The sequence below is a fragment of the Crocodylus siamensis genome, chromosome 5 (genome assembly GCF_052110815.1).
Source record: "Crocodylus siamensis isolate JL-2025a chromosome 5, ASM5211081v1, whole genome shotgun sequence".
In the NCBI taxonomy this organism is placed as follows: domain Eukaryota; kingdom Metazoa; phylum Chordata; order Crocodylia; family Crocodylidae; genus Crocodylus; species Crocodylus siamensis.
The window spans coordinates 34,907,549-36,060,981 of record NC_143399.1 but is presented as its reverse complement, the minus strand read 5'-3'; the positions used below and the strand labels follow the sequence as shown (position 1 = coordinate 36,060,981).

At 42.5% G+C, this 1,153,433-nt stretch overlaps 2 protein-coding genes, 1 long non-coding RNA gene and 1 pseudogene across 17 annotated transcripts; 1 reads left to right on the top strand and 3 right to left on the bottom strand.

The window, feature by feature from the left end:
* Positions 1-56,516: 56,516 nt before the first annotated feature.
* Positions 56,517-56,717, bottom strand: LOC149863721 (U2 spliceosomal RNA; annotated as a pseudogene).
* Positions 56,718-209,025: 152,308 nt separating this feature from the next.
* On the top strand, positions 209,026-894,717 carry DPYD (dihydropyrimidine dehydrogenase). 5 transcript variants are annotated; one of them, XM_090050053.1, is made up of 23 exons: positions 209,026-209,142; positions 253,198-253,308; positions 282,636-282,718; positions 397,774-397,861; positions 414,219-414,380; positions 429,581-429,777; positions 436,895-436,976; positions 442,976-443,063; positions 533,509-533,616; positions 538,532-538,701; positions 543,896-544,106; positions 564,850-565,034; positions 580,535-580,750; positions 660,717-660,881; positions 716,846-716,914; positions 720,563-720,646; positions 755,307-755,427; positions 756,378-756,497; positions 792,873-793,015; positions 816,306-816,485; positions 867,895-868,038; positions 888,609-888,749; positions 893,264-894,717. In XM_090050053.1, exons 1-23 carry the CDS (start codon positions 209,122-209,124, stop codon positions 893,432-893,434), a joined length of 3,060 nt encoding a protein of 1,019 aa, XP_089906179.1. In that variant the 5' UTR covers positions 209,026-209,121; the 3' UTR covers positions 893,435-894,717. The 5 variants fall into 5 exon arrangements, with proteins under 5 accessions (XP_089906179.1, XP_089906178.1, XP_089906181.1 ...); XM_090050052.1 differs by lacking the exon at positions 209,026-209,142 and adding an exon at positions 209,187-209,790; XM_090050055.1 differs by lacking the exon at positions 209,026-209,142 and adding an exon at positions 209,970-210,246.
* Positions 698,768-760,458, bottom strand: LOC149863720 (uncharacterized). The gene is made up of 6 exons (XR_016442747.1): positions 760,201-760,458; positions 745,732-749,664; positions 731,167-731,298; positions 709,224-709,292; positions 706,924-707,095; positions 698,768-699,011 (listed from the first exon to the last, which is right to left on the bottom strand). It is a non-coding gene; the product is annotated as an uncharacterized LOC149863720 (long non-coding RNA).
* A 156,492-nt stretch (positions 894,718-1,051,209) lies between the features above and the next one.
* PTBP2 (polypyrimidine tract binding protein 2) lies at positions 1,051,210-1,152,029 on the bottom strand. 11 transcript variants are annotated; one of them, XM_090049896.1, is made up of 15 exons: positions 1,151,818-1,152,029; positions 1,150,305-1,150,335; positions 1,119,540-1,119,602; positions 1,119,066-1,119,141; positions 1,092,028-1,092,218; positions 1,091,422-1,091,565; positions 1,087,491-1,087,655; positions 1,087,289-1,087,399; positions 1,075,745-1,075,940; positions 1,055,835-1,055,989; positions 1,054,347-1,054,380; positions 1,053,807-1,053,899; positions 1,053,021-1,053,237; positions 1,052,837-1,052,914; positions 1,051,210-1,052,686 (listed from the first exon to the last, which is right to left on the bottom strand). In XM_090049896.1, exons 5-15 carry the CDS (start codon positions 1,092,157-1,092,159, stop codon positions 1,052,554-1,052,556), a joined length of 1,458 nt encoding a protein of 485 aa, XP_089906022.1. In that variant the 5' UTR covers positions 1,092,160-1,092,218; positions 1,119,066-1,119,141; positions 1,119,540-1,119,602; positions 1,150,305-1,150,335; positions 1,151,818-1,152,029; the 3' UTR covers positions 1,051,210-1,052,553. The 11 variants fall into 11 exon arrangements, with proteins under 11 accessions (XP_089906022.1, XP_089906019.1, XP_089906020.1 ...); XM_090049893.1 differs by having other exon boundaries at positions 1,092,028-1,092,200; positions 1,151,818-1,152,028; XM_090049894.1 differs by lacking the exon at positions 1,151,818-1,152,029 and adding an exon at positions 1,151,045-1,151,551 and having other exon boundaries at positions 1,092,028-1,092,200.
* Between the last annotated feature and the right edge of the window lie 1,404 nt (positions 1,152,030-1,153,433).

Genomic DNA, 1,153,433 nt, shown 5'->3' with positions numbered 1-1,153,433 from the left:
CTGGATAAGGCTTTGCCATGATTCAGCTGTAAATCAAGTAGAAGGAATGTAGCAATTGAATACTGTTACTCTGAATTAATAAAGCCTAATTAGATTCTCATCAGTAATGGATGGGGGCCCTAGACTCTGGAACAGGCTCCCCCTTCTCCCCTCCCCCAGGTCAGATAAAGCCTGGGGACAAAGGGCACTTGTTTAAGTCCCATTATATATATTTAAAACTTTCCCCATTCTGATGACCTTCAGAGCATGCAACCAGGTTATCTCTTTGTCAGGACTGCTCTGAAAGATGTGTTTGGAAGAGGAGGAGTAGAAGAGGGTTTCATTGGTGACTAGTTTCTGCTGGCTATGAGGATGGAGGAGGAATGAGTTGCCATTTTGTTTCTCTTTCAATAAGAAACAATACAATACAAACCACTGACACAGTGTATCCATGGGCATGATGAATATTGGTACACTGCTTTATAGCTTGTTCCATACCCTACCAAGCTCCATGGGATTAGTTCCATTGACTCTATTGAAAGGTAGATTAGGCCAAAATCCTAAAAATTTCCCACCTTTCCAAAAGTCCTGTTTTCAAGGAATCTGTTAAATTATCTAATCAAAATGCATGTCTTTCAAAGAAATACAAATAGTCTCTGTAATAGTAAATGTGTCAGTATTCATGACCATTTGAAAGAAACAAAACATAAGCAAACCATCATCTCTTGTGTTCAAAAGCATCTCCCTTCCTCCAACTCTATATAGCACCAAATCTAGCACCCAGTGAAGTCCAAGGTAAATATCACAATGACCTCAACAGAACATGATGTAGAATTTTAAACTATAACACTATTAAGTTTAAAAACAGTTCATTCAGAAAGTCCTGATTTTCTGAAAAAAGGAAAAATTTTGCAATTTGCACAACACTTTCTGATTTAGATGTATCCATTTTGTGAAGGACTAGAGAGTAAATAATTTTCCATCTTGTGCTCATCTTCAGGTATCTCAACACAAAATCAGAATGCTAGTTGTCTGAATGTAGCACTTAAAAACATGATAAAGGATGTATATGGCCTTCTTTCATAAATCTTTTCTCTGGAGCAGGTACAAAATCAGGGATTTTACCTGTATGATTAATTGGCATCTATTTTAAATGTATTTTCATTTCTGGAACTGCTTATACAGATTGGCCCCACAGATTTAGAAACATCCATGCAACTGGAGGAATATGTTTCTCATTAAAATGGTATTGTATAGTTTCTGTCCCATATATTTTGAGTAAGATCCAAAAATGCTATGAAAATAAGGTTTTTGGAAGCAAGGCATAAAGTCATAATGTATTTTTCATAATACACCTGAGATCTCACCACCTGGGTCAGACTGAGAGTCCTGCAAAATAAAAATAGAAGGGTAATAAACAGTGATAATACAAATTAGCAAGGTATTTCACATTCTGTATTTCAGAAAGGTATAATCATGATTTTAAAATATAAAACTCTGCAAGTGGAGGAGAAGAGGAGTGTGGGCGTACAGTAGAGATGACTCAAAAAGAAGAAATTGTAACTCAAGAAAGCAAATGCAAAAACTGTAGCTATGTAAGTTAAGCCTCCTAGAAGACAGACCAAATTTATGCATTTGTTCTGTATCCAGGGTTCACCTCCATGCTATTCAGAAGTCATTGATTAACTGACATTAGTTTGAAATGGGGCAATTAGACAGCACAAAATGTCTACAGCATAAATTATACAAGGAAAAAGTGCTTGAAGAGAGCTTCCTCTTTTGTCTCTAAGACTTGCCAGCTGTTTTCCCCTCCCTTGTGAGTGTTTCTTACCTTTTTAGATAAGCATATTCCTGTTTTCCCTAAATTAATCTTTCAGAACTGAATGGTCTATATATCAAATAAACTACAGCTGTAGATCCATATACATTTTAATAGGTCAGCTAATCCAGTGTCACAACAACAGCAAATTGTGCTGTCATTTGAGAAGGTTGTATAGAAGCTATGATACCTGCAACAGACATTGTGCCAGGGTATTTTGGACGCTGATGTATCAAAGCAGTGAATCAAATGTAAACTCATGCTTGAAAGACCCACTGAATTTAATGGAATCAGGGTTTGGTCTGATATTGTGGTAAACACATTTTACAGTGAAAATTGCAGGGAATTTGAAGCCACCTTATTTACTTGCATTAAGAAAGGTAAAATCATTAATTTTATCTTCTTAGAAAGAGACCCTGGTATTACTGTTGTTTCAATACTGTGCTGATTGGCTGCTAGTCTCTTGCTACAGAACAAGGACTCAGCATGCTCTTCTTCAAAGGAACTGAAGAAATTCCCTTTTATGTGAAACCAACAGCCTAAAAGGAAACTGAGATCCCTCTTTCATGTGTTGTACAGCACGGTGCACATCACTGGCACTCAACAAATAATAACCTTTATACTGCTTTCTCCTCCTAACAAGATAGAATGGATTTTTTTCCATTTGCTTTGCTGCTGAATGTCATTTCACTTGGAATGTTACAAAAGCCTTCCATTCCAATAGCACATTATTGCCAATTCTTCCCATCATGCAGTCTCATCATCCATGTGGTGTTTATGGCACCACTTCACAGTCTCTTGATAACTGCTGTTGCTGCAGAGTATTTTAGTTATAGATTCTCACCCACTTATATGTCTTCAAAAAGTCTATCACAAACAGTGGCAAAAGTCTGAACTGGTCTTTTTCACAGTAATTATTAAGGATGGGTCCAAGCTGCTGTCCTCAGATGTAAGTTTCACAACCTTGCCTATTTCTAGACTTCAGATATGCTCAAATCTGGAATTGGGCAAAAAGAAGGACAAGCTGCATATTTCACAGATGGGTTTGCATTTTGACATCTTACATGATTTAGGAGGATTTGGATGCAGGGTTTCTGTTCATGGCCATCTCTAGGAATGTTTGAGTTATATTCCATGGGTCATATTTTGGTTTATGAAACATTAAAATTCAGGTAAGGCACTATCTATACTAAGGCTGAGCTTTACAGTGAAGGTAGTTTTTTTGTTCCTATCTGTCTTAGTAGAAGCAGGAAATACCAGAAGTCTGCAATTTGCAATTCTAGACTGTGTATTGTGAAGGGATTGCCCCTACTCATAACAAATAGTCTTATGCATGAAATAAAACATCTGTGTTAAAGTGCACAGTCCAAACAGTAAGCAAAGTCAATAGAACTGATTCTGTGCAAAGAACAAGCCTTTAGTATGCTAAAATAGTATATTTTAATATTCACAACTTTTTTTTCTATAGAATATTTATATCTGCATACATAGTTCTTCCTCCATGCTATATTTAGTATTCTGAAAGGTAGGATTCTGTATTGAGCAGTTTGACCACTAAGTATCTATGATGGACACTCCCTCAGGCTTCAGTTTTGCATTTCTAATAGCCAATAGTGAATCTTCCTAATCTGATAACACTTTCATCCAGCCCTAATTTGGGTACTTTCTCAAAAATAGCAAATGTTACTTCTATATAGCTAAAATAAACTTGGACACTGGCATGAGATTCAGACAAGCCCTATAACACATCACATAGACAGCTCTATGAGCATCAGGTGCCATTAGTCCCTGTGCTAATTAGAAACTCCAAATAACTCAAATTTTATTGACAGAACCCTTTAACTGTCTGGGTTTCATAAGGATTATTGTTTCATCACATTTATCAAAGTTTCATGCATATACCATTAGCTCCAACAGAGTGAAAGCTTAAGGGAATAAATGAAATACACAGTTAGCAAAATACCATCTTGCATACATTTTTATATCAGGTTTTATCAGACTACACATTCACCAGATACCAAGCTAATATTTCACAGCTGTGTGTCAAAAACCTTCAAGTTTACATATTCACGATTACATGACAATATTTTACCTAAACTAATAAAATGTAATATCTCAGAATCATTTTCAAAGATGGAAGATTCCAGTTATTTCCTCCAGGCCAATCTGAAAAGAAAAAGAAAGGATGTAGTTTTCCTTAGACATTTCCTTTAATAGTGGATGGAAAATAGGAAAGTTGTTCCTATTGACAAAATATAAAACACAAGAGTAACATACAAGAGTAACAATATAATCCTTTCTCCCTTTATATAATATGTGCTTGTATGGTAGCCCTTTGCTATGTAGAAGGTTTGGCCAGCTCTGAAATTAAAATATTTAATATTACATGCTAGGCATGACAGTTTTGTATTGTGGATTCTCTCTCTCATTTGGTACAGTGGACTCTTTCTTCTCATTTGAAACAAACTTGTCAGTTTTCATTAATGTTCTGTGAAACATTATTCCAAGCTTTTCCTAAGACTTTTCCATACAATAATTACATCAAAATAATCTCTGTTGTGTTGGACAGTAAATCAGGGAGGTTCACAACAAAGTTACATGATAAGCTTTTCTACATTGCACAGTAAATCATAGTATTATACAATATACCTCCTTAAGTTATTATTATTTCTTCTTTATGAAGGCATTTTTATGGGAGCAGTAATGAGTGAAGGTCAATAAAGCTGTTTCTCCCTTCTGCCCCATACCTCATACTTACTGATGCTTCTCTGATGGCAGAAAAGATCTCTGGCCCATAGCTATGTGCACCTGGGCACATGATATGCTATTTTAGGATGGGTGTACAAGAACACTTAGTGACTCGGCAAATGAAGCATAGCCACAATTGAAGATGCCACTAGGAATGACTCATTGAGTTAAACATAATTCAGGGCAAAATGTTTACTGACTTTGATAAAGATTTGCTAATTTATACTGACTGGGCACATCTACATGAGATGTTTAACTTCACGTTAGCATAGTTTACTGCAAAATAAGTATCTGAGTCTACATGTGCACATGCTTACTACACAATAAATCTCCCTAATCCTGTGTAAATTTGCTACTTGCAAATGCAAGAAAAAAGTTTACTCAAGATTAGTAATGGCGCAGTAGCACTCATGTAGACGTGTGATTGGGAGCCCAGGTGGTGACTCCTTTCACAGGAGCTGAGGTGGTAACTATGTCCCCCTGCCCCAGCAGCAGGGAGCTCCAAGTCCACTGCTCCAAGATCACAACTGGAGAGTGGGGGCTGGGAGATCCGATCTCCCACCTGGCTCCACAACTCTTATCTCCAGGCTCACAATGCTGAGCAGGGAACAAACTACCCAGCCTCCGCCCAGCATTCAGGGCAGGGACAGGGAACTGTCCTGGTCAGGGACAAGTCCCAGCCCCATGCCCTGATTGGGTGATTGAGGCGCATGGCTTGGAAAGGGCTGCAGCAGTGGGATAGGTCCCAGCCCCCTGCCATGATCTGCCAGTGGGAGCTAGCAGTGAGCTAGGGAACCAGGGCCAGGAGTTCCCTGCTGCTCGTACAGGGGGACATTGTCACTGAGCCAGCAGCAAGCAACTCCCCCCCGGCGCTCGCCTATCTCTTAGGACCGACTGACCCATGTTCAACTGCTGTTCAACTCAGTGCTCCCTGCCAGCCCCTGGGCTAGCACCCAGGAGGAACCTAAAGCTTCTCCTGGGGGTGGCAGGGGTCCATTGCAGGGCTGCAGAAAACTTGGTGTAAAGAGCATCAAATCTTCTTAATCCCTGCATGTGTAGATGCCTGCCCCAAAGCGCTTATTCTGAAGTAGCTTACACCAGAGTAAATTTAGGCTATCCACTAAATCAAATGCTTATGCAGATGCACTTACTGAGTAGCTGCCTCATAGCAGGTAGTGAAACATCATTCCACCTCTAGGACATCAAGTACTAGCAATACTTATAGTTGACAGACATTTGTATTTTTTGCTGCTTTTTTGTTTTCCTCATCCCATTCTTTCTTCTTATTCAGTAACATCATGGGCAACTACTCTTGCACTCACCATTGTTGTCTGTTGTGGTTTTCCTTCCCAGACCGCATTTTACCCCCTTCAGCCTCCCCCTATGCGTCTAAAACTTGCTTCTCTGATTTCCAGTGCCAGTCCCTGTATTTGATTTATTTGTCTCTTCTTCTTTCTATTTTCATCCATCATTTCTTTGACTTCCAGTGCTAATCCTCATAAAATTAAAAAATTACTGGTTAAGATCTCAGCATTATTTCAGGAGACCACCTTCACGTGTAAGAAAAATAGTAATTGTGCTAGATCCAGATTGGAGGGGACTGTCTCTTCTTCTTAAAGAGCAGAGGACTGCTGTTGGAATACAATAATGCTGCATAGACAGTGCATCATATGGTGAACAGCAATATCATACATAATGAAACTATACACGTGTACTATATATTTATATCTCAGCTTGGATAAATCAGAAATACTCCACTGACTTCAGCAGTGGTTCTCTGATTTAAGTTGGGTGAAGATCTGCCCCTAAATGTTTAATACATATAGTTTCATGGTTTCATAGCTTCATAGTAGCTAGGGTCAGGAGGGACCTGAACAGATCATCTAGCCTGACCACCTGCCATAGGCAGGAATGAATGCTGGGTTCACAAGACCCCAGACAGGTGATCATCCAACCTCCTCTTGAATTTGCCAAGGTAGGGGCGAGGACCACTTTCCTGGGAAGTTGGTTCCAGGTTTTGGCCACCCTAACTGTAAAATATTGCCTTCTGATTGCTAACCTAAACCTGTTCTCCATCAATTTATTACCATTGTTCCTCGTCACCCCAGGTGGTGCTGGGGTGTTGAAGGAAACAGGTAATGAGGCCTGTTTATCCCTGGTATAACTCTTATTGACAATATAACTTTATTGAGTGTCACCTGATATTCTTAGAAAATGGACTGTGCAACTTCCAAGAAAAAACACCTGAAAAATCTAGATCCAACTGTGCTTCATATTTTCTATATTTCTTCTCCACAATGTTTTATTAATGGATACATTTTCATGAAAATAAAACATTGTTTCTCATGAGTTAAAGTGCTCCTCCTGTTCACTAAAACCTAATATTGGGAATAACCTCTAAGAACTGACAAGAGACTGATTGGGCTGCTTTATATTGTGAAATGTGGAAAAGTCAAGAACATGCACAAACTTAAGTTTCTGCCTAGGACGGATTGTTAAAGATCCTGAGATAGACATCCTTAGGAAGTGAAGTTTGCCATTCCTTTTCTCTATTCCTAGCCACCAGTTCTTTTTCTATTTTACAGCCAGCTTTTTAAGCATGTTACAAGGTTAAGAACAGCTCAAAGAAAGCTCAGAAATGTGAAATGTTTGCTGGTTCACACAAGAGTGTATGCACTGCCAGTTTGAAAGCCCTCAGGAGGAGGCTACAGGGCCCTGATGTGATAAGATGTATTCATGATCAACTTTTCTTGCCTTATTTTCAATGTTTTAAGAAATGCTCAAATATTTGTTTACACTGATTTAATAACTCAAATGTTCTAAACGTTATTAAGGGCCAGATAATTAAAAAAAACATTCACCTCCAGCTGCTGGCCCATTGGGAGCACTGTTGTGCTTCCTCATCCTTTTATCTTAACCTGTTGCTTTATGTTAAAATTACAAACTACCACATCTTTGCTAGGGTTTTCCCTTGTGTTACCTAATTCAGTTTAAGAACACATTATTTTTTTCCCAGGGAAAATCCAAAGAATCTTTTCATATAACATTCCTGTTAGGCTAGGGTGATGATCCTCAACCTTTCAAGACTCAAAGCACCCATTCAGACTCAGGGCACCCCTTGGGAAATATTTTTCACTCATATTTTGATTACAGAAAAATAATAGAACTATTCTTCTGTGGCAAAGAACTCAGAAAGCTCACAACAGGTGAGAATGTTTATTACACTATCGATTCCTATGTGAAATCTCTGGGTTTATCCATAGATGTTTGCACACCTAATATAGCAGGACACCCTGTGACACCCTTAAAAGGATCTCATGGTACCCTGGGATAACACATCACCAGGGATCATGCTTTTCCATAGAAAAAAGCAAAGTCCATTTAAAAACCACAAAAATCCATGTTTTTCTGTGACCTACTGAAAGTGTAGTGGCATCCTACAGCAATCAGCAACATTTCTGCTCTCTCTTATTTTTAATGTGCTTTTTGCTTCTTGGCCAATTAGCAGCACCCCCCCTGCTGATTGACCAAGAGGTAAAAACCATGGCAAAAATAAAAGAAAGCAGAACTGGCACCACCCACTGCACGATGCCACTGCTCTTTTTGGTAGGTCATGGAAAAATGAGGAGTCTGCAGGTTTTCCGTGTTCTTCCTTGGCAAATGGTAAAGTAAGATCCCTGCACATCACTCTGGCTGAGAATTGCTGGAATAAGGACTACTTGATCTGACCAAAACCAGAACAATCAGCATTCCTTTTCTTGTACATTTCCCAGATAAGATCTAGAAAGAGAGCTGGAGTTCTTTGTCACAAAATGGGCCTACATTTGCTTTTAAAATGGAATGTCAAAAATTGACTTTTCAATTGTTCTGTATTTCATAATGAATACTTCACACACCTCTAGTAATTTCTAAATGCTAAACAGTTCTGAATAATGTTTGGAATAGTTAAAATGCTTAATTGTTCATTTAAATGAAGGTAGCAGTTTAGTTTTATATACAGACTACAAGACTTTTCACACCTCAGGAATGCCACCTCAGAAAGAATATTGGTGTTCATCTGTTAAAGAAGATTACATATAGATACATCATCTACATGACATTTTAATGTAGAAATAATATATTTCAGGAAGAAAATATCTTTTTAATATTGATTCCACAGCCTCCATACCTATGTATTGTTAAAAGGATAGGTATATTTCTGATTATTCAAGAATGGTGGAAAGCAGATTTCTAGGATAGAATTTTATGAGTTTAATTAGAAAAGCTTCATATTTAGAAGAACTTTGAAACCAAGGAAAGAGTGCTAAAAAGTACATATCCTAATTTCCCAAACCCATCTTTTTATAATTTTCTCTGCAGGGCTTTTAAGAAAGCATTCTTGTGACACAGAACTTCTTTTTTAAATAAACCAGAGTCAAACTAAATCTAAAAGGGTTCACTTCAGCAAGGTTTTAAGTGAAATTATGACATTTTCAAGAACCGTTTTCTTTAATTTACTTTAGCAATCTCACGGCTGTATTACAGCATCATCATACAAATTATTTTCTTTTATAAATGGCCCCTAGTGTGATAGGATTCAGCACCATGCCAAATATTATTTTTAATATATGTAGGCTCCTTTTCATTTTATTGTGCAACAGGACTAACTACAGATGGCTGAAACTCTGCGTCCTATACAAGGATTGTCTTTTGATTTCTAGCTGCCTGAAGAATTCTGACTTTTATCATCAAGAGCTGATGATAACACAGTAACATTACTCCTTTTTTTTACTTCTGATTGGGTTTGGTTCATAGCATCTCAAGCACAGGATTCCCTCTCTTTCATTCTTTTCCCTATGTCCAAACCCATCCTACCTCTGTCACGTTCCCCCATATACTCCTAGGAGTGCAATACCCATATATTACTGTGGAGCCTACAGGTTGCAATTTGGGTGTGCGCCTAGCGAGTAACGAAATTGTTTTTTATGTTCCCTCATGCTTGCCAAACCCAATAGGGAGAGTGTTGTAAACAGCATTTGAGTTCAACCTGTCTGCATATTTCAAACTCACAATTCTGAATGGATTTAAATACCCCAAGGGCATGTGCCTAATATTCTAAACTTTTCCAGTAGTACCCTTCATTTAACTATCAATGCAGACAGCCAAACTGATACTATAGGCCTGATTCTCTTTTCATTTATACTGTTAACATACTACTGTAATATCACTGGTTTCATTGGATTTAGTCCTGAATTATGCTGGGATATATAAGATTGGAAACAGGCCTTATCGCTCAGCTACTGGATTTTCTGGCATTGTTTCATTTCCCACATGCACTCGAAACAAATACGAAACAAATACATGGAAATGATGAATCAATAGTCTTCCACAGAGCTCAATGCTGGCACCCATGTTCATGCATACATCAATGACCTCCCACCCACTTTCTAACAAATGTTCTACTATGTGCAGAACCTGTGCCTCAGTCCCTAAATTCAGTCATCCTCTGACTTAGGCTCCACTTTAATTACTGATGTGGTCAAGTTGGCTAAATACTGCAGCAGGTGTAGTCTTCAACTAATTATAACTGAAACAGTCAAAAGAACAATATATTTGCTCAACACTCTCAATAGTTCCCCTGCCTACAGACCAAATGTGAATCTAACTGGCCAGCATGAGCCACATCCAGTTTACCTCAGTGTAACGTTAGATTGAACTTTGACCTTTCACAAACACTTAAGGGAAACAACTGCCAAAGTTGCAACACACAATAACTTCCTCTAATTTAGCTGGCTCAACATGGGGCACATATGCTCTCATGCTCTGAATGTCCTCACTCACCATCTGCTATTCAGCTGCAGAATATTGTGCAGCAGTTCGGTTCTACTCATCACATGGAAAGCTTGTTTGTGTGTAAGTACCTTTGGTCATGCATTTCATATGAGGAATGTTGCATCCTACCCCATGGCCATGATTGCCAGTTTTAAACAACAAAGCATCACTCTAGATCCATCAGGGTAATGCAACTCCCAGATTTACAGAGAAGATCCATACCAATACTGATCTGCCATTGTTATGGATCTCTTTGACCTATTTGCAGCTGCTTATCATTCAGACAACCCCCTTTGTCAACAGGCTGTCAAAGAATCATGCTGAAGAAAGGAATGGTTTTCAGCAGCAGCAATAAACAGGTTCTTCATCGCTGAACCTACCATCTGCCTGCCTGGTTTCAACTTTCTACAATATTAATGAGTCCTGCCAAACAGATTCTGGACTGCTAGAGTCAGCATGCAGCCAGTCTTCACAGAAGAAGCCAACATGAATGACACTGCACATAGTTGACAAGGACCTTCCATCAAGATGTGACAACATTGAGCACTACCAGTGAAGCTGCTTAGCTTGCAAGATACCTTTGGTGGACAGATAGATATTCCTGGTTTTGATAACAAACTGATAAGCGATGACAAATAGAGAAAGGAGATGTTGATGTGCCCCAAAGGCAACTGATGATTAGTGATGGGTGAACTTGAAATTTGTGGTTTCTTACCAAAAGAACTTGAAAGACTGGATGTTTATTTTCACGTTTCTGTAGAGTGGGGCTTGAGACCTCAGAAAAGAATTTTCCACACTCTCATTTCTGGTTTCAGTGGGAGATGTACTAAAAATAATAGTAAAAATGAAGGGTAGTCAAGTTAACCAAACATATTCAAATCACAAAAAATATTTAGGGCAAATTCATTGGTAACTTGGACAAACATTTTAGAGACAAGTGGAACTAGACTGGCAACTGGGGAGGCCTCCTCTTTTTTTTTGAGAAAGTTGGGCAATTGGCTAGTTACCTCAGGTGTATGTACACAAATACACAGAGCCTGGGAAACAAGCAGGAAGAAATGGAAGTCCTTGCACAGTCACATGATTGAAATCATGTGAAACAGGGACTCACATGAAATCATGTGAAACAGGGACTCAGGGGGAGCTCACAAGACTGGAGCACTATAATGGATGGGTACAAATTATTCAGGAAGGACAGACAGGAGAGAAGATAAGGAGAAGTTGCACAGTATGTAAAAGAGCTGTATGATTGATTGCTCAGAATTCCAGTATAAAACTGAAGACAGGCCTGTTGAAAGTCTCTGGGTTAAGGTTAGAGGGGAGAACAACAAGGGTGATGTTGTGGTGCATGTTTGCTATAGATTACCAGACCAGAAGGATGAGATAGATGAGGCTTTCTGCAGACAACTAGAGGAAGTTTCCAGATCACATGTCCTGGTTCTCATGAGGGACTTCAATCACTGTGACATCTGCTAGAAGGGCAATACAGCAGTGCATAGGAAGTTTTTGGACAGCATTGGAGACAATTTCCTGGTGCAAGTGTTGGAGAGACCAACTAGGGTCCATGCTCTTCTTGACCTGCTGCTCACAAACAGGGAAGAATTGCTGGGGGATGTACAAGTGGATGGCAACTTGGGCAGCAGTGACCATGAGATGATCAAGTTCAGGATTGACAAAAGGAAGAAAGGAGACCAGTAGAGTATGGACCCTGGACTTCAGAAAAGCAAACTGTGACTCCCTTGGGGAATTGATGGGCAGGATCCCCTGGGAGGCCAGTCTGAGGGGGAAAGGAGTCCAGGAGAGCTGATTGCATTTTAAAGAAACCTTACTGAGGGCACAGTAACAAATTATCCCGATGCTCAGGAAGAGTAGCAAATATGGCAGGTGACCAGCTTAGCTTACCAGAGAACTCTTTGGTGAGCTTAAACACAAAAAAGAAGCATACAAGAAGTGGAAGCTTGGGCAGATGACTAAGGAGGTTTATAAAAATATTGGTCAGGCATGCAAGGATAAAATCACGAAGGCCAAAGCACAGTTGGAGATACAACTAGCAAGGGATGTGAAGGGTAACAAGAAGGGTTTCTACAAGTATGTCAGTGCCAAGAGGAAGATCAGGGAAAGTGTGGGTCCCTTACTGAATGGGGGAGGCAACCTCGTGATAGATGATATAAAAAAGGCTGAAGTATTTTATGCCTTTTTACATGGGTCTTCACAGGCAAGGTCAGCTCCCAAACTATTGCACCGAGCAGCACAGTTTCTGGAAAAAGTGAGCAGTGCTCAGTGGTGAAAGAACAGGTTAGGGATTATTTAGGAAAGCTGTATGTGTACAAGTCCATGGAGCCAGATGTAATGCATCTGAGTGTGCTGAGGGAGTTGCTGATGTGATTGCATTGCAGCTGGCTATTATCTTTGAAAACTTGTGGCAATCAAGGGAGGTCCCAAATCATTGGAAAAGGGCAAACGTAGTGTCCATCTTTAAGAAAGGATAGAAGGGGGATCCAGGGAACTACAGACCAGTCAGCCTCACCTCATTCCCTGGAAAAATCATGGAGCAGGTCCTCAAGGAATCCATTTATAAGTATTTGGAGGAGCAGAAGGTGATTAGGAAGAGTCAGCATGGATTCACCATGGGCAAGTCATACCTGACCAATGTGATTGCATTCTAAGATGAGATGACTGGCTCTGTAGATGTGGGGAAAGCAGCAGATATGATATACCTTGACTTTAGCGAGGCTTTTGATACGGTCTCCCACAGCATTTCTGCAAGCAAGCTGAGTAAGTATGGGTTGGATGAATGGACTGTAAGGTGGATAGAAAGCTGGCTGAATCATCAGGTTCAATGAGTAGTAATCAATGCCTCAATGTTTAGTTGACAGGTGGTATCAAGTGGAGGGACCCAGTGGTTGGTCCTGGAGCCAGTTTTGTTTAATATCTTCATTAACAGTCTGGAAGATGGGATGAATTGCACCCTAAGCAAGTTCACGGACAACACCAAGCTGGTGGAGTTGCAGTAGATACACTGCAGGGTAGGGCTAACATCCAGAGTGATCTAAATAAATTGGAGGATTGGGCCAAAAGAAATCTCATGAGGTTCAACAAGGACAAGTTAAAAATCCTGCACTTAGGACAGAAGAATTCCATGCACTGCTACAGGCTTCAGACCAACTGGCTAATATCGGGGTTACAGTGGCTAACAGTATATTGGGTTACATTAGTACAAGGATTGCCAGCAGATTGAGGAAAGTAATTATTCCCCTCTATTCTGCACTGGTGAGGCCACATCTGGAGTACTGTGTCCAGTTTGGGGACCCTCACTGCAGAAAGGATATGGACAATTTGGAGAGAGTCCAGTGGAGGGCAACAAAAATAGTTAGGGGACTGGGGCACATGACTTCTGAGGACAGGCTGAGGGAAATGGGCTTATTTAATCTAAAAAAGAAAAGACTGAGGGGTATTTGATAGCAGCCTTCAACTGCCTGAAGGGTGTGGTTCCAAAAAGAATGGAGTTAGATTGTTTTCAGTGGTGACAGATGACAGAACAAGTTGCAGCAAGGGAGGCTTCCATTGGATATTAGGAAAAATTCTCTCACTAGGAGGGTGGTGAAATACTGGAATGGATTACCTAGACAGGTGGTGGAATCTCCATCTTTCACAGTTTTGAAGGCTCAGCTTGACAAAGTCTGGCTGGAATGACCTAGTTGGGGCTGGTCCTGCTTTGAGCAGAGGGTTGGACTATATGACTACCTGAGGTCCCTTCCAACCCTAATTGTCTATGATTCTACGGTCTAGAGGAAGAGAAGTAGTATGTTTAATTATCAGAAATGTTAGCCATTCTTCTGAGTGATAGGCCTGATTGCAGGCTGACCTAGCATTGCAATTTTTAAATCATGAGATCAAATGAAACCTATTGATATAGCCACCTTGCACCAGTTACTGATCAATGAGATTTTGGACTATTGTTCTCAATAGTTTTGAACTTTTGAGAGCTCATTGAAATACACAGAAACCACAATGCCACTATGATAGGGTAACCTTCCCACAACACTGAGTAAACTAGACAAGTCAAACTAAAACTATAAAGTACCATTGACTAGGATTTAAGTATAATCATGCCTTAGGTTCAGAGACATCCTCATCTTTCATTGCCTCCAGCAATCATGTGACTGATCTACAGTCCCAGAATACAAGTACATTTCTTTTATGTGCAAATTCCTTTAGGCACATTGGGTGCATCTACACGTTCATTAATGCACTATAGTTACTGCTCATTAAGTTTAGTATTTGGTTAACCAAGTACAAAATGAATGCACAGTAACTTGTGCTACTGTGCAGTAGTGCCAGTGCACAGGATTTAGTGACACTTACTGAGCAGTAGCCTAGTACTACTGTGCAGTAGCATATTAGCAGTTTTTGCCCAGCACTCTACTGCACAGTGTTATTAGGCTACTGTGCAGTTAGCATCTTGTTAGATGCAACCATTGAGTAAGAACTTATACACTATTCTACTTCTCTGCTGCCAGTTGAGAAAAGCAAAGGGAGCAGTCCTAAACAAAAGCAAGTGTAAGCAGGTCTCCCCAGTCCTCAGCTATCTTTTCAGGTCCTTTCCATATTAGAAATATTAGGGCAAGGGACAGAAGTTACACATAAACCAGTTTAAGTGATCAAAAACTGGTTTAAACCTGTAACAGAACGTAAGTTCAGTGCACATAAACCCATTTCAAATGGGCTGAAACTAGTTTAAGATAAACCCAGTTGAATGTAGTATCAAATCTAACTGATTTAGGTCAAACCAGTTTATGGAACTTCTGTCTCAGACCTCTTCCTGATTTAAGTTAAATTAGAATCCTCCAGCATCCCAGTTGCTTTGCAGCCATGGGCTGGGATGGACTGGGCTGGGCTGAGCTATCTGCTTTAGACAGCAGGGCTGACCTCCTGGGCTGCATGCCACTCCCCACCTCCCCCCTTCCCACAGCCCCTCGATGAGCTGCTGGAATTCTGACACACCACAACGTGCTGGACATCTGACTCCCCAGGTACCTCTCCAATTGTACCTGCACTGCAACTTCCCCCTTCCCTCTAATCTCAGCCTGTCCCTCACCCCCTGATGCCTCCATTTCCATTTTCACTGACTGGCTTTCTTGCCTGCATTGCATGCCAGCCCCTGGCTTCTTTACTATTCCTTCCATCCAGGAACAGCACACACACCAACTGCAGGTGATTTCTCAGCCTGACAAAGGGTTTTTCAACCTGAAAGCTGGCATCCCAGGCAGCTAAACTGAGCCCACCTGGAGCCTCACAACTCCACTGCAACCAGCAAGCCTCAGGCCTCTCAAAGACATGACAGGTTTGGGCTTTCCCCAGCCAGGACTGTGTGCATGTGTGTAGTAGCTGGAGGTTATGGCACCTCCTACCCAAGTTTCACCAGGGGGATCCTCGGTCCTGGCATTTCCTGGGGCTGCCATACCACCAGCAGTCCCATCAGACCTCCCCAACCCTGGCAAAGTGCAGTTTTAGTAGTGATGCCCAGGACCTGGGGTCTCCTCATTTACCATGGCCCCAGTCCGTACCTCCAAATTCATTCTGGCACGGAAGCTCAGCAGGCACATGTTCTTCCCCTGCTGGCTGGTGATGCTGTGAGTGCCTTCTCCAGCTCTGAGAGAAGGATATTAAATGACTTTAAAAAACTGAAAAAAAGGAAATAGGTGCAGATAGAGCGAGGAGGGTGGCATTCACTCCATCTGCACCTGGAGCTTGGGGAACTCCAGCAGCAGGAGGTTCACCTTGAGGAACACCAGCTGCTCCACCAAGCCAGGATCCAAGCAGATGTGGTGGGGTGTCACAACATCCCCAGCCATGCTGAACACCCTTTCGCTCAGAGCAATTGTTGATGGACAGGACAGGTGTTCCCGGGCAACTGTTGCCAGATACAGCCACATCTAGCTGCAGCTTATGCAGTAGGCCAAGGGGTCACATAGCAGTGGCTCCACATCCTTGGCAAGATAGGCAACCACCAAGGCCTGAGTGCTACCTGTCTGATGGTGGGGTCTGGTGCCTCTGGACCCCACCATGGAAGCCATGCCCTTGGCCCATATTGTCAGTGCCTGTGGTAGAGGAGGATACTGGCTGGTGGATGGTGTGCTAGCATGGGACAATAGATCCCCCTCTTCCACATCCCCCTGCCTCTACCATTCTGCCTTCCTGACTCTCTTCACCAGCACCTTTGTCCACTGAGTCAGGCTTTTGCTGCTTCACACACTGCCCTTCATCCTTGGGTCACACATGGCAGCCAGCACATGGACCATACTGAACCACAAGGGATCAAGCTGTTTCTTGATGCCCTCCTTCAGTCACCTCACCAGTGTCTGCACATCTGGTGACAGCGGCATGTCCCAACCAGGAGCATTGATCCCCTGTAAGCTCTCCATATGGCTTTCAAATTCCCTTGCTACAGAGTTCACATGGATGAGGAGGGAATCACCAGTGCTGGGGGTCTCGGTGGCCTTGAGGAAGGGCTTGAGGACAAGCAAGATCTGGGAGATGGTATCCCACTCAGCTCTGTTAAGGGGGCCGCTGATCCCAATCTCCCCAAGCAAGGAGATTGCTCCTTGTTGCTCTACCAGCCTCTCAAGCATCAAGTATGTGGAGTTCCACCAAGTCTCCACATCCTGCATGATTTTGTGCTGTGGGATGTTCAGCTCTGCTTGTTTGTCCCACAGCATCTTGCCCCCTTTGATGCTCTGGTGGAAGTAGTCTGCCACCTTCCTGCATTTTGAAATGAGTTTTCTGGTGGTGCTGGCACCATCACCAGCATCCCCGTCCCCCTCTAAGGCATCCCTGACAATGAGGTAGAACTTGTATGCCATACAATAGATGCCAACAAAGTTGGCATTGTGGACTGCCTTGACCATACTGGCCTCATTGTCAGTGACCATGAACCTGTGGGTGAGCTTGTCCTGGCCAACAAACCACCCCTGCACCAAATGGTTCATGGCCTCCATGATCTCTGTTGCCATGTGGGGCTCATCCATCACCTTGGCTTGAAGGAGGGCTCACAGATGGCCTGACTGGTCCCACCAGTACCCTGATCTCCACCCCAGCTGCTCCAGATATCCAAGGTGAAGTGTAAAGCCACCTGCAGACCTGCCTTGCACAGCTCTTCCCTGATGTACTCCCTGCATGCCTCATACAGGGAGGGCACCACCATCCTGCTGAAGGTGGTACATGCGGGCACTTGGTAGGATAGGGCCACAAGTGCCATGATCCACCTGAACCCTGGCCACTCAGCTAAGAAGAAGGGTTGACCATGCACAGCAAGCATGGGTGATCTTGCTCGCCCTTGCAACGTGCCCCCCTTTCTGTCCACCTTTCCCCCACTGTTCCAGGGTGGCTTGCCTCTGCTTTGGGTGACAAGGGCTTTGGAATGAAAGGGAGATTTCCCTTTGGGCATGCTTCCACTGGTGTCAGGCTGAAGAGGAGCAAGGGCAAGGGGGTTGTGCCTGCAGAGATGCACCAGCATCCCTGTGGTGGTAATGTGTTTTGTTCCCTTACCCCAGATGGTTTTGGCTTGGTAGTGCAGGCAGATAGTGTATGTGGGATCATCTGCCAGCTCAAAATGATCCCAGGCCACACTACCCACTCACTTATGGGGTGCGGGTTCATGTGTGGATGCTGTAATTTCCCCCTTCACAGCAGACAGAGGCACAGCAACAGGAGGAGCAGACTCAGCTGAGCCAGTTGCCTCCACAACCTCTACCTCAGCCTCCTCTGAAGTGCCTTCTGGGGAAGGAGACCTGGCTCCAGGGGAAACTTGATTGGTGTGGAGCACAAACTCAGCTGATTCCCCCCCCCCCATGATTTCCCTTGCTATGGTACTCAGATCCATACCCAGCTCCAGCCCTTCCTCTGGCACTGGAAAGCTTAGCATGGGAAGTGAAATGGGGGTGGAGGAGATGATCATGTTGGTGCTGGTGTTGCTGCTTGTTGTCATGGTGGTGGTGGTGGGGGTTGGGGTGGTGCTCTTGGAGGGGATGCGTCTCAGGCACAGGCAGTGGCACTGACACTGGCACTGCTCCCCTCTCCTTGCTGCTTCTGGAAGCCTCATCCCTGCTATTCATAGGAAAGAGGCTGCATCTAAGTTTGGCGGGGAGGGGAATTACACCTCTCCCTTTACCCCCTCTTCCACCCCTCCCTGAAGGCTTGCCAGATGCCTTTCCAGCATGCTTCATGGTGTGTTTCATAGTGTCTTGTTTTTATACAAATATATAAATGTATCTGCTTTCCTATATAAATCCTATAAGGTATGAAGTATATGCCACAACGTATAATGTATAGAAATAAAATTTAAATGTATCTCCCTTCCTATATAAATTTGATAATGTATGTATGTCACAAGGTATAAATATATAGAAATACAATATAAATGTATCTCCCTATATAAATTAAATTCTACAGTGTAATATCCAATATAATTATAAAATTGAAAGAATAAATCAATGAATATAATAAAATAAAAGGGTCTAAAAGAAAGCAAAAGATATTGTGGAATCCCACTTGCTAGGCTAGGCTAGCAAGTAGGAAATCACTCAAATCAATGCTAGTAATAGCCTTTGTTGTATAACACCTGAGCTGCTGAAAGACACAGCTCAGTAACTGTCAGACCCCAAGGCAGAAAGCAGGCCCGTTCAAACAATGTTGCCTTTTATGCTGTTTCTCTATCCCTCTTCCAGAGCACTGGGATTGGAAGGGACCTCAGGGATGGATCACAGTCACTGGCCAGCTACATGATCAGTATGAAAGCAGTCCTTTCCCCCTCTTCTCCCTCCCTGTCAGCGGCGATGCATAGGGGGTGCACAGGGGTGTACAAGCACCCCCTGAGAGCACTGGTGAACCCCTTGACCAGCCGCACTCACCACTTAGGCAATGGGCCAGGGGGCAGGCAGGAGCACCAGTGTCCCCCCTGCAAGCACTGGCTGATCACTGTAATCACTGCAGCCACTTCCAGGAGTGGCTGTGGCTGCTTCTGGGAGCGGCTGCAGCAATTGGCTGGTGCTTGCTCCCAGAAGTGGCCACAGCCACTCCTGGAAGTGGCTGCAGTGATTGGTCATTATGGGATCATCTGTGGGGCCCCTCTCCCCCAGTCTGCCGGATCAGCCATCAGGGACCATCCCAGTCCACAGGATCAGCTGCAGGGGACCCCTCCCCACCCAGTTTCTTCTTCTCTGCAGGCAAGCCCAGTTTGAGCTTTGAAATTCAAAATGTTTCAAAACTTTCAAAATGTTTTGACTGCCCTCATTTCATTTTGAGGCTGTTTTGAAGCCCTTTGTTTCATTTCGATTTTGCTGTTTTGAGCTCGAAACAAGTCAAAACAGTGTCAAAATGAAACAGCCAATGAAATTTTGCACATTTCTAGCAGGCACACAGCAGCGAGGGGAGATGGGCTGCTTTTCTCCTGCACCAGCAGTGATTAACATGCATTAAAAAAATTAATACAAAAACAAATGAATGTGTTATTCACATGCATTAACTGCAAGTAATTGACAGCCCTAAAATAAACAGATGTATGAAAAGAAGGGGGTGATATCCTTATATCCACCCACAATACAAATGATATGAAGGCTCCAGCAGGAACAGTTCTGTCATTTGCAGACTTTCTGGACCTTCACATTTGTGAAACCAATGGAATGAAGGGCAAAGGGGAAATGCTCAGGGGCAAAGAATGAGCCACCAAGAAGACTGCTGTTAAGGAATGCAGTAAAACATCACAAAATCTCTTTAGCATGTTGGCAAATTGACTTCCACTATAATTTTATTACATTCTTCAACTGAATGGTATTGGTGTCATATGTGCACAGATTAAGGCCTAGAAGGTATAAGCTGCCTTTTAAGAGATCCACAAGCCCAGTCAGCTCCTGTGTTGTATTTCTGTCTTAAGGAACCTTGTCATTAGACTCAAATTAAAAATGAGCTGTCAGGTTCTATTAATAATTAATGCTGAAATGTTAGCACTTTGAAAAACTGTTTCAAGTGCAACACATTCCATTTAATGCTGAACAGTTTTATATTTACTGTAATTCCACCTTTCATCCCTTAATGTCAACTTCTAAATCTTTAATGCTTTAATCACACTTCTTATTTTGATATCCCAAGTGAGATGTTCTAACCTGTGTCCGCTTCTTTTCGATAAGGTGCACATTTTATACTGGAAGGCTAGTCAGCAGCAGTTGTTAATTATTAAGGAAAACAAAATGCTGCTGCTGGAAAATTATGTTTGTTCCCAGCAGTATGTGTTACCTTTAATCTGTACTGACAAGAAGCAAGAGGAATCATAAAATAATCAGAGGAGCCAGGAGAGAGGATTGTTTGAGAAGAACATTACCCAGCAGAAATGTAAAGGATCTTGATTTGATTCCATAAACGAACTTAATTACTGGATAATGTATTATTTTAGGGAAATAACATACCTGTAATATACATAGTTAAAACAAGTGTTTGTAAATACAAAAGCAGATGATTTGTGATTCAGAGCTTTGCTGTACACTACACATACACAGCCCATGAAGGACAACTTGGGGTTTTTTTTGTATGTTTATTTGGTTTTTGTGCTATGCAAATAACTACTTAAAAGAAAATCTGAACTCCAAATAAAACTATGAACTGATTTCCGTGTATCATGCCTCCTTCCCCTCCCACTAAGGTCCCAAGGAAACTCAGCAGAGAAATATCCCAGCTAATTCCTTTGTTCAGTTCCTTTTTTCACTCTGTGAATCCAGCTTCAGATTTTCTGTTTCACTGAAAATATCACAGAATGTAACACTGTGAATACTAGAAGTTTTTTTACCAATGAGATAATCAATCAGTAATATCCGTGATAGGTTACCATCTCTAAACCACTAAGAACAACTCCTAAAGGACTCTTTGGAAGGAAAAAATGTTGTTAAAGCTTGGTTTAAACTTATTCTGTCATTAGTCCAGTTTTCAGTTTTTGATTTGCAGTTCCCCTTTACTATAGCAAATTGTCTATAAAGGATGTGTGCATCCTTTAACAAAATGCGAATAAACACCATTATGGGTCATAAAGGCAAATTAACCATTGCACTCTTTTTTTGCTCATGTAATTAGTCCTTGGTTTTTGCTGCTTTCACATGCTTTGGTAGAATGTACTAAGAACACTATATATTTAAAAGTTCTGAAGTGATCAGCTCAGAATGTTTTAAGCTTAAAACAAATCATTCAAGGTAAAGTCATTCAACATTGAGTCTACGGCTCATAATGGAATTAATTTTAAACTTTCCCTTTTTCAGTACCAATTTTTATTTCTTCCTTCATGTCTACAATTTTACTGTTTTATAGAACAGGTGCTTTTTATTGTGGTAAGTTAAAAGGTTATGGTTCATCTTGGGAGGGTGGTGGAAAGGCTCTGTGAGATGAGGGGGGAGGGGAAAGCGGGTTCTGTTTGTTGAGGGGAAAGGGGAGAGGAATGAGGGGAGGGGTGTTGTAAGGGTAATAAAGTTTTTTTGTTTCAATGATGTGCATGTTCTGAGAGTAGTGCTGGAGGTGGAAAGAGGATGGGGGAGTGTGGGCAGCAGGACAGGTGGGCTGGAGTACACAAGATGGGGGTTGGGCAGGGTCAAATCACTGCATGGGTAGACACTTGCCAAAAATCACTTAATGTGCATTAGTTTAATACACATTCATTTTAGTCATGCTTAAATGCACATGTAGATGCACCCAAACAGTCCCATTGAAATCAACAGGACCATTGTGGGTAGCAAAATGTTGTTAACTACAAGTAAACATAGCACAATATGGCCTGTAGATACTTTTGATTACAGACCTGTTGATCATTATGAAACCCGTCCAAACCTCACTAAAGTCAATGGCAATCTTCCTATTAACTTGAAAGGGTTTTAAATTAAGCCTTACAAATGTAGAGAATACTGAACATGCCTGGCATTCTCTGAGTCTCAAGAGAACTGGTACAATCCAAAGACCACTAGACCAGACTCTGCACTGCCCTGTATCTTGTATAGTCATTTACACCTGTGTAAACTAAGTGGAAAAACCTGCCATTCTGATCTGATAGCATTTTTCACTCACTTTGCACTGGTGTAATTGATTGCATAAAGGGGAAGACAGTGAACTACCAAACCATACTATTCTAGCTTCTGTCATCTGCTGCACCTGGAGGACTGCATGTAGTTTGATGAGATTGTGTTGGAGTAAATGAAGATGGAATTTTCCCAGCCTCTGCACCTTGGCATGTGCTATTAACCCCCCTCTACAGGTTTTCACATTTCTATTATCGTGCTTCTGCCAAGTATGTGCTTTTTTCTACTTAGACGATCAGTGGATAAAGTCTTTCCAAGTTGGCCATGATTAGAAAAAATTACTACACTAATACATCTAGTCACACTGGCTTGTAGGACAGGATTTCTGAGTTTATTGTTGGAGCTTTGAACCCTTCAACTTATAAATCAAAAAAGAAATAAAAAATTCCTGCTGCTATATTATCATTCAAGCTACCACTTCTATCCCTCCATACAGCAGAGACATACATAGCAAAGAAAAGCATTAAAGAATATTTAAAAGATACCTAAAAGGACAAAACAAATGGACATGTGTAGAATGTGTACATTGTTCACTACGAACATGATTAGTTTGTATATATAATGCATGTGTTGTTAAAGCAGAGTGGGTTCTTTGAAGTTTACAAGTTTGTTATGAATTGATTTATTCATGAAATGCTTTGTTTCTATGACAACTTTATTGGTTTGCCTGTGGTCTAAATACATATAAGCATGGCAGGAATTCCACAATACAAAACAAATTACAGACTACTACCTGAATGGCTTGCTGCCTTTAGGGAATGTACAGAAATAGTAGGCAATAAGGGCAGAAATCACCATATACTACACCAGTACAAGAACAATTACTTAATAAAGAAAAATACTTAAAGGTCCTCCTGAGTTTTCAGCTTAGTAATAAAAAGAAAAGATGGGAATGAGGAAAGGAATTTTGTGAAAAAAAGATACAAAAGGACCCAGCCCCTAACTGCAGACATACTCACATAGTCAAGGAAAAGCCACAGATCAAAGATCAGCATTCTCTCCCACAAATAATAGCACTAGCAGGAAGCTATTAATATTCATAATAGCTCTATAGCTACAAAAGGAACTGGAGAGCTATTGTTTAGAGAAAAATTAGTGTGAAAGTATGGGGCATTAGTTGATAAAAGGATAGAAAGGCTCACAGGGAAGACACAAATAAAGGATCAGAGAGAAAAGTCAATAAGTGGATCAAAGGACAAAAGGACAAATTCTAAAATAAAGGAACAATAATTATGAGAAGTGGAGGAGGGTTGGGAGTAGGAAGATGGCAATCTGAGGAAGGGGGTTGTCAAATGCAAATAAGAGGGTAAAATTAAAAAATATCAAAATCAGGATTGATGAAAGAAAATGTGGGTGAAAAATCTCATTTAACCTGCATTGCACTTGGTTCTTTCTCAGGAAAGACATCCTAAAAACATGTTATTAAAATGATACACTCTTTTAGCCTGCTGGAAACAGTGGTTCCTTTGTTCTATTTAATATTCCATAAAGACTCTTGAAATTGTCATGCAAGAACAAGGAAGAATGTGAAATACTCTTTCCCCTGCTGTGTAGCAACTTTTTCCACAGCACATTCTACTTCTGAAAGTTTGGAACATCAGAAGATATCATTCCTGCATCATGAATAGATTTTTTTTTTAAATTATAAAACTAAACAAAGTTACATAATGTTCAAGAACCGTTTTTTATAAAGTAAAGTGAAAATTTCAAGGCAAAAATCCAATGATTTACACCGATTAGATAATATTGCAAACTAGCTGAAACTCTCAAAACATTTGCGATTAAATTTTTATTGGAAAAATATTTCTTTGTGTAGCAGGGCACCAACGTGCCTGCTACTTGGAGAGCTGGAATAACGGCTCAGGTGCTGGTTGCTAGGGGATACCAGAGGGAGCTAAGGACACACACCTGTCTGGTCAGCTGACTGAGGTCAGCTGACCAAAAGGGGCAGGGCCTGGCTCCAATATAAATCATAGGCCAAAGGCCCGGGGGGGCAGGGCTGGCAGTCAAGGAGGAAGGAGCTCGGCCCTGAATGAGTGAAAAGAAAAGGTCTGGATGGGTGAGTAGCTAGGGACATGGGTAAGAGATGGAATGCCTGTGGTGTGGTTCGGAGGACGTCTTAGCCATGAGGCATAGATTTGTGTTATTCACTGACAGGCTTGTGTTTGGATCTTGTTACACTGGAGGATCGGGAGAGGCTATCAGGGGATGGAGGAGGCCTCATAGGGGGACCATGTCAGAGGGTGGGGCTCCAGAGAGAGAGGGGCAGCACTGCTGAGAAGCCTAAAAAGGGGGCAGTAACCTTGAAGCTTCAGCACAGGAAGCAGTGACCATTAAGCCAAAAGGGTACAGCAGAGGTAGTGTGCCTCACAGACTGCCATCCCCGAGCACCAGGAAAAGGCGCGGTATTGGGACAGGGCTGACTCCGAGTACCCCGGAAGGCAGAACAAACAAGGTCGTGGAGAACCAGAGCACCAGTGAGGCTTGGGGTGGGCGAGAAGCCCCAGACAGCGGGTAGCAGGAAGCCCAGAGAGTGGGCCATGAGAAGCCCAGAGAGTGGGCAGCGAGAAGCCCCAGAGAGAGGGGGACAGCGACCAATGTTGAGCACTGTGAGGTGCAGCATGAGGTGGGGCTACAGAGAGCCTGAGCGAGACTAGACTGTGAAGGGACAGAGCATCAACAGGGCGCAGAGCAAGGCAGGGCTATAGAGTGCCCAAGTGCCAGGGAGACTGAGGCGGGTCCGGCACATAGCAGGAAATCCGTAGCCAAGGGGACGAAGGGCAGCCTCCCTACAATAAATATATAAGATCAAAGACGTGGTGGTCAAGATTCCAAAAGTGCTTAGAGAACACTTGGCACAGTACTAAGGTTACCCTTAGGGGAGTGCACGGCGACCCTAGGGTGCCATCCTGCTACACTTTAAATACAGGATTTTTATTTATTCTTTGACCAAATATTTTAAGGGAATCAAAACTTCTTGCCCTGCAAAAGGTTACATAAAGTTGTCTATGTGTAAACTCTGGCTTAGGAATATTAAATATTTTGTCAAACCTTGTGACTTGTTTTTAGTCATAGAATAAGAGAGACCTTGTACACCTGACTAAGGGCTGGTACACAAGAGGAAATTGCCCCTTTTAGTGGTTTAATTGTCCTTTTTAATGATTTAATTATGTAATAGTATACACATTCGGCAGCATGTTACAATTACATTTTGTAACAGTGTACACATTTGGTGGCATATTTTGATTTAAATTACTTTTTTAATTTATGTATTTTAATGTATTTTAGTTTGCTATGTAACAAATTACAGTGATATTCCTTACGTGCACAAAGGCCCAGAGAAGGCAGCAAGGACAGAGCATGGTGCCCAGGCATGCTCAGGGAAGCTTGGGCTTTGTGGGCTTTCTGTGCCCTATGCACTGTCCCTGCCACCTTCTCTGGCTGCCAGCACACCCAACCATCCTCCTGCCACCTTTCTGGGGCAGCCAGCCTGTTCCCAGGTGGTCCCAGGCAGCGGGAAGGCAGTGGGGATGGTTCTGGAAACCCACCAAGCTTCAGCTTCCCCAGTCACACCTGGGCTTCCAGTGCCCTGTGCACCATTGGATCTGGTGAGTGCTGCCTGTGAGCTAGGGCTGCACCTGCACAGCTAGCACCCTGCCTGGGTGGCCCCGAGGGGTGCCACCACTGCGGAGGGAAGTACTAGGCTGCCCCGCAGCTCAGGGGCTATGCAATCCAGTGGTAGCTTGTGTGGGCAGGCTCTGCCGAGGAGAAAAAAAAATATGGATTGAAGGGCTTAATCTTTTATTTTTTCCCTCCTGGAACCTTCTTGCATCTCCCATGGATGGAGAGCTTGCTGGTGGTATGTCATGCAGACCTGTAGCTGCATGGGACCCTGGTGATTCCTTCTGCAATGGTGGAGCCCTCCAGGCAGCATCCACCCACTAGCAACCTACTTGGGCAGTCCTGGGGGTGCTGCCAGCATGGAGGGAAGGACTGAGGCCCCCACAGCTCAGGGCCTACTAACAGCTGGCCACCGGGATGCAGGAGAGGCAGGGAGGCTCTGTGGGGAAAAAAAGATCAGCCCCCTCACTGCTTTTTTTTATCCTTTGGCGAAGCCTGCGTACTTCACGGTGTGGGGCCCTGGTGCTTCATTCCAGCTCTAACTTGCCTGCATATCTGTTTGAAATGCCACAGGATTTATAATAATAACATGCTTAACCAATCAGAGTGCTCCACACAGACAGAATGTTTCAGTAAGTATTGTGATTGGCTGACAAGACAACCAATCAGAGTGCTCCGGACAAACAGAATAAGACTATTATTATTATAGATAGTGCCAGTATTTAAGCCACAGCACCTTATTTCTGTTGGGTAGTTAGAATGGAAATGCCTTGAAATGATGCAGTTTAGGGACAAAATCCATGTTTTCCTCTGTAATCACAGAGAGACTCAGAGGCCATAAGTTGGCTTAGGGACAAATGCTTTCTTGCATAGGAATAGTTTTGCCTGGAAGTGGTTATGCCACTATGTACTTTGAAAACAAATTTTCATGGGTTGCCTTCTCAAGACATCATTGGGCAGTGCTTATTCATGTATTACTTTGGGTGGGCAAGTGAAACACCAATATTGGGAGCCAATTTAGATGGGGTGCCAGAATGACAGCCCCCAGGAAGCCCATGATGCATCAATCAATGCCTCAGAGAGCACTCTGGTGTGTGAGAAGCCTGTCTTGCAGCATCTGCAGCAACCAGAGTGTGGTGAATGTGTGCTACAGTAGGTAAGACTCTGCCTTCCCAACTCTGTACCCATTGCTCTCTGGAGCTTAGCACACTACAACCCCATTGTCTCACCCTCACTTCACCCAAGACAGTGACATAGCTAGCTATACCTCTATACAACCTTCCATTGTTACTCTCCATTGGCAGTAAATATTTATTGTGAATAAAGGAGGTAGATTAGCACTCCAGAATAGGCCACTGTTGCTCTTAAGGAATATTCCCCTCTCCCCTCACCACCATTATTATAACAGAACCACCTTTCACGTCCAGCCTGACTAATCTGTGAGGCAAGATTTGACTTGGGAATAAGTTACAGTTGCTGCATCTACATGAAATGCTGACTACACAGTACCTTCTTACTACTGCGCAGTAGTATCACATAGCACAAAGCATTATGCAACGCTATTGTGCAATAGTAACAAGCTACTGGATAGCCAGCATCACCAAAAAGCTGTTTAGGGCACTATTACGCAGTAATGCCAGTTACTGTGCAATCATTTAGTGTTTATGCATGCAAGTACTGAATGACTGGGCAGTAACATCTGCACAGTCAGTGTCTTGTGTAAACGTGGTTAGTATCAAATAAAATTGATTTTCTTGTTCCTTATCCTCATGGTTGATTTTCTCAATCCTTAACAAGATGGTTGTTGTGACAGATTATGGGTTTTACTGTGATATTTCTGTGCTAATTGCATTCACGTTCTTATAATATTATGTGACTTGGTTTACCTTATTAGCCTGTTCACAGAGAATGAAGGGTTAAGTGCCAGGTTGCCAGAGCTGTCTACATGAAGGACATGCAAGAGGAGACAAGATGGACCTTTAACACCAACAGTCTTGAATGACTGCATTGACATAACAAGAAAGATAACAATGCCTAAGGGTAATATCTGCTATTGGACCAACTATGTAGTTGAGATGAAGTTAGACAAGGTTTTGAATGCAAGAGATTCTTTATCGGGTTCCTGATCACAGGAAGCCAGGGTCATCAACAAAGGTGAGATGCTTAACACCCAGGAGATTACAGAGGACAACAGGGCTATGGATAGAAGTTACACATAAACTGGTTTAAATGACTGGATACTGGTTTAAACCTGTAACACAACAGAAGCGCAGTGCACATAAACCACTTTCAAAATGGCCAAAACCAGTTTAAGATAAACCTGGTTGGAGGTAGTATCAGACTTAACTGATGAAGGTCAAACTGGTTTATGGAACTTTTGTTCCAGATCCCTTCTTGGTTCAAGTTAACTCACAGTCACCCAGCATCCAAGGATGCTTTGCAGCCCCTGGCTAGGTTGTCTGCTCCAGTGGAGCAGGGACTGCTTCGTCTCTCTGCTCTTTAGCCTGCTTCCTGTCTGCATCTGTCAGCCCATAGGGAAAGGAGGGGCAGAGAGGCCCAGGGAACAGACCTGACAGACCAGACCTTTGCCAGAGACTGAGGGGAGAGGAGGCACAGCAAGCTCCCACAGGCAGTGGCAGCACTGTTGGCAGCAGGAGTATGGTGGCGGCAAGCAGGGAGCTCCCGCAGGCAGCCACAGTGCTGTTGGTGGGGAGGGGGTGGTGAGCACCAACTGGCGGTATGTGACCACCTGCAGATGCCGCCAGCAGTGTTGGCGTGGCCAGTGGTGATTGCGGACCACCTACAGATGCTGGCGGTGATGTTGGCGGGGGGGTGGCAAACAGCAACTGCCCACAGGCACTGCCAGCAGTGTCGATGGTGCCTCTCCACAAGGGGTGCACCGCCACACTCATGGGGTGCACATTCACCTGTGTGCACCCCCTACACATTGCCAATGGATCTGCAAACCCCTGTAGCCAGGGTCTACACAGCACGTGGGAGGAGGAAAAGCCCCTGTGGTGGGAGGGTTTCGACACTTGGCAGCCCTCCCTCTGCCCCCCCTTCCTCTTCCCCTTCCCAGCTGCTGATTGCTTCAGGGGCTGCTACAGGAGGGAGGGAGAAGCAGTCCTCCGAGCTGGGTGCCTGTCCATGCAGCTCAGCATGGGGGAACCAGGGAGCCCTTGCCTTGGAGGTCTTCCCCTCACCCCTGCTTAGGGTCCCCCAGCCTGGGGCAGCCCCAGGAAGCTGAAGGGATTTCTTCCCCTCCCAAACTCCAGAGCCACTTGTCTTAGCCACTGTGAGTCTCAGGCAGCCTCAGGGAGTGGAGGGAAATTTTCCTGCTCCTCTGCAGCTGGTTTTGCTTCACCTGCTGCAAATCTGAGGCAAAACCAGTTTCAGGGGAGTGAAAGAGTTTCCCTCTGCTCCATGAGGCTGTCCTGGGCTACCCCTGGGACTTGCAGCAGCTAAGGCAAGCAGCTGTGTGGTCAGGGCGGTGGGGGGGGGGAGGCGGAGAATTCCCCTCAGCTCCCTGGGGCTGGGAAACCCAGGGCTGGGGTGAGGGGAAGCCCCCCAAGGCGGGGGCTCCCGGATACCTCATGCTGGGCTGCATGGACAGGCATCCAGCTGGGAGGACTTCTCTCGCCCTCCTATGGCCACAGCTGAAGCAATCAGCAGCTGGGAAGGGGGTGGGATTCTCCTCAGCTTCCCAGGGCTGCCTGGGCTGGGGAACCCAGGCTGGGGGAAACTCCTGAGGGGGAGGATCCCCCAAAGTGGGCCAGTACCCAAGCAGTGAGCTCCTTAACCCCTGTGGGGACCTGGGGCTGCATTGGGTCTCCTCAGCATGAGGCAAAGTCCTTCTTTCATGAACGTTACTGGATAATAGCTCCCTGAGTCAAGGCCACATAGAACCAGGGAGGGTAAGGGACCAAAAGGTCAAGAGCCTCAGAGAGTTTAGATGCATCATAAGGACCTAAACTACTGTACTAATTTGACATGTAAGAATTGAAAAGTCAAGACGCTCATACTTGCTTATCTGATTTGCATTTGCTCTATGTTATCCCTGACTCACAACCTGACCCAGTCTCCTTCATGTTCTGTATCATCTATATTGTATTGATTAAAAGCCCTTCCATAGATCCTTAAGATGACCAACCTCTTAAAAATATGATGGGGCATCATCAGAGTTTACTGAACTTAAATTATTTTATCATTATAGCAGGTCAAACACTATTTAATAGTTAGGTGTTAACCAATAATATTTGCACACGATTCAGGGCAAGCTATCACCTCTACAGATATGGGGGGCCTAATCTGCACTCATACTAGGTTCCCTCTATACTGCTGTGAGAGTGTAGATGAGGTGAAATTACTTATATCCTCTAGAAGACAATGGTGAGAATCAGGTCCTTGATATCTCTGGAAATAGATATGTGCATGGACAATTCATGCTACTATATTGCTTTTGTCTTGTACTGTAAAGTTCCACTTTTTGTGCATAGACAATGGAACATAGTGAGTTCTCTGGAGTTATTCTTAATTTAGCTTTCATTTAGTTCCAAAACACAGGTCACTACCAAATAAAATTATACTCAAAGAAATCTTGAGTTTATGGGATGCTGCTAATCCTGTCAGTTGCTGAGCATTCACATTTCTTATTTAAGTCACTGCACCTTCTTCCTAAGCCGTTATCAAACCCCATAAAGACTGAATTACCATCTTTTTTGTTAGATGCTTGATTTGCCTTCCATTTTTTTTTGGTATCTTAGAGGCTAAGTCAGAATTCACGTAGGTTTTAAAGTAGTGCAATTAGGTTAATTTTAGTGAAGTTACTGCTATTTTACACTGGTTGTACCTGAGATCAGAATGTAGAACACCTCTATTAACTGCAAGGAAATGTTTTTGTTCAGGGTACTGTACCTTTTAATGTAGAGGCATTCTCTGCCTGCTGCAAAACCAGCCACCATTTTGTTTAGTTTTGGATGCAGCATGCTCTGAGGGAGGTGTCTGTGCTGTCTCTGACCATTTAAGATTGTTTTTTTCTCAGATGGTTGTTTTATAGTCCCATATTTCTTTAATATCGTAGTTAATTTTTACTGTGATCAAAAACATACAAGGCATTTTAACCAAGATGATTTTTCTTTCAAAGTCTTGAAAATACAGAAACAGAAAAAACAAATAGTGTAGTCATGCAACACATTAAATATGATTGGTGCTAATGCAGTAAGGAAAAGCAATCCCACATTTGCCTTAATTAGTGGAGAATTCCCCCCTGCATTGTCAAATCTCTGGTGCCTTACAACCACTGCTGTAGCCCAGCATGACAGACATGAGCAGGGAAAAGGTGTATCTAGAATATAACTGGGCACAGTTGGCACCTGGCTGTCAGAAACATTTCCTGTGGATCGTGGTATCACAGATTCCCCCAGAGAAGCATTTGCTTGGAACCCCTGACTTTGTCTGGCCTCTCTGAGTACCCCATGAAGCCAGCCCAGGCATAGTTTTTTAGGGTGGGGTGAGCTCTGGCTCTGTATGTCTCCAAGACATGGTTATTTGGGCCCTGACCCTCCCTGGTTACCCATCAGCTTTCCTCAGGGATCTGCAATCCAGTTCACCCTGAGACGAGGATTTTGTCTCTTAAAGGGGAAAGAAATGCACGTGAAATCCCAAGCAGCAGAGCTGATGGCTCCTTTTCAACAAAGGGCCTTTACTGGGCAAAGGCAGCACATGAAGAAATTCTTGGCCCTTGCAAAGGGTTAAGCAATCCCGCTATTCCCAATCTAGTTCACGCAGCTCCAAGCACCCCAAAGTTAGCTCAGCTGTTCCTTCTCTCATCTCCCAAGCACTCAGGACAACACCCTTCTTTTCGCTTGTTCCATCCCTTGTTTCTTATTTAACTCCTTCCTTCCCTTGACACCTCCAAGCCAGTGGGATGTGCCTGTCAAGGGATGTTTGTCAAGGCTCACCTGAGGTGTCAAGGATGCCATTCAATTCTTTGTTGCTGGAAGTGCATGTAGGCAGGCAGCTCCAATTTCAGTCCCACTTAATGCCTTCTTCCTCTCCTGTTCAAGTTATTCAGGGAAACTGAGGCATGCAACATTATTATAAGATGAAGAAATTTGAACCAGAAGTATTACAGTAAAGCCATAGTCTGACACACATGGTAACTGCCCTAAAGCCCCAGGATCAAGAAGCCATAAAGGTCACTAGTTCTGTGTTCTATATATGAGGTGGTGGTTTTGCTGTAGTTTTTATCCTCTGTTTTTCTTCCTTATTTCTCTTACCAATTACCAGAGGTTTCTAAATATATTACATTAAAAGTATACACTGGTTGTTTTCCACATTGGAGCTCTTCAGTTTCAGAAAACATTGGTAGTTTTCACAGGTTACACCTAAAAAATATGGTATTTCAGTCATACCACCTTGATACAGGTCCTGGTACCTAGAACTGATATTTCAGTTTCAGAAAGTTGTTCTGTGGTAGTCATCATAAGAAAGGTGCATAAAAGGTGCATAAAATAATACAATAGCTACAAGTTTACAAATGAAAGCTTTTCAGGAGTAATGAATTGTTTTTACTGCCATAGTGCTTTATCTTAAGTACGCAGAAAATTGCCATAGTTTGTCCCATAGCTGACTACAATATTTAATTATTTAATGATGGCTATAAAATAAGTGTAACAAAATGAAAACTGCTCTGAACTTTCTTGACACTGTATATTCTTCAAATACTTGCTCTTTATCTGACACACCATCATTCACTCCCTCAGCCCTCAGAGAACAGCAGGGTAGCTGAACTATCAATATATTAGGAGAAAAATCATAGACAAGGAAAGTAAAATTGTGACATTTCAGAAATAATGGTGTACTTTATGTGACACACTTCACATCTAATATTTAGTTGAGATCCTAGAAAAAAAAGAAACTGATGCAACTTAAAAAAATTAAGTTTCAATAACATATCACAGTGTGCCTGATGAATAAGTCTTCTATGTATGACTGTATGTAGATAAAGCTAAAGAAACACCAGCCTGGACATAGTGGGGATCACAGAAATGTGGTGGAACTCAACACATGATTGGGTGGTGAATGTCAAGGGCTATAGGCTGTACAGGAGGGACAGGATAGGAAAGCGAGGTGAGGGCGTGACACTCTATATTAAGGAGGAATACACATCCTCGTCAATTAGCAAGGAGTCAGGGGAGGGGCACTCTGAAGTGCTTTGGGTTAGAGTACAAGGCAGTCGAGGGGAAAGGGACTTAATGGTGGGAGTCTACTACAGACCTCCCAACCACGGAGAATGGCTTGACCAGGAATTCTTGGGTCAGCTCAGAGGTAGTGAAGGCTAAGGATGTGGTAGTCATGGGGGACCTGAACTTCCCGGACATCTGCAGGGAAGAGCAGTCAGCCAGGTCTGAACGCTCACGTAGGTTCTTGGACAGAGTGCGGGACCTCCATCTAACCCAGGAGGTGCACAGCCCCACCAGGGGAGATGCCTTGTTGGACCTAGTGCTGGGCACGGGTGATGACCTGGTGAGGGGGCTGCGGGTGCTGAACCACCTGGGCGACAGCGATCATCGCCTGCTGGAATTCACCATCCAGCGCAAGGTGGCAAAGGCATGCAGTAAGGCAGCGGCCCTAGATTTTAGGAGGGCAAACTTCAACGAGCTAAGGAGGATAGTTGGAGAAGCGCTGAGGTCCCGGAGGGGAGGGGAGCCAGGTGTCCAAGGAGAGTGGTCGCTCCTTAAGGAGACGATCCTCCAAACCCAAAGGAAGGTAATCCCAACGAGGATCAAAGGGAGCAGGAGAGCACACAAGCCTCCATGGCTCACCAAAAGCATTCGGGAATGTCTCCTTGCTAAAAAAGAGGCTTACACCCAATGGAAAGAAGGGGTCATCACCAGGGAGGACTATTCTGTAGTTGCTCGGGGATGTAGGGGGGTAGTTAGGAAGGCCAAGGCAGAGATATAACTGGGGCTAGCTTCCCAGATTAAGGACAATAAGAAGTCCTTTTTTAAATACATAGGGGGTAAAAAGAAGGTCCCGGCTAATGTGTGGCCCTTGCAGGAAGCGTTGGGAAATTTGGTCGTCACACCAGACGGCAAAGCTAACATGTTTAATGATTTCTTTGCCTCTGTCTTCCTAAGTAGGGCCCAAAACAGCCACCTCCCTGCTGGGCCCCCCTTGGGCCCCGGGGGAGGCACACCTGGGCCATGGGTTAGCGAGGATTAGGTTAGGGAGCTTCTGGAGGGGTTGGACGTATTCAAGTCAGCCGGTCCAGATGATCTCCACCCTAGAGTTCTAAAGGAACTGGCTGAGGTCATTGCAAGTCCCCTAGCACGGCTTTACGAGCACTCGTGGTGCTCTGGTGAGGTACCAGTGGACTGGAAGAGGGCCAACGTGGATCCCATCTTCAAAAAAGGGAGGAAGGAGGACCCGGGAAACTATAGGCCTGTTACTCTTACCTCGATCCTAGGCAAGCTGTTCAAGAAAATTATTCTGGCACACATCCAGGAGGGGCCAGCAGGGGACTGCATGCTTAGGGGCAACCAACACGGGTTCATCAGTGGCAGGTCCTGTCAGACCAACTTGGTGGCCTTTTACGATCAGATCACCAGATCATTAGATGCAGGGGTAGCAGTGGATATAGTCTTCCTGGACTTCTGGAAGGCTTTTGACACTCTCGCTCACCCCGTTCTCATTAAGAAACTGGGGGGCTGTGGTGTAGACACCCACACAGTCAAATGGGTTGCCAACTGGCTGGAGGGCCACATCCAGAGGGTGGTAGTGGATGGGTCCTTCTCAACCTGGAAGGATGTGGGCACTGGAGTTCTGCAGGGCTCGGTCCTCGGGCCCGCACTGTTCAACATCTTCATCAGTGATTTGGACGAGGGGGTAAAAAGCACCCTGTTCAAATTTGCTGATGGCACTAAGATGTGGGGGGATGTGGGCACACTAGAAGGATGCAACAGGCTACAATCTGACCTAGATAGGTTACAAGGGTGGGCGGACGAGAATAGGATGGGTTTCAACACCAACAAGTGCAAGGTGATGCACCTCGGGAGGAACAACCGGCACCATACCTACAGGTTAGGGAACTCCCCTCTTGTCAGCACGGAGGTGGAAAAGGATCTTGGGGTCATCATTGACTCCAAGATGAACATGGGCCGGCAGTGTGGGGAGGCAGTCAGGAAGGCCAACCGCACCTTGTCATGCATCCACAGGTGCATCTCGAGCAGATCCAAAGAGGTGATCCTCCCCCTCTATGCGGCACTGGTCAGGCTGCAGCTGGAGTACTGCGTCCAGTTCTGGGGGCCGCACTTCAAGAGGGATGTAGACAACATGGAGTGGGTCCAGAGGAGGGCCACTCATATGATCAGGGGACAGCAGGGCAGGCCCTATGAGGAGAGGCTATGGGACCTGAACCTGTTCAGCCTCCACAAGAGAAGGCTGAGGGGGGATCTACTGGCCTGTTATAAACTAGTCAGGGGGGATCAGCGGGCATTGGGGGAGTCATTGTTCCCCCGAGCACCGCCAGGAGTGACCAGGAATAACGGTCACAAGCTGGCAGAGGGTAGGTTTAGGTTAGATACCAGGAGGCGCTACTTCACAGTCAGGGCAGCTAGGGCCTGGAACCAGCTTCCAAGAGAAGTGGTGCAGGCTCCTACCCTGAGGGTGTTTAAGAGGAGGCTAGATGAACACCTTGCTGGGGTCGTTTGACCCCAGTACTCTTTCCTGCCATGGCAGGGGGTCGGACTAGATGATCTGCTCAGGTCCCTTCCGACCCTAGAAATTATGAAACTATGAAACATGCCTACACATATATGTCACATTTATTAGGCACAGGCTGATGATCTGATGCTGTAAGTTATATGCCTGATAGTTCACACACTCATGTACATATAACCTTAGTAAAAAGGACCTTTCTTCATAACCTCACCATGTTTGTGTTCTTAGTACATGTGTGTGCATACGCACATAAGATAGCTTTTTTCATTAGGCAAGTGACATTTTCATTCTGGTGCAGCATCTATCCATCTTCTTTCTGGCAAAGCTGTCTGCCTTTCAGTCAGCATCTGACTAAAGATCAATGAGAGAAAGCTTTTTGAAGGTGCTTTCAGGTCCTGCGGCAAGGGAGATGATCAGAAAGCTGCCATAAGCTTCAGACCCACTTGACAAATGAGGAACTATTTTGGTGCTCTGTAAACTGCTGTCACATCAGTTACAAACACTAATTAGAACTACTTTGCTGCTGAAAGTGTCCAGTGCATTAAATACCACTCCTGTTTATTGCAATTAGCTTATCCATTGACTTACACTTCATACCACAGGACTATCAAAGATGGAAATGCATTGGGGATTATTTAATAATTTATAAAAGAAATTAGGACTGAATGGCAAATAGCTTTTGCCTGTTACCCTTTGACCTTTCATACCTTATATGGTTTGACACTCACACACAAAAATAGGCTCATCCTAGCTTTTGTTTAATTGGAGAAGAGTCACTACCTCAAGAGGCATAAGTAGCAAACATCAGTTTATTAGTGCTCTGTTCTCAGACTGGAGTGGATAAAGTAATACTGATTATTTTTGTGAAGCAATCTCCTATTAAAGTCATCATTATATTGTGCATTCTGCATACCATGAAGATTTTATGCCCTTCCCATATTGCTCCTAAAATGGTTCTTATTATTGATAAACCAGCAAAGCTGAATTAAACAAACCATAGTTTGTAGATTTCAGAATTGATAAAATTGCTTCTTAATGTTGTTTCTATCTTGTACTAGGCAAATTTGTAATTAACAAACTCTCAGTTGGTTAGTAAAATGTAAGACAAAATAAACTTGTACTGTTTTCTTTTATTTTTAAAGCAAGTCATGAGTTTTGATGCTTTTGAAGGCTTTAAGAATCAGGAATCAGGAAGGCTAAAATTTGTACTTGGTGCAGAAAATAGAACTATGGACCAGCTGTTAAGGGTGTCATGGATTTTCATTATAATCGCTGATTTTTAGTTGAAAGAGGAGCGGGGTGAGAGAGAGAGAGATGAGATTGTTGAGTAAATAAATAGATGGTTTAGCAATCGGAGCACACGACTTGAAGCCAAGAAGCCCTCACTTTTACTCCTGTTTTTCTAGCCTTGGACAAGACACTTCACCTCTGCTTCAGCCTCACACTTGCAAAATAGGAAAATTAATGCAGGTTTCACTTATGTACCTTACATGGATTGTGTAAGGATTAATTCATTAATGCTTGTAAGATGTCATTCTAATATATTATCATTATATCTTTGATTTCACTGTCATGGAGCTGAAAATCCATGTATATGGTATCTGTTCAAGTAATTTATCCCCTCCCCCCCACACCCACATTAAAATGTATCTTAAGACAGCATGGAAACCTTTAAATCCCACTACTCAGACCCTATTAACATAGAGTCAAAATGCAAAGTCTTCCCAAAAGCTTTCGTTAAAGTACCAGACAAAAGATAAAAAGCAGCAACAGGTAAGAGACCTCTAAAAGCTTTTAATATAAAACACCTGTACAGACCCAGCTCTAAATCCACTAAATTTATTCTGTTTTAAAACCTCTTAGTATGTCTGTTCATTGATCACTACTGAATTCTTCTTTCTCTTAGTGCAGTCCTTTATAATTAATGATAGATGTTGGGCTATATATCACCAAACCTTTTGATAAGCAAATGTTTGTAGGAAAAGTCATGACTACTGTCTCTTTTTATTTTTAAGTGATGTTATTAATGAATATGAATAGATCAGCAAATCACTTTGTATATATGTGGGTAATACGCAAACTTCAGGAGGACTGGCTGGTTGGATTGTTTAAAGAAACCCCTAGAAGCATGCCTGCCTATCTGAATACCCTGAAATAAATCTGGCAAAACTAGGATGGAAATCATATATTCCCATAGAAAATCTACATAGTTTGACATTGGTGCCAGGGTTTTCATAGCATTAGTCAAAACCTGAATATTATTTAATGTCATTTTTGGTATCCATCTACTGCGTACCGGGTGTCACAGTATATTCCATTGCTGGCAAATTTCGACAGGGCAGTAGTAACTTATGCATTTACTGTTTCCCATGAGGTTTCATGTTCCTGTAAAATCAGCCATTTAGAAAAAAATGCAGTATTATTTTAACTGGCTATTTCATATGATATTGTGCAGAGACAATTCTTGTAAAAAAACAGCCTTTCTTCAGATGTCTTGTGCTGCATGTCATGCATTATAATGTCTTTTTTTCTGACAATATTTTAACAGTCAACACTGAGTTATATTTTTCCTCAGTTTAAAACCTCTCAGTGTTGACAGACCCAAACTCCTGAGCATGAAAGCTGATGCAAAATATTTAGGCAGTGGAACAGAGCATCTTTAGAGGAGTCCTCAGCCCGCCAGGGCAGGAGGTAAAAGATATGAAAAATAACTTTACTTATTAAAAGTCTTTTTCCTTTTATATATACATAATTTTCCAGTAAATATTTTATATACTATATTTTGGGGAAAGGTAATTGTTCCCAACATCCCATCTCCTATTACATATGATTAACTTAAAATATAACAGCCTCAGGATTCACCCTTTTTTCCTATGGTCCTACATCAGGATAGTACCAAAGTAGGTGCTTAATGTTAGATATTGAAGTTGAACAAACTGTATTCTCTATGTTTCTAAACAATAGGACTACAACAATGACTTTTACAATTGGAATTCACTACCTGATAAGCAGCAAAAACAAAAAGAACCTGTTTATAACTATTCTAGATTGGTGGTTCCCAATTTTGTTTTTTTACTCAAGGCATCCCTTGGAAAATGCCAGCTCTTAGCTGTCTCTCATTTTTTTGTCTACAGAAAAATAAAAGAGCAATTCTTCTGTTGCAAAGATCTCAGAAAGCCCACAATAGGTCACAATGTTTTTGACAGTGTAGATTCCTGTTTGAAATCTCTGGGTTTATCTTATGAATCACCTGGAGGTGTCTGCACACCCAACAGTGCTAATATTGCACGGTGTACATAAATAAATCTCATGGCACACTGCTTGAGAACCACCTTTCTAGAAGGACTGGGTACAAAAGAAAACTTAGCTGTTTTCAACAAAACAGCTGGGCACTTTTTGTGCTGCCAGAGACATTATAATGAAGGAGAGTTCCCTGAGAATCCTGTATTTTGTGCTCTACTTAAATTCTGTTTCCTTAGCATAAACTTTTAACTCCATTGGTGGAAAGCATGTGATTATGTTACATGGATCTTTTCAGTCAGCGTTCACTCTGAACTTCTTGAGTGAAACAGATGTGAGAGGCCTCTTGCATAATTTCTGGACCATCAGGGCTACAACATCACTCATAGTGCTGTATAAAATAGCTCAACCCATTTCACAGGCATTTTTACTCATTACAGTTTTTAATCATTCTCTCAAAGCCTTGAAAACAATGCAGTAGAGTAGCTACTAGCTAGCTTTTCCCTTTTTATTTTTCCATGCATTGTTTCTGTTGATAACACAAGCATAGCATATTGCCTGCTATAGGCTGAACTAGAAACTTATTTGTGTTAGTGAAGACTATTGATTTACTGAGTCATTCTGTCACTAGTGCATAATTTTTTGCATTAAAGCAATACACAATATAAAGTTATCTAAATTCACATTTGTGTTTCATAAATGGAAAGCACATCTTTATATGAATAGCGATACAGTTGTGATCTAGTGCAAATGGCTAATTAAGTAGTGGTAAAGTTGCACTAATAATCTGTATTGTTAAGCTGCATTTCTAGTAACAGCACTACTTAAATAACATTTGGAAAACATTTTTGTGTAAACCTTTAATATGATCTAAAACAAAAAAGTGGCTTTGTGTCATTTTTACTTCTTGGTGGATGTATAAATGTATGAGGTGTTACTTGTTTTGCTTTCTTATTTACTGCTTTGTCTTCTTATTTTTACATTATCCTGATTTTTGTGGAAAGCAACAAATGTTTAGATATACTGTGCTGGTACCCAGAAACATAGTTACACTGGTTTGTCTATATAATCCATTACTTAATAAGGTCTAGAAACATAAAAATGAAATAGACTGAATCCAAACTAGTGTGGCAATTATGTTGGATCACTTCTATTCTTTTCCTTCCCTGATATGAATTCTAAAGTGCTGTTCAGCTAAGTGAATTTAGATCTTTATCATTTTGCATATGTTCTGTTGGGCCAGCTCCTCTCCCTTCTTGAAGTAGCTCCATTCAAAAGGTAACCCCTGGGTAAGCTGCCATAAGTCTGACACAAACCATCCTGCTGTTTCAGAGAGGGATGACTCATTGTGGGCTGGTACCAAGGTAATGAATGCTGGCTGCTGGCCTCTACTCTTCTGGTTAGAATCTCTTCCCCACTTCTACAGTTACAAGTCAGTATATAGCACTCAGACCATCATGTCTTTCAAATCAGCTGGGCTCCTAGATGTACTCTTGATCTGCAGGTCACATTCCCTTTAATTTGTGGCATTCAGGCCAATATGTTTACTATACTGGACTCAAAACCCTTTTTGCGCTTTGAAAACATCTTGCTTTTTTACTTGCATTGCAGAGCAAATTCTTATGTACCAGTGCAGCAAAGGAAAAGATTTTACCTTTAATATGCTTGGATGTTTGTAGCTATATAGCAATATTTTCCCAATATAACTTCTTTGTACTTTAACAATGTACATGGTAAACATTAGCCCAAAATCTGTCTAAATAGGAAAAATGAAAGTCTGATTAGATGCTATCTGCTTGGTAGACAAAGTCTCTTTTTAAAACTAGAATCTTATCCAAGACAAATGATTTTGTGTTATGAGTAGTGTGGCAGAATTTTTTAAATCAGCTTTCACTGCCTTTGAAATACATTTGTTAATTGGAAATGAAATAAGTGGCTTCAAATTTCTGTAGATGCAGCAATTCTGGTTAATATTTTTCTAAATGATGCTTGAAAATAAATATGTGTATATCAAAAAGTACTTGAGAGCATCTGAACATAAAAATGCTTAAGAAAAAATTGCTATTACATAAAGATATATAGATGCCATGATCAACTGATAGCCAATAATTCACTACTAATAAGTTCTAAAAAATGGATGACTGTAAAGTGTTTTATAAACCATTCTTTTCCAGTTGACATGTAGTTGGATTATGTGAACTGACTCACCATTTAAATGGGACTAGTGAGATTGGTGTGTTATTGATTCAGACAGTCCTTGACCTCAGGGATAACACTTGCTTTAGCAGAGGAAACTGACTTTTAGGTTAGAATTCACCATCTCTCTCTGTATCTCTGTTATTTGACAACAATGAAAACAAAAAGATTAGGAAAGCAAAGCATCAGTTAATACCAGCAAAGTCAAGCAGCTTTGCTTCAGAGGCTTGCTCTGATGAAATAGTACCAGTGTTCTCTCATAAGAAGAGTCAGGAGATTCTGGGGGATTTACAGTAATTCTGATTTGCATTTTGGCCCACATTGTTCTCTCTTTAATATAAAACCCACCCATTTTATTTTGTCATTCTTTTTATATATTCAGTACAGTTGTGCTTGTAGCAAAGATTCAGACCCAAGGCAGCAAAGCCTCTCACTCAAGTTTAACATGTAGCAGTTGCATGATCATGCCAGGGTTGCCAACTGTCAGTAAATGTACTGACTGTCAGTAAAAAATCAGGCTAAAAGTGGCTTTCAGTAAAGTTCATAGAAAACTTTACCCACCAGTAAAAACACTAAGCAGCCACAGCTTGATTGAACCTCCAAAAGACAGAATGCAGCAGTGCCACCTGGTGTCCAAGCAGGAGCACAGCACCCTGCGGAGTGTGTTTTCTCAGCCATGTGCTGCTGTATCCCAGGCTGTCTGTAGTACTATTAGGTCACAGGTAGGATTCCTTGGTGGTTCATTCTAAGACAAGGGGGAGCTGAGCCAGCAGAGGTAAGGCTGGTGGGGACAGAATGGTTCAGGATGCAGTTGGAGGGTATCCAGGTATGGGAGTGAGTAGAAGGTCCCTAGTTGGAGAGGGAGAGAAAGACATCACGGTGTAAGACCATTGCTGCAGTTGAGCAGGGGTGCCAACTCAAGAAAAAAATTTGTATTACAAACTTTTTTTTGCAAAGTTTGACATACAAACTTAAAATTTTCTACTTTGGTTTATGTTAAACCCATAAATTTGAACCCAGACCTTCTAACTGGGGCCTGGTATCAGGGCAGGGCCTGGTAGAAGAGTTTCATTTATATTATTTAAAATGTATATCAGTAAAAAACATGTGTCAGTTAAAAATGTTTGGTTGTCAATAAAAGGTTTGCAGATTGTCAGTTAAAAAAAATATTTGGGTTAGCATCCTGGATCATGCCCACTTTATGTTTCTGATCTCTCTGAGGATCAGCACCAATGTCCTATAGTTGCATGATTTTCAAACATGAGCTTTTGAGGTCTACATTCAAATTCACGTATGTGAATTAATGTATGGCTCAATGGTTGTAATACAAGCCTATCACGGCTGTTTATATATAAGAACAAAGTTAAATGTTATAAGCTCTTAAACTATATAGTTAATTAAGGAAACTATGATTCTACATCAGTGAGAGCTTCTGCCTGGTAGCTAACTTACTGCTTCCTTTTTATAAAAGTAAAGTCAAATATAAATCTAGATAGCAAAATGGAAAACTGAAATAGCCTGGATAGGTATACCTAAATGTCTTTCATCTAGCTAGGATGGGTAACAGTAGTGGTGAAGATATGGCAGCACAGGCTTCAACATGGGCTGGCAACCAGACAATTGCCCCTCCAAGACCTTTTGATACACACTCTGCTTGCAAGCCAATGCCAAAAATTCCCCTGTCTTCATTGCTATTATTATAATACTCATAGACAGCACAACTTCCTTTTGAAATGCAGACGTATCAAAGTAGAGACATGAGTCTTATTCATTTAAGAATAACTGCTCTCAAGCCCATGACTCTTCAGTCACTTGCCTAGTTGGAGAACTAGTTGCAGCACCACAGGTTGATGCGTAGTTCTACTCAGTACAGAGAACTAACCATAGGTGGGCTTTAATGTTATTTGTGATCACACTGTCATAAGCCCATTAGTGGGGGACCCCTGGAATCCCAAGGTTTCTTCCTACTGTGCTGCCACTTGCCCCAACAAACAGACCTAGGTGCCCAAACATAGCTCCCTATCCCAGGAACTTCAGTTTCACTGCCCTTACCTTGGACTCTGCAGCTGTCATGAAGGATTCTCTGCTAGCCCCAGGTGGTCACTCCATTTTTAGTTTCAGAAGTAAGCCTGAGAGGAGCTGCTGAGGAGGAACCTGAAACAACCTCAGTGACAAACTTCCACTGTGGACTGAAGCAGGTCAGCAGATTCAAGTGAATGCCTTGTAGGGTGGCATGTGAATGGATGGGTCCCAGGGTGAGCTAAGATGGGTCACTAAAGCAGCACAGACAAGCCTTCAGATTCTCCCAACCCTTAGTCCTGTGTATGGTACTGCATTATACTTTCTCTGCCTGCCATTTAGCATGTTCCTAGTAGCCATCATTCCCCAAACTTGAAGTGGTCATTCTGGCATGACTCCAGCAGATACTGCATAATGTTGCAACTTCTGAACAAATACTTTTTGTAGTATAGTAAGTGCCTACTACTAAGAACATCTTACTAAAGAAGGCCAAGCTTTAGACTGAAGATTAAGCAATAGTGCTACTTACTCGACAAAGCAGATCATGGCCAAATAATATTAACTCTCCTAAAAAGTAGCATACCAAGTAAAGCTTCAGGCCTTGTCAGTACCATTTTATATTGTGTCCTAAAGAAATACATTAGTATTGAAAGTGACAATCCTATAGTATAATTCATGCTAAATTTATTATAACAGGAGGCCCTAAATGCCATATGGAGCTGACGCACAATGTCTGGATTAGTAGGAAATTACCGTACAACACTTTCAGAGATTTAACAAGTTAAGGTGAGAGTTTTACCTTCAGTTGCCATTATTTCTAGTTGATATAATGGCTCACAGGTTTTGAGAGCCTCCTTTTTTTTTTCAAATCCCATTTTTATGTCTATCACGCTGTCCTAGCAAGGAACAAGTCACATGTCTCCACTAAATTATGGTTCTCTCATTCATTCCGTTATCAAAGCTTATTTTCCAGCTTTCATGCACTGGTTCTTTCAAATCCCATGTTGCAATTCAGTTGAGATCATTTTAGTTCTGGGAGAGAAAAACAAAACACATAGGATTTTTTTAAAAACACAACTATCTGGTTTTTTAAAGGTAATATAAATAAATGCGAACACTCACCTGCTCTCCCCACTTCCAAACTTGCACCACTCCTCTTATTCAGTTGTACACATACTTTATCTCATTGTGATGATGTATTAGTATGTAGCATCTGGAAGCAAAAAATCTTACTCCCAAAGGATATTATCTTATTTTGTCAGTAATAGCATTGATTACAATGGGATTTTTTTCAGAGTAACATGCTGTTCAACAGAAGTAAGAACCTGAAAATTTAGCCCATAGTTATTAATTTTACTAATAAAATTAAACTTTCAGCTTTTCTGGACACATTTCCCAAATGTTTGGAAGAATGATTATTGGTCAGACTTATGTATAGTTTTCTTTACTAATCAGATTTCTTTTTAATTGTTTGAGCAGGATTGTACTAAACCCTTTTTTTAATATTTCTACTTGAATTGAGGACGTTCTCTTGCCCAGCACCTAAAGTGAAATGGTCAAGTGAATTTCACTGGAATTTCCAGACAATCTCCAGATATTATTCTGAGAAGAGATTGTCTAGTACCTCTAATAGCTGTATGTGGTTGTTTGAGAATGACATTCACAGTCACATCATAGTCACACTTTTGAAAAATCAAAGTGCCCTGCTAGAGTAAACAAACTATTGTTGTTCACTCTGGTTCCTAAGTAGTCCAGTTTCTGAAGATATCTTCCGTTTAGGACATTTAATCATTTGTTTCTTTGGGTTCTTAATGTTTCATAACACTCAGAAATTAAGAACTCTTGTATTAGATATAACTTACATGAAAAATACATATTTCAGTGTTATATCTGGGCTGATGACCCTCATGTGACAAAAATGTGGTAGCTATTGGTTCATCAGGAATCAACTTTACAGTACTGTGGGGAATGTAACCCATACAAAACATACCTTATTATATGGTATTCCCATCTCAGGACCTGCTTTTAACTGGACAAGTGGTGTCATCTGTCAGACAATACACCTATGCATATACCCAAGTCTATGGCAATGCCTAAAATGAGATCTTTAACTTATGTCAAGTTTCAATCAGACAGTGTAGCTTAAGTGTGTTTTTCTAGGCAGCAAATGAAATCCAGTAACTACTTTACATTTATTCCTAGATAGATCAACATAGCACAAAATAGTAGTCCATAGATCAGTATGAGACATATTTGAAGCTGAACCATGCTGACAGAGAAATACTTTCACTTCAACAAATGCTTGAAGCACCTCATTTCCTATGAGCTAGATTATCTTTTCATAAATTGTGGACAACAGATAAGATGAGTTTAGCCTCTGCCTTTGTTGTTGAATGTGGAAAGCTGATCTGTGAGTAATGGAGCAAACAGAGCAATCTGTTCCAGAGCCCACAAGAAATTTTCCATTGCTTGGGGAACGAATCAGTCCATTCTCTGAATGGAAGGGAAAGTCATGCTCAGGAACTGGATTTGTTGCAATGATCTCCTTTAATGCATCGCACTAGTTGTGACATTCTTGCTGATATTGGGGTCCTTTATGTGCTTTGTATCAGTTTTATTTTCTCACCAGGAAATTGAAACACTTGTATATGTAGGAAAGTCAACCTTTTGATGCTTTTGGGCTTAGAAATATGTCTGCTAATGTATTTCAGCTTAAAAAATATGTTTGCTAAAGGTTTTGAATCAAGTTATGAAAGGTTTGCTAATAAATCCACCTCTTTATTCATTCTGTATTGCTGTGATGTCCTTTAATCATGAAATCCACTTAGTTCTGATGGTCTTGCTGCCTATGAGTATAGGTGCTTGAAAGGTTTGCACAGAAGCCAGGCCCACACAGCACACACACATACCAACACATACACCAATCAAAATTGGCTCAGATTCTCCTACTTCTTACAAAACTAAGTAAATATTAGAAAAATCACCCCCTTCCCCAACAGAGGTGATGCTGTTAGAACAGCTATGACCATAACACCCCCCCCCCGCTTAGATGTGGAAATCCCTTTTCCCAAGAGAAGGGACCAAGGCCTTGTTGGAATTTTGGGAGCTGGGAGGGGCAATGAGATATTTAACCTTTTCTGAATGGGAAAAGTTCAGTTAAGTGAAGGTCTCTCATCTTCTTTTGCTCACACAGCTCACCCAAGGGCCATGGAGGGCTTAGTGGAAATGTTTATAAAATGGTTATAAATGCCCTTCAGAATCTATAAATAATTAATTGGTGTCACCAGTGCTAGTAGGTAACAACCATTACCAAGTTACTCTATTTATTGAAATTGTCACACTATTTGGTGCTAGTTGAGCCCCAGCTAATGGGATCAAGAATACCAGAGATCTCAGCTATCATTCTCTTTTAAAATGAAGGTTTTAAAAAGCATAATGAATTTGTTATTATTTATCTCATAATTTTTATGGCAATCTCATGATTATTTAAGGCCTGTCTTCTAATTTTGTGTAATTGCTTGTGGCATTCACTGGAACGCTTTGCATTTTTGAGCCGCTCAGATGCAGCTGTCTCCCTTTGGGTCAACAGTTTGGCCTCCAGTGAGCTTTCCTAAAAGGATCCCCAGGGGTTCTTTCCTGCCACATCTTTGTTGTTATAGACTATTGCTGGGAGGAAGTTCACTATTCCAGCTTCTCCTGGTTTCCTCTTTGGTCACTTGCTTAGGTCTTTGTCTTGGGGCTCTGCCTCCCCTATACCCCAACTTGTGCTGACCAGTGATGATGTTAGTCTTTGGCTGAGGCTAAAGTAAAGTCGGCCTGCCATGGCTGGGGCTTTGGTCCTTATCTAATCTTAGTCCCAGTTTGGATGGTGTACTGTCCTTTTGTAGGCCTCACATTGGACTGACTCGTTACGGTGCTCACCCCAGAGTATCTTCTTTCAGGGGACTCTCTCTCCCTCCTCCAGGGGTTACTCACAGCTTCAGTATCCTTTCTTCTTTTTCTCTTTCTATAGGTTCACTGCTGTGCCAGTCTCCCCCAGCATCATCCAGGATCCACAGTCTTGAGCGAGATAAGTACCCTAGCTCCTCTGAGCCAGCCTTAGCAGGGCATCCTGCTTCTCAGAGTTGCCACCACTCATCCCTGCCAGGGCAATCATTTGACAATACACATAAACCAGTTTAAGTGCTTAGAAACTGGTTTAAACCTGTAACAGAATAAACATTCAGTGCACACAAACCAGTTTGAAAATGGTTGAGACCAGTCTGAGATAAACCTGGTTGAAAGTAGTACCAGACTTAACTGATTTGGGTCAAACTGGTTTATGCAATGTCTGTTCCAGACCCTTTGCTGGTTTAAGTTAAACCTGACTCCCCCAGCATCCCCCAGCATGCTTTCTGGGCTATGTGGAACACTGTTCTTTGCTCCAGTGAGCTAGGCTGACCCCTACCTTCTGCTCTCTAGCCAGAGCAGGGGCAGGGTGTGGCCAGATACTAACATGCCATGCCCCCTAAGGAAAATGCCTTCCTTCGTCCCCTCCCCTCACTCTGCACTGGCAAACCCTGGGGACTACAGCTGGAGTTTGCGAGCCCCAGCTGCACCTCTACAGCTTGCCTGTAGCCAGCCAGGGATAGTGTTAATTCCTTCCTGTGTCCCTTCTCTCCCCCTGGGACTTCCAGGGGTTTGGTCTGTCTCTGCAGCTTGCCTGCAGCCAGGCAGGGGGAAGATTAATTCTACAGTGGTCTTGGAAGGGGGTGGGGGGAGGCAGGGGGAAAGGCAAGCTAGTTCCTTGTGTGCAAATCCAAGCCCTGCACCTATGAGACCAGAGATAAGGCCTGTAGGACCAAAGTGAGAGGTGGGAAGTTGGCAAAGACTTGACAATCATCACATATGCTGGAGATGTAGTTAAGGGAAGTTGCAGACAGCTTCACCAAAGAATGCAGAGAGCTACATTTATATTATAAAGCAGAATGTGTATAAGGTGGGAATACCTAAACAAAGCCTGTCTGAATGCCTGGCTGTAAGGAGACACTCTACCCTCAGGATTAGTAAAACTAATTTTCGTCTTCCTACTTTACATTTTAAGTTAGACTAACTTGTGTATGCTGTGTTTTACTGGGCTGTATCTTAACTTAGGCAAAGATTTGTGGTAGTTTCAAGTTGTATACTTTGCAAATTGTTGTGTTCAATACATGCTTGCACCAGAGAAAGGACTTTGCCCCCATCCCGACTCCTCAATCTGGCAGCAGCTGCCCACCCCCTATGGTGGTGGCTGGCATCCTGTGCGTTGTGCTATCACCTGCTGGTGCCTGGCCACACCCCCTCTGCTGCAGCATGGAAGGGTGAGCACCTCGGAGGGCGTCTCTCTTCCCTCCCCTTTGGCATTGGCTGGCAAGCATACTTTAGTGCCTCCCTCCCCCCCCCAGCTTCTGGCTTGAGCCACTGCAGGCATGTGGCCACATTTCCTGATTTAACAGAGAATGTCTGTCCAATTCTTAATCAGTTTAAGCTGCACAGCTTACACTAACCCATAAAGAGTGAATCAATTTAGGCATGGGCTTTTTGAATGTCTGTCCCTAACTTTAGGCTTTAATTTTCAAAAGGACCTTGGTTTTTCAAAAGACACTAGATTTATGGCACATTATAGTCTGCCTAATATCCAATAACCTCTCTATGCTTTACCATATTTTCCAGCTATTCAGTTGGTCTAATAAAAGATATCACATTTACCCAAATAACCTCATCTGCCTATGTCCTGAGACCAATATGGCTACAACCAATATCTGCAAAAGAACCTGAGGCAGTTTATGTTTGAAACCTGTTGAACTTCAGCTTTCTGATTGAAAAACCTAGCCCTAATAATGACTGCTATATTTCTACCGCTCTCTAAAAACTGAAAACTAAACCAACCCTTCCTCACCCCAAACAAAACCAAAAACCCCTTTGCATTGAAGTCCATTTTATATTTGTTTCCCATCTGGCATTTTTGTATACGAATCATTAACAAAGATAGACAGTCTCTGATCTCTAGTCACCTAGGATTTTGTAGAACTAATTCAGGGAGGAAAGTAGATCCGGCAGACTACAGTCCCATTAGCTGGATCTCTATCCTGGAGAAAGTCTTGGAAAAGATTATCAAGCAGGCCATCCTTAACAGGATAGCTGAAGACAATATCCTCTGCGGTAGGACCCAGAGGGTGGTGGTTGACGGGAGCCAATCGTCTTGGTGTGCTGTGACCAGTGGGGTCCCACAAGGCTGTGTTCTAGGCCCTACACTGTTTAACATCTACATCAATGATGTGGACATTGGTGTCAGAAGTGGACTGGCCAAGTTCGCTGATGACACCAAACTCTGGGGTAAAGCATCCACACCTGAGGACAGGAGGGTGATCAAGGTGGAACTGGACAGACTCATGAAATGGGTGGACAAGAACCTGATGGTGTTCAACACCAAAAAATACAAGGTTCTCCACCTTGGGAGGAAAAACCTGCACCATGCATATAGGCTCGGTAGTGCTACGCTGGTTAGCTCTACAGATGAAAGGGACTTGGGGGTCATGGTTGACCACAAGATGAACACGAACCGTCAGTGTGATGCTGCAGGCTAGTAAAGCGAGCAAAACATTGGCTTGCATCCATAGATGCTTCTCAAGCAGATCCCGGGACATTGTTCTCCCCTTGTACTCGGCCTTGGTAAGGCCACAGCTGGAGTACTGCATCCAGTTTTGGGCTCTGCAATTCAAAAAGGATGTGGAGAAGCATGAGATGGTGCAGACGAGAGCCACATGAATGATCAGAGGGCAGGAAAACAGATCATATGATGAGAGGCTGAGAGCAATGGGGCTATTCAGCCTTGAAAAGTGCAGGCTCAGGGGTGATCTGGTGGCCACCTATAAGCTTATTAGGGGTGCTCATCAGGATCTGAGGGAACGACTGTTCACCAGAGCGCCCCAAGGGATGACAAGATCGAATGGTCACAAACTCCACTGTGACTGGTTCAGGCTGGACATAAGAAAGAATTTCGTTACTGTCCAAGCCCCCAAGGTTTGGAACAGACTGCCACCTGAGGAGGTTCAAGCTCCCACTTTGATCACCTTTGAAACACATTTGGATGCTTATCTTGCTGGGATCCTATGATTCCTGCTGACTTCCTGCCCCTGGGGGGGTGCAGGGGGGGCTGGACTCGATGATCCTCCGGGGTCCCTTCCAACCCAAATGTCTATGAAATCTATGAAAAGATGATGGTTACATTATAAGAGCCTTCTCTGTTTCCATAATACCAGAATCAAAGGCAAATGTCTTTGAATTCTCAATCAATATTGCATCTGTGTCATGTTATTAGAAAACACTTAAGATGGCCACTGTATGTTATTTAGATTTAACAAATGCATTATTTAGGCTGTCTTCATTTATTTTGATTACTAGAGATTGTTCTGACACCCCCGTGAGTTATACTAAATGCCATACTAGAGTAGTATGTCAGTAACAATATCAAGTGACTTCGCTTATGTGAAAAAGTGTGACAGCTGAACAAGTACACTTGTAAGACACCCAGGGTGGACTTGTGTTAAACAGGAACATTTTGTTGCAATTCTTTTCTGAGAAGAGGGAGAAAACAAGACAGAGGACTTTGGTTAATGATTGATTTTGGAAAGTTGCTTAATTGGAAGCAGACTTTGAAAATGTAATAGTTAGACTTTAGAGGCTACATTTTCAAAAAGATAAGCCAGTGTTGCATGCCTAAAACTGTCAATCGTGTGCCTAATTGGGCATGCTCTTTAATATTTTCAATAGGCAATGCTTAAGATCACATAATTTGCTGCATGTCTCTATAGTGGTCTAAGAGCTACTGAGCACCTAATAAGAAAACAGAAATAAGTGGGCAGCTCTAGAGACATGGCCATCTTTTTAAACTGGATTTGCATATACTATCTAATTGGATGCCCAAAATTAGTAGATTTATTTGGCTGTGTATAAATAATTTTAATTTGTTTCATATCAATCAATTTGTGATGCTTTGATTTACCTTTTCTTCAAAATTAAATTACTCAGGGGCAAATGTGATTTTCAAGGTACCATGTTTTCTGTTTCTTGTGCATGAAGTTTTTGCCAAGTTTAATATACCATAACCAAAAATCTAGCTACTTGTGACACATCACATTAAAAACCAGACAAACCCAAGAAAAAATTAACTAAATTAAATATAAGGAATGCAAAAGACTGCAAGAATATAGAATATTGATGTACCTGTCAAACACTGTCCTAATGCGCACATCTTCTATGTAAAATCCATTGGGGGCTAACAGGCACCTGAGTTCAGAAGCAGCATATAAGACCATCTGTATTATTCAAGCCTTGTATAGGAATATACAAGGTAAGGAAGCAAAGGACTGAGATGCTGTAACCAAAGTCCCTTCACTTTTTTACATGTCACTAAAAATCCCCATTAAAAATTCCAAGTGGAAACCTTCTATTCAGCATCTGGAACTAAGCCTCCTGATACCAGGTGATAGTTCAGTTGGAGATACTGGTTTGACCTAGTGAGGGCCTATACAGATCATCAGATCACCTTAGGGCTAGGGACAGACATTAGACATAAACAGGTTTAAGTGATCAGAAACTGATTTAAACCTGTAACAGACATTCAGTGCACATAAAAGAGTTTTTACAGGCTAGATGAAACTGCACATCTACCATCTAGACTGACATGGTGGGACTGCATCTGTTATTCCAGGTTGTCATGTAATAGCCATAAGAATTTAAAAGCGGTATGATCCCCATCTTACACTGGTGTTGGTGGTGAGTGGTTCTACTTTCATGTTTCCTATTTGTCACACTCACAATAATTAGTGACCCTTGATACTGCTGGAGTTAGATCCCTCACCCCCACAAACTGAAGACATTTGTGTTTTGAGTAAATATGAAAACTCTGTCAAACTCATTTCTGGAAATCCTAATGATTTTATAGATTGTCATCACAGGTACTGGAAAAATCAGGGAGAACATGGGGGGAACTATTAAACTTCTTTTATTACTTAAAAGCACTGTGTTGAGGTTGAACCAAGAAGGTGCTGACTGAGTGACTTCTTTGATTGAAATCAAAGATAACTTCTGATAACTCCTTCGTATGAGCTCTCTCTATTTTCCTATTGAGTTCTTTAAGTTCTTATAATACTAATAAAAGAGCTCCCTCTCTGTCAGATATAACCAGTGTTAAGCAGGGCAAGTGTTCAAAACCTCCTCTTCCCAGGAGGTGCTCAATGACTTGCTGCAGTGAATTCCTCAAACTGACCTTAATAAAAGTAGCCACAACACACAGAAATCATAACAAGTTCCTGATTTCCTAAGATGTAGGGCACCTACAACTGCCATTAGAGTCAATAGCTTGAGGGACATCTGCAGATAGTAGGTTAGATCCAAACTTAAGTTACAGAGTTATAAAGCCAGTAGAATAACAGGCTGGTGCAACCAGATAAGAATGTGGCCCTTGTACCAAAGGGAATTTGGAGAAAACAAACTCAATTATGTTTTAAGGCAATTGTTTTGATTTCAGCACTAGTAAAAAATGCATCTTCTCATCTGCTACTCTGATTCTTTTTTCTAATTTAAAAACTTTATTGTTTATTTGAACAGTGGGAAAAGAAATACCTGGAAGTTGTCTAATTCTAATGATAGATGTCTTCACAAACACCAAAATATTTCCTTTTACTATTTTTAACATAATACTCATTTCTCTGTGTTTATATATAAACCAAAAATATAATTACATATGCACAGAATCTATCTATCTATCTATCTATCTATCTATCTATCTATCCAGCTACAGTCATAATCATAGGGAAGTAGGGCTGGAAGGAAGGCAGGATCATCCCTATCCAAACCATAGTCATTTTGCTACCATCCAAGTTAATATATGTATATAATATGTATTGATATATCACAAAGGTGGCCAAACTGTGGGTTGCCGGCACAGTACTTGCAGCTCTCCCACTTCTCCCGGGACTACTAGCTCAAGCACCAGGCTGCTGGGGTGGGGGCTGCAGCTGTGCTGCTTGTTCTGGGGTGCTCTCCCTGCAGAGGAAGCCGGAGTGGCTTGGTGCTGTGGCATTGGGCGGGGGGTGGTCACCTCCACTCTGGGTTGCTCAGCACTGCCCTCCATCCCTCCCATGCTGCCACCCCACTCTCTGGCTCTCAAACTTCTGTGGAGGATTGGATGTGGCTCCCAGGATAAGTAACTCTGGCCACCCCTGGTATATAAACTGGCTACTCATGAGCTGATCTTGGTAGTATAAGCATATGGGCATACTTTAGGCTAGGGCTTTGCTTAAGTTCAGACACTACCTGGTAGATATATATTTTATTCTATGCAACATGCCAGAAAAAACATAACTTTTCCAGCCCTAAATCCAGTTAGTAGGAAATTTAGGTGCAGAACATAGAAGTTCAAGTCCTAAAATTAAGTGTCTTCAGAATCCAAGGCTTGATCCATGTTTATCTTTAATCTCTCCAACTCCTATTAAAGTCAGTGGTTCCCACACACTATTTTAGGCCCAAGGTCAAAGTTCTATTATTGGAATTGTACATGGACTTCCCCTGAAATAATGGGAAGCAGAAGCACCCAGCATAGTATACATCTGGCCTAAAGATATAATTACTAATTGTGGGCAAAACTCAAAAACCTGCAGAAATTAATTTTAGCTCAAATGAGAATCCCAGGCTTGGATTGTTTACCTGAAGGTTTTATAACTTCTTACAACCCTTTTTATTCAGTAATATCAAGGTGGCAACTTCATGAAAAAAGGCTCTCTCATGAGGCTTCTTTACTTCTTTCCAGTTAGGAAATCATAGAAAAGTAGGGCTGCCAAGAGTACTTTATGAATAATATTTCGAAGTTTCCACATCTGATTCCAAACATAACTAAGGAAATCAGAGGTTCATGACAACTGAAAATAATGTGAAAAGAAAAAAATAAAACTTTCTTTGAGCTGGACAAAGACTCAGCTCTACTCTGGTTTTAGTCAGAGTCAGGTTGGTTCTTATTCTACCTAGAGTACTTTTTCCATCCTTATTATTCCATACCCTTCTATGTAGGACTTTATATTGCTCCATCATCATGGGACTGGAGAACTGTTATGGACTGAACCATGCCATACAGGATAATACATGTTTGGTTTATTTGTCCTCTCGTAAATACTTTTATCTTGTGCTCCTACAAAACTAGGCAGAAGATGTAATTTTCATATATGAACCAAAGATCAATTATGTTCTTGAAATAAGTTCTGTATTTGCTGGCTTGCTACATCAATAGCAAATGAATTATTACCCAGAGTTATGACAGGATTTTTTCCTTTTAAAAGGAACGTTATACCTATTTAAAAATATTCAGGAACACGTTACCAATTATTGTAAGAACCCATGCTAAATCTATTGATTCACAGCAGCAAATCTTATCACTCTCCATAAATTAAGCCATCTAAGTCATTCTATTTATAACTGAAGCAGTAGCTGAATGTAGTAAATTAGTTACCATATTTACTTTAATACAAGACACTTGAATACAAAACAAAAATACCTTCTTCTTACATTGACATACAAGGAAACCACATTAAATGAATTCTTGACTTCAGAAAAGCTTTTGATCTGGTATCCCATGATCACCTCTTGGCCAAACTGCCCAGTTGTGGCCTTGGCAACACCATGATCTGCTGGCTGGGAAATTGGCTCTGTAGTCAGACCCAGAGGGTTGTAATTGATGGCAGTCACTCATCATGGTGCCCTGTGACCAGTGGGGTCCCTCAAGGCTCTGTCCTGGGACCCATACTGTTCAACATCTTCATTAATGATGTGGACATTGGAGTCAGGAGTGGACTCGCCAAGTTCGCCGATGACACCAAACTTTGGGGCAAAGCATCCACGCCAGAAGATAGGCAGGTGATCCAGGCTGACCTGGACAAGCTCAGCAAATGGGCAGATGAGAACCTGATGGTGTTTAACACCGAAAAATGCAAGGTTCTCCACCTTGGGAGGAAAAACCTGCAGCATCCTTATAGGCTCGGCAGTGCTACGTTGGATAGCACTACAGAAGAAAGAGACTTGGGGGTCATCATTGACCACAAGATGAACATGAGCCTGCAATGCGATGCTGCGGCTAGTAAAGCGACCAAAACATCGGCTTGCATCCACAGATGCTTCTCGAGCAAATCCCGGGACGTCATGCTCCCCTTGTACTCGGCCTTGGTGAGGCCGCAGCTGGAGTACTGCATCCAGTTTTGGGCTCCACAATTCAAAAAGGATGTGGAGAAGCTTGAGAGAGTCCAGAGGAGAGCCACGCGTGTGATCAGAGGTCAGGAAAACAGATCTTACGATGACAGGCTGAGAGACATGGGACTCTTTAGCCTGGAAAAGCGTAGGCTCAGGGGTGATCTGATGGCCACCTATAAGTTTATCAGGGGTGACCACCAGGATCTGGGGGAACATTTGTTCACCAGAGCGCCCCAAGGGATGACCAGGTCGAACGGTCACAAACTCCTGCAAGACCGTTTCAGGCTGGACATAAGGAAGAATTTCTTTACTGTTCGAGCCCCCAAGGTCTGGAACAGTCTGCCATCGGAAGTGGTTCAAGCACCTACATTGAACACCTTCAAAAGTAAATTGGATGCTTATCTTGCTGGGATCCTATGACCCCAGCTGACTTCCTGCCCTTTGGGCAGGGGGCTGGACTCGATGATCTCCTGAGGTCCCTTCCAGCCCTGATGTCTATGAAATCTATGAAACTGCTTCCAAAAGCAGCATGTGCTCAGTAATGGAAACCAACTATGAAGCTGATTAAATGCTGCTAACACTGAGCATGATTATAAAACACATGACCCATATTGTGCAAACATACCAATGGAAACCTTTGTGTGTATGTGTGTGTGTGTGTGTGTGTGTGTGTGTGTGTATGTGTATGCATGGTTCTTAAAAAAGGGCAGTTGCTCCCCCAGGAGGGAACTGGCATCAGACCTGGAGGTACTGCAACAGCAGGCTAGCATTAGAAGTGCTAGAGCCATCCCTTACACCAAAAATGCTTCATCTTAGTCAAAAGGTGGAGATGCTGATGGGACTGGATGAGTTCTCTCACACCAGGGAACAAGCACCAGGCCTGGAGGCACTAGGGCAGCCCCAAAAGGACTGGAGCCAGCCCCAACACCCTCCCCTTGGTGCCAAAAATGCCACACTTGATCCCAGCCAAAAAGGCCAAGATTTTTTTTTTCTGGTTTTTTTGCACTGGTCCTGGAAGTACTGCAAGACCAGGTCAATGCATGGAGTGGATGGAGCAAGCGCCGGTTCCACCACCCAACACCAAAAAGAATCTGCTCAATATAGACCTCCGATGGAGGACATATCAGGGACAATCACCTGCCCTGGGAAAACCACCTGATTGATCATGGTGGTCACGGTGCTTCCCCTGATGCTGTTGGGAACATATCACAAGGATAGACCAGTGCAGCCCTTCTGAACAAGATATACAATAGTGCCCCAGAGTGCTGGCTCTTTTTCAAGTCATGGTGAGCCACTGCAAAAATTTCAACTTCCTCTTCACTCTTATAGTTGTGCTGAGCCTTTCTTTCCAATTTCCAATGATTCCTGTTTCTTCCCCAGCCCTAAATGTCTGGGAAATATAACCAAACAGGGCCCCAAACTGTTTATTTAGAATGTCTCTGTTGCCCGCTCTGTCATCCAGTCACTGATTAGTGTGATCCCACCCTCTATGGGGTGGAGCCAGATCAAGTTGCCTTGTGCCTTATCTGCATGTACATTTTTGGAAGCTCCCAGGACTCAAGACAAGAACACCTGTTTCCAATCATGGGGGGAGGGAGGCAGGAGCTAATTAGCATGTGGATTCTTTGTGGAGGGTATCTGGAGTACACACACATACCAAGTAGTGCTGAGCTGTGGGGTCACCATGGCTTGCAATGCTGTTGGCTCTGCTGAGGTCTGGCTCAATAAACTAACAGGTAACTCATGAGCCTTTTGGCTTTGAACTAATATTATGCAGTTTGTACTATATCTAAGTAGATCTAAAAGCACTGCTTAAAAGTGTGTTTATGGATTATCTGTGATAAAACTTGCAGCAATTTCAAAAAAAGGTAAGAATCAATTCTGGATTAACTAAGTCTATGGGTACTATATGCAAATTACCACAGGCATGTTTATTTCAAGGTCAGTGTTTTCAAATTTTCCCCTTACTCCCAAGTGCTTAGGGAGAACAGGGTATGACAGTAAGGAAGCGGGGAAAGGGCTGCATGTAGAAAAAATTGAGTGGGGGAGTCAGAGGGTGAGGGGGGTACCTGACCCCCCAGATTCATTTTCCCTGCTGTAGCAGTGAAAGGGGAACAAATTCAAGGCAAACCTGCAAAAATAGATTCTGTACCTGGAAAATTATAACAAATGTATAAATTTTCTATATCTAGAGTGTAACTATTGTGGGGGGGGTTATCTTATACTCAAGTAATTACACTAGTTTGTGTCCTGATATATTCTATAATTGTGTTTTTGTAATTGTGGACCATGATGGCCCAAAATAATCCTGTTTGCTTATTTTTAGAAACACATAGTTCTCCCCAGGTCATTGTTAATTTATATTTATTGGTTGTTGTTTTATAGTGCCAAATAGTGTGCTAAATGCCTCATGATACAAGTAACAACCCCTATGTTGATTTGGTCTTGCAGGAAAGAAGATGGCCTTTGAGTAGACATCCATATACAACCAAGACAGCAATATCTACATCAGATTCTGCTACTGATTTAATAAATATCCATCTGTGAGAAAGGCTTCCATACTTACACTTACACATTTAGGGGCTAATTCCATTTTATTCCTATGACAGGTCATCACAGGTTTGGTTGCAATCATCTGACTGGAAGCAAGATTGGCCTTTATATTTGAATATACAGAGATCTTTATACATGGTAGCATTTACTAAAAAGCTTATTCTAGAGATGAACAAAAAATGAATATATACATGCTTGCAACTGCAGGTTTTTGAGCTTTGTAATGAAATAATCCTTCAAGTATACTAAGCAGATGTTTAAGGTCACTCTTAGAGCATCAAAGGATTATTCTTGGGAGCACTGCAATGAAGAATGCCATACCTACTCTGAATGTGCTACTTCCTGAAATGACTGTAATGCACTGCAGCTATCTTATTGTGATGCTAGGTGAATGCCAATAAACTTTCAGAACTGAGGCAGCTTCACCACATCCATTGCAAGGGATAGTACATGTGGAAGGGGTGTGGCACGCTTCAGTGTCCTTTGGGGTCCTTTGACAGTATAGACATAACATTAGAGAATTCCCCTAAATTGGGGCAGTGAAAGACTGAATTTGGCAGAAGAAAAAGCAGGAGGGTGCAGTAGAGGCTAATTGATTGCCACCATCTAAGATGCCACCCTGCCCTACCTTCTGCCTGACTTCAGACCAACATGACTGAATTTGAAGATCTTTGCCTGTAATGGGTTTGTTATAAAATCTCGAATTATACATTGATCCATTCTATAGGCGTGTCCACACATGCAGGTATGTGCGCTTGCAGCAGCTCAAATAAAAGCAGTACAAATATGAGCCAGGGCTTTTTGCCTCAGCACACGTGCTCGGACATGCACTTTGTTGTGGAGCAAATTGTGCCACTAGGGGCAAAATAACCCTGATTGGCTTCTCATGTATCTTCAACCATGGGAAGCTTCTGGGACTCAGCCAATTTCTACACCTTGTGCCAGCTGGACTGCTGAAACAGCCCTGAGAGTTCCCTGCACCCTCTACCCATGGCAGCAGTCTGGCAATGGGGACTGCTGCCTGGCTGTGCACCTGCCAGACTCAGATAGGGACTGCAGAGCTAGTAGAGGCATCTGCACCTCTGGGCCAGCTGTCAGTGGACTGCGGTTGCAGGGTTGGCCTTCGTGCGGCACTACTGCCATTTGTGCCCCCTGCACAGCCATCTGGGCAGCTATCACCCGGAAGATGTTCTGGGTGTGGTGGCCTGCTTTGAACTGTCAAACCATGTCCTCCTGCCTCCATTTGGCCAGGAGGTCAGCCACAGCTAGATGGGTCCAAGGTGCCAGCTCTGAGCAGGCAGGGTCCTGCCACTGGCCTTCCTAGCAGGAATTCTGGTATTCCCTACTGGAAATCTGAAAAATCCCTGATAAAAAAAAAAAAAATCCCAAAATCACTCTCTAAAATACCCCCAAATCCATCTTCCACCACAAGTAAAACAACAGACCACTATAAAGAGAGAGAGTGAGTGAGTGAGACAGCAATCAGTTGGACAATGTTTTATTGATATATCTACAGTGTTAAAGCAAGTCTCTTATCATAATAATAAAGTGAACTCTAAATACAGGTTTCATGAATTCATGAATACATATTTTGCTGCCCTCCCATAGGGCGATGGCCCCCACACAAGGGGTTGGTACCCTACACAAGGGCTACACCCCCCCCAACAGGGGGTTCATCCCCCACACAAGGGGTACAGCCCCCCAATGGGAGCCAAATGACCCCTGAAGGGGCTACCACCCCCCATGCAAGGCCCACATGCCCCACCCGAGCCCCCCCAATTGCTGCCCCACCTGGCCCCATCCATCACCAGTTGCTGCAGCCCCCACAATGACTGCCCCACCCAGCCCCAACCCCCCACTCCCCCAGACCCCCCAATGGCTTCCCCACCCAGCCTCACCCCACAACTTGCCCCCAAGGCTACCCCCACAACCCCAGGCACCATCACTTAAACCCCCCCCCCAGAAAAAGAACAGAAAAAAATGGGAAAAAAAAGCCTCTGCTTACCTGAGAAACAGGGGCTGGGGGGGCTCCAGGGCCTCCTGGCAGAGCCCCCCAAGCAGAACAGTGCAGCAGGGTGGGAAGGAGGGCCCGGGCTGGGGCTGCTGGGGTGGTCAGCCTGCCCCACACTGCAGCTCCAACTGCCGGCAAGTGCCCTTTTTGGGTTTTTTTTTTTTTAAGTATGGGGGGGCATGAGGGGCTGGGGCTGGACAGGGCAGGGGTCAGGGGAGTGTGGGGAGGCTGGTGGAGGGAGGGGCCACAGCGTGTTTCAGCATCAGGGCAAGGGGCAACCATAAAGATGCTCTGGTACCACTTTTTTAAACTTCGCTTTTTTTAGACCTGTGTTTGCAGTGCAGGGAACGTTTTCTTGTTCCCGCACATGTCTCTTGCCCCGCCTCAAAGGAGTTTGAGGCAGGACAGAGGCACGTGCATGCTCATGTAGATGCACCCTATGGGGTTTTGTTTCAGAGTGTGCTATTGGGCCCTCTGCTGTACTATATCTAAGAGTGAGATTGAGTCTGAAATGTTTACCTGAACTGACACCTGCTGCAAATAAGTCCAAACCTGAGAAGGGTATATTATTTAATCAGAGAAGTTTGACTGTGCTAATATCAGCTCTTCCACATTCACTGAATTACATTTTGGCCTCCTTTTTATAGTGATGAATACAGGAATAATGCATACAACAGTGCCACTTTTTGCTTTCCTCTAGCTGCCTTTTTGGAAGTCAGGACTTTCACAAGCACTAGATGTACCTGCAAGAATGATCAGAAATGTTAATCCAGCAGATGAAGAACAGAAGCACTTTCTACCTGGAGCCTAACACAAGTACCTCAGACATGTAATCTAGTTTTAGAGGATGGCATTAGGCCCTTGAAGGAAAGCCTAGCCTTTTAAATTGAGCTGTATAAATTATGTAAAAGTATGCAAATATTAAGTCATATGGTTTAGTTTTAGCTTTTTGCAAACATACAAGTAGATAAGTTGTACTGACAGTTTTCTTGGCAGCAAGTAAATTTCAAGGATGCACATGCAAATATTTGTCAAAATTGAATTTTAGATTTGTATTTGTAATTATTTACACCAGAAGTGTTTGTGTGTTCCACCAATTGAAAACGAAAGTCAGCACTATGTGATATATCTGACCAATCACAAGTAAGCAGCATGACTTTAATTTAAAATATTGTTGATTAATCCATAGGGTAAAAAAAAAAGTCACTGAATATATTTGAATAGCAAATAAATTCCAGGTGATATAATCTCCTTATGGATATTCCCCTAGCAGAGAGACAAAATTAATCAAATAAATTATTCATTGTGAATTATTTGTTCAGCTCTGTTTACAAGGGTAGGCCTAATACTGATGCCTGAACTTTGCTGCTGCATTAACAGATGCTCCAGTATCAGATGTCACATGCTATTGATAACTGTTACTTTGTTTTACTCATGGCTATTTCACACAAGTGCATTGGATATGTAGTTAGAATGCATTTTTCATAAATGAGTTGCTAAATTATTACAATACAACTAGTAATGTAGTGTGTAGTTTTTAGCTTTTAACAGAGCTGGTTAAAGTACATCAATGCAATTATGTGAAGGAGCACCCACTAGACTACTAACAGTTCGTTAACTTTTGCTACATTTATTTTCATTATAAAAAGTAATTACTGTATGCTCTTTGTGATACAGTAATTAAAATATACTACATTTTCTTGCATACGACATGCCCTGGAAGATAATGTGCATCTTCCTTTTGAAAGCCATAATGAAAAAGCAAAAAGTGATGGCTGCATAGAGCGGGGACAAAGCCCAATCTTCAGATGATTCACTCTCCTTTTCCTGCCTCAGCTGTGAAATAGAAGGAGAGAGACCAGGAGTTGCTAGTAGACAGCAAAATTGCCCTAAGAAAATTGCCCTAAGAAAAGTTAACTTGATTAGTGGAACATCAAGATCATTAAAAAAGAGAGAATACCTGTGGAGCAGAGAACAATGAGCCCTAAAGTCAATTGATTCCCTAAGCTGTCTGAACAGTAAAACCACAGCTGCTGCACTGCTGAGGAAGAATCAAAGCAGGTTGCTTCTATCTCAAGCATAAAATCAGATTTCCTGCTTAATACATGTACCCCAATTTTGGGGGGCTTATTTTGTGAGAAAGGTGCATGCTGTATATGAAAAAATACAGTAATTTAAGTTTCTTTTCATAATAAAATATATTTGATGGACATAGTTTGCTTCGACTGCAATACTGTCTCAAATTCACATAAAAGAGAAATGGATACTAATAAAAAAATTGCAACCTTTACACACATCACATTTAGTAAACTATTTGCTTTTATTTGAATGCAAATATTTAAGTTTTATGTAATGCTGTGTATGTCCAGCCTCACTGTAAATATAAATCAGTCTTCTCAGACATGCCCGTTGGATAGGATAGGAAAAGGTTATTGCTCCACTTATTCTGAAAAAAAAGAAAAAAAAACAGAAATTGGGTCTGAGATGTTAAGTGATTTCCTCCGTCATACTGCAGGTTCAAACTGAAGGTGCTGGGATTTTTGCTACTGACTTAAATGGCAGCATGACTAAGTGCAGTTTGCCAATGCAAGAGCTGGAAGTTGATAGACCCCCCTTCCATGCTGGGTCCATTGAATCACTGCTATGGTTTTAGGAAAACATGAGTAGCTTAGAATTTCAGTTGAAAGATAAGCCAGACTTCCTCCTATTTTATTGGGTAAAACAGCAAGATTTTGAGAATCATACTTTTCATCTGCCACAGCAAAGCAGAAAAATGAAAATCAATGATGCATAACAAGCTCACTGAGGAGAATTTAAAGTACTAAACTTTCTGTCTTCTCTTCCAAATCTGTGTGCAGAGTTCAGCTCCTTGTTCATTTGTGTGCCAAAAGACAAAACAGCACTGCCAAAAATATCATTAGTAGCTGATCTCTGGCTACAAAGTAATACAGCCTTCATGCTCATCCAGTTTTTGGCTTGTGCTGAGATTTATAGCAATCGTGTCAATGGCAATGGTGAGTTTTTCATGATATGGATAACAAAAAAGTAGAATGGGTATAGCCAACTCGTTTCCCAAAAGTCACCAGATGATAACTAATTTCATTGTCAAACTTCATTGGATATGAAAAACAAAAATGCAAGGACCTAAATACCATTATCAGTTCCCAACAATCACATTTACACAGTGTGCAGAACTTGTTTGCTCCATATGTGTAGGATTTTTTTCTAATACCACTCCAAACAGTAAATGAAAGATTTAGTGGAATGCTGGCGTAATAATAGTTCCTTGCTCAAATGTAGTGCTTTTTAATGGTTGCTTTCAAGGTACCTTGCTTAAGTGGCAATATTATTCCCATTTTCCCTCATGAAGAAGCTGACACTCAGATCTGCCTATGAGTCACATACAGTAAACAATAACTATACAGACATCCAGGACTCTCCTAGCCACTAAGCATATTCCCTCCATTAGAAATATTTCATTCTAATCAATGCATTAGCAATCTTTAAATTGCTGATCAAAACACAATCTCACAACCACCCATTTCAAGAGAAAAAAAATACTATGGGAAACATTTGCTTGTATTTGCACCCATCTGTTCTCCAAAACATCCGTGAGTGTCTGTAGCAGTTTCAAGACTTACCAGCAAAAAATCTGCATGCTAGGAAGAGAATGTGGTTAAAATGCACATGCACGTGACTGTAGTTGCAAAAAAATCCATATTTCAGCAATTATGTTATATAAAACACTTTAAAATATCTGTGTAAAATGAATGGATCTTTACAGACTTCTATGCTTTAGGAGAAAAAAACAAGTTTAGTTTTGTTTAGATTGTTAACTAAGGGAAAGAATATGGGAGAAAGAAGTATGTGAATGACTGGCCAGTGCATATTAAGGAAGTTCTTAATTTATGTGTCATTATAAAGGATTATTGAGGCTTCCAAGTCCAAGCATTTCTCCCTACACATGGATACTGAAGGAAACTCAGACAGAAGCCATGTGCAAAAAGCAGCTTGTGCCAGTAGATTATATTTACATCTGCTGCATATGGATACATGGGAAACAAGCCAAATATATGCTGGTGGGAAGCAGCTTGCTACTTCTGTTTTGGGAAAGTTCATCACTGTTACAATCTTGGACAAATTAGATTCTGAACAGAGAGAGAGAGAGAGGGGAGAAGCACACACAATACCCGAGTTCAAAAATTTCAACTGTCCCAGAAATTTCATTCCAAAATATTTCATCCTCTAATATTTTTTTCTTTTCTGTGAAGTTATGGAGGCTGTTGACTGGGAGGTGGAATGGGGATTGCACTGAAATGACAGAAATATGAAAAATCCACTTTGTTCAGAATCTTTGTCACAGGTAGTATTGTATGCACAAGGAATTGGTTGAGCCGTAGAGGTTTTTTTAACATAATTCCTGCAAAAAAAAAAGGATTCATGCACAAAGCTACTATTATCACATGCTCCACTGGCTGAGTTCATTTATTTGTTTCCTCATCAGGGATAGTGTACAGTCAAAAAGCCTGAGGCTGAATCACTTCAATCTTCACAGGTTAGTTTAAGCTGCATAGATTGAACTCATAAGCAAGTGAACAGATATTCACTTTCGAGACTGGAAACACATCTGTGTGCCTGCAGCAGCCCAAGCCAGAAGCCAGAGGTGGGCAGGGATGGTACTAGCCAAGGCTAGCCCACCCACCCTGCAATGCAGGAGGTGTTTGCCGGAGAGGTGCAAAGCATTCTGGGATGCTGGGGGACTGTGAGTTAACCTGAATCTGGAGGGGATCTGGGACAGAACTTCAATAAACTGATTTAACCTAAATCAGTTAAGTCTGATACTGCATCCATTCAGGTTTATCTTAAACCAGTTTTGGCCATTTTGAAAGCAGTTTATGTGCACTGAACTTCTGTTGTGTTACAGATTTCAACCAATTTCCAATCACTTATACCAGTTTATGTGTAATTTCAGGCACTGCTGCACACTTGGGCTTAAATTCTTAGGTCCAATGATTTCCCCATGTTTATGGTGCTTTTATGGAGAAAAACCTTTTCATTTTAGAAGTGTGGAACTCCCTTTGGCACTGCTCCTCAATGCCATTTTGGGAGAATACATTGTTCTGCATGGGGGCACAAACGCATCCTGGGATACCAGTCTGTATTAATAACACAAGTATGACACAATAGAATTTCAGAGGACTGCTATGGAGTTTAAGGCACGATGGGCTGTGGAGAACAAATATCAAATAAGCAACACTTCCCAGTAATTTAAAATCAGATCATGGCACAGCCTATGTGCTGACACAAGGGACAAGAGAGGAAATACAGCAGCCCTTTATGCCCTAGCACAGAGCACTGTGTTACTTCTTCTTGTAGTATTTCCAACACAAAAGTGACTCCATGGACCATGAGAGTGAGGAGTTGCATATTTTAGACACAACGTTGGGCAGTATGCACCGTGAGATGTACCAACCAGTGCCATTGATTTTGCTTGGGAACGCCATAGATCCATAACCTTTCTCCCAGACTGCTCCAGAAGCAGTACAATACCATTGTTCCCTTCTTCTCTGGGCTAGATTGTAAACTAACAATATCACCCACAGATTACTAATACAAATCATAAAAACAGTACAGGCAGTGTGATTGTTTTATACTGCAAAAAAGCAGCCCAACTGCAGTCCTTCCTTCAAAGAGAAAGATAAAAATTGGTTTCTGCTTAATCTCCAGAAGACCTGGGGTCAGCTTAACAAATTAAGCAACCAGAACCATTATCATGTAACATTAAATGTGTGAAAAATACCTTCCTGTTATAAACTGCACCATGGAAAATGGCATTGAAATTGCACATACTCCATATATATATATATAAAATCTTGCCCAATTTTGTCCAAAGATTCCCAAAATGAAATATTTAACAAGAAGCATGAACACAAACATGGGCAATGTTTTTGTGTGTGCATTTCAGTTGTTTCAAATACTTTGGTAAACTTCCAGTGGTGGAAGAGAGAATGTTTGTTAAAATGGAACAGGATATTACCCCAATGATAAGTGTTCTTAATTATAATTAAGTTGTGCATGTCTAGTAATTGGTTTCTATAAATTAAAGCCCCACTCTTGTCCAGTGCAGGCATAACAGAATAAGAACATGGGCTCAGGGGTAAACAAATTGATAGCTTGTCAACATTACTACTGTTTATGTTGAAACATAAAATTGGGCAAATATTTATAAGCACCTTCTGTATTTCACCTGTGCACAATCCTACAGCGAAGGTGCCTCTGCTTTAGCTAGTGGCAATGCAAAGAATAATCGTAGTAAATTAGAAGCTTAAAAATACTATTTACTGGTTTCTTCTTTTTTGGTCAAAATGTTAGACCTCAATGTAACAGGACACTGGGATGTGTCTGCTCCTTTCAGAGAGCAAGCAGTCTGAGAAACTGCTTACAGGTGGCAGAGGGGAGCTAATGAGGGACTCACCTGACCCAAAGCACTGAGCTATATAAGCCCAGAGCCTGCTCTGGTCAGGTAATTTCTTCCCAGCCACCATGCAGGGAGGAGCTCCAGGCTGTAAGGCAGTAGTGTCCCTGAGGAGACCTGGTTTATACTGAATGGCTCTGCAGACCAGGGAATTGAGATAAGTTATGTGGGTTGAGAAAGAAAGGGCTTATACAGGCAAGTAGCCTTGGTTTTGTTATCTCCGGAGGGTTGAGGTACTTACTATAAGGTCTGAGAGCCGAAGTGGATTTAGTATGGAGACCACAGAATAGCCCTGGATGGGAAGATGTGCCTGGCAGGAGAGGAAGAAAGTTTGCCCTCTTAAAGGGGCAGAGAGAGCTGTTTCAACCATTGTTGTGTTTCTGTTATAGCCCAGGGACTTATAGTTTTGTTACTGTTTACACTGGTGTTTTGGGCTAGGACTGTAAGGAGTTGTTTTGGAAGTCCCATTAGTGCCTGTGAGACATGCAATTGCCTGGAGCCCTTGCCAGGGGTAGGCTCAAGGCCTGAGATATTGTTGAGCCCAGTGAGGGGCAGTACAAGGCTACAGAGCAGATGGGGGCCAGGAGGGGCCCAGTGCCTGAGACAGGCACAGTGAGATTGGGGCCAGGAAGGGCACAGTGAGATTGGGGCCAGGAAGGGCACAGTGAGATGGGGTCCAAGAGCACAGCCCTAGTGAGTGAGGGGCCTGGCAGACAGAGGCCAAGGACCCAGAGAGCAAAGGCAATAGATTGAAGCTAGTGCCTCAAAGCCAGGTCTGACATAATGGGCCTAGGCAAACTGACCTAGCAAGATTGAAACGGGCAGAGGCTGGGGAAGCCAATGCCTGAACAGCGGGAACAACATTTCTGTAACACCTGCGAGGCTTGGGATGTGATATAGGGGAGGAAAAGGAGCCACATAATATGCCCCCATGGCTACAGGGGCCCTACAGGAGCCTAGTCAAGTTGGGAGTGACATACTAGGATGGAGGACTGGAATGAGACCTGGGGAGGGGGGGAAACTAGTAGGACTGAGGCTTGCTCTGAGGCCTGTGGGTAGCCTCCCTTAAATAGTCAGTAATAGTGAGATCAAGGCATAGTGAGTGAGCAAACTAGAGGGAGAGGCTATAGAGTTTGAGCCAGTTTGACTGAGAGGTGTCACAGCTGCCTCAGTGGTTGCAACCTGTTACACTCAACACAGAGGATCTGGTGCAGTTTGCAATGAGTTGCTAAGCTTCCTTGCTCGGTCTAGGTCTTTGTTGGCAGAGCTGTTGATTCTATGACAGCATATACTTTTGCTTCACACTACACACCACTTCCCCTCCCCCCCCAGCTGTTTCACTTTAAATCTGTGTACTAAATCAAGCACAACCAGCAACAGTAGATCACAAATGGTGAAGATTATGCAAATCTAAAATAATATTTTCTGGCATTCTGAAGGCAAAGCCAGTATTTATGGGTCAGTTCATTAAAAGAGTGTTAAGCACATGGAAAAACACATTGTACCTCTTTTTCACATGCAACTTCACTGCAATTCCCAAGTGACTAGGAATAAATAAAAGTTCCCATATGTAAGGATCTGCTGTTATGCCTGTGCAGATGCATGAAGGGACAGAAGGGGAGTAGAAGGATTTTCTTCCCGTTTTGTTCTCTCATGCAGGTGGTGGGCATAATTCCAGTCCCTGTGTGGCTCTAAACATGGGGACTGCTCTTTCATAGCAACTCTGGCAAACACATAATTTCAGAATGAGTGGAAGGTGACAAAGGCACTAGCAATCTAAATTGCTGATTTGTGCAAGACAGAATGATACCTACTCTTACGGGAGAGAACAGTGTGCATGCTCCCCTTGCCTGCTGGGAACTCTGAAAGAAACTGGGCCTCTCCATGAAGTGATGCAAATCTGCATTTCCTACAACACGGGACTATGGATTATGCATTGCGCTGGGCATGTTAGTAACAAACAGTAACGAAGTCCCTGCCCCAAAGAGCTCACAATCTAAACAGACAAGACAGGCAAAGAAAGGCTGGGAGAAAGAAAGACTCTTATCATCCCTGCTTCATTCATGTGGAATGGAAACACAGAGTGATTAAATGATTTGTCCAAGGTCACACTAGAAGCCCATGAGAGACTATGAAATTGAACCCAGATTTCCTGATTCTGAGTCCAGTCTGTTACTGTAGCCTTAAGGGCTGTGTCCACATGAGCAGGGGAGTATGTTTGCAGAAGCACAAATAGTAGCAACACAAATCTGTGTCGCTACTTTGTGTTTCTGTGCATGCTCCTGCTTGTGTGATTTGCAGTGGGACACATTGTCCTGCTGCTCCATGTGCTGCCGGGGGTGCTGGCAGTGGCACAGGGTGCCTTAGTGTGGGACTAGCTGGCAGGCAGGAACACTGAACCACCCTGTGCCCCAGTCAGTTCTTCATGCTTTGTGAAGCCCCTACACTGAGGCACCCTGTGCCCCAGCCAGCCGCTCCCCAGCTGGTTGGGGTGCCGTGTGCCTCAAGATGGGGGAGCAGGCAGCTGCTCTGCCCAGGGCTGCCTGCTCCCCATCTTGAGGTACGCTGCAGCCCAGCAGGGTGCCTCAGTGAGGGGGCTCCATATTTGTCCTAGCACACAGTACTTTGGTGTGGTTTGTGAAACTTTTTTTTCCGGGGGGGGGCGGTTTGCCACCAAGAAATCCCAGTAGCAAATTTTGCCCCAGCACTGCTAATTAACAGTGCTATGCATGGTTTAATGTGCAACACGTGCGATTTGTAGTGCTGCAAACTGCACATGCCTTCATGTCTGGATCCAGCCAAGAAGTCCCATTCCTGAAGGTGTATAACAGTGCACAATGACTTGGGAAGGAAAGTATCTTTGAAAGAGAAATGTGGAGACTTGTATTCTGGAAAAACTGAAAGTGCATGCTTATGTTACATTCATTTACTAGTACATAGCTAATCTTGTATAATATATGGTCTCTCAAATTTTGATAATTTGTATGATGTAAATTCAGTCCTTCCTTGACAAGGAATGTTGTTATGAGAAAAATAGGCAAGTGAGATACTCAGCCAGAGTCACAGTTTACTGCTGTATAGTAGTTACTAACATTTTGAGACTATTAAAAATGTTAATATAAAACTGCATGTTGGTTGCCCAGAGAAAGGAACTTGACATCAGCTCTGCTGTAAATGACTGAGGAACCTGAAACAGACAAAATTTGCAGCCTGTTAAAATTTAGCACATTTAGATCAGATTAAAAGGTCTAATATAAGGTACTTTGGTTTATGTTAAATTATATTAGGTGCTGATCCTGTGCTGCTTTAGGGACTAGCATATGGGGAGCAAAGTTGGTGCACTCTAGAGTGCGGACTTCCCCCAATCTTGGTCTGTCAACACAAGAATGCAAGAAGCATCTTTAATTCAGTCAGTAAACAAAAGCTATCCTAGTCAGAAGGAGTAACATCCCATTCTGGTCTCAAAACTTCAGGTAACAACACTGGGGTTAGAGAACAAAGATCTGATCCTGCTGATGGGTAAGTGCCTGTGGACCCCTGCTGCTTTGATTTCAGTGCAAGCTCTAAAGTAGCAATTCTCAACCTTTCAAACCACTCTGACTTGCTGTCAAAAAATTAGCAAAAGTGTTGGTTTTTTTTACAAGGGATGCCTTGTGTCTCAAAAGCTGGAAATCCACTGCTCTAGAGCCCATGAGCCAGTTCCAGACCACAGAACCATCTCATCCAACAAGCTGGGCTCCCTCTGGGTCTGCAGATTTGGTGGTGGGGGACCAGTGACAGCATTAATTCCTGTCCCTGGCTACCACATTTCTGGACCTGTGGGGAGTCCAGGAGGCCAGATAGCATGGCTCTTTGCACTACATTGGGAAAGTAAGGTCCAATCTGGATGCAGGGGATGAGGCAGCGTAGGCCCCAGTCTGGGCACACAGGGCCAGGTTGCGGCAATGTGAGCCCCAGTCCTGTGTACCATTCCCATGCCACTTATCTGGCTTGCTTTAGAGTATTTACAAATAGATTTAATCACAAGATCAGGGTCTAAAGAGGGCACAACAGACATCTGGTCGTAGGTCCCTGAGTCATACACCCCCCAAATCAATTTAGGAATGTTCTCCAAGATATTGGGGGGCAGACCAAGGCAAATCCAAGCCTTTCCTCCACAGCTACAGCTGTTGTTATTTTCTCCCCTGCATTTCCAAAAGCTTTAAACAAAAAAAGAAAAGAAAAAAAAATGTGGACAGATAAATTAAAATTGCCTCAGGCAGTTCTAACTTGTATAACAACACATACAGTACTTAGCACCCTAGATTTCATTATTTTTAACAGCATAACTAGAGAATCTTACTTTTACACATTAAATATTCTTGGATGGTTTTTCTATGTCTGAGTAGAAATATGATTTTCTTTCCCATCAGAGTGCATGTTTTATTCTCCCAGAGATTTGTTTCCGACAAAGAAAAGCGTAGATCAGTTGTATCCCCAACAAAGAATGCCCTCATGCTTTGGAAGGTCCCAATCCTGAAAATGTTTAACTGATTCTTTTTTTGGTAAGTCATGGGCACAGTCACATTGTTATTCTGCATTCAACATCTCTGGGAGGAGAACCACTGAATACTCAAACATCATCTTAAAGGAGGCATTATTGTTATGTCTTTCTGGAATTTTATGAAATAGGACTCTGTGCCATAGAAAAATCAGTTGTTCTCAGATGAGATACAAGAAGGCAGGTGGAGGTGGGTTTGAACCTTGCCAGCTGACACTGTCTTGAGCTCTCTCAGGTTGAGGCTACCAACCAGCAACAACAAGCAGGTGGATAAACAGGGAAGCAAATACAAAAGGTTTGGAGAACTGAGACCCAACTCTACCAGCAAAATTAAGAGTGTGTTGAGGATAAGGATCAGCTTAGAGGGGCCACAGTGTTGCATCACAACAGGCAGGCACTGTTTCTAAATCAAGATATTTTAGTTTTTCATGTTATTGATTGTCCATGTGTGCATGTGAAAACATTTCCAACCAACCAAGGGCAAATCGTGAAGAAAAGATGCTCTGGGAAGTAGCTGTGATTAAGTAGCAGGAGGTACACATGTTCAAATAGGTTGTATGGATGATGGGAGTTAGCATAGATGGTCATAGTGATGCCTTCCGGGTTTGAAATTCCTAAGTCTGTGTCCTCCCACCCTTCATCCCATTTATTCATGGGCTTTGTAGAGACCAAGACAGCTAGAATTACCCTCAGGTGCTCACAACACTTAGGTACTTTGATTGTCAGTTTTATGTTTTTCACCTTCTTCTGAGGCATCAGAGACTGATCACACCTGGAGATGGGACATCTACTAAGTGGACAATTGCTGTAGTATAATTAGTCCTACTAAACACAAGATTTGAAATCAAGAATTTTCTCCCAAGCCGGGTTGGCATGAACCTTGGGCTCTTTTGCCTCCCTCTCCAGCACATAGTATCGTTCATCTACTAGGATCATTCTGGCATATCCCATGGCACCAATTCTTTGCCACTGCAGGGGCCTTGGACTTTGGTGACACCTTTGTTTCTCCTGTTCTTTGCCTATGGCATGCTGTATAGCATATCAGTCCTCTGAGGACTGAAATATTTCGTTTAACTGAAGTCGTAGAGCTTACTGAATTGGTGTCTGAGTTAAACCTCATCACCTCATGAAATACAGAAGGTCAAACTAGACAAATGAATGGTTATTTCAGGCCTTAAATTCTATTAAGTTTATTAAATTGACAGAATAACTTTTAATAATGAGGACATTCATAACACCTGGAAACCAGTTCATCTATAAACAGAAAATAATTAATTTTCTCAAACAGCCTGCTGCAAATAGTTCTCTTGGCTCTATATTATGCAGTCATGTATTCTGAACATAGTTTAGGAAAAATATACTGCAGGCAAATCTACATAGTCTGTAGGGGGGGAAACGATATATGTAGATTATTAACACTAGAGACTGGAATTGTATTGTAAATGTATATTATTATTGGTGATCACTTGTAGGGTATTGAGCATGGGAATATTAAAGTGAAAGTCTTTTTTACATGTGAATATGAAAAAAAAAAGCTACCCCATCATTAAAAATGATATGTGACAGTTGGATGAGGATTGTTGTTTTCAGTGTTTGGTTTAAACACAATAAAGATGAACAAAGTTAAAATGTGTTCATTGATGTGTGAGAATGCAGTCAAGATCAGAAGTACAATTTCCTAATTTTTACCTTTATTCAAAGACTTTTTCCTTTGTATTAACTCCTACAGATATCTAATGAATGCTCAAATTACAGCGGTTTTTATGGGTATCAATGTACTTTGCATTGGCAACTTGATAAAAAGAGTATCTGGGAGGAGGGAAAGAAAATCAAAGTAAATGTATCAGAACGCTTACTATGTGTCTAAACACAATGAAATATGAACTATGTAGGCGTATTCATTAATTTAAAGGAATGTTCATTTATTTTAGTTTTTATTATGTTTTTGATTTGCAGTACATTAGACAAAGACCATTTTACAGGCTCTTTGTGATTCTGTAAAACCCAACAACAATTTGTACAAAACCTTATTTTTCTAGACATTTTTCTTTGTCTTTGCAATTAGACTTTTATGCTTAACTTCAAATGTAATGTGTGCATCAGGCCAAATTTTGGTTTCATTCAAGACAGTGGGAATACTGCCATGGATGGAAAGGCATCAAGATTTGGTTCCTATCCTGGATCATTTAACAAATTGCATATCCCCATTTAGTATTTAGCCTTGTATATGCTCAACTATTTACAGAAGCAGTCTACAGAACAATAAATATTGTAGCAGGGAGCTGAGTCCTGGTCCTGCTCTACTAACTGCTTCAGGCAAGCCTGACCTGGAAGGCTGACCCCAAAAAAGAACTGGGTCAGGCATGAGACAGTCAGCACATACCTCTTTAAGACTGGTAAGGGAGAGGTAATTTCCCAGAAGACTCCAGGAGTTCCATTTATCCTTAGGAAAGAAATTAGGAAGGACATTGGGGTGTTTTTATCCCTTGGAAAGGGGCAAAACAGGGAACTATACTTGTGACTCATGCAGAAGTGTGGGCAGTCTTCGGCAGAAACACCCAGAGATTTTCACCTATTTGAACAGCACGGAAGCAAACTCCAAGGCTGTGGCTGCATCAGATCACCGCTAAAGACCAGTAGGACAGCAATCTCACACATAAACGTGGGGACTGTGGGGTGCTGGCCCCTCCCCATAGAGTAAGAACTACCCCTGAGAAAAGGGAAATCCTTAATACTCACTTGGGGTCTGTGCAGAGGCACGGGCAAGTCAGTGATATTGCAGGCCATGAATCCCTACCACCACCAAGACCAGTGGTGAAAGATGGATAGTTCACTAACTCCAGTGCCAGGGAAGGTGGGTTGCCCCTGCAGGGAGAGAAAACAAGAATAAGTAAATCAACTGGGGAATAGAGTGAAACCAGTATATAGCTGAACCCTAATTAGGATGCTTAATTGAAACTGACTGAGCCCTCCAGAGCATGGACAGGCTGAGTGGAGCACGGTCTGAACTGAAGAAAACTCTGAATGTTATAGAACACCCAATGAGCAGGGAGACCAGTCCCACTCCCTGTACAAGAACTGTGTCAGGGAAAGACTTTGAGAACTCCATTTGGCAAAAGTGGGATAGATCATGGGAGGCACTTTGGGGATTCTGAGAGACATTTCCTGGATCAGCATAAGGACTATGACAAGAGTGCCCTAAAGCCATTGAGCCTAGACATACAGGGAGAGATTAAATACTCAAGAAGATAGACTTTGGTGAGTGTGAGCCTGTAAGGTTCTAAGGACTAGAGAGTGTTCTATGCATGCACCCTAAGAATAGATGCATGTTATGAGCAGTATGATCCAGACTGTGTAGTGGTCAGCTGTTGCCTGAATCTGGGTTAGGGAATAGAAGCTATTAAGAAGGTCTAAAGGTGGCCAGAGTCATTCATTCTTATTCTGATTAAACTTATATACCTGTGGAGTGGAACTCGACTATGATAGACAAGCAGAAATCCGTAGGCCAGCTGAGCAAAGAAGACTGAGAGAAAAAAGGTTAAGAGCTGCAACAGTGAAGTACATTGGGTGAGTGACACACCAGGGCATAGGGGAGGAGGAGCCCTGGAAAAGACCAACCATAAGAACTAGCAGTAGGAAAGCCATCCCAGGGGGGACATTCTTTCTGTCCACCACAATAACAGCAGTGTGGCAGGCAATAAAAGTGTGGACAGTAGAGTGCTACCCTGATAAAGAGGTCAGGCTACTTACACATATCTTATACAGAAGAGAATATATAGTAATAGTAATGCTAAATTGCTTTATGGAATCCAATCCTCAAGTGCTGTAAAGTGTAGTAGAACTATTGTCTTCTGTCAATCACCACAAGATTTAACAGATGTATCTCTTACACTCTGAGCAAGATCCTCCTAATCCTCCTGATTAGTTCTCAATAGTAGGAATGAGCACAACTTTAAAAAAGTCATATAGGATGCCTAAGTAGAACTGTTAAATCTCTTCTTATTTTCCCTTTGAAACCTTCATAGTTACTTCGATACCATGTACCATGTTTACATGATGTTTGCACTCCCTTTTTACCCAGTGTTTTTTCACTTGTGTAGTTTTTACTTACATTTTTTCAGTATAACAATCCCAGGTCTGGTTTTCCTTTGTGTTCTATAGAGTAGTGAATGCACTATCAGTACAACAACAACAATAATAATAATATGTGAAAGCTTCCCCCTTGAATTAATTTAGATTTTTCCAAGCACAAGAGATCTGCAGAACCTCAGGATTCACTGCTTCCTGGTCTTGTACAAATATAGTAATTTATTTGGTATGCACAAGGCCAGCAAAAACTTGACTTCTGTGCAGAGAAACAGAGCTAAGTATGAATTGTGTTCTTAAAGAGCACTCATATAGGATTTATAGTTGATTTTCTTCCCAAAAAGCATCCAGGAGAAATAAGGAAGATAAAAATGAAATAATAAAAGATTCACACAATAACTCTGCATCAACATATAAAAAATCACCTATCTGCAGTTTCTTATATTCTGATCCTGAAAGTGGGGAGAGATTGGTCAAGAAAAAATGTATGGACAAAGTGGTTGATTGGAGTCCTAGCTCTGCTATGAACTTCTGTGACACTGGGCAAATCACTGAATACTCTGCCTAACACTTCCACACCTCAAAGCGGGCCATGAAGACAAATTAATTAATAACTGTATGATACTTGTATGCTAATGTAACCATAAACATTATTGTTATTTTCCCTCCACATGGACTTAGAATCCTCCCCCAGGATTTTGGAACTTAGTTAGATTAGAAGGCATTCTTTATTAAACATAAACTTGTTTTTTACTATATATTTCACCAGCCTTGGTCAGCAAATGAGGAAGTTTTCAGGCCTCCATCTTGAGGTGGACATATAAAGCTATACTTTGAAATTGGGTTTGAGCAGTCCACATCTCTGAATAATTTCAATTGAGCTGTGGGTGCTCAGCTTCTCTGAAAAGTAAACTTTTAGTGTGCATAAACTTTATAGTCATAAGCATAATGCACTTAAGGAAAATTGTTATCATCTAATTAAATAGAAAGAAATTCTTCACCAAAGAACTTGCAATGTTTAGATAACATCATCCTAAGAAATCCTTGCCTCTTGCATAGATATCTCACACCATTTACATGCTATCTCCTTCTAAATCATGGGTCTGTCTGTGGGAAATGGGTTACACATAGAAATCCATGAGTATAAATTTAAAGTCATCTCTGAAATGCATCCAAGAAGGAATGTAAAGAATGCTGATCATTCATCTTGTGCAACAAATCAATAATTTCAAATCTTACTCTTAGAAAGGAAAACAGCATCAACATCTGTAGAGGGAGACTCCAGAGATGCATTTTATATATATAGCCTGGACTCCTGTAATAAATAATCCTGCTTGTACAAATAGTCTTCTAGCTGAAGCATTACACTATTCCATCAGAGTACTTCACAAATGCTAGTGAAAGGGCAGATGTTGGGGGCTGAGTATAGCCTGCAAACAGAGCTAGGCACCAAGAGCTGCCCTGGAGACAAGAAAAGAGGGAATCTGCACCTTGGGTTGCAGAGTGGTTCTCCCTCAGAAAAAGAGTTCCTTGAACAAGTGCTACACTAACATGTCCACGTGCGAAGAATTAAACTGGAAATTCTGTGTAATTGCAAATCCACCAGCCCCACTTCTGAGGTTCTGCACCTCTCCACTGAAGGCCCTGGCACAGAAAAGCAGGGAAAGTCACTAGAGAGGATAAATTCATGCCAGAAAAGATGATCAGACAGATACCCAGCACAAGACCCTTATTAGCCTGTCTCTCTTCCCCTCTTCTCTTACATTTCTTCTTCACCCCGGGCTTTCTGCATGGAGAGATGTAGAGAACAAGTTTGGGCCCAATAATTCCATGAGGTAGGTCAATATTTTTTTTATTCTGTGAGATACAAAGCAGATAATACAAGCATGTCTGAGTTGCTCTGTATCTCCCAATGAGCAGAGAGGTGGTTAGCTGTGTTAATCTGAAGCCAGGCAAGAGCTGAGGCAGGGTAGCACCTTATGCCACATCCAGATGTGCAGGCACATGTGGTTTGTGGCACCATAAACCACACACCCAGAATGTTAAAACATGCCCCACACTGCAAATTTGCAGTGCAGATGCAAATGTTGCTACTGGGAAATCCTGGTAGCAAAGGAAAAAGCAGTAAGAAAAAAAGCAGTATGGCACGTGACAAGAGCATGCACCAGCAGACACGGAGGCTAGGCCCTCCAGGGAGAGTGTCTCCACTCTTTATTTGTAGTCCGGCTCCTCCAGCATGCCAGGTAGCCAGGAAGAGCAGAGAAAGGGCAGTGTTCCTGAAGTGGGGCAATTTGCTCCCCACCAAAGTGCACATACAGGGGTATGTTCTATGGCAAAAAGTAGTGGCACAAATTTATGCTGCTACTATTTTTGTCACTGCAAGTGCATGCCCCTGCATGTGGGAGTGTACCCATAGAGAGTAACAAGTTTAGAGAACTTTCCAAGGAAACAATCTACATCATCAGATGCTAATCAATGAGAGAGGAAAGTTCTTAGCAAAGCCCACTGAATTCAATAGTGATCTTTCATAGTTTCATAGTTTCTAGGGTCAGAAGGGACCTGAGCAGATCATCTAGTCCGACCCCCTGCCATGGCAGGAAAGAGTACTGGGGTCAAACGACCCCAGCAAGGTTTTCATCTAGCCTCCTTTTAAAAACCCCCAGGGTAGGAGCCTGCACCACTTCTTTTGGAAGTTGGTTTCAGATCCTAGCCGACCTGACCATGAAGTAGCGCCTCCTGATATCCAGCCTAAATCTACCCTCGCCAGCTTGTGACCGTTATTCCTGGTCACTCCTGACAGTGCTCCGGGGAAGAGTGACTCCCCCAGTGTCTGCTGATCCCCTCTGACTAGTTTATAACAGGCCACGAGATCCCCCCTCAGCCTTCTCTTGTGGAGGCTGAAGAGGTTCAGGTCCCTCAGCCTCTCCTCATAGGGCCTGCCCTGTTGTCCCCTGATCATGCGAGTGGCCCTCCTCTGGACCCCCTCCATGCTGTTGACATCCCTCTTGAAGTGCGGCCCCCAGAACTGGACGCAGTACTCCAGCTGCAGCCTGACCAGTGCCGCATAGAGGGGGCAAATCACCTCCTTGGACCTGCTTGAGATGCATCTGTGGATGCACGACAAGGTGTGGTTGGCCTTCCTGACTGCCTCCCCACACTGCCGGCCCATGTTCATCTTGGAGTCAGTGATGACTCCAAGATCCTTTTCTGCCTCTGTGCTGACAAGAGGGGAGTTCCCCAACCTGTAGGTATGGTGCCAGTTGTTCCTCCCCAGGTGCATCACTTTGCACTTGTCGGTGTTGAAACCCATCCTATTCTCGTCCGTCCACCCTTGTACCCTATCTAGGTCTGATTGTAGTCTGTTGCTTCCTTCTAGTGTGCCCACAACCCCCCACATCTTAGTGTCATCAGCAAATTTGAACAGGGTGCTTTTCACCCCCTCGTCCATGTCACTGATGAAGATGTTGAACAGTGCGGGCCCGAGGACCGAGCCCTGCGGAACCCCACTGCCCACGTCCTTCCAGGTTGAGAAGGACCCATCCACTACCACCCTCTGGGTGCAGCTCTCCAGCCAGTTGGCGACCCATTTGACTGTGTGGGTGTCGACATCGCAGTCCCCCATTTTCATGATGAGAATGGGGTGAGAGACAGTGTCGAAAGCCTTCCAGAAGTCCAGGAAGACTATGCCCACTGCTACCCCTGCATCTAATGATTTGGTGATCTGATCATAAAAGCCACCAGGTTGGTCTGACAGGACCTGCCACTGATGAACCCGTGTTGGTTGCCCCTAACCATGCAGTCCCCTGCTGGCCCCTCCTGGATGTGTGCCAGAATAATTTTCTCGAACAGCTTGCCTAGGATCGAGGTAAGAGTAACAGGCCTATAGTTTCCCGGGTCCTCCTTCCTCCCTTTTTTGAAGATGGGAACCATGTTAGCCCTCTTCCAGTCCTCCGGCACCACACCAGAGCACCGCGAGTGCTCGTAAAGCCGTCCCAGGGGTCCTGCAATGACCTCGGCCAATTCCTTTAGAACTCTAGGGTGGAGGTCATCCGGACCAGCTGACTTGAATATGTCCAGCACCTCCAGAAGCTCCCTAACTAGTTCCTCACTAACCTTTGGCCCAGGCGTGCCTCCCCTGGGGCCCAAGGGGGGCCCAAGGGGGGGGCGTGGCTGTTCCAGTCCCTCCTTAGGAAGACGGAGGCAAAGAAATCATTAAACAAGTTAGCTTTGTCATCTGGTGTGACGACCAAATTTCCCAACGTGTCCTGCAGGGGCCCCACATTACTCAGAACCTTCTTTTTACCCCCTATGTATTTAAAGAAGGACTTCTTATTGTCCTTAATCTGGGAAGCTAGCCTTAATTCCATCTCAGCCTTGGCCTTCCTGACTGCCCCCCTACATCCATGGGCAAAATTTGGTCCTCAGCTTCACCTTATACTCGTGTCATGGATCAGACCTGAAATGGCTTATGTTAAGCTTACACAGCAAAATTTCAATACAACTTTAAATAGAACCCACATGTCAGAATCCCCAACCAATTCTCTAACTCCTTGATAATATTTCTTCCTATAGTTTACCCTGGCATACTTTTATGTTTTGTTTGGCAGTTAATAAAACAATTAACTATTCCTTCAAAACATAATGAATTGAACTTCTCAAATTATGTCCACTGGGTATGTATTGGTGATGTAGGAAAAGCTGGCTGATCATATGGTGTTAACCATCCTCTTTTTTCCCAGCTGATGATTATACTAAAAGACAGCTGAAGGCATTTGCAGTACTCTCCTCATTTATTTTCCCTGTAAGTAACCACAGTACTTTCACCTAGGATCACAAGCAGGAATTTTGGTGGTCTACAGAACTAGAGATGAGGAAGAGGTAGCCCATAAGACAACCACCTGAAAGGCAATCTACCCCGTAAAAATATTTGAAAATACAGCTCTGTGTGAAACATATGCCATTCACACAGACCTAATATCTTCATGGCCTAGGGCACATCCCCCCACACTCACGCTTCCTTTTAGAAGTACAGAGTACATAATATACTGGCCATTGACTGGGGATCTAGCTAAATTCAGTCCCTGGGATTTGTGAGTGCTGTGCATTAACACGAATGCTTCTTAATAATTTGCTGACCTCACTTCCTTACTACACATTAATTCATAATTAGCATTATTAGATTACTAGGTGCCATGTAGCTCAGTTTTGATAGGGTGACTAGCAGAGTGATTCCCCGCCCCACACTGGGTTTGATTCCAGCTGAGGGTAGTAGGTTTCCATTTCCACCATGAGCCCCAGGCCCACCTGGCCTCATATCCAATGAGTAGCACGGGGTCCTGTGAGGGTAGAAAGTGACCAGAGCACGTTAATTACATAATCTCCTTCTCATGCTGGTTAAAGAAACAGTGGAGCATTACCTCCAATAGGTCTCGATGGCCTGTAAACCTTTAACCTAGATTATTCTCATTGATTACCTAGACCAAATAGTTACATGGAGAGAGAAAAGGAAGGTTTAGCACTGTACACCATCTTTGAAAATACCAGTTCAAAGCAAGACGGGAAGCTTTTACAATATGAGTGTTGAAGGTGAGGAAACATAACATGATGATGCTCTCTCTATGTACTGCCAAGCTATTTTTTAACATTCCCAATTAACTTTTGGAGAGCTTTCATTACGGTGTCATCAGCTACATAGTTGTGTGGGGAAAAGTCTGCACTGCTGATGCAACAAGCCAAATAACATGTTTTCATCAGATTTTCAAAAAATGAGGAATTTTTAGGTTTCATCCAGAATGTATATCTGTATCTATATGTATTTATCTAGATACATAGATATAGATATTGCAAATGACTTCCATGGTATGTGACAGCCTCTTTTAAGACTGTTTTGCTTTTTGGATGTATCCAGTTATTTCCAATAAGATGAAGCTGAGGACCAAATTTTGCCCTAATCTGGTATTTGTTCATTAACTTGCAGTTCACAACCACCACATACTAGGCATTGTCAAAACTAGGATCTCTAATGCTGTCAAGCTGAGGCAGACTTGTAATATTTCATGATAATCTGGGTCTTTTCCCCTCTCATTCAGTGCTCTACCAGTAAGCACTACTTTAAGAAGGATTGTGAAGCAAAACAAAAAATGGTACAAACATTAGAAATTATGATATTTGTTTAAACAAGACATGCTCACTTCCTTAGCAATATCTGGAATGCGGCTGCTTAGTCTCATCTCCTACTTCAAGTTATTTCATTTACCTCAGTGGAAATTCAGGATGCTTACTATAACTTAATAAGGGCTTAGCATATTTCTGGATCTGTCCAACAGATTCTAGTTAATTTGCCTAAGAAGACTTGGGGCAAATTTATTGCTGATGTAAACAAGCAGACATATATTCACATCAGCTGAGTTTCCACTGACCTAACTCTCAATACTATAGTCAATAAAAATCTAACAGAAGTACAGAGTACATAATATACTGGCCATTGACTGGGGATCTAGCTAAATTCAGTCCCTGGGATTTGTGAATGCTATCCAAATGAAATATATCTTTCTGGCCATGTAAATGCCTCTTCCTGGCAGAAAATTTCCATTTTCCATTTGACAGGATGTGTGCTAGGTAAGATTATCAAACTGTACTACAATTTCCTTAGAAAAGCAGAATCACATGCCAAAGGAAAAGTCTGTGATAAATCCTATTGAACTGTTACTCAAGTCCAGTGCTTTTGGCAGACTCTTTTGCACAATATTGCTTTCATACTGCCTTTCGTATTTTCTCATTCTTCATTCTTGCTTTCCTGGAGGCTCAATGATGCATGTCACATTATAAGGGTATATTTTTATTAATTGGCCCCCAAGAGCCCTCTGATGTTCAGCCACAGCTTTGCACCCACTTTTAATTGTTCCCACACTTTTAGACCAGGCTGTAATTTACTGCTGGTACAAAAATTAGGATTTAGCCATTTATCTCTCTGATTTGTGGGAGCAATGAGGTAATTTGATGCTTAAATCCTATCATTTGCACCTGCCAGCAATATACAGGACTTCGTTCATAATCAGGCATTTAATGTTCTCCTTGATTAATTTCTGACTTCATTGGAACTACTCCAGATTTAAACTAGTGTAATTTATTTCAGAATCAGACCAATGAGTGTTTCCCAATGAGTAATATCATTCTGCATTCTTACAACTTCCTAAAACTACAGTTAAGTTAATGCAAGTATTAAGTAACAAACCACCTCAGCCCTTACTCCCACTTTTTCTCTCTAGTCCTCTCTTCATGAGTTTCTTTTCCAGGTGAACTTCCTTTGTTCCAATTTATTTCTGTGTTCAGCTGGAAGCATTAACAAATGGTGAAGTGTGATACTGTCGATCCAGTGCTATGTGTTGCCAGGCAATCAGGGCAGAAATAATTAACACAGAAAGTGGTCTGCCAGTATCCTGCTGAATGAAATTGGAAAGAGTTCAAATAAAAAAGATTTCTTAGCTTACTACTTCTGGGCTGCACACAGAGCAATAACCATTTGGAAGGACAACTGCCTGTTTCCATTCCAAAATGCTGGACTAAAGAACTGTAGTATCATCTCCTTCTGACCTAAGCATTTTACCAGATTTGGGGTGCAGAGAGTTATTTCAGTTAGAAGGAAAAATTACTGAAGGAATCAGGTGTTTCTCTTATGCGGTCCCTTTTATTTACATTGAGCATGAACACAGACTAAATTAGACAGCAAGAGGTAGTATTTTTGCTCACAGTTTCAAGCCCTTTTTCTAGTTGACAGTTACCCAAAAACGCCAAACGACAGTTACTCAAAAAGTGCCAAAATTGTGCTAGACAGTGCACAAAAGAAACACATGCATGGACCCTATTCTGAAGTGTAAGTAATTGCCCTCACTATAAAAAAACCAGCTAGGGTTTGAAGAGAGAAGAGTTCACTGATGAGATTGCTGCAAGGTTATTCAGTGAGAACCCAGTTCTCCAGCCATAATGATCTGCCTGTGTGTATTCCTTTGCATTGTTGAGCCCTTAATCATCTACTCATTTTTATTCTACTTCCGGTTTCCCAGCTTTACAACCTCTCCAGCTCTGCTTTGATTTTGAATAATAGTCTGTAAACTCATGACACAACATTTCCTGTGGCTCAGTCACATGTACATTTTATAAGATAGCATAATTTTTGCAGAAAGGAAACTAATTCTTCAACTCAAGTCATTCTCTGAATTTAGATGCCCTGAGTTCATTCCAAACCAATGTCAGCTGAGCCCGGGTTAGTTAAAACAGTTAGCAAGTGTTAGGAACAAAGGACTAGAAAGGATCTCCTGAGCCATCAAGTCCATTTTTCTGCTAGCTCAGGCAATCACATAAATTTAATCCCATCATAAATGGATCAAGCTTTGTATTGAAACTAATTAGGGATTTTGCCCCCAAAACTCCCCTTAAAAGGCTGCTCCAGAGCCTTACTGCTCCAGCGGTTAGAAACCTTTCAATTTCCAGCCTACATTGATTCATAATAAGTTCATACCCATTTGTCCTTGTGTCATCATGGTTCTTTAGACTGCTTCTTCCCCTCTTGTGTTTATACCCCAATGGATTTATAAATAGCAATCCTATCCCATCCTAGCCAAGCTCTTCTAGTTTCAGCTGGTAAAATAGGCTCACTAGTAAGAAAGGCCTGCAGTCATACCACTTACTCTTTTCTGCATCTGCTCCAGTTCTTGAAAATGGTGACCAGAACTGTATACAGTGTTCCAGAAAAAGTCTTAGCAAGACCTTGTGCAATGACATGAATACTTCCCTATTTCTACTGGGAATACCTCCAGGATCATATCTGACTTTTTTCATGGCTCTGTATATTATGATCAGCTGGTACACCTTGCTTCTCCTCCTTCTCAACTATTTCTAACTGATGAAATCCAAGAAGAAATTGATGTTGAATTCATTTTAGAAATCTACTATTCATCCCTGCACAAAAAAGACATGGAGCTTGGGAGCGGGAGTACTCAAAAAATCTTTTGTCTCATATACTGAAAGACATTTTAGGTGGTAATCAGTTATGCATGTCTACAGCCCTTTTTTGCCCCATGTTGGCTTCAGAAGAGTAAGACCATTATGTATTTTTGTATGGATAAGGGTTGAGATGTTAATCCCCATTCTAGTCTCATTATGCCTGATAAAATGCCAGATTTCCAGGAACCTGGAAGCACTGAGGCTGGCGTTCTTTCAGCAAAGTCACTGCAGGAGAGGTCTGTAATGCTGCTTTCCGAGGAACACCTCAGAAACCTACACAAAGAAGGCATACTGCAAAGTACAGAATGGTTGATAGTGGAGTGCATCAGAAGCAGAGCTACAGCACTGCAGGTATTGTAAGCAGTGCTTCAGCCCCTAGTGGGGTCCAGAAAGGTCACTGTAATGAAGGCAAGCCCCCAGGGTTGCCTAACCTAGAACAGATTCCTCTGCTGCCCCAGAGCTGTTCAGGGGTAGCAGTGTGCAGAGGTGACTAAAAGCCACCACTGCCGCTACCCCGATCCCATTGGATTTTGAGTTCTGTACCATGTCACATGGAAGCAAAACATAAAATTTCATACAGCAACTTTCCAAGTTACTAGGTATGGTTTTGTAACATGGAATCAATTATATTTTTATGGAGTAGATTTTTACTACTGGAATTTGCCTCTTCTACTTTCTAAATTCATCAAGAAGGTTTACTTCCCAATTTTTTTATTTTATTTTGTAATTAGATTTTAAGTATCTAATCCCATAAGATATACAATACAAAGAGCTGCCACTCAAATGCTTGGCAGTATCATAAACTCAGTCTATTCTGTGAGAAATCATCTTTATCCAGGCACTCCAGGTTTTGAAGACAGGTCTCTTCTGGATGATATTTCCTCTCAGAGGTTCCATAAGCCGCTCTCTGTGCTTGATATCGAAGGAAGTAAAGTCCTATGCCAAAACTCCTATGGTTTATCTACTATAACCATATATTTTTGCAGTTTTGCACTCTTAAACTTCTGGTGTTTGGCAAGGAAATCAAACATCAACATTACTTTAATCTGCATTTTATATTATATTTTCTGGGTGTGTTGCTTGATTTCATGTCAGCCTAAATTAATAAGAGACCAGGCATTTGGTATGTTCAAGAATAACAAAGGAAAGAGGTAGAGGACAGTAACTGCATAGAAGAAATGGGAGTATGGAAAAGACAGAAAACTTGATTGTCAGTTTGGGAGCAGTCACTATCAAATGATTGGGAGCAGAGGAGATAGTGATATTTAAGGCGAGGTTAACACAATTATATTGAACATGTCATTTTTGCCCATACCGTAAATTACACTGATTTTTCTTTCAAGAATGCAGCTCCTTCCTTATCCTTAGTGGTCTCCAGACAGCAAAGCCAGATTCAATTCTCAGCTCTGCCATTAGCCTGCTGGATAGTCTTGGGCGAGTCACTTCCATCCTCATGCCTCCATTTCCCAACCTCTTAAATAGGGCTAATGGTACTGACCTCCTTTTTGAAGTGGTTTGAGATGAAAAATGATAAAAAAGGGTTTGGTATTATTTTTAGTCTCCCTTCCTTGAACTGTTATTCTCTGTGCTGCTTTTCTTTATTTGAGGGAAGGTTGGGCAGGGATACATGCGTTCTGTGCAGTAGTAAGGGAAGGAGCAGAGAGAGGATGGAACATAGTAGGGATCACAGAAACGTGGTGGGACTCATCGCATGACTGGGCGGTGAGTGTCAAGGGCTATAGGCTATACAGGAAGGACAGGATAGGAAGGAAAGGTGGAGGAGTAGCACTCTACATCAAGGAGGAATATACTTCCTCGTTAATTAGCATGGGGGTAGAGGGGGGGCACTCTGAGGTGCTCTGGGTTAGAGTAAAAGGCAGTCCAGGGGAGAGAGACTTAACGGTGGGAGTCTACTATAGACCTCCCAACCAGGGAGAAGAGCTCGACCTGGAATTCTTAGGTCAGCTTACAGAGGCAGTGAGGGCTAAGGATGTGGTCATCATGGGGGACCTGAACTTCCCAGACATCTGCTGGGAGGAGCAGTCAGCCAAGTCTGATCGCTCACGTCGGTTCTTAGCCAGAGTGCAGGACCTCCATCTAACCCAGGAGGTGCACAGTCCCACCAGGGGAGACGCCTTGTTGGACCTAGTGCTGGCCACGGGTGATGACCTGGTGAGGGGGCTGCGGGTGATGGGCCACCTGGGAGACAGTGATCATCGCTTGCTGGAATTCACCATCCAGCGTAAGGTGGCAAAGGGCTGCAGCAAGGCAACAGCCCTAGACTTTAGGAGGGCTGACTTCAACAAGCTAAGGAGGATAGTTGGGGAAGCGCTGAGGACCCAGAGGGGAAGGGAATCAGATGTCGAAGGTGAGTGGTTGCTCCTTAAGGAGACGATCCTCCATGCCCAAAGGGAGGTAATCCCAACAAGGGTCAAAGGGAGCAGGAGGGCACATAAACCCCCATGGCTCACTAAGAGCATCCGGGAATGTCTCCTTGCTAAAAGGGAGGCATATACCCAATGGAGAGATGGGGTCATCACCAAGAAGGACTATGTTATAGTCGCCCGAGGATGTAGGGGGGCAGTCAGGAGGGCCAAGGCAGAGTTGGAGATAGGACTAGCTTCCCGGATTAAGGACAATAAGAAGTCCTTCTTCAAATACATAGGGGGTAAAAAGAGGGTCCCGGGTAATGTGGGGCCCCTGCAGGACACGATGGGCAACTTAGTCATCACGCCAGATGACAAAGCTAACATATTTAACGATTTCTTTGCCTCTGTCTTCCTAAGTAGGGACCAGTTCAGCCACCTCCCTGCTGGGCCCCCCTTGGGCCCCGAGAGAGACACGCCTGGGCCAAGGGTTAGCGAGGAGTTAGTTAGGGTACTTCTGGAGAGGCTGGGCGTGTTCAAGTCCGCTGGTCCGGACGATCTTCACCCTAGGGTTCTACAGGAACTGGCTGAGGTCATTGCGGGACCCCTGGCACGGCTCTATGAGCACTCGTGGTGCTCTGGCGAGGTGCCGGAGGACTGGAAGAGGGCCAATGTGGTCCCTATCTTCAAAAAGGGAAAAAAAGAGGACCCGGGAAATTATAGGCCAGTTAGTCTGACCTCAATCCCGGGTAAGCTCTTTGAAAAAATTATCCTGGCACACATCCAGGAGGGCCTTGCGGGGGAATGCATGCTCAGGGGCAACCAACATGGGTTTATCAGTGGCAGGTCTTGTCAGACCAACCTGGTGGCCTTTTACGATCAGGTCACCAAATCATTAGACGCAGGGGTTGCTGTGGATGTAGTCTTTCTGGACTTCCGGAAGGCTTTCGACACTGTCTCTCACCCTGTCCTCATCAAAAAGCTGGGAGACTGTGGTGTCGATGCCCACACGGTCAAATGGGTCGCCAACTGGTTGGAGGGCCGCACCCAGAGGGTGGTAGTGGATGGGTTCTTCTCGACCTGGAAGGATGTGGGCAGTGGGGTTCCGCAGGGCTCGGTCCTCGGGCCTGCACTGTTCAACATCTTCATCAGTGACTTGGATGAGGGGGTAGAAAGCACCCTGTTCAAGTTTGCTGATGATACTAAGATGTGGGGGGATGTGGGTGCACTAGAAGGGTGCAATAGGCTACAAGCTGACCTTGACAGGTTGCAACGGTGGGCGGATGAGAATAGGATGGGGTTTAACACTGATAAGTGCAAGGTGTTGCACATGGGGAGGAAGAACCGGCACCACACTTACAGGTTGGGGAACTCCCCTCTTGCCAGCACGGAGACGGAAAAGGATCTTGGAGTCGTCATTGACTCCACGATGAACATGGGCCGGCAGTGTGGGGAGGCAGTCAAGAAGGCCAATCGTACCCTGTCATGCATCCACAGATGCATCTCGAGCAGGTCCAGGGAGGTGATCCTCCCCCTCTATGCGGCACTGGTCAGGCCGCAGCTGGAGTACTGCGTCCAGTTCTGGGCGCCACACTTCAAGAGGGACGTGGACAATATGGAAAGAGTTCAGAGGAGGGCCACTCGTATGATCAGGGGTCAGCAGGGCAGGCCTTATGAGGAGAGGCTACGGGACCTGAACCTGTTTAGCCTCCACAAGAGAAGGCTAAGGGGGGACCTTGTGGCCTGCTACAAACTGGTCAGGGGGGATCAGCAGGTATTGGGGGAGTCCCTGTTCCCCCGTGCGCTGCCAGGAGTGACCAGGAATAACGGTCACAAACTGGCGGAGGGTAAGTTTAGATTAGATATTAGGAGGCGCTACTTCACAGTCAGGGTGGCTAGGGCCTGGAACCAGCTTCCAGGGGAAGTGGTGCAGGCTCCTAGCCTGGGGATTTTTAAAAGGAAGTTAGATGAGCACCTTGCCGGGGTCATCTGACCCCGGTGCTCTTTCCTGCTAAGGCAGGGGGTCGGCCTAGATGATCTACCTAGGTCCCTTCCGACTCTAGCTACTATGAAACTATGAAACATGGAGAGTTTGAAAACATGTTACTATCATATTTTCTCACAAACAGCCTTCAACTTTCCCCCTAAAATTAGCCCCTCCAAATCAGGGTGTGGTTTTTAAAGAGGGAAAGCTGTTTTCTTTGCTGAAAGAGAAGCAAGCTTGAAGACAATATGCAAATCATGAAGCTGCCAAGATGGTAGAGTCCTGTGTTAACGCTCTTACAGCCATAAATATTGGCTGACCTCTGTAGCTTGTGTCTGAAGGAACAAGTGGACTGCTGGTAGTATCTTAATGAGGCTTGTAGAGTGGAAACAATACTGTACTTACAGGAATTTATATAAAGAGCTACTTACAGTAAAGAACTAACAGTCTTGCTACTACCCTTGCAAAGGCCTAAGGCCTAACTTTTAGCGTGACAGAGTAAATTCTCCTGAAAATATTAAGTGTCTAAGAAGTGTGGCCCCCCAAAAGATAGACTGGGTGTGGCAGTTGGCACCAGGAACTTCCTGGTACTACACTGCCTAGACACTTGATGCTCCCAACAGGACTTAATATTTGCCTCACAGTCAGCCATGGACCTGGAAAAATCTTTTTCCCTACCTTCTGCTTTCCAAAAAGGAGATGCATGTGTTATATGTAAGAAAATATGGTACTAACCTCAAGGGGTAGGATTATTAACCCGCTTAATGGGACAGGATCAGTCACCCATTGTTATTCTAATCTTGTTGTGGGTAATTGTATGGGGTCTTCTCTTCTGAGAGGTGTTCAGTGTAATTGGCAGTAGTGAAGTGAACCCCTTGAGAGTGCTGGTGCATCCCCTAACAGCCAGCATTCCTAGGCAGGGGGAGCAGGGGAGAGCCAGGAGAAGCGGTCCTCTTGTGGCTGATGCTGCTGACCCAGAAGTGCCAGCTGCACGCTGCTGCCAGTTGCGGGTTGATGGGATCAGCCGCAGGGGAACCCCCCCCACTGGTCTGTGGATTGGCACGGGAACCCATCCCCTTCCCTGGGAGGCAAGTGCAGACACCCGTGGTAACTGGGTAGCTGTGCTTTGAGTTAGGCACTTGCTTCAGTATGTGTCTACAGTGAACCATAAATATTGCTCATCATGAAGTATTTGTCCTTAGACTTTCCTAACATTTGCTATCACCTCTACTTTTTTCCAATTTAAGATGAATAAAAATATTTTATCCTTTCTCCTGGATCCAAGTTTTCAGATAGACCATGCTTAATTTGACCTTATACATCTAATTTATTATTACTCTGCACTTACAAACAAAGAGTTGAGTACATTTCCTAGTACTCCATCACTAAGTCTCCTGTAAAATTCAGACCATTAAAATGGTGATGCCAGGAGGACCTCAAAGAAATAAGTGAATTTAATATAAATATTCATAATCATGTCAATTTCACTTTTTAAGCAATTTCTAAAATGTTAGTTTGCTGGTCAGAAGCACAAAGGTTAGGTTAAGCTTCCTTCATTAATGATTTGGCTCAATGCACCCAGCAGTATAATGTATTTTATGAGTGAGGGAAATGATATTGGTTTGAGAGGTTTCATGTAACAGTCATATCCTGTCCAAATGTAATTTTGAAAACAATCAGAGCCATTATGGCTCACACAGAAAGAAAGATAAAGACAGATAGCTGTATATGGGTTTTTAATAAGTAATTCACCCTGGGTCTTGAAACATCAGATTGCCAAGTAATATTATTAATGTATAAGCATGTTGGTAAAATCATGTATTTTTTCCCATTGGTTGACTATAGATATGTTTCTGATGCAAATATCTTGTAAGTGTACTGAATCCAAGTTATGTAAATAGACTATATAATACATCCATCAAGTATTTTACTTGATTATTTCACAAAGTAAAGAGCATTTTCTGACATCAATCTGAATTCTGCCTAAATGCAACATTTTTCACCCATTATATTATGCATCATTTACTGTATATTTGATACTAATTGTTTAACATATCGATCACCTGTCATTCTCTGACTTCGGTGAACTTTGTATTTTGTCTCAGTAACTTTGAGTCAGCTATTATATGTATGGTAGAAGTGTGATTTCCTAGACAGCTTTGACACTCTCTCCCTCTGCAGCATCCTGAACTGTTTCCAATCAGATTTAAGCAACTATTTCATGTATGCAGATGTGGAGAGAGATGTCTGTCTTAAAGTTAAATGAAAGGTGAAATCATACTAATCTTGTAAGCCACAGTGAAGGAAACAACTCTGATTTTCACAGAGGTAGGGTGTAACAATACCTAAACACTGCAATGAGTAAAGAATTTCAGTAGCTACAAAAGCCTATTGTGTCCTCCCCTCATTAGTAATTTACTATTAAAGGATCATGTTGTGGCCAGACCAGCACAAGAGAGGAGCATGTCAGAATATAAGGTACCTCCTTACTACCTTGCATCAATACACTATGCCATTGTATCCCATGTACAGGGGAAGGAGGCTTTGTTTCATCCCCATTCTTTGCATGAGTGGATGAGAATGAAAGGGAGGTAGTAGAGAGTAAGTGGGACCTTGGCTACGCATATACACACCCCAATGTGCTCCAAAACATAGAAACAGGACATATATGGCAAGGGTGTGGATTAGTAGGAAGGCAAAATTAAGTCGCAATATCCTTCCCAAACTTTCTATGTAGTCACTCTACCATGCTGGATTGAAAAGTGATGATCCAGACCTAAATCAGGCGGATTGCTCATGGAGGGACAGACCAATACCTTTCTTCACAGCAAATAGTAGCTTACCCATTGATCAGCTCCACTGAAATCAATGAGCCTATTTGAGGAGTAAGGTGCTACTGAGTGTGCATAAGGAAATCATCCTCTAGCTGGCCTCACAATAAAATAGTAAAGTTTGAAAAATCAAGATCTAATGGATGGTACTTTTCACAGTGAATAATCTGTTTTTCTTCAGCAAACAGCTGATCGTAAAGACCACATGATAACTTCTACAAGTACAATACACAGCTATGAGTTTTAGATGCAACATCCTTTTGCCGGAGGCAGAATGAGAGAGACAGAATGAGCCAAAAAGGCTCATGAGAATGAGCCAACAAGTAAACTCATCATTCATTGATGACTTTGAGGAGGGGTGCCACAATTTAGAAGCTGTTCTATAGGTGGATACACAAATCACTGTGATGATTATTATTAACAGCTATATTGTGGAAGTATTTAAAAGACTCTACCAGTTTGGAGCCCCCTTGAGCTAGGCATTGTGCAAACATATAGTAAATACATTCCCTGTTCCATAGTCCTAGTCTTATTCAGCAAATGACATACCATTTATTGTACTAGTGGAAACAACGGTGTGCTATCCTGTATTGTACAGCTGTGTAATCTTTATGAATAGCCCAACACAGAGTGTATTAGGATAATCCAAGCTAAAGAAGACTGTAGACAAGCAAGGGACCCTACCAAACTCAACGTATTTCAGATTCTGGGTTGATGTCTAAATTCAGTCCTGTCTGGGGGAGGGGGGTGGAATTGTTATTGTTAAATGAAAAAAAAATAACAAAGTGAAAAATTCAGATAAAGCTGCTTTCTTAGCTTAACCTATTCCTAACTTTTCTTTCTACAAGATCTGCTGTCCCAGACCTTGGTCCTGTAGACTCAGAGAGATGTTCAAACCTTTAGCTTGGAGCAGAGAGGACATTTGTTCTTCTATGTCAGCAGAAGGAACTTGCCTATATGTGCATGGTCCTGGCACCTGAACATCTGATACAAACTTTTTTATGAGCAACCACCATACCACAAAGAAGCTGATAAAAACACTCAATACCTTATTAGCAGTTCAAATCTAGTGTTTTGAACTATATCTAATCAGTTTTAAACAATTCCTTCATATATACAGGTGTGGAGAGTGATCCACTGAAGAAATACAACTATAGACAGGTGAGAATTTTAGTACCAATAAGTTTGAATCTTTTAACACACACACACACACACACACACACACACACACGACTGTACTGGAATCCTGTTGAATGCAAATGCTGTACAATGGAAAGAACATTTTTTTAAATATTCTTTCAGCAGACCATTTATGAGAAGGTACTGCATTTCTTTACTCAGGAATACAGACTAGCTACTTGGTATACATTTTATTCATTGACCAGTTCAAACTTGTATTGTATTTTCCTTCATAACATCTCCATGATCCAGGCTTTGCTCTCTCTCCGGACTGCCAAAGCTGTCATCCAGACGATTATCATTTCATGTTTTAGCTACTGTAATTTCTTTCTTTCTCACCTTGACCACTGCAATTTTGCCCTCCCCCCATGAAATCCACTCAAAGTATAGCTTCCAAAAATCATCTTCCTTATTTATAATACAGCCCTCCACTGGTTTTCCCCTTTCTAGGACATAAAATGCAAGCTTCTTGTCTTCACCTTTAGGGCACTTAAGCCATGTCTCTACTGACTCCCTGCTGAGACTGGGACCACTGCTGAGTAAAAAGCTGTGCCCATTTATTCCCCCTCCACCTATGCCCAAACTCTGCAATTAGGTGGAATAGATGACTCAGAGGGGCCCTCAGGACAGCTCCCAGGCTTTCCTGAGACAGGCACACATTCAGAAACCCGTTAAACAGTCTGTTCCTCCTACTTACTGAATCCAGGTCTGGGTAGAGTAAGAACACATGTGCAGGGATTATTTCTTGGTGGGGATCCCAGACTTGGCAGGCAGATATTATAGACGTGACCTTTACCCTACCCGTTAGATCTCTTATGTGTACCTTCAGACAGATTTTCTCTCTGTTTGTCCATTTATTCATGACAGCTGTACAAGCATCTCCTAGTAGAGGATATCTTGGACATCCCCTAAGAAAATGTGGCTTCATCCTTTCATTTCTTTGGTGGGTCATGGGTGGGGTGTTTTTGAGAGCAGAGTTTCCAAGTGCCCTGCAGAAGCAGTATAGATATACACTTGGTAGACCTATCAATATATAAATAAAATTTGGGGTGCAAAGGCAGGTGTCACTAGTATGGAATAAAGACCTACATGACACACCAAAGAGGGTGTTTCATGAAGAACTAAAAGTTCCTCCTGGTAATCACTCAAGGTTTAGGGTGAGCCAAAAATAAGTCACCTAAACCCTCATGTGTGGAAACATGTCCTTGGTAAAATAATATAAATAATATAAATGTATATGTATATGGTGTGTGTGTGTGTGAGTGTGTGTGTGTGTGTGTGTGTGTGTGTGTGTGTCTGTTTTCCGGTTTTCCAGCAATATCTCTTTTTACTTTCTAGCAAAAAAGCTGAATATCCTAGAAGTTTTCAATTGAGAAGCAAAAAAAAAACTTGTTTGGAAATACCTCAAGGTAGCTGGGGAGTTGTACTTCAGCTGTCTCATGACTATTCTTTTCTATGGGCTAAATTACCCATCAGAACTAAGTGTTCCATAATGTACTGTGAGCCACGGACTCTCAAAATGCATCATAGAAGTACAGCCAGGACTGTGCTGTATTCCTGTCATGGTTCCCATAATATGTCCAAGCCACAGTTCCTAAATATTCCGGGAACCTTCCCAGAATCATTTTTCCCTTTTGGGCCCCAAATGTTATGGTTTCAATTTATTAACTAAAGATTCAACTTTTTCACCAAAAAAAAGTTGAGGTGGAACTTTTCCCCCTTTTCTCTCTCTCTCTCTGGTTTGTTTGGGTTTTTTTGACCAACTTAAATCCTGAAAAAAACCCCAAGGGTCTATTCCTCTGATCCAACATGGTAGGTGAAGAATCAAGTCCTTACATGTGAAAAGTAACATTTCCTGATTCCCCAGTTTATTATATGATCCAGATGTTTAATATTTTGTCCATTTTATAATCGGATTCATTTTCTATGTTCTACCTATATAGCAGTTTCATAACCTATTTTTCTCCTCGCTATTTTTCTCTATGCCTCTCCCAGTCAATCTGCCATTGCTTTGCTCTGTTCACTGAAAAACAAAGATTCTCATACAGACCATGTATTACCCACTGCAACAGCCAGATGATATTAATAGTACTGCCCTTTCCTATTCTCTCCTATCAAAGTAATTGTAGTAACTATCCAGGACATTATATCTTGTTTAATGTAAGCCCCAGTCTTCCAGTTTGTTGCCTATTGTGGGGCTGCTACACCTGCACAAAACTTCACTGAACTCCAAGGGCTCCATGTAGACACGGCATTCTATCACACTCAATGGACAGTAGGACTGGGTCTTTAGACTTAGATTTGGGGGGTGGGGTGGTGTCTTCTACTAGTGTGTAAAGCACTACACACAATTATGGCCACAAACTTGTAAGCTTGTCAGGGCAGGAGATGTTTCTTTTACTTTCCTATAAAGCATCGTGCAGAGCAATAAAAAACAAATTATTAGAAAAACAAAACATGCATCTTCGGAGTTGCAAAGAAAAATGGTACTGATGCGTCACTGAGACAGACTCATCCACCGACATGATAAGTGAAACTATAATGTCCCTTCATTCATCTCTGTACAATCACTAGTTTCTGTTTTACATAGCTGTTTAGTTTTTTAGACATCTTTTGCCATAGCATTAGGACACAACAGGGTGTGCTTTACTGGGACATTACTAATACATTGGGTGCGTTGTGAGCCATGACTGCAGAGGCTGAATGGCTCCAATAAGCCCACAAAGTGTATTAATGCTTCACTAAACCACATCCTAGAGTGGTAATTCAAGTTTTATTTTGCCATTTTATTAATGGCACACATTACTTGCTATTATATATTACACTGTATTGTGTCCTGCATAAGGAATGAGGTAACCCCTACTGTATATAAGACAGATAATTCTATCAATGGATTCCAGCGACATAAACCAAAAGTATACTCTGTTTATAGGATTTATAAGTATTTGGGGCATGTAACTTTAGTACTGATAGCATCTCATGGTGCATTCGTTACTGTGTTCTATTACAGTATTAATAATATTAGTATTGATGTTAGGAGCTCATACTCTCTTCAGGATGTAAAAACTGGAGAGAGATTTGGTCACCTACACATGAAAAGGCCTGACCTGGGAGTCAATTATACTCTGCAGCAGAGACAGCAGATCCTTCCATTGATAACAAAACACCAGGCAGGAAAAAAAACTAGAGGAAAACACAAGAGGGAAAAAAAAGGACTAAGAGAAAAGGAAGAAAAATAAAGAATGCTGTTTGTAAGACGTAGCTCACACCATCAGACATCTTAATTCCCCTATATTGTCCAAATTGCACTAAAGCCCACAACATAGGTGCATGATTTATAAACACTCCTGTTGTACCAGCTGAGAAGTTTTATAAAGGACTGGGAAGGCTGCACTTACATGCAACACTGTATTTTTTGTAGCATCAGAATTTTGTCTCATTTCATTCCCAATATCATTTGACCTCAACCTGATGTCATGCCTCTATTGTGATTTAGCTTTAATCTGGTTAATATAAATCACAACTACATGTGAATGCAGCTTACTCCAACAAGTTCTAAAAAGAATTTTCACCTACATATACTTGCTTTTTCATTAAATATAGTAAGTAATAATCATTAATTACCAATAATTTTATGCTAAGCCAGAAAAGGCCTTTGCATTGTTTAACTATCATTTAGTTTCCTTATTTCTTCATGTTAGTATATTTTATATTTTGTTATATGTTTAACTATGGTGGCTGAATAATATTCAAGGAAATGTAAAATAACAATGAAAAATGATGTGTTCAGAAATTCAGGTAAATCCAATAACAGCAGTGACAGAATTGATCACAATACTGCCAAGAAAACCTCTATATCCTTTTTGAAAGTAATGCCAAACATAAAAGAGATAATGAAATATTTAACCTGACAGTAGTAAATTCTAAACTCAAAGTTACAAGCAGACTTAGTCAGAAATGTTTTTATTGAAGCACTTTTCCATTGAATAAACAACACTTTCATCAAAAACTGTTTTTTTCTTTAAATTTCTGTATGACACAATTTCCCGCAAAAAGAAATATGTTAAAAATGGGAAGAATCTGTTTCCATAATTTTCCATTTTGGAAAAAAATAAGAATTTGATTTCAAAATTCAGAATTCATTACAAAATATATTTATTTTTAATTGTATATATCCTTTACTATTCTTTCAGTATCTTTTCACGTGACAGTATTAGTAGCAAAGCTGTCTGGGGGTCTCACAGAGTCCTTAGTCCTCTTCTTGTCTCTCTCCATACCGTATTGATGAGTAATTTTACTTATAAACATAAATTTAACAACAATCTCTGTGTAGATGACTTACCAATCTACCTCTGTACTCAAAACCTGTCTCCTTCTGTCCAAACTGAAACCTCAAATTATCTCACAGGAGACCAAATCCCAAAATACTCTTATGGATGACAGCTTTCACATCACCTCACATTTAGCATAACTAGAACAATGCTTTTAATCACCTTGCCCCTGAAATCCTCCCTTGCTACCTCTTTTCTCCATCATTGTGGACTTCACCATCTTACCATGACATTCAGGCCCCAAACCTAAGTGTCATTTTTTTACTCAGCCATTTCTCTGGGTCCTCATACTCATGCTATGTCTAACTCCTGCAGATTCATTCTGCAAAACATCTAAAAAATGACTGTCCTTGTCCAGCTTGCTTCAGCTCACATGTCATTACTAGAATATCCTTCTATTGGGATTTGAAAAACTTCATCTTGCCCCACTGATATACCTCCAGACGGATGCTGCTAAGATCATTTTTCCTGCACCATCAGCATGAACATGTCACCCTCTTCTATGCATCCCTTCACTGGCTCCCTCTTCTCTATCATAACCAAATATAATCTGTTTCTTTTCAGTTTCAAAGTCCTTCAAAGTATATCCCTACTCTGCTTATCATTTCTCGCTTGAGAGGTCAGCTCCTGCCTCTGATAGCCCATAACGCCAGAATTCTCCTTTAGGTTTTCAAACAAGACCCATCATACTTTCTCCCAAGTTGCCTTCTCACATTAAGGAGGAGCATCCTTTACATTTCCACAGAATTACTTCATCAGCTTCCCTCTTATCCATCATAAAGTCTCTCCTTTGCCCTGATGCCCACCAAAAACCCGACAACAGTTAGTGATATGCTTTGATTAGTGCTTATCATGCTGATAAACATTTTCATTGTTTCTTTGTACTTGCTCACTTGTCTGTATCCATCTGTTGTCTCTTGTCTTATACTTATTTTGCTAGCTCTTTAGGTAAAGACCATCTAGCACAATGGCATCCTGGTCCATGGCTAGTGCTCTGAGGTGCTAGGTTAATATACATTAATAGTAATAATAGTCCAACATGTCGTATCAAATCTTGCTGTATTATAACATTATATATCATTACAAAATAGTCAATACTGTACCATTTTATTTCACTTTAGTACTAGTATTTAGCAAAATAAAGTATAGGATATTTAACTAGTATTTGAATATTGCATAACAGCACATTATATGATCTATTACTCTCACCTGTATGTTATGAAATAATGGAAAAATAATAAAAGTAATATAAAAGTACATTCTGAAATACAGGTCAGTTTTGAAACAATTGTTTTGCAGTTTCACAAACATAACATTTCCAAAACTGAATGTTAAGGCATTTTTATTTAGTTTTTCTTCTGACCGGACATGAAAACAGATTTTGAAATGTTAAAATTAACTACAAAACACAAATTTCAAATTTCTACCAGTTCTGCTTATAAAGAGATAATTTAATGATTTCCTCTTGGAACACATCATTTAGTTAGTTAATTTATTTTGTAAAAAATACATTGCTTGTGGATTTTTTTTCTGAGAAGCTTGAAATCAGCAAGGGAAAATATTTAAAAATTGCCGCAGGGAAAAATTAAAATTACTGTGAAAGACTTCTTCAAGGCATATATATATATGCCATGGCTGCGTTGGCCCAGAACTTTTCTCCAGCAGTTATGGCAAAGTTAGTCAATGCTTTCAGGGTCCAGTCCTGCGAGGTATTGTGCTGAGTACCTTTAAATCCTTCCTTGGATCTGTCTATGACAAACTAATCAATTTCGTAATAAGCTCCTCAGAGATCAAAGCTGAAACAGCATCCTCTGAACTGCTAGTGATGGAAAACACATCGCAGCAGTCTGGAGCAGTGGGTGGCCCCCACAGAGTCAGATGCTGTCATGCTGAAAAAATAAGTGATTTTGATATCACTTACATCTGTCAAAATCAAGGATTACCCCGCAGCAGACAGTGGAGTCACACTAGAAAACTGGTTTAAGTGAGATCAGAATAAGGCCCTGGAAGCAAGTTGGGACCATTCTTTACAAGGTGTTATTACCATGAGGTTCAAGACTGCAGATCTAAAATTTTAGGAGACAAAGTAAACACCAAGGCTAAGGATTATAGGCATAGCACTGGGGCACTGGAAGAAAAAAGCCCTTAGGTTATATGAAAATCAGCTATATTGTTTTGGATTTATTAGAAAAGAAAGACATGATTCATGCTGCTTCACCCAAAAGTAAACCAAGGGGACCATATCTAACAACCCTACGGTTGTGACTTTAATGGAGCTCTGAGATAAGGAGAGGATTCAATATGCATTTCAAATAATAGTACATTGATGTCTAAGGGGAAAAGATAACCATGCTTCCAGACTTGAGTCTGAAGACAGTGGGGAAAAAAGTAAAATTAAAATGCTTTTGTTGATCTCTATACTCAGCCATTGTCACTGTGTCCCACAAATAACAATAGATTTTATAATTTTGGAAACTGCTTATTCAGAGACACAACTTCTACACAAATGCTAGTTCTCTAAACACTACAGAACAGGGTACAATGGAATTCTCCAAGGATACATATAGTTATGTGCTACTGTTGGATGTTACTAATCATTCCATACTAATTTAAATTCATCTACTGAATTATTATTCATAAGTAGCTAATGCAATGGTCTGACATTTGTTGTGTAAGGAAACTTTTGCAGAGCCTGGTTTTTGAGACTTCGAAGTAACATAAATTGTTTTAACATTTATAATGCTCAAAATATTGGCTTTACAGTACAGAGATTTGTCATGGGGTATTATGTTAGTCTCAGCTCTTTGCCATTTCTTCCAGGTAATGTTAGTCCCAGATTAGTCCTTCACACTCCTCACATGCCACTCTGATTCTTTTCCTTTACCCAATCTGCTGCTCAGCTGTCTGCTCCCTGCCCTATACTTCCTGACCCAGCTGCTGCTTTGCTTTCTGCTTTCTGCCCTATGCACCCTGCCTGATCTGATGCTCTGCTTTTTGTTCCCTGCCCCATCTGTGACTGTTGTCTGTCCCCTTCCCAGTCTGCCTCATGCCACACACAGAGGCTGCCTGTGCCACTTGTTGGCCACCCCGATTTGATTTATGACTACCTTAAACTGGGATGTATCATGTTATTAATTTGTATTATGTGCACCTGTGGTGCTGCATAAATATATCCTCTTCCTTCTCCTCCTCTTCATCATCATGCAGCTATATTTTTACCTCATCACAAAACTATCACTGGATCAATGGGGAATGCTTTTATGAACAAAAACCCCCCCACATCCCTCATCTCACTGTTTTAATACAGCTAAGCATCACCCCTTTCGACATGTAATTATTTAGCTTCGGCAACTTTAGCCCAGCCCATATTTGCATTGGATACTAGTGATCCAGTTTCTCTCAAAAGCTTATTCATCATTGTAGAAGGACACTAGTTTATTTTCAGGGGAAGATTTTTAATCTAGTCTCCATGTTTATACATTTATACTTTTTTGCTACATTTTTCCTTTTGTAATGCCTTGTTAGGATCCTACTGAGTTTGTACTTTTCCATTGACTTATTATGAAGCATAAAGTAACTCCACTCTGTTTCCTTTATTTTGTTGTATGTGTGTCCAAGCTTTTTAGTGATGTCAAAACAACCTGGAGAACAGGGTTTGAGAATTATATATGTTCCCTGTGGTAATTCTATTTCAGCAATGCACATAACATTATAGATGCTACACAAACAAGACCATTACTTTTAAATTGTAAGTGGGAGAGTGGGGGATTTAGAAAATAAAAATACGAATATAATTTCTTGGAAATTCAGAGAACATTGGTCCACAGGTTTTCAAATGTTTGTAGAAATATAGTACCAATATTTGCCTAAAGTATTTGACAGTATGCCTTTAGCTAATTGTTTTTTATAATGCAAACTGATTCTGTGTGTGTTGGGATGGGGGGGGGAGGTTAATAACACTAAAGAAAATGTTGAATCCAAACTGGATAATACAGATATATACAGGGCAGTCTTCATTTTCAGAAAATATTTCTTGACTCCCTTTTGTTTGGATACACTTTAAAAGCAATGCTAGCAGAGGAGATTTCTAGTCCTTAGAATCAAGCTGTAGTAACAGGATAGCAACACAAATTATAAATCCTGCTTACTATTGTGTTGTCTAACCTTCTGACACGAGGACCCTCAGTTCCTTTGTGAATTGTTGCACAAAGCTTGGATGAGCTTCCTTGTAGCTGCTTATTGTTGTAAGTTAGAGAACTGATTAAAATGATTGTTAGGATGAGAACTACCTTGGTACTAGCCTAATACACAAAAGAGAAAGCAATACTTGGCTGAAACCCAACTGTTTTATTTTGTACAAAATGACTTCAGACATCTCTAGTACATATTGCCCATACAGATTCTGTATTAGTATATTTAAAGTTCTGATGTGCTTTAAGGAATACATTTATTTTTACTTGAAATTTGACAGATGAAACTGATCAGACAGGTTCTGAGTGTTGGTTTTAAAAAAAAGCTTCTCATATAAGGTGAGGCAGCTGTCTCCAGAAGGAGGGAATTATTATCACACATTATCACCAGGTTCCCTGATGCCCAGAAGCTAAGATTAGCAAGGATGCAGCTGCCAGACCACCAGTAGGCAGAAAAGGACTGCTCCTCCCAGAAAAAGTCTCACTAAGAGAGGAACAAATATGATTCCCAGCTGTCAGTGAGAAATAGATACAGCATTTTTTTTCAAAGTGCCTGCACAATTATCAGCCTCACAGAAAATGGTTGGGAAGGTTGTGTGCTATTATCTTTTTGTTCTCTATTTGAACAGCACCTAGCACACAATGGGATCCTGTTCTCTGATTGGAGTTCCTAGGCACTACTGCTCAGTAAATAATAAAACTGGAGGAGTTGCACTATAATCAGTGAGCCTGATTCATGATTAGGTTACTCCAAAATTTTGCTGATATCCCTGTTAAATTAGCAGAGTAACTCAGTGATGAATCGAGCCGCAAACCTTCTGTTTGCATTCCATATATTTATCTTTCTCCCTTTGCTTGTATCCTTTACATGATCTTTAATGCAGCACCACTCTGTTCATTTTTATTAGAATTCTTTTTAAAATATAGTACTTCCAAGGACATAAAAAGACAGCTGTTTTACTTAAGGTTAAAAAGCCCCAAAAAACCTTACAGACATGTGGAAATAAATTATCTCTTGTAAACCAGTACAGCCTGTACACCTTTCCCTTCATAATGCCATTAATGTATATAATACAGAGCAGATGGTGATAACATATTTGATTTTATCCAGTGGGTGTGCATGCGTGAGCACACACGTGCATGCATGTGCGCATGCGTATGTGTTATGAACATGTATGTGTGTATTAATGTGTCAGGTAAATATCTTCTGCCCATTTGTGCTCTATATTGACAAAATCTGTAAACAATATTATCTACCACAGAATGCCACCCAAAATTATTCCCATCAACTATGTGATTAAAAGTTCAAATATTTCAGTTAGCTTACAATCAAAATATTAGTTGATTCTATATTAGGAATTTAATGATAGTTAGTTTGTCCAGATACCGTAATTCTAATCACAAATGGCTAGTGTAAAAGTATACATATTTAATTACACTGCAGTAATTAGTGCCTTATTTCCAAGTGTCTGCAGTATATAAAGAAAGGCCTCAGTCCCAACCCCAGGAATTGTTGATCAACATTATCACTGGATTCATCAGAGGTTGTTAGTAATAAACAGCTGCTAAACCAAAATCAGCTAATTAGCAATGGATACTGTATAGCTCCCCAATATCTCAGAGTGCTAATTATACCCCATATCACAGGGGTCATAATAAAAACAAGAACACTCCCACAAAACAACATTGTAAACATTAGCCAGGGCAAGTTTTAAATGGTCACTTGTCTATTTGACAATGGTCCAGACACTCAGGAAGAAAAATAAATTATAATAGATGTGGTTTACCTCAGCTACGCTCAGCTGAGGCTACCCTTAGTTCCCCAGTCCCCATCTCTCCACACTTGGTCCCAGATCTTGACTGGGACCCTCTTGTTCTCCATTTAGATGAGAAGCAAGGGCCTAGGGAAAGGAGACAGTTTTCTTATTGTACTATATGTTAGAAGCCTAAAATCCATTCTCCAGCTTGGAGGGGATTCTGCCTTTATACCTCCTTCTATTTCCCATTCACTTGGAAAATGGACCCCTTGTGACTTGAGACACCTGCCACCTATTAAGTTGTGACAGTGTGAACCTGAACTTCTGACCTACACATTCAGGTCCCAGAGCTGCTCTAGCGAAAAACATCAATGCTGCCTCAGTTTATCTGATGGTCAGGGAAAAAATCCTTCCCCTGCCCCCAGCAAGGCACCTATAGGGTGCATCCTGATGAGCACACACGTGGTTTGCAGCACCTCAAATGTGTTTGAGGCCACACAAACTGAACATAGCACATGTGCACCTGTTTGCTGCTCTGCTAATTAGCAGCACAGTCAAGAGGGGGTGGATTGACACTGGGAGATCCTGATGTTAAAAAAAAAAAAACTGCCACTGAAAAAAGTGGCATGCAGCAGCAGTATGTGTCATCAGAAACTGAAGCCTGACTGCCAGCCAAGATCTGAGTGGCCAGCTTGATGCCACTGCTGCCCCAGGAGGCTCCCAGATCCCCAAGTAAGGCTGCTGGGGCCAACACAGGTGCTGGCCCCAGCCTCCTCTACCCAACCTGGGTCACTTTGCTGTGCACTGGAGTCTGCATTCAGGGGTGTGCCCAGGAGCAAATAGCAGCCACACAAATGTGTGGGGCTGCTATTTGTGCCCGGGGAAATGTGGGCCTCTGCACATGCACACTTATCGGGAAGTGCCTATAATGACCACAGCAAACACTAAAATAAAATAAATAAATTCATAAACCAGTCTTACTGTTAGGAGGGTAGGAACTGTGACTCTAGCATCAGAGGGGTCCAGGTTGGAGAAGTGGGGTATATATAACTTTCCCAGATATGCCTGGACCATTGGTTTACGTGAGACTATTTTCACCAGTCTCCAAGTGAAATGTTTTACTATATCATTAATGTCCTTTTTCACTGCTAAGTGTCTTTATATTAATGATTAAGAACAGTACTTTGCAGTTGTTTAATGTACCTTTCCTCCTATCCCAAGGCATTTTACAGGCATTGAAGTCCTGATCCTGCAAGCTGTTATGTGCCCTGGCCTCCTGGTTAGCTTAGGTTTTTTCTGTGGCTTTTACAGCTATACCTATATTAGGAGTGTTTTGCTTATATGTTAAGACCGCTAAATTAAAACTACGAACAAAACAAGTGTTGCGACTAAAAGCAGAGTTTTGCTGAAAGTACTGTATCTACCCAGCTGTTCACATTCCTAACCAATAAAGAGAGGTCAGTAGCCATGTTAGTCTGATGTCAGACAGACTAACTTCCCTGCCCTGTCCTGCCTTCTTCCTAACCAATAAAGTTATACTCTGTAGTGTAGACCTACCCTGGGACTGGACCCTAATTTAACGCTCTTCACAAGAACTGTAGGGGCTGTAAACACTTTACAGTAGGTTCAACAGAGGTTAAGTGACTGTTCCTAATTCAAAAAAGCAAAGGTGAAAGTACGAGTCCTCTTCCCTAGCTACTTGACACAGTTGCTCACATGTAAGTCACCTAAGTAGCAGCTCCTTATAGTTCCACAGTACCAGTCTTTTTGTCCTCACACAAAACTGATCACAGCTCCTGATTGTGCTCTGCTGCATCCTGTGGCAACTTCTGGCATAGCTGCAGGAAGATAATTTTAAATTATGCAGCTGGCATAAACTCTTATGCCATTTAAGGATCAAGCTCCAGCCCTGATTCACCAAGCCCACTGCATTTCACTTACTTCCTCTTTTCTCTATTTAAACTCCCTACATTCCTTGCCTCACCTCATCCCTTGCCTCTTCTCCCTTGTCTGTTCTCCTTTCCCCTGATAAGTCCTCTGTCTCTGGCTGGTTAAGAAAGCTCTGGTGAAGTAGTTGGTGCATATATGAGCAGTTACAAGATATTTTTTTATTTCCAGGGGTTTTTTTAAACTTAATGGGACCTGAAAGTTTAGTAAGGGAGTAGGTCAAGGCTGTAAGGGGACAGAGGTGCTATCTGCTAACAGAATAGTTTTATTGGTCAACAGCTGCACTTGAACCACTCTAGCCAGGGTGTGCAAACCTACCTTCTACTCTGGGATAAAGACTAGAGAAAGTATAGATTCAATCTACTTAAGCATGGTCTTAGGCCCATGTTCCCTATCAAGGTTATTTGTGTCCCGCCCCCGTAAAACAGGTCTGAGTATGTAGTGCACAGACTTTCATATGTAAAAGGGAACCAAGGGTGAAAAAATCTTAAATCCAACTTGTTAAAAGGAAAAAGTCTCATAGTTGCATAAGATCACCTTCCTCTCTCTCTTCCCCAAATTTTGCAGAGATGGACATTGCTTTCTTAAAAGTGTTGGCTAATTTAAAAAGTAAGGCTACCAAAGAGAAACTCAACCAGTGCCCAAGTTTAAAGAGTTCCTATTGAAAATGTAGGAAGAGAAACCAAACACAATCTACACAGGAAATTCAACAGGCATAAAAGCAAATCAAGCAGTGCATTTCCCAGCAACTGACTACCTGCATTCACAGAAGAAACAGTAATTTATGTGCCATTTTAAATCTATATTTAAACAGAATCCTAGCTGTAGAGCCATTGCCAAGCATCTTCATAGTAAGAGAAGAAAAATTATAGTAAGATGGAGGATACACCAACTATGATGCAATCAGTGTCCTCACACTCCCCCCGCTTTCTCTTTTTCACTGGATCACTCTTCCTTTTACATCCCTATTAGAAACCTTTCTGCTTTCTTCAGTTTATGACTGACTCACTGCAAAGTGGTTTGTGATACTGGAAATGGCTAATACGTGGTAACGCACTGTATTGAGAACAAAGTCACTGAAAATTGCGAAAGGCTATAGTAGTTAGGCATACAAATCAGTTACAGATAATCATTTAAACACAAACCCAAAAAGACATGTACATGGAAGACAGTCATGGCCTTGGAGTTACATATTCCACAAATTCTGTGTGTGGAATTGGCAGATGACCCTGTTCACTTCAGCAAAACTAAAACCAGATACCAGTATCTCAGAAATGGCCCTAACAAACCCATACTATATAATAATAGAAATTACATAGCAGAGACTAGAAAGTTGGAATATCATAACTCTGTTTGCTACAGAAGTTGTATAGTAAAGAAGTGATTATAAAAGAACAGGGAAGTAGCAAGCCATTGAGGGGCAGGGAAGCAAAGCTAAAGGAAGGGGACAACCTCCTGCAAAAACACTCAGTCCCACACAGAAAGCTGAAAGAATTAGCTAGCTGACTAGTTTGCATTAGGTGGTCTGCTCATCCTATATTTCCTACTCTTCTTTTTTAAATGGGTATAACACTCACATGAGTTGAAAAGCAGATCATGTACACTTTGGTTTGTTTTAATTGGTAATAATATTTTTAACCATCGTGTCTGTTATTTTTTCAAATGGGTTTGCCAGAAGGGTTGTCACATTTTGCATGATGGAGAAGAACAACCTCCTGAGCTGGAAAAGATATTAGTCATTTGTTTTAGACGATCTGTTCCAGCATCTAATCTTAATACATGATGATGCATTATGATGACACAGGCTGATCCTACTCTTGATAGGTGCACATGACTGACGAAGAAAATTTTACTGAGTATATTGATCATTTTACCTCACTTTCTAATGACCCATATTTTAGCTGATTAAAATATTTTATGGATTATTATATGATTAAAGAAGTAGCCATTGACTTTATCACTTGGATGATGCTGATATTGGGTTGTTTTTGTCATTTCACAAATAAAAACTGTAATTTAGTCCCTTTATAGGCAACTTCAAAGTGACTTGCCACCACTCCACAAGAGGTAGTCCTCAAAGTTTATGGAGCATTTGTGGGTAATTGTTGAGAATTTTGCATCCTTTGCCCATTCTGTTGTTTTCTGTAGTCAAGGAGTTCATTTTTCAGTGATCTCAAAATGGCTCTTTTCACAGTCATAGGGCCATTAGAGGCTTAAAGCTCATGCCTTGAATTGAAGCTCTGGATAGGATTTATGTACTGCACAGACATCTCCAGAGGGAGGAATTTTGCCCAACATGTATTTTTTAAAAAGCAGGAGAAACCTGAGAGTAAATTAACCCTCACTTCTGTTATGGTTAATTTGTTGTTATTTGTTCACTTTGCTAATTTTGTTGGTTATAGTTGTAGGTATGGTACAAGCACATAGTAAAATCTCTCTCTACCACAAAAGGCTGTCAGTCTAGTATCTATTATGCACATCCATATATAATTTCATTTAAGAGTTTTTTTCTTTTTATTCTTTAGTTTATTGCTTTGTAAACATTAACATTTTACATTTTTTTCAGCAAAGAAGTTAATTGTTTAAAAGTTATGAATTTACTTTCACTTTCTGTGATCCTAGTGAAAGGGTATTATTTATCAAGCTAAGTATATATTATAATCTTCTCAAAATGGTAAAAGATCAAAGATTACTGCTCATCAAATGGAATTATGATGCCATAACATTTTATCTTGTTACAGCTGATATCAATCACTGTGTGACAGCAAACTCCATAGAAGGTTTTTCAGTCAATATCACTGACATACTGCAACATCTGAAATACAACAACCAACCAGCATGTAGTTTAAAAGTGAAAGGGAAAATGGTGGCATAAATAAACAATTTGACTTCAGGATACTAAGTGCTAAATGCAATCACTTGTCAGGGCAGCCTATGCATGTGACTGCATGTGAAAAGTCCATCATCCTAGAAGTAAAGGGCTGTATGAGAAACAGGGCTTGATTTCAAATGATAGCAAGAGCAACCGCATTTTCAGTAAGAACATAATGTGGCAAAGTCCATTATATGGTTTGCCCCAGAGGCAAATATATCTTCTTTCTTTCATTGGGAAGGTGTAGGAATCCAAGTTGGTAGCCACAAATATCCAATTCTGGACAAGGTAAGGCTATGAGGCACTTGCCCATCTGTGCTGTGAAATCCAAATTGCTCTATTGGGGATTATGCTGTCAATGTAAGCATTCAGTAGCTGTCTAGTGTCTGCAATGAGTTGTTCGCAGTTTCACAAGAATTCGGTCATGTTTCAGTTTACCATGACCATGCAAGGGAAGAGCAGTAAAAAATTCTCTCTGCCATGGTGCAGACCATGTTAGGGCAGCCAAGTGCTATGGCTCCAGCACTTGACAATGTATGGGGCTATGCCCCCAAATGCTCCCCTCTCAGAGTAGCAGAGCAGAGAAGGTCAGAGGTATAGCTCTGTTAACTCCATAATTGCATCATATTTTGCACAGCTGGTGAACCTTGGGAGGAGTTGTGCCTACCTATGCACTGCCCTCATATGGGACACTACCCCAAAAGCAGAATCCAGTCCCTGATGTGTTCACAGTTTTACACTATACAGTGGACATGGGGATGCATCTTTAATAGCAGATTTTTTGGCCCTGATAATTAGTGTCATCAGTTTGTAGGGAAGCCATTTACTCCACTTATCTTAACATACCAATTTAATAATATTTAACCTCCCTTAAAGGATTCTAACTGTTGTTTCTCAGATTTCAATCCAGAGATGAATCTGTTTCAAAACAGAAAAAGAGAAGGAAAAAGAAGGGAAAAAGTTGGTATAGATAAAAGTCCTTAGAAAGATTTTAAAACATCTTTGGTCTGCAGGAATTTCATGCTATTTGAATAGAAAACTGCACTATTTTATATAAATTGGTCCTTTCTTCAATTTTTCAATCTCCTTTTTCTCAGTGCTAAAATAGCCATACACTATACTTCTCTGTCAGGTATAAAAATACTCTAAAAACTTGCTGAATTATTTGAGAAAGGGCATTCCTATTCTTTATGCACAAAACATGCATGCATATTCATATAAAACATTTAGAAAAATTTGTACCAGTTATAATTAGCGTGTTTTGTGCATCTATTTTCTTTGCTATTAAATAACAAATTTGTGGTAACCATAGTAACTGAAACATCACATGGTACTGATGCTATTTTGGGGATAACATAAGTACCTTTCTTAAAGAAGTATTCACACCTCTGAGCTATGAATTTTAATAATTTTCAAGAGAAAATATCTGGTGCAATAAGTTGTCTTCATCCCTCATCAAAATCTTGATTTAAAGTAGAATAGTCTACTTTGTCTTGCATTGCTTGTGAACACTTTTCTTTAATGCTTTATCCCTTTAATCCTTTTTTATTTTCAAAAAAGGCATAAGGAGACAATTGAGTAAGGAAAAGAGAAAGATGAAGGTAAAAGCTATATGATATGTGCACACATGGATTTTTCACACTGGGGAAATATGCAGTAAAATGGTGGCTTTTTCTTATGTTGTTGCTTTTCTGGAAAAAGAGCTAGTACATTAATCATGCAGCTCCTTGTGTTTGGAGCAAGAGAAAACAGATTCTGCAGTGTCTTCATTGACCTGATGCACCCTTCATTGAAGTTAATGGGAGTCTTTCCATTGGCTTTAATAGAAGCTGAATGAGGCCCCATCTGCCAGTTCAGATAATTTGTCTATGTTTAAATAATGAAACTGCTGTATCATGAATACACAGTGTATGAAGAATCCACCACTGGCTGTCAGGGCTGGGTCGTGTGTTTCCTAGACCAAGGACAGGAGAGGATTATGAAACATATGTGCCTTCTATTTGAATAGGAGCAGCTTGAGACAAGGGGTATATTAAGGAAGGTACTTGAACTGGGTAACTAGTTAACCTCATTTGTCTTCAAGAATGAGGTCTGGAGAAGTGAAATTTTTCAAAAGAAGGACAAAAGAACCAGGAGTTAGTGGTAGGACTTAAAACTTCAGGTACTCATTGTTATGAATGTGAGTAGGAGAGAGGAAGAAAAAGGATACTTGCATTGTAGAGGGGTCCTGTTCACTCGTACAACAAGTCACAGAAGAGTGGAAGATCAGAGACTGCAGAGATAAGAAGAAAAAAGGAGCATCTCTGTGATTTGGAAAGAAGCTGTAAACTTCAGAAGAAGGTTCCTGGACACTCTGTAGGGCTCGGTCCTCAGTCCAGAGATTGCTCGAGAGTGGTAAGGGAACTGAAGCTGAGAAATGCATGTAGGGTTTATTGTTTTGTTTGAATCTGACACATATGTAAAGAATGTTTTTAGATACATTTGAAAGCCTATCTCTGCAGTCTGTTTGCTTCTAACTCTAAATCCAGACTATTATAAGGCCAGGCTTGGGAGAGGTTGTGCTCAATAGGGCTGTGGGAAACAGCACCATTTTGTTTCAACTTCCATTTCGCTGTTTCAAAGGGACTATGTTTCATTTTGCTGTTTCGAAGCACCGTTCCATCTCATTTTGTCAAAACTGTTTTGCTGTTTCAATGCTGTTTCGACACATTTCAACGTTTTGCCCATAGGTTATAATGGGGAATCATGAAAATGTCTATAACTTTGTCATTTCTTGCCTGATTTGGATGAAAATTGCAGGAAGGATAGTCCCTTCTGAGGGCATGACGTCTGCCAAGTTTCAATGAGATAGGTGGAGGAGTTTCTGGGAAACTGCACCTCAAACTGTTCAAAGTAAAACTCACATCGGTGGCCGGCAGCAGTAGCCTCCCGTCATCCCTCACACAGATCTGGGGGCCCGTGCCCCCCAGGAGGGCTGCAAGGCTGTGCCAGACTCTTTCTGGGGGCTGTGGGCTGTGGAATTGAACAGGGACCTAGATGTCGATATCAGAGCCGTCCTTTCCCCCTCTTCTCCCTCCCTCTCCTTAGTTTCTGTTTAGCTGCAAGCAACCCTGGTTTCAAAATGCAGAACTTTTCAAAACTTTTGAAACATTTTGAGCACACCCCCAGTGCTCAAGTTACTGAGGAACTGAAGGAGTCAACACTGGTCCTGAGACCTAGGACATCTTGGTCAGTGGCCTCATTGTTGTGAGGGGAACACAGACAAAAGAGCCTTTTCCCATGTAATATACTAGAGGGCCCAAGGAAGGGAACAGCAGTCTAGCCTACTCAGACCATAGGAAAATGTAAGAAAATATGAATCCAGCATATTGGGACCCAAACGCTGTATCCTGGTGAGGTTCCAGAAAAAGGGTCTGTGATGTTTCTTGATTTTTGCATAAACGTGCACTTAAACTTAGCTACAAGATCCGACATGCTTCCAGCTACAGAATACATGCTTGAGTTGCTTTCAAAGAGATGCACTGAAAAAAAGTGAGCAGTGTTTATTTTATTACATAAAATTATTGGCAAAATAATTTTATTCAGTGGTCATTTGCTGTGATGTATCCACACTCTGCTGAAGATCTCACTATTGTATTAGTTTTCATTTACTTTTTCAGCAATCAGTTGTTTATTCAAATGGATAAGTGATCTGGATAAATACTTTCTTTGAACAGCAAAGATTGTCATAATGTAATTTTTAAATCTTCCTCCAGGATTGTTATTTTCATTCTTGTTGTTGTTTGGTTGATATTCTTTTTATAATATAGCTCCAGTTTGGATATCTACTGACTCTGTAACACCACCTTGCTTAGTACAATGATGTCTGGAAGGCGCTTGCAGAGGAAAACAGATTGCAACAGTAATGGAGAGAATTTGGGATTGTACCTACACATTATAGGGAAACTGAATATGTCTCAACATTGGCAAACCCTCACTGCTTTTAGAGCCAAGTAGAGAGACAGTATGTTTCCTAATAACTACAAAGAGTAGCAGATAATGAAAAAATTTATTTCAAGTTATTTTCAATATCCTTAATAGCCTAGGGCCAAATCTTACAATCCTCATTCAGGCAATGGGAGTTTGCCTGAGTTAAGTTCTGAAAGATGTGCTCACCTGATTTAGAAGTATTTATTGTTAGAGCTGCTTGAGAACTTTTTTGACATAGGTTCTTTTTTCCTGTTGAAAAATGCTAATTTTCTTGAACTGTATTTTTTCATGCAAAAGGCTAAGTTAGATGAATTTCACCTTCCAACAAAATTTTATGAAAAATGTTACATTTCAACATTTTCAAAATGTTCCAGGGATGATTTGGGCCAAAAGAACTTTTTGCTTTGAAATGTATTTATTTATAGCACTAGAAGGGTTGAAACTGAAAGGGAATGTTTTAACATTATTGAAATGTGGTATTGTGATTAGCCTAAACTATTTGTGTCTGATTTTCCATTTGTGAAAATGTTAATATTTTGACTTCTGTTTTAGTTCTAAGCCCACCTAGCTATCTTGATAAGGCTTCAGAGAAATGGTGGAATTTCTTTATATATATATATATATTTATGTTCACTCTTGATGCTAATAGAGAGCACAGATGCTCGCAGACACTACTGGGTTCTCACCCCATGCTCTGCATTATCCATTAGTTTGAACTTGTATGCTTCGCTATTTTAAATTCTAAACTGTAATGGTGCCCTTTACAGCTACCATACAACATTTCTGCTCATTACTTTTTGTCCTTTTTATCAGTAGTTAATATGGCCACTTCCATTATCATGATAAAACCTGGAAGATGTTGGCCCTTAGCTTTGTTAACAGCTATCACTATATCTCCTGCAATATTCCTTCCTTACTGAAGACCATTAAAAAGTCTTTGCTTGCCTTTCAGTTTTCTTCTCTTCCAAATATACCTTTCTTAAAGAAGTATCTTGGGAAAAGTTCTAGCAAGGCAACAGCATCCTCATTTCAGGTGAACATATATGCTTCTGAGGGTCCTGAGGTATGAAGCTAAAATAAAACCATTAGAGACAAAAAGTAAAAGTTGCATGATACCCTTTTCATTTTCCATTCTTGATCATTGCTGAGAAAAGGGAACCTCCCACTCCCCCTTCCATTTGTAGGTAGAAAGAAGAAAAGAAGAGGACTTAGAAGAGGTTGTCAATTGATAAAATACAAAGAAACCTTTTTACTGTCTCTTAAATGAATCATTTTCTCTGTCTTGCCTTTCCTCAGAGCTCTTAATCCAGCCTGTAAATATCCTCTTTCTCTTTGGACAAAATGTTAGAAATAAGCCTAGTACTGCTATTTTCAGCTGTGTTATAACACCTGTATTATTGTTGAATTACAGCAGGGCTTATGATGATGCCCCATTGTGCTAAGTGCTGTACAAACACACAGCCCCTGTTTTGAAGAGCTTATACACCAAACAGATAAGCTATATGAAGGCTGGTAGAAAAAGAGTATTGTTATCACCATTTTACAGATGTGCAACTCAAGCATGGGTCTATTAAATGAATAGCAAGAGATCACACAGTAAATCTGTGGCAGAGTGAGAAGCAGGACCAAAAGAATCTAAGTCCCAGTTTAGCCCTTTAATCACAAGATCATCATTCTTCGCTGGGCACTGTAATTTTCAGAAAAGATATGAGGGATTAGCCAGGTTATGAAAATGGAACCTCTTCAACCCAAGGGAATAATCATGTCCATAACCAACAAGTTCCTAGATGGTAGTCATAATCTAAGAAAGAGAGTAAATGCATTGTCCCAAACAGGTAAAACTCCCCATGGTGGATATAATTTTAGCTATTCTTTAGTTACACTTATCTGCTCTAATAGCTGCTATCTAAGTCTTCTAATATTTAAGCAAGGTGAGTAGGTAAGGCAACACACTCAGGATTCACACACTTTTGATTATAGTGTGTGCATCAACACAAGATGCTTTACTGTGCAGCAAACTAATTTGCTCCACAATAAAACATCACCTTCTACACGTGCGTGGCAATTAGGGCACTGTAAACTAATTGACTGCCAGATGGTCACATCAGATACAAGTGGTATCCAGCAGTGCAGTGAATTACTGTGCTTAAAGGCACGTGTAGACAGTGACATTGGGATTAGTTTATTCTGGCTCCAATTAAACCAGAGTATAGTCAGTCACATTAATTGCATGTGTAGACACACCCAGTGCTTCTGAATACACTGAAATGTTGCTCTTATTTTTTCCAAACCTTCTGAGAATGTGACACTAAGAAGTCCCCTGCTTGCCAACTCTGCATACATATGGAATGGTTAATGTGGCATGATTGTTTCATATTTAACCTTTATTTCTGAGATGAACATTCCCATAACTGATCTGGAAGTAATAGGATCAGAAAATAAAAGATATACAGAACATATGTAGTTAAATGCATTTATCCCTGTGAGCACTTTCTTGCACTTAAGTCAAATGTACTGTACATAAACAAAGACACATGAAATTCACCATCATGTAGAACTAACTTCAGGCATTCAAGTCGGAGAAAAGTTGGTGATGTGATGTACTGTTTTATTTTTGTGCAAGCAGCTGTTTCTTACAAGAGTGTAAAATTGGAAACACTAATTCGGAATGGGATTGGAAGGCTGGTCTGTGGCTCCCAATTTAATCACTGAATGGGATGGGTTTATTTCAACCCATGTAATTCTTCAAGTAGTGGACAATGCTTTGGTGGTCTTATATTGGCTGTGGCACAAAGTCTAAGTTTCCTGGCCTAGCTCAGTAGACCAAAGATCTAACAATCTGAAACAATGCAAGGTACTCTGAAGATCCCCTCATTTTAATTTGGTTCACAAAATTGTCTGGATGATAGGGAAAACACTATGTTTCCCTATGGGTCTTAGGTCTGTCCACATCCATTATTGTGTTATGTAAATCATTACAGTAAAATTATAACATTTTTGCCACATCCTTAATATTGTCGCTCATATTCCTTTCGATATAACCATGGTAATACAGCACTCGTAAAATTCTGGAAGAATTCCAGTTGTCATTCAAGAGCTATGATGAAAATCTTGGAAAACCCACATATGTATCTTGTTTGCCTCTGACCCAGAAAACAAATATTAATATCCTTAGTTTCTATTCACTCAAAAATGTCATTGGGCACATCCAGATGACCACGGATATGCGGTATGCAGTGCTGCAAACCCATCTGGAGCATTGCACACACCACACATACAGGCATTCCTCATGCTGCTAATTTGCAGTGGAGCAAATCCCGGGGCCAAAAAACCTGCACTTAAAAAAAAGCAGGGTGACACACATTGTGGCAGTGCGCACCACCCAAAAACGGAGTCTGGCTGACTGGAGCCACACTCTGGCTGCTGGCCAGGCTCCCTGCTGCAGGATCTCCACGCCTGCAGCTCCCAGAGGCCCCCAGGACCCCAGGTAAGGCTACTGGGGCCAGCATAGTTGTTGGCCTCAGGTCTTCTATCTGACCCAAGACAACGGTCCACGTGCCAGAGCGTAGCCCATGGCATGGGCATTCCCTGGGGACAAGCAGCAGTGGCACACATTGTTCCACTGCTATTTGTCCCCAGGACAGGACATATTCCCATTGAAGTCATTAGGAATGACGTCACATTCCCATTGAAGGCATTAGGAATTTTTCCCAAATGAGAAGTGAATAGGAAGTAAGGATTTCAGAGTATGGCTTCTAGGAATTAATAAACACAAACAAAAAATATTTAGGATATAAATACATCAGATTCAGAAAGTATCTCTGTTGGTTTTTAAATCAGTAATTAATTGACCCTCTTCTATCCATAAAGACTTGTATCTTTTAATTCTATTTATATTTTCAAAACAGCTGTTTGTCAGGGTAATTGATTTAAATACCTGCTACTGCTATCCAAAATATTTTAGAAAAGATTTGGAAAAATAAGAAAAGCTGACCCAATGTGTGGCACTTAAAAAACTCAACAGCATTAAAATTATTTATTCAAAAAAGTGGATCATGCACTATGCAGTTCTGAGAAAGAGTTAAGTTTCTTCCACTTCTTGCATTAATCTTAGGTAAACCAAGTGGAACACTGAAGATCAATAGAAAGGCCAAAAAAAAAGAAACACCAAAAGAAAAAATGTACCTCTGCAGTCCAGAAACACATCAGCACAAGTAATGATCAATATTTGTGAAAGTTGTTGACTAATACAGATTTTCTCAAGTGACAACAGTGAAAATTCTATCCAAGTAAATTGTGAAATGTTTAAACAAGACAAGAGGAAATGAGACTTTCTCAATGAGATAAAGAGTTCCACTGCCCAAGTCACAGCCCAGCTTTCCCAGTTCCAGAACCTACCTCCAGACCTGCAAACACCCAATTGCTGATCAGTGATTGTTCTGACACCATGAGCAGCGGACAGACATTACAGGAAACCCTTGGTATTCGCAGTTTCAGCATTCGCTGTTTCAAATATTCACAAATGCCGAACCTGCACTTTAAATACACTTTAAACACTTACCAGAGCTCCTCAGGAGCTCCATGCTTGATGCTGTCAGGCTCCTGCTGCCGCCACTGGCCTCCCACCGTCGCTGCTGGAGCCGTGCAGGAACGTATCCCCCACGAATGGCGAGGGTTACCTTTATATATAAATATAGTTATGAAATCTACGGTGAGCCCTTATTTACTATTTGAGTCATGTTCTGTTTAATATATTGGTGTAGGCTTTTTTCTTAAATTAACTTTATGATGCCAATCAAAAACATAGGTGACTTAAGGAAAATTAAAAATGATTTTAATAAAGGTATCTTTATTAATAAATATGTTTCTAATAAAGAAAAAGGCTATTTTGAAGAAAATCTGAGGACATCTTTTTAAAGTAAAGATACCATGGGTAACTCTTTTTGCTACATCCACAGCAATCAGCCTACACTTTATTCATTCAATATATTGATGCAGTGCAAAACAAGCATTCAAATATCTCCAGCTTCAAAAATAAGTAATCCAATGTGGCCATAATGTTTATAACTCTCGGAATAAGTGCCTTATCTAACTTCAGGATTCATTAAGCAGCACAAGACCATAATTCTAAGAAGCGTCTTTCCATAACCTGTTTCAAAATTCTTCTCAGTGGGCTTCATTTCAATTATCTGGTAAATTAACTGGTAAACTACAATAACAGACAATGGAGCCATAGTATGTCAGTTGCCCATGTACAACTGTGGTAAAAGTTGAGGCCTGGAATTGACAGAACTAATCCAAAGCCAACTGAAGTCTTTCCACTGATTTCTCAGCAGGTTTCAAAGCAGACCTCATTTCTACATTATATTTATAGCTTTATCACTCTTTGATTCTGGACTCTTTAGCAACTTCCCTAATTTATCTGTTTCCACTTCCTTCCAACTGTAAAATACACATAATAATATGTACCTTGTTTCTCAAGGTGTTATGTAGTATAAATGGCTGTTTTGAGAGGCACTGTATGTAATAAGAATCACATGGTATTAAGCATGTAATATTATTTTAGCGTGTAATATTTCTTTTTAGCAGTGATATTCCAGTGGTGTAATGTTTTAATTCTTATAGTTTCATAAGTAGAACTTATGGAAAGAGTGTTAAAAAGAGAGAGAGAAATTAAAATGTGTTGGATGAACACTGAGAAGCTAAAATGGCATACATTTTGCCAAAGGCACTTATTCACATGACCCAGACAAATTTATTACTACAATATAATGAAGAGTATGGAATGCTAATTCAGATACACACAGTAGGACATGTGTTTCCAGATGTGGAAAACTTGACAGTAAGAAAATGATAGAGTCAACCCTACATAGAGTGAATTAAAAATGTCAGATTACAAGGATGCATGTAAAAAAGTATGTAACTATTAGGAACTAAACTCTGTATTAATGTGAAAGCTTGCTGCCTTTATCATCTTTTAAATCCCCTGTAAGGTGTTCTGTCATTCACTGTCAAATTTACTGCATAAGATAATAAGACATATGTCAGACAAGTGTCCAAAACTCCTCCTTTGCCATTCCAAGCCCACTAATACACTTCCACATTTTAAGAATAATAAGCAAGAGATCAGATTAATTATTAGAAGTCAATTACAGAATGTTTTCCTTGGAGGTAGTAAAATCTAGCAGACCGCATACAAAGTGTAGAGGGAAAGGGAATTAACAGTGTGCATTCTTATGTCAGCTGAGGACTCAGTATGTTGTCAGAGATCCATAAGATGCACAGTGGAAAAAAAAAAAGGATGCTAACTAAATTTTAGTGTGCAAGAACATGTGTTTAATTTGCAAGATGTTTTGTTTAATTAAAAGGTAAATACCATTTACAATTCTTCTCACAGATAGATTTACAGCAGCAACAACACCTACAGGGCTGTCAGGCAGCCTGCAGAATTTTTTTCATGCATCTGATCCATTAACAGGAGGTACATTTAAATGAAATAATCAATTACTTTATATAGTGATTAATTTGTTTTCAAACACTGCTGGTCATGGTATCTAGAAACAGATACATGTTGGTTGGTATATGTTAGCTGCCCAAGGCATGGAAGATATTAGATCCTGGAAACTAGTGATGCAAAAATTTTTACTCGTAGTCAGTAACATTCACTCTGGTGCAAAGAACGTTCATCAGACCTAGGTATCACTTCAGTTCTGATGCTTATTCACAAAAAATTCTGTCCAGTCTCTCACCACCTCTATTGCAAAGGGCTCCTGTGGGATTTAATGTTGCTTCAGCTCACTGCAACAACTCACGCATTTCAAGGACAGGAATTTCTCTCATTACTTTCACTGGATAGATCCATTGCCTTCCAAGCAACTCCACAGCTATCCCTTCCCTGCCATGTCTTTTTAGGAACTGATACTCAACCGGCAGCATTCAGTTTTGCACTAGAGTCACATGAGATTCTTTAAGGCATTGTAGGTTTCTCTGGTGGAGCCCGTGGTCTGATTTGAATTGTCATCATTCTGCCTGATCTCAGGCAGAGCATGACAGGAACACTCCCTGCGAAACATGTTACATATGAAGAACAAATCAAACAGGCCACAGCCAGAAATGAAACAAAGGCCAAAAGACCAAGCAATCCAGGAGGGGAGCAACTGTGTCAAACAGAATAGCAGAGCAGAGCCACAAGGCAAGTACTGATATTGTGAAATTTTCATTGTGGTGCCACATCAAAATGTTATGTCACATGATCATGTAATAACTCTGTGATGTATGTAACTCTATGATGCCAGACTGTCACTTGATGGCTATTCTGTGGGCATGCCTAGCCACCAATGATAGTGATGCAGTGCCTCTCTAACTTTGGGAGATGAACTGCTGCTGCTCTCAGAGATGATAATCTCTACCACAGCAGTCTTTAGGGGTAGCCCCTTTGCCCTGATGGTTGGCATTTCCTTCTGGGAAGCTAGGCAAGCAGCTCTTACTTTGTGCTGCTCCAAAATTTGCCAGAAAAGAAGGTAGGATGTTGAACATCCAGATATCTAATAGGCTGAAGCTGAAGCCTGTTCTGCTCGAAGGGTCTGATCATATCAGCCTCCTGAGAATCAGTGTCTGACACTCCCCGTCTATTGTTCATTTTGGTTCAGTCTCAGCTGAGCTATTTCTAACAACGAAAAACATATCTGAGAGAGTTACAATTTGCTGTAATCATATTTTTCCAGTTTTTCTCTGTGATAATTACTCCCATAAATATTGTTGCTTCACCTCAGCTCCACTCTGTGCTCTCTATTTCTGCTTTCAGTCTCAAAACCCCAATCCTGGACTGCAGTACAAAGGACAATGATAGTATTTGTTATTAGAACAACCCTTAACAGTACCACTCTAGCTACAGAGCTGTAGCATTTCCATTTTAGTGCAATTTCAGCATTGTATTAGCTAATAAAAAAAAATGTCATAGGGAATGCTACTTGGTAAAGAAAATCTCAAAATGAAAGTGATGTTTAAAAAGAATAATAAAACAGAGGGCTTGCTTTTAACCAGCCCAAGACTAGAAAATCAGCCTTTCCCTTTAGACTTATTTGATTCTACTGATGACTTCATAGTCATCAGTCCTTTATAAAGGACCTCAAAACACTTTTTACATAATGTTTGAGCTGCAAATTCAACATACATCAAGGTGATTGAAGGATAGAATTTCAGTTACAACAGTGTTTACTGACCAGTAGCTTTTGGGATAGAATATTGCCCTAAAACATATTTTATATGATTACTGGCTATTATATTTAAATTGTAGTGCCTAAAAGCCTCAAATGAATTTAGAGCTTTATTGTTCTGGACACTGTACATAGAAAGAGACACTCCTTGGCCTGAGGGCATATGATTGAAATGTCAGGGCAAGAGATAGTATTATTGTCCTTCTTCCCTTTTTTCCTTAAATATGGGGATATTAAACACAGGGTAATTGAATGACTTGCCCAAAGTTACAGTGGCTACCAGTGGAAGAGTTAGGAGTCAAATCTAAATCTCCTGGGTTCCAAAGGCAACCTCCTGCCTTTGCTATTACAGCACCCTCCCTTTCTAAAAGATTTTACAGATATATGTATAAATGTAGATCAACATATTGCAATGTTATGAGCAACAAACAACAACAAAGCTTATATACGCAATAGACTGCAAACAACATAGAGTCAGGAGAAATGTAGCCCATAACCTGTGAGACTACACTTGTGTCTGTTCAAATGAAAATGAAGTGGAACACTGAATTATTTGGTGAAAGATTTTCTGAGTGATGATCTTAAATGAGTTTGTATAGGTTACTACATTTATGCAATGGTCTCATCCCCATAAACGGGCTTCATCCCACTTAGGCTTGCAACTTCTGGAATGGTCAAAGGGATGAAACCCATTTTAGAGGATGGTATTTGAAGAGCTTACTTGTTTAGTCTAGCCAAAGTAAAGCTAAGAGACTATGTCTGCCGTCTCCTGATACTTTGGGAAGAAGCAGGCAAACACCAAGGAGTGAAAAGAACTGTTTAAGATAAAGCACAGTGTTGAAGGAAGAAAAACTGGATATACGCTGACCATGAATAAGGTAAAAGAAGCAAGAGAATGTGTTTCGGAAACAGTTTCCACTACAAGTAGTTGAGACAGAAGATTTGACTGCTTCGGAAACAGAACTAAAGAACGTTATGAAAAAGCTGATATGATGTTATGCTCAATGACAAAGGAGGATCCTTCCAGTCATTGTTCCCATGTTCCTAAATTAAACATTGAAGGTGACCAAGTTGGTGACCCTCATGAACAGGGCAGAATGGCTAAAAATACTGGAAGAATAATGAGCCTATCAAAACCTTTCCTCAGTTATCATTGAATGTATGTTTGTCATTTGATGAGTCATACTTGGGCCCTACTTTGACATTTTCATGTAATCATTCACTGCTATACAGAGGCAATGTAGGAATAAAGATTAAATTTATCAAACTAGTGTTGATTCTGGAATCCTTTGCACACAATAGCCATCAGAGAATCCCTTTAATGGAAAGAAGAATCAAAAAGGTTATGCTGAGCAGTGTATTTTAGCTTTCCCTGTAAAAGCTTTCAGCTAAAACTGCTGAAGTTATTTCAGTCTTTTGTCATGTTTTGTAAGTCTTTAATTCACCACAGAGGGAAGGCAAGCTGCATATCTTCATGAATCCAGCAGAAAGGCCCCTCCCACCAAGCCTAAAGACAACTGCACCCTGATGTGTGTGGCATCCAGACCTTACAGACATCAGATCCTTTTCAGAAGTTTCGCTCTGTGGATCTCCTTAGCATAGTGACTGCTTGTTTCCCTTGTTGCTGTTTTATAATAACTGTAGTTCATGTCTTATTCTGCCTCCAAAGGAAGCAAAATGTTGATGATAACAGTGCACATCCAGAATCAGGCTTGGTAATAAGCAAAATTGCTATTTCATCTAATACCTTGTCCTGGCATACTTGCTATATTCACTTGCACCTGTGGGGTGGTCTGTTTTTTGAGTGGGGTGGGATAATTGCTCTTTGAGCATTTCTTTGCCTGTCTGCATAGAAGAGAATCTTTTTTTCCCTGGTAAACATCCACAGGCAATAGACATAATGTCACATTCATGCATAACTCAACTCAAGGTTTGCCTGGAAAGGAAGGAGCGGGCTTCCAGTAACCTTTGCTGAAGAATACAACCTGCCATTCAAAGCAAACCGCAGGCTCAAGGTTAAACCAGTTTTTAAATGAGTTTGCGTGTCGCTTTTCTTTCCAAAGATGTTGAACTGCTTTGCTGCAACTGAATGTCCCCTTTAGACTTCCGGGAGAAGCTTATGGGGCAGGCGCAGCCGCAGGGCACCTCTCCGAGACCTCGGCCAGCTGGCAGGTGAATGTTTTAAACTCCGGCCCAGGACCAGCAGAGGGCTAGCGGGGAGGAGATCAGAGAGAAAACCCGTCCCAAAGCAGCCTCCGGCAGCCAGGGCAGGGACTCAGACAAGCGATAAACTTTTTCCATCAGTGATTCCGCCACCCGGCCCAGCACTGCGGTACGCACAGCTGGAGCACTGGAGCCAGCTGTGCCCCCCCCCCCCAACACCCTCACCGGGCAGCCCTCGCCCCGGCCCTCCGCGCGCGCGAGCACGGCCGGCGCTTCCCGCCGCGTGGCCGGCAGGGGGCTCCTTCGCTCCGCGGAAAGCAGCGCCGGCCGTGCGGGGCCCGGCGGCGGCGCCGCTCGCGTCCGCTCCGCGGGGCAGCCCGCACCCCCGCGCTCAGCCCCCGCTCCCGCCGCCCCGGGGCCCTCGGGCGCCCGCCCCCGCTCCGCCCCGGCGGCGCTGCCCCGCCCCGAGAGGCAGCGGCGCCCCCGCGCGGCCCGTGCCGGGGCAGCCCTTCCTACGCGCCGCGCTCTCGCAGGCCCGGAGCTGCAGGGGGCTGGGGGCGGGGTCGCTCGCCCGGGGCGCGCTGGGCCAGTGCTGCCGGCACCGCTGGGGTCCCCGCCCGGGGGTGCACCGAGGCCCCCTCCGCAGCCGGCGCTCAGGCCCCGCAACTGCTCGGGCCAGCAGGACGCGGGGCGCGCCCTGGCTTTGGCTCCTGGCCGAGGAGACGGGTCGGCAGCACCCTGCCCCCCCAACACACACACTCTCCCTCTCCCCCTTTGGCCTTAGGGCGCGGCCCTGGGGAAACCGGGGGCTCTTGAAGCAAGACCAGTCGGAGGCGCAGAAAGGCCCCTGCAGCCAAACGAGCCGAGTGAGTAGGGGAGCAGCCCCGCGGGGCACAGGCTTGGCCGGCCGAGGGCTCGGCTCCGATCGCTAGGAAGTTGCTCCCCAGGCTGCATCTGACACCGGAGCAGGCTGCAGGAGAAGGCAGGAGCGCGGGGCCCGGGAGCGCCCCCGCCTCGGGCTGAGGGAGGCCCCGGCCGCCGCCCCCGGCGGACACCCGCGCCCCCGGCCCGCAGCAGCCGGCCGCCGCATGCCCGCTGCCCAGGCCAGGCAGACGCTTCTCCAAGGCAAAAGGCCGCGTCGCAGGCGTTTCTCACAAAAACCAAAAGCAAATCTTGAATGTGGGGCTAGTGTCTCTGGGCAGTCGGTGAAAAATACAAGCTCATGTCACAGCGAGCGCTGCCAGCTCTACCGTGGCATCTAAGCCAAAGCTTCTAGAAAGGCTGTAATATTAGTAAAGATAATGGGATGCTATTTGTAGTTGGGGCTGAGGGGCAAAGGCGGACTCTTTAGAGCAAGTGGACTGCTGAGCTCTGATGAGACATTATGCTCTGCTCTTCACTGAATGCTGTCACTCAGAGTTTAAATATAGAGTATTAATTTAAAAAAAAAAAACCCATAGCAGCGAGTGTTATTATTACTACTACTGCTACAACTGCTGCCGATTTTTATTATAAACACCTATTCCAACGTGACCTAAGAGGAAAGGCTTGTTATGGTACCACTAATCTTTTTTTTTCCTACAGAACAGATACTATTGAATTATAGGGAGCGGAGCAATTAATAATTGGACTGCTTTAGCATTTCCTATCGCTCTAGCAGGGCATTTTGCATACTATTGATTAGCTGCTCGGCTGAGATGGGGAATGCATGTTTGAAGCGAAGCGAACTATCGCTGCGGGAATCACACCTGACAGAGAATCCGAAGTTACGACGCTCCCCCTAGAAATATGACATGATCTCTTATCAAGAGGCAATTAACGTCCTTCCTCGGGAGGGAGCGCTCTCCGGGCAGCTCCCCGCTGCCCAGCCTAACGGGAGAGAGCCTAACGGGAGAGATTGCCAGGAAGATTTCCGGGCTCTGGGAGTGGGTCTGATCAACTTCACTTTTGCCAGGGAGAAAGTTCTCAGTTGCACTCGGAAACCTGCCGTGGTCCTTGGCGCCAGGAAGAATCTGGAACCTTTTTGTACTGAAGGTCCCTAGTTCACTGGGTTCCCCAAGGGCGAGCAGCAGCAGGAAGTGGACCACAGAGCAAAAAAGGTTCAGAACTGGCACTTTAGCTTTTCATTCCAGCTTTTTTTCTCTCCTTCTCTTCCTTTTTTCTCTTGACAGAAGTGCAAAGAGAGCATAAGAGCCGTGGAGAGGCTGCATGCTAACCCTTCTCCTACCTAAGGCAATCCAGCCTGAAGAGTGCAAACAGGACCTCACTTTAAAGATCGGGTTCCGTGATGTACCAGGCATCTCTAGCCCGAATGGAAGCAAATCTAAGGCTAGCAAGTTGCATGCCTTGAAATCTGGGGGGCAAAGCCTGAAATCCCGTGGCTGCCAGGCGTCTGTGCCGGCTGAGCGCTTGCCTTGCCCAGGATGGGGAGCCTGACCTGCAGAGGGCAATAGTTGGACGCAAATGATAACAAAGGCAGCCAGGATCTTAGGCTGAGAGCTGTGGCTGTGACCCAAGAATGCTGTGTAGGTAGGCAGCAGTGCTTAATTAATGTATATTGAAACAAAAGATCGGGTAAATTGTTTGATTTGTCTTTAGGCTACATTTTCAAGGCTAATCTAATTCATAACTGTTAGGTTTGTTCTAAAGAGATTAACCCAAACTTCCAAGAGACACATGCAGTTAAGTCCAGAATTACCCTAAACACTAATTGTTTACTGGAGCACTTGCATTAAGGTATTTGGATTTTTTATGGCTATTATTATTATTATTATTCCCTGCTAATCGCATAGGCAAAGTGGAAAAGAACAGGAGCCTTCCTAATTGTCCAGAGATTGACAGGAGAACCAAGTAGACGCTATACAAGGAGGATAAAAATCACCGAGTGCCTTATTCAGAGCTAATAAGTCCGCTTCGCATGTGGCCATTGTCTAAGCTTTTAGAGCCGTTCATCTTTGCCTTCCAGCACTATGGATGTGGACAGCAACCAGCTCATTTGCATTATATTTTCCTGTCTTTACAAATTCTTGCTCAAAGAAATTCAGCCAAAAAACTGCACGTGCTTTATATCTCAGACAGGCTCAGAAATGATGGTTCTAGCTTGTTATGAGCAGTAACAACATTTTTGCCAGTTATGTATTTATTAGAGACAGAAAAGAATAAAAAGTGAACCGTATGGTCACCTCTCTCTCACTGTATGTGTGTGTGTGTGTGTGTGTGCATATATGTACATACACACACACCTCTCTAATATGTGTATTAGTCAGGGAAGACCAGAAACTGCGAGCAAATCGGAGTTTTGGCAGCAGGAGTGAATGCAGATCTGCACACATACACACACCATCTCTTCCCAACTCGCTTCCTGCCCCCCCCCCCCTTTCAAAATCATATTTAAGTGAGATTATGTCAAATTTCAATGATCGGAAATGTCTTGCTCAAAAGCCGTTCCCACTGGAAAAAGTCAAAAGGGTTCCTGGCATTAAAACGACCTTGCGTCAGTCCTGATGAAATTAGCAGCGCTGCATTTTTAGATACTTGCAATGGAGGTACTTTGATCACAGTGAAAAGAAGTGATAGATTTTTTTTACTCCCCCAGCTGAACTGGAGTGTTCTGCTTTTCTAGCTGAGACTCCCAAGACCAACATTTGCTTTAGCCTTTTTTCTTCCCCCCCCCACCCCCACTTTTCTTTCAGTGCAAGCAATGGGAATTGCTAACCTTGGTCAAGAAAAATTTCATTTCCCCCATCCTGCTAAACGGTTCTGGTCGACATATGTTTGTTATCAGAGAGAGGTGCTATGAACACAGAGCCATTTTCTTAGCAGCTTTTTGACTGTATGTTACCATAGTCCCACACGGCATTGGTCCTTTCCCGTTGGGAAGTCATGAATAAGAGACTATGAAGCTTGCACGTCAGATCTTCCTCAATTAATCCACCATTAGCATGTTTGGGATCCACTACTGGATGGTTAACAGCAGCTTTGGTAACTGTGTGCTGTCCATGCCCAATTATGCTCTGCTAAAAATGAACTCTGCAGACCAGCCTTCCCGAGCTGTCAGTGTCTCCCGTGTTCCTATTTTAACGTTTGTGTGTAGTGGCAGGCGACAGATGGTGTAGATCAGATCGATTTGATTGCATTAGGCGATTTTTTCTCTTCTCCCCCCGACTCCGTTTCTGGAAGCCCACATCAGCTGAAAGGCGATCGCCGGGGACTTGGAAAGCACCAGCAGCCGCCGAGGTGTGAAGGCAGCGGGGCACGGCCAGCCAGAGGCGCCGGGGTCCCTTCGCAGGGCTTGGTAACACAGCAATCAGGCACCAGGAGAGAAAGCAGCTTGCCGCTGCCCACAGCCTCTTCCCCAGCGCGCATCAGATGACTCCCTGGTTTTCCACCCAGCTGGAGTCCTGCTTGAAACCTTGGATTGAAAGGGTAAGCGCTTCTCTAGAGGTGGATTTGTGGCAGTTTGCTTGGGGAGGTGGCGAGCGGCGAGATCGCAGCGAGGCAGTCTTTGAACAGGAATAAATATTTCCTATCCCCCCTCCACCACCATCACCACCCCCACGCGAACCCCTCAATCCGAGCAAGATTCCTAGCGGAGGGATCTCCTGTCTCCCCACTCGCCGACCAAATCAATCCCTCCCTCCCCCCTGAATTTGGCAACCGCGGGCAGCTCCCGAGCTCCGCGCCCCGTGGCTTAATTGTTTCGATGCTCTCCATTCCCTCCCCCCGCAGCCCCGCAGCACCGCCAGGCCGGGGAGAGGGACCTGCCTTTGTACATTTGTACATCGCGAGGGGCAGTTTCCCGAGGCACTGATCGCTGGGGGGAGGGTCCAGCACCCTCCGTGATTACGGCGGGGAAGAGAGGAAGGTAGAGCCTCACAAACATGGCTTGCGAGAATCGATGAACAAAGGTACTTAATGCTGAGGCGAGCCTGGCTCAGGGCAGCCGCCGCGCTCAGAGGCGAAGGTGTAAGTTGATCAACAGAAAGCAGTGATGGCATGGGGTTTTGCCTCCCCTTGTGTGGAGCGTGTGTGTGTGTGTGTGTGTGTGCGCACGCGGGTGGGGGCTAGGGGTGGGGTGGGCAGAGATCCGACAGTTTAAGGAGGTTTGAATTGAATATGCACCCAGAGGCAGCGGTCTCGTAGGAAATGCTGTGCTCGTAAGTCAGGCTGCCCCGCGTGCGGAGGCAGCTCCAGCTCTGCGGAGCTCCTCGCTTCCGGCGGCAGGGGCCGGCGCGGAAGGGAGCCGGGCAGGACGGAGCTGTCCACGGGCTCCGGTGCTGAACGCGTGCGACCATTTTGGTAGGTGCTGTACAGCAAGAGGGCCGGCCGGGCGATGGCTGCATTGGAGTGATCAACTGGGGCGGGGGGGGCGGGGGGGTGATGCATACTCAAGTTTAGTAAAGAGCTTTTTCATGGGGAGGAGAAAGAAGGCAGATTTCTCCGGGAGCAAGAAGGCAGCTTCTACCTGCAACTAGAATAATTTTCGCTTCAGCCAGGTCTTGACCAGGAATTATAGGGGGGGGGGGGAGGGGGAGAGACTAGAGATGAGTCTCATTCTTGATGCGTGTGTGGAGATGAGGATCTCGGATTTCTCTTTATTCACATTTCAAAGAATCTGAGTCGAGATTTAACTCCGCGAACTGTTTTCTCTGTGAATCAGTGCATTTGACTTTCTCAAGCGGCTTTTTTGTTCCGAGTTGAAGGAAACCCACAGCCTCAGCCAGAGAGACCAGCGGTGTAGCCTTGAAATGTTGCAGTAGGGGAAAAAAACAGTGTTTGTTATTTACTTTCGAGTTGCCATTCCTCGGAGCCTCCTGTGTGCGAGGTGTAGGGAAAATTCCGCCAAGGAAGAGGTTAAAATGCAGGAGAAGGAGCTGGAACCGTCGTTTTTATTTAAGCTAATGTAGCTACCAAAGAATTTCTCTTTGTTTATTCAGGAAACAGTCCGGGTAACAATACACACAGACACACACAAATGCTCTCCTCTTGCGTGTGTCTGTAGGAAGCAGAGTGACTCGATGTGAGAGAAGCTGAGAGCTAATGCTGAGGAAGGAATCTGGAATAAATGCAACCACCTTGTATTAATTTCAGTTGCGATCAACAAGCTGGTCAGTTCCAGAGCACACTGGTACTAGGAGCCGCGCATGCTGCAGAATGACTCGTGGCTGGAGAAGTGCAGAGTACCCCACAATTTGCAGATTTTAACTGGGTATTGCCATGTTTCCTTCCTCCCCTTGCCACTCGTATGGACGCTCTTCTTAATATTAGGAGAACTTCCTAATTGAACCGCTGACTGTATTGTGCCATGACGCTGCAGATATCCTTTCTGTTTAGTTGGCGAACAATAAACCTTTATTATCACAGTAACAGCAGCAAGATCATGAGACAAAGCTCCCCGCATCCAAGTCAGAGCCATGTTGATAAGAGAACATTGACTGAACTCCTCTGCCTGACAGGCACAATCACCATTTGGAAATAACTTTTTTTTTTTTCTTTTTGGCCACTGCCTGTGAAAAACCTTTGCAGGAATGCGAGGAGGATGAGGTGTCACTATGGAGGTGCTCTCGCCAGTGGCACAGCAGACGCGGGGAAAGTGCGTGCTAGAGCCGTGCCTGTGCTGTGCTATCACGCGTTAGGACACTACCAAACGCTGCCCAGCTCATTTAAGCGGAACCAGCTTGTGGACTCCGGGAGCTCCAGCCACTCTCCTGTTTTCGGGCGCATGTGGGAGATGAACTCGAATGGTTTTACACCCTGCAGTTGGGTTTTTTCTTCACTTTTTAGATTTTCTATCACCAGAGAGGCCTGAGGCGTGCTCGCAGCCTTTGGTTCTCTTTTATTTTGATTTTTTTTTTAATGGCCCGTTGAGGCCCCCACCCCGCCACCCCCTTTCCAAGTGCACGGATGCGGTTCTCTCAGGCGTGGCTGCCTCTTTATCTGAGCTACCCCGACCCACCTAAGCCAAGGGATGGGCAATATCTGTGCTCTTAACCGTGCGTCTCTTTCGCAGGAATCTGTTGCTTGCCAGCGCCAGCCCTTCCCAGCGCCCGGAGCGGAGGGCTGGGGAGAAGAGGACGCCAGACAGGCACAGAGGAAGAGAGCAGGGACTCCCCAGGTAACCCCCACCCCCATTGCTTGCCTTTCATTCCTTCCCACCCTGCCCGCCCCAGCCGGACTCCCAGGGCTTGCATGCGCGTGGATTAAACGTTTGCCTCTCTCCTTTGCCTTTCCAGGACTGGAGATCGGGCAGCCCTTGGATATGGGGACGGGATCCCTCGGTCACCCTGTGGATGCTCCGCCTGCTCTAGGGGAAATACAGTTATGGATTTACTGGCCCGGTGCAGCACTCCAGCGGCAGCGGCAGCAGCAGCTTTCTGACTCTCTTCGGTGACGGGTATTCTTGGGTGGATAATACGGATTACGTTGTTATTGCTTAAGAATACGCGTAGTCGAGGAGAGTACCGCGGCGGGCAGGCAGCGCCACCGCCCCAGCCCCAGCCCCAGCCCGGCAGCTGGCTCCTCAACTGCTAGAGTGGCCAAGGTAGCTCCTTTTTGCTCTTTTCCTACATGCTTCGCTCTGTCTGTGTCTGTGCCCAGGGGACCCCGGCGAGGGGTGGGCGCCGGCAGCAGGGGGGCTCCAGGCGTCCCCCTCCCCCCTCCCGCCGCCCCGACCAGCCCGCGGGGGCTCCGGGCACCGGGCTCCCCCAGCCCCGCGCTCCATGGCCCAGCCCGGCTGCCGGTGCCTAGGACTTTTGTCTTCAGCTTCCCTCCTTCCCCCCGGGCAGCGGCAGGGAGCGGCGGTGGCTCCCGGCAGGGGCAGGGCAGATGACTCGAGATCTCCTCTGCAGTCGGCTGCCTGACCCCTGGGGGGTCTGTAGGGAGCAGCCTGGCTGGTCCCGCCGGGGAGGGCGGGCTGGCGGCTCGGGCCGGGCCCCGGAAGGCGAGCGGGGGCGCGGAGCAGGAGCCTGCGCAGGGAGACGGGCGCGCTACCCGGGCGGGGCCGGCGGCCACCGCGCTCGCAGGCAGCTGTGCGAGAGGCGGCACAGGCGCAAGCCGCGCACCCCCCGGGCTGCCCGGGGGCGCCCCGCCCCCCCGCCCCGCCCATCTGCCCCGCCGGTGCCCCCCGCCCCGCCTGCAGCGGCCGCGGGGCCCCGCTCCCCTTCGGCCTCGCTCCGCGGCGGGCTGCGCCGGGCCCGGCCGGGCCAGAGGCATGCCTGTCTCCCTCGCCCCCTCCGCAGGCTCAGGGACGAGAGCCCAGCACCACGGGCCAGTCACAGGACGCGGGGAGACGCTTGGCCAGGCCTGGCTCCGGCACTCGCTGATGGGAGCCGCAGCCAGGGCCCCTGCAGCTCCCGTGTCTTTTGTCTGGCCCGGGACACGGGGGAGCCCCCCCGGGATCCACTGGCTTTCCGGGGCGCGCGGCTCCCCGGACGGGGCTGGATGGAGCCCGCGCCCCAGGCAGGGAGGCAGCGGGAGCGCGGGGCTAAATCTTCTCACTTCACTTCACTTCACTTTCCCACTACCTAACGGCTCCCCCTCAGAAACAGACCAGGACAGACATTATTTAAAAAAAAAGAAAAAGACAGTGCAGCTCCAAGTCAATAATCAGTAACAGCCCCTCCCCTCCCCCATTTCTAGCCCGGGAAGCTGAGGCGCCACCACAGCCGCCGCCCAGAGCCGGCTTCCCGTCAAGAAGAGCCCTTAGCCCGGAGGGGGGAGTCCCGGGCGCAGAAGCCATGTGCGAACCTCTTTTAGGAGCTTATTTCACCTTCTGATCTGTGCTAAAACCCACGTAGGGGGGCTGCTGTTGGTATTGTCGGTATTATTATTATCATTATTATTATTATTATCATCATTATTCTCATCATCCAATCGACACGATCTCAACTTTCTGGCCATCCCGTCCCTGGTTTTCTTTCCCCTTCCCATTGGGAATGTCTAGCCCGCTGCAGCCCGCTCGCCAGTTTCCTCCTGGCCAAGTAACCAGGCTTTCCCTTGTCACCGGGCAGGGACAGGGTGGCAGGCAGTTTCTCTTAAGTGGGCAGCCACTTTTGTTATTAGAAAGGCATCCGGCGAGGAAAGACCTCTGCCATCGGGGTGGGGGAAAGGCCCCTTCCAGGCACACAGCGCCCCTGCCAAGCCCCGGGCTGGAGGCAGGGCTCATTATGACCAGGAATCACTCCAGGTGACCTGAGGAGAGCACAGGCACCAGGGACTTTGCAGTGGTCTCAGCAGGCAATAGCAATAGTCGCATACAAGGTCCCACTAGACTGCAACACTGAAGCAGTGCGGCCGGGTGCACCATTTTACTATCCTCTTCTGCTCAAAAAGAAAGGACGGAGGGAAAAAAAGAAACGGCTCGAAAAGAAAGGGAGATAAACAATTGCCATACGATTGGCTCTTCCCTGCAGGAAGCAATCGCTGCTGTGCCCCACGGGTCAGCCCGAAGTCAGGGATGCAGGAGGCGCAGGAGGTCTCCGCAGGGGCGGGCCTCTGCGCCCAGGAACAGGCTCTTGCAAAGGGTCCCCATCCCTCGGCCGCACATTGCGACTGCCCCGCTAAATGGCGCAGTCCTCATCTCCTAGTATCAGTTCTGCTTTAGGTGACAGTAAATTAAATACTTTGCTAGTGCAACCACCCCCCCTCCCTTCCACCGACACACGCTTTGCCAGTCAGAAAGGCTTAGCCTGCCACAGAGCCCCTACATTTGGGGTTTCTAGTTTGTGGCCCTGAAGTCCCGCAGAGCGTCACATGCGCAGAGCTGGAAGTGAGAGTTTGATCTCAGGGCGTGAAACCAAATGGAGACAGGGAGCTCCCTGCCGGCTCCTGTCCCGGGAAGTGTGTGCAACGCCAGGCGCTGCCCGCTCCTGAACCGGCTTCTCGGGTGGCAGCTGCAGATAGGAAGGTAGTAAAGAAACTGGCCGCAGGGCTAAACTTCCCACTTGTGCCCCAGCTCCGTCCCATCTTTCATAAAACCAGGCGCATTCGCCCTCCTGGTTGCACCTAGCAGACCTTCCCAGCATAGCTAGAGCTCTGGGTGAAAACTGGTGGAGCCTTTCCTGCTCGGATTGGAAACTAAACACATGGCACTCGTCTCCTTCATCTTTGTACCTCTCCCCACCCCTCGCCCCCCATGTATAACATACATAAAGACACAGTTCCGTTCACGTTTTCTTTGACTGGTAATAGAGAGAAAGCAGGCATAGTCACCCACACCTTTTCCTATTCAAGCTCTTTTCATTCACATTGTTCCACTTTTTGATGCTAAACATGTGCAACTCTAAGGCCAGATTTCTGTCCTAAGTGAATTAGATCAGAAGCCATTTTAAGTCAGACACAGAAGTGTGGTAATGATGAAACAGCTTTTTAGGATGGATTCGCACACTCACTATAAGGAGGATCATTTTGAATGTTGATAATCAAGGTTTTGATAATGAACTTGCAAGTGCAGGGTGCGGCTGGTAGAGAATGTTTTCTGCTCTCACTCTTGCATAGTAATTGAAATACCAACTGGGTTATGCCTAATTATTTAAAATAATTACCAAAGGAATCTTACCCTCCTCCCTTCAGTAGAGAGTCGCTCTCATTGTTCCACAGACGTGTAGAACTGTTATTCTTTAGACACGTCTTTGATAATAATGCTGTGATCCTCTTGCTTCTCTAATACCACTTGAAAGCAGATATTTTTTCTTGTGGTTTAGTATGTTCAGCAGCAGCAGAAATATTGTTAAACTGCACTTTAAAAAGACATGCAGAGAGCTCCCAAGATCAGTTGCTAAATCATAGTCAGGTTCAGCACTGTAACACATTTACATTCATAAGTGCTGCAAGAACACCAATTGAAACAGTATTTTAAACATCCAGGTTTGTATTACAAACCTTCCTCTGATCTGAGCTTTTAGTTGACATTTTCCCTTGAGTCATGACTTAGAGTATTATCAGGAGTTCCCATTTCATCACATAAAGGATGTGGTTTTGTTTGCTTTTTGTTGGGTTCAGTATCTTGTGCAGTAAAGATTGAATTTTTCCCCATGAATACAAGCTTGGCAAAACATCTCTTTATACTTGGTTTCCTATAGCTGCTTTCTGTTTAATATGATTAGCTCTTTCTGCTGAATAATGCCTTAACCATAGGGCTGATGCATTTTTAATGCCTGTACTCTTTGTCATTGTCTAAATTAACATTTTGATGATTGTAGATTTCTATCCTTTGAAATCTTTGGCATATTATGTTGTATGGTTAATAAGAGTAAAAATATAAGGTCTGATCAGAGAAATATTAGATACTTCAATTGCAAAAAATATTTTTAAAATGTCATTTAAATGCTCAGTTGCATAAAGGCAACTAGAATTACTCTTCCCAACAGTCTTGTTTAGGAAGCACCCTTCTCAGTTTCAGTAGTAGCACCCAGAATTTGACATGCATGTATATTCAAAGTCTCAAAAATCAGCTTCCCAGTAGCACATAACTAGGAATAACTTGTTTATGCTATGGGCCTGATTCTGTGAGCACTTGACGTCAGTGGGACTACTCATGGAAACAGGGTTACTCATCTATAAATCTAAAGCAGCTAGGGCCCTATCCTGGCATTCAACTCAATGGGAAAACACAAACTGACTGTACTGTGTGGGTAGGATCAGAACTCATTTGAAGGAATTTTAATAAGATGTGTGGCGTGTACCTGATGTAGTCTTAAATAAATCTGCATCCTTACTACTGAAAGTTGAATCTGAAAAACTTTTTTTTTTTGTAAAGGTTTTCTCAACATAATGTTGCTGGTAAATGAAAGTAAACTACTTTAATTTGATTTAATAAAAAATACCTTATAGACTTGTAAGTGTACAGTCAGAGAGTGATTTCTAAAGTGGCATTTTAGACTTAGGTTTGCTTATAGCGCAATCTGTGTTTTAGCAGTTATTTTGGTGAGTGTGTATTTAATTTAGAACAATAAGTGCTCTTTTAAAAATCTGTTCTTAAATTGTTATGTAAACTTCACCTTGATAGAAAATTAAATAAAGGATCAGTTAAAAAATAATTAGTTGAACTCAACTGTTTTTTAAGGACCTTAAATATTTCAATGACTTGCGTATATGAGCAACTTTACACACATGAGTAGTTAATAAGGCTATTCATGTATACTAAGTTACTCATGTATGTAAGTCTCTGGAGAAGCAGGGCCTTCATTAGTAAATAAAACTGGTTTAAGGATAAGTCCATAAAAGGGTCAAATGCTACCATTACTTCAAGGTGTGATCTTGCAAAGGTTTGCATAGCTTCTAAGAAATGCTGAATTTTCTTCACTTCCACTGATTTCAATACAGAGTGAAAATGCTCAGCCCTGTGCAGGACTGAGTCACTAAGTCTGTTCAATCAACACTGAAAATTCATGGCTATATATGAAGGTACTATGTGTCCCAAGAGGCAGGGCTGGATTAACTCTTTAATGGGCTCTAGGCAACCAAATTGTTGGCCCCTACTTAATGCTGTATATTTATATTACTTTTTCACTAAAATAATACTAATATGTAAAATAAGCACAACTCGGCCCCTTCTTCACTTAGGGCCCTAGGCATGTCCTATGTCCTAGTTTTCCTACGCATTAATCCAGCCCTGCCAAGAGGGGGGAAGAGAACAAGCTCAGTTGCCATTTACCACTATAGTCAAAATAAAATACTGTGTGAATCTACTTGAAGTAGTAAGAATTGCTCCTAGTAGGAAGGCTCAGGCCCTCAATTAGTGTGCACATCAGTCTGAGGGCTTACAGTCTTACAATTAATATATAAGCAGATATCTCTCAAATAGGTACATGCATACACACATATACATATGCTTTTGAATGAGACTTACCTGCCTACTGAGCATGCCACAGAACAGTCCCACTCCCGCAGTCCTTGCAGAGGTAGCATTCCTGAGGACTGGATGCCCAGGTCTATGTTCAATAGTCTTCTTCAAAAACAAAGATCCTGCTACTCAGGGCAGCACCGTAGCCTAGTGGCATCAGGTTATGCAGGTTTCTTCCTTTGGGATTAATCCTGCTTTCCATACACATCCAACAATCTCATTGATTTCAAATGCCTTCAATAGGATTAGCCAGCAGATCATTCAGATTTCATCCTCAAGCTATTTCCATAACAATTCACTGCACTTGATGCCAACCTAGGTGACTGGTATGGTTCACAGAATTTTTCTTAAAGAAACACATGACAAACTGTCATCTATGCATCTGCACTTTTAACTGTGCTTCAGGAAGAATAAGCACACTGTCCTTTTCCTCTGGATCTTAATGGCACATTATAAAAATCACATTGCTATATAACTGCATTTGTATGCATTTATATCTATTATATAGTATGAACTTATACAATTGGCTTTTGTCTCTTAATTTTTTAAAATTTTAATATTTTGTTGTAAAACAAAAAGAAGTATTTATACATGGCTATCATGCTATGCCCTAGTATTTTCCTGATGTAAACTATAAACATAACATTAATTAGTAGTCATTATAAATGTTACAAGATTCAGTTTCTCTTCCCTGAAACACTTAGGAATGGGAACATTTATTAGAGAATCTCCCCCTCATTCTATATCACTTTAATATTTATAATTAGAAACCAGAGTTGTACAAACAATCAAATACACTAGTCATCATATGACCAGCATTCATATTGATACAGATATTAATTGAATCAATAACACCATGGGACCCAGACAAATTAGAATCATGGACAGAAAAAAAGAAAAAGTTACAAACTGAAAAAAAAATCTGAGTTGTAGAGAAATGCAGAAATGGGAAAGTGAATTCTGAATAATTGTAAGGATGACAGAGGCCTGGAGGTGACAGTGAAGCACAAAGTAGACATTCTTTTGAAAAGGATCATGGCTGCGAAAATATGAATCACATTTGTAGGTGCAATGTATTGCATCTCAGAAGGGAAGGAGCTTAGGACAGATGTGTGACTTCCAATGAAATATTACATTCTATTTAGAGATTACTTTTCCAGAGAGATGATTGATCAGTTGATGGCAACTGAAATAAGAGTGGATCCAGAAGCCTGAGGGATTAATGTAGCAGGAAAAAATAAGCCAGTCAAATATGGAAATAAATGTAAACATCAAGGTTCAGAACTTGTCCACACTGAAGTCAATGGGAGAACTCCCACTGATCTCAATAAAGCCAGGCTTTTAAGCCCAAGAGGGAGAAAAAATTACTGTAGTGCCTGAGGGCACAACTAAGGAACAATGGAATGAAGTTAAGAAAAGGAAAATTTAGACTGGATATCAAGAAAAACTTTTTCTCAGTGGGTCTAATATCGCTCCCATTTCAGTGAATGGGAGAATATATAAAGTAGTGGAAGCCCCTTGATTTGGGAAATTTTAAGCTAGATTGGCCAAGTCACTAGACAAGATAGTGTAGGCAACAATCATCCTGCATTGTCTGGGAGAGTTAATTCTGGAGGCCCTTCCTATTTCTAACACCTGTGATATGATTCTATGAAATCGAAATGGCTCTGATATTTCTCTGATATTTTGTGCCATTACAAAGAAGAAAGTAGGGCCATTATAGGCTTTCAAAGTTTCCAAGTAACCTTCTCAAAGTGAATATATTTTAGATGCACTGTACAAACTCATGTCCACCTTATTCTTTTATCTGTTTCAAGGTCAATTGTCACCATAATGTTGTTCTGTATCAATTTATCTGAAATTAAATGTAATGTGTCCCCTCTCTCAAATTATTAAAGTTAGGTATGAAATCAAAGTCAAAATATTGTAGCTGAATTTCCTCTAACATTAGAAATGCCAACTCATAATCTTTGTTTTTGATATTTAGCAGTTTTCTTACTAAGTAGTAAAATATCACAATACTCATTAATCTCCACAAGACAAGCCAGTCTTTTAAATAACTGAAAATCGATACAAAATTATTACTATGGGACACTTTTTTTTAAATGAGAGACAGAATAATATCTAAAACAGCAACTAAATAGTATTTAATTGTACAGCCTGTTATCAAAAAAAAAGAAAGACAAAAAAAAAGAAACATTTCACTGTATCTGCAGTTGAAAAGAAAATGTAGACCTCTACCAGATTTCTACCAGATTATCAGAGGGCAATGTCTTTGTAAATAGTCACCATCTTTTAACAAGAAGTTACTGGTTGATAGCTAACTGATTTTTTTTAATGCATCAATGTTATTGTCACATTATAGATTTTTTTACTCAAATAGCAACAGATATGAGCAGTGAGATTTGAAGCATTAATACATCATGCCCTTTGGAAACTAAACTTTTAATAATTATACTTTAGAGGTAACTTATGGTGTTATTCTAAGCACATAAAAAGCAATATGACCTCTTCAATGATGAGGCAGAAAAATCTTTTCCTAAAATCTAAAATTATACAGTCCAACAGCTGCTGTTTTATTGAGGCAACAGTTATTACAGCCTCAATGCTATGGTAGTTAAAGGTGACCAGCAAAGTAAAAAGAAAAAGGACTAGTGCCTTTTTCTGGTCTTTTAGGATGATCCAAAGGTAGAGGAGGCAGTGGGGGGGAAGGGACAGACTATTATCTTTGTACTTCACATCACAAATATTGGGAACTTCACATTTTCATTTTTTTCCTGGATGGTGTAGTAGAATACTAAAGAAACACATTGAGCGCTTTTTCAGACTTCAATTGAAGGGGCAGAGGATTTTTAATCTTTAAGAAAGAGAGCTTTTCTTCCATAAGTTTGTCAGAAATTTGGGTTAATACAAGCTATTAAAAATGAAAGTTTTTTTCCAGAGTTTAACTAAAATAATTTCCCCAATTGTTCATGTGTCAGTCCTGTTTTTTAAGATAACATAATCCTGTTTAGTCTGCTATGATGTCATTATATCCTAGCTCTTTAGTCATTCATGAAGTCACTTGGTAAAAACAGGATATAAATGTCCTGATTATTTCTAACATTGAAACAAGTAAGAAACAAACATACTATTCAAACAAACCTGTATTCCATCCCCATTCTCCCAACTACCCAAAACATCCAGGTATTGCTTATATAACACAAAGGAGTATATACAAAAGGACACAAAGGAGCATATAAAAAAGGACACAAACATAATTTTATTTGACAGTATCCTTGACAGAAATAATTACATTGTCATGTCTTTTTGAACATTTAGCCACTGTTTCACCAAGCCAGTAAGTCCTCTTCACCTGTGTGAATAGTCAGAATCCTTGATGCAATGAGAGTTCAGGTGGCTTAAAAATCTAGAAGAAGAGGAATAGACTGTAATCTGAAATAATAGAGAAGATCAAAAAGAAAATAAAAATTATTTCGGGTGAGCTTATATAATTTAACTTTTACCATATATATTTACATTTAGAATATTTCCCATGTATTTATTCCAAACCAAAATACTGTACTGGCTTTTTAGACAGGCTCAGGCCAATACCTCTGCTTTTTTTCTTTTCTATTAAAATCTGTCTTCTGAGATTAACTCCAGAACTAGGAGTTAGGTCAGAACGTTGTTTCATAGAAGTCAGCAGCTCATGCCAACAAGAGTTGGCCTTCTTAGTGATGGGCCATTTGCTGCTCAGAAGTATGAGGAATGGCTTTCTAAAATAGCAACAGATTGCCTTCTGTAACAGAGTTCAGTATCAAACTTAACTTGTAGCTATTAGTGTGCTATAACAACAATAGTGAAAGGCCAAAAGACTGGGACCATATACCATCCTCTAGGAATGTTTATTTTTAAATAAGAAGGCCAGATGCTGTATTAGTCCAAATCAGTATGTCTTACTGTATATCAGGCTAGAATCTGGTGTAAGGACTTTGCAAAGAATAGGAAGAGCACTGGAGTTCTGCCATAATTCGTTTTATCTAAATGCAGATATAGAAATTTTACTCCTGCAGATCTTTCAGTGTAGTGCACTGTGTGCATGTCATGCATGTAACAAGGAACTAGAACACAAAATACTCATCTTCATGTGGCTTGATTAACATGCTCTCAGATTCCAAATAAAGATCTTGGGGTCCCTCTTTCAACCATAAAATAAGATCAAGCAAACATTACCTCCAACCAATATACATCAATAACGATACAGCATTTTTCTATGTATTGCAGTGAAAATGTTCACACCTACCTGCATCCATATGCTGTATGGTTAGTATTAACCATACTGTTTATTCAGGCAGCATGGGAAAAATGGGCATCATTTGGAGGAGGAAAATCAAATTTAGTGCTCAAAATACAGCCCTACTTTCAAAGAACTTCAGTATATGCTACCAGTTTTATTAGGATACAGACATCTTGAAGGGAAAATCCAACCAAATAAAAATAAGTGTGAGGACACAAAATTCTATGGTAAGCCACCATCCTGAGAAAAGTAGCCAAGTGAACTCAAATCCAAATAGGATGTGCAATTTTCTATGCATTTGACATAAGAAATATATGCATTCTGCAACAAGTGGAATAAAGGAATATAAAGAACCTGACATTCACCAACAACCTATTGCCAGTACACTAGAGAATGTGATCAGTTACCATTTTGAACTAGTATAATAAACCTGTCAGGGTAATAAAACCAATTCCATTGTTCGTTTGGGTATTAGCTGCACAAGCCCCTATCATCATCTGTAGTGAAAAAACTAATAAACAGGTGCAGCTTTAACATGCAAACTACTGCGACAATGAAAAGTTGTTCAGCTATGTGAAGGTTGTTGTAAATTTAGTTGTCAGAAATAAGCCTAAAAAGTTCAATCTAAAAAGCATTTTTGTCCAATATCATTTTCTTTTTCCTTCTGGGAGATTTCTGTACCTTGCCCATATGCTCTAAAGCTATTTTGTTTTTCAATCCAGTTTGGATAATATATGTTTTATGTAAATGAGGAGAATCAAGTTTCCCTACTTGCTAAATTATAAATTGGGTAGAAATTGGCTAAATCCCCTTGGAATATAGTATATGTAATGCAAACTATAAGAAATCGAACTTAGCAAGCTTAGGCACTGTCATTGGGGAGGAGGGGGTATTATGGCAGTAATTCAGGGCATGTGGCCTGCGAAAGTCTAGCCTTCAGTCTATCTAATTACTGTAGCTAGTGTTTGTATCCTTTAGCATTTCTTTGCTCTGAACTGCCTGCCGTAACTCCTTTTTAAATGTTCTCAGAGATGCAGTCTTTATTGCTGCCTTTGGTAGTTAGTTCAACTCATTCATTATCCTTTGCATAAATTTAGTGCTCTATAATGCTTGTTTCTGCTTGCTAATTTTAGGGCCCAAATCCATCTTATATCAGAGTAAAGCCAAAGTGGTTTCACTGGTAAAAACAGATTAATTCTGAATTGTGCCCAGTGTAAGTAAAATAATAATTTGGTGTTAGTATTTTGTGCTTATCTGTTTTTAGCCTATTACCCTGTTGGAATTTCTTTGTATTCCCCTCCCTGTGGCACTCAGCTTTCATGTACTCCAGTTTTGTCCTGAAAGAGTTTTTCCTCAGCAACTACCGTTGCTTCACAACAATCCTATAGCCATTTAAAAATATGCCTCAGAGCTGCAGCTCTTCTCAGCAGGAGGCTGGTTACAATGCTAAGGAAATGCTGAAGGGAGGATAAGTAAATTAATAGGTGTTTTTATGACACCTAGAGAAGATGGAGGATCTCCTTACATTATTGAAAAGATAGTATCATATTTAATCTGATATTATTCATTTAGACCAAGATTTTAAGAAAGTAGAGCTTAACAATAGGCTTCTAAATCCATAAGTAGGCATTGAAAAGAAGCTTGAGTCTTGGGAGTACCTGGGAATGTCTACACAAGACATTTACTGCTAAGTAGACTAATCAGCTCCACTGTAATGTCTTGACATCTACACATGTGGCTCTATTAGGCTGCAAGAAACTAATAAACCCTGCAGCAGGATAGTACTTGTAAATACAAGTACTAACCCACTGCAGAGTTTTTTCATGCTCAGCAACACACACATAGAAGCTGACCCAGCCAGCTGGAGCACAAGGTGCTTCAGTGTGAGGGCTGTCTGCAGGGGCAATGCACAGGGGGTGCATGCAGGTGCACATGCCCCCCCTGAGTGTGACGGTGCACCCCCTGCAAAAAGTGTTAGCAGTGCCTGCAGGTGATCACCACTCGCCACCCTGCTGCCGACAGAACTGGTGGCATCTGCAAGAGCTCCTGTGCTTACCACTGTTGCGCTCCCACTGCCACACTCCCACCACCACCGTGCCCCCCCAGCCGCTGGGGGCACATGCTGTTCATGGCTGCCTGCCAGCTAGCCCTGCACTGCTGCACCATTGTGTCTCAGCCAGCCCCTCCACAGCTCATTGAGCCATGTCAGAGCAGCTCCAGGCCAGCAGGCTGCCCCCTGGAGCCCCTGCCAGCCAGGGCTGCTCCAACCCAGCTCAACATGCTGCAGTCCTGGGTGCAAATGTAAATGGGGTGCCTGGAAGCAACTCTGGCATGATAAGCACTGGAGTTTATTGTTTCACCTTAACATTTACATGTAGATGTGCCCACTGAGTATGCCACACTTTTATTAACTATGCAAGATAACATGTTTTGTATCCTTAAATATGGTAGGATTAGGTCAGGATGAATGTGAGATGATTCACAATCCTACTTTAGAACCACAGTTTTAAAAAATAGGATTTTAAACTCAGATATAGAAACATGCCTCTGAAAAAAGCATTATAGATTTTTTTGGAACTGGGTTGACTAGTGGGTATTTAAAATATGGGTCATGGTGTTATGAGTAGCTACATTTAGAGTGACACCCAGGGCAATTCAGCATATGCAAATAAGTTGGTCACATTAAGACAAAGAAAATGCTTTCAGATAAAAGGATTCAAATATGATTTTGCTCCTGATTCATCTGGGACTCTTATCATGTCAGTAGTATATTACCTGAAGCTAAAATCAGGGACATACTAGGTATAGTTGTTTTCTTGAAACTCGTTGCAAGTATCTATACATGAGTTTGGGTCCTATAGGGAAAATAACAGGGCTTCTTCTTCCCACATAATTGTTGCTAAACAAAAAATAACACTGTAGAATTTTATCTAACAAAGGGTTAAGGAGAAAGCAAAACAAACTCCTGTGATTTTTTTCCCCCTCTTCATTTTAAAGTGAGTATGATTAATTGACTTCCTCATAAGAACAGAAAACTGATCACAATCTCGGCAAGAAAAAGACATAGTGCGTGTATGCATCATGCCAGCTTCTCACACAGTTCTCCCAAGGAACTGAAATCTTGACTTAAAACAACCCTGCTGTTTCAGTTCTGGCAATTTCACATAAACAGAGATTGCCATTTATGGCATATGGAGCCAAATTGTATGGTAGTGTTATAAAGTGAATAAACATCCATTGGGAATTAGCTTTAGCCTACTAAACTCATTCTCTGTATTTTAAACCAAGTTGAAAAACAGTTACAACAAACTATATAACTTTCATCCTTCCTTGTTTAGCTAATGTATTTTTCTGGAAAGCCCAACACATTGATAAACTTGGACTATGACAGCCTCTGTTTATATGCCTAATAGGTACAGAATGGGAAGTCTGCCATAATCTTTGGAAATTTGGGATGAGAACCCTAGCTGTGTAAAACATAGCCTTCTACTGGGAGTTTGACCCATAGTGTTCAGGTTTCATACACTTCTCAATGTAGTTTATAAATAAATGCCATTTTTCAAAGCCCAAGATTCAAAAAGCCCAAGGCTGAATTGATTTGATCTTCACAGGTTAATCTAAGCTGCATAGATTGAACTGATAAGCAAGTGAAGAGACATTCACTTTTGATTCTAGAAATGCAACCTCATGTCTGTGGTGGCCCAGACCAGAAGCTGGGGTGGGGAGGGTGCTAGAGCATGCCTCTCTGCTCTGCTGGAGGAGACAGCTTGGACGGAGGCTAGCCCACCCACCCAGTGAGGGGGAGAAGGTTGCAGGGGCGGTGCAAAGCATCATAGGATGCTGGGAGATTGTGAGTTAACTTGAATCTGGAGAGGCTCTGAGACAAATTCAATAAAACTATTTAACCTAAATCAGTTAAGTCTGATACTACATTCATTCAGGTTTATCTTAAACCAGTTTCAGCCATTTTGAAAGTGGCTGATATGCACTGAACTTCTATTGTTACAGTTTTGAATCAGTTTCCGATCCCTTATACCAGTTTATGTGTAATTTCTGTCTCTAGCTATGGTGTAAAACTAATGTGCACCATAGAAAGTATTTGACAGCTCAAGTACAAGCTCACTAGCCTTTGTGTTTCCAAAGTATATATACACATTTACAACAGCATATAACTAAGGATGCTATTTCTTTAAATTTATAAAAAGGATCATTTTAATCCTTAAATTAGCTAATTAAAGCTTCTGCCCAACACACAAAAATTAAGTTAACAGTAATTAATGTAGCCATTCTGAAACCTTAGCAAACTGCTGCCAGCAAGTGTCTTTTGGTGCACTCAAGAGGATACAGTTTGATTGTTGGCGCCTGCAAACAGGTTGGGGATTGTAAACACTGTAATTAGCAGTAAGTTTCTGGATCTTCACTTGCCAGACTAGTGGTCTGATTCTTGGAGCAGTTACCCCACGGGAGGAGGGAAAAACAAAAGAAGAGAATTAGCACAACCTTGCATTGCTCTGCCAACATATGCCACTGGACCAATGTTTTTCTTGGCAAAGATCTCTGATAAGGAATTTTAAAACTGTGAAATATTGCAAGCACCAACCAAGCAAGTAACTCCAATTCTTCATGCTGAAAATCTAAATCTTCCTCAGTATAACTAAATCGTACAGTTCTAGGGCTGCTCTACATACTCTACTGTAGGGTTCAATGTTGATAAGGTTATCAACAATAATGGGATTAAAAGAGTTAAAATCCAGCTTTGCAGTAATCCTGAAATACTCTATTGTTGAGCTATCAAAGATTAAGGTTATAGTAACCTTATTGACCCTTGCTGTAGTATAAATAAAAAAGGAAATGTCACCCTTAATTCCACCATGAAATTAAATCTTCACCTAAACGATGATTTAAACACAGCTTACTTCATCCAAACACTTTTTATGAAAATAATGATTCTGGGTGTTTTTGAGAGATTCCCATCTGGAAAGAGAAAGAGAGGGGACGCTTGTTTTTCTGTTTAAAATCATGCCTTTCTGTCTACAGGGACTTTATTCATAGACAATAAAGATTATTGAAAAAAATAAAGGGAGAAAATGATTAAAGGACATTTTAAGGGTAGTTTATACTTGAGCATATCCTCAACTGGGGTAAATCAGTATACTGAAACCAATACATCTTATGTCTATTCATCAGCTTAGAATCTGGCTCTGATTAGAAAAGCCAAAGGAATCAGATGTTGGTCAACCATCAGCCTAGGGGCTAGATATGTCAAAAAGAAGAAATGTAATACACACCAGTGAGCCAGTATAAAAAGTGAGGAGGATCCCTCTCCACCAGCTAACACCACAGGAAAACAGTAACTACAGATACAGCAACTATAGATACTCCAGGAGCTTCTGCTAGGAAGAAAGTTAGTTGTCATCGTCCAATGAAGATGGTTCGACTTGTTAAGTGTTGCTATTGTTCCAAGTAGCAATCTCCCCCACATCAGCACTTAAAACTGAGTGTTGCCCCTCAGCATTCTCAGTTGCAAAGAGCAAAACACAAGGCAAACATTTTTTAAAAAGGTGGCGGCAGTGGAAATAAAAAAGTAAAATTATTAATCTTTCTAAAACCATTGAGCCTGATACTGAGCCTGTGTACACTGATGTAGCACTGCTGGCTCCAGTGGAGCTATGCCAATTTAAAGCAGGTGAGGGGCCATCCCTTTTTTTTAATGAACAGTTTTGTTCTCACATCCTTAACCACCAGTGTTAAATAAAGCCATCATTATATGTTATGTTTCTCATCTAACTTATCAAAGGCAAACAAATAACTGTAAAGTATTTGGTGCAATGTTAAGGTATATTTTAGGGACAAAAGTCCTCATGTTTCTTGGACACAGAGACAGAAGTGGTTATCTTGCACCAGTATTCCTTTTCCACTAAAGCTCAAGAAAGCCTGAACCATCATTCCCATATATTGCTGCCTTCCACAAACTGAGGGCAAAACAATGGAATACAGGGCTTTATCCAGAAATTGGTAACATATGACCAGGAAAAATATTACTTATATAAAGGATGGCAGAAATGAGCCTCTATCTGATATAAATGGCTGAGCTATGATAAGTCAGGAATAAATATTAGCATTCTTTTAAACTCAGGAATTTTAAAAGTCTAAGGGAGGTAAAAACATTGATAAAATAAAAAAAAAAATTTTTTTGTATGTCTTTTTGATAAAACAAAGCACCCGAAGGCTATCTCTGTTCTTCATTCTCTTTTCTTCTTCCCATTGTCCAGTTGTTTTAAGATTACATAACTAAAACTCTTATCATAAGTATCACCCACAGAGACGCTACCTTTTAAGGTGCCAGTTGTATCCAGGTAGAGCATTCCTTTGAGGCATGGAGTGTGCTACAAGAGAACGGTGGTGATTTCAGTGGAGCTATTCATAGAGTAAGTGCATGAGTAAGGGTGGCATAGTCAGGTCTGTTGTAAATTGATATCTTCTATGTGCCAACTTGGAAATAATGTCTGTACTGTAGACTGATACATTTGGAGAGCAGGGACATTCTCTGCTTCCACCTCCTCTCATTTCTGCTTTCAGTCCCTTGGCTTCTTAGGAGTACTTAGTTCAAGGCTGCTATTCTGAGGACACGGAGCCATGTTCTCTATTGCTGGAAACTGTTACAACTCCAGTCAGGCCAGTATATTCCAGCAGAGAATTTGGGCCTCTATACCTGGAATACCTCCAGGACTGTTGTTGTTGCTATTGCTACTGCATATAACAAATGCAAGTTCATTAGCTCTAGCTCTTTCTGGCTTCTAACAGTTTCTCCCATAGCACAGGAACAGACAGTAGGCCCTTGGGGTTCTTCAGGAATAGCTCCAGTTTCCAGTACTGATACAATACTATTTTCCAGGTGGCATCCCTTTTCTGGACAATTTCCCAGTAAAGCAGTAAATTGCAGCAGCACAGAAGGAACAGCAATGGCAAATTTGTTTGATTCACATTGCAAGTCCTGCAGAATGTATGCAATTAAGATCCACAGTGAGTTAGATTCCTTCTTGCTCATTTTCCTCTATTAAAAGAGCTACCTTTATGCTTCCAACATTTAACTCAGGCCAGGAGCAAACTTGGCTGCTGGCACAACAAAAAACCACATGGTTGCCTCTTCACAATCTTCAGTCTTCACAGACTAACTAAAGCATTGCCCTCTCACAACCCATTTTCCTCTCTGGCCCATTCTCAACAGACACCCTGCATCAGGGGCAGGGAGGGGGACTGATGTAGGGCCTTTGGACCTTTATAATCAAATTGAAGTGGGAAGCAAACACACAACAGGCCAGGTGTATTTTATACAGGCTGTCTACTATGCTGAAACAGCTTAATGGAGCCATTGTATGACCACAAATCAGAGAAACAGTGAACACAGAGGTTGTCTGCAGGTTTATAAGGAATCTCACCCTATATTTTCCTTCCATCATGCCTTTACATTAAAAGAATCAGATTCAGACTAAGATCCTAGGAAGCTGAATGATGACAGCACATCTTCAGAACTAATGAAGGAACCATCTACTTATGAAACAAATTGTGTTTCTGGTTCTAGAGGGCTCAGACTATGATATGAGCTATTGTAACTCTTTCTGAAACTTTTTGAAATGTCCAAGACTTGGAGCAACAAGAGGAACAATTTCTTTAGTCAGTTTATATTTACTTTTTACTCAGTAGAGTTGGTGCCATTATTGCCTCACACCATCAAAGTCCACAAATCTAATCTGCCCCAAATCATTGTCCGTATTTGTGGAGTCTTGCCAGGTGCAAGCAAACAAAGATTCAGGCTCTCTATGTCTCCACTGGAGGCAGAAGAAAAAATGTTTCTTTGGAGATACAGACTGAGAATAGTTGATCCATTGCAGTAATCCATTCTGGATGCTGGAGTACTGCGTCCAGTTCTGGGCGCCGCACTTCAAGAGGGACGTGGAGAACCTGGAGAGGGTCCAGAGGAGGCCACTCGTATGGTTGAGGGTCTCCGTGGCCAGCCCTATGAGGAGAGGCTGAGGGACCTGAATCTCTTCCGTCTCCGCAAGAGGAGACTGAGGGGGGAACTTGTGGCTGCCTACAACCTTATCAGGGGCCACCAGCAGGGACTCGGGGAAAGTCTGTTCACCAGGGCCCCCCTTGGAGTCACCAGGAACAATGGCCACAAGCTGAGGGAGGATAGGTTTAGGTTGGATATTAGGAAGAACTACTTCACGGTAAGGGTGGCCAGAGCCTGGAATAGGCTTCCCAGAGAGGTGGTGCTCTCACCTTCCCTGGAAATCTTCAAGAGGAGACTGGATAGGCACCTGGCTGGGGTCTTATGATCCCTGCCACTCCCAGTGCTCCCTCCTGCCCATGGCAGGGGGTCGGACTAGATGATCTGTCTAGGTCCCTTCCGACTCATTGATTCTATGATTCTATGATTCATTTTTGTGACTAGTTTGCATGGCTGGCATCAAAAACTAGATAGAAAAACCTTCAGATAACTGTTCATATTTGTCGGAAGAAGATAATTGAAAACAAATTGCTAACAAATGCCAAAGGCTGTAGTAAATTACATTAGAACATTGTGGACAATTCATCTGTAGGGAACAACCGTTAGAAAACAGTAGGGGGCAAAATTATTTTGATCCTTACAAGGAAAGAGGGTCTTGGTCATATAAATGTTATCAGGCTTTTCCCATAGGTTATACACCATAATGCTAGAATTCATGTCTGTGGAGCAGTGTTTAGTCACTGCAAGTGATAACTTCTGTAAGGACAGAGGCACCCATGGTGCAATAGCTGTACACTTTCAGGGCAAAAGATAAAATCCTGGCTTGGAGTAAGCAAGACACTGGCACATTCTCTTTCCTGTCTGCTGCGAAACTCATCAGACAGGTCCTAGGTGCAAACTGTCAAAGGTAAGAATAATAGCAGCGTGGTCAAAAATTAGGTGTGTTTCTGGGCATAGGAAGGTCTACATAAAGAAAATGGAGCAAGGGAGTCTATGAGTGCAGACAGAAATCCTTCACACTTAAGCCTGCTTCTCTCCAAGATTCCTTGTCCTCCTGTTACTTCTCTGGCCACATAAATCTTTGTTCCACACACAGCTATGGACTGTCTCCACAGACAGTTCATCCATGAGATCCATATATGGATGGAGCCTTTCACACCTTGATCTCCCTCTTCCCACACAATATGTGTATGGAAATGAGGAGTTCTCAGTCTTTGTGGCATCTCCAAAGTGGAATCGCTTCAAATTTCAAAAGTCTGTGAAGAGGCCACAGCAACTTGGAGTGGCGCCAAAGTACATTCCCAGCTGTGGCACCATAGAGGAGCCTGCAGCCGTATGATCTTTTCCATTTACTGCAATAGCCACAGAATTCCAATGAAGCCAAATTGAGCCAGAGGATCAACACAAAACAGAATGATAACTAGAGTCAACACTATTGTGGAATCATAAATCTTCCCCACAAATGGAGTCACTTTCCATGGATTTCTGAGGATTCATCAGGACTAAGCTCAGGCACCATAGCTATTTGCCAGAGGGGAGGGTTAGATGCAGAAGTATCTTCTCCCAGACTTCATTCTTTCAATTTTTTCCTACAGAAAGGCACTATCTTGCTGGATAGAAAGGGGTATATGGAAGAATGTGGAAGATAAACCATTCATGCATTTAAGAAAGCTCACTGTGAACCCACCCTGGTCTTAAGGAAGGGAGCAAACAGCCCTGAACACCAAATTTGGCCAAAGGCATTGTGGCAGCATCAGAGGCTGAGAGGCACAGAAAGAAAGTTTGTGTTGACAGCCATCTGAAATGGGGATTTTTACCTTTATAAAACATTATGTAAGAATATATTTCAGTATTTCTGTATTTATACATATTATTTGATTAGGGAGGGGGGCTTCCAAGCCACGATGGTATAAATTGGTATATAATGTTTGTAGCATTCCTCCAGATTAATAGGGCCACAAGTGAGTTCAGACTCTGTCCCAAGGTTTGTGAAGTGGTATAGTGATCTTTTCAGTAAAGAGGGTATATGGGTTGGGGGTTGGGTTCAGTGGGATATTATAAATGCACGGGACAGAATCCTCTCCAGTGTCTCAGAGATCAGCTTTTATCCAAACCACTACAGTCATAGTGGTGATTCAGAGCATAAAACTAATTATAATGAAGGAGCTCTAATTTGTACCAAATTGTATCCTCTTTAGTTATTTACATTAAAAATTCCTGCAGGAGAAAAGAAAATGATTTGTTCAATTTCCTGCAGTGACAAATTCTGTAACAGCCCTACTTCTCACCAAACATTTGCTCCTGGTTCTAGTATCTTTGCCTAGTGCTTAGATAAACACAAACTGCTCTATACCTGCTCCCATTAATAGTGAAGGTTAAAATAAGTAAGAGGAAATGAGCAGAAAAATATCTCCTTATGCTAATGCATGTTGCTATACATTAGGAATATTTCCTGTTAAGTCAGTAGTGTATTAGTACTGGAAAACAATGCAAGGCTTGTTTTAAAAGGGCTATAGGATTGAGGTTTGAGTGATTACTCTCTGGGTTGTAGTGCTTTATAAAGTATTGAAAAATAGGTGTACTGGTATATAAATGCAAAAGTCCCTAACAAACAATGACCAGAATTAAAGAAGAAAATGCAGGTTATTTACATTAATGAATATTTGATATCCCCTTAACAAGGAAGCGAGATCACATGCTAGTTGTATTTAATTTATAGTTATTTTTCAGGTTCATCTTTTGAGAAGACTGGTAATACAGTCACTTTTAACTCTTTCTTTTTTATGTAGGAAAACAAAATACTGCCCCCAAAGCTAAGTCTGCCCTCAAAAGGCCCAATCCGGCAGTTTTTGTTAAACTGAAACTTTCACTCATTTCAGTAGGAGATGTTCCTAAATAAAGGCAACTCACTTTCCTCATGAAAATGAATTCTGTCTATCAAGAAACACATTAATGATTATTCCTGTTTTCAATATGGCTTTAGTTTAGATTACACCCTGACTGTTATCCATTTAGTGTCAGTGTTGAGAAGTTCTGTCCAAACTTACATGTAGAATCTGATTGAAAACTGCATTGATTAAACAATCTGTGTTCTTCAAATTTAGATATCATGACTGACAAATGATATGACATATGGGAAGATTTTTTCCAAGTAGTACAGGCATTTCATTATTATGACAAGTTAGCATATAAACATTTTAAGTTTAAGCACTTGTGTTTCACCAAAGAGAGAGAGAGATAGATAGATAGATAGATAATTGCAGCAGACCTGTAGTTTGGCAGGGTTAGTTCTCAATTAAATCAGCTGCATGAAATATAGAGTTATGTTATAATATCTCTGTGAAAGAATGGGAAAGACTGCAAGCAGTACTATAATGCAATTTATTTTTTTGTTTTCTAAATTAAGTTTTTCTAAGTTCAAATGATGAGAGTCCTGCTATCTTTTGATCTTTCAGTACATGTTTTTGGACAGGAGTTCAATTCTGGCTCTGGTATCCAGAGCTACATAACATTTTAAATACAAATGAGCTGGTGTAGTTCTACATAGCATATATGCATGTTGAACACAAGGATCCTGCACTGGCCAGCTAAATGATTTGTTTACTGTGGGACACTGTATTGGGTGGGTCTTCTTGTGCCAGAGCATGTGATAGAAACTTGGGGCTGCAGAGGATAAAGTCAGTTGCAGATCAACTGGTAAAAATTCATCCTTGCAGAAAAAACTGTATGTAACCATGTGTTTAAGTACCTGACTGAATGATAAAAGGTAGCATCCTAATATTATACAAAAAGGAAGAGAGTTAAGACTGCATGGGTTGCTTTTATTTCTTATTGTTTTGCTAGTGTTATCATAACATAGTTCTGTGTGTGAATTTTATATTATTATTTCATAAGGCCAGACTGAGGTGGTCTCCAAGTAGGTGCACAAGGGAGTACACAAGGGACAGTCAGGCTGTAGGTTTTGCCTTCTCTGGATCCAAATCCTTCCCAATTCTGATGCCCCTATGGGAAAAAGATATTTGCAAGAGCCCAGCAAATAACAGGGCCATGCTCACACTGATGCCAGAGGGTGGAGGGTGCACAGTAGGCCTGTGCAAAATGGCTAGTATTCGCTCTGGATTCAGCTGATTCGGGGGACAGTGATTTGATTTGGTGATTCAAATCACTGCCCCGGATCGATTCAGCTGAATCTGATTCAGAGATTCAACTGCTGCTGAATCTCTGAATCACACGGGCCCATCCCCAACCCACTCTCCCAGCCCCAGCAATGGCTGCCCCACCTGCCCCAGCTCCTGGCACTTTGGGAAAAAAAGCCCTGACTCACCAGGTGCTGCTGGACAGGGACCACAAAGAACCTGACCACTGGATTTCACTTTGTATGTATAAAACACAGTGGGGTTAAAAAAGGTTTTAGTTAGTGAATTATTTTGGGGGCTAAATGTTGTATGCACTAAAGCAGCAATGCTCAGCTGGGGTAACATGAGAGCTTATTAAAGCAACCACACAATAATAGCATTGTTAGTTATGGAAACAGCTACACATGATTCCAAGATGAACCCAAAGATTTCAAATAGGAATCCACAGGGCCAAAAAACATTCTGACCTTTTGTGGTCTGAATTCTTTGCAACAAAAGAATTGCTCTATTATTTTTCTTTAGTCACAAAATGAGTGAAAGTTAAGAGATGTCCTTTTATGAAGGTTGCCTTGACTCTAAGAAGGAGTGCCTTTAGTCAAAAAAGGTTGAAGACCACTGTTCTTAAGCCCAAAGCACTTGATGAATTTTACAAAACTTCTGTGTTGGCTTAAAGGGTAATAACTGAAAAGCATTGACAGAGAAGGCACAAGGTTAAAGTATCTGCCACTCCAAATATGTCTTTTTAAATATCTGTTTGAGGCTCTGATGCTATTTTTATTGATTGATTTCCAAATTGCATTAAAGTGCCACTCCCAAGTTCTAGACTGCTGAACACTCGTTGAAAAGAAAAATAGCCATGAGATTACATTGGTTTAACAGTCACAAAATCACCTCACAAAAAAAAGTCATCCCACTCCACTCCCATCCCTCAATTAAGTCACCTTCTCAGAAAAAGTCTGAGAAACCAGATTGATATGTGGGTGGAAGTGTAATATGCTTGTTGAGCCAAGAAATTCAGATTTGTCCTGTGTCTTGATTCGTGTCTCGATTCCCCCCTCCTCCATGCAGCACCAAACTCGCAGGCAGGATTAAGGCAGCACAGTCATTTAAACTTCTTTTTCAAATCACATGAAAACAGGAGGCAGGGCAAGATCTTTAGACCATGGCTGTTACCTCCTTAAATGAAGTGTCATCATGCACTGCTCACAATAATGGCGTCACCAAACATCTAGTCAGCTAAATTAAAATTAGGCATCACAACTCTGATCCTGATGTCGTTTGCAGTGGTTTCATAAAATAGTATATATACTTAAACGTTTGTTACTCCAAATTTTTGTCAGTGTAAGTGAGAACAGAATCATTCAAATCTAACCAGAAGAGCGATCATTAGAGATTACATATCAGGCCCTGTGTAGATGCAATGAAGCTACTTAAAATTCTGGTGCTCTTCAAAGGAAAAAAATGCAATGTAATTCAACATTCCAGTCATGTGTAGAAACAATTATGAAATATAAAGGTTTATAAATTCCATATACATTGTGCAGTCCTTGATATTAATCTCAAAACAAATTTTAGATTTATTAGCATCACGCTGCTTCCCAGACAAAGGAGTTGGGGGACAAAGAGCATCATCTTCTACGCTTTAAAATACATTTAAAAGCCTGTCAGTGTACTTGTAATTTCATGCTTCTAAATGTTGTTCTCCAAAAGTCATTGTACTTGGGACTGTGCTTCTTGCATTAAATCTGAGATATAAAGTGCTACATTGTATTAAAGATGTGATGTAATGTGGCTGGGTAGTTGGAAAGCAGTTATTATTTTTGTGGGAGTTCTCATCTGAGCTCTGGTGCTCTGTACATTCCTCAGGGTTGTGCTGTAACTTAAAGCAGAAACCTGAGAGCATATTGCATTACAAAATATTCAGAAAGATGCACCATGGCATGTAGATGTGTTGATTTATTTCACTCTATGTGCATAAATAGATAGCTAATTTAGATGGTATCATTCCTGTGATAAATACAGAGCTGGACAAATTACATTCAGAAAATAACAGAGTAAATTTTGCAGAATTCTTCAAAGAAACAATTAAAGATGTATTATTTCCCATATTCCACAAACACACAGAGCTGGTTAAATCATTCACAATGCTATCTGTGATGCATCTGAAACTTGATCCAATGAATGCTAAAGTCAATGGAAAAACTCTGGGTTATTTTAGAGAGGTTTACCTGAGGCCCCTAAAGCATCTTGTAATGCTGTTTCGCTGGGAACTTAGCGAGAAGTGGTAAGGAAATGAGACCGAGCCGGTTTAGAAAAAAAAAAAAAGCCCTTTCAATCTCCTACGCTGCCCCAGTCCCCACTTTTGACTTAAATAAGGAAAGAGTGTTCTAAAATGTGTTTATCTCTGGTCAAAACTCCCTTCTACTGGTCCTGGAAGGCACTGGATTTTACCATGTTATTATCTGGTGCTTGTGCATGTCTTCTACCCAACCCTGAGAGCTTTTAGCTACATGAGTAAGCATAATTTCGTTGTTAAATTTCAGTAAGTTTATAGTTTACAAAACCATCACCAAAAATGAATCAAATGTATTACCCAACCACATACTGGACAGTATGTCCTTTTGCTTTAATAAATAGATGCTCGTCAGTATTCTGCCAATTACATATATTAACCCAGCTGACGCATCTAATAATGTGGAATGTGCAAGTTATTTTTATTTAGAGGAAATAACTTTTAAAAGTACAGTATATATTGAATGCTTTGATACACACTGCCAATGGGATACAGCCTTGTAAAATCAATACCTTTCCACCAAAGCCTGCAGATTTTGAATTTTTTTGACAGTGCCTGCAGAATTTCTTTGCTCTCATTGTGCTGCCTTAGAAGTGCAGATGTAAACAATGATAATGAATGTTTCTATACTATGCCTTACTGCCTTATAAAAGCTTAAAAACTGAACAAGTTTCAATACAGAATGAACTAATGAAGTATCCTTGTGAAAAAGCAACCCAAAGAGTTTTACCATAAAAACGGAAAGTGCAAGGAGAGCTCAATCAATAAGAATAAGCCTGAGTTAAAAAGACATGATTTAAGATCAGATTTGAACGAGTTTATTGACTCAGCATTTCCAAACCTGTTGGGAGTGAATTCCAGATTTGGGGTGAACAAGAACTAAAAGCATGTGTTCCATAAATCTTTAACTTGTCTTTTGAAATAGCCAATAGGCTGCCTTCCGATAATCTCAGACATCAGCTAAGCTCATACAAAGAGCACAGCTCTGATAAACACACCGATCCCAATTTGTGCACTGCTTTCCAAGTCATCAAAGCAATTTTAAAATCAATTTTATGTTTAACAGGGAGCCAGGTTAATTCTCTCAGGACAGGAGTAACATACCAAGTCTGTCTTGTGAGAATCAGCATTCTAGAATGAGCTTTTTGTACAATGAGAGCCCATAAAGAAAAATCTGTGAAGGCCATAAAATTAGATATTGCTATAAAGAATGGTGGGCATTGAAAAAAAAGAAGAAAAAAGAGGAGGAAAAATAAAGCCTGAACTGTAGCGTAAGACTGTGAAAACAGTATCTGAATTGGAACAATATTCTGTTAATGATAAAAGGCATTGATGGCCACAGCTGTGAAAAATACAAGGCAGAATCTAAGACAGCCCCTGCATTTTTAACATTCAATGGGTCCAAAGGAGAGCTCAGTCAGTAATAATGTTTTAATAGCAAATAACATATGTGAAGACATGTCTGCAACCAATGAAGCAGGCCTCCCCGAATATCATCTCTTTGTTATTCATACATTATAGCCATCAGTCCTAGGAGTTTAGTCTGAGAAAGGGAGCACAGGACTCAGCCATTTGTTTTTAAAGGGTTTAAGCTATTCCTAAATAAACCTTCATTAGTTAGGACGGCACCACTGAGTCTGCTTCCTACTGAGCAAAAGGAAGACAGAAATAGAGTGTCATCTACAACAGTGATAGTTTAACACAAATTGATTTAAAACAGAAATAATAGGAAGCTTAGGGAGCTATGATGAGAAAAGAAGAAGTAGGAAATGGAAACCAGAGAAGAACAAAATACCTGCTGGAGGAGAACAAAGAAGCAAGAGGGAAGGTTTGGTTTGCTTTTCTGTTTTATTCTGTATCACAGGACAAATGGAGGGATTCTGATTGTTAGCAACACAGCTGAGAATTCAAGTGAAATTACAAACCATCTTTTTTTTGTTGAGAACGTTATAGTGTCACAAGAATATTCTGCAAAGCAACCCCATTCAGCACATGTATCTTCAGCTTATGTATACTTACTTAATATTTCACATGTATGTGTATATCAGTGTACTTCATGTTATATTTAAGGGTCTTTTAAGTATCTCCATTATGACCATCTGTCTATAAGAATTTATAAACTAACCTACAAAGCATTACCTTTGGCTAAAATTTTGTAATCAAGAACCCAGATGAGGAAAAATATATGTTTGGCTTCCTAAATTTATTCCTGTATACACTTTTTTAGCAGTTTGGACTATTTTTGTATATTTTATTTGCATAGTAAATTTCTTGTAAAATTATGAGCTCTTTAAAAGTTGATTACTGATTCATAGATGGGTAGACAGATTTTTTTATACATTTACAGAGACAAAATTAAATACAAACAAATGCAATACAAAACAAGTGTTCCTAAGATATGTCTTTTAAAAATATTTGCTGTGATCTAGTGTCGTGCAATCATGGAGTATATTTCATCTCAATGTATTAAAATTAGGCTTCACTGAAAAGAACCGTGGTCCTGATTCTGTTCTCACTCACTGTAACTCAGCAGTAACATCACTGGTGTCAATGGAGCAGAAAGATCTAGTTTCCAATTCATTGAAGCCATAGAAAGATTCAGAATTTGGGATTTTGGAGGACTATGTAATTCTTATTTTATTTGATGAAACATCAACCCAGTGTATAAGGTAGCTGTATAAACCCATGAGCAGCATTTGACTTTTACTGAAGATCTGGACTAACAACCTTATCAGTACTTATTTTGACTGTTTCATCCCAAGTCGAGGGTTGCTCGAGGCCTGTGCAACTTATGCAGGTGTTAAGGGCTGCAGGGTTTCAGAGGCCTCATGCCACGTACACAAACCACCTTCATTCCCAGTTGGTGGTTCCGTTAGATTCTAGCAACAATGAGCTGCAATTACATTATCTTGCTCTCTAGACTACTTGCTACTCCCAGCCCTCTAAGATTTATTTTGATTCAGTTTTGTAGCTTGATGGCTGTTTTGCACGCTCCAGCAGCCTTTCTGTATTGCACATGAAAGACAAGCACGAACACAAAGGCCGCTGGATCTTACAAGCATTAAGAAGAGCCAGGGCATCAGCCTCCTGAAACAGAGCAAGCCACCTGCAGCCTGAAGAGAACTAGTTATGCCCCAGTGATGTCAGTGACAGGTACTGTGCTGCCCATGTCAATTAATTCAATTCACATCAGACAGCCAAGTAGTTCCTGATCACAAGTGAGAAAGGAGCTGGATGAGACCTCATGTGTCTTATTTTATACAGGGCCATACAGGATTTACAGCCAGCTTGGTGAAGGCTTCATCGAAGGGAGAAAAGGTCATCACCAGTCAGAAAACTGGTGACATGCAGTTGTCAAAGCTCCCAGATCCAGAGAATGCAAAAGAGCATCAGTCCTGCTTCCAGAATGCCACAGCCCAAGAAGCAGCTAAGTCCTGTTTTATGAAAGTGGACTTCCTGGAGATATCCTTGGAGGCAAGGCATTGATCCCTGGTTCAGAGGAGACAGCCTAAGATGCTCTAGCTGATCTGAAAGATAAAGCCCAATGGCTATAACCTGCTCTTTTTAAACAGGCCCAGAAGCTAACAAGTTGTATTGATGAACAAACCCTGTCTCTCCAAAGAGCCTTGACAAAGTCACCAGTGTTCAGTTTGGGCACTGGGTAAAAGTTGTGTTTGTTGGCACAGCTACAACTTGTAGGCTGTACTCTATCCCTAAGGAAGTTATTTCAATTAAGGAGAGAGAGACTGTGGCAGAACAGACTTTCTTAGTAACATGCACAGCAACATGATAACGGATGGTAAGGGCTACCTGTTCACACCTTCAGATAAAAGAACTTGTAACCCTCTCTAAAAGGACCATCTGGTGACTTCGGGGAATATAAGCATTGAAAAGATGTGGCACTGCATATACAGCAATATGTACTAAAGGCTAGGAAACAATATGAAGAAATATGACTTACAATGAGTGTGACTATTATGGATACTTTATATTGTGCTAGGGCAGCAGCGCACCCTATTAATTTTCATGTAAGGGGGGAATGGCGCAGGACACAATCCTTTCAAACAGAGGTATCAAGGTACTTAAGACTTAGTATCCAGTACCCAGGGGAGGAAGAAATAAGGGAAGCAAGAGGAGTTGGGAGAAGAGGTAGGGAGAGAAATGGGATGAGATATTGTCTAAGCAGAAAATTCACTTACTTTAATCTAGCCTTGTGTTATGCTTTAGAGCATTGGGGCACAGAATGATATCTAGGGAAAAAGCCCCTTAACACAAACCAATGGAGCACTTCAAAGATCTTCAGGAGGGAATGTTAGTTTTCTCTCTCTGAAGTGGAAAGCAAGGATCAAGGTAACAATAATCATGTTTATGGCTGCTTGACACTGACTGAAGATGTCAGATCTGAGCTCTGTGCTGTCTTGAGGATTACAACCAAAAAGGCTTGCCAGTCCTCAAGCCATGGAGCATACCCTAGCCTTAACAACACCAGAGGTTTTATCAAGTAAATTAATGAATCTGGTTTGCTAACAAGCATAAATTTTTTAAAACCATGAAGGTATTTTGCCCTCTCATATGTCAGGCATCCAATCTGAGACACAAATTGATCAAAGCAAATGTTATAAAAACAATTTTTTTATCCATATACTTTAATTTGCAAGCAATAAATGATCAGAATGCTGTAATTACAAGTCTGTCTAAATTTCCATGCAGGAGATTCAATTCGTGTTCATTTCCTAATCTTCTCTCACTGCTCTGGCTGCTTTGCCACACTTAGCCCAGAGGGGCCAGGTTCTACCTGCAGCTGCTGTCTGATATTATTACTAATTTGCCAGCTAATATACACCCAGCTCCAAGACCAGCCATCCCCCTAGACCAGAGGGAGGCAACCCCTGGCACGAGTGCAAAATTGTGGTGCACGAAGACATTTTGCACGGCATGCGTGGCTCAGGGCGGACAATGGGGGAGTCGCAAGGGGCCCAATCCTTGTTGTGGCAGTGCAGCTCTGGCCCCTTCCCCGCTATTCACTCAGCGGCATGCATGCACCTGTTGTAGACAGTGAGCTGGGCCAGGGCTCCATGGACCCTCATACAACTTCTTGCAGCCTCCCTGCCCCCTGCTACAAGCAGACTGGGCTCCTTGGAGGGCAGCAGGGGCCTGCCCAGAGCTCAAGACAGCTGCAGCAGGCAGGCAGGAGGCTGCAAGCTGCTGCACAAGGGTCCACAGAGCTCCAGCCTGGCTCATTGCCAGCGGTGGATGCACAGACACCTCAGGGTGGACAATAGAGAAGGAGCTGGAGCTGCACCACTACTACAAGGATCAGGCCTCTCATGGCTCCCCTGCTGTCCACCTGTAGCATGCTAACATCTTACAAGTCGAGGTTGTGGGTGTTTTTGGCACTCTGCCCAAAAATGCTTTAGACTGGCATGGTAGTCCTTTCAAAGGAAAAGGAGACAGAAAAAGAAAGGGGTGTGGGCACGTTGAACAAGGAGTGCATCTGTGCTTCATGAGGTCACTAATGGGACTGCATGGCCAATCAGTATAAGGTGAAGCAGCAGCTATACTACTTGAACTTCCATTAGGACATGGGCTAGAAAAGGTGTGGCTTGGGGATCTGAGGAGTGAAACTGATTCCCCGATGCCCTCACTCCAGCCCATACCCACACACTTCTTCCCTCACTGAGACAAAGGGGCTCTCCGGCTCAGAGTCCCTCTCCCAGGTCTGGCGGGTTCCAGGGGAGTAGAAGGAGCAGGGTTAGTGCTTGTGGGGAGGGAGTGATCGGTTCTTTGCCTAACTGAAAGAAAACCCACATGGATCAAATTCTGCACTCAGAGCCTCCATTTTAAACTTCACTCAATGTTTAAAGGTACAGTCTCGTTTTCTTCTTCTTTCAGTAGCCTAGCTAAGGGGGAGCAACCTGGACACCAGCCCCAGGTGCTGAGTTCAGGGTTGGGGCAGAGGATTGCAAAAACAGCCGCCACTGTGCTGCCACTCCAACTACCACTTCTGTCGGCAGCACAGTCACTGACATTTCCTCATGCACCACTGCTGCCCAGAGTGTAGAATTTCCCACGTATGCCTCTGCTTCTTTCCAATTAATTGCAACAGGACTTTTTCTGAAGGCTTGTAGCACTGGAACTCTCTGTTCTCAACAGTATTTCAGCCATTGCCCACTCAAAGTTATGATTCTATGTCACTCCTCAATGATGAATTTGACTCTGACTCATTAAGATAAATCCTTTTGCTCAAGTCATTGTAATTATGACATTCCACACATATAGAAGCATATATATCAGCAATAGTACGCAACAAGATACACTGTTGTGCAAGTCACAGCCAATAGACCCAAAGTGAGCCTGTGTTGGCTGATCAAGGTTCATACCAGACAGTATAATCAAACTTTTCTGAAGGGCAATTTCATTTTTCATTTTATACACAGCCTCTGGGGGTGGAATGTGTCCCAGGGTTTGTAGAGGGCAAGAGTAAACTCGGCTGTGTCTGTTCTTGTGCAAGTGGACGGGGAGTAGGATACAGAGGAGGTGGATCCTTGATTTCATTTACTTTCACTGTGCCAGCCAGCACAATTGGGCTGGCACAGAAAGGAAGTAATCTGTTACTGGAGCTTGAGCAAGCTGGGGGCTCATGAAATGAATCATTACTCGTCAAAATTAATTCCCTGATCCATTCCAGCAGCAGTATTGCTACATGCTGTCCCTTTCTCTGACCAACTCATAGGCTGGCCCAAAATGGTATTAAACAGAATTAAGTAACCCTGTGACACTTAAACAGAATATGCCAGGCCATCAGCTTGGAAAAATTAGCATAGCTCTGGTTGCACCAGTAGCTCTTTGCAGTTAGTTTACCTCTTGGTAAACATCAGGTAAATCTGCCTGTAAACAGTTCCTACTCAAGGGAGTAAATAAAAAAAAAAACTATAAGAGCAAAATAAAGATAGAGGTAATAATAAAGATAAAAATAGGTTCCACTGATAGTAATGGTGTTTGCAGGAAATTCTAGGTTTTTTGTGCAATGACAGTAGGAAAAAAAGCTGCCTTTGGCAGGCGGTGGGAGGGGGGTTCTAAATTTCCACATAAACCCCATTCTCCCATGTCTTCTTGCCTTCCTTTTCTATGCCTCAGTGTCTCCTTTTCCCTTCCTTACATTGCCCTTACCTCCCCGCATTTCCACCTTTCTTTCCCCTCTTCAGGCTTTAGAAGTGAGGCCACCCCTAGACCTGTTCCCTTCAGCTGAGTAGTTGCTACACTTCTTTTGAAATCTACTGAGACTGCTACTGCTAAAGGGAAGGATAGAGGAGTAATGATGGAGAAGGAAAATGTGCCACAAGGGGAAAAGAGGGAGAGAGAGAATGAAAGTGAAGCAGGGGGAAGAGGAAAAGGGAAGGTGATAAACTGAATGTTGCTACTGGTTAGTGTTCAAAGAGCTTCATCCAAAGCCTCCTTTGACATTTTTGGGTCTTGGAGCATGCCCTTGAGCACCATGTCATTGTCTAGTAGGAGGTGAGTTTAGGCTTAGCCCCTTACACAGAGTGTGGTGATATTCCTTTTCTGCCTCCTGATTTACAATAAGTATCTTATCCCTCAAAAAAATCCCCAAGCATTTCCTGCTGTCTTCTAGGAATTTAATCAAAATAACAATCAAAATAGCTTTTGTTTCCTGCAAATTCATACATGCAAACTGCTTTGATATTCTTTTCTACGTTCATACTATTATTTATATTTATCTGGGTAATTAAAAAAAAGATAATAGTAATTCTGGCTTTAAGGTTATCACAAACAGCTGGATAGCAAGACTCTCACATTTTACTGGGATATTTGTTTTGGTGTCAGTATGCCTTTTATAAATCACTTTCTTATTGGTACTATTAACTAGTGATGCATGGTCTGCTTTTTTAATACTGCAACTATTATTTATATTGTTGTACCTAAACGCGTAAGTCAACCATCAGTTTGGTTTCTGAGAAGGAAGGGTACGTTCAGAGATATTCTGAAAATTATGGTTTGATGCTTGAAGCAGCAGAAAAAAAACCTAGAAATTACAACAGAGTAACTTGTGGGTTTTAAATTATAGAGAATTAGCACATCTTTGCATTACTGAACAGGCAAACATTGAACACTGCTTGATCAATAACAGGCATTGCCAGAGGTCTGCTATAGTCAACAACAGCTAACAGTAAGTGTTGCTATAGGCTATGGAACTAGGAATATAAAATGTTGAATGACAGTAATAATTCATGCATCCTGGGACATATAAAACCAACAGTATGTCAATAGCTATGGCACACTGCAGAAAATATGCAGGATTTAGATGTACCAGGAGCTTATGTTTTACTTGAAATCATACTTTTCTTGGTGAAATATATATTTTTACTGTTCATTAAAATAATTCATTTTTCAGTTTCATGTTCCTACTTTTTCTATTAAGATTCTAAAAGAAATGGGGCTCAAAATGGGCCTAGAGAGTCAGAGACTCAAAAGGCAAAAGATACATATTTATTGAAGAAAAACACATACAAATTTTATAAAACAGAAGGTGCCGTATTATTTGGGATTCCTGGAGCATCTCAGCATTTATTGTAGTATACATAGTCCTCCCACTGACTTCATCAAGAAGCAGATCTTACTATATAGGTTACCCATGAGAAATCTAGGACCTTCTTTACAAAAAAACCTCATTAAAACAATGCTAATTTGTTTGTAAAAGACAAAAAATTTTTGTAATAAGTACTTCTCTATTTATTCCTTAAAATAACATTCTGCATAATTATTTTCTCATCCTTTGTAAATCAAGATACTAGAGGTAAACTGTTACATTTGGAAGGATACAATCAGTGTAAGCAGAAAGAATGAGACCATCTGATAGGTATTCTCCTCTGTGCCACCATTGTATTGTTACTTTGGGAACCTCAGAATGTCTTCTTCTTTACTGGCTAAGGCTTCTAGAAAAATTCTTTAGATGAATCTTTAATGAAAAAAGAGGAAAAAATGTTCAAGCAGGTCCATTCTTATGCATGCAGCTATGCATTCTAACACACCTCTCCAATATGTTACCAGTCCTCAATTTCTCTAAACCTGTCGACAGTGAAATCTGACTGGCACTAGGAGGACAGGCAGATGAATGATACAGCAGTCATGATTTTTTAAATATAAATCTGGACCTTAAAATACTGGTAGTACTTCTAAAAGAATGTAAAATACTAACCAAAAAAAGGAAAAAACATCACAAAGAAACTCACCATACATTATTTAAATCTTCCCCTGCAAGAGACTGAGGACTAGAATGCATACTGAATTGTCTGTTCTTCAACATGAAAATGATCCCTCCATTTGTGGGGCTTAAGGTCCTGACTCCCAATGATATACTCTGTTTGTTTGTTTTTTAAGGATGCATATTCAAATAATAATTAAAATGATTTAAATAACATGTTTGTTTCTAAAAAAGACCAGAAAGTGCTTTTTATATTAAATGTGCTGTATCTACTTAACAGGGACTAATAGATATTTCCAACAGATTTTTGTAGTTAGAATTAGACAGCAATGATAAAAAGAACAAAAAAAAGCCCACTGACTCTTTGAGATATAGTAAAAGAAATCTCTCAGTTTTGAGCTTTCAGTTTTGGCCTTTCAGCTTGCTTCAGGAAGAATACATTCTCCCATTGGTATTCAGCAAATTTAAAGCTGTCACTGCTGCTGATCCTGCTTATCTTTGAATTAAAAATATCTATAGTGTTTATACTGTGTTGAAAAATTACTATTTTTATTTATTGTATTTTTATTGTCTCTCTTCCTGTGACTGTACAGCTTGCCGGCAGCTGAGAGGGCACTTTGATGCTTACTTTGATGCCATGATTTATTGTATAGCCCAATGCTGCCTACTGTTTTCCCTTCTAATCAGAGGTGGCATATTGGATGAAAAATAAAGCTTTTTATGCCTTTCTTTAATTACTATTTTTTCATATGCTTTGTATTTTTTGCAGCTAAAAAATAGCATTTGCAATTATCTATTTAAATTCTGAATTTATTTTTTCATTTCAGCTAGTTTTTACCCTCTCTTATTCCTTATTCACAAATATTCATGCAAACAGGTTTGTATTTGCACAAACATTTGTGGAGCGTCTGTCCTCTGTAGTATTCATATGTGAACTAGGTGCACCTGGACCATAAAGAGCACTCATTGTTTGCTATTCATTCTTCATTAATCAATATGCCCTCAATGAAAAAAAGTTTGTTATTCAATCAGGGAGTAGGAGCAAAACCATCTTATTAAAAATACCAATCAAACAGTATGAACCACAAAAATAAATAGAGCTTGCCCTGCCAGGGAGAGTGGATGGGTTCAGGAAGTAACACTGATGTCCAGTCTTCTGTACAAATGCTCCAGCCCTCCGTGTATGCCCTGTGAAGTATGAGGTTTCATCACAGATCTTAGCACATTCATGAGGTTAGAGATCACACTCCCCATGTCTGTTTTCCAGGGAGACAAATCTCATGCACAATGTGTATCTGGAGCAATCATAGGAATAACAAATAGCATTTATACTGTATTTTTTCACATATCACACCCCCCCCCCAAATGAGACATGCACATTGTTTTGGGAAGGCAAAAGAAAGAAAAAAAAAGATTTTTTTTGAGAGTCATAGCTAAATCCTGGGTGCTGAGACCAAAGCCATTGCCAATTCATCATCAGCTGTGAAACTTTAGCTAGCTGCAAGAGTCGTGTGAATGACCCTGAGGAGTGAGCTTCCCCTCCCACCCCATATCTTCATTCCAGCACAGAAATCAGCTTCCTTGATTCAAACACAAATACCAATTTTGAAATACAATTTGCAGGGGGGGAAGGGGAATGCACGTGGTATGCAAATAAATATGGGATATTCCTTTTTACCCATATTTCTCCTAGTGTTTTACAAAGGTGAGTGAGTATTTTAATTCCCATTTTACAGATGGGAAAACTAAAGCATTAGAGGTTAAATGAATTACCTAGGGTGACACAGTAAATCATTAGCAGAGTAAGAATAGGCCTTTCTGTCCTCTGATTTAGGAGGTCCTTTAATTTCCCCATGGGTTTTCTATTGAAGGCATGCTATCGTCTCTAAAGAGCTTGTTTCCATTGAAAAAAGCTTTCCTCCATTACCTTTCTCAGCTTATTGTTGTGAACAGTGGAGAAAGGTGAAATGTATTATTCATCTCTCCTACTCATAAAATCAATACCCATCAAAATACAAATACAATTTAAATCAAATGGTACTGGTTGAATGCAGATCCTACTAATTAGGTACGATTTCCCAACAATTTCTTAAATTATTTATCTAAGAGATGGGTACCAAGCACTTTATGTGCCCCAGAGTGAATATTATAACCCTCTTGTCATGATGCAGCAAATGTGAAATGCTATTCAATGCAGCATGATTTGTAATCCTGATGAACTAATGTAATATCAATACACATCAATCACTGCAAAAATTCTGTATCTTTATAACTTCTAATGAGATATGTTGAAAGCCAGTAACCTCATGAAATGGACATGTCTCAATGAAGGATACAGATTATGCAGCTGGAAATCAATTAAGAATGTAATACGCACCTGTGATGGAAGCTACTAAACCACCATCACCTGTAAAGGGGTTCGCATGGTGCATGGACCTTCTTCATGATAGCAGCTCCCAGTAGGACAGCTGTAGACACTGTAAGTAGTTCCACTGTAATCTTTAAGGCTCATTTCTTATGATGGTATTACTTAGCCATAAACTCAGCTCCCAAACAATATTTTCCCCAAATATAATGTAATTACATTTGGTCCTCTTTTAAAAGCTAAGCAAAAGAACCAAAGAGATTTTGTGGGGGGTTTTTTAAACCCATTTGTCCCATTATAATTGGCAAGCAGCTTTCCCATTAAATAAAATATTAACAATTGTTAGTCTATAATGGAGATCAATATCTTTCAATAATTAATAATAAGGATTTTTCAGAATACTAGTATCAAGGATTTAGGGTGGGTTGTTTATTCCTTTTTTGTCCAGTTTTTTTTAAATGCCTTACTTAAAAACATGAATTCTTCAGGATTCTTTTTTTTTCACTTCAACAGGCATAAATTTTAAAGACGTGTCCAGTCTGGGGCTAAGTAACAGTTCTGGATGAGGCAGCTATAACATCAGAACCAATAATATTTAGGTGATTGATTTAAAACCATTAGTGAATGCCAGAGCAAAGGCTTCTTATCCCATGCTTTATCCTATAATCTTGATAGTGGTCAGACTCCAAGTAAAGTTCAACGAGTCTGACTTTGTACCTTGATTTTAAGTAAGGCTTTTGATACGGTCTCCCACAACATTCTCCCAGGCAAGTGAAGGAAGTATGGGGTGGATGAATGGACTGTAAGGTGGATAGAAATCTGGCTGGAGCATTGGGCTCAGAGGGTAGTAATCAATGGCTTGATGTCCAGTTGGGAGTAGTTATCAAATAGAGTGCCCCAGGGGGTGGTCCTGGGACTGGTTTTGTTCAATGTCTTTATCAACAACTTGGAAGATAGCATGGAGCGCACTCTCAGCAAGTTTGCAGGTGACACCAAGCTGGGGAGAGTAGAAGATGTGCTGGAAGGTAGGGCTCAGATTCAGAGTGACCCAGACAAATTGGAGAATTGGGCCAAAAGAAATCTCACGAGGTTCAACAAAGACAAGTCCAAAGTCCTGTACTTGGGACGGAACAACTCTGTGCACCAGTACAGGCTGGGGGCTGAGTGGCTGGGCAGCAGCTCTGCAGAAGAAGACCTGGGGTTACAGTAGACAATAAGTGGAATATGAGCCAGCAGCGTGCCCTTCTTGCCAAGAAGGCTAATGGCATACTGGGCTGCACTGGTAGATGTGTTGCCAGTAGGTCAAGGGAAGTGATTATTCCTTTCTATTCAGCACTGGTGAGGTCACATCTGGAGTACTGTGTTCAGTTTTGGGTCCCCCACTATAGAAAGGATGTAGACAAATTGGAGAGAGTCCAGCAGAGGGCAACAAAGAAGGTGAGGGGGCTGGGGGAACATTACTTATGAGAAAAGACTGAGGGAACTGGGCTTATTTAGTCCAGAAAAGAGGAGACTAAGAGGGGATTTAATAGCAGCCTTCAACTACCTGAATGGGGGTTCGAAAGAGGATGGAGCTGGACTGTTCTCGGTGGTGGCAGATGACAGAACAAGGAGCAACGGTCTTAAGTTGCAGCAAGGGAAGTTTATGTTAGATATTAGGAAGGATTTTCTCATTAGGAGGATAGTAAAACACTGGACCAGGTTACGCAAAGAGGTGGTGGAAGATCCAACCTTGGAGGTTTTCAAAACCCAGCTAAACAAAGCTTTAGCTAGAATGATCCACATGGGGATGGTCCAACTTTGAGCAGGGGGTTGGACTAGATGGCATCCTGAGGTCCCTTCTAACCCTAGCTTTATATGGGCATTTTTACACCTGCAACCACCACAGCGCTGGCACTTTGAAAAGTGTTCGGCACTGTGTCGCTTGCAGTTGCGTAAGTGTCTAAATGCATGTCAGTGCACAGAAAATTGCAGTGGTGTGCTTTTGAACTAAAACACAGAAGGTGTTTTAGTTCAAAAGCACACCACTGCCATTTTCTCTGTGCTGACACACATTTTGCCACTTACACAACTGCAAGTGACGCAGTGCAGTGTGCATCAACTCAAGTGTGGAGCAGACTCAATGAATCAAGTCTGCTCTGACATGTCAGATCTCTGGCACATCTGGGCATGAAAAGTATGTGTATAAATGCCCTATGCTTCTATGATTCTAAGTTGAGACAGTAGGAGTAGGCTGAAGAGTCTGCATATTTACACTGGTAGCAACTGTCCACAGTCTTCCTGACTATACGTCTAGCAGTATTTAGGTACAATTGTATAAACTGAAACTAAAAAGCATGGCCTTAACTCAGAATTTCATGCCAATTTAAAGTACAATTCAGAACTTAAATGGTAATTTAAATGGTAATTTGACCTTTGTTATTAACAGATTTAATGTCTCTCAAAGCATATTCCACAAAACTCTTCCTTGAGGTTTGGAGAATAAAACACGTTGAGAACAAAGCTGTGCAATATGTAGTGGTGGATGTGGAGATGGACCATAAGCAAATCTCTATGTAACGAAATAGTGGAATTGAAAAGTTGAAAGAATTAATGTATTAAAACTGTAGTGAACTATTAGGGGCAGCAATATAGAGCCTTGAGAGATTAGTATTAATATACTAATGTATTAGTTATGTATTATTAATTAACTAATTATTAACAGTTTCATATATTATTAATTCGATACAGTAAAAAAGGTGTGTGAAGTGTTTTTCAGGCATACAGCAAAGCAAGTTTCTTGCTCAGCATTCACAGTATAAAGCCTCAGCTGCATCAAAGATACCACTCTTGAACAATCCTGCTTTTACTCTCTTGTACATTTTCTTATATCAGTTTTTGTTGGAATTGAGAGTGCATTGCTGGTAAAGAAAATTGAGCCTTATAAGTACTGTTTACTGTTTTTGTGTGTTACTGTTCTGCCTGATTTTTTTTCTTTTTTTTTTAGATGCCTTTTTTAAAAGGTATATGATAATGAGAGCCATCCCTTGGGGGGTGCAAATTGGGGCGACCTCCCTGGGCCCCGCACTTTGGGGGCCCTGTGGACAGTGCCATACAGGCCCCACAGACAGTGCCATTGGCATGCACTGAGGGCCACCACTCCACGCTCCAGTCGCTTGCCACTGCTGCCCCACCCCCTCCACACAGGCCCTGCACAGGCTGATATGCCTCAGGTCCTGCACACCCCCTAGGGTGATAATATATTAATTAATACTGTGGTTGGCCAATTTTTAGCATTTTTTTTTTTTTATATGGAGGGTAAGAGTCTCAGCAAATAGGTTTGCACAAATGTTTAGCTACCTTTGTAAGAGTTCAAACTACTTAAGTAATTAAATGCATGCATTGTATCTGATTTGTATGTGCAACGTAAGGCACTAACTTGTCTGTGCCATTGCAGTGACATTTGGAGGCACACAAAGGGGTGAAATTTGGCTCAATCTCTGTATCTGGTGAATGCCTACCCATGTCACATTTACCCCTTCACTATCATTTACCGCAGAATTATATAAGTAGTTTATATTGTGTCATAGCCTTCCTTACAGATGAGACTGAGATGTTTTGTAATAAAAATAAATACATCATTCCAAACAGGGATTACACACTGCATATATTATAGATGATGTAACACAAGTAAAGGGAGCCTTTAGTTTTGAGTGGCAGTTTGGATCCAGAGGCTAGTGGATATCGAATCTAGATCACTGGTTAGGACTGCTATTTAAAATGTTTGTATAGGAAGGATATGAAACAATCAGACATGAAAGACGTGGACCGAAGACCATATACCCATATAGAAGTCTGAGATAAAATGGCTTATACAATACAAGAAGCATATTTTTGACAGGTTTCCCATCTACAAAAATAAAAATAAAATGCTTATGCAGCCTGCAGATATCTGTATCGGCCCAATACAGCTTGTTGTGAAGAAAAAGTGATGTTTAGATGACTACATTGATGACACCAGTACTTTTGCCACAAAATGTATAAGGATCAGGGAAATGCCCTTCAGAATAGATGCCTTATCTTGGACATAGGAAGATAGAGGCAGTTTAAGGACTCCACATGGCCCCCAACACTATAGTATCAGCAATGGCTCACAATCACTATATATCTATCCTGTGATGTAGGAAAGTACTATTATCTTCATTTTTCACGCAAAAAAGAATAAGTGACCTGTCTAAGGGCATACAGAATGTCTATGAAAGAATAGAAGATTGAACCCAGAGTCTCATGCTAGGACCCTAACCACTAGACTATCTTTGCTGCATTTGTCTTGTTAAGTTCATCAGCGTCAATGTCTGAATGCAAATGTTATCAGTCAAGACAGTGTGCTAATTGCATTAGGAGGATATGGTCTCTGATACTCAAAAGCGATGGAATCTAGTTTCTCTATATCCTATTTGATAGTACAAGAAAAAATACGTCCACATTTTTTACAGCAGTACTCAAAAAAGGCCCAGGCTCTTCCCTATCAGAATAACACCCTGGTTGTTCTGACACAAAGATTAAAATGGCTGTACATCAGCCCCCAAAATGAAGGACAAACAGGTTCTGTGGCCTATCATTTTTATATATGATGTTCAAGGGATCTCCAAATTATAACAGACAGACAGTATGGAAAGCAAGGTTTTCAACACGGGACTCAGAATACAATGTCTTATAATCACTGAAATGAAAAAAATACATCACGCCAGAAATGGAGTTACTCTATGACATTTTGGAACCTTTGCTGTCTCTCAGATCCCTATTGGCATGTGATATTCTTGTTAAAATACCAGACACAGCCATCAGATATGTCAGTATCGACACAGCATCAATATGGTTCCAGTCAATAATCTGCATGCCATATAACTCAGAATGTTGCAAGCCTGTATCGCAGTTTTAACAAAAAATAGAGGTGCCATCCATTGCCTTGCTTGGTTTCAGTTGTCACTTTTTTTGAGGACTTGCAATGCTGGTAGCTAGGCATTCATGCAGGACAAAGTGCAGCAAGGCTATAGAAAGAGAGAGTGTCCTGCACATTATACTTTTTCAGGTGTTTACAGTTTTCTGTGCATTTTTTTGGTTAAAGATTGATTTCCAGTGTTGTTTGGAGCAAGTATAATCAATAGAGTGGCTCAGCTAACTGTATGATATTTGTTTGCAGTGTTTAATATCTAGGGATGCCTTAACTCTCAAGCTCATTCTCCTGTGTGTTTGTGAGAAAGCCATGTACCACATATAGGACGTACACATTTTCCCATTGTATCAATTATTTGATGTGTGTAGAGTAAGAGGTGTTTCCGTGCTCCATTATATGGCATATAAATATTGTATTTCTTGACCATGAGATGTGTAGTATGTGATTCGCAATTTGTTTTAATAAATTGACTGATCACTATTCCCATGTATCCTGTTTTCTAGTATTGAATAAAAATTGCTTGTGCCAATGAGTTGTATTTGACGATGATAATACCTAACTTTTTGAAGGTCAGTGTCCTTATACCCATTATATAAACAAAGCCACCAAAGCACAGAGAAGGAAAGTGACTTGCCCAAGGTCATCCATCAGGCAAGTGGCAGAGCTGTGAAAAGGATAATGCCCAAAGTCCTAGTTGGGTACAAATAGAAGGTTTAGCCTTCTTTTTAATTACATGATCCATCCTGCCATCACAAATTGGATTACAATTTCAAGTCCTGTTATTTAATCCCATATAAGCACTGCTTGTGTTGTTTGGATGGCAACATTTGTGCATTCAGGCAATGGCTGGGAGATCAAGTCCTATGTCTGCAGGCTTCTACCCAGGAAGTCCATACTCTGGATATCAAATGAGCGGTATATATTGTACACTGACCAAGTGTTGGGGTAGTACAGCTATTGAAAGTCTTACCATAACCTAATGCATAAAATCCAGGCCTACCCAGAGGCTAAAAAGTGTTCTAACCTCCTCTTCAACCTAGTGATTTACTGACTCCTCAGTAATCTAGTCAGCAATTTCTTTGGTAAGAGAATGACATCCATAGGTTCAGACACTCATTCCCATTTAGTAAGCTTCTCCCAAATGATGACTGTACTACTAGTGCTGTCATCTCCATTTTACAGACTCCTTCAAATGTTACAACACCACTACACAGCAATGAAGGCATTCACTTTTTAATGTGTCACTGGCAACAAAACACTTAGGGTCAAATAAGTGCTTTATCTATTAATCACGTAAGTAGATTTAGAGGCCTAAATGTGACCCTATTCAATTTTGATCCAGCCCCTGAAAATCTGTCAATACAAAAGGTGGGAGGGTCCTTTTCCTGCTTTTTGCTTTTTTTGTGACTGAAGGGTAGACAGATGTACAGTAGAAAAGCAGGTTCATTGATGGATTTTCAGGGTCTTGAGATGGATGCACCAGGTTTTCACTTAGCCACATAAGTCTAATAGAGCACATTTACATGTGCTATTAATAGATTTACCGTGGAGTAAAATACTGGTAAGCCTTCCCCAGTAGCACAACTACACATGTACTCTGTTGGGAGCAAATCTGCTTCCAATGGGAGCAGCCCACTGCAGCAGCCAGGGAGAGCCCCAAGCTCCCTGAGGGTGCTAGCCCAGGGGCTGGCAAGGGACACAGGACTGGTCCCAGTGCACATGGGGCCAGGAGAGTTCTGTTGGCTGCAGCAGGAGGGGACCTGATGTGCACAGCGCTGGGAGATAGCTGCCACTGCAGCCAGCAGAGCTCTCCTGCCATGTGCACATTTGGACACACTGTGGCCAGCCAGCCCCATGCTGAAGGGGGCTTCCCCACCCAGTAAGTGGCTGGCAGGGAGCTATCCTACTGGTGGGGCAGCTGCCAGCAAGCCTCTGGCTGGGCAGGGAACGCCTCCTCAGCACTGGGGCTATCCTGCCAGTGGGGCAGCTGCCAGCAGTTCCCTACCTGCCCCAGGATTCCCCACCCAGCTATGGGCTCACTGGTAGCTGCCCCAGCAGTAGCACAACTGCCAGTGAGTCTCTGGCTGAGCAGGGAAGCAGAGAGCTCCACTGTCCCAGCATCACTTGGCTCCTGTGGGAAGCCAGAAGCCATGCAGTGCCAAGACAGGGGAGCAGAGAGTGACCCTGTCCCAGCAGTGATCAGCTCCCAGCTCCTGGGAGGAGCCAAAAGCTGAGCAGCACCAGGACTGGGCCCCCTGCTAGTGTGGCTGACCGGGAGCAAATTCACTCCCAGCCAGTGTCTACACGAGCACTACTGCACAGTAACTGCAGCACAGTTTATTTAGTACTTGTATTTACAAGTACTAGCTAACTTCACAGTAGACTAATTTACTCCACATTAGCTGCTGCGCAGTTACATGGTGATGCCTTACTGTGCAGTAGATTAGTTTACTGCACAGTAAAGCATCTCATGCTGACGTACCCCTTGTGCATCAAATAGGTGGAATAGAATCTGCCCCAACAATTCATTTGACATTAGAAATTGTGCTGTAACTGCTTTCAGTTATATTTTTACATACGAAGTTACTGATTTATACTACTTTATTAACACTATGTTCACTATGAATGTAAACACTAGAAATAAATACAAATTGCATCACAATTTTTTCCCCAAATGCTGAACTTGTATCTGACTCAATCTATTCTGAAATGAAGGAATAAAAATAAAATCAAGATCACAATACTGAAACTAACCATCAAGTATTTCCCCAAGATTTCTCCGATTTGTAAGAGAACAGTGAAGTTTCTGAACTTCAATAAGCTCCACATAAAAAAGACACACAATTCTGACAGGATTCAGTAAATCATTTAAAGTCATAAGAGCAACCATTAAGCAGTCAGGGATATGGTTAGGCACTGGGTATTTTTCTGAAATAGGGCTTCAATTTAACTCTCGATTTTAGGTGACAAAGAAAAGCTCTAAAATAGCTCCTGATGCCATTCTCTCACAGATGAGATCAACCACTTTAAGAGTACACGTTGTGATGAGACTATCTGGCAAACTGAAGGATAAGGGTACTAAGTAGTATGTAACATCTGAACAATTGTTAGACAAACAAGAACAGGTCATAATGAATTATTTTAATGTCATAAATGTTATAATAAATGGACAATAGCAAGGTTCACTGTGACATCTTAAAGGCATATTCCTTTTTTAAGCATTAAAAATAGTGCTTAATTTAAACCCATTATGGAAAGACAACTACATATAACAACCATATTGTTTGGGGTTATTTTCTTTTTTTCTCTGCTCAGAAAACAAAGTAATTCCTTTGTTGTTTCAGGGAGGGTATTTATAAGATTTTCAGTATAAATTATTTTTTTCCTGGATTTGTGTATTCTTAAAACTACTAAAGCAATTAGCTGAAGTAGCCAGAGGGGAAAATGATATTGGGATTCAGTGGTACTGTGCAGAAGAAAAGAAGAAACCATTAATAGAATCATTTCTGAATATCTCAATACAGCCTACCTTCTCTTTGAACCTAGCCTGTTTCTTGACACAACATTTTTCAGGAAAAGGTTTATCACACTTCAAAATGGTATCAACAGCTGCTTACAGTTGTTAATTTTTTAAAAATGTGCTTTACTGAAAGAAGCAGGGCATTAGTTCAACCTGACTCCACAGTGTCTGAATAGATTAGGCACTACAGTGGGGCTTTTTGGCACTTTTATCTCAAGCGGATTCAATCAGCTATCATATAAAAGAACCACAAAAGCCCCACTATAGCACCCAATCTATACAGAAATTTGGGTGAGTCAGATCCAACTAAAGCAATGCCTATGCTGGGCATGTGCTAGGCTTAGTGTAGGAGAGCACTGAGTTTAAAGCACTGTTCTGGTTTTTTTTTCAAGGTATTAACAGTGGTCACAGTAGTAACAACAGGCTAATTTCTCTAATGCTGGCCCTTCTCCTTTACACCTCTCCTTTATGACCTTTCATCAATGGTCAATATAAATTTCTCATGCATCAGTGGGACAAGCCAAATCCTCACCTGGTATGCACTGACTTCATTCTGTTGGTCTCATTGGAGGTACCTAGAGCCCCTGGGGAATGGCCAGACTGAACAGCAAATATGATACAGTTCCAGAGAGTGCTTTGCCCTCAAACTTCTTTTGGCAGGTCAGCCTTACAGAGACAATGGCTTGGGAATTAAGTGCAATAGAAAATATTTCCCTAGACCCAAGTTGCTAATCTATTTGCTCAGACTAGCAACTTACCTTCCCCAGAAGTTGTTTTCCCTGGTATTGCTTATGCCATATCTATTGCTTGTTTCCCATATGTATTGGGGATTTTCTTTTTTGTTCTGACCAATTTCTCATTCTGCTTTTTCCTGTTTCACTTTCAAAGTTTAAAAAGGCCTATCAACACAATAGTTATGTTCACTGTTGATCTTGTGACTTATCATCCAAATAAGCATCTTCTCCTCATCCATGCTTTAGCCACCTCTCCTTTTTTCTCTCTTAACTGCCATAGTTTTCCACGGTAAATACCCTGAGGCCATTAAATGTCTGAAAGCTTAGCTGTATTACTCAGGGAGATTGTTTCATTCTTGTCTAACTAAGGCTTGGGAGAGCAAAAAAGGCAGGTTAGTCACTTTCCCCCTGTGCTGTCCTCACCACCCCAATGGCACACTGAGCCTTTATACCGTTTTTGGAAAATTCTTGCTCAATGTTGTTTCTGTATCAGATATGAACCACACACACACCAAAGCGGTATGGGAAAGTATAAATTATACTTTCTGTGCAGGTGAAGAAGTTCTCACCTGCACAGGTGAAGTGATAATTTAGTTACTACTGTATGCTAAGATCCCTACCAACAATGAGGCTGCTTAAATTTACACCAGTCCTCCAGAGAAGGGAACTCCCTGGCTGCAGAAGTGTAACAAGCCCCTTGAATGCTTGGGTGTGGGGGGAACCAGTGGGGTATGCTGACCACTTTTGCCTGGGGGATTTTTAAACTCGAGTGAGGGAAAAGGAAGACTTGCCTTCCCAGGTTACTGATGCCACTGCTGCTTTTGTAGCAATGTCAGCTGTGCTCAGGCAGCAGCAACCTTGTGGCTGGGCTCACATGGGAGACAACCCTGGTGCTCCATTTGATACGTACATATCAGGGAGCGAGTGGAGTGATCAGAACGATTGGAGAGGCTCCTGTGGCTGGGTAGAGATGGTGCAGAGCTGCTGCTGCTGCCACCACAAAGACTCCTGGAGGTGATTCTGGAGTGCCCTTCTAGTCAGCACTTAGGGTTGGTGTCCAGCTTATCCCACCCTGTCATGCTACTGCCTGGGTATTTAACTAGTTCCCCTTTCTAGCCAGTATCACGGGTTCATTGGCACTTTATGACCTACATGGTGTAAGTAAGTGTTTGCACCACTGCATCCCTGTCCTCTGGCAGACTCTCTCTTGTTTCAGAGACCTCCCTGCAAAGTCCAAGGTCAGTTAAACCCTGCATAAATCTAGTCCAAAATGTTTTTATATAATGCCTTTCACCCTAAAAGCTCCCATAGCACTTTACAAATTCCATATAAGAATCACATCATCCACCATTAAAAATGCAAACACATTTGGGGTAAATTGGGTGCATCTACACATGCATTAATGCACTTTTATTAATAAACACTAAATTTATTACCTCCAATATGAGGTATTAAATAAATGTGCATTAGGCTGCCTGCCCCAATGCGCAGTACGGAAAGCATGTTTTTAAGTGACACTTAATGTAAAGTAGCCTATTTTACTGCGCATTAGCCTAATTGCAGTTTTCTTTACATGATGCTTTAATGTGCAGTAAAATAGGCGACTGTGCTTTAAAGCGCACATGTAGATGTGGGCAACTGAGTATCTGTTTAACACTACTCAGCAATTCTATGTAACATTCTCGGGAGTGAAGGCTATAGTGCCTTATACAATTGAGGCTGCACGGGAAATTTAAGCTGCCAGAATGCAATTGCATTAGACAGAATTTGAAAAGAACAGTAGGGTTAATATTTGTGAAAGCACAATGGGATTTATAATGACTACATTAGATCAGAATCTTGCCATTTTGCCTTATGTGAAAATCAGCATTTTCAGCAGACTACTTCTATATAGCTTAATGGCCCAATAGCACTGACACAGGAGACTGCAACCAAATGAGTCACCAGCACTGCTTCCTACAGAACTGAGGTGTGTGTTGCAGGTCTTCTGTCCTATTACTGATCTAGCTTTGCTTGTGAAATCTGATGAGATCACAGCACAGTGTGAAACAGCTGCAGGCTGAGCCTTGTTTATAATATACATGTAAATATGCAATGTCAAACCAATATAGAGACAACATGAATTGCTTACGATATTGCAAGGTGTTACCTCAAGTGAGACTATAATGGCTGTAACTGCTATGACAGTCAGATACATTTATAGACTATGAAATTATCTTGAGATAACGGTGTAATTAGTGCTTTTAACCACTGTCCTGTATGCTCTGATAGTCAACTACTATTACAATTGAATAAAAAAAATCAGAATTTCAAGAAGAAAAGTTTTCATAATCTGGATGCTTTCATAAGAGAAGCTAACCTTTCTACGTTGTGCTGAAGGACTTAGGGGAATACACATTTTTTTTAAATGTATGTAGTTTTGCTGGCTCATAACTATGCTAATCATCCTTTGCTAATCAAAACCATTAGAACATTCTTCTATTCTGTTATATTATAACCTGCACATTATTTCATTATTCACATGGAATTGTTTCTTTCTGTGATTGGAACAATGTTTTTTAGATCATATGTATATTCAGGAGCACTTACATGAGCAGAACAAGTTGCTAAGCAACTAGTTTGCATGCACAAGTGGTGTTTGTATATAAAATTTTGCAAGCACATAATTAGAGGGAAGTTTGAGGCCTCTTTGTGACATTTTGGGGCAAAATGTGTTCTCTATTGCTGGTGTGATCTCAGTGGAAGTGCAAGAAGCACAAACCAAGATGCTTTTAGGAACATGCAAGTTACATCAAAGGGCATTAAGCTTCTGCAGAGCTACACATATCCCCAACATGCACCCATGAATATACATTCCTTATTCTCTTTACAGTTAGCATAGCCTTGGTCATTGAGAATAATCCATAGATTAAGCCTATTAGATGAGGTTTAGCATTTCTGCTATTCTGCTAACATCTGCTTGGATGACATACGTAATCTGCCTAAATGGCACAGTTTGCCTCATATATTCATTGGAGAATAATTTATCCTGACTGGTGCCTTCGTCTTCTTCACCAGAGCTCTGAGAAATATTCTTTCCTGTCAGCTTTTTTTCACCAGTGCCTTTGGCATGATATTTTGTCACATAGTTTTTTTTTAAAGGGACTATAAAGAAATAAATGAAAGGGAAATAAAGAAATAATTTATCATCACTTACATTTTATGTAACAAAAGCCAAAAATGATCAATGACAATAAAATTAAAGGCAATGACATAATTTCTTAAACTGGACTGTCCAAAACTTCATTTGGAATGTCTTGCAAATCTTTGACATTAGCAGTATTGTAATAGTAATCATGCAGTAGTAGCCTTCTGACAGTTCATGTTTCCATTGTATTTAAATTGTTATTGGAAAAAAAAAACACAAAACAACTAACTAACTAGTTAGTTTAGCAATTCCAGAAAGCCTAAATCTAAGAGGTAAATTAAAAGTAGGGAAAATTAGGCCATCTTTAATGAGATAGTTATAACTGAATAATAATGATTATTGGTTCTGCTTAATAAAACTGTCAGCCAATGCAAATTATATATTAAGTAAAATTACATTATGTTAGATTTGTACAAATTCAGAACTTCAGTGGATAGCTTTCTTATGAACCTTGGAAATAACTAAGCTTTATAAACTGCTTCCTCTCCTAAATTCTCCAAAATATTTCATTTTTTTTTAAAGTATGCATTTTAAGCCTTGACCCAAAGCCCATTAAAGTTAATGGAAGGACTCACATTGAATATAGTAACCTTTAGATCAGGCTGTTACTGAATGGTACTATGTTCTCCTATATTGCGGTACATTTGTTTTAGTAAACATCTAAATAGTATTATCATTGCTAAATATTTAATAGTGTTTTCAGGCTTCTGGGGGGAAAAAAAAATCACTGAGTGTCACATGTAAGATATTCATGTCCAAACTGAATATTTGATTTTGGGTGTTGCTGTTAATACAAGTTAATGTATTTCAGAGTAGTCAAGCAAACTCAAGGATATTTTCGAGATGTATTGATCATCTGACATCACTTCAAAATCAGAGGAAAGGTTATAGGATGATGATGATAAACCACTTTATCCATATGCCTGTTATGTGAAATCCACTTGACTAAGGAAACCCTGTGTTTTGTACAAGTCCCTGCAACATCCCCAGAAAAGCCAGTGTGAGAGCAGGTTGCAGGACAATGAATGGGAAGGTCTCTACCAGTCACAGTGTATAGATCCAGTGGCCCAAACTTTCAACATGAGCAGCCCAACAGGCTGCAGTCTTTATTAGAAACCATTGGATGTAGCAGCAATTCATGTGGTGGGTAGGAGGCTTGTGCAAAGTGGCTAGTATTTGCTTCAGCTTCAGCTGATTCAGGGGATAGTGATTTGATTTGGTTATTTGAATCCCTGCCCCAAACTGATTCAGCCAAATCTGATTCAGAGATTTAGCCACTGCCACATCAGCTGAATCTCCAAATTGGCCCCTTTCCCCCACCCACTCTCAAAGCTCCCAGGTCTTAAAAAAATAAAAATAAAAAGCCCGCACTCACTGGCTGCTGCCAGGTGGGGGGGAAGGGGGCGATCCCCACTGCCTTCCCCATCCCACACCATGTGGAGGGCTCTGCCATGAACCTCCCCATCTCCTGCCCACTCTCTCTCTCCCACCATGGCTCTCAATTCTCACGTCTCTGCTCCCCCATGGCTGCCCCACCCAGCCCAGCTCCCAGCCATTTAAAAAGAAAAAAAGAAAAGAAAACCCCCCACTCATCAGCTCCTGCCAGATGTGTGTGTGGGAGGGGGGGGGATGATCCCTGCTTCCTCCCTCACTGCCCCACAATGCATGGGGGGCTCTGTCATGAGCCCCCAAAAGCCCCAAGGCTGCTGCAACAGCCAATGAGTTGGGCTTTTTTTTTTTTTTAAAGAGCAGGGTTGGGTGGGGCAGTCATGGGGTGGGGGTGGGAGAGTGGGTGGGGGATAGAGGGCTTGCAGCAGAGCCCCCCACATGGCATGAGGCAGTGGAGTGCAGCAGGGATCTTCCTCCCCCTGCCGGGCAGCAGCTACTGAGTGGGGGCTTTTTTGTAAAGAGCCAGGAGCTAGGGTGGGTGGGGCAGCTGTGGGGGCACATGGCTGGGAGAGCAGGCAAGGGTCAGGAGGTGCTCAGGGGGGCTGGGGGAGCAGGCAGGGGATGGGGCCTGGCACGGATCCCCTCATGGTCCCTTCCCCTGTCCTCCAGCTCCCCCTCCCAGCCCCCTACTTACCAGCATGGAGTCCAGGTCCAGCTCCCTGCTGCAGCAGGCGGGGACTGCTCAAATCAGCAAAGCTCTCTGAGTCTTTTCTGGATTGATTCAGAGAGCTTTGAATCGATTCAGACCTTTTAATTGGACTCCTGATTCAATTCAGATTCAGAGATTTGGCCACCGAATCGGGCTGAATCTCCTCCAGATCGAATCAGCACCTGAAGCTTCGCACAGCCCTAGTAGGCAGTGTTGTAGTCCCTTTCCTTAACTAAAATTGGAGGGAGCTGGATTTCATATCCGCATCCCTCATGGACTTCACTGCTTACAGTTTCATGTACTGACTTCACATTCATGATTTTCTTGAAGTCTAACATAGAGACTTTAAAGCTGCAAAGTAAATTTCATCCTTGATTTGAAGGGCAAAATAACAGGCAAATTAACCATTCTCATGCACATAAACATGAACAGTTTACTTTAAAAAAAAATGTAGAACCCGCACTTCCTAACACAAGAAACCTGTTAGTTTACCGCAGGTAGAGCTGGCTAGGAGAGGGAATTTCTGTCTTATTGCAAAAGCTCAAGTATTCCAGGTTTTACTTCGAAAAAGGATAAAACATCAAATCTCAAACATCAAATTATTCATGAGAGAGGGAATATTTGAATTCAGGAGCAGCCCTTGACACTACCTTGAGGTCCCCTACAGCTTCTCACTTCCTCTTCATTTTGCATTGCAACCTGTTGAGCTGTATAATGCCAAGTGAAGGTGGCTAAAGAGGGACACAGCAAACAGGCACAGAGAGCGCATTACACGAGATGATACATCCCTGTAGCATCAGTGGACACTAACCATGATGCCACCGCTAGTGCTGCACAGTGGGGTGCACATGTAAGCATGCCCAGAGAATACTGCCTTTTCTCTTGGTGTTTGTTCAAAATGATCTTAGTTCTATTATATATTTTTATTTTAAAAGGGCATTTTCGATGGAAACAATTAAAAACACTTTTGACCAGTTTTATACATGAGCAGACAAACATAAGTAGTCACGTTAGACTGAAGTCAAGAAAAAGGCAGGGTAGATTTGCACATTATGGACTAATTAAATTAAAGATATATATAGCATAAGTTTTCATGAACTAAAGCTCACTTTAGTTCTACCCAGACACATTATGTACCAATCAATAACATATTGAATGAGTATGCTTTATGGATTTTTGTGACTGATTGCTTAAGCAGTAACAACCAGATAATGAGATGTGTTGTGGTACTAGGAAACTTTGTATTTCTTATGAACTGTGCCTCAGTGATACAAGGCTAATAGGCATGTACTATCCAGCCCTTAGAAATGCAGATTTCTCTGTATGATATAAGCTCTTAGAGGTGCTGTTGCTTTTACAAACAGAAGTGCATTACTTAAAATGATGACAAATATATCATTAATAAATGCATTTTAGCAACTTTTAGCAACCGATCAGATTTATTTTATGCAGCCTATTTTATAAAGTTCCATAAACAAAGTTTAACAGTCACACTTTCATTAACAAGGTATTATTGCAATGACAAAGTGGTACAAACTTAATTGATGGGCTTTTCATCATGGGCGTATTATAGAATTGCTCTTTCCATTACTGATATATTTCTGTGAAAACTATGAACAGACCCTATCATCTGAATATTAGCACAGGATTCTGTCATATGCTAATTTGGATGTGAAGAATGTCTTGTTAATAAGACCAGGTTTAGGAATGACCAGAAACAAAAGAGAAGCTACTAAATGTCACACATGTCAAATCTAACTCAAAAATGGGTAGACTCAGCTGTGCTGCATGTTACAGTATCTGAATTTGACATCGTGAAAGCACTCTGCTTTAATGTGACCGTCGAATGTAATTCAGTTGCAGAGGCACAGTGCTATATGTGATAATGTCAAAGATGAAAAGCAGTAACAGGTACTGAGGCACAGATTTTGAACTTTAGATCTCAGCTCTATTTTTGATCAGTACTGGATTTATGTGGGCAAGTTGCTAAACTTCTTGATGCTTTGTTTTCCTGGCTGTAAAATGGGGATAATGACACCTATTTATCCTTCTGAAACACTTTAAGATACAGATGATAAGCAATATATATGAGCTAAATATTGTTATTAAGTAAAATAGCAGTGTTTTTAACAACTTCAGGAAAATATACTATACAGAGTTACAATTTGGAAGATGTTAGTGAGAGAATCTGGAGTCGCCTACTTAACTCAAAAGGGCTGGCATTACTGACAGTGTTGTCTGGTAAAAGAACATGTGCACTTATCAAGGGGGAAAAGATATGTATATTAAAAGAAATATGACAGTTTAAAAAAAAAAAGGATATTGTAGGTTACAACAGCAGTTGCTACAGCAGTTCGAACAAAAGAAGCGACAATATAGTACAAGGGAGCCGCAGGGTGGCTTGTTTATTGTATGTTCAAACATTTTGTGGGGGTTTTCATTGTTTTGTTGATGATCATATCCTACTTAGATATGAAATATACCTTTTTTTTTATCTTGAAACACATTGTTCGATCTATCATTTCTTTGCTTAATCATGTTGGGTCCTTTACAGCAGAGAGGGTAAATTATAGACAAGATAGAATTCAGTCTAATCAAAGATGTGTCCCATTTTATATGGTAAGTTTTGTCTGATTTACAAAGGCAGCTTCTCAACTCTGGCTGTGCAAGGAAAAGGAGAACTTTACTAATGGATATAAGAACACCCAAGAGCAGAGGCTTTTCCTCCATCCGGAATCAATTGTATACAAAAAAAACTATCCATTTTTTATTTATTTACCTAGAGGCCTCAACTGCAATGGAAACCCTATTGTGCTAGGCACTGCGTAATCTTAACAGTTATGATTATGACTGACAAAAGGAGAGAAGGAAAACAGAGGCAGAGACAGAGTAAGTGATATGTACAAGGTCATATCACAGGTCAGGGGCAAAATTAGTAATAGAAACCAGCTGTCCTGACTGACAGCATGCACTCTCTGCACTGAACCACGATGTCTCCCTACAAAGGCTTGTCTAATTTTATACCAGCTATACAGTGCAGATATCGAAAAATTAACTGGTTAATTGTGCAATTAGCTTGAGACCAGCTACATGTCGCAAAGTACTTATCATACCATAAAAAGCTCCAATCAGTTATAAAGTTAGAACTTGAAAATGTATACTAACTTTATAGCTGGCTGCTATTTAGCTTTAATTTGCATGTGTAGTAGCTGACAGGGCTCCCAGCTGCAGGGGTACACCATGAAGTCCCAAAACTGAGGGAACTCTTAGCTCCAGCAGCTGCTGAATCTGGGTCCTGGCAGCTCCCCACACTTGCTGGGACCCATAGTCTCTCACCTGGTGTGGCTGTGATCTGCCAGCCCTGGGAATGCATAAAACCCTGGGGTTGGGAGATTATAGCAGCCTTAATCTGCTAGTGTCAGGGTTGCATGAAGCCCTGGGGCCTGGAAGATCATGGATGTTGCAATCTTTCAGCTTTGGGCATTCATGAAAACACAACTGAGGGAACTCCTAGCCACAGAAGACTGCTTATTGGTGGTGCAGTGGGAGCCCAGTCCTGAGCACCCCCTACATCTACAATAAGGTATCTGATGCACAATCTCTGCAACTCCTGCCATGTACATATGGCATGGCAGGAGGCATGGTGGATCACATATTAAATCCCATCATGCCTTTGCCTGCATGTGTAGAGGGGGCCTAACACTATCATACCATGGGAAAAAGAATTCATCTTCTACTCAGTAAATATTTACCACACTTTTGCTGTCTTGTGTTCACTGGCTTTACCACTGCCACAATGTTCCAAAATGCTTCCAGGAAATCTCATTCGATTCTAACTTTAATTTTTTATGTATTAAGAAACCCGAAGACAGAATTTATAATAATCCCAAGTTAACCTTTTAATAAAAACTGCAAATAATATACCATCATACATCTGATCTCATATACAAATCTGAAAAAATTTTTGACTGGCAGTAAAATGTGTTAACCATGGATTTGTTGTTATATTAATGAATATAATGCTGTCAGCTTTACAACAGGAATATTATAATAAGCATACATTTTATATAAGAGTTTTATAACGGTTCATTTAGTATTGGTGGAGACTAAGATTTAGTGTGCAAAAGTAATACCTGTTACGAGAGGATTGTCCACAGTGAATTGCTTCGGACACTTACTTAATTAAAAGTATTTTTCTTAGATGATTTAAGAAATATGTCCTACCACTGAACTGGCTATATAAATAAGTTTTCTCCAGTAATCTGAATACTGATGACTCTCCCTACGTTGCAGAGAAAATGGGGGAAGAAAAAGTTTAAGACAGAATGAAAGATGGAAAAAAGTAGTAAGTGCATAGTTATAATACATGGTGACAATCCTTTGCACACATAATAGTTTCTATTACTTGAACATTTCAAAGAACTTTACAAACAAAAATTAAATAATAATATATTCCAAACACAAAGCAAGTCCTACTGTATTTACTCAAATATAAGATGACCCCCAATAATTAGATTCTACAGAAGGAAAAATTATAAATTTGTTACAATTTTCCAGGTATACAATCTAAGTATTGGAAGGTTGTCTTGAATTCCACCACCTCCCCCCGTCTTGGTGGCTGGGGGAGGGGGGGTGTCAGGTGGCACCCTTGCCCACTGCCCCCACCCACTTCTCCCTGCAGCCTTTCTGTCCCCCCTGCCTCCAGCTTGGCACAGCCTCTACTCCTCCCTCCACTCACCCCAGTCTCTGCCTCACCCTGCCCTGCTCCCCTGAATTTGTCTCTTCCCTCACCTTGCTGACAGTAAAGAGGGAAGGAGGTAGGTAAAGGGAAGGGAAAGGAGGCTGCTGAAGGTCTGAATCTTGCCCTGACCCAGGTTCAGGCCCAGAGTCAGTCACAGTAGCTGCCTCCTCCCCTCTCTCTTTCATATGCAAATATAAGATGAGGGACTTTCCCCACCATACTGATTGGAGGTGGACCTTGCCCTGTTTTCTAATAAATATGGTATTATAGTTCTTTTACAAATGACTAAATTGAGGTTCAGAATAATTCAGTTATGTAGAAAAGTTAACACAAGATGAGAAGCCAAGAATCCTTCCTCCTAGTCCAGCCCCCACCCCTGTAAGCCAGTGCTACTTAGTGTTTTTCCATCAAGGATGCCAAAATCATTTGAATTTTTTGCTGTGATCCATTCAGTTCAAGAGACTTTCAAAAGACTGTGAGACGACGGTCACAGGAAGAAAGGGGCAATTTTATGCACTGTCTAGGAGATTCTAGTGGTCATGATGACTAAAAGAGCAAGGATGGGGGGTGGATTCTGAGCATGCTGGTGGGACCTAATAAAATGAACTGCTTAGGAGTAGCTTTAGTCTCACAAATCCCCTTCACACACACAGGAGGGAGAGCAGAGGAACCGTTATGAAGGAAGGGTGAAGGACAGATCCAAGGCAAAATTTTACTGACACTTTCTGTAGACATATTCCCAACCAATGGGATAGGACTCATTTTGAGGGCATGTCCCCATGAGTTAAGAAGTTCTACGCTAGCCACTCCTGGTTTACCATGATCAAATAATCCTTATGCAGCAATATTCTCTAGGTAACACCGATTTATCACACATTTGAATGATCTGTTTAGCTCAGTGCTAGAACCTAACACCTCCCACTTTAAAGACCAATTCCCTGCTTCTTGGAGAAAATAAGCTGTACATGATACAGCCCTTCAAACCACCTGGTCCATAAACCAGCCATAGACATGGATGTCACATGTTAATTAATACACTGGAATTACAGGAAAGAGGCGTCAACAGGACATGAATGAAATATATATTTTTTCATAACATCCCCTTTTAACTTCATCTCCTTACATTCCACCCAGTTTTCTTTTCATAGAAGGTAATAGGGGGAAAAACTCTGTCCCATTCTAGCCATATAATGTAAGTGATTTCTTTTAGTCTTGGTGAGGAATATTCAAATAATAATTGCCATTTATTCATGTGTACGCCTTAAAACCATAACAAAACCCCACCACAAAAATTACCTTATAAAGGGTTGCTTATGAGCTGCATATGTGACAAAACCTGCACTTTTTCCAGGTTGGCCTGGGTTCTTGCAGAAAGTCTGGAAGAACAGATAGAGAGATTTCATTTCTCCAGTATGATGACGTCACGTAGCGTTGGCACGTCCTGATTCTTTCTGACTGCTGCACAGTTGTATTTGGTTATTGACAGTGCTGCCTGCCTTGGCAGACCTTGCACCATGGGCACCCGAGCCTTCAAGAATCCTTCTCCAACCTGACTCTTATGCAGATGCATTTGTTTGTTGCCAGTGCCTCCCTCCTGTTATTGCTCACTTGTCGTACTCCTCTGTGTTATGCCAGTGAGTGACTGCTCCCATCCCATGGTGATGCTGCCTCAGGGCTCTGTTGAGTTTTCAATTATCACCATATACAATGCAGATACGGTGTAAAATAACTAGCGTAAGTCTAACAGACTGAGCTCAGTAGAAATACAGTTAAATAAAAGAACTGCTATAATACCAGGAGGCTGATTGGAACAACAAGATACCAGTATCATATCCTGTGGTTTTTATGTTGAGTAGATATAGCTTTTAGTCATTACAATCTAGCCATCCAGCAGATAACAACTAGAGGAAATGGATGTGAATATCTTCAATTGTGAATAACTGATAAATCTTTGCAAGTAAACTGGGGATGTGGTAGACTACAATGACTAGAAGCTTTTAAGACACCTAAGAAAGTATTTTGCTGTGCCAGATTTCCAATTATGCATAATTAAAGGAAACTTGCAATTATACGATGATGTGTTTCAAAACTGAGTATTTTACAGTTAAAGCATAAAACTCAGAAGCATGATTTCTGGGATCTGTTATGACTCGAATACCAATTCTGGCCTTGGGCAAGTTAAAATAATCACTCTCTGCAACTCAGTTTACACATCTGTACAATAATTGTAATAATAACTAGCTTACATGAGTATCATGAGAATTAGGTATTTGTAAAATGCTATGAAAGCAGAAGTTCAGTGCAGAAACAGGCGTTAAGCTGAACATAAATAACAAATAATGTGCAATGTGCCTGTTATTGACTACTAGGAAAACAGCTAGAAGTTAGGAATATGGTATTTAGACAAATTTAAAGAGAGCAATTCATTGTGCTTTTCTTCAATGCAAACCTAAACAGGCATAGAAAGTAAATTATAATATTTTGTACTTCCTGAGCACATTCTATTTGTGAATCACAAAATAATTTGCAAATATTAATGAATTAGCCTCACAGCTTGCTTTCAGATAGGCAGTTGTTGCTGCTGTTGTTGTTGTTATTTCGGTTTCAAAGAGAAGAAAACGGAGACAAAGCGAATTTAAATGAGTGTCCAAGCACCATGTTTTAACCACATTATCATCCTTACTGTAGAGTTATGTTTAAATTGTATCCTGACCAAATAATGTATGTGTTATACTGTTTACAATGGAAACTCTTTCTTTAAAAAAAAAAAGGGGGAAAAAAATGTTGAAATTCCTCAAGAATTTGTCCATTGTAATCTAGCTTCTTCATTTACATTCTATCACTTAAAATCTAAGATAAATGCAAGAGGAAAGGAAACATGAAAATGCATACAAAATCTGTCAAGGACCCATCCATGACTATGTATCAGGACATTGCAAAACGGCTCCAAATAGCATAATTCATTTTTATTTCAATGCACAGTGGTTCTTATTACATGAAAGTGAATTATATTTTTGTGAAACCTTAAATTTGGGAGAGCGAATTAAATTCTGTGAATTACTTGTTTTTTTCTGCTGATGAGTAGGAGAAAGCATTGCTCCTACTTAGTGAATGCATGTCTGTGTTTAAAAACTAAGGGCCTGATTTAACTCTACCAATTAATTGTCTAGGTAGACTTATGCACAATTTTGTTCAGTTTCCTGAAAATCCATCTATGGATCCACTTTTGTAACACACCATCATCGGGCCTTTAAGATTAAGTAACAAAAAAGCTGCAAGGAGGAGAGCCTATGCACCTTTTGTATTACCAGATTTTCAAGGACTCTAAGGGTGGAATAGGATCATACTAAGGTGCCTAAAACCACTTTCATTCTTAATAGATGAAATATTATCAGACTCTAAGTGTTTGATAGGGTAAAGTGCTGAGCATTTTCAGGCTCCCTTTCAGTGGAAGCTGGGGGTATTCTACTCACTCACCACCTCCCTCTTGAACTTACCAGCTCCCTGCAGGATCAGGACCTGTATGTCTTTCTGTCCAAAATGACAAGCTGTAATAGACAGCCACTTGGAACATTTTGGATACAAAAACTTAGGCTCCACCCAAGTCTTAACAGTATACATAAATGTGTTAAAGAACCTCTTTCTGAATGAATGCAATCACAAGAGTTTGGAACATTTATTGGTAGGTCATATATATTTCCCTTCCAAGCTCTGAATTCTAAAAATCCCCACTGTCACTTTGCCCTCACATGTGCAATATTTGGAATTAACTACGCAAAATAGGAAAAGCCTAGATTAGCATGATTCCAATGCATTACATTATTTTTCTTTCCCTTTTTTAACCATTAGGGTATGCAAATGTTCAGTTAACTGGTCCTCATGTTTTCTCTTCATTGAATTGCTTTTGTTATGCCAAATAAATATTCATAAAGAAAAGTGAAAAATAAATCATTTCATATAGTTCAAAGACATTTTCTTTGTAGACTGCATATATATTCAGCTGTGACTTGCCTTTAATATTTCATTCAAAAAGGAGACTTGTAGAAGGACAATAGAGATAATGTGTCAAGTAGTAATTAAAACAGGGGGTAATGATTAAACCTGTTTTGATCTATATTGTACTCTGACGAATCCATAATCTACTGTATTTGTTAAAATGACTTTCCACTCCACTTTGTATAGAAAGTCAAAATAAACTTTTGTATAGAAAGTCAAAATAAACTTTAATTTAAAAGCACTGCACAGAAGAAAATACAGGGACAATGAGAGCTCCAAGAGATTCAGAGCAAAGATGAGGTATGGAATCTGGGTATTGGTTTATAAGTTTTAGAGGCTGCAGTTCAAAACAAGTGACAATGATTTTGTGAGTCTCAACCTGGTGTTTACACATAGTCACATATATTCTGTGTGTGCTCATGAACAATGCCATTATTTTATATTGAATATAAAATCTCATTTAAGTGAAAAATAGAACATAGGAAAACTAATATTGACTCAGTATACCCAGAATTAATTGTTTATGGATGTAACCCGGGTACACTCTATTCTCAGTTGGCTGGGACAGGTAGGCAGGAGGGAGTGCTGTGAGAGGGATGCCGGAATTTCGAGCAGATCCCTCTTTCCTCTGTATAGTTAGCCCAAGCCCAAAGTTCTTAACTATATACAATTTATTAAGTTACCAACATTTATATATAAAACTCTTTAAGATAGATATAATTACAGATATAGATACAAATACACATCTAAAGGTCTGTTAGCAAGAGGAGGTTGGCCCTAGGCAGGGTATTCAGGTAAGTACTTGTGCCTAAGGCCCAGAATAGGGGTGGATCCCAGGACAATCAATCCAGCAAGCTTGTACCACAAGTGGGTGAGCTAATAAAGACATCCTTACAGAGCCCATTATACAGAATTAATACACCCAACTATTTATAATACCAATAATAACAATAGATACCAAATAGGAAACATAACTATACCAGATATTAGATGCACCCAATCTGAGTTCCAACCACTTGGTCCCTCAAATGGGATAGGGTCTTCTCCCCATAGGCCCACTCCCCCCAGGGGCCCTTGCTCAGGGGCACCTCCCCTGTGGGACCCGGGTTCCCGGTAACTCACGGTCCTTCCTCTGGGAGCTGTCTATCTGGCCTCTGGGTTCCCACACCATCTCCAGCCTTCTGGAGCCATTGGCCTTGAGTTGAGGGTTCTTCCCTCTATGCCCTGGGCCCCACGTTGGGCACCCAGGGAGCTCGTATGGGAGCTGAGTCATCACTGGTTCCGGGTCTCCAGCCTCACTCCAGGGGTCTTTCACCTTCCTGGACCCTGCTCTGGACACTGGGACTTGTACTTTAATGCTGAGCCACACTGTAGGGCTCTGGTTATCTGGCCTAGAGCCATTGCTAACTTGAGCAGCCTCAAGTTGCTTCCAGAGCCAGCTCTCCATGCACTGACCTGCGCACCGTGTCGGCCCAAGCAGCCTTGAGCTGCTCTGAGGGCCAGCTCTCCATGCACCAATCCATGCACCGCCTCACCCAGCTGCTTGCTGGGTTTGCAGGCTCAGGTTGCTTTGAGCGCCTCCCAGAGCCTGAGCACTGTGTGCTGATCCACACACTGTTGAGGCTCAGGCGAGGTCCCAGTGATGGTCTTCTCTCTCCTCGCTGCATCTGCCCTTTTACTTACACTGGAGGCCCCGCCCCTGAAGTCTGCTGGACCTGCAAAGCAGTCTTCAGTCAGGTCCAGGGGCTCCTCACATCCCCCGCCTCTGAGCAGGGGTGGGGCAAGTCCCTCCCAGATGTTACCTGATTGGTGGAAATGGTCCATCAATCCAAAGTGCCCTGCTCCAAGTCAGGATTGCCAGGAAAAAGCAGTGAGCCTGCCACATGGAGGCTTTGCTCATGCCATTCCATGGAAAACTTTTATAGGAGAGATGGACTGGAGAAGGGGAAGGAGTGTGCTAATGGTTATGTAACATGGTTCTGCTGGCTAAGGTAATAATGAATAAGGGATAATGTTGAACAATAGATATTAATGAAACTCACACCTAATACATATAGCATTAATAATGGATGCATAATAAATATGCCCATTTAATTGCCAGTGAGCATAACATTTTTTGTTAATATGCACTGAAAACAGTAAGAATACAAACAACAGCCTTTTCTGTTGCTAGGGTATAAGGACATATGAATTATCTATGAACTCTTTCAGAAGAGCAAGTACTGTACTGCATTTCACACGTGTAAATATGATAAAATCTGAGAGGAGCTAGAGAATGTTGGTGAAACAATCGCTTGTTATCTTAAGTAAAATAAAGCATTGTCTTGATTCCTTTAAAACGGTTCTTAGTTAATAAGTTTTTGATGTTACAAGTAAACAAAAAAGCTGTTACGTTCTGTTCATAGAGTTAAATGAGAGCACAGAGAGAAAGGAAAATAAATTATTACGGGCCTGATCATGTCATACGCTTCCCTAAGGAAGGGTATGATGGCCATATAAGGACAGAGGGTGATGTGCTATTCCAGCTGCATATCCTCTCCAGGATGATGTGGTCCATAGAATGTGGTTTTACCAAGTTGTCATTTGTCTGTGATTTTTGGGGTGAAATACAGAGCATGGTTATGCATTGTTTTTCTCCCTGACAGCAAAGATTCCAGCTGTGTTCCAGCCTATATTCATGCTGCCTATACCTACCTGAAAAAGGTTCGTGCAGGTGCTGTACATCTGGCCATTGGAAGCAGCCCATCTGTGAGAGAGCCTTGGTGCAAATGGGTAGTAGTTAAAAGGAGAGTTAAACATTGTGGGAATGCAGAGGGAGTAGAAAGCAGTCCTGTAAACTCCTATCCTGGAGATGGTGAAATTTGTAAAGTGTAACACTTGCCATCCTCGCACTGGCAATTTTGCAAAAGGACATGGCTTGGTAGTAAACTTGTTTAAATGTATGACCTTAGGACCGTAACACCTTGGGTCTTACTTCCAGTGAGGTCAATTTAAGTTCAATAGAAGCAAAACTCCCATTTAATTCAGGGTAATAAAATGGATCTATAGTGAATCAAGGGTATTTTTTTTCATTTGTGGAGTCATCATGCTAAAAGATGTGCTAAAGCTCTGATGTGGTGAAAGGGGATGAACCATCCTAAACAGAATTACTTTTGTTTTGCTTTAAGGGACTATTAATTCAGAGCTTTTGGGCAGTGGTGTGAATGTTGCCATTGTCTTCACCGGTCAGGATTTCACACAACAGACTTTCCATGTTCTTTTTTTCAGATGCATCTGAGCAGGACACCACTCTGAAACCAGCTTCTGTAGTCCCCATAACAAAAAGAAAATACAAGGTCATAGTTATTGTAATTGAAAGGAAACATTCATTTATATTCTGGTATGTTGTCAGGTGAAGGATGAGAACCATGTGGTCTATCCTGTACAGTATTTCCACCACCCCCAGAAACACACACAGTATCCCACCATCTACATTCATCTTTGTCACTGTTAGCTTCCTTTTCAGTTGGCAAATAACCACCATCATTATTAGTACTTGAAAACTCCTAGTGATGGGCTCCCTTTTGGCTTTGCATTCTAATTACAACTTTGCTAATATTGAGCCAAATCCACAATCAGTATTTATTTCCATCGATTTAAATAGAATTGTACGGATTTGTAACAGCTGAGTACCTGGCCCATTAGCTTTGCTTTTGCTCCCTTGCTCACTTTACTCGTTCTTTTCCTTTTGAATGAAGAAAGGATAATTTCACTGGGTCTCTAAACATGCAGTAAGAAGAAACATGTTCAACCATCCAGATCAGAACTAAAAGGACAGGGAGCTGTCTAAAGATTGCATGGTTTAACAGCAGTTTAGAACTTTCAGCTGTATTTCCTCACAAAGCAAAATAATTTGACTCAGTATGCTATGTTACATTATGCTAAGTTTACACCTTTTTGCAGCATTTATGGTAATATGTGGTGAAATGCAACATGTAACTGGATATGCAAGAAATATTTGTTAATAGTATTTTAATAACAAAAATGAATAATAAATTAAGAAAAGGTTATAATATTAACCCTAAGTGGCAAGTTCCCTTTCTTCTGAGTATCTGGAAATTGAGAAGCTAGCTACTATACTAAATCAGTGGAGGGGACTGCATTGTGGCAGGATAAATTTCATTGTCCCCAACACCCCTCTAATCAGGTGGACGGTGGTCATGGCTTTTTTTTTCAGTTCTGGACAATCACCAAGTAGAAGCACAACTCTGGTTCATGACAGATGTCCAGCATCCCCAAAGATGCAGGAAACATGAGAAAAGAAAATAATACTTCTTTTAACTTAAAATCTTAAAAATAATGTAAAATATTCTCTCTATGCCTAGCACACTCATAACAAATACAGCAAGAAAAAGATACAATACATCTGGAAAATAAATAAACTAGAAAAAAATTATATACAAAATATAAAGTTAATTTTGAATGAAGAGGAAAGAGAAAATGAGGGCAGGGAGGAGGAGAAAAGCTGTTGAATAAGGAGTTGAGTATGAAAGAGCTGAAAGTGGCACGAAGGACAAACAGGAAAGATCATAAAAACCAGTCAGAGTGGAGGTAGAGAAAAGAAAAGAAAATAATGGGAAAAGAAGTATAAAGAAAAGACAGGACATGGAGATCACAAACAGCAACAACAGCAGCTTCCTTCAAGAAATGTTTCACTGACTTTTAGAGTAGAAATAGAAGGAAAGTTTTCAGCTAACAATAATCATGCCTTGGGTGGGCCTCATTGGCTATGGTACTGCATGGTGCAAAGCATTAAATTCACAGAAAGGAAAAGAGTGGGACAAAGCATAGAAAAGAGAGGCAGTAGAGCTCATAACAAACGCTTGCAAAAAAAATGTTGAAGAAGAAAAGAGCGAAAATACATTGAGGTCATTTAGACACCCTCCTGTATTTACCTGTGTTTTCCTGAGAAATATCACAAGTAGCATAACTAAAGAGGGAGGAGGGGGTGAGAGCAGCAGCCCTGGGTGCTGACTTTGGGGAAGGTAGGGATTCAAAATTAGTTGCAAGTGGCTCTGTCTCAGGAGCAGAGGTGCCCGCGTATTCCCTGAATATCATGCAGCTCTGCTAATCTGTGGTGATAGTCACTGGTGATACTTAAAGTTCTGATGAGTCTTGAGACTAACTCATCCCATTTAGGGGAAGTGCACACCTTCTGTGTAAATATAAAATAAAATCTACTGAACATCCAATGTCAAAAATAAAAATTAAGGTAATTTCAGTCGTAGCTGCAGGTGCTTGAACCTCTGAAAATCAAGTCAATTATTTAGATACCCAACCATTACTGAGGTTTATGTAACCCCTTTATTTAACTCTAAATATTACTTAAGGTTGTAAAATCAGATTTCCTAGATATTTGTGTTAAAACTGAATAAGTAACAATACTGGCAGATTTCTAGAATTTCACATTACAGATAAATTAAATTATTTTAGATTATGGAGAAAACTAGGATGAACCAGCTGCATTTCAATCCAACCCTGCAATGTAAATTAGATAGTCTAAAGAAAACCAGTTGCCAATAACCCCATTAGGTGATTATAATAGCAAGGTATCTCTGGACCACAGGGAAGTCCCATTCATACTCCAGTGCCAGTCTGTTATACAAATAGACTTTTTGCCTGGTGCTTTTAATCTTATGTGTTTTCTTGAGTTTTCTATTGCCTTAAGAAACTCCATTTTATATTACTCTTGTAGCTTGACATAAGTGCTCAACCTTTTACTCTTCGTATGCTGTATGTGTGAAAGAATGGGTGAGAGTGTGTCTGTGGAAAAGGAAAACATCAGCTGGCAACCGGCTGAAGAATGCAGACAGATAAAAGAACACATAAGAAGAATCCGCTCCAGAACAGCGAGAGACCAACGGCAATCAACCTTCAAGAAAGAACACAGTGATAACCCAGCAAAAGCCCAGAGGACTTGATGAATTGACAAGGCTATGAAAGATGGGGAGAGACATACTGATTTTGGGTCTTGTTCTGCATGTCATCCTGGAGCATCGGTTCATCTGATAAGATGGACTGGCAGGAGCCCAGCTCCTACTCGTGTTCAACTTTGCTGGCCACTAAGTTGATCTGAGAACTGATATAACGGGTAATGTATACCAGGTCACAACTGAAATTGGGGTATGAATGTGGGTGGGGGTTGTGTGTGTGTGTATTAAGCACTTAATCAATAAACACGGCATCTTGCCTTATCCTCCCTCATAAAGTCTCGCTCTTGATTTCAGCAATTGGCAATTTGTGTAACAAGCCAACCATCCCTTTACAGTAACTGCAGGAAAAGCATAAAAGTGATCTCATCCTGTGTGCAAGCACTGTGGAGTAACGTGAAGAATTTCTAATTCAAAGGTAAGTCTGACCTGAAATATCCACTTGAAATAACAGAAATGTGAGCAGTTCTCATGTACCTTTTAAGTTGAAAAACTAAATAGAGACTTTAATCAATGCTTTGTGTCTTTTAAGCTTAATGTAACTAAGTTGTTCATGTTTGCAAACACTGTATTGGAGAGTTTCTCAATCTTTCCAGGACTCAATGGTATTTTGATGAATAACATTTCTAGCTGGCTAATTTTGCAGCTAATTATCATCAAACACGTAGACAGATCTTTTACAATATTACATATGCTTTGAAAAAAATCCCTTTAAACATGTGCATGAGGGAATTACAAATTCATCAGTACACAGATTTTTAAATCTTGAATTAATGGTTCATTATGTTACCTTAGTGGTAAAATACAACATTTTACAGTTGGTTGATAGTAAAAATAACTACTAAATTAACATATGATTGATTTCAAAATTAAAAATCATAATCCATAGACACAGCCCTAATTATAAAATATTCTGAATTTAATAAAAGCTATGAACTTCTAATTGCAAACCATATTTTCCTCTAAATTAATATAGTTCAGGCATGTATCATTATTTTGTTTCAAAGTCTTCAATTTCCACCCTTAAAGAAATGTACAATAGTATCACAAAAGCAGCAGTTAGAAATCAACAGTGTATGTAGAACCTATATTATTCATTTCCACAATTAACTATTCCTAGTCTGCATATAGTTCCAAGCTGCATTTACACTCACAGATATTTCTATTCCATCCTCCGTTGTTCACCCTCTCTTCCCCGTGCTTCATTTTGTTTTATTGTAGAAGCAGGTTCAGCTTGCAATTCAGATTTAAGAGGGGGTGGGGGAGAACCAGAATTTGTTTTTGTGCTAGAGGAAACAGTATATTAGGTCTCAAATTCCATTGATTCTGAGCATTCTCAATATCTCTTGAAGACTTTCAGCAGCACCATGCAGGATTACAACCTGTATTCATTCCTACTGCTTTACATTTACCAGGTTTTCCATTAATATACTTCACATAAATAAGGATTATAGGATCCAGCCCAAAGCAAATAATATTATTATGGGTTATGGCATCATTGGGAGAACAAGCCATGTACCAGGGTCTCATTGCATTATGTACTTTGGAAACATAAAATAGCGAAGAACTCATAGTCTAAGATAAGAGACAACCGTTTTACAGATAAATGGGACAAGCAGCCTGTTATGACAAGTTTAACCTCAACAGAAATGTGGGGGTTTGATCCTTAGGTGATATAAATTGCTATAATCCCATTTACTTCAGTCTAACTATGATAGTTTACATGACCTGAGAAGCTGCCCCAGGGGTCATTGCTTCATTTGCTTATAAGAGCTGTAGTTATGTAGCCTTAATTACTAACATGACTATTTAAAAAATTTGGCCTTTTATATTCTGTTCCTTAGATGCAGACATCAAAAACGAAACAAGCTTTATTTGCAGTGAGTGCAGTATCACATGTATATGTGATCAAATTGTTCCTAGCTGAAAAATTAAGAAAATTTTTTTTTGCAAATAGCTGGAAGAAATCCTAATTTTTTAAGTACATATATCTGGAATGGGAGCAGCTACTCCAGTGGCAAGGTTTAAGCTGTCATAAAAAGCAATTATTATGCAGCTTGTCAGATTAAAATTTGAGAGGTTTAGGACCTGTCATACAGGATGTGATCACTGACACAAATCTGGGAAGGAGCTTTTGGATATAATGGACAAAGAATGTAAAGAAAAAAATAGAGAAAGCATAAGTCATTTCATTTTTCTGGTACTCTTTTGTGTTTTGAGCTGAATGGATGGCTTCAGAAACACCATGCAGTTTGCAGCTTGGCTGGGATCCAGCACTGACTGAGGTACAGTGCTTGGTGCAAAAAATGAATGATATGGTAACAGTAGGTTCTGATTTCTTACACGCAAGTTGGGATCTTCCTGGGCCCGGTCTTTTGATGTATTTTATGGCTAAGATAACAAGCATGGGGTCAAAAGAAGAGAAGAGAAGAACTTGGTCTGTGTAAAGGTTCTATCTGCAAAAGCCATGATCAGCTGTACTGATAATATTCTCCATAGGGATTACTGGCAAATAAGATATTACAGGGCATCTGAGGAACAGGAATGGGACACAATGAGAGTAGAAACAGACTTCAGATTCTGAAAAGCTGATGGAAGGCCTGGGACTTAGAATTGAGTTTTCCTATATTTTTGTCTTATTTTTGGCAAGACAGACTTTTATCTGTCTAAAATCAGGTTTTGCCTTGTTATATGGAAGCAGCTATGATCAATGGAAATATAACATATTTGACTATATTATAAGTGAGGAACAACTACTGCAAGGTGCAGGTTGGTAATATTTGTTGAGAATGTGTTACTTGCCATGAGAAAACAAGTTCTAAAAGAAAGGATTTTCTGATCCCATTACCTTAGCTTGCTTCAATGTAGCCCCTGGTGATAGTGATTAAATTAGAGGGAAAGTGATGATACAGACTGGTTTATCCTATTGACAATCACTAGGAGAGGTTGGAAGAGTAGCAGTTCACTCTGGAAGTGGTGGTGAATTAATGTGTATCAACTGCATTTTGAAGGGACTTCATGGAAGAATTTATTTGTTCTATTTATTCTATTTTTGGCCCCTCTGCTGAGGCTGCCAAAAAAGTGGCAATTATTGCCAATTGTAATGGTAGCATTTATGGAGTGGTGCAATGGACTCCTGGAACTTAGTCAAAATAGTTCAAGAGACTAGATGTTCAATTTGCTGACAGCCTGTTTGTTAGGACATGAAGGGCAAAAATAACCACTCAAAGAACAAATATACAATTTATATAGAAAAGCACCAGTTATCCAGTTTTCTTCTGGGATAACATACTTACAGTTGTCCATCAGCATCCTATATCTCTACCTTTGGCACTCAGCTATAAACAACCCCTGCCTTTTAACAGCTTTTTATCCCCATCATCCTCTTGTTTTTCCTACTCAGACATTCAAACCTAAATGTGGGGAAAAGGGTCAGTTATCCTCCAGCCAGCTTACTATGGAGTAGATTCCCTCATTTGCCAGATAAAAGTCAGCTCTCCTACAGCAAGATCAACAACTTCTCCAAAACTGCCCCAACAACAACCACAGTGCCTGATCTAACCAAATGTGTATACACATTCAAAGGACAGCCCTGGGACTGGGAAAGCCCAGCTGCTCTTCCCAACCCCAGGATTGTGCTTTTCCAATTCCCTCGCCACCCACAACTAAGCTATTTTAGCCCTCTGATCCCCACTTTTAGACAAGCAACCCCTCCTCCGATTCTGCAAAAAACCCTGCAGACCCACCATCCTCCCATCCCCGTGGACTCACAAGTTGTTCCCCTCCCTGCCCCCACCTCTGCCCCTCATCTCTCCTGCCTTATCCCCTACCCCACGTTACTTATATTGCATTCCTAGTGTGGCTCCCACCACCAGTGAATGTGTGCACAAGTAAGGACCTGATCTATGATTGCATGGCTTAAAGCAAGCCATGTGATCATAGATCAGGTCCCACAGACATGTGCATGTGCTCTAAGCCATCCTATGATAGTTATTGAGAATCAGTGAAACATCATAATGGCTGCATTCTTATTAATGCTATCTCTTCTTTAGTGAAAGGCAGGTTTCTCATAGGGACTCCTGCCCAAAAAGAATTAAAATTGGTGGTAATCAGCACTAGGACTGGATTGAAATTTGTGATGCAGTGGTGAAAAGTTTGGTATCCTATTATTAACTTTTGAACTGGTGCAGTGTTTCTAAAATGTTTCTCTTCCCAAGCCTTTAAAATCAGTTATGATTGTAACATAACAAGAACATGAGGTTTTATTTTTAGACACCTCATTACTTACTACTATTTAACCTCCTCAGGAATGAAAACTAATCTTAACCTGAGCAAATAAAGGGGGCAATTTTCAAGTGACGGATATTTAAGAGAGGCAGTTGACTTCTGATGTGAAATACTCTAGGGTACTTTAGGGTATGGATTCAATCACCCAATTCTTCACAACAAATTGGATATATAACTTTAGCTGGTCCTGCAAAATGGGACAGAGCTGCAATCAAAAAGAAACTTTGCTGAGAAGCCAGTTCTTTCTGCCCCTCAGAAAAAAAAGTTACATTTTTGGGTTCAAATGAATGCATTAAAATTCTTACTAATTAAAAATATAGTGCATAAGAAAGTTGGTTAGTGATAAATTCACATTTAAAATAATGTAATGTATAAAAGTAGGTTACAGTTTAACCCACTAGCATATATTCATAGATGTTTGGGTCGGAAGGGACGGTAGGAGATCGCTGAGTCCGAGCCCCTGACCTGGGCACGAAAGAGCACTGGGGTCAGATGACCCCAGCCAGGTGCTTGTCCAGTCTCCCCTTAAAGACCCGCAAGGTAGTGGAGAGCACCACCTCCCTTGGAAGCCCACTCCAGATTCTGGCAACTCCAACCATGAAGAAGTTCCTCCTGATGTCTAACCTAAATCTGTTGTCCATCAGTTTGTGGCCGTTGTTCCTAGTTACTCCAAGGGGTGCCCCAGTAAACAGGGCATCTCCTATTCCATGCTCTCCTCCCTCCCGTGATGAATTTGTAGGTGGCCACAATATCACCTCTCAGCCTTCTCTTGCAGAGGCTGAAGAGAGCCAGGGCCCGCAATCTCTCCTCATAGGGTTTTGCCTGCAGGCCCCTAACCATATCTCTCTCTCTCTATATATATATATCTATATATAAATATATAGAGAGAGAGATATTCTGCTTTTCATGGCAAACTATCTCCTATTAACAAGGGCACTTCAAATAGAGAGCATAGCTTAACATTTTTTGTACATCTTAACATTTTTCAGTGGGTCTTGTTACAAAGATTTTCTTGAATAGTAATTAAACACTGATTGATTAGTAGCAAAATGTGCATTCACAGCATGCAGACAACACAGGGATCTTAAGAACACATGGAATAAGTTTCTCTTATTAGTCAAGGGGAAAATGTTCTTTTCTGACATAGTGAACAGACCAGAAGTGCATGTGTTTGTGTATGTTTTGAGAAGGAAAGAGTAATTAAAGATTTTTGGGAACAGATCTCTCTACAATTTCCAATTAACATGCCTTGGATTTGTACACCTGCAATTGTGGGCTCTATTTGGTTGTAGGTCTTTGCTAACGGTAAAGCACAGGGGGTAGTTTTTGGGTAGGCCTTTTCCTGATGTTTGTAATTTTATCATTTTTTCCCTTTCAGACTTATACTTTCCATTTGTTTTGATGCTGTTTTAGGGAAATTAATTAAAAATGTTCAATCATTTTAGTGTACAAAGAGAACTGAAAAAATTGGAGTGGATTTTTAAGATAGTGGCCTTTTGAACAGCTTGACTGTTGCAGTGATTCAAATAGAAAAATAATACCTTGTAAGGGCACAGGTCCAGATTCACAAAGGAACTTAGGTGTGGTGACACTAAGCTTTGCCATGCCTAAATTTTAAGCATCCAACTCTACAAGCAGAATTAACTGCTCTGAGTTAGGTGCCTCAGTTCCTTATTCAATGAAAGGGGAGTTAGGCACATCCAGCACATCAGGCTAGGAGGATGACTAGACTAGTCAATAGCAAACACACAAATCTCCTCACTCTGGGTTGTGCTGAATTTTTTAATTTCCCTCCCATCATACTTCTGTCTCTGATTACAAGTTTTGCAGTGTTGGTGTGATGTTGTATCTATGAAGATCCAGGAAATATGTGAAAGGCCAGGATTTTAAGGGGTGATATCTTATATTGGACCAACCATGTAGTTGGGAGAAATCTTAGACAAGCTTCTGGACACAGGGTACCCTTCCTCAGGTCTGGTTAAGAAAAAGCCATAGCTTAAACTAAGTAGCAGACAGAACGACCGCTGTGTAAAACTTCATAGGTAGTGCTTAAAGGAGTGGAAGAGGGCTGCATAAAAGGAACAAAAATAATTTATCAGGAAGAGCTACAAAAAAGGATGTACAGTAGCAAGGATAAACCTGATTAGTGGAAGAACAAGACCACTCAAGAGGGAATAGGGTCATTATCTGTGGCATGAAGAGGTAAGCAGAAATTCCAGGTTGGGCTAGAATGGACCTCATGAGGTCATGTAGTTGAGTCCCCTGCTCAAGGCAGGATCATCACTGACTAAACCAGTGGTTCCCAACCTCTAGTTTATGAGCCAGATAGAGCCTGTGGAGCTGTGTCGTTGTCCTGCAGGGCTCCCCATGTGTCTGGAAATTTGGCAGTGGAAGAGCAGTGGTAGTGTTAATAGCCACTCCCCTACTGTCAAATTTCCAGACTTGTGGGAAGCCCCACAGGCTAGATAACACGGCCCTCCATGCTAGATTGCACTGGCATGTGGGGCTGCTCTGCAGCCAGATTCTGGCACAATGCCAGACCTGATGTGGCATCAGGCCAGCGTACATCTAGATCCAGACCGTGGTCAGGACAGTGTGTTGGATTGGGCTGGTGTGCAGGGCTGGGTTAGCACGTGGGTCCAGCTCACGGCCCATGGATTGACCCTGCTCCTCTTGTTCTGCCTACAAGGCTGGAAGGTTGGGCATCACTGGACTAAACCTTCCTAATTGAATGTCTGCCAAATCTGCTCTTGGAAAATTTCCAGGGATGGAAATTCCAAACTTCTTTGGATAGTCTGTTCCAATCCTTGACCACTCTTACAGCCAGAAAGTTCTTCCTGACCTCCAACCTAAATTTCCTCTGCTGCAGTTTGAGGCCATTGCTCCCAGTCCTGTCCACTATAGCTGTCCTTTTTATGATTGTTTTTCGGGCATTTTGAAGACTGTTATCAAATCTCCCCTCAGCCCTCTCTTCTCCAGACTAAATAACCATAGTTCCTTCAGCCTTTCTTCATAAGTCTTGTTTCCCAGACCTCTAATATTTTTATCACTCTCTACTGAACTCTTTACAATCCACATACTTCTTGAAGTGTGGGGCTCGAAAGCAGACACAGTACTCTAGGTGAAGCCTCACCAGTGCCAAAGAGAGTGCAAGAATAATTATCTTGATTTGCCAGTGACACTCCTGTTAATATAACCCACTATGATGCTGGCTATTTTGGCAACAAAAGCACACTGTTGGCTTATATTCAACTCATGACCTACTGCAATCCTGAGGTCCCTCTCTGCAGCCTATGCAATCATTTCCCAGTCTTTACTTGTACGTGCAATTATTTCATCTTGAGTGCAGGACTTTGCACTTGTCCTTGTTGAATTTCATTTGGTTGATGATGGACCATTTTTCCAGTCTATCCAGGTCATTCTAGACCTTAGCCCTACCCTCCAGAGTATCTGCAACTCCAAGGTTATCCACCAAGGTTACAAAAAATTGTAATAGCTAGTCCAGATAATGGGATAAGAACCCAGAGTCTCTGTTGAGATCATACTTAGCACAATTCAGTGTGTGGATGATCTTGTGTTCTGCAATTTCACATTCAAAATGGTTTTTAAAGTTTTGCTTTTTAAGAACAGCTATTCTGAAGTCAGTGATAGAATACTTAGGGAGGTTCAACAATTCTGTGAGAGGTTTTGTCTTCCTGGAATCGGTGTCAAATCAGTGTTCATTCGTTCTTTCATGTAGAAATTGCCCTGTCTGTCTAATGTAGGTGGCAGTGGGGTATTGTAAGCAAGGGATGACATATATGATATTGGTAGAGTAATGGGCCCAGAGTATTGTAATTTTGTTGTTTGGTCCATTTGGGGTTCTTTTACTATTAAAGTTAAAATATCTATGACTAAACCCTGCCTACCACGCTTATTTGCCATGTGATTTGTATATGATATCTGCAAATTACTGAATGTCTGTCTTTTGTAATGTACATCTTAATGTAAGAACCTCTAATGACTGCTGAGTAACTTATTATTTGGGGACAGGGTATAATAGAATTGCCAGTCAGTAAGGCTGAGGTATCAAACTGAGAGAAGACCTCCATCTGTAGTGTGGATATACAGGATGGATTGCAATTATTTAAAGGATTATTGTGAATTTATATCAGCCACTGCTTTTTATTTTTTATTATTCTATAAACTTTCTACCTTTTTTACTAAAAAAACTGAAAGAAGAGAAATACTAAAATAAAGAAGCTTCTGAGAGGAGAGAACTTGTTAATTTAAGGAAAGACTACCTGTTAATCTGAGAAACAGTAGTCATTTTGGTTTGTCAAGTACTTTTATCTGGTGAATCATTTACAAAGCTGTTAATTGAACTTTGGTTGCAGAGAGTACCAGTACTATTTTCTAAATAATATAATAAAAAAGCCAGTTCATGCCCGGAAAACAAACAAACCCCCAAAGCCCCCTCCCCCCCCCCCCAATGCCTTTGAGGATACTAAAACTGTACAATTCTACCAAAAAAGGGTTTGTTTTTTTTGTCAAAGGAACAATATACAATACTCTTGGGTCTATATATTGCCCTTTTAGAGCCAAACATCTCTGTGACCTTCTTCTATGTTTTCCTTTGGTTCTGTGAGTGCACAGGTAGCTTTATTCTGCACAGCATGGAGCTAGTCAGTGATTTGCCACCTATAAGCTTTACTTGAATAAACTTGTTCTTGTTGCTACCTAAATAGAGATACATGATGATTTGCATCTTTCATACTGCTACAGTATGGCTTCCTGGAATCCCTTTCGCTAAGCTTAGGGCACTACAATCTTTGGAGAATTAATGTAAAGTCCTTACAGAAGCAATCATCTGCAATCTATAGGCTTTTAAACACATCAGATAGGTCAGCGTGATCCTTTGCGATTTTATGCTCTGTCCCTGCAATACATCAAAATAACTCTCAAAGTACTGTAGAGTAATTTAGCAAATTATCATGTAGTAATTTAGTCTAGAGTAAACCCACCCTGAGCAGGTGTCTACATGTGCAGGGATGCAGGAACAGATTTGCTGCTCCTGGCAGCAGTCTGCTCCCTTCCCCTCCAGCCCTGCACCAGCCCCCTGCATCCAGGGGGAGCTCTAGGCTGGCAGGGGCTGGCAGGGAGTTGTCTCCTGGCAGGGGCCTGGGAGATTGCTTCCTGCACCCAGGAGCTGCCTGCTGCTGGGGTGCTCCCCACCATTGAAGCCCAGGTGGGGACAATGCTCTCCTGTCCTGGCAGCAGGGGGCTCCTAGGTCTGGTTCCCAAACTGGGGGCAGGGAGCTTGAAAAGAGCTGCAGGGGAGAGACAGGTCCCAGCCCCCTACCCCAAGCTACCACTAAAAATCCTTGCCTCTGAAAATTCAGAGATTTTTTGCACCTGGGGATCAGGATTATTTGGGTTTGAAAATACATGCCTTTGGCTTCCTCCACAAGATATTGAGAGAGAGTGTGAGCCCCTGATGGGATGATTCTATGGAAAATCAATTGTTTTAAATGGCAGCTTTCCTGTGGTTTTCCTCTCCAAAAAGGAGGCATAACTGTTTAGGATGCTGAGCCCTCCAAACTCCCATTTAAATCAGTGGGCTTTGTAGGTACTTAATATCTCTGAAAAAACAGACAGTATGTGTATGTCCCCTTCTTTGTTTATGCACACATGCATACCACATATCCTATCTACCTAAATACTGGCAACATAATGAGCACAGCAGGTGACAAAAGAGTTGAGCTGCAGATGGACAGTATGACAGGCACTTGTGTGTGTGTGTTGGGAGGAGCCTCCTAGTTACACCAGTACAATCAGGATTCACCTAATACTTACACTAATCAACTCTCAGCCTATTATAAACAGATTTACTTAAGAATACCATTGAATAGAAAAAAATGGGTGAAAAATCTTTCCACCCACCCAAATATCTTAAGAAGACCTCTGGTGGCATTTAAGTAGATAACATTTATACAATGCTAGAAGAATGCTTTACTTTTAAATATTTATTTGACTTCAGTTGTCAAAAGGTATTTGTGGTGTGAAATATGTGGGATTTTGTCTTATTTTTTGTTGATTATGATTATATTGAAATTTGTGATCCTTGTTACCTCTAAAAATTATAAAGCATTTTAGGAGACAAGGGTTTGTTTATACTACCACAGATGGCTAGAATAAATTAATGGACTCACTAAAGAGCAGTTCATTTTAGTTTAAAATGCATTTGGACACTTATCAAAGCTCACATGGTGGCCATTTTATGTGATGTATTATTTTATTTGGGCATAGACTTGTAAAGCAGAAAAGCTATGTCAAAGCAATGGCCAAGGTTTGATTTTTTTTCTATCCTGCCCCCTCCCCAAAAAGAATTCATATTTAGTTTATATTTGGTCTATCCACAACTACCCTATTATGCATATGTACAACAGAGTGCTTTATCCTGCCTTGCTACCTTTTTTTGGAAAATACTGCAAAATCCAGTTGTAAAAAGGAGGATTAACAATGCAGATTTAGTCTGAACTTTACATTCTTCGCTATCAGACATTTTAGATTAGGCACCTATTTCTAAATTTGTGAGGAAATGCACAGAAATATTTGCTTACATGTCTTCAGCTAATGCCATAAATCCAGCAGTAAGGGTAAAACAAAGGCCTTGATTTAAGGAAGACCCCCCAAATACAGAGGCAATGGTTTAGAGCTGTAAAAAGGATCCCTTCTGCCCAGCACCGGTAACAGATCTGGTTTCCAAGACGGGATTGTGAAGATCAGAAGATGCTAAGACAGACCCATATTGTCTATTTATTGACACAATAAATTTAGGTATCTAAATCACAAAAAATGACCCAGAATACTTCCTGCTATAGTGCTCCACCTAAAAGACTTCAGATGCCTAAATTTGTTTGATGCTTACAGAGATTCCCCAGATGGTTAAACTTAGGGTACTGAATATGCAGAGGTACTCTGTCTAAACAGCTAGCTGCATAACTCCTGTCTGAGCTTCACCACAATCTGGATTCAAGGCAGAGAGGTGCCTAAACTCTACCTAGATCCCCAGAAAGGCCTATCTGATGGGTATGTTCAGAACACACCCACCACCACCACCACCAGCATTATGTTCAACATACCCTGCTCTCTCTCCTGCCACTTCACTGCCACTTCTCTTATTACAAAATTGGCTCTTGGTAGCAGTTGATGACAATGGCACTTGGTGGGCAGGGTAGAGGGTGACTACAAGAGGAAGTGAAAGCAGCTTTTGCCAGAGCAGGAAGAGCTGGGGCAGACAGTTTGGGTGGAAAAGGGGGTTGCTGGCTCAGAGTACAAACCACACTAATTATACTTCTAGCAGTGGCCTACCTTTGGATTTCACCTGTTGCTCCTAAATGGTTGCTGACCCCTAGACTAGTGGCTACAGCATTTGGCCAGGCAATGAGAAGGGAGCTGTAGGTCCTCCATAGCCTGAGATTTCAAAACCAAATCTTCTCCTTCCCAGGAGATATCCCTGTGAGTAGGCAGTGAAGGGAAAGGGATGGGTCTGGTCTATAGCTTCAGGATTGCTTCTGATTTTTTTTTTTTAAATTTAGTAATTATCTGTTGTAAAATGAACTAGGGGTCAGAAGCAGTCTAAGCTTCTCCCCTCCTATCTGTATTTCCTAATCACTAGGCTACAGAGCTATGCTCCCTGTTTTTTATCCTCTTTCTGGCCCTATGCTTTCTTGGCTGCAAGTGGCTCAGTGTCAATAGAAGGGATGGATGATACCCCATCCAGCCTATTTGCTGATCTGGAAATAAGTTAGGAGAACGATGAGAGACTTGGGAGTGAATCTCCTCAAGCTGAGGAAGAAGTACAACTCAAGTCTCCTATGTCACGGCTGCATGATCTAACCATGAGGAAATTAGGTAAATTAAGCCCTAGGTCATGAGTGGGTAGAAGTGTATAATGCACAGCCCTGGGCCAGGTGCCTAAGCTCTGGAAGTGGGGAGCTGTGCAGACAGGCACCCTCACTCAGCACTTCCTATTAGCTGAGTCCCTGCTCAGTATATGGCTCTCTGTAGACAATCTGTAGACAATGTGGGAGGTGCTTACTTTCCCACTGACTGCATGGGTACTTACTCCATTTCTTTGAGTCATCTTCCGGTGGCTACGGGCCTAAATTTAAGCATGCTGGGTGTGTTTACACATTCATTAATGCACAGTAGTTACTGCACATTTAATTTAGTACTTGTTTAATGAAGTACTAAGTAAATACACAGTAACTACAGTTACTGCATAGTAGTTCCAGCGCAGTTTTTTAGTAATGTTTACTGCACAGTAGCATATTAGCATGGTTTTTGCCCGGCATGCTACTGCACATTAAGTGTCTCATGTAGATGCACTCGCTGTAATGGAAGTTGGAAACATGTAAGGGGTCTACCTGGATTTTGCTCCCTGATCTGGTAAGAGATCTACCTCACAGAGGGGTTGAAAGGAGGTTGTCAGCTGAAGCAAGTGACACAGAGTGGCTGAACAGATGGAATCTACAGCCATCTTTTGATCCCCAAAAGAATGGGGGTAGTGCCAAAGCTAAGTCACATCTACCCAGATAATGTCAGACATAAGGTAAGACAGTAGGCATACACATCTCTTTGCTGCCCATTTTTTTTGCACACCTTTTGGTAAAATAAATCTTACTTTGTTCTGGAGAACCTGCTTCTGCATTGTTGCATGTTGTTACTGTTCACAGGCTCCCAAGGGACAATGCTTGCAGCTGTCACATCCATTTGCCTGCTAAGCCATGTGACTGGTAATGGGGGGGATTGTAACCTCTACACCCAGTCATAGGGTCATTGGATCGTGTAATTCCATCCTACAGTGGGACTGGCCGGCTATCTGAAAGGGTTGTGCATGCAAGAACGTTAAATCTCAAAGAGCACAGCCTAACCAGGGCCAGCTTCCTCCAGACTTCCCTAACTTAACAGCTCCCTTCAAACTTCTTGAGTGTATCAGCTCTCTGAACAGTGGTACAAAGTGCTTTGAATGTGTGCTAAATCATAAGTCTACAAGCACAAAAAGATTCCCCTAAATAAAGGTGCAGGGGGGTGGGGAGAATGCCTTCCACAGTCAAGTGATATGGTTAAATGCTGGAAGCTGCAAGTGAGAGAGGAACAGGGGGAAAAAAAACCCCTGGTCATACTCAGTTCACTCTCCCTTTCAGCACCCACTTTCTGCTAGTGTGACACAGGCCTGTTTGACGCATAGGGTTTATGTGGGCTTAACACCCATGGAGCAATGGTTAGCCCCCCTGTTATTAGGGGTAGCTACTGGGTATATGTCAATTGATTCTTGGGGACAACTAAAAAGAAAACAGGTATGAGAGTGGAGTCATAGGTTCAAAACAAGTGCCCCAAGGTGGGTCACCAAGCACAGCACACTGGACAGTGACCCCTGTACTAGAATGAATCCGAGGAGCAGTGGCAATGCATATGGAGTGCACGTGCACCCTGCCAGCGTGCTTGTGCACCCCCTGACAGACCACGCTTTCTGCTTAGGCAACAGGTGGGAGGGTGGAGGACAGGCAGGAGTACTGGTGCCCCCCCTGCAAGCACTGGCTGGGGAGTGGGAGCACTGGATGTAGCACCGCGGCAGCTTCAGGAAGCACTGCAATATGCCAAGGACACTCCAGATGTGACTGGACAGGCCTTTTTGTTGCCTTGGAAGAATTGGGGGGTAGTGCTCACCAAGCAGGGAGGTTACTGGAAAGGCAGCAACTAATTGTTTGGGACAACTAAAGATATAACAGGGATGGGAGTGAAGGTCAAAGGTTAATAACCAGTGTGCCAAGGGAACACATTGAGCAGAGCACAACAGACAGTACACACTGGCCCTTGAACGAGTCCAAGGGGCCAATGTATGCTGCTCAGTGATACTCTCCCCCAAGCCAGGATCGGGCCAGGGGCAGGAAATGGTGTGAAACAAGCCTATTTGATATGCCATGATGTCATGGCCCTTGATACATCATGAAATTTATAAGCCCTCTCAGAAGGGAGGCCGCTGGAGACATACTAATTAAGTTTTTGGGACAACGAAAAAGAAAACGGGAATGGGAGTGAGGTCATAGGTTGATAACTAGGGCATTGGAAGTGGACACCGAACAGAGCACACCGGCTGGCGCCCACTGCCCCTGAAGGGGTCGAGAGAGCCTGGGGATGTCGTCCAAGTGAGACTCCATCTGGAGACATGGGCAGAGGAGTGCCAGGAAAGCAGCCGGACACTCGCCTGGATTTCTACTGGCCACAGCCTCTTTCCTGGTCTTATAGATGGCCAGCATGGCCAGAGCCGGGAGGAGGTTGACCAGGAGGCCCTGGGACTCGGTGTGGCGCGGGACGGAAGTGTAACAAAAAAGGGGCCGGGAGAAGTGCAGCCAGAACCTCGGCAGGGAGTCCTGGAGGAGGCGGAAGAGGGGCTGTGCTCCAGGCAGGCTGCGCCAGGGTCTCCCCTCGGCAAAAGTATGGGGTGAAACAACACAGTGGGCAAGATGGACCTATGCGCTGACCCAGTAAGCCGCAGCTCTGATGTTCTGGTCCTGCTGGAAATCAGCAACAGCCCCGGGTGGAACAAGAGACGAGAAGGGGCCTGGCACGCGGCGGCAGGGCTGAGCGCTAAGCACGAAGGCTGCTGCTCCCGTGTCCCGCCCAGGGGCACCCGCCTGCGGAGCGACCGCGGCCGGCCGGCGCGGAGCCACACGCCCGCAGCGGCGGCCGGCGGGGACCCAGAGTTGCCGGGCGGCGGAAGGGGGGGCAGAGCCCTGCACGGCCGGGGACGCGCGGAGCCTCCTCCCCACGTCTGGAAAAAGCAAACGGACGACGAAGCGTTTCCTTCCTCTGGAAACGCCGAGCGGGCCGGTCCCCGCCGGGCAGGGAGGCGCGGCCGGACACGGGGGCGGTCCCGGGGCCTCTCCGCCCTCAGGCCCCGGACGGGAAAGTTGGGCACTTTGCCCCGGCCACCGCCGCGGCAGCCCGGAGCCGGCCGGCACCCGCTCCCGCTCCCTCAGCGGCCCGGCCGTGACAGGCGCGGGCGCGACCGCCCACTGGCGCGTTGTTGCTGTGCCCGCCGCGGCTCTGCCGCCGCCTCTTCCGCTCGGGAGCGCAGGGAGGCGGCCGCCGCGATGGCTTGTGCGCTCAGCCGGGACCCCGCGGACATCGAGGTAGCCGCGGGCCGCGCCGCGCCGCGCCGCGCCGCGCCGGGGAGGGGAGGGCGCAGCGCAGCGCAGCGCAGCGCCGGGAAAGTTTGCCGCGGGCGGCCGGAGCGCCGTGTCCGGCCTGGCGCCGCGCAGCAGCAGCCGCGGGGCGGGGGGAGGCGCTGCGCTGCGGGGCCGGGGCCAGGACGCTCCCTCCTGCCTCGCCGCTTTCCTTCCCCTCGTTTGTATTTCTCTTCTGAAACTTGCCCGAGGCCGGGCCTCGTGCCCCGTGCCCCGCTGCTGCTGCTTCCCCGGCTCCCCTCTCCGCCCAGGCGCCGGGTGACGGCTTCCAGGCCAGCCGCCCTCCACCAGGGTGCAGCGGCAGCAGCGCCAGCACCCTGCACTGCCTTGGGAGGCTTTCGAGGGTGCCGCGGGGCCGGAGCCGGGTTGGGGGTGCAAACATGAACCCAGACGAACCCAGAGGTAGGATTTTTTTTTTAAGTTAAATTTTCCGTATTGCAAGCCAGATTAGCCCAAACAAAGTCCAAGTCTAAGAGTCGGTTCAGCCGGCAAACATACTCCACCCCCGTCTGGGGCTTCAGATGTTTCCAAAACCTTTGCCAGGCGTCCTACTTGCTCCGGGTTCAGATGCCCCCGAGCTTTCCTTGCCCTCTGCCATATGGCCCCAGGGGCAAGCCAGGGAGGAGTCTCTTGTTTCCATAAAGTGGGCTTAAAGCCAAACCTTCCCACTTCAGCAGCTAAATGGGAAGTTTACTATATATTACCTTGGCAGCTACTATCCCTGTGCCAGGAGAGCGGTCTTCCTGGGTTGTGACTAGGAAGACCGCCTCTGTGGTTACGGTGTTTCCTTTGGCAAGGACTATGCTTGGTCGGAGCTGACAAGAGGCCAAGAAGCAACCCAGAGATAAGGATCCACAAGTGGGTGAGACCTGCTGTGGTCCTTTGAGTCTGTTTGCCAGACATGAATTGCTCTATTCTGTTCCAGGAGTTCAAAGAAAAAACAAGGAGTGAAAACTAAGAGCTGGCCATTTCCCACCCCTGCCAGGCATCTAAAAACATTGAGAACCATTGCTCTAGGCAGCTCTTCATTTCTTCTCCCACACACACTCCCAGCAGACCTGGGCTCCTCAGGACCACTGGATGCTTTCCCCAGAAGGTCTTCTGAGCAGCCCCAAGCTACTCCTGGAGCTGTGTGACTTGGGTGGAGAGGTGTAGGCAGTCAGGTCAGGTTCATTTCCAATCACTGTGCTCATAAGTGGACTTGGCTGCCTAAGGGCGATTCTGTTCAGCCATTTGAGGCCCTGAATATCCATGAATGCATATACAAAACACCATCATCTGAACCTTAAAATTGAATCACAAAAAGCAGCCAAGAGGAGGAAGGTGACTTTCCCATCTTTTGTGTTAACAGCATGAATTTTTGTACTAATCCCCCAAAGGATGCCTTGCTTCATTCAAGCACTTAGGTGTGTAAGGCCACTTAATGCAGCTAATAGGTGGAACAGAATCTGGCCCTCAGTCTTCTTTCCCCCATCTCCCTTCTGTAGATTCCAGTTGGCCCATAAATCTCACTGGTTGTCCCATCACTAGAAATGTCACATGTGGTACTGAGCTGTGCTGCAAGATTGGTTCCATTCCATACGTACATCTGCTGGGACATATGGCGCTTTAACAGCTCAGATCTGTGTGCACCTTGCTCTGCTGTGGATCACTGTGGGAACTTTGGAGTGGGTCACAAACCAGCATTACTCTTTTAATCATGCATAGTGAGGCAAGATTTGCTTTTAGTTACAGTGCAGTCCTATTAACCAGGTAACTTTTGAGGCCCCTTTCAGCCCTACAATTCTGTGATTTTGCCTTTAATCATGTTTTAGCTTGGTGCTTAATTTTTTTGGACTTGAGGCATTGACCCTTCTGTAATGCTTGTGAACTGACTGGCACCCAGTTTTAAAAACCATATATTACAGTGCTTGCTTCCTTGCAGAGGGGATGGGCAGTGGGAGTGGGCAGTCAGCCAGGTAGATACCAGTTATGCTAAGCGTGAACTATGGCACCTGGGTGAAAATCCTTGTTTTAGCTGCCTACAGGATCTCGCAATCAGTGATCACATTCGAAGTTGTAAGCTTAAAATTGCGCAAGTTATTTTACAACTTGGCACTGAGCTTTTCACTGTGTTGTATTTTGGGATTTAAAGTATTGGTTGTAGGCTGAATAACTATGAGTCATCAGATGATCACTAATCCTCTAGATCATTGGTTCAGATCTTCTTTCAGGTCAGTAGTGACTGAATGTTACTATCAACCAGCAATTCAGAGGCCTTCCAGGATGACGCTTTGTGGTCAGAGCACTTGCTAGTTTAGATCACAACCACCCGCCTTGTTCTGGCCATATTGGCTTTCAGAAGCTGTGAACATTCAATCAGTATGGGGGATGAGCTGCTGGAGGCAGTCCCTCTAGAACAGGGGTGGGCAAAATATGGCCCACAGAGGGATTTTGCCCAGCCCATGGTGGGCCCCTCATTGCCACCTGGGCCAGGCATGAGGGGGATAGCCCAGGCCGGGAAACGTGTGGCCGGTTCTGCTGGTCTTGGGAATGCAGTGGGGCTTGGGCAGCACGGCAGCCAGACTTCATTTCTTGGCAGCCCTGGTGCTGGCAGCTGGCTGCTTCTGGGTGCTGCTGCTGGGCCCAGTCCTGCTCTCTGGCACTCTGGCTATCTGCCCCACACTCACTGCTGTGGGGAAGGACCCATGCAGGCAGGGCGTGTGGCCAGGCAGCTGCGATGGGGCCGTGGGTTGGGGAGACCCTGGGACACTGCGGTGGTGCCAGGGCGGGGCTGGTGCCAGGGCAGAGCTGCAGTCCGCTGCCTGCACAACTCTGCAATGGGCATCTGTGCAACGGAAGTGTGCAGGGAATGGATCACAGCTTTGCCCTGGGCCCCAGCCCTTTGTTGTCATCACACCAAAATGCCAGATCTCATCCTGGACGTAGCTCCCTCTTCCCCTGCGTGGCTTCCAGCGGGTCTCCATGGAGAGCCCAGCATCAAGGCGCTGTGACAGTGCGGGCCTGGGGCAGAACCCCAGTTTTGCAGGCAGGGATATGCAGGGAGCGCATTGTGGCACTGCCACAGCCCTGTGCTGTTGTGGCCCTGTGATCCTGGGGTCTCCATGGAGAGCAGCTGGGAGCCACATGGGCAGGGCACATGGCTGGGCAGGTGGAGAGCATCTGGGGCCAGGGCATGGATCTTGGGGTAGTGATAGCATGGGGCCGGGGCCAGGGCAGAGCCTTGATCTGTTCCCTGCATGCCCCTGCCCACGAACCTGTGCCTGTCACAGAGGTATATAGGCAGTAGATCATGGCTCTGCTGCGGACCCTGGGCCTGTGCTGTCAATGCCCCATGATCCCCCACCCCATGATCCTGGTCTTGCCCGCCTGTCTGGCTCTTCAACACCGCTCCCTGCCAACTTGAGGCCCCATCCCACATAGGGAGTTTTGGTGAGTTGTTGAAAGGGGGGAGGTGGAGGTGCTGACCCGGCCTGCAACAGCTCAGCCAAACTCCCTAAGTAGTCCATGGTTCCAGATAATTGCCCACCCCCGTCCTGGAACATCATGAAGATGATGAAATTTTTATTACTTGTGGTATGCCTGTTTGTAGTTTGCAGAGTAGCTGGTCCAGATTTTTTCAAAAGCAACAAAGTTTACTTTTATATAAAGAGGAAAAGTTGGATTCAGGAGCTTTAGGGGATACTACTTGTGTTCTTCTAAAGCAACACTTTTCACAATTGGCACTCTGTTTCATTTTTCTGGATATGTTTTATAGAATTTTATGAGCTTCAAAATAACTTGGAAGTTGTTGCAGAAGCGGAGTGTGTTGGGAATTGTCTGACAGTATAGTTTTGTTCGAAAGTGCCTATTCATCAAAATGGAAACTTTTCTTGGGAATGTGTCAGAAACTGGGTCAGAAATTTCTGGACCAAGCACTACAACATGGCTAGAAAGTAGCCCATTTGGTGTGGTGCTCTTCTGCAGTGTAGGCAGAGTACTTGAACCTCTGGTCCTTGATTCACAGCTGTTGGCTGCTCTGTGTGCACTGACTATTTTGAAAAAAAAATCAGAGGGCCTTGGTTTTGTCATAAGATACAATAGGACTTTTTTTTTAAGATTGTGAATAATGTTCCAAGACAGGAAGATCACATGTAAGCTACCAGTCAGAAGTCATACATTTGGTATGAATTGCAACGCTCTCACAGACGCTTCAGACTGCCTTTATAGGTTCTCACAGTTTCACATAAGAGAATCCCTTTCAAGAGTAGGTTTGGTGAAAGAATGAGAGCACCCCCTTGTCCAGTCTGATGCCTACACTATCGCTGCATATAATATTTCCCCCCAAAAAGGGACGATAGAGGAGCTTAAACAACTAAATGAAAAGAATGTTATTAATGATTTAAAGTTAAGTATTAAGAGTTAGGAAATTTTAAAAGTGTGCCCATGGCACCTTAATTCAGTCCCATTGAGAAATCACTTGTCACATACTTTCTTTTTTTAACATACTATTTTTCTTTCCCAAAGGATCACAAAGCGTCCAGCAAAATATCTTGTGACCTTCTTTGTACCTTTTCACACAATAAGAGCTGTTATTCAGATTCAAGGTTATGTTATTAACAACTGCCTTTTTCTGATCTCCAAGCCAATTCCTACAGTTCTCTCTCCTTCAAAAGTTTGCATGGTGTCTGCTTGTTTTCATCTCTCCTGTTGGGATCAGAATCTATATAGGTGAGAGCTACCTGTGCCTTATAAGCATGCTCTCTACTGAACCAGAGATTAGCGTTTAGTCAGCTAATGACACAATTCTAAAACAGTAACAGAAAATATTTGTAATCCCAGAAAAAAGCCCTTCCTTTTGAGTCAAAGTGTGTCTTCTGTCAGAAGATGTGAAGGGAATGTGGGAATTTCACAGGGCTTACTTCCCTACTGGGTAGTTTGTTGCCTAGATGCTAAGTAGAAGTCAGACTTTGATGGACTGGCAATTCCTAGTTGGGGAAAAAGGTGAATACCTAGAATGCTGTCACAGCTGTTTCCTAATATCAATACTGATGACTGACCTCTGGGAATGAAATGATAGACTTGAAGGGCTAAAACTTCGATGATTTCGACATGCTCTGAAGTGGCTACGTGGGAATTAACTGCTACAGTAAAATTCTGGTATTTGCATATGTAATACAATGAACAGTAATAACACTGAGACTAACTCTTTCCAACTTTCTTTTTGGTTAGCTTCTGGAGGCATAGGTGGCTATTATGTTTTACATACACTTTTCCTTTTTTAATTTAATATAAATGTAGCTTGTCCACTGGCTTCAGCTATTTTACTGTTCACAAGGCTAACCGTTATTACAGTTCTAATCTGTATTCGTAATGTGTTGTGTGTTTATGTTCTGATATCTGGTTCAGTTCAATATGTGAAGGATTTATTAGTTTCAAGCTACTTTTGAAAGATATGCCAGACTATGGCAACTTTTTGGCATTTTCCCTCTAGTCAGAGAGATCTTGCCTTCTCTGTGGTGACACATTTAATTAAGTCTTTGATCCAAGCTGACCCGGTAGGGAGCTTTGTCATCCATACTAATGCAGTGCATTTTGGCCGGCAGTACAGCATGTGTGTAGTACACTCACAAAGTGTAATTTGCTAAGGGTTGGATTGTGCCTATTAGGCACTGGCCTGTAGTAAGGGCATTGTGGAGGTTCCCAGAGCTCCCTGGCACACAGCAGGCATGAGGTTGCTGTTATTGTGCTCTTACAGCATCTCAGCATATGCTGCTCTTTGAAGGCTGCTGTGGAGGTGGAATGGGGTCATGGCCTGGTTGAGCTGCCTTGCTCAGGGAGCAGTCAGTGCACTTGGAACTCAAGGCTACAAGTGCAGCTATTCCCAGTGCAGAGAAAGGAGGGGGAGCTTGTGCAATGCTTTTCCTGCTGATCGGATCCACCCATTATTTTTGTCCAGTTCAGTCTAAGTAAGCTTAATTTCGCAACCTGCAGTATGCTTGCAATAGAGCAGCAGAACGTGGATAGTTGTGCTCTTTGTTGCGTAGTGCAGTGTGCTTACTGTATGTTGCACAATGAGGTTGCCCCATGCTTCCACACCACAAAATGACTGAAACAGTGAAGGATGGGATATGTTAGAGAGGGGGGATGGCTTGAAGGCAGTGCCCTATATGGGGAAGGGAGATAGTGTAGTATGATGCATAAGAAAAGTTTTTAAAGATGGAGGCCTTTTGGGCTGAATAGTCTTTCTTTGCTTCTAAAAATTTGGATAAGAGTTATGCAAATTGACTCAACTAACCTATTTTGATTCAGAATATTTTTTAGTTGCAAAAACTTCTACAGTTGCAGTTTCTATTTGTCTGAAGCCCTATAGTGAAACACAGCTTTGATTTGTAGTGGTATTTTTTCACTTGTGGTTTTGAATCCTTTTGCGTTCTAAGCAGTTAGTAGTCAGGGAGCATTCTCTGTCCCAAATAAATAAATAATCGTGTATCTAGGGTCATATGAAGAAAGATCAGTGAGAAAAGGAAACTTCCTTTTTACCAAGATTTGCTTGATGGACTTCTCTTTAGATGTATTTGTTTTTAGTAGTTTTAATGAAGTAAACTCTTAGCTGAATGGTACAATAATTATAATGTGAATAATAAAATCTCAGGCAAGATAACAGTCCACATGTGTCATTTCTATCTTGGAAGAGGCTCTTTAAAAACTTATCCAACAGCTAATTTACTTTACTCCTGCATAACAGGCTTGTTTTGTTTTATCTTAAAATAAAAAACAAACAATTGCTATATTGCAGAAATAACTTAGTTTGGTCAAAATAAATTTATATATTCTTCTCAAAGTCAACCATGAACCCTGTGGAAATGTCTATATTTAAAGTTAAATGTGTACATAAGTGTTTGCAGGATCATTTCCAAGAAACATGACTGAATTACCATTTTGGCTTTCTTATACCAGGCTGAGACCTAGACAGAGGAGTAGGATTGGAGAGAGCTGTTCATTTGAGGCATATATACTCCTCTTTTCTCATGTTGTATGTGCGTTTCCCATTGATGTCAAAAGAGTTATTTCCATCACTTCAAATAGACATTATTGCTAACCCCAAGCATTACAAGTGTAATCAGGGCCCCCAAAACCATCAGACTAAAGTTAAACAGGCATTTTTTTTCCTTCTGGTTTTTGAGTCTTTATGGTGCATGTGAGTTAACTTTTCAAGAGCTTTTCTGCAACAAGTGAGGGCTAGAAGAACTGGTTTGAGAGAGAGTGAAAGAGCTGAATTCCCATCATATTCATAGATTTCATAGACATTAGGGCTGGAAGGGACCTCTGAAGATCATCGAGTCCAGCCCCCCGTCCGAGGGGCAAGAAGTCAGCTGGGGTCACAGGATCCCAGCAAGATAATCATCCAGTTTGCTCTTGAAGGTGTTCAGTGTAGGTGCTTGAACCACCTCTGATGGCAGGCTGTTCCAGAACTTGGGGGCTCGGACAGTAAAGAAATTCTTCCTTATGTCCAGCCTGAAGTGGTCTTGCAGTAGTTTATGACTGTTTGATTCCCATCTAACCACATGCTTGGAGTTCCAGGAAAAATGCAGATTATCATGACAGCAATACTGAATATCATGGGCATTGGAGACACTGAGCTTGGCGGTGCACCCCCTGCAAAAAGGCACCACACTGCCGGGGGTGCCTGCAGGCAGTTGCTGCTTGCCACCCCCCACCTCCTGCTGCTGACACCACTGGCGATGGTGGTGGGTGGTCGCTAACCACAGGTTGGTGCTTGCCACCTCCCCTTCCCCCACCGCCAACAGCATCATGGCTGCCTGCGGGAACTTGCTGCTTGTAGCTGCCATGCTCCCGCTGCTGAGAGCGCCCCCACTGCCTGTGGGAGCTCACCATACCCCCTCAGCCTCCGGGGGCACGTGGCGTTCGTGATCATGGAAAAACTACTTAAAATATGGTTGCTTCTTTATTGTCTAAGTAGGTTCCCTGACATCACCATTTACAGTATAAATAAGCCCTTTATATTCTTTTTTGCTTGGTTTGTTTTTTTAAATCAGGGGTTTTCCACTTTTTTGGAGCAGTGTACCTGCGGCAGCCAGACGCGGAGCAGTGTACCCACTGTGGTCAGATGCAGAGCCGGTGGGGAGGGCGGCGTGTGGTCGAACTCAGAGCTGTGGCAACCGCCACATGCGAGCTTCTCCCTGGTGTGTAGTGGTACTCCATTCCCACCTGCCCTTCTCAAGTACCCCTGGAGGTATGCATACCCCTGGTTGACACCCCCTGTCTTAAACTGATACCTAACTATGCAGTCATAAAAATATTGAGTTTTATTTATGAAAATACCTTTATACAGATGATAAGGAGCCATATAATGGACAACAACCTGCTTTGTATTGAATGACTGCAAAAGAAAGAGTGGAGGAATGTGGTTTGAAGGAGCACACTGGCTCTGGATTTAGGATCCACTGATCGCAACTGTTCCATTTGATAATAAGCAATTTTATTGATATACAGTAATAACAGAAAAGAAACAATACAAACAATCAAGCAATTCGATGTATTTACCAAATCCTAGGGTTGTCATCTGAGTGAAAATACATCTGGCCACTCTGAGGCTCTGTCTAAGGTGTCAGATGTCACCAGCCTGCAGGTGGGATGCAAAGGCCTACACCCCCACTCCAGTGGAGTGGATGAGATGGGCTGGTGGTGTGTCCTCTGTCCATAGTGGCCTCAGGGACCCTTCCCGGGGGACAGGGATGAGAGATGGAAAGGAATGGGGGGGATCCTGTTTGTTACTCTCTAGTCTTTGCTTTTGTATTCTTCTTAACTCCTGATGACTCCTCATCTGTGGCTATTGCTGATTGGTCTCTCAGTACTGTTGTTACAGTTCATGTAGCTTATCACATGCACACATACTAATTTGGTTTTTCTGGGCCTTCTCCTAATTTGGTCTGTTCCCCTAAAACTGGAACTCAGGCCCCCCTCCTGTGGGGCCTTGTTAGTTGGTGCCACTTTATAGATTCATAGATGCTAGGGTCAGAAGGGACCTCAACAGATCATAGAGTCCAACCCCCTGCATAGGCAGGAAAGAGTGCTGGGGTCAGATGACCCCAGCCAAATGCCTATCCAGCCTTCTCTTAAAGACCCCCAAGGTAGGGAAGAGCTCCACCTCCCCTGGAAGCCCATTCCAGGTTTTTGCCACCCTCACTGTGAAGAAGTTTTTCCTGATGTCTAGCCTAAATCTGCTCTCTGTCAGTTTGTGGCCATTGCTCCTTGTTACCCCAAGAGGTGCCCTGGTAAACAGAGCATCTCCGATCCCTTGTTGCATCCCTCTAATGAATTGGTAGGTGGCTACAAGATCACTTCTCAGCCTTCTCTTGCTGAGGCTGAAGAGGTCCAGGTCCCTCAGTCTGTTCTCATAGGGCTTGATCTGTAAGCCCCTGACCATATGAGTAGCTCTCCTCTGGACCTTCTTGAGTTTATTAACATCCTTCTTGAAGTACGACGCTCAAAACTGCATGCAGTACTCCAGCTGTGGTCTGACCAATGCTGCATAGAGGGGAAGTATCACCTCCTTGGAACTGTTTGTCATGCATCTGCTGATGCAAGATAAAGTGCAGTTAGCTTTGCTGATGATTTCATCACGCTGATGACTCATGTTCATCTTGAATCCACTATGACTCCGAGATCCCTTTCTGCTTCTGTGCTTCTGAGGGAGTGCTGGATATTTTTGCGCCTTAGGTGCAGCACTCTGCACTTGTCCTTGTTGTATTGCATCCTATCGTGTACTGCCAACTTTTCTAACCTGTCCAGGTCTGCCTGCAATCATTCCCTACCCTCCAGAGTGTGCACTTCATTCCACAATTTAGTATCATCTGCAAACTTGGACAGAGTACACTTCACACCCACATCCAAGTCACTGATGAACATATTGAATAGTACAGGTCCAAGGACCGAACCCTATGGGACCTCACTACCAGCATCCTTCCAGGTCGATACCGATCCATCTACTACCACTCTCTGGATGCAACTGCTAAGCCAATTTGCTACCCACCGGACCGTGTAAACATCTATGTCACAGCCTTTTAATTTATTTATGAGAATGGGATGAGATACCGTATGAAAAGCCTTGCTAAAGTCCAGCAAAATGACATCTACCTCTACTCCTGCATCTGAGCATTTTGTGACCCGGTCATAAAACAGAACCAGATTGGTCAGGCATAACCTACCTGCTACAAATCCATGCTGCTTTCCCTGCTGCATTATTTTTCCCTCTGGACTTCCACAAATATGATCCTTCATAATCTTTTCCAAGACCTTTCCAAGGATGGAGGTGAGACTGACTGGCCTATAATTACTTGGATCCTCCTTCCTCCCCTTCTTGAAAATAAGGACCACATTGGCCCTTTTCCAGTTCTCTGGGACCTGACCCAAGTGCCACGAGTGCTCAAACAGTCGTGCCAGTGGTTCTGCTATGACATCGGCTAATTCCTTCAGTACTCTCGGATGCAACTCATCCGGACCTTGGTGTCGACAGTTGGTAGGCTGGTGTCCCTCTGCCTGTCTAAGAACCCATTAGGAGACTTATCTTGAGCCCTATTCAGGAATACTGAGACAAAAAACTCATTGAATAGCTTAGCCTTGTCCCCCCTGTCTGTCACTAATTGCTCCTTCTTGTTCAGTAGGGATCCTATGCTGCCCTGTGCCTTCCTTTTGCTCCCTACGTACCTAAAAAAAAATACTTTTTGTTGTCTTTAATTTGTGTTGCCAGCCTCAGCTATCTCATGCTATGGAACGGTACATATCCCCAGTTCCCAGACTGTGTTTTCCAGATTATGTTGGCCTTGTTGTGTTAGACAGCCTGTCTGCTTCCATACCATTTCTAAACCAATACATGCCAAGTACACACTTGGGACAAAACATATATGTGGTAAAGCAGGGCTGTCCAAGCAGTGCTGCACGGGTTGCATGCTGCCTGTGAGGGGTTAATTTGCTCCTGCCCAGCTGCCAATCCCCCCCCCCCCAATTTTAAGCGCGCTCTCCCTCCTCCAGCTTTTCTTGCCTACAAGTGCTCCTGCTGCAGGAGGTGGGGCAGTGTGGTGATGTGCACAGGAAGCAGAGGGTATGCCTGGGGGTGTGCAGTGCATCAGTGTGGGGGGAATGCCCGTGTCCGTACATGGTGTAGTGGCTGGGGTGGACACCTCTGTGGGCATGCAATGCCATGGTAAATGGTAGGAATATGTGGATGCACATTGCTTCCACTGCAGTGAGGAAGGTCATATGAGTGCACACAGCAGTGCGGGTACAGCATGTAGGGGGGAATGTCTCCCCGGTGTGTGGCCTGGGGGGCCCTTGGCTTACTCTTGTGCAGTCCATATGTGGAGAGCCCCCGCTGGTGTGGCCTGTGGAGCGTTCTCCTAGCTACTTAGAAGTTGGATAGCCCTGTAGTAAAGCATAAAAAGAGAGATGTGGCATCCTCATGGCATGTGCTCTGCTTGGATCCATGAGTGCCCCACTCTCTCTAGTCTCCTGCAGGCTAATTTTCTCTGCATGCTGTAATGTGCAGTATGCCCTAGCCAGAGGCCTCCTTTTCAAAGAGCATTTTTTATCTGCCCACCTGTACCATCTTGCCCTGTGTCAGCGAGATGGCTCAGGGAACATAAACATAGTTGGCACTCTTCTGCTTCTAATGAACCTCTTCTTAAAATGTTGAGGGAAGCTGCGCTGAATTAATGATGACTGCAGACAAGCTGGATTAAATGTGTCCTGTTTGTTCTGGCTACACTAACCCTTTGACAGCACAGAGTTCAAATCAAAAGCTGCTTTCTCTCCCTTCCCGGTTGCCTAGCAACCTCCTTCCTCTTATTAACATATGATTGCTATTCCTTTTTATTATATTAGTACAATGCTACATGCTCTGCTCCCAACCCGGCACCACATCCTACAAAAAGGGTAGAATTTGGCCCTTTATATGAGGCTTATGGGAGTATGTTGGTTGGCAGAAAAATCAAACATTTGGGATTGTGAAATCTTTGGCCGTAAATGATTTGTCAGAAACTCAGCAGGTGGTATTTGTGTGGACATACTATGCAAAGCCCTTTCATTTTTAAGTTGAGATCATTTGTAAACTTGGGGCAGAAATCCCTCTAGATTGGCAAACATTCTCCTGTCATTGCTCTTGCACAACTTCCATTTACAAAATATCATTGGAGATTTCCTGTGCAAATTTGGGTGCGGATTCCTTGCATCCCTTTTGTCCATACCAAGCATGGTTCTGTGATTCAGCTGAAAATTACGACAGTGACTGGGGAGGAGAGAGAGGGAGAAAGTGGGAAAGTGGAGTAACCAAAGATAATCTTGTTTCTTTTGGTAATCTCAGTGAAAACTAGGCAAAATGGCTAATTTTCCGTCGGAAAAATGACATTTAAATCAGGGTAGCAATTTTAAGACTTTCTCCCCATCTCTCTTTCTGGTCATTTTTTCATAATTAAACAGTGCCTACATATTTTTAGTTTTTTTTCCAAAATATACAGAATCTGAACAGGCCATTCTCTCCAGAGAGAAACAAAGGTAATTCTAGATAAGCAATGTGGGGTTAAAAAATACCAAAGCAAGCTTAACTTGGGGAATACCTACACTGTGTTGCTGGTAATGATTTAACTCTGTTGGCAATACTATGGAACCTGAGCCCCGATTCTGTATAGAACTGTCTGGCAGAGCAAGGCATTTTTCTGCCACCAGAGGTACACCAGGTCTCTACAACTGTGTCCACAGCGGGGGATTTGTTTCATGCATGTAATCAGCAGCTGTGTGTTGATAGAACTTGGTAATATGGAGTGTTTTTTTAAAAACAGGTTAACTTGTTTCAATAACGTGTTTAAAACAATGCAAATTTTGACAAGCCAAATTGTATCTTAAGGTTTTAGGTGGCTGAGGTGGAAACAAACAATGTCAGCAAATATTTAGAATAAGAGGTGGTAATTTCTAAGTGTGCACAAGCTGCATGCTTATGCTGAACTAGACTAGAGTTTGGCCTCACTCTCAAACCCTGTAAAACTCAAATATGACAGTGTGCTGTAGCTTGTATCATCTCATCTAAGACATGGTAAAGGTTGAAAAAAAAATCAAATGGCCACAACTCATCAGCTGCTAACATGGGTACTTTGTGTCAGTCTTTCATCAGTCCCATGGGACACCTATGCCTGCTACAGGACAGGAAGGTCTAAGTGAGGGAGATCCCCTGCCCTCCATCAATGCTCACCTCGTGAAGGAACACCTTGAGAAGCTGGATACCTTCAAGTCAGCCAGCCATGACAGTCTACACCCCAGGGTACTCAAGGAGCTGGCGAGCATCATAGCCCAGCCTCTGGCACAGATCTTTGAGACTTCCTGGCACTCTGGTGAAGTGCCTGAAGACTGGAAGAAGGGCAATGTTGTACCTATCTTCAAGAAAGGGAGGAAAGTGGATCTGGCTAACTATAGGCCCATCAGCCTGACTTCTGTCATGGGGAAGATCTTAGAAAAGTTTATTAAAGAGGCCATCCTTAATGGACTGACCGATGCCAAAATCCTGAGGGATAGCCAGCACTGGTTTGTTGCGGGTAGGTCTTGCTCGACCGATCTCATTTCCTTCTACAACCAGGTGACCTATCATCTGGACAAGGGAGAAGAGATTGATGTCATATATCTTGACTTCAAAAAAGCCTTTGATCTGGTATCCCATGATCACCTCTTGGCCAAACTGCCCAGTTGTGGCCTTGGGTCCACCACGATCCGCTGGCTGGGGATTTGGCCCCGGGGTTGGACCCAGAGGGTGGTAATTGATGGAAGTCAATCATCATTGTGTCTTGTGACCAGTGGGGTCCCTCAAGGCTCTGTCCTTGGACCCATACTGTTCAACATCTTCATTAATTATGTGGACATTGGAGACAGAAGTGGACTGTCCAAGTTCACTGATGACACCAAACTCTGGGGCAAAGCATCCACACCAGAAGATAGGCGGGTGATCCAGGCTGACCTGGATAGGTTCAACAAATGGGTGGACGAGAACCTGATGGTGTTTAACACTGAAAAATGCAAGGTTGTCCACCTTGGGAGGAAAAACCTGCAGCATCCTTACAGGCTTGGCAGTGCTACGCTAGCTAGCACTATGGAAGAAAGAGACTTGGGGGTCATCATTGACCACAAGATGAACATGAGCCTGCAATGCGGTGCTGCGGCTAGTAAAGCGAGCAAAACGCTGGCTTGCATCCATAGATGTTTCTCAAGGAAATCCTGGGTCGTCATTCTCCCCTTGTACTCAGCCTTGGTGAGGGCGGAGCTGGAGTACTGCATCCAGTTTTGGGCTCCGCAATTCAAAAACAATGTGGGGAAGCTTGAGAGAGTGCAGAGAAGAGCCATGCGCATGATCAGAGGTCAGGAAAACAGACCTTACGATGACAGACTGAGAGCCATGGGGCTCTTTAGCCTGGAAAAGCGCAGGTTCGGGGTGATCTGGTGGCCACCTATAAGTTTATCAGGGTGACCACCAGGATCTGGGGGAACGTTTGTTCACCAGAGCGCCCCAAGGGATGATGAGGTCGAATGGTCACAAACTTCTGCAAGACTGTTTCAGGCTGGACATAAGGAAGAATTTCTTTACTGTCCGAGCCCCCAAGGTCTGGAACAGTCTGCCAGCGGAGGTGGTTCAAGCACCTACATTGAACACCTTCAGGAGCAAATTGGATGCTTATCTTGCTGGGATCCTATGACCCCAATTGACTTCCTGCCCTTTGGGCGGGGGGCTGGACTTGATGATCTCGTGAGGTCCCTTCCAGCCCTAATGTCTATGAAATCTATGAAATGACCACTTTGCAGTGTAGACCTATGAACTAACACCAGAGGAGTAGTTTAAGTGTAGATTGTTTCAGTTAACGCTATGTCAGTGTGTCATCTAGATCAATTTACGGTGGCATCAGAATTGCCAATCTAGATGTATTCCTAAAGGCCACTTTCTTTTTTTGCATGCTGGAAAGATTCAAAAGGCTTTTCTAAGTCTCCTCTATAAAGCCATTCTTTTAAGGTTACAAATAGATGGTTCAGAGCTCGGTGCAGAATTTCGGGCATTCCCCTTCTTTGCTAGTAAAGCAACTGATCTCCTGTGACAACAAAATAATTTAATTCTTATAAGATCAGAGGATATAGACTGTAATGGATCCAGGAAGAGGGCAAAAAGGGCTGTGGACCCTTCACTTTGGCTACGGCGCACATGCACAGCGAGCTATGAGCTCAATGCCTGGTCAGCATGAGCTCCTGCCACAGGTCTACATTAGCAGTGAGCTTAGAGCTTACCAACTGATCGCAGTGGCTTCTGACTAGAGTCCCTTTTTTGTGAGGCTGGAGCCCAGGGGCTGAATGCTGTTGTTGGTCTCTCTTCCTCTTCCTTCCCCTGTCCTGCTGAAGTCAGCAGCAGGGAAAAGGAGGGACAAGTGTGTGTGGTGCTGTACTCCTCCCTTGGGCTCTGGAGCTGTGCAAAAGTAGAGGCTCTGGGCAGACCCCCCCTGAGAGCTCATGTGTAGCACAGACAAAGGTGGGGTGCAGCTGTGCTGTGCCCCCCTCTCTGGATGTAGCTCTTCTGTATACCAAACTGGTAAGAGTGTTTGTAGTGGATCTTGGGGTGGAATATTATGCAGGTTTCACTCCTGTTTATGCTGTAGGCCAAGACCGTGATAGACCGTGATACTATGGGAAGTGTTATGGCTGGGTATTGACATTCAGAAAGCCCAAGGCAGAATCGATCTAAGTTGTGCAGTTTTCCGTAAGTGGTGTAGTTCAGATCAGCGGTGAACAGAACGCACATTCACCCTTTGAGGGGGTGGCAAATCTTAGCCTGGGTTCTGCTATTTTTAAACCAGCCTGTGTGCTCCAAACTTCTGTTCTGTTATGGGTATAGACCAGTTTCGGATCTCTTATACCAGTAAAAGTGTAATGTCTGTACCTGGTCTATGAGGCCATGGAGTTTGGTTATACAGATCTTGGTAGCATGAGGCAGCCCATTACACCATCGTGTGTAAAATACAAACATCATACATGAATTTCAGGCTATCGCCTCTGCAATCCTGACCAGGTTGGTGGTGGTAAGAAAGGTTTCTGAGCTTTTGATGTACAGCAATGCACAGAAACGTCGTAGAGACTGGTTCTCTTGAAGCCCAATTTCTTATGCCTAGGAATATAAAATAAACCACCCACTAGCTAACTGGGTGAGATGATTCCTTAACTGTCTGCTATCAGGATTCTTGGATCTTCTGCTACAGGCCACTGTCAGCAAGAAAATGCCAGACAAACTGATCTGAGCAAGCCTAGAAGTTACAATATTTCTTGTGAAGATTTAACCTTTCTGAAATCCTGCTAAACTATTCATTATAATTCTTTAAAAAATTGCCTTGGGAATATAAAGATACAGTTTCTAAAATATTCCTTTTCTAATATAAAGATTTTAGTATGTGAGGGTGGGTGGTTTGTGAATTTCAAATATCTTATTTCCTTGAATCCAAGACAAGTTTCTGTGGGGGGAGGGGAGCATCTTCATTTTGTGTATGAAGCAAAGGGGGGCAAGAGGACAGGCACCTGTTGCAGTTCCCCATCTGGCCCCAACCTGTGGTTGGCTATGCAGCTGCATTTGCAGCTGCTGCCTGCCCCCCACAGCCTCTGCTTCTTTGCACCCCCTCCTCAGCAAGGGCCAGATTAACACATAGGTAAACTAGGCACATGCATAGGGCCCTAAGTGAAGAAGGGGCCCAGGTGTGCTTATTTTACATATTATAATTATTGAGTGAAAGAGGTACTATAAATATACAGTGTTAAGTAATGGGACCATGAGTTTGTTTGCCTAGGGCCCACTAAAAGGTTTATCCGGCTCTCTCCACAGCCTTAACTTAATTCCAGTTTAGAAAAGCTGTCAGCATTTCCAGTTCTACTTGTTGTCAGTTGTACAATTATAGCTAGGGACCTGCTTAATTCTTGGTTTCACGGATTTTGCAGAAGCCATGAAATCCAGGATTGTCCATGAAATCAACAAGAACAAAACAATAATAAAAATAAGACGCTGCCTCCCCAGTGGGAGGCTGCAGTCCTCACTGCTGGGAGGGGAAGGTGCTGGGCAGCGGGGGGATGAAGGGCAACTTACAAGTTGGAGGCTGCCCCCTCATTCCTCCTCCCTCCACAGGGTCCTTCCTCTCTGCCAATCAGTGCTGAGGGGCAGGGCTGCTGCAAAATGCCCTTAAAATTGGCTCTGTGTGGCAAGCAGGCTGCAAAAAATCCTTTGTCTTTTTGTGATTGACATAGTCCCTAGTCATAGGGACATGCATGTGCTGCAGCAGTGGACGCTTTGAAAAGCACCCAGCACTGTGGCGTGTGCAGTTGTGTAAGTGGCAAAATGCATGTCAGTGCTGAGAAAATGGTGGCAGTGCACTTTTGAACTAAAACACAGAGGTGGTTTAGTTCAAAAGCGCACTGCTGCCATATTCAGCGTGCTGACACACTTTGCCACATATACAGCTGCACATGGCACAGCATAGTTCGCATTAGCTCACGTGTGGAGTGGACTCGATTAACAGTTTGCTCCAAAGTGGCAGATACCTGGTGTGTCACGGGACTAAAACGTATGTGTATAAATGCCCACAGGGTTCACACGTGATTGTCTGTGGTTTGATTTGAAAGCCAATTGAAAAAAATTCCTACCTTTTTATGTATATTGGAGGTTGGACATGGTGACTTACAGTGATAGGTAATCATAATGCACTCCAATTAGGATTTACAGTTGAAAAAGCAGCTTTGCACCACAATTCAGGAAGTAAATCAACCAATCTATTGGTTTTGGACTTGCACAACTCTTGTTTATATTCAGTAGTTTTTTATACACATGTACAACTTTGAGTTTGCAGGAACAGAGGTGTAAAATTGGAATCTGATTTTGAAAGTTTGACTTGCAGCATCTTACCTTTAATGTAATAATTTGCTGAGCCCTTCAAAGTGTAACTCTTGCAAAGACTTTTCTTTGTTTTAGCTGATTTATCTACATGAATAAGGACATGCAAAATTGGGAGATATGACATGATCTTGTTTCTGGAAATAAAGTTTATTGTTTTTCTTCTTTAAAAATGCATCAGTCATGGTTTTTATGTCTATTGCATTATGGGGGAAAGTGTAAGTCTGTGCTGGGATTGGAAATGTTGTTAAATAGAGGCATTCAGAAAGAGTTTCAAGCAGTTCCTGGCATGACATCTGTACTTCCGTGAAAACTGTTGTCTGGTTACTGTTTCTCCTGTTGATAAACTGTGCAGCTGACTAGCTGTCTGAGCAGGAAGCGTATCTTTGAAATCTAAACTATTGCTTTTTAGGGTGGGGAGGGTCTGGTTGCACTACATTACCAGTGCTGGGGGAAGTACCTCATGCTCTTCAGTGGCATCTCCTTTGGCTGATTAAAGAATGATAATATTGTGCTCTGAAGGGAGTCCTTCCCAGCCTCCAGATAAAAGGATGGAAGCCAGATGACCTTGAAAATGAAGGGAAAAGGGTTGATAAAGATAGGCAGGACTCTAGAAGGAAGGAGGAATAAAATGGGCTGTAATGTTCAGGGCTGTTGCTGTTATGTAACAACTGCTATGTTTTCCAGTACAACCAACTGCACTGCTAGTGTCTCTGCTAGCTAGCGTGAAGCTCATTATGAACTGCTTGGCATTGCCTTGATTATGAAAAACATTATCTGAAAGCAGATCCTATTCTGCTCTTACAAAGAGAAGCCAACTGTACCCTTAACCAATCATGTCTGGCATCCATAGAAAACTCCAGAATGCATGTGCAAAACTAGGTGGAAACCGCAGAATAGCTTTATTAAAAGTGTAGACTTGTAATGTGTATAGAGAAGATTGGAAGTATAAAAAGAGGTTTTACACCTGGAAGTTATTATAGTTATTTAGATCGAGAGAGAATAATAACCAATTGTTTTCTAAGATGTATGCTACATTTTTGAAAAACCTTGAAGGATAAATGCATCTTTTTAGTATGTTCCATCTACAAAAGATTATGTGAATAAAATAATAGAGAACTCTCAGTGGATGCTGAATGCTGCTAATTGATGAAATTATTACTTATTACGCTGCAACTGAACTCTCTTAGAAACACTGTTTTCAGTATGATTTTTGGAAAATGACAGCTGAAATGTAAGATGCTTTGTATTGAAAATGAATAGTGATAATTTCCTGATATTTTTTTGAAATGAAGGGTATTTCAATGACAGTTAAAACTGCAGGAAAAGTGTTTTTTTTAAGGGACTGAGATCATGGAGTGTTGCCTTGGGAATAAAATAGGTCTTAAGGTAACCAATAAAGTAAACTTGAAATGTTGATTTATGAGGTGTGTTCTTTGTCATTTTAAGAGTATTATTTATAATAAAGCAGTCAGTGACTTGTGTCAGTATCTTCAATGTAATGTCAAATTTAATCCTTTAGTAGATAGCAGAAGGGTTTTGTGTGATGGGTTGCAGGAATCCCATTTGTGTTTAAGCTTATATGAAAACCCTTCCTAGGTACAAACAAGGTCAATGTTGAAATTCCCTTTAGACATTGGTTTGGGGAGTGAAGTGGGGGGAAGTAGTAATTTGACATTAAGTATGTGATTTAGCAGTGAAGAACCTTAATGTAAGTGTAACTCATCACTATTGCCCTAGGTATTTCCTCTTAACATGTACATTATTGATAACTGACAAGACCTAGGCAGAGGATCATATGTAGTGGCAGTATAATAGTTGTATGTACAACTGTAGGCAAGTGCACCATCTAATTTTACTTTTAAAAAATTGTACACTGTGGTCAAAATTTTAAGGAGTAGCCTTTAGAATTTAAGATATAGATCACAAAACAGACCAATTTCAAGTTCTCTCGTATTTGTATAGAGCGGTATGGCACTAGAAGTTTGAGATGGAATTGGATGTTTCCTCTTCATTAGAATAATCAGACTCTAAGGCTGTGTTATATGAGAATCTGCTAGGTCTGATAATGTCAATGGAAAAATAATCCAATATTCCTGGAAAATACTCAGCACAAGAAGCTGAGTGCCTCAGTTGTAAGATAAAGGACTGCTGGTGTCTTATGAACTGCTTGCAGATTTTTTTTCTCATTTAAAAAACAATATTACCAAAAATGTTCCTATTTTCCCCTACTTTCATTTAAAAGCTTGAAGTTTTTCAAATTTTGGCCAATCCCAGTGTAGCACTTCAGAGCAAATATAAGTGCTAGGAGTGAACATGGGCCAGAGAGGCCACAGTGGCCATAGTGGATACTATTCTGAAGATGCTGGTGTCTGAATGTTAATGTAAAATCTACAGGAAGAACAGAACCAGAAAAAGAGAACATAATGTTTCTTGGCAAAATGTCCACATGCTGACATGATGATAGAATTGCCAACACACCTGACTCTGCCTTTGCTGAGAAGGAAATTCCATCTTCTCTGTTGCCAGGATCTAGTGAGGCATAATTTTTAGATAATCATAGGATATCTGACATCAAATTTAACAGAGCAGCACAAACTGAAGAATTTAGCATCAGACCAAGCAGGTAGCATCAGCTCTAAGTCCCAATCCTTAAAAAGCCAACATGGCTCATTACTTGGATACAAGTTAGAGGCTTCCACCAAAAATTTTGTTTCCTACTAGATCAGTGGTTTTCATTAGACTTATGGCACCCTGTGGAAAATGCTGGCTTTTAGTTTCTCACTCATTTTTTACTGTAGAACACTAATAGAGCAACTCCTCTATTGCAGAGAACTCAGGAAGACAACAGCAGGTCAAACTGTTTTTTGACCCTATGTATTTGTATTTGAAATGTCTGAGTTTACCTTTTGAGTCATGTATAGGTATTGACATAACTAACAGGTTTAATATTGTGCACCTTTAAAAGGCACCTTGGTTGAGAATCCCTGCCTATTCAGTGCTTTCCCAGGAGAAACCATGAATGTTCAGATGTTCAGAATTTTTCTCCCAGAGAAAAAATGGCCACTCCAGGAGAAAATAACCTGGGAGCAACCAGGGTTAAATCACTCCAGGGAGAATTTCTCCTGAGTAAGTGAATGTCTGTACATAATCTCTTCTGAGAGAAACCACAACATAGTCCTACAGCATCCCAGGGTGCTTTACATCTGCTCTCCACCCCCTATCCCCCAGACAATGTTTTGTGTGCTGGATTCTGCTCCAGCTGAGCAGAGAGCAGAACACCTCCCCTTCAGAATTACCCCATTGTTGCGTTGTGCTGCAGGAAGAGCAGTCTCTGTCCACCAATCAGGGCTGTGCTGCTCACTGTTGCTGTACTATCTCCAGGCAGACTAAAGGAGCCTGTAGAGCACACTAAGATGTGTAAAGAGCCTTTCCTGCCCCCAGCTGTACAGTCTGTGTAATGCACGCTCTCTGGTTTCAGAGGCTCAGCATTCAAATATCTGTAGAGGTATATTTTGGTAAGTTTTTTGATCAGGAGAACAAACCTGGGAGAGCTCTCCCAGATCATTTGAACTTGTGTATGCAGCTGTGTAAAGAAAGCTTTTATATTGCAATTGACATTTTCATTAGTGAAAGGGTAATAATAAAGGGCTACTTTGTTCAAGAGATTCTGACAAAGTAATACCAGAGAAAGTAATAGGACAGGTCTAAGTTAAGATGGAAGAGGTAAAGACCAAGTCTAAAATGCAAAAAAAAGAAAAAGAAAAAGACTGCTCTAACGTTCTTCAGAAATGTTAATCATAGAAGCTGGGACGGGAAAGAAAAAAGTGAAGTTTAGAGTAGAACATAAGAAAATTAAGATTGAGAAGGGAAAGAAGTTAGTTTATTACAGCTGAATATAAGGGTGAGTAATCATTTTACCAGACTAGGAGTTTCAGATAGCATATCCTCATGAGACCTCACTAGAATTTTCAGTATTAACAAATGTTTCTGAAGCTAAGAGAAGGCAATGTGTTAGAAGGCATTTCAAATATTTATGTGGTTAGGCTTTTGGGTGTTTCCCATCTGTATCACTTGTTATGCACTGTTGAATTTACTTTGGTTGCAACCAAATTAACCATGCTGTGATTCTGACTCCTTTCTGAACCAAAACACAACCAAAATGACACTGGTTTGAGGCCTTGTTTACTAGCATTCTGCCTTGAATGAATGGGTTTATAGTCCCACATTTTATAACTTAATGAGATGGAGATAAGAACTTTATGCTCTTAGAGAAATGGGAATTCTTTTCAATAGGATTCAGAGCTTAAATCATAACTTTCTAGGAGCAGAAATGTCAGATTTAAGACCATCACATGTAACCCTTCTTCAGGGCACCACCTGGCAGCACAAGGGCCAGGTTCAATTTTTGGGGTACTAAATTTATTTACTTTGGCTTGAGTCCCCACCCAGAAATCTGGGAATGCTAAATTAATTACTAGGGTGGCCCACATAAACCACACCCTCCTCCTCACAAGCAGTGTAACCAAAACAAATTTAATTTAGAAAACAGAAGAAAGATTTTCCTTCTGTCTGAAGTGGTCTTCTAGCAATTTATGATTGTTAGCTAGTCTTCCCTTGGGGACCCCTGGTGAACAGATGTTCTCTCAGTTTCTGATGTCGGCCTCTTATATACTTACTAGCAAACTGCCCATCAAGAATGATGGTGGGGGGGTTGTGGGTGGGGACAGAGCCCTATGTCCATGCCCCTCCCCCACTCGCCTTCGGGGCCAGGCCCGCTCCCCCTTTCCTCCCATGTGCCCTGGGGCTGGGTCTACCCCCCACCCTCTCTGCTGCTGTTGCAGGGCTGGGCCGGGACTGGGCCCCCCCACCCACTGCCATTTTGGGGCTGGGTGCACCCCCCTCACATTCCCTACTGCCGTTTTTGGGTAACATCAGGCCCGGTGCAGCCCCTGTCCACTGCCATTTTGGGGCTGGGCCCACCCCCCCCTTCCCATTGCTGTTGTGGGGCCAGGCTGGGCTAGGCTCGGCATGCCTCTCCAACCGTTGCAGGGGTTGGCTGGGATTGGCATGCCCCCCCAATTCTGCCTGCTGCTGTTTAGGGGCTGGGCTCCTGCCACCCTCCCTATCACACTGTTGTGGGCTGGGCCTGGCCAGGCCTGTTGCTGCCCCCATCCTCTGCCCAGTGCTGTTTTGGGGATGGGCCAGGCCAGGGCTGGTGTGCCTTTTCCACCCTTCCTGGCCCCCCCACCCTCCCCAATGCCATTTTGGAGCTGGGACCACTTCCCCTCCATCCACCTGGACCATGTCTGCCTGCCTCCCCTCTCCATGAATGATGGGGGGGAGGGATGTGGATGGACCACTGCCATCCAGTGCTCTGTGCTGCTGCATCCAGGGAGCAGGGGTGGGAAGTAAGGCCAGCACTGCTGGCCTCATCTCTCACTCTGTCCGCTCCATTGCTGCTGCCTGCTGGGAGCAGGGTGGGAGGAGGGGTGGCAGGAAGGCTAGTGCAGCTGGCTTTGCTCCCCTGTTCTTTCTCCTCTGTCCCTGCTGTTAAGCTGGAGTCCGGGCCTGCTCTTCCCCCATGCTGCAGTGGGCCCGGGTCCATTCCCCCCATCCATTGCGAGGCTTCCACGGGTCCAGCACTGTATCCCATCCCCCTTGCACTGCCACCTCCACAGAGTGGGGGTGGGGGGTGAGGCCAGCTGTGTTGGCCTTGGTCCTCCCCCTGTCTCTGCTGTCATGGAGGTGCTCCACTGCCGTCTGCAGTCCAAATGCTCTTCAAGCACTCTGACTGGCTGCTGAGACAGCCAATCAAAGTGCAAATAAACTGTTACAGACAGACAGACAGATTACGGCTCTTATAATATTAGAATAGGCTACTCTCTGAGTGTTCACTTCTCTCAGCCTCTCATTGTATGGCGTACTCTCCATACTTCTAACCTTACAGGTAGCCCTCCTTAAGATGTGGAGAGGCTTGAGAGAGTCCATTCTGAAATATGGTGCCCAGAACTGGATGCAGTACTCCAGCTGCGACCTCACCAAGGCCTAGTAAAGCTCCTTAGTTTTGTTTGAGATGCAATGTTGCTTTGCTGCTACAACATTGTATTGGTGTCTCATATTCATTCTATGGTCTGTCGAGACCCTCAGGTCTCTTTCGGTTGTGCTGCTAGTAAGTGTAGCACTGCTGAGCCATTATGCATGTTGTGGGCTGTTTTTCCACAGTTGGTGCACCTTATACTTGTTGGTGTTGAAGATCTTCAGGTTTTGATCTGCCCACCTTACGAACTTGTCCAGGTCGGCCTGTGTTCTCAGCCTATCCTCCAGCATGACCACAGTCCCCCATGATTTGGTGTCATCTGTGAACTTTGCCAGTCTGCTTTTAACACCCAAATCCAAATTGTTAATGAATATGTTAAAAAGCACTAGTCAGAGTACTGAACCCTGAGGGATGCAGCTAGTTACCAAGTTCCATGTTGACTCAGTTCCATCTATTATTACTCTCTTGGCCCTTCCTCAGAGCCAGTTTTCTACTTACTGGACTGTTGGTTTATTCAGGCCACAGTTCCCCAATTTTACCATGAGCACGTTATGGTAGACCAGGTCAAAGGCTTTTTTGAAATCCAAGTAAATATGGGTGGCTGGTGCCTCCTGAGTCTGGGGGCAAAACCAGAAGTGCACTTCTGCCGGCACTTCCTGTTTTGTGGCTGGCACATCCAGGGGGTGCATAGCCGATATCAGAGGGTGCATGTGCACCCCATACACATCACCAATGCAAGTAAATGATGTTATCCTCATCTCCCTTATCCAGGTGGTGTGTTACTTGATCATAGATGGAAATAAGGCTGGTCAGGCATGACCAGCAAACCCAGAATGAAGTCATTCTATCTATTAGGATGTTGCCTTCCATTAGCCTATTGCTAATGGATTCTTTGATTTTTTTCCAGGATTTTTCCAGGGATTGATGTCAGACTGATTGGCCTGTAATTCCCTGGATCCTCCTTCCTTCCTTTGTTGTAGATAGGCACCACACTGGCCCTCTTCCAGTCTTCTGGAAACTTTATTAAGCACCATGAGTTCTCAGATAGTTTTGCCACAGGCTGTGTGATGAGGTCAGCCAATTCTTTTCTGACTCTCAGGTGCAGTTCATCCAGTCCTGGTGACTTGTAGATATCCAGCTTCTCTAGATGTTCCCTCACAAGATCTTCACCAACTGTTGGTGAGTGATCCCCACCCCCCGCACCTTGATCATCCTGTATTCTGCCAAGCAGGGTAACAGCCTTGGACTGGTGGAAAACTGATGTGAAGTAATCGTTTAGGAGTTCTGATTTCTCCTGGGTGTCAATTGCCAGTTACATTTGTTTGCTGTGACATCACCCTGGCCTTGTCCAGTCAGGGAGCGCCACACTGCAGTCTTTCTCCCAACTAGTTGGCCTGAAGAATCCTCTGCTTCCCCTGGCATATTTTCCCCAGATACAGGCCCCAATTGCCATGTGCTGAACACATGGCTAGAACAACAGGGGCCATCTTGCCCCTTTCAAAACACACACACGCACACACACACACACACACACTATACAACCTAGTGTGTATGGGGAATGTTACAATCATATGCTGTTTTATACAATAACCATTTTAATAAATTTAGAAGCTTCTGAAAGTATGTACTTATTTTCCTTTCTCCTTAGAACCATTAAGGAAGTAGGCCTGGAAGAGACCATGAGATTGTGTAGTCTAGCCCCCTGCTCAAGGCCGGACCATCTCTGACTAACCCATCTGAGCCAAGAGTCTGTCTAAACGCTTGTGAAAATGTCCATGGATGGAGATTCCACAACTTCCCTTGATGGCTTGTTCCAATGCTTGATCACCCTCATAGTCAGAAAGTTCTTCCCATTTCCTAAATTTTCTTTGACACAGTTTGAGGGCATTGCTAGTCCTGTCCCCTATAGCTACAGTCCATCTCCATGCTCTTTATGATCTCCCTTCAGTTATTTGAAGACTGTTACCAAACTCCTTTCAATCTTTTCTTCTCCAGACTAAATAACCCTAGTTCTTTCAGCCTTTCCTCATGTCATGTTTCCCAGGCCTCTAATCATTTTTGTTTTCCTCTGCTGGCTTCTTTCCAAACCGTTCACATCTTCCTTGAAGAGTGGGGTCCAAAAGTAGACACAGTACTGCAGGTGAGGCCTCACCAGTGCTGAAGAGCATAAGAATTATTTTCCTTAGTTTACAAAGGAAGTGTTGTAAATCACTTTGGCTGTTATTCAGTTTATGGCCCACTGTAACCCCAAAGTCCTTCTCTGCAGTACTGCAGCCTGGCCAATCAATCCACAGTCTGTCTTCATGCATGCAGTTATTCCATTCTAAGTGCAGGACTTTGTCCTTGTCTTTTACTGAATGTGATCAGATTGATTTTTCTGGACCTTTTCTCCAGTTTATTCAGATCATTCTGGATCCTTGCCCTACCTAGCATTGTCCACAACTCCATTATTCCCAAACCTATTCCCTGATTTATGGTTAGAGTTTGCTTATACATCTACAGATTCCCTCCAAGAACAAAAGGAAAGAAATATACCTAATGCAAACCATAGTTCATTGTTAAATAAATAATTTGGCTTTCTACATCACATTAAAAAGTTAATATTGCCTTTTTATTGCATATTAGTTACAACATAAATATATTGCCCCAGTTTATTCTGGGACTTTCTGATGTAACATCAGGGATTTATACATTCTGTGCTGATGGACATTTGACACGTTCTTGGAACAGAGTCCAAATGTTCGCATAATCTGTTTTTCAGGCACTTTATGTACTAGGTTCACTGACTCTTTTCTCACTGCGGGTGGTCTTGTGGCTGAGGCTTGCTTATTGGACTTCGAAAACAACCTTTAACAAAGTTTTCAGAATATTGCTTTGCTCAGACAAAATTTGTTCCACTAATTTTGCCAGTGATTAACCTTAAAGCAGTAATGACTTTAGTAGTAATTCCACAATCAAAACCAGTAAAGCATTCACTTTTCAATAAGAGACACATCTCTCAACACAGGTTTGCTTTTGGGTTAAGCAAACACTTGTAATCTTTCATAGAATGGGAACTCTGATCAGCCTAAATCAGATGTTTGGGGGCTGGTCCTGGAACAGCCAGTGAAAGACGATCAGGGTGCATTATTTATGTATCAGTTCTGAAATTTGTTTGCAAAGCAATAGACTTTTCTTTCTGTTTTGATCTGTATTTCCTCTTGCGGAAAGCTAGAAGTAAGTTGTAAATGCACACACATGATCTTTTTATTAGCAGTGAGTATTCAAGTAATGGTTTTCCATTGAGTGGGCAATTACAAAGTTCTTTCATGTTTCTTGTGCAACAGAAGAATTGCACAGCTCGGTGCATAAGTGATTCATGAGGAGACAATCATGAAGGGGTGATGACAGGAAATTTCAAGCCCCATTACACAAATTATGTAAACAAAGAATTTCTGAGGCTTTAAATATGTTTTTTTTTTTATTTCAAATGATTTTTTTTTCATCAGGAAGATGAGAGATGAAACATTTAACAAACCTTGACAGTAGTCAGTACAACAGAGTGTAGACATTATTTAAAGCAGGAAGAGTCAAGAAACTTGGATTTAAGACTTGTATGTCGCTTGTTCTGTACTTTTGTGCATTTTGATCCTTGTATGATCAGAAAACAGTAGGTTAGATGATAAAAGACTACCTGGTTTAAGTAGATTAAATATGTGTAAATGTTAAGTTTATTTGTAATTGTAAGTGTCTATAGTAATACTTAAAAAAATGCATAATTTAAATTGTAAGAGTAGCAGCATGAATAGACTCCAGAATTAAACACTTGTATGTAAATTAATTATATGCACAGTAATAAATTCACTTCTGGAATTAGTCTGAGAATTGTGCTCACTTATGCTTTTGTTGAATGAATGCTAACCCTAATAAATTTTAATGTATATCTGACTTTTAGCATTGTATAATCTGAAAGCAAATATTTGTGCCAGGACAGTGTGTCTTTGGAGAACTGTCAGACTTTCGATCTTTGTTTATGGTCCAATGGGGTTTGAATTTGTTTAGATACCAATCCCACAACATGCATGTGCCTAGTATTAAACATATGAATAATCCCATGGATTCTGTGGGAATTCCAAATCAACAGGTGTTAGTGATTACTGGATAATGGCAGCTTGTCTGTGATCAGTCACATTTAGGTGATGCCATGCCTGGTAGCTCTGTATTGAGGAATTTAGTAATACATGTTCTAGTGCTTACAACTAGTGTGTGTAATCACTAGGGCTGTGCAAAACTTCGGATCGTGATTCAGATTCGGAGATGATTCAGATGATTTGGAGGCCAAATCTATGAATCTGAGTCAAATTGCTAGAAGCTTTAGGCTTTTTGAATCGATTCGGAGCTTCTGAATCGATTCGGAAAAGATTCAGCAGTTCGGCTACAGGGTATAATGGGAAATCAATGAAATATCTATAACTTTGTAGTTTTTTGGCTGATTTGGGATGAACCTTTCAGAGGTGGTAGCCTCTGCTGAGGTCATGAAGTCTACCAAGTTTCAAGATGATAGGTGAAGGGGTTTCTGGGAAGCTGCACCTCAAAGTCTTGAAAGCAAAACTCATGTCATGTGTGTGTGTTAAGCCACAGTGGGGTGAGAACTGCAGGGGTGGTAGCTCTTACTGAGGCCACAAAACCTGCCAGGTTTCAAGGAGATTGGTGCAGGGGTTTCTGGGAAACCACCTCAAACTGCTGACAAGCAAAACTCATGACATAGGTGGCACTGTGTGTGTGTTAAGGCACAGAGGGGTGACAGCTGCAGGTCTGCTAGGGCTTGCTGCAGCCACAAAGCCTGCCAGCTGTCAAGGAGATAGGTGCAGGGGGAGTCTGGGTTCTGGGGCCTTGCACCTGGCTGCAGGCAGGCAAAACTTGTGAGATGGATGCTTGTGGGTACTGTGTGCATGTTAGGTGCACCCTTCCTGGTGCTGGGGCCTTTGCCCAATATGGCAGTGCGCCCGCGTGAGATCTCCTTCCCTACAGCCTTGGTCCAGTCCACCACTGTAAACAATACCAGGTCAAAATAACTTAGCTGGCTCAACACCAATAGCACCAGCAGCATCAAAGGTAGCCAGATGGAACTGTAGCCTTTCTTTTTATAAAGGAATTGACAGCAAGAAGTAAAGATGTTGTGTTGGATATATGTTACTTGTGGTATGTAATGGGTTATCTTGTGTTTTTATGTTTACATGTTTATTATGAAAAAAACAAAAGAGTTAGAAAAATATATCTTAGGAAGCTTCTGGGTTGAAAAACCCTTTGTCAGGCTGAGGAAGTACCTGCAGTTGGTGTGTCTCCTGGTCCTGGATGGAAGGAATAATAAAGAAGCCAGAGGCTGGCCTGGCCTGCAATGCAGGCAAGAAAGCTAGTCAGTGAAAATGGAAATGGAGCCGTCATGGGGTGAGGGACAGGCTGGCGGGGAGGAGGAGGTGGGGATGTAGCAGCGCAGGTAAAAGTGCAGAGGTGCAGTTCCCCAAAATCCCCTGCATCTCTCTCCTTGAAAGCTTGCAGGCTTTGTGGCCTCAGCAGGGGCTATGACCCCTGCAGTTTTCACCCTGCTGCACTTTAACACACGCACAGTGTCATCCAAGTCATGAGTTTTGCTTGTCATCAGTTTGAGTACAGTTTCCCAGAAACAGCTATACCTATCACCTTGAAACTTGGCAGGCTTCATGCTCTCAGCAGAGGCTACCAAATCCTGCAAGTTTTATCCAAATCAGCCAAAACCCCACAAAGTTATAGATATTTCATTGATTCCTCATTATACTCTATGGCTGAATCTCTGAATCGGTTCTAAATCTTCCAAAGCGATTCCGCCAAATCAAATCGGAAAATCTATTCAGCTCTCCAAATTGAATCTCTGGCATTGTAATCGGCCAAATTTAAATCCGAATTGAATAGTTCCCTATTTGCACAGGCCTAGTAATCATTGTAAGATGGATAAATGCTTTCTTTTTCCTTTTCGTTCTTCCTGTTTTTGGTTTAATAAATGATAGATTTTTAAATATTAAAAAACCTAGTAGTAGTGCAATGTTAGGGTTGAGAAAACAAATACTCATTCAAGAGAATACAGAATTAAAGCATTTACCCCCTTCCCCTCCGCACTGAGAATACACTTTTAATATATGTTTAAAAAGGGATTAATCATGCAAATTGTTCTGGAGTCCTGCAGCTTGGAAAATGAGGTCAATATAAAGAGGTGCTAAAATGGCTAAAACAATAAATGATTTCTAGAAGACTATTTAGTTTTCTTACTTCATCATCAAAATAAAATTGATTCCTTCAGTTGGTTCCACTGTTGTGGATTTTCTGCTTTTAGGATGGGAGCGGGGTGGGGGGGGTTGCTATATAATGTAGTGCCTTGCAACTACTTACCTGACATTGTCCCACAGTAACATGCGGCTAAGAGTCTTACCCTTTTATTTTTTTTGATCAAGAGTTTCGTTTCACTGGCTTGATCCATCTGGTGTTCCTTAATACCAATCAAGACTTTCTTTCCCTTTAAAGTCAGGAGTACGGAAATGGCTCACTTCGCCAGTCTGAAATGTAGTCTCATCTCTGTCACTGCTTAGAGGAAAATGCACCTTTAGACCTTTCATTAGTCTTTTTTGTTTACTGTCTTGTCTGGAGCTTCCTGCTCTTTTCTTCTGTCCTCAAAACTTAGCTGGCTGCATTGCATGTGTGCTGTTGTGTATGTATTCTTTAGTAAAGTTAATTGTGATGTATTAACTTCTGATGCATACCTTATGTTTTGCAATGTACAGTATTTTGGTCAATGTTGGATCTGGGCAGCCTCCACTCTTCTAGATTCCTACCTAGGCATATACGTTGAAGGTCTGGGTGACCTCTCGCACATCCACCCTGTCCAGAAAGATCAACAATTGTCAAACCATTAATGCTGGAATTTCCTGAGTTTGGTGGACCTCATTATGGAAGTTTGTGATAATACAATATGTGCGGAGTACAGAGTACTTAGAGATCATGCAAAATAAATATTTTGTATTAGCATTATTGTCATAGGTAAGACATTTAGTGGCCTTCTGCTTATCTGGTAATATGTGCTGAAGTAAACCTTTTAGGATGTTGGGGGTGGGGGTAGGTGTTGCTATATATTGTAGTGTATTGCAATTACTTAGCTAGAATTGTCCCAGAATAACGTGGGGCTAAAGGACAGATAAGAGGGAGCATTTTAATGATCACAGATAACCAAGATATTTACCTCTAAGTCCCCTGCCACATGTTACATATATTCCGCAATTAACTGTTTAATTGTGCAATACATTTGGACTGGCCACATGTGCAAAATAATTATCATGCCATAAAAATGTCCATCCAGCTATAAAAAGAGCCAAAGTGCTACAAAGTTAGTGCTTGAAAGTGTGTAACAACTTTATAGGTGGTTTCTATTCAGCTTTAATTTGAAAATGTGGCAGGGCACCGTGGGCAAGTCCAAAACCAATTAGGGCTTTAAGAATCACAATTTAATACCTAAATGCTATCTTAAAACCACTAGACAGTCAGTGACTGTTCTGTAGAATTACTGACACATGCTTACTACAAGATGCCTACATCAACAGTTGTTTTTCATTCACTTTTGAGCCTATGGAATTACAATGTCTAAAGATGAATAGCTGCAGGTAGAAGCAGAAAATTTAAAGATTTATGTTTTGGTATTTTTTACAGAGCTTTGTTTGCACACTCACTAAATTGCTGTCTTGGGTTTGTGCCCACAGGCCTGAGCCCTAGGTTTCCTTGGGTCTTGGTAGCACTGTTTCCTGTCTTCTGTAGCACATTTGTTGGGTACAAGTCATCTTTTATTCATTCATGGAAATGGAGTCTCACAACCCAACTGGTTCTCCAAGGCCAGTGCTGACCCCCAAGATACCAGAGTTGTGTTAAATGCATTCTCTGTTACACCTCATTACTGAAGGTTGGAGCCTATATTTTACTTGTGCAGGGATCACATGGACTTTGCACATGCTTCTAAAATAGCACAGCTGCTTGCTTAGCACAAAAATAATGAACTGCAGAAGCATTTCTGCTCACTCAGGAGCATTTTTTAGAGCTGGCATCAGGGTCCTCTGAGTTGACAAAGGTGCTGCTTCTGCAGTCTCTGAACCCTGACATTTTTGATCCTGCAGCCTGTCTGCCCTGCTGTGAAAGATCATTTATACCCTTTTCACCTCCAAAGCTTTTCTGAGTCTCTATGAACATTTTTCTGATTTAGATACTTCTCTTTCAACACCTGTAGCTTAGGAATTTTTCTACTCAAATGCCAGCTGCGTTAGTCTGAAGTCTTTCAGAAGGCAGGGTAGATAGGCACCTTTATAGACTAAATGAGATATATATAACTAGACTGTAAGATATATATTATAGACTATGATTTATATACATCTTACTTAGTCTTTAGAGGTGCATATGTACACAGTCTGTTACAGTGTCATTTGTAGCAAACTGGTCTTCCTAGGCTCCAGGACTTCAGCCCCCTTTCTAGCATGCTGACTGTTCAGTCAACATCATTGTTAGAGTTAACTAGATTCAGTTGTCCCTTTGTCTGCTGGGTATATGCTAGAGTCCTTATTGATATACAGATGCAACCCATGACACAGCATCTTTCTTAATACAGTCAGAGTCATTTAAGGCATGCATTGCTTACATGGATAGCTATTTAAATTGTGCAAATAACACAAGCCTTTTGCCATCTTCTGTTGAGATCAATATTAAAGGCATTGCTTAAACCGCATTAAGTGTGCTAGCTGGTTTGTGCAGACACAGCATGAGTTCAGCTGTTCTCACAGGGCAATTACCTTGCCATTCAGAAGGCTGATCAATCAATCAGCTGCTAGTTGGTTTCTGGCTGCTAATAGCCGCTTTGAAATTGATGGCTGCTAGTCAGTTTAGAGCTGCTATTAGCAGCTGTCAGTTTCAGTGCTTTTCTTTTTCCACCCATGTCTGGCACCGAAGCCATAAAGCCTATGCTGCAGTGAAACAGGGACAGTGGCTGAGACAAACTATCAGGTAAACCATCCACCGTGCATATTGGGTAGTCAGCTGCTTGCCAAAGAAGCCTGCTGTGACGAGCTGAACCACTTCATAATATCAAGCAAAATTCATAAATTGTTTATGATTAGAAGAAGTCATCACAAACTTTCAGTAGGTGAATATGTATTTGAGACAAATAGTAATCCTCCAAAAATATGCATCAGATTGTCCAAAACATGTGTTTTCTTCTTGGTAGAAATTCAGTTTCCTAATAGAAATTTGCAAAGTATGTGGGTTTCCCACATTCCTTAAATCATGAAAAAAAACTATATGAAGATCACTTCCAGAGCAGATCCCACCTCTCCTTATATGATTTCAGAGGTTGTATTGTTGAACTCTTTCCCAGGTTACTAGTTCTGATGAGATAGGACAGTTTCCTCACTCTTCACCGTAAAACTTTTCATATATATTGCAAGGGATTGTATGTAGTTGTTGGCCTCTCTGTCCCCTTTGTTCAGCATCTGTAGATCAGTTGAATGGTAGATGCGAAGGAACAAAATTCAGCTATACAGTATTTAAACTAGGTATTGGTTGATCCTGAAAATCTCCCCTCCTAGTTTTCTTTCTCCTGTTAGGCATTGTAATTCCTTTTTCCCTGGGAGAAGGGATGGAGGGGAGTGAAGCTTTTTCTGAATAGCTCTCTGTGCGCAAAAATTTGGTTCACCTGGGTAATTTTATACTCAGTGGTATGGACTGTGCATGTAATCTCTTCCAAACAAACCCTTTAATTTAAGTGCTTAGTTTTGATTTTGGATAACTTTTTTCATGAAGTTTGTTGCCAGTCCAACTATCCTATAAAATATCAAGAGACACCCCCCTGCCATATACTTGTTTATCACAGTGAATCACTGTCCATAGAGTACTGAAATTAATTGTTTAGTAAACTCATTACTCTAAGAAAAATAAATATATTCTTATTATGCTCACTTGGTGAGCATATGTACCTTACAATGCATTTAATATTACTTGCTGTGAGACGGATTGTAACTCCTTTTTAAAGAAATTGGATAAATTAATGGGATGGGGTGGGTTAAATTGCTCTCCACATGCATTCCCTAGCATGCTTAGCTTAATTCTGAATCTTAATTGATATATTTAAAGCAGTTCAGCTAAGAATGTTCTTTCAATTGATTAGAGTAAGAAGAGTAAGATGGTGTATGCATGTAGGGGCTGATTTAGGTAAGCATGTTCTCAAACAAACACAATAACTCATGAAACCAAGTTCAGCGTGGCTATGGAAGTTGCATTTTCAGTGATGTCATTGAAGTTATGTCAGTTTACACTGGCGCTGAATTTTGCTAATGGCATCCCGGTTGTTCATGGACTTGGAACTGGGCAGAGTATGAAAAAAATCCATGATAAGAACAGATTAATGTTTAATTGGAGAAACACAAGCTTTATCAATAACAATGGAAGTACTGATACCAGAAAGGGACTTCTCAGGAACAGAGTCTAAATTTGAGTACTCATTAATCCACTGTCAAACCACTTGTTTGTAACCAACCTGATGAATATTGAGGTCCAAATTCATATCAGTGTAACTCTCACAGACTTCTGAGAATTAAACTTTAAACAAGCTTTCTTTGTAGAAAGAGAGCCAGAATTAAAGGAACAGCTTCCATGTCGTGTCTGAGAACACCAAAATGAAGCATGCTTTAAGCTCTCAACTGGGGTACTGTGAGATTCTTTTAAGGGTGTTGTGCAGTATTATTAGCATGATAATTCAAAAAGAGAGGTAATTAATCATGTTAGTCTTAAATCAGTTAGAAGGCAGGGTAGATATGCATGTTTTAGAGACTAACTTAATAAGATACATGTATCAAACTTGTCCTGGCTTACAGACAGTCCCCACCCAACCTCAAACAGTCTCTCAAAGAACAGACTAATTCCCATTTTCAACAAGGCACCAGGCTTTGCAATGGACCCAGATGGCTGCTGTGCCCCCTCATCAACACTGGACCACATAACAAGAAGTAAAACCTTTCAAAGTTCATTCTGCCGGTGCCCTCACCTGATTACAGTGCCCATCTGCTCTGTACATCAGACAGACAGGGTGATATCTGCATGTAAGAATGAATGAACACCAGTCTGTCATCAGCTACAGAAAGACACAAAATCATGTGACAGAACATTTCAGCCTCCTTGGACACTCCATCACTGATTTCAGGACTCCTATTCCCAAGCAGAACAATTTTAAAATGAGTTTGAATGGGAAATTGAACAAGAATTCATCCACAAATGGGACTCCATTGGGTATGGTTTAAATAGGGACTACAGATTATTATTGTATTACCAGGATTGGCTTTGGTGCCCCCTTCATATCTAGGGGTTTTGGCCTGTGTGCTTCTCTCAGCACTTCCCACTGTGTTATGTTTTCCCACCATATTATATTCCAATCACTCACTCCATTTTATACTGTGCTGTATGCTGTCCTTTCACAGTATCTGATGAAGTGAATTTGGGTTCATGAAAGCTTGTGTTCTCTCTCCTGATATCTCAATTAGTTAGTCTCAAAGGGCACTTTTACATGTGCTCCAGGGTTGGAGGAGGGGTGGCACTTTTTAATTAGAGTGGCTCTAAGAGCTGCTCTAATTAAAGTGCCACAGCATCTCGTGTATCAGCATCCCCATGCTTCAAAATGATGGCGGGGTGCTTGAACTAAAGCTTGTTTGATGACTGCCGTTTTGAAGTGTGGGGATACTGATGCTTGAGATGCTGAAGGCTGCTGGAGTATGGTAATTAACATGCTCCAGCAGACTCGATTAATTGGGTCTGCTCTGATGTAATGTAATTGCAGTGCATCAGAGCAGCCTCTGCATTCATGTACAGGCACCCATTGCCTGTTTTCAGGAGTCGGCACATACAATGTGGGATCTTTGAGGCAGCACTTTGTGGCAGCATACAGGAGGTGCAAGTTTTCCTTGACTGATTTTTGAGTTGGAGATCCAAAAAACAAGGGCCTTCACTGAAATTATTGTAAAGACGAAGCTCTCTTAGGTTTTGTTTGACTTTGCAAACTGTAATTGGAGATGCTTCCAGATATTTTACGTAGACTGTGCTAGACTACCAGGGCAGGTTTTCTGGGAGAACTTTGCTAATATCACGATACTTTGCAGTGCCATGCATTAAGGATTTTGAGCAAATCTATACAGCAGATTTTTAAATGTTCATTTACTTGGAAGCACTATCTATCATAAATTACAGTACAAAAATGTTTCTTTAGGGAAACAGTGTATCAACTATAGCAGGAAGATGGGACAGCTTGTACAGGAACAGTCCAAAGTCTAAGTCTAGGTATCATAAAAGCTGAAATTGGATTGTGCTTTTTTTCCCCACTTATGGTCTGTATTTGGCCAAAGGGAAGGCAAACAGAAGGGAGGATTGAAGAACATTACCTGTTATGCTCATGTTAGCATACCTGTATGGCAGATGATAAGGGATCCTGGTTTCCTCCATTTACAAATCGCATGTTCTGTGAGTAAAACCCCCCAAATCTGTTTTTTTCCATGATTAAAATAAAATGCTATTATATACATATGTATCAGTTGAACACAATTGATATATTTACAGTTTTAAAGCAGTTTGGAAGCTTACCAGTGCCTCAGTCACGATAATAAAATAAATTTAAAACACCTATACATTTTGGCATTTGATTTTGGGTTTCTTATTATGGAAAATTGGAGCTCCCTCTGCCCCCTTCACTCACCAGGGCACAGATCCAGCTGTGGCTGTCGTCCTCCCCCCATCTCTTTGTGGTGCTGACAGCCCTGATATACTAGTGGCCCATGCCATTTCCCCACAGGCCCCTGGCCTTGCTGGTGCCCCTCACTCCCAATCCACAGCTCCCTGCCTCCCTAGCTGCCAGGGCTATGGGGCCAGGGACCCTGTTCTGCAGCCTCTGGCGCCCCACAGCATTGTCCAAGCCCTGGCTGCCACCGGTGGGAGGTGGCAGCTGCTGCTGTGGTGGAGAGAAGTGTGGAGTACAGCTCCCCTCCCCCCGTGGGCAGCACAGCCAGAGTGGAACCTATTTGGGGGGTGGGTGAGGGTTGTCCACTACAGGCAGGGGGAGTTGGCTCCCTACCGTTGCATGCAGTCCTAGGGTGGGGTATGGGGTGGGTGAGGGCTGCAGGCAGCCCCACGTTGCTGCACTCCCCCTGCGGCCTCCATGGGCAGGATAAAAGGGTGTAGATGATTTTTACCCCACATGATGTATGTGGCTATTCTAGAATCCACTGCAGTATCTCCTTGGTGGAGTAATTGAAAGCTGGAAGATGGAGGTAATGCTCCTGCCAGATCATGAACAAGACCTACGTTCTGTCTTGCTTATCCCTGCTTTTTGGTTTGTGTCTCTTCCCTTCTGCTTCTCTGAAACAGAACAGGAGTGGGGGGGAGGCATGGAGAGCAACAGCATACCTAGACGCCTGATGGCCCCAGGCAAACTTTTAGTATCAGGGCCCCCCTTCACCAGAGATAACAATAATCATAATTTTAAAATTACCATTTTTGGGCCCCCTTTCTGTCCAGGCCCTGGGTGACCGCCTGGTTCGCCCATGCCTGTTTCCAGCCCTGTTGGAGAAGAGGGGGAGAAGAGCTCCAGGACATTCAAATGCTGGCTGACCCATCAAAGGAACTTGTTGTTGGGTGTATCCTACTGAGTTCACTGGCCATGGCAAGCAAGCTGGGCATCCTGTTGCCATAAGAATGTGCATAAAACTCCTTAGCACTTTGATAACGTTACAACTATAGTGCTGAGCAGGCATTTAACAAAACAGTTAAATGTCTCACCTTCTTGTGACTTTGTATAAAGATGTTTTGATGGGATTAATCTGGGCTGTGTATGTTGGTTTCAATTTAGTGTTAGTCTCATGACCAAAAACCTGCACTGGACCTTATACACTTCCTGGTTTGAAGAGTCTTCCCCTCAATTTACTTGAAAATAAAGATTCTCTTCATTTAATCTGGTTGGGAGAATATGAACCCAGAAAGCAGATATTATGTCTAGAATGACTATGTTGAAATAGCTTATCATTTTGAAACAGCATTAAATCTAATTCTTGATAAAGTGCTCCCTGTAATGTGACTCAGTGATTTAAGAATCCTTCAGTCTTTTCATTAACGGGGTGTATTGGAGGCCATCCCAGTATTTTTATGCTGTGTATGCTCTTTTAATCATGGCATTTAAAGTGGAAGTTGTAGCAATAAATGTCTAATGAACAGCTTATGGCAAGTTTACTCTCAGAAGTTACATTACTGTGCCTACATAGATCAACATAACCATTTATCACAAAGGTGTCAAAATTTACAAATACTAGCCATCACTTATGCATGTCATTCATTTCCAAAAGATACTAGATATGAGTAGTTTATAACATTTCAGGACTTTTGCAACCTAAATCAATATATGAGATTCATGCATACTTTACTATCTAGAAAATAATGTACTAGGAAATGAAAATGTTATTTCACAGTGTTTTAATCTATATCTATTTATCTATCGGGCACTGACCACATAGCAGACGCAAAGGAAACTACTGACATGGGTTATTGTTCATGGGCTTCTCCAGTGAAGTGAGTTTTAAGAGAATCAGAAATGATCTGTCAGGGGTGCTCAACCATCAGGCCACAGGCCAGATCTGGGCCATGGAGCTATGTCATCCAGCCTGTGGGTCTCCCTACAGATCCTGAAATTTGGCAATGGGGAGTGGTGGCAGCATTAATTGCACTTCCCCTGCTGCTCAATTTCTAGACTCATGGGGAGCACACTGAATGACATGGCCCTGTGCCTTAGATGGGGCTGGCACAGTCCCAGATCTGGGGTGAAGAGTTGAACTGGCAGTGGAGATTGGGCTGCATGTGGTGTCAGGCTGATGCATGCAGCAGGGCCAGCACGCTGGATTGCACTTGTGGACCAACCCCACATACCGGATCTGGACCATGGGACCAGAAGTTTGAACACCACTGATCAATGGCACTGTATTCATTATAAACAGATTTGTGGCTTTATCCCAAAATATAGTGCTTCAGCTGATTAGTTTGCAGAAATAATTAAAGCACATGGTGCTTAATATCTTAAAGGCATGTTTACACTGATATTTAGGCTCAAACTTGAGAATGTCTCTTTACCTAGAAGTCTTACTCTTGTATATTGTGGGGGAGTGGGTGGTATGGGGGGTGGGTATAGGTTTGTGTTGGGGTGTGGGGGAGGGTATGTGGGGGTTTTGTTGGGATTAGGTGTGGGGGGTGTGGTTGTGGGGTGAGGGTGTGGGTGGGCATGGGGATTGTGGGGGCAGATAGCTGGAGTGTGTGAGGGGGTATGGGAATCTGTTTGTATGGTGGGGTGTATTTGTGGGACTCACCCTATGAATACACACACACACTCTGTGCCTCCCTCCATACACTCATGTCTCCCATACTACACACACACACACACACACACACACGCACGCTCTGTGCCTCCCGCACTGCACGCTCGCGCTCTCTCTCTCTCCCCTTCATTACTCTCTCTGTGTCACTCCCTCTCTCCCTCATTGCACATGTGTGCATGTGCGCGCGCGCGCACACACACACACACACACACACACACTCCTGCTCACGGTCCCGGGGTACCAGTATGGCCCTGTGCTCCTGTGGTCTAGCAATGCAGGCTGGGGCCACGTGGTGCTGGAGCAGGCATGCAAGGAAGCAGTGAAAGCTGGGACAGGCAAAGACTTCCAGTTGGGAGGGGGCTGGGGTTGGGGTAGGGCAGGGTCGGCTTTGTTGCTGGCTCTTGCCAGCTCCCCCTGGGTCCTACTGGCCCTGGCTCCTGTCATCTTTGACAGGCAGCCAGGAGCAGATACATACTCATTTTCTAATTTTTTTTAGGGGCCCTGTAGGCCAGATAGAATGGCTGGGTCTGGCCCATAGGCCGTATTTTGCCTACCTTTGATTTAGGGGCTTTCAGTATAGGTGGTCAGCATGCATGGCTTTGAGGAGATCTTTCAGGTTGATCCTAAGTAGCAGTATAGATGTATGCTAATTGTATTCTGTTATTCTATTAAAATAAAACATTCTGTGTTATCTGTAGTATATGTATAAACTTGCATAAGTTTACATATGCTAGGTAGTGTGCGTTTGCATGTATATGTATTTTAGAGGCTTATACAAATAACATGCCTCTTAGCAAATTACCTCCTCATGATAATCCTTTACCAGTACCTTTCTTTTTCCCGTTAACGCAGAACATTGGTACAGTTCTACAGAATGGATTTGTACAGCAATTTTTTTTTCTTAGCCATTTGACAAACATAAATCACAATGAAATTATAGTTGCATACCCTATTTTTATTTTAATAAATATAATCATTTGTATAAACACTAAATATATTATTCATACGTTCTCTACTGTAATTCAACAAGCAGATTAATTTGGAGACTTGTCTTCATGATAATCTAAAAGAGGATTTACATTATTTAGGTAGCTAATACCATAAACTAGCTTTTTAGTATTGTAAAAGGGGGTAGCTATATATTGTGTGCCAGACTTCATTTCAGAATTAATTCTAGAACATACTGCACTGTGTAGTCCTATTGGATTTCTGCAACTGTTGCCTTTGGAGCCATGCTATTGTAGCAGAATTCCAACAGGAGTAAACATATGGGGAGTCTTCCGTTGTTGGTTTACCCCACCATTTGTTCTAAGAATTAAACCAACTGGTTCTGTACCCAGTGGAGTACATCTGTTACAGTATATTACTAGATATGCACAACTCATTTCAGAGCTTGCTGAGATAATTTTGATACTTGTGGCCAAGAAAATTCTGTTAAATAATTGCCAAAGAGATTGGGCAGCTTTTTCAGAAGTATAGAAGTGGTTTAGGAGCCTAGTCCTGTTTGCACACTTGAATCAAGCACCTAGCAGCCTAAGTGTCACTGAGATGGGAATGGGGCTTAGGATTCCAATCACTTTTGAAAACGGGACTTCAGCCCTTAATTCATTAAAATACCATTCAAAACCATACCCTTTGTCTCTGTGTGTTATTCCTTGGTTTAAATTACACTGTCATGTTTAGCAATTTATTTGGAGAGCAGGTTTTTCAAACAGTTGAGATTTAGTTGCATTTAACTTGAGGAATAAATTTTTCCTTAAATGCTAGGGTAAGGATTCAATAGTCATTTAATTAGTATGGGAACTCTTTATATAAAAGAGTACACTATCCTTTACACAAAAATTGCTATGCAGCAGTCAAGTGGCCAACAGGTATAATCACCCACACCATCTTTGAAAAAAAAGGAAATATCCTGTCAAGATATCTGGTGAATTATATTCACCATTTTCATCACCAGTCTCAACCTCTCTGCAAGTTAGCCACATGTTGTGAACATGGACAGTGTCAAAATATACAGCTCTTGTTCTCTATAGTGGGCAGTTATGAAGTTGGAGTTAAGGCTTCCTTTTCTTTTTTTTAAAGGAAGGCTTGTCACACAAAATCCAGAGGGTGCCTCCAATTGTATCCCCAAGACAGTTTGCCATCAGGATTTGAGCCTGTGTCCTTCATAGCACATCATGCACAGTAACTACTTGAAATAAAAGACTAATTGTTAACAGTAGTAAGCTCTAATTCCCTTCCCCAGGTTAAGGGAAGGGACAACATTACTTTGCAAATAGGTGATGTCAAGAATATGTTAAAGGCAGTAGGGTGCTGTGTTAACCCAGCCCTTATACTAGGTTATCCTTCATGGCTTTGGAGTGAGGGGGTATGATCTGTTTGGTGACTAGTCTGGTGATTCTCAACCGGGATGCTGCATCCGTAGGTGTGGAAACAGCTACACATGATTCACAAGATAAACCCAGAGGGTACGTCCAGACAAGCGTCAGACAGCACGTGCCACACATACAGGCATTCCCTGTGCTGGTAATTTGCATATTGGGGTGTGTGTGTGTGTGGGGGGGCACTTAACCCTGAACTGAAAAAAAGCCGGGTGGTGCATGTGGCAACAGCATGCGCCACCCAGGTTGGAGCCTGGTCAGTCAGAGCCACATTCCAGCTGCCGGCCAGGATCTCTGCTGCAGGATCATGGTGGCTGTAGCCCCTGGAAGCCTCCAGAACCTCAGATAAGGCTGCTTGGGCCAGCCCAGGTGCTGACCCCAGCCTCGCCTACCCCACCTGGGGTAATGTGCTGTGTGCCAGAGTACACATGTATGGGGGTTCCCCAGGGACAAGTAGCAGCAGCACAGATTGTGCCACTGCTGTTTATCCCTAGGGAAATGCATGTTCCTGCTCATGGGGGATGCTCCCAGAGATTTCAAATAGGAACCAGTAGAGTCAAAAACATTTTGACCTGTTTGCATCTTTCTTACTTCTTTTGCATCAGAAAAATTGCTCTATTATTTTTTGTAGTCCAAAAATGAATGAAAGCTAAGAGCTGGCATTTTCCAAGGGGTGTCTTAAGTCCAAAAATGTTCAGCGAAAGCAACTGTGACTGAAAGGACAGCTAGATGTGTATATTTGGCAACTTGTTTTTGCAAGTCACTGACTAAACGGATTCAGTTTGGATCAGTTTTCAGTTCTACCAGAAATAATCTTGCATGACCTTTGATTCCTTAAATAGGAAGGGTGAAGAGTGATGCCTGTAACCAGAGATACAAGTTTGAGTCTTTCATGGATAATTACATGAATTTAGTGTTAGGCAGTTGGAATTGAAGTAACAACCTCTGGGGTTTTATTTATTTATTTATTTATTTTTGTTCAGTCTGTGTGAAAATAATCAATGGAGTTTTTTATTTCTATGTTGCAATCATTCATTTGTGTGAGAGTACAGGAAACCATACTGAGAGGAGAGGAATTTAATTCATGTTGTATAGTTGGTTCTCTAGGCTGTAGAAACATGTTCCTGGAAAGTGGAAGTTGGAATTACACTGAAACAATGAAGCAACCGTACACAGTCTTTAAATCTCAGAATGTAATGCTCTACTTGGAGCAATTTTAATGGAACAGATTTACACAGTAAGCGCATATAATGGCTTCCATTGTTGTACAGTATACATTCAGATGGAGCTGCCACTAGATGTCACATTGTTTGCTTAATAAGTCTAACATTATCTCAGATATTCAAAATCTAAATTGTGTGGACAGTGGAACAACAGATCAAACAACTATGTATGAAGTAGATCTATAGTTCTGAGTCTTTTTAATTTTACTTACATATTTATTCCTCACTGTAAAGCACTCATCTATACTTTGAGGTGTGATCAGCTAATATTTTTGTAAGCTGATATATGTATCTCCACATTTTCAAATATTCTTTTCTCTTTCCACAGAACATTTTGACTTTAAATCCCTGTATGCAAGCTCATGCAACTCTACATTCAACAGCTGCAAAGAAACAAAGCAAGAAGCACTGGAAAAGGAATTCTGATAAGAATTGTTCAGTAAGTGCTGCATAGTAGTCATAGTAGTACTAGTGGTACATCTGTTAAATACAAGCTATTAAAACTAAAATCTCAATGGTAAAAGCATCAAGAAATTAAACGTTAAGATGCTTGCAGAGTTAATCAGCCAAGTTCTGCTTACCTTATGCTTCTGTAAATTGGGAGTTACTTCACTGACTGCAGCAGTAGTTTTAACTTGGGGTGGGGGAAGGGAGGCAAGTGGGGCACCAGCCCTTGCCACTGTTTCAGAGGACAGTAGGATGGCAGCTTCCAGGGAATAAATACACTGCCATTGTCACTGCTGTAGTAGCCCTGTTCAGAAAACTTCTGCTGAGGTGGAAGCAGCCTGCATTGCTGCCACAGTCGCAGCTGCCACAACTCAACAGCCCCTGCGTTGAGAGGGCAGCACTTGCGTGCATGCATATGCATACACACCCTTTTCCCCTCCACACCCTGTTGCCCAGAATGCCAGAATTTCAAGTTACACCTTTTGTCTTCAGTGCTTTGCAGTAAAATTAAGATTGAAATTTGGTCCCAGGTAATTATGCCCACCTCCTGATTTACATTTTCACTGCAAACTTATTAATTAATTTAGCAATTGACTTAGTTTCTAGGTTTTCATATTCTTTGTCTCAATTTGATATTTAACCTGTTTAATATTTCTGTAGCTTTATTAGATTTGGTTGCTTCTTTGACTTCTGTCCAACACGTCTGAATTGTGTTTCTACTGTTTTCCTACAGATGGTTGTAGATAATCCTTTCAGAGTAGATGGCTTTTAGTCAGAATATTTTTAGGTAGAATACCACTCCCCTACCCTTGGGAATTAATAACCTATGCTTGCAGTAGCCTGTTGGTTATAGTATTTATTGTAATGTATCTGAATACAAAAGTTGAACAATAGTGATGTTTTAGAGATGCTTGTGATTCCAGGGTTTCAATTGCTTAGTATGAAACCTGTGAATCTTCCTTTTTTCTTCGTCATTCTCAGGCAAGTAGGTACTTACTCATACTCCCAATGCTCTGGGTACACTTAAACTTCTAGGGCTGTGTAAACAACAGTATTTGTGGGCCTTGGCTGCTGATTAAAGTATGATCCTGTACACTATATAATTTTTCATGGTTACAGGATTATCCTTTATGCAGTTATAGAGTCTGATCTTTCTATAGCATGTATGGGGACCATATTCCTGTTTGGGGACCCAGTGAGCTGAGCAGAGCCTGGCACTCTGGTGTTCACTGCAGGATCAGAGCCTGTTGTAATTGTTAGCTTTTTTCCTATTTAAGAGCAATATGCTAAGTAACAAGTGGCCTTTATACTGTAAGTTGTCAGAGTTAGCTAAAAATTCCACGTTTCGTTTGTAAATAGTATGGTAAAAAATCTTAACATTTTACTACAAAACATAAAGGAACTTCTCCAATTCTAAGTGGACAACAAACTCTGTGTTGATATTTTGTGGGTGTTTTATAACTGTGGGTGTGCCTATGTAGAAAACCCCCCCATTTTCCTTTTTAAATACATATACATATACATATATGAGATAGGTATGCATTCTTTTCCCTTCCCCAATTATTTCTGGCTTTTCTTTCTTTCCCTCTCTATTCCTTATAGACAAGCTCAGACTTAGGATAAGCTTTAACATTTTTATTTTGGTAGCAAGTTTTTGGTTTTGGTTATCCACTGTTTTATATTGTATTATTATTAGGTTGTATATTGTATTATTATCATTTTTGTATTGATTTTTATTGTTTCATATGGATATTGTATGGTTTAGGCCTGTGTTTGTAAGTGAACCAAAGTAATGTCAAGTTTCCATTTTGTATGTCAAGTCTCCATCTTGTGTCCTCTGCCCAGGCATCCCCTGTGTTGCAACTATATGATTCACGTATTCCTCCTGTATAAATTGGTACCCGGATGAATGAGAGTGATTGGGAATGATTGAAATACAGTGGTAGCAGGCCTCTACTGAATGGCCTGTAACAACTGGGCCATTACTTCGCATTGATTCATCCAGGAACCATGGACCTCACCCAGGAACAGAGCCAAGAACCCAGCATTTGAAAGACAAAACACCCTGTAGAACCAGCAACTCTACCATTGTATCCCACCATTACAGACACCCAAAACTGCACATCCCTGCATGGAGCCCATGTGCTCAGTATGCCAGGGGCTGACCCTTGCCTGGGCATGCCTCCTGTCACTAGGGTCACACAAGGTCTACCCCCATAAAAGGGGCAGTGAAGACGGACCCAGTGGGACGCCCTCTCCATCTGGACCAGCACCATGCCACACCACCTATCCACCCAGAGGCCCTGCTGGCACCCCCCCTCTGGACAACGTTTACTGGACAAGGACCCCTTTCCAGCCTGGATAGGTAGCTATCACACCCCAACCGCTCTTCAATCAAGGACTTGGACTCTGCTTCTCTTCCCTACCTGGAGTCCAGCCTTCCACTGAGTCTCTTTCTCCTGCTGCCATTGTGACACCTTGTGTGTGTGAGAACCAGTAATTTCATGGGGCTGTGTAGTGTGTTGTCTGTGTAATAAAACTGTTATTTGGACCCCTAAGTTGGGTTTTGCTTTATTATGGCTTGGCCCTGCTCCAATCTCTGCTCCTCTAACTTCTGTCTCATTTTTCCCTCTCCTGCTTTTGGCTCACTGCTGCCTCCAACACCTGTCCTGAGTTCCTCTCTGCCTCCAAACTCCCTGTTTCTTTGCCACTGTCTTATCCCCACTGCCTTTTCCCTTTCCCCTGAGCAACCAGGTTTCTGCCTCAGTTTCTTTCCTGGATGTCTCCTCCTTGCCCCCACTTATTTGCTCCACCCCCCCAGCATCTCAGCTGTCTGCCTCAGTTTCCAGCCACAGTCTACCTTAAGTAAACCCAAGCCTCAGTTCCTCAGCCAGCTTCACTGTAGTCCTCTGGTTCTAATCCCGGTTCTGGCAACTTTCACTCCCTACACTTTGACTCTTTCTCTCTCACCTGAACCTGCCCCCAGGTACCCCAAGCACACACATACACACTGTACCATCCAATTTAGGAACTTACCTGTGTGTATGTGTAGGTGGGTTGTATGTGTGTGAACTGGTGACTGTGTGTGTGTGTATATCTATCTATCTATATATGGCATTGTGTTCATGATATACGAATTAGTGATCTGTGTCTAACTTTTGGGCTGTATAGTGTACGTGCTTGAATTGGTGATAGGTATGCATGTGCCTAGGCTGGTTTGGATGTGTATGTGCTTGAGCTGGTAGTATGTGTATATATGCACCTAATCGATTTGTGTGTTTGTATAAGTGCAATTGTGTTACACCCTCCTATCTAACAGCGTAATACTGAGATCCTGAGAGTTGGCCTGATCCCACAAGGCAACACCTATATGTATGCCAGACTGCACAGTTGTAACTGAGAAGCTTTAACAAGTACTAAATGCTGCACAGTAACCACTGTTACTGCACAGTCCTGGTGCTGCATGGGTTGTTTCTGATGCTACTGTGCAGTAGCAACGAGCGTCATGGTTCATGACTGAGTTTATTATACCACAAAGAGAGAAGGGAACCCTGCAGAAGCCAACAAGTGAACCCACAAAAGATTTCCAGTCTCATTTTCCATTAAATTCATGGAGTTAATAAGATATTAATGATCAATAGAAATGCCTGTGCCTTTCTGGGCTCTCCAGCTCATCATCTATAGCCCTGGTTAGTATAAAGCAAATAACAGAGAATTGCTTAATCCTATCCTAACGTCTTAAAAATAAGGAAAAGACTGCAAATATATCTATATTGAACAAAATGGGATTTTGATGGCCTAAAAAGTCATTTGCAGGTGAAAGTCTGACCTGTTTATAAGGAAGTGTAACTATCTGAAGTTTGTGGAAATTGTACTTGTTTACATTTGCATCAGGTCTGAATTTGGCCTTTAGCTTTGAATTCCCATCCAACTATTCTGATGGGGACTGTGTAGAATTACTGTTGGAGGAAGGGTGGGAGTATGAAAATACAAAACTAATTAAATTAACAGCCCTCAAAACTCTGTGAACAAAAGCTGCATCTGCTGATGCATGCACACAGTGACTTTGTAATGTCTAATATACTTCCAGATGGCAGACTTGCATATTTCCTCAGAATAATTACACAAGCAAAATTTTAACTCCTAACCTGCTCTGAGAGCATTTGGTTGTCTAGTTTAAATGTGTTTCTGAAAACAGAATCTGAGCTGGTATTCTTCCCGTGCTGAAAAGTTATTCTCTGAAAAGAGGTTACGTTAGGTTTTAATGAATATTATTGTTTATTTATTGTGCCAGACAACTGGGTTTCTGTGTAAAATCAATTTCTGTCAGTAGACAGAAGTTGATTGATCTTCCCCAAGCAACTGTAGTTCACTGGAATTAATAAAAGGGTGTGCAGACTCTTCAGATTCTTGATAGGAACTGAGGACTGTGTTGCTAAGTCACCCTAGATTCTGGTACTAAACATGGACATTAAAAGCTAGGTAATAACAAGTGAGTTACGGCAGCAGGTGGAACCATCTGTTGTAGACAAGAGGAGGGAGGTGGGCATTCTCTGAGGGAAGGGTTGGCCAACCTGAGGCACAGGTGCAGCAGATTGGAGAGGGGACACGTATCCTAGTGGCAGATAGGGCAGGAAGTAGAAAGCAGAGCAGCAGGTATCGGCATGGCATTTAGTGAGGGTGCAGGGCTCATTTGTGGCACACTTGCCAAAAAGCTTGGCATCCACTCTCTTAGGGCATTCCTAGGCTGAAGGCTTTCCTGGTTACTGGGGACACAACACTGATCTAGATTACAGTAATTGTAGCCCTGGTCTAGGATGGGTGGGCAGGGGGCCTAAAACCCTCCTTTTCAGGGGAGGATCAGTTGTGCCATAGGGTCCAGGGTTGCTACTGATTACTTGGGAAAATGGAGGTGGGAAGGGGGAGAACAGGGAAGGAGAAACAGGTCAGAAGTTCCAGTGAGAGAAAAAAAAAGTCTGGTTTTTTTTTCATCCAAAGAAGAGGAGTGAGGAGGTGTCAAAGGCAAACCTTGAACAAAGAGAAGAACCTTAGGCTGAGGTTTAGGTTATATTAATGTCTTTTGACTGACCAGTAAACAACACACCAAAGAGGTGGGTTTATGACACTAATCTGAGATGTGTTTCAGCTGAAGCTACAACTTCTTATTCAACCTGCTGTCTCCTTGCGCTGCCCTGTGTGGACATGTCTGCTGTGTTTGGGGGCTTTTTGGTCTGCATTGTTTTATACCACACCTACCACAGTAGGGTCCTGATTTACAACAAGGGCTTCTGGGTATTACCATATAGTGTCTGAACCTCAGTTATCTGAATGGCAGCTGGCAGGTTTGTTTTGCTAACTTGTAACTGTTGGTAAATAGTGTTACTGTTCTTTTCTTAAGCTTTATTTTAATACAGTGCTGTAGTGCTACTCTTAAGTTTGATACAATAATTTGTGAATGTTTGACTTGTGTAGCAATCTGTTCTCTTTTAAGATTTACCATATTTAATATCTGTACTGTTCAGGTTGGTATAATTTTTCATTATGTATCAAATTTTAGCATGTATAACTAGGGACCTACTTAATTCACCGTTTCGTGGATTTCACAGAACAAGAAATGTGGGATTGTCTGCAAAATCAATAACAACAAAAACTTAATAAAAATAAAATACTGGTGCCCCAGTGGAAGTCAGCGGTCCTTGTTGCCAGGTGGGGAAGGTGCCGGCTGGTAGGGTGGCATGAGCGCAGCAGACAAGATGGTGGCTGTCCTCTTGTCCCTTCTTCCCCTGCTGGCGCCTCCCTGCCAGTCAGTGCCAAGGGGTAGCGCTGCCACAAAATGCCTTTGAAATCAGCTCCGCCTGCTGTGAGTAGCCATGAAAAGCCCTTTATTTCACAGCGATTTAAGTAGGTCCCAATGTATAATTCCTTGCAAAGTAGCCAAACAACTCTTTTGCAACTGCTTTTCAAAGGGGTTTGGATAGCAGAAGACAAACAGATCTCTAATGGGTGAAATTATATCCTTATTTACACTTGAAAAGTCTTATTGTCTTCAGTTGATTACCTGGATTATATAAAATACATTTTGTGCGTGTGTTATTATAAGTCTGCTACTTAGTGGAGAAATCTGAGTTATCTGGGATATTCCATGCCTTATGCTGAAAGGGGCTTATGTATATCTTGGAAAGGTTTGACAGGAAGGTGATTTAAGCCAACCCATATGTTCAGCACTTCTCCTGAAATACCATGCTTGGAACTACAAATATACACATTACTGATGTATCTATGGAAAAATGATGGGAATTGTTCCAGAAGGAAAAGTTGGAAGTAATTCAAAAAAAGGGAAAAGGCAAGGAAAAAACAGAGTTTAAATTGGGTTGTTGATTGCTATCGTTTAACTGTTTTGATATTCTGGCAGTACTAGCACTGTTTTTTGTGCTTACGTTTGCTAAGCCTGATCACAACTTGCAATATGAGTCCTCTCTTTTTCTCTCTCCTTTTTATGTTGGAATGACACCATTTTAAGTGTAACTCCTTCTTCTGAGAGTATTTTTTTTTTGGCCAAGGCACTTTAATTGTAATGTATTTTTTTTTAAGTGCTAGAAAGACCATAAAATTCAAGATCAATGCTTAACAGAGTAAGAAATGAAGTACAGGCTGCCAAGTAAGAGGTAGTGTAGGGTGGCATCTTAGAGATCAACTTGTTCAGAGATATGAGCTTTTTATAGGAAACAATCTTTGTCAGATGCTATCAAATACTTTTTTGACCAACTATACACCAATATCAGAGAATAACCTAAATAAACTATTTTTTTGAATAAATGTGTGTGGGGGGAGGGGGGGAGGTAAAATTTAAATTGGTATTTGCAATTTAAGTAAAGCCATCCACAATCTGAAAAGAAGGAATTTAGTTGGCAAATAATTTTAAATGAATAATCTGACCAATTTTAAAGATATATTAATAAAGCCTATTAGTATATTTATAAATAAGAAATAGCTTCAGCATTGCAAAATAGAGATCACTTATTAAAGGAAATCAGCTCAATTATCTCTACAACCAAAACGTATAGTTTACCTTTGCAAAATATTTATTTGGTCCTCATTGCACATGAATATGCAAGTTGAGCTCTTTTTTGAATGGGTATACAATGGCAGATGTCTCTCTAATCGCTATCCTATTCAAACACTAATCGGTGGAACATATGTAGAATTCTAGTTGTATGAATAGGTATACCATGGCAGCAGTCTTTTTAATCACATCACTATTCAACCACTAATCGGTATGATGATTAAGGGACATTAGAGGGAGCACTCTGACATCTGATTCTTTGAACTGATGTCTGGTTGGGCTGCACTTTGTAGTATTCGTCATGGCCAGACTGCTTTCCTTAAATAAAACGCTCAGATTCCCAAATGTGGAAAATATTACATTATGACTTATAGAAGTGATTAGGGAATTTGAGAGTGATTTTTTTTACTAGTGATTGACTGTGCATGCACAAACTATTCACATGAATAATAGATGCATTACTTTGAGTATCAGTAAGAGTTGAGAAGTAACATCAAGAGATTGTATCTTTTTCCCCTCATAGTATCAATAATTAAATATTAATAGAGACTTTAAAATGTACCAGTTTAATCATTTAGCAGTCAAATTCCTACTCATGCATTTTTCAGACAAACTAATTACTTCTCATTTTCTTGCATCGATACCATACACTGCGTTTTATAACCATTTTATGTAAGTATGATTGCTATTTACATTAGATCTATTTATGTATGTGATTTATATCATCTGAGTCTGTAAGGAATATATAGCTACAATACTTGTGCCTTCTGTCTTAGTTTAAATTTGTTTATGATGTGACTATTAAAATGTATTAAATCTCCTGTTTGTGTTGATTAAAGGCTTCCCTAATATCATGTCTCTGTTTATAGATCTTTTAAATTGTGCCTGGCTCAGACAGAGTGATTTCCTTCCACGTAGAGTGCAGACATAGTTGCAGGCGGTACAGAGCATTGCAGTCTTTAACCCATCCTGAGCAGTAGTGAGGGATTGGTGAAGCTGGCTGTTGATGGTTCCAGCCAGTCTCTTGGGAAACTGGCACTGACTATCTGCCACAATAGCAATATTAATAATCTCAGGTTTTGGCAAACTATGATACAGGAGTTGGAGAAGGAGGGGTAAATGAACTATATGAGTCATAAAGATATAGGGAGCTCCAGGGAATTATAGGAGAGAGTAAACCCACAGGCTTTATCACTTTAGTTATGCAATCCTTTGGATGAGGAGTTTGGAAGGCACTGACTGTTCAAGAAATTCTGTGGCTGTTCAAGGAGTTTTGGGGGTGGAAGGGGAGAGACAGGTATGAGAGAAAAGAGAATAGGCAAGAGAGAATTGGCACTGGCTGGACAAAGAACCTGGAACACAATGCTAAGAGGAACAAGGCTTAGAAGAGGAGCACAAGGGGGTAGATTTGAAGTGAGAGTTGGTGAAGATGGGAGATGGGAATGATAGGGAGATCGGGAGTGAAACAGATTGAAGAAGAAGCTGGAGGTATGAGGAAATGGGAGCTGATTGGATAAGGAGACTTGAAACTCAAAGAAGAAGTCTTCCAAATGGAGATGGGATGAGTGGTTGAGGAGAACAGGACTGGAATGAGGAGCTAGCGATGAGGAAGAGATGGGGTTAGGGCAAAACAGTTTGGACAGGGAAATGAAGAAGGCTGTGCTCACCTTGCATAGTCCCTTCCAGAGCCTGGAAAGGAACAAAGAAAAGTCTTCTCATTCTTCCTGAGAAAGTAGGGCAATGGGTTAGTTACCCTGGGTGTCTGTACGTGAATGCACGGAGAATGGGAAACAAGCAGGGAGAATTGGAAGTCCCATACAGAGTCACAGATCTATGATGTGACTGGAATAACAGAGACTTTGTGGTATAGCTCATATGACTGGAGTACTGTCATAGACGGATACACTGTTCGGGAAGGACAGGCAGGGCAGAAGAGGAGTTGTGTTTTATGGAAAAGAGCTGTATGATTGGTCAGAGCTCCAGTGTGACACTGGAGACAGGCCTGTTGAAAGTTTCTGGGTTAGGGTCAGAGGGGAGAGAAACAAGGGTGATGTTATGGTGGGGGTCTGCTATGGACCACCACACCAGGAGGATGAGGTCGATGAGTCTTTATTCAAACAACTAGTGGAAGTTTCACAATCACAAGCCCTGGTTCTCATGGGGGACTTCAATCACTCTGACATCTGCTGGGAGGGCAATACAGCAGTGCAAAGGCAGTCCAGGAAGTTTTGTGAGAGTTTTGGGTACAACTTCCTGGTCCAGGCAGTGGAGAGGCAAACTAAGGGCCATGCTCCTCTTCACCTGCTACTCACAAACAGGGAAGTATTGCCAGGGAATGTAGAAGTGGACAGCAACGTGGGCAGACGTGACTATGAGATGACTGAGTTCAGGATCCTGAGGAAAGGAAGGAAAGAAAGCACCAGAGTAAGGACCCTGGACTTGTATGTACTTTTTATCAAGTTATTGTAAATCGATTCAGTTTACCTTTCAAGAGCCAGATTAACAAAAGTTAATCTGTGACTAAGGTTTTTGATGTTGAAGTGCAAACTTTGAGAAAATGAAGCAACTAGTTAGTGAAAGAAACTGGACAAATAGCTCAGAGACATGAATGTAGAGAATGCTTGGAATTTCTGAAGTCAAAGGTGCTGTCTTACGTCAAAGGTGAAATTGGGTTCTTAAGCAAATGGGAAAAAAACTTGTTGGGAAGGACTCTAAGTGAACTGCGTGTATGAACACCTAAAAAAAGGGCAGTAGGAGTTTACAAAGGACTGGAAAAAAAAGATTGATAAGTGAAGAAAGTTAGGTCTTTGAGGTCAAGATGTGTGGAGAAAAAGTTAGAATTGCAAAAAGTCAAACTAGGGTTATGTCTTGTAAAAATACTGAATAGCTGAAGAACCTTCCTTTATAAAAATGGTAAGAATCGGATAAATGAAATGGGACATTTTGCAGTGGAGCTGATACCTTGCCTTCATTTTTAATATAAAAAGGTGATCTTAAATATGGGGATAAAAGCTGATCATCTAATGGAAATTAAAGTTATCATAATTGAAATGAAAGATAATCTTGGACCTTTCTGGGAATAAGATAATCTTCACCTAAGAAACCTAAAAGAGCTGGCATGTGAAATAGCAGGTTTGGTATCAGGGTTTTTTTTTTAATAAGTATTAAGTCAGAGGTGATACTATCCACTTGGAGAATAGCAAAGGTACTAACTATATTAAAGAAGGGGGAAAAGCAATCTGGGTAACTATAGACCAGTTAATTTGATTCCAATAGTATACAAAGATTTAGAATGAAAGAAGTAAAGAATGTATGGCAGTAAATGCAATAAAATGCAGCATGGGTTTACCGAAGGTAAATAAATCATATCAGATTCACCTGATATCTTTCTTGGATAAGAGAAATGCAGTAGATGTAAGAAATTCAGTACATCTCACATTTCATATGGCGCCACAAAGAAAATTATTAGTTAATTTGGGTTTAGTTGAAGAATAGTAAGGTGGATAAAGAAATGGTTAAAGGGGAGATAAAAATATGTACTGCTGAAAGAAGAACTATTGATCAGAAGGTTACTAATGGGATTCCTGAAGGATCTGTGTAACGTTTGCAATTAGATATTTTCAGTAATGAACATAACACAAAAAATAGGTGTGTGTTAATGAATTAGCTGATGATACTTGTCAATACAGAGAAAGATTGGAATCATACAGGGAGAGCTCCGCTAATAGAAATGGGATGAAATGTAATGGTATGAAGTATGAAGTCATAACCTTAGGAGCTGATAACAATGTCTGCTATAAGTCTTGAATTCATGAATTGGAAATGACAGAATTATTATAATCCACCAGGATGGTGAGGTTGGGGGAAAAAGGCAAATTTATTCTTGGATGTATGAAGGGAAGTGTTTCCTGTTACTGCCATTTTCAAGGTACTGGTGAGATCTTAACTAGATTTGTGTGTATAATAAGCAAGAAGGCAGGACAGAGGTGGAGTAAAGCTGAAGCAAGTGCAGAAAAAGACTACTAGGTTAATCTGGGGAATGAAGAACCAATCTACCAGAGGAAATTTGGTTAACCTTACAAAATGAAGGCTTATGAGGCTTACTCGCTATACATATTTCTGGCGTTAGAGAAATAGCAAGGGTTGAAGAAAACTGTTTACACTGAAGGATATAATTTAGCAAAGAACAAGTAAATATAAATTGGCCATGAACAAATTTTAGGCTGGAAATTAGAACAAGATTTCTACCAACTAGGTATTTTGGAAGATTGTTCCAGACCACGTCACTGCTTTAACTGGCTTGAAGATGAACCTTGATGAGTTTCTCAAAGGCAGTATGTGATATGATTATCTACCATACCAAGAGACTAAAATGAACCCCTCAGGAGGTTTCTTCCAGTCTTAAGTTATTGTACAGTGTCTAGCACTCTTAAAAATCAGGGCATACCCAAAATTAGCAGATATATTTGACCATAATTGTTCAGTGCTGTTCACCATATATAAAACTGGGATAAAAATACCTCATCACCTCCTGGGGTGAAATGGAAATACATTGTTTGTAAAATAGATGCTGTAATGATAAATGCCATAGGAAAGCCCATGAGGACATCAATTTTATCATCAGAGCTTATAGGGCAGTGAATAGTGTGCAGTAAATAAAGGCACACATAGATGACAAGGAAAAAAATATTGGATGGCTGTTGATTAAGTGAGCACCATCCATTCTCCTTCCTGAATAAGGCAGAGCTTCTGTGAAAAGCTGTTATATATGATCGTATAATTAAAAACTGTACCGTAAGTTATATGCACAAGGAGTGCAGGGAACAAATTAAGGCTTCAGGGGCAGCCTTTATTTTCTGGTATTTTCTAACTATTAAAGGCTCTACTTTGCTGCCTGACTTTCATTTCTGTTGAATTTCTCATATGGTGTGATATTAGTGTGCCCGCCCACCATCAGTGTCTCTCTTTTCTATGGTCTTTAATTCTGCCTGGCACTAGTGGTGGAGTATAACTGCATAAGCCCCGCTTGTTTGTTAATTGAATGTTGACTTGAGACCTTGACCTACCTACTCTGTGAATCGCCTACAGTTTCTCCCTTCTACATAATAACTTGTTGCGCTTTGATTGATATAGTTCGTCATTGTCAGGTAGCTTTTTAAAGCTTCTGTTCTGAGCCACTGTCTTTTCTCTTTTCACTAATGTTATGCTACACCAACCTTGCTTTGCTGCTAACAAAATATGAGTACCAAAAAAAAAAAAAAGGAAAAAAGAAAAATCCAAAGTAAAAGTGCTGTTTCCAGGGACTTGAAAATGGTATATGTAGGTGAGAACCTTTTCTGCTCTGCAGGGTTTTCTTACAAAAGTTATTCTCTAGCTGGATAAGGATCCGTTTTCCCCATGATTCATATTTCCTGTTATTGTTTTCGTTGCCTTCTGACTTGCTCCCTATGGCTCTTCAAGAGCATTATTTCCCTTCAAAGAGCATAAGGATTCCTTTCTGTGGGGAATGTTACTATCAGCTTCCTCAAGGGTTCCCACAATGTTGGAGAATAAAGGAGGACTGTGGCAGAAAGGAGCAAATCAAATGTGAATTTAGTGTATAGTTCCCTGAGTACTGATCAAGCTAGGATCAAATGACTTAAACTGTTTGGAATCAAATGGGATAGAGCATTATTTGCTAACTCTGGAGGATTGTGAGAAATCAACTTCTAAAATCATACATTGGTCTGTTATAAAGCTGCTTAGTTAGCTGAGTTGCATAAGTACTGTTGGTTCCAATAAAGTTTTCTAAGCAGATTGGGCTAGTTCATTAAATTGGGGATTTACTGGATCTTCCTGTATAAATTCTGATATTACAGAAGTAGAAGTCCAGTGTGATAGTGCAGATGTTTAGTATCTCTCAGGATTTGGTCAAACAAAATTAGGAAAAACCTTCTTTATTAATTTCACTGTGCTTTCAAAGAATCATAAAACTGCTGGTTTTATTAATTTTTTCCCCATCCTACACAAATTGGAGAATAATGCTGTTTATAGATTTAAAGCATTTAGAAGGGGATTTATAAAAGTGTTTAGAATACTTAAGTTTTATGTTGAATACTGAAATGACTTCATATATTTAAATAAATGAAGTTGCCAATAGGCACTCTTTAGTAACTAACAGGTGCTTGACTTGTATAAGAAATTTCACTTTAATTATATTTATAGAACACTGTAATTGTACAATGTAGGCTTTTTGAAGGTATTTTTTTTTTTAACAGACCATGTAAGAAGACAAGGAATTCTGCCCACAAGAGTTTATTTTGATCTACTGTATTAGTAGGGGACTCTAGTTCCTGATGTTTACTTTGTACAGTTTACATTTTCATTGTTTCTATCTTCCTGTGCATTTGCCAGTGAACAGACAAACAATGTGAGAAAGATCTTGCATATATTTGTAGCAATAAGCCTGAAAAGCCACCAGGGCTCTAGAAAAGATGTGGAGAAGTGCACAGTGTTGCTAGGCAACACCACACTACCACAGATAGTATTTTTCTTTTAATTTATTTATTCTTCAGTTTGAGTGTGTCCTGCTTGGAGCCATTTGGGTAATAGTTAGACAAGTGCATAGAAATCGGAAAGCTGTAGGAGCAGAATAAAGGAATGCAAAAGAAAAATGTAAAGAAGGGAAAGTCATGACCCTTTACAAAAAAGAAAGAACTAGGAGACATGAAATAATCAGGGAAGAATAAGGAAGAAAGGAAACAAACAAAGGAAACAGGACAGGGAAAAAACAATTAATAAAGTGAAAGATGGAAAGATAGGACACTAGGGAAGAAGAAACATTAGAAATTGGAAGATGAAGTTTCCACAAGGGAAATGGGGACAACTGCTACATTAACATAAGAATAACATTTGCACCTAAAAAAGGAGAAATGTTCTAATATTGTTTTAAAGAAAATAACGATTGCTGTCTTTAATTGTTTTGCAACTTGTCTGCTCTTTTCTGTTGCTCTGTTTATTCCTCTGCAGCAGTAGTAATGTCTTTCAAGAGTTGGGAGGAAACTATTAGCTCCAATGTTTTTGGTAGGAAATAAGTATTACTTTTACAGCAAGTGTTGCAGATTTGTTTAAAACTAATAAGTGTTAGATCTGAGGCTAAAATCTTCAAACCCAGACCTCACCCTCAAATCTAAAATCTTGTATTTTAATATCAGGATGTGTGCTTTTTTTAAGTGTATAAAGTATATGAACATATTGTGACAAGAGTGCAAATTTAGGGTTCAGTCATATAAATTTAGTGTTATGGTCCTACTAAAAGGAATAGAATTGCTTTGTATTACTAATGTGTACATCCCAGCTATAGGTGCAAGATCAGAACCTTATGTTTTCCAAAATTGAAGGTACAATGCACAACCTTTTTTCCTTCCTTGGTCCCGACCCTTTGGGCTACATACAGATATTCAAAAAGCCTGAGTCTGAATTGATTCAATCTTCGCAGGTTACTTTAACCTGCATAGATTGAACTATTTTGCAAGTGAATAGACATTCACTTTTGATTCTGGAAATGCAGACACATGCCTGCTTAGGCCAGAAGTTGGGGGCACTAGACCAAGCCCTTCCTTCCTTTCCACAGTGGCCAAGGGAAGCTAAGGTGGGGGGGTGGCTGACTAGGTCCAGAAAGCTTGATTATGATTGAGATGGGGTTTAAAACCCACCCCCCCAGCCTGCAGGAACCCCAGCCCAGGTGTACCTGGAGGGGGAGGGGGAAGCAGCCCTTGTCAGGCTTTTCAGAGGAGGAAAAGGAAATGTGGCTGGCCCCCAGCTGGTACTGAAGGGTTGAGCAGTGACAGTGGCAGTGTGGCCAGCTCCCCCCCACACCCTACCACAGGGGAGGAGGAGAAGGGGGAGAGCCCTGCCTGCTGCAGTGGCTCCTTGATAGCCCAGCCCAGCCTGGGTATGGGGAGCTGGGAGCACAGTTTTTCCCCTCCTGCCCCACAGCAAGGCCCAGCACTGTACCCATCCAGCCTTGAGTCCTGAGGCAGTGCTGCACAGAGCCCTTCCACCCCTGAGCCCCACAGCAGGGGAGGAGGAGTGGGGAGCCCTATATGACAATGTGGCTTGGCCTGGGTGCAGGGAGCCAGGAGCAATGTGGGCGCACAGCTCTTGCAACCCCTGCCCAAGTCCCATGTGTGGCTGGGTAGGACCCCACCCCCCCGGCCCCACCCTTCCCTGACATCCACTCGCTTCTCCTGGAGTTGGGGCTGGGGCTGAGCTGGGCCAGCTCATGGGCACTGCTGAGAGCAGGTGTGGAGGGTCCGGGCCCTTCCCAGCTGGGTGTGGCTCAGACTAGGGCTGTGGGAACTGTGCACTCAGATTGCTCCTGGCTCTCTGTGCTGAGGCCAGGTGGGGCTGTCAGGGATCCACTGTGCTTGGCAGAGCTGTCCCCCTCCTATCCTCTCCCCCCCGCAGGGAGGGGGTGCGCTCTGTGCAGTGCTGCCTCAGTGACTGCCTGACAGCCCAGCCCAGCTTGGACGTGAGGATCCGGGAACAATCTGGGTGCACTTCTGTTCTGTTACAGTTTTAAACCAGTTTCTGATTACTTAACCTGGTTTATGTGTAACTTCTGCCCCTAGCCTTATGGCACAGTCTCTAATTACCGTGTTGTAAGTTGTTTCTCAGATAACAAAATATACCGTAATTGTTGTTTGCAATCTCAGGGGCATGTTGCTTGCAGTATTTTGTTAAATATGAAACAAAACAAAAAAAATCCAGGCGAGAGGTTGATCTGGTATTTAAAATGCTGAGCACTCAGCCTCTTTCTTTGGTGTCAACAGTGCTCTGTTCTCAGCACTTTTTTCAGTGCCTAAATTCATATTTGGCAACTTAGCTTTAGTCCTCTAAAGTAGTGCCCTGGCTCTGTACCTCCTGTTGGTCTGTAGCAGTGGGGGTCAATCTTTTTGGCAGGTGTGCCACAGATTAGTCCTGCCTCCTCCCTCAGGACCATTCTGATCCCCTTTCTCTGCCCAGTCTGCTGCTTTGCTCTCTGCTCCCTGCCCAATCTGCTCTTCTTCTTTCTGCTGCCTGCCCAGTGCTCCCTGCCTGATCTCCTGCTGTGTTTTTTGCTTCCTGCTCTTATGTGTTGCTGTGCTGCCTGCCCCCTTCCTGATCTGCTCAATAAAAAGCTTCAAGACCACTGAAAGTTATAAGTATTCTTTAACTTTCTTCAAACAATGGCAGTGGCAGCAAAATCTGAAATATAAGTCACAACTTGTGACTACCACAAGGTTCTTGAATGGGGTCAGGCAGCACTGGTCCCTTTGCTTGGCTCAACTTGCTTCTTTAGCCAAATGGAGCAAGCTGGATAGTAGTTATGTGTTCTAATTGGTTGAGTCTCTCCCATGTAATAGAATCACCAACATTCAGTAAAAGCTAATTTAGTCTGGCTTTAGAAGGAGAGGAAATTCATTCAGTTGCCCAGAAAAAACTGCTTTTATATCCTAGTTCTTGTGCCTTTGATTTTGGAAGGCAGCTTCCAAGTTCACTTATTACTTGCAGTAATTCACTTGGGGCAGTTGTATTTTCATTTCATATTTGGCCTGACCTATGGTAAGTATCCTCAGGTGTCACAAGGGGGAATTTTGTTTCATTGCTATCTAAGTCTTTTGTTGTATCATGAGACTGCTTCTCAAGTAGTGTATTATTTTGGTTAGAAGTCTATACACAGTATGATTTCACTGGAATTCACCTAGTTTTAGAGAATTGCCATAGTATAACAATTTAATTGCATGATTGTTTTTTATTTTTACAAGGAGAATAGTCCAGGGATGTGATTTCTTTCTGAGAGCTGGTCTAAAGTGCACACTATCTTACCAGTCATTCTCAAGCAAGGTGCCGAGGCACTCACTGTAGGGTGTCAGAAGATCCTTTTCTTGCCTGGATGCTCCCCCACCCCTGCTGTCTGGCTGCTCTGCAAGAAGATAAACATTGTAATAAGTAAATTGACTTTTGAAATGTGGTACTGCTCAATTCACAAAAGCTATAGAGATATGCCTTGAGTCTAAAAAGATTGAGAACCACTGCTATAAGCACACAGACATGTATAGTCTGAAATGCAAACTAGCTTATAGCATTCTTCTCCACTTTGTATTCTGTAGTGATTCCTCATGCAGGATTCTCCCTGGATTGCTCCAGGGGGAGAAGGGGAACTGGGCAGAGAAGTAAGCCCTGTACTTGTGGAGGGTGGGATTGGAGTTCACAGCTCATCCCCCATGAATCTCATAATGACATCTTTGTAGAGCATTCCCCTACATCAGGTAGTGTATTTTCTTCAAATTGGACCCCTTTCTTTTTTGATGTTTAAAATTAATTAATTTACACTCGCTTGTTTATGTTTCCAAGGGATAATGGTAGGAGAGTACGTAACAGGGTAGGCTGCTGAGTACATAGGTAATAGGTCTGTGCGAAGCTTCAGTTCCTGATTTGATTCCGTGGAGATTTGGCACAACTCGGTGTGAAATCTCTGAAACTGAATTGAATCAGGAGACCCTTTAATCTGTCTGAATCAAATTGGAACCCTCCTAATTGATTTGGAGAGATTCGGCAAGATTTGGCAATTCAGACCTAGACAGAGCTTTAAAAGTTTTTTCTACATATCTCAAGGTACCAGGTAGCTCGTCAACAATGGGGCAGATGGAGCTCCCCGACGTGCTCAGCAGCAGACCCAGAAGTGTACCAGAAGCACTTCTGGTCCACTTCTGGGTCTGCTGGGGAGCATGCAGGGGGCCCACCCATGCCCCACCTGACTCAGCGACTGATGCCCCTGGGTCTGGGGGAATGCTGGGGGGAAGGGGGGGCAAGTGTGCTCCCCAGTGGACTGAGAAACGGACCGGAAGTACTTCCAGTCCACTTCCACGTTCGTGGCTGACCATGCAGGCCCCTCCCCCACACTTCTGCAGGATTCACGAGCTGTACCTGGTACCTCGAGGTATGTCGAAAACATTTAAGCTGTGTCTATGGCCGAAGCGCCGATTCTGTGAATCAGCATCAAATCTTCAGATTCAGATTTGGCCAAATTGAATCAGGAACGTGATCTGAATCAACGACTCAAATCACTGTCCCTGATTCAGGCTGAATCCAAATTGAATATGGCCTGCTTTGCACACTCCTAATAGCTATGTATGGGATACTGTGAAATAAAATAGCACCTTAATAGAGCATCTTGCCTTTAAGGATTAGGGAGCCACGGTTCAGCCAGCCATGATCAGGTGTCAGATTTAGTGGAGATGGGAGCAAGAGATTTGGAAACCAAGTGGCTTAGTTGCTGGTGGGAAATGAGCTTCTTCAGTAGGCCCTGAACTGGAGTAACTAAAGAAAAGAGTGCGTTGTCATTTTGTATTTTCTTTTCTTTTCAGGCCAAAGGAAGAAGAATTCTTTGGGGGAAACATTTTTGTTTTGATTTTTGCCTATTGAGAATAAAACTGGCCCCTGAAAGAAACTTGGGGTGGCAGTGAGTCCTTCCTGGGTTGAAGAAACAAGCCTACCAGTGCTTGTAGTTGTGTAAAAATGCTATAAAATAACAGCATTTACACTGTGATTTCTGCAATTACTCTTATCACTGCCTTACAGTGAGTAATAGTTGGCTGCCTATTAGCAATAAATCAGATCCTGATATGCAGATGTTAGGAATTTGCACTCAATGCTGTGGAATTAACTTAGGTTCCTAGAGGGTTTGGTCTTCTAATTCTTAGGGCGCTGGTTCTTAACCTTTGTTGACTTGAGGCACCTTTCTCAGGGCACCCAATTAAAAAAAAAAAAATTATATTACAACGCTTACCTTATTGCAGAAAGGCCAGACAGTGGGGATGGAAAATTAGCCAGGCAGAGACAAGTCTGAGCCTGCGCTTATCTGTTTATCTCCACATGTTGTGGCACCCTTTGAAACATCTTGTGGTACCCTAAGGTTGAGAATCACTGTGCTAGGGAGTGCTGGTACATGTAATATAGAGGATCTAATAAAGCAAGAGACTTCAGGGTGGGAGATCTTTCTATAAATTCCCAGTTAAGGATCATGGTAACCCATGTTGTAGGAGGAGGGTGATCAAAATGGTGCCCCAGGCACATTGAAAAGCCTAACAGGATTATGCTGTATTCTTCTTTCTAGACGGTTGGTCAAGGGCTGTTCGTCCCAAGTTTGGAGAAGGAAGAGGCTGAATGCCCATAAGAAGAGGAGGAAGAAGCAGGGGTGTGATCATTAAAGGATCACAAAGTTTTTTTCTTCTCCCTGTTGGCCCAGACAAAGTTTTGAGACTGTAGAGAAGAGGCAGAATTGCAAAATGTCCTGTTTATTGCTGTCTCCTGTATTCTCTGCGACTTTTGCTCAATCTTATTTCCAGCCATGGCTTTCATGTTTTACACATCATAAACAGGTTTTTGGTTCAGTTCTTTTGGATTCTTTGGTCTGCTGTCTCTTTTTTTTCAATATTGTATACTTGGTCCTATTGCTTCTTTAAGAATTGTCCTCATCTTTCTTTCACTGTATCGATACTATCTCATGTGTTATCTTCTGCTGTAGCACCTAGTGTCTGCATCTGCTTTGACAACAGCAATTTGAATGCAAACAGGATACTTGTATTTTTGTGACTGTAGAGCTTTATGAGTTTACCACTTGTATGTGGACAATGCTGACAGTAAAGTTTGCAGAATACTGGTTCAAATAGAATTTCACAGCTCCAGTAAAATGGCAAGTGTATTTGTATTTAATTACTTTTTATGTTTAAGAGACTTTGCATCTTTGTATTTTTTTTGACTGAGAAATTATAAAAATAACTAGGTCTATTTTCACCAGTTAATAATTCCCAGTGACATTGGCAATATTTATAAAAGAGCTCTGAATTATGATTTGTGTGGAGTTCTAAAATATCTCTCTTATTATAGCATTCTAATATCAATACAGCCCTTAAAAATGTCTTTCTTGCTTCCTAACGTCGTATGTTTACTTGTGTTCATTTTCATGTGTGTACTATTCTACAGCTCCTTAAGGAGAATATTCCTCTGGAATGCTGAATGAGTGAAGTATCATGGTTAGGCTAATGAAGCATTGATTACAAGCCAGGATCCTGGTTAACATATGCTTTCTATTGACTTTTATTGATTACTAAAACTCAAGGCTCCTTTGCTATGGGAAGAATATCTGCTATTATTTTGAATATACATGCTTATTGTAGAATGCTCAAAATCTTTTAAGAGCCCATTTGGCCAGTATGAATATACAATGCAATGAAAAGATTGCTATAAGAAATGTTCATATATTATGAATGATGTAGTGTCAAATGTTATATAAATACCTGAGGGCTCGCGATAGTCTTTTGCAAGATAATAGGAATATGCACGTTTACAAAAATTTTTTTCTCTTGTTGAACAGCTGGTAGAGTATCATTTTTAAGCTGCCTCTATTTCCATATTTGGAGTAAGAACCCCTTGAGAATGAATGGCAGCAAATAGTGAGGAGGAACCTTGTAGGTGGATAGTATACAGAATGTACTGTCTTACACACATTTTTTTTAAAACAAAGAGCATATTGTGTGCCTAGAGTGAATGTTAGGTAACCCTTTAGCAAATGGCATCCATGTGATCTAATTTGTTTCTAGGGGTTTTCTTGTATAGATATATAAGAACTGTAATTGTATTGAATTATACCATGAATACTATAATGAACAAAATATATATTTAATTATTTTATCGTATGGCAGATGGGTGCTTAAATCTGAGAGAGAAGATCAGTGAAGCTTTTTAGCTGTTTGTGGTATTTCAGTATAGAAAGGCAATCTGTTCCAAATCAAGAAAGAAAAAGTCAACTAAGAATGTTTTGGTTTTTTGGGAACAAAGCTTTTCCTTTTAATGGTTACAAAAGTTTGTATCAAAAGAAGTTGGCATAGACTTCTGAATTCATAACAATTGTCTATTAGGTTTTTTTAATAATTTTTCTTTGGCATGTAATTCTGTTTAATTAGATTCCACTCTCTCTGTTGTTTCAAGATTCCATAAACTGGAGTCTTATATACCAGCTGCTAAAGCAGGAGTTATTGTCTAAATGATATTCACAATGAGTATTTGGAAGGTTTACAATTATACCCTTGCTAATAAATTGTGCTATTTTCCCCAACAATTTTAAGTGCTAATCTTCAGAAGGCATTTTAAAATTAGCTAAAATTCTGTCAAGAGATTTACAAAAATTGTTAGCATGAAGATAATTATGTCACAGTCCTTGGACTCCATCTCTGATTGTGTGCATAAATCAGAAAATGTCAGCTGTGTTTTCCCTTAATAATTATCCTTGCAGCAATATATTACAGTTTAAATTCCTGTTATAATTTTGCTTTGGGTTTATAAAACACAAGACAGTTATTTCTAAAGTTTTCTGCTGATTAAATAATTCAGAGATTTCCCAGAATAACAAGTGATTATCAGTGCTAGCATTTTAAATATCAATAAGTGGATCAATATGGAAATAAACATCCTACATTCATTATAAAATCCTCCTCAGATGCCAGTTGTTTAATTGTTTTTAAGGAGTTTGTGCTACACTATGGCCAATGCCTAATTTGATGGGCGTGTGTGTGTGTGTGGGGGAGGGGGCAGGGGGCATTGAGCCCAGTTTGACATGTCTGTTGCTTGATTTTTTTTTCAAAGGGGTTAAGGATCTTTACAGGAACCTCCAGGAATCCAAACACAATGACTCTGGTCCTCAGAGTTAATTAGGTGCCTAACTCCTAAATAAATGAATTTACATACCTAAATCTCTCTGAGGGTCTGGGCCAAGATGTTTCAGCACCCCAAAGATCCATATATGTATGCTTAGAGGAATATTTTTCTTAAGATTACATATTCTCATTGTAATTTCCCTGAATTACTGTAATTCCTGTTTGAGCTAGAACGTGCCATTTAGAAAAATATCTAATCTTGATTAAAAAATTTCCAAGGAAGTGGAATCCATTATGACCCTTCATCAGTTGATCCAGTAGTAAATTACCCTTAGAGGTAAAGGTGCACTGTGCATGTTAGCCAAAAGGTGACTTCAAGTGCTGTGGCATAGGCAGTAACGTATGTCCTGTAGGTGAGACCTTCTCATTTTTTTGAAGTAAGATGTACTATGAATTCCTTATAGTCCTTGCTCTGACAGTGTTTCTGATCACAAGTTTCCCTCAGTAAATATTATAGGCTTTGCTTTCACAAATACTTGGAGAAAACTTGAGCTTTTAATGAATTTCCTAAAATCATGCTATACCAATTAAAACCAAATTCAGCAGTCCCACTGAATAGCAATATTCTACCTAAAGATTTTCTTCTCAAAAGAGTACTTTAAGAAAAGATTGTGATTTGGCAGTATGTCAAGTAGGATAAGATATCTACTCAACTTCAGTGATACAGGCTGCTTTAGAATAGGTCTTACAGCTGTTGTCAGATCAAAAGTTTTTTTTTCCACTTCAACCACCTATAAATGTTTATAAGACCTTATCTGTAATACTGATATCTTTGAAATTCTTATGTTAAGTATTTCAGAATACAGTTAAACTAGCAGGAAATGGCTTAGAGCACAATCCTGATTTCATTTGAGTCAATGAGAGATTTGGAACTGATTTCCATAGACGTGGATCGTTTTCTTGATCAGTAGTGGCTTGCAGGAAGGTTTAGCTTGGGTTACGGGATAATGATCGTGTCAAAAACTCAAACTTATGAGCTCTTCTTGATAGAGGATAGTCAGCAGTGTCTGCTGTGACTTAGGGGGACAGCATGGGGATTCTGGGCAGAGCAACAGTGTGTTTTTGCTTTGAGTTAAGATAGATGTTTCAGCATTCTGCTTGTGCTTAGGAGCCTGAATGAAGAATTATGTTTGTAATCAATAAAACAGAGAAAAGAGAACCCTTCTGTGAAGGACAAAAGACCTTTTGAAAGAGCTAGACTGATGAAAGGTTAAAAAGACCTTTTAGAAAATAAATCCTGACTGATGTTACAACCAGGAAGTTTAAATAACATTTAAAAATTACTGAAGCTTTGTGAACTATGTTATAATTTCAATCCTTATTAAAAATTAGGGACTGAGTTGGGAAATTCTCATTTTTCTTCATGAGTTGGAAGGTGTGTTGCAGTTATTGGCTTTGCTTAGCCTGTTAGAGATGGACCTGCATTATGAAGCTTGTGTGCAGTAGAACTTGCTTCTGGAAGTTTTACTTAAAATGTAGCACCCAGAACATGCTAAGGCGGGTGCAAATATTGTTTAGGACAGGGCTGTATATGGGCCATCCTGCTGCGGATGCCCCACCTCCATCCTTTGCTACACTGTGCTGGTACCCCTTTGCTCTGCCAGGTCCCTAGGTTCCCCTGAGTCTGGAATGTGGTCCCTCAGTTCTGCCCCATGAGACCAGACTCCATGTACGTGATGATGAATCTCTATCTCCTACCCCCTCTCCATTCCCCACCTTTTTCCTCTTTAATCCCTTTCTGTCTGCCTGCTCCAGCACTTGCTCTGCCTTTGCCACATTTGTGGACTTTTCCCAAGGTAGTTCTTTTTTTTTTGGTACAGCCTGGTTTAGTTCAAGTCTAACATCTATTAAATGAGCCGTTTATATTTCAGATTTCTTTCCTGTCTTTCTCAACATTGTGACTGATTTCAAAAGAAACAAAAAGGAACTGAAATCCCACCTCTTATTTGTAGCGGTTTATGTTAGAATCCTTCTTATACATTTTAAAATTGTATTGTTTTATGAGTGGTAGCATAACTTTATAATGCCTTTTATTTAATTTAGAGTAGACTTTAATTGAGTCTCTCTGTGGTTGCTCTGTTCTTTAAGGTGGTGTTTAGTTTGGTATCATACAGCATAATAGAGCTGTTAACAGAGATAAGAAATAAAATGTTACGTAATTATTCTATCATAGTTTAAACTTTCAGACCTTATATATACCCAGAGGAAATCACCTGGCAAAAAGCCACCAAAAACATTTTTTTCACTGCTTGTGGTTCCATTTTCTCTAATAATAATCACTGAAAACTGAACACCTGAGAATGTTCATAGTGCAATGGACCAAAATAAACTATCCCACACACAATATTTATAGATATTAATGTAATCTTAGCATATACAGCAGAGTGAATGTTATCCTTTGTTCTCCTGTTCTGGACTTTAAATGTTATGATTTGTCTTAGCTATGGCTTGTCTCTTATAACCTTTGTCAGTGACAAGAGTTTAGCAGAAGCTATGGCCCTACTTGAAATTTCTGTATTTATATGCTAGTAAGGGATTCTTCAAGAATTTTTTTCTTCTTCTTTTTGGAACCCAATCTTGAGTCAGTGATCATTTGGGCTTGTGCCCCATAAATATTCACGGAAGAGAAGCAGCCTGTAGTTACTGCTTTGCCTATGTGCTACAATACTTACCATTTAGTGCAGTGGTTTTCAAAGTTCCTAAAGTCATGGATGCTTTCATACTACTTCTGCTGGGAGCCCCTACCCCTGGTTCTGCAGGCTGTGTGAGCTGATGCATAGCCGTGTGACCTGGTCTGATAATGGCAATACACTGCTTCCCAGTCCGTTCCACCATTATTCCCAATATTTTTGTGGAGCCCCTGATGTGGACACCTCTGGGGTTCCGTGAAACCATTGAAAACCACTGATTTAGTGGATATAACCTAAGTTGTTGCAGCCTGAGAATTCCATGTATTCACCCAGTCGCACATGGACAAGGCTGATTTTGATTATATGCTTTCTAAATATTATGTAGATCAGGGTCAGGCAAAATGCTGCCACTGTATGTAGATCAGGGTCAGGCAAAATGCTGCCACTGCGCATCATGGCAAGGAGTCATTGGGCTGTTTGTCATTGGCGTTCCCTGCTGTGCATTTGCAGTTTCCACACCCATGCAGCACCTGCTGCGGGTGATGCAGGCAGCCGACTCCAGTGCATGGGGCTTCCCTCCCATGTTGCATGACTGGGGGGGCTGCACGCGTATGGCAGGGAGTGCTGGTAAGAGAGACAGCTCGGCAGGGGCTGCAGCCCTCACTGCAATGTACATTGCAGGCCAGAGCCTTACACTGGACGGCAGCATCTGTTCCCTTAGCATCTCTACCTGCTGCTGCTGCTGCCACTGCCTGCCAGGGCTGTGCACCATGGGTGGAGTGTGGAGGGGGGACAATTCCTACACCCGCCACCCTCCTTCACACCTCATCGCCACACACCCACACACTGCCCCCATGACCCCCTCATATACGCAACCCTCAACAAACTCTATGTCCCCCCACACAAAGCCACACCCCTTTACAACTCCCCCAGGCCCCCACCCCACCATACACAGACACCTCCTTTACGCACCCCACCATACACACACAACTCTCCGCACCCCCCAACCACACCCCCGACTCAATATACAAGACTAAGAACGTATTTTTGAGTTATTACACAATCATCTCTACATACAGTATGCAAACACAAATCATGACAAAATATTTTTTGTAATAAAATTAAAATATGTCATAGTAGGTGTTTGACTTTTAGTGTATGACTTTTTTTTCTGGTTCTAAGATGGCAACCCTCCTCTCCCAAAAGGAGTATTTCCAGTGGGTAAGGGGAGGGACTTCCAGTGACAACAGTCAGGGGTTAGGGGTGGGACTTCTGATCCCAAGATGGTGACCAGGGGGTGAGGCAACTGTCAAGGGGCAGTGCTACCCCCAGCGGCCCTTGAAAGCTCACCAAACCTTGTTAAGGGGCCTTCCACCTGAAATAATGTCTGCCCCAATGTAGATCAATAATTCTCAACCACAGTGCTCTGAGATCCTTTTAAAAACCTTGTAGAATATTGTGCAATTTTAACATTGTTATGTGTGCAAATACCTACACATAATTCACAAGATAAACCCAGAGGTTTTAAATGGGAATCCATAGTATCAAAAACATTCCACCCTGTCGTTTTTCTCTGTTCTTTGCAACAGAAGAATTGGTCTATTATATCTGTGTATGAAAAAGACAGGCAGGTGATACAAAAAGATGGCATTTTCCAAGGGATGCACTGAGCTTAAAAAAGTTGAGGAGCACTGATATAGAAAGAAAATGCCTAAAAACTCATGGCTGTGAACTGGTATTCTGGTTTTTACATTCCATTGTGATTGGAGGTCTGTGTCTTTCTCCTTTTGTTTTATACTAGTGGTGTTCAACCCCTTGCCTGTGGGCTAAATCTGGCCCATGGTGCCGTGTCATCCAGCCTGTGGGGCTCCCTACAGGCCCAGAAATTTGACAGTGAGAAACGGCGGCACTGCTCCCTTACTGCCAGATTGTCAGACCCATGGTGAGCCATGGGTCCTATGCGCTGGACTGGGTGCCTGATCTCAGCATGCAGGGGTGGGCAGCCCAATTCAGGTGTGGGGGGCTGAGATGGGGTGGTGCCAGTCCCCTGGGGCCACATCCCAGTGTGTGAGGTGGGGGTGAGGGGGAGTGGTTTTGGGCTTCGGGACTGGATCCTGCTGTGTAGTAGGCCTGTATGAAGTGGCTAGGATTTGCTTCGGATTCAGCTGATTCGGGGGACAGTGATTCGATTCGGTGATTCGAATCACTGTCCCAAATTGATTTGTTTGAATCTGATTCAGAGATTTGGCTGCTACCAAATCTCTGAATCTCCCAGTCAGCCAGGCCAATTCCTCTGCCCGCTCTCCCAGCGCTGGCAATGGCTGCTCCACCTGTCCCAGCTCCCAGCACTTGTTAAAAAAAAAAAGCCCTGCATCAGCAAGTGCTGCTGGGTGTGGGGGGGTGATCCCCACTGCCCCCCACTGCAACATGCTGCATGGGGGGCTCTGCATGAGCCCTCCAAAGTCACTGCAGGAGCAGTGAGTCTCAGGGACTTTGTCCATTTTTCTTAAAGGGCCGAAACTAGCCCAGGCAGGGCAGCTGTGGGGGGACTGGAGGAGCAGGGGGAGGGTTGGGGGGCTCATATAGAGCCCCCTGTGCAGCATGTGACAGTGGGGGATAGCATGTTGTATGGGAGCTGGGATTGCTGGGGCTGAGTGGTGTTGGTCTCTGGCTGGCAGGTGGAGCCTCCCCAGTGGCTTTTTTCTTGTTTTTTTAAAGTACCGGGTGGCTGGGCTGGGCGCAGAATGGGGCTGGGCAGGACATCCATGAGGGCTTCTCCCGTGGTTCCTCTGGCTGTGCCTGCCCCTGCCCTGGTTGGGGGAGCCGTGGGGGCTATACTGTTGCTGCTTGCTCAGCCAGCGCGGAGAGGACGCGATGTAGCAACAGTTTGCTCCAGGCCGCAGCAGTTCATAGCCTCTGTTGCCAGCACTGCCACACCTGCATCAGTGCTGGGAGTGGAGGCTTTGCCCTGCTACCACTTGCCAGCTGGCACAGAAGGGCATAGGATATGGGCGGAGCAGCAGCACTGGGAGCAGGGGCTATGCCCTGCTGCTGCTTGCCTCCTTCTGCCTGGAGCGAGCCATGCCTGCATCCTTCTCCTGTCACGGCTCGGCACCTTGTCTCAGCCCCAGCCCCAATCCCTCCCTCCTCGATGCCCCTTCCTTCCCCCCAACCCCAACAGACTTGCTAGGTGGAGGCAGCTGTGTCAGCTGCCTGTTTAGTCTCCGAAACAGCCAAATCTTTTCTGAAGCTTTTCTGAATCGATTCGGATGCTTAGAATCGATTCAGAGCTTTAAATTAGTCTCCTGATTTGATTTGGATTCAGAGATTTGGTCCTCAAATTTGGCTGAATCTCTTCTGAATCAAATCAGCTCCTGAAGCTTCGCACAGCCCTAAAAATGATGCCTTTTGGCAGTAAGTGTTACTGAGCTGGAGTTGCACCAATGAATGGTAGGGGCTAGAGATGAGATGTCTCAGAAAGGTCTAATGGTTGCTGCTAGTGTGGTGCTTTGTATGTTGTGTAATCACATAGGCCTCAGTGAAGTGAACATAGTTACGTGATGATTGTGATTCCAACTTGGTGGTATTTTACATTTTCTTTCAGCAGGTATAAATAATGTTACAATCACATGGCAAAAGGGCCTACTGCTTCCTTTAATATTAGTATGTAGAAAAAAGGTAGTAGTTAAGGACTAAGAAAGAAACCTATTTATTTTATTCTCAGAACATTTGTTGATATTTTAACTTTAGAAAACTGGGACCCCTGAATTTGGGCAAAAATAAAAATCAGTTTATGTGATATCTTCATAAATCAGCTTTTTATATTTGCTACAATATTCTGATATGAATGGAATTGGGAATCATTAATTTGTTCAGACAATAGTGAAAGTGTTGTACAGAATTTTAAAGAATTGATTTAAATTCTGCCTTTTGTATTTCAACTTGCCATGCTTATACATAGGGGTCTACCTGATTTACAGTTTTGCAGTTTTTGTGGAAACTGAGAAAAAAGGCATTGTCCGCCATCTCGAGGAAATATTATACTGGCCATGATTTCCCACGAAATCAACCAAAAATACCTGCCCCGCATATTATTTATATAATCCGCTGTTTTAGTGTGTCACAATGTTTTATACTCTACAAAGACAATGTGACTGAGAGTTACTGTCTACTAGTGACATAGACTAAGTGAAGCCACCAGTCGGTGAAGTGAAAATGTTTCTAAGGTTAACATTAATTAGTATTTCTAAACTTTGTAGAATGCTACATATAATAAATTATGTGTATGTAAGTTACAATTTATTTTGTATATACATTTTTATTTATACTAGATTTAAATTTAATATTTAAATTATAAAAATATGATAAATTATATGATATCATTTACTTTCTGTGGCATTTGCTGTTACATTATATGGCATATTCCTTTCTGTGAGGTGTGGGGCTGCTGGGAAATGTCTTTGAAATCAGCTCTTTGTGCCCTGACCAAACTACAGAAATTGCTTTGTCTTGCTGCGAGTTAAGTAGACCCTTATTTATACATTTGCCCATCGTATCTTGTGGTGGTTTTGTAGTGTTACATATTGCTAAGGAAGAAAACGTTTATTCTCCCTTCAAAAATAAAAGTAGGCAAACATTCTGTATATGCTATCATAGAACATTGATAAAAGGATTTCCATGACAACCATATCATAAGCTTCATGCTTACTTTGTTAAGAGTTCACAATGTCATTTTTAATGATGCCTGTGCAATTAAAGGCAAATGCATAATTTGTGTGAATATATAATTAATATAAAATAGTTGTGTTTGCAGTACAGTGAGTATGGATGATTTGTAGTGCAAAAATCCTACTTAAGAGTCTAATGTAGATTCTTCCATTTATTGCAGAACACTGAGAAACTAGAAAATAATTTTGATGACATCAAGCACACAACTCTTAGTGAGCGAGGAGCACTTCGAGAAGCAGTGAGGTAAGTCTGGGTCACCATAGCAACAGTCACAGATGTGGTAAAGAAAGAGTCATTCTTCATTATTGGGGGAACAAATGAGTTCATTGCCACCATTCAGCTCTATTCTCTAAGGTATTAATTTGTCAGTGGAGAGGCTTCCCTTGAGGCTGTACTTTGGTTTTGAAGCTGCATAAATGTTCAGCCTCGCTGCACAGTAAAAAACGTAAATGTTTAATTTGTTACTTAAAATGCTTAAGGGGTGCCTTGTTTTATATTTATACTAAACTGTATGAATGAATGAAAATATTGTTCAGCTAAATTGTGTAAGTGTTAAAGAAATTGTACAATGGTGCTTAAACAAGCCTGTATTTGTTCCTAATTTGGATTTAATTTTTCTATGTATAAGTGACCTGTGCTGCCTTTTTTTCTGTTAGATTTGGATAGAGTTATATTACTGTACTTCAAAACCAAATGATTTTTTGGTTTGGTAAACCATATATTTTAAAAATGTTTCCAGGGATTCATATGCTGTAGTTTTGTTTGTGTTTTGCACATTCAGTATCTGTCATTACAAGATACTGAATGTGTGTGTTACAAGAAATTTAAACCAGCCATCAGCTGGGTTGCTTTCTCTTACTCTTACTCACATTGTTTAATACTGTGCTTCGGGAGTAACTGTATTAAAGTAATGGACACTAGTCCTAAAGAAAGGTACTACACAATGGGTGCATCTACATGTGCATATTAATGTGGACCAATAAACCGTGGTGCATATTGCACCAGAGTTTGTTGCTCCCAAGTGCCTGTGCTTACATGTGCTTCTGGGACTGCAGCACATAGAACCAGGTTGGAGCAGCTTTGGCTGGCTGGCAGGGGGCATAGGGGGGCTCAGCCTACCAGCCTGGAGCTGCTCCAACCTGGCTCAATGTGCTGTGGAGGGGTTGGCCAGGGCACAAGGGTGCTTCAGTATGACAGGCAGCCCCCACCCTGAAACACTCTTGTGCCCACCCGGTGAGCTGGATCAGTATCTACATGTGTGTTGCTGTTCACGAAAAGCTCTGCCACGGGATAGTACTTGTGTAAGTACTAGTACTAACAAGTACTAACCTGTAATTTATTAGTTTCTTGTGGCATAATAGGGCCACACATATAGATGCTGAGATGTTTACTGTAGAGCTAATTATGCAATAAATGTCTTATAGATGCACCAGTAAGACGATAGGTGCCAGAATTGCTCCCCCCCCACCATGATTTATAAAGTATCTTTGCAAACTCCTTTGGCTATGTTTGGAGTAATGTAAATGACAGTGGTCACCATATGACCTCAAGTGAGCATAAAAAAGTCTAAATTGCACTTATAGGTGACTGGAAGTGGGGTAAAAAAGAGAAATGACTACTAGGGGATTTAAGTAGGGTCATAAGAATTCATTCATTAATTGTCTGTCAGAAAGTAACTTTTCGGTTTGGAGAAAATGCAGCAAAAAATGCTTGCAAATCTTGCAAGCAAAACAATTTATTGGCATTCATAATTCCTTTAAAATTGGGGGAGCAAGATTTTATTTGCAATTGTGTTCATGATACTCATGCATACCGTGAATGCTAGTTTGAATAACTGTTCGTAAGGGTGTTTCACACATGAAATGCAGTCCTGGCTGTTTTGAAAGCTGTTCTTATTACTTGCCAACAAATTCACTCCTGTCTGAATATTTTTCACCTACTGGTGTTACAAGTAACAACACTATTGTAATTGAAAGTTTAGAAAGAAGTTGCTTCACTCTGATTTTTCATTCTTTTTTACCTTATACACAATGTGCTGTCAAGTGCATAATCAGTTTTGTTCTTCCTATGTAGTTATTCACTTTCCTCTGTACATCTAGGTCTTTCATGTAGCAACAGAAGAACTTCATTTTTTGGATATTTTCTTCCACTGAGAAGTGTGGCACAGATCACAGTATTTTTATTCTTTCCCAGTGTAGAAGCAGTTTTCATACAGCTGAATTCTCTTGTGTGTTGTTATGGAGTTAAATAAAAGACTGTTAACTTATATTAATAATTTTTATTTACTCACACTTGAATGACTGATTAAATGAAGACTTTAGCCTGTGTTATGTTGGCACAAGTGAATAAAAAGTATATGTGGCTCAATATAAGATATCTATTGTGCAGGGTACCACACTGCTCTGAAGTCCCACAATTGCAGATCTCTGAGATAGTTGAAAGATTAGCAATATGACAACACAGGCAGAGAGCTCTACATTAACTATATTCCTCTGTGTACTGTTTTGTTCCAGAAAACATATGGTGGGGAGGGGAAAATCTTGTGCTTGAAGTGTAGCCTCACCCCATTTATTTTTGATGACCATATTCAAGAAAGGCTAGGGACAGAAATCACGCACAAACTGGTATAAATGATCAGAAACCAGCTCAAAGATGTAACATAACAGAAGTTCAGTGCACATAAACCACTTTCAAAATGGACAAAACTGGTTTAGGATAAGCTTGGAGGGATGTAATATCAGACTCAATTGATTTAGGTTAAATTGGTTTATTGAGCTTCTATGCCAGATCCCCTCAAAATTCAAGTTAACTCAGAGCTCCCAGCATCCCAGAATGCTTTGCACCTTCCCCACAAATCTCCCCTTGCAGGGTTGGCGGGCTAGCTTTGGCCCAAGCTGTCTGCTCCAGCTGAGCAGGGAGGCATGCTGTAGTACCCTCCAGCTTCTGGCCTGGGTCACTGCAGACATGTGGCTGCATTTCTGGATCAAAACTGAATGTTGTCGGGGAACAGCGACCCCAAAGGTCACGATGGGCCGGGGGTGGCGACTGGAACACGAACAGGTGGGATTTGCGGCGGTGGAGTCTGAGTGGCGCGGGAGTCATAGTGGTTTCGAATAAAGTAGATTTATTGACTTACACTTTGTGGAGCATAGGCAGAGAAGCTTTTTCAGTTACAGTATTGAAAACGATGAGCAACGAACGACAAAGGGGTCTGTTGGCCCACAGGGTTCACTAGTGAGCCCTTGCTTTCTACCCCCTGAGGGATAGGTGCAGCTGCCCACTAGCTAGTCCCGGGGCTGGTCAACAGCTCATTAATCGGGAAAACGAACAACGAAATGAAACTCTCACTGGGTCCGATCTCTCCCTGTCTCTGTTTCTCCCAGTCTTTCCCCTTGAGGGAGGGGTCTCACAAGGTTTTATAGCAGCCCCCTTAGCCAATCAGGGCACTTAGTTGTTAGAATTTTCTGGATCAATGATGTCGGGCTCTTAGAGAACTGAGCATGTGTATTTCAAGCCCTGTGTGTCAACTGGGCATGTGTCAGTAGAGGAAGTAGGTCATGCTGATTGACAGTTCCTCAGGTCACCCAGGGGACACGTGCTGGGCACACTGTGGAAATTTCCATTCAGGGCCTGGCTGCGCATGTCAGCTTCAGTCCTCTGTATTGGCAGCATACACTTAAGATTTTGTTCTCACAAATGTCTGTTCACTTGCTTATTTGTTCAATTTAGACTAACCTGCAAAGATTGAATCGATTCAGCCTTGGTTTTTTTTGACTGTCTGTACTTAGCCTAAGAGACTAAACAGCTCTGTGCTTGAGAATCTTCTTATGTTTGGGATAGATGGGTATCTGCAGGTTCCCATGTTTGATGAAGCTAGTAGTAAAGTTTTCATTGACTTGACTGGAGAAGAATCAAGTCTGAGACCATGTTAGTTATTCATAATTATGTTAGTGCGTTTTGAGAGTCTGCTCCAAAGACTTTGAAGTCCATGAAGTTTCACTGACTCCAGTGAACTTTGAATCAGTCCCTGAAAAGTTTATTTTGGCATGCATGTTGGAGAAGGGTCCAGCTTTCTCCCTCAAACACGTGGGAAGTTCCATGTTTTGGTGGGGGAAACGTGTGGGAGTGGGCTTGTACAATGCATAGAGGCACTGAATTTGTGTGGCCATTAAAAACAAGGCAGCCTGATTTAGATAGTTAGGCAGAAATGTGGAGCTCAGTTAAGTCTTAAGTTTAGTGGGAAGTCTGCCCAAATTCGCTCTGATTTCCCAGAATGGTGCTATTGGTCTGTCAGATGAGAGATGCAATGAAAATTTTTCCCTAGTGGTTCATTTTGGAATTAGCCTTCCATTTTAACTTTCTCTTTCAAAAAAGCACTCAAGTTAATATAGTTTTAAACATGCTTCTGGGATAAGAGTATCTTGGTACTCTGCATAAACAAACACTAATACTCAAAAGAGCATCTTTTTTCCACCTTCCCCCCCCCACAGAAAACCAATTGATATTTGAATTAGGAATGAAATGATAAACACGTTTCTCATTATATACATATATATATTTTTAAACTGTAAAAAAATATTCTCTTCAGTGCTTTAAAAAAATAATGTTATAGCAAAGAAACTTCCCCTCATTCTAATTTGCATATTATTTTAGACCTTGAGTGAGATAATGAGCTGCTAATAGTTAACATTATTCAGGGTATAAGGATTGGTGTTGTGAGAATTTGGTTTAATTTTAAGTACACATAATTGAAGTGCTGCTTTATGATTTTAATGTTTTGCTAATCTTGTTAATAAATAAACCATTGTGGATATATGATCATATTTTAATGTAGTTGCAAAGCTTAAATAAACCATAAAAGTAAATTAGTTTTTGAATCAATGTTTTACAAGTGGGAAAACTAGTGGTTTACATGTTTTGAATAGATATAATTCCAACTGGTGTTTTATACAGTAACTTGCCAGAAAAAATAGTGTAGATGTACATATAATGTCTGATTGTGTATAAGAACATTAAGCCTCTGCTAAATAGGGTTCAATTTGTTATAGATCCACTATAAAAAAGCTGAATCCTGATCCCCAGTAAAATTGCTTTGTGCCAGCCTAAAAATGCAGAGGCGATTCCAAACTAGCTTTGGCTGCTGTATAGGAGTTCCTGTCTGGAGTAGAATTGCCACAGCTGGCTCTGTTAAGCCTCTTGCAGCCTCTACATAGTGCCATGTGGAAGGGCCTGAGGAGGGGAAGGAGTGCTGCCATGCTTATATGGCTCTGGCCTGTGAGAGTGCAATTTTAAGCAGATTTTATTAGAAATAAGTTTTATTAGAAATCTGGAGGAAATCAAAAACCAATCGTTAGGCAAAAGCTAAAAGAATATGCAGTAAACATAGACTTTGTGGCAGGAAGGTACAATAAAGTCATGGGTAAATTTCAGAAAGAAACAAATATGTATGGTAGGGAAGGGAAGATCCTGTAGTGTATCCCTTTAGTTTCTGCTGTTCACAGGATCCTGTATGGAGTAGAAACACTTTGTGGCAGGACCCTGAATGATTATGTATCTGAAAAAATCCTAACATGCTTTGGGGCATTATAAATACTTACTCAAGTCCAAGATGAGGTTCTTCCCCCCTTCCCCCCCCCCCCCAGTTAGCATACAGCAGGGAGCCTCATCTTGGATTCAAGTACTGGCCCAGTGCAGGTGGCAGCTCAGGTCTGGGTTTGGTTTTGGGCTCAGGGCTGAAGCTTGAGCTGGGCCAGCACCTGCTCTGGGCTGGGATGACTCATTTTGGTGGAGAAGGGGGGTTCACAACGAGGGTGGGGCGGGAAATGGGGGAGATGCATGTGTTCAGCTTGGGGGGTGTAATGAGGGACTATGCAGTCTGCCCCCTGCCACTGCTTAACTTCTATTCTAGCTCTTGTCCCTCCAGCACTGACCTGGCTTGGCCAGGAGTTGCCATCACTTCTCCCTAGTTGGGATGGGCTTGGTCTGGGTCATAGCTGCTGCTACTGCTGACTGCCTCAGAGTTGGGGCAGAGCTGGAGCAGAAGGTAAATAGGGTGGGAGTCTTGAGAATGTTATCAAAAATTAATTTTAGATGAATACATGAGAGTAAGTGAATGAATAGGTTTTCAAACATCTCAAGGCTGCTTTCTTAGCAGACTGGGTAACAGGAAGATAAGAAGAACAAATAAACCATCTAAGAGAAGATAAAAAGCACAGCAGACTCCCTGTCTCAGGAGGTTGTAAAACAAGTGATTCCTCCCTATCCATCCATCTGCATACCTAAGCCATGATGTATATAACTAAAAGACTGTGAGTTCAGCTCAGCACCTCAGCTCAACAGCAACAAGATGAATGGCTAAGCAGGTTGTCAGGGGCGCTGCAGCAAAGTCTGCCTAAACTAAATATATAAGGACAGTGAAGACTGGGCCTTGATGACATCATATGCCATCACCATCAACTCAGGAAAAAACTACCAGTGTCCCTCCCATAAGATCATTGTATCCAGAGGCACTGCAACTGGCCATTGTGACTAAACCTGAGCACCAGTGGATTGGTCTGTGTGTATGTGTGTGCATGAGTATGAGTGGTTTTAGATAAAGCATTGGTTTTCCCCACTTGATCTATGTGTCACTCAATAAAGATTTTGGTTGCTGAACCTGTGCGTTGGTCTTTTGTCCAACAGGGGGTCAGTGAGTTGGGGGGCAGGCATGATGGAACAGGAATGGGGGGGCAAGGGGTGGGGGAAGGCATGGGCATGAGGGGCAAGGGGTGAAGGCAGGCTGCAGGGCAGAGCAGGAGGTGGGGTCCTGACTCAGGCATAGGAGGCAGGCAGTAGGGGGCTACATGGTAGGGGGCAGGCAGTGGGGGGAAAGGGCAGGGGGGCAGGCATAGGCATGGTGGGGGCATGAGATAGGGGAGCAAGGGGCTGGGGTCTGGCCCCTTGCTTCTGCTGCTGCTTTCCCCACTGCAGCAGGGGGAAGGATAAATTTAAGATGACTTTCCACTAGTTAGATTCTGTACATGGAAAATTATAACACTTTTGTTATAATTACAAGGAGGGGCATCTTAAATTTGAAGTCATCTTGGATTCAGATAAATATGGTAATAACCAGTCAGGCATTACATCTTGCGTACGTTTTTCTAACATAGATTGAGTCAAGCATTATCTTGATCTTTCTAGTCTTCTCCAAGAAATCTTTCATAGAGAAACGGCCGGGGTGGGGTGGGGGTGGGGGGTGGCGAGGGTATTCGTTTGCTTTTAAAAAAGAATTTTTTTTTGCCAACAAAGATAATACAACTTATGATGTCAGGTAGCAAGGTGTTAAAAATAGTATTAATATAAATATCTGTATCCCAATTCAAGATGAACACCCATCTACAGTCTTTCCAAAAGGTGCTGTCATAGGGTTAGATCATTTCTTGGGAAGACTGGCTAAGGAAATACGATTATAAAACTTGGTGACTGAAGAATAAAACCATGATGGGGGGGGTGTAGTACTGAGAATGGTTTTTGATAAATCAGCTTAGTAAAAGAGTTGTAGAAACGATTCTATTCGTTCCTGAGCAAGAGTGGACAGACATTATCCTCCATCTAGGAAAAAAAATATTGAACAGGATGGATTTTTTTTTAGTCTTATGCCTTTGGTTTTCTGATAAGAACGTGGAAATGAGGCTACATCTGTGGTTTTCATTCTGATATTATCACTAACCAGTACCAGCTCCATTCATGCCATTGTCTTAGCGTCTTTTTGAAGAAGAGCTAATAATAATCAATGGGCATGTCTACATGTGGACTAGGGTTGTGCGATGCTTCAGTCTCTGATTTGGTTAGGTGGAGATTCGGCCCGATTTGATGGCCAAATCTCTGAATCTGAATTGAATCAGAGGACCATTTAATTTCTTTGAATTGAATCAGAACACTCCAAATTGATTCAGAAAGATTCGGCGATTCAGACATAGAGATGGCTTTATATGTTTTTTTTACATACCTCTAGGTAGCAGGTGGCTCGTGAATACTGTGATGCTGGGGTGCATGGAGTGTCCCACAGAAGTGCGGGGGACTCCTCAGCACATTCAGTATCAGACCTGGAAGTGTACCAGAAGCACTTCCAGTCCACTTCTGGGTCCTCTGGGGAGTGTGCTGGCCTCCCCCGCCCATTCCCCCAGCTCAGTGATAGGTGTCTCCTGTGTTTTGGGGGAGTACCCGGGGCCTTCTGCAGCTGATTGTTGAGCTGGGAGGGTTCAGAGGGACCCCCCAGTGTGCTCCCTGGCAGACCTGTAAGTGGACCAGAACTACTTCTGGGTTTACCGCTAAGCATGTGGAGGGCCCCTGTAACAGAGGGCCTTCTTGGGGCCAACTTCCCAGTGGCCTGCCCACTTGTTTCTGGGCTAAACACCCGCATTCTCACCCACCATGCCTTGTTGGAATTAATTAGTTAATGATGTAATTAAGCGGGAGGCTCCCCATGTCCCACCGTGATGCCAGGGGGCACTATCTGTGGAAGCTTTCCTCCCCTACACCACAGCTCAAGCCTTGTAGATGGCATCTAGATGTTGTCATAATCACTGCCCCCCCACACCGGGCCCCAGAATCCTTCTAATTGAACTCCACCTGGATTCCTCTCCTCAGGCAGTCTCATCTGCCTTCATACTAGGCAGCGTAGCTCCCTGAACTGCTTCCCCTTCAGGTGTGGTCCCCCCAGGACCTTTGGCTCACTAGCCCTGGCCCACCTCCAAGCCAGCCAGAACCCCAGGCATGCAGCTTCTCTTGGGCATTCCTCGTGGTGGGCTCCTGGCCCTTCGACCCTTCCAGTCGTGGCCCCAGCATTGACCAGTCAGGGGAAGTCCAGACAGACACGAGTCTATGGCCTTTTCTGTGTATTCAGGAGTCCACCCTCCAGGCCCTCCAAACAAGGGGTAACTCACCCAGTTGTGGGGGCTAGGGGTTAAGGCTCCCTGACCCACCTTTCACTGGGGTGGTAACTGGCCTGGCATTTCCTGGGGGCTCCTGCACCACTGAGAGTGCCACCAGGCCACCCACTCCCAGCCGGGTGCAGTTTTAGGTCATACCCAGGACCAGGAGCCTCCTATCCATCCCCTACAGCTCCTCCCTTACCTCCAGAGGATACCAGCAGCCCTCTGGCCAGGTAATGTTGTTGCCTGGCCTCCAGCAGCAGAACTGCCTTGTTTATATGGGCAGCCTCAGATTCAAAATGACTGCCCTCATCAGGCACCTGGTAGCTGCCAGCTCCAGGCTCTTAAAGTGGCAGGCACAAACAGTGCCCTGCCACAGCCCCCCAACACTCCATAAACCCCAGAATTGCAGTGATCATGAGCCACACCTGCTACTTCAAGGTATGTAGAAAGAACTTTTAAAGCTGTGTCTGTGCGAATCTATGATTCTCCAAATCCGCATCAAAACTGTAGACTTGGATTTGGCTGAATCGAATCAGGGACAGTGATCCAAATCAATTAATTGAATCACTGTCCCTGATTTGGACGAAATCTGAATCGAATAGGACCTGCTTCACACACCCCTACTACATATCTCTAAGTAGCAGGCGGCTCATGAATCCTGTGATGATGGGGTGCATTGAGCACATTGGGGTGCTGCTCAGTGCCCTTCCCAGCTTGGTGACTGGTGCCTTCTGGATCTGGGGGGGCACCTGGGATCCCCCCGCAGCCGAATGCCGAGCCAGGTAGGTGCAAGGGTGCCCCCATGCACTCCCTGGTGGACCCAGAATTGGAGAAGAAGTACTTCTGGTCCACTTCTGGGTTTGTTGCTGAGCACATGGAGGCCCCCCCACCCCCGTGCTCCTGTGGGATGCTTAATTTGTCCCAGCATTGCAGCATTCCCAAGCCATGCTGGTACCTTGAGGATGTTGAAAAAACATTTAAAGCTGTGTCTATGTCTGAATCACTGATTTTCTGAATCAATATTGAATCTTCAGATTTGGATTTGGCCAAATCAAATCAGGGACAGTGATCCAAACCAACAAATCGAATCACTGTCCTTGATTCAGGCTGAATCTGAATCCAAATTGAATAGGGCCCACTTTGCATACCCCTAGTTCCCACAGCTCGAACTACATCACCATAGCTCATTGCTATGGTGATGTAGTGTCTCATGTAGATGTGCCCTGTTTCTTCTAATTTAGAGTCTGGGATATAGCTGATGAATGCTGTGTAGGGATGGCTGAAAAACAATGATTTTCTTTTGCACAGCATGTTGAGGATTCAGAAGTTTTTGTTATGATATGGAATGGAAATAAGACCTTTTGAATTTTTTTTTGTGAAATTAACAGACTTAGTCCAGAACAGCCAATAACCCAGGAAGTAGAATGCTTGCCTGGAATATGGGAGACCCAGGTTTAAATCCTTGCTCTGAAATCAGAGCAAGGTCTCCCACTTCCCTGGGAAGGTACTCCCAACCACTGTACTGCAGAGTTGGTGGGAAGGAGGGCTGGAAGATAAAGGACAGCAACAATATCAGTGCTTTCCCTCCTGAAAAGCTCCATATATTCTTTGATGGTGTTGTGACATGGTGAGTATGGGTCACCATCATAATAAGCATGCCGAACTCCCAGCCATGGATCTACAAGTCTCAAATGGCAGAGTAAATGGAAGAAGATGATAGAATTTCAGTGGCTGCAAAGGTAGATGAAGACAGCAGCAGAAGTCTCCACTTGTCTTGGCCTTCTTGCCATCGAATCAAGGTCCCATTCTGTCAAGAACTATGTGAAAGCTGATGTGCAGCACCTTTTCCATAATAAAATAAATCATGCACAGGTGTTTTCCATGGAAATGACTTTTCCAGCACATTTTTCAAGTCCTTTGGTGACCAGCTAGTGATGATGGGAATAGAATTGTGAGGTGTTAATAGCCAAGAGTTAATAGACTCTTGGCTATTAACTGGCACAAAGATGGCAATTACAAGAAGATTATCTAGCACTTAGAGCCAGGAGTGTGATTAGGCAGCTTGAGCTGTGACTGATTAGTCTTCTTTGGGATCTGTTCTGCTTACTCCACGTGGGGAGGGGGATAGAAAAGGTATTGTAAACGTAGTCTCCATACTCTTTTCCTGACTGGATAACTGTATCCAGGGGGAATCACCTTTACTGCGGTTTGACTCAATGAAGATACTTAATCATTTTCAGGACCTGGAGCATTAGGACTTTCATATATAATCCTAATAATGAACACCCAGAGTGCTGCACCTCAATTGTGGCTCAAGAACTCAGGCAACACAATATTGATGTTGAATATTGATGTTACTGCACCGAGCAAGACCCAGCGAGACCCGTGTTCTTCCTTTAAAGAACAAGGAGGCAGCTATACCGTCTTCTGGAAGGATAAACAGGAAGGAGAATGCCAACTTTATAGAGTTTGTTGTGCCATTAACAATGAACTTGTAAGGCAACTCAGTGAGTTCCCTATCAGAATTAATGAACAATGGGAGAATGTCAGCAGCCCCTTCAAGTCCACCATCATCAGCACCTGTGAAGACCACTTGGATTCTCTACCAGGAAGCATTAATACTGATTAAATAAGAGTGACTAGGAGATCCAAGAGTTCATCAGCTGCAGGTGCAAGATGTTTTGTGCTTGGCAGAATGGCATTGAATCCAAGTAAAAGAAACTCACCAACAAACGAAAGCAGAGGTCCAGAGGAGGAACTGTGATATGAAGAACAGATGGTGCAAAGATGAGGTAAAGGAGATTCAGTATCTTGCTGACAACCATGATATGCATGGTTTTTTCAGTGCCACCCAAGCCATCTATGATTTGAGCACCCAGGGACAAACCTCTTTGAGACCTAAGGATAGGGAAGACCTGATCAGGGAAAGGGGAGCCTCAGTGCTTGTTGGAAGGAGCATTTTCAAGACCTTCTCAATCAAGAATATGTTGTTGATGAGATTGCTCTCAACTCCATCCCACAACACCCAGTCAGAGATGATCTTAGAATCCCTCCAGCCCTTGAGGTGAGGAAAGCCATAGTGGGTGGGACATGTCACACCCTGAGGCTCCCCCATGCACCTAGACTCCCCTGCTCTGACACCACTGGGGTCTCCACCCAAACAGAGCCCATGGTTCTGGCCTCTACCAAAATGGAACCTGCAGTCCCTGCCCCTACCTGGGCAGGACCCATGGCCCTGGCCCCCACTCAGTTGAAGCCCCTGGCTTCATGGTGAGGCTCCCTAGCAAGATTAGTTTGGTGTGCCCAATGGTGGAGGCCCTGAAGTATCAGATTAGGAAACTCCAAGCAACAATTCAGTGGCTGTGCTCCATTAGAGATGTGAAGCAGGAACTGGACTCTTACTTTTAGGCTCTCCACCCAATGGCTGATGACAGTGTGGTGGAACCAAGGAACCACCATGAAGTCCAGCCTGGGGTTGCCTGGATGATGGTTGTCTCCGGCCCAAAGAGGCAGGGCACCAGGGTTACCACTACCTTGGAGCTGCACAACTGCTTTACACCTTTCACATCAACTGAGCCAGCCATTCCGCCAGCTCCAGCATGTGAGGATGGAGGACTACCAGCACCTGTGCCTAGAAGAAGATGCAGAGTTATCATGGTGGGTGACTCCCTCCTTAGGGGAAAAGAGGGAACAATTTGTCATCCTGATCCCCTAGCCCATGAGGTCTGCCACTTGCATGGAGCTTGTGTCCAGGATGTGACAGAGAGGATCCCCAAACTCATCCAGCCCTCTGGCCACCGTCCCATGCTACTCCTCCATGTGGGCTTGAATGATACAGCCTAGAGCAGTCTGGGCCGGGTCATGCATGACTACAAGGCTCTGGGGGTTGGGCTTAGGAGCCTGGGGGCACAGAGAGTTTTTTCTTTGACCCTCCCAGTCACAGGACGTGGGCTTCAGAGGGAAAGGTGTATTGGTGAAGTGAATAAAAGACTCTGGAGATGGTGCCATTGCAAGGGGTTTGGCTTCCTTGATTGTGGTCCGCACTTCAGAGAGAATGGACTGTTGAGAAGGGATGGCCTCCACCTCACCTGGAAAGGGAAGAAGCTCTTCTTGGCTAGAATGACTGACCTTCTTGACAGGGCTTTAAACTAAGACGGCTGGGGAACAGGCAATCTATTAAGAGTTCTAGCCCAGGTCATGTCAGCTGCATTACTAATAACTTGGGCAGCTCAAGGGAACCCACTCTGATGACAGCCCAAGGAAAGGTCCCTCCTCACCCCATAGGGAAGCATTAGGCTTCTCATGGCAGACTTAACTGCCTGTACACGAATGCCAGGAGCTTGGGAAACAAGCAAGAGGAACTGTCCCTTCTCCTATGTGACAATGACTATGACCTTGTAGGGATAACGGAGACGTGCTCCTGATGCTTGATTGTCATGGGGGACTTCAACTTGCCTGACATCTCTTGGGATGAACACATAGCCAAATCTGACAGGTTGTGTAGCTCTTTTGCTTCCATTGATGACTTCTACCTAACGCAAGAGGACTATAGGCCAACTAGGGGAGAGGCATTACTTGAACTGGTCCTGGCCAAAGGGGAGGACCTGGTGAGCAATTTGAGGATCGAGGGGAAGCTTGGTGACAGCGATCATGATTTGGTCAACTTCTCAGTTCACCGAAGAGCAGGCAAATCCCTCAGCAAAACAGAAATCCTTAACTTTGGGGAGGCTGACTTTTGCAAACTGAGAGATTTGGTCAATCAGACAATTAGAGGCCATACCCCACCTAGAAAAGGGATTATGTGAGGAATGGTCATCTCTCAAAAACATAATCCTTGAAGCACACAGGAAAGCCATTCCGTCTTGCAAGAAATATAGTCAATGGGCAAGGAAGATGGAATGTTGGACCTTCCTTGGCTGAAGAAGGAACTGTTGGACCTCATTAAACTCAAAAGTGAAGGATACACCAGTTGGAAAACTGGAAGCATCAGCAAAGAGGACTATTCAGCACTTACCTGCACCTGTAGAGAGCGGTCCAGAAAAGCCAAGGCACAAATGAAACTCAGGCTAGCTACAGGAATCAAGGACAGCAAAAAGGCCTTCGGATGTATGGGAAGACAAAAAAAGAACAGAGATAGCATTGGGCCCTTGCGAGATCTAATGGGGCAATTGACATTCAAAACCCAAGAAAGGGCCAGTCTCCTAAATTCGTTTTTTATAGTGGTTTTTCACCCTCCCAAGGGGATCACACTGTCAGAAAGGACACAATACATCCTGGGAGTGGGTGATGGGCCCAAAATTGATGTGGAGCAGGTGAGGGAACACCTTGAGAAACTGGACATTCACAAGTCCGTGGGCTCAAGAGTCTTGAAGGAGCTGGCAGACATCATTGCATCCTCCCTGGCAAAGATATTTGAATATTCATGGCAATCAGGTGAGGTCCCAGAAGACTGTAAAAGAGCCAACGTGGTCCCTATCTTCAAGAAAGGGAGGAGGAATGACCTGGGGAATTATAGACCAATCAGTCTGATGCCTATCCCTGGAAAGTCCTGGAGAAAATTGTCAGGGTATCCATCAACACCAGACTAACAGAAGGCAAGTGTCTGAATGCCAGCCAACATGGCTTTGTGACTGGCAGGTCTTGCTTGACCAGCCTCATCTCCTTCTATGACCAGCTAACGTGCCCTGGACAAGGGAGATGAAATGAATATCATATATCTGGATTTCAAGAAAGCCTTTAACCTAGTTCCCCATGATATCCTCATGGTTAAGCTGGGGAACTGTGGCCATGCTCATCTTATGGTCCAATGGCTAGGTAACTGGCTATATGGGCTTGGACCCAAAGAGTATTAGTTGACAGGAGCAAATCAGTGTGGCACAGGGTGACCAGTGGAGTCCTTCAGGGCTTGGTACTTGAGCCGGTGCTCTTTAACAACTTCATTAATAATCTGGATTCAGGAGTCAAATGCAAACTGGCAAAGTTCATGGATGACACCAAATTATGGGGGAGGGCAGTCACACTGCAGGACAAGCTGGGGATACAGGCTGACTTGGACATGCTCTCAAAGTGGGCTGACCCAAACCTGATGGCCTTCAATGTAGAGAAGTGTGATTCTTCAACATGTTTACAGGCTTGGCAGTACTATGCTTGCTAGCGCCATGACCGAAAGAGACTTGGGGGTCTTGATTGACCACAAGATGAATATGAGCCACCAATGCAATGCTGTGGCTGGCAAACCAAACTAAACTCTGTCATGCATCCACCAATCTCAAGCAAAACCAGGGATGTCATCCTCCTGCTTTACTCAGTCCTGGTGAGACTGCAGCTGGAGTAGTGCATCCAGTTTTGGGCCCCCCAATTCAGGAGGGATATGGAAAAGCTCTCCAGAGGAGAGCCACTTGTATGTTCCAAGGCCTGGAGAGCAGGCCATACAAGGAGAGGCTGAGGGACTTGGGACTCTTCAGTTTGGAAAAGAGAAAGCTCAGGGGGTTTTTGGTTGCAGCCTACAATTATATTAGAGGAGTATATCTTGACCTGGGAGAACAGCTGTTCACCAGAGCTCCACAAGGGATAACAAGGTCTAATGGCCATAAACTCCAGGCAGGTTGATTTAGAGTAGACAGAAGAAAAATTTCTTTACCTTGTGAGTGTCTAGGGACTGGAACAGAGTCCCCCCAGAGGTGGTGCAAACACCTAAAATGGACTCTCAAAAAACATGTGGATGTTTTCCTTTTTTCCTTGCTGGGGTCACTTGATCCCAGCTGACTTCCTGTCTATGGTGGGGAGGCTGGACTTGATGATTTCACGAGGTCCTTTCCAGCCTCTAATGTCTATGAAATCTATGAAATCAAGCAGATGAAGAATGACAAAGCACCTGGAGTTTATGGAATCCCTGCTGAAATCTTCAAGTGGGGGAGTGAAGCTCACATCACAGCTATATGCCCTTAAGGATCTGGAATCATGAGAAAATTCCAGATGACCTCAAAGATGCCATGATCATGACAGTCTTCAAGAAGGGAGACAGGTCTGACTGTGGAAATTACAGAGGGATTGCCTTGCTGTCCACCACAGGAAAGATCACTGCAAGAACCTTCCTGAGCCATCTCCTTTCACTTGCTGAAGACCTGCTCCTGGAATCTGTGCGGGTTTAGAGCATCAAGAGGCACAGCTGACACACTGACACCATCTTCACTGTTTGTGAGCTTCAGGACAAATGCCAGGAACAACAGCCAGGAGGATCCTTCTGAAGTATGGATTCCCACTGAAATTTGTCACCGTTCTTTGTCCGCTCCATGCCGTGGTTTTTAATAACAGATCTATCACAGAACCTTTTGAGGTTAAGATGTGAGTTAAGCAAGGCTGTATTGTAGCTCTAACACTCTTCTTGATATTCCTGACTGCAATGCTATGTCTGACCACCAACAAGCTTCCAGCTGGAGTAGAACTGAACTACTGAATGGATAGTAAGCTGTTTAATCTTAGCTGACTCCGAGCCAAAACTAAGACCAGCCCAACCTCAGTCATTGAGCATCAGTATGCTGATGATGCTGTAATGTGTGCTCACTCAGAAGCACATCTTCAGGCAATTGTTGGCGACTTTACTGAGGCATACAAGAAAATGGGACTGATGCTTAACATTCAGAAGACTAAAGTCCTTCATCAACAAACTCTTAATGAGCAGTCCCTAGCTCTGGTAAATTCAGATTCATTGTCAGATTCTGGAGAATGTTGAATATTTCTTGTACCTTGTCAGCCTTCTGCAAAAGATGGCTTCCATTGACCAAGAAATCCAGTATCACCTTAAAAGTGCAAGTGCAGTCTTCAGATGCCTGAGGAAACAGGTGTTCAAAGATAACATCAGTTCTGAAACCAGGCTCACGGTTTATCAAGAATTCCTGATCTCCACCTTATTGTATAGACTTGAGATGTGGATAATTTACAGGAGGCACATCCAGTCGCTGGAGAAGTACCATCAATGAAGGTCCTTTGAATCCAGTGGAAAGACAGACACACCAATATTAGCATCCTTTCAGAAGCAAACACAAGTATCAAAGTGATGATCATCTGATGTCAACTTTGTTGGGCTGGTGACTTCCAAAGCAAGTTTTATTCTCCCAGCTCAGTCGAGGCATATGCTCAAGAGGAGGGCAAGAGAAAGCACTTCAAATTTGTCCTCAAGGCCAACCTGAAAAAAATTTAACATTTACGTCAACTGGTGGGAGACTTGTCCAGGACTGCCCCAAAGGAAGGAAGAGTCTGCTGCAAAGAACTCAGTACTTTGAAACCTTACAATGACAGCAGGAGGTGTAAAAGTGGGAGCAACAGAAACAGCTGGTTGCAGACCGAATCAAGATTCCAGAGCTACCTACTCTATATGGAAACATGTGCTTGAGTTGTAATGTGGAAACATGCCCAATCCCAGATCAGCCTCATCAGCCATCTTTGGACTCACAGATAAAGCAATTATGGGACACAATCATCCCTGACTGCAAGGGATTGCCAGTGTATTTGTCACATGCCATTCTTTCTGCAGTGTGAAAGAGGACTGACTGCCAATATAAAAGGGAAGAGAAATGGTGAGGACAAGGCTGGTCAATTTCTAGGTCTTTTAATGGTGTAGATCTCTTACAAAAACCTAAAAAGGAAATTTGTTTTTTGCTAGACAGACTCATTAGAGCAGCATTTGGCAGGCTTCTGCTGGCACAGGCCAGAACTTTCAGTGTCTCCATTACTGTGGGTTGGAAGTCTTCATCTTCCTCCACCTCTGAGCAGCTAGTTGCCAGATTCCCAACCCACTGAAGCAAAGGTAAGCTCAGTCCCAGTGGAGCAGTAGGTGTCTGCTAAATCACATGTACAGAAATGGGAGAGAATTTTGAAAGGTGATCAGTTTTCTAGCAATGGTGCTGTTTCACCACCACTAGTAGCAAAGTTTGCTTATGTGAAAGAAGGGGAAATGCTGACCAAAATCAGGATTCACCTGGGATGAATCAGACCAGGGGGCTTGGCCCAGTATTTTGTGTGTATGTACTATAGACTATAACTTTCTTCAGCTTTCTAAGAGTAGAATGTTTCTGGGTTAGAACTTCTTTTGATAAGTCTGTGCTTCTGCATTATTGCCACTTCGTCTTGAAGGATTTAACTGGAAATCAGACCTTCAGCAGTCAAGTGGACCCTGGGGAAATGTTTATGCATTAACTGGGAGCACTATGTTACTGGTTTCAGGGCCTGGGTAGATGACTACAGGGACCTAGTGTCCAGGAGGTGTGTAAATATGTGGGTCTGTTCCTGGACTTTTACTTTATTTGTAGAGACCCAGAGCTAGGAACAAGTGATCAGTCTTTCTTCAGCCCCCTGGGGCGTGGAATCCACCTGTCAAATCCCTTCTGCTTCTGTCACAACAGAGTGGTTTCTACTTAGTGGGGCAGGCTTTGCCAAGCTGTATTGCATAGTTACTAAAAGCATCATAGAATATAGATAGAGTGGACCTACAGCACTAGCCTCTTTTCTAGTAATATGAATTCTGCAACAGAGATTAGAACTTGTATTGTCTTCATAGACTATTTAAATTGCTAGTTATTACACAGATAATTTGAACTACTGGATATTTGATTTGCTATTTCAACAAAACTCAGTATAGTTTTGAAATATGGAGAGCACATGTTTTCTAGTTCCAGTATAATTCACGCTGAGTATCTTGTCAGTCCATTCCTACAAAGTTTATCTCTAGTGCTTTAGAAAGTGATTGCACTGTCTTATATATATTTAAAGTATAAATCAAGAAAACTATAAAATGTCTTGTTTTGAGCTTGATTGTGAGATTGATATTCAACAAAACAGCCTACTTTGTAATACCTTGACAAGAAATGTTGATGTTGTTTTGCTAGTTTATATGGGCTTATAAACTTGTACAGGCTTACATACTGTTGCACCTGTGATGTCCAAAATGTATATAATTTTTGATTGTTCATTTGGGAATTTTAATTTATATTGAGCTGGTAAGGTAAATTGGCAAATATGCCCTTCTCTTTAAAGAATGCTGTAGGTGGTGGTGGGGGGGAGTTTACAAAGATGCATCCTTCCCCTTGAACATTCTTTCATTCACTGTCTGGAATAAAGTAAAGTTGTGTAACTTTAACTGATCTAAGGTTTTGTACAAAACACAATCCAGGCTGGCAGTTATAAATTTCTGTTGAGTTCTGTGGAATGTCACATGGTGAAATGCAGCTCCCTTTGCGGCATAGCCTTATTTCTTTGTATCGAAGAATGAAGCTGCATCCTATAGGGTACCTAGGGAATAAATATACTCAGGAAAAAAACAAATACTAAGTTTATGAATTTACAAGTATTCAGGGGTTTTGAAATACATATCTTAATACCTTATTATCATTGCTAGTCATGTATGATGTGCCAGTATGTTTTACTTATTTAAAAGATGTTTATATGTAAACTATTCTTGCCAAAAGCTGGAGAGGATATTTTCCTTATGCTGCCTCTGGTTGTATCTATTATAATGATGAATAAATCTTCAGAACCTGGTCCACGTATTGTAAACAAATCGTTATTGGGCTTGAGTGTGCCTTTCCTAGAGGAATACCTTGTCCGGAAGAGAGGAGAGCTTGTCTGGAATTTTAGGGGGAGAAATCTGTTTCTGCTTTTTGACTTTAGGATTAAAATAAAATTGGATAAGAGTCAAAATGTTGCTGTTTAGCAAACTTCAGGAGGCAGTGTCTGATGTTGGTGGTGAAAGAGATTTGTGAAAACCACTGTGGCAGATGGCTTACCACAAAGACTCCAAAGAAGATATACGGTGGGTTTAGTGTCATACTTTTCAACTGCTGATAACCACTCATTTGCAACTTTTTACAGCAGAAAAATGCACTGAAACAACACAAGAGTCCTCCATGTACTTCCCTTTATTTATTTATGGGACAAGATTTTTGTAGGTGCTTCTTCATTTTGTTTTCTGATAAAAATTATGACCAGGGATAAGAGATCTGCATTGCCAAAGGAGCTACATGCAATATGGACTAGCAGATTTTTGGCTGTGGTCTTTTGAAATGCTTCTTTTGAAAAACATGTTATGGCTGAAAAAAGAGTTGTGCGTGTTTTGTTTTTAATATGGAGTTCAAAATTGCTTTTTCAATTGTATTTCATTGTGAGGATTGAAATACACACACACACCTCACCCCAAAACATAGCGCTTTAAGTATTAAAACCTAATTTCATGCTTCATAAGCTTGGATGGTTTGACAGGGTGTAACCCAGTGCACAGACAAATGAACACATACTCTGGTATAATTTACATTGGATTTGGATACTAGTATAATTTATGCTGGGATCAGGAACAGAGAGCCATGCATCTCTCCTGGGGTAGTTAATAGAGTACTCAGCTTTTACACTGTCTTGCTGGTAGGCAGTGGCTGGGTGGGTAGTGACAAGCAAATGATAGCTTATTTTCTTTTAACTTAGTAGTCTGTCAACATCTATTCCAGGGTAGCCATTTGCTAGTATAATTTATACCAGTAAAAATCTATCCTGGATACTTTTAGGGGTAATTCAGCACTGGTGTAGGTGAAGTTACCTGGTTTAAGGGTTTGTGTTGTCTATTCACTATTTTTATACTGGTACTGGTATAAAATGTTTTGTTTGTTCTTATCCCAACATCTGCTCCATGTGGAACTTTTCTAGTGGTCTCTGGACCATGTACAAAAGTTAAACTTATTTGAACTGTGCATGTATGAATATCAGAAGCTTGGAACAGAACTCAGCTGCTCTAAGAGGGGGAACATCTTCTATCCACATGATGCAGTCTTTTGAATCAAGGTGAAGCTGCCATATCTGGGGAGTTTTACGAGGCATCCAAACCAGGGACAAGGTAGTTTTTTTCCCTGAGACTGCTGTTCCTTTGTGTGCAGTCACCTACAGGCTTTTTGCCTTGAGATTTCAAAGTAACTGTTCATATAGTTGTGGCCTAAATAGGGCATTTTAGTTCAGGCAGTAATGTTTCTTGCTGCTAGACCCAGAAGCTATGGCTTCACTCTTTACTCCCTTCAATCTGTTTCTTATGTTAAAACATACTTACTGAAAATGGAAGTAGATTCTTACAGTAACATTTATTGGTAGAAACCAATTCTTTAGCGTTCCTACTTTAAAATTTGCATGCCTTTGTCCTGGTCAGTCTTTATTTCATCTGAGACCTAAAACAAAACACTTATTTTGCACAATTCTCCTATGTTTGCTTTTGTGGAGCCTTGATTAAGTCAGAGGGCTTTATGTTAGTGGTCATGCACAGGCATTATGGTTTCTACTGAGCGGATCATTGCTGTGGAAGAGGCTGGGGGCTTTGCCCCACTGCTCCCTCTGCTTCATTCCTGGAGACCTATTCCTTGTCCTTTTCCCCAAAGTGGGTTCTCCAACTTGGGGAAGGCACAGGGGGCTCATCTACATGTTCATTAATGTGTCTTAGGTAATGTACATTAACTCTAGTACCTCCGTTGTGAGGTACTAGAAAAATGTGCATTAGCCTATTTTAATGTGCATTAGCGCATTAAAGAGCACACCCTATTTTTTTTTTTGGTGATGCTGTAATGAACATTGAAAAAGGCTAATACACTTTAAAAAACATGTCTAGATGCATCCAGGGAGGCTTTCCCCACTGCTCCACTTTTTGCAGGCATTGGGAGGAGTGGAGGTAGTCCCCAGAGCAGGATTCAGGCTGAACATCTGTAACTGCTCCCTCTTCCAGAAATGTTTCTAGCAGTGGAAATTTCTGAGAAATTTTTTCTGTTAGAAATGAATGCCTGTTTGTGGCCAGTATCTGCATATGTATTTCTTTTTACAGGTTTAGGATATAAATGAGTAGGGAATAAAATCAGAAGAAAAGCCAGGGTATCAAAAGAAGTACAGAATGTCACTATTCATTCAAATCGCATTGTTACATCCCGTCTCTGTTTGAAATTGTCATCACATCAATTTTTAAAGTGCTTAGTCCATTATAGGCTCTACAGGTTTTAATGCTACTCTGGAATGTTGGTAGATAATACCTATGCAGGTGTTTTATGCACTGTGGCTTTCTCTGCTACTCAAGAGAGTCTTTTTAGTATGCTGCATGTCATGGGTTTTTGCTTTATATAAAAAGGCAAAGCAGGGTGTCACCTTTATAGACTAACTCATCTATAGCTCCGTCTAACTTTAGAATAACATGGCTAACTACATCTCTGTTTCATGCAAGTTAAAGCTCATCTTCAAATTCAAAGTAGTTGTCAGGTACCCTAGCAGGCAGCCCAGCCTGGGCTCTCTTTGCCTAAGCAGCCACACCTGCATTGGGTCTTTGGCTGACAGGCTCTGTTTCAGCTAGTTAATCGTCTAGCTTCCTGATTAGCTGCTGGGAGCTCAGGCTCCCCACTTATCCCCACCTGTAGCTACCAGGCCAGCCAGCACTTCTAATCCAGTGTGGTGCAGCAAGTCTCCTGGTTGGTGTACTTTGGTTTTCCTGGCTCCTGACCATGGTTTGGCTCTGCTCTGGACTTTGCCCTGTGGATTGTCCCTTGGTATTTGATTTCCACATCCTGACCCTGGACCGTGTCATGGACTCTGCCCCTGGCTTTCCCTTCGAATTTCATAACGTGGCTCCTGAACTCTGACCCAGCCCCTGGGCTTGGGCTCAGTGGACTAACCGTTAGGCTAGATTGCCTATGCCAAGGTCCCTTATAAGTTAGAACTGTTTGTGAATGTTAAAAAATAAAAATAATAAAAAAAAATCATCTGTTGATTTGTGATTTAGGTGAGAAGGTTTGGCTTCATGCTTCATTTTTTTTTTCATATTCTAGGGTTTCAGATTTTATATGCTGGTCCAAGTACATGCCTCAGTATTAATCAGCTACTCCCTTGAAGGTTTCCAAATTTTAAATCCCATTTGTCTGATTTGATGCTATTTGGGTAAGCCAAAAAGGAACATTTCACCTTTTTTTTATTAAAATGAAATCACTATTTTATTGAAAATGCAACTTTTGATGTGTCATTTTATACAAAAGCAGTTGAGTAGGAAGCAGATTATTGTTAATGTTATACATTTTCACTAGAGCTGGTTGGAGATTTTTGGCTGGTACAGTTCTTCATCAGAAATGCTGATTCAGTAGAATAGAAACTTCTGGCAAGGACCTGTTTTCTATTGAAAATTGTGTTGTAAACCAGGTTGGCAGGCAAGTTCCCTGTCAGCCAGTCGGTTACTGAGCTGCCAAGGCTGCCTTACTCCCTGTTCGCCAAGCAGCCTGATTCCTTGAACTATCCAGCTTCTTGCTTGCCCATCTGGCAGATGGCCCAACTCCCTTGGACACATGGCTTATAGGGTTTATACGCTGCTTGCTTCTTAGCTGCATTTTTGAATTTTTGAAAAATTCCAGTTCCCTGGAAAAATGTTCACACCCTTCCTCTTTATTTATAGGCAGAAATTCTGAGTCCTGACAACTCAGATTCTCAAAGCTTCCTAATCAGTTTACTTGCATAACCACCACTTGCAATTAACAGGAGCGCTATAATTAAATGGTCTAAGTGGCTGTAAGAATCTTAACCTTTTCTTACTTGAATAGAGAAGAATAAAATACTTCTGTTTAGAAAATGTTCTAAGAATATGTGGGATCCCCCAAAATCCATGGTTCCTGTTTTCCTTGCTTCTGCCGGACTGTAAGTGTAACCTTATGATAAGTTTGCTTTCGATTTGCCAGTAGGTGTCTTTTGAAATATATAGGAACCTGGATTCTTCACAGTGTTAGATTGTTTAGTGTCCTGCTAAGATGAGGATTTGTGAAGTAACTCAGGGCATGCTGAGTGAAAGCAAGCAGCTGAATAGCACTACTGATGTGCTAGCTGCTTGCAGTCGCTCCTATTTCAAAGGGTGCTGCTCCTCCAGTCAGCTGGACAAGGTTGTTGATGAGCTCCACCAATCATTATTTAAGAGCTGATGCAAAGGAAGCCATTCTTACCATATAATATACTTTACTGATTCTATAAAACCTAGGTTCTAAGTAAAGGAATTAAGCACTACTTCTGCCACTTTATTCATTAACTAATGAAAACGATCAAAATAATTTTTTCTGTTGTGCGTATTTCAACTCGTTAAAAATCAAGTTGGAATGACTTTTTTCAGAATTTCAAATTCTACAAAAAAAGTCATTTGGACATTTTTGAATATTTAGGTTGAACTGAATTGAAACATTTCATTTTGATGTAGTTTCTCATTAAATTTCAAGACTGACAAGAAAAAAAGCAGTTTCTTTTGGAAAATTCCTGACTAGTTCTAATCATGCTAACCAATTTGATCCATTTGAATACATAAGGTACTGATAATATAATTCTGTTGAAAGAATGCTAGTCAACCTAATTGTATAACACCCTGATGTAATATATTCCATTGTATTTTCTAATTATAGTACTATAATATAGAATTGTAAAATCAGTGACTTTTACAGCTCTTGTTATTTTAATAACATTGAGAGACTATTATCACTTTTTTGCCTTTAAGACCTAATAGAGGACCTATAAATGATTATAACTAGTAATTGAATGCTGACACTATATGGGCACTGGTCAGAAGGTTGAGATGGTCTCTGTCCTTTTGAGTTTAGTATTTAACACTATTTAAAAAGAGTAAAAAGTTTAGAAATAATTAGATGAATAAAGTCTGTTATAGGAGAGAACATAAAGGGAGGAGATTTCTTTTGTAAAATGTTTCTCCATTACCTTATGCCAGTCAGGAAAAATGGGCTGAAGTCTTCCCTGCTGAGCTTATAAATCCAGGAAATAATCTAATTCTCCTGGTGAACATTTAAGTGTATCGCCAACCCACCTGTCTCCTCAGAAACATGCAACTCATTACTTTACTTGTAGGTGGCTTTCATCATTCAGAGTGTATGTATGGGGACTTTTCACACCTCATTCCTTTAGCTGAAAACCTCATGGCAGTTGCTGCTATTTTTAAGCCTCACTTCTATCTACATAAACAGAGTCTCTCCCCTCTGACATAATTAATTGGGTGGGAATTTCTCTTTTCTGTACAACATGATAACTAGGTACATACCCCAAATTACTTTATAAATCCATTATACTCAGGCCATGCTATTGGATTTTCTTCAGTGAAGACTATATTATGACGACTACAGGTTATATTGCAGTAACTGTAGACTTTTGGATATACCTGGGCCTTGGCACTGTAATGCTATGAACCACAGTCACTCAGACTGTCTTTTTGCTAGCTGTATCTGAACTGGCTGGTTTAAAGTTAACTTGAATAGCATAGAATCATAGAAAATTAGGCTTGGAAGGGACCTCAGGAGCTCATTTAGTTCAACCCTCTGCTCAAAGCAGGACAATGTCCAAATAGATCATCCCAGCCAAGCCTTTGTCTATCCAGGTCTTAAATGCTGTTAGCCTCCACTTTGGAGCCAATCAATGGAGAGAGGCGTGTCTGCAGTCTCTCTTCCCCAGCCCCGCCCCTGCTCCAGTGCTGTCATCAGGGTGGGAAGTAAGAGAAGGCAGGGGAGGGAACTCTGGCCTGGGGCTTGCCCAGCCTGTGCTGGGGTGGTGGTGGTGGTAGAGTCTACTGTGGTGGGGGTTCAAATCCAGCCACTCCCCCCCATGCCACCTCCTCAGCACAGGTTGGGCAAACCCCAGACTGGAGCTCCCTCCCCTGCCTTCTCTTACCTCCCATCCTGAAGACAGCATGGGGCAGGGCTGGGCTGCATCAGCCCAGCCCTGCTTATGCACAGGAACAGAATTTAAGGAAGGCACTCTGCTTTGGAGTGCCTTCAGCTGAACCCTCATTAAATGAGAGTCAATTTGTGACATGATTGGGTACTTTTCATAGTCATAGAAAATTAGGGTTGGAAGAGACCTCTGGAGGTCCTCTAGTCCAATCTTCTGCTCAAAGCAGGACCAGGACCAACTAGATCATCCAGCCAAAGCTTTGTTTAGCTGGGTCTTGAAAACCTCCAAGGATGGAGATTCTACCACCTCTCAGGGTAACCTGTTCTAGTGAGAAAATTATTTCTGCTATCTAACCTGAACTTCCCTTGCTGCAACTTGAGACCACTGCTCCTTGTTCTGTCATCTGCCATCACTGAGAATAGACTAGCTCCATCCTCTTTCAAACCTCCCTTCGGGTAGTTGAAGGCTGCTATTAAATTCCCTTTCAGTTTTCTCTTTTGCAAAGTAAATAAGCTCAGTTCCCTCAGCCTATCCTCACATCATGTGCCCCAGCCCCGACACCATTTTCATTGCTTTCTGCTGGACTCTCTCCAACTTGTCCACATCCTTTCTGTAGCAGGGGGTGCAAAACTGAACACAGTACTCCAGATGTGGCCTCATCAGTGCTGAATAGAGGGGAATAATCACTTCTCTTGACCTGCTGGCCAGAATCCTAGTAGCTGCCTTGGCAACAAGGGTATGCTTTGGGTTCATATTCAGCTTATTGTCCATTGTGACCCTTAGGCTCTTCTGCAGAGTTGCTGCTTAGCCTGTCACTCTCCAACCTGTCCCAGTTCATGGGATTCTTCTGTCTTAAATGCATGACTTGCACTTATCTTTGTTGAACCTCATGAGATTTCTTCTGGCTCAGTCCTTCAATTTGTTGAGGTCTCTCTGAATTCTGCCCTCCTACTTCTCCCCCAGCTTGGTTTCATTTGCAGACTTGCTGAGGGTGCACTCCATTCCATATTTCAGGTTGTTGATGAAGAACAAAACCGACCCCAGGACCCCTGTGGCACTACATTTGATACCAGCTGCCAACTAGACATTGAGCCCTTTGAGCCCAATGATCCTGCCAGTTTTCTATCAAGAATACAGTGGGGAGAGAGAAGTCTTCACCTGTTCTCTGCTTGTCTATTCCCTGTCTAGCTGTTTAGCAGGGAGAGCAGTTACCTTACTAAGATTGGTTCTCCTTCTCTCTCTACTGCTGATTCCCTCTTCCTGTGGACATACAAGGCAAATGAGAATCTTGCCGTTAGAATGGAAAGACTTGGGCAACCTTTACTGAAGGTGGTTCTGTATACTCCACTTACCTTAAAAGTGACAGGGTAAGAAAATGTAAGAATTTCATTTGAAAAAAAACATTTTTAAACAAGAAAAAACATTCTGATGGCTAACCGAGCTTTGATATCTAACCACAGATCATTACTTGATTTTTGTCAGACTTTTTTTTTTTGTTCTTGATGTAAGACAATAAATCAATGCCTTATGTGGAGGAACACAAAACCATAAGATTATTGCGGAAGTTCGGTGCTATGTTAAAGAAGTGTTTTTTCTGGTTGTGCGGTCCAATTACAACCTAGCAAAACAGGGACATAGCACAGCAATGCTGTTTTTCTATTTGTTTCAGTAAGTTTAGCACAGCGGGAAATGTGGCATTCTTCCTAAATAATGTGTCAAGTTTGCTGTTAGAATGTAAGGGCAAGGAAGTTATTTTAGAGACTTCATATATAGGCTAATAGCCTCAGTTGCATACATGAGATAATTATCTTATGCAATATATTTGATTTTATTTTGCTGCAAGTATTCCGTAGCTTAATTTTTAGGGATTAATGGTTTTCTATAGAAACTTTAACAAGCTGCTATTTGAATGCCATGCAGCAACAACATAATAGGTGGGGAAATAAATATTAATGTCTGGCTAGAATTTTGGTGCAAATGCATTTTCTCTACCCCTAACATTTTTCTGAAACTGGTTTTGTTCTGAAAGCAGAAGCCTGCATGATCTTGTTAAATGATGCAAATACATTCTTTTAAAAAAATCTTGCAGATAATTGAAATAATATGAGGTAAAACATGGAGAGACCATAATGCCCCTTCCTAGGTACTGAGAACTGTGAATATGCTCGATTCCTAGCAATTTAACAGCATAATGAGTCATCCATTGCCCAGGTAGGGTAAAGAAGCAACTTCTTTTCATTTGTGACTAACTTACCCTCCAGACCTATCCTGCTGGGTTAAAGTGAGACTGCTTGCATAGAATCTTGCAGTTGGTCTCATCTTCATGTTTAACTAATTTGCCTGTAGACAGAGAACCTTTCCCTGGCAAAGTTTTAGAATTAAAACTTTAATGACTTTTAAAAGTTATTAAGCATGTCCCTTCCCTTTTTTGGTTATTCATTTCCTGTTACATTTTCCACTATCTAGAGCTGCAAAGTAGAATATCCTGTCAGCAAAAGAAATAGAGCAAGACATAGAGGATGGCAATATAAACCTCTCCTCATTGTTTTATGCTTAAATTTGGCTTGGAAGACCCAACAGCAGAGGGTAGTTACTTCCTTCTAGACTCTAAACTTCTTTTAAATCCTTAATCACATTGGCATCCGCACCAAAGAGGCTGTTAGTGCTAATAAAGATGGCAGATTTATCTGTTCCAATTTTTTCCCCACAGTGAGTATCACTGAGATGGTCAATGAACAGTCATCATATGCTGAGTGTCCAGTCACCAGTAATCTGATTGAGCTAAATGATTTAGTATCTATGTTTTTCATGAGCCCCTGTTCCTCCCAATCAGCCCTTTTAAACATACCTGATCTTCTGAACTGTGAATGCCTTCTGTGAGAATGCTGCCACTGATGGCAAGTTTGGGCTTCTGGTAAAAGCTGTAATTAGTAGAAGATTTCATAGCTTCCTGTGAATCTTAATAGACATTCACCTTTCTTTAAAGGATTTTTAAAAGCTTTGAACACTGCTAATCCCATGCAAGGAAAGTTGTTTGTCACGGGCTATACTCATCTTTCTGGGAAGTAAGTTTGTCCCAAATGATTTGTGAGTTGTTTCAGCACTGATGTCCAAAGATCATACAAAAGAAAATAAAGAAAAGATGAGAGGCTGGTGCATGCCTAGTTGTTATAGTACTGACTAAACACACTTAACCCATGATTTTTGAGCCAGAAGCTATGTTATATGGCTGGAAAAAAGGCACCCGACTTTAAACTGAACATAAAGAATCTGTATCATTCTTACAAAGCAGGATAACTACAGATTTAATATCAGTGTCAGTTCAGAACGCAAGGGATGTATGTTTTATAGGTAATATGTAGCAGCTGCAAGAGCACCAGGTATCTAATAAGGTTGGTTCAAGTAGTCTGGTAAATATACCAACTTTTTGGATATGAGACCTTGGGTTGTATGATGGCAGACAGATGGCAAATGCTTGTGAATGCCAGGAGAAGGGGGATATGTGTAGACTGAGTGAAGGGAGCAGGTGTAGTTCCTGTGGACAAATAATCTTAGTGTGGGATGAATGGCCAAGTTGTCCATCTCGGTCATGTATAATTTAGAATAGTATGCACCTCTGTTAATGAAGAATGCCTGATTATTTACTTTTGGGACTCAACAACCTGGTTTAAAATGTTTGTGGTTGCCTTGAAGGCTCTGAAACCTTTATTTTGGATTGCAAAAGTATATTTGAACGTTGTCAGGGGCTCTTGGGGCTGTATCTTGTGGTAACAGTTACAGGAAGAAGATCTGTTGGAGATAAAGATCAAAATGGTAGAGTGACAAAACATGCTTATCTATGGATATAGTGGATTAGAGCATCTGCTCAATACCTTGGTTTGCTTTGATGACTTGAACTGACACTGAGTTGTTGCTTTTTCTGTGAAACAAAACTGCAGCTAAACCATGAATGTATAACAAATGCTACTGATGTTCCAGTAGCTTCCAAGTACAGTGATAGTTTTGACTACTTGCTAAACAGAGTATCAGCTAGCTTTTGGCTTTATAGAATTAGGATTTGGATTAAAAAGGAATGAAGTGTGTCCACACTTCATCTGAATAGTACCTGCTTTTCCTCTAAACTTCAGACTCACAAATGCAGCTGGACATTATCAAACAGAATGATACAAATATATATTTTTAAATTCAATATTCCTGTGTTAAAACTACTCAAGGATTTTGCTCCTCCTTATAATGATTCCATATATACATAAGTTTTGTGTAGTCAATACTTTGTTGATAATTTTTACAGGGGGGATAATCTAACTAAAATATTTTAATTTATGCTGCCTATCCTCACAGAGAGTAAGGGAAAGAGAGACCGACTAACTCGTCCATCTTATTCTTGAATCCCCCTCTGATAGAATCATATCATTGCTAATTGTAATGTTTTGGGGCATGCTGTGATCCTGCAAGATGCTGAGAGCCTAAAGGCAGATGCTAAGCAGCCTCTTCTCCTTTTTGCTCATTGGATGGTGAGGCCATTAGGCTGCTGTCAATAGATGTTCAGCATTTACAGGAATGCACCCTTGTTTGTAATGTCGTTAGGGCAATGATGGGGTTTTTTAACATTAGGAACCTGCTGTGCATATTTCTAGCGCTGATCATGTACTATGGTAATTTACAGTAAGCAGTGTTGCCTTTTCATATAGGTATGTTTTGATATAAGTACAGCAGATGAATAAAGGTAGTTAGTTAGCAATGCTGGTCTTAAGGCAGGGTATAGACACAGCTTAAATGAAGTGAATCTGAGATGAATATGATTAAATGAGAGGTTGCTCATGAAAGCTCCTGCTAGTCTATAAGGTGCACTTCTACCTTGCCTTCCTTCAGGAAAACTTTCTCACTAGGAGGGTAGTAAAACACTGGAACAGGTTACCCAGAGAGGTCTGGAACCTCCGTCCTTGGAGGTTTTTAAGACAAAGCTATGGCTGGGATGAGGTAGTTGAGGGTGGTCCTGCTTTGAGCAGTGGGTGTACAAAGATGACCTCCTGAGGTTGCTTCCAACTCTAATTTTCTGTGATTCCTCCTATTCTTGTTTGTTTACCAAATGTCCCAAAATAGGTTAAAATGTGCATCTGGGGAAGTTTAAATAACTGTCTTCAGGGTTTATCTACTCTAGGTAAAGGATAGGATGCTAAAAAAATAGGTCTTGCAATTGAATCTAAATATTGCTCATCACTCTCACTCTGATATGTTGTATAATGTTCATTCTTTCTTTCCTAGTACTATTCCAGTAGGTAGATTATTCTAGTAGGTAGATTTTTACGCTAGTTCTTTGTGGGTGTCAACCTTTAGCTTTTACCAATTTGAACATTCAAGGAGTTATAATTTTCATGGGTAGTATGACAGAACCCAGCCTTTTGTAATCAGCACAGAACTTTTCTTATATTTAGCAGTGTTTTTAAAAAAACTTCAAAGTGCATTGTCAGTAAAAATGACTTGGGATTCAGTTGAAACATTACCTGTATTTTTGTTGTTTTTGTTCTTTTACATTTAAAACAGTCATTTAGTAGTTAATTTGGAAAATGACTAGAAGGGGGAAAAACAATGTTCAGCATTTTTGTGTTGCTTCTTGGCTGCTTTATAGAACAATGGGGCAATGTCACTAAATATAATTTCTTAATTGACTTATGTTGTTATCCATTGATTAGAATAATTCAATGTAAAACGGTCAGTTAATAGCATAAACTCCATTTTTAGAAAGCAATAGAGTTATTTCTTCATCTTCACTGATTGCCAAATTATTTGTGCGTATATGTAGAAAGAAGCTTCTTGTATAATCAGTCTGCTGCTACCCATTTTACTGGCAAACGTTTCTCCTCTATGGTAGCATAATGTTACCAAGGGAACAGCTTATAGCTGACACATACTGTGGTGCCACAAATTAATTTCACAGTTATCAGGATATAGGGTGATAACAACAACATGAGCTACTGTGAAATTACTATTGTTCCCATTGAGTTACAGTATAATTATTACTTTTGTGGCAACTATGCAAATAACTCATGTCACCTCTGTAGGATGGGATGCATTTTCCCTTTTTCTGATTCAGTTACTTTGTACTTCAGAGACATCTTTATATTCTGTAAACTAGAACTGTGCTTTGAATATAAGTCTAAATGGGAATATTCTATTAAAACAAGCAAATCCTATCTTGACAAATTTTGGTGAAACAAATGTCTGGCCTGACTCATATTTGGATTTTAATATAAAGTAAATCAGAAAATAAATCTCCAGGAAAAACAAGTGTCTACTGATCTCTAGTTTATGTCTAGCATAAATATAAAGGTAACTTTGCATTTCTAAATAGCTGGAAAGAACTAAAGGCAGCTTTGTGTTCTTCTCTGTAAAGAAACATTTGAATATTAGAAAAGGAAGCCTTGAGATGATTCCTTTTATTAAAGGCTGTGGGGTGGTTCAGTACCATTTCACAGAGGCTGCTCTTTGTTGGTGGAAAACTGTGGCACAAAGAAAGGAGTCCAATTATTTCTAATATCTTTATAGTGGTGGGATACAATTCATGATAAAAGGCTAGTACTAGAATGAGGTTTTGCTTGTGGCTTTGTGTACTGCAGTCCATAACTGAGTCCTCCCAAGATAAGTCCTGTAAAGAAATTGTGACGGGTTGAAGACAATGCACAGGAAGATTATACAACATAGTGAAGGTTGGATAGGTGCCCAAACTGAGTTTACATGTTCAGCTTCTGTTGAATTCCAGTTGGATTTGTGTGCATACCTTTGAAGTTCCTTTGCATATCCTGAACCTGTACAAAATTTCAAAAGAACCTAAGAGCTCCTATTGTAATATGACATACATCAAAAGATGAATTTGTATTCCCTAAGAATCCAAAGTCATGTGGCTGCAGCAAAAATGAGTGACTATTACTGCACACTCTGAATGAATGGATACACTTAGTACTCTAAGTGAGGGCTGGGCATCTTATTATTCTTGCTGGGAAAATGTCAGAAGTGGAAAAAACATTTTTGCCGCCGGATTAGGCAGCAGGAGAGGCTCATTTTTAGATTGGTTGGAAATTTTCATTTTTTTTTCTGAAGAAAAAAATTCTGATTAGTCAACTTTCTGTGAGAGATCCTTTTCAATGAAATTCCATTTAATGATCATCCAAATGACACAGTTTTCTGTTTTGAAATTAATGCACATACAGATTTAAAAAGAAAGTTTAATTCAAAACATTTGTTATTAAAATGATTCTTTTTCTTTGTTTTTATTCTACTTCAGAAAAGAGAGAATTTTGAAATTGCAGAATTTCCCAGAAAATAGAAAAATCTGCTTTCCACCTATTTCTATTTATATTCTTGAGACAGATGAACATAAAACTAGATAAGCATGTTTCACTGAGAACAGATTTGTGAAGGAATAAGTGCAAACAACATTTTGAAGTACCCAGACTGTATCTATGAGAATTTCTAAAATGCCTATCAGTGTAGCATCACCTGGATTTGAGCTACACAGATTTGTTGTCATCTTTGAAAATACAGTAATTGTATTTTCTTCCAGCATGAATGAACTGCATAAATATTATTTGCTTGAGGTTACAAGGAGAAGTATGGGAAGACTGTTGAAAGGGTAGAAATAACATCCCAATGATGGGTGAATGTGTAGAAAATAACTGCTGGACTTCCTGTTTGAACACATTATTATACGTGTTTTTCAGAACGACATTTTATTCAGGTAATTTCTCTTAAAAAACAAATGTCACATAGGTTACAAAATATGTAACTCTGTGGAAATGCTGGTCATTTTATTTGAAATGCATAAATCCAAAAGAAAAGAGAACTTCTCAATGAAGTTGCCATCTTTTAGAATTGTCTTATGTGGAAGGAGGTCCCATTAAAAGCAGCTGCTGAAGTTGTTAACTTGTGTTTTAGTAGTTTAATTTTGGGTTCATGTCTTATGCAGACTCAGTCATGAATCCAGAAAGATAGAAAAAGCTGCAAAGTCATGGTAGGAGAGCTTCTGTGAAAGGTCTTTTCTATGCAATTGTCACTTTTTTACAGGTTCAGCTACAAGTATAATAGGTTAATATGAGAGGAACCACACTGAACTATTTTCACAGTATGGGTATTGATAAGACTTTGTGGAATATATTTTCAAGTCTGCCACTTTTGATTGGTAGATTTTAAAAAAGTTGGAATTCTAAGAAAAATCTTAACTGCATATTATTGTCCTGCTACTTTATTTCTGGAGCTGATAAGGAGGTTCTGGGATACTGGCTGCTGGTTGGTTATTCTTGTATATAGATAATCGTAAGGAAGTTTTTAAAAAGAAATTTGAAGTTGAAATAATGTTATATGTCATGTTTTTATAAATAAAAATGAAGTAGCTTATTGGGCCAAAATTTGATTGTAAAACTTTGTGGACTGCTTTGGAGTAACGTTGAAGAAGAGGTGAATAATTCTGTTTTTAAAAAGAGGGTAATACCTGAATAATTATATAACATGCATGTTTCAATGTTTTACAGGATTTGACATTGTTCACAATACTAAAATGTCTTTGTTTTGTGTTACTATAGGCATATTTGGACAGATTTAAGGCTCTTCTTTATTTGATGTAGTCTAAATGGAAGGTGGAGATAGGGGTCAAGTCAGAGGGTGTGCTCAACCTTTGTTTCTTGCTTGAGGGAAGTGGGAGAGAAGTTAAATTTCGGTGTTACACATTACTGGTCCAATTAACTATGCTAGTTTTGCATGCTATAGCTGAAAGAAGTCTGGACTTAATACCTACAGTTTTCACCTTAAAATTAAACAATAGGGATCTATTTCCCCCCACAGATCCTACTTTTCAAGTTGCTTTTTGTGCTGCTGTGTCCTCTCTTATTGTCTGTCTGTTATGGGTGTCTTTTTTTTTTTTTTTAAATCTGTCCAATACCAGTTCAGCTGTCTCCTATTTTGCTCTCTGTTTCCCCCTCTAGTACTTCTTTCTGCCTTCATACTCTACTTTTGCCTCAGTCAGCTTCTAAATCAGCTTTGTTGCAGCAGTGCTGGGTAAGCACATAACAGGAGGTGGTCTCTGAAGCTGTTCCTTTCCTCGATTAAATATGTAGTTTTCCTGGATTGAGCTTAAAGGCTGACTCCAGGCTTCTGGCAGGCTGTAGTTCTTCTTGATGCCACCTCATGCAAGTTTTACTGAAGAAGCTGAGGTTGGGGGTGGGGGAGAGTTGCTGTTGTGGCTACTTCTTTCCAGGACTTCACTACCTGAGTGCGGTAGAGTGAAGCTGTACAGCATACTCAGCTTTCTGCCACCTTTGCCTGTGGAACAGCTGCTGGAGAGGCTGTGTCACCTTAGGTAAGATAGATCTACTTCTCCCTCCCTTGCGCACCATCTCATTAGTGAGTGGCTAGAGACATCAGTAGGGTGGAGCTAAAGCCCAGATGCAGTTTTGACTTCTGTGAATCAAGGCAGTCATAATCATGCCAAAATCTACTTTAAGGCCAAATGATTCTACTACCACATAGTGTCCTCAATTCTACTGCAAGGCTAGGGACAGACATTCAAAAAGCCTGAACCTGAATTGATTCAGTCTTCATGGGTTAGTCTAACCTGGCTAGGCTGAAAGTCTGTAACTGCTGAGAACATCCCAGAAATGTAGGCACATGCGTGCAGTGGCTCAGGCTAGAAGCAGGGGGCGGGGCACTAGAGCAGCCCTCCCTTCCCTGCTACAGAGCTGAGCTGAGGGGGGCATGGCCAGGCCCCAGCAGGATGTTTTGATTAGGGAGGGGTGCCCCCCCTTCTGACCAGCCCAGCCCAGCTGGGAATTGATAATTTAGTGTTCATTACCTCAGTAAGAAAACAATGGAGACATTACAGCTACCTGTTGATTCTCCTTTTGTCTGTCTGCCACAGCACGGACCATAGCCAGCATGTGGTCTGCTAGCTAATGCTGAGAGGTATCTCTGTAAGGCAGAGGGGATGACGGAATAATCCCTGCTTATCAGGGAGGGGAGGGGGGGAGCAGAGGGAAGCCAGGCAGACACCTGAAGTCTTTGCTGAGCTCTAGCCAGGGAGCAGATGGGAGGGGCCAGCCCTGCTGTAGAGCAGAGAGCATGCTGGGATGCTGGGGGAGTCTGGTTTAACTTAAACCAGCAAGAGGTCTGGGACAGACATTGCATGACCTGGTTTGACCCATATCAGTTATATCTAATACTACATTCAACCAGGTTTATCTCAAAACAGTTTCAGCCATTTTCAAACTAGCTTATGTGCACTGAACATCTGTTCTGTTACAGACTTAGACAAGTTTCTGGTCACTTAAATCAGTTCATGTGTAACGCCTGTCCCTAGCCCAAAAGATCCCAAATTGAATTAGGGACTATGGAGAGAGCCACAAGAAGCATCTTGTTTGGGGTGGGTTTGAATCCAATGCTGTTGTGTCAATGTTTTAAAAAGAAGGCTTATAAATAATCTTTTTCAGTGATTAAATTCTGGATGCCAAAGGTACTTGCTGAAAAGGTGGGCTTGAGAACTGGGAACATATTTTTTTGTTTTCCATTTAAACAAATCCACATTCTTATTACTGCTGCTAAGGAGGGAGGCATATTATGTGACTTGCTACAAATGTGTATATTTGGCACTTGGAGTGTATATTGGGGGATGTTGGTGATGCCATTTGTAGGATCTGTGAAATATTTTTTTAGGGTTTTTTGAAGGCCAGCTAATACCTTTGCTTTAGGTTATTATATATATATTTTAATATTCTAGGCAATTGATGCCATCTGATTCTTAACACAGACTGAATGCTGCTCTGTAGAAGTGTTTTCTGGGTCCGTGGAGAAGTTGTCTTTGGCGGAATATTTAGGTTTATTTAAGGGCAGCCTACACCAAAATGGGGGGAATATTGGCAGCCACGCTTCATTTTGACTGATGAACTTTCAACATGGGACTCATGTGCCTCCTTCAGTATATCACAAACCGTGTTCTTGTGAAATAAATGGACACCAGGCTAAATGGAAAAAGGGTTTTCATCAAAGTTTTTACTCTTCTCACTCTCTCTCCTTTTCACACCTCCCAAAAAAAGGTTCACAAAAGACCTTAGGGCTTTACACAAAATCATCTCTATTTACCAGATTAGAAACAATGTTCCCTTGGCTTCAGGATGATAAAAACTGCAATCTTTTTATGCAGGGCATTGCAAATAAATAATTATGTTTCTTTGTTCCAAAGAATATAAATAGTTCCTTTTCTCTAGGGGAAAGCATAGAAGTTTCATGCCAAATTTTGCTAAATTAAAAAAACAAATAACCCATCTCATTTCTGGCAGGGTGGGTTATGTTCTAATCTTGGCTTCAAAGCCAATATATTTTTCCAGGTCTGTGTAGAAAGATGTTCATGTCACTTCTGCCCCTACAGTAAATAACAAGCTGGATCCCCTCCTGTATACTGTCTCTGTAATGAGCTCCAACTCCAGTGCCATCTCTCCATGCTTGGCAGCTCAATGCAGCTTTTCCAGGGTAGGCAAGGCAGATGTGCTCTCCTTTTTGCAATAAAAGACTTTAACCTCTTCCTTTCCCTGGTGAATGGAGGGTAGGGAAATGTCTGTGAGGACAAGAATAAGGTTTTGGGCCCTCTGCAGCTCAGTAGATGATCTCCTGTTTGTCACAGAAGTTTCTTTGGCATATGGATCACTGTAACTTTAACTTCAAGAATCCTGTTTATAAAAACAGACAAACAAAAAAACCAGCCCAAAACCCCCAAAACAAAAACAAGCTCCTGTCTTACTATGAAGAGTAAAATCACTTTTTTTTGTTACATATGTATGCCATTGTGCCAAATGGAATCTGTGTTTCAGTCGTAAATTAGTAATCTCTAAAGCACAATTTTTAAGCGAGCTTTAATTTTCTCAATGGTCTCTGTGTGCAATTGGGCAAAAACTTGGATTTTTTTTTAAATGTTAAAAAATAGAATGCATTAAGACTAGTTTAGAAAAGTTAGCTTCACATGATGACTAGATTAGTGGTAATTAAGTGTAAGTTTAACCGAAGTCAGTGTCTTGCAATATAAATACACGAATACAGAGCAAGAACCGGGAACCTGAATGTTAATCGTCTGAAAAATGATGTTACCAAGGAATTGCCTTTGGAACACAGTCTCTCTTTTTATTGTCCCTCTTAGAAGGTTCCCTTATTTATTTCTCATCCATTTTCAAGCTCTCCATTATAGGAGGACAGGACAAGTCTGCTATACGAATGAAGGATTTTTGACAATATATTCTCTCTCACACTAGACTTAAACGGTCTTGATCCTGCAAGATGCTCAGCAGTTTGGCTTAATCCAAAAAAAGCATTCTCATGCTTTATTTGAAATATGCAAGAAGCCTTATGGAAATCAGACTGCTCATGTACTGAAACCTGTGCATATGTTCAGAGGTGTAACTGGGTAGTTCTGCACCCTGGGCAGCAATAGTGTACAGGGCAGCAGCCACAGCCAGGCTGCCAGCAGCAGTGCTGAAACAGGGAGAGCAGGAGCAGCTACTGCTGTTTTTGCACCCCCACCAAGTCGGTGTCTGATGCTGGTGCCCCAGCTCACTTACCTACTGCATGTGCTTTAAACGCTGGTTGCTTGCCCCAGAATGCTCAATACCTTGTAGGGTCATGTTCTAACAATGTGTTGTAAAGGCAGTAAACTTATTTGTGTTGGCTTATGGAATTGCACTCTGATCCTGGGAATTCAACGTTTATTTCCTGTGTGACAATGCAAAGCCCTACCACATGGCCATTGAGCTGGCCCTGAAACTGCTCATTTGTTGGGAGCACTCAAGGGATCCATTCTAAGTTCCAGCCAGAGACTACCTGCTAAGAACGCTAATACTTCTGTCATGCCAAGCATGGTCCTGATCTTGTGTGAGTACATTTCTATGAGGAATAGGATTAATAATTAATGCATGTTCCCTCTGTGTAAAATAGGATAATCTCTGACAGATGGTGGCTTTTAACAAGAACACTACAGTAATTCAGATCAGACTAAGCATGTTTTATCTGTGCCTCACAAAAATAAAGATTCTTACATGGATGGGATGTAAATTCTGCCTGGATTTCTTGCATTCCATTCCTAATTATAGGTCAGGAACACCTACAATTTTTCAGAGATCTCTCTCTTTTTAAACTTCAGTGTTGTTGACACCTATGACCTTCCTCTAACTGTCAAGTGTGAGGTTGCCAATTGAGAGGAAAAATAAAATTGAAGAGGAAATCAGTAATAATAGGAGCAATATATAATAATTAAAATTTGGAAGAAATGCTTTCATACCATTTTTAACAGTTGTATCAAGGCTTAGGTGCCTTTTGCAAAAGTCTAGAAAATTTTACTTATGGAAAGAGATACTAAATCAATGTTATATTTTTTCTTCTTTGCTAAGACATGCTGACCTAATATTTAAAGGGCAAATTGGGCAGCCATCATTGCAGTCAGGCTGCATTGGCCTCCAAGGAAAGGTCATCTATTTCTTTCTGGTAGCTGCAGAGATCTATTAATGAATGTTCAGGGATGTCTGATGTGCAATAAACACATTGCATATTTAGGCTCTCTGGTTATATATAAGAAATGCTGAAAAAGCATGCAGCTAGGGATACCAGTGATGGATGGGTGTCATTGCTTAAATGAAGGATTTGAATCACAAATGTATGTGCAAGTAGCTATTTTCTTCCATTTGTAAAATACCATTCTAGGTATCTCCTCAAAATGAATAATACACCATACATAGTACCAAAAAAAGTCTAAAAGCGCTTCATGTCATGCTAAATAGACATGGATATGTCTTTTGAATGTAGCTAGCTTATATCCTTGGAAATGTCCATTTTTGACCTTTTTCTCAGTAAAAGTGCATTTTAAGTACTGTTGAACAGAATATATGTAGTGTTCAGATTTTTTTATTTGAAAACAGAGATTTTTGTTGTCTGAAGACTACTTGAGAAGCAGAAGGAGTTTCTTTTTAAAGTAGTAAATTCCTAATTTGGTCAGCTTTATTTTCAGAAGACTGTTCAATCTGAAAAGGGTTCTCATATGTTATAGCTAATAAAGTTAAATATTTAAGTAGTTAACTAGATATTGGATAATACTTTTGTTCTTGCTATCAAGTCCTATTACATGCTTGGGTTGTGGTAAACCCCCAGAGTCCTAAATCATTATTAGGACTTCATTGTAGATTCTGCCCTCAAAAGCTTCAAGTCTGATCTGGTGCAAAATGCAACAAGTCAGTATGAAGAACCATGGCTCTGACTGAACATCATATGCAGATGATCTGGTGGGCAGTAACTAGAAAGTAGTACCGTTGGCTTCAGTGGGCACAGCTGCATGTTCATTAATAAGACATAATTATAGCACATTAAGTTTAGTACCTGTAATGATAGGTACTAACTTAATGCGCCGTAATTGTCACTACTGTACATTGGCCAGATAAACACTTTTTATGTGATGCTAATGCACAGTAGAATAAGTCTATATCACATTAGCACAGTTTTTTTTGCCAGCTGCACTAATGCATAGTAGAATTAGTTTTTTGCACATTAAGCGTTTCATGTAGACAGGCCCAGTGGCTCTTCTATTAGTACCAAAAGACTTCATAGGGTGGTCCAACAGGAATGAAATGTAGAGGATAAGGATAACTGATAAGAATAATCAGTCATAACATATAGTTAATAGGTAGTAAAAGTATACTGGGTTGTAACTGTTCCAACAATGAACATTTGTGGCTGGCATCAGTAGAAGGGGATGAAAGTGACTCGGACAATAGCAGATAAGTAGATAGGTACTGATTATTGAAAGTGAATTGTATGTTGCTTGGGATAGGCAGAGGACTGTGATTCAATCCTGTAGGTACACTTTAAGCATGCATAAACTAGTTGCATCCTACACAAAATGGGAAGATTTATATTTGTTCTACTTGAAATGATGGTTTAGTGGTTAGAACAGTGGTGCCTAGCATTGTGGTCCTATGCCAGGTGAGTGGGGTAGTGGTGTTAGTTTGTGGTCTGGATCTTGTGTGGGGTCAGTCTGCAGGTGCAATCCAGTCCAGTGGCCTGACTCTATGTGCCCAGAGCTGGCTGTGTGCTGAGCTAACCCTCTGTGTCCAGATTTGGCCACACAGTGATCCCACACACCAACCCAACTGTGAGTTTGTGTGATTTAGTGCACAGGGCCATGCTATGGGGCCCGTGGGGCTTTCTACCAGTCTGGAAATTTAGCATGTGGGCAGCGGCAATAAACACTGCCCCAACTTGCTTGTCACTAAACTTCCTGACCTGTGGAGAGCTTTGGGAACTAGATGACATGGCTCCATCAGCTGAATATAGCCCACAGACTGGAGGTTGAGTGCTGTTGAGTTAGAACACTTGTTTTCCATGTCCAGGAAAGTTTTCTGTGCCCAGGTAAGAGTTATGGCTCCTTGGCTCTGTTTTTTAGTGGAAGAAAGATCCATATCTAAAATGTGGGGAGAGAGAGAGGCGTCTGTTTGGCTAGCAGTAGCTAATGGCCAGTGCAGTCACTTAAGCACTGAAGTCCTCTGTGTATGGGATGAGGGGAAGAGGTGAGGACTTTACTGGGTTGAAGGGCATCTAGGAGTCTGGTATTGCTGTTCAAAGCATGAGGTAATGTATCATAGAAAATTAGAGTTGAAAGGGACCTCAGGAGGTCATCTAGCCCAACCCCCTGCTCAAAGAAGGACCATCTCCAACTAGATCATTTTAGCCAGGGCTCTGTTGAGCCGGGCCTTAAAAACCACCAAGGATGGAATTTCCACCACCTTTCTAGGTAAACCATTCCAGTGCTTTTCCACCCTCCAAGTAAGAACTTTTCTCCTAATATTCAGCCTAAACTTCCCTTGATGAAACTTGAGACCATTGCTTCTTGTTATGTCATGTGCCACCACTGAGAAAAGCTCTTAACTTCTTTGGAACCACCGTTCAGGTAGTTAAAGGTTGCTATCAAATTCCCCCTTAGTCTTCTCTTCTGCAAACCAAATAAACCGAGTTCCCTCAGTCTCTCCTCAGAAGTTATATGCCCCAGCCCCTGAACCATTTTCCTTGCCCTCTGCTGAACTCTCTCCAACATGTCTACATCCTTTCTGTAGTGGGGGGCCCAAAACTGGGTACAGTACTCCAGATGTGGCCTCACCAGTGCTGATTACAGGGGAATAATTACTTCCCATGATTTGCTGGGGAACACTTCTACTAATATAGTCCAGTTTGCCATTAGCCTTCTTTGCAACAAGGGCACACTGACTCATATCCAGCTTATTGTACACTGTAACCCCCAGGTCATTCTGTGCAGAGCTGCTGCTTAGCCAGTTGGTCCCAAGCCTGTAGCAGTGCATGGGATTCTTCCATTCTAAGTGCAGGACTTGTACTTGTTCATGTTGAACCTCATGAGATTTTCTTTTGGTTCAGTCCTCCAGTTTTATTAAGGTTTTTTTGAATCTCATCCCTACCCTCCAGTGCATTAACTTGTCGGGGATATGGCCACTACTGCCTCCCTGTGTTGGGACCTCTTACCGGTCACCCAAGAGCGGCTCACCTGGGGTTGGGCGTTTCACACGTGCTTGCCTCGCCCGCTATGACTTAGATGATAATATAGTTGGTTCAGATGGTCCGGCGCATGTTGTCCAAATATGAGACTCCTCGGCATCCCGCTGGTCCCGCGTTGATGAGGGCTTCACCTCCCCCACCTTCATTCTGCTGGGTGGTGGCTGCCTATCTGGCCAGGCCACGTGTCCATTGATCACCCAGACTGTCCATAAAAGAAATGGAAGGGTAAACACAAATGCTATGGCCAGGCACTCTCTGGCTCGTGGTGACTGCTTCGACTTTCAGCAGATGACCTCTGATATTCCTCTGTATGCCATGGGGTTGCAACCCCTTCTCTAGCTCTCAATGAGTTCCTCTGTTATCGTTAGGGCTCCCTGTGGCCGCTCCGCCCCTCTTACAAGAGCTACGGTTCCCACAGGCAGTGAGTGTCTTTATATTAGAATCTATATGGTACCTGGCTTCCGCTGGGTTCCAGGCGCTCCCGGACAGCAACCAACAGTCTGTGGCCCTGCAAGGCCAGTTGTCCGGGCTCAAAAGCCCTGCTGGGGCTTACCCCTCCTCCAGAGGATCCTGCTGCGTTTGAGGATGGCTCGCATCCGTTGTAGTGTGCTCCGACTGGCTTCAGCTCCTCTGCTGCCTTCTTCCAGTTCCGCCTCTCTCCCCTGGGCCAGCCCCGGCCCCTCTTTTATGCTGGCCCTGGTTGTGCCGGCACCTCCCTTCTCTGCACACCTGGAAAAGGTGAGTTCCCGCCCAGCGTCTTGGGCCTGCAGGCCTGTGATTAGCGGGTTTACACTTGGGCATGGAGCCCCAGAGCCCGCCGGCTCCTTCTCTCTCTCACACAACTACACCCCCCAGCTTGGGGAGGAGAGAACAGTTTTTGGGATGCTGGAGGACCTGGCCAAATACTACTACCCAATGTATAACATACCACACATTCAAAATAAAGCACGGTACAATTGAGCTTGATCACCATTTTTTCATCTTGTTATTATGTGATAAATTGCTTAAACAGATGGTATGTTTCAATTTATTGCATGATTAATGCATTAAATGTGAGATAAATATAATGTATGTTGGGGCCATTGATAAATGCTAGATTTAGAGAGCAAGATGCTGTAAAGGCCTGGTATAACAGCAAAACTCTAAAATAAGACCAAACTATTAAATAAGTTATACTAATGTGTATGTCATGACATTGTAGGGATGAACTATACATTTTTTGGAAAAATGTCACCACTTGTTCAACAAAGTAGCAGTAAGTATGATACTGGCAACATGACTACCATGAAATCTTTTTTATTCATTCTGACTATTTTGAAATTCTCAAAGTAAAGTGGGTCTAAAATGGTATAGTTTATGTGAAGAGGTGGATCAGAAAATGAAGCAACTCCTTACATCTTGGCTTGATAGATTCCTTTGGATGTAGACTCTGTTGAAGTCTTACCTCCATACAACGTACATTTTCCATCACAGCTTTTCCCAAATTTGTTCACTAAGGGCACTGACAGATGCACAGCTCCCCACTGTAACTCCAGGCACTTCACAGGAAGCACCATGAGTTGCAGCAACCCCTCTTCCCTATAACCAGACTTTCTTATACTTGGGTGGGGTGGGAGGGATGGATTGGAGCACCCCTGAGGTGGGAGGCTCCACTCCACCCACTTCTCCTCCCCACCTCCACACAGATTGGGCAAACCCCAAACTGGCGCTCTCTTCCTCACCTTTCATACATCCCATCCTGAAGATGGCATGGGGGCAGGACTGAGCTGCATCAGCCCATTCCTGCTTATGCACAGAAACAGAATTTAATGACTTCATCTGAGCCCTCATTAAATATTCGTTAGTTTGTGACATGACTGAGTACTTTTCATAGACATAGAAAATTAGGGTTGGAAGGGACCTCAGGAGGTCACCTAGTTCAACCCTCTGCTCAAAGCAGGACCAGCCCCAACTAGATCATCCTAGCCAAAGCTTTGTTTAGCTGGGTCTTGAAAACCTCCAAGGATGAAGATTCCACCACCTCTCAGGGTAACCTGTTCCAGTGTCTTACTATCCTCCTAGTGAGAAAATTCTTCCTAATATCTAACCCAAACTTCCTTTGCTACAACTTCAGACCACTACTTCTTCTTCTGTCATCTGCAACCACTGAAAACAGACTAGCTTCATCCGAACCTACCTTCAGGTAGTTGAATGCTGCTATTAAATTCCCTCTCAGTCTTCTCTTCTCCAAAGTAAATACCCAGTTCCCTCAGTTTCTCCTCAGAAGTCGTATGCCCCAGCCCCCGAACTGTGTTCCTTGCCCTCTGCTGGACTCTCTTCAACTTGTCCACATCCTTTCTGTAGTGGGGGCCCAAAACTGAACACAGTAATTCAGATGTGGGTTCACCAGTGCTGAATAGATGGGAATGATCACTTCCTTTGACTAGCTGGCAACACTTCTACTAATGCAGACCAGTATTTCATTAGCCTTCTTTGCAACAAGGGCATGCTGTTAGCTTAAATTCAGCTTATTGTCTACTGTAACCCCCAGGTCCTTTTTTCTGCAGATGTGCTGCATAGCCAGTCAGCCCCCAGCCTGTACTGGTGCATGGGATTGCTCTGTCCTAAGTATAGGACTTGGCATTTATCCTTGTTGAACCTCATGAGATTCCTTTGGGCCCAGCCCTACCGTCCAGCATATCTACTACATTCCCCAGCTTGGTGTCCTCTGCAAAGTTGCTGAGGGTTCATTCTATGCCATATTCTAGGTCGTTGATGAAGATATTGAACAAAACCGGCCCCAGGACTGACCCCTGGGGCACTCCATTTGATACTGGCTACCAACTAGACATTGAGCCATTGATTACTACCCTCTGAACCTGATGCTTCTGCCAGTTTTCTGTCCATTTTACAGTCCATTCATTCAGCCCGTACTTCCTTAGCTTGCCTGTGAGAATGTTGTGGAGGACCATATCAAAAGCCTTGTTAAAATCAAGGTATTATACCACATCCACTGGTTTCCCACGTCCACAGACCCAGTCTTTTCGTCATAGAAGGCAATTAGGTTGGTTAAAGCAATCTGGAGCCATGCACTTCTGTCATGGCACAGGTATATAGCGCTTTCAGGGGGCTCACTATGACAAAAACCACTTCTGTCGGCACCCTAAGTCACAGCTGATGCAGAGGAGAGGGAGGCTAATAGAATCTAAGCTGCATGTAGAACGTCCCTAGCTTGTAAAAGCACTAACTTATACTTACCCTTGTTTCTGAACATAGTTGAAAAAGCCAATGATATAAGTGTAATCTTGGACCCAATACTTCAAGAAAAAGTGTCTAATCCAAAGACAGCTTGAAATATAGTTCGTATTCCCTATATCTTTGGTAGATGTATGTTCCAATAACTTATTCCATTTCACAGTTTGTTTTGGCTTGTTTTGCAGTCTTTAACTCTAATATGGCTTCACACTTAATTTTTTCCTGGTACAATTATATAGCTGGACCATATGAGAGAAGATTTTGAGATGTGAGTTGTTTAATACAATCTCCATATTTCATTTGGAGTTCGTAGTGAAGATTTTCTTAGGAAGAGTCTTCCAGGAAATAGCAAGTTATGTAGGAACATGAATCAGTTATGTTAAGGCATCATATCAAGTGGATAGATTGAGATTTCGTAGAAGGATTCTCAATAAAGAACTCTTCTGACATTTATTAAGACTGACAGGTCTCACTGGTTATGGATAAAGGTACATTTTACCCATTTTAAAAGGGGAAGAGGACCTGCTGCTGGGGCATATACAAGGGGCATGTAGCTGTAACAGTTCAATCGGTATTTGGGAATATTTTTGGGTTGTAGGCCAAACCAACCTGCTTTACACCCAAGCTAAATTGCTTTAACTTTGCCCTTGATTCAGCAGGCTAAAGTTGGAGTGGTTTTGTTATACTTGTATGACTACAGAATCATGCAGAGGTAACAGTTGCATGGCAACAGCTTGCATCAGCATTCTTTGATAGGGATACAGTTGTTTTTGTCTGTATACTCCCCATTTGGTGTCTATCAAGAGAGTTTGTCAATTGTAGCTGATGTCTCTTCTAAGTGTGGGTGGGGGAACTGGTAATATCCAAGCTAATCATAAACAGGGATCTGGGTTTTCTGTTTGTGACCGAAAAACTTGGTAACACCTGGATTTTCTCCTTTTAAAGGAGAAAAATGTAGAAAATGGTGAGTTTCCCTTTGCAGACTGGCAGAGTTCCAGCCTACAAGGGGATGGGGAGAGTGGAAGGATGGTGGTCAGGCAGTAGGTGCCATGTGCATGTGCAGAGGTGTTGCTCAGTTAAGTTGGGGGGGCTAGGTATTGAAGCCCCCCATACTGAGGGAAGGAGGGAGTTGGGTTGGGGCTGGAGCTGCTGCCTAGCCAGGATGGTGTGTAGGGCTTGGCGTCCAGGGCTGGAATGCCCAGAACTGGAAAATAATATTAGTGGCGTTTCATTTTAATTATGGGAAAATGCAGATTTGGGGGTTTTAAGTCAGAGCATTTGTGATTTATTTATTTTTAAACAGAAAACCAGGATCTCTGATCATAAAAGATGTGCTTGCAACAAGGAGCTCTATAATGGGTTACTTTACACCACAGATGACATGTAAAGTTTGGTCCACGGGCATAATACATTTGTGTGCCTGACATGACCATTAGGCCTATGCAGGAAGTAAACCATGCCTATTTATAAAGTGGGGAAGCAGGGGCAGGAAGAGGATGTGTATGCATATGTGTGTGGGGCAGAGGGTGGGATGCAACAGCGGTGTTCCTGGAGAGCAATGTTCTTTCCCTTGGTTCAGAGTGAGACAGTAATGTGTTGAATAAATTAAAGGCAATAATAAGCATTAAACAATTTACTGGCTAAGTTACACTTTGCCCTAGCTGTTTGTGCACATCTTCCATTGATGTCATTGGGAAACTGACTGTAAAATGGATGTGCTAAGTTGTCATTGATTTATATCTGCAGGCTGATTATAAACTGTGGAATTTGATTGTTCCCACAAAATGAGTTTTACACTTGTGACTTGCTCGTGGAAGTTTCTTGTTTCATTTATAAAATAAGGTTCCCCAGACCCTGATGCTTCTGGGACTGTTTGCTGCAAAACAAGTTTGAAGTTTGTAGTTTCCTTTTTCCATTTTATAATATAGTAGCAATTCAAGATTGAGTTATAACAGTATAAGAAAATTCTGACTGACCAAAATTACTTAGAATCTTTAGTAATGCTTATACATATTACTACAGTAATATTGTACATTTTATCCATACATCTCATAGTGTTTAAAATATCAAATGAAACAGTATTTTCTGTAGTGATATATTATTGGAGTTCTATTTATATTATGAAAAACCAGACTTTTTCTCTGTTGTGCCAGTATGTTCCAACTACATTGCATCGTTAACTGTTACAGGGTCTGATAGGCTTGGAACGGGTTTGGAATACATTGTGAAGCTTCCAGAATTACAGTATGTGTTTTATTTCATATCATTCTGGTATTATTGTGTTAAAATAGAATTATACTGCCATTTCATTTTACTTTACAGTGTTCTCATGCACAGTGTTAGATCTCACATGGAGCTCATTGTAAATTGGAGCCTTGGCATGACTCCAAGTAGTTTTACCTTAAAAAAATAAAAAAATCCACAACAAAGTTAAATAGTTTCTTCCTTCATTCTGGAACTGAAATGCAATTTGGAAATATTGGGATTGTGTTCCTATGTCAGTCTTCTGGGTCTTTTCCGCTTCCAGAAAATTGTGTAGCTTGTAAGACCAATATGAATCATTGCACTGTTTTAATTTTTATAGTGTATCACAATACCAGTCTAAGAATTGGCAAGGGGTTGAAAGACTTGCTTATGCTGGGAATTTCTGAATGTTAATATACTTGCAGTAGCATAAATCTCTACTATAGATATTTTATGCATTGTTATATCCTGGTGACATTTTGCACACCAGTCTAATGTGTGCACATGGACAGTTTTCTGTAGATACTTAAATGCTTTCAATATAGGTGAAATGCTGATTAAGAGATTACTGTACTACTGAAATCAATGGGAACAAGATCAAACTTATCCAGAATAGCTCTAGAACTTCTTCCCTTTTGAGGCCGGCCTGCCTGCCTGTATGTCTGCTGGAAACAGGCATTTGGCAAACAAAGCTAGGCTGAGATATTGTTTAGAGGATCTCCCCTTTATGTTGATGTTTTTTCTTTTCCTTCTAAGTTGTTTTTTATTATTCTATTTTATGGGTTATTCTGTTCTCATATTAAGCCACTTGGAGCCTTTGTTGGGAAGGGCGACATATAAATAATAAATAAAATGGACCTATTTGCACATCCGGTAAAAGAGGAAGGGAAGTGAGAGAATACAGAACATGCAGGCTGCAAAGCAGATTGCAATCGCTGCCAGCCCTCTAAAAGGTAGGCTTGGAGAAGAGAAAATAGCTTTTACAGTATATTGAGTGTTTCTGATCAATTCCTGCCCAAAAAGGTTCTAAATAGATTTTTTTTCACTGAAAATCTGCCATGCAAAAGGAGAAAATGAAAGAAAATAAAAGTATTCCTGAAGTAAATATTTTCTTAATTAAAAAATCGGAAAAGTAGGGCCCAGCCCTATGAAGAGTTTTGCTTTATATACTGTTGTGTGCTTTTAAGTACTTCATTTGAAGAGAATGGACTACCTATAGTGTGTTAATTAATTTGGTGTCTGTTTTACAGGATTGGGGCCTGAATCTTTTATAGCTGAACATATGGGTAAACATCAGAGACTTTGAACTATGTTGGTCCAATGTATTCTTTTTCCATCTGACAGGCTGTATGGTTGTCACAGATATCCTAGTGCTTTTGGTAGAATGTACTTAAGAGAGGACAGAGTGAGAGTTTGTACAGTGCTGGCTGCTAGCATAAGTCAGTGTATATATACCTCCTTCTGAGCTGACAGATGCTAGAGTAATTTCAAGGAGGATCCATGATGCCTTTCCTGTGGTTTCTCCAGGTGCTGTAATGCCTGGAGGAGTTAAAAATGGCAGTAACTTTTACAGATGTCAAAATTGCAGTCTGCAGAAGAGTAGAACTCTGATTAAAACTTAGTCTAACAACAAAATAGTAATTAACCCAAACTGCATGTTGTTGGCACATATGATATTCTGCTTTGTGTGTGCATTCTTTTCGCATATTGAGTTTTGAAAGACATTACAAAGATTTGATTTCCACTCTGTATACCCCACTTAGTTTGATAGCCAGTTAGAACCTGAAAAGCTCTTATGTGGAATGTTCCCATGGTTATTTCTATAGTATTCTCTCTCTCTTTGTGTAATTATATTAATTTTTAATATCAAGTCAAAATATTGGTAAATTCTTATAAAGAAGAGTATATTATGGCTAAGTATATCAAACAGTTTGATAAATAAACTTAGTTCACTTTACATGAAGCATACTTTGAACTACTAATATATATATTACACTTATAAATCAGTTCATAGATGATGGTGAGTCGTCCAGTTGACTGTGGTTTTCAGAAGGCGCCCAACTTCCACTGACTTTGAACGTGTACTGAACATATAATTGCCTTTTGTGCTTTTGAAAACTGTAGCCTTTCTGCTTGGCCATTGTTGTGAATAAAGCTACTCTACACCTATTATAATAAAAGGTCATAAGCTCTTTCTGTATAGCAGGCATAACACTGTTTTTGCTGTGAAGAATGACCAGTGGAATGACCAATCTATAAAGAGTTGTCAAGAAACTGATAGGAAGAGGAAGAAAGCATGGAATTGACAAGGACTAGTCAAGAGGAGGAGCACAGTTTCAGACAGTTTATTGCTGAGCCAGGAAGTGGACTGGAAGTACTTTTGGCCCACTTCTGGGTTCACCGCTGAGCAAACGGGGCAGAGGGGGAGGGCACGCTTTTGTGGGACAGTCCATCTGCTCCAGCATCACAGCATTCACGAACAACGCCTGGTACCTCAAGGTATATTAAAAAGACATTTAAAGCTGTGTCTATGGCCGAATTGCTGATTTTTTCTGAATCGGCATTGAATCTTCACATTTGGATTTGGCCGAATCAAATTGGGGACTGTGATCCAAATCAATAAATCAAATCACTGTTCCCAATTTGTGCTGAATCTAAATCTGAATTGAATGCGGCCCATTTCGCACACCCTTAGTGACCACCAACAAGCTTCCAGCTGAGTGGAGCTAAATTACCAAATGGATGGTAAACTATTTAACCTCAGCTGACTCTGAGCCAAAATCAAGACCACCCTGACCACAATCATTGAGATCCTGTAGTGCGCGTTTACTTGAAAGCAGACCTTCAGGCAATCGTCAGTGTCTTTACTAAGGCAGCATACAAGAAAATGGGACCAATGCTTAACATTTGGAAGACTAAGTTCCTCCACCAAATAAGCTCCTGAGAACAGTCCCCAGCTGTGGTAATCCAGACCTAAGTTGAGACTGTGTAGAATGTTGAGTATTTCCCATACCTTGAAAGCCATGTCTCACAGAAGGCTGGCATCAACTAAGAAATCCAACATTGCCTCAAATGTGCAAGTATAGTGTTTGGCCACCTGAAGAAATGGGTGTTTTGAAGACTGCAGGAGCAGCTCTGAAACCAAGCTCATGGTTTATCAAGCAGCTGTGATCACCATCTTACTGTATGGAGACAACACATGGACAATGTACAGGAGGCATCTAAAGTTGTTGGAAAAGTACCATCAATGCTGCTTGCAGAAGATCCTTTGAATCCAGTGGGAAGAGATGCACCAATGTTAGCGTCCTCCTGCAAGCAAACACCATGAGTATTGAGGCAATGATCATCCATGTGGGGGGCTACCTTTCGTCGGCCGCCCACCTCACAGGGATGGCCCCTGGAGAAGAGCAGGATCTGCCATCCGCACTGCACCTCCGCCAATCTTGCCTGCCACGACATGATGGAATATGGGGTTCACCCGTATGGGACGTGGGCAGTCCGGACGCGGTCCCTTGACTGTAGAGTCCAGGGGTCTTGGGGGCTCCTCCACCCCTACACCCTCACCCGGTCCTCCGGTTAAGCCACCTCTCGGGGCGAGCTACCCTACAGGGCGTTAGCCCCTGTAATGTTCAAAAAGGGCCAAAAAGGAACAAAGAAATACAACTCCAACACAACTTCTGAGCCCACTGTCCCTGAGCCGGAGTTTACCTCACTCCTCAATTGCCCTCAACCGATTTCGGGCTGGGATCTGTTGCCCTTAGCCCTGGGGCACTTCCTGTCCCTGAGTTCATCCACGGACCCTCGCTGTGGGGTGTTTTCCTGCCTGTGCGAGCCCCTATTAGAGTACTTACGATACCCGGCTCTGGCCAGGTGCCGCTGCCTTCTGTGGTGTCTGGGTCCTTGTTCCTCCACCACCGGCCGCTCGTGCCCCCAAGTCACGTTGGGGCTTACCTCCGCCTAAGAAGGTCCTTCCGCGTGGCCAGACGGCTCGCTGCCGACTCCTTTACTGCTCACCTCTGCCTCCGCTATTGCCGGCTCCAATGCCGCCGGCTCCGCTGCCGGCTCCGCTGCCTCCGGCTCCGCCGCCTCCCATCTTGGCTGCTGCCGGGGCCTCTCTCGCCTCTCGACTGGAGCTGGGGTGCTCCTTTTATTGCTCCATGTGGGTCCCGACCCGGATCCGTCCGGGTTCCTGGAAGGGGAAGACCTCAGGGGCAGCTTCCGGGTCCGGACCCGGAAGCCGGGCCGGGTTCCGCCGCCCTTCGCGTTGCTCCGGCCCCCCAAGTCCTTGACCCCTTCACAATCCAGCATCAATTTCATTGAGCCAGTCATGTCATTTGGATGTCTGACTGCAGATTTCTGCAACAAGTTTTATTCCCCTAGCTCAGTCAAGATTTACAATAAAGAGGAGAGTAGAGAAAGTGCTTCAGGAATGTTTTCAAGTCCAACTGAAAAACATGCAATCTCCATGTCAACTCATGGGAGACTATTGCCCAGGACCATCCCCAAATGGAGGAAGAGCCTGTTGCAGGAATCTCAGTACTTTGAAACTGGATGGCAACAACAGAAGATGGAAAAGTGGCAGTGGCAGAAACAGTGCATCATGGACCAAATACAAAAGCTAGCACCACCCATCCCCTACGGAAACGCATCTGAGCTACAGTAGAGTCTTTCAATCCCAGATAGGCTTCATCAGCCTCGGACACACAGATAAGACTGTCACGGAAGAAAATCATTCTCCACTGCGAGTGATTGCTAAAGAAGAGTAATCTTTCTCAGACCTTAGACATGGTCGGTGGACCCCCAGTAAGGTGGGTTGAAAACCACTGATTTATACACATTGTTCTTCAAGCTGCACTGCTTCCTTTTGGCTAGTGGGTAGCCATCAAGAGCACACAGCTTGACCAGTTGGTCCCTGGAATTTATCTGACATAACCATACAGACAACATGGTGTTCCTGGAAAAGGTGTTACAGGGACATGAAGCAGGACAATGGACATACACTTTTGTATAATCCCAGGATAAAAGGCTTTCTCTTGGGACAAATGTGATATCTGTTTATAGCCTGCCTGGCATAAAAAATATCTGATGGTGAAAAGAAGAAATAGTTGGTGATTTCTTCTCTCTTCTTCTTCCTCCTCCTCCTCCATGGCTGATAAGATTGCATTTCACCCTGTTTTTTTGTGCAAAAATATAAATATTTATTTCTTTAGAACCTGTGGTTTTCGAACAGTACAGACCTAATCTACAGCAAAACTATTTGAACAGTTTAAAATACAGGAAACTGTTGAGGGTGGGGGAAACTCCTCTTATCAGATTCAGTTTGGCTAAACTTCATAAATATTTTTGTTTTTCAGTGAGAGAGTGTAAAGAGGTTATCAGCCTTCAGGCGATCAGCAGTTAATAGTCTGCCTGTTTGGAAGGCTGTGATGTAGCTGAAACTGATGACTAAGTAATGAGGGTGGAGGCACAAAGAAGGTTAAGAGCTCCCTCAAAAGTGTCTTCTGTCACTGCATCCACCTCCCAGCCACCCCAGGAAGCATGACCAGCCCCTCTTCCCCCACACCCCAATCCCAATTTATTGAAACATGAGACCTTCTTTAATTACTTCCTCTTTATTTCTTTTTCAGTTCTTCTTTCTTTTAAACTTTTTTTTTTAGCTTTTAGTTTATCCTTCAGTATTGGAGTTTCTTCATTTCATCCTCCCTCCTTCCCCCTTGCTCCCTCTCCCCTTTCCTCTCTACTTCCCATTTCATTTCCCATTACCATCCCATTAACTCTCCACCTCCCAGCTTCATGTTCCTGCTGCCCTGTCCCCAGGCTCTCTCTCACCCCTACCTAGAGCAGGGATAGAAGCCTGTCCTGGCTCACCAGCCCCATAGTGGTAACTCATAGTTGTAGTTCCTAGTCAGGTCCCTGCTCACCAGCCTCTAGTGGCAAATCAAAGCTGTGCTGGTGGGGGGCAGTCAGAGAAGGTTTTTAGCTTTAAGTTTGTGACTCCGCTTTTGCTGCTTAAATGCTGATCAATGTTAGTCTAACTCGAGTTTGAAGCAATGTGTATAACAAGACCCATAATTGCCATGCAGTACATTTTGAGTTACATGTGCATGGGTCAGGTCTTTACCCGACATAAATTGGTGTAGTCCAATTTAAATTAGTTGAACTAGTTGAAGGATCTAAAGTACATTTAAATTCTTTACTTAGTTTTTGCTCAATTAATAGGGTGATTCCCCGCCCCCCCCCCCCACACCTTTAGTCTGTTGAATAAACAAACCAGAGCTGTGTTTCTTTGCTATTGGGCATTTTATGGCTGAAAAAGGGCATTGTGTCAACTTTTGTTTCTATGTTCTAACAATAGGGTCAAATTCTGTTTCTCAAAGGAGTTGCATAGTTAAGGGTGTAAGAAGAGAACTAATTTGCATTTATATGTTTTGGGAAGTTGTAGCCTGACGCATTCCTTTTCTTTGGAGGATCCCTGTCCAATGCATGAAGGAACTTGTATTCCAGGCTGTGGCTAAGTGGGCTAAATAGCTTTCTGGCCTTGCAAGATCCTCCCCAGAACTTGCCCTGATGGGTACACTTACAGATAGGGTGGCCATCAAAGAGGACAGTCCAGTTGTCCTCTGTCATCTATTGATATGAATCCAGATGCCTTTATGTCCTTTAGTTTTCTCTTAAAGAGAAAAAGAGAGGACATAAAGGTGTCAGGTTTCATATCAGTAGAGGACAGAGTAGCAGAAAACCAGAATGTCCTCTATGATTGCCACCCTACTTTGCAGTCCAGCTTGGTGACAAGTTTTCAGAGAACCAAAACTGCAGTGTATCTGCTGTTACTCATTATCACTCTGTACCTAGGTGGAATAGCAGATAGAATTAGCAACATAATTAGCATGTGCCCTATTGTATAAGTAGGGATCTATCCAACTCGAGGCAGCTGGCTGATTTTTTGTGTGCACACACAAAAAAAGATTGAGGGGCCAGCTTCCATTTTTGTGGACTTACCATGGCATGCCCTGCCCTATCTGTGACCAAGGGGCCCTGGTGATCCCACCCCCGTCACTGATTGGTGAAGAGGCATGGCTCTCATACAGTCTGCCTGACTGCTGATTGGCTAAGAGGGCTGTCAGTCATGGGGCCCTACCTCTTGCTGCTGATTGGAGGGTGTAGGGCCACATGACAGGCAGCACTCTCAGCCAATCCGGTGAGGGGTGGGAGTGGCAGCCATTTTGCCTGCTCACCTTTGTGCCAGCAGCCCCCTTCCCCCTGGTGGGTTGTACAGCCAGGAGGCTGCTGGTTCCCACTGGGGGACCAGCATTTTATTTTTAGCAAGTTTCTGGATTATTGTCTGCAGATTTTGTAGAAATTGCCTGATTTTGTGATTTGTACAAAATCTGCAAAATCACAATTTAATGTTCCTATGCATAACTGAACTGTGAAGTCACAAAAAGACTGGCAACAGTCCTTAAACTTTAACCACATGAACAGGTTTTTTGTCTTACTAATTTAATTTGATCTTGATATTTATAGGGCATTTAATAACTGTGGTTAAGTCTGCATCCTATGCTTTTTGACATCTGCAGGTAAAACTAATTTAGAATATTGATGCATGGTTAAGTTTTCCTTAAGCTTGTACATTACACCTGTGCTCTGTGATCTGAATAGACTGCCTATCTATTTATGGATAATATTTAAGATGACTTGCCTTTTTAAAGGCTGCCATCTCAGGGTAAGAGACCTTTGTTTAAGTAGAAGAAGACGGCTTGCATAACTCTCTGGTTTGCCAGAGCCTAGATCTGATGACCTTCAGGGCATGCTGCAAGCAAATTCTTTTTTTCTAGGCTTTTCCTGGGGCAGGGGAGGATGCTAACTAAGACTTTGGGGGAAATCTTGTATTCTTCATTTGACTGTTGAGTTAGAATTTGTTCATGTGCTTAGAGATTTGATCAGCATGAAAGAATTAGGAATACTTCATAAAATCAGCAGTCCATGCTTGCTGACGTGGTGCTTGGGGTAAGAGATTGCTTAAGTGAAACAAGAGCTAAAACTATAGCCTCAGCTAAACTGAGACCATTCAATCCTGAGCATATGCCATTATTTTGGATTTTAAATGAATAGGTTCACCAAACTCTGAAATTTATAATCCCAAAGGGACAAATTACATATTTATTTAATTCAGCAATTAGTTGAACACATCTGTTCTAGGAAACAATGTGATTATGTGTTTATTTGTAATATAAAGGCAATTATTTATAGATACTTATTTTATAAAATAACCTGGAAAATTAGTTTAATTATTTTTTTAAAAAGTAAGTGTAATTCTTTCTTGAATTTTCCCAAAAAGTGAATAGGAATGTAAACTGTTCAGAAACAAACTTAAATCACAAATACACTTTACAAAAAAAAATGACTGATTTTAATTTTTGTTGTTTACTTATCAGCTAGGACCCAAGTCTGGAAAAATCTTAGTCTTCTTGTAACAATTTAAAATAGGAAAATCCCAGCCCTTTTTGTTGTTTCCGGATTCTCAGAATGCTAAGTATAGTATGGCTTGGTCTTAGCAGGTTGCAGATTTTCCTGTTTTGTTTTTTTTTAAAGATTTACAGATGAATATTTCTGAACAAAAATGTTAAGAAATAGTATCCAGCTGAGCAGTGCAGATGTTCATATCTTCATCTTAGTTACATTAATAAAATGCCAAATAAACAAAGGATATCCATTTTCTACATAATATATAAAAATGAATGGTAGAAAAGGAAAATAAATCTCTACTGTTGTCAGGTAAAAATAATAAGAAACTTATAACAGATAAGAACTGGACAATATTTTCCACTGATAATTTATTACTGCTTTTGGAAATGGACATTTCTGATGGAAAATAAATGAAAGGTCCGTGTTGTTTGTTGTCATTAAATATAAATGAAGAAAGAAAAGATAAATGACTGCATAGAGGAGGTGTTTAGCAGTGTGTTAGGTTTGATCTATGATCTGGCAGGTAAAAGGTCCTCAGAAGCCTAATGACTGATAAAGCGAGCATGATTAAAGCACTCTAGCTTCTGTACCCAACAGCCCACCCAAAGGGAGCAATACAGTTTCATAGTTTCTAGGGTAAGAAGGGACCTGAGCAGATCATCTAGTCCGACCCCCCGCCATGGCAGGAAAGAATACTGGGGTCAAACGACCCCAGCAAGGTGTTCATCTAACCTCCTCTTAAAGACCCCCAGGGTAGAAGCCTGCACCACTTCTCTTGGACATGCCCTGGTCATGAAGTAGCGCCTCCTGATATCTAACCTAAACCTACCCTGTGCCAGCTTGTGACCGTTATTCCTGGTCACTCCTGGCGGTGCTCAGGGGAACAGTGACTCCCCCCAATGCCTGCTGATCCCTCCTGACTAGTTTATAACAAGCCACAAGATCCCCCCTCAGCCTTCTCTTGTCGAGGCTGAACAGGTTCAGGTCCCGTAGCCTCTCCTGTTGTCCCCGATCATACGAGTGGCCCTTCTCTGGACCCTCTTTATGCTCTCGACATCCCTCTTGAAGTGCGGCGCCCAGAACTGGATGCAGTACTCCAACTGCGGCCTGACCAGTGCGCATAGAGGGGGAGGATCACCTCTTTGGACCTGCTCGAGATGCATCTGTGGATGCATGACAAGTTGCGGTTGGCTTTCCTAACTGCCTCTCCACACTGCTGGCCCAGGTTCATCCTGGAGTCAATGATGACCCCCAGATCCTTTTCCACCTCCGTGCTGACAAGAGGGGAGTTCCCCAACCTGTAGGTATGGTGCTGGTTGTTCCTCCCCAGGTGCATCACCTTGCACTTGTCTGTGTTGAAACCCATCCTATTCTTGTCCGCCCACCCTTGTAACCTGTCTAGGTCTGATTGTAGCCTGTTGCATCCTTCCAGTGTGCCCACGTCCCCCCACATCTTAGCAAATTTGAACAGGGTGCTTTTTACTCCCTCGTCCAAATCACTGATGAAGATGTTGAACACTGCGGGCCCGAGGACCGAGCCCTGCGGAACCCCACTGCCCACGTCATTCCAGGTTGAGAAGGACCCATCCACTACCACCCTCTGGGTGCGGCCCTCCAGCCAGTTGGCGACCCATTTGACTGTGTGGGTGTCTACACCACAGCCCCCAGTTTCTTAATGAGGACAGGGTGAGAGACAGTGTTGAAAGCCTTCCGGAAGTCCAGGAGGATTATGTCCACTGCTACCCCTGCATCTAATGATCTGGTGATCTGATTGTAAAAGGCCACCAGGTTGGTCTGACAGGACCTGCCAATGATGAACCCGTGTTGGTTGCCCCTAAGCATGCAGTCCCCTGCTGGCCCCTCCTTTATGTGTGTCAGCATAATTTTCTCGAACAGCTTGCCTAGGATCAAGATAAGACTAACCGGCCCAGAGTTTCCCGGGACTGGCCTATAGTTTCCTGGGACCGGCCTATAGTTTCCCGGGTTGGCACTGATCCAGCTACCTTTTTGACACCACTGCCCAAACAACCAGGCACCCATTTATAGCAGGAGGAACTGGGGCTGACTCTTAACGTGAGTCCAAAGTAAGCCTCAGACTTGTGTTCTAGAGCCATAGCGAGTTGACTGCTCTGTTACTGTGGCCTAATAATTTGGAAGAGGAGGAGTACTGGAGGGGTCATTTGTGACATTTACAATTGATAGTTCCCCCTTCACCCTGGAAGTACTCCGTTTGGGGGTTTGCCATCTTGGAATTGTGGGGGGGAACCTAATTGTATACTAAAAATCAAACATTCAGAGTAACGTTTTAATTTTTATATTTTTGATGAGTGTGTGCTGTGTATATAAAGGTGATTGCATAATAGCTCAAAATGAAGTCTTCCTCTTATATATTGCAGAGGGTTGGGGGGTGGATATTGGGTTTGGGGGGCTATGGTGTGTGTTTACGTGGCGTATGGGGGGGCCATTGGCCCCAGACCTGTGGTATCGATGGGGACCTGCACCACAGCCCGAACCTGGTGTGCCCTGTGCCTGCTCTGGAGTTTCCTGCTCACACTAAATGGTGGCAGTAGCAATGCCTGTGAAGCAGAAACTGCTTCTCAGTGCAGGGGAAAAGTGGTTCTTCCCTCTCACAGCTGCCCAAAGCCCATGCTGGGCTCCCCTGTGGTTCCTGTGTGCTGCTAGCAGTGCCCTTCAGGGCAACTCAGAGGTGGCAGTGATGATGGTGAAGCCACAGGGCAGCTTAGCACAGGCTCTGGGCAACTGCAGTTGGAAGCACTGGGCAGCAGTGAGGGGGAGGGGCCACTTTTTCCCCCACACTGAGCAGCTGTTTCTGTCTGGCTGGCATTGCTGCTGCCACTGTTTAGTGTGAGTAGGCAAGTCTGGAGCAGGTGCAGGGCATGTTGGGTCAGGGCTGTGGCTTGGGTCTCCACTGGGACCACAGGGGTGGGGCCTGTGGCAGTGACAGATGGAGGAAGCTGCTGCTGCCTGGTCTGCCAAGAAAGGCAGTCAATCTGTGGAGCTGCTCCAGCTCTACTGTGTGCCCAGGGGGCAGCAGGATGCACAATGGCCAGACAGTGCCTGGGCCAGGAGGGACTGAGGGACCTGCCGTGGACTGGACAGAGCCCCTCTGCAGCTCAGATCTGGCCTGTGGGCCTTATTTTGCCCACCCCTGATGTAGACCAATGAAACTATGGGCTCTATAGTCAGTAGTATTACATAGACTCAGGCTGCTTAATATAGTCATGGACTGATTAATTTTATCCTGCCTTGTGATACCAAGTTATTTGTGTTAGGTTACACAGTTGGAATTTAAAGGCAGGCCTTTAAATAACCTGGAACTTTGGAATTTAAAGGCAGGCCTTTAAATACCCTGGAACTTTGCTATGCAGTTTGATGTCAGGTTGCACAACAAGGCTTTAAATTTGCTGGTGTGGGAGGAGCTCGTTGGCTCCTTGCACCCTGACACCCTTCAAGCTCTGCCATGCTGCTGAATGTAAGTCTGCACAGCAACACTTTAAATTTGCTGAGGCAAGGCGAACTCATTGGCTCCCTAGAACTTAAAAGCTTAGTAAAACTTAACATGCTCTGCGGTCAAAGTAAAGCACCATGCAACCAACCACAAAAATGTTCCATGGGAAATTAAATGTAGAACATTTTTGTGGCTGATTTGTCTTTTTTATTGTATGATAAATTGGTTGAACGTCTGACATATTTCAATTTATTACACAATTAACATATGATAAATGTAATGTTTGCCAGGGGCCTTACAGTTCTGCATATATACACTGTCATGGTACTTAGCTTTGAATGGAGCTTTCCAAATTCCTTAAAACATACCAGAAATAAATTAAAAAATGAAACAAAAGAGATGTAATACGAAGAATGTACAATGGTGTGTTGTGGAATACCTTTCCGGCAGTCACAAGCAACACAGTAATTCAGAATTTATACTAATTATTTCTTATGTCACCAGGTATTATTTCACTTATTATTTCACTCTTATTTTTGATATATCAATTTTATTCAATATACTCTGTGTAATATTCTATATATTCCAGTTTTCTTCTCAAAGAAGCCTGTTGCCACTAGCTAGTCTTTTTTATAGAAGAAATCCTTGGAGGTTTTTTTCCCCTTGTTGGTGTAGGAGTTGATTAAAACACTTATCTGTAATTTGTGTTTTCACTTGGTACAATATGTTATAAAAATTGCCCCTTATCCACCTATCTTCTCCCTAGAGCTGGTAATCCTTTTTAGTATTCTCTGTTGCACTTAATTGCTGCTCACAAAAGGGATTGAGAGTAAAAAACACAAGGGGCTGCCATATAACAAATAAATTATTTATAGTAGGGCTGTGCAAAGCTTTGGGTGGTGATTCTATTTGGAGGAGATTTGGCCTGTTTCGGTGGCTGATTCTCTGAATCCGAAGCATATTGGGGGAAAGATTCGGAGAGCTTTGATTTTGGGCAGCCCCCAGTGGCTGCACCAAGGAGCTGCAGCTGACTCCGAGCTGGTAAGTACTAAGGTCAGGGGAGGGGGGGATCCCTACCAGCCCCCCCCCATGGCTGCCCCTGCCTGCCCTAGTTTGTGAGCTCCAGGACTTTTGAAAAAAGTAACAGGGTGCTGCTGGGTGGGGGGGGCAATCACCGCTGCCCCCACTGCCCCCTGGTGCATGGGGGGGCTCTGCCATGAGCTTCCCGTCCCCCCTGCTCTCCCCACCTCCCCACAGGTGCCCTGCCTGGGCCAGCTCTGGCCCCTAAAAAAAAAAAAAAAAAAAATTCTCTGGGACTCAACGCTCCTGCAGTGGGCTCTGGGCTTCAGGGGCTTGTGCAGAGCCCCCCATGTGGTGTGGAGCAATGGGGGAGCAGTGAGGATTCTCTCCTGCTGGCAGGAGCAGTGAGTCTAGGGGTTTTTTTCAGTTTTTATATCTTTTTCTTAAAGGGCTGGAGCTGGCCCAGGTGGTGCACCTGCGGTGGGGTTGGGGAAGTAAGAGGGAGGTCAGAGGGCTCATGCAGAGCCCCCCATTCAACATGTGACAGTGGGGGCAGCGGGGATTGCCCCCTGCCCGGCAGTACCCACTGAGTCTATACTTCTTTCCCCCCCAAGTGCCAGGAGCTGGGGTGGGTGGGGCAGCCATTGCCTGGCTGAGAGAGCAGGCAGGGGATGGGCCTGGCCTAGTTAATTTGGAGAGTCAGCAGCAGCCAAATCTCTGAATCAGATTCAGCTGAATTGAATCAGGACAGTGATTTGAATCATTGAATCGAATCACTGTCCCCCGAATCATCCAAATCCAAAGTGAATACTAGCCACTCTGCAGAGGCCTAATTTCCAGTCACTTCCTGAGAGTTTAGAACTTCATGCTGGGGTCAGTTGAACATAGTTGCATTTTTATTAGCTTTACCAGTCCAGAAATTCACCCTGTGTTAATAGCACACTTTGCTTTAGTTTATTGATGATTTGCATTTAGGATTTTGTGAAAGAATATTGTGAACATCTTAAAGCATATCTTGATTTATAAGGCTATATACAGGAAGTCAAAAAGCCCAAGGCTGAATCGATTCAGTCTTTGCAGGTTAGTCTAAACTGGGCAGATTGAATTGAAACAGAAGTGAACAGACATTTACCTTTGATTCAGGAAATACAGCCACGTGCCTGCAGTGGCTTAGGCCAGAAGCCCGGGGTCGCTAGAGCACGGCTCTCTGGCTGTCTGTTCACTTCTTCTTTCTGCTGCCTCTGAGGTCTTTGGGATTTGCAGTCCAAAATTACAGCAGCAGGACTCTGCAGGTTGCTTATCAGTCTCTTTTTTCTCTTCCTGCTTCCAGGTGCCTCTGGGATATGTAGTCCACAGTTGCAGCCAGCAGCAAGTTTGAGTGAGGAAGGGGTGTTTAACCCCCTTCCCTGGGCCCAGACCCTAGCTGGGGTTTGCCTGGGGGGGCAGTACCCTCCCATTAGACAGGGCTGCAGTCTACCCCGCTGCAGCCAGGCTTGCCCCCCACCATCCGCTTGTCAGACAGCCCTCACTGCTCGAGCTAGGGATCAGAGGGGCAGGACCAGCCCTGGTCTCTGGAGCAGACAGTACAGTGCAACCCAGCCCAGGGCTGGAAAGCATGCTGGGATGCAGGGGGGACTCTGATTTTAACTTGAAGAAGGAAGGGGTCTGGTACAGAGGTTTCATAAAGTGGTTTGACCCAAATCAGTTAAGTCTCATACTTCATTCAGACAAGTTTATCTTAAAGAAGTTTCAGCCATTTTGAAACTGGTTTGCATGCACTGAGCTTCTATTCTGTTACAGGTTTAAACCAGTTTCTGATCACAAAGGATCATGGTTTTCCCTGACTAAAAAATTACAGAGTCTCTGCTAAAATCTCCATAATCTGTCATTAAAATTAAAAGTGCCCCTTGTCCCCCACCCACAGCCCTGCCGGAGGGGGCCCCCAGCTTCCAGGGGTACAGACCTGGGTCTGCAGCCCCTTGTCTCCACTCCCCTCCTGCTGTGGGCTCAGGCCAGGCGGCTGCCCACTGCTGTGCACACTCCCAAGGGGTAGGAGGGACCTGTGCCCCCCAGATCTGTACCTGGGGCAGGTGCAAGCTGAGACTGCTACCCAGCTGGGTGGGGCTTGGGGTTTGGGGCCCAGGGCTGCAATGGACAGCTACAGGGCACTAGTGGGGAGCAGGATGGGGCACAGGTGGCTCATGTGGGGGAGAGGGAGGGCCAGTTCCCCAATGCTGTGTGCACTCCTGGGGGGCAGGGTAGACTTTCACCCCCCAGGTTTGTACCCAGGGCAGGCTCAGGCTGCAGGCTCAAGCTCCTGCACGGCTTCCCTCCCCTGGGGCCTCTGGAGCCGGTGGGTGTGACCTGGTGTGACTGGGAATGGGAGATCTGTGTGGGGATTCCTCACCCCTGTGAGCTTCCTCCACCCCTGCTACTCTGGTGACACTCCTCCAGCAGCTGCCGCTGCTTTGCGGGGCACAGCCCTGCACCGCTGCCTTCACTGCAGCCCTGCATGCAGGAGATGCATTGCCAGGCCAGCAGGGGGGTGAGAAGTGGTGCGGAAGTTTTCTGTGTGGCTCCTCCACTCCTTGCCATGCTGGGTCATGGCAGGGGAGGAGGGAAGCAGGACGGCAGGGAACAGCAGGCCCCTGCTCACTGGAGTGGGAAGATGTGGAGCTGGCTGGGCACTCCATGTCTTTCCCCAACACCTCCCCGCTGCCAGTCAGAGGTCCTAGTCAGCTGCACGTGGAATGTGAGCAGTGCTATCGGCCCAACCAGACTTGGTGCCTCCATGTGCGGCTTCCCTTAATTGCCGATAGTGCCGCTTGCAATCCATATGCAGCCGGCCGGGCAGTCCGTGTCTTTTCCCCAGCACCCCTGCTCCCTCAGCCCCCAGCCAGCCAGGCCCAAGCCCTGCATCACATCCTCCAGCCCCACTTACCTTACAGGCTCCAGAATGAAAATGAACCTGAGCCAAGCCTTGGGACTGACTAAAAGCCTCAGGTCCTGCCCTTCACCCTTTCTCTTCTTCTCCCCCTGCCCCTCTGGGCAGGGTTGGGGCTTTCCCACCCTTTTTGCAAACAGCTCTTTCAGGCTGGAACTCTGCCAGCCTGCAGAGCTCTTTGCAAAAGTGGGAAGTCTGCAGGTTTCTTTGCTAAAAGGGGAAATCTGTGTTTTCTCTGATTTTGAAAATGTGAAATCCATGGTTTTCTCTGTTTTCCATGGATAACGGGAAAACCTGGATCCCTGCTGATCAGTTAAACTGGTTTATGTGGAACTCCTGTCTCTTGCCTAATTGTTTTTAAATTCCATTGTTCCTGTAGTACCAAAGTTGTTTGGCTCTGCTCACCCTTTTTAGGACCTTCAAAGATGTTCATTAGAATGGTGAGATGCCACAGCTGAGCTTAGATTTCACTGTTCTGTTCAGCAGGAAGACATAAGACAGAGGGTCTTCTGTAGCACATGTGTAAGTATAGGTTTCCTTTTGGATATGGATAATACCTTTTCAAAGTTGTTTTGTTTTCTGGCAGTAGCGTCTGCATAGCACTGATGCTTTTGTTAACACTACTGGAAGCAGCACCAATACAAATAAAATGTGTTATTTTGACCTGTACACTCTATTGTAAATAAATGTGCACATGCCTGATACCTTTAAATATAGCAATTTATTAATATGAAATATCTTTTTCATATTTTTGTTACATAGTACAATAATTACAAAAGGTATGACTGTAATAACTTGTAAACTTGTAATGAAATATTTATATTAAATGACTACAATTTCTTATATAAATACTGGTCTTATAAAACAAGAAAGGTTGCCTACATTTAAGTTCAAGCTGTAAGCAAGATTCCACCTCTTGGAGGCAATGAAAATAATTGCAGGCCTTTTTTTTTAAAACCCTTTTCACTAATAGATTAATATAGATATGTAGTGAATACCAAGGTTAGGTCAGGTCTAAAAGAAACTATTAAATTGTATCTTTGTATTCCCTCAGAACTTACATTTTTGGTGTAATTTTTGTTAAAATATTTTACATCTTATGTTAATTACAGTATATAAACCACTTTATTTTATTCTGTGCTAGTGATTATGTATTAGCAATACTCTGTATTAACTCTATTAGCTTTGACTAGTCTTCTAATGCCTTTAGAAAAAAGCAGTTGTAAAAGTAAATGGTTATATAAATACTATGACCAAGCTTTTATGCCTATCAAATTACACCTTAATGATTTCCTTTTATCAATTTCATAGAAAATCTAATAGACACTAACACCATAATGATTGTTAAACAGATCTAATGGACTGCCTATCAAATTGATGAGAAAAATCATTAAGGGAGAGATGCTTTTAAAACTCATCTGTAGGAGCTGTCATCAATTTAAAAGGAAATTCATGTTTATGAAGTCAGTTAGATGCAATGGGGGATGATGTCATATGAACTGAATATTATAACAACTGCTAAACTCTTTGTTCCTTTACTCATTAACTGTAATTTCAAATATGATCTGTATTTCATGGAATATTCTTGCTGGAACTGAGGATCAGAACAGTAAGTTTTTCTTAAGATGGAAAAGGTTAATGCTGAGTGTGCCTGCTTGAGCAGTTGGCACTAAACAACTATTGGATAAAGTCCATCTTGAAATCTTTTTAAAGTACGCAATACAATATGTTTGCTAGCATTTGATAGAGAATGTAATATACAAAGAGATTTGAACAGTCTTTAGTTATACTTGTACTATCTTAAGCAGGAAGTGTATTCTAAATTTTAGAAGAGTTGCATCACATCTGCCTCCTTACACAAACTGAACTGAGGTCCATTTCATATTGTAAGCTCCTGTACCAAACAACCACTCTGTTCCATTTGGCATGCAAACATAGTTTATTTTTTGTCCACTTCATGCAATCTGTTGTCCTGCAAGATTTAAAGACAATGCAGTTATTTTGGAAGTCTAGTCAGTTTTCATTCACCAAGTTTATAGTATCAAAAGCATATAAAATTGATGTTACTTCAAGTTATTAAATCATGATTATACTCTGAAAAATGGTTTTAAAAATGGAATTAAGGGATTCCAAATTTGGGTGTCAGTAGCATCTGTATTTAACTTTCTCTGTTCATAATTTTCCATTTAAAACTTTGCTGCTAGTCTTCCAAACTTTAACATCTGTCTGAAATTTGAATCGTATTCTTCTTTTCCTTTTGCATTTGTTTCAATAGTGAAGATTTTTCAGTTAAAGTTTATATCTTTGATAATGAATGTGTCAGAACAGAATCCAGTTTTGAGTTGTATAGTTCAGCAGCTGTATCCTGAACAAAGAACAGCAAATATGAGCCCTGATGTGGAATTTTGACCATATTGAAGCCCCCGGTATGCCTCCCATTACTCCCCAGTGGGGTATAGTTTTGTCTAGGCTTATGCGGCAAGCTCAGAATTTTGCATCAGGTTTTGGTAATTTTTTAAATGAAGCTTTTCAGAACACTTTTTTAAAAACTTTTTTTAATTGACTCAAATACGGAAATGACAGGATAATTCAGTGAACATCCACAGAGAGAATGATTAGGGCACTAGTGAGACTTGGGTATCGTTTTCTACTCTGCCACAGAGGTAGGCATGTTATCTTGGATATATCTACATGGTACACTTGGCCTGGCAGCAGTGTCCTGTGGCACTCTGCACTACTCTGGGTGGGCTGCTTCCTCAAATGAGAAGCAATGTCACTGACTCTGTACAGCACTGAAGGCAGGCCTGTTGGCACTGCTGAGTGACAATGAAAATTCACCCTTCCCATGCTATCTAGCCTACCTGTGGCACAACACTCTGGCCATACTGCTAATAATTCAGGAGGCAGCGTGTCCAGAGCAGTAGTGGCTTGATGGCTCTGGTAATGTTGGGGATAAGCTTACCACACAGATATAGCCCCAGTTTTTCTGCCTCCATTAGTTATTCTCACCTCACTGTTAGGAGTATGATATTATCTCATTTTAGAGATAAAGACAATAAAACAATTGTGAAATGATTTGTTAACATGGAGGTGAAGGAAATAAAAATATCTAAGATTGATAGAATTACAGTATTTTACTTTGATCCCAGGTAACTTCTTAAATTGGTTCTAAATTTTAATTTTTCAGTGTACAACTGAACTGTGTATTGGAAAGGAAAAACCTGCATTGTATAAATTGTTGTGAAGGAACTGTGCATTCATGTAGTGAGGGCTTGCAGTAGTTTGAGAGAATATCAAAAGTGGCCTTGGGCCTATGGAATAAGTATATCATCTGTATGTTTTTGCTGAAATAGTCTTCAATGACAGTTGGAAATATTTAAATTTAAATTCATCTCCAGTGTTTTAGAGTTAGGAATCTACTGGAATGCATGGGTATTTACTATCATTTTTGAAGCCTTTGTTTTTGGTTGGTTGTTGAGTCGAGAAAAGGATAATGCATGTATCTACACTTGGTTCACATTTGAAAGTTCATTCTTGTAGCTGGAAATGATAGAAACAAAATAGACTCTGAGAGACTTCATAGCAAGGGTGGATTATATAGCAATTTTTTGTGGAATAATGGAATACACAGAACAGTGGGTATAAGCCTATTGCTGTGGTGTGTGTTCTAAGTATAGACAATATTATGGTAAAGCCGATTCTGAGATGTATTTTATTAACGGCACCCAGTGTTTCATATACTAGACAATAACCAACAGGTCAATGAATGAAGATGACTGTATTAGTTGATCATTCTATTGGTAACAAGAGCTACATAAATAATTGATGTTTAATGTATGATAATGGCCATGGCTTTCATGTTCTCTTAGAATTCAGCAGGTATAATAGCTCTTCATATTTATGTTGTGAACCATAATCAAACCATAATCCAGGCTTGGATTCTGTGTTGTTTATTTGTAACCTGACGCCCCAAGTGGTTTATTTGTAACCTGACGCCCCTGGGGGATGGAGCCTGGGCTCTATATAAGGCTCCTTTGCTTGAACTAAAAAACCAGTTCCTTTAAGTCAGGGACTGTGTCCCCATGAGTGGGAACGTTCATTTCCCTGGGGACAAGTAGTAGTGCCACACCTTGTACTGCTGCTGTTTGTCCCTAGGGAACTCCCATGCCATGCCTGCTCTGGCACATGGCAAATTACTTTGGGTAGCGTAGGGGAGACTGGGGCCGGAAACTGTGCTGGCCCCAGCAGCCATACCTGGGGTCCTGGAGGCCTTGGGGAGTTGCAGTCATGGCTCTCCTGCAGCAGGGAGCCTGGCCAGCAGCTGGAGTGTGGCTCCAGTTTTGGGTGGTGTGCACTGCCCTCACGTGTGCTGCCCCACTTCATTTTGGTGTGGGGTTTTTTTGTTTGTTTTTTACCCTAGGATCTTTTGGGGTTAAAAAAAGGCCTGTGCTGCAAAGTAGCAGTGTTGGGAATGCCTGCATGTACAGTGTGTAGCGCTGCAGACAGGCCTGCGGTACCACATACCACATGTCCATGCTTGTCTGAGCACAGCTAGATCAAACCCATCCAGCTCTGAGGTTCACTGGGCTGCTTTCTGGGTCAGACCAGTACCAACCCCTTATGCAGTGCCCGTGATGCTGGGTCCACCCTGTACACCATCTGTAGCATGTACTGGTCCCAGGGCTCAGGCAGCACAGGGGGTCCATCTGGGGTACCACATGACAGGCTATCGCGGCCACATGCACTACAGGCAGCGTACTCCCCATGCTGGACTGGCCGTGAGCCTTGCATGCAGCACAGTGGGTTGGCATGGGGCATGAGCTACATGTAGTGCCCTGCCAGACCAGCCCTGCATGCTGGCTCTAGCACAGCCTGATCTGGACTGGTCCCAGAGCCAATGAACAGAACTGGTCCAGTGTGGGTGCTGCATGCAGCTCATGTCTCAGATTGACCGGCTCTGCTGCATGCAGTGTGCACAGCACTGGGTCCAGCCCATGTACTGTTTGTAGTACACATGACCATGGGTGGTGCGTGGGGATCAGTCCAGTGACCCATGGGTTGGATCATGTGTCTCCACAGGCTTTATCTGGCTGCAGGCCATGTTTGATGCCCCTGCTTCACCTCATGTCTGTATCTGGATCATATAGTTCAATATGAAAACTAGCCACGGGAGATGGACAGAAACCTAGAGTCTAAGCTAGTTATAATATTAAAAATGAATAACTGAAGGAATGCCATAGCTTTATATTTTGGGCAAATAATGCTTTTTTTTGAGACTTAGTTGGGAGGGGGGGAATAAACAGTACTATGATATTTTTATGATAGATGGTAAAAACTGCATCAATTCTACCAGAGCCTGCACAAGAACTACTTTTGATCTTTAGAAAAGGAACATAGATTTGCAAGTGTGAGAGAACATATGTAAAATAATACTGCTGAGGTGCTAGTTTGTCAAGACAGTAAATATGTAGCAGTGTGAAAAGATTAAGCACTATCCAGTTATCAGCTAGAACAGAGGAATCCCTTTGAAATAGTTCATATACTTTCATGCAGCATAATGTGAAATTATAAATGCTCCCTTTCAGAATATCACTGAAGGAAGTAAACTTTTCCTTTACTTAACAGATCCATAAAAGATATTGTTGCATGTCTAGAGAGAACTTGGCAATTATAGAAAATCCACAAATTAACACTGCAGAAAAACTGAGTGCTCCCTGCCCCAGAATTTAAATCCATTCTGCTTCTGAGTACCTGGGGCCAGGCACAGGGGATTACAAGTCTGAGATCAGACTTAAGATACTGAGCAAGCTAATGTCCTCTAGTCTTTGTATTTTTTTTGCCATCTCTCTCATATGTAACCCCCCTCCCCTCTCCGGTCTCCCCTTCCTCTTCATTCTTCTCCCTTGGGATACATTGTGTCAGTAATTTAATCTCTTATTTCTCCAAGTGTAAGGCAATAATTTCATAGTTTATATTGGGGTGGGCAGTTATTTTGGGCAGAGGGCTGCTCACTGAGTTTTGGCAAGCTATTGAGGGCCGCATGCAGCATAATGTGAAATTATAAACGCTCCCTTTCAGAATATCACTGAAGGAAGTAAACAGGCGGCCCAGGGCAAATTAATATACATTTTCTAAATTTTGTAGAGGTTCTGTGGGCCAGATAGAAAGGCCTGGTGGACTGCATCCAGCCCCCAGGCCACATTTTGCCCACCCCTGCTTTATAGTCATGGTAAATTAATAAAATCTTTAATAGACACTAGCATGAGTTATGAAACTGACTATGCAAAAAGGTGGAACATTTGAGGGCATGTTTTGCACATAATTTACAGGTGCATAGTAACCTGATTTCAAATCTTTTTTCCCATAGAGAAAGAGAGAGGAATTCTATACTTCGTATTTCGATGGATATTGAAAATTCCAGAACCTTGTGAATTTTTAGTTTCAATTCTAATAGGAAGGTACAGTGACATTGCAAAGGCAGAGAGTAAGCTTGATGCTTTGTTCTCTTGTAATCCTAAAATCATTTGAATTCTTATGTACTGTTTTTACTTTGGATTTAAGTACCACATAAGAGCTTGTCTACACTGAAAGAGTGGTGTGTCCTGACCAGCCCCATTTGATTCAGACCTTGTTTGGTAGTGCAGAGATGCAGAAGAAAACCATCTCTACTCCAAAAACCTTTCAGTGATCTACTACTACTGCTTTCAGCTGGTGTTGCAAAGTACTATGGAACACTAATTCAATTTATAATTCATTGGTTTGCTTTTCTTTTAGTTCATTTAAAACCTTTTCAAGCTGTCTGCCATACGTGTCCAAAGTGACTTAGGAACAGCTTAATGTAAAAGAAATATGTGAAAAAACAATAAAAGTTAAAGGAAGATTAGAGTAGATACTATGTTACTGGAATGAATGTAACATGATCTGTTTGATAAAGGTACTTCTTGAAATGTCTTTGGTTAAAATGATAGTGTCACCAGACATAATTTGTAAAAAAACAGACTAATTTGCATTTACAGGCATCAAAAATGTTAGTGATGGAATAGTACAGTCACCTGGCTGAGGTTGAGAAATATGTTCAGCAGCTGGTTGAGAGTTATTTCTGGATTCGGACTGAGTCCTAATCTCTTGTTGACCATGCAGATATTTTTTATCCTCACAAAAAAAGCAAACATTCAATATAAACTACACATTTAATGCACATTTTAATTGTGTAGTAGAAGATTACTAATTTGCACTAATGATAGGGAGACCCTATTATGAATTACTGAATTGTGCAAATTAGAAAGTAAGTGAACAAACACGATAAAGAATAATGTACTACATAATGTATCTAATATGTTTTGACAATGGTTTTAACTGTTTATGCTAGTCTGTCTTCACACACAGCACTAGTAAATGTACTGAAGTATATTTTGTAAAGATAATGAAATGTTAGAAATTAGGGATAACTTTAGAGGCATTCTCCTCTTTAGGAAAAGTAGGGGTAAACACCGAATCATATATGCATTATGTAGCATGCAACTTCCTGCTGCATTTTTTTAGTATTAGCAAAGATGTCTGTTAATAATTTAAACAATATATAAACCAAACTGTTTAGGCTCTATCCCTTGTGAGTTTCAGCAAGTAAAATAAATCAGAAGGGATTTGCAGAGAGACTTTTCAAAGGTACATATGTGAATTAGGTTGCCAAATTACATTTTTTCCCAATGGGAATGGAATGTCCAATTTCCATTTCTGACTTTTGAAAGTCCCCCTGTCAATTTGAAAGGGGCCAGGCATGGATAGGAAAATGTAGGAGAGAAAAGTAAAGGGGTGAAAACTATTTCAGTCAAATAGGTATTAAAATAGTGAGTAGAGGCTACTTCCTAAAGTCTGTCAAGAATCATATGCACATACAATGTGTTTTATGCCATAGAATTTCAGCTTGGATCAGTGGAATGGATGATATAAAGTGCAAAGTTCCTTTGGATATAGTTTTGATATTTTTTTTTGATATTTTTTTTAGCATCCAAGAAGTTGTGACAGCAGGTCTGTCTTCGAGCGAGGAGAATTAAATAGATTCAGGAAGACTCAGATGCAGAATGGATACCGTGTAGTTTCTGATAGCTTCTGTATCCTCTTGTCTGGGGAATTCTTAACATCATTCAACCTGTCAGAAACATTTCTATACATCCCAATGCAACATGGGCACAGAAAATACTTGAGATTTTGCTTGAATTCCAAAACAAGGTTATGGGGTCTTTTTTTCTGCTTAAAGCACTAAGACTGTCTGTCCAAAATATTTCTACCTTGCCTTTGCTTTTATACTGGGTAACTACACAGGGCAAAGGTCAGAAAAGAATCAGAAATGGCAATATCAACTGCAATCAATGATCTAACAGCCTACAACTTCTTAATACATCAGAAATGGAGTAAGTCCACTTCCATTCATTCCTTTATACACCACCAAGTTCTGAAAGATGTCAATAAACTTAGATTATTTTTATCTCAAATGCTGGATTTCATCCATTTCTAAAAATGAAGGAGATCTACAAATTTCAGAAGTCGAGATTGTGATGGTTCCAAAATACATTGTGCCATGGGTAAGCTGAAATCTTTGCATAGATTCATCAGAAAAGTAGGATGTATTGCAGAAAAAAAGAGCGCATTGAATGTACTGTTTTCCTAAAGTACCTGGTAGACTTTTGTAGGTCTCCTAGTACATCTGTGATGGAATCCTCAAATGGTTGAGCAGTGAAGAGGGCTACTGTCATGTTGCACCTACCATACAGAGGCACAAGGCAAGGATACAGATTATAAGTAAGGTTGTTTTGAGAAAATTGATACAGAAGGGTTGCAAAAGAGTTCTGGGCTTTTCAGATAGTACCACAGCTGTTTCTGGTGTGATCAGGCAAGATATTGATCAGGCAAGATATTGAGGATACCAGAAGCAGATCTTTCATGAAAGGGATGGTGTTACCCATTAAAACAAATAAAGTACAATGCTCATTAAAATTATTTCGTGCAAAGGAAATGCCTTGTGCAAGAGCTGACTCATTAAGAGGCAGGTAAAAGACTCATCAATTTATTTGGATATCTAGGACACACAACACACCTCTCTGTTTATTGAAACAACAATGGGATATAGATATTTTATTTATGAAATAAAGTACCAGGAAGTATGCAGTCCCACTAGAGGAAATGCCATACTTGACTTGGTGCTGGCCACAGAGGCTGACTTGATGGGGGATCTACAGGTTCAAGGTCATCTAGAGGATAGTGACCACCAGTTGATAGGATTCACTGTCTGGCAAAAGGTGGGAAAAACAACTAGTAGGGCAGAAGTGCTAGACTTCTGGAAGGCCAACTTCAATGAGCTCAGGAGATTAGTTAGAGTGGGACTGAGGGGTAAACACATCTGTGAGTTGGAAGCCCTAATAGGGTGGAAGTTCCTCAAGGGACTGAGACTGGAGGCACAGAGGGGCACCATCCCAGTTCACACAAAGGGAGGCAAAAGGGCCAAAAAACCTCCTTGGCTGAACAGGGAAATCCAAGAGAGCCTTTAGAGGAAAAGAGAGGTTTACAGACTGGAAGCAGGGGGCAGCCACCAAGGCAGAGTATACCTGGTTGGCTTGCGCTTGCAGGGAAGCAGTGAGGAAGGCCAAAGCAGATACTGAACCTAAGTTGGCAACAAAGATTAAAAGCAACCAGAAATCCTTCTTTAAGTATGTGGGGAGCAAGAAGAACATGCAGGGTAACACGGGGCCTCTACAGAGGGTCTAGGGCTACTTGTAACAGACAAGATAGATAAAGCAGAGCTTTTAAATGACTTCTTTGCATCTGTGTTCCTGGACATGGATACAAACACACCACCTGATAAGACTTTAGTCTGGCATGAGAGAAATACAAATCCGTCTACAATTAGTGCTGACCCAGTGAAGGGACAGTTAGAGGGGTTGGACATATTTAAGTTGGTGGGCCCCAATGACCTTAACCCAAGGGTACTAAAGGAATTGGCCGGTGTCATAGCGAAACCACTGGTGCAACTGTTTGAGTGCTCATGGCGCTCAGGACAGCTCCCAGAAGCCTGGAAAAGGGCTAATGTGGTCCCTATTTTCAAGAAAGGGAGGAAGGAGGACCTAGGTAATTATAGGCTGGTTAGCCTCACCTCTATTTTTGGCAATACCTTAGAAAAAATCATAAAGGATCACACTTGTGGAGGCCAGCAGGTGATGCAATGTTAAGGGGAAGCCAGCATGGGTTTACAGCAGGCACATCCTGCCTGACTAACATGGTCTCTTTTTATGACCAGGTCATAAAGTGTTTAGATGCAGGGTGGAGATAGGTGTTATTAACTTGGACTTTAAAAAGGCTTTTGACACAGTGTCACACCCAATTCTTACGAGCAAATTGAGTAGCTGTGATGTGAATTTTTTCACAGTAAGGTGAGTGAAAATCTGGCTTATGGGACGTATCCAGAGAGTGGTGGTGGATGGGGTGGTTTCTCCCTGGAGAGATGTGAACAGTGGTGTCCCCCAGGGCTGTGTCCTTGGATCAGTGCTGTTTAATAAGTTCATCACTGATTTGGATGAGGGGGTTGAAAGCACTCTGTCCAAATTCACAGATGATACCAAATTATGGGGTACAGTTAACACACTGGAGGGCAGGGAGTGAATCGAGGTGGATTTGGATAGACTGAGGAAGTGGGCCGACCAGAATACAATGCAACTTAACAAAGATAATTGCAAGATGCTGCACCTGGGGAGAGAGAATCTCCAATACACCTACAGACTGGGAAGTACCGTTCTGAGTACCACAGCTGTGGAAAGGATCTCGTGGTCTTAGTCGACGCAAAAATGAACATGAGTCATCAATGTGATGAGGTAATAAGTAAGGCTAACTGCATTCTTCCTTGCATTAGTGGGTGCACCATGAGTGGGTCTAGGGAGGTGATTCTTCCCCTCTATGTGGCATTGGTCAGGCTGCAGTTGGAGTACTGCATCCAGTTTTGGATGCCACTCTTCAAGAGGGATGTGGATAACTTTAAGAGGGTTCAGAGAAGGGCTATTGGTATGGTTGAGGGCCTGTGGGTAAGTTCCTATGAAGACTGGCTGAGGGGCCTGAATCTATTCAGCCTCCGCAAGAGAAGGCTGAGAGGTGATCTTGTGGCTGTCTACAAACTCATCAGCGCGGGTCATTAGGGAATAGGGGATACTCTGTTTACCAGGTTGCCCCTCGAGGTTACTAGAAATAATGACCACAAACTAAAGGAGAGTAGATTTAGATTGGGTATCAGGAAGATTTTCTTTATGGTGAGGGTTGCCAAAATATGGAATGGGCTTCCAAGGGAGGTGGTGCTTTCCCCTGTCTTGGAGGTATTCAAGAAGAGACTAGACAGGCACCTAGCTGGGGTTATTTAAGCCCAGCGCTCTTTTCTGCCTAGAGCAGGGGCGCAGACTTGATGATCTACAAGGTCCTTTCTGACCCTAGAAAGCTGTGAAATTTATGAAGGCCATAGCTGCAGATGAAATAGTTTTATAGTTTCCAGGGTTGGAAGGGACCTGAACAGATCATCAAGTCCAACCCCCCCCCCCCCCACCACCACCATGGGCAGGAATGAGTGCTAGGATCATAGTATCCCAGCCAGATATCTATCCAACCTCCTCTTGAAGACTGTCAAGGTAGGGGAGAGTACCACCTCCCTTGGGAGCCCATTCCAGAGCCTAACCATAAAGTAATGCCTCCTGATATCAAGCCTAAACCTACTCTCAATCAATTTTTGGCTGTTATTCCTTGTTATCCCAGGTGGTGCCTGGAGGAACAGAACCTCACCTATTGTCCACTGGTCCCCCCCGGTGAGTTTATAGACAGCCACAGATCCCCTCTCAGTCTTCTCTGGTGGAAGATGAATAGTTTCAGGCCCTTTAGTCTATGTTTGTAGGGCCTGGCTTGCTGCCCCCTGACCATGTGAGTGGCCCTCCTCTGGACCCACTCCAGGTTAGCCACAACCCTCTTGAAGTGGGGTGTCCAGAACTGGACACAGTACTCCAACTGTGGCCTGACCCGCGCCGCATAGAGGGGAAGGATCACCTCCCTGGACCTGCTCATGATGCAACTGTAGATGCATGACAAGGTGCATCTGACCACTTCCTTGCATTGGTGGCTCATGTCCATCCTGGAGTCAACAATGACTTCAAGATCCCTTTCAGCCACTGTGTTGTTGAGAAGGGTGTTCCCCAACCTATATGTATGTTGCAGGTTCTTTCTCCGTAGGTGCAGCAACTTGTACTTGTCTGCATTGAATTCCATTCTATTCTTATCTGCCCACCTCTGTAACCTGCCCAGATCTAGTTGGATTCTGTTCCTCCCCCCACAGTGTACCCACTTCTCCCCACATCTTTGTGTCATCAGCAAATTCGGACAGCGTGCTTTCCACACCCACCTCCAAGTTGCTGTTAAAGATGTTGAATAGCACAGGCCTGAGGACTGAGCCCTGGGGAACTCCAGTGCCCACTTCCCTCCAGGTAGAAAATGACCCATCCACCACCACTCTCTGGGAGTGACCATCGAGCCAATTTGCCACCCATCTGACTGAGTAGGCATCAATGCTGCAGTCGCCTAGTTTTTTTTGTGAGAATGGGGTGAGAAACAGTGTCAAAAGCCTTGGAGTTCAGGTGGACGACATCCACCTCAACGCCCACATCCAAGGAGTTAGTGACTTGTTCGTAAAAGGAAACAAAGTTAGTCAGGCAGGATCTGCTTGCAATGAACCCGTGTTAGTTGTCCCTGAGCATTACCTCCCATGCTGGGCCCCCACAGATGTGCTCCTTGATAATTTTCTCAAAGGTCTTACCAAGGATCAAGGTGAGACTAACTGGCCTATAGTTACTTGGGTCCTCCTTTCCCCGCTTCTTGTAAATGGGGACCCTTTTCCAGTCCTCTGGGACCTGGCCTGAGCACCACAAGCGCTCATACAGCCATGCCGGGGCCCTGCTATGACCTTCACCAGTTCCCTCAATACCCTCAGATGAAGAGTATCTGGACCTGCTGATTTAAACACGTCCAGCCCTTCCACGAGTTCCTTAACTAGATTGTCCCTGACCCTAGGCATGGCATTGTGTCCCCTGAGCCTGTCCATAATTCTATTGGGGGAGTTGTCCTGGTCCCTGCTTAGAAATATGGAGGCAAAGAACTCATTGAAGAGATCAGCTTTTTCCTTTGCTGCAATCACCAGATTGCCAGGCCTGTCCTGTAGGGGTCCCATGTTACCAGGTGCCTTCTTCTTACTCCCTATGTATTCAACAAAGGACTTTTTGTTATCCTTAATTCTGGTCGCCAGCCCTAGTTCCATCTCTGCCTTGGCCTTCATAACTGTATCCCTGCAATCATGAGCAACGGAGGTGTAATCCTTCTTGGTGATAGCCCTTTGCTTCCACTGATTGTATGCCACCCTTTTTGCCCTTAGACCCTCCTAGCTGCCTTTACTGAGCCAGAGGGGCTTTTTAGCACTCTTCCCCCTGGTTCGCATTGGGACTGACTCCTGAGCTTAGAGGATCATCTCCTCAAGGAACAACCACCCGTCCTGGACTCCCATCTCATTGAGGCTCTGAGTCTCCAATGTCTCTCTTACTAATCTCCTTAGCTCATTGAAGTTGGCCCTCCTGAAGTCAAGGATTTTTGCCTTACTGCTTGCTTTCATCACCCTGTGCCGGATAGTAAATTCCAGCAGACGATGATTACTAATCTCTGATGACTGATCACAGCTCTTCCTTCCATTCTCACTCCTCCCAGTTCATCCTAGGGTCAAATTGTACTAGGCAGGTGTAATTGAGTAGTAAGAAGATGATCCAAGTTTACAGAAATAGTGAAGAAAAAGATGCAGAAACTAATCCAGCTCACACTATGATCAGGCGTTTAGTTGAGGCTTGGTCATAAAACCAGATCTAGCAAAAGTGTGAATGCAACAGTCTCACTGCTCAGGAAGAGATAATCAGGGCTCTCGTGGAGGGTTACACCCTTCAGGTAAGAGGGGAACTCAGTGTTTTAAATGTTATTTGTAGTCATGGCATTCTTCAGACTATGAAGAAGGCATAAACGTTGGCTCCTGGAGTTTAAGGGGAAACCACAAAGGAATGCTAATTGCTTAACACCATTTTAAGTACAGTGGCCTGATTGCAGGCTTCAGAAAAAAAACTTCTTGAAGAAACAGGGTGGGTGATAATAGTCCTGTGATATCATGATTCTGTAAAGTAGTATTACGTCCAAAGACATATCTGTAGAACCGTGTACTTGAAGTTTCTGCTGGTATTGACAGTTGCTAATCAATCTGCTGTAGACTACAGCAGTGACTTTTCAATTGTATGTCACAGAATCCTGGGGTTCCATGATAAATTACCAGGGGGTTCCCCAAAGAGACTGGGGGTAATGGCAGAATGGGCTGGGTGGTGTTGTGCTACCAATGCCAGTTGCCTGGCTCTTCCCTAGTCTTTAGGATCGGGAGAGGGGTTTCATGGCAGAAGAAGTGTTATGAAAGGATTCTGTGATTTTAGAAAGTTTGAAAACCATTGGACTAGAGCCTAATCTGGAGTCTGAAAGGCCCTCAAAGGACCCCCATTCATCCAGTAGGTTGTATTTCCTTTTATTTCCTGTGACCTGAGAACATTTCTGTTTAACCACCCATAGCAAAGATCGTAAGCATGTTGTCTACTGGAAAACATAAGTTGAACTCCAAGAATCCTGGCTAAGACTCCTCGATCCTGGGAAAGCTTTTTGAGAGAATTATTGTGGCATGTGTCCACGAGGGCCAGCAGGGGAGATTATGCTTAGGGGCAACCAACACGGGTTCATTAGAGGCAGGTCCTGTCAGACCAACCTGATGGCCTTCTATGACCAGGTCACCAAATCCTTAGACACAGGGGTAGCAGTGGACATAGTCTTTCTGGACTTTCAGAAGGCCTTTGACACTGTCTCTCACCTTGTTCTCATTAAAAAACTGGGGGGACTGTGGTGTCGACACTTACACAGTCGAAAGGGTTGCCAACTGGCTAGAGGGCTGCACCCAGAGAGTGGTGGTGGATGGGTCATTTTCGACCTGGAGGGATGTGGGCAGTGGGGTCCCCCAGGGCTTGGTCCTCAGGCTCGCAATGTTCAACATCTTCATCAGTGACTTGGACAAGGGAGTAAAAAGCACCCTGTTCAAATCTGATGGCACTAAGATGTGGGGGGATGTGGGCACGTTAGAAGGAAGGAATAGGCTACAAACAGGCCTAAACAGGTTACAAGGGTGGGCGGATGAGAATAGGATGGGATTCAACACTGAGAAGTGCAAGGTGATGCACCTGGGGAGGAACAACCGGCTCCATACCTACAGGCTGGGGAACTCCATTCTTGTCACTGCAGAGGCAGAAAAGGATCTTGGAGTCATCATTGATGCAAAGATGAACATGGGCAGCAGTATGGGGATGCAGTCAGGAAGGCCAACCGTACCTTGTCATGCATCCACAGATGCAGCTCAAGCAGGTCCAAGGAGGTGATCCTCCCCCTCTATGTGGCACTGGTCAGGCCGCAGCTGGAGTACTGCGTCCAGTTCTGGGCGCCCCACTTCAGGAGGGATGTGGACAACATGGAGAAGGTCCAGAGGAGGGCCACTCGCATGATGAGGGGACAGCAGGGCAGGCCCTATGAGGAGAGGCTCAGAGACCTGAACCTGTTCAGCCTCTACAAGAGAAGGCTGAGGGGGGATCTGGTGGCCATTTACAAACTAGTCAGGGGGGACCAGCAGGCACGGGGGGAGTCCTTGTTCCCCCAAGCACTCCCAGGAGTGACAAGAAACAACAGTCACAAGCTGGCAGAGGGTAGATTTAGGCTAGATATCAGGAGGTGCTACTTCATGGTCAGGGTGGCTAGGGTCTGGAACCAACCTCCAAGGGAAGCGGTGCTGGCACCTACCCTGGGGGTCTTTAAGACAAGGCTAGACAATCACCTTGCCAGTGTCGTTTGACCCCAGTACTCTTTCCTGCCATTGCAGGGGGTCGGACTTGATGATCTGCTCAGATCCCTTCCGACCCTACTAACTATGAAACTATGAATAATGTTTTTGGAAGGCTATCTAAACTTTTTCACCCAAAGTTTCCTTTTTCCTATTCCATAAAATGCAATAGGTCACCCTTTCCTTTTCTTGACAGGTAGCCAATACATCAGCATTGGTACACTGGGGACATCCATGAGGGTGTTAGTGAGAAACACATTGCATCACAAACTTCAGTTCTGCTTCGCTGCCTATCACCTCTACTGTTATGGAACAAAGGCAGCAGAGGATATTGTTTATCAGGTGGATCACAAGCTGCATCACAGCAGCCTTAGAAAGCCTGGGGCTTGAAACTGCTAAAAGTCATGAAGGCCTATTCATCAAAATCTGGTGCCTTCTACTTAGAAGAAAACAAAGATAACACAGCAATCCCCATTTTCCTCGACTGTAACCTGGGGATTACCAACCATAAGCAGTGAAAACAAGTAAAGGGGTAGATTACATACTGGTGGCTTCACCCCTGCACCTTTTTCAAATAGGTTATGATCTGTTTATCTACACTTGTTATATAATTGGTGATAACTTTTTTTCTTAATTGTTCTAAAATAACTGTATGAAAAAAAGAATAGCCAGCCGGCAGACATCTGCTTGTTTGTACTCAAGGAATCTGATCTACCAAGAGGAAACATTTTAAATCCTTCCTACATGATTTAAAAAATTCAGTTCCTTTGGGAAATAGGAACAATATATACTTTTCCACCTGCACTATATTTATAGTCCTTTGATCGCTTTATCCAATGTAAGTCTAACAATATGAATATGTATAGAAGTGCAGTGCCACAACTTCAGTAATGAGTGATTTATCAATGCATGGAAGATAGACTGCGTTAATGTTTTTTATTACTCCATCCTAAAAATTATCTGAGTTGAATTGATCTGAAAAGCTGTCCCTTTTAACATTTCCATGGCAATACTTAGCTATTGAAACATCCTGGAAAATATTTTTGTCTATATTGTTTTGCCAACAGCTTCAACAGTAAAGGAGGAAAACAGATATGTTATCCTTTGAACCCATTTTAAAATGCTTTGCCTCATTGTAGGACAAAAGTCCAAAAAAGTAATAGTTATTTTTCTTCTTTCTAACACCCCTCGTATTTGGTTCTGATACCTGTAATCATAGTTCAGCTCAACTCCAGTTACCTAGATATGCCCCCATTGGATGTTGACAGTCTCATCTCCCTGCCACATTTGCCCAGTTAAAAAGAGCTCACTTATCAAACATTCATCCTGTTATGAATTGCTATGCACTCAACATTTTTGAAAATCAAATTCTTCATTTAGGTGCCTAAAATAGAGACTTACGGACTTTAACTTCAGAGAACTCTATTTAAAATCTCTTTGTTTTTTTCTCTGCAGGTAGATGCCATCTACTTTTCCTACCTTTAGCAAAGCCTGTTTTTGTTTTTTTGATTTTTATTCCTGATTTTTTGGGGAAGGGGTCTATCAGACTCCCATACTCTTTAGGAGAGAGGGCAGCACTATATGACTACAAACTATTGCAGGCAGCTGAATTACTGCCAGGTGCAAAAAGGTAGGCAACCAAGGGAAGATATGGAAAGGAGCTACAAAGCTGCCAGCAACTGTCTTAGGGCAAGCTTTGAAGTAGGTTACAAAATACCAAGCTCCAGGCATACAGTTAACTAGTCACTGCAGGAGCAGAGTGGAATGGGCTGCTGATCATTGGGCTAAAGAGAAACCCCTGTACCTGGCTGAAACAGCATGTGGTAGGAAGGAGTGGAGCCCAGGGAGGTATAAGCCTGACTCTTGGGCCAGGGAAGCCAGGGCTAATGTGAGTCCCTGGGAAGAGAGACTGACAGTCAAGGGTTAGACTGGGAGCCTTGATTAAAGATCCTTGGCAGGAACTGGATTCAGAACGCCCCGCAAAAAGGATTGTTGGCAGATGGTGAGAGGGATTGGTCAAGGGGGTGGAAACTGCAGGCCTGAGAGAGAGGCCTGAGCATGGAGCCAAGAGAGAGAGTACCTATGGAAGGCCTGTTAATAGGGGGCACTAAATAAGAGAGAGAGCAGTGGATGAGGGCAGCCAGTTGGGAGCCCTAATGAGAGAGCACGCCCCAGCTATAACACTTGAGTTGAGTGAGTTGGTGGAGCCCAAGATTAAGGAGAAATACCCTGCTTAGGAAGCTCAGATGCAAGATGAGGCCAGAGCAAGGCAACCTGGCAATGAGGAGGGAGGGCAGCGTGAAACACCCCAAACTCACTCAGGTATTCTGAGGCCAGCCTTCCAAATTATATTTATTTCCAGCTAGTTGTGGCTGGTAAGGACAGGGCCAGCACCCTAGGAGGCCAGGGAGAGACAGGATTAGTGGCCATGGCAATCCTCAGGTGGGGTCCTATTACAAAAGGCTGTAGCAGGAGCAGAAAACATAGGTTTAAATTACAGGGAAAACCTAGTCTTGCAGTCCTGTAATCCTAAATATTTAGTGATTTCTGTGAACCCTTAAAAATTTCATAAAGTTGGCTCACTTTGGTGAAAAACCACAACTGCAAATGGGGAAATGCATATAAATTTGCTATTTTTAAAGACCATGATTCCAAAGAGTATTGAAAATTACAGAGGTGGTAAAGACCTGTTGGATCATCTAGTTGATTCTCTGGTATTGTCAGTTAAATTTTATAACCAGTTCTAGTTTATAATGTTGGAAAAGCCAATCAACTCTTTTATTCTTTCTAGCAAACACTCTGAGTGAAGATTTTCTACCTCGGATAATTTTAAGTCATGGTAAGAAATAAGTAGGTGATGAAGTGTCTTTATTCATTGTTTTTCACTTGAAAGACTTAAATTCTAATTCTGGCAGTTCAAAGGTCAGAATTATTCAAATCTCTGTAAAACGCAGCTTGATGTTCCTATATTATCTCTAAGTTTTTATTTCTAAAATAATAAAGTTTGGTTAAACCGTTTATTAACTTCATTTAAATATCCTGTGTTTGGGTAGCAACCCTTATAAACTACAGTATTTATTTTTATTACCAGCCTGGTGGGATTAAAGCATAACTGAAAAATGTTTATAGAAAAATCGTGTCAATGCAACTACACACCAAATGCTCAATTTTTGGTATATAAAACTAACTGTGGTGGGGTGTTCAGAGATACTATTGGGTTACTGTAATTTAACAATCTTGTGCAGTATGAGAGTAAACTTGATGTTATTATGGAATTCATAGAGAGTTCCTGTTTCTGCTCTGTGCTGACCTCTGCAGTTTGCCTTTATTATTTTCTATTGCTGTGTCATAATGCCTTTTATTTGTATAGGGGATACCTATTCTGAATGTTGGCTTTTTTGAATAAATTTAAAGCAGAAAAGCAAAGCTAAATAATCCCCTTTAAGACCAGCACAAATGTCAAAGCGTACATGGAAATGCCATCTCTTTCTTATGCTCATATATTGTAATGGGGACATACTCTTTTTCTTTATGCATAAGAAATGCATAAGTTATGTGAAATTTGCAATATGAGAAAAAATAGCAGCTATATTTTTCACCATTTAGATTTTTATGACTGAACTATTTAAATGGAGTGTTGTTTATTAATGTGTCTTATTGTGCTTCAGTGTCATAGGCAAGATCTTTTCTTTCAAGAGAAAATGGAACAGCTTTGTTGTGCACATCTATTTCCTAAAGCAAATATTAAATGTATGACTTATCTACCATCTTATACTAGATCCCTATGTTCTGTTGTAGAAGACATCTAGGAGAAGCACATCATTCTAAAACAGTTGTGCCCAACCTTTTGGCCCCATCGTTTGGATGAGTGGTGCAGGGGTTGGTCCATGGCCCAAAGTGGTCTGTGGTCCTGATCTGACATATGCCAAAACAATTGATTTGGAAGGACTGAACCTGTCTCTTCTTACTGAAACACACAACCCCAAAACCTCATTGGTCCCTTGGATCATTTGGAGGCTAGGTGGGTGCAGACGAGACACATTAATCTTCACATATGGTGAATGCATCTATATATGCCTATTCATGGGCAGCAATAAGATCTGGAGCTTATTTGTATTTTGTAGGGGTGCATTGATACATTAGTTGACTACTGGATTGGCACTGATAAAAGGAGAAATGATGTTTTTGGGGTTTTTTTGGTCATTGTAGCCGATAATTACAGCCGTGTGCCCAGAGCACCCTGACAAGCATGGTGTGGTCCCTGCACTTTGCCACTGGCCTGATCCCATGTCAGACTACAAGTTCTGGCAAGCAGCAGGAGTGGGGAGGGGTGCTGGGTAGTGGTCACAGGGCGCCATGCTCAGCAATAAAGGGATCATTACTAGCACCTGCTGCTGCTGCCACTTTTGCTGTCATGGCAACTCCATGTGCACAGCAGGGGCCTGAGCACCAGGGCTGGTGTGCCTACATTGGGCTGCACAGGCCCGGGGTAAGGTACCATGTGACAGACAGTCCAGGGACCAGTTGCCTTTTCAAAAGCTGCATGGGGCCTGAAGGCACTGAAGCAGTGGTGTGCTCTGGGGCTCCAAGCATGCCAGGCACTGCTGTCCATGTAAGGTCCACCCCACCCACTCAGGACAGCACTGCAGGCTGCATGAGGAGTGGAGCTATGGGTAGAAGACATGGGTGAAAGGGTGATGTGTGTGGGGATAAGGTGGTCACTGCCTTCCTCACTGAGGGCCAGAGCAGGCAAGAGGCAGCTCCTGGTCCATGGGATGCCTGATATGATGCTTTGAGTTGCTCTACAGAGCTGTGAATGAAAAGGAGTTTACATCAGTAGTTTAAAATGCCTTGCACTGTTACTAAATATTGATGACTGAATTGGCATTGGATAATATGGTTGTTTAATCATTGGCTATCGGTACTGTCCAAGAAAATCTTTGTCGATACATCCTTAGTATTTACAAGTAGTTGTATTTGTATTTAGAAGTACTAACCTGTTGTAGAGTAAAGTAGTTTACTCCTGCCTAATAGGTGTGCATGTGTAGATGCTGAGACATTCACTGTGGAGCTAAGTAGTCTACTGTACAGTAAATTTTTCGTGTAGACATGCCCAATAAGTTAAAATTAGTACTACACCTCACTGAGGGGTAAGTCATCTTCATCCCAGCATTTGTATTTACTTTTACATGCTCCACACTCATTTACTTGGGAGTGAGAGGATTCCAGCCTTTTTTGGCCCAGTATTTAAACCTAGCTTCCCTCAAATTCTGGCTAGGAGCTTTGAAGTTCTCAATGCCAGTCACTCTTTTGCCCTTCTAGTAACTAGGTGTGTAGTATATTTGTGTGTTCTCAGTAGTGCTCATCACTGTAGTATCTATGAGTATCTATACTAGTGCTCCATTGTGGAGGGGGGAGGGGTGCTTTAATTCTCTGAGAGCTGCTGTAGTTAAAGTGCCCATGGCATCATGTGTAATAAGCATCCCACGCTTCAAAACAATGGTAGGTGCACTTTAACTAAAGCTCGTCCGATGAGCTTTAGTTAAAACGTCCCTGCTGCCACTTTGAAATGTGTAGAAGCTGAATACATGTGATGCGGAGGCTGCTGGAGTGTGCTTATTAGCACATTCCAGCAGACTCTCAGCAGATTTAATTAATCTAGGCTGCCCTGACGCAAGCTAATTATCATGCGTCGGAGAAGAGGTACGTCACATGTGTAGGTGCCATGTAAGTGATTGCCCAGAAAAGTATATCTGTGGACTGAGGGTTCCTAATGGAATTTGGAATATCCCTGTTCTTTTGTCTTACCTGTATTTTTTTTCCTTTAATAGCATCATCATTTTGGTAAAAATTGAAATATTTTCTCCAGGACCTAGTTGCAGAAATAAATCTGCCAGAGGATAATATATTATCTAATATTGAATGTAAACTAAGGAAATCTAAATCTGCAACCCTTACTGTCCCAGATAATCTCCAATTAATCAATTTCAGGGATGTTACAATTATAGATAGTTGCTAGACCGAACATCAACTCTATGTAGTCTTTATGGTTTCTGTGATCCCACTCTAAGGAAATGTCTGTTCCTTTAGAACTTAACTGGAACTTTTGATTTTTCATTTTGTGCCTGTCTCCGTTCGATGACTTGATCCCAGGCTGCCTTCACCCAGGCCACTGGGCTAACTAGCCTGGGACTCTCGTGTAGACCCCGGAAGATTCCTCTGACTCCTAGGGTGGCCCCCAAACTCACCTGCTACGACTTTGGATGGAACTTCAGTGGAGAGGGGTCCCCTCGAAGGATGCCTCCAGAGTTGTCACAGGCCTCGGCAGATGCCTACGGGGCTCCGACCTCCCCTACACCCCGGCCATGCACCTCCCAATGAGACAGGCCTCAGGATCTTTTCGACTGGCCCCTCTGGATGTCTTCCCCGGTTCCCTCATCCTGCTCTACAGGCCAGCCCCTGGACTCTAGCCAACGACGGAGAGCCTGGTGATGCTCGGTCCTTGGCACTATCCCTCTCGACGTCCCGAGTGCTCCACGGTGGATGTTGTTGGCTGTCACCATGTTCTCGTGTAGTCTCCCATCTCTGAGGGGTGACCCTAATTCCCTGATCCTGGAAAAGGGTGCCAAGCTACCCTGCTCTAGACCCGGACTGTAATTAAATCCGACTGAGAAAGAAAAGCATGAGCTGACCGCTCACCCTAGATAAGCCCTGCACTGTGGGAACCCCCGGTGTAACAAAACCCAAAAAGAAACTCCGAGGAAAAAAAAAAAAGGAACGCCACAAGTGAGAGGCAAAGAGGGGCACCCACAGGGTGGGAAGCCCTGTGTCCCCTTTCCTCCCCTAGGCTTGTATGTCCCCTGGTCTGGGGTCCATGCCTCCGCTCTGGGATCCAACTCTCCCTAAACTGTGGCACCTACCGCTCCCTTGTCGGTTCACTTGTTCCCCACTCTCCCAGCGTGGGGATTTCCTCCTTTCCCACGCCTATGGCAGCTGCTGCCACTGGCTTTGCTACCAGCTCCTATGATCTTCGGCAGTCTTTCCTGGCATGAAGATCCTCCATGGCTCCCTCTGACAGCGCTGCTGTTGGCCTCCCTGCCAGCTTCTTTGATCTTCGCCGGTCTTCCCTGGCACGAAGATCATCCACGGCTCTTTCTTCCACCGCTGCTGCCATTGTCTGTGGCGACTGGGCGCGTCCCACACAGCAGTTCCCCGCTGCTCCTTCCACACTCCTCGCGCCCCCCACTTGTGCTTGTGGGGCCGGTTTTTATCTTTGCCAGGTGATCTCTCTTCCTGATGTCACTTGGCTCTAGCTGAAGATAAGCATGGGCGGTTTTCCCTGGCACGCCTCTTTGCTACCCTGGACTCCTGCAACAGTTAGGTTTCTTTTTACTTCCCCCTGGGGTCTGCCTCTGGGTGAGGCTTCTCCTTTGGTCAGCCCTGCATCCCTGGGACACACTTTATTTGATTATATTATACTTTACCATAGTTCATTAGGTTGCTAAATTAATTTGTATTACTACTGCTAGTATACATTTTTTCATCATAAGTATATATACCAAATGTAAGCTTCTAGAGTTCTGAACAATATTATTATTAACAACAGTTCTTTAGAAACAGCATAAAAATGCAGGTACTCCAACACAAAAAATGTTTGTGACTTAACTTGCAGAAAATTTTTTTTTCTGTATCGAGTCCTTAAGGAGTTTCATTGACATTAAGATAAACAAACAACAGGTGTTTTGAATTCTGAAAGGATAATTTACAAAGCATAGGGATCATGCCACAAAAAAAAAAAATCCTCTCCTAAAAAGACTAGAAATGATCCTTGATATAAGTCAAAAAGTCTATAATACTACTGGGAGAATGGTCCAGGTGAAAGAAGATTATTGTGTACTAGAAAAGCTATAATAAAAACTGTCAGTTCTGTCAAACCATTCTGTCTGAAGTCTATAGAGGATTAAAAAGATATTGAACATCATGTAACAGCTGTCTCCTATGTGAAGGGGACCACTGCTGTGGTGAACACCAAATGTAGTGGTTTAAAAAACTCCACATGGCTATGTGTGGTTGAACCACAACCGCTTGGTTTGACAGATTGAAGATGTTGTTATCAAGTGCATTACAACAGTATAGTTTGTGTTCTAATAAATAGCACATAACTCTCATTACTAGTATGCCTACTATGTGTGTGTGTATTATATTTTAGCCAAGTTAGATGTGCAACAAATGACATGCACAGAATGTGTTCACATGAGGAAATGTTAATAATTTTTTAGTCTTCATTATTTTTTGTAGATCAGTTACAAGATAACCTCATAAAAATAATTTGAAGCATATCTGAAGATTAAGTCTATATAGAGCTACTACATAATAGATTATAATTAGAATATGATCAGTGTTAAAGGTAACATAAGTGTACATTTCTTAATGTTAAAGTATACAAAAAATAAGTGTTGAGATTAAAGTTTTACACTTTTGAAAATTTACATATATACCAGTTCTTCTCTTTTTCCAGTCTCTCATGTTTTAAAAGTTTGGAAGGGTTTTTTGTATTTTTTCCCATTATACTTTAATATATCTATGTATCCTCTACCCATAATATACTGGCTATATGTTATTTTTCAGTTTTCCAGCAGGGTTAAAGTTAGATTCCTTGTGTATGGATATAATTATCAGTGTTGAAGAGGCAGGCATACCTTCTATTACTGCTATTAGAAATCAAAGATTTGAGGATGTAACTAGCCAAATGTGTGGACATAAAAATAAATATGTAAATTGATCTGAAAAAGCTAGACTATTCTTGTGTATATTTATCTCATGACTGTAGCTGTATTAAATTTAATAATTATTTTCCTCTTAAATTATTTTTAAACATTTAGAAATATTTGCTTGGAGATGAGAGAGAGAGGAAGGTGTTGTGCTTAAGGAAATGAGTAATATCTCAGACCTAAGTTTCTCAACCTTTTTTGTTTTCCTTTTTTACAAGGCTACAACTTTTAGGTAAGTTCCTGTTGATCTCTTGACTGTCAGGGATCAAAATAGCTGTCTTGCATGGCTCTCTCAAGCATGCAGTTGTTGGGAGTATTTCGATTTGTTACTTTAGAATAGGCATCAAATCAACCAGAACCTGAACTGACTGCTGTTGGTTTGAAGGTGCATTTCACTCCTTTTGAGGAAGGGAGAATGGGTTAGTCTTACTGGCATTGAGCCTAGGATCTGATTTAGTCGAGGCCTTTTGCAAAAAATAATTCAAATTTTAAATTTCATTTACCTGGTACAAAACAGTGTGACCACATCTTTGGTGTTACCTTGATGTAAAAATGAGGCAGTGTCAGACTTGAGCCCAGGATTCTTACTGGTACTGGGGGAGTGACAGACTTTTACAGCAGTTTTAACAATCTAAAAAATTTGTGAGAGGCTTGGAGCTGGAATGCTGCCATTTTCATAGCGGCTTAAGTTTCCGGTTTCAGATTTAATTGAGTTCGTAATTATAAGTGTAACCCTGATTGTTCTGCATGTTTAACTATGGTTATGTTCTATAATGGTAATCTTGTGTATTCTTCACTCTCATTAGTGTGCAGATTTGAGGGGCTACTTGCACCTGCTTTGACAGTTTGTAGGCTTGGGTGAAATTGAGGTTAATGTATGCAATTGTAGAGGGCAGGTGGATTAGATTTTGTGTCCACTCCCTTCCAAAACTGAAGTTTGTAGGCACATGAATGTTGCTGATGCCAAGTTATATAAGATTATTAAGGCTAGGGGCAGCCATTACCCATAAACTGATTTAAGTGATCAGAAACTGGTTTAAACCTATAACAGAACAGATGTTCAGTGCACATAAACCAGTTTGAAAATAGCTGAAACCGGTTTGAGATAAACCTGGTTGAATGTAGTATCAGACTTTTAACTGATTTGGGTCAAACAAGTTTATGCACTGCCTGTCCCAGACTCCTTGCTGATTTAAGTTAAATTAGACAACCCCCCCACCGGCATCCTGGCATGCTCTCTGGGCTGGGTGGGGCTCTCTGCTCCACAGTAGGGCTGGCCCCTCCCCTCTGCTCCCTGGCTGCAGCTCAGCACAGACTGCAGGTATCCCTGCTGCCCCTCTCCCCTCCCTGTCCCCTCTGCCTTAGACACCTCTCAGCAATAGCTAGGAGATCACATGCTGGCTACGGTCCATGCTGTGGCAGACGGGACAAAGGGAGAATCAACAGGTAGCTGGTAATGTCCCTCTGTTTTCTTAATGAGGTGATAAACACTGTTATCAATTCCCTGCTGGACTGGTCAGAAGTGGGGGAATTTCTCCCTAAGAGCATCCTGTCGGGGCCTGGCCACACCTCCCTCCTCTCAACACTGTGCAAGGGTAGGGAGGGCTGCTCTAGCGCCCCTCTCCACTTCTAGCCTGAGCCACTGCAGGCATGTGCCTACATGTCTGGGTTGTCTGTGCATTTTAAAAAGTGATTCAGCCTATCCAGGTTAGACTAATCTGCAAAGATTGAATCATTTCAGGCTTAGGCTTTTTGAATGTCTGTCCCTAGCTTAAAAGCATAAACTATGCAGAGATCTGTATGTGTGTGGCCCTTGGTTTTAATGCAAAGTTTGTGTGAAGTGGAGGAAGAGAGATTCCAGGCAGGAGTTACCCTCTGGAACTAAATACATTTCTAAACACAGGATTCTGTTGTGGGTTTAGGGGGAAACCTAAGGCTCATTATACTTTAAATGGAAAGAAACCCCTGGACCTACCACTGACACAGGGCAGGGTCTAGAACAGCTGGGGTTGCAACCCAGAGAGGACTGAAGGAGGAGCAGTGGAAACTCAGTAGGGTAGGAGTGGTGGTGACTTCTGGAGGTGGTGGCAGTACTCTCTAGCATCACAGCCTAGCAGCACTTCCCAACAATCAGATCAGAACTCCCATCACCACGCTCTAGCAGCACTCCCCAGCCTCAGAGTGGCAGCAGTTCCAGTGCATGTCTTCTTACCCTGCACTTCCTACTTTGTCTGGTTTAGGTTTAGGTGATACAGCCCTCAGATTACAGCCCTGAGTGAGGCTCCCTAACTGACTGGGCTAAGTGGTAGCTCTTTGTTTTGGTTTGCATGTGACTGTCATCTATCTTGAGTTATAGTTAATGTTTTAGTAGTTAATTTTTTTCCTCAGGCTGTATGTTTATTCACCTTTTCTCTTGTAATAAACCCTATTTTACTTTAATCTGTCCTAGTGAGTGAGGAAATTTGTTCACATTGGAACACCCAGTTAAAGTTTTATTTTCCCAGGTTTCTGGGTGTGGGGGCTCAAGCTAAATTTGAAAAGTTGGTGTAAAGTCCCTAAATTTGAACCCGGCCCTTGTTACTGCCATCTAGTGCTTGGCAGAAGGCTTACATAAATCACTAAAATTTTCAACAATTTTAATCAGACCCTGCTAAAATTCACTTAAACTGTGGCATATTGATCTGGCAATGAAGCCATGTTGTCATTTGAGCATGTCTGCAACAAGAGAAAAACATATCACTTGCAACAGTGGAACCTGAAGCTCACTTTGTGAGTCTAAGTTTGAAAGCCCTGAGGTGATATAACTACTGCATACAAGAATGCACAGAGGGGTTGACAAAAGGAAGCTGTGTGAGTACATGAGTTTATACATACTTGTCAGGAATTGTATGCCTCAGTTATGCAAATGAAAAATCTAATACCCAAGTGGGCCAGCATGTGACACTCACTGGACAAAGCGTGTACATAGACTGAGTACATTATATTCCTCCAAAAAGATAACCTTTTTTGAGAGACTTATTATCATAATCACTTTATTTATTAAGCCAAGGAATACAGGGTATTGTAGAACAGAATAAATAAATAGATCATTTTAATCTAGTTTAATAACGTAACAAAATGTTCCTGAGAAAGAAGGGGTAGTCAATGCAAGAGGAAGGAATTGAAGGGTGAAAGGTGATAAAGCACAGGTTTCAGTCCTAGTCATAGTAAAAATACTCTTTGTTTCAACCATATTACTAATATATTTGTTAGGCTACCCATAGCAGATAGGAATATAAATTGTTCATAATATTTACTTGTTTACAAACAGTCTTTGAAAAAAATGTAACCCATTTATTAAAATGATTTGTACTGTATGTGAGATTTAGTTGTAATGATTTCTAATGCATTTTTTGTGTACCGTAGCTTTTTGGCTGTGACACAGTTTCCTGAAAGGCCACTCCAAGAGAAAAGTAACCTGGGATCAACCAGGGTTAAGTCACTCATAATCCTTAAGAGATCATAATCCTTTAGCATCCTCTCCACTCCCCCCACCTGAAGACAGTGTGTTGCTTGCTGGACTCAGCTGCTTCAGCAGGGAACTGTATATACCCCTTTCACAATCTCCACATTGTGCTTGAGGGAACTGCATGCTGACCAGTCAGGACTGTCCTATGCACTGATGCCATCTCTAGCCAGGTAAAGTAAGGGAGCCTGCAGACTGAGATGCATGCACAGCCATGTCCTCTCTCCTTCCCCACCCCCAAGCTACAAGGTCTCCACTTTTCAGGGCCTCCCTATATGAATGTCTGTACATGCATTTTTGGTTCTACTAGGAGAACAAACATGAGAGATTTCGCCCAGGTTATTTGAAAGTGTGTACATAGCCACTGTATGCCTGCAGGAGGAAGGCACCTCTTACAGGCAGGGTGTCACTACTGAATGACTGTCACCAATGAAAAGTGCCAAGGGAAGCCATTACATGGTTATGTATGTGCCCATCTTGCTTTGAATATTCGTTCACGCACAGCCTTGGCATGGGCACCTGGTGACAGGCGCAGGGAGACTTCGTGCAACCTCAATCACCCCAGGGAGGACCTCAGAACTTGCCGGCCATGACTTTGAGTGTATCTTCAGTGGTGGGGTCTCCTGTTGGCAGTCCCTCGAGATTGGTTGTCCCTCCTGATGGATATTCATGGGGCTCCACCTCCCCTACACCCCTGCCATATGCCAGCCTCCGACAGGCCCCCTGATCTTGACACGGCTTGCCCTCTGGTCGTGATGGTCCTTACTCATCTCACGCTTTCAAGTGTCCAGTCTTCTCCTTCATCCTTAGTGGACTATAGGTCTATTGGGTGTTCCTCTCTCCTCTGGGTCTCTTCCGCTCAGTGCTGGCAGCCTGTTGGCTCTTGTGAGTGGCCCTTGTTATTGAGTTGTCGCTCAGACTTCTCAGCATCAGATTATCAACAAATTAAAATAAATCAACAAACAAGGTAGAAGACAAAAGAGGAATATGCATAGGCCAGAAGTAAACGAATAGAAGTATACACAACCCCCTCCCCCCCACAAAGGCTGGTAAAGGAAAAACCAGGATCAGGCTGAACAGCCTTGATATACTGCCTGCCCTGGAGCCTGTGCCTGACCATATCCCCTGACATTTCATAGTTTCATAGTTTCTAGGGTCGGAAGGGACCTGAGCAGATCATCTAGTCCGACCCCCTGCCATGGCAGGAAAAAGTACTGGGAACAAACGACCCCAGCAAGGTGTTCATCTAACCTTCTCTTAAACACCCCCAGGGTAGGAGCCTGCACCACTTCTCTTGGAAGTTGGTTCCAGACCCTAGCCGCCCTGACCGTGAAGTAGCACCTCCTGATATCTAACCTAAACCTACCCTCTGCCAGCTTGTGACCGTTATTCCTGGTCACTCCTGGCAGTGCTCGGGGGAACAGGGACTCCCCCAATCCCTGCTGATCCCCCCTGACTAGTTTATAACAGGCCACGAGATCCCCCCTCAGCCTTCTCTTTTGGAGGATGAACAGGTTCAGGTCCCGTAGCCTCTCCTCATAAGGCCTGCCCTGCTGTCCCTTGATCATGCAAGTGGCCCTCCTCTGGACCCTCTCCATGCTCTCCACATCCCTCTTAAAGTGTGGTGCCCAGAACTGGATGCAGTACTCCAAATGTGGTCTGACCAGTGCCGCATAGAGGGGGAGGATCACCTCTTTGGACCTGCTCGAGATGCATCTGTGGATGCATGCCAAGGCCTTCCTAACTGCCTCCCCACATTGCCAGCCCATGTTCATTTTGGAGTCAATTATGACTCCAAGATCCTTTTCAGCCTCTGTGCTGACAAGAGGGGAGTTCCCCAACCTGTAGGTATGGTGCCGGTTGTTCCTCCCCAGGTGCATCACCTTGCACTTGTCTGTGTTGAATCCCATCCTATTCTCATCCGCCCACCCTTGTAACCTGCCTGGATCTGATTGTAGCCTGTTGCTTCCTTCCAGTGTGCCCACGTCCCCCCACATCTTAGTGTCATCAGCAAATTTGAACAGGGTGCTTTTTACTCCCTCGTCCAAATCACTGATGAAGATGTTGAACAGTGCGGGCCCGAGGACCGAGCCCTGCGGAACCCCACTGCTCACGTCCTTCCAGGTTGAGAAGGACCCATCCACTACCACTCTCTGGGTGCGGCCCTCCAGCCAGTTGGCGACCCATTTGAGTGTGTGGGTGTCTACACCACAGCCCTCCAGTTTCTTAATGAGAATGGGGTGAGAGACAGTATCAGAAGCCTTCCGGAAGTCCAGGAAGACTATATCCACTGTTACCCCTGCATCTAATGATCTGGTGATCTGATTGTAAAAGGCCACCAGGTTGGTCTGACAGGACCTGCCACTGATGAACCCGTGTTGGTTGCCCCTAACCATGCAGTCCCCTGCTGGCCCCTCCTGGATGTGTGCCGGCATAATTTTCTCGAACAGCTTGCCTAGGATTGAGGTAAGCCTAACTGGCCTATAGTTTCCTGGGTCCTCCTTCCTCCCTTTTTTGAAGATGGGAACCACGTTGGCCCTTTTCCAGTCCTCTGGCACCACTCCTGAGCACCACGAGTGCTCGTAAAGCCATGCCAGGGGTCTTGCAATGACCTCGGCCAATTCCTTTAAAACTCTAGGGTGGAGATCATCCGGACCGGCTGACTTGAATATGTCCAGCTCCTCCAGAAGCTCCCTAACTAAATCCTCGCTAACCCTTGGCCCAGGTGTGCCTCCCCCGGGGCCCGAGGGGGGCCCAGCAGGGAGGTGGCTGTTTTGGTCCTTACTTAGGAAGACGGAGGCAAAGAAATCGTTAAACATGTTAGCTTTGCTGTCTGGTGTGACGACCAAATTTCCCAGCGCGTCCTGCTTACCCGGGACCTTCTTTTTACCCCCTATGTATTTAAAAAAGGACTTCTTATTGTCCTTAATCTGGGAAGCTAGCCCTAATTCCATCTCTGCCTTGGCCTTCCTGACCGCCCCCCTACATCTCCGAGCGACTGCAGTATAGTCGTCCCTGGTGATGTCCCCTTCTTTCCATTGGGTGTGTGCCACCCTTTTAGCAAGGAGACATTCCCGGATGCTTTTGGTGAACCATGGAGGCTTGTGTGTCCTCCTGCTCCCTTTGATCCTCGTTGGGATTACCTTCCTTTGGGCTTGGAGGATCGTCTCCTTAAGGAGCGACCACTCTCCTTGGACACCTGGCTCCCCCGCCCCTCCGGGACCTCAGCGCTTCTCCAACTATTCTCCTTAGCTCAGTGAAGTTTGCCCTCCTAAAATCTAGGGCCGCTGCCTTACTGCATGCCTTTGCCACCTTGCGCTGGATGGTGAATTCCAGCAGGTGATGATCATTGTCATCCAGGTGGTTCAGCACCCGCACCCCCCTCACCAGGTCATCACTCGTGGCCAGCACTAGGTCCAACAAGGCGTCTCCCCTGGTGGGGCTGTGCACCTCCTGGGTTAGATGGAGGTCCTGCACTCTGTCTAAGAACCTACGTGAGCGGTCAGACCTGCCTGACTGCCCTTCCCAGCAAATATCCGGGAAGTTCAGATCCCCCATGACTACCACATGTTTAGCCTTCACTCTCTGAGCTGACCCAAGAATTCCTGGTCAAGGTCTTCTCCCTGGTTGGGAGATCTGTAGTAGACTCCCACCATTAAGTCTCTTTGCCCTTGACTGCCTTGTACTCTAACCCAGAGCACTTCAGAGTGCCCCTCCACTGACTCCTTGCTAATTGACAAGGATGTGTATTCCTCCTTAATATAGAATGCCATGCCCCCACCTCTCTTTCTTAACTTGTCCCTCCTGTACAGCCTATAGCCCTTGACATTCACCGCCCAATCATGCGTTGAGTCCCACCACGTTTCCGTGATCCCCACTATGTCCGGGCTGGTGTCAGCCAGCAGGAGGGTGAGTTCCTCCTGCTTGTTACCCATACTACAAGCGTTTGTGTAGAGGCATTTGAGGCCTCCCGTGGATGTGTGTACTGACCCCCTAGTCCCAGCATTACCCTGGCCCCTATCTCTTACCTGTTTATTCACTTCAGTCGTTGGTTTGGGCTGGGCTGTAGTCTGGTGCTGGTGCTGTTTGGTCTGGCAGTCTGATGTTTCCTCCGCCCTCATCTACCCCTTCCCCCGATGAGCCTAGTTTAAAGCCTGTTGGAGGAGGTCCGCCAACCTAGAAGAGAACACACGCTTACCTTTAGGGGAAAGGTGGAGCCCATCCCATCCCAGCATGTCTCTCGTTGTGATGTGCCAGTCATGGCTGAGGAAGCCAAAGCCCTCCTCGAAGCACCATTCCTGTAGCCACCAGTTAGTCTCCGCGACGCACGTTTCATGCCGACTGCATCGTCCACTCACTGGCAAGATAGAAGAGAAAACCACCTGTGTGCCCATCTCCTTCAGCACGCACCCCAGAGCGTGGTAGTCGTCCATCAGGCAATCAGGGTTGCTCCTGGCCGCATCATTAGTGCCCACATGGACTAGGACTATGGGGTAATAATTGTTGGGCTGGATTACGGTTTGGAGCATCCCTTTCACGTCCTGAATCCTCGCTCCAGGTAGGCAGTATACCTCGTGTGCTGAGGGGTCCTGGCGACAGATGGGGCCCTCCGTACCTCTCAGGATGGAGTCACCAATGAAAATCACGCGATGCTTCCTCTTCCTGGCCTGCTTGTCTCCTTCAGCTTGCACGGGATGCGGTGAGCGTGGAGTTGCCTCCTCCCCAGTTTTGTCCTCTCCTTCCTCCTCCTCCTGGGCTGCCAGGACTTTATACCTGTTCTCCAGCTGGACTGGAGGAACTGGTGCTGCCGTGTTTCGAGCAGCCCTGGCACGGGAGGTGACCATCTGCCACTCTGCAGTGGAGGGCTCTTCTTGAGGTGCATCCTTCTTGGTCTTACAACCCTGCAGGGAAAGAAAATATCTGTCAATTTCCTCCTCTGCCTCTTGGATTCCCCTCAGCCTGCTAACCTCTTCCTGGAGCTCCCTCACCTGTGCCTCCAGGGCCCTAAGGTGGGTGCCTGCAGGACAGGTGTGGGGGTCCCCGGTCCCTGCCCCCCCCAGGCCTTGCTGGGCAGCTCCCGCAGGCCAGGGGGTTGGGGGACGCCAGCCTCCCCATGGGCTCCATCTGGGCAGAGGCCTCAGAGAAGCCCCAGGAAGGCTGCGCCCCCCAGGCAGGGGCCCTGGCAGCACTCCGTGTTGACACCATGGTAGGAGTTGCTGAGTTTCTAGCTGAGTTCGGTTCCTCTGCCACACGCTAGCAGGAGTCAGCCTCTGGGCCCCTCCTGCTCACCCTCCAGCACAAACGCCAGTGCACTCTTACAGACCGCGCCTGTTTGTGTGCTCTTTTCGCGTGGCTTGGGAGCACGGCTCCCTACCGGCTCAGCTAAGAGGGATCTGGGGGCTTCGCCTCTGGATCCAGCTCAGCTGTGTCAGTCCCTCTGCCCCAGTTACCTTAGGGGGATCAACTGCTGCTGCCCCCGCTGCTGCTCTGCTCACCTCTGCTGCTTTCGCCTCTGCTCTGGGTCTGGTAAGGGGGCACACGTGTGTGTAAGACACACGTGTGCCTATGTTCTTCCTCTCCCCGCTGCTCCTAGCTCCTGAGTGCCGGAAGTTGCGTCAAACCTCGGCTTTTAAAGGCCGCAGTTTGAATTTCCCACCCCTGCTCTATCCACCAATCAGGTGCTCCGGACTCACTGGACGTTCCTGCGGGCGATCCCGCCCCCCTGCGCTCCCTCGCTGGGGGGACCCGGTGCCTCCGGAGCCCGCTTCCTGAGGGTTAACTCTGGGGGTGCTCCCTGGCTTGGGGGACAGTCCCCCCTAGTCCACACCTGTTTGCGCGCTCTGTTTGCGCTGCTCAGGGGCGTGGCTCCCTACCAGCTCAGCTAAGAGGGATCCGGGGGGCTTCCCCTCCAGATCTGGCTCAGCTGCGTCGGTCCCTCTGCCCCACTTACCTTAGGGGGATCAGCTGCTGCTGCCCCTGCTGCTGCTCCGCTCGCCTCTGCTGCTCTCGCCTCCGCTCCGAGTCCAGTAAGGGGGCACACGTGTGTGTAAGACACACGTGTGCCTGTGTCCTTCCTCTCCCCGCTGCTCCTAGCTCCCGAGTGCCGGAGCTGCATCAAACGTTGTTCCGTTCTCTACCTGGGGTGAGCTTCCTCCACTTCTCTCTGGGTCAATTCCTCTCCCTTAACCCGGTGTTTGAGTGCCTATGAGCTAGTCTAACATAGCCTAGATGGGGCGGTTTCTGACTCAGGCTTTCACTATAGGCCATCCCAATGTCGCGCTGTCTCCTCCTCCGGCAATCCATCGGTTCGCTGGGGTCCTGTTCCCTTCACCCCTCAGCTTACATCCTTTCTGGATTGTCTGGGTGCCACCACTCCTTGGGGCCACTAGGGCAATCCCTGGAGAAATGTCTGGTCTTCCTGCACTGGAAACAAAGGTTTCCTTTGATACACCCCTGTTGGGTGTTTGCCTCCTCTCAGGCTCTCTGGGTAATGGAGCTGTCAGGCCAGGGGTATGCTTCTTCTGACTGTAGCTGACCTCTGATGCTGCAAAGGCCTTTGGTAGTTTTAAGGCTTCTTCGCAACTGTGAGGCGAGTGTTGGCAAACCCAACATTGCGTGCATTCCTCTAGATCATTCAGGAATTGCTCTAGTGGGATCTGGTCAGCCAGAGCAATCACATGCTGTGGGATTTACCCATTTATTTAAAAGATTCCATAGCAGCTGTAGCAAGAGCCTAGGCTGTCTCTCTTCTGGCCCCTTCTTTCCTCGGAACAGCCTCCTATAGTGCTGATCTCTAGTCTATATAGGATCGCTGCTTTCACTTGGTTGTAATCGCAAGCTTCATCCCAAGGGAAGGCTCAATAATCGGCTTGGGCTTTACCTACCACAAGGGCGCCCAGTTGACTGGCCCAATATCCTTTATCAAGCCCAGTCATTATGGCATGTTGTTCAAAAGCCTCGATATAGGCTTCTGGATCATCTTCTCAGGTCATCTTTGGCATTTTAAATGTAGCTAAGCTGTCACAGCCAATCCTGTTGTCAATCCATCATCTGCTGTTGATCATCTAGGATCTGAGTCAGGGCTTATAAATTTTGACTCAGTACGCCCAGAGAGGTCATGGCCATGGGCTGCATGTTGGATTGTTCTCCGCTCACTGGGTCTTCCCGTGGATTCCCGGCCAGTGCACCACTTTGTGTGAATCTTGCTTCGAATATTCATTCATGTGCCGCCTTGACGTGGGTGCCTGGTGATGGGTGTGGGGAGGCTTAGTTCAACCTCAGACAGGGAACCTGATCACCCCAGAACTTGCCTGCCAAGATTTTGAGTGTATCTTCAGTGGTGGGGTCTCCAGTTGGTGGTCCCTTGAGATTGGTTGTTCCTCCTGATGGATACACCCCCGCCATACGCCAGCCTCTGACAGGCCTCCAGATCTTGACATGGCTTGCCTTCCGGTCATGATGGTCCTGCCCTGGAGCCTGTGCCTGGACATGTCCCCTGATGCTGTTCCGTTCTCTATCTTGGCTAAGCTTCTTCCACTTCTGTCTGGGTCAGTTCCTCTCCCTCAACCTGGTCTTTTGAGTGCCTCGTGTAGGGAGCGTCCTCCATCTCTGGGGCTTCCCCCTGCTCTTCCCTGAGCAGGGTTTCCTCTCACACACTGGTACTGCCGATAACTGGCGTGGAGGCTTGTTGCAGCTACTGTTGCCTGGGGCGTCCCTGTCCAATTGGAACTTCTCCTTTCTCGCTGGCACTGCCTGCTGCTGGCGTGGAGAGCATCTGCAGCCTCCGCTGCCTCTCCAGCTCTCCCTTGCTCCACTGGCTAGCTTTTATCCCAGCTAGCCGGTGATCATCAGTGATGTCACCTGCCAGCTCCAGCTGTATATAAGCGTGGCTGATGAACCATGTGGGTTTCTTCTGTTGGCGTTGCTCGTCTGGAGTCCAGACTCCTAGGGTGGGTGAGTATCCTTTGATTTGGGGATTTCTCCTTTGGGGGTGCGTAGTCCCCATGCTTGTACCCCTGGGACAATGTAGTTTGTCTATGATGTGTCCACAGCATGCATTGGGAAGGGTTTTGAAGGGAAGTCTCAGAACTTAATTCTCTTGCTGTCAAAAGTACTTGTGAGGCAGTGGGCTCTCTGTCTTTCCTCATGGTCTAAACACAGACCTAATGGAAAGGAGGCAGAGGTGGGAGGGGCATTGGAGGATGAGTAGAGATATTGGAGGATGAGGAAATAGTCCTCCTTGAAATATGTCCTCTATTTGGTATAGAAAGCTGGACAGGGCTCATGGTAACAGTTATGTTGAGGATATTGTTGTACTGCAATCCAGGTCATGGCTTGCACTTTCTGTCCAGCAATAGGTAGTGTGCATGTCAGCTGGGAAGGGAGAAGGGCTATGACAAAGAAAAAAAAGAATGAAAGGGTTGGTGTTGTTCTGTGGGGGCCAGGGGAGCTTATGTGTTCTTACGTAGTCTGTATACCTAATTGTGTGCATGTGTATTATGTGGGCTGTAAGAAGGGTATGAAGGAAATCCTAGGGATGAGAAGAATGATAATGAGGTGAGACAGAGAGGAGTGAATGAAAGGGGACTCAGTGAATTAGGGCGAGTTGAGAGGAAGAAACCATACAAGGGTTAAGAATAAAGAAAGAGGAAAGAAGAAAAAGGCCCTGGAGGGGAGAGGATGGGGCATCAGAATTTGAAAGAGGAACTGTGGAAAAGGCTTCCATGTATGTGGGTTGGAAAGAGATTCAGGGAGTGATATGAGGGTCCATGGACAGGAAAGTGGAGGTTTACTTATGCAAGCTGGGTTTTTGGGGTTTTTTTAATTTGCTTTCTTGGTCCTCTTCCCAGGGTTGGGTTGGGATTCATAAGGTTGTAGAGCATCTCTGCTACGGATCACTATAGCTTCTTTTCTGTGTGAACATATCATTACTTTTTTTTCTCCCTAATGCCTGTTTTGGGGTTTGTAGTCATCACTGAGTTCAGTTAGCACAGGAATACATGTAGGAGAAAAACTAATTTTAAACTTCCCAATGGCTCCAGCTCTTGTCCAGAAGCCATCTGTAAATTATAACTTCTATCACTACAGGCTTTTGATCATTTTCATGCTGCATCACTGAGTATTAAATGACTCAAGGGTTCTTATGTTTTTGGTAGATGTACACAGAATCTGGAAGAAGATTTGGCCATTCCTAAAAAATAAAGTCCCCTTGCATCCCTCAATCAGGGCATTTCCTTAATGACTCTCTATTTTTCAGGATCCAACCAGTATTCTTTAGAAGTCAGCAGATGTTTGAAAAAGGGGCTTCAGTTCTCTGCGAGTTGACTGGAGTCAGTATAACATTCCAATCTTTGAACTCAGTTAGGAAACATAATCTTGATGCTTGAGAGTTGTTCTAGAACCTGGTTCAGATTACCTGGGAATCTACTGGGACCAGTGGGTATCTATACATGTGCTCCAGGGTGGAGGGGGGGGCGGTGCTTTAATTAGAGTGGCTGTGAGAACCACTCTAGTTTAAGTACCTGCAGCATCATGTGTATTCAGTGCCCCACACTTCATTATGGGAATGGGGGCACTTGAACTCAAGTTCGTTCGATGAATCCTTGTTGCCATTCTGAAATGTGGGGATGCTGAATACACATGACATGGAGGCTGCTAGAACACACTAATTAGCATATTTAAGCAGACTCAATGAATGCTAATTAGCACACGTTGGAGCAGAGTGCTGTCACATGTATAGGTGTCCAGTAATGCCCATAAGCATTTGGACCCAGTCATACCTGCCAAGAGGTATGGCAAAAGCTGGATAGTTTATCTAGTGCGATATCCCAGTGCCCATTCTTGATGTTACCAATAGTGAATGATTTGTCCTGGATACAGTAAGCAATTCATCTTTAATTGTTGTTAAACAGTCAATGTATAGACACTGCAAAAGAAGGCTGCCAGCAATTCAACAACCACAGTTGCAATTATGTGATTAGATCACCATCTGACTCCACTCCAGATGGAATCTGGAGCCTGCTGCAGTATAATACCAGCAACAGTGATAAGTAGAAATATTAGAAGAATATGACTAAGTGCTGTTGATGCACAATAAAATCATTCTGGAGCCAGTGGGCAGGTTGTCAAGATGAAACCCACAAAACAAGAGTAGTTATTGTTCAGCGTTTACACCAGCTGACACACACACTACCTATTGCTGGGCAGAATGTGCAAGCCATGACTTGGATTGCAGTACAACAATATCCTTAACGTAACTGTCACCATGAGCCCCAGGGGTACAAGCATGGGGACTATGCACCCCCAAAGGAGAAATCCCCAAATCAAAGGATACTCTGTCCAGCTTTCTATATCAAAGCTCTGTCCAGCTTTCTATATCAAATAGCAGGACATATTTCAAGGAGAAGGAAACCTAGAGGGCAACAAATTTAGAAACAAACCCCCACAAAGCCTGTGAAACTACTGAAATGAAGTGTTCCAGTAACACTGGTGAAACCACTGAAGAAATAACTGGAACGCTTAGACCACTATGCTTACTGAAGTTATGCTAGCACAGAGTCTATCACCAGCTTGGCAATAAAAAGGAAAATCCCTAAAGTAAACTGATCCCAAAACCAGTTATCAAAGGCCTGAAAAAAAAACACTCGCTTATCCATTTAACATCTTTATTTCCTACTGTAAGCCCTGCATATAGACTTAGTTCCTGCTTCCATGCCTCTAGGCTTTTTTGGTCTGGAAAGCTAACTTTTCCAAAGAGCCAAATCCTTCCATGCCACCTGTTTTCTCTCTTTCCAGAAACTGCTTTTTTCCTGTTAATGATATGTTTTTCCTTGCCGCTGTTCTTGTTTTTCAGCTATGTTCATGTATCTTGAGCTGGGTGATAAAAGAGGAGGACTCCATATTTACAACTCGAAACAGGCTCTTTAAGAGAACTACTAAAAGGCCACCTCAGTTAGTATTCCTATTAAGTGAACAGACTACTTGCTGGCACTGGTCTATCCTTTTCCTGGATCTCTGGGTTCCTTCCCTATACTCCAGGTTTCACACAGCTATCAGTAATAAAAATTTTAAGCTTTAGAAATTGAAAGGATTCTGGAAAGTATCTTGGGAACTTGTCCTAAGGGACTAATACAGGTTCAAAACCTAGAACTGGTGTTGGGCACTGCACAAAGGTAATTTGGGACCTGTAATTTAATGATAGCTTGAAACAGTTGGAACCTGAGGTACATATTCTCCAAAGGAGAAGACAGAAGTTCCTGAAGCAAAACCCCTTAACGCTGTTACTACTGGGGATAGTTTGTCCTGAACCGCACAAGGAAAAATACCAAGCATTATATTGCCCAGTATTGTTTCTTGTCAAAAGCTATTGCTGCTTCATCACTTTTAGCAAGTTTGTGAAACCTGATAAAATGAGCATGGTACGACCATTTATATATCCTTTATAACACGAATCACAAATTAATAGAAATGAAAACACAGGAGTTAAAACAACAATTAATTTAAGACTATTGGAGAGGCTTTCATGCCTATAATTCCTTTATTCCAATACAACAATGCTTACATTCTCTTGACACCTTGTCACCCCCCCAATTTTCACAATTCCCCCCCACTGTGTTCCCATATTTTTCATTCCAAATCCCAGAGTAATTTCATTCAGTCAGCAAAGGCATCAGATTTCTTCTCCGTGGGACATTCTAGGAGTTGCAAACACTGTGGAGGAGAGGCATAGAATTTAAAAATATCTTGATAAATTGGAGAACTGAGCTATGGACAGCACAAAATTCAACAAAGCACCCAGAGAAGAAAACCCTAGAGAAGGGCCTATGGAAGAAAATCCACATGCACACATACTGAAGTGGGGATAATTCATTAGACACTAGCATTGCTGAGAGGGATCTGGAGGTTTTGGTGGATCACATGCTCAACATGAGTCAGCAATGCGATGCAGTTGCCAAAAAAGCAAATGCTTGTGCTGCATTAACAGGAGTGTTGTATGTAGCATATGGGAAGTGATAGTATTACTTAACTAATTTTGGGTAGACTTCAGCTGGAAAATTTGTATGCAGCTCTGGGTTCTGCATTTTAGGAGGCACATTTTGGGCATACAATTTTCCAGCTGAAGCCTACCCAAAATTAGTGCAGGCCCCCACTCAGGCAACACAAACAGCCTGCATCTTACCCCCTTCCCCTCTCCTCACACCCTTCCTCCAGACAACACCAGGGGTGGGGCTGGGCTGCATCAGCTTAGCCCTGATCCTGCGACAGATTGATGCTAGGGAACAGAAGTTCCCTCAGGCACTCCATAGTGGAGGACCTTTATCTGATTCCTCATTTAATAAGGGTTAATTTGTTGTACAATCGGCCACTTTTATAGTGCTCTGCATGTGTCATGGCATGGCTGTAGAGCGCTTTCAGGGGACTGATCGCACAACAAATGTAACTTCTATCTGGACCCCAGAGAAACTGGAGAGGATCCAGAGGTGAGTGATGAAAGTTGATAAAGTGGTTAGAATGCCGGCTGTACAAGGCAAGTCTGAGAGGTGTGTTTAGTTTGGAGACAAAGGAGCTAAGGGGAGACATGATAACAGCTTTCAAATATTGGGATAGCCCCCTAAGCCAGAGTTCAAAACTAGAGATTTAAAACTATAGCAGAACAGGTACATATTCAGTCTTGGGGTAGGGGAAGCGAGTGTCCTTAATTTTAGAAGAGCAGGACAATAGAGCAAGGGAAATTTATAGTCATAGTCTTTGGAAAGTATCTAGAAGAATCTAGGTAAACATTTCAGAAGATGGGTTATGCATAATACATCCTGAGTTCATCCTGGGGCTTGGACTAGATGACCCTTGACGTTCTTTCCGACTCTATGATTCTTTTGGTGGCAGAGGAAGAGCAGAGGAAGAAAACGAAAGATTGATGGCTGAAGCTCAGAGGCCACAAAAACAGCTGCAGACAGCCACAGGATTAAACTGCAAGAGGAAAACATGGTGTAATTGTTCTCCTCCCTCTTTTGGGGTTAGGAAGTCAAGATTTTTTTCTACTTGCAGGAATAGATAATGACACTGAGCTTACAATTCTTTCTCTTCTCTACCCCTCACCTTTATTTTCCCCACTGTGTTATCCTGTCCCATTCCAAATTCAGGGAAGTCATTCAGAAAGTGGTCCCAAACACTTAAGGAGAGGCCTGACAGAAAGTTGCCATGATTAAGTTTTAAAGTGAACATTCCTTTGAGATGTTGGAGCAAATTACTTTTAAAGCTGGTGGACTACATCTTAAGCAAGCATAAACTCACTATTCTACATTTATCTGTATAAAACTTCTGATTTTTACCCTCTGAGTGGCTTATTGTTACATTCAACTCAAAAACTTCTGAAACTTACTGTAAACAGAAGGGCTGGAAACCTGTTATTTTACAAAATAAATGTAAATTCTGTAGAGTGAGATAGAGTTTAAGCTATTTCCAAATCACAGACAACAGTAACCCCAGCATAAAATATTTGGCCTTTTTTTTTATGTTAACTAGGATGATGCATTGTGGGCAAATATTTTAGATCATCTATTTCTCCCTTGGTTCTGCAGTACATGCATAATTGTGCTTCAGATAATGTTGTTACCAGTTAGGCAGACAATCATTCATTGTAATTTTAGGCACTATAATAGCTAAATTTCTCTTGCTTAGGGAAACCAGAAGCAGAAAGCACACTGTAAGAGCTAGGGTAGAGACACATAACAACTCTATCACTAATAAAGGATGTTGATAGCAGCTGTTTGGATGCAACTGTTATGTCTGCATGATTTTGCTGTGATACAAGCAGAGGCGTAGCTAGCAGTTGTGGTGCCTTAAGTAGAGAGGGGGAGCAAAGGGGGACAGATTGTTACCTGCCATAGTACAAGCGGCAGGATGGTCTCTTCACATTCTTGGCTGTAGCAGCCCTTACAGGTTGCCCTGGGGTCAATTTTCTGGTGCACTCTCTAAATAAGCTCTCAGAGCTGGTGCCCTGCTCGCCTACTAGTAGTTATGCTACTGAATAAAAGTGCAGCAAAACTGCTTGGATGTTAACCCTGTGTCAGTCACAGTCAAAGTTAGGATGGTTTAGCTCTCTAGTATTGCCACAGAGTCATGCAGACGTAATAGTTAGATCAGCAATTCTCAGCCTGGGTTCTGGGACACCCTGGACTACCACAAAAACCTTTGAAGGATGCTTCAGGAAATATAAGGAGATAAGCAGATAAGGGCAGGCTCCAGGTGTAAGGCGATAAAGGCAGGCTCAGGCTCTCTCTGTTCTGGGCTCTCTGCAAGGAAGTAAGAACTGAGAGATTTAAATTAATTTTTGAAATGGGGTGCCACTCTTGGAGGGGTGCCTGGAATCTGATGCGGAGTGCCTTGAGTCTAAAACATTGAGAACCACTGACTTAGGAGCGTGGAGCAGTTGTTACGATCTGAGTAGAAGCTTCCCCTCCCCTTTTCAAGTAGCAGGTATGTACATTTGCTCATACCCTTAGTTTAGATCCAGATGGGCTAATATTCCTCAAACACTAAAACTATGTTTTTTAAAGATAAACAGATCCCAAAACTGTCCATCCTAAAAAAAAACCCTACTTCCCAACAGGTAAGATTAGGGAAATTACCATTTTTTATTGCATGGTGTTTGGTATAACTTGCTCTTAGTGTCTCCCATAATTTTCTCCTTTCTGGAAGACCGGAATATTTTCCCCAGAAGCTTTATAACTGTTCTAATATTTTGCTTACTTCAAAAATATCCACTGCTTTCCATGTAGGATATTAAATGCCTTTGCTTTTCTACCTCCATACCAGCTTTCAGCTGTCTGGACAATCTGCCCTTCTGGATTTTTTAAATATCTATAGAACTGGAGAAAGAATAGAGCAGGCATGAGTAACCTGTGGCTTGAAGGCTGGATCCAGTCCACAGGGCCATTTGATGCAGCCCATGATAAGGGCCTTTGGCAGCAGTCTTTTTCCCTGTACTCCCCCTGGAAGAGTGCTGCCTGCAGCTGGGTCCTAGCTTCTGCCCAGGGCTAACCCAAACTGGGCCACTCTGGCCTGCAGCCTTAAAAGTTTGGTTGCCAACCACTGGGGTAGAGGATTGGAGAGAGAATATGTGAGTGTATGTTTCTCTGTACAGACAAATTGCAGCCAACACCAGAATCTTTTTTTAAGTTTGGTGCTTAAATTTGTATCTTCAAGCCTGATAAATTAAAAGTCAATATTATGTTACTGTGTAAGGATTGACAAAGTTGAAGTTTTTCATATGTAGGAAATTCAGGCATGTCTCATTACGCAGCTTACATAAAACTGTATAAAACTGCATAAGATGATATTGATTTGGATACTTATTTTACAAATAAGTTTTACTTATAGAATGATTTTTATACAGCTTTTATAGCTAATATTTGTCATACAGGGCAATTGCTACAGCTGTGCCTGCTTCATGCATAAAAAAATGAAAATAAAACCTTCTCTACAGTGGTATTGACAATTATATTTTTGGAATACATTTATATATAAAATTCATGGTTTTCTTGATTACATGTGATATTCTGGCTCTTTTGTCCTGGCAATTATACAAAGCAGTGTCTTCTCTCTAAAGTGGCCATATAACTTCTTTCCAGACTGCGGCTTTTTGAGTGGGGGGCTTTGCATGTTTTCTGCTTCCTTCTTCCTGAGAACTGCCTTGCCTGTGTCATCATGGCTCAAATTCACTCTGAGGTAGGCACTGTGTAGGTTTTAGGCTGGTTCTGCACACAGTGGTAAATAATCACTGCTGGTAAATGGCCCCTGCTTTTCAAAAGGTATAGTATCATGGAGTTTTTACAAATTTCTCAATGATTTAATTGTTGTTTCAGTAACTGATGGAGGCAAAAAATACTTAACATGAATTGAGCACTGCAAGTGCGTGTGGTAGTTTATTTTTTATTAAACTGGGTGTTTTTATGAAGTGAGATGTATGACTGAGTCTAGTATTGCAAAGTTAACAAAATCAAGGTCACTTTGTTTTTTGTTTTTTTTTAACAGCTAGCATGCATTTCTGCAATTAAGTGCCTTGGTTGTCCTTTTTTAGAGATGAGCAAGTGAAGGTTTTTCCCTTAAATTAGCATTTTATTATTCATAGTGCATTTTTAGTCCTTTGTATCATGACATAAGCTTTGGAAAGTAAAGGGGATTTGGCAAAGAAGAATATTTAAAAAATGGGGAAGGTAAACTAGAAGCATATTTTTTTTAGTGTTACTTATAAAGGCAAAAGAATGAACTGTTGGGGCTTATGATAATTGCTGGCATATTCCCTTAAGTGTGATGCTGTGTCTGTGATTTTTTTCACAGGATCAATCATTTACAGCAATTTTACATAATACCTTTCTGGCAGGCATTTCTACTATTTTATTTACACCATTTGCCAAGCTCACCTTTGCTTGCAGGGTACAGTAAATGCACTCTGCAATATCTATTATGGCATGGTCAAAGGATAATTTATTGTCAAACAGAAAAATAGGTCAACACTAATGTCACTTGATGATCAACCCCCCAAGTTTAATAAAACATCTCACCAGCATGCATTCTGCGCAGCGGTTGATATTTTATTAGGACTACAGTACCTGGCTATAGCAGTAGTGTAATTACTGAGCTGTCAGAGTGATAAGTGGGATTAATGGCAGCCTGATGCACTTTAGTCTGCAGAGCGCTCAGAGAATTGGAAGATGGTATTATTATAAGAGGGAGTCTGTACTGGCATATTCATGGCACCAAAAAAAAAAAAAAGCTACCATTCAGGTTTGCATTGCCCTGCCTCATTAATATCTGACATTTTCAACAGCTGTTATTTGTGAACTAGCTCCTTAATAAAAATAGAAATAATTTGGCAAAGATGCTTAATAACCAGCACTGATATGCTGTTTATCTCCTTGTGGTGTCTTCCTATTCCATTTTGATATAAGATTGTTCCATATATAATCCATGGAAATGTATGAAATATGGTAAGTGCAGTTCCCTCAGCCTTTCCTACAGAGCTGTTTTATTTTTCCGCTTGGTTTGGGGGAGTGGTAGAGAAGAAGTGGAATGCAATGGCTGCTTTTTGTAACGCATGATTTCTGTTCTTTCCTAACTGTCTGCACAACAAAAACTGTTGTCCAAGCCCTGACTGTGCTACATCTTGACCACTGTGTCTTCTCCTTATCTGGCCTTGAGTACTGTGACCTTGCTTCCCTTGGATCTTTCCAGGATAGTAAGATCATCTGGGTTGATTGCTCTGATCGCATCCAACTTTTCTATCTTTCTTTAAGGTCCACCCATTCCCCTCTGCCCCTTCCCACCCCAAATCACTGACCTGCCCTTCATCTCCACTTCAAGAATGCAGGTTCTTCCCCTTCCCTTTAAGATCTTGCAGTTTTGTCAAATAATACCCAGTGGGGGCTAGCCTGTTTGGCAGGTGTGTCCCAAGTTAGTCCTGAACCCTCCCAGAGTACCACTCCAATCTCTTTCCCTTTCCTAATCTGCTGCTTTGCTTTCTGCTCTTTGCCCTGTGTTCCCTGATCCAGCTGCTGTTCTGGTTTCTGCTGCCTGCCTTATCTGTTGCAGTGCAGCTTGTCCCCTTCCCAGTCTGCCTGTATCACTTGTGGCACCTGTGCTGCAGGTTGGCCACCCCAGACCTAGTTGATCTAGAGTGATCTTCCAAGAAGACACTCCCGACTTTCCCCAGGTACCTGTCAGTTTGTTTTTTAAGTGTCTCCGGTGTTGTTCCTTGTACATGAGAAGAAATCCCTAATAAAATCTAAGTAGTTACTGCCACATCCTTCTTTAAAATCCCTTCTTATTATTTGCCTTTGTTATCTACAAAACCCAGCCTGCAGGTTGTGACTACAGAGGTGAAAAGCAGTATGTCTTTTTTAAAACTCTTGCTCTTTCTTGAATTGGGTGGTGTGGTGTGGGGGTGAGAGATGGGGAAGAGGGTTGGAACAGGACGTAAAATACATGCAACTAATAAGACTATTCCTGTTCCTCACTGTGTGCATATGCTTGTGTGTTAGCTTATCGCTGGTACTCTCCTTTCCTTTTACCTTTAGACTGTAAGAGCCTTTAGGACTGAGGATTGCCCTGAGCCTTTGAAGTGTCCCTACACCCAATTAAGGGCCTTGTGGTTCATTACTCTCTTGCTAAAGAGTAATGGGGGATTTGTAAATGCTGTGTAAGTCGTCATGTTAGATCATGCATTTTTGCTGTTTTTTGCAAGTTGGCATTAGGTATTCTTTAAAACTATCCTGAAAAAGAACCCAGAATAGTTTACTACTTCAGAAGTTGTGGACAATGTAGTAGCATTTGACTTGTGATATTCACTGAAATGTAAAATAGACAAAAGTATGTACAGTATTTACTTGAATATAAGGTGAGGTCCCTTCCCCACCACCACCACCACCACCACCAGGTCCTTTCCCCGCTCCGAAGCCAGTTATGGAGGAAAAGTCCTCCATCTTATATTCGCATATGAAGCAGACTGGGGAGCAAATGGCTGTACGGCTCTAATTCTGGCCCTAAGACTGGGTTGGGGCCAGAGTCAGACCTATAGCAGTCTCCTGCTTTCTCTCCACAGCTTCCGTCCCCTTCCTTCCCCCTTACTGTCAAGTACAACTCGGCTCTAGCTTGGGCTGGGGTCTCTCCCAGGCATGGAGCATATGGAAACTCCTGTCCCTGCCTGGTCAATCGGCAGTCCTGACACTGCTGCGTAGCCAGGCAAGGGCTGAGTTTCTACGTGCTGTGCTCTGGGATGGAGCAGCCAGAGCCATATCTGATAACAAGGGGTGGGAGAGGAGAACAGGCAGAAATTAGGAGGAACAGGGGAGGAAGAAACAGAGACAGGAACAAGTGAAGGGAGAGCCACAGGCTGCGTGACGGTGGGGGGGCGGGGTGCAGTGCAGGTGGCAGGAGAGGCTGGAAGGCTGTACGGGGAACATGTGGGTGGGGCAGTGGGCATGGGGGCCACCTGACCTTCCCTGCCTGCCACTACTTTCCCTGCTGTAGGAGAGGGGCAGGAGATTCAAGACAACCCTCTGATACTTGTATCCTATACCTGATAAACTATAACACATTTATAAATTGCCCATATATAGTATCTAATTATTTGGGTGTCATCTTATATTCAGGGTCATCTTATACTTGGGTAAGTACAGTAAATAAATATATTTAAAAGTCATGAGTCAAATAGACTAAGCCTTAGGGCCTAATCCATTAAAGGGACTTGTGCAGGTGAACTAGACCTATATGCCCACATGGGTTTTCTTTGCAGGAACCACCATTAATCATTCCTAGTTAAAGTCTGTGAATTTTAATATAAAATATAATTTATCATGGTGGCGGTGGTGGGTGGGAGGGGATCGTAGGGGAGGCTCAGCTATACTTGCAAAGCTCCAGTTGACATTGGTCAAAAACCTATTGGAATGTTACATTTTATTCCAAGTCGCAGATGGTAAATCCACTGTTTAAATGTAAAAATTATCCTATCTTACCTAAAACTTGTATGTAATTAATATATATTAACATATTAAAGGAACTGGTTAGAATAAAAGAGACTCAAATTTACTAGCCACTCTACTTTTTGGTTTTACTTCTTGTCTTTTCTATGAAAGTATCACTGAACTTTAGGCATCTAATTGTTCAGTAGTCAAAACTACATCCTTTTTCACTTCACTATCAATTTAAGATTCGCGACAAACCTGCTTTACCAGTGGGAAAACTATGGTATGCAGAAATGTAGTGACATGCTTAAGATTACAGAAGAATTTGTTATAGTGGCAGGTCTAGAAAGAATATATTTTCAGATTGTGAAGAGAAATAGATTAACATTTATGAAAAAAAGGCTAGATACTAGCAACACACAACGGGAAAAAAACAAAAAACAATGCCAGAGCAGGTCTGGCTTGGTGTTCATTGAATAATAAAGATGAAGAGAAATGCTGAATGGAGGATTTGGAGGGGGCTCTCCATCCAGTGCATCAGAGGAAACTGACACCCAGAATAAGAAGGAGTATGTTATTATACAGTTAAGGACCGTATCAGAATGCGTGTCAGGGAAGCCAGAATGTTAAATGGGCTATCTCAACTCTGATGTTTCCTAACATTTGAGTGCCTAACTTCACAATCTGGAGATTCAGTAAGCATTTTATATGGGATATAGTTGTAGTTTGTACATTCAGAACACTGTATTTTATGGCTCTGCTTTTCAGAGAAGAAGGATGCTCTTTTGTTGAAATCACTGAACGGAAGGAGTAGATTTCTCTTTATTGCTTTTGTTACAGACTTCATATGACTTCTGATTAATTCTTTAACCTTTCTGTGCCTCTGGCCACCTGCAGAATGGAGGTAATAAGTTAACCCAGTGCTGTCCAACTTCTGAGTGGTTGGTGACCACATGCTGCACTGGTTACAGGCCCTGGGCTATACACTGCAGGGGCCTCACAGGATCCCTGGAACCCCCACTGTGTGGCCAGTGCAGCTTTCACAGTATGAGAAGTATAAGCCCCTCTGCCTTTTTCCCACCACGTAGGCAATGCTAGCCCCTGCCTTCTTGCTACTACCATGTGGGCAGCTGACTCACCACTCCCCCTTCCACCGTGCTGCCAAACTCCAGAGCAGCTGTAGGTGCAATGGAGGGGGAGGGGGGAAGTGGTGGCCAGGTAAGTGGTGGGCACCAGCTGGAAAACCCTTACTTAAACCCTTGAGGTATTGTATCACTGAAGACTGGACACAACACCTGGCTACACACTGAGTGGGCCACATGATGTAAACTTGAGTGTAGCTTACTTGAACCTGGTGTAGTGTTACCCTGGGAAAAATGTTGAGGGGGCGGGGAGGAGCAGGTAAAACTATACCTGTATAGGTTAAAATGGTACAAGCATTGTCAGTCCTCTTCTATACAGAGGTAGCTGTTTGCTATGGGTAATCCTGCTTTCCTGCCACTTAGTGATGAGATGCTTTAATAGTGCCTACTGGTAGCAGCTACCTTTGAATCTGCCTGCTCAAGCTCCTAGTGTTAGGAGCACCAGTGTAACTTACAATGGTGTACAAAACTGATGTAAATTACACCAGCATAAAGAGTACAGTCACTTAGTTCAGCAGTGCTTTTAAGACGCTTTGAAATACTTGTTCTGGAAGATTGTTCAGAAATGCAAAGTATTATTGGTTTTCAGATCATCTTCTGTCATGTGTGCTTAAAAAGGGTTATGCTATTGGTAGACAAGGTTCTTTGGGTGAATCTGATATATTTTATTAGACCAACCTAAATAGTTGGAAAAACATTTTTTTAAAAGCAAGTTTTTGGGTTTAAAAACCCTCTGTCAGGCTGAGGAAGTTTCAGCAGTTGGTGTGTGCTCTTCCTGGATGGAATGAAAAGTAAAGCAGCCAGAGGCTGGGCTGGGCTGCATAAAAGACAGGCAGTCAGTGAATATGTAGATTGAGGAGTCAATGGGTGAGAGACAGGCTGGGTTGGGAGGAGAGAAGGGGGGTGAATAGTGGAGAAGTACCTGGGGAGTTGGATGTCAGGCAGGTTATAATGTCATAAATCCAATGTCTATATTTTGTAGATTCATAGAAGTAGGGTCGGAAGGGACCTTGCAGATCAAGTCCGACCCCCTGCCCTGGGCAGGAGAGAAAACCGGGCTCAAATGACCCCAGCCAGGTAGACGTCAAGCCTCCTCTTAAAGACCCCCAGGGTAGGAGCCATCACCACTTCCCTTGGAAGTTGGTTCCAGATCCTAGCCCCGCTGACTATGAAGTAGTACCTTTGGATGTCTAGTCTAAACCTACTCTCTAACAACTTGTGGTCGTTATTCCTTGTTACCCCGTGGGACGCTAGAGGGAACAAGTTCTCTCTCAAACCCTGCTGGTCCCCCTAGTGAGTTTATAGATGGCCACCAGGTCCCCCCTCAGCCTTCTCTTGTGAAGGCTGAACAGGTTCAGGTCCCATAGCCTCTCTTTGTAGGGTCTGCCCTGCTGTCCCTGGATCATGTGGGTGGCCCTCCTCTGGACCCTCTCAATGTTGTCCGCATCCCTCTTGAAGTGCGGCGCCCAGAACTGAATACAGTACTCCAGCTGTGGCCTGACCAGTGCGGCATAGAGGGGGAGGATCACTTCCTTGGCCCTATTTAGTCCATGATTTTTAGTATCCAGGAGGTTGATGAGGTGGAGTTCATAGGCTCATCTCTGGCAAGAGTTTTGTGAGTTTCCTTTGAGGATCAGGACTGAGAGATTGAAGAGAGAGTGATTTTCTTGTGAGAAATGTGCCCCCACAGGTAACTGGGTATTCCTGTTTTTGACGGATTTCTGGTACATGTTCATTCTGGTGCACAGTTGTTGTTTGGTCTCTCCTATGTATTTTCCATCAGGGCATTTGGTGCATTGGATGAGAGATATTACATTTCTGGAGGTGCAGCTGTAAGACCTGGGAATGCCTGTGGCTCTGTTGTGGGGTGTAGTAATTGTGGGGGTGGTAGAGATGTGTTGGCAGGTTTTTCATTCCTTGTCATGCATGGTCTGGATCCTTTTGGTGTGTTCTGGACTTGAGCAAGTTTGCGTCTGGTGATGAGGTTGGCGAGGTTTGGTGCTTGTTTGAAGGCTAGGATGGGTGGTTCTGGGAAGATCTCTTTAAGAACAGGGTCTCTTTCTAGTATGGGCTGCAGTTGTTTGAGGATTTTCTGTATGGGTTTGAGGGAGGGGTGATAGCTCATAACCAGTGGTGTGCAATTTGTGGGGGGGTTTCTTCTGTACTGCAGTGATTTTTCCTGTGGTATCTGCGTGGCTCTTTCAAATATGCAGTCTATCTCTCTGTTGGGTGAAAGCCTTTTTAAGATTGTTGAGGTGGCAATCCAGGGTGTTCTCCTCAATGCAGATTTGGTGGTATATGAGGGCTTGGCTGTATATCACAACTTTTTTGGTGTGTTTAGGGTGATTGCTGGTTCCGTGCTGTATGTTGGTCTGTGGGTTTCTTGTATAATGAAGTCTGTATTTTGCCATTATGGATGCTGATCATTATGTCTAAAAAGGAGATGTTGGTGCTGGAGTATTCAAGAGAGAGTTGGATGGAGGGATGGTGATTGTTGAATTTCTGATGGAACTCAGAGATTGCAAGTTTTCCATCCAAATGACGAAGATGTCATTGATATATCTTACATATAGCAAGGGTTTGATGGTGCGTTCCTTGAGGACTTCCTCTTTCAGGTGGCTCATAAAAAGGTTGGCATATTGTGAGGCCATTTTGGTGCCCATAGCTGTGCCCATAGTTTGGAGGAAGTGTTGGTTATTAAAAGTGAAATTGTTGTGTGTGAGGATGAAGTGTATAAGGTCAGTAATATCTTTGGGTCTGTATGCTGAGTTGTAATCTTGCTCTTATAGATATGTAAGGCAGGCTTGGATGTCATATTGCATATGCTATTGGTAGCATTTGCAATATATACCATCTTAACCTATTTACTTTTATGCCCCCAGATGCTTAAAGTGTGCAGATGCCCCCTGTCAGAAGAGCTGCCCAACTAATTTGGACATCAAGTCATTTATCACCAGTATTGCAAACAAGGTAAAAGTAGGCTTACAGTAGTAAATGAAAGGCTAAGAACCGCAGTTGCTTGCATTTCTTTTGTATGATTGAATTACAAGCCTGACTTTTGTAGACTTTAATAAAATGTTGTTTAGAACAAGTATTATAAAACTTATCATATTCTTAATTTTTAATTATTCTTGTTGCTGCTGTTCTGTGGAGGTACTGTACATACATAGGCAGTGTTTACAATAAATCTCTTCAGCAAATTTCTTTCTCTATGAGGCGTTTGTTTTGGATGGTTTTCATCAATTAATACTATTGACAAAACTATAAACACTTCAGTGTAATGAATTCACTCAGTTGCTACCTGACTGAGACACTATAGTTAGAGGGCTTTTTCTCCTATTAAAGAATAAATCTTTTTAGGAAATGATTATTATTTTCTTGTTTAAATTTGCTTTGGGCTGAAACTTGGTGGCATGACAGTGCTCATGTCAGGGATGAATGTTTTTCATTATAATGGTTCATGTAAATAGGTTTTTTTTGGTTCTTAGTCACAAAACCAAGTAATAGCAGTAAAATATTACAATAATAAATAGAATCCATTTTTGAAGGTGGAGTGCCTTTTGAAAACTTGTTAATGGAGGAAAAATATTTTGCTATTATAAAAATAACAATGACACTTGAAAGTTGCTCTGTTGCCTGTGGATATGTGAGAGTTGAAAATACCAATGTTTAATGATGACTGCAAAGCCAACATAAAGAGCGATGTCTACAATAACTAGACTGTGGGGGACATTCTGAGTTTGAGCATATATTGTTGCTCACCTTTTAAAAGCTACCTTTTTATGTTAAGCCCTTCCCTGCATCCTGATTTGCTCTCTCTGAAACCAGACTCAGAATCTGCTCAGATGGTTGGACTTTCCTGTCGAGGATATATAGGTAACCAGCTGCTCCTGTCTCATGTATCCCATGTCACCAACCTATTCTGTCAGGCAGGGATGTGGGGATCTCTATAAGTGAAATGGAAGAAAAAGTGGGCTGCAGCAGCCATGAATTAACTACAATATTTTTGGTGCACAGTGGGTATTATGTGAATAGCAACAGAAACAGTAACAGTAAATTCTATACCTTAACAAGAAACATTGTAACAAAACAAGATATTACGACACACTCATCAATTATAACATAACTACACATTGATGTGGTTTACAGTGATTGGCACTCTGCCCGGCATCTGCATATAGACTTCTCTGTTACATAATCTGTGTTGTATCAATGCAGCATTTATTTTCATGAATGCAGGCATCTGTTTCCAGCCATGCTATCCTCCTTTGCAGCATATTGCTTCTTATTACCTCTTTCAAGCATTGTGAAATGGAGAAGATAGAAAGCTGTAATGAAATTGCTGCTCTCTGTCTTAACTCTGTTTTTTATTTGCTTAGAAAACCTAAAGCAAATCGAATATAGTAGCAGTTTAACTTGTTTCCCTTTAGGGCAGTGGTCTCCAACCCTTTTATGTTGAAGATCACTTTTTGGCATCCCAGGATCTACCGCCCCCAATCCCTGCCCCGCCTGCCTCCTGGACAAGCTGCCCAGGCTCTGACTCCATTCACCCAGCCCAGCCTGGGTGGCATGAGGCATGGCTCAGTCCAGCCACGTGTGTCCAGCCGCTCCTCATCGTGGAGCCTCTGACAGACTGAGAGTGATTTTCAGAGGCTCCATGATCGACAGTCAATTGAGATCAACTGGTTGGTGACCACTGCTTTAGGGGAACTGAGGTCTAGGACCAACCAAACCTATTTCAAGGCACAACCCTTTTTAGTAGATGTGCTATAGAGGTGCTAACATGTTGGAACAGACTCTATTAATAGTCTGCTCCTTATTCTAATTGGAACACTCCAGTGTCACCTCACTGTCATGTGTATTAAGCCCCCTATGGATTTCAAAACGGCCATGGATGGCCATTTTGAAATTTGCAGAGGGGCTTAATATACTTGATGGTGAGCTGTTTTAATTAGAGAGGCTGCCCAGGAATTACTCTAATTAAAACACTTCCTCCTACCTTGGAGCACCTGTATAGGCAGCCAGGAAGCCAGAGTTCTGCAGATAGGTTCCCTAGGGTAGAAAGGAGCCTTGAGGGAAGCCTGCTACAAGTGAAGCACAACTTCAGGGATTTACTGTGATTTACCCTGTTTCAAGATGAATCTGGAGTTGGAGGCTGATAGGCCTACAGTGTAGCCCAAAGGAAGGAGGTTGCCCCCTTCTTAAAGAAAGGTCACCCTATCTCAAACAAAGAGTAGTTTTTGCTCAGTCTTGGAACTAGATCTGGGTAAGTAAAGGACTTTTCAGTTTGGTTGCTGGGCTGGAAAAGGGGGAAAAGATTTGATCCAGGTTGCCAGAAAACAAGACATTTCTTCTGTTTTTGGCCTTTTAATTGTTAGTTCTGTGTGGCTGTGTAATGGGATCTCTAAAAAGGTATTAGAAACTACATACATTAAGTCTGTGTTTACAGTAGAGGCAAGTAGCCAGTTACTGACCAGCTGCTATTTACCAGGAAATCCTGCTTTGGAAGAGACTAGTGGCAGAATTTCATTCTCTCAGGAGTGTCAGTGTTCCTCAGGGGAAAACTGAAATCCTCTGATGACTCCGCAGTTACTAAATTGTCAGCTTAGCCTGGCTGTAAGAATATTCAGTCCATAGCTCCAGTATCCCTTTTAGGAGTAATCATTTTTACAGTGAGAGGCAGCAGACAAGGAACTTGGTATCTGATGCTGATGCCAGAACAAATGTGAGAGAACTGAATATTGAGTTTTACAGACTGGGGCATAGTTCCTTGAAGTTGCATGGTGCTTTAGGTTGTGCTCCCATACCCCAGCCAGCATGGATGAAATTGAGCACTTGTTAACTATGTTAATGTAAAAAGATTGTGAGGTGGAACAAAGCTAGAGATTGCCCAAGTGGTGGCTGCCTAGTGCAGGAGAGCCCAGAGTCCATAGCAAGTTTTTCTTTTCAGTCCTTTTCCTGACAATGTCTGCCACTGTGTTTCTGTCCTCTTTCATGCCTGAGCCAGCTTCCAAGGAAATCAACTGTCTTCAGTGGATGCCTTATCTTGACTGATCAGCAGGGATCTTGGTTTTCTCTGATTTAAAAAATAACAAATTCTCTGACAAAAAATTGCAAATTCTCTGATTAAACTCCCCAAATCTGTTATAAAAAGTATGCCCCCCAGCAACACCCCGTAGCCCAAATATGCTTCTGTGACCAAGTTACAAGTCCTAGTCTTTAGTTGCCATTCTTCCAGTCTCCTATTGTTTTCTACCAATTGACTATGTGCACACGTGTGTATAGTGATTTCTGATACAGCACGGTCTAGATGCCTCAAGTGAATTCAGGAATGCATGTCACTACGAACTGTATAGAGTTTGTACCCTAAGGGGCAGGACAGAAAGAGGAATAGAAACAGAAGCATAGAAAGGTGAAGGGATATATAAAAAGGTCATGTGGAAAGACAGTGACACATCCCAACTTTTGACTCTTATCATGTCCCCTAGTTCATTCTACTTTTTGTGTGTGCATTTACAGGTGAGCTGAATGTAGTATGGTTTTAAAGCTTTTAAAAATTAACCACTGCACCTCCCTTGCTTTAATAGATTTCATAGACATTGGGGCTGGAGGGACCTTGTGAGATCATTGAGTCCAGCCCCCTGCCCAAAGGGCAGAAAGTCAGCTTAGGTCAGAGGACCCCAGCAAGCAAATCATCCAAAAGCTTCTTGAATGTGTCCAGAGTAGGTGCTTGCACCGCTTCTGGGGGGAGTCTATTCCAGACTCTGGAGACTCGGAACAATGAAGAAGTTTTTTCTTATGTAGAGTCTAAAATGGTCTTCCAGCAGTTTGTGACCATTTGACTTTGTCTTCTCTTGGGTTGCTCTGCTGAACAGATGTTCTCCCAGTTCCTGATGCACACCCCTTATGTACTTATAGGCTGCCACCAAGTCCTGCCTGAGCCTATGCTTCTCCAGATTGAACAGTCCCACACCTCTCAGCCTCTCCTCATAATGCCTACTCTTTTGACCTTTGATCATGCACGTGGCTTTCCTCTGGACTCTCAAGCTTCTCCATGTCCTTTTTAAAGTGTGGGACCCAGAATTGGATGCAGTACTCCAGCTGTGGCCTTACCAAGGATAACATCTTGGCTTTTGCTTGAGACACATCAGTAGATGCAAGCCAGGTTTTTATTTGCTTTGCTGGCTGCAGCATCATATTGGTGGCTCATATTTATCTTGTGTTCAGTCATGACCCCCCAGTCTCTTTTGGTCATGGTGATAGGGAGTGTAGCACTACCAAGCCTATAGGTATGAGGTGGGTTCTTTCTCCCAAGGTGAAGCACCTTGCATTTCTTTATGTTCAATGTCATCAGGTTTTCATCTGCCCACCTTGCAAGCCTGTCCAGGTCAGCCTGAATCCCCAGCCTGACCTCTAGAGCGACTGCACTTCCCCATAATTTGGAGTCATCTGCAAACCTAGCCAATCCACTTCTGACACCCGAATCCAGATTGCTTATAAATATATTAAAGAGTACTGGTCCAAGAACTGAGCCCTGTGGGATGCCACTGGTCACAATGCACCATGTTGACTCGGTTCCATCAACAGTTATTCTCTGGATCTGGCCACGGAGCCAGTTCCCCAACCATCGGACCATAAGGTTGTTGAGGCTGAAGCTCCCCAATTTTACCATGAGGACATCATGGGAGACCACGTTAAAGGCTTTTTCAAAATCCAAGTAAATGACATCAGCCTCTCCTCCCCAGTCCAGGTAACGCATCACCTGTTCATAGAAGGAAATGAGGTTGGTCAGGCATGACCTACCTGTAATAAAGCTGCTGGCTATTTCTCAGAATGATGCCTTCCATTAGCCTGCTGTTGATGGATTCTTTAATATTTTTTTCCAAGATCTTTCCAGGGATTGAGGTCAAACTGATTGGCCTGTAGTTCCCTGGGTTTTCCTACCTTCCCTTCTTGAAGATAGGCACCATGTTGGCCCCCTTCCAATCTTTAGGAACCTCTTCGGAGCACCACAGGTTCTCAAATTTCCTTGCCATTGGCTGTACTATGATGTCAGTCAACTCTTTTAGCACTCTTGGATGCATTCCATCCAGGCCCACTGACTTGTGGATGTCCAGCCTCTCAAGGTGTTTCCTCACAAGGTCTTCACCAGTTGTAGGTGTATGGTCGACCTTACCCTGGTAATCCTGTGTCCTGTCAGGCAGGGTGTTCCTCTTGGGCTGGTGGAAAACCAACACAAACTAATTATAGAGGAGATTAGGTTTTTCCTGGGTGTCGGTTGTCAGCTGTCCTGTTTGGTTCAGCAGGGGTCCAGTGTTGTCCTTATTTTTCTTTTGACTTAATGTATCTGAAGAAGAACTTTTTATTGTCCTTGATTCCCATAGCCAGTTTGAGCTGTTTCAGCCTTGGCTTTTCTGGTAAGCCAGTGATACATAATCTTACTTAGAGGTATTTCCCTTCTTCCAACCCTTATAAGTTTCTCTTTGAAGATTAAGGAGGTCCGTGAGTCCCCTATTGAGCCAAAGGGGTCTCCCAGCCCTTTTACTACCTTTCCTACAGGCTGGAATGGGCTTCTCTTACATTTTTAGGATTGTGTCTCTAAGGAGCAACCACTCATCATGGACTCCCCTCCCTGTCAGATCATGATCTTTCAGGGCCTCGACAACCAACCTCCTGAGTTTGTAAGTCAGCTTTCGTAAAGTCAAGAATTTCTGCATTGCTGACTGATTTGCCAGCTTTGTGATGGGTAGAGAAAGTGATCAACTTGTGATCACTGTCGCCAAGCTTCCCTTTGATCCTCAGGTCACTTACTAGGTCATCCCCTTTGGCCAGAACCAAATCCAGCAGCACCTTACCCTTTGTCAGCCCATAGACTACTTGAGTCAAATAGAGCTTGTCAATGCAAGTGATGGAGCTTTGCGACCAGTCAGATTGGGCCGAATGCCTTTCCCATGAGATGTCAGGGTGATTGAAATCACCTATGATGACCATGCACCAAGAGTGTGCAGCCTCTGCTAGTTCTCTAGAGAATTTGTGGTCAAGCACTTCCTCCTGGTAAGACGGTCTGTAATAGACTTCTACAGTTATACCCCCTTCATCATGTTCTCCCCGTATTCTAACCCAGACAGTTTCAAGTCGCCCTCCTTGATGTCTACTTGTAGGGAAGTGTACTGCTCCTTGAGATAGAGCTACACCCCTGCCCTTCCTCCTGACACGGTCCCTCCTGTACAAGGTATAGCCATCTATACCTGTGGTCCAGTCATAGGTGGAGTCCCACCAAGTCTCCGTTATCCCTATGAGATTGTATTTGTTATTGCTTAGCAGAAGGGCCAGTTCCTCCTGTTTGTTCCTCACACCCCTGGCATTTGTATACAGACAGCTAAGCTTGCTATTGGAAGCCCTGGGCTTCTTTGTGCACTTAGTCCCATCCTTGGCCTGGGGTAAGTTCCATTGTGTTACCTGACCTGCTGTTTATGTACTTGTCACTTCCTGGACTTGCACTGGTGGTTGTCTGCTGTCCCCATGCAATCTTAGTCTCAAGCTCTGTCAATCAGGTCAGCCAATCTGGCCAAGAAAAGCTTCTTTCTTTCACCTCTCTCTGAAATGTGGACTGTGATTGAAGAAGCCAGAGTCTTCACACAATGTCGCAGTCTTCTCTAGACTTCTTCAATATGTCTCTCCCTCCTTTGGGAAAAGAAAATGAAATGTCAGAATTTCCTTTTTGGAAAGTTTGAAGTGGATCTAGTATTTGTTTGCTCATTTTTTCATAATTTATTTTTTTCTAATCTTTTATTAAAAAAATAGAAAGTTATTGAGTCTTTCATTGAAATTTGTGTTGCTTAAGTTGTCTGCTTCCACAAAAAGGAAGACATGACAGTATCAAGTTCTTTGTTTAAAATTAGTTTTCTCTAAAATTCCGCTTTTCAATGAGAATTATTTTCATTTACTACACTTAAATCAGGGCTAATATTTTCCATCGCATGGATCTTGTAAACGGAACTGTTTTGACTCTGATACTTTATGAAGATTTCTGCTAATTTCTTGGCAAAATAGATTCTGAAAAGTGAAAGGAAGCTCAAAAGACTCAGGTATTTGGTATTGAAAAACCCTGGAAATCTGAATCCTTACCTCAACCTTTTCCCCTTCTCAGTTCCCCCCACCACTCTTTTCAGTCACCATAGAAAACTGCTTTTTTAACCTAGCAGATTCCCTTACTTCTATGTGAATGTCTTTGCCTCAGCCCCAATAGACAGTCTTGCTCTCATACCTGAATAAAGTTCTAGACTTCTTTAGATCTGCAGGTAGTTCCTTGGCTAAGAGTGTTTCCAGATTGCTTTAAATTTCAAAGGCAGAGATGTGTTAGGAGAAGGAAAAGCCAGGGGTGGGGCGTGGGAAAAAGTAGCATTAATATAATACAAACAGGTTGCCTGTCCATCTTGTCTGTATTCTCTCAGTAAGTGGTGAGTGATATAACACTCAGGTATTCGTTTCAACAAGTTTCATTATAAACATATGCTGTTTAGACAGTAGTGTATTGAAAATGTATTCTTTTGTCAGGCATTTAAGGACTCCATTGTACATAGTAGGTTTTGTTGAAAAACTACTGTAGCAATCATAAAAGGTCAGAGATTCTTGTTCTCTAAAGCCTGAGGCTTTTTAGATATTTACAGGCCATGTACAATGTAGGCTGTTCCATGCTGCTCTGCCAGTAGACCTCAACTCAGGAGGGGGGGGGCTCTTTCTGGGTTGAGAGGGTAATTGAATTGCCAGGCTCAATGAGCCTTGGGCCTCTTTGAGAAAAGGATGTCACTTGTGCTGTATTGTGTTAGGCATCTGTGATTCAGTAGAGTTTAGACCACAACTTCCATTCTTTCTTTCCATACAAACTGGATTACAGCTCCACTTTCCAAAGGTACAATCTATTCTATTGTGTCTTCCCAGTCAGCTTTTCTCAGTAGCGTTCATACAGACTGTTTGCAATTGTATCTCTCAATAGGTGAGACATAACTTTAGATTCATCATACTGTGAATACTAGTTTGTTTCTTTTAACACCAAATGATGACAAACAAGCATGTTAGCTCTGAACTGTTTTTGAGAGACTATTTACATTTAGCTTTGCTGTTTGAAACACAATCCTTGCCTTCAGAAAATATTGTTCAGCTTAAGCATGTCAGGTATTTGTGATCTCTTCATTTCAAATAAAATCTTCTAAGTACTTCCGTGCTACAGGAGAAAGTGATATTTTGTCTTATTATCTCTGGCAGATTAGCAAGAGTGGTTTTAGGATTTTAGTACCTGTACTTGTGTGTTTTGTGCTTCTGCTGCTCAAAGGGGAATGGCAGAATGGACCCCCAGAAGCAACGCTCCACTGTGAAAGGATTCGTTGGAGAGCTTTACATTGATGGTTCATCTTCAAGCTACCCAGAAGCAACTCTCAGTGTTTATTGGCACGTCATGAATCTCAGACTTTCGTGTCCACCCTCCTTTATTCTGAATAAAACTCTGCTGTCAGAGAAAGCAGTCCAACAGAAAACTACTTCACCCTGCATTGGCTTAGTTTACTTGCCTTTGAACTGCTCATTGAGGCAGCCTTAGAGCTGCTCATTAACTATAGCTTAGTGTTACTAGTTGCTCTGACATGCCCATGTTTGAGGTGTAGCATTAGTAGTCAGCAGATACTATCCTGTGTTTGTATGGCTTGTGCGCAATAAGCAATAGGGGTGTGCGAAATGGGCTGTATTCAGTTCAGATTTGGCCCGAATTGGGGACAGTGATTACATTTGTTGATTTGGATCACTGTCCCTGATTTGATTCCTGGCGTGCTCCCTGGCAGGCCTGGAAATGGACTGAAAGTGCTTCTGGACTACTTCCGGGTCTGCTGCTGAGTGTGCTGGGGAGCTCCTTGCACTCCTGTGGGATGCTCCCTCTGCACCAGCATCGCAGCATTCACTAGCTGCCTGCTATTTTGAGGTACGTAGAAAAAACATTTAAAGCTATGTCTATGTCCAAATTTCCAAATCTGTCTGAATTGATTCAAAGTGTTCTGATTCGATATGGAGAAATTAAAGGGTCTTCTGATTTTGACTCAGATTCAGAGATTTGGCCACCAAATCAGGCTAAATCTCTGCCAAATTGAATCAGGGACCGAAGCTTTGCAAAGCCCTAATAAGCAACCCCTTCTGTTTATAGTCTGAGGAGGCGGAATTGTTGTATACAGGTTACTTTTTTTTTTTCTTTTAAAATTGTATCAAAGTTGAAGTCACACTTAGAATCACTGCAGCCCAGTGTTGCTAGCTCTTGGTTTTTATCTCAAATCTTACATCATTTTGTGGCTTTTATTAATCTTTTCCAGGATTACATGATTTCTGCCATCAACCCTGCAAACTTTACCTTATTCAAAAGAGCCACCCTCTCCCATTATTTTGAATGTAATGAAATGAAATTGCTCTAAATCAGGGTGGTCATCCTTTCCCAAAGTGGAAATGGGTCTTCTGGTGACAAAGATGGCTACCAGCGTCTATATTTTTCAATGATACTGAATCTAATCTACCCTCTTGAAAGACATTTGCACTTTGTTATCTTGGCAGGAATGTGTGCAGACATGGAGGAATGTGGCAGGCAGGGAGTCCAGGAAGAGATTGGGAGAGTGCTGGGGGATATGATATGCAAGAGGGAGGCTTGGAGAGTGTAGGGGAGGTTGGGGGTAGGAAGCAGCTAAAGGAAAAGTGAAATGGGGTGCAAAGGAGGGACAGCAAGCTTAGAATATGGGGCAGAGTGTGGGAGGGATTGAGGAAAAAAGAAGATGAGGTTCAGGAGACTGAGGGGCCAGAAAGATATTGTGTATGTCTATAATATACAGCATCTTGTATCTATATCTAATATACAGTACAAACGTGTAGAATGCTGATAATGGAAAGAGAAGAGAAATATGTGGGAGGGAAGAAGAATGTGGAGGGGAGAGGAGCAGAAAGATGGTAGACAGGAAACTGCAGGAGCACTAGCATTTTTGGAAAGGAGATGGGGAAGGGAAAGAGATAGGACTGTGATTGGTTAGGAGAATGGAAAGGAATATAACAGCTTCTTATACCAAAGTTACTTGAATAACATCACAAAGGACAGCTACGTGCTATCAGGAAGAGAGCAGAAATCATAAGTCAGAGTTCAGGTATACAGTACTATAAATGTGATACTGCTAATAAAAGGAGTAGATTGTAAAAGTTAGTAAGTTGCTTGATAATTGCATAATAATTACATACAGATATGCATGAAAATGAATCCTTAAGCAGTACGTGGGCCCCTAAATTTTTTAACGTACTGTTTTATTCAGCTTTTCCTGTTAATCTCTGTATTTTTCAGGTCACTAAGTACAAAAACATTTAAAAGAAAGAGTAGTAATGGTGTTAAATTGATGTACTTGAAACGGTGACTTTTCTTGAGATGTCTATTTGTACTTAGTGTAATGGAATGGCTGACAGCTGGTTTCAGTTGCCATAGTATAATTATGTAGAATAGACTGTTGCAGTGACACTATGTCAATTAAGGAATCTCTCACTTTCTAGACTACAAAGAACAAAATGACAGTACAAGATATTCTTTCCATTCTTTTTCATAAAAAGATAGTGACACTGTGTGAAATTACAGTCCTGTTATGATGACATAAGTCAAATGATTTGAAAGATTTCTGAATTGATTAAAAATCATCAGCATCATAATGTAAAATATCTGTGATTTGGCATGTTGCTGTTATGTTTTGTTCTTTCTGTGTTGGAAGATATTTTGGTGGAGGAGGATGAGTTTTATTTTATTTTTTTTTGTTTTCCAAATATGAAGCAATGTGCATAGATTTCATTTATAAGCTCTGATACTTCTGCTTCAATGCAGATTTTTCAGTTGCCACTCTTTGGTCACTCTGTTTGAAACAATGGTTTACCTAATGCATCTTGGTTTGTTTTTAAAAATCTAACCAAAACCCAAAAACATAGATATGGGTAGAGGGCAGATGAAAGTAAGTAATTTTCCTATAATTTTTATAGCTATGTGAGTTTTTACAAATTGTACCATAATGAGAAAAATTAATTGCTTTTCCTCTCTTGTCTACTTCTGCTTTTTTCCCCTTCTCTATCCCCACATCCTAGGTAAGTTAATGTTTTTGTTCTTTGGACATAGAACACAAACATTCAGTTGCTTTGTTGAATTTGAGAAAACTACATTATCACAAAGTCATGATCTTTGTGGAATTAATATAAAGTGTGTGTAAACTGGATGAAAGAATAGATGCCATAAGCATTTCCTGATAGTAAATGCAATTTCTTCTAGTCTCACAGTATCAATCCTACATGTTTTAATAGCTTTTTTCACGTAAAAAACATTCTCATTTGCATGCAAATTATGTAATACTTCCAAGTGATACATGAAGAGATCCTCCTTTGCCATTTTCTACTGATTATTGATGTCTGTTTAAGGCTTGTGTCTGTTTTCTGTGTTACTAGTATAGTATTTATTGACATTTTGACGGGGAAAAACCACAAAACAACCTATCCAGTTAGATTAATTTCTTTCTGTGGAAGTGCCCAGGAAAAGGGATTCTATAAACAAAGACATGAGCAGACATTTATTTTATTAAAAAAATCAAAAGCATTTGAGTACCAGCCTGCTTCATCTCTGACGTCTACAAGAAACCAGATAGCTGAGTCAAATTTTTTTTGCGTATCTAAAAATGCTGCAAACAAGGAAACTATTTCTTTATTATGCTGTTCAATAGCCTATGAGTAACCATACGATGTTATTAAGGTAAGTCTTCTCTCAGTCATGGCTTTTCTCAGTCCTGGGCCTCTTGTTAATGCATACTATTTATCTATCACCTTGCTGTGTCATGTTTGCTTCTATTTGATTGCATTTTGTCCTTGGTAACATAACAATAATTGCTATTAGCATTATGTAACATCATCATGGTTAAGATTCCAATTAGTTTCATTGGGAGTTGGAATGAATATTAGTAAGTGTTTGGGAAACATCAGTATTTTCAATATAAAAGCTATTTATTATAGTTAGTGTAGGAAGGTCTTAGGAAAGGCAGCCAATTCTGAGAGAATTCTTTATCTAAAGTAAAATTAGCCTGGTTTTAAGGGATGCCACTTTCAGATTTAGTTACACAGATGTCCATAAGTGTTTGATTAAACCTTTCTTGCATACACAAAGTATCTTATTACTGCAGTTTGGTACCACTATTACTTACAGGTTCATAGAGCACTATAGTAAAATTAAAACATTGTCATCCCATTTTGTCAAGTTTAGAAAAGTGTATTCTTTCAAATAATATGAGATCTATTTGCTAGAAAAATAGAATAACAAAGAGGAAAGTAGGAATAAAGCCATCACAAAACCACAGAATTGCCTACTTTTTTTATTAAAGCTTTTTTCTTTCTTGTCAAAAATGTTTGTAGTCGACAATTAGTACTTCAATGACTATTAAGTAGCTTTGTTGGTTTTCAGCAAGGAGTCTCTAAAATAATGAGTGTTAAAATGAAATTTGTTCAGACCTGCAAGTTGCCTAACTCCCTGCTATGACTTCTATTACTTCATATACCTAAAACGTTGTTTTTATTAATTTTATGTGCTGCTGTAGAGCAACTTACCCTGTGCTGTGTTAAAATTTCATCGACGTGAGGGCTGGAAGGGACCTCAGAAGATCATCGAATCAAGCCCCCTGCCCTAGGGGTAGGAAGTCAGCTGGGGTCATAGGATCCCAGCAAGACAAGCATCCAAATTTATCTTGAAGGCATCAGTGTAGGTGCTTGAATCACCCTCTAGCGGCAGGCTGTTCCAGACCTTGGGGGCTTGGACAGTAAAGAAATTCTTCCTTATGTCCAGCCTGAAAAGGTCTTGCAGGAATTTATAACCATTTGACCTTGTCATCCCTTGAGGTGCTCTGGTGAACAAACGTTCCCCCAGATCCTGGTGAACAGCCCTGATAAACTTATAGGTGGCCACCAGATCATCCCTGAGCCAGCGCTTTTTCAGGCTGAAGAGCCCCATGGCTCTCAGCCTGTCATTGTAAGGTCTGTTTTCCTGACCTCGGATCATGCGTGTGGCTCTCCTCTGGATTCTCTCAAGCTTGTGCACATCCTTTTTGAATTGTGGAGCCCCAAACTGGACGCAGTACTCCAGCTGCGGCCTCACCAAGGCCAAGTACAATGGGAGAATGACGTCTTGGGATTTGCTTGAAGCATCTATGGATTCAAGCCAGTGTTTTGCTCACTTTACTAGCTGCAGCATCACCTTGAAGGCTCATATTCATTTTGTGGTCAATCATGACCCCCAAGTCCCTTTAATCCATAGTGCTAGCCAGCGTAGCACTGCCAAGCCTATAAGGATGCTGCAGGTTTTTCCTTCCAAGGTGGAGAACCTTGCATTTTTCAGTGTTAAACACCATCAGGTTCTCATCTGCACATATCCTGAGCCTGTCCAGGTCAGCCTGGATTGCCCTCCTGTCCTCAGGTGTGGATACTTTACCCCAGAGTTTGGTATTATCAGCGAACTTGGCCAGTCCGCTTCTGGCTTCAGTATCCACATCATTAATGAAGATGTTGAACAATATAGCTCCAAGGACAGAGCCCTGGGGGACCCCATTGGTCACAAGGCACCATGACGATTGACTTCCGTCAACCACCACCCTCTGGGTCTGACCACGGAGCCAATTCCCCAGCCAGCAGTTCGTGGTAGAAAATTCAAGTTCTTTGCTTTGTTCCCAGTCCCTGCTTTAATTTTCCAAGGAGATTCCTTGTCCAGTGTTCTTCCTTTCATCTCTCCTCCCTCCCCCACACTTCTTGCTCCCCTCTTATCTTTTCATATGTCAGTAATGCACAGTTATGAGAAACATTACAGACCAGCTAAATCAGGAGTGGGCAAAGTGCAGCCTGGGGGCTGGATGCAGTTCGCCAGGCCATTCTGTCTGGCCCATGGGGCCCCTAAAAAATCTAGAAAATTAATAGTTATCTGCCCCTGGCTGCCTATCATGTGGCACTCGACAGCTTGCCAAAACTCAGTAAGCGTCCCTCTGCCCAAAATAATTGTCCGCCTTTGATCTAAATACTTAGCAGATAGTAACAGGATCTGTATTTAAATGTCTCAACCAAATTCTTCAAATGGGACTAGTTGGAACTCTTGATGGCAGTGGTAGAATTGGTGCTAATTGGCTTTCTCATTTTCAGGCAGAGGCCAAAGGAATGGTAAGTGTTTCACCTAAACTCCAATTTTACTTCTGGAGGTGGTTCTTCTAGCACCAGGTTGAGGTACTTTGAAGCCTTATGGAAAGTTTTCAGGGATACTGCATGTGCTAGTCTTTTTATATGGTTAAATGGAACACTTTGACCTGTAAGTTTGTCAATCTGGTACTTCTTTAGTAGGAATATACTTAAATCATGGTTTTGTGATTTTTGTAATCACCATGGAAAATAGCATTTTGTGCAGTTTTGCTTGGAATTGCACCTCCTAATCCCACCCAAAGTTTACCAGAATATAAAGAAAGTGCAGCAATCCCTGCAGCCATAGAGCATGTGGTTTGAGAAAACCACTAAGAGACTTAGCTAGTGGCATACATGCATTGAAGGAGCTAGTCAGGAAAGCAGAAAGGTATTGGTACCATCTTTTAAGAAGCCAGATGCAGTATTTCAGTCTGAAGATGAGTGATAGGCCTCTTGGCCAATTAGTGGCAAAGGGCAGGGTCACCAAAGTCCCTTGACCAATTAGAGGCGGGGGGGTGGACTCCCCATGACAAGACCATGATATTGGCTCCATGTGCCATGAGTGACCCATAAAAATGTCTTCATCTTGCCACAATTTAGTTGGTCCCTATTCTTTAGTGATCACTAATGCCTCTTTCAGATATTTAGACTGCATATTGTACAATATGTTATTCATTGAGTGAGCTGTTTTTAGTATAGTAAAATCCGGTTATTTTGTCACTCTGAGGATTGGTAAAGATGACTTCAAAAGTAATGAATCAGTAGTTAGCCATTTTTAACTTTTCAGTAGATGTACTTTGTGTGCCATACTGAGACGCAGTACTGATTTTTGACATGTATAATGCAGAAAAACAAATTCCAGGTGCAAATTGTACACGTTCTGGCTTCCTATGTCAGAACTATGTGATCATGCACAAAAACAGTTAATGTATAATTACTAACTACAACAGAGTGCCTGCTATACAGGAATTGCTTTGTACTTGTATATGCACTTATGGCCAAAAGAGGAGATAATTCTACAAGATTAAATATTAGATCAACTATGTTTTGTTGAAAAGCTGAAGAGTAACCAATGCTTTGTAAGCATCAGGTGGATCGACAGCTGCCGTGGAGGGCATAGTATCTGACTAGTTATCAGGAAGAAATTCCCTTATAATTTAATATTCATGTGCACTTTGAAATGACTACACTTTAGAACAGGGGTTTTCAACCTTTTTTTAATAAGGTGGCCAGACGTGGAGTGAGGGGGTGGCACATGGCTGGATGTGGGGTGTTGGTGACAGTGACCACTGTGTAGAGCTCCCCCCCACCCCCAGCATCCAGCCAGGCAGTGCCTGTGCAGCCAACAGAGGGGAGCCACTGCCCTTGCCCCAACCTAGCCCTGACTCCTGGGAGGCGGCGGTGCTCCATCCCTGTGCACACCCCCTAGGGCCTTTCCAAGTCCCCCTGGAGGTATGCAGACCCCCAGCTGACAACCTTTGCTTTAGAAGATGACAAATTTACCATAGTGTGTCGTGTAGAAATAGGACTCGGGCAGAGATTCAGTGCACCAACTTGTAAGACCACAGGGATGAGTTATCTCAAGGACTGTTTTAATACATCTGTAAATGTTTCAAAGGGTATTATTGTTGTCATTCTTTCTGTTAACTCAAAGTTGAAGTTATAAAAGAACCCCCTCAATAATTCTGGGGAAAAACGAAAATGGGAACAAATTCTCATATACCTCATAAATACCAAACTAAACTAAATGACTAACATAATGAAACCTAGTTGTTTTTTAACTATGTAGAAAATGCCCTTCACACAATCCTAGTACAGTATCTGAGATTTATTGTAAAAAAAAAAAATATTTTTGTTAATAGAATAGTAATAGCTTGACATTGTGACATACCTTTTTTACTTCATTACCAATTTCTTTGAAATAATATTTGTTACTATGTATATATGACAGGTTTGTATATTTAAATGCCATCAGATTGTTTAGCGTCTTGATGTGCACTGGTCCTGTACCAGAACAATGTTGTTTCTTGAATCTCCACTTCTGTTAGATATGACATTATTACTAATTTTTGTTTTCATGCAGAACTATTATGGAGCTGCCAAAATGATTTTTTCTGACAATCCACTTGGCCTGACATGTGGAATGGTATGCCCAACCTCAGATCTTTGCGTAGGTGGTTGCAATCTGTATGCCACAGAGGAGGGACCAATTAATATTGGTGGACTGCAGCAGTTTGCTACTGAGGTATGTAGCAGCTGATATTTATCATATAAACCAAAAATTGCCTGACTTTTTATTATTATTTATTATTTTTTAAATTGTTTTTAGAGTCTTTCTGGGGGGATGTTTTTTAAATTTTACTGAATAAGAGAAATTAATGTTAAGTAAATATGAACCAGTTTTGTAAAACTCTTCAGTTTTTAGTTTCTGCGCCAAACATCCATTATTTGCACAGCTTTATTCAGGTACCATTCATCAGGAGATTGGAAGTTGGAGGAGAGGGGAAGAGCCTTGCAGTTAGTAGCAAACTTGTGATGGTTGCATGCTTTTCTGCACAGGAAGGAAAAAAGGGCTGGAGAAGCTGCTTCATTTTATTAGCTTTTGCAGAGGCCATTGAGACACTGTGCCAAATGCATGAGCTTTGGACAAAAAAAAAGGCCCTCTGAATTATGCCCGCTGGTATTAAAATTACACATTTCTGTATATTTTTTGCCGTTCAGCCATAATGTCATATAAAATATCCCCTTTGCAGATGATGTTTATAGGAAAAGGGTAAAATCTGGTCATCACAAAACCTGAGACAAGGCCACAAACCAAATATAGGGCAAGGGGAGCAATCCTCTTTCCCTCAATCAGGCTTCTTCTGTACTACAGTTCAGAGGCCTCATACGTTTCAGTGTTTGTGGCCAATGGCTGTGTCTGCAGCGGTACTCCTGCTACTCTGTGTGCCTCATTTAATGCAGCTGCTGGTAAGCTACTTGGGGCACTTTTGGAGTCCTGTGCAGCTGCCTTTTTGCTTTGAACCTCTTTTCTCTTCTGCCACTAAAAAGAAACTGATGCACTTTGATTTCACTAGTGTTTGAACCTGCAAAAGGTAAAACCATATATTTTTTTGGTCTACTCTACTCATTTGGGTGATTAGGCTAATGACATCAAACTCAGTTTACCCTGGCTTTATGTTGAATGGCTGAGTCTTAGAAGCCAAAGGGATATGCTTTTTTTCTCTAATGGCTTTTCTCCTTGTATGTAAAAATGTAACATTTACTGCAAGATGAAGGGCTTACATTAAAGAAATGGATTAAACACTTGTCAAGGATATGATAGATATAATGGTGAAATATTACTGTTTAGAAACCAAATGCAAGTAATATCTGTTAAAACTTCATTCGTGTCTCTTTTTTGTCTTAATGCCATGATTAATAGGCTGGGATTATGGCTTTGATTGATTTTGCTAAAAATCTGCCATTTTTCTTCAAAAATCTTTAGAAATCGATTTAAAAAGTGTAGTGCTGGCATAATGATTGATACTAAAACTGCAAGACAGGAAGAAAAATCCAAAATGACCTCATCACATTGTTTTTTAAGTTTATTTAAAGTGATGCATTAGTATCAGAGCTCCTAACAGAATACAGTGATATTGCATAATTTTACTGATCCTAAAATTTTCAGAATGGCAATTTTTATATTATCTGCTTTACATACTGTTTGTTTGTAATAACTCTTAAAATATATCCATAGTTGGTACCTACAATAATGAAGTCAGATTTGTAAATAGTATTGATTTTTGGCACTTGCATCTTAATTACTCATGTAAGCCAGGACCTATCTTTGATATTTAAGATACAAGAAAAATAATATTCTTGAGAGTAAGATATTTTTGGACATAAAATAACAGTATGTACAGCCAAAAGGAATTTCACAACACTTAATTCTAAATGATGAAAATTTAAAAATAAATGCAACAAAATATAGTCTCAGGTTTTATCAGTAACATAAATAGGACCTGAACCTGCTTACTTGTGTGTGTAGCTTCACTTATAGGAGTATTTCATCAGTTGCATGATATAGGCATGCAATATGTCTTGTTACTAATGGAAGTTGTGTGGTTATTCTCATTCACAGTATACAAGTTTGCCCCAGAGAACCGTATTTATTGAAAACTACATTGAGCATAAAACCAATTTTAGACTTTTTTTTGCATGGAATTAGTATGAAGAACTTATACTTTGATGTATTACAAGAAAATAATGAAAATACAAGTTATAATAAAAAGAAAGACTATTCTGCTAACTGAGATAAAAGATGAAATTGCAGTAAAGCAGGAATGTGGTTTAAAATGGAAATATGCAAGAACGATGTATGCCCTTTTGTGTTTCTGAACAATGACTGGTCATCTGTTCATACTGCAGATAAAACTCCCTAATTGGAAAATATTTGTTGTGTGTATTATATAACACAAAAATGGCAACTCAAATGTGGTATATTTTCTTTATGCTGCTCCACATCTTTTCATAACTATTAGCTTCACTTTTAAATATGTTATAATCAAATCAGAGAAGAAAATGGATCCTGACTGTTAAATGTTAAAATGGGAAAAAAATTGTTACACATCTTGTATTTGTGATTTACCAGGGTGTATGTTGTGATGCAGTTACCACGGTAACAAGTGCAACTGGGAAACAACATGGAGTCAAAAACCTAACTATTAAAAATGATGTGTGTTGAATAGAGGTTTCACCTGCTACTGCATATATGTCGGTCAAAATTATATTAATGTCTTGCTTCCCCCTCATGCCTCTCCCTTGCACAATTGCTTTTTAAAATCACTGAACATTTCTATTTCTTAGAATACAAGTTATGTGGAAATAGTTATGTAGTCACAATAAATATAGATAGAGAGCTGTTTGGATATGAAAACCATGGAGTATAGTAAAATGTAGCTTTTTTTCAATGTTCTTTTACAAGTTATAGGAGAAAAAGTGGAGTGCAACGTATTAGACTGTTTATCACATGATTTGTAAGAAAATGTCTCTTTCAGGGCCTTGTTACATCTTATGCTATAAGCCAAATCAGCTCTAATCAGCTTAGTGTTGTTTGGCTTAGTGGAGCAGTCACATCTTAAGACGAAAAACCATCTGACTGTCCTTCACCTGCACAATTGCCATTTGCCACTAGAAGCTGGTGAGCAGGGCTAAGATTAGGAGCTAGGGGCAGAACTGGCTCATTGCTTGAGCTTTGAGGGGCCCAATACTTTCTTTCCTCCGGTGCCCACTCTCCCATACTGCCCCTGTCCGGACTGCTGCCAGCCAGGCAGGCACTACCTGAGCTCCAAGGGGCTTGATTCTTTCCAGAAGTTAGGTGGCACCCTGCTGGCCAGCAGCCTTAGTGGAGGTGATGTAGTGAGGTGAGCTCCAGAAGAAAAAAAAGGATCGGGTCCTCAGAACCCAGATACATGCTCCAGTGGAGCCAGGTGGCTGGAGCAGGGTGGAGCTTGGAGGCTGCAGCATGGCAACCCAAGCACAGGGTCAATAGGAACTGTCCACCTCACTCTGCTGGGCTATGTAGAGCCTGGCCACTGGCTTCCCACTTCCTGGCTCACCTGGCAGTGGCTCCAGTTGGCAGGTGCCTGAAGCTCTGAACCCTCCATAGTAGCCAGGCAACTCTGGGCATGGACCTAGCATTGCCCATCCTCGCTAGGGCTGCACAGAGCAAGCGGGAGGCACAGAGCAGGCGGGAGGCTGCATGGCTCACAGCTGCCTTTCAAGCCTGGTGGTGGCGGGAAGTCCCATCCCTGTACCCACCTCCCCAGGCTTGCTGCTCCTGCTGCAGCCTTGGAGCTCACTTGCTCTGCTGAAGGCCAGCAGTCTGGGAACGTGCTTTGTGGGGAGGGAGGTGGTATAAGGATGGGCCTTCTCTCTCCCATCCTGCCAGGCTTAGGAGGTGTTTGTGAGCAGCGAAGCCTCCCCACCTGCTCTGTATAGGCTCGGTTTAGACAAACAATGCCAAGCCCCACAATTTGTGTCTGGAGCTGCCTGGCTGGTATGGAGAGGTTCAGGGGCTACAGAAACCTGCCAACCATAGCCACTTCTGGGTGCGCCAGGTGTGGGGAGCTGGTCGCTGGAGCTTGCACAGCCCGGCAGAATGCAGTGTCAGTAGGAACTGCCTGGGGGCTGCTGTGCTGTAGGTGCTGAGCTCCAGTCTGTTCCAGCTACCTGGCCACGCCGGGGCATGTGTCCAGGTCCTGGGGCTATAGGCACCAGGTCGGGGATATGCTGCAGCAGGGCACAGGGCTGGGCACAAGATAAACTTCAGGTCAGCAGGAGGGGAAAGCATCAGCCTGCCACCCACCACAGGCACTGCAGTTCAAGTCTGGCTTGGGAATTCGGAGCAACAATCCAGTCAGGGACCACTGCAGCAGCTGGGTGCTCCAGGACTGCGGTGCTAGTTCTGCCCAGCTGGAGCAGCAGGGAAGAGTCATTGTGTCTTGACCTGCTGCACCCTGACATCCCCACTCATCTTGACTCAGGAGGGGCCGCTGCTGGAGTACTTCAGTTTCGGCAGAATAGCTGTTTGGAGTGGCCACACCTTAATGGAACAGGAGCAAAATTAGGTGGATTAGAGATGATACTTCCTTGGAGTGGTTTAACTTTAAGCAAAATAATGAGGGCTTTAAGTCAGTTAAGGTGTTAGTGTGCAGCCAATCCAGGAGTTAAGAGCTCCAGAAGCCTCCTCAAATTACCAGGTAACAAGGCCCTTACTGTTTCCAAGCATCTATTTTGAATGAGGCAGTATAAACTAAATTCAAAGTGGATTCTTTCTGTGAGAGAATACTGCACCAATTCGCATCCTCAACAATATCACTAAGGATTTGTTCCTGTCTCTCTTGATATATAGCAAGAAACAATTGGGAAAGGAGATCAGAGAACACTTTTTTCTAGAAATCATGTTGTTTGAGGTTACTTTTGACCAGCTTTGATAGTGCTGTTTTCTGACTTTAAGAGTTAAGAAGGCAGCTGGACTGCTATTTTGATAATTATGTAACCTCAGGAGGTGAGGCCCTCCAGAAAAGAAATTAAATTTTGGTGTCTGTTGTTTTTTATTTAGATTCATAGTTGTAATTAATATTAGTAAGGGTCACTTTCATTCTTAATTTTAAATTGAGCTGAAGTCTAAAAAAGACTAAGTGCTTTTGTATGCCTTGTTTATGGTGAGACGTATGGTGGTGTGTTCCAGCAGAGAACGAGGACTCAGGGACTTTTGACTTCTACAGGTCTATCTTCACTGATAGATTCCACTTGAGGTTTTGGAAGAGGCTACAGAGTATTTTACGGATATTTTTATAAACTTTAACCATCCTCAGAAGTGAAAGGTAGTAAAAGGAATGTTATTGCCAAGCTGTGTAATACTGCGTAATACGTGGCACAGGCTGAAATCTTGGACCAGCAGTTGATATTCTAGTTCTCTTGATTTTTAGTGTGGCCAGGGTTTTTTTACTCTGTTTCACCTACCCAATGTGGAGAAAAAAAATATAACTTTCATTTATTGTCTTACAGAAGGAGGATTGTTAGTTCTGGGCAGCGGTCTTGAAGATTATGGTATTAGTACACATGCACACTGGCCACATTTACACGGGGTGCTGACTGCACAGTCATTCAGTATTTGTATAAATAACCTGAGTTACGGTGCAGTAGCACCAATGAATGCCTTTTTTATGACACCATTGCACAGTAGCCTAGTACTACTGTGCATTAGTGTCATATCATGGTTTGTGCCATGTGATGCTACTGCGCATTCGTATTGGGCTACTGTGCAGTCAGCATCTCCTATAGACATGGCCAGTATGTATTTAATCTTTCAGAGAGTAATTAATTGCATGGTGCTTTAGGCCTCAGTTTGGTCAATGCTTACTCATATGCGCACACTTTTGCAGGATTAGAACTTTAATTATTTGTGATTGGGCTGTGAGGGTGGGGAGGAAAGATCAATCCATTTGCAGAAATTGTTTAGCAATCCATAGATAAGTGTTTATTTTCTATGACTTAAATTGCTGCTAAACAAGTTGCTTATATGAGATTTTAATGTACTCTAGCTTACAGTCGCTCATGGAAATCAGTGGAAAGGTATGAGGACTATACAATCAGCTCTTGAATAACTGGGTTTATTACATAGAAAAATAAATATTTTCAGTTTGTGAGCTACTAACAAAATACTAAAATGTTAAAATAATTAAACTTAGGAAGTGTACTGATTTATTCTTTGCTAAAGTGCACATTGGCTAGGTACTATCATGTGGTCTTGTAACTGCATGGCCTTGCATCATCCTTAAAGAAAGGTGTTTAAAGGGCTATTTTAGAACCTTATTGTTAAAGCATTTCTATTTCCTTTTACATATAATCCCAGGTTTTAAGATTCAGGAATATAAACTATGCAGGGGTAAAGTTTAAAACTTAAATTATTTACTAACATCTGATACTTTTCAAATGCCCCTGGAATTGATCTTCTCTTGAGCCAGTATTTAGGAATGGAGGGTGTGTTCTCAAAAGGTCACCAGTCACTCTGAAGGATGCTGCTGTGTTTAAAGACCAAAGCCTTAACATTTTAAGAATTAAACAGTTATGCTCTCCTGCATTATCAGAGCCTCTGTTATTGCTTGATGTTTAGACTTGACTTTCATTCTAGCTCCACTCTTTCGTAACTTTCTCCAACAAGTTCTTGATCATAGACCAAAGATAAATTACAGCAAAGTTGGCCAGCATTTGAGAATTATGCCTGCGGGGAGGATCTTTTTATATGTTCCACTAAGAAATACTCTGTTCAGACAATTAAAAAATGGCTGAAGTACAATGCTTAACGTTTGGCTTATTTTGTGGATTTAATTGAGATTTGAACTGTACATTCCTCTGAACTGCTTTAAGGGCTTGGAGTAGCTTAAGCTCTTTAAACCATGCTAAGAGATTAGGGAGGTATATACCATTTATTCTACTTCTGGAGCTTCAATTGAGAACACCACTGAGTTCAGGAGGCCTCACGTAAGGATGGCAACCAGTTTCAGGAGGTATCAAGCCAATTAACTCCAGAACAAGAGATTTCCAGGTTTTGCTGGTAAAGCCAATGCATGTTATAGACCCTAGAAAATGGAATAGTTTCAGCTGTATACCCCCTCCCTGTCCCCACATACACATTATTATTTTCCTCCTGACCTTGTCTAGATTTTTTGTTTTTGAAGGGTAAATTTTTAAAATAGCTTAGAAATATTTTTCTAATTTACAAATTAATGAGATTGAATGAAAAACATTTGGTTCTGGTTTGCAATGCAGTGGAGTATGTCTGCAGTGGTAGTGGTTGGGTCAGACCAGTGGTCTGTCTAAGCCAGTGTTCTGCCTCTGACAGTGGTTATGGGAGTAGTCTTAAAGGGAGAGCCTATGAACAGGGCATATCTAGAATGATTCATCCCTGTCATACCCTCCCTGACATCCCCCATCATTGCTTTAGAGCAGTGATTCTCAACCAGGGTGCCATGGCACCCTGGAGTACCTTGAGATCCTTTAAAGTGTACCATAGGGTGTCATACTTAGGGCCCGGAGAAAATTGTGATTTCATGGACTACACGGAAACCGCAACATTTGCCCTGCACTGCAGTTTTTAAGGGTTGTGAGCATAGGCGATGTAAAGCCAGGGCTAATGGGGCTTACTCCCCACAAATGTGGGGCAGCCCAGAAGGCTGCAGGGCAACCTGGGCATGGGCTCTGGATGGCTGCAGCGGCGGGGATGGGCACACACAGACAGACACTGAGCCTGCATGCAGTCAGGATTGTAGTCAGGGACAGGTCCCAGCCCCATACCCTGATCAGGTGATCAAGGCACAGGGCTTGGAAAGAGCTATGGCGGTGGGGTAGATCCCAACCCCCTGCCCAAGTCCACTGGTGTGGCAGCTAGCAGCAAACCAGCTGCTGGCTGCCTCACTGGCAGATCGGGGTAATTGGCTGGGACCTGTCCCTCCCTTGCAGCTCTTTGTAAGACCCCTGCCCCTGGTTGGGGTAGGGCTCCCTGCTGGTGGTGCAGGGAACATTTTCTGTGCCCCAGGAGTAGGTAGCTCCCTGGGGCTTGTTCCCTTGTTCCCTGCCAGCCCCTTGGCTAGCACCCAGGGGGAGTCTGGAGCTCCCCCTCAGTGGCAGCAGGGGCCCATTGCAGGGCTGCAGGAAACTTGGTGCAAAGAGCAGCAAATCTCCCTTATCCTTGCATGGGTAGATGCCTCTCCGAAAGCACTTACTCCAGATCAGTTTACACCAGAGTAAACTTACGCTGGATCAAATGCATGTTTAAATGCACCCAGTATGGAATAATTCAGTCCAAACAGCATGGTCTTTTTGAACTACTGTACCATATTTCTAAAAATGATATGGCCTAGTAGTTTTGAATTAGAGGTTAGGGTATAGCTAGCACCTTGCTGAACCGTTGCCTAAAGGTAAAAGTTTAAAGTTCTAGTCTTTTGCTTTAATCTATCCCTGTATCCCATTTTCTTGTGTATATCCTGAGAGTGTACTGCACTAATACACTAAATAAATCCTCCTGTGTATCCTGTCAGGAAGGATAGTAGGGATCTTCAAGAGTGGTAAACTTTGTATCTTGCCTGGAGTCAGAGCAGAAGGAGAATTGGAGAGGATAGCTGCATGTAATGTGGCATTTTACTCTAACTTGGAAGGTAATCATTTCAGCGTACAGAAAGGATTCGCACAGTGGAACCCAGTGATATTTAACCTGGTGAATTATAGTGTAGTGAAACTTCACCATAAGATGAGTGAAAGTCTTTTGAGATGCACTGAAGCAATTTGCAATTTTCACACTGTGGACCCTGACAGACTTAATATGCAAAACTCCCATTGAATTCCAGATGGCAAGATATAGCCACATAGGCTGGCTGTGCTGTGAAGAGGCAGATTTGTCCTATGCACAAGAAGGCAGAATTAAGGTTGACCATTCAGCCTTAACTTCTAGAATTTCCTGCATGATTGCTTGACTTCTCAACCTCAGCATTACAATAATGCTATGTTTTTTCACCATTTAATAAAACAGTTGATCAGATTATGGGGCTGACCTAGGGCTATACCATTTCAGTTAATGGTAATGTTTGTTCAACAATATAGTTAAAAATAAAGTAAATTTACTCGAAGAATATTTCTGTATTCATACTATATTATTTACATATTTGAATATGCTGATTACAGAAATTATATAATTTATATTACTGTCTAGCATTCTAACAAGTACATATAATTTTAATGGAAATTTGGTATCGTTCAAGCTGATTCTTTCTTCTATGTGAATTTAACAAAGCAGACATAAAAAAAATCCTATTCCATTTTGGTTATCACAGTCTAGTTTCACAGTACAATATAAGCTTTTCAGCCTGTGAAATCCATTAATAACCACATTAAACCCTCCCATATTGTATGAGTTGTCAGGTATAAATGATTCTTTTTTTAAACAATTATCTGTCTCTTGCTTCTTGCAGTTTGTTAAAATGCAATGTCAATTTACAAAAGCTGGTAAAGTTTGACACAGAAATTTTAGCTTTTTAATCACTGGTTTACCGAGCTGAGAGGATTCAAGTGTGTAGGAAGAAAATGAACATTGATTCAAACCATAAATGAATAATTCTGTTCATAAGTTGACTATGCTAAAGTTTAGCTGGAATATCGTTCTCCTGTTCTGAGGAGAATAAGTGATCTTAATAAACTTCTTTAGTATCCTAAATATATTTCACTTTTTTGGGTGTGTTCTTATTTAGTTTGCTTTTTTAAATAAAATGTATAAAACAAGTTTATTAATAGTACACATTTAGAAAAGGCTTATTTAGTCCCTAGAGAATATTGAAGGGATTCTCCTGTAAGGAGGCAAAACATGTTCTAGGGTCCGATGCTGCACTGGGATTTCATGTTAACAGCACAAACTGTTGCACCCCTTACATTGTCTGATTACTGTTACCAGATCATGCTCTTAGATCCCTTCAAAAAACATCTGGACACTCACCTTGCTGGGGTCATCTAACCCCAGCAGTTTTTCCTGCCCAAGTGCAAGGAAGCTGGACCTGATGATCTCGAGAGCTCCCTTCAAGCCCCTAACATCTATGAATCTAAGAATCAAATTCTTCCCTCACAGCACGAATCGTATGCGTTTGCCAATGAGGGCAGGATTCCACAGAGGAAATTCTGTCCTACCTTTGCATAGACTGCAAAAAGCAGAAAGACCTCTTATGCCTTCCCACTGTCGCATGGTTTTCAGTGTTACCCAACCTATAATACTGGAATATTAATCTTCTATCTACCTGTGGGATTAAAATGCTGATCAAGTCTAAAGGTTGAATAAAATCTACCATGTTCTCCATTTTAAAGAAAGAAGTTTGATATATTCAGTCAAAGTAACTGGGTTCAACTATTATTATTATCATCATCATTATCATTATCATTATCATCCATTGACAACAACAGTGGAAATGTACAAGCACATAGTAAGAGACGGATCCTGTGCCCAATAGCTTATACATTAGAACAGAGAACTAGAAGGAGCCTCTAGGGCCATCAACTCAACTCCATTGCATTTGCAGGTGACCTTTTATCCAAACAGATGTAAAAATTGTCTGTTCCAACCCCTCACACCACAGCCACAAAACATTGTTAAAAAACCCCCTAAACATGCCACTCTGCCACAGGTAAGAAGCAGTGAAGACAAGGGCATCACAAGTGGTAGGACAAGCAGCGTTTGAGCCCTGGACAAACCCTGAGCAGGAGGTGGCACAGTTCTGAGAGTGTGTGGTAGGGGTGCGGAAGTCTTACCCAAAACAGTGCCCAGCTACTACGTTTGATGTTGCTGCCACATACTCTGCCCATCCTGGCTGTTGGTCTTAAAGCAGCATCAGTGCAATGTCTGTGCACTGACTACTGTAAAAGCAGAGCTCTGAGGTTGCTCTTGGTTATAAGAGGTGGACCCTGTTGGGGGTGGGTGACCATTCTGACACCTCTAAGTCAGTGACTGGGGCTGGGGATCTTCTCACCCACCCATAGTTACACTAGTGGTTACCACCAGTGCCTTGCCAGTCCAATGGCACAGATGTTAGTAGTGTTCATATAAGCTAGGAAAAGGGCCATGCCTTATGCTATGGAGGAAGCAAAACCCCCACAATCCTTTTAAATCTGACCTGAGAAAAACATCTGTCATGGTTGAGATTAATTTAAAAAATGGATAAAATGGATTAACTACCTATTTGATCAGCGGGGGAACAGATGCACAAAAAAGGGGCTTACTTTTCATAAATTTTAGGATTCTGTTTGAAACTTAAGGCCTCAAGTTTAGATCGGTGGTTCTGACTTCTCTTCCAGACAGACCTCCATAAGTATGAATTGAGTGGCACCCAATTTCAAGAACTACTTTATATATTATAGAGGTGACTGCCAAGGGACTTGGCAGTTAGGGATGGCTGATCAGTCGGGCAGGGAGAAGCCTGAGTGTGTACTTATCTGCTTATCTCCTCACCCTTTGCAGCACCCTTCTGAGGATTTGGTGGTACCCCAGGATTTCATGGCACCCTGGTTGAGAATCACTGGGATAGGATTTTTCACTTGTATTTAGGTGTCTATAGAAGCAGATGGGTCCCCTTTAGGATTTTAAAGAGGGCCTGTTTGCCTTAATCAGACTGTAAGTGGCCTACCTAAGGTCACACAGAAAAGCTATGACGGAGCCAGATCTCCTGAATCCCAATGTGTCAGTAACTAAAAGATCATTTTCTTCTCCAGCAGCAAGCCTAGACTGGATCTTGTTTGGAAAGAAATCCCTCTGTACAGTAAGGATTGCCCATTGTAAATTTCCCAGTTGGGTGTTTCCCCTATTCCTGGATCTTGTTTTCCAGCAGTTTCACTCTTCATAGTTCTGAGGTCTTCTGAAGGTGTTTCATCAATGCAGACTTTTAATTGTGCACAGTGTATCAGTATCTTGAATTCCGCTACTTTGCAATTAATAATGCAAGCAATGTATTTGTGTTTTGGTTCCTATTGTAACATGACTGGTATAAAGCATGAAGTTAAAAGCCAAGTGATATGGCCACCCAAGAAGTTCACTAATGAAGATATCATGCACGGAATATTTATTACCTTTACAGAGGAAAAATAAGTAGTGCCTGCTTTGCATGTTTATGGCATGTTGCAAATGTATCTGATAATATGTTCTCCTTTAATTGTGTTGTCAGGGGCTAGATTCTCACCTATTGTAAATTGCTTAGATCAACAGAGTTGCACTAATTTATGGTATTTTAGGATCTGGACCCAGAAGATTATCTCGATGAAATCCAAGAATCACAGAAGGAATTAAAACAGAAAGCTTAATGGTTTAACCTGACAATATGGTGTTAATAGTGAATTACTAGGATATTTAAAGGTAGTCTGTAATTCTTTTGCCATTTTAATATAAATGTCCTTTAACTCAGTCCTGTTCTCTGTCTGTCTTAGTACTGAAAGAGTGAAAAAAGCTAAGGAGCACTTCTATGGCCAACGAGGAGTAACTAGCAAATATGAAGACTAGGGACAAACATTGAAAAAGCTGAAGCCTGAATTGATTCAATTTTTGCAGGTTAATCTAACCTGCATAGATTGAACTAATTTGCAAACGATTAGGTATTCAGTGTTGACTCCAGAAATGCAGGCATATGAGTGCAGTGGCTCAGGCCAGAGGGGGAGCTAGAGAAAGCCTTGGGCTGGAGGGAAACTAAGTTGGGGGAGGGGCATGGCAGGGCCTGGGAAGGCCTAAATATGACTGGGAGGGGGTTATACCCACTGGAGGGGGAAGCAGCCCCTATCAGGGGTTGCTAGCCCCCCAACTCCTGCTCACTTCCTCACTCAGCAGCTGTGGGGATGGGACCAGACCCTGGTAGCCTGAGGGGAAGTGGGGGTTTAATCTCCTCATTGCAGGGTGGTGGTGCGGGCACCGATAGGCTCCATTTGTGCACTTGGAGCTGAGGTGGCCAGACACCAGTAGCCTGAGGGAAGGGATGGATTTAATCCCCCCATTGCAGGCCCCAGGGGCACTGATGGGGTGCTCTGGGCTGAGTCCCTCTGAAAAGCAGCCAGCCAGCTGTGGGGAGCGGGGATATGACCTGGCTGGGGGCGGAGGGGCAGAGCCAGGGCTAGTTACAGCCCGATTTACTGCTGCTTCCCACTGTGGCAGTGTGGCCCAAGCTGGGGCAGCTCTGGGTGGTGGGGGTCAACACCCATCACTTCCCACTTCCAGCTCTGTGTGGGGGCCACAGTAGTAGGTGGACTGCAGCTGACCCCATCCCTTTCACAGTGGTGGCAGAGTGAACTATCGCGGTGGGCACAGGTGAAGCACCTGTTACCCTCTATCTGCTTGTGGCAGTGCCAGGTGCTTTGGGTGGACTGCCATAGGCCAACAGTGTGGATCTAGGTGGGGGGAGGCAACAGACCACCACAGCTCAGTCTGGCCTGTCCCTGCAACCCAGGAGCCTAGGCAGTGGTTGGGCTATGGCAGCCTGCCTCAAGCACCTGGCACTGTCATGAGAAGGTGGCAGGTGCCTCAGCTCCATCTGCTGTAATGGTTCCCTCCGCCACTGGGATAGGGAGGGTGGGCCAGTTTGTGCCTACGCCCCTGGGCCAGACCAGGTTGCAGTGGTCCATTGACGCCCCCCACCACTGCCCATGCCCCTGGCTTGCAGAAGCCTGTCCCAAGCTCCCAGGCCCATAGCCTGGGAGTTCAGCTTGGTCCAGCCCAGCCCCACAGCCCAGGAGTGTAGGCAGCAAGTGGCCCATGGCAGGCTGCCCCCTCCCTCTCCCAGTGGTGGCAGTGGAGTGAACTATTGTGGCAGGCACAGATGAAAACACCTGTCACCCTCTGCCTGCTTGGGGTGGGCTGCCATAGGCCAGTCATTGCCTAGGCCCCTGGGCTACAAGACTGGGCTAGATCAGGCTGCGGCAGTCCATTGCCTCCCCACACCCCTGGCAGTCTGTTGCTGAGTCCCACACCCCTGGCCTGCAGCAGCCTGCCCCAAGTACCCGGTATTGCCGTGAGCAGGCAGTGGATGACAGGTGCTTCTCCTGTGCCCGCTGCAATAGTGTGCTGTATTGCTGCCATTGCCAGGAGAGGGAAAGGGGTGTGGAGCCATGCAGCAGCTGCAGCCCACCTGCAAACCATGGCCCCCATGTGGGGAGCTGGAGGTGGCAGGCAGTGGAAGCTGACTCCTGCCCCCTGGGGCTGCCCCAGCCCAGGCTGTGCTGCTGCAGCAGGAGGCAGCATTGAGTCAGGCTGTAACTAGCCCTGAGTGCCCCCTCCCACACACTCTTCAGCTAGGTCACATCCCCCCTCCCACCCCTTTCCTGCTGGCTGCCTGCTCCATGGAGGGACTCAGCCCAGGGAGGCCTGTCGGTGCCCCTGCTGCTGCTGCCTGCAATGGGAGGAGTTAAATTTTCACCCCTTTTCCACTCAGGCTACTAGTATGTGGCTGCCACAGCCCTGGATACCATGGCACCGGGTGCACGAGCAGAGATGCCTGTGCCCCCGTGCATTGGGGAGATGAAACCCCTGCTTCCCCCCAGGCTACTGGAGTCTAGCCCCATCCCTGCTCCTGCCAGGTCCAGATCCTAAAATACCATAAATTAGTGTAACTTTTTTTGATCTAAGCAATTTATAATAGGTGAGAATCTAGTCCTTGACAACACAGTTAGGAGGACATATTATCAGATACATTGCAACATGCCATAAACACACAAAGCAGACACTACTTATTGGAGCAGCAAGGGAGTGGGACACTGGGGATGCCTGGCAAGGACTGCTGTCCCCTTGCCAGGCAGAGCCAGCAGCACTTCTGAGCAGGGTATCCCATCCTCACCCTTTTCTTAGCCAATCGGAGCAGTGATGGTGCTCTAGCTAGGGAGAAGAGGGGCAGGGTCAACCCCACTTGGCTGGAACAGACAGCCTAGCCCAGGGCTACAGAGCATGCTGGGGTGTTGGAGGACTCTGATTTAACTTAAACCAGGAAGGGTTCTGGGACAGAAGTTGCATAAACTGATTTGACCCAAATCAGTTACATCTGATACTACATTCAACCAGGTCTATCTTAAGCCAGCTTTGGCCATTGTGAAACTGGTTTATGTGCACTTATGTTCTGTTACAGGTTTAAGCCAGTTTCTGATCATTTAAACTGGTTTATGTTTAACTTCTGTCCCTATCTGAAATGAAAGGAATTCTTTAAGAGAGAACTTTTTGGGAGATAGTGATACATTTTGTATGCTAGGTAATGTGTTGTAATGAACTAAAACAGTGATTTTTGACATATGTGCTATTTATAATGAAATTGAAAACTCCATCATGTCATTCATTATAGACCTCAGAAACAGCGATTATCATTGAAAAGTATGTAAGTTTTGGAATGTTTTATTTTTCAGGTGTTCAAAGCTATGAACATTCCTCAGATTAGAAATCCTTCTCTACCTCCCCTCTTTGAAATGCCTGAAGCCTACCAGGTGAAGGTAGCCCTCATTGGTGCGGGGCCTGCAAGTATAAGCTGTGCTTCATATCTGGCTCGATTAGGCTACTCTGACATCACCATATTTGAAAAGCAGGAATACGTTGGTGGCTTAAGGTAAAAGAAAAAAAAGAGATAACAAATATATCAGATGGTTGTGGGGGCATTTTGAATATAAAGGATGGTAACTGGAAATACTATATTTTTGGAAAAGTTACTTTTTATTTAAAATCATTATTTGTTAACATATACAACTAAGGGCAATCTTTATTAAAAAAAAAATCATGTTCAAGTTCAGCCTGTTGAGAAATTGATTTTTTTTCCTAAAATGAAAGAAAAAAACCCTCAATTAAAGCAGTTTATGAATATTATGAAAGGAAACACCTGCATCTTACTGCTGAACCCTTATGTTTACCACGGAGGTATAAAAAGATTGGAACTAATAGACTGTAATTTATTAATAATGCTCATTCACTTAAAATTGCTTGCAGACTGGCCATTTGGAATTGGATAGAAAGCAATTTTGTTTGCATAAGTAAACCTTGGAATCATTGAGGAACTGTGAGGTCTGAAGGAGGTGTATGAGTTTTTGAAATTTTGTTTCTAAATTCTATATCTTTTTAAAATTTATTCTAATATTAGAAATGATCCACACTAAACAAAGTACAGGTTTTTCAACAGTAATCACATTGGAGTGTTATTTTGCTAAACAGATCTGATTTTCTGCTTTGTTGCAACAGTTAAATAGAGAAGAGATCTACGTCTACTATATCTGGGTTTCCAAAAAGATTTTCACTTAATGGCAATGCAGGACACAAAATGTCCTTAACATATTTTCTTCAGGCAGGTATAGCCACTCTATTTGGTGACTGATATACACTCCTGGGCACTTTACGTTCACTCTATAAAATGCTGCAGTACTTCTGGTATTGAATCCTTAAGAAAGTCTAGTCCTCTAATCTAAAAGTGACATTTAAAACATGATGATTTTTTATGATTCAGGCTCTACGTTGTAAAATAATTAAATAGGTGTTTATAAATGCTTTTCAGTTATGCAAAAGTGGTGGAAACTTTGAAATTCAGAATGCTTATGAAGTGTTCTTGATGTAAATAGACATGGAAGAATATTAACTTACTATTGGCAGCATAAAATTTACCCCTAAAATCCCCCAGCCATCCATAAATCCCAGCGAAATGGGATTTTTTTGGGTAACTATACAGTTGAGAAAGCAGCTCCATAGCTATGTGTGGTAAAAGATTTAAGTGATGTTTTCGTGGTTCAGAAGGTGTAGTATAGGCCCTCTGTGCTGGGGGATGTATTTCTACTGCTCTGAGTGTAACTTAAGTCTGCTGGCACCTCTAAATATATGTCAACACATTTTAGAGTTTGAATAGTTGGATCATACCATATTTTCTTGCAGAGCACACACTTCCCCTGTCTACCTCCTTCAAATAAGATACAGATTTGGTTTGGGGAAAGCAGAGTGAAAAAAAATGTCCAATCATGACAGAGAGCTGACTGTATGGAGCAAAACTACTGCCATTGGCAGCAGTTGTGAGAGGATTAACACTGGACTTCACTGCTGCTGCTTCATGGCCCAAAGAGAGGCAGAGCTCTTGGCAGCCATTATGAGGTCTCTATGCTTCTGAACATTTCATTGTGTGATCTATAATCACATTCAAAGACAGGACTTGTCATTGCAGTGTATGTAACTTCTGGAATATGTTGCTTTTCAAGTGTTCAAAAATTATGAATATTCTTGAGAAATCTTTCTTAGGCTTCCCCTCTTGGAAATGCCATTGGTCTACCGGGTGAAGATGGCTCTCAGTGCTGTGGAGCTTGCAAGGATATGTTGTGCTTCTGCCCAGAAATCAGCTTTCCTGCTTAAGACATGCACCTCAGCTTTGGAGGGCTAGGTCTTGGGGGGAAAAATGCCTGTGTGTGCAAATAAATATGATGCAATTTCAGAGATCCGTATCAAAGTAAAATATCAGACATTAAAAGTCCAAATGTATCCCTGAAGCAACACTGCTAACCCCAAATGTCAAATACTTAAAAGACTCTCTCAAGGGTATAGAGCCAATGGCAGATAAGTAGAGCTGAGGGTTTGCATGTTGCTGTTTAGGTTTAAAAGTGTTCTGCCTAATTACCAAAGTGTTATTTTAGCTGTTTGTGGTACAGTAGTTTCACTACATAGACTTACTTTAGTAGAATCCAGGGGATTCTAAGGGATTGCAGGTTTTGTTCAAGGTGTATTGGTCTGCTTATTAAAGCACTGTGTTGCTTTTTTGGTAAATGTTCTATTGAAAGTTGCTTGCAATCACTTGCAAAAACAAAAAACAACCCTCGCCCTTCTACCCCCCCACAAAAAACCCCTCCTATTTTCTATAGCACCACTTTACTCTTGTGCCAGTTTACAGTTTTATGTTACTGAACAGTTATAATTGTTTCTTTGCTTGAATTCAATAAATATCAGTAAATGAAGAAGGTGAACTTTATGCTGCACCCACCTTTTGCATTTCCCATACACATTCAAGAAATATGACTTAATCATCTGTTCCATTAGGGGGAAAAAAAAGTAACTTCCTTTAGGAATCTTGGTGATCTTAGTGGCTGAACTGAGCATTTTGCTGCATCTTTCTGGTTTCTTGAAGACAGCATGATTAGGAACAACCCCAATAATGGTCATATTTTATTCCCATTCTTTGTACAAAGCACAGTTTGACATTTAATGGTACTTCTACATCTGGAATAAGGGCAGGTTGTGGCATTTACTCATTTTGCCCTCACTTTGACATTGGAATAGAAGAGAGGTTGATCTGAGACAGCAGCCATCCATAATTGCAGCCACAGTGCTTTGATAACATCATATTTTTTCAGAACTGGTTCAAAGACCAGAGGCTTCTCATGCCTCTGTAAGCTATTTAGAATGCTTAAAAAGACCAAATCAGTTTTGTATTTGGAATCTGGTGTATGCATCTGTGTGTGACACTGAGCCTCTCTATCTGTATGATCAGGATGTTATTTCCAACCTCAGGATTTACAGCTGTTTAAGATCATTAGGGACTACCTTCTGATTGTTAAAGCCTGTTGTGACTTAGGTGTTCTGTTACTTCTGGAGAAATGGAAAATGTTTTTCTTCTATATGGCTAATTTAAAAGGTGTAGGTTATGTTTACTGAGAAATACTTGCATAAGCTACAGTTGAACGAGGCAAACTTTCAATTCATTTATCAAAATGGTTTTAGTTTCTGTTTCATGAAGTGATGAAATCATACTGTATTTACTCAGATATAAGATAATCCAAATATAAGATAAATTTGTTATAATTTTCAAAGTATAGAGTGGAGGTTTCCCTTAAATATGTCCCTCTTCCACTGTTACAGCAGGGAAAATAAATCTGGAGGGATCAGATAGCCCATTTGCCCTCTGCTCCTACCCCCCAACTTCCTCTTCCTGCATTCCTTTCCCTTGCTCCTTACTGTCAGACCCTGCTTTCCCAGAGCACATGGAAGTTGGGAGCAAATTTGAAAACACTGAGTTTGAAATAAATATGTGCAAATTACTGCAGGTACACATAGAATTAGTTCATTCAGAATTGCTATATTTCACCTTTTTTTTGAAACTGCTGCAAGCTTTAGCATAGGTATTTCATAAAAAAGCACTTTTGAGCAACACTTTTGTATCTACTTAGATACAGCACAAATTATGCATGATATTAATGCAAAACCAAAAAGCTTGTGATTTACCATATAGTTGATTGGGCTGGGTTCCAGCAAAGTCCCAGCAGTTCAAGCCATGGTAACCCCACAGCTTAGCACTGCTCAGTATGTGTGTGTATGTGCTCCAGATACCAGCCACAAAGGATCCATGGGCTTTTTAGCACCCCCCCATCATGACTGGAACGGGGTGTTCTTCTCACAAGTCCTGGGATCCTCCAAAAGTGTATATGAAGATAAAGTGCAGGGCAATCTGGTGCTGCTTCACTTCATGGAAGGGTGGGCCATACCAATCATATACAGCAGGTTGAGCGAGGGGCAACAGAGGGATTCTGGATGATCTGGGGCCCCTTTTGGTGATGTTTGCTAGATGCATAAAGCTGGTGAAGAAACAGGAATAATTGGAAATAGGAAAGAAAGGTGCAGCTCAACTCTGGGAGTGAAGAGGAAATAAAAATGTATTCAGTGGAGTGGTTCTCCATAACTTGAAAAAGAGTTGGCACTGAAGGGACTACACTCACTGGGAACTATTGTATGTCTTATGTAGATGGGCTCCACTAATTTATTCTTGTGGTAGGTTCCCATTAGCATCTTGGCCTACACCAAGCATTTTTGGCACCAAGGGGAGGGTTTCAAAGTTTCTAGGGTCGGAAGGGACCTGAGTAGATCATCTAGTCCAACCCCCTGCCATGGCAGGAAAGAGTACTGGGGTCAAATGACCCCAGCAAGGTGTTCATCTAGCCTCCTCTTAAAACCTCCCAGGGTAGGAGCCTGCACCACTGCTCTTGGAAATTGGTTCCAGATCCTAGCCACCCTGACCATGAAGTAGCGCCTCCTCTGACCATGAAGTAGCACCTCCTGATATCTAGCCTAAATCTACCCTCCGCCAGCTTGTGACCGTTATTCCTGGTCACTCCTGGCAGTGCTCGGGGGAACAGGGACTCCCCCAATGCCTGCTAATCCCCCTTGACTAGTTTGTAACAGGCCACTAGATCCCCCCTCAGCCTTCTCTTATGGAGGCTGAACAGGTTCAGGTCCCGTAGCCTCTCCTCATAGGGCCTGCCCTGCTGTCCCCTGATCATGTGAGTGGCCCTCCTCTGGACCCTCTCCATGCTGTCCACATCCCTCTTGAAGTGCAGCACCCAGAACTGGATGCAGTACTCCTGCTGCGGTCTGACCAGGGCTGCATAGAGGGGGAGAATCACCTCCTTGGACCTGCTTGAGATGCATCTGTGGATGCATGACAAGGTGCGGTTGGCCTTCCTGACTGCCTCCCCACACTGCCGGCCCATGTTCATCTTGGAGTCAGTGATGACTCCAAGATCCTTTTCCACCTCTGTGCTGACAAGAGGGGAGTTCCCCAACCTGTAGGTATGGTGCCGGTTGTTCCTCCCCAGGTGCATCACTTTGTACTTGTCTGTGTTGAAACCCATCCTATTCTCGTCTGCCCACCCTTGTAACCTGTCTAGGTCCGATTGTAGTCTGTTGCTTCCTTCTAGCGTGCCCACATCCCCCCACATATTAGTGTCATCAGCAAATTTGAACAGGGTGCTTTTTACCCCCTCGTCCAATCACTGATGAAGATGTTGAACAGTGCGGGCCCGAGGACCGAGCCCTGCAGAACCCCACTGCCCACGTCCTTCCAGGTTGAGAAGCACCCATCCACTACCACCCTCTGGGTGTGGCCCTCCAGAGTTGGTGACCCATTTGAGTGTGTGGGTGTTGACACTGCAGTCCCCCAGTTTCTTGATGAGAATGGGGTGAGAGACAGTGTCGAAAGCCTTCCAGAAGTCCAGGAAGACTATGTCCACTGCTACCCCTGCATCTAATGATTTGGTGATCTGATCATAAAAGGCCACCAGGTTGGTCTGACAGGACCTGCCACTGATGAACCCGTGTTGGTTGCCCCTAAGCATAATCTCCCCTGCTGGCCCCTCATGGACATATGCCAGAATAATATTCTCAAACAGCTTGCCTGGGATTGAGGTAAGACTAACTGGCCTATAATTTCCCGGGTCCTCCTTCTTCCCCTTTTTGAAGATGGGATCCACGTTGGCCCCCTTTCAGTCCTCTGGCACCACACTAGAGCACCACGAGTGCTCGTAAAGCCATGCCAGGGGTCCTGCAATGACCTCGGCCAATTCTTTTAGAACTCTAGGGTGGAGATTGTCCGGACCGGCTGACTTGAATACGTCCAGCTCCTCCAGAAGCTTCTTAACTAAATCCTCGCTAACCCTTGGCCCAGGTGTGCCTCCCCTGGGGCCCGAGGGGGGGCCCAACAGGGAGGTGACTGTTCTGGTCCCTACTTAGGAAGACGGAGGCAAAGAAATCGTTAAACATGTTAGCTTTGTTCTCTAGTGTGACGACCAAATTTCCCAACGTGTCCTGCAGGGGCCCCACGTTACCCGGAACCTTCTTTTTACCCCCTATGTATTTAAAGAAGGACTTCTTATTGTCCTTAATCTGGGAAGTTAGCCCTAATTCCATCTCTGCCTTGGCCTTCCTGACCGCCCCCCTACATCTCCGAGCGACTGCAGTATAGTCATCCCTGGTGATGTCCCCTTCTTTCCATTGGGTGTATGCCACCCTTTTAGCAAGGAGACATTCCTGGATGCTTTTGGTGAGCCATGGAGGCTTGTGTGTCCTCCTGCTCCCTTTGATCCTCGTTGGGATTACCTTCCTTTGGGCTTGGAGGATCGTCTCCTTAAGGAGCGACCACTCTCCTTGGACACCTGGCTCCCCTCCCCTCTGGAACCTCAGCGCTTCCCCAACTATCCTCCTCGGGTGTTAGGGCTCACTGTGGTCTGGCCTGGTATTGCAGTACCTGTAGGCCTGGTGCCAGTTCTCTTGTAGGGGAGCAACTGCCCTTTTTTTTTTCCCCAAGGGCCGGCCACACACACACACACACACACACACACACACACACACACACACCACACACACACACACACACTTTCCATCAGCATGTTTGCCCCATATGGGCCATGAACTTTATAGTTATGTTCAATGTTGGCTGCATTTAATCATCTTCATAGTTGGTTTCCATTACTGAACACCTGATGCTTTTGGCAGCCGTTTAATGATAGGCAATGTATTTAATGAGATTTTCTTGTATGCAAATATAAGACGAGGAGCTTTTTCCCATGCTGATTGGGAAATCGTGTCTTGTATTTGAGTACATATGGTAGTACTTATAACACTATTGAGAAAACTTGTCAGCAACAAAAAAGCTTAAGGGGAAAAGAGGGAAAATCAGTATATGCCCATTGGTACTGTACTAAATGTCTGTTTTCCCTTTTCTTCAATCTATGCATACTTGCTAATGCAAGGGAAAATTGGTTCATCGATAGGCTTTTTATCAGGATGACTCGTATTCTACTTCATTTCCATTTAAATGTCAAAAACCTTCTTTGTACAGGCAAAAAAATTGCATCAGATTTGTACAATATGTATTTAATGAAAAGTCCTCAACAGCTGGAAGTTGTTTCAGAACCATTTTTTTTCATTTGTTCTAGTACATCTGAAATCCCCCAGTTCCGACTGCCATATGATGTAGTGAATTTCGAAGTTGAGCTTATGAAGGACCTTGGAGTGAAGGTAATGAAAAATATAACCTGCCTATGTATAGCTCAAAGAAAAAGGAATGAGAGCTCTGCCTGAGACTAACAGGAAAATGTCATGCACATTAGTAAAGAACAATTAAAAGCCACACTAGGCAGAGGCAGAAAGATGCTTTCTCTTGCTCAGGGCATTTGTCTGTCTGCTGTCTGAATGCCACTAGTTTGGAAAAGGGCAATCAATAGTTCTCATCTGGCATGCCTGCATGTGATTAATTGTCTGTAAGAAACAAATTCCTAAATTGCTTTAGGGGTTCAATGTAGCCCTTCAAATGATTTGATTTCTTTAATCAAGCTTTTTTCATGCAAGTTTGGTACTACTAAAACCATTCTTATTTGAAACTGCCCTCCTCCCTCCTAGTTTTTCCTTAATGGTTTGTAATACAATCTTAAACTGAAGTTTATTTTACTTATCACATGCATCAAATTAGCAGTGTGTTAATGTGATCATCTCTTATAAACAATAACAGTAATTCAACATCTTGAAAAACCATAGCATTGCATTAGCTGTATTCCATTAAACAACAACTTCTTGTTACTTTATAGGTAATGGACATGCTGCTTTATTGTTCATTCAGGGCTTGCTCTGGAAATCTAGTTAGTGTGTGTAACTTCTGCACAGCTAAATAGAAGTTATATGTAATGGAACAAATTTCCAGATTAAACCTTTAAAAAGAAGAGTAGATAATGATACATTTGTACCTGTTTCAGGTCATAATGCTTCAGCTTTTACACATACAAGCAATATTTATTTGTTGTCTCTTATCTTGGTCCATTGGGCAGCAAGCCAAGAATCATGACACCTAGGGTTAGATCTCCATATCTCCTCATCCCATTTATGCTTGATAAAGGGATTGGGGTGTATAAAGAGCTTTGGGCTAAGTACAGACAGTCAAAAAGCCCAAGGCTGAATTGATTCAATCTTCATGGGTTAGTTTAAGCTGCATAGACTGAACCAATAAGCAGGTGAACAGATATTCACTTTTGATAGGCCAGAAGCTGGGTAGTGCTAGAGCATGACTACCAGCTTGGCTGGAGCAGGCCGCTTGAGCCAAGGCTAGCCCACCCATGCTGTGAGGCGATGTGTGCAGGGAGGTGCAAAGCATCCTGGGATGCTGGAGGACTATGAGTTAACTTGAATCTGGAGGGGATCCAGGACATAAGTTCAATAAACTGATTTAACCTAAATCAGTTAAGTCTAATACTACATCCTTCCAGATTTATCTTAAACTGGTTTTGGCCACTTTGAAAGCAGTTTATGTGCACTGAACTTCTGTGTGTTACAAATTTGCCCTTGCATTAGGGTGTAGACAGGGGGGAGAGACTAGAGAAAGGGAAGAGGATATATTAGGGATGGAGCTACAGGGTGTTGTACTACAAAGGTTTTGGACATTGCCACCACTAGTAAAATAAGCAACTGGAGATGGTCTGCATAGTTTAGGCCAGCCCCCAAAGCTTCGTGTTGTGTCAGAGGATGCAGAACAGCCCAGGTTTCAGGAGACACAAATGTAACTTAAACCAAGATAGCAAGCTCCTTCAGTACCCTGGGTAGAGGTACAGGGTGGGATTATGCTGATCACTGGAGAGTGGTTGGGGGGAAGGGTTGCATAGAAAAAGCAGAATCTTGTCTGCCTAGACTTTCTGAACTCCAGTGGCAGCTGCAGCTGCTGTTGCTGCTGCTGTAGCAGTATGGACTCAGGTTCAGGCTTCCTTTACAGTGCCTGCAGCAACCTGGGAGCTGCCCCTGGTGCTCTATTCACTACCAGACACAAGGCTGTATATGCCCGACTCCTATAGCTAGGCAGTGCAAAGCTGTGCCTGTTGTGGCAAAGCTTCCCTGCTGCGATAGACATGCCCATTCTGGCGCCCTTTCTAAGTCAGCTGTTTGGGCTAGTGCTCCACTTGTTCCCTCCCCACATTATGTTCTTGGCTTAAATCAAGTATAGCCACTCTCTCATGCTAGGCTGGGAGGTCTGTGCAGCACAGAATCTCACTCTAGATTGTGTTTGAAACTCTGCCAGTGATTTGCTATGAACCCTTTGGTAAGCTCCTTAACTGAATCCTGTGCGTTTTTAAATGGGAATATTTATCTACCTTTGCATAAAACATTATAAAATGAGGACAAGTGAATAGTAATGTATTCATGCTATGCGTTGTTTGTTTATGCAAGCAATTCTATTTACATTAGAAAGAATTATTCAGATGAATAATCGTTATGGGACTGCACCTTAGGAATATTATGAATCTTAAGAAAAAATATCATTTATGTTTCAATTTTCATCATTTACCCAACAGAATAACAAATTATGATAACTTATTGAATATAATTTGTAGCCAGTGAGCACATGCTTATATTTTGAAAAAATATATAACCAGATTTAGGTGTTGATAATATGTTTTATATTTCATTTATAAATTAAGAAAATAAGAGAACAAGCCTTTAAATACAGTATAGTTTTTTCCCCTCCCTTTCCCCCTTTTTATATTTTCAAAAGTATCTAAGTGGGAATACATATAGATTCAAAAAAAATGAGAGAGGGCAGTATAAGAAGGGTAAACATTTTCTTCATTCAGCATGACATGTAGTCCATACACCCCGCTGTTTGGGGTTTTTAGTTTTTGTTTACCTTTTTCTTTCCTTAAGCAAGTGCACAAATGACCCAGGAAAGATGGGGAAAATATTCAGTTACAAAGTATAAGTTTGGAAGATAAAAACAGGGTGGTTCTAAGTATAAAAATTAAAATGTAAGATGTCAAAAGACACTGGGTTAGCCATCATGCACACTTCAGCCATTTGCTAGCCAGTATAGCTATAGGTAACATTAGCTCCAACTCTGTTTTGGTGCACAGGCTTGAGCCTAGGAAAACTTCCTAAATATGAGAGGAACAGATAGTTGGTAACTGTGTGATAACCCCACGATACTGCAACTACAAAAGGAGGGCATCTTTTCCTGAATCTCCAGGTGTTGTGGTTTGCCTCTTCCCACCCTACCCCAGATCTGAAATGGTTGACTTGCAGTAGAGATGATGCAGCAATACCAGCTTGTACAGGGAGGAAGGTGATTCTTAAGAGATGGAAAAGATTGTACTTGTTCTGCTCATCACAATGTGACAGCATCAGTTGTGGAGATGGTCAGTTAACGTGGTCCAGTTTAGTCTCCTACTCTCCTGTTGATGAGTCAGTGGTTAGGTGCCTCCTAGATAACTGTGAAAGTGGCCATTTTGGTATCACTTGGATTTTATCAAGGTGGTTCTTTGCTGCAGTATGATACCTGATGTAGGTGGTGCAGTATTCTCCAGTACTGCATCACTTACATCCCAAAGTTCTGGTTAGTCCCTAGCATTGCAAATGTAAGGATAACAATAAAAATGATAGAAAAAATAATCAGGAAGAAACAGGCACTCATTTACAGTTGCTTTTTTGCTGACTGTGCAGAATTATTTCTCAAGGGCCAGGTTTACTTTCTAACCCAACTTGCTATGGGGAAAGATGCTAATCTGAACCAAAGGTTTTAAAATGAACCAAACATGAAGACTCCAGCATTTAGATTCATACCGTTCAGTGAAACAAAGCTTAAAAAATCTGAAAATGGGGCAAAAGCATAAGAATAGGGAAACACAGTATGAAATGCCAGCCCACATCTTGAAACTATGGACCGCCCTGAATACCAAAGCTAAGCCTGAAAAAGAACTGTGCAAGTTGGAGGCAGCTAAAATGATTGCTAAGTGTGAACGGGCATCTGTGCTCTTGTTGACAGAGCCAGCCTGTGGCTCCCCTAATAAAATCTGTTTTATTTTTTCCCTTGTGTCTTCATGTTGTCTGTAGAACCTCTGGCTGCTGTTTTGAAATGCCTACTTTTAGCTTGTATTGTATGTGATGCCTTCTGAGCTCTGCCCCCTAGTTCTCATCTAGCAAGGAAAGAGATGGGGGGCAAACTCCTGTTTTACCTAGTGGATGACTAAAGTGCAGCTTGTGACCAACTCTGTTACTTGACTGAAGTATAGGAGTCATTCTGTTGCCATCTCTGAACAAGTGGGTGCCCCCCATTATAGGAATAGGATTGTCCTCTGGAGGAGCATAGACATCTCCTTACTCTTATCATGCAGGTACTTATGAGTGCTTGTACATGTGTAAGGAGGCTGCTCTGACATGCTATAATTAAAGTGCGTTAGAGCAGACCCAATTAATAGAGTCTGCTGTAGCGTGCTAATCAGCATGCTCCAGCCAGTCTCCATGTCTTGTGTATCAGCATCCCTGCACTTCAAAATGGCCGCAGGGTCATTTGATACTCTTGAGTTAAAGCGCCCCCGCTACCATTTTGAAGTGTGGGGATGTTCATGGGCCACTCTAATTAAAGTTCCCCCTTTTCCCCACCCCTGGAGCACATGTAAAAATGCCATTGGTGCCTGGAGTGGATAATAAAATTACTTCTACATGTCAGCTGGGCAACTCAGAGTTGGTCACAAGCAGCACTTTGGGTGCCTATATATTTCCCCATATATTTCCTGTTGCACGATCCAGGCACCAGCTATTAGCCTTGTTGAGGGAATAACATAAAGCATTAATATCATCCCTTTGATATAGTGACTGGAACTGCATGCAGAAGCCTGGACACAATACCCATTAATACTGGTTTAAGCTGGATCACTTCTGTACACCTATATAAATTTAACCAGGAGTGGGAGTGAACAAACAATCAGCTATTCCAGAATAGCTGTTTGCAGTAGGTTGCAATAGGTATTTAAGTGCCTCACCACTAGGCAGCACTGCACAGGTTCCCTAAACCAAATGGCTATTTCAGGATGGAAGCAGACACTGAGCACTTACACCACTACATACATGTAGTTTTTCCCAGGGAAGCTCTTTGTCAGATTCAAGTAAATCATATTGATGTAAGGGCTTATGATGTGCGCACTTCTTATTGATACCAGTATGAGTATGTTGTGTCTCTAAATCCTAGTACAAATGGGGTCTGCCAAGGCACCTTATTTGTCTTATTACCTGAACCTGTATTAGCACTATCTAGTACAGTGTTTCTCATCCTTTTTAGATTCAAGGAAACCCTTGGAAAATGTCAGCTCTTAGCTTTTACTCATATTTTTTGACTTTGGAAAAATAGTAGAGCAATTCTTTTGTTGCAGAGACCTAAGGAAGACCACAACAGGTCAGAATGTTTTGACACTCTGGATTCCTATGTGAAATCTCTAGGTTTGTCTTAGGAATCACATGTAGGTGCTTGCGTACCTAAGTGTTAATATTTCATGGTGCTCTGTGGTACCCTTAAAAGGGTCTGCTGTTATTCTGGGATGTAGTGCCCCCTGGTTGAGAATCACTGATCTAGTACCATGGTTGCTCTTTGGTTTCTGTACTTGTGAGCAATGGTATGATTTTTTTCCCCAATGATTTTTCCACAATAACCTTGAACACCTCTTCTCTGTCAGTGTGCTGGATGATTGTTCCATTTAGCACGTATTCCCCAGACTAGTTTCTTGCTCTCAGATTAGGTTTCTTAAATCCTGACTTTCATATGGGGGATATTTCATTATGTAACCAGTATCAAATACAGCAATTTACTGACAATAAATAACTGTTTTTCAGCTTGGCAGCTCAATTGTGTTCTGTGTTCCCTGGACAGATTTTGTTTGTTTGTTGGCTTGCTGCTTCCTGCTGCAACTTATGTTCTGAACCTCGGCAGCTGCTGGCTGAGTCCAGGGTCAGAAGAAAACAGAAGTGACTTGAAGTCACTTTTTGCAGTCCTCCTGACTTTCGTCATGCATGTAAAACAGAGCAAAGGGTCTGGCCCCTTAAGCCTAGCTTGAAAAAAAGAAAAGAAAAAAAGAGAATGTATCCTTTTTTGTTTTTGAATTAACTCCTCATTAGGAAACCAATTCAAATCTCAATGTGAGGTGCACAGTGAAAATACTAATGATTTGTAGATAATCAATTTTAAAGCATTTGATCTTGATATTTTATTTTAGATAATTTGTGGTAAAGGCCTTGCAGTAGATGGAATGACACTCAACACGTTGAAGAAAGATGGTTACAAGGCAGTCTTTATTGGAATAGGTAGGAACATCTTATCTCCTTCATATTGTTTTGCTTAAGCTAAGAATGATTATCTGGTAATAACTGGCCTCTATTTCTGTATTTTAATGAAATTATTTTAAATTGTTTCTATATAGAACAAATAATTATATTATGAAAATAACTTTCTCTCTTCTACTAGATTAGCAACCTAAATAAGCATCTAGATTTTGAAAATGACTGCGCTTCTATAAGTTCCTATCAATCACTATGTAATCAGGAGGATCTCTTTAGTGCTAAGTAATTACATATACATGTAGCTCCTTGTTTAGTTGCTTCAGTATCAATTTAGGAGCTTAATTGTAGGCTTCTGTTTTTGAAATTCTTCTCTACTTAAGTTTGAAGTTGTACACCCTTTGCAAGACGGATGTATATATTTCTTGAGAACTTAATGAGTGTTCAGTTTCTTCCCCTGAGTTGGCTTTCCTGTACCTCAGAGATATAGCTGAAGGCAAAGCTTTCAATTGACATCAACTCCTTGCTGATGGGGGAGCTCTGCAGTTACCTGGGGATTCTTTTATGCTTTTGTTCAGAGGGGTGGAACAAGGACAAATGTAACATTGCAGTCATTTTTTTGTTTGTTTAAGGAGCTGTTTGCTTAAGTTAAACATAGATATGATACATCGTTAAGTCCTACAATATTTTAGTTTTATTCATTTTATTTATTGTTTACTTAAATGGTTTAAAAGTGGATGCACTGAAAAAAGTAACTGGGAATAATTGCCATTCTTGCCTGAGGGATATGCAAGCACAATTTTCAATTTTTACAAACAACTTACTCTACCCACATAATTAGCAAGTGTATATGTAAGCTAGTGATACCATACTTGATTGCTTTTTTTTCTTATAAGAAGCATGTAATATGCTTCAGAGATGCCTCAATTAATTAACTTATGAGAACACAAAATAAGTTCATTATTATGCGCTCTCTCATACAAAAAAAACAAACAAAAAACAAACACCCCCCATCTAATATTTAAATCTTTATTCTTATCTGTTAAAAGTATATTAAAGCACAGCTGGACCCATCCTTAACATATGATAGGCATGTTGAACAGGCACTTGTCTGCAGTTGGTATGAGCTTAATGTTCTTTATTGATCTAGACATTGCCTAAGTGAACATAATAGGAAACAAGTTGTCCAACTGTTCCTCCTTCCTATTATCGATTACAGAGATGTAATTCTTAGTACAGTGACAACTGTTGTTTACCATCTGGGTACTCAATATAATAAGCTTTTCAAGTTCATTTTCTTGTGTGATTATATAACAGACTATTGTGATTTACACAATCCTAAATCTACTCATTGTCAGAGACCTTCCATGTGTCGGAATTTCCATAAGGTCAGATTTCTATGTAACTGTATACAGGGCAGTGCACCAGGTTATATTCTTTTTCTTTTAATCAATCTGTCTCACTTCTAACTCTCTGCTTTATAAAATCCCACAAGTTAGGAGAGAAGTGCATAAATGAGCATTTGTTTTCTCAACACCTGACAGCTAGGACAAACTATTAGCTATTCTTAGAACAGTGGTGTTGTCAGCTGCTGAAACAAATTCTTTTAGAAGTTTGAAAGAACTTCATTTCATTTAAACATTTGAAAACTTACCAATGTATATTTTACCTGTAGAATGATTGGATTTTATGTAGTGTATATTCAAATTTACTCAATGAACATGAATAAGGTTATCTTGGCATACAACATTTTTTAAATAAATCAAATTTTAAATAAATATATTGACAGTATTGTGTCACCTAAATACATCAAATCAAACATTAGTCTTGCTTCTGTAGCCTGGGCAAATGAGCAGATGCAGATTTCTAATACAAATGAAGAGGTACTCTGAGGTGTACCTCACACGTGAGCCACCTGTGAGTAGAATATATATATAGGAAACAGAAGAGTAGCATAGTGTAAACATTCCTTGTAGGGTGGTAAAAGATGCTATATACTCACAGCAATCCTTGGTAGGGGCAAGCGTGCACAAATGAAGGAATGAGTCCTTGTTTGTACCACCATACCAGCTTGCTGTACCTTTAGTGGAGTACTGCTTGAATATCAACATACTTTGTGGTTCCTGTACAGAGGTAAAGGAAGAGCAAGACAGAAGTGAACCTATGGTGTCTGTGGATTAGCTATATACAGCACAATTGAACATTTTTTATGTGTTCAACTCCAGCTATGTGTGATGACCGAGCACTATTTCTGTTTGTTTTTGGTTTGTTAAATGAAAGCACATGTAGCTGGACATTAAACTGAATGATGGAAATTGCTTGAGCCAAATATGTTTTTAAAACTTGTTGGAATTAAATTCAAACCAAGGCTCAGTTTTTTGATGGAGGAGAAAGGATCCATCACTGCATAGAATAATTCCAGGTTTTCCTAATGCTCCCTATGGGAAGAGTAGAAGGGAAAGAAGTTGGGTGGGTGAAAGCAGATGGAAGTTTTGGTGAGATGGAGAGCATAAAAGGTGAGATTTTACTCATAGTAGCTAAACCAGTAAAGGAACTATTCCTTTGTCCCCTCAGTGCCTTTTGCAAATGGGAAAGAACTAGGAGACATGGTTACTTCATAGCTGCAGGACTGTGTAGCAGTTTTGTAGCATCCATATGGGGCCTGTAACAAGTGGGCTGTCCCAGGGCCGGGCCGAATGTTGGCCCACTCACCTGTCCAGGGCAGTCCAGCCACCTGCCTTTGTTGTATCTAAAGTTGTTTCTAGGCAGGAGGCTGCCCATTTAATTGCCCTGATGCTAAGGATGAATACACGGCATGTAACCTCCCTTTATACCGTGCCCCAGGAACCTCCTCTATCCCCATAGTTCCTACCCTGAACCTCCAGGTTGTTCTGGGAGCAGCAGGTCTCTGGCTGGGTGATGTTGTTCCTTTGGCCTCTTTCAGAAACCACCAGCTCTGCTTTTGGGACCTAGCCTTATATCCAGGCTTCTAGCCTCTCCACCAATCAGGTGGCCTTCTGCCTAACATGTGACTACCTCATTGGGTCTGCTCCCACCTGCAGGCTGCTTGCTGCCTGCCCAAACCCCTTAATGTGGCAGGCCCAACCTGCGCTCTGCCACAGCATCACAGTGGGGGTGTACTTCATGTCTTAACACCATACGTTAGCATAAGGATTAAAAGATTGAATTTAGAGAAATCAGTCAAAGTCTTTGCTGATTGCTGCTATGGAATTATATCACAAGGTGAGGTAGTTACTCACTACCAACATCTTTTAAGCTATTTGGATGTGTATAGTATAAAACAAAAGACTTCAATATGAGTGAACAATGAGCAACACAGTTTTGGTGGTATATGCTGTGTCCAAAGAGTCCTCACTTAACATATAGTCTGCTTCATTTTGTACCATCTTGATCTTCCAGATAAGATGTGGCCTTGTGCAGAGTATGTTGTAGTACTCACAGGGGCCCTGAGGTGACAATGGAATGGTTTAACTTAGCGTAGTCTATATTCAAGAAAAGTTGTCACCAAATCTTGAACATTTCAGCAATGTCCAACGGCAGATGGGGTTCTGGTACAGTGGTAAAAACAGAAGGTGTATGCAGTCTCACCGAAGAGGAAGATTTTAGCCTTTCCATATAGTCTTCTTGCTTCCTTCAGCCTTCTATTACAACCTCCTACAGACTGAATTTCAGACAACTAGCTCTTGTTTCTAGAGAAGAGCAAGCTGTTTACTTCCTTATTTCCTTTTGTCATTTCAGAGCTCAAGCTGTCTGCCAGGCATTCATTTTTAACTCGTACTGTTTCTAAAACACAAACCAATGGAAATTAACTGTAGGTAAATTTTCAGGACTTTGCACACTGGCTTCTGCATTTAAGCATAAAAATTCCTATTTGCTAATGCAGACCTGATACTTGGATTCACAGTAAACTTTCCAGTGTTCATTCTGCATAGTCATCTCTTTGCAGAAGTAAAATCTGTGGTCAAGTTTACAAGCTTTGAAAAATGGCCATTACAAGATAAATATCAAAACAGTTACTGCCCTGTGTAAGCACCATGGAGACTCCTGATTGAGGGTGGGGGACTGTGGGGAGGGGGGGAGAGAAATCAATTATGACTATAAGTGACACAGATGATACCTGCACAGTGACAGAATTGGGCAGGAAGAGAGCAGAGCATCTTCAATGTTTTGTTGTAAAGAGTTTTGTTTTGTATTAGTTGATTTTTTTTTCCCTTAAAGGATTTAATACTTTAAGGAGAATATTTACAGCCAGAATTTTTCATTCTGCCTGTTGCTCTGATGTCCCAGCAAGCATGGTATCCTGGCCAATAGGGTATCCTTGTCTTTTAAACTTTTCCAGAAGTTTAGCTCAGTTATTTGTAGCCCAGGATTCAGTCTTTCATAGTTCATGGCCAACTGCAGAGAGAAAATACCACACAGCTAACTTGTAAGCTAATATTTGAATAAAGATGAACAACCTAAGAATTGTAAATAGCTCAAATCTTCATTCAGATTTTCTCTGGAATACTCCTACATTAACATCAACATTTTAGATGCTATGATTCATGTATGAGATGCATCCTACACACCACTATGTACAAAAAATCATGGACCACCATGCATCTTTATAATGATGGAAGGATTGTCAAACAATTGCAGCCTGCATAGACATGACTAGGACAAAAATTTTACCTTGAGAGCCCCCAGCTTCTTTCAAACAACTAGCTGTTTCAGCTGGCTTTCAAACAACTTTATAACCATACTTGACTCATCATCAGAAACAAGCTCTGTGCTGATCAACAGACTCTAAATGACATAACCATACCATAACAATACGTTCAGACCTTCAACTCATCCCCACTGCCACAAAAATCAACAGTCCTCATAGCAAGGCCATCAGAATCCATGGAACACACATATATGTATTCCAGAATGTGGCGTATCTCATCCAGTGCATCAGCTGCTCTCATGAAAACTATGTGGGTGAAACTCGACAAAAACTATGCATCAGAATGAATGCAAAAGATCAAAGACAGAGACCCATGAACATGGGTAATGGGTAGGAGACCACTTCTCAGAAAATAATTGCTCCATTTCTGACTTCACAAACTTATGCTCAACAGAAATCTACAAAACAGCTTCAGAAGATGTCCAGGGAACATAAATTTATGAACTTACTGGACACTAAAATCCAGGGACTAAGCATAGCCACTGAATTTATGGTTCATTATAATCTACCTTTGATATTTGTTAATCCCTCTATGCTCCACATAGACACATAAATGACCCACTTCCCTCTTGAATGGCCTTGACCTTCCACAAATCAGGATAGTGAATTTCTCTTGACTTTTGCCTATTTTTGACAATGTCTCTGTTCACTTGTTTCAAGGGCCTACTCCATTTCTCTAAGCAGATTCTTTGTTTTCATTTACATACGGAGCCATTGTTCTATCTACTACTAAGCTGAAGCTGTCTGCTACTTTCCCAGAGCTGAGCAAGGGTAGTTAGTGCCTGAAAACTTACCTAAAGCTCTCCCAGTGATGCAGTTGGCCTAGTAAAAGATACCACCTGTAAAATCCTTGTCAAATAGTTCAGAATACTTTAAAATTAACTTTTAAAACCTGGATGGTGGGGAGACTCTCACCAGCATGCATTTTTTTCTACTCTTAAAAATACTTTAATATTGGGGATTCTACATAATATTTACATTCATATATATATTTCTTGCATCTGATCTTCAACTGTTCCCTAGGGTAATATTTTCAATGGTGTCTAAGTCCCATGTTTAAAATTACATAGATACTTCCAGTGTGATTTTTCTGAGCGACTTTTGATAATGATACTTAGAAAGCTTAGTTATTTAGGCTCTTGAAAATGCTGCCTTTTGTCAATAGCATTACCTCAAGCAGAGTGTGCAGCACAAGGGTTCTTCAGTTGTCAAAGCAGAACTGTAATGAAAACTTAGATGTCATTTGGTCCATAGCCAAACACTTTTGCTTTGTCAGCAAACAGGCGAGAAAAAAACATGGTCTGTGAAACCTTCTAGTGATAGCACTTATTTCTCAGAAAATGACTGACTTGCTGTCACTAGTATGTCTAGCTGTATAGGAAAGTGTATCTGTAGCCAAATGTGTTTGAGACAGCAGAGATTCCACCTGGGGAATGTTGATAGAACTTCTGTTCCTTTATGCAAACCTTAATATTGTTGAATTTTTGCTCAAATGAATAGACTTGGACTCCTGTCGGACTACATATGTGAATAAGGACTTTGCATTGTGCATATGGATTGTACAGTTTGACCAAATATAACTTTGTTCAGATACTGGAAGTGTTCAAAAGCAAAGATCAAACAGCACTGATCTATGAAACTATGAAACTATAGGATGGTTCAAAAGGTTGATGTACACTAAGAATAGTGCGATCAAACTGAGAAAATGAAAGGTTACCCACCTTCCAGGAATTAATTCCATCAGTGGAAGAAGTGTTAGAAGTTGACTGCACAAAATACTTTAAAAATATGCTGTTGGGAACTTCTCCAGTTGGAAGGGAGGAGGTAACTCGCTGTTTTCACATCTTTAATTTCCATTATAATTTTATTATTTCTTGTACATTTAGTTTTTAATACCATTTGATGCTGTTACATTTGTAGATGTATCATATTTGGTTTGTAAGCTGTGCTGTTACTTAGTCCATGCTGTGATCTCTGTAGCACCTGTTATACCAGAGGCTATATCCCTTAATGCAAATTTAGATGATTTTGTATATGTACATTTTATATGAATCATGCAAGACAGCTCTTCTATTGCATGTAACCACATAGTGTATCCTTCCTGCAAGGGTTCAATCAGTATGTTAAAGAGAACAAATCCAGTCTCTCACGTAGAGAATCTCTGCAGTAACTGCAGTCATTCATAGTTAATTAGCATAGCATTAAACAATGGTGTCATCAGATAATCTCATTGATTTTAACCAAATTACACACCAAAAAGAAATTAAGTCTGAGCATTGATGCACCTCATTTTTTAAAGTTGTGAGATTGATTTACTATCTTATCCCCAAAAAGTAAGTAATCTCCTCATGCCTGTTATTATCTTCTGATTAACTATGCAGTGCCACCTGGTGTGCAGATGGAAAGAATATTACACATCAAGAGCTCTGTTCACACCCACCCACACAGATACAAACCTACGTGGCAAAAAGTGAACAGATGTTCATTTTGCTTGTGCTGTAGAAAAAAATTGTGCATCTTATTCCTAATTCATAAACTAAATTTGGAGGACATAGTATGTACATATGGGGTCCCAAAAGCCCCTAGCCAGGGTGAAAAAAATATTGTTCTTCCGTATCTCTTCGCCTTTTTTTCAGTATTTCCAGTTTTTCTTTTTTTCTTCTCTTGCTATTAAACTTGTCACCTCCAATGAGAAAAGTGTTGGGAGCAGCTTCATTAATACTGCATCTAGACCTTCCTTGTTGATTGGCTGTATTTCAAAAGCAATGGACCTGCTGTTCAAAGACTTTATATATCATCAGTGTGATGCACTGTGGGCTGTATTTTGCAGCGTGTTGAGTATTCTGACCCTGATTCAGCAAGCCATATAAAAAACATCTCTGAAGTTAAATATACACTGAGGTGCTTTGTTGAATTTGGGACCCAAGTATTGAGCACCTTGTAGGATCAAGCCCTTAGATTTTGTTGGGCAAACTAATGTTTCCTGTGCTTGTACTTTTTTTGGCATTGTCTTTTGTATTTTTTTATAACACCAATCCCCCCCCCCCACCCAAAAAAACCCCAAAACAAAACAAAACAAAAAACCAAAAAAAAAAACTAGATGGGTCACAAAAGGCAAAGTGTCTCCCTCTAAGAACTCTGCTTAAATTTTAGACACAATTCAGTGAATAGTGTACAATAGGTATAGAGTGATGCAAGGAAGAGAGAGGCTAACATGAATATGGTTATCTTGATACTCAAACAAATTGCCTACCTAATGGATTCTGGTTGGTTTTGTTGATAGTGGTAGATACAGAATGTCATTAAGGAAAGGGATTTCTCATATGGGGATTTAAATGGACAGTTATGGCCTTGGGGGCCAGCTCAGTGAAAACGTTCTGTGCATGCATGTGAGAGAGGATACAGAGGTGCTTGTGGGAGAGACAGATCAATGGTGGGTCAAGGCTGGTGTCACTGATACAGCAGAAGGGACATGAGATGAGATGAGGCAAGGAAGGAAGTCCAGAAACATGGGTGTGGAAGGCTTGATTTTCTGCTACTGTGCAGTTATGAGTATCCATGCAAAAAGGAGAGAAAACTCAGGACTTCTGATTCAGTACTGTTTTGTACACAGTAACCACAGGAAAATGAGAACAAAAGTTGCAGAACTGCTACACAGAATCAGCTTAATGTGATGAAAAATGAGAAGTCAGTGGAAGATTCAAATTTAGGAAGATTATTTTAGCTTTCAGGGGTTATGAGTCTTTGGCTTCAAGAGGTTGTGCACAGAAATGCTCCACGCATGTTTTACAGCACTGTTATTTAGAATACTTTTCATAGCACTATAAAGTTACAGCATGCTTAAACATGACAGAAGTGCAGTGTTTGGTTGGAGGGTGCCTCTAAGTCTCCCTGTACTTTCCAATCTAGGAGGCAGGGGGCGTTCCATTGCCTCCTGGAGCTGCAGGTCACCCACACTGACAGCCTGACTCCAAATGTCTGGTCCCCAGCCATGCAGGGTATCAGGGTGTGTGCGTCTGTATGCATGCACTTGCTCATTTGCATGTATGTTGGTGTCCTCCCCACGGTGTGCCCAGTCGCACAGGATCTCGGGGTGTGCAGGTATGTGTGAGTGCATGGGTATGTGTGTGGCTGTGTGTGCTGTGGGTGTGGCCCTTTCACCCATGGCATGTCCCTTTTACCTCCTCCCCTCTTTGCTGGGAATGGGCACCGTTTCTGCCACAGGGTCAGGCAGCAGCTGACAAAGCTCATAGGATACTGGCAGGATCGCCAGAAATTAGACCAGCGTACAGAAGTTATTTAAAGTGCTGTAGGTTGCTAAAGTGCTATAAAATACAGCACTTCAAATTTAATTGCCTTGTTTAACAAGGGTTGATTTAAAGTGCTGTAACCATTTTTGAAGTGCTGTAAAGCCAATGCACTTCTGTTAAGTCATGACAATACAGCACTTTAAATAGTAAAAAAACCCCAAAAGCTACTTCTATACATACCTAAGGACACTAGACATTATGAAGCTGAAATAATCAAGACTCAACATGAGAGCACAGGTAAGTATTTTAGCCACCTGCACAAAGGAGTGTGTGAGGGAAGCAGTGGCAGATCTGGATTGTAGCCTAGATATGACCAAAGAACACAGCATGTTGTTTCCAGAGAGCATCTAGGGGGAAAAAAACCCCAGTCTGTTCTCATTTTCATAAAAGTTAATGTAGAAAGAGAATAGTTTATCTGTTTGCTGTTTAAATTTATACCAATCTCATCATCATGGGTTGTGCCATAAACAGAAATGCAATTACATGTCTGCATTACAAAAGGAATTATCTCTACCTACTAGACAAGACCTCCTATCAGAAGCCTATGCACTTAAATTTGGGAGGACATCTTTCTTGTCATGATGCAGAGTTTGAAAAAGGCTGTGTATCCTTCTTGACCCCAAGAAGTGCATGGATCCTGAATGACCCCAGATGCTTGTTACCAGATTTCACCTGCATTAGTCTTTTGCCCTATGTTAATTTTTTATGATATTGTGTTAATATTTTTCACTGCTATGATGCAGGGGGTATTGCAGTATTATAAGTATACATTTGTGAACAAATTTGGCCATATATCAGTTCTAACACAGTAAACTACATCTTTTCAAAATGACTGTTCCATTGTTGAACAATACTTGAGTTGAAATATTTTTTTCTTTAAATCTCATCAAAGCAAAAGAAACAAAACTTGAAAAAAAGCTCAGTCCAAGAGCCTGTCTTTATTACTAGTGGGCAATTATACTTCTTTTTCAGTGCAACTCAAATTTGTTTTTAGAAAATAGTAATTGTTATCTTTTTTCAGAGAAAAATACACTCTTAATTATATTTTAAGGAATCTTTATTAATGAGATGTATTGTAAACTGAAAGTACTGTTTCTACTTGGTTCACTACAGTATTTAGATCCTTCTAAATATTAGTGGCACCTCCTTAACACGTATCAGCAGTGGCTGACAGCGAAAGCTTTTGGGGCTCAGATGCACAAAACAGCTTATTTATTATTAATAGTCTTAGGACACTTTCAGAAAACAGTAAAAATCTACCCTTGGGCATCCTTAGTTTATTCGCTTGCAGATTACACAGATTTTCATGCTCTTATTTACTTATCTGTCCTACTGAAAAACTACTTAATGTAACAGTCTTTACTATATGCTTCACAAAACTGCCCCCCATCTATTTCTAAAGTGCGGAATTGTTTCCTTAAATAACCTACCATCTTAATGTAAGGCAAAAATCAATTTTATGTTTACATTCAGTTCATTTTGTTCTAATAGCAGTTAAATGTCTGATGCTCTTAGAAAATTCATTTTCATTAATATATTTACTACTTTTTGTAGAATTCAATCAGGAACTTATTTTAATAAAATATTTTGACGTTTGAGGAGTTATATAAAATAGAATGAAAATATTGAATAAGATGACAATGTAAAATATAATGTAATTATGTGTCTGATGTGACACATTTTTCCTCTAGTGTGCATGTGGAGAAAACTCTTCTGTGCCTCTTATTTAATGATGAAGACTTTTCGGTTGTGATTATCCGGTCACATTGCTCAGAAAACATTGCTGTTTACTTGCATGATGATTGCAAAAGTTTCATCCACATGAGTCATACAGCTACATATCAGGTTGGGGTTTTTTTTTAATAAACTGGGCATCTGTAATAGTGACAGCTTTTAACTTCCATATGAGTAATCAGATACAGAATTAACAAACATCCCTACAGTGGGTAAAATATATCCCTAAAATATGTTGGTGCATCTCCATTGACTTCCACTGAGTTTTGCATCTTATAGAAGGATGTGGCCCAATATATGTTTAATGCATCCAGACACTTTCTGAAATGCTGTGCCACTTTGTGCTATATGAAGGCTGACACAATACAAAATTTAAACAATGGATCCAGAAATGCCTATTCTTTTCTCCCCTTCATTTTGCTTACCCCTGAGGCTAGTTAGAAAACTAGGTTTGTTGGATTTTTTGAGACTGTACAGAAATGGAAAATGTACCAGAATCTCACTTGACGTTTAGTGCCAATTATTGGTGGGGAAATGGCAGGTCTTTTTCATGTTAATGAATAAAGTTCTAAGCAGTCTCCCTGTATAAATTTGTGTCCTATAAATATAATCATTCAGATTTCAGATTCTTTTCACTGCCCACTCAATGGAGGATGTAGCTGCTGCTTGGGCTAAATTGGCAAGTTAAGACAAAACTCAAATTCATGAGGTGGATTTTGGTTCTTCTGCAAGGATTTCAGGAATTGCTTTAGGAAATCTGTTTGGCTGCCTTTTTTCCCTCTTACTTTGTCACTTCCCTGTTTCATCTGTGTTTCTCACACCCTGATTCTCATTGTTGCTTGGAAGCTTAACCCTAATGTGTTAAGGAAAGTTACAGTAATATAAAGAAGCGCAGGGGGGAAGATGTCTGTCACACCTCCGATTCTGCATAGCATCACTGCCCCCTTTTCCATGAGTTTTCTGTAGAAGTCCTTTTCTGATGGCTCCACTGGTCTTGGGAACAGAACCTGGGACAGTAAAGCAGTGTCTGGACTGGAAACATTCCAGTTTCCTTTTTTTTTTTTTTCCTTTTTCTTTTTCTGGAATATTCACCAACTTAGCCATATCTTACAGGAGTTCATGTTATAAGTACCAAGCACTGTATTGGCTTACATAAGTAAAAGATGCCAGCTCTCCCTCCAAGATGTCTTCTTCCATGCAGTCATTAGGACTAGGAACAGCAGTTACACAGACACTGTTTTAAGTCATCAGAAACTGGTTTAAACCTGTAACAGAATAGAAGTTTCAAAATGGCTGAAACTGGTTTAAGATAAGCCTGGTTGAATGTACTATCAGACTTAACTGCTTTGGGTCAAACCGGTTTATGAAACTTCCATCCCAGACCCCTTCCTGGTTCAAGTTAAATCAGAATCCCCTAGCGTGCTTTCCAGCCCCGTCCTGGGCTCGACTGGGCTGTCTGCTCCAGCAGAGAAGGGTTGGGGAGGGGGAGGGGGCGGGGGAAGAGGGACTGTCCCCCGCCGACAAACCCTGGGTGGGGTCTGGGGCTAGGGAGGAGGGTTAAACCCTCTTTCCCCAGTTAAACCCCGCTTCCACAGAGTACAGAGTTTTCCTGCTGCTAAACTTATGGCACGTTACTGCTGTCTGCCACTGTGGGTTACAGATCCCAGAGCGACGTGGAAGCAGGACGAGGAAGTGATGAGCAACCCTGCAGAGTCCTTCTTCTGTGATGCTGGACTGCAAGTCCCAGAGACCTCCAGAGCAGCAGGAAGAGGAAGTGCCAGAAAGGTGTGCTCTAGTGCCTCCTGGCTTCTGATCTGAGCCTCTACAGGCATATAGCTGCATTTTCTGAATCCAGGGGTGATGCGTAGGGGGTGCACATCAAACGTTGCTGCTTGCCACCCCCCCCACCGCCAACACCATCAGTGGCGTCTGCGGGTGGTCAGCGATTGCTGCTGGCTGCTGCCAACGGTACTGGCGGTGTTTGTGGGTAGTCATCGACCCCTGGTCGGAGCTTGCCAGCCGCCCCCCCGCTGCAACAACGCCAGTGGCATCTGTGGGAGCTCCTTCTTACTGCCCCCATGCTCCTGCCGTTGCTGTGCCCCCTTAGCCACCAGGGACACACATCGTTCATGCCCGAATCAAAGTTAAACGTGTGTCCAGTTGTTTCTCAGTTTAGTCTTTGCAGTTTAGACTAACATGCAAAGACTGAATTGATTCAGCTTTGGGCTTTCTGATTGTCTGTATTTAGCCCAGAAGAAGTGAGAACAATCAAATACCTCAGTCGGATGTGCTTTGATGAATTGCCTAAGAGGCCATCTTTTAGAACAAGATGCTTAGGGAGCCTCTAGGATTCTCTAGGCTTTACTTTCAACCTTAGTGATTCTCAGCCAGGGTGGCCCAGCACCCTGGGGTGCCGTGAGTTTCTTTGAAGGGTGCTCTGAGTTGCTACATAATGTTAGCACTGTTAGGTGTGGAAACATGATTCATGGAATAAACCCAGAGATTTGAAATAGGAATCTATAGCATTAAAACTTTGACCTGTCAGTCTCTTTTCTGAGCTCTTTACAACAAAAAATTGGCTCTGTTATTTTTCTGTAGTCAAAAAACGAGTGAAAGCTACAGCTGGTGTTTTTCAAGATTTGCCTGAGGTCTAAAGATGTTCAGAACAACTGTCCTAAGTTTTTCTGCAGGGGAATCTCCTGATCCCTGGATATGCTGGAAGCCGTTTTGACCCTCATGTAAACTGGAACAGTCTTTGGTAGTTCTACTGGCCTAGGTCAGCCAGAGCATAAGATGTTGACTTCCTGCCCTCTCCTGCCTATCTCATGTTTCCTATGCCAGAGGGAATTCCCAGCTGGTTGCTTCAGACTCAAAAAGTTAATTACAAAAGATTTTGTTAGGCTCCTAGCTATTTTTTTCCCTATCAGATTTTTTCTCGGCATTGATACAATGTAATAGTTAAAACAAACAAGCTCTACTTTGTTGTAGGAGGGCAGGTACATTGCTTCCCAACATAGTCTATCAACATTCTATTGTAGTTTTTAATGTAATTGGCAAGAAATAGGCAACTTCTGGTAAAAAAAAAAATCAAAAAAAAATCTGATGTTAAATGATGTAAATATTGTTGCCCTTATAACCTAATTTGAGATAATTGAGTTTTTTTCCACTTAGTGGCCAATTCGTAGTATAACAAGGATGTTGCAAGTCATGCTTGTGTGTACATTGTGGGTCAGTGTCTAGCTGTGTCTGGATTTGGACTGCATCTAGTTTATGCTATTAGAGTTTTTTCTGCCGGGGTTCTAAAATTTGCAAATTCAACCTCAATTTTATTTATAAAACACTGCAGAGTGCTCGGCATAAGCAGGAATAATCAAAATGTTCAAATAAGCATTACATATTCCTCTAACAAAGAGAAATATGTTTCACATCTTGTCCTTTTCAGTGTTTTTGTTTGTTTGTTTGTTGTATAGGAAGTAGCTGGGCTATTGTTTGTTCATCTCAGTGCTGCATAACAAATAGCCTAACTGAACTACCAGTTACTTTTCAGTGTTCAGATTTCTTAAATGCTATGTCACATACTTTCTGTTTTGTTTATTTAAAATCATTTTTTGAACACTAGGTTTATGCCAGAAATTTAGGAAGCAGCTGCTACATTGCCTATTATGGAAAGTGCAAATAGGTTTCAGTAGTTAGTATATGGTAGTTATTCACAGTTCCCACTAATTAGTGGTCTTTGCTGATTAGTTTCAAAGAAAAAGATTCAATAATGATAATTTAAGGGTTAGCAAGATTCAATAAATTAATCTTTAACACTGTGGTTATAGTTGTGCTATAGTTTATTAGTTGGAGAGTGGGAGTTTTTTGTAACTTAATAAATGTTTGATCTTTTTCTAGAGTAATAAAATGCTCCTTTTTGTTCACTGATATTTCAGTCGCATGTGAAAAGGAGTGTAATTGGTTATTAGTGTAGTTTTGTGATTTTGGCTGAAAAGAAATAATTTATTGTTGAGAGTATCTGTGACTATAATGATGACAGATGGTTGTTTATTTACATATGGTGTGTATTTTAAAATAGATTCTAACTGTTTAGTGTATAGTGAATTGAAGTACCTTGTCATTATTTAAGCTGAAAGGATGTCATTAGCCATTATCAAAGATCATGTCTCAGTAATTCAGAATGTATAGTTTTCTGTACTAAGTTGTATTTTTTTTTGTAGGGGAAGAGCGTATAGAGTAAAACGAAAGAAAACAAAACCCCTCTCAATTTTGGCATTAGCATAGCATTTAACACTCATATGCTGAAACATTTTCTACAATCTATTATTTCAACATATAAATGACTTGAACATGGGGGCTTTGTCCCATTATTAAAAGCAAAGATTTTGTTTTGTAAATATGAGCACAAACAGATCTCAGTTTTTGGAGGGGAAAAATAGATTACTTCTACTTTGGAGATTCAGATAAAGGTGGTTTGGAAAAGCAAAACAGAGGTGCTTACAAAAGATTCCCCACATTTGGTCTGATGGAACCAAATGGCAATCATAAATTTTTCACTTTGAGGCTTATCAGTGTGCTATAGCTATAATGCAGAAAAACTCTGTTGATAAATGTGCTGGGTAAACTGCCAAAATACTTTTAAGGCAAAACCAAAATTCAGTGTGGTGTGGGAGCATATTCTGAATTGGTTTTCTTTCAAAGTATTCTAATTTATCAAAGTAGGGCTCAGTCCTGTAATTGTTTAGTATTCCCACAGGAGAAGATTCTTACTGCATACTACCTGATTTATGCCAGGTAAAAAAACTCCTAGGTCCATCGGGGGATTAGAATTTGTCTGGTACAGGAACTAAGACATGTGAGTCTGACTCCTGGGCTAAGTACAGACAGTCAAAAAGCCCGAGGCTGAATTGATTTAGTGTTTGCAGGTTAGTCTAAGCTTTAGAAATTAAACTGAGAAATAATTGGACACACATTTTACCTTTGATTCAGGAAATGCAGCTACATGCCTTTCATGACTCAGACCAAAAGCTGGGGGACACTAGAGCACACCTCTCTGGCACTTCCTCTTCCTGCTGCTCCGGAGGTCTCTGAAATTTGCAGTCTAGCATCACAGAAGAAGGACTCTGCAGTGTTGTTCATTACTTCCTCTTCCTGCTTCCAGGTGACTCTGGGATTTGTAGTCCGTACTAGCAGCCAGCAATAACTTCAGTAAGTTTAGCAGGGCAGGACAGCTCTATACTCAGGGAAAGGGGGGTTCAACCCCCCTCCCTGGCCCCAGACCCCAGCCAGGATTTGCCTGGAGGGGGCAATTCCTGCTTCTCTCCCCACTCCCTGCCAGCCCTTCTGTGCTGGAGTAGACAGCACTGCCCAGCCCAGGGCTGAAAAGCATGCTGGGATGATGGGGGACTGTGATTTAACTTGAACCAGGAAGGGGTCTGTTTGGGATAGAAGTTTCATAAACTGGCTTGACCTAAATCAGTTAAGTTGGGCACTACATTCAACCAGGTTTATCTTAAACCAGTTTCAGCAGTTTTGAAACTGGTTTATGTGCACTGAACTTCTGTTCTGTTACAAGTTTAAACCAGGTTCTGATCACTTAAATCGATTTATGTGTAACTTTTGTCCCTAGCCTGGAAGATCTTTTTAGAGCTTCAGCACAGAGGATGTGGGGGAGCATGCTGGGGTCAAAAAAGATTGTCTTTAGTTAAACCCCAAGGTTAGTCCTGTCCTGAAGCAGCTCAGAATCATAAGGTTGCAAAGGTAGCTTAAAGCCAACTTGGCCTCATTTATGTAGTCCAGTGAATTATCACCGGTTAGCAGAATTTTAGACTGCTTTAAAATTTTGAAGTCTTAACTTTATTGTGCCAGGGAGTGTATGACACTCAAATGTGGTGTGGATGTTGGGGAAGAGCTCCTGTGAATGCTGAAATAGCTGAAACTAGTTTCAAGCTTCAGTTTTCATAAAATTTAGCATTAAAAAAAGTTGCCTCATTTTGGGGTTATCTTTTTGAGGTAGAATCATTGTAGGACATCTGATAACATTCCAGATTTTAAAAGTAATTTTTATCAGATTAAATCTTGGGGCCTCCCATGGAGCCAGAAATTCTTCTGAGCTGTTTTAAGAGTGTAATCAAATTCCACAGAAGAGCTGGAGTCTACATATAAAAATGCTTTGGAAGACTGAATCTTTAATTTCAAGTAAAATGGAAACCCTCTCCTTCTGCTGACTTTGTGTAATCAAAGTATTGGGACAGAGCCCCTCCCCCCCATCTCAAACACTTCTGTGACTTTGTCCGTGTACAAACATTGTGGCTACTTGCAGACATTAAAAAACCCCCAAAATGGTGCTTTACTTAAACTTGGTGCATTCTATCACTGAGCCCAGTGCTTGCCCAGAAGAGGCAGTGTGTTAGTTAGCCCCAGCTTGCCCAACACCTGTATAGATTGGGTGCTTTAGTGGGGCTTTTGTGGCACTTGTGTTTAACAGGTGATTAAGTCGGCTTTCGATAAAAGTGCCAAAACCCCCCGCTGAAGCACCCAATCTGTATGGATGCTGCAGAGCCAGATCGAAGTAACGCGCTGCTTGTTCTGGTAAACTGTGTATGTGTGTGTGTGTGTGGTGGGGGGGGGTTAATGTCTGTAAGCAGCTTATCTTTCTATTGGGAGAACCATTATTCCCCTTTACTAACCACAAGCGTACAAATGTTCATGCTGCTTCTTTCAGACCACAAATAGCAGTTCTGAGAGAAAAATAACTGAACTCCAATCCAGTAGAAGTTGCTCCTTGAAGAGTTTATCCAAATAGAAAAAACTTCCCAGGGCTTAACTCCTCCCAGGGACCCAGAGGAGTTGACTTACAGGGAATGGCTCTTACGTCTTTGAGAAACTGGGGTCACTCTAGTCTGGAGAAGGTGTAGAGGACAGTTGCTCCTGTGCCTCCTGTAGCTTGGAAGGGAAAAGGAGAGGAGGGACAGTAGTTGCCAACTGCTCCTTACCATTTTCTCACATGCTGGGAACTCCTGTGTAAGAACTGGGTAGGGGGCTTTGCCATGCTGCTCAGTTTACTTGGCTCCTAGTGCCCAGGAGCTCAGTAGTACAAGCCCCCTGCCTACTTCTCACATCAGGGACTTAGGAGTGGGCAGGGACTTTGCCATGCTGCTCCAGTCCCCCTGGAAACAGGAAGACTGGAGCAGCCACTGCTTCTCATGCTTTCCCCAAACTAGATCACCCTAGTCTTGGGAAGTCACAAGGAGCAGAGGAGAGGGGGTGGTTGCAGGCTGAACATTTGTGCTGCTCCCTCTCTCAGAACCATTTTAATGGTGGAAATTTTCCACCTCTAGCAATGAATGCTTGTACATGGTCTTGAACACAGCCTCCAGGAATTGGGCCCATTTATTGCTGAGTTCCATAAGAACTGGCAGAGTGGAGCTGTGTTTCCTCATACCGTAAATAGCAACTCTGTTTTGGTGCTTATTCAGAAACCTGGAGAGTACACAAACACAACACACTATTAAAGAAGAGTGAGGGAAGGACGTGCAGTGTTTCTGCAGCCAGGAAATAATATTTGCTATTTTAAATAAAATCTGAACTTTGTTCAAAAGAAAAAAAAATCAGACATTGAATTGTCTGCAAGTAAACTGAAAGAACACAAATTTGGCACTCAGGATACTTGGAGTCTGTTGCCAGCTCTGCTACTGGCCTGCATGGTGACTTAAAGCAAGTCACTTTGCCTTGGTGTATCTTGGTTTCCCGATCTGTAAAATGGAGATAGTGATCCTTAGTACCATTTGCCAATAGATGCTATAGATGTCAGTGGTGGTGTTAAGGGATTCAGCTTTTTTCATGGATTATCTTTCCTTCTTCTGGGCAGCTCAGTCAATAGAGCATTAGACTTTAATATGAGGATGCACATTTTAAGTCCCTGCTTAGGCAGCAATTGTGATGTGTGGTCTAGTGGGAGCAACTGATGGGATGAAGCCAGGCTGGCTAACTGCCTTTGTCCTTGTGTGGTGTGGCCTACTTTTTTACTAGATCATGGAATCATAGAGAAGTAGGTCTGGAAGGGACTTCCAGAGGTCGTCTAGTCCAACCCCTTGTCTATGGCAGGATCATCCCTTGTCCAAACCATTTTATATAATCCATAATCTGAACTCTGTGCAAGACTAAAGACCACCGTCAACCTTGACACAACAGAAGACATAACACCCTAACCTGCCACAGGAAAAGCAGAGGAACCACAGCAGCCTATGTCCTGCTTCTATAAAAAGTTGTCCATATATGCTCAGGAGATCCCATGTAGAGGGTAACATTTCCTGATACAAAGGAATGCAAAAACCCTCACAGTCCATACTAATCTGACCATGGGGTAAAATACCTTCCTGACCACAGATATGGTGATCATGTGACCCTAAGCAGAGGGGCAAGACCTTGTAGCCTGGAATGTCTGACTTTGACCCTAGCAGGAGGATTGGCATATCACAGTTAAAATCCCCAGCCTTGGCTGTAGCCAATACCCAATGCCTCTGAGGAAGGCTTAAAAAACACCCTGACACAGGTGGCAGGAAGTGGGGGTGGGGGCAACCAGGAAACCCAGAAGATGACCTTGTTTGCTCCCTTTCAGGCCTGCTTTTCTTTCCTGATCCATCTTATGCTGCCTACCCTAACTTAATTTTGCACCCAAATCTGCAAAATTACATCCAAAGGTGAAAATAACAAATTAATAGGAAACAGAATTTTAAGAAAGAAACAATTGCCAATAATGTATTAATTTCCATTTACAAGTATTATATATATATATATAGATATCTATATCTATCTATATATAAAGATAAATACATATATAGATAGATATATAATGCTTGCAAACAGAAATTAATAGAAGAAAAGAAAGAAATTTATAGAATACACACACACACACATCTGATAACTTCTCTCTTACAATGTTCAATTTTCTTTTTGTGTTCCCTGAAGGTTTATGTGGATGGGGATAATGCAGTATGTACCATGCTGTTTTCTGAAATGAAGTTTTAATAATTTATTTAAAATGAAAGCTATATCTTGCATAGTATCTTATATAGAATTATTGCAGCATTTCAAATATGACAGAATATATCTAGGGACAGTTTCCTTCTATGTTTATATTTTACTTACAGCATAAAATGAACGTTACTGTATTGATGTTCCCTTTTAGAAGACCAGACTGGTTTTGTTTCTTTTAATCCTAAGAGCAAAATATGTTTCTCTCCTCCTTTAACACTCCTTCTAGAATTCCATGTAGTCAAGCCTATTGCACAGTGGGGGCTTCCATATTTCTAATAAGCATCCAATAGTAGTAGGGGTCAGGGACTAACCAGTGAATAAGTCAAAACTCAAAATGAAGTGCCTTTCCTGTTTAGCACTGGGCACTGATAGAAACTGATAACGTTTGATTAACGAGCGGCAGCCTTGCAGTGGGTGAAAACATCTGTAAGAAATGATTTATTATTTCAAAGGTATTGGAAGCTTGCCGTATCTTGCAGATTTAACTATGTGTGCCTGAATAAAATAAATGAGATGCAACATGTGAAAAATGAAAACACATTACTTGTAAAGGATGTGTCACAAGCAGGGTATTTTTGTTCAAGTACACTTTGTCATGGGGATTTTTAATGTTGCTCTGAATACAAATCATTTAACTGGTTCATAAAATCAACACAGTTGGAATTCTGGCATCTATCATCCAAGACAGAAATGAGGGCTAAACTTAATGTGCTGTAACTTCCCTTAAATGTTCATATTTTGCATCATGTACAACTACTGAAATTGCACATAAGGATAAAAAAAAGCTCTGATCTCTGTCTAAAATTATATTCAAAGTGAAAATTGATGTAATGTTAAGTTTGAAGTCAGGAAAATTCATGGTCAGGATTCCTGCAGTAAGCTTTATTCCATCCTTTAGTTGATGTGTGCTGAAGTAACTTATATAATTATAAAATTGCACAGTGTTTGACGTGATATGTGCCAGAGGGGGCCTAATTTCCTCACATATTTATATCAATCAGAAATTAACTCAAGTCAAATTATATAAATGTTAAATTGATGCAAGTAAGAAGGGAGAATCATTTATTAAACCCCAAAATAATTTATTCACAAAAATTGCACTCAAATGATTCATGTGAACTACCTTTTCCTCAAGGAAGACTAAGCAAATAAATATAATTTTGTATTGACCTATACTATGGGATATTTTACTTTATATTTGTTCACACACACTGCTTTACTACAGATAAGTTGGAGATATAATAATGAGAATCTTTAATGCAATTCATATGTACAAGAAAATAAATAAAGGGGTTTTTAACTCTTAATTTCTTGAGTTTGGTATAATTTAATGCCTACTGCTTCATTGCTGTACTTGTTTACTGTCTATTTAGTTTAAGAATACTGATAATTAAAATGGGAAAAATAATGTGAAATTATCTTCGGCCTGAATAAAGCAGTACTGAATGGTTTGCTGTGTGGAAAAGAACAAGGGCAAAGGGATGTGGGCTTCACCTAATGAATGCAGTAGTCTTGGGGGTAGCCCAGTTCTTCCAGACCACTGGTTTTCAACCTGTATTCCGTGGAACCCTCGGGTTCTGTGATAGGTCATCAAGGTTCCGCAAAGAGATTGATGGAAAATGGAAAAGTGGGTCAGGAGGCAGTGAGTCGCCGTTGCTGTGCCTGGGCCATCTGGCTCGACGTCAGTCTTCAGGGTAGGGGTAGGCATTCGGTGGCAGAGGTAATGATGTGTAAGGGTTTTGTGACTTGAGGAAGTTTGAAAACCACTGTTCTAGGTGATGATCTCAACTTAGTGGCCTGATCCTTTTTGCATTCTTCCTGTGCTAAAGTTTTGTGAGCTCAGATCTAGTTGCCCTTCCACTGGCCTGTCCCTACTGAACTCCCTTTGTGCTCTTATTCAGAATGGTCAGGAAGGCCTGCCTCCTTGAAATTGCCATATGCTTCTGAAATATAGTTGTTATAAACCTTAAATGATGCAGAACACAGTGGCCCAATACCCTGCTCTGGGATAAGCATCATAATGTGGGTTTAGTCAGAAGTTTTAGCAGTGGGAGATGAAAAGGCTTCTGTTGCTTTCATTGCTACATAGGCATTTATTTGGTTTATACACCAACATTAGTACTGTATGTTTTAGCAAAGCAAAAAATGGAAAAGTATGTCATTTCTGACTAATTCATTCTGTTTTTACTGGCCGAATAGTGCCTAGATTGGTCCCTGGACAAAGGACGCTGCATAATACTGCCTCAAAAATACATTTGAGCAGCATTGCGTTTCTGAGAGGCACATAAATTGTGTGTATCAATAACAGTTACATTTGCTTCTCCCTGCACAAAGTAGTAGTTGCTCTAGGAGGGAAGTAAATTACTGCAGACATTGAAACAGTGAAAGTTACTATTCTGCACCCCATCTCGTACATAACCAGTAATTAAAGGAATCACTTGCTTGTAGTGGTAGATACCTGGAGATTATGACCTGGCTTCCACATAAAGTCCAGGCCCAGTATCTTGGTAAGTTTCACCCAAGAAAGCAGAAGTACTTAGTCCCTTTTAGTCTTTTGTACTGTCAGTAGTGAACATTTGAAATATTTTGTCTTAAGGTTTGGTTGCTGTCACTGCCTTAGGGTAAACTTCTGATGTTTGCAGTCTCTCAGCCTTATAAAAACATGTCTGTCAGCTGGAAAAGGACAGAATAACTTGTCGAAAAGTGTGCAAATATGAAGATGATGCAGGTATAGAAGGTGATGCACTTCTATTAAAATCGCATGTCAGATTACTTTGCAAGTACATTTTTTGCTCTTTGTATACTGACTTCATAATTTAGAATTTAGTTGACAGAATGACCTGAGTTTGAACATTGATTGCGTTGTGTTTGGGTACTTAGAAAGACTCCAGTATAAGAAAGTTTTGTTTAAGATCCTGTTCAATTTGATTTCTAGCTTTTGCTTCTCTAGACTTGTAACCACTCTTTTCCTGATCTTGTTCTGATCTTACAGGTTCCTTTACACTGTGAGCCAGAGTAAAAAAAAAAAGGCCTTTTCATCTTTAATTCTCTTTTCAAGGCATCTGTAGTATACTGTATATATAAAAAGAGAAAATTCATCGTTTTCTCAGTTTTGCCTTCAGCTGGGTCTTCAAGGGTCCAATGAGTTGTGCCTGAGCTTTGAGGTTTAAGCTTCTATTGTTGATATAGAAGTTGGTTTCTTCTCTCACCTCGAAGTTATTTTTTTTAAGCTGTACTAGCCAGTTAAAGCAATTATAGTAGTAACAGTGGGCATCTGGTATTACTATTGCAGAATTTTAGAAAGTAGAGCTTCAGCAATGATTGCAACTCCCTTTCTTTAAAGTGGAAACCATAACCTGAGTACTCTAAAGAAGTGACCTTTCAGCCTACAAGTTGAGTGGAATTATATCATCATGCCTACCATGAGGTCTTGGGAGTACTTGTGTAACAGTGTTGGCCAAGAGAACATGTGGAAGTATGCTAAGTCCTATGAGCTCTGTCAGTGCCTTGACCCTTGTAAATTTTGGAAAGTAATGAAGAATTAGGTAGCCAAACTAAAGCAGTGCCTTATACCATATTTTCTTGCACTTTTCTTTCCAAAATGAGTTGAGGAAAATAGTGGTGTGCATTATATATGAGGGATAGGGCTTCCCATGACTCTGGTAATTTGGGAGGAGCAGGGGCAGTGTGGTGACATCATTAATTTCTGTGGCTCTAGGGGCTATGGCAGGTAACATTACCACCCCCCCCCCTCCCCCCGGCTTGCTGCCAAATTTATGGACCTGTGGGGAGCCGTGTCCTCAGACTCTCACTGGGTCCAGCCCAGCACACAGTCATGGATCCAGCATGTGGTTCTAGAATTAGCACATGGTCCCAGAGCCAGGGTGCAGGATTGGACCCAGCATGCAGCCCCTGTACCAGTGTGCTGGATTGGGCCATGGCACATACTCCCCAGCCCTAGAAACACCAGGCTTCTAGTATGTACCTATGCAGCAAGATAACGTTTCCCCCCTCCTTATGACCTTTCAAAAATAGATTGCTTGTTATATGTGGGGTGTGCTGTATGCAAGAAAATGTGGTATTTGTTCCTATATTTTGACACAGTGACTCAACCAGAGTGTCAGGGACCCTAGCTCCCTGCCAGATCTTTTGAAGGGTGCCATGAGGTGTAAGGAGGTGGTAGAAGATAAGTAGATAGACAAAGCAAATAAGCGTAGCTCAGACTTGTGCCTGCATGGCCTATTGCCCACCCCCTCTGCCAGGCCCCACTGCAAGCAAGTAAGTCCCCACTGCAGGCAAGTAAGCAATGTAATCTAAATTACACCCAATGAGATGTGCCTCAGTCCAAAAAGGTTTCCGAAGCTTCCAAGTTTAACAACTAAGTTGGAAGCTTCGGAAGCAAAGACTAGCAGTAGGGGTCTATGTCTGATAGTGTCAACAGTGAATGACCTCAGTCTTAACACCTTAGTCAGACAGCCACGTGCTTAGTTTTTTGGGTAGGGCAGATGCCTCTTGGAGTTATAAGTGTGAGTTGAGTTGGAATGTCCTTCTACAACATGAGAAAGAAATAAAGCATCATATTGTTTTTCTACCTCCCATGCTTAGGTGCAATACATAGAATGTGATAGGTTCATGTGGAACAATGTTTAACATTGAGTATATGGTGAGAGGCAAGAAATATGATTGTGCTAAGTGGCCTAGAAGAGGTTGTTAGTCTGAAGGTTGGATGCTATTCCAAAAATAGAAAAGTAAGTTCCTCGCCAGGTTTATGATGGCTCACTCCCCATCTGAGTTCCACAGTGGCTATGTCAGAAAGAATGAACTAGGAAATTTACTTCTCATTAAGAAGAAAGAAAGGAACACTAATCACTCAGAGTTTATTTTTTCCTTTTATAATTCTTTTTGCTAGGAGTAAGTGGCATGTGATAGTTAGAACAGGGAATAGAAACTAAAAGCAAAGACCTTGGACTTTATTTCCTGCTTTGCTATATGACTTTAGGCAAGTCTCTTAGTTTTAGTATCCAGGTTCACTACATATAAAGATAATACATTAGTAGTTACTTATTTACAGTGTTTGCTGTACTTTGTGTTCTATTAATTTAAGATTAGCCCTGTCTTATAATTTGTTTTCCCAACAAAATTTACAGTGGCGAATTTACTTAAAGGATTAAAGGTTTTGGTTTTTATGATTCCAAGACTACCTCTTTCCTTGTGCCTAATAGTTATATTTGTGTCAGTAACTGATTTTTTTACTTTGGACCATTTTGGGTAAATAAACACACAATTTATTTTACACAATTTTTTATTTGTACTTGCTGCATAAATTTGGCAGCAAGCCAGAGGGAGAGGAGTGAGTGAATGGTGGTAATGTTACCTGCCATGGCTCCTAGAGCCACAGAAATTAATGCTGTCACCGCACTGCCCCTGCCACTCCCAAATTGCCAGTCATGAGAAAGCAGTTACTGTTTTCAAAATTCCTCAAATCAAAAATTAAAAATAATTTTGGATTGATTGAAAGAATATTCAAATGGAATAAATTCCAAACCAGATGTACAGTTTGGAAGTTGTTTTTAATTTTTTTTTTTAAAATAAACCTGGAGGAAATGTCTAAATGAAAATGATTTGAAAATATTTGGAGGTTTTCTATTTTTCTTTCAATGCGTACACATTAGCAAAGTGGAGAAGAAAATCAAGAACCATTTTTATGACCAAATTTGCATTTTTTTTTCACTTAAAACATTTTGGCTCCATTTTTTTCTCTAGCTCTAGATAAAATATTGGCCGTTGTCAACAGATGTTCTTTAGTGGTAGATGAATAATGATCTGTAGCCATGGTTCTCTAGAGCACAAATATTTCACTGATAATCTGGGTAATGAGTGCAAAAGGGAAGAGGAGAGCCAGGGGCACCCACTGACTTCAGGGAGCCCTCTTAAGGTCAGTGGGGCTTCATGCAGTTGCAAGTTCTGCTCAGGAGAGGTAATTGCTGGATTAGAGCCATAATGGAGTAGGAAAAATGTTTACATGCATTTTAAATGGGACTTCTTGCAAGGCAAAGCAAATCTCTGCCAGTGTTTTGATAGGCAGTTTAGTAAAACCTGCAGACACACATTACGTGTTACCTGTAATTGCTAAATGAGTAGCAGTTTTTTCATTAACAGAAAAGAAACCAAGTTTATTTCATCAGTTGGTTGAAAGAAATTTTAACAGGATCACTAATTTCTATTCATAGATGGAGCAAATTAAATTTTATTTTAGATAATAAATACTTGGAGTCTTGTCTGTTTTCACTTAAAATATTTTTCATTTTCAAATACTTATGAAAAAATGGTTGAAACTTTTTTTTTCACTTGACATACCTTTAAATGTATATTTTTTATTGTTGTTTTCAATTATTATTTTCCATTATTCCTGGCCACTGAACTTCAACTTGTTTTGCAGCATGTATTTAAACTAGGATCAGATTGGGAAGTGTGCCAGAGCACCTTTGGTGCCTGCCACTTTAAGGGCATTGAGTAGCAGCAGGGCAGCTGGCAGGTGCATGCCAGCCCTGATGAGGTGGTCATGTGACTGCAGAAGGGCTGTGTGATTGGAGGACTGTGCAGAGCAGCCTCCATTTTAACTCAGGTCCTCAGGGCTTCTACTTGCATCCTGATGAACAACACCTAGCTGAGCTACTGCTCAGAACATCCTTGGAGGTAAGGACAGGAGCTATGTGGAAGATAGGAGCCTCCTCGTCCTGGGTATGACTGAAAACTACACCCTGCTGGGGAATGATGGTCTGGTGGGACTACCTGTGACAGGGTAGTGCTCCAGAGATGCCAGACCAGTTGTTTCCCAGTGAAAGGCAGGTAGGGGCAACTTATATCCCTAGCTCCCACATCCTGGTGAGTTACCCTGATATAAGGCTAGGCTTGTCTCTGGACACCTGAGCCCCAAGGGGTGTAAGACCCCGGAGGCCCCAGAGAGGGGACAGAAACATGTGGTAGTCTGTATAGAATAGGGTCACTAAGGCCTGTACCACTGTTTTGGGGGGTGTACAGTAGGGTTGCAAGGGTGACCTGAAAGGCTTCACTGGGGGTGTGTTGAGTAGGGCTGTAGAGGTGCCTTGAAGGGCAGCACATGGGTCAACCTGCATAAGAATGTGAACTTGTGAAGTGGCTTGGAGAGGGACTAGTAGTTGAGTTTAGCTCAGTGTGAGGCCAGTAGACATGTAGAGTAGAATCTGTGTGAGGGTGGCCTGATGGGCTGTGTGTGCTCCAGCTAGAGAGTGAATAGGAAAATGTGAAGAGTCACAAAGTATGGCAGGTTGAGAGTGGCTCAGTGAGGGGCAGTATGAAAGAGGCCCTGTGAGAGAGGGTGGTATGAAGAGACCCTGTGAAGGGCAAAGTATGTGAGCTGAGTGTTAGAGGCCCTACAAGGGGCAGAGTTTAGCCTGGTCTTGGGCTAGTGCTATTATCAACTCATAGATTTCACAGACATTAGGGTGGGAAGGGACCTTGGAAGATCGTTGAGTCAAGCCACCTGCCCCAGGGGCAGGAAGTCAGCTGGGGTCATAGGATCCCAGCAAGATAAGCATCCAAATTTCTCTTGAAGGCATTCAAAGTAGGTGCTTGAACCACCTCCAGTGGCAGGTTATTCCAGACCTTGGGGGCTTGGACAGTAAAGAAATTCTTCCTTATGTCCAGCCTGAAACAGTCTTGCAGGAGTTTATAACCATTCAACCTTGTCATCCCTTGGGGTGCTTTGATGAAGAAGTGTTCCCCCAGATCCTGGTGACCATCCCTTATAAACTTATAGGTGGCCATCAGATCACCCCTGAGCCTGCGCTTTTCCAAGCTAAGGAGTCCCATAGCTCTCAGCATCTTGTCATAAGTTCTGTTTTCTTGACCTCTAATCATGCACGTGGCTCTTCTCTGGACTCTCTCAAGCTTCTCCACATCCTTTTTGAATTGTGGAGCCCAAAACTGGATGCACTACTCCAGCTGCAGCTTCACCATGGCTGAATACAATGGGAGAATGACGTCCTGGGATTTGCTTTAGAAGCATCTATGGATGAAAGCCAGCATTTTGCTCGCTTTACTAGCAGCAGCATCATATTGAAGGTTGATGTTCATCTTGTGGTCAGTGATGACCCCCAAGTCCCTTTCATCCATAGTGCTAGCCAGCATAGCACTGCTGAACCTATAAGGGATCCGTGCCAGGGGCTGAGCTATAATGCTAGCCAGCTCCTTGAGTACCCTGGGGTGTAGACTATAAGGGCCAGCTGACTTGAAGGTGCCCAGCCTCTCAAGGTGTTCCTTCATGAGGTCAGCATTTATGGAGGGCAATGACTCTCCCTCACCCGTGTGTCCCTGTCCTGTAATGGGCAGGGGTGTCCCATGGGACTTGTGAAAAACTGATGTAAAGTACCCATTTAGTAGGTTGACTTTTTCCTGGGCATCGGTTGTCAGTTGTCCCAGGTGGTTTAGCAGGGGTCCAGTGTTGTCCTTGCTTTTCCTCCAGTCCCCTATGTATCTAAAAAAGGACTTTTTATTATACTTGATACGAGTAGCCAGTTGGAGTTCCATCTCAGACTTGGCTTTCCTGGTTTGCTTGCTGCGGGTCCAGACCAGTGTAGAATATTCTTCCTAGGAGGTAGATCCCATCCTCCATCCTTTGTAGGTCTTTCTTTTTAGGTGCAGGAAGTCCAAGCTGACCCAAGGGGGCTGCTGTGCCCCTTTGCTGCCTTTCCTCTGAGACGGAATACCCTTAGCTTGTGTATCTAGGATCGCTCCCTTGAGGAGCAACCATTTTTCCTGAACTCCCCTCTCCTGGGGGTCATGGTCCCTTAGGGCCTCACTGACAAGCCTCCTGAGCTTGTCAAAGTCAGCTTTCCTGAAGTCAAGGACTTCTATATTGCTGACTGACTTGCCAGCTTTACAGCAGATGGTGAAGGTGATCAGCTCATGGTCATTGTCACCTAGCTTCCATTCAGTCCTTAGGTCACTGACCAGGTCGTCCCCGGTTGCCAGTACCAGGTTGAGCAGCACTTTACCTCTCGTTGGCTCGTAGACTTCTTGTGTCAGATAGAGCTCATCCACTCATGAGAGGAAGCTTTGCGACCACTTGGATTTCGCCAAGTGCTCTTCTCACAAGATGTCTGGGTAGTTGAGGTCTCCCATGACAACCATGGACTGGGAGCATGCGGCCTCAGCCAATTCCCTGGTGAACTCCTGGTCAAGCTCTTGATTTTGGGTGGCAGGTCTGTAGTAGACTCCCACCGTTGTGTCCCCTGTGCCATGTTCCCCATGGATTTTAACCCAGAGGGTCTCCAGTCATCCACCCTGGTCACCAATATCAGCTTGCAGGGATGCATAGCTCTCCTTGATATAGAAAGCTACACCCCCACCCCCACCCCTCACCTGTACAGAGTATAGCCATCTATACCCATGGTCCAGTCATGGGTGGAGTCCCCCCAGGTCTCTGTTATCCTTATGACATCATAATTATTTGTGTTAAGCAGGAGGACAAGTTCCTCCTGTTTATTCCCCAAGCTCCTGGCATTTGTGTACAGGCCCCTTGGGGGCCCTTGCCTTGCCCACAGGTTGTTCCAGGCTAAGGCAGGGGAGGGCTGCCTTAAGTGCCTTGGCCTGCTGCATTTCCAAGTGTTACTCAGTTGGCCAGCAGTGGCAGTAGCCCCCGCCCCCCCGGTCCCGCAGCAGGCTTAGTTTAATCTGCGAGACATGGAACATATTATAGGGGAATTCAGAGCCACGTGTAACACCCTATTCATCGGGGCATTAAATGGGCAGCTGCCTGCATTTTACACCAGTTTATCCATCAAGTCATGACAGGGGAGACTGGGCAGACTGCCTTTAGACAGGTGGGTGCACCGACGTTAAAACCTGGCCCTGAGCTGGCCCCCTGTTACAGGAAGATTAGGCATTAGGGGTGCACTGATAAAGATTAATTGGCTGATATCAATAGCCGATTATTAAACAATTATATCAGATGATACTGGTCCAACAACCAATTTACAGGAATGCAACTGGGCAGTGTGGAAAACAGTGCCCTGCAGGTACATCTGTGGAGGGGAAGAGGCATGGGGGAGGGAAGGAATGTGAGTAGGGGGAAGATCAAAGCCCCATTGTGAGGGAGGGAGTGGGGCTGGGGGTGTTGGTAGTGAATGGGATCATGGGTAGGGAATGGGACAGAGCTGCAGGCAGCTCATCCAGGGGATCAGCACGCCAGCATTTAAAAATGGTGGTGGGGGCACTTGAACTAAAGTTAGTCAAATGAGCTTTAGTTCAAGTGCTGCGACCACCATTTTTAACTTTGGGGGGATGCTTTTAACTGAAGTAGAGCTGAGCAGGGCAAGAGCAGATGTGGGCTGCCAACTGTGGGCTCGGAGCTCTCTACTCTGCTGCCTTTGTCCTGGGGACCTTACATCAGCCATGTATCCCCTGCCCACCCAGCAGCAGGAGGAACAATCTGCCCCAACTGCTGCCTGGTGGGCAGGGGACTCATGACCAACACAGGGCTCAGGTTGTCTGCAATATACTTCAAAGAATTTGGAAAAAATATGACTGAACACGTTGGAACTGTTTTTCTCATTTTAATTATACAACATTATGGCCTGATCACATGCCACATTCAATATTTTAATTTAAAGTTGTTTTTAATGATACAAGTTCAAAAAAGGCCTCTTAAATGGTTACATTTCTGCTTTTTCATATTGGAATTTATTTTGCAATGGCCAAGTTGATTTACTTTTTTCAAACTTGTGTGGGTTTTTAAAGTGAATTTTTTTGGCTGAAACTTCTGTCAATCTGGAGGCATTTTTAACTGACATTTTTAAATCTGAAAATAAAATAGATGTAGAACTCAATCCTTCAAGTGTGTACGCATTTGAGTGACTTTACTTGTGTCAGTATTGTCCTTGAAATCAATGGAATTATTTACAAAAGTAAGTGCAGTTACAGTTTTCAAACTTTATATCAGAAATACTGACACCTCAGCTGTTGTGTTACTTTCCACAATTGTACAACAGTCTCACATTCATACCAATATTATTTTTGAAAGGCATTGACTTGCCATCCTTTATTTTACTGTTATCACAGTTGTCTAGTGAAAAAGTTATAGATCCTGGTTAATAACTTGTAATATGTATGTATTGTGAACTAATGTTTCAAGATCATGTTTTATAATGTAGATTTTATAAACCTTTGCTAGTTTTGCTCATGTTTGTTTTTCAGCAGGGATAGGAGTATATCTATAACAGTATGACTAATTATCTTTACATGCATTTATCACTAAATAAACTTCACACAAGACAGCAAGATTGTTTACTTAAGCAGTATAATACTGGGAATGGTAGATAGCTCTAGAACATAGGATTACATTGCCAGAATGGCACTATTTATTAAGCTATGATAACGCTAATGTTCCTCTTTGATGTATAGCATGTGCGACTTCAGCTGAACTTGTAGAGAGCCTTAAGGATGTTTCATTGAACATTTAGTATGGCAGCAAGCCAGAATACATTTAGCCTAAACCCAGATGACAGGTTGGTAATGAGGTAGTGATTGATGACCACTGCTTCCTTATGAAAACCTGCTTGATATGCTGGGGGGGAAATGCATTGCTAGCTCTTTTCATTTCACTCCCTCTATATTAGTTATTCTTACTGTAGAAGAGTTGCATAGGCTTGTGGTTATTCACTCTTGGCTTCACTTTTAGATGACAATCAAGCATTCGTATGAGATTTTTAGAAGCACAGCCCAAAGGCTATATATACGTGCAATTCAAATCTTAATTTCAAGGGTTTTTATTATAAAAAATAACTGCAATTATGTTACCTATAAAACAACATGTAATATTCCTGTTACCTGCTTTCTGTAACTTTACAAGTTCTGAGATTCTCCTCCCATGTCATCTAAAAAGCTCTGTTTTCCCTTGCAAGGTATAATGAGAGATTTGGTCCAAAGGTTATAAAACATGGCTAAAACAAAACTGAGAGAAGACTTCTCTTTGCTTTTCTTTAGTCCTCCTAACAAGTTTTCACATCACTTATTTAGCTCAGGTAAGTCTGGGCCCTGTGCATCTGGGAGGATATGTAAACTTTCCACCAGATATTTCTACCCAGGCCCATATTAACTGGAAGAAAAGCTGCAGAGGAGTTTGTGGTGGTGACACACAGCCGTACACATTCCATGTGGAAATAGAGCTTTCCAGAGCTTCAGGGTGACTAGTCAGGTCTTAGCACGGAACAGCTGGAAATCAGCCCATAATGACAACAGACTGAGCCAGGTTAGTTATGAAGAGTACATGTGACAGCAGACAGCCAGTGCTATGACATAAAGCAGACATCAAGTACAAGTGTTTCTGTAGGGAAGAGAGTTCCCTTGCCTGTACCTGGGAGTGAAAAGAGTTGAAAGGTGGTGGTGACAGCAGTAAGACACAGAGACACTTTCCACTCTCCTTTTGTGAATACTTAAAAGGTGATTTAGTGGCTAGATAAGAGTCATAATGAGATGATGAAGACAGCACTTTGGATCTGCAGACCTGATAAAATGCTGCAGGAGACAGTCAAGTCATCTGAAGATTGCTATTTGGGCTCAGTGGCATTGCAAATCTGAGTTGGCATGGAAGAGGGACATGCTTTGGGACCAGCCACTTTTATACTCTTTGTCATTGAGGAAAAAGCTACATGTAATGGTTATTAAACACCTGAGCGACACCAATTGGGGATTTTGTAATCTTCAGAACCCAGAAGTTTTAGGTGGAACCAGGGATGACTATAAAATCATCTGAAAAGAGGAAGAGAAGGATAAGGCAAAAAGCCACCAGGCCTTCATGAGTTAAAAAGACCTAAGATGTGTGAGTTTGTACACATCGTATTTAGTACCATAGTTCCACAGGGAGGATGGTAGCAACTCTTCAGAAGAGGAGTAGACTGATTTGTGATTAATGTTAGAAGGGAACTGGCTCCTGGCTGGGTGTGCAAGGGAGTCATACTGAAACAGGGTGCATAGCTCTGATACAGGAGCCCGGCTGTGAGCTCATGAAGGTCTGGTGGCTTTTTGCCTTATCCTTCTCTTCCTCTTTTCAGACAATTTTTATAGTCATCCCTGGTGTGAATAAGTCTGATTATGGCACTGTCTTTTCTCGTCCGGTCACCCACCTCTGGCCGGAAGTGTGCCGTTCCCGGAGCGGCATACATCAGAACCGCCTGCCACGACTTGGATGGTTACTATGTTCAGTGATTCTTTCTAGCATGCGCCAGGCCAGAAATGAGACTTTCCCGTCACCTCAGAGGGGTGGTCCTTGAGGGCTCCTTCCTCCCCTACACCCTCGCCCGGGCCTCCGGGCCAGTTCGCAGTCAGTCTCTCAACCCCCCCCTTTTCCTTAGGGCGGGAGTGCAGGCCAACGCCTGAGATACACGAGTCCCAAAAATCACCCTGTCCAGGGTTACACTCAGTTCACTCGCGGGCACCAAATCCCAGCTTTCTATGATCCGCTGGCCCGCGTAGAATTCCTCAAAGTCTGTATCCGGGGAACTCCTTTTGTTCCCTTGAGAGTCCTCCCCTCATTGGACAAACTCTTCCCTTGCACTGGTATGCTGGGGTGCCACTAGCCACCCTAAAGGTTAAGCTGCCTGCCGTGACAATCCCGCCATGGTAGGGTGCTTCCGACCACCACAGCCTCCACCACCAACTTCAGGGTCTACAGCCCTCGTCGTCTCGCCCCTTCCGGGACCTTACCCTTGCCCCAGAACGTACGGGATGGCCGCGTGCCGGAGCGTCTCCCCCGCGCTGAGCTTCTGCTGGCAGTCTGCTCCCGCACCGGCACTTCCGGTCTGCTGCTCCTTGGTCCCGGGCTCACCTTTAAGTCTGCCGGCTTCTCTTTACACCTGTAACAGGTGAGTAAGTGCCCTGCCTCCCGGGGCTGCTGGTAGGCAGTTGCAGCGGCGCCTTCTGCCCCGCGGGTCTTGGAGCTTGTCCACCTCACCTCCCGGGGTCGTGGGCAGATGGTAGCTGTGGAGCCTTCCGTCCCACGGGTCTCAGGGCTTGACTGCCCCGCCACACTTGCACACCTGGTTCTAGTCCAAGGAAGGACCAAGCAGGTGATTGCATGATTGTTTGTGTAAGTGTTTGCTTTGTTATGGACATTGGTTTCCTTGTGGGGACAAGTTTGCCCTAGGAAAAATAAAGAACTGAGCGACAACCCACTATATGTGGTGGAGAACCTGGGCAGTCTAAACCCTCAACTCAGCCATGGAGACCAAAACCCTGCTAAAAAGACTGGAGGAGCTGCAGTAGCAGCTCCAAAATCAGCAATAGCAATTCCAGAGAGAGCAGCAGCAACAACTGCAGTAGTTTCCGTAAGAGCAGCAGCAGCAGGAGTTCCTGTAACAGCAATTGGATGCGAGACAGACCCCATACCCACAGTGGTGAGTCACAGGGTTCCCCAAGGTCATAGGGATGGGACCAGCAGATGATCCAGAGGCTTTTCTTGCCCCATTTGAATGGGTGGCAGAGGCATATCAATGGCCACAGGACACGTGGGTTATGAGGGTGGCACCCCTGTTAACTGGGGGAGGCATAGGCTGTGTGCCAGGACACAGGAGCAGACTCAGCCTGAGATTACATGCTAGACCAGTTGAGACTCATGGAGGAGGCTTACTGCCCCCAGTTCTGGGAGGAAGCTTGGAACCCTAATGTACAGCCCTAGGTTATAGTCCAGAAACTAAAACACTTATGCATCTGACGGCTTAACCCAGACTCCTGGTTGGCTGTAGAGCTAATGGAACTAATAGCATTGGGACAATTCTGCATCATCCTCCCAGTAAGAGCCTGAAAGTGGGTGTATTGTCACTGGGTGGCCAGCCTGAAAGAAGCCACATTGCAGGTAGAGGACTTTGCGGAGGTGGACTTAGACTGCTGGGAACCCCAGGGAAGCCATCAGTCTACAGGCCTGAGGAGGCTAGGACTCTATGGCAAACCAGCTGGGAGTCTAGGGAGGCCTCTGGTGGGGACATTACCTCCATCTCCCGATACCTCAGACAGGAGAGCCTTCAAGTGGGGGGCCTGGAGAAGAAGACAGCCTGGGCATCCACACAGCCTATGGGGAGGAAGGGAAGGCACAGATAATGTGCTTCCACTGCAGGGAGAAAAGGCACAGATATCAGTACTGCCCACAGATGGACTATGGATACTCCCATGCCTTGGTCTCAGAGGCAAGATGGGGAGCCCAGAACCAACGGGATATGTGATCCCTGTAAAGATTGCACGTATCTGTGTGGTAGTGTATCCCAGTGGGGATATCTTTGTGGTCAGGTTGGGAATATCTATGTGAAGATATCCACAGGCATTCATGGGGGTGCATGCATTCATGGGAGTACTTGACCATTCCTCATAGGCCTTCTGAGCCTGACTGTCAGGGGGCTGGAGGGGTATGTAAGCATGGCAGTTGTCTGCCATCTAGCCTAGTCCATGGTGGTGGGGGTGTGACTGGGGCTTGTGATCCAGTTGACTCAGAGAATAGATAATGCCCAGATGGACCCCAATCTTACATAACCAGAACTAGGGGAGAGATTTCCCTTTTAAGACCCACAACTTTTCAGACTGCAACCCAGATTACCCTGAGACTGGCACCAGGTCAGTCAGGAGGCCCCACCAGCCAGAGAAAACACTCCCGGAAAGGGATCAGGGTGCAGTGTGACCTGAACCCTCCTTTAAAGGAAGAGGAGGATCAAGGGGACCTCTGGCACTTAGCAGGAGGGTGGATTAGATCAAGTAGAGGAAGGCTAAGTTTTCATCTGGGATGAAAGAGAGAATCTGGTATGGGCCCTTTTGTATGGCTTGTTGTGGCAGAAAAATTGGGTCATAGGTGCATGTTTAGCCACCTAGGACCCCTGTTTTGAGCTTAGGGGACCTTTTGATGATAGTGACCAAAGACAAGGTTACTGGGGCCTGGCAGTCCTAACTATTGGTTCTGATACAATACTATCACTAGGTTTTGACACTGGCACATGGAATACACTAGGGCAGGAGGGTGTGTGTGTGTGTGGGGGGGGGCATTTGGGGGTAAAAAGACCCAGGAAAGAGTGCTGGCAAGGTTTTTTTGGCTTGGAATACAAGGAAATTAAAGACTGTTGTGCGTCCTGCCCTAAGTGCCAGCTGGTTGCCTCCCAGATTGCCCATAAGTCCACACTGGTGTCCATCCCACTCAGCATACCATTTGAGCAGGTTGGAGTGGACTTGATGAGACTCAAGTCCACTCAAGTGCAACTCAAGGAGATCCAGGTTCATTTTGGTCCTCACGAATATGCCACCTCTTACCCCAAGGCAGTAGTGATCGGCTTGGCATCAGCACAAATGGTGGCCACAGAGCTAATATGGTTTTTCTCCCAGATGTGCATTCCCAAGGAGGTTTTAATGGACATAAGTACAGCATTCATGTCCCAGTTATTACAGGATGTCTGGGACTTATTGAAGGTCCATTTGGTAAGAACATCAGTGTACCATACCCAAACAGATGGCTAAGTTGAAAGATTTAATTGAACACTGAAGAGGATGTTGAGGAAATTTGTAACAGATTAACCACAAAATTGGGATCAGTTACTGCCATACCACTTGTTTGCCATACAAGAGGTTCCACAATCTGCCACAGATTTTTTGATCTTTGAGTTGCTGTATGGGAAGCAGCCTTGAGGCATGCTGAACCTTTTGGAAGAGTCCTGCCAGGTCCAGGGGACTCTTAGACAAAACATACCTTGGTATGTTTTGAAGCTGAAGGAGAGGTTAGATCTGGTGGGGACCCTTGCAAAGAAAAATCTCAAAGCAGCCCAGCAGGAGTAAAAAACCCTCAATATAATAGAAATACTCGACTCCATGTATACCAGCTAGTGGGTAGAGTCCTGATATTACTCCCCTCCTCCAAAAGTAAGTTACTGCTGAAGTGGCAGGGACCTTTTGAGGTTCTGTGAAGGGTTGGGCAGGTAAATTATGAGGTTTGCCTGGTGGGGAAACTGCAAGGGTCACAGATGTACCACATTAATGTGTTGAAACTCTGGAAGGCTTGAGAGCCCTGTCTGGTCTCTGTGGGCTCCTATACACATGCAGAGGTTGCTCTGATGCACTGTAATAACAATGTATAATTACAGTGTATCCAGACTCCAACATTATGTGTATCAGCATCCCCATGCTGAAAAATGGTGGTGGGGGTACTTAAACTAAAGCTTGTTTGACATGCTTCTGTTGCCATTTTTCAGTATGGGGACACTGATACACATGACACTCTGAGTGCTTTAATTAGAGCAGCTCTCGGAGCCACCCGCACATCTATAAATGCTCAATGTGTCTACTGGAAGCTGATCTATGAATTCCAGTTCTACTCACAGATTTGATAATAGGTGTCAAGCTAGTGGAGAGATTGACCCCAATTTAGCAGATAGAAATGAAGAGCCTCCTGGTGAAATTTAAAGAGATGTTTACCAGGAATCTGGTCTGGACTATGTTAATAGAACACTGTCTTATCCTCAGGTTAGGCTGTACAATTCAAAAGGAATGCACACGAACCCCTGCCCAGCTCAGGGAAATGGTAAGACAGGAACTTAAAAAGAAGTTGGACCTAGGGGTATAATTGAGGAATCGAGCACCAAGTGGAGTAGTCCAACTGGGTTGGTGCCAAAGCCTAACCACACCATTCAGTTTTGCATTGACTTCTGCAAAGTCAACAGTGTTTCAAAATGTGATACATACCTTATGACCCAAATAGATGATATGGCAAAGGGAATAGGTAACACTAAGTATATAACCACCTTGGACTTCAGCAAGGGATACTGTATAATCTCCTTGGATCCTGCATCTCAGAAAATTACAGCCTTTGCAACATCCTGGGGGCTTTACCACTTCAAGACATTACCTTTGGTTTACATGGAGCCCTCGTGACCTTTCAGTGGTTAATAGACTGGGCATATGCAGCTGCTTATCTAGATGATGTGGTAATATTCACCAGGACATAGGCAGAACATCTCCAATGGGTGAAATAAGTGTTAAAGTTGATATGAGCATCTGGTCTAATGACTAACCCGACTAAGTGTCACCTGGGGTATATACTAGGCAATGGGAAAACTAGGCCCCTAGTTGACAAGATAAAGTTCTTGGTGGAAACACTGGTGCCTACAACTAAAAAACAGGTGAAGTCATTTTTGGGCTTGGCCAGCTACTACTAACATGTCATCCCACGATTTCAGGCCATTGCAGCCCCACTGACTGACCCACTGAGCAAGGGAATGTTGCAAGACAGTGTTTGGGATAGTAAAATGGCTACTATGCAGTGTACCAGTCCTGCATAGCCTGGACTTGACAAAATAATTTAATAATAGATACCTCAGAGCAAGGTCTGGAAGTGGTTCTTTCCCAAGAGTTTGAGGATGGGGACTACCCCATTCTGTACATCAGTAGGAAAATCTTTCCCTGGGAGTAGAAGTATGTTGTCATAGACAAGAAGTGATTAGCAGTTAAGTGGGCGGTTGAGGTTCTCCACTGCTATGTCTTAGGGGCTTGGTTTTCTTTGGTCACTGACCATGCTCCTTTACCATGCAGGAGGCGAACCCCCAGCTGACAAGATGGTACCTCTCTCTACAACCTTTTGATTTTGTGATACATCACTGCCCTGGGTTGGCATATGCGAATGCTGACTTCTCCAGGGGGAAAAGGCAGATGAGGGAAGGACTGAAGGAAAGGAAGAGTGTATCTTGGACTCCACTTTTGGGGATGGTCTGTGTAACTGGGTGCATAGCTCCTGGGTGGGAGCCCAACTGCAGGGGGTCAAATGAGTAATCTCCTCGTTGCTCAGGGAGATGGGAGCCAGCTGAGAGGGCTGATTCCATCCCAGAGGAAGTTAAAATCTAAAAGGAAGGGGAGTTGATGGAGAGAGGAAAGAAGGCAGTGCAGAAGAGGTAGCATGGAGCTGCATGGATCTGAGAGAGGACCTTAACTGTGAGTTAACCCTATATTGTTTGTATGATTATTTGTTTAAGTGCTTGCTTTGTTGTGCCCCAAGAAAAATAAGGAACTCGGGAGCAATCTACTACACATACTAATTGCTGGTGCCTCCTGGTGGAAGTATCCATTGGAGGTCATTGTTCCAAAGAGGATTCTTTTCCTTGGTAAACCCAAGTGAGAAATGTAGTCTTTAGCAGCCCTCTGCTGTGTGGAAATGATTAAGGAAAAAGTAATGGCCTGTTCCATATGAACTACTACTACTGTCAGATAGTTCCTAAATTAGTTAAATTAATCAAGTTGCACTCTAATTAAATCACATGCTTTGCATCTTACCTTCCTCCTTGTATTGGGACAATCCTCATTCAGTGTTCCTCTCATTCATGATTCTTTTGAATACCATCAGCTTACATGGTTGGCTTGTCGGGGAACTCTGTCTTCCTTTTTACTTATAAAGTGCCAAATCAATATTGTGCAAATTAATGTACATGTAAATGCTGCCTTCATTTCATGTGAAATTATGGTTTGTAATTTCTTTTTAGTGTTTATCATGTCCTAACATCTCATATTTTGCCCTGAGTGAGAATTGCAGGATTTGTCTCATCACGCTTGTTTTAAATGCTTGTTTTCTTAGGAATGCTTTGATTCAGTCCTGCAAGCATTTATGGTTATAACACTTCACTAATTGAAACAGCTGTGTTTTGTTGCCCATTGACCGTGGACAGAGATGAAGGCAGGCTGTTGAGTTTTATTTTTCTTAAATACATCCCTGAAAAGCTGAATATTAACCAGTGGTATCTGAGGACATAGTGTGACTAACGGCGATATGCTCTTGTAATTTATACACTGAAAATCTTAGCACTTACTGTGCTATCTGCTTCCAGATTCTATATGCAACTAAAAATCTCTTACTTGGTTTGTTGCCATACCAATACACTAAACAAAACTGGCAGCTTATAGCAGACTTCCACACTCCACAGCTAGAGATGCAGCCTAAAGAAATGTGGGAGAAGTTGTTGGAAAGTCACTCATGTTAAAAAAAAGGGGGGAAAAAAAGAAAGGAAATGTATATGAGCCCTCTTCCAACAAAAGCTTAAGCATATGCTGCATTTTATCTGCTGTGAGTTGTCCCATTGCAGTTAATGGGGTGCCTGAAGTTAAATTACAGTGCATGAAGTTAAACACCAGCATAAGCTTCTGCAGGATATTGCAGAAAATTGATAATGGTTTTAGACTTCTCAGAGCCTTTGCCTACTACTTACAAAAGAGATTCTCTAAGGCTAGGGACAGGCCCTTAAAAAGCCTGAGCCTGAATTGATTCAGTCTTTGCAAGTTAGTGTAACGTGGCTAGGCTGAACTGGTTTGAAACTGGACAGATGTTCTCTCTGGACTGAGGACATTGAAGCACATGCCTGCAGTGGCTCAGGCTATAAGCTGGGGGGCGCTAGAGCAGCCCTCCCTTTCCTTCCAGTGCTGAGCTAAGGGCACTGTGGCTTTTCCCTGCTGGCTGCTCGAGGGGAAATTTTCATTTGTTTATGATTTTCATTTGTTTACTTTAGTCAACAGCCTCTCTCCTTTACTTCAAACTTCTTAAACCACTTACTGGCTGACCTGTTGATTAGCTCCAAAAGTCCTAAGTAGTCACTGTTCTGTCTGGCTATCCCAGTGAAATTGGAGAGAGACACACACACCTCTCAGCATTAGCTAGCATACCACATGCCTGGGGCTGGGGTCCCTGCTGTGGGAGGGAGGGGGGATTTCATTCTTGAGTAGAGTGCAGACCCTGCTGTGTCTGCAATCTCTGCCAGAGCCTTACACAGCATTAGCTAGCATACCACATGCTGGCTACAGTCTGTGCTATGGAAGAGAAGACGAAGGGATCTTTGCTTAAGCAGTGAGTGGTGAGGGGAGGATGAGGGAGGCATGGGAAAGCCAGCAGACCCTGCTGGGCCTTCAAGTCTGTGCTGAGCTGCAGCCAGAGAGCAGAGAGGAGGGGCCAGTTCTGCTGTGGATCAGAGAGCTCCACTCAGCTCAGAGAGCATGCTGGGGGACTCTGATTTAACTTAAACCAGCAAGGGGTCTGGGACATAAGCTGGTTTGACCCAAATCAGTTAAGTTTGATACTACATTCAACCAGCTTGATCTCAGTTTCAGCCATTTTCAAACTAGTTTATGTGCACTTGAACATCTGTTCTGTTACAGGTTTAAACTAGTTTCTGATCACTTAAATCAGTTTATGTGTAATGTCTGTCCCTAGCCTAAGGGTATGCATAAGTGTTCACTGCACCCAGTTTAGGTTTCAACTTACTTTACAATGCCTAAGCCTAAACCTAAACTAGGAGCGGCACATTGCAGGCATTTGCCACTTGCAGGAGCACCACAAGCAGCCCAAGAAAGGTAATTCAGGGTTGGGGTGAGAGGCTAACAGGTCCAGTATGGGGGTTGCCTGGTCAGGCCGCATGGTCAGGGGGCTAAAAAAAGCCTGGACAGAGTCAGGGGGTGGGAACTGCATAGCTCCACGGCTGGCGTATATGGCTGGGTTCTCCTACCCCCATAGCTGTGCTGTGAATGTGTGCAGGTGTTCTCTAGGTCAGGTTAGCCCTTCATATAGTGGCTTAACCCTTTTTTTTTTTAAAGTAAACTTAAGTCTAAACTAAACTATCTATATTTTTTCTTTTTTGTTAAACATGAGTGAGTTTTCAGCAATGTCTCCCACATTTCTTTAAACTGCATCCCTTGCTGTGAAGTGTGTAGGTCTACTAAACTTAGGCCAGGCACACAATTTTTTCAGTGAGTTAAACCCTGTAAGAGCTTACTTGACCAGGCATTTAGATCAACCTAAACTTGGTTTGGTCATTCTAAATAACACTTGTATGTACCCTAACTGTATCACTTTCTTATTACAAGGTGGAGCCGGTTAACTTTAACTGCCTCTCTAGTAGAGTGAATGACTGGATTTTCACAGGTCAGCAAATCAAGAAGCCATTTTTCTCCTTTTTCTGTCATCCAGTGTCTGTGCCTTACAGTGATATCCTAATACAATCAAATACAGCGCTCTCCAACACCAATCATAGAATCAAAGCAAATTAAGGTTGAAAGGGACTTCAGGAGGTCATCTAGTCCAATCCCCTGTGTACCTGCCTGGTTTTGAACATCCGGTCTCGTGCTCTGCGCCCCCGGATGTTCGAAGTTGTCTGCCCCTGTGGTCTTAGCGAGTTGATGTCGTCAACCCTAATTGCCACTCCCCAATCTCGCCAGCCACAACTTGATCTTACCACAGTGATGGGGATTGACTATCGTGGCTCCTTATTCCAGGGACCATGGGACATTGGTCTTCTGCAAGGCTCCTTCTCCCCTTTACCTCGCCCTTACACCACACCTCGATGGATCTTGATGTTTGTTGGCCACATCTCTCTGATCGTTGGGACCTGGGACCCTCTGCCCAGTCAGCTTTAGGAATTCAGCTAGCTCTTCCGCACCTACCAGCTGCTAGCTCTGACCCAGCTACTCCCCATCAATGCTATACACCTCACCTCCCTTTGCACAGTGGGTAACAGAACAAAACACAAGTTAAACTACTGGCAGTAACACCAGTTCATAAGGGCTGTCCGTTGCCCCTTTCTATGACTGTACCTATCTCCCGCTCTGCTGGCCCAGTTGCCGGCTCTCAAGCCTCAACCCGCCTAACCTTGGCCTGGGGGCAGCCTACAGTGCTACAGGTGGGTCCCCTCGACGCGTCTCCCCCACAGCTCTTCTTCGGAGCCTCCTTCACCCTCCGTAATCCCACCTGGATGGGTGATCTGGAGCCTGTCGCATCTTTGTATCCTCTGAGGGCTCCTCCAGGTCTCAGAGTTCCTTTACCCTTCTTGGTCTCTGCACCTTGACCTTACATACTCATCTCCTTCCTTGCTGCCAGTGATGGTCTTCTCCTGTAGGACCCTGCTCTCTCCACTGGGGCTGCTGGCTGCAAGCCCCCATACTCCTTTGCTCTGAAGGGACTTGGAGAGAGCTTCTTTTTCTGGCGCTCCACCTCCTCTCCCTCCTTCAGGGCTGCGTTCTGCTGTTTTTAAAGTCCCTGACTAAAAGTTCATCCCCCCCAACTCTCAGCTGGACGTAATTTTATAAATAGGCAGCTAACGAGCCACTCGGGTCCTGCTGCCACTTCCGGTTTTGCCGCACCGCTTCCTGAAGGTGAGGACTTGTCTATTTGGTTTTCTTTTCTTCCTTTTCCCTTTCCTTCCTTTTCCTGCTCCCCTGGTTCCTCCCGGGCTCCCTGCGATTTTCGCCTTGGCTGCTCCCTGAGACACCCTGCTTAAAGTAGGACCATCCCTAACTAGATCATTCCAGACAGAGCTTTGTCAAGTTACGCCTTAAAAACCTCCAAGGATGGAGATTCAGCCACCTCTCTGGGTAACCTGTTCCAGTGCTTCACCACCCTCCTAGGGAGAAAGGTTTTCCTAATATCCAACCTAAACTTCCTTTGCTGCAACTTGAGACCATTGCTCTTTGTTCTGTCATCTGCCACCACTGAGAACAGTCCAGCTCCATCCTCTTTGGAACCCCCTTTAGGTAGTTAAAGCCTGCTCTTAAATCCCCTCTCAGGCTTCTCTTCTCCAGATTAAATAAACCCAGTTCTCTGAGCCTCATAAATCATGTCCCCCAGCCCCTGAACCATTTTCATTGCTCTCTGCTGGACTCTGTCCAGCTTGTCTACATTCTTTCTATAGTGGGGGGCCCAACACTGGACACAATACTCCAGATGTGGCCTCACCAGTACAGAATGGAGTGGAATAATTACTTTCCTTGATTTGCTGGCAACAATCTTACTAATGCAGCCTGGTATGCTGGTAGCCATCTTGGCAACAGAGACACACTGCTGACTCGTATCCTACTTATTGTCAACTGTAACACCAGGTCCTTTTCTGCAGAGCTGCTGCCCAGCCAGTCAGCCCCCAGCCTGTACTGGTGCATGTGACTGGTGCATGATCAAATATTGTATCAACAGCATTCCCTTCCCTGAAGTTTGCTTCATCCATTCTGGCTTTAAATAATTAAAGCCCCTGCCCCAGCCCTGATACTATCTGTAGGCAAGGCAAGAGCCCCCAAGGGGACACTGGGTTAAAATCCATGGGGAACACGGCACAGGGGACACAACAGTGGGAGTCTACTACAGACCTGCCACCAAAAGTCAAGAGCTTGACCAGCCGTTCACCTGGGAACTGGCTGAGGCTGCATGCTCCAGGACCATGGTTGTCATGGGTGACTTCAGTTACCCAGACATCTCATAGGAGGATCACTCAGCAAAATCCGAGTGGTCACAAAGCTTCCTGTCGGGTGTGGATGACTTCTACCTGACTTAAGTCTATGAGCCAATGAGAGGTAAAGTGCTGCTCAACCTGGTACTGGCTACTGGGGATGACCTAATTGGCGACCTAGTGATTGATGGATGGGAAGCTGGGTGATAGCGTCCACGAACTGATCACCTTCACCATCCGCTGTAAAGCTGGCATGTCAGTCAGGACTTCAGGAAAGCTGGCTTTGACAAACTCAGGAGGCTTGTCAGTGAGGCCCTAAGGGATCACAACCTGAGGGGGAGGGGAATTCAGGAAGAGTGGTTGCTTCTCAAGGGAGTGATCCTCAGTGCACAAGCAAATTCTATTCCATCTTGGAGGAAAGGCAACAAGAGGGCACAGCAGCCCCCCTGGCTCTCCAGGGATCTAGCAGATATCCTGAGGCTAAAAAGAGAGCTCTACAAAAGATGGAGGATGGGATTCACCTCCAAGGAGGAATGGTCTACACTGGTCCGCTCCTGCAGGGAGCAAACCAGGAAAGCCAAGGCTGCAACTGAACTGCAACTAGCTTCAAACATCAAGGACAATAAAATTCCTTTTTCAGATATGTGGGGAGCCGGAGCAAAAGCAAAGGGCAACATTAGATCCCTGCTGAACCAGATGGGACAACTAATGCCCAGGAAAAAGCCAGCCTATTAAATAGGTACTTTGTGTCAGTCTTTCATCAGTCCCATGGGACTCCCATGCCCACTACAGGACAGGTAGGTCCAGGTGAGGGAGATCCCCTGCCCTCCATAAATGCTGACCTCGTAACGGAACACCTTTAGAGGTTGGATACCTTCAAGTCAGCCAGCCCTGACAATCTACACCCCAGGGTACTCAAGGAGCTGGCTAGCATTATAGCCCAGCCTCTGGCACTGATCTTTGAAAACTCCTGGTGCTCTGGTGTAGTGCCCAAAGATTGGAAGAAGGGCAATATGGTGCCTATCTTCAAGAAAGGGAGGAAAGTGGATCTGGCTAACTATAGGCCTATCAGCCTGACTTTTATCCTGGGGATGGTCTTCGAAAAGTTTATTAAAGAGGCCATCCTTAATGGACTGGCTGACACCAACATCCTGAGGGATAGCCAGCACAGGTTTGTTGCGGGTAGGTCTTGCTTGAATTACCTTCTATGACAAGGTGACCTATCACCTGGACAAGGGAGAAGAGATAGATGTCATATATCTTGACTTCAAAAAAGCCTTTGATCTGGTATCCTGTGATCACCTCTTGGCAAAACTGGCCAATTGTGGCCTTGGGTCCACCATGATCCGCTGGCTGGGGAATTGGCTCTGTGGTCGGACCCAGAGGGTGGTAATTGATCATGGTGCCCTGTGACCAGTGGGGTCCCCCAAGGCTCTGTCCTTGGACCCATATTGTTCAACAACTTCATTAATGAAGTGGACATTGGAGTCAGGAGTGGACTGGCCAAGTTCGCTGTTGACACTAAACTCTGGGGCAAAGCATCCACGCCAGAAGACAGGAGGGCGATCCAGGCTGACCTGGAAAGGTTCAGCAAATGGGCAGACGAGAACCTGATGGTGTTTAACACCGAAAAATGCAAGGTTCCCCATCTTGGGAGGAAAACCCTGCAGCATGCTTATAGGTTTGGCAGTGCTACGCTGGCTAGCACTATGGAAGAAAGAGACTTGGGGGTCATCATTGACCACAAGATGAACATGAGCCTGCAATGCGATGCTGCGGCTAGTAAAGTGAGCAAAATGCTGGCTTGCATCCATAGATGCTTCTCAAGCAAATCCCAGGACGTCATTCTCCTCTTGTATTCAGCCTTGGTGAGGCTGCAGCTGGAGTACTGCATCCAGTTTTGGGCTCCACAATTCAAAAAGGATGTGGAGAAGCTTGAGAGAGTCCAGAGGAGAGCCACATGCATGATCAGAGATCAGGAAAACAGACCTTATGATGACAGGCTGAGAGCCATGGGTCTCTTTAGCCTGGAAAAGCGTAGGCTCAGGGGTGATCTGATGGCCACCTATAAGTTTATCAGGGGTGACCACCAGGATCTGGGGGAATGTCTGTTCACCAGAGCGCCCCAAGGGATGACGAGATCGAACAGTCACAAACTCCTGCAAGACCGTTTCAGGCTGGACATAAGGAAGAATTTTTTTACTGTCCGAGCCCCCAAGGTCTGGAACAGCCTGCCATTGGAGGTGGTTCAAGCACCTACATTGAACACCTTCAAGAGTAAATTGGATGCTTATCTTGCTGGGATCCTATGACCGCATCTATCTTCCTGCCTTTTGGGTGGAGGGCTGGACTCGATGATCGTCCGAGGTCCTTTCCAGCCCTAAAGTCTATGCAATCTATGAAATTGCAGCTACTTTCTAGGTCTTGCAAAGGGCATGTAGTTGTGTTTTTTTCTAATGTGTTATAGTTAGTTTCAAAATTAGAGCTACACTAAAATAGAAAGTTTACTTGCATTCCCATTCAGCGTGGGGCTGGCTCTGTTTTATAAAAGCTGTGCAACATTTTTGCTATTGTCATTTGCTGTTTTGCTGAAGGCATAAATGTATTATTTAAATTACTAGCAAACTTTCCAACAGTCAGGATTGACCTGAAATGCTTTATTTAGTTTAGGTTGTACTGGAAAGATTTTCTAAGGCAGTGATACAGCTGAGAAATAAGAAAACACTTTCTCCGAAGCAGCTTGACTCTGACAAAACTCTGAGCTCTGAGCCCCAAGACGAGCAGTAGTTGAGAGTGTTGTTAGTTTCAAGCTGCTCCAGAGACAATGTTGGCAGTATGCACACAGCAGAACAAGAGAGACAGAAGTGGGAAAGATATGTAGAGAGAAAGAGAGAATTGGAAAGAGAAAAGAGGTAGATAAAGGGGGGGGAAGAACAAACAAAAAAGGTGAGAAAAACATAACCACAATGAAATCAAACTGAAAAAAAATCAAAGAAATAAAAGGCAGAAACGTTGGATGCAGTAGAATGCAGCTAGCAGAACAGAAGAAAGTGCAAGGAGGGTATCAAGACTAAAAAACAGCATGATACTTACAATAATAAATAATGCAAATAGAGTCATAAAAAGCTGCATCTTCCAAGTTTTTTCCCCATAGCTCGGGAATGTAACTTATGTTCTTGATGTAGGTAAGGGCTATGCTAACTTTTGGAAAAAAAAGGGGTGAAACATGGAAGATGGATGAAACGCTATACTTTCTCACATAAAACATGCCTCCAAATCAGATATACATCTGGTTTTTGAAAAACAGAAGAAAAATGATCTTTACTTGTAGAAAGTAACTGGGTAGCAGCAGCTAGGAAGCCAAGCCTGTTCATTGTTCTACTCCCTGCAGAGAGAATGCAGACTTTACTTACACTTGGTCCAGGTAAAAGTGAAAGCTGCAGAAATTGCTGTTACCACATGTCCTTGCATTTAATGCACATTCTAATTTCCAGCAACTGGTTCTTGGGAAAAGGTGGGTTGTATGCGAGAAAACAGAGTATGCGGATTTTGCTGTACTTGGAAAGATCTTTTTGCTATTAAAAACAGATCTGTCCTGTTAAAAGGAAAGTATATATTTTGACCAGATAGGCGAAATAACTTTTGTTTAAATAAATGTGTCTCCTGAACAAATATATTAGAACTGGCCAATATTTTGTTTTATTTACTTGTTTGTTTGTTCATTTTTCTCCTATGTGTACTGATGGAAATACTTATTTGTCCTGAGATTCTGTTGTCAAATGTCAGTCAGTGTAGTACTCGCCATGTTTTTGTTTTATTATTAAAAAAATAACACATGGAAAATGTATTTGTTGTCATGCTACTTAAAATAATTTTTTTAACTAAAGTTTAGAAAAATTATGATAGCATATCTTTCATCAGCTGAAGTAATTATTTTTTTATCAATTTAATGATTCATTTACAAGCTTTCATAATTCAATGTACATTTATGTATCCAAATCCTGAAAAAGTATCCACCCTCATGAATCTATGTGCATTAGATGTCCCATTGAAATGTTTAAGACTGTGTGAATACGAGTTTGCACAGATTGTATTTTTTTTAGAATCAGAGCTAAAGATTAACTGGAATGAAGAGCAGCTGCAGAGAAGTATTTCATCATTACCAGAAAAAAGTATCTTTTGCTTTGTATCAGACTTTATGGACATAGTGTGTATGTGTGTATATGTATGTGTGTGTGTGTGTGTATATATATATATATATATTATATTCGCATGAAGAATATCTCTCACTAATATATATATGTATGTGTCTTCCTATTTTGCATCCTCCATTTCTTACCCTTTCTCATCCACTTTTTTGCAAAGCATTTTTATTATATTAAATTTATCGTACTAGATTACAATATTGTAAATTGGTAAGTAAATTGTTGTTAGGGAGACAAAGTTGTTAAACTAAAAAAATAGAAATTTTGAAATAAACTCATGTCAGTCAACACTACTTTTATTTAAATATTTTATTGTGATATTTAAATTTCCTATGTTAAATTCTAAGGAAGATGTCCCATTAAACACATAATTAAAAAACCCAAAATGTTAAAACCTGTGGAAATCTCAATTCAGTTTGCAGTGAGCTATGCCAATTCCAGTGTTAACTAGGGCTGTGTGAGGCTTCGGACTGTGCTTTGGATCCGGAGAAGCTTCAGCTGCCTCGGCATCTGAAGCAGCATGTCCGGATTGAAGTGCTGTGGCCACAAAGCTTGCCAGCTGTCAAGGAGATAGTTGCAGTGGGAGTCTGGCTTCTGGGGCCCTGCACCTCTGGCTGCTGACAGGCAAAACTCATGACATGGGTGCTTGTGCAACTGATTGTCTCTGTCTTGGGACAGTTGATTGACTGTATTGATAATTTCCTCTCCTTAGTTTGTGGTTTTGTAGGTGTTAACTGTTGCTCATTAACTTGTTAACACCTACAAAACCACAAACTAAGGAGAGGAATTAATCAATATTTCCTCAATAATCAAAATGTGGCAGGCTTCATGCTCTCAGCAGAAGCTACTGCCCCTGCAGGTTTCATCCAAATCATACAAAAAACAACAGAGTTATACGTATTTCATTGATGCCCCATTATATCCTATGGCCAGATCTCTGAGGCAGCTCTGAAGCTTAGGAGCTGCTTTGGCAAGCGGGAACCCGGTCCAGAGCTCCAGATCAGATTGCTGGCATCTGAAGTGGCCAGATCTGAAGTCAGATCGAATAGCTGCTTACTCACACAGGCCTAGTGTTAACACCAAATTCAAATATACAGTTTGTTAAAAAGAAAAAATTCTCGGCTGCTTACAGACAGTTAAACCCGCCCCCCACCCAAAAGTGGCACTTTACATTAAACTTGGCACTTTCCCATGCTGAGCCCTGCACATGCTCAGAAGAGGCAGCACCTTAGCTGAACCCAGGTTGCCCGACATCTATATAGATCAGGAGCTTTAGTGGCACTTTTTTTGGCATTTGCATCTAATGATTGACTCAGCTTTAGCTAAAAGTGCCAAAAAGCCTCACTGAAGCACCCAATCTATATAGATGCTGTGGAACTGGGTTGAATTAATGCACTGCTGCTTCCACTAAAGCATTGGGGGGGGTTGTTTTGTTTTTTTGCAAGCAGCCCAATTAACCACAGCCCAGACAAGTTCAACTCTGCTTTTTTAGTTAAATGCTGAAACTACAGAGAAGTTCAAAGATTTGAGAAAATAGGCACAATAGTAATTCAAACAATAACTGTTTAGGCTGGTAGAGGAGAAAGAAAGATGGGGTCTTTGCCTCCACAGAATGCTTTCTTTTGGAGCAACCCTTCTAGAACCATGAGGCTGTGAGCTCCCTCAGACCTGCAGTGTATTTCCTCCTCTCCTTTCTTCTTGGACAATGGAACAATTTAGAAAAAAGTGGACCAGTTTTCAGTAAACTGCTGGTGAGGTCTTAGACTCAGAAAAATAGGGCTGGAAGGGACCATAGAAGGTCATTTATTATAGTCCCCATTTTCAAAGCATGAGCATTCAAGCCAAGGTTTTATCCAGCCAGCACTTAAACACTTCTGTGGTGGAGATCCCACCTCCTGTGGAGGTCATTTCCATCATGCCACTATACAAAACAGTAATGCACCCATATCTTGAATACTGTGTACAATTCTGGTCCCCACATCTCAAAAAGGATGTAGTAGAATTAGAAAGTGTACAAAGACAGCAACCAAAAATGAGCTGGGGCATGGAGCAATACCAGGAGAGACTAAAAAGGCTAGGACTTCAGTTTGGAAAGGAGAAGGCTTGGAGCGCTTATGACAGAGGTCTTTAAAATCATGAAGGGTAAGGACCAAGTGAACGGAGAACTGTTTTTTTACTAAGTCCCTGAATACTAGAATTAAGGGGCACCCTCTGAAATTAGTAGGTGACAGGTTTAAAACTAACAAGAAAAAGTACTTTTATACACATCACATAAGTAACTTATGGAATTCATTGCCACAGGAGGTGTTGGAGGCAAAAAGCATAACCAGGTTCAGAAAGGGACTGGATAAATTCATCTATTAATGGCTGTTGAACATTATGGAGATGTTTCCCCTGGCATCTCTAAACCAATAATGGTGGATGCCAGGGAGAGTATTGAAAAGGATATGGATCATTCTAGAGCAGCGGTCTTCAACTTCTGGCCCATGGGCCTAATCCAGCCTGTGGAGCCATGGCATCTGCCCAAGGGGCTCCCCATGGGTTGGGAAATTTGGTAGCAGGGAAGCAGTATCAATGAATATTGCCACCTCTTCCCCACTGCCAAATTCTCAAGCATCACACAGACAGATTGGGGCTGGCCTCGCCCCCTTCATCTTCCCCTCATGCAGCCAAATCAAGGCTAGGCCATGCCCCTATCCCTCCATGTGGCTGGATTAAGTGCCCTCCACCCTGTTCCACATAGCTGGATCAGATCCTGTTCCCACCCTGTGCATTGAATCTGGGCAGCTGCTGTCTGGCCTGTCGGACAAAAAATGTTGAGCAGCACTGTCCTAGAGAGATGAAGTTCAATGATTTCCTTCTTTATCATTTACTTCTGTCCCTGTTGGGGATAGGGTATTGGGTTAAGTGGAATATCGGCTTAACCCAGTATAGTTCTTCTTATGTTTTTATTTAACCACCCCTATAGTTAGAAAGCTATCTATACAATCCAGTCAAATTATCTTTTTAATTTTAGCTCATAACATTTTGTCTTGTCCCCTGTGAACACAAAATAGTTGGTGCTCATGCTCATTAAAACAACCCTATTTGTATTGTTATCAACTATTTGCTCTACTTGTCATGTTTTTTTCTCCATACTAAATAATCCCAGTTCTTCCAATGTTTCCCTATTTTATCAAGTTTTCGAGATCTCTCATCATTTTTGTTACTCTTCTCTTAATTCTTTCCACTTTGTCCACATCTTTCTTAAAGTGTGGTGCTCCAAACTGACATAGTACTTAAGGTAAGGCATCATCAGTGCCGGATGGAATGGAAGAATCACTTTCTGAAACCTACATGCAACATTCCTTTTAGTACAGCTGACTATGATATTGGCTTTCTTTTGCATCTGTTGACTCATATATTCTGCTTATGGTTCACTGTAACACCCAGTACTGCACCCTTGTTGATCTGTTTCCAATATGTATTTGTAAATTTACTTGTTCCATTCTAAGTGTAGTACTTTGCACTTGTCCTCATTTAATTTCATCTAATTATTTTAAAGCCGTTTTTCCCAGTTAATAAAATTCATTTTGAATTCTAATCCTATCCTCTGAAGTATTTACTAAACTACTTGGTTTGGTATCATCTTCAATTTTAAGTCTATATCCATTTCCATCCTTCAAGTCCTTCATGAAGATATTGAACAGGATTGTTCAGGACAGGAAAGACCCCAGGGGGATCACACTTGATGCCTCCTTCCATTGATGACTACCCATCTGCCCATTTGCTGTTTTCTTTTTGAGCATGATTATCCAACCACTTATGCACCAACCTTATAGTACTATATTTACTTGAATATAAGATGATCCCCCAATTATTAGATTCTATATATGAAAAACATATACATTTGTTATAATTTTTCAGGTATGGAATCTAAACATTGGAGGGTTGTCTTGAATGCCCCCCTCCCAAATGCTACAGCTGGCAAAGCAGTGGCTTGGGGGGGGTAGGTGGCCCCTTTGCCCCCTGCCCCACTCACTTCTTCCCTGTACAGCCTTCCTGCTCCCCTGTCACGAGCAACCCCCCAGCCCCAGCTCCTCAGAGCTCCTGACTCTTCCCTCCCTGCTTTGCTGATTCTCTGCCCCATCCTTCCCTGCTCACCAGTCTCTACCCTTCCCCCCACCCCCACCCCCACCTCCTTACTGTCAGATGCTGCTCATGCTGATCCATCCCAGAGCACAGCACATGGGAGCTCAGCACTTGCCTGGCCATGCAGCAGGGGCAGCATTTCTGATTGGCTGGGCAGGAAAAAGAATTTCCACGTACTCCCTGCCTGGGAGAGATCCTAGTCCCAGCTTTGCCTGACAGTAATGGAGATGGAAGGTGGTGGTGGCAGCAAGCAGAAGGTGGAGGCAGGAGGCTGCTGTGGTTCTGACTCTGACCCAGATCTGGGCTCAGAGCTTTAGCAGACACCTGCATGGACCTCATCTTATATTCATGTAAATATGGTAGTTTTATCTAGCCTGTTTCCTTAGTTTATATAGGAGAGTGCCATGGGGAAATGGTGTTAAAAGTCTTGCTATACTCAAAGTATATTGCATCCACTGCTCTCCTTCCATTCACAAAGTGAGTCACCTTGTTGTAGGAGGAAATCAGATTCGTTAAGTACAACTTACTGCTGTCCAAAACATGTTGGCTCTTTATCACCTTGTTATCATAGAGGTACTTAAAAATGTATTCCTTTATGAAATGTATTCCAGTGTTGTTTTGGGTATGGAAGTTAGATTGACTGGTCTGTCATTTCTTGGATCCTCCTTGTTCCCTTTTTGTATTTTAAAGATGGACACTGTATTTTCCCTTTTCCAGTCTTCTGTGACCACACCTGACCTCAGTGAGTTCTGAAAGATGTTAGCCAATGGCTCTGAAATTACATCAGTCAATTCCTTGAAAATGCTAGAATAAAATTCATCTGAACATGCTTATCTGAAAACATCCAGCTTATTTAAGCTATTTCTAATGTGTTCTTTGGAATGATGTCGATTTAAGTCTGAATTCAGTGGAACCATAGGGACATGCTTTCAAGAAGCTACATACAAAATTTGAACTGTTTTACAGTCGTCTATCATATAAATGCTTATCTCTCAGATTCATGGATTGTAAATAAGTACTTTTTCAAATATATTAAAAAGGGAATATGATATTCTTTGTGAAAAAATAGGCAATATACAAGTTATGACAGGTAACTGAAAGTATCAATGGAGTGGAACATATTTTTGCCAGGGCTGATGGTATATAAAGAGACATTATCCCCCGGGTCTCTTGAATATTTTTCATTTAGAAATTCTGGTTGTGGGGGAAAAAAATTGAGGGCATCCTGATTCATGGAAGTCCATGGAAATTTTGCCATATACTTCAACAGAGCCAAGATTTCCCCCAATGAATACTAAGGAAAAAGGAGAAAATCAGCAGGTAAAAGCACTCTTAATTTTAGAAAAAAATACAGATAAATGAAAATTTGCCTTTCTTATGTATCAGTGAAAATTGTTTCTCAGTCTAACATTCCTGAATAGAATTTGTTCTTACTAGTTTTCTTAGAAAACAGTTGTGCAGCTTCCTGACGCTTTATCAAGTACAGTGCAGCGATCAATGTTTAAGAGTCAATTGGTGTTGTACAGTTCTGTGAGACATAGGAATTATTAGGTTGGTGTCTTGGGAAGGAAGAATCAGTTGGCAAGTTTTTATTTTTCAGTAGAGGCTGTTGTACATGTAAAATACCTTTTTCTTCTGTGTCCTTTGTAAAGAATAGCTATGATGTGGCATAAACAGTAGATGAGACTCAAATTGTTACAACAGGAAATGTATGTAATTTCAAAAATCAGTTCAATATTTTACATTAATTAAACTTGAAACAATTTCAAATGCATAAATTTGACTTTGCACCTGCAAAAAAAAATTGCTTCTGCATCATTTAGCTTGAAAGTTTTAACATGATACAAACAAACAAACAAACAAACAAGCACCTGTCACCAGTTACTGCATATTGTATATAATTTTATATTTCAATATGATTAAACTGAACAAATTAATAATGGCATTGAAATATCCTCTCATTTGCATGCATTAGTCCTACAGAAGTTGCATATTAAAAACAAGATTGTACCATTCTGCTTCTACACTGGAAGTGGTGCAATGTTGCCATTCATCAGGAATGCCAAATTCAAATCGGTCAGCAGGCCATGTTTCCTGTAGTACAGCTGCCTGTGGCTTATATCCACAATTTTCCACCAAACTTTGCTATTCATTCAGTTCTTTGTATGCTGTGATGCACCCTTTGCATACCAGTAGCCATTTTCAGAAGGTATCAATTTTAAAATTTTGTTGATATACAAACATGACAGGCCTCCAAAAGTCTGAAAAAAAAGTATTTTCCAAAGGCATTTGCTAAAGTTCTTATAAGACAAATGAAAAGAAAATGAGATGAATTCCAAACAAACAAAATCTTTTGTACACACTAACATCTCACAAAACGATAGTACTGGTCCCAGAGACTTGCCATCTCTCTGCCGCAGCTAGCTTCTTGATGTTTGGTTTCAAAGATTGTGCCACTTTCAGAGTGGTGTTCAAATGCTTGTCACTGAGTCTTGAGTGCAGTTTTGTCTTTTTGACGTTTATTACAGAGAACATCTAGTCACACCTGTATGTGCTCACAAACATGGATACATTCTTGATGCAAAGGATTTTCTTGCTGGGTAGTTTTTGCTCCCACTTATTGGTAATTATTTTTGCTCCCAGTTATTGGTATTAATGAATCCTAACTATTTAGAAATTATCCTTCAAATAATTGGTCAGCACTAGTGTTACACTGAAGATCAGTGAGTTACATTTATAGTTCCTGAGGGGTATCCTCCCCTGGGAGAGAGAACAGGGTGCTAAAAAGTCTGAACTCTACTTCCTGACTCCAAAATCAGTGAACCTGTCCTGGAATTCATTCCTGAGCTTTGACCACCTACTTTTCAAAGATCTCACCACCCTCAATCCCAGTGACACTGATCAATAACTTCAAGATGGGGAAGTGTGCTACACTGTTCTGAGAGAGCTGTTTCTCCCAAAGAGACGGCTTCATTTCAAAGGCACACACAGTGTTGTAAAACTTGATTATGAACCTTCATTCTTGTGTGTAAGGAGGTGCCCTGTTATGGCCATCAACAAGGCAAGATCCTGGAACCATTCTTCATATTGCAATTCAGCCATAGGTTTCTTTTTCTGACTCATAAATCCTTCAATCTCAAATCAGTTCAAGGAACCTCTTTAAGACAGACTGTGGTTTAGCCAGCACATTTCAGTATAATTTAGCTTTGGAACTGTGAATGTTTTTGTTTTGGGGCTGGACTCGATGATCTTCCAAGGTCCCTTCCAGCCCTAATGTCTATGAAATAATATAGCAGTCCATGCTGACAGTCACCTTTCTCCAAGAGTTGGTTGAACTGCCAATGGTTGAGAGCCCTTGCTCAGATGCAGTTCATTGTTTTTACCATAACATTCATCACATGCTCCATGCTTAGCACAGAAAGATTCCTGATGTAGAAGAAAATGAAAAACACAAAGTTGATGGCCTGGATTGAGACTCTGCACTTCGCAGTTGAGTTTTGTCACAAATCCTGCCCTCCTCCTAACTATGGAATGAGCCTCATCTGTTGCAAGGCTTGCTGTCCTTTTTTAGTCCACACCTAATTTGTCCACAGCTGTTGTTGCACAGTTGAAAATTGTCCTCTCCTCGTAGTTGTCATTTATTGACATTAACTCCACGAACTCCTCTGTTACATTTATATCTTGACTGACACCCCAAGCACACAGCCATCTGTGCAACGACTCACATCTGTGTTTTTATCAATTGCTGTTAAAAAAGAAGCAAACGTCTTTGCCTTGTTTTGTAGTTGACTCTGCAGATTTTCAGATAATTGGGAGATTCTCTTGATTATTGTGTTTCTTGAGAAGCTAATTGCAAAAGTACGCTACTTATCTGGGCATGTAGTGTTTTCAGTCTTTATTTTATATTTCTTCAAAAACCTTCGCTTAGCAAAGAACCAGCTCTTTCTTCAGAAAAGGCATAGCAAGCTTTCACTGCTTTGTCACTTGGTGCATTTGTGTGAGGATAGATTGTTACTTTTTCAATGGCTGTTCTAATTCACTCTGTCTTCCTGCAACTTTGTCATATTTCACACTATGAAATGACACACAATGTCTCTTAACATTATGTTCTTCTGAAACATCCACTGTTTGCTTACAAACCAAATGCACAGGTTTTCTATTTGCTTTCCTGAAGAAGTATGAATGTCTCCATTACTCTTGAAAAACATGGCATTCCTTGTTCACTTTCCTCCTCCCAGATACGATAGTTAACACAAATGTGTGAGATGACACTTGCTATGCTTGCTTGTTATACAACATTGCTTTACAAATGCAACCTCAGCTCTTACTTTGTGATCGGTACTTGGCAGTGACGACAACTTGCTGCACTTCACCACTTATTTCATGCTTAGTTTTTTCTTCAAACATACACAACGTTCCAGCACTCTTCTTTGAGAGAGAGATTTGTTTATGTGACCTTACTATAAACCAGGGTGGGCAAAATATGGCCAACAGGCTGAATCCGGCCTGCCGGGCAATTCCACCCTGCTCACAGATGCCAACCAATTATACCCTGCTCAGCTCCTGTGCCTCGCTCCCATTCTGGTGTATAGAAGGGAATGCCCAAGTTAGCATGCAACTTCCAGGTGCAGCTGTTACTGCCACTACTGCAGCTACCAAAGGACCTTCTCGGCTTTCCTAGTGCTCAGCAGTTCCTCTAATGAACGTTGCGTACCTCCCAAGGCTGGGGGGGCATGGCAAGCTCCCACAAGTGGCAGCATTGGGGGTGTGGCAGCAGTGAACAAGGCGCTCGGACAGGTGACCATGGCAGTATCAGCAGCAAGGTGGGGGTGTGGTGACCAGCAATCAGCAACCACCTGCAAACGCTGCCAGCAGTGTTGGCAGTGGGGGGGGGCGGGGAGCAGTGACCACTTGCAGACACCACCAGCAGCAGTGGCAACATTGAATTTCAGGGGGTGCACTAGTAGCTGTGTGCACCCCCTACTTGTTGCCAATGGCTCCTCCTCCTGCTTCTGCTGCAGTGCTTGCTCTAGGCAGCAAGTATGTGGCAGAGATGGGGGGGAAGCTGCAGCTGGGCAGGAGTAGGGAGTGTGGAGCATGGGGCTAAGGCTGGCAGGAGCATGGAGCTGCTCTAGGGGGTGGCAGGAGTGCGGAGCTCAGATGGGCAGGGCGTGGGTGTGCGGGAGGGTGTTGGGGGCTGTGGGGACCCCACGCAATCCCCCACCATGGTACACAACTTCCTCTGCTAATGGCAATAGCAGCAGCAGGAGGGAGCCCTCAGGGCGGTCACAGTCTACTCAGCCACTGCTGCCTGGGGGCATGCAGCTGCAGCCAAAACTGCATGTGATGACAAGAAACGCAGCCTTCCTAGCCTGCTTCTGTTGTGCAGGGCTACCCATGGTACACATGCAGCTCCTGGCACTTGTGTGCCACCAGGGCAAACACTTCCTGATGGAGATGGCTCTCTTCCCCACCACATGCATCTGCTGGGACTCTGGTGTGGTGAAGAGCCCCGCCTCTTGCTTCTGTGGTGGCAGGGAGCAGGGAAGGCAGCCGGTTCCATTGCATGGGGCTTCCCCCAATGACACATGAGTGCTGGGAGCTTCATGTGTGCTGCACGAAGTCCCATGTGATAAAAGCGGCCCAGGCAAGCTGTGCTCCTTGTTGCCATGTATAGCTCTGATTGGAGCCATGTGCCACCAAGTGGCAGCACCTGCTCAGGCCACAAGTGCCCTGAGGGCCCCTGCCTCCTGCTTCTGCTGCTGCCAGTGGCAGGGGCTGGGGGAAAGAAGGCATTTGGGGGGATCCCCACAGCCCCCCACCCTGCCCCTACATATACCCACACCCACAATGCCCCACATATATACACACACCCAGCAATATACCCTTCACCAGTGGTTCTCAACCTTTTTTGGACCAGGACCCATTTGTAAATATTGATCGATCTCAAACTCCTGACCTGCTGGACCATGGTCCAGCCTCCGAGTGTGTGGAGCAGGGGTGGGGGTGGGGGTCCCAAGCACCCCTTACAGGCTGGAACTCTGCCAGCCTGCAAGGGAAAAGCCATGGTTTCCCACATTTTTCTCCACAGGCTGAGAAACATTGCCCTAGGACCCCTTCCCACCACACCCTCTCACAAACCTCACATGCACCCACCCACACACACAACCCTGCACTGCTTCCTCTGCTGCCCCTGTGTACAGAGGCCACATTGCCAGGGCAGTGTGGAGCTCACAGTGGCAAGGAGATCCCTGAATGGCTGTGCTGTTCCCTGCTGCACCAGGTTGCACACACTGGGCTGCAGAGGCACCACGACAGGGAAGCAGGGCCAGAGCCTAAGCTCACAATGGGTAGCCCATGCCCACCCCTGTCCTGTGCACAGATCTGGGGGGCGCAGGTCCCCCCTGCCCATCAGGAATGTGTGCAGCAGCAGGGAGTTGGCCCCACCCCCACCCCCTGAACATACTGCCTGTGGCCCCACCCACTCCCTGCCGGGGCCCTGCAGCTATGCATTGTGGCCCCACCCCCCACATGGCTAGGCAGTAGCCCCAGCCTGAGCCCTACCCAACTCCGCCCCCCATGGAGGCCTCAATCTTCCCCTAGTTTACCTGCAGGAACTGCTCTACAGGCTGCTTGGGGGCATGTGCATGTACATGCCCATGATGCCCACTACCTGACTGCCCTCCTCCCACTTCCTCCCAGCTCCCTGCAGGCTGGAACTTTGCCAGCCTACAGGGAGCTCTGGCAAAACTGCAAAATCTGTGGGGTTTCACTTCTAAAATGAGAAATCCACGTTTTACTCCAGTAAGGGGGGAAATCCCTGTTTTACTCCATTTTTCCATGGGAAACTGTCAGAGCAAAATTTTTGATTAAATGCTGACAACACAGGGAGTTGAAACTGACATGCGCATTTGACTCTGTGAGTGGAAAGTTCCAAGGCTCACCCAGCTCTTGTCCCCTGGGTGACCTGCGGGCCTGTCAGTCATTGCTGACCTACTTTCCCCACAGACGTATGCTCAGATTGTGTCAGCTTCTGACTGAGAGCATGCTCAGTCAGAACCTGACATGAGGTAATCTGACTAGAAATTTCTCTGCGCAGAGCGTTCTGATTGGCCACTAAATTCAGATAAAAGTTCAGTGAGCCCCTCCCTCAGGGGGGAGATTGCACTAGCTGGAGACAGAGGCTGGTATTCTAGGGACTGTCTCTCAGTCAGGCTTTGGGGCCTATTGATCTCCTCCCTCGCTCGGCGTTGCTGGTGTATTGCGGTTTTGATTTCCTGGCTTCTGACCTATCTTGGCATTGACCATCGACCACGGCCCGGATCATCCCTGCTGGCTTTGACTACTTCTCAGCTTTTGTCAGGGACACAGATCCAAAAGAATCGGGCCCCAAGGTCACGGTGGGCCGGAGTGGCGATTGGATCACGGAACAAGTGGGATTAGCAGCGGTGGAGTCTGAGCGGCACGGGAAGCGTATGGTTTCAAAATTTGATAGGTTTAATTTGCTCACACTTTGAAGTGGAGGCACAAAGTTGCTTTTTTCAGTTACAGTTATAGAACCAGCAAACAATCAACAACAGAGGGGTCTGTTGGCCCACGGGGTTCACATGCTTGCTTTCTACCCCTGAGGGATAGGTGCGGCTGCCCACTGCTAGTCCCAGGGCTGGTCAACAGCTCATTAATTGGAGTAAATGCACAAACAAAACTGTAACCTGATGAATAGAATGAACGTCGTGACGCCAGTCCAATAAGGACAACGAAGAGAAGGGGTGGTATCCGAAGCCGAGGTCAAAAGCCGAGAAGTAGTCAAAGCCAGCAGGGATGATCCGGGCCGTGGTCAATGGTCAATGCCAAGATAGGTCAGAAGCCAGGAAATCAAAACCGCAATACACCAGCAACGCCGAGCAAGGGAGGAGATCAATAGGCCCCAAAGCCTGACTGAGAGACAGTCCCTAGAATACCAGCCTCTGTCTCCAGCTAGCGCAATCTCCCCCCTGAGGGAGGGGCTCACTGAACTTTTATCTGAATTTAGTGGCCAATCAGAACGCTCTGCGCAGAGAAATTTCTAGTCAGATTACCTCATGTCAGGTTCTGACTGAGCATGCTCTCAGTCAGAAGCTGACACAGTCTGAGCATACGTCTGTGGGGAAAGTAGGTCAGCAATGACTGACAGGCCCGCAGGTCACCCAGGGGACAAGAGCTGGGTGAGCCTTGGAACTTTCCACTCACAGAGTCAAATGCGCATGTCAGTTTCAACTCCCTGTGTTGTCAGCATTTAATCAAAAATTTTGATCAAAAAACCCAGATCCTTGCTCATTAAGTGACCCTCTAGAGAAAATAATTGCCCATCCTTGCCATAAATCCTCAAGGTGGTGTCCACATGAGCATGGACATTTGGTTCCCTGGGCACAATTAGTAGCGGCTCACCTTGTTTGCTGCCACTAGTCCCAAGGAAGTGCCTGTGCCACGTGCCCTCTTGTGTGCGGCAGGTCACCCCACGTGGGGTAGGGAAGGCTGGGGCCAGCACCAGGATGTCCCCAGCAGCCTTATGTGTGATCCTGGAGGCCTCCTGGGGTTGCAGCAGTGGCAATCCTGCTGCTTGGAGCTTGGCCGGCAGCTGTAGCATGGCTCCAGCTGGCCAGAGTCTGGTTTTCAGTTCTGCTTTGTTTTTATGTGGGTTTTTTTTTATGCCTGGATATAAGGAGAACAGCAGAATGTGCACATACTGAATGGCCATGCTTATCTGGACACAGCTGTATTGTTTTCCTTTCTGGCCACATTAGCAAGGGATAGAGATGGACAGAGGTAAGAAGCAGAGAGATATGACTACCCATCTAGTAAGATAATAGCAAAAAAAATTCTAACCTAAACTTCCCTTTAGGAGACTGTTGCTCCTTGTTCTCTCATCTGCCACCACTGGGAACTGTCTAGCTCCATCCTCTTGAACGCCGCTTCAGGTAGTTGAAGGCTGCTATTAAATCCCCTCTGTCTTCTCTTCTCTAGACTAAATAAGCCCAGCTCCCTCAGTATTTCCTCAAAAGTCATGTCCTCCAGCCCCCTAACCATTTTTGTTGTTCTCCGCTGCACTCTCTGCAATTTGTCCACATCCTTCCTCTAGTGGGGTGCCCAACACTGAACACATTACTCCAGATGTGGCCTCACCAGTGCTGAATAGAGGGGGAAAAGCAATTGGGGTTCATGGACAGAAGTGTTATCTTTTATTAGACCACCAAGATTTTTGCAAAAAAAAATTCTTTAATTTCAAGCTTTCAGGCACAAACATCCTTCATCAGGCATCAGAGAAAAGATTGTAAAAATTCTTCTGGGTAGAAATAAAAGTTTATATTTCATAGGATTTCACAGAGTCGATAGATGGAAAGCTGCCATGGGCAGGCAGTTCTTAGCTGGTAAGGAGTCTCTCAGCTGTCTTGTGAGGCTCTGTTATAATGCAAATTACCTTAGACAAAGCAATATAGGGGAATAATCACTTCCCTTGACCTGCTGGCAACACTCTTACCCATGCAGCCCAGTATGCCATTAGCCTTCTTTGCAACAAGGGTACACTGCTGGCTCATATTCAGTTTATTGTCCACTGTAACCCCCAGGTTCTTTTCTGCAGAACTGCTGCCCAGCCAGTCAGCCCCCATCCTGTACTCGTCCACAGAGTTGTTTGTCCCAAGTACAGGATTTTGGATTTGTCCTTGTTGAACCTCATAAGATTCCTTTTGGCCCAGTTCTTCAATTTGTCTAGGTCACTCTGAATCCTGGCCCTACCTTCCAGCATATCTACTATTCCCCCAAGCTTGTTGTCACCTGCAAACTTGCAGAGGGTGCACTCTATGCCATCTTCCAGGCTGATGGAGACTTTGAACAAAACTGGTCTCAGGACCGACTCCTGGGGCACTCCACTTGATACTGGCTGCCAACTAGACATCGTGCCATTGATTATTACTCTCTGAGCCCAATGTTTCAGCCAGGTTTTTATCCACCTTTCAGTCTGTTCATTCAGCTCATACTTTCTTAGCTTGCCTACAAGACTGTTGTGGGAGACTGTATCAAAAGCCTTGCTAAAATCAAGGTATACCACATCCTTTGTTCCCTCTGCATCCACAGAGCCAGTCATCTCATTATAGAAGGCAATCAGGTTGGTTGGGCATGACTTACCTTTGATGGAACAATGCTGACTGTTCCTAATCACCATTTTCGCCTCCAAGTGCTTAGAAATGAATTCCTTGAGGACCTGCTCCATGATTTTTTTCAGGGACTGAGGTGAAGCTGTCTGGTCTGTAGTTCCTTTTCCCTTTCCTTTAAAGATGGGCACTTTTCCAGTCATTTGGGACCTCTCCTGTATTCAAAGATGATGGCTAGTGGCTCTGCAATCTCATCAGTCAACTTCCTCATCACCCTCAAGTGCATCCCACTGAACCCATCCCCTGGATCACTTGCACATGTCCAGACATGAACTGCCAGCCTTTTGGTTAGCAACTTGACACTCATGCCTTTCAGCGGCAGTATATCCAATAGGGGTGTGCGAAATGGGCCCTATTCACTTTGGATTTGGCGCCAATCAGGACAGTGGTTTGATTTGTTGATTCGGATCACTGTCCCCCATTCGATTCGACAGAATCCAAATCAGTGATTCAGCCATAGACACAGCTTTAAATGTTTTTCCACACCTCAGGGTACCAGGTGCAGCTCATGAACGCTGTGATACTGGGAGCATCCCACAGGAGGATGGAGGGGCCCCCTGCATACTTGGCATTGAACTTGGAAGTGGACCCATTATGTAGAAAAAAATTGAAAGTTGTGTCTATGTCTGAATCGCCATATCTTTCCAAATCTCTCCAAATTTATTTGGAGGGTTCTGATTTGATTCCGAGAAATTAAAGGGTCTCCTAATACTATTTGCAGGGGGTCGGACTCGATGATCTATTGAGGTCCCTTCCGACCCTAGCATCTATGAATCTATGAATCTATTTGGATTTCGAGATTGGTCACCAAATTGGGCCAAATCTCCGCCGAATCGAATCAGCAACTGAAGCATCACACAGTCCTAATATCCAACTTGTTTTTTCAGTTTCCATTCCTACATGCTACAAAAAATTTGAAGCAAGCTGTGTGGCAAGAGTATTATAGCTTTGGTTTTCTTTAATGTGTGTGTCTTGTAGTCAGCCAGGAATTCTACATGCTGCCTTTACTTTAACTGCATGTTTCAGTAAAAGGTGGGAAAAATTGTTAGTGCTATTTTTCTTTTATTCTCACTATATCATAGTAACGTTACAGTTATGTTACATTCCTAAATACCAGTTAACTGAAAACCTCTTTTATTGTTTATCTGCTTCTTTGATCTGTTATTCTAGGTATTTAAGTAATCTGAGTTGAATGTTTGATTTTCTGATACACCTATCAATTTGCTAATTTCCATATACTTGGGAATTTCAGTTTCAACGCAATGATCTAAGCTGCTTGTTTAAATGACTGAATGAATAAATAAGAAAATAGCCAAGGTCCCAAAATCTTCCCTGTGGTGCCTAGGAATAATTGTTTTTATCTTGGAAAGATTTCATTTAGAAGCATATTTCTTGCCTTAGAACAGTCATTCATTTCAATATTCTAAAATTTAACTTATCTCATGACTTTCCTTTTCAGATGTCAGCCTGTGCAAAATGGCTTTTATTTAATTTAAAATTTACACTAGCAGTTGTCATTAAGACAAATTAGTGCTTGATATTTTCATCTATGCATTTAAGTACCAGTACAATTTCAGCATATTCAAGAGATAGTATATTATTCCCCCTTCCTCCTCCCCTCTTCATACAAGAACAATATGAGATGTCTTGAACATCTTTTGATGATTCAGGCAGTGGTTCTCAACCTGGGGTGGGGTGCTATTGCATGGGCCACTGCTGTGGCAGCAAGGTGGAAGTGCCCCATACACCTTGTTCATGGGCAGATTCGAATGGACTGTGGCATGAATGCATGCTTTTACCTATATTAGAATAACGTGATAAAATTAAAACAGGCAGGAGTTTCTCATCCCTTTCTAGTCTGACCCTGAGCAGTGTCTCCTGCCAGACATTCAGGTAAAGGGGAAATAGGATCTAATGTTGATCCACACAGTTATGCCTCCTACTATGCCACAGTGCATGGCAGAAGGTGTGAGTGTGAGATTGAGCAGCAGATCTCATCACACCTTATTGATGATGCACGGAGAACCCAGGTTCATGATCCTTGACTTCCCCTGCACCAGCAAAGTAGCAAGCTCTCACAGCTGTGCATGGTGTGCCCTTGAAGCTAGGAGCCCCATTAGCTGCAGGCTTCCAGCGTTGGGGGCAAATGGTATGCTGTCGGCTGGGAGCCCCATCAGCCATAAGAGTGCACCCAACTACACATTCAATTAATGGCGTGATAGGAACCAGCCAGAAAGTTATTACACATTTTTTGTGGAATAACATTGTGGCTTATTCGTAATTTTATGACCCTATGAATTGCTTTAACATGTAGCTGGGTTACCAGTTAAGATGTGATTAACTGGTTAATCATGTCTTAAGTGTAACATGTGGTGGGGGCCAGAGGCACGCAGGGCAGGTGGAGTTGTCTTGTGCACTTCTGTTTCTGGGAGGAGCATGGTGGGGGCTAAAAATTGTGAAGGGTTGTAGCAAGAACAGGCACTCCTGCCTGCTTTAGGCTTAGCAGATAACACAGATCCAAACAGGAGTGCACTCTCTTGCTGTAGTCTTCCTGACTGGGCTGTTCAAAGGGGCACAGGACAGTTCCTCTTCGCAGTGGTGACAGCAGCACCCCAGTTGAGAACCACTGATGTAAGCTGAGGCAGCACAGCCAGTTCTCAGCTGGTGTACCATCAAATTAAATAAACGTTATGGAGGGGTGCACTGAATCTAAAAAGGTTGATGCACTGGTTTAAGGTGTGTGAGAGCATATATACTAGGGCTGTGTGAAATTTTGGCAGCTGTTTGGTTTCGGAGGTGTTTTGGGCTGATTTGGCACCCGAAACACTGAATCCAAATCGAAATGGAAGGCTCCAAAACAGCTCCAAAATGATTCCAAAGGCTCTGAAATGTTTCAGAAGTGTTTTGGAGAATTTCGGCATTTTGGAGCTGGGCTTTCAGGGAAACAAAAACTAAAAAGAGGGAGGGAAGGACTGCTCTGATATTGACATATAGCTCCTGGTTCAATTCCCCAGCTCTCTGGTCTTTTTCCCAGTTCTTCCTGGGAGGCACAGGCCTCTGGATCTGCACACCAGGTTTCAGCAGGTTGGGGCAGTGACAACTGTTCAGTGCAGTCTGCACCAAGCACCGGGAAGATTGTGGTGCTGCCACTGGCCCCAGCCTGCAGTGGCAGCCTGCTGGAACCCTGCACGGAGATCCAGGGGCCCACGCTGCCCAGGAAAAGCTGGGGAATCGAACCAGGAGCTGGGGGAATGTTCAGGTCCCTAAACATTCCCTCAGTTCCCGGTTCAATTCCCCAGCTGCCCAGTCTTTCCTCCAGCTCTTCCTGGGGGGCATGGGCCCCAGATGATGCGGGTTGACAGCAGGCTGCCACTGCCAGCTGGTGATGGCAGCAGCTCTGGGCTATTTCTCCAGCTGGCAGCAGCAGCTGCTGAAACCCCGCATGCAGATCTGGGGGCTGCGCCACCCAGGAAGAGCTGTTGGAATGATCAGAGAGCTGGGGGATCAAATTGGGAGCTCTGGCTGGCAGGTGGATTCGCCACAGCTCTGCACTGCATCTGCATGATGGGGCAGCTGCTGCGTGGATGCCAGGTGGAGGGGGGCGGTCCTCACTGCCCCGCGCTGCCCTGTGTTAATTGGGGTGGCGTGGAGGGAGGGCTCTGCCATGAGTGGCCAGGGGCTCCAATTGTTGCTGCAGCAGTGGTGATTGGAGCCCCTGGGTGCTCGTGGCAAAGCACCCCCACACAGTGTGGGCCACTGGGGATTGCCCCCCCACCTGGCACCCACGCAGCAGCCGCCCCGTGGCACAGATGTGGGAGTGTGCCATGCACTGTCTGCGAGCTGGGGCAGATCCATCTGTGAGTTGGAGCCCCACAGCACTCAGTCCCAGCAGCCTCAACTCCCAGACAGTGTGTAGTCCCCTGCTGAGCCACACTGCACCTGCTCCATGGGGCAGCTAGGCGGGGGGGGGGGAAGGGGGCATTTAAGAGGGCAGTATAAGTTTTCATCATTAGAACTACTGGGGTAAAACTTCACCAGAAGTTGCTCAGTGATGCTAAACTCTTGAAAGGGTGTTGTATGGAAGTGATTGTATAAAATATTTTCCATCTACAGCATGCAGCACGGAGGATCTAAAACATATTAGATTAGTTATAGTTGGGGGGAAAAAGTTAGAACAGGTCCACAGTCATGTAAGGAAAAAAGCTTCATAGTGGTAATTACAATACACAGTCTACAACTGCAAACAACGTTTAAAAAAGGCTGTTCTGAAATATTGACTAATGTAAATCATGTGAGAAAGAGACAAGTATATGAAGGCTTTATTCTAGGTCTTCAAATGCTTTAATCTTCTCTGTTCACCTCGCTTACATTTGGCAATGGTTACTCAAGGGAATAAAGGCAAGTGGAACTTGATTGCTTGCGTAATAATGAGTTATGATTAAAAAATGTGCTCACAACAAATACATCAGCTTTCTTTAACTGGATGCACGTAAGACTTAGATCATGGAGATGCTGAGTCTCCGTGGCTGTCATTGATTTCACTGGTAACAGAAAACACTCAGTACTTTTCAGGATTATGCATATAATGAATGATTAGTCGGTTAAATTTAAATCCTACTTCCAGCCCTTGCTGTGAAACAGTGTCACTATTATAGCTGGAAAAAAATGACCAAATATCAATTATCTAGAATGCTAAACCTATTAGGCAAAGGCATAAGTGAAAGTCTATTGTTCACAACTCCATATTTGGGGACTAGACACCCTAGATGGTGAGAGAAACTGAGTTTCTTTATATCCCAGGCTCTTCTCCTTTGTCTCTTGGCTTCTGCATGAGTAAATCTTAGTTACTTTACTGAAACTCTTTCAGCTACTGACTTGGCAGAGTTGGTGGAAAATCTCTGCTAATACGCCTCCAGGATGATGTAAATGATATGGGTCTTCACTACTTGACTGTATATCGCTTTCTTGTTTCTAGAAGCTAGTTGTAAGTGCTAGAAAATGTGTGTATGTGCTTGTTACAGTGAGTTTACCTTGTAAGCCTTGCTTTAGACTTCTATTTTATATATATATTTTAAAAAAAGAACTGGTGTCATAAGTCAGTTGGACATTTTTTCTGTAGCATCCAAAATCATGGGTTTTTTTGTTTGGTTTGGATTGCTTTGGAAAAGACACCTGATTCTCACAAATTAAAAAATCCAGTTGGAACTAAATCTGGCTTGCCTGACCAATCAAGTTGCTGTAATAAAAGGAGAAAAGATTGCTGAATACATCCCTACAAAGAGAAAACTCTTCATGGACAAAAACTTTTGTACTAATTCAGCATAATTAATTGAGCAAACAACTAATTCAGCAAATCTCTATTGATATAAAATGATTTCATGTTTAAATCACTGATTTCTTGCTTTAAGCAGCATTTTGCCAATTATTGAACACTGCCCCATGTGGCAAAAGCAATTTTTTAGTTTTTCAGTTACAATAACTACACTGCATAATTGTCTCTGTTCAGCCTCATTTCCTGGTTTGCATAGACAGTGTTATGTTAAACAGGAGTATGGACAGACTAGAACAGACTTTTTAGCATAAAAGAAAGGAAACTTATCCCCATGCTTTGCCAATTTCTTAGTTAGCATTGGGAAGGCAATAGCAAACTGGAGATTTCCCGATTATGGCAAACTATGAGGGCAAATTGGTATTGACAATGAGCAGTGCTGGCGGTATTAGTTTCATGCATAAATAAAATATGTGAAATCTTTGCGCCACTGAAGTCGAGAGAGTTCGATAGCATATGCCTAAACCTGTATTTTTTATGCAGGGCCCAATTCTGTGAATTACTGAACATTTTTAGGGCAAAATCTTACTTCACTTTATGCACTCAAATGGGATGTATCCAGCCATTTTTGGTATTTATGCAAAGTTTGTGATCCTATTGCGTGTGCAGTGTGGATCCACAAGTATCAACACAGCTACTTATCATCCATAATGGGCTGTGCTCTGGCCTGGCAGGTATTGCCTTACCTGAGTGTAAGTCCTGAAACTGTAGCCAGGTAAAAATAACTCTGAGGGGAGAAGGCCACTCCCATGGTTTAGCCCAGTCTCTCTCTCCATTGAGCTACAGCACCTTCTATTTAAATATTTACTGGGCAAAATGTTGGGGATGTTCTTCCCCATGGGAAGCACAGGTCCAGGTTAGAGCCAGGGCCTCCTCCCTTCCAGGGTAGCAACCATCTCACTGAGCCACGTACTGTATAGTTTATTCTCTTTCTTCTGGCCTCACACACATTTCTCCATAGCTGCTCATGTAGCCAACTTCAAAATGAGGGCTGGAGAGAAGATTGAATAATGCCTGATCTGTGGCTTGGTGGTAGGAGTGCTGTTCTGGAAACCTGGAGAGAGTGGTCCAAATCCTCTGTGGCTGAAGGGGTCCCTAGTAGTTTTCTATTTTCTGGTCAAGTACCTTAACTACTATCTGTTGCACTAAACCAGGGGATGCTCAACCCCCAGCCTGCAGGCTATATCTAGCCTGTGGAACCAGGGCATCCAGTCCACAGGTCAGAAAACTGGACAGCAGAGAATAGTGGGAGTTTCATGCAGCTGGATCCAGCCTCTCCTGGGCAGTAAAATCAGGGCCAGGTCCGCCCCTGTGCGTCTAGATTGGGCCACGCTGCCGCCCTCACCCCCACCCACACGCACACATCCAGATCGGGTCTGTGCATGTCTTGATTGGGGCTAGGCTGCTCCTGTCTCTGTCTTGTGTGCATCTGGATTGGAGCGCTCTACCCCCACCTCCTCTGGGTATATCTGGAACAGGGTCTCCCTGTCCCTACTCCATACAACCAGGTCAGGATCAGGACCAGGATGTCCTGCCCTGTGTCCAGATGAGGGCCATTCCATCCCAAATCCCCTCCTGTGCATCTAGACTGGGGTGTGTGTATGTGTGTGTGTCCCATGTGTCTGACTGCAGATGGATCAGGGTTGGGCTGCATAACCTCCTCAGCTGGATTGAGTCAATTGGCTGGATCCAGCCTGTGGAGGGACCTGGCACTGCCCATCCAGCCCAGAGGGCTAAAGGGTTGGGCAGTGTGCAGCACTGGACTAAGCCATAAAAGGACCGTCCTCCTACCCCACCATGGGTTTTAGCCCAACTAGAATTTTGGAACTGTTGCTTACTCAAGTAGCCATGTATGAAGCCCCTCTGGCCAGAGTGCTCAGTAGGCATATGGATGTCTGCGTATCCACATTGCATTTGGAACAGGATTTTGAATTGTGTGTAAATCCAGAAAACAGCAGCTACGTGGCTGGGTAAGTGCAACTGAATTTTACCTTCACTGTCCAATTAAGTTCATTCTTCATTCGACACTTTTGAGGCATTGTAAGTGGTTTTCAGAACATCAAAGGGCTGCAACCTAATATTGGCCAAATAGGATTACTAAAGAGTGCCCTGTCAGTACACAGAGATTTTCTTTTTCCAATCAGTCTCATGGATCTGAAGCAGAATGTTTATTTTTAGCTCAAAATTCTTTTATAGATGTTAAATTGTTCTCAAGCCATAAAAACACTTGATAGTTTGGTGAAACTATCTCTTAGCTCAAAAGAAGGCAAGGGTATAATAAATTATAGTAGACCCCAAATCTCCTCTTCTTTCTAATAAATCTGATTTTTGGACACCAGAATTCTAACTTGCCCCCTGTGGATTAATAAAAAAGGCTGCATTTACTACAGCTGCCAATTCCTTCCATTTCACAAACACTAAATTTATTGAAAGAAAAAAAAATCAGAGGCTGCATTTTTAATTCATGCCAGAGGCTTTGGATTTGAGCATTTGAAAATTATTTTGGTAGCAGATTTACATACAACAGGAACCTGTAAGGAAATTAAAAGCATTGTTTAAGATCCATAAAGGAGCAAAATATATCCTCTATTGGTGACATAATTTGTCTTGAGGTTTATGAAATAATTTTTCATTGGATTATAACATTTAAAGTAATTAAAGATATAATTTGCTATTTAATAAACAATATGTTTTGTAACTTCATTAAGGATGCTGCTTTTCTTAATTGTAATGGTCCAAAAGGTTGTCAGTGAACTGTACATTAACTGCAGAGATAATAATGATTTTATATGCTAATAATTTTTGAATGAATAACTCATGTAGAGTTTTGGCCACATGGGGAAAATAATTTACATTCCTAAAGCTTGCTCTCGTATTAACCCCTTTCCTTGGGAAGACTGGATATCCCGGTGTAAAATGTTCATTTGTTTTGCATTAGTGCTAATGCAAGCATGTTGGACCCACTGGTGTGAAAGGATTAAAAGCAGCAACATTAGACAGGCATGAAAATTTCAGAGAGAAATCCTTGTTAGAGGGACCTTTGGGGACCATGTAACTTGATTTTCTATTTATTGATCAGATGCTTCTTGTTTTTTGTTATCATGGGAAAACTCCGCTGAGACAGAGTCTTATTGCTGGATGATTCTGAATACAAAAATATGCATTAAGAGAACATTAAGGGGTCTGTTCTCTCCTTGGTATGTGCATATAACTTGCATTAGCAATAATGTAGGCTACACTTATGCATTGAAGAAAGCATAAATACTCTGAATATTTAACTTAGCCACAAAAGAATGGAGGTTTTTTTCCCTTCAAGAGACCTTTCAGTGCATTTCCCAGCAGATTTCTGTACTTGCAAGCCACCATTTTAAATTTTTCAGCATTTCCTCCCATCCTTTGAATTATGGGTGATCAGCATATGTGTGTAGGAAGAAAAAATATCTGCATCCTTTTCTATCTGCTTAATTTTTGACCAGTAGCTGTGCCCACATTTGAGGTTCACTTATACACATGCTAGGTCCAGACAATCATTGTGTTGAGCCAAAAATGTAGTCAGCACTGAAGTTTTGTACCAGAGACAGACACTATAAAAACATCAACCAGCCATTGAACACTTCATTATATGAAAAATATGGCATTTTCTACAGTACATACAGTTCATTATACTAGCTACAAGTCATACTGGTGTTGGGACAGGGATTAAGAGTGGGGAAGAGGTCTTGGAGTACAGAATCAGGCACTGGAGGGAAAAAAAAAAGTCTTAGGGACCTACTCCATTAGTGGTCTTTTTGACATTGACTTCACAATGTCAGGATGGGACTTTGCTTGATTGTGTTCTATATCAAGGGTAGGCAACCCCCAACACAGGTTCCAGTGTAACATGTGAAGGTACTTTGCTTGGTACACGTGTCTCAGGCTGGATGGTGGAGAAGGGGTTGGGGCTGCACTGCAAAAAGGATTGGGCCCCTTGCAGCTCCCCACTGTCCACCCCTGGCATCTCAACATCTTGCAAGCCAAGGTTGTGGGTAGTTTTGGCACTCTGGCCAAAAACAATGGTGACCCCTGTTCTGTATGGCAGTACACAAAGGTATGTACTCTGCATGTTATGTAGCCTCTTCAATGTTGAAGTGCCTAGCTGCTTGCACAGTGTGTTATGTGGAGTGCTCATATAAAATACCTAGCTTGAGCCCAAATTAAAAAACCAACAAAACATGTATATAATACTGTGCCTAATGATAAGACTTCTTGCTTAAAGTGGGGCTTCTGTAGGTGAGTGAAATAGAAGTAAGAAATCTCAACAACCTTCCCAGATGTTTACAAGAATATCTGATTTATGACAACATATTTGTATTGATACATGTCCTATGACAATGTGGGAAGGTTAATAATCATATTTCTTAAAAAATAAAAATGAACAAGGAAGTAAAATCTCATGGAGCATTCTAAAAAGTGATCCATTTGTTTGCAAGTATAGCTTAGGAACCACTGTTACCCACCCTACAAATATGTTAATAACCTGGGAAATGTGCATACTATGTCTGTGAGAAATCCAGAAATCACCTTCTTTGTAATAGCAGCTTCCCAAATTTACTTCTCTATGGTTGTATCTACAGATGTATTTGTCTGCGTCTTGGACTAACTGGTTGACAAATCTGTTTTCTTTTAAGTAAAACTACTTTTGAGTTATGAGTATAAGCAGCACTGGAACTTTGAATGCATCTTTCTTTTCATAATAATCTTAATATGCCAGAACTAGATTTTGTAACTTGAAGGGGATTTTTAAAATGTACTGTATGTACCAATTTTTCACCTAGCATGAATGTTGGCAGTCTACTTATAAACCTTTAAACAAAATGATTATAATGGAAACACTGACCCAGACTTACTTATAGTGGCACTAATGGATGCTGCTGTAATGAATAACTGTTACCTGATGGTATTTTCACAAAGAGAGCTCTCCTTAAGCCATTACATGGGTATTTTTTTGTGTTTAGTACTGTCATCTGAAGACCCAAACTGCACTAGGGGTAATGAGAAGGAATGATAGTTTAGATGTGTTCTTTTCTTGAACTGCTGGTTGAATTAAATCTTCCGTTCCCTCTGCAGACCTACAAATCTATAACATCCTTTTGAGATGAATTCTGAAACAGGGGTCTGCATTCTTTTATTCTTGGTCCAGAGATTAAAATTGATCATAGGAGACACAAGGGAGCAAGTTGTAGTATCACAGCTCAATGTGGTTAACGAGGATAGTGCATGGCTTCTGTTCTGTGTGCTCACAGGTTACAAATATTATTGATTACAAGGGTCACTGCAGGCTGAAGGGGGGTTATGTCACTTGATGCTGTTTGGCAATTTTTAAGGGACAAGAGCTATGAGCCCTCATAGCAGTTGGGACAGGTATAGTTTAAATCTGACAAATGGAGATTTATATTTGTGTGAGCTGGCAAAACCCTTCAGGTAGAAATAATGAATGGAAATTTGATAGGTTGTTTTATCATAGGTCAAATGATGTGCTGTAGTAGTAGAAGGGGAAAAAAAAGACTTTAATTATTACCCTTTCATTAGGATGCACTGATGATAGGTTTTCACTCCTAGATCTGTGCTGCAGACAAATGAATAGTGCTTAGAATCTTTTTACAAGGCATCATTTTTAATATATGTAGAGATGGTTTACCTAAAGTGATATGAAAATGCAGTGTAGGTGGAATGATATGGGAATAATTACCTAACAGTCTTCAGAGTATTTTTTTGTTCTTTCATGTGGACAAAACTGGTGTATTAATATTCTGAAGATTAAAGGTAAGGCAGTATAGTGTGTGTTAAGTTTTCAGAGAATCAAGGAAAAGAATTTGCTCCTTCTATTTAAATTTCAAATATAAGATTCTAGTGTTATGCAGGAGCACTTTAAAAATGCTGTACTTCTGTAGTTCAAGGTCAGATTTGAGAAATCTGGTCCAAAAAAGAGCCTGATGTCTCGATACCTACTTGCATTTAAAAGTAGGAATAGCCTGGGCACGATGCAATCTAAAATTCATCTTTAGTGTGACAGATCTTCTGTATCATTTTACAAGTATTTAATGAAATGTACTAAGTGTGCCACAAAGCAATTGGGAATCAGGCTTGTCATTTAAAGTAGCGTTCATAACATGATGTAAATAACTCAGCACAGTACACCAGCTTGCCGTGGAAGCCAAACAAAGCAGACCATTTTGAGTTTCAATGTTCAATTATTTTAGTGAAATGACTTTAAGAAAACAAATATAGATGTAAAGAACATTATAAACATCAAAAGATGTTAACTTTTGTATGCTTTAAAAATTAATCCTATAGTATGCTGCTATTGTGTTGCACATGTTGGGGCAGGTCTTTGGCTTGTGTAGATTGATATTGTCCGATTGAATTTGGTGGAGCCTGTTTTATTTTCATCAGCTGAGGATCTGGCCCATAGTGGCCTAATCACTCACAATAAATGTCAGTAGTATGGATTTGGCACTATTGACTGATTTCCAACCTTTCCTTCTCAGCAGAGCGCAAAACATGCATTTTTTTTTCTTTCTGATGCTAACAAAGCACATGTGACTTTTTTGTCTAGAACTTCTTTTCCATGTGAATGTATTTTCCAACAGGCTTGCATTGATTTTACCCACTCCCAGTACATTTACTGTACGTGAATTATATTGATCTAACTTCTGGAGATTTTGTTTAAATTTTCTCATATCAAAACTTCACATGAAGGGTATTTTTCTGGGACTATGTTTGATTTTTGCCTGCACAAATTCTCATTCACTTAGCTTACTTCCATATGCTATTGTGGGTTCCTAAATGTTGGCCATAATGTATCTGTATGCTGTTTTGAAACAGTTTAGCTAATGTTAGCACTCTGGTACCTTCTGTATTTCACCTCCTTTTCTTTTGAACTCTTTACCCATCCTCATTTAATTTACTTTACTTTCATCCACATATGTCCAGACTTGATACATCTGATCAAATCTCCTTCCTATCGATGAGATGTGGATGTGGCTTCATCCACAACCATTAGTGTATGGATGTTTGCTGTCTCTTAAGATTGCAGAGACATATTCCCAAGGGCCTGATGTTATTCCTTCTGTGTCCAGCTCACCTACGTGCCATTTACTAAGCGGTAGGAAGCCCTGAGGCCGGTAGAGGCTCCTCCAGTGTTGTGCAGCACATTGCACAGGTAAATAATCTCTGGCTGGAGGAAATACAGGCCCCCCCTGTGTCTTTCCTTTGGTGTGTTAGTTCCTGGAACTTGCTTCTGGAGGGGAGAGAGAAAGGAACTGACAGATCTGGCATGTCAGACCTTAAATTGCAGCACCCCTGCTATGCCAGTCCTGGGATGCTTCTAAATGATGACAGCTTGTGCCAGCTTGTGTGAAGTGATCAACCACCCAATGGGGACTAAAACAAAATCAAATTCAGCCCAAGTGTAATCAGGATGTAGCTGGCTCTATTGCCTTTAGTGGAGTGGCACATGGTTATGTTAGAGCTGGTTGTGGCCCCAAGCTGAGATCACTAAGCTCATTTTTCCTTGTGACCTTTTCAGATTTGTATCCAGTATAACATATTTTTCCAGGATGCAATCAGAAAGGTTTTTGCAATATTCCACTTTATTTTTTGCAGCAGATGTTTCTTCAGTTACTCTGTATTACAATTTGTAGAACTTTTGGGTTCAGCAAATCAAGATTCATAGCAAACTGCATCAGCTCTTTAAGTCCATCCATAAACAACACCGGGCAGAACAGAACCCAGAGGGAAGGAAAAGCAGACTCCTGCATTTATCCTTTGGTAAGAATGTGGCTTACTGCATAGTAATCTTTCCTTTCTAGCTGGCCTTTTTCCAGGGTTCGCTGTTTAACTCACTGGCGTCCTTCACTCGACCTTACTTCAAATGTAACATTAAGCATTAGCATTTAATTTGAGAAGAAATATTAGCATTAGCATCCACCTCTTATTTTAGGAGACTATCTCATCCCACTTCAGCAAAGATTTTGACAAACTGGAGAAAGTGTGGAAGACAGAAACAAGAACGATAAGAGGTTCAGAAAACTTGACTTATGAGAGAAATTAAAAAGGGAATGAGTGTATTTTCCCTACAAAAGAAAAGTCAGTGGGTCATAATTGTCCAAGTACATAAAAGGTAGTTGTAGAAAGAATGGCAATCCATTGTTCTCCACAGCCACTGGAGGAAGGACTAAAATGATTGACTTAATTTGCAGCAGAGATTATTTAAATTGGATATCAGGAAAAATTTTCTAATGAGCAGGGTGGTGAAACACTGAGCCAGGCCACCTAGGAAGGCTCTGGATTTTCCTTCGCTGAAGGTTTTTAATATCAGGTTAAACAAGCAGTTGTTGGACACAGTTTAGGTGCACTTGACCCCGCTTCAGTATAGGATTTGGATCAGATAGACCAATGATCTTTATATGATTCTGTGTCTGTGACAATCACTGTATTAAAGGAACTGATTTTCAAAATATCCAGTGATTTGGAGTGCTTCGCTTTGAGGTATCCAGCTAAGGAGGCTATAAAGGGGCCTGAGTTTTAGAGGATCAGTGTCCAGCACTTGCTAAAAATCAGAGCTCTACATGCCTAATAGCCCTTCAGAAATAAAATGCGTTTAAAATCATCTTGTCCTTTGCCTGATCCTTGTCTTCTAATAATAATTACTGTTCATTAAGAGTCCCTAAAGTTTCCTTAGTTGATCTGATTAACAACAGAATTTGAAGTTTACTTGCAAAGGACAGAGCTAGTGGTATTAGCTGAGTCAAGGGCAGGAAAAAGGGAGGGGGAAAGACTAGTGATGAAGGCATATTTGAATTAGGGCTTGATTTAACTTCAGTCTGATGGTGCCAAAATGTTACGGGCTGTCTTTGGCAGAGTGCAGCCTCCATCTGAACAAGTAGTCTGGGATCATACTAATTTCTTCCTTTGTGTGTCCAGATCCTATGGTGACTACTCAAGAGATGACAGTGTCGCTGAATTCAAACTCAAATCTGAGTTTGATTTGGCCTTAACCCAAATCCCAGCAGATATATAGTTTGGATCCAAACACTGGCTACTCACCTCCATATGCTGACATCTATTCCTGTGACATTGTTAACATCTGAATTTGGACTGGCCAGTCAACATCCCAAACAGTGCTAGATTTAACACTAATTGTTCACTGGTTCTCATTGATAAGATATTTTCCTTCATGTTTCTCATACTTCATGTACAGTCTGACCTCAGGGGAAGAAAATGCTAGGTCAGATATCTTGTAGTGTTTCTCTTCTCTTCTCTTCTCTTCTCTTCTCCAAACAGAGCCCTTAGCTGTCATTAGGGAATTATTCTTTAGGACTGCGCCAGTATACCCTAACCTAAAGTAAAGAAATCACTAATAAAAACAGTAAAAAGGAGCAGTTATATTACAAAATAAATCTACCAGGCTCACAAAGAAAACAAATTTGAAAGAGCCACCTGCTGTGGAGATGAGGCAGTAATCTCAACAGCAGGAAATAAAGGGAGAGAAGAGAAAAATACAAAAGCACAGACATTAAAAAAGTAATTAAAACACTTATCTCCATCGACATACATAACAAACAAAAAAAATCAACCACCTAAAAAACATACTCTGTTGAACTGCACAACAGGAAGTAACAAATCTGCCACCATAAAAAGTATTCTCCAGAAAAAAATGAGAGATCCTTTTAAAAATATAAGCCTCAAAAGTATTTACTAATGTGCTAATCGCTAATGGCCTGACCTTGAGAGAGGCAGAGCACCTACAGTGCATCCTCAAATTTATTGGGAGCTGCAACTCTCAGGAACAAGCCTTTTAAAATGTACAGTTGAGTAACTCTTCAGATACCAGTGACTTTTAGTTTAATTTTATTGATGTTGTATTAACATGCATTTTAAGATTCAATTTAGTATACTCAGAAATGTAGTATCTCTGCATCTACAGTAGCATAATTCATTTCCATATAGTTCACATCTGGTTCATTGTTTAGTACTATTCCACTGATAGCCAAATTACCAATATTGATATTTATAAATGCTGTTTCTTAGAAACTAATAGGTTGAGTATGTGACACTGAATGTAAATGGGTGTGTATTATATGTAGGGAAAATTTATAAATTTGACAGAAAAATCTACTGTTTTTATCATAATCTGTCAAAAATCTTATGTACTGAAAATTTGTGGTACAGTTCCTAGTAGGGGTGCACCAGTAAAGATTTTCTTGGCCGATACTGATAGCCAGTTATTAACCAACCATATTGGCTGATGCTGATCTAATAACCAATTTACTTTAAAATGCAAGGCATGTTTAAGCAGTGACATAAACTTTTTTTTTTTCGGGTGCACTCCAGAAGCCTCCTGTGTCACATGCCAGTGCTTAAAAATGGCAGTGAGGGCACTTGAACTAAAGCTAATTGAATAAGCTTTAGTTCAAGTCCTGCTGCCACCATTGTTAAGCATGAGGACACTTAGGCAGAGCAGAGGCAAGTGAAGAGAGGGCAGATGCGGGCTGTGCCAGCCACGTGCCTCCTGCCCTCCCGGCAGTGGGGGGCACAATACACTGCCCCCACTGCTGCCAGGTGGGCAAGGGGTGTGTTGTCAGTGCAGGGCTCCCAAGGAAAAGGCAGCAGAGTGGACAGCCGTGAGCCCACAGCAAGCAGCTTGCATCCACCCTGTGAACAAATATGGCAGGGGCACATACCCCCCATGCCTCTACCGGAGGGTGCATGCAGTGGTAGGGCGCCACCCCCCACCCATGCCTTCTGGATGAGCTGCCCATGTTTTTGTCTCACTCCCTGCCCTGGCCCCAGGTCCTATACAGTGCCCTTAACCCCTCTCCCTGTCCCACTCCCTCCCTCACTATGGGGGCATCAATCCACACCCCCTGTGCCCCTTCCCCTCCATAGACTTAACTGCAGGGAGCTGTTCTCCACACTGCCCAGCTCTTTTCCTGGTTGCATGCATGCATGCGGCCATGCACATGCACCTGGCACCTCCTGCATCTTGCTCCTGGCAGCCCCAAGCAGGACCCTGTGCAGGCTGGAATGCATCCAGGGGCCCTGGCTCCACAGGGGAGAAGTAACCCAGGTGTTCAGGGCCCTGGGCACAAGGCATACTTATTGGTAAACATTATCAGCTATAACGGCCAAAAAAATCTGATAGCTGATAATGTAATTTCCCCTTTTATTGGAGCCGATCTGATAGGCAACCAATATGTTGTTGCACCTCTAATTCTTAGCTGACACCTGAGTTTTTTGCATAAAACTTTATCGGAATTTTATAAATTATGTATTCTCCTTTGTCATGTACCTTTGCTGTCACTCTTTGACCAGACAGTAACTGTGTCTGTTAGTTCCAGACAAATCTGAGAATTGTATCAAATGGAGTAGTATATCTGAAATATTTGATATGGAAGTACAAGTGGCCAGCTGGGTATTTCACTGCATAAAAGCACAGGAAAGAGGGTAGAATGGAAATGTAGGTGCCTTTTGTTAATTCAAAAGGTCCCTTTCAGAAAGAAAACAAAATAGAGATTTGGAAATTCCCCCTGGGAGACTAATTTTGTCATTTTTCCATACAGCCTAAAAATCAGTATGAGGGAGGAAGAATAATGAGAGGCAAACATTTCTAGTAAACAGTTTACCAGTCATCTATTTATTACTTGAATTCTCATGTATTTTACATGTTCACTCATAAAAGAAGAGCTGCTTATTGTTTATGCTAATTATAAATTAACATACTTATTTGACATGCTGTAAAACATTTCTACTCTGATATTTTAGTGAAGACAGCTAGTGGATTAGAAGTTTACCCCTGCTTCCCTGTTAACTAAACAATCATGCAGGGGTTGACCACGAATTTTAGTACTTTATACATTTTGGATTGATGATAAAGTATTTTGCAAGTGTGAAAGTGTTTTGCAAATAGTGTAGCACAGGGGTACTCAACCCTCTGCCTACAGGCCATATCCAGCCTCTGGAGCCCTGTTTCTGGCCTGTGAGGTTCTGCAGGGATCCGTGGAGTTGTGGCTCTGTGTGCCAGATTGGACATGGAGGGCATGATTCTAGCCTGCAGGGAAAGATGGAGGTCATATAGGGCCCTGGGACCTCAATCCTGGCATGCAGGACAGCAGAAGCAATGCAGAGTCAGACCCTGATGTGTGGGGTCCAGTCTGGTCCACTGACAGGACCCGTGCCACTTATCCAACCTGCAGGCCCAAAAGATTGAGCACCATTGCTGTAGTACATAAATGTAAGGGTTGTTTGCAAGGAGCTGCATATTGACCATTAAAATATTGATAATATAGGGTCAGTAACAGATGGCTTTCAGAGAAGAAAGTAATGGAAAATTATACACATGCGCAGTATGGCTGGATCAGATTTTTGTGTGTATCGATATGCCATAGGAAATCTTACAAAATCATGAATCACACTTAGTATGTTGCTACACATGCATTGTGATTCATACAAAAAAATCCCTTACATTAAGATGCTATTTACTGTTGCTAAGTTGAGCTCTCACAATGTAAGAAATTCTAGAATTAAGGTTGCCTGAGCAACATAAATTGGATCTTAGCTCTGTATTTGCTTATTTTCTCATGTTTACAATTTTTAGAACTGTGACATTTAATTTTGAATTTTCATACTTTCTGATGTTTGGATTTAAAGACAGAAACTTTCATAATGCTCTAGTAATTTTCTCCCCTTAGGCTATTTGTTTAGATGTACAATTTTAACTTCACATCTGTTTTTGTCTGGGGGTTTGAATTCAGTCAGATGTCAATGAAAACTACATTTGGTCCTTATCAAGGAACAATACTTATTTGATATGTTGGTTATCATGATTGGTTGAAAAGTTTTTGCCCGAGCATGTCAAATCTGAGTAATCTAGACAATGACTTCAGGTTCAAAAGGCACTTGCAGTTCTGGGGATAGGGAATTTGTTCAGAAAAGGGGAGAGATGCCTGTTTAGAGGTGTAACAAGCACAGTTGGCGTCCTGGGAAACCCTGTGGGAGTCTGTGTTGCGGAGGAAGAGGGGCAGTTCCAAGAGTGTGAGAATGTGCATGGTTTCTGAGAACAGCTTGGGGTGGGGTGGGGTGGCATTCATGAACGTCTTGCCCATGCAAGGAGCACCTAAGTAGTCCCATTCCAGCTCTTGGTCAGCAGTGTGGGATTTGAAGTTCTCAGAGAGGGTAAGCCTGGAGGCAGTTTTTGCTGGTGGAATGCTGTCTCCATGGGTTTGGGAATGATTTCAGCATACTCTAATTTGGGACCTTGGCAGGTGTCCCTCTCACCCACTCCTAGTTGTTTTTCTTTTGCTGCCATGCTTTTGCTCCATTTTTAGCTTTCATTCCAGCCCCTCCCTCATGCTTTTTTTGATGAAAATTTTACTGATTTGATACCTTGACAAGCATTGATTTATTTGGTGCAGGATCCAGCTGGATTAGGTGCATTGCTCTGCATGCCAATACCTTATACTTCATGTGCATTACATTTAGACATTGCCTACTGCAGGGGTTTTCAACCTTTTTTACTAAGTGTACTCCCAGCGCCCATATGTGGAGGGGGAAGGGTGGTGCACAGCCAGATGAGGGTTGGAGGTAGCATGGGGTGGTGAATGGTGACTGCCACCACATACAAGCTCTCTCCCCCACACTCCCTTGTCCAACTATCCCCAGGGCTCCATGCTGCGTGCTTGAAGCTCCACTCTCACAGAGGGGAAGCCCCACGCTGGACTCTTCAGGGAAACAGGGGAGGGGCTCCCTTCACTCCCAGCAGAGTGCAGGGACTGCATAGCTGGCAGTGGGGGAGACAGCAGGCTCCAGTGCGGGGCTTTCTTCACTGCCAGGGCTGGAGCTACAGGCATGAGGAGTAGAGCCTCGGGGATAAGGCAAGCTCTGCCCCCTTCCCTCATGCAGCACTGGTGGGAGCCACACCTACATCAGGCATGAGTGCCCTGATGTCCGTGCCTGCTGCTGCTGCCAGGCAGTGGGGGCTGCATGCCATGGAGGGAGTGTGTGGGGGTCCCTACACCCTGTCCAGCTGAGCTCCATGCTCCTACTGCCCTCCTGGGGTGGGGGAGGAGGAGGAAGAGTTTCCCCCTGTGTGGAACAGAGCTTCCCCATGCCCTGGGTGTGGAGGGGTGGAGGGAAAAGTCCCCTTCTGGGGCTGGGCAGCATCCCATAGAGCCCCCCCCCCTCCCCACACTGCAGCGATGGGGAAAAGCAGGGTGAAGAGTCCCACTCTGGGGCTGGGCAGCCTCACAGATTCCCTCTCCCCACTTCAGGGTGGCGGCAGGGGAGGAGGAGAGAAAAGAGCCCCCGCCCCAAGCACCAATTGGGGCATTCCTCCTGGTCCTGTGGGAGTGGGAGAAGGGGAGGAGAGGGAGGAGTTCCCTTCTGGGGCCGGGCAGTCCTGTGTGCCCAGGTTGCTCCCAGGTGTCAGGGAGCCACTGGGGTAGGCCTGCTGGGGCCTGGCCACCCCTTCTCCCCTCAGCACAGCTTCCCTGTGGGGTACCCCGGCTCCCTGCTTTAGCATCCCCAGGCTTCTGGCTTGAGCCACTGCAGGCACATCCCAAACATCTGTTCACTTGCAAACTGGCTCACTCTCTGTAGAGTAGACTAACTTGCAAAGATTGAATCGATTCAGGCTCAGGCTTTTTGAAGTCTGACCCTAGCTCAAGTGAGAACAGAGAGCAAACTATGGCAGGGAGCAGATGCAATATTTTTATAAAAAGGTTACAGCAAAACAGGAACCTAACCTGTGCTTTCCAAAGCTGTGATTATAATAGATAATGACTTTAGAAAGGAAACAGTGGGTATGGTATGAGCAGATACCAACATCTTTGCAGCTGAGACACTAAAGTTACAAGTCTTCAGGAGGAGGTGATGGATAGCAATAATGTACAACAAAATGTATGGAAAGATTAACAGTACTCGGTCCAGAGGATTTTTTTTGGAGATACCTGACACCAAAAGGAAATACCTGGAGGCAGGAGGCTGGGCTTCCAGCACACTGGAAGGCCAAAATGTTAGGGATAAAGGAACAAGCTTGCCTCCTGCACTATAACTAGCTAAGAATGTGAAGGTCCACTTTAGTTTTACAGAGCTGAACTACATCTCTTGTGCAAGCTGTTACTGTTTTCACATGATTCATTTTTCCTTTTGCTATTCTTAATAAGTCTTGATTTTACTACCGCCTATGAGGCTTGAGATTCTTGTTTGAACCTTGGCTCCTGTGAAATGTGTAGGAGGTTGTTCTCTGAAAGAAGCAAATCTTAGTTGGCAGAATTGAGGATGGAATCCAAAGTTACAGAAGGCTTATGTCTGTATGCTAGAAAACAAATTGCATAACCATTAGGGCTGTGTGAAACAGCACCATTTCATTTCAACTTCCTTTTCACCATTTTGAAAGGAAAGTGTTTCGTTTTGACATTTCATTTAATTTTAAAGCACTGTTCTGTTTCGTTTTGTCGAAACTTCCGCTGTTTCGACGTTTCACCCATAGGCTATAACGGGGAATCACAAAACTTCCTGTAACTTTGTCATTTCTTGCCTGATCTGAATGAAAACAGCAGCCTGAGGCCACAAAGCCTGTCAAGTTTTGAAGAGATAGGTGCAGGGGTTTCTGGGAAATTACCTCAAGCTGCTGACAAGCAAAACTCGTGATGTGTGACTTTGTGTGTGTGTGTGTGTGTGTGTGTGTGTGTTAAGGCATGCTTATACTGGTGCTGGGGCCTCTACAGGCACAGAAGTGTGCCCCAATCAGGCATCCTCCTCCCCTATAGCCTTAGTCCGGTCCACCACTTTAAATAACAACAGACTCTGTTCCATGCTGAGGGGGACTCTTCCCCTCCACCCAGGGAGGGGAGGGGGACTCTGTGATGTACTGGATAGGGACTCTTCCTCCACCAAGCAATAACTGTGCACCAGAATGAGCACACTCTGAAAATCTATCAAAGACAAAACAGAACACCACCTGTCTCCAATCTCTCAGGCGTGATCCCCAAAGGGAATTTACAAACCACTTATGAGCCTATGAACGCCACTTCATCAACCTTCTAGGTACAGAAACTCATGGACTCAATATAGACATTGGAATTCTGACACACTACAACCTGCCGGACATCTAACTCCCCAGGTGCCTCTCCACTTTTACCTGCGCTGCTACATCCCCCTCCCCTCCGCCCCCCAGCCTGTCCCTTACCCCCAATGCCTCCATTTCCATTTTTACTGACTGGCTTTCTTGCCTGCATTGCATGCCATCCTCTGGCTTCTTTACTATTCCTTCCATCCAAGAACAGCACCACATGCACACACCAACTGCATCCTTCAGCACAAAATTATGCACGATGTGGAGACTCAGTAGAACTCCAGATATCTGATGCTTGAGAGGCTGGTGGAGAAACAGAAGGCCACCCATTGGATGGGGAGATTGGGACAAGCAGGTTCCTTAACAGAGCTGAGTGGGATACCATCTTCCTGATCTTGGTGGTTCTTAAGCCCTTCCTTGAGGCCACCAAGAGCCTCAGCACTGGTGATGCCCTCCTTAGCCAGGTGATCCCCTGGAACTTCAAAACCAAATGGAGAAGTTCCAGGGAATCAATGTTCCCTATGGCAAGCTGCTGTCACCAGATGTGCAGACACTGGTGAGGTAGCTGAAAGCAGGCATCAGGAAATTGCTTAATCCCTTGTGGTCTGGTATGGTCTATGTGCTGGCTGCTATGTGTGACCTGAGAATGAAGGGGAGCATCAACAGATGCAGCAGCAAAACCCTGGATCAGTGGATGGAGGTGCTGGTGAAGAGAGTCAGGGAGACAGAAGGGGGGAGGAAGGGGGATGTGGAAGAGGAGGATCCACTGTCCCATGCCAGCATGCCATTCACCAGCCAGTCTTCTCCTCCACTACAGATGCTGCCAATATGGGCCAAGAGCATGGCTTCTATCGTGGGGTCCAGAGGCACCAGACCCCACCATCACTGGTCCACTACTGCTGAAACTAATGGAGTTGGATCAGTGATGACTTTGGTTTAAGACTTTTTAGGCTGGATGCTATGAAAGCATAATAAAATGCAAGGGCTCCAATTCTGTAGGATGTTTAGCTCTGCCTGTTTGTCCCACAGCATCTTGCCCCACCTTGATGCTCTGGTGGAAGTAGCCTGCCACCTTCCTGCATTTGGAAATGAGCTTGCTGGTGATGCTGGTGCTCTCACCGGCAGTTTTGTCCCCCTCTAAGGGTGTCCCTGACAATGAGGGTGAACTCGTGTCCCGCACAGTGTATGCCAACAAAGTTGGCATCGCGGACCACCTTGACCATATTGGCCCCATTGTCAGTGACCATGAACCCATGGGTGAACTCTCCGTGCCCAGTGAGCCACCCCTGAACCAAGCGGTTCATGGCCCCCATGATTTGGTTGCTGTGTGAGACTCATTCATCACCTTGGCTTGAAATAGAGCCCACCAGTAGCCTGAGTGGTTGCACCAGTGCCCTGTGAAGGAGAGGTAGGTGTGTTCTCTACCCTGGCTGCTCCAGATGTCTGAGGTGAAGTGTAAGGTCACCTGCCTTGCACAGCTTGGCAGGTGACCCTCAAGTACTCCCTGCATGCCTCATACAGGGAGGGCATCACTGTCCCATTGAAAGTGGTGCATGCAGGCACTTGGTATGGTGGGGCCACGAGTACCATGTGCCGCCTGAACCCTGGCCACTCAATTATGGAGAAGGGCTGGCCATTCACAGTAAGCATCTCCCCAATGGTCTGGGTGATCTTGCTTGCCTTTGCAATGTGCTCCCCTTTCCATCCACCTTTCCCCCACTATTCCAGGCTGGCCTGCCTCTGTTGCAGGGGGATGGGGGCTTTGGAGTGAGAAGGGGACTTCTTTTTGGGCACACTCCCACTGGTGCCAAGCTGAGGAGGAGCAAGGGCAAGGGTGCCTCTTGAGATGCATCAGCATCCCTGTGGTGCTTATGTGTTTTGTTCCCTTGCCCCAGCTGGTTTTGACCTGGCAGTGAAGGCAGATAGCATATGTGAGATCATCTGCCAGCTCAAAATGATCCTAGACCACACTACCCCCTCACTTCTGGGGTGCAGGTGTGGATGCTGTATTTTCCCCCTCCTCAGCAAGCAGAGGCACAGCAACAGAAGGAGCAGACTCAGCTGAGCCACTTACCTTCTCAGCACTCCTCCAAAGTGCCATCGGAGGAAGGACACCTGGCTCTAGGGGAAACTTTATGTAATACATTACATAAAATTATCTACATATATGTGTATTTATGTAGTGTATGTAGTTATGTAATAAATAAAATATATAAATGTATGTAGTATGTGTTCCTGAATAAATTCTATATTATAATATGCAATATATGCTGTGATTCCCTGCACAGTGAATAAAATGCACACTGTGAGAAAAAGCACAGATTTGTTTTTTGGGGGAAAAGAATCAAAATAGACTAACAAAAACAAAATGAGGATTTTGGTGGAGGAATAAATTGAAAGGAACGAATGAATATAATAATAAAATAAAAGAGTATAGAAAGCAAAAGGTATTGAATCCCACTTGGAACAGGCAAGCAAGTAAGAAATGATAGCCTTTGTCTGACACTGCTCTGCTGCTGGAATACACAGCTCAGTAACTGACCACAAGGTAGAAAGCAGCTTAGTTCAAACCATGTTGCTTTTTTATGCTGTTTTTCCATCCATCTCCCAGAGTACTAGGATTGGAAGGGATCTCAGGGAAAGCGCACAGTCACAGCTACACAGTTACTATCAGAGCAGTCCTTCCCCCCGCTTCCCCCTCCCTCTCTTTAATTTCTGTTTCCCTGCAGGCAAGCCCAGCTTTAAAACTCGAAACATTTAAAAACGTTTTGACTGCCCTTGTTTCATTTTGAAGCCTTTTGTTTAATTTTGATTTTGCTGTTTTGAGCTTGAAATGAGTCGAAACAGCATTGAAATGGAAATGATACAGCCGGCAAAATTTCTCACAGCCCTAATAACCATTTCCTGGTTCCACCAGGACAGTGCCAGAAACATTGATGAAGCTGCAGCTCTAGGTAGTTTCCTGTCAGATAGATAAGGGGTCCCTTAGTGCAGATGAAAGAAATATCTGTTATTGTTAAGCTTTGGTGTATGTACTACACAGAAGATTTTGAAATGATCTACTGTTTGGGGACAGGAAAAACAAGCTATTAAGTAAGATAGGTCTTGTTGATAGCTTTCACATGGATTTGGAGAGAAGATAAAATACTGAGGTTAGTCTCTGAGAAAAACCTAAAGGGAAAGGCTTAGGTATTTCCAGTGGGTGTATATTGTATATAGCTACTGGCCATTTGGTATGAGTGTGGGAATTTGCTCTTAAGAGATCTCTATAAGTTATCTTTAAAGGAAATTCCCCCTTGGTGTAGAGGAATCTGCAAGTAATCTCTCTCTTGGATTGTTATATTGATCTAAATTGTATGTATCATGGGTGACTGTTTTTCTCCAAATTGTCTCTCTTCTGTGCAACTCTTTTGCTCTAAATTCTTTTTCCCCTGTGTAGTTATTTTTCTTCAAATTATCCCTCTCCTAGGTGGCTGCTGGCTATTTATCAATATTTGATCTTTCTCTGAAAGTGTATTTCTGCTGGGTGGCTGTTTATTACCAAAGGGTGTCTCTCCAGGGTGGCTGTTGGCTCTGCATCAGTTCTTGAACTCTTTCTTTCCCCTATCTCATGGGTGACTACCAGCTGTAAAAGGTATTCTCTCTCTCTCTCTCTCTCTCTCTCTCAACAAAAGTAATTAATTTTTTGCATGGCAAACATCCCTTTGAAAGATGATGCGTTAGAGTCCAGTACAGTCCCTGTGAAAGCATAGGAAAAGGCTGTAACTGTGCCAGTCATATACAGGAATGGAGGGAAAATCTCTGTGCAGGTCCTTCGAATGTAAATATCACAAAATTGGTTTTCCTGGAGCAGTCTGCGAAATGAAAATAGCAATACAAATAGCAGCAAATGCCACCTAGAGAATTGGAGCCCTTGCATTTTATTATGCTTTCATAGCATCCAGCCTAAAAAGTCTTAGACCAAAGTCATCATTGATCCAACTCCATTAGTTTCAGCAGTAGTGGACCAGTGATGAATGCAGCCCATTAACATTATAATTTGACTTGATTCTGCTCCAGTTGCAGTCAGTGAGAGTTAAGTCATTAACGTTAATCAAAGCAGAATTACAGAATCAAAGCCAGTTAGAGAAAATCTGAAATGTCCCCCCCCAAAAAAGTTTGGTTTGGAGAGTTTGTACATATTTTTATATAGGGAAGACAGAAATTAGGCCCATACACTTCCTGTTACCCTGGTTCGACCTCATGCTAGTTTTGCAACTGGAATGATGATGAAATGTATGTCCTTTGAATAAAGTTGTGTAAGTTCCAGTAGCTCTACTCACTCCCCCCACTTCTTGAGCAGAAGACTAAGAATTGAGAAAGAGAGAGAGGAAAGCAGAATGCTGAAGGGCCTCTTACTGTGTCTTGGGCATTTTAAAATGATAATGTGCAAGAAGGAAACAATCACAACCTATACAATTTTGGGTGCATTTCTTATACATATTTTACACACTGCAATAAATATACATCAGATATATCTGCCAGCAACTCAGCATATCCATTATTCACTGTTCATTGCTTGATATTCCAACTGCCTGGGGACATGTGATGTTCGGGGGGTCATGATAGGTTATACCTTCAGTTTGCACAAGTGTTTTCTTACCTGATTTTTCTCAACATCCAGCTACAGACATGTAGTATTTTCCACCCCAAGTCATGAGTCGTGCAAATTTCTTAAAGAAGAGGAAGAGTTTTGTCTAAAAATCCTCATATTTTTTAAATAGATTTTCTTTATTATTTGCTTTCAGTTTTGAGCCTTAAGGGTTTACTCAGGTCCCGTTTGCAAGGTTTTCTTTGAAATCACTGGGATTAGAAGGATTACTTTTATTTTGTCCTCTGCTTCCTTGCCCCCGATCAAGTGATCCACTTGAGTCCAGGATCTGGGTCTGTGAGCAAAACTCCAACTTTCATGGGACTCATAATAAAATATTTGGTTCATATAATTGAGGTCTGACCTTATGATGTCAGGAAGCAGCTTTGTATGGCTTCAGTGACACAAGATTGCCTAAAGTCTTCTCTACCTGGGGGAAGATTTCTCTCACTTTATTGCTGTTTCCCAGTGAATTGACTGGGGCTTCCCAGAGGCAACCGGCATGACTTAGTTTATAAACACATGCCTTCCTTAGTGCAGGATCAGCTATATAAGGATGCGTCCTGGAACAGATGTTTCCTGTTTTCCCACAGGACTGGGCCCCTGCTATTCCCAGGGCTTCAGGGGTCCAATCCTGCAGGACCGCTGCAAACGGAAACTGATTTGGGGCATGCCTTTGCAAATGGGGGAACATTTCTCAAGATGTATCCCAAGTTGGGGGTGCAGTAGTGCTGTATGCATACCCTGCCAAGGGCTTTCTGGGCTGTGCCTCTGCAAGCAGGGGCACCTGAAGTCCCAAAAGCACCTCCCTGGGGTTCCCCCATTTGCAGAGGTGTGTCACAAGTGTGACATGCAAACCTGGGAAATCTCCATCTGGGGGATTCCCAGGGCAAACCTGTACGGGCATGAACCTTGCTGGGAGATCCCAGGGCTTCAGGGGCCTGTCTGTACACATCCTGGGAATAGTCCTGTAGGGGAATTCCCAGGGTGTGCAGGATCAGGCCCCTGAAGCCTCAGGAATGCTTGCCTGTGGCATGTGGAGAGCTCAGGCAGCTTCAGGCTGCCTGCACTTTCACACAGGTCCACCACAAAAAAACAGCACAAATTTATACCATCTATTGTTGTGGCCACAATTTTAGGGATTTGTGGCACTACAAAGGGCATGGACATCTGTTTGCTTGTGGTTTCTGCCTCCACAGAAACAATGTGTATTTTCATCCTTAGATAACTGAAGAAGCAGAAAAGGTAACATGCAGTGCTCAGGGCTGGGGCAGTTTATTTACTCATCTGAGTTGTACCATTGACTTCAGCTGCCGTCTACATCAATCAATATACTCATACAGTGTTTTATTAATGCATGGTTTATGTTCAAAAGTCAAAACCATTGTTGAAAACATCTGGATAGATCATACAGTTTAGATGAAAAACAACAGTCTGTTTTATCTGCTACCTAAAAGCCTGCATAGCAATAGGAAATGTTATCTTTTCGTTCAGCTGTGAAATCTCTCTATCGGCTATAAGTATGTGATATTAATAACCGTTAATAAATGGGCAATAAGGATTTACAGGTTCCATAAAAAAACCCATCAGGAATGCCCATTGATGATGTCTAAGTTTCCTTAAGTAGGGTAGCTTTGCTAATCATGCTCCTTCCTAATTGATTAAACTGGTTAATGTTGTGATGTTCTTTGGAAAAGTTCTACAGTTAGGTGTAAAGATGCTGGAGGGCTTCAAGGATGTTTCTGCCTGGCTTGCTTCTTGTTTCATCATCTTTGAAGTTTTCAAAGAAGTTATGACATGTTTAAAATGTATGCCTTAGGTTTACCAGAACCAAACAAAGACCATATATTTGAAGGATTGAGAACAGATCAAGGCTTCTACACATCTAAAGATTTTCTACCGCTGATAGCAATGGCAAGCAAACCAGGTATGTGCACGTGTGTATTTGTTGAATAGAATTCAGTAGATTGTTGGCAATTTCATTATTATTCCTTGGAGTGAGCAAGTTTTATTTCTGGCAGTTACATGTGTACCTGCGTTATCTTATTCTGCCCATCACAGGCCTACTTGGGCCCTGTGTGCTGCATGGTGGTTTCAGAAGGCAGCATCAGTAGCTGGGCTGCATGTGGAATCAGTGGCATCTGGGCTGGTAGCTCAGTGACTGCTTTTTTTTGCCCCTCCCTCCATTCCCCTAACTCAGCACAAGAGGCTTGTGCCCCAGTCATCCTCCCCCCATCCTCAGTATATTACTGCTGCTGCTAGCAGAAAAAGGATCTAAAACTGTGTACGTCACAAAAAATAAGCTTCTGCAGCTACATAAGAGCTTAGGCACATTGAGGTGAACTAGGACTTGGGCTATGGTCCCTGCAGTCTTTGTATAACACAAGGCAAGCAAGGGATACAGGGAGTCAGGGAGATAATGTTAGTCAGCATGGTACATGGTGGCCTTAGGTTGTGGTTTGTATCATGCCTTTTCATATGCTAAGACTCTGCCTTTCTTAAATAAATTACTACATGGCCAGGGATGAAAATAGTAATGTGTTAGTAATACGAGCTTGTTACAGATGTTTTAAAAAAAAAAAAACCCAAAAAACTCCCTTTACTGGAAGAAGCAGCAGTTTAGTTTGATCTGGCTCCTCAGTGTCTGTATAGATCAAGTGCTTCAGCAGGGTTTTTTGGTGCTTTTATCTAAAGCTAATTCTAAATCAGCTATTAGATAAAAATACCAAAAAACCCACTAAAAGTGCCCAATCTCTACAAACACTGGATGGGCTGGGTCCAACTAACACAGTGCCTCATCAGGGCATGTGCTGCACTGTGTGTGGGAGTACGCTAAGTTTAAAGGAAAGCACCTTTTTTTTTTAACGTCTGCCAGCAGCCATGGTGATTTCTACATTCGGTTCTATACAATGCAGTCTATATACAGTAGTCACAACCATCATCATTTGCAGAGTGAATCACTACAGTACATTAACAAAGAATGTGGCTGCCTAGAGTTTAGAGTTTCACAGAAATAGAGTCTTAAATAAGTTAGTCGCAACAAATTCATTTTCTGCTTATAAAAATGTAGCAAATTCTTCCTTTTTACTTCAAATTATCTGTATTCCAGAGGGAAAAAGCCCTGTTCATCCTTCCTCTGATATGAGAAGTAGATTACTTCTTTGTCTGTTTTTAATCCAAAAATAAATTTAGAAACAAAAAAAATGGGTGTGGAGAAGACAACTTTGTGAAGACAGACTTACAGACATGTAAATAGTTTGTTGTTCAACTAGGAAAAACTAAACCCACAACAAATGAAAACCACAATGTTACCACTGCTGTAAAATATACAGGTTTATATTATACAATTATTTATTTTAAAAAACCCAACTATATAACAATTTTTGCACTTAAAACATAACAATTTGCAGGACTAAATTCTAAGTTCATTAAAAATGAGACTGCACGCCTTTTTTGCCAGGATAAATCATGGTGTGCATTAGAGTCAATCAAAAAAGAGTAAGGATCAACATTAAAAGGAACAAACTATGAAGTTCTATAACTTCTGTAACTTATTTTTGTCTTTAGACAGCAGTTTAGTATGCTCTGTTAATTAACTGCATCTTTTTAATTATGTTGATTTCACCTCATACTATTTAAAATACAGATTTTGAAAATAAGACATTTTTTCCCCTCTCATTTCCAGGATATCAAATTTCCAGTTGTTTGAATTGCCAAGGCTAAAAAAAATTACTACATTTACTTGAATAGAAGATGACCCTGATTATAAAATGATGCCCAAATAATTAGATGTTGTATATAGAAAATGTATACATTTGCCAAAATTTTCCAGGTATATAATTTAATTATTGGAGGTTTGCCTTGAATTTATCCCCCTCCAACTGCTACAGCAGGGAAGATAAATATGGGAGGTCAGTTAGCCCCTTTGCTCTCTGCTTCCCCCCAAACTTTTCTCTAGGCAGCCCTTTCCCCCCTCATTACTGTCAACCTGTGCTCTCCCTGAGCACATGGGTTGCCTATACATGTACACTTAGGCCGTTCTGAGGCACTGTAATTACAATGCATTAGAGCAGACTCTCCAAGTCTGCTGGAGTGTAGTAATTACTGCGCTCCAGCAGACTCCAGTGTCACGTGTAACAACGTCCCCACACTGAAAAACGCTGGCAGGGGCATTTAACTAAAGCTCATTTGACGACTTTTGTTAAAGTGCCCCTGCCACCATTTTTTATGAAGTCATTCAGAATTGATGCGTGTAACCCTTTTTTGAAACTGCTACAACTTTTAGCACAGGTACTCCAGAAACCCACTTTTAAGCAGCACCTACTTGTACATAGTACAAACTATGTGTGATATTAGTCCAAGGCCAAAGGCTTGTGATTTACCATATAACTCATTGGGCTCGGCGTTACCAGAGTCAATAGGATTTCAAGCCATGGTGACCCCCCAGCACTGCTCAGGATATGTGTATACTTCATGTACCCCCCCACAAAGGGTCTATGTGTTAATTAGGCTCTCACTTATGACTGGAACTGGATGTTCTTATCACAAATCCTGGGATGCTCCAAACATTTATATACAAATGAGGGCACAGGGCAAGCTTTACCTCATGGAGGGTGGGGTCACACTAATCATATGTGCAAGGCTGAGAGAGGGGGTGACAGAGGGATTCTGGGTGAACTATTTGGGGCACTGTTTGGTGATGTTTGCTAGGCATTTAAGGCTGGTGGTGAAACAGCTGTGGGAGTGAAGAGGAAGTCAACAGGTATTCAGTGTCGTAGTTCACCATGACTTGAAAAGGTCTCTGCTAAAGGGAACTGTGATTAATGGTCACTACCATCTATTCTATTCAGATTGACTGCACTAATATATCCTTGTGGTATGTTCCCATCAGCCTGTTTGCCCATTTTAGGTCATGTGTTTTATAGTCCTTCTCAGTGTTGACTGCATTTAAGCGATTTCATAGTTGGTTTCCATTGCTGAGCACATGCTGTTTTGGCAGCAGTATAATGATAAACAGTGCATTTAATGAGGTTTCCTTGTATGATCACAAAAACTGTGATTATAAGAGGAGGAGATTTTTCCCCCCATGCCAGTTAGAGAGGGAGGAACCTTTTCCCCCCATGCCAATTGGAGAAGGAGTAACCTTGTCTTGTATTCGAGTAAATATGGTAATATTTTCTGCTTAATTGCAAGATTTGCCCCAAGCTATCTTTTTATTTCCACCCCATTTTTTATTAACTTATTTTTCCCAAATCAGTTCTAAGTAAATCAATGTCCTCATTAAAATAAACAAGAGTGTGTGCATGTGCCTCTGTGTGTGTGTGCACAAGCACTTGCATGTAAAATATAACACTGATGCATGCGCACATATGCACACACAAACGCATACTATTGAAAACTCCATTCTTGCAAATAGATATACATGTGCCTAATTTGTATAGGTGAGTAGTCCAGTTAACTTTTAGGCCTCAATACTGCAAGTCCCTCCCTGTGGGCAACCCCTTCCCCCCCACCCCAGCACCTATGCAGGATTGAGAAATAAAGAATTAACAGTGAAACAAAGAATTGAATGGGCATTGTGACAGATCTACTTGATCAGTTTCTGTCAATTTACCACCTTTTAATAGAAGTGAATTCATCTAAGAAAAGTTAGAGATAAATTATTTTAGATGGGAATAGATCTAGAGAAAAGTTAATGGAGGCTCTGTGACAGACACACACATAAATATGACATTTTTTGCTATAATTCACACACCTGCTGAAAGAGAAGGGGTTTTGTGTATTAGGATGTCCTGTTTTTGTTTTTTGTTTTCTTTTGCAGGTCAAAATGTAAAGAATAGTTTTCTTGAAAGAAATCAATATTTGTACTTCTATATGTTCTTGCTGTGAAAATTCACAGCTGGTATAGCATGAAGTTAAGAGTTATAGAGCACTGATTATATGGTCAACATAAACTCTTCTGAATGAAATCATCATCGACTCATTGAGATTATAACTTCATACTATTTATGGTATCATTTAAAAAATTATAGTAATTTGTCTAATCAACAGTTTAGTTACATTTAAGCTGATGTTAAAGTGCAATCCAATATATGGAGCACATGCATTTAAGAATCTCTCTCATAAGTGAATCATCAAATAGAAACCCATGGATAATGAACACCTAAAGTCATCATTTTCTCCCTGTACTTCTTTTGCAAAATAAGCCTGTAGAAGCTCATATAGGGTAAACATTTTTGCCTGGAGATCTCCTAAAAAGTATTATAATAATAATCTTCTTACTGCTGTCATATGGAATGGGTTCTGAGAACCATGTCATAACCAGACTATTGTTAGTGCCTTGTAAAAAATTAGTATAGGAAATGGGCACATGGTTAAACTATCATATGAGCTCTAAACAAATAAAAAAATATTCAAAAAATAAGGGGTAATGCTCTTTTTAAACTATTGCTATGGTAAAGGCATGGCAATGGTCTTTTTAAACGATTGCCATTTGTTTTTATTTAAACCCCGAAGTTTTGTTTTCGGCTACAAAGATCTTAAAATGATTGATTCCAATTTGGAAAGACCTACACAATCTTAAAAATGTTCTGTAGTTCATATCCCTTCAAGATAGGAAGGCACTGCTGCTAGGTGTACTGAGTATGAAATTATATATATGAGCATATCTTAAAATGGGAATAAAACTGTCTTTCAATGAAGCAGAATAATTTGATAGTGACACTCCATGCTTGGAAACTGCAAGATGCAATTTTACAGTGCTTTGAGTACAAGTACCCTTTGAGCTGTCATGCAGAAATGGTTTCTCTACTTGAAAATGGGGTTTTCCTTTCATCATTCAGGAATGTGTGCCTGTCGCTCTCCATTGCCATCAATACGTGGAACCGTGATTGTACTTGGAGCAGGAGACACCGCTTTTGACTGTGCAACATCTGCTTTACGCTGTGGAGCTCGTCGCGTATTTGTGGTCTTCAGAAAGGGTTTCACTAATATCAGGGCTGTCCCAGAGGAGGTAAAATTGAACAACTGTAACTTTCTTGTAGTAGTAATAGAAGCAATTTGATGAGGGGTTCACTAATTGTTGTTCTTCATACATGGCCCAGAAGTGTACTAGATGCCTAAAATACTGTTACTAGAAATGTAATATATAAAAATGATGTTGAAATTTAACTGTGGAAACTCTTTGTATTATCTCTCTATAAGATTCTGCCTTCAGTTATGCTTTTGCAATTCCCTATGAAGTCGGTAGGATTTGTACTTACATATATAAGGACAGAATTTAGTCCTTTATAAACTATAAAACTGGGGAAAAGTTTAAATGCACATAGACAACCTAGAGATCAAAGAATGTAACATATATGACTCCTTATGAGCCTTACAGGTGGCTTTTCAGGAGTCTATGATGTCACAGAATGGTGCCCTTCTGGGTCATATTTAGTGAATCTCAATGATTTGGACACATTTTGGGAACTTATAAAGACTTGTAGAAGTTAGTTAAAATTATTTGTGTGTCTTATTCATACCACAACCTAATGAGTAGTGTTATTCAGCATGTATTTCTAACTTAATTAAATATTTTCAGTTTACCTTTGCATCAGTATACATTCTCATGCACCTGCATGTATGCACAAACAAGCACACTGATTGGTGTGTCCACCATTTTTCTTTCAATTAAAAATTATTACAATTTGGTGGGCTTATTCAGTTATAATTTATGTAGCACATACCTTGGGTTGTGGCATAGTTTACATTAATGGAACATGCAATGTACTTCTGTGATGGAACTTGTGTGTAAATGGTGCTTCTTTTGCTTTCCCCACCTCCCCCAATAGAAGTTGTACATCTTGAAGATCCAATCATTACACACGGGGTCTAGAGGTACACAAAAAGCAATGCAGTTTCTCCTAGGAGCATACTCCTATTTTGTTTTACCATAAAGCGAACCTGTTAGGTATAAAGGAAGACCGGAATTTGGGGAGGCAGTGGGGGAGAGGGCATACCAAATTAGGTGTTATGAATAGATTGAGTTGTTCAGCTCCTTACTAATCAGAAATCCCTAGTCTGCATACCAGATCTTTATTTCAGTAAATTTGTCAATTCAGAAAACTGTGTGGTACCCTTGTGTAATGGGTGGCCTAGCTTGCTGGGTTCTGCAGGCAGGTTTTGCTCCCTGAGGAGCTCCTCAGCTAGTCCTCCCAAATAAAACACAGACTTTGATCAGTGAAGAACCTAACAAATAAACAAAGCAAAACCCTTCTGCCCTATTGCAGTACTAGGAAGCTCTGATACTTTGGCTCTGACCCCAGCTCAGCAGCCTCTCCCCTTCTTGGTAGCTTGCTTGTTCTAGTCACAGCTTGCTTCCTGCATGCAAACTGTTCCCTCGTTGTTTGCTGACTTTCCGCTCTCTCTCCTGGGGTTTTGGCTCCCAGTGGGACACTCCCTCATTATCCAAATGCTCAGCTTGCCCAACTGGTCTGACTGTTCCTTCTTAAAGGGACAGACCACCCTGTTACAACCTGTTAGTCAAGCCAGCCAGTAGATTAGAAATTAATAAAGGAAAAATTGTCTCCACTCCAACATGCCCATTATTGAGGTTCCAAAGGCTGTTGTAATGCTGTGGAGTATATAACGTACAAAGAGATTTATTGCATAATTAGATGTGACCAAGTTGCAAATCTTTGCCTACGCAAAATACCAGCTGATCTCATGGAGAGTTTTTAGAAAAAATAAAGGATATTTTTAACCCACATTAATCTAACTCTAACTCTAACAGCTAACCTATTTAATGACTTCTTAGCCTCCATTTTCCTAAGCAGGGACTGGAACAGCCACCCCCACTCTGGGCCCCCCTTAGACCCCAGGGGAGGCGCACCTAGGCCAAAGTTTAGTGAGGAACTAGTTAGGGAACTTTTGGAGGGACTGGATGTATTTAAATCAGCTGGTCTGGACGATCTGCACCCTTGAGTACTGAGGGAATTAGCTGAGGTCATTGCGGGACCCCTGGCACGGCTTTATGAGCACTCGTGGTGCTCTGGTGTGGTGCCAGAGGACTGGAAGAGGGCCAATGTGGTTCCCATCTTCAAAAAGGGGAGGAAGGAGGACCCGAGAAACTATAGGCCAGTTAGTCTTACCTCAATCCTAGGTAAACTTTTTGAGAGAATTATTCTGGCACATGTCCACGAGGGGCCAGCGGGGGGAGCTTATGCTTAGGGGCAACCAAAACGGGTTAATTAGAGGCAGGTCCTGTCAGACCAACCTTGTGGCCTTCTACAACAAGTTTCACCAAATCCTTAGATGCAGGGGTAGCAGTGGACACAGTCTTCCTGGACTTTAGGAAGGCCTTTGACACTGTCTCTCACCCCATTCTTATTAAGAAACTGAGGGACTGTGGTGTTGACGCCTACACAGTCAAATGGGTTACCAACTAGCTGGAGGGCCGCACCCAGAGAGTGGTGGTGGATGGGTCATTTTCGACCTGGAGGGATGTGGGCAGTGGTGTTCTGCAGGGCTCAGTCCTCGGGCCAGCACTGTTCAACATCTTCTTCAGCGACTTGGACGAGGGGTAAAAAGCACACTGTTCAAATTTGCTGATGACACTAATATGTGGGGGGATGTGGGCATGCTAGAAGGAAGGAATAGGCTACAGTCAGACCTAGACAGGTTACAGGGGTGGATGGATGAGAATAGGATGGGATTCAACACTGAGAAGTGCAAGGTGATGCGTCTGGGGAGGAAGAACCAGCAGCATACCTACAGACTGGGGAACTCCCCTCTTGTCAGTGTAGAGGCAGAAAAGGATCTTGGAGTCATCATTGATGCCAAGATGAACATGGGCCGGCAGTGTGGGGATGCAGTCGGGAAGGCCAACCACACCTTGTTATTCATCCACAGATACATCTCAAGCAGGTCCAGGGAGGTGATACTCCCCCTCTATGCGGCACTGGTCAAGCCGCAGCTGGAGTACTGCATCCAGTTCTTGGTGCTGCACTTCAGGAGGGATGTGGATAACATGGAGAGGGTCCAGAGGAGGCCACTTGTATGATCAGGAGGCAGCAGGGCAGGCCCTACGAGGAGAGGCTACAGGACCTGAACCTGTTCAGCTTCCACAAGAGAAGGCTGAGGGGGAACTAGTGGCCCCAAACTAGTTTGCTGCTACAAACTAGTCAGAAGGGACCAGCAGGCATTGGGGGAGTCCCTGCTCCCCTGAGCACTACCAGGAGTGACTAGGAATAACGGTCACAAGCTGGCAGAGGGTAGATTTAAGCTAGATATCAGGAGGCGCTAATTCACGGTCAGGGCGGCTAGGATCTGGAACCAACTTCCAAGAGAAGTGGCGCTGGCCCCTACCCTGGGGGTCTTTAAGAGGAGGCTGGCTGAACACCTTGCTGGGGTCATTTGACCCCAGTACTCTTTCCTGCCATGGCAGGGGGTCGGACTTGATGATCTGCTCAGGTCCCTTCTGACCCTAGAAACTATGAAACTCGGGGCATGGACAAACTTTCATTTAGAGCAGCTTTGAAAGAGGAAGAGAGAGCTGCTACTCACAAGCATGTAGATACAAGTGAGTTAAATCACCTAAACCTTGAATGAAACAGAGTTAAATTTAGAGCAGTTTTACTACATTTGCATTGCTATAGGCTCCAGCACAGAAACAGGGCTGTGAGGGCAGAACAGCTGCTGAGCACAGCAGCTCCCCCTCCCATTTTGAAATCACCCCAAGTGAAGGTTTCTCTGTGTCCTTATGCTATCTAGATGATGTTAAAATCCTACTTGAAAAAGTATGATGTAGCTTTAACCTGGCGGAGAGCCTCGGCCAGATAGCATAAGTTAAAACTGTGATTGCTCTTCCTTGTTAAGATTTTAACCTGTGTTAGTTAATGAAAACTATTTTAACATGAGTTAAAAATGCACTTTTTTCCTTGTTGAGAAAATGCCTGAGTAAGGGACTCAGGATGTGCCTCAAGGCAGTAGCATAAGTATAGGTGTCAACCAGGCATTGTGCTCTAAGTGTGACTTAGAAGTGTGCACAAGAAGAGAGCCATCACGGGAGCTGGCCTGGCTTGCTGCTACTGCCCAGGATGCAGAACTTTCTTGTTATGTCTGTGCCTCAAGGAAAGGAATGAAACATCAGATTCTGATGTAATTTACAGTAGCTTTATTCCCTCATTTCCATAAGTTATGTGAATGAAGCTTACAGAGGAGGGAAGAAAGGCTCTATGGGGATTCTAGATGTCTTAAATGTGTTATTGACTTATTTCTTCACCATTTCCACTGTGTTTTGGGGTATGCTCTCAAGCAAATTCCACATGTGGTAAATGCAGTAATTCATACTGGGGACCCCCCCCCCCCCATGCTATTCTTAAGCTCCCTGTCTGGCTGTAGTCAAGAGCAGAGTCAGGTATTCTCCTGTGCAGCTTCACTGTCTCATTTTTGGATTTGGCATGTATGGGGCTTACTTGAGGGCAGCATCCTCCAGGAACACTGGAGGGTGGTATAGACAGACCTAAAATGATCTATTCACTTCTGCTGTGCTATTCACTTGTAAAGGGACTTCAGAAAGTCCCAAACACTTGGATGTAGCCAGTGGGAAACACTAAAACATTAAACTATCCATTACACATCTCCATTTACTAGCTCTTTTGAGACCACTATATACTGAGTTTCCTATATAAGAAATTCAGAATGGGGAGGGCACCGCCCACGTGTTTTCCAGTTGCCTTTTAGTATTTGCCCAAGACAAGGAAGATCTTGGTTGTAGGTCCTTCTCACCCCAAGGGTGGTCCGCTTAGCTATTTCACTTATTAGGAGAGTGACCTAGTCATCAGGCTGAAGATGAGGGCACTCTCCATCCCTCCTGCTATATCTGAGCCTCAGGGAAGACAAAAATGTAGAAGTCATGAGATCACAAGAACAAACAAATGGCAGTTCGTCTTTGTAGTCTGTTAGCTAGGGCACTCTCTTGGGAAGAGGAGTCCTGGATTCTGGTACCTGCAGTAAGGTTTGTTTTTGTTTTTAACCAATCATATGTAAAATGCATGTAAAGAACAAAAAGAATGTTTCTGAGGTAGATACAGCATTGAAAAAATATCTGTGGCAATCCTGTGACCGCCACCATTAAATCAGTGCTAAGTACACCTAGTGCCCTTTTCAGGAACATACTGCAAGACATAATAGCATTTGTATTATTTTGATTTTTCACTCCACAGATGGAATTGGCAAAAGAAGAAAAGTGTGAATTTCTGCCTTTCCTCTCCCCTTGGAAGGTTGTGGTGAAAGGTGGACGAATTGTTGCCATGGAGTTTGTTCGAACTGAGCAAGATCAAGAAGGAAACTGGAAAGAAGATGAGGATCAAATTGTCCGTCTGAAAGCAGATATAGTTATCAGTGCCTTTGGTTCAATTTTAAGTGACTGTAAAGGTAATGCTTATAATAATACACTCTAACAGCTTGCTGTTATTTCAGTAGTAACCCATTCAGTTTTGGGACCACTTTTTTTTCAATTTTAATATTCTTAATGAAAATAGTTGGATTTTGTTTTCCTATTCTAAATATTGTCCCTAATTATAACTCTACAAAGAGGCTGAATGAGGGTAGAATTGGGCCTAAATGTTCAAAAAAGATTACTAGTTTAGGTCACTGCTTTAAATGTTTAGTAACCAATTGAAGATGCCAAAAGAAGGCCACATTTTTAGAAGGTATAGCCTACTTGCCTTCTGTTGGGTCCCCTGTAGTATGGCTGAAATTACAGACCCAAAAAATGAAGCCAAAATCATTACTCACTTGGAAGGGTAAGTTTATGGAGTTGTACTTTGAACAATATATGACAATATTACCCTATGTCATGAAGTGAGATCCCCAGGGGTGGTTGTGATGCCCCTGGCAGCTCTGTGACCATGCAAGCTATGCCCCTAGGGCACCCTGATATCTTGTCTGCCATGTCTTTGATGGAAAAATAACTCAGGAGGCTGCCCACAAGCCTTAACTTAGTCCTGGTTCATTGAATCTTACTCAAGCTCTCTGATGTGTAGGCCCTTTGCCAGGCCTCTCTTCAGTGCACTGCTGCATGAGGCACCTCAGGCCTTAGAGGCCAATTGCATGGCTCCAACCACCCCTTTACTATGCCCCATGCTCTGTTGGGGCCTTGGCCTACTTGGACTCCACCCCTTTGATATAGCTAGGCCTTCTTGTTTAGATCCACTGTGTTGGGCCCGGCTTTGAGGCACTAGCCCATAAACTCCTCTTATTACTGGGCCCCTTGCCCTTGCAGCTCACGCCCCTCTGGCGCTGGGTTCTCTGGCCCCTTGCAGCTCATGCCCCTCTGGCGCTGGGCTCTCTGGCCCCTTGCAGATCATGCCCCTCTGGCACTGGGCTCTCTGGCCCCGTGCAGCTTGCGCCTCTCTGGCGCTGGGCTCTCTGGCCCCTTGCAGCTCATGCCCCTCTGGCGCTGGGCTCTTCGCAGCCCCTGAGACTGCACCCCTCTGGCGCTGGGGCTCTACACAATCATGTGCCCCCAGTGAGGTCTCCTCCCCTATTAGCCTCTTCCTGGTCCACTACTTCAAACAATAACACAAACCTAAGCCCCTGGGCTACAACATAACATTAATAATAAAAGCAGCATGCTGCCCCTTTAAGAGGGCCAACTCCCACCCTTAGAATACCAGACCCCTTTATCCCTGGGCACCTTGTGAGCCCTAGAGTCTTACTGCATTTGAAGATAGCAAAGATCAAGCCCCAGATGCCTTGGGCTTCTCTCTTGTGCAGGAGCTCCTTCTCCTGACAGTTGCCATACTGAGAGTGACCGACAGCCCGCCTCAGCCAACTTATATGTGCCCTGGGCTATGACTCCTTCCGATCAGCTGACCACCTGCAGGTGCCTGTGAATTACTTTGTTAGCCTGTTACTCAGGCAACCTACAGCTGTGGGGCTTTATGTAGCCTGCCAGGCTCCTTTGCTAAGCTGTTTTTGTTCTTAAAGGCTCAGGCTTCCTTTTCCCGGAGCAAGCAACATACAGGATTTTGCAGAGCTATCCTGCCACTGATAGTTCCCCCATATTCGCCAGCCTCAGTAAAGTGTCATTTTAAGCTTTGCCCTGGACTGGTCAAGATTTCCCACCTTAGAAGATGTTTCCTATACCACTTTCTCTGGCGACTGGTTTGAAGCCTGCTAATCCCTGTACTTCTCTGGTCCTCCCTTGGTCCTCTGGCTTAGCTTTGGATGGCTGAAACTTTGTCTAGGGATTGGTCTCCTGGTCCATCCCCATCCCCTGGCATAATCCCTGGTGCTTTCTGCCCCATAATAGGCCTCTTACTGGCTCTCTTTTCTCTTCAACTACCCCCTTCGTTATGTTACCAGGAAGATTCTTTTCTTTCCTAGGACCTCTATCCTCCTCTGTCTCTGGGGATGCAATCTTCTTTCTCTCTCTTGTCTGTCTAGACCATATAGGTGTATGTTCTGTCTCCCCACTTCTCAGGGTTACTGGTTCCAGAACTCAATTTTTCCCTGGCTTATGGGTCATTCATCAACCTTCCTATACCCAGTCACATAAGCGACACCCCCTATCTTCCCTGCAAATAGCTCCTTCACCATTCACCATTTTTCATGACCTGGGAAGTTACTAATAAATATCTGGGGCCTTCTTCCAGGCCTCTGCTTCCTTTCTGTCTGGTTACCTTTAACAGGGTAAGGCCCTCAGGATGGGCTTGATCCCTAAACAGGACTCAAGAGCTTTACCCTTTCCGAAGTGTCCCTGGGTGTTTGCTCCACTATTCTCTCCTCTAGGCCTCTCACTTGTTTGGCCACTGTGGCCTTAGTCACCCTCTCTTTTCTGAAGCATTTATCTGACTCAGTCTGTGCCTGGGATTAGCCCGCCCTTACTCCCTGTCTTTTTCGTCTTGGGCGTTCCACCCTCTGAGTGCAGCCATACTCAAACTGGTCTCTGCCTCTGCTTCTTACCTGAGGCTGTTCTTTCTTTTGTTTAGCTGCCATACCTGCCAACTCCACTTCTAACTGCTGGATGCAGTCTGTTACTGTGAATATCTTGGTGTTATGTTGGCTGGTAAGTTCTCCCAGCTTCTTCCTCAATTGGTCCATTTCTAATCTGTGCTGGCTAGTCAAATTGCCCACTTCTGATCCAGACACCCCAGCATCACTGGTCAGACCTCTTCCTGTGCAGGTGGGGATCCTACTTCTGAAGGCCAATCTGTCCCAGTGTTCTTCGCTCGCTGAGATGGCCCTCTCTCAACTTCTGAACTCCCTATGCCTGGGCATTCAGGTAGTTCCCTGGTCTCCTGAGACTTCAGGGCTCCTAGCCTTGTGGCCTCTAGCTGTTTCTTGATCTCATTTAAGATTCCTGTCAATGCCTCTATCATCTGAAAGTGGTCCTGACACCCTGCTCTAGCTGCTGCTACCTGTTTTGTTAAGAACACTCCCATCAAAGCCACTTTTTCATGCAGTTGCTCCACTGAGGGCTTGCAGCTTCCCCTCCATCTCAGCAAGCATGGTACGGCATTGTGTATGTAGTGCTTCATTCTCACCGCTGTCCTATGTTTTTGTACTAACTTGGTCCACTTGATCCTGTAAGTGTTTATTTTCCTGCTCTAATGATAGGACCTGATCTGTTGTGCTTTGTACACATGACTGTAGATGGTCCCTTGCTATATACGTTGCTGCCTCTCTCACCTTGCCTGCTTCCAGAAGGGTCCTCGTAGATTGTATCTTCTCTTCCAGTCGTCCTTTTTCATCTTCTGCCTTTTTCAGCCAGGCCTGTGTTTCTTCTTCAATGGAGAACAAGCTGTCCCAAATCAGTTTAACTTCTCCCTCCTGTTCTTTGCCTGCTTCCGTCTCCACTGCCATCATCTTCCCTGCAGACTCTTCCAATTGGAAGTACGTCTGTTGCAAACTGTCTAACTCCTCACACGATGCTTCTACTTGATCTTCTCTTCTCTATAGCTGCTTCTCTATGGCCTCTGTAATATCTTTTGATACTTCTGCTTGTTGTGCAAGGTCTTACTTACTGTGGTAGCTGACCATGAGATGTTTATAGATCACCTATCTTCCAAAAACCACCTTATTTTGGAAAAGCTAATCCTTTAGTGAATGGTGAATGATATACCTAAGTTCATAGATTTCATAAACATTAGGGCTGGAAGAGACCTTGTAAGACCATCAGGTTCAGCCCCCTGCCCAAGGAGCAGAAGTCAGCAGGGGTCAAATGAGCTCAGCAAGATAGGCATCCAAATGTTTTTGAAAGTACCCAGAGTTGGTGCTTGTACCACCTCTAGGGGGAGGCTATTTCAGGCCTTGGGGACTAGACAATAAAATTTTTTTTCCTTATGTCTAGCCTCAAATGGTCTTTCAGGAGTTTGTGACCATTGGAACTTGTCTTCCCATAGGGTGGCATGGTGAACAAATGTTCTCCCAGTTCCTGATGCACACCCCTTATGTACTGTCACCAAGTCCCTCTTGAGCATACACTTTTCCAGGCTGAAGAGTCCCATGTCTCTCAGCCTCTCCACATAAGGCCTGTTCTCTTGTCCTCTAATTACTCATGTGGCTCTCTTCTGGACTCTCTCAAGCTTCTCCACATCCTTTCTGAATTGCGGCGCCCAGAACTGGACACAGTATTCCAGCTGTGGTCTCACCAAGGCTGAGTAAAGTGGGAGGATGGCTTCCTGGGTCTTGCTTGAGATGCACTGGTAGATGCAAGCCAGAATTTTGTTTGCTTTGCTGGCTGCAACATTGCATTGGTGGCTCATGTTCATCTTGTGGTTAATTATGACCCCCAAGTCTCTTTTGGTTTAAGTTCTTTATTTAAAGCTTAGTTTTAAATGATGTCAAACAATTGCACTTTTTTTTCATTGTTAGATTGGTATGAAGTGTGGGGGGTTTTGCCCTTCTGTAGCAAAGGGCGTGGCAATTCCTGGGATCTTTTGTGACTATATTAAGAGCCTTTACAGAAGCAGGACATTGGACACCATGGTCCCCCTGTTTTACCTGTGGTGGGTTGAGGTGTTATGTCTTATGTTGTGCAAAGGATGAGTGTGTAGTTTTACTAAGATGTTACATTATGGATTTGCATAGGATGGTTTGAATAGAGATGAACCTGCTTTAGGCAGGTGGTTGGACTAGATCACTTATGGAGGGCCACTTGTATGGTTGAGGGCCTCCGTGGCCAGCCCTATGAGGAGAGGCTGAGGGACCTGAATCTCTTCAGTCTCTGCAAGAGGAGACTGAGGGGGGATCTTGTGGCTGCCTACAACCTTATCAGGGACTTGGGGAAAGTCTGTTCACCAAGGTCCCCCTTGGAGTCACCAGGAACAATGGCCACAAGCTGAGGGAGGATAGTTTTAGGTTAGATATTAGGAAGAACTACTTCACGGTAAGGGTGGCCAGAGCCTGGAATAGGCTTCCCAAAGAGGTGGTGCTCTCACCTTCCCTGGAAATCTTCAAGAGGAGACTGGATAGGCACCTGGCTGGGGTCTTATGACCCCTGCTACCCCCAGTGCTCCTTCCTGCCCCTGGCAGGGGGTCGGACTAGATGATCTGTCTAGGTCCCTTCCGACTCATTGATTCTATGATTCTATGATCCCTGCTTCTCTATGATTCTTTTTATAGCACCTTACAAGCACTTAATTTGTACAACTAACTGTCATATTCAATTAATTCACTTTACAACAAAGGGAAAATAAAAATGTTCTGGGGCCTATAATTGCAAATTGCAATGGTTGTACAAAAATCAAGTTCCCCCCATCCCTGCTTCATGCATTACTAAAAGCAGTGGTTGTAGAAACAGAATTTAACAAGTAATTCCATTTTTCTTGCAAAAAGACTTTAATACAGCTTGCACTCTTATTGCTGCATGGTCTCTGCGGTCTTATTTTGACATTATAGAAATGGTATTTTTCTAAGCAAACTGAAGCAATATAACTCAAATGATATAAGGGCAGTAAAATAAGCCTGAACTAAAACCTCAGATTCAGACACGACTAAAGGTTGAGAAGTGTAGGTGAGTACTTTGTAGTACATATATATCTATATGAAGAGGACATTTTCAATATTATGGTGCTGCTGCCAGATTCTGTAAATCAAATGACTCTAGTAATTAGAATTAGTTCATGTCATGATGAACATGCTGGCCAGCCTCTGTACTGATCCAGAGCAGGCAGGGATCCAGGCTGTCTTGCATATACTTACCTCAGGGACTGGAGTCTGGAATATTAGGAGATGGTCATATTGGGAATCTTGGTAAATAGTAAATAAAGAGAAAACACTTGCAAACTATCCAAACTGAGCTTAGCAGCCTTTATTGCCTTCTGTCAATTATATAACAATGCAGGAGAACATTTAAAAAAATGTCTACACAGATATTCATTAGAACAGAGATAGATGATTTTGTTTATGGTTATGAGGAGTTTTCTAGACCAATTGATAGACCTTCCTTTCCAAGGAAGATAAAACAATTAAGAGAGAGGCTTTTAAAGAACAATTTAAGAATTTCAGAATGTTGCTGAGAAATGCTAGTGGAGCTGTCTACAGCAACAACAAAATACACATTGCTTCTAATTCAATAATAGGGATGTTAAGGAGCAATGTGTGTAATGTTTACTCCAGAGAGATTGTGTGCTCTATACTGCCATGAAATAGAGGGGTGAAGTCATTCTTTTGAGAGGTATATAATTTTCATTTCATAAATGTTCACGTTAGGCATATTAGAGATATTTTGTGATAAGTTAATGCAAACTTACTGTTATCTAAAAGGAAATTACACCCATCTGCTCATAGTGATACTTAGTATAACCTCCAATTGTGCAGTGTTCCACTGGGATAAAGAGTAAATGAGGAGCAGTTGGCACTCTAAGGACTTCTCCATATGAGGAGGGACAACTCTTCCATTCAGGGATGCATTGTCATATAAAGAATTCAGTATTTCTGGTACATATGCTCAAGGGATCGATCTCACCAAGAAAGCAGAGAGAAAAATGGTTTTTGAATCTTTAATGGAGTCATGAGCAGCTCCCTAGCTGGAGTTAACTTTAATTAGAGAACATTTTGAAAAGCCCTTTCAAATCCCTCATCAATTCCTGCTATTTAGAAGGTCTTTGGAAAGGTTTTATAAGATCTCTTGGGGAGAATCAAACATTGTGCTTATATCACTGGCAAATTCTGTTGCAGTTCTTAGGTTCCATGCTATAAGGTGTTAGTCTACCTTTTCTGTGGGTATTCCTATATCCAGTATTGCTTCTTCAGCAAAGAGCTTGATTGGATGATTGAACTGAACACTCATCCTGGAATTTCCTAATGCTTATTTGCCCACTGAATTAGCAAGTTATGATCCTGTCTTTAGATACATAAGGTAGTGTGAGAAGAAGAATTATAATTCTAGCAGATCATGAAAAGAAAGAGTATTTTGCCCTGGGATGAGCCAACATACCTTAGTTTTGCATGACATCTCCATAGCAGCTGCAGCTAGTTTTGCAAGCTGAACGTAGAAATTTGGTTGACATTCAGGAGAAGTTCAAAGCAACTAAAATGATGAAAATAAGGCATTATTTGCTATGGGTAGATCATTTTCAGTAGCTTTTGACTCTCTTAATTTCTTTTCTTAAAACATATCAAATCCATTCATCCTCATTAGGTACATCTACATGAGATGCTTTACTGTGAAGCAGACTAATTTGATGTGCAGTAATGTCACTCTCTACACATGCACAGCAGTTAGTGCACAATGGACTAATTTACTACATTACCGAATAGTCCTGTCAGATACAAGTGGTATCCAGCAGTGCAGTAAGTTACTGTATGTAAACATACGTGTAGACAGTGACATCAGGATTAATTTACTCCAGCTCAAATTGAGCTGCAGTATATTTAGTTGCTTTAATTGCACATTGAGAACTAAATCTATGTTGTATTTAAATTTTTAAATTAAATAAATTAAATAATACATAAATTAAATAAATTAAACAAACCCTTGGTGATACAGTTGCATGGTATAGTTGAGGATGGTCCTGCAATGAGCAGGGGTTCCCAACCTTTTTAGGATGAAGGATGGCCAGCCACAGACCGGAAGTGACTGGCATTAAAGGTTGGACCCCTACTGGCCGAACCATGAGAATACTCTGACTCACTTATGAGACGATTCATAAGTAAAACTGACTGGATTTGAGCCCTTGCACTAACAAATTTAACAAAATTTGGTCAACCTGTACTTGACCAGCCAAACAAAAAACTCAAAACCAATAAATAAACAAAAAATAACAAACTCAAACTACTGAGTATTAAAAAAGGGCTGGCTGCCTGTCCGCAGTATTCTAGTTACTTATAGTCTGCGGTTTGCTGGTCTGCAGTTCCTTCTGGCCTGACAGGCCAGCCCTTCTGTGGACCAGCATCCAACCTTTTGCAGCCTGCCACCGGGCCACAGCCCAGGGCTTGAACTCTAATTTTCTATGATTCTATGAATCTAGGCGCAAAAAAATCATCTGGTTTTGGTTGTGTGGTTTGGTTTGAGTTTTTGTTTATTTTTCTTTTTAGAGGATATTTTTATGCTTGGCTGTTCAAGTACAGGTTGACCAAATTTTGTTAAATTTGCTAGTGCAAGGGCTCAAATCCAGTCAGTTTTACTTATGAATCATCTCATAAGTGAGTCAGAGCATTCTCATGGTTTGGCCAGTAGGGCTCTAGCCTTTACAGCAGGTGTGCCACAAATTAGCTGCACACCCTCCTCAAGCACCACCTTGCTTCCTTTCCCTTGCCAAATTGGCTGCTTTGTTTTCTGCTCCCTGCCCTGTGCTCTGTGCCTGATCTCTTGCTTTGTTTTCTGCTTCCTGCCAAATCTGCTGCCCTGTTTGCTGCTTCCTGCCCCATCTGCCACTGTGCTGCCTCTCCCCTTCCTGATCTGCCACATACCACAAACAGAGGCTACCCCTGCCCCTTGGGGCATGCAGTGGTGACCCTTTGGTTAGGCCAGAAGGATTTGGCTTTGTTAAAGTATTAAATAAATCTCTTAGTCTCAATTCGGCAAATTCTCACTCAGGATAGCACTTAAGCATGTAAGCACATGGTTATCTGCTGCCCTCAAATGGAATGGACAATAAGAAGAAAAAAGCTCTCGTGGCCCTTATGCTTCTTCTTGTAGAGAAGGCAGTAAATATAAAGCTGAGTTTCCTTGTGCTCACAGGAAGGTATTTATTATTTCCTGTTTAGTTAAAAGAACACTATGATTAGATTTTTAACCAGTCCTAGTATGCACTTATTTGTCTTCTGGGGCTCATGCAAATACATTTTTAATATTTTCAGAAAAAAAACACCTTTGTAATTCTCCTTTGTAATTCTCTTAAGTCCATTATATGCTTGGGATGCGGTTAAAAAAAGGGAGCTGGAGTATTGCCATCTAGAACTACACTGAGAAAATTAGCACCATGGTTCAGCTCAGTTAGAACTAGATTGTTGCTTATACCAAAATCTTGAAGAGGAAAACAGACTTTTGATTTCTGTTTGCTTTATTTTTCTGATTTTTTTGTTTGCTTTTGTACTGGAGCATCAAAGCCATTTTATGATTTGGCTTAAATAAAATAAACAGCCCCTGAAGAACTTAACACCTTCCCTCATCTTCTTTGCTTTACTAGTGTTAGTGAATTACTAAAGTATCCTCTGGCACCAGTTTAAATTACACCAATTCAAATGACAAGTAAGAATATAATCTCACAAACCCACTGATACTGCTTACAGTCTCAGCATGCTTTTAAGGACCAGGCAAGTTGCTTTTCAGCTCTAGGCCTTAATTTTTTTTTTCCCAGCCAGGAAAAGAGGAGTGACATTTAGGGACAGAAAAATAATGTCTATTTATTTTTGTTAATCAGGTTTTAGTATCATTTACCACAAACTCTGACTCTCAGACTGTTGATAAACCTTAAGTTTGGTTTCATATGTAAGATTGCATCCACTTCATTTTTCACTAAGTCATACTGTAATATTTAATGCATGTTCTAAAAGTGATATTAATGAGGACGAGAGAGAAAAAACCATGAGATACAAAAGTGGTATTACTGTACTTAGAACAAGAAAAGCTGTGGACTCCAGTTTACAAGCTGGCTCCCAAGATTATAGTTTTTATTGTTCAATATCTTTTTTTTGGGAATGATGCTTTCTGATTCTTCTCTGACTGCTGCTTCTGGATGCTTCACCCTCAAGGCAGCTTATATTACTAAAGGTGGAAACAAAGCTAAGGAAAATGGTCACCATCACTCATCTGTAGATACCAATTAATTCAGGAAGGAAGGGTGAAGATGGGAGGATAGAAATAATGCCAGAGAGCCCCCACTTCTTTCTTCTCTGCTTCTCTTCCACAAGTGTGGGACTGATGGTTTTTCTAACTCTTCCATTTGCAGAGGCATATGGAATCATAGGCCACAGTGGAAAAAGACTCTTTGTATTTAAAACTATTAATTAAATATTCTTACTCAATAATTTAGTGTTTCCATTTGTTGAGTTTTGTCATGATAAATTTCTTGTGTGTCCAGACTGTTTTGCTTAAAATTAATGGGATAAGAACATGAGAAAAGAGATACTTTTCAGAAGATGGTAACATTTCTTGACTATTTCTGGAGTCATTCCTTTTCCTGAAAATACTCCTTGGGATTGCCTTTTTATTGAATGGTGGTACCATGCAAATGTAAACTATGGGTTTGGCTTCTTAAAGCTCCAAATAATTAATATGTGGAAATTAGAAGCATATGTCTTTCATAACCTGATTAGAAATTGCATTTTATATAGTAAATCATTTGGTTATTGAGATATAAGTTGGGGGGGGGAGGTGTAAGGGGAGAGTCTTCTGTTATCTCTAATTTCTGTTATATTAGCAATAACTTGGACTATCCAGAACATATTCAGCCACCTAACAGGTCAAACTGTCTTGATGTCTTCCTGATTTTTGCCCACACTTTCAGAGAGAGGCTTGAATAGATGGGATTTGCAATGTGAAGTTTTTTGTGGGCTAAGAATATACCACACAATAGATGTATATTTCAATAAGAATAGACACTGCTTGTTAGTTCATTAAGACTACAGAGAGACAATGAAATTCTGTCTCTTGTAAGCTGAATAATACAGCCAGAGCAGACTTAGCAGCCTGTAGGCAATCTGGATTCTAAGTAGAGCAATGGCTAGAAAACCGCAAGCTATATCAGGAGCCAAACAAATTTGTGGTCCAGCCCAGAATCCATAAGGCATACAGATAATTTAAAGCCATCTGATCCTTTTCTACCTGGGCTGAAAGGTCTGTTTGTCCTCTATGATGGTGTGTACAACTCAACATGAGTCAGGAAAGAGGCTATTGAAAGCCTACTCACCCCTGCTGTATGACACCTAAGATAAATGTCAGGCTTTTAGGGCATTTATACACATGCTCGGGGGGGAAGGAGGGTGCACATTAATTAGAGTAGCTCCAAGAGCTGCTCTAATTAAATCACCTGTAGTGTCATGTGCATCCCTGCTCTGAAAAATGGCTTTGTATCAATGTTGCAAATTGCAGTGATGCAACTGTGAGCTCACCCCTTGGCCATGGGAGAGGTGGGCAGGAAAAAAAAATGGATCAGGCTCCTCACAACTTCTTCCTTCAGCAGGCTCCTCTGGCTACCAGGACAACTGGGGCTGCCCAGGAACAGGCTGTCTTGCTCCTTGGGCAGTGCAGGAAGGCAGTAGGCCTGCAAAGCGGTTAGTATTTATTTCAGATTCAGACGATTTTCATAAATTCTAGGGTTGGAAGGGCCCGCAGTGGGCCATCTAGTCTGACCTTTTGTCCCAGCAGGCAAGAAAAGGGTCACCACACCTGGGATCATATGATCGCGGGCAGGTGTCTGTCCAGTCTCCTCTTGAAGACCCCCAAGGATGGGACGAGCACCACCTCCCTTGGAAGCCCATTCCAGATCCTGGCAACCCTGATCGTGAAGAACTTTTTTCTAATGTCCAGTCTAAGACTGCTCTCCAGTAGCTTATGGCCATTGTTCCTTGTTGTTCCAGGGAGTGCCCTGCTGGCTACAGGATCATGCTTTTCAGCAGAAGTGGTGAGGAGCCTGATGCTTGCTCTTGCAGAGCTTCCCTACATCCTCCCACAGCTGAGGTGCAAGCTATCAGTGGGCCAAGTGGCCCCTGCTGTGGGGGGCCCTGGTCCTTCTCTCCACAGTAGTGACACTGCCTGGGCTGCTTGCTAGCAGGCCAAGTACTGCCTCAGTTTGGAGGCAGCACCTGGCCTGATCCAACTGTTCCCCAAGCTGGGTCACTGGAAGCCTGCTGGATGCTGCTCCCTAGGCTTGGGGAACAGTTGGATTGAGCCAAGTGCTGCCTCTGAGCTCAGACAGCATCCAGCCTGCCAGCAGCCATCCCTGGTGGCCCCAAGGGGCACTGCTGCTGTGGAAGGGAAGGACCAGAGACCCCACAGCTCAGGGGGCCACTCAGCCTGTTGATGGCTTGCCCACTGCTGTGGACAGGCTCTGGCTCCAACAGAAAAAAACAAAGCATCAGGCCCGTCACTGTAAGTGGGCCTGTACCAGACACAGTCCTGTAGGTAGTTGGGGCCATGGACACTATAAAGCCTTGTGAGGTCCTTGCCAGTACCTGCTCTCCAGTGTCCACCAAGCAGTCCAGTTTTTGCTGTTGGAGTCCATGCCTGGCTGGTTGTGAATGAGGTATTGTTGGTCCCCATGGAGGAAGGCAGCGTAGCCTGCTGCCTATCCTGGCACCTCCCCTTCCTTGGGGCTGGTGCTGCCCTAAGAGGGGTGTAGCAGGGCACTAAGGTGCCTGCTAGTTGTAGAGCTGGAAAAACCACTCAGGTGCCGGTTGCTAGGGAAACTGGAGGTAGCCAGTGACCCACACCTGCTAGCTGTCAGCTGACCAGAGGGGGCAGGGCCTGGCTCCCATTTAAACCCCAGGACTGAGTCCAGACAGGCAATTCCCTGTTAGCAGCCATGGGGGGGGGTGGGGAGGAGCTCTCCCAGAGCAAGCAGAGGGGAGAGGCCAGACTGCAGGTACAACTCCAAGACTGGGGAAGAATAGAGCACCCCAATGTGGCGGGACAAATGTTTTAGCCAAGCAGCTTGAATTTATGTTGCAGCCCAGGGGCTTGAGTTTTTTGGTTACTGTTTATGACTGGTGATTTGGGTGAGGCTATTAGGGGTTGGAGGAGGCCTCATAGGGGACCCTAGGCATTGTGGGAACCTAGCCCTGGAGAGCGGGTAGCAAGAAGTCCCAGGGAGGGGGCAGAGAAGCCCAGAGAGGGGGCAGTGAGAACCTCCAGAGAGGGGGCGCAACCCCCCCGGTGCCAGCGAGGCACGATCTTAAAAGCTGGGGAGCTCTGGTGCACATATGGTGCAGCGTTACTCTGGTCTTGTTTTTTTCTGTTACCTGGGAGGTGGCAGGCTCAGAGTCATCTCCTGGTTTTGGGGCTTGTGGCCCTCCAGCTGTGAGGTGGCGTCCGTGCCCTCTGGACCAGGCTTCCGTTTGGAGCAGGAAAAGGGGTCCTGGGCCTCAAGACAATGGAAAAGAGTAGAACCTCGAAGTCAAACCCTGTTTAGTGGGTTTAGATGTGGGGGGCCTAGCTAGAGAAAAACAGGGGTCAGTCCCACATAGGGGAAAGGCCCCAACATATCCAATACAATAGGCAGCCTCCTGCTTGCAAGAACATCATCCTAATTTCAATTGAGACGTGGCAGGAAAGTATAGGGCGGGACATAAGAACCCCAAAGAAGGATCGAAGGGTGCCCACGCAAGGCACAGAGTACTAGGAAGATAGCGCTGGGAAGGGCGACCTGTTACAAGAGGAGTTCCAGGTTGACCAAAACCAGCTTGCACCCCTGCCTGCCTCCATGTGCCCTGTGGTTGTGACCAGGAGCTGAGAGCCCTTGCAGGGCTCAGCATTGGCTGCAGCTGCAGCTTTTGGGCTCTAGGTGATGCTGAGCATGTTTGCCACCTGCTCCTGGCCTCAATGGGGCTCTGGGGCTGGGTGGAGCCTGGCTTTCTGCTTCCAGGTCTGCCCGGGGGATGGGCATGCAGAGAGTGCATCTCCCGCTGCTTTTCTTGTTCTGCTTGGGAGTGGGGGGTGGAAGTATGCCCATGGGCTTGTTGCTAACTTCCAGGGTAACCTGAGATTTCACAGACCATGAAGCTCTCCAATGGTCCTTGACCCGGTGACTGTGGGGCCGGTCTCTGCTACAATGCTATGTTTGAAAGTTTATCTACATCCTTCCCAACTATATAGTTGGATCGATAAAAGGTATCACTCACAAAAATCCTTGCCTTTGGCAAATTTCCTGAACCATCATAGTACAACATCACTCCAACGCTATGTAGAATTGTGACTTTTATAAAGATTCCAATTCTCTTCTTATTGAAGCCAGTAGGAGTTTTGCTCTTGATACCATTTAGACTAGGATTTTGCCCAAAGTAATGGTAAGTTTCAGTAAAGGAATTTCACCAAATGTAGTTGGCATTGGCAGTCCCTCAATTTGAAAATGATCTCTACCACATCTCATTGGACTCTTAAGTCACCTTAAGAGGGACTACCAATGCCAGCTATATTTAGTGAAATTACTGATACTTACCATTATTTTGGTAAGGTGACTTAAGAGTCCAAGATGACTTAAGTGTCCAATCTTTGAGCCATCGATCCATCTGCAGAAGTTGCAGGTCTTTAAACATGGGAGAATAGGCTCTACACTGGGATTCTTCTTCTTTCATTCCTCTACTGTCTCTTCTCTGCCTCGAGGGCAAGACACTTTACCTCAAAATGGGCTGACACTTGGATGTGGCTGCAGCAACATTGGAGTCAGTTAGCAGCCAGCTCCTCTGAACTCATGATATCAGCATCCTTTTTCTTCAGGTATGCCTTCAATGTGTCGTTGTAGTGTTTCCTTTGGCTACTGCAAGGTCTCAGACCATAACTAAACTGGGAGCAGAGCACTTGTTTTGGGAGTCGAGTCGGGCATCCACACACAGTGGCCCAGTGAAGTTGGTGCTTAAGGATCACTGACTCACCAGATATATTCCACATCCTGAAAGACTTCTCAGAATGTACACCCTAAACAACACTATGGCAAATATGATTTCTATGTCTGTTCTACTCCATCGAGAGGTATGCCGTAGTGCAACTAAGCAGGACAACCGAGGCAGCAGAATTGGGTGTGACTTTTTGAGCTGCAGTCATCAGTTTTACTTCCTTAATTGGTAGAGAGAAGCTTTCAAGAAGCCTGTGCTTGTATTATAATTTCTGGAACCTGAAAGTCATACTGTACCAGCAGTAACTCAAGTTCTTTGTGTGTAGATTTGGGTGTGAAGGAGGGGGTATTTAGATTTTTTACGTGTGATTGTTTAAACAACTGACTGTATTTTCAGATTGTACTGAAGTTATACTGCCAGCTCCCTGTAAAAAGAAGTCTGTAAGATGGATATCAGAAATAACATTAATGAGCTGCTAAAGCCAAAATTACAGGAACTTATGAAATTGGTTAAACATAAAAACCATTAAACTGTTTATTGAAGCTTCACAGATATACTGCAGCTAATGAGCATTGCTGCTATTTAAATAAGCCCAAATTGAACACACATTACATGGATACATAATTAGTCATGGCAGTCAAATACACACAGACTCACTTTTAAAGCTTTATTTGAGGAATCTTTTCCATTCGATTTGTTTTGTTAATTAAAATATTTTTTTCAGTATTCACTTATATTTGTAATATGATTTTTGCAAGTGGTATAATTTTCTGCTGTTTTTCTATTTGTGTTTATTTGCACTATGAATACAGCAAATGCAGAACATATATTCAAAGCCTTCCCTTTCTGTGGTGGTATTTGTCTTAACATCACTTGATAACATTAGAATATTTTGGTTGTACAGTATCTTTTATCCAGAAAGTTCCCTTCAGATTACATGTGCAGTGTTATCAGGGCATGCTGTAGAATGAAATCCAGATGTAGGGATGGTTTTTAAACAGTTTCAGCTTTTTGGCTTTTAACTTTTAATTGGAGTACACAAAAAAATACCAGATATTTATTTGGGTATGTTGCCCCATTAAGTGGTCACCAAGCCAAATAACCAATATTTTGTGATGCCCCTCTTCTTTCTGCCCTCTCATAAGGTGTTCATAAAGGGTACCTATGTTTGTATAGTCCTAAAATCTCCCTTTTTCTTCTAGACTAATAGAGTTAGGGCAGTTACCTACCAACTCTCTGGAGCCTGGTCCCTTTCAGCCTTTCATCTGCACTGTATATAGCAGTCCCAAATTGTGGTGATATTACAAATAGGATATAGACTTTAATGCTTTAAAATCCTGGCCCTACATTATATTAACCCAAAAACTGGGCCTCCAGAAGGCTTCAAGGAAGAGAGAAAGAAACCACTGGTCACCTCGTTGGTCTTGTCATGAAGGAAGAATTTCTTATTGATTCAATCATATCTGCAGCACCTTGGGAAAACCTCTGTTATGGGACAAGTAGGCAGGGCAAGAACAGCAGCAGAACTGCTGCTACGTGCTTTAAGAGCTTCATTATATTGCAGGTGGAGAAGGCCATGTAAATAATCAATACTCCATTCCCCAGCTGCTTAACAAATGGCTCCAGGGAGGGGTAAAGAATTGTATCTGCTTTGCTCCCCTTTCCACCCAGTTATGACCTCCATAGATGTTCCTGGAGAGCAGGTGAAGGCCTCAGAGCTATTTCACTGTAAACACCAAGGACTCCTGATGGTCCACTTGAGTTGGGAAGGACAATATACTCAGACCTTCACCTTACTAGAAAGTGTTTGCCGATATAATTAAAAATATTTTACCCTTTCCCTCGTTTCCCATAGTGCTACAGCTTGTAACTGCAACTCCCTCCCCTGAAAGAAAAACAACCCAACAAAACTCAGTGACAGAGACGGAGTTTCTTAGATAGATAACATAGCTTTATACCAGTTCCCTGATATAATTTACGTCACTAAAATGACTTCTTAGCTGGTATAACTATATTCAGAGTAGGTATTCGCAAGTATTGCTGTGTCACAGGTTGGATTTTCTTTTTCTTTTTAAATATTCCTTACTGAAATAGCTAGACTAGCAAAATGTGTAAGTATAAACCTGCACTCTACTCACTTTACATACTATTGAAATGCAGTCAGCTTTGGAGTGGGGTGAGTCTCTTGTTTGATGACAGGTATCAATCAATGTTAATCAGGAAAAGAACATTCCAACTTATTCAGCTGAACCTAGGAAGAAGAGTATTAAGCAGGTAGGATATAATTAACCAAATTTAAAGAATTACAAGGTCCTGGATCCTAAAAAGACTTCTGTTCATACTAAGCTCTAAACATATTGGTAATCACACTGGTTTAGGGGAATTACTTAGATGCTTGAAGTGTAGATACAGGTGCCTTCTGAATTGCCTGTTGATGTTGTGTATCTAAGATCCGTATGTAAATTTGAGAGAAATAATTAGTTTAGCATACTGGAACTAATACCCTGTTTTTCCACAAGATGCAATGATATGTTTATAACTGAAGTAGTCAGGACTTCCAGGTTTACATTTCCTCTGAAAGGCTTTACCTTCAGCAGCATGTTGTCCTCTAAAACCATTATCTTGGTTCAATACCGACTCTGAGAAAAGAGAGCCATCTATTAAATCACCAGCAGCAAATCATGCTACACCAGGTTTTCCTTGGGGGCTCTTCCTCATGTGTCTCTACAAGCCTGAACCTATTTAGATTGTGAGAGCTGTCTAGATCACATGCTGAGGTGGGAGAACTGCATGCAACAACTTACATACTCCAAATATAAGGTGATCATATGCTTTTCTGAAGTCTGAAGTATTAAGAAAATACTAATGTATTGATATGTAAAGAATATTCAAAGTTTCCCTTATAATGCTATAATTAAGGATATATCAGCATTTAGCCCACAAAATGCATTTTGGAGGTTTAAGAAAATCCCAGCATTTGTTGTAATCTTTTAGCTAATTGTTTTCTTTAAAAAACATTTTTCTCAGATATTTTGTATTTAGCCCTTAAGCAGAAAAATGCAGTCTTAAGGCTCTACTTATTATTTTTTGCCGAGTTTAACTAAAATGGCCTACTCTGTGCAAGTTGTAGGTCTTTAACACAAACTAATTGGTTCAGGTACAGGAATTTCATACGACATTTCTGTTTGGAAATTAGGTGCTAGATAGGCAGAATAATTGTTGTTCATGAGAATATAAATATCTTAACAGCATTTCAAGTTTAAAATTGTTTTTTGCTTAAGTGGGGGCCCCAAAAAGTACTCTTCCCAGACAGTTTTGAGACTGCTGTAACCTAGTATACCAAAACAAACTGCTTCCTATGATTTTGTATCCAAACCAGTTTCAAGAAGTATTAGCTAGGGTGGGTGTATGGCAATATAGTTTATATTTTCCTAGGATAATATTTTACTCTTGACTGCACCCAGCTCTTATATCTTCAGTTTTCCCCATTATGTTCCCCCAACCCCCCAAGAAAACCTTGTCTTCCCCCAGTTACCTTTATGTCCACATTTTCCTCCTCATCCATGGAGTATGAAGGGTGATGCAGGACATGGAAGGGAAGTTTTTTGGAGAAGATGTGAGAGAAAGCTTGTAGGCCTTCTAGAGATTTGCAGGAAGCTTAAACATAGCTTTGAGCTGTACTGGAACCTTCCTGTTATATCAGTGTTGTAGCCTGGCTTCCACTCTTAGAAGTTTTGGGAATTAACAAACTACTAGGGCTGAGCGAAGCTTTGGTCACTGATTCAATCTGGCAGAGATTTGGCCTGATTCGGTGGCCAAATCTCCAAATCTGAATCAAATCAAGGAACCCTTTAATCTCTCTGAATCGAACTGGAGCCCTCCGAATCGATTCAGAGAAATTCAGAAAGATTTGATGATTCGGACATAGACCCAGCTTTTAAATGTTTTTTCTACACACCTCTAGGTACTAGGTGGCTCATGAATGCTGAGAAGCTGAGGAGGATGAAGCATCCTACAAGAGCTTGTGGGGGGGTGGGGAGAGGTCCCGAGCACGCTCAGCAGCAGACCCAGAAATGGACCAAAAACACTTCCGGTCCACTTCTGGGTCTGTTTAAGCTCAGCAACTGGTGCCTCCTGGGTCTGGGGGGTGGGCACCCAGGATACCCTGTGATGCCTAGTTGGGGGAAGCATGTGGGGGGGGAGGCTTCCCGTGCACTCAGTGGCAGACCTGGAAGTGTACTGGAAGAACTTCTGATCCACTTCCATGTTTGCCACCGAGCATGCGGGGGCTCCCCCCACATTCCCATGGGACAGTCCATCCACCCCACCGTTGCAGCGTTCATGAGCTATGCCCGGTACCTCAAGGTATGCAGAAAAAACATTTAAAGCTATATCTATGGCTGAATTGCTGATTTTCTGAATCAGCATCAAATCTTCAGATTTGGATATGGACTAATCAAATCAGGGACAGTGTTCTGAATCACTATCCCTGATTTGGGCCAAATCTGAATCCAAATCAAATATGGCCCATTTCGCACACACTACAAACTACATGCATATGGATGTCCCATAGTAATGCCTGAACTTGGTTTATAGCATGGTCCTAAACATAATTTGGCAATACTTGCAGCTAACAGTCTGCAGTATACTGTACTTGCATCCATACATTATGCAGATTAGCAGTGCTGAGGTAAGGGCTTGCTTATTCTGTTATTTTATTTCCATCACAGTTCTAGAAGGATGGTAAGGATTATTTAAAAGAGGAAGGGGGATTACTTTAGCCAGATAATGTTGCAAGTGAGCAGAGGAAAATGTAAAACACAACATCTTCCTGTAACCTTACACAAATTTTATAGTAAATCTAAATCCAAAAATACAGGTTTTCTAGTTTTGACTTCAGAAAGACATAATATAATGACTAAAGTTTTACTAAACAAGAACACACCCACCTGAGCCCACCTCTAGTGAAAAAAACAGAAATTTGACAGCCTTCTAAATACTGAAAAACATTCTTGTCATAAGCTAGCAGGTTTCTCTTTTACATATGACAGCACAGCTACATCAGTTTAATTGACCTTGGCAATCTGCATCTGCTAGTGGTAAGTCCCTCCGGGACACTGTATTTTTAAACTGCATTTTATTGCCGAAACTGGGTGTCACAGTATAGTTAAAGCTACATAAAAATAACTCATTTTGGTATGTGGCATCAAGATTTCCTAAATTATTTTTATTTTAAAATATACTTTTCCATCATAAAGCAACATTAAACCCCCAAATTAAAGTAGAAAAATAAACCATGGTTTGTTTGTTTTTAGTATCATGGTGATTTTTATTATATAGGAGTGACATGGTTTTAGGTAGGTTTCTGTAACTGTCATTTGTACTTATATCTCATCTATACAGTTGCATATAATATAAAAGTAGTATTTAATATGTGCATTTCAGCTCTTGTTTCTCACATAATGTATGTGTTTCATAATGGTTTGAAACAAGTGAGAAAATTGAAGGTATATTTCTACAATAATGTTTCATAAGAATTTTTAAACTTCCAACATTTTTTAACTTTTTTTCACGTCGAGCTTAACCATTTCAGTTGAAGTCAATACATTCATTTCATTTTTGATTTTGTCATATATACATTTATTTATATCTCACTTTTATTGCATACAATAAAATACAAAGTCTTTTCAAAATGAAACAGCAAAATGGTTAGGTATGAATTCTTAAAATTAAATGTGTTCAAATTATTGAAATACTGCTTTTTTCTTTTTTGGGTCAAAATCAGTATTTTTGTTGAAGGCAAAACACCACAAAAACAACATTTTCTGATGGAAAAAAAAATCCATCTAAGAATTTTTCACTGGCGTTGACAATTCCTGATCAAAAACTGACAGAGGCCCATTTCATTATGTGGGAAGAATATATGACTATGAGGACAAATATGGAAAATCTTTCTTATTAGCTTAAATTGTCAGGTGCAGCATCTGACAATTTTGAAAACTGCAGAAAGCACTTGTGTTTCTCTGTTAAAAGGATTTTCACTTTGAATTAAGATTTTTAATAAAACGTTTTTCTCATGTTCATCAGTCAGTATGATTCAAACATTGGTTAATCATTTATAAAGATTATCTCTTGATCAAGTACTTACATCTTTTTATCTTTTGTTTAAATACAGTGAAAGAAGCCATGAGTCCTATCAAGTTTAATAGATGGGGTCTCCCAGAAGTAGATCCAGAGACCATGCAAACAAGTGAATCATGGGTGTTTGCAGGGGGTGATATTGGTGGTTTAGCTAACACTACAGTAGAATCGGTGAATGATGGAAAACAAGCCTCCTGGTTCATGCACAGATATATACAGGTGAGACTTTAAAGATAGTGTTTTTCTTCCTGTTCAAATCTGATATCTGTTGTCAGAAATACTCTCATTAGCTTGTTTTTTATGGTTATTAAAATAATAGTCATCAATGTCTAGAATTAAACATACAGATTTCTAGTGGGTGACACCAAAATTCACTAGGGACCGGTGCATTACAAAATCATTGGTTTGGGTAATTAAAGCTAGAGGTATATAGTCACATAAATGGTTTTGGTTAATTGAAACTACATTTTTCTTAAACTTTAAATCCTACTAGCTTTTTTTTTTTGCTTTTTGCTTTTCAACTGTGGATTCCACCAAGGGCAGTAAGTACAATATATAGTATGAATAGAAATTGTAACTTGGTAATTAGAAAAACAGCCCATCAATATTGAAAAGAACTGCTGGTGTAGAGGGTAAAAATTAAATACTGGCAGCATTGTTACCTAGAGAAGATATTTAGATAGAAGTTGATGGTATGATCACACTAAACACTCACATACCACTTTTTTTGTTTGTGTGCTTGTGGTCCAGATCATACAACTCTAATCCAATAGCCTATAAGAACAAGATAAATAAAAGCCCCAGCAGATGAAGTAAGCTAAAGCAAAGAAAGGTAAAGATTTTCATAAAAAGTGTGATTTCATTAATGTAGACTTGAGTAACCAGGTGACTAAGCATTTCCTCTATTTTTGCTCTGGAGATGCTTCTTTCTGAGAGCTGCCCTTTGTTTATTCAGCCTGTTGTCATGTTAGACCAGATGCAGAGAAAGGTATAGATCATGCTTAGAGAAGCCTTTGTGTACACCAAAGGTCCTGACCCTCTCTGTATTAGTTGATGGAGATGATCGTGGGAGGAGAGACTTTTGGAACAAGACAACTGAAAGAAAAACTTTTTCAAAATAAATGGATTTGAATAACTTGAACTTGGCTAGGTCCATCTGCTCAAATCTTCTTGTGATTGCATGTTTTGTAGGGTCTGATCTGGTTTCTGAAAAAATGTTTTGTGGCTGCAATCTTTCTCTTATTCTTAGCATGTACAGGCAGTCCTTGACTTACAACTTTTTGAGTTAGGACAAATGGCATTATGACATTTGTAAATTCACACCCTATTTTGATGGTCCGACACTGGTTTTGCCTTCACACTGGTTGACACAGCTGTGTCTAGCTAGTAAATCTGTTGTGGTAAAGGGGGGAAGATCAATGTCCCCACAGTGAGGGAGGGATTGGAGCTGGGGCTGGGATCCAGGCTGAGGCAACTGCTGCCCACAGAGAGGGTGGGGCAGCTTGTGCCATCACGCATCGCTGGTGTGGGAGCTGCTCATGTGGCAGCTAGTCCGATGGCCTGCTGCACCTGCTGCTGGTCTGGGAGGGCATGGGGGGTGTGCCCCAGGATCTGCATGGGGGGGCAGGGTCATGGCTGTGCTCTGGGTGGAAGGCACTGGGAGTGGGAGCTATGCTCCTCTGGCTCGCACAGCTGGCACAGGGCCAGCACAAGACTGAGCCACTGTGCTGCCTCTGGACAAGTGGCACACAGCAGTGGAAGCTGGCCCAGCCTCCCTGTGCCTCCCAGATGAGCAGCAGCTTTGCCCTGGCTGGGTGAGTGGTGGCAGGGTGTGGCGGGGCATGTACTTCTGGATTGGGGCAGGGCGGGTGGCGGAACAGGGGCTATGGGGGCCTGCAGTGAGTTTTCAGGTGGCACATGCCCCCCCATGCCCTGCTGCCACTTGCCCTGCTGGGGCAAAGCCACTACTCATCCAGGAGGCGCAGGAAGGCTGGGCTGGCTCCTGTCATGGCGTGCCACTTGTCCAGAGGCAGTGGCTCAGTCTTGCACTGGCCCTGTGCCGGCTGAATGAGTGGCAAGTGGGCATAGCCCCCACTCCCAGCACCTTCCACCTGGAGTGCAGCCCTGACACCACCCCCCACCATGCCCTCCCGGACCGGCAGTAGGAGCAGTGGCAAGAGCTTCTGGACATGCTGCCACATGAGCAGCTCTCAGACCAGTGGTGTGCAGCCATGTGAGCTGCTCCACCCCCACCCTGGGCAGCACTTGCCCCAGCCCAGGTCCCAGCCCCAGCCCCAATCCCTCCCTCGCTGCGGGGGCATTGATCTGCCCCTCACACCCCTTTTCTCCCCCTACCCCCAACAACAGATTTATTAGCTGGATGCAGCTGTGTTGACCACCAGAAAGGAACCAATCCCCCATTTATAACATAGTTCCTATGAGAAATTTTGGTTCTGAGTTATGATGTTTTGACTTAAGATGCTGTTTTCAGGAGCCAGTTGTGTTGTAAGTCTGAGGACTGCCTGTATTTTCTTTTCATATTCTGACACTTGCATTTTCAGACCTCATCCAGATACCTGGTTTTTAACTGCATACAGTTTGACCCGTATGCACATTCTTTGATGAAACAATCAAGTATGGCCACTCTTAGATTCTAGAGGGTGTGTGTGTGTGTGTACATACATACATACATACATACATATGTGCCCCATTCTCTTTCTTTCCTCTTCAGCTTCTCATGAACACATGCATCACTTTAAACCTCTCTGATGATGCTGCATCCCCATCAAAGAACATTTTTCCTTTTGAATATATGAACACTTTAGAGGAAATCTGAAGAGCTGTGGATTGAGAATTAGAATTTTAAATCAAATAAGCTTAATATCAGAGTGTTCTGTTACCCTTTGCAGGTTTTGAGGCAGCTTATTCGACCTTATAGTCTCACTAGGAAGCTAATGGGAAAGCCTCGCAGCAATCTTCACAGGAAAGTTTCCAAATGTCAAGTGTCATCTTTCCAGCTGCTAGATGAATGGGTAGCCAAGAGGCATTTATTTGGATGTTCAGTCCCTGTAAAATCTGGCTGTTATGGTGGGGAAGACTATAATTTGGCAGTTACTTTACCAACATTTGGACCAGTTGCAACCTCTGTAAGATGATAAGGGACTTTATTTTAGAGGAGTTATGATTTACAGCCAGATTACAATGCCCTAACATTTATAGGACTAACATATGTCATTACATATAAAAAAGTGTTCCTCAGCATTGTATTGTTGCAGCCTCCCTTGCATTAGATAAAAAAAAAATACCAGTTTCAATGGCAGGATTATAGGGCTCACAGCTTTATCATACTCTTAGTGTATGCTTTAATACAAGACACATTTTATATTTTTAACTATTCTGTATCTATCTATTCATATTTTTATTTATAAAATATGTAGTTATTTCCGAAGCCACTGACTACTTTAGTGCCATAAAAGAACCCATGTATAGCAGAATAAAAAGACTGTTCCAAAATAATTCAACCATCCTAAAGACCACAAGAAAAATCAAAACTCAGAAGTTACATCCCAGTTATTTGCTTAATGCTTTCTCTAAACATATCATTTCTCACATCTCTACCTAGTTGAAGCAAAAGGCTAAATAAACAGATGGGCTTTACATGTGGCCTGAAGCTCAAATTATTCAAATCCTGGCACATGGTCAAGGGAAGCATGAATTCCAGAGTCAAGAACTATCCAACAAGAATGCCTTATGGTCAGGAGTAGGAATTATTTACAGAAGCCTCTTGGCTGATCTCACACTGAACATTTTCCACCAATAATTGGCCAAACATCTCCAGCCTCTTAACATTCTTCTACCAATTTACAGAGCAGGAGCCCATCTCTCAAATTGTTGGCTGCAGCTTTCTATCACCATGGCTTCTGTAAACAAGACTAACCAAACCCACAAGGATAGCAGCAATTTTGTTTTCCAATGGTCTGAATGCTCCATCCAAACTAGATAGTCTATTCAAAATACATTCAATGCTTATAAGATAGACTAAAAGTTCCTCACAAGATAGGGATCCAAGTATAAGAAACACATTTTATCATGCTTTCCCCACTGGGGACATTTCCTTAGGCCAATTCTGTTTACACTATGCTATGAATGTGTGATGGTTTCCATGGTTAATTTTGTTGACTGACTCATTCTAGAAACTGTAGTGATTCAGGATCTGTCCAGCAATGATATTATGACTGTTAATAGTAACAGTATAGGCTCTGTCACTCTCTAGGGCCTAGTCAGGAGGCAAGAACAAATAACTCCACAAGTAGTGTTACCAGATTTGTCCATCACTTTGGGAAGTGCTCATTTATTAGGGGTACATTTCTGGGGTCTCTGTAATTCTATCAATGTGCTGCTTGTGTTACTTGTGTTTGTATATGGAGCTGTATTTCTCCCTTCTGCCACTCCTCACCCCCAATGGAGTCATCTTGCAAGACTCAGTTTCAATGGAGCTGGGTTCCTCCAACCACTGAATCAGTCAAACACATGTACGCACATACACAGATCAACAGGACAAACCTGAGACAGACCAGGTTATTTAGCACTGACAGGCTAACACCCTCATATGCCTTGAACTCAGTTCATCAGGGCAACAGTAAAATGCAGTCAGACACAAGCACACAGGTTAACAGAGCACATCTGAGTCAGGCTGGACTATTCAGCATTGACAGGCTGACACTCTCATGTGCCTTGAACTCAGTTCATCCCTTATTTCAGCTGGACAATAATAAATGCAGTTAGACATGCATGCACACATACTAACAGAGTATATCTGAGCAGGCTGGGTCCAATCAGCACTTTCAGCTGATACCTTCATGCGCCTCAAAACTCAGCACATCACAATCTCTTGTCACAGTGATCCTAGTAGTAACCCCCTTGATGAGCAGACCCCGTTGTGGTTTGGGGCATTACAGAGATCTATGGCTTAAGTAAAAGAAGCATTGCTGCAGAGCAAATGGAGAGGTCAAGAGGAAGAAAAAGTAGGTGAGGTTCAGAAAGAAAGTATAGCAACGACCTTGACCATAAAATTTATTTATTGCCAGGTATATGATTCTCTGATGCTACCAGTAATAATAGCCATACAAGAGAGACAAATAAACAGTTACAATGTTACATAGTTTCAGTTAGGTTTTTGGGGAAGTCTAGCTTGAGTTTGATTAGCAAAAGTCAGGTTTAGAAAACTGTGCCTGAAGTGAGAGAATAAAAGTCAGGTTCCTGGAGTCGGAGAGAGAGATAGAGTTGGGATCTCACCACTCAGCGAAGCTTAAACCAGTCAAGGGTCCCAGGTGTTGTTGGAGCTGGCAGACAGGCAGAGCTCTGAGCATGATTAATGGAGAGATTCCAGACAGGAAAGGAGTGGAACTGGTGCAGCTTTTGGATCCAAACACCAGGACAGAAACTTGAGCTTGGGTAAAGGTTTTTGTAGAGAACTGACAATGGATTTTTTTCCCCCCTCAGCATGCCTTGTGCCACATATCAAACAGCTTTGAGGTGCAGCAAGCGACACTTGTGGGCTCATCTGGATGTGCCCAAGAAGTCTATAGAAGATGATTTATTTTAGACCCATGTTCTTCCTTCCTCTGTGTCCCCAAGTATAGCCTAAGTCTTCTACCCAATCTATTGTAGTGTAGACTTACACTATTTTTTAGGCTTAAAACTGAATGGTACAGTTAACAATAGGGAACCAAATCCTCGGGTGGTAGTGGAGATGGTGAAGCGAGTGTCGCCACACTCATATGTCTGAACCACAACAACCAGAAAGCCAGCAACAGGTAGAATGGTCAATGTCAATAAGATGTTAGGTGCCGAAAGGGGGACTGTGAGGGCATTCATAGATGATGTGGTTGGCTTTCTGAACTTGAGCACCACAACTACAGCCAGTGCCTTTGGAGAGGCCCCAAGATTGCATGCTGATTCCCATGCTGAGATGGTTAAGAGCAGTCTGGGGCCCTGTAGGGTAGCTGGCATTCCAAAGAGAAGAAGCTTGTGTTGGGAATGGTGTTCTTTAACTGCAATTCTTGTGCAACATATTGCCTGTTCCACTGATGGGAGGTCCATGCTATAGATGACCTGCTGTCTGCAGTTTTAGTGAGCTTATTAGCCTGAGTGAAGAACGGGTTCCAAGATTTCAGTTGGTAGTTGGTTTTCTGGCTTGTGGCTACTAGGCTGCAGTGCAAAGAATGGCCTGGATCTTGGGCTTTGAGGTCTAGGGCCAAGGTACCAGCTTGGCTCTGGATTTCAGGGCGTGGGAATGCCTGAGAGGTCTGGTAAGCAGTAAACTGCAGTTGGCATAAGGCATCCAGTAAGGTGGTAGTAATCAAATATCACTAAGGATCATACTTAGAGCAGACCTTTTATTTTCTTATGAAAATATAAAGTGTGGATGTTGTGTTTGGTGGAGGTAGACTTTATTTCTTCTATGATGGGTGGCCTTTACAACTATTACCTCAGGTGCATGTGAATATCAATTATAATACAAGAAGTTTTATCAAAGATTTGGAGGTTTCCAGAAAACTGTTCTTCAGAGATGTTGAGTGGGCAGGCTGCTTTCCTTTCAGACTAAACAAAAAAATGTAAAACACTACCTTGAGAATCAGTAAAACCCGCTGCCCAAAAACTAAACTGAAAACAAATGTGAGGGTCTGGGACAGATTTGATTTAAGCTTGCCTGTTGATTTGTGCTCCTGAGTCAGAAACAGGCAAAGAGAGAGAGACAGCTAGAGTAAGTTGTTTTGGGCTCAAAAGAGCCTTGGAACTGTAAGCAAAGGAACTGCTTCCTACTATAATCAGAAAATGAGGGCTTTGTGAATATTTGTAAATAAATGTGATCATATCAAAGAAACACCTAACCCCATCATAAACTCCCTGTAATGAAAATAACTTATGGGATTCCAAATATTAGCCCACCACTCAAGTCAAAATGAGTAACAAAAACTTAATTCTCAACTTTGAGGTATAATTCTTTTCCCATTGCACTTACAGAAATATATAGTTTTGAAGTGATAAGTGCATTTTTACAAAGCCTATTCAGGATACTTGAAGAATTCAGAGTCAGGGGATAATACACTGCAATGAAATTTTAATTTGAATAGTGTCTTTCATACAAAATGCTTTCCAGACTGACTGTAAATAATACAATTACAAAATTAAATAATGAATAATAGAAAAGAGTATGAGAGAAGTACAGGCAAGACAGAATAAATGTATTTTCAGATGAGATTTGAAATGAGAGAGAGAGTCAATGAGGTGGAAAGATACAGGAAAGCCATTCCCAATAGCAAGAACTGCGGAAGAGAAAGCTCTCAATGTAGTGTTATGGTAGTGCAACTTAGCACAATTATGTGTCTCTCTCTATTGAAGGCTTTAACAGTAGACAATTCTCCAGAGATGTATGTGGTCAAATTTCACCCCCAGGGAGTGAAGCAAAGGGAAAAAGCTGACTTGCCCCAAACTACATATTCAGTGGGCACATCTACACTAGGGGTATGCAAAATGGGCCATATTCGGTTCAGATTTGGATTCAGCCTGAATTGGGGACAGTGATTCGATTTGTTGTTTTGGATCACTGTCCCTGATTCAGTTAATCTGAATCTGAAGATTTAATGCTGATTCAAAGAATCAGTGATTTGGTCATAGACACATCTTTAAATGTTTTTTCTACATACCTTGAGGTACCAGGTGCGGCTTGTGAATGCTACGATGCTAGGGCAGATGGAGTGTTCCACAGGAGCGTGGGGGGGGGGGCCCACATGCTCGGCAGTGAACCCATGGTCTACTTCTGGGGCCACCAGGGAGCGTTCAGCCATGGTGGGACTCTAGGTGCTCCTCCAGACCCAGGAGGCACCAGTCGCCAAGCTGGGGGTGGTGCAGGGACCCCCCCCCCCGCCTACTCCCCAGCGAACCTAGATGTGCTTCTGGTCCACTTCTGGGTCTGCTGCTGAGCATGCTGGGGACCACCCCCCCATGATCCTGTGGAACGCTCCATGTACCCTACCATCACAGCATTCACAAGCTGCCTAGTACCGTGAAGTATGTAGAAAAAAATTTAAAGCTGTGTCTATGCCTGAATCTCCGAATCTTTCTGAATGTCTCTGAATCAATTCAGAGGGATCTGATTCAATTCAGATAGATTGAAAGGTCTTCTGATTCAATTCAGATTCAGAAATTCAGCCACTGAATTGGGCCATATTTCCACTAGATCAAATCAGGGACTGAAGCCTTGCACAGCCCTAATCTATATGAGACAGTAAGGCTAGGGACAGGTATTCAAAAAGCCTGAGTCTGAATTCATAGATTCATAGAGGCTAGGGTCAGAAGAGACCTCAGCAGATCATCGAGTCTGACCCCCTGCCTAGGCAGGAAAGAGTGCTAGGGTGAGATGACCCCAGCCAGATGCCTATCCAGCCTTCTCTTAAAGACCCCCAAGGTAGGGGGGAGCACCACCTCCCTTGGAAGCCCATTCCAGATTTTTGCCACCCTCACTGTGAAGAAATTTTTCCTGATGTCTAGCCTAAATCTGCTCTCTGTCACTTTGTGCCATTGTTCCTTGTTACCCCAAGAGGTGCCCTGGTGAACAGAGTCTTTCCAGTTCCTTGCTGTGTGTCCCTAATAAATTTGTAGGTGGCCACAAGATCACCTCTCAACCTTCTGTTGCGGGAGCTGAAGAGACCCAGGTCCCTCAGTCTGTCCTCATACAGCTTGGCCTGCAAACCCTTAATCGTATGAGTGGCCCTCCTCTGGACCCTCTCGAGGTTATCCACATCCTTCTTAAAGTACAGCACCCAAAACTGGATGCAGTACTGCAACTGCAGTCTGACCAATGCTGCATAAAGGGGAAGTATCACCTCCTTGGTTCTATTTTTCTATCAGCTTTGCTGATGATTTCATCACACTGATGACTCATGTTCATCTTGGAGTCCACTATGACTCTCAGATCTTGTTCCACTTTTGTGCTGCTGAATTGATTTTATCTTTGCAGGTTAGTCTAACCTGACTAGACTGAACTGGTTTGCACGTGTACAGACATTCCCTCTGGACTGAGAAAATGCAGGCACATGCCTGCAGTGGATTAGGCTGGAAGATGGGGGATGCTAGATCTTCCCTTCCAAGGTACTGAGCTGAGGGGTGGCATGGCCAGGCCCCAGCAGGATGCTCTGATCAAGGAGGTGTTCCCTCCCTGTCCCCCACTCACTGTTCTTGACCAGGGAGGGATCCAGCAGGCAGTTGGTAACACCACATTTAGCACCCCATCAAGAAAAAAAAAGCCTCTCTCATTAGTTTAAGCTCTTCTTAAACAACTTTTTCCAAGGAAGGAATGGAAGGACATTACCAGCTGACCTGCTGATTAGCTCCAAAAAGCCCTAAGCAGACTGTCCTGTCTGCCTTACATAGACACCTCTCAGCATTAGCTAGCATACCACATGCTGGCTGTGGTCTGTGCTGTGCGAAAGGGGAGGTGGTGAATCCGTGCTTGAGCAGTGAGTTGGGAAGGGCAGGGGGAAGCTAGGTAGATGCTATTATGCCTGCAGTCTGTGCAGGAGCTCCAGCTAGGGAGCAGAGGGGCAGAGCCAGCTCTGGTCTGGAGCAGACAGCACTGTCCAGGGCTGCAAGGCATCTGGGATGTTGGGGGACTCTGGTTTAAGTTAAACCAGGAAGGGCTCTGGGACAAATAGTTCATAAACCGGTTTGACCCCAATCATCTACGTCTGATACTACATTCAACCAGGTTTATCTCAAACTGGTTTAAGCCATTTTCAAACTGGTTTGTGTGCACTGAATGTCTGTTCTGTTACAGGTTTAAACCAGTTTTTGATAATTTAAAACAGTTTAGTGCAATGCCTGTCCCTAGCCTAACAGCACAGTAGCCTAATAATCCTGTGTAGTAGTATGCCACAGCATGGACAATGCTGATACACTACTGCACAGTATTATTAGGTTACTGCACAGTAGCATCACAAAGGGCATGTACTGGTGCTACTGTGCAGTAACTCTGGCTACTGTGCATTTATTTAGTACTTGATTATACAAGTACTAAATTAAATGCTCAGTAACTACTGTGCATTAATGAATGTAGATTCACCCAGTAAGGGACAAAACAAGGCATAAAACTCAGGATCTCCTGTTTCTAAGCCTTGTGGTCCTCCCTACAAACCCTACTGCCTTGTCTGTAGGAGTAGGCAGGTCAGAAGAGGTTTGAGGAATTTGTCGTCTTTCCTAATTGTTGCAGGAGGAGTGATGACCAAAAATCTGAATACCTACCATCTTATTTGGTCAACTAATGGGAAATGAATTAGAGGAGATTTAGAAACAATGCTTATTTTCTGTTTTTAAAAATCTAGAGAAGAATCAGTACATATAAATTATTTCTATGCTTTCTTTGCTATTTGTGCAGTGTATAGTCAGTCCTTCATTACACAGATTCTTTTTCTTTTAGGAACATTCCAGGTATTTTAGTTTGTTGAAAGTTTTGCTCTGTTAAAAAACAAAACACTGGTTTGTATCTCCTTTATGACTATTGAGCTGAAAAGAAAGGTAGGGGAAAAAAGCAGAACAAAAATAGAGGAAAATGTAACAGGTGCTCAAGCAGAAACCCTGTTACCGAGTAAAACCCAGGATGCCTGTAAATGAGAGAGCCATAGCACAGCAGTGGGGGGTTGACACACCAAGGAAGGATAAGGGTAATTACGGCTACCACCACGTGTAAAAGGGCAGAGCCAGGGATCCCACATTTGCCCTTGGGGCATTGGAGAAGAGTGGAGAGTCACACAGAGATGGCAGAGCAACAGAAGGCTCTGCAAGCAGATGCTTGGGAGATTGATGTTGGACCGATGAAGCTGAGGGTACTCCTACTAAGGGCAGGTGGCTGGTGAGATCCCAAGAGGCTGGGAACACTACCCTGGAGAAAAGATCCAGAAACAATCCCTGATCAGGATGGCTGGGAGACCGCCGTGATCGGGAGAAGAACAAAGCAAAGTGACAATCAGCTAAGCGGCAGAACAGCCGCTTCCATGCTAATGAGGCAATTAGCGCGGTTAGTTACATTGTATCAGTCACAATAAAGGCCAGCACTTTGTGAAGATAATACCTGGGTGGTCTATTACTTATCACCCACTTCAGGGATTAACATCCAATTCTTTTTCCATCTCCTTAGTTATGGCAGGCGAGTCCTGAAGGGAAGACGGGCGGGTAGCCGACTCCCGCTCACAGAAAAGAAAGGGTGACAAGAAAAAAAAAAGATAAAATTTGTAAAGAAACTAGCCATAGGACTTTCAGTCGCATCTTACATCAATGAATGTTACATCATTTTGATTTACTTGCCTGGCCTCTATAATTCACCTCCCCACCTATTCCAGAGTCTTGGGATTCAGTGTTCACCTTGGGCACCTCTTTGTTTTAGTGGATAACTGGAAAACTGGGGTGATCAGCTGTTTTTCATGTCCACATGCAACAGAGCTATTCCATATTGTTTAATCAGCATGTCCCAATTCCTTTTATTAGAGGGGTTTTTGTTTGTTTGTCTGTATTTTTGCAGGAAAAGGTAGAGGGGGAGGGATTGCACAAGCCAAAGTTTATTCAGCAAAATCACAGTAGGCAAATTGTGAGCATAAAGTTAAGATCCTGTTGAAACAAAATTAATTTCAGGTGGCTTTTTGAAGATTACATTGTCCAGCCAGAGAACAGAGAACAGGACCCATGTAGATTAAGCAGCTAATTAAATACAGGCTTTTGAATATTTTCAGGGATATGAACATTGAGCAGCTTATGGGCAGTCCAGAGGCTGAAATTTATTCACAGAGAATGTTGAAACAATTTTGCATAGCAAACAAATTAACAAATTACTACAGCCTGCTTACAGAAAGAAAAATTAGTTCATTACTCAGATATGCACATATATGAGAACCAATCATGAATCTCTACACCCTATTTTTTTGTTGTTGTTGCAAAAAATACAGATGTGTATAAACTGAATGATTTTGTGAAACAGAGACAGTTTAGACAAATATCCCAACTTGAACAAGTTTTTGAAAAAGTTGAAATGCTATATTTCAACATTTTGGAACAGAAAAGTTTGCAATTTTCACGACAAAATGATTTTTTTCATGTTAGTCAATGTAAACTAAAAATGAAAGAAAGGGATCAACGCTGAGACCCAAAATCATCCAGAGAAACTGTTTCAGTTAGCCCAAACTGAATATTCAAAATCTCAGAAGGTATCTTGGGTTAGGAAAATTATGTTCACACATGTCTAACTTCAGTCATGCCCCAAACACACAGCCTTGAGTTTATAAATGGGCTTTAAAAGGGCATGGGAGCAAGCTATCCTGATGCAACAGAAGAATAGGAAATGCAGCAGAAAGCCAGTTTGGCTAGACAAGTATCTCTTCAATGAGTTGAAATTCAAAAAGGAATCCTACAACAAGTAGAAACTTGGTCATTGTACTGGGGAAGAATAGAAGAGCATTAAACTGGGATGCAGGGAGAAAATTAGGATGGCTAAGGCACAGTTGTCATATGCAACTGGTAAGGAACGTAAAAGCCAATAAAAAAGGATTCTACAAGTATGTCAGAAGTAGGAGAAAGACCAAAGAAATCATAGGTCCTTTACAAAATGCAGAAGGCAATCTAGTTTCAGGTGATGCAGAAATTTTGAATGCCTTTTTTACTTCAGTCTTCACAAATAAGGGCAGCTATCAGATGTTGAAAACAATTGGTAGCAAAAACAGGGAAGGAGGCAAGTAGCCTAGAGGAGCAGAAGACAGGTTAGGAATTCATTAACAAGCTAAGGAAATATAGAAAAGTACAGTAAGTTGGATACGTAACTGGCTGGATCATCATGCTCAATTAGTAGTCATCAGTGGTTTAATGTCTCATTGGGAGTCAGTATTAAGTGGGATTCCACAGGAGTCTGGTATTGTTCAACATCTTTATCAATGGTTTGGATGATAGGATTGAGAGCATGCTTAGCAAATTTATTGATGGCACCAAGCTGGGTGGAGTTGCAGACACTCTGGAGAGCAGGGCTAGGATCCAGTATGACCTGGATAATTTGGGAAAAAAAGGTCCATAATCAATCAGATGAGATTCAGAAGGACAAGGACAAAGTCCTGCAATTGGGATGGAATAAATGCATGCACAAAAATAGACCAGGGCATGAAGGGCTAGGCTTCAGTACTACTGAGCAGGATCTGGGGGTTACAGTGGATAATAAGCTGAATATGAGCCAATACTGTTCTTTTGTTGCAAAAAAAAAAAAAAAAAAGAGGGAGAGAAGCCAACAGCATACTGGAGTTTATTAACAAGAGTGTCATTTGCAAATATTGTCAAAAGTGATTCTTCCGCTGTAATTGGCACTGGTGAGGCCCCACTTGGAATACCATGTTCAATTTTGTACCCTACACTTTAAGAAGGTTTGGACAGACTGGAGAGAGTCCAGTGCAGAGTGACAAAAATGACTAGGGACCTGGGAAGCAAGAATTGAGGAAAGGCTGCAAAAATGGGTTTTTTAGTTTGGAGAAGACAAAGCTGAAGGGGTATTTGATAATGGTCTTCAAATACCTGAATAGTGATTAAAGAGAAGATAGGGATAGATTTTCTCAATGGGTTCAGGGGACATAAGTAGGAACAAAGGTTTCAAGGTGCAGTAGAGGAAATTTAGGTTGGAGTTCAGGAGGAATTTTCTGACTATGAGGGTGGTCAAGCATTGAACCAGGCCACCTAGAGAAGATATGAAATCTCCATCCTTGGAAATTTTCGAGAGTAGGTTGGACAGACACTTGACTGGGATTGTTTAGTCTGGGATGATCCTGTCTTTAGCAGGTATGTGGGCTAGGTGACCTTGTGAAGTTCCTTCCAGCCCTACTTCACTATGATTCAGTCATCATAGGACTTCTACAATGCCCTGCTAAGAGCTTTGAAAAATAGCAAACCTCAGGGAATTGCTCTTCCAGAGCTCATGGCTCACTAAGTGGCCTATGTGGAAGAAAGCAGACCAATTGCCTCCTGGAATTCTTGTTTCCTTTTGGTTGAGTAGAAAAGGAAGTTATGGACTGAAGGATGTCCATGCACTCAGGGGAATTTGATCCTGAAATGGGATCTGATACAGACAGCTTCTCTGCTATTCCACTAAATATTTCCACTATTTGCATCATGTTCAGGGCCCTGAACAATTACTTAGTACTACTCCATTAACTTCAGTGGAATTATACAAGCAGAGGTTTTGATCCCACAAATTCTTTCCAGAGGTGGATCCAAACTTTGGCCAAAATCCCTAGCATCAACTGACATAAGTACAACAAGCCCTGTAATTTAAAAACAAGAAAGTGGGCTTTAAGGTTTTGGATCAGACTTTTCATTAATTAAAACTTAGAGTAATTCTCACCCTCTCCCCAGCCATATAAATGAGTTTAAGTGATCAGAAACTGGTTTAAACCTGTAACAGAATAGAAATTCAATGCACATAAACCAGTTTCAAAATCCGCCCCCCCCCCCCCGGCAAACCCCAGCTAGGGTCTGGGGCCAGGGAGCGGGGGTTAAACTTCCTTTGAGTACAAAGCTGTCCTGCCCTGCTAAATTTACTGTTGGCTGTGACTGTGGACTACAAATCCTAGAGGCATCTGGAAGCAGGAAGAGGAACTCTGCAGAGTTCTGCTGCTGTAATTGTGGACTGCATATCTCAGAGACCTTGTGGGCAGCAGGAAGAGGAAGCAAACACACAACTCAAGCTGGTTATATGCCAAAGAGCCATGCCCTAGTGCCCCCCACTTTCTCCCCAGCTTCTGGCAGGCATTTGGCTGTATTTCCTGGATCAAAAGTGAATGTCTGTTCATTTGCTTATTGGTTCAATCTTTGCAGCTTAGACTAACCTGAAAAGACCAAATCAATTCATCCTCAGGCTTTTTGACTGTCTGTACTTACCCCAAGAGATGAGTGAAATAAAAATAAAACAAGGATCAGCAACTCACACAGTTGTTCAATGGTTAGGATTTTTCTAAATTACTGGAGTTTCTTCCTCCTTCCTGTACAGGTGTTGTGTTTGGTGGGTTTGGGAGGAGGAGCAGGAGAGCTGTGCTTCTTCAGGTGCTTATTCATAGGCTAGCCAATTGCCCGTGAAGAATAATGGGGGGTAGGGCATAGAGGACAGGGGCTGGGATGGAGTGCTTCCCCCATCCTCTGTCCGGTCCTCAGCTCAGCTTCAGAATCATGGCGGTGCTCCCCCACATTTGGAGCACTCTGATTGATTGGCTGTTTCCATCAGCCAATCAGAGTGTGAATAAAGTGTTACAGACAGACAGACTTAGGCTTTTATAATACTAGAATCTTTAAGGCCAAAAGAGATCACTGTCATTGTTGAGTTCTGTGTTTCCCAAAGACTTTTGGACCAGTGAAGTGCTGTCAGGCCTCTCTTCTTGTGCTTCATGCATGACAAAGGTGATAGGACTTCCCTGTATTAAGAGTCTCCTTTTTATCTCTGTTTTTACTATTAGTAGCAAAGGCATAACTTCCATCCATCATGATGGCAACATATGTTCAGAAATCATATGCCTTTAGCTTTTTCAGTCATTTCCATTTAATACTTTGCTTTGCTGTGTATAAATGAACTTTATACCCCATATTAACAAGAGATTATATAAATGAACATAATGAAAAAGTTTATTTTATACATTTATTTTTTACAGAACTTATATGGATCTGCAGTTTCCACTACCCCAGAACTACCTCTCTTTTATACACCTATTGATTTAGTAGACATCAGTGTTGAAATGGCTGGATTGAAGTTTCCAAATCCATTTGGTATTGCCAGTGCAACTCCAGCTACTAGTTCTCCGATGATTCGAAGAGCTTTTGAGGCAGGATGGGGTTTTGCTGTCACCAAAACATTCTCTCTGGACAAGGTAAGGAAATATTTTAAGGTGTATTTAAGTCTTAGTCATTTCATTTGCTTTTAAATTATCTCAGCATTTTGAGGATATAACTATTAGATCCAGTGAATTAAATAGCTTTTAGAATTCTGTGAATATTCTGTTAACCTTTCCAGGGCCATCATTATTATTATTGCTATTATTTATTTGCTTCTGAAAGTGACCAGCATGTGCCTGCAATTACAGAGATCATCAAAGAAAACAGAATGAGCAGTTAGACAAAGAATAGCAGAATAAGGTCAAGTGAAGACGTCAACTAATCAGGAGGGTGAGGATTGGCTAACTTCTAATGATAAAATGTTTGGTAACATTAGCTTTTTGTTTTTCCATTATGACATAAACTTTCTCTGTTTATTGCACAGCCTTACCATTACCAGTCATCCAATTTCTTTTAGATATTACAGTGCAAATGGGTTTACAGGAGGGAATTGAATGCAAGGGCAATAGACAGAATAAATAGTGGCTTTTTCTAATGGCATGTTAAGGTCTGTCTGTGTGTAGAGAACTGCCAGGATGAAGGTAGGGAAATGTTTGTGCAAATATTGGGTACATACATTAGTTTATCTATGTTGATGATGGAGTCACTGGTCCAGCAGAGGGGATGGAGCCAATATATAACAAGTCAGGGATAAAGATGTAGGGAAAAACAGAGTTTACTTGAAGGCCTGGAATGTAAGGCCAAGGAACTTCACTCTAATGGAGCAGAAGTTTAGAGGTTTGTAAAGGAATTAATGTCATGACAGGTAAGCATGATGGGCTGGCTGGAAGGTCATCTTTGTTGAAATATTTTGTATAGACTTGATGTACATACTAGGCATATTTGGGAAGAGAAGAAGGAGTGTTCTGCAGTCAAGACTGAAAACTGAAGGTTTGAGCAGGGAATTTAACTGCAGATGCTAAAAGGCTTTACTTACAGTCTTGCATAATATTGTGGATGGTGCTGGCATCAAACAGAGTAGCAGACAGTAACGGGGCGTGAAGAATGTTTGGGAAGGAAAATGACAAGCACAGCTTTGGCTATGTTAAATGTTCATTTACTATGAAACATTAAGTAGAAGGGAATTGAAACAGAAGAGGTGCAGGATTGGTTAGATAGAGATTTAAACAGAGGGAAGAGGAAGATTTGTGAATCCTTTTGTATAGAGAGGGTAGAGAAATCCATGTGAGTAGATGAGATTATGTGCTTTGGGTATAAGGTAAGGGGAGTGGGGAAGTGAATGTATTCCATTGTAAAATACATTGGCCAGATTTTGATTGCAGTTATATAAGCAGCATGATATACACGTCATAGGATTCTTTGCTACTCTACAGACAGCAGACGTAAAAACATATGTGTAACAAGAGATCCTGATCTGATCTATGGGGTAAAACATACAGAGAAATGTCTCACTGAAATACTTCAGTAAGGAAGGATTTAATTGAAGCTATCCATTTTTGCATAACTATTTCACTGCCTGAAATGATGACATGATATAGCAAGTATTGAAAGGTATTATTAGATATGTTGCTATAATGCCTGCAACCATGCCATCTTGCACTGTGACTGACTGTCAAATTCTGTAAGCTAAGCAAGCCCAGGTTAGTTTACTATATAGGTAGGAATCCTTGAAAGAAAAGGAACAGGTTTGTGCTGCACAACTCCCAATGGTGTTACCTAAAATTACTTTTCTACCATTTATTGCAATAAGACAAGTCTCACAGACACTGAGCCACAATGTTTGTGAAGTGCTTTAAAATACCGTGTCAGGGGCTACAGAATGTAATTGTTTTAATTTATAAATCCAATACAGTGTTAATGCTGCACAAATAAGTATTTCAAATGGAAAGAAAAGGTCAATGAGTTGTTACTTCAGTGAGTGTTACACAAAGACTTTGTTCTCAGTCTGTTTAATACTGAAACAAATAATCAGAAGATAGTATGGAATAATATAATTCAGTATAATTTACATTTCTTTGATCTCTCTATTTTTTCTTTGTTCCTTTTTTCTAAAATTAGCTTCAGGTTGTATAAACATAAATTTGATGTAATACTTGCCTAAGAGCAGAAGACTTTCTGGTCCTGCAGTTTAAGCGCAAACAGATATTTATTAGGGCTGTGCAACGCTTTGGTAGCCGATTCAATTTGGAGGAGATTCAGCCCGATTTGGTGGCTGGATCCCCGAATCCGAATCAAATCGAATCAGGAGACCCATTAAAAGGTCCAAATTGAATCGGAAGCCTTTGAATCAATTTGGAGAGATTTGGCGCTGATTTGGAGATTTGGCCATAGACTATACAGGCAGCACTCCTCGACAGCACTAGACACAGCTGCCTCCAGCTGGTAAGTCTGTTGTGGTGGGCATGGGAGTGGGTGTGTGTCCCCAGATCTGCATGAGGCAGGCTGGGTTAGGGTGCACTCCAGGAGGCTAGGCCCAGTTGCCCACCATTGGACTGTGGTTCACGGGGTGGGTGGAGGCGGGGCTGTGCTCCGGGAGCCAAGCCCCCACTACCGGACTGCACTCTGAGGGGCAGGTGGAGCCAGGGCTGTGCTCCAGGAGTTTAGCCCCAGCTGCCCACTACCGGGCTGTACTCCAAGGGGCAGGTGGACCCAGGGCTGTGCTCTGGGCAGCTACCAGCTGGAGGCAGCCACAGCCCAGAGTATAGCCCTGGCTCTGCCTGCCCCAAAGAGTACAGCCTAGCAATGGGGGCTTGCCGGCCAGAGCGCAGCCCTGGCTCTGCCTGCCCCACAGAGTGCAGTGGAGTGAGGACTATGGGGGGCTGCAGTCACCCTAAAACTCCACATATCCCCTGCCACCAGCCCCACCCCAATCTGAGTGCATGTCCCCGCCCCCCATGCCCTGCCACTGATCTTCTAGCTGAGGTGGGTGGGGCAAAACCACAGCTTGTCCAGGAGGTGTAGGGAGGCTGGAGTGGCTTCCGCCACTGCACTCTGCTTTTCCATGGCAGCACAGCGGCACCATCCTGCACCTCCCTGCCCCAGCTGGGCAAGCGGTGGGAGGGCATAGTCCCCACTCCCAGTGTCAGCTGCTACCCATTCGGAGCTCAGTCCAGCACAGCCCATTCTGTGGAGATCTGGGAGCACTTGCCTGCTACCATGCCTTCCCAGACGAGTGGCAAGAGCTGCCAGAGGAGCCACTGGAAGAGCAGCTCCCAGTGCACAGCGGCATATAGTGGTGGGAGCCCCTATCCCAAGTCCCATGCCCCTCCACCCCAGCTGGGCAGCTTGTCCCAGCCCCAATCCCTCCCTCGCTGTTGGGGTGTTGATCTGCCCCCCCACGCCCCTTCCCTCCCCCCTCCACCCACCACAACAGACTTACCAGCTGGAAGCAGCTGTGTCCAGTGTTGTTGAGGTCAGCTACCTGTATAGTCTATGGCTGAAACTCCGAATCAGTACCAAATGTCTGGATTCAAATCAGCTAGATTGAATCAGGACAGTGATTCGAATCACCAAATCAAATGTGTCCCTCCAAATCAGCCAAATCCAAATCCAAGGTAAATACTTGCTGCTTCACACAGGCCTAATATTTATATACTAGCCAATTGCCTGTCATGAATGATGGATTTCAAAGTAGTGTTTACATGGCTGGCCCTGAAGAGTGGCCCTGTCCCTGCTCATTCTGTTGCCCCTCACTGAGAAATCACAGCCCCCCCAGCTCTTTTGCTGCTCCTCACTGACCCCAGCCCCTCACTCACAAAACTGAAGTATTCTGCTCCCCTGGATCCTGATGGTGCCCCTCACTCCTGACCCACAGCACCCTGGCACTGCCAGTGACCCCCACACTCCCAACCCACAGTCCCCCACCCCGATGCCCCTCACTCCTGACCCGCAGCCCCCTGACCCCACCAGCCCTGCCAGAGGGGCCCCAGCTGTCCCCATCTTCACTGTCTGGAGTGTGGTGGTTCTGATACTAGACTTTTTATTAACAAGTGGCAGTGGGTTGATTCATACCCAGAGGTAAATCCAAACACTCTGTGACACCTACTTGGCCCTAAATAACTGCACACATGTTCCCCTTCAAGGACCTGTTACATTAGTGCCAGAACAAAAGAAAAATGGTCATCAGTTGGCAGCAAACTGTGGCCAGTCCAGCAGCACAAGGGCCAGTGCCTGTGCTTTGCTTGCAGAGGCTGAGCAGCCATGAGACGCTGAGGTGGGGCACGGGAGGAAGGGCGGAGAGGGGGCCATGGCCAGGCTGCCTGGTGCAGTGCAGCAGCCCCATCCCAGGGCGGAAGGTGCCACAGCCTCCTCTCCTCCTTTCTCCTTTCCTTTCCTTTCCTTCCCTTTCCTTTCCTCTTTCCATCCCACTGCCCTCCAAGCCCCCCTGCCCCTTTCCCATCTGGAGAACAAGCACCCCTCCCCTCCCCCCTGCCCTGTTGCAGCCCCAGCCCCTGCTCCCCCTGCCCTGACAAAGGATTTTGCTGTGCTCCAGGGGTGGAAGCAGGGGGAGGTGATCAGAGGCAGCAGGGAGCACTGCATGGGTCTGCTCACCTCTGTATCTGCAGGCAGATTTGTGTATGTTCCCTGCTGCCTCCGATTGCCCTCCCCCTGCTCCCACCAGCAGAGCAAAGTCCCAGACATTGCTCAGATTTAAAAAACCCCCACCCTGACTAAGATCAGAGGGCTTAAAAAAGAGGACACAGATGTATGGTAACCTTATCTTGGCAACGTACGCACACTTTTTTCAAAAGCATTACCACCAGACAGACAGACTAAGCCCTTTATTATATCAGAATTTATACAAATAAGACTGTACATTAATCCTCTGTACAGCATAGAAGCCCTGCTTTGTGACAAGTTTCCCTACTCTCGGATACACTAGAGTTTGGCTGGTAGTAGAGATTAGCATAGTTTAGAAGGCCCGAATTTAGGCATGAACTTAGGCATGTTTTTTCTTAAGAGGTGCCCTTTTTTTGACCTGTCACCTGCTAGAGTATGAGTAATTTGACTTCCCAGCAGTGTTCTATTAATGTCTTATTGGGTTTCCCAACTGTGACTTGTCTTGTTCACCAGTTTTACCTTGCTTTTCCCATGCATAGTACCCTCTACCTGCCCTCTGCAGACTGAAACCTAGGGCATCCATTTTATAAGCAGCAATTAGTTCTTTGGTATTTCACAAAAAAATGGGTATGTGGTGGGCTGGTTCCCTGATGTATTCCTAAGGGAGACTATCTAAAGGATTTGTACAACCTAGCCATTGACTACTCACAGTGAGGTGACAATGAGAAGAATAAAACAGAGAAAGTGCCATTGCATCAGGGAGCCTAACAGACCTGTTAAGAGGGAGAGGGATTAGTGAGTTGAGTTATTTTGAAGATAAGTTGAGTTTTTACAGAACCGGGTCCAGGATTTTATAAAGGGGGCATGGGAGAAGCAACTAGTGCTGCAGGGGTGGCTGCACCCCTTGTTCCCAGCCTCCTTCCTCTCCTTCCCACCACAGCTGGTAAATCATGCCCCAGGAACAGCAGCTAGAAACTTTAAGTCCTGAAGAAGATAAAAATTACCTCCCCACCCCCTTGCCCAGAGGCCCCTCCCCTCCCTTTTCCTCCCCTTCTAAGTTCTTTCCTTTTCTATTCCCCCTCACCTGCCTGAATGGTGGTGGGCAGGTGGATGGGTTCTTCTTCCCCAGGCTGCTGGGGAACACCCATGGGGAGCAGGCAGGGAGGAGGAACTTACCTGCTTCCTGCCCCTACGGGTGTCCTGGGCTAAGCCCAGCCTCCACACACCCTGACCAGAGCAGGACAGGAGGTCCTCTCACCCCCAGCACAGCAGGGACACTTGTACTTGGGGTGGGGGGAAGGAGGCAGAAGGGGACATATCTCTGAGCATGGAGGGGAAGGGAGGTGGGAAGAAATGCATACTTTCTTCAGGATTTAAAAAGTCCTGGATTGCTGCTCCTGCCACATGGCCAAAGAGAGGGGTGCAGTCACTCCACTGCACTCCTCTGGGCCTACCCGTGACTTTTATATAAAAGCTTTTTTCCCTCTGAAAAGAACTTGGTGACTCTCTAATACAGTACTCTAATACAGGGTACTGTACTGTTGCTTTTTCCTTTTAACATTGTGCAGAATGCCAGTATGTCTCCACTGTTGGAAAAATGTTGTAGTCTTGATAGTCCAGAAAACTTGGACCTGAGGAAGGGTACCTTGTACCTGAAAGCTTGTCTAAGATATCTCCCTATTATTCAGTTGGTGTTCTAAACTTTGAGAACCCAGAAAGTTGTGTGCAATTTTAGTTCACCAGAATTATCTTCTGGAATCTCAAGACACCAACTCTTGCAGCCTGTGGGAGGAATGTCTGTCATATCCATCTTATACATCAGCTCTTCAGTCTTAGTGCATAGACTTCAGTTATTTTTTATTCAAATAATTCATGTGGCCACAGAAAGAACTATAGTAGAGCAAAGTTCCTTGTCATGAAGCATTAGCTCCCTTCTCAAACAAACAACACACCCTGTGCAACAGAACCACAATAGTTCTAATGTATCTAGAACCTTCTACTTGTGAGGTAGGGACAGACATCCAAAATGCCTGAATTCATTCAATCTTTGCAGGTTAGTCTAACCTGGCTAGGCTGAACCAGTTTGTAACTGCACAGACATCCCCTCTGGACTGACAAAATGCAGGAGCATCCTTGCAGTGGTTCAGGCTAGAAGTTAGGGAGCACTAAAGCATCCATCCCTTCCCTTCTACAGGGTTGAGCTGAGGTGGGAGGGGGTCATGGCTAGGCCCCACAAGACTCTCTGATTAGGAAGCCCTCCAACTCCCCCTCCGCCTGCTGCTCCTAACCACCAAGGGAGCTAGCAGGGAGTTGATAACACAGCATTTAACACCCCATCAAGAAAACAAAAGCCTCTCTCATTAGTTCACATTCTTGTTAAACAACTTTTTCCAAAGAAGTAATGGAAGGACATTACCAGCTGGCCTGTTAATTAGCTCCAAAAAGTCCTAAGCAGACACTATCCTGTCTGCCTTTGTCTTGTCTGCCTTACATAGACCCCTCTCAGCATTAGCTATCATACCACATGCTGGCTACGATCTGTGCTGTGGGAGGGGGAGTGGGGAATCCTTGCTTAACCAGGGAGTCCTGGGTGGTGAGGGTGCACAGGGAAGCCAGGAAGACTCTGCTGTGCCTGCTATCTCTGCCGGAGCTTCAGCCACGGAGCAGAGGGGAGGGGCCAGCTAAGCTCTCTGGAGCAGAGATCCCCATCCAGGGCTGCAAAGCATCTGGGATGCTGGGGGCTCTGGTTTAAGTTAAACCAGGAAGGGTCTGTAACAAATATTGCATAAACTGGATTGACCCAAATTGGTTAAATCTGATATCACATTTAACCAGGTTTATCTCAAACTGATTTGAGCCATTCTCAAACTGGTTTATGTACATTGAACATCTGTTCTGTTACAGGTATAAACCAGTTTCTGATCACTTAAATGAGTTTAAGTGTAATGTCTGTCCCTAGTGGTGGGGTATAGATTTCAACCACGTCACCCAGCAAGCATGTTCTTAAGCAGCACTTAATTATAAAAGGAACATACAGAACACAATATGAATCATAGCTGAACTTCTCTCAGAATATTTATGCACTTAACTTCACTCTAATTTGTTCAGAAAGTACTAAGTCTTGCAGTATACAACTGTCAATGTAAACTGGATAGTGGTAAATAATCATTTGTGGGAGTTTTCATTACAAAATAAATGATATATTTAAAAATTGAACTAATTTGTATCAGGTAATTTGATCTCTTTTAGAAATGGGGATAACTTCACTTAAGAAGGCTTTCAATAAGCTAGGAAAATGAAAGAGAAAAATACCCAAAGCTGGCCCGCATTCTCTTACTTTTCTCTGTTTGCAAACTTTATTTCCCTCTTTTGCACTTCTGTGCCTGAAATAGTATTTTTGTGTTATTCAGTCTCTTCTGCAGAAATACTGCACCTTAATTGTCTTGATAAGAAGTTTGAAAAAAAAGTTGAAGGAGAAGAATAAAATAAAGTCCAAGTATAGGATTCAGTTAATAGTAAGCCTGTTTATAATATATTTTGCTGTATACCAATCATTAGTTCTTCAGAACGATCTTCTCTGAATAATAGAAACTATCTGAAATAGGAATAATCTCTTAGTTTAATTTTAAAAATGGTAACAGCTGGTTTCTTTTCAATAGAATTGTTACATTGATTCACTGGACATTTATACAACTTTTATCTAGTATTAAGTAGGATTCAGTACATAGACATTTACATTAAATTCTGTGAGAACAAAGTTTTAGGAAGACCATGTTTAAATTTATGATTTTAAATAAAAATGTAAAAGGTATCCACTAAAAACTGTATTTATCTATGAATTAGTTCATTTTGAGCCATACACTTATTGAAAATCTGTTATTTTTGTAAAATCATAGAATCATAGAAAATTAGGGTTGGACGGGACCTCAGAAGGGCATCTAGTCCAACCCCCTGCTCAGAGAAAGACTATCCCCAATTACATCATCCCAGCCAAAGCTTTGTGTAGCCAGGTCTTAAAAACCTCCAAGGATGGAGATTCCACAACCTCTCAGGGTAACCTGTTCTAGTGTTTTACTATCCTCCTAGTGACAAAATTCTGCTTAATATCTAACCTAAACTTCCCTTGCTGCAACTTGAGACTGTTGTTCCTTGTTCTGTCATGGATTAATTCAGTCTTCAGGGATTTCCTTGTTGCACTCTTTTTTTCTATGGTAGAAAGAGAAAAAGTAAGTGGAATGGCAGAAATGTTTGCTTTGATTTTTTAGATGCTTCCTTCAGTTGTAAAAATTTAATTTTGATTAATCAGAGACATCTGTCTTTACTCTGTTGTGACATCCATTGATTTGTGGTGCTGTTGCTTTCAATAACTTAGAAGCCATTGCCTTTTTTGGAGTACCAGCCGAAATAAATGTGTACAAACTTCATCTTAAACCCTCAATGTTTTCTCACTTTGTAGTACAGGTTGCACAGCGAATTAAAAAAAAAACATAACTGCAATTAAAATTAGAGTAAATTTCTACTAAAATGTTGCAGGAAAGTTTCTAATCATAGTATATATCTATATAATCTTGAATATATTTTCCAAAACCATTTCTCAATAAGAACCATTTTATGTAAGAAATTAATGAATTTACCCAAGAGATAAGAATTTTTGTTTACTGTTTTTCAATACACTGATTTATACTTCAGTCAGTTGTATATTTATATGGTTTGTACCTCCCTGTATAATTATAGGTGGTAAAAAATCTAAACACAATGAGACATTGTTTTCCATAACATTAGTATTTCACTGAAGTGAACCTGTATTAAAAGATGTATATTTTTGTATGATGTTACAGCATGGTAATTTAGATTAAACTAGTTATAATTTATGGTGCTAAGCCAAAAAGCTATTTAAGATGTATTAAAATGCAGAACCATGACATTTGAAATTCTGATGTTCCTAATATGACAAAGGTTATTCTATGGAGTTTTGCTATAATATGAAATATTAATATTTCACAATACAGTTTTGATGAAGTACAATTTGCCTAGCTTGCATATGATAAAGAAATTAAATGCTCACCAAGGGAGTTCAGTGAGAATTAGAGCCCAGCCTGAACATCTGCTTGAAATTTTATTATCCTGTCCTACTGACAGCATCTATCCCTCGTTGTTTTTCTAGATTGACAGCTGAATATTGCACTGATTTCTGCAGCAAATATGTTTGGGTGAACTTTGTTTCCTTTTTTAGGAATTTAGAACATGCTTCTGATTTTCTACTTATAATTTTTTTTTATACTCTTGACATTTGTAGATGCCAGATTGAGGTCTAGCATGCTGTAGCAAAGATAGACCATTGACTTGCAACGAAATGCCAGTTGATATCTCAGTAAACAGAAATATTACTATTCTTTATTGTGTGGCCTGTATGAAAGCTGTATGGGCTTTCTTTGGGGAGACAAATGATCAGATTGTTAATGTCAAATATAAAAAAGACTGTTTGCCTTTCTACTAAATAACATCAAAGACAACTTTTATTAACTACATTCTTGAACAAAAAAATGAGCTTTTTACAGGATTTCTTAGCACACTAAGCCTGCCTGTGACTTGAATTATTTATTATTTAAAAAAATACTCAAATAAGTCTTAAAATATAAACTGTGAATTTGAAGAAAATTGTAATGGTGGATATCAATCGTATTTTATGTCTAACTGCTTTTAGATTTGGATATGTAAAGTGTACAAAACAAAGGAAAAATTATCTTGGGGATAGAAAATAGCATGCAATAATACAAAACAAATCTTATAATTAAAAGATTGTATTGAACTTGGATATTTTAAATAGAAAAAATGTTACTCAAAAAGCAGTTTATGCTGTGAATCTGAGCAAAAGACAAAAAAAAATCTTTCTTGTGCACTCTCAACAACACATTTTTATGGTATCTTTGATTTAAGAACTAAATTCACTGCTGTACTTCCTCTTACCCCAGCCCTGACAGTTTAGAACAGCCTAGAGGCTTGCTTTTTAAAGCAGCTTCATAGGCTGCTCTAGCTTTTAGTCTCCAAAAATTGTGTGCCAGCTGAGGAACACCACAGTGCACTGGGTTCCAGCTGGTGCCATTATCTCTTCCCACTATGCCCCCTTATGCCATGGACAGCAGGGGCATGGCAAAAAGACCCATTAAACCAACAAGCCACATCTTTGCACTGGAAGAATTCCTATCTATGAGGGTGTAGGCAGTCACACGTAATGCTGGAACAATACAATGGAAGTAGAGAACCAGGGAATCTGGTCATTTAATGTAGTGGGAACTTAAAAAAAAATCACAAGCTAATCTCTTACATAGTGTAACTACTGAAATCCCACTGAGACATGTAAGACTTAAACTGCTGCATGTCTCATTCTCTGTGATGTCAGTGGATTTACAAAAGTGATGAATTTGGCCCTGTTTTAAAAAATAATTTTCAGCATTAATAATTTAGATTATATTTGCCAATGAACATGTCAAAATGTGGAAGGTAGTGAAGTATATTTGTGAAACAAATGTTTAGAAGTCCTTTGACTGAAATATCCCTCTATATAAAAGGGGTTTCTTGTGATAGTATTTATAGCATCAGGAACGCAATAGTCATTTTATGGCATATTCCAAAGAAGAATCACAGAGATGGATGTGGCATGGTAGGTGTTTTTCTAGTGAATCTGTACACATCAGAAATCTACAAGCACAGATTTCTACAAACATCAAAGGGCTTCCTGTTCTCAGTTTCCCTGAATTAGCAAGAAGAACCCAGCTGGAGAGTTGATCCTTCAGTCATATGCCTGCTGAGCATTATAAAAACCCTAGCATTTGAACCAGAAAGCCCAGATATCTATCATGGAGATGATCTCCTCAAGGGTACAAGGAAAGCTGGGTGTGAGTGGCTATGTGTGTGTAAAATGTCTACCAGAGAATAATTAGAATAATAGAATCATATAAAATGAGAGTTGCAAGGGATCATAGGAAGTAATCTAGTCCAACCTCCTGCTTAAAGCAAGACCACCTCCAGCAAGACCATCCCAGCCAGGGCTTGGTCTAGCCAGGCCTTAAAAGCTTCCAAGGATGGAGATTTCACAACCTCTCTGGGTAACCTGTTCCAGGGATTTACTACCCTCCTAGTGAGAAACTTTTTCCTAATATCCAATTTAAATTTCCCTTGCTGCAAATTGAGACCATTGCTCCTTGTTCCGTCATCTGCTACCATTGAGAATGGTCTACTTCCATCCTTTTTGGAACTATCTTTCAGGCAGTTGAAGGCTACTATTAAATCCCCTCTCAGTCTTTTCTTCTCCAGACTAAATGAATCTAGTTCCCTCAGCCTCTCCTCATAAGTCATGTTCCCCACCCCCTAACCATTTTTGTTCCCTTCCACTGGACTCTCTCCAGTTTTTTCACATCATTTCTGCAGTGGGGGGACCAAAACTGGACACAGTACTCCAGATGTGGCCTCACCAGTGCCAAATAAATGGGAATAATTACTTCCCTCGATCTGCTGGTAATACTTCTACTAATATAGCCCAATATGCCATGAGTCTTCTTCACAACAAGGGTACACTGTTGGTTTGTATTCAGGTTATTGTCCACTGTAAGCCCCAGGTCCTTTTCTGCAGAGCTGCTGCTTAGCCAGTCGGTCCCCGACTTGTATTGATGCATGGGATTGTTCCTTCCTAAGTGCAGGACTTTACACTTGTCCTTATTAAACCTCATGAGGTTTCTTTTATATCCAGTCCTCCAATTTGTCAAGGTCTCTCTGAATATTAGCCCTACCCTCCAGTGTATTTACTTGGTATCATCTGTAGACTTGCTGAGAGTACACGACATCCCATCTTCCAAGTCGTTGATGAAGATACTGAACAAAACCAACCCCAGGACCAACCCCTGAGGCACTCTACTTGATATTGGCTACCAAATAGACATCAAGCCATTGACTACTACCTTTTGACCCAACAGTTCAGCCCGTTTTCTATCCATCTTGCAGCCTATTCATCCAACCCATACTTCCTTAGATCACTTGTGCGAATATTGTGAGAGACCATAACAAAAACCTTACTTAAAGTCAAGATATATCTTGTTCACTACTCTCCCCACATCCACAGACCGAGTCATCCCATCATAGAAGGCAGTCATGTTGGTCAGGCATGACTTACTCTTGGTGAATTCATGCTGACTTCCTGATCACCTTCTCCTCCTGGAGGACCTGCTCTATGATTTTTCCAGGGACCGAGGTGGGGCTGACAAGTCTGTAGTTCCCCAGATCCTCCTTATTCCCTTTCTTAAAGATGATCATAAAATTTGCCTTTTTCCAATCAGCAGGGACTGCTCCTGATCACCATAAGTTTTCAAAGATAATGGCCAGCCGCTCTGTAGTCACATTGCCCAGCTACCTCAGTATCCTTGGGGGTATTTTATGCAGCCCCATGGACTTGTACATATCCAGCTTTTCTAAATAGTCCCTAACTTGTTCTTTCTCCCCTGTTGGCTGCTCCTCTTCTCCCCAAACTGTACTGCCAGATGCAGTTGTCTGGGAGTTAACCTTGCCTGTGAAGACTGAGGTAAAAAAGGCATTGAGTACTTCAGCCTTTTCCACATCATCTGTCACTAGGTTGCCTTTTCCCATTTAGAAAGGGACCCACACTTCCCCTGATCTTTCTTTTGTTGCTGATGTACTTGTATAAACCCTTCATGTTATCATTCACATTTCTTGCTAGGTACAACTCCAGTTGCACTTTTGCCTTCCTGATTTCATCCCAGCATGCCCAAGCAATAATCTTATTCAGCTTTAATCTTCATTTTAAACTTATAGTTTCTATTATTAAACAGGTGTTTTATGCTAATTTGTCAAAGTAAGCAAATTCAGAATGGCACTTAGACACAATCTAAATTTGGCCTTTAAGCTTTAGTTTTGGCAGTTTGTAAATACTAGTGTACGGTAAACCAGTATTTGAGAGAACTTTCTATCATACAAGTTAAAAAATTGAGGAGACTGATTTTGCACTCAGTTATGCTAGTATAAATCAAGAACAAGTCTAACAAAATCCACTGATGTAGATTCAGAATATAGAGCTAAATGTTTTATAAATAAGCTCTCTGAAGTAGAAGTCCAGTATATACTGAAAATATCCATTGCTTTAGGTAGATTTTATGACACTACAACCAATGAGGCTGTATGTGTGAAATGTAGCATGCCTCAAGTGAAAGTATTTCTTCAAAATATAATTTAGAAGATTATCAGTGGTGTTAAATATGCACATCTTTTAAGTTAGCTAAATATTAGTTAAAATCTCAAATATATTTCTAAACACCTTATGTTTATAAGATGTTTCAAACTAAACAAGCTATTAATCCTGTATTACTTTTGTATAATATGACTGATTCTTGTTAAACTATTAGCCAAGGTGTTTTTCTTTTTGCCGTTTTTTTCTAACATAGTTACAATAAGTCTGATTTCCCAGAATTGCCAAGCCATCTGCAGCTCCTGTTGACTTAATTTAGGGAGCTTAGCACTCCTGAATAACAGATCCAGTATCAGAAAAACACAAATGTAACATGCTCATATCAAATATTGTAGTTTAGAATTGATTAGCTAATTTAACCGTATGACCTCTGAGAAAACATATAGAAACCTTAACAAAATCCAAAATAGCATTCTATAAGAAAATATTTCAGATAAAAATATTGTGTCAGTGTAAGTTAGCAAGTGATTTCTGAAAAGTAGATTTCTTTTCATTTTAAAATTAGAATTTTGTTAACTGTTTCTTTTTCCAGGTGATTCAAGTAAGTGATTGTGGGCACTTGCATCACCATGGCATTAATAATATACTTAATCAGACATGTTAGTTTTTCCATATCACAACCCATCAAAGCACTGCTTTTAAAGTTAACATTATGCCCTTTGTCAGAGGCCCCTACTGTCCACCTAGTTTCATTCAACAGAACAGATTTATGTAATTTTTTACAAGATAAAACAGCTTCCCCCCATATTTTTAATCAAAATACTTACCATGTTTTTTTCACCAGTTTGTTCTGAGTGCTCTCCCCTCCCCCATCATTTATTTCATATTCAAAAAAGGCTCCCATCATAAACATTATTATAGTCATGGCAATGTTAACTATCAGAGCAGTAACATTGACTTCAGTGGAACATTGTATATACTTAAACATGTATATATTTGCTGAAGAATCTTCATGATCTGATCCTAACACTGTATTTTTATTGCATCGTTTTAGCACCAAATCAATTTGAAAATAATCTAAAATGTATCATCTCTTGCTTTGATTTCATTATTTTTTCTATTTCATTTGCTTATATTGCCCTCAATTTTTTAATCAGTTTTTCTCCAATTTTCCCATCATGTTAGTACTTATAACCCATCGGATCTTAACTTTCTCTTCTGTCTACAGAAAAAAAAGAAAAAATAATTAAATGATAAATGCAGCAAAAGACAGCCTAAGCATTCTTTCATGCCATAATTTTAAGGTACTTTATGAAAAGAGAACCCATACCTTTTAACAGTAGCACATGAACATTAGCACTGTAGATGATGGAGTAGATCATGTCTGCTGGAATATTGCCTCAATTTAACTAAAGTTTGACTTCAAAATGGGTCAGAATTCTGTGAAGAAACTCTTAATTCAACTGAAACCTGTTTATGTATGAATTTAGTTTACATAACTAAATTTACATATGCAAGGAGAACTGATTTTGGGCTTGGACAGGTGTTCAGTTTCTCCAGGGAGAGTCCCTGCTCTCTCTGGAGAAACCACAAGTGTACAGAAGTTTATAATTTTTCTCCCAGAGTAAAATGGCTACTCAAGGAGAAAAATAACTCAGGAACAACCCAAATGAAGGGGTTCCTTGGGGAATATCTCACCAGAGAGAGAACTTCTGTACAGGCAGCAGATGCAGGGCTGACCTCTACAATCGCAGTGTGCTTTGCTTCTTCCTCCCGCTTCCCACATTGGGGAGGGAGAGCATGTATCAGTCTCAGCCAAACAGGCAGCAGAATAGGTCAGTGCTGAAATGCTTAAGGGGCATGTTCTGCTCCTGGCTTGTTCTCTGCCTGAATCACACTGCAGCACTTGGGTCCAGGGAAGCATACAAGCATATATATGTTCTGTCCAACCTTCACTGGGCTCCAACACTGAACAGGGGAGGGGAAAGGCTGGATGAGTCACCTATGCATGACAGACCCCACCTCCACTTTCCCTAACCCCAGTTGATCCCTGCCTACATTCACTTAAACCACCCCCCGCCCCCAAACTCTGTAAAGCTCTCTGGGATGCATGTTGTAGCAGCCCCATGTCCACCCTACAGGCTCTTTGCTTCTCTGTCTGAACTTCTGTACAGGTTTTTTGCTCAAGAAAACAAACCTGGGAGAGTTGTCCTGGATGATTTGAATGTGTGCATGCAGCCATAATTTGTTTTAAACAGATATCATGCATGTAGACATGTATTGAGGTTGTCCAACCAATTTTAGTTTTTCTAGTGCAGCTTCTGTAGAGGAGCTTTCTGCCCACATTATAGATTTTGAATACCCCTTTTTTGCATTTAACTAAATGTTTTAACATTTGATGTGTCCCTAAAGGAAAGCTAGACAACTGAGATGTGACTCTCCAGTCCATTGCTTTGGTAGATTTCTGCTCATTTTACTGGATTTAGTTCTGACTGACATTAGTGTGAGAGCAGAATTAAGTTAATATATTTTACAGAGCTATTTGCAGAAAACAGTCATGGATTTTGGACTCTGTGGTCAACAGGTGGATTGGTATGGGTAAATCTTGGAGTTAATGTTAATGGGAGGGAAGTGCACATGCCCATGGCACATCACCCACCCAAATTGCACCAAAAGTACAATTACTAGGCAAAAAAGAGTCTTGCTGTTCTTTTAATATATGCATTATGACACAACATAGTAACCTATAACCTTAAGTACAAATATGCACTTCTTTTAATGCATCATCTTTTAACTTTGTGTTCCATTTATTTCATCATGCTTACATTAATGATATTGAATTATGGCCTAGTCTACAGCTCTTGACCACCTCTCTATAATACAAAACTAATTCAACTGCCTAGTCTGATTTTCTCAGAGGCAGTTCAGAGTATAAAGTTGTTAACTGCAATGCTAGCTTAACTATATACGATATACCAGCTACCAGCAAAACTTGATTATTGCTCTGTCATGCATTTTGCAGTATGTTGTATAACTACAGTTTACAATGTACTTTTTTTCTGAGGCCTCTGTTTTTCTGACTCTTACTGTAGTTCTATGGAATAGAAAATGTTTTATCACTAAAACATGCCATGAATGTAAAAGGCTTAACAATGTTTGGTAGTGTCTTATTTCAGCAGCTGGCCATCTAGTATTAAAAAATCCAAGCTAGAATACAGTTCAATAACTAACCGGCAAAGTATTCATTTTTTTCACTTTTGTTATGTAATATTATTCACTTCTCTTTGCACAGAGCTGTTGTACAGGGGATTGAGAGTGCTAGAATCATGGTGGTGATTGTGTACTGGAATGTGTAGAGTAGGGAAGGCTGTCACAGCAGTCAATAAGATCTGAGAGGTGTTGACTAATTGCCTGCTAATTACACAGTAAATTGTCTAATTAAGCTGATGGTTAATTAGGGTACGCTTGCACAGCAGTCTTGTGGAATTTTTGTCTGATGTCTGGGAAGCAGCTTGTGTAATTGGCAAACTGGTAAGGACTGGCAGAGAACATGACTGGAAAGCACACTGCCAGTAGATGACAGAATAAGGATGCATTTGAACAAGGGCTGTCATGTGAACACTGAGGGGTTTGTTAGCCTTCTACAGCTATATGGCAGTGGACTAATTGAGAAATTTATCTAAGAACTACTGGAAGCTCTGAATAATATAAGGCTTAAGCTATAATATTCAGAAGTGAATGGTTTGCTCTTTTCGTGTTTTACCCAGCATGTGATGTTATGTATAAATATATTTGGTGTGGAGTTTTAAAAAGATGCTAACTAATTATAATAAATAACAGCTACAAAAATATGCTGCTGCTAGATTTTTACACAAGTGTATCGGTATTCACTGAAATGTGTTTATAGCAAATTATGGGATTTTAACAGAATAGTAGAACAAAACCTTTTTAAATAGGGCATTTTAAAGTTACTATTGCATTATTATATCAAGCATATGAAAATTCTGTTCATTTTCAAAATGATATTATTTCCCAAGATGTACAGTTTCTAGTTATTACGTATTAATTATGTTGGAAGTAACATTTTTGTTGGTTAGTATCCTTACCAAGCATCATAACCACTACTATAAATGTTGATGTTGGCTAGCCTTAGCAATCAATATATCCAGCATTATGTATTTCATGGAACAATATAGAATAATGATACTCTGGGTTAAGTTTCAATTAGTTATGCATAGCTATTTTATGATAAGAGAAGCCATCCATAATCAATTCTAACAATTTTCTAAAGAGGTTTTACTACTATAAATGGGATATGTATGTGTGTGTGTGTTGCTGTATCAAAACAGGTGCACTGTGCAGGACTGGGCCCTATGCGCTGCACAGATTTAATTTGGTCTTTATATATTAGGAGAAATATATAAGTAGCTATTTTAGGCATCATGGAGTAAATTAAATATGAATGTATAATACAAGCAAGAGGCAAGGATTTTTGTAGGTAATATCTTTTATTAGACCAACCACATGTTCTGGATAGACTGAAAAGGCAGGGTAGATATGCACCTTTGTAGAACAACTAAATAAGAGATGCACAGAGAGAGAGAGAGCACAAGTTTCCATGAATCCAAATTTACTTCATCAGATCCTGTGAAAGGACATCTTAGAACAGAGTATAAAATGGAGTGAGTGATTAAGCAGGAAAGCAGAAAGGAGAGGCAAGGAGGAAGTGGGAGGGTAGAGTGCTGTGAGAGGCATGCAAGCAAAGAACCCATAGAAACAAAGGAGTCACAAAAGCTAATCCTGGTAATAAGATAAGACCCCATAGCCCCTGGTTGAACCATACTTAACACAGTCCAGTTCTTTGATTCAATTCATTGTTCAAACTAATTTTAAAAAATTTTCTGCCTGAGAACAGCAATCCTGAGGTCAGAGATGGAGGGTTCAGGGAAGTTGAAGTGTTCTGTCACAGGGTTTTGTGTCTTTTTACTGATGTCAGATTGGTGTCCATTCATTCTAAATCTGGAGATCACTGATGTAGATAGCAGATGAGTATTGTAAGCAAGTGATGGTACACGTGAGATTGGTAGAGTTGCAGGTGAATGAACCTTGGATGTTGTACTGTTTTTTATAAAGTCCAATGTTTATGCAGTCTGTATTGATGTGGGACACAGCAGGCATTTGGGACTATTGCAAGGCCTGGTGCCTCAGTGAAGATGAAAGTTCATTAGTCTGTGTTTTGAGAGACACCATTTGAGATCAGGTGCTATGTGTAAGCCAGGACAGGCTTATCTCTAAAAGCTATCTTGAGATGGTCATCCTTTTCCAGGAGGGGTTGGAGACACATTAATGATGCATCTTAGGTGTTCAAACTGGGGGCTTTCAGTGACAACCAGAGGGATTCTGTTATCCTTGTCTCAGGGTTGTTATTTTAGCAGGTTGAACACAATCTGAGTTTGGCTTTGTTTATTTGAGTGGCTACAGTTTTTGGATTGTATTGTAATTGTAAGAATCCATGTTCCAGATCCTTAAGATGTTTATCCCAGTCATTGGGATCTGACTAGATCCAGCTGTAACTTAGAGCATGGCTGTAGACAACGGGTCTAGTAGTGTACTTAGGATGAAAGCTGGTGGCATGAAGGTAACTGTGGCAGTTAGTTGTTTTCCAATGCAGTGTGGTGGTGATGTGGCCATTGCAAACCATTACTGCCTAGGAAATGAATCCACTACATGGAGTATTCCAGAATTAGTTTGATGGAGGGGTGGAAGTTGTTAAAGTCCTGGTGAAATTTCTCTAGAGAGACCTTCTCATTTGTCGATATTATGGAGATGCCCTTGATGTACCTGATTTGTACTGGGAGGATGAGAGAGCAGAGGAAACAAACTTCAACATTGGTTATAAATATGTTGGCATACTGGGGGGGGGAGGGGATACATGTGCCCATGGCAGTGCCATTTTTTGTAGGTATAAGGAATCCCTAAACCTGAAGTAGTTATGTGTGAGGAAAAAGACGGAGAACATAATGGATACAAAAGCAGTTTTTTCACCAGGAATAATGTTCTTCATGGTTTGTAATCCATTCTCACAAGAGTTGTTGTATACAGACATGACATCCATGGTAGCTAACATGGCATTTGCTGGAAGCTTGTCAATAGAGCCCTGTTTCTTTAAGAAATCTGTGGTGTTTGTCGAATAGTTGGCAGCTCCAGTGGCATATGGTATTAGGATAGAGACAGCATAGCCAGAAACTTTGTCTGTGATTGTTCCAATGCCAGAGACCATGGGGTGTCCGGGGGGGGGCGTTGTGGATCTTGGGCAATACATAAAAGTTGCCTGGCCTGGGCTCCCAGGAGGTAGAAGCCATAATTCTCTCCTCTGTTTCCAGAGGTATTTGTTTAAGAGGTTATTTAATTCCTTTTGGGTATTGTGCCATAGGGTCCTCTGTTGGGAGTTGGTAAAACCGTGTTGGAGTGTTGTATCTCAGCTTCCTGTGTGTACGATGTTTTGTCCATGACAACAGTGCCACCCCACATCACACCCTCCCCCCACACTAATCACCCTGTTGTATGATAATGTCTTTAAGGGTGTTTTAAGGCTGAGCGTGGCTCTCCATTCCACAACATTGAGGTTGTAGTGTAAATGCTGTTGCTTTTTCAGAGTAGGCATGAAAGCAGAAACAATCCACGTACAAGTCCAGATTGGTGCCACAGCTCTCAGGTGGAGTCCACGAGTTGTCTTTATTGTGCTATGTATAGATAGACAAGCTTTTGAATGTCATTCATTTTCTCTTGCATTTGAAAACATTTTGAAGTCTTTCCTAACCATGCAGTTGGTTCAATAAAAGGTATCAGCCACAGAAACATCCTTGTCTCTCTCATATATGCTGGATCTTCATAACTTCAACATCACTTCAAAACTACCAGTATATTATGTAGAATTTCTTAAGCAGCTTTTTGTATTACATGTACTTAACAAAACTTAACATCCTGGGGTAATCATAATATACTCTCAGGTGTCAAGTATCATCCTGCAACACCCTATCCATTCTTTTGAGTAAATACAGTATATTATAGTTCAGATACAAATACCCCTGTGCCTAGAAAAATGTTTCATATGGCAAACCTGGATTTATATCAGTGTAATAGAGATCCTGGCTCAAATTTAAAATTAAATTCTAAATTTAACATGGCTTGTGCAACTATTAAACCTTTTCCAGTTACAGCCATAAACTTTGTTATCTTTTCCTTTACCAAAACCCCAAAAATGTAGCAACACTTTTGATATAGGGTATTATGCATCTTTGTAAGTCAGTGAAATCTGTTCCCTTCTTGAAGATGACCAGTTAGCGATATGGATCCAAATAGGATGCTCTTCTTATAAACCTGGACCTCCCTATTGGGGAACAATATATTTTTCATTGAAAAATAATTAATTAAACTAATGAGCAATGAAAGCATTCTCAAGAGCAAACTGTCAGCCACAATGGTTTGCACAACCAAGAAGCCAGTTCATGAGGTCCCAACCCCTTTCCTCTGTGGAGGTAAAAATAATGTCTGTAGTTTCCTCTTCTGTGCGTATTTCCGCAGAAGTCACATTTTGTACCATCTCTGCTCAGTTTCCTTACTATTGTTTGGAAAGTGTTCATATGGGCTAAGTACATACACTACACTTTTATCAGTATAAGTTTTGAAAAACTGGTTTATACCCAGAAAAGAACAGAAGTTCAGCACACACAGAGTGGTTTAAAAATGGTGGAACCCAGTCTAAGATTTGTCTTCCCCACCAAAGGATGAATGTGTGTTCTGTCCACTACCAACCTAAACTACACCGCCTTCAGAAAACCACATAACTTAGATAGATTCTGCCTTGGGCTTTTTGAATGTCTGTGCCTAGCCTAAATGTGAGTGAAAAGACTCTTGCAAAATAGCATTCACGAGCACTGCTCGTTCTACCAGTTTCCTATCAGTCTCCAGATACCAGTATTCTCACTGCAATCAGTGTATTTATGTTCCATTTCTACAGCGTAGGACCTAACGGATGTGTTTCTAATGTATTTAGTCCCTGAAGACAGAGGAAAGAGTTCAGAGGATAATTGTTCCTTTTTTGTGTCTTTCAAAAGGAGCTTCTGGAACATACTGGAATGATCTATGATTTAATAAATCATACAAACAGTGAGAAAGATGAAGCTGGTAGTTCACACAACATAGTTCATTTATTATTTTTGAGGAGTCTAAGAATACACATAGTTCTACTGGAACCAAAAAGAAATCTTCTAATAACAGCAGAGTTTTATGTAGCAGTATTGTTGCTGATACAGTGTTGCTTAAAAATTATTTCTCTAAAATCAATAGCTAATTTTTTTAATATTTTACACACATTTATGAAGTAACCCTCCTCATATTGGATGTGCATTAAATTAAAATGAAAACCCTTCCTGAGTACTGTTGACACTGGATTTACGAACTTGCCCTGATGCCTTGTTCCAGGCGAGCACAGCCTTTCTGAATGAGACCGACCATGACCCCTTCCATTCAATAATAGGCAAATTTTATTGTTTCACAGTGATAGCAAATGAGACTAATACAAGCAAAGCAAGCAAAATGACTATGCAGTCGCACTTCTTTACCAGTCCTAGGGGTTCACAAGAAGATGGTAGGTCTGGCCGGTATGCAAGTGCCACTTCATTGTTTTTGCTTGAATCAGGATGTCAGCAGCCTTGGAGATTGGGGGTCAATGTCCAATTGCTGCCCTGAAGATTCCTGCTTACATATTCTTTTTCTCCTGATGAGTCTTCATTTCTGGATACTGTTGAGTGTTTTTCCTGTGATTGTCATGTTGTCCACATTCTTCCCTGTCAACCTTATATTTGTTTCTTTAAACAAATCAGGTGTGCATATCCTAATTTGGGCATTTGCTGGTACCTTAATTTGGTAGTTCCCAGTCTCCTAATTTGGTCATTCCACCAAAACCAGGAATCCCAGGTTTTACAGTGGATCATTGTGACCTAATGCTAATTCTGCCATCTTGTTATAGGTTGTCAAGGAAAAAGTTTCACAGGATGTATGTGTCTGTCTGCTAGCTTTGAACCCTTGGATGCTAAAATGCTGAGAATGTGAATCTTTACCACAGGCAGACTTTAGAACCCAGTTAACCCTTGCCATTCCCCTGGACCATTGTTCTAATGCAAGCCAGTTTCTAAAATCTAATTCTAAATATCATTCTTTAGCCATCAAATATGAGTGAATAATAATTTTCTTTAATGCATCACATCCCAAAACACTTCATCTGTCCCTTTTCCAACTACACATAATCTTTCAAAAGCATAGCCAGAAAAATCCTTTGTGGCAGGGCGCTGTTGGTGCCTGCCACATTAAGGGCCAAGTCAAACAGCCAGCAGGTGCTTGATTGCAGCAGCCATTTTAGAACCCTGGCCGCCTATATAAACAGCGCAGTTCAGTGCTGGCAGGTAGGAACATTGTCTGGCTAAACTGCTGTATAGAACATCTGCAGGTAGGAGCAGGAGGCTCTTGGTTCTGGGCATGACCTGAAACTGCACCCTGCTGTGAGTGGGTGATTTGGTGGGTTCCCAGTGGCACGGGAGCCCCCTGGAAGTACCAGGCCAGTTACCACCCTGGTGGAAGGTGGGTCAGGGTGCCTCAGTAACCCCTAACCCCTATATCACTGTGGATAGACGTCAGGGCCAGGCACAGCTACAGCCACCCGAGTCTGCACTGGGGAGGGAAGCCCTGTAGCCCCAGTGAGGGAGGTAGATGTGGAGCCCCAGTAGGGGTAGGCCCCAGTGAAATGATAGAGATGTGGAGCCCCAGTGAGGGGGCAGGTGTGGAGCCCCAGTCAGGGGCAAACCAGAGGGTTCATCTGCCACCCAAGGTGTGTGCTAGATAAAGCCTATGGCCTAAAGGGGAGGGAGCAGAGTGGTATAAGTTGTTGATGTGTGAAAGAGACCCTATGAGAGAGGGAGGAGAGTGAAAGGCCCTAGTGAGCAGAGGGCAGTATGAGTGCGTGTATAAAGGAGGCTTGATAATGAGGGCTAAGCTTGGTCTAGCTGTAGGCTAGGAGCATTGTGTCACCTGAATGCTATCTGCAAGGCTTGGGCTTCAGTGTAGGGAAGGATCGGAGTTGCAGAGAGCGCCCCCTGGCATTGGGGTCAGAATGGGCAGCCTTCCACCTAATTAGAACTAATTATGAAACAACAAGGCATGGCAGATGATTGAGGCAGGTGGTTAGCCCAGGAACAGGTAGGTGGGCCAATGGCAGACTGGCCCTGAGAGCCTCCTGTTACATCCTTATTGTTAAGTTTGCTGTTAATGTTGGTGTTTAGGTAACATCTCTTCTTTCTGAGAGTATTTTCCCTGGGAAGTTACGGGGGGGGGGGGGGCGGGATGTGTCACAGGGTGGGAAGGAAGATGTGGAAGGAGGAGCGAAAGAAAAGGAAAAAGAAACATCTTGTTATGCATATGATGTCATGAGTAAGATTAAATGAAGAGATACTGGTTGTAATGTTATCAGTATGTTGAAACTCAGCTGTATAGGTCTCAGCTGATTCAGTCAGAACAGTTGATTGCATTATTTACTGTTTGGAGGAAACTTGGGCCTGGATGAGAGTAAGCCAAGTGAAATTCAATCCAGGCAAGACAGAGGTAATGGTGATGGGTTAGAGTATGCACCTAGAGGATATGGAAAGAGAAATATTGACCTTTGGTGGAATATAGTGTGCTCCCCAGATTCTGTTAGAACTTGGCTGGATTTTCCCCCCACTCAGCTGCTTACTTTCACATGACTGCACCCATTCATTGTGAATACTGACCTTACAGTTTGTGCATTTATTTCATGATCAGGTGAATTCGGTGCACACTACATAGGGCTATATCTTAAATCCACACAGAAACTGCAGCCAGTGTGGAATCTGATGGTCTGCTTCTTAAAATCATCTCCTTGGGAGTGCTCTGAGCTGTGTTGCATGCTTCTTGATCTTTGGATTTGTTTTAAGATTATAGTTCTTCCTCTCAAACTGTAAATAGCGTACCTATCAGAGAAAATGCCTCTTCTCCTCATTGTCTCAGCTGTGGTACATGGATGCAAATCTGCTAAAGTTCAAGTGTTACAAAAACAAGTACAGTCCAGTAAGTTTGGCCCCTACTGGCCGTAACGGTTTGTTAACCTTCAGCACATACTTGAGGGTTATTTCTCTTCCTTAGTCATCAGAGAGTTGAGAGAAGGATGACATTGCTTCAGCCAAAACATCCATATGAGAATTTTATCATTTTCTTAGGAAATACAAATTTTAGCCTAAACTTTTAACCAGTGAACCTTCACTTTACAATAAAATCCCTACACAATGGAAAATATTCAAAATTATCTTTACACAAATAACCTTAACTGGCTTCATGGCATTAATAACCTCTCATTTTCCTTTTTAATCTTACATTTGGAGAAGGCCATATAAATATACAGTTGACAGCTAACTGTTCAAAATACGAATTACAGAGCATCAATCTTGCAACTGGTTTCTATGCACACAACTTCAAAACTAAAGCAATGCTTTGTTACCACAGTCAAATTTGTTCTTTCTTTGTAAGGCATTATTTCTCCTAGGAGGGATATATATTTATAGATATACAAGCTGTAGTTTATGATGTTTTTGTGGACTCTTTGGGAACAGCAAGAAATAAATGACTGGCATTGATGAGTTTATCCACTTACAAAATGAATCTTTTTCTATGGGAAGAAACTGTTGTAATGTGCCTGTTGTCTTTACAACCATTCTTTATTTTAAGATATTTGAGTTTTTATGGACAAAGGGTAGATTAACCTGTATAATGGTTGCATGAGATTGAAAAGGGGTAATTAGCCGTGTTAATCTGATGAAACAAACTCAAGTTCCCAAAAGCTTATGCTGTCTCTATATATCTTATTTAGTCTATAAGTGCACATCTACTTTGCCTTCTGCATAAGATTGCAGAGTTTATAGATTTTCAGGACGGCAAAGCTGAAGTAAAGAACTATGTTACTTAACTGACCTTGGCATGCTGTATTATATGAATATGTTGTGTACTTCTCTGAAATGAAGCCATAGTTTGAAAAGTCTAGGCTAGCCATTCTATTTATTGATAATACACCAACCTTTTCTTGAGATTTTTATAAGGGAGGTTGAGACCAGAAAACAAATAACAGAATTTGTCCCTGGAAATACTTTTTAGAGTTTGTTTTAATGTTTGAGTTGCCTGAGTATTGTGTTTTATATACTCTAGCAGATTTTAGATTGTGCAGAGACCCCAGGTGACCTTGCAATCCATATCTGGGATGGACCCTATTTAGTGCCACCACTAATGGCTTCTCTGATTCCTACTCCAGGAGCATTGTCTCCTATATGACTTTCCCTTTTAGGTGCTTCCAATTTGGACCTATAGTGCATATAAAAATCATATTTTTAGCAACATGAAGCACAGTAGGCCTCAGTAATAACTTAAGCCATAGGCCTTTGTGACTGAGAAGTGCAACTAAGCAGAAATACTGGGAAAGTTAGAAGTATTAGATTTTAGGCATTTCAGAAGGCCAGTGGATGGAAAACAATGGATAAGATATGTACAGGACACCAAAACAGCTCTTAGAGTGGCAAGCAGTAAATGGGTTCCCCTGTCTGGTGGGAAAGTCACAATGTCTGGTGGAAACCAGATGTGATTGATGTCATCTAAACACATTCATTGAAGGGTGAAACTCACACTACACTTTTTTTCATCACAAGATCTGTATTAGGATGTGTCCTGGCACAGCTGTTCCAATTGACTGGCAGGTACAGATGTTGCCTGGGGTTGTTGTCTTGCAGGATCAGGTCCCAGCTCATCCCAGGGCTTATGGGGCCTGATCCTACAAGACAATGGCCTCAGATGCCTAGCTTCTATCTGGGGTGCCTGTTTGCAAACACAGAGCAGGGAACCCTATGAGGTTTCCTTGCTTTGCAGTGTGAAACACATGCCCTGGAATTGGCTGCTCAGGGTGGCTGGAGAGTGTGGGCCACCCTGGGCTGCAAGGATCGCACCATAACTGAACAGTCATCAAACTATTAAGCAGTAGAAACTGCAGGTTTCCCTCACCAACCACAGTTTTGCCAACAACAGTTTTGAGTATCCACATTTAATATTCTATCTAACATTTTAGCTATGGCAGTCTACAGTTTTGAGTAACCATGGTTTTCCATGGCTGTGCATCAGCCCACCACCTGGCATTTCAAATCACCTGTGCTTGTGCTAGCAACCCGTGGCACTCCTGTCTCCTCATGCACACTCAGTCTCACATTGTACTTCATACCATTAACATCCAGTTGTGGGTGCTCTGCATTTTTCTCCCAATTTCTTTGTGATTTTTGCATTTTGCCCTTAAGGATGACTTCTAAGTGAGCGAGGAGTGAAGGTGAGGAATTTGTGAAGAGGGCAAGGAAAGTGATGTCCTTGGAAACAAAATTGGAGTTGTTGGATCGTCTAGCATGTAGAGAGACTCTGACGAATATAAAAAATGATTTTTATAAATTGTACGTTTCTTTATTATTCATATTCAAGTCCCTAACCTAACTTTTCCCATAAGCCTTTTGTCTTGCCAACCACGGGAACTTTCAGGAACCTAACCCCCATGGTTGGTGAGGGAAACCTGTATTCATAGGAATAGCCACACTCATGTTTTGGGGTGCAACAAGAGGCAAGGATGTCTGTTTGCTCACATTTTGTGCTGTCATAAATTTTTTTTCTGGCATGACAAGGATGATGTCTGTTTGCAGCCTAGGAGGTAGGTAGGTGTTGTAAACATAAGTTGTTTTGATAAATGTATAAAAGGAGTCCTGCGAACCCTAAATACCCTGCCCTGTGATAGGGGCCATATTTTTTACTGATGCCTTGTCCCACAAATAAACCTTGTGCTGGCTATATGGTGTTGGTATTTGGTTGTTTGTACAATAAACACCAGAATCTTTGTTAATAAGACCTGCAGCCTGTGGTCTCCTTATTAAATTAATGAGGTCTTTAAGAGCAGTAGTAGTGCAGTATCTTGATGGTGCCCTGATGACACACTTACTGATCACCCAAGAAGAAGGAATCTCGGTACTATTCCACCACTGATTTCACCTGACAGGAGTCCAGCACCTACTTGCTTTGCTCCTTCATCCAATTTTCCCCTGCCACTAGAGCGATCCAAGTGTGAGTTATACCAAAGTGAGCATCCTGTGTTACATTTACTTATGCAGCATGCATTGGATTACTACATGCACCTATTAGATTGTATCGTGTAGCTGTCCCATGCAGACTTTGCTATCCATGTGAAAACTGCTTACCAATTTACTAGCCAATACTTTAAGTTCTTAATATTAGAAATTATATCAATATATTGGAATTTAGCAATACAATTTAAAATGTATTGTATTCACTAGACAGGTTTACTGTGAATTGTCTTGATATCTTTAACTGTCCATATACCAAAATGTTAATTAGCATAAGAAAGCAGCACATTACTTTGAAGTCCTAAAATTTATGTTGTTGATTTTAAAGGACACTTTGTCATAGGAGGGTGAGAGATTGGGTGGGGAAGAGAGGTCAAACCAGAATTTCTTTTAGCCAGTCACTGCCTACATGCATGTCTCTCTTCTGGCTGGCGCTTTCCCCTTTGGTGCCATTAGCATTTTTATTTCGAAAAATGACAGTCTGCAGTGAAAGCAGTAAAAATGTTCAAACTGTGGTTTAAATTATTGATTTTTTTTTTTTAATATTGAAACTGTATTTCAAATGGATTTTGTTAGAGTTACTTCTGGGTGGGGGTTTCAAAGGTAATTTGATATCCAAAAGCCTGTGTATTTCAAAGACATTTCAGTCTTTTGACTTTCTTCAGATGATCAACTGATTGGGAAAATATCTTATTGTCTTCTGAACAGTAGGCAAGAGATAAGCTACGGCTTGAGGTTAGTATGCAGACTAGCACACGATACTCGCATTGATTTATTATGTATACTCAATGTCCAATCAGCTGACAAAAATAGCTTGTTTATTTTTAATACAGTAACTTATCTTCACTTAAAAAAGAAAACAGGTCTTGAAATGCTCAGATTGATGACTTGGAAGAGAGAGATGCTCCATTATCTGTAGGCAGATAGATATGTAAGTGATACCTAATTATAAGAAGGTGAGCTTGTGGTATGGAATTCAGCATATTAAAAATAATAATAATACAAATGTGCATGTATGTTTACAAGCAACTTGCATTATATTAACTTGGAGCAGAATGGCTGTAAAGAGAAGCCCTTCTTTAAAAATCTCACCACAGCCAGGGTTTGCAGTTGTATAGGAAATATTTTGACAAGGAGTAAGATTACTGATGGCTTAGTGTGTACTGTGCAGGTACTTTGCTATTCTCAGCATGCTTCTACTCAAGGAAAAAAGCTATTTAAAAATTGTAAGATTTCACAAGTGGCCTGATCTTGCAATCATTCCATGTGTGAAATATGTATTGAAGTTAATGAGAGTTTTGAATATGGATTGATTGCAGGATTGGACCAAAGTAGGGGGTAGTTGTCTCATTGTTTGTGATACAAATTATCATAAAGTAACAAGATGACCCAAATTTAAAATAGAAAGTGATTTCTTTTTCCTCATAGGTGACTGGGTTGAAAAAAAAATCATTACAAAAAATGTTGTTATATATAAAGGAATATTCAAACAAGTCCTGAAATTAGAAATTTCATTTTCAGCATACATATAATTCAGATACATAGAGATAAGTCTCAGAAGGAAGCAGCCTGTTTAACACCTGATTAGCTTACAGACCCAAGATAACTCCAGGCTATAAACTTTACAAAGAAGTTAGTTGAAGTTCTTAGGAAAAAAACAATGTTTCACAACTTGGCATAATAGTCTACAAAAATAATTTTAATTTTCAATTAATGTGTGAATCAAACATTATACAGTTAGGTATGAAAGTCTGTGCTGTATCCAAATGTGCACCAAACAAAATCCTGCCTTTGCTGTTCTTAGCTATTTTACAGAGAAGTGTGGCTAGCTCTGGAATGGCAGCTAAAGAGGAAGATTACTGAAGCAAATGGAGGTGGACTTTGTTCTGTGGTTCTTTTCATTGCTGCTGCAGAAAGAAGTATGCATACAATACATTTTTTTTAATCCAAATAACCAAATTAAGATTCAGCTTTACAGGCAGGACACTTTTATACTGAAATATAATGAGGAGCCTTTATTCCTGCAGTTACATAGCTTCCTGTGGTCCTTGTGTAATGTTGATCCTAGTAAATGCAGTAAGGGCCAAGGCCTGAACTTCCTTCTAGGACAGTAAAATGACGACTACTGAAGCCATGCTTTTGTCAGCCAGGGTTATACCCAGTTTCTTAAGGTGAACTGTACTGGAAACTCTGCCATTCTACCTGGTCAGGGGAGTGAAGGCAGAGACTCCTGCACCCTGTTCTGTTACAGACATGGCTGTAAAACTGAGGAAAGATTTTTGTCCTTAGCATTAGAGAAATCGCAATGACTTTGTTATAGTCTTAGATTAATTCTGCTTGTAGTAATCATATACGGCTGAATACTTCTAAAGAATGCTGTAGCAGGCTGGACATGTTTTGTTTGCTTTGGAAATCAGTCTGGTGGAGTATGTCAGGAAATAAAGTGATGGTCTCTAAAATATCCTTCTGAGAAGTAAGAGAGTATTAATCACATTTTGACTTAAGGTGTTTGCATTTATATAGACTGCTGAATCTATTGACACCTATTTATATTCTGTTTTACCAATTCCAGATTTACAAATGTTGACTTTATTTTTAGTAGACAAATCTGGAAATCCAGATTAAAGATAGCAGGCAAGATGTCTCTGCAATATCGCTTAGAGAAGGTATTGTTTCAGCCCCTTACCCTGGAGCCTTACTAAGGTGCCTTAGTATGTGTCTACCCACGGGTGACTGATGCCTCCTGGCTCCCGGTGGGGGAGGGGGGTACCAGTGGCCGATTGCTGACCCTGGAAACATCAGCGGCAAATGAAGTGCCTCTGGTGCTTCTCAGGGTGTGGACTGGCCGGCGCTCCCCACTCCCCGGCCAGCAAGGGCCAATTTTTTGGGGGGGAGGGGGGTGAACATGCCCCCCCCCATCACCTTTGCGTCTACCCAACAAAAGTAGATGAGATAGTAGAATGGATAGACATACCTGCACAAGCTGTAATCCTAAACTAGCATTGATAAAAATCGTGGTTGAAGAGATGATGGAACATACTTCATTGCAGGCCACCAACCCCTAGCATGCAATCAGTGTCCCATATGAGCTTGCACAGCCCAAACTGATATTTCTACTTCAGTATTATTGTTACATGCATTACCTAGCAGAGACAGGATTTTCTGTGCTACAGTCACACCAACACTGCATGGGTAGACACACCTATAATCACAAGAAATGTGTTTTAGAGCGTAATTTCAGATCTGGATACCTGGTCCTGCCGTCCTTCTGTGTATATTTGCCCATGGAACAGCCAAGTGGGTAAATACAGGTACTCTGTACAGCCCTAAAAGTGAAACCCTAGCTTTGTGCCACAGGGCTACACTTGTTCCGTTGTAGCTCTAGGTGAAAGCTGATTTTCAAGCTCACATTATACTTATTAGGAGAGCAGTTACTTTAATTAGAACATTCATTTATTTCAGAATGTGTGAAATATGATTTAAGATCTGTAACAAATTGCTTCACAGAAAAGTAACTTCAAAAGGGACTTTATCTTTCACTTATTTGTATTATTACTCCTTCTGGTAACTAATTACTGGCGTTTGCTTTCTTAGATTACATCTACTCTGATATTTATTTCAATTGCTTTAATATTTACATCTGTATTAAAACAATAAAGAACAAAAAAGAGGCAGGCTGAGGTCAGTACTTTTTTGAACATGCATGTAGCAATAGCCAATGTATAAAGGAAGACACGGGTTTATTTTGTGGATTTTTAAGTAGATGAGGCCTGTAGCCAAGATCAAAATCTATAATAAAGATTTTGTGTAAAACATATATTGAATTTAAAATTGGTTAGATTTTCTTACAAGATGTAGAACTGCTGAATTAGGATCAGGAATTGAATTAATTGGGATTCACATTTGCATGGTGTATAATTTTCTACAATTATGTTAAATATCCTGGCCTGTTTGAAAAGCAGATTCTGAGAACAGTGATGGTGAAAGACTTACTCTTGTAGTCCTTCCCCAGGCAAAGGTCTCTCTGGCTTCAGCTTGGGGTTTTACCTGAGGAAGGACATCAGGCACATATTCGGAGCTAATAAATGTAATATTTAAAAAGCTCATAATGCCAAATTAGAAGTGCTGTGAATAGCACTTCTGTTAAATTGTCACTGGAACATGGAAAAATACTCCCCCTGCTACTGTAGTCCCACCCTTTCCAAGTTTATTATATGTAACTCGATGTAATTCAGCACAGAAGGGAGAATAGATTGAAAATTAAAGTAAATGAACATTTACTTCTTTTCCAAATAGAATTTGTATCTTTTACTTAAGTTCAACATCTTATTTAATGATGCTAATCAGTACTTACAGAATTTAAGTATTTTTAATCCTTAATGGAAAAAGAACATGCTGCAGGTGTCTATGAGATGCACTTTTATATTTGCAACCCACCTCCAGCAGAAAATTTTAATACATTATATGTTTTAAGGGAGTAAGGCTGCCCCTCTGCCTAATTGAGTGATCTAGCAACAAATATCTTATTTATATTATATACGTATTTAAAAATAATTATTAGTTTCCTGCTATCTTTCTTTAACTCATTCCCTGTAGTAGAATTTTAACAGTACTTTAAAAAATATTCTGGGTTATTGAAGAAAATGAATTTTACATTCCTTAAAGGGAAAGAGCCTTCCTCCACATATCCCTTTCTCTTTCCTAAGAGAATGTAATGGGTTTGATTTACTAATAGCAATCTGGAGGAAAATATTTTAGTGATGGATCACAATTTACTAATGGGCTTTTACAAAACAGCCTCTAGGAACAGCTATAAATACATTGATTATATGGCTTTCCTAAGAGAAAACAGTAATTAAAATTATGCCACAGATTGGATCAAGATGTGTTAATATTTAATTAGGCAATAAGTGAGCCCAGTACAGGTGTCCAGAATTGTTGAGATGAATTTTGCTAATACACAATATATTTTCTCTTAAATAAATAGTTACTTTTGAGTTTTTTTACTTTATTAGCCTAAAGCTCTGATTACTCTGAAGATCTGCTAGATTTCGTCGTTACATCCCTAGTATCCTGTGGATAGTGTTTTTAACCAACGCTTTCCTTAATGTATTTTATTTAGCAATGGGAATAAAGCATTAGAGTAGAAAACAGTTTAAAACAACAAATACCTTGTATTATGTATTGAGTCTTGCCTAATGTCATGCCTCACTACAATTTAAGTTAAATAGGTTCACCTCTTAAGTTACAGGAAGAGACTCAATTTGCACTCTTCTAAGGCAAGAGTGGCCAACCTGTGGCACAAATGCCACGAGTGATATGGGCATTCTGTGTGTGTGGCATGCAACAGCTTGGGAAGGAACAGGCAGCACAGTGGCAGATAGGGCAGGGAGCAGAAAAGAGTGAGCAGCTTGGTCAGGGAGCAGAAAGCTAAGCAGCAGATTGGGCAAGGGAAAGGGATCAGAGTGCTACTTAGTGAGGGTACAGGGCTGATTTGTAGCATGTTTGCCAAAAATGTGGGCCCCCACGGCTCTATGGACAGATATAGATTTAGAAAAGTTTAAGAAGGGGAAGGTTTCCTCTGCTTCATAAAGGGTTAAAGTTGGAGCAGTTTTTTCTACGTTTATATTGTTCCCTGTCCATGTGTAACAAGATTATAACGGTTACTGCCCTTTTTTAAATGTTCCCCTTTTGAAAGGGCTCCAAACATATGTGTGTCCATACTCTTGGAAAGCCCAAATACCCTTATGACTAGGGACCTACTCAATTCACAATTTCATGGAAATTGTGGCATTGGGCTTTGTCGTGAAATTGGGCAATGTCCACAAAATCCGTGCGGGGGTGGCAAACTAATAAAAATAAAATGCTGGCAGTGGGAGCCAGCAGTCCTCATGGCTGGTATGGCCCTGCCACACAACCTGCCAGAGGGAAAGGAGGGAGGGGGGCTGCTGGCACAAAGGGGAGCAGCCAAGATACCTACCAGCCCACCCCTTACCACTGATTGGCTGAGAGGGATGTCTGTCTTGTGGTCCCACCCCTCATCATCAATCAGTGATGAGGGGTGTGACCATATGGGCAGCCCTCTCAACCAATCAGTGGAAAGGGGTGGGGCCACTGGGGGCTCTCAGCCATGGGGGGGGAGGCTCCATGCTAAGCCTGTGAAAATGGAGGTCAGCCCCATACTCTGCATTGGAAATTGGCTTCCTGCCTCCTTGGTTTGTGTAGGTCCTTATGTATGAGCACCAGCATAATAGAGTCCAGTCCCATGATATTGGCCTTGTTTTGGGCATCTTCTCAAGGTTACTATTATGAAATATACTCAGTCTTCCTTGCAATCACTTGCCAATGTTTTATGTCTTGTAAAAGAGTTATGAACATGTTATTTTTTGGTAAAGTTAAGAGTCAGTGGGTGCAATGGGTCCCATATCTCTTTCTGAAAGCCACTGCCCACTTCCTTATATTCTCCTGCCACACCTTGATGGAAACAAATGAAGGGAAGCTGAAGGCTGGATAGGGGTTACATCCTCTTCAAAGGGCTCCACCTTCCCGACACTCTGCCCTTACCACACCTGATGGGTTGGACCAATGACTTTCCAAGAATATCTGAATCTCTTGACCAGCAACTTGCCCAGTTGTTCAACAGTTAGATTTTTCCATGTCACAAGCTCCTCAGGGTTCAATTACTCCTTGTTTACACCCCTTCAATTTCTGTACATGCCCTCCATCAGAACAAAAGGGGGTCCTGGTTTATGGCTGCTCATCACAAAAGTCCAGCATCAATTACTTAGCCCCTTGACTGAGGGATTTCTTTATCAATCAACTCCTTCCCCTTTTAAGTTTTATCAGCTATTTCTCTACCATCCTCAGCTGTATCAAATTTGTGCCTTCCCTGATGGAATTCTTTTGACCAGCATCACCGTCACCAGCCTGATGGCTCAATTCTCGGGTTCCTTAGAGGGGCCTCATAGCCACTCCCCATATGCAAAGGCTTACCTTCCATGTTCCAAGGCCAACACTGATGGCTGGCTCTTCTCCACTGGTTACCCTTCACTAGCTCACTCCAGTTGTCCAAGGTTTGCTCTGGGCTGGAACCCAGGTTTGTTGTATTTCTGGTCTTTCTCTGTACCTCTGCATAGAAAGGCGCTTCCCTCTTCCTGGAGACAGTGCACTCCCTTCTCCTGGGGTGATGGGCTTCATCCCTCTCACATTTGGCCTTTCAGGGGCCCATCACATCTGACTCCCTGACCACATGATTGCCAGCAGCTGGGAATCACTGAAAGCTGGTGCTTGGCAACACTTCTGGGTTTATTTCCAGACAAGCTGGCCAGTAGCGGCAGAAACTTGGCATGAATCTGGGCTGGGTTGGGTCAAGACCCGGCTGTACTCAGGAGCCCTCTTGTCCCCACTGTCAGGGGCTGGCCCCCAACTACACCAGAATGAGCTCGTCAGTGGCAGTGTCAGACTGGTGCAGCTCCTGGGTAAGTGCAGCAGTGATTCCAGGAGTACCCAGGTTCCTGCTCATAATGGGCTGGGAGGCAGCTTCTTGTTAGATATCCATCCTCTCTGCCTCCCCAAAAGTCTGTCAGGAATATATCATGTTTAGTTTTCTCCATCTTTTGTGATATGTGCTTCATCCTGTGCTTATCCATTCCATTCACCTTGTTATCATTGGTTTCAGTTTCTTGATGAGAAATCTGCTGTTACATTTTGCTTACCTGGTTGGTGCTGTACTGAAAAATAAAATGGTTGTAGGACCAAGGCCTACCGCATTATCTGAGTGTTATCATTTTTTCATGGATTGCAGCCATTTCAAGAGACCATGGCCTGTAACCAAAACAAGCTCCCTTCCTAGCAGATATTAATGAAAAACTCCAATGCTTCACTTTATGGATAAGCATTCACAATCAATTGTGGAATACCTTGTCTCAGAGCCTAGCAGTTTCGGGCTTGCATATGTAATTGGCTGTTCTTCGCCCTCTACCTGCTGTGTCAGCACCGTGCCTACTGTTATTCCTGAAGCTTCCATTTGTAAAGTGAAGGTCCTATTAAGTCCACAGTATTAGCATACTGGTCTCTGACATAATGCTTCTTTTAGATGTTCAAAAGTGGTGAGGGATCTTGGAGACCACTGGAGGGTTCCATTTTTCTGACTATTGATCAACTCAAGGGTGCCAAAAATTCTGAAAACCATGGGATGAACCTCCTTTAGTAACTGCTAAGGCCCAAAAAGGATTTCAGTTGCTTAAAGGCCAGAGGTTTGATCTGTCCCTGCCCCACTAAGAAGCTCACATATTTGGTTTCCTTCTTCCCCAGAGAACATCTTTTTGGTTAGCTCTTAGTCCCATGACCCTGAGTTCTAAAACGACTGCCCACAGATGCTGAAGATGTTGCTCCCACTGCGCTGAAAAAATGATGTCATCTGTGTAGGCCAATGCATAAGCATGACGTGGCTTACAAGCCACAACCTCTGAAAAGAGGCTGCCACCCCATGTAATCCAAAGGGCATCCACATGAATTGAAATAACCCCCAAGAGGTCCCAAAAGCCATTTTTCCTCTATTTTTCTTGGCTATGGGGATGTGCCAGTACTCCTTTGTTAAGTCCAATGTAGATATGAACTGTGCCTGACCAATCTTTTCTAACAGTTTCTCATCTAACAGTTTCTCAATATAAGGCATAGGGAAAGCATCAAAAACAGATACTGTATTGACTTTAAAATTAATACACAGCCTTATAGTCCTATCTGGCTTTGGGACTAACACCATGGAGCTCCTTCATACACTGCAGGACTCTTCAATGATACCCCTCTTTTTTATCTGGTCTAACTTGACACGTATGGGCCTGTATAAATGCCTCAATAGCCTCCTCACTACACATCTCTTGGGTGTCTGGATTCAGTGCTGCACCCCTTGGGCTTCCCCTGACTCCTCCATAAAGATGCCAGGGAATTCCTCCAACAATGCCCGTAGGGGGATCTTTTCTAACCCATCTAATTGGTCACTGATGGTGGGTGGTTCCTCTCCCCTCCTTTCTCTCTCAGTTGTATCTTCAGGCCCTAATTCACTATCATCCAAGATGGGATTTATAAGCAGCCCTTCCTCTTCCCTTCGCCTCTCTGGTGGGTTGACGTGGTACACCTGAAGCCTGCTTTGGTGACCTGACTGCTCTACTTCGTAGTTGACAGGACTTGTTCTTATTGTCTTAAATGGGTATTGCCACCAGAATAGAAGTTTGTTACCCGTATTAGGGAGCATGACCAAGATCTGGTCTCCAGTTTGGAACTCTTGCTCTCTAGCTTTTTTATCATAATACCTATTTTTATCACCCCGTGCTCTTCCCAAGTTGTTCCTTGCAACGTGGTGCACCTGGTCCAACAATTTCCTAACCTGCCTGAGTTGCCCTTGTTCTGTTGGGCCTGGCTCCTGCCAGCCCTTGCATACCATATCCAGGAGTCCCCAGGGCCGGTGCCCATATACAATTTCAAATGGGGAGCAATCCATAGAGGCTTGGGGTACCTCTAGTACTGCAAAGAGTAGGGGAGTATTGCTATCTCACTTTCTGGGATCCCCTTGTATAAAAGCCCTGATCATCCCCTTCAGGGTGCAGTTAAAGTCCCCCTTTAATAAACGGGACAGAAAATTTGCCCCTGTAACCATCAGGATCTCTTGGGATATACCCACCTGTGAAATGCACTTTGATTAGTTCCTCTGCTACTTTAGGGGCAGTAATGAACCTCATGGGGACAGCCTCAGGGTATCTTGTATCATAATCTAGAATCACCAAGCTGTACTGGTGCCTGGCACTGCTTTTTGGGAAAGCGCTGGCAATGTCTAATGCTACCTGATAAAAGGATTTTTCCACAATCAGCATAGGCCTCAAGGGTCCCCTCAAGGGCATCACATCAGAGACCTTCTAGCACTCTGGGCACCCCTGGCAAAACCTTTCCACCTGCTTGTGAAGTCTTGGCCAATAAACCTGTTGGGTCAGTTGGGCCTCGGTCTTATCTCTTCCTAGATGACTGCCTACAGGAAGTGGGTGTGCAATTTGTAACAAGGTGGATTGGTGTCTCTGGGGTATCAGAACTTGTGCTACCTCTTCACTTGTACTTCTATTCAGTACAAGACTATGTCTTTTACTTTAAAATGAGGGTAGGATTTTTCAGTTCAGGCTGCAATACCTCCTCCTCTTGTCTCACTATGCCTCTTTCATATGTGTAGCGGAAGGTAAGCTTCTTAATCTGCTCTACTCAGAACTGCCCTTCCCTGTTGAAGTCAGCTAAGTCCACAGCCTCTACTAGCTGTTTTCCTTCTTCAGGGGCCAGATCCTCCCCAGATAGTCCCTCAGTCAGGGGTTCTTCTGACCTCTCCATCTGTGCTTTTCAAGGTTTGATCCAAGACTTCATGTAAGTAAGGTCAGTCCCAGCCTAGCAGCATTGGGCAAAGTAATGTTTCAGCCATAGTCAAAGGGAAATCTTCTGTCCTGCCCATTATGGTTAAGGGCAAGTGATGTGTCTCATAGATGTTGTTCACACCATGAATACAAGCATGTTAATGGGTGTGCCCTCCTCACTTATGTGTGGTGGCAACAGGCCCTCTTATCATGGTCTGTGCATACCCAGTGCCCCTAGCTGCCAGTATTATTAAACTTCCTGCTTTGGCATCTATCATTGGTTTAGGGATGCAGGAAGATCCTTTGTGCTGCCTGAAACTACAATCCGTTCTTTTGCCATGGGGGGGTCTCCAGAGGTTGCTCACCCTGGCTCCACCAGGTCACTTCCCAGCTCCGACTGCCTCACAGGTTTTGTGTACTATTTCAGGCTATGAGTCTGGGAGATCTGCAGTGGTAGCATACTATATTGTGGCATCCCCCTCCTCCAAACCCATAGGTTTGAACCTGCAATTACTTGGTTTTCCTTGTCGTGATTCCCAGTCAGTCTGTTTGTCCACCCAGGGCAGGTGTTCTTTTTAACTTTCCCTCTTCTGGCATTTTCTTCAGCCACTGTGAAGCACACAACCAAATGTAAAGCTTCTTCCATGGTTTGGGGCTGGTGACATCAGACATATTTTTGAGTCTCTTCCCCCAGGTTGGCGAGGAACTGTTCTAAGGTAAATAGATCCATAACTTCATCAATGGTCTTTCTGTGAGGTTGGATCTATCTTTCCAGAAGGTCCCTTAGACTAGAGACAGAAGTTGCACATAAACCAGTTTGACAGATCAGAAACTGGTTTAAACCTGTACCAGAAGAGAAGCTCAGTGAACATAAACCAGTTCCAAAATGGGTGAAACTGGTTCAAGATAAACCTCATTGAATGTAGTATTACACTTAACTGATTTAGGTCAGACCATTTATGACACTTCTTTCTTAGACCCCTTCCTGGTTCAAGTGAAATCAAAGTTGCCCAGCATCCCACCATAGGCTGTGTGTTTACTTCCTCTTCTTGCTGCCTCTGAGGTCTCTGGGATTTGCAGTTTAGACCCACAACAGCAGGACTCTGTAGCTTCATCTGTGCTAAGGCCCAGTAGGCAGCCTGGGCTGGACCTATCAAGAGGGGACCTAATTGGTTGATCCAATGAGCCCAAAACCATCCAGCCGCCAAGGCAGCTCTTTCAGAAGACTCCAGATAGGCCTCTGAACCATAGTCTGGCATTTTTAACTTAGTGGTGAGCAGGATCACTGGCCGTTGAGCCTCTATTTTTTCACTCAGGTCTGTCTGGTCAGCAGTATAATCTTTGCCTCCACCTCATTGCTTTGTACTCCAATAAATTTCTCCCTCTATGTCTGTTACACCTGAAACAATTGCAACACCAGCCCATGGGCTTGTTGCCAGTCCTGTGGGGTTCTTAGCTGTGGTGAAGTCTGCTAGAAGTCAATGTTGTCATATCCCTGTACTTCCCTTTGGCATGACCTCCATCCATTTGTGTTCTGAGCCAATGCACCAGTTGTCATTGTGTGCAATGGATCTCTCATCTATTGCTGAAAGCTGTTGCTCCTAATTTCTAGTCCTTATACTCACTGCACCTTGATGGAAATAAATGCAGGGAAGCTGAACGGTAGAGCAAAAGGAAACAATGTTCTCTCAACAGGGGATTCATTCTTTGCACAGAGCTCCACCTCCCCTACATCCTGCCCCCACCACACCTGCTGGGTTAGACTTATGACCTTCCAAGTATGTATAAGTTTCTTCACCAGGAACTCACCTGGTCGTTCAACACTTATTTAGATCTTTCTACATCACAGGGTTCTCAGGGCTCAATTACTTCTTGTTTATGCCTTTTGTGGAAGAAATCAAACTTCGCGTTGTGGTTGAATCAGAACTGACAGAGCCAGCTTTTCTTTATTTAGAGCTATACTGTGATCACAGGGAGAATTCCATACAGCAAGGGGAATCACCCTTGTCTGTTTCAAAGGATTTCTCAGACTCTCTAAGCTTACAAGCGTATTTATACTAAAGACAGAGAAAGAGATAAAAAATACACCTTGGAGAAACAAAACAATAGTAAATTACACAGAAACTTAGAACGTTTACTTAAACAACTATCTATGCATAGGGCTATCCCAAGGCATGCAGGTATACACAGGGCAAGATATCAAGATAACCCAAGGAATGCAGGAATGCGGATTCCTTATCTCAGAACATTTGAATTAAGCAGTATCAGCACATCTGGTCTTTGTCTGTTTTTCTAGTCAAGTAAGCCAATTACTTCTACATTCCCTAACTTTTTAATTTTTTTTTCTACAAGTTAGATATTTATAGCCATTAGCCTTTCAACTTCTAGTTTTTCTTTCTCTTTACTTTCTGCTATTTCAACATACAAATTATATACCTCATTTCTGGTTGATGGTCTATTCTTCATTGGCTTAGTAGCATGGCTTATGCAACATTGTATTATCATAAACACTAGGTATACTCCAATAAAAACAACAAACAATATCAACAAACTATGAATGACAGTAGAGCCTAAGGAAGTAAAAATAGAGCTAAACCAAGAATTCAAATTCCAGTTATCTGACTCATGCAATTTAGCTGCTTCTTTTCGAATATGTTTACTTAAATCCTGGATTTCTTTTGAATTATCGGGAATATAAGTACAGCATTCTTTACCTATTAAAGCACAGACTCTTCCTTTGCTGGCTTGTATATAATCTAATGCAAGTCAGTTTTGCAATGACATTTGCCTTATTTCCTTCATTTCTGTATTTATTTTATCAAAACGATCAGCAGTAGTATTAGCAATCTTTTCCAGAGACGCTGCAACTTTCTTTATCTCGGACATAGCTAAGCCTGCGCCATAGCTGGGGAACATTATACCCCCAAACCTTTGACTTTCTGTAATTCCACGAACATTGCGAATTCTCCCTTTAGGTAAACGAGATCTCATAGTAAAAGCAGGATATGCTGCAGAGACATAGCACGTTCCTCTCCAACCAGAGGGAAGATTTTTATAGGCCTTATCTCCACATACAAAATAGTGACCAGCTAATGCAGTATATCCACCTGCATTACAGCGTGGGGACATCATCCATTGTAAATAATAGCCTGAAAATTGACCTGCAGGGGAGTAGTTAGATATCCAGGAATTATTAGAAAACCAAGCACCATTTATTTTAAATTCTACCTCAGACTTACTGACTCCTACTGCAACACGAGATCCATTACAGGTCCAACAGAACTTTCCAGGGGTGGCATAAGCTAATCGTACATATTCAGACCAGTTGCAACTTACATTCTGCCAGGTTTTGTTACCATGAAAATTTGAATAGTAAGGGGCTAACATCTGAGTTGCATTTAAGGGTACCGGTATCATGGGTATTCCTCCAGTAGAATAGATAGGGACATGACTACATATCCAACAACGAGAGACATTTAAATCTATTCCAATTTGATTAACTAAAGACTAGAACACATTTTCATGAAGTGATCTTCTTTGTCAGTGCAGAAGTGTAGTTTGGTTTACAGAATTTCTTATAAGTGATGAGTCAAGTTCATATAAGATGGCCCAAAAAGAAGTACTGAGAACTATCCAAATCACGACTAACCAACTCCACCTCGGGAACCAGGAACTAGGTAGAGGCCTTTTTCCTGTCCCGAACGGCATAGTGGTGTCATTGGGGCACATCCTCTTCGCTCTGTAGTAGCAAATCCTCTTTGCCAGTAGGCGCTTGGCTCACTACTGGTCTTGAGTTCTCCTGCTGGCAGGCGCTAGGCTCACTACCAGTCTTGAGCTCTCCTGCTGGCAGGTTCTAGGTGCACTACCAATCTGTGGAGGCTGATTACAAGATTGATATGGAGGAGACTCTAGGTCTAATGGGGCTGATGTTTTCTTACTGTGTGAAGCATGGATCCATGTCTGGAGTCCTTGACACTTTATTGCAGTGTTGGTGGTCGGGAGTACCTGGAATGAGCCTTTCCAGCGAGATTCCAGCGATGACTTTTGTTGATGGACTTTTACATGGACCCAGTCTCCAGGCAGGCTAGAATGGCACGGCTCACCTGGTTCTTTGGGGAGAGCTACCTGTACCTGTGAATGAAAAGCCTTACCACACTTCATTAGCGCTTTACAATAGTCTAGAATGGTATCATCAAGTGAATGTATATTGCAAAAGTGGGAAGCAACAGGTGGTGAGGCAGAGAGCCTCATGGGTCTTCCCATTAGAATTTCATGTGGGTTAAGCCCGGTCTTTCGGTTGGCAGTAGATCTCATACTCATAAGGGCTATGGGAAGCGCATCTGGCCATTTTAGGTGAGTCTCAGCACAAATTTTGGCCAGTTTATTTTTCAGAATGCCATTTTGGCATTCTACTTGACCCGAGGCCTGCGGATGGTATGGGCAATGAAAGTTCTGTTGGATCTGCAGGACTTTGCAGACTTCTTTCATTATCTGTCCAGTAAAATGAGTTTTTTTGATCAGAGTTTAGGGATAAAGGAATACCAAACCTTGGAATAAAGTCTTTGAGCAACTTTTTTGCTTACAGTTATGGTGTCAGCTTTTGCATATGGGTAGGCTTCTAAACATACATACAATAACAAGAACATATTCATAAGAACAACATTTCTGCATTTGAATAAAATCTAATTGTAAATTTACAAACGGTCCCCAAGGTAGGGGATGTGCTGCCTTCTTTGTTTTTACAGGCTTTCCCACATTATGGGCTTGGCAAAAAGGACAGGTGTGGCAGTACTGTTGAGCCACAGATGGAAAAGTTGGAGCAAACCAATCAAGCTTAACAGCTTCTATCATCCCCCCTTTGCTTACATGTGCCATGCCATGGTGTATGCGAGCAAGATGAGGAAGAAGGACCATTGGGGCAACCAGGCAGCCGTCAAATGGTCAGGGTGTAACAAACACCCAGCCAGTCTCCAAGTATGTTTCTCTGGTTCTGGAGCCTGATCTTGGAGGAGGGCAATGTCATGAAGACTTGCCAATGGAGACTGGTCAGTTGGAATAGACAAAAACACAGGCATACCCTGAGGAGTGGAAATAGCTGCAGCTTTGGCAGTGGAATCTGCCAGAGCATTCCCACGTGTAACATCATCATAAGGTTTCTGGTGAGCTTGGCATTTAATAATAGCAACAGCAGAAGGGAATTGTAAAGCATTCAACAAGGCATTTACGTATGGACCATTACAAATCTTGGCACCTCCCGAAGTGAGGAAGCTTCTCACTTCAGCTGTTTCCAAAGGTGACCATAATCGTGTACAATACCAAAAGCATAGCGAGAATCAGTATAAATATTAACAGAGGCACCAGAGGCTAGGGTGCAAGCCCTGGTGAGAGCCACAAGCTCAGCAACTTGAGCTGAATACACATTAGGTAAGTGATGGCTTTCTATAACATCATATTGGGAACATACTGCATATCCTGCAACAAGGGAACCTTTTGAGTTTCTTTGACACGATCCATCAACATAGAATACTAGATCTGGGTTTTGCAAGGGGGTGTCCTTAAGATCAGTGCAGGGCATTGTTAGGTGCGCGTAACAAAAATGCAATCATGGGGTTCACCATCTGCAGGGGTAGGTAACAGAGAAGCAGGGTTTAAAACGGGGCACCTAGTTAGGATGATATTTCCAGCAGAGAGAAGCAAGATTTCATACTTAGTTAATCTAGCATTTCAAAGGTGTTGGGTTTTTGATTTTAGTAAAAGGGCTGCTACAGCATGTGGGACAGCAACAGTAAGGGGAGAACCTAATACAAGGCTGGAGGAAAGTTTAACAGTGACAGCGGCTACAACTACAGCACGGAGACATGGGGGAAATGCGGCTGCAACAGGGTCAAGATCAGAGCTATACTAAGCAATGGGACAGTGCTTGTCTCCTTGTGTCTGAGTAAGTACTGCAAGGGCAAATCCATCCTTCTTTATTAGCATGCTGGGACCAGAGAAACGGAGGGACAGCTTTTGTGATTTCTTCTTGCAACACAGAAAGATCAGGGAACTCAAGTTCAGGAGGTGAGCTAGTTAAAGCGGCAAGAACTGCTATCTCGTTATCACAAGGGACATCTAAATAAACACCATTAGGAGAACAATAGATAGTACAGCCGAGTTTACAAAGCAAATCTCTGCCTAACAAATTAACAGGAGAATAAAGACTAAGGAGAAAGGCATGCTGATCAGAAACAGGACCAAGAGAAACATGTAATGGTTGGGAAACAGGATGAGGAACTATTTGATTTGAAATTCCCACAGCATTTACAACAGCAGAGGAGAGGGGAGTTGTGGAAAATTCTTCAGCTCGAAGAGTAGAGCAGCTTGCACCGGTGTCTACTAAACATTTTGTAGAGATGCCATTTATCACGCAGGAAACAAAGGGATCATCTTGATGAAGTGGGAGAAGCAGGGCTGTGATGATGTTACTGTTTCTCTGGATGGCCTAACAGGAGGCTCCCTGATTCGGGACAGAGAATTGAGTGAGAGGAGGTGGTGGAGGTTTAAACATCATCCCCGGCTGGCCAGGCTGGTGAGGACATTGAGCCTTCCAGTGTCCTGGTTGGCCACAATAATGACAACTGCCATTATTTTGGGACTGAAATCCTCCTCGTCCCATCCCACGACCACGTCCCCTGCCTCTGAACTGTCCTTGATGGAAACCTCGGCTTCTGCCCCTGTCTAAAGTCTGTAATTGCAATGACATTAGCTTTGTTTCCATGGATTCCTTTTTCTTTTCCTGGCAGGTTGTACAATGATTTGCAATGGTGACTAGTTCTGCAAGTGGCTTAGTCTGCCAACCTACAGCAATTGTGCACAACTGTTCCTGGACTTTAGAAAAAAGTCCGTGGACAAAAGCAGAAGCAGCTGCTTCTGGGGCAGTTTCAGCTGCCTTTTCAATACCAGAATGTCTTTCAAATACTAGTTTCAAGCAGTCCATGTAGCCTGCTGGGGATTCTCCTTTATTTTGTTTACAGTTATGTATTTTGGCCCAGTCAGTTTTCCTGGGGCAAATTTTAAACACAGCCTGAAGGAGGCGTCTTTGGGCATCTGCTAAGTGATCTCCAATTCCAGGGTCTTGAGTAGGCCAAGTAGCCTGTGCGATGAGGTGGTTGTGGACCTCAGAGGGCAGAACACTTCTCATTAATTGGTTTAAATCTGCCCATGTTGGATCATAACAATGGATTACAGTTTCCAATTCATCTTTAAATTTCTGGGTCTCCTCTCTGATGTTGGGAAATATTTAACAAGGTTTAGGAGATCTCCTGCGGTCCAGGGGACAGGGACTTGTGATTGTAGTTTCCCCATTTGGACCTTGCCCTGGAAGCTGGCGTAAAGGCATAAGCTGAGCCTTCTTAGATTTTAAAGAAGGGGCTGGACCATACTTGGTACCAGACCTTAAACAAGAGAAGGGAGTTGAGATTTCAGGAGACAGACGCCATGTCTTCGGTGGGCATGGGCATGCCCCGGGGGCAGGTGACGATTGTTGAGTGATAGTTTCCTGGTGAGGTGGGCTATTCCTGCCAGAAGAGTCTATTTGGTTACTTTGGACTTCTTCAGGTTCAGATTGTGCCTGGAACTGATACAGGGGTGGCACATTAAGAAAATCAGTTATATCTTCTGCAGATTCATTCTAGTTATTTGTGGATAAAGTTGTCTTGGTGCTGATGGTACTATTGATGGGGGGCCCCCTTTTGGTGCACCTTTCTGTTTAATTCCTTTATCTGAGATTTCAGTTTCTCTTGGGAGTCTTTAAGACTCCGAACTTGAGATTTTTTTCTTCCTATTGTATTTATTTATTTTATTTTATTCTGACATCTTTTGGAAACTTCTTTATATTAATCAAAAAAATGTGTCCCACTGAGTCTGTGGTATATTACTACCTCTTAACTCAAGGTCTCTGGAGAGATGAACATTTTTACTTAAATCAAATGTTCCCTCCAGGGGAAACTGCCGGCTAAAATCATCTCTGGTATACTAATTCCATTTGTCTAGAAACTTACAACTTTTATGGCCATAGTGTGTGTACATGTACAATCCTGGAGTCCCTTTTGGCAGAGCCGGTATGTCTTTTAGACTCTCTGCTCCCCATATCTTTAAACTCAATTCACACAGGCCTTTCATACAGGAATGGCTTATTCAGGGTGTCTGGTCAGGTTGTGAGATTTGCTAGTGGCACAGAGATGCTGTGGCTAATGTCCAAAGACAAGACTCCACTGCAATAACAGCACACAATGCAGTTACTCACAGTTAGACACAGCTCATTTATGAGGGTGGGGAAAGGGTAAACCTGTCCACTGGGTCACGAGGTTCCAGTTGGGCCCCCTTGCATTCAAAACTGCCCTTCCAGACAGCCTTGGGGCAGCTGAACCCAACCTTAGTCTCAGACCTGGTCAGTGGCTCATATTTCTCAATTCATACTCTCGAGTCACACAAGGGAATTTCTGCGTTGAGGCATGAGGTTCAAGAGCATTTCTTTAGTCTCAGCCTTGGTCAACACTTATCGTGGAAAAACATTCACACTCTAAGAGTTTCCACCTTGCCCCCTTGCTTTCGAAGAGCACACAGAACAAATCTGATGTCTTCGGGGCAGCTGCACAGGGTTTCTACTTCTGGCCTCAGAGAGACCTCACAGTTCTTTACAGAACTTAACTCAATTCATACAGGGAAATACTTTCACTGACAACAGCAACATAGAGTCTTAACTCTTAACCTTGACTCTTAACTTTGACTCTTAACCTTGACTCTTTCTACTCACAGTTAATACTTACACAGTGGGTCTGACAGTTCTGGCAGCAGAAGTTCAGATAGAGTGAGCCTCAAGTAGTCAGGAAGACACAGAGACAGCCTCTCACTGAAAAGCCCCAATAGAGATTTCAAAAGGTCTCTTACCTTGGTTTGGTGCCAGGGCTTCAGTGAAGAGATGTCTGTGTCCCAACTGATCACTCCAGGTGTTTCTATCTGAGTCACGGCACCAAATTGTGGAAGAAATCAAACTTCGCGTTGTGGTTGAATCAGAACTGACAGAGCCAGCTTTTCTTTATTTAGAGCTATACTGTGATCACAGGGAGAATTCCATACAGCAAGGGGAATCACCCTTGTCTGTTTCAAAGGATTTCTCAGACTCTCTAAGCTTACAAGCGTATTTATACTAAAGACAGAGAAAGAGATAAAAAATATACCTTGGAGAAACAAAACAATAGTAAATTACACAGAAACTTAGAACGTTTACTTAAACAACTATCTATGCATAGGGCTATCCCAAGGCATGCAGGTATACACAGGGCAAGATATCAAGATAACCCAAGGAATGCAGGAATGCGGATTCCTTATCTCAGAACATTTGAATTAAGCAGTATCAGCACATCTGGTCTTTGTCTGTTTTTCTAGTCAAGTAAGCCAATTACTTCTACACCTTTCAATTTCTATGCATGTCCTCAATCAAAACAAAAAGTGGTCCTGGTTTATGGCTGCTCATCATGAGAAAGCACCATCAATTGTTTAGCTCCTGTGTATCCTCAAGTGAGGGATTTTTTTTTTTAATCAGTTGATTCAGTCCCTTTTTTAAGTCTTATCAACTATGTCTTCACCTTCCTTGGACATGTCAAACCTGTACCTTACCTGGGGGTGTTGTTTTGGCCAGCATCACCATCACCAGCCCATCAGCTCAATAGTTGGGTTCCCAGAGGGGCTTCACAGCCACTCCCCAAGTGCAGAGGCTTACCCTTGTGTCCCAAGCCCAACACTGATGGGTTGTGTGGCTGGCTCTTTTCCACCTTCAGTGTGTCACTCTTGTCATCCAGAGTTCGCTCTGGGCTGGGATCCAGGTTTGTATTATTCCTGGTCTTTTTCTGTACCTCTGCATAGAAAGGCACTGCTCTCTTCCCAGAGACAGTGCACTCCTTTCTCCAGGAATGATGAGATTTGGCCTCTCACATTTGGGCCTGCTGGGCCTTTCAGGGGCCTGTCACATCTGGCCTAACCACATGGCTGCCAGAAGCTGGGAATCACTGGAAGCTGGGGCTTGCCAGCACTCCCAGGTTTGCTCCCAGGCAAACTGGTCAGTGGTGGCAGAAACCCATTGTGACTCTGGCCTGGGTTGGGCAGAGATTTGGCTGCGCCTGAGAACCCACTTGTCCCCAGTGTTAGGGACTGGCCCCAGCTGCACCCAGATGAGTTCACCAGCAGTGGTGGGAGCCTGACATGGCTCCTCGGTAAATGTAGTGATGACTCCAGTTGTACCTGGGGTGCTGCTTATAGGAGGCCAGGAAGTGGCTCCTTGTTACTCTAAGCAACTGCTTCAATACAAGCCATAGGAGCAACACTTCAATATAAGTTATACACATAAATTTTTAATATTAGCAGAAGAATCAGAGCTTGTAATTGAGAAAAACTAATAGTCTATATCTGTATTATTGAATTATAACATTTAGTTTCATTGTATTCAGACATAAGCCTGTCAATTGGTGATAACTGATTTTTAAACGTCTATATTTTTTTAGAAGGTTTGTACTTTGACTAAGATTACTGGCAAAAATAAGAACAGTTGGCTTACTGTCATTGAATTTTAGTGAAATTGAATAATACTGAATTTCAGTAGCTGCCAAAAAATTAAAACAATTAGCAGCTTTTGCTTTCTTGCTGTTAAGTAAAGTGTTGTGAATAATCATTAAATAAGGACTCTGATACTGAAGTATGAATCACCCCAGCAAATTTACCATAAAACAGAAAGATTTCTAGTAAAGCCAAAACAGGATAAGAATTTTGGGTTTTTTCAATAGATCTTAAAATATGATAGGTATATAGATGCTTCAAAAACTGCTTTGGGTCTGATTTTTTTTTTCATAGATTTCATAGACATTAAGGCTGTAAGGGACCTTGAAGATCAACAAGATCACCCCTGCTCCAGGGGCAGGAAGTCAGCTAGGGTTAAAAGGATCCCAGCAAGATAAGCATCCAAACATTTCTTGAATGAGTCCAGAGTAGGTGCCTGCACCACTTCTGGAGGGAGTCTATTCCAGGCCTTGGGGGCTCAGACAGTAAAGAAGTTTTTCCTTATGTTCAGCCTAAAACAGTCTTGCAGGAGTTTATGACTGTTGGTCCATGTTATCCCTTGGGGCACTATGCTGAAGAGACATTCCCCTAGATCCTGATGCACACCCCTTATGTACTTTTAAGCAGCTACCAGATCACCCCTGAGCCTGTGCTATTCCAGACTGAAGAGTCCCATGGCTCTCAGCCTCTCTTCATAGGGCCTATTCTCTTGCCCTCTGATCATGTGCATGGCTCTCCTCTGGACTCTCTCAAGCTTCACAACATCCTTCTGGAATTGTGGAACCCAGAATTGGGTGCGGTACTCTAGCTGTGGCCTCACCAAGGCTGAATGTAGTGGGATAATGATATCCTGGGATTTACTTGAGAAGCATCTATGGATACAAGCCAGAGTTTGGTTTGCTTTACCAGTTGCGACATCACATTGGTGGCTCATGTTCATCTTGTGGTCAGTCATGACCCCCAAATCTCTTTCAGCTGTGGTGCTAGTGAGCATAGCACTACTGAGCCTATAAGCATGCTGCAGGGTTTTTTTTCCCCCCTGAGGTGGAGTACCTTGCATTTTTCAGTATTGAACATCATCAGGTTTATATCCACCAACTTTCTAAGCTTATCCAAGTCATCCTGGATCACTAGCCTATCTCAAGTGTGGACACTATGCCACGAAGTTTAATGTCATCAGCGAACTTAGCCTGACACCCAACATCCATATTGTTGATAAAGATGTTAAAGAGAACCGATCCAAGGACAGAGCCTTGGGGGACACCACTGGTCATGAAGTGCCATAATGATTCACTCAGGGAGGAAGGAGGACCCAGGAAACTATAGGTCAGTTAGTCTTACCTCGATCCTAGGCAAGCTTTTTGAGAGAATTATTCTGGCACATGTCCACAAGGGGCCAGAAGGGGAGATTAAGCTTATGGGCAACCAACACGGGTTCATTAGAGGCAGGTCCTGTCAGACCAACCTTGTGGCCTTCTACGACCGGGTCACCAAATCCTTAGACACAGGGGTAGCAGTGGACGTAGTCTTTCTGGACTTTTGGAAGGCCTTTGACACTGTCTCACCCCATTCTCATTAAAAAACTGGGGGGCTGTGGTGTCAACACCTACAGAGTCAAATGGGTCTCCAACTGGCTGGAGGGCTGCACCCAGAGGGTGGTAGTGGTTGGGTCATTTTTGACCTGGAGGGATGTGGGCAGTGGGGTTCCGCAGGGCTCGGTCCTCGGGCCCGCACTGTTCAACATCTTCATCAGTGACTTGGATGAGGGGGTAAAAAGCACCCTGTTCAAATCTGCTGATGACATTAAGATGTGGGGGGATGTGGGCACGCTAGAAGGAAGGAATAGGCTACAATCAGACCTAGACAGGTTACAAGGGTGGACGGACGAGAATAGGATGGGATTCAACACTGAGAAGTGCAAGGTGATGCATCTGGGGAGGAAGAACCAGCAGCATACCTCCAAGCTGGGGAACTCCCTTCTCGTCAGTGCAGAGGCAGAAAAGGATCTTGGAGTCATCATTGATGCCAAGATGAACATGAGCCAGCAGTGTGGGGATGCAGTCAGGAAGGCCAGCCATACCTTGTCGTGCATCCACAGATGCATCTCAAGCAGGTCCAAGGAGGTGATACTCCCCCTCTATGCGGCACTGGTCAGGCCGCTGGTGGAGTACTGCATCTAGTTCTGGGTGCTGCACTTCAAGAGGGATGTGGACAACATGGAGAGGGTCCAGAGGAGGGCCACTTGCATGGTCGGGGACAGCAGGGCAGGCCCTATGAGGAGAGGCAATAGGACCTGAACCTATTCAGCCTCCACAAGAGAAGGCTGAGGAGGGATCTAGTGGCCTGTTACAAACTAGTCAGAAGGGACCAGCGGGATTGGGGGAGTCCCCGTTCCCCCGAGCACTACCAGGAGTGACTAAAAATAATGGTCACAAGCTGGCAGAGGGCAGGTTTAGGCTAGACATCAGGAGGTGCTACTTCACTGTCAGGGCAGCTAGACTCTGGAACCAACTTCCAAGTGAAGTCGAGCTGACTCCTACCTTGGGGGTCTTTAAGACAAGGCTAGACAATCACCTTGCTAGTACTCTTTCTTGCCATGGCAGGAAGTAGGACTTGATGATCTGCTTAGGTCCCATCCGACCCTACTAACTATGAAACTTCCATTAACTACTACTCTCTGGTTCTGCCCTTGGAGCCAATTTCCCAGCCATTGGACTGTGGTGTACCCACGGCCACAGTTGGCCAATTTTTCCATGAGGAGATCATGGGACGACAGCTCAAAGGCTTTTTTAAAGTTCAGATGTCAATCTCTTCTTCCTTGTCCAGGTGATATGTCACCTGGTTATAGAAGGAGATGAGATTGGTCAGGCAAGACCTACCCGTGCTGGCTGTCCCTCAGGATGTTGCCAATCAGCTAGTTTATCAAGAAGGGTTTCTTTGATGATTTTCTCCAGAATCTTACTGGGGATTTGAGGTCAAGCTGATTGGCCTGTAAATCCCTGGATCTACTTTCCATCCTTGCTTGAAGATGGGTATCACATTGGCCTTCTTCCAATCTTCAGGTACTTCACGTGAGCACCACAAGTTTTTGAATATTTTTGCCAATGGTTGGGCTGTGACACCTGCCAGCTCCTTGAGTACTCTAGGGTGTAATCCATCAGGACCAGCTGACTTGAAGTTGTCCAGCCTCTCAAGATGTTTGTTCCTTTACAAGGTCTACACTGATGCTGGGTATATATACACCCTCATTCTGGTTATCCCACATCATGGTAGGCAGGGCAGTCCCTTTGGGCTGCTGAAAGACCAACACGAAGTACCCATTAAGCAGGTTGGCTTTTTCCTGGGTGTTGGTTATCAGTTGTCCCATTTGTTTCAGCAGGGGTGCAAGGTTACCCTTGCTTTTTTCGTGACTCCCTACATATCTGAAAAAGAACTTTTTATTACCCTTGATATGTAAAGCCAGATGGAGTTTGGTTGCAGCCTTGGCTTTCCTAGTCTGCTCCTTGCAGTATGGACCAGTGCTGAGTACTCCTCCTTGGTGGTGATTTCAGCCCTTCCATTCTTTATAAGTCTCTCTTTTTAGACTTTGGATGTCCTTGAGTTCCCTGCTGAGCCAAGGGGGTTGCTGTGCCCTTTTACTACCCTTCCTCTGAGATGGAATGGATTGAGTTGTCTGGATTGCTCCCTTGAGAAGCATCCACTTCTCTTGGACTCCTCTTCCTGTTGAGTCATGGTCCATTAGGGCCTGGACAATAAGCCTCCTGAGCTTATCAAAGTTGGCTTTCCTAAAGTCGAGGACTTCTCATTGCTGACTGACTTGCCAGCTTTGTGATGGATAGTAAAGGTGATCAGTTCGTGGTTACTATCACCCAGCTTTCCATAAATTCTTAGGTCACTGATTAGTTCATCCCCTTTGGCCAGTACCAGGTCCAGCAACACTTTACCACATTGTACCAGACTACCTACTCTAGGGGCTCACTGGCAGAGCCTCGGGCCCTCCTGCTCACCCTTCTGCGCAAACTCCCATGCTAAATCATGCACCAGGCAGACAAGTCCACCTGGCCGTGTAGCTCTCTGGGGGGACTAAGCAAAGTAGGAGCCAAGGTTGAGCTAAGCTAGTTCCCTCCCACCATGCTGTGCTGGGGGTTGGCTGGCATGCTCCATGGCTGCTGATAAATAAGTTTTGCACTGAAAAGGACTGCAAACAATGTAGTGTTGACTGAGCATGGTGAATATTACTCAACTATATCCTACCTTTTATATAGTTGTGCAACCAGAACTTTGTTGGTTAGAGGTAGGTAGCTGATGGAACTTGGCAAAGCCCCCATAGGAGTATAGTCCTGCCAGTAGAAGCTTTTTTTTTCTGACACAGCATTCTGGTATAGCTCTAGCAGCAAGACACCTGCTTCTGCCAGCAGAGCAGGGCACTCCATATGAGTGAGCTGAGATGCTATAACATAGCTGCTAAATTAAATTAGCAGCAGAACACCTAACTAGAAAGAAATTCAGTTCTGATACAACTTCAAGATTCCCTGTGTTGATTGTGAATAGGTTTTATGGGATGCTTCACAAACCTGGTTAATTCTCATTGGGTGCATCTACATGAGATGCTTTACTCAAGATTAGTGCAAATTACTGTGCAGTAAGCATCACTGCCTACATGTGCAGATGTTTACTGCACCAATAATTGCTCTAATCATGATTAAATTTACTACCTATAAATACAAGTAGCGAATTTACTCATGAGTAAATGAGCTGGAGTGGCTTTTTGCCTGCCCTAGGTCCTTAACAGCCTGCGGGTACACTAAAGCCCTAAGCCACCTGCAGCCAGCCTCTGGCCACTGTGCATCTTGCAGCAGTCTCAGGCAAGCCACAGCATCCTATCTACACCCTGGTGCCTCTCCCTGCCATCACATCATTGCATAGCTGCTAGACCCATGCTGTGCCCTTTGGTTGGGTGCTTCAGATGCTTGCCAGGCCCACCAGCACCCTGGGACACTTGCTCCAACTGGCCCCAGGCCACCTGCAGCACCCTGCATGGATACTGTGATATGCCCCTGTGCTGGGCACTGGAGGCATCTGCTCTGTCCTGCCAGCACCAGAACAATCACATGGAGGCCCCAGCAAACTGTCAAGGGAGACATGCTGGTGTCCTCCCCAAGGCTAAACACAGCCTCCTGGGACCCCATCTGGTCCCAGGAGGAGAATGCGGACCTCACTGCACAATAGGAAGAGCCTGAGGCCCTCAGCCAGTTTGCACGGGGCAGGCACTCCAGTGTGCACCTCTGTGAGAGCCTGTGAGGATGCATGCTCAGCATTAAGCTAGTGCTGGGTCATGTCTACATGTGCATTAATGCACTTTAACTAATCGTGCCTAAATTTGATACCTGCACTAGCAGGTATTAAATTTAGGCACAATTATTCTAATTTCACCATTTTTAATGTGCATTAAGGGTGTACACGTGTAGATACATGCCTGTAATGTGCATTAAACTAGGCTAATGCTCATTAACGTGTCTCATGTAGAGGCACCCAGGATGACTTCAAGCATCTAAATCTAAAATTGCAATTCAAAAACTCTTGCTCAGTGGCTATCGTTGGAGACACCAGGTAGGTACCTCCCCTTCTATTCTAAAAGCTCCCTAAATGCCTGCAATTCTGTTTTATGTGCTTGTTCAGGCTTGCCTCAGACTAAGAGGCTAGCCACTTGCTTCATGTATGAGCCCAACTTGAGATCCAGAAACAAGGTATATGAGCACCCTTATGGGGTGTGATCAGGTAGCATGCTCAGAACATGCATAATGAACATCAGTCCCACCCCTTTTAAAACACAGCTGGAGAAGGAAGTGGGACTCAACTTCCGTGCAATAACCTAGGCTGCCTATACATGTGCGCAGAGGTGGGAGGACATTTTAGAGTGGTTTCCATGTAGCCACTCTGATTAAAAAAAAAATTCACTATCATGTGTATGAACCCCCCCCCCCCCCCACACACACACATTTTTAAATGGCTTCAGGATACTTTATCTAAATGTCATTCAATGAGGTTTAGATAAAGTGCCCCATGGCCATTTTTAAAAACATGTGGGGGCTTAATATACATGATGCTGCAGCAATGCTGGAACATTCTAATTAGAACCCAATAAGTATGTGTATAGGTAGGTCTGGTGACTAGAGTATTCACTCAGGAAGTATGAGACCTGGGTTCTAGGCTATCTTCATCCTGATCTCTTGTCTCCAAATCTACAATTTCCACCTCCAAGACCACTGCCCAAACCACCAGACTTGCTAGGTAAGGGTACCTTCCACTCTCCCTTTCACTGGTGACAGGTAGGGGGTACACCCCCTGGAAGCACCAGCTGCAAAACTGGAAGTGCTGCTGGAAGTGTGCTGCTCCCCCCTTAGGGACACTCCCCCTGTTGGCAATCTTGTGTCCCCCCCCCCCCCCCCCCAGACTTGGGAGGCACCAGTCTCCCATGCTCCCTTTTGAAGCAATGCCACTTTGCAGCCAGGAATATAATATTAATTAGATATGAGAGAACAAGTAAAAAAAAAGTGTGCCTGTAACCTGCTGCTCAGGGCATGTGGTTAGGAGGGATGAGTCCCAAGTTATAGCCTCTGCTCCCAGAAGTAGCTACTTCTTTTGTCTGTTAATGAAAATTTGTAGCAAAAAAACAAGGAGAACAGGACTCAAAATCCCGGACTCCTACTTCAATGTCCTACACCTATACTACTGTGTCAGGCTCCGTCTTGCTTGCTCTCTGTGGTTCCATGAATCTTTAATTCTTTGCTGCAGTGCCCAAATTTCAACAGCAAGGCTGAAGAGCACTCCCTCCTACCTTATTCTATCGCATGATGTTTTAGGTCAGGGGTGTGCAAAATGCAGCCCATGGCCTGGATGCGGCCCACTAAGCCATTCTATCCAGTCCACATGCCCCCTAAAAAATGTAGAAAATTAATATTTGTCTGCTCCTAGTTGCCTGTCATGCAGCCCTCGATGGCTTGCCAAAACTCAGTAAGCAGCCCTCCACCTGAAATAATAGCCCACCCTTGGTTTAGGTCATTCTCCTGAGAAGATCATAGAATCATAGAAGTAGGGTCGGAAGGGACCTTGTAGATCTTCAAGTCCGACCCCCTGCCTGGGCAGGAGAAAAAACTGGGCTCAGATGATTCCAGCTAGGTAGGCATCAAGCCTCCACTTAAAGACCCCCAGCACCAATTCCCTTGGAAGTTGGTTCCAGATCCTAGCCGCCCTGACTGTGAAGTAGTTCTTACGGATGTCTAATCTAACCTGCTGTCCAACAACTTGTGGCCATTATTCCTTGTTATGCCAGGGGATGCTAAGGGAAACAAGGTCTCTCCCAAACCCTTCTGGTCCCCCCCTAGTGAGTTTGTAGATGGTCACCAGGTCCCCCCTCAGCTCTCTCTTGTGAAGGCTGAACAGGTTCAGGTCCCTTAGCCTCTCCTTATAGGGCCTGCCCTGCTGCCCCCTGATCATGCAGGTGGCCCTCCTCTGGACCCTCTCAATGTTGTCCACATACCTCCTGAAGTGGGGTGCACAGAACTGAACACAGTACTCCAGCTGTGGCCTGATCAGTGTTGCATAGAGGGGGAGGATCACCTCCTCGGACCTGCTTGAGATGCACCTGTGGATGCACGACAAGATCTGGTTAACCCTGCCAACCGTGATCTTGCATTGTTGGCCCATGTTCATCTTGGAGTCAGTAATGACTCCAAGATCCCTTTCTCCCTCCATGCTCTCAAGAAGGGAGTTTCCCATCTTATAAGTGTGCTGCTGGTGACTACTGCCCAAGTGCAGCACCTTGCACTTGTCAGTATTGAAGTGCATCCTGTTTTTGTTAGCCCACCCCTGGAACCTATCCAGGTCTTGCTGCAGTCTTTCCCTCCCTACTAGCATGCTTACCTCACCCCAAATTTTGGTATCATCAGCGAATTTAAACACGTTGCTTTTCACCCCATTGTCCAAATCGCTGATAAAGAAATTGAACAGTGTGGGCCCAAGGACTGAGCCCTGGGGGACTCCGCTGCTCACTTCTCCCCAGGTCGAATATGACCCATCCACCACCACCCTCTGAGTATGACCCAAGGCTTTTGTGACCTGATCATAAAAGGCAGTCAGGTTGGTCTGACATGACCTGCCCCTAATGAAACCATGCTGGTTGCCCTTGAGCATCATCCCTGAGGCCAGCCCATTGCAGATGTGCACCATGATGATCTTCTCAAAGAATTTCCCTAAGATTGAGGTAAGACTAATGGGCCTATAGTTGCCTGGGTCCTCCCTCCTCCCTTTTTTAAAGATGGGGACCATGTTGGCTATCTTCCAATCATCAGGCACCTGGCCTAAGCATCATGAGCGCTCATGAAGCCATGCCAAGGGCCCTGCAATAACCCCTGCTAGCTCCCTCAACACTCTGGGGTGGAGAGCATCTGGACCCATTGATTTGAACACATCCAGCCCCTCCAGAAGCTCTCTAACCCAGTCCTCCCCAACCTGAGGTCTGAAGGCGTTCCCCTCGAGTCTGTCTTGCATCACAGTGGGGAAGTCCCAGTCCCCGCACAAGAAAATGGAGGTGAAGAATTGGTTAAAGAGGTCTGCTTTCTCCTCTGGTACAACCACCAGATTGCCCAGAGGATCTTGCAGGGGGCCTACATTTCCCAGTGCTTTCTTCGTCCTCCCTATATATTTGAAAAAAGGAATTTTTTATTATCTTTGATTTTGGATGCAAGTCCTAGCTCTGTGTCCGCCTTAGCTTTCCTGACAGCCCCCCTACAGACCCGAGCAGAGGAGATTATACTCCTCTTTGGAGAAAGCACCCCCGTTCTACTAGTTATACGCCGCCTTTTTGACAATTGGGCATTCCCGTACACCCTCGGTGAGCCAGGAGGGCTTTCGGGCACTCCTGCCCCCCTTGCTTTTTGTTGGGATGGTCACCCCTTGAGCCCTGAGTATTGTCTCCTTAAGGAATGACCACTCATCTTGGGCACTGAGCTCCCCTGCTCTCAAGAACCCCAGCACGTCAACTCGTTGAATTTGGCCCTCTTGAAGTCTAGGGCTACCGCCTTGCTGCAGGCCCTTGACACCCTGCGCTGGATAGTGAATTCCAGCAAGGGATGATTGCTATCACCCAGGTGGTCAAGAACCTGGAGGCCCCTTACCAGGCCGTCACCTGTGGCCAGGACCAGGTCCAACAGGGCATTTCCTCTGGTGGGACTGTGCACCTCCTGAATTAAGCGGAGGTCCTGTATCTCGGCCAGGAACATCCTGCAACGGTCCGATCTGGCTGACTCTTCCTCCCAGCAGATGTCCAGGTAATTTAAATCACCCACGACAACTACATCCTTCGCCTTAAGTGCTTCTGCAAGCTGGCCTGAAAATTCCCGGTCCAGCTCCTCCCCTTGTTTGGGGGGGTCTGTAGTAGACCCCCACCGTTATATACCTCTCCCCATGGCCCCCTTGTATCTTGACCCAGAGCACTTCAGCTTGCCCCTCTGACCCCATTCTGCTGGCAGAGGATGTGTATTGCTCCTTGACATAAAGCGCCACACCCCCACCTTTCCTTCCTTCTCTATCCCACCTGTAAAGCTTATAGCCCCTAATGCTAACTGCCCAGTCATGAGATGAATTCCACCACATTTCTGTAAGCCCTATTATGTCTGGGTCTGAACTGGCTATTCTGAGGGCAAGTTCATAGATTTCATAGATTTCATAGACATTAGGGCTGGAAGGGACCTCGGGAGATCATCGAGTCCAGCCCCCTGCCCAAAGGGCAGGAAGTCAGCTGGGGTCATAGGATCCCAGCAAGATAAGCATTCAATTGACTCTTGAAGGTGTTCAATGTAGGTGCTTGAACCACCTCCGCTGGCAGACTGTTCCAGACCTTGGGGGCTCAGACAGTAAAGAAATTCTTCCTTATGTCCAGCCTGAAAAGGTCTTGCAGGAGTTTGTGACCGTTCGACCTCGTCATCCCTTGGGGTGCTCTGGTGAACAGATGTTCCTCCAGATCCTGGTGGTCACCCCTGATAAACTTATAGGTGGCCATCAGATCACCCCTGAGCCTGCGCTTTTCCAGGCTAAAGAGTCCCATGGCTCTCAGCCTGTCATCGTAAGATCTGTTTTCCTGACCTCTGATCATGCACGTGGCTCTCCTCTGGACTCTCTCAAGCTTCTCCACATCCTTTTTGAATTGTGGAGCCCAAAACTGGACGCAGTACTCCAGCTGCGGCCTCACCAAGGCCGAGTACAAGGGGAGAATGACGTCCCGGGATTTGCTCGAGAAGCATCCCTGGATGCACGCCAGCATTTTGGTCGCTTTACTAGCCACAGCATCGCATTGGAGGCTCATGTTCATCTTGTGGTCAATGATGACCCTCAAGTCTTTTTCTTCTGTAGTGCTCACCAACGTAGCACTGCCGAGCCTATAAGGGTGCAGCAGGTTTTTCCTCCCAAGGTGGAGAACCTTGCATTTTTCGGTGTTAAACACCATGAGGTTCTCGTCTGCCCATTTGCTGAGCTTGTCCAGGTCAGCCTGGATCACCCGCCTATCTTCTGGCATGGATGCTTTGCCCCAACGTTTGGTGTCATCGGCGAACTTGGCCAGTCCACTCCTGACTCCAATGTCCACATCGTTAATGAAGATTTTGAACAGGATGGGTCCCAGGACAGAGCCTTGAGGGACCCCACTGGTCACAGGGCACCATGATGAGTGACTGCCATCAATCACAACCCTCTGGGTCCGACCACGAAGCCAATTTCCCAGCCAGCGGATCGTGGTGGAGCCAAGGCCACAACTGGGCAGTTTGGCCAAGAGGTGATCATGGGATACCAAATCAAAAGCTTTTTTGAAGTCAAGATATATGACATCAATCTCTTCTCCCTTGTCCAGGTGATAGGTCACCTGGTCATAGAAGGAAATGAGATTGGTCAAACAAGACCTACCCGCAACAAACCCGTGCTGGCTGTCCCTTAAAATGTTAGCCTGGGCCAGTCCCTCAAGGAGGCCTCCTTAATAAACTTTTCTAAGATCTTCCCCAGGATAGGAGTCAGGCTAATGGCCCTGTAGTTAGCCGGATCCACTCTCCTCCCTTTCTTGAAGATCGGCACCACATTGGCCTTCTTCCAGTCTTCAGGCACTACACCAGAGCGCCAGGAGTTTTCAAAGATCCGTGCCAGGGGCTGGGCTATGACGCTCGCCAGCTCCTTGAGTACCCTGGGGTGCAGGTTGTCAGGGCCGGCTGACTTGAAGGTATCCAGCTTCTCAAGGTGTTCCTTCACGAGGTCAGCACTGATGGAGGGTAGGGGATCCCCCTCACCCAGATTTCCCTGTCCCATAGCAGGTATGGGCATCCCGTGTGACTGATGAAAGACTGACGCAAAGTACCTATTTAATAGGTTGGCTTTTTCCTGGGCGTCAGTTGTCAGTTGCCCCATCTGGTTTAGCAGGGGTCCAACATTGCCCTTGCTTTTCCTCCGGCTCCCCACATATCTGAAAAAGAACTTTGTTGTCCTTGATGCCTGAAGCTAGTTGGAGTTCAGTTGCAGCCTTGGCTTTCCTGGTTTGCTCCCTGTAGGACCGGACCAGCGTGGAGTAATCCTCCTTGGAGGTGAATCCCGTCCTCCATCCTTTGTAGGCTTTCCTTTTTAGGCACAGTAGGTCCGCTAGGTCTCTGGAGAGCCAGGGGGGCTGCTGTGCCTTCTTGCTGCCTTTCCTCCGTGTTGGAATAGATTTAGCTTGTGCACTGAGGATCGCTCCTCTTTATTCCCCATGCTACGAGCATTGGTATATAGGCAGGTTCACACAAATCCTTTTGATTTGGACAGCCTAACCACATATCACTGGGTGAATGTTCTAACCCCTAACCTTCTATGCACAAGGTAAGTATCATTCACTTCTCTGGCAGCAGTTTTTTAAAAAAGTAAGCCCTGCCCTCCTTTTCCAGAGTAGTTTCCTATTGGGTCTTAGCAGCTCCCCTTTCAGCATGTGTGTGTTTTGGATTGCCTGTCTGAAACACCTAACTTTCACCATGTACTTTATGGGAAACCTAAGCAACTAAGTCTGAGCCTTGGATTTTTCAACTCCAAGGGTCAAATGCCACAATAACTCAGCATTATGGCATATAACATGGAGGATCCTGGATCCATCTTTGGATCTGGCTCTTGGTGTCCATGCACATCCATTACTACAGAGTTTACCTTTGAGGTTAAGAAAAAAAAAATTGTTGTTTCCAGAAGTGTAGAAATAGGTCATCACATAGCTGCATACTGTCCTTAGAGCATCTGGGATGTTTTAGATTAGGAAAAAAATGTTATGTTCCTTTTGTTAGGGAAAAAAAAGGTAGTGATTGAGACAAGTACCTAATGCTGCATCTCAGCAATCAGTTGGAACAACCATTCATTGATCACATGGTTTACCAGATCAAAACTTTAAGTTGTAGAAAGTATGCACCAGAAACAAAAGTCAAGACTGTCCTAATACAGATGTTACCTTTAACCTCAAGAACTATATAGGCAACTTTATGTCTGTGCACCCTTGGGAATAAAAGGAAATTTAAATAACAAAGATTTAATCAGGTTAAACCATTTAAAGCTCTGTCACAAATTTCATAAAATATGTGCCCATATAGAGCATTGACATTCCCCCTCTCCCCCCTAAATACCTCCAGTTTCCTTTTTCCTTTTTCCTTTCTTTCTTTCAGAAACTGATATAAAGCAGTTCAGGGTTTGGAATTGCTTTGAAAGCATCTATTGTTTGAAGACTAATTTTAACCTTGCAATAAAGATTGCTTTTTGTATTCTGTTGAATGTGATATCTGGTAATTGTCAAGGCTAAGTGCTGTAGGACATAATGCATTTTAAATATGATGTTTTGTAATTACAGTACAAGCACCTTTATGTCCTAACGTCTAGAAAAATGCAACTGAATAAGTATGTCAGGAGTACGAGAAAAAAACTACATTAAATTTTATCATTTTAATTTTTAAATTTCACTACTACTTTATATTTTTAAAAGTTGTGCTTTTTTATTATTTCCATGTCTGCTCAAGACCAAGAATATAAAGGTCGCTTTCTACATTGTCACAAAAAGTTCAAAGTAGCCTTTCCTTTTAAAATGTATCACTTGGCTAGAAACTTTTTTTTTTAAAGAACAAAAAATGTTTTTCCTCTTTCATTAAAACATGTATAGACTATCAGATATGACATCCTATTCTAATATTATTATGAAATTCATAGTATTAGTGTGAGATTCACAAGAAGTTGGGTTTTTGATTTGTTTGTTTTCTGTCATTATAATCGGGATGAAATTGGCCCATGATTATGTATAACAACATGAACGCAGTTAAAAACATTTTTCTTATTCTCTAATCTCACAGGATCATTTAATGATTCTGGTTCTCTACTATGTAAGTAGCCAGTTGTGATTTTCCCTTTATTAAAAAAATTGCATTGGTCTTGGAAATGGTATGCTAAGCAAGCATCAACAGTAGCAGCCTAAGCTGGAGTACAGTTAAATGTCCATCAGAAAAAATTTTGCAGTTTTTCCTATCTTGTCTTCATTAAATCTTCAAGGCACATATCAGAAAATCTTCCAAATATGTGGGAGCTAAACCTTTCAGTTTTACCATAATCATTCCTCCATCTCACAATAAAATGATTTGGCAGTTTTTTCTCTAAGATCTGGACCCACCCTGTCTTTCTCCTCCCTTACTTGTTTATAGTGTCTCACACTTTGCATTAATTTAGAAAGCTTGATCTTTTTTGTAGAAATGTATTGTAACTTGGCTAATTAAAGACAAAGGGGGTAGTTTAATCCTCTAAACATGTTTATAAAGTAATGCTTTCAACTTTCATTGGAATACTCATGACATCTGAATGCTTCTAGTAATAGTATGGTGGAGTATTAAACATGGTTTCTAACCACAGATCATACTGCACTTAGACTTCCATATTCTACAGAGACAATCAAATCTCTTACATTTTGTCATGTTATAAAAATGTGAAAAATATTTCAGTACATTAACTCCTATTTTGCCAGTGTTTATCAAAGAGATGTCAACAGAAATATCCAATCTTATTTTGTCATACATTTTTTGAAGCAGAATCAAATTAAGTGTAAATGATGGTTTTTCAAGGTTTTTCTCTCACAGCTCTAACAAGAGTAAATTTGGAATTCCCAATCCATAAAAATGTCGAGGATTACATTTTGGGAAGTGAATAAGTATATTTTCTTTGCAATGTTTCACAAAAAATATCTATTTCCTCTTGCTACCAAAATGCCTTATTTGTAACCAAAATTTTGAAAATGATCATGTTTTTAAATCGTGAAAATGTATGTTATCCTCTTGACTAAGAGGATTAATAGTAACGGATGCTGGGGGAGTTCATATTTAAAAAGAATTGTCATGCATTGTTGGAATAATCAGAAAATCTCAGTTTAAACAAATGCAACTAACAGATCACAAATAGGACTCTGTGAAAAAATGGTTCTTGGTTCAGTTACCAAACTAAAACTCTTTACAGGTATGTGGTTCAGATTGACCACAAATGTATACATTTTATGGGATGGGTTGCACTTGGTTCCTCTGTTCACACTGTTCTGCTTTGTATGAAGTATTTAAATTGTTATCCAACTGGGGAGAAAGCAACAGTAGAACTTGATGATTAGGGAATTCACTTGGCAAGTGGACCAGTTGAGTCCAGTCTCTGCTTCAAAGAATATTTAAGTCCACAAGTTGGACCAGTAGCAACTGAAGAGATTGTGAGCAGCCAGAACCAGAAAGCCCCGTATCATGGAAGTTATAGCACTTTCTTGGAAGGTAGAATTTGTGGTTAATATCTCCTCAGGAAAAGAAAGGAACTGAGAGCTTTGGTCTCCTGTCTCCATGGTCAGTGCCTGTGATGGGCTATACAAGTCGCATGTTAGCAAGGAAGAGTTTAGTAGAAGCTGGGGAGCCCCACTAATCTTCAGAGCCACATGTGGAAAGGACTTAACTTTTGGTTAAAAACTGTTTCAAAGAGTTCAACTGGGAGAGAGGCCTGAGTGAGAGAGAAGAACATTTAGAAGGCAAGATGGTTCCTGTGTTGGGCCCTAACAAATAGGGCAAGTGAGATCCAAACAAGGGGCTATAAGGAGAAGCCTTGGGCCTCATGACTATGAAGGAAGAGAGGAACTGAAGAGGAACGAAGGTGGGATATGCAGAAATAGTTTTGTGTGGGACTGTATTTGTTGGATTTTGTTGACAAAATCAAACTTGGTGCACAATTAAAATCCTGGTAAGAACAGGGATAAGTGTAACCTGGTTAGATGGCTAAATCTCAGAAGAGACAGACCACCAGATGACCCACAGTGGCAGTTAGTAAGGGATGCCAGGTGAGGACTAAAGATTGACAGGATACCCAGCCAAAGGAGGCACCTTACCACAATGGGCCAACCATCTAGGCTATTTGACACAAGGAGAACATCCACCTAGGAACATGTATCCTGGGGGTTGCCATTTCCTCCTTTGCTTTGGAAATCTGTTCATATTTGTGAATAAAAAGTTCAGCTGAAACAATATGATGAATGCAACTTGAATTCATGGATGGCTTGGGGGTGAGCACCTGAAATGGCACATTTGAACAACTAAGCTCTTCATCAAGCAAACATCATTGACTCCTATCCTAAGGTGCTCTCTGTATTTGTTTTTAAAATCCCTAACTTTTTAGAGTTTTTCATAATGTGGGATAAGTGAATTAATCAGAATTAGCCTAAATAAGTGTAGATATTTTGTATCCTTTCTTTTGTTTGAATGAAAGAATAATGTTGGCACTCGTTGTAAGTATAATATGATGCGAACAGAAAATCTAGTCTTTCCAGTATAATTTATGGTCTGTACTAGCTCTACTTACAAGTACATTGTACTGAAATATTTTACTTGCAGTAGCTTCATAAGATACTTATGTAGATTTCTTCCCTTGTTCACAGTGAGGCCATTGTAGCTATCTTTGTCCCAGCACTGACATTTAGTTAGTAGTAACCACAGTAACATTGTGAAACCTACCCAACTTAATGAACATAACACCAGAGCTCCCTGGATGAAAGAAATGTCAAATAAATTAACTTCTTAAAAAGTAGTAATTTGATCATTTTGTTAAGTCTTTGTCTCTTACTATTGAAAAGAAATTGACAAAGGTCACACAGTTCACTAAAATCTACTATGCTTCATATGTTAAAGTTGAGAGAGGCTTATTTTTGAGAACTTACCTACTTTCATTGACTTTGGGGCCCCAAGCTGTAATGCATAGACTTCCTTTGTAACTAGTGGAAGCTGTAAGTTCTCACTGTGTCTTAGAAGTGTTCCAGACTGAAGAAAACATAACATAACACTTTCTTTAGTGTGATTAAATGTATTTATAAGAAAACTAAAATTCTCATCCAAGACCTTGATTTGTCTGCAAACATTTGTAATGCAAAACATCTGTTTTTCAGCAGTGACTACTTTGCCTAACAAGCTGAAGTTAATTTAATTTACTTGTAAAAGGGTACAGTGAATTCTTACCTTTTGTTTCCAAGTCCTGAATATGTATGCTTATTATTACTACCTTTTAAGCATTTTTTATTATTTTAGCTATTCATTTTTAAACTATGTAAAATATTCTTTTACAAAGTAATACCTAAAAGCCAAATGTTTCAAAGTCACCAGCAACAGTAAATTAATACAAAGGTATCAGAGGTCTGATTTAAACTCCCTAAAAAAATCACATGGAGGTACTCCTGCTTCCCTCCAGAGTGTGTGTGTGTGTGTGTGTGTGTGTGTGTGTGTGTGTGTATAATTTCTTGTATGGGAACTATAGAGTTCCCATATGTATTAGAACTAGTGTAAGATTAGGATACAACAATATCTGTGTTCAAACTTTTTTTTATTTGTGAACCCCTAAAAAATGTTTGCCTTCCTGAGTCCAAAGAAAACCTAAAGCCAGGGTTGGCCTAGAGCAGCCAAAATGAGTGCTGCATACAGTGCGGTCCTGCTCTGGCCATTCCAGGACTCAGCTACATGCAGCGACTGCTCCACCACTCCAAGGCTGTGCTGCACAGTGTAGCCACTTTGCCATTCCAGGGTACGTGTGGTACTGTCCTTGGATAACTGGAGCAGGTGCAATGTGTGGGGCCATATCTTTGACACCCTTGCTTAAAGCTGTCACTTAGAAAGAGGTATATAGCTTGATTAATCTCTCTGGGTCATTAACTTGCATCTTGACCTTAATTATTTCTCTGTTGATTATTTTAGAAAAAATGCACAGCAAATGTTCTTATCTACATCTAAAAACGTCATATCCCTACTCTAAGTGCTTGGGCTGTTATAACTGCTAAGTCTACAGGATGGCCTTTTCTAGATGAGCATGGCCATGTGTGTGGTATGTGGTGCCTCAGATACATCTGCTGCACCATATACTGCATACTCAGGCATTCTCCACATGGCAGGGGAGAAGCGCAGGGGGAGGGGGTTGACGCTGGATATCCAGAGGTCAAAAATACCTGTGCAAAACCAAAAGCAGAGCAGTGCACGTAGGGGCAACATGCCCTGCTCAAAACTACGCTCCAGCTGCCAGCTAGGCTCTCAGCTGCAGGATTACCACTGTTACAGCCCCGGGAGGCCTCCATGACCCCAAGAAAGGCTGCTGGGTCCAGCCAAGTGCTGGCCCCATCCTCTTCTACCCCACCCAGGGTAACCTGCCACATGCCAGAGGGCACTTGGCACAGGTATTCCCTGGGGACAACTAGTGGCAGCACAAAGTGTGCCACTGGTAATTGTCCTTGGAGAACCAAATATCCACATTTGTGTGGATGCAGCCAATGCATCTAGTTGCTGTGCCATACAGAGTTACCCTGAGCTAACTGTGAAAGTGCTAACTGATGTACTACACTGATCAAGACAGCACTGCTCATGGATATCTAAACAACTTAACTTCTTAGCAGATGTAATTAGATGGGACACAGTGCCATGTTAATGTGGCTATGCCATTTCTAGTACCAGAGCCAGTGCAAACAGCTTGCTTGAGTGTCTCTGTACACCCTTGTCTTGCCATCATATAGATATTCCCAAAGATATACATGGCAGCTATACTTTGACAATCCAAAAATCTATGGCAATCTTTAACTAAAATGCAAGACAGTGTAAAATAAATTATAGTCCATATAAAAACAATATCAGATGATGTACTGATTGCACGCTTTATTATTTAGTTTATTAAAATCTTCCAGTCTCTGTCTTGTCTTGTTTTGTTTGTTTTTATAAATCTCTTTCATGATTCCCAGATTGAAGTACTCAGGTACAGCAGAGTCTAGGAATGAGGTTGCAGAATTTAGGTCTACTGTGATCTGGGGTTTGTGCACTCTAGGTCACCACATGGGACCCAACTTCATTTACTGTTTCTTCTTAAACCCCAAATACTCAAATGTGTATGAATAGGAAATGCCCAAATTAGCCATGTCTCAGGTTCCCAACATACACTTGTACACAAGTAAAATGACAGAAACAAAAGAAGTAAACCAGTGCTGGCATTTCCATCTGTGAATCATTTCCATAATGCTGAGCTGCAAGTATGTGAGGAAATGGGGTGGCATTCTGTCCGAGTGATAAAGTTCTCTCCCTTTTGTATAGAATTGGTGATTCAGTGGTGGAGATAGTCCTGCCACACAGTGTACCCCTGATTCTTTTTGAAGCTGATCCATTATCACTCCTGTGCTAGCTTCTCCTGTAAGCGGTATCTTGTGGATTCTACTTCTGAAAATAGTCTTCCAAAGCCAGAAATGTGTATGAGTTTGTAAGATGTCCAGTGGAAATGTCCTATGGGCCATTGTATTTGCCTTTATCACTCTGATTTCCCAGCCATATTTTCCATAGCTTTGTCTTTAATTAGGCTTTGGGCAAAAACAAGCACTGTTCTGTTTCAGTGGCTCTTAATTAAGAGCCTTCTGTCCTTGATCTTTAAGGGATATGAAGGTTTCATGCTGTTTGGCTGGTTATTATTTCCATTGCATGTGGAGATAAGAGGTACTTGTGTCACCTTGGGTAATGTTTCTGTGGTTTGGGAATAGCATTCAACTCCCTTTCCAGCTTCTGACTCCCCCACATACATCTAAAATTACAGCAGTATCCATGGACCACAGAATCTCTGTTCACCCAGGTCACTCATCTATCCTAATGCGCCTTTTTACAATCAGGTTCAGGGCATGAAGTACACTGCTGTATTTACTCAGATCCAAGACGTGTTTTTCTTCCCTCATTTCAACTTCGGGGGCAGGGGGTGATACACACACTCAAGGAAAGCTTCATTTTGGATTTGAGTGTAAGTCAGGCCGGGGATGGAGTCATTGACACTGCTACTTGGCCAGAGCCAGGGTGGTTCATATTGTGGGAGAGGGTCTGGGGGCAACTGCAAAGTGCAGGGAGGGGAAGCAAAGGGGAGAACATGTGGTGCAGGGAGGGGCAGCACAGGAGAGCCTGCACAGTGCCAGGGGAAGCATGGGAAAGACTATGTGGTGCCATGGGGCAGAGTTTAGGGAAGACCAAGCAGTGCAGGGGTTACAGTGTGGAGGAGACCACACAGTGCAGGGAAGTGGGGGTAGCCAAGGGGAGACAAAGCAGTGCAGGGAGGAGGCACAAGGGAAACTGTACCATACCAGGGGAGCTCCTGTGGCTCCAGCTGTGATTCCAGCTCAAGCCCCAGGGGTTAGAGGTACAGCTGCTGCTGCCACCATGTGCTCCATGCTCCAGGCCAGAGCTGGAGCCAGAATCAGGAGGGCTGGGGCCTGGGAGTGCAGGCATTAGTAGGGGGCAAGGGGCGGGGGGTCAACCTGCCTGAGCTCCTGCCACTTGCCTTGCGGCCACAGTGGTACTGGAGACAAATATAAGATACTCAGCAGTAATTAGAGTCTATATAATGTGGAAAATTATAGCAAATCTATAATTTTTCATGTATAGAACTTAATGATTTGGGGTCATCTAAAATTTGAAATCTGATATGATATTTAAATTTATGTGTTCTGATACCATTTTCACATGCTCCTTTCCATAAGGTAGCAGCAAAAGGTGTTTATAGGGCAGGGTAATTACCTGTTTTTTCTTGAAGCTTTATGAAAGGGGGAAAATTGGGTACTGATGTTTATCTGTACCTCTCTCACAACCAGAAGAAAGTGCCAGGTTGGAGCAAAGCAATATAAGGTGCTCCGTCACACTCTCTAAGTGCTGTAGGATTGAGATTATCTCCCTTGTCCTGATCTGAGCTTTTGTTTTTGGAAGAGACTTTTTTTTTTAAAGATAACTTGGTTAAAAGCACAATTTTATGCCCAAATAAATTAGGGCTTTAACTAGCATAGGTGATAATATATGTTGTCATTTAAACCACTGTGGTAACTGAAAGAGGTGAAACTTTAAAAAAAAAAAAAAAAGAGGTAGACTGAAAACCAGCATAGAACTGGTGACCTTGAGACATCTGTAAGAACTACTTCACAGTCAGGGCAGCTAGGATCTGGAACCAACTTCCAAAGGAAGTGGTGCTGGCTCCTACCCTGGGGGTCTTTAAGAGGAGGCTGGATGTCTACCTAGCTGGGATCATTTGAGCCCAGTTTTTCTCCTGCCCTGGCAGGGGGTCAGACTTGAAGATCTACAAGGTCCCTTCCAACCCTACTTCTATGATCTGTCCCATGTTCCCTCCTGACTTTTTTTATCAGAGAAAAAGTGGTAGAAGGAAGGTGGTGATGTGGGCAGTTCTATATAAATATTGTACATTTATTCCACTGAGGTGGCTAATTTCTATTATCTTCTTGATTTTATTTTACATGTATGAGGACTCACACACTCCACCTGTGTGCAAGTTTTGAATTCCAGTTTAAATTGCAAGTGGCCTTACTCTTTATGGCTTTCTTTTTACATGAGGTATATCTACATGAGACGTTGGCTGCTCAGTAGCTGAAAAATACTTCTCAGTAATTTGTCACAGCACAGACAGTGTTAATATGCTACTGCACAATATTATAAGGCTGCTGTGCAGTAAGGCTGTGCAGAGCAGGTAATATTCAATTCAACAGCCATGTCGAATATTAAACTGTGTCCCACTTCAATTTGCCGTCCGCTTTGAGTTGAAGCAGGTCCGCTTTGACTCGAGGTCGAAGCTTAGTCGAATATTCAAGCTGCTTCGACTTCCCCATAGACTATAATGGGGAGGTCAAAGCAGGCTATAACTTTGGCATTTCTTGTCTGATCTTGATGAAACTTGCAGGAATGGTAGTGTAGCTCCTGAGGAGCCCACAAAGTGTGCCAAGTTTCAACAAGATAGGTTCAGGGGGTTCAGAGAAACAGCACCCCAAATTCTTGAGAGAGAACCTCCTGTGACTTCTGTGTGGAAAGCCACAGGGAGCTCAAAACTGCAGGCTTGCTAGTCCCTGAGGAGCCCACAAAGCCTGCCAACTTTCACAGAGATAGGTACAGGGGTTTGGGGGAAACTGCACCTTAGGCTGCTGACAGACAAAACTCATGATCCAGATGGAGCGAGGAGGGTGGCATTTGCTCCATCTGCACCTGGCGCTTGGGGAGCCCCAGCAACGGGAGGTTCACCTTGAGGAACAACAGCTGCTCCCTGAAACCAGGATCTAAGCAGGCACGGCGGGGTGTCACAACATCCGCAGCCATGCTGAACACCCTCTCGCTTGGCACGCTGGTTGGTGGACAGAACAGGTATTCCCAGGTAATTGTGGTCAGATCCAGCCACATCGGGCTGAAGGTTGCCCAGTAGGCCAAGGGGTCACAGTCCAGGGGCTCCACAGGCTCAGCAAGATAGGCAGACACCACGGTGTGAGGGCTATCTGCCTGATCCTAGGGTCAGGTGGGTCTGGACCCCTGATGTTTGCCATAGCCTTAGCCCATATTGGCAGTGCCTGTGGTGGAAGGGAAGACTGGCTTGTGGATGGCAGGCTGGGTTCAGGCAGTGGATCCCCCTGTTCCACTTCCCCCCACCTCTGCCATTCTGCCTCTGTCACTTTCTTCATAAGTACCTCCCTCCAGTGACTCAGTGTCTCGCTGCCACATATGGTGCCCTTCACCCTTGCGTCACAGATGGTGGCCAGCATATGCACTGTGTTGGACCCCAAGGGGTCAAGCCTTTTCCTAAGGCCCTCCTTCAGCCTCCTCACCAGTGCCTGCACATCTGGTGAAAGTGGCCTGCCCCAGCCAGGAACATTGGCCCCCAAGAAGCTCTCCGTTTGGCTGTGGAGCTCCTTCACTATGGGGACCACCTGGCTGAGGAAGGCATCAGCAGCACTGAGGGTCTCAGTGGCCTTGAGGAAGGGCTTGAGGACCAGCAAGGTCTGGGAGATGGCATCCCACTCAGCTTTGGTCAGGGGGCCGCTGATCCCAATCTCCCCAAGCAAGGCCAGCTCATGGATGGCCTTCTGTTGCTCCACCAGCCTCTCGATCTCCACCGAGTCTCCACGTCCTGGATGATTCTGTGCTGCGGGACATTTAGCTCTTCTTGTTTGTCCCGCAGCATCTTGCCCCCCTTGATGCTGTGGTGGAAGTAGCCTGCCACCTTCCTGCATCTGGAAACGAGCCTGCTGGTGTTGCTGGCACCATCACCAGCAGCCTTGTCGCCCTCCAAGGCATCCCTCACAATCAGATGTAAATTGTGTGCCACACAGCGAATACCAGCAAAGTTGGCATCACGGTCTGCCTTGACCATATTGGCCCCATTGTTGGCCCCATGAAGCTGAGGGTGAGCTCAGCCTGCCCAATGCCCAGCCACCCTTGCACCATGCAGTTCATGGCCCCCCTTACCTCTGCTGCTGTGTGGGATTCATCCATCACCTTGGTGTGAAGGAAAGCTCACCGCCGGCCTGACTGGTCACACCAGTGCCGTTTGAGGGAGAGGTACGCATTATCTCCGCTCCGGCTGCTCCAGATGTCCGAGGTGAAGTGTATGATCACCTGCAGACTTGCCTTGTGCAGCTCCTCCCTCAAGTGCTTCATATAGGGAAGGCACCACCATCCTGCTGAAGGTGGTACGTGCGGGCGCCTGGTAGGATGGAGCCAGCAGTGCCAGGAGCCGCCTGAACCCTGGCCGCGCAACAAAGGTGAAGGGCTGGCCATCCAGAGCAAGCATCTCCCCAGTGGTCTGGATGACCTTGCTCGCATTTGCAACTGGTCCCTTTTGCCCCCAGTGTTGCAGGGTGCCCTGCCTCTGCTGTGGGGGGACGGGGGCTGTGGAGTGAGCGGGGGCCATTTCTGTGGCAAAGGGGTGGTACCCGCGGAGATGATTCAGCATCCCTGAGGTGGTCATGTGCTTTGTTCCCTTGCCCTGGCTGATCTTTGGCTCGGCAGTGCACACAGATGGCAAACGCAGGATCATCTGCCAGCTCATAATGATCCCAGACCATGCTAGTACTAGGCCTTTCCCTCTGGCGTGCAGGTGCATCTATGGATGCTGCTGAACTCTCCCGCTCTTCAGCAGTCAGAGGCACAGCAAGAGAAAGAGCGGACTCAGCTGAGCTGCTTGCCTTCCCCTGTACAGAGGCACCTTCTGAAGTGCCTTCTGGGAAAGACCTCGTGGCTTGAAAGGAAAAAACCTGAGGGGTGTCGAGCACAAACTCGACTGATTCCCCCTCCTTCCCCAGAACTTCCCTTGCCAGGGCACTGAGATCCAGATCCAGCACCAGCTCTTCTTCTGGCACTGGGAGGCTCAGCATAGGCAGTGACACAGGGGTGGGGGCGCTGCTGTGCTGGTTGCAGTGATGGTGGGAGAGGTTGTGGCTGCTGTGTCTGGACATGCGAGAGTCTCAGGCACAGGCAGTGGCTCTGGTGGCACTGCTGCTCCCCTCTCTTTACTGCTTGTAGCAGCCTCATCCCTTGTAGCGGGAGAAAAGAGGCTGCGTCTGAGTTTAGTGGGGGGAGAAACTGCAGCTCTTCCGCTTGCAACCCCCCTTGCTCTCCTTCTTGCAGGCTGGTCAGTGAGGTCACATGCCTTTCCACCCCACTTCATAATGTGTGCCTTTGCATGTAAACTGGAACCTCTAAGTGTGCTGTGAGCCATGGATTAGATTTCTGGATGTTACGTAAATGTGTTTGTGTGTGTAGATAATATATTGAGAAGCGTTGGTGTGGTGGAAAGAATGAATGATGTATAAAAAAAAAATATATAAAACTAAATTCCTATATATAGAATAGATCCTAGGCTACTACTAACCCTATCCAATATAAGCGTAAACTAATATGAAAAGTAGTTATAAAATAAAAGCATCAAGTTCTCAGAAATCCCTGTTGCTAGCGTTGCAAGCAGGGAATCTGTTGAAGATCAGGGCTTCCAGCCTCGTGGTCTGACGCAGAGGTGCTGGAGAACACCAGTGGCTCAGAAACTGACCCCAAGGCAGAAAGCAGGGAGCTGAAAAACTGCTGCCTTTTATGCATTTTCTCTGGCCCTCCCCCAGAGCACTGGGATTGGAAGGGACCTCAGAGAATGCTGACAGGTCACTGGCCAGCCACACATGTCCGTCATGAAAGTACTCCTTCCCCCTCTCCCCCTCCCTCCGCTTACTTTCCTTTTTTTTCCCTCCACAGAGAATCCAGTATAGGCAAGTCAAATATTTGACCCTTGTTGAATATTTGACTCACACTGTTAATATTCAACTTCCGGTATTTGATTCAACAGCTATTAGACCAGCTGCTATTCGACTCGACTTTCACTTTTCAAGGTTGAATATGTTGAATATTTGTCAAATCAAATATTAAGTGGAAGCTTTGCCCAGCCCTACTGTGCAGTAGCATCACCAGAAAGGTGCTCGTCGGCACTACTGCACAGTAACTCTGATTACTGCTCATTTATTTAGTACTTGTATTAGAAAGTACTAAATAAATATGCAGTAATGGCTGCACAGTATCATCTCATGTAGATGCGCCCATAAGGTCTGTTTCATAGTTTTTGTGGTAAGGAGAGGAGGGGTTAGTGCAAACATGTCTGTCCAGGTCAGTCATTACTACTTGAGGACAGCAAAAAGCCAGTGCTAGGTTAAACCCAGTCTTCTTGAACTTCTTGGAGGTGGGGAAGGAGCTTGGAGCCTTAATAGAATGAAATTTTCCCAGAAACAGGAATAAGAAAACAGGTGTTAGTGCTAGTTTTAAAACTCAGGGAATCTTGGAGAAAGAAACCTGAATAGGAGAAGGAACAAAAGGATAGTTCTTAGAACAGGAATTGTCCATTGCAGCCAAATAAAGGAAGCTGGTTGAAGGAGAGACCCCATGATTCAGAGGGAAGGCAGTGAGGCAGTTCCAATGAGGGTTAATGGATGCTGCACAAAACTCTGACCAAATCCTCCAAACATGCATGACAGTGGGCGAAGGAAGATGTTTAGATGTTGTTGGGTGCAGGAGGTATCTAAATCTGTATACCTTATACTAGCTTAAATAAAGAGTGATTTGGTTCTGGAACCCTTAGCTACATGACCCTAGAAAATGGATTGGAAACCTCTGGCCTGTAGACAGTATCCATCCTGCAGAGACATTGGGTCTAGCCCACATAATGGGGATTTCAAGCAATGTTTGACAGTGGGCTTTGCCTGCACCTCACTTAACTGGAATTGGGTAGTGGGGCCCATGCCAGACCATAGGGAGAAGCAGTGGTGCCAGCTGGGTCCCAGTGCTGCCCTTCCTTGGACCCAAGCTGGGTTATTCTGCCTTGTTACTAGAAAACATTGCTGACCTGCTGACCCCTGCTCTGGAAAGCTATACGGTTAAAGTACAGTCCTCAAAGACTGAAAATGTGGGGAAAAGGGTATGTTTCAGCTACTGGGAGTCAGCACCAAACACACAGCCTTGGCAGCTGCATATCAGGGTCTCTGTTGTCAGAAGGGAGTCTTGGGCAGATGACATGCATCATGACAGAGAGCTAGAAACCAAAAGCCAGAGATGATACCACACTCTGATTTTTGGGAGAGTCACTGCCTCTGCTTAATCTTGGGAAACTCAAGCCCAAAGCCAGCAGCAGTGCCTCTTTTTAGTCTTAGGAAGCTTAAAAGAACATTGGTCTTGCCTGGTGAGAGCCAAAAGCACTTGAGAAGGATCTATTCCATAGCTGCAACTTGTCAGTCTTGTAAAAACAGATAACAAAAAGATCCATAGTAAAGTGATAAGCCAGTTTCTGCAGGCCCAGGCCATGGTGAATTGCATAACTCAAGATCCTTTTCTCTCTGGGGTGCTGTCCACATGCAAGGTTCAGTGACTTGGCATCTATTCTCTTGTTGGATGATGTGACAATACAGGTGTTCAGAGCATTGGCCTTTTTGGAGGTAATTCAATAGGAAAATAATGAAAGTTGTTATTTTTCGGTGCTCGAGAGGTGGGGAGAGGAGGAGAAAAATACAAAGTGTACCACATTTATATGCTTGTGGTTCCTTTCTGTGAGCTATAATTTTTGCAGTTCTGTTTTTGACTTGCTTATTTTCAGAGGATGCACTGAACAAATTTCAATGAAAATGAAATTGCGCTGTTATGTTAAATGCAGCGTCTTTGCAGTACAAGACAAAATATAATAGGAAGATTAAATGTGATACTGTATTTCAAGTTTAAAGGATTATTATAGGCCTGGTAATAGATTAACTAGTGAAAATTACTTGGTATCATTTCTATATATGTGTTTGTACATAATTATGCATATAAAGTATTTCTGCATATTTATTTTAAAGTAAACAAATGAAAATCATAAACAAATGAAAATTACCAAGAATTTACATACAATGTGAAGAAAAGTCCCTTTATCCTCCGCTACTGTAGCATTTGGCAGATTCGGGAATAAATAATCTTTTGTGGCAAGGGTATGCCTTATCAAACATATGCAGATCAGCACTAATTAATGCTAATTAAGGTTTCCTGTCTATCTAGTTGGAAAAACATCCAAATGTTATGAAATCCAGTTAGTATGCCTATTACCCTAATTGTTTTATATGGGATGGTTCTTAATTAAAATATGTAAATTGACCTTAATTGCTATGTACTAATGGGGGTTCATGTTATCTCACTAGAAATGACAAGATGGTGAGGAGGGGTACTTAAACAAATAATTCTGATAAATCCTTAACTAAATGACCTTCACTCAAAATTATTTTTAATTAGAAATTGGCAAAAGAAACATTTTTCCATGCATGTTTCCCAAGCTTTAAATAATGTCAGAATATTACAGTTTGTTTGGTTTTTTTATATAAATATAAAAGCAGTTGTGAAATGGATCTTAATTATTCTTACTGAACAAGTTATTTTCTTTTTTTTATTTGTTTAATGCCTGTTGTAAAATTGTTTGATAATATTATTGTAATCTCAGAAAAAATTATATTTTATAACATTGGATCCATTTGATTGATTTATTTTTATCCTATCCTTAAAAACAAGTTTTTGGTTTCAGTGGCACCAGTGCATCAGTGTTTTTCTTTTGCAGTATAGGACTTTGGTCCTGCCATTATACGTTGTACTTTCATATAGACTTACCTTGACATTGATGTAAGAGCATGAGGCTTAGCGTTTGGTCTCTAGTAGGAAACAGGCCTATGCCCTTGTGCATACAGTTGCAGAACTGGGCTAGGAACAGACATTCAAAAAGCCTGAGCCTGAATTGATTCAATCTTTGCATGTTAGTCCAACCTGGCTAGGCTAAAATGGTTTGAAACTGGACATTCTCTCTGGACTGAGGAAATTCAAGGGCATGCCTTCAGTGGTTTAGACTAAAAGCCAGAGGGTGCTAAAGCAGCCCTCCCTTCCCTTCTGCAGGGAGCCTAAGCTAAGGGGTGTGTGGCCAGGACCTGGCAGGACTCTCTCATTAGGGATGTCTGCCTGCACAGTACCAGGCTTTTCCCCACTGGCTGCTCAAGGGGCAGGAGTGTTGCTAGCCCTCTGCCCCAGGCTAGGACTCTGAGGCAAGGGGGGTTGTGCAGTGCATGCATCTGTTGATGATACGGAGCTTTTCAATCTCTCTCCCTGCTTTGTTATACTGTCTGCAGCAAACTGACAGGCAAGCAAGCCAGCTGGGATGGGGCTTGATAACAGTCTTTATCACCTGATTAGCAAAACAATAGCCTCTCTCTACACTACTTCAAACTTCTTAAATATCTTACTGGCTGACCTGTTGATTAGCTCCAAAGGCCCTAAGTAGTCACTGTTCTGTCTGCCTATCACTGTGAAATTGGAGCGATATACACACACACAGATACCTCTCCACATGCTGGCTATGGTCCCTGCTGTAGCAGAGGAAGAACTGATTTCTTCTTAAGCAGTGAGTGGTAAAGGAAGGAGAGGGGGGCACGGGGAAGCCAGCAGATCCTGCTGTGCCTGCAAGTCTGTGCTGAGCTCCAGACAGGGAGCAGAGGGGAGGGGCCAGCCCTGCTGTGGAACAGAGAGCCCTACCCAGCCCAGAGTGCATGCTGGGATGCCGGGGGACTCTGATTTAACTTAAACCAGCAAGGGGTCTGGGATAGACATTGCATAAACCAGTTTTAGCCAAATCAGTTAAGTCTGATGCTGCAGTCAACCAGGTTTATCTTAAACCAGTTTCGGCCATTTTCAGACTGGTTTATGTGCACTGAACATCTGTTCTATTACAGGCTTAAGCCAGTTTCTGATCACTTAAAATGGTTTATGTGTAATGTCTGTCTCTAGCCGTGGAATCTATATAATAGTCTTCTTATACACTCATATGCAATGGTGTCTACTCTGTCACAGGCTGCAATAACTCAGGTCAAAAAGACTGTGAATTCTCAATGCAGGAAGCAATATAAAGATGTAGGACACAGAAGAAGTATTACTATTTTATACCTGTATACATTATACCTAACTAGCATAGATATAATGAGTTATTTTACTCATTTGGCGACGGCAGCAGCAATCCCTCAATTTGAAGATGATCTCTACCGCAGCTCACTGGTGTTCTTGAGGTGACTTACAAGTCCAATACTTGAGCCACAGATCTGCTCAAAAAAGTTGCAGTTCTTTTTACAGGGGAGAGAATAGGCTATAAACTGAGATTCCTTGTTAGGTTAGGTTGGATGGGACACTCTCCATTCCTTCTGTTGATGTATGCAGAAAAAAAGAAAGAGAAGAAATGAGGATTCATGGGGCTAGTAAGTGAGGGAGCATGACTAATAGCCTACATCTCAAAGGAGGAAAACCTGGGATCCAGTCCCTGTTCCTGTGATTGCATTCATTATGTTAAATGAGATAAAATGTTTAAGCAGTCCTGGGGAAAAGAGCTGGACCCTAAGACTCCCCCTTTCCTGTTGAGTGCCCAGATAGATCTTGAGTTATTAACTGTGCATTGGCCAGATTCCAGCAGAAAGGGTGGGGAGTATCCATACCAAGACCAACTCATAGCCTAGTATTTAGGGCACTGTCCTGGAAGGTGCGAGAGATCATTTTGAACCCTCTCAGGCTAAAGAAAGAAATGAACTTGGGTCATCCCCTTTTGAGTGAATGCTGCAACCATTGGATTATGATGCAGCAGGTGGATGCTGGCGCACTTAATTCCATTGCCTCTTCCAGGCACATCATAGCAGAAAACAGTGAGGCCTCCTACTTTGTTTTTTAAAAAATAGATGTTAGAACCTACCCTCAGAACAGGAGTTCTTGCTCTGGATCCAGAGTGGATGAAGGTGCCTACTAGAGCTTTGCAAAATTTTGCCAGAAGTTTCATTTTGACACTGTTTTGAGTTGTTTCAAGCTTGAAACAGCAAAATCCAAATGAAATGGAGAGCTTTGAAGCAGTTTTGAAACAAAATGAGGCAAGTCGAAACATTTTGAAATTTTTTAAACGTTTTGAGTTTCAAAGCTCAAGATGGGCTTGCCTGCAGGGAAACAGAAACTAAAGTAAGGAGAGGGTGGGAGAAAGGAGGGGGGTGGGGGGAAGGACTGCTCTCATTATTGAACGTGTAGCTCGCCAGAGACTGTCATCCTTTCCTGAGGTCTCTTCCAATCCCAGTGCTCTGGGGGAGGGATGGAAAAACTGCATAAAAGACAGCATGGTTTGAACTGCCCTGCTTTCTGCCTTGGTGTCAGTTACAGAGCTGTGTGTTTTAGTTTTGCCTGTCAGCCGCTAGAGGTGCAGGGCCCCACAACCCAGACTCCCCCTGCACCCATCTCCTTGACAGCTGGCAGGCTTTGTGGCCACAGCAGGGCCTAGGAGGCCTGCAGTTTTCAACACCCTGTGCCCTAAGACAGACACAGTCAGTTGCACAAGCACCCATGTCACAAATTTTGCCTGTCAGCAGCCAGAGTGCAGGGCCCCACAATCCAGAAGCCCCTGCACCTGTCTCCTTGACAGCTGGCAGGGTTTGTGGCTTCAGCAGGGGCTAGCAAGCCTGCTGTTTTAACCCCACTGTGGCTTAACACATACACGTGACACAAGTTGCTTTCAAGGCTTTGAGGTGCAGTTCCCTGCACCTATCTCCTTGAAACTTGGCAGGCTTCACCCCCTCAGAAGGGGCTACCATTCCTGCAAGATGTATCCAGATCAGGCTAGAAATTACAAAGCTATAGGCTGTTTTGAGCCTCCACATTATAGTCTATGAGCTAAACTGTTTTAACGAAACGGAACAGCAGTTTTGAATCGAAACGAAACACTGGTCCATCAAAACAGAATGGTGCCGTTTTGCACAGCCCTAGTGCCTACCCGCATCTGACTCAGACTTCCTAGCTCTGGAGAAAGGGGTGGTTTCAGACATACCCCTGTGCTTGGTATTCATTAACAGTAAGCTATATGTAGCTCAGCACACTGTTTTTGTTTAAAATCCCATTCTGACATGCCAACTGCTCCTTTGCTTTGTATGGGATATTAAGGTGACCTTTCTGTAATCTTTGTTGGTTATAATAATCTTACAAGTTACCTACAACAATACTGTAGATAATTTTACAGATAGAAATGTGCTTTTAAATAAATGGTTGTCCTTGCATCCTTATATGGCAACATACATACATACAACATATGCAGATGCTCTAAAAAAAAGTAAAAGAGTTTTGTACTGTTTTTTCAGGACATTGTTACCAATGTTTCTCCAAGGATTATACGTGGACTTACTTCAGGCCCTCTGTATGGCCCTGGTCAAGGCTCTTTCCTAAACATTGAGCTTATCAGTGAGAAAACAGCAGCATATTGGTGTAGAAGTATCAGTGAACTGAAAGCTGACTTTCCCGACCGTGTAAGTACAACTCAAATATAAGAAGAATGTATATTTATTTAAAATATCCAGTTTAGAGAGTCATAAATATTAATAGAGGTAATATTTTATTAAAGAACCTGCCAATTGCTTTGCTGATGTAAAGCTCTGAAAAACTTAAGAACTCATCCAAACAATCTTTACAATAGCAAGCTCACTTAAATGAATGCTATGCAGATACAGCACAAACAGACAAGGGGAAAAAAGAGAAGCATTAATACTGGTTTTGTTGAACTGAGTTTTGCATTAATATTGCAGTATGTAGGAAAGAGGTGATCATAGGAAGAATTACTAACCAGATGTTATTGTAAATCTAATCCAGAATCCAAAATAGTTATGCTGTAGCTTTGTATACTGTTGTATACCATTTTGTGAAATAATTCAGTTGTAAAAGGAATTTCTATTCCTTTTTATTCTTAGGCCAGATTCAAAAGATTATTCTGATTATCCTGAACAATTAAAAATTGGCTTCTTCAAAAAAGGAAGAACAATTCAAGTGAAGTACATCCAGTTGTGATGGGTTTTGCCTGTCCCCACATGTGGGCTGCAGAGAATATCCCCTAGGTGACTTACCTTGCAGCAGAAAAGGTCTCTATGCCAGCCATACCAGGACATGCTTGGGAAAATTCAGTGGCTCCACTGTCCCTTGCAGCTGCCACAGGCAGTCTTCTCTCACTATTCTAGCCAATAAGAGGAGTAGCTGTGAGAAGCTACATGTCAGCAAACCACCCTTGCCCCACAGGGTTAAACAGAAGGCAGAGCAGATATGCACTTTATGGACTAAATAAGTTACATACAGAGAGCACAAGCTTTTGTGATCCCAGGTTCACAGGGTTAGTCTGTGCCTACTCCATTTGCACAGAGCCTGCCATTACAGTGTTTACATGAATTAAATAGATTTCTCTCTTTATGGGACCTACGCACAGCTAGATTCTGCTCGGTCTTCTGGCATCATTTAATGTTGTGTGGTTTGAGTTTCAGCATAATTATTCAAATTGACACTCCTAATGCTGACACTGTATCATCTTATTTTCATTGTTACTCATTCATAATTAGATACCTGCCATTATTCATTTGGTCCTGTCAAGAATTAGTTTTAAATATAGGCAGCGATTGACCGGTGGCAGACTATATAGCCTGTCAGCAAACTCTTATTTCATATCTAGAGGAAGTGACGGAGTTGTTTTCAATTAAGGCAACTCCTTCCAACCAGACAACTATTTATCCCTGAGAATAGTCATTTTTATCCATTAGACAGCTGCTTACAGAATGACCTGTGCAATGCCCGGGTTTGTTGATCAAGACTGAGCAGGTGAGTTAACTATAAAATATAGGCTTTCTCTATCAATATTTTATCACTATAGCTAGTTCTTTCAGTGCTATGAGTCCCTACAAAAATAATTATGTCAGTATAATGTTTAGTGTTAGTTCAGTTATACCAGGAATAAACTAAATCTCTTTGATACTGTTGGTAGGAGTTAGCACAGGTAGAATTGTCCTGTTTTGGTGAGGTTTAATACTATCAAGGTACGTTGAGAGGTCTACCTAGGCAGGTGTGAAGAGTAACTTGTACTTTGCTTGTATGCACATATTTTTCATAAGTTGGTTTTACCTTATGAGAGGAACTTCAGAATTTTATGGCTTATTTTCTGGGCTTATTTTTTGGGATACACTTTCTTTTATCTTTTATCTCCATCACCACATCATCATTTCTATCACCCTTGCCTGCTGCTAAGTGGAAAGGAGTCATTGAAACCAAGATTAATGAATCAAGTTTTGGCAGCAAAAAATGCCTCGCCCAATGAGTATGAATTGTTTGCTTCAAATGAAGCTTCATACTGTCATGTATGAAAATGAAGAATTGTGGAAGAGAGAGAGAGAACGACCACCAGCAAGAGGGATAATAAACTTTAATGTAATTGAGAGTGTATTTTAAAAAAGGAGAGAGATGAAACACTTGTCTACAAGTATATATCACTTTTTAATAAAACCAACAATAAAAGTCCATGTTTATAGACACTTTTTGAAACACACTGATATTTTTGTCTTATATGTAGTCCTTCCTGCTTATAGTATTTGTATTACTCTTCTATTTCCTGTGCAAACAGTATATAGTTTTTCTGCCATCTGGACCATATCCCTATTAATCATGTCTGATTTTTCTCGGTTCTCATTTCTGGAGTTGGAATATATACAGCAGCCAGGAAAAATTGTTAAAATGTCATGAACTCAGTAGTTTGTGCTACATGCAGAGTAAATGCCCCATATCATCCCTCATGAAAGATTTGCTGCTGTTCTAAGATTCTTATATTTCCATAGTTCATTTGGGTACAAGAAACAGGAAAAGTGAATCTGAAGATAATTTTCCTACTTTTTCATTCTGTTTTCAATGAACATCAAAAACTGAATCTGAGCTTCATACTAAGTATTGTATACACTGCTTTGGCCAAGTAGAATCTTTGATCTTACTTCTGGAAAAGATACCTTTTTTCAGCCTTTACAGAATATGCATCACAGCATTTTGCAGTAGAATACAAATGGGTGTCTCCAGTTTAGAACCACAAAAAGCACAAGTAGCTCTTCAGAATAAGAAGATGTTGGAGCTACTGAGAGCTAGCAACTAATTTAGGATGAACTGATCCCTTTGTTAAAATAAGCCTATAAAGCACAGTTTTGAGGATTAACTTTTCCTGATCCAGTCCTTACTGTGTGAATTATTACTTCTAAAATATAAATTTCAGCTTCAGCATTTTAACCTTGCCAGTTTTATAGCATTCTAGAAGTTGTTTACATTATGCATGGATATTCAGAAAGCATATTCCAGCAGCATACCTTTCCTTTGCTCACAGGGATATATTTTTTAATGTGCCCATGAATTAAACTAAGAGCTATCATCATTATAATGGTAAATTTATTGCTAACTGAAAACAGATTTTTGTTCACTGAGTAGAAATCTCTTGATGCTTATTATGAAATGTTCTGTATAATTAGAGCTTGCTGAAATTGTTTTTCTCCAAATCCTGTTCACTCCTCTAGAAAAGCTTTTAAAACTTGACGTTTTGTTTTGTTGTTTTTGTTTTTTTCCAGTGAAAATCACTTTCTGAGCATTGTCTGGGTGAACTTAATTAACAAGCAAAGAATGACATTTTCCGCTCAAATGAGAGCAAAGCAGAGATGAGGACACAAAAGTGATTACAGTAAAGAAAATTATCTTGCTATAGTAAATATTAAAAACAAACCAGAATTGATATGTAATTACTTTTGCTTTGTAATGTGGATAATTTTAGGCAAAGCTTTTTTTTCTGAAGAATATGAACAAAATTGTTCACATACTGGGTTAAAAATTATCCCACTAGAAAGTAAGTCCTCATCAACAGCTTTTCAGTTGCCATTAAGAAAATGAGATTCATGGTGCAAAAGGAATTGTTAAAATTACCCCCACTTTGGGTAGAGTTAAAACTGTTGTAGATCTGAGTGACTGAATTCACCCTGCATAATATCTTTGACTGGGTTTCCTGTAGTTTTGGTCAAGAATTTGTTGATTCCTTATTACAGATACATCCTTTTCATCCCTAACAGGTGAGGGGAAGGAAAAAACGGTATACTAATGATACTCTTACCATTTATTGCACCTTTTTACAAGATCTCTGAGGACTTTCTGTGGCCCCCATTACTGTTGGTTACTCCTCCAGCTCCTGTGCTCCATGAAGACTGGCCTGGCACTAGTCTTTTGCTGATATGCAGGGTTTCTTCAGCAGGCCCTGTGGTTTATTCCCAATCTTGATAAATTATTTTAATGGAATAATGTGGGAGAAACACTGAGACGCTTTCCTCCCTTGGAATTAGATTTTAGAGGCTTTAATATCAGGGGAGGGCATAATGACCTGATTTTTTGGGGGAAGGGAGGGGTTACTATTCGAGAATTAATTTCACAGGTAAACCCAAGGATGCATTATTTCGATTTTGTTGATTCTCTGTGTAGCAACCACAAAACTGTGGCTGTGTGGGAATTTTTTTCTAATTGTAGTCATTAATTCTCTGTTCTTTGAAAACCAAAACCAAAACAATGGACACATTAGCTAAAAAAAACTGGATTCTGTGCAGACTTCAACCTTGAGTTCAAGATTGTTTAGAAGAGATAAGAAGGGGAAAAAAGGTGGGGGGGTTGCACTCTGTGTTAGGGAACAGTATAGCAGTTCTACCTTCCAAATGGGACCAGAGGAAGGCTTAACTGAGACCCTGTAGGTCAAACTTCAAGGAGGGTGTGGGGAGAGGGATCTGGTGGTAGAGGTTTACTACAGGCCACCACATCAGGAGGATGAGCTGGATCTGGAATTTTCCAGGCAGCTTGGGGAGGCCGTGCGTGCAAAGGATGCTGTGGTCATGGGTGATATAAATTACCCTGACATCAACTGGGAGGAGCAGTTGGTCAGGTCTAGCCACTCACAAAGGTTCCTGACATGCATACAGGACCTACACCTCGTGCAGGAGGTACTCGTCCCCACTAGGGGAAATGCCATATTAGATCTGGTGTTAGCTTCTGGGGATGACCTGGTGGGGGAGGTGCTAGTACAAGGGAGGCTAGGCGATAGTGATCATGAAATGATCCAGTTTGCTATTCAGAGGAAGGTGGGGAGGGTAACTAGCACAGCACAAATGCTTGACTTTAGGAACGCCAACTTTGATGTGCTCAGGGCAGTAGTCAGGGAGGCACTCAGAACCCAGGGTGTAGCTAGTATGGGGATCCAGGAAAGGTGGTCCTTCCTCAAGGAGGCTATCCTTGGGGCGCAGCGGGTTGCAATTACACTGTCCAGGAAGGCGGGAAAAGTGTCCGAGAAATCTTCATGGCTGAGTGCAGATATCCAGGCTGGCCTGAGTGCAAAAAAAAAAGCATACTGACAGTGGAAGCAGGGGGCAGGGACAAAGGAGGAGTACACCTCCCTGACCTGAACTTGTAGGGGTTTGGTAAGGGAGGCTAAAGCAGCACTGGAGCTTAGATTAGCTTCTGGGATTAAGGATAACAAAAAGTCCTTCTTCAAGTATATAGGAAGCAAGAAGTCTTGGGGTAACATTGGACCCCTACAGGGTGGGGCGGGGCAGGGCAGTAGGTGACGGATGCGTGAGAGAAGGCAGAACTCTTTAAGTTTTTTGCCTCCGTGTTCCTGTCTGCTGACAATGGGGTGCTCTCGGATGATAGCGTAGAGAGGCCCAGGAAGGATGTGAGTCCCCTGACTGTTAGTTCAGACCTAGTTAAGGATTACCTGGAGGGCTTAGCTGTATCCAGTTTGGCAGACCCTGATGACCTTCATCCGTGGGTGCTGAGGGAACTGGCTGGTGTCATTGTGGAGCCATTGGCACGGCTGTTCGAGAACTCCTGGTGCTCGGGCCAAGTCCCTGAGGACTGGAAAAGGGCCAATGTGGTCCCTATTTTCAAGAAGGGGAGGAAGAAAGAACCTGGCAACTACAGGCCAGTCAGCCTCACTTCTATCCTGGGGAAGGTCTTTGAAAAAATTATCAAGGGCCACATTTGTGAGAGCCCTGCAGGGGAAGTGATGTTGAAGGGTAACCAACACGGGTTCGTGCCAGGCCGATCCTGCCTGACTAATCTGGTCTCTTTTTATGACCAGGCAACAAAGAGCTTAGATGGGAAGGAGGAAGTCTCTGTCATCTTCTTGGACTTCCAGAAGGCCTTCGACACAGTGTCCCACCCAATTCTGGTGGGCAAGCTGAGGGACTGTGGCATTGACAAATGCACAGTCACATGGGTGGCAAACTGGCTCCAGGGGTGCACCCAGAGGGTGGTGGTGGATGGGTTGATGGGTAGCGGAGTCCCCCAGGGCTTGGTCCTTGGGCCGGTGCTGTTCATCATCTTTATTAGTGACCTGGACGAGTGTGTGGAGAGCACCCTGTTCAAGTTCGCTGATGACACCAAGACGTGGGGTAAAGTGAATACACTGGCAGGCAGGGACCGCATCCAGGCAGACCTGGATAGGTTAGAGAAGAGGGAGGATCTCAACAGGATGCGGTTCAACAAGGATCAGTGCAGGGTGCTGCACCTGGGGAGAGGGAACCAGCATTATGGTTATAGGTTAGGGGCTGACCCTCTCGGTAGTACAGAGGCAGAGAGAGATCCTGGAGTCATGACTGACTCGAGGATGAATGAGTTGCCAATGCGACGAAGCAACAGGCAGAGCCAACCACACCCTGTCATGCATCAACAGGGGCATCACTAACAGGTCCAGAGAGATCTTGCTCCCCCTCTGTGCGGCGCTGGTCAGGCTGCAGCTGGAGTACTGTGTCCAGTTCTGGATGCTGCTCTTCAAGAGGGATGTGGAGAACCTGGAGAGGGTCCAGAGGAGGCCATTCGTATGGTTGGGGGCCTCCGTGGCCAACCCTACGAGAAGAGGCTGAGGGACCTGAATCTCTTCAGTCTCCGCAAGAGGAGACTGAGGGGGGATCTTGTGGCTGCCTACAACCTTATCAGGGGCCACCAGCAGGGACTCGGGGAAAGTCTGTTCACAGAGCCCCCCTTGGAGTCACCAGAAACAATGTCCACAAGCTGAGGGAGGATAGGTTTAGGTTGGATATTAGGAAGAACTACTTCACTGTAAGGGTGGCTAGAGCCTGGAATAGGCTTCCCAGAGAGGTGGTGCGCTCACCTTCCTTGGCAAGCTTCAAGAGGAGACTGGATAGGCACCCAGCTGGGGTCTTATGACCCCTCCCACCCCCAGTGCTCCTTCCTGCCCATGGCAGGGGGTCAGACTAGATGATCTGTCTAGGTCCCTTCCGACTCATTCTATGATTCATTTAATCCCAGCTCACCTTCTCAATGCAAATTAGTGCTCTGCTCCCCTGCTAACACGGGTTTGCAGAATCAAACAGGGGGAACTGTGATTCCTTTCCTGCCTTTAGCCTTAACTCATCTCAGTGAGGCTTTAATTTGGCAATTTACCTGGGCCATTTAAAGGCAGAAAATGTTATCCACTATCATTCATTACTGAAAACTCATCTGGATCAGTTTTTAAAACACTGGCCCAAGTGCAACTGTCCTTTAAAAAAAAAAAAAGGCAATTTCACTTTCAGAATGGCAAGTGAATTGACCTATTTGTATTGATAGTCTCCATTATGTTGTCCAAATGTCCTTTTTTCACTTATTTATACTGGCCTGTTTTGTCACATTGACTGATTTGAAAGTTCTGATGTCAAACTGTGTTCACTGCACAGTTAAGAATAATTTTGTGTGAATTGGTTCAGGCTTCTAATACTTTTTCTCACTTTTGTCCACATGTAATATCCAGCACAAGGGCTTTATTGTTATATCACTGGTTAATCTGTAGAAAACATGCTTCTCCTTAACATCAGGGAACAAGGGGTCAAAAATCATTGATGTAGCTTATTATGGGTACCTAGACATATGCTCCAACATGTTCTGATTAGAATGTATTGGAGCAGACTCGATTCCAATTAGAACACTGCAGCATGTTTCGTGTATTCAGTGCTCTGCATTTCAGAATGGCAGTGAGGGCAGTTTAAAGCTTGTCAAACCAGCTTTAGTTAAAGCACCCCCACCACTGTTTTTTAACACTGGACAGTGAATATATGAGACACTGGCATTTTGAGATCCATTCTAATTAAAATGTGCCCCACCCCAGATCAAGTATATAGGCACCCATTTATGTCTATTATGGAGGACTGAGTGAAAAAATAGCAAAGGTAAATTAGTACAATTCTAAAACTTTATCACCAATTCATTACTCTCCCTGCACAGAGACAAAATGAAGGTTTGACAAAGACTATAAATCTAGCATCAATCAGAAAAAAGCAAAGGAAAAGGGAACTGAAAACCAAAGTTATTGGATGGGAGCCTCAAATATATGCTTAAAAGAAGAGGGTAGTAATATTGTAAGGAACCAAAAATGAGGTAAAAGTTTTGGACTCTATGGAAGGAGCCATTAATGCAGAGGACATAATCTTCCAACACTTCATACAGCTTCCTACCATTCTAATGAAAAACTGAAAGAACTACCCTTTTGAAAATCCTGTTTAAGGACACATTTGCTATGACTGGAGGCATTCAATAGATAGTATCTGGGTTTCAAGGAATAAAATAAGTCTTAGCCACACTTAGAACTGAGATTTCCCTTTAGAAGATTAGCAAGTGAAAGTCTTATCCTGATGGGAAACTTCTAGCATATAGGGTGCAGACAGAAGTGCAGCTCCCAGCTGTATCTTAGAACGATTTTCGCAAAGCGTTCGGAGTTACAATGTTACCCCAGACCAAACAGAAGTTCATTGTTGATTCCAGGGGGAGGAGAATCTAGCTGGGACTGAGAGCCTGCAACCAGGTTCGCATAGCAATGACCAGGCTGTCTGTGAGTGCTCACTGTTTTCAGAATGGGAGTGGGGGAAGGCAGCTGAGGCAGCTCATTCTTGAGGCTCTCCAGCCAGTGCTGAAGGGTGGGGTGGATGAATTGGACGCCCCCAACTTGGGGGTGGGGGGCTGCAGTACACCTGCACCACCCTCCAAGGGGGTCTGAAAAAAGCCAAGACCGAGCTCCCTCTGCTCCCTTCCCCGCCCCCATTCTAAAAACGGTGACAGGCTGAAAGCTTCATGGACATAAGTTACAAAAGATGTTACATCTGATACCTCATGCAATGAGGAGTTAGATTTTCACCCGATGCGCCATTTTTTTAACTATTTGCAGCCACGCAGTTGTTTGATCACAGCTATAAACTGCTTTTTGTGGCCAGATCAGGTGAAAATTGTCACTTCTGTCTGCATCCAAAATAATTAGTGGTGACAAAATGAAGAGAGTCTAACTGCTGTGACCATTGACAAAACATACAGGTTTTTTTTTAGAGACAAGCTGTTCAGTTAAGTAAGAAGAACTCTCTTTACTCATTAAGAGTTCCTCTTTTCATAGTAAATACATAAAGCCCTAGGTTCTTGTTAGAAAGTTTAGAGCATGCTGGAAGGACTTTAGAATGTGGACTAAAAACAAATACCACAATTGATCCTACTTCTTAAAGACTCATTGAAAATTGGAGATGAGACCTGTATTGTTTATTGAAGCACTTACTGACCATCATTCAGTATTTGGCAAAGGAAAACATGGCATTTGATAGAACATTTAGGGAACTGGGATTTCCTTGGCCAAGCTGAGCCCATGGCAAAATTTGGACAGGAATGGAAAGTATGCAATATAAACCCCTTCACTCTGACTTAAGCAGTTCTTCCTAATTTACTATATTAGTATGTTATGTAGATATAAGGATTCTGCAGTATTAACCACAAAGCCCTTCTGGGTTTCATACATGAAAGCACATGCACACACACACACACAAAGATGCATGCACACTCATGCATGTATGCACACACACACACAAGCACACACCAGCAGTGCCTAGAATGGGGTGCTTGGCATTAAAGACACCTCGATGACTAATAACAAAAGAAGTCCAATGTTATCAACTCTTTTTTGTTTTTTTCACCGTAACAACAAATGGGTAACAAACTGTAAATGAAAACCTTACAAAAATTAAAAATAATAATCTTTATACATTATATTGTTCCTCTGTAACAAACTGCAAACCAGCTTCACTGTCCCTAAGAGAGCCTCATATTCTGAGTCTATAAAAGGGAAAAAGAAAAAAAAGCAACAAAAAACAGCTTCTTCTGGACTCCTCCACTCAGTTGCAGGTGTTAATGCTCAGTTTTGACATTCACACCTAAATGCAAGATCCACCACTCTCTTAACAGGGCTATTCAAAAGAGCAGATTGAATCCATCTCCTCTGTAGCCTCTGGATGGATCCAGCATACTTATGTTATATATCTTTTTCCCAATAGGCATTTAGAGCAGGATGCACATTTCTTTGAGTGAGAGAAAAATTATTAAAATTCCCCTCAACCCTCTTTCAGTACCTGGACATATTTGTTACCATGCTGCCAGCAGAGCCAGAGCTCACCCAGTCCTGATCAGTCAGTGTTTATAGAGGACAGTCTGTTTTCAGTCAACCAGACCTGCCCCTCTTCACATTTCTCACAGAACTTCTCCCCCCGTCCCACCCTGGGCCCCAACTGCCACACCGCTCTTGAACCTGCTTGCTAAAATAACGTTTGCTTTCCTCATCCTAACTTGTACACCCAATATGCCTGCCAGCTATCACCATTTCCCCACTAACCATACTGAAGAGGCTCTCACTGATCTTCCCAAGATGAATGCAGTATCTGTTCATTACTCCAGTGGACATGCTCAGATCTCATTTTGAAAGTTCCCTCTTACAGCATGAGGGGGTACAAAAGCATTTTAGGTTCATATTTGTAGCTATTAGGATCAGTTGTGATATATTTTGGTCCCACAAAAAACTTCATTTTGTCATCATCATTCCTAGGCCCATTGCCTGTGTCTGGGACTGTGAACATTCACTGTGATTAAGATATCATTGGTCTGCTGCTTGTGTGCTAGCAAAACAAGGAAATTGATCCAAAGCCAGTCTGGAAGAAGTTGGAAATCATGGGGTTGCTTTCCTTGACCACAAGGGACATAGAAATAATACTAATTCATCCTTAAGTTATATGCACAACTTATTCTGAACATCAAAATGTTTTTGTACCTCATAGTTGCCCCAGCTTACTTAACCTTTCTGGTCTGTGTTACTAAATCATCTGCTTCCCCAAATTGGGTGCATCTGACTGAAATTACTGTGCAGTACAGGTGTACATCTACATGTGCATACCTGTACTGTGCAGTGAACATGGCAACTTATGTCAACTTCAAAATAAATGTGATAACTGAATTATGCAGGTATCAAATTTATGGCCAATTAGTTACTGTGCAGTAATGCATGTGTAGACACTTTACTACGCAGTAACACTATATATGTGGACTGACGTGGGTCTAACCTTAGTCCCAACTCAGTCTACAGACAGCGTTAATGCATTTTAATGCCTGCATGTGTAGATGCCAGCCTACTCCCATTTACTGCACAGTAAATTTAAGCCAGCAGAAATGCATGTGTAGACACACCTACTATTCTTTAGATTCTTCCAGCATGTTTATGGAGTACCTTATCTGAGGTTTTGAAAGGAGTTTAAGACTGAAAACATGAAGATTTAAAGGTAGTATTACAGTGATGTCCACTAAGAATTTCTGTCTCCATAAAGTAGAAAGCATTTTTTTTTTTTGCCTGGCAAATGAAACACACTCCCATCATTTTCTCACAATTTACATTGTGGGGATCAAAAGAGCAAGCAAATTCACATAAAATCTAAATATGTGGTATGTCCATGGGGTGACAGCAGTCTAGATAGATGGCTTGAAAGTTCACTTATTGATGCAAAAGTGCCTGCAACAAACTTGGCAGTCACTGCAGCTCTGACAGAAGTCCATCTGACACAAACAGAAAATTGTGAACATGAGGATAGGCATAAAAAAGATGCAGAAGGAAGATAAGAATTAAATATTGTTCAATACAGAAGCAGATTGCATATTGACAATGTATGAAGAATTTTTTGATCTCCTCAATGAACACAAATATATTTGGGTTCATGTACTGATCTAAGGAACATGAAAAAATGCCAGATGGTCTGCTGAGGCACTGATTAACTAACTCTGATATAGATGGCATGCATGTTGTTGAGATGTTCTTCTTCTAGAATCGTATCATGCTTGAGCCCCAGAAGTAAATTGAAAAATCTGGTCTTCCCAATGCTTATTCTAATCTATGTATAGCCTGCAGAATATTGCTGACAGTCCCTGTGACAGTTGCCTAAGCAGAAAGCAGCTTTTCAAAGCTGAAGCTGATAAAGACATATTTTTCTTCAACTACAATATGTCCCAGGAACACCTGTCAGGACTATCCCTGCTAGAGAGGGAGGGAGAGATCAGTGCATCACTGGATTTCAGACAAATGATTGACTTCCTTGTAACATGGGCTAAAAAATTGTAGTGCGTTTTGGAATAGTATCATTAACCTTTTATGTTATACAGTTTTTCCTAGTCTAGAGTTGTAAGTATGAAGTAGCTGATTTTGTTAGTATCAGAAAAGCATTAGCTATGCTTGAAATTTAGTGCATGAAGTAAGCTTTTTAGGATATGTAGAAGGTGTTTATATATAAATATATGTAGAAGAGGGTTTAAGATGAGTAATTTCAGATGATGATGGAACCACATCTAAATGGGTGTATGGAAATGTGGCTTCTTTAAGAAACTCTTTGATAAGATTTCATCAGTTACAAAGGGTTGGTGGTTTGGGGGTGGTCCTGTACATGGATGTGGTGAAAGGGCACATCCATGTGCTGAAAAGACAGGGCTTCCCAAAATGCCAGTTTGCCGTGTGTGGTCATGTTTGGGCAAATGCAAAAGACCAGTCCTGACATGTTCTGAATGTCTCTAGTAGCTGCATATGATGCAACATGTGAGCTATCACAAGGAGAGGGAGGGAAAAAGAAAACCGTGAGAAAAGAGTAATGCAGCAGCCCCCCAACCACAGAGATACAAGGGAAAAGAAGGGGCAAAAGTATTGGCCCCAGCAATATACCCTCTCCTTATCAACTGTTTATCCACTGTCTCTTTACTAGTAAGCTCCCACCCAGGCTAGTAGTTATTTTGCCAGAAATTTGTTTTACACATTCATCTCTGAGGGATGTGTATATACTTTGGCTGGCATAACTAGTTGTACTGTGGGAGAGCTGGTGCACATAAGCCAAGTTGGCTTAAGGCTGACAGAAGTATTATCCATGTTGTGCTTCTGCATGCACATTCTTTTTTTCCAAAAAGGGCAAACTTTGTACTGAGGATTTAAACATACTGCTTTTTACTTGAGGCACAAAAAATATTGAGGCCATTTGCAATTTAACATTAACAGCAATGGGAGCTACGAAGTTTGGATACAAGCTTAGACATTGTGATATGCGGATTCTTATTGTCAAAAAATGAGAAGAAAATACTCATTTAAAATTAGTAATAGAATTGGAACTGAACTACTAGCCCCTCCACAGCCCCACAGCCCTGCTGGTGCCCCTCACTACTCAGGCATAGCCCCCATCCCTCCCAGCTTTGTCTGAGGGGCCCCCCAGCTGACAGGGCTATGGGGCCAGGAACATGATTCCCTGCCCCCTGCAGCTGTGTCTGAGACCTGATTGTCACCTGTGGGAAGCAGTGACTGTTGCAGCTAGAGTGGATTGTGGAGTGGCAGAGCTAGAACAGAGCCTGCCAGGTGGGAGTAGATGCAGGCTGCCCACTGTGGGCTCAGGGCTTCCTGTCCTACTGTCCTCCCCACCTGGGCCCTCTGGGGCTCAGTAGGCAGGACCCAGCCCAGCCTAGCTGGGCCAGGTGTGGAAGCTCAGTGCCTCCATGCAAGCCCTGCACCACCATGATGAGGTGCCCCCTGCCCACCCAACAGCAATGAGGGGCACAGCTCCATTCCACCACCTCTGCTGCAGCCAGGCGGGTAGGGGGTGCCTTGCCATGGCAGCATGGGGCTCATGGCAGTAGCACTGAACTTCCTCACCCTGATCTGCCCTACCATGCTGGGTCTTGCTCACTGGTACACAGAGGCCCCAGGGGGAGGGCAGCAGTGCAGGCAGTCCAAGCCCACAGCAGGCAGCACAGCTCTACCCCATGCACAAATCTGCAGGACACATGCCCCTCACACCCCACCAGGAGTGCATGCAGCAGCAGAGAGCCAGCTCTCCCCCCCATCCCCTCCCTGCCTACCATCCCCAGCACCAGCCCTGCACAACTCCCTTCCTCACTATGGGGAGAGTCAATCCCCCTGCCAGACTTACCTAAGGGGAGCTACTCTGCAGGATGCCAGGCTTCTATGTGCATGTGTATATGCGTACATACACAGATCACCCCCCGCTTGATCACCCTTCTCCCACTGTCCCCAGCTCCTTGTAGGCTGGAACTCTACTAGCCTGCAAGGGAAAAGCTACTGTTTCCTGTGTTTTTCTCCTTTAAAGGAGAAAATCTGGGTTTTAATGCATTGTTTCTGTGGCAAACAGAAAGCTCATATCCCTGATGATCAAGCTGCTGCTCTGCTTTCTGCTGCCTGTCCTGTGTTCCCCATCTGATGTTCTGCTTTCTGCTCCATCCCCTATCTGCCACTGTTCTGCCTGTCCTCTCCCCAGTCTTCCATGTGCCATGCACAAGGGCTGCCAGTGCCATTTGTGGCTTTCATTTTGCTATGAAGGCACCACAGGTTGAAAAGATGACCATCCATTTAATACTCGACCACAGTTCTGGGAGGAAGGCGGTCACAGATGAGAATCAAAATCATAGCAAGATAGATGGAGAAAAGGGTTGGGGTGATAATGCAGCCCTGCTTGAAATCACTACAGATGGTAAATGGGTCTGTCTCTGATCCCCTGCAAAGGACTGTGGCTGTCATCCCCATTATACAGTAGTCTGAGTTCACTGATGAACTTCAGTGGACAACTAAACCTAGCTAGCATCTTCCATAAGGCTTCACAATTGATGGAGTTGAAGGCCTTGGTTAGATCAATGAATGACATAAACAACTCCTGGTGTTGGTCTCTAAACTTCTCCTGGATCTGTTGTGCAACAAAAATCATATCGGTGGTGCCTCATGATGGTCTAAAGCCACGCTGAGATTCTGGAAGGACATCTTCGGCAAGGGGGAGGATGCAAGGAAGAATCTTCCTGACAATGAAGAGGAGGGCAACGCCTCAGTAGTTCCCACACACTGACTTGTCTCCTTTCTTGAAGATGATCACAACATTGGCATTCTTTAAATCAGGTGGAGCTTCCTCATTAATCCATATTTTGATAAGAAGTTGGTGAAGTTTTCATACTAATGCTGTTCCACCAGCTTTGGAGACCTCTGTGGGAATGCTGTCTGGTCCTGGCACCTTATTATTCTTGGTCTGAGTGATGGGGTGCCATACTTCCTTGAAGGATGTGGGATGCAAGAGATTTTATGACTGGGTGTTGAGGGATAGACTCAATGGTGGCAGCTGAGATCTCAGATTTATGGTTGAGTAGAATTGTGAAGTGCTCCTTCCCACGTTGTTTGATGAATACACTATCCATGAGAAGGGTGGAGCCATCCTGTGACTGCAGGGGGATTTGGGCCATTGTAACATGGCCCATGAATGACTTATATTTCTTGAAGGAAGCTTCTCATGTCATGTTGATCAGCAAAACTCTAGATCTCCATGGCCTTCACTTGCCACTACTGGTTCTTGTTGTCCTGTAGCCTCCTCTGAACTACAGCTTTACTTTCAATTCAATTCAATTTATTATTAAGGATTCTGGCTAAAAGCCTTGCTCCTGAAAACAACATGACAAACATACAACCATAATATAAATAAATTTAAGCAAAAATACCAGATACAAATATAATAATAAAATAAAGCCAACCATTAGAACTACAGCTTTAAGCCACTGGTAAGCCTCTTATTTTTGCTGGTTGGAGGGTTCATTTTGCCAACTGCAAAACACGATTCTCTTCAGATAAATAAGTGCTAGGATTTAGTCATTATTCTCATTGAACCAATCTTGGCCACGGTAAGTGGAGTATCCAGTTGATTCAGGGCATGCCTTGTGAATAACGTTCTTAAGTTCCTCCCAATGTGCCCAGATGTCCTGATGCCATCAGGTAGGTCAGAGAACTTCTCAGTAAGGCATTGCTGAAGAACCTTGCATCTAGGTTTGTCTTGGAGTGCCTTGATATTAAATCTCTTCCACATTCCATTTGGTTGTTTATGGGATTGTGGTGTAAGCTGCATATCCATGATTGATCTGACTAAAAGGTGGTCCATCCAACATTCATCTGCAGCTCTCAAGACTTGGGTGATACAAACATCAGTACTATCACGGGCTCTGATAATATAGTCAAGAAGGTGCCAGTGACTGGAGCTTGGGTGTTTCCAAGTGGTCTTTATATTTGTCACTCTGTCTGAAGACAGTATTTGTTATGAGCAAGGAGGAGGAGGATACCATTGGAGTTGAATTTCCCCACTCCCTCTTTCCCAGTTTTGCCACTCTAGAGTTCAGAGTGTTGCCCAACTCTTACATTGAAGTCACCCATGAGGATGGGCTTGTCTTCCTTAGCCGTGGCAGTCAGGACTGTCAAGAGCTCAGTAGAACTGTTCCTTCTTGACTTCTTCAGTGTCAAGTGTGGGGTGGAGAGTCGTAAGGTGTTTGTTAATGCCTACAGGAGTTCTGAAAGCTGACTAACAATCTTGTTCTTGATGGCAAAGCCCCATAATTGCGCCTTTGTTCAGGTGACTTTCCTTTCCAAAAAAGTTGTAGCCCCATCCTTCTTTCAGCTGGCCTCCATCTACCCAGTGAGTCTTGCTTAAGGCAGCAATATCTATGTCATATCTTGCAAGTTCTATAGCTACTATGGCGGTTTGTCTTTTAGTGCACTCACTGTTTGGCAGAGTCCATGAGAGTGCGGACATGTGGCAAATTTCAGTACTTTATTTTGTTGGTTTCAGTCACAGGCATAGTGATCCCACTGGATGCAGCAATCCAGCTGGGAGGTGGGGGGGTTGAGATGGCCTATGTTTAGGGCACCTTCTCTAGCCCCTTTCCATTCAGGGTGAGCAGAGGGGATCCTAAAGAGGACTGCCCAGTCATGGCCACACCTGCTAAATTTTATCTCTGTCTCTGTAAGTGCAAAACAACCATCATGACTTCTGTATACATTCAGATTTGTGACTAGGGACTCCCAGAGATCACTGTTCCTGCCCCCACCACCACTTGTCCTTCACCACGGGACTTGGTTTGTGGCAGATGGTAACATCCCTGGCAGAGGCCTGCACGTGACATCTATTAATGTGGGGAAGCTACTGTACAAGCGTCAGCCACACAAACGTGACAGGAAGGAGCCCTGAACCCAGTGGCAAGGATGTCCAAAACAACCAAGGACCTCCATCCCACTGCAGCCCATGTCCGCCTTCAGTTGTGGAGATCCAGGATACTGGTTCTAAGTTTTCTAAGTACTGGCAGGAGCTTTAGTGCTCCCTGGTCAAAACGCTGAACTCTTAGCTGTGATCAAGAACTTTCAAGTCTGCTAAGATTTGAAAGTCCATATTTCCAATGAATCTCTGTAAAAAAACAAAAAACCCCACATTTTCAAACAATTAAGGAAGCTTTCTGAAAATTTGGTCAAAAGGCAATAGACTTAGCAGTTGGTCAAGAAATAAACTTAACACTAACATTGATCCCAATTGTCACCTGATCTAATTGCTTTTCTTTTTAACAGTATTGTCACTAATCTAGTAGAACAGTGGAAGCAGGGACTCTAATGCTACTAAGTTCAAATGATTGTGAGAGCAAATTGAATTTCAGGAGAACATATATCCTCTGATGGTAGCTACAATTTGTAACCAAGCATATTGCCTCTGTGGTAAATACAATGAGGGTTCTAGCAGTGAATCTGTGCATCAAGTGCATAGCATTTCTGTTGACAGATGAAGACCTCGAGGAACAGTGTGGGGAAATCTTTCATGATTTGAGACTGGAAACTATTGTTTTGTTAAATAGACATCCAAACTATGTTAGTGTAGATCTAGACATTTTCTCTGCATTTTATAAACCAATGGCTCATTTGTTTGTGCTTTTATGGCCAAACTTGACAAATAGGAACCAATGGTATGCCTCAGTAAGGCAGATAGGAAATTTGTACTTACACTAAGAAGACGCTTTTGATTTATAGTGTAAATTATTGATTCTGTTAGAAAAGAGCAATTTTCAGAATTTTACGAGGACTACAAGCACATCTTTAAAACTTTTGCCTCAGGGTGAGAGCTCAGAGAAAATTAAAGCAGTTTCTGGAATATTTTACCAATCCTCTTTTGAAAAATAAGTAGAAAATTCTACTTGATTATTGAAAAAGACAACCCCCACTTAATGGCTAGAGTCGGCCAAAGCTGGTTTAATGCCGACATTACTTTTGGTATTGTCACTCCTAAAAAAATTCCTTTTAAAAGAGAAATATGAAAAACCTTAAACATGATGCCTTGAAAGGCAGCACTCTCTAATTATGAACAAATGTTCTACAAAAAAGCTCTCCATGAAATAGTGTTCCATTGAGAATGGAATGAAGAACTGCATATTTTTTAAATTCATGTTAAGTAGAGGTTCCCTCTTGTTTTTCATTAGATGACATATTAGAGTACATATAGCACTTTAAAAAAATAGTCATCTTCAGGTAACTGTCTTCTGAATTTTATAAGTCATTATATGTGCCATGGGATGTTGAGAAGTGCAATCTGGATAATGAAGAGAACGTTTATTCTTTCCAGAAATGTCCTACATAAACTGGAGCGAATTAAATTGTATCACCCATTTAAAAAATGCATACACCCAGGGTCTTTTTTTTCCCTGCTTAAAATAGCAATAACAACCTTGATGCAGGGCATTTCTTGGCATTTAATGGCCGGCTGGGATTAATGGCCCTCAGCAGTGCCTCGGGCCATCAACTCCTCCCAGTCAGTCATTAATCCCTAGGAAATGCCCTGCTTCTGGATTATTGTTTTAATATTAGGTTGTAGAAGTTGCCATCTGAGGAAAAAATGACCTTGTGGCAATGTTAAGTAGTACAAAATCCAAATGGTTAAATGCTACAGTTTTTAAAACCATTAATAGCCAATGATCCATCAAAACTAAAATCTTAAAACAACCCAATGAACTGTTCTTAAAAATGATGGAATTCTTCCAGCCTTATTACCTGAGCAAAGCATTTATCCTCCAAATATTTCTTCCCAATTTTCATTCCATGTTTGTTATAGTCAATTAGCTAAATTACAAAATTAGACCTTTTAAAATGCACAATAGCTTTAAAATTACATCAAACCTGGATGTTAGTCTTTTAGAAGACTCTGAGTTCATGTGATTTATATAATACAGGTTGTTTAACTTTTGAACTAGAATTTATTTAGTAATATTAAAAGAGCAAATTTATATCTAAATGGTAATGTGTGTGGTCATTGCATGGTCCATTATTTTGTACATAATTTCTTAAAGGTAATCAGATTGTTAATGTTCTGTTTGTGATTCTATTAAAGGAAAACCCTAAAATTGTTGATAGTATAACTGTCAGATAGGAACAAGGAAAAATTCACACCTCCCATTGTCTTAATTGTGCTGGCAAAAACCTGGACATAGTTATAGCTATACAGGCTGAGTCTTCTGTTGGTATAGTTGATTTTCTTCAGGGGACTAATGTAAACTATACCTGCAAATATATATGTAGCCGCTGGGGATTCCAGGGGTGGCCATGACCATGCCAGCTCCACCCCAAGGCCCCTTGTTATCTCGCATGCCACGCCTTGTTGGTAAAATAATAAATAGGGAGGCTGCTCATGAACATTTGCACAGCCCCAGTCCCACTAAACCCCACTAGACCACACTGGCATTTGAGTCACTTGCTGGGCCCCTCTCCCAGATGGTGCCTCGCAGGTTACCTGGAGCCATGTGGACTAATTGCGTGGCTCCACACCTGCCCTATACCATGCCCATGCCTCATGGGAGTTACGTGAATGTTGTTATCTCAGTTGTGGCTTTGGCCTCTTCCCCTTTAATGTAGCTAGGTCTTCTAGCCTGGGCGCACTGAGTTGGACCTGGCTTTGAGAGGCCATAGTTGTGATCAGTCTGTTCTGTCACCGGACCTCTGCTTCCTATCTGCTACGCCCCTCTGGCACTGGGCTCACAGCTTCTGTCTACTGTACTCCTGGGGTGCTGGGCTCTCTGGCCCCAGTCTGTTGCTCCCCACTGGGGCCAGGCACTCTGACCCCTGTGTCTACTGCACCCTTCTGGCACCAGGCCATCTGGCCCGATATAGCTCTGCCCGTCTGGATGCTAATGAGGCCTCCTAACACAGCCTCTTCCCAAACCATTGGTTCAAATGACAGCACAAACATCAGCCCCTGAGCTGCAACATAACAATAATGACTAGGTCACACTTTGCCCCTTTAAGACGGCAAACCTCTCCCCTAGTCTAGCCTGCTACTCAGCCCAGGATATCTTCTGAGCCTTGCAGGCAGCAGACCAGACAACCATCCATCTCAGGGCAGCTCTTTCATGTAGGAGCTCCTTCCCCTGGCAGTTGCTAGAGAACTCCCCTTGCCAGCCCCAGCCCTGGGGCTTACATGTGCTTAGGACCCTGTCTCCTCGCTGTCAGACGACCATGTACAGGTGCTGGTGCCAGCTAATTCCCTTGTTACCCTGCTGCTCAGGCAACCTGCTACTGTGGAGCTCTGCCTATCCTGCAGGGCCCTCTGGCTAGACTGCTTCTGCTCTTAAAGAAGCAGGTGTGTTTTAGAGCCCTGCAACAATATTTTCTTTCTGTCGCAAACTCTAATCACAGTTAAAGGATCTGCTGTTATACAGTTACCCCAGCAAACATTTTCTAGCAGGCAAAGCCTTACAGACATCACCATTCAAGCCAGGTCTTCAGTCCTGCTGACATTGGTTGAAATTAATCTTATCTTTCTGTGCTCTCTTGGGGTTTATATGTAGATTTATTTGTACTCTGTAGTCTGGTATGTATCTGATATATTTCTGAGACAATTAGTTTTTCTACTCTTTTCACTGAGAAGAATGCATATCAGTTGGATATAATTCCTAACAGGCCCTGAAAAGTTCAAACTTATACTGTATATTACTTATAGCTCCATGATTTAGCTTTATTGGTATGTCAGCATTAACACTTACCACCACGAGCCTCTGTGTAGCTTTTCTCACCAAGCTTGTGATGTTTCTTGCCAGCCCTCTCTAACCTAAGTCTTAATTCCACCTACCTGCAATAGTCACTACAAGCCCTTTCATATTTTGGTTGGAATTAACAGTACATACTTCCCAGTAAGAAAGATTCAGGAGTAATTGCTAAGAATGTGCTATGTTCAAATGCCCATGGTCAGCAGAACCAAAAGAATAGCCTCGCATCTCTTGTTAGTGTGATATGCTGTAGGTTTATAATATAGATATATAAAAAAAAAAAATCAAAGAACTCCACCCCAAAGAGAAAGAGAGAGAGAGAGAGAGACATAATACACATACACACACACACAACGTATAAAATATATACATCTATACATCTCTTGCTCTCTCTTTGGAGTGGAGTTCTTTGAATTTTGAAAATAAATCTCGCAGTAAATACATATTTCATAAAGGCTTGCAATAAGCTGTTTTAAAGTCTTGTTTTCAAGTAGGCCTTTATGCATTCATAGTGATAAGCAACTTAGCTTAAATATCTAATTGTATTGTTGTCTTCTGCCCTGTCGTCTTCCAGCATGTGTCTTTCTCATTTACATTGTTCATTACAGGAAAGTGGCTTTGTAGCTTTATTTATTATTGCATCCAGTTATTTCACGTTGTACTACTGCATCTCCAAATCCATTTATTTTTAAAGTGTTCTCTTTATTCTAAGGCAGAAAGCAAGGTAGAAGTGCACCTTACAGACTAACTGAATTAGCGATATAAAAGCTTTTGTGAGCAATAGCTTACTTCATTCAGTGCTAGCATCTAATGAGGTTAGCTTCTGATGAAGTGAGCTGCTGCTCACTAAAGCTTATGCATCTCTGATTCAGTTAGGCTTTAAGATGGACCTTTACTTTATCTTGTGCCTGACTTCAGCCTAATTCAGCTAAGTACCTCTCCATTTATTCATAAGGATTTTTGATAGCAAGCAAATAGTTTACACTCTTCTGTGCTTCTCTATACAACAGGAGTTAACTCGTCAGATTTTTAAAATGTGGATGCCTAAAATTCAGTTCTTATTTCCATATTTAGGCACTTGACCAAATGTGAGCTAATTTATTGTGGAACAGCTGTGACTCCCATTATTTCAATGGAAGTTGGGTTGCTTAGCATCTCTAAAAGGCCAAACTATTTTTTCATGTTAGGCTTAAATATGAAAAAGGAGACTTATTCTAAGCCAAATCCTGTACTTCACTTAGATTACAGCCCTGTATTAAAAGTTGAGTTTGTCTGTAGTATGCTCCCTTTTAAGCTAATTAGATGCTGGTCATAGACTTCTAGAAAGTACTTGAGAGCTGAATGATATTTCAGTGCACCTCTTCCACTGGAATGGCTCTGCTGCTATACTGTAGCCAAGGAGCTATTTATGCAGCTAAGAAGGAAGTCATAAGCCACATCATACTTCTTCCCCAGTAATGGCTAACCTGAGCAATTTTGGTCCTGCAGCACTGACTGCTCTCAGTTGCACCAATGACCAACAAGTTTAAAAGACTGGTTAGTGTTGGAGTTTGATCACAGGGACATAAAAACACCCTGTCTCTCTATCTTGTGCCATACACAGGAGCAGACAACATGACACCAGATATTCCCAATATCCTATGGGAGATCATTCTCTGTCTACTCATTAGAGCTTTAAGATGTGTGGGTTCTCTTTCAGGCTGCCCTAATTCAGTCCAATATTTGACCTTGTTTATATTTTCTGTTTACTGATTCATTGGGAGAACCTTTCCAAGTAGTGGGATGGCAGTAACAACCCCTTTTAAACTGAATGGCAATAAAGCTTGAGGTTTTTCATAGTGACAATGGTAGTGTAGAGTAGGGTATAGAAATCATAGAAAATTGGGGTTAGAAGAGACCTCAGAGGTCATCTAGTCCAACCCCCTGCTCAAAGAAAGTCTATCCCCAATTACATCATCCCAGCCAAAGCTTTGTCTAGCCAGGTCTTGAAAACCTCTAAGGATGGAGATTCCACCACCTCTCTAGGTAGCCTGTTTCAGTGTTTTACTACCCTCCTAGTAAGAAAATTCTTCCTAATATTTAATTTAAACTTCTGTTGCTGCAACTTGAGACCATTGCTCCTTGTTCTGTTATCTGCCACCACTGACAAAGTCTAGCTCCATCCTATTTTGAACCCCCTTTCAGGCAGTTGAAGGCTGCTATTAAATCCCCTCTGTCTTCTCTTCTCTAAACTAAATAGACCCAGTTCCCTCAACCTCTCCTCAGAAGTAATGTGCCACAGCCTCCTCACCATATGTGTTGCCCTCCACTGGACCCTCTCCAATTTGCCCACATCCTTTCTGTGCTGGGGTCCCAAAACTGAACAACAGTACTCCAGATGTGGCCTGATCAGTGCTGAATAGAAGGGAATAATCACTTCCATTGATGTACTGGCAACACACCTACCAATGCAGCCCAGTATGCCATTAGCTGTTTTGGCAACAAGGGCACACTGCTGGCTCATATTCAGCTAATTGTTTACTGTAACTCCCAGGTTCTTTTCTGCAGAGCTGCTGCCCAGCCAGTCAGCTTCTGGCCTGTACTGGTGCATGGGGTTGTTCTGTCTTAAGTGCAGGACTTGGTACTTGTCCTTGTTGAACCTCATGAGATTCCTTTTGGCCCAATCCTCCAATTTGTCAAAGCCACTCTGAATCCTAGCCCTACCCCCCAGTACATCTACTACTCCCCCTGGCTTGATGTCATATGAAAATTTGCTGAGGGTGTACTCTGTGCCTCTTCCAGGTTATTGATAAAGACATTGAACAAAACCAGCCCCAGGACTGACCCCTGTGGCACTCCATTTGATACTGGCTGTCAATTAGAAATTGAACCATTGAATACTACCCACTGGGCACATCTACATGAGATGGTTCATTGTTGTAGCCACACGCTAAGGCAACATAGTGTCAGCGGGCACAAACCATGATGCCACAGCTATGTTGCCATAGCAATGTGCTCCCTTGCTATAGCTTGTTGCTATGGCAATTTAACGACTAAAAATACCCATGTCCCCCCAGCACAGAGCAGTAACAGCTGAACCATAGGGGCACATGTAGATGCGTCCTCTGAGCCAATGCTCCATCCAGTTTTCTAACCATCCTATTGTCCCATTCATCCAGCCCAAACTTCCTTAACTTACCTGCAAGAATGTTGTGGGAGACTGTATCAAAAGGCTTGTGAAAATCGAGGTATATTATTTGTCATGTGATATGATATATGAAGAAATATCTAGTAGTTCTTCAATAGGTCTGAAAAAGCAAAGTTACATTTACATTGAATGGTAGAATATTCTGTGAGAATATTAGGATCCTTGTCATTTTTCACTGTTTATTAGTTTGCTTCTTCAAAAGATTACCAACAAGTCAGTAAAACTGGCACTTGAGGAGGAAATATTTGTCTGAAGGGAGTTGCCAGATCCCTGCCTTTAATTTTGTGTCTTATTCACTGCTGGAGTGTAGCCAAAAGCTTCTTGGGTGATCAAACAGAACAGCTAGCTACTTAAATAAATTAGGATGTTTGCATGTAATACTAAAGCTACCCACACATGAGATTTCAGATCGTGTCTTTCAGAAGGAAATGCTGAAGACCTGTTATCTTGGGAGTTGCACCTGATAGCACATGACATATTGGGTTTTTGTCCCATTTAAGAGAAACTGTAGAGAAAGCAAAGATGGAAGTTTAGACAGAAAAAGTTCAATAAAAAAACAGAGTATCAGTAAGGGCATCTACACATGCAAATGTTAGTGAATGGGTTTACTCTGCAGTAATTTACTGTGGTGGTTCCCAGGGGCATAGAGCAATCTCCCAGCCCTCCCTCCATGATTGTGGAGCCAGGGCCAGGAGCTCCCTGTTACTGGGGCAGAGGGATATTGTCCTGGCCCAGGCTCCACCATTGGAGCCCACCACAGGTGCAGAGAGTAATCTCCCATCCCCTGCTTTCCAGCTGACCGGGAGCAAATTTCCTTCCAGTTGGCTGTTTACACATGTCTTATTGCACAGTAACTACTCCACAGTTAATTTGCTACCTTCAAATGCAGGTAGCAAATTAACTGCAGAGTAGAGTAAATTCCTGTGCAGTAAGCATCTGCATTTGTAGATGGGGATGCTTACTATGCAGTAATTTGCTTTACTGTGTAATTAAGCATCTTGTGTAGACGTGCCCCATGTGTAGCTTTTATGTGTCGCCTGCCTGTGCCACTTTATTTTCTGGGGAGTTAGTTGTATCCCTAAAAGAAAACACAGCCTCTCCATTAAACCATTTTTAATGCACTTTTGAAGGAAAGACTGAGTTAAATTTATTGGAGGGGAAAAGATTTATTTTTTACATATTGAAAGATTAGTCCAAAACACAAGACTTGGGTCCTTGTTATATTGTAATTTTGGGTGGCTCTTGCAGCTCTTAACACTTGGATTGTCTAAGCATTAACACCTGAAACTAGGTTTAAGTACTCTTTGGGTGCCTATGTATGTGCTATTAATGCTATAAAGGCTTACTGCATGTATTTTACCATGCAGTAAGCCTTCCTTGGGGGCATGTCTACCTGTGCTTCCTGTTGGGACGAAATCTACTCCCAAAGGGAGCAGCCTAATAGAGGGCTGCTCCTACCCTGCTCTGGCCCCCTGCTGCAACCAGGAGGAGCTCCCAGCTCCCCCAAGATGCTATCTCAGGGGCAGACAGGGAGCATGGAGGCCAGTCCTGATGCACATGGGGCCAGAAGACTTCTGCCAGCTGCAGTGGCAGCTGTTTTCTGGCCCCATGCACATTAGGAGGGGTCCTGATGTGCAGGGGACCAGGAGACTGTTCTCACTGCAGAGCTCTCCCAGCCCTGTGCACATGGAGACAAGCTCTGTGCCCAGTGGGGCTTCCCCATGCAGCCAGGGGATCACTGGGAGCTGTCCCACTTCTGGGACAGTTCCCAGCCAGCCCCTGACTGCACAAGGATTTCTCCACCCAGCTGGAGGCTTGCTAAGAGCTGCCTCAGAAGTGGGACAGCTCCCAGCCAGTCCCCAACTGGGCAGGGAAATGAAGAGCTCCCCAGTCTCAGCACTGTTCAACTTCTGGCTCCTGTAGGGGGCTGAGAGCTGAGCAGTGCCAGGATGAAAGGAGTTCTGTATCCCCTGTGGCCACCTGGTGTTGGGGCTGAATGGGAACAAATTTATTCCTGGTCAGCATCTACACATGTACTGCTGTGCAGTATCTACTGCATGGTTAGTTACTACCTGTATTTACAGGAAGTAGCTAACTGCCCAGTAGACTAATTTACTGTGCAGTAAATAGTGCACACATGTAGATGGTAACACTTTACTACCCAGTATATTAGCCTACCATGCGGTAAAGTGTCTCATGTATACACGCCTGTTGTGCAGCTCAAACTTATGTCACTGGGGCAGGTTTATCTTTGATCCGTGTTACCCAGCCCATGTTACACTAAAGTGTAGTCACTCTAGGCTACACTTTAGTGTAAACACCCCACCACCCGCCCTTACCTGCTGGTCTGGATAGGGCCCACTCCCCTCCCCAGCACCCCGGATCCCTGCTCAATAACCCCTCTCCACTTACTTGTGGCTGCCTGCACTTTCAGTCCTGGAGCTGGGGGAGAAGAACAGACCGGGAAGGGTTAACCTGGCTGCCCAGCTGTCACCCCTGCCTCTACAGCAGCTAGACAGGTAGGCTAACCCTTCCCTGTCTGCTCCCCTCCCCCACCCCAAGACAAGCACTAGGGCCTGGGCAGGCAAATTAACCCTTCCCTGCCTGCTCTCCACCCCCAGGACAGAGAGTGCAGGCAACCACAAGTAGGTGGCAGGGGTTGGGGGAATCCCAAGGGGTCAGAGGAGAGCTCTGCGGGTGGGAGGGAAAGCATGGAAGCCGAAGGGGGCAGGGGGGAAACCCAGAATGGGAGTGGGGTGTGGGAGGCATTCTAACCTTACAGTCCTCCAGGCTCTTGCTGGCCTTAACGTGTGTCCACTCAAAACTTAAGGTAGTACTAACACTGATCAACATTTGTGCAGCTCACAGTGTAAGGGTAACAAGGCCCTTAGATGCTATCAAATTCACTCATCCCTACTGTTATATCCTATTTCATGCATAATTTTCATCATTGTTGTGTCTTCCTTTTTAAGACCTCATAAAATGGATCAGATATTGTTGTATGACCATCTGACCAAGAGTTGCAGGAAGCCATTAATTCTCAAGTGCTGAAATCATTTTAGAAGGACACCACAAAAAAGATTTCTTGAGAACAAAAACTGATACTGATTTAGGCTGTCGATGGTTTTATTGTGCATTAAAAAAGTCATTAAAATTAGCATATGCAGGGATGCTGACTGATCTGCCTGTTTCAGAAAGAGGAAGGATGGAAATCATGATCATCTTTATGCAGTAATTACTTTGGGAAAAGATACATTAGACACCTTGAAACAGTGGGACATATTGTAAGTTAAAACAAAAAAAAAATTACATTTGGTTGTCTTTACTTCTGCTATCCCCAAAAAGTATTCTGGATACTTACTTTTGGTGAAGTAATGTATTAGTAATAAGGCTTTATAAGCGGCACATTTTTTTGGTCATCTCGGGCAGTTAGAAGTTACAATGGAGTTTGTGATATGGTATTGTGATAGCTTGTGGAGTTCATGATTCCTAAGTGAATTACCATATCACTCTTCCTTTTTTTGACTTAAGTGTTTTTTGAAAAGTCAAAATGGGGGAGTTAATTTCTGAATCTTTTTTTGAAAGAATAAAATTGTACTCACATCATAGAATGAGGACTTCATCAAAATATGTGCATTCCTTTTAGCTGCTATTTCTGTACATACAGTAATTTTTTGAGCTGCAATAGCCATACCCTACTTAAAGTATATCCTATGTTGTATTATTTGCTTTCACTTCTTCATATTTAGCTTTTAGGATGTGGGGTATACCATCCAAATTCATGTGCTCTCGAATAGGGTCCTAAAAGAATGTGAATGGTTCTTACTCAGAATGAGGATGTATGCTATCAGAAACTTAGTGTACTGGGTCAAGAAGTTGTTGCAGTTTTTAAACTTAATGAAATATCCCAAGAGTTTTATATTCCAGGGGACCTGCATAGAATTTCCTGTTTTCAGTATGGATAACTCCAGAGTTTCAGAAACATGTTCTTGACATAGCCAAGAGTAAATATGTTTTGTCCTGGATAAACTGAGTTGAATATCCAGAGTTGTTGATAATGGTAGTGATTTTTCCCCCGGTGTTCACAGTAATTGGTTTTGGGTCATTGTAGCTCCTTGGTTTGCTTAGCCCTTTCCTCACCACTGCTCTGTGATAGTTTCAAGAGGTGTAATGATGCATCTTCTTCTCAGGCTTGTTGGTTCCTCTTTCGTTGGCTTCACCAGGACAGATGGAATGCTCATGTTTTGATAGTTTCTTATCAACAACTTGCATTTGCCAATGAATCTCTTGATAGTTTTATTGTACATCAACAGCAGTTGATTGGAATTTTCTAGTCTAATAATACCGCGTGTCCTGCTACTGTTTTCTTCCTGAGTGGCTATGGCATTAAGACACAAAATATTTTGTTTTCCTTAATCATTTGCACTTTTTCCATTTGACTAATTTTTTTGGTTCGTTTTTGTTTTTACCTTTCATATTGCTTTCGATACCGAATCATTTTTTATCTGTTTGTCCCTATTCTACTTCCTGGATTCCTTTAGTTTGATCCTGCGCACTTGTTCTTCCTAAGTGACAGTTGTTGTTATGACCCTTTGCCCAGACAGTTCAGCTGTCCATGGTATTTAGAAGCATTAGGTTTAGATCTGTCTCTTTCATCAATCTCTCCTGTAAACTGAAATAATGTGTACATCAAAAGAGTTTTTTCCTATAATTAGGGAATCTTTTACACCTCCAAAGTTACATGTGAATGCCAGAATTCTCAGCTCTGTAAGCTATCTGTTCAATCTTCTATTGCTTGTTGTTGGGTATGAAAAAACAACAACAAATAGTTTGGCTCTACAACTTCATTCTGGCAGGAGGTCATAACACTCATCAAACACTCTTCTTGGCTGTTTTAGAGTTTCAGGAATCATTCCTCTAACTCCTTAGCCTTTATTTCAGATGCATTTTCTCATCTTTATTCCCCAGGGTCATCTCTTTATACAGTTAGCTCTTGCACCCTTTGCTTCCATCCTTCTGCAAAGTTTTTTACTGGAAATTAAGCCTTTCTTGTGTTCTGAGTCTCTCCATGCTGGCTTTTTGCTCTCTTCCTAGATTATGATTTGTATTCCAGCTCAATCAAGCTCCTTTCTTTACTGTCAGGCCCCCTCTACATATTACAGATATTGTACAATTAACTAGTTAATTGCACAATTACCTTGAGACAACTACACATGCAAAGTAAATATCACACCATAACCAGCTACCAGCTATTAAGTTAGGAAAGATAGAGCTTGAAAATGTGTACTAACTTTATAGCCAGTTGCTATCAAGCTTTAATTTGAATGTCTAGCAGAGCCTCCCCTGTAGCTGAGAGCCCTGTCAGTTGCTTGACAATGCCTCCTTTAGATTATTTCCTCCTACAACCAGTAGCTGCCTATACACATGCAGAGAGCCAGAATTACAACATGTTGGAGCAGACTCAATTCATTGAGTCTGCTCCAATTAATTGGGTCTGCTGAAGCGTGGTAACTACTGCACTCCAGCAGACTCCAACATCACTTGTGTCAGTGTCCCCACATTGAAAAATGGCGGTAGGGGCACTTTAACTGAAGCTGGTTCAACAAGCTTTAAAGTGCCTCTGCCACCATTTTTCAGCATGGAGATGCTGATACACATGACACTCTGGGAGGCTGATACATGTGATACATGGGGTGTTGATACATGTGATGCTCTGGGAGGTGGGGGAGGTGGTTTAATTAGAGCAGCTCTCAGAGTGCCCCCCCCATCACCTCCCAGAGCACGTCTATAAATGTTCAATATTCCTCTCTGTAGAGTTCATGGAGGTTGTTATAGAATCTGCTTGAGCTCCAGGGTTCCTCTCAGACACAGCATGTCAGTCACATGTCATTTTAAGGGTTTTGAGACTAATCAAAGAAATATCTTATGTGTGCAAATACAGAGACTAAAAGTCTTCCTCACCCTCTGCAGTTTGGTCCACAGATCAGTAAAACCTTCTGTTTTCTTAATTTCCTCTGGGAACCTTCTTTCTTCTCTGCTTGCTTCTTGCCTTGAAACTTTGGGGAAGATGAAATGAAGCACAGGAAGCCCTATGGATGACAAAGGGCATTTCTGCATCACCAGCTTACTGTGCCAGGCAACAGCATGCTCATATATACTGTACGGCTTTGAATACACTACCTCCCAAGCTGGCAGTAACATAATCATATTAGTGTGGCACTGCAGTGGGCTAATTAGCACTGTTAGTAGGAATAGTTTGCCTAACAGCAGCACCATGCGGATGTGGCTATACTGCTCCTAGTTCAGGCAGTATCCAGTATGATATATTTGAGAGCACTGATACCTGGTACAATAAGTTTGTGATATAGCCATGAAAGTCTGTGATATAGTCATGGCCAGAAATGAGAGAGTAGGACAGAATTTCAGGGGGTAAGGAAAAAAGGCACGAGGAGAGCTATTCAGGGGGGACATCTGACAATAACAGAGGGGAAAAGTCCTATAAAATTATTCAGTGCCAAATTTGGTGTGTTTTTGTCATTGTTTTTCAAAATATGATTTGCCTAACTCTTCTTATGGGCAGTGTGGAAACTAAATGGCATCTGTGTACCTGGAAGTGAGAGGGGAGTGGAGAGATCAAGAGGAAGGAGCTCCAAGGCAAAATGAAGACTGAAATAGAGGAGAAAGTTAAAAATAAAAATAAATGAAGAGGGAGACAGAACAACTGAGGGCTCAGTACGTGGATACTGTAGTAAGGGGTGCAGTATAATCACCTAGGAGGTCAGTATGAGTTAGAGATACAGCCTTACAGAAAAAAAGTTAAAATCACCCTGCATAAGTTAGTTTGGCTATTGTGTTGCTTCTTTCATGTCTATGGCTAGCTAGCCACATTGGGCCATATTCTCTGATGATGTAAATCAACATCTCATCATTAACCACGTGCTATGGGAAAGCAAGTGCATGCTTTTCCCATGCATCAATGTGCCTCTTACTTTTGTATGGCATCAGCTATCAACTTTCAGATCTGAGCCACTGTCTGGTATTATCATTTGGGGCACTTTTACATGTATCCTGGGGGTGGGGAGGGGGCAGCGCTTTAATTAGAGTGGCTCCAAGAGCCGCTTTAATTAAAATGCCACCATATCTCCTGTATCAACGTCCCCACACTCAAAAATGGCAGTGGGGACGCTTGAACTAACACTCATTCTATGAGCGTTAGTTCAAGCACCCCTGCTGCCATTTTTAAGCACAGGGACACTGATACAGGAGACACAGGAGGCTGCTGGAGCACGGCAATTGCCATGCTCCAGACAACTCGATTGATATTCTCCGACCTACTCTGATATTTTCCAACATACTGGAATTCCATCTGCTTTGTCTGGACATTTTTAAGGATTGCAACTTTTGATTAAGTGCTGTGCTGTGTGTTGGACACCTCGTTCAGGCAGGGTGTTCATCTTGTGTCCAAGATGTTCATCTTCTGAAGTGCAGTGTCTGTATCCAGACCTCAGTCTGTTCAGCTTGAACCACGCTTCTCTGTCAAAGTCTTGCCCAATGGAGTATGGTCCGACCTTTCCCAGTGGTTGCCCCACTCCATTGATGCCCTTAGGTTTGGTTCAGCATCTCCAATCTCTTCCAGGAGCTTGTGGACTTCATGTATAAACAGTTTATGATTTTTAAGCCTTTTTAGCCCTCCATTTGTTCAGGTCTTCAGTTAATAGTTGATGGAACAGGCGATTTTTGTCATCTTTTACCTCTATTGCCAGTAATGACGTTAGGATCTGTCTTAGATCGCTTGCTCTACTATCTGAGATTACAGGAAGTACAAGGTATGTATAATTTGTGCAGCCTGTTATGAGTGTCTTTACACTGTAAGTACAGTGTCAAACTTTCTAGTGTGACAACTGGACCATACAGGAGCTCAATATTCTACTGGGGCATGTACCATTGCAAGTGCAGTGGTTCAGAGCACTTTGAGGTTAGCACTCCATGTTGTGCTGGCCAAACATCTTAAGGCAGCTACCCATTTAGAGACTTTATTGCTGACCTTCTGAATGAGAAGGTGAGGGAACAGACCAATGTGATTCCTAGGTAGGTTGGGGTATGCTCATGGGGAAGTATGTGGTTGCCTACTGTGATATTCAGCATGCTCGTGGCTCAACTGTTATCCAGGTAGTAGAGCAATGTTACAAATTTATTGATGCTCAACATTAAATGCCACTTGTGGAGACAGTCATCAATGAGTTCCATGTCAGTTCTTTTCCTTGGGCTACTACGGCGATGTTGTTAGCATATGTTATTGCTTGGATGTTGTGTGTGGGCAGTTTGAGATGCATATATTGAAAACTATTGGTGCTAGCAGTGATCAGGGTCCCCCCAGGGGATATCATTCTTCAGAGTTTGTACTCTGCTTTTCTCTCCGTAGCTGGTAGTGAATATGAATGATCTACTGTAGATCATGTTCATGATGAAAGTGCATAGCTTGTAGTCAGGTATCATAGAGTGCAGTTTATTTTTGAGGCCTTGGTGCCATACATAGTCATAGGAAAGTGTAAGGTTGATAAAAGCCATAGATTGTAATTCATACATGGTAAGGCTGGAAGGGACCTCAGAAGATCATTAGGTCCAGCTCCCTGCAGCAAGCAGGAAAGATAACTGGAGGTCAGATGACCCCAGCAAGGTGACTTTCTAGTCTCCTCTTGAAGATTTCCAGGGTAGGCGATTGCACCACCTCTGGAGGGACCTTATTCGACATCCCTTTTTCTTCCTCATTTCAAACCTGTTTTCTATGTCTGATGTAAGTAATGTAATTTGGTCAGTGTTACATCACTTTTTCCAAATTTTCTACTCACTTTTTCTATTTTCAGAGCTGCAGCTCAGCGGTGTTCTCAGTTCTATTCAGAAATATGTGCTCTATGAGTTTGTATGTAGTGCAGAGTAGTGAGAAGGGTTGGTCACTCTTGGGATCTTCTCCTGGTTTACTTGATTTCAGGATAGCAATGACATCAGCTTTTCTCTAGATTTTTGGAAGTTTGATATTACTTACTTTCTAGATATTTATACATAGATTTTGAAGACATCTTTTTATTGTGGTTCCAAGCTTGGTAACAGATTCTGAGAATGCTACTAAGACAGTTGGACTTTTGATTTTTCCTATATCAAGACACTCTACTTTCCAATTTTGATACAGGATGAACCAGATCACCCTCTCCTATTTCATAGTTTCATAGTTTCTAGGGTTGGAAGGGACCTGAGCAGATCGAGTCCAACCCCCTGCCATGGCAGGAAAGAGTACTGGGGTCAAACGACCCCAGCAAGATGTACATGTAGCCTCCTCTTAAAGACCCCCAGGGTAGGAGCCAGTACCACTTCTCTTGGAAGTTGGTTCCAGACCCTAGCCGCCCTGACTGTGAAGTAGCGCTTCCTGATAGCTACCCTAAATCTACCCTCTGCCAGCTTGTGACCGTTATTCCTGGTCACTCCTGGCACTGCTCGGGGGAACGGGGACTCCCTCAATGCCTGCTGGTCCCTTCTGACTAGTTTGTAACAGGCCACTAGATCCCCCCTCAGCCTTCTCTTGTGGAGGCTGAACAGGTTCAGGTCCCTTAGCTTCTCCTTATAGGGCCTGCCCTGCTGCCTCCTGATCATGCGAGTGGCCCTCCTCTGGACCCTCTCCATGTTGTCCACATCCCTCTTGAAGTGCGGTGCCCAGAACTGGACGCAGTACTCCAGCTGCGGCCTGACCAGTGCCGCATAGAGGGGGAGGATCACCTCCTTGGACCTGCTTGGGATGCATCTGTGGATGCATGACAAGGTACGGCTGGCCTTCCTGACTGCCTCCCCACACTGCTGGCCCATGTTCATCTTGGAGTCAATGATGACTCCAAGATCCTTTTCTGCCTCTGCACTGACGAGAAGGGAGTTCCCCAGCTTGTAGGTGTGGTGCTAACTGTTCCTCCCCAGGTGCATCACCTTGCACTTCTCAGTGTTTAATCCCATCCTGTTCTCATCTGCCCACCCCTGTAACCTGTCTAGGTCTGACTGCAGCCCATTCCTCCCCTCTAGCAAGCCCACATCCCCCAACATCGTAGTGTCATCAGCAAATTTGAACAGGGTGCTTTTTACCCCCTCATCCAAGTCACTGATGAAGATGTTGAACAGTGCGGGCCCGAGGACCAAGCCCTGCGGAACCCCACTGCCCACATCCCTCCAGGTCGAAAATGACCCAACCACTACCACCCTCTGGGGGTGACCTATTTGACTGTGTGGGTGTCGACACCACAGTCCCCCAGTTTTTTGATGAAAATGGGTTGAAAGACAGTGTCAAAGGCCTTCCAAAAGTCCAGGAAGACTATGTCCACTGCTACCCCTGCATCTAAGGATTTGGTGACCTGGTTGTAGAAGGCCACCAGGTTGGTCTGACAGGACCTGCCTCTAATGAACCCATGTTGGTTGCCCGGAAGCATAATCTCTCCTGCTGGCCCCTCGTGGACATGTGCCAGAATAATTCTCTCAAAAAGCTTGCCCAGGATTGAGGTAAGACTAACTGGCCTTTAGTTTCCCAGGTCCTCCTTCTTCCCTTTTTTGAAGATGGGAACCACGTTGGCCCTCTTCCAGTCCTCTGGTACCACACCAGAGCACCACGAGTGCTCGTAAAGCCATGCTAGGGGTCCTGCACTGACCTCTGCCAATTCCTTTAGTACTCTAGGCTGGAGATCGTCCGGACCGGCTGACTTGAATACGTCCAGTCCCTCCAGAAGCTCCCTAACTAGTTCCTCACTAACCCTTGGCCCAGGTGTGCCTCCCCTGGGGCCCAAGGGGGCCCAGCAGGGAGGTGACTGTTCTGGTCCCTACTTAGGAAGACGGAGGCAAAGAAATTGTTAAATATGTTAGCTTTGTCATTTGGTATGACTACCAAATTTCCTAGCTTGTCCTGCAGGGGCCCCACATTACCCAGGACCTTCTTTTTGCCCCCCATGTATTTAAAAAAGGACTTCTTGTTGTACTTGATCTGGGAAGCTAGTCCCAGTTCCATCTCCACCTTGGCCTTCCTGACTGCCCCCCTGCATCCCCAAGCAACTGCAGTACAATCCTCCCTGGTGATGGCCCCTCCCTTCCACTGGGTGTGCGCCTCCCTTTTAGCTAGGAGACATTCCCGGATGCTTTTGGTGAGCCATGGGGGCTTTTGCACCCTCCTGCCCCCTTTGATCCGTGTTGGGATTACCTCCCTTTGGACTTGGAGGATCGTCTTCTTAAGGAGCAACCACTCTTCTTGGACACCTGGCTCCCCTCCCTTCCGGGACCTCAGTGCTTCCCTGACTATTCTCCTTAGCTCACAGAAGTCCACCCTCCTGAAATCTAGGGCTGCTGCCTTGCTGCAGGCCTTTGCCACCTTGCGCTGAATGGTGAATTCCAGCAGGCGATGATCACTGTCGCCCGGGTGGTTGAGCACCCGCAGCCCCCTGACCAGGTCATCACGCGTGGCCAGCACCAGGTCCAACAAGGCATCTCACTTGGTGAGGCTGTGCACCTCCTGGGTTAGATGGAGGTCTTGCATTTTGGCTAGGAACTTACATGAGTGGTCAGACCTGGCTGACTGCTCTTCCCAGCAGATGTCTGGAAAGTTCAGGTCACCCATGATGACCACGTCCTTTGACCTAACTACCTCCGTGAGCTGACTTAAGAATTCCTGGTCTAGCTCTTCCCCTTGGTTGGGTGGTCTGTAGTAGACCCCCACCATTAAATCTCTTTCCCCTTGACTGCCCTGTATTCTAACTTCAGAGTACCCCTCCTCTGATTCTTTGTTAATTGCCGAGGATGTGTATTCCTCCTTAATGTAGAGCGCCACGCCCCCACCTTTCCTCCCTGTCCTATCCCTCCTGTACAGCCTATAGCCCTTGATAGTCACCTGCCAGTCATGCGCTGGGTCCCACCATGTTTCATTGAGGCCCACTGTGTCTGGGTTGGTGTCAGCTAGCAGGAGGGTAAGTTCCTCTTGCTTGTTTCCCATACTACGAGTGTTTGTGTAGAAGCATTTGAGGCGTCCTGTGGATGTGTGCACTGGCCCCCGATTTCCAGCATTACCCTGGCCCGTTGCTTACCTGTGTATATGTTCCACTCGTCGGTCTAGGCTGGGCTGTACTTGTGGGTATTGCTTGGTTTGGCAGTCCAAGGCTTCCTCTGCCCTCGTCTTCCCCTTCCCCCAGTGAGCCTAGTTTAAAGCCCGCCAGAGGAGATCCTCCAACCTAGAAGAAAACACATACTTACCTTTAGGTGAAAGGTGGAGCCCGTCCCATCCGAGCATGTCTCTTGTCATGATGTGTGGGTCATTGTCAAGGAAGCCAAAGCCTGCCTCGAGACACCATTCCCGAAGCCGCCAGTTGGTTTCCACGATGCACGTCGCGTGCCATCTTCCATGTCTGCTCACTGGTAGGATAGAAGAGAAAACCACCTGTGCACCTATCTCCTTCAGCACGCCCCCCAGAGTGTGGTAGTCCACCATCAGGCAATCATGGCTTCTGCTGGCTGCATCATTAGTACCCACATGGATTAGGACCATGGGGTAGTAATCGGTGGGTTGGATCACAGCCTGGATCATCCCCTTCACGTCCTGAATCTTTGCTCCCAGTAGACCTCGTGTGTTGAGGGGTCCTGGCGACAGTTGGGGCCCTCTGTACCTCTCAGGATGGAGTCACCTATGATGATCACTCAAGCCTTTTTCCTCCTGGACTGCTTAGCTCCTTCGGCCAGCTCAGATCGTGGAGAGCCTGGAGTTGCCTCCTCTCCTTCCTTCTCCTCCAGAGTTCCCAGGGCCTCATACTTGTTCTCCAGCTGGACTGGAGGAACTGGTACTGCTAAGTTATGAGCACCCCTGGTTCTGGAGGTGACCATCTGCCACTCTGCAGGGGAGCGCACTTCCCAAGGTGCTTCTCCCTTGGTTATGTGACCCTGCAGGGAAAGGAAATAGCTGTCAATTTCTTCCTCCGCCTCCCTGATTCCCCTCAGCCTGCTAACCTCCTCCTGGAGCTCCCTCACCTGCACCTCCAGGGCCCTAAGGTGGCCACCTGCAGGACAGGTGTGGGGGTCCCCAGTCCCTGCCCCCCCCGGGCCTTGCTGGGCAACTCCCGCAGGCCTGGGGGTGGGGGATGCCAGCCCCGCCATGGGCTCTGTCTGGGTGGAGGCCTTAGACAAGCCCTGGAAAGGCTGCGCCCCCCAGGCAGGGGCCCTGGCAGCACTCTGTGTCAACACCATCTTAGGAGTTGCTGCTTTTTTCTAGCTTAGTGCAGTGCCTTTGCCCTGCTTCCAGTGCTAGCAGGAGTCTCCCTCCTGGCCCTTCCTGCTCACCCACCAGCGTGCTCTTACAGAGTGCACCTGTTTGCGTATTCATGCAGCATGGCTTGGGAGCACGGCTCCCTACCGGCTCAGTTAAGAGGGATCTGGGGGGCTTCCCTTCTGGATCCGGCTCAGCTGCATCCGGTCCCTCTGCCCCACTTACCTTAGGGGGATCAACTGGTACTGCCCCCGCTGCTGGCTCCGCTGCTGCTACATCCATCTTCGCTTTGGGTCAGGTAAGGGGGCACATGTGCATGTGGGACACGTGTGCCTGGATCCCTCCTCTTCTCCCTGCTCCTGGCTCCTGAGTGTCGGGAGCTATGTCAAACCATGGCTTTTAAAGGCCATGGTTTGAAATTCCTGTCACTGCCCCAACAGCCAATCAGGCGCTCCAATCTTCCCAGAAGTGCCTGCCAGCAGTCCCGCCCCCGATACTCCCCCGCTGGGGGGGATCTGATGCCTCCTCAGCCTGCTCCCCGAGGGTTAACCCTGGGGGTGCTCCCTGGCTTGGGGGGACAGTCCCCCCTAGCTCACCCCCTGTTTGTGCGCTCTGTTCGCATGGCGCGGCTCAGGAGCGCAGCTCCCTACCGGCTCAGTTAAGAGGGATCCAGGGGGCTTCCCCTCCAGATCCGGCTCAGCTGTGTCTGGTCCCTCTGCCCCACTTGCCTTAGAGGGATCAGCTGGTGCTGCCCCCACCGCTGGCTCCGCTGCTGCTGCATCCACCTCCGCTTCGGGTCAGGTAATGGGGCACATGTGTGCCTGGATCCCTCCTCTTCTCCCTGCTCCTAGCTATTTTTGAGGGAATAACTTGGCTCTTCTTCAACTTCATAACTAAGGCTATTCCTCACTCAAGTAATCAGTGCTGGAACTCATCGGCAGGGAAATGAAACCATATGTAATCCTACAAGAAACACATATAGAGCATCTACAGAAGATGAAGCTTTCAGGCTACAGCCTTACAGACTCTGTAGCCAGCAGGATATATGGCCTTGCTGCGATCATAAGAAAGGACCTTGTCATTTAATACCAGGGGACATAACACCTCCCAAAGTACAACAGAATGGAGTGCTATCCAGGTCAATGACATAGTCATTGTCAGTGTATACAAGCCACCTTCTGCAATGTTGTCAATCACATCCCTGCTTATTTATGACCAGACAAGCTTATATGTAGATGACTTCATCATCAAATTTAGATATACTCAGTTAACAATAGTAACAAAGACAGTCTTTGTCTCTGGGCAAGCCTGAATGATATAACCCACTTATGACCTGAAGGAGGCATGTGTCTTCCACTCTGGATGCTGGAAAATTCCAACAAACCCAGATCTTGCCTAATGGAAGGGCAACTTGAGTAAATTACCAATAAGAAAAGTACTTGATAGGCTCCTATCATCTCAGCACAGACCCTTGCTGTGACAAAACTGACAAAATGATTTTTGAGCCCACAACACCCAGACCAGCTCCAAGATGAAACTTTCAGAAGGTGTATTGGCAGAAATACCAAAAGCTGAACACAAATAGAGCTAACTAATTAGAGGATCCATCAGAAACCAATACTGATCAAGGCTACGATACATATACAAACTGCCTAATTGAAATAGCCAAACTCTGTATACCTAGAGTCTATAGAAGCCATTATGTGCTATGCAGGGATGAGAGCAGTGCAAACAGCTCTTTAACATAATCAAGCAATGCAATGACATCGCAATTGTATAAAGAACTACAGAACAGCTGGCTACCACATTGAACAATATCAAAAAGGAGAGACGGCATACTATCATAAAAGGATTGGATATGACTTATTTGATCAGGCAAGCATGGTGCACTATGGTGCCTTACATGGAAAGACACCAAAAAACAACATTGACCATTGTCACCAAACTCCATTGTGAAAATGCTGTGTAACACCAGCAAACACAGTAACCCAAGTAAGTAACACACAGAAATGATTAGACACCTGACTTGTGAACAATTTAAATCACCCAATGTCAGCCTTAATTTAACAGGACCCAGCTCTGAAACCAAGTTCAACACAGCCATTAAAGTGATTAAGACTGGCAAGGCTGCTGGAACAGATAAGATATTCTCAGAATTCATTATTAAGCTTAGAACCACAATGAAAAACATTCAATGTGCCTATTCCTCTGGCATGTGGGATCTACCACTGACTATGCAATGTTTGTGTGACCTTGAGCAAGTCTCTTTGGCTGTGTACACATGTTCAAATGGTCTACCAGGTTTGTTTTCCTAGTAGGAAAACTTATCCAGATACGCCTGAATAGGCATTCAAATGCTGAGCCCTTGAAGAGCAAAGATCTTGCAGTGTTGATACTGCACAGCCAGGGGGCCCTTGTGGACACATCTCAGGGTGTGTGTAGATGAAATGAGGGCCCTAAATTGAAGTGGTGAGTTTTAAAAAACACTCAGAGGAGAATGTATATAAACATTTGTTCTCCCAAGAGTGATTCAACCCTGATTGTTCCCAGGTTATTTTTCTCCCAGGAGAGACTGAATGCCTGTATGTGTCCTCTGTCTCTATTCCCCATCCAAAAATGCGTTAACCACACTGTGGTCTAACTCACAGAAGTCTTTTAAGGATAAAATATTTATTCAAACATAAGATTTTTTTTCTCTCCCCAATCAACATGGGGAAAAAGCCACTTATCTCATATTTGCAGACCAGCAACTTCTCCCCACCCCTCCACCCCCATTAAATACATTAATTGTCATTAAACTGCTGCTATAAACAGCATGTGTTCAGTCATGGAAACTGACTATGAAGTTGATTGAAAGCAACTCACGTTGAGCATGCCCATAAAATACCTGGCCTAAATGGGGCAAACAAACTGATGGGCGGTTGCTCTCCCAGGAGGGAATGAGCACCAAGCTTGGAGGTATAGTACTGTAATAACAGACTTGCACTCAGAGAGGCCAGAGCAAGCTCTAACACCACCACCCTCCCCCCCCTGGTGCCAGAACCTTTTTTCTTTTTCCTGGAAGTACTGCAATCTCAGGCCAGCACCAGGAGGGCCAGCCAGCCCTGACAGCATCCCCTTGGTACCAAAAATGCTTGATCTTAGCCAAAAAGCTGAGATGCTTATTGGAACCTACTACAGTATAGGTCAGTGCAGTCCATCTAAATAAGACGTGGTAGTTCCCATTAAGCACAGTCTCCCTCACTGATAGTGAGCCATCACATTGCATACAGTGCACACAGAATCTCTCTGTCAGCCGTTCTCTCAGCCTGGAGTATATGATTAGGGTACTCCTGCCCTCCATGAGGTGAAAGCAGACCAGGTTGCCCTGTGGCTCATCTATATATACATTTTTGTAGCACTTCAGGACTCAGCAAGAACACCCAGTTCTAGTCATGAGTGGGAGCTATTTAGGACATACATCCTTTCTGGGGTGTATCTGGAGCACACACATGCATACTGAGCAGTACTGAGCTGTGGGATCACCATGGCTTGAAACACCATTGACTCTGCTAAGGCCCAGCCCGATGAACTATATGATAAGTCATGAGCCTTTTGGCCCTGGAGTAAAACTAATATTATGCACAGGTACTGTGTATAAATAGGTATAAATGTGGTGCTCAAAAGCATGTACAGGCAGTCCTCGGACATACAACACAATTGGTTCCTGAAAACCATGTCTTAAGTAGAAATGTAACTCAGAACTGATTTTCCCATAGAAACGATGTTATAAATGGGGGATTGGTTCCTGAACCAAGGCCCAATACCTTATTTTCACCACAAATAACCCAGAATTTTGTACTCAGTCAATTATAGATAAGTAATATGGCTTCATTAATGTATTTATATTGTAAATAGCAATCATATTGATTTGGAAGGACTTCTTTGAGGTGACTTTGCTATACTTTTTAAAGGGCTCTTGGTTGGACTCTTCGAAGGGTTCTTGGCTGGAGTTTTCTCAGGAGTCTCGGCTGCAGGTTCTTCTGGAGTCTTGTCTGCTTTCTTAAAGAAAGTGTCCAAGGAAGTTTGGGCAGATGTTCTTCAGGGAGATAGCTATTGCAGTGAACTTGTTCACTGGTGTGGCATGGCATCGGATCAAGCATTGTAAAGTCTAAACTGACATCAGAAAGTTGAAAAATGGTGTCAATTTATAAACATTTTAAGTGTGAAACACTGTAGCTCAAAATGTTATAAGTTGAGGACTGCCTGTATATGGAGTACCTGTGCTGAAACTTGCAGCAGTCAGAATCCACAGGACCCACAGCAGTTTCCTGCTCTTCTCTGATTGCCCTCTGCAGTTTCAGCCCTCCTTTCTGTCTCTTCCCTTCCCTAGTCTCCCATTAATATCACATAATGAGCCTGAACAGAGTCTCATGATAAGGGGGTGGGCAGGAAAGCTGCACAGGGAAGAAGTGGGATGGGCAGAAGGGAAAGGGGGTCATCTGACCCTCCCAGCCACTGTTTTCATTGCTGTAGCAGTAGAAGTGGGGTGAATTCAAAACAGTCCTCCGATGGATAAATTCTACACCTGGAAAAGTATTAAAAATATATAAATTATATATATGTATATAGAATCAAATTATTGGGGGGGTCAACTATTCAGGTTTGTCTTGTATTCAAACAAATATGGTATATATAAAAATATTAGTGAGGCACTTGGACACTATGGTAATAGAAGGCATACGCATACCTTAGATTGGTACTATGATGTTAGAAAATCTGTACTTGGGGAAGAAAAAACCTACAGAACTGTGATTTTTTTGCCCACTTTGCTTTTCAATATGTGGTCTAAGAAATCAATAATATGTCAGCAGTGCATTGTTAAGTTCTTGCTACAAGTTATTGTTTGTGTTTGAAATATTGTAAAATTATTTCTAACAGTTTTCCATTACCTCTTTCAGTAATACATTGGCATCCCCTGCTTTCCCTTTATTGTGATAGAGCAGAGGTGCGGCAGACTGCGGGTTACACATCAGTTATGTGGTAGTGATGGGTGAACCAATAATCAAAATGGACCTGAGCCTACACTTTCCCCTCAGATTCAAACTGCTTTTGTGTATATACACTTTTCCTTCATTAATATTAATTTCTATGCACATATGTGTATGGTTTTATTCAGCACCAAGAAAGCTGAAAAACTAGGGGAAAGAATTTTTGTCCTTAATCTAAATATAAAATTTGCAGCCCCCCAGATATATTTTTAGAAGATTTAAATATGCTTTCTAGACTTAGAGGGGTTTATCAGAACTGCAAACGTCTTGAGGCTCTTCCATATAATGACCATGGCTCATCTGAACTCTCCTGTCCCCCTGAAGTCTTTTCTACAGGTGCTGATTTTTCTTTCATTAGATATCTGTGTTTGGGGAATTATGCTTGGTAGGCTCCCCCCCTCCCCAATTCTGGCAGCATTCTAATGTGTTAATTAATGAGGGCCCTGAGGGAAGGGAAATGTGATTTCATTAGAAGGTCTGTCTTTGTTTTGTCCCTTCACTTTGCTTTAATTTGTGTTTCACATTAGTAAGTCTCTCTTGAAACTGTTTTTTGATGGAAAATTGGATTCTCCATTGGGCAGTTTTTTGGACAAGTGTCTCCTGTACTTAAAACTTTCAGTTTTTCACCAGATAAGTTTGGGCAGACACCTAAAATGTTTTGGTCTTCAGCCAGGTTTCTTTCCCTCCTAATTTGTGGCAGAAATGTACTTTGGTCATTTTTCCTATTTGTTGCGGTTTTACCCTAAAAGGATTAAATGTTCCAAAGGAAAAATGTTGTTTTCCAAGCAGATCTACACAAAAGTACACTGGTTTCCTGTGTTTAATATAGCTGCTAGATTCATTAATAGTATTATTTACACCCATCACTATGTCTACAAAAGGCACTGTACAGGACTTGTTTCTCAAAGCCTTTTTTGGTTTTTCAAAGCGGATTTGTGGGTGGAGGAATTATGGTTGCAGAGAATCTCTGAAAATCAAGCCACTGCTCTGTTGTTTCAGCTAACAGTTACTTAACTACTGTCTGCTTAGTTTTCTGTTGCAGTCAAAGCAACAACATTTTGTTATTTTATAGAGAAATGGGCTTGTCTCCAAGTCTCAGGGTTTGTTCGTTTTGGGGGGGTTTGGTTTGTTTTTGCCTGAGGTCTGCATTGGATCCTAGCAGTGCTGTGCTTCATTTAGAGATGCATCCCAGTCTATCTCATCAACATCCTTCCAATAATCTGATTAAATCAACATCACTCATTGGATTATAATAGAAGTGGGGATCTCATAACAGAACATTGTCACAGGATCAATTTTTCCTGCTTTGACAATAAACATCTCATTTTAGGGGACCTTTCCGTAGTTTTCAGTTACAGTGTCAGCCCCACCTGAATAAATCATTGCGGTAGTTCTTATATTTCCCTTGACTTATTACCTGCTAGTAATGTTTAGCCTTGTTTTTTCTACATATATTATCCTCTTTCCACTTCAGTTTGGAAAAACAGTGGAAAACCCAATATAAAGTAGCAAGAAGACAGGACTTTAATCAAAAAGTGTTCGAGATAGAAGCAGCTGGATAATAAATACAATAATACTCATTATTTGTGTTCTCAGTGAATTATTAAACTTCATTTACCTAAAACTACTTGAAGACATTTTAAATGCAAGTTATGAGGGAAAACAAGGGAAGGTTAGAGATTATTAAATTATTTACTATCCACTCCTTGAAAGATTTTAAAAAAAAGGAGGATTATAGGTCAGTAACGTCAAGACATTCTGCATTACTCGTCTTTATCACCATGCAGAATCTTTTTATTAAGGCAGCATAGAAAGAATAGATTTATGGACTGAAGGTACAATGTTTAATATGTCCATATCCATCTAGATTGACAGTTCCTACAGACATGAATTTCCCAGGAGAGACAGTGTTACTGGTGTCAGTGGATGGCATCATTTACTTCAATGTTCCATTATTAAATTGATAACAAGATAATTCCTCTGCTTCTCAGAGACATGACAGGGTTTACAATTGTTAACTCTCTTATTGCACGGGATTTGATGTTCTAGGTAGTTTTTAATAAGAAGCTTATTTTTATTTCAGGGCTGCAACAAATCAAAAATTGCAAGAAAAAATGAGTAGAGAAATAGAAACCTGTTAGGTCTGTAAGACAACACATTTTGACTGGCTCCTAAGTGTAGTTTTTACAATAACACCTCTTTGTGTGCTGATTATTTTTCACTGCTGCATGCCTGAGAGAAAGGGAATTGTGTGTGTGTACACCTTAATAAACATTGTTTCTGCTGAGGTGCATTAGAAGTTTTACTCTGTAACCCAGCAATTCAGCTTGTTAGCTTCCATGTGTCTGTACACAGAGGAATTATTTTCACTAGAGGGAATCCAATGGGACCCTGAGAGCCTAATGTCTAGGGAAGAGGTGCCACAGAGACCAACATTTCACCAAATTAATAATTTTAAGCAGGAAACTCCATTTATTTATTTGTGCTGTTTTATTATTTATTTATTGTTGCATTGTTTCCTTTTGCTTCCCCATCTGTCTGTCATCTGTCCATCTCCTTCTCCATCTGTTGTGTCTTACAATATACTTTGATCGTAAGTACTTTTAGTTCTGTTTGTCCCAATCTACGACTGGGGCTCCTAGGTGCTGTCATAATACAGATGACAGAAAGCAATGTAATAGTCCGACAGTTTTTCAGAGCCTTTATTACAAGACATATCTATTCCAACTTGCTTAATACGCTGTAAGAGTTGTTATTTTATTTCTTCCTTCACAAAAATGAGTTATAGTCATCTTGGGAAAAATCTTTCAGTTTAATGAGCTAGATCACCAAATGAATAGAACAAGGGGAAAAAAGTGGTTCTAGGCACTTTTGCTTCACCAGATTTTGGCCTCGGCTGTTAGACTGTCTTCGTTACTTTAAGTTCTACTAAGTTGTACTGGATTTTAATAGGCCTCCTAACACCATTACCCTGGCAGAGTGGCTGGAAAACAGCTGGGGCTTATCCTACTCCAGCATACTCCCTACACTGAAATTACAAAGACTAGCCAGCATAAAGTCATTATGTCTGCTCTACAGCAGATGAAAAACTCCTATACAACTCAAAGGTCCTGTGGGTGCCATTTCAACTACCTTTATGGCTTCTTTATGCTGCTGGAGAAGCATTAAAGTGCTACAGCGTGGGGTGAATCTAGCTTAGGACCTTTATCTTGAATTCATTCATTTATCTAACATAAAACTATGAAGACTCTTTGTAATCATGTGTATTTTTTATTTATTTGCAAAGCAATGACTATGTGCCATTTGCCTGTAATAGCTGAAAAATACAGCATGCAGTAAACTATTTTTGTTGAATAGCTATCATACTTTGTACTTACGCATTTGCAACAGCTTTCCTGAAATGTATGTTTACCGTGTCTGGGGGAAACAGGGCATAGTTTAGATCTAAATGCCACATAGCCCCTGTTTGGGTGAAATTCATCAGTAAAATTACAAGATCCAACTGGCAACAGTTACCCTGGCCTATTCCCACATGCTGATGAACACCTCCCTTTCTGTTGTTTGCTTGGTGAAAGATCACCCCAACCATTGTTTTTTGGTTACTATTTTACAAAGCGTTTCTGCTGACATTTGTCTGTACCTCTTCTTACAAGGGAAGCTCTTCATGAAAAATTATCTTTGGTGATAGTTAGCTCTGCTCCTTCAGACCAAGCTAGTCAGGGCTTAAGCTGCATTGTAGTAGTGGTTTGAAAAGAATCTAGACTTTCCCAGATATTTTATACATCCAAATAAAATGCAGTTCATTTTGAAGTTTAGTTTTGTACCTACCAGTTTCTGACACTCACCAATTCTTCCTATTTTGTATCTTGACCAAAAAGCTGAACTCCCCTTCTCAAATAGTTAGTTGTTACAGACCTATTCTTTTGGCCTCTCTGTAAACTGTTCCTAGTTCTAAAGCCTTCAATGGATCTTTGTCTCAGTGAAAATATTCCAGGGTTTTCAGCTGCTGTAATGATCCTGCAACAAATAAAATATTGTTCAGGAGTTAATTCCAAAGTGATTCAAGATGCATTGTTCATTGTAGAGTTTAGGATGAGAGTGCAGGCTAAAGCTAGCAGTGGTATTTAACTGGAACAGCTACTGTCACTCGGTGCAGATTTAAGCTTATGTTTAGCACAGTCTAATACTAAAAGGAAAGGATAAGAAGAAAAAGCAGATATGGTGGGTAGGATATATGTTGTTCCTTGAATAAGAATTGGAAAAGGAGCACTGGAAGAAAAATGGGTTTGGAGCCAGTGTTGGGATACAGTCATAAATTTTGCTTATTGCAGACAGGTGAAGAAATAGGCTTGGGGTCTGGCTGAAATCATTAATACATTGTGAATGTAAAAATAGTTTTTTTAATGTGTGTTCATTGACAAGATTTTGCTTAAAAACCAAACTTCTGGAGATCTTTCAGAACATTTAAACTTAGCAAGAATCCTGTGTTCTCTTTGGAGCAATCACTGCCAAATTATAAGAACTAGTCCTATCTCCCTAATACTACTGGTAGAGCTTGAGAGTGATCTAACCTTAAAGGATATTATAAAGATGGTCAGACTCAAAATAGCTCCCATCTTTTTCTCTCCTTCCTTTTGTTTTTAAATCCATTCTGTGTGTTCAGGGACAATGATCAGATTAAAGCAAATGCTTCAACATGCCTTTTTTTAAAAAAATAAAATAAAAATTAGTACTATGGCATTTATGAAACATCCAAGTACAGATAATGGAAGGGGGAAAAATATTCATAAGGGAAATAGATTTCACTTCCAAGCTTTCAGGGGATTATTATAAACAAGGAGAAAAAATATTTTAAGGATTATGAGAAGTGCCTTGACAGTGTCTTTTTAAGCAACTACTAATGCATTTGTTACAGAATTGTACAAAATAAAGCTTTTTATACTGTAGCTGAAATACGTAGTATTTGTCTTACAATGTCTGTTCTGAATGTTAGATTATAGCATATTAAAAAATCTCTTTTGCTGCATGAATAATCAAGACAATCCTGTACACTGTGTTATGCATATTACTGCAAACATGCTATTTGGCTTAAATATGTAACCCTGTTCTTGGTCAAACTATTCATCCTTGAAAACAGGAGTTATTGTCAATCTCCCTACGTATGTACTTTGAACAAATGAAGCCTATTTGCTTTTTGGCAAGACTGTTCACTTCTTGGATAGCCATGTGGAGACTAGTACTCCTATTCCTACGTCTCCCTGGGCATGTCTACACGTGCACATTTACTGTGCAGCAACCTAAATTACTGCACAGTATGGGTGCTTATCTACACATGCATGCCCATACTGTGCAGTAACTATGGCAATTTATGCCAGTTTGGGCATAAATTGGATACCTGCATTGTGCAGATATCCAATTTATGCCTGATTAGTTACTGTGCAGTAATACTGTGTTTGTAGTCTGACTTGGGACTAACTTTAGTACCAAGTCAGACCACACACAGCATTAATGCACTTTAATGCCTGTGCATGTAGACACTGACTTATGTTTGCTTACTGCGCAGTAAATTGAATGAAATGTAAGTGCACATGTAGATGTGCCCCCTGAGTAAAAGGGAAGAAGGTGGAGCCCTGGGTCTGATCCTTGCAGAGTAGCCAACAAAACTGGCTGGTGTAGAGGGAAAAGTAATCTGTGCCAGTCCAGGGCTGGCACAAATCATTTATGGACTGGAGAAAGGGATGAACTAGGGCCCAGTATATTCTATCATTGATAGAATTATACTGAATGAAATTGTTATAGAGGTTTGTTAACAAACCTAGTTAAAAAAGTTTAAATTAGGTCATGTCTTATTTATAGATAGGTTTAAGGTGAATAAACTAAAAGTGAGAACTCAGGTTGGATAAGGTACTATAGTGTGTCCCCCACAATGCTTGCAGGGATTGTTTCATTCAAGAATAAAGTTACCTTCAGGATTAATTTATAGCACTATTATGTTACTCCTGCCTAACAGCATAGCTATTTAACATACTTGAATTTATGCTCATTGACTTCATACATTTATTTGATTCACCTTTAACTTTCACAAGTGCCTCCATGTAAACATATGCCCTAAAGTAATGGAGCATGTTCCCAGAGTTGCACTGACCTTGTTGATGGTGCTGATGAACAGAAAAAGAAAGGCTGCAAAGCTGAGTGGTTTGGGTCTTATGTTTACCTAGAAATGCAGAAAAAGGAATACTTATACAATGTAAAATCAAAAATGCTTTCCCCACAGGAGTAGACTTTCACACTAGTGGGGCATGTCCAGACAAGTGCAGATGTTTGTTTCCCTGGGACAAGTAGCAGTGGCACAAGGGATACTTGTCCCTGGGGAACACCTGTGCCATGGACACTGTGGTGCATCGCAGCTTACCTTGGGTGTAATAGGGGAGGCCGAGACCAGCAACTGTGCTAGCCCCAGCAGCCTTACCTGGGGTTCTGGGGGCCTCCCAGGGCTGTAGCTGTGGCAGCAAGCCTCGCTGGTAGCCAGAGCATGACTTCAGCCAGCCAGGCTCTGATTTTGGGCAGCACATGCTGCCACCACGTGAGCTACCCTGCTGATTTTTGGTGTGGGTTATTTTGACCCTGGGATTTCCTGGGGTCAAAAACCTACCCTGTGCTGCAAAATAGCAGCACGGGGAACACCTGCATGTGTGGTGGGTGGCACTGCAGACAGGTCTGTGGCCCCACATACTGCACGTCTGTGCTTGTCTGGATGCGCTAATGATGTCCCTGTTCCTATTGGAGAAAGTTTGAATAGAATAATCCCTGGAGTAAAGACTGCTTGCAAATCACAGGTCCATGGGATTAGACCTTAAACAAGTAAACCTGTTTCAATTGTAAAAGAACTTTAGAGAAGAAAACAAATTAAATAAATATTAAACACGTTTGTCCCTATTAAGATTATACTTTTTACATGATCACTTTCAGTAGAAATGTAATTTCTGATTTCAGTTATATTTTTGTTACTGCAAAACACTGCTTCAGCCATATGTGCACACTTAATTTTAAATGTGAGTACTAAAATTAATCAATATTTAATAAACATGTTTTCTTAATTAACAGCTCCATAAAACATCACATATCTTGTTCCTCCTCCTTCATATAATCCCAGTAGAATTTTCAGATTTCATTACTAACACTTGGCAAAATGTAACTCAGCTACTTGTAATTATAGTTATTCACCTTTGTTGCACCATAGCTTTTCCCTTTTAAAAATAGTTTTGAAGTTGTGTTATTGTCTAGATTTGCAGTGTGCTTTACAATATGACTTCACTATCTACAAATTACTGTCCAGTCCTCAGGCTCTCTTTTGAGTGTAGCTGTTTTCCAGAAACCATGAATATGACATTGTATGGGCTCTTAGCTAGGATTCAGCCCATGCAGCATTATCCTGAATATTTTAATCTATATGATTTTCTACATTTTCACAGCACAAATGACAAATTACATCTGATGCTCTTGTGTATTTATTTTTAATAAAGTGCCTTTTAAATATATTGATTTATATTATTCCATAAGTACTTAACTTAGCTTGAATATTCCAAAGGAGCATGAATAGATATGAATAGAGTTCTATTTATTTTATGTAACTATATAAGACTTTTTTCCATTTTTAAGGTGTTATAAAAGAACATCATCTGCAGAGCTGAATTTTGTTTCTCTTGTGTTTTAAAGGATAGAATAAAATCACTGCCAAAAGTAACTGCACATGTTTAATCAAAACAATTTTATTCTTATGCCAGAGGGGATGCATCTAAAGGGATATTTAATCGTAGAAAGTCAACCTTCAAACTCGTTTATTTCTCCTTACAGAAAGCCCTGCTGTTTGGCTTTTGTCAGAGGGGGAAATGAGATTTATAAAAGTAAAGAAATCTGATGTCTGAAAATATAAAATAGTTTTTAGTATTTTTAAGCATAATGACCTATTTTTAAAGGGTAAATTCTTATTTGGGCAAGCTTTATATTCCCTGTAACTAATTTTTTTTTTTTTTTTTAATTCTCAATGCACACTGTCTAACAAGCAAATCTGTATAATGAATGATTGTTAGAAATCATTTTAAACCTGTCCCTGATATCATTAAACAATACAACTTCAGAACTCATAGGCCATAGTTTGGAAAGGGTAGTTTCATCTCAGTTATAAATAGAGATAGCTAATCTTGTTTTGATTAAAAATCCAGGCCCAAACACCACTCCTATGCTTGAACAGAACTAAGCTTGAAATTGTCTTAATGTTAAAAAAATATATTATCCCTTTTACTCTCCATAACAATCAATCCATTCTTACACAGAATTATCCATGACTATATTCTTAACTTAAATTATTTCTTCCTCTAATCTAGATTTGTGAAGCTTTTAACTCATGTATTACATTTCTTTTCAATGCTTCTTTTTCGTTCTAAACTCACCCTTCTTTCCTGCTGCCTGTAATACTCTTTGAGCTAAATTCTCTGCTCGCATAACTTCACTGACTTTAGTGAATGATACTAGCAGTGAATTTGGTTCTCGGGTTTTTCTTATGATTCTCCAAGTCTGTGGTGCAGTTTCCTAAGGTCTGGCAGTCTCTGTTGGCCACAAGACAGGGCCTGTAATCTGTTCTCAGTTTAGTGAACAGTGACATGTGAATTGAAAATTTGCTGAAGGTTCCTAATCTCTGCTTAAAAACGAACAGCAGTGTATAAAGTTAGAGGGGAGGTATCTATCTGAGGTATACAAGAGCCATGTTAGATCCAGTTTTACTTGAAAGGATGTATGATGAACTGGACCTGGAATAAAAGGTGCTAACAAAGTACAAGGATTCTTAATTGAGGAGTGCTGAGAACAGCAATCAGAAAAGGGACATTTTTACAGAATGGGATCTGGAGAACTGGGACTAATGCCAGAAAGTAGCTCTGAGTGATAAAACAACTGCAGTATGAAATACCAAAATGAGACTTCCTGAGAGAAAGAGAAACCTAGAAACAAGGGGCATTTATACACATGCTCCTGGAGTGCAGAGAAAGGGGGCTCCAAGGGGGGCTCCAAGTGCCTCTCTAATGAAATCACCAAGAGTGTCTCATGTATCCGTGTCCCCACACTGAAAAATGGTGATTAATTGAATGAACAGAATCAATTAATTGAGTCTGCCCATGTATAGGTGCCCTATAATTGAGAATGGCCAGGTGGGTGGTAACTGCCCATGAATTATGCAGCCTTGTCATGGGCAATCCCATTGAACATTTCCTCTTATTTTCTCATTACAACGAAGTTCTTCCAAAAGTTCTGTTGACCTTTGTCCTCCTTTTATGTAATGTTATTCTAGAGATTATAAAATCCTGATTATGAGCTTAGTGGAGCTATTGAGATAGTAATGAATATTAGGGCTGTGCAAAGCTCTGGTTGCTGATTCGACTCAGAAGAGATTCGTCCCAATTTGGTGAATTGGAATTGAATTAGGAGGCCCATTAACCTCTCCAAACTGAATTGGAAACCTCTAAATCGATTCAGAGAGGTTTGACAATTTGGCCATAGACATAGCTTTATATGTTTATTCTACGTACCTTGAGGTACCAGCCATGACTTGTGAATGCTGAGATGGTGGGGCAGATGGAGCATCCCACAGGAGCGTGGAGCAGTCCCTCACATGCTGGGGCAGACCCAAAAGTGGACCACAAGTACATCCGGTTGACTTTCAGGTCCGCCACAGAATGCGTGGGAAATCCACCCCCCCCCCACCCCCTGGCTCAGTGACTAGTGCCGCTGTGGGGGGCACCCAGGGTCCCCTGTGGCCAATCGCTGAGCTGCAGAGGGGGCACAGGGAGGTGCCTGCGCACTCGGCGGTAGACCTGGAAGTGGACTGGAACTACTTCTGGTCCATTTCAGGGTACGCTGCCAAGTGTGCAGAGGGCCCCACTCATGCTCCCATGGGATGCTCCATCTGCCCCACCATCTCAGCATTCATGAGCCACACCTGGTACCTCGAGGTATGTAGAAAAAACATATAAAGCTGTGCCTATGGCCAAATCACTGATTCTCTGAATCAGAATCGAATCTTCAGATTCAGCCGAATCAAATTGGGACAGTGATCCAAATTAGCTAATTAAATCACTGTCCCCCAAATCAGACTGAATCTGAATTGAATACTGCCTGCTTTGCACACCCCTAATGAATATTACTGTTACTATTCCATTGCTTTTACATCCACTCTATCCCAAGTAAAATCCTGGTCTTAGCAAAGTTTATTGGAGTGTTGCATTTAAGTGATCAAGACTGTTAACTCTGAACCAAAAAGCATGTCTTCATACTCCTTAAGGGACCAAGAATATGGTCAATGGCATATCAACAGTGGAAGGCAGGACAAAGTTGTACCTTATAGACTAACTAATGCAGAGATTCATAAACTTTTGTAAGCAGCTGCCCCCTTCATCAGATGCTATGAAAGGACTTGCAAGGGGCAGACATTCAAATAGAAAGAATGATATATTTACTCAAATAGAAGACAACCCTGATTATAAGATGACCCCATGATAATTAGATTCTATATATGGAAAAATTAATTTTCTAGGTATAGAATCTAATTATTGGAGGTTTGTCTTGAATTTGTCCCCCTCCCACTGCTACAGCAGAGAAAATAAATGGTGTGGGGGGGAGCGGGGCAGGTAGTAGGGCTGTGTGAAGCTTCAGTTCCTGATTCAATCTGGTGGAAATTCAGCCCAATTCAGTGGCTGAAACTCCAAATCTGAATTGAATCAGGAGACCCTTTAATCTCTCAAAATTAAATTGGAACCTTCTAACTTGTTTCAGAGAGACTTTAAAAGATTCGGCGATTCGGACACAGGCACAGCTTTAAATGCTTTTTCTACATACCTCAAGGTACCAGGTGGCTCATGAATGCTGTGATGGTGGGGCAGATGTAGCATCTCACAGGAACACGGAGAGCTCCCCAGCGTACTCAGCAGCAGATGTGGAAGTGGACCACAAGCACTTCCAGTCAACTTCTGGGTCTGGTGTGGAGCATGCAGGGAGCCCCTCTGTGTCACCTGGCTTGGTGACTGGTGCCTCCTGGGTCTGGGGGGGCACCCAGGGTCCCCCCATGGCTGAGTAACAAGCTGGGGGTACGGGAGAGCCCAATGTGCTCAGCAGCAGAACCAGGTTTGCCGCCAACCACATGGTCCCCTACCCACGCTCATGTGAGATGCTCCATCTGCCTCAGTATCATGGCATTCACAAGCCATTTCTGGTACCTCAAGATATGTAGAATAAACATTTAAAGCTGTGTCTATGGCCAAATCTCTGAATCTCTGAATCAGGATAGAATCTTCAGATTTGGATTTGGCTGAATCGAATCAAATTGGGGACAGTAATCCGAATCAACAAATTGAATCACTGTCCCTGATTCTGGCTGAATAGAATGCAGCCCATTTTGCACACCCCTTGCAGGTAGCCCTTTGCTTTCTGCTCCCCCTGAACTTTTTCCCCTGGCAGCCCTTCCCCATCTCCTTACTGTCAGACTCTGCACCCCCTGAGCATCTGAAACTAAGGAGCAAATTTAAAAACAATAAACTTTGAAATTAAACATGGCTGTAGCAATTTACATATATTGCCCATGCACGTAGTTTATTGAGAATTAATTCCTGTTACCTTTTTTGAAATTGCTACAGGTTTTAACACTGGTACTCTACAATCACACTTTTGAGCACTACTTTGACCCTACTTATATGTAGTATAAACTATGCATGATTCTGGTCCAAACCCAAAGGCTTATGATTTACCACATAATTCATTGCGCTCTGTCTCACCAGAGGCAATAGCGTTTCTAGCCATGGTGACCTCACAGTTCAGTACTGCTCACATACCCCCACAACAGATCCATGTACTACTTAGCTCCCACTCATGACTGGCACTGGATGCTCTTGTCATGAGCTCTGGGTTGCTCCAAAAATGTATATGCAGATAAGGTGCAGGGCAGCCTGGTCTGGTTTCACCTTATGGTGCACAGAGCCACACTAATATGCTCCATGCTGAGAGAAGGGCTGACAGAGGGATTTTGGGGGAACTGTATGCAATGTTATGGTTCACCATGACTGAATAAAGAGTCTTCAATGAGGGGGACTCCTTAATGGGCAGTACCATATGTCTGATTCAGATGGGCTGCACTAATCTATTCTTGTGGTAGGTTTCCATCAGCATGTTTGCCCAATGTGGGTCATGTGTCTTATAGTCACGCTCAGTATTGGCTGAATTTAATCAGCTTCATAGTTGGTTTCTGTTGCTGAGCACATGCTGCTTTTGGCAGCAGTTTAACAACAGATAATGTATATAGTGGGCTTTTGTTATATGTGTTAAGATGAAGGGGGTTTTCTCCCCATGCCACATGGGGGGAAAAAACCTTATTGTATATTAAAAAAATCTTGTGTTTTTGAGTAAATATGGTAAATACAAAAGATAGGGAAGTGAAAAGGAAAGGAGAGATGGCAAAGGTAGGTTGAAGAAAAAAAACAAAACAGTAAACCCATATGGGTATAAGGGTTATAAAAACTAATCTAGGTAATTGGATAAGAATCTGTTTAGACTGTATTTAGCACAGACCAGCCTATGGCTGATTTCTTGTTCCACAGTTTCATGTTCAAGTTGGATTTTAAAATGTTGTTGTTTAAGACCATCTATATCAATGATGCAAGATGGATTTGATGATGCAAGATGGTCATTATTGACTCCAACATGAACATGGGCCGACAACGCAAGGTCACGGTTGGCAGGGCTAACCAGACCTTATCGTATATCCACAGGTGCATCTCAAGCAGGTCCAAGGAGGTGATCCTCCCCCTCTATGCAACACTGGTCAGTCCACAGCTGGAGTACTGCGTCCAGTTCTGTGCGCCCCACTTCAGGAGGGATGTGGACAACATTAAGAGGGTCCAGAGGAGGGCCACTCACATGATCCGGGGACAACAGGGCAGGCCCTACAATGAGAGACTGCGGGATCTGAACCTGTTCAGCCTTCACAAGAGAAGGCTGAGGGGGGACCTGGTGACCATCTATAAACTCACTAGGGGGGACCAGAAGGGTTTGGGAGAGACCTTTTTTTCCCTAACCCCCCTGGCATAACAAGGAATAACGGCCACAAGTTGTTGGAGAGTAGGTTTAGATTAGACATCCATAAGAACTGCTTCACAGTCAGGGCAGCTAGGATCTGGAACCAACTTCCTAGGGAAGTGGTGCTGGCTCCTACCCTGGGGGTCTTTAAGAGGAGGCTTGATGCCTGCCTAGCTGGGATCATTTGAGCCATTTTTTCTCCTGCCCAGGCAGGGGGTCAGACTTGAAGATTTGCAAGGTCCCTTCCGACCCTACTTCTATGATTCTATGATTCTATGATCAATAATTAGAAACCAAAAGACTAGAAGAAGTCCAGCCTTATAACAGAAAACAGCTAGATTCCGTAATTCATTCATTACTTTTTTACCTAGGCCTGCTTCTGTTTACTGACTTATTTGGGAATCATCTGGACCCTGCACGGTGAAGAGAATGTCAATTCCTCTACAGCCTATGTTCTTGCCAAATAACTTTAAAAAAAACTAATAACAATGATCTCTCTAAGCTCTGTTGTGTCCCACAATGTAGTCCCCATGCGCAGCATTTTAATAATTAGTATGTTGAAGCACTATATGATACTATGTTGTTAAACATAGTTAATAATATTCAGGATATACAGCATCCTAAAAATGATTGTATGTATTTTCTTTTCAGATTGTAATTGCCAGTATCATGTGCAGTTATAACAAAGATGATTGGACTGAACTTTCAAAAATGGCTGAGGTAATGTTTATTTTAATATTTTTCTTCAATTCTTTTGTTATGATTTTATTCTTTGTAAATAAAGAACTGCAATAAGAAACTGGAAGAAATGTATTCAGAATGAAAAATGAGAATTTAAAGCATGTCCATTATAACTTGTTTATTCTGTGTTTTCATTAAAATGATGGAAATGTAAATTTAAAGGAAATCTATTCCATAAAAGTGGTCCCTTGGATTTTTAAACACAACCTGAAAAGCCTTTAGTCTTTGAATCCATATACTTTTTATTTGCATTTTAAGCAAACTGTATATTATGACGGATGCCCTGATAAAATTTAATTCTACCTTTGAGAGCCTAACTTGATCTTACCTTGCCTACAGGCACACTGGTTTGACAGCACCAAAAGAAATTTTGAATATAAAACTCTTGAATATTTAAAGTATAAAAGGCTCATTTAATGCTATTCTAGTTTTAATACAGACTCTAAAATGATAGCAGAGAAAGCCACTGTATATAATAACAGTCAGCAGGCTTCCTGTAATATAAATCCAATCTTGCACAAATGCAAACAACCAACCATACACCCCAAATTTGTATTTCATTTTCAAGAAAAAGGCCTGTTTAAAGAAAATATAGGTACGCCTACAGCAAATGTTATAAGGAATATTTGATTAAAGACCGCAATAAATTCATATACAAATGTAAATGTATCTATAGTTAAAATATTTTTTTCAAAAATTAGGTAGTGTCTTTTGATCCATAAAGGAAATAGGTGTGTTTCTATATTAATGTAAGATACTAATAACATACTTGATAAAAACAGTTAACTAGTCATTATTCTTTTACAAATATCACACTCACATGTGTGTGTACTTATCTGAATGCTTATATGTATATTATATAAAAGTATGTATATAATTGGGTTTTTTCCTGAAGTGTTTTACAAAGCCTCTTTTAAAGTGATCTGGAAGGATGCTTCTCTGTTTTCTTTCAACATTTTAAACCTATGAGGAAAAAATCACTTTAGGGACTTAGGGAAGTGAAATTAAACATTATCAGTAATTGGCTTTGTGATCTTCAATGCTAGTCCATTTTATACCTGTATTTACCTAATTGACCATGAAATCTTTTGTGGAATCCATGCTTGACATGGGCTTTACCACTTTTAAACTGACTATGATAAATGGCTTTATCATGCCACTTGCTCCTTTTCTTTTTCTTTTCTTTTTTTATAAGGTGAAAAAATACTTAGTGTTTTTTAATCTGTAATTGCTATCAAATTGGAAAAAAAAGAACTGCCCATTTTGAATCTGCAGATGTATCTGTACTAGCACTTTGGGAAGGAGAGACTAATTGATTAAATTAATTTTATAATATTTAAACATATGGGACAGTAATTCTTATTCTCTAAAAGTTGGAAAGCACCCAATGTAATATAGGCATGAACAGAATCAAATAGTGAAATTCAGGAATATTTCTGTAACATTTTAAGACCTTATCCAAAAGAAAATAAATGTGGCTTTCCAGAGTGCATAAGCCCAGAAGGTTGTGAATTCTGTCACCACAGGAGGCCGACCTATTCACACTAAAGGTCAACCTGTCATGGAAGAGTAACACCTGCTCCATAGTCACAAGTTGTAGAGCTGACCAGGTACTGGAAGGCTCATGAAAATGATGGATAGCTTTTCCCATGATCGCACTCCTTCAGAGCTGCTGAACCATGGCTACACAGCAGGCAAAAGTTACTCGAGTTCACTAAGCAAAATGCAAATGCAAAAGAAAATTGTACTTATGTCTATGTGATAGAGAAAGGAGGGAGGCTGTTCCTTGAATTCTAGTCCACAGTAACTTGGAAAGGGGAGGATGGAATGTGTTGTACTATCTCCAGTTACTTCTTAATTTTCCCCCCTTTGTAGTTATCTTAGGGAAAAGGTCCAACACTTTTTATATATTTACCAGTAAATACCAGTGTAAAATGGTTTACAATTGATGATCACAAAGCCAATTACTGATAATATTTAATTTCACTTCCCAAGGTCCCTATAGTGATTTTTTTTCTCATAGGATTATAATGTTCAAAGAAAACAGAAAAGCATCTTTCCAGATCACTTTAAGAGAGTCTTCCTAAAATATTGCAGGAAACTAAAAAAAGAATACATATACAGGCCCTGTGTGCACTGGCAACCTCAGAGTCTTTTTATGGGTACTTGAGTAAAGGGCTCTGGGTGTCTCAGTTTTGAGAATTTTGCACAATCAACTCAGAGGAAAATGGCTGATTTATTTTGGAAGCAGGATATTTTTAAGTATATTTCGATATATCCTTTTATTTTCTTGTGATTTATTATAAACTACACTTTACTTTCCCCTTCTCTTGTCCATTTCTTCTAAACTGTTTTCAGCATTTGCCCTTCTTCCTACTAATCAGTGAACACAGTTAAAATTTCCTGAAAAACACATTGAGTATAGAGTTGGTTTAACCAACATTGTAATGTTTGTGAATAGGTTGATTTCAATAAAATTGTCAGATTACTAGGTTTGAGGCATCGACAAGAAATTGCAAACAGAAATTCCAAGTATCTTCCAACCCCAAAGAAGAGCCTGTTATAATGTTTATAAACTATCTGCCATTTACAATTTGTTTGCTGCAAGCAGAATGTTAAATACCTACAATAAATTAAGGGGGCATGCCTCATATAATCAGGTTGGTTTTTTTATATTCTCCTTAGTTTTATGTAGTCACAGAGATGGCTAAATTGTTCTTGGTACAGTAAGATCCTCCTAATTTCAGCCTCTCAAATTTAACACAGTCAGTTTTTCATACATGAAAAAGTTTGGATAACAGTATTGTCATTATTATACATCTTCCTGTTACAGTGCCCAGCAAGATTCCAGCAAGGACCAATAATAGGAATCTTGGAAAGCCTCGAGAAAATCTATTAACACAAGATGGCTCACCTAATTTTGCAGGCCTAAAAGGCTTCAATAGTCTTTGAATAAGCATCCACTCCTTTAAGTGTGTTCACTGCTGCATCAAACCAAACCTTGGAGCTTTCAATTCTGATAACTTGTATAAGTAGAAAATGTTTCTTTCACTTTATGAATAAGGTGTCCCCATGGACTGTTCAAATACCTTTCAGCTTTGAATATCTGTATTCTTAGTTAGGCTCAAGTGCAAAGATCTAATTTATTAGCATTTCTTAAGTAGTTGTATTATTTTTCACAATGTCCTTCTGTCACAGGGAAAAATTCCTCCCAATTTGCTGAGCTCCAGTAGTCTAAAAATCTGAAATGCAGAAATCCCTTTTCAACATGAAAAGCACTAAATAGAGTTGAGGTGACAAACTATGACTATCCATGTTTGTTTCTATTTAAATATTTGTTTCTCTTTTATAAATTAACCTTAATTTCAAATTTCTGTTTTTGCCTCAGAACATGATAGCATTCTTACAATGGCCTCCTCTTGAATGATATTTCCAAACATTTTAGTTTAGTGATGTCTTTTCTATAAAAAATTGTTTATTTGTCACTAAACATCAAAAAAATGCTGATGGACATAAATCTTGTCATTGACATTAGTTGTCTGTTTCACATTGTCATTTATGCACTTGTACCTAAGTGAAAGAGTACAATATTTAGGGTTAACTTTTTTTTCTTTGTGCATCTTACAGGATTCTGGTGCAGATGCCCTGGAGTTAAATTTATCATGTCCTCATGGCATGGGGGAGAGAGGCATGGGCCTGGCCTGTGGGCAGGTAGAACTTCAACAGCTATCTCTTTCATGTCTTTTCAGCAATTCAGTGCTAGTGCATTGATAGTTATACCTCTGGGGCAAAGACACATAGAGCAGGTTTCTGGCCTGAGATTTCCAGGTCTATCTTCTTTAAATATTTAGTGCTGAAAAAGTGGGAATTGACAGAAACTGAGATTACACAAAGCGCTTAGTTTTGCTGAGGACAAGAATGCATTATGTCTTTGACAGGAAGCAATATGAAAGCAAACTGTTTGCAAAAGTGCACAGAGAAATTGTGTTAATTTCTGGTTCAGTGTCTTTTACTTATTAATATTGATATAATCTTTTAGAGCCATGCAGTACAAACTGCTTAAGTTCATAGTGATTGTGTAGGAAATGGGGCACAATATTAATTGCACTTAATTTTTAGCCTATGATTCTAATTCCGTACTTGTGTTTTGAGATCCATAAAAAGAATTTAACATATTAATGATAGGTGGTGATGCCATCTATACTTAAGACTGCCCACAACTTTCCTGTTATGCAACCCCATTTTCTGTAGCATATAGCTTTATCAAACTCCAACTGTTTGAAATGAATTTTTCCATGCCGGATGTCTGTCAGGCTGAATTCTTTGAGGAATGTTAAACAAAATATTTCAGAAGTTTCAAAGAGCAAGATTATGAGAAATATTTTGTTTTGACTTTACCTAAAAACAATAAATAAATAAGATTATAATCATTTAATTTAGTGCCATCAATAACTGCTGTCTTGCTTTCAGGTGAGCAGATCTACTCTCACCTTTTTTCTGCCACTGCTTAGGCAGTATGAAAGAGAAATATCTGCCAGAAATATTATCTGGGGCACTGAGGACAAAACAGTATGTGATTGTATAAATAACAGTTGGATCATAAAGTACAGATACAGGAGAAGATGGGAGCTGAACTAAGGTTTTCCATGTAACTTCAAGTTTAACAATTCCCAACTTTTGAGTACTTGATTTTGTTACCTTAATGTTCCTTTTAAGTAGTTTTTTAATGCATGTAATATCTCTTACTTATATTTGTGAGGGGTGCATGTATATGTGTTATTATAGTAGACACTAAGGGGAAAATTCTTCACCTAGTGAAAAGTCCAAGCTAACCTTGCAATCAACATTGTGTTACTTGACTAAAGAGTAGGAGCAATTCTGTTACCCAATTTGGCCATGTCCACACATGCAGGCACGTGTGCTTGTAGTGGCACAAATTTGGGCAAACTGCCCTAGCCCAGCTCCTCTTGGCTCTTCAGTCATGGGGAGCTGGAGGCTGGGGCCAGCAGTATAAAATAGTGGCCTGGTGAGCAGCTGAGGGCTGCTTGCCCTCAGAAGCTTCTCTGGTCTGTCTAGCTGATGTCTGGGGATGCTATCCCACTGTGCCACCTGGACTGCTGCATCCGCTCTGACCTAGAGTGGCCCCTACAGTCTGTACCCAATGCAGCAAGCTGGCAGTGGGGACTGCCACCTTGCTGAGGCCTGCTACCACCTGCTACAGCATCCAACCCCTCAGACCTGTGGCCCCGTGGTATATCACAGCGCTTCAAGCGAGAGCAGCAGCAGACCAGCTAGGAACACTGTCACCTGCAAGGACCACTCCTCCAAAGGCAGCACAAGAAAGACAATGTGTGTGGCCATCACTGCCCATTTGCAGGCCTACCCTCCTGGACAGCCTTCTCACACCTGCATCTAGCTGCCTTCCCAGTGGCCTCCATTCCCATCCACTGCCAGGACTGCAACAACATAGACAGTATGGCTGTTGTGAAAACAAAAGCAACTTTATTCCCCTCTCTCTCCCCAAAACTTCCCCAACACCAACAGTTCAACATTCATAGCCCCACCACCATTCACCCCCACCATGGACAAACCCATTCAAAACAAGAAATAAATGGAAACTATTTAAGCAAGCACCAGAGGGAAGAGAGATGGTCCTTAGCGGTGGGGGAAGGAGGAAAGAATTATGGGTTAGGGACCCCAGCCTGGTCTTGGCCCTGCCAACACCCCATGTGTGGGGGCCATGTCAATGTGGCCAGGGCCCCAGCTGGTCTGGGCTGAAGGGTGAACACTCCTTCTCAGGGGCAGCTGCTGCAGGTAGACCTGGGACCGGGAAGGGGGAGATAGGAGCAGTGCCCCTCAATGGCCACTGTGGGCCTGCTGGGGTGCCAGCTGAGCCATCAGCCATGCAAAATGCTCCCAGCCAGGTCCTGCCCCTGGTGGTGGGTGCAGGCTGTCCAGAAAGGTCAGGTACGTATGCCAGAGCTGGCACAGACTAGGATACAGCAGCCAGGGCAGGGATGGCAGCTAGAGGCTGCTGCAACACCCTGCCCTCCGACTGGATGGCAGCATCAGTGGAGGCCTGCAGTTGCCTCAGCTCTCCTGGGTCAGCTGCTGCTCCTCCTTTATCTCCACTACCAGCTGCTGTAGGGCCACACTCCTGGCCCACACCTCTTCCAGGACAAGGACCTGGTCATGGCAAGACCAGTAGAACTCAGCCTCCTGCCAGTGGTATTCCAAGGCATCCCAAAGGTGCACCTGCTCTGTCCGGATAATCCCAGTGGCAGATTTGAACCCTGTGCTATAAATTAACAGTGCAGTGCATGATTGAACATTTGTAGTTTGTGGTGCCTCAAAGAGTTTTGCACCACCACAAACTACACATGCCTGCATGTCTAGACATGGCCCTTGGGTATATAAGTACCCCCATAGTACAATCAGATCACCCATTGGAGATGCATAGACATGGAACCATTTTATACTTCAGACCAGTAAAACCTAATTGTTTGGAAACTGGTCTTTAATCACCTAGAAGGTGAAATTGAATTCTGCCCTAAGTGTGTGGAGTGGATAATGTACACACATACACTTTGTGCATGTATGCAGGCACCAACTGAGCAAAGCCAGTGGAAGGCCACTGGGAGAGCTGAAAGGGTGCATCTTCATCTGAACCTAAAACAGTATGTGACCCAGGTGCAGTGAGTTTTTAGCTATGACGGTTTAAAAGAAGCCCTTGACCTGATATACAGAAGGAACCGTAAGGATTTCTGTTGAGCCCTGGGCACTCATCATTTGATGCTCTCGCAGAATTGCACTTTGCTTGGAATGTGGCATCAATATCCTCTGTAACTTAGAATGCTCCTTTTTTAAATAAAAACTGCTGTTGATGCTGTGCACACCACTGGCTACTTTTCAGAGTTGTGATTAAAAGAGAGAAAAGAAAAGTTGAAACTGCCCCAAGACCATTTCATAGGAACAGCAGTTAATAGGTATCTTTTAAAAGACATATTTGGTCAAACAGCAGCAACAAATATCTGCAGCATTTTCCATCCTTTTCTTTTTACTCATTTATGAACCAAATTCTATCCTTAGATCTGCTGTGCATATCTCAGTAGCTTGGTATTTAAGGACTGTCTCCAGTTCCAGTGGCAAAGCCCCATATTGGGATGTGATTTGGTCAAAGAAAACCCCGAAGGGCTCCACATGGAAACAGAAATGGGCAGATTTCAAGCTCATTTTTTTGAGCATAAGTTATTTTCCACCTTGACTGTCTGGAATAATATATGCATGTGAAGTTGCTTAGATGTGCAGTCAGTAGGGAGCTGTCTGGCTACATGAGTTTTTACATATCTTTCAGCTACTGTAAAATCAGAGAACCAAATGCAAAATTTGAACACTCAGGGCTATCATATGGATTTGTGACACTCCTTAGAGAAGTTTGGATCCATAAACCGGGAAGATGATTACATTATGTATACATATATGTTTGCATAACACTAGTATTTCTCTGTTCTTTATACAATGTGGATATTTTCTTTAATATGCACTTATTTCATCTTTTCTTAACCATCTCAGGATACCATAATACAGAAGACCAGAACAGAAAAGGGCAACCTATTTTACAAGACCAGTTCAGAGGTTCTTCCTCAGTGTTCCTCAAACAGGAATGATGCAAATTTTTATTGATTTCCAATTGAGTGTGCCAAAGTAAACACTGAGTAAATACTGGGGAAGTTTGTGATTAGGTGTACAGCATCTTTCAGTGACCCTTCAAAGATGTTCAGCATCCAAAATGTTTCCTATCCAACATAAGTATCCCATAGAGCATGTGATACGAAACCAGACAGTGCCATCAAGTGTTCTGAGTTGCATCCCAATGGGCATTTTCTCAAAGGCATGCCTAGCTGAGAAGTAGGTGGGGAATAGTAGAACCAAGTGAATTTAAAACCCGAATTAGGAAGTTGGATACTCTGTGTGAAAACAAAGAATCCAGTATGTAGAAGCCAAGACATGGATACGTTTCTGCACAAATTCAGGGAATTCTCAATCTTTCTTTCACAACAAGATCCACCTCCTAATAGAAAGATTTCTTGTGGATCATATCCTCCCCCCATTCACAATTGTATAACATAGCTTGGACAATTAAAGGATTTGTTTTTATGGAGGAATAATAGTAGGAATATATATATATGTACACATTCCTACTATTATTCTCTCTCTCTCTGTCTCTCTCTCTTTATGTTTTAGCTGTCTGTAATGTTCTTGTAATTTTTATTTAAAAAAATGATCACTGGCCAAATACAGACATTAAACTTTTACTGATATAAGTGATCAGAAACTGGTCTGTACGCGTAAGAGAACAGATGTTCAGCACACAAAACTGTTATATCTGAACAGAACAAAGTTTGGTGCACACAGACTAATTTAAAAATGGTGGAACCCAGTCTAAGATTTCTCCCCACCCTCCCATCCCAGCAGATGAATATGTATTCTGTTTGCTACCTATCTGAAGTACACCGCTTACAGAAAACCATGTAACTTAAGATGGATTCTGCTTTGGGCTTTTTGCATGTCTGAACCTATCTCCCTCTGTCTACTTTTGTTGTTCATTTTATCCCTTACACTATGGGGTATTTAGGGATATGTCCAGAAGTTTGGAAACATCATTCTCTTTTATTTTGTCCTCTTTTTTGTCTACCCTCAAACTCTGTTACAGTTTCCTACCATAGATTCATAGATGGTAAGGTCAGAAGGGACCTCGGAAGATCATCAGGACCAACCCCGTGCACCAAGCATGATAATTACCATGATAATTTTAAGAATGACTTCCAGGTTTATGCAGAGCAAATGTAGGAGATATAGACCTAAAAATGGCTGTTTGTTTTATACTGCATTATGGTTCTCAGCTTTTTATTTGATTTTAATTCCCAGCCATTAGTGCAGACACTCTGGCACCTAATAGCGTAGCTAGCCAGAGGGCAATATTAAGAGGCATCTGTATTGCTGCCAATAGGTTACTTAAAGCTGGTTCTGTATGAGATTTCAATTACATCTACTAACACTGTTTAATGGCAATACAGTTTGAGTTTGTTTGTCTTTTATAATAATTTGCACTGAAGTGTGGCAATTCTGTTAAAAAGGTGAACAGAAACTTCTTCATTAAGTTAAGCACAACTACTGACTCCCGTTCTGATATTCTTCAGCAGGAGCAATATAACCCTACAACACTTAATATGTTATCTATTTTTACAACTGTAGTAATCTTACTCATCATAGTTCAAAGTTGTAGTAATTATAGCTTGGCAAAAAGTTATAGTGCTTTCAGATTATAGTGTTCACATTTTAATTCAGAAGACCTTGTTAACATTAGACATTGCTTTTCCCATATTATCACTGATTTCTGATGAGATTTCACCACAAAATATTCCTCTTAAGAAAAAATAGCATTATATCAGGAGCCATGAATAGACTCTTCCAGACTTAAGAAGCCAGATTCTTCAAAACAACATTAAATATACAGCACCAATACTATGACTGGCAAACTGAAAATGTCACAGCTGTAAATTCTGTCTCTTTATTCCAGGAAGATCTAAGATTGAGGAAATGGTTACACCTGACAATTTGGTAACTTAGGTTTAACCCTGAGTCCCTTTGTTGGTGATGTTTACATGGAATCTTGGGTCCATTTTTAATGTCACATTAACTAAACATCTTAAGAACAAAACAATCTGTCACAGTTTCACATACAAGTTTATCAAAGGTTTTTGTGTTTTCCTCTAAACTATTAAAGAGTGAAAAAAAGTGAAGGAGTTCAATTTGCTGTACAGGTGTTACATTTAGATTGACCAAACCAGGGTTAGGTTGATCTAAATGCTCAACTTTGCAGACATTCAGAGAGGTTAAAGTGGACACAGATGGCATACATGATCTAAGTAAAGTCATCTGAGTAGGTGTACTAACTTGATCAAGAGCAGATTAACTTGATCTAGGAATGGGTTAAGCCGAACTCTCAAATGACTGCACACATTCTCAGTGCAGCCCTGGGGCTGGGAAAACACAGCCACTGGCCCTAGTCCTGGGGCTTTGCTAATCCCACTCCTCCCTCACTGACTGAGCTATTTTATCGCCCTGATCCTATGGACCTGGTAGGGATCCCCGTGGATCTGCTAACCCCTACCTCCAATTTTGCTACTCCCTCTACAGACCTACAACTCCCCTCCTCCCCCCAAATCCTATCCATGTCTCCCCCCACCTCAAGTTACTTGCACCTGTTTCTCCACATGATTCCTGGAAGTGACAAAAGCCTGGCAGTGGCAAATGGCTTTAAAATATGCCTCCTACACCTATACTGGGTGTAGTGAATGCTTGTTCACACTCTAGATTTCTAGAAAAAAGCCATTACAGAGGTACAAAAGAACTAGGGAGCAAAGAAAAGCACAAATATTTACCCATTAACTTGGAAAGAAATGGTTAACTTGATGAGGCTGACTTTTTCAAGAATCCAGAGAAAATACATACATTGACTTTTTAAAACTTTAGTATACAAATGTTAAAGACAAATGCTGATAGTGCAAAGGTATGTGGCTCTCCCAGGGGCTGAGCATGAAATACATATTAGCAACAAAAAATATAATATCGCTGGAAATTGAAACCCCCTTCTCCATGCCCCTCTGGGATTACACCTGTAGGCCCAGCTGCCTATCTTCCACTTTGCAAAGGGCCCCTTCAGTGGCCCAGTACGACACAAACTGGTCCATTTTTTGTTGTAAGGTGAAGTGTCCAAATTCCAATGTGACAGATAAACCATGAACCAAAAGAGTTGGAGAGTACCATTGAAGCTGGCTCTTGTGATCCAGTTTCTGCAGCTTTTTAGAGTCACCATCTTGGCCTGGCCCAATAGAAAATTGGCCAGACAGACCACACACCCCTTGGATGTTCAGTACAGGAGAGAGAAGATATGCACAGTCTTGGAGAAGTCCAAGTTCAGCATGCCAAAGAGGGTGCTGAGGACAGCAAAAAAAGGCTGCAGCTGGGAGCAGTCCAGGAGGGTGTGGAAAACAGTCTCTACTTTCTCTTCACAGAAAGGGCAGGGCACTAGTGCTGATGAGTCTGAGTGGTGGGCAAGGCCCCATGCAGCTACTACTGGAGGTTGCTAGCTCTTGGCAATTAATAGCTTGTACAGGGTGTGCCAGAACAGGTGGGCTTGCTCTGGTATTGTTGCCACTAGGTGCCACCTCCAGGTCATGTCAAGGTGGGCTATGAGAACATGGGCATGATGCACTTTGACTAGCCATGTTTGCAGTGCCCTCCCAGACAGGATCTCAAGGCAGATCCCACCACTGTTTTTGCAGGATGTGAGGAGGGACAACAGAGTGCTAGACCCACCACTCTAATTGCTGTCTGTAGCCAGAGAAACAGACAGTGATAGAGGGGGTCTGTCTAGCATGCTGCCATCAGGGAAATCATATTGGTTAGGGGCAGACGTTATACATAAAACAATTTGTGATCAGAAACTGGTTTAAACCTGTAACAGAACAGAGGTTCAGTGTACATAAACCACTCTCAAAATGGCCAAAACTGGTTTAAGATGAACCTTGTTGAATGTATTATCAGACTTAACTGACTGAGGTCAAACCAGTTTATGGAACTTCTGTCCCAGACCCCTTCTTAGTTTAAGTTAAATCGGAGTCCCCCAGCATCCCAGCATTCTTTTCAGCTGTGGGTTGGGCTGGACTATGCTGTCTGCTCCAGAGAGCAGGGCTGGCCCAACCCTTCTGCTCTCTAGCCAGAGCAGCATTAGGGGTGTGGCCAGATGCCAGCCCAGCATGGCCTCCTGAGACGAAGGGGGCAGGGAAGGTATTTATTCTGCCCTCCCTCCCCTCTCCCCCAAGGTCTGCCTTGCCAGAGCAGAGCAGCCCCTGTCAGGCATTCTCCCCTCCATCACTGCTGGAACAGTGTGGGGCATGGCCAGCCCCGGCAGCAGCCTCAAGTGAACGGGGGGGATGGAAGGGGGTTTAATTCCCCCCTGCCTCCCCTGTCCCACTGGCACGGACCCCAAACAGAGTCTGCCCAGTTTTTCCCCCCTGCTTGTGGCAGGGCACAGCCCCGAACTCCCAGAGCCCCTCTCCTAGCCAGTGGGTGATTCTGCTGCACTTTCCCAACTGCTGGAGCTGGGGTTTCACTTGGGGCAGTCTAAGAGCAAAGGCCAGATTGGGAGGAGGGGAGAGGGGAGAGGGAAACGAAATGGCCCCCAGCCCAGGTGGGGACATGCACAGAGGGATTGCAGCACTAATGGCTTCATCCTGGATGTGAGTCTTGCAGAACAAAGGGACCCAGGCTGGGCTGGGCAGGAAAGGGGCTTGAGTGTGTCAACTCTAGCCTGGGGCAGAGCCAAACTGAGCTGAGTATGCAGCTGGGGGAGCAGCTCCTGTCCAGCAACCCCTTCTACATGCTGGAGAGCAGCACCCAGGCTGCCCCGGCCCCCACAGCAGCATGCACAGCACAGGCTTACCCTCTCAACCCCAAGCACTATTACCTGCATCCCTGACCACTGGACATGGAGCTGACTCGTCCCCTACCCAGTGGTGGTGGTGCAGCATGGGCCCATGTGCCAGGTGCAGGGCTCTAGCCCTACAGCTTCTCCACCACAGCTGCTGCTGCCATCAGGGGGCCTGCCCTGGCCATGCTGGTAGGTGTCACCTACATTGCCAAAATGTGGTTGGTTGCCATGCAGGTAGACAGCAGTGGCAAAGCTGTAGGGGTTGTGCCCCACAGCTGCTACATGGGATCATGTTGCACCTATGGCTTTCCCCCCGCCCTGCCATCTGCCCCCCCTCCAAGCAATCAACTGAAGTTTGGTGACACAGGCAGCACCTACTAGTATAGCATGGGCAGGCCCCCCTGGTGGTGGCAGGGAAGCTGTAGGGGTAGAACTCTGCCCCTGTCACCTGGTACATAGGGCCATGTTGCACTGCTGCTGGATAGGGGAAGAGTCAGCAGTGCACACCCATCCTGGTGCCCAGTGGCTGGGGGACGCAGGTAATAGTGTTCAGTGCTGAGAGGGTGAGCCCATGTCATGCACACCACTGTGAGAGCCACTGCTGGCCTGGGTGCCCTGCTCCAGCATGTACAAGGCGCCCACATACAAAGGGACACCCCAGGTACCAGGTGACAGGCAGGAACTGTTCCCCCAGCTGCATACTCAGCTTGGCTTGGCTTTGCCCTGGGCTAGCACCAACACTCAAGATCTTCCCCACCCTCCAGCCTGGGTCCCTCTGCTTGGCAGGGCTCACATTCAGAATGAAGTCGCCACCATCCCAATCCCTCCATGCATGTCTCCACCTGGGGTTGGGGCCATTTTGCTCCCCACTCTCTCTCCCCTGATCTGGCCTTTGCTGCTGGGCTCCCCCAAGCAAAAGCCTGGCCCAGTGGCTCGGAAGTCGCAGCAGGATCACCCCTGGCTGGGAGTGGGACTCTGGGAGTCCGGAGCCATACTGAGCCACAAGCAGGGAGGGAAAAGTTGGGCAGACCCTAGCTGGGGTCCCTGCAGGCCAGGGCAGGAGTTTATACCCCTCCCCAATCATACTGAGGCCTGCCAGGGCCTGGCCACCTCCCCCCCAGCTCAGCTTCCCTCCAGCCTGAAGGGAAGGGAGGGCTGCTCTAGCACCCTCGGCATCTAGCCTGAGCCACTGCAGGCATGTGCCTGCATTTTGTGAATGCCTATTCACTTGCAAATTGATTCAACCTATGCAGGTTAGACTAACCTGTATAGATTGAATCAATTAGTCAAGGTTTTAGCCAAGAGCCAGGTAAACCAAGCTGAGTTGAAGAAGTGGGTTAGTTTTTCAAGCAGATACATTGGATAAATCCTCTCTCAATCTACATTATGCTGTTATACTTTTATTTTAAAATAAATGCTTTACCTACTGTAATCTCATCTTAGAAACAAGAGCAAAGAGCTCTGTGGTGTAAGGAAACTTAAAAAAGTTAATGACACTCCTGTTCATAAATATTTACCTCTTATTAGCCTTTATTACCTCTTGTTACATGTATGACAGCATATCTTGCAAATTAACCCATAGATTTGGGGAGTATAATGGTTCCTTGGTTTTTTGTGAAGTAAAAATATATCTCTGCACCATGAGCCCCAAAATCCATATCACAACTGTTTAAATATCTCTTCAGTTATTCAGTTCATGTCCAAAATGGCCTTATTTTTGCAATAATGTTCTCACCTTTATTTTCATTGTACTTATCTTCCATTTGGCACTACCTCTGCCTCTGGCTGAGTTTATGTTTATTGCCTGCAATTAGGAGGGTAGTTGAATAGATTTCTTCAAAGCCCACTCATTCAAAGGAAGGGGAATCTGCAAAAACAAACCACTGGTTACTCTACAGAGATGGAAACTAGCTGTGTAGCACAATTAGAGTTGCACTACTCTACCTTGGAAGTAGGAATGATAAGTCTGCTTTTTAATTGAGGTGCACAGCATAGCATGATAATTTGCTGCTGCTATGCCAGCAAGGAGCTGTGAACTATTTTAAATCGACGGTGCCCCAAACAGAATGTGATTATATCTTTGCTCATGTGGCAGTCTACTTTAACCCTACGATAATATGCTGGTTAAGCATAGTTTATTCAGTCCTCCAGGCAATATTAGTTCTCTCTCTTCCTTTTTGTATCAGTTACCGCAACAAATTATGCAAAGTACAGTGAGACTATGGTACAGCAGCATACAACAGCAGCAGTGGGAATTTTACCAAAAAAAAAAAAGATTTTAGCCCTGACATCTTTCTGTCTTATTGTTTCAGGAGTTCTGTTTCATTGTCCTCCTGTACTGGCAATCCTGTTGGTTTTTTTCCTGTAGCAGAAAGAGGCAAGCAGGGTTTTGTGCGCTCCCCTTCTCTCCTACCATTTGAAATTCCTCAGTCTGTCACACAGACTCAGTGAATTAAAGAAAGACATACACTCAGCTTCAATGCAATCAATACAGCTGCATCAGCTTACACGAGCAAGGAACACAGGAAATTCTTTTACAGAGTTACTTAGAAGGCATGAGGAGAATGGCCACTACTTCACCATGTTCAAAACCAAATGCAAAACTGACTTTGACTTTCCACACAATACACATGCACTTTAATCAAACTGTTTCTTTTACAGGTTTACCAGGAAGAAGAGAAAGTGAGAAAGGAATTGTTGTTGTTTTTGAGGCGGAGTTATTGGTTATGTTCTTGGGAGGTGCCCAGACACTAGTGGTGGAGCTGTTTCAGTATTTAGAGACAGATAATTTTGTACCAGCTAAGCCAGTGTAAAATGTTAAAACTGGCATTCCTCAGCAAAACACTTACATTATCAACAGAAATATTTTAGCATTGAAACATAAGCATTTATTTTGCAATATTCCCCTCTCAAGATGATATGCAAGCTGGTCATTTGTGTTTATCAGGAAACTATCTTTGCAGAACTTGCAGGTCTTGCAGAAACAGCTCTGTGCTTTTCATTGATCACTATAGTTCTATATTTGGATCACATGCCCAACCATTTGTATACAAAGATCGGATCCACTAGCAGGTGGGAGTTCTATAATGATGATGAACTCAGTTGTTTTGTGTGAGTGTTGCAGCAGCCATGTATATGAAATCTGCTTTTGGCAAAATCATCTTGATTGTAGTTGCTGAAAAAAGGTTATTTTATTGTTGCTTTGTAATCCTGGCCAGAAAACAGAAAGTCCAGTTTGTGGAAACACATTTGATATTTATATTTGTTCCAGTTTGGAATGAAAATGGGAAGAGAGAGTGTGAGTGTGAGTGAAAGAGAAAAAACAAGGGAGAAGAAAGGCTCGCCCTAGATTAGCCCATTGTCTTGAGGATTAGGATACTCACCTGGAGTATACAGTCTCAGCTTCAAATCTCTGTTATGACTGATTCGTGCACTCTCTCCCTCTCTCTCTCTGGTTTATTTATTTATGCGAAATGAAATCAGTCCAACAGAGGAAAAAGAGAGAGAGGGACTAATGTAATAAACTAGTAACTGGAACATTTTCTTAACATGTGGAGGACAGACGTGCAAGTCTACTCTAATCAGCCATGGCAATGACTTTGAGTGCCCTGACTATGTGGGTAGTTTGGAATGGGGTGTCTCTTTCTTTTTCTCTCTTTTTATTCCCTGCCCTATCAAAATAGTTTTTATTAAGCGTTTTGGCTTTGACAGCAGAAGAAATTTTTGACCAGCTCTCATGCTCTGTGTTCTTAGTCGAGTAGCAGAAAAAAAAATTTTTAAACCAGTCCAGTAAATCTGAAGATATTCATCTTCATTAAGTCAACTACATCAGACACCTTGTATAGAGAATGACATGGGTCATGTGAATAATCAGGCAAGTGATACAAAGTGCCATTTCTACGGGAAGACATTTTTTCTAAAGATAATATCTTACTAAAACCAAAGATGCAGCTTTTGTTACTGTAGGCCATTCTTGCTTCTCCAGTATCTTCCAATACTCTTCCATGCTCTGACAATTTCCAACTACATCCTTTCTTCTTCTACCACTTCCATAAAACAAACACCTTATCCTTTCATATTCTTCCATCCTGTAAAGCCAGTGAAGTGTTCCAGTCATACTGGATCACCTCTGGGTGAGTCTAGTCAGTCTTTGCCTGCTTTTCTGCTTTGAGCCTAGGGTTCAGAACTGTGTACATTAGAGCACATTGCATTCCTGTTGACCTTGTGGAGGGAAAATTTTACACAACTTGAGCTGCACTTTTCATAAGTGAATGAAGGGTTTGAAAACCTAGTTCCCTGTGTTTTATGGAAACTGTTTTATGTATATCAATACATTTATATTAAGACACACAACTCTTCCATCCATCTTTGAAAATCTTAGAATTCGGCTTCTTCTTACATTCTCCAGTTAGTTTGCTGTTCTTCCTAATCTGTTATTTTCCTTTTTTTTTAAAATCCTTTTCCTGGGTTTTATTTTTTACTATTTTGTGTCTCCTCCTGCCTTTGTGCATCTGTCATGTTCAGCTGTCTTCCTCCCATTCTTCAATTTCCCTTAACTCTGACTTCTTTATCCTGTTGCTTTCTCTGATTTTTCTCTCAGCCCAGTTAATAAAACAGTGTTTATCATCCCTAACTCAGTGTTTATCAGCCCATTAAGAAAACAAAAGGATCTCTCATTAGTTCAAGCTCTTCATAAAGAACTTTTTCCAAGGAAGGAATGGAGGGACATTACCAGCTACCTGTTGATTAGCTCCAAAAAGCCCTAAGCTAACGCTGTCCTGCTTGCCTTTGTCCCGTTTTCCACAGCATGGACCATAGCCAGCATGTGGTATGCTAGCTAATTCTGAGAGGTGTCTATGTAAAGCAAAGAGAAGTGGGTAATCCTTTCTTCAGCAGGGAGTGGTGAGAGGAAGGGAGGGAGCAGGAAAAAGTCAGGCAGACCCTGCTGTACATGCAGTCTCTACCGGAACTGTGGCCAGGAAGCAGAGAGGAAGGGCCAGCCCAGCTCTCTGGAGCAGAGAGCCCCACCCTGCCCAGCCCACCCCAGCCCAGCCCAGAGAGCATGCCAGGATGCTGGGGGACTGATTTAATTTAAACCCATAAGGGGTCTGGGACAGACTTTGCATAAACCAGCTTGACTCAAATCAGTTAAGTCTGATACTACATTCAACCAGGATTATCTCAAACCAGTTTCAGCCATTTTCATACTGGTTTATGTGCATTGAATATATGTTCTGCTACAGGTTTAAACCAGTTTCTGATCACTTAAACTGGCTTATGTGTAATGTCTGTCCCCAGCTTTGGTGTAGGATCAATTCCCTGGGCAAGAAGTCCCACGCTGTGACTGAGACAGCAGCAGCAGCAGCTGGGGACAGTTTTAAAGTTGCCATCGTAAGCTTCCCTCTGTCCCTTACTCTCAGAACCTGCACCTCTCTGGTGCTAAGTGGCAACTCCCCCTGGCTCTCCCACAGGGTTTGCCCAGGGCACAAACCCTGCTCATTGCACCTTTGGTTCTCTTTACATGTCCTTCCCTTCTCCTCCTCGTAAAGTGAATCCCCATTGTTGAGCTAGTCTTAAAACACTCATGACAACTAATTCCTGGTATGTTTTGCTAAGAATACCACGAGAAGAAGCATATTCAATACATTTTCACTGTTCTATAAGACTTCAGCCCCCAAACTTGTTGAATCCATTTCCTTTTAAGTTATCAACACAGGATTTAGGAGCAGTGGCAAGTTATTTTTTTAATGTATCATTCCCCCACCCCCAATATATTGTCCTTTATAGTGTTCTTAAATTGTAAATTTTATATCATGTAAGAGGAGATGGTACTTAAGAATTAACTGCCCTGCCTCATTATTAATTTTCCTAAGAACCCTGTTTTCATACATCCTAGAAGAAATGGATTAAATTGTAAAGTTTAATAAATTCATCATCAGAGCTTTATTTTGTGATTTTAAACTGCAGCTTGACAGCATTTAATCCGCTGTAATTGCTTTGCATGATTTTTAATCAAATTACTGAAAAAGAAAATAAAAAAGGATTGTAGCTAGGACAGTAATGTTAACAGTGTTACCAGCATGCTGAAAATTTAAACATGGCATATTATGGTTTGTAATAGGGTATTTAGTTGCTGTTTGTATGTGGAAAAATCCACCCCTCCAAAGGAAAGCATTCTGTCTGAATGGATTTCCCTAGAAACTTTAAATTGTGAGGCTGTCATCTTAAAGTTCATATATATATATGAAACCACATGGGTGATAGCATCCCCTTCATTCTCCTTTTCATTTGTATCATGATTACAGACATTTCAGCTGGAATTGCCTTTATGAATCACAGAAGTCACAACAAGGGTTGGTGTAGCCAAAACACCAGTACAACTAGCACAGTTAAAAAGGAAATAAGAAAGTTTGGAGCTTCTTAAAACCAGAATTTCTCATTTTTAACAATGTTCACAGGGTATACAGGCGAAGATAAACCCTTGTTTTCTTAAAAATGTGTGACAATTTGTACTTAGATTTGCAATCAGCTTTCACTATCCTGAAATGATAATTAAATGTAGAAAATTCAGGAGACCTTGGATTTCTGCACCCTCCATTGTTACAATGTATGTTTTGTTTTTGTTTTTTATGGTTACAGCAGAGGAATGCTAAGTCTTTGCTTCAGATGTAAGCTCTAAGGGCATTGCAGTTCATGCAGGTATCCAGTGAACAGGATTTATTAGACAGTATGTAGATCTACAACAAATATCTGAGGAGGTGTAAAATAAAATTTTAAAATTCTTCATCCTGATACATTGGATGAGTTAGATCATAAAAGTTAGTACAATAGTAATCAGCATCTTAATGGTAATTACTTACAACATATTTGATATGTATGGATCTGATAAAAAAGTGAATTAAATGAAAATTTGTGCTACCTTGCCTCTTCACTGCCCATGAATGGATTTTCTGGATTAGACTCAAGCTTGAAAGATCGTTTTACATTTTGTCGTAATGCATGATAAGGTTAGCCAAATTCATTGCGATACTGGCCACCTACAGTATATCCAAACTGAATGAAGATGCAAATGATGACTGTTTAACAGGTGATAGGCAAATCTAGTCAATGCATGGACTTTAAACACTTTAAGTTGCCCCTGGAGTTTGGAAGATGTATGGTCTCCTGAAGTACCTGTTATTTTCTACCTATTTATTATAGTAAAGGGGCTAAGAGCTTTCCTACCTGACTGCAAGAAAAAGCTATTTGTAGGTGCAGTTCTCATCTGTTAAGGGAGTTCTATGCTTTCCTTTAAAATTTCTCATGTACGACATAAACCTAATCAAACCTTTATGCCCTGTAGCAGGTAACCTCTGCATGAACTAAAGAGTTGAAATATTGTTTAATCATGCTATATCCCACTTTTTTACAGTGATATGAGAAACATTACTTTGGATGGATAGAAACAACCATGATAAAATGTTTGGTTCTGTGAGGGGGAAATGGCTTTTCTTTATTGGGCATTACTTTAAATGCTCTGATTTTGTTCATAAATAATTCTTCCCATTTATGCATCTTAAAAAAGTTTATAAACTTTAATATACATTTTCAAATATTGCCCTTGAAATATGTAAACCTGTATAATAATTCTAGCCTCAGAAGAAAACAGCTTGCAGATTTAAGCTGGCATTCCTTTTTCACTCCTTCAGTCCAGTGTACAACTATTATTAACCTTTGTTGTGACAACTGAAAAGAATAATGGTTGAATTTTGGTCCTTTAATGTTTCATTGAAATCAATAGCTGTAAATGGTGGTTGCCAGAATTCTAACAGATCTGTCACATTTAAACAAAAGTAGGTCTTTCCCTGTTCATAAAAGATGCCTGTGGCAATTAAAAAAAAAAAAAAGGTTGTTGCGGAGGGGCAGTTAAGATTACAGAAATGATGCCTTACAGCTTCTTTTAAAATTAGTTTATTTTGTAAACAGTAAAATGTTATGGGGTTTTGTTTTGTTCATTCATTTATTTATTTACATATTAAATAAAAGCCAACCTTGGATTAAAGATGTTGAGAGACATGGCTATCTCGAAATAAATTGAGTTGTCCTCTTCCTTTTTATTGTGGAGAGAAAACAAAACCAATGAAGCTTTTTGTGAGCTAAAAAGGGTGTAACTGCAGAAGCTATGAAATAAAAGACTACCCAAAACCTTTCAAGCCAGGGATGGACATGCTACTGACAACCCTCATATTACTATTTCAAGGCTCAACACAAATCAGTTTTTTACTTTAGTGTATTGGTCAGTCAAAACTTTGCTGCACACTTTTGACCTTGCCTTCAATTTGGTTATACTTCAGTCATTAAATTGTCCATTTTGAAAGTGATGTGTAGGAGTTCTGTGCAGAAATCCAGCTAACAGGTCATTCAAAGGGAAGTTCCCATGCATCATATTAATAAATGTATTCTTGAGTTCAGATACAGACTGGTGCTAATATCGGCTGTTCTTAGGTGAGATACGTTAAAAAATTAACAACACAGTCTGCTCTTGGGGGGGGTGTAAACAATATAGAGTATATATACATAGGTGCATACTATTTTGCATCTATGATCATAAAATCACAGAAAATTCAGGTTGGAAGGGACTTCAGGAAGTTATCTAGTCCAACCCCCTCCTCAAAGCTGAACCATCACCAACTAGATCATTCCAGCCAGGGCTCTGTCAAGCTGGGCCTTAAAAACTATCAAGGATGGAGATTCCATCACCTCTCTGGGTAACCTGTTCCAGTGCTTCCCTACCCTCCTAATGAGAAAGTTGTTGCTAATATCCAGTCTAAACCTCCCTTGCTGCAACTTGAGATCATTGCTCCTTCTTCTGTCATATGTCACCACTGAGAATGATCCAGCTCTGTCCTTTTTGGAACCACCCTACAGGTAATTAATCCCCTGTCAGTTGTCTCTTCTGCAGACTAAATAACCCCACTTCCCTCAGGCTCTCCTCATAAATCAAGTGCCCCATCCCCTGAACCATTTTTGTTGCCCTCTGCTGGACTCTCTTCAACTTGTCCACATCCTATCTATAGTGAGGGGCCCAAAACTGGATACAGTACTGCAGCTGTGGCCTCACCAATGCAGTATAGAGCAGAATAATTACTTCCCTTAATCTGCTGGCAAAGCTCCTACTTCCTTCAATCTGCTGGCAATGCAGCCCAGCATGCTGTTTGCCTTTTTGGCAACAAGGGCATGCTGCTGACTCATATCCATCTTATTGTCCACTGTGACTGCCAGGTCCTTTTCTGTAGAGCTACTGCTTAGCCAGTCAGTCCCTAGGCCATAGCGGTACATGGGATTGTTCCATCTGAAGTGCACGACTTTGCACTTCTGCTTATTAAACCTCATGAGATTTCTTTTGACCCAATCCTCCAATTTGTCTAAGTCACTCTGAATCCTAGCCCAACCCTCCAGCGTATCTACTACACCCTCCAGCTTGGTGTCATCTGCAAACTTGCTGAGGGTGCAGTCCATCCCATCTTCCAGATTGTTAATGAAGATATTGAACAAAACTGGCCCCAGGACTGACCCCTGGGGCACTCCACTTGACACCAGCTGCCAACTAGACATGGAGCCATTGATTGCTTCCCATTGAGCCTGACAATCCATCCAGCTTTCTTTCAAGCCATACTTCCTCACCTTGCTTGCAAGAATGCTGTGGGAGACTGTATCAAAAGCCTTGCTAAAGTTAAGGTATATTATGTCCCCTGCTTTCCCTGCATCTCTGCAGTTCTGCAGTTGTCTTATCACAGAACGCAGTCAAGTTGGTCAGGCCCTTGGTGAGTTCATGCTGTCTGTTTCTAATCACCTTCTTTTCCTCCAAGTGTTTAGAAATGAATTCTTTGAAGACCTGCTTCATCATTTTGCTGGGGAGTGAGATGAGGCTAAATGGTCTGTAGCTCCTTAGATCCTCCTTCCTCCCTTTCTTAAAGATGGACACTATATTTGCCCTTTTCTGGGCAGTTGTCTAGGACCTCCCCTGATCACCATGAGTTTTCAGAGATAATGGCCAGCAGGTCTGCAATCACATCAGCCAACTCCCTCAGTACCCTCAGATGCACTGTGTCCAGTCCCATGGACTTGTACACATCCAGCTTTTCTAAATAGTCACTAACCTGATCTTTCACCACTGAGGGCTGCTCACCCTCTCCCCAAACTGTGCTGCCAGGTACAGTAGTCTGGGAGCTGACCTTACCTGTGAAGGCCAAAGTAAAAAAGGCATTGAGTATGTCAACCTTTTCTGCATCATTTGTCACTAGGTTGCTTCCCCCAATCAGTAAGGGACCCACGCTTTCCCTGACCTTCCTCTTGTTGCTAGCATACATGCAGAAACCCTTCTTGTTACCCTTCACATCCCTTGCTAGCTGCAACTCCAGTTGCACTTTGGCCTTCCTAACTTCATCCCTGCATGCCCAAGCAATATTCTTATACTCCTTCTAAGTTGTTGTCAAAGCTTTCACTTCTTGAAAGCTTCCTTTTTGTGTTTAAGCTCACAGAAGAGTTCTCTGCTAAGGTGGTCACTTGTCACATTTGCTATTCTTCCTACACATCAGCCTTCAGTAAGGTTTCTTTAAAATACAGCTAGCTCCCTTGGACTCCTTTTCCCTTCAGACCAGCCTCCCAGAGGATCTTGACCATCAGTTCCCTGAGCCCCATAGTATGGGAACCCTGACTGAATTCCCATAGTCAGTTTTTCTGAAATCCAGGGTCCATATTCTGCTGCTCTTCTTTCTTCCTTTTGTCAGGATCCTGAACTTGATCATCTCATGGTCACTGCTGCCAAACTTGCCATCCACTTCTGCATCCCCCACCAATTCTTCCCTGTTTGTGAGCAGTAGATCAAGAAGAGCACAGCCTCTACTTGGTCTCTCTAACACTTGCACCAGGAAGTTGTCTCCAATGCTCTCCAGCAACTTCCTGGATTGCCTGCACAATGCTGTGTTGCCCTCCCAGCAGATAATCAGGATGACTGAAGTCCCCCATGAGAACCAGGACCTATGACCTGGAAATTTCCACTGGTTGTCTAAAGACAGGCTTATCTACCTCAGCCTCCTGGTCTGGTGGTCTATAGCAGGCACCCACCATGACATCGCCCATGTTGCTCTCCACTCTAACCTTAACCCAGAGACTTTCAACAGGCCTATCTCCAGTTTTGTAGTGGAGCTCTGAGCAATCATACCCTTAATTATGAACATGCTATAATAATATCTATCCAGCTTCAAATTATTCCACTTGCCTTGGGAAAAGTGGTCAGAAAAACCCACCCTACTCATCCTACCAGATTAGTATTTATTAAAAGCTAAAGAAGAGCAGCATCAAAATTAATTAGGTAACGTTTTTTTAGATAATCTATATAAAAATTGTTAATTTGTAAAATTTAAACATGTGTTCCTGGGAAATGCCTTTCCAGGAACCTCCCACAAAATAAATTAGTTGTTCTGGTATGAGCAAAAACTAGAAAAAGTTAGTACTTACAAGCCAGAATAAAAATAAGAAGATAGGAGATGGGGATGCATTAAAATGGAATTGTATTCAACAGCTCTGTTTCTATTGTAATCTTGTATACATTTAAAGACCTATATTTTGTTTAATGCTGAGGTTGCAAACTGGAGCACAGTGCTTTTATAAACTCTCTAAATAAGCTAAAGGCATAAAATAAGTTAGTTTCTGAACAGCTGTAGGGTCACAGTCCACTGCTGGCATTTTCTGAATAGTCAGTGTTATTTCTTTCAATATAGAATGGGTCTTAGAGCTTTGACATGTCAACTCAGCCATGACAAAAAACATGGACTTAATCCAAAGTGACTTGATTCTGTCCAGCGACAGTTGGCATGATTGGAAAAAAGGGAGAATTTATCTCCATTAGGCTCCACAGAGTGGAACTTAAAGTGGTCTGAAGAACACCTGCTCAAGTCATGACACCCTGCTTACAGTTTTACTTAAAAGCAGTAAAGTCCTAACATTTAAGATTGAAAATGAAGCTAGAATGTAATCTTTTTAGCTTCTCTAGGGTACTCAAATGTATAAAAGCTACGGGGCCAAGTCCTTAGGCCCTTACTCAGTTTTTATTCATTCTTCTGGCGGGCAAGAGTATCCATTAGTAAACATGTATATTGCTACAGAGTTTATTCATGCATAGCATGTGGAGCTCGGTCTGAGCAGCCTGGGCTGGCAGGGGACCTGGGTGGTCAGCCTGCCAGCCTAGGGTTGCTCTGACCAGGCTCCATGTGCTGTGGTGGGGCTGGCTGAGGCATGAGGGTTCTTCAGTGTGGGAAGAGCCCGCAGGCAGCCACTGCACTAAAGCACCCTCAAGTCCCCGTCAGCCACCCCGCAGCACATGGACCCTGATCAGAGCAGCAAGCCCAGGGCTGCTCCGACTGGGCTGTGTGTGCTGCAGAAGGGCTGACTGAGTTATGAGGCACCACAAATACTACCCTGCTGTGGAGTTTATTAGTGCTGTGTACCGTAACAGGGGTGCACACGTAGATGCTGAGACGTACTGCACAGTTAATTAATGTAGATATACCCAGGGTGTATAAAAGGGTATTTCTTTAAATGGTATTGTTTTCACGAGTAAGAAAAGTGTATTGAAGTGAGATTGAGGGACAGAGTAGCTCAAAGACATTAACCTACAGACTTTCTTGGGCAGTTTTTCAAAACCTGTCTCTAAATTTGCTCCTCTGCATGCAGAAAAGCATCTGTTACCAGCATTGTGTATATACCGTTTTACAGAGCATGGTATCATTTCTTTAAAACTGTACCCCAGTGAGATTTTGGTCAAATGATAAAAAGGAAAACCTCTAATGTGGCAAAAGGATAAATGCCATGATTTTATCACATGTAAGTTCCTTATTACTTGGAAGACCTGTGTTTCATTGTCTTTTCTAAGTGTCTTTGTCACTTTTTAAAAAGGTAATAACATGGCTAAGGGTATGTCTACACACCAGATTGACTGTTCTGCATACACGGACACTCTTCCTGGGCTACCTTTTGAGTTGGAAGCAGTGTAGTTATTTCTGTGTAGCACTGTAGGTGGGTTAATTAACACAGTCTATCAGTGCCCCAGTCAACTGAGTACTATATACACTAGCCTTCACCTTCCCTCTCCTTTTACACCAATGGGTAAAGGAAGATGTTAACTAAATTATTACTGTCAAATTTCCTCAGGAATGAGAAAACATTTTCACTCAGAACATAAGTGGCTTGTTATTTGTCTCTCAGTCTGGGAATTTTTTTCTCTAATTTGACAGGCTTTAAACAAATTGTTAGCTTTAATTAAGTTTGAAATGGGACAAATGCATAAACTTAAAAAGCCCCTTGCTAGGATAAGAGGATACAATAAAATTAGCAGTGAAATTCACAAATGGCATCTCTTGCTATAGTGATTGATTGCAGCTCTGTAATTAGTTGCTGTGAAATTTCAGGTAGGTTCGGTTTTATTAAGATAATTTTGGGTATCCCAGAAGATGAAGGAAAAGAGATCACTTTCAGAGTATCATGTAGAAAAGAAGAATACTAAAGTAGTAAAACTTGGCTGGTGGAAAAGGACTAGTACAGTGTTTTGCAGTGATTTAAAGTGAATTCCCCAATCTGTTTGTTTTATTTGTTTGGTGTTTTCTTTTATGATATTTTGGAAGGAAAGACAAAAGAGTGACTTCAAATTCCAATACAAGAAAACTTTGAAGTACTAACTTGAAAAATATGAATCTTCAAAAGTACATATCCTAGCCTTTTATTTTCCTGAAGGAAGGTGCATGTTAGCAGGATAAATTATTTGAATTAGCTATCCACTGGCCTGGCATCTAGAGTATAGTTAGTTGGTTGTAGCATGGAAGAAGGAGCAGAGAAAACCCCATCTAGCATGGAACTACTTAAAGGGCATGTCTACACATGCTTTTACACATGCCTAAACTTAATCCATATTTGTCTAATGCACTTTAAGTCGATTTAGGCACTCATCTACACATGCACGCACTAAGGCTCATTAACACTGTATGTGGACTGTCTTGGGACTAAAGTTAGTCACAAATCGTTTGACATACATGACATTAATGTGCCTTAGCATATCTACACATGCATTAAGGCCCTTCAGCTATTCACACCTAAATTTGATGCCTGCTTTTGCAGGTATCAAAACTAGACATGAATTGCCTAAAATCGCTATTCTTAAGGCACATTAAGAGCATGCACATGTAGATCTGCACTCTTAATGCAACTTAAAAATGGCTGATGCACATTAAATCAGCACATGTAGATGCACATAAAGGAATGGGAAGTCTGTAGAAATGAACATTCTTTCACCCTGCAGGCTGTTCTAAACAAAGCCTGATCCTATTTACCCATATCCTAATTAGTGGTATGCAGCAGTATAAGGATGTGTGGGCAAGCAAGGCATGAGCCTCAGGTGCTGCTGTTGGGGACCATGGGTGGGGCGTGGAGGAAGGAGATGTCACTCCATTTTTGGGGGGCTGTTTGGCTGCTTGATATGGGTGCCTGCAGCAAGAAAAAAGATAACATTTCCCCTTAGCAGCAGCAAACTCCAGCTGCTCCTCCTGTGCTGCTGTCCACTGCCAGAGCCTCCAAAGCCAGAGCCCTGCAGAAAAGATGGAGGAGGAGGGACTGCCCTGGGTGCAGTCTGAACCAGTTATATTTCTGATGGCATAGGAGTTGTTGCAAGAGATAGCAGTTGCCCCATTCACCTTTACCAGGAATAACAAAGCAAGGCAAAGTAAAGAGCTTTTTTTGCTCTGAGAATAAGGAGTTTTTACCCCTTCCTGAATTCCCAAATATACAAGCATGAAGGCTTTAACGTGCTGGAATTCCAGCCCATCAGAGCAGACTCTATTAATTGAGTCTACTGGAGTGTGGTAATTAGCCTGCTGTGCCTCATGTATCAGTGTCCCCATATTTAAAAATGGTGGCAGGGTGCTTGAATTAAAGCTCATTGAATAAGTTTTAGTTCAAGCACCCTGTCCCAGGGGGATGCAAATAGAGGTCCCGAGAACCCCTCCTGTGGCAGGACCCAAGGCCAAGATAAATTCCCAGAAAAAGGAAACCAAAAGGCCTAAGGACAGGGCTTACTTACTTTTAGCAGGAAAAACCACGCTATGCCGAGAAGAGCCGCCAGCGTGGTTCATCAGCTGCTTTTATTTGCAGCTGATGTCATCAAAAACCACCGCCTAGCAGATTTAAAAGCCGGCAGTGGGGAGATGAGGAGGAGGGCATCCAAACCAGGGACAGGGAAAGAAGCTGTCTTCTGGACTGCAGAACCGTTGGAGAAGGGGAGCTGTGGAAGTCCGGATAGGGGCCCACCAGAAGGGTCCCAGCCCTCCTAAAAGGGTAAATGCCCAGCCCAATAGGACAGCTGGATAAAGGAGGACAGCGTTGAGGGATCCTGATGACCAGAGATGCCAGACCCATGGGTGGGGCAGGCTGTGGCCCAAATCCCTGCTGTTTCTTTCTTTTCTCCTTTTTTTCTTTTATTTATTGGTTGATATTGGTACCTCATAGGGCACCCAGAGCCTGAACTGGGAAGCATCCCCAACTGACCTGGAGGGTCAAGAAGCAGAGTAGAGGCCGCCTTGGTGAACCTGATGGCTCAGAGGTAGGGCCAAGGCACAGGTTGAGACAGAGCTGTTCCCATACCCCCTAGATACCTAGGGCGAAGAAAGACACTAAGGGATGGGCAAGAGGGAACAAGAGCAGGAGCGAGCATCAAAGAGACATGCCAGCGACCCATCACCTGGTCATCCTGAAGACTGGCATGTGGTTGGGGTGTAGGGGAGGTGGAGCCTCAAGAACACCTGCAGGGGGCAGCACCCGGTCCATGAGTTTCCATGAGGAAGAGTCCCACTACTGAACAGAAGATCAAGTCATGACAGGAGGGTGTTGGGGTCTCCCTCGGGGTTGAATGCAGACCAACACCCAACTCTTGGGGACACACCCCAAGGCTTGGACTGGGCGTGTGCTCCAAGGCTGCTAGAGAGTGTCTATATCAAACTAGATGGGTGCACACCTCCATCACCATTTTTAAGTGTGGGGATGCTGATACATGAGAAGTGATGTCACTTTAATTAGAGTGGCTTTCAGAGACAATTAAATGTCACCTCCCCACCCCCAGAGTACATGTAAAAGTGCCCTTAGTTTCTCAGGTTTTCACCATAAAAGCTATTTCTTTCTGCCAAAACTAACTGCACGGCAGTTTAATACACATTATGTATCTTTGAGAGATTTATATATGCTATTTTTAATAAATACCATATGCAGTTTGACTTACCTTTCTGATATTATTTTGCATGGCTGCCTTGTTAAATCAAAGTTGGCCATAAAGGGTAAACCGCCTGGAAATGAAACAGTGGTAAAGATTAAATGCTATCATGGAGGATACCAAGGGTAAGAAAATAGCAGAGATCTATTAAATGGAGACAGCCGCAGTCTGGCTCTCCCTATGCCAGTGAAGTTTATTCTTCCCAGGCAGAGCCTAGGATCACAAGGATGCTAAAACCTTAAAGGGAAGAAAGGGGATTCGTTAGGCCATCAGAAGTTGGTGTAGGAAAGAGTTAGGAAGTAAGCTTCTCTCAGACAGATTTCCTATAAGGAATCTTGGCATCATCTCTGAAGCATCTAGCAATTAGTGGACGTGTGCAGACATTCAGTCTCCTGGGAGCTACATAACCCTGGTTATTACAAGGTTATTTTTCTCCCAGAGTGGCTATTTTTGCTCTGGGAGAAAAAAGCCTGAATGTTTGTACAATTCTGGTTTCTACCAGGAAAATGGCAGTTCTCCTGGTAGAAATCAAATGTCTGTAGATAGCCAGAGCCATTATAATTAATTCAAATCAACAGTATGATGGACAGTGCCACAATTTTTATCTTGCTGATAAGCAGACCTTACTAAATTCATGTTTTTGGCTGGCAGAAGAGTCATAATTTGTACTTGCCATAATTGGAATGGTTCATGGCCTTCAGACTGCTGCAATTATCAAAAATAAGGACTATCTGAAGACTCTGGAATTTGGCCAGTTTTATATAACTTTGATTTCTAATTTTCTATCAAAAAGATGGCACCTTTTTAAAAAGCAAAAAAGTAGAATTATATTATTAATTGCCTTCCAAATGTTCACAAAACGTATTTGTGTGGTGTAAAAGTGTGTGTGAATAGAAGACATTTTTTAAGTCTCTGTCACTGAAATACCCTGAAAGGCTAGCACTATGAAAACATTTCCTTTGCTGAAAATTTTGTTGTGCTTTAAGGGCACTGATCTAAAATGTGAATGATTTGGTCTGAGAGTCCAGTCAGACACTTCCTTCCTGGAAAGTCATTTAATACGTTATTTAAAATAGCTTTGAAGATCTGGGCCTTAATTTCTCTGAGCCTCTGTTCCCCAACTGTGGTGGCAACCATCAGTCCTCCTGGATCATGGTGTATACATGAGGGACACCCAGACCTTCAGTGCATATGCCTGGGCAGGAATTTTTGTTTGGAGGAGTGGAGGCTGCCCAGACCTTCCATCCTCCCTTTAGGGCACTGAGACAGAATCCAAATACCAGACTGAGTCCAGATGTTTGGTGCCTCCATGGCTGTCGTTGTGTAAGTATCTGGGACTCAGACAAGGATTCTACCACCAAACCACAGGGGACTCCTCTCCGCAACTGTAAAACAAAGATAATCATACATCCCTACCTCATAAGACTGTTATGGATAAAGTCCACAGTGCTTAGATACTATGGTAATGATGGCCATATACATACCTTGACAAGTAGGTAGTTATAAAACTAATATCCCAGAACTGCAAGCCAGATTCCCCCAGGAGAACCCTAAAATATGAGACTGGAAAGGACCTCAAGGGATTGTCTTCCCAGAGGCAGGACTAACTTTATCTGTGTGGTTTATTTCTTTTCATGTGAAATAGAGAATGATGATCTACTGCCTCTAGGGCATCTTGAACCCTCTTCCTGCAGCCCTCTCAAAGTGTGCAGGAACCAAGGGTGAAGCCATTAGGAGATGGACATTTTGTCAGCAGTGTCTTCAAATAGAATTTGTAGAAAACTTCCTGCTTGGCTTCTGAGGAAAGAGCCCTGCATGCTACCTCTTGTGAGATTCCCATGTAATTTTTCCCTCCCAGAAAAAAAAGATTGCAGAGTTGTTTTTCTCTGGAATAGCCACCCATTGGCAGTGAGTAGTTCGGGATTAAAATTGTCCTCCACCCTGAGGCTAGAATGAATATTCAGAAAAAATGAATTCAGTAGCACTGCTTAAGGGAAATAAAAGACAACCTCTGTAACGTTAAAATATCCTGTGCCTTTGGAATACACAAGCAGCATTTGATTAAGGACATGAATACAGCAGATCTACTCATGTACTTCTCATTTCAGAAGAGATCTTGTGCTGCATTAAATCCCCCACATATTTCTCAAGATTTAGCCCACTTATTCTCTTAGCTTAATCCACACACAATATAACTATGCTACTTTTAAAATAGTAATTGTAATGAACAATCGTTAATAAGTAAACTTAGACACAACTAATAATTTATAGTATAGGACAATAATGTATAGCAATGTGATTGACTGTACCAAAAATATTAAGATCCTCTATCTAGATTAAAATAGCAATATTTTAAGTGGTTTGTATTGTTGATTTTGCAAATGTAAATACCCATCTGTTTTTACAGCTATTGACATTTTGCATATCAAGCAGTTTAAAACATATTTCTGTGCTACACAAACTTTGTCAACCGTTTTGACAGCAAAACAGGTTTCAGGCACTTTTGTGAAGTTGGATTTGAGATACAGGAGAAAGGTGTGTTACATTACTAGTTACACAAATATTTATAGCAGAAAGATTGTTTTTTAATTTAGTTTGAGTGCCCCAAGATATATTCTCTCTACCAGCTACATTCTCGTTCTTTGAATGTTTCATAAATTCTAGCTCAGTCTGCTAAGAATCAGTAGGTAGATTTTGTACATTTGGGTCAGCTTTTACTAGCTCTGTATAAAGGCCCTGAATCAGCAAAGTACTTTAACATGTGCCTGACTTGAAGCACATGTGTCAGTCTCATTGAAATCCAGTGTTTGCTATATGGAAATGGACTATACTGTTCACATAATAGCTTAGCATTAAGCTACTGTTCAAATACTTTGCTGATCAGTTTTCACAGATCTTGTTCTTCAACTGTTTTTCAAATGATGGTAAACTTTTTAGTCAATAAATAAAACCAGACATAAGAGCAGTGAATTAATTTAGAATTGGATTTTTTATTTTAAATCCTTTGTAAAAATAATTTGACTCTCAAGAATTGTCCTTTTAAACTGAATTTGATATATTTTGTGGAAAGGTTGTATAAAGTACAGCAAGCTGCCTTTGAATGATGTGAAATTGAAGAAGTATATTTCATTCTTTCTATACAAAACTATGCAACTGATCAACTAACTGAACATCCTTCTGATTTTGACCCTTTAATAGCTCAGTGTCCTCATTTTCAAATTTCAAACTAATCACATACAGTGTCAAAATAATAGAAAATGAGTTTAGCACATGTATTACACTATTCTTTGCTTAATGGATATAACTAAGTCCTAAGTACAGCACTGCCTATAGGTATAGGCAGGGCTTTCACCTGGAGGGGGACTGGTGGTTTGAGAAGCCTGTGACTGGAGTTGTCACTGAGAGAAAGTCTCTTGTCTATAGAGAAGATAAAATACATCATTTTTATGCCATTGCCTTAGATGCACAGGTGATTTTGCAGGAAGCCATGCAGCTTTGATGTGCTGTGAGAGATACCAATGTGTAAGGAGTCCTATACAATGCCATTTTGGATTGTGAGTTCAAGCACACCATAGAGAACTACAGAAGTGCTAAGTCCTAAGATGTGTAAGGGTGGAGGAGAAAATGCTGAGTTGGCAAAAAAGAGACAAAAAATAACAAGGGGGTGCAGAAGAAGGGAATCCAGTTGTGCAAAGGAAATGAGGCAAGACAGGAAGGAAATGGAAAAGTTGTTAACGGTAAACCAGACAGGGCTTGGAACTTGTCACGGGGAAAACACAAAGGATCAAGGGGGACCCCTGGGGCTGGAACACCCTAGGGAAGACATAAAGAAAGAAAGAGTGAGGGAAAATCCCTTACCTGCAGCTGGAGCCGTGGCGAGACCGGAAGCGGCGGCGGGACCCGCGCGGCTCATTAGCAGCGTTTTTTTAAAACTGCAGCCATCTGGATAGAAGGGGAAGGAAGATAAGAGGCGTGGCAAGTGAAGCAGAAGGGGAGAGAGCAGTGAGAAGGTCGACAGGGGAGATACTCCCAGGATCCCTTCCTGAAGGTAGAGGGAGCAGGAATACATCTCACAGGGCAGAAGGCCGCCTCTGAGCCCTCCAGGAGGAAGACACCAGCAGCAGGCTAAAGAGGAAAGAAGCGGCCATGCTATGTCCTGACGCTGGACACCTGGGAGAGGATCTGGGCATCAGACAGGCGAGTGGGGTAATCTGGGTGGGCCCCAGAGAAGAGGGGAGAACGACGGGATTTGAGGCGCCGGGTCAAGGGGGACCAGTACAGGTTCAACTCAGCTCCAGGGACAATCCTAAGTGGGAGGCGGAAGGCTTAAGCAGCAACAGGGGCTACTAGAAATAAAACCCAGGACATAAAGTGACCCTTCAGGGAATAGAAAATAGCCTGAGCCTGAAAGGACGTTGAGGGTCTGCTTAACTCATAGATCACTCTCTGATAAAAAGGGTAGAGAATGGCACTAGGGTGCGGTCAGGCGTGGGTCGGGGCTAATCAGGGTACATTCGGACCAAGCTGACCGATTGTGGTAGTTAGAAGGTCACGGGTGTTGTAAATAGTCTTTTCTTTTGGTTTTTGTCCCCCACCTTTGGAAGGGCTGGGAGGTGGGCGACATAGAGCCCTAGGGCCTACCCGGTAGGAAGGAGGGCTCTGCCATGTAGAGAACTGAGACAGTTGGGCAGGCCCATAACATGTGTAGCTTGTATTTGGGTGAAGCCTAACACATAGTTCCGGGAGAAAATAGGATACCTGCAGGTGAGGGTCAGGCCAAGAAAGATATCAGCAACCCATCGTGGCTGGGTTCAGGCCGAGGTACAGGGGAGGTTGAAGCTTCACAGAAGACTTCCACCCTAAGGCCTTGGATCTAGACAAGCCCCAGTAGTCGGACCCCACCGCTGAAAGACCCATCAAAGTCATGGCAGGTGGGATTGGGAAAAAGACTGCCCCGGGGAGGAACGTCTATTTACTAAGACCAGAGGGATGGACCGAAGAACAGCCATATATATCCAAAGCCGGGCGGCACGGGACCAAATGATTGAGGCCTGACGGGTGCAGGACTGATGAAACCATGGATCAGTTAGCCATTCTCCCATTTGGACATCACACTCAGGATCCCCTCAGTGTCTATCTCAATTATTCACGTTGCCCATGAGTGTGAGGATTTGGCTCCTAATGCATTTAGTTCACAGGGCAGCGTAGTACACAAGTACACTGGTAACTGTAAGCAAGTGAGTAGTCCCATCAAAGGCAGTGACGCACCCCATACTTTAAAGCAGGTGCCTGAGTGCATGGCTGGAGTGGGTTTATAATGAATGTGTTTTTTAGCAGCAGTCAGTAAATAATTCTGGGATGTCACACTGAAATTAACAGATATGAGATCCCTCAGATGTATACATGTGGAGCAAGAAGGAACAAATTTTATATAAAAACTATAAACATTTTCATTTCACCTTTTTTATATGGGATTTAGCCTGACTGTCCACTACATCCTGTCTTATGTAAACCAAGTATCATTCTAATGGACATACTCATAAAAGTTGGTTAACTCAACTAGTAAGGAAAAATCAAATTTGCAAGTGCTTACATAAGTAGAAAATTACCAAATGTCATGCAATTCATAATTTGTTTTGCAAAATTCACCTCAGCTACAATATACATCAGTGACCATATCATTATGTTCAAAATCTGGTGTTTACTACTATTTTCATATTTTAGGGGTTTTTTTTCCTCAAATGGAAACTCATTGTAAAAAGCTACATTAATCAGTATTCACATTGACTTAGGAAATCTTGGTGGAAAATGTGTATGCTTCCAACTACCCTAAGATTCCTTTTTCACTTTAAATTATTTTTCTGAGAAAGTACTTATGTACACGTGACTAAGGGAAAGGGATAAGTTTCCAAGCAAGCCCTATACAATGAATGAGCCAATCAGATTACATCTGTACGATTTGCCCAAGCATATACATCCATGACACACACTTCTGGCACTAGTCACTTTTTATATGAGAATTTGAAAAATGTTTCATTGGGTCCATCACCTGAAAACATGGTAATCTCTGCATTGCTGCCACACCTAGAAGTTGAACTATTTAAAGCATCGAAGTCAGACAGTCTTACAAATATTAAGCAAATAACTTTAAATATAAGAGCCTGATTTGCTCCAGTGATGTGGAGAGGGAGAGCTTAGGGACCAGTTACAGCTGCTTGGCTCTGGTGAAAGTTAGAGTTGTACTGGGGCAGCTCTAGCTGTCATTACTGTCATGCCCTGCCAGATATATCTTACTTATGTGGCGAACCTCTACAGAAGAGGAATTTTTCATTGGCCTTCATTTACTTTAAAGTAATGTAAGTGAGCCCAGCTCAGCCCTTTTTGCTGAAAAACAGTTTGTTACTTCAGTGTTACCACGTAGGGCCTGACCAAATCTTGGTCCAAATGAAGCAGATATGGAAACAATTTCTAAATAAGCTACACAGTTGGCATGATGTGGAGTAGGTAATAATTAGAATAAAGAGCCAAATTTCATTTTAATTATAGCCAATATGCCTCCTGAACCTACACTGAAATTACCATTGAGTTTGGCACACACAGACACCACAGTAGAAAATGTTGCTTTTATATGGAACGGTTATTTATGTAGTTATTATCATGTGCCTTCCTAGAAAATTCAGCCTCTCTCAGTTGCTTATCATCAGGGTGATCATCACTGATGCATCTCTTTGTTTCTCTTCCTTCCCCAAACTCTTCTTTCGTCTTCCTTTTTTTCCCTTTCTTCCATGTGTTTCATCATATGGTGTTTTATCACTACCTTTTCCTACACTTCATTCACTAAAATTATTAACAACTACTTAATTAATGATATTAAAGTATTTTCACTGGATTTTAGATTGAACTTCTACATCTTCTGAGTACTGGGGAGTTCACAATTCCTAAAGTCTGATTTACCAGTGGCCTGTTCAACATGGATTAAATGAATTTTTTTTAAAAATTAAGTATGTTGGCATATCATGATATTTTTATAGGACAAACACTACTAGGACAGCATAATGAGTTATATAGTGCAAACATCCTTTAACTTACTGTCAGAATGCCTAAGCGAAAGAATTAACCTAAAGGACATAGAATTCATCTCTTCTTGAGGGTCTCTCACTTCTACACTGGGTCCCAAGGAGATTCAAAACTGGAAAATGAAAGTCAAACGATGCAACTGCTTTCAAAATGCCAGTGCAGTTCCCATAAATATTTCATGAAAGTTGCAGCTACAGAGTAGATCACCATTTTTATTAGTTGGATTTTGCAGAGCTAAATCTCTGAATTTTACTTATCATAAAAATGGACCATATACTTAGTAGTTGCATAGTCTATACTGTTTTAATGTTCATGCTTAATTGTAAACAAGTCTAAAATGAAAAAACAAGGAGAAACATTTCCTATAAAAGATGCTTTGTTGAACAGAGAGCTTTGTGATCTATGGAATTTTTAAACTGCCTAACCTTAAGCGCATCCCATTTTCATTATTGCTGCATAGTAATGCAGGTATCTGAGTACTGAAATTAATAGTGAATAAGAAAAATCTCTTTCCTGATGACAGTTTTAATTATCTGACAGCAATAAAAAATTAATACGTATAAATAATTGTCAGGGTAGTGATAGAGCTGTCCACTGGTTAAGTTTGCATTGTATCTTACAGTAGCACTTTTATTTTTTCTGAAAACATTTTAGTATGCCCAAATCACATTAGCAGGTACTGCAAATCAATAGCTCTTCATGGTGAAAAAATCCAAGTGTACACTAAGAGAACTATTATACGTGCTGGAATCATAGAGTAGTGTAGCCACTGAGCTGTATTTAATGGGAAGGCTAGCTGATTGCCCTTAAAATCAGGTGTTTTAAAAAACAGCTCACATACCAGATCCAGCCCACAGAGCCATTTTGCCCAGCCTGCAGGGCTTCCAGATTTGCTGAGAATTTGGGGATAGAGCTTCAGAGCTCTGCTGGGCATGTGTTGGCAGTGGGGATGAAAGTTAGCCTTGTTAACCCCCATTCCACTGCTTGCCCTGTTGTCAGCTGTGAATCTGGCCTATGAGGGTCCTTGCAGTATGGATTTGGCCTGTGAGGCTCCTTATGGTACAGATCCAGTCCATGAGAAGCCCAGCAGTCCAGATCTGACTCAGAGCTGCAGGTGAATTGGATGCCCTTGCTGTAAATAGGGGGTGTCAAAGATATAGCTCGCAGGCTGGATCTGGCCTACGGTTCTTCCTGAAGGTCTCAGGCTGAACCCAGCATGCTGCATGTAGTTCATTCCTGCATCAGGCTGGTATGCTAGATTACACTAGATCCAGCACATGCACTGCATACAGCACACACAGGACCAAACCAGCACTTGCTGGATCCAATGCGCAGGACCATGAGTTGTCCCCACACTACTCATCCAGGCCACAGACTGGCTCCGTGCTACTCATTTGGCTCCCAGGGCCTGATGAGTTTGACATCACTGCTCTAAAACCTCTTCCATGTGGGAAGTAAGTATTTACAATCATTAGCCAGTGTTTGGGCACTTCTGTTTCTACCCTTAAAGGGATTATTTTGACCTTATATTTAACTTTTTTTTCTATCCTTAGCTATTCTCTAAAGTCCCAAGAGAATTTCAAAATGCTAAAATTGTTTTGACACCCCTCCTCCTCCACTAATATGCTGTTTTGATTAGGTCATGATGAGCGTAATGTAATTCTGTATTAAAGTTATTATGTACTGTGTGTCTTAGATGGAATGGATTGCAATAAGTGCATGCTTATCTACACGTTTGATTAGTGAAGCACGATAAACTCTGGTGCAATTTGCACTAGAGTTAACAGCTCCTGGGCACAGCGTCTACAAATGTGCCTGGGACTGCAGCAGTTTGAGCCAGGAGGGAGCAGACCTGGCCTGGCAGCAGGCTCAGGGGTTCAGCCCTGGGCTCCAGGTCACGACTTTGGGCAACAGAGCGACTGACTAGAGTATAAGAGTGCCCAAAGAGCAGAGCCATATGGTTAGGCAGCAGGCAGTGGTATGGTCCCATGCTGTCTAGGCTAACTGGGTGCAATTTATATCAAGGTCTGCGTTTGCATTTAGACACCGTTATTTTTGCCGCTGTAAGATAGCACTGTTCTATCGCATGGCAAAAATTAGTTTGCTACAGTCTAATAGCATCACACATGGAGGTTGTGATGCTTTACACAACAGCAAATTAGTCTACTGTGCAGTTAAGTGCACGTGTAGATGCACCCCATGCAGCTTTTATTAAGTTTATTTCTGTCCCTCTGCATACCGAATCTGTTTTGGTATCTTTTTCCTTTACACACAGTTTGGTTTAATTTTTTTCCTTTCCTTGTGTGTGATCCAACTTTTTCTGTAATTGATCTTTGATTTACTTCAAGTGGCTGAACTAAGTTAATTAATAAAACAAAGTGGAGTTTGAAAGTTTTGGAAGAACTATAGTACAGACATTTGTCATTAAGGTTTGCTATTGTACTGTCCTGCATTTTGATCATGTTACTTTTAATTATGTTCTGTATTTATCTGACCTATTTGAACAGGATCCAGAGTTAGTGCGTAACATCTGTCGCTGGGTTAGGCAAGCTGTTCAGATTCCTTTCTTTGCCAAGCTGACCCCAAATGTCACCGATATTGTGAAAATTGCCCTGGCTGCACAAGAAGGTAACAAACTCAGATGCAAACCTTACACAATTATCCACATTTGCATGCTTATTGCAAAAACAATAGTAAATAGTAACAAAACTAATGTAAAAACAAGTTGCTTAACGTATTGAAAGTAAGCATAGTACTGTTAAAAGATGGCCTACTAAATTTTTGCTTTGTGCCTTACTGTAGTAAGTATATAAACATACAAAGAAAATACCATGAGGTAAACTATAAGTTATTTATAGATGGAAAACTGTCATATCACCAATCCATTGTACTTTACTTGTGAGAATATTTGCATATGTATAAATTGTATTTGCCGTTATACGGGTGCATCCATCAAAATTTGTTTCCATTTTGGCATAGGATCGAATTTTGTGCTGTCTTTTTTCTTTCCATTTTTTTTCAGTTTCAAAATGCTACATACTAGCAAATAACATTTCTAGAAAGATAATAGACTCAGTAAATTGGAATGAGGTAGTATTTTTTCTGTCTTGCTCTTTGTTTAATTTTAATACTCATTATATGAACTGAAATTAAGGTACAGATCCACCATTGTAAAATAGTCTATTAGTGAGCATAGCTAACTCTGAGAGGATCACCTCAGTGCAGGGGAGAATCCTATAGAGCCAGTGTGATATATTCTATTCTTAGGGAACATGATCCAAGAGAAGAGAGATCTACATTAGGAATCTCTATGCCCCTAGCTGCTATGTCCATACCTTAGGATTCTTGCAAGTGATTCATGTTGCTTTCAGTTCTTTAACATATGAGACTGGTAAATCTAGCACTGGGCTTTAAATAATTTTTGCACCCTCCATTATGATTTGCAAATTGGGCTTCTTGGCCCTAGGTAAGGATCTGGGCCTAAATAACAAGTGATCCATTTTCATATATGTTTTCCTCTGTTATTTTTATACAGGTTATTTAGCAAAAAAAAAAAAAAAAGTTCATTCATTTTGCAGGTGATGCAGATGGTGTTACAGCCACCAATACTGTGTCAGGACTGATGGGACTGAAAGCAGACTGCACACCTTGGCCTGCAGTTGGTGGAGGAAGGAAGACCACATATGGTGGTGTGTCTGGTAGGTGTTGCCCTTTTAATACATAATGCTTCCTTAGAGGCTAAGAAAACATCAGGAGGTCCTTGTAGTGGGCTAGAATATCATGTCTGCAGTAGCACTGAGTTCTTAAAGCTCACTGCTGGTCAATGTTTCTAATAGTCATGACAGATGGAACAGATTGAGTGTGAAGACTCTTGTGTTGCCCTTTCCTTAATGGTAAAACACTGCAACAGAATACTGCTATAGGGTCACTAGAGAGAGAAGAAAATCTCTTCTCTTGTGACCCACAGTTTTCCTAGAATTTTTCATTCTGTCACAATTGTCAGGCCACATGTTAGACAGAGGCTAATGAAAGGGCACTGTAAGGGGAAAATATAAACATTCTGGATGCAGTATGTGTTTCATAGGCTGAACTTGTGCCTTGCTTTTTCCTATCAGACTGCCTTAGAGTAGATTCTTTTGTCCTCTTTCCACTAAGGAGAAAAATGACTCATCACATTAAGTAAATAAATGTTTATTTGTGATTTCCTTTCCTTGTAATATTTATGCTTTATAGATGCATTATATTTCAGTCTGGTGATTTAGAATTTGATTTAAAATCTAGCAGCGGAAAGTTTTGTACTCTAGTTTTATGATTGTATGCAATAATATATTAATCTATTGACCCTCTGCACTCTGTTACTGTGACAACATGAACTTGGCCCTGCAAAGACAGTGCTGAGGGCTTCTTGACTGTACTGGTATGGAGATTAGTCTCCTTGGTGATAGAAATAGAGGTAAACATACATAACATAATAGTATCCCACTGTTCAAGTAAAGTGCAGCTGAATTAGGTAAAAAAGAGTACTTGGATAAAATTTAAACAAAAATACTTTATGTCATGGAACTGTGTTATTTTGGAAAAATGTAGGAAGATTTGGCATGATTTTCCTTTTAGCTTGACTTTAAATCATACCAAGCATAAGATAGTAAGTTTCCGCTGGCTTTAAACAGTGACATAACAGTGGAAAATCATTAAGGAGGACTACTATAGAACAGTGCAAAGGAAAATAAAGGAAAAGAAAATATCTACTTATTGTATAAAGGTTATTTCTTATTGTGTGTCAAACAAGATATCATCATTTTGGTCATTTGCAGAATGGGGGGCATGCAAAAATAAATAAGTAAAGATATACAATCTTACGATTGTAGTACTTTCTGTCAGCCCATTTCAATTTCTCCAGGCTGCCATGTTGGCAGAATAAAGAATAAAGGAGGTCACAGTGGGTGCTGTGCATTAAAAATTAATAAAAGAACTATTGCAGTAGTATTTTATATAAGTAACACCATTCACACTTTCTCATTTAAGCTGCAATTTCTGAATATTTCTTCCTACCATAAGTCTGTCTAATAAAACTATAAAATTACCACATTATGAAAAGTGTGTCTTTTATGTCACAAATTTAAACATGTATATAGTATAAATTATAGCAGCACCTGGATACTCAGCAGTACCTAAGGGCCTGCCAGCATTTCCACATTTTTCATGGTTTATAGTGCTGTAGAAACAGGTCCCAGCCTGGGAGAAGTGAAGCTTTTTGTTTGTTTTAATACACCTGAAAAGGAAAATACCCTGTTATAGTTTTTAGTTTTTTGTTTTATGCATGTTGGTTTTTTCCCCCTTCTGAAGTTATACCAGTATCAAAAGAAACAGTAGCTGGCAGTTTGGAATAGAATCTTACATTTTTGGCCTAAACCTAGTTTTGTTAAAAACCTTAATCCAATCCGTTGTTATGTTTTCAAAGAATGTGCCATGATAGACAAATAAATAAAGGTCACTGAACTATAATTAACATCATTAAGGTTTCATTCCTGCAGTTCATTGTGTATAGGAATGCCCCAGAGCCAGTATAGTCAAGAGAAGTCTGCAGGAACAAAGCAATAGGTCTCTGCTTAGTGATCAGGGTCTAGTAATGAATTGTTTTAGCAGATTCCTAAATGTACACATCAGAGAGCTAACCAATTTCCTTAATAAGAACATGACAAAACAGAGAGTACATCTCTTGTTAAAGCCAGGGAGTGGAAGATGGTGTTCCTGAGCTCTCTTGTCCAGTTGCATATCCTTAAGCAAGACATTTGACCTTTCCAAGCTTTACCTTCCTTGTCTGTTAAACAGCGATAACACTGCTTACATGCCTGTGGGCTTGTTATAAAGTGCTTTGTGATCCTTGGATGAAAGTCACTACAAAACTGTAAAAAACTACTTTTATACAGCTTTGATTTGTTTATTTCAATTTCAACATAATCATTCAGGTTTTTGCTGTTCTTTCAGAAATATGAGAAAAAATTGATAAACCTTTTGGGACATTTTTTACTTTTGGTATGTGTCAAAATCAGTGATCTTACAGCAGGGATAAATTTAGCCCATTTTAGAGATGATTAAGTTGCTATCCAGGGTCCTTTAGATCATTTCCCAATGTTGCATTATTCCCTACAATATGTTCTTGAGTTCTTTGTCCAGTTCATGGAATGGAATTGAATCGATTGCACTGGAATGGAATTGCTATCAATCTGGTTTGGGTTTTTATTCTTTTCCTCCTTTCTTTTTCTTTCTTTCTAAGCTAAAATGTAAGGAAAAGTATGTTTCCCTCATGATGCCTAGTAGTATGAAAGTTCATTTTCTTACAGGTTGTTGATTTCTATTTGACCCAGGAGAGCACATAAAACAACACCAGACTCTCCCTATGCCTGAAGGAAGGGTGCTTGTGCCTAAAAGCTTGCAAAGAACAATCTTTCCAACTATTTAGTTGGTCTAATAAAAGATATCACATCCACCCAACAAAACCTTGTCTTTTTAATGGAGATTTCTTCTAAAAAAATTGTATAGTTTAATATAATCTGTCCCGTTGTGGCTGTTTATTGCTAAAAAGGATACATTGTGTTAGTGGAATTAATTCCAAATTCTACTTTTTCTAGAGTAATATAGTGATTTTAATAGAGGCTTACATTATGGTAAGTCAGTGTCTTCATCAAGCTTTGGGCTGACATTGCAACTTCAGAACTTTCCCTAGAAATGAACTCTTTAAAAAGACTTAATGGTGCATCTTCTAAGTAATGTACACTACAGAAACATTGTGCATAAATTCTATCCATTTGACTATCTTTTCTCCAGTTTGTTTACAAGTAACTATATCCAGAAATGATTGTAATGATACACCAACCCTTAGGAAAGATTTGTTTGAAAGATTTTTTTCATTTATTCTTATTAAAGTATTAATGTAGGGAAATATGTTCATTTGATTTCTCTTAAAGGAATAAACATAAATAAATAAAGGAAATAGCTCCTTACAAAAAATAACTGCCCAGAGTTGCAGGAAAGTCCTAGAGACAAAAATCATAAGAATATGTTTGTTATTTTTTAAATCTGTCTTCAGAAATAGACTTTGAAGTTATTACCTTCAGTATTATTTTCCCATTCAGTGCTTGTTATAAGTTATGACCTGTTTTAAATTACTGAATTTTAGCAAGCACTGTCATTTCCCCCATTCTGCTCTATTACTTAGTTGATTATTTTGACTTTAAAGCAGGCACTTGAACCTGGGTCTCTCTTCTCTCTCTTTCTCTCTCCTGTGTGCTCTCTCGCTCTCGCTCTCAGCTAATGAATATTAAATAATCTTTGCAGAGTGAAACACATTCAAGAGAACCCACCCCAAAATAGTCAATAATAAGTAATAAGGACACATACCTGGTGAGAGAGATCCAGGATCAAATTACTGGTCTGAATCAGAGCAGGGTTGTGATTATAGGGGGTCTCATGTCCCAGGTAATTTCCCTGAATACCAGGGAAACCTCACAGCTGCTTTTTTGTGATGGAGTCTTAAGGATCTGGTGACAGTGTGTTACAAAAAAATAGATGCAATATAGATTTTCAGGAATTTGAACACAGTGGAATAGAATTGCACTTAGTCACCAAAGTCAATTTACATGTCCAATACCTGGGGTAAGATCAGGCTGTCATTTTCTGGTGAATTCTGTAAGTTTTTTATACATCTGTACTTTTTTGCATGTGTAGTATAAAGACTTTGGTTTGGTTTGGTTTTAAATTAAGTATCATATGTGTTTTCATGACAAATAACACTGACTGGCTGCAAAAGAGAGATTACCATCTGAAGAACCAGTAACTAACTTGAAAATAGTGTGCGTGTGTTCTATAGGTACTAAAATAGATGCAGTATCTCACTAGTATGTTACCATACTGTCAATGGCTGTATCTAAGATGCTTCTCTAAGATTTCTCTTTAAACTTAAATTTTAAAAATTCCATAATATTTTCATAAGCTTGTACTCATCTGTTTCAAGTATGTAATCAACCACTATATAGGCATGTAGAGTATGTATCAGAGGCAACATTGAGTAGAATAAAAATTAACATTGAGTTTCCTGTATTCATTTAAAAAACTAATTCCTACATAAAAAACTGAATATGACCTCTTTAATATTACTGTTCAGAAACAAAACAAAATTACAGTATTTTGCTGTAGTAGTTGCACTATATCATAGCACTGCTTTGTCCAATTATAGTAGTATTTTGTGAGTACTTTAATTTTATGTTTCACAAAATCAGTATATGAAAATGTGCATGTTTTAGTGTTCACTGAAAAATATTTTGCAGTAGGTGGAAGAATTAAAAAATTACAGATATTCTGTTAACAGTGAATTTTTCTGTGTAAGAGTGACTGCTGACCACCGAGAGACCTTAAAAGGAATATTTGTTCTGTTGTTAGATGTGTGAGCATATAATTGTTAGAAATGAGAAAAAGCAGTTAATTTTAGTTACCTTTCAAGTAATTTAGTGGAGCTGTCTCTCTTCAGAAAAACACTGTCATATAGCAATTGTGCCTTTTTAAGGAATGTTTACAGGATGTTATTTCATTAAATTAAAATGTATGTATTCTATGAAACAATTGGCATTATTAATAGGCACATATATATTAACCTATTGAAATGTATAAATTCAGCTGAAGGGGAGAAAGTTGAAGGCATAGTATAAATTCTTATCTTTTTAGTTTAATTCTATGGTATATTGTTAAAAGAAAATCTGAAGAAAACAAGCATTCACATTCATTAACACATCGCTCTCAGTGACTGCATGGTGTTGATTTTGGTCAGTGGAAAGGAATACAAATCTGTCTATCATTGGAAATAAAAATGTGTGTGTATATATCCTTATGTTAGTATAAATATTCATTGAGACACAGTTTAAAGAATATATATTAAAATATAATTAGAAAACTGGATAAAACAGGAGCACCAAGCAAATGTATGCCATATTACAATTTTAATTTTAGGTTATTATTTCTGTTAAGTGTAGCTCAGCCATTAGAAAGACTCATTTACATATATTACGTACAGATTCACAAAGAATTCTCCTTTTCCATTATGTCTTTGCTGCAGTCTGATTTCTCTCAGTGTACTGCCGTCACTGGTCTGTGCAGAAGAGATCAGAGCCCTAATAATAGATTTTTGACAGTGAGCTTGCCTGCTACCTGCCCTACACAAATCCTCACTGTTCATGTTTGCTTCATGGCAACAAAGCAGACAGAAGGAAAATGCCAAGTGCTGAGTTTGAGGTACAGCCCTGCCATAGCTTGACATTTCAGCAGAATAGCACTTTATGAGATGCATAATTTTTCATCTGGGACTCAGCTGCCATTTTCATAGAAGCTTGCAGCTCATCGACTGACTGGAACTAGGGCAAAGGTTTACAGCATAGATCAAGGTCTACATCTTTTCCATACCTATTTAAAAATAAGTATTATTCTGCAGATAAGGTATGAGAACTATGCATAGTTATTCCTCACTTCTATTTTCTAGGCTATTTATTACACATAAATGAAAACACTTTACCAGGGTAACACACGTATTGTTCTTAGTCAAATTTTGAAAAAAAATCTGTAATTGAATTTCTTTACAGAAAGACTAAATAATCACATATTAGGAGTGAATCACAGGTCTTTAGAAAGAGCATTTTAATATGGCGATATTTCCTCCTCCTCTTGTTTTCAAAGAAGCTGTTCCAAGCTTCAGTTTAATCGAAAACTCTTGACTGTGAAAGCAAAATTAGTTTGAATTTTATTATTTTTATAGACGGAATATAATTTTTCATATATTCATGCACATGTACTTGTAAAAAAAAAGTGTGGTGTAGGTACACGTAAGTGGCTGTTTAATTTAGAATTACACATCTCTGTGAGCTTCAGTAACAGTTCACCATGTCACAGTTGCATATAGAACAATGGTACAGTACATTGGATTAATTAAAGAAGCCTTGCAGAGAACTGAATTCTCAGTATGTCAAGATTTCAATTTTATGTTAAATATTTTCTAAAGGCCAGACCCTTAAATCTCAGGGGCTGTACCAAGCAGTGAGCTGTGAATTTAACCATAGGCTAACTGCTAATGATAAGGAAAAGAGTCCAAGTTGAGGCAGCTGTAATACAGTCATTGGATTAGGCTATCAATCACTCAGTTCCCTGAGGAACAGGCAAAGAAGACAAAACAGTGAAAAGGGAAATTAGGAAAGGAGGGCATGACTAGAATGAGATTCTTCACCAAATTTATCTGTTAGTTGGCCTGAATCCCCCAAGCATCAGACAGAAATGTCCAGCTTTGCTTTCAGACTAAAAGCCGGTGCATTTGTTCCAAGCCCTAGAAAACTATCAAATCATCATTGACTATTGCTAGTATTTACAGGTTTTGAAAAGTGAAGTGTATAAATTGTTATATACTGCAGTTCTGATAGCATGTAATTAATTTCTATATTACAGGTGTTGAATACTATGCATACATCAAAGCTCACATATATGTCTAGTGAAAATGCAATGAATACATCAAAGCTCACATATAATATGCCTAGTAAAAATAGTTCATTTTTACATCCTGAGGGGTTTTTATGTATTTATTTGAGCATATACCACTGAGCTACCAAACTGTATTGACTACAGTAGTATCCACTACTAAAAACTAGTATCAGGGAATCATTTGGCTGAAATCAAAAGTTCTCTTCAGGCATGTTCTTACGTAATAAATCATTATGATTATGACCTAGTCTATCCAGACATACACTCAGTAATGCATCAAGTTTTAATTCTGGGTGAAAATGGCATCAATATTGTGGGAAATACTGCACATGGTTAAAACAGTGGAACTGACTGAACCACATTTTCGCATAAAATGGAACTTACTTTTTGACATAGTTAGCACAGAGGTCATAGCAATTTAGGGCTTCATTACACATTACACTTTATGCTTCTCAAATGTCGGTATTAGTGTTAGCTCGAGTTTCGAGCAGTCACACGTTCAGGCTAAAAACCTTCTCTGACTAGTCCTGACCTGCACAGCTGTGACTTGCCACTAGAGGGCTGGCAAACTGAGGCCTGATTAGGAGCTACAGCTGTGTGTTGCCACTGGAGAGATGACAAGCTTCTCTTCTTGCTTTAGGTGAGGGGTGGATTGGAGAGAGAGGTTGGTGGGGTCAGGAGCATGAGGCTGGAAGCGAGGGAGTTTAATGATGGGGACTAAGTAGAGAAATGGAAAGTGAAGAAGCAATGGGTGGGAATGGTGGTTGGGGAAATGAAGGAACAAAACAGATAAGGAAATTAGTGAAGAGGGTTTTTTGGAAGGTTTCTGTGTTACTTTATTGCAAACATATTTGCAATGATGTATAGACATAACTGCACATGATGTAAAATATAACACAGTGGAGGAGATTGCATAGGAAGGATCCAGCTCACAGTACAGGGCCAGCGTCCAGTGAAAAATTAATCTCTTTATGCTTCTGACTTAAAGTAAACACAGGCACACAAAGTAGCCTAAGATATTTTTAGATTACTTCTGGTATTAGTTATAATGCTGAAAGCTGAGACATTTTTATTCAAATAAAATTCTTACCGCAGTTCATTTTTAGAGGTCACTGTAGAGTTACAGATGCTTGTTATAATGTCTTACAAAAATTATTATAATTATTGAAAACTTACTTGGCATTTAAGTATATTTCCATTTAAACTAATATGGGAATGAAAGTAAAATACCTTCAAGAATTCTAAATTGGCACATTAAACTACTGAAAAATAGTGCAAAGCTTTGGTAAAGCCTGTTTCAAATTTTGTTTTCCATGAAGTCTCATAAGACCCATAGTATATTGCAGGCATCAGGCCAAACTTTTCTCACTATACTTGCTCCAGAACCCCACAGAAGTCACTACAAATTTTGTCCAAGTATATATTAAGCAAGGACTAGAGGACTTTTATTTGTATGCTAGTAACTTAAACAATTCAACAGGCATCCATACAAACTGAACCTGCTCTACCATTAGGTGGGTGACAGAAGAGGGGGAAGAGGATAAAGGGGATGCACATGTAATCTGAGACTGGGAGGCTTTTAGTGTACATCCGTGAGATAGATTTAGGTGAAGTAGGCTGTGCTGCTATCTGGGATGTGCTGTGGCATGTTAAAGCATGTGGATTGGCTATCCAACATCCACAGCACTCAGGAGAGCAAGAATCAGTCCTCCTGTCCTTACACTGTGGCAGTTAATACCAAATACAATACATTTTACATAGAATCAGAGTCTATAAAGTATTGGGACTGCTACTGTGGCACTATGTCTGAATATAGGGTTTGAAAGTTCAGTGAGCTTCGATACAAGAAACAGAAGGGAGGTATTGGCACAAAAAACCTGAGTCTAGGTTTGGATGAGTTCATGTGTATATTGAAGATCCCATGTAATTAACTTTATAGGGCCTGCAGGCAGCTATTTTGCTGACTGTCTTCCACAGAAGACCTTGTAGTAGTTCATAAGAATGGTCTATTATCCACCTTGAGTCTTTATAAATTTTACCTATCACAACACAGTAGAAAAGTTTTCTAACTTTAATTCCAAATAATGTCAAGGATCTGTCAGATTTTGTAAACAGCACTGATAAACAGTTGCATCAGCAGAGGTTAAAAACTGAGCACTAACCTACTGTGGGTCAAGTAGATTTCAGTCTGTGCCAGAGCAGCATTTCATTTTGCATACCGATTTCTTGCATTTCATTGAGCATAGCTTGTATTGGATTCAGACCACATTTGTATGCAAAGTAAAAACATTTTCTCTTTATCAATAGAAATTCCTTCGTTTCTGCAAAATGCGGGATTCCTTGTAATAAATGAAAAACTGGAGACGGATAGTGATCCTGAAAAGTCAATGATAAGGGATAAAGCACTGGGCAGCTTGGAACTATCTCTTATTATGCCTTCCCGTCTACAGCTGCTCCAAGGGGCACCCATCAGATTCTTCCTTTCCCAGATGCTGCCACTGTCAGGAATGTTTCCCATCTTCTTCTCTACTCAAGTTGCCAGCTGACTGCTACTCAACTGGCTTCTCCACTGAATTGCCCATTTGTGGCTTGAAGATTAATTGGTAGCACAATGGAGAAACAACCTCTCAAATTAGCTGGGCCAATGGCTGGGGAAGGAGGTTTTCATCACTAGTTTCAGCAGCAGAGGCAGCCCCCATGGAGCTGTGAGAGTTTGGATTCCCACTTTATCACCACTCCCATCCCACCCGTACACAAAGTGTCACCTACAGGTTTCACAGTTAAAAAACCCCTTTTGTTAGAAAAAAAGTAATGGCATTCTAGAGAGAAGGAGAATGTTAAGATTTTTTTTGAAGGGAGGGAAAATTTCTCCTTGTGTCTAGTGTGCATGTATGAGTGATTTTTGCTACTTCCCTAACTTAAGTTTACCATGATTTGCTATGTGCGGCCACACAAAGTACATTTTTATTTGCCTAAGTCCTACTAACATTTTATGGTTTTTAATAACCTACTTGAAAGTTAAGTAAAGCTTAATGTCAACTTCAACAATATATACAGAAGAGAAAAATATTGACAATTTGTTCTATTGAGAAATAGGTTTGGATTTGTATTTCATTGGGCATTACTTCATCCCTGATGAGTTATCATCAGAAGTGTTTACTACAGTAACTCACAACCACAGGGACATTTTTTGCCTTGCAAGTTTTCAAATAAATGCAACTAATATATAATAGTCAGCCAAGTGATCTGCATTTTAATATGTGTGTATTCATGCAAGAAACAGTACTGTATGGAATGAGCTGTACAAACATCCGACTTAAAAGCAATAAATATATACAAAATCCTGTAGGAAAACTGGTATACTAATTCCATTTTTCAGTTAATCACCCATTTGCAACATCTATATTCCCAGGTAATTGCAAACATATTCCCATAAACATACTCTGTATAAAACTCATTGTTAAGCCCTGGTTTTAAATCCACAAGGACACTCACAGTTAAGGATTAAACCACCATTATTTAGTCACAGTGAGAGTAGATGAACATCATTAAGGAAAGTGCCCTGTTGTGACTAGATATTTCAGAGTTTGAGGCATGTTCCCATGGGCCTATGCTATGTACAGAGGGCAAATGTGGAAAGGTACACAAAGTTGTGTTTAATGTCATGGGATTAAGAAAATGAAATTACTTAGTTTGTACAATTCCATTCCAATCTCAGTGAAGTTAAGAAAATTTGCATACAGGGGAGATTGTTTTGCTACTTGATAATACAAAAGAGATTACCAAAATACTGGCAGCCTTATTTTACAGACAACTAGCTTGAAAAGTGGTGAAAAGACAATGGATGTTTTTATACATGTTCCACGGAGTGGGGTGGCAGGGTGCTTTAACTAAAGCAGCTCCCGAGAGCCATTCTAATTAAAGTGCCCACAGCTGCATGTGTATCAGCTCTCCTGTGCTTCAAAGTGGTGGCCAGCATGCTTTAACTAGAGCTCATCAAACAAGCTTTAGTTAAAGCATGCCCACTGCCATTTTGAAGTGCAAGAACACGTATACATAAAATGAGGAGGCTTCCTGGAGCATGCTAATTAGCATGCTTCAACAGACTCAATCAATTACAGCGCATTGGAGCAGCCTCCCCATCCATCTCTAGGCACCAGTTTGGTTGTATAGCAGCATGCAACCATACCTATACACTTTACTCTCCTTGAGGCCTGACCTGCTGGTTTGGGAAAACATGGTTTTACCAGTCCATATTCTGAATGTTGTGTTGAGCTCATTTCAGCCTCTGTCATACCTGAATGTTGACATGCTTATACTGGAAATGTCACATCAGTTGTGTTACAATTGAATGTACTAACCCTAGTGGTTTTTCCTCTTTTTCTTTTGGACAGGTGCCATTAATATACTGCCTGTATTTCAATACACGGGTGGGGAGTAGACTTGGATAAACTTTATTCTTTAGGAATGCAAGTCTTGCAGATGAGGAGCAAGGTATTGGGAACCTACTTGGTTGTTTCATCATATAAACTAAACATCTTCAAAGTCTAGCCAAGAGAAGATTTGACAGGTAGAGAGAGACCTCACAAGGGGACCTAGTAGCAACTTCTCCCAGGAAATGTTTTGAAAATACCCAGTAGTTGTGCATTTCAAGAGTGAAGAGATTACTTATATCCTTCTGGTTTATAAAATAAAGTACATCAGAGGATCAATCTCTGGCAGATATGCCAGAGGCATAGAAATCACCCAACAGTCCCTTGACCTTGCTGAGTAAAATTTTAACAAGGGGCTCCCATGAGCATCCTCCAGCATATTACTGGGGCTAAGATTTCTTTCATAACTGTGTTTCCTGCTTTGCACCTCTGAGAGCATGAAATGCAATAACCTTTGCTTACTGGTATGCCAGATCCTTATGGGAGTCTCAGGTGGTCCTCCGAAAGGGAGGTTTGCCCCCTTATCTTCTCTTCCAATCCAAACCCCTATTATCATACAGGCTTCCCTCCATGGTGAAATACTCCAGTAGTTAGTCCTCTGTTTCATGTGAATGGGACTCCTCTGTGATGAACCATAGGAAGTTTGTCAAATTCTCCAGATCAACACTGACATAGCCTTTGCCCTTTCCAGAAGCCCACTCCCACCTGCCCCAATCCAAATTGACGTAAATAACTTGTTCTTGAAAAAGCCTTGTGGGTACCTATATACAAGAGTGACTGCCACGATGAAAATCCAGTGTATCTGCAAATGCAGTTTTGGTGGGTGGACTGGTCTGCACAGCCTGATAATCCTGAAGCTACTCATTACATTTTAGAAATATTGGGCAGTATGAGACTCAGTGCACCAGTTTGTATTAACAGTTTTCCTGAAAACACTGAGGCAGCTGCTTGCCCATTTTTTAACCTGACATTTATGCCTGACATAAATATCTTGCAGTAGGTCCATGTAAAGCATCTGGTGTTTTTCTATATTTTAATAAACCCTAATAACAGTATTTTCAATCTCTTAATGCTATTTCTCATATTCTCGTTCCAGTAGGTGTATGGAAAACACGTTTCCTGGTTTTAAAGGCTCCAAACAAATTTCAGCAGTTTAATCTCAGTGTTAGAAAAAGGATCACAGCAACTGCTGTAGTATTTTGTATTTAAGCTAGTTTTTGTAAAGACTCATGACATGCTCCCTGGGAGCTAAATATTGACAAGCATGCTCTGGCAAGCAAGATCAAGCTTGGTGAATTAACACAGCTCAAGTCTCTGCATTGACACTGTAACCCAAGTCTGGAAACTATTATCCTACTCCATTTATTTTGGCTTTATAGGTGATACTGTCCACTTGAATTAGGGATTTTGACTGTATCTTAAATACTGTAACTGTAGATTAATTTAATTTAAGGATAAAATACTTCCAAGGCTGCTTTTGTGTATTTACATTTGATAACATCTTCAGTTTGATACCATGTGTGATGTAGCAAATAGCAGCATAAAACCCTTCTGACTTCAAAGACCCCAAAATAAAAAGCAAACATTGAAAATACTTATAAATAATATGCATCTTTCATACTGTTAAACCAACCACATCCCAGACTATCAGTCTCTCAAAGGCATTGATCAAAAGCTAATCTTAGACATAAATTCATTACAGGATATAATTAAGGAGATTAATTTGTATTTGTATTCTGTAGCTAAAAAAACACAACTGGTTACTTTTTTATTGTAAATGTTTCATGTTAATTGAGATTACAGTTAACTTGTTGAATTTCTGAAAAAGTAATTAAGACAACCTGGGCTCCTTAAAAATTGATGGATAAACTAAATTGATTACGAGATATATTGGACAACATATGTTATTATGCCGTGTTTGTGTGCTTGATAGTATTTTCTTAAATTACCAGTATTTGTTTTGATTCCAAAAATGGACTTGCCTAAGCTCTGTAGCATATTGGATATAAATGCTGGATTTACAGTGCTGAACAGATGTGTTAGAATTTCACAAAGAATATTTATACTTTTGTAAGTCCTCCTTTCTGAATATTCCATATTACGTCAAGAGTAATTTGTGCAAATGTTGCCTTTTATTTTTATACATAAGTTGCTTTTTAAATAACCTTCAAAATTCTTGCTAATACTGTGTGTCCAACAAGAAAAAGGAAGCAATCTGTTTTTGCTGAAAGACATTGCCCGTAGGCCAAAACAAACAAGTATTCTCGGTATGGATGTCTCCTGCTTTCTTTTAATCTAAAGAGAGAAAAAATAAAGCTTTCATGAATGAACACAGTAAGATTCCAGTTCTGTATTTGCTCTGTGCCAAAAGACTGTTATAATTGTGTGGAGCCCCATTTGGCTTTACTGGGTTTCTTCGTGTAGATGAGTCCACCCATAAGGTGCAATGCACAGAATCAGGGATTTATTGTTAAATGTACTTGACAGCCACAGCTGCTGGTTTTCAGGGAATGTCCTGGTAATGAGAGAAAGGAATTGCTTTCGCTTTATAGGTACACTGCATCCAGTATAGTGCACCAGTACCACAAAGCAAAGTCGTACTTGATTTCTGAACCATGGTATCAGATCAGAGAACATTCAGACATTATTGGGTAGTGGGTTGTAATCTGAACTGTGTCATTCTGAGCCATGGGCAGCCAACCCTGTGTCATACTGGGCCATGGACAGCCAGGTCATCTCAGGGTCAGAAGAAACCAGGAAGTCAGAAGCCAGGGGAACTAGATCGGGGATCCAGAGTGTCAGGCAGAGCATGAGGTCAGGAGGCTAGCCAGGTTAGGCATGGTCAAGCCAGAGTATCCTGGGAGTGAAATTAGGAGGCTAGTATCCAAGGAATCTGTCAGAGTCAGTAAAACCAAGAGCCAAGGGTACAGCAGACTAGGTACATGGTTGCAGCTTGTTACCCAAACTCTTTTCCTTCCAGGTCAGAAGTTTATATGGGAAGGCGTAAGAGGTCAGCACTCCAGTGGCAGGGAGTGGGTGTGTGCCTATGCCCAGGTGGAAGATTCTAGCAACCTGTGTCTGCCTGGGTGGTCCACTGGAGAGGTGGCAGACCAGGATGAGCCACTGGGTTGGATAATCCAAGGCCCTAGGTTCAAGGCAATGACCTAATAACCTAAAATTAGGTTAGAATCTCATTTTATGTAAGAGCTGTCTCAGTATCCTATATCCAAGCACAGTCAGATTTGGCAAAATTCAAAATCAGCCCATCTCTAGAGTGAAGCAGTTTGGGATATAAACACATCTACCTACCATATTTACCCAAATCTAAGATGACTAAATTTATGATGACTCCCCACTAATTCATTATACATGGAAAATTTATAAATTTGCTGTAATTTTCCATGTATTGAATCAAATTATTGGAGGGTCAATTTAAATACATCTCTCCACCAGTGCAGTGGGGCAAGCTGTGGCATGAGGGCAGGCGCTAAAGAAGTCAAATAACCTGCCTCTTGCCCACCCCCACACACACACCTTGCTCCCTGCTGCCTGCTTCGCACCCCCCAGAGCCTGCCTTTCCTGGCACCTGCCCCCCCACCTGATCCCCCCTGAAGTACCTGCAGCCTCTGGTACCTAGCCCTCACCACTTGTCCCCCCTCCTGCTTGCCCCCCTCATGATGCCTCCTCTACCTTGTTGTCTTTTCCCCATGTTGCCATGTCTGCCCCCTATGGCTTTTGCCCCACCGCTACTATTCATTCTTTGACTCTAGTTCTGGCTCTGGCATTGTTCCAGCCCCAGCAGCACCTGGGTCCAGCTGCTGCATGGCCAGGGTGAGGCTTGAGCAGCCGTGTGCTCCATACCCCAAACTGGAGCATGGCCAGAGATGAGCTGTAGCCAGAAAGTGGATTGGGGTGACTGGTGAGGGATCAGGAAGAGGGCGGGTGGGGAGGCAGAGGCTGCAGAGGTCAAACAGGGAGGAGCAGCAGCTGTTGATGCGTTGGGGCTGGAATCCAGGATAAGGGGCTTTACCCCCCCCCCCCATGTTAAATGGGGGAAAATAACTCATCTTGGATTTGAGTAAATACAGTAAATAGGAGTGAACATATGGAGCTGGTGGTAAACTGGGATTGTTAATAGTGCTGCGTTGGCAGCAGCTTGCTCTTCTGCATGGATTTACTGTTTTCTAGTGGCAAACCTGATTTATTTTACTCTTAACTGAGTACAGGCACTTTTTGTAGGAGAGCGTGGGTGGTTTCTTGGATAGGGCAAACAGTTTATAGTTAGGAGAGCTGACTACTACCTTCTGTAATTCAGGAAAGTCACTTTGCCTCGGCTGCATCCGCCAGCTTCTCCTTTTTCTGTAAAATGAGTCTAATAGCTTTGTAAAACATTGGGCTATCCCCTGATAAAAGGTTCTATGCAAGTACCAGTTATTGCTGGTATATTACAGTAGCTCATGATAAATATTCTATATAAATTTTTCAAATCAAATAGGCTCTTTTCTTTGTGGATCCATGGCTCTGAGTTAATTCAGCTCAGTTTTGAGCTGGGAAGAAATCCATTGAGCACAGTTCAGGAGCTGTTTTGTATTGTTATCAGTTTTTCTTTAATGGAAGCCAAGGGACTGAATAAGTGCAAAAATTAAGTTCCTGACTCACTCTCAGAGATGCCCTCATTGGATAACAATTAAAATAATCAGACAGAGCAGTGCACTGGAATTCTCCTGCATCCCTTTGTGTTGCTGCTGAATAAATTAAATGATTGAGTCCTTAGGCCTGTTAATCCTGTTATAATTTCATTAATGCAAAAGCCAGAATTAAATTATAGATGCAGGGTTCCATTTTGAAGTTGTCACTAACTGTTTTTTGTAAGACTGGTCACAAGTTGGATTGATATAAATAAACTTATTTTGCTTATTATCTTCCATTATATTTAGAGAGAGAGAAAGAGTGCTTTTAATACTCAGGAAAAATAAAGTTTTAAGGATCTTTTATGCCATTAATAAGTTATGTAGCTCAGATATTCTACCATTCTACTTTCCTGTTAAGGTATTAACCAATACCTTTCTGCTAATCATACCCTCTTAGCTAACATAATAGCATGAGACTTTCAATACGTGGATTTTTTCCCCCATTGATTTACACTGTATGTAGTAGTCATATCACTTTAAAAGAACAAGTCATTCTCTGTGAAACTGTCATTCTTACATATAGTACCAGAGTTTCATTAAAGGCAAAGCTAATAGCTATCTCTTGGGTCCCCCTCCCCTCCCATCCCCACTACCTTTGTTAAAAAAACCCTAAATACCGTCATGTAAATTTCATTACAAAAATACAAGACTATAAGGAACTAAATATTTAGAAAGTGATGTATCTAGTTATAAAACCATAATTATGAGAAAGTGTTCTTGTATAACGAGCACTTCACATCTGTCATCCACTGTTTTAATGCCTGTGGTATTTTTTAGCTGAATATTTCTATTATTACCATTCTGCAAGCAACTGCCATTCTTGAAACTGATTGATGTTTAGGAATAAAGCACATTTATTACATGTTGCCAACTTCTGAGGACCAATCTTATAACCTACAATGCCTTCAAAGGAGTGATGATACCTCATCTTTCTGGAACTAATCACTGCAGAAGAAAGCAAAAGGGTGAAAACATAATATTTTTTTCCAGAGAAGAACTTTCATTGCATTGTACACCATTCAGCTATAAAATGATTATAGTATTTTATCTGCCAAAGGTGACACTGGAGGAAGATAACTTTATACTGTATGCTCAGAGGGAGATGTTTGTATGTAGGAAGCTAACACTCTACAGCAGCTCAGCTTGAGATAGTGAATTTATTTCTATGTTGCTAAGACAGTGGCTACTCTTTCACTTTGTAGGTGCAGCCAGTGGTTATTAACATCTGTCCTCTCAGTTTCAGGATGTTCTTGTGCGGAAGTTTCTCCACATTTTGGGGTAGCTTAATTTAGGTCAGTACTCCTGTAAAACAAGGAGACTGTTTTGCCCTTTCCAGTGAAACAAAAGTCCAAAGCAGCCACAGGTCTGGAAAACAAAATGATGCCCTTCTTGGATCTTGCACTACATTCCCCTGGCTGACAGAGGTTCGCTCAGTTGCAGGGAAGCAACGTGTAAATATTGGCCAGCATATTTTCTTGCTGTTTAGTTTCTGTGTCTTTCCTCCACCTTTTACACAGTATTGTTCTCAAGAGGCACTATGCAATAGTTGAGGGCTCATTGCACTCCCATTGTTTTAGGTTATTCTGACTTAAGCTCGACTGTACTTTGTGGAAAGGTCTTTTCAGATGGAGAGACTAGAGAGTATGTTTTGGAGGCATATTTTTTGTGATCATGTAGGAGTATGTGTGTGTGTGTGTGAGAGAAAGAGAAAATGAGTTTGAGTGCATTATGCGTGTCTAATAAAGATGCATTGCTTTTAGTACATGGAAGGTATACTTTGTTCTTAAAGCTCTTAATATTTTCCCTTCTGGGCCCCTGATGCATCCTAGACTTTTTTTGCTGACTGGGAGAACAGCGAGAAAGTTCATGTATCTATTGTGAAGAAGACACCATGTGATCCTAGCATTGGTGATTTATTTGCAAGCCCATAAGAGTGGGGTCCTGACTGACTTGGAAATTAACTCTCATTCTTCAAAGTGCAAATCCCTAGTAGTATTACTTATTAATTTGTATTGATGGAGAATTAGAGCTGTGGGACAGCATTTTTATGGGACAGCATTTTTAATGTGGACACAATTTATAGTGAACCTTCTGCAAAAAAAATTGGTTCCTCGCCAAGCACGTCGTATAGTTGGAGACAAGTCAGTGGCCTCTGTTTTCTCTGCATTTGGAACAGAGATGGCCCAACAGGTCTGAGCAGCCAGCAGGAAGAGAGGAGAGCACTGGTTCTTTTGCACTGAACTTCTGAATGAAAGCAGAAAAAGAACCAGCTGTCAGTTTAGCACTCTGAAGCTATATCTGTTTTGAACAGTGTAGTGCAGACATGCCCAACCTAACTCTAAAACAAGCTGGCTCAGGTTCTGGAATCAATCCAGCTGCGGCAGCAGAGTTTCATATAGGCTGATTTACCCTGCTGAGAAAACCTTTGGCTTCAAAGCTTCTGCTATCACACCTGAGATAATTCTGGAGCCTAAAGTAAATAGAATAAAATAAAACCCAAATCTGGGAAGCTAAGGTACTACTACTACTAATAATAATAATCAACTCAGTAGGTGGGAACCCAGCAGTTTTCTCACAGTCCCACAATTTGAGCCCTGGCATATAACTATATCTATGAGAATATGACCTTTTCCATTTCAGCGTGCACATAAGTCTTGTTTCAGTTTTGGTTTACTTGCATCCATACTTGTATGGCTTCACTTAGTGTTTCAATTCAAATATCTCAACGTGAATCTCATTCAAAAACTATAAGTTTCAAATGCGTGTCATGTTAGAAGCCACTAGATTTCAGTAACTAAAGCAATAAAACAAGGGGCTCTGTTGTGGCATTAGATCTTTCTTGACTGGTGATACAAGCATGTAGAGATTCCTATGTACTTTCATTAAAGGTATTTTTCACTTATTTCTTTTGCTTAGATTTTGAGCTGCTTCCTACTCATTCTGTGTCATACACACTTTCTTCCATAGACCTGTGCACCTCAGCTACCTTAGGTAGACCTATCAGCTCTCCTACTCTTGGTTGTGTGAGTCTTGAGAAATAGAAAGTGTTGAAATAAATGATTATGATACACGTAGTGTTGAAATAAACATTTATTTTTACACTTTGTATGTGATGAGCCATTTATTTTAACACTTTTCACATGAAGTGTTGAAATAACAGGTTTTATCAGGGGACGTGTCATCCACTCTGTTTTATGTATATGTGAATATGGAAATGTTTCTATCTACTGAGTGTATATATATTTATACTATTGCAAAGGCAAAGAATTCCTTCATCCACATAGGGTCACTTATATTTTGCACACTCACCTGCTTAGGTGAATCAGTATGCTTTTAAATATGTAAAATCACTGAACCAGTAGCAATAGGTAAACTGCAAAATGAAGTAACTGATGATTGGCTATATTAAGAGGCAATTAAACCCTCTTTAAGCTTTCTAACCTTCTGTTTTGTATTTGTTTCATCTTCTGGTGCTTTTATGAGTTTTTCTCCCATGTATTTTGTGGACATCCTAGATAAGTGTTTGTTAAAATGGTACAAAAATAAATGTGTGGAGGAACTGTATGGCATTTTCTCAGCTATGTTAATATGTGGAAAGGAAAGTTAGAGACTAAACACATCAGTTCAGCTGACTGAAATGCCAAACACCTGTTTGAGAACCACTGAGCTCCTTGTTTTGATTTCAAGGCATTTTAAGTCAACTTCATATTTTACCATATTATTATAACAGTATTCCCAACTCTCATGATTTTTGGCATTGTTCTTGAAGTCTACACTTTGGGAAAGTGAAAAACCTAGCTCTTTCTTCTACGTGTGTGTGTATTTCATAATTTCTCTCTCAAATGTTGGTTTCAGAATGGATGGGTCAGTGTAGAAGAATAGTGAATATGCATGGAGCTTTGAGGTAAATTGTTAAGGGGTGAAGGATACAGGAAGATTTGGGATCTCCTGATAATTATAACTTAAAGTAACCATATGATCGTAGACTGGGTCCCAGGAATGCCTGCACATACCCAGAGCCAAATTCCTACCCTTCCTTCCCTATAACAATATTGCCAGCTCCAGAAATCATGAGAGTATATATATTTCCACTACATATACATATACTATGTGTACAAATTCCATGTGTGAAGTTTTTTTCCGTGAGCACAAAGCACATGTAACAGTAAAGAAACTGTATGTGGTGCTGAGCCAGCTGCTGGTATGCATTATTTGAGTGAAATAATGTTAAATGGGAAAGAAAAGTTTGGGTGTAATGGTAATGTAATGGTAAACAAAGCTCATAGCAAAAGCAGTAGCTCATTACACAGTATTGTAATGTCAGAATTGTATATAGTAATTAAACCAAGTGAAAGAGTGGGAAAACAAGGTGCATTTCCTCTCACAACTCCTCTCAAATCTTTCCATAACTTCCAAGGATATCCAGTGCTTTCTATAACTTCCAAGGATATCCTCCTCCTCTCCAGGAGTGGCCCCTGAGTTTTCTAACAAGCTGCAACCAGTGTCCTCCATTACACTGGTGGTGCCAAGCTGTGCTCTGTATGGACCTGATGCTCGTTTGTTCTTCTCAGCTGACCTTTTAGCATATGCTTGATTTATGACCGTGTCTCAGTGTTTTATCACACCTAGTGACCCTCACACTTTTATCGTCAGAGCTCAAACTGATTATATGTACAGCCAGCAAATGGCAATATCCCCAGCATCATATTTAATCGCTTTCCCAACCTAGGAGCTCACCCATCTACCTCTTGCAAGAAGGGGGATTAGGGTTGTAGCAAGTGACAGTGCTGTCGAGTTAAATGTGGTGTGGAACACTAGTTTTGCCCTCTAAAACCATGTCCATCAGAGATCTTTCCCTCTTGCCCCCACCCTCCACTCTTTTTTTTGGGAAGATGGGGAAATAGACTGATATTGCTGATTGAACTGGCAGCAGCTCTTTTTCTTTTGGGGGGATTACTTTATAGTACCTTTTTTAATCCTGCAAAATGGCGTGTGAGGGTAGAGCCAGGGTTTCTGGTCATTGAGTTAAATCACTTCATGCCACACAAAACAGTAGAACTGTCAGGGACCACAGAGAAACAGATCTTTACAAAAGAAATTATGTGATTTCCGTGCTAGGAGAATCCTCTCCAAAAGATAACTAGTTTCTTAGTTTTCTAAGATGAAATCTGCCTTGGTCTACTTCAGGGCTGCTGTCAGGCATTGATCAAACTCCCATTGATCATTAACTGCCCGTAATCACAAAGACAAGATGACTTTCGGTGGTAATACTGAACCAATCAGAAACAACTGGAGTTCAAACAATTTGAGAACACCCAGGGTACCATGTGACAAGGGGAGGATGTCCAAAAATATGCCAAAATGGAAACATGAATAAACTCTAAATAAAATGAAATGGGAAACATAGAACAAAATACTAAACCAGAAACACAACATGAACTAACTAAAATAGTTAACATATCAATTACTTCTGAAAATGTGTCTGAAGTAGTTCTGATTAACTAGATTAAAAAATAGCTAAAGTATTACTTTTTAATGAAATTGGTATTTTTCAACAAAAAAGGATTTTATTTAAAAAAATGATCAGCTCTTTCAGCTAGCTCAAAATAACTTGTACAGGGAGCCCAGAATCTGAAACCTTGTTGTTTTCTTCTTCCTTCTCAGATCTTATATTGGTAAAAATCTGCCCCTGGGTAGAGGCTGCTTTTGTCCTTTGGGTAACTGACATCTACATGTTAAAAAAAAGCACAACGTTTTCACCTATTCTCCTGAAGCCAACATTTTTTAATGTAAAGAAATCTCCTATGAAAAGTAAAAATTTATTGAATAAGAACTCTGATGATTTTATGAGCTTTACAACTGAAAGTTTATAAATAATCAGCTCTAGCAATGCAGAAAGGGAGTGCAAACCTAAAATGGAGTTTTTGTTTTTGCTTTTGAATGTTACTGATGCTACCATATCCTGTATCTTTCTTTAAGATAAACTGGGGGAAAATAATAATTGGTGTTCAAAGTCAGGTATAAAATTAACTGAGAATAGTAAAATCCTGCAGCAGGTTCACTGAATAATCATTTGAAGCACTACAAAAGGAAAAAAAAAAGCAAACAAAACTGGAACTCCTGGCTGTAACTTACCCACTTTGGAATGCGATGGCTGTCCGCTGTGTTCATTAAGTGAAAATAAAAATGACTGGGGTGCCATTAATCAACACACAACCCAGTCCCTAGTTCCAGAGTAAGCATAGTGACACAGGCATTGACCCATATCTGCAAAATGGTAATCCTAGTTTTAAAGTCTTCCTCGTTGAACTCAGAGGAACTTTTGCCAATAACTTCAGTGGGGCTGGGATTTTACCCTTGAAAAATTATTGATAGAACTAAATATCATGAAACCCTTGTTTTGTAGGTGGGGCAAACTGATTTAACTAAATGCAAATATTTACTTAAATCTTTAGTCAGGAAATGTACATAATTAGAAGTTTTGGGTAGAAATGCCCAGGATCCCTTCTTTTTTTTTGTTTTAGAGAAACTAATATTTGCAAAAATGCTAGATGGGCTAAATTGCAAGAACAAAAAATATCATTGATTGTTAACAAGATTCAAGATCAGTAAATAATTTACTAGTGACTTTGGTAAATGCCCATTAGTATATAAATTAGCAATGGATCAAACCAATTCTCAAGGAGACAGGTGCCACTGAATACAAATGTTCTCCTGGTTTCTTGCTAAATCAGATATTTTGAAATACTCCTTTAAACTAGTGCTCACATCCATCTTCAACGTGATGTTCTGTGCATCTGTTTGTTAGTACATCCAGTGTTATGTGGTACTAATAGATTTCATTCTGGGACTTTGCACTAGCTGTGTATCATCTTTCTCTCCAAATGTGTCTGTTCGCTGGATTTTCTTCTGCATATAAATGCATTCACTGGCCATTTTGAAGGATGTGCTTGCTGCACTGTTTCATTAAACTGCTGCGTTATCGGGTAATTGTTTAAACATAATGCCATAGCACTATCAAAAGGAAAGGTGAACTAATGGCATTTGCAAATGTCAGGGATTATCTTAACACTTTTATTATAGTTTATAAAAAGTAGGTTCAGGGCATTCCATGGCAATTATTTCCACAGAAATTGGTTATTTAAATAAATTGCTAATTATCTGGATATGACAGTATTGAAAACCCTGCTAATGAGTTATTTGATAAGTGTAGCTTATGGTGGCCACCTACAGGTGGGAGAGAGAAAGAACATATAGAATAATTATGCCAATGAATAGGATGCAAGGACTTGTTTATCATTTGTGTGTTTGTCTGAGCATTTTAACAATATGGATTGTGTGAATGGAGTTGTTTCTAAATATTAATATTATACAGGAAAAACATGTGCAAAATGTGTTTTTGATGCCAGATTACATTTTCTTTATTTCTTTTTTGTTTAATCCCCAAACCTTCTCATTCAGTTTCTATTTACAGTACCTGAATGGTGAACTTTTCTAGATAAATTCCCATTGCACCTTTTTTTTTGTGTCTGTTCTGACTCTTATGTTTGTTCTTATTACTTTGGTTTAATAGCTTTAGTATTGAAGATAATAACATCAACTCTCTTGCTAGAATGTATGTATATACAAAGAGAGAGAGAAGATGTTAGATATGTGTTTTCCGTTTTCAAACTGCACAATCTCTAATTGTTGTTAATTACAAATGATTTGAATGTTTAATATCAGTTTATTTTTCTCTGTAATGTTTAATCACTTGTAGTACAAATCTGAAATTCAATTTATAAAGAATACCCACAGTGTAATTATGATAAGATACATAAATTAAAACTAAAATTTACCATACATAGAACTCCAGTTATAATTATGACCCAATTCCAAGTTTTTGCCAGCTACTATACCATAAACACAGTTTACTTTACTTGTATGGCTGTTTTTGTGCTTGTATGTGGCTTACTTAAGAAGGGACACATACTAGTTCAAGATTCAAACTGTGTGGTGAAAAAATAGATGATTTGTTTGGTTTTTCATTTTAAAACAATGAACCTGAAGCTTGTCTACCAGAAGCCTCCTGTAACACTGCTTTGGCAATGGAAAAGGCCCTTAAATGGATGCTTTAAGGCGCCTTTACGGTGCCAGGATAATTTAAAGAGGCCTTAATGTAAATGGGAATAAGTCTCAGTATCCATGATTCTGAGATTTAGGAATCTTTTTCTCTCCCGTCACCTCCTGTGAATGGGTAGCTGGGATGATGAACAGCTGAGCCAATTTTATTAAGGACTGTCAAGCTTTCAAGTCAAACTGGATGCTGCATACCAGCCCTTCCTTTAAGCTCAAAGGGCATTGCATCTGGCCTTAAGGGTTTGATTCTGCTGAGCTGCTTAGCAGCCACTGGGGATGACAGGTGCTTTCCATTCTCCATAGCTTCTGCACTGAAGTTTCATAGTTTCATAGTTTCTAGGATCGGAAGGGACCTGAGCAGATCATCTAGTCTGACCCCCTGCCATGGCAGGAAAGAGTACTGGGGTCAGACAATCCCAGCAAGGTGTTCATCTAGCCTCCTCTTAAACACCCCCAGGGTAGTAGCCAGCACCACTTCTCTTGGAAGTTGGTTCCAGACCCTAGCCGCCCTGACTGTGAAGTAGCGCCTCCTGATACCTAACCTAAACCTGCCCTCTGCCAGCTTGTGACCATTATTCCTGGTCACTCCTGGTGGTGCTCGGGGGAACAGTGACTCCCCCAATGCCCGCTGATCCCCCCTGACTAGTGTAGAACAGCCCACAAGATCCCCCCTCAGCCTTCTCTTTTGGAGGCTGAACAGGTTCAGGTCCCGTAGCCTCTCCTCATAGGGCCTGCCCTGTTGTCCCCTGATCATGCGAGTGGCCCTCCTCTGGACACTCTCCATGCTGTCTACATCCCTCTTGAAGTGCGGCACCCAGAACTGGATGCAGTACTCCAACTGCAGCCTGACCAGTGCCGCATAGAGGGGGAGGATCACCTCTTTGGACCTGCTTGAGATGCATCTGTGGATGCATGACAAGGTGCGGTTGGCCTTCCTGACTGCCTCCCCACACTGCCGGCCCATGTTCATCTTGGAGTCAATGATGACCCCGAGATCCTTTTCCGCCTCCGTGCTGACAAGAGGGGAGTTCCCCAACCTGTAGGTATGGTGCCGGTTGTTCCTCCCCAGGTGAATCACCTTGCACTTGTCTGTGTTGAAACCCATCCTATTCTCATCCGCCCACCCTTGTAACCTGTCTAGGTCTGATTGTAGCCTGTTGCATCCTTCCAGTGTGCCCACGTCCCCCCACATCTTAGTGTCATCAGCAAATTTGAACAGGGTACTTTTTACCCCCTCGTCCAAATCACTGATGAAGATGTTGAACAGCGCGGGCCCGAGGACCGAGCCCTGCAGAACCCCACTGCCCACGTCCCTCCAGGTTGAGAAGGACCCATCCACTACCACCCTCTGGGTGCGGCCCTCCTGCCAGTTGGTGACCCATTTGACTGTGTGGGTGTCTACACCACAGCCCCCCAGCTTCTTAATGAGAACAGGGTGAGAGACAGTGTCAAAAGCCTTCCGGAAGTCCAGGAAGACTATATCCACTGCTACCCCTGCATCTAACGATCTGGTGATCTGATCGTAAAAGGCCACCAGGTTGGTCTGACAGGACCTGCCACTGATGAACCTGTGTTGGTTACCCCTAAGCATGCAGTCCCCTGCTGGCCCCTCCTGGATGTGTGCCAGCATAATTTTCTCGAACAGCTTGCCTAGGATCGAGGTGAGACTAACCAGCCTATAGTTTCCTGGGTCCTCCTTCCTGCCTTTTTTGAAGATGGGAACCATGTTGGCCCTCTTCCAGTCCACCAGTACCTCACCAGAGCACCACGAGTGCTCGTAAAGCCATGCCAGGGGACTTGCAATGACCTCGGCCAGTTCCTTTAGAACTCTAGGGTGGAGATCATCCGGACCGGCTGACTTGAATATGTCCAAACCCTCCAGAAGCTCCCTAACTAAATCTTCGCTAACCCATGGCCCAGGTGTGCCTCCCCCAGGGCCCGAGGGGGGCCCAGCAGGGAGGTGGCAGTTCTGGTCCCTACTTAGGAAGTTGCTTAACACTTTGCAGGATTGAGCACTAACAGAGGAAAAGTGACACCAAGGCCTAGATCAGTGAAGTCTCAATAAGAACATTAATTTCTCTTAGGAATTCCCTGCCTTTGTCAAGGAAAAATAGACATTTTAAAGCAAAGACCGTCTCTGATATAACAACTACTACCAGTCTCTTGATATCTGGTCATTCTTATAAAAGCATGCACTTAACTCTAATTATTTGCCCAAAAACAAGGAAGGAGGTAATTTGGTAGACCAACTACTGTCTATAACTATGTCAAGTGTCTGTGACACTTGGTATAATTTTATTGCGTTACATATCCCTGACTTTTTATTCCTCTTAATCCTGAATGCCCTGTGATTTCTCCTTGCAAAAATTAAACTAGAATCCCTTTTATTTACAACCAAAAATAATCAGCAGTTTTTGCATCTTATAATTTTTTCATTTTATATGTCTTTAAATAATTGCATGCATTTTGCATCTTAATGGCATACTAAAAAAGGCAGTTTTCAGCATGCAATAGAATGTCATCTCCACCACATATTTTTCTATTTCTGTCTTTTATGTTCAAATCATGTTCCCATGCTTGAGGCCTGGATAAATGGGCTTTGGTTATTAAGTCTAGTAATTCATTATTTTACAGCCAATTATATGGCATACCCCATCCAGCCCTTGATAGCAGCTGCAGTTCTGCAATCACAGGCACATCATGCCAGCAACTTCCCTGGATACTGGTACTGAGGTATTGGAATTACACATCCCAGTGCATCCAGGCACTTAGAAATGTGCTTAATTTTAAACTTGTGGGTAGTCTCATGGAAGCCCTGTGCTCTTAAATTCTATGCTGGGTGATACCATAGTTTCTTGTATAATATCAGATGTAGAGGACATCTGATATCAACATTTTACAAATTCCTGAATTTACCTTTAATTTAAAAAAAGCTGGAGTTAGATGTGTTTCACTTCAACATTTCCATATTTCCTTCCTCACTGGGACCCCATTATACATTTCTGTAATGGGACCAGTTATCTTTCTCCAGCTGTTCTGGCATTCACTTAAAAATGTGAAGTCAGCATCTTTGCTGATTTGTTTTGCTCCTGCAAATACGTCATTGATTTTTTTTTTCCTGCTCTAGTCTTGGAAGCTGTGTTTCAGCATTTCAGTCTGCAGTGTGGTTTTTCACAATAAGTCACTCAACATAGTGTACTATATTTCAGGCCTCTCAGATTTTCTGAGACTGGAGGAGGCTTCCAAAATGCTTAGAAAGATGATGAAGTCAGTAGGAAAATGATTGTACCTCTTGTTTCCTTTTATACCCTTCAGCATTTCCAGAGCATGAAGAAAAAAAATTTTGGAATCCCAGTGACACTCAGTCAAACTTTTGAGAATCATCAGAGCCATTTATTTATCATCAGAAGATTTCTTGACGTGACTTTCTTCTCCTTTACATAAATTCTTGATGAATGGGCTACCCTTAGACCCCTACCCTTAGACCGATGCCTAATGAAGGGTATTTGTGCTCAAAAGCTTACAATTAAATAATTTTTTTGCAAAAAATCTTGTTGGTCTAATAAAAAATATCACCTCTACCATGAGCCTTGATTGCCTTTTCCTCTAGACCAATACAGCTACAACCTGGATACCTGACACATGGAAGATCTAGAATTTTAGTCGATTTTTAAATGAAATCTTTACAATTTCCCAAGCAGGAAGCAACTGTGACCACCTGAAACCTGAGACACTGCTCCTGCCTTGGTTCAGGGTAATTTACATCATAACAGAGCCTCACAAGAGAGCTGAGAGACTCCTTACCAGCTAAACTTCCTGCCCAAAGGTGCCTTCCATCTATTGACTCCTGTGTGAAATCTCATGAAATATGAACTTTCATTTCTACCCAGGAGAACTTGTACAATTTTTTCTCTGATGCCTGATGAAGGGTGTTTGTACCCAAAAGCTTTAAATTAAAGATTTTTATTTTGCAAAAATCTTGTTGGTCTAATAAAAAAGTATCACCTCTACCATGAGCCCTGATTCCTTTTTCCTCTAGACCAATCTGCCTACAACCTGGATATCTACCAACTTGTGCCTGATTATACCTAGCTTTACTGATCTTCAAATTTAAACAGTTATATGCCTAATGGTGCAACTGGTAACTCATTGAAAATGAGTACCTAAGCTCCAGGAAAGGAATTGGTCTTTCAAGTCTCCCAAATTTACAGATCTACTAAGACTGACTCCTATCATTTGCAATTCAGTCATTATCTTCATAGGTCAAGGAATTGATTTTTTTAAAGGAAAACTTTTCTGATTTCCTCAGTCTGCAGGCCCCTCAAACGAAACACTGCTTGTTCCTTTTCCCCAACATGCCACCATTCACAAGAGCATTTATTTGAAAGCATTTGAAACAAATAAAAAGGAAATATTTCTGCTTTGATTAAAAAATATCTTGTAGAACTCATTGCTAGGGACTTACCTAAGTCACAGCAAGACAACAGGTTTTTCATGGCCTGTTCAGCACATGCAGAGCCAATTTCACGGTGGCCTCGCCACTGGTGGGCGGAGGGGCCCTGGTAGTCCCACCCCTCACCACTGATAGACAGAGGGCACCTTCACTCAGTCTACATCACTACTGCTGTTTTTCCCCCATCTCTCACTACTGATTGGCAGAGGGTGCCTTCACTATAAGGTTTGGGGGGGGGGGGTTGATTTCATGGGAAATCGTAGCCATTTGCAGTCCCCTGGTGATCACAGAGAATGCTGTTTTTCACAGTTTCTCTGAAGTGCACAAAACTACAATTTAGGCAGGTCCCTACTCATTGCCACAAGATATCATTATAGCCAAATGCTTGGTGGGCTTAAAAAATTTGGAAAGTGAAAATATCAAGAGATTCATTTGGATTTTAAAAAATTGATAAGCATATAAGCCTTCCTTTCTCTAGGCATATGGCAGACTTTAACTGATGTGAATTAGAAAGAAATTTCTTCATGGGCGAAGTATTTCTTAATGGGCCTACTTTCGAGTGTTCGAAGCTTTTCCTGAAGCATCTATTCAGTGGTCACTTTCAGAACCAGCATATGAGACTAGATAGATCACTGGTTAAAAACTGATATGGCATTTCTTATGTTCATTTGCAGCCTCTTTCCAAACACTGAATTATTTGAATTTCATGAGTGCATGACTTTGGGTTTTTTTAATAGTATAGCATGTCTCATGGGATGTATGTGCTCTAGAATCTAGATGATTTTATAAACAAATGTATGAAAATAATAGGCACAATCATTCTCAAAAAAAAAAAAAGGCTCAGTTAGGCTCCGGAGCGGTGAGAGATGCGCGGGTGAAGCCCGCTGTGCCCCTGCTCCCCCGAAGCCCCCCAGACACCCCTTCAGCACCCACAGAGCCCCCCGCCGACCCCCAGCACAGCTGGAGGTAAGCAGGCTCATGGTGGGAAGGGGTTAACTCCTCGCTCCCTGGGAGGAGGCCGCTGCCTGCTGCCGGCCGGGTCAAGCCCCTGCCCAGGACCCTACTTGGCCCAGTCCCCCAGGGAGCCACGCGACCAGGCTGCGTAAACAGGTGCTAGAGTTAGCGCGGAGTTCATGCAGGAGGGGGCATGGGAGGGCACGAGACCCTGCCTGCAACCCCCGAGAGTAGTCAGTCCCAGCCGTAGCCAGCCTACCAGAGGCATGACACGGATGGGCACGCGCCGCACCCCGAGGGTCCCCTCGGGCTCTGCAGCCCCCCCCCATCGGGCACCTCAGAGACGGCCACCCAGACGGAGCCCATGGTTCCGGGCTCCACGCGGACGGAGCCCCTGGCTCTTGGCTGCGGGGGCTGCCTGTCCCTTTTTCAGGCTCTGGGGCCTGGGAGCATGGCCACCTCCCCTTGCGGGGTCTGCTCCCTACTGAGGTCTCTGGCGCGCCAGCTGGAGGAGCTCCAGGCCACAGTCCAGAGACTGCATGCCATCAGGGACTGCGAGCAGGAGACAGACTCCTACTGCCAGGCCCTTCTCCCCCGGGAGCTGCAGGGGAGAGCACCGTCTCCCTCCACGACTAAGGAGGACTCTGGGACCTCCCGCTCTGCCCAGTCAGGGGCATGGACCAAGGTGGTCAAGGGCCCCAAGGCCCGCCGCACCAAGGCCCCTCCCTTGCCGGAGCTTAGCAACAGGTTCGCACCTCTTGCAGCCCCAGCAGAGCCTGCTCAATTGCCAGCTCCCGCAGGCAACCCAGGCTCAACCACAGCTACTGGCCCTGCTCTCCCCATGTCAAAGTGAAAGGTGTTTGTTGTGGGAGACTCCATCCTGCAGGGCACTGAGGGTGCAATCTGCCGCCCCGACCCCTTAGCCCGGGAAGTCTGCTGCTTCCCGGGGGCCCGCATCCGAGACATTGCGGAGAGGATCCCGCAGCTCCTCCGGCCCACAGACCACTACCCCATGCTCCTTATTCACGTGGGCACCAATGACACGGCTCGGAGCACCCCCAGCCAGGTCATGAGGCGCTACAAGGAGTTCGGAGTGGAGCTTAGGGGTCTGGGAGCTCAGGTGGTGTTTTCGTCGATCCTCCCAGTCTCGGGCTATGGGCTAAGGAGGGAGAGGAGGATCCACGCAGTGAACCAAAGACTGCGGAGCTGGTGTCATCGGGAAGGCTTTGGCTTCCATGACCACAACCCACTCTTTGGCGAGAGAGGCAGCGAGCTGCTGGGAAGAGATGGCCTCCACCTCTCTCCCCTGGGGAGGAGGCTCTTCTCAGCCAGGCTGGCTGACCTGCTCCACCGGGCTTTAAACTAAGCCCGCTGGGGGATGGGGGGACTACTGCCACTGCTGGCCCGCTGAGTGACCCTTGCAAAGCCAGCAGACCAAGGCACTTAAGGGAGCCCAGCCCTGGCACAATCTGTGGGCAAGGCAAGAGCCCCTAAGGGCACACTTGCCTGCCTGTACACTAATGCCAGGAGCCTGGGTAACAAGCAGAAGGAGCTTGTCCTCCTGCTCAGTGCAAAGAATTATGACGTCATTGGGATAACGGAGACCTGGTGGGACTCCACCCATGACTGGACCACGGGTATAGAGGGCTATACCCTGTACAGGAGGGATCGTGTTGACAAAAGGGGCGGGGGTGTAGCTCTCTATGTCAAGGAAAGCTACATGTCCCTGCAAGCTGATGTTGGCGACCAGCATGGACAGCTAGAGACCCTCTGGGTAAAAATTCGTGGGGAATACGGCACAGGGGACACAACGGTGGGAGTCTACTGCAGACCTCCCACTCAAAGTCCTGAGCTTGACCAGGAGTTCGCCCGGGAACTGACTGAGGCCGCTTGCTCCAGGACCTTGGTTGTCATGGGTGACTTCAATTACCCGGACATCTCATGGGAAGATCACTCAGCCAAATCCGAGCCATCGCAAAGCTTTCTCTCATGCATGGATGACCTCTACCTGACTCAAGAAGTCTATGGGCCAACGAGAGGCAAAGTGCTGCTCGACCTGGTACTGGCTACGGGGGACGACCTAATTGGTGACCTAGTGATCGATGGGAAGCTGGATGACAGTGACCACGAGCTGATCACCTTCACCATCCGCCGTAAAGCTGGCAAGTCAGTCAGCAACACAGAAGTCCTTGACTTCAGAAAAGCCGACTTTGACAAGCTCAAGAGTCTTGTCTGTCAGGCCCTCAGGAACCGTGACCCCAGGGAGATGGGAGTTCAAGAAGAGTGGTTGCTTCTCAAGGAAGCGATCCTCAATGCACAAGCTAAATCTATTCCAACACGGTGGAAAGGCAGCAAGAAGGCACGGCAGCCCTCCTGGCTCTCTAGGGACCTAGCAGACCTCCTGTGGCTAAAAAGGAAAGCCTACAAAGGATGGAGGATGGGATTCACCTCCAAGGAGGATTACTCCACGCTGGTCCGGTCCTGCAGGGAGCAAACCAGGAAAGCCAAGGCTGCAACTGAACTCCAACTAGCTTCAAGCATCAAGGACAACAAAAAGTCCTTTTTCAGATATGTGGGAAGCCGGAGGAAAAGCAAGGGCAATGTTGGACCCCTGCTAAACCAGATGGGGCAACTGACAACTGACGCCCAGGAAAAAGCCAACCTATTAAATAGGTACTTTGCGTCAGTCTTTCATCAGTCCCATGGGACGCCCATGCCTGCTATGGGACAGGGAGATCCGGGTGATGGGGATCCCCTACCCTCCATAAATGCTGACCTCGTGAAGGAACATCTTGAGAAGCTGGATACCTTCAAGTCAGCCGGCCCTGACAATCTGCACCCCAGGGTACTCAAGGAGCTGGCAGGCGTCATAGCCCAGCCCCTGGCACGGATCTTTGAAAACTCCTGGCGCTTTGGTGTAGTGCCTGAAGACTGGAAGAAGGCCAATGTGGTGCCGATCTTCAAGAAAGGGAGGAGAGTGGATCCGGCTAACTACAGGCCCATTAGCCTGACTTCTATCCTGGGGAAGATTTTAGAAAAGTTTATTAAGGAGGCCATCCTTGATGGACTGGCCCAGGCTAACATCCTAAGGGATAGCCAGCACGGGTTTGTTGCGGGTAGGTCTTGTTTGACCAATCTCATTTCCTTCTATGACCAGGTGACCTATCACCTGGACAAGGGAGAAGAGATTGATGTCATATAACTTGACTTCAAAAAAGCTTTTGATCTGGTATCCCACGATCACCTCTTGGCCAAACTGCCCAGTTGTGGCCTTGGCTCCACCACGATCCGCTGACTGGGAAACTGGCTCTGTGGTCGGACCCAGAGGGTTGTAATCGATGGCAGTCACTCATCGTGGTGCCCTGTGACCAGTGGGGTCCCTCAAGGCTCTGTCCTGGGACCCATCCTGTTCAACATCTTCATTAATGATGTGGACATTGGAGTCAGGAGTGGACTGGCCAAGTCCGCCGATGACACCAAACTTTGGGGCAAAGCATCCACGCCAGAAGATAGGTGGGTGATCCAGGCTGACCTGGACAAGCTCAGCAAATGGGCAGACGAGAACCTCATGGTGTTTAACACCGAAAAATGCAAGGTTCTCCACCTTGGGAGGAAAAACCTGCAGCATCCTTATAGGCTCGGCAGTGCTACATTGGATAGTACTAGAGAAGAAAGAGACTTGGGGGTCATCATTGACCACAAGATGAATATGAGCCTCCAATGCGATGCTGAGGCTAGTAAAGCGACCAAAACGCTGGCTTGCATGCATAGATGCTTCTCGAGCAAATCCCGGGACGTCATTCTCCCCTTGTACTTGGCCTTGGTGAGGACTGGAGTACTGTGTCCAGTTTTGGGCTCCACAATTCAAAAAGGATGTGGAGAAGCTTGAGAGAGTCCAGAGAAGAGCCACGCGCATGATCAGAGGTCAGGAAAACAGATCTTACGATGACAGGCTGAGAGCCATGGGACTCTTTAGCCTGGAAAAGCGTAGGCTCAGGGGTGATCTGATGGCCACCTATAAGTTTATCAGGGGTGACCACCAGGATCTGGGGGAACGTTTGTTCACCAGAGCGCCCCAAGGGTTGACGAGGTCGAACGGTCACAAACTCCTGCAAGACCGTTTCAGGCTGGACATAAGAAAGAATTTCTTTACTGTCCGAGCCCCCAAGGTCTGGAACAGTCTGCCAGCGGAGGTGGTTCAAGCACCTACATTGAACACCTTCAGGAGTAAATTGGATGCTTATCTTGCTGGGATCCTATGACCCCAGCTGACTTCCTGCCCTTTGGGCAGGGGGCTGGACTTGATGATCTCCTGAGGTCCCTTCCAGCCCTGATGTCTATGAAATCTATGAAATCTGCTGAGTTATAAGGCTGGAAGATCAGCTCTGCAGGTACTTGCTCCTGGACACTGGATAGCACTCGTGTAATTTTACACAGAGTCATTCTGTTCCTCTTAATCTCATTTCAATTGATCTGGCTAAGCTGACTACAAATATATTAGACCGTTCATTAGTGCCCGTTGCAAAGCTTTCTTCCAGCTTTTTGCTCTTTTTTATGAGTCGGTTTTGCTATGATCCTTATCTAACTGTTTTACAGTTTTCACTGACATTTCCAATGATAGTAAAGCATCTTCCAGTTGCCCAGGAAGCATACTAGTGTTGGAAGAGTACTCTTCTGTACGTTAGGTTTAACTTTTTGTTCATGCTTCTGAAAGTATTTAGGGTGGAAATATCAAGTCCTTCTCTGTTTTTAAATGTTTTTCATGAAGCAAAGCGTTACTTAAGTGCAAAACTAATGTCCATACATAGAAGAAAACATTTCATCAGTCCTGATCATTAACTCAGACATTCAAGAACATCCAAGGTGTCTTAAAATTGGGTGTTGATGACACAGCCTCATCAGGCAGTGTGAATGCTGATTTTGGACCAGGTGTTGATGGGATGTGAGAAACAGAGTTCAGCTGTTGAAGATGGAGGAAATGTCACAGTAGGTAAATAATGAGATGGCATCAATGCTGAGGCAGCTGAAGATGGCATAACCCAAGAAGATAATTCATGTGCTGAATCAGGAGCAGATGTCAATAGGGACAGCTTATCTGAGCATTTGGATGCTGATTCTGTAACGTGTCGACGAGACAGACTTGTCAGACAGCCTGTTTGTGAAGTCCACTGTTGCCTGTATCAGTGATATGTTAGGGGGAGGTGACATTTTGCTGGAGGCAATGTGAGCTGAAGAAAAAATATTTTAATGGTTAAAACATACCAAATTTCAATTTTTGTGGGGAAAAAACTATGTTGGCAAATGGGATCTTTTATAAAAATGAAAACTTATTTGGGAAAGCCTTACTTTTCCTATTTAAAACAAACTGTGACAGGCTATAGATGTTCATAGCAGGTCTGCTCCTTCACCCTGTGAACTAGACCAGAGGGGTCTTGGGAGATAAATGAAGAGGACGGAGGTTTTCTCCTGACAGCATGCCACTAGGTCCTTCATGGAGATGCCTAGAAGCCTGCACAGAATAGCAGCCATCTCAGGCTATAGTTATACTTATGCTGCAATTTTTACTTCCAGATGAAGTCAGTGGAGTGAGAGAGGAAGTATGTGTTTGCAAGAGCATGATGGGGTAGGATTCCTCAGAAAGAAAATTATCTTTTGAAAAGAAAAGTAGCCAAAGAATGTCCATTTAACAGATTAAAAGTCAATCTAATGAACTACAAAGTTTCTCTTATTAACATAATCGCACAAAAGGATAGAAAGACAAAAAATAACCTTTAATGGTGTAAGGGAAGGCAACTCTTTATCTGAGTGAAATAAAGATAATGATCAAGTATCTAACAAATAAGGTATGGAGAAGATAGCAACATCTGCCCCTTTCATGCTTCCTTCCTCCTTTGGTTCTTTTTATACTTCTATAATTCATTCATTCTTCTTCCTCTTCTGCTTCCAACTGTTCCTTTGTCTCTTGCCCTGCTCTTTTCAGCCTCCCTTTGTCCCAAAGAAGAACAGTTTCAGACTATGGGTTCACCATGAACAGTTAATACAATTATACAAGGAGTTTGACAATGACTGCAAAAAACGATGTAAAAAAAGTGATATGGAGGGTCAATACCAAATCTTTCCCTTATTTGCACAGTACCTCTGTTTATACTTCCTCTCTTATATTTTCTGTAGAAACATAGGTCTCTGTGTCTGTAAAGCATTGTATGCATGAATGACACGTGCCCCTGGAGACTGGGGGGGTGTGGTGACTGCCCACAGGTGGCGGCAGTGGGGGTGCGGCAGCGGCAAATGAGGAATTCCTGTAGGTGGCCATGGCATTGTCAGTGACGAGTGGGGGGGTGACAAGCTCCAACCGGTGATTGGCAACCACCCACAGATGCTTCCTGCAGCAGTGGTGGCGGCCAGTGACGATTGGCAACTGCCCACAGATGCCACCGGCAATGTCGGCAGCGAGAAGTAGGGGTGGCGAGCAGCAATCTCCTGCAGTTGCAGCTGGGAGTGTCAGCAGCGCTTCTGTCAGGGTGTGTACCACTAATCTCAGGAGGTGCACCCCCTACACGTCACCAGTGATTGTATGGAATTATCTGTTTCAAATTCTGCTATTCCTTGTTTATTTTAAACAGATGCCTTAATGTTCAAGCCAACTTTTATGTTTTATCTGGTTAAATATGCAAGTGTTTCTGCCTACAGTTTTAGGATTATTACACCCACATTGATAACACATTTGTATGTAATAATAGTACTTGAAAGCAGATATATGCCAATTTACAAATTTTTGGATATTGGTATTAGATATTAGTCAGTGATATTAGAGCTTTGTCTCAGCACAATGGTGCCATCCCATGATGGGCATGCAGTTTGTATCAAGAGTATTTTGAAAGGCTAACACTGTATTTTGATTTTCTTTAGGAAATGCTATTAGGCCCATAGCCCTGCGAGCAGTGTCTGCTATAGCTTCTGCTCTTCCAGGATTTCCCATCTTAGCAACAGGAGGAATTGATTCTGCTGAGAGTGGGCTGCAGTTTCTCCACAGTGGTGCTTCTGTTCTACAGGTACTTGTTTTTCTTTACAAAGTTATGATCAATGATCTATTGAAGAACTGTAAGGTTATCTTTAAAAACTTATGATTTCACCTCAAAGTAGTAAAAAAAAAGAGGTATTACCACATTTGATTACCCTGCTGGAAAGAATGTGTGTCACAGGTTCCATGCCCATTACTAAAAGCCATGAAGATGGCCACGGGTATTGTTGACAACAGCTAACTTCATCAAAACCCAAGAAGTGATGATATGGGTGATATTAGATGGTTATCTCCAAAATTGTTGTGCTGGCTTTGGAAAAAGAATAATACTAGTACCTTTCCTTCCCGTCTAAAACATTCTTCCAATCTAAAGCGTTTTCCATTTGTCAAATGAATGAAGCCAATGGATTTCTGCTTTACAATGCATCCTGTACTCTCAGAGCACACTGGAGTCACAAGATTACCATGCCAGACAGAAGTGCCCTTGGTCACATCACACTGCTCAGCAGTAGACTGCATCCTGCACTGGAAGCAGTGCAGCCATTTGTGGCACCGCACCCAGGCACCACTAAGAGTTAGTGTATATATTTGCCTGGCTACAGCATTGTATAAACCTATTCACACTATTTCCAGATCAGGAGGTAGGCTGTATGGAGCTGCACTATGTGACTGAGGTTGCTACTTCTTGGCATGGTAAGTTTGCAGTGTAAACATGCCTTAGTTTCTCTGTTGTATCATATACGCTCTTTTGAGAGAGAGATCCTCTTCTTCATCCCTTGTCTTCTAGAGCACAAAGAGATTTCCAGTTAGATTTACTTTGGACCCACGTGGACTAACTTTGAAATAGCTGATCTTTATCTAGGCTTCAGTGCCCCTCAAGCAGTTTGTTTGGCATGAGTAAAGATAACAAGCTGTGACCCCATAACATTTTATCAGTATCACAGTCCATAGCTCAGGAATAAAATGTCAGAGTGTGTGCAGTAATTGGAATATTCAGCATGATGTTTTTTAAATATAAGGCATACAGGAACATGCTTTAGAATGGTCTTTAGATATATTTCATTCAAGTGAAGCATTGGTGACTTGTTACTGTAGTTATGTGAGGAACCATTGGCACTCTAGTCTCCTGCCTGCACTTATCACCTGTCTGAGCATTAGAGAGGTGTAGAGAGTGGGCAGTTACAGTGTTTCACTAATCTTGTGGTGTATAACATATGCTATGCATTTTTGGAAGTTTGGTGGAGTGTATAATGTGTCCTTCATCTGAATGGAAAGGTGATAAGATACAGCTTATGTTTGGAGGGGATGCTTGTATGCATCATGATTGTTATCAGTTCATTCTCAATGTTCACTTTGACTCCGAAGGCTGGAGAGAATATCATGGTCCAACTTTCTGATGCACACACACTGAGAACTAGTCTTACACTTTACTGTATTAACATTATCCTGTAATATGTCAAGCCTATCAGCTTTACTAATTCCACTTACTGTTTTCAGACTTCTGCAAGTCTGTTCCCTTTAAAGTTCTGCATAAGTGTGTCTCTTCTAAGAAGAATCCAGTCGATCTTAGTAGTTCATCCAGTATAAAATCTTATCTACAACAAAAGTGTGATCAGCAGAGAAGTGTTGTTGTTGGGGTTTTTGGAAGTACACTTTCATTTCATCACCACTAATTAGAACTGAGGGTGGATCATAAAAGTAAATAACTTTTCCTGAATTTTTGCTACTGAGCTGTTATATAATCTGAACTGCACTGTGGAATGATGTTTCCATTGTACTTAACTTTTTGAAATACAGGATAATAATACAGTTAGTTCACAGTGGCTGAAAGTTAAGACTTTAGTTAATGTACACTTATGTACTTTTTCTCTAATACAGATTGTGTAGGTGTCCATTTTTTATTTTTCAGTGTTTTTTTCCTTTGCGTGGGCTATTCCCTGAAGGTAACAGAAAGTTCTGAAATATAAGCAAATGCAGACATCCAAGTGAGTGTGAAATGGAGAGAACGTTGTTTCTGAGGTGTTCCTAATATTGAAGGATCATCGTTTGCTGAACCTAGAAAACATAGAATAATTGTTAATGATAATTAAGTTCTGGCTGATTGGAGTGATTCGAGTTCCATATGGAGCTGTCTGCCATAAAAGACTAGGATAGATGCCTGTCTTGTCTGCTTTAGAGAACATTGCAAGGCTCATCTCATTCCATCAGATTTTCCTCAGGGACAGTAACAAAACCCTCTTTTTGTCTCTCTCTTTCCATAATAAAATTACACCAGTTTAACTTAAATCAATTCAGAAACTGATTTAAATGGTTTGAGAACACATATTTTAATTTGAATTCAGTAAAGAATTCACTTAAACCAAATTACCATTGGCTCAGTCATGGGCAACTGGTACCTCCCGACTCTGGGGAGTCCCCCAGCAGTCGATCACAGGTCAATGGGAGGGAGGGGATCAAAGCCAGTGGTGAAAGTGGAAGTACACTTCCAGTTTTGCAGCTGGTACTTCCAGGGGCGCTTCCAGTGGCTGGCACTTCCAGTGTTTTAACCGAAACTGGAAGTGCACTTCTGGTTTCGTGGTTGGTGTTTCCAGGGGTTGCATGGCTGATCTCAGGAGGTGCACATGCACCCCCTACATGTTGCCATTGAACTCAATATAAACTGAAACAATATCTACCAAGGGGGTTGAACCAATTTAGCTAAACTACCTATAAAATAAACCTTTAGTAACATTGGTGCAAGTTTGAGAAAACGCACCAAAAAATGTCCTCTATCTAAAGAAAGAGAAGGAGAAAGAAAGGGAGAAAATATAGGTTCCACAACAGATGTGGGAGAATATTATCTGAGTATAACTACACTGAAGTTCATATTTGATATCTAGATACAGCACTTCCTCCATCTTCATAGCTTCTTAACTCTGAAACCTAATTATGATGATTAATAATGTATAAATAATTTCATATTTAATTTGTATCACACTAACAGAAATACCTAACTAATGTGATTGTTGCAGAACCCCAACCTGCTTCTCACACTTCTTATGTATCAGACGTCCCATATATTCCCACCTCAAGTACCAAAACCTCTGGATTTCTTCATAGTAGCTTCTATAATTGTTATTTTTTTCTAAACAAAAATATCTACACTAAATTCAGAATTTGTAGACATCATAATATAAGATGAGTTTTATAGAAAAAAAACCTACAAGGAATCGTTAAGCCAGGTGAGCTATTAGATACATAGCATACCTATTTGTTAGCCAGCTGCCCTTGCCAGTTTGCCTAGATAAGCAACCATATAAAGTCTAAGCTTGACTGTAATTGCATTTGAGAAGACTATGATGACTGTCTTTAAAGTGTAAACATCTCACCTAACATCTCATTTGTGCTTCCATGAAAATTTTTGATGGCACAAATGGTGAGCTAATAGACGCTGCTACCCTTTGTCCCACCACAGCTGAGGAAAATCAGTGGCACAACAAAAGCACTCTGGTGCTTTATTGCAGCAGACAGTTCTGTGGCAAGAGAGTATGAGCAGCCTGAACTCAAGCTCCCAGAGCAGCTGCCCAGCTTTCCCTGCTTAAAGAATGGCACCCCAGGCAATCTTGGAGTGCTGCTCCATAAGCAGGGAAGGTGGGGTTCCCCACTTACCCAGACCCATCTCCAGAAATCCCAGGAGTAGATCTGGATAAGTGGAGAAATCCATGTTGCAGAGGGAGGGAATCCCCTGCAAGAGAGCTCTCATGGGAGTTCCCCACTCCTCACTTGTAGACATGAGCTGCATGTCGAAGGAATCCTTCTGCAGGGGATTTTCCTAGTGTAGGTCTACAAGCACAGAGATGGGAAACTCCTAAGTATGGCATGGGGAGCAAACCTGAAGGGGGGACCCCCCATGGGAGTTTTCCCCACTCCAGGCTTGCAGATGTGCCCCAGGGAAATCCCCTGCAGAGAGATTTCCCCACTCCCAAACATGGGAGTGTGTCTGCAAGCAGATGCCACTTGCAGATGCACCCCAAGTCAGGGTTCAGGATGCAGTGATGCCAGCAGGCATCTGTGGAGCACAATAACCTGTGCCACTGCTTGTTGCAGCACAGCTGATTGCATTCCACAGAAGACATCTGTTTCCAGGCAAAAGACCTGGCCATGGTTCTGAAGGTACCATCTCAATATAACTGTTGCTTTGGAACCAGGTCTCAGCTATTGGGAAGAAGGAGTAGTCCATTAATGCAATTCATATCTATAAGGTATACAAATCTATACAATGGTACAACCACTACCACCACTCCTCTATACTAAATGTTCTCCATACCCTAACATGTGTTAGATGTGTTAGATGTTTGTTCCTAGCATTATTTTCAAGGAAGAAAAGAATGCAGTCATTCCATGATTTAAATAAACGTTATGTGGTAGTGCTAAATAGCACTGGTCGCATTGATCTATCCTCAGGTTAGGGACCCTGGGGGAATAATTTGTGTTTCCATCATGCTTCCCTTTGTTTTTCTTGGGTTAGAGTCTATCATGAGGGCTCTATGTTTACAAGCTAAAAAAATATAAGCGTTTGATGTGTGTTGTTTTTAATTGCAATGTAGCATATCATTTAGAGAGAGAGAAGAGATTTATAAATAATAAATGTACCCCCATTAAATGTAATACTAGGTTTTCCACAGCATCTATTTTACCTACAGTCTTTTTTCAGTGTATTTTTTCACTTTGTATCCCAAATCATCAGTAGGAGAAATGCAGATGAGTTGTTGTTTAGCAAAAGGTGTTTTAATATATTTCATAGCTAACCCAGTGAATGGCAAACAAATATATTGAGAGTTTGGTTTTCTTGGAGTACATCAGTAAAAGCTGATTAGAAGTGACCCACATTACATTTCAGAGTGTTCAGAGCACTACATCTCTTCTGTGTTCTTTTTTGAAGGAGGAGACCGATATTTTAGCATGTATTGTTTGTACAGACTTATAACCAGATCCATTTACTGGGACTGAAAAGTTACAAAACAATTAACTATAACACTTCCAGTTCATGGGATTTCCTGAGTGGTCATAAAGAGCATCCATATATAATATTTTAATGTTTTCAGTCATGTCTGAGATGCATTTAAATCCTTCTACCACTGATCTCTTTGTACTATCCCTTTTTTTGTAGCATGTTTTCACCTGCCCGTACCTTTGTAGCGTAAAAATAAAATATAAAACTAACCATGTTATCCATGGAGTGCCAGTCCTGCAGTTTCTTCTTATTCAAAGTCCCAGTGATTTTGGCTGCATCTTTTTGAGCTACAGCTTATTACTGTAGGCTGGTTAGAAAGTACAATGTCACCCAAAAAGTGAGCTTTTCTAAAAACTTGATTTATAAAAATAAGATTTATATTTATTTTTATGAATCTTGGACATTTGTGCATGATTTAGCATTCCACCTTGAAGGTTGGGTAGACTTTACAAGATTTTTGAGGTATAGACATGCATTTTTAGAAGTCATCTCACTGTGGGAAATTAAAAATGGAGATAATTATAGAAAATTCCAGTGGAAAAGAAAAGGCATTATGGAAAAAGCAATAAAAGCACAAAAATATTAAAGTAAAAATCACTTCACAGTAGCCTGTATGATTCAATTGTAGATCAATATTGTGTAGTTAATGCATTAGCAGTAGAGCATTAATTTGCAATTACCGCAGGTGATCTGATCATCTGTGTTCTGTCCATTGACATAAATGACCTTTTGTTGAAAGAGATTCTGCAGTCATTATTTCTAGCAGATGTAACAAAAAAGAGACAGAACAAAGGGGTTACTTTCTGCTGTGTGCTATTTTCATGGTAGAGTCTCTTCAATTTATACATTGGTGTGGAATATTTTAGTAACTCTTTAATATTTAGTTGTTAACTTGAAAATAATATTTGTCCTTTCAAACATGTTATGCAATGGTGAAATCTATAGACCACTGTCAGACCTATGTCTGCCTCTCCGGGCTGGATTTCTACAATGCCCTCTGATAAGAAGTATTTTTGAAATGCACCCAGAATGCTGCTGCTGCCAGTGCCCACCTCTGGAGAATTAGGAAGTGGCGTAGCTACCCCAAGAAAATCTACCTACACCTCCTCCTTAAATCCACAAAGTCCTGATCTAGTGGTACCGTACTAGAGAGAAACAGTGGTCCAGGCTGTGACTGGTAGTATTACATTCAGATCCCCAGTTCTTTTCTAACTTCAGGGAGGAAGTAAACCCTATGCCTAGCCATACCTAGTGCCAGCTTGGCAGCACTCTTCAGCTCATTGAAGCCAAGGCTACACCCACTTCCACATCTTGTTTGGCAGTGCCTCAGTGATCTGCATCAGAAAATGTTCATCAGCCCCAAGATGATTCCCTCCTCAGACTGTCATTTATATGGTCAGCCTACAGTTTGGAGTAACTGGGCCCCTGCCCCCTTCGCCCTTCCTTTAAGTGAGTCAGAGCTCTGTGAACATATCACTTCCCTGTACTCTGCACTAGCTAGTCCTATCAACTTCAAGGTGCATATTTGATGTAAAAAAGGTGAAGGGTCTGAATCCTCAGAGCTGTCTCAATGACACCGAGGGACAGCAGGGCATTGTGGACACTGGCTTCTAAGACAAGGTGCAGAATTTTAAGGAGAGGGCTAAGCTCCTAGAGACTCTCTACCTCTGGTAACTCTTCAGAGCTAAAGCATGTTGGGCACCCATATGCAGTTTGATATTCTTTTTTTCCGGTAAGCTTTTTACTAAAGCATTTAACTGGGGGATTTTTACAACAGCAAGATGGCCCTTTGTGTAGAAAAATGCAAGCTTTTTCACAAGAAAATAGTGGGTTTTGACTTATAAGGGTGACATTGTTTTAATTGTGTGAATGTAAAAACTTAAGCTACCGTTCCGTGCTGTGTATAATGCATTATGTACAAATAAGTACAACTGGAACATTGTTGGATAACGTAATTATGGAACTTCCAGAAAAGAGGCCACCATTTCATAAACATTTAAATTAGATTTAGTCATTTCCTACTGTTTAGATTTTACTGTTTTCCCAACTCCTGATTATCCAAAACCAGCATGTAGAAAATGTACAGCATAACCATTTGCTCCATACTCCCCAATCTGAGCACTTTCTAGTATTCATCAGGGTCCCTGAAGCAATTTTCCAACATTTTAGATAGCAGGGGAACTGAAGAATAGCAAGCTGGCCCCCACTCTACTTGATTCGTATTCTTTTGGGGCCCAAACTAGTGCCAGCTCCACTCAGTGAGAAGACTTATGAATTTAAGTGGCATTTGAAATTGGATTGAGCCCTACATTCTGGTCCCCAAAAAACCAGATTGAAATGAAGGGAGTGGTACAGTGGTGAAACAGGCCATGGGTTTCCATATACCAGGTTAAATTAGTACTGGTGAAACCTAAAAAAACCAGTTTTTGCCTTGTAATAAACTAAACATATCTGATATGAAAAGAAGGTTTGTACTTCCTTGCATCTAACCTCCGCTCTCTGCAATGGGGATGAGAACACTGGATAGCTAGCTACAGCTCCTAAGACACTAGTATCAGACCAGGAAAAAAAAAAGCTTTGCCCTGCCTGTCAGTATAATTTCTTTCAGTGGTGCAATTCAAGACTATGGGTAAGCAGCAGATAATGAAGCTGGCATGCCAACAGGGAATTTCCTTCCACCAAAGGAATTCTCCACTGACCCCTTTGTACTACCTAGCTGCACAAAACGGGTGTTGTGTAATTTGCCCAAAGTATGAAAAAAAAACATAAACATTTGCTTTTGGCAAAAACTTTTCTCAAAACCCAGAAATAAAGTGGAAGGACTGGATTCTTCTCTCACAACTTACATTGACTTAAATATATTTCCACTATATGGCATGATACTGAACGGGTACAAGTACGAAGAGATTCAGACCACTTTCCCCAGGGAATTTAAGAAAACAAAGTACAAGTTAATGCATAACTATAATGTACATCATGCTACTTTTACATGTGGAGCCTTCTGTTAGTAGAATGCATTGTTATGCTTTTAAATAGAGAATAGAATTTTTTTTATTAGATTTGATGCAAAATGAATAGCTGTCTCACAGTACATTGAAAACCCCATATCAAAGATTGGAAACTTTCTCTTCTACTGCTGCCATCTCTATTAATCATTTGTATGAGCAGGTTGCTCCTCTAATTCAGTTAAGATTTTAACGATCTGAAATTTTTGAACTTGTATTCCTGAAAGTAAGTCTGTGGCAGGTTAGCGAGTCTGCTTCTTTGCAGGCAGGCTTTGCAGGGGGAAGGGAGGGAGGGAGGGGGAAGGTTCCTTAGCTGGTCCATTAAATGCTAAGTCAGTATTTAAATGGCCTGGTGAGTCTGCTGCCTCACAGGCTGGATTTGCCCCTGGGAGCTCCCTTCAGCCATCCCTTTGAATGTAAACACAGCCCTTGCACCCACAAACAGACAAGCTTATAAGCAAACCTAAAATTGTAGCCCTTTTGCTCTGGCCCCATGACCTGGCCTCAGGGGTGGCAACATGGGTGACCACTCCGAGTGTTGTGGTCAGGGGAGTTCCACACACACACCCACACATGTGTGTGAGCAGCCCATGCTCAAATCAGTACTCTCCTCCCACCTCAAGCAGGAGAAATGGTGCTCAGCCAAGCCTATCCTGCCACCTCCGGCCACTAATTCAGGAGGAGCTGGGCTGGGCAATGTGGGGGGGCAGCACCATGCAGCTCTGCCTCCCTGCTGGATTGTGCCCCACACCTCTGCCCACCTGCCTCTGCCTGCAGCAGTGCTGCTGACTTGGGAACGTTCTGGGGGGGATGCCAGTGGGTGGTTGGGGAGGAGCAAAATACAAGTTCACCCATAGCTCCATTTTCCCTAAGGCCAGTTCCGCTGGCCCCTTTCTGGCAGTGAGCTTCTCTGGATTCTAGTCCACCTCCGGCTTGTGGACCACTCCTTCCCCCTAGGTCTCTCTCTCCCTCTTTTCTCTCTGGGGTTTTCAATTGTCAGAGGCTACTCCCTGACTAGCTAGGTGCCTGCAGCTGGAATTCTACCACAGGCTGTTGGCTTACCACTTGAAGACCAGTTATAAAACATACGTTTTTCCTGGGAAAGCCAGAAATCTTTGACTAGAAAGCTGAGAAGTTTCTTGGATGTGCCACCAATCAGAGAAAACAAAGTATGCATTTAATGCATTTTCCTTGTTTTTCATGGTTCTTCCATTAATGGTACGTGGGTGATAAGTCATAAGCAGCAAAAGAAAGGAAGAAAGAAGAATGAATGTGTGATACGAAGAAGCATGATGCCTGAGTCCTATATTGGACCTATGTGGGACCAGTACACATGCCTTCCTGCTCAGGGAGGAATTTCTAGTGCAGTGATGCTCAACCCATGGGACAGATATGGCTCATGGAACCATGTTGTCCAGCCCATAGGACTTCCCGCAGGTCTAGAAATTTGGTAGCAGGGGAGCAGTGGCAATTAACACTGCCACCACTCCCCCACTGTCAAATTTCCAAGCCCTTTGGGCCATATACATGATCCTTCATTGTAGGGCTGGTGGCAAGGGTGTGATCTGGTATGGGGCCCAATACAGCATGCAAAGCCAGCCCCACACGTTGGATCAAGGCCCAACTGAAATGGCTCAGCATGTTGGATTGCAACCAAACTGGGCCAGCCCCATACACTGGATTGTGTCCAAGGCTTAGATCTGACCTGTGGACCAACCCCTGACCACTCACCTGGCCCACAGGACCAGAAGTTTGGGCACTGCTCTCTAGTGCTAATCAGAGTTTAACTAAATGACTGGCTGACAGCTATACAAATTTCCATAGTGGCAATGAAACTTTTTCTGCCAAGAGAGGAACAAATTAGCTTAGAAAACAAGTCTTGATACCTTTTTGTACTAGTTTCCTTGTTGCATTATAAAGTGCCTTATACAGCATGATCTACCTTATGAGAGAGATCCTTTTATCCAAGTAACTAGCATGGAGGAAACAAACAGATTATACAGAATTTTTGAAGTTGAAAAACACTTTTCTCAACATTGAAGTTATGCCACTGTTTGTCTTTATGATATATGTTATTTAGTCAAAAAGAAAGCAATTACTTAGGAAATGTGAAGGTAGGTTTTTATCATAGGCCTGAAGATTCAGAGGGTATAAATACATATACACTTGGAGCCCTTTCAAAAGGGAAAAGTTTCAAAAGGATAGCACCAGCTGTTATGTTCTAATTGTTATGTATGAATGAGCCGAGAACTATACAAACCCTGCAGAACTGCTCCAACTTCAACACTGCTTCATCCAGGGTTAAAGTTGGAAGTTTTTGCTACATTTTGTATTGTTTACAGCTCATTCACACATAGCAATTAGAACTTAACAGCTGCTGCCCTTCTTTTGAAATGGCTCCATATGTATGTCCACACCCCAGGGGTCCAGCTGATTTTATTCATGTGAATCACATTCCTTAGTGGACATAGCTAACTGGTTTACAAATTCTTAAGCCAAGGTGAGAGAGGATGAAAGCAATTTCAGCTGAAATAAAATAAAATAGTACTGCATGGACAGGTTGAACAAGGATGAAGGGTTAATAACTGCAGGACTAAATTAAGGGCTCCAAGATGGAAAAAATAATTTTCTGGTTGGTTTAGATAGACTTTCAACTTTAAAAAAAAAAGCTAGTCACAGGTACCTTCTTCAGTGGAAGGTACTTGACCTTCTTCAATGGAAGGTACTTGTTAGAGTTTGTTGATTAAACCCTTTTCCATTAATGAATGCCATTTCATCTAAATATAGCCAGGTTCAAGTCCTGGCTCCATCTGATTTTTAGTAATTTGCATGACAAAATCTGGGTATCAGGCAGAACTGAAATTTGAACATGGATCTCTTCATTAATACAAGACTTTTGTCCTCTCAGAGTGTTAAGTTGTACAGCCAAAGAAAGTCAAGAACAGAGGCTAGAAAGTCTAGTCTCAGAAAATATTGAGAATTTGAAATGTATTAACATTCCAAATCAGAGGCAAAAATCAAAATCATAAAAACATTTGTGAACTGGCAAATTTGAAGAAAAAAGTTACCAGTATGTTGTTTCAATCAAGATTTCTTGTTTATAATTTCAGAACATTTCATTTAAGTATCAGCGCTTTATTTTTGTACTTTTCTTTATATAATTAGCTTAAACTTAAACAGTTTTATCAAAAGATTTTTTTTTCTCTAAAATCTGAAACACTTGGACATTTTGACAGTTTTGAAACCCTCTTTTTAAATCTTTTTTCAAAACAAGATTTTTCCTAAAAATTACCCAAATACCAAAGCAGCCTCAGTTTAGATAAATCAGCATTTAAAAACAAAACAAGAATAAAATCCAAAAATTTTGTCCAGCTCCAGTCAAGAAAATATGTAAATTCCTTGTTTGTTTTCCAGCATTATTTTTTGTTTCCTTGCAATAAGACTGTTTTTTTCCATATGTCAGCATTTGATAAAATACTTTTAAAAGCTTTTTCTGTATGATCCTGCTCTGTTAGGATTTTTTTTTTAACAACAAGCTGCCAGGTATAGGAAGCCTTTTAAATAGGAGAGCTATCTTTGGAAGATAAGGAAAGGCAGTTCAAAAAAAAAAGTAGTAGTAGTCGGGCATCTGTAACTGCATGGTACCATTGGCAATGCTACTCAACAACTAGGCCAACTGGAGGAATTCATTTCCCCCCACAGTATCTTCCTGCTGGTTGGTGCAGGATAGAATAGATGGCATTTATAAATGAAGTGAAATATAAAGGAATATTCAATACATATGTGATAAATTTAAAGACAGGTGTAGAAACTACAGATTTGCTCGGCCTGTTTACACAATGGCTAAATACAGACAGTCAAAAAGCCTGAGGCTGAATCATTTTAATTTTTGCAGATTTGTCTAAGCTGCATAGACTGCACCAATAAGCAAGTGAATAGACATTCAGTTTTTATTTGGGAAATGCAGCCACATGTCTGCATGTCTCAGGCCAGAAGTCAGGGGGTGCTAGAGCACATGTCCCTGCTTGGTGGGAGCAGACAGCTTGGGCCAAGGCTAGCTTGCCTACCCTGCAATGGGGGTTTGGGGAGGAGGTTCACAGCATCCTGGGATGCTTGGGGACTGTGCGTTAACTTAAAACTGGAGGAGATCTGGGACAGAAGTTCAGCAAACTGATTTAACCTAAATTAGTTGTGTGATACTGTATCCATCCAGGTTTCTCTTAAACTGGTTTTGGCCATTTTGAAAGCAGTTTATATGCACTGAATCCCTGTTGTGTTCCAGATTTGATCTGATTTGCAATCACTTATGCTGGTTTATGTGTAATTTCTGTCCCTAGGCAGTGGGTTTTAGCTTGTCTGCCTTCATATATCTTCATCAGGTTATGGAGATCCCATAATACAGTAATACAGGTTGTTGTGGGTGACTGAATATGGAATTATTTTTCATGAGTCTTCATCCATGTACCTAAGGAAAAAAAGGCTTGTATGCCCAAGCATACAAATACATGAGCCCTCTGTCACTGATGGTTAAGTTCCTGTGAATGAAAAGAGTGAGAAAAGCTGCATACAGGTGAGATTACTCCAGGTACATTATGAATCCTCATTTGCTTTTGTGGTAACTTGTGCCTACATGTGTGCCGTAAGTCAGGAGTATCAAAGTAAGAGACCATAAGGAGTCTCATGAGCCAGCTCTGAACCTACATCTGGTGGTGGGATGAGCAACAGGAGCTGTACAAGGGCTAATATACCCATTGCTTGCTCTCCAGCCATCAAGACAGTGGAGCTCCATACCCTGGATTTCAGTGGTGGGCCCCACCACAGTTCACCCCATCCCCAAATTCCCAGCCTCTACTGGAGCCCCAAAGGCCAGGTGAAATGGCTCTGCAAGCCATATTTTTGACATGTCTGTTCTAACTACATCAACAGAGTGCCTGTCTTCCCACTTGTATGAATAGAGTCCGAGGATTTTTAAAAAAATTTTGAAAAAAAAGGGACATAGAATAAACTCAGGAAAACTAGCAGTTAATAAATCTACCATATTAAGTAAAACTAACATCCTGCAAGGTTCCTTGCCAATAGTTTTAACCCCACTCCTCTCCTCTTAGTTAATGAGTCAATGTACTCTTCTCCCCTCCATCTTGTCTTGAATTCTCTGATGCAGAAGCCTCCAGCTTGTAATGTTAGTTGGCATGACCTCTGACCCCCAAGCAGATTTGTTGCTTTCTCTTGTCTCTTTGCTAACCAATAGGGATAATAGTGTTACCTCTGAAGCCTAGTATTCCCTTAACCAGCATGTCACATACTGAAATGTAAATGAGGTCTGATCTATTCAGTTCTTTCCCTTTGCTCACTAGCTAGTTTTGACAAAAAACTCCATCCCCTCTTGAGTGATCAGATAGCTGCAGACTACTCTTCTTCCTTACCCCATCAAGAGCAGCAATACCCTACCCTTTAGACTTCAAGGCCAGGGCTTAAATCAGTAAAGCAGAACAAGGGTAGTGGTTGTAGTCGTGTTGGTCTAAAGACACAGCCATAAAATAATACTAGTTTTTATAAAAATGGAGGTACTGTAGCTAGGCAGATTGCCAGCGGTGAAGCAGTTTGTGGATAAAAAGATTGATGGGTATATATTTGTATAACAAATGCAAATCACAAAGCTTTACAGTTCTACCATATTAGTTTCCATTTGTTATAGCTGTGCAACATCAAAGCAGTGATGTCCCTGTATTTAGTGATAATGTAACAGACTACTAAAAGAAATCAAAGCGAGAGTTTCTTCTTTTGGGTAGATGTGATATCTTTTATTAGACCAAAAAATACTTGGAAATTTGTTCTTTGTAAGCTTTCGGGCACAAACACCCTTCTTCAGGCATAAAGAGAGTCTCTCCATCTATTCCGGAAGAAGGGTGTTTGTACCTGAAAGCTTGCAAAGAACAATTTTTCCAAGTATTTAGTTGGTCTAATAAAAGCAGAACAGGTCTTTTTTAGTTGCGAATTAGGACATTTCATATAGACTAAACTTTGAGCTCTACAGATTGCTTCCTGAGGTCCTAAATGGACTTTGCACAAACACTTGTGTATACATGTTGAAATGCAAGATTCTAGAAAGGCTTACCAACCCTCTTCCAACCCAGTCCTGCATCTTAATCTTGCTTCCCAAGCCTTATTAAACAGCATTCCATTTGCTAATCTAACTCTCTAGCATCATTTAAGCAGCTAATATGAATAAATCAAATTATTCCATCTGTATTTTACCCATGTTCAAGACATTTTTTCTTAGTCGTGTATTTGTCCTTTAGAACAGAGTTTGTCAAACTGTTTCAGAATGTGAACTCACTGTCTCATAGCCCACCACCCATCACTCTCTAAATCATGCAGCATCCCTCAGGCAACTATATAACAATTGCATCTATGCAAAAGTAATTTTAGATAGGTATTTAATATATTTTTAGATGTTCCTATTTAATTTATACCTAGAAATAAGTGGGAGTCAGCATAGATTGACCACCCAGGTCTCTACAGACCCACCAGCAAGAGCTGCAGAAATCATCATTGGCCTAAAGACAATAGTTGGAGAAAATCTGATTAAAAGGGATTTCGTGTGCTTCCACTCTTCCTGCACCTACCAGTGATATTCTTCAATATTACTGGGAGTTGCTGAAGTAATCAAGTGATGCTGAATGTGCTTGTTTTGACTGTTTATGCCTTCTATGCATTTCTACTTCATTGTAGGAGCTGCAAAATGAAGTGCTTTATCTTCATGTACATCAAGTGGACAATAGTTTTACTATATAGCCCAGGATGTTCTTTGTAGAGTCAAGGCTTCTGTAGTACTTAGAATATATATTTTAAACTCAAATGTAAGAAATTCACTAAGCTAAAATCATACTTTTGTCCACCATGATTGAATTAATTTTCTTAAGGATGTCAAGTTACATGTATAGGTAAAAAGGCTTTGATAGGTTCCTTCGTGACGTACCTTGAATTCTTTTATGTAGTTCACCTTTTCTTCAATATAGTCTAAATCAATAGAATCTAGTCAAAAGAAAAAAAAAGTGACCTTAAGTGGACATTGAAAAACAGCCTAAAATTGTTCATAAATACCTATATACAGAAAGCTAGACATATGGATTTAACACTTCTCGAATGAATTTATAATAAAAATAATGAAAAATAGTTTTAGAACTAGATACAGATTATAATACAAATGAAAATAAATTAAGTAATTCCTATGCTTACCTTTTGGAAATATCAATGAGGAACACTTCAAAGCAAACTCAGCCAAATTAAAAGTAAAACTTTATCCACTGTAGAAGCTTTAATGGTATCTGAGAAGAGTTGTTCTTGTTTATCCTATTGCGATAGTAAGAACATTAGAAAGTATTAAGTCAAAGATTGATTTCCTAATAGGATGGCATTTTGAGACTTAATTTACTTAGAAATCTTGTGCAGTTTAGTAGAAAAGCTGAAATAAGTCTCCTACTTTTGGAGGAAGCAAGATGGCATTCTGCTAAATGTTAGAATTTTATTACTTGAAGTTTAAAAGAAAGCAAGAAAGCAAGCAGCCGGAGAGACCTAAGACTATAAAAGCATTTGAGATCTCAGAAGGAGTTTAAATCAATGCACTGCCACAGTTACAGCACAGATGAAAGAGCCTGCTGTCTCAATTGCCAGGAAACTACTTAGAAACTCTCACTTTGATTTCTTTTAGTAGTCCGTTACATTACCACTAAATGCAATATATAGGGACATCATTGCTTTGATGTTGTACAGCTACAACAAATGGAAACTAATATGAACAGTAAAGCTTTGTGATTTGCGTTTGTATATACAAATATATACCCATCAATCTTATTTGCAGACTGTTTCACCGTTACCAGTCTGCCTAGCTACTGTACCTCTATTTTTATAAAAACTAGTATTATTTTATGCCTATATTTAAAAGAGAGAAACACGTTCTGAATGGGAGAAAAACTAAAAATTACCCTAAAATTTACTACTAAACCATAAATGCTATGAATTCAGTAATAATGCAAAGTAACAATAGTGATTTAAGGCAGGTTAAATAGGCGCACTCATACTTTACAAGACTGAACTTGATACAGTCAGGAACATTGCCTTGCTGATGCCAAACAGAGGCATTTTTTGTTTTTACAGCTTCAATCTCACTAAGACTATTTACCCCTCTTGAAAAATGAAAATGCAGTAGAACACGGAGGACAAGTTCTCTGCCCTTCGTCAGACTCCTGTGCTGCTCCACTCATGTAAACGGTCTACAGACTGGCTGCAGCCCCCTCACTGGGAATAGTTTCATGAAGGTTCCAGCTGGTGCAGAAACTGCATGTTTGTTTCCTACATCACCAACAGCTCCTCCCAACACCCTGAGTATAAAAGGCAAAGTGTAAAGTTGGAGGAGTGTGAAACTAGAGTCCACTGCTGCTGATGTCACATTAGCTTCTTCTCTTGACCTTGCTGAGGCTACTTCTTACAATTTAGAGTCTATGGTGGTGGAAAAGGCAAGGAAAAAGGTGAACAAGTTAGGGACAGGCCATAAATGTACATTTGCCAAGCCAAGCCTGTAATAATGCTTTTCTAAATAATCCCCTTTTCTTCCATATCTTCCAAGCTGGTGATCACAGGCATTGAGTGTCTTCAAAGTGGAGTGGCTCAGCTTGTGAACTGCTGGGGAGTCAGTGTCTGGGTATCTGACCCAATATGGAAGCTTAGTGGTCCTGTTCAGGTCCCCTTTGATCTGCTATGTCTCTAGGCAGGCCCTTACAGCTTTCTATGCATAGACCATAACAAATCAGGAGACAGTGCTGTGTCAGGATCTCCACCAATGCTCTCAAAAGCAGTAAGGTTTCACAAATTCCTGAAGTTCTCCTTGGACAAAACTCATAACTGAACCCAGTGGGAGATTTGTCATAGTAAAGAGTTCAGGAATTGGCCCTACTGTGGTTTATAATAATTATAAAAGCCCAGCAGGCTATTGGAAAAGTTTTATTATTATTGATATAGTAATACATGCCATTGATATTCATAGCATTTTTAAAAATATGAAATGTGAATGAAAAGGTTTCAAATAGACATGAGTTTTTAAAAACAAACATGTATGAAGCTATAAAAAGGATGCTGCTGACAAATTTATTCTAGCTGAAATGCTGAGGACTGTAATGTTTCCAGGTCCCTTTGCCAAGGCCATATTGAGGATTCCTACCTGTTTATCCATATATTTAATTATTTTAATACTATACATAATTAGGAATGCAAGTTGCTTTCATTCTTGCAAATTCACAGGGCAATGATACTTATAGCTTTATCCAGTGATGTATTCCATATGCTTATTCTTCTATGAAATATTTGGGAGTGCATTTCATTTAGTAGCATCTATGTACACATTCTGCATCTCAGGATCATTTACTTAGGAAAGTATTTATAGGTAATACTGGACATGTCTATATGAGATGCTACTGTGCAGTAGTTACTGCCCATTCATTTAGTACTTGTGTAAGCAAGTAACCGGAGTTACTGCACAGTAGCACTGGCAAACGTCTTTTAAGTAATGCTACTGCACAGTAGCCTAGTAATACCATGCAGTAGCATATTAACACTGTCCATCCTGTGATGTGCTGCTGTGCAATATTATTTGACTCTGCACAGTCAGCTTCTCATTAGATGCTCCCACTGAGTACTCAGAGGTGTGTGTCTTCATACGATTCTAGCATGCTCTCATAGGCTGCATCCATGCGAGCGTAGATGTTTGGTTCCCCGGGGAAAACAGTAGCAGGACATCTTGTGCCACCACTAGTTGTCCCCAGGGAACACCTGTGCCACATGCTCTTTGGCATGTGGCAGGTTACCCCAGGTGGGGTAGTGGAGACTGGGGCCAGCACTGGTCTGGTCCCAGCAGACTTACCTGAGGTCTTGGGGGCTTCCTGGGGCTGCAGCAGGGACAATCCTGCTGCACAGAGCCTGACCAGCAGCCGGAGTGTGGCTCTGGCCAGCCAGGCACTACCTGTACATGCACACCCCTCCCCCCCCGCATGGTTTTTTTTGACCCTTGGATATCCAGGGTCCCTTGCAGCATGCATATTCACTCCCTTGCAGCATGGAGAACAGATGAATGTGTGATATGTGATACTGCAGAAGTGTCTGTTGTGCCACATACTGCATAGCCATGCTTGTCTGGACACAGCTTAATTCTCATGTTGGGGTGTCAGTCTGCCTGCCTCCTTTTTAATGCAAGGAGGGCATATAAGAGTAGAACAAGAGCACTGATACAGGTAGGAGGAGAGGAAGTGGGGACTTGTGTTGCACAAAGGAAACGGTTGAGTCCCTGAAAGGAACATTGCTTGTGTTGCCTAAGCAGCTGCATAGTCTACCAGTAAAAAAAGGGTCAATGGTCTTGGTCTGGGCAGAAAAATAAGGTGACTAATGTTAATGTGGTTACCTTTTTAATCAGGAGAAAATGTAAATTTCTGTTAATTAGGGGTGTTTTTTGTCCAGGTGGATTAATTTGGGATTAAAAGCCTGGCCATAAAGTTAGAGATGAATCCCCAAATCCGGGGGCATTGTGGAGCTTTATATATGTATTGTAGATTGTTCATAGAGAAAACAGACTATACCCCATTTTACTAACATATAAGCTTGCATTTTAATTAAATGCTCCTGGTGGAAGCACATACCAGTTTTAATGTTAAAGGTTAATGCAGGCATGTATTCATATAATAGACCCTGTTAGATTATGTAACAGTGCAGCTATACTCTTGTTTAGGGGTTTGCTTTGGGATATTTAGTAAAGTGCAAATCCATAATTGTGGTCAATAATGGCTTTGTGGAAGAGAATGGAATATAGAACAGATTTTTTTCATTTTTGATTTCTTGCTATGCTGCTAACCACCCTACCAGCCAATGGCAAGTCATTGAACTGTAAGTGATGTTCTTTCTTATGTGTCTGCATATGGAAAGACAGTTTGTTAAGACATTTATGATGCATATATGATATAAAACAGGAGGTGATAGTAAATAGAAGATATGTATTTTCCCATCTATGATATTCTTGTAGCTTAGTTTTCTTCCCCTCTCTCCAGTCAAATAAAATACCACCAGATGAGCTGGCATTTTGGTATTTTATTTGTGACTCAGAACTGCAAGGAGCTGAATAAACTTCTGCTTCCAATGAAATCTGTGGGAAACATGGTTCAGCCCCATATAGAAGCATTTATATATACTGCTATACTGCTTTATAGATGGCGTTGTAACATAGAAATAAAAATATGACTATATAAAAGGTGTGTCCTAAGACAGGGGTTCTCCACTCCACCGCCCACAGGCCAGATCCAGATGTTGGTGCTATGTCATTTGGCCAATGGGGCTCTTCATGAATCCATGGGGAGCCTCATTGACCATGAACCTTCATGTAAGATTGGGTGTGTAGAGCAACACAGGGCCCATCCATCATAGTACATGAGGATAGGCGAAAGGTGTGTGGGATCTGATCGAGCCCACAGACTGACTCCTTGTCACTCAACTAGCTTGCAGGGCCAAAAGGTTGCGCATCATTATCCTAAGAGAATTTTGTTCTTATAATACTTTAGGACCAGCCAAAAACACTGTAGAATGAGTTATGTTTGCTATGTGTAGGTGTTTGATCTTCAGTTAAAAACCTCTTTTTATTCCAAGAAAGGCCCAATAACACAAGCACTTACTTCTGCACACAAGGAAGTCAGTAGTGCTACACTTGTCAGTAATTATCTGCAAAATTGGGCCCACTGTTCCTAAAGACTTGATTCAGCAGGGTGCTTAAACACTCAAGAATCAAGCACATATTTAAATCCTTTGCTAAATCTGGTCCTAAGTCTTGCTATCTCTCATGGCATTTTTCTTTCATGGAGTGACTTAATTTCTTGTAAAGGCCCTATTGTGCCTTCAGGTGCTCCAGTGGTTCCCACTAATAACAAGAGGAGGAATGCACCCCTGGAATTTGTCCCTTAGGATTCTTAGTATGATAGCATCCCTTATACATTTTTATTTTATTTTAGTTCAGAACACAGCACTGTAATATGCAAAATAATAAAAGCGTATTTATTTATAAGGTTATTACATGCATCCTCCAGTGTATCTCATGTGTATACATCTTGTCAAAATGTTTCAGGATTCCAACAACAGAATCTGAACCTGTTTTAAGTGGCATGACATGGCTTTTAACTGTGTTTTCTTATAGTTTTAATATTTTTTAAGAATAGCTAATAAAAGTGTTATACACACACGAAAAAAATAGAATCCCTTAATGAACAACGAGGTTTAAATAAAGCATCAGTTGAGTTTTACAGTTAAATAACCTGTGGAGGAAATTATTATAATGTTCTCTATAATTCCTCTGAAAAAGTCTCTAAGTCTATGGAAAGCATAACAGACCTAATTAATGCTCACACTGTTTCTCCAGAGAAACAGATTTTGTGTAATGTAAATGGGCTTCATAGGAAATGTTCTTGTGCATATTTTAGTTATTCCTTATTTCTTTTTCCTGCAAAGCTGTAGCGTACAGTATTTTACAGTGTAAATTGTACCTTTCATCTAAACTGTGTGACCATGAGCAAAATCTTGATATTTTTAGCTATATCTCTTTTTTAAAAACCTAATTATATCAATTATGATCTAGTGAATCCTACAGTTGAGTTTTAGATGCATGTGCTTATTTCTGTATTTTTTAAATGGATAACCAAAATATTGTATTGTTTCTTATATTAAAGTACATGCATTTGTCTTAGGTAGGAGTGCTACTGCATTTTGCTGTCTACATATTAATGAAAACTATATTGGTCACTGAAAATGATATAGCTTGGTGTCTATCCAGTAGTGCCTCTTTCTCCTGCTGCATAAATTTCAGCTGATTTTTATATTTCCTGGGCACGTCTACACAGACAATTAACTGTGCAGTAGTGTAGTTTACCGTGCAGTAAGCACGTGTGTCCACACATGCACATGCTTACTCTGCAGTAAATCTCACTAATCACGAGTAAATTTACTACCTGCAAACGCAAGTAGCAAATATACTCTCAATTAGTAATGGCGCAGTAGTGCTCATGTAGATGGCTGAGAGAAAATCTGCTCCCAGTCAGCCATCCACCAGGGCGTGGGAGATTGCTCCCTGCCCATGGAAGCTGCCTGCTGCTGGGGTGGGCTCTGCTACAGGAGCCCAGGTGGAGACTATGTCCCCCTGCTCCAGAAGTGGGGAGCTCCAACCCCCCACTCTGAGATGGCAATCTGGGAGCAAGGGGCTGCATGATCCTTATCTCCCAGGACCAGCTATGCAACTGCAGGGTTGGTGCTGGGAGACCCTTATCTCCTAGTGCCGACCCTTTGACCAGGGAGCTGGGTACCCACCCCCCCCAGCCCCTCCCACCCACACACAGCCCTCCCTTAGTCCCCCAAAGAAGCACAGCCCTCCCCAACAAGTACAGCCCTCCACCACACCCACAATCCTCCCTCCCCCACAGTCCCTACTAAGCCCCAGTAGCACCTGGCTCCTGATCCTTGCTGAGCTTCTGCTTGCCCTCTCATGCTATGTGGTATGTGCCCTGCATGCTGGGGCAGCAGAAGCACATAGAGACACTCTGGCCAGAAACCAGAGCATCTCTCTGGAGGACCAGGTTTCCAGTTACCTCAGAGCAAGGTGTGGAACAATGCCCTGCCCTACTTCCCCCCCCCCCCCCCCGGAGTATTTTTTTGATACCTGGAGATCCAGGTATCAGATTTTGAGCCCATGCTGCAAATATGCAGTACAAGGAACATTTTTTCATTTGCAGTGTGCCTCTTGGAACGTCTCAAACTGATTTGGGATGCTGCAAGAGGCACATGCACGTTCGTCTGGACATGCCCTATAAGTCCAGAAAGCAGAAGGCAAATAAAAGGAAACCAATTATTAGACACTTACGTTTCTGTTCCTTGTCACTGGCAAATAGTAGGGACCATAGGGCAGAGCAGGGTGCATTCTTTCAGTAGAAAGACTCTTTTAGCACCACTTTTAAGGGCTATTTAGTTTTATGAATCATAACTGGGATTTTCCCAGATTATTTTAATGCTCAGCATAGATCACTGTTGCTGACACCAGATAATACTTATTGCCATATTTGCTGTTTGGGGTAAATGTTTCATAGATGAGACTGAGTTACCCCTGCAGTACCCACTAATCCCCTTAATAGTGTTGCCCATTGGACAAATAGGTCACTGATGAGTGAGTCAGGGCTTGGGCCCTGAGCCCTGGAAGATTGCCCAGAGAACAGTTGGGGGGTGGGGGTAGGAGGTGGACACATGTCATCACCCAATTTGAGGTGGCCAGATGAATGTGGCCATGCAGTATGTGGCACTGCAAACACATCTGAAGTGCCACAAACCACACAGTCAGGTGTTCTCCATGCTGCAAGGGCACACTGACTGCGCTTGCAAGTTTGTTTGTTTTTCCTGTGGGGTATCCGGGGGTCAAAAAACCTGCCGAAAACAAAAATGGACCAGTGCGCTCATGGGCAGCGCACACTGCTGAAAAGCAGAGCCCGGTAGCCCAGAGCCATGCTGTGGCTGCCAGCCAGGCTCCGCCCAGCAGGATTGCTGCTGCTGCAACCCTGGGAGGACCCCAGGGAAAGCTGCTAGGGCCAGCCCAGTGCTCCCCTACCACCAGTGAGGTAACTTGCCATGCGCCAAAGGGCATGTGGCACAGGTGTTCCCCAGGGACAAGTAGCTGCAGTGCAAGGTGCGACTAATAATTGTCCCTGGGGAATCAAATGTCTGCACTCATCTGTACACAGCCCTAGAGCCTTGAAGTGGCTTGACAGCTACAACCTGGTCATTTAAAAAAAAGCAAAAAAGAACAAGTGCTGGTGGTAAGGATCTCCTTCTTCTGTATCTGTTTCTTCTCATCTTATATTAAGACCACGGGCTCTTCAAGGCAGAGGTCATCTCATTGTTACCTGTGTGGACAGTGCCTAATGCAATGAGGCACACTGCATGCAGGCATCATAGCAAAACAGATAATATCAAAAAAGAGTCCTGGGAAGCTGCAGCACGGTACACATAAATGTCCTCCCACACTGCAAAGTGTTCTGTTCCTGGTTAGCCTGAAATCTTTGTTTTAAAGTCATCTGCTATTTATTTGAGTGGATCTAACTGATTTGGAATGAGATTCCATGTTCCTAACATGGACCAGCAAACCACAGTCTCCCAGGAACCAAGTAACTAGATCTGAACATCAGGAAATACTGGCAGCAGTTGTTAAGTTCACATGCACTATAATATGTATTGCTGATTGCTGGTTGTATGTATTGTAGGTATGCAGTGCAATTCAGAATCAAGATTTCACTGTAATTGAAGACTACTGCACAGGATTGAGAGCCCTACTTTATCTGAAAAGCATTGAGGAACTTGAAGATTGGGATGGACAGAGCCCTGTAACCATGTGCCACCAAAAAGGAAAACCAGTACCCCAAATTGCTGATCTAATGGGAAAGGTATGCTGTTACAAAATAATTCCTATTTAATGAAATTAGTTTTTGGATGTATCTTACCACAGGTAGTCAGTATGTCTTCTAGACATTACCAAATATCAGCAGGCAGCTTGAAAAATACTATTGGTAATAACCTGACATCATGCAGATGACCATCTGCATGATGTCAGCACTTTGTTGACAGGTGCATGGCTTATGTTTTAAATATACAATGTACAAATGAAAAGTATTTGAAATAGGTACAGTTTGCATTCTTAATACTGGTTCTGAAGTAATGACACGTTTATACTGATGTATCTCACATTTCTTTTGTACACCAAAATAATTTCCACTGGAAACAAAATGAACAGACAAGGATCTATCCTGAGGCAATTTTATGAAGTACCTTGCAAATAAGTGGCAGGGCATAGATAAGACCCTGTCAAAAGGAGGGCAAGGCCACCTATTCTTTGATTTAACATAAGTCACGGTCCCCTTCCTAAAACATATGAGCATATTTTAACCCAGAGCTGTCCAATTTATTTGACCCTGTGGTGTAGATCTGGACTACAGGGCTTCATATAGGCTGGACAGCCCCACCTCCAGTGGCAGTTGCATATGTTGCTTGCTCCCTCTTTTCCCCTTAGTCACCAGTGACAACTGGAGACCTCAGATTCAGAGGTGAGCTATGGTGTTGAGCAGTAAGTACCCAGGGGTAAGTGTTCACCCCCTGGGTTCCAGAGCCCCAGCAGAAAGCCCCATGGGCTGCAGTTTAAGCTGTCATAAGCCATGTGCATCAGGCCACCACTTGAACGGCCCTCTTTTAACCATTCTAATTTCCTGCTATTGCAGGGTATTGGCCTGTGCCCTCATCTCTCCTGTTCTTGGCCAATGGCACTTAAGGAAATGTTGTAGGGCATTTTTTTTAAATTTATCTCACAACAGCAGTATGCCCTGTTGAGGACATCTCCTGCAAAGCTGAGAGCAGTCATTGGGGCAAGCCTGAAGCAGCTTCACTGGTGAACTTCTAGGTCTGGAGTGCATCAGTGGACTTGGATGGGTAGGGCATGAGTGGGGCATGGTCAGCCCTTTCTTCCCTAGGACCAGCCTTTGCAGCAGTATAGACAAGCCCTTTGTGACATGTGAGTTAACAATCTTGGGGACGCTTTTGGAAAAGGGATTGCTTGTGAATAACAGATCTGGAGATGATGTCCTGGGAAGGTCTTTCTAGTCCTTTGTTCCTATGGCAGAGCAGGGACTTGAATCTTGGTCACCTTGTTTGTCTGTCTCCTGTGCTGTTCTACCTGTTTCCACCCTTTATCTCTGCTATAGTAGCCCCCCAGTTGCCACAGTACTCCCAAGGAATTTTGCTGTACTTGGGAAGGAGATGGGTTTGGCCAGCCCAAAGGCTGCTCTTCCCTGGACCACAGCATCTGCAAATCTATGCTCAGAACCAGCGAGGCATAACTGGCTGTCAAGCAGCACCCTCCTTCCTACCGCACCAAGCAGAATCCCTGCACAGCAGCGAGAGCGTTCCTTTGTTTCTGGTTACTAGAGGGGATCACTTTGAAGAGTGGTTTCAGTTATACATCATGCCTATTGATTATCCTTCTAAAAATCTAATATAACACTGTTGAAAGTGTTGTAAAAAGTAAAGAATTACAAAAGAATAGGATTTGGAGTGTCAAATGCCTCCAAATCTCTGCTTATCATTGCTGATGACTGGAGTTCTTTTCAGCAGGAGATAAGAGATTTTTTTGGTCTCTGTGGAGCTCAGAAAATTATAACATTACCTTTCTATTGAAAAGACAATCCTGTTCCTAAAGCTCTGAGTAACACTGCATTTAAAAAAAAATTCTAACCAGCTTACTTTTCAGTTATATACTTTATCTGATTAAACTTTGGACTAAAAGGTTTTGTCTTAACTTTCTTTCCCTATCACCTATTTTCAGAGAAATATACACTGCATTTACATTTTGTATAATACAGCGATTTTTAACTATTCTTCTGTAAAACAACATTCAGTATTCTTTGTATTACCTCTGTATTATACTAAATAGACAGCCATTGTCAGAAGACATTTCTCATGTCCTTCTGAATGAGGGAAAAAATTATAATTCTTAGTCTTTTCAGCTTGTCACTACATCAATAATTAACTTTAAAAAGGTAGTATGAAAAGATGCTTTAAGGAAGCATTTAATAATTCAAAGGAATCTTAACTTGAAATGGGTCACATGAAAAAGGAATGAAAAACAAAGCCCTGTGTAATCTAGTTTGGCTGGCTCTGTTAGACATTTAAAAGGAACAAGAGATGCAGGATATAACTGATTTTGTATTTGATTGCCCTTAATACAGAATTATATCATTGGATCACTGCTACCAGATGACAAAATGTAAACTTTATCCAGGCTGAACCATTGAAAAGATAATTGTATATTTCAGCCTGAAGTTCAGGGTGACTGTACATCCAGTAATGAACAAATAAGGAGAAAAGGAAGAAAAATAATGCAGCATGGGTATACAGGAAATACTATGATAAATGACTCTACTAGAGGCAATCAAACATAAAGGCTGATATCATTAATATTTATAATATCATAATTAGCAAGACTGAGCCTAAGCAGTGTTATTAGTGTAACTAATTATGTTATCATAAACTAAGTTTGTAGTATTATAGGAATTGGTGTTCTTACCTTCATAAATTATTATCAATATTGGATTTCATGTACTGCACCTAGCAAAATTCTCTAACCACTATAGTTTCTCATATATTCAAATCCAAGGAGCTTCCTAGTTAACATGTTTTGTATTAAGAGACAGCATGTTCACCAGATTCTGCCTCTGAAACAAATCCTTCACTGCATCTATATATGAACTGTACCTGAGAAGGAGATGGTGACCAAAAGATATGTCCAGTACATTTTAAAAGCTATGGACAGATACCATGTTAGTAAAATGTGGATAGCCAAAATCCTACATTCTGTTCAGAACTCTATAAGAAAGCTGAACAGGAAACGTGGGCTTAGTATCCAAAATAATCAATGTCAGTGTGTCAGACTGATCATATAATATGGTTAAAAATGTAAGAATCTGATTCTTCTCCATTTAGGTAGTAAAAACCAATTCTGTTGATTTCAATGAGAGCAGAGTCTCTGCCCTCAAGTATGTGAGGTAGAGACTATCAAGAGATGACTTAGAAACAGGTAGAATTTGCAACAAACCAAGTTTCAGCTGAGTTTAGGATGTGTACCAGATGCTGCATAAAGCAGGACAGGTGGTGAATATTTTAGTCAGGATACATTTTATGAGTGGCAAAATTTTTCTTTCTTTTGTGCAGGTGCCAGCTGATTCTTGGCTAGGTAGGTTCACTTCAGTGCACTGTAACAGAGTACTTTTAAAAACGTTATCAACCTTATATATAATCATTCCTACTGTTTATCATTTTGTTTCCTGCATTGGGTTCAGGCTCACTTAAACAGAACTTCTTACTGGTAGATTCTTTTAGTGCTAGATTACCTGATTTAAAGAACAAGGCCAATATCTTTAAAAGATGTTCTTGATACTGAATTGAAGCTGCTTTGAGATGCAGCCCCTGGGGACACTGTTAAAAACTGTATGTTTCTCACTCCCAGAAGCTACATTTGTTACATTATTTCTACATTCCAAAGAATACAGAAAATACTGTGATAAACAGAAGTAAACATTTTAATAAAGTCTACCTTGAAGCGTTTTTAGGGCAACCTTGTATCTGCTTTTTGTTCAGAAAAGAGAATTTTCATTGTTTACCTCAATTTATGCTTCTTATCTTAATAAACCCAATTCTGATTTATCATTCTAAAAAGGTTATAGGCTTCATAGCATTAGAAGGAAGTTTTAAATCTTCATTTCTGTCTTGGCTTTTTATTATCCCAGCCCATATTTCCAGCCATCTGAAGGCTTGCTACAGACCCAAGATTATCCTCCTTAAATCAAATCATATATTTTAGAAGAGCTTTTCAAGAATATTCGGGATCTTTACTGTTAGGCTTCTTTCTTGTAGCAAACACCATTGAAGGAGTAGCATTTGCCAGCAGCATCTATGTACTGCAGTTATTTCCTGTTGTAGGTGCTAGGAACATTATGATTTCCTGTGGTCCTTGGGTGATAAGTTTCGCTAAATGTTAACTTTTTCTTAAGAGCAAGGACTTCATTCACAACTTCCTATAAGAGGATACTATGCCATCCAGCCCCAGCTTCTTTCTTGTAAAAACAGCTTTCCCCAGAGCCACTGCAAAGAAAGTGCTGGCATAGTTCCCCTACCAAAGTGGAAGAGAGGAACAAAGCCAGACCTATACTTCTGGTCTTTTAACCCCACTTTCTCTGATGGGTCACTTATTACATCTTTTCTTCAGTGAAGGGATGAGTTTTTTTTGAGGTGCTGGCACCTCACCCAGTATCAGTTTTCCATTAAATGCAAGAAAATGCTTGTTAACTCATTGTAGCTATAATCTCATCTTGAAAATATAGATACTAAGATGAGAGAAAGGGGCAGTAATGATGATGACATTGCAGAGCTTTTTCACTGAATTCCTCAAGGAAAAGCCTTTTTAAAAGCACACCTAACTCCACGTGAATTTTGAATTGTGATCAGGTCCATGACCCGCTGAGGCTGACGGATAAGATGAGCAGTGTTTTCTCACAATGTAAAGGTATTACTATGGCTATAAGAGAGAGTGAGACTATAAATACATAACTGTATAATCCAAAATTAACTGAATTGTGTTTCGAAACTAAAGTTCCCGAGTTTTTCAAGGAAGTGTAGGAACTGGAGAGCTAAAAAGAGTATTTTCACAGGATATCTAGGCAAGGTACAGTATTCCCCATGGGTGCAATTTAAACTTGTATGAGTAGTCACTGTCTCATCCTGTCTGTTTCTTCCAGGAATCTTTCATTAGTTGTGTACAGATCTTACTCCAGAGACCTGAAGTAATTATGTCCAAGAAACACACTGGTGTCAGCTTGTGGTAACAGAAGTGTTATAGAATGTGTCTTTAGAGTGCTTTCACATTATGTCAAGATAAACGATAAAAATCATACTTAACACGGTGACCTGCATACACGATAAGTAGTTAAAAAAAATAAGACAGTGTATTAAACTGGTAGGTATGGACTTTGAAAGATGTAATAAATACTCAAGGACATATTAGCAGCTCTATGTCAGCACTCAGAAACTTTGCATAAACCAAAGTTCATTTGATCAAATAGCATCAGGAAGTGAGAATTTCATTGAAGTATCCATAACAAAATGAATAACATAAGAACATTTTGTTTAATAAATATCCAAAAGGCAAAGCAAACTGATTTGCATTCAAAAGACTCCTTATCAATTAGAACTGTGTTCAAATGAAGATTTGAACAAAGTTTATGATAATAGTAGGTGGTCTCCACTTCTGAGTAGACACAGAGATAAGAATGATCCTGGGTATTGAAAACTCCATCTGGTATGTGAACATTATGGAAAATTCTCAGCATCTTAAATTTTAAAAAACTATGTATTTTGTTCTCTGCATGCCTGGACCTCCCATTAAAGTTAAGATCTGCCTGTCCCTCAGTTAAAGCCTAGACCCTATGGGCTCTGTCTTTCTATTTGTGTGAGCATGATAAATTCTTGCCTTACAGCAGTCAAATCAAACATTGAGGGGGGAGAACTACAACATGTATAGATATGTCCCAAAATTTTCTTTTTCTTTTTATAAAAAAAAATACTTCAAATACAATACTAATCTCTAACCCCATTTTAGAACTATTATAATATAGATGCAAAATTCTGGCATTATTGAAGTTAAGGGCACAATTCCTGTTAACTTAAATGGAGTCAGGATTCCTTCACAAATGTTTGGGGACCCTACTATGAGCAGAAGTAAAGCCAGTCTTATATGAAAACCTCAGAGCAAATAAAGGCAAAGTGTTTGTTATGAGTGAGTTTCCAAATTAACCATCAAAAGAAGAATCCACATAGATTAGCTTCTGGCTTCCTGTGTTGTATAAGGGCCAGAAGTTCAGTGGAGTCGGGAGTAACACTCGTATATGACAGTGTCTGGAGATACCAGCTGGTAAGAGGCTAAATTAAAAAAAAAAGTACATGTTAGTGAAGGAACCTTCCTTCCATAGTCTGATCACCTCTTCCTTGTAGGAGTGGAGGAAGAAAGATTGAACTGTGTGCTTTGGGACACATTTTTATGTCACCCAGTCTTTACATCAGTATGCTCTGCTAGGTAGAACTTAATAAATGTATGCCATTTACTGATCCAAAAAACCTCACTTTTGTGTCAGGATTCCACATCACAATTTTAAGATTATTGGGCTGGACAGAGGCAATATGTCTAATTGGGCTGCACACAGGCTCCAAAATGTCTAATGTGGCATTTACAGTCAACTGGGAGAAGGGCTCCTTTCCTCTCACTCTTCTTGTCTATACCCTCCATCTCCTGCCATGAAACAGGGAGGAATCTCTATGGAGACAGAGATCAGAAATCTGATGGAACTACTGTGGAGCATCAGCTGCAGGCCAAAAAGTTTAAAGTAGACTGTTGCCAATTGGCAACTCTGAACATGTAGGTCTTAGCAGATTTGTTGCCCTTGGTACATTTCACAAATATTTGCAAGCCAGAAGCAATTATGGGCAATCCCAGGCCTAACCAGTTTGGAAAAAACACTACCTCTGTAAAATTGTTTCCCCCCCCTAATTAGGCTATTATGGAAGTCAGTTATGATTATCTACAGCGCTGCTTTTTAGTGAAACTAAAGGTTGTTATATAAAATGCTAAGCCTTTTGCTGTAGAAATGGATAAAAACAAAGGAACTAGAAGTACTGAAGTGGATTGAAAATTGTTTAATCTTTGTGGGTTTTATATGTATTGTATGCTAAATTTGCTTTAAGCGCTGAGTTTAAAGTTTTGTATTCTCAGCCAGTAAATGTGGCTATTAAAAAACAGTGTATTCATGTTAACACCTTGGCTGGAGTGAGTTTAGTGCATTCACTGCTGGCAGTTGACTTCATGCCAGGAAAATCCAACTCCTGATGCAAAAGGATTTAAAAAAAAAAAAAAAAGAGGAGTCAGGCAGTGCCAAAAATACATAATTCTTTTTTGTACTCTACAGTTTGTTTTACTTAGGAAAACGGCCTGGTCATACCCTGCAGCATGCATTCATTACAGTGATCTTTGACTGGCAGATGCAGAGTAATAGGATGCATATTTTAGTGCTTATTATAATACCCTGTCCAAAAACAACTTGACAAATTTGTGATTTCGACAGTATCTCATTTTGCTGGCTGCAGTGCTCTGTGATTGCCTAGTCCACGTGGCTTCCAGATTATGCATACCACCAATACTTCTCATTAAAATGGCCACAGTTCACCAGTTTCGGTAGCTTGGAACGAACTTGGAATGAATTATTATACAACAAAGAGGCTGCTGTCATGCAGAACAAAAGACAAGCAAAAGAGAGCTTTGGCTTAATGAGGCTAAGTGAGTGTCTCCCCTGCATCACCAGCTACTTGACGGCCTTTGAGCATGGATTTTTTTTCTCCACAGGCCAAAACCTTTGGTCTATTATTTTGTGTTTATGCACCTTGAGGCTAATATACATTTTAATATGCTGCACATGGAGAAAAAAATCAGCCATTAGATTAGAACATGTGCACTCCCTGTTAAGTTAATGACAGCCGAACATAGAGATAAATTTAGGTTTTCATATTTAATTATAGCACACTGCAGTACGTTTAGCAAGGATAAATTGCACTATTATTATGCTTCATTTTTTTGACATCTTTTCCTATTAACCATGCACACTTACCCCCACTTCCCTCCCCATTGCCACACATAACATTCTCTAATGCTATTAAAGTCTTATTCAGTACAGTTTTGTTTGTATTATTTTATTTGTTACTTGGGGTTGGTTTGTGAGTTAGGATATAGCAATTCAAAATATTTCTTATTTTAGGTGCTCTGCCTAAACAGAAAAGATATTGTTGATATGAACCACCACCACCACCACCCCCGCCTGACCTGCCAGGCTAGTAAATCAGCAGAGCTTTTCATGCCTGCAGTTGTAGCAGTGTTTCTAGGCCTTTAATTTTTCCTGGCTGCAAAATTTACCATACATGATTGCATAATCTTGTCCCTTTCTAAAACAGAAATTTGATTATAAAAGTAAAAACAAATGAATAATACATACAAGCTTTAAATTTCTCTATGGAATTTTATAGCTGGATAATATTAATGTGAACATTGATGAAATTAGGAAATTTTAAATTATAAAATGTCTCTGTAATACCGTATACCAGCATACAATAGCTAAAACAAAGCTTCTGCTGCTAGGCTACTTGAACGCATGCCATTTAATGAGACTTTGTACATTTTTTAAGTCTTGTTTGCTAGCTTTTCTGTAACAAGAATAACATCAGAATGTAGGGCCAGTCTTTGGTCTTTCTGTAGACAATGCAAAATTCAGGAGCGCTTAATAAATTGGCTTATGACTTGGAGGTAATGTCTTCTAATCAAATTTACCATGGAAATATGTAGTGGTATGGACAACTACTACTGAATGAAAGTGGGTCCTGGTACAGCATTTAAACAGTATTACTACGTATGAAAGTTTTTTACTTTTCAAATAAGAGCTGCTCTTTTCAAGTTGCAAAATGGGAAAAACAGATTGTCTGCGTCCCAGAATTAAAGAAATACTACTGTTTTCCAAAGAGGGTTAAAGTGGGGACTATCTCATAGGAAGATTTTCCTACTCCTGCTGTGTGTAAAAGCAGGTAGAAGATATTATGCTACAGGCTTATTCCTAGATTATTCCTTATTGGATAGTTGTTTCATGTCAAAAGACACTGTGGTTTGATGACCAGAGGGTCATGACAGGAATAATAATCGCCTTATTAAAGGGTGTCTGGATCTTGGTGATAATGCATTCTTCACAGCAATCAGTCAGCAGTTGCTGGTGGAAGAATTTTCCTCAATGGCAAAGGAAAGTAGCTTTTTCATATTCATTGAGAATGTGTTATGCCCTCCTCCTCCTCCTCCGATCGTCCTTCTCTAATAACTTTTATTGCCATTAGAAGTATATACAAATATTCTCCTTGCCAGGTTTAAGCTCACAAATTTTTATGGGTTTCATCTCTTCTGCAAAAAGATCAGGAAGGGGAAAATTACTTTTTGCCCAGCGCCATGTTGGAAATTTGATTGACAGCAAAAATAGGTATTAGACAGTCATTGAATCACTCAGTGTCAAAGATTTTTTAATGAATATAGACCTTTTCCCCTCTGAATCATAATTTGAACTGAGTCCAGGTCTGTAATGACTGGGAGCTAATTGTCTAATGTAGGGGTGCTCAACCCCTGGCCTGTGGGCAAGATCCAGCCCCCAGGGCTGGATCACCCAGTCAATGGGGCTCTCCATGAGGTATATGGAGAGCCCTGTATGCTAGATCAGGCTAGATCGAGTACACAGGACAGCACAAGGCTCTATCCAGTTGTAAGGAAGCAGCACAGTGCCTGGTCCCAGTGCACAGGGTTGAGTCTGGCCTGCAGACCAGACTGCCTCATTTATCTGGCCTGAAGGGCCAAAATATTGAGCACTACTGGTTTAAAGCTCAGGCATTCAATATTAATGACTATTTTATATGTATAAAATTTAGTTTATAATTTTATAAAAGCAAATTTTAATAATGTAAAATGCATCCACAACCAGGAAGAAATGCATAAAAAATTTAAACTATAATTAGAAATATAATAAACTGATGTTATATATGAAACTTTTACCTCTGGTGGCTAATCACTAGTGAGAAGTCTAACTTACTGACAAAATAGGTATTTTTGAGGTGGTCATCACCATCTTATTACTTGTTAAGCCATAATAATATGCCTGATATTAGACACGAGATAACCCTTTATGGATACAGTCTCTGGCCTAAAGCTATCCAGTAGGGGTGTGTGAAATGGGGTGTATTCGATTCAGCCTAAACTGGGGGCAGTGATTCAAATCATTGATTTGGATCGCTGTCCCCGATTTGATTTGGCCGAATCAGAATCTGAAAATTCATTGCTGATTCGGCAAATCAGTGATTTGGCCATAGACACAACTTTAAATGTTTTTTCTACATACCTCAAGGTACCAGGCACAGCTCATGAATGCTGCAATGCTGGGGCAGGTGGAGCATCCCACAGGAGCATGGAAGGGGCCCTCTGTGTGCTTGGCGGTGAACTCAGAAGTGGACCGGAAGTATTGGTCTAATACTAAACTTTTGGTCTGGTGAACCTTTTCAAGCAATTAGCTGTGGTACTACATGGTAATTAGTCTGCTCAGCGTAAGACAAATGCATAACAAGTCTTCTACTATTGATCACAGACAGCAGAAAAGATAGGAATTTTAAAACTAAAAAGCTGCTGTGATAGTTATTCCTTATATGTTTTGTTGATTTCTGCCTAGTTGTCTCTTCGTAGTTCAGTAAACTCTGACCCTCAGAAAAATAATTATAAATCTGATTTTAAGCTAATTATCTTGACTGTTCTATATGTCAGAGATAGGAACTGGAGGGACTACAGGGTTAAAGAAGCTAAAAGATGTAAATATATGTAGACATTTTATATATGATGACTATGGGTATATAAATAAAGGGAAGAAAACATAATCTACAAATACTTGAAGGCAGTATTCACTCAGGAGAGAAAGGAATTATTTAGTGTTGGAAATGGCATTTAACTAAGACCAATGAGTTGAAGTTAAGAAATAAGCTATTTAGGATCAATATCAGGAAATTTTCCTGACAGCAAGATATACTAGACTGTAGGAATAGCCTCTTCATGGAAGTGGTAGAAGTCACATCACCATTTTGGGTGGTTTTGAAGTTATATTGGGCAAACTCTAGCAAATGCACTACAAAAAAACTAGTCTACGTTGGCTGTAAGATGTATCAGTCTGTTAATAAGACTTTTTTCACATCTGATTTGTATGACGTGTAGTAGTTGCTCTTTTAGGCATGCCAAACCTGTCCTAGATTTTGTCTTCTAGATTCTCTATATAGCATTTAGGTAACAGTACTTCAGTAGAAGGCAGGGGTGTAGGTTGTAGCCATGTTGGTCTAAGGACATAAGCAGACAAGGTTCTTTGGGTAAATCCAATATTTTGGAAAAAAATCTTCTTAGAAAGCTTTCGGGCACAAGCACCCTTTGTCAGGCTGAGAAAACATCTGCAGATGGTCTGTGCTCTTCCTGGATGGAATGGTAAAGCAGCCAGAGCCCCAGTATAAGCAGTATGGCTTATATTAAGCTAACATTATCAAGTTGTACACAACTGAAACATTTTTAAGACCATGTATGTTATTACAAGAAGATTAAGTGGACAGGTGGCAGAATTCAAGCCTGTCAATAGATTGTGAAATTTCTTCATTAGACTCATTTCCTCTGTCATTTCTAATGCTGTTCTATCTCATTCTTTTAAAACAGTTTTTTTAACATCACTTTATACCAGCAAGTCATCAATTACTTATGACCTTTAATTCTCTCCATTCCCTCCCCAGCTACGTACTTCCTCTTCCATAATAAACAAATGTCAAATTTTATATATTTATTTTCTTTGTTGAACTAGCCCCAAGCTTCGGTTTTGATGGAACAATTTAGAGAAATATTTCTATCCCTCCCATTGCATATTGTCTAAAGGCAAATGTTCTCAGGCCCCTGGCACATGTTACAATTAAGATGCGATGAACCTGTTTATCACACCACAAATTGCAATAAATGGCATGACAGTATTGGAAACCATTAACAAAAATATTCCACAAAAATATGTAACATGTTTGTGCTGGCTTCCATCACACTTTAAATTGAATGTGTTGCAGGGTAACTAGAGCCAGCTCAAGACTCCGGATAGGTCCTGGGGATGGGACCGCATCATGGTTTTGAAGGAGCCCTGGTGCAGTCCCAGGTTTGGGACCAACAATCCCAGGACCACTCAGGTTATGGGCCACCCAGATTCTATTTGCCAGTGCAGGCAAGTAGTAACGATGCCATAGGGTTCCAATCCCTGATCCAAAATTGCACATGCACATGTGGCATGGCAGGAGGCACATTTGTTGGGATCAGAGATCAGATCCCATCAGGCCATTAAATGAATATGTGCAAGAGGCTTTCTAATAATGTTATTTAAATGCTGGGCACTCTACTTCTATATGTGGGAGTTGAGGTAAATGCTTTCTGTACCATGCTGACCTATTCATACTACACAAAATTCATTCAGACTGTGGAACCTTGCTTGGGCTCTTCCAGAGAGTAATTACAGTCAACCTGTAATCTGTTACTCTGGGAAACATCAGGGCTTTGTAATAGTTTGAAAGGGTCTGGCAAGACTGTATTGATTTTCTGGAATCTCATTCAGACTGATAGCACTTGGGTTCTCTGAGGGGTGATGTTTAGAACATGTACTCCAGGTGCTATTAAGATGGTGGGTCTAATACTACACATGGTTGAGACCTTGTTTGTCTTTTGTTCAGCTCAGCAGACAAATGTTAATGAAGTAACCCCCTTTTCTTTTGTGCACTGTATCTTTGATTTTTATCTTCCTGTTGTTTGGAGATCTTTATGTTATTTATTGTATAGCCTACATATAATTGATCAGGGTATGTCAGGCTACATATTCTCTCATTTATCATTTTGTCTCGTTCCTCTGACTGCTTGGCATAATTACATGGATTTTTTTTCTATTACTCTGTTAATGTAGTTCCAGGTTGCTGATATGTTATACATGAAATCAATAAAATTCTGTATTGATTTTATGTATTATACCTGGGTTCATGAGAGGCTCTGAGGTATGCCACTGAAATCAATGCGGGGGGTGGGGGGGCAAGTTCAAATCCTTAGAACTTTGATACCTTGACTTCAGGCTCCAGTATTTTAACCCCAAGTGCCATCTAATAATTTTTAATCCGTGGGGCACAAACCACAGTGGTGTATGTAGCAGAGTATCTAAGATCCTAAGGGAATATATGGAAAATATGATAGTTTCTGAAGGAGTAGAGGGCAATTCATTTAAAATATAAAGGAATCTTATCCAGATTCCGGACAAACTCCTGGTCCAAATCCATTGATGTAAGCTGAAATCTTTTTATTGATTTTAATAGCATTTGCATCAAGCCCTGAGTGATTGTGAAATTTTGAACTGGCCATTTCAAAATTTTTCCTGGAAGCAAAAAAAAAAAAAGAACATTTTAAAAGTACACAACACCTGTAGGCTCAAATATATCTGTGACCCCCTTCTACATGTTACAGGTATCATGCAATTAACTGGCATTTACCTTGAGACCAGCTACACATGCAAAGTAACTATCACTTGATATAAAACTCCAACCAGCTGCAACGTTAGAAGTAAAAAATGTGTACTAACCTTATAGCAGGTTTAATTGCTTGTATAGCAGGGTCTATCCTGAAGTTGGGAGCCCCATCAGCTGACAGGACTCCCAGTGGCAGGGATGCACCATACGCAGTGTGAAACCCTGAGCCATGGGGATTGAGGCTGCCATGATCCCCAAGACTTGGAGGGGGGGGGTGAAACCCTTGGACTCAGATGGGACTCTCAGTTCTAAATGAGCCGCATGCCTAGCTGGGACCAAGGGTCCCTGCACCTGATGGTGGGATGCAATTGGGACCCAGAGCTAAGTCAGATACAGTGTCTCAGTCCCTGCTGTGCTTGGCCCCCACAGCTGGGAGTCCCCTCACAAAAGGTGTTCCCAGGCATGGGAGCCTGCTTTTTCTCAATACAGGGGGAGCCCAGGATTGGTTTCCCCCTACACTTGCAATAAGGCACAGTAGGTTCTAATGCGCAATCCCACAATTGCACCTTCTGCCATACACATGTGGCATGGCAGGAGATGTGCTTGTATAGATTACACAATAGATACAATCTCGCCTTTACTTAAAACCCTGGAGGTTTTCAAAAACAGATACTGGATAGTCACCTTACTGGGGTCACTTGACCACAGTTGTCTTCCTGCCTAGAATAGGGGGGCTGGACCCAATGATCTGCAAGGTCCCTTCCAGCCCCTAACAATCTATGAATCTGTGTAGAAGAGGCCTATAGTTTCTTTTTTCTTAAAAAATTACTAATAAACTGTCAACAATTCATATACCATCTTTTAATCCAATGCAAACTGAATTCACAAACTGCTGAAAATAAGAATTGAAATGGAAATGATGAGAATCCTCTAATAGCTTTAAAATGGGTGTCCTTTTATAACTAATATTTTAAAAAATTCCCTCAAGGAATGGATGTGGTTGTTAGAACTACCATTCTAGATTATGTGGATTGGAGTCTTAATTAATTCTCATCCTATATACTTGCCCTATCTGTCTACACAATGAAGTCATTATCATTTACTTGATAGACTGCTACCATTTTAATAGCAAGCTTGTCATAACTTAGGCTTTGACCCTGCAATACATAATACGTGGGTGGACTTATATGCCTGTTGCTGGATTGTGGTCTTAATTGCCAGAATGAAGCAGATGGAGAAGAAAGCCTTTGTTTACATCTTTCATTAACGTTAGCTATACTTTAATTTTTCTGGTGTTCATCTGAGTCTGCATAGTCCTAATTCTTTGCAAAGGAATCTGTAATAAATGTAGTGACATATTTGCAGTCTGAGAAGTGTTAGCCTTCAGGCAGGGGAAGGCATGTTTGAAAGTTGGTGAAACTTATTTTCAGCACTTATTCTATGATCTACAATCTTGATTTATTATTCTAGTTGCCCAGTTTCTAAATGGTATGAAAGTTTGGAGGTAATGTCTGCATCAGCTTGTCAATGCTATTTCAGTGTTGTGCATACTTTGTTATAGTTCAACCTGTGTTTTGAATGTAATTTTTAGTGTAGCATTGAGCATTTGTTATGGCAGGCACTTGATACCTAATGGGCAGACAATGTCTGGAAGGCTGTGAGAGAGCAATCCTTTCTAGGGTTTGACCCTAGAAATTCACCAGCAGAAGAATGTGGCCATGAAAGGTGTCAGAAGATTTAAAGAAAAAAATTGATTTCTAAAACAGGAAGCCATTTCACCGTCAGAAGAAAGACTGGCCCAGGTTGTAACAGGGTGCCTTAGTTATAGGTAGGCTAACGGAATATTTACCTCCGTATCTCTAGAGAGATCTACGCCTCACAACTGATTGATGCCTATTTAGAGAAAGACTGAACCAGGTTGTAACAAAGGGTATCTTAGTAATAGCTAGACAGATTGAATATTTACCGCTATATCTCATGGAAGCAGTATTTGTTCAGTTATTTAATTTTTTTACACTCGTTACATTTACAAAGGCATTCAGACACTAAGGTAAATAAGGACTGTGCGAGTACTTACAAAGATTTTTTTCAATTTGGACACATGATAAACCATACAGTTTCATCCATTGGCATGACACAGTATAATTCTATGCTCTCATTCTGTGGTAAAGTTGGGGAGCCAGGATTTAGGGCAGGTAGTGTCTGATGAACTATATCTTTGGTGCATAACTACAGCTAACTCTCCCTGCCTCAGTCCCATGAGGGTACTTTAAATTTCTGTCCTGCCTTTCATCTCATAAACATGTTTCTCTTCACAACACACACCATATGCCAGTGGAAAAGGGTTGTAAAGTTTTATAGATATAGTTGAGAGTATTATGAAAGTATAATAAAGCAAAAATAATGCAAAGAAAGAGGAATTATTCAACAACCAAATTAAAATATGAACACTTTATTGGATATGGCTTCATTTTTTGATGTAGCCATCATGAATAGCTAAGTTTTTTTTAGTATGAAGTTAAGACGAATGAAAAAAAGAGTTTAGATATTAAATATACCAGCAAATATTTGTTAAAGAAAGCTTAAATATTTGTTGGTATGTTATTGAAGACATTGCCTAGTTTTATCTATTTGAAATGAAATATGAAAACGATTTCTGATTTTACTTTTGGCAATGTTATGCTTACTTCTAGGAAAACAGAGTTTCTATAACACATTTTTTTCATCACAAACTTATAAAATAATTTTAATTCGAGTTAAAACACCATAGATACAATGTGACTGGCAGGACTGTGTGGAATCTTAGTCACCTGTTCAAATTAGGACACAGATGTGGGTGACTAAAAGTTGATACAATGGCAGACATTTGATTTGCGTGAAAATTTCAACATCACTGTGGCTGAAAGGGATCTTGGAGTCATTATTGACTCCAGGATGGACATAGGCCGCCAATGCGAGGAAGTGGTCAGTACGGCTAACCACACCTTGTCGCGCATCTACAGATGCTTCATGAGCAGGTCCAGGGTGATGATCCTCCCCCTCTATGCAGCACTGGTCAGACCACAGTTGGAGTACTGCATCCAGTTCTGGGCACTGCACTTCAAGAGGGATGTGGCTAGCATTGAGAGGGTCCAGAGGAGGGCCACTCGCATGGTCAGGGGCAGCAGGCCAGGCCCTACGAAAATAGACTAAAGGCCCTGACTCTACTCAGCCTCCACAAGAGAAGACTGAAAGGGGACCTGGTGGCTGTCTATAAACTCACCAGGGGGGACTAGTAGAAAATAAGTGAGGCTCTGTTCCCTCAGGCACCACCTGGACTATCAAGGAATAACAGCCACAAATTGATTGAGAGTAGGTTAAGGCTTGATATCAGGAGGCATTACTTTATGGTTAGGGCTGCTAGACTCTGGAATGGGCTCCCAAGGGAGGTGGTGCTCTCCCCTACCTTGAGGGTCTTCAAGAGGAGGTTGGATAGATATCTGGCTGGGGTATTATGATCCCAGTACTTGTTCCTGCCCATTGGCAGGGGGCTGGATTTGATGATCTGTTCAGGTCCCTTCTGACCCTAGAAACTATGAAACTGTATTAATGTACAGATTTTAATATTTTAAAGTCCACAACCATAATTAATATCACAGTATAGAAATCTCAACAGAGAAAACAAAGTGTTAACAGGCATTTAGGCTTTTCTAGAACAGAAATGTACTAGTGATTCTCTGTAGGGACCGTCTTACAGAGGTTGACTGGCTGCTCCCTTTTGGAGTATATAAATAGTCCCCGAGCTATCCCCTAGAAAACAATTCGTTTTGAATATATTAGTGCAGTAAATATAGAAGAAAAGTCCATCAGCACCAGTGAAAGAATATACTTGTTTCCAAAAGTGGAGCTGGTTGAGTCTCTAAATTTCCATTTGTTTTTTAATCCCCTCATTCCAAATCAGAGTGAAAACTAGACTTTTTGAAGTTTCCTGCAGAAATGAGCTTCCAAAAATAAATAACTGGGCCCACTACAGAAAAGTAAAGATGTCACTATTCAGTTTTTCCTAAACAAAACGTAACAGCCAGTTGTGCCAGTTCACCCTGGGGCAAGGATAGTTTGTGGCAAACACACTATCTCACCACCCCAAGAGAATTTGAGGCCCTTCCCCAATGCAATCTCAAGCCATAGAGGCAGAGCCTAGAAATCCTGACAGCCGCATGTTGAGCCGACATGTAAGAGATGTAGTGCTAAATGGAATGATTGATGATGACAACAAGATTTGGTTAAGTTCTGGAGGAATTTCAGAAATGAATTTAAAAAGTAGTGCAGGCATCATCATAGGAGCCAAACAGGCAGGTTTGTAGGCTTGGCTGTAGGGCTGTACTGCTGACTTTTTTTACACTCAGGGACAGAAAATGTAGGCAGGCTACAAAAAATTCTACTGCAATATATTACAGCTGGTGGAACCTTCTTAAATTATTCCCTGCTTCTTATCACAACACCCACAAAATTCAGATAAATGTTGATACCTTCTTTACCTTGTCGCACTATAGGGATATATATTTTTTTTTAAGTTGAGAAAAATTAGAAGTCTTTTTCAGGTACATAAGGAATACAACATGAAACTCTCAGAGTTTTCATGTCTTGTTTGTATGGGGGATGTTTGACAGGAATTGGATAATTTGCCAGAGAAAACTTATTGCACACTGCTTGCGTATAAATTAACAACAATGAAAGTGGTAAATTAAAATTGCAACATTGATTTCCTTTTTAGCTCTGCTCTGCATTTATATAGAAGGATTTATTATTGCTGTGATTTACCTTCTACTAAGAAAGGAAATGAAAAAAGAAGCAGGAACTGTGATCTTTGGAAACTTCACCTCATGGAGGATACTGCAGTATGCCTTCTCAGAAATAGGGTGACTTGTAAGCTCATCAGACTTGTCTTTCACTCTCTACCTTGGCTTCCCAAATGATACCAAATCAGCTCTTAGTGCTCTCAGAACATTTACTGCTCAAGGTCCAATTTATCTTGAGAACATTTAAGGCCCCTAGTTGAAGACTGGAGTCAACGACTCCACTCCACGGGCAAAATAAAGCTTTCTTAGGTCAACAGTGCAAAAACCAGAACTTGCCGAGGAGCTGGTCCCTGGCTCTGGAACAAACTCCCACAGAAACTAAGAATCATCACAGTCATCATCACTATCCACTCTAAGAGCAAAGCATACTTACCAACTTTACTGCTTTTAATGTAAATGTAGGAGACTAGGTACTTTTTAAAAAAAACACTCCAAACACCAAAATTCTACCAAAAAATACTCAACTGCATACACAATTCTTCCCTAGAGGAGTGGAGGAAAGAAACTATGAACTGTATGTCATAGATAAATCATATTGCTTAATACCCTACAGAAGATGCTCAGATATTATGTTGGTAAGGACGGTGCAACAACCTATACAGAATAAAAAAGAACAAAAAATAGTATGAAAATTTGGTTTTATTTCCTGTCTTTGTCTTCCAAAAGAGAAAGAGAGAGAGAGAGACTGAGAAACAACCCCCAGGAGCTGAAATACACACTTAAAAAAATAGAAACTTGTACATATTAAATTCATATTCTTTTCAAAGGAAGAAATAAATTAAGAGAGGACCTCTTTGAACCATATTTCAAATGACAGTCTTGGGCCTGACTTTCAGTAATGGTATATACCCCAAAGTACTTCACTGTGATCCATGCCTGTTATGAATCTGAAAATCCAGGCCAGTGTTACAAACAGGTAACTTAATTTTCTGCCATATGGAAGAATTTATCAACACAAGCTAAAGGGAAGAATTTTAAAGAAAGTAAGGCAAGTTTTATGTAAAATGAAATAAGTTAATAGTAGATTACTTTATGAAGCAAACTGAGCTCCTGCAGGAGAAACTAATAGTAATGCATTTTAAATGTAACGTGGCCCTTAGTAGAATGTTTTATAATCTCTTTAGTATAAATAATCAATACATATTTAGCATAAGAATATACAGAGAACAGCTGTGCATAATCCTTGGAACTGTGTGTGACCCTACCTAACACAAAGGTGTTGTAAAATTGGTAAATATCCTAGTTTAAGCATGTTAGGGCATGGCTTGTAGGGCAAGGGGATACAGACTGGATCAAAACATAAGTATATTAGGTATACATCTAGGCTAGGTATACATACTCAAAAAGCCTGAGACTGAATCGATTCAGTCTTTGCAAGTTAGTCTAAGATGCACAGATTAAGTTGAAAGAAAAATGAATAGACATTTACCTTTGATTCAGGAAATGCAGTCTCATGGCTCCAGTGGCTCAGGCTAGAAACCAGGAAGCACTAGAACATGTGTGTTCACTTCCTCTTCCTGCTGCCCATGAGGTCCCTGGAATTTGCATTCCAGAATTACAGCAGCAGGACTTTGCAGGGTTGCTCATCACTTCTTCTTCATGCTTCCAGGTGCCTCTTGGATTTGTAGTCCACAGTTGCATCCTGCAGCAAGTTTGAGTGGGGAAAGAGTTGTTTAACCACCCTCCCTGGCCCCAGACCCCAGTGAGGGTTTGTCTGGGGGGGAGGGAGGTGGTCCCCCTGTAGACTGAGTTATAGCACTAGCCAGACTTGCCCTCCCCACCACCCCTTTGGCAGCCAGCCAGACCGGACTGTTCCAGCTAGGGAGCAGAGGGGTGGGGCCATCCCTGCTCTCTGGAGTGGACAGCATAGCCTAACCCAGGACTGGAATGCATGCTGGGATGCTGGGGGACTCTGATTTAACTTGAACCAGGAAGGAGTGTGGGACAGAAGTTTCATAAACCAGTTTGACCCAAATCAGTTAAATCTGATACTAAATTCAGCCAGGTTTATCTTAAACCAATTCCAGCCATTTTGAAACTGATTTATGCATTCTGAGCTTCTGTTCTGTTACAGGTTTAAACCAGTTTCTTGTCACTTAAACTGGTTTATGTGTAACTTCTGTCCCTATCCCCCATGCACTGATTTCTAATTCCTAGAGTCAGGCTGGTCCCTATGTACTTGTTCAAGTTTCCACCTTCTACTTGTTCCACTGACTACTATAGAAAGCAGCAGACTTTCCTTAGTCTAACTAGCATGCATAGAATAGCCTGGCACCAGAAACTTTCAAAGGGATTTGAGTAGTTGGGGAGGGAAGTTAGACCATAAGGTTCAGTATGGGATTGGTGGGATAGGATTACTGGTGGGCTGTGTGGAGTCCTGGAAACAGAGACATTGAACTGTACCTTAGAATTCTCTGGTTTTAGAAGGATTTTGATGAGAGAGAACAGCATGTGGAGGCAGGAAAATACGTAAATAAGGCCACTATCTTGATTTGCTCCGTTCAATGCCTTAGTACTGATCATGATGGCAGAAATGAGTGGGTTCCTATTGGCATACTTGAAATCAGAAACTAAAAGTATTGCAAAAAGAATAAAGAGAAAACAATCACGACAGATTCCTACTGTGACGGGAATGAGAAACGGGCAGAGGAGTATGAGAGTGAAAATGTACAGGAAATGGATTTTTTTTTATTACCATTAGAAAATTAAAATTATTTGCTGTAATAGGCAATATTTCCTGTAAAAGTAAAGGCCACTTTTTGATTCAACAGTACCAAATACTGAACAGGAGGTCCCAAGTAAAAATTTAGAAACCCTTTAGAAGTATTTTCAACCTTCAAAAAACTGTCATCTTTTCAAAAAGTGTTGAAAATCTGGAGACATTATAGATCATTATGTTGCCAAATGGCACAAAATGGCTGACCCATACACTTATCAAATCTTGAAAGATGGACTAATTTGTGATAGGTCAGTAATAGGGGTGAAAGATGCAGTAACTCAAATGAGAAACCTCAAAGAGCCCCCACTACTTTAACAAGAGCTAGAGATGTGAGCAAACCTAGTGAACCAAATGCGGAGCATAAATGGAGCAGACACAGAAAATTAACCAAGTAGAACAGAGAAAGCAAGAAAATGTAGGGAAAAGTACACCAAAAGTTTTTCAAAGCAAATGTACAAATACAAAGCTGAGAAAATAAACCAAATAAGAAGAAAAGCCTTTTTTTAGTGCTGAGAACAACTGGGTAATGACAGATGCCATGCACCTGGGGTCACGCTAATTGTGGTGAAAGAAATAATTCTACCAAAGCTCACTGAAAAGAAAAAACAAAGGGAAAAAATGCACCATATCAAGGAAGCAATCAGTTTCTCAGAGGAGGAGATTTTACACAAATCTGACATCAGTACAGTGCAAAACAGCCAAAATAAATCATCTGTACAGCTCACAATAATACTAGATTCAAAGACAAGGCAGCAGCACAAAAATGAACAGGAAATTGAATGCCAAACAGACAGTGAGCACCAGTGATGCTGGATTACAAATACTTCCTCAGCACAATATTCAAGAAAAGAAAGCAAAACTGCAAAAAAAAAAGAGGCTAAATTACCACATTTACTTAAATATAAGATGACCCTGAATTTAAGACTACCCCCCAACACTTAGATTCTATATTTATATTGAAAATTTATAAATGTTATAATTTCCCATAAGCAGGCAAGGTTCTTCAGGTAGATGTGGTATTTTTTATTAGACCAACTAAAATAATTGAAAAAATGTTATTTGCAAGCTTTCAGGCACAAATGCTCTTCAGGCATTTGGAGAGTCTGCTGCTGTTATGAGTTCTCCAAGGTAGAAAAGAAGCGAAAGTGTAACAAGAAGTCTGTGAAAATGTAAATGAGTGGAAGTTTGGAAGACAAAGGGTAGAGATAGGAGGGGAAAAGGGGAAGGGAGGGAGATGTGTGACGGAATCTAAGTGGTCAGCTTCAGGTAGGTTACCTGGTGAATTAGATGTCAGGCAGGTTATCATGTGTCATTATTATACATTTTACATTTTCACAGACTTGTTACACTTTAAGAAGAGTGTTTACCTTCTTTTTTACCTTGAAGAACCCATAACAGCAGCTGAATCTCCCAATGCCTGGAGAAGGGTGTTCATGCCCAAAAGCTTGCAAAGAACTGTTTTCCAACTATTTTAGTTTGTCTAAAAAAATATCACATCTACCCAAAGAACTTTGCCTGCCTTTGTCCTTAGACCAACATGGCTACAACCAATAACCCTACATAATTTCCCATATGTAGAGTCTAATTACTGGAGAGTCATCTTTAATTTGTCCCCCCCACCACTGCAAGGAGGCAAGCCATGGGGAGACAGGTGGCGTGGGGAAGTCAAGCACCTTGCCCCCTGCGTGTGCCTGTCCCCCTGCCTTCCCCCTGTTCCCCGCAGCCTCAAGCCTTTGTCTCTACTCCCCCTGCTGCCCCTTCCTCAGGCTTCCTCCCCTCTCTAGTCTGTCACATGGAGCACAGCCCCAGCCCAGCTCCTATAGCAAACGTGTAGATCCCTAACAAATTCACAGCAGAAGTAGGGTGTTTTGCAGCTCCCTTAATCTTGTAGGTTCCTCATGCCCTTTGCCACTGATTGGTGGAGGGGCCCAGCTTGCAACTCACTCCTGATCGGAGTGGGGAGCAGAAACTGCGGTTTTAAACGTGGCACCATTTTTGCCTCCCTACCAGTTAGCAACAAGCAGCAGGGTCACCGGGACCCCTTGGCCAATCAGCAGTGAGTGGCAGAAATGGCACCATATTTACAACTGCATTTTTTGCCTCCCTTCCAATCAGGAGCAAGCTGCAAGTGGGTCCCCTTCACCAATCGGTGTCTGGTGGGCATGCAGGAGAACCTGAAAAATTAAAGGAGCCGCATCACACCCCACTTGCACTGTGAATTTGGTAGGGCCCTAAATATGTGTGTTTCGCACCACTGCTGTGGGCTGCACTAGGGGCAGGTGAGGGAGCACAAGTTGTGTTGGGGGCAAAAGGGGAGAAAGGGCAGGATGTAGAGGCAGTGGTGTGGGGTGAGGCAGCAACTGAGGCTATGAGCTCAGCCACAGCAGCTTCCTGCCCCCCCCACCCTCGTACTTGATTCTAAGATGAGTGAAATGAGGGGGGGACTTCATCTTAGAATCAATTAAATATGGTAATTTTTGTAATGATGTAATTGTAACACCACTCAGACAAAACAAAGTACAAGAATAACATCTTGGTAAAATATACAGGTTTAAATTTCAAGTAGCACAGACAAGATAGAATGGTCTTGCTTTTATTTAAAGGAAAAGAATTTGTAAGTTCTAGTGAAAGAAAAACTTTGGAACAAACGATTCCTACAACAGACGCTCAAGCAAAATAGAGCAAACAAGATATTATGACCTCCCTGCAGCAAAGCTGCAGAAAGTTTACTATCATGTTTTGAAGGACAGCAATGTCTTAAAAACAGCCTAAGACCTGAAAATGGATTAAACGGATGGTGCTAGTACAGTTCTTGCCCTGCAGATCATCCATTATATTAAAACTAAAAGTAATGGGAACAATCAAGCAAATCAAAGAGGAAGATCGCTGAAAAACCCATAAGTTGGATAAACAGTGTAGGAGCCATAGAGAAACCAGGCACGATGTGCATTGTCATAAACCCAGGCTGCTTAAAAAAACCTCCAAAAAAAACACTGAACCAAATTTCTACAATTACAGATGCATTATCTGACTTCGTAAAAGCAAAAGATATTGTCAGTATTTGATGCCAGACATGGATTCTGGGAAGTGCTAAAGGATAAGCAAAGATACCAGTGAACAGGTACATATACTTGAGAATGCTTTTTGGGATCAAATGTGCAGCAATAAAATATCAGCACCACCACCAAGATTTATATATTTATTCTATTAAGTGCCATAAAACACTAACAAAACTCATAGGAACCTGTAACAGAGCTGATGTCATTCTAGTATGCAGGAGCAGACATAGCATGGCAGAAGCTATGGCAGATCACAAACACAACTTCATCTGTCTGCTAGAAAAAAACAAGAGAAATCTTAAGATAAATGCAAATAAGATGAAATTGAATTAACTACTACACCATAAATGGAATGCTTGTTAACCTCCCAAGGTTTACAACCTAACCCCTAAAAAGTAAAAGTAATGTAGCAGAGCCCCATACCTCAAGATGTTAAGTCAGTTCAGAAGCTATTAGGATATGTAAACTTATCCGACAAAATTTATTCCAAGTCTGCCCTGAGATGACTTTTGCATAGGCTTATATTATAGCCACAATCACTGCAACACAGTGCAACTATCACACATATTACAGACTTGATGATTTGAAATATTATAGTGTGAATGGAGAGGCAGCAATACTATGAGATGCTGTTAAGACAGGGTTTTGGAAGCCTTACATCATGAAACCACACCAGCTGTACAGGAACATGGGATCCTAATCTGTTAGAACAAAGAGAAAAAGATGACATAGAAAGTGTCAATCAGTTTCAAGGTAGAAACTAGAGAGAATCTGGGTGTGTCTATACATGCCCCCCATGGTACAGTTGTTAACTGCGCCATCATTTAGTACTTGCTTTAGGAAGTACTAAATGATGGCACAGTAACAGCCGTTACTGCACCATCTGGCACTGCAGTCATTGTTAGCAGCTACATTGCTGTAGCAATGCACTATAGCGAGATGCGGTATAACTTCATAAATTTGGATATCAAAAATCTGGAATTCTTGAAAATCCAACACACTGGGGAGTAGCAGCAGCCAGTCCCAGAGTAGTGGAGGGGGAAGCTTGCACATGGCAGCTGCCACCACCATCCACCACCCCGTGCTGCTGCTCCATGTGCCATGGGGCTGGCCACCATTACCCGCCCCCTCTTCCCCCCCATTTCATGACCAGTTGCCACTCTGGTTTAAAAAATCCAGAATTTTCACATTTCTTGCAGATGCTCAGTCCCAAGCATACCAGGTTTATGAGGTTATACTGTATCTCGTTGCTATGGTGATGTACCAGTAGCATCATGGTTCATTCCCACCAACATTATGGCAGCATAGCATCACATATAGATGCTCCCTCTGAGAAGAAACTGCAAGACAAAGATGTGCAAGTGCTAGATGCCAAAGAGACAAGATGAACATAAAAGAGAGTGTTCTCCATCTCATACAGTCCCTTCCAGCCCTAAACTTCTGTGAATCTGTGTTAATCTATGTAAAGGTGTAGCCACCAGAAACTGCACCTTGAGTGGCAGCATTGGCAGGGACTAGGGTGGCGGCAGCAGCAGCTGGGCTAGCAGTGTTGGTGGTTACCTTCTTGTCCCCGCCTCTAACTGGGTGCCAAGGGCTGGTGCCCAAGTTGCCCACATCTCATTCTGTTACTGAAATATTGTATGGACAGGCAGCCACCTCATAGTACTTAGGTCACTGAAGATGGAAATTCAGGAATCAGGAATACATTCTGGAATAGAAGTAAATATCTGAAAACCCAAGATGCTATATACTGGCCTAACCTGACCAAGATTATCCAAGACCTGGTGAGTAATAGGAAAATGCAGGATGATCAGTAAAAAGAAGCAAAACAAAAAAATATAGGGCATTCCCAACAGATCTTGAAGCACATTAGGAAACACCTTTTTCAGGGAAATATACAAGCAATTATTGTTGGCCGCTATTCAGACTTCTGGGAATTATTAGTTATGTCTGTAGTAACCATTGTAGACAAAGCAATGAAGCATTTCATCAGTTACAGTATCCCAAACTGTGTAAATTTTGACAGTGGACCCTAGTTTTACTTGTAGTGAGTTCATACCCTTTTCCTGATAATGGGAATCCAATCATCTCATTTCATTATCATGCCACAGCTAGTCAAATGGCAAAGCTGAAGTGGAATGTGCTCAGACTTTAAGGAAGTTGGAAGGAAGAAAAAAATATAGATGGCAAGCTGCCTTTAAATGGAGAAACACAGAAGGCATTAATAGTAGGCTGGCATAACTCTTGATGTCAAGATGCGAGCATACCTTAATGTCTATAGCCCCAGCAACTGACAAGCTAAAGACTTCTTAGAACTATGACCTGGAAACCTGTCAAGGTCAAATTATTTCCTAAGGACAGATCATGCTCTTGGAAGCAAACTACTTGTGTCAAACAGATAAATCCTCATTTGTACAACATAGACGTAAATGGGTATATTTTTCACTAAACCCACAAATGCTTGTGTCTTGTACAAATACAAAACAAGACAAAACCACAGAAGTGGAGAATAGTGAAGTAAGCACTCTGCTAGAACTTGATCAGCAAGATGTGAGAAAAACACAGGCCAGTGAGCAATTAGTTAACCGGAACAGACTTCTGAACACCAATCAGCACAACAACCATGTGCAAAGTAGTATCCTGTTGTCACAAGAAAGAGGCATGTGCCTTCCCATACTAAACTGCCTGTAAAGTACACACAAGACTATGAAGCATGAAACAGCAACCCTCCCAAGTTAAAAGAAAAGCCTTAATTATTAAGCAAATTTAACATGAGTTAGTGAAAAAAGAGTTGCTGTTAAGTTTTATATATAATGTTGATTTGATGGGAATACAGTAGGCCTAATTATGTAAGTAGAGGTGGTTATGGTATTCATGATCTGCATTCCTAGCACAAATAAATGTGACAAATAGGGACATTATGCTAAATGGCATCTTTTTTAGGGGGTGCTATATTATACACAGGAAATGTTGAGAACTCTGTTGTCAAGAAGTGATTGAATGATGAGAGAGGCCAGCATATGTGGAGGAAAGAATAAAGCTCAAGTATTGCAGTGTCTTGGCTATTTTTCCTTGTGCTTGAACAGTGACCAATGTCTGCCTGAGTCTGAAGACAGTTTGAAACAATAGTGCAGAGATGCCAGCTGCCCTGTTCATTTTAATGGATTGCTAACTACTGTTCTGGAAGCCCTTTGCTGACACTACTCTAGCAGAGGACTCAGTGTGGTGACCTTTTGTGTTGCCACTAAATCATGGCTCTGATGGAGTGGTGATGTCAAGGGCCCGCATAGTCTTCTGCTTGGATTGGTGAAAGCTCACTCCTAATTGTCTTTCCAGTTCATCTGAAAGCAGATAGTGAGTGGTCATGGAGGTAGACAGGAAGTCCCAGCCTACCCAGACAAGAGTGGTGGTTGTCACATGTATATTAACACTGTCACACCACAAGGAATTTGAAGCATGGTAAGCTGCGGGGGCTGGACCAAAGAACTGTTTTAATTTAGCTCTGATGAGAGCATTGCTGGGCTCTGTCTGTTTTGGCTGCTGGAATGACCCTTCGGGATCATTTGTGCTGCATGCAAACTAAAGCAGGCCTGAGGTCCCTAGTGGCTATGGGAAATATATCAATTTGTCTGTAAGGGCTCTCTACAAAATGTGAAAAGGTCAGATGCATAGATGATATGGACTACCTGTAATGATATCAGTCAGCGCTATCCAACTGGCAGCCGCTGAAGTGTCCTAGCACAGCTGCCACTGTGTGCCACCTTCACTGTTGTTTCTGCCACAGCAGCAGGACTCTTCAGGTTCCCCTGCCCTCCTCCAACTTCCACTTCCTGTCCCTTCTGGAGATGGTGCCGGGGAGCCTGAACTGCAGCGTACAGTGGGAGCCAGAGTGCCTGTGCTGTGCACACAGCAGGAAAGGGAGCCAGGCTGCTTGCCAGGTACCATGCATGGGATGGAGGTGAGGGAGTTGGGCTGCCTGTACTGCAGGCAGGTGGGAGAGGAGGAGAGCTGCATGCTCCCCAGGTTGCTGCAGGCTGCCCATGAAGCCAGGAGCAGAGAGAGGAACCAGGCTGCTTGTGTGGCCAGGAACACAGTGGGAAGCTGGACTGCCCTTGTGGCCAGGAGCTATGGGGCAAGTTTGCCTGCGCTGTGCACGTGGTGGATGGGCAAGTTCTAGGCTGCCTGTGTAGTAGGAGGGGGCATCCACACACAGAGCAGCATCAATCTGTTTCCTGCATCTTGTGCAGCCCCAAGGCTGCAACCCACAGGGTCTGTAGCCTCTCCACCTGCCCCAAATTTGGACACCTCTGGTATAGGATATGCTGTCTGTAATCTTTACAGCAACAGTCTTATCTTACACAGTATTAACTTACAGCAGCATGTGGCCTGCGGGCCATATCTGGCCTGTGGAGTAATTTCCTCCAGTGCACAGGGCTTCTGGTAGGCCCAGGAATTCAGGGGCAAGGTAAGTGGGAGCAGGGCTTGATGTGGAATTCAGGACCAGAAAGCTGCATTGGGGACAGCCTTTGGCAGCAAGAGAACGAGTGTTACTGACACAGCAGTGCTTGACCCACTGCCATTCGCCCTGCCACTGCCACTGCTGCGTCTGGGTCTGGGTATATATTCAGCCTTCAAGGAGCCCCATGGTCTGGATCTAGCCCGAAAGGTGGATCAGCCTGAACCTCTGATTTAGAGAACGTGTTCTATGTCGCACATTTTGTTTGGTCTTTTTGCTTTATGGTTCCATAGCCACAAATGATTTTTACAGAAGCTGTATATTGCATCACTCCAAATATCTCTGATAGCTCTAAGAAGAAATATTATGTCAAAAATATCAAAACAGTTCAGTTTTTACAATTTAAGGGAAGATGTAATTTAAAGTAATATGTTTTTGAATATACTACACTGCAGGACTCCTGTGATCACTCATCCAAAATAAAGTATATTATTTAGGAGCCATTTAAATGCAGACAAGCTGAAGACATGTCTGTTTTTTAAACAGCACTAAAAAGATGCATATGGTGAGACTTTTCATTGTGCAAGTACAGTTCCTGTTATGAAGCCAGATAGGCCGATGCTTGTGCATCTGCGGACTAAAACTGAGGATCTGCCGTTGAGAACTAAAGATCCAGTCCTTCAGATGTTCAAACCCATGCTTAACCTTATGCCAGTGGAACTACTTACATGTTCATAGTTTCACCTATAGGTAACTGCTCGTAGAATCGGAGTTGAAATTATTTTATTTATACATTTATGTTATTTGTTGCTTCAATACACAAAATACCTGAATTAGCATATGTTACAAAGCAATGTATAAAATAGAAGATGTCCTTGGGCAGTGTATTTGAAAGATGGTTGCTTTGAGCATATTGGTGGAGAATTTTAAAATCATTGAGTTTTTTAATTATTTGAGTTTCAGGTCTCCACTATTCTGTCATTGAGAACTAAGGACTCAATCCCTGAGACACGCACACCCATGTTTAACCTTATACCATTGGAACTACTTCCACGTTCATAGTTTTACCTATTGCAACTACTTGTAGAATTGGGCCTTTTCCCCCTTCTGCTAGGGCAAAATGGTTCATAAATCCACTGGGCCTATTTTTACTCATTTTACTCATTTTATGGGATGGGATCCTTTAGAGTTAGGTTCACAGGGAAGGAGTCCACAACCTCTATGCAGAATGCCTCCCAATTCAGGCTCCTTTGAAAATTATGGATTCAGCACAAAAGAATCTTGTAAGATTACCATATTATCCTGGGCTTTGCCCCTTTAAATCCATGAAGGAAGATAAAGGATATGCTCCATGTGGTATAATATGGTATAAATGACTTTAATCTCATCATAGTCTTTCACATCCAAAATTCATCCCATAATCTTTATTACTGTAAGATATATATTGTCACAAAAGCTAGGCAGGCAAAGCAGTTTTATAAAAAGCCTATCTCAGAATGCCTCTCCTTCCCCCTCCCCCACCCCCGCTTTTTTTCCAAATGTGTAATCCATCAAAAATAAGAATTTATAGTAAAAGGCTGATACACAACCTAAATTGCATTGTCAATAATAATGTGTATGTGATTTATTTAGAGCGGGCTAAAAATTATGTACTTGATATTGCAATAGCTACTTAATGCACAAATAAACCAAACTCAGTGAAAATGAGCATGCAGTAAATTTACCTCTTAACAAAATAGATGTCCAGTGCAACAGTGCATTTGATTCCTATTCAAAATGTATTAGGGAAATTCCCATATGAATAAATGTTGAATGAATGACCTTCCCACACTTATACACTAAACACCAAAAATGATACCTAACAATGAATAAATCTGTTCTACATTTATCCGAAATTGTGCAGGTAGTATCCTCAAGTGCTTAAAAGAACAAAATAAAAGAATGGCATTTAAGTAGGTTTGTATTTACAGTATTTTAAAATGGGTCTGTTTCATTGAAAATTATATTTTACATGATTCTTATAGTAAAAATGACGATAATCCTAGCAAAAAATAGTGCAGCCCAAACAAGCAAGTACTTCAAGGTTTTATACTGTAGATAGTAAAACAATTTTTGAGAGGCAGGGAACTGACCAAATAAAACAAAAATGAGGGGAAAAGAATGATCATTTCCTTTTTACTCTGTTTCCTTTAATTTCAGCCCTAGTTTGTACTGACTAGGAACTGCAGAATTTAACACTAAATGCCATTCTGAAAGCTTATTTTTTACAAGGATCGTGAGCACAAAATACAGATGAGCTTGGATAATCAAGCTGATGATTAAAATCACCATATTGTCTATTTGGTTCTTTAAAGACTTTACAAGACAATGGCAACCCCCACAGTCTTAGCCACAAGAATTGTTGTTTACACTAGGACTCTTTTGTCTGCAGTGAATATTTTACATTTAAATTAAAAATCTGTAAACTAGAGGTAGAAGGATTACTATGTATGAGAGCTGAGTAAGGAGAAACATTGTCGTCTGTGCAGAAGGATAAGTACTGCAGTTCATCTGACATAAGAGATGGATTACAATGACTGTGAAGTGGAAGAAGGTGTACTTAGGAATTATTAACAATGGTTTGCATTTGAGTAACCTATTAGTAGATGATGATAATAATAATAATATAGGTACAGTTCTATGATCTGCAATCTGCCAGAAAAAAGTGGAATTCAGTTCCAAATGTATTGAGGTAGTTTGTTGTTTACAGTGTAGCCAAGTCTATAATAAATCTAGGCTAAATTATTTCTCCATGCAAAAAAAGGAGAAAGGGTATACTTTCAAGTAAAAAATGTATGCCCCTCACACACAGGAAAAGGATCTGCTACTGAACACAGTTCATCCTTGGTTAGGTTTGCAGTTAAACCATGTTCAGCAATGATCTGGTCCTTACTCATCCTCAACCTGGATCAGCACTAGAAGCTTTGCTGACTAAGGTCAAGAACACACAAAATGGTTCTCAGAACTGATGGATTCCATGGAGCCACCTGGAGGCACATGGGGCATGCATGCATACAGTTACTCCTTATTGCATTCTTCCTTCAGAGCTATTCTCATTCTCTTGAGAGCTATCCTGAAAAAAAAGTTTCCTCTGAAGGAAAACTTCCACAAAAAGGCCAGGATAGTTTAAAATGATGTTAATTTGCATGAACTCTTCATAGAATTCTGGGAGTAAGATAGTGTTTATAGCATCAGGCAACTTTTCCTAACCCATTCACATCATAGGGAATATCCACACTGTAGACTGCATTGTAATGTAAAGATATTAATTTGCTGTAAGCTTACTGTGTAGTAAGCTTTCCCTGGGAGCACGTCTACATGTGTGCCCATCAGGAGCAAATTTACTCCGGGCTCCCTGGGCTGGCAAGGAACAGTGGGGTCAAGCCTGGGCTCTAGGGGATCGGGGGAGCTGACCTGCTTCTGGGGCAGCTACCCCCCAGCCCTGGACCCCTGTCTTGGGCAGCTGCCTGCTGCCCAGCCCCCACTCCAATCTCAGATTTGCTCCTGATCAGCTGTATACATACGCGCTACTGTGCTGTAGCTACTGGGTGTGTCTACACATGCACAGTTACTGTGCAGTAATTTAGGTTACTGTGCAGTAACTATGGTGACATGCCAACTTGGGCTTAAATTTGCTACCTGCATGAATCCGGTTGCAAATTTGCACCAGATTAGTTACTGTGCAGTAAAGCACAAGTAGATGCCTTATTGAGCAGTAACCCTGTGTATATGGACTGACTTGGGACTAACTTTACTCCCAAGTCAGTCCACACACACTGTTATTGTGCTGTAATACCTACATGTGTAGATGCTGGCATAAACACTGTGTACTGTGCAATAAATGCAGGTGTAGGCATGCCCACTGCACAGTAAATCAACTACTTGTGTTTACAGGTAGTAGCCAACCATGCAGTAGATTAATTTACTGTGCAGTAAATGCTGTGCATGTGTAGCTGGTGATGTTTTTCTGCATAGTAGATTAGCTTACTGTGCAGCAAAGCATCTCATATAGACATACCCACTATGCTCCACACAGTTTCATGGAGAGGGCATTATAATGCATTGTAGTCATCTCCTGCTTTCTTTGTATAAGCTTGGGAGCAGCTGAACTTCTCTCCACCATGTGCAAATTTCCAAGAAGTATTTGGGGGCCATTTAATTTTTTGGATTGTCTTTAATTTCTGGAAAAGCTGTTTAACATTTTGATCTGAGATTTACCATGCCAGTCATTTGCCTCAGAAACATTCTGGTAAGTTTGTCTAAATGGCTCAGCCATTTACAAATAAGGGACTAAGGAAAGCTAAGGTTTTCATGTGACTCCACAGTTTATCACCTGGATATAATTAGCACATAAGTGATATGTGTATATATATATAAATTTATAGCTCTACATGCAAAAATAAAGATCATGAGTTGAAGTATATTTTTATTTTAGTAAAAGCAAAACAAACTAGTATTTTCAGAAAGTTTTCCCAACAGTAAGGCACAATTGATCTATGTTTCTTAAAAAAATGCAGTTGAATACAGTTGTATTTGCTTGCCTGTCAGATATTTATTAATAGACTTTCTGCTGTCATCTTTGTTACACTGCTGCTTAGCTGACAGAATTTCATTTACATAAATGGGTGGAAAGTCCTTTTCTTACATGTCCAACAAACTGGAGACAAAGTGCCTGCCAATGTTTTAATTTCTTTTTCATGTTCTGGTGAGAGAGTGAGAAGAATGCTTTCACTCCACAGTGTCATGAATATGATAATCTATGGAAATCACAGAAAGCAGGTACTTAAGTTAAGCACATACTGTACTACAGGAATCCCTGATGAATTCAAGTCTCTTCTGTTTAGAAAAGATGTTGTTGTCTATTAAGTGACAGACTGCCAGATGTTCATGAAGTATCACAGTAATGTGCTCAAATCTGTATCTTCTTCTCATCACCCCAGAAGGTAACATTCTCTTAGCATCCATGTCATTCCAGCTTTTGATTGTAAATGTAGAAGTTTGCTTCACATATTAACTCGTTTTTGTCTTATTGATGAATATTTCATGATAGACTTCAATACATCTGTGGAATATAAGATTTCACTGCACTACAGCAACCTGCAATACTAAAATCTTTCATTTCACTCACTGTAAAGTGGCACAAAACATCTGAGTCAGAACAGTGAGAATAAGTCATTAGTGATATCTAACCAGTGAGAAAAATTCTATAGAAAGCAAGAATAATTTTGTTATTAACATAATGTTTATAATACACTACATAGTGATGGAGTTATTTACATCAGGATAATGCAGTATTGCTAGAGCAATGATGGCCTCACTGGGAACATCTACACATGTTACTAATGTGATTGAATAAACTTTGGCACAGTTCACACCCAAGTTTATTGCTCCCAGGTATCACATTTACATGTGTGCCTGGCACTGCAGCATGTTGAGCTGGGTCAGAGCAGCCCCAACTGGCAGGAGGTCTGGGGGCCAGCCTACCACCCTGGGACTACTCTGACCTGGCTCCACGTGGTGCAGAGGGGCTGGCTGGGGCATGAGGGTATTCCAGTGCAGGGCTATCTGGCAGGCAACCCCCCCACTGAAGCACCCTTGTGCGCCAGCCAACCCATCAGCACCTATGCATGCGTTACTGTGCACTAAATAACACCGCTGCAGAATGGTACTTGTGTTTGCACATACTATCATACAACCACATTTATTAGTTTACTGTGGCCTAATAGGGTAGCTAATTAGTCATCTCCACAGTAAACATCTCATTTAGATGCTCCCACTGTGATTCTTGATTTCAAGTTCCATTCCCAAATTGTGCCAAAGGCCACCCACAATTAGCCTGGCTATAAATGTACCTGGTCAATTGGACTGGGGAGTCAAAATGGATGGATGTGATGCTAGCCATGTCACTTCCTTGTGTGCTGTTGAGTGTAGAATTTGGCATGACATAAACATACTAGCTGTATCAGCTGCTAGCTCAGGAATAGGAGTGGTGGGGTGATGTTGTAGCCATAGTGATCTAGGAAAAATACAAGAGGCAAGCATTTTTGTGGTTAATCTTTTAGTGACCCAGCTGTATATTTGGGAGTGTAACAGGGAACCCCTTAATGACATTTCCCAATCATTAAAGACAGTGGCCTAAATGAAGACACAACTTGAAAAACAGTGTAGTGAGAATGTAATTTCAGAGCCAAATTCTGTGCTGTGGCATGGCAGAAGTGGGGAGCCATAGTCCTATTACTTAGAGCAGTTTGGGGAATCTGTGCTAGTTATTTGTAACCCCAAGGAAGTGTCTGCCAGCTGAAGATTGTTGGAGAGCAGCACTCGTGACATGCCCTGCTCCTCTCCATAATATGCTCCCTGCCCACTTCCTGTGCTGAGTTGAGACCAAGGAGAGGATTATAATAGTTGTCAGTGCTGGTCCTATAAAAACTCTTATACAAAGACTTTTCTGCTCTGTAAGTATCCAGCTGGGGGGATAAATAAGCAAAAGATACTGTAGATATTAAGTGAATCTAATCATATATGTCTAAAAGAATAGAAACTGGGATTATAATTTTCATTTTCTCTATTGTCATTTATATTTCACCTTCATAAACTGGACACTTTAGGAGCTGAACATGAAAATGTCTTCTCTGTGCACATGTTATTTCAAAGGCTTAGAATTCAGACCAATCAGAACCACTTTTCACTGCTCAAAGACAGCTTTCCTTGATAAGGACAATCCCCTTAGCAGATTTAAAGTTTGCCCTATAGCTCCTTTTGGCCGATCATATTTTTCAGAAACATCACAAGAATATACTTTATTGGGAAAAAAATATTTTTTTCAAGAGAATCAAAAAAAAAGGCCTTGAGAGTAGCTGTGGGGTAGTACCACTAAAGTAGTTTCATTGCCCAAATTTTCAGGTGTTGCAGATGCAAGTAGGAACAAGTGTGCTGGGCATGCTTGAGAGCATTCCTCCCTGGACATCTCAGGGGCAGGGTGAAGATATGCCCCTAAAGCAGAGGCAGGCAAAGTCTGGCCTGTGGTGGACTCCATTTCCCAGCCACCCCTGCCCACATCACTGCAGCCAGTTTCCATGGAGACCCCAGGGGGGGTGGGGCTTCCACGGAGACTGGCCCAAACAGCACTGGCAGGGAGCATGGCTGGACAGGAAGCTCCTCCGGGGCTGGGGCAGTCTCTGTGGAAACACCCAGGCTCACAGAGTCATGGCCCCAGTACTCCTAGGGGCTCTGTGGAAACTGGCTGCATCAATGTGGGCAGGGGCTGCTGGGAAATGGAGTCCAGCCACTGGCTGGATCCATCATTTTGCCCACTCCTGCCCTAAAGTAACCTAGGAGAGTTAACTTCAGTTTTTATGACTCTCCAGATGAGGAGAGTAGTTCAAAGTAGTTTTTGTGTCTCCCTTGGCTGATTGTCTTTCTGGCCCTGTGCTTATCTCTCCCAGCATTTCCTAACTTGTTCGTCCCAAATAGCCCTCTCCCCAAAGATGCTTCTGCTCCTTAGGGACCTCAGAGATCCAGATCTCTGAAGCAACTGCTTGGTTCCATGTTCTCCTGAGAAGCTCCACACTTCGCTTGTTCTCTTCTAGCCTCTCATGCTCCAAGCTCCTAGAGGTGCACTGATACTTCAGTCCTATATCAGATCAGCACAAATATAAAAAATAAATTGGCTGTATCAGATATCGGCTCAATGGGACTGATAATTTGTCTGATAAATGCCCATGCTGTGCACAGCCACAGTGCAGCACTCAGGCAGTGAGGAGCACAGCCAGCAGCGGGGAGAGCTGCCTCCAGCTGATAAGTCAGGTGTGGTGGAAGGGGAGGGGGGAAGAGGCGTGGGAAGGGCAAATCAATGCCTCTGTGGTAAGAGAGGGGGCAGGCACTGCCCAGTTGGGGAGGGAGGTGGGCTCCTTGCACCCCAGGAGAGCATGAGGGGGTGTGTGGTCCCTGGATCTGCATGGAGCATGGCAGGCTGCAGCTGGGGCTCTTCCTGGTGGAGTCTGAGCTTGGAACAGGCACCAGCAGTGTTGGGAGGATGCTGTATCCACCCCAAATTTCACCACCACTCTGCTCCCAGCACTATTGCTACCAGTCGCCTAGTGCAGCCCCAGCTCTTCCCAGCGCATGGGTGGAGGCGGGGCATTGAGTCGGGTGGAGGCAGGGCGTTGAGGCAGGTGGCTGCTGACGGCAGCACTGGGAGCGGAGTGGCAGCAAAATTTGAGATGGATGCAGCATCCTCCCAGTGCCACTGCCGCCCACTCCAAGCTCAGCTCCCACCAAGAGCCCCATGCAGCTCCACCCCACGGATATCTGCAGAACAACCCTGTGCCCTCCCAGGGTACAAGCAGTGGCAAGAGTCACCTCTCCCCCATGAGCCATGGCTCTGGCTCCACCCCTCCCTCACCACAGGGAGCACTGATCTGCTCCTCTCCAAGCCTCTTCCCTCCCCTTCCACCACACCAGACTTACTAGCTGGAGACAGGTATATCAGAAATCAGATTGGTATCAAGCGGTATGCCTCCTTAAATATCGACTATCAGTATCACTCCCAAAAATCTCTATCAGTACACCCCTACAAGCTTCCAAAGCCAGGTAGAAGCCTTAATAGTTGCAAATCTGTTCTTTTTAGATCTATAGATTAGACAGTGTAACCAAGATTCACTCAATCCTTATTGTTAAGAACAGGGTCAAATGGCCATCTCTGGATTATTCTTGAAACTCACCTGAATCAAGCAGGATTTCCCTTTTCTGTGTCCTGTTGAGGACAGCACTGGGAGCAGTTACAGATGAGTCAATGAGAGAACAACAGCCCATGAGAACTAAATGGCAGAGGGAGATCAAGATCAGCATCTTGGTTGATTTATAAAGTGCCATCAGTGATTTATTTGGCAGCTTTACAAATAAAAGTATTATACAACAATTTGCATAGCCACATAATGACATAGTTATGTAGGCTGTGCCTATAATGGTTGCTACCACCTACAAGGTGCTTCTACACATGCATTTGATCCAGGATCAGTTTACTTTTTGTTAGTAAACACTCCTGGGCAGGCATCTAGACATGGAGGAAAGTGGAAGCAGATATGCTGCTAGTGACAGCAAACTGCTCCCACTTCCTGGGGCCCTGCAATGGGCCCCTGCCACCACCAGGGAGAGCTCTAGGTTTCCCCTGGGGTCTATCCCAGGTGTTGGCAGTTGTCTCCTGGCTAGGGCTGGGACATTACACCCTGCCTCAGGGGGCTGCCTGCTGCTGGGGCAGAGACAATGTCCCCTTGCCCCAGAATCAGGGAGCTCCTGGCTTGGCTCCCTGATCAGGAGGAGGGGACTTGAAAAGAGCTGCAGGAGCTGGGTGTGAAACAAGCTGGGAAACTTGTTCCCTGCTTAGCTCCGTGAGCATGGAGCTGGGCAGGGAACAGGCTGGGAAGGTTGTTCCCCACACTGAGCTCTGCACTCACAGACCTGGGTGGAGAAGAAGCTCCCCAGCCCCTGCCAGCAGGGAACTCCTAGCACCAGCTCCACAGTGTAGGCTGGTGCTGGAAGACTCTTATCTCTCCATAGACTTCATAGACATTAGGGTTGGAAGGGACCTCAGAAGATCATTGAGTCCAGCCCCTGACCTGAAGGGCAGGAAGTCAGCTGTCAGTGCCAGCTCCATGACCGCGGGGCTAGTGCTGAGAGATTCTTAAGGATCTCCCAGCACTGGCCCCAGGTCTGCAGAATTCCCTTGTCTCCCAGTACCAGGTCACAGGTTCGGTACTGGGAAATAAGGATCTCCTAGCCCCTCAATCACAATGACAGATGTCAGGATCACTACCACTCCCTGATTATGATCTCAAAGTGGGGGGCTTGGAGCTTCCTGCTGCTGGGGCAGGGGAAGATAGTTTCTGCCCAGGCTTTGGTGGTGGAGCCCATCCTGTTAGCAGGCAGCTCCCGGGATCAGGAAGCAATCTTTCACCACCTGGTGGATGGTTGACAGAGAACAGATCTGCTCCCAGTCAGGTGACTACATGAGCGCTACTGTGCCATTACTAATCAAAAGTAAATTTGTTACTTGCATTTGCAGGTAGCAAATTTACTTGTGATTAGCAATGTTTACCATGTAGTAAGCATGTGCATGTGTAGATGCAAATGTTTACTGCTCAGTAAACTACACTACAGTTAAGCATCTTGTGTAGATATGCCCACAGTAGTTTCTTTTTCTTTTTAAAGCAATTTTGAATGATTTTTTAGCAATTCAGAGTATGTCTTACTTCACTTGCTTCAGCCTTCATGCTCTTTCTTACCAGTTTTGTTGCATGCAACAGTAAATGTATATATTTTTTAAATGTTAAATATACTAAATAAGCCCATTTTACATCCATTTGGCTTCTAGATACATGAAACAACAATGCTATGCATCACACAAAGTTGTATACAACTTATACGTGCACAAAATGATTTTTCAAATTGTATGTGTGCAGGGGTGCATCTAGAAGGGGTGCAGTGGCATGCGCATACCCCCGCCCCCTTAAGACACACCCTAGGAGCACCAGTGGGGACTACTTTAAAATCCTCTTTCATGTTTGCTCTCAGCATCCTTTCTTCTCCCCTACATCCTCAGCAGTTTATCCCCCCCCCCGCCACACACACACACACACACACACTTGCCACTGCCACTTCCCTGGCTATGTAGGGGACTCCAGAGCTTCTCCTGGAAGTGGGGGACTCCAGAGCTACTCCTGCCCCACTCCAAATGCAAATGGTGCAAACAAGTAGATTCCTTCTCCTCTTGTCTGGTCCCCCTGGTATTCCCTGCTAGCTCAGGGGTGGGTGAACCTGCCCACTGCCATCACCACTGCTGACCTCTGCTGAGCCTGGTTATAGCAGCTCTGGAGTCCCTCTCCCCGCAACTCTCTGAATTCATTTCACGGTGGGGGAGCAGCTCCAGAACCATTGCAGTTGGGTTCAGAAGAGGACAGCAATGGCGGCAGCAGTGTGTGGGTTCACTTGCCCTGTGCTTGCCCCCAGGCTGGCAGAAAACACGTGGGGGGACTGGGAAGAGAGGTGAAGTCTGGCTGGAGGAGGGCAGGAGCAGCTCTGAAGCCCTTACCTTCTGGTCTCTCCCTCCCCCAAATCAGCCTAAGGCAGCAGCAGTGGTAGGTGGGTGAGGGAATGGGCTGATGAGCACAGGGCGGAAGGAACAAGGTTCCGAGAGGAGTGCAGGGAGGAATAGGGGACAGAATTCTTACCTGACTTGGGGACTTCAAAAAAGTCCCTCCTGCTGCTCCTGTAGTGTGGTCTTCTCACCAGGAGGCTGTAGAGGATAGGGGAGGAAGATGAGAGTGGGGATGCAGCCACTCCTGCAGCACTGGTTGCTGCTCCCACATACCCCTCTTTACAAAATCCTGCATCCACCCATGGCTGTATGTCCTTATCTCAAAGGGTGAGAGCAAGACCCAAATATAATGGAAACTGGATAAATAATGAAGTTATGTTTGGTATGGGGAATGTCTTCCATCATGAAGGATATAGTTTGTATAGAGATCTGTGCTTTATGGCTGACTGACACTTTTCCCCTAAAGAGCCAAATGCAAGTAATATTTACAGGCTGTTTTATTTTTGAACATGGACAGATGAAGAATTACACCATTTTAAACATGGAGGAGAGGAAGGGATTTACTGCTATTCGGTAGGGCTGTGTGAAGCTTCAGTCCTTGATTTGATTCAGTGGTGATTCGGCCTGATTCAGTGGCTGACTCTCCAAATCCGAATCAAATCAGGAAACCCTTTAATCTCTCCAAATCAAATCAGAACCCTCTGAATCCAGGGAGATTCGGAAAGATTCAGCAATCTGGACATAGACACAGATTTAAATGTTTTTTCTACATACCTCAAGGTATCAGGTGGCTTGTCAATGCTGCGTTGCTGGGGCAGATGGAGCGTCCCACAAAGGCTTCCCAGCACGCTTGGTAGCAGACCCGGAAGTGGACCAGAAGCACTTCTGAACCACTTCCAGGTCTGTTAGGGACCATGCCGGGCCCCCCGCCCCATGCCCCCTTGGTTCAGCAACTGGTTCCTCCTGGGTCAGGGGGGCACCTGGGGTCAACCCATGGATGATTGCTGAGCCACGGGAGCATGGGGGTGCTCCCCTGCATGCTCCCTGGTCGACCCAGAAGTAGACTGGAAGTACTTCCAGTCCACTTCCAGGTTCACCAACAAGCATGTGCCCCCGCCCCCACACTCTTGTGAGACGCTCCATCCCCCCCAGCATCACAGCATTCATGAGCCACACCTAGTACCTCAAAGTATGTAGAAAAAACATTTAAAGCTGTGTCCATGGCCAAATCGCTGATTCTCTGAATCAGTATTGAATTTTCAGATTCAAATTCAGCTGAATCAAATCAGGGACAGTGATCCAAATCAACTAATCAAATCACTGTCCCTGATTCATTCTGAATCCGAATTAAATACAGCCCTTTTCTCACACCCTGTATCAGCTGTATCTGATGTAACTGTCATCTGTCCATTCTTATCTTGTACTGAGTGGATGTTAAACTGGGATAGTTTACTCTTGAGTAAAACAGGCGTAAGTTAAGTTACCATTGTTTAACTTCATTTGCTGAGGGATAGGAATGTGTATATGACACAGCTACTGTGGATCAGCTAATGCAGGAGTCAGCAACCTATGGCCCACAGGCAGGATCCAACCCATAAAATACCTGGATTCAGTCTGTGACAGTTTGTTTGGCCTACTATTCCAAATGGTTGAGGTATATCTTTCTCCCAAGCCTTTAATGGAAAATAATTATTCACCTGTTCACACTCTAAATGTGTGGCCTGACTTCAATATTTACCCCAGTATTTATGAAAACAATTATTTTTGATAATTGTGTTTTTATGCTGCTTGTTCACAAATAGTAGTAAGATATAAACTTACCAGATCCATTGCAGTACTGGAGAGGATGGCTATTTTTATTGGTTTTCTAGTAATACTTTGTGATCCCCACTGAAAAAACAGGCCTTACTGCATAAAGACTGGCACTGGACTGGTACTTTTACAAAGACACCATTCCTAAATAAACAAGACATAACAGGCCTGGGGAGATGATGTGACTTGGTTGAAACAGGTCAATGGAAGGGGCAGAAATAAAATCTGGGTCTCCTGATTCATAGTCCAGTGTGTTCAGTCCCTAATCCATGCTGCCTCCTCTCCAATTAGGATACTTGCTAATGTTGCCATAAAAAGTATAGCAATTTGAAAATGAAAGATACCCACTGCTTTTTGCTATTAGAAAACAAGCACCTTTTCTAGTTCATAATATGCTCAATTACCTTTAGATTGATCCGTGAATAAATTATAATCAAAACAGACTTATTCACCTTAAAGCTTTTCTGGCTTAAGGTTTCAGTGTTGATTCATTATGTTGTCAGTTCTCTATTGGCAGTGTAATGCTTTTTATATCTGGATAGAGACAGTTTTAGTGGGAGATACTGTTATCTTTAAATGAGTAGGATTTAGCTTCTCTGGTGAGAACAAATTCATCAATGATGAATCCCTGGAGAAGCCACTGAAACAAAAATCACAGTGTTGCTAGAGCTTTGCACAGTTCATCAGTTAAAAGGCAGCTTTTGGAAGTCTTTACCTTTAGTTTTTCCTTTCTTTAAAACAATACAGTGTGATTCTTGCACCACCCCCCCGTCTTGGAGTAGTGGCAATAACACATATTACTCTTCAAGAATAATGAACTGAGGCTTTAAACACCTACTGCTGATCCTTTTCTGGCTCCGTTGCTGCTGTAACAGAAATAACAGAAATAAAAACATTAATTTCACATATATGTTCTAACAGATCAATTAGGTCTAGTGATTGCATACACATTAAGTGAACCAAATATTCATATTAAATTGTTTCTGTGCAAATATGAATATAAAAAGACCCTAATATAGCAAGAATTCGGTGCATTGGGATAATTAAAAAAATGTTGAACATTCTTAAAAAGAAGACCTAATAATTTGTCATCTGAAAATTATTTGAAAAGGAAAACATAAAAACCTTCCGGGCTGCATCCCTATGATCAGGGCATGCAGTTGCCAAAGGGGGAAAAGCCCTGATGCACAGCTCTGCATGTGGAGTTATCATGGGGAAAGTGCTCAAGTGGGGTAGAAGAAGCTGGGGCCAGCTCCTGAGCCAGCCACGCTCTGGTTTTGAGTGGTGCATGTTGCCACTATTTATGCCACCCAGCTTTTTTTGGTCTAGTTTTTGTTTGACACCAGGATCTCCCAGTGTCGGAAGAATCCACTGCACTGCAAATTAGCAATGCAGCAAATGGCTGCATGTATGGTGCATGCAGTTTGCAGAACTAAAGTCAAGTCTGCTGTGCTGCAAACCACACATGCTCACTCATTTGGATTTGCCCCCTGAGTTTCATTTAATTTTACAAGAACATTGCTAATAGGCTGCTTTTCCTTTTCAGCCATGTTTGATGAGATTTTGTTCAGGTGTTCATGAGCTACCACTTACCCCAAAACTATTTGTGCAAACATACTACCACTTTCTGTTAAATTTGATGTAGATTATGCTTTTATATCTACAAGGAAAATAAGGACTGAATGTTTAATTCTGGGTGCTGTTTTGCGCTCAGCTTTTACAAATTCTTGTTGTAGACATACGTCCCCAAAAGAATAGTTGCATGTTAAAAGTGCAAATGAGATGTTACTTCACAAGGCTGAGTTCTTTCTTTACTTTAATAAGATACAGTTTAAACCAGATACCATTGAATATTACATACTGATCTTGTAGTATTATTTGTTTTTATGCTTAAAGCACTTCATAGCCCTGGTGAAATAAGATCATTTTCAAAACGGATGCCACACATTTCTTCCATATTTAATAGGGCTGTGTGAAGCTTTGGATGCTGATTCAATTCAGGGGAGATTTGGCCCGATTCAGTGGCCAAATCTCCAAATCCAACTCGAATTAGGGGACCAATAGAAGGTCTGAATTGATTCGAAGCTCTCTGAGTTGATTTGGAAAAGATTTGGAAAGCTTTAACGATTTGGGAGGTCCCTGCCCACTGCAGCAGGGAGCTGGACTCTGGGCTGGTAAGTAGGGGGCAGGGAAGGGGAGGGTTGGAGAAGGGGGGAGGGGACTATGGGGGGACTCCAGCCAGGCCCCATCTCTGCCTGCTCCCCCAACCCCCCAACCCCTGCCCACTCCCCCAGCATCTCCCCCATGGCTGCCCCACCCACCCCAGCTCCTGGCCCTTTAAAAAAAGCCCCTACTCACTGGGTGCTGCCAGGTGGGGGGAGCGATCCGTGCTGCCCCTCACTGCCCCATCCTGCATGGGGGGCTCTGCCACAAGCCTCCCGACCCTACTCCCCCAGTTCCCCCATGGCTGCCCACCCCAGCTCTGGCCCTTTAAGAGAAAAAAAACAAGAAAAGCTCCTGGCTTACTGGCTTCTGCAGTGGCCTCAGGGCTTCACGGGGCTCATGACAGAGGCCCCTGCTAAGCAGCATCCAGTGAGTAGAGGCTTTTTCTTAAAGGGCCAGAGCCGGGGCAGGCGAGGCAACCATGGCGGGGGCTGGGGGAGCAGGCGGGGGTCAGGGGGCTTGTGCAGAGCCTCCATGCTGCATGGGGCAGTGGGAGGCAGCAAGGATCGCCCTCCCACCTGGCAGCACCTGGTGAGTCAGGGTTTTTTTTTTTCAAAGTGCCAGGAACTGGGACAGACAGGGCAGCCATTGCTTGGCTGGGAGAGCAGGTCGGGGCAGCATCTGTATCTCCGAATAAGATTCTGCCAAATTGATTCGGGACAGTGATTCGAATCAGTGAATCAAAGCACTGTCCCTGAAATTGGCCAAATCCAAAGCGAATACTAGCTACTTAGCACAGGCCTACTATTTAAGACCATGGTGCTCAACCTTCAGCCCATCATGTCATGTCATCTGGGCCATGGGTCTACCCAATGCAGTGGCAATGTTAATTGCTGCTCCCCTGTTGCCAAATTTCTGGACCCATAGATAACCAAATGATGTGGCCGTGCATAGTAGATCATGCCAGCACAGAGGGTCATTCCATAAGCAGATCCAGCCATATGGGATCAGGCTGGCACTCCAGATCACACCTGCAGACCAGACCCATGTGGGATCCAGCCTGTGGGCAAGCCTTGCACCAGCCAGCCAGCCCATGAGGCCGGAAGATTGCACAGCACTGATTTAAGATGTAAATTTGAAATTTTTCATGTTAAATATTTGATGAGATATTTATTGAATTAACCCACTACATGGGGAATATGGACTTTTTCATACTTTTCAACAAAAGGTATGTTTAGGACTTCCTGCCTTCAAGTCCTAAAAATGTGTGCAAAGAATATGCAAAGGCAGAAGTTCTGCAGTTTTTTTGCCTATCCTTCCTAAAGATTACCTAATTTAATCAGCTAAATTTCAAATACCAGCCTGTATCATCAGAACAACAAACAATGATCCCCAACCCAGCCACTTCAGTAAAAATCTACAAAAATAAATGATCCTTACAGGATGCTCTGAAAATCACTGAATTCAGCCCCCATCCAGTGAAGGAAGAAGTCAGAACTCTTCCTAGAAATGTTTTGTTGTCATCTGTCTTTTAGCATTAATATCACAACTGCATGAACTTTATGCAGTGGGAAATGTGTCTTGATACAGATACAAAAGGCATATAGCTCAAACCCTACACTTTTTATAGCTGATACAACTTCATGATCCTACAAGAAAAAAAAAACATTATTTGCATGTGTGACACTTTCAATGCACTTAGGGCAGGGGTGGGCAATTATTTTGGTTTTGGGATCACTTAAGGAGTTTTGGTAAGCTCTTGGGAGCCAGAGGGTGGTGGGGAGTGCTGACTTAGCCTCAGTACCTGACACAGCTATTTGCACCACCTGGTACAGTGGTGGGGGGTGGGGGGGTGACCCACGTGTCTTAGGATGATTTACTGGATTCAGAAGATTCCCCGCGCTTGAACAAAGGACATTGTACCCACCTGGTTTCGAACATCCGGTCTCGTGCTCTGCTCCCCCGGAGGCTCGAAGTTGTCTGCCCGTCCATCCCTGCGGTCTCAGTGAGTTGATGTTGTCAACCCGAATCACCTCTCTCCAGTCTTGCCCGCCATGACTTGATCTTACCACAGTGGTGGGGATTGACTATCGCAGCTCCTCATTCCGGGATCCACGGGATGTTGGTCTTCTGTGAGGCTCCTCCTCCCCTCTACCTCACCCTTACACCACACCTTGATGGATCTTGATGGTTGTTGGCCCCGTCCCTCTGATCGTTGGGGCCTGGGACCCTCTGCCCGGTCGGCTTTAGTAATTCAGCTAGCTCTTCCCCACCTACCAGCTGCTTGCTCTGACCCAGCTACTCCCCGTCAGTGCTATACAGCTCACCTCCCCTCCAACAGTGGGTAACAGAACAAAACACAAATTAAACCACTGGCAGTAACACCAGATCCTAAGGGCCGTCCGTTGCCCCTTCTATGACTGTACCTATCTCCCACTCTGTTGGCCCAGTTGCCGGCTCTTAAGCCTCAACCAGCCTAATCTTGGCCTGGGGTCAGCCTACTGTGTTCCTGGTGGGTCCCCTTGACACGTCTCCCCCATAGCTCTGCTTCAGGACCACCTGCATCCTTTGTAATCCCATCTGGTTGGGTGACCTGGAGCCTGTCACCTCTTCGTATCTTCTGAGGGCTCCTCCAGGTCTCAGAGTTCCCCCACCCTTCTCAGCCTCCGCACCTTGACCTTGCTTCCTCATCTCCATCCTTGCTGATGTTGATGGTCTTCTCCTGCGGGATCCTGCTCTCACCACCGGGGCTGCCAGCTGCAAGCCCCCACACTCCTTTGCTCCGAAGGGACTTGGAGAGTGCTTCTTTCTCCAGTGCTCCACTTCCTCTCTCCCCCTTGTGGCTGCTTTCCACTGCTTTTAAAGCCCCCAACTGGCTCCTCCTGCCATGGCTCTCAGCTGGCCATAATTTTGTAAATACACGGCTAACGTGCCGCTTGGGTCCCGCCACCACTTCTGGTTTCGCTGCACTGCTCCCTGAAAGTAAGAACTTTTCTATTTGTTTTTCTTTCCTTCCTTTTTCCTTTTTGCCCTGTTCCTGCTCCCCGGGTTCCTCCCAGCCTCCCTGGGATTTTCCCCTCGGCTGCTCCCTGGGACAGATGTACTCACGGTTGTTTTCACCCTTGCAAAGATTTATTTAAGGATATTCACAGAGGCAGGCAATAGAACAGAGCAGAGAGGATAGTCACCTCACATTGGCCTTCAGTGGCAGCTGCCACCCCACATCGTTTCCCTTGCCCCACAGTGTCCCGATCCCGGGGGTGCGATAGCCTGCGCCGGGGCTCCACGCAAGTTGGAACTCTTGCCAGAGCTGAGGAACCCCTCGTAACTTAAGAATGTACAGCTTATATAGTCTGGAGTAAACATCCTTATCTCGAGCTAAGAATTTGGTTATCTCCAGCAAGCAATTTGGGGATGAGTCGTGATCCAACACACCTGGTGTTTACCACATTCGAGTGTATTACAACTTTCTGCTATCTAGGTTCATGGTTCGGTCACGCTTACAGAGCAGGAGGCTACGTGCCGCTTCACCGGCCTACTTTGGAATCAGTGTGCAGAACTCTTGCTATTAACAAAACTCTTACTATTACACCAGGGAAATGCCAATTTATCACAGCTGCGATCCACTCCATGCATGTCCCTGTGACTGGTGCTGGTTCCACAGGGAACTGCAGAGCAGGGTACCAGCACCTGCCACAGACACAAATGGGAAGCAGACCATGATCCTGCCCCAGGCCTCAGCCCTGCACTGTCACCACCTCATTATCCTGGGCCCAGCCCTCCCCCCCATGCTGCTTCTGGACACCACTCCATGCCCACCTGTGGCCCCATCCCATCCACCTAGCCAAGTGCACCCTGCCTGCAGGGGTCCTTGTCCAGTCTCCATGGAGACCCCACCCACCCACTCAATCCAGCACCCCTAGTGGTGGGTGTGGAGTAGACTGGACCAGGGTGCCTGGTCAGCAGGGCCAGGGGTCAGTAGTGGCGGGGCACACACCTACTCCCAGGAGGTAGTGGGGAGATAGGTCAGGCTATTCCCAGCAGCACCTGTGTGCCCAGGGTGCCAGGACTGGCCACATGGCACGGCCTGGGGCTGTCCCCCGCATCTGAGCCAGGTGGGACCAAGGGACCCACTTCAGGCCAGATGGAATCACTTGGTGAGCCAGATCCTGCCCACGGGCTGTATTTTATCCACCCTTGGCCTAGGGCCTTTTAGATTTACTGACAGCTACATACTGATTCCATAGAAGAAGGGTTCTCTGTCTGAGCTTTAGAGCCTATTGTTTAGAAGGGAATTACGCAAATTTTTCCTTCTTCGATATTATTTGTTCACAATGCTTCCTTTTTACACAGGCCTTATATCATTTTAGTATGTGATACTGCTCTTCTTACTGCTGCTTGAAACATTTCTTACAAATTTGTTGTGAGACATTCTTTGAACCTTTTATTCTCTAGGAATGGGAATCCTTTGTGTACAACTTATGTAAAGAAAAGGAATTTGATTTGCCTTTAATCTGCTTCTTTGAGGATTTCACAGATTTTACACTGTTCTGCCCATCTTCTCTTGCCTCCCTCTGTAAGATTCTTTTGCTCTGAAGCCATTCTCAATATGGTCATGATATGAATTCTGGAGCTTTTATATTTGCAATGTAAATAGTATGGATCCTTAAGAGAGCCCTTGATTCTAGCACATCTGGGAACTGAGAAGGTTCTAGTGGAAGAAAAAACAAACGTGTATCCTGCTGCCAGTTAGCAGGACTAGAATGCCAAAAAAAATCTAACAATTAAGAGGGCTCCACCCTTTCTTGTAATAAGAAGCTGAAGCCCTAAGGTTGGATATCCTGTATGATGATGATTACTGGTGATTAATTTTTACTTAAGAAAATCAGCAGAGGAGCAGAATAATCATTGTTTAAAAAATAAAGGGTTTAAATATATATATATTCAGAGCATGGTACTTGTTACTTTATCAGAGACTGGAATACTTTTTTTCCAATTAATGTTCAAAATTCATATTGTCATTGTCCCTTTAAAACTAATTATGATGGCATTGTTTCCAGTTGGACATACTTGACATACTGATATTGTTAGAATGAATTAATACTAAAGATAACAATGTAGGCTATTTATCCCCTGTGACTACATGTTCGCTATTGCAGTATAATTGCACTTAGACTAGGCTCTGTATTCTGTTTATTCACTTGATTTACATGCTTTCAGATAATGAAAAACTAGTTTTCCTGGGGCACATTCTGCCTCAAAAATATAAGTCCATGTTTTCAGCCATTTTTAATTCACAGCAGTACTTGCTAGGTCAGAGATCACAATGACCTTGGTAAACTACAATTTCTCAGACCTCCATCACTTAGACAAATGGGCCTTTTTCTGTCAGTAAGAGGCCGTTTAGGAATCTTTTGAAACTCAAACTAGCAATTTTATGTTCTTGACTGAGAAGCAGTGTTTTGGAATTCAGCACTATCTTCCACTTGCATTTATCTAATTATGCTCAGAAAGGAAAAGTTCTAGAAAAGAGTGAGGACTGTGAACAGAGGTAGAAATATGAAATTAAAATGTGGTAGTGTTCACTTGATACTTGCTAGTATTAGTCTGAATAGACCCACTTTTATTGCAAAACCTATGCATACATATGCTTTAAAAAGTCCATAGATACGTCCTTTAATGGTAAAACTCACAGTTATGAAGTAAGGTTATGAAACAAAGCTGTCGCAGGGCACTTCTGCGCCCCGCTCCTAATAAGGTTCCAACTTGGGAGGGGGAGATGTGTAGCAGGCACTAGGGTGCTCGCTATTGGTGATGGTAATAAGGGCCCAGCTGCCAATCTTCAGGGCAGCACAGGTGAGGGTTGCTGGGGCAACCAATTTGGACAGCTGGCCAGAAGGGGGCAGGGCCTGGCCTTTGTAAGCAGTCAGGCTGAGGCCAGAACGCACTCCCCTCTGGCAGCCTGAGCAGCAGGAACTCTGCTGCAGAACAGAACAAGGCAGAGCAGCCTGACCGCCCGAGCGTCTGCATGATGGTACAGGGTGGAGAGAACTCTGACAGGGAGGTATGAAGGAGAGCCAGGGTGGCAAAGGGTTTACGTTATAACCAGGAGGCTTATTTTGTGTTGCAGCCGGTTGGCTTATGGCTTTGTATTTTCCGTTTGGTTGTGTGTGTAATGCCGGAGGATCGGGAGAGGCTGTAGGGGTTGGAGGAGGCCTCAGGGGAGCTCCACAGTAGTGGTGGAGTTTCCTGGCACCGCAGAGAGCGCTGCATTTTGGGGTGTCCCAACCCCAGCCCCAGCAGGGCAATTATCGGGATGAGCCCAGTGGGCGTAAGACCCAGGAAAGGGGTCTGGGGCCAGGTAAGGCTGAGGCCGCCTGCTCCCCAAGCGCGGGAGGCGCGAGCAAGGCCCCGGTGCGGGCGGGGAGCGCGGGAGGCGCGAGCAAGGCCCCGGTGCGGGCGGGGAGCGCGGGAGGCGCGAGCAAGGCCCCGGTGCGGGCGGGGAGTGCAGGAGGCATGAGCAAGGCCCTGGTTGGGGGGGCCAGAGAGTGAGATAGACCCCGGTGTGGACGGGAGCGCGAGTAGAGCCCTGGGGAGGGCGTGCAAGCGAGAGGCCCCGTGAGGGTACAACGTTCAGGGGGGCACTGCCCCATTCCCACAAAAAGGGTCTTAAGGGCCAGGTCAGGCTGAGGCTGCCTGAGTCCAATCGTGAGAAGCCCGAGTAGGGTGTAAGACCCATGAGGAGGGTCAGGGGGCCAGGCACGGCTATGGCCACCTGAGCCCCGACCGCAGGAAGCGTGGGAGACGAAGCCCCAGTGCGGGCGACGTGAGCACAGGGAATACGAAACAGGCCCCTGTGGGGGTGAGCATGCGGGCAAGCATACGACTAGAGCCCGGTGAGGGCAAGCACAAGATTAGAGACGCCCGGTGAGGGCAAGCCTATCAAGAAGCCCCAGAAGGGGGTGAGCTTATTAAGGATCCCCAGAAGGGGCGAGTCTATTGGGAAGCCCCCTGTAGAGGGTATGTACAGTAAGAGGCCCCTGGAGAGGGCGCATACATCGAGAGGCCCCGGTGGGGCCAAGCACAGGAATTGGGAGCCCGGTGAGGGCGAGCATCCGAGTAGACGCCCGGTGAGGGCAAGCGTACGAGTAGACGCCCGGTGAGGGTGAGCACGGGAGTAAGGAGCCCAGTGAGGGTGAACATACGAGTAGAGGCCTCGGACAGGGCCTCTAAGGAAAGAGCATAGACGAGATAACGTCCAGAAAAACTGAGAGGCTTGGGGCATGGTATTGGGGGTGGAAGGAGCCACGCGATGCCCATAGGGTAGGGGGGCACCAGAATCTATTCCTATAGAGCAGGGACCAGAAGGGTGAGAGCACCGGGTCCAAGGGGTTGTGTAAAGGCAGCCTCCCATTAATATTATACAACCATCAAAGTTGTGGCGGGCGAGAACAAGGGTGCTGAACGGGCAACTTGGCACGGTAGGGGCGCCAGGAGAGATCACGGCTGCTCCTGGGTCCATGTCCCGTGACAAAAGCTTTGAACCATAAACAATGGTAGGGCTTCTTCAAGCAAACTGATATTGATTAAGTTTTAAGTTACACGATAGCTTTCCATGCCCTGTAAAAACAAAGCTGGAATTTGTGCTTGGTATTTATTTGTGGGTAAGTATACTACCAGAAGATAGGAGATGGTTGAATACTGTTCTGAAATTCAGCTATTTTCTTCCTACTTAGTATTCTGATTTTTAATATTGAAAGTATTTCTTGAAGTCAGATCCTGAGGTTCTTACTAAGTTTTATATTGACTTTGTCATTGATTTCAATGGGAGTTTTCCTGAATAACAAGTGAGCAAACACTCAGCAAAGAGTTACGATGTGGGTATTTGTTAATACCCATTTCTATGCTTTATAAACTCATGATCGTGTTTCTGGTTCTTACTTCAGAAACTGCCCAGTTTTGGACCATACCTGGAACAGCGCAAAAAGATAATAGCAGAGAACAAGGTTAAACTGAAGCAACAGAACGTGACTGTTTTACTGCCTAAGAAAAAGCATTTTGTTCCCAAGAAACCCATTCCATCAGTCAAGGTAAGAAAAATACAGAAATATAAGTGATCAGCCACCACACAGCTTATGCAAATATTCATTCTCACAAGTTTGAATTGGTTATTACCACTTTAAAGCTTATTAGACATGTCAAAAAGTAAGCAACCCTATATACATGCTTCAGCTTTCAAGCAAAGCATGCAGTAAAAGATTTGTGTTTAATACACAGAAGTATATGTTCCTCTCTTTAATGGCACTTTTCAAAATCCGGTGGTAGGTGGGCAACAGAATAATAATTGTGTATGTGGGATTGGGTAGCATTCTAAAAAATAAAGTGAAAGTAAAAATGTTCAAACTTTTCCATTAATTCTGAATGCTTCAGTTTTTGGATGCTCAACTGACAGACCTAGGGCTTGCTTTTTTGGAGGTGCTATGTGAATGCTTCCCTCATATGACTTTCATGGAAGTCATTCATGGTCAGCAGGTGTGAAAATCAAGTCTTAGATTTTCCGTTAGATCTCAAACTGGAAAATATTGGCCTAAATAACTTATCAAAAGCTATGAAATAAAACTTTGAACTCTTTGGCCTCCTCTATCACAGCCTGATCCAAGTTTTACTTCACCAGACCCTTCAGTACTATTATAATAATGCAACATCCAGTACTTCTAGACAAGAAATTATTGAAAGGTTTGTAGTGTTCAGACATGAGTGCTCAGAAGAAAGGTAAAAGAGCCCAACCAAAGAATTTATGTAAATGCAGCCTCCCTTTCTGACACAAAGCAAAAAATGACTTTTGCTGAATTGGACCCACCCTCCTGATCATATATGAAGGATTCATACTGTTTCCATAGAGCTCCTGAAAGTGTCACTGAGCACCAAACCCCACTCTGTTCTGCCGGGGCCAACTCAGGTATGAGGTGTTGAAGCTCCCCCAGGGCAACCGCCTTGGCTGATCTTAAGCTCTCTGTGAGAGCAGCAGTGTGGGGCACTCTCAGCATAGCTTTACCACCTTATTTCCATATGCAGAAGTAGGAGCAGGTGGACAAGGCATGCTTCTTGGCGATGCTCTTAAGAGTGCAGCGAAAGTGGTTTTAGACATATCCAGTAAATACACGTCAGCGGCCTGTTACCGGCACATGCCAGAGCTATGGCTGTAGGCCAGAATTCTCTGCACCCTAGAGCAGCCATCTGCCTGCATTCATTCTTTTGCTGCAGATTCCCAATTTCTCTGCAGCAGAGAAGCACAGATGTAGCGGAGCAGTAGGCACCCCACTGGAGGGGAGTGCTAAGGGGACTTGACAGTGCAGCACAGCTGTATGCCACCAATCCCCCATGCCAGATTGGACCTTCACAGGCTGGGTTGGACCATTTCATGAGCCATATCTGGCCCATGGACTGTAGACTGCCAACCTCAACCTTAGAAGAATCTTAGGAGAAGTTGAAATACCATGCGAATTGCATCTAGATATATCATGCTCCATAGAACTTTCTCAACATAAGATGGTCAGATTTGAAATACCATGTGAACAGTAGGTTGATAAAGTTTTACAGCTATGGAGAGGGAGAGAAAAGAAATATACTTTTGCAGAGTTGGCTGATACATGTAACTTTTTGAGTTAGCTGACACAGCTGGAAGACAAATCAAGGATGATTCTGAGTGTTTCTGCAGCTTGAGTTGAAAAGTTTTCACAGCTCTATGACCTCCGCTTCCTTTTTGGTTTGATTATTTTGGTTTACATCATGCTGATAGTGCAAGCAGCTTTTATTCTCAAGTGCTGGGTTTCTTTCCCTTATGTATATGAAAAGTACCAGTGAATAGTTATATATTTTTTAAAATAGTTGAACATAAGCTTTATAGTTTTATTCTCCTTGCAGAGAAGAGTATTGATGTAATGAAAACAAAAACAAAACAAAAAAGCCCCACAAGTGCATTTTCAATGAGGTAGCTTGCTGCTACAGGAAAAAAAGAGCCCTAAAACTCACAAAAAGTAAATAAACCAAATTGAAAAGAGAAAATAAAGAGAGAAAGGATGGACATAAAAGAAGAAAGGGGAAAAAGAGGGAAAAGTTTAGAAGTGTGAACAAAAAACTCTGGAGGATGTTGAAGGACAAATATTAAAAAATTAACAATAATGAACAAAAGGTCAGTGTAGTACGGGAAATGGGTTGAGAGGCTGTACTATACAACAGGCCAAGATCTGAAATCCTTAACCAGGTAAAGCACTGACTGGATTCAAGACTAAAGCCAGTCCTCTTTTTAAAAATATGTCTGCATTGACAATCCAAAACAAAACTAGTATTTTCTACATTCTCACATGTGTATGTTCACTAAGTGGCTCCTGGATGGGGTGTGGGACTTACAGGTATAGAATCAGAAAGAAGAGAGTTAAAGGATGTGAAGCAATATGCTGGACCATGTAATTTATGAGATCTAATTCCTGGATACAAATGAAGCAAGAACTAGTAGATTGAGGGAAGGTAATAAACTCAAGAGAAAGAAAAATGAATCCTATAAATGGAAAACTACTTTTAAAGACTTTAGATATATTTACATAATTTCCGTAGAGAGGTCATCAGCCAAAGAAACAAGTATAGTGCTTTTTCTGTACATAGTTTAGATTGAAAAAGTTCCAAGCAATTAGAAGAAAATAAGTAGCACCAAAATTGATTCACTATAACTTTCTCAGTGACTATCTCCCAAAAGGGAATGTTTCAAACAGGCCAAAACTAATGACAGTAATGGCAAGAAGATGTGCTATGATGAGCATCAACATTCAGGTTTTTAGGCAATTTGCTCTCCCAAAGAAAGATATTGATAGATCTTGCCACCGATAAATTCAGTCTCTGTCCAGTGGATTTTACAGAGAAAGCTTAACAAGTAGATTCAGAACAGCCACCACAGACTGAATACAACTCAAGAAAGAAAGGAACTCTTTAGCCCTTTTCTGATCCAGCACTCCCTTCAAAAGCAAACGGTATGTCTACACCACTTGACCACAGATGGATGTGCCTGATCATGTTCCCACCCATTGACTCGTTTTCTCACTCACATGTGCAAACCCATGACTGCAGTAAGAAAGCTATTCCAAAGTGTGAGAGAGAGAAGGAGCCAGCAGGCTCCAAGGCTCCCCGGCTAAGCAGAGGGTCAGCAGCCCCAGGCCCGCAGCCCCAAGGAGCCCGGCAGAAATTCCCCTTACCCAGGTGTGTTGGAAAGGGAGGGGCCGATATTTCCCTGCCAGTATAAAGAAGAGGCCGGGACCAGAAAGCGGCAGCAACGCAGAACCGGAAAGAGGAAGAGCAGGCGCAGGCGCAGGCGCAGGCGCAGGCCGGCGCACGCTGCAGGGAACGCTGAAAGCGAGGTTGAGCGCTGGTGGGAGCCTCTGGCAGAGAGCAAAACCCCAGTTACTGCCCCCTGCCGGCGTAGAACTCTTTGTTTACCTGCCGGGAGCTGGCTGAGCCCAGCGGGAGAAGGTTACCGTAATAACCCTAATAGAGAGGCACTATTGACTTTGGTGTACCGCAGTCCCTGTAATAGGGGTACAGTCCAACAGTGAACTTAAGCGGTTAAAAAGGAATCTTGTCAAGCCCTACAAAGGGGCTCTCGGAGAGCCAACAAAGGGGTGCTTGACCCCTCGAAGGTCAAGTTTGAGTTGGAGGGTGGCTGCAGACAGCTGGAGCAGCTGCACAGACCAGAAGAGTCATCTCGGTTGTCATGTTTGCTTTGACCTTTCTTTTGTTGATTATCCGGGAGAAACTAAGGCTACGTGGCCAGACCAGCCAGCTAGCCACCACCCAGTGGAACGGGCGAGGGAGTAGGGGTGGTGGAGCCCTCAGAAACTCAGGACCTTGTGAGACGCCAGGGAGACTCATAATTGGACTACACGTGAAGGCATCTGAACCAACTCCATTAATATCAAGTCATGGCAGGCGAAGCGTACACATGTGAGACCCCAATTATAGCTGATGACACCCTAGGCAAGTGGCAGGCACCATCTGTTAGGTCTAAAGGGGACAGTGATCCCCAACACAAAGCAGCTGCCCTCAAGCACGCTAGAGACAGAAGTCTTAAGAGCAGCCCAGAGGTTCTGGGGACAGCCTTGGAGGGGCTGTGTTGTCAGGTTTGGTATGCAGGAGCATGTAGATGTATTGTGGTCAAGAAAGTCTCTTCCTGAACAAGCTGGGGGCAAAGTATAGACATACCCACAGAGACTCACAGACCTGAGCAGTTGTATCTGAACACTATTCATACTGAGAATGAATAGAACCTAGGTGCACCAAGTTGCTCCTTCTCAGAATAGTTCTTGTTAGTTGATGCCAGTGGTTCTCAACCTTTTTAGACTCCAGGCATCTCTCCAAAACTTTTCACAATTTAGCAGCACCCCATTAAAAAACTACTGTAAATGTATTCTCTATATTATAATATAAACAATCGAATTCTATTATTGTGTTCACAGTTGATTGCATCACTACAGTTATATTCATCCCACCGCCACTGCTACCACAGGCAGCTGGAACTGCCCCACATGCATCCTGTGAAGCCAGACTGGGTGGTGGCTGTGGCAGGAACACATGCTCTTGCTGCAGCCCTTCCTGGTCCAAACCTGCACACTGTCCCAGAAACACAGGCACAAGGGGCAGGTGTAACTGTGCCACACACCTGTTTTCAGGGGCACATCACATCAGAGCCAAACTGAGAAGAATCTGCAGCAGAAAGACATGCATGCTTGCATAATGCAATACAGTCAGGCACACCTTTCAGCTGCAGCTTCTTCCCAGTTCAGCCCTGACGTGATTCCTGAGAACAGAGGCCTGCAGGGCAATTTCACCATGTGGTGGTGGCATTGGTGCTGGTGACAGAGCATCCATGGCTGGTTCTTGTAGCAACCCAGATGAGAACCAGTGGCTTAGGTTTCGCTGATGCCATGGGCAGAGGGATAGGGTTTGCTTTGTTTCTTTCAAGCTGGAGTATTACAATACACTCTACTTAGAACTGCATTGGAGAACCATTTAAAAGCTTTAGCTAATGCTCATTGTAGATACTTAACTTTGAAGGGTGTTAGGTCTACACACTTACAATTCCTCTTCTTTAGGATTAATAGTCCCCATTTCATTATCCAATAGCTGATCTGAATGTGTGGCATTCCTTTTTATTCTTTCCTGTAGACTATACTTTAATATTCAGTCCCTGTTGATTTGTGCTTTTGCACCTTGTCTCACTTATAGCTTTAATATCAAAATTCCCCCAGTGTGTGTATATGTTCTGGCTTTTCTACTTCCAGTGTCACACTTGCATGCAGGTACCACAGAAACACCTCTGCATTCCCTGAGTTAGAGCTGTATTACTTTATTTTTATCCCTGCAGCATTTTTGTAGTTTTGTCATAACTCCATTCTTTTTCCTTGAGGACTTACATTATCATTTCAGTGTTTAATAATATTTCCTGTCCATCCAACCATCTATTTTAGCTTGTTCCCTTCCTTCTCCATTGGCCTCTCTGTTCAGTAGTTTAAACCCTCTGACACAGCTTTGCTTATCCTCTTGAGTAGGAGAGGACATTATGCCTCATCTGTTGTAAAAATAATCTTGGTACTCCATAAACCGAAATCACTCATTTAACCTATTTTTCATCCACACATCTACGCTCATTATCCATAATATTTACCTCATCATGATGACAAACTGTTAAGTCTTTTCGGGAAATGTAGATGTGATTATATGATTTTTGCTTTATAGTGATTTTGTATTCTTCAGCTGTGGTTTATAGGACTTTGAGTTTATTTTTCCACATGCTTTTTTCAAGCCATATCACACTAGTGATTTCTATGCATTTCTCATCTTGTTCCTTATGACCCTTTCCCTGTGTGAGCACCTCAGAAGTACTGTCCTTTGATATCACAATCTAAGTAAGTCTGAGTTAGATTAATAAGTGATGGGAGATCATCTAAATTGAGGTGGCCAACCTATGGCATGGCTGCCACAAGTGGCATGGGCAGCCTCTACGTGTGGCATAAGGTAGTCCCGAGGGAGCAGGAAGCACAGTGGCAGATAGGGCAGGGAGCAGAAAGAAGAGCAGTGGATCAAGAAGGAAACACAGGAAAGGGGGTAGAAATAAGAGCAACAGATGGGACAGGGAGCAGAAAGCAGAGAGGTCAGGGGAAGGGGATTTGAGGGGTATGTGGGGAAGGTCAGTTAATTAATTTGTGGCACACCTGCCAAAAAGGCTGGTTCCCCTGCTTTAGATCCACACGGGGTACTGCTGAAAGTGGTGTGATGCGCTAATTACATTCTTTCTTCTCTGTTGGTATTGAAGTAGTGGCACAAATGCACTGATTTTAGATTAGTCAAGTTTAGAGCAGAACTCAAGGACTTTCCAGTTAACTTGCAAAACCAGAAGAAGAAGCATTGAGATGGCAGATGTTATTTAGTATTGGCAAAAGTAAGATTATACACATCAAAAGGAATAATTTAAATATACATGCCAAGTTGTATATTCCAAATTACCCAATTCTAGTAATATAAGTAGCAAAATAAAAATAATATTTTACTCAACAAACCTGATGGCCATTTTATATGTAGACTGTAAAAGAATCAAAGGAACTCACAGAAGTCTCCTTATTAGAGAGTACAGGGAACAGTTAAAGAGAATAAGGACAATGTAGTTAGGCTAAATGATTCCTTTGCATCAGTCTTCAGCAGAAAGGATGCCAGAGAGACAGACACCTTTCCCGGACCTAATTTTTCCTGGTAATAAAAGTAGAGCACTGTCAGAGCTAGCAGTATCAAAAGAACAAATGATGGAACAAAGTAAGCGATTAAAGAATAAAATGCCTAACCTGCAAACAATAATATGTTCATTAAGAGCAATTACTAACTGAAAGACTTACGAACTGCAAATGTTTGGCCTGGTTTAAAATGGAGAGTAGACATGCCCTGATATTTACAGGTCTGTAAATCTTACTTTGGTAAAGCAGGTAAGATAGCTGAAATGCTAGCTAAACCTCAGAATCTAAAAACAAAATAGATGAATATATGGCACACAGGTCAGTATGAAATAGGCAGATTTTGCCAACCTACCATTCTTCCCCTGTTCAAGAACACTTAAAAGTATGCTAAACAACACCTCTCCAAAACAGTAAGCTAGGGTGTTAATCTTTTGCCATTCTGAAAACTGATCTTTTTTTTTCCACACTTTATTTTCCCACTGCACAGTCTCTTAGTATCCATAATAGGTTCTTATAAGATACTTTTTAAAGGTTTTCTGAAAGTCGAAATGTGTTTTAACAAGTGGTTCTCTTTTAGTTATTACTTTATAGGTGTGTATAAAGAATTCTGTTTTTACCTTAATCTAACTCTCATCATTTTTCCACATTAAATAATCAAAATTTTTATGCTGTATCCCCCTACCCTCTACTGCTGCCAACTTGCAAGTGCTCAGAGTTTCTAAGCAGTAAATTTTCACCCTTGATATAGTATAATGTGCCAAAATGGCTCTTTAGGTTTTAAAGCAAGCATTAAGACCACAAGCATTTGGGCTCCCTTTGGAGATCATCTAGGAGACATAATACCAGTATTGTGCTGTCCTCCAATTAAAAAATCATTTTAATTTATGTCCTTCATCTTTTTTGTGCATGGTGTTTTACAGCATAATCTGTATGAAATGAGACAAACAGGTGGCCAACCCACCCATAAACCATGCATGAACAATGAATTGTATTTGCAAATACAGTGTTGCTAATACCATGGCTAATGAAAAGCTAATGATCACCACACGCTTTACATGTTAACATTAAAAATTGCAATTCTAGTAATAAAAGTAGCAAAATAAAAATAATATCTTACTCAACAAATCTGTTCCTTGTGTGTATTCAAAACCGCATCTGCTTGCTTTGGTGACAAAAACTGAGTTTTAACTTTTTTTAAAAACTCATTAGCACTGGTACTTCAATAAAACTAATGGATTCCACTCTAGTTCAGTCCTTAGCAACAGAATTGCTAACTAATTCCAGTTACAAAACCAAATCCTATTCTAAGTTAAACCTATGTATCTCTATTGAAGCACTTTGCAGGTGTAACAGAAGAGAAGAATTCAAAAGCAGTGGGATTACATAGATTTAATCAAGGACAGAATTTAACTTGAAGAATTTTTATTGCTGTTGATAATGTACAAGCCAGAAAAAACACAGCTTGACTTTCAGAACCTGGCTTGTGTTTATAGGGCTGGCTGTTAGCAAAAAAAAAATCATTAAACTGTAGCAGAGCAAATTTAATCTGGAGGCCATTGAGATACAATAAATATGATATCCCATGATACCATTTTAGAGAGTCCCTTTTCTGGAATGGAGCTGCACTTTAAGCAAAAAAACAGCAGCAAAAGAGCTAACAAATTCTTGCTGTATATTCTGTTTCATTCCAACCATTTATGTTTGATCCAAGCAAGAAGCTCTGAGGTACCTTGAGATGTTGTAAAATCTTGCACCTGCAAAACATCTTTTAAGTACTATTATCGCATGTTTAATCAATAAATGTACAAGGTGCTTTACAGATACAGGCAATTCTCTTGCTCTAAAGAGGGTATTGATGAAACAAAAAAGAAAAAAGGTATCAGAAAATATATATGAAAAATAAATCTTGGCATAATATTTTGCAATCACAACCATGCCTATTTAGTTTCTAATATGTGTAAATCTGTCAGCACGATGTTCTAAAGATAGCCTTCACATGTGGGATGTGAGATTCCCAAACAGGGATATTTGGGAATTCTCTGAGAGGCATGGGAGTAAATGTATGAACCTGGCAAAATACACATACTTTATTTTAAATTCTGTCATCTCTAGTAAAGATTTCTTGAGTTGAATTCATTCCATCTACCTGTGAGTTGGCACTGTCACCTACAAACCTATCAGTGGGGATCATCACTATGATGATAATCTGACCTAGGCTAGGGACAGACATTACACATAAAACAGTTCAAGTGATCATAAACTGGTTTAAACCTGTAACAGAACAGATGCTTAGTGCACATAAACCAGTTTGAAAATGGCTGAAACCAGTTTTAGATAAACCTGGTTGAATGTAGTATCAGACGTAACTGATTTGGCTCAAACTGGTTTATGCAACCAGACCCCTTGCTGGTTTAAGATAAACCAGACACCCCCTTCATCCCAGCATGCTGGGTGGGGCTCTCTGCTCCACAGCGGGGCTGGCCTCTCCCCTCTACATCTGTCTGGCTTCCTCCTGCTAAACAGGGATTATTCCCCCTGTCCCTCTGCCTGATGCAGACATGCCCACATTAGCTACCAGACCACATACTGGCTACAGTCATGCTGTTGGGAGACGTTCAAGGCAGACAGGCTTTTTGGAGCTGATCAGCAGGTAACTTAACATCCTTCCTTGGAAACAGTGTTTGGGAAGAGCTGTTTGCTTCCCCCCTGCCCCCCCCCCCACCGTCCCATCACTCTTTGCTAAGCACAAATTCCCCACTCTCCTCTGCCTTGCTGAGAAGATGAGAAGGTGTCTCTGTATTAGCCAGCAGACCAAATGCAGGGTCTGTGCTGAATCAACAGGTAGGTGGTAATGTCTCTCTGTTGTTTTCTCAATGTGGCAATAAACTCTGAGATAGGGGTGATAAACACTATTATCAGCCCCCCCACACCAGCTTACTTGCCTGTCAGTTTGCTGCGGACAGTATACAGAAGCAGGGAGGGAGAGTGAAAAGCTCTGTATCGTCAACAGATGTATGCACTGCACACCCTGCCTTGCCTCAGAGTGCTAGCCTGGGGCTGCAGGGGCCTGGCTACTCTGATCAGCACTGGTAGGGAAGGCAGGGCCGCTCTAGCATCCCCCCAGCTTCTAGCCTGAGCCACTGTAAGCATGTGCCTGAAGTTCCTCAGGCCAGAGAGACTGTCAGTATGGTTGAAAAACGGTTCAGCCAGGTTAGACTAACCTGCAAAGATTGAATCAATTCAGGCACAGGCTTTTTCAATGCCTGTCCCTAAGGTCCAGTCCCCTGCTATTGCAGCTGACTATGTTTGATAATCCCAATAATAAACTTATCAAACTTTTATTTTACAGCCATTATTTAATCTTGTACCGGTGTTGTCTGGTGACTAACTTTTCTCCTTCTCTGATATTTATAAAGAGCAATCATGGCTCTTTACAACCTTCAATTTGGTAGGCTAGGTAAGTCTTTCTCTTTTAGTCTCCTTTTGTAAGATAGCTTGTCCATTCCCCTGATCATCCTAGTAGCCCTTTTCTGCACCTGTTTCAGCTTCAATTCATCGTTCTTAAAATTCATCCTTGATTTAAAGACTTCAAATGTTAGAAGAATCTACCACATCCCTCAACAAGTTGTTCCAGGCTAATTACCTTAGATGTTTATATGCGTGCAAGCCTTTATTGTTTGAATTCATATAGCTTCAGCTCCCAGCACTGCATTTTCTGATGCTTTTTTCTGCTAAATTAAAGAGCCCTCTATTCTCAGAGATCTTCTCCCTTTGCTGATACTTCTAAAGCATGAACAGTTGATGGAAAGCTTCATCACTTTACATGATGCACTATTTTTACATAATTATAGGAAAGTCTGAGATCCAGATGTAAAAGCTGGTACTTGGAGCCACCGTGTGTATTTGTGATACAGACTGGCAAATTTTGGCTCAGTATGCCAAAGATCAGAGTATACTCAGTACAGCTAATTACACATGCCAGTGTGCACGTGTACTGCATATGCACACACTAAAATACAAAACAGAAAAACCTGTGTGTATTCTGCAGAAACCAGGGTGTAAATGCTGCAGTCAGATTCTTTCATTAGTGTGGAGTCTAATACTGAACTTTGAAGCAACCTGAAAATGGCTAAGGTCCAAGTAGGCCCACAGATTTCTTCAGAATTAAATAAGAGAATGAATACATATAAATTAGAGTCTGATCAATTACATTTCTAGGCTGCCTTCAGATAATCAATGCATGATAGATTTTTATATTGACACAACATTCGTGCCCTGGAGATATTTTCAAATGGGATCTGAATGTTGAAACTGTTGGGTAGGAGACACTGGGGCATTTAGCATGTGAGCAGGAGAGAGGCCATTAGAATTCTGCCATAGAGACAGCATTCAAGTGTTTTAACTCAGGAGAAGAGTGCACTTCTCATTTCCTTTTCTACAAGAATATAGTATTGCTATGTTTCTTGTCTGAGCAATCACTGACAGCAACTTCTCTTTCCTAGACCTCTACGCACACACATTTCCTCTGCATTCAGTCAGGATGGATAGCTCAATGTTTTGCTTGTGTTATCTAGCTAATATTGCTACTTAAATGCATACTGTTAGGTGGAGTTAATTGTACAATCATAGAAAATTAATGTTGGAAAGGACCTTAGGAGGTCATCTAGTCCAACACCCTGCTCAAAACAGGACCAGCCCCAACTATCTCATCCCAGCCAAGGCATTGTCTAGCTGGGTCCTAAAAATCTCCAAGGATGGAGATTCCACAACCTGTCTGGGTAATCTGTTCCAGTGCTTTACTACCCTTCTAATATGGAAGTTTTTCCAAATAGTTTCATAGTTTCTAGGGTTGGAAGGGACCTGAGTAGATCATCTAGTCCGACCCCCTGCCATGGCAGGAAAGAGTACTGGGGTTAAACGACCCCAGCAAGGTGTTCATCCAACCTCCTCTTCAAGACCCCCAGGGTAGGAGCCTGCACCACTTCTCTTGGAAGTTGGTTCCAGACCCTAGCCGCCCTGACCGTGAAGTAGCGCCTCCTGATACCTACCCTAAATCTACCCTCTGCCAGCTTGTGACTGTTATTCCTGGTCACTCCTGGCAGTGCTTGGGGGAACGGGGACTCCCCCAATGCCTGCTGGTCCCTTCTGACTAGTTTGTAACAGGCCACTAGATCCCCCTCAGCCTTCTCTTGTGGAGGCTGAACAGGTTCAGGTCCCGTAGCCTCTCCTCGTAGGGCCTGCCCTGCTGCCCCCTGATCATGTGAGTGGCCCTCCTCTGGACCCTCTCCATGTTGTCCACATCCCTCTTGAAGTGCGGCACCCAGAACTGGACGCAGTACTCCAGCTGCGGCCTGACCAGTGCCGCATAGAGGGGGAGGATCACCTCTTTGGACCTGCTCGAGATGCATCTGTGGATGCATGACAAGGTGTGACTGGCCTTCCTGACTGCCTCCCCACACTGCCGGCCCATATTCATCTTGGAGACAATGATGACTCCAAGATCCTTTTCCGCCTCTGTGCTGACAAGAGGGGAGTTCCCCAACCTGTAGGTATGGTGCCGGTTGTTCCTCCCCAGGTGCATCACCTTGCACTTGTCTGTGTTGAATCCCATCCTATTCTCGTCCGCCCACCCTTGTAACCTGTCTAGGTCTGATTGTAGCCTGTTGCATCCTTCCAGTGTGCCCACGTCCCCCCACATCTTAGTGTCATCAGCAAATTTGAACAGGGTGTTTTTTACCCCCTTGTCCAAGTCACTGATGAAGATGTTGAACAGTGCGGGCCCAAGGACCGAGCCTTGCGGAACCCCACTGCCCACATCCCTCCAGGTTGAGAAGGCCCCATCCACTACCACCCTCTGGGTGCGGCCCTCCAGCCAGTTGGCAACCCATTTGACTGTGTGGTGTTGACACCACAGTCCCCCAGTTTCTTAATGAGAATGGGGTGAGAGACAGTATCAAAAGCCTTCCAGAAGTCCAGGAAGGCTATGTCTACCGCTACCCCTGCATCTAATGATTTGGTGATCTGATCGTAAAAGGCCACCAGGTTGGTCTGACAGGACCTGCCACTGATGAACCCGTGTTGGTTGCCCCTAAGCATGCAGTCCCCTGCTGGCCCCTTATGGATGTGTGCCAGAATAATTTTCTCAAACAGCTTGCCTAGGATTGAGGTAAGACTGACTGGCCTATAGTTTCCCGGGTCCTCCTTCTTCCCTTTTTTGAAGATGGGAACCACGTTGGCCCTCTTCCAGTCCTCTGGTATCACACCAGAGCACTATGAGTGCTCGTAAAGCCATGCTAGGGGTCCTGCACTGACCTCTGCCAATTCCTTTAGTACTCTAGGGGGGAGATCGTCCGGACTGGCTGACTTGAATACGTCCAGTCTCTCCAGAAGCTCCCTAACTAGTTCCTCACTAACCCTTGGCCCAGGTGTGCCTCCCCTGGTGCCCAAGGGAGGCCCAGCAGGGAGGTGGCTGTTCTGGTCCCTACTTAGGAAGACGGAGGCAAAGAAATTGTTAAACATGTTAGCTTTGTCGTCTGGTGTGAACCAAATTTCCCAACGCGTCTTGCAGGGGCCCCACATTACCCAGGACCTTCTTTTTACCCCCTATGTATTTAAAGAAGGACTTCTTATTATCCTTAATCTGGGAAGCTAGTCCTAATTCCATCTCTGCCTTGGCCTTCCTGACTGCCCCCCTACATCCCTGAGTGACTGCAGTATAGTCAACCCTGGTGATGACCCCTTCTTTCCATTGGGTGTACGCCTCCCTTTTAGCAAGGAGACATTCCCAGATGCTTTTGGTGAGCCATGGAGGCTTGTGTGCCCTCCTGCTCCCTTTGATCCTCATTGGGATTACCTTCCTTTGGGCTTGGAGGATCATCTCCTTAAGGAGCGACCACTCTCCTTGGACACCTGGCTCCCCTCCCCTCCGGGACCTCAGCGCTTCCCCAGCTATCCTCCTTAGCTCGTTGAAGTTTGCCCTCCTGAAATCTAGGGTTGCTGCCTTACTGCAGGCCTTTGCCACCTTGCACTGGATGGTGAATTCCAGCAGGCGATGATCGCTGTCGCCCAGCTGGTCAAGCACCCGCAGCCCCCTCACCAGGTCATCACCCATGGCCAGCACTAGGTCCAACAAGGCATCTCCCCTGGTGGGGCTGTGCATTTCCTGAGTTAGATGGGGGTCCTGCACTCTGTCTAAGAACCTACATGAGTGGTCAGACCTGGCTGACTGCTCTTCCCAGCAGTTTTTCCAAATATCTCACCTAAAATTCCCTTACTGTAACTTGAGACCATTGCTCCTTGTTCTGTCATCTGCCACCACTGAAAACAGTCTAGCTCCAACCTCTTTAGAACCCCACGTGAGGTAGTTAAAGGCTGCTATTAAATCCACCTTCAGTCTTCTCTTCTCTAGACTAAATAAGCCCAGTTCCCTCAGACCTCTCCTTAGAAGTTATATGCCTCAACCCCCTAACCATTTTTGTTCACCTCTGCTGGACTCTCTCCAATTTGTCCACATCCTTTCTGTGTTGGGGTCCCAAAACTGAACAACGGTACTCCAGATGTGCCTCATCAGTGCTGAATAGAAGGGAATAATCACTTCCTTCGAAGTAGGAAACTAGCCTCCAGATGTGGCCTAGCCAGTGCAGAATAGAAGGGAATTATTTCCCTTGATCTGCTGGCAACTCTCCTACTAATGCAGCCCAGAATGCCATTAGCCTTCTTCACAACAAGAGCATACTGCTAGCTCATATTCAGCTTATTTTCCAGTGTAATCCCAGGTCCTTTTCTGCAGCGCTGCTTCTTAGCCAGTTGGTTCCCAGCTTGTACTGGTTCATGGGACTGTTCCATCCTAAGTGCAGGACTTTGCACTTGTCCTTATTGAAGCTCATGAGATTTCTTTTGGTTCAATTCTCCAATTTGTAGAGGTCTCTGAATCCTTGCCCTACCCTTCAGCATATCTACGCCTTCCCCCATCTTGATGTCATCTGCAAACTTGCTGAAGGTGCACTGCATCCCATCTTCCAGGTTGTGGATGAAGATATCAAACAAGACAGATCCAAGAACAGCCCCTAGGCACTCCTCTTGATACTGGCTGCCAACTAGACATCAAGCCATTAATTGCTTTGAACCTAATGTTCTAGGTAGTTTTCTATTTGTCTTACAGTGCATTCATCCAACACATACTTCCTTAGCTTGCTTGCAAGAATATTGTTGACCGTATCAAAAGTCTTGCTAAAGTCAAAGTATATCATATCCATTGCTCTCCCTGCATCCACAGAGTCAGTCATCTCATCATAGAAGACAGTCATGTTGATCAGGCATAACTTGTCCTTTGAGGACCTGCTCCATAATTTTTCCGGGACTGAGATGAGGCTGACTGGTCTGTAGTTCCCCAGATCTTCCTTCTTCCCTTTCTTAGAGATGGGCACTATGTTTGCCCTTTTCCAATCAGCTGGGGCCTCTCCTGATCACCATGAGTTTGCAAAGGTGATGGTCAATGGCTGTGCAATCAAATCAACGAACTCCCTCAGCACCCTTGGATGAATTGTACATGGCGCCAGGGACTTGTACACATATATCTTTTCTAATTAGTCCCTAAACTGTCAGCTTCTCCCTTTCTCCCCAAACTGTGCTGCAAGTTACAGTCATCTGGGAGCTGACTTTGCTGTAAAGGCTGAGGTAAAAAAAAAAAGCATTGAGTACTTCATCCTTTTCTGCATCATCTATCACTAGGTTACCTCCTCCATTTAGTAAGACCCACACTTACCTGATCTTCCTCTTATTGCTGACATACCTGTAACTACCCTTCTTGTAACCCTTCACATCCCTAGCTAGCTTCAATTCCAGTTACACTTTGGCCTTCCTGATTTCATCCCCGAGTTCCTGAGTAACTCTTTTATAGTACTCCTTAATCATTTGTCCAAGTCTCCACTTCTTGTAACTTTCCTGTTTTCTGTTTTAGCTCACTAAAGAAATCTCAGCTAAGCCCAGTTAGTCTTCTGCCATACTTGCTAGTCTTCTTGTGCATTGGGATAGTTTGTTCCTGTGTCCTCAGTAAGGTTTCTTTAAAATACAACCAGCTATCCCAGACTCCTTTCTCTCTCAGACTGGCCTTCTGGGAGATCCTGCTCATCAGTTCCCTGAGTGAGTTCAAGTCTGCTTTTCTCAAGTCCAGGGTCCAAGCCTTTCCTCAAGATCCTGAACTCAATCATCATGTGGTTGCTGCTGCCCAAATTGCCATCTACTAGTATGTTCCTCACCAATTCTTCCCTTTTTTGAGCAGCAGGTCCCCTAGTTGGCCACTCCAGTACTTGTACCAGGAAGTTGTCTCCAAATTTTTTCTGGATTGCCTGTGCATTGCTGTATTGCTCTCTCAGCAGATGTCAGGGTGATTGAAATCCCCCATGAGAACCATGGTCTGCGATCTGGAAACTTTGATTAGCTGTCTGAAGACAGCCTCATCCACCTCATCCTCTTGGTCTGGTGGTCTATAGTAGATCCCCACCATGACTTCACTCTTATTGCTGTCCACTGTGATCCTAACCTAGAGACTTTTAACAGGCCTGCCTCCGGTTTCATCCTGGAGCTCTGAGCAATCATACAGCTCTTTTACACAAAGTGCAACTCCTTCTCCTCTTCTCCCCTGCCTATCCTTCCCGAACAGTTTATACCCATCCATGACAGTATGCCAGTCATGTGAGCTATCTCACCAAGTCTGTTATTTCAATCATGTCATAGTTCTGTGATAGTACAAGGACTTCCAATTCTTCCTGCTTGTTTCCCAGGCTCCATGCATTCATGTACAGACACCGGAGGTAACTAGTCAATTGTCCTTTCTCAGGAAGAATAAGAAGGCCCCCTCCTGCTTGCCCTTCCTCCCTGTTACCCACTTCCCTGCTTACCTCAGGGCTTTGGTCTCCATCCCCCAACAAACCTAGTTTAAAGCCCTCCTTACAAGGTAAATAAAACTGTTTGTGAAGATGCTCTTCCCACTCTTCATCAAGTGGATTCCATCTTTTCCAGCAATCCTTCTTGGGACAACATCTCATGGTTGAAGAAGCCAAAGCCCTGCTGGTGACACCATCTGAATAACCATACATTGATCTGCAGGATGCATCTGCAGAATGCCTGAGAGCTCTGATGCAACCCCTGACCAGCCGCACCCCTCGCTTAGGCAATTGGTAGGGGGGCAGGCAGGAGTGCCGCTGCCCCCCCATGAGTGCTGGCTGGGGAGTGCAAGCACCAGATGTAGGTCGCATCCACTTTTGGAAAAAGTGCAGCCACTCACAGGTCAGCAAGTTTTGCCACAGGTGGACCTCCCTTCCCTCCCCCCCAGTCACTGACTGGTTACTGGGGAAGCATGTGCCCCCCCTGACTAAGGTGGCACCAGTCACCCATACCTGCCTGGCCTTTTCCTGTTGAGTGGAAGGATTGAGGAAAACACCACCTGAGCCCCTGTCCCATTCTCCCTTTCACCCAGACCCCTGTAGTCACTTTTGATCTGCTCAGGGCCCCGCCATGGCAGTTTCATTGGTGCCCACATGAAAGAGGAGCATGGAGTGGTAGTCCGAGGGCCAGATGAGTCTTGGTAATCCTTGGATTCAAGCAGCAGACCTCCCAAGACAATAGGTCAGGCCTATAGATGGGAGGGAGAATCCCTTATTCAAATGAAGAAGAATTATTTACTCCACTTTTAGAGCTATTGTTGTAGGCTTTCTGAAGATTCAGGAAGACATTACTGCATTAGTTTGCAATTAATTTACTATTTGAAGAGGTTTGGTTTGGTTTGGTTTGGTTTGGTTTTACAGCCATAATAACTGAAGTTATCCTAGTCTGGGAAGTTATCCAAGTCTGGGAAGTAGCATCAGTGGATGCTGGGAACTGTGGATACTCAGAATATTAGCAAACAAAACCATTCAAATTAAAAATAATTAACAAAAACTCAGTTTCCAAATCCCAGTTTTTCAGCAATTGTGTGATTGTGGGAATTTTTGACAATCTAAGGAATTAGAATTAATTTACTGAAATGGATGGCCTTCTTTTAATTGTTACAGGTTATCATGTTTGACAGATTGCAACAAGATAATCATTGGTTAGTCATAAAAGTAATGCAATGTGCATTGATCAAATAAATTGTCACTTTAAACCATATGTTTTTTGTTGGGGCTTTTTTTGCATATTCCAGTAAAGAACAGAATATGAAAATGAGGGGAGGAAGGGAGCAATTCATATCACATTCATTACCTGTGCAGAGGATGGCTAAATGGTTTGAAGCTCTCCAGTCTAGAAGAGATTGTAGTAGGGTTGGTATGGTGTTGTGGCATTGATGGTCTAAAAACGTACAAAAAGCAAAGGTATTTTTTGGTCTGGGCCAGACCTTAAGAAGGGCATCATGCTCAAAAGCTTGTCCAAAATGTTTCCCAATCACACAGCTGTTCCAGTAGAAAATATCATGAACAACCTTGCCCCTACTAAGTGAAGGTTCTAAGCCTGTTACCCAGAAGTTTTCCAGTTGATTTGGATCAAGCCTATAATGATAATCACAGCTACTCCTTGGACTATTATGCAAAATAACTAAGAAGCCAGTTCTGCTTTTCACATAACTCAGAGAGATCTATTAAATACTTTGTTGTGTATATGTTTTGAAGCAAAAGTAAAATGTGTCTTAACATCAAACAACCTTCATTTATTTATAAGGGAGTCATTTCATTTTAGCCATATGGAATCTTATCTTTACAATATGATTTATTGTAGATTCCGCAACATATTGTGTTTTGTTAAAAGTTGATTTAGAAATCACACATAATACCTAGACAATTTACATACCAACACAGAAGTGCAAATGTTTTGAAACATGATGATGTTCTATACACAGCACATTCAGAGTGCACAAAATGAAGCCTTTTTAATGGCATTTGCCCCTTTGCTGTGCTAGGTTCTCGGCAAAGTGAATCGCAGGATAGTAGACAGTATCCGTAAGTTTTTATACCATTCAGTACCTTGTAGCAAAGTTGACAAGGCAGCATGTCAGAGATAGGAAGTGCCAAGTTCACCTCATCCCAAGAGGAAATGTGGAAATTTGCCTGATTTTGTGTTTTGGTTGAATGGAATTATATGTTTTTTTCCTTAGATCACTGTGCAGGACGTAACATACATAACTCAAGCAAACTGTTTCTGCTAAAACTAGCACATGTATTAAAAACTGTAACTATTAAAAATTCAGCATTTTGCCCAATGGAATTCCAGATACTATAGATTTTTCTGTTCTGAGAACATGGAATAACTGAGCTAGCCTTGAGCCAAACACTGTGTAGGTTACTACTTTGTCATGGTGTAAATGTAAATTCTTCTTTTTCTGAAGAAAGGATTTGCAAGAGGAAATACTTTCCATTTGTTTTGGGCACAATTCTTTATACTAATTTCAAGACCAGTTAGCAATTGAGCCCATTTACTTGTAAAAAGGTGAAATTCTCTTGCCTTCTGTAGTGAACGTTCTGCAGAAATGTTTCCTCCAACTCTGTTACTATGTAGTTCTGTCTGCTGTTAATGCCTCTCTCTCATGCAGAGGCTTTAGCCACTGGAGCTGCTAGTTACTGACTTAGCATCCACGTCCCCAAAGCATAGATGAGCTAAGGAGACTTCCTATCGCTCACTTCATAGCTTACCTGTACTGCTGCCACAGGACAAGAGCCTAGGATTGTGTAGTATTAAATAACGGTATGCCCTGCTATTTACAACTGAGCTTTGTTGTTGCTGAAGTACATCTTGTGAATCAGACATCAAACAACAATTCAGTTAATCTATAAAACAAACAAACAAAAAAACCTCAATGTAAGTAGAGCAGAAATATGCAACATCATGTGAGAAAACCCCTCTCTGATATGCAACCATACATTAGAATGTTTTAACTGAGAGCGAGCTGTGGTCTGGTAGATTGATCCCTGGAAACCAGGTTCTGTTCCCTTCTCAGCCACTGATAAGTCACTGAACCTTGTTGTACAGTAATTATCCACAGGATACTTATCCACAATATTAAAGGGCTGAAATTAAAAAGCACAGCAAACAGGAAGCCCAGAGTGGCACAGTTCTCATTTACATTATTATTTCAACTGTGTTTATTTATTGAAAGGCAAACATGTTTGCATCTCATATGTCATCTGTAGCCTATCTCTAAGGGATATTATTATATGACTGTGTTTATCCATGTCCTGGCCTGGTGTACCGGCATATCTGGAGTAAAACAGCATACTTCTTTCAGAAAAAAAATATAGGGGACCACTCCTTCAGGCCCTAATTCATACAGGTTAGTCATCTTCAAGTTAAAAGGATTTCTCTCCTTTAAAGGATTTTCCAGCTCAGGGTTATGTACTGTAAACCTGCGATGTTTTCAATAAAGATCTAATTCCCAAACCATTTGCTTGTGTTTCTAAAAGAAAAGCAACTGTTGTCTCCTTTGTCACTTGTTAATCAAACCCTTTCCATTCTTACTGTGAGTTCTTAAATCTGTGCTAATGAAAAGTGACCAAGGACAACCACATTGTATGTGTCATGTCACTTTTGTGCTCCATTTTGTTCCGTGCTGCATTACACAATGGTAGCTAGGCATAATTTAATTAAAACAGCACATTCATACCAAGTGCTAAATGTGAAGGCTCTTTGCGGACAAATAGATATTTTTAGCTCAGCCTACGTTTGAAATTTCTGTGTGTTCAGTACCTTTTATTCATAAAAGTAATAAGGATGAAATGAAATTTTAATATTTATATCAAAATCCCTACCCATTGCTATAGCATCTGTAAAACCCTGCCATTCTAAAATTTTGCAGAGTGCCCCTACACAATCATAAAAAACCCTGGCTATCTTCTAAATGATTCAGTATTTTTTTTCCCTAGGATGTAATTGGAAAAGCACTGCAGTATATTGGAACATATGGCCAGCTTAGCAACACAGAGCAAGTTGTGGCTCTGATTGACGAGGAAATGTGTATCAACTGTGGCAAATGCTACATGACCTGTAATGATTCTGGCTACCAGGTAAGAGCACAGCTGTAATTAGCAAAAAAGGCACAGCGAGTTATCTTTCTGCCACTGAGACAGAAAGAATTCACCTTCTGTTAATGAGCATGTGGTACAAACAGATGTGTAAAATATTGGATTTTAATATCAGCATGCTCCCAAGTTATACTGTGAGAACCCTGACTGAGCCCTTTGTTGGGGTTGTCAGTGCACCATCATGTGTTTATAGTAGAGTGGGGATGAATAGGACTGATATTGCACCTCAGCCTCTCTGTTTGTTTAGGCTCCTTGGGTGTAAGGGGCAGGAGGCGAGGGGATGGGTGTCCTTCTTTGGCTGTTTATAGAGGGAGAGGGAACATTGGGTGGGTGTTGAGAGGAAGGGGATGTGGGGGGGACGACACAGTATGGACCACTGTAAATTCAGATCTTCAGATAAATGAGGGATATAGGGCAGGATTCATCCTCTCACTATAAAAGGTAAGGGGAAGATTGAAATGTGTGCTACAAGTCTGCTGGAAAGAACCTAAACCTTGGCTTAGGCTTGTCACATTAATAACATTTGGAACATTGATTTGGGGTAGATTTTCATTTCTATGTGAATCACTTTCCCAGGATGATGGTTTAACTCACAGAAACTATAGCAAAGGAAGTCTTATAAGATGACTGACCCAGAAGTCCCTGTGCCTAGCCTGTACTATGATTTTGAGCTGGAAGAATTTCTTACAGTGAAGTGTTTGTTTTTTCAGTTATATCATCTGCCAATGGAATTTGTTAATTCTGTGAACCATTCCTTGACTAGTCTTTGCTTGTCTCCCATATTTTGTGGGGCCTGCCATGTGGTAAGAAAGTTGTAGAAACAGGGCAAGCTCTATTAAGTGGTATGTTCTCTTAGGAAACCAAAAGTTGATCCACCAAAAGCCTTGTGAAAGTTAATAGTCCTTCCTATATTACTTTCCATGGATTTTATCACAGTCTAGGATATTGTAACAGGAGGTGTACTTTAATTAGGTAACAGGTTTATACTGTAGAATGGGTTTTAGCTTATTTTGAATGTATCCTATTCAGTAGTAAGACTTTGATTTTTTTTCTTTAAACTAAGGATACTAAAAGACATGGTCCCATCAATGTAAAATCACATGCTCAAATTGCAATAATAAAATGTGGGACTAAGGGAGGTCCCATTTTAGAAAAACAACAAAGCATTACCATATTTACCTGAATCCAACACTATTTTGAATTTAAGATGACCCCACCCCAATAATTAGATTTTGTACATGGAAAATTCATAAATATGTTACAATTTTCCCTTAAGATATTTAAATTCCATAAAAATTATCCCCATCCATAGGAAGGCAGGCAGCCTGCCCTTCATACCTTACTCCCCCCTGCCTGCCCCCCATCTTCCCCTGCTGCCTTTCCCCCACCTAGTCCCCAACCCTCACTGCCATGTGATCCCCCACTCCTTCAGCTGTTCTACCTCCTGCTTAATCCCTGACAGGCACTGCTGTCCAGTTCTCCCATTTACTGCTGCAGTATCCCCAACTTTTCTGTTGTCCCATCCCCTGACCTGTAGGGCTGCTTGTAGATGTGCCCTGTAGATGTGTAATTAGAGCATGTCAGAACAGAATCTATAAATCAAGTCTGCTGGAGCGTGCTAATTAGCACCCTCCAGCCAACCTCCATGTCTCATGTATCAGCATCCCTCCACTTCAAATGGCAGTGAGGTGCCTTAGCTAAAGCGTGTTTGATGAGCTTTAGATAAAGCACCCCCACTGCCATTTTGACACATGGGGTGCTGATCTACGATGCTGTGGGCACTTTAATTAGAATGGCTCTTGGAGCTGGTGTAATTAAAGTACCCACACCCCTTGGAACGCATGTGAAAATGCCGTTAGGTTCTAGAGCAGTGGTGCTCAAACTTTTGGCCCCATGGGCCAGATGCATAGTGCAGCCAGGTCCCTCATGGGGTCAGCCCATGAGGTTAGACCTCACGCTACCTCAGCTTGGCCCTGCATGCCTGGACTGAGCCCTGTGCCACCTCAGCCCATTCCCATGCACCTGGATATGGCCCCACACCACCAAATTTTCAGAAGCTTGGGGAGTCTAGCAGGTCAGATGACATAGCTCTGTAAGCCAAGGGTTAAACACCCGTTTTATCATGTTCTGGGAGTGTCTGAGCATGGGAGACCTTTGCCATTGCAGCCGAATGGTAGATACTCTCCTAAACAATCTTCCCACAATTTCAGAATGCAAAGGCACTCCCATACCTGCAAATAACCCATCAAAGTAGTTGAGGAGACTTCCTAAGGCACCCATCCAGCAGAGACTTGCATATGTCTTTCACTGTATGTACTATCAATAAACCAGTTGAAATCAGTGTAATTAGTCTCTGCGTATAAGGTGTTTGTATGAGTGTTATGTTCCATAAATCTCTTCCAAAGATCACTAGTACAGTAAGGAAGGAAAATGTTTCCATACAGCCAAGTAGCCATAGCAAGAACCCCAAATACATAACAAAACATCTTATTCATATTCATACGTTGCAGGAAAGGAGTCAAACTTGTGTGGTACTATTATGTTGAATTCCCTGAAGTTTCCCATTTAAATTTTCTCCCTGTATAAATCTGGCTGGCTTTTTTTCTATTTTTCTTAAATATAATTTTACCAAGAAGATAAGTACTCGGGTGGGCTGGAAAACAAAACACCTTGAGATTTCAAAATTTGTTTTTATTATACCTTGGAATAAAAATAATACCATTTGAACTTTCTCATGAAATGAGAAAGAGAGGAAGGGTGGGACAGAGACACTTATTTTAGCCTGATATGGTTATTAGGATGAGATGTGGGAGACCCAGGCTCAAATCTCTCACTGATTGTTTCTAAGTGAGCTGGTAAGAAAGCTGTGTGTATATGTACTAGTGCTTGCTCTCTGTCTCGGACCAGAAATGTCATTCCTAATGAAATCTTGTCAAAATGGAAAGGTTGTTGGGAACTGTTTCATTTTGGACAAAATAACTTTCTAGTGGGGGGAAAAAAGGATTCCATTGAAAATTTTCTACCAGATGCAATAGGCATATGTTAGTTGCAGACAGTTAGCATAGATTGCTTGAGTAATGCACCTGTAGTGTAAGTGTACAATGACAAACTCAAGGGAAGACATTACTTTTTTCATTTGAATGTTCATTGTTGTCTCCACACTGGGTGCATCTACATGTTCATTAATGCACCGTAGTTACTGTGCATTGAGTTAGTACTTGTGTAACCAAGTACTAAATCAATGTGCAGTAACTGGTGCTACTGCTCAGTAGCACTGACATGTGGCTTTTAGTGACACTAACTGCATACTAGCCTAATACTACTGCAAGGTAGTGTATTAGCACAATTTTTGCCTTGCATGCTACTGAGCAGTAGAATTAAGCTACTGCACAGTTATTGTGTCATGTAGATGCACCCACTTTGTCTCAAATCCACTACACTGTTCCCCAATATTTGTGGAAATAGCTGTTAGTATTTGTGAGGATCACAGAAGAGGGAATTTTTTAGGCTGGCATGGCCTAAGGAGAGAATATGTATCTGATTTATTGTCTGTGTTACAAATACTAGTATGTGGAATTGGAAGAATAGAAGTAGAACTGGATGCATTTTTCTGCAATGTAGGTTTTATATCATTTGCAGATAAATGATAAAGATCAAAACAATCCCGCAGTCCTAAAAATTCCACTGATTTAGATAGCCACCATTTTTATTTTTTACTCTCCGAAGTTGTTCCTTAACAGCTTGCAGCATGGTTTTTGTTTTTTTGGGGTTGTTCTTTTTTTGTTGTTGTTGCTTGCTTTTTATACCTATTGGATTGCATTACATAGGAAAATTAATTTACTGGGGCTACAACTGTGATTTCACACAAAAAATTGCCCCTCTACCCCAGTTGTTAATAAGAATATCTCCTTTGGAAACATCAGGAATGAACAAACTCAGCCCAGCCCAAGTCCCAGACATCCCTTTCCACTTTCTAAAATTTGAAAATACAAGATACTTAGAAGCGGCACTGCATGCTGTATTCATCACTAAGTTGTTTTTAATTAAATTAGACTGTTTACATTGTGCAGAACATAAAAAGTAAACAAATGCACAGTGTCATTTGCAGTCAGTATCGTGTAGAATCCATACCAGAATGGTCGGTATATGTCTTCTGTGCCAATAAACCAGGTGAATTGCTGTGTTATGAAATATTTCCTTCCCATGAAGAAAAAATAGCTTCATGAGAATTTAAACATTGTGGGCCAAATTCATACCTTGTCTAAGTAATCTTATGACAGTGAGTTTTCATGAGGGAGTAATTGGACCCAGTATTTCTTAATTTCAGGTGTTTTCTTTTCTCTCCTGGCAGTTGAATAGTTGCTATAGCTGCAGTGCAGTACTGTAGCACACAAAGATGTCTCAAAGTCCTGTGGAACAGGAAATGCAGGTACCAAAATGGGTGCATTTTTGACCTTTTCGATGACTGGCATCAATAATGTGTATTTCTGTTGCAGGCTATAAAGTTTGATCCGGAAACCCACCTGCCCGCTATTACTGACAGTTGTACAGGCTGCACTCTGTGTCTCAGTGTCTGCCCTATTATTGACTGCATCCGAATGGTTTCCAGGACAACACCTTATGAACCAAAGAGAGGCCTGCCCTTAGCTGTGAACCCAGTGTGTTGAGGTGATCGGTCCAACAGTTAATGCGAACTTTATGTTTGCTTCATGCTATTGATTTGCTTTCTAATTAGTACTTGAAAATCTAACTATATCAAATATATATAATGTTGATAGTCATTATAAAGATGTCTGTGTATTCCAATGATTCTTTTCTGGCAGCCAATTTTTTTACACAGTGGTTAGTTTGGAAAGGCAGTGGTTAGTTTGTCAATTATGAGCTGTCAGTTGTCCATTACAAGATGTGTATGACCTTTTCTTTTACAATTGATGCCACAGTTTCCAAATTCCTATATTTTGTTTAATCTTTATGTAATTTCTAGTTGCAAAACAATTAACTGAGCCTTTTGAACTACAATGCAATGTACAAGCAAACAGTTTCCAAGGAAGCATTTTGTAATTAAACATTACATTTAGTTTTAAAACAGTTTCTTAGACAATGCAATTAACTATATAACATGAAAACAAAGCAATGTGGCTGCTACTTTTCTATGGGAAAAAATGAAAAGAGGTTTTAAAATGGGATTTCGAAACCAGATTAATCACCTCCAACTGCTACAACGTATGGTATTATATTTTCTTAATCCTTCCTAATTTTGCCTCATACTAGTCACTTTAAAAAATAAATTTGCTAACCATTGACATATATTGCACTCTTCACCATTTGTGCTTTGCATAGGTGTCTCAAATATTATATTTTCCCTAATGAACAATCCCAGCACCTTTCTGAAAATGTTTAAACTGTGTTATTACAAAATCCAGGTGTTACTTCAGGGGTCTGATTTATAGCAACTTTTCTTCTGCATCTATACCCTAAATCACTTTTTAATTATATCCATTGATGTTTAATTACATTCATACATATTATAGGTTAGAGATTTAATTACTCAAAAATTGAATGTATACTAGCATAACATATTTGCCATACTGATATGGCAAATGTATTGGCTTATTTCTTTCCCACCATTTTTTTTATTCTGAGTGCTTATGTTTGTTTACAGCAATATTACAGCCAAAAGAAATATGAAATTGCTAAACGGAATCTGACACCATTACGTTATTTTTCATTCTCAGTGGGAGCTTTCTCATACAAATCCATTGCTATATGATTTACTCTATGTATGAATATTAAGTCATTAGTTTCACAATAATAAAAGATGTGTAAGTTCAGTTCCTTATGTCTTATGTTATGATCACTAAAATGTAATACTTTTGATTAAACATACTTAATTTCCATGCTCCCATTTATTTGTGCATGTCTAATTATAAATAAATAGCATTAAGCAGTGTGGGTTTTATTTTCATTTACTAAATAGGGCATTTTATATTAGGTGGGTCTTCTGTAATCTCTGACATATACTCCAGGATCATTAATGAATAGATTGTATATGTAACCGTTCCATTAATTGCCTCAGGTACAGCATATAATATGTTCTTTGTCCTTTTCATAAATCTTTCTCATTTCCTATACCCATCTGTCTTTCATGGGCCCTCTTTCCTTCCTACACATGCTCACAGATACTTCTTTACCTGTCTAACATTTTTAAGGATCATATAGTATCTTCTCTACAAGTGCACTGTCTTTTTGACACCTTACACTTACTTAATGTGAGCCTTTGGCAGTTACTTGCCTAAATGACTCAACTGGTAGATTTCTTATCTTCATGTCTCCTTCTTTTCTCTTTCCTTGTTGCAAATTTTACATATTACTTTGGGAATAAATGTTCATGTATCCTATGCATTCATGTTTACCTGCCAATTTGTTAGAGACATTGAGCTTCTATATCCCCTAGCAGTATCTTATCCTTACCTCAACTGAAGGAGTTTTAAGCTGCAAATAAATTATATCTTTTAGGACTGTTATAGGAGGAGCTGTGTCTCAAGAGTCTATGTGTATGGCCTTTGAATCTCCTTCAAGGAGCTGTTTGACAAGCAGCATGGCCTTGACCAAGGATTTGGATAAAAATGGTATTCACATTCAACATCTGCAGCTATCATCTCCTGACCTCAAAAGAACAGGTGCATGAAGTGGTGAACATGCTAGTTTAAGCTGTATTAATATACTTTTAATTCTGCTGCTTTTCTTGGGAGATGTGTAGGTCCCTCCCCCCCCCCCCCACACACACTACATATGATTTTCTCTGGTGTGCCATACTATACATATACTTTTTGTCACATCATTAGAGGGTTTTTTTCCCATACCTGACTTTCCTGCTATATTAGGTATGGTCATATGTGGTAATGTAGTTCCTCATAAACACATGGAAGCGAAAGAGACCTGCCAGTAGTCTCATCACTTGTTCAGAAGTCGGTGGCATGACACCAAGAATGTCACTGCATATGTAGCAGTCAAAATTAAGCTTTGCTATGACATATAATGCAGAGTTAGGCATATCAGCTAGCCTGCCCGTTGTGTGTGCCTGAGCAGCTATCAAGAATAATGGAAGGATAGAAGCTATACATCATGAAGAGCTGATGGATCTAATAACATAGTTAAAACTATAATTCATTTATTGTGAAGAGAAAGGAGGGTCACGTAGTTCAGGTTTTTCTCATCATATAGCAAGTGAATTAATAGTCTTAGGTAATGTGTTTTCAAATTAATTTAAATACTTACTGACAGTTGAAGATAAATCATGTATGTTGCAGGAACCCACGTGTAGGAGTGTCCAATTCTCAGGCCTATGTTGCTTATGATCGAGTCAAGACATGAGCAGGCAACTTCTCTAGGAAAGTCATTCCAAAGACACAGGGTCCCAAAGGACAAACTCCTTGACCTAACAAGATTTTGAATCTCTCTCAGGACCCCTCCCATCAGGTCATGAGAAATGAGAGTCTGGCCCATGGTGAAAATAGTGTAGCCAGTTAGTAAAGAAGACTGATGAATGTTCAACATTGTTAGAGTACAAATTGAACTTGTAAATATCAGTGATTTATTTGCATGTTTGTGGCATTATGCATTATTAAAAGACACTGCAGACCAGATTCTGTAACCCTAATATTGAATAACAGTTAGACAACTTGTCCTATTGAGTACCATTATAAAATATTTTAAGCCATTCCTGAAACATAAATTATAATAGAAATACCATAGCTCATCCCAATGTACTCCAATAACACATTCTTATTCACATCATATTCCTGAACACAACATGCCCTATGCTCAGTATATGCTTTACAGTCCAAGAAATACTTTAAAAAGCTGCCAAATCTGGCTGTGTGAATCCCAATGCACTCGTGCATGTTCACTGGAAAAAAGAGATGTTTTGTTTTGTGAACCAGCCATACAGGCAGTTTGGTTCTGGGACACAAAGGTGAGCAAAAACAATATATCCAAACTGCAGGACTGAAAAACACAATAAATATTTCTGAAGAACTCCATGAAATTTGGAGAAAAATGCTTTTGGGTTTTTAAATTAAATTTTAATTTGGTGTCTAAGCAACACTTGAGCAAGTCTTTTGTATATAAATTTCATATTTGAAATATATTAGTAATAATGAAGCTAATGTACATATATACTACTAAGTACTGCAAAGCTATGATGACTGTTAAATAAAGCTTTCTTCAGGGTTGTATGACCTCTTTTCCTCCATAAAACTTTGTGGAAAAGGAGAACAGCCCTTTCACTAGCACTCCTCTGCTATATCATGGCTATTTATAGAGTTTCATGGACAGATTTGGTCACCAGTTCTTATAACAACCAAGGGTCCTGAAAAACCCTATACAAGGCTTGTCCTTAGGCACATACTAGAGCAGCTTCTAGGTTGCTCCAGCTTGTACCATCTCTTTGGGGCCTATAGGCCAAAATGACAGCAGGCAATTTCCAGTTTCAGGGGTATACCAGCCCTGACCTGTTTTTCCCAGCCCACACCCCATGCAACCAAAACATAAGATATGGCCTAATATGTAGGAGAAGATTACACCCAGTCTGTGTGGAGATATCCCTCAATGTAGTGATAAGCACAGATATTTTATATCAATAAGCAGAGAATAACAAAATATTCTGTAAGTTAACACTTTATTCTTTATTATTTATGTACTATAACAGAGGGGCAGATATTTTTGTTAATACTTAATGTTTTCAACATTCTCCCCAATATAAATCTTTTTTTAGATAAAATATTTATCTTATTGGCAGCAGTTTTATCTCACCGTGCTGTTTCACTTCTGTGATGAACTGTGGAAGATATGTTTTCATTGGCAACATCTGGCAACCTGGCAGACTCTCTAGGCAGCTGGATTGGTAACTTTAGAGTTGCTTCTGGGTCTTTCATATAATTAGTCTGCTTATAGGCCATCTGGGTTACTTTGTCTTCACGGTCGCCATTTTCTCTCTTTTCTCAAGAATTGTGTACTATACATCTATTCCTTTGAGAAAACAGTTGTTAATAAATCCTTCCTCTGGTTTGCATGCAGGGTTTTTTTCAGATTTCTACACTGCCCTTGCTTGATATTAGGAACACTAATATTATCCCATTTTGAGTCCTAATTTTGCAATGCTGACTTCATTTCTGTCAGTAGAGTAAAATTTACAATTTTTGCACTGCAGTAAAATTGCAGTTCTTCTCAGTAAACAAGTGTGGGTGCCTTCCTTGGGTATAAGGTCCCTAAACAACATAAAATTGAAATAAAGAATATTCAGGATTCTCTAGTTTAAAAAAAAAGGTACTGTAAAAAATGCAGGTCTCAGCTTATTGAAAAGATTTATTAATTATTAAGATTTACACTGAATTGCCTACTTGTAGATCTCTGCACACCCTTGTCAGTCAAATGAAATGAATAAATTTAGAATGCAGACTGGATTTGAAGATATCTCTTTTCTAACTTACTTTAACACTCAGAAACCACAAGATTTTATGTACAAACTGGCAAAAACTAACATGTAGACTGCTTCATTGGATTTTGTGGTACTAAATAAGTGCAATGCAGCTGTAGGAAATTGATTAATGCTAGTACCAACATAAGGGAAACTGAGGCTACATGAAGCCAATATCCAGCTTTTTCTATATGCACTCCCTATGGGTGCATCCAGGCAAGTGCATGTGCCTGTTGCACCATCTCAAAGCAGTTTGAGATGCCACAAGAGGCACACTGGGAACGAAAAAATGTTCCACTTGCTGCATATTTGCAGTGCTTACTAAATTTGATACTGGGAGATCCTGGTATAAAAAACCCCCACAAACCCGCTGAATAAAAAGTAGTGCAGGGTGCACTCCTGAAGCATGCTCAGAAGCAACCAGAGGTGGGATCCTCCAAGGAGATGCTCTGGCACCCAGCCAGAATATCTATGCCTGCCCCCTTCCCCTGCTGCTCCAGCACACTGCCTCAGCATACTGGAGCAAATAGGAGCAGGGCAATGCTGCAGCAGTGACCTGGACCCAGGCACTGTCCCCGATAAGTAGGGATTCTGGGGTGGGAGATTGTGTATGTGTGTGGTGGGGGTTGTGGGTGTGAGGAGACTGGGGGGGTGGGGGATTATATGTGGGGAGACTGCTCAGGAGGTGTGGGTCCCCTGCCCACCCCCTGACATGGCGCACAACCCTCCCCCTCACCCCCTCCACAGCAACAGCAGTGGCTGTAGGGCACTCAGGGCCCACTGCTGGTAGAGCCCCCAACACAGCATGGCATGGCCCTGGCTGCCTGAGACCCAGCACTGCCTGTGCCACATGGCATGGGCCCAATTTGGCCAGGGGGTACCTGCCTTCAGATAAGGCTGGGTAACTCTTGCTGTCACCCAGGACACCCAGAACTACATGCAGGGGCTGTGCGTCAGGCCAGGATGGTTCCTGTCTCCATGGAGCTGGCCCTGCCTGATGGCGCATGGGCCACTTGGAGGCAGGACCCAGCCCAGCCCAACACACAGCTCTTCCATGGAGTGCTGGGAATCTCAGGTAACAGCAAAATCAGCCCAGTTGTCTGAACGCATATGCCACTGGGCTGGGTGGGGCCTGTGCCATGTGGCAGAGGTGGTGCTGTGCCTCAGACACTCGGGGCCACACCAGTTGCAGTAGGGCATCTGCCACCAGTGGGCCCTGAATGCCCAATGGCCACTGCTGATGCTGTGGGGGGCTCTACACTGTACTAGAAGGAGTAAGTGGGAGACACACCCCTCCCAAGCAGACCCCTTCCCTCCCTTCCATCAAGCAGTCTCCCACACAGTCCACCCACAAAGCCCACACCCCCAAATGAGCTCCACAAACACTCCACCCACATACCTAGCCACAAGCCCCACACCCCCAAGTCCTCACACAAGCCCCATACCCTGCCCACAAATCTCATCTCCACAAACCCTACAGCCACCACTACCCCTTCCCACAAACCCCTGCAGCCCCACCCCCATATCCCTTCCCCCCAAATCCCATTTCCCCCTATAAATCTCACACCCTGTATGCACAGCTGGCTAAACAGGATGAGACAGGACCTACTGGCAAGAGCTGTGGCTGCAGGGGCAATCACCACACTGCAGCCCTGCACTGTACCAACACTGGTGCTGGGACATGCAGTCCCAGCCTAGAGGGGGCTCCTGGTTCCATGTGTGATGGGCTGGGTGGAAGGGGTGAAGGTAACAGCAAGGGTGTGTGTGTGTGTGAGACAGAGAGAAAGAGAGAGATGGGGGCCAGGGGTCGGGGAGTGTCCTGGGTAGGAGAAACTACCAGAGCCAGGCTTAGAGCCCCCAGCCCCCCTAGAGCAGCCTGTGCAGGGAGAGGCTGGCTTAGAAGGGAAGGGGCTTGCCCAGCTCAGACCCCAAGTCTCAGTCAAGGGCTTCCCAGGAATGGCATGGGGATCGCTGGGGCCTGGACACAGGTGCAGGGAGCAGAATAGCAAGGGCTGGGACTGCTCAGAGCCACAAAACAGTGGGTGGAACAGCTGCAGCTGGGCTCATGTCCTGGTGCTGGGACAGAGCTGCTGCCAGGAGGGAGCTAGTGGGGGCAGGCAGGGGCTGCAGGTCAGGAGTGAGGGGAACTGGGAGGTGGGGGGGTGGACTGTGGGTTGACAGTGCGTGGCATATCAGTGCTGCAGTGTACCACATCCTGGTGAGTGAAGGGGCAGGGGAAGCTCTGATTTTCCTATGATAAAAAAAACCCAAAAGCAAACACCAAAGTGAATAGATATTTAGAATTTATTTTATTATGACAATAGAGGCACTGGTAGGCTTCCAAATTGCTTTAAAATTGTAAATGTATCAATAAAACATTGCCCAACTGATCTCTCTATATATAGCATTTCATTTTAATCATGGAAGAACCCAGATTTGGGATATTTTAATGAGAGAATTTGGAGGTTTTATCAGAGAATTTGCAATTTTTGAAGCCTGAACACAAGGATCTCTGCTGGTGAGACAAGTGGCGAGACCTGACCTGGGCAGAGAAGCCTACCCAGGACCAGCACTGGGGACCTAGCTGGAGGGCAGATGAGGTGGCTGACCTGGCTATTTGGGGCCAGGAGGACACACATTGACAGTTCAAAGTGGACCACAGCAATGAGTACATCTTCTGGGCAATAGCTGCCCAGATGGCAGGGCGGGGGCACCAGAAGACATGGCAGCAGTTCTGCACAAAAGCCAACTGTGCAGACATGGCCCACTGGCAGCTGGCCGAGGAGGAGTGCAGGCAGTTCTGCAACAATGCCCATCCTACAGCCCAGGCAGCCATGCAGTTCCTGTCCAGGTCTGGCACACATTCAGCCATGAGATTACATGCTATTGCAGGTGGCAACAGGTCACAGCCAGGCAGCAGCCCCCACTGCCAGACTGCTGCAGTGGGTAGAAGGTGCAGGGGCCACTCCAGGTCAGGGCTGCTTCAGCAGTCCAGCTGGCACAAGGGGCTAGTGTTCCCAGATACCAGCTGGCTGGGCCTCAGAAGATCCTGAGGGCAAGTAGCCCTGAGCTGCTCACCAGGAGGCAAAGATGTGCTGTGCTGGCCATCTCTAGCTCCCCCGGCTGAAGATCCAGGAGGAGCTGGGCAGGGTCAGTTTGCCCCAAGGTGGTACAATTTGCCTCACACCAAAGTGCATATTCAGACATATGCACTGAGGCACAAATCTTCGGCATAAACTTGTGCCCTGCTGTTTGAGCTGCTGCAAATGCACCTGACTGCATGTGTCAATGCGCCCTATAACTCTGTATCACTGAATGATGCCTTGTGCCCATAAAAAGTCAGGTAAGTTGACACTGACTGCTTTAATTTTGACTTGCTCTCACTCACCCTCTGACTGCTTTAAACTTGTACCCAACTGGGACAGAACAGCCAGTAGGTCAGGGGAGCAAGTAGTAGCTGCCTTTGTGTTTGTGCTCTGTTTCTGAGGTACTATCAAATCCCTAGCATCTTAAAATGAATTCTGATGCAAATTCAGTAAAAACATCTCTAGCTACCAGTTTATAATATTGTTAAATAAAGTATTTTTGTCTACAACAGAATTAAAGCTCGATATTTTTAAGACTAGGGATTTGAATTCCTCCTTAAATCACGAGAACTCTGTTGTTACGTTTCACTCGAGAAATAAGCAGTCAGTGTCAAATTTCTCCTTTGGATGACCCACACCTGTAATAGCCGATCAGATTTACACATCAACAAGTAGAAAGAAGCACCAGCCTAAAGAACATTTTCCTCACCCTTCTATTCTTGACACTACTTGTAATCACAGCTTTTACTTGCACTTACTGGAGACAGGTTTAGGCCTAGTAACTGAAGACTTAATATCCAATTGTGTAAAGTTAATGTTTCACAGGAAATGAGCTGACATTATCATGCAAACGAAATGGCCTAAAGATAAAATCTTCCACTTTGATTATGAGGGTACAAGGTACAGAATGTTATATGTCTAATATCTGTGACAGGAGTCAACATAGGCAGTTTTTCCTACAGCAATGTAATATTCTCTTTTTTTTTTTTAAATGAAAACTTAAATTGATTGACAAATCCTCCTTACACCTGAGGAGGGGCAAAGCACCAAGAATGTAAGTGATCATTTAGCACTATACTTGCATCCATGTGCTGAATAACCTCAAATCCCATTTATTTCCTTGCGAGTGGAGGCATTTTGTACTACATAGGACAATACAATCCAGTGAAATGAAGGAAGAAGGAGGAGTCCCTATTTTCCTTTATTTCTCTTTAGATCTTAATCTGAAATAAGTGGCAGCCCCCATCTAGCCTAGGCAGCAAAGGGTTGCGTTTTTTGTGACCATGCATGACAAATAAAGTAAAATTATGTTTAAAAATATTTGTTACTGCTTTTATCATTGATGTAACACTTAGTTTTTTAGTATTTGTATATTTGTCTAAATAATTGGCTTTACCAACTTATCTTTGAAAAGCATAAATTATAAACTATGTTTTGAATTTTACCATTTCTTAAAAGCTTGGCTCCCTTTTCAGTACCTTATTGCATAATGGTGTGTCTGATAATTGTGGCATTTCCTATTGTAGCGCATTTTCTGATTTATCTTCATAGTCTTTTTTTTTTTTAAGAGCTCCTCTCTCCACTCGCCAGATCCTTTCTTAAGATTGTGCATAGGTAAACCTCTTTCATAAGGTTTAGGATGTGCAAACATATATGCCATTTTATGCTACCAGTCTATTTATTGGATTAGCTAGAGGATTTGATGTGAAAGCTTAAGATGATATTGAAAACACATATCACTTCTATTGTAGCTAAGAAAATCAGCTTTAGAATTAGAGAGACCTTGTATCAGGCATTATGTATAGACCTTTAGCTTTTATCATGGCTGTTCTTTGTTGCTATAGCAACAGAATTAACCATTTCATTAATATAATGGAATAAAACACATTTATTCATTTCTCTGTTCAGGGATAATCCACATTCAGATTTCAGCATACTTGGCAAGCTTGTGTCTCTCTCTCCCCATCCCCAAATGTTGTCTCAGTACATCTAAAGGGTTTTTTTAAAGAAAACTATATATTTTATAATTAAATTTACCTTGGCTTCATTGGTGTGTTTCTGTTAAGTGTCCTCTGAGTAGGGAAACAGACTTCAGAACCAGCATTCTCTGAAAACAGGAAAACAGTCATTTAACCTCATAAAAGAACAACAATTGCATACAATAATGAAAATCACTTGTTTGTGATCAGCTTTTGTGCTAAGATGGGCATCATGTGTTCTACTGTAAATTCTAATAGTTCCCTCATCAATGTAAGTTAACCAAAATATTGCTAAACCACAGTTTTAGAAGCAGGTGCAGTAGTACCCCCTATGCTTTTATCGGTATTATTCTGGTCCCATTTCTGCCCACACTTTGAGCTGGTGAATGAGAACAAACAGCCTGTTGCATAACACATTAATTTAAAACAAACCGACAAACGAAAGAAGTCCACTCATTGGCAAGAGAAACTAGTGCTGAAGTTTACAATGTGGGAGTTTGTTGTGATGTTTATCTCTCATCAAGAAATTCCATTTAGAAAGTTGTACTTGCTGGTCTTGAGCATTTCTTGGCAGTGGTAGAAGTAGGAACATCACAGCTCAGGAGTAAGATGAGAAAGTGGCTTCACTTTTAATGAAAAGAGCACTTTTCTTTGTAGCATGCCAATCCATGGCCAGCTATGAGAAGGTCTACTCCTTCACTGTACCTCCAAGCAAATTAAGAGCAATTCCAAATGATACCAGCTGTCAGTGGGCCCAGGTGAGTGCTTTGGCAGCTAAGGACCAGAGAGGTCATTAGCTGTGTTAGTCTAAAATCAGGCAAAAGGCAGGGTAGATTTGCACCTTATAGACTAACTAAATCAGGCGCACTAAATCTAGTACTTCCATAGTGAGGTACTAGACAAAAGCTCATTAGCCTATTTTAATGTGCACTAGCAAAAGAGCATGGATTTTTGTGATGCTTTAATGTTCATTAAAATAGGCTAATGTGCATTAAAGTACACATGTAGATGTGCCTTCAGAGATGCATAATATAAGCTGGTAAGAATGAGGCAGACATAAAAAACTTCTCTAATTGTGCCCCTTACACCAACAAGAGAGAAGGATGCAGTGTCACTGAAGCCTACCAACTGTAAACCAGCCCCTAAATGGGGCTGAGGTCATCCCAATACTTGATATGCTGAGTATAGCGCTTCTTTATACCAGTAACGTGACATCCAGAATAGCTCAGAGCGAGAGTCTGGGCCACTACTTATTTTGTGGGTCTTCCTAAACATCTTTCATGGCAAATTCCTAGGAAGGATTTTAGCTGGAATTCATCATTATTAGCAATTCCACATTTGTAATCATTGTCACTGTACAACATTTTTATTTTGCCAATGCAATGCTAAAGTTAGTACTATGAACGTACAAGTTCTTCTGGAAACAGAGCAGATGTGAAAACTGATTGTGAGAAATGAGCTAATTAACTCTGAAGGTGTAAGTCCCTTCATTATAATGATAAAACTTAAAAGAAACTGCACAATTGTTCAATTATTTTAGTGAATGTATATTTCTTATAATCTGCCTGTGCTGGTAGAATCTATATTGTTCACATATGCTGGCTTCTGCACTTGAATTAAATTTTTACTGATTTCCTCCCAGGCACTTCCTTGTGTAAGAAATGCCCAGAGACCCAGCAAAAGGAAACTCATAATAATGAAACTGGCAAGGCAGAGGATCACAATAGAACCAGAGGCATAAGACCCTCAACACAAAGGATCAGTACATAGAGGAATGGCACCGGTGTCATATTCTCTCACAGAATTTTGTTTTTCACTATACAGTAAAGACATCTTTCTACCCGCTTAGTGTTACAAGACTCATTTACCATTGCAAGTTGCTATGTTTGCCAGCAGGAATTTTGAAATAATAAACAGTGCATTTTGATTTCAGGCAATGTTCACATTTGAATTAAAGTACAATTCAGGGAAAAATCCTTCATGGGTATACATTTTCAAAATTCCAATTCCAATGGAGCACCCATGATTTACAACAGAAAAGGTTTAACAAAAATCATGGAATCACAAAACATTGTTGTTTACATCTCATAGTATTTTTCAAATGGAGAGCTGTGGCAAAGGTACACTAATTAATGAACATGACAAATCTTTTCTTTTTTTTTAAACATAATGGCTATTTTCTGTCTTTTGCTAGAGCTACTGAACTTCTTGGTACTATTCTAAAAAAACAATGACAATCTTCAAACACATTCAGCAAATAATATCAAATAGTTTTCATTTTTGGAGGAAAAATTCAAATGTAATTTGTTCAGTCTCCTCTTGTCTGAATGTGTTAAAAAATAATTGTAGTTCAAATATAGTTTTATAGTTTCCAGAAAAGAAAAGGCATGATCTAATGCAGGGGCAGGCAAAATATAGCTCATGGACTGGATTCAGCCCACCAGGCCATTCTATCCAGCCCATGAGGCACCTAAAAAGTTTAGAAAATTAATATTTATCTGCCCCTGGTTGCCTGTCAAAAATGACAGGAGCCAGGGGCAGTAGGACCCAGGGGAAGCTGGCAGGACTCAGGAGCAAGGCCAGCCTGGCTCCACCCCGAAGTCCCCTTCCACCCCCACCCTCCAACAGGATGCCTTTGCCTGCCACAGCTTTCATTACTTCCCTGCGCCCGTGCTCCAGCACCACCTGGCCCTGGGCTACATGACCGAACCATGGAAGCACAGGGCCGTGCTGGTACTCCAGGGCGAGGAGCACAGTGTGGGGTGTGTGTGTACAAAGAGGGAGGGGGAAAGAGAGAGACAGACAGAAAGCAATGACAGAAGGAGAGAGAAAGAGAAAGAGAGTAGTGAGGGAAGCACTGTGTGTGTGTATGTGTGTGTAGTGAGGGAGGCACAGTGTGTGTGTGTTCATAGGGCGAGTCCCAAAAGCACACCCCGCCATACATATGCACCCACACACCCCCTTGCACTGCCATACATGCAGACCTCCACCCCCCACACACTCCAGCCACCCTCCCCTACACACAACCCCCCACAAACCCCATACCCACCCATACCCCACATAACCACCCATATACTCCCTCACCCACAGCTTCCACACCTATCTACCACCCCCCACACACACCCACACCCCACATATTTACATATAGCCCCCTCACAAACCTATACACACCCCCTATTCCCCCCCAGGATACAGGAGTAAGTCTTCATTTTAAGCTATTGTGAAATCACCTCTATGTACACTACACAAACACATGTAAATCAGGACAAAATATGTATTTTTTAAACCAAATTAATGACTGTTGTAGATGTTTGATTTTTAGAATATAATTTGGTATTTTTCTCAGATGGCAAAACCCCTTGCTGAAAGGAGTATATCCAGGGGCAAGGAGAGGGACTTCTGGTGGCAAATGTCAAGGGTTAGGGGGTGGGACTTCAACCCTCAACAGCTTGCCAAAACTTAGTAAGCAGCTCTCCAGCCAAAATAATTGCCTGCTCCTGACCTAATGGGATAAAGCCTAGGACTGGTAATTGAAAAAGCTTGGGTTCTAAGTCATTTAGACTATTCATGCCTATTTGTGGCTGAGATTGTCATGTGACATGAGTTGCAAAACACCGTCAGTTGACATTGATTTCAGTTGCTTCTGTGAACCTCTGAAAATCAGCTCCTTAGCTTCTCTGTTTCCTTGTGTATTCTGTAAAATGGAGGCAGAGTACACATTTACATACCTAGCAAGAACACTATATGGGTTGACTGATGTCTGTACAGCACACTGAATGTGAACTATGCTATGTGAGTACTAAGTTTGATTTTGTTTCCCTTCTTGCTGCAATCTGGGTCTCCTTCAATACCAGTGCCAACTTAGTCAAATTCTTCTAACAAGATGTATATATTAAATTGTAACCCACTTGCTTTTAATGTTTGATAGATAATTATTCAGTGTGAATAACACATTGCTTCCAAATGTATCTACTATTACAGCTTATCATTATTTGTGTTGAGATAATACCCAGAGCCCCAAACAAAGGTTGGGCTTGCATTGTGGTGGCACTTCGCAAACATAATGCAAAAATAGCCCCTCCCTTAGATCTTGTCCCTTGTGCATGAGGTAAGTTAAAAGAACTAAGCAAATCATTTTTCCCCTTTAAAAATTGGTAACAGGGAAGGTAAAGTAATCACAAAATCAATGGGCTACTCATGTGGGTAAGGATGTGCAGGGTCAGGCCCCAAATCTTTGTTAGATGACAAATAGTATTAATCAATAAGGAAATAATTTTCAGGCAGTTACTTTCTTTCCTGCACAAGAGGGCAGCGTTTCACTAAATCCAGGGAATATTGAACTTGGGAAGAGCTTTTGTCAGTTTGCAGTAAGGCTACTACGTGCAATACGTTGTTAATTGTTTGAATTTTCTAATTGTTTCCATCAAAAGTAATTTAATGCATGATATAACTATTGCCTAGCTTACAGCTATTAGCTAGCTAGCTAAAGATACTGTGTCCCCCTATTGTGTCAAGAATTCCAAAGCTTGTGAGCTATTTTCCTGTCAGCCCTAGGATTTGTGCTGGTACACTGAAATCCAAATGTTTATATTACTACTGACATTTTATCTCCGGTGTTACATAAATGTTTGAATACCTTTTCCACTGTGGTCTACAGCTGTCTTTCTGTAATGAATGAAAGGTGGAACCTTCAGGTTATGATAGCATACCTGCTATATCGAGTCACTAAACTGGAAGAGATGTTTTTCTTACTCAAATACATGACTTTACTTTAGTTATCTATCATAGGATGTGAGGCCTTAGAAGTAAAGTATATGGCATTTAAAAATTGCTGTTTACCTTACTACAATTTCTGCGATATTATAGCATTTTTTTATTTAGTGCTTGGAATAAGCAATAGAAGTGTCCATATGTCAGATACTGCTGTATGGTAATGGGTGGTAAATTGTAACTTTCTAATGACTATCAGTGTACATAGGGGAAATCCTGTCTACATAACCCTGGAATTGCAAAAAAATATTTTGGTTAACTGAATAAAATTAGTGATCTACTGGGTGCATCTAGACATACAATTAATGCAAAACAATCAACTCTGGTGCATATTACACCGGAGTTTATTGCTCCCAGCTGCCATGTTTACATGTGCACCTGGGACCTCAGCACATTGAGCTGGGTTGGAACAGCCTCAGCTGGCAGGGAGTCCAGGGGGCCAGTTTGCCAGCCTGGGGCTGCTCCAACGCCACTCAACACGCTTTGGGGAGGCTGGCTGGGGCACGAGGATGCTCCAGTGCAGGGCTAGCCAGCAGGCAGCTTCTATGCTGAAACACCTTCATGCCCCAGCCAGCCTTGTCAGTGTGAGTTGCTGTGCAGTAAAAAACACCACCTCAGGACAGTACTTGTATTTACAAGTACTAACCTACAGCGGTGTTTATTAGTTTACTGCAACCTAATAGGGCTGTACATGCAGATGCAGAGACTTTCACTGAGAAGCTAATTAGGCAGCTCTGCTGTAAACCTCTTATGTAGACGTGGCCACTGAGTAATGAAGTGAAATAAAAAAGTTACTGTTTACACATGTTTTCAATTAGTCAGGCTGAACTGGCAATAGCACTACCTTGACTCATTAAAGAACTTCAGTGGGAGAAGAAACAGGCCTTTGTCACTGTATGAAAGTGGAATATTTCTGGACGTAATCTTAGGTATATAAACAGGCTATCACATATTTATCTGTGATCTAGTCCTTATGGAGATGCATATTTCATATACAATTCTAGAGTCTTAAATTTCCATGTTTTAGCAAGTTAACTGGGAAACTAATGGAGAGCCATCTCCAAGTAAATTGTTTACAGTGGTATCCTAAGTTTCTACCAGTTTTCAAGCCAAAATGCAAACAAGCATAAGAGGCACTGATGGATTATCTTCCAAGATCTAAGGATAAAGGGTACATCTGAACTCAGTTTCTTTAAACTTGCCATTGTAGCCAACTGGAAAAACATAGGATACTGTAGTTCTACTGCAGAGATATGACAGAAGGCTAAGGAAGCACTCTGAAATGGTCTACTTTCTAAAATACTCATCATTATTTCTCAATGCAGACATGAACTTCCACCATCTCCTGTCTATCCCAATGTCTGGCCAAAATCAAGTAAACACTTGATGAAATGTAGATGGGAATCCAATCAGACAGGGACTATATCTGCAAGAAAGGGTATGGGTTGGGGGGGTTTTTTTGGTTTTTTAGAGTTTGATATCACTCTGGTGACAACATTAATAAAAAATGTGTGTCCTGAATATCTGCCACTGTGGGGACCCTCTATACTTTTCATATAGCATCAGTCATAAGGCATAAACTCTGTCTTCCTATCTAACCAGTGAACTACGCACTGTACTGTCTCATGGCCTTTGTCATGTACTTTGATTTTGTCCAGACCGGATTACTGCAGTGAAAAATATCTTGGCATTAAGGCAGTCACTTTGCAATTGGTTCACAGCCCAGCAGTACACAAGTTCTAAACAGCATGAGTTTTGGAGACCATATAGTTAATTTAAAAGTACATGTATAGATGTTTGTCCTTTCTCTACTGATCTCTGGAGAGTCATAAGTGCTGGAGATGTGATGGTTTTGTTTTATATCCTGGCTTGAGTTCAGAGAGGGGAAAGTTCTTCACTTCTACATATCTTCTGCTCGTTCCACTAGCTCATTATTGCATACCAAACTAAATCTAAGTGCTCATGGCTTATTTTCAAGACTTTCAGCAGTCTAGGCCCAGAATACCTAACCAACTGTCTCAGTCACATGTCTTCAGCCATAGTTGGTTACTCTGCTCAAAACCAACAATGGAACCATCTAGCTTCTGAGTACAGGATACAGCACATTTTAAACCCAAAACTTTGTATTTCATTTTCCTAATGATAAGAATGACTAAACCTCACAACTTCCAGGTCCATGTCTCCTCGATGTTGCTTTCCCACAGAACAGCCTATAATTGGAGCAAGTATATACATTTTTTTTTTCCATCTTTCAACCAACTCTACTCATAACTAGGTGCATCTACACAGGCATATTAATGTGCATGAGTAAACTCTGGAGCTTATTGCTGCAGAGTTTATTGCTCCTGAGAATACATCTTCACTTGCAGCTGACAGCATAGCATGTTGAGCTGGGTCAGAGCAGCCCTAGCTGGCAACAGGCCCCAGTGGTCAGGCTGCCAGCCCAGGGTTGCTCCCCCTGGCTCAATGTGCTGTGGAAGGGCTGGTTGGGGCATGAAGGTTGTTTCAGCATGAGGCTAGCCAGCACAATCTACACGTGCTACTCAAGAGTTTTTTACTCTGTAGCAGGATAGTATTTGTATTTACAAGTACTATCCTGTTGCAGAGTAATTTATTTTACTCCAGCCTAACAGGGGTGTACTTGTAGATGTGCAGCATTTACTGTGCAGCTAATTAGTCAAATGTGCAGAAGTATTTTGTGTGGACATGCCTATTGACTAGCACTTTGGAACACAGAGGGACAAGACTGGAGGCATTTCAAGACTGCATATAGCTAGAGGTTAACATACTAATTGAACTGCAAGTTTTATTTTCATGAGTCCGTGTTTGCATTATTTACAAAGGGAAGACAAAGCCAAGTGGCAGCAAACTTACTTTTCACCACACAAAAGCGATTTAATTTTGTTTTCATCATGACATGATGAGGTATTCATTTTATGCTATTGTTGCATATGTAGGACATCTTTTGAAGGTGATACAACAGTTATATTTATAGGAATGAAATGCTACTTTAGAGACGTTTAAATTTTGTATATGGCATTCCCTTTCACTGTTGCATCAAAAAGATGGACACAATTGATAAATGATACTCAAGAGTGTCCAAGTTTTTTTTTCATTGCAAACTAACAACTATTATTCAAGTTCAAAACACTTTTTCTAAGGAATCAATAAAATCCATGTATTGCAGAGGAGGTTTACACAATTTATTTTGTGTCACTGCAGTTACTGCTCATTTGTGACTCAGTCATAGTTCATGAATAATATAGTGTCACTATAGCTCATTAAAGAAAAACATGGAACCTACACAGTAGGGTCTTTTAAAGTCTATATTAGTGCATGTAGGGCACGTCTACATAAGGCACTACGGTGCTGTAGCATCCATTGGCAAAAACCGTGACAACAATGCTATGTTGGCATAGGAAGGCACTCCCTCATTATAGCACATTGCCACAGCGACATAGTGGCCAAAACAACTGTGTGTGGCCAGCACAGCACAGTATGGGCTGTTATTGTGCCATCTTTTAGTACTTCCTTTTGGGAGTACTTAATGATGGTGCAGTAGCAAAGGAACTTTATGGTCACGTGTAGACACGCCCATAGAGTATTCAGAGCCAGAATAGTCAGAAGCAAAACTGTAGCAAAGACTTTTCAGACCTTGTCTTACAATTCTATATATTTTAATGCTGTATAATTTCTTCTTTTAAATACTGTAAAAACTCTGGGATTGGTAAAGATGACTAATTATCCATAAGTGACTAATTATCGCTATTTGTACATTTTCAACTTTTCATGAGATTGTTTTGCAGGCTATATTGAGACGAGAAAGAATCATTTCTGACATTTTATAATAACAAATATTACAAATGTTCAAGTGCAAATTATATATGCATTCTGACTTGCTATATGTGAATTCTGTAATTTGGCAGATAAATACTTAATATACAATTCCCTACTATAAAAATTCAGATTATTTTACTCCATCATAGTTATGTAATTTTTTTTAGTGTGAACAAAGTCAAAGTTATTTGCTTTGCAGGCATACATACACTCATTGGCGACATAGATTATTCTGGAAATAGAGTGGTTGATCCACTAGGTTTTGTTAAACTAAGAAAAGTTGAAGAGTGTCCAGTTTTGAAACATCTATCTTGACAGGTGCTGTGGAGGGCTGACTAATTTTCAGGAGTAAATTCTTTTGTGATGTACTATGTTTGTACCCCTGAAAATAACTGTTTTGCAGGTGAGAAATCATCCCAAGTGTTTGTATACAAGTGAATAGGACTCTGGCACAGATTCAGTTTACAAATTGATAAATTACAGTGACCAGTGAACAGTTAACAAGACTTCACTGCACCTCTGCACTGACAGTTATTTTAGAGTTCACTACAGTAATTTAAGAGTTGCCACAAAAAATATTTCCTAGTTGACTTTTCTTCCAATTTAGAAGGTCATTTTAATTAAATAGAAACATATGTGGTATCAAATAAATAATTCAGTAGTAGAGGCCTGAAGCAACTCTATCAATTCAGCTTCAACTTTCTAAGTTCAAAAGACTATGGACTTCTTTACAGGATTTGCCAAAGCATGTTTTCAAAAAGGCTCAAGCACAAGTCTAACATGTTCTGGCAAGGCAGTGAGAAATGTAATGCCAAAGATCAGCCTGGAGGGATGGAAGATGATGCTTCCAGAAACAGGACATACACTGGCCATGTGATCATTCCTTCCATCATTTAGCTAAAGATAATCTTTATTTTTAAAATAGCATTACTATGACTTTGGTGAAAACCCTGAGTTTTAGTGTTTACAGATGGTCTAATTTGGCAGTCATAAGCATTATGGGAATTATAAATCTGGTGAGAGTAAAAGCCTGCCAAAAGTAAAGTAGTATAATTAGAATAAACCATCATTCTATGAGTGTTCATAACTTAGTACTGTTACAAACTCCATAAGGTACCCCGATACATCAGCATCATTAAAGGTGTTCTTTTAATCACATTGCAGATCAAAGGAGCACCATCAGTGATATATTAAATGATAGCTACGTTCCCTGCTTCCCCCTGCTCCCAAATCAGTTTGAATTACTATATATGTAATATGTTTGATCTGTGGGCTTTAAGTCTGAGTAAAGTAGAATCTAAGAAGATAAGCAGTGGTTGAACAAGACGCATCACACATCTGTGTTTATAAAATTATTTCCCTATAAAATACTAGTAAGTTAAAAACAAGACATCTGTGTTATCTATGATTTATGCCTTGTTCCCTTCTATGCTGTATGTTTGAGCTCTTCCAGTTGTGACCACTTCTTCTTCCTATTTTCTCTTAGCATAATTCCCATCTTAATGTGCAGATACTTTGTCTTTGGTTCATGTTTAAAACAGGATCTTCTGAAATACACTAATATCCTTTGTTTAAATTTGCTGTACAGGTGCTTGCCACTTCTCCATGAAAAGAAGGGAAATGGTGGTTAAGGGGCCATGTGACTCAGGCAGGCAGGTGTGAGAACATAAAAGGCAAGAGTTTGCTCAGTCAGAGAAAGTTGAGATTTAAAGCAGGAGCTAATGGGGGCTTTTCAAAGCAATGAGGAAGGCCTAAGAGTACAGCTTGTAAGGGTCTTATCCTGAAGGCCTAGGAAAGGTATACTGAAGGATGGCATGTGAGGAGATCTGAGTGAAGATATAACAGGCAAACTAGCTACAGTTACAAGAACAAGTGAAGCACCCAGCTAGCTGCCACACTTAGAGCCTTAGGGCAGCAAGAGAACAAGAGGAGATACCAGGCCTTCCTTTCATTCCATTATTGCTACTTCTATGGGTGGTGCAAAAATTTCTGCTACTAGGGTAGGGCTGAAAAATAGAATTAAGAATTGGCAAGGACCTCAAGGGTCATCTAACCCAAACTCCGACACAAAGGCAGAGTTCACTGTTCTGAAAGCAGTCTAGACAAATACCTTGACAATTTTGATAAATCCTTTTTATTGTGGAAAGTGTCTCAGTTCCAGTGTTGAATTTCTGGTCAGATGGAGAATGTTCCCCCTCTCTCCCTTACTGCTTTCTGGTGGCTAGGGCCTTCACCTGGGGTGTGGGAGAACTTAAGTTTAAGCCTTTGACCTACTGGATTTAGACCAGGAGCCATCAACTTTCCTGAGGCAAGTCTGTCTCAATCATTTCTATTGCAGCTGTTCCACTTTGTATACCTAATAGGCTCCCTTTACACATTATACCTATTATGCAATTACCTTGTTATTTGTGCAATACATTTAGACTTGCTACACATGCAAATTAACCATCACACCTTAGAAAGATCCAACCAACTATAAAGTTATTGCTCAAAAATGTGTAATAGCTTTATAGCTGGTTTCTATTGAGCTTTAATTTGCACAATTCACTCTCAGGGCTGGAAGATTGTGGCCAATACAGTCTTCCAGATGCAGGGGCACTCCAGGCAGTGGCTGGCAGATTGCAGCTGCTGTGATCTGCCAACCACTGCAATCTCCCAGCCACAGGATGCTCCACACACCCCTGTGTCTCAGCTGAGTCCTGTACCTGATAAGACTCTTGGTCCCAGCTGTGCCCCATGCACAGCTGGGACCAAGAGCCCTGTCAGGTGTACAGATTCTCAATCCCAGCTGCATCTGTGGCACAGCCAAGACTGAGAGCCCCATCAAGCTGCAGTTCCAGCTATGGAAGGTTCCCCTGGCTGGGAGATCTGTCAGCAAAGGGGGCTCCCAGTCATAGGAACCTGCTTCTTGCCAGTGAAGGGGGAGCCCAGGATCAGGCTCCCCCTTCACCTGCAATAAGGCACGATTGTGTGGTTCACGCATTAGATCCAGTCGTGCCTTTTTACCTGCATGTGTAAAGGGGGACTAAGTAAACACTCAGTGAGCTAGAGGATGTGTAATTTAATAAGCCACTAACTAAGGAGCTCACCTATGATGTGGGACACTTGAAATCAAATCAAATCCTTTTTTCAATGAATATTCAATTATTTATAGGAAGTAATTATTTTTACAAAGTTTGACACTTTGTATGTGTGAAACACACAGTTTGACAGTTATCCTTGAACTGTAAATATCAAGCAGCAATCGTATAGATGTTGAATAGACATTAAATCAGGAGTCCTTGGAGAAAGTCTAAAACACTTTGTTGCTAGGAAAAGGCTTAATTTACTTTACCTTTGCTAGTAGGAGTTTCCATCGCCAAGAAGAAAAGAAACTTAACTATGGACTCCAGGATAATAGCCTCAGTAACAAAACAAGTTCCATTATTAAACTAACTCTTAGCAAAAGGCAGCTGATTTCTATGGATAATTTTGTGTGCGACTGCTAGATGTAATTTGCAGAGTGAGTGCCAAATTGCCATACTAATTATTTCTGGGCTGATGTTCCCTCTGTGACATAATGGCATTTGGAGGATGGGAACTAACCAACAAGTGAAGTGCTGAAGTGGGAGATCACTAATAAGGTTTCTGAGAGAGAGAAATATAGCTAATACTAATCTTTCTCTTCATACTCTCATTTTACATTGAGATGAGTTAATGCACAGAACTATTCCACCTGGCTCTTGATCTTAATTTATATTTTAGATGTAGTCCAAGCAAACAGTTACCACAAGTTATTGGATTTGATGTAGGAATTTCTGGATAAAACCTGATGGTTGGTATTATATAAAAGGTCAGACTAAGTGATCCAAATGATTCTCTCTGGCCTTAAATCTAATATGAATATGTTCAGACTCCATGTTTGTTATATATGATGCATGCACTGAGTTTGATATGTTTTACTTCATTCTCAAGCTTTGTAATTTTTCTGTGGGAAGCCAACAGTACACCCTTGTTGCCAAGAAGGGTAACAACATACTGGGCTGCATTAGTATTGCCAGCAGATTGAGGGAAATGATTCTCACCTCTATTCAGCACTGGTGAGGCCACATCTGGAGTACTGTGTCCAGTTTTGAGGCCTCCACTACAGAAGGGATGTAGACAAATTGGAGAGAGTCCAGTGGAGGGCAATGAAATTGGTTAGGAGGCTGGGACACATGACTTCTGAAAAGCAGCTAAGTGAACTGGGTTTATTTAGCTTGGAGAAGACGAGACTGAGAAGGGATTTATTACCAGCCTTCAACTACCTGAAGGGAGGTTCCAAAGAAGATGGAGCTAAATTGTTCTCAGTGGTGAACAAGAAGCAATGGTCTCGAGTTGCAACAAGGGAAGTTTAGGTTACGTATTAAGAAAAGCTCTCTCACTATGAGGGTAGTATAACACTGGAACAGCCTCCACAGAAAGGCTGAAAGCCTTGATGGGATGATCTAGTTGGGGGTGGTCCTGCTTGGAACAGGGAGTTGGACTAGATGACCTCCTGAGGTCCCTTCCAACCCTAATTTTCTATAATTTTGTGATTCTCCTAATCTGAACCCATATCTTTTTCTTTTTGCTTCTTTATTCCCTAATACTTTGTTCGGAGTCATTTTATAAAATCAGATCTTTTTTTTTCTTTTCTTATGTGCCACAGAGTATTAAATGGAATAGAAAAGAAAAAGCATTTCTAGCACATTACAAGCATTTTTTTTGCTTAATGCAGTGCTTTATCAAATTTAAGCAGACAGCATAATTTCAATCTGGTGTTAAATTCATAGTTAAAACACTTATGATTAGTGAAAAGCAATAAGAAAAAAGAAAGGAAGGAAAAGAAAGGAGCTAAGCTGGCTAAAAACAAATTAGGAACATGTTTGTCTTCTGTTAAAACCAGAATTGAAATGTGTTAAGAAGACTTGCTAAAAATTAGCAAAGTAATAATAACAATTTAATATTTCATTGAACAAGTCACCACTATGGCTTCTGATTTTTTTAAAAAAATATCTTAAAGGCCATGAACTGTATTGATATTTGGAACAGGAAATAAAGGGACAAGATATGAGAGAGCTGCCCTGGCAGGAATATAATTGCTGTTTGCTAAAACATAAAGAATTCTGGCTTCTGTGTGTGTTCTATGTATTATAGCAAGGATCCAAGGCTCATCGGAAAAACATTTCCTATGGAGACTCTTGGGACATACTGTATGAATAATATTCCAGGGGGATGAAAGTCATCTGAACAGATCTTTATTATAATTGTTATGCTATAATAGGTCTGATTTCATTTACACCTGTGCAACACTACAGAAACTCTAAGCGTAAAGAGGGCAAAATTAGCACAAGTGCAACAATAATTTAAATTTACAAATACAGGAATATTTGAAACTAATAGAGGTGTGCGAAGCAGGCCCTATTCGATTCGGATTGGGACTCAGCCCAAATCAGGGACAGTGATTCAGTTCATTGATTTGGATCACTGTCCCTGATTTAATTCAGCTGTATCCAAATCTGAATCAGAGAATCAGCGATTCAGACATAAGCATAACTTTAAAAGTATTTTCTACATGCCTCGAGGTACCAAGTGCAGCTCATGATCGCTGTGATGCTCGGGCATATGGAGTGTCCCACAGGAGTGCGGGGGGCCCTTCATGTGCTTGGTAGAGAACCCAGAAGTACTTCTGGTCCACTTTCAGCTCTGCCAGGGAGCATGCAGGCCCCCTGCACCCCACTCACTCGGCAATCAGCTGCAGAAGGGCCCTGGGTGCCCTCCCCAGACCCAGGAGGCACAAGTCACCAAGCTGTGGGGTGGGGGGACACCCCTGGCATGCTCCCCAGTTGACTCAGAAGTGGACTGGAAGTGCTTCTGGTCCACTTCCGGGTCTGCTGCTGAGCTTGCTGGGGAGCCCCCCGTGCTTCTGTGGGACACTGCATGCACCCCAGCATCACAGCACTCACGAGTCCCTGCTACCTAGAGGTATGTAGGAAAAACATTTAAAGCTGTCTCTATGTCCAAATCTCTGAATCTCTTTGAATTGATTCGGAAGGTTCCAGTTTGATATGGAGAGATTAAAGAGCCCTTTGATTCAATTTGGATTCAGAGATTTGGCTACTGAATTGGGCCGAATCTCTGCCAAATCGAATCAGGGACCAAAGCTTTGCACAGCCCTAGAAACTAAGGCTGAAACTGACTGTCCACTTCTGCCAGATGAATCTCTACTAACTTGAAAGGGAGTTTATCATAACTTAGGTGTGAAGCGTCAAGCCCTGTGTTTTTTAACTATTACAGTTTGGCCTGAACTCTACAAGAACTCCAGTGTTACTCTACAAGATGCCTTTTTCTCCAGTACTTGAGAACAACAAGGTAGGAAAATTATTTTAATACACAAGACTATTCCTACTTTCTTTAAGAATTAAGACTTCTTCAGTTACTGAACGGCCTTGTTCATCCGTGTTTAAAGTATAATTAATTACATCACTTATATTTCACTTTATATTTGACAGATATACCACTGATCCTTCAGACACATACAGTGGTCCCATCCTATTCTGGCTGTTTATTTAAAACTACATTGCATATTTTTAAATCTATTTTATATGTTCCCAGACCTGCTTCTAACTAGAAATTTTGACTACAAGGCTTAGCAGCTGTCTTTAGTCCAGTGTAGTTGGTCAGTATAAGATTTTAGATCATTCATAGGAGGAGGCATCACATGCTGCCCTGTGTTCATGCTGTTCACAGCTTGATGACTCAGTTGGCAAAACCCAACATACTCCTGCTTTCTTCATTAAAATGCACAAAAGGACAGCTATGGTAAAGGCCAGTGAACAATCTGCCATTGTGAGGAATGTTATAGAAGCTTCTCACAAAAATTTCCATCAGTAATGTAATACTTGACTCACCAGAGACAATTCTTTGAAGTGTATTATGTCTATTCTCATCATGTGCCTCCAATGAAATGCATTACTAATACCCGCCTTGTATCTACAGTCGCTGTTCTTTAAGATGAGAAAAATATGCTGTTGTTTCCTAGCAGACCCCTTCAGCTGATGCCAAAACTGCCCTGCGTCACTTCAATTTCCCTCTTGTTACCACAATTGTTTTAGGATTGCCTCAGACCATGATGAACTCATCAGAGGTTTATCCCGTCCAAGGATAATCTCATTATAGATAATCTTGTTTACCGAATTTACTGTTCATACAACAGTGTTATTCTCTTCTTCTTAGTCCAGCCCTTTGAAGATTTGCCATCTAGGGTCTGTCATACAACTGAATTTCTATTGTATACCTCACCTTGACCATAGCCACTGAGAAATTCACAGAACCACTCTGGTTGAGAATGCAGTGGTAGCATATTTTTTTTCTAGCATCTGTGGTTGCAGCAAAGTTACATGATGTGTTATTTCAGTTAATGACTTCTCATGCCAACTTTTCTCAGTGATATCTCACTGGCAACTTCACCTATAATTGTTGGATACATTAAACTTTAAGTAAGATAGGTTTGTTTCTTGAATTAGCCATATTCCATAACCCAAGAGACTGTTTTGAATCTTCCTGTCCCTGTAAAAATCCAAAAGATGCTCCCCCACCCCTCCGCCACCCTTCATCCTTTAGAGCAGTGGTCTCCAACTTTTTAAGTGGGAGATCACTTTTTAAATTCAAAAGCAACCCAAGATAGACTGAGCACCCCCCCCCCCCGCCCCACCTAGCAGGTCAGTCTGCAGGGAGGGAAGAGAGGTGCAGATCGAGGCAAGGGAGAAAAAATTATTTGGTCATGTGCCCCCCACTCCAGCAGGTAACTCTGTCGGAGGCACATTCCCCCATGGGCCTCCACTTGTCCCACACTCTCCCCAACCCCTACTCCTGCCTGTGCCCTGCTCCCTCCCTCACTGCTGGGTCCTTGATCTGCACCCTCCACAGCAGTGAGCAAGGGAGTAAAGCTGGGGCAGGGGCAGGCCCAGCACAGCTGGGGTGGGGCGCAGGATGGAACCATGAGCAGCTTATCCTGGGGGGCACAAGAAGGGGGGCATATAGCCTGGGAGGGCATGGGGGGCATGTGCCCCCAGATTTGCACACAGCATAGGGCAGGCTGTGTATGGGGCAGTGCCAGGCTCTTCCCAGCAGAGGTGTTGGGCCAGTCTGCTCTTGAGCTCGTCGGTGACAGTGGCACTGGGAGTGGGGCTATGTAGGTCGAAGGAGGGCTGCAGCCACCTAAAAATTCCCTGTAGCTCCCCCAACCCTGCCCCCCCCCACCACTGCTGTCGCCTGCCCCAAGGGCGGTGTGGCCCAGCTCACCTGCCAGAAAGAGCCCAGCACAGTCTCCCAGCCCACAGCAGCAGCCCTCCCTCCTCCATGCACATATCCCAGGCACACAGCCCCCAGAGGAAGCTGTTGCGGGGGAGGGGAAGGGACAGGGGGAGGGGAAAGCTGCACCAGGCAGCTGGCATGAAGAATTTGGGGGCACATGCCCCCAATGCCCTCCTGGGGTGTGTCCCCCACCTCCCCACACCCCCAGCTTAGCCACTCATGGATCTATCCCATGCACCACCCTGGCTGTGCAGGACCTGGCCCATTCCCTCTCTCCCCACTGCTGCAGCTGCCGACACTGCCCTGCATTTAGAGGGAGGAATGTGCCCCCCCCACTCTGTGTGGGGTAGAGGCAGCTGCTGTTTCAGGCTGGACTTTGCACCCCAAGCCCCACTGAAGCTAGCCCAGCGCGGCTCAACACCGCAGTGGGACGCATGTGGCATCAGGCCACTCCCAGGTCAGCTGCAGCAGGGCTTGGGTTGCAAAGCCCAGCACGCAATGGCAGCTGCCTCCACCGTGTACAGATGGGAGGGGGCCCATGCTCCCTGGGCCTTCGCCAGGGTGCACACTGTGGTGGGAGCCCTCCATGCCCCTGGATGAGATGCCCAGACTTGATCCTCTCGCTCAGGTGGGGCCTAATGCACCTTGCACATGCTCCTGCCTCTGCCACACTCTGTCCTTCAATGCAGGGGCCTCAATCTTGCACCCACCCCTTCTCTCCCCCACGGACTGCCTTGCTGGGCTGGGGGAGGGGTGCATATGCACTCAGCACCCCCAGCCCCAGGTTGACTTCAAGAGGCTCCATGATCAACCGGTCAATCACAGTTGAGCTGTTGGTGAGCTCTGCTTTAGAGACCAATGTCGAAAGGATCTTCTAGCAAATGGCTACTCTCTCATTACATGGAAGTGTTCCTGTGTTTTGAGGTGAAGCCTTGTTAACATTAGTATGCCTTTTTCCCCAGTTGTTTTGTCATGGAAGCAAGCACAGTGATCTAACAGGGTTCATCTTCATCACAGCACACTATGATGCGGCTGGTCTTTGTAAGTCTATCTGTCAGTTCAATCTTTATCATTACAAAAAGAGTATGGAAAGTTGTTCAGCATCACACCTCAAAATCACTTCACTTTCACACATTACACTTATAGTTCTGCTGTTATACCAGGGCACTTGCCAACAGCTCCTCAACACTGAAGGGAGAGGGCATTTCCCATCCACCTTTCCTACACTTGGGAAATAGTCTTTGATTTGTTCTCCAAAATTCTTGCTTCTCTCGTCTCACAACTACGCCATTTCCTTTACCACTAAGCAAAGAAAAAGTGTAAACAAATAATGTAATGGGCAAGTGATTCACATTTCTTCAGCTCCCTTTTCATAGATAACCTGGTATTTTAGAGCTTGTATTTGGTATTTTAGAGCCTGCATTTAGGATATAGGAGAACTGTATTCAATTCCTCCCTCTGCCACACCACATACTTAGATGAGTCTTTTAACTATTGGGCTGTAAAAGTGATCTTTTCAGTATCTTCTGTGGAAACTTTTCTGCTGTGTATGGAAAACATGGATATTCATTAAGCCAGAAATTTTATGTCTTTATGTTTTAGGATATTCTCTGAGACCCCAGCCATACAGTAAAATATGTGTGAATGGACCCCTGCGGCTATATAGAGTGTCCTTGAGAGTAACTGGATTTTGTTAGAGTGTCATGAATTTACCAGTACATGTTTTTTTCCAGGATCAGAGCCTGAAATTATAAGCTGTTTGGGACGGGGAGTTCTTGCTGGTGGGTCTGCAGGACAGTGGGGTGCTTTCCAATTTGGGTGGAGGTAAAAAAGAACAGTTGGAGTTGGAGGGGTCGAAACAGCGGAGTCCTGGAGCTGTGCTGTGTGGCTGGGCTTTTCCAGTCCCAGAGCTGTGCTGTGAACTTGTGCAAGTGTTCATTAAGCTCACTAGGTCGAGTTAACCCTATGCTGATCTGAAGTTAATTCTCATATGAAGAGAATTCATTTTAGATTGGGTATGCCATTTTTCAAGTGACCTAAGCCCTGCAAACACTTGCAAACCCAGCAATTTATATTGCCTTAACCTTGGATAGGGTGAGCTAAATGTAATGCCTGTATATACCTTTAGATACCTAATGGTTAGAATAAAATCTAGCCCTTTATCTTTCTAGGACAAAGTGTCACCTGCTTGTGTTATAATGAAGGGATTTGACATGTTAGGCCCTTAATTTTTAAAAACAATGTTTTTTTTTAAAAAAAGTAAAATCTGAGGTTGCATTCCCACAGTAGTGGAGCATATTGTGTCAGACAACAATGGTAAAAATCATAAAAATACAAATGAAATTTTGAAATGTCTTTTCTAAAACTTTTTTTTTTTCCCCCAAACCAAATACTTTTCCATTTTTTTTCAGGATAGAGATTATCCTGCCTCAGGCAGGGGTTTGGATTCAGTCAGTGGTTCTCAACTCTTTTTGTACCAGGACTCATTTGTAAACAGTGACGGCCAGTCCTGCCCCACAGTCCCTTAATTCTGCAGGTGCCCCTCACTCCTGACCCACAGCCCTTTGGCTCTGTCATTTTCCTTGCTCTCCACCCACAGCCCCCTACCCTTGCTGGTGCCCTCACTCTCAAGCCACAGTCCCCTGCCCCACTAGGCCATGCTGGTGCCCCCCACACCCAACCTTTGGTCCCCTGTCCCCCCATCCCTGCCCGAGGGGGCCCTCAGCTGCTCCTGTCCAACCCAGGCTGGCGTGCAGTGGTTGCAGCAGCTCTGGCTCATGCAGGCTGTGGCATACCCCCTGCCCTGGGCTGGGGCTCCTTCACTGTGCCAGGCAGCCTGAACATGGCCAGTTCCACACCCCCGCAAGCAGTAGCTCCCAGCCACCAGTCCCTGTGAGTACGAGCACCAGCCCTGGTGCCAACAGCCAAGTTGTGCAGCTCCCTGCCACCCCGTTCCCCTGCTGGAGGAGCAGTCTTTCCCCCCTGTCCCATCTGCCCTGATGCAGCCTCAGTGCCTGGCCACCTTCTTCCGGTGCTGGCAGGCACCTGTCCCCCCTCACACACCCATCCCATCCACAGCAACACACATGTACACCCCCCTGCCCCCTGCAACAGTCCCTAAGCCCTGGCCCTCCAACCCCCACTCCCCATGCACTTAACTGCATCCAGCTGCTGGGGCTGCTCCCAGAACCCTACGCAGCTGCATGCCGGCCACATGCATGTGTGCACAGACGCATGCACCCACTGCCTCCAATCACCCCAAGCAGCTCATTGCAGGCTGGAACACAGCCAGCCTGCAAGGGGAAACCCATGACTTCCTGTGTTTTTCTGGGACTTGCTCATGACCCTTTCAAATATTCTTGTGACCCACTTTTCGGTTGCGACCCACGAGTTGAGAAACACTGGATTAGGTGACATCTGAAGGTCCCTTCCAGCCCTACTATTTTATGATTCTAAATGGTGGCAATTTTGTGGACATTTTAGTTTCTTCAAAACCATTTTTTCTGACAAACCTGCTTTCAGGAAAAATATTCTGACCAGTTCCAATCCCTATTTCAATGGATGTTGGCCCTGTATGTTAAGAAGTACAACAGTGTCCAGTGTTTGAACACAGAAAATAGCCTTTAGAAGCTGTGGAACCCTCTTAAGTATCTTCTCATGGTTTACTTTTGAAACTATATCTCTTGAAACAATTAAGAAGACTCTAGTTAAACAGAACTTTAGCTCAGAGGATTTCATCGCAACCATACTTTAACTGTATAAACGTCAGGTGACTCGGAGACCTGTAACTTAGAAAATATGCTGTGAAGACAGCTGAAAAGGGCAAAGTATTCCTACAGGGTATAGGGCACGACCAGCAGGAGGTAATGTTTTGTAATAGACAGTTGCTTTATTCTCTGCAGGGTTATACAGCCTGCAAAATCCTTCACCACAGGTCCTGAAGGAAAATTGTACTTTTCAGTTTTTCCCTCAAATAATAATAATTTTAGACTGAAACTCCTTTGTCATATGATATTTTTCCCCATTGCATGGATAATTTTATTTGCCATATGGCCCTTTTCACCCACCCAATCTGACGAGCACTTAAAGATGGAATTTGTTTCTACCAATCAGGAACCAGGAGACAAAGCTCCGTGCATTGGAGGCCATGCACAGCTATTACATTGCTAATGTGACAGTGGCTGTTCTCTTGGTGGGAGTGACTAACATACAAGTGTTCATTCATCTTCTCCTGTGGGGAAAATTCCCTCTCCAGGAAAAATCATCCAGGTGTCAACTTGAATCTCCCTTGTAAGAAACTTTCTCTGTTGCTCTCTCTCTCTCTCTCAAGAGGTGCATGTTTGTATACTCTCATCTGGGTCTGGTCCAGAAGAGCAGCAGAAGCTGTTCTCCACCTCTTCTCCAAACTGGGCAGTCCCCAGTTTGGGGAGGAGGTAGTAGGCTTTGCCCTGCTGTTCCCTCTGCTCCATTGCCTGGGCCTGAGAGTGCCAGAACTTAAGTGCTCTGGGGGGAAGCTGGCACTTGTTGGCTTCCCCATGCAACCCCCACTTCCTAGCTGGGCAATGTGAGCAGAGATCTTGGAGCCCAGAGGCCTAGAAAGAATTTCTGCCCCAGTTTTCAAGTCCCTGGGCTTTATATGCCACACTTATCACTCAGCTGGGTATCACAGACAAAGATATCAAAGCTTCCATACTTTAAAAGCCCAGGAGTTGGGACCTGGGGTCAGATTGGTGGTCCCCAGCTCTGGGTCCCTATGCGTTTTAGTTTTGAGTCACTCAGTGTACACCACATTTGAGCTGTCAACAAGGCAATTTTAAATCCCAAGGGTCTGCCTGCTGACAGTCTGCCCATGTTCCAGGTAGGGGAGAGGGCAGGCTGTGAATTAATAGGCTCCCTTAAGGACAGAGGTGGCCCAGGAAGCTGGTGAAGGTCACCAGCCATGGGGCAGGGATGCTTGCAGGCTCCAGCTCCAAGCTATTTTTCTACTGGTAAGAACTTATCTTCTAGACATTACAGCTAGAAAGTAATGCCTGTCCATGGCTGGAGTTGATATATAAGCCACAGAATGGTATCCTAAATCCTTATCTCCTTCATGTTGGAAACAAAGCTCCATCTGCCTCATCCCCTGCTAATCCTACCTTCCTCTTTCTTTTTCCAACTGTAGCTCTAGAAAAGCACAGCATGATGGGTAAAGGTAGAAAACAAAATGTACCAAAGCTTCAAGAATGGGTACCCATTCTTACTGTGCCTTCTCTCTTCAGTGTGCTAGCTAAAGGAAGACCAGAAGTAGGAAGAAGTGTGTCCTTTGTGCTGGGTTATCTTGGAGAAGGGAAACTTTTCTCCCATCTGGCCACTTTTACTCACTGAATTAGTTAAGGATCCACCAAATCCATCCTCCCCCCCCCCCGCCCACTCATTCACCTGCAATGCAATGGTCCTCTACATCTGTGGGACCCTCAGATAAGGCTTTAAACCTGCCCCAACCTGTCTTATCTCTTTCAAGAACTACATCCTGGGTTTCCTGGGCCATTCAGGACGCTTATACAGCTCCATTAAGGTAAGCAGTTTTGTCAATAGCATAAAGTAAAGACAATGGATGTGCTTACACTGGTATCAGCCTAAGTGAGTCAATATAACTGTTGACGACCTGTACCTCACCTGTCACAAGGTAAGGTGAGTGTGAAGTTGGGAGATCAGAAAAATATTTCTGTTTGTAAAAAGAGGATATTTGAAATGCAATTTAGTGCCAGCACTCTTGAATGATATCTCTTTTTATAGCTGAAATACTCTGTATGGCTAGACACCCTTGAATCCTACTACCATTTCCAAGGTGTGCCCTGTGTTCAATGAAAGATGATCATTCCATTTATGGACTGAATTCCAACATGGACTTGTGCCAACCTAGCATTCCCCAGGCAAGTCCAGGAAACAGGCACCTCACACTGTGACCTCAGGAAGGGCTTCATGTCCTTATGGAGCTGGAACCTTTTCCAGATTCTCTGAAAAATCTGGACACACTGGTCCAGTGCTTTGATCTGGCATCTTGAATATGACTTATGAGCATTGACCAGCAGTTAATTGAATCCTTTCTTACACCATAGAAATACATCATTTCCCATACATCTTTTAAATATATTTTTCAAATCTACAAGGTAGATCCCAAGTGCATGACTTCCCTTGCTTTCCCATTTTGCCATGAATGTGGTCACGTCCTGAAAATGCCAGAAGGTAGGTCTGGAATTACAACTTAATCCACCATCTTAATTATTCAACCAAACAATCAGATCTCCAGTGCACAGCTGTCCCTTTTTTTCCCACCTCCCCTGCTGCTCCTCCCCCCAGCTAATAGACAACACAATACAAGAAATTCCTTCCTCTCGTAAATATTTTCATTTATAAATTTGGCAACAAGGTGAATTTGTCTACTAGGATGATCTATCATTGTTCTTTCAGTGGATTATTTCATATTTAATTGAGAACTCCTAGAGGCAGCAAGTGTTTGCCAGTGAAACAAAAATATGATCTCTGAATGCCTGTCTTGTGGAGCAATTTAAGAACAGAACATTCTCAATCTCCCGGGACTCTATCTGATCTTAAGATATAGATTTGGTATTTCTTATACTGCCTATGAAAAACTGCATAAAACTTGCTACTTCCTTCATAGTCAGTTTCATTCTGCAATTGATCACTGAACAGTACATAAGTAGAATTTTTCTGCACTGATGAATGGCAACTGACTTCATAAGATAAAAGCTAATGCATGTAACAGCATCTTAAATCAGAACTGGGTACCTAATCTGTACTGCTAATTAATTAGAGCTAAAGCAGGTGATTTGTCTTTTAAGTGGCTAATTTCCAGGATTGAAGCTGTCAGCATTTATAGAGTGACATTTATTTGTAAATTTATTAAGTAAAGATCATTTCTTGGACAAAACTTCGTAATTTAATTGGACATTTGATCAAAGTGAGGTACAAGACTGCAAGATACAGTCCTTCTCGTGCCTAGCAGACTCTGTTGGTCTCCCTGTGTGACCAGCAAAATAGTTTCATTTTTCTAAAGTATACATTTGACTCTGGAGTCTCTATTCTACCTTAAGATACCTGGGATCCCATTATGGCCAGAGAGAATCACACGTGTATATACTGGAAGGCACAATATGGTTAAGCGTCTTACAAGAGTTGTGCAGTATTTTAATTTGTTTATTAAGAGATAGATATGGTCTCCTCTTTCATGAGTAGGGAGGGAAAGAGGCAACCCATAAGAAGCTATCTTTGTCTTGGACATACTGCACAGAGCATAATTGCAATTTGTGGGAGGAAAGTTTACCCAATCCATGCTCTCCTTGGAGAGAGATAGACCTACTGCCTTTCTATACTGGTCCGCAGACGCACGTTAGGGAAACAAATGCGTTCCTCATTCTACTGTTTGGTGCAGACCTAATGCCTTTTTGTCTGCATATCAACTAAGCAGCCTCAGAAAAGTAATGTCCTTTTCGGACTTCTCTGTTTTACGTTTCCTATAGATCAAGCATTCCTCATTATGGCCCCACTCCTTCACATGTGGACTGTTTAGTAATGTTCTTCTCTCTCATCTTAAGCCTTTTTTAAATCAATGTAATCATGTCATTGGACTTCTCTGTCCATTGCAAATTTAAGTACAACAGTGCATTCCATGGAGTATATGCAGTCATTGCATAAAGTTAAAATAAGCAGTGCTCAAGAATGTTTAATATCTACTTTTAACAATGTAACTGTTTAATGTCTGTGCCAGCCAAAGCTGTTTTAATGACAGGAAGCTTGCTTGCAGTGCTGTACAATATAGGCTCTGGGATGCAAGGGGCTGCCCTAATTAGGGCATTCTATTATCAGTATACTATTAATATGAATTGTATGTGGTTAATTGCAACTTTCCCATAAGCTCATACTATAGAACTTTATGATAGAAATTTACACTGTTGTTACCTGGGATTTGTAAAGTTTAAAATTATGCCTTCATATTATATGTACTTTGTATTTTTTTTCTACCTACATTTTATGCATGTGTATTCAGCAAGCATCAATCTATCTTATTTTAGGCATTTATAAAAATCTCATCAGTTAGGTGCTACAATTACTGAGGAACAACTTAAAAAATTAGATAATTTAACTAAAAAGTGTACTTGTTTTTACACAAACAAGGATAATGTGTAAGTTGCCATCATTTACTGTTCTAATCATCTATTCAATATATGCAAGGCCAGGTTCAAAAATCAGAGTTATCTCTTCTAGCATCTGTGAATCCAGCTATAATTTGCAGTTCTAAAGACATTTTAGTAGAAGCAAATCATTTAAGCAATCACTGTGGATAAATATTTACTTTGCAAAGAAATCGACTTTCTATTTTAAAATGCAGTAGTTTGAGTTGTGGCCATTTCTTCTCCTCAAATTGAACAGGGAGTTAAGGGTTTTCCACAGAATTAAGAAAGAGATAGTTATAACTGTCAAATATAAGCAGGAGACAGCATTTTTGTTTTTCATATCTGGACTATCAGCTGTAGTTTTCTATGAATGTTGGTACATAGTGGACAGATCTGAAGGAAAATCATATTAGAAGAGCTGGAATATATGGTAATTTAAGGAAAGTTCAGTAAGGTTGTGTGTGTGTATGTGTGTGTGTGAGCTGGCAGCCTCAGTCAGTCACTACTTAATTGCTGTTCCAGCTAAAATTGGTGATTCTACATAAATATAAGAACAAGCATTGTCAGGAACCAGAACTACTCGTTAATTAGTAATGCTTTTCTGAGTTTCCTCCCCAGGTTGGAAGAAAAAATAGAGAGAAATAACATACTTCTTTTTTAATGGTGAAGCAATGGCTCCTGTTGACAAGACTTTACTACTGTAAACCTTGCATCGTTCTTGTTGTCTTGACATTGGTATTCTGCCAACTGATGTATCTGTGAGTTTGAGGAGTAACAAGTAAGAACTGTGTGGGTGGTTGTCAAAATTAAAAAAGGAGAAAATAAAGACAGGAAAAAATGATCTGGTGTACTCTACTCCATATATTATGTGACTTACTGCAGGCTGCTTCAGCTCAGAACCCTGTGGGTACAGGGTATTCACTGATCACGAAGATGTATGATCAGTATTGTAAATGGGAACAGTGTGCACAAACTTGTATAAACCTGAACAAGTCTGTTGATGATCAAAGCAGAGGGCACAAAAAGATGCATTAAGAGCAACTAGGATTAGACTCAGAAGAGTTCTAGCAGGCTCATTCAGATCTTCAAATCAACAGCTCAGGTTTTTATCCCATATCCTTTTATTCTCAGCATCATTTCTTTTTTCAAAAAACTCCACAAGTTCAGTTTTTCCTTTAAATTCTGTTCCTGCATGCCCCTGCTCACTTTAAGCATTGGGTATGACAACAAACCTGCCTGTGCCTTAACAGAGTCTTATCATATGTCAGTGATGCAGAACGTATTGCTTCAAATGCATATACTTCTAGGGATGACATCCATCCCCACTGACATGAAATAGAGCATTTACTTCCTCTGTCATGTCTGGAGAGAGAAATGTGTGAAGCAAGGGTAAATGTGTGAAGTGCAAATGGAAGTAGCAGCGTTCTGGTTATACATTCTGCATGTTGTCTAGTAATATAGCATGGATACAGCTCTGGGATGCTAATGTCCCCAACAGATGGCATGATACTCCTACCCACGTTTCAAAGAGATTTGTCTAGAAGGAAAAGAGGCAGGAGCAATATGAAGAGTGCTAAAGGGTCAAAATGTTATCGTCCCCATAAATAACAGTGAAGGAGAGGGGAGTTGAACAGAATAAAAAAATAACGTGGTTACGCTTTGGCAACTGTGGTAATGATGTTAGAGGCTTATAAGAATATTGTGAAGGCTCCTTGGGTGTTTTGGGTTTTTTGTTTGTTTTTTTTTTAACTAAAACAGTATAATCATTTCCTATGATGAATGAAAAAAGCAGCCATAGAAGAAGGGTAATACAGCTTAAGGATGGAAATGGGCATTCTTTTTATGAAGAAAATCTAAAAGGTGCAAGTATAGACTAAGATATTTTTGGGAAATTTCATGTTCAAGGAAGGAACACTTGATTTTTATAGGCCTTGACCACATTGTAAAGCTGTAGTACTTTCACTATAGCAGTAATATGGTGCAAGCCTCTACTGTGAGCATGGCTACAGCAGGGACTTATGTGCTTTGTACCATCATGGATATCCTGATACAGCAAAGAGGATAAGCCATGTCACTGAAAGGGTACTCTTGTATTAATATGAAACCCATGTGTTGTATTTATTTCAATAAAAAAGCAATTTCCTAGCTACAATAGTTAAACTATATGTAGAACAGGTACCAAACACTGGTACTACAAAATATTCTGATAATTATGAAATATGCATATGCTTTTAAAACTACAGTTATTATCATGTTATTTTTTTCTCTCATCTTGACTCCCGGTGATAGTCTTACTACATAACATCACACTTCAATAAACACAATTTTAAAAAAAACAAGCAAACAAACAAAATCCTACAGAGCACCACACATCACTAAACTACAACTTTTAGAAATGAAACGGGTATTGTTTGGAAACCTGGTTATATTATTCTTCTGAGACCTATATTATTTATTAGAAGTGTTTCACAGTAGAAAAGCTTCCTGGAAAAAATTCAATTTTTGTTTACACCCAAACAACCTTATTCACTAGGACCTAGAAATGTATGAGTTATAGACTGATGCTGACACATTGTAGTTTTGTGCAACTTACTTCACTTAACTAGGTTAGTACCCTTATCTGAAAAATAGTGATAATGTTAGGATCTCTGCAGAAGCACTGTAAATTGATCAGTTAATGTTTGTAAAGTGTTAAGGAGTATTAACCATTTTAGAAATGAAAGTCTCTCTAATTCCAGGAAGAAAATGTTATGTTTAGTTTGTGAACCAAGAAATGGATTCTACACTCAGTAAATTGACACATAATCCATCTTTTAGTCTTATATGTATATACCACTTTCCCTTATAGGGTTCTTTTACTTGGTTACAGCATCAGCATGCTTCTGCAGTATTAACAATAAATAACACTCATAACAATGAAATGTCTTAATGATATTAAACCTCAAAGGCTTTTTGACAGGGTTGAGTTGCTTCATTGGTCTTACATTTTAAAAAAGAAGGTATGAGATTAATGTAAATTTAAATGCCAACATTAAATTCACACTCAACCAATATAATCTAAACCAGAGCATCTGGCTCCTGTTTCTTCTATTTACAAAAATGGGACTCATCAACATACCTTACTTTAACTTCTCATCATTTCCATCTCTTTTAGACTTTCTAGTGGATTCCAATAAAATAAAAAATCTAATGAGGCAAAAGTGGGTCACTTGCATGCATTGGTCCAAGAATAAGGATTAGTTTTTGGCCACGTCAGTGATTATTAGTTTCTGTATCTAGAGGACATACAATTTCTCTTTTTAGTACCATGGACTAGAAAGTGAAAGCTTAAGTCTTTCAGGAACAGCTCTATAAAGTCTTGAGCTATTTTTTTACTCAAGGCATGGTATAAGAGAATAAGGTATGTAGATCTCTGTCTTCCTGCTGTAATAGCTTATATTAAAGAATGCTGAATTACATTCATAGTGGGTAAAAAGGCATGCATGCCAAATGTAAAGCTTTAAGACCCAGCATTTTTGCTCTAACCCTTTAAATCAATTGGTCTGGATTCTGATTTTCCCCACTTCCTTGGCATTATATCTAGTTTGTACTGTCATGAGTTCAAAGTCAGGACTATACTTAATGCTAGCAAAGGATAAGCCAGAGCATTATAGCACTCATAGTTATATTTATGTGGTGACATTTTCTTTCTTTTACCCAAAGAAATTGAATCTGATAATGGCATCAGACTTAAATTCAAGGTAAGTTGAGCATGTCTACATGGGCATTAATGTGCTTTAATTAATGTGCATTAAATCTAATACCTCCATTGTGAGGTACAAGGAAAATGTTCATTAATCTGTCTTAATGCACATTACCTAAAGAGCATGAGGCAATTTTACATGTGCTCCAGTATTGGTGGGGGGTTATCAGCATCCCTGTGCTTAAAAATGGTGGTGGGGGCACTTGAACAAAAGCTCATTGAATGAGTTTTAGTTAAAGTTCCCTTGCTGCCATTTTTAAGTGTGGGGACACTGATACATGATACATAGGAGGCTGCTGGAGCGTGGTAATTACCACGCTCTAGCAGACTTGATTAATCGAGTCTACTCTGACATGCTGGAATTACAGCACATAGGAGGAGCCTCCATACTCAGGTGGAGGCATCCATAGTTTTTAAGTGATGCTTAAAGCACATTCGCCTATTTTAATGTGTATTAACTAAATAGCACATTTCTTTTAGTGATGCTTTAATGTGCATTAAAATAGGCTATTGTACATTAATGTGCATGTGTAGACCTACTGCTGATGATCTTCATTCAGACAAGAAGAAATGGATTATCAACATCCATGGGAAATCTTGTTATTGGGAGTAACTCTCTTATTGATTTGGATGTACACAATTATACTGGCCTTGGCAGTGCCCTAGAGATAAGATGACTCTGCCCGCTCAGATTACTAGCTTTTGTGGATTCTATACTTAGGCAACTAACTCTCCTCATGTATTTTATAGACAGCCTGTGCACCAAACTGTTCTTTCTACTATGTGGCAAGCACTTAAGTTAGTCACTACAATATTCAGTATTCCAGCCCCCAAGTCCTTTTTTGACTGTAGCCTTAAATATATGCTAAAATATGTGTGAATACCTACATATTGCAAACTTGGAACTCAGGATCTGCACCAAAATCCATTAGTATGGACTCTCATGCTAGTGCATTAAGTCAATGGAACGCTGTACGGATGCAAGGGAGATCCCGAGTGAGACTGGGAGTTATGATCCACAGAACTCCTAATTATGTACTTCATTAAAGAGTCTCAATAGTGAGATTTCTAAGGAATATCCAGTAAAAGAAAAAAGATCCTCTGCTATACAAAATCAAACATCCAGTGTGTGTGCGTGTAAAGAACAATTGCATCATTAATGGAACTGCTTTGATGCAATAGCACAGGGCATAGGATATCATGTACGTGAAGATAGTTCCTGTTTGTTACATAATGGAACTGATCCTGCGTTCCTTATTTGAGCCAATATCCCCTTGAAATAAATGAGCAAAGGATGAGTGCAGATTGTAGGGCCGAGTCCTACAGATGGATTTTTATAGTTGCTGTTTTCCTGGTCTCAAGTCCTTTCCTGTCTGCTTGATCTTCTTTATTTCCCTTCCTATGGCCTGTCTACTCCAGTGTTGGTAATACTGTTTTTATTGAATATTATAGCACCTCTATACTGTAGGCAACATTTTATTGTTGTATTTACTGGAATTTTATGCACTTTTTCATTAATAAACCAAGATAAAACTTAGATCAAGAAAATTTTAATATTGCAAAGAACTTGCAAATGACAGCATTTTCATTTGTACCCCTTGCTGTCATTAAGGACTACCAGTGTCTAAACTTGATCCAATTACTGTACTGTGTAGCTTATCACACTGCCCATTTTTGTTCCTTTTCTCTCCTCAGATCTGTGCCTCATTAAGGTGAAATCTGACAGGTCTAGTCAATGCTAACTTAGAACTCCCAGGTTATTTCTTTATTTGGATGCAACTTTAGGTCCATGAATGTCCATTCAAACAAAAGGAGATGAATTGACATAAAAACAGTCTTTTGCTGTCTCCGCTTCTAATGTACAACAATGTAACTCTCTGCATTACTTCTTAAGGAGGTTTCCTTGCTGAGGGAACAAAAAGTATTCCTTGGAAGAGCCTTTCAGTGATCAGGTGATACATTGCTACCATATTTTGTGATGAACTGAAAAGGCCTCTGTATATATTTTTTAATTTCTGCCCTCCTGAAATTGTCATAAATAACAATGCCTGATAACATAGCCTCTTGTGATAAAAATTCACCTAACTGCCCTTTAGTAAGCTTGAGTCGCACTGAACCTGACAAGGATCCTATTTCTAACTATTAATTCTGCACTTGGACTTTAAAACTCTGACATATGACAGAATTATGACAGGAAACAGGCTGTAGTTTTTGTTTCCCTGTGAAAACAAAACCCTTGTTAGGGCAATTAAGAAAAATAAGGGGTAGTCTAGTGAAGATCTCTCTGAAGTGCCAAATACATGAGTAAAAGCAGGGAATTGGCTTGCGTATTGATATAATTTGGGGTTAAGTTTAAGACTTAAAAGCAAAAGGTAACCTTTTTAAAGGCTACTCATTTCTATATTTTGAAGTCTTCACAGTTATGGTGACATCCATCTCACTGCCTTTACTTTGCTACTTTAGGGGTTGTGGTTAAGGTGTCCTTTTCGTGCTTTGTTTGACACACTGCAGATATGCTCACCAACCAAGATGAATGGCTTATAAACAAAATCATCACCCACTCTCCCATTACAGTCTCGGGGCTTATGGGAGCTGCATCTCTGGGTTGATAGTTATTAACTCCAGAATGAGAGATTCCCTAGGTATGTAAACTAGCCTTGCATCGTTGTTCAGTCACCTCACTCTGTGTGTCAGGCTTTCAACCCAGCCTTTTCATGACTTCAGTCAATAAACAAACAAACAAATACACATAAATAAGTAAACAAATAAATAACATTTCTTGTCATTATTAGTGATCATAAAAGCCAGGTTTGGCTTTGCAAAATGTTTGTTGTTTAACAGATAATTCTCAGGGAGAGGATAGGGATGTGCACATTAAATCAAGGCATCGGAAAAAAAACTACAAGATTTTTTTTTTTTTTTAAATAACAGTCGGAGAAGTTAAGCAAAATTCAAGCAATTTTGTTCAAAAAAATTGCACAAAGAGCATTTCTTTCAACTATTGGAAAGGAAACGGGGTGAACAGTGAGGAAAGTCAGAAAGAATACTCTGTTTTGCAGAGATGAAGAGAAATGCAAGGACAGGGATCACTAATGCCACAAAAAGTGACTATTTCTGACCAGATGTAGCATTCAGTAGTCAGGTTGTGCTCTTCCACTTGCAAAATGTTTTCTCTACTCCACTCCCTTTGCAGTTCATGCCACCTACTATTTTATCACAAACATAACAGGAATACTAATATTAATGAAAAAAGTCCATCCAAGCCTTTTCCACCAACTAAATTTAGCTCTAAAAACAAATGGCTAAACAAACAGGCAACTGGCAGTGTAGATGCCATGTGATTAACAATTATCACTGGGCCATGACACAAAACAAATTTCAACTGTGTGCGCCACATTGTGTTGCTGTGTAGGAGACTTTTCTTTTTTTAAACATTGCCATGCGTTCTACAGTTGTTAGTACTAGGTGAAGACTAATTGAATTCATTGAATTGAAACACCAAAATGTATAAAAAGAAATTCAGGTCAAAGATCTCTCTTTTTTTTTTTTCTTTTCCTATGTCAGTCTTCTCATATTTGAGGTGGGGAGTCAAGTCAGTTAGGGCATGCCTACATGGTATACTTACCTTCCCCAGCAGAAACCCCCTCAAACACATTATACTGTTTTGAGTGGGCAGCACCTTCAACTGAAAGCAGAGTTGCCATGTTCATGAAGTGCTGTGGGTGAGCCTATTGCAGGATGGGTCCAAGTAGCCCTTGCAGAGCACAGCTGTGGCTACACTGCTGCTGGTTCAGAGCAGTGTAGTGTGCTCATGGGCACAGCTGCCTTACATGTTAAGTTTTCCGTATGGATGTGACCTTAGTCTCTGACAGTTTCCATCTCACTGAAATTTTGCTGACTATATATTTTTCATGTAGGTAGCCCAATAGTAGACATTCCTTGCTCTTACCTAATCATTGTGGTATTCATTCTTCTTTGCACTATGTCCTTCTCCTGTTTTGGAAAGAGGAGCCATCTCATACCAATATACTTTTATCACTGGCACTCTTTTTAGCATCTCAGTAGAGAGCAAAAGGTTTGAATGGTGAATTCTCTGCATCAGGTTTTAGGCCTTCTGCCAAAATAGAATAGAAATATTTTAAGGTGACTTTTTGTGTAGTTAGACTATGAATAAATAAAAGGGTTTGGCCCTGACATAAAACGAACCCTTTCATGGGCACAATGTTCAATTTTTATTGGAAAATAATTAAAAATAAAATGTAGGCCAGGTCCTATGAGGCTTGTAAAGTGTCCTGTGAACTGTTCTCAGACCAGAATCTGGGATCTAACCCAGAGTGAGTCTGTTGGGTGTAGGGAGGCCGGCATGCTTCTAATTAAAATGTTGTGCTGAAAAAGAGGAGTCCAAAATGCTGCTAGGAAACAACCCTTTCTCCTTTACTTTATAGCCTTGGACATACTATTTGCTACTTGTCCCTTAATGTCAATGGAAGAGGTTCTCTCTCTTTTTTGTTGCTAATCATCTCTGGCAAGCAGTTAACAGCCTTGCCCTTGAGAATCTGCCTGTAGTGTTCTAAGTCAGGCTGAACCTGTGTGAGAAGAGCAGATATGGCATCTTTGAACCTGGGATCTAAAATATAGAGTGAGCATGTTGTAGTCTGACTCTCTATTGTACTTTAGGCAGGGGTCAACTTTTATTGTGACTGACATGCTGTCCACCAGATGCCTTATAACCACATCAGCAGACATTTCAAAGTGTCCCTGAATGAAGTAAATGAAAGGGATACTTGCCCTGACTTTGTGCACTGCTTGCATGGAGTCCACAAAAGCAGTTTCAGGATGGTATACAGACTTTCCCTGAGTCTCTGAAGAGCCAGTTAAGTATCTACAGCACTGCAGTCACAGTGGCTTTGTATCCAGAATCAGAGAAGAATATATTGGTAGCATTCCATAAGACTTATACTATACTTACTCTTTCAGATAAATCAAAGACAGAGGAAGCTGTTTTGCACCTGCAGTTCTCACAAGGCCTAAAGGAATGTAAGAAGAAGAGATGAGGAAACCCTCAAGATTTTTCCATATCCAACCTTTAACCTGTACTGATCCTCAGAGTAGAGGAGACACTAGTCTGTAACTGATAGATAATACAACTGGTCTCCTCAAGCCCAAATAGACAGATCCTACAGTTCTTACTGGCTGATGAATCCATACAGAGTCTAGATATCAAATGAACCTGAGGTTGAAATGGACACAGGGGAAGGCATCTCATAAAGAAGGTGGGAAAAGAGGGTTTGGACTTGTAATATCTTGTTCAGCTGATAGCTCAATTTTTCTTCAGTCCCTCCCCCTTAACACTAACACAATGGGAAAGCTGGGGATTCCAGTGATGGTATGGGACTGGGTTTGGAATAGGTGGGAACATATACAGAATGAGAGGAAGTGATGGTGAAGAAGGGCTGAAGATGAGGAACAGAGAATTATGGGACTCTGCTAGCACACTTCCTGGTGCTCAAGGACTATCACAAACAGAAAATTTTCAAATTTGCTGCACAAATGTGTAGGGCCAACCTCATATCTAGAAGTTCTGAGTGTGTGGGCTTGGACCACCATGGGTAAAGCTGAGGTTTAGGTTGGAAAGTGTGGGCCAGAGGATGACCTTAGTTATAACCATAAACCCAATTTAGTCTGGCAAGCCAAGTGCTAGCAGCTCATGAAACCTGTACTACATGCACCTGCCCATACATCTTCAAGATAACAACATTTTCTTTGAAACCTGCCAAAAGCTACTTTCCTCCAGTCACTGGTTACAGCTACTAGGGAAAGTCTGCAGAAATCCCCCACTTCTCCTGCCTGCCCCATCTGAGAGATCCAACTACCGCATCCCATCCCTCCTAAAAAGGGCCAAGAAAATGGTGCTTCTTCTTGGGCTGCTTTTCTGCCCTTGGAGGTGACATCCAGAAGTCACTACTGGGTGTGTATACACATGTATTGGATCCAAGATCAGTTTACTTGCAAGTAAACTGCTTGCAAGTAAATGCTTCTGGGCAGGCATCTACATGTGGATCCCTAAGCTCCTCCAGCCCACAGACCACTATCCCATGCTCCTTATTCATGTGGGCACCAATGACATGGCTCGGAGCACTCCCAGCTGGGTCATGAGGTGCTACAGGGATTTGGGAACAGGGCCAAAGGTTCTGGGGGCACAGGTGGTGTTCTCATTGATCCTCCCAGTCTCGGGGTATGGGCTGAGGAGGGAAAGGAGGATCAACGTAGTCAACCAAACACTGGTGCTGGTGTCATCGGGAAGGCTTGGCTTCCATGACCACAGCCCACTCTTTGGCGAGAGAGGCAGCGAGCCGCTGGGAAGATATGGCCTCCATCTCTCTCCCCTGCCGAGGAAGCTCTTGTCAGCCAGACTGGCTGACCTACTCCACTGGGCTTTAAACTAAGCCTGTTGGGGGACAGTGGGGGGGACTACCACCACTGCTGACCTGCTGAGCAACCCTTGCAAAGCCAGTGGGCCAAGGCACTTAAGGGAGCCCAGCCATGCCCCATCCCTGGTACAATCTGTGGGCAAGGTAAGAGCCCCCAAGGGGACACTTGCCTGCCTGTACATGAATGCCAGGAGCTTGGGGAATAAGCAGGAGGAGCTCGTCCTGCTGCTCAATGCAAGTAATTATGATAGGGATAACGGAAACCTCGTGGGACTCCACCCATGACTGGACCACAGGTATAGATGGCTATACACTATACAGGAGGGATCGTGTAGGTAAAAGGGGTGGGGGTGTAGCTCTCTATGTTAAGGAAAACTACATGTCCCTGCAAGCTGATATTGGCGACCAGGGTGGACGACTGGAGACCCTCTGGGTTAAAATCCATGGGGAACACAGCACAGGGGACACAACAGTGGGAGTTTACTACAGACCTCCCCCCCAAAGTCAAGAGCTTGCCCGGGAACTGTCTAGGCCACAAGCTACAGGACCATGGGTGTCATGGGTGACTTCAATTACCCGGACATCTCATGGGAGGATCACTCAGCAAAATCTAAGCAGTCACAAAGCTTCCTCTTGTGCGTGGATGACCTCTACCTGACTCAAGTAGGCTAAGGGCCAACGAGAGGCAAAGCGCTGCTCGACCTGGTACTGCCTACTGGGGATGACCTAGTTGGTGACCTAGTGACCACCTTCACCATCCACTGTAAAGCTGACAAGTCAGTCAGCAACATGGAAGTCCTTGACTTCAGGAAAGCCAACTTTGACAAGTTCAGGAGGCTTCTCAGTGAGGCCCTAAGGGACCCTGACCCCAGGGGGAGGGGAGTCCAGGAAGAGTGGCTGCTCCTCAAGGGAGTGATCCTCAATGCACAAGCTAAGTCTATTCCATCTTGGAGGAAAGGCAGCAAGAGGGCACAGCAGCCCCCCCTGGCTCTTCAGGGACCTAGCAGACCTCCTGAGGCTAAAAAGAAAGGCCTACAAGGGATGGAGGATGGGATTCACCTCCAAGGAGCATTATTCTGCACTGGTCCAGTCCTGCAGGGAGCAAACCAGGAAAGCCAAGGCTGCAACTGAACTCCAACTAACTTCGAGTATCAAGGACAATAAAAACTCCTTTTTCAGATAGGTGGGGAGCCAGAGGAAAAGCAAGGGCAACACTGGATCCCTGCTGACCCAGATGGGGCAACTGAAGCTCAAGAAAAAGCCAACCTATTAAATGGGTACTTTGTGTCGGACTTTCATCAGTCCCATGGGATGCCCATGCCCTCTACAGGACAGGGAGGTCTGGGTGAGGGAGATTCCCTGCCCTCCATTAATGCTGACCTCATGAAGGAACATCTTGAGAGGTTGGATACCTTCAAGTCAGCCGGCTTTGACAATCTACACCCCAGGGTACTCAAGGAGCTGGCAAGCATCATAGCCCAGCCTCTGGCACGGATCTTTGAGACTGCGTGGCACTCTGGTGTAGTGCCTGAAGACTGGAAGAAGGCCAATGTGGTGCCTATCTTCAAGAAAGGGAGGAAAGTGGATCTGGCTAACTATAGGCCCATCAGCCTGACTTCTGTCATGGGGAAGATCTTAGAAAAGTTTATTAAAAAGGCCATCCTTAATGGACTGGCCGACGCCAACATCCTAAGGGATAGCCAGCACAGGTTTGTTGCAGGTAGGTCTTGCTTGACCAATCTCATTACCTTCTACAACCAGGTGACCTATCACCTGGGCAAGGGAGAAGAGATTGATGTCATATATCTTGACTTCAAAAAAGCCTTTGATCTGGTATCCCATGATCACCTCTTGGCAAAACTGGCCAATTATGGCCTTGGGTCCACCACGATCTGCTGGCTGGGAAATTGGATCGGTGGTCGAACCCAGAAGGTGGTAATTGATGGCAGTCGCTCATCATGGTGTCCTGTGACCAGTGGGGTCCCCCAAGGTGCTGTCCTTGGACCCATATTGTTCAGCATCTTCATTAATGATGTGGACATTGGAGTCAGAAGCGGACTGGCCAAGTTTGCTGATGACACCAAACTTTGGGGTAAAGCATCCATGCCAGAAGACAGGCGGGTGATCCAGGTTGACCCAGACAGGTTCAACAAATGGGCAGACAAGAACCTGATGGTGTTTAACACTGAAAAATGCAAGGTTCTCCACCTTGGGAAGAAAAACCTGCATTCTTATCAGCTCAGCAGCGCTACGCTGGCCAGCACTATGGAAGAAAGAGACTTTCGGGTCATCATTGACCACAAGATGAACATGAGCCTGCAATGTGATGCTGTGGCTAGTAAAGTGACCAAAATGCTGGCTTGCATCCATAGATGCTTCTCAAGCAAGTCCCGGGAAGTCATTTTCCCCTTGTACTCAGAATTGGTGAGGCCGCAGCCAGAGTACTGTGTCTGGTTTTGGGCTCTACAATTCAAAAAGGATGTGGAGAAGCTTGATAGAGTCCAGAGAAGAGCCACGTGCGTGATCAGAGGTCAGGAAAGCAGACCTTACGAAGACAGGCTGAGAGCCATGGGGTCTTTAGTCTGGAAAAGCGCAGGCTCAGGGGTGATCTAATGGCCACCTATAAGTTTATCAGGGGTGACCACCAGGATCTGGGGGAATGTTTGTTCACCAGAGCGCCCCAAGGGATGACGAGGTTGAATGGTCAAGACCGTTTCAGGCTGGACATAAGGAAGAATTTCTTTACTGACCGAGCCTCCGAAGTCTGGAACAGCCTGCCATCGGAGATGATTCAAGCACCTACATTGAACACCTTCAAGAGCAAATTGGATGCTTATCTTGCTGGGATCCTATGACCCCAGCTGACTTCCTGTCCTTTGGGCGGGGCCTGGACTCAATCTTCCGAGGTCCCTTCCAGCCCTTATGTCTATGGAATTTATGAAATGTGCAAGGACGTGGCAGCAGATTTGCTGCTTGTAGCATCAAATTGCTGCCACTTCCTACAGGACTGCAATAAGACCCTACCGTCACGAGGGAGAGCTTGAGGCTCCAGCTGCAGCTGCCAGGGAAACGCAGGCCTGCTCTCTGATCCCTGTCCAGCCACCTTTTTGGCCAGGAATAGTGTCCACAGCACAGGGCATAGGCAGAAGAAGAAAAAAAAATTGGAGGAGAGATTAAAAAGTGTGGGGGGACAGAGCATACATGCACAACCCTCCGCCCCCAACAGGAAAAGTCTGTGGGGGGGTGGAAAGTAGCGGTATCGGGTAGCACCATGTTGGTCCCTATTCCCGGCCTAAGCGGGCACCACACCACAGGCCAGGATCTGGCTTGGGCCCCATCCCTGGCCTGGGCCCCATTCCTGGCAGGTGTTGCATCAACCCCATCCCCAGTGGATGCCACCCCAGCCCTAGCTCCAGGCACACACCGGCCTTGGCCCTGGCAGGAGCCATGCCAACCACATCCCTGCACCTGCCTTGGAACTGGCAGGTGCTGTAGTCACACTGGCCCTATGCCCATCCCTGGTGGACACCACACTGCACTGTGCTGGCCCCAGCCCTGGCAGGCACTGCACCAGCTCTGGACCTGGCACCATCCCCGGGCCAGCTCCAGCTCTATTCTTGGCAGGCACTAACTGGCCCTGGCTTTGTCTGTGCACTGGCCTTGCCTCTGGCAGGCGCTGAGCTCAATAAAGTTTTGCACTGCCTCCTGCCTCCCTGTGTGTTTTGGGAGGGGAAAACCTGGGGACCAGAGGAATGTGGGCAGGGAGTTAAGGAGGGGCAGGGTCTGGGCTTGGGGCAGGCACAGGGGCAGGGGCCAGAGTGGCGAGAACCCTCCCCCCCAGTGCAGGGCTTACCTCATTGCTGTGCGTGGAGTGGAATGTTGTGCAGACACTAAGGCAGCCTTCTCTCTTCCCCCCTCCCCCACAGGGAGGAGCTGGTGGTGACATGGCTGACCACACCTTATGGCTAGGGCTGAGGCTGGGGCATTGCAGCTGTCAGAGTTCCTGCCCCATGCAAATGGGCACTGTACCTCCACTCACCCCACAGCACCATGAGATTGCCAGTTTCCTCCTGAGACCAGTTGGGGGCCTGGGTGGCAAGTGCGTGTGTGGGCAATGATGAGGCCATTAGGGCTCCTGTACTGGATCTCCAGGCCTCCTCAAGGCTGTCCCTGTGCTGTCAGGCTTGGGCGGCTACCTGAAGTGCTAAGCACAGAAGCACAGCATGGGACTAGTAGCCATAAGGTAAGGCAATGCCCCACAGTGCCTGCAGGCTTCTGGAGGTGGGCTGCAGGAAGCTAGAGCTGGCCTCAACAGCCAGGAGCTACATGCAGCTGGGCCTGGGTGCTGGCAGGCCTGGTAGGAGCCTGCAGCACCTGGTAGGCCTGGACAGTGTGGGCCTGGAAGGCATGTGGCACTACAGTGCCAGGCAGTGGTGCTGGGGTGCAGGCAGGCTAGTGCAGCTAGTCTGAAGCCTGCCCAGGGGGGCACAGAGGCCTGGAGTAGCCTTGGGTTCCCTGCACATGTGCCCCAGGGCTCAAAACGCCTGAAGGTGTTTAAGGACCTGAGGCTGGGGCTGCCATAGAGTCAGCCCAGCCCTGGGGCAAGAGAGGGTCCCAGCCCAGGCTAGCCTCAGGCTGGCTCCCCTAGTGGCAGGGCTGACCAGGAGCAAATCTGCTCCCAGTTGGTATCTACACATGTGTTACTGTGCAGTACCTACTCACAAGTAAATATGCTACTTGCATTTGCAGGTAGCAAATTTCCTCACAAGTAGCATCATATACTGTGCAGTAAGTGCACACACATGTAGATGTGTGTGTTTACTGCACAGTAGAGTATGCTACTGTGCAGTTGCAAGTGAAATCCCCGGAGCAAGTGAAATCCTGGTCTCTAAGAAACAGGATAGTTGACTGGCAAGGTGGTAACTGTCAGTGCACCTGTGGCACCAGTTATTATCTTGGGTGCATTCCCTACTTGAAGGCTGGAATGGTTAACTGTAGGAGGGAAGGTAATTGTTGTAGCTCTGCTCATTTATGGGTTTGTTGTTGCATACTTCCTGAGGGTAACCCCACTGAGCTCAACGTCCCTAAGTCTGTGCCCCCAATTGTGCATTCTGCATCTGTTCAGCCTCTCGAGCCACTGTGTTTATGAGCGAATCTACCCCCTCCCATTCCTATGGTTTACAACACTCCCCAGTGATGGTGTGAAGCCCACCAGGTGGGAAGGCACACTACAGGTTAGAACAAAGTTATTACATGGTTTGTAAATCATGCCTACACAAAGGCGTGGTGGAATGGTACAATGTGATTTGCACTGTTCGCTTGGCACCGGGTATCACTTCAACTACATGGCTGACCATCTTAAGTGTCATAGTGCTCCGTATTGCCCTAGTGGCAACAGCTAAATGTTGTTTTAACCGTTGCTCTTGTAAATCTGTTCGTGCTATGCAAATTAAATTTAAAGATCCCTCCCCATTCCCTGATGTAGTTCATGTAGCTTTAGCATCTCAACTGTAGCTATCACAGTGCTTCAGCAAGCAGGGGGTGGAGTGTGACAGCTGAAAATTGTGTCTAAGGTGCTTGCTGAACGCTGTGAAAATTAGACCAAGTGTTTTTCTGTCATTTGTTCAAGTATTACGCTATATGTTGTTGTTAAGAGCCTAATTAAAGTCAAAGAGTAATAAGGCCTAGTAAATTTAGCAAGGCCTTGTAGAAGTAGTGGTAGGCCCTGTGGCATAGTAAAAATTAACCTTATTAAAAGAATGCAAGGTTCTGTGGTCATTTACTGTTATTTTCTATAGCTAAGAAACACAAGAGTGAAACTTTAATTACCATGAAAAATGGAGTAGACCCCACTCTTGCCAGTTCTTATGATTTTTTTTTTTATTGCCCGTCTGAAGGTATTTAGTGTTTTCTTCAAGTCCTGACTCTTGAAGTCAGATAATTAAAGTAAAACTCTCAGGTTTCATTTTTTTAAAAAAGTTCTGGTGTTTATGGTTTCTGAGAGAAGTTTTAAACATGAAACTTAAATGCTGGCAAACCAGATAGGGAACAAAAAGAACCCCCAAATTATTATAGTAAAGTTTCATCATTTTAAAGTTGATTTAAAGTATACTGTTTATACAAACTATTCAGGAGGATCAAGGCTGCTATGTCCAAACCTGTTCCCCACCACCTCTTTTGACATATTCCTTTTTATGAGAGGTGTTTATCAGTATGCTTCATTTCTTAATGGACAAAATTAATGAACATATGTGAAATTTTTTGTGTTTGCTACAGGCAACATTATTCAGGTCTGAAGAACTAAGAAAATTGCTTTAGAGGCATTCTGAACACTATAGGAATTTATTTTTGTAATATTTGCATATCTGATAGTACAAAGAGCCATCTAAGTACTGTGGGGTAAAAAACAGCAGGAGTGATGCAGTTTTAGTTGCAGGCAGGCAAAGAAGCCTATGGAGGCAATAATTACATTAGAAATACAAAATATAAAGATGTGATGGCCTCTGTATCATTTGCAGCAATTTAGTTAATATATATGGTCAATTATAGGGCTGTGCACCATGTAACTTTTCTGTTTCTGCCTTGTCTGCATCACCAGCTCTTACAATCCTGCCTTGGTCAACATTCAGATGTGCTGTGTGAAGGTTTAGGTGACACTGCTAAATCTCACAAATTTATCATAAATATTTCAGTATTTTATGGTTTCCTTAAACCTCCCAGCTCTTGAAGTGTTTTAGTTATCTGGAGATCACAGCTTTCTTTAAAAAACGTACGCTTTTGGCCAGTGCTTGTGGAGAAAACTTGAAAACAAGAACTATAGATGGTTCAGAAACCCCAAATCCCAATATATACTTTTAAATATAAATTTTATTTTTTTATCAGTCTAATTTCATATGGTCTGGGGGCCTGACTCATAACTGTTGAATGCATGGGGTTGGCAATACAGCTTAGAAGCTAGTCCATGTAGATGATCCCCTTATTTACACACAAAATAAGGTTCTCTTCTGCTGTGCTTCCTGTCAGCAAGTGAATAGCTGATTCAGCCTCCCTGGTGAGCTACCTCTCGGTGTCTTCCATATGATCTTCAGTTATGAGAACCAAACAACCATGAGGCAGACTGGCTTACCCTTTTCTCATTAATGTTCTGGTCAGTGCTCCAGAAATGACTTTAAAAAAAAAAAAAGAAAAAAAAAAAAGAAAGCAAGCCCCAAATGGTATTGGCCTCCTTTTTCTCTATTCCAAGGTGCCACATATTCTTCTCAATTGTCCTACTTTTTTACATTTGAGTTCTGTCTCTTAATTTAGTTCTTCTAAAAGGTGCTAGATGGACAAGGATGGCAGTGGAAGTTTCCCTGCATATAAACAATGGCAACGAGTGTCTGCTCCACCATCCCACTGGTGCCCCAGAACCCCGACTCACAGGAACGGCTGTCTGAGTGAAATGATGTTGGCATCCCTTTCCTCATGCAGTCCTTAAATTCTTTCATGTCCTCAAAAAAGAGTAGTAAGATCCCATGGATAATGTTTAGAGTGTCTATGGAGTAATATATCTTATTTATTTGTGCAAAGAGTATTTAAGCAGCTCAAAACACTGCTTTACTTCTTGAAGCACATTAAAAGAAGAATTCCTGTAAATTGGTGACAATTAATACATTTTCCACATTTTTTGTGAAATGGCAGTATCTCCTAATGGCATAGTAGACTAATCAAAAGCACGTAATATAAATGATGAAAATTTCCTGTTGGGCTTTGCTGACCAAGTGAATGCAATTAGTAAGACATTTCAAGTATAGAATTTACAACAAATAATGATATTAAAATATTTCAAATATAAGAACTAGACATCAAACAAAAGGGGGTCTGTGCCCTGGTGAGCTTTACTGACATCTCTGGCTGATGTACTGTGGGAGAGATTTCATTGTGTAAGTGCAGGTGAGCTGGTCCTTCCAAATTCAGCTTTAGAATTAAATTAATTGAGTGATGAAAGCATTTTCTTTTTGACCTCTTAGCAAACAAACATCTCCCTTTTACATGAGCTCAGCTAACTAAGGCAGCGTTAACAGGTGTTATGGATTGTTCTGGGGCTTTTTTTTTTTTTATTAATTTAAATGGTAACATAATAACCTTATTTTACATCCCTTATTTTGATTTTAAAATCTGAACATTTCCCCTTAGTGCAGTTAATAGGGTCAGTCTCTGAGCCTGTGCTGGTTACCATGCCTTCAGTCATGTGGAATCCAAACAGCCATTATAATTTGTTTCTAAACAGATCAAGAGCTATTTACCATCTGAATGTTTTGTGCACAGCTGGGTGTCTGGCAAATGTCCAATATCCATTAACATTTAAAAATTAGTCCCATAATGCATCTTTTCCATGGCTTGAGGAGTATACACACTGACACATGTTGGGAACCAATTATACTTGCACCACCATTAGTCTGGCTGCATTCAACTTCCCAGTAAATGAGGGCTAATTTAGTTTTCAGAATGGTGTATCTTAAATTCATACAATGACCTTAGAGAAAGCAGACTATCGAAAGATTTAAAGTGGAAGGAAATGCTCAGAAAGAACAATGCTTCCTTTTTCTCTGAAACATAAGAGCACATTATTATATGAATGTTCCCAGCCCCCTGCCTGTCCCTCAAAAACAGATTCCTCTAATTCAAGACCTCTAAAAATTCATGAGCAGAGTTTGTCTGGGGTTTGGGGGAGGGAAAAGGTAGATGAACAGAGTAAACTACCCATCCCCTTTATTCTGATCTGGGGAGCTAATCTACCTTTTTTGCCTTAGCAAATAAGTTCAGTCTCGTCCACAGCTGTTTTGGCTTCTTGGGTGACCAACTGGGTTATAGCCTTCTATTTGTCCTACAAGCTAGAAAGGAAAAAATACTGATTTTACAAGAAATGATGCACACTCTGTTTGTGAAATGTATTATAACAACACTGTACAAGTTAAACAAACTCTGTAATTGCAGTCTGGCTAAGAGGTCATAGAGAAAACAGAGAAATACAAAAATATTTTCTGAGAAGGATTATCTCCAAGCCTCAGCTACCTTGAAACATTCCTGCAGTAATAACCAAGGTGAAATGGGGAGTCTAGCTTGGCTGATGAGGCAGTGAGGAGAAAGGGTTTTTCCCTCCCTCCGCCTTCCTTTGCTACATGTTCGCTCAGCTCTCAGTAATCAGGATCCAGACTGATTGGCTTCTGCTGGTGCTGATGACTTCACTGCAACATACTGTACAAAGCTTATCTTAGCTCACTTAGTCTATGTCATGCTGTTTAATAAAGCTAAATTGCTCACACAAGCAGAATACTATGCCACAGGCTCTTAGAATTCAGAGATGGTTTTAAAAATATAATTTTTTCCTCTAACATTCAACAGAGCAATTTAGAAGGAGTTTACAGGAGATTTCAGGGAAGCAGTAATTTTCTAAATGCGCACAAAGTGATACAGCAAAACCTGTACTAGATACTTGGATATATGATTCTGCTCCCTATTACAACATCCAGCATTGAAAGTAATTGTACCTGTGTTTAGCAGTTTAAAGAACCAGTCAGTGGAGGTGCTCTGTCCAACAGGAGGTTGAAGGTTTCATATACAGTATTTAGTATCTACAAACAAACCATCTTGCTACAGACAGCCAGGTCAAAAGCTCTTTGTGAAGTACTCCTTTAAGCATCTAAACACCATTCTTTTATGTATATTTTGTCCAATATTAGGCTTTCCTTGAAACAGTTTATTCCTTGAAGCTGTTCTTTTGGAAATGGTAACATTTTACTCTGCGTGTATAGGGAAAACCATGCTTATAGTCCTCAACAAAAGTATGTTTTCACGCATCATTGGCAATACAATGCTTCATTTAGACTATTGATTAACATTCCTATTGCATTAGGACTTGTTGGTATTTTGTACCTTTTTATTGTTTGCTGTGTTCAAACATTGACTTTTGTAAATTTATATTATGCAAGCAATTAAACAGTAAGAGAGTCTATTAATAGAGAACCAGCCAATCAAATTTGATCTTCCACAAATCTATCATGTTACACCATTGTCTACTTTTATATTTTTGCTATTTTTACAAATATTTATGCAAACTATTATTATCTGAAGGCCATGTCTTGCCATGAGTCCTGTTTAACTCTGAATTACATTCAAGAGGTAGATACCACTTTGAAGTATTATTATTATTTTCTTTTTGCACAAATAAAATATGGAGTGAGGGAAAGAGTACTCTGATCTTTCTGTTTCTATATCTCAACAAACAGCCTGCTTTTGGTTTTCTTCAGTGGGTTTACTAGAAAAGTTGGAGGTAGTTTTAATTTTTAATTAAAATCAATAGCTTATGTTCAGACTAATATATGGTGCTAGGAAGAATGAAAGAAAATACAATGAAAATCTTGAAAGAGAAATGCATTTCTTCAGTTTAATTATTTAGTTTCTTATGAAGAAACAGCTCTGTAGAGGTCAATTATCCTTCAGGGATATCCTGGAAAAAGTGAACAATTAGCTTGATTTGCTGTTGAATATGAAACTTGTGACACATTGTGTGATCTATTAAAAAGATGATAATTCCTCTTCAATAGTGTCTATGTACATGGGAGTCTTACTTCAGGTACAAGTCTGTGGAGTAATCTAATCCACCATCATGGATCCCAACTTGTCTGTTATACCACCCAGCACTCATGGCATCAAAACTTTGTGGCAACAAAAGCGGCGGCCCCCTCACCATTTTTGTTGCCCTCTGCTGGGCTTTCTCCAATTTGTCCACATCCTTTCCGTAGTGGGGGACCCAAAACTGGACACAGTATTGCAGATATCATCTCAACCATGCTGAATGGAGAAGAAGAATCGCTTCTCTCAATCTGCTGGCAATGCTCCTACTATTGTAGCCTAATATCCCATTTGCATTCTTGCAACAAGGGCACACTACTGGCTCATATTCAGCTTATTGTCCACTGTAACCCCCAGGTCCTTTTCTGCAGAGTTGGCTGCTTAGCCAGTTGGTCCCCAGCTTATACTGATGCATGAGATTTGTTCTAAGTGCAGGATTTTTCACTTTTCCTTATTGAGATTTCTTTTGGTTCAATACTTTAATTTGTCGAGGTCTCTCTGAATCCTAGCCCTACCCTTCAGCCAATCTGTTATTCCCCCCAGCTTGGTAACATCTGCAGACTGACTGAGGGTGCACTCCATCCCATCTTCCATGTTGCTGATGAAGATATTGAACAAAACCAGCCCCAGAACGAACCCTGGGGGCACTCTATTTGATACCAGCTGCCAGCTAGTAATTGCGCTATTGATTACTACCCTTTGAACCTGATGATCTGGCCAGTTTTCTATTCACCTTACAGTCCATTCACAGCTGTTCTGGGATACTATATCAAAAGCCTTGCTAAAGTCAAGGTATATCATGTCCATGCTTTCCCCCACATCCACAGAGTCAGCCATTTCATCATAGAAGACAATCAGGTCAGGCAGTTACGACTTGCCCTTGGTGAATCTATACTGACTGTTCCTAATCCCCTTCTTCTCCTCCAAGTGCTTAGTAATGGATTCCTTGAGGACCTGCTCTATGATTTTTCTGGGGACTAAGGTGAAGCTGACCAGTCTGTAGTTTTCCAGATCCTCCTCCTTCCCTTTCTTAAAGATGGGCATTATATTTGCCCTTTCCAGTCATCCTGGAACTCTCACAATCACCATGAGTTCTTAAAGATAATGACAGCATCAGCAATCACATCACCCAATTACCTCAGCACCTTCAGGTGCATTGCATTTAGCCTCATGAACTTGTACATCTAGCTTTTGTCATCCAGGTCAGGCCTAGATAGAGATACCATAAAATCACTGCCACTGAAGATTCCAGGTGACAATCAGACTTATAAGCAGAGTGGTAAAAAGCACTAAGTATGCTCCTAACTAGGGCATGAAATTTCTCCAATAAAGTTTTCCAGATACCTAAATGTATTCTGAATTGTTTAAGTCCTAGCAGCTTAGCTCAAACCTAAGACCTGCTGGGATCCTCAACCTAACCTATCTTGTCTACAAAGCCTGGTCTGGTAGATATTCTCAAAGCATGCCTACAAGATTTGGCCCTGAGTTTAAAAAGAAAAGAAAGCAAAAGAAAAAGGCAGCCAGGGCAGGAGGAGGAGATGGTGAGTCTCCACTTTTTACTTCATTCATTAATAGTTGGGGTATTCACCTACCTAGGTTTGATCCTGTGCAGGTGACTGTCCTTACTACTAGTCAACTAACTTTCTTTTTAGCCCAAGCACCCTGGCGCCTGGGAGGAAGATGAACAATTTCTGTCAATCCCTGCCTATGTTTTCTTGGAAGGTCATCATATCAGCTTCAGGGAATTTTTATTCAGTGCAATAAATCAACATTTTCCAACAAAAAGTGTTTAGTTGGAAAAAGCATGTTTGAGAACCAGCAAGGCACCCCTTTAGGCATAGCTTGGCTGCTGGAACCTTAGTTCTTGATTTTAATTTAATTTTAGTGTAAAGCAACTAGTATTTTTTAATGTTAAGCTGTATATTGGTGAAGGGAAGGAATTCAATTGATTCCACTTAAGGACAGGAGTTATCCCTGCCTGAATTTCACCTGTTTCCTCATTGGATGCTACAATTCACAGCAGCATAAGTTCAGATATTGGCTGGGTCAGATACTGGTGGCTGTTGTTATTTGAGATGAGGCATTTGGAAACAGGTTGGTTCAAGTTTGTCATAACAATTGGGCAGGGGTTCATATTCCTAATCAATAAGTAACGGGTTGGTAAAATTGGCAAGGATAATGGAGAAAGGTAGAAGCTGCTTCATTTCATGGTCTTTTTGATTTAGCAAATACACACCTAATGCAAAAAAATAACACTGCTAATGCTCGTGATTTGCAAGAAAAACAACTCCGGGAATTAGTAGCGTTTGTCAGCCAAAACTTGCAGATAAAGCCCTGCCATCTATGGAGCCTTGACCTTGATAGCTTTAGGAGGATGAAAAACCTCTTTCCCTCAAGGCTTTTCAGAGTTTACAAAACCAGGCTTATGGATTTTACAGGATTCAGAATTAAGGTAGCTCTCTAGGCATTTTGCCTATTAGTGAGCTTCAGGAAATGATAGATGAGGTGTCTCTGGCGTACTGTTGATTAGCTTTATCCATGATACTAGTTGCCTGACTGGCGTGTCATTTTGGTGCATGCTGGCAAGATTTGCTGGCCCATTTTGCAGAATTAGGGAAGCTCTTAGAAGGGCAACTAGATTAGAGGAATGCAAAGAAGATAGACAAATCATGCTTATAACTTTAGAGAGTTTATTTGGTTTATTAGATGCTTTACCTAGCTCATATAATTGTGGAACAAAAAGCAGTTCTACTTAAAGCAGCATTTTCCGTGGCTTTCTGGTACTGTCAGTTACATAAGGGTCAAGGCCAGGCACACATTGGATTTCTTGAAATTAAATTATCTTTAAACATGGGGCCTAAAGACAATTGCCCTGACCTTAATCCTCAATCAAAAATGGCCAATATTGACTGTTACCAAATATGAAAGGGACAAATGCATTGCACCTATCATTATTTCAGATAACTGGCTTCTTTCTTCTTTAAGTGGCTAGCTAGGCACAAAGCTATTGTTGTGAGTGCCCCCTGTAGGACTGGGCTGGCACTGCACCTTTTTCTGGCTGCGATGGCATAGATCCTCTATCCGCCAACAGAGTTGTCTGCTGGGACAGAGCTGTGCCTGCAGGAAAACAGCGATGGCAGTAGCTTATAATATGGTAGGGCCTTCTATTTCAGGGAGTCCTGGGCCTGAGATCTATGGGCCCATTCATTCATCCATCCCTGGTGAGAGCATAATTGAACCTAAAGCATTTCGTCTCTGAATGACCTATATCCAAAGTGTGTTTTCACAGACAGATAGTAATTCTATTATGGTACACTGCCAAATCCTTGACTTGCATAACTTGTTTCCATTTCTTTTTAGCGTAATGAGATTTAATGATGAAAGCCAAATAAAATCTACTATACAAAAAGTACATATTGCTCTGATTCTAATAAGCCCAACGAAAATCAATAATGTTGCTAGTTTCCCTGAAATTGGCCTACATAAACTCCAAGTATTGTGTTCCGCCTAAAGCAGAGTATTAGCAGCTTAGAGGCCAGACTTTTCCTAGCAGAAAGAACCTGGAAACAAAATGTCACATGAAGGGAAAAAATGAAACATGACTACCTGCTTGTTTCTTGTTTTTAAACTCCTAGTAAGGAGATATTTCCATTCTCTTTTCAGGATTCATCTGTTGTTAAAATAACTTGATGACTGCAGCTTGCAATAGGATGAGTCACAAGGTCTTCTCTCTCTCTCTGTGTGTGTGTGTGTGTGTGTGTGTGTGTGTGTGTGTGTGTGTGTGTGTGTGTGTGTGTGTGTGTGTGTGTGTGTGTGTGTGTGTGTGTGTACCAACTTTTTCTATCGTCTTGCTAAACATGGATAAGAAATTTTGCTTTGAAAGCAGAAATACCTTCCTCACTAGCACAGAACTGAGGACTACAACAAAAAGCCAAAAGAAAAAACAAAACAAAACAAAACAACACACTATATCAAGGACAAGCTATTAAATTCAGACAACCTGTAGCAATCACCTTTGAAAATATGAATAAAGCTTTCTATCTTATTTTACTCTTTCTGCTTTGACCTTCCCCTCCATGTAGCAATGGGCAGTACCAGGTTAACCAAGAAAAGAGGGCATTTATGCAAGTAGCCAAGAATGTACAAGTGCTATATAGCATGTGAACAACTGATACAGTTATAAGTTTGGCTATAACCCAATCTATTTGATATTTACATAGGTTTTTTGCATATATGTGAAGGAAAATTCTATTTTTAGGTTTTATTTTTTTTAAACAAGCTGAAAAATGTAGAGAGCTTAAAATACAATATCCACCATATTAGTGAGCTATTATTTTCCTTTTCTTCTCTTTCATAAAGAAATATTTCTATGGAATAATCTCTTATGAATCACCTGAGGAAATAGTTCCAGGTTTCTTCAAAAATGTACCCATTTGTTTCTTATTGGTGACTTCAATTTCATTAAAAGTTATGGTGTGAGCAGCAGTATTGCCATTTGCAGTATCGTATGGCCAAAGGGTGTATCATTACTTCTAGTTTACCATTAAAATAATATTTAAATGATTCAGTATGCAGCTGAAATATTCATTAATTTTTTTAATGATACACTATTAGCAGTACTGCTAATTCAGATTGAGAATATAGTTTTGGTAGTAATGATTCCAATTAAGAAATTATTTGTAATGAAACACATTTAGGCATGATCTATTATTTTTGGATAAAGTTTATATAATAAGATCTTCCCTGAACGCACAAATGTATGCATTTTTTACCACTATATAAACTCTATATACATACCATGCTTGACAAAAGCATTGAATTTGAGACCTTTTAACACAAATTTAAACTAACATAAAATTGGACATTACATTACAAGTTAATATATCAAAATATGACTTGGTGTTGATATATAGGAAACGTACCCATCCTTTCAACATGGGAATGGAGTATGTCTCACTCTGGATAGATTTAAGGTTCCAACAGCTTGTCTCTGTAGATCACAGGTGTACAGTACTGTTGCTATGGAAACTGGCTCAAATGAGCAAGAAATTTCATTCTGATAAAGTTATATTCTTGGGAGCAAGAAAAGGAAGTCTACATTCAGCTTTTTTAATGCTTGGGACACGGATTGTGTCAATAATAATGGCTTATAGTAATGAGAAGTCAAATTTTCTATTAAAACAGTTAACACTTGCAAACGACAGCATTTGAATTAAGTTACATCACGGAATTAAGTTACATCATGGAACAAGGGAGCCCTATTTTATTTTATTTTAAATCCCTTCGATATTCTGTCATAGCTCATGAGCACCAACAAACAAACACAAACAGATGTGCAGAAGAGCCATGAAAACAACTTACTTTTCAGTGCTGGAGGGAAAAATAATCGAAATGAGTTTGTTTCTGGTCAACTCAAAAAATGAAAAGGTTTTCAAAAATTTGAACAAACTGAAAAGTTAAGAGTAATTATTTTCAAGTTAAATGCTTCAAGTTTGGGCTTTTGTAACATTTTTAATATTTTTAATAAAACAAAAGGAAACTTTAGAACAAGTTGCCTCATAATGGAATGATCAAAATTGTGTTTTGAAAAGAATTGAAGCAAAATGTTTCAAATTTTCATATTCATTTCCGTATTTTTCAAATGAAGGAATTCATTGAAAACTAATATTATTTACTTTACCAAATGCTTTGATTTACACAATTTTGTAATTTTTCAGTGAAAAATGTGTTCATGTGAAAGTGTCACCCATCTCTATTCACTAAGTGCCAAGAAGAGAAAATTATTAATGAGCATTTTTCATTTTTTTTTCTTTTCGTCCTTTAGTCCCCATCTTTACATTTCTTCCCCAAACCTCTATCCCCCAGCATAAGTACCTAGCTGTGCCTCTCATATATAACACAGTAAATCCAAATGTCTTTGTTTTTTCATAGTAAGTTCTTCACCTATTACTACTGAGGCGAGGAAGAAACAAAGGTGGGGGAAGAAGTCTACCTCACACACAGAAAGAAAAAAAGAGATTGATTTATTTTGTTTGATTGTTCTCATCATTTTATAGGTATGTACGGCTTGTGTATATATATACCACAGTGACTAGACAGATAAACAATAAATAATTAGACAGAAAGAGAGAGAAATTGATATCCACCTCTGATTAAGGACACTGTCTACTTGCCAGATATAGAAGTTAAGAAGCTGGCTGGGCATTGTTGCTCCCTAGGCATCCAGAAGCAGGACTACATAACTATGATAACCTGGTATAGGAATGTGGGGAATGTTAGCAAGGATATGTATAAAATATGCATGGAGACCATCAGTTATAATAATAAATAAATACTGCTTTCATTTAAGGATCTCAGAAAGCCTTCCGAAGCTCACAACATTTTTATGTGAATGGAATAACTGTTCTAATAGCTACTGATAAAACTAATATCAGGGTGAAAAGCAGGAATCAGGATATCTGGGATCTGAGTCTTACACTTGGAGGATCTGGATGTAGCATTATAATAAAAGCTGTGACATAATTGATTGGTGCCAACTACTGGCTGGGGACAGTTCAAGGAATTAAGAAGGGAAGGATGACAAGTGTCCCTGCAAAGGTAGAAGTGCCAGATGGAAGTGGCTGTCTCAGTGAATGAGGATTATGAGTATTTGAGGGAAGATGTTGAAATTTGTGAAAGTCTGAGCCCATTTAGCTTTAATGAATTTTTGCTAGTAGCTATCAATTGATTTATGTCCAGGAAAGATTCAAAAGCATGTGTTTATGCTTCAAGGTTTTTTCAGTTCTTGTTAATTGTAAAATCAACCATTTACATCAGTGATTCTCAGCCCTTTTGTACTCAAGGCACCCCTTTATAACTTTTGTGAGTTGAGTGGCACCCAATTTCTAAAAGTAACTCTCATAATATTATCCTTACCTCCTTCCAGAGGCTACAGGCAGTGGGGGTCAGGGAACAAAGCAGGCAGGGACAAACCTGAGCCTGCTTAGCTCCTCACACCTTATATCACCCTTCAGAGAATCTGGTGGCTCCTCAGGGTGCTACAACACCCTAGCTGATAATCACTGATTTATATACGAAGTGCTATGATTGCTGTATTTAGGCTTTCCATAATGTTGGAAACACAGATTAAGTCTCTTGAACTAACTAACCACAGATTAGTTGAGGACCACACTTAAACTGATTACTGTGGGTACTTCTATTAAAATTAATGAGACTACTTGTATATGTTCAGTGCTACCCACCTTGAGTAAATATGGGTGTCAGAATTGGGTCCTGGGTTAGCAGGAGATTTTTTCTGATCTTTACTAACCAGTCAATTTGAAGCTTTTTTGCAGCTCTGTGGAGTTGTCTTACTATTAGGAAAAGATCTCTTTCTGGTATATTATCTTCTGCCATCACAACATAAGTGGATTCTCTTGTCTCAGTTCCCTCTCCAAACCCATCACCTACAATATATACAGCTAAACAAAAGCCAAAGAAAATTTAAAACATACCAATAGTATTATACTGCATAATGAAATACTTACCATCTGGGAGGGAAAACCTCACATTAAAATGAAAATACCTGAAATAGTGTCAGTCACTGTGAAAATGAAGATGTCATGACCAAATAGGAATTTTCAGTCCCTTAGCTGTCAATAATTAATACATTATTTACACTTGCACATTCCCATTTCCCAGCTTTAAAGATTTCATTTACACTCTGATCCTTTGCTCAGCAGCAAATTTAACATCGTTGTGACCTTCATTTACCTGACAACATAGACCTATCAAGCAGAGAGTGTGTAGCACCTAATATGTGCATTTATTAAAGCAGCAAGATCCAGTTATTGGAAAAAGTGACAAATACCAGTGTTTTCCACAATAAACTGGAAGGGAAACACGTTGCTCTTAACAAATGACACAATTAACAAACCTCCTCTACAATGCTGTTCTTGGGAGCCTAGACATTTGCATGTTATAGAGAAGTGTCACTCTTAAACAAAGTGTTCTTAATTAAAACCCAATGGAATTTGGAAGTGTATAGTAGCCGTGTAATAAAAACAGTTGCAACAAGAGAAAACCTTATATTTATAGCGGCACCATTTGCCTAATTGAATTTGAAACATTGTATTAAAATAGCTGAAATATCACTTTCATCACAACCTAAACACGTAATATATTATACATGTTCAGCAGTAACAGTATCAGATGTTCATGAGAGACAATAAGATGCCATTACATCACAGTGTACATTAAACTTGCATATTGAAAACATTCATGTATTATAATAACAGTAAGCAAAACATCAGCATGAAATCAAGCATATGTTAAAACTGTGTTCGGTGAACAAGCATTGCTGTAATCCCCTTTGCATGGTGGAGTTGTGTAATTCTTTGATGGCAATACAAGTTTTCATATTAGAAGTAATTTTTTTTATGCATGTTGATGTCTTTCCATTGACTTCAGTTGGTGTTGGATTAGGGCCTCGGAGTGCAACTGGCAAGTATTAGGGCTGGAAGAGCAACAAGCATTTCAAAAGATGTAATGTGGTGGGAAAGCACTCAGAACATCACATGTATCAGCATCCCTGCACTAAAAAGTGGCAGCAGGGGTGCTTTCACTCGTTAAAAAAGCTTTAGTTAAAGCACCCCTGCCACCATTTTTCAGTGCAGGGATACTAATACACATGGTGCTGGTGTCTGCTGAAGTGCAGTAATTACCATGCTCCAGCAGACTTGATTAATTGAGTCTGCTCTGGTGTGCTGTAATTACAGCACATTGGAGCAGCCTCACTGCACATCTATAGGTGCCCAATGTTTTCAGCTTTCTGAAAAACTTTGAAAACTTTCAAAAAGGGACAGTATTTTATCTTTACAAGCATGCACTTGGTTTGAGCTTGCCAGGCTCCAAAAAATATCTACTATAGGCAAGAGCAGAGGCATAATGATGCATGATGGTGCTAACCATATATATGACTTATCTCTGTCTCCATGGCCACTGCTTTTCAGAGACCAGGCCAATTCTTGCACTGTCTGAGAAAGTAGTCTCAAGATTTGGCTATGATCCAGGGCAGCTTCTTCAAAACTTAATAATATTATTATTATTTTATCCAAAGGAACTTAACAATTGGAGATAAAAGGGTTAAAACAACAAAAGGCCTGTAAACATATCGTCTCAACTGATAGTTAGCCTTTCACATGTAGGAAATGATCATTCTAAAGTCACTGAGTTCCTGCCAACATGCAAACCCAGCTCATAACAATTTAGCCCGTGCTTATCCATTAGCAAGCAACTTAATTACTAACATATAATAGTCATAACAATATTATGGGTATCCCCCATGTTCTTCACATACTGCCATTAATAACATAGCACTGCCATAAGCATGTAAGATAATGGTGTTTGCATTTAAAATATTAGGATAACCACTCCACTGGTAAGATGAGATTGAACCATTTGCACTGAATTCCCATTCCAGTAACATGATAGGCAGAAAGCATGGCAGGGTGGCACTAACTTATTCAGAAAGGCATGCCTGTAGCCCTGTCCCAGCCTTCTACTCAAGGTGGTGGTCTCTGGCCAACAGTAGTGCAAGTACCTATTGCTACTGCTTCAGCAAGGTAGCCCAAAGCATACTTTTCTTTCTCTTCTGCCCCAGTCTTACCACAGATATACTTACTGATGTTTATAGTGTTATGAAGATTAGCTAATGCCCAGTGTCAGTGGGTCCACAAAGTACCCCCTCTATCCTCATAATTCCCGCCTGCCACGACTTGGATCTTAACAAAATTAAATAGGGAGGAAGTGTTTGGTATACCAAGAGATACCTGTGGAAATTACCATGTTGAATTAGATCTATTTCTCAGTGCTTTTATTCAGCTGGTCTCTGTTATTTTACAGGAAACTCCCCTTGTGGGAGATTGCAGTCCTGAAGATTGGTCTTGGGGACTCCCCAGGTCTCCTGACCAGTCCCAGTCTGATAATACAATAAAAATGAGATTTCACACAGTCCTGGTCTCCACAGCCAATTATTCTATTAACAGTTCATTACAACCACTGCCTGTGCAGCACCCGCTGCTAATTATATTATTAGCGGCTTGTTACAGTTGTCACCTGCATTCCTCTTGGGCAGGGCCGGTGTGCGGGCTCCGTGGTTCTTTCTCAGCCTGTCTTGCCCTCTCAGTCCCCAGCGTCTCTCTCCCCTCCCGGGGTTTTGGACTCACCCGGACGCTTTAGGGTTGGAGCAGGGGTCGTCTGCCCCCTGCATCTCTCTCTCTCTCCACTGGGCTGGCATGCAGGCTCCTCAGCTCAGCTCCATCTCTCCCCACACTCACTGTCACTCCTACTGACTCCAGGTATGTTACGACGGGGTCTGGGTTCCAGGCTCTCCCTTCCCTGGTTCTCCTCTTCGGGAAGTCTCTCCTCACTCTCTCTCTCCCTTCTGCGGTTCCCAAAGGCACCCCTCCTTCACCTTCTCTTCCTCTTATCCTCTGAGACTGGTTGCCATTGGCTCCTTAAGGGCAGGGGCCCACCTCCCCACATGGTAATAATTTCCAGCTGCCCCCATTCTCTTAGAAACAGGGCCTCAGTGGAGACCCTGTTAAACCCAACAAAAATCAGTTGAAGCATTATTTTATGCTCTTAATATGTGTAATATTCTTTGCAGATAAAAATTTCCAAAATGAGTTCTTGCATGTCGGTTTTTAGCTAGGAGCATAATATATTGGTTGAATCATGCTTCCTTCTTAACAACAAAGATTTTATAGCAGAAGCCCTGGCACAGCATTTATGATGGAAGAGAAAACACTGTTGCAGCCCCTCTGCCATAAAAAGTAATCAATTCTGGAGCACTCTTGCAAAATAGATATTTCAGGCTGTGGACTGGTTTCAAATTGGTGGGTATCCAAAATCTGTCCAAATGCCACAGTCACAACAAGAGCTGTCCTGAATTTCTAAGCTATTATGTGAATTTAGTTTTTATGAGCAGCATTGGATTGATGGCAGAGGACTGAATTTTTTTTCTTTTTGGGTATATAACAGGAACAATACAAGGAACAGGAGTACAGATTTCCCCTCCAATGTCCCATTACTGAACCTCACTCCTGACATTAAAGGGACCCCTCTAGGAGGTCAGAAAGCAATTTAATCTCTGTGCCCATTCATTTCTTGTTCTCTCTCTACTGAAATGCTCAACTGGGGTGGTATTTAGTGCTAGGTATGGGTTTTGTGACATAACACCTCTGTGGTAGGCATATACTTCCAGGACATGGGAAAGGCAGAAGGCTAGATCCTTCTGTCCTACTAAGATCATACACTGAACTCTCTATTTCTCAGCTGATGCTTTGAGAACTCAGCAGAATGAGGAATGTAAAGGGGTAGAGTAAACAGAAAGGTTGGCTGAGTGTGCAGTGTCTTGGGCTTTCAGTCTTTCTGCCAATAAATAGAGCCAAAGTAATCCCTGATGAAAGAAGATGAATTGCAACCCATCTGTTTTTACTATACCAAGATCACGACTTCACCAAATCTCATTCCCTCCAGATTATAGATCTTCACAATGAAAGACTGGAAAGCCTCATATTTTATGCCTAACTGCTTCCCACACTCCTGCACCTAAAATTTCTATTTGCCATATGGACAAAAAAGAAATGGGCTGGAAAATAATGTATTTTTGATCAGGAAAATAAGCTCATGATCTGTAGAATAGGATCCATATCTCTGTTCTTTCTGTATTCTGGGCATTATCACTTTGTAACACCATAGCACAAAACAGCCTAAGGGAAAAGGCAAAAATCAGGTCATGTCAGTGACTAGAGAATCATGGCAGTGGAAGAAGGGTGGCCTTCTGCTGTTGGAATAATTCTCTAGGGCCTGGCCTGGGCCTGCTTAAATCTGGCTTGAACCCCAAATTATATCACAGATTTCCTGTACAACCTGTGCTTAGGGGGAGCTATGTACCTAAGTAGCATTGAGCTGGGCCTGAGGTTTTCTGCATTTCATTTCCACACCTATAAACTGAAAGTAAGAATGTTCCTTTATTTCACAGATGTGGTACTGTGAGGAGAAATTCATTAATGTTTGCAAGGTAGTCAGATGCTAATTGCAAAGACCATACAAGTCAGGAAATAACCAGAATGGAAGCAGAAAAAGAAAGAGGATGGAGCACTTATTAAGAAAAGGATGAGAACTAATATCAGGGAAAAACAGAAAGACATAAGAAAAAAGTTGTGGAGTGGCTGAGAAAGAACAGGAAACATAACAGTCAGAAAATACATGTTTATATATAGAAAAGATTATATTAAAATATTTCAGTGAATAGTACATTAAGGTTTTTAAGGCCAGATGGGAGCAGACAGGGGTGGATCCAGAGGGAATGCAGTGGTACAACTTCATTTCTCCTTCTGACCATACAGCAGGAGCAGAAGCCCAGGAAGAAAGTAAGGATTCCCTTTTCCTCTCTCTTCCCTTGCCTACCGTTGTCAGTGTCCCCACTGTCCTGGGGCTGAATGGAGCTCCTGTCCCACTCCAGCCAGGCTGCACAGGAACTGGGCTCAGCCTAGGACAGCAGCGGTTGCAGCAGGCAGGCACGTTCCCTTTCCCTGGTTGCTCCCCAGTGGTGTTCCCTGCTGGCCCAGGAGCAGGCATCAAGAAGGCCAGGAGAAATAGGAAGAGAAGGAAAGAGATAGGGAGAGGAGAAGAGGACATGTTCAAAGGGAAAGGAGGAAAGAATGCTTACCTTCATCAGGACTTAAAGTCCCCAGCTGCTACTCCTGGTGTATGGTCTGCCAATGCCAACCCCAGTGGAGCAGGAGGAGGCTGGAAGCAGAGGCCGCAACCAACCCTGCATTGGCTGTTGCTGCAGCCACACCCGCCTTCATAAAACTCTGGATCTGCTTCTGTTAGCAGGTAAGACTGAGGAGGAGGAGAGAATTGGAAAGCTCTGGGTTGAGATGGGGGCTGTAGAAAGGAGTCCTGGCTTTTGTATAGGCATGAGAGGCCAGATCTTGCTTTGGTTTTGGTAGGGTCTGCTTTTTTTGACAGTTTGCTGGCTTCAAAACATGGTTGTTGATATTTTAGCCAAATATGACATGACTCAAGCAGGCTATCAGTTAAATCCATTTGTGTGTGTGTGTGGGTGTGTGTAAGGATTAGAAACCAAATTGTGAACTGTGTATAAAGCCTACACTGACTCAGGCTCAAAAGTGGACTTTATTTAAATTAGCCCTATAGCCCTTCCACTTGTTTGCTGATAAGCTTATAGCTGTCAGCATGAAGGTAGCAATCAGGAATTCATCACCTTTTCTTTTTTTTACTCTGTTAGGCTCTGATAACTTTTCTTTTCAAGTGGCATACTGTAATATTGTGCAGTATTAAATGTTATGCACAAATAAGTACCTAATGGTAAATTTAAAGATGTTACAGCAGTCCAAGTTCTTTCATTTTCCTGATTATAACGACATTTGCATAATGTATGAATTCAAACATTATTGCTGTTAAATAATGCATAAATATTCTCCCATGCTGAAATGCATCTATTTCCTTTCCATGAATTATTTTGAATGTATCATTCAGTTGTTGTTCTATTTAAAAATGTAGTTAGAACTCTGCATATATCAGTATTATGACTGGAAGAAGTATCATCACAAGTAGTTGGATAACACTCCAAACTGTAAATGAAGTATACATTATTAAATGTGCCATATTCTCCCCCTACTTCAGGGTGCATTATCTTCAGAATACAATCCCAGCATTTCAAAAATGTCAAAAAGAAATGCAGGTACACATTTGATCATATGATCATCTGGCAGGTCTTAGGGGAAAAGCTAACATTTTATTCCTAGAGCTGAAAGGAATATAAGCTTTGTCATATAATTTGGAGTTTTTGTCAGATAACAGCAAAAGATGAATTCATAAAGACTAATTATGAGTACCTGTGGGAGGTACCAGGCATCACTAACAACTTTGGTTTCTAAATTCATCTCCCCCACATGACCAAGACCCTTTATTTATATTTTAGTCTATAAAAAGTGCCCATTCAACAAAGTCTAAGCTAAATCTCAGCACGGGTTCTCCCTTAGCCGATGCCTAACAACTTGATACAATCAAAACAAACAAAAATCTTTACCACAATGCACAAATGAAAACAAATGAAAATGATGCAGAAGCTAGAATCCCTATAAAATGGGCTCCCAGCTTGCTTGAAATAATGTCATAAAATTGAAGAACTCAACATGGCACCAGAAATGCAAGGGAAGTTTGTACACATCATCTCTTAGCAGACATGGACCAATATACCTGTTATTACACAAAATAAAGAGTAGTGGACACACCTGGAACCAGAATAACTTCACCTGTTCCTATAGACAATTTCCCTGAAAGGATCAGGAATAAAATGCTACTGGTGTAAAATACAATAGGTTACATTTTCTCTGTCTACAGCTATCACAGAGTAGGTGTTTGCAACAGACAGACAGGCAAACAGAGTTAAGGCCCAGGCATGGCATTTTAATAGCCACCAACTCTTGTGAGCTACCCCAAGTCAGCTGTGTGTTTGTCTGTTTCTCAACCCAGTCTAATTGACATCAGCATAAAAACTAAATTACACTGCAGGGGGAATGGATGTCTACTCATGAGCAGGCATGTGTACCTTTGACTACTTTATCCAAACACATTTTGCATTTTTGTGTTTCTGTTATGAGTAGCAACATTCGAATCCATCTCTTAAGAGCATGTCCAGATGATCATGCACATGCATTTCCTTGCAGACAAATATCCTTGGCTCTCCAGAAGATCCAGCAGTGGAAATCCAGCAGCAGAAAGCCTGGCCAGCAGCTGGAACATGGCTCCAGCTGGCCAGGCTCCAGTTTCAGGTGGCACACGCTGCTGCCACATGTGCTACCCTCATTTTTTCTAGCATGTGTTTTCTTTGACACTGGGATCTCCAGTTAGGCACAGTCATTCTTAAACCTTGCTATAGTGGGATGGTGCAAATCAACAATATTAAATACCTAAGTTTCTTAGATTGTGAATGGGAAGACTTAGGTGCATCTTAAGGATGATCTAAATTGTCCAGGAGGGGAGCAGGCACCTACAGCTAGCCAACAGAAAATGTTAGGCACAGGGGTATGTCTGAATTCTTATTTCTCAGAAGCATCAAACTCAGGGCTGTAGGAGGGGTGTTTCTATCTTGTTATATGGTCCATATTGCTCATAGGGGAGTTACCTGCTGAAACAAGGATGCTTGAAAAACAGCAGCATAGATTTCAGTATAAAGCACAGCACTCTGGTTACTCTTGAGAAAGTGGTAGTGTTGGCAATCGGAAGGAGTATTTTGAAGACCTTTTCAATCAAGATTCTCTTGATGAAAAGTGTTGTCAATTCCATCCTGCAACACCCGGTCAGAGACAATCGTGGAATCCCTCCAATACTTGACAAAGTGAGGAAAGACATCAAGAAGATGAAGAACAACAAGGCATCGAGAACGGATGGCATCACCAGCAAAATCTTCAAGGAGTAGGGAGAGGAGCTTGTATCACAGATCCATGCCCTTATCTTAAAGATCTGGAATGTTAAGGAAATCCAAAATGACTTCAGGGATGCCGTGATCATGACAATCTTCAAGAGAGGGGACAAATCCACCTGTGGACACTACAGAGGAATTGCATTGCTGTCCACCCCAGGAAGAATCAGTGTGACAATGCTCCTGAACCGTCTCCTTCCACATGCTGAAGAGCTGCTCCTGGAATCTCATTGTAGGTTTAGGGCATCAAGAGGTACAACTGACATGATCTTCACTCCTCGCCAGATGCAGGAAAAATATTGGGAACAGCATAAAGCTGTCTACATGGCCTTCTTTGACCTATGAAAGTCTTTTGACACTGTTAACTGAACAACAGTGTGGAGGATCCTTCTGAAGTATGGATACCCACCAAACTGGTCACTAATCTTTGCCTGCTCCATGATGGTATACAAGCAGTGGTTCTTAGTAATGGAACTAATCACAAACCCCTTTGTTTTTAAGGCAGGAGCAAAGCAAGGCTGCGTCATTGCTCCAACACTCTCCTTGATATTTCTTACCACAATGCTATAGCTGGCCACCAACAAGTTTCCAGTCAGAGTAGAGCTAAACTACTGAATGAATGTAAGGTTGACATGATGTAAGGTTGATATCATTGACATCTCTACTGAGACATACAAGAAAATGGGACTGATGCTTTCAGAAGACTAAGGTCTTCAAGCCCTTCTAGCATAGCAAACTAGCTGAGAGAGAAAGACGGCTTATTGCAGGCATGTAACACCCTTCAACAGAAATGGTGGGACATCCAAAATGAATAGTGGACTACTCCTGCAGAAAGAATGCAACTGTATGCTGACAGTGAAAACACCAGAAGCTTCTATGAAGCACTGAAATCTGTCTAGGGCCCCACCTTCCTGATCTAAGTCCACTGAGGCTCTCTGGTGGCCCCACTTTATACAATGACAAAGACTGTATCATGGACTGATGGTCTGAGCACTTTCAAACTCTCTTTAGTACTGAATGCATTGTACATGAGTCTGCCATCAACTAAATTAAGCAACTGTTTGTCAAGAAGAAACTAGATGAGTATACTACACTGGAAGAAACCTTTACTGCTATAAACCAGAGAAAAAGCAACAAAGCCCCTGGAATTGATGGAATTCTACTCTACACTCCAAGCACTGTGAGCTCTTTATAGCCTGCTGGGAGCAGGGAAAAATTCCACAAGATCTGTGTGATGCTGTAATCACTAGGCTTGTGTGAAGCAGCTAGTATTCACTTTGGATTTGGCCAATTTGTGGAGACAGTGATTTGATTCGGTGCTTCAAATCACTGTCCCAAATCCATTCAGCTGAATCTGATTCGGAGATTCGGCTGCCACTGACTCAGCCGAATCTCTGAACCAAACAGGCCCCATCCCCCGCCTGCTCTCCCAGCCCTGTCAATGGCTGCTCCACCCAAACCCAGCTCCCTGCTCTTAAAAAAAACAAAAAAAAAGCCCAGCACTCACCAGCTCCTGCCAGGCAGGGGGTGATCCCTGCTACCCTCCACTGTAATCCAATCCCTGCTGCCCCACACTGCATGGGGGGGTGGGCTCTGCCATGAGCCCCCATAAGCGCTGATGGCTGCTTTTTGTTTGTTTGTTTGTTTTGTTTTTCTTTTCTTTTTTTAAAGAACCAGAAGTTGGGGCAGGGAGGAGGTCCTAGGAGAGTGAGCAGGTGATGCGAGCTTATGACAGGTGGGGCAGCCATGGGTGGGGGCTGGGAGAGAAGACAGGGATCAGGGGCTGCTCAGGGGAGCTAGGGGAACAGGCAAGGGATGAGGCCTGGTGGGGTCTCCTCCCCCCACCTCCAGCCAGCTCTCCCCCATCCCCTACTTACCAGCATGGATTCCAGGTCCAGTTCCCTGAAACAGCGAGTGGGGACTGCCTGAATCTCTGAATCGATTTGGAGAGCTTCAAATCTGAGCTTCGCACAGCTCTAGTAATCATCACTCTGTATAAGAATAAAGGTGACAGGTCAGACTGTTCCAACAACCATCACTGGGAAGTTCCTAGCTAGAATTCTCCTCAACAGGCTGATGCCTGCCAAAGCAAGTGAGGTCCTCCCAGAGAGCCAGTGTGGCTTCAGAGCAAACAGAGGTATGATAGATATGGTACTTGTGTTCAGGCAAATACAGGAAAGTGCCAGGAGCAGAACAAAGAGCTGTACATCACTTTCATCAACCTCACTAAGACATTTGACACATAGGCCAAGAATCTCTGGAAGATTCTCAAGAAGGTTGGGTGCCCACCTAAGTTCCTCACCATGGTTAGGTAACTCCAGGACAGTCAGTATGGACAAGTCAAGTGCAACAACAGCCTCATGGGTGATCTCCAATGGAGTTAAGCAAGACTATGTACTTGCCTCTACCTTGTTCACCATTTTCTTCATCATGATGCTGCAGCAAGCATTGGATAATATTAGGGAAGGTGAGAAAAGTGTCTACATCTGCTTCCTGGCAGATGGAAACCTCTTTAACCTCAAACAGCTACAGGCCTACACAAATACCTCGCAACAGCTCATCCATGAACTTCTGTTCACAGATGATTGAGTCCTGCTGGCACACGCTCAACACCATCTGCAGCACGTGACTACTTGCTTTGCTACTGCAGCTCAACTCTCTGGACTCACCATTAGCCTGAGGAAGGCTGAAGGTCTTCATCAGCCAGCTCCATGCCAAGCTTATATGCCACTGAAGATGAATATCAAAGGAACTGAGCTAAATGCTGTCGAGCAGTTCACCTACCTGGGGACTGTCATCTCATATGAATCCATGATCGACAAGGAGGTAGATAATAGACTCTCAAAAGCCAGTAGTGCCTTCAGCAGACTGTTCAAGCTGGTCTGGAATAGTCACAGCCTACAGGCACAGACCAAAGTTAAGGTGTACAGAACTGTTATCTTCATTCTACTATATGGTGCTGAGTCATGGTTCTTATATCACTGCTATGTACTCCTCCTTGAGCACTTTCATCAGCACTGCCTCCGCATCATTCAGGATTATGTCACCAATGTGGAGGTGCTACAAAGAACCAATAACACCAGAATTGAGGCAATTCTCCTGCAGACTCAACTGTGGTGGGCAGGCTACATGGCCCAGATGGATGACAGCCACCTACCAAATGCCATGCTATATGGGAAATGGACCTCTGGGAAATGTGACAGAGGGGCCCCATGTAAGTGCTTCAAGGACACCCTGAACAGGTCCTTTTCTGCCTGTGGTACTGACCATAAACTGTGGTACAGATTGGTGCTTGGATCCAAATCAAAAAGGCAACAGCCCTCTTTGAATGACAGTGCAGAGCCAACATCAAGGAGAAAAGGAGAAGGAGAAAAGATACACCCTCATCCAGCAGCAATCAGCCATATATGTGTAACTGTTGCAGCAGGATTTGCCTTTCTGCAATTGGACTGATTAAGCTCATCATTGAAATCTCTACTGAAGCATACAAGAAAACAAGACTGAAGCTTAACTTTCAGAAGACTAAGATCCTTCATCAACAAACTCTTAATGAGAAGTTCCCAGTTCTTGTAATTCAGCTTCATGGTAAGACTCTGAAGAACATTGAGTAGTCCTGTACCTTGGATCCATCTCTTACAGAAGGTTGACATAGATGAAGAAATCCAACATTGTCTCCAATGTGAAAGTGCAGCCTTCAAATACCTAGGGAAATGGGTGTTTGAAAATCATGACACCAGATCTGGATCCAAGCTCATGGTTTATCAAGAAATCATGATCCCCACCTTACTGTAAAGAATTGAGATGTGGACATCATACCAGGGACATCTTAAGCCACAGCAGAAGTGCCATCAATGCTGCCTGTGGAAGATCCTTTGAATCCAGTGGGAAAACAAATGCACAAACTTTAACATCCTCTTGCAAGCAAACATCATGAGTATCAAGATGATGTTCATCTAACATCAACTTTGCTGGGCTGGCCACATCATCCAGATGTCTGGCTCCAGATTCCCAGCTCAGTCAAGGCATATGCTCAAAAAGAGAGCAGAGAAAGTGCTTTAAGGATGTCCTCAAAGCTAACTTGAAAAAATGCAATATCGACATCAACTCATGGGAGACTATCACCTAGGATCCGCAGATAAGACAAACATGGAAGACAGTCATGGGATTGCCGATGATGTTGAGTGGTGATAGTTTCTACTTTTGTCAGATAGCTTAGGCTTATCCAGGAAGTTGTAGACCTGACCTCTAGACTTTTCCAATTTGAGAGGATTCAAATCCACTTCACATTATTTTTTAGAGAGTGCCCTAACTACCAACCTATAGGATCCCCTAAGGTAGAGCACCCTGCATCCTTCTGTTGAAGCCGCTCTATTGTGCAACAACAAATTCAAGGTTCCTGGGACCAGACAGAACGCAAATGAATAAAAGCCAGGCTCCATAATTTGCTGATTAGAGATCTCAGGTAGGAGAGGAAGAGTCCTGGGCTCCAGTCCCAAGCTCAGTAGTAGGGATGGAGAGTACCTCCCAGTTTAGTAAGTGTGGTTGCTGTGTTGTGTGCTGAACTCTATGCTTTGGTGTGCATTAGGCCTACACTGAGATGCCAACAGGATCAAGGGACTTAGTTCACTTTTCATTTAGTTTCTGGATTCAGATAGTGCTGAGGTGGGATGTAGGCACCAGTCTGTTCATGCTGGGGTAGTTCTAAACATAAGTAGATAAGTCTAGAGAATGTTCAGGTCAAAAAAGGAGGTGCCTAGATAATGTATGTGGCTCCTAAAGGAGATGGCAATGACCAGGAGTTTGTTTTTTTTTGCAGTGTTGGATTAAATTTTACCCAAACCCTTTTTTAGGGCCTAAGTCCTTTCTTTGTTTCCATATGGCTCTGACCCTCACTGTTTCAATTTGGATCCTAAGTCACTGGGTTCTCTTGTCTCAGTCAATTTTCCATTTGCTATGGGTCTGAAATAATCAAATCTCCAATAAACATAATCTTTTTTTAAAGTGTGTCATCTTTTATGATTTGTCATTATAATGCTAAAAGGTGTCTGTTCTATCAATGCTTCTGCTATTACTTTACTCATATAAACACACTTATATGCACACGTGTGCAGAGCCTATTTACTCTGTCAAATGGATTTTCTGTCACTCTCCCTTCCTTTCTCCTCCTCACCACTGTTGATAGTACACTGAAATGCATTTCAAAAGCCTAATAAACTGATCTGATGGTAAAAGGAACAATTTGGCTCACACTTATTTAAAGTGATTCTGCATAAACTGGGGAACATTCTGAAATGGATTTGATCAACTTAAAACTGTTAAATGTGCAGCACAGAAAATATGTCAGCTAGTCCCTAAATTGAATATGCCTGTTAAAGAAAACAAAATGGACTGTGAAAATTTGTGTCGGTTTCAGAATATACTTGCTAAAAGAGCAAGTTGTACCTTGAACAAATTCATTTATTTACAAATTTGGTCTTATCAAGGGAACCATCAACGCATAGCCAAAAATTCCACCAGTTTTTACTCACCAGTAAGGTTTCCATATTGGCAGCTCAGTCAATATTGGGAGGGGTTCCAGAAGAATGAACTTATGGTGCCCAGCTCTTCTACTGATGGTGAGCCACTTTGAAAGTTCAGTTCACCTTTTGTCTTGAATGTTGATTCTTTTTCCAAATGTGTCCATGTAGGCATGGCTTTCCAAAACAGCTCTATTATTGGGGCTTTGTTTTAGTGTCACAGGAAAACCCAGAGGATATTTCAGTGCTGAAAAATCTCAAGACTCTGTAAATCTTATTTAAAAAAAAAAGGGAAGACTCTCAAATACTACACAAAGGGGTTAATTTTCAAACTAAACCATAATCTCCGGGTTGCTTTCTCAAAGGGAAAATATCAAAAAATGGTAAATAGCCTGCAATACATTTTATCAACATGGACAGATTCAAACAGACAAGCTCCAGATTTGTGAATTTGGAAAAAGAGACTGAAAACAACAGCTGTCTGCTTGCAGTAAAGCTCTCTTCTAGTGTCTCCTGCAGTTCTTTCAGCGATGTCCCTAAGCCATGAAGAAAGAACACACTAGTAAAGAGTGTCTTTGTTTATTACATAAACTAATTAGAACAAATAAAAAACTCACTTTTTTGCCTTGTTGTGGCTCTCTTGTCAGAAACAGAGATGGCATAGCTTATAACTGTGAAAGACAAGAGCTATACTGTATGTTTGAAACTCCACCTCCCATGGGTCTCTGTCTTTGATTTCTGCCTTTAATGCTGATAAGAAGTGACAGTAGTTGGGTAAAACAATCAAAATTGAAGTTGAAGAGCTTATAAACCTTCTGACACTTCAATAAACCAAAAGCCAATACAAACCTGAAAAAAAATTGTATCCATTTTGACTCAAACTAGCCACACAGAGCAGAAATGACACCCACTCAGAAGACTAGAAGAGACCTTCTGATGTATTTTACTCTCATTTCATAAATTTTAAATAAAAAATAAATGTTAAATTCTACAAGGAGAGCTAAAATCTTTTATAATCTTTTAGACAGTTGCTGCCATCCCTCAAGAGAGCTTTGTGCCTGCTGCTAAATGTCTACAAATCAATATTTAATATTTTGAAACATGAAGTCTTAATTATCCATCTCCCCTTTAAGCATCAAACCCACACTCAGTGAAAATAAAACCATTTGTTGGCTGATGGGTTGACTGCTGCTTATTAACACTTTTTTTAAGGTCAGGTAGAAAATCTTTCTATCAAGTTTTTCTGTATCATAACTTACTAAAACAGAGAACACTAAATGTTAATGTGAAAATAAGTGAAGCTCTTCCTACAACTTATCCATTTTGCAACCAAAGCAAATCTTTTTGTGGATCCAAGACATTTTCCATTTGCAAATGTACATGTTAATTTGGCGCACATTCTGCAGTGATGACGGTATGTAGGTTCTAAAGGTAAGCACTGTAGAGCTGCGCGGTGGGATTTCCAGGTATCTAGACATTTGAAACCCCTCCTATATGCTTTAGAAAGCTAAATACTTACCTGCTTCTGAGACTTGGCCTTCCAGAATTCTAGTCTGAGACTGCCAGGACACCATAAATGAGACTTTGAAGGAAGTGTAGAATTTCTGTGGAAGAGAGGTAGTCAACTGGACTCAAGCAACTGAGGTAGGACCATGATTATGAAAAAGGAACCAACCTGAAGGAAGCAAAGTTTGAGACACAGTCTTGGATGCTCTGCAGACCATCAGAATGAGAAGTAGTCTACACCACTTCCAGTTCTAGTTAGTGTCGCTGCCTTGTCATGGGCAGCTACCATATGTACTTGAATCTGTGATGAGGTTTTTTCCCCTCCATTCAATATGGGGGAAAAAAAGCCTCTTGTCTTGGATTTAAGGACAGTTCAAGGTCATATTTGGGGTTGGATTTGCAGCCTCTGTTTCTAGCCTGCCCCCACAGCCTATGCTGCCATCCCCCCTGCCATCTCAAGGTTGGTCAGGCATAACTTGCCTTTGGTGAATCCATGCTGACTGTTCCTAATCACCTTCTCCCCCAACTGTTTAGAAATGGATTCCTTGAGGACCTGATCTATGGAAAATTATAACAAATTTATGAATTTTTCATGTCTAGAATCAAATTGTTTGAAGTTATCTCAGATTCAGGTAATTACAGTACTTAGCTACTCTAAGAAGCTACCTATGGAACCCTAAGTAGTGTAGCTCTGTTTATAAAGCACTGCATCCACAGTAATTACCTCTACCTCACATCTGGATGCTGTAGGAACATTCAGGAAGGTCAGCTAAATCAGAGCCATTTTGTGACACTCAGCATGAAAGGTCCATTTAGGGACAGTGTGGAGGACACTAGGATACAGCCTTAAGATTCAGAAAGTAGAGTGGGATAGACCTTAGAGACTATTTAACTTACAGATATGAGCTTTCATAGGCAACAGCCTGCTTGATTAAGGTTACGAATAGAAATTACACAAAAACTGGTATAAGGGATTTAAAACTGGTTCAAATCTGTAACAACAGAAGTTCAATATACACAAACTGCTTTCAAGATGGCTGAAACTGGTTTAAGATAAGCCTGGATGGATGCAGTATCAGATGTAACTGATTTAGGTTAAATCAGTTTATTGAACTTCTGTGCCAGATCCCTTCCAGATTCAAGTTAACTCACATTCCCCAGCATCTCAGGATGCTTTGTACCTCCCCTCCAAAGCTCCTCTTGCAGGGTGGGTGGGTTAGCCTTGGCTCAAGCTGTCTGCCAGCCAAGCAAGGAGGCATGCTTTAGTGGCTTCTGGCCTGGGCCACTGCAGGCACGTGGCTGTATTTTTGGAAACAAAAGTGAACATCTATTCACTTGCTTATCGGTTCAACCTGCAGAGATTAAATCAATTCAGCCTTGGGCATTTTGACTGTCTGTAGTTAGCCCAGATGCTATGAATGGACTTGTAGAAAGAAAGGTTTTAAACTAAAGAAGAATTTAGATACAAAGGAGAAGGAAGGAGGGAGCGGGGCACTGCTGAGAGAGGCAAAAGGTGTATGGGAGAGTGAGCAGAGTGCTAACCATTTACTAACACTATACTCAAGGTATAATCTAGACAAGTTAAAATGGGAAGCATCTGGGACCTTGAGTTGTTCCTTAAACTTGAATCTGACCATTTAGCGTAATGGAAAAGCTTTTTAAAATCTCCCATTGTACTCATCTCCATTATTCTAATCCCACCTCCCCCACCATACCCTTTCCTTACTGCTTTAGTCATATCAGTGCACTGCTATAGAAAGGGTACTCCCCACCCAGTTTATCTTGTTTTGCAGCTGTGCAGATTTCATGGTACAAATCAGCTAGGCACCTATTGTAGCATTTGTCAGACTGTGAACCTCAGTTTTTAAAGCAAGAAGAGACTAAAATGACACAGTAACAGGAAAGATAGCTCCATCCATCAGATATGGCCACAACTTGAGTTTAACAATAAGACTGTAATCAGGTAAAGCACATTACTACATGTCTAAATTACATTATAGGGAACAGTACTGCTTACACGCTTAATATTAAGAATATGCTTTGCTGGATTAAGACCTGTATGAATATATGGAAATAACCTGGATCTTGTAATATGCAGCTGAAAGCATCTTATCCCCTATCCCTACAAACCACTCGAGTCCAGTAGTGGCTACTTGTGCTCTAAAACAATATTAGAAACATCCCCAAGGGATAAGAAGGGGGAGGGCAGAGCTATAAAGAAACATTACCTTCACAAGGACACTGATTCATCAGAGGAGCCTTGTAACACAGAATTGCTTCTTTAGCAGCTTTCTTGTGATGCACACTGTTAGCTTGACACTTCTCCCTTGTGATGTCAGCTGTGTTGTTCCAGCAGTATGTAACAAGTAAAGCCTATGTCCAAATTGTATTCCCTGGAGCAGACCGGCTTCGTACTGCATTTGACTTTCTCCTGGGATAACGGTTACTTTCTTAACCCATTTCTCTTTTAGACTAGTATGAATGCATTATGAGAAGTGCATTACATTATTCACTGAGTTCTTCAGCCGGTATACTTTGATGTGGGGCCACTGTCTTCAACAACAGAGCCATGTTGATTTGCAACATGATTTGGACCTACGGTTCTTCAGACATCTCTGTTTAGTGTCTAGAGAAAAAAAAATATTTTTTTTTCTTGGAACTTGTCTCATTGTCCATCAGTAACTCAAAGAGCCAAAAGAAACTAAGCAGCTGTAGGGGAATTTATACCGGGTGCATCTACACATGCTATTAATGTAACATGATAAACTCCAGAGCAGTTCAAGCCAGAGTCAGTTGCTCCCAGGTGCTGCATCTACATGTTTGCCCATGACAGCAGCAATTTAAGCAGGGGTGGAGATGTCCCAGGCTGGCAGGGGCAACAGGGGTTTAGCTCTGGACTCTGGGTGGTGACATTAGGTGGCTGAGCGGCTGGCAGGAGCCAGGGGTCAGTAGTCACCATCTACACATGAGTTTGATCACACTTAATGGAGTTAATTAATTTACAGTGCTCTAATACCAGTGCACATGTAGACTGAGCCTTTACTGCTGAGCTAATTAGTCTACTCTGCAGTAAAGTGCATGTATAGATGCAGCCATTATCAATCACTAACTATCAGTATCTGTCTCTAAGAGATGGCAGGATTTATACAAATTAGCCCTGAAAAACAAAGGAATGTATTTTGGTTTAAGTTGAGGCATTCTGTTATTTTTATTATGTATTTGGGAGGATATTCATTAAGGCCTTCGTCCTATACAATTCTAATCAGTGGGAGAGTTTCCATTGGCAAGAGTGGGGGAAAGAACAAGCCCCAGTCATATCTTCCCCCCTGGGCAAGGAATAAATGGATATGCAAAATTGCTTCAAAAGTTAGATCTTTTCCTAGTTTTGTTTTGTGCTTTGCATTTTTTCATACTCTGTATCAATAGTTCCCAGATCTGCAGAATCCTGTGGCTGGCAATCCTTGCTATGCCAATGTACTTAACAGCTGACAGCCCTATAACCCTGAGAGAGGTTACTAGCTAGTTTGTCAACCACTTATAGCCAGCTTCCCAGGAGAAGAACATATTACCATGCAGTTAGTCCAAAACCACAGCCGTGGAATAAAGTACAATGTGTCTATCCCAGAACAAACCCATGAAACATTTAAATAATTTATATACTATATACACAGACATGACCGGGGCAATGTGTAGGGGGTGCATGTGAGTGCACGTGCCCCCCTGGGTGTGGCAGTGCACCCCTTGCAAACTCACCACCCTGCTGCTGGCACTGCCAATGGTGTCTGCGGGAGGTTCATGTTCACCCCTGGCCACCACTGCCGCTGGTGGTGCCTGCACGTGGTCACCAACCCCTGGTCAGTGCTTACCCGCCCTCCCCCCCCGCCATGGACAGTGCCAGCGGTGTCTGCAAGAGCTCCCCACTCACCACCACTGGGCTCCCAGCACTGCCACCACCACTGTGCTCCTGCCAGCACAGCCATGCCCTCCCAGCTGCTGGGGGCACATGTCGTTCATGGGCATAAACTTGTGAATGCAGAGCTTTAAATTAAGTCTAAAATAAATGTTGGTGACACTGGAATTCATGTTACATATACTTATATTTTATTGTTCTTTCCTTTTTTTGTTTTTTGTTTTGGATTTGTGGAAAAAAGAATGGAGTAGACCTTGAATACAGCAGCAAGTTATTAAAAATGAAAGAAACAGATTGCTTTATGTTATTAGAGCCGGGCTGGAAAAAATATCTCAATGGATCCATTTGGCCTATGTGCATGTGATTCAGTCACATGCACATGTTTATCAATCAGCACACATTTCGTGTACACAGGATGACTTGAGTATATTCACTTAGGCAAGGAGGCTGGGGCAGGGGGCAGGCAGGTGTGTGAAGTAAAGCCAGCCAAACAACCTGCACATACTTGAATGCCATTTTTGGCCCTACATTTCACCTTGAGATTGGAAATCAAAAAACAGCTACAGTGTAGCAGAAGTGAGTCTATGAAATATTCACTCAGGTGTAAACACGGAAGTGTTTTGTAGGTTCACAGGTAAAGCAAATAATGAGACTTTCTGAGAGATAATGAACATGTTATAGATTTTCACTGTGTAGATCATCAAACATTTATTTCTCAAGCATGTTTCTATGTCTGTAATTGGGATACATCTGAAGAGCAATCACTGTGCTCAAGCACCTTCAAAAATGTATTCCTCTTCCTTTGTGATTTGCTGTAGGGTTAGTTCACCAGGCAATGTAATAAACCATTAGTTGCCTCAAGACTGCTGAGGCTATTTTAAACAAAGCTTCTTTCTATATTTTCCTGCATGTATTTCTTCCATATTTAAAAGATCAGGGAAGTGGTTTTATATATTACCTTGTGAAATAGAATGCCCAGAAAGGTTATAAGTGGGTGGCTGTAGTGGTGAAGGCCACCAAAATTGAATGTGTTATATAATTTTAGGAAGCTGGCTTTGAACTTCCATGTCTCTTACACCACTGTCAACAAGCCAGCTGTATCCATTGCATTCAACCTAAGGTGCACTCAGGACATCAAAAACCTTTCAAATAATTTGGACTAAGTTGAAAAAGAGTTTGAGTGAGAGATTTTTTTTAAGCAGTGCATTTTAAAAAGCATAAAGGAAAGCTTAGCAAAAATGGAGTCTACCATGAGTTAGTGAATTGGTCCATTTTATTTATTGCACAATAGTCTTTTATTTATTGAGAACATGAAAGAAATAAACAGAAGACATCTCAAAATATTTAAAGTTTGACAAGTAGTTTATGTTGATTTTGGTTTAATTCTAATGGCTCTTTTTCAACTGCATTAGCATTAGCTCAAATGCAGTGTCTTGAGACTGGAAGAACAAGTTGCAAATATGCTAGTACTGCAGCAACTGACTTTTTTAGTCAGAAGGGGTGGATGTTTGCTGAATCCTCCATGTTTCTACGCACGTGCAGGAAGTAGGGCAGCAGCTAAAAGAGTCTCTTTGCACTGCTGTCCCAGGTGTCACTGTAGCTCAGGGAGACGGAGCTTTAAACTAGTTACTAGCAATAGTTTAGCCACAGGGTTTAGAATGGAGCGTGACACTCTTTCAGGATCTTGGGTAAATAATCAGGGTAAACTAGTCCATGAGGAATCTCTGCTGCCACAGCTCCTCAATATCTATTTGTACCTAACTTAGCTAGCTTAAAACTTGCATGGGTAATTAAGACTGTGCAAAAACAGCACCATTTTGTTTTGACTTCTGTTTTGCCATTTTGATGGGACAGTGTTTCATTTTGAGTTTCGTTTCATTTTGAAGCACTGTTCCATTTTGTTTTGTCAAAATTGGTTCACTGTTTCAACACTGTTTTGACGTTTTGTGCTTCCCCGTTATAGCCTATGGACAAAATATTGAAACAGTGTCAAAACAGCAAAACAGTTTTGACCAAAAAAAAAAAAAAAAAGGAACATTGCTTCAAATGAAATGAAACTCAGAATGAAACACTTTGTCATTTTTGGTAGCCTCTTCTGAGAGCATGAAGCCTACCAAGTTTCAAGGAGCTAGGTGCAGGGGTTTCTAGGGAACCTGCACCTCAAAATCTTGAAAGCAAAACTCATGTCATGCCGTGGGGTGAAAACTACTGGCATGGTAGCCCTTTCTGAAGCCATGAAGCCTGCCAGGTTTTAGGGAGACAGGTGTAGGGGTTTCTGGGAAACTTCACCTCAAGCTGCTGATAAGCAAAACTTGTGACGTGTGTGACTGGGTGTGTGTGTGTGTTAAGGCATGCCCTTACTGGCACTGAGGCCTCTACATGCCACAGGCCCCAATGAGGCCTCCTCCTCACCTACAGCCTCAGTTTGGTCCACCACTTTAAATAACAACAGGTAATAATTGTGGCAGAATCCCACCTCTGTCTCTCCCCAAAAACTCTGCTATGTGACAATTTGGTTAACATGGTCCCTGCAGAGGGCAGACATCCCATGGGCTCTGTAGGTAGCCCTGAGTTGTAACCTGAGCTGGATACATTCCTGAGAGAGGAGGGAAACCTGCTCCCTTTGCCTATATGACTGGTATCATATACGTGGGTGAGGGGCTTATGGTCTCTATTGTTCTAAGTAATGCCAACCTGACTGGGAGGGGGGTAGCGACCCTGCCAGTCTGCTCAGCAACCAGTGATGCATTTCAAATTAGTTGGCTGGCAGCCAACAGGTGCTGGTCTCCATTGGACCAGGTAAATCAGGTCATAAGGGCTATAAAAGTTAAGAACTGCCCAGGAGGAGGAGCAGTAGCCATGATGAAAAAACTCAGAGAGAGAAGCTGGACCATCTGAACAGCCTGCCTCCAGAGGAAATCTCCACCTGCCTCTGGATGATACTCATGACTAAGCTACCTGAGATCTAACTAGATATATAGCTTGCAGTAACTCGGATGCGTAATCAAAGGCTACCCAGCCATGCCAGTTTGCTCTATGGGATATTGCTGTATGCTGTACCTTATTCCAAACCTACTCCTTATAACCAATAAAGATCTCCTTTGTACCTAGTGTGGGAGACTGATTGGGAGTGAGCCTAGATTATGCCTTGGGGGTCCCCTTGGTTTGGCTGACTAAGGGAGACCACTATTTGTGCTTCAGACTGAGGGAAGCACCCCAAGTTCTTGAACTGGGTCAAGTACCCTCAAGGACTACTAGGCCAGTGTTTCCCAGGGTGCACAGTGCCAGGATCAGGCCAGACCCTGAGTGGTGGCAACAGTACCCCCAGGCTAGCAGATGTGCTCCAGGAAGGGGGTCAGCTAGACCTAAGGCACCCCCAGGGAGACACTTGGAGCCTGGAAGGTGACTGTGAGGTGGGTGCTCAGTGCAGCAGCACCCCCTACTGGCCCACAACAGTAAAAACATAGTGAGCAGAACAGTAGCACAAGCAGCATCTCAGGCAGCCAAACAGTGACAGAACCTTTCTTTCCTCTCTTGCAGGAGCTTCTTCTCCAGATCCTGCCTGAGAAATCTCCCTGCCAGCCCCAGCCCTGGGGTTTAGATGTGCCCAGGGCCCTGCATCCTTCTGGTCAGGTGCTCGGGGTGTTGGTCCTAAGGACATAGCACTAGCAGACAAGGTTCTTTGGGTTAGTCTAATCTGGTATATTTTAATAGACCAACTGAATAGTTACAGAAATATATCTTAGCAAGGTTTCAGGTTAAAAAAACCCTTTGTCAGGCTAAGGAGGCATCTGCAGTTGAGGTGTGTGTGTGTGTGTGTGTGTGTGTGTGAGTGTGTGTGTGTGCGTGTGTGCACTAGTCTGCTGTTCCAGTTCTGGGTGCTGCACTTCAAGAGGGATGTGGACGACATGGAGAGGGTCCAGAGGAGGGCCACTCACATGATCAGGGGGCAGCAGGGCAGGTCCTATGAGGAGAGGCTACGGGACCTGGACCTGTTCAGCCTCCACAAGAGAAGGCTGAGGGGGGATCTAGTGGCCTGTTACAAACTATTCAGGGGGGACAAGCAGACACTGGGGAAGTCCCTGTTCCCACGAGCACCGCCAGGAGTGACCAGGAATAATGGTCACAAGCTGGCAGAGGGTAGATTTAAGCTAGATATCAGGAGGCGCTACTTCATTGTCAGGGCGGCTAGGATCTGGAACCAACTTCCAAGAGAAGTGCTGCTGGCTCCTACCCTGGGGGTCTTTAAGAGGAGGATGGATGAACACCTTGCTGGGGTCGTTTGACCCCAGTACTCTTTCCTGCCATGGCAGGGGGTCGGACTAGATGATCTACTCAGGTCCCTTCCGACCCTAGAAACTATAAATAGTAAAGAAGCCAGAGGCTGGTATGCAATGCAGGCAAGAAAGCCAATCAATGGAAATGGAAATGGAAATGGAGGTGAGGGACAGGCTGGGGTTTTCATAGATTTCATAGATTTCATAGACATCAGGGCTGGAAGGGACCTCGGGAGATCATCGAGTCCAGCCCCCTGCCCAAAGGGCAGGAAGTCAGCTGGGGTCATAGGATCCCAGCAAGATAAGCATCCAATTTACTCCTGAAGGTGTTCAATGTAGGTGCTTGAACCACCTCCGCTGGCAGACTGTTCCAGACCTTGGGGGCTCGGACAGTAAAGAAATTCTTCCTTATGTCCAGCCTGAAACGGTCTTGCAGGAGTTTGTGACCGTTCGACCTCGTCATCCCTTGAGGCACTCTGGTGAACAAACGTTCCCCCAGATCCTGGTGGTCACCCCTGATAAAGGTATATATTATAGGTGGCCATCAGATCACCCCTGAGCCTATGCTTTTCCAGGCTAAAGAGTCCCATGTCTCTCAGCCTATCATCGTAAGATCTGTTTTCCTGACCTCTGATCATGCGCGTGGCTCTCCTCTGGACTCTCTCAAGCTTCTCCACATCCTTTTTGAATCGTGGAGCCCAAAACTGGACGCAGTACTCCAGCTGCGGCCTCACCAAGGCCAAGTACAAGGGGAGAATGATGTCCCGGGATTTCCTTGAGAAGCATCTATGGATGCAAGCCAGCGTTTTGGTCGCTTTACTAGCCGCAGCATCGCATTGGAGGCTCATGTTCATCTTGTGGTCAATGATGACCCCCAAGTCTCTTTCTTCCATAGTGCTAGCCAGCGTAGCACTGCCAAGCCTGTAAGGATGCTGCAGGTTTTTCCTCCCAAGGTGGACAACCTTGCATTTTTCAGTGTTAAACACCACCAGGTTCTCGTCCACCCATTTGTTGAGCCTGTCCAGGTCAGCCTGGATCACACTCCTGTCTTCTGGTATGGATGCTTTGCCCCAGAGTTTGGTGTCGGTGAACTTGGACAGTCCACTCCTGACTCCAATGTCCACATTGTTAATGAAGATGTTGAACAATATGGGTCCAAGGACAGAGCCTTGAGGGACACCACTGGTCACAGGGCACCACGATGAGTGACTTCCATCAATTACAACCCTCTGGGTCCGACCACGGAGCCAATTTCCCAGCCAGCGGATCATGGTGGAACCAAGGCCACAACTGGCCAGTTTGGCCAAGAGGTGATCATGGGATACCAGATCAAAAGCTTTTTTGAAGTCAAGATATATGACATCAATCTCTTCTCCCTCGTCCAGGTGATAGGTCACCTGGTCATAGAAGGAAATGAGATTGGTCAAACAAGACCTACCCGCAACAAACCCATGCTGGCTATCCCTTAGGATGTTAGCCTGGGCCAGTCCCTCAAGGATGGCCTCCTTAATAAACTTTTCTAAGATCTTCCCCAGGATAGAAGTTAGGCTAATGAGCCTGTAGTTAGCTGGATCCACTCTCCTCCCTTTCTTGAAGATCGGCACCACATTGGCATTCTTCCAGTCTTCGGGCACTACACCAGAGCGCCAGGAGTTTTCAAAGATCCGTGCCAGGGGCTGGGCTATGACGCTCACCAGCTCCTTGAGTACCCTGGGGTGCAGATTGTCAGGGCCAGCTGACTTGAAGGTATCCAGCTTCTCAGGGTGTTCCTTCATGAGGTCAGCATTTATGGAGGGTAGGAGATCCCCATCACCCAGATCTCCCTGTCCCATAGCAGGCATGGGCGTCCCATGGGACTGATGAAAGACTGACGCAAAGTACCTATTTAATAGGTTGGCTTTTTCCTGGGCATCAGTTGTCAGTTGCCCCATCTGGTTTAGCAGGGGTCCAACATTGCCCTTGCTTTTCCTCCGGCTCCCCACATATCTGAAAAAGGACTTTTTGTTGTCCTTGATGCTTGAACCTAGTTGGAGTTTAGTTGCAGCCTTGCCTTTCTTGGTTTTCTCCCTGCAGGACCAGACCAGTGCAGAATAATCCTCCTTGGAGGTGAATCCCGTCCTCCATCCTTTATAGGCTTTCCTTTTTAGCCGTAGGAGGTCCGCTAGGTCCCTGGAGAGCCAGGAGGGCTGCTGTGCCTTCTTGCTGCCTTTCCTCCGTGTTGGAATAGATTTAGCTTGTGCATTGAGGATCGCTTCCTTGAGAAGCAACCACTCTTCTTGAACTCCCATCTCCCTGGGGTCATGGTCCCTAAGGGCCTCACCGACAAACCTCTTGAGCTTGTCAAAGTCGGCTTTTCTGAAGTCAAGGACTTCTGTGTTACTGACTTGCCAGCTTTACGGCGGATGGTGAAGGTGATCAGCTCGTGGTCGCTGTCACCCAGCTTCCCATCGATCACTAGGTCACCGATTATGTCATCCCCCGTAGCCAGTACCAGGTCGAGCAGTGCTTTGCCTCTCGTTGGCCCATAGACTTCTTGAGTCAGGTAGAGGTCATCCATGCATGAGAGAAAGCTTTGCGATGGCTCGGATTTGGCTGAGTGATCTTCCCACGAGATGTCCGGGTAATTGAAGTCACCCATGACAACCAAGGTCCTGGAGCAAGCAGCCTCAGTCAGTTCCCAGGCAAACTCCTGGTCAAGCTCAGGACTTTGAGTGGGAGGTCTGTAGTAGACTCCCACCGTTGTGTCCCCTGTGCCATATTCCCCACGAATTTTTACCCAGAGGGTCTCTAGCTGTCCATGCCGGTCACCAACATCAGCTTGCAGGGACATGTAGCTTTCCTTCACATAGAGACCTACACCCCCGCCCCTTTTGTCAACACGATCCCTCCTGTACAGGGTATAGCCCTCTATACCTGTGGTCCAGGCATGGGTGGAGTCCCACCAGGTCTCCGTTATCCCAATGACGTCATAATTCTTTGCACTGAGCAGGAGGATGAGCTCCTCCTGCTTGTTGCCAAGGCTCCTGGCATTAGTGTACAGGCAGGCAAGTGTCCCCTTGGGGGCTCTTGCCTTGCCCACAGATTGTGCCAGGGCTGGGGCAGGGGTGGGCTCCCTTAAGTGCCTTGGTCTGCTGGCTTTGCAAGGGTTGCTCAGTGGGCCAGCAGTAGCAGTAGTCCCCCCATCCCCCAGTGGGCTTAGTTTAAAGCCCAGTGGAGCAGGTCAGCCAGCCTGGCTGAGAAGAGCCTCCTCCCCAGGGGGGAGAGGTGGAGGCCATCTCTTTCCAGCAGCTCACTGTCTCTCTCGCCAAAGAGTGGGCTGTGGTCATGGAAGCCAAAGCCTTCCCCATGACACCAGCTCCGCAGTCTTTGGTTCACTGCGTGGATCCTCCTCTCCCTCCTCAGCCCATAGCCCGAGACTGGGAGGATTGACGAAAACACCACCTGAGCTCCCAGACGCCTAAGCCCCTCTCCCAAATCCCTGTAGCGCCTCATGACCTGGCTGGGGGTGCTCCGAGCCGTGTCATTGGTGCCCACGTGAATAAGGAGCATGGGATAGTGGTCTGTGGGCCGGAGGAGCTCTGGGATCCTCTCCGCAATGTCTCGGATGCAGGCCCCCAGGAAGCAGCAGACTTCCCAGGCTAAGGGGTCAGGGCGGCAGATTGCCCCGTCAGTCCCCCGCAGGATGGAATCTCCCACAACAAACACCTTTTGTTTTGTCTTTGGGAGAGTGGGGGCAGTAGCTGTGGTTGAGCCTGTGTTGCCTGCGAGAGGTGGCAATTGAGCAGGCTCTGCTGGGGCTGCAAGAGGTGCAAACCTGTTGCTAAGCTCTGGCGAGGGAGGGGCCTTGGTGCGGCGGGCCTTGGGGCCCTTGACCACCTTGGTCCATGCCCCTGACTGGGCAGAGCGGGAGGTCCTAGAGTCCTCCTTAGTCCTGGAGGGAGATGGTGCTCTACCCTGCGGCTCTCAGGGGAGAAGGGCATGGCAGTAGGAGTCTATCTCCTGCTCGCAGTCCCTGATGGCATGCAGTCTCTGGACTGTGGCCTGGAGCTCCTCCAGCTGGCGCGCCAGAGACCCCAGTAGGGAGCAGACCCCGCAAGGGGAAGTGGCCATGCCCCAAAGGGGGGCGGGGTGAGGGAAGGGGGATGTAGCAGCACAGGTAAAAGTAGAGAGGTACCTGGGGAGTCAGATGTCCAGCAAGGTTGTAGTGTGTCAGAATTCCAATGTCTATATTGAGTCCATGAGTTTCTGTACCTAGGAGGTTGATGATGACTGACTGGTGGATGGTGTGCTAGCATGAGAAAGAGAATCCTCCTCTGCCACTTCCCCCCACCTCCACCATTCTGCCTCCCTGGCTGTCTTCACCAGCACCTCTGTCTACTGATTCAGGCTATGGCTGCTGCATACATTGCCCTTAACCTTTGGGTCACACATGGCAGCGTGGACCATACTGGACCACAAGGCATCAAGCCATTTCCTGATCCCATGGCTTTTCCTGATGCCTTCCATTGGTCCAGCATGGACCACATGGACTATACTGGACCACAAGGGATCAAGCCATTTCTTGATGCCATCCTTCAGCCACCTCACCAGTACCTGCACATCTGGTGACAGTGGCTTGCCCCAGCTAGGAACATTGATCCTTTGGAAGCTCTCTGTTTGGCTCTTAAGTTCCCTCACTACAGGGATCACCTAGCTAAGGAGGGCATTGCCAGCACTGAGGGTCTCGGTGGCCTCAAGGAAGGCCTTAAGGACCATCAAATTTTGGGAGATGGTATCCCACTCAGCTTTGTTAAGGGGGTGGTGATCCCAATCTCCCTGAGCAAGGCCATCTCATGGATGGCCTTTTGTTGCTCCACCAGCCTCTCAAGCGTCAGGCATGTGGAGTTCCACAAAGTCGCCACACCCTGCATGATTTTGTGCTGCGGGATGTTCAGCTCTGCTTGTTTGTCCTGCAGCATCTTGTCCCCCTTGATGCTCCAGTGGAAGTAGCTTGCATTTTTAAATGAACTTGCTGGCACTGTCAGTGGCAGCCCTGTCCCTCTCCAAGGCATCCCTGACAATGAGGGTAAACTTGTGTGCCCCACAGCAGACCACCTTGACCATATTAGTCCCATTGCCAGTGACCATAAACCTGTGAATGAGCTCGCCCTGCCCAACGAGCCACCCCTGAACCAAGTAGTTCATGGCTCCCATGATCTCTATTGCTGTGTGGGACTTATCCATCATCTCAACTTGAAGGAGAGACTACCAACAGCTTGACTGGTCTACCCTCTTTGAGGGAGAGGTATGTGTGATCTCTTCTCCAGCTGCTCCAGATGTTCAAGGTGAAGTGTAAGGCCACCTGTGGACCTGCCTTGTGCAGCTCTTCCCTGCATGCCTCATACAGGGAGGGCACTACCTGGGGATTTGGTAGGATGGGTCCATGAGTGCTGTGAACCCTGGCTGCTCAACTAAGGAGAAGGGCTAGCTATCCACAGCAGGCATCTGAGGGGGACTTCCCTTTGGGCATGCTCCCACTGGTGCCAGGCTGAGGAGGAGCAAGGGCAAGGGGGTGGTGCCTTTTGAGATGCATTAGCATCCCCATGGTGCTCATGTGTTTTGTTCCCTTGCCACAGCTGGTTTTGGCTTAGCAGTGCAGTATATGTGGAATTATCTGCCAGATCAAAATGATCCCAACCACACTACCCACTTGCTTCTGGGGTGCAGGCACATGTTTGGATGCTGCAATTTCCCCCTCCTCAGCAGGCAGAGGCACAGCAACAGGAGGAGAAGACTTAGCTGAGCCACTTGCCTCTGCAACCTGTAAAATGTATATATGTGTTTTCCTATTTACATTTTATATTATAATATGCAACATAATTATTCTGTGCTTCCCTGCACAGTGAATGGAATACACACTGCAAGAGAGAGCACAGATTTGAAAACAATCAAAATAGACTAAGCAAAAAGAGGATTTTGGGAAAGGAATACATTGAAAGGAATCAATCAATGAATCTAATAATAAAATAAAAGTGCATAGAAAGAAAGCAAAAGGGATTGCTGAATCCCACTTGCTAGGCTAGCAAGTAGGAAATCAATGATAGTAGCCTTTGTTGTCTAACACTGCTGAGCTTCTGGAAGACAGCTCAGTACCTGACCCTGAGGCAGAAAACACCCAAGTTCAAACAATGCTGCTTTTTTATGCTGTTTTTCCATCACTCCTCCAGAGCACTGGGATTGGACCTCTGGGAAGGATGACAGTCACTGGCCAGCTACACATGTCAATATGAGAGCAGTCCTTTCCTGCCCCCCACCCCCCCGCTTCCCCCTCCCTCTCTTTACTTTCTGTTTCCCTGCAGGCAAACCCAGCTTCAGCTTCAAAACTCGAAACATTTCAAAACATTTCGACTGCCCTCTGTTTCAAGGCGGTTTTGAAGTCCTTCATTTCATTTTAATTTTGCTGTTTTGAGCTCAAAATGAGTTGAAATAGCGTTGAAATGAAACAGCCGACAACATTTCACACAGCCCTAATGGGTGTGTCTATTTGTGCTTTAGTCACACGTTTTGACTTCAGCATAGACACACCCTTAGTGCATGTTCACACAGGGGATTAGTGCAGCTGGCCAGGCCAGCGTGTTATAAATTCACACACTGCCTTATAATGCACTAATATCCCCACAAGGTAAGCTCTCAATTAGATGTCCCCAGAGCTCTCTAGAGGAAGGGGTATGCTCAGCCGCTGTCTCTGAAAATACAGGTATTGTGGCAGCTTCCATAAATCCAGTTTCTATATATTTATATTTTAATTTTATTTCTCAAGAAATTGCATGATACTCTTAGCTATTTAATTTTATGAAATGGCCCAGAAAATAATGAGTTACAACCTGCACTTAAGCAAAGTAGCCTAAGGTACAATAAAAAAGTAAGTATATTAGAAGTGTATATAAGGTAGTCCCTCCTTACCTGTTACGCTTGCTCTGGATGATACACACAGCATCTGCTTTTGAATATGAAAGAGCTACATTCAGCTTGACCCATGTAGTATCACTTAAAAAGCCAATTCAGACTGCATGATTTCACATTGGTCGTGAGATAATAAGTTTTAGAATAAAAACATTCCTTACCTCAAAATCAATCATGCAATGTTAATTTTGAAAACCATGTCAATGGTCACTGTCAGTTACCAAGAGAATTTACTTTTCACTAAAGAAATACGCACAAATCTAGTTTATGTCAATGTATTCCTAAGCATTTACTGCAGTTGATGTTTGCAACTGGATACTTAGATCCTCTTACACCTCACTATTGGGTTTATTGATTGAAATGCCATTCACTTTGTGCAGATAAAGGAAATGTGGCTTAGCCTGCTTCTGTTTATTAAGATGTGGACAAGTAGAAATTCCATTTTATTTCTTAAAAAAAAAAAGCAAGTGTATATCATTTCCCTTCAGCCTTTGCTCTCTACACAGTATGTTTAAATTAGGAAGAAAATTATATAAAGCATTCACCTTCTGCTTAGCAAAACTTTGTATTAGTATATATTCTGGAATGTCCTTTGCTAATAATCATTTATTTATTTACACAATGGGAGTGTCTACATGTTGCCATATGGTGATGTTGCTATGGCGCCATGCTTTAGTACTTCCTTTTGGAAGTACTGAAGCGTGGCACAGTACGGGCAGTTCCTGAGCTGTGCGCATGGCGCATGGTTAGATTTTGCCATTACATTGCCGTAGCAGCACACTATACTGGGGGAGTACACTGCTGGGGGCGACATAGCTGGTGATCATGTGTAGACCCATGTGATCATTATGTCACGGTAGTGTGATATAGCAGGTTACTATGTCACCGTAGGGTGATGTGTAGACCCATCCAGTTTGTATATGTGTACATACTTCAAATAGTTTGTTAAAAAGTACAGAAGATTTAACCTGAGGTTCAGCATGATATAATTATTATATGCAACACACTGATTGAATATATTGCATCTTCTCTGTAGTGATTGATCAGAGGATAGAAGTCTCCTACTGCTACTAGTTAACAGAGTAGCTTGAGGCTTAGATCATATGTTTTATTCCCAGTGGTAACATGTGGTCAAGAGGTCATTAAAAACTGTGGATCAGTCAAGGATTTGAACACCTTAGATGCTGAGAAAGAGCTTTCCCCAAAAGGAAGAGTGCATAAAGATGGCAAAAGATATACCATGTTTAGCTCTGGGCAAGATTTATTACCAATTGTCTTCCTTTTCTTTCTTTTTTCCCATTTCTTTTTCAACAAAGAGAGAAGAAAATGAACAAAATGTGTTTGTCAAAGTTGTGGTTTTTAGTCATCTCCAGTGTGACTAATTGTAGCAATGTGTCTTGAAGGTTGAAAGGGAAGTGACTTTGCAAGCCACTTCAAGGAGAGCTCTCCATGTTTAAAAAGTGTGCTGTCCTAATTGTGAGTAAATTGAACAAATGGTGGAGACATCATTGGTGGAATCAAAGGGAGGCAGGGTAAATGTGATTGGATAAGAACAGTTAAGTAGACAAGGGCCAATTTGCATAGGTCTTTGAAGGTGAAGGTGACAAATTTTATTTTGATCCATGAAAAACAAGGAACCAGGGAAAGGATTCAAATCAGGGGATGATGGGGGTGGGGAGTAGCATATGTTTCTAGGTGGGATCTCCTGTACTTCAAGGAAGCCAGATAGGTGAAAGTTAATTAGACAAAGTGATTTCTGTGTAGAAATTATTACTTGCAGGAGACTGTCTGGTGGAAGCAGCAGGCAAGAAGCCAAAGAGAAACAGGAGTCAAGTTACTAGTGTGAACAACAGCTGTGATGGTGTCATCAGCCGTGAGGGAATGGGGGAAAGTGAAAAGGGGCCTGAGGAAACATGGATTCTGGCCTGGCTGGATTGGCATCTTTAGGAACATGAGAAGAACATATAAGAAGCATTAATGGCAAGATATTCAGGATTACATATCAGAGGGACAGGACAAGGTGCAGGGTTTGATGAAGAAGGCAGGAAAGAAGTAGAAAGTTAGGTTTGTGAGTTGTGAGCATAGAGGTGGTTGTTGAAGCCATGTGAAACAAGATCATTCAGCAAGAGGGTGAAGAGAAAAGCCTTGTGGGATCAATATAGGGAGTTAGCAAAAAGCAAAAAAAGGACACACCATTTGTTGTGATTAAGAAGGAAGGAAGCAAAGAGAAGAAGTTAAGAAGGGGCAAAGACCTTGAAAAACTGAACGGAGAAAAAAAAAATTACAACTGGAGACAAGGAAAGAAGAAAAGGAAAGATTATAGGGCAAAGAGACAAGAAAGTAAAGCTTGATCTTAATTTGCAGGTACCCACCTCTTCTTAAAGGTGGGAGGTATATAATGGAGTTAGAGAATCCCTATTTCAGAAGAACTTTGGGTAAGCACCATTCCACCCCTGGATGAGAATCACTTAAAAGCATGAGGCCCTCCCTACTTCCAGCTCTGCCTCTTCCTCTGCCTAAGCTATATAAACGGAAAGCCAGACAAGGCAAGTCAGTTATGCTTAGGTTAGTGTAGAGGCTAAATTCCACAAAGCAGTGAGCCAGAGAGATTTGTGGATCATGTTTGACCTTGAGGGTGTGCACAGTCTGTGACTTTAGAAAGAGCTGTCAAGTGTCCTTGCTCAGGAGAAGGACTGTTGGGCAGCACTGCTCTGAGTAGAAACTGTGCGAGACACCTTGGGGAATAGTACAGGCAAGAGTACTCATTTCCTGTCTCACCAATAATATCACAGAATTGCAGGCATTCACATTGGATTTGAGGTTTTATTTTTTAAAGTGATCTTGAGAAAATGAGTGTTCGGGTAATGACATAAACAAAATTGGAAGCATTAATTTTCTGGCAGGTAATTTTGCAGTGCTGTATATCAACAGGCCTCTTTAGGCATAGCTATATGTAGTAGTGTCTTTAACAATCATGTCATAAAAATGCATCAATCCCACAAAATGTGGCGTATGATGATACTTCGCACAAAAAAAATCTGATCTTTAGACTGCCAATGCAGACCAGCATCCTGGATGTAATGGATTCAAGTTATCTTTGTTCTCTTACTCACTATACTATGACTGTCATGAGTGCTTTTTAGTTTCAGCTGTGCTTATTCCTTGATTCACTTTTAAAACAGAAAGTTGTCGGCAAAGTATCTTTTTCATAGTGGCCTATGCTGACCTCTGAAAGTTGGTAGACAGAACTGATGTTTAAGGCTGTGCTTCTGGGCAGTTAGCAGGAGGTAAAAGCCATTTTTAGCTGATTCATCACAAACTTATCTGCCCCTCTCAAAACCCCACCCTATAGTAGCAATTTAAAAATGAGAGTGGTGAAATTCTTCAATACTTGTTTTATTTAAGCAATTGCAGCCATTTCCTAGTGCATAGTTGGGTGGTGGAGCAGGAGGCTGAGACATTGAACTATAACCACGAAACAAGAATTTTCTGTCTGCCCAAGCATCAGGTGAGAGAGATAAATGGCACCACTGGCCAGAACTACATGGCATCATTGGCCAGAATTTATTTTGCACTAAGCAATACATTAAGCTACCACAATAGACTTGTTTTGATGTAAAGACCCTTGAAGTCTCTTCTACAATCCACTAAGCTCAGTTTGAAACAAAACTCTAAAATATAGTGGAAGAGGTAATAGGAGAAATGTTTTAACACCAACATTATTTGTAATTGGATATAAATTGACTACCAAAGATACGTTAGTAAGGCGCACATTTGAATATACCTGTGTTCTTTATATCAATTGCTTTATGTACATTTAAAAATGTCTTTCTAACTTGCTTAATGATCATTTTAACTACAGTAAAGAAGACAAATGACTGTCAAATAACAGGTAAGAAATCCTTAGAAAATGCAATTTGATCGTTTAAGTTAGCACAAAGACCTTGTGATCTATCCACGATTTAGTAGGAGTTTGGAAATGAATATTGTACATTTCCTTTCCCCATTTGCTATCTCCTGCCAGCTGTGTAAGGACTCAATAAAAAAGCCATCCATCCTCTTTTGTCAACCAATAGTTCTCTAGTCTCAAGCTATAAATGAACAGCACAATAAATTAAATGTTTGACAGGGAAGATGTATGGGTTAGCAGCACTGCTTGATCTATGTTTTACAGGGGAAAACACTGAAACCATACCTATTGATTACTGGAAAAATATTCTTAAGTAAAAAGTTATAGAACATGTACTTTCTTTTCATAGCCTTGGAAACTAAACTAAATTCAAATCCCAAGAAAACATTATGAGAATAAGATTAAGCCATCAAAAAAAAACCCAACCCAACAAAAAAACAAACAAACTGGCAGCAATTCCAGTAGGTTCTTCCAACCCAATGACAATCCTTCATGATTAAAAAGGGAAGAATACAGGTGATGAACTCAAAAAAGTATGTGTCTTATAGTCAGGGAGAGTTAGGGCCCAATCCAGCTGCCACCAGACAAAATTACTTCCCAAGCCCACCGAAAATGTCAGAACTGCTATTACAGCAATTTAAGCTGTCATAAGCCTGTAAAATGATTGAGCAAAAGCCTTGATTACTGAGTTATTTTAAAAGTTTAAAAGTTGCCACTAATTCCAGTTAAACGTATATCAAGTGAATGGTGAAGTCAGTCCCCTGGGTTAGTCAGTTGCCCATTGGACCAACGTAATCAGTTTTGCAGTGTTTTACTGATACAAGTCAAATCCTTACAATTTGCTATCATGAATATTAAATTTATTTATGTAACTGTTAAATTAGTAATGCTGCAAAAGGCAACCTAGTGCAGTGAAGCTAAAGTCAGACACCTGAATTCATAATAGAGTTTTCTTTGCAAGTGGTCAGTGTTACAGGGGAAACAAATGACAATATATAAACAGTAAGCTGGTTACTAGCTGTGTGGTGGCAGAATGGTTAAGATATATGGATACAGTATTGACCTCAATTCTGCCTTCTGTGCTGCCGGCTACAGCAACTGGCATGCCTTTAACTACACTAAATTCAGGAGGTTCCTTGACTTTTTGAGCACTCAAGAATGGGTTATTGTTTGTGGGTTTTCCCAGACCTATAAAATGTCTGCAGTGCAAATGGCTTCCTCTACCACTCCTCATACAGAACTCAATGCTTCTGAAAAGTCAGACCCTCTTCCTTTGGAATGAGTTAGCCCAGCCAGACTTAGGAGTCCAATGTCTCTTTCACTGGGCACCTGCTATCCAAATTAAGCCATCATCGCTCTATCCCAAAAGGGAAATATGCCCAGTAGTGCAGCATGGGGTTGTTTGTTGTAAATAAAATCTGGTGTGAAACATTTTCATTGTTCCCACATGAACTTTCAACGTTCAATGCTGAACAAAATAACTGCAGTCTTCATTTTAAAGCACCTATTAATGGTGATGAACTGACAGGTGATGGGAAGCACATGATTAGTCCACTCGCATTTCTGTTTGCCTGTCAAAACAATGAGGCTATGGAATAAAACATACCTGTCTTTCTCCCCCTGCCCTCCCCAGCCTTTTCTTTTGGAGGACATAACTAAAGAACTTTTAGAGTCTGAATGGAATGTGGGGAAGCTGCCACAAATGGATCTTGGTACTTCAGCTTGACATTTGTTTCAGACACTCATTAAATAATGAGGTTTATAGAGAAATAGATGTTTCCTATGGCTTAAAGTTTATTCAAAATACGCATTTAAAAAAAAACAACTCATGCCTGTCTTCATTAAATCACCAGGCTATCTGTGAGACAGGAGTAATTTTATAACACTTCCTATATAGAGGGTGCATCTACACATTTATTAATGCGCTGAGTATGGCGCATTAAGTTTAGTACCTGTAATAACAGGTAATTGGAACTACTGCACATTAGCACAAAAGAACGCTTTTTAGGTGATATTTAATGCCTGCTAGACTAATCCACTGTGTATTAATGCATTAGCACAGTTTTTGCCAGCTGCACTAATGCGCAGTAGAATTAATTCAATGGGCATTGAGCGACTCGTGTAGACATGCCCACTGATGAGCTCTGTAGTCCTACAACCTCTATTGGTAATCTTGCATTCCAAAGGCTGAATCCTTGTATTTCTTCATGCAAAGGGTACTACAGACAGTTACATTAGTCCAGAATGTTTCTAAAAATAGCAGTTTTGATTAAAAAACCAAAAACAAAAAAGAAACAAAAACCTATCTGAATGGTAGGAAAATTATAGGAAGCCATTATCTCTGTCCAAATCAGTTTCTTTGTGGATTGTGACAGGCAAGGAACCCAATTCTAAAAGGGGAAAAAATACAGAGGAAGCCTCTTCTTGAGACTGAGCCATAGAAAATACACGTGAATCCAAATATTGTAGATAGAGCCTGAATTTATTGGGCCAGCTTAAGCAGAGCCTTGCTTCTGTGCAATTATTTACACCTCTGCTGAATTGATGTCAAATGCTGCCAAATTAAAAATCTCCTTTTACTTACACTGATACAAGCAATAAACACATTGCAAGGTGAAGAGCTAGAGAAGAAATCAGTCATCTAATTTCCTTTTTTCCATTTCTAAGTTCAATCTGAATCCCTGTGTATATTGTTCTACTCAACCCTGTATGCACAAAAGAATTGCAGTACTGCAACTCCTGAATGTGCCTTTTTCACTACATTTCTACCCATACATATACATATAATAGTATTCCCCCACCTTCCCTGCTTCAGCCTACCAAACCCTGGAGTTTGAACATGGTGTAATCCAAAGCACCTCTTTTGTGAGTGCTGTGGGTTTACAGTTCACTCCTTCAGGGATGTGATAGCTGAAGCAGACAGACAAACAGACTCTAAGTTTGGAAGTTCTTATAATAACTTTTTATTTTTAGCTAGTAAAGGGAATAGCTACCTAGTAAGAATAAATATTGAGAGGTATTTCCCTACTTTGGTTTCCTTAGCTTATTAGTCCATTCTTTGAGATTCATTCAATGATCTCAAAGTAGTCCCATCACTTTCCAGAATGAGCTTTCTCTCTGAAATCATGGGACGTCTTCTCTCCCTCACTCTCAGTTCCTCACCTTAGACATCTTGTACCTTTGTGTCTCTCCATGTCCTTTAAGTTCTCTGGTTTCTTAGTTAACATCTGATCCCTTCACTCTGCCTGTGGGAAAATCTATTGCTCAAAGTCCCCTTCCTAAATTTCCCTAATTGGCCTGAATTTCTTAGGCTTCAGCTTCAGGTTGCTCTAAAATGCTCTTGCCTAAACAGGAGCCATCAAGGTTTATGACCTTGCCCCTCCTCTGGGACACACATGACACAGCCCTGATAGCTCCACGTACACTAAGGCAGGGCTGTTCAACTGACACCACATGGCTGTTGGTGTCTCTATTGCTCTGGCTGCAGCAGAGCTGGGGGCTTCAAGCTTCCCCTCACTCCTCCAGCTTCTGCTGCCTGACTCAGCCCAAAGGGTGAGGTAGGTGGCCCAGCCCATGGTGCTTGTGTAGCACAGTGCCATGGGGAAGCTTATGGGGAAATGTGGAGTGCTATACTGTGCTGCATTGCATGTGTGTGGGGGGGGGAATGCCTGCCCCTGTGCAGAGCAGCAAGATGCGATGCAATAGGGTGGGGGAATTCCCACCTGGTGACTCATGATGGAGTGGGGTGTGGGACTACCTGCCCATATGGTGTAGCAGGGTGGGGGAGTACAGTGGCATAACTAGGGCTGACAACTGGGCCAACCATTACAGGCACAAACTTTGGGGAAGGCGAGGTGAAAAAAACAAAGCTGCCAGCAACAACTGTGCAATCACAGTCATGATCATGTGGCATTGCAGAGTGGCAGAGCAGCCACCCACATACACAGTGCAGCAGGTTAGGGGTTGCAGTCTGGGGGTGAAGGGCTATGTGATCTGTGCAGACTGTGGGATATGAGGCCCCTACAGTTGCTTAGAAATTGGACAGCCCCACATTAAAGTATTCAGCAAATTGATAAGATCACTTAGAATCCCACAGACAGATTCCCAGATTATCATGCCTTGTTTCCCAAGGGTTTTTTTTTTTGGTCTCAAGATTATACTTCCTGGGGTACTTATCAGTCTGCACATGCTCTTACATGGGAGTGAGCTGGATTTAGCTTCTATAGGCCCCATCCCTCCAACTTCCAACAGATTCTGCAAGGATTAGTGGCTAATTAGAGCCAGCTGGACCACATCCTAACTCTCATTTCCTGGGGATAATATACTACCTAAAGCTGCATCTCTGACAAATGTGGTCCTTTGGCAGAGAGGAGATGTTCCTCTCACAGGGTATATCTATGCTGCAATCTGCAATGTCATAGAGAGATACCTGAACAGGCTCAGAATGAACTAGCGCAGGTACTAATGGCTAAATGCAAAAATACAGCTTAGGTCTGTCTAATGTATCCTAAGGGAAGCTCCATGCTACTGCAGCTAAATTACTTCTAGTTTTTCAGCTACTTCATTCTCAGCACTCTACTCTTCAGTGCAAATACATTCTCCCTGGGTCTTACTTGGCTCAGTAAACTTATGGCTCATCTCTGCTCAATCATATTGCATCACAGTTATTCCAGACAGGTTGTTCTGGATTCACTGGGACCAGCAAGCACTGATATAGCTACTGCAATTCATCCAGTGCTATCCCAGAATACCCGTGCCTATTCCTCAGTGAATAAACTTATGGCTCTGTTACCTGTTGACCTGACTGCATTATAAGATAAGTCTTGAGGAGTCTTGATTTTACATGATTCTAAAGCCCTCTCAGAATTCCCCAGAAGGCATGCCATCTACCACTTCTGCTTGCACATACCAAACCTGGAAGGGCTGTGGGAGCCTTCTCAAATGCGCTGGAAATGAAACTCTTGAGAGTGGCAATGAAGGGAGTCTCTGGCATGGCTTCACCTGTACCTTTTCAGATTTGAAGAGGATGGGTCAGATGTGCTTGAAGGCATCCTTTTCCTAGAACATGACAGGTATGATGTGGTCATGTCCAGAAAGAGGAGCCGGGGGGAGACACATCTTTGTTCAGGCCTGTCCTTAAAGCCCTGCCAAAATTTCCATAACAGCAGAGAGCACAGAGCATGAGAAACAAGAGGCTTTGTTATGTGCTGTGCATAAATCAGCTTTGCCCATGGGCCCTACACACACACAAAAAGAATCCTATTGCACCTCAAACCAGGGCTATTACTGGGCATTAGGGCTGTGCGAAAAGGGCCTTATTCAATTTGGATTTGGCCTGAATCAGGGACAATGATTCGATTAGTTGATTCAGATCACTGGCCCCCATTCAACTCGACTGAATCCAAATCTGAAGATTCAATGCTAATTTGGCAAATCAGCGATTCGGACAAAGGCACAGCTTTAAACATTTTTTTCTACATAGCTTGAGGTAGCAGGTTTGGCTCATGAATGCTGTGGTGCTAGGGCAGATGGAGCATCCCACAGGAGCATGGGGGACTCTCCAGTGTGCTTGGCAATGCACACAGAAGTAGACTGGAAGTACTGCCAATCCACTTTGGGGTCTGCTGGGGTGACACTGAGGGGCACCCCCATGCCTCCCTCACTCAGCAATCAGCCATGGGGGGACCCAGGAGGCACCAGTCACCAAGCTGGGGGAGTGGGGGGGGGCCTACACACTTCCCAGTGGACCAGGAAATGGACTGGAAGTGCTCTGGTCCACTTCTGGGTCTGCTGCTGAGCACACTGAGGAGCCCCAATGCTCCTGTGGAATGCTACATCTGCCCCAGCACCACAGCGTTCAGAGCCCCGGCTACCTGGAGGTATTTAGAAAAAATATTTAAAGCTGTATCTACATCTGAATTGCTGAATCTTTCCAAATTTCTCCAAATCATTTCAGAGGGTTCCAAAACAATTCAGAGAGATTAATGGGTGCTCTAATTTGGTTCAGATTCAGAGATAAAGCCAGCAGATCAGGCTGAATTGAATCAGGGACTGAAGCTTCACACAGCCCTACTGGGCATGTTTACATATGCATTTGATCTGAGATGAGTTTACTTACAAGTAAACTACTTACAAGGAAATGCTCCCAGGCATGTGTCTATTAGGACTGTGCAAAGCTTCAGTAGCCAATTCAATTCAGAGGAGATTTGGCCTGATTTGGCAACTGAATCTCCAAATCCAAATCAAATCAGGAGACCAATTAAAAGCTCCAAATCAAATTGGAAGCCTCTGAATCAGTTTGGAAAGATTCAGCTGATTCGGAGATTCAGCCATAGACTAAAGAAGCAGCAATCCTCACCATGCTGGACACAGCTGCCTCCAGCTGGTAAATCTGTTGGGACTGGGGGAAGGAAGAGACATAGGGAAGGGAGGGATTGCAGCTGGGGATGGAACAAGCTGCTTAGCTGGGGCAGGGGCACAGGACTCAGGGATGGGGGCAGAGAGGGCGCAGAATGTGGATGTGGCAGTGCTTGGAGTGGGGGCTATGCCCTGCTGCCACTTGCTTAGCTGGGGTGGGGGATGGGATGCGGGCGTGGCTTGCTTTGGGCAGAAGTGGACAAGTGGCAGCAGGGCATAGCCTCCACTCCCAATGGTGCCATGTCTGCATTCTGCATACTGTGCCCCCCGACAGTGGCTGAGCAAGTGGTGGCAGCACCCTTTCCTCTGCGCTGGCTGGCAAGCAGCAGCAGCACCCACCCCCCTGCACCCTTTACATGATGGCTGGGCAAACAGCATCAGGGCAGAGCCCCCACAGTGCTGGGAGCGGGGGCTCTGCCCTGCCGCCACTTGCCCAGCTGGGGTGGGAGGAATAGGATGTGGGCATGGCAGTGCTGGGAGTGGGGGCTGTTGCTTGCCCCCTCTTGCCTGGAGTGAGCCATCCCTGCATCCTGCCCCCACCAGCCCCAGCTGGGAAATTGGCAGCAGGGCATAGCCCCCACTCCCAGCACTGGCCTCCATCCCCGAGTCCCACGCCTCCTGCCCCAGCTGTGTAGCTTGCCCCAGCCCCAATACCTCCCACCCCCACGCCGCTTCCCTCCCGTGTCCCCCAACCACAACAGCCGGGCAGCTGTGTCCAGTGTGGTGAGGACTGCTGCCTGTCTAGTCTATGGCCAAATCTCTGAAGCGGTGCTGACTCTTTGGGTCTGATTCAGCTGAATCAAATCAGGATAGTGATTCAAATCTCGGAATCAAATCACTGTCCCTCCAAATTGGCTGAACCTGAAGCAAATACTTGTTGCTTAGTGTCAACACATGCAAGGACTTGGCAGCAGACTTGTTGCTCTTAGCACCAAACTGGTGTCACTTCCTGCAGCCTTGCAATGGACCCCTACTATCAGCAGGAAGAGCTCCAGGCTCTGGTTGCAGCTACCAACAGACAGCAGCCCTCTTGAAAAGGCAGCCCCACTCTCTGCTCCCTGCCACACTTGCCTCTGCTTTGTGGGCCATCTCTTTGGGGTGGGTAAGGCCACTGCTAGGGATGCCATCCTGGAGGTTTGCGGCACCCTCCAGAACATGCTGAGGCACATGGTGCTCTGTATGCATGACCTGCTGGCATTGGTGGCAGGGTTCTGTGCCCTGGAATTCCCCCAGTGCATCGGGGCCCTGGACAGGACCCACATCCCCATTACCTACATGCCCATTATAATCACCCCTAGTACAGCTGGGGGGCTTTCATTCCATGGTGCTCCAGGCTGTTATGAACCACTGTGGTACCTGCATGCACAGCCTACAATGTCCCATAACTCCACCCTGCCAGCCCTGGTCCAGAGCAGCTGCTTCACTCTGGGTGTCAGACCTGCAGCTGGGTGCCATGGTGGTCCTGCCCCCTCCTCATCAGAGACCCTGCCTACCTGCTCCTGCCCTGGCTCATGCAGCCCTACACTGGTGAGCTGGATCCTCATCAGGCCTACTTCAACTGATACCTGAGCCAGACCCACAACTTCGTGAAGTGCACCTTTAGCCATCTCAAGGGACACTGATGCAACTCTCACCACCTGCCTCAAATTTGCAGAGGACAACCTCCCCTGGGTCATTGTCATAATCTGCATGCTGCATAACATCTGTGAGGCCTAGGGAGAGCTCTTCTGTGAGCCCTGGGTGGAGGAGACATGACAGGAGGACACCTAGCAGCAAGATCACCACCTGTGGCACCAGTGACAGTGGCAGGCCCCCCCCCCCCCCATGCTGAGGCCTAAGGAGAGATGCACACTTGTCTCCAGATGCCAGGACACTGGGTGCTGCAATTCCTCCTACACACCCCGGTGTAGCCCACCTGGACTGCTGCCCACCAACCTCCGCCCCTGCACACCCCCAGCACCATGCTCACTGCAGACACATCTCAGAAGAACAAGTTTTTATTCCCCTTACATCAAACGGACCCCGCAACAAGCAGATCCCCCCTCCATCCCTCCTGCAACAATAGAGCCCCTCCACCATCCATCCTACCCACCAACAATAAAACACCCTCTTACCTGTGCAAACTATTTACAACAATGTGCTTTATGGACTATACTGGGGTGGGGGGGGACACAGGGTGGGGGGGGGCACCTAGGGGGAAAGATTGGGGACAAGTGGCCAGTACCCCAACCTCTGGCAATTCCCCTGCAGGTGTTGTTACCTCTCAGCTCCATGTTCTTGGGGAACCCTGGCACAGGACACAGCCTGTCTGACTCACAAAGAACTCTCCCCCTCCCCACCTCTGCCTGAACAAGAACTGATTAGAGGAAGGACTTACAAAAGACAAGGACAATGCAGTGGGAAACACACCTAAAGCCCTCCAGACAAGGGTGACAAGAGTGAAGCAACTCCCCTGGTCTCATTTGCATCTGAGATGGAACCAGATGACAATTCATTTAAATGGGAAATGGGATAGGCATGCACCTTCATTAGCATTCAGGATGGAGAACAGAGATTCCAAGGCAGGGCCTGCACTGAATTCTGCGACCAGAGAAGCAGGGGAGCACTGCATGATGGGGGATCCCTGCTCCAAATGCTAATCAATCCACATCTACACACACACCCAGCTCAGCATTTATCAGACCAATTCTAGTAATGACTCCTCTGTTGGTATCCAAAACACTGAAGCTGCCTGTCTGTATTGTGAGCTCCCTCAGAGTAATGCCACCTATAGCCAGGAGTGATCAGTTCGTATTATCCAGCATATGAGCCGTTGTTTACCCCTAAAGAAACCTAGTGATCTCCCTTGAGCCATTATCAGTTCTCTACACAAACCTTTACCCAAGCTCAAGTTTCTGTCCTGGTGTTTGGATCCAAAAGCTGCACCAGTTCCACTCCTTTCCTGCCTGGAATCTCTCCATTAATCATGCTCAGAGCTCTGCCTGTCTGCCAGCTCCAACAACACCTGGGACCCTTGACTGGTTTAAGCTTCGCTGAGTGGTGAGATCCCAACTCTATCTCTCTCTCCGACTCCAGGAACCTGACTTTTATTCTCTCACTCCAGGCACAGCTTTCTAAACCTGACTTTTGCTAATCAAACTCAAGCTAGACTTCCCCCAAAACCTAACTGAAACTATGTAACATTGTAACTGTTTATTTGTCTCTCTTGTATGGCTATTATTACTGGTAGCATCAGAGAATCATATACCTGGCAATAAATAACTTTTATGGTCAAGCTGGTTGCTATACTTTCTCTCTGAACCTCACCTACTCTTTCTTCCTCTTGACCTCTCCATTTGCTCTGCAGCAATGCTTCTTTTACTTAAGCCAAAGATCCCTGTAATGCCCCAAACCACAATGGGGTCTGCTCATCAAGGGGGTTACTACTAGGACCACTGTGACAAGAGATTGTGATGTGCTGAGGTTTGAGGCACATGAGGGTATCAGCTGAAAGTGCTGATGGGATCCAGCCTGCTCCGACGTACTCTGTTAGCATGTGTGTTTAACTGCATTTATTATTGTCCTGCTGAAATAAGGGATGAACTGAGTTCAAGGCACATGAGAGTGTCAGCCTGTCAATGCTGAATAGTTCAGCCTAACTCAGATGTGCTCTGTTAACCTGTGTGCTTGTTTCTGACCGCATTTTACTGTTGCCCTGATGAACTGAGTTCAAGGCATATGAGGGTGTTAGCCTGCCAATGCTAAATAACTTGGTCTGTCTCAGGTTTGTCCTGTTGATCTGTGTATGTGTGTACATGTGTTTGACTGATTTGGTGGCTGGAGGAACCCAGCCCCACTGAAACACTCCTGCAAGATAGCTCCTTTGGGGGTAAGGAGTGGCAGAAGGGAGAGATACAGCTGCATATAGAAACACAAGTAACCCAAGCAACACATTGATAGAATTACAGAGACCCCCAGAAACATACCCCTAATAAATGAGCACTCGCCAAAGTGATGGGCAAATCTGGTAACAGCATGTACACCATGGTGAGGCCAGGGGTGACGGTGGCTGGTGGCTCACCCTCCAGCAGCCAGTGTCCTGGTCCAGCAGGGCTGATGTGTGGTCTTGGCCCTGATGCAAGCAGCTCTGTCTCCATGCCTGTGTGAAGCTAGGGTGAGTGGTGGGCCTGGGCCCAGGTGGGGAGCTATGTGGCAGGGGACCCAGGGCACTGTCCAGAGCACCAACTTGCATTCTGGGGCCAGGATCTACACCTAGAACTCCCAGTCTGCCTGGCCCAGCGTATCCTTACGAGCCATGTCTTCTACCTGCCAGGCCCATGCATCTGCCAGACTGTCCTTTCACACCATCACCAGATGGTCCAGAAGGATGGTGCAGTCCTGGGTCCACCTTTGGTAGAGCTGGTGCATTCACAGGGCCCTGGTTGTGGACAGGAGTTGTTGCCCTGTGGGGCCGGCCAACTGTCAGGATCTCAATATTGCGCTGTTAGAAAGGAGGGTGTAACACAATTGCACATATACAAACATACAAATCAATCAGGTGCATACACACGCACACTACCAGCTCAGGCACATGCACATCCAAACCAGCCTAGGCACATGCATACCTATTATCAATTCAAGCACATACACTATACACCCCAGAAGTTAGACACAGATCACTAATTCATATATCATGCACACAATGTCATACAGTTTAGGTTCATGCATACCTATCACCAGTTTAAGCCCATACATACTACACACACCAAATTTAGACAGAATCACTTATCAGTACCAATACCTGCACATTCAATATACGTATGTGGATTACTAATTCATATACCACACACACACACACACACACACACACACACACACACACAAACACACAATTATATCTATATATATGAATTCACTAATTTATACACATACTACCCACCTACACATACACACAGGTGAGTTCCTAAGTTGGGTATTGTGATATGTGTGTATGTATGTGCCTGGTGTATGTGGGATACCTAGGGAAAGGTTAAGGTAAAAAAATAGAGGTGTAGGGAGTTAAAGTTACCAGGACCAGGAGTAGAACCGGTAGACTACAGGGGCCTGGGCTGAAGAACTGAAGCCCAGGAGTAACTTTAGGTTAATTCATAGAATCATAGAAGTCGGGTCGGAAGGGACCTTGTAGAACTTCAAGTCCGACCCCCCCCACCTGGGCAGGAGAAAAACTGGGCTCAAATGAGTCCAGCCAGGTAGGCATCAAGCCTCTTCTTAAAGACCCCCAGGGTAGGAGCCAGCACCACTTCCCTTGCAAGTTGGTTCCAAATCCTAGTCACCCTAACTGTGAAGTAGTTCTTATGGATGTCTAATCTAAACCTACTCTCCAACAACTTGTGCCCATTATGCCTTGTTATGCCAGGAGGTGCTAGGGGAAACTAGGTCTCTTCCCAGACCCTTCTGGTCCCCCCTAGTGAGTTTCTACATGGTCACCAGGTCCCCCCTCAGCCTTCTCTTGTGATGGATGAACAGATTCAGGTCCCACAGTCTCTTACTGTAGGGTCTGCCCTGTTGTCCCCCAGTCATGCGGGTGGCCCTCCTCTGGACCCTCTCAATGTTGTCCACATCCCTCCTGAAGTGGGGCACACAGAACTGGACACAGTACTCCAGCTGTGGCCTGACCAGTGTCACATAGAGGAGGAGGATCACCTCCTTGGCCCTACTTTAGCTGCACCTGTGGATGCACAACAAGGTCCAGTTAGCCCTGCCAACCGTGACCTTGCATTGTTGGCCCATGTTCATCTTGAAGTCAATAATCATAGAATCATAGAATCAATGAGTCAGAAGGGACGTAGACAGATCATCTAGTCCAACCCCCTGGCATGGGCAGGAAGGAGCACTGGGGGTGGCAGGGGTCATAAAACCTCAGCCAGGTGCCTGTCCAGTCTCCTCTTGAAGATCTTCAGGGAAGGTGAGAGCATCACTTCTCTGGGAAGCCTATTCCAGGCTCTGGGCACCCTTACAGTGAAGTAGTTCTTCCTAATATCTAACCTAAACCTACCCTCCCTCAGCTTGTGCCCATTGTTCCTGGTGACCCCAAGGGGGGCCCTGTGAACAGACTTTCCCAGAGTCCCTGCTGGTGGCCCCTGATAAGGTTGTAGGCAGCCACAAGATCCCCCCTCAGTCTCCTCTTGCGGAGACTGAAGAGATTCAGGTCCCTCAGCCTCTCCTCATAGGGCTGGCACAGGGGCCCCCAACCATACGAGTGGCCCTCCTCTGGACCCTCTCCAGGGTCTCCACGTCCTTCTTGAAGTGCGGCACCCAGAACTGGACACAGTACTCCAGCTGCAGCCTGACCAGCACCGCATAGAGGGGGAGCAAGTCCTCTCTGGACCTGTTAGTGATGCCCCTGTTGATGCATGACAGGGTGCGGTTGGCTCTGCCTATTGCTTCGTCGCATTGGTGACTCATATTCATCCTGAAGTCAATCCTGACTCCAAGATCCCTCTCTGCCTCTGTGCTGCTGAGAGGGTCAGCCCCTAACCTATAACCATAATGCTGGTTCCCTCTCCCCAGGTGCAGCACCCTGCACTTGTCCTTGTTGAACCACATCCTGTTCAGATCCGCCCACTTCTCCAACCTATCCAGGTCTGCCTGGATGCGGTCCCTGCCTGCCGTGTATTCACTTTACCCCACAGCTTGGTGTCATCAGCGAACTTGAACAGGGTGCTCTCCACACCCTCGTCCAGGTTGCTAATGAAGATGTTGAACAGCACTGGCCCAAGGACCAAGCCCTGGGGGACTCCGCTGCCCACACCCTCCCAGGTCGACATTGACCACCACCACCCTCTGGGTGCGCCCCTGGAGCCAGTTTGCCACCCATGTGACCGTGCATTCGTCAATGCCGCAGTCCCTCAGCTTGCCCACCAGAATTGGGTGGGACAGTGTGTCAAAGGCCTTCTGGAAGTTCAAGAAGATGACATCAACTTCCTCCTTCACATCTAAGCAATATGTTACCTGGTCATAGAAAGAGATCAGGTTAGTCAGGCAGGATCGGCCTTGCACAAACCCATGTTGGTTACCCCTCAACATCACTTCCCCTGCAGGGCTCTCACAAAAGTGGCCCTTGATAATTTTTTCAAAGACCTTCCCCAGGATAGAAGTGAGGCTGATTGGCCTGTAGTTGTCAGGATCTTCCTTCCTCCCCTTCTGGAAAATAGGGACCACATTGGCCCTTTTCCAGTCCTCAGTCCTCAGGAACTTGGCATTTCCCCTAGTGGGGACGAGTACCTCCTGCACGAGGTGTAGGTCTTGTACGCATGTCAGGAACCTTTGTGAGTGGCTAGACCTGGCTGACTGCTCCTCCCAGCTGATGTCAGGGTAATTCATAATGACTGCAAGATCCCTTTCTGCCTCCATGCTCTCAAGAAGGGCATTTCATCTTATAAGTGTGCTGCTGGTTACTACTGCCCAAGTGCAGCACCCTGCACTTGTCAGTATTGAAGCACATCCTGTTTTTGTTAGCCCACCCCTGCAACCTACCCAAGTCTTGCTGCAGTCTTTTCCTCCCTACTAGCATGCTCACCTCACCCCAAATTTTGGTATCATCAGCGAATTTAAACACATTGCTTTTCACCCTGTTGTCCAAATCACTGATAAAGAGATTGAACAGCGTGGGCCCAAGAACCGAACCCTGGGGGACTCTGCTGCTCACTTCTCAGGTCAAATATGACCCATCCACCACCACCCTCTGAGTACGACCCTTCAGAGGTTGCCATGCTGCAATCCATCTGACTGTGTAGGCATCAATGCCACAGTCGCCTAGTTTTTTTAATGAGGGGTGGGAGACGGTGTCAAAGGCCTTGCTGAAGTCCAGAAAGGCTACATCCATGGCAACACCTGCATCCAATGCTTTTGTGACCTGATCATAAAAGGCAATCAGGTTGGTCTGACATGACCTACCCCTAATGAAACCGTGCTGGTTGCCCTTGAGCGTCATCCCTGAAGCCGGCCCATCACAGATGTGCTCCTTGATGATCTTCTCAAAGAGTTTCCCTAGGATTGAGGTAAGACTGATGGCCCTATAGTTGCCTGGGTCCTCCCTCCTCCCTTTTTTAAAGATGGGGACCACGTTGGCTATCTTCCAATCATCTGGCACCTGGCCTGAGCACCATGAGTGCTCATAAAACTGTGCCAAAGGCCCTGCAATAACCCCTGCTAGCTCCCTCAACACCCTGGGGTGGAGAGCATCTGGACCCACTGATTTGAACACGTCCAGCCCCTCCAGAAGCTCTCTAACTCGATCCTCCCCAACTTGAGGTCTGGAGGTGTTCCCCTCAAGTCCGTCTTGCATCATGGTGGGGAAGTCCCAGTCCCTGCCCAAGAAAATGGAGGTGAAGAATTAGTTAAAGAGGTCTGCTTTCTCCTCTGGCACAACCACCAGATTGCCCAGAGAATTTTGCAGGGGGCCCCACATTTCCCTATGCTTTCTTCATGCTCCCTATATATTTGAAAAAAGACTTTTTGTTATCTTTGATTTTGGATGCTAGTCCTCGATCTATGTCTGCCTTAGCTTTCCTGACAGCTCCCCTACAGGCCCGAGAAGAGGAGGTATACTTCTCTTTGGAGATAGTACCCCCCTTCCACCGGTTGTACATCACCTTTTTGGCAATCAGGCATTCCTGGACACCCTTGGTGAGCCAGGGGGGCTTTGAGGCACTCCTGCCCCGCTTGCTTCCTGTTGGGATGGTGACGCCTTGGGCCCTGAGTATCGTCTCCTTAAGGAACGATGACTTATATTGGGCACTGAGTTCCACTGCTCTCGAGAACCCCAGCGCCTCTCCCACTAATCTCCTCAACTCGTTGAAGTTGGCCCTTTTGAAGTCTAGGGCTACTGCCTTGCTGCTGGTCCTTGACACCCTGCGCTGCATGGTGAATTCCAGCAAGCAATGATCACTATCACCCAGGTGGCCAAGGACCTGGAGGCCCCTTACCAGGTCGTCGCCTGTGGCCAGGACCAGGTCCAACAGGGCATTTCCTCTGGTGGGACTGTGCACCTGAATTAAGCTGAGGTCCTGTATCTCGGCCAGGAACCTCCTGGAATGGTCTGACCTGGCTGACTGTTCCTCCCAGCAGATGTCCAGGTAATTTAAATCACCCATGACAACTACCATCCTTCACTTTAAGAGCCTCTGCAAGCTGGCCCAAAAATTCCCGGTCAAGCTCCTCCCCTTTGTTGGGGGGTCTGTAGTAGACCCTCACCGTTATATCCCTCTCCTCATGGCCCCCTTGTATCTTGACCCAGAGCACTTCAGCTTGCCCCTCTGACCCCATTCTGCTGGCAGTGGATGTGTATTGCTCCTTGACATAAAGTGCCACACCCCTGCCTTTCCTTCCTTCTCTGTCCCACCTGTAAAGCCTATAGCCCCTAATGCTAACTTCCCAGTCGTGGGATGAATCCCACCACATTTCTGTAAGCCCTATTATGTCTGGGTCTGAACTGGCTATTCTGAGGGTGAGGTCCTCCTGTTTATTCCCCATACTAAGAGCATTGGTATATAGGCATTTAAGGCCTTGCCTAGCTGCCACCCCCCGATTTGGGAGACTGTCTGGACCCCTGTTTCTTACCTGGGCACTCCTTGCATTTGTCACCTGTCTTGCTCAGGTGGTGTCTCATGTTCCTGTGCCCCCCCCCCCCCAGCAAAGCTAGTTTAAAGCTCACTGTACAAGATTTGGGGGCTGGACTCGATTAGGGAGCTGGACTCAATGATCTTCTGAGGTTCCCTCCAGCCCTAACGTCTATGAAATCAGCCAACCTGGAAGAGAAGGCTGCCTTCAGGAGAGAGGTGAAGCCCATCCCACCTCAGCAAGTCCCCCACCTGAAAGCATGGGTCATTATCTAGGAACCCAAGGCGTGCCTGGCATCACCAACTAACTGCATAAGCACTGGTTGACCTCTCCAACATAATGCGGTTAGGGTTGCCCCTGGCCGCGTCATTCATCCCCACATGGATGACAACCATGGGATACTGGTCTTCAGGTTGGATGTAGGCCGGGATCCTCTCTGTGATGTCTCTAACCAGAGCCCCAGGCATGAAGCAGACCTCTTGCATCATGGGGTCGGGCTGGCAGATGGGACCTTCCAGTCATCACAGGATGGAGTCTCCGATGACAAGGAACCAGCATTTCTTCCTGCTGGTGTTCACTCTCTGCCCATTCTTTGTCACGTGTGGAGTGGCATCATCCCCACCAGAGCCAATTTCTCTGTCTTTCTCCATCGCAGCTGCCAAGGCATCGAACCTGTTCCCCAGGTGAACCTAGGGAGCTTCCACCACTCTAGGCCTAGCAGCTCTGGATCTTAATTGACTAAAAGACAATGTCCAAAGCCTGCAGAACAGGGAAGCAAGCCAGCACAGAGTCTGGGACTGAAGCCAGAGCTATGGAGGAGCTGAAAAGGTAGATGGGGAAAAGGAAAAATGGGACTAAGGGAAGTGTGGGTGTTAAAGAGGGGCTCGGGGTGTGGGGAGCCAGAGTATGGCTCCAGGGCAGCTAGAGAAGTTGCAGAGTGGCAGTAGGTGCTGGAAGCTGGAGAGAACTGAAGGAGAGCTAATAGGAGCTGAGAAGCTGGGGGGGGGGGGCCTGAAAACAGAGAGACAGGCAGCAGAAAATCACAGGAAAAACAGCAGGCAACAGGAACAGCAGGAAAGCAAGGAGAGGCTGAGAGGTGGCAGAAAAGGGGAGATGGAATTGGGAGGAGATCAGGAAACTAGCAGATTGAGCAGGGGAGATGGTGACACAATGCCAAATTAGTTCCCTTGCACCCACACCCACACCCACAGGCAGCAGGGGTTAGAGAGGCTTGGTGCAGGGGCTGAAGTCCACTGAAGTCCAGGAAGAGAGAGAGAGACTGAGAGAGAGTGTGTCCAAATTGTAGGAGGAGGTGTGCAGGTAATACCTACCTACCCAGGCTGGAAAGGGATCTTTGTCCAGTAGATGTTGTCCAGAGGAGGGTTGCCAACAGGGCCTCTGGGTGGATAGGTGGTGTGGCATGGTGCTGGTCCAGATGGAGAGGGCATCCCACTGGGTCTGTCTTCACTGCCCCTTTTATAGGGGCAGACTTTGTGTGACCCTAGTGACAGGAGGCATGCCCAGGCAAGGGTCAGCCCCGGCGTACTGAGCATGTGTGCTCCATGCAGGGATGTGCAGTTTCGGGTGTTTGTAATGGTGAGAGTTGTTAGTTTTGCAGGGTCTTTTGTTTTACAAATGCTGGTCTTGTCTCTGTTCCTGGGTGAGGTCCGTGGTTCCTGGATGAATCAATGCGAGGTGATGGCCCAGTCATTACAGGCCATTCAGTAGAGGTCTGCTACCATTATATTTCAATCACGCCCTATCATTCTCATTCATCAGGGAATGAATTTACATGGGAGGGGTACAATGAATCATATTGTTGCAACATGGGATGCCCAGGCAGAGGACAGAAGATGAAGGCTTGACATATAAAATGGAAACTTGACGTGACTTTGGTTCACTTACAAACACAGGCCTAAACCATACAATATCCATATGAAACAATAAAAATCAATACAAAAATGATAATAGTACAATATACAACAGTAAAAATTAATACAAACCTACTAATTATACAATATAAAACAGTGGCTATCCAAAACCAAAAACTTGCTACTAAAATAAAAATGTTTAAGGCTTATCCTAAGTTTGAGCTCACTTGTACTTATCTATAGGGAATAGAGAGGGAGAGAAAAAGTCAGAAATGGTTGGGGAAGGGGAGGGAATGCAATTAAAAAAAAAAAGAAAGAAAAAGAACCTGGGGGTTTTGCTACACAGTGACCCTGAGCCCCCATCCTGGCTGCCGACTGTAGCCTCTTCCCTGCATGCAGCTGCAGGGCCTGCAGAGCCATGAGAAATAAACTATTTGTGGGAGTTTGCAACATTTCTCAGACAGGATGCCCTGTATCAGGGGCCATGTGCTGCCTGGCTTCAGATTGGGGGTCAGGCATGCAAGGGCACCCAGGGACCATGGTAAGTTGACTGGGCAGGCCCAGGACCAGCTGACCACTGCCTGAGACCCTGCTATACCAACTCATTCTTCAGGAGCAGGCAGGCCATTGGATGCTGGCCACAGGCAGCCTATCTCCCCTGCCCTGTTCTCAGACTGGGATAAGCTAGGCTCATGGCAGCACCTACTGCTGTGGCTCCAGATCCCATTGCCCTCTGCCCCCTGTAGGTCAGCAGCTCTCCTGTGATGCCATTTTGCCCACAGCACCTGGGCTCAGGGGGGCTGGGGCTCACAGATGACTGGAATAAGGAGCTGGCCATGCCCCTGCCCTCCCCACAGGGGGCTTCTCTGGGGAGGTGTTCTGGGGCCTACCCCTCTATGCCAGTGCTGTACATCAAGTGTGCCCCTGCTGCATGTGTCCAAGTTTTGCTTTGTCTTTCACCTCCCTGCATGCTGTGGGGGTGAGCCTGGGGCCAGGGAAGCATGTCCAGCCCAGGTGGGGAGAGGGGAGAGGGACAGGGGCTGGAGGTTTGAGCAGAAGCCAGAGGCTTGGGCAGGAGCTGGGACCAGAGCCAGGGTTGGGAGGGCCCTCTCCCCAGTGTGGGGCTTACCATGCAGCTGGGGCTGGTATGGCTGGTAACTCCACTCAGTCCCTGCTGGTGGTGACAGGGTGCAGCTCTAGGCAGTGTCTTCAGATGGTGGGGTGTAGCAGGTGGCTATCCAGTCAGGATCCCCCCCCAAGTGGGGAGTTGGTGCCGCTGGCAGCTGGCAGTGACATGGTTAACTATGCTTTGTGGCTGGGGCTGAGGCTGCAGCGCTCTCTCAGCAGGTGCTGTCCTGGGTTCCTTGAGCTGTTGATGGGGGCTGTGGCTAGCAAGTTCAGTAAGACAGGCTGCTTAGGGCCTGAGAGCCCCTCCCCTGGTAACATGTGACTAAAGGTACAAGAGGTGGGAGCTCAGGCAGGCCACCTGTGCTGCTGTACACAGCATGGCTGTGGCTTGGGTCCTGGGGAGTGAGGATCATTGTTAGTTGCCACTTAAAGGGCATGAACTTGCAGGCTCACCCTGACTGATAGTTATGGTCGGTGAAGATCTCCCACTGTGCCCCCAGGGCCTTGACCTTTATGCAGCATTGCCACGCTGACCAATCTTGCCCTCACTGCTGCATCCAGCCTGATAACACCTCATACACAGGGACCTTGGAGTGTCAACCCTATGCAAACTGGTGCTGCACCGCTGCCTCACCTCACAGTACCACAAGGTCTTTTCATGCAACCAGTTGGGGGCTGCAGGTGGTAGGTATGGACACTAGTGAGGATGAAGGCATCAGGGCTCCTGTGCCAGCTCTCTGGGCCTCCACACAGCTGTCCCTGTGCTACCAGGCCTGGGAAGCTGTCTGCAGTGGTTTGGAAGTGGGAGCCACACGGTGAAGCAATGCCCTGCAGCACCTGCAGGTTCCAGGCAGGCTGCTGGGGATGAGCTGCAGGCAGCTGGAGTGGGCCTTGGTGGCCAGGAGCTCCCTGCAGCTGGGACTGGGTGCTGACAGGCCTGGCAGGAGCTTGCAGCACCCTGCAGGCTTGGAGGGTGTGGGCCTGGCAGCCGCACGGTGCCAGGCAGCAGCACCAGGGTGTAGGCAGGGTGTAGGCTGGCACAGCTGGTCTGAGGCCTGCCCAGGGGAACAGAGGGATCTGGAGTGGCCTTATACTACCTGCAAGTGCCCTAGGGCTCAAAATACCTGCAGGCTATTAAGGCCCTGAGGCTGGGGTTGCCATAGTCTCCCAGCCCAGATCTGCTCCTGGTTGAGGTCTACACATGCATTATTGAGCAGTAACTACTTGCAAATAGTGTCATTTACTGTGCAGTAGGTGTGTGCATATGTAGACATGCATGCTTACTGTGCAGTAAACTATGCTACTGTGCAGTAAAGCATCTTGTGTAAATGCGCCCACTGAGTAATAGTTTGCAGGCTCTAGTTGTTGCTTCTGTAGTGGTTGTTAGTCGTTCAATAAACTCTTCTTTCTCAGTTTTCTGGGCTTGTGCTGCCTTGCCAGATTTGGTACCCAAAAAATGAGATTGAGATTTTTTTTTTTAATGACTTTTGTCCTAAGTGCTCAGGTGACAAAAAAATCAAGAGATTATCAGGCATATTTCAGAGATGATGCCTTTAGATTTGTTATGGGAGCATTTGGTTTTTAAACAGTATCTGGCTCCATCCCTGAATAAACTCCCTCCTGTCATCCTCCCAGGAATATACTGCTTGTAACTCATGCATGCACAGACGTTTGCAGCTACATCTCGAATGTAGCCAGGGTTCTGTTTTGAATGCCATTTAGGGCTTTGTCAGTTTAGTTGGCTTGGAGTTCTCTTGCTGCTCTCACAACTCTGCAGGTCAGTAGCATAGGTTTTGATTCCACTCTGATGAATCTCACCTGGGAACTCAGAACGGTTTGAGTATCAGCATTCAGGTTTCTCAAATAGTTCTTTGCAGTTCTGCTCATAGACTTTTCTTGGCCTAACTACTGTTTCCTTGTTTCTATCTTAGTTTCATCAGCTGCACATACACTGAAGAATGGCACCATTGTACCTTGTGCTGGTGTGACTGGGCCAGTACTAGCCAGTGATGAACAAGTTTTGCAACCTTTGTACAAGGAGCAAATACCATTCTGTTCATATTGTTAGGGATGGAGAGTCTGTCTTTAGTGTTCAAGGAACTGTTTAGGGTGCTCTTTTTATTTGCTTAATACATTATTATTAAAATGGCTATGACAATAGAACTCTACAACTAAAAGCATGATTTAGTATTCATAACTCAGACTTATTCTGAGATAGAAGCTACAAATGTAAAGTGTTCTGAAAACACAGACAGTGGGGTTAATGTCTTTTGGGGGTCTAGCATCAGCACAGCTCTAACATTGTGGCAGGAATACAAAACATTATGTCATGGCCCCAAACAGCTGGAGGAGACACGCAGTGAAGTAAAAAGTGGCTTTCATAAGTCAAGCTTACTCCACTTGGAAGGCACTCTTGGTACCAGTGCGGTGTACGTGTGTTAGAGTTTGTACTGGTATACCTACATCAGTACCTAATATCCCAAAGAAAATTACCCCAGGATTTAGCCCAGAATTAGCCCAAGTACCTAGAGATAAAAGTAAAACTATTTACCTGTGTTACCCTGTTTGGGGACATAATTAATACAGTCTAGGCATATCTACACATCACTGTATGGCACAGTGCAGTATGGGCAGTTATTGAACTGTGCTCATGGTGCATGGTTAGATTTTGCCACTATGCCACCATAGCGGCACACTATACTGGGGGAGTACATTGCCGTAGTGCACCATATGGTGATGTAGATGTTCCCTCTATGTCCCAAAAGCAACATCATATGTACATCACCACACAGTGACTCTTGGTTGTTATTCAGTAGTGATATTAATAGTTCAATTGCTTAGTTTATTGAGGGAAAAACCATGAAGTCCTTCCTTTCCTTTTAGATAACTTTGCCAATAAGTAAAGAAATAAAAACACACTGAGGATAAAATGATAGGCTTTAAAGTGTGATTTTAGTTTAACAAATGCTGTAAAACAAGAGTTCCATGTTCATTATCCGTCATTGATTTCTATATTGAATGTGTTCATTTTAAAAGTAAAACCAGGTTTTAATACTCAGGTTGGACTAATAGAGACACTCTGAGTTTCTTTCCATCTTGCAACTCATCATCATTCATAAAGGCTTTGTAGATTTAGTTATGTACTCAGTGACACCAGTGATGCCCCACCTCCTTCCTTATTTTGAATACAGAGAGTTGCTAAGGCTGTGGGCTGTTTGGAAATGGACCAGCAGAGACCTTCCATTAAGATGCACTAGGTATTTTTAGAGAAATAACTTCAGGTGCCTTCCACTTCAGAAGAGAGGATGGATTTGTCAGATATTCAGGACTCTAATCATAGTTGCTCAACTCCCAGTCCATGGGCCAGACTCAGGCCCTGGCATAAGGTCTTCCAGCCTATGGAGCTCCATGGTTCAAAACTTTGGCAGCAGGGGAATGGTGGTACTTCTTTTCTGCTGCCAAATTTCTGGACCTTTGGGAAACCCAAGGCCCTGCATGGTAGATTGGGTGCATATAGCATGGGCCCTGATCCCAACATGGAGCCTGAGAGGGGCAGTGATGGGCTCCAGAGCCCAATCCTGGTGCATAGGGCCGGGGGGGCAAGATCCTATCCAGATATATGGGGTTCGACAGAGGGAGCTCAGGGCCTGATTCTGTCATGCAGGCTCCATCTGGCCTGGGAACATGCACTATGCCACTCTGCAGGCCTGCAGGGCCAAAAGCTTGAGCACCGGTTACTAAAACCATTTAGAGTTTAATAGCTCACATCAAAATGTTGAACTTTATGGTCCATGTGCAAAGTCAGGACCCATAGAACAGGAATGATCTAGAACCTGAGCCAGATTCCACTGAAGGCAATGGAAGGACTCTTATGAATTTCACCTCTCCTGAATGACGATGACTTATCTGACCTGGGAGATGTCCAGCAAGTAAGCTTGCACACACTTTCATCCACTGCTGATGAGCTGCAACTGAGCACTACATTATGAAGGAAATAATGTTTCCAAATGCCTTGCCTGCTGCTTGGAGGATATGAGTCAACTGATATCTTTTTTCTCCAACAGTAAACAGAGATGCTCCTCTGAAACAGAGTTTTGAGATAACAGTAGAAGAAATGGCACATAATGATATGAAGATGGGGTCTGGAATAACACCAACCAATTGCAGTCAAAAGTCTTTAAAAGACTTAAGTTTCCAAACTGCTTCAAATTTTGTGAGCTCTCAAGTAACTTCCTTTCTGGACTAGATTAAGGCAGTGTACACCGGGAAGCAGCCCCCTCCCACCACTACCTCCGGCCCTTCTTCCCTTTTGAAAGATCAGAGAGCTGGGAGAAGTGGCACAGGGTGTCTTTTCACTTTTAGAAGTGGTGGTAAAAGCCACTTCTTCTCAAAGACAGCAAAAAAAGCAGTTGTTACTTACCCCAAAAGAAAAAGGGGGAAGGTCACTTCTCTGAGCTTCCATGCCCTCTGCTGGTTCAGGCATGTAACACAGCATCGGTTATGCTCAGGTCACATTTTCAAATTGTCCTCACTAAGCATGAGGGCTAAACACTTCTGTATTTTTTTTCTAGATGAAAGCTGCAGTTCTGACAACATGAAAGCTATTTCCTCATTCTTAATCCATACCATCTTCTGTTTATTCATTACTAAAAGCTTTGTGGGATTGTGCTTCTGTAGACTGAAAGAATCAGAAAAAATAAAATCTCTAATAATATGGTAATTCCTTAATAGCTTGTTTAAGAATTCCACAGGATTGATGCTAATTTTAAGCTAAAGAAGTATCATCTAGATATGAATTCAGTTCGATAATTAGGTTGCTTTCATTTCAGAATATTAATAGTATTCTCAGTTTCTCATTTTATGTATTTTGGGCCAGATCATAAACCCTTTATGCATATGTAAGTCCTGTTGACTGCAGTGAGAAGGAAAGGTTACTTACTAGGTCACAGATGTTCTTTAAGAGCCAGCTCCTTATGATCACCCATGTGAAAGATTTGACGATTTGACCATAGACACAGCTTTATAAGTTTTTTCTGTGTACCTTGAGGTACCAGGTGTGGCTCATGAATACTGAGATGGTGGAGTGGATGGAGTGTCCCATGGGAGTGTGGTGGTGGTGGTGGTGGGGGTCTCCCTGCCACACTCGACAGTGGACCCAGAAGTGGACAAGAAGTACTTCTGGTCCACTTCTGGGTCTGCTGTGGAGCACACAGGGGACCCCCTTCTGCCCACCCAGCTTGGCAACTGTTGCCTCCTGGGTCTGGAGGGGCATCTGGGGTCCGCCCCGTGACCAACTGCCAAACCAGGAGGGTGTGGGGGGTTCCTCCATGCACTTGGCGGCAGATCCGGAAGTGGACCGGAAGTATTTCTGGTCCACTTCCGGGTTCATCAATGAGCATGCAAGGGACTCCCCCCACACTCCCTTGGGATGCTCCATCCACTCCACTGTCTCAGCATACATGAGCCATGCCTAGTACCTCAAGAAAAAACATATAAAGCTGTGTCTATGGCTGAATTGCTGATTCTCCGAATCAGAATTGAATCTTCAGATTCAGATTCAGCTGAATCGAATTGGGACAGTGATGCAAATCAGCAAATCAATTCACTGTCCCCTGAATCAGGCCAAATCTGAATCTGAACTGAATACTGCCTGCTTTGCACACTCCTAGTCATTATTTGGGCAGTCAAAGACACTCCTCTTAAGCAAGGGAAGAAAAGGTTTAGGTGTAAATAGCTGCCAGAGAGGCACCTGGAAGCAAAGCAACTACTGACTCAGGCACCAGAGACTTAGTATATCCTATAAGTCACAATGGGTGTTAACAGGAAAAAGCATCCCCAGTCACAGGACAAGGACAGCCTGCTAAATATTAGTGCCAAAGCCAGTGTCAGCATATGCTGTGTGGGCCCAGACAGAGGAAAAAACAAGGAAACCAGCAATTTTATATTGGCTAAAGGCTTGAGGGTAGACCCCTGTAATGGACCTGCAGTCTGAGCTGCACTTCTGAGCGAGTCAAGGGTGTAAAAACTGCACATTACATACATACTGACCACATCTACATGAGACACTGACTATGCAATAGTTTGTTACTACTGAACAGTAGCGTTGCATGGCAGGAAGTGTGGCGTGATGCTATTCCACAGTACTAAGGAGCTACTATGCAGTCAGCATCATGAAAAAGCCATTTGGCAATGCTGCTACAGTACAGAAACTCCAATTACTGTACAGTCATTTAGTACTTGTTTATTAGGAGTGTGCAAAATGGGCTGTATTCGATTCAGATTTGGATTTGGCGTGAATTGGGGACAGTGACTTGATTCGTTGATTTGGATCACTGTCCCCAATTCAATTCAGCTGAATCCAAATCTGAAGAGTCAATGCTGATTCAGAGAAACAGCAATTTGGCCATAGACACAGCTTTAAATATTTTTTCTACATACCTTGAGGTACCAGCTGTGGCTTCTGAGTGTTGTGGTGCTGGGGCATGTGAAGTGTGCCACAGGAGTGTGGGGGGCCCCCCCATGTGCTCAGTGGTGAACCCAGTCCACTTCTGGGTCCAACGTCAAGCACGCAGGGGGCCCCCCCACCACCGTGGCTCAGTGATCACCTGCAGGTGGACCCCAGGTACCCCCCCCAGACCCAGGAGGCACTAACAACTGAGCCAGGTGGGCATGGGGGGGCCTCCCAGGGTGCTTCCTCGTGGACCCAGAAGTGGAGCAGAAGTGCTTCTGGTCCACTTCTGGGTCTGCTGCTGAGCACGCTGGGGACCCTCCCCATGCTCCTGTGGGATGCTCCTGTGGGATCCACCCCAGCATCTCAGCATTCACAAGCTGCCTGGTACCTTGAGGTATGTAGAAAAAACATTTAAAGCTGTGTCTATTAGGCCTGTGCAACACAGCTAGCATTCGCTTCGGCTTTGGCCAATTTGGGGGACCGGATTCGATTCGGTGACTCAAATCACTGTCCCAAATCGATTTGGCCAAATCCGATTCAGAGATTTGGCTGCTGCCGAATCACCCAACCCAGGCCCATCCCCTGCCCCTGCCCGCTCTCCCAGCCTGGCAATGGCTACCCTACCCACCCCAGCTCTGGCACTTGGGGAAAAAAGCCCTGACTCAGCAGGTGCTGCCAGGCAGGGGGCAATCCCCGCTGTCCCCTGCTGCCCAAAGCTGCATGGGGGGCTCTACATGAACCCCCTAACCCCTTCTGTCCCATCCCCCATCTTTGCTGCCCCATCTACCCCAGCTCTGGCCCTTGAAGAAAAAAAAAATGAGGAAAATCCCTAGACTCACGATTCTTGCTGAGCAGGGGTTGATCCATACTGACCCCTGTTGCTCTGCACCATGTGGGGGGCTCCGCACAAGCTGCCCAAAGCCACTGCATGAGTGGTGAGTCCCAGGGGGATTTTTCTTTGGGTTTTTTTTTCTTAAAGGGCTGGAGCTCAGGGGGGGCAGCTGGGATCTCCCCCCTGCCCAGCAGCACCCATGAGTGGGGTGGGTTTTTTTTTTTTTTAAGTACCAGGAGCTGGGGTGGGCGGGGAAGCCATAGGGAGGGCTGGGGGAGGGTTGGGGGGCTGGGGAAGAAGGCAAGGACTGGGGCCTGGCAGGGGTACCCCCATAGTCCCCTCCTCCACCCCCTACTCACCAGCTCAGAGTCCGGCTGCAACTCCCTGCTGCAGCCACCAGGGACTGTCTGAATCATCAAAGCTCTCCAAATCTTTTCCAAAGATTCAGAGAGCTTTGAATCGATTCAGACCTTTTAACTGGTCCCCTGATTTGATTCAGATTCAGAGATTTGGCCACCGAATTGGGCCAGATCTCCTTCAAATCTAATAACCACCTCAATCTTGCATAGCCCTAGTGTCTATGTCCAAATCATCAAATCTTTCCAAATCTCTCTGAATTGATTCAAAGGGTTCTGATTTGATTTGGAGAGATTAAAGATCTCCTGATCCAATTCAGATTCAGAGATTTGGCCACTGAATCAGGCTGAATCTCCACCAAATCAAATCAGGGACCAAAGCTTTGCACAGCCCTGTTGTTTATACAAGTAGTAAATGACTGTGCAGTAATGACCATGAAGTCTGCGTCTCATGTAGATTCAGCCGCTCTGCCTGTTTACACATGCACTTTAATGTGCACTAGCCTATTTTACCGTGCATTACAATGGCATGTAAAAACTGTGCTAATCTGCTAATGTACAACAAAATAGGCAACTGTGCATGAAGCATCATCTAAAAAGCATGCTCTTGCACTACTATACATTAGCTCAGACTAATGCTCATTAATTTAGTACCTCATATTGGAGATACTAAATTTAATGCACATTAGTAAAAGCACATTAATACAAGTGTGGACACACCCCCTGTGCAGGAAAGTGCAAGTCACTGTGGCAGAGTAGCAGCAGCAAATGTACATACCCAGTTCTAGGGTAGAAGCAGGACAGGATGGGTGCTTCTTTAGTCAAGTTGATTCCCAGCATATTCCTAGAGCCAATAAAGATACAAGTGGGAGTGAAAGCTAAATCTAAAGCAAGGTATAACCTAAGATATGAAGGTGCTCTTTCTGGTGGTAGCAAGTAGTTGAGGCTATGGTAAAAGTCTACTTCTGTACATAGAGAGTAAGATCCCACATGAGGGTACTTAAACACTCCCCAGTGGACACAGCTTGAAAGAAGTTTCTGATGTCCTCTGCCAGAAGTCATAGAATCATGGAAAATTAGGGCTGAAAGGGACCTCAGGAGGTCATCTAGTCTAACTCCCTACTCCGGGCAGGACCATCCCCAACTAGATCATCCCAGCCAAGGCTTTGTCTAGCCGGGTCTTAAAAACCTCCAAGGATGGAGTTTCCACAACCGATCTGGGTAACCCTTTCCCACAGAAGTCCCCAAAGAAGTACTTTTATGGGACAGCCGTTTAGTTTTAGGCTCTTTGGAATTTTTAATTCAAACACTAATCTCCAGCAAACTTATCTTCCACTGTGTCTATAGAGCTTTATTTAAGAAAATACTGACTAAACACATTAAAAACTCCATGCACTGTACATTTAGTTCAGTTCTCTTGTGCATGAAATGGGCAGCTGTACAGCACTATTTGAATTATGAAGAACTTCTATTGTGATTAATGACTGATATAAAAGAAACATTAGCTTTAGAAAATCATTTGAGAAAATAATTTACCCTTGCAGAAAACTGCTTTGGCATCAAGAGTGCCCTAAGTTAGTTAATGTTTATACATTGCTTTGAAAATGTAAAGTGCTAAATACTATAGATGGTCAAGTAATGCAATAATGTAGAAATATTTCCATGAATATGCATTCTAATTTAAATGAATTTGCTTCAGCCATGCCACCAGCAGAATGAGTTTGGGCTCTTTATTGACTGCATTTGTAAGAACTGACGTGAGCTAATATCATCTTCCCTCTTCTATGCATCAAGAACCAAATCCTGCCATTCACAGTCAAAGCTTACATCCACATTATTAAGAGTTTTCCCTGAGTAAGGGCTACAGGGTTGGCATCAAAAGAGGTGTACTTGCGGCACTCTTTTTATGAAAAGAACATCTGACATGTAGCTTTGTCTGGGTAAAGTTGACTGAATTCATGCTTCAGAGGTAGTTTGAATTTGAGCAAAATGATGTCCCCATTTTTATTCTACATCTTTATGCACCTTATATAATTTAAAAACACCTCATTTGGACTGTCAGAGTATTCAGTACTTCACAAGATTGGGCTTATAAGGTCTAAACTCTTCCAGTACAAGACTTCTATGTGAAAATTATCCAATCCTGTTACTGTTCATAGACTAATACTTATTATTTACCTATTTAGGTAACCTCAGCTTATTTTAATCATGAAGCACATAATGGTAAATGCTTGTCTTTCACTACTGAGTCTTTCATCCCTTTCCAGTGACTTAAGGAATAGTAAATCACCATTTAAATTGGAAGGAGGAAAAGTCAGAAGTTAGTGTTATGTGTAAAGTAGAGAAGGACAGTGCTCTCTTATTGTAAAGTTAGATCCTTCTGGAGACTACTTTATTAATTTTATGGTATTCTATTAAGATCTCATCAAAAAGCAGGATTGTGGTAGATTGGACTGCTGAACCTAAGCTATTCACATTTAATCTTTTCATCCTATATAACATACGTAAAAGATGTGGGCAAGAAAAAAAAAGGCTAAACAATCAAAAGCTTTATAATAATTTGTCTTAAGCAAGGTTTCTGTGTAATGCTTCAGCCACTCAGCAGCCCAGAGTTAATTTAAAAAACACTAGACATGCATTATGTGACAAAAGAGAAAAACTCAGCAAGCTTTTAGCCTGGGAGATTAAGAATGAGAAAGGCCTGCAGACAGATATTTTCAATTAACACCCTGTATGTTTCCACAGCCCGTGACCTGTCTAAAATTAATAACATCTTTTCTGCACACTGCACCAATTTATAGGAATCAATCCTGAGTATGAGGAAGGATAGAATGAATAACTTCTTTTCTTTACCTTGGCATCAGCTGTAAATATCACAAAGCAAAAATTCGCTAAAGAAAATTATAATGAATTAAACATTTCTTCCTTGCACATGATGATAATCTAGGTCCCTATGAATTTGCTGCTTGGTTTTGTTATGGGCTTTTTTTTTTTTTTTTTTTTTTTTTTTACAGTTGTTTCTCTGAACCTAAGACTCCATACCACTGTGGTTGATTATTCTTTTCAGGTGGCTTTCTTCCCTAAAGTCCTGAGACTTAATTCCTGTTATAGTACTCTCACTACCCTGAGGAGAGCAGATCTGATTGACCAATAGCTCTGCTCAATTCTGATTATAATTGCACAGACACCTGCATTGAGCTTAAACCCCCTACTTCCACATCTCATGCACAGCAATCTGAGAGAGTTATTAAAATAGGCTCTCCTCTGATAATCTCTGTAGACTTTTTAATCTTAGATTCTGTGTTTTTATACCCAAACCTTGTTCCTCGTAGTCTTTGTCGATTGGGGTGGGGGTGGAGGAGGAACATTAATTGAATTGAGTAGGAAGTTGATTTGGTAGAGTCCATTGGACCTAAGCAAAAGTATATATCCAATATTGAAAAGCACTTAAGTTGAATTTGAACAAAATAAACCCATTTTTAAACTGCTTACCTCCAGGGGAAGAATGGAAATTACTTTCACTTGCTCTCTCTCTTTCCTCACTAGTGTTTCTATTACCAGGCTCCTTAGAAAACACAACAGGCCACTGGAAGGGGACAACAATGTATTTGACATGTAGGGAATGGGGCATATTTTGTTTCATGCAAATATGATTCTGAATATGTAAATATAAGGGCCCTCTGCTAAACAATGATGGAACCTCTGTTAAACAATGGTGCAAGGGAAGGGGAATATAGCCTGGAGCTGGAAAGTCCACACACTGAGGGGAGGGCTGAACTCCCCACCTGGAGTGCTACTGTTCATGAACTGAGTATATCAGCAAGATGAGAGGGCTCAAGGAAGGGCTGAGGAAGGGGTGACATTCTGGCACAGATCCAGCTGCTGTCTTTCATCTTTTTTGTATTGTCCCATTACAGGTCATTTAGCACATACAAAGAACACGCAGTGGGAAGAGAATGGGTCTTAGTAGACCTTCATATAGATACATGGGAACAATGCTACATGGACATTATCATATTAGGACTGTGAAATTTGTCATCACACTGTTGGTACTAGGCAAAGGTAGACGTTGCACAGAAAAGCAGACTTTTATGAGCAAAGTGGAGGAAGTAGCAAGCATGCCCCCCCCCCATGCAACTGGGGACTGTGAACCCTGAGCTACAACCACCATTATAATCCACAGGCCAGGCCAGAGAGGTGGCAATGTGAGGAATGGCTGGTAGCTGCTTCTCTGCCACTGCTGCTGTCTTCAGCTGATACTAGTGGTGGCATCAGCTGGAGACCACCTTTCTGCTGTGGGAATGGAGGGAACAAAGGAACATTCCCCCACCTTCCTTTGTCCCTTGGCTGGCTGGCTGAAGAGTTCCTTTGTAGCTATAGCCCCCAGCAGTGTTTTTTTCTTGTGGCGGGGGGGAAGGGGAAGGAGGGACGGGGTGGGATGTAGAACTACAAATGCACATCTGTCCAGAGCCTGAGAAAAGCAGATCAGAGATTGGAAACCTCTTTAGAATTTGGAGTGTCTGGTACATGAAGAACTTGGTCTTAATCGCATGAGTATTCAGTGCCAAGAGGTGTATTCTTTTGTGGGTGACCTAAATTAGGATTTCTCTCCTTTTATAAGAAACAGACAAGAGAATGATGCCATCTTGGCACCAAGACAAGGAAGAGGAGGAGGAGGAGCAAAGGGTTTAAGGCAAACACACTCAAATCCAAAATGAGGTAATCCCCCCCACATAAAAAAAATAAAATAAACATCACAAAAAAGGAAGCCTCATCTCAGATTCAAGTACCAGGCCTGTAGCCCAAGCTGGAGCTAAGTTGCTGCTTACTCTGGGCTGGGGGGGGGAGGTGCACAGCAAGGGATGCATGGGGGAGATAATGAAGTGGAGGTTCACATGGGGGTAGGGGGAGACCCATAGGATATTGCTTGAGGAGCACAGGAGAGACCACATAACCTACCTGCCAATGTCTGTCCTCCCCCACTCAGTGGCTTTCCTTTGGCTCCAGCTCTGGCCCTGGCCCTGGCTTTGGCCCAAACCCAACCAAGACCCAGAGCTGTTAGCATTTCTGATTGCTCTGAAGCTGGAGCCAAACTTTCTGCAGAAGTTAAGTGGTGGCAGAAGGGGTAAGTGTTGGTGAGAGGGTTGGCAGGCAGCAGCAGGAACAGGAAGTGTGGTAGGGCAGGGTAGGGTGTGTATGGGGGAACAAATGGCAGGGGGGAAGCAAAGGCATGGGTGACAAGGGATGGGGTGCAGGGTGGAAGGACAAGGGGGGCAAAGGGCAGTGGGGGAGGATGCAAGGAGGCAAGTGGGGGGTAGACATCAGGGGGCTCAGGTGACAGAGAGCACAGGTGGCATGGAAGGTAGGAAGGGGGTGGAAAGGGTGGTAGGCAAAGATCTGGATGCCTGCCCCCTGCCACTGCTTTCCCCACTACAGCAGTTGGGTGGATAAATTTAAGACATACCTCCAGTAATTTGATTCTATACATGGACAAGTTATAACAAATTTATAATGTTTTGAGATATAGAATCTAATTATTGGAGGGTCATTCTTAAATTCAAAGTCATCTTGGATTCAGGTAAATATGACGATATGTTCTATAACTTGGTCCTTTGTAGCTAGTGGAAGTCTTGTACTTAGAGATATTACATGTTGCTTTTTAGGGCTGTGTGAAATTTTGCCAGGTGTTTCATTTTGAAGCTGTTTCAAAGCATTTTGAGCTCAAAACAGTGAAATTGAAATGAAACAGAAGGCTTTGAAACAGCTTTGAAATGAAACAAGGACACTCAAAATGTTTTGAAAGTTTCGAAATATTTTGAGTTTTGAAACTGGGCTTACTTGGCTTCAGCACTGGTCTCATCCAGCAGCGGCAGCCAGCTGACATCCTGCATGCAGATCTGGGGGCCTGCAACCCCCGGGAGGAGTGTGGCACAGCTCCACAGCCCTCCTGGGAGTTTGGGCCCCCAGATCTGCATGCCGGATGACAGCATGCTGTTGCTGCTGGCTGGGGCCAGCAGCAGCAGCCGTCTTCCTGGTGCTCGGCAGTGGCAGTCTCCTGTCATCTGGTGTGCAGATCCGGGGGCCTGCACCCCCAGGAGGAATCCAGCACAGCCCCACAGCCCTCTGGATCTGCATGCCAGATGAGAGGAGGCTGCTGCTGCCACCTGGGATTGCCACTGGGTGTAGCCCACCCCCAGCACTGGGAAAATTGCTGCTGCCACTGGCTTCAGACAGTATTGGCAGCCTTCTGTCATCTGGCACACAGATCCAGGGGTCCACACCCCTGGGAGGGCTGTGCTGAACTCCTCCTGGAGGTGTGGCCCCCACATGTGTGCACCAGATGAGAAGAGGCTGCTGCTGCCACCTAGGACCAGCACTAGGTGCGGGCAGGAGCAGCAGCCTCCTGTCATCTGGTGCACATATCTGGGGACCTGCCCCTCCAGGAGGGCTGTAGGATTTTGCCCAACTCCTCCTGGGGGTGTGGGTTCCTGGATCTGCATGCTGGATGAGAAGAAGCTGCCACTGCTATGTGGGGCCAGTGGCAGCAGCAATCTTCCCAGTGGCATGCAGATCTGGGGCCCCACACCCGAGAGGGCTGTAGGGCTGTGTCAGACCCCTCACGGGGGTGTTGGCTCCTGGATCTGCGTGCCAAATGACAGGAGGCTGCTGCTGCTGGCAAGTGTCATGAGTTTTGCTTTGAACAGCTTGAGGTCCAGTTTCCCAGAAACCTATGCACCTATGTACTTGAAACCTGGCAGCGTCATGCCCTCAGAAGAAAATACCATCCCTGTGCTTCCAGCGGGCCCGGCCCTGGCCGGCGCCGGCACCACCACCACCACCACCACCGCTACCTGCTCCAGCCCAGTGCCGCTGCTGGACCGGGGCCGTCTGTAGCTCCACAATGAACCCAAGGCCCAGGCCCTATCTTGTCATTGCAGATGGCCCTGGCACCAGCCACTTACTGCCAGTGGGATGGACTGTAGCCCTCACCACCGTGGCCAGCCCCAGCGCAGTGCCACTGCTGGGCTTGCCCATTGGCAGCATGGGGATGGGACACTTGTGGGCCTGGGGCTGTGGACCTGCGCAGGCCCTGGCCTCATCCCCGGTACTGCTGATGGCCCCAGGCTACCAGTGGGCCCATGTTGCCCATGGCCTGGGACCCGGCCTCAGCCCCATACTGCCCATAGCCCCAGTCATGTGCAGCCAGGCGACTCTGGCCTCAGTCCCGCACTGCCCACAGTCCCCATCCCTGCTCCATACTCATTTTGTTTTTCTGATATGCCACCACTCCAGCACCTTTCAAGGTAGACATTGTGGTTTTTTTGGCACTCCAGCCAAAAAACGTTGCCTACCCCTGCTATACGGTATAAGTGAAATGTCAAAACGTGTCCAATAGCAAGAGTTTTGATGAAACAGAACAGTGCTTGAAAATGAAACAAAACAACAAAATGAAACACTGTCCCTTCGAAACGGTAAAACGGAAGTCAAAACAAAATGGTGCTATTTCACACAGCCAGTGCTTTTTTCTGTTGATTTCCTCATTTAGCTGAGGTAACTAGAGATGTTTGGCACCTGATGGACAGACAGGGCAGAAGATAACCAAGCTCCATCAGTCATCATGGCAGAGCTGTATCATATTTTTTTTCTCTGATTTGTTTTACAGGAGCCCGGTGTTGAGTTCATTTTTGCACATAAATAGCCTGCACATAGATAGGTGCTAGTGGTTCTACCTTAATTCTTTTCTGTATGGTTTGTAAAAAATGTTCTTGCGACCACCCATGAGAGTATGAATTATGAGTTTTAGCAAATATAATGGCTTACAGAAGGCAGTATCTTACACCACTAGACAGTGCTAGCCAATGCATTGTTTTGCTCATGAAGGCAATGTCCACAAACAAAATTGTTTTTTAATTTCACATACCTCCACTGCAGTAATTGATGAGCAGCAGGGGCCTCCCCTGCTTTAGAAAAAAGTTGAGAGGTTAGGACAGTCATTGAGAAAATGGAAAACTCATGTTTGAAGACCCACCTCACCCAGGGGTGGGTTTAGAACCTGCCAACACCTTCTCAATAACATAGTGCTCAAACGATAAGACCACAGGTTTAGCACTAGTTAGAATGTTTCGCATCTCTCTCTTAAAGCTGACCCACTGAACCTACATTCACCAATCACTAGATAAAAGGCAATGGGAAAGTTTCTGCCCCATTGGGAGTAGAGCTCAAGACTTTTCTGATGTAGAATAGCAGCTCTCTCACTAAACCAGTCTGTGGATTTTTTCCTTTTTTTTTGGCTCTTCCTGACCCCATACATCTTATTGTCTGCCCAGTTGGTGAGCTTCAAGGGCAGACCTGAAGAGCAACTAAAAAGTGCTTAACCTGTAGTCTGGTGGTTACAACACTGTGGGCATATCTACACATGCATTTATTCTGGCTTAAATTTACTGTGCAGTTAATTACTGAGCAGTAAGCAGGAATAGACCACTGTCTACACATGCAGGCATTAAAGTGCATTAATGCTGTGTGGACTGACTTGGGACTAACTTTAGTCCCAAGTCAGTCCACATACACAGTGTTATTGTGCAGTAAGGCATCTACATGTTACTGTGCACTAACTAATCAGGCATACATTTGATACCTGTATGATGCAGGTCTCAAATTTATGCTCAAGTCAGCATAAGTCACCATATTTACTGTGAGGTACAGGCATCATGTGCAGACACATGCCTGTACTGAACAGTAATATAAGCTGCTCCACAGTAAATGCACACATGTAGATGTGCCTTGTGTTTGAAAGCAGATGAAGACAGGTTCAAATCCCCCTTGGAGGAGGCCAAGACCTAAGTACCCTACTTCCTAGCTGAATGGGATATGAGGCTGAAGTGCGGGAGGAGGGCTTGTCACAAGTTTTTGCAGTTACAACTTAAACATTCACCCAGCATTGCTCACATCTGGGCAAGCATACCTGAAAGCTTGATGTCTGCTAGAATGTGTTAGAGAAGTACGATTTCAAGAAAGAGTCATCTGGCGTCCTTTAAGACTGGGTAAGCTGGAAACACAGTATTGGGCATAGTCACATATTGTACAGAAATAGGTTTCTTTATTTTCTGAAAGAAATGTCAAACATCATAATATTTTTCTACTCCCAATATGCTAGGCTTTCTTTTTCTTATTTCTAAAACACCTTGCCATCCTACTTTTTTGCAAAAAATAAACAACAGCAACAACACAAATAAACCAAAAACCAACAGAATGCTCAGTTTTATTAGCAGGAGTGTGTTTTGCAAATCTTCCACTTTGTTCAGCATTAACAAGGTCTCACTTAGAGTACTGTGTGAAGTTTTGGTCCCCCACCCTTCAAGAAAGATGTGGATAGATTGGAAAGAAGCCAGCAGAGAGCAACAAAAATGATTAGAGGCCTGGGAAGCATGACTAAAGCTGAAAGAACTAGAGTTATTTAGTCTGGAGGAAAGAAGATGTAAGAGAGGATTTGATAACAGTCTTCAAATACTTGAAGAACAATTATAAAGAGGATGGTGGTAGTCTTTTCTCTACAGCCATAGGTACGGGTCTACCCAATTAATGATTTTGCAGATTTCATGGAAACTGCAAAATCTGGAACTGTCCATGAAATCAACTAAACCCCACCCCCAAACGTAATAAAAATAAAATGCTGGTTCCGCAGTGGGAGCCAGTGGTCCTTGCTTCTGTGGCCTGGCCTCACTTACAGCCCAGCCGGGGGGAGGGGAAGGCCCCAGCTGGTAGGGTGGCATGAGAACAGCAGACAAGATTTTGGCCAATCCTTGTCCCTCTTCCCCCCCTGCCAGGTCCTCTCTGCCTATCAGCACTGAGGGGCAGGGAGACATGCAGGGCATCCAGTAGACAAGATGGCAGCCACTCCTTCATCCCTCTTCCCCTGCCAGGGCCTCTCTACCAATCAGTGCTGAGGGGCAGGGTGAAAGGAGAACATCTAGGAAATATCTGCAAATATCTCTTTATGCTGTGACCAACCCACAAAAATTGTTTAGTCTCATCATGATTTAATGAAGTCCCTAGGCATAAGGGGCAAAGACAGAGAGCAGTGGCCTCATGCTGCAGCAGAAGAAATTTTGGTTGGAGACTGGGATGAACTTTTTTATTGTGAGGGTGGTGAAGCACTGGAAAAGGCTAGCTAGGGAAAATGCAGAATCTCCATCTCTGGAGATTTTCAAGAGGAGATTAGGCAGGCTGAGATGGTTTAAAAATAATCCTGCCTTGAGAAGGCTAGACTAGATGATGTCATGAGGTCCTTTGCAGACCTCCTTTATGATGATCCTGGTTATGTTTTCCAAGAGGCTTCTCCTGCCTGAAACAGTACTGCAATGAAGACATCCACTCAAAAGTTTTCCCAGTTGTGCAGGCTCTGTAGGGTGACCATATTTCCCAAATCTCAAAAGGGGATGCTCCATTCCCCTCAGCTTCCTGGCACATTCATCAGAGCTGTGGTCTCAGCTCAGTACACCAGAAAACATGAGTGTGAGCATGTGTGAAGCAGTCTCATTTTTCATCTGCACAATTTTGTTAATTTGACCCCAAAATGGTCACCCTAAGGCTAAGGACACATACTCTTTTGTAGTACTTTAAAAATAAAGTGCTGTAGTGGCCTGCACAACCCCCTAGCTGGAATGCTGTGACGCAGAGGTGGGCAATTATTTGGGCTTGCAAGTCACATAGGTAGCTTTGTCAAGGTGTCATGGGCCAGGTCAGCACTTCCTCTTCCCACCCCTTCGCAACAGGTTACCAAAACTCCCTGTGGGGTGGGGTTGCTGGCAGGTAGGGAACAGTATATGGGGATCATGGGGTGGGATTGCAGGGTAGTGACAGCATGTGGCCTGAGCCCAGGACAGAGCCACAATTCATTGCCCACAAGCCTGTGTGCTGTATGAGCAGGGTGCATGGCTGAGTGGATGCAACTGGATTGTAGGCAGGTGGAGAGCTGCATCTGGGACCAAGTCCAGGACCTTGAGGTGGTGACAGTGTGGGGCCTGGGCAGAGCTGTGATGCTCCCTGCATACCCCTGTCCATGAAACCTGCGCTCATCACAGCAGGGTGCAGGCAGCAGATCACAACTTGGTCCCATCCCTGTGCTCTCACTGCCCTAGGATCTCCATGGCCCCACAGTCCATCTCAATCCTGGATGCTGCTTTCCACTGGCCCATGACCACATCCCAGCCACACAGCTGAGCACCTTGCCTGTGCAGGTCCCGCCCCCATTGGTGGACGTAGGGTAGATGGGCCAGAGTTGCCAGGAAATAGTTTGGCTGCCGTGCTGCCTCAGCCCCACCATGCAGTTGAGGTCAGCAGAACCGGCCACATGTACCACAGCTCAGACTGCCCTCTGGCACCGAGGCCAGGCAGAACTGAGGGACCCACCACAAACCATATCCAAAACCCCTTGGTCGGTTGGATCTAGCCCGCGAGCCATATTTTGCCCACCCCTGGTATAAAGTCAACTCAAAGTTGCACTTCCCAGGCCAGGGGCCAGGTGTAGAAGGCTGCTCTTTGCTCCCACTCTGTCCCTGATAACTGACAGCGTCCTTCTTTGCTGTCTCCTGCAGAAAAGACAGCAACATATTGACCAGGGGGGAGAAGGAGGAGGAGGAGGAGGGAGGGGAAACAGTGCTGAGGGTCCAAGAGGCCCTATAGAGCTAAAGTGAGTGCCAGTGAATGACTTACATAAGTGACCTGCAGTTTGTAGCAGTGAAATTGAATTTGGTCCCATGTGTCTGGTATGGTCATACAGGGGTAACATGATTTGATACCGTCTATTACTTATGATTGTACACAGTACCTGCAGCCCTATTCAAAACATTTCTACAGATCACATAATCCTCTGTTCTTAGGTGTCAATTAACTAGGCAGAGTACAGACATAGCATAACAATTCCTAGGGAAGGGAGGCTAAGCTGTGACAGTAAAAAGGGACAACTTCTTTAAAAGCAGGAATGAACAGTGAATTGCAAATACTCATAGCAACAGTCATGACAAACAGTTTGTGAGACATTATTAGGCTTAAATCTATTTGCATAAGCCATTCATCCCAAAATTCAGAATGCTGAATGCATATATAAAAGTGAAAGCCACTATTTCCTTCTCAAAGGAATAAGATTAAATTTTTGGAATACTTTAGTTCACTCTACTAAAGCACCATCTTTAACCATTTTGAAAGATATTGGTGGCAACCTTTAAGTTGCTGAGTACTTCTTGAAGTCAAGAGTCGAAGGTACAGTATTCAGAACCTTTCAGAGGTCCTTAGCTTTTGGCAGGAAAGAGGATAATACACTGCCATTTGGAAGTGTGGCCTGTTTATTACTCTAGCTGGTAACTTAAAGTCACCTTTTCAGGCAGAATGCTTTGAATGGCTGGACAGTCTGACACTGACAGCTGTAATGTATAAGCATCAAGTCTGCACCCTTACTACTTGGTGACAGTATTAATGATGATGGTGCTATTTGGCATCTCACCAATTTCACATATTCATTGCCTATGGTATTTTCTGTTTTTCTAAACCTTCCTATTGTTGAAAAAGTCTGTACTAGCCATATTACTGCAGTTGCATTAGGGAAAGCAGCCAACAAGGAGAACCTTTCCTTTGCTTTGCAATGCTGATGGAAAGTGACTAGAAACTCATGATTCCTTTATGCACAAACAACTCCTAGACACGGTTGGAACGAAAACATACATTAGGGCATGATCAGTAATTTATACCAGCTTTGGATCTGGCCTAAAATCTTTAAAAAAATGTTTTAGTAAGTGAGGGATGACTTTCACTGTACATGATAAAGTAAACAAAATAATGACAGCACAGTAAGTGTATGTGTTGTAAATGCCAAATAAATTCAAAATGTTTTTATTCCATTTTCACCTATATTGTGACAAGCCATATAGCACTTCCTACATCAAAATGATTCTCATATTGTTAATAAAAATAACCCACATTAAAAAAGATAATTTCACTATTTGGGCAAGCACAAATGTTGGAAGACTCAATACACTCAGGGTAGTATTTCAGTTGTCTCACCAGCTCTCAAGAAAGGAATGATACCAAGACAGAATATATTTTGGGAAAATACTGTATTTCTTGACAGCATTAGATCCAATTGCACACAGACGCTGAGGGACATGTGGACCACCAGCATGACTCGTGCTTCAACCACAGCTTTTGAGAAAGACATGAAAGAGCAACTAAGCTTGCAACTACGACTGACTGAAATGCAGGATTTCCATAAAACTATTACATTGTTTAAAATTTGGTTTTAAAATTGGTTGGAAATCTTTTTTTTTTTTTTTTTAATATACTTCTTGCAGTGTTTTGAAAAGAAAAAATGTTCACCAGGAAGCACCAGCATGCAGATTGCTTTGTGTTGCATAACCTAGGACCTCCAGGCTTCCAGGCAAACTGGATCACTAGTTTGATACATGGGGTCTGGGAGCCAGGACAATCTGCCCAATGGATATTGGAAGCATAGGAAACCCTGGTTGTGAGGCAGCTAGCTTTACAAGAACCACCAAGCTTGCTGTCACAGAACCTGAAAACACTGGAGCTCCCTCTCCAACTAGGACTGAATTTCCAGCTCCACAGCAAGGAGTCCAGAAGTCCTGAGACCCCTTGTCAGAGCCCCACGGACAGAGCTCTGTGCTCTGGGCAATAGTGGTGGCTGGACTGGTGGCACTGTATAGGTGACTCTATAGGTGGGCACCTAGGTCTCATGCCTTGGTAAGCTATTGCCTATGGATAACTGGCTTTGCCTAAAATAGTCTTCAAACCAAAGCTGTTTGTAGCTCAACAAATCAGTATTTTGATCAATGAAAAAATTATAACTCAGTCTAGTCATAGCTGACCCCAGTGGTTAATGTGAAAAGCCTAGCTACCTGTGTCTGTAAAGCACTGTCTTACCTCTTTTGGGCCAAACCCTTATTCATAGTTCTGGGCTCTGTGTATTTATTTGTACAAAGGTCTGTTTCTCTGGACACAGGGGGCATATCTACATGTTCGTTAATGTGCAGTGGTTCCTGTGCATTTCATTTAGTACTTGTATAATCAAGTATTAAATAAATGTGCAGTGACCAGAGTTACTGTGCAGCAGTGCCGGCAAATGCCTTTTTAGTGACAGTACTGTGCAGTAACCTAATAACAATGAGCAGCAATGTGTTAATACTATTTGTGCTGTGATGTGCTACTGTGTCGTATTATTAGGCTACTGCAGTTAGCATCTTGTGCCCAGAATGAATCAGTGTTTTTGCTCCAAGAATTCTCTTTCTGTCTTTTAGAGCCCTGCTACAATTTCTTCAGTCTACAATTGCTTCCAGTCTCTCAAGACGCTCAAAAATATACAGTTCCAGTCACTCCAATGCCCCATACCCCACATTGGTTATGTTAGTTTTCAGGGAAACTCCTGAACTGCACAATTCAGCTCCTACTCAGGCCTTACCATGTACTTGGTTTTAAGTGGTGACTTGCTGTTTCAGCTACTTGGTTGCATTGACTTTTCTTAAATTAAGAATGGTAGTTACATCCCTGATATCAGGAAATCAAACACAACTGATAACAGAAAAGCTTGGTTAGGTATCAAAAAATCCACAATAGATGTAATGACTACAAGCTACATATGCTTGGCCAGATACTTTAGTGTGCTAAGGCTACTTTGAGTATATCTAGTGTGCGACTCCAAAGTAGCTGAAGATGGCAAGTGGAGAATTTTCCCTGTATAAGGGAACTCTGAGGTCATATGAGGAAAAGTTAGCTTTCTTATGTGAGCTACCACCATCTTATTACAACATGCCAGGAAGGAAGGAACATATTCAAGTGTGCCTGTGACAAGAGGGTAAGGGAGGTAGCCTAGAAGTTCCCCTGTACTTAATTCTCCACTAGTAAGGGCTGGCCTTGTGGTCTTTTTACTTCTGCCAAATTAAAAAGTGCATGCCCTGAATCAAACAGCTGCTTTTCTACACCGCCCGAGTACAATTTGGGCAGACTGGAAAGTCAATCTCTTTTTACACGAACTTACTTGAAGAGTAGCCATACACTGTCTTTAACCTCTGCCAACTGCTTGGGCTTCCTCTTGTCAGGATCTAGCCCTCAAGACATGCTTCTAAGTGGCATTAATGTATGAAATGTGGAAAGGCTGGAGCAGTTTTCAATTTAATGTTTTATAGGCTTAGTTTAAAATTGTATCTTGCTAACTTTTTTTGGTACCCCTTAAATATTTATCAGCAGATAAATTAGATTGGTATTGGTGATGGGGGGAAGGAGGGTTACATGAACTGAAATAACTCAACAGTACACATAATAATATAAGGGATGAGAATACTTACATTATCAAGGGCTCTGCATGCAATGGAAGCTTGGCTATTGATGTCAGAAGCAATGCCAATAAGCCCTAAATTAGTGAGTTAGCTTATTCATTACACTGGGGTTTGCAATGTTGTACTTCTCATCAGGCATTCCCCCCCTAATTTCCTAGTTATATTCCTTTTTATTGATTTGAGCTACTTGGCTTATTGCATAGTATCATTTTTCATTTCCTTACATCATTTAAATATTTGTGGAGCTATCATAATATTCTTCCCTCCTTACCAAATCATTGAGTTTCCATAATCAGTCCTTGTAAACTATATTTTCAACCCCCTGAACTGTTTTGAATACCCACCTCTGAACTTTTCTGCTTCATTTGTCTTATTGTGCCAGAAGGTATTTATGGCTTTTCTATTAGGGGCTGGTGATGCATAAACACCCAGATCCTCATTAAAGCATTTTGCCTGGGTTCAAGCTCTCCCTTTGTCTAATCACTTGAGCTCTGAAGTTTCTTTATGTTGCAAAGCACCTTCACAAAAAGGGGGTTATGCCCAACTCGCATTTGAAGGCCATGGGGTCCCTGAGGAGGAGCTAGATGGCTTTCCCCCATTCAGGGGGAAAAGTGAAAACTGTAAAATGTCTAAAAATGATTCAAGACCCTATAGGCAAAGCACCAAGACAATGGGTTTTTGCAACAAGGCAGTTGTGGTTTCTGCAAAAGGGAGTTTTGTGCGGTTTGTCAAACAACCACTGAAGGAACAGGATATGTCATTTGTAACCAAATCACCTAAGGTTTCATCATCATTTCTTCTTCAGAGAGGTAACCACAAGGCCCAAATGCTTCTGCTCACCAAAAGGGCTACCACATCTTTCTTAACCAGTTTCTGGAAGAGCTCCAAATGTAATCTTACTTGTACAGTTTCTAGAAAAGAACTGGTATTTTTTATAGTGGAATCACTCCATGGACTAACAGTCAGATGATTATTTATCTAGCATGCACACTAGTACTCCTCTAATTTGTAGCTATGTAGCTAGTTATTCTCTCTTGGAAGTTGTATCTTTCCCTTCCTTATATTAAATCTCATCTCATTTCATTCAATGACTATGAAACTACCACATTGCCTCCGCATTTTTAATAAATCATCTTTATTTACCAGATTTGTCATTTGTAAATCTGATCAATATCAAATTAACCTTGCCTTCAAGGTCGTTAATGAATGTGCTGAATAAGACTGGTTCCAGAACGAAGCCCTCGGGGATTCTGCACAGCACATCCTCCCAATTTAATATAATGCCAATGATCATCATTTCTTTTCCTCTTTATTAATTCACTATTTCTTCTTATTATTATTCACACACAATACATTCTTCAATACCTCAATGAGTTTCTGTTCTAGCAGTCAAATTCTCTACTAAAAATCAGGAAAAATAAAACCTGTCGCACTCCCCAGCTTACTGTTCTGAGAAATGGGGCACAGCAGGTGAGGTTTTCTTTAAGCAAAACCTTCCAGTCTCCTTCTGTTTTCTTGCACCTAAAACATACCTAACCACAAAGAGTCTAAAATGTTATCCTTTTTATCCTTTCCAAGCTTCCCCAACCCTCTTACAAATATTGTTCGATGTTGTAAGTATTCCGTGTCCTGCTTCTAGCACATTCTACGGAAATAAAAATTATGCAACGTTGCAATGGTCAGAACTGGCCTCTCAGACTGGGGCCTAGTTGAAAAGTAAAACATTGAGTTTCTAGAACATAAGGAGGCATTTGGCTGCCTGGTGATTTATTACTGTTTCAAAGGAAAAAAAATCACAAAAAACCATGTCTTTTAACCACTACTGTGTACAAATATATTTGTTCAAATTGGTTAATGAAAAAATAGGCAATATTAAAAAGTAATTGTGCCCCGCTGTTTAAAAACACAATATTCTTGAGTTTTGTTCCAGTGAGCTTGGGGTATGGTGGCTGGTCCCTTTGCTCTCCCATAAGGCCAGCCAGGTATTTGCTTCATAGATCAATTAGCCTGTATACTCTATTGCATATGCCTTTCCTACCACCAATACTGTAAACATTCAAATAGCAGCACAGACTATAAACTAGTTCCTTCCAGATGGTATTTCCCAGGCACTTACCTCTTCAGGCTCTGCAGCCAGCCCCTACCTTTTTACTAAGGCAGGAGTGGGCAATTATTTCAGGTGGAGGGCCACTTAGTCAACTTTGGGAAGCTTTTGAGGGTCTCATTTGTAGCCACACCCCATGATAGATGCCCCACCCCCCGCCTGCCATCTTGGAATTGGAACTCCCGCCCCCTAGCCCCCAACTTTTGCTACCAGAAGTCTCTCTCCTTGCCCCTGGAAGTACTCCTTTCAGCAAGGGGTTTTGCCATCTCAGAACCAGAAAAATACCAAATTATATTCTAAAAATCCAACATCTACCATATTTGTTAATTTGATTTCCAAAAAATATTTGTGTCCTGATTTACTTGCGTTTGTGGAGTGTACAGAGGTGATTGCACAATGGCTTAAAATGAAGTCTTACTCTTGTATATTGTGGGGAGGGGTGGGGGGCATGGGTATAGGTTTGTGTGGGGCTGTTAGTGTGCATGTGGCAGAGGGTGTGGGCTTGTGAGTGTGAGGTGAGGAAGCAAGTGTGTGTGTGTGTGTGTGTGTGTGTGGATATGTAGGTGTGTGAGGGGGTGTGGGTGTGGTGGTCTGTTTGTTTAGCAGCGTAAGAGGGGTGTGGGTGCATGTATATGGTGGGGTGTGCATATGGGACTCGCCCTATATATAGGCCGGCTAGTTTTACCTCGATCCTAGGCAAGCTGTTTGAGAAAATCATGCTGGCACACATCCAGGAGGGCCTTGCAGGGGACTGCATGGTTAGGGGCAACCAACACGGGTTCATCAGTGGCAGGTCCTGTCAGACCAACCTGGTGGCCTTTTACGATCAGATCACCAGATCATTAGATGCAGGGGTAGCAGTGGATATAGTCTTCCTGGACTTCCGGAAGGCTTTCGACACCGTCTCTCACCCCATTCTCATTAAGAAACTGGGGGCTGTGGTGTAGACACCCACACAGTCAAATGGGTCGCCAACTGGCTGGAGGGCCGCACCCAGAGGGTGGTAGTGGATGGGTCCTTCTCAACCTGGAGGGACGTGGGCAGTGGGGTTCCGCAGGGCTCGGTCCTTGGGCCCGCACTGTTCAACATCTTCATCAGTGATTTGGACGAGGGGGTAAAAAGTACCCTGTTCAAATTTGCTGATGACACTATGATGTAGGGGGACGTGGGCACACTGGAAGGATGCAACAGGCTTCAATCGGACCTAGACAGGTTACAAGGGTGGGCGGATGAGAATAGGATGGGTTTCAACACAGACAAGTGCAAGGTGATGCACCTCGGGAGGAACAACCGGCACCATACCTACAGGTTGGGGAACTCCCCTCTTGTCAGCACGGAGGCGGAAAAGGATCTTGGGGTCATCATTGACTCCAAGATGAACATGGGCCGGCAGTGTGGGGAGGCAGTCAGGAAGGCCAACCGCACCTTGGCATGCATCCACAAATGCATCTCGAGCAGGTCCAAAGAGGTGATCCTCCCCCTCTATGCAGCACTGGTCAGGCTGCAGCTGGAGTACTGCATCCAGTTCTGGGCGCCACACATCAAGAGGGATGTCGACAGCACAGAGAGGGTCCAGAGAAGGGCCACTCGCATGATCAGGGGACAACAGGACAGGTCCTATGAGGAGAGGCTACGGGACCTGAAACTGTTCAGCCTCCAAAAGAGAAGGCTGAGAGGGGATCTTGTGGCCTGTTATAAACTATTCGGGGGGGGATCAGGCATTGGGGGAGTCACTGTTCCCCCGAGCACTGCCAGGAGGGACCAGGAATAACGGTCACAAGCTGGCAGAGGGTAGATTTAAGCTAGATATCAGGAGGCGCTACTTCACGGTCAGGGTGGCTAGGGTCTGGAACCAACTTCCAAGAGAAGTGGTGCAGGCTCCTACCCTGGGGGTGTTTAAGAGGAGGCTAGATGAACACCTTGCTGGGGTCGTTTGACCCCAGTACTCTTTCCTGCCATGGCAGGGGGTCGGACTAGATGATCTGCTCAGGTCCCTTCTGACCCTAGAAACTATGAAACTATGAATGAACACACACACAGTTTCTCCCTCTCTCCCTCCCTCATTGCACTTGCACTGTCCCCCAGTGTGTCACACACATGCACACACACAGAGGATCTCTTCTCCCACCTCCCCATCTTTGATAGGCAGCCAGGAACAGATATACATTTTCTAAATTTTTTAGGTGCCCTGTAGGCCAGATTGAATAGCCTGGCAGGCTAAATTTGGGCAGCAGGCCATATTTTGCCCGTGCCTTTCCTAAGGCATGCCAGGACTCAAGAATCCTGCTGCACTACTACCAGTCCACCCCCAGCAGAGTCTCCTTGGAATCCTTGATTCTCCTGTGATCTCTTCCTACATACAGCCGTTCTAGCTCCCACCTCCGTCTCCAGCTTCTTCTCATCCAGAGGCCTCTCCAGTTGTTATTTAATATCTGCACAGAACAGGCCCCAGTGATTTCTCAGTCAGCATTTGGTAAGAGATTCAAACTTTGTTTATCAGTGGGCCCTAACCAAAGCACCATTACATCACAGGTATAATACTGTGCACAAAGAACTAGACTTACAACTACAGCTGAAAAATACCATAGCTGAGGAACAAACAGAACAGTTTTGGGAGGGTACATGGTTAATTGCATTTTTCCTTTGCTTTCTTTTTAAAAGCAGTAACTCAAGTAATGACTGGGAATGCCTTTCCATTTCCAATTGAAATGATTATTCAGGACCTTACAATGCTCTCTCTCTTATTCAGGTTGTGACATAACACATTTCCAATCTGGTTGAGGTTTTCCTTAAGCACATTAGTCAGAGTTCCACACAGATATCTTCCAATATAACTTTATTATTGAATTTTTACAGCTTTTAAAAAAATAAGTTCATTTACACTCCTTCCCCCCTAAATACTCTAAAATAAATGGTATTGCTTTATACTGGGTTGATTTTTCATTATAAGATAATGAAAACACTCAAGAAATATGAATGGCCGATGAGACTACAACTCCATGCCTTTTCCTCTTTACACTGAAGGATAAGACAAATACCTTAAAACATTTTGAGCACTACTACATATACAGCATCTAAAGGGTGGGAGGCACTTCAGAGAAAAGAGAAGGTCCATAGCCCAAAGAGCTTATAAGTATAAATTTAGATTTAATGTGGTATTAGACAAGCAATTACTGACAACAGGATGGTGCAGGGGGAAGGGAGAATGGACATCATTCATTTGCTGATAAAAGAAGAAACTTAGTACAGAAAGCCATTTTGACAAGAGAGAAGGAAATACAGGAACAATAGAGCAGCAGTGGGAATATAAGTAGCAGCAATAGGACACCTGAAAATCTGAGGACAGCCAGGCATTTTCCCCATTGGAACTTGGAGAGGCAGCAGTGGGAATACAAAACAAGGGAATGCAGGAAAGAGAGGAGGAAATGAGAAAATTTGCTGCAAAAATTATTAAAAATCCATTTGCTAAAATCTGTTGCAGAAACAGACACCATTTTCTATATTAACTGAGAAACAAGGGTGTCCCATGCTTAGTTTTGACTTATTTAAACAACACAGATTTTAGAGTCCTAATTAGCCTCTTATCTGATGTTAGTTACCTCCACTAAAGCCCATGAGCAATGGTATTTTTTTGTAGTATCACAGAAGCAAAGACCCAGTGAGAATGCTGCATCAATGGAATACTTAGATAAGACGTGTAAGACATCATGGACATTAATTTGGTGGAATTTGCTACACAGAACTTCTTCAAAACAGGCAATCTCACCTCCAGCAGAGAAGACATAGCAGCTTTTACATAGTTACCAAATGCAAATATAATAGTCCTTGATTGGTTAAAACCAAATAAAGATGACTGTAGATCTTTTGTAATACATGAACTAGGATTTCTGCCAAATACTAAATACTGGAAGTTTTCGACTCTTAGCAGTGCTTAAAAGATTGTTGATGAATGGAAACATATAACAGTTGTCATTTAGTGAATGAATTATAACAACTGTACAAATTTGTAGTAAATGGAGTTGGTACCCCTACTTTTACTTTAAGCCTGATTTTTAGTTGTTTACAATTTTGCCATATTTTAGATAAACTGTTGACTTTACTGCAGTCAATAGCACAACTTCCACTGACTTCAGTGAGGCAAGAATTTTGCTGTAGCTGTTTGGGTTGAAACTTTCAATGCTTATTTTGTACCACAAGTTGAATGGTTTTTGAAAGTTTAAATAAAATGGTTCAGCTGTTTGCAAATAAAAGGTTAAGGAAAAACAGTTTGCTTTGCCAAAAATTATTTCCAAAAGCTTCTTTGAAGAGTTCTAGAGTTTGCCTGCTTTGGAGTAGGAACTTAAAAGGGAGGCAGAACGGATGTCTGAGGTCTGGTTACACAGGGAAGTTAGTGGTGAGCAAGAGAGTGGGATTTCATAACACAATGGATGTGTCTACATGAGATGCTTTACTGGGAAGTAGCAGTTTACTGAGCAGTAAACCTTGTTAATCATGAATAAATTTGCTACCTGCAAATGCAAGTAGGAAATTTTCTTGCAATTAGTAATGGTGTAGTAATGCTTGTGTAGACACCTGACTAGAAGCAAATCTACTCCTGGTCAGGCAGTCACCAGGAGGTACTAGATAGCTCCCTGCCCCTAGGAGCTGCCTTCTGCTAGGGCAGGTTCCACCACTGGACCCCAAGCAGGGACTATGTACCCCTGCCCTAGCAGCAGGGAGCTCCAAACCCCTTGCTACAAGATTGCAAGATCTTTACCTCTCAGCCTGAGCTCCATGGTTGCAGGGCTTGGGCTAGCAGACCCTTGTCTCCAGTGCCAGCCCTGTAACTGAGTTGGTGCTGGGAGCTCCCTGCTGGTGGGGGCTGAAAAGCCTGTTCCCCGCTTAGCTCTGTGAGCATGGAGCTGGATGGGGAACAGGCTGGGGAACGTGTTCTACTGGTGGGTCAGCTAGCAGTGAGCTAGCTGCCCCACTGGTGGTCCAGGGCCTGATCCTGGGACCTGTGGGCTCCCTCCCCTGCAGATCTTTCCAAGTCCCGTGCCCTTGATCAGGGAGCCAGAGCCAGGAGCTCCCTGATGCTGGGGCAGGACATTGTCCCTGCCCCAGCAGCAGGCAGCCCCCAAGGTTAGGGTGTAATATCCCAGCTCTGGCCAGGACACAGCTGTCTCCTGGCCTGGTGTTCCCTGCCAGCCCTTGGGCTAGCACCTAGGCCGGGGGTGGGCAAAATGTGGCCAGGGGCCCGGATACGGCCCGCCAGGCCATTCTATCTGGCCCATGGGACCCCTAAAAAATTTAGAAAATTTATATTTATCTGCCCTGGGCTGCCTGTCATGCTGCCCCCAATGGCCTGCCAAAACTCAGTAAGCAGCCCTCTGTCCAAAATAATTGCCTGCCCCTGATCTAGGGGGAGCCTAGAGCTCCCCCTGGTGGCAGCATGGGCCCATTACAGGGCCCCAGGAAGTTGAAGCAGTTTGCTGACTTTAGCAGTAAATCTGCTCCCACTTCCCTGCAATGTGTAGATGCCTGCCTGAGAGCGTTTACTCATGCATATACTGATCCTGGATTAAGTGCATGTGAAGATGCACTCAGTATCTACTGGCACTGTAACACATGCAGTTGTATAAGTGGTGAAATGCACGCCAGCACTGAGAAAATGGTGGCGATGCGCTTTTGAACTAAAACACAAGTGGAGGTGTTTTAGTTCAAAAGCATACCACTGCCATTTTTGGTGCACTGATGCACATTTTGCTGCTTATACAATTGCATGCGAAGCAGCACAATGTGTGTCAGCTCATGTGCAGAACATACTTGATTAATCAAGCCTGTTGTGACCTGCCGGATCTCCAGTGCATTGCAGGATGAAAAGGTATGTGTATAAATGGCCTAAGCTACTTTTTCTTGTTCTCAGTAGCCTATAGTGAATGAGTATTCTTGTTACAAGATTCTAAATGAATAGAAATATGGAAAATAATTGTCTGTCAATGAACAACAGTTGTTTATGTACAGTATAAGTAGAAAGTGGAGTAAGCTCTTGTATCTACTAAGAGTACCCACACAAGAAGGTAGTATTGAATAGCAAGTACACTATATATTCATACCCTAGATTACCGCACACCAGAAGTTCCAGCTATAGAAGCCCTGAGGGGTTTCTTTTGCTATATTTACCAACATCTAGCTCAGCTTGAGCAAATTAAACATTTCTGATAATCATTTTTACATGCTCAACAGGACCTATTTGATGGAATTTTCAGAATTCCCTACATATAGCATGCTTCACTCATCAGAGCATACTAAATGCTGGTGTACCAAACTCCTACATAGTAGGCACAGGGGACTGAACAGAGAAGTACAGCTGGAGCTGCCACCCCACATTTAAAGGAAGATGCATTTGTTTTGGGAATCAAGAGGAAACTAGGAATTCTTATTAGGGCATTCAAGAGATCTTACTCTCCAGTGACATGACAGACCCTTGCTTTAGCATCATTCACCTTTTACAAGGACACAAGAGACTGATCAAGGTCACATCCAATAGGGTCAGAAGTAGAAGTAAAGACTTTATTTCTGAAAGCCTCATCCATTTAAACCTATTTCCTTTCAAAACAAATGTGACAAATTATGCATTTGGATTACATACTCTTTGTCTGTAATTATTATGACACCTATCAATCCATCTTCCTTTTCTCCCAAGTCAGGAACAGAGATCAGGATTTTTATATAGAGAAGGTTTAAAACATTTCAATTTCCTAAAAGATAGCCATTTAAACGAGTTGGAAAGTATTACCATATTCCTCTCTTGTGACTGCTCCATGAAGAAAAATGGCCTATAACCATTTCCAAATCTTCTTGATAGTGAATCCTTGGGTTTCAATCATGTCCAAATCTTCTTGATAGTGAATCCTTGGGTTTCAATCATGTTGAGGACCCATGTAGAAGATTAATTCTGGGACTGCATTGTGGAAGCTTTTTGCTTTTAAGGCTTATAAAATTTCACAGGTAAAAACCTTTTTTTTTGTTTTTTTGTTTTTTTTGAAGAAAAAGAAGGTTACAGTTGCAAAGTCAAGCACTCAGAATTTGGAGACTGTCAGAATAAAGTTTCCTTATAGAACTGTGCTTTGTCCCTTTTGCATATTTGAATGACGACACAGCCTTTAATTACTTCGTAAGTTGATTACAAAAACGTAATCGGTATGTTCAGAACTTGATAATACTGCACTGGTACTACCTTCAGCTCTGTCCAAATGATAAAGTGCAGGGCCATGTTAAATTTCGTCAGCTGTTTTGTTTTGACACCGTTTCAACTCATTTCGAGGTCAAAACAACAAAATCGAAACAAAACAAAGGGCTTTGAAACAAAACGAGGCTAGTCAAAACATTTTGAAAGTGGAAAAGTGTCGACCATAGTGCTGGGGATGGAAGTCAGTCCAGCTGGGCTGACTCCCCATCCCTGGTGGATCTAGTGAAATACTGAAACAGAGTCTAAACAGCCTGTTTCGACGAAGAATTGAAATCAAATTTGATACGAAATGCTGTTCCGTCAAAACCCTGACACTCAAGGCAAAATAGAACAGTGCCGTTTTACAGCCCTACTAAAAGGAGAACACCATCTTGCTTAAAATGGAATCTAACATTGTGGGTGGTTAAACCATGGCAATATAGCCTTTGTTCTAAATTGACAACATCAAGTAGGACATTTATGGTTATTTCCCTGTTATGTTTACAGAACTTGTTTTTAGCGAGTCATGCTGAAACTGATATTACCTCATTATCAGATGCTTAGTTCTCCATTTGTACAACACCAAGTTCACCCTGATATGGTCACTCACAGGGTCTTGGAATGACTGCAATAATCTTCGTATAAGCCCTGATGTGCCTGATCTTAAGACCACTATAACTATTACAGTTTCTATCAGTTCAGTTTTTATGTCTACAATCTTATACCAGTATAACTTTTTGTGTGGGTAGTTATATCAACATAAAGGTCCCTTGAGTTAGTATGGTACAGTGGTTCTCAATCAGGGTGCTGCAAGACCTTTTCCAGCATACTGTGGCATGGGTACCATTGCATGAAGCTGCCCTACATGCACTGTGTGGAGCCAGATGGGGAAACAGCTGTAGCAGGAACAGGAGCAGGAGCTCCTGCTTGTGTAAGGTTTATCAGATATAGGACTTCTTTTATTTTACACATACAAGGTGTGCCACTAACTAAATTCCTCTTAGCATTATACCCTCAATTCACCTCAACCTTCCTGTTGATGAACCTATTAGATAAACCTAATGGAAAGAGGAGTGTCCAATTCTGCCACAGCCCATCCTGGTTCAGCTCTACACACTCTTCCTGGGAACAGAGGCATTTAGGGAAGTTCTACCTGGGAGTGGCAACAGCTGTGGCAGCCTAGGGAAACACAGGAAAAACAGGTAAACCTCCAAACTGGTGCACTACCGCTGCTACTACATGGAACTGCCCCATATCTCTGAGTAGCAGTGTGGCAGGAGAAGCTGCTCCTGCTGCTGCTATGTACGAATTTGCCTCTGCATGAGGCAGGTGGGTAGGTCTACCTAGCAGTAACAGTAGCAGCAGCCCATTAAGAACCATTCAGCTGAGGCAATACACCAGTGGCTCTCAACCAGGGCACAACTATATTTAGGAAATGTATAGAGGAGTGCCTGGAAGCTAAAAAGGTTGAGAACCACTGGCATAGCATATTCTGTTTCTGTAAGGGAATAAGTTGCATCACCTGTATATTGCTATAATAGGTGCATCAACAGTTGGTGGAGGCTGAGGGGACTTAGGGATATGCTAAAAGTAACATAAGTTGAGGTGGCACACCTTGTGTGTGTAAAAAAGGTGTATATAAAATGACCTATTTAGATGGAAGGATATTAACATAAAGAGTAAGTTCATTAAATTTTAGATTTAGGAGAAAATGACTACCTGTATTCTGACTCAGGAAGACAACATTCACTTTCAAGAAACAGGCAGTTGCTATGAATTAAAGACTTTAAAAATCCAATTATGTAACTAACAATTTTACAAGCATTAGCTGTATTGCTTCTGCCCTCTATTTAGCAATGTGCATAATCCCAGCAGTTTTAGTAGTACCAAGTCCATAAAATGACCACTTTTCAGCATCATTGAATCAGCATTTGTGATAATAAAATGTAGTTATCAAAAAGTACCTACGTTCAAGGAGACAGCAATGTTGGGAATCACAATCATGTTTACTAGCAATCCATTATCCCCCTCCCCTACAGTATCTTTCGGCATTCCCAATGTTCAGACATACTTTACTGTTTTTATAGTATGAAACTAAAATGCTTTCATTGTTTATAAGCTGTACATAGGGATAACTTCTAAAATAGCCCCTATAAATACATGACTATACGTGCCCAGTATGCTGATTCACAGGATATTTACTCTTCAAGTTCTAAATTAATAATAATAAAAAACCCCAAAGTACATACTGAAATGATTGGGACTGAATGATACAAATTTCCTGGAGACTGATTTTGGCAATAACTCATTTCCAGTGATAATAGGTTTACTCAGATTATTTATCTGTGTAGTAAATATAACTAAAAGAAATTTCATTACAGCAATAAGGTAATGCCAGAGATGATTTCACTAGCATAAACCCCATCAAATTTGAGACAAAACAGCATTCAAAATATTGCAATCTTGTACTAATTTTAAAATAAAAAAGCATGGTTGAAAGTTAGCAACCATGTAGGGCATTTTGGCTCTTTGAAATACTACAAAATATAAAGTCCATGAGAAAGAATGCAAAAAGAAGGAGGTGAATGAATTAGAAAGATCAGAGGCAAAACGAGTAAATAAAAATGGTCAACATTAGGCATTCTGACATCTGCCTGAAAACTGACTGATGTAAAAATGCTTATTATATCTGACATATACAAAAATATGGCAAGATATCATACTAAAAACATAACTCAAATCTCAGAAATTACATTGGAGGCAATTACTAATCAGCAAAATATTCTAATAAATCAATCAACAAAGTTTCTTCTTCATCAACCAAACTCATGATATCTTAAGTTATTTACATTTTTAAATGGCTCACCTGGCTTAGCAATGATAGTTAATTTCCATAATGCTGCCTGACAAAGACAACTTTCAAAAATGAATAAATAATCTGCATTTTAACAGACCCCGAGTTGAATTTAAAAAAAGTGGCATCACCTTAGTGCAATGGAAACTTCAGAAAGTTTCTATGGTTTTGATACCAAAGCCAAGTGCTTGAATAGAGGGCTTGACCTCTAGCTCTGTAGAGCAAAAGCGGGCAGGACACTTGTGCAAGAGCTGTAACCCTTCCCTTGCTCTGCAGACACCACTGAATTCAGGGATTTGTATCTTTGCTTGCCATAAAAAACTATGGTGGTTTCAGGGCCAGGGAATGATTAACTTGGCTTTAGGCAGCAATACCTCCTCTTGCAGCAGTGCCCTGCTCTCCCCTGCTCCACCTAGCCAGAAGCATGAGCCCCGCCTCCTTCCATTCTGGTGCCCCCGGTTGCAAAATCTATCAGAGCAGCACTTGGGGAGCAGGTGGGGCTTAACTTATGGCACACCGACCAAAAAGATTGGCCACACCTGGTCTAAACACTACTCCCCAGCTCCTCTCCCTTGCAAATCGCTTGATCAGCACCTCCCTGCCCATATTTTGCTTCCTGAAAAGGTATTTTTTGACAGAACAGAGGACCTGCCTGCATAACACTGCTGACAAGGATTTGGCATTATGCAATACCTACTTGAATAGAGCTTCTTAAATGGCAAAAACCTACTCATGGTGCTGTCCCATTAGGTTAATGGTTCTCAACTTCTTTAGACTTGAGGCACTCTTCGGAAAATGCCCCCTCCCCTTATTTTTCATTCATTTTTTACTACAGAAAAAATAATAGAGGAATTCTTCTGTTGCAGAGAACTCAGAAAGGCCACAACAATGTTTTTGACACTGTGTAATTATATTTGAAAACTCTGGGTTAATCTTGCTAAACATGTTTGTGCCTCTAGCTGTGGTAATGACACGGGACATCCTCCAAAACCCTTTAGAGGATCTCAAGGCACACCAAATGCCATGGCACCCTTGTTAAAAAATCACTGTACTAGATGTATTGCCCCACTGACTCAAAGTCTCTTTACCAAACAGGAAGTTTATCTTTATCTCTTCAGTATTAAGTGAAATAGATAATATGGCCTATCTAATAACCTGGCAAACTTGCTAAGAATTAAGGGCTTCCGTAAGTTTTAGAAAACTCAACAGAGCATCCATGAATTTCACAAAGAAAACAAAAAATTACTCCAAAACAAAGACAAAATATTTTAAAACTTGTAAAAATCATCAGGGAGAGACCCAGGAATTAGTATTCAAACCTGCTTTAGAACTGTTTTAGGATTAGAGCTACCATTTTCAAAAGCAAGACAGTGACTTAAGATTCTCAATATTTTCAAGAATATGCTAACTTAAGGTATTTGGGAACCTAAATAGATTCATAGATGTTAGGGTCAGAAGGGACCTCAATAAATCATCAAGTCCGACCCCCTGCATAGGCAGGAAAGAGTGCTGGGTTCAGGTGACCCCAGCCAGATGCCCATCCAACTTCCTCTTGAAGACCCCCAGGGTAGGGGAGAGCACCACCTCCCTTGAGAGCCCATTCCAGACCTTGGCCACTAACTGTGAAGAAGTTCCTCCTCATGTCCAGTCTAAATCTGCTTTCTCCTAGCTTATGGCCATTATTTCTTGTGACCCCCAGGGATGCCTTGGTGAGTAGAGCCTCACCAATTCCCTTCTGTGCTCCCATGATGAATTTGTAGGCAGCCACAAGGTTGCCTCCCAACCTTCTCTTGCAGAGGCTGAAGAGGTCCAGGTGCCCTAGTCTCTCCTCGTAGGGCTTGGCCTGCAAGCCCTTAATTATACGAGTGGCTCTTCTCTGGACCTTCTCCACGTTATCCACATCCCCTTTGAAGTATGGCGCCCAAAACTGCATGCAGTATTCCAACTGCGGTCTGACCAGCACTCGATAGAGAGGAAATATCACCTCCTTGGTTCTGTTTGTCATGCATCTGCTAATGCACAATAAAGTGCAGTTAACTTTGCTGATGACTTCGTCACACTGATGACTCATGTTCATCTTGGAGTCCACTAGGACTCCAAGATCCCTTTCCGCTTCTGTGCTGCCGAGCAGGTCATTTCCTATGCAGTACGTGTGCTGGACATTTTTCCTCCCTAGGTGCAGCACTTTGCAGTTGTCCTTGTTAAATCACATTCTATTGTTTTCTGCCCATTTGTCCAACCTGTCCAGGTCTGCCTGTAGTTGTTCCTTGCCCTCTGGTGTGTCCACTTCTCCCCAGTTTTGTATCATCCACAAACTTGGACAGAGTACACTTCACTCCCTCGTCCAAGTCACTGAAGACATTGAAGAGTATCTGACTGAGCCTTGAGAGACCCCATTACCCATGCCCTTCCAGGTCAATACCGACCCATCCACTACCACTCTCTGGCTACGACCCTCTAGCCAATTTGCCACCCACTGGACTGTGTAATCATCCAAGTCACAGCCTCTTAACTTGTTCATCAGTATGGGGTGGGATACCATATTGAAGGCCTTCAATGTCACTGAAAATTAGCAGGATTTAGTTACTCAGTAACTGGTGACTTAAATTAGCAATGGCAAGGCTGGTAAGCTTGTTAATTTTGGTCAGGAGTTGCTCTAGATCTTAAGATCAACAGCACAAGGGCAGCACCAGTCTGTTGACTGCCCTAAGCTAGGGAACGCAGGGCTACGCACATCTTGTGGCTGGGGGAACCTGAAAGCACTGAGACACCTAGCTACCACAGCAAGCATTCCCCCAAGTCTTCCAGGATGAGCAGGATTTTTCTCTGTCACAAATTTCTTGAAAGTGCTGATTCAAGCTGGAGGCTTCCAACTGTGGAGCCAGGAGTCAAGCCCATTAGACTCAGCTCTACAGCAGGGACCTAAGCTCTGCATGGTAGAAGTACCCCAGGAGAAGCACCGGCAAAGGGCAGTTTGCATATAGTTGGCTGTCCTGCAGCTGCAACCCATTAGGACACTAGATACATTTCTCTGAATAAACCCAGGCTGCAAGGTTTAGTCAGCACCATAATGCCATTAGAGGAGTTTTTAAAACACATTTTCACAAAATTTATAGGGTATAATGAACAGTATTTTCTGGCTAAATGTTTAGATGGAAAACTTCCAAGCAGCTCTAACTCACAGACTTATTACCTACTTACAAGACATATTAAGAGACTAAAAAACCTTCAGGGGAGTTCTCCACAAACTTACTGACTTCTCCAGCTTTGGAGTAACAAAAAACTATGCAGACAGAATTCTGACTGGCAATATGAAGCTACCTTAAATGCATCAAAAGTTCACTCCTTTGACTGGTACATTTTTAGACTCAACAAACTGACATACTGGACCAAAAAAAGTAGTTTTGCCTGAAAATTGGACCAGCTGTATACCTACAATACACCCTTGTACTGCAGGTCAGTTTTAAAACAGGTATGAATCTCCTTAAGAAGCCCCCAGACAATTAGCCCTGCTGGAAGGGTTAGAGAAAATATTTGGTCTGAAGTACAGCAGTCATATTGGTGAAACAACTCTACATCCACTGTTGTGCCTATCTTTCAATGTATAGTCTAAGTAAGCATCTACTTGATGTTCAACTACTTGATGGAGAAATGCAATGACCCATGCAATAAAATCCTGTGTCTTCCTAAAACTCTCTTGGGTAATGCTAAAATTCTTCAACTATTATTAAAGAAGCTGAGTTCAAACCCAAGCTCACCAACTCTTAAATTATCAAAAATGCCTGCAGTACTGGGAAGTTCTAATGTTACTCACATGGATGCTGCACTATTTTTATCTAACCTAAAGTTATTCATACCTTATATTCAGGATAGGGGCATAAGCAGACAAATAAAAAGGGGACAAGAATTTACTTTGCCTCAGTTGCTGCTCAGTAACTGTCTGTGTGCAAGCAGTTGCTCTGTAGTAAAATGTAAGCTAAACCATGACAGGAAAGGAGGATGTACCCAGATAAATGTTCACTAAGTAGCCAGCACATAGCAAATCTTCCCCCTTTACCCCACAGTAACTTGCTCATGTGTCCATGATCTAATTTACTCTTTAAAGTATGAATGATGATTGCATCTTCAAATTATCTGTAAAAGATTTCCATTAGCAGGCTTACTGGTTTGTCATTAAATCTGGATGGTCAAATTTATAGGATAAACTTGAAACTTGCTGAACATTGTTTCAGCCATTAGAATACTGAATTAATGTATTACCAAAAAATATGACCTCCCCATTTTTTATAACAGGGTAGTTTAAAATGCCATTTTCTTGTGTAATATATGAAGAGTTGTTTTGTTCACTTAAACTCTTCCCAATTACCAGAAATATTCACCATGCTTCTACCACTTATAAACTTGTCAATTAATCCTATTGAGTTCAAATATCAAGAACTGAAATGATTTTCACGGAAAACAACTCTGATAGTTATAACAGGATCACTGTTTTTCATTTAAATCAATATAGCTTCATAATAACAATTTCTGGAGTTATAATAAATGGAATTCAATATACATTGCTTTTCTCAGGTTTTGGTAACAGATGTTTACAACCTGAGAAAAAAATAATATAACTACCTCTTTCTAAATAAACAACGTTCAGTTAAATATAATCCAATCCTCCTTTCCCAATTTGTATATATTTAAGCTGACGGTTATGTTGTAAAGTTAATTAAACCTTACACACACTATTTTCACTGTATGTACTATCTGATACAGATTTTTAGAGAAGAAATAGTTCAGTCTGAACTGCACATTGGGACCGATAATTTCAATTCACATTTCCAGAGCTACGTATTAAGTTCATTTAACATGCTTTAAAAAGAAAAAAAAGACAAAAAAGTTTCATTGCTTAAGTCCTGAGTGTTATCACAAAGTAAGCAACTCATTCATATTCTACTTAAAAAAGCAGAAAACTTTATGCTGTTGCAAGTGAAGAACTTGGGTCCACATCCACAAACTTACTTAGTTGACTAACTTGTATATGAGCCTCTAACTTCCCATTGGATTTCAGTCAGGAGCTAGACACCTAAATATCTTTGTGGATCTGGACCTTAGTCTATAACAGCTTTAGATATTATGTTAAGTCTAGAGTACATGTCATGCTGTAAAGTGAGATCGTGGTTAACAATACTTCATAGTCAACTGAAACAATTATGTTACTTGCATTTCTGGTTGACAACTGAAGCATGTGAAGCATAACTTCTGAGCTATACTGAGGTGTGTTTTAGATGGAACAGATAACTCAGTGCATTTTTATTAACAACAGTAAGAACTAATGCAACCCCCCTGGTTTATACTGTGACCTTTATATAGTTGACAGATGCTATTGATTATACAGCCAACCTAAAGAACAAACATCAGATCACAAAATAATCGGATATCAATAAGCTTCTGCAGTAGTTGTGCTGGGGAAATGACAGAAAAATGTCTTGAAGCTTGATACCTTTTGCCAGTAATGTTTCAGGACTTAAACAAAAGTTATACTTTAGAAGGGATTTGTGAAAATAATAATTCCTATTTTTGACATTAAACATATCATGTAAAATAATACATTTAAAATGCTGGAAGAATCTTTACATTCTCTTGAACGTGTTTTAGAACGGAAGAAAGACTGAAATCTGGGATCTGGTCCACTCTTCTAATATTTGCTTTAGCAACTTGATAATTTTAATCCATAAGTATATTGTAAGATTAGTGAAAATCTTTAGCAGACAAAAAAGATGGAAAATGGAACTGCAGCAAGAGAGCATGGCAAACCTGAGAGATCTATTAGTGCTTAAATCTACTTAAAAACAGAAAGATAGATATATATATAGAAAGAGAGAGAGAGCTAACAAACTACAATAAAAGTTATGTCTTTAAAGCAGATTATAACAGGGTGGGAAATGTTTAATATACATGTAGTCCTGCAAAGCGGTTACTGTCTGAAGTATAAAGAGCTGGTTTATTTTCACAGCATCAGATTTACTTATGGTATAAAGCCATACAATTGTAAAATAATAATTATAATTAATTATTATTATTATTATTATTATTCTTTTCCCACCCTGGCAAAGAATAAACATGAATTCAGAAGCACAGTAGGAGTGGAAAACAAAGAAGAGAAGAGAGAAAAGGCAGCAGAGAAAGACAGAAAAGGTGAATACAGAGCTACAGAAGTGTTTATTGAGCATGCTACAGAGGTAAGCAGAGTACACATAAAGTGAAATTAAACGACCGTCAAACCTCCCAACTTTGTTAGAAAATTAATTTTTAATTGTGCCGCTTTCAAACTATACTGAATTTTACATTTCTAAAGATGTAAAAACTCAACTAATAGAAAATATACATGACCATTTCTTCTACATAGATAACAGAATCTATGAATCTTGAAACTAAGTACATCAATTTCAAAAAGTATTGGTCATTTAAACAGAATCAAGGTAACAGTTCAGATTGACAGAGGAACTGTTCTCAAATTAATTTGATCTGTAGATTCTGAGCCATGTTTATAGTAAAGTCAGATCAATTTCTAAATACAAAATATTTTGAAGAGATTTATTAAAACTGAATATTACAATGCAAGGTAAATTAAGACTAAAGGCACATAAACTTTGGTCCCACCTGGTTGTCAGTTTTAGAAAACTGCCACAAAAGTTATCTTCCTGCAAATGTTCGCAGTACACGTTCCTCATCTTTGAAAAATACATGCACCAGTTCCTGAACTACCTAGACCAGTCTGTACATGCTCAGAAATCCACAACCAGATTCCAAATCGTAATTACAAACTAAAGATGGCAATATATATTTAAATGCACATAAGTCATGTCAACTTCAAAAACATCTACGAAAAATATTCAGCCACAAACAAGACATTACTTAGTGCTGACATTTATATGATACATCCCACAAGAGTGTGTACAAAAAGGTTAAGATTCCACAATGCTTTCCACATAGGGCTGAAAGTCACAGAAATCACCTTTTGTCGTTTAAGAAACTAATATTCTGTACCTTGATGTTTTTAACTAATGCCTACATTCATAACTGAATCTAGACCAGAACCATGAAATATACAAGGCCATTTTTTAAAGAAAAAAGAAAAGAAAGAGTAGCAGAAATCAAAAATGCTGTTTTACTTTTTCCAAAGTAATGCATTTTATCAGATTAAAAAAAGTGAAAAGCCAATAAGGAATAAAAGTTCCAAGCAGGAGAAATAAAGCTTAACCTTTTTACACACCCCTGCCTAAACATATTTTAAATCATCATGTAACAATGTGCCCCAGACAACCAAATTCACTTTACTAGTATATGCAACTCTAGCAACACTAGCATTCCTTTTTAAGGCACGTATGTCAACTAAGTTGAAAAACTGTGGGATTAACTTGAAACCTTTTTAAACAAAATGATGGTTTATCTAAACAACAGATGAAAAACTAGCAGTTATTAGCACTGCTTTTTTTTTCTTTTTGTGAATGTTTTTAAGAAACAACCAAGGAATGATATACAGCATGAAAAACAGAAGTCAAACTCTGGTCCCCACTTTCCTGAACAGTCAATAGGTGACGACACTGAACAATGCAATACACCCTTCATTCTTTTTCTCCCATTTTAAATAGTTGATTTGGAGAAAGAAACTCTCAAATGGTGATTTTCTCCAAGATTGTAATTGTGTAGGTCAATCAAAGCCTGAATAGCTTCTTCCACTGTAGACATTTGAAGAAGCGCCATCTTGTGATCTCTTCTGAAACAAAACAACAACGTTAGGAACTTAACCAATCCTAGCCAAGGGACAAACCTTTTCTCCCTCTCTACAATAGTTTCTTTATTACATTTAATGTATGCAGCTTTTTGTTAAAACAATAATGTAATGTTTCAAAGAAATATTGCTTACTGAAAAAATTTAAATGCTTTCACAGTGCCCCCAGTGTTAGCAAACAGCGTACGCAGGTCATCTTCTGCTACTGATGGTCTACAGAAAGAAAGAACATATATATACACAAAGAGAGGATTATTAATGAACCTGGCATTTTATGATTTATATGAATCTTAGTGGTTTATTTTCAGCCAACACTTACGGAATATTAGACAGGTGAAGAGTTGCGGATGGAGGGAATATATTTTGAAAATTTTTGGAGCCAGGTTTCTTAAAGCGATGCAGAGGTGAATTACCAAAATCCTTAGTTAGCCCTTGGTCATCAAGTCCCTCTCGAGGTAGCTGTACTGTCTGATGCTTGGAAAGCGTAACTCGAATAATCTTTCCGTACATTTTTTGTCCATTAAGATGGCTCATGGCTGAAAAACACAATTTTATTTTTTCAGTTCAGGGTTACATTTCAAAGCTCCATGAAGATGGCATATTGTTAAATTGCCAATTCCAGATGACACTACATGTATTCCACAACTAGTTCTTAAATTTTTTTCAAAACAGCAATAGAATATTTAGCAATATATTCATTAAGGCAAGCCAAAGAAAACAGCTCAACTTGATTCTAATAATTGAATATTCCAAATATATTTTTCAGGCAAAAGAAAGCATCACAACCAACCTACTAGGACATTTATTTTTTTTTTGGCACATGCTATAAAACAGGTAAGGCTAGAGCAGTAACACAGGTCGGAAAGAAGAATGGTGCCTGCAGTACTTAGATCAATGTCTGTTTTTTTAAAAACTGAACTTCCAGCAATACTGTTATTCATTTCCCATAAAACAGCACATACACATTTTTAAAATACAAAGCAAGTTGACATAATACATTTTCATCTCTCGTAGACAGTCTCTGATCATCTGAATTTACACAGAATGATTTCAAATACTTAATTTTACGAATCTAAATGGAGCACAGACAAAAATCCCGTCTTACCCAGCTGTGACTGGTTTCCATCAGCCATCTGTATAAGAGCACTGTCTTTCTTATTGTATAAAATCTTCACACGCTGCACATCCCCATATACACCTTTTCAGAGTCAGAGGTAATCCAAAAGAAAAGTTAATTTTAAAAGTTCACTTAACTAAATAACATTCTGACATATCAATGAAACACTCAGACAACAAGATTACTCAACCACTCTCAACATCCACACAAATGAATAAAGAAGATCAAGGATTTGAATAGTGAATTTTGAAAAGAATATTTTTGATATAACCCTCAAAGCTATGTGAATGATATTAAATTAAAGACCATGCAAAATATATTAGCATGCATTAAAAGAAAATCTTGTGTCTATGGAGAGTTTTTAAATAGCAAAAGAAAAACAGCAAAAGATTTACTATTCAACTTTAAGCCAAAGTGCTAGCTACAAATAAGAATTAAGGTGAAACAAAAAAAACAAAAACAAAAAACAAAACAAAACAAAACAAAAAATCAAATCAATAATAAAGTATAGTGCTAACAATAACATACCGAAGAGGGTAAACAGACTTTGGGGCGTAACCATCTTTAGAAGGAGAGAAGAGCAAGCAGCGTAAGACAAGAAGAGAGAAGAGTCGAGGAAGAGCGGAGATGAACAGATCATCCATAACGAAGGGTGGTTCCCGCAGAATGGTGAGGTGGTCATGGATCATGGTTCAAGGCGGTTAATTGGGGCAAGTTGGTCCGAGGAACATTTTGTTCAAGCACAGAAGCATGAACATAGGGCATGTAGACAGGGAATGGAGACAAGGACAAGGAAAATAAAGACAGGGAAGGGCACGGGAATATGGGGGGAAAAAAAAGACAAGGAAAGGGAAGGTGAACACAAAGGGAAAAGTATGAAATGGGGAGGGGAAACAGCAATGCAGAAGAAAAATATAAGGAATTGGGGAACAAAAAAAAATAAAATATAGGTCAGTACATAGGAAATGCAGGAATTTGGTCAGAAAATGGTTGGTTTATGTACTGTACAAGAAAAACTGAGTAAAATGTAGTCACCCAAGACAAATATGGGTAAAGTACATTCATATCAAAAAGAGTAAATTACAGCATTTCATCTCAACATGAAAAAAGCATGCAATAGAAATTTTAAACTTCGAACTTTAACTGCATAAGCATGGCTGGTTATGAAATGCAGGCAAAAATCTTTCAAAAAGGCACTCTGGTTCAAACATTTTAACATGCAAAACTGTGGATGACAAAATAGTGCCAGATGATAAAATAAGCTTAATGATTCATTAACAGAGGCCAGTTAAAAATGAAACAGATATTCCAGCTCGACCAACTGATACAAACTTCCCACATTTCATACCAGCTTTCACAGCAATCAAAATAAATGTACAGGACAGTAAAAAATGTAAAAATAAACAAACCCCTTAGAATTCAGAGTTAGCAAGAAAGATACAGTTAAGGTGAAAAATGTGTTTTGAAGACAAATGAATAACTGCAAAGAAAAAATTACTGAGAGACTGGAAGAGTGCCTCATCAAGATCTTTGGCAGAACCTTCAAAGAAAAATGTGTTAGAGTAGTTCACATAAATTAAGATTTTTAAAATGCTGTGACATGTAAGCATGAAATGAAGCAACAAATAATTTTAAAAGGCCAAACAAAATTTCTACGTACACAAAGTATAATCTAAAAATTGAAAAATAATTGCCACTTTAAAAAAAATGTTTAAAATTTAAATTTAAAAGCCAAACATGCAATATTTACCATATTTTTCTTAGAAAAATAGGTAGCTAAATATCAAAGGATACTTTAAGTACATAGCTACCTAGAAAAACAGAAGTATTTAACTATAATAGAAAAAAAAGGTTTATTCATTTAAAATTCATTTAGAGCAGCACATGAAAACAGAAACACAAATACGCTGAGCTTAACACAAACATGTAAAAAGAGGCAAGTGCAAAAAAAATGTAAAAAATAAATCCACAAATGGAGTATGGCTGAAGAAAAACACAGTTAATTGTTTCACTGACCTCTTCATTTAAATTGCTAACCAGGAGGACTGTATTGCCACCAGCTGAGACTCCAGGCATGCCCACACGGCCAGCAGCAGCAGCAGCTGCTGCAGCAGCAGCATTCGGAATAGCCAAGGGACTCAGAGCTCCTGGAACAGCTGCAACAGGAAGCCCTAATTTTAAAATAAAGCATATTTTACGAAACACACACAAGTCGTTTAATATCTAAATCAGAAGTATAATGCCATGAAAATGACACTGTACAAAACAGTTCATTCCACTGTTCATATCTGCCCATGCTTAGTGAACCAGATGAACAACAAATACCAGGAGACCAATCTGATTTCTCAATCTTTTTCTTGATTCAAAACAAGTTTGATTTCTTGTCATGCATCTGAAAAGGATTTTGTTTTCAATCAAAGGTTGTTGTGAACTACAAATATTGCTCTCATTATTCTCTTAAATACCATCTGCAATGTCAAGTTTATCAAAATGACCTGAAGGAAGCCAGTCCAGTCAGTTAAACTAAATATTAATGCAAGTTATCTTCACCACTGCATTTCTTTTATATTACTCTTTGGGTATTAGTTACTCTCCTCATTTCAAACTAATGCCTTAGGCTAACTTTCAGTCTTGCAGAAGAGGTCAATCTAGTCAGCCTACAAATCCCACACAGCTTTAATTCTGTGGGTTGGTGGGGGAGACCATTTCCAACCATGAAAATGCAAAACCATTTAGTACAGGGAAGTAACTACAATAAAGCTCCTCAGTGGCTCCTTCAGCAACCTGGCTCCTCCAGGAACCATGGTGCCATTAGGTAAACCTGAAGGTGCATATTACCTTCCCTGCCTCCAAAAGGGGTTAAAGGTGCTGATGAGAAGCAGCAGTAGTAATTGAGTTTGTGCAGCAAAACTCTGTGGGTACAAAGTGATCATCCTAGCGTCAAGAATAAAACCTCTCTCACAATTATGTGAAAGTGTGTCCCTTGATATGCCTGCACTACACCTCTTACAGGTAAAACAGCTAGGTTTTTTCTAAAGAATACATAAATATGGTTTGTTGAACACAAATCATACTTAATACACACACACACAAACTTACAATACACATTTTTCCAATGATTTATGATACTACACCTTTATTTTCTATTAGAATACTAAGACAGTCAGATATCACAATGCTGGCATAGAACACGCAGCTTCTGGTGCCTAAATACGAGATTACCCTGACTTAACTTTGGACCAGTGTAACTTTAAAAAACGTGATGGAAAGAAACAGAAAATATTCAGAGAAGAATTATTAAAAATAAAGATGTGAAAGAATTTAAAACAGAAAAGCTTTACATTATCAATATTAGTGTGTGATGGTCAGAACAGAGGTATAACAAAATAATAAATACTGAGAAGTCCACTGGGTTATTTAGTCCCTTTCATAACACAAGAAAAAAGTGGACATATACTAAACTTAAAAGCAACAATTTTTAAGCAGATGCTCCTTTTTGTTGCACAGGGTACAAGTGACTTATGAATGTGGCAAAAGTAGAAGGGTAACAGTCAAAACCAAAAACCAACTCCTCTACCCAACACCAAACATTAGTGGGTTTGAATGAAGGATTATATATCTATTTTACAGATAATAACATCTAGCTATATTAAAAGTCATGCTTCAGGACATACACCAGTCACAAAGTACCTGGGGGTTAGAGAGAATGTGGCTTCCCCCATAGGCACATTATAGTACAACTGCTCACTATGAGGGTTTTCTACATCTTCCACTGAAACATGTAGTACTGGCTGCTGTCAGAGAAAGGATACTGAATTAGGTGGATTGGTGGTAGTCTGTTGTGGCAGTTCCCATATTTCTCAAGATCTACTTAATTTCCAATGCTGATCTGATTGCAGTTTATTTTTCTACATGCATATCCATTAAGACAAGTAAGTTTAACATGAAAGTGGCGTACAACACTTTTCAATCTTGTTCTGAATGTTTCAAATTGTATGAGACTACAGATGCATTTAGTCAATGACTTTAAGATTTCATACAAATTAACCATGTTCTTCTGTAAGGTCACAGGATAAAATAAAATGCAGATATGAAGCATAAGAAAAGCATATAAGAAAAGGACAGCCCAAGCCAAACCAGTTAGTGGGACAGGTGCAAATGAAAACTTATAATTACACTTAAGGTTTGGATATGATCTCAAACTTAACAAAAAGATGAAACCTAAAAACAAAAACAAATGCAACTTTACTTTCAAGTCAGTCAGAAAAAAACACCTCTTCACTTGAAAACCTAAGCGAATTTGTTCTGACTGGTCATATAGAGGCCCCTGGCAGATGTCACATGTACATGTGATTAGTGGACCAATCACATGATAGTGTGCAACATGCCACACGTTCAAGTGATTTATGGCACATTAAAATGCCAAATGGACATCCTTATGGCTGGTTTGTAACACATGACATGCATTTCCAAAGGGTGGTGGGTGCAACTGGGCTGCTTGCAGTTTGTAAAAGTCCCAGGGCATCAAGAACCTGAGATGGGTGATAGCTTCCTTGGGTGCTGGGTTCTCAATGCCATAGGCTTTTTAAAAAACACGTACAGCCCTGTATACAGGGCTACCAGGTGCACAGCTTTTAACTGGACCAGTGGGAAAAGCCAATTGACCCCCCACACCTGGCACCTGCAAACTCATACACAGGGTAGCTCCATGCAAGGCTGCACTACGCACAGCTTTCAATTTACTGCAGTCCCAAGGCTCCAAACATGCTAGCAAGTTGAAAAGAACACCATGGAAAACTTAGCATTCAGATCTCATGCTAGGTACCCAGGAGTGTGCAATTAGGACCAGATTCCTAATCCCCGAAGTCATGTGCCCTGCCATGCCTGTGTTATATGGCTGGACAAACAATTGTTGGAATAAGGGGTCAGATCCCATTGTGTCATTAAATCAAGTGTCTGCCAGTGCCCACAGAGAACACCATAATGTTACTTTTTGGCTCTTCAGAAAAGTGTTTCCCATTTTCAACCCCTCCCCCCCCCTGCATTTTAAAGAAGTATTTCATGAAATGTTTGTTTTAAACTAAAATTTTATTTCAGAAAGTCTTTTTTAAATTAAAGCAATTTGTTACTTCATTATGAAAAGAACAATTTGAAAGATGTTTTTATGCAGTAAGTGAGATTTCTAGAGAGATCCTTCATTAATGAAAAATAAGTAATTCCTTTACCATCTGGGTCTAGCGATAGTTGCATAAGCTGAATTCATCAAGGAGAAGCTTTGAACTGTGTTCATATTTTAATAGTTTATTTACATATTTTACAGGAAAGAAATGCCTCTAATTTGCTCTTTCCTACAAGTTGCACACATTTTTACATTATTCCAGTCTCCTCTGGGACATTCCATCTCTAATCCCCTACTTAATCATTGGCAAAGTGTTCTAGATGCACAGAGATATTAGGAGAGCACACATATTGTATTGTAAAATTTAAGTGTGTATTCTAGTGTCCAACTATTTAATGACTAAAGTTCTTTGGACACAAGATTTGAAGGCAGGTTCATTTGGGGAGGAATGATTTGGGGATTCAGATATTCATGTTTTTTTAAATTACCTGCTCATCCCTTCCTCCTCCCTAATTTCTAGTATTTGTATAAAAATGTTGCATCTTACACAAAAGATGAATTCATATTCCTTGGTGACTATAAAAGTAGTAGATCTTACTTACAGCATAGCATATACTTACAAAATGAACTACGAAGGAAACAAATGCATACATCTTTCCCTCAGAATCATATTTTGGAATCAGTTTCATTAAAAAAATATCTGTTTATGCATTTTCTGTGTTAAACATATTCTTTTTCCTGATCTACTTTCACTAAGTTCAGAAGAACATAGGTCACTTACGCAGAAGGTTGGATTACCATACCTGCATAAATGTAAAGCTGCAAGAGGCAAAGTCACATGAAAAACACTTTGCTTCCAGCACATTTTCCATGTGAAAAAGCAGAAACTTGACACTTGAAAACTGAACTAGTGGTACTATTTATATATAAACGCCCTAAAGTTGTTCCTGAGGTACAGCAAGTCAGAAACAGCTTTTATACCACTGAGAAGCAGAGAATACTAGCTTCTCAATAAGACCTACCAGTTCCCCCAGTCCTTAACAAGCCCTAAAACACTGACATTTCTAGGCATGAAAAATGGACCTAAAAACTTTTCAAGAGGCTTTTATGGCCCACATCTTTGTACAGTTGGGCACATGGTAATGAAGGGATGAAAAAAACCAAGAGTCTTAAAATGACATTTCCATATTCTCTCCTATATACAGAGCCATGACAGTGTTCATGATGAAAGATTTACAGGCATTCAGTTGGGATGACCTGTATAACTCACTTTATGTCTTGCTATTTGTGCAAAGCAGCCATTTAACTCATCCTCCTGAAGCCTTTAATAACCTCCCCAAAACGTACTCCCATACACAGATGTACAATTTATTTTGTATTTACATTTCCCTTTTTTTGATAACAAAACTAAAAATATCAGCACATAGACAGGGTCTTGCCTAAGAGTTCATCTCCTGTAATTCCATACCTATCAGTTTATGTCAAATTCCTTTGTGGCAGTGTCAATTTGCTGTTGAGATAATTGTTAGGAAAGATACCAATACTGTCAATGGAAAAATAAACAGGAAAATTCATAACTAGCATTGTTCCAATCTTCATTTACAGTCATATCTGCAAGGTAAACTTGAGCTCTAGGGGTGTTCACTGCTCAGGGTGGGCTGCTTCCTAAACCAGAAGCAGAATAGCTGCATCTTTGCAGTGCCGTAGGCAGACTAATTACCATAGAAGCAGAAGACTCACACCATCACTCAACAGTTCTAATTAACTGGTCTGACATGACATGTGGACACGGTTATACTACATCTGGTTTAGTAAACAGCCTGCCCAAAGCAGCATACTTTGTTCAAGGATGTAAGTTTGAAGCACAATAAAGGTTATCATGCACAAATGGTCTCACCACTTCCGAATTAATATCTACTTTCTTAGAAAATATATACTTTTGTATGGTTACCACAAAAGATTAAGTCCTTAAACATGGGACACAGTACCCAGAATTTCCATTCACAATATACCGTAGTCCAAATGTTAATGTGATTGAATTGTTACAATTTTCTTATAAATCCATATGATAAAAAAGAATCCAATACACATGAATGTAGTACCAAAACCTTCAGTAGTAGTTCTCTAAAGGTTATATCCTTTTTAAAAATCCATATTCCTAAAATCTTGTGTCCTCATGCAAACAACTTCAAGGAGATGACAAGCAAGCTTTATATTATAAAAGTTTAGAACCCCTCGGGGGAGATAACTGAAGCATGCGTCTCCAGGGATATACATAGCACATCATAGCCTCTACTGAATAATTCTCTCAGTCACAATTGATCAAAGTTTCTGGGAAATAAAATGGAATTACAACTCAAGAGAAGCAGGACTGGTGAAGGAATCCATATGATATACAAAATTTAGAAAGAATATGCTTTTTATATCTTTTAATTGGTTTCCCTAAAAGATTGGAGTTTTGTCACTATTAATGATTTAGCTTCAACCATTAACACATCTTATTTTTTCTACTACTGAGCAACATTCATCTATGGATATTCTTTAAACATTTAGAAATAAGAAAGAAGATAAATTTGGTTATGTAGAGGAACAGTAACAGAAGGCAATAGGCTGGATTTGCCTCTATCAAACCTACTATCATTGGTTAAAATCTGGCTGGGTCAGGTATGCAGACAGATGTTGGTGACTTCACAGAGCCATGGGTGGGAGCTATTCCCATCCCTATACCTGTACCCATCTGATTAATTGCTTAGTGTCATCAGCAAATTTGAATAGGGTGCTTTTTACCTGCTCGTCCAAGTCATTGATGAAAATGTTGAACAGTGTGGGCCCAAGGACTTGTTGCAGTTACAAAAGGTTAAATGAATATTTATTTAATCAGTATTTATATTCCTACTGGGAACAATGGAAATGAAGCCAACCTACACTCTGGGAAGTTCCACTTCTTTGTGGAGCTGAAGAAAGTTATTTTTGCCGTTGTTCATAGCTTAAAATTTCTTCTTGAACAGGAATAAAGAATAAATAAAAATGCTATAAAATTATTTTAATTAGTTACCTTCAGTACCAGTTTTACACAACTGGGAGGTTAGGAAGTGGAACCCAGGGACTGTATGCTCGCAGAAACAAGTGATAATAGTGAATGGAGAGAGTGGTCTATGAGCAAGGAAAGGAAATAGAAGTTTCAAGACACAGAAAAATTTAAATTATATCAAGGCTGTACTCTACAACCACGTATATGATAAAATATCACTCTCTTGGATGTTCATTTATGAACTCCAAACAAGAATACCATAATATTTAAATAAAAAGGAAGTTTAAAAAGAACTGTTGTAAACATGAGAACACAATATTTGTGACCTAACAGTTAGTATTAAGTTAGTGTGATTATTCCCAAAACACTGCATTTGGGACCCAAGAAATTCGGAAAATATCCTAACCACCTTAACTGTACTCCACAGTAACACTAATGGGAAAAGAAAGAAATGGAACATCGCTAAAAGTCAATTTAACCTAGGACTAAAAACAATGTTTTGCCCTAATGCATACTAATACTTAGGTTTGGCAGGATTTGATTTTTATTGATAGACATCCATTTCACCTGACACTCACAGACTGATGAAAAAATATTTCTGTTGGTAATCATTAAAATTTATAGTTTCATAGTTTCTAGGGTTGGAAGGGACCTGAGCAGATCAAGTCTGACCCCCTGCCATGGCAGGAAAGAGAACTGGGGTCAAACGACCCCAGCAAGGTGTACATACAGCCTCCTCTTAAACACCCTCAGGGTAGGAGTCAGCACCACTTCTCGTGGAAGTTGGTTCCAGATCCTAGCTGCCCTGACCGTGAAGTAGCGCCTCCTGATATCTACCCTCTGCCGGCTTGTGACTGTTATTCCTGGTCACTCCTGGCAGTGCTCGGGGGAACAGTGACTCCCCCAATGCCTGCTGGTCCCCTCTGACTAGTTTATAACAGGCCACTAGATCCCCCCCCAGCCTTCTCTTGTGGAGGCTGAACAGGTTCTGGTCCCGTAGCCTCTCCTCATAGGGCCTGCCCTGCTGCCCCTTAATCATGCGAGTGGCCCTCCTCTGGACCCTCTCCATGCTGTCGACATCCCTCTTGAAGTGCAGCGCCCAGAACTGGATGCAGTACTCCAGCTGTGGCCCCACCAGTGCTGCATAGAGGGGGAGGATCACCTCCTTGGACCTGCTTGAGATGCATCTGTGGATGCACGACAAGGTACGGTTGGCCTTCGTGACTGCCTCCCCACACTGCCGGCCCATGTTCATCTGGAAGTCAATGATGACCCCAAGATCCTTTTCTGCCTCTGTACTGACAAGAAGGGAGTTCCCCAACCCGTAGGTATGGTGCTAGTTCTTCCTCCCCAGGTGTATCACTCTGCACTTCTCGGTGTTGAATCCCATCCCATTCTCATCCGCCCAACCTGTAACCTGTCTAGGTCCGATTGCAGCCTATTCCCCCCTTCTAGTGTGCCCACAACCCCCCACATCTTAGTGTCATCAGCAAATTTGAACAGGGTGCTTTTTACCCCCTCGTCCAAATCACTGATGAAGATGTTGAACAGTGCTGGCCCGAGGACTGAGCCCTGTGGAACTCCACTGCCCACATCCCTCCAAGTCGAAAATGACCCATCCACCACCGCTCTCTGGGTGCGGCCCTCCAGCCAGTTAGGGACCCAAATGACAGTGTGGGTGTCGACACCACAGTCCCCCAGTTTCTTAATGAGAATGGGGTGAAAGACAGTGCCGAAGGCCTTCTGAAAGTCCAGGAAGACTATGTCCACTGCTACCCCTGCATCTAACGATTTGGTGATCTGGTCACAGAAGGCCACCAGGTTGGTCTGACAGGACCTGCCGCTAATGAACCCTTGTTGGTTGCCCCTAAGCATAATCTCTCCCCTGCTGGCCCCTCATGGATATGCGCCAGAATAATTCTCTCAAAAAGCTTGCCCAGGGTCGAGGCAAGACTAACTGGTCTATCGTTTCCGGGGTCCTCCTTCCTCCCCTTTTTGAAGATGGGAACCACACTGACCCTCTTCCAGTCCTCTGGCACCACACCAGAGCACCACAAGTGCTGGTAAAGCCATGCCAGGGGTCCCGCAATGACCTCAGCCAATTTCCTCAGTACTGTAGGGTGGAGATCGTCCGGACCAGCTGATTTGAATACATCCAGTCCTTCCAGAAGTTCCCTAACTAGTTCCTCCCTAACCCTTGGCCTAGGTGCGCTTCCCCTGGGATCTAACGGGGGCCCAGAGGGGGGGTGGCTGTTCTAGTCCCTGCTTAGGAAAATGGAGGCAAAGAAATCGTTAAATATTTTGGCTTTGTCGTCTGGTGTGATGACCAAATTTCCTAGCGAGTCCTGCAGGGGCCTCACATTACCCGGAACCTTCTTTTTGCCCCCTAAGTATTTAAAAAAGGACTTCTTGTTGTCCTTGATCCAGGAAGCTAGTCCCAGTTCCATCTCTGCCTTGGAGATTACATTAACATAAAGAAGATATAAAAAAAACCAACTAAAAAACAGGATGGAGGTAAGAAAAACTGGGGAGGTAAGAAAAACTGGGGTTGGGGGCACTACCATGCACACACACACACACACACACACACACACACACACACACACACCAGCCGCTGTAGGAGCTGGGGGCCATGCCAGTAGGGCAATGCTACGAGAGGGCGCTAGAGGGGCAGGGATGGTAGCAGTGGGGAGCCTGGTGCTGCCGGCTGCTTACTCTGCCCAGGTCTCAGCTACAGTAGGGGCCAAACTCTAGCAGAGCTTGGCCCAGCCTCTGTGGGAGTTTAGCCCCTGCCCCAATTACACATGGGCCAGGCCAGGCTCCAAAGGAGTTTGGCCCCTGCGTAATCATTTCAAGGCAGGGGCCAAACTACCACAAAGCTGAGCAAGGGTCAAACTCCTGTAGGGGCCAGGCCTGGCTCTGCAGGACTTTGGCCCCTACCCAAGCTGGGACCTGGGCAGAGTGACGGGTTGACAGCACTAGGTTCACAGGCATGACCAGCCCTGCCCTTCTAACCCCCACTCCTGGTACAGCCTTACAGGAATGGCTCCTAGCTTTTGCAGCAGCCGCTGCACGTGCATGTATGCGTTAAGTTGATAAAAGTTGGAAAACATCACTAATTTTGCACAATCCTGAAAATTTCTAGCTAAAAATCAAAAATAAACGCTAAAAAATAAGCATTGCTTTTAGCTGTCAAAATTTTTAAAAAAAATTAAAAATCAAATTCTGCCAAGCCTTCTAAAGCTGCATGGCAGAATCACACTTGGGTACCTTTGTAGTGGTTCTGTTTGTATTTCTTTGTAAATCTTAACTAAATTTTCTGGGTTTGCAGTATAGCTTGGGAATAATAACAAATATCCGTTTAATAATTCTAACCTTTAAATTATTCAAAATATATTAACTCTTATCTCCAGTTTAACATAATTTTATTGTAAGATATATAGTACTCTAATATTTTGTATAGTTCATTTACTACCACAACCAGTACTCTTTCTTTGCATAAGGAAAAATCCTCTATACATTTTTGCACATCATGTAAAAAAAAGCATTCTAGTCCAAAGAATCAACTATAGCTTTTAAAAATTAATGTGAAATTAATCAGTTCTGTCCATTAGTGAATATTCCACCTTTCAAAAGATGAAAAGTTCATTATAAAGATGTCTACTTTACAAACTCAAGGATTTCTGATCATCTAGTTCCTTTATGGTGTAATGTATTAATGAACGACTGTTTGCCTGGGCTAGAATGATCTTTTTGCATGTGAGAGTTCTAATTTATTACATAGCACAAACAGTCCTGGCCTCCTAGAAGGTTTAGATAAAAAGCATATTGATAGAAAGTGTGATCCCTGTCCTGTAGATATTTAGTCAGTTATTCTGATTTAACTACTAACATTTTTTTTTAATCAAAACAAAATTGACTTGTAATACAGATTTTGGCCATTCATTAATATTCTGTCAACAGTATTTACAATTTGAATATCTGCCTTAAGCTATTTAGGTTCTTTCAAAAAACAACAAACAAACAAACTCACCAACACAGTCAATATCACAGATGAATTTTGCCACTAGCAATACTTAAGCTTCCAAGGTTTACAGATAATACATTTTAATTTTTTTGGATTACAGAAATACAGCGCAGTTAGCCATATCTTTTTCCCAAAAGATATTTGGGCACTGCATGTCATTATAATTTTTTAACTGGATAGTGAAATCTGGTTAGTCAGTCACTGAGATACCTTGTTTCTATGGTTTCATTAGTCAGTGCACTTAATGACTAGCAGAATCCCGCTGACTTGCATGAAAGATAATGCTGGCTAATTAGTCATGTTAGTGGAGTTAGTCATTTAGAAGTGTACACTCATATAACAAAACTCATAATGAAATTTGTGCTTCACACTTAATTGGCTTAAAAACAGGGGTGTCCAACTTAGTCCATGGAACCTATCTATCCAGTCCCTGTGGCTACTAAAAGTTGGGCATGGCCTGCTGCAGAATGTGGGGCTTTTCAGCCCTGCTGGCCATAGCTGCCATGGACTCCTAGAGCCACAGCAAGTAGAAATAAACTGCTGCTGCTCCCCCAGTATGAAATTTTCAGAACCGTAGGAAGCCCCATCGACTTAATGGTTTGGCTCCATGGGCTCCAGCCTGCACTTGGGATACACTACAAGTACCACTGACCTAGTTGATCAACCATTCCATTTTGCAGAATTGTCTTCCATTCTGACAGAGTACGTGTAAACATGCAAAACATTTTTTTCACTGTTTACTCCATCATAATTATGCAACTCTTTCATAGTGAGCAGTTTGAATTTTTTTTTTTGTAAAATGTATACATAAGCATTTATTTGCATAATCATGTAATTCTTGCATAGCAAGACAGTCCATACAATTTGCATGTGAAATATACATCTTTTCCTCATTGGAAAGGTCAAAATTTATTTTTTACTGTGTCTTGGTGTGGTTTGTAAAATAAACCCCACGAAAGGTTGAAAATGGCAAACTACCGGTAAGGAGTTAGTCATGGATAGGACTTTACCAATCCTCCTCCGAGTGACAATTTAAACTGTGTTATACTATATGTGTTCCTATACAATATAAAACATTCATAAAAAGTATTCCATTGTGATGGAACTTAAAATTTGCTTAAAAAAAGGGGAGGGGGGAAATCCCCTACAAAATGAAAAAGAAGCTTTGTATACATTAAATGTGGAAAAGGATGGTGGAAAAATAAGGCACCAACCAGAAATATGTAGTAGAACACATTTTTGGTATGGGGTTTGTTCACAACCTGCTTCGGTCACAGAGGGTTGCAAAGTTAAGCAGCAGCAACTCAGCTACTTGTTGGAGCTTTTACTTCAAAAGATACTGCCTGCTTCTCCAATCCGCTGAAGTCCAGTCATAGTTCCAGGCAGCTGACAGCAAAGGTGGTACCCTCTGAAATTAAAGCCTTAGCAAACAGCTGGTACACCTCTGCAGTCCCATGCAGGTGTTTGTAGAAGATACAAACAAACCATTTTTTGTTCACAAACACTCATTTGTTTTCATGGGGGTTAGAAACTTAACCCTGTTAAGAATCCAGGATCAACTGTATACAGCTGCAAGCAGCTGCTCAGTATTACTGGTGTGATCCAGATCATAGAATCACAGAAAATGAGGGTTGGAAGGAACATCAGGAGGTCATCTAGACCAAGCCCCTGCTCAAAGCAGGACCATCCCCAGCTGGATCATCCCAGCCAGAGCTCTGTCAAGTTGGGTCTTGAAAACCTCCAAGGATGAAGATTCCACTACCTATCTTGGCAACCTGTTCCAGTGTTTTACTACTGAGTACAGTGGGAGCATCACTTCCTTAGTTTTACATGAGATGCATCAGTTGATGCATGTCAGCATATTATGTGCCCTGCTGGTTACCACATCACACTGACAACTCATATTCATGCTATGGTCAATCATTACCCCTAGATCCCTTTCGACCCTGGTGCAAGTCAAGCTGTCACCACTGAGCCTGTATGTATGTTGAATGTTGTTTTGCCCCCAGATGGAGCACCTTACACTTGGAAGTATTAAACTTCTTCTGGTTCCCGTCTGCCCAACTCTTTACCCTGTCCAGGTCTGCCTGTATCTGCAACCTATCTTCTGGCGTGACCACACTGCCCCATAGATAACTTGTTGTTGTCTGCAAACTTAGCCAGTGAACTTGCTGTCTTCCCTCACTTTATAATTCACAAATAGGGCATATGATAAATGTCCCCCATACCCAACACAAGTAATTTCTTGATTATAGCTCAATTTGATAGAAACAAAAGAACCAGAGGTCTCTACCAGTACGAGCACTGTGGAAATAAAAAATGATAAAGAAATGGGAAAGGAAAAATTAATTACAAAAGGGGCAAAAAGCAAAGGGAAGACCACTAGCATCATACTGACACACCCATCTTGTCATTTTTTTTGTCACCCTCCCCATCTCACTACACCCTCATTTTTAATATTTGTACAAAAAAAATACTGGTCATTAGCAAATTATACTTGTCCATCAAGTAAGGCTCATGGCTATTTTACTACGTTGTCTCCTCTATCCTACCAGCTCCTTTTGAGGCACTCATCTTGCATGTCTATTAATATGCTAAGCTCCCACAGTGGGGACAATTTTTCTCCCATGTTCTGCAAATCTTTTTTTTTTTTTAATTTTGGCAACTACACGCATGAACAACAACAAAACACGTATGCAACTTTTAAGCTTTTTATCTGTGACTCCTCCATTATTCAAAATTAACACATGGGGAAACACAGGCACAAAAAGAAAAAAGACATACTAGGCTCCCCTACATACCAACTAGTGACATACTCAGCAACTGAACCCTGGCAAAGCTCTACTGTATTAAATTACCATATTAACAACAAGACAAGGTGACCCCCCCACCCCAAATGCCACAGGAAAGTCTTATTATTTAATGAGGGAAACCTCATTTGGGCTGGACATAAGGAAGAATTTCTTTACTGTCCGAGCCCCCAAGGTCTGGAACAGTCTGCCAGCAGAGGTGGTTCAAGCACCTACATTGAACACCTTCAAGAGTAAATTGGCTGCTTATCTTGCTGGGATCCTATGACCCCAGCTGACTTCCTGCCCTTTGGACAGGGGGCTGGACTCGATGATCTCCCGAGGTCCCTTCCAGCCCTGATGTCTATGAAATCTATAGTGTCTGTCATTACACTGCTGCCAAAAGCAGAATGTGCTTAGCAATGAAGACCAACTATGATTAAATGCAGCCATCACTGAGCATGACTATTAAATATGTCCATATGGGGAAAACATGGTGATGGTAACCCTTTTTTGTTTGGCTCTTAAAAATCCCCAAACAATACAAAATTTAAAAAAACAACAGGTGGGTGTCTCCTCCGCAGGGAACTGGCATCAGGGCCTGAATGTACTGCAGTACCAGGCTGGTACCAGGAGGGCTACAGCTAGCTGTGACACTTTCCCCTTGATGCCAAAAAGGCCAAGATGTTACTGGGAACGTACCACAAGGATAAGTTAGTGCAGCCTATATGAATAAGATATATAGTAATGCCTGTTGAGTGCATTCCTCCTCACTGGTGAATTTTTCAAGTCATGGTGAGTCACTACATTGCATACATTTTTATTTCTTCTTCACTCCCAAAACTAAGCTATGTCTTTCTTTCCAACTTTCAGCTATTTGTTTCTTCGCCAACCATAACAACCATGAAACAGGGTCCCTAAACAGTTCATCCAGAACCCCTCTGTTGGCCTAGCATATATGACTAGTGTGGCCCCAGCCACCATGAGGTGAAAACTGGACCAGGTTGCTGAGAACCTCATTTGTATATACATTTTTGGAGCATCCCAGGACTTGTGACAAGAGCACCTGGTTTTAGTCACTGAGTGGATGCTAATTAGGACATGGATTGTTTGTGGGGAGGGAAAGGTATATACCAAATACACACACAGACTGAGCAGTGCTAAGATATGGGGTCACCATGGCTTGAAATGTTGTTGGCTCTGGCAAGGGTGAGCCCAATGAACTATATGGTAAATCACAGGACTTTCACTTTGTACTACACATAAGGAGGTGCCAAAGTTCTGCTCAAAAGCCTGTTTATGGAGTACCTGTGCTAAAACTTGCAGCAATTTCAAAAAAGATAGCATGCATCAATTCTGAATGAACTAAGTGTATGGGTACTATTTGCAGACTGCTACAGCCACGTTTAATTTCAAGGTTAATTTCTTTTCAAATTTGCTCTTCACTTATCTGTACTCAAGAGAGCAAAGTCTGACAGTAAGGACAGGGGGAAGATGCTCCTAGGGGAAAATGTTGGGGAGAAGCAGAGAGAAAAGAGACTACCTGACACCCTAGATTTATTTTCCCTCTTGTAGTAGTGGGAGAGGAACAAATTCAAGGCAAACCCGCAATAATTAGACTCTATTATAGACAAGTATAATACAATTTTAAAGATTCCATATAAAGATTCCAGTTATTGGGGGGTCATCTTCTGTTCTAGTAGATATGGTAACATTCTAGGTGAAATAAGATGTCATGTCAAATCACAATTCATGAAAAAGTGTATTTTATAATCCTCAGTTTTGGGGACTGCATTTCAAGAAAGATGGAACCACTTTGAGAGTCCACAGGAAAGCAAAAGAAATGTTGAACAGCTTAGAAAATGACTTGGAAGAAATGACTGAAAGAATCTTAAAAGACTTGTTTAATCTTGAGGGAACATATAACAATCTTCAAATTTATAAAAGGTTGCTGAGAAAAAAAAAGCTATAAACTACTCTTTGCATCCATTCGGGATAGGGTGTGAATTAATACGCTTTGATCGCTAAGGAGATTTAAGTTAAAATTAGTGGTAAAACTTTTTCACTGTAGAAATATTTCAGCAGTGGGATGGATATTATCTAGAGTTTGTGGGCTCTTCCTCATTAAGGTTTTTTAAGAGTGGATTTTTAAGATAAAGATCTGCCAGGAATGGTTTATGCTGATGATACCTTGAGGGAGGGGAACAGAGTCAATCAGGGGTCTCAAAGACACTGCCCACAGAGGTCTATCACCTGGTCTACAGCACTGCCTATGGGTCACAGACCAGTCCAGTGCATACAGCATGCACTGCCCCTGGGCCCGCATGCCTGTGTGCAGAGCATATATAGTGCGAGCTCCACAACAACACATGGGGACAGGTCTGGGACAGGTTCCTCATTGACAATGTTCCCTCTAAGGAGCGCTGCCTTGGTCCAGCGCGAGACACTTATGAAGGTGGCTGAGGGCTGAGGGCTGGACCGGAGGCTAGAGCTGGGAGCCGGGGTCTGGAGCTGGGAGCCAGAGACCGGAGCCAGAGCCTACCGTAGGCTCCGCCAGCTCTGGGGAAGTGCTCCGCTCCCCCACATCAGGGCCAGGGAGTGAAGCACTACCCCAGAGCTGGTGGAGGCCATGTGGGACACACCCTCCAGAGGCAATGATGGGGAGTGGAGCAGTGTCCTGGAGCCGACAAAGCCTCACTTGGGACAGGCAGCGGCTCCTCCCCAAGGTGAGGCAAGGCAACGATGGAGGTTGGGATGAGTGGCTGGCGCGGGCTCTGGGGAAGTGCTCAACTCCCCAGCCCTGATGCACTTTTAGTTGTTTGTCGTCACGCACGTGCACACCTTAGAGGGAACCTTGATCATAGATCCAGAGCTGGTCCAAATCAGGCCACAGACCAGCTGTGCATGCTGGATCCAGTGCACAGGATCAGTTTGGCATATGCACCATGAATACCTGGACCAGCCCTGTGCATAGCAAGCCAGCTCTGTACCCTTTATCTGGCCTTGGGCCAGATGAGTTTGCCACCGTGGAATAGATTATCTTTCCCACCCTCATTTTCTTGGATTTGGACGGTAAGGTAAATATACAGATCACTCATGCTTGGTAACCTTTTCCCTATTCAAGCAGATTGGAAAAAAATGGGACTTGTTTAAAATTGTTTTATCATTAAATAGCAATCTTTATCCTGTGTAACATGATTTCTCTCTTAGCAGAAGTTATGGTCAATTAGCAAGGTCTGAAAACCGTCAGACATTTAAAGACTAAAATTCATCACCCAGAAACAGATATGACATGATTCGTCACTTCATTGGTGCTCTGAGAATTCTGAATAACCTCTATGAAAATGACCAACATCATGCCAATTCAGTTTTCTGCTCTGGAACGCCATGCCCTGAAGAGGTCTGCCCACAAATTCAGATTGACAGTGGGCTAGTTAACATTCAATTCATATGTAAAAGTATATCCTAGTATCCTAATGCAGTAAGCTCCCACACCCTCCTTAAAAAAGTAAAAATAGGAGGAGGAAAGCTACATAAAATCGATGGTGTTAGGCCATTTCAACTTTGGTAAAGCTTTCCAATTGTAATCCAAGCAGAGTTTTCAAGCACTTGGAACAAGTGCTTTATGCAATACAAAAAGCTAAAAACAGTCCATGTTAATACAAAGTTCAACTGGCAAACTGCCGCCTTCTTTAAAACTTCACACACTGCTGTGCTGAACATAAAGCCCAGCTAATGTTAAGACAAGATAGCTGTTGTTCTAGAAGTAATAATTCATAAGAGTGCTACAGTTTAATCACTGTAGAAAAAAATGTCAAAAGCAGTTAGGTGACTGAGGAGCCTAACTTCAGTGACTTTCCACGTGCTTTAGGATCCAACAGCACTTAGGTGCTTTTGCCAAATCTACCATGATTCTAATACCCACAATTAGTACATACCAAAAGCAATGCACTGGTATCATCAAATTTTCCTCACTGTGGGTTTCTATTTATGCTGGGTGAATGGACAACAAAACTGACAGTCAAAACAATTACATACATATCCCCCCACACACACTTTTCAGCCTTTAACATTACTTTACCCACTAAAATTCTCCAAAGTTAGGAAACGCGAGAATGCAGGTGGTCAAATGATGACACAGCCTTTAGCAGTTTAGCACCTACTAGTTTTCTACAGGATCCCTTCTTCGTTCAATGCATGGAATGGATGGGACATACATTAATAAATACTTGCAATATTTTTTCCTCTTTTGCTCCATGTGTGAGCACATTGCAAATCTTGGTCTTACAACAAAATTATTAATTTCCTGAAGGACTTCTTTAAGGTACTTACCACTACCTCATTCATGTTCTTCACCATCTGACTTATTTTCCCCATTCGCTTTCAACTGAGAGGTTTTATAAATTCAATTTTACATATTGGAAATTAAAGTATACACAAATTTGGATGCCAATTTTAGACGTAAGAATTTAATTTTTCAGGGACCCCAGCATTTTCTAGCAGTATGTACAGGCCAAGCACAACTCCTTTAGACTTCAATGGCACTGCAAATGATCAGGACTTCTATAAACTGGACAACAAGTCTCAAGTTAAGTATTTAAATACTACAAACTGCATCACATTGGAACTCTGAAACACCGATGGGAATTGAACAGCATTCAATTGCCTTAGCCAAATTCTTTTCCTTCCTGCATTCCTGTGCCTCATCCACTAAATACCCAACTTCAATAACAAATGAAACAGGAATTCTACGAGAACAGCTTTTACTGCATAACCTTGATTTAACACTAGAGTAGGTCCATCCTGTGCTCTTAAGGAGGCAGAGGTCCAATGGAAAAAATAATGTGCAATTGTGTCATGAACAGGGATATACTTAAAGCATGTGGAAGTGAAAGAAGAACTGCAGGATGCTTATAGTGCCTGGCACCATTTTCATAGTAATTCCCCTCCTCCCCCCTGCTTGGCTAAGGGCCCCCAGAAGCTCCCCCACCCCTTGCCTCTGATCGGCAGAGAGGGCTGCCCTTTACGTAGCCCCGCTCCTCACCATTGATTGTTGCAACCATCCTGGCTGTTCCTCTGGCGGCTTCCCCCTTCCACCACTCTGCAAGTTGCAAGGCCTGGCCCAGCGGCTGTTGGCTGGCTCCCACTGACTGGAGAGCCAACATTTTATTTCTAGTATTTTTTTTTCTTGCTGATTCCATGCAAAATTGTGGGGAGTGAGTTTTTGCAGTGATTGTGGAAGCCACCTTTTTTTGGTGGTTTCTGTGAAAATTGTGAAATTGTAAAATTGAGTATATCCCTAGTCATGAAGAAGTGTATTACAATGCATTCTTTAATTAAGCCACTTTATGTGCATCGAGAAAAACCCTGTTGATGTCTCAACTTCTGAAAATGTGATTTTGTGATATTAACAATGGTTTTTTTGTATGGGGGGGAGGTTCATATGCAATTACTTATGTTTTTATTTGAAAAGGAACTTGAAAAAATAAAATTCCATCATGTGGAGACAAGCTGACACTCACTTGGTTGCTTGCTCTCCACCTTAATTACCCATCAGCCACCCTGTCCACGATCCCCATTACCACTGGCTTCCAGGTGAAAGCTAGCTCAGTGTCTCTGTATCACGTGCCATGTAAATACACCTTCTGACAAAAGATAAAAAACAGCTTCCACTTACAACTCCAATCAGTTACCAGACCATGCCTATAACTAACCACTACAAGGGAAACACCACAAAAAACCCCAAACAGGCAAACAACCTATTCACTAACTGATAAAGCACTTTTCATGAACGGCAACTCTTTCTTCATATGCTCTTTCTAGAGCTCTGGTCAGCAACCTTTCCAACTAAAAGTCAGGATGACAGAGCTCAGGTCAGACCTAGCCACTGCCGCATCTCCTCACCATAGCATGAGAGAAGCCCCTGCCACTGAATACTGCCAACGCCCCACATCCATGAGCCAGACCGAATGGCTCCATGGGATGGGATGGATCTGGCCCACATGACCCATATACTGCCACCCCCCCGTTATAAAGAAAGCAGGCAACAAGAAGGCAAAATAAGGAATGTACCATGATTCACTGGGTCTTGTGAAATTATCTAGACCAAATCTGAACTCTGTTGATCAAAACAAGCCAAAACCACACAACACTCAAGACATCCTTCAAAACAACACAACTATGAAAAAATGTAATGCAGTCAGTGAAGTTCAGTGTTGATAAATTTAAAAAGAATGTAAAGATAGAATATTCAATAATTCTCTCAAATCATAAGTACAGTGTACTGAATGAATTGTCTCTGTCAGTAACCCAAGACTGTAAGAGGTTATGACAGTGTACTTATCTGACAGTGTAGCAATATCTATACACTGCTCCGGGCATCTCAGTTGCTTCTTCTGATGGTTTCTAATACCTTGTCAGCTCCTAAGCTCACATACCAGAGCACTGGATGTTAAGAGTTCCAATGTATACAAGGGAAAAAACAAAATGATCCTTACAGAAACACAGAAGTTTAAAGATGTATTTTTTCACTGCATCTTTACAGAAATTATACCTCTGATCTCAAACGAATAATCTGTGAAGAAAATCTGACATTGAAAACTATGAAAACCAGGAAGTATTTTTATGACCAGATAACAATAGAGATAAGGACTCCAATTCTGTTCCCATAAACTCATGCAAGCCTCCTAACTGGATGATTACAGGAAATTAAAAATGTACACAGACAACTGTTGGATATTTTACATCTACCCAACATCTGTCCCATTACTATCTGTCACATCTATTGAAAGAGTAAGTGATGAGGGACAGAACCTGTTTTTGTGAACACCAGTGAAAACCTCTAATGGAGGATCTCAGGCTCTACCATAATATTGATCATTGTAGTTATCAAGTACTTTTAACTGTTTGCATTAGGTGAACTGGAATCAAGGGTGGGGGGCTGAAGATTAAAACTCATACCTAAAAGTGAGGTCTCTTTGGCAAATGCTGCAGCAATAGCTGGGTCCAACGCTGGCTGCCCATCACCAGACGGAAGATCGGGTCGAGTATAGTCCCTACTTTTATCATTGTTGTACTTTACATTTAAATTCACCAGTTTGGAAAAATCAATCCGTAGAGTACAGCAGGCATTATAAATATTTTGGCCATCTAATGCCTGAAAGAGAGAGAGAGAGAGAGAGAGAGAGAAAAAAAAAAGAGAAAAAAATTATGATATATATTTTTAATATAGTCGCACAAATTTTGAAATTTGGTAAAAATTAGCACACGTATCCACTTGTTAGTTTAAAACCAAAAAGAAGAGGGAGAGGAAAATGCAAAAGTAATTACAGGAAGCTTTATATTTAAATTTCTATTACTCAGAAAAAGTTTATATACCCAAATCCCTAGAGACTGCCACCAACAGACATATTAATGTAGTGATACTTGAGAGCTAGCTTGTCAGATTCATTAAAGATTACTTGGTATTATTTCAGCTTGAACACAAAAAACAATGTTAAAAGTTAAAATCACAATGCAGTGTACTTTTAGAAAGACATTAAAATAAGTGACACATGCAAACAGAAGACATTAAAATAATAAGCAAAATATATTCCTAAAATACAGGTACTCCTCACTTAAGGTCGTCCTGGTTAATGCTGTTTTATTATGTCGCTGATCTATTAGAGAACAAATTGGTTTAAAGTTGCACAATATTCGGTTATAACATTGTTTGGTTGCTGCCTGCTAGTAGGTAACTACTATGATGCAATTGGATCAGCTTTGTTAACACTGTTTCGCTTAAAGTCATATTTTTCAAGAACGTAACTATGATGTTAAGGGAGGAGTAGCTGTACCACAACTTCTTAAAAGCAAATCAGCAAAAGGACATTATTTTACTACCATGATTTTTGTTCAACCTTGAAAGATGACCCACATAGATGGTTAAAAGAAAAACAGTTGGTATGTTCATTTTAGTGACCATTTCTTGTGAATTTGTATATTTTCCACAATTAATATTCTAGGTACTTTTGAATGAACACTAGTCAAACTTAAAAATCACAGGGCTACTAAAAAAAATTAGAAGCTGTTAAGAACCTTGGATAATCAGGCATTTTTGGAGGTTTGTAAGATATCACATAAACTAAGGTTATGCCAATTTAAAAACAAATCCATCTATGGCCCTGACACTACAAAACGTTATTTTGCTGTTCTTTGCAGTAACAAGACGATCAAATGTAGAGCTTCAACAGCTAAATGAACAATCATATGTGGAGATCTTTAATTGTTTAAAGTAGGGATGCACCAATAGAAATTTCTGGGGCTGATACCGATAGCTGATCTATAAGAAGCCATATCAGCCGATACCAAACTGATATGAAGCCCTGTAGCTTGGAGAGCAGCATCCTGCTGGCAAGTCTGTTGGGAGGGGGTGGGGAAGGAGCATGGGGGGGGTGCAGATCGAGGCTGCCGCAGTGAAGGAGGGAGAGGGGCTCGGGTTGAGGCAGGGGCAGGTGCTGCCCAGCTGGGGAGGGGTGGAGTGGGGCACAGGATGGAGCAACAGCTTATGTGGGGAGCACGGGGGGGGGGGGGGAGGGGAGGCTCCCACCGATGCATGCACCCCTGGCTATGCATGTGGGATGAGGCAGGCTGCTACTGCAGGCTGGGGCCAAGGTTGCACTGGGTTCTTCCTCGCAGGGGCTGGGGTGCTCTCAGGGCAGGCAGTGGTGGCGCTGGGAGGAGTTGGGGAGGTCCACAGCAAATTCTGGGGTGTCTGCAGCTGTCCCCTAGCCCCCCTCCCCTTCCCAGGGCTGCCACCCGAAATAGCCTAGTTCAGCCCCCACCGGCAAGAACCTGGCACAGTCCCAGCCCTAGCCCACAGCGGCAGCCTGCCCCACCCCACGCACATATCCAGCAGCATACACCCTGTGTCCTCCCAGGATGTGTGAAGGGTGGGAAACACCCCTCCCCCAGCCCCTCCCCCGCCGGATGAGCCGCAATTCTGTCCCATGCCCAGCCCTAGAGCTGGGTAGCGACTGCCCCGCCCTACTTCCATTCCCTCCCTCACCGCAGGGGCTCGATCTGCCCCTGCCACACCCCTACCCTCGCCCCTTCCCCCACACTTACCAGCCAGAGCCAGCTGCTCTTCACATTGCCAAGCTGTGCTCCTGGCTGCGTGCATGCATGCAGTATTTACCAACCACATTATTGGCCACATCAGACAAAAAAAAACTGACTGCCAATACTCTCAATTTTCCTCATATTGGTACTGATCTGAGATGAAACAGATGTATTGGTGCACCCCGAGTTTAAAGTATTATTTTGTGGGGGTAAGGGAACAGAATATCAGAAATGTAATTTCTGCTTATATTAACAATATTGAATATGCTTGACGTTTTATTAAAAAATAAAGTACCTTTACTTACAAATGTGAATGTCACATATACAGATAGTGCATCAAAAACTGTCAGATGATTCAGGATAACTAATAGTTGCTTGTGTCTTTGAAAACATTACATTTTTATTGCACTTAATTTTGATGAAATTCATGGAAATATTATATTTTAACTACTTGAAGGAATGTATGTTGATATTTTAAATTAAGTAAGTTTGTGCTTTAAAAAAAAAGAAACAACCCAACAACTCCAACATAGAATTTTGGTATTTCAAGCAAGCAGAGTGGACATTAAGAAGAAAAAATTGCTTACTGAAAATGTTCTGTTTTGTGCTATGGCTTAATTCTGAGTTCTCTTGTTTTCTACCACAGGACAAGACAGGGCAGATTTCCATACACTTCAAATCGTTCAGTCCTTGAGGAACTACAGTAGGTTACAGAGGGCTTAAGCTACCCTGACTAATTATACACAAACTATCCTTATCTCAGATCTTGGAATCCTTTAATCAATTCTTTTATTGTACAGGGAGAAAAAATGTTTTCCAAATTATTCAGTTATAAAAAAGTGAACCATATAAACTATTAACCCATTTATGGAATGTGAAGATTAAGAATGATTTTATTTACATAGTATTTTGGATATTCGTCCCTTTTCAGAAGGTATTTTCTTCAAAAAGTTTTCACAAGAGAATGATCCAAAAGAAGTAATACTACAACATATTTTAAACATAAAACAGACAAATGACCAATACAAATACAACTTTCAAATACTGGCCAGCTAAAGTGGCCTACAGACTACACTAATGGGGAGGGGAGTAGATGTAGGTTTCTTGTATCTGGATGTGAGTGGCAGTTTGTAGACATTATTTGGATGGGTGGGAGGCTTCACTTCTGTAGTGGGCTGGGCAGGGAGGCTGTGGTTGGGGGGTGGAGGGGAACTAGATTTTTCTGGTTTTGGGTGATATTTGGAAAATCCAGTTTGTGGGTTGAGGATGGTCAGATGGACAGGCAGACAGGTCTTAAGAGAAGTGAGAGAAGATATATTTGGCTTTGGCTCAACAGAACTAATTAATCCAAGAGGAATTCTTGTTCTTGAAATTGATTATAAATTACAATGTTGAATACAGTCGTTTGTGCCATGTAGTTGTTTTGCACACAAACTGAAACAGACTCAGGCTGACTTCAGAATCTATCCTGCCTTGCACAGTACACACTGAAAAAGGACAGAACTGTGAGCTGAAGAAGTCATAATGATAGAGAGCATAAGTCTGGTAGGCATTTTACTGATGGTATATGGTACTTGAAGCAACTAGAATTTTCATCTCAAAGTCAACTATCAAGTACTTTCTAATGTTGGGCTTGAGGAGAAAGATCTCATTTACACAAGTATGCAAACACAAACAAGTGCTAAGGGATGAATGGTTTAACATGGGAGAATTTAATCACCAGCTTCAGAAAAAATGTTCTTGCTGTAAAATTTGGAGTAAGGTGGATCCTGTCTTCATAGCCAAAATCTTACTCATATTCCAAGCTGATGTCACTGCCATCAAGAAAGCTATATCCCACATTAAAAAGCTGAGCTCACAAATATAAAGTGATCAAAAGGAGCTATCATTAGTTTAGTCCAAAGAACAATAACAAGTAACCAAATATGCGATGTTTTCAAATTTGTCAAGCCACATATGAAACTAAGGATTACACTGCAAATACTGATTCATGTTCAACCAGCTTATAATAGTCACAAGTAGTCAGCAAATTAACAGAAATGCAGCTGGTCTATAATCTAAAAAGGCAACCCTAGGCAGGCACTTTTCCAGAGGGCGTTTAGAGGGATCCGTGAGCTTCCATCTACATTTTTAACTTAAAATTTTAAGTCCTTCTAGTATGATCCACCTAAAAAAGAATATGTGTTGATATATGTTCTCAAGACCTCAGAAGCTCTCTCTCTTGCTAGGAGTCAATGTCAGAAAGGGAGCTCTGTTTTAACCCAGGATCAAGATGCCCAGTTGACAGACTTTCAATTTAAAAGGCCACCTGCAGACATAAGAACTACATCTCCTCTGGGCAACATAAGGCTCCATCAAAAGCTATGAAATCTTATCTCCTCTGAGGATGGTCAGTAACTCTGATATCAGAGGTACTAGCAGACAAGTACAGAGCATATAAAGACAATGCCAGTATCATGAGCAGAATAAGCCTTCTCAGGGACGAACTTGCAGATCATATTCTCTAAGAATACAACACATCCAGGACAAAGTCGTCTTCTGCATTTGCTGGGCTTCTTGACATAGGAGTGGCAATCCAGAGCTTTCCTCTGAGGCAAATAAGCCATCATGCCCATATAAAGGAAAGATCAACTGAAAATGTCTGTATAAAGACTCTCTCTCCAAACTTTGGGCACAATTTTTCTTGATGAGGTTACATAGATTACAGGGGTGTTTCCTTCCTGCATGTTGTACTTTTCGTTTAATATCCTGAATTTGCAAATCCAGTCCTGGAAGGTCTATGTATTACCATCATCAAAAAAATTGTCCTGAAATTGGTACACAAATGCAAAGGGAAAATTCCTGTGGAAACTGGAATTACTTCTAGTATAAAGTGAGGATTCATCAAGGATACCCAGACCTATACATCAGAGGTGCTCTGAATGCAGAGTATCAGACCTAACATTCAAGTGACCAGCTATGATAAAATGTCTCTACTAGATTTATGATGTTTTTATGCTACACCAGGTCAGGAAGGCAGAGCTGAGCTGTGTCAAACAAAGCTCTAATGCATACCAATTGTTTTGAAGGTATAAACTGTAAGTTAGGGTGTAGATAAAGTTTTCTGCACCAAAGGCCTGGCAAATATTACTTTTTAAAGATGATAATATGACAATATCCTTGAATTAACCAATCATCCAGCAAAAAGGACATCTACACTCCCAGTATGTCCAAATAAACTATATCTACTGTCTTTAAGAGACATATTACTAATACTAGCTTTAATGTTAGTACACAGTATTAGTAGTCCTGTTTCTCTACTATTGAGTTCAGACACTCTGTACACAGGAGTACTTCAACAGTCATCATTTAGGCATCTGCGGGGTCCATCTGCTTTACTTTAGAAGAGCCTTGATGTTTACAGACCAGCATTGTTGCATGTTCTTAATATATTTTTGCCTACCCCAGAAATAGGCATTCTGCCTCTGGGGATTGTGCTGTCTTCAAATTCAGTTGAAGATACAATCAGTCATTATTATTCCACCTGGAGGTAGTGATGAAAACATGGATGAACATGGCCATAAGCTTATGCTACACGAAATGGCAGTTTCCTGGAAAACAACTGGTGGAGAATTGCATTTTTTGCTGCTTTGGTTATCCAAATAAGCAAGAAGTTCCATAGGGCTTCAGAGCACACATTCTTATTTTCTCAGAACCCTGAAATGAATATCATCTCTTCTTGGTACTTACATCACTTGAGTTTTTCAAATTGCTTTTACTTCCTCAATAAGTCTTCAATTTCTATTAAGACCACATTCTGATTTCCTGTGAAATTAATTTCGCCATGATCTTCTGCAGTAAAAACTGATGGAAAATCCATTAAAAAATGTCTTTATTATTTCATCATGCTTTTTAATTCAGAACCCCATGCAACCCACTGAAGGACTAGTCACAGTCTTCTTGCTTCTAACATACTCTAAATGTATTCGAAAGGGGAGCAAGTTATTTCTTCTCATCTGTCATCTCCTTTCCAGTTAATGTCCTATTCAGCTGGTAGGGTCTATATTATTCAGATAAGGATTCTGTTTTGTTGCGTTTTTTAATGCATTTTTCAATCCAGTAACAACCCTGAAAATGGTAGATATTTTTCATTAGTTCTGAGGGGGAAAGGACATCTTTCCTTCTAACATGATGGTCTTGTATGGTCTCTACGTTGATGCCATTCATCACTTTGCATGTATTAAATATTCAGACAACTTTAAACACCTTCAGTTTTAAATATTCTCCTTTTAAAGTTGCAGAGTTAAACAAAAGGGAAGGTCATCCTATACAGGCAGTCCTCGACTTACAATGTTTTGAGTTACAACGTTTTGCACTTACATTTATAAATTGACACCGTTTCACCTTTCTGACATCAGTTTCGACTTTACAACGCTCGAACTGATGTGACGCCATGTCAGCGAACAAGTTCAGTGTGTCACCCACCTCCCTGGAGAACATCTGTTCACACTTCCTTGGACACTTTCTTTAAGAAAGCAGACAAGCCTCCAGAAAAACTTTCAGCCAAGACTCCTGAGAAGACTCCAGCCAAGAGTCCTTCAAAAAGTCCAACCAAGAGCCCTTTAAAAAGTCCAGTAAAGTCACCTCAAATAAGTCCTTCCAAGTCAATATGATTGCTATTTACAATATAAATACATTAATATAGCTATATTATTATTCTATAATTGACCGAGTACAAAATTATGGGTTATTTTTGGTGAAAATAGGGTACTGGGCCTTGATTTAGGAACCAATTCCCATGTATAACGTTGTTTCTGATGGGATATGGTTCTGTTACACTTAAAATTATGATGCAGTTTTCAGGAACAAATTATGTTGCAAGTCCAAGGACTGCCTGTATTACCATATTTACTTGACTAGATGACAACCCTGATTATAAGACGACGCCCAAATAATTAAATTCTATATATGGAAATTTTTTAAATTTGTTATAATTTTCCAGGTAAAGAATCTAATTATTGGAGCATGCCTTGAATTTGTCCCCCTCCCAATGCTACAGCAAAAAAAATAAATCTGGAGAAGGGGGGGCCAGGTAGCCCCCTTGTCCTCCACCTCCCCGAAAATGTTCATCCTTTCTCCCCTCCTTACTATCAAACCTGGCTCTCCCTGAGCACATGGAAGCAAGGACCAAATTTGAAAACACTGACCTTAAAATTAAACATAGCTGTATTTATTTCCATATAATACCTGTAGATTTAGTCATCCAGAACTGATGCATGCTACTTATTTTGAAACAGCTACAAGTTTTAATTCAGGTACTCTATAAACACAATTTTGTACCTACTTAAATATAATACAAGCTTTGCATGATATTAGTCTGAAGCCAAAAGGCCCCTGGTTTACCATATAATCCATTGGGCTAGGTCCCACCAGAATCAACAGCATTTCAAGCCATGGCAATCCCATAGTTCAGCACTGGTCAGTGCATGTGTATATTCCAGATACACCCCCACAAAGGATCCATGTGTTAACTAGTACCCCCACTCATGACCAGAACTGGGTGTTCTTGTCATGAGTCCTACAATGCTCCAAAAATGTATGTACAGATAAGGCACAAGGCAAATGGGTCTAGCTTCACTTCATGGAGGGTGGGGCCACACTAATCACATGGACCAGGCTAAGAGAGGGGGCTACAGAAGGATCCTAGGTGAACTGTTTGGGGCACTGTTTTGTGATGTTTGCCAGGCATTTATGGCTGGTGAAGAAAGAGGAATTATTGAAAATGAGAAAGAAAGCTGCAGCTCAACTGTGGGCATGAAGACGAAGTAAAAATATATGCACTGTGGTGGCTCACCATGACTTGAAAGAGGCAGTGCTGAAGGGGACTGTGCTCAATGGGCACTACCATGTCTTATTCAGATGAGTTACACTAATCTGTCCTTTTGATAGGTTTCCATCAGCATCTTGACCTTTTGGCTAAGATCAAGCATCTCTGGCACAACAAAGAGGATGTCAGGGAGGGCTCTGGCCTCCCAGTCTCAGCCTGGTATTGCTGTACCTGCAGGCCCAGAGTAACTTCAGGCCCAGTGCCAGTTTCTGGCAGAGGGAATACCTGCCTTTTTTTATTTTTAATGGGAAAAAGTTTCCCATCAGTATGTTTGCCCCACCTGGGTCATGTGTTTTATAGTTAAGCTCAGTGCTGGCTGCATTTAATCAACTTTATAGTTGGTTTCCATTGCTGAGCTAATGCTGCTTTTGGCAGCAGTTTACCAGTATACATTATATTTAATGAGGTTTCCTTGTATGTGATAATAAGATGAGGGGCTTTTTTCTTCCCATGCTGATTGGAGAAAGAAACTTTGCCTTGTATTTGAATAAATATGGTACCTAACATGAGCACAAAGAGCATTACTATTACCCTATGAAGCTTTGTTTCACATATACTCTATGTCCAATATACTAACTCACATTTGCATTATCCTTTGTCAATACTAAGTTATGCTGCTTTAAAAAGAAGGGTTGTTTTTCATATCATAACTAACTGGTTATCACATCAGATTAAATGCCAATATGTTAAAAATTAAGTGTTGCAAGTTACTTGAAAGTTATTTTAATCCTTTCACATATTTAGCTCATACTGGAACTAGAGTCTATAGTATCCAGCTTTACTGCTGCTAACTGAATTAAAATCAAGTGTTTTCATTTTCAGGTGTCACCTACCTGAAATTATTTTTGAATAGCAAAGGCACCCTTTGCTATGACAGTTTGCTCCAAAATGTAAATTTAAATTTTTGTTAAAAGAAACCAAAAACAAAACCGAAACTGTTGTCAGAGAGAACTTGTCAAATGCAAAACAAGTGTCAACCAACATAAAGATGTCTATACAAATATACAGCCATTCTGAAATAAAAAATTAAACACAAACAACTCCCCTTCGAGTTGTTAAACACTCATTGTTATAGTAATAATGAATCGTTTAAAGAGAAAATCCAGTTTCTTTGTTATTAAAATTACTTAAAATTTAAAGTGTGGAGTTTATGTATGGACAAGCAGCTTCATTTTAAAACAAAATTTATTGTAATACTTGCTTTCTCCTCACCTCTGACACCACAATATGTATTGGAAAGAACTGTGTTCAAAATTATATTGTAAATCTATATAGACGTCTGGGGGGGGGGGGGAATATACAGAAAGGTGCTTTTCCAAAAATCAGTTTGGTACTAAGCCTTCCCATCTATAACTAGAAATTTTAAAGTTTGACATTTTCTCAACTGCAGAACACCATAAACAGGACTGACCATGATTCTCTTCTTAAAAACTTGTATTTTGTTTTATGTGACTTCTCCCATTTCCTGCTTATCCTCCTACTTTCCTAAATGTTGCTTCGGTATTTTTTTGTAGGATCTGTCACCCACTCTTCAGCTTTCAGTCTGGATCCTGAAGGGAACTGTCTGGTCATCTCCTCTTCTGTACCCAATAACTAGGCAATCATATTTGAAGGCTTCTTCAACTATCTTCTCTATGATGACTGCTCTCAGCTCTGCCTTACTACTTCATATTAGTCTTCACTGTTAATACAAAGGACATAGCCTGGTTTTTATTTTCTCTTTTTACAGATGCTACTTGTCAACTTTAGCAGAGGCTGGCCAAAGCTGTGCTATTATTTTTGCACATACAATATGCACCTTTTTCCAAAAAACAGCAGTTGGAAATTGTAGTGTGTGTTACACTGGAGAAACTTAGTAAAGAGAAGAGCAATTTCTGCCTTGCTGGGGAAAAGGAGAAATAAAATCTGCATATGACTCAGGGAATAAAACAATAAGGAGATTAGTCCCTGACTGCTGCTTACTCAGTTACTTACTACAGGCAAAGATCCTTTTCTTTTTGTCGTTCTGCCTTTCAAAGAACAGAGCATGACAGGATGGGATGGGACAGGACAGGAAAGGAAAGAAAGAGGTGTATTTTATTCTGGAGTGTGTGAATGTGAGAAAATATGGTCATTTCCTCCAAAATCCACCTTCCTCTCATCCATGGATAACACTACCTGCTTTCAAATCACTTAATACCAGAACTTTTCCATTATCTTTGATTGAGCTTTCCACAGATTAAGGTTACCACCTCAAGTGCTAAAAAAACTTACCATTTTTCCCTAAAAATTGCCAAAATCTAACTTTCCATTTCAGTCCATTGCTAAAATTCTCAAATAGGCCCTCATCATTTCCTATCTTGATAAATGCAAGCTTATTCCCAGTGGGTCCATTCAAAACAACAGGATCATATATTGATAATGATAGACTTCTTTCTTCATTTTTCTCTGGAATCTCTTTCCACTTTCAAGCAATAGTTATTCACCTTTACCTTTACAACCTTCCATGACTTAACCCTGCTGTATTTCTAAACTGATTTACTATGGAGTTTGGTGCCTTTACACTGCACTGTCCCCTTAAATAATTTGGCACTTCCCCCCCATGCCTCTTATGCTTCAGAAAAAAAATCTCCATTGCTTTTTTTTTAAGACGCATCAACTTGAAAAAAAAAAATCATACATAGGGGCTTCCACACCTTACAGTGCCAATATTGGCCATGTATAAACATTCATTTTCTCCTGAGAAGAGTTGCTACACTCCGCGTAGAAACCACAAGTGTACAGGTGTTCAGGATTTTTCTCCCAAAGCAAAAACGGTGGCTCTGGAAGAGTTTATCCTGGGAGAGTGAATGTCCATACACATCTTGTAAGAGAAGCCACAGCACAGTCCTCCAACATCCCAGGGCTTTGCCGTATCCAATAATTCCCACCTTGCCCGAAACAGTGCGTTGGTCAGGCTGGACTCTACTGCTCCAGCCTAGCAGGAAGCAGAACATGCTGCATTAACAAGCTGCATGCTGTGCTGCAGGGAGAGCGAGGCTAACCGTGACCAGTCTGGGTTATCCAATCAGGGCACTGCTTGGATGACCTGTACACTGCCTCCAGGCTGACTGAAAGAGCCTGCAGATCACAACAAGATGTGTGCACAGGGATCCTCTGGCTGAGCAGCAGCATCAGTGCAAACTCTACTCTTCAGGGCCTCAGCATTTGAATGCCTGTTCAGGGGTCTCCAGGTAAAATTTTTCTTCACAAAAACAAACCAGGGAGAATTCTCCCAAGTCATCTGAACCTTCATACTCAGACACTGTGTGGCACGCTGCAGTCCCCTTAAACAGATCTTGCAGCACACTACTTGAGAACCACTATTCTAGGGACTAAACCACACATATACAGTAGCTGGGGTCGGTTTTTTTCTTCATATCAAAACAGGCTATTATTTGAAAAAATTAAAAAAAAGGTGGACGAGTTTGGTACATTACTAAGATTAGCAGTTTGTTATACCAGCATCTGTCAAATTGGTAAGTAACAGGTAATTTACTGGAAAGCAAACTCATACTTACTAATTTTGCTTGCTGTGCATTCACTGGATCACCATATTGCAATAATGCTTGAAACTGGTTATTCTTTGTGAATGTAATTATCTTTAACACTGCACCAAATTTAGAGAATATCTGTCAAAAACAATAAAAAGGTTATGCTTACACAAACCTATTACAAAACATATAAATGCAAGTTAAAAGATAAAAAAAACAATTGGCTTACTTGGTGAAGAACATCAAGGGTTACAGGGTAGTACATGTTGTCAATTATTATTCTAAGTACGGGACTCTGAGCTGGAGTTACTGCACTCTCACTAACTGTAGTCCCGCTTATGGGAGTATTTGTTGTCTGTACTGCTGTCACTGCCTGAAGTACAGCTTGAGCCCTCTAAATAAAAATAAAAACATGTCATATAACAAAAAAAATATTTCAGGAAAATAGCTGTATCCATATTGTTACTGCCAACAAATACATAATTACCTTTGGCATCATAAACATTCACCTCTTAAAAACATCACAAGAGATGCAAACACTATACAATGAAAATTTAGTGAACATTATAAAGATTTCTTCAATGGCACAGCAATCTACTACTACTTAGTCCATCAAAACTAGATGTTGTGCAATGCAGAATTTGGGTGGTATAACTGGAACTGTACTCTACCATGGGGAGAGATTATACTAAAAAAATATACTGATTAATCCTTACCAAACCCCAGAAATGAAGCCCACAATCCTTCTAAAAGGAAGCATGTGGGGTTTTTTTTGTTTTGTTTTTGTTTTTTGGGGGGGGGGGGTGTTTACCAGAAGGAACCAAAAAGGTGGGGCTGTTTTGGATTTTGAATGTGTGTTGACAGACCAAAATCAAAATCAAAATCATACCCTCCTGCAATCTATTCAATAAATTAAGAGTTCCTTTCTATTTTTAGCCAAACTCTATATTAGAATGAATAGCTCACTAATAAAAGGAATATTTTCCAAATAAGAATGGAAATGATGGATTCTACTCATAATAGTCTAATCTGTGTCTTAATAAAATTAAGACAGTAAGGCCAAACATAGAAAGAAGTGATTGCAGGTAAGCAAACTACTTACATGCAACCCAAGAGTTTATTAACCCAAACAACAAAGGTTTACAAATTGAGAGGATAACCACATCGGTAACAACACAAGAGCATATATCTGCATAACTACTTCTATTGCAAAAAGTGATCAAGTTTTAGAAGGGTTAGATGATTCTCTAAAAATGCAAAAAGAGGAATTTTATTTCATACGTTTTATTATAGTAGCTTTACGAGGTAAAACAATACAACAGAAGAAACAAACGTGTGCATGCCAAGTAAGAATCATAACCAATAATCATCACCATACATAAAGGTATCATCATCAGAGCTACTACACATCGCAGGTCCCACAACTTGCATTATATTCCTCATTCTGAAATGAATTAAGGAATAAGAAAAGTAAAGTAAAGGGGGAGGGGGGGAAGACCTGGTAAACACTTTGTGGGAAAACAAGTTTTACTGTTTCAGGTCAAGCACTAATTAACGCTATTCTGACAGAAGTATTTTGAGAATAGTGCTAATTATTTTCAAAAAATGCACAAAATATACACCATTCTAAAACCACTCAAGCATTTGGTAGACCTGCTTCATTATTTCAGTCCTCTTCCAATTTTTACACCAATAATACTGTACCAAAATTTATGTTGCAAGAAAAACTGAAATTAAATTGTCCCCAGCACTTATTGGCACAAATGGTCCCAACCAAGGACACCAGAATTACTCACATGAGTAAAAATTTGAAAGGCCTGCTTTCTAGATCACAGCCTTAAAAGACTCTTCTGAGCTGATGTTTATTCCTCCCATATAATTCAGCTAAGACTAATAGTACTGCATGACAAAGGAGGCATTCACATGAATAAAGTCAGGCTTAAAATTGTACAACAGATGTTTTTAAACAAGGAATAAATTCAGTTTACATTTTTAACATTTGTAAAGAAGTGGCCCTACTTTTTAAAGGTACTTGGGGAAGAAATAGAAAGTTTTTTAAAATGTTTAAGCAGGTAAACAAAAAAGTCAACTGCTTATTTAACTTGAGAAATATTATGTTTTTCTTTTTAAGTTTCATTATGTTCTACTGTATATTTCTCTTTACAATTTTAAAAGTATCACAATAACTAAACCTAATTCTACGTTTAAAAAAAAGAAATGACAAGTTGACAATTCAGGAGTTCAACAATTATTACTGTTATTCTTAACACACCAGGTAAAAATGACCATTTTAAAACATAACTTTACCATTATTTAACTGTCCTGCTTATGCATTTTCCCAGACAAAATAGATCCACAAAAATATTAAAATGTTGAAATAGCTCTAATAAATCTACTGTGAGAATAGTCTTTTAAAAAGGCAACCTGTAAAAGTAACAATCTTGCAAAGTAACAGTATAAGAAATTAACAAAACAGTAGCTAAAAAACTACCATAAAAAGCTGAAAAAATTACTCTAATTTTTATTTTATGCGCTTGTTTAAGGTCTTGTCAAATTACAGCTTCCTCTGCTCTCCCCTTAATTAAACTATTTATGTTTTCCTTAATTTTCCTAGTAATTTACAGAACTTATTTTCTTTTAAAATTCTATGTAAAGAAAGGACACTTTTAAAAAGTCACAAACGCTTTCAAACGCTACCGTTACCTACATTTTTGGTTAAGTGGCTTAGTGTCCCTATTAATTTAACTCGGAAGGGAATTTGCTCATCAACAATCAAAAACTCATATGCTTTTTCTTACCAATACAAGAATGTCCAAACCCATCACAGCCACCTGTCTTTTGCTGAGTATATTATCACAACAAGCATCAGTCTTGCAAGGTGACCAAAAACATTATTATAAACAAAAAAATTAAGAACAAGCTTGTAAAAGAACTGCCTTAATGACAAAAAGAAAGAGGCAGACCTGCTGTAGCAAGAGCACTGCCAGAATGATATCACATCGGAGCAGAATATTATTAATCAGAGTGAGACAGGTCCAAAAAAAGGCCAACACTAAAAGTAAGCATAAAATGGATGGTGGATATAGCCCTACCTATTACTGGTATTGGTGGATTTTTTGTTTTTCATTTCTATCTTCCCCCCCCCTTTTTTTTTTTTTTATAGCTAGCATTTAAAATTTTTAAAATAATCCTTGATAGACAGAATACTCAGAACAACAAAAGATATAGCATGATCACAATGCTAGGCAGAAAAATGAAAGATGAACTTAATTTCAATAGAAAGCAAAAAAAAGTCTCAAGCATGGAAGTTTCCAGAAAAATGTCCTTAAAAGGTAATAAAGTAGTGTGTAATTAACACACTATTATACCGGATAGGACAAGAGAACAGCAGGAACTGTAGTTTCTTACAACAGACAGGCAATGCTAGTCTGATCAAAAAAAGAATATAAGAAATGAATGCTGAGATATTAGCATCTGAGCTGCAAAGGGTCAATCCTTCTTTTCCCCATTCTTTGTGGGAAGCAGCAACCTCAGATGCAAGGAAGACCTTTACTGCTCTTGCAAGTGTTACTTTTAAAAGAGTTTCCTGTTCTACTAAAAAAGTCTTACGACTGTTTTGAAATGGATTTTACACATATCCAAGATCAAATAATATATTTCTCAGTTATTAAATACATTTTTCCCCTGGAGTGATCTGTAATGCATTTTTCTCCAGGAACTATACTGTAGGAAGAAGAGATCAAATAAACTAAAGTTACTAATGCTATCAGTTTTATGATTCATAACACTGGGAATAGGAATCTGCATTAGTAATAGATGCTAAGGAAATTCGACTTGCGCTGACAACTTAAACCAAAAAAATTTGTTTTAATCCTAACTTTCAAACCGAGGTTTATTTCATGAATGGCTTTAAGTTAGTAACAGTTATAAGCAATAATGAATTACAGTAACAACATTGACATAACTACAACATGTGAAGTCAAAATGATGCCTGGTTCCTTCTAATATCATAAAATAGAACTGCAACCGAAAGTTACAGCAAAATTTAGTTGATACAAAAATACATTCAATTATACAAAATGCATGCTGCGAATGTAGGCTATGCTATATTTGTAAGCAAGTGTACACATCTGTAATACTCCATAACAATATATATATACCTGGTTTAGTGTATTATCAGTCTTTAGTTCTTTATGATTAGAGTATTGGATATAAATGGGCTGGTTACGGAGATGAGGTGTCACAGCAGAATAATAATTAACCATAGTGATAGCAGCTTCTTCTGTTGCAAGTTCCAAAAAAGCCTATAATGTAAGAATTAAGAAAAGTCTTGTATTATTTATGGACTATTTACTTTTTGACATTATAAAAGTAGCACATCGTTCACAAAGACTTCCATTTTTAGTAAGATCTCCAATTTTACTCCCCGCCTCCCCAGAAAAGCCCGTATTTAGCTAGAAATCCCCTATCTTCAAAGTAAAATTTTCCATATGTCTAAACTTTCATCATTAAAGATGCTGGCCCAAATAATTACCTTGAAAGCAGAGAATTTGGGGGATGGAAGAGATCATATATTCAGTTAAAAGAAAGGTCAACAAACTCACTGCATGTAAATATGAAGTGAACTAGAATTGACTCTGAGCTAAGAACAGTGCAGACTAAAAAATGAGTTACAATTATAATTAGTTTCCATAGGATTAACAGTATATTTTGAAATTTGAAAAAAAAATTGCTATACTAGTAATGGACATAAATACAGGCAGTACCTGATTTTTTCCTTTCAGCATCAGGATATTGGTTACTTTACCAAAAGGTAAGCCTAAAGCAATAACTTCAGTTTCTGTCACTTCACCAGGCAATTTCCTGATATGAAGAACACGAGAAGGAGCCCCATCCATTTTATCGTCTCCTTTGAATTTCTTGTTGTCATTACCATTTGCTGAAAGAGAGTTTTAGACTATTTCATATTTACAAGCCAGTAACACAAATCATAACAAATAAAAAATAATATCTATATGGATAAACTGTTTTAGTTCAAAACTACATAAGCCACAAGGTTTAACCTAAACTGTATTCAAGTTTTTAGATTAATTTTGATGAGAATAAAAATTAGAGACAAAGGTAAATAGGAAACGGGACAAAATGCTATACAGGCTTATCAAAGCTAGACTGTATCAGATAGGTAATCCAATATCTTTCATTAACAGATCGGCTACCCAAAACAAATAAGGTAGACCTAATCTACTACTGAACCAGAGAAGATGGGGGTTAGTACCAACAAACACTGAGTGGGTTTAAAGAAGAAACTGATTAAAGAAGAGACAAAAAAGGTGCTTGCAGACATTAAAAAACAACAATAAAAAACAGCACATTACTTTAAACTCATGCGTTCCTGCGCTAAGCCTTGCACAAGCCTAGAAGAGGCAATGCAGTACTTCACCCGGCTCACCTGATGTCTATAAAAATTGGGCACTTTAGTGGGGCTTTTTCAGCATTTTTATCTAATAGCTGATTGAATCCATTTTAGCTAAAAGTGCCAAAAAACTCCACTGTAGTCCAGTTTACACAGACGCCGCAGAGCTGGGCTGAAGTAACACACTGTTTCTTTCAGTAATACATGGTTTTTTGTTTTTTAATGTCTGCAAGAAGCCAACATTCTAATGAAAGGGGAACTATCAAGGTGGACAAGGACTACTGGTGGACCTCTCAAGTCTCAGGACCAAAAGAAAAAAAAATTAAAATAGTAAATAATTTTCTTTAACAACCTGGGTACAGAAAGTTGGGTTAAATGAAAGGAAAAACCTTAAGGAGGGAAGTTAATTATGTAATGAAAGAGAGAATGCAAGTTTAGGAGACATCATCAATAAAATGACTCAGAATATCTTACAGGATAAAGTGGATGAGACCGAGACCTGGAGTAAGAATTAAATGAAATTTAACACTAACTAAATGAGGTCACACGCAATGGAACAAGAATGTCTGCTGTAAATTGTGGGTTCATTAACTGGAAGCAACAGGAGAAGAAAGGCCTAAGCATTACTGTATGTCATTGAAGCTGTGGAAAAGGCAAATAAGGTGAGGTATTACCAGAAGGCAAAGGGAAATAGTTAGTCATGTTAGTCTGGAGTCGGACAGAAGGCAGGGAAGAGGTACAGCTTGCAGACTAACTGAATTAGAGATGCATTAAGTTGTTTTTTTTTAAGCCAAAGCTCACTTCAACAGATGCTGTGAAAGCATATGCATCTCCTACTCAGTCCATACAGCACACCTCTACCATGCCTTCTACCAGAAGATACAGGGAATCATTCATGTATAAAGCCCTTGTGAGGCATTATCTGAACACTATCATTCTTGCTATAATTAAGAAAAATTAACACTGTCATAGGTGCACAAAGATGGCCAGGGAAGTAGAGCATCTCTACTGAAAGGAGTGATGGAATAACTTGGCTTGCAGAGTCCAGCAAAATGAAAGCTGAGATGGGATGTATCTACACTGTACTATGCTCACAGGTACCTTACAGACTAACTAAATCAGATATATAAAGAGATCATGAAATCTTCTCTCACTATCAGATGCTGTGAAAGGACAGCATAGAACAGCATACGAAGTGGAGTGAGAGATCTAAATAAAAAAACTGAGAAGGGAGAGTGCTGGGAAGAGGTATACAAAACAACGAACCCCTAGGAACAAAGTGGTCAGAAGTGAGCTAGAGCCCATAAAAGCTCATGTTCTACATATATCTTAATCTGTAACAGCTGTGGGCAAAATATAGCCTGTGGGCCAAATCCAGCCCACCAGGAGATTTCATCTGACCCACAGGCACCCACCAATTAACAGTACTATGCCCAGCCCTCACATTTCACTCCCACCCTTGTGCACGGTAGGGTCCTGGCCCCAGAGCTGGCCAGCAAGACTACTGTAGCCAGCGAGGGACCTGCTTGGATTCCCCAGCCTCCAGCGGCTACTCCTTGTGTCCCTGCTGCAGCGCTTGCTCCAGGCAGCAGGTAGGGAAACAGCAGCAGGTGGAGGGAAGCTGCAGCTGGGAGGAAGTGCAGAGCTGGGGCTGGCAGGAGTATGAAGCCTAAGGCAGGAGTGTGAAGCCCAGGTTGCCCCAGTTCCATCGTGCAGGACTCCCTGCTGCTCACATGCAGTTCCCAAGATTCACATGCCACCAGGGGGAAGCCCCACGTGATGGAGGCAGCTGCCTTCCCTGCTCCCTGCCACCATGTGCAGTTCACAGGATTCTCCTAGAAGTGGTGGCGAGCCCTACTCCCTGCTGCCTGGAGGAGTCTCAAGAACTGCATGTGGCAGCAGGGAGCAGGGCCAGATCACTGGCTTCATCACATGGGGCTTCCCCCTGGGTGATGCGGAGTCCTGGGAGCTGTATGTGAGCCACCTACACCCCTGTGCAAGAGGCAGGCTGTGCCTGCCTGGGCTATGAGCACCCTATGGTGCTGCCACTGGTGATGGGGGCTGTATGCCATGGGTGGGGGCATGTGTGGAGGTCCCCACACAACACATACCCAAAGCCACACCCCTCCTGATGCATACAATCTTCCCACACACAGCCACACACCTCAACCCCACACGCACCCCACCATACATGCACACCCCCCCAACCATACCACACACACACACACAAAATATACAAGAGTAAGACTTTATTTGTGTTATTATGCAATCACCTCTATATACTTTATGCAAACACACATAAATCAGGATGAAAATCTTTTTTGAAATAAAATTGAAGTATGTTAAAGATATTTGATTTTTAGTATTATGTTTGTTTCTGGTTCCAAGATGGTAAGCTCCCCCCACCCAAAAGAAGTACTTACGGGGGCAAGGGGACTTATGGTGGCAAAAGGTCAGGGGTTAGTGGTGCAACTCCCAGTTCCAAGATGGCAACCAGGGCACGGGGCACATGTCAAGGGGTGGGACTGTCTTTTTGGCCCTCAACAGCTCACTAAAACTCATTCATTAAGCAACTCTCCAGCCAAATTGCCCACCGGGGTCTATAAGGGGCACATCAGCCTTCTGTTCAATACAGTATAGATACATCCTGTTTCAGCTTTCATTTTGCTAGACTCTGCAGTCCAATTATTCCATCACTCCTTTTAAAAGAGATTCTCCACTTCCCTGACCACCCTACTGTCTCTTTTTTTAACCTCTATTCCAGTGCAAATCCATTTTTCTTAAATATATAGCCAGAACTACTCAGTGTTAACCTTGCCTTCTGCCTGACTTCAGACTAACCTGCTACCTCGCTCTGCACTGTATTAATACACCAGGGTGAAGGAAGAGTTTTCTAAGTTTTCTGAGGTTTTTTTTTTTTTTAAATAAAAAAGGACAGTACCAGAATGAAACGCGTACAAAGTGACCATGAAGAAATTCTAACTAGAAGTCCAAGGGCTTTTGCAAGTACTTAAGATATTCTTTTTAATTACTTAAGACTAAATATTTGAAACCAAGTATCTGAGCAATACAATCTCCAATCTACACCTAACAAACTAAATATTTGCGTAGGTTTCCAAAGTAACTAACCAGGAACTGAAGGTGTGGGTACTGCTAATGATCAGGAGACTAACTATGGAGAACAACTGTGATACTAGCAGAATGGAAGAAAAAAATTCATAAATGAAATTAACTGGATTTGTTTAATGACTGGGTTTAAAAAAAACCAGAGAGAGAATAAAAGAAGAAAATCAATACTAGGCACTTGCTATTTTCAGGGCCAATTTTGCACAACAAAGCTGCCAGTCATAAATTCCACAGAGGGAAGAGGACAGAAGTACAACTGAGTTACAACTCTAGATCTAAATTCAGAAAGTTTAAGTTCAGGAGGGATTGTCAAATGTCTGACCTCATATGTCTGACCTCCTGTATAAGTAGGGTTAGAATATTGTTATAGATGTGACAGTCTAGAAAATATACCAGAAGCAGAGGCCTTTTGTTTGTTTTGTGACATCTTTTATTGGACTGACTGTATAGTTGATATAGATGTTAGATACTTTCAGATACAAAGTGCCTTTTCTTCAGATGAGTCCAGACTTGAAGAACACTTTGTGCCTAAAAGCTTTTCTAACAACTCTCCTAACTGTAGACAGTCTAATAAAAGATAATCACCAAAAACCCCCTCAAAATTTATTTTCCTCATTTGCTAAAGACAGATCTACACCTTTAAATCAGATTCTCAATTCAGGTTATCTTATGCCACCTAACCCAGACTAAAACAGCAATAAAGACAACAGAACCTAGTTTTTGCTCAGTTATCAGCAAAGTCCAATACTAGGCTCCCTGAAAAACAGCTGTTTGGTACAAAGCAAGTTAAACCCAAGCTTCTCTATTCTTGTTGCTGTAACCGCAGTTCCCAACCTTGGGGTCACTACCCCATTTGGAGTCACAGTGATAAAAACTGGGGTCACAAAGACAATCACAGATTTTCTCCTTTAAAGGAGAAAAAACACAGAAAAGGACAGGTTTCCCCTTGCAGACTGGGAGAGTTCCAGCCTGCAATGGGGAAGGAGGGGGGCAGCAATCAGGCAGAAGAGCACCTGGCAGTGTGGAGAGAAGCGCCCACAGCTCCTTCCAAGCAAGTCTATGGGAGGGCAGGGGCAGATTGAGGGCCCCATGGTTAAGTTCACCCAGGTGGCTGGTGCGGGAGAAGGGAGCAGCTGGCACCCCACTGCTTCATGCACTCATGGGGAAGGAAGCAGAGGGGGGGCATATGTTCCCCAGATGTGTGCAGGGCTGATGTGGGCTGCTCACTGTGAGCTTGGGGCTTCCCACCTGGCTACCCTCCCTCTCTGGCATAGTAGGGCAGGAAGGCTAGGTGCCCCCTGCCCGCCTGGCAGCAGCAGAGGGCACAATACCACCGCTGCTACTGCCAGGCAGCCAGGGGGTTCCTTGCCATAGCAGCATGGCTGGCATGGGGCTCCCAGAAGCAGCACTGAGCTTCCCTGCCCTACTGCACTGGGTCCTGCCTGCTGAGCTGCAGAGGCCCCCAGGGTCTGGGTAGCAAGACAGGGAGCCCAGAGTCCTGCACCAGGCAGCCTGCATCTTCCTCCCAACCCCATGATCTCCGCTCCAGCTGTGCCACCTGCAGATGGGGGGGAGGGGGAGGGAGAGCTGGAGTCCACATTCTGTTTAAGCCAGTGAAGGTTGGGCACTGCTGCTGTGGGGCAAAGGAGGAGGGGGACAGGGGGCTAAGGACTCTGGCCCTAGTCCCATAGCCCTGGCAACTGGGGGCCCTGCCCCACTTCAGCATGGACCTGGCTAGACAAAAACTTGGCTGGGATGTTATAGTTTGGGATGATCCTGCTTTGAGCAGGGGGTTGGACCAGATGACCTCCTGAGGTCCCTTCCATCCCTAATTTTCTATGATTCTGTGATTAATGGCCCCTCACTCATAACTTGCAGATTCCCACTCCTCCCAGGTGCCCCTCATTCCCCACCGACAGCCCCTCCATAACCCCGCCAGTTTCCCTCACTTGCAACCCATTGGCCCCTGCTTCTCCCATCCACCCCCCAGCTAACGGCATACTGGGATGAATTAATAGGAGTGTTGCCACCAGCTCAAGGGAAGTGATTATTCCCTCTATTCAGCACTGGTGAGGCCACATCTGGAGAACTGTGTTAAGTTTTGGTCTTTCCTCTACAGAAAGAATGTGGACAAATTGGAGAGAGTCCAGTGGAGGGCAGCACAAATGGTTCGGGGGCTGGGGCACATGTCTTATGAGGAGAGGCTGAGAGAATAGGGCTTATTTAGTTTAGGGAAGAGAAGACTGAGGGTATTTAATAGCAGCCTTTAACTACCTGGGTGCTTTTAATGAGGATGGAGCTAGACTGTTCTCAGTGGTGGCAGATGACAGAACAAGGAGAAACAGTCTCAAGTTGCAGCAAGGGAAGTTTATCTTAGATATCTGGAAGAATATTGGCACTAGGAGGGTAGTGAAATACTGGAAAAGGTTACCCAGAGAGAAACCGGGGGCCATGGGTTGCAAGTGAGGGAAACTGGCAGGGTTATGGGATGGGGGGCTGTCAGTGGGGAGTGAGGGGCACCTATGAGGAGTGGGAATCTGCAAGTTATGAGTGTGGGGCCATTAATCATAGAATTATAGAAAATTAGGGATGGAAGGGACCTCAGGAGGTCATCTAGTCCAACCCCCAGCTCAAAGCAGGATCATCCCAAACTATAACATCCCAGCCACAGTTTTGTCTAGCTAGGTCGTTTTCTGCAGAGCTGCTGCCCAGCCAGAAGGCCCCCAGCCCGTAGCAGTGCACAGGACTGTTCTGTCCTAAGTGCGGGACGTGGCCCTTGTTGCTGTTGAACCAGATGAGATTTCTTTTGGCTCAATCCTCCAATTTGTCTAGGTTATTGTGAATTCTAGACTTACCCTCCAGCATATCTACTACTCCCCACAGCTTGGTGTCACCTATGAACTTGTCACCTATGAATTTGCCGCTCTGTGCCACCTTCCAGGTTGCTGATGAACATATTGAACAAAACCAGCCCCAGGATCGACCCCTGGGGAACTCCACTTGATGCTGGCTGCCAACTAGACATCAAGCCATTGATTACTACCCTCTGAGCCTGATGCTCCAGCCAATTTTCTATCCACTTTAAAGTCCATTCGTCCAGCCTATACTTCCTTAGCTTCCTGCAAGAATGTTGGGGAGAACATATTAAAAACCTTACTAAAATCAAGGTATACCACATCCACTGGTCTGCCCACATCCATACAGCCACTCACTTCATCACAGAAAGCAATCAAGGTTGGGTCAGGCATGACTTGCCCTCCTGTAAATCTATGCTGATTGCTCCTAACCTTCTCCTCCACGTGCTTAGAAATGCAATCCTTGAGGAACTGCTCCATGACCACAGACTAAGATAAGGCTGACTGGTAGTTTTCCAGATACTCCTTCTTCACTTTCTTAAAGATAGGCATTATACATCTGTCTTTACCAGTCAACCTGAGCCTCACCCAATCACCATGAGATTTCAAAAATAATGGACAGTGGCTCTACAATCACATCGGCCAAGTCTCTTAGCACCCTCAGGTGCATCCCATCTGGCCCAACGGACTTGTAGATGTCCAGCTTTTCTAAACAGTCCCTCACCTGTTCTTTCACCACTTTTGGCTGCTCACCTCCTCCCCAAACTATGCTGCCAGGTGCAGTACTCTGGGAGCTGACCTTGCCTGTGAAGACTGAGCCAAAAAAAGGCACTGAGTACTTCAGCTTTTTCTGAGTCCTATGTCACAAGGTTGCCTCTCCAATACTTTCTCTGATCTTCCTCTTATTACTGACATACTTGTAGCAACCCTTCTTGTTGCTCTTCAAGTCCCCTGCTAGCTGCAACTGCAATTGTGCTTTGGTCTTCCTGACTTTATTCATGTATGCCCAAGCAACACTCTTATACTCCTCCCCAGTTGTTTGTCCAAGTTTACGCTTCTTATAAGCTTCCTTTTTGTGATTTAGTTAACTGAAGAGCTCCCTGTTAAGCCAAGCTGGTCTTCTACCACCCTTGCTAGTTTTCCTGCGCATCAGGATGGTTTGCTTCTGCACTCAGTAAGGTTTCTTTCAAGTACAGCCAGCTCTCATGGACTCCTCTCCCCCAGTGACAGACTGGTTCCTCAGGGGATCCTGCCCATGAGTTCCTTGAGTGAGTCAAAGTCTGCTTTTCTGAAGTCCAGGGTCCTTACTCTGCTACTCTTTGTCCTTCCTTTCCTCAGGATCCTGAACTCAATCATCTCGTGATCACTGCTGCCCAAATTGGCATCTACTAGTACGTTCCCCACCAATTCATCACTTTTTGTGAGCAGCAGGTCAAGAAGAGGATGGCCGCTTCAGCGCTTGCATTGGGAAGTTGTCTCCAAAACTCTCTAAAAACTCCTGGATTGCCTGCACAGTGCTGTATTGTCCTCCAAGCAGATGTCATGGTGACTGAAGTCCCCCATGAGAACCAGGGCCTGTCATTGGGAAAGTTCTGCTAGCTGTCTGAAGAAAGCCTCATCTACCACTTCCTCCCAGTCCGGTGGTCTATAGCAGACATGCACCATGCCATCACCCTTGCTGCTCTCCCCAGTAAACCTAACCCAGAGTTTTTCGACAGGCCTATCTCCAGTTTCATACTAGAGCCATCAGCAATTATATGGCTCTTGTACATAAAGTGCAACTCCTACTTCTCTTCTCCCCTGCCTGTCCTTCCTGAACAGTTTGTACCCATCCATGAAAGTCCTCTAGTCATGTGAGCTCCCACCAAGTCTCTGTTATTCCAATCACATCATCATTTCATGACTGTTCAAGGACTTCCAATTCTTCCTCCTATTTTCTCAGGCTCTGTGTATCCATGTACAGGCATACCTCATTTTATTGCACTTTGCTTTATTGTGCTTTGCAGATATTGTGTTTTTTACAAATAGAAGGTTTGTGGCAACCCTGCGTCGAGCAAGTCTATCGGTGCCATTTTTCCAACAGCATTTGCTCACTTCGCATTTTTTAGCAATAAAGTATTTTTTAATTAAGGTATGTACATTTTTTTTTTAGACATAATGCTACTGCACACTTAAGAGACTACAGTATAGTGTAAACATAACTTTTATATGCACTGGGAAACCAAAAAATTCGTGTGACTCGCTTTATTGCGATAGTCGCTTTATTGCGGTGGTCTGGAACCGAACCCGCAATATCTCCGAGGTATGCCTGTATAGGCACCTCAGGTAACTAGTCGATTGCCCTGATTTCTCAGAAAGTACAAAAACACCTCCCCTGCTGCCCCCTCCTGCTTGCCCTTCCTCCAGGTCTCCCGCTTCCCCACTTACCTCAGGACTTTGGTCTCTACCTCCCGTTTAAAGCCCTCCTTCAACAGGTTATCAAGCCAGTCTGCAAAGACTCTCCCCCCTTTTTGTCAGGTAGTTCCATCTCTTCCCAGCAATCCTTCTTCTTGGAACATCATCCCGTGGTCAAAGAAGCCAAAACCCTGCTGGTGACAGCACCTGCGCAGCCAAGCATTTATCTGCAGGATTCACCTGCTCCTACCTGGGCCCTTTCCCTTGATCAGAAGGATTGAAGAGAACACCATTCGAGCTCCCCTTCACCCCTGCACCAAGAGCCCTGTAGTCACTTTTGATCTGCTCAGGGTCTCCCCTAGCAGTACCATTGGTGCCCACACAGATAAGCAGCATGCGGTACTAGTCCGAGGGCCTCTATGATATCTTGGATCTGGACTCCAGGCTCCAGACAAGCAGCAGACTTCCCGAGACAACAGGTCAGGCCGGCAGATGGATCCTTCAGAGTCCTACAGAAGGAAGTCTCCAACCATCACTTCTGGGTGATGGTGGTCTTAATCTTTCCCACCTTGGAGAGACCTGGCCTGTCCTTTTCCACCAATGGAATGGGCTCCTTGCCCTCTGTTGCTAGGGCTCCATATCTATTCTCCAGACAAACTGATGTAGGCTGAGATGAAGATTTCTGCCTGCGGCCAGAGTTCACAAGCTGCCAGCTTCAAACTTCCAGGGAGTCCATGTCCTCTCCCTTCTTTAGTGCTGCCTCATGCAGTTCTTCCTCCAGTCCCAGAGGTGTCCTCCAGCACTGAATCGATCAACTCCCCATGGTGGAGGATGCTTTGGAGCCTCACCACCTCCTCCTGTAGCTCTCTTGCCTGTTCCCTGAGAAACACCACCAGGAGGCACTGCTCACACCATAGGCACTCCCCCACCTGGCCATCACTGGAAGAAACCTGCAAGCTGCAGTCCCCACAATGACAAACCTGGACCTGGGTGGAAGCCTTGATGGTGAGCAGTTCTGCATAGACAGAAACCCTACAGGTGCAAGCAGTGGCAGTGGCTCTGATGGCCTTGCCCTCCCGCTCCGCCCCCTCTGACACTGCCATCATAGAGGCACTCCTCTGCCTCCTGTCCATAACGCTCTTGGAGCACTCCGCTTGATTGTTTCAGTAACCAGAGTGCTCCAAAAGTATTAGACAGACAGCCAGACAGACTAAGCAGTTTATTATATTACAATTTTCCAACCTTTCTGGAAGACCAAGTTTTGATCTGAACGACATCAAGTGCTGAAGAATGCATCAGTTCCCTTCATAGGCTTGTTCTAATAGGTCTCAGTCAGTGCTTAAAAATAAATAAATAAAATGCAGTGCTTCATTTCTCATTTTAAATGTTTATGGCTTGAAATTCCAGCCATTGGTTGTCATTATGGCTTCTTCAAAAGAAACGCAGTCTTTTAGTATTCTCTTTTCTCCACTGAATATACCTCTACAGAAAAGTCAGCTCTTAAACTGTTTTTTTTTGACAAAAATCACAATTTAGATTAATTGAAAATTCTGCCATTTTTCAGTTCTTTCCAATGTATTAACCCCTTTAAAAGGTGAAATACTGTCTAGTTTCCTTTTCCACAAGTGGTTACCTCCAAAGATGGCATAGGGAGAATTTAGAAAAAACAGGCATTTTATTCCTTCAACACAACCCCCACAAAACCAGTCTTCAATCATAAGAGCTCCACACAGTGAAACAGAACATTGTTTGGTGGCGTTTCCAAATCCAACCCCACCTCCAAATACCTAACAGAAGTACTGACGTCATTCTCTTTGACACAATGTCATCTTCTGCACCCACAGAATAAACAGCAGAATTTGAGACTTACGAACATGGTGAGATTTACAAAAGAAACTTAAGCGTTAAACACAGATCTTGGAAAGGAATTTGAATACCTAAATCCAAGTGAGTAATCAGAGGAGTAACTAGCTAGGACTGCACCCAGGGAAGTACTCTATCCCCCCTTCCCTTTGTACATTCTGGTTCTAGAGGCTCCAGTGATGGGTAGTGCACAGGAGCAGCAGCAGCAGACTGCTGATGCTGCAAGATGTCATCTCATTTTTGGTGCATATGCCCATGTTAAATAGGCAAAAAGCTCCTGATTTCAGGAGAAAAAGGGGAAGACATCTTATCTCCACAGCAGCAGCAGCTAACTCGGATGCTGCTTCACAGGACTACATTTCCCAGAATGCCTTGATTCACTGACTTGCTCTTGCACCACTGCTGCCGGGGACTGGGCGAGAAAATACGTGAGGAAGCAGAGCAGGGCCTTGAAGGGTAAAGTATCCACGTCTCTCCATTCTGGTGCTTCCCCCTTTTAGGCAGTGCCCAGGATTCATGTCCCACTTGTCCTTCCATCCTTATTTTGAGCTATTCACAGAAACCCTGTCTAATACAAAATCAGCCAACACCCCCACGAGCCTAAATGCTCTCTAGGAAGTTTACATACGTTATGTTCAGATACTGCACATGCCCAGAAGTGCTGCCATGATGGCCCAGCTTAACATTCAGGCACCTATGTCCCACCTGACACCATTTCAGTTAACCAGCTAAATGTCCCTATTCCTAGTCCTCAGATGCACACGTTGAACAAAACTAACAACAGATGATTATACCAAGTTTAGCACCCCAGCCATTTTCATTCAGCATAGCTGAAACAGGCAGCTATGGCCCTTGAATATAACAAGTCCAGTGGTTATAGCACTTGCCCAGGAAGTGGCACTCCTCAGGCAAAGGAATCCAAAGCTCATCTCATCTCTCTCACCTGCTACAAGAGTAACATAAACATAAGGCTACGCTGTTATGTGAAGGAACTTTTCACTGGTGGTGTTGAAGATAAGTCGCAGTACAGTCAAGAATGCAACTATTATGGGGGTAGATAAAGAGACCAAGCAAAGGCATGATTTGTATCCCAAATGAGCACTCTCTAAATAAGGTACATGTGTCCTGGTCCCTGGTCCCAACATTGTTTATGCATTTTGCATTAAAGTTTTCTTGGATAAAATGCATAAAACAATGAAACCATGAAATTAACAGGCAGTTGGTATAGCTAATAAAGTACTGGTTTTATTGGCTGCCTGGATGCATATGCTAATTAAGCAGGTAGCTAAATTTTTCACTAGCTTCCTATTTCCAAATAATCTTACATAGAGCTTATTATACAGACTAATCTCAATAGGTCTTGAAACAAGTCTTCATAAAAAAATCAAAGACAGAGAGCCAAACAGTCAGTCAGACAGTATCTTAGGTTACAAATAACATAACAGTAATAAAAATTACTGCAATTACCTGCAATGTCCTAAAAACAAAATCTACAGTGCCTTAGCACTGCTCTCTTCCATTATACCTTACCATATGCTATATATACATTTTACTAATTACTGATACTTTTAAATCACCACGACATTTTTACTTAAGCACCAAAAAAGTAGTGTAACTACACACTCCCAACAAAAATGAAGAGAACAGGGAGCAATTTACCAAAAAACAGGGAGCAATTTACCAAAAAAATTCAGTGAAAGGAATGGGGCTCTTGTAACACACTGGCAACAACAAGGTTTATCACAAAACCTGTCTCTGTCTCCTTACAAAAGTCAATATAGTGCTATCTCTATCTTGTCTCTATCAGTCAGTACAACCCACATGCAAATTTTGTACTTAGCTTGAACATCACTAATTCTAAAGTATTCAGCAAGGCATACTTTGTTTATTATGCATTACATTTCAAAAAAGTGTTAGAGAGTTTGAAGAAAATGAAATTCACTCAGCTTTCAAAACAGTTATTATTAGAAGCATATGACACTGTATAAAACCTCACTTTAAAACTCCAAATAGTCTCTCGCTTGCCATTTTAATGATACTTCTGTGGGAGATGCAGATTAACAATGTATTATGGAAACAGGGATTGAAGATCCCATGAAAAAAGCAGAAAGTGTTCAAAAAGATGCTACAAGGTAAAATTAAAACACTGTTAGAAATGTTTTGGTGATTTTAATAAGAAGCCTAATATAATCAGAACATGTGTAAATTAAAAGATACACTAGTCAACAGCAAGCTTTTGAGCATCTGTAAAGAAAATGTGATTCGTGTCATTCACACGCTGACTTTTGGGAGATGATGGGCCATAAAAAAGGTCTTCCTGATGCATTAAATAAACAGCAGCAGATCAGGGAAAACATAAGTCTTTCAAGTCTGCCAGAAATTACTATTCCAATACTGTCATTTCAGCTGTCTGCCTACAGATCTATATTAGCAAGGAATCTGACTTTCACCAGATCTGTAAAGATGGATCCAATTAACTCTTCTCCCTTCACTACTTTTCAATAAAGAAAAATTATTGTGCAGCCAGGGAAGTAGCTGCAACTCCCACGGTAGAAAAAAAACACCACTATCATGATATCTATTACTACTAAACTGATCTATTTGTTCAGTATTATCCCACCTGCCAATTCCAAGTAAGTTACATCGCAGGATGGGAAAAATCCCCAAATTTCCTCTAGATAAGAGAAGTCTTGTAATCAAAATAAAGTCTAAACCAGATGATTATTCATCTACATGCCATTTAATCTTACTCTGTAGAAATCAGCTAAACATAGGCAGACAAGGTTCTTTGGGTGAATCTGATATCTTTTATTAGATCAACTTAAATAGTTGGGAAAAATTTTTTTGACAAGCTTTCAGGTTTAAAAACCCTTTGTCAGGCTGAGGAAGTTTCTGCAGTTGGTGTGTGCTCTTCCTGGATGGAATGAACAGTCAAGGGGTCAGAGGCTGGGCTGGTCTGCACGTGAGACAGGCAGTCAGTGAAGATGTAAATTGAGGAGTCAGTAGGTGAGAGACAAGTGGGGGGAGGGGAAGAAGGGGGAATGAATGTAGCAGTTGAATAGTGGAGAGGTACATGGGGAGTCAGATGTCAGGCAGGTTAATGTGTCATAAATCCAACGTCTATATTTAGTCCATTTTTTTTTGTATTCAGGAGGTTGATGAAGTGAAATTTGTAGGCTCATCTCTAAGAAGTGTTTTGTAAGTTTCCTTTGAAGATCAGAACTGAGAAATTGGAGAGAGTGGTTTTCTTGTGAGAAATGTGCCCCCAAAGGTAATTGGGTATTCTTGTCTTGGATAAATTTCCAGCACGCGTTCATTCTGGTGTGCAGCTGTTTGGTCTATAAGTTGTTTGGATGCATAAGAAAAACATATGCATCCAGCGATTCTTCAAGTTAAATTACTTTTCCAATTCTACTTGCACTTCCCTGAAAAAACAAACTGCAATGAAATGCTGATGGGAGTGCTGTAGCTATTTATATAGCATGATACCATATAGCAAAGGGTTATTTTAAATGGATCCACATCCGAATGGCAGGGGGGTTTGAGTGGAGGCATGCAGGGTTCTCTTCTGGGCCCAATACCGTTCACTATGTTTGTATTGATATAAGTGCTGGAACTGAGAGCTTCCTGAGCAGGTCTGCAGGCAACATGAAACCTGGAAGGACTACAAACATGATGGACTACAGGTGTGTAATTCAGGATGATGGAAGTACAATTCAAAAGAATCTCGATAGATTGGAAGGGTGGGCTGGAGCCAAGAGGATGTTTATAGCTAACAAATGCAAGGTGCTACACCTCAGGAAGAATATTGAAAATACAAATAAAAAATGGGTGACACCTGGCTGGATGGCAGCACTACAGGCAAGGATCTAGGAGCTTTGGTAGACCAGACTCAATACGAGTCTGTAGTGTAATGCAGCTTCACAGAAGGTGAATGTGTTTTTTGAGATGCATCAATAGAAGCATTAGCTGCAAGACGTGGGAAGCAATAGTGCCTCCTTACCCAGTCACTGGTTAGGCCTCATCAAGAGTATGGTATGCAGCTTTACGCTCCATATTTTAAAAAGGACATAAAGTTAGAAAGAGCTTAGAGGTGGGCAACAAAAATGATAGAAGGGTTTGGGAAGACAAGTCATATGAGAAAAGGCTGAAGGAAATAGACATGTTCACTTTCCAGAAAAGGTACTTAAGAGGGGACACAATAGCAGTTTTCAGATACCTAAAAGGCTGCCATATAGAAAACACTTTGCTGTGTCTCTGCTGGACACAGACTAATGGCTTGAAGTTGCAACAAAGTAGGTTTAGACTGAATATCAAGAAAACTTTTGGAACAGTGAGACAGTGGAACAGACTACCTAAGAAAACTGTCAATTCTCCATCACTGGAGGTGTTCAAGAGGCAGTTAGATAGTCATTCATCAGGCATGATCTAAGTACAGCTATACCTATGATCTATTCTGGGTAGTTCCCATGCTTCTGGGTTTTTCTGGTTGCCACACGGGGCCAGGAGGGATTTTTTTATCCTTCCTCCTGCTATATGTACTGTGGTTTTTTAAAGCCTTCCTCAGAAACACTGGGTGCTGGCTGCAGCCAAAGCTAGGGATTTTGACTGGGGTATGCCAGTGCTGATATTAGGACTTGAACTAAGAGGATCTTTGCTCTCTGGTCAGGATCAGACCGATTACCATATATGGGGTGAGGAAGAAATTCTACCCCATGGTCAGATTGGTATGGACTGTGGAGGGTTTTGCCTTCCTTTGTAATAGGGGAGCAGCATTTTTAAGCAACCTTTGCAACAGAACATTGGCTGCTGCAGTTCCTCTACTTTACCTGCAGGAGATTACAGTGCATGTCTTGTGGTTGTCAGGGCTAACAGTGTAATTTTGCTAACAGGTTAGGCAATGGATTTGTATAGGATGGTTTAGATAATGATGATCCTGCCTCTGGCAGGAGGTTGGACTAGATGACCTCCACAGGTCCCTTCCAGCCTGACCTCTCTATGACTCTAATCTCAACTTTATTGGATACATAATATTTAATTCCTTCCCAAAGATCAAGAGGACTTGTTTATCAAGCATAAACTCTATCAACAGGCAGGACCTCTTGATTGTCAGCAAGGTATTGATAAATCCTATAAATAGCAGTAACTTAGCTTTCTTTTAAAGAGTTGTGGGGGGCTAGCAATCAAAGCTGCATTTTGTGAATTTCAAGGAACAAAGAATCACAGATACCCTTAACTACAATTAAATGATGATAGATGATCAAATGTCTGTGTTTTGCAATACATACCGGTTGTGGAAGACAACTTACAGCTAGCTTTAACTGTCAGAACTAGTTTTCAGTGGGATAGTAATCCCAAAAGGATACTCAAAAGTGAGAAACTTCTACTGCAAGCAGATACAAATGAAAACATTTTAAAAGAGCACTGGACACTCCCTTCCCTTTTCTTATTGATTTTTAATGCAGTTTGTAAACTCAGTGTGATCAAAAGGATTCTGGGTACAAAACATAATGCACATTAGACAAAACATAATATATCTGTAAAAATTATGAAAGCTTAACTTTGTATTCATCATTTTTTTCTAGTAATTTTACTGAAGATGTAATCTACACTTTTAAGAGGAAGTCTTAAAAGTGTATAATTATACACCTCCCAGCTATGTTCTCATGCATTAAAAAAGGTCTACTAACAAAAAAAGTCTCTCCCCCTTCCTCTGACATCACATTGCCTTGTCCCGATTCCCTATTTGTACCACCTCCATATCCAATATAAGTCCCTTCATGGCTTTAAGCCAGGTTTATACACTAGAAGAATATGTGGGCATAAAGAACTTGGTTACACCTTCTGTTTCTCAGGGAGGCAGGGGCAAAAGTTTAAGATGCACTACAAGTATTACCTACAGTCCCTTGTATATTTGTGTTAATATAATGTTTGGAAACAAACCAAACCTTTTGCAGACAGCAATGTTTATACCAGTTCCTGCAGCATACCTGATAGCGACACAAATTGACTAAGACTGATAGAGACAAGCAGTGATTGAAATAAATATTTTTTTTGCAAAATGGATGCCTCATGCCCAATATGACCTCTTTACACACAGGAAAAAATAGCTTTTCCCTTGTACTCAGCAACCATAGCTGAAAAGCAGCAATGCAATTCAGAGAAGGTTTATATTTACTAATATGATCAGATAGAGAGCTCAGTCTGAGAACAGATCTACTCCATGAATGGATTGGGTTTCCAAAAATAAGGCAAATGCGGCGTTAAGTTTTTATGTTAAACACTGCCTTCAGAAATCTTCAGAAGTTATCCTGAAGAATAAATAATTATTTAAATTAAAGATTAAAAATGAACATTTACTGTTTGACTGATAATATCTTAAGTTAGTAAAATTGCCTAACACGAAGACCATAAGCTAGTGGTTCTCAACCTTTTTAGTAAATCGACAACCCTCCGTTACTTTTTGCAATTTACCGGCACCCCATGGAGAAACACTGAGCTAAAATCTAGCTAGTGTCAGGTAAGAGTGATGGGAGAAGGACTTTACCCCAGTCTGCCTTGCTTCCCCCCCGCCCCATCTGCTCCCCCTCCCAGTTCCTGGTCAGTACCCAGAGGAGCAAGCACAGGCCCTGCTGCTGTGGCTGCTATTCTAGAGACTCCAGCACCAACAACCAGAACCATGTGCACCCACAACCCCTGTCATGAGCCCCAGGAGCTACTCACAATGGTTATACCTTACTTGAAAATTCAGTTGTCATTGTAGTAAGAGGTGTTGCAAATGTAAATAAATACATACACAGATCCATAAATAAAATTGAACTTAAAAATTGCTTTTTCCAATGTTGACTTATCAGTCAGCTCTGTAATCATAGAAAATTAGCACTGGAAGGGACTTCAGGAGGTCATCTAGCCCAACCCCCTGCTCAAGGCAAGACCACCCCCAACTAGATCATCCTGGCCAAAGCTTTGTCTAGCCGGGTCTTAAAACCCCCCCAAAGATGAAGCTTCCACCACATCTCTGGGTAACCTATTCCAGTGTTTTACTACCCTCCTAGTGAAGAAATTCTTCCCAATACCTAACCTAACTTTCCTTGCTGCAACTTGAGACCACTGCTCTAGCCAGTTTTCTATCCACCTTATAGTCAATTCATGCAGCCTGTACTTCCTCAGCTTGCCTGTGAGAGTGTTGCGGAAGACCATATCAAAAGTCTTGCTAAAATCAAGGTACATGACCTCCACTGGTCTCCCAGCATCCACAGAACCAGTCATCATAAAAGGCAATCAGATTGGTCAGGTATGACTTGCCTTTGGTGAATCCATGCTGACTCTTCCTAATCACCTTCTTCTCCTCCAAGTGCTTAGAAATGGATTCCTTGAGGATCTGCTCCATGATTTTTCCAGGGACTGAGGTGAGGCTGACCTGGATCCTCCTTTCTCCTTTTCTTAATATGGGCGCTCTGTTTGCCCTTTTCCAATCTTCCAGGACCTCTCCAGATTGCCATGAGTTTTAAAACATGATGGCCAATGGCTCTGTAATTGCATCAGGCAATTCTCCCATCACCATTGGATGCATCCCATCTGGTCTTGAATATGTCCAGCTTTTCTAAACAATCCCTAACCTGTTCTTTCTCCACTGTTGGCTACTTACCTCAAACTCCTCCTCGAACAGTAGTTTGGGAGCTAATCTTGCCTGTGAAGACTGCAGCCCTTAAGGCAATGAGCACTTAAAGCCTTTTGTGCATCCTCTGTCACAAGGCTGCTTTCCCATTCAGTGAGGGGTCCACACTTTCCCTGAACCTCCTCTTGGTAGCTGCAGCTCCAATTGCACTTTGGCCTTCCTGACTTCATCCCTGAATGACTGAGCAATGCTCTTATACTCCTATTTATTTGACGAAGTTGCCATAACTTATAAACTTCCTTTTTGTGATTTACTTTCCTGAAGAGTTCCCTGATTAGCCAAGCTGGTCTTCTGCCATACTTGCTAGTCTTCCTGCACATTGGGATAGTTTTTTCTGCACTCTCACTAAGGCTTCTTTAAAGTACAGCCAGCTCTCCTGGACTCTCCCCCTCTATCTGGCTTCCCAGGAGATCCTGCCCATGAGTTCCTTGAGTGAATCAGAGTCTGCTTTTCTGAAGTCCAGGGTCCTTTCTCTGCCGCTCTCCACCCTTCCTTTCCTTGGGATCCTGAACTCAATCATCTCGTGGTCACTACTGCTCAAGTTGCCATCCACTACTACATTCCCCACCAATTCTTCCCCATTTGTAAGCAGCAAGTCAAGAAAAGCATGGCCCTTAGTTGGCTCCTCCAGCACCTGCACCGGGAAGTTGTCCTTAACACTCTCCAAAAACTTCCTGGATTGCTTGTGCACTGCCGTATTGCCCTCCCAGCAGATGTGTACATACTTTCTTACAGCACTATAACATGCAATATTTTATGGAAAAGACACTTGTGGTCAAAGAAACACTTTTAACATTTAAATAGTATATGCATAATGATGTACTCCAGCATAAGACTATTGCTTGTAGATTTAGCATTGCTAAACGTTTCCAGACCTGGCAAATGAAGTACTTGCTTTTTGACAGCAGCAGGGTAATCTTTCCATACACCAAAACACATACACAACCCCATGTTAATGTGTATCAAGCAGATCTGCAGGATATTTCCATTAGGAGGAACCAGGCTACCTCAGGCTCCATAACCCGTGAACTTCTTAACCTCTCAGAAACATGACCTACCTCAACATCCCTAAAACGGTTATACCTTTCAGCACCTACAGAGACAGAAATCTTCAAAGGTTATTTAACAATGTTACAAGGCTTCCAAGAGCAACCATGGTAGGGCTCAAATATAAGCTGAACACAAAAACTGGGAATTTAAGACCAATGCACTTTATACTTGCTTAGGAATTTAATCGCTCATCCAGATTTCTGGGTCAAAATGTTTACATTTACAGCAGCTGCTATGAAATAAGAAAGTTTGTCCAGAATATTTAAAGAATATAAATTCTAACTTTTGTGCTATACTTCAAATTTAAGTCACTTCTATTATTTAGTTAAATTATGTACATTATTTTTGTAATGTGGACACCACCATGACTGACAGAAACTGATGCCAACTTTCCAAAATCTTAAGGTATTTCAGTCGTTCTGAATGACTGCCTGCAGACTTACTCCTCAGGTGCTGACATGGACGTATTTTTCAACCTAACATTTATTATAATGAGAAAGATCTTCACCTGTATAAAACAACCTGGAAGGAATGCTGCTTCTGGTTTCTGGCCATATGATACCACTATATTTATCAAGCTGGGAGTGGACTTTCTCTATTCCCAGCTTAATCACTAAGACGCAGGAGTCCAGAAGCTTACAATGTTTACTGGTTGGCCATTAACAGGAAAGTGGCCTCAGCAAGTTAGATTATGTTAGAAGAGTCGCTAGCTATCTTTTCAGCATTATTAACATCCTGAGGTGACACAAAAACTTAATAGCTACCTCAGGCATCATGTATAAATACCAATTTTGTTTTGAAGCACAGAAACATCCTAAACAAGTCTGGTTTTCTCTCTCTTCCCTTAGTTACATAAGAGAGCATCTATGTATTTAAATGATGCACATAATTATTTATAGAAATAATGCCCAAAAATCAATTCCAGGGGCAAAGTTAAATGAAAGTTAAAAAAAAAAAAAATTCACATCGGAGGTTTGTAGATTAGGAAGGTATGCTTAAGTCCTTTTTTCTTAACAGTTTTAATTTTAACTTAGAAGTGATGAGATTCTTGCTATATGAGCTATCTGACTGGAATATAAAAGTTTTAATTGATTAAGACTGGTAATACCAGAGGTAGATGACCTTTTCTGGCTGCAGGCCAGAGTGACCCATCCCAAGTCAGAGGTAAGAAACCAGGCGGACACAAGGACAGCACGTGCAGCCAGAGTTGCCTGTCCCCCCACCCCATTCTCCCACTGCCAAAGCCCCACATCTGCAGGCTGAATCCAACGACTACATGGGCTAGACTAGAAGAAAAAGCAAGAACGGAATATTATGCCAACCTCAGTAAGGCTAAAGGATAACGTTAATTTCAAAATATAAAGTACTTTCTCTAAAAGCTTTTTTACATGCACTTTTAACAGAACTTAAGACATAACAATGTCATCAACTTCTGCTCAATATCAGAGCCTTGAGCTTCAAACTTAACTAAGCATTTCTGAAGAGATGTTCTGCCTTTGTTGATTTGGAGGAGAAGAAGGTGATTAGGAAGAGTCAGCCTGGATTCACCAAAGGCAAGTCCCAATTCTTTGTTAATGGAAGATGAAGTATGTGAAAGATGGATAAGATAGATATCTCTTTTCCTTAGAGAAGCCGTTTTCTCCAAGCCTCTATTTTCAACCTTAGCAATCTTTTCTAGCATCTGGGATTTTTGCTAAGATGTTTACATAATGATTTTCATCCACAGGATTCATAAACCACTTTTAAAAACTATTTTTTAAATGTTTCATATCTTAAAATAAACAGAATCCTTAACTCTCTAGAGTCAAGGACAGCAAGAAAGTGACACAAGTGGAGAAAATGGGAGATGTGGGGGTGTACAAACAAGATAGCACCAAAATTCAAATGGAATTCATCCCTAGTTATTCAAAGGTCTAGAACTTTCCTTGTGGTTAACCTTTTTATAAAAAAGAAAAAAAGCAACTACTTAGAGGACATCTTAAACACCAGGTCTGATATCTATTTAGGCAAAGGTCTGTGAAATAGCATCAGAATTCACTTATATTGTACAAACCAGTCAGATTTTTTTAAAGTAATACTTTTTAGCCAGTTATTCAAGGGTCAGCCAATTCAAATTCTTAAATGTGATAGGTTCAAAGAAGAGACAAGTGCAAAATGTTGACTTTTTCCCTACTTACATAAACCTGAATAACAACTGTCCAAGACAATTATAATGATGCTACAGAAGTAAAAAATATTTTGCCCGTTTTATTTTGCACACCTCTCAGGCAATTAAAAGAAAAATGGGAGAAAACGGCTTCTCTAAGGAAAAGAGATATCCATCTTATCCATCTTTCACATGTTTCATCTTCCATTAACAAAGAACTGGGACCAGGGTTTTAAAAAGCCTACAGAAATATAGTGCCCAGCAACCATTCAAATTCAGTGGGATTGAAAGCTTAACGCTCTTTTGAAAACCTCAGCATTGGTTTTTAAGAAATGTCTGTTTGGAGGACTGCCACCTGAAGATTATAAACAGGTTAAAGTTTTTTCAATTAAAGAACCTCAGGTTTCCTTGAAAACATGGCATGTTTCACCCAAATAAACCGAAGATGATACTCATTTAAAATGAAGTAAATTTATTGTCTTGCATTTTTGGACTATTATTTACAATTCTACAAAAATCTGAGTGCTTACAGAACCTGAGAGAAGGATGATTTAAAAACCACGGAAACAAACAAAAAGTATAGGGGTTATTATGAATCATTAGTGTTTCAAAGTTCTTTAATGAAATTGTCATCAATCAGGACACATCCAGGTTATAGAAATACATCTTCTTTCTTTAGCTTCCATTACAGTATCAACTTCAACAATAACAGGCTAACCAATGATAAAAATGACAAAATTATGCACAGACGCTATTTTCCATGCACTGCCAAAAATAATGTCCAGGACTCTTGAAAAACTGAAATTAGAACTCTTAAGCAATACAGACAATGAAAGGGCAGAGCCAAGTCATTCTCTGACAGACTGAAGTTTTTGTTTTAAAATATGCTTCCTTTATAAACAAAATGATCAAGGCTTATATCTTTTCTTTAAAGGACTGACAGAAAATTAATGACAACTCATCAAAATAATGTTTTGAGTGGGAAAGAATTCTAACTCATGATTGCACAGTTAAAATTATTTCATATACAAATTCAACAGGTAAAGACAAAGCAAGAGGAGAGGAAAAAATAACTTGTTCACCAAAAGTACATGTAGGTGATATTTAAAAAGAATCTGCCTAATGCAGAACTGCTCCTGAAATAGGGGAAATGTCTCAAACTTACTTTGTTTCCCTTTCTGAATCAATTATTCCTCACTGTACCTTACAGGTATTCAAAGAAGAATGGGTTCTGACCTCTAACTTGCAAAACTTAAAAAAAAAAATACTTCCTGGCTCTAGGAAAAACAACATCCACAAAGATTGCCTGGTCAGATCTAACAGACAAGACCTGGATTTTCGCCTGTTTCCTATTCAGAGATGTTCATGTCTAATAATATAGGTGGCCTAAGGAAACATATTGCCATGATTTAATGATTTCCTATTTTTTTTTAAAAAGAGACATGCCCATCAGAAAAAGGCATGAATTATTTTGCTTCATTCAGGAGATCTTCACTGCGGTTTACTTTTCATTTCCCTCCTCTTCTTTCAGTATAAAGATTTATTACTACCATTACTAGATTTAATATGAGCAACTGATGCAGACTGGAATAAGAAAAATTAGTCAGGTCATGGTTACTTAAAGCTAATTTACTATAAAATAAAGGATAGGTCCAAAATTATTCAAAACTGACATGAAATTTTGGGTGCTTAGATGGAGATATTTGAAGGGAGCCAATTTTCATATAATGTTCAGAACCCATTTCTTATAAAACTTCCACAAGGTGTTTCTAGTTAGGTACCAAAAACAATTCCTGGTCACAGGAAAATCTTGACCATAAGTTCCTTTAAATGCAACAGCGTGGTAAAAGTCATTTGCAACAGATTGTAGATTTTAAGGGCAATGTAGGCATGATTAAATTTTAAGAAAAAAAGGAACAATTCGATTTTTCATTCAAACAAAACAGATTTTAGAGGGGCCTAAAACTTATGACATTTGTTCTTTTACATTTAAAGGGAAACATTAAATAATAATGCAGCTAAAAGCACAGTAATTTTTTGTTCAAATTTAGTCCTATCTTTGATTTAGTTCTCCTGGCCTGGATGCTCCTAGAAATACAAGAAAAACTTTAGTTTTGCCTAGAGGATGGAAACAATTAAAGAAAAGAGCAGAGTCAAGGTTTTTTGTGTAACACAAACATACTGGTGTGGTAATACCTCATTTCTCAAAGGACACCTGAAAATGAAAATGGAACCACCTCCAAAATCAAGAATAGACTGGGAAGAACTACTGGTATTTAAGAGCACTCCTTTGAGCTAAAATGATCTACAAACCTTCTGCAGTGGTTTTAAAACTATAACCATAGTTTTGACATTTCCCTCCCTTACTAACTTTTTAATGCAGAATTACAGCAACAGAAATAGAGACTACTAGTAGTATGAGCTACTAAACCATCTCCCTATATTTGTGAAGAGAATCTATCAAGCATTATAAAAGTGGTGAGGTATGCCTTTGTAATTCCAACTAGTCAGTCAATTCACTGCCAGTCTCACAGAACAAACTTGCCATGCCAGAAGACTAGAAAAATGTAGAGTGATAAGCAGGGATCTGGGTTTTCCATTTCCCATGGGAAAACAGAAAAAACCATGGATTTCCCCTTTTTGTCAGAGAAAACGTGGATTTCTCCTTTTAGCAGAGAAACCCATGGATTCCCTGTTTCTGCAAACAGCTCTGCAGGCTAGTTGCGCTCTAGGGAAGGGCAGGGCCTCACACTCTGTCAGCCACGGCTTCACTCAGCTCAGCTCAGCCTCACACTTCTCCTGGATCCTGTAAAGTAAGTGGGGCTTACAGGGGGCTGGGGACCTGTCCGGCAGGGCTGGGGGGGAGCCAGGAGCTGGCCCCAGCTGTTGGGGGCAGGGTTCTGTAGACTTGCGTCCCTGGCCCCATAGCCCTGGCAGCTGGGGGCCCCCTCTGGCAGGCCTGGGGAGCAGGGGCTGTGGGTGGCGGCAAGAGGCATGAGTAGGGCGGGGGAGCTGTTGCAGGGGAAGTGAGAGGCATCAGCAGAGTTGAGGGTGGGGTGCTTTGGGGGCAGTGAGGGGCACCAGCAGGGCTGGGGGGAGGCTTTGGGGCAGTGAGGGGCATGAGCTGCAGGGGGGGGTTAATTTTAATAATGGATTTTGGAGTTTGCCACAGAATTTGCGATTTTTTTAATCAGAGAAAACCAGGATCCCTGGTGATAAGTATGGAAAAAAGCAAACTGAGAAAGGCTCATCTGATATGTAACCTGAAACAGCTATAAGAAATTCAGATCCAGTTGCTCGATAAGAAAATTTAACAGGTTCTAGTACCAAAAAGCCTGTTTACTTGGAGTCTAAAGAAGTCTGACAAAAAAAACACCACACTCCACTGCTCTGCAAGAAACTTAGGCGATGTACAGATGCTCAGTTTCTACCAGATAAATTACCACTGTCCCGATAGAAAACAAAAGCATACAGACATTCAAAATATTTCTCCTGGAGCAAAAATGGCTGATCCAAAAGAAACACAGCCTGGGAACAACGAGGATTAAATTGTATCAGGGAGAATGTCTATACACTTTCTCCTGGTTTAAGTCCTCCTATAGATCAACAGAAGTGGAGCCCAGAGAAAAGCTCCTGTGCCTTCTGAAGACTGGGGTAATCCCAGGCTGAAGAATGCACAGGGAAAGAGGGGTCAATTAATGGGTTCCACTAAGGGGGGGAAGAAGGGAGACCCCAAGGAGCATCCCTCCAGTCCTCCCTGACTGAGAGCTTGTCTGTGAAGTTCTCCAGCCATGGGACTGGAGGAACATCTGTATAATTCAACTCCCAGGCTATTTTTCTACTGGAAGAAATAAACGCCTAATAAGCAGTCTACAGCTGCTCTCTCTGAGACAGAGAAAACTGCCTCAGTTTGTTTTGCATCAGTCCAATTCAATGACTCTCAACCTTTTCTGAATTGAGGCACCCCTCTCATTAGACTCAAGGAGGCATCCCTCCATAACTTTTGTAAATTGAGTGGCACCCACTTTTAAAACCTAATTTATATATTACTATGCTTATCTCCTTGTAGAGGTGCTGGGCAGCAGGGATGTGGGGCTGTTTAGACAAGAACAAGCCTGAGTGTGTGTTTAGCTACTTATCTCCTCACATCTTGGGATACCCTTCAAAAGATCAGGTGGCACTTGTCTAACTGGTCAGTTCTGTTCCGTTCTAGTTTTTGCGTCTCAAAAAGGATATAGTAGAATTAGGAAAGATAGAGAGAAGGGCAAACAAATTATCAGGGCTATTAAGCAGTTGCAATAACAAGACAAACTAGGAAAGCTAGGTCTCTTCAATGTGGAAAGAAAGCTAGAAGACAGAAGTCTAAAAAAATCACAGAGGTCATGGACAAAGTGTATAGGAAACTGTTATTCACAGAGTCCCAGGATACTAGAACTAGGGAGCTTACCCACTGAAATCAGAAGGAGGCTGTTGAAAACTAACAAGAGAAAGTACTTTTTTATGCAGCACATAGTTAACTTGTAGAACTTATTACCACAGGAGGTTGCAAAGGCAGATGGTATAAGCCAGGTTTAAAAAAGGACTAGAAAAAGTAACGGACAACTGATCTATTAATAGCCATTAAAACAGAACAATTGGAGTTATCTGACACTTCTAAACCACTTCTAATGATGCCAGGCAGGGTAATGAATACGGAAGATTACCCTACATATACATGGTTCAGTGCTCTTCTTATAAAGCTTCCACTTCTGCTACTGTCAAAGACAGGACACTGGGCTAGATGGATGACTAGACTGACCCAGTATGGCACTTCTTGTGTTAAATGAAGAGGTATGAGGTTTCTCTCTCTCTCTCCTTTTGACTCCATTGCAAAATTTCTTCCACCACTGTGAAATGGACAGGCTAACCAAGCAGCAATATCCAGACTAGTGAATATCTACAGTTGACATAATTCAACTCCCACTTTTACCACTGTTTGGTGCTCATCATTCCTTATTTTGAGGAGAGCTAAATAACTGAAGCACAATTTCTTTCATGTGCCATTTGCGTACTGCCACATGTAACTGCTTCATCTTCTCTAATTTGCCATTCATTTAATAGATTTACTTTTCTGAGGTATTTGAATGTCTAAACTGACACAGCAATGTTAAAAGTCTGGTTCATGCCAACAGTTTACCCTCATTCAGCAGGATGGACTTTGTTACTATTTTCTCCACATATATAGGAAATGATTTTGAGATTAAATGATAGATTTCTGTTTTTGAAAGGGCATCACTTACCAGTAACTACCATGCTGCTCATGTTAGAGTTCGGGCTATTGAGTACACTGCCTGAAAGAAGTTCGTCAGATCCTCTCTAAAAAGAAAGAGACAGTAAGAGGGTGTTTCTCTATTTTGTCATTTTAATCTTGTTATTAAAATGTCAGCTTGACATGGCAAACCCTTAGGAGGACTTACACTAGCATTATCAAAACTATTCAGATTGGGCAGATTCTCTTTCTTCCAATAGGTGACAGCCAAATAATTGAAATCTAGGTAACACAGTATATTTACATAGCATCTCTCATTCCAAAAACTACACACACCCCTTCATCCACCACTGAAACACAGCCACAAGTTGAGAGATAGCCAGAGCTGTTCAACACCAAATACATATTTCAGGATAAAAATGTTAAGAGTACTGTATACCAATGAATCTACAAGCAAAATTTAGGTAAATAAAAAAGTACAGATAAAATGTCAAGGCTAGCACACCTATTCTCCTGCATGTGAAATTGGCAGTTTTCATTTTGAGCCTCTTTATAACATAAGCGAACCCTGAAAACAAAACAGAAACATTTAGGGAAGCAAGGAAAAACTGAGGTGAAATATTTCCTCTTGATTTGGAATGGAATTAGAGCCATCACATATATTGTTCCTTATTCTTTTCTTAGACAGTTGCAATCCACATCCAAGTCAGTGGTGAATTATTAATGATAAGTTTTTTTCTCCCAACATTAAGTTAAATGCCCATGTAAGCTTAAAGCAGGACTTATTTAAAAAAAAAAATTATTTCCCCTTTCATGTATGAGGTTTCACTTAATAATCATCAAAGTCATAGATCTACTCATCCAAGCTGGAAAACTGAGGAAAGATCAGGTAAGTAACATACAAGTAGCATTTTGTGCCTCTTTTTTTTGAGAAAAAGGAAGAGTCATCCTTGTTGGTCTTAAGTTTAAGAAAAGTCATGGCTTCACTTCCTTTGGATACGCCACTGCATTTTTTGTGTCCAAGAGAAGTTATTATTTCAGTTTTAGGTCTTAATTCAACCCAACTTCCAACAGTACCAATGTTCTCCACATTAACTCAGGTCAATGAGTTACTGCTAAGATGGAAGAGTACCAATTACTTAATCACCAATGTCACTTTTGTGCAGAATCTTAGTATTGACTGTAAACTGCTGTATGTGGGCACTCCTGTAAGTACTGAGACTTTTTAGTCTGTGCTGGCTTTGACACAGAGTCTATGCCACTCTTAGAAAACCACCAAGTATGTTTTGGATTGTGCTCCATTCTCAACAATAAACATATTGTTTAAACTAACAAGGGAACATGGTCCCGAGTAGTATAAATGCACAACACATATAGTCAAAATTTCTACTGCAATCCCTCTCTCACACAAGCAAGAATATTAGTATTTCTGGCAAATCTGAAAAATCCCCACCCTGCCTTCAGCATAATAAACAAGATGAAATGTTAAATCTATTCTGGCCAGCCAAGCTTACTCTCTCTCTCAAGGTCTTTTACATAAAAGATTTCTAAATTCCCACCCCCACCTTCCAAAAATCTCAAAAGCTTGCTGATTCTATCTTCTATTTTACCCATCAAGTAGTTTAAATTACATTAAAACTTGCAAAAGGAAAACATAATCCTATGAGTTGCCACTGTTCCAGCGTAAACCTATTTTAATTAGATATAATTAAGAAAACAGTTTAATTGGACAAAACTGAAAAAAACATTCAGAAACGTTATAGACTCTTCACTACTCAGCCTACACAGGTCTTCAAAGATCATATCACCTGACTTTTTTGTATCAACATACCTGACAGATAGAAGCAAACAAAACAGCAGTTGAACTTAAGTTCCTTCTCTTCCTCTTTGATAAGGTGTAACTTGCTCCAGTAATATTTAAAAAGTGAAATCACAGCAAATAAAGTTCAATAAAAATAATAGAAACAACAACATTTTAAAATACTTGAATTACTATGAATTAACTCAATTCAACTATGTGTTTTAGGATACTGGGACTAGTTTATCAGAATTTAAGAAGCTAGATCTGGGGTAAAACTGCTAAATGCCAAGTATGAAGAAAAACCCAGTAGCACTAAATTAGTTGGCTACTCAGTCGTGCCCTTGGTTTTCATAATAGGCCCAAGTGGTTTTCTTCAGAGACACATAAAATATATATTGTATTTAATAAATACTCCTGAAGTAAGCTACAAGTTGTACTACCATATTTGCTTGAATCCAAGACAAGGTTAGCCTCCCTCATTTAACAAGGCACCAGGGGATGGAAACACCCTGGTGGGGCAGTCACCAGAGTGTGCAAGCACTGGGCTGAGGTCAGAACACTCCAGCTGCCTCCCCCTCCCACCACTGCTTTCCCTAGTGCAGCAGAGGGGGGGAGGTGGAAGGCTGAATTTAAGACAACCCTCGAATAACAAGATTCTATACATGGAAAATTATAACAAGTTTATAGGTTTTCAAGCAGAGAATCTGATGGGGTAGGGAATCTTAAATTCAAAGTTGTCTTGGATTTGGGTAAACACAGACAACCCCCAGTTAGTGCTCTTAATTGGTTCTGGACAAACTGAGTACTAAGCGAAACAGTGTTAACCAAACTTATTTCCCTGGCGGAATGAATGTAAATTAATATAATCGATTACCACCCTTTCGCGCAGTCACTTCTCACTGCTGCCTCTCCCAACCCCGCCCCGCCAGCCACTCTGGCCTCAAGTGCCAGCCGGAGCCCCGTGCTAGTGGCACCCCACTCCGAGCCCCCGCCAGCCCTGGCCCCAAGTTCATGCCCTACCACCCACTTGTCACTACTCACCATTGCTTTTCCCCACCTGTCAGCTGCTCCAGCACCATGTGCCAGCCCAGGCCCCATACTCCTGCCGCCCTGCTCTGGGCCACCGCTGGGCCTGGCCCCAGGCACCAGTACATGCCTCATGCTCACTCCCACCAGCCAACTCGCTGCTACTTGCTGCCACCACTTCTCCCCAGCCACCCTGGCTTCACATGCCAGCCAAGGCCCCATGCTCCTGCCACCCCACCCTGGGCCCCCACCGTCTGTGGCCCTGGGCACCAGAGCAGGCCCCATGCTCACGCCTGCCCAGCCATTCGCTGTTGCCTGCCGGCCTCTCCAACACCAGGTGTCAGCCTGGGCCCCGCGCTCCTGCTGCCTTGGCCCTGGGCTTGGGCGCCACCGGCTCTGGCCCCAGGCTCCAGCACAGGCCCCATGCTTACACCTACCCACCCACTTGCTGCTTCTCACTGCCACTGCTTCACTGAGCGCTATAACTAAACTGGCTCAGTACTAAGTGGAATCAGATATGAATTTTAAATGAGTGCTATAACAAAACAGAGCTAAGCAAAACAGCATTGAGTGGGGGTTGCCTGTAATGTATTAAAATAATTTAACTTTTGTGGGGGGAGAGGGAGGCAAAGAGGAGACATGCAACAGAGTTACAAAAGACTCTCTCACAGTGATGAGTCAGGTTGCTATTATTCAGATAATTCTAAAGTTCTTCATAAACCAGTTTCAGATTTATAAGGTCCCATGAGGAAGACTTCCATTCCTGTCAGTACAGCAAGCTTCTCTAGATGTATTCCTTCCATACAATGGAATCTGGAAAATATCATGGGTACACTAATAAAGATCTTTTTTGGCCCATACCAACAGTCAATTATTAGCCAGCCATATCAGCCAATATTGATCTGATAATTGATTTGGTTACGTGATGCCAAATGACATAAATAAACATTGTATTTTGGTGGTGTGGCTTGTGGTGTCACATGTATCTGAGTCCCAGCTCCTAAAAATGGCGGCGAGGCCACATGAACTAAAGCTTGTTGAATTAACTTTAGTTCAAGCACTGCCGCCACCATTTTTAAGTGCAGGGACACTTAAGGGGGCAGAATTGAACAGGGTGAGGGTGGCTGTCAGCTGTCCACTGCGGCCTCAGGGCTCTCCACTCTGCTGCTTATGTCCTGGGAGCCCAATGGGGGCCATGCATCCCCATGCCCACTGGTGCCAGAAAGGCAGGTGTGCACAGCCAACACAGGACTCCCAAGGGAAAGGCAGCAGACTGGAGAGGCCTGAGCCCACAGCGGGCAGCCTGCATCTGCCCCATGCATAAAGCTAGATGGGTACATACCCCTCAACGCCACTTCTGAGGGGTGCATGCAGTAAGGGGGATCCCCCGCTTAGACGAGCCACGCATGGCTTTGTCCTGCCCCTGCCACAGGTCCCATACACCTCCCTGCCTGTGCAACGCCCCTAGCCCCACTCACTCCCTCACCATGCGGGCTTCAATCTTCCCCCCTGACCCATGCCCCCTCCCCTCCATAGACTAACCTGAAGGAAGCTGCTCTCCATGCCGCCTGGCTGTTTTCCTGGCTCCATGCATGCGTGAAGCCATACATGCACACGACACCCCCTGCGTCTCACTCCCAGCAGCCCCAAGGAAGACCCCTTGCAGGCAGAAAGCTACAAAGGGGAAACTCACTGTTTCCCAAGGGAACTCAGGCATCCAGAGGCCACAGCCAGAAGGCATAAATATATTCATCAGAGAATATTAATGGGCTAAAACGGCCAAAAAACCCAATAGCTGATAATGTAAGTTTCCCTTTTAATTGGTGCTGATCCAATATGAAACCAATATATCAGTGCACCTCTAGCAAATATTCAGGAATGACACATTTTTAATTGGTTCAGTACTGTATCTTAGTAACAGGCAGCCTCAGCAAAGAGACCAATATCCATGCTTTACTTAATAAACTTATCCAACCAACAAATTATTGCCTATACAAGTGAAATAAAAAATTAAATCAGCTAAGGCATATAAAATAGGTGACTTGTCTATCCAAAGAGACTAAGATACAAAATTGATTGCAGTAAGTTTAGATAGATAAATGACTATCATTAATTCCAGAATAATTATTTTAAGTGGGCTTATGAACTAGTCATTTAATGCAAGACATTTAAGAGTAAAACCTAACACCTCATTACTATAATACCAGATCACTATTCTAATTACAGAATATACAAAGATGCAACCTTTTATTTTGCTTCCATAAAGCAAATATGACTATGGTTTTCCTAGGTTTGTTTTTATTATTTTCAAATGTTTCAAGGATAGCTATGAAAGAGAAGAAACAAAGCTTGCAGTCTTTCTATATTTTGGGAATGAGATCAATAAATTAAAAGGTACTTGTGGAAAAAGATTTTTTGTTGCCCATATACTTAGGGACAATTATTCCATTGTTTCAGTAGAACACAGATATAGAAAGTTAGGACTGGAAGGGACCTCAGGAGGTCATCTAGAATACAGCAGACTGGCCAGGATGGGTGCTAGATGCAGCAGAGGTCCTGGACTGGACGCCATATGTGTTATAGTCCCAGACTGGCCAGAGCAAGCATCCAATGCAGAGCAGAGTGGGCACCGCAAGCACCACAAGTCCCTTAGCAGCCACAGCAGGTCCTGTTCGGTGCATCCCAAGTGTGGGTCAACTCTAAAACCAAGGGTTAGCACTGGGGGCCATATCTTGGACACCCCTGTTTTAAATGGGTTGCATACAACCATTCTGCTGCACAATCACCTCATTTACAGTTAGAACAAACTCCTCAAACAGTTAGTCGGTGTATAGCTGCAGCTGGCATCTCATCATCTCTGAACCTCCTTCCTCCTAATAAGGGTAACCCACTTACCCTCTCTGAAGGTCAACCAAAAGAGATGATGGGATAGCATAAAAGGTCTAATACCAACAAACAGCAGTTCTTGAAATTCCACCTTTTTCTAGCTATAACACTTAGCTGGGCATAATATGCATCATGCAACTTATACTGAAAGGTGTTAGGGGTAGCTAAGCTTGCTTTATAGAGGATGGTGAAGAGGGAAAGTCTATTTATTGACCTATAGCAGAGATGTCAAATTCATCCAGCCGGGCAGGCCCTGTGAGAAGTGTACAGCTGTTCTACAGGATGGACTGGGTCAGAACCAGTTCAAAGTTGACGTGTGGCGCTGTCACAAGACTCACACTGCATGAGGTGGATTAAAAAAAAAATTTTTTTTAAATCAACAATTCTTTTTAAATTAAAAAAGTTACCTTTTATTTAAACCAGATTTTATTTAATTATATTTTTAAGATGCTTTAAAAAAAATAAATCTATATAAAGACAGTTTTTTATTTAAGATATGTAAAAGCTCAAAAATATCATCATGGAATAGGGATTTTAACTTCTAATTATATACTATTTGAGACAATATATTCATGAAACTTTTTTAGAGAACTTTTATAAATAGGTCACAACATGCCATTATTAAGGGCACAATATTATAGGGTTCCCAGAGGCTCCTCTATAGATTTGTAAAGATTAAAGAAAACCACTCACCGGGACAATGGGACTCAGTGCTCAATCTAAAAGAACCCATTAAACATCTCTGTGATGCTTAGTTTCAGTTCTCAGACTGTGGATTTGTGTCTCCAGAGATATCCTGGTTAACAGTAATATATGGAGATGAGAGATAACAGAGCTGATTAATCTCTATCAGCCCTATTGTGTCTCTGCAAATTTGTGTACTGGTCAAGCAAAGTGCAAAGTTTCAAGAAGTTAAATGAATAGAGGATTTTGGGGGGTGGAGTAGATCTGGGTAAGGAGGAAGAGTCTGGAGATAAATTCAAGGAGGGAGAGACAGTAGAAACAAAAGAGAAACATTTTGAACAGAATATTCCAGAAGTCTTGAGAGAAAAGTTTCTTAGTATAGCTTCTCCATTGATTTGAGATCTAGTGAGGAAATGGTATGGTAGAAGGGATATTTCAATGAAGTTTCTCAACCTGTGGGTAACAAAATGCAAAATGCAAACAATATAACAAAGAAATGCAAGGCCTGGTAGCCCAAATGAAACAACATCATGAGCAGTGCTCTCTCTCAGGAGGAAGCTGCTTTCAAGATGATGAATGGAATACGTCTGAACATGCAGATTTACCAGGTTAGTAAAATTTCTTATTTCATACTTCTTTCTTAACGACTGCCTTTCTTCCCTGGACTTTTGAGTGGACTTTTAGACTATTTGAATTCTCATAAAAATAATGCCTCAGCAAAAATACAGTCGTTACTTTATGGAATATCAAATTTTAATGCAGTCATGATGTAAAATAATGGCTAAAATAGGCAGATCTTCCTTTTACAGTTCAACTTCTAAAGTAGCACTGAGTGCAATGAGTAATACTAAATGAGCAGGACTATAGTGACTGCATTGAGTCTTTTGTTCAGGAGGATCCATCCTCAACATACAAGATTCTGACTGTCCATCTTCAACATCATCATCACTGTCTACAGTTTCAGTTTTCAACTAATAGGTCCTTTTATGACCAGGTGACCTATCACCTGTACAATGGGGAAGAGACTGATATCATAGATCTTGACTTTAAAAAAGCCTTCAATCTGGTATCCCATGATCACCCCTTGGCAAAACTGGCCAACTGAGGCCTCAGCTTCTCCACGATCAGCTGGCTGGGGAATTGGCTACGTGGTCAGATCCAGAGAGTGGTGGCTGAAGGAAGTCAATCGTCATGGTGCCCTGCAACCAGTGGGGTCCCTCAAGGCTCTGTCCTTGAGCCTATATTGTTCAACATCTTCATTAATGATGTAAACATTGGCCAAGTTCACTGCTGACACCAAACTTTGGGGTAAAGCGTCCACTCCTGAGGACAGGAGAGCAATCCAGGTTGACCTCGACAGGCTTCAGAAATGGGCAGAAGAGAACCAGATGGCGTTTAACACCGAAAAATGCAAGGTTCTCCACCTTGGGAGGAAAAACCTGCAGCATGCTTATAGGTTCAGCAGTGCTAAACTGGCTAGTACTTTGGACGAAAGGGACTTGGGGGTCGTGATTGACCACAAGATGAACATAAGCCTTCAGTGCAATGCTGCAGCTAATAAAGCAAGCAAAATACTGGCTTGCATCCATAGATACTTCTCGAGCAAATCCCAGGATGTCATTCTCCCATTGTACTCAGCCTTGGTGAGGCCACAGCTGGAGTACTGCATCCAGTTTTGGGCTCCACAATTCAAAAAGGATGTAGAGAAGCTTGAGAGAAAACAGATCTTACGACGAGAGGCTGAGAGCTATGGGACTCTTCAGCATGGAAAAGCGCAGGTTTAGGGGTGATCTGGTGGCCACCTATAAGTTTATCAGGGGTGCTCATCAGGATCTGGGGGAACGTCTGTTCACCAGAGCGCCCCAAGGGATAACAAGATCAAACCGTCACAAACTCCTCCTCAACTGTTGCAGGCTAGACATAAGGAAGAACTTCTTTACTGTCTGAGCCACCAAGTTTTGGAATAGACTGCCACCGGAGGTGGTTCAAGCACCTACTTTGAACGCCTTCAAGAGACATTTGGAAGCCTATCTTGCTGGGATCCTATGATCCCTGCTGATTTCCTGCCCGTTGGGCAGGGGGCTGGACTCGATGATCTTCCAAGATCCCTTCCAGCCCTAATGCCTATGAATCTAATGTGGACTCAGGTCCCTGGCAACTGCCCCCTGCCCCTCCAGCAGGGCTGTGGGGGCAAGGGGTACCAGCATATTAGGGCTGCTGAGCACCACAAAGCAGTAGGGGGAGGGGAAGGACAGCTGCAGCCAGACTCACGTCCCGCTGAGCGAAAGGGGCAAGGGGAACTCTGATTTTCCATTATAAGAAACCCAAAAATCAAACACATCGAACACCAAAAGGTATAGGTATTTAGAATTTATTTCATCATCGTGATTGAGACACTGGTAGGCTTCCAAATTGCTTTAAAATTGTAAACATATCAATAAGATATTGTGTTCAACTGATAGTTATATAGACACACAGTGGCATTTCATTTTAACCACAGAAAAACATGTATTTTGGTAGTTTTAGTCAGAGAATTTGCCATTTTTAACTGAGAAAATCAGGATCCTTGCTAATAATGCGACTGTGGTGCTCATAATACTTCCATAACAACCACTTTACAGCAGCTGCTCTGAAGAAAGCAGGAGGAACCAAATTAATTCTTCTATAAGACGTTCGATGGAATTCAGCAGTGGACTGTTTTGAGCAATGTATTAAGAACTGGTCTAAACTGACAACACGTTGTGAACAAAATCCTGACAAAATAGATGGAAATGTCATAGCCAGAGTTCTCAGCATTGAGCTAAAGAAAAATGTAGAACATATGCTGACTATCCTAAAGCTTATTTCTGTAGCCTTGAACAAGTGCAGGAAAATCACTGTTTTATTGCTGATGCTGTTGAAATTTGGAAGGAACTGAGCGAGACCTTGAAAAAAGAAATACTCAATGACAGATGTAAATTACGGGCATTAAAAAAAATGAATGGACCAAACACTATCTCCAGCTCATTTTCTTGCCAATATTCTCAATACTTGGTACCAGGGTCAGTTCTTAACTGTTAAGACAACTGTTAAGTTGGCTATGACATGGGCATCCAGCTATCATCCCTCCATAATACCAAATATAATACAATTCAGGGCTAAGGGTGAACCATTCAAGAAATGCATGTTTGCTGATGAAGTTTTAAAGAAAAATTTACACCAGTGAACTGGTGGAAGTCCCTTAAGCACCTGGAACCAGAGACCACTGAAGGGATAATCCAGCTTTTAACAGCAGTAGCTTCTTCTGCAGGTGTAGAAAGAACATTTTCTTGTTTTGGACTAATTCATTTTAAATTGAGAAATCGCTTGGGAACTGAAGTAGGAGGAAAACTCGTCTTTCTTTTCAGTCTATAAATAAACAGGAAGAGGAAGGTGAAGACTGAGTTTGCTGCATAACCCAGTATTTTAAGTTTCTCATGCTGACCTGGCCGAAATAATCTATTTAATTTTAGTTAAAAACACATTTGATAACTAAAAATAGTTAAAAATGTAAAATACATACACTTGCTTTGTTAAAATAATTATACGTTTGTTGTTGAAAAATAAACAAATTACGTATTTTGGATTAGTTAAATAGAACAATTTAAATGTCTGTTGTTTTTGGTGATGGTTCTTGTCCTAATACGACACGGCAAAAATATCCCCCCAATAACCATGATTAATCTAGTGAATTGGAGATAGTTGTAAAGTCACTAGGAGGTGAACTATCTGCTTCAATTAGCTTTGGTAAATAAAATAAAATCATAATTCAGTTTTCTGGAAAATGTAGTTGGAAAAATTAATCCAAAAAATATGAACATAAATCTCCTTTAAAATGCATACTGTGTACCTTTTAAAATGAAACATAACTATCTCTGAGTTGTGAACAATATGTATTAAGGTTATATCAAATAAACAAGAAATCACATTTTGTGGAAAACAATTAAATTGAGGCTGCCCGACTGCTGGTTTAAATTGTGATTTAAATCACGATTTAAAAATCAATTTGATTTAAATCAAATCTACCCTGATGCCAGATGAACCATGCATGCTGGCTCTGATGCATGGGGCTGGTCTGTAGGTCCAATCTGGACCAGCTCCAGAGCCAGCTCACAAGGTTTGTCCAGCAGGGCACAGCAAGCAGCGCACACCCTAGATCAGCTGCATGCAGTGGGCACATCTAGTCCATCCATGCATGCCACCAGAGCTCACGATGCATATAGCCAGTGGGGCTGATGCAGGACATATAATGTCACGGAAGGATTACCAAGACTCATCCGGCCCTCTGACTATTACCCTATGCTGCTCCTACACGTGAGTACCAATGATGCTGCCAGGGGAGACCTTGAGCAGATCAAAAGTGACTACAGAGCTCTTGGTGTAAGGGTGAAGGGGACAGGCGCTCAGATGGTTTCTCTTCAATCCTGATCAAGGAAAAAAGGGTCCAGGCAGGAGCAGGTGCATCCTGATCAATGGGAAGAGATGGATCTATCTTACAAAAAGTGGGAAGAGCATCTTCACAGACTGGGTCACTAACCTAGTGAGGAGAACTTTAAACTAGCCAGGGGGTAGAGACCAAAGCCCTGAGGTAAGTGGGAAAGTGGGAGACTAGGAGGAAGGCCAAGCAGGAGGGAGCAACAGGGGAGGTGCTCTCATACTTCCTGAGAAATCAGGGCAATCAACTAGTTACCTCAGGTGTCTGTACACAAACACATGGACCCTGGGAACCAAGCAGGAAGAATTGGAAGTCCTTGCACAGTCCTGGAACTATGACATGATTAGACTTGGTGAGATAGCTTGCATGACTGGAGTACTGTCATGGATGGATACAAACTGTTGAGAAAGGACAGGCAGAGGAGAAGAGGAAGAGTAGTTGCACTTTATGTACAAGAGCCATGTGATTGCTCACAGCTCCTATTTGAAACTGGAGATAGGCCTGTTGAGTCTCTGGGTTAAGGTTAGAGGGGAGCAACAAGGGTGAAGTTGTAGTGGGTGCCTGCTGTAGACCACTAAACCAGGTGGAAGTGGTAGATGAAGCTTGCTTCTAGACTAACATAAGTTTCTCAGTCACAAGCCCTGGTTCTTATGGGAGACTTCAGTCCCCCTGACAGCTGCTGGGAGGACAATACAACAGCGTGCAAGCAATCCAGGAAGTTTTTGAAGAGTGTTGGGGACAACTTCCTGGTGCAAGTGCTGGAGCAGCCAACTAGAGGCAATGTTTTTCTTGACCTGCTTCTCATAAACAGGGATGAATTGGTGGGGAATGTAGTAGTGTATGGCAACTTGGGCAACAGTGACCATGACATGACTGAGTCCAGGATCCTGAAGAAAGGAAGGATGGAGAGCAGCAAAGTAAAGACCCAGGACTTCAGAAAAATAAACTTTGACTTGCTCAGGAAACTCATGGGCAGGATCCCCTGGGAAGGTAGTCTGAAGGAAAGACGAGTCCATGACAGCTGGCTGTACTTCAAAGAAGCCTTAGTGAGTGAAGGAACATATCATTCTGATGTGCCAGAAGACTAGCAAGTATGGCAGAAGACCAGCTTGGCTTAGCAGGGAACTCTCCAGGAAACCAAATCACAAAAAGGAAGCTTATAAGAAGTGGAAACTTGGACAAACAACTAGGGAGGAGTCTAAGAACATTGCTCGAGCATGCAGGGATAGTCAGGAAGGCCAAAGCACTAGAGTTGCAGTTAGCAAGGAACGTAAAGGGTAACAAGAAGGGTTTCTACAAGTATGTCAGTAGCAAGAGCAGGATCAGGAAAAGTGTTGGTCCCTTACTGAATGGGGGAGGCAACCTAGTGACAGAGGATGCAGAAAAGGCTGAAGTGCTCAATGCCTTTTCCACCTCAGTCTTCACAAGCAAAGCCAGAGTACTGCAGTGGGCAGTACAGTTTAGGGAGGAGTTGAGCAGCCAACAGAGATGAAAGAACAGGTGAGGGACTATTTAGAAAAGCTGGACCTATACAAGTCCATGGCGCTGGATGGGATGCACCCAAGCGTGCTGAGGGAGATCCTCAAGGAATCCATTTCGAAGCACTTGGAGGAGAAGAAGGTGACCAACCTGACTGCCTTCTATAATGAGCTGACGGTTCTGTGGATGCGGGGAGATCAATGAACGTGGTATACCTTGCTTTTAGCAAGGCTTTTGATATGGTCTCCCACAACACTCTCGCAGGCAAGATAAGGAAAACAGGCTGCATGAATTGACTGTAAGGTGGACAGATAAGTGACTGAAGCTTCAGGCTCAGAGGGTAGTTATCAGTGTCCATGTCTAGTTGGCAGCCAGGATCAAGTGGAGTACCACAGGGTCCATCCTGGGGCCAGTTTTCTTCAGTATGTTCATCAACGACCTGGAAGATGGCATAGAGTACACCCCTCAGCAAGTTCGCAGATGACACCAAGCTGCAGGAATAGCACAGCAGAAGGCAATTATTTTGGGTGGAGGGCCACTTACCAAGTTCTGGCAAGTTGTTGAGGGCTGCCTGGGTAGCCTTGCCCCTTGACAGGTGTCCGACCCTCTGGTCTCCATCTTGTGACCAGAACTCCCACTCCCTAACCACTGACCAGTGCCACCAGACATCCTTCCAATTGCCCCCAGAAGTAGTCCTTTCAGCAAAGGGTTTTGCTGTCTTGGAACCAGAAAAATGCCATATTATATTCTAAAAAGCAAATATCTACAGCATTCATTAATTTGATTTCAAAAAATATTTCTGTCTTCATTTCCATGCATTTGTGTAGTGTTCATAGTGGTGACTGCACAATAGCTTAAAATGGAGTCTCCCAATATTGCGGGAGGTGGGTATAGGTTTATGGGGGGCTCTGGGTGTGTAGCTATGTGGGGTGAGGGAGCATGTGGGTGTGTGTAAGGATATGTGAGGTGTGGGTGAGTATGGGGTTTATGGGGAGCTGTGTGTGGTGGGAGGGTGGCAGGGGTGCATGAGGGGATGTGGGGGTCGGACCGCATGTACAGTAGTGTGAGGGCGTTTGCGTGCATGTGTATGGTGGGGCGTGCATGTGGGACCCACCCTATGAATGAACACGAACACACACACACACACACACACACATACACACTCTGCCCCATTATACATGCATGCATGACAGGTGTCCTCTTTTTTGGAACTGAAAATATGGTAACCCTAGCCACCCAGCCTGTCCTGAGCGGCACGCAACAAAATTGGCCCAGCTGTGCCTTTCCCTCCCCTGTGTCGGCACAAGGAAGGGGAAGGCACCAGAGAGGAGAAGCAGTGGCTGAGCCACATGCTGCTTTGAACAGCCAGGCCAGGCCAGTGCAAGTAAGGGGAAGGCAGAGCTGAGCCATATGCACCTCTGGCTGGGCTGGGCTAGTACCATGCAGCATGCTCAGCCACTGCTTCTACTCCCCAGTGCCAACTCAGCCAGCCCTGTCCTGTCCTGTCCTGTCCCAAGCAGCATGCGGAGAAGCCACGGCTGGGCCTGTTTTGGCTGTGTTCCACACGGGAAGGGACAGGCCCAGGCAGGTCAACACCAGTGAGGAGAAGCAGCAGCTGGGCTGCGTGCCACTTGGGACAGGCTCGGATGGGCCACCTAAGGAAAGGGAAAGCTGCAGCTTTGCCATGTGCCACTGTGGCTGGGCTGACCGGGGAAGGAAAGGCATGGTTAGGCTGGTTTCACCGCATGTCAGTCAGGATGGGCCTGGCAGCTGAGCCAGTCCTGAGCAGCACGCGGGGAATCAGCATGTGGCTCAGCTGCTGCTTGTCCTGACCAGCGCCGACCTGGACGGGCCTGTCATGTCCTGAGTGGCACATAGCAAAACCGGCCCAACTGCTGCTTCCCTGCGTGCGGCTCAGGATGCAACAGGCCAAGGGTGTGTTGCCAGCAGGTCAAGGGAAGTGATTATTCCTGTCTATTCAGCACTCGTAAGGCCACATCTGGAATACTGCATTCAGTTTTGGGCCCTCCACTACAGAAAAGACGTGGACAAATTGGAGCAAGTCCAGCAAAGGGCAACAAAAATGGTTTCAGAATTGAGGAACAGCTTCTGAGGAGAGGCTGGGGGAACTGGGCTTATTTAGTTTAGAGAAGAGAAGACTTAGAAGAGATTTAAGAGCAGCCTTCAACTACCCGAAGTGAGGTTCAAAACAGAATGGAGATAAACTATTCTCAGTGGTGACTGATGACAGAACAAGGAGCAATGGTATCAAGTTGCAGCAAGGGAAGTTTAGGTTAGATATTAGGAAAAACTCTCTCACTAGGAGGGTAGTAGAACTGGACTATATGACCTCCTGAGGTCCCTTCCAACCCAATTTTCTATGATTCTATGATATGCTGCCCATTGTGCTCATGCTGAAGTGGACCTGAATGCTGGCTTCATTGTATAGGGACAGTTCACAGGCTCAACACAGCCCTGAAGTCAGCAGCATGCAAGGTCCGTCTGGTGCAGGAAGCTCATGTAGGACACACTAAAAATTGTGTGCCTTGTAGCGTGCACATCTGGTCCAGCCCTGCATGCCACGGTGCATGAGGCATGTGGGGCCAACACATGGCACTCACTGCATACAGCACTCGCACTTATCTGGCCCTGTATGCCAGCTCCGGTGTACAGGGAGTATCTGTGGGGCCCAATCTGGCCCTGGAGCCAGTGCATAGTGTCAGTCTAGCAGACACCACATGCAATACATGCCAGATGGGCTCTGCGCACCACATTCTGCCCAGGGGGTCTGGGCTAACGCATCCAATATGCAGCACACAGGGTCAGTCTAAGACCCATGTCTCGAAAACTAGGGCTCCATGGGCTGGGTGAGGCCCAAGGACCATATTGTTAACAGCTCAGATATAGAGCAAAGCAGACTTTTAGACAATATAGGCCAAATGTAACATGAGTATTGGTAAGCCAATGACAAGCATTTCTGAAAAGCTTAACTCCTTGTTAAGATTTGCTAAAGTTTCAGGTATGCTATTGATGTAGACTGTTTGTAAGAACAAGAGGGATGTTGTTTCTAATAAAGAGAAGAAAGTTGTCAGCATTGCAATACACAGATTTCCTCATATCAGGGTGTCAAACTTATGACTTTTGGGATAGATTCAGCCTGCGGGGCGGGAGGGGAGAGGGGGGGTTATTCGGCCAATAGGGCTTCTCACAGGCTGGACCATCTACTTCCATGTGCCAAGTCAGCCTGTGAGGCTCATCACTGTAGTTCCTGTTGTGGCAACATTAAACCTGGTGGCTGCTGGAGCTGCTGTTTCAGCATGGCTCCAGAACCCACAGAGTTAATGCTGCTCACCTCCTTCCCAAGCCCCTTACCCACTGCCAGAAATTGGGGGGTTTAGGGATAAAGGGTGGTGCAAGTGGAAGCAGCATTAACGCCCTGGGTTTCAGAACTGCTCTGAAATAATGGTTCTGACAGCTATAGAAATTAATGCTGCCACTCAGGTTTTCCAGCCCCTTATATTGTTTTCAATACAGATCTACCTTCTCTTCAATTGATATACAATCAGCATGGAATTTAGCATGCAAATATTTGGAAATGACATTTCAAAATATGTAGTTAGGTAATACTTCATGAAGAGCGCACAGACAAAATCTGAACAACCAATTTCTATGCATAAATTTTGCTGAGGGATACATCTGCAATGGAAAAAAAATAAACTAGTGGTAATAACTGTTTGATTAGTTACCATTAGTAATAAGCAGAATTGTTACATCTCTATTTGAAAGCAACAAACACACACATCCTGAAATAAATATAGTAGTACTGCACACTTAAGATTTTCATTGTTTTGGAAGATACAATCCTCTCCCTGTATCTGAATTGACTTCCCATACTATTCACTTGATAAGTTTGGTAAATTCGCAGACTTCCCCCAAATTAAACTGTAAAAATAACTTTCTGCATATGAACAACAGCTGCCACACAGAGAGACCAAGGGAACATGCACATTTTAGCTGGGTGGCAAAGGGGAAGTGGAGAGGAGGAAAGGGAAGAGAGGGATTTTGTTCCCTTGACTCAGGAATTCTTCATTTTTATTTTTGAAACATGATGGATTCTATGTGGATTCTGGTAACGTGTAAACTATTAACACCAGGGAATCATCATTCTTAATCTTACATAAAAGGCAGAACAAAAGTTTTAATGTTGGATACATCCAGAACATTAATCTGAGACAGACTGTCTGATGAACCACTAATTCACAAAATGAATTTGGAGGCTATCAGACCTATCCTCTTTTAAAATGATCTATGTGTCTTTTCTGTTTAGGCTGCACTGTTTCATCCTGACCCCTCAAAACAGCCTTTCATCCAAGATATGTAGCAGAATATTTTAAGTTTAGCTTTACTCAGAAAATGATCTGTATAGAACTGGTATAGTGAGATTCCACATGTAGGGAAAATTGTTAGACACATGTAACTGTTCAAATTAGGCTTTGAACATGAAGCCTCCTTAAGAAACAACAGACAACTTTTTCCAGCAACACCTACTTCACCTGCAACTTTTCCACTGGGAACATTTTCTCTAATATTCATTTTCAGATCAGTAATAAGAACTACCTCTGGTGCTGTAAAGAGCAGTATTTATTGACTAGGTGATAGCTGACCTCACTGTCATAATGGTTGGTGACCAGCATATCTAGCCATATCCTCTATGCTAGGGTCAGGCAAAATAGAGCCCACCAGCCAGATCTGGCCTGCCAGGAATTTTCATCCAGGACACAGAGCCCACCAACAAACTGTACCCCACCCAGCCCTGCTGTCCACAAGGGTGAAGCAAGGTAACCTCATATATTCCTGCTCCCCACAACATACCCTATGGCACCTTGCTCCCACCCTTGTGGGCAGAAGGGCTGGGTCCGACCAGCAAGCAGCTTCTAGACAGGGCTTCTGCAGCCTCTGGGGACCTGCCTGGCTTCCCTGGAGTCCCACTCACTTTGGGCAGCAGGGTAGGGAAGCCCTGGAGGAGGAGCTGCAACTGGGCAGGGGCAGTAGCGCAGAGCTTGGGTGGGCAGCGTGTAGGTATGAGGGAGAGTAGGGGACACACTCCTCCCCACGGTGTGCAGCCCTAGCAGGCAGCGGCAGACGGGGATGCTCAGGGCACTTGTGTCCAGCACTGGGAGCCACTGCTGGGCACAGCAAGCACTGCACATTGCAGCAAGAAGCGCAGTCCCTGCTGGGTTATCTCTATCGTCAGTGCTCTCCGCTGCACACACACAGACCCTGCACTCACAAGGCATGAGAGGAAAGCCCTAAAGGCCAGGGAAGATGATCAAGGAGGAGAGAGGCAGCACAGTAGCAGATAGCCAGGAAGCAGAAAACAGTCCTGCAGGTTGAGCAGGGTGCACAGGGCTGGAGTAGAAAACAAGGCAGCAAGTTGGGCAGAAGAAGGGGACCTGAGTGCACCTGAGGAGGGTGTGCAGCTAACCTGTGGCATACCTACCAAAAATGTTGGCCCCCAATGTTCTAGGCTTTCATTGGACTGCTAAGCAAGGCAAGGAAAACTGTCAACTTGTCTCTGGCTCTGAAACTATTGGAGACTGTCAAGCTCCTGGGTCTAGCAAGTACCAAGGTAAAGTCAAGCAGGAGTTGCAGGGGTTAGTCCTATGCAGAATCTGGAGGCAAATGGATAAACTTTCAGCCAAATACAACAGTCAGGCAGAGGGGCATTCACAAACATTAGTGCAAAGGAAAAGGTGCCAGAGTTGATTCGATCCTCTTTCTCTGGTTTGTGTAGAAGACAGCAGGGGAATCAGTACCTTCCTGACCTATAATCCAACCTTTCAGCTCCCTGAACAAAGAAAGGTAGTTAGCTGTGGTAGTCCAAAGTTAAGCAGAAGGCAAGGCAGAGAAACACTTCATAGACAAAGTGAATATACATCTTTGATTTAGTTAGCCTATATAGTACACTTCTCCCTGCCTTCTGCCCTTCTGCTTTCTGTTGCGCTTGGACTGAAAGGCAAGTGGTTCAGCATGTAGAAGATAGGCTTCAATGCCACTTATATAAAGGAGCAAAGAGAAAGTAGGTAGACAGGAAACAGGAAAGTGGAAACATTTCAAAGGACATATTAGCTTTGCTCATTTGTGTCAAAATGGATGGGGATGATAAACATCAGCAAATAACTTTTAGCAGAGCTGACGGGGGGGGGGACAGGGCCCAAGGCAAATGAGCCTGTGCTGGGCCCCCTTAACACTGCACAGGGCCATGGTACCCCCCCGCAAAGGGAGTTGGGGGGGGTCTCCATACTTCTTCTGCAGTGCAGGGCTGAGCTGCCAGTTACAGGCAAACCTCACAGGAAGGGCCACAGCCACCCCTCCCAGGTCCACAGGTCCAGGGCAGTCACCCTGATTCACATACCCTAGGGATAGCTCTGACTTTTGGGAGGTCAAAATACTCCAGACACTTTGCAAAGGACATTACTGAGCTTCCTCTCAATTATGAGTAGTTAGCAAATGCCTGACTAGCCAATGATTCTTTCATGATACGCCTGAAAAAGTGGGATCAGCAGCTCCACACCCAGAACAGCAAGATTCCACCTTTCATAGGCAACCCAAAGCCCATACAGTTGCTCTCACCAACATTCAGCTCAAATTTAAAATCCCAAATGCATCTTTGAAGGAACCTCTGGATCAGAGGCACTACCAATTCAGAGATCACAAACTGAATTATTGTTGCCTTCGATGAGCACCCCAAAGTAGGTATCAAGACAGTTCTGGAATCAGTGAACTTGCAAGACAGTCTCACTTTTACATATACTAATGTAGCAAACCTTCACATTTTACACAGCTGCAGGTTTTCATTGCTTCAACCATGCAATGAAAACAAGTATCTATTTATTCCCAGAACAAAACTGTGAAATCTCATGCCGTGCCTGGGAAAAAGAACAAGAAAAGGATGTTGAAGAGTACAATGCCTCCACTTTCTCAAACATTATTCCACTTGCTAGCAATATGACAAAGAAAAGGCTGGGTAACTGATGTGGTTTTAGCTATGTACCTGCCTATGTCTGAAGAGCCAACTGATAAGGGGTTACCCAGCAGTACAGCTGCTACTGGGCCAGAGAAATGACCCTGAGTCAAGAAAACATGATGGGATGTTGAATCAAGAGGGTGAGAATGATTTTTTCATGCATTTTAAATTGGTTACCATGGTGGTTCTTTTGGTTGTTTCTGAAATCTAAAAACAGAATAGGCACTTGTAGCATGAATTCAATTAATAGTTATTTTAGATACAAGAAAAAAAAACAGGCTGCTCTTGATCCCCATAACAGCAACAGTCATTTAGGAATATACTAACACCAGAGTACTAGTATCTTGCTACTAACAGATGTCAACAACATATGCATTATTTTCTTCATCTATGGTAAATAAAGCACATAAAATTCAACAGAATAAAGGAACTGTACATGGACAAAATCTTTTAAAAGATGTTAGCTCTTCCGTAATTTGCAGGATCCAACTACAGGAAGACAGGAATTAAAAACAGTGAAATAGCCATAGGTCTTTGCTCTGAAGATTACTACCTATCATTAGGTACAATTAGTTTTGTTTTGTTTTTTAAGTGTTCTGCCCAGTACATATTACTTTGAAGTCTTATCCAAACTATGTAGTTATTCACATTCTTAATTTTAACAGATCATTTCAGCCATCATAATCTTCCTAAGTCTTATGAAAATATATTTAGCTGATTGTTAGTTTCAGGCCAACTAGTTTCTCCATTTTACCAGATTGTTAAAAATACATTAAATACTAAATCCTGCTATACCTGAAGTAAGAAAAAGAAAAATAATAAGAAAAAGATAATTGTCTATTTTTTTTATTTTAAACTACAAGGTAGAGTTACTTGTAAGGAACTATCAAAAGCCAAGCCACTCAAAAATTTAAGACAAGCATTTATCCACAATCTTCCCAATATATTAACGTTTCTAAATAGAATGCCATCATTCACAACAGTTATGACTGCACCATCTTAATAGATTTATTAAGATTAGGAGTATCTCACAAAAATCTGTATTCTGTTCTGACAATGCAAATAAAATATAATGAGTGGGCTTACTAGAAACAGTCAATTAAAAAATAATGGAATTAAGCCCTTTTTTAAAGTGTGATACTACTGTCACCTACCACAATATTAGACAATTAATATCTGGACAGTTTGGTTTATTTTATTAAAATGTGGTATAAAATGGATATCAAAAGACAGAACTCTAAGACACTAAATGAATACTGAGAAAAGTCCTTATGAGTTTGATTTATTGATGTTGCATGTCTGTTTCAAGTAAACACTAAGACACATTTGAGGAATGAAAGAGACAAGTTATTGGGAGCATTATTTACACTTCATATTTACCATAGTTATTCCCAGCCAAGTTTCTTATGTATTGCAAGAAGCATCCCAAGTCCAGAGATATGTGGTTTAAGATTTAAAGAAGCTCCTCTGTAAAACAGAGGCACTACCAATTCAGAGGTCACAAACCGAATTATTGTTGCCTTCGATGAGCACCCCAAAGTAGATATCAAGACAGTTCTGGAATCAGTAAACTTGCAAGACATTTTCACTTTTACAGCAAGGGGCAGGGCCACAGGACAGGCAGCCCCCCGCAGCCAAGCAGCAGCAAGGGGTGGGGCTATCAGGGTCCCTTGGCCAATCATATGTGTAGTCACACATGTAACTAAATGGCTTAAAACATGAAAGTTTTGTGACCAGTGTTGCACCCGGGGGTTACGGAAGGATTATGCACAATCAGATGCCCTGAAATGGGCCTGGAACCCCAGGAGGACCTTTTCAGAGGGGCTGATAGACTAGTCAACATGGCAATACCTGAATCACCTGTGCACACAAACTAGAAGATCAAAAACAAACATGATCAAATGGGGCTACTGTAATGACACAAATACAAGCATGGTGAACTGCAGAACATGGAGCACCTGCTCATTTGCCAACTCCTGGTGATACCTGCACAAAGGACATCACCAGAGCAAAAGAGCTACCACTTGTGCATGATACTGGAAAAACATCTAGTCTATGACAAGGACACAAGAAGCAGCAGCAGCAGCAGCAGCAGCGTTCTTCCCCCTGATAAGGCAATACATAAATCTAATACATAAATATGCAGACAAAACATACTACATCTTTGTAGAGACTTTCAGGGCACTCTAGGGGGTTTTGACTTCAATAAATCCTTCTATAAAGCTTGTAAAATCTCAGTCGCAACATACCACACACCTGAGAAAAGATGAGCCTCCCACTGTACCCTACAACTCAGTCAACCTGGCCCCTCTCATCAGGCCAGAAAGAAAGAAGTTGTAGTCAAGGACTAAACCACTATCAAGAACACAGTGATGACATTTAACTTGAACCTTTACCCTGACCTCAACTGTCACAACAGAAAACAGGCATAGCCAATTTCTTAGAAAGCCAGAGAGACAGGAAGACAAAAGATTAAAACCAACATAAGCATCAATAACCAAGTCTGAGCGTGAAACACTGGGGCACTAAATGCCCTTTGACCATAACTGGCTTAAAAGCTGGGAAGCTACTCTCCATGTGAGTTATAGGTAAGGGAAAAAGTAGTTGTCAACTACTACATATTACAGCAATAACTAGTTCTTATACAATAACTTACCATACAAAGGAAGGTAAGAAAGTATGTGGGGTGGGAAGGGAAGGGGACAGGGTACAAGATAAAAAACACGTATTCAAGTCTAATGCACAGTTAAACAGAAGAATTACTAAGTATTACCTTTCATTTCAAAGCTCAAAGCAGGAAAAGTATTATGCATTATTTTATTTGAGAAAATTAAGGTCATTAACTGGAAAACAGGTCAGTTTCTTGCTGGACAAACTTAATATTTTAGGTGCTGCCCCGTGGATCTAAATCTGCCATGATCAGACTTCCAACCCCCATAAACCTACTGGATCAGATGCATTTTTAAGAGAAATACCTGCCCATAAAGCATCAAAGTCTAGATGTCAGAGCCTATTAAGCAATAGGCAGAAAGAATAATTTTCTGTGCCAGTGGTCTCCAAACTTTTTTGATCATGCACCCCTATCAGTAAAAAATTTTTGAGCATGCACCCCCAATATATGTATATTTATATAAACATACATCTAAATAGAAGTTCTAATATTTTCTTTTTGCACCCCAAAGAATTGTCTTGCGCACCCCCTGGGGTACGCGCACCCCACTTTGGAGACCACTGTTCTATGCCACAGCACTCGTTATACGCCACAGCCCAAGTCTGCTTCAAGTTTTCTCTCCTGGTCTCAACTTCCCTAATTCTTATGTCTACAGTGTCAGTTGACAGAAATATTGTTGCACGCTACCTTCTTAGATGTATTTGATCCAAATTAGGAATTTCAAAGGGGCAGGGGAGGACCCTTAAAAAGGAACTGAATCAAATTCAAGTCAATATGACTTAAAAAAACAAAAACCAACTCTCAAAAAGTTATCACTGAACAGCTTTCAGGATTATTAAAGTTTGAGTATTTTTGGTGTAAAATAAAAAACCTAACACAATTGTTGGCACTTCCTTTATGAGAATTATGCCACATTATAGCAGAAGTCAAGTCCTGATGCTAACCCTAAACTTTGTCTTACTGAATTCTAATATTATTAGGCCTTCTGGACCTCAGCTATATTCTGTTGATGTTACAGCTACATTATCCCACATATGGAAATGCTTTTTGAAAACATGTTTCCTCTTAAACAAACACAAAATTCAGATTCTGTTTCTCAAAAAAATATTCTTCATTATAATATGCATTAGTTGAAAAATATTTTGTCCTTTATAGAATTTTTTAAACAAAAATTTTAATAAGTTTTTTACTTTTAATTTTCCCCACCAAAAATCCTCACTTAGGGTTCCAATTTTTTTTAAAAAACACCACCTTTTCCTATATTTATCAATATTGCTTAAATAATGGAAAGTTTACAATTTTTCATATCTGGTAAGAAAAGGTACACTCAGTTGAGAAGAATTTTGATTGTTAACGAAGTCGCAACCTCTATATACAAAAAAAAAATCCTAACCAGGACACACAACAAGACCATTCTTATCCTATTTTCCCCATTTAATGTTTGTGGTTTTCCTGCATGTCCATTACTGCTATGTGCTCTTTTCAATGCACAAAATCCACAGAAAGATAAGGATGACTCTGAAGCCACAAAACATTTATCAGAAAAATGTTATGGTAGCCCATAGTGTTCAAGTGTCATGGTTCAGAGATGAACTACTCTGGGAAATTCCAAACAAAATAGTATTGGAAAATACTTAAGAAAAAATTGTTCCACTATATCGTTATTCAGCCTTCTCTTCCTCTTTTCCCTCAGTCTGCAAAACTCCCTTTGGAGTTATCCTGCTAATATCAAGGGATCCTCGTTTTCACCCATAAAAAAAAATCCCCAATTTTCACTTTTAAAAAAGTAACCCAAAATCCACATTTTTCCATGATTAAAATGAAACATCACATATACATATATATACACACACACATATATACATACGCATACATGATTAAAATGAAACACCACTTATATAAGTGACGTTTCATTTTAATCATGGAAAAATGTGGATTTTGGGTTACTGTTTTTAAATTGAAAATTGGGGATTTTTATTTAAAATCAGAGAAAACCAGGATCCCTGCTAAGTATTACCCATTCCCCATATCACTAATCTTCAGGAGACAGAAGCAAAAGGGAGTTAGTTAGCAGTACATTAGATACTTACATGGGTTACTGCTTGGAAAGTCACTACAGTGTCTGAGGAAAGTATGCAGCAGGGAGCAGGTGCTGCCTACATTCCAATAACGAGCAGATACAAACACAGGAAGTACTCTCTAGGTTTTCAATAGTCCCACACAGTGGCATATGTCCTGTCTGTTTATGAGGGCATATCTATTCCGTTTAAGCACCATTTTCTTCTTAAGTGCCATATATTTGGAGATGTGGCATAAGGACATTTTTTTATTCAGTTGCATTATTAAAGCAGGACAAACCAAAAACCAAATTACAAAAGTTACTCTCCTGATGCAGTTACGAGAAAAAGACTTGCCATTCTCCATTTCCAACCCCTCATTCATTTTTTTGGCTGTGTCACCAAAAATAAAAAGACAACATTAGGTTTTACATATCTTTTTAATTAGATGAAGGACTACATCATTCAGTTAGATCAAGTCATGATTTATTTATCCAATGTAAAGCATCTGAATTGCTAAGAGCACAGAAGACAGTATTTAAACCACATTTTTGGACAGAATAAATATTTAGCCTGATTTTCCATTTCTCTGAACTGCACAGATTTGCATGTACCGGACTAGAAGTCTAACCTGACCCCAAGGCCTGAAATATGGAGTAGACGGGTCATCTGATTTTTGGTTATAATGAAGTCAGCACCATGTGTCTGGATTACATATTTTAAAATGTGTGCAAATATTCAGTTTTATATAAATGGTAACATAACATCAATCTATTTTCTTCAAGGAAATAAAGTTAAAAGTGTTTCTGCCTGAGGTGACACACCTTCATTATTGGAGTCTTGAGTTGTACTGCTTCATTTTTATGCATCGCTACTAACTGCAGTTCACAAAATAAACACGTGTAAGCATAACTAAGAGTAATAAAAGCTTTCTATCTTCCATTGTGTTAGCATAGCAACAAAACAAGGGATTTTGTATACAACCCAACACTTTGATTCCATGGCTTTCAAATAAGTAGAGGTCATTTACACACATTCATCACTTGTCTCCTAACATTCACGAATGCTCTTAGCAGAACTTTTCTAACACTTTCGCACTATCTAAAAGTGATGTGCAGTATAAGCACTTTGGGGGGGAGGAGTTTGATGGGGGGGGGAGGGGGAGTGTTTTTTTACATTAAAAATTTTTACAGAGTTCTGGAAAATGCATTTCCATCCAAAAGCCCAGATCTTATTGTGAGCTCTATAAAAGCAGACCTCTGCATTTATTTTGATCTTAGTGAAAACCCATGCAAAACTTTCTAACATTCTTTAGTATGCTTTTCTGCACTATGTAATTTATGCTGATTGGGTCCAGGTCTTTTGTATTACCATACCCTGATTGGTCTGAACATATTAAAAACCACAGACAAACATCAGGGTGACTTGATGAGCCTGGATTCTTTTCCAATTCTTTTTTAATAAGCCAAGTCTATTTATGTATAGTGTGCCTGCTACTATGTTTATATTTACAAGTGTGCAAGTCAAAAACTGATTTGCAAATGTAATGATCTGGCTTAAGCAACAGCAGAAAAGTACAGAATTATGAAGCTGTTAACAACATATTAAAAATGTTTATCACTCCCCACCTGACACTAACACATAGGGCATGTCTACATAAAAGGCTTACTGTAGAGTTGACTAATTAGCTCCACAGTACAGTACAGTTGCATCTTACGTGTATTTAACTTACGTGATTTCAACTACATGTGCTCAACTGCTGGGGCTGGCCGTGTGTGTGTGTGGTACTGCCTGCACACACCAGCACAGCTGGGGGGCTCATGTTCAGCTGGCTGCCCTGGCAGAATGAGGCAGTGGAGGACGAGAGGGGCAAAGAGTGCGTGCGGAAGGCACAGCTGCTGCACTGAACGCATGGGCTGTGCGGTGCTGCACCCGCCTTGTCCAGCCCCTGCGGCAGTGGTGGCGGCTGCTTGGCGCCAAAGCCCAGCGATTTCAACTAGATGTGATTTCAACTATACACGCTGTCTTCGGAACATAACCTCTGTGTAAGATGCGACTGTATTGTATATGCCTAGGTATCTACACGTGCAGGGCTATTAGAGTAAACTAATAAAATCCACAGCAGGGTAGTACTTGTAAATATAAGTCCTATCCTGCTGAACATTTTTTTACTCTGCAGTTACTGACCTGGCTGGCTAGGGCACGAGAATGCTTTACTGTGGAGGCTGCCTGTCGGCTAGCCCTGCACTGGAGCACCTTTGGGACCCAGCCAGCTCCTCTACACCGTAGCCAGCCCCTCCACAGCATGCTGAGCCAGGCCGGAGAAGCCCCGGGCTGGCAGGTGGATCCCCAGGCCCCCTGCCAATCGACGCTGCTCTAACCTGGCCCAACATGCTGTGGTCCCAGGCACATGTGTAAACGTGGCACTGAGAAGCAATAAACTCCAACATGGTAAGTGCCAGAGTTTATTGCTTTGCCTTCATATACAGGTGTAGACACACCCAGTTTTCAAACTCAAAACCACATTTAAATTCAGACATCCCTAAGGTATAACAAAACATCTAAGTATTTACCTGTTAATTTTCAGGAACTCACTTAAAGATATAAAAGTCATAATTAATATACAACATTTCTTAATGCTGGCAAGAGGAACCAGGCAGGCAGATGAATGACTTAGCCTGAGAATCCAAATTCCAGGTCTGTGCAAAAGCTATCAATACTTTTGATAAATTAAACAACCTTATGCCAGTTACTGGATGCACCATGAACACGGGATAGTGCCAGGTAAAAACAGGACAAAAATTACGTTCACGTTTCTTAGACATTACTGCAATTATAACATGACTGAGTGGCAATCACAGTATAAATCTAATATCTAATTACAAAGGCCTATTGTTGAAAAATTTCAGTTTTCCATTCCTAATACTGGACTCCTCAAGCTACAGGCACCATCTCAGGAGACATCTAGCTCAATCATCTCATCATTACCAAACTGCTTGAAAAGGACCATTGTCCCTCATACTGTACTTTAGCTTTCTTCAAAGATCACTGCTTGGACTCTGTAGTCAAATGGTGAGGAACATGCCTTTCTGACACTATTGGATGCTCACAAGCATCTCTGTGTCGGATGTCTAACTCCAGATCCTCTGACCTAATTTTTAGGTGCATGTTTTCAAAAGGCTTCTCTCCACAACTGGTACAGCTTGCCACTCTTGTTTATGGTACATGAGAAAAACCAAAATAAGAATACCCTCCAAACTACTTACATTTCGTGGACAGCACAATACCTGAAAATTTCATACCAAACTTTTAAAGCACAGAAAATAAGGTGACCAAATCACAGAGAAAATGTGTCCCATCAACACTGAAGTTGGTCATATTGATGAAGTGTAAAAGTTCATAGATTCATAGATTCATAGATGCTAGGGTCGGAAGGGACCTCAATAGATCATCGAGTCCGACCCCCTGCATAAGCAGGAAAGAGTGCCGGGCCTACATTACCCCAGCTAGATACACATCCAACCTTCTCTTGAATACCCCCAGGGTAGGGGAGAGCACCACCTCCCTTGGGAGCCCGTTCCAGACCTTGGCCACTCGAACTGTGAAGAAGTTCCTCCTAATATCTAATCTAAATCTGCTCTCCTCCAGCTTGTGGCCATTATTTCTTGTAACCCCCAGGGGCGCCTTGGTGAATAAATACTCACCAATTCCCTTCTGTGCCCCCCTGACGAACTTATAGGCAGCCACCAGGTCGCCTCTCAACCTTCTCTTGCGGAGGCTGAAAAGGTCCAGTTCCTCTAATCTCTCCTCATAGGGCTTGGCCTGCAGGCCCTTAACCATACGAGTGGCCCTTCTCTGGACCCTCTCCAGGTTATCCGCATCTTTCTTGAAGTGCGGCGCCCAGAACTGCACGCAGTACTCCAGCTGCGGTCTGACCAGCGCCCGATAGAGGGGAAGCATCACCTCCTTGGACCTATTTGTCATGCATCTGCTGATGCACGATAAAGTGCCATTGGCTTTTCTGATGGTTTCGTCACACTGCCGACTCATGTTCATCTTGGAGTCTACTAGGACTCCAAGATCCCTTTCCACTTCCGTGCCACCCAGCAGGTCATTTCCTAGGCTGTAGGTGTGCTGGACATTTTTCCTCCCTAGATGCAGCACTTTGCATTTCTCCTTGTTGAACTGCATTCTGTTGTTTTCTGCCCACTTGTCTAACCTGTCCAGGTCTGCTTGCAGCTGTTCCCTGCCCTCCGGCGTGTCCACTTCGCCCCATAGCTTAGTGTCATCTGCAAACTTGGACAGAGTACATTTCACCCCCTCGTCCAAGTCGCTGATGAAGACATTAAAGAGTATCGGTCCAAGCACCGAGCCCTGCGGGACCCCACTGCCCACACTCTTCCAGGTCGAAACCGACCCATCCACCACAACTCTCTGGGTGCGACCCTCCAGCCAATTCTCCACCCACCGGACTGTGCAGTCATCCAAGTCACAGCCCCTTAACTTGTTCACCAGTATGGGGTGGGATACCGCGTCAAAGGCCTTCCTGAAGTCCAAGTATACGACATCCACCCCTCCTCCTGCGTCGAGGCGTTTTGTGACCTGGTCATAAAAAGAGACTAGATTGGTCAGGCACGATCTACCTGCCACGAACCCGTGCTGGTTTCCCCTCAGCATAATTTGTTCTGCCGGACTCTCACAAATGTGAGCCTTGATAATTTTCTCAAAGATTTTGCCAAGGATGGAGGTGAGACTGACTGGCCTATAGTTACCCGGGTCCTCCTTCCTCCCCTTCTTGAAAATGGGAACCACATTGGCCCTTTTCCAGTCCTCCGGGACTTGACCCGTGCGCCACGAGCGTTCAAATATTCCCGCCAGTGGCTCTGCAATGATGTCGGCCAGTGCCTTCAGTACCCTCGGATGGAGCTCATCCGGGCCTGCCGACTTAAAGGCATCCAGTTCCTCCAAGTGACCCTGCACCACCTCAGGGTCCACGCATGGAAGTCTGGTGCCTTGCTGCTGCCTCCCTACACTCCCAGTGAGAGACTTGTCATGCCTCTCACTTAGGAACACTGAGGCGAAGAACTCGTTGAGGAGTTCAGCCTTGTCCCCTCTGTCCGTCACCAATTGTTTCTGCCCATTTAGCAGGGGTCCTATTCCTCCCTGGGCCTTCTTTTTACTCCCTATATATCTAAAAAACAATTTCTTATTGTCTTTTACTTGGGTTGCCATCCTCAGCTCCATGGTAGCTTTGGCCTGTCTAACTGCCTCCCTACAAGCACGAGCAGAAGAGGTATATTCCTCTTTGGTGATCTCTCCCTGTTTCCACTTTTTATGTGCTCCCCTTTTGGCCCTTAGTCTGCCCAGGATTTCTCTGGTCAGCCAGGGAAGCCTCCTGGCCCCTTTCCCTCTTTTACCTCGCACGGGGATCGTCTCGCTTTGTGCGAGAAGGATAGCTTCCTTAAGGCACAGCCACCCTTCTTGGGCTCCCATCGTTTCAAAACTACTACTCTGCAGTGCATCCTTCACTAATCGCCTGAGTTTGCTGAAATCAGCTTTCCTAAAGTCCAGCACGTTCACCCTACTGGTTACCTTACCCACTCGACGCCTTATGTTGAATTGTACTTTTAGGTGATCACTGTCCCCCAGATGGCTACCGATCTGTAGGTCCCCTACTATGTCATCCCCCGTTGCCAATACCAGATCCAGTAAGGCATTCCCCCTAGTGGGACCATGTACCTCCTGCGTCAGGTGGAGGTCCTGTACACAGGTTAGAAACCTGCGTGAGCGGTGGGACTTTGCTGTCTGTGTCTCCCAGCAGATGTCCGGGTAGTTTAGGTCCCCCATGACCACCGCCTCTTTAGCTTTTATGGTCTCTGAGAGTTGCCTCAGGAGCCCCAAATCTATTTCTTCCCCTTGATGTGGGGGTCTGTAGCAGACCCCTACCACCAAATCCTTTTCTCCTTGCCCCCCATGTAGCCTAACCCACAGTCCTTCTACTTCCTCATCCTTTGATTCTGTCTTGATGAGGGTTGATGTATATTGCTCCTTAACATAGAGCGCAACCCCTCCCCCCCTTTTCCCCACTCTGTCCTTTCTGTACAATCTATAGCCCTCAATATGTACCGCCCAGTCGTGGGATGGAATAAGTCGTGGGTTGTAAGAATAAGATGGTTTTCCACAGAAGAAAAGTTTTGGCTTTAGAACCTCAAGCAGGGTTTATGAAACCATTTAAAACAATTTATGATTTAACAGGAATTATTTTATTAAACAGGATTTGTGCCATTCCTAAACAGCTTAATGCTCAAAGGGGAGAAGATGAAATTATATACTTTTGATGTGCACTGCAGTTTGTATCTAGATCAGCTGTAAGTTGATAATAAAAAAAAGCCATAACACCAAATACTCTTCAGTAAATATTATGCATACCAGAGAACTATAATCTATTCATTAGTTCTTCACTTGTGACAATGCATAGTTCAAAGACAGCTCTGTGCCACTGCTCATGACAGCTCTACATTCATCCCGACCAGCTCCAACCAAGGATTGGCTCATATTGATCCAGTTCCCATAACAGATTAATATAATACCCACTGCAAGAGTGACATAGTAGGCCAACTGAAATGAACGTCAAAGTTCTTCAGTGGCTGTAAAAAGTGTATTCATTATAAGGCAAAGGAGGAGAGAGAGAGAAAGAGTGAGGATGTGAGTAATTTCTGCTCTGAAATCTGTATCATGAATTTTAGTTTTATGTTCAGACCCTACCAGGCACAACTCTTGTTAATTTTTGTGGAAGTTGTTTGTACATAGGAAGAGAGAAAGGGAAAGAAAAGCATAGATAACACTGCTTTTGAAGGCCATCTCACAGCAAAAATAATTCTGTTCAAACATGCTTTTTGAAAATAATTTACAACAGACTGTAAATAAGAAGTTAACAGCACTGCATTAAACTGTCTGACGTAACTGGGCTGACACCTTTTCTAGAGCTCCTCCAAGTCTCTTTTCTAGAGATCCTCCAAGTTACCTTATTAAAGTTTTTGGTTTATGAAAGTATATCTTAATAAGAAAGTGTCAGCTGACAATCAGTGATTGAAGTCTTACAGCTTGCATTAACAATTCCAAAAATTAATTTATTTCATTCCAAGTTTAGTTTGCCCATGTATAATTTGCTAGGTTCACATCCTACCTTCACGCCAACTGCAACATCAGTGACAATGCTGTGAAGAAAATAATAATCATGTTAAGTATTTTCACAACCACAAAACGGATATAATTTCCTCACAAAATTAAACTTCCTTTAACATATTCTAAGTAACCTTAGCATTTGTGAAAGTTGATTCCAACCTAATGGGCCACAAAAACAGCAAAGTTTTCTCCATGACAGAGAAAAGGGGATTTTAAAAAAACACCAGCTCAACATAAAAAAGAAAGAAAGAGAAAGAAAGAAAGAAAAAGGAATGGCATGGGGTCAGATGTTCCACATAAAGGCTATCAAGCAGAGTCCCTGACAGTACCAGATGCTCCACGAGGTATCCAGAGCATCAATCAGACACAGACAAAGTAATGCTACCTGACTTAAGAAACTGAGGGAAAGCAAATCGCATCGAACTCACTTCATCCAGTGTCACTCTCCAGACATACTGGACATTCTAGCTAGTGTCTGGACGGGGTCACAGAGGTTACCTCTGGACATTCTAGGAATGTGGACAGGATGAGAATAAAGGAATTATAGTATAGTACCCAAATTTATTTTTCATGGTGGGAAAGGAGGAGCTGGTTTTTTATTTATAATTTTTTTAAGTCAGATTTTTTTTTAAAAAAACCCTTAAATGTCAAGTTCAAGCCCTTTAAAAACAATAATCCTACCAAACTCTTGAGGGAAGACCAAGAATACTCTTTGTGATCTGAACTCAAAGAGGGACCTACCTGGGTACACACCTGGGCCCCACAACTTCTACAGCCAGGTAAAGCCCAATGCAGAGCTATTCCCTGGCAGGCAGGGGTCCCCGGGCAAGCAGGGCACAATAACTTAATCCAGGATACCAAAGCCATCGCCGAATGCCACAAAAAGTTGAGAACAAGCTATAGGATGCGAAACCTGCCATTTCCAGGGGATTCGTCTGCAGAAAGGGTCTGTGGCCAGGCCACGACACCCGCGAGAACAAGCAGGCCTCTTCCAGACTCCGTGGCAGATGGGCTGCCTGCTTCAAAGCCAGGCATGGCCCAGGCAGGGCAGCCAGGCCCGTGAAGTCTGAGGGCAGGACCACGCAGGGCTGTTTGTGCTGACAGCGGTTATAACCAACAGCCTCCAAGAAAAGGAGGCCTTGTAGTGTGTACCCCGACTGCCCACCCAGGCTCCCTGCTCCGGCTGTCCCGCAGGGGGACGCTTGCACCGCGCCCCTGCCCATCTCCAGCTCTGCCTTCGGGCCGGGCCGGGCCCGGCCGGGCCGGGGGCAGCTCCTGAAGACAAAAGAGCGCGCGTCGGGCCGGCGGCGGGCGGGGCTGTGCGAGCGGCCCGGGAGGCGAGGGCAGCCGGAGCTCCCCCCGCAGGCCCCACGCCCTCCCTGGGCCTCGGCCTCGGGCCACCCGCGCGGAGGGGAGTCGGAGGGAGGAGACGCGCCCCCTCAGCGCCGGCGCCCTGCTCGGGGCTCCCGCGGACCGGCGGCGGCGGCGGGGGGGGCAGCCGCTCTGCTACTCACCCGTCCATCGCCGAACAGGACAAAGCGGTGGCGAGCTGGGCCGGGAGCCGCGCGGGCAGCCAGGAAACACAGGCAACGAGAAAATGGCGGCCGGGCCTGCACGGAAACCGCCGAAGGTTGCCGAGCGCCGGGTTGTGCCCCGCTTCCCCGGGCCGCGCCGCGCATGCCCGCCCCCCCGCGCAGGCTCAGAAGCCGCGACTGAAGCTGTTGCCCTCAGCTGCTGCCCGGCCCGGTCTGGTGCAGCCCCGCGCAGGGGAGATGTGCCCCTCGGTTCCCGGCGTCGGCAGGCTCCTCCTCTGGGGCCTGGGCTGGAGCCGCCCTTTCCTGGAGGGTCGGTGGGGTCCGGCCCGACTGCCCTGTCCTGGCTTCGCGCAGCAACTGGCAGCTGCGACCGGGGGAGAGGAGAAAGGCGCCCCAGTGTCCCCACTTTCTAAAAGCAATGTATAAGCACTTGCCGGGGGGGGAGGTTGTTTGGTTGGGGGTGGGTTATGTGAAATCTGTGGAAATTAAATTTTCCTGGAATTCTGGAAAATGCATTTCCATCCCAAAGCCCAGATGTGATTGTGAGCTCCATATGGGCGCTGCACAGAGAGCAGCCCACTCCCCTGCCTGCCTCCCCCACAACCAGATGTGCCCAGGCCTGTCGCTTGCAGCTGTTCTCACCACATGGGCCACCTCTGACCTGGGGTTAACTTGCAGCTCCCGTGGTCCCCACTGCTGCTCCCCTTGAAGGCTGCCACCCCCTCCTCTGGCTTCTGCTTTCTGCCTTGCCTTGTGGGCAGAGTCCCCCAGCATGTGTGGGAGAGCTGGGCCCGGGGGCCCCCATAGACCAGGAACGCTCTCTGGCATGGTGGGAGCGGGCACCCAGCTTAGGCAGCCCTGGCTTAAGTTACAGCAAACATTAACAATATGATAACGATTTAGCACTAGCGGTACTTGGCTGCCTCCACTGTCTTCATCCATTCCCATCTGTTGTGTGCCTTCGTCCTCCGGTCACCCCCCATTTAAGTTCGGTCTGACACTACGGCGCATACTGGTTATCTGCATATCCAATGAGCATAAATGGCCTAAGTACCTGGCACCTTTCAGCCCCTGCTGTCTCACCGTCTACTCAGAAGCAGAACTGTATCCTGCACAGAAAGGGTGAAGGCGAAGCAACTATTCGAAAATGAGAGAAGCCAGCCATTTTCAGGGCTGCTGCTGCTTCCCCTAGTTTTCAAGGCTTCTAATAACAGCCCCCCAGCTGATTAATAAGAGGCCTGGGAATGATTGGTGCTGATCTGCTTTCAGTGCTGCTCATGAGAACTGTTTACATTAAGTACAGGTATGTGTATACTAGGGGTAAGAGCACAGTCTTTTTCAGTCCTGAGGCTACTTAGAAAACACTGCAATTATTCATAGAGCTGGAGTACTTAGTCATAGCTACCAACCACTCTGCAGGAGGAGACTAGATGAAAAAACAAAACCCTACAGCACAAATCTAAATATTTTGCCCCCTACATAGACACAATACTTTCTACATCCTCATGTCAAAATTGACGAGACCCATCCTTTAACTAATATTAAGGTGAACGTATAATATTATGCCCCAAAAGCTGCATGCACATAGATTGGGG

Coding starts and splice junctions, on each gene's coding strand:
- PTBP2 (XM_090049890.1), bottom strand. Junction 1,119,142..1,150,304: donor ATGTTGCAGTTGGCGTGAAG/GTAGGATGTGAA, acceptor CTTTCTTTTTAG/AGAGGATCTGACGAACTTCT. Junction 1,053,238..1,053,806: donor TGGAAACCAGTCACAGCTGG/GTAAGACGGGAT, acceptor TGTGTTTTTCAG/CCATGAGCCATCTTAATGGA.
- DPYD (XM_090050052.1), top strand. CDS start 209,752: ATGGCTTGTGCGCTCAGCCGGGACCCCGCGGACATCGAG. Junction 429,778..436,894: donor GAATACGTTGGTGGCTTAAG/GTAAAAGAAAAA, acceptor CATTTGTTCTAG/TACATCTGAAATCCCCCAGT. Junction 565,035..580,534: donor TCATGCACAGATATATACAG/GTGAGACTTTAA, acceptor TATTTTTTACAG/AACTTATATGGATCTGCAGT.